Source organism: Podarcis bocagei (genome assembly GCF_964188305.1).
Source record: "Podarcis bocagei genome assembly, chromosome: 6".
Classification (NCBI taxonomy): Eukaryota; Metazoa; Chordata; class Lepidosauria; order Squamata; family Lacertidae; genus Podarcis; species Podarcis bocagei.
In genome coordinates, this window is record NC_138130.1 from 86421765 (window position 1) to 87575197 (window position 1153433).

A 1153433-nucleotide genomic window follows, 5' to 3' on the forward strand; every position below is an offset into this window, starting at 1 on the left:
GGCCGCACCGGGCGCAATATCGGGGGGGGGGTCATGCTCGCACTTGCAGCCCTACCTGGCTCCACGGGTTAGGGGGCGCAAATTACTTGCCTTGCCCCGGGTGCTGACAACCCACGCTACGCCACTGGTTAGGAGGAGCTGCTTCCCATAGTGCTCAGCCCTAGGAAGATGCAAAGGTCACCTGGCTAAGAGGAGGAAAAGGCCTCAGAATGCAGAAAGCTGGAAGTGTGCTCAACTGCTTCCTAAAGTGAAATGAAGAGGTGGGGGAAGAGATGTTGCCAAAAGAGAACTGGGATATGGTGATGCCCTCCCTAAAACGCACAAATGGCTCGTTGTAAGTCACTTGTGTTGTTCTGGGCAAACACATTTAATTAATTAAAAAATAAATCTCAATAGAAGCAGCCCCCGCACTCTAGCTTTAAAAAGCAACAGTTTCAATAACACAATATTAAGATGAATATACAACATCACAAAAAATATACACAGCACACATCTAAAACCCTGTGAATTCAAAGGTTCAGTTTTAAAACTTCGGACAATAAAGACCACAAAGATGGCACCAGGTGGGCCTTTCCAGGGAAGGCATTTCATAACCAGGCTGACACCACCTATACGACCCTTAAAGAAAATGTAATGAAAATGATGTGTACATGGTACATTACACCTGTGAAGTTAGCAAAAATGTATAAAGTAAATAACCAATGTTGGAAAGGTAAAGGAAAAGAAGGTACTTTCTACCACATGTGGTGGACTTTTAAGAAGGTAAAGGCTTTCTGGGAGATGATATACAATGAAATATTGAAAATGTTGAAATAAACATTTGTAAAAAAACCCAGAAGCCTTCTTAATTGGTATTGTGGGTAGTGAAATACATAGACAAGAAACTGTTTTTATATGCAACAGCCACAGCAAGAATATTATTAGCCCAAAGATGGAAGCAGCAAGAAAAAAACTCACTCACAGAAAAAAACAAGTGAGGGAGCGACACCAGGGGACAGGAAGGGCTCAAGACAGGAGTCAGAACTTAAAGGGGATATATTGAAAATGTTTGCTGAAATTAAAAAGGACATAAAACAAATTGAAAAAAAATATAGAATCCAAATTAGAACAGGTGGATAAAAAATAGGACAAATGGGTAAAAAAATAGAAGTGACGGTGAATGAATTGAAGGGACAAATAAAGGAGGTTACTAAAAGGACACAAAGCTTGGAAGAAGGGTTGAAAAGAACAAAGTTAGAAGTGTCTTTCCTTGTAAGCAGACTCATCTGTTAGAAGGGTCACTGATTCCCCTCCCCCTGAATCAGATAAGGCGATTGTATTTAGACAGAATATAGCATGATTTTGGAAATCTCTGGGGTCTCTTTCAATTTTCAACTGCTACAAGCATATGTGGGCTGCTTTTTTTTAAACAACAACAACAACAACAACAACAACAACAACAACACAAGCTTACTTATAATGAAGTAGACATGCACCAGATCATTAAAAAAGCTAAGTGATTCTCTTGTTTCAATTAAGTCTTAAAATATTACACACGCTAACCCTCATGTTACATTTGGGGGAACCCTCATGTTACATTTCATCATGCGAAAGGCTGGGCTGGATGAATACCAAGCCGGAATTAAGATTGCCGGAAGAAATATCAACAACCTCAGATATGCAGATGACACAACCTTGATGGCAGAAAGTGAAGAGGAATTAAAGAACCTTTTAACGAGGGTGAAAGAGGAGAGCGCAAAATATGGTCTGAAGCTCAACATCAAAAAAACGAAGATCATGGCCACTGGGCCCATCACCTCCTGGCAAATAGAAGGGGAAGAAATGGAAGCAGTGAGAGATTTTACCTTCTTGGGCTCCATTATCAGTGCAGATGGTGACAGCAGTCACGAAATTAAAAGACGCCTGATCCTTGGGAGAAAGGCGATGGCAAACCTAGACAACATCTTAAAAAGCAGAGACATCACCTTGCCAACAAAGGTCCGTATAGTAAAAGCCATGGTTTTCCCAGTAGTGATGTATGGAAGTGAGAGCTGGACCATAAAGAAGGCTGATCGCCGAAGAATTGATGCTTTTGAATTATGGTGCTGGAGGAGACTCTTGAGAGTCCCATGGACTGCAAGAAGATCAAACCTCTCCATTCTGAAGGAAATCAGCCCTGAGCGCTCACTGGAAGGACAGATTGTGAAGCTGAGGCTCCAATACTTTGGCCACCTCATGAGAAGAGAAGACTCCCTTGAAAAGACCCTGATGTTGGGAAAGATGGAGGGCACAAGGAGAAGGGGACGACAGAGAATGAGATGGTTGGATGGTGTTCTTGAAGCTACCAGCATGAGTTTGATCAAACTGCGGGAGGCAGTGGAGGACAGAAGTGCCTGGCGTGCCCTGGTCCATGGGGTCACGAAGAGTCGGACACGACTAAACGACTAAACAACAACAACATTTGGGGGAAATGTTTGGTTAACTCTCTGTGTCATTTGATACTTTGTTACAGTTCACATTTTATATATATATTAAAACTCAGTGAAAATATTATAAAAAAGACATTCACCAGACAAATTTATTGAAAGATGGAATGAAGTTCATTTATGAATCATTGGAATACCAAATTTTGTGACAACAGAAACTATATAGGTTATTTCCTCTTACAGAAATCCTTTTGATTATTTCTCTCATACAGAAAAACACACGAGAGACATCTTTCTATAATACATTCGTTGACCGCCTGTTCTGTTCTTTCACTGTTAAAAAGAAATAAAATAAGCTGAAGCATATGTTTATCTCTTACACATCCTATGGAGTAAATGTAGGTCTGTGGACTGTAACAAGTGTTTCTTGTAAAAATAAAATCTGTCTTGGGACTTGTCCTCAATTGAGCTGTAACTCACTAGGAATCTATGTTTTATCGCTTTGAATTTGCCCTCATTAGTCCACACAGTCAGGTATTTGGAGTTGAGGACCCAGTCAGTGAATGTGTGTCTGTGTTGTCAACCATTTCCATTGTTTTTTGGTCCCTCTGAGTTTTCGTGTTCCTGCCTCCACAGGTTAAAAAGGCAGCACTGCTCTTTTTGCCCTCATATCTTCCTACCTCCACTTGAGAATGTCCATGACGCTCCCTTAAAAAAAAATAAATCCTGAACAAATTTGTGCACATAAGTTATTTAGGAATAGTGAAAATAATAATAGAATCATAGAGTAATAAAGTTGGAAAGGACTATGAGAGTCATCTAGTCCCATCCCCTGCAATGCATGGTGCAGGGTTCAAACCCACAACCCTGAGATTAAGAGTCTCATGCTATCCTCTAAGCCAGGCATGTAACAACATGTCAATCATGAGACTCCCAGTCAAGCGTGGGGTTGCTTGTGGTCAGTCACAGGGCCTTTCTCTGCAACATCAGATGCAGAAGTGCTGGCGCAGGAGGCGGGCTTAGCGTGGTTTTCCCGATGGGGAAGGGGGTGGCTGCTGGAGACAGAGGGAGGCACGAGGAGGAGCCACGTGGGAAGGCTCCCTTTGACAGGGAGGGAAGGAGGAAGGGAGAGGGCAGGCGCTATAGTGATCCACATCAGCTGCGTGGCTCCTGTTGACAAGGGGGGAAAGAGATCGCACGATGTTTGGGGTGTGTGGGTATGTTATGTACTAAGCTTGGATCCTAGAACAGGAGAAGACCAATCAGGCTCCAGGAGGAAGTTAATCAGCCTATTAGGCTGGTAAGATCCTAGAATGCAACAACTGATTGGCCTGCAGGAGAAGACCCTCAGGCTCCAGGAGGGAATCAGAATCAGCCAATCAGACGGGATTCATTGTGTAAATAATGTATATAAAGGCCCGAGGGTTCTTTTTTTTGGGGGGGGGATTCAATCACTGTTTTAGAAGCAGCAATAAAGAGCACGAAATCACTGCAGGACTCCAAGTATATTTCAGGCTAGGAGAAGTTTCGCACAGGACAGCTCTGCAGCCCAACTGGGGGGGGGGGAGAGCTGCTGGGGGAGGGAGGGAGAGAGAGAAAGGGCTGGCTGTGGGGGGAGACAGCTAGGCGCCGGCCAACCCTGCACCCATCCCTGGGTGGTAGATCACTCCCTGTTTTTGATAATGGATCATAGAGCAGCAAGTTGCCGAATCCTGTTCTAAAGCACAGTGCACAGTACTGGTCTTTGGCACTGACATGATGTCCTCACCCTTCTGACAGCCCTCCCCACTGTCACAGGCAAATGGGTTCTGGTTGTGGAGGCATTTCCTAAAGACTAGTGGTAATGGGGGGGGGGCAGGACAAAGAAGATTTCATAGCCTTCCCAATGCTCTGCTTTGTGATGGCTCAGAGGAGGTGTTGCTCAGGACAGAGAGTTCCTACATTTCATTGTCCTGCCCCCTTTAAATCCCCTGCTCACATTCATATTTCCTCACTTGGCTTAAGGACGCTTTCATTCTGCCTGGCAGCTGAGAGACAGTAAGTAGAATTACCTTGCTCTGCTCTGAGAAGTTTGGTAAGGGAAGACAAGGGTTGCAACATGGCCAGAATTACAGAGGCCTGATCAGTAGTCAGTAACCAGTGGGGATCCAGTCAAGCATTCTTGTTAGTGGTATTAGGCCCTACTTTTTGTGAAAAGTGTACCCCGCTTTTCACAAAAGATTTCAGGGTATTTAACGATGCATTTCTTTGGAAGTGTTGCAAATCTATGGAAGCATCCCCCGACCTTGTGATCTCCAGATGTTCTGGACTACAATTCCCATCAGCTTGAACCAGCACCGTGTTTGCTGGCTGGTGATGATGGGAGTTGCAGTCCAGAGCATATGGAATATACCAGGGTGGGGAAGGTTGGCCTAAGGGGTGCTGCAAGGCTATGCCCTTTCCATGTAAAAAATTGTAGATCAGTGTTGCAGGAGGTCCCAGGTATATCCTCCAGCATCTCCTAGTAGGGCTGGGAAGTCCCCTGTCTGAAACTTTGGAGAGTAGCTCTAGTGTAGACAGAACTAAGCTAGATAACCAATGGCCTGACTTAGAATAAGGCAATTTCCTGTGTTCCTAGAGCGAAGCCCCTGCTAAAGTGTGTATCTCTGATGTTGGAGGCACTTAGTCCAAGCTGAAGTAATCACACTTCTCTCCCAGGGGAAACACAAGATTCAGGAAGATTTTGAGCAGAGGAGAGAGAACCACACTTTCTGGGGAATAAATTCTCAAGGCTGTTATTCTTCCTTTCAGTTTTTGCAGCTCGATCTGGTGTAGTCCAACTGCCATGGATCTCTGTACCAGTGCTGTGGTCTTCTTGTTCCTCACCTACCACCTCTGTGAGGCAGGAGATCGAAACTATAATTCAGTCCTCATGGTGTCCAATGGCGGGGAGTGGGGAGAATGGGGAAAAATTGAAATCTGTCTTACAGGACATGCATACGGATTCTCACTGAAGGTAAAGGCTTATCTATATCTTCTTTTTGATACCCTGATCCCAATCGAGTAGTCACAATAATGTAATATATATATATATATATATTAAGTTGCTTCCCATCTTTCTTTCTGAACCCTTTGCCTGTATATTGCTGCCTGCAAGGTGCTTTGAAGTGTTGACTGCCATGCTTAAAGATTTAATAGCTCCAAAAAGTCTCCATGCCACTTTGTCAATCCACACTGGAGAGGCTTAGAGTGAATTGCATTTTACATAAAAGAAAACTACCATGAATCTGGATTGACTGGAGGAAAAAAGGGACAAGGATACAGAAAAGTTTGGAGTGCAATGAGCTGGCAATATTGTGGTCAGGTTTATCTTCCTGAAAAGTGAGCGCCCAACTGGAAAATGTAGACTACACTGTTAGTGTGGAAGTAACCCAGGTAAGTTCTGGTGTTTCCTAGGAGGGTTGCCATAAATCCAGATTTACCCTGACATGTCCAGGATTTCAGCAATTTCCCCCCCCGAAAGCTTAACAACTTTTTGTGTTTGGATTCTTACTTCTTGAAATAATATGGCAATCCTAACTTCACAAACTGGAGGAAACCTGCTGTAGCATGTGCAGACATAAGAGAGGGATTGAGGATGCCTTAGGCAGCCATTAGCAAGATCATTTTTTCCCTATTAAGTTTGCTTACTTGGGGCCCATTGGACTGGTTGCCCCAAAAGTCTTTTGATGCAGCTCAGAATGTAAATCTCAATCCACAACCAGTAATACTTGTACACAATTAGGGACACGTAATCATGAACAGATAACTGCTTACTCAGGTTGCAAGCTAGTACTTTGGAAGGTTCAGACTGCAGACACAGTCTTAATGTGAGTGTTGTCAGAGTCCTAGTTTGGTTAACTACAATAGCAACCCCCCCCCCCCGTAAAACACACAATATCTATTTTCCGTTTTCTTTTCTACATGGGTACTATTGTTGGCTATTTGCAGTATGGTAGCGCTGCAGAGAGCTTGCTGGGGGGACCATGCATTTAAATGGGACTCAAAAATAACTTAAACAAGGTTCTAATAAAAAAAACCCTCCATTTATACTAAATACATCAACAAACCAGACCCAACCACCACCCCATCCCCCAGGGAAATGGGAGAACTAGATGCTGCTCCTTATATACTACACCCAATTGCTGACACAGCTTAATCAATACAACTTAGCAGCACCTGCTATGTTTCACAGCTGTAAAGCTGGGTCTCGTTAGTTTGCTCTGGCCCTTGCTCTGGCCCCTTAAAGACATACACATCAGGTAGAAAAATGATGAACCTTTACATTTAAAGAAACCATTCAACATATGTCTTGTTTCTTGGTTTTTTGGGCCTGGTCTTACTCTGTGCACTTGTAATTTTGTACTTTTCATTTTCAATAAAGAATATAAAACAGAGTCCTAGCTTGCAAAAAAAGCTCTATTGCGGTCTCTTTCTCTCATTTGCACCAGACACAGCTGGTAGCAGGAGGATATACTTCTGATGATACTGGCCTCAATGGCATCCGTCTCTATTGCAGTAGTGGTGCAGTTGTACAATCTTCAAAAGGATCGTAAGCATCTTCTTGATTTTTCTCTTTGTTGCTTGGAAAGTGATGATGTGAGGGGCTGGCTGAAATCTATTATGTTTCAGCACCAGGGCAGGATAATGTCAGGGTCCATCAGCCTCATTCTTAGCTCTCAGACTCTAAGGATACCAACTCTAGGTTGCCTTCCAAGTTTCAGAGGAACCCAAGCCCCACATAACAAAGAGAAAAGAGGCTGCAACAACAGAGTACAAAGGAAAGGAGAAGCAGAGTTTCTTCCTGAGGACCACACATGCCAAGGAAAGAGAGAGTAAGAGGAAAGCACCATCTATCTTGAGAGTGGGGAACCTCAAGCCCAGGGGTCAAATGTGGTCCCCCAGGCTTCTCTGCCTGGTCCTCATGAATATCTGTGATTGTCAGGGGTCAGGAAGGAGAGGCAGGCTGAGTATGAAAAGGCCAAGACCTACCTAACCAGTGGCTGTGCCTTCCTGAGAGAAAGTAGGCACAATACTGCAGCTCTCCTTCCTGGCGGATGCAGTGGCTTAAAAGATCAATACCTCTACTCACCAGCTGTTTAGCAGAGACCTTGATCCTGTGGGGTGCTGGTGCTGCCTTGCCCATGGCTTTCTTGCAGGAAAGTTGTAACCACTTAACTTAGTGGATTCCATCCTGCATGGTGCTGGTCACTGGACTTCATGAAGAAGCAGCAGCACCACACAGAATCAGGCCGTTCTGCTTAGCATCTATTAGGCAAGAGCAGCAAATGCTATGTGGCACTGATGTACCCTGACCTTACAAAACAACCCCATTCTTAACAGAAGATTGGGGTTTGAAACGCCTTTAAACATTCTTTAGCTCCATCTTCCAGGGCCAGATTGGGAGGGTGTGGTATGGGTGGACCCTGGGTGGCACAGGGCAGATCCACCTACAGCCCTACTTAGAAGTTGAGGTTTGGTAGACACACTATACCTGATGAGGTCTACAAAAGACGCATTTTAAAAATCTATTTTTTTTTTTTTTGCATTTGAATTTTTATTAAGTTTTCCTTTTGCAAGTATTGGTTACAACCGTAATTACAAATTAAGAATTTTTGAACTTCCACCAGCACCTCCCTCAATCATCCATTTTTCTTATCTTCCCGCATTTTCTATATAATATTGCAGACTTAACATTAACCTTTCAATTCTAATTCTGTCTTGCAATATACCTTAAATTATCACAAAGTCTCTTTAAAACCCACTAGCGTTATATGTTCGTCACGTGTAGTTTTCAGATATTCCGTAAACTTTCCCCAGTCCTCGATGAATTTTTGATCTTTCTGGTATCTATTTTTTCCAGTCATTTTATCCAATTCTGCATAATCCACTATACCTGATGAGGTCTACAAAAGACGCATTTTAAAAATCTAAGGAGGCAACTGCCCACTTGACTTTCATGTTGGAAAGCAAATCATTCCAATTTGGGTTGAATTTCCAGAGAGGCAGACATTACCATATTGTCTCTTTTTTTTTTGCAGGTTTGGAGTGTGGACAGAGGTTAAGAAATGCCCCAAGGGCTACCTGGTTGCTTTCACTCTGAAGGTGGAAGCCCCACAAGGGCCAGGTGATGATACGGCAGCCAACAACATCCAGTTCATATGTGGAGATGGGACTGTACTGGAGGGCGAGTCCACCAACTTCGGTACTTATGGCCAGTGGAGCAAGCGCTGCCCCACTGGTGCCATCTGTGGGATCCAAACAAAGGTGGAGGGTATAACTCCAGTTGATACCACTGCACTTAATGATGTCAGGTTCTTCTGCTGTGACTGAATCACCTGGGCTTCATCCTGCTACAACACAGCTGCCTGTGTTCTAATGGTTTGTTGGCATGAAACTTAACCAACAATAGATCTTAAGCAAAGAGTTGTGTGTATCGTTTGTAGCTTTGTCCCTTCCTGATCTCCATTCCGTAACCCTGCGTGACTTGGTTTTGGATGGGAGGACAATGCAATATGAAAGAGGGTACCATCCTAGACCCGTAGTGTGCTATCTTTAGCCCATTGATCTTGCCAGGCCCACCCGCCTCTCAGTTTGTCCCATGAGGTTGCTTTGAACAAATCGCACCCACTTGCCAATCACCAGCCATCTTAGGCACAGAGATCTCTTATGTCTGATCTAAGCACCATGCGGTAAGATTTGAGGATTTGAAGGAATCTGGGCACCAAGCATAGCAGCCAACTCCTGGGGGCCGAGGTCTGTTGTTGGGATGTGTCCAAGGAAACGGGGGCAATTGGCAGGCCCCCAGCTGGCTCCAGCCCACCAGCTATCAGCTGAGTGATCTCCAGTACTTGGATCAGCATGTAATTGGAACTCAAGCCTCAGAAACCTTCAGAAGGTTGAGCACGCAAGCCAGCAGAGAATAAAACTCTTCACAACAGAAGGGCAGTGAGAGGCTGTGTAAAGCATATTTAGAGTAGTTTATTTAGCCTACATCAGGACAAAGAAAACATGTCTGCTCTCCTTCATGTCCAAAGCAAGAAGCATAAGCAAAACTATACACAAAACAGCCTGTTTATCTTAAGGTGGAACAGAATATATCAACACACTCCCCCCCCCCAAGTTGATGGGCATTGCCATTCGAAAGGTGTGCATCATGTGATCAATTATGTGGGGCAGAGCTTACCTGCCTCCCCCCATATTGTATTCAAGTCGGCACTGCTGGCACCAAGCACCACAAGAGCTCAAAGTGCTAAGCTTCGGGCTGTTATTTGAGAGTAAAGGTAAAGGGACCCCTGACCATTAGGTCCAGCCGTGACCAACTTTGGGGTTGTGGCGCTCATCTCGCTTTATTGGCGGAGGGAGCTGGCGTACAGCTTTCCAGGTCATGTGGCCAGCATGACTAAGCCACTTCTGGCAAACCAGAGCAGCACATGGAAACGCTGTTTACCTTCCCGCTGGAGCAGTACCTATTTATCTACTTGCACTTTGACGTGCTTTCAAATTGCTAGGTTGGCAGGAGCAGGGACCGAGCAACGGGAGCTTACTCCGTCACGGGGATTTGAACCACCAACCTTCCGATTGGCAAGTCCTAGCCATAGCGCCAAAGGTCACATTTGCACATATTCCTACTCCAGGAGTGTGGTGGAGGAGGTTGCAAAGGCTTTTACTCTTAAAGTGCAGGCAGCATTTCACTTACCTTCAATCTTTGCACAATGCTGAAACCAGAGAAACGACTCTGCCTGCTCTTGGAGAGTAAAAAGCTGTTTTTTATTCTTAAAGGTTAGGGAAAGGGATCTCTGGCTTTCTGAATGTGTGTATGTATACTTGTCTGCCTGCCTCTTTCTCTCTCTATGTGTGTGCCTGTGGATTTTATTTATTTTCTAATTCCATTTTTGGCGGGATTTTTATTCTGCTTTTGGCCCCATCCACCCACATTCCAATTTACCCCTTGGCTGAAACTGCTTCCCTGCTCCTGTCGTATAGGGATTGATGAATGGCAGACAGAAGTGGGTTAGGAGGAGTTGCTTCCCATAGTGCTCAGCCCTAGGAAGATGCAGAGGTCACCTGGCTAAGAGGAGGAAAAGGCCTCAGGATGCAGAAAGCCGGAAGTGTGCACAACAGCTTCCTAAAGTGAAATGAAGAGGTGGGGGAAGAGATGTTGCCAAGAGAGAACCAGGGCATGGTGAGATCCCCACTTCATAGGCCCCTGGGATGTCCTCTAAGAAACATAGGATTGCCCCCTAAAATACACTAATGGCTGGTTGTAAGTCACTTTGTGTTGCTCTGGGCAAACACATTTAATCAATAAAATATATCTCAATAGAAGCAGCCACCACATTCCAGCATTAAAAAGCAACAGTTTCAATAGCAAAGCATAAGACAATATGAAGATGAATATAGAACATCACTAAAAAATGTACAGCACACATCTAAAACCCTGTGAATTCAAAGTTTCATTTTTAAAACTTTGGACAGTAAACATCACAAAGATGGCACCAGGTGGGCCTTTCCGGGGAAGGCATTTCATAACTAGGCTGACACCACCTATAAGACCCTGTATCCAGGAGCACTGGAAGAGAGCCTCTGATGATGATATTGGGGTCCAGGTGAGTAGACCTGGGAAGAGGTGATCCTTGAGTTAAGCTGCTCCCAGGCCATTTAAGGAGTAGACAATAAATCACTAGTGCAATATAGTGAAATTGCCCACAAGCCCTTTTAGAGCATTGATACCCCATGCAGAACTTTCTGTACTGTTTTCAAAGTCACCCCACGTATAACTCACTTCAGTTAATCTAACAGGAAGATCATGGATAATGGACACAAGACTACCTCCAGCCCTGTAAGGTTATAGTGTATCAGATTAAGCTGATAAAAATTCATTTCAATGAATGATTCATTTCAGCAAAAAAATAAATAAATGGTGAAATGGACAGTTCAGCAATTTGTTTCAGTGCTTGCCTTCAAGCAGCAGTTAGTTTCAGCAGTTAGCTTTGGTATTTGGATTAGCCAGTTTTCTAGAGTCAATAATCTGTTTTATAAATTAAAGGTCATGGATGTACTTGAGTGGAGAACACTCCCTTGAGCAATGGGACTTCCTTTCCTCCCTTTGCATCCCCTGCAGAACCTCAACAGTTGCTCCAATGGGTTGGGGAACCCTCCAGAGCAGATTTTTAGGGGGGGATGAGGAGCTGGCAGAGGAAGAAAAGAAACGAAAAGTCCCATTGCACAAACAGATTTCTGATGTCCATGTGAATGGATCATTGTTTCATTATCCTCCATCTTTGTTTTTAAATCCCAAACTTTGCTTCCAGAATGTCCATCCATATATTCATATGCTCCTGTCTAGACATCAGTTGCAGAGGCATTTCTTCCTTCAAAGCATTCACTAAAGCTGTTGCAGCTCTTGCTGTTGTTCCGTTGGAGTGCTTTTCATCCCGAGTAGGCATGTCGTCCCCTTCTCCTTGTGCCCTCCACCTTTCCCAGTGGCGTAGCGTGGGGGGTGCAGGGGGCCCCGGCCGCACCGGGCGCAACATCGGGGGGGGGGGGCGCGTTCGCCGCCTCCGGAGTCTCCGAAGAGCCTCAGGCGCAGGCTGTAGCACCAGGGCCGTGGCCAAGAAGCCGAAGCTGAAGAGCCCGCTGAGTGCGGCGCCCAGGCAGAGCGCGCCGGGAGGCACCACCGCCAGGGCCCAGCGGCAGCCGCAGCACCTCGCCACCATTCCGCCACCAGACTTGCTCGCACAGGCACGGCCGCCGCTGACGCTGCTGCCTCTGGTGGCAGACACGTGGAGAGAAACAGCAGCGGCCGAGCGGGAGACTCTCCCTTTCTCACTGCAACGGTCCGGGGAGGGGGCGAGGGAGAGAGTCAGGTGGAAACGCGTGCGCGCCCCCGAAGCCGCATCTTCGCGGGGGTTGGGGGGCGAAGCCACCGGGTATTTGCGCCCCAAATTGGGGCAACCGCAAAAAGCCACCCTGCCAGCAGCAAGCTTCAAGGTCAAAGGCTCCCTTCGAGGAAGCTGCGGTCCTCTTTCTAATTAAGTCCCCCCCCCCACCCCAGCTCAGTTCAGTGGGAGGTGGATTTCCCGGGTCTCTTGTCCCTTAGAGGGCGCCTCTCATCATCCCGCCATTCTGAGAGCAGGGAGGGCGCCTCTCAGGAGACTTTTCCCCGCATTTGCTTTCCCGCTCAGGAAAGCGCACGCGGCCCCGGCTGGATCTGCAACTCTTCTGGTGAGCGAGGTTTAAACCAGAGGCAGGCGCTCCTTCTTGGACGGATGCCTGGAAGAAAAAGACCCTGCGGTCTCTTCCTTTCCTTCAACTGCAGAGACCAGCCATGTCCCTCAGCCGAGGCCGCCTTGCTTCTCAAAAGAGCCGGTCTACTACAGTTCGTGGCTGCATGGGAGAGCGCTGCTTTCCTTGCAAAAGGCCCCCAGGTTGAGTCATCGGCACCTCCATCTATGAGAGAATGGGAGCAGTGGCGTAGCGTGGGGGGTATAGGGGGGGTCGGTCGCACCTGGCGCAACATCTGGGGGTTAGGAGGCGCAAATCCATGGGTTAGGGGGTGCAAATCCATGGGTTAGGGGGCGCAAATTACTTGCCTTGCCCCGGGTGCTGACAACCCACGCTACGCCACTGACCTTTCCCAACATCAGGGTCTTTTCCAGGGAGTCTTCTTTTCTCATGAGGTGGCCAAAGTATTGGAGCCTCAGCTTCAGGATCTGTCCTTCCAGTGAGCACTCAGTGCTAATTTCCTTAAGAATGGATAGGTTTGATCTTCTTGCAGTCCATGGGACTCTCAAGAGTCTCCTCCAGCACCATAATTCAAAAGCATCCATTCTTCGGCAATCAGCCTTGTTTGTGGTCCAGCTCTCACTTTCATACATCACTACTGGGAAAACCATAGCTTTAACTATATGGACCTTTGTTGATGTCTCTAAGTGTCCCTAAGTGCCTTCCATTCAAACAAAAGTAGTGGGCAATATTTCTTTCATTCGCTGAAGTGGTGCTTGCTGATCTTCCAGACCTAAAGGCACCAAGTGTGGTATATCTTGGCCCATTTTTATGGCTCGTAGGGATAGTCATTGCTGTATCTGGATAGGAAGTGCTTGCCTCATGCCACCATCTCCCCACTCCTCATAAACAAAGACTTTGCAGCTCTGCATTGGCCTTTCTTTCTCATGATTGTTTGTGTCCTCCAACAGGTCTTTGCAGGTCTCTAACAGACCTCACAGTGTGGCTTCCTGTAAAATTCTGAAGGGTACTATGAAGCTGAGGGTGAACTTCAGCAATTCTGGTATTCTGTGGATATATTTACACTACAAAGTTAGATCAGATTTCTACCAAGTGAACTGTCATGGCTTCACCTGAATGCTTTTTTGAACAACAGATTGATGAGGGAATTGTAACTCTCTCTTTGAGAAAGCTAAAATATACACACAGTGGAGCTACAGTTATCAAGGTACAGGACACCTTCTTTTCCCTCTCTCTGACACCCTCTTCTGTATGTGTTGCCCTCCCTCCCCATTTCCTCCATGCCTAGTGGTTTCCCATGAGAAGGAAACATCACTTTTGGTGGAAGTCTGAACTCCCTGCTTGAGGACTTGTGGCAATTAGGCTGAGGACCCGCATGTGGCTCAAGAGTAGCAGTTTGCCCAACCCTGTTCTAAAGCCAATTGTACAGTCCTGGTCTTTGTCCCTGAAATGATGTCCTCACCCTTCCGATAGCTCTCCTCACTCCCCCTTGCTAATGGCTTCTGCTTGTGCAGGAACTTCCTAAAAGCCACTGGTAATAGAGGTGAGGTAAGCACAGGACCAGGAAGACCTCATAGTCCTCTCCGCTTGCTCTGCTCCATGATGGATCAGTGGAGCATGGGAGGTGTTGCTCAGGACAGAGAGTTCCTACATTTCATTGTCCTGAACCCTTTAAATTCCCTGCTTACATCCATGTTTCATTACTCAGTTTATGGACTCTCTCCTTCTGCCCGTAGAGTAACTGGCAGCTGAGAGACGGTAAGCAGAACTCCAAGTGAGGGCAAAGAAAGGTAAGGGTTGCAATGTAGCCAGAATGATGTAGGCCTGGTCAACAGTCAAACTTGGGTGAAGTAGAGCTGGGTGGGGGATTCAGCCAAGTATTCTTGCTCTTGGTATTAGGCCCTTTTTGTGAAAATGTACCTCACTTTTCGCAAAACCTTTCAGGGTATTTAAATATGCATTTCTTTTGAAGGGTTTCAAGTCTATAAAACAGAAATGGAGGTAGTTTGCATAGGAGAGACATTTTAACATGGGCAAAGGGTGGGTAAGAAATGCACATTTTAGTCACCCCCCCCAATAATATTTTTATTAATTTTCATTTACAATCCAGTAATAGCCTCATTATAACAATACCAGTTTATAATACAATTATTGATATCAATAATTTAAATATCGAATTACAGTGGACTCTCGGGTTGTGAATGTGATCTGTGTGGGAGGCATGTTCGCAACCCGCAGCATCCGCAACCCGCAGCGCCTCGTCTCCGCACACGCGGGTTGCGATTAGGTGCTTCGGAGCACGCGCAAAGCACAATCTAGTGTTTCTGGTACTTCCGGGTTTTGGCGTGTCTGTATCCCGAAATCACGCAACCTGAAGCATCTGTAACCCGAGGTATGATTGTAATTTAGTTAAAGTGGCCCCACACGTGCTAGAATTGATGGCTTGATTGTTTACTTTATTTCTCCATTCCCAAATCTTATTAATTTCCATTGCATTCCGGTCATAATAACAATAATCCCTTATATAACAACTGCAATATTAATAATTTCTATTTGTTTTTGACACATTAAATGATTTATAAATGTATAGGTGAAAAACTTAAACTATATCTTTGTTCTTCCTGTGTGTGGCAATTATTCTGTCCGTGGTTTTTCTTCCTGTCCTTGTAAGATATTATATCTTTCTTTCCCCCGGTTAAAATAAAAAAATTCCTTCCAGTAGCACCTTAAAGACCAACTAAGTTAGTTCTTGGTATGAGCTTTCGTGTGCATGCACACTTCTTCAGATACACTGAAACAGAAGTTGCCAGATCCTTCTATATAGTGAGAAGGTGGGGAGGGGTGTTACTCAGAAGGGTGGTGGGAATGGGAGATAGGCAGATAGCTGAGAGAGCCTCTTGACGACTCTTAACGACTGTAATAGGTCTTACAGGAAAAGGCAAGGGGTGGGAAGGTGAGAAATGGTTTAGTTATGTATAGTGAGATAAGAATCCAATGTCTTTGTTCAGTCCAGGTCTTTTCATGGTTTTAAGTTTGGTAATGAGTTGTAATTCAGCAGCTTCTCTTTCCAGCCTATTTCTGAAATTCCTTTGTAGTAAAACAGCTACTTTGAGATCTTGTATAGAATGTCCTGGGAGATTGAAGTGTTCTCCTACTGGTTTCTCTGTTCTGTGATTCTTGATGTCAGATTTATGTCCGTTTATTCTTTGGCGTAAGGTTTGGCCTGTTTGTCCAATATAGAGAGCTGAAGGACACTGTTGGCATTTGATGGCATACACAATGTTAGACGATGAGCAATTAAATAGTCCCGAGATGGTATGTGTGATGTTGTTGGGGCCAGTAATGGTGTTGTCCGGGTGTATGTGGCAGCAAAGTTGGCATCTGGGTTTATTGCAGGCTCTCCCCCGGTTGTTGCTGTTATCCATCATGCCTTGGGCAGAACTGATATCTCATTGTTCTAGAAATTTCTCTGTTGCTTTGTCCCATGCTTCATTGTTTTGCAACTTTAACAAAACCTGCAAAAGTCACTCTGTCCCAATAAATAACCCATCTTTACCATTTTCCCTCTCAGACTGGGTAGAAGCATGGTCTGTTGAACTGCAGATGACTCAGTAATGAACCTTAACAGTTCCTTGGCAAGTTCACAGACTCCTTTCATCCTCCCTTCCAACTGAAGATATATGAGCAATTACACTTCCAATTAAATTAAACTCCAAGTCCTTCAGTTATTCAGTTCACTTTGTAAATAATAAAGGATGGGGAAGAATTAGCTCTATATTTTTCCATCGTAAACCTTTTGCAAAATAGAGCTTCCCTCCCTTTCTCCTCCCCCCCCAGTTCCATCTAATGTTATATTCCATATCTATAATCCAATTTCTTCCATCCTCGCTTGAACAAATATAATTTGAACTAACACTCAGAGGAGGGTTGATGAATCATAAATGTAGAGAAGAAAACTTTAAATAATGAAGCCGTAGACCCCCCTCCCCCCACACCATCTTTTGCACCAGATGAAGTCTTCTCTCAAGTTTTAACCTTAAAGTCGTTGTAGTTGGTTTTGTTCTACAGTTTGTGATCTCATCTCTTCTAACGTGCGCCTGTAACTTTAGTCCAATTAAGCTCTAATTAACATGAGAACCTCTGCTTCTTAATGGAGGCATTGGAGGGTTTTCAGCAGGCAAAGTGCTTTTGCACTCAGCACCTCCCTGCTATGCCGGAGCGAGAGCCAGGTACTGAGTCGAACTGCGAGTGAAGCCTATTCCCCTCTGTCCCTAGGAGGAATTTGCAAGGATAATGACCCTCAACCATCTTTGTTTTTCCTTTGCCAACAGTCTCCCACTGGCATGGGGTTTGCTTCCAGAAAGGCAGAAGGGAACTGGAAGCTGCACATATTAGTTAATTAGCTTACATCAGCCAATTCCTGCCATCCTGCCTTGCCTTTCTGTTTGAGGAATTGATCTAGCCCCAATGTCCAGCAACTCCGAGTTGTCTTTTGAAATCAGAAGTGTAGTCAGAAAAGCCATTAATTGGTTTTACTCATCAAACAGAAGTAATCACACTTCCCTCCGGGGGGACACGCAAGATTCAGGAAGATTTTGAGCAGAGGAGAGAGAACCACACTTTCTGGGGAATAAATTCTCAAGGCTGTTATTCTTCCATTCAGTTTTTGCAGCTTGATCTGGTGCAGTCAACCTGCCATGGATCTCTCTACCAGTGCTGTGGTCTTCCTGCTCCTCACCTACCACCTCTGTGACGCAGAACGTCGAAGCTATAATTCAGTCCTCATGGTGTCCAATGGCGGGGAGTGGGGAGAATGGGGAAAAATTGAATTCTGTCCCCAAAAATATGCATACGGATTCTCACTGAAGGTAAAGGCTTATCTATATCTTCTTTTTGATACCCTGATCCCAAGGAATAGTCACAATAATGTAATATATATATATATATATATATGTAGGTTTTGGTGTCTTCGGGTGTCTTCCCGTGTAAGAGTTGGGGTGTCTAGGCGACGTTTCGACGAGGTCTCACTCGTCATCTTCAGGCTGGTGCTTTCGGCTTCTTGTTACTAGAACAGAGCAGGATCTCAGTGTTTGAGTTCCTATAAATACTGTTGAGGGGGTGTGGTGTATAGCCTCCAACGTTCTGGGCAGATAGGAAGTTCCTAGGTTAATGTGCCTTTTCTTCTTTTGTTCATTAATTACTTGAGGGATATCTTGAGTGATTACTTGAGTGATATTCTGAGTACCACTTAGGAGGGTCATTAGGTGTGGATTAGTTGCTACAGCTTTCGTGTCTTGACCTCTTGACCTTGTGAAGAGTTTTTCTCCGGATGCTGCACCCCCCTGCAATCCCTACACAGATCGGGCTGGCACAGGGCACAAAACCACAGCTCGCCCCTATACACGAAGCCAAGCCAGAGCACAACTAAGTGCAGTACAGCCATCTTCTCAGAAAAACTCTTCACAAGGTCAAGAGGTCAAGACACGAAAGCTTTAGCAACTAATCCACACCTAATGACCCTCCTAAGTGGTACTCAGAATATCACTCAAGTAATCACTCAAGATATCCCTCAAGTAATTAATGAACAAAAGAAGAAAAGGCACATTAACCTAGGAACTTCCTATCTGCCCAGAACGTTGGAGGCTATACACCACACCCCCTCAACAGTATTTATAGGAACTCAAACACTGAGATCCTGCTCTGTTCTAGTAACAAGAAGCCGAAAGCACCAGCCTGAAGATGACGAGTGAGACCTCGTCGAAACGTCGCCTAGACACCCCAACTCTTACACGGGAAGACACCCGAAGACACCAAAACCTACATTCCTGTACCCGTGAAAATCTACGAAAGCATATATATATATATATATATATATATATATATATATATATATGATTTCAAGTTGCTTTCCATCTTTCTTTCTGAACACATTACCTGTATATTGCTGCCTGCTAGGTGCTTTGAAGTGTTGACTGCCATGCTTAAAGATTTAATAGCTCTAAAAAGTCTCCATGCCACTTTGTCAATCCACACTGGAAAGGCTTAGAGTGAATTGGATTTTACATAAAAGAAAACTTCCATGAATCTGGCCTGGAGGAGAAAAGGGACAAGGATACAGAAAAGTTTGGAGTGCAGTGAGCTGGCAATATTGTGGTCAGGTTTATCTTCCTGAAAAGAGAGCGCCCAACTGGAAAATACAGACTAAACTTTTAGTGTGGAAGCAACCCAGGTGAGTTCTGGTGCTTTCTAGGAGGGTTGCCATAAATCCATATTTTTCCTGACATGTCCAGGATTTCAGCAATTTCCCCCCCGAAAGCTTAACAACTTTTTGTGTTTGGATTCTTACTTCTTGAAATAATATAGCAACCCTAACTTCACAAACTGGAGGAAACCTGCTGTAGCAGATGAAGACATAAGAGAGCGATTGAGGGTGCCTTAGCCAGTCATTCAGTCATTAGCAAGATCATTTTTTTCCTATTATTATTATTATTATTATTATTATTATTATTATTATTATTATTATTATTATTATTATTATTCCTATTATTATTATTTTGCGGGAGGCAGTGGAAGACAGAAGTGCCTGGCTTGTCTGGTCCATGGGGTCACGAAGAGTCGGACACGACTAAACAACAACAACTTGGGGCCCATTGGACTGGTTGCATCGAAAAGCTACTGTCTTTTGATGCAGTGGGGAATGTAAATCTCAATCCATAACCAGTAATACATGTACACAAGTAAAGGTAAAGGGACCCCTGACCATTAGGTCCTGTCATGGCTGACTCTGGGGTTGTGGTGCTCATCTCTCTTTATTGGCCTAGGGAGCCGGTGTACAGCTTCCGGGTCATGTGGCCAGCATGACTAAACCGCTTCTGGTGAACCAGAGCGGTGAACGGAAACGCCGTTTACCTTCCCGCCAGAGCGGTATCTATTTATCTACTTGCACTTTGAGGTGCTTTTGAACTGCTAGGTTGGCAGGAGCTGGGACAGAGCAATGGAAGCTCACCCCATTGCGGGGATTCAAACCACCTACCTACTGATTAGCAAGTCCTAGGCTCTGTAGTTTAACCCACAGGGCGACCCGCGTCCCAACAAGTAGGGACATGTAATTATGAACAGATAACTGCTTATTTAGGTTGCAAGCTAGTACTTTGAAAAATTCAGACTGCAGACGCAGTCTGAATGTGAGTGTTGTCAGAGTCCTAATTTGGTTAACTACAGTTACAACCTCCCATTTTGTAACATACACAATATCTTTTTTTATTTTGTTTTCTACATGGGTATTATTTCTTTTTTCTTTTTCTTTTTTGTGCCTGGTCTTACTCTGTGCACTTGTAATTTTGTACTTTTTATTTTTCAATAAAGAATATAAAACAGAGTCCTAGCTTTCAAAAACAGCTTTATTGCAGTCTCTTTCTCTCTTTTCCACCAGGTACAGGAAAAACAAGGATTGACTGATGATGATACTTCCCTCAATGGCATCCGTCTCCATTGCAGTACTGGTGAAGTTGTACAATCCACTGTCGGACCGTAAGCATCTTATTGATTTTTCTCTTTGCTGTTTGAAAAGTGATGCTGTGGGGGGCTGGCTGAAATCTATTATGTTTCAGCACCAGGACAGGATGATGTCAGGGTCTATCAGCCTCATTCTTAGCTCTCAGACTCTAAGGATACCAACTCTAAGTTGTCTTCCAAATTTCAGAGGAACCCAAGCCCCACATAACAAAGAGAAAAGAGGCTGCAACAACAGAGTACAAAGGAAAGGAAAAGCAGAGTTTCTTCCTGAGGACCACACATGCCAAGGAAAGAGAGAGCAAGAGGAAAGCACCATCTATCTTGAGAGTGGGGAACCTCAAGCCCAGGGGTCAAATGTGGTCCCCCAGGCTTCTCTGCCTGGTCCTCATGAATATCTGTGATTGTCAGGGGTCAGGAAGGAGAGGCAGGCTGAGTATGAAAAGGCCAAGACCTACCTAACCAGTGGCTGTGCCTTCCTGAGAGAAAGTAGGCACAATACTGAAACTCTCCTTCCTGGCGGATGCAGTGGCTTAAAAGATCAATACCTCTACTCACCAGCTGTTTAGCAGAGACCTTGATCCTGTGAGGTGCTGGTGCTGCCTTGCCCATGGCTTTCTTGCAGGAAAGTTGTTACCACTTAACTTAGTGGATTCCATCCTGCATGGTGCTGGTCACTGGACTTCATGAAGCAGCAGCAGCACCACACAGAATCAGGCCGTTCTGCTTAGCATCTATTAGGCAAGAGCAGCAAATGCTATGTGGCACTGATGTACCCTGACCTTACAAAACAACCCCATTCTTAACAGAAGATTGGGGTTTGAAATGCCTTTAAACATTCTTTAGCTCCATCTTCCAGGGCCAGATTGTGAGGGTGTGGTATGGGTGGACCCTGGGTGGAACAGGGCAGATCCACCTACAGCCCTACTTAGAAGTTGAGGTTTGGTAGACACTCTATACCTGATGAGGTCTACAAAAGATGCCTTTTAAAAATCTGAGGAGGCAACTGCCCTCTTGTGTTGGAAAGCAAATCATTCCAATTTGGGTCATATTTCCAGAGAGGCAGACATTACCATATTGTCTTTTTTTCTTTTTCCAGGTTGGGAAAGTGGACAAAGATTAAGGAATGCCCCAAGGGCTACCTGGTTGCCTTCGCTCTGAAGGTGGAACCCCCACAAGGGCCAGCTGATGATACAGCAGCCAACAACATCCAGTTCAGCTGTGGAGATGGGACTGCACTGGAGGGCAGCTCCACCGACTTCGGTACTTATGGCCACTGGAGCAAGCGCTGCACCGCTGGTGCCATCTGTGGGATCCAAACAAAGGTGGAGGCTCCAGGTTTAGGTGATAACACAGCACTTAATGATGTTAGGTTCTTCTGCTGTGACTGAACCACCTGGGGTTCATCCTGCCTGTGTTCCAATGGTTTGTTGGCATGAAACTTAACCAACAATAAATCATAACCAAAGAGTTGTGTGTACCTTTTGGAGCTTTGTCCCTTCCTGATCTTAGTTCCTTAAGACTGCATGAATTGGTTTTGGATCGGAGGCCAATGCAATGTTAAAGAGAGAACCATCCTAGAGCCGTAGTGCGATATCTTTAGCCCATTGATCTTGCCAGGCCCACCAGCCTCTCAGTTTGTGCCATGAGGCTGCTTTGAACAAATTGCACCCACTTGCCAATCACCAGCCATCTTAGGCACAGAGATCTCTTATGCCTGATCTAAGCACCATGCGGTAAGATTTGAGGATTTGAAGGAATCTGGGCACCAAGCATAGCAGCCAACTCCTGGGGGCCGAGGTCCCTTCACCTCTCCCATAAACTATTTAAGTAGGTCACTCCACCCCCAAGTTGATGGGCACTGCCATTCTAATGGTGTGCATCATGTGATCAAATATGTGGGGTGGAGCTTACCTGCCTCCCCCCATATTGTATTCAAGTCGGCACCCCTGGCACCAAGCACCACCAAGAGCTCAAAGTGCAAGCAGATTCTTATCCCAAATTTTAGCACTCTGCCCGACAGTGCTAAGCTCAGAAATAAGCCTTGGGCTCTTATTTGAGAGTAGAAAGCAACATTTATACATATTCCTACTCCAGGAGTGTGGTGGAGGAGGTTGCAAATGCCTTTACTCTTAAAGTGCAGGCAGCATTTCACTTACCTTCAATCTATGCACAATGCTGAAACCAGAGAAAAGACTCTGCTTGCTCTTGAAGAGTAAAAAGCTGTTTTTTTATTCTTAAAGGTTAGGGAAAGGGATCTCTGGCTTTCTGAATGTGTGTATGTATACTTGTCTGCCTGCCTCTTTCTCTCTCTATGTGTGTGCCTGTGGATTTTATTTATTTTCTATTTCTATTTATTTATTTGGATTTTTATTCTGCTTTTGGCCCCATCCATCCATAGAAGATTGGCCACATTCCAATCTACACCTTGGGGCAAAATTGCTTCCCTGCTCCTGTCATATAGGGATTGATGAATGGAGATGTTATTTTCTTCTGAGTCCTGAAGGACAGCAATCAAAACTATGGTTAGAGAGCAGTGGAGTAGTGGATCCATGATCGCATCTGTGGTCCCAAATGCTCAGGTGGCCAGAATAGAGGTTTTCCCCTCTTCCGTTTGCTGCACTGGTGAACGGCTGTAGTAGCTGAGTGACCTAGACTGCCACCCTCATGGCAGAGTGTGTCCCTTCTTATCAGCTGTGAGAGGAGCAGGAAGAGGAGATACAGGCAGCATGTGTGTCAGAGTGTGTGTGAGCAAACTAGGGGTGACAAGGCAAGACATTCACCTCTTGTGGTCGTGGCATACAGAAGTGGGTTAGGAGGAGCTGCTTCCCATAGTGCTCAGCCCTAGGAAGATGCAGAGGTCACCTGGCTAAGGGGAGGAAAAGGCCTCGGAATGCAGAAAGCCGGAAGTGTGCACAACAGCTTCCTAAAGTGAAATGAAGAGGTGGGGGAAGAGATGTTGCCAAAAGAGTACCAGGGCATGGTGAATTCCCCACTTCATAGGCCCCTGGGATGCCCTCTGAGAAACATAGGATTGCTCCCTAAAGTGCAGTAATGGCTGGTTGTAAGTCACTTTGTGTTGCTCTGGGCAAACACATTTAATCAATAAAATATATCTCAATAGAAGCAGCCCCCACATTCCAGCATTAAAAAGCAACAGTTTCAATAGCAAAGCATAAGCCAATATGAAGATGAATATACAACATCACTAAAAAATATATAGCACACATCTAAAACCCTGTGAATTCAAAGTTTCATTTTTAAAACTTCAGACAGTAAACATCACAAAGATGGCACCAGGTGGGCCTTTCCAGGGAAGGCATTTCATAACTAGGCTGACACCACCTATAAGACCCTGTATCCAGGAGCACTGGAAGAGAGCCTCTGATGATGATATCGGGGTCCAGGTAAGTAGACCTGGGAGGAGGTGATCCTTGAGTTAAGCTGCTCCCATTTAAGGGAGTAGACAATAAATCACTAGTGCAATATAGTGAAATTGCCCACAAGCCCTTTAAGAGCCATGATACCCCATGCGGAACTTTCTGTACTGTTTTCAAAGTCACCCCACGCATAACTCACTTCAGTTAATCTAACAGGAATGTCAGGGAACTGCCATCAGTGCCGGAGGGAGAGAGCAAAATCCAGAGGGATTCCGGAGAGCGTCCCGGGATTGGGAGAGGCAGCCCGTCTTCTGGGTAAGAGAATCAGTGTAGCACCAGTGGAGAAGGGGGGCAGATGGGGGAAGCGGTGAGGCAGTCCCATGATTCCTTGCAGGGGACCAGCGGGAGAGTAGAGGTCCTCCGCTGCCTATGCCCTCCTTGCGCAGAAGGCTTCTGCGCAGAGAGAGTAGGCGGAGACTAGGCGTCAAAGAGCTTCTTTGCTGGAAGAAGTTTAAGAAACGCCCACTGATGGATTCTGCCAGCCATTGAGACAGCCATGGGTGAGTGGCTGTCCGGACAGAAAAGGTTCACTCAGGCAATCCAGCCAGGTATTTGCACCGGCTTACGCACGAGCAACCCCTAGAACCATTACAAGGAAGATCATGGATAATGGGACACAAGACTACCTCTAGCCCTGTAACGTTATAGTGTATCAGATTAAGCTGATAAAAATTCATTTCAATGAATGATTCATTTCAGCAAAAAAATGGTGAAATGGACAGTTCAGCAATTTGTTTCAGTGCTTGCCTTCAAGCAGCAGTTAGTTTCAGCAGTTAGCTTTGGTATTTGGATTAGCCAGTTTTCTACAGTCAATAATCTGTTTTAGAAATTAAAGGTCATGGATGTACTCGAGTGGAGAACACTCCTTTGAGCAATGGGACTTCCTTTCCTCCCTTTGCATCCCCTGCAGAACCTCAAAAGGTGCTCCAAAGGGTTGGGGAACCCTCCAGAGCAGATTTTTAGGGGGAGATGAGGAGCTTGCAGAAGAAGAAAAGAAACGAAAAGTCCCATTGCACAAACAGACATCAATTGCATAGACATTTCTTCCTTCAAAGCATTCACTAAAGCTGTTGCAGCTCTTGCTGTTGTTCTGTTGGAGTGCTTTTCATCCAGAGTAGGCACCTTGTTTTTCAGGTCTGCTTCCTTGTCTGGATGTGTCCCTAAGTGCCTTCCATTCAAACAAAATTCAAACAAATGCTTGGCAGGGGGTTGGACTCGATGGCCCTTGTGGTCTCTTCCAACTCTATCATTCTATGATTCTATGATTCTATGAAAAGTGTTGTTGTTGTTGTTGCTGCTGCTGCTGCTGCTGTTGTTGTTTAGTCATTTAGTCGTGTCCAACTCTTCATGACCTCATGGACGAGAGCACACCAAGCACTCCTGTCTTCCACTGCCTCCTGCAGTTTGGTCAACTCATGTTACTAGCTTTGAGAACTCTGTCCAACCGTCTCATCCTCTGTCTTGCCCTTCTTCTTGTGCCCTCAATCTTTCCCAACATCAGGGTCTTTTCCAGGGAGTCTTCTCTTCTCATGAGGTGGCCAAAGTATTGGAGCCTCAGCTTCAGGATCTGTCCTTCCAGTGAGCACTCAGGGCTGATTTCCTTCAGAATGGAGAGGTTTGATATTCTTGCAGTCCATGGGACTCTCAAGAGTCTCCTCCAGGAGCATAATTCAAAAGCATCAATTCTTCGGCAATCAGACTTGTTTGTGGTCCAGCTCTCACTTCCATACATCACTACTGGGAAAACCATAGCTTTAACTATACGGACCTTTGTTGGCAAGGTGATGTCTCTAAGTGTCCCTAAGTGCCTTCCATTCAAACAAAAGTAGTGGGCAGTATTGCTTTCATTCGCTGAAGTGGTGCTTGCTGATTTTCCAAACCTAAAGGCACCAAGTGTGGTATATCTTGGCCCATTTTTATGGCTCATAGGGATAGTCATTGCTGTATCTGGATAGGAAGCTGTCAGAGCTGCTTCCAGATCCTAGCTCACAGAGGATCACGCTAGCCAGCGATCATTAAGTAAAAGTCTTTATTGAGTTACAGTTTCCATTCTCAAGCTGCTGCGTGCAACTCTACGTCTAATGGCTAGATCGGCGAAGCTCCGTCTGAGTCTCCGCCCCTTGTGCACCAACTTAATATCCTAGCCCTGCTCCACCTTTTCCGCCTGACTGTTCTCCTCTGGGTCCCTCTGCCCCCCGGGGTCTCTTCCTTCCTGGATTCTTCTGACGCCGACCCCCCGGACCCTCCTGTCTCCTTGCGCCGGGCTTTAGGACCTGGCTCTCTTTCAGGGCTGCCTACTGCGTCACTTTCCTGTGCATTTGAACTTGGCGCACGCGCCCAACCTTCCACTTTCCGTCTGACCGTTTCTTCGCTCCCCGATGGAGGTGTGGCCACTCCTGACTCATGCCCTCCCCCCTGTTGTGAGCTGCCAGCGTTTGATCCCTGGCTCCCTTCCTCTTCCCTGCTCTCTGGCGGTGACGCTGGTCCCGATTTCCAACTGCTCTCCTCTGAGTCCCCTCTGGCTCTATCTTCCTGGGGTGCTCCCCTAGACTCCCCCCTTGCCCTGGCCACTGGTGCTCCTTTCTGTGAATCTTCTGATTCACTGGAAAGACTCGGAGATCTCGGGTCGTCGTCATCACTCATCTTTTCTTCTGCCTCCTCCCCCTCGCTCTCTGTTTCCTCCCTTGCTCTTGCCTCTGCTCCTGAACCCCTGACATCCATCCCCCCTCGAAGCCCCCCGTTCCCCCCTCCCCTCCTTCCGGTGCGGGAGCTGGGTGCTGCTGTGTCAGAGGGACGAACGTCGGATACAGTTCGCTTCCCGTGGCGGGCCTCCATCTGAAGTCTCCCGGTTCTTCCTCCCTGCTCTCGTCGACGACGGTCACCTCCGCTTCCATCTCTGTGCCGCCGTGCTCGAAACCAGGGTCGTCCCCGAAAACGTCCATGTCCGTCTCTCCCTCACTTCCTCCTGGCGGCGTCGCTCGTCCTGGACCCTCTAGCCATTTTCTGCGCCACTGCTCCTCTGGTCTATCGTCCCACCAATACGAGGGTTCTGAGGCAGATCCCGAGGGTGACCCCTCCGTGGAACGGGCGTCTCGTATCGGGTCCTCGTCCGAGTCGAACCCCCGGAACGTGCTGGCAGAAAGCGTGGGCGTGAAAAGCCAGTCGTCGAAAAAGTCTGCTGGCATTGGTCTATGTGGGAAGAGGGCATGAAACTCGTCTTTGAGCAGAGGTTCGTCCAAGGCGTAGCCCGGCACCCAGCTGTTCGCACTGGCCGGGGTGCCCTCCTTGGCGAGAAGGTATTCTACCCCCTCTTCCCCCCATCTGGAGTCCAAAATCTCCGTGACTTCGTTGATGCGTTCCTCCTGTGCCACTCCCGCGTGCCCGGTTCTTTCTCTGAGCGGACTCGGTGCCGTTCCGGGTTCCTGAAACCTGTGCGGTGCCTTGTAGGGAGTGAGCACCGATCTGTGGAACACCGGATGCATTCTGGAACCCTCCGGAAGCGCCAGCCTGAAAGCCACCGGGTTGACCTGCTCTTCGACTTGGTAGGGCCCCAGTTGCTTATGCCCTAGTTTCTTCTTGGCCAACGACCTGGCCGGCACTGCGTGGGCTGCTAACCAGACCCAGTCTCCCACATGGATCTCTTCGCCAACCCTTCTGTGTTTGTCCGCTTGTACCTTGTATGTGTGTTTGGCCAGCTCCAGGTGCCGCCGCAGCTGATCGTGGACCTCCTGCAACTCCGACGCGAACGCATCTGCTGTCTGCGGCTCCCCCTCCCCCATCCTTTCCAGTCCCGGGAAGGTTCTGGGGTGCCTCCCGTTGTTGGCGAAGAACGATGTGACCCCCGTGGACACGTGCTTCGTGTTGTTGTAGGCAAACTCGGCGAGCGGCAGGTAATCCACCCACGTCGCAGGCTGTTGATTCGCATAACATCTCAGGTACTGCTGCATGATGGCATTGACCCGCTCCGCTTGCCCGTTGGTCTGCGGGTGTCTCGCCGACGCCAGGTTGATCTTGACGTTCAGGAAGCCCATCAGCTTCTGCCAGAAATTCGAGATGAACTGCCGCCCCCGGTCGGACAGAATAGACCGTGGCAGACCGTGAACCTTGAACACGTGGTCTATGAACAGTTTGGCGGTTTGCTCCGCCGTGGCCACCTTGGCACACGGAATGAAATGTGCCATCTTGGAGAACAAGTCCACCACCACCAGCACGGCCGTCTTGCCCCTCGAGCTGGGCAGATCCGTGACAAAGTCCAGGGCCACTCTCTCCCATGGTTCGACCGGAGTTTGCAGCGGTTCCAACAGTCCGGCCGGCGGTCTGTGCACCGGTTTGGCCCTCTGGCAGGTGTCACACCTCGCCACGTAGTCCGCGACCTCCCCTCTCATTCCGGGCCACCAGAAGTCCCTGGCGACTAATTCCACCGTCTTCTCCTTGCCAAAGTGCCCGGCAGTGGGCGCGTCGTGCAGCTGCTGCAGTACCTTGGCGCGAAGTTCGTCTCCCGGCACATAGATGGCCCCTTTACGGATGAGCAATCCATCTCTCAGCTGGAACCCGTCGGTCGCTGCCTTGCCCCTTTGCACCTCTGCCATCTTTGCTTGCGCGAAGGAGTCATCTTGCAACGCTCGTCGCACCGCCTCCAGGTCCACTGTTGCCGCAGCGCACGCCCACACTGTTGGTGCGAAGATGTGCATGGCGGCCGCTGGCGTGGCGTCCTCCAGATACTGTGGCTTACGGGAGAGAGCGTCCGCCATGATGTTGGTGTCCCCCGGGACATACTCTATTCGGAAGTCGAAGTTCGCAAAGAACGCAGCCCAACGTATCTGCCTCTGGTTCAGGAACTGTGCCGTGCGCCAGTGCTCCAGATTCTTGTGGTCCGTGCAGACCTGCACCGTGTGCTTGGCGCCGATCAGGAAGTGCCTCCACGCTTTGAATGCTGCATGAATGGCCAGCAACTCCCTGTCCCAGATGGTGTAGTTCTGTTCGGACTTGCTGAGCTTCCTGGAGTAAAACGCTCCCGGCCGCCAAACCCCCTGCGGGTCTTTCTGCAGCAGGACTGCTCCCACGGCTCTGTCCGAGGCGTCTGTCTCGACCCTCATCGGCCTGCTGGGGTCGACATGCAGCAGCTGCTCTTCCGACGCGAAGAGACGCTTGAGTGCCTGAAAGGACTGCTCCGCCTGCTCTGTCCAGATGAACTTCTTTTTCTTGGAGCTAAGCGTGTCCGTGATGGCCGCTGTCTGCATAGCGAAGCCTTTGATAAACTTGCGATAGAAGTTCGCGAAGCCGACAAACCGTTGGACCTCCTTCCGGTTGCGTGGGCTTTTCCAGTCCAACACCGCTCGAACCTTGGCGCTGTCCATGGCGAGCCCCTTGTCAGACAACTTGTAGCCCAGAAAATCCACCTCCGTCACGTCGAATTGGCACTTCTCCAGCTTGGCGTAGAGCCTATGCTGCTGTAGCCTGCTCAGCACTTCCTTGACGTGTCTGTCATGCTCCTGCTGCGATTCCGAAAAGATCAGGATGTCATCTAAGAAACAGACGCACGTCTTGTAGAGGAGCCCCGCCAACACGTGATGCATGAACGCTTGAAAAACGTGGGAGCCATTTTGCAATCCAAAAGGCATAACTCTATATTCGTAGGTGCCCAGTGGCGTGAACATGGCTGTCTTCCACTCATCTCCTTCCCGCATGCGAATGAGGTTGTACGCCCCTCGCAGGTCTAACTTGGTGAACACGCTGCCCTTCCGTACCTTTGCGAGGAGGTCGTCGATTCGGGGCATGGGGAAGTCCGACGGCTTGGTCACACTGTTTAAGATGCGATAGTCCACTACAAGTCTTTTTTGGGGCGTGTCCCGCTTCTTAACAAAGAATACAGGACTGCCCCCCGCTGCCTTGGACTCCCGGATGAAACCGCGCTCCAAATTATGATCTATGAACTCTTTGAGTTCCTGCAGTTCGTCCTCAGACATGGAATACAGCTTCCCTTTAGGCAGCGCCGCCCCCGGCAGCAGGTCAATTTTTCAGTCATATGGTCTGTGGGGGGGTAGCCTGTCTGCCTCCTTCTCGCAGAAAACCTCCAAAAATTCTGCGTACTTGTGGGGAATCGCTTGCAGCGTGCCTAGCAGCAGCTGTGACTCCTCTTCCTCTCCTTCCTGCCGGGGCACGATGCAGTGTTCAGCAAAAAAGGAAGAGCCGAAGGTCAGCTGCCTCTGGTACCAAGCCAGCGTTGGGCTGTGCTTGTCCAGCCAACTCATGCCCAATACAATGGGCGTGTCCGATAGTTGAGTGACGTTGAAGCTGATGATCTCCCTGTGATTCCCAAGTCGCATCACCATTGGTGGCGTCTGCTTCACCACTTGCCCCCCTAGCAGCTCCCTGCCATCCACCGTGACCACCTGCAGGGGCAGCGTGGCAGGCAGCAACTGTATAGCGTGCCGGTCGACAAAGTCCTGCCCTATAAAGTCCGCATTGCTTCCCGAGTCAATGGTGAGCGGCACGTCCATGGTGATTCCATTGGGCAGCTGGAGCGATGCGGTGAGCCTCACTACTGGTTTGGGCGGGAGGGGGTCCATGGGCCGTGAAATCTCTGGGGACTTCTTCACTGACACGTCTGGCTGGGCCCCAGTGCCTCTTCCTCCAGCCAGACATCGTCGTTTCCCTGCTGTGGTCCTCCTTGCTGCGTTGCTGCAGTTACCATTGCTGAGGCTGCAGTGTGCTTGTGGAGCCTCCGGGGACACTCTTTCGCCATATGCCCTGGATCCTCGCAGATGTAACACTTCCTGTTCCCTCTAGGAGGCTTCGCTTTCACTGTTGTCGGTGCTAGGGCTCTGGCTGCTGACTGAGCCCTTGCACTTCCAACCTCCATAGGTTCCGCCCCTCCTCCTGGCGGAGGCGTGGATTGCGCACACGCTGCGTCTCTGGGAAGGAAGGAGGAGCCCCTGGCTGGTTCACGCCCTCCACGCCCTTCGTCCCTGCTCCACGGACGTTCTTCCAGCCGCACTCCACCGCTAGCGCCCTCTGAACGATCTCCTGCGTGGTCCGGGGTCTCTCCCCCCTCGCAATTTCATCTTTAACAGAGCCGTGCAATCCCTCCCAAAACAGGTCTCTTACAGGAGCCGAATCCCTGTCCCATTCCAGGGCACTGACCAAAGCGAAAAAGCGGGCATGGTACTGCCTTACGCTGGCCCTCCCTTGTTTCAGTCCATGTATCTGCTGCCGAGCAAGATCCACGTCAATGCTTGATAAAAAGCACCCATCCATCGCTTTAATAAAGGCATCCGCATTTTGGAGCGCCGGATCCTTATCCCTCCACAAATTGCGCAGCCATGCTTTAGCTTCCCCATGCAAATGGGACATGATGAATCCCACTTTCTCTTGCTCATCTCTAAAGTCTTTTTTCAGCAGTTCCAGTGCGCACATTACATCTGCTCTAAAGTTGGGGTACTGCTGCAGGTTCCCATCGAAGTGAGAGACCAGACCGCCTGTTCGTCTCGCCAACCCAATTCCCTCCTGTTTGGGTGTCAGTTGCCCTTGCTTCGTAAGCCTGTCCAACCTGACCTGGAGATCCCTGCAGGCGGCAGCTGCCTCCTCCTCTCTCTTCCTGGATACGAGAGCCTCGGCATTCAGTTGTGACACTGCTTCTCTGAGTTCCGCTATCTGCTGCTCAGCCGTCATGTCGTCTGCCGTTCGTGAGCTCGCTAGTAGGCACCTGCTTCTCTCCTCTCCTCGAGGCTGTAGATGCCCACAATTAGGAGACGGAGCTTACTGTCAGAGCTGCTTCCAGATCCTAGCTCACAGAGGATCACGCTAGCCAGCGATCATTAAGTAAAAGTCTTTATTGAGTTACAGTTTCCATTCTCAAGCTGCTGCGTGCAACTCTACGTCTAATGGCTAGATCGGCGAAGCTCCGTCTGAGTCTCCGCCCCTTGTGCACCAACTTAATATCCTAGCCCTGCTCCACCTTTTCCGCCTGACTGTTCTCCTCTGGGTCCCTCTGCCCCCCGGGGTCTCTTCCTTCCTGGATTCTTCTGACGCCGACCCCCCGGACCCTCCTGTCTCCTTGCGCCGGGCTTTAGGACCTGGCTCTCTTTCAGGGCTGCCTACTGCGTCACTTTCCTGTGCATTTGAACTTGGCGCGCGCGCCCAACCTTCCACTTTCCGTCTGACCGTTTCTTCGCTCCCCGATGGAGGTGTGGCCACTCCTGACTCATGCCCTCCCCCCTGTTGTGAGCTGCCAGCGTTTGATCCCTGGCTCCCTTCCTCTTCCCTGCTCTCTGGCGGTGACGCTGGTCCCGATTTCCAACTGCTCTCCTCTGAGTCCCCTCTGGCTCTATCTTCCTGGGGTGCTCCCCTAGACTCCCCCCTTGCCCTGGCCACTGGTGCTCCTTTCTGTGAATCTTCTGATTCACTGGAAAGACTCGGAGATCTCGGGTCGTCGTCATCACTCATCTTTTCTTCTGCCTCCTCCCCCTCGCTCTCTGTTTCCTCCCTTGCTCTTGCCTCTGCTCCTGAACCCCTGACAGAAGCGCTTGCCGCATGCCACCATCTCCCCACTCCTCATAAACATTTTTAAAGACTTTGCAGCTCTACATTGGCCTTTCTTCCGCATGATTGTTTGTATCCTCCAACAGGTCTTTGCAGGTCTCTAACAGACCTCACAGTGTGGCTTCCTGTAAAATTCTGAAGGGTACTATGAAGCTGAGGGTGAACTTCAGCAATTCTGGTATTCTGTGGATATATTTACACTACAAAGTTAGATCAGATTTCTACCAAGTGAACTGTCATGGCTTCACCTGAATGCTTTTTTGAACAACAGATTGATGAGGGAATTGTAACTCTCTCTTTGAGAAAGCTAAAATATACACACAGTGGAGCTACAGTTATCAAGGTACAGGACACCTTCTTTTCCCTCTCTCTGACACCCTCTTCTGTATGTGTTGCCCTCCCTCCCCATTTCCTCCATGCCTAGTGATTTCCCATGAGAAGGAAACATCACTTTTGCTGGAAGTCTGAATTCCCTGCTTGAGGACTTGTGGCAATTAGGCTGAGGACCCGCATGTGGCAGAAGAGTGACAGTTTGCGAAACCCTGTTCTAAAGCAAATTTTATGGTCCTGGTCTTTGGTCTTGAAATGATGTCCTCACCCTTCCGATAGCTCTCCTCACTCCCCCTTGCAAATGGCTTCTGCTTGTGCAGGAACTTCCTAAAAGCCACTGGTAATAGAGGTGAGGAAAGCACAGGACCAGGAAGACTTCATAGTCCTCTCCGCTTGCTCTGCTCCATGATGGATCAGTGGAGCATGGGAGGTGTTGCTCAGGACAGAGAGTTCCTACATTTCATTGTCCTGAACCCTTTAAATTCCCTGCTTACATCCATGTTTCATTACTCAGTTTATGGACTCTTTCTTTCTGCCCGTAGAGTAACTGGCAGCTGAGAGACGGTAAGCAGAACTCCAAGTGAGGGCAAAGAAAGGCAAGGGTTGCAATGTAGCCAGAATGATGTAGGCCTGGTCAACTGTCAGACTTGGGTGAAGTAGAGCTGGGTGGGGGGATTCAGCCAAAGTATTCTTGCTCTTGGTATTAGGCCCTTTTTGTGAAAATGTACCTCACTTTTTGCAAAACTTTTCAGGGTATTTAAATATGCATTTCTTTTGAGGGGTTGCAAGTCTATAAAACAGAAATGGAGGGAGTTTGCATAGGAGAGACATTTTAGCAAGGGCAAAGGGTGGGTAAGAAATGCACATCTTAGTTAGATTTTTTAAAATAATATTTTTATTAGTTTTCAATTACAATCCAATAATAACCTCTGCTTCTTAATGGCGGCATTGGAGGGTTTTCAGCAGGCAAAGTGCTTTTGCACTCAGCACCTCCCTGGCGGGAGCCTGGGTGAAGAGACGAACTGTGAATGAATCCTATTTCTCCCTGTCCCTGGGGGTAATTTGCAAGAATAATTACCCTCAATCATCTTTGTTTTTCCTTCACCAACAATCTTTTGCTGTCGTGGGGTCTGCCTCCATTAAGGCAGAACAGAACCAGAAGCTGCACATTTTAGTTAGTTAGCTTACATCAGCGGTTACCAATGTGGCACAATTCTTGCCATCCTGCCTTGCCTTTCTGTTTGAGGAATTGATCTAGCCCCAATGTCCAGCAACTCTGAGATGTCTACAGTGGTGCCCCGCAAGACGAATGCCTCGCAAGACGGAAAACTCGCTAGACGAAAGGGTTTTCCGTTTTTTGAGCTGCTTCGCAAGACGAATTTCCCTATGGGCTTGCTTCGCAAGACGAAAAACGAAAACGTCTTGCAAGTTTGTTTCCTTTTTCTTAACACCATTAATACAGTTGCGACTTGACTTCGAGGAGGAACTCATAGAACGCGGTGTGGTAGCCTTTTTTGAGGTTTTTGAAGACTTTTTGAAGCTTTTCCAAAACTTCTTTTAAACTTTTTAAACTTTTTTTGGGGGGGGTGGATTTTGGGTTGGGGTGTTTGGAATTCAAGGACTTGGTGTTGGGGAGGGGTTTGCAAGAATCTGGAAGCTTGTGTGTGTTTTTTCTGCATTTTTATGATTTTCTGTGACCATTGGGCCACTCTGCTGTTTTTTAAAAAAAATTCTGGATTTGAATTTCTGTGTGGTGGGTGGCTGGGGGAACAGTTGTGGAGGGGGTTCTTCAGCAAGAAGCAAAGAGTAGAAGAGGAACCTTCTTCGAGTTGTCCCCCAGAGTCTTAGAAAATGTACTGTACACTTTGTTGATTTTTAAATGTTTTTCTGTCAGGTTTAGAAACTTAATTTATTGTTCCTTCAATTTTCGAAATGCTCTTTACAGTATTCAGTAGTAGATAGGTAGCCGTGTTGGTCTGCCATAGTCAAAATAAAAAAATTCCTTCCAGTAGCACCTTAAAGACCAACTAAGTTAGTTCTTGGTATGAGCTTTCGTGTGCATGCACACTTCTTCAGGTATCTGGTATCTGGTATCTAGGTATCTGAAGAAGTGTGCATGCACACGAAAGCTCATACTAAGAACTAACTTAGTTGGTCTTTAAGGTGCTACTGGAAGGAATTTTTTTCTCTTTACAGTATGTGTGACTTTAAAGAGCACTTATTAAACTCTTTTTGTACCAAATTTGGCTTTGTTTGCACTTTTTTTGACCATAGGAACGCATTAATTGAATTTCAATGCATTCCTATGGGATTTCGTGCTTCGCAAGATGAAAAATTCGCTAGACGAAAATACTCGCGGAACGAAATCATTTCGTCTTGCGAGGCACCACTGTATTGAAATCAGAAGTGTAGTCAGAAAAGTCATTAATTGGTTTTACTCATCAACCAGAAGTAATCACACTTCCCTCCAGGGGGGGAAACAAGATTCAGGAAGATTTTGAGCAGAGGAGAGAGAACCACATTTTCTGGGGAATAAATTATCAAGGCTGTTATTCTTCCACTCAGTTTTTGCAGCTTGATCTGGTGCAGTCCACCTGCCATGGAGCTCTCTACCAGTGCTGTGGTCTTCTTGTTCCTCACCTACCACCTCTGTGAGGCAGGACATCGAAGCTATAATTCAATCCTCATTGTGCCCAATGGCGGGGAGTGGGGAGAATGGGGAAAAATTGAATACTGTCCCAAAGGACATGCATACGGATTCTCACTGAAGGTAAAGGCTTATCTATATCTTCTTTTTGATACCCTGATCCCAAGGAATAGTCACAATAATGTAATATATATATATATATATATATGCTTTCGTAGATTTTCACGGGTACAGGAATGCAGGTTTTGGTGTCTTCGGGTGTCTTCCCGTGTAAGAGTTGGGGTGTCTAGGCGACGTTTCGACGAGGTCTCACTCGTCATCTTCAGGCTGGTGCTTTCGGCTTCTTGTTACTGGAACAGAGCAGGATCTCAGTGTTTGAGTTCCTATAAATACTGTTGAGGGGGTGTGGTGTATAGCCTCCAACGTTCTGGGCAGAGAGGAAGTTCCCAGGTTAGTGTGTCTTTTCTTCTTTTGTTCATTAATTACTTGAGGGATATCTTGAGTGATTTCTTGAGTGATATTCTGAGTACCACTTAGGAGGGTCATTAGGTGTGGATTAGTTGCTAAAGCTTTCGTGTCTTGACCTCTTGACCTTGTGAAGAGTTTTTTCTGAGAAGATGGCTGTACTGCACTTAGTTGTGCTCTGGCTTGGCTTCGTGTATAGGGGCGAGCTGTGGTTTTGTGCCCTGTGCCAGCCAGATCTGTGTAGGGATTGCAGGGGGGTGCAGCATCCGGAGGTGCCACTATGGTTTGGCTACTGGATGGTGTCTGTAATTTATCTGTGGAGAGGGTCTGGGTTTGGGTCTGGTGTGGTTGATTGGAGATGGCGTTCTGTGTGCCTCTGGTTCTGGTGTCGGTTTTTGTGGGGAGGGCTATTTTCCAGATGTCTGGCAGGCGGGACGTATCGTCACGCTTGTTCATGTTGTGAGGGTGTTTCTCTATCTCGATGGCTTCCATGATTATTCTCTTGTGGTGGTGTTCCATGTTAAAGAGCAATTTGGAATCTGAAAAATTAATTTCGTGTCCTGTTTCTTTCATGTGTTGGTAAAGAGAGGAAGTTTTTTCTTCTTTTTTGACGGCATTCTTGTGTTCTGCGATACGTGCATTTATTCGTCTGTTTGTTTGTCCAATGTACGTGGCTGGGCAGACTTTGCAGGGTATTTCATAGACCCCTTGGTTTTCTAACTGGATTTTATCTTTGGGGTTTCTGAGGATATTGGCTATTTTTTGGTTGGTGCAAAAGGCTGTTTTGATATTGTGTTTATGGAGGATTTTGCTAATTTTATCTGTAGTGCCCTTGATATAAGGAAGGAGGGCCATGCCATTGTTTTCTTCTGTGTCTTGCTTTTTGGGGGGTGTTTCTTTTTGGATTAGCTTCGTAACCCTGTTTTGCTGGTATCCGTTGGCGATTAACACATTTGAAAGATTCTGTAACTCAGTTGTCAAGTGGTCTTTGTCAGCCAGGCGTTTGGTTCTGGAGATGAGAGTCTTGGCTATGGAGTTTATTTGTGCAGGGTGGTGGTGTGATTGTGCATGTAAGTAGCGGTTGGTGTGTGTTTTTTTTCCGGTAGATAGTGTGTCCTAGGGAGCCATCAGGTTTTTTGTAGATTAGGACGTCAAGGAAGGGAAGTTGGTTGTTGGCTTCTATTTCCATAGTGAATTGTATTTTGGGGTGTAGGCTGTTGAGATGTGTGAGGAAGCTATCTAGTTTTTTCTTCCCGTGTGGCCAAATTACAAAGGTGTCGTCAACATACCTGAGCCAAAGTTTGGGTTTGTGTTCTGACTTGTCTAAAGCATTGGTTTCAAAGTGTTCCATGTACAGATTTGCGATGACCGGTGAGAGGGGTGATCCCATAGGTGCTCCTTCTATCTGTTTGTATCTTTGTCCATTGTGGATGAAGTACGTGTTGGTTAGGCAGTGGTTGGTCAGGTCCAGGATGTATTCGGGGGGATTGTATTTGTTTTGAATGGCTGTCAAGGCTTCATTAATGGGCACTTGTGTGAAGAGAGATACAACATCGAAGCTCACAAGTAGGTCGTCGGGATGTAGGTTTTGCTTCTTTATTGTTTCTATGAACTGGAAGGAGTTTGTAACGTGTGAAGCGATAGATTCTGCATAGGGCTGAAGTTGCTTAGCGAGAAATTTAGCGAGATTTTGTAGAGGTGAGCCTATGGAGCTGACTATTGGTCTGAGTGGTGTTCCTTCTTTGTGTATCTTGGGGAGACCGTAGAGTTTGGGGCATCTGGATGATTTTTCTCTGGGGATGATTCTTAGCTGGATTTCTTCACTGATAGGAGAGGCTTTTATTTTGGATTTGGTGGTTTTTTCCAGATAGGTGGTGGGATCTGTTTTTATAGGTTGGTAGGTAGGGTCTTGGAGTAGATTTGATAGTTTTGCTTGGTAGTCCGATGTGTTCATCACAACAGTGGCATTACCTTTGTCTGCTGGGAGAATGATTATGTTGTTGTCTTTCCTCAGGTTGGTGAGTGCTTTCTGTTCTTCTTTGTGTAAATTGCTTCTGGGTGGTTTGCTGGAGCAGAGGATGTTGGTGACTTCAAGTCTGATTTTATTGGCTTCATCTGGGTTGATTTTGGTTAGGCTAGCTTCGACTCCGCATATGATGTTTTCCGTGGGGATGCGTCTCGGGGCGACTGCAAAGTTGAAACCTTTGGAGAGTACTTTGGTTTCAGTTGAGGTGAGGATCCTGTCTGATATGTTATGTACTGTTTGTTTCATGGGTTGTTGTGGAGGGTGGCTGGGCTTCTGGCGTTTCTCTAGTTTGTGGAGTTTGTTGGTGTGTGTGTCTGTCTTATGTGCGGACTCCGTTTCCGACCCTACCTACCAACCTATAAAAACAGATCCCACCACCTATCTGGAAAAAACCACCAAATCCAAAATAAAAGCCTCTCCTATCAGTGAAGAAATCCAGCTAAGAATCATCCCCAGAGAAAAATCATCCAGATGCCCCAAACTCTACGGTCTCCCCAAGATACACAAAGAAGGAACACCACTCAGACCAATAGTCAGCTCCATAGGCTCACCTCTACAAAATCTCGCTAAATTTCTCGCTAAGCAACTTCAGCCCTATGCAGAATCTATCGCTTCACACGTTACAAACTCCTTCCAGTTCATAGAAACAATAAAGAAGCAAAACCTACATCCCGACGACCTACTTGTGAGCTTCGATGTTGTATCTCTCTTCACACAAGTGCCCATTAATGAAGCCTTGACAGCCATTCAAAACAAATACAATCCCCCCGAATACATCCTGGACCTGACCAACCACTGCCTAACCAACACGTACTTCATCCACAATGGACAAAGATACAAACAGATAGAAGGAGCACCTATGGGATCACCCCTCTCACCGGTCATCGCAAATCTGTACATGGAACACTTTGAAACCAATGCTTTAGACAAGTCAGAACACAAACCCAAACTTTGGCTCAGGTATGTTGACGACACCTTTGTAATTTGGCCACACGGGAAGAAAAAACTAGATAGCTTCCTCACACATCTCAACAGCCTACACCCCAAAATACAATTCACTATGGAAATAGAAGCCAACAACCAACTTCCCTTCCTTGACGTCCTAATCTACAAAAAACCTGATGGCTCCCTAGGACACACTATCTACCGGAAAAAAACACACACCAACCGCTACTTACATGCACAATCACACCACCACCCTGCACAAATAAACTCCATAGCCAAGACTCTCATCTCCAGAACCAAACGCCTGGCTGACAAAGACCACTTGACAACTGAGTTACAGAATCTTTCAAATGTGTTAATCGCCAACGGATACCAGCAAAACAGGGTTACGAAGCTAATCCAAAAAGAAACACCCCCCAAAAAGCAAGACACAGAAGAAAACAATGGCATGGCCCTCCTTCCTTATATCAAGGGCACTACAGATAAAATTAGCAAAATCCTCCATAAACACAATATCAAAACAGCCTTTTGCACCAACCAAAAAATAGCCAATATCCTCAGAAACCCCAAAGATAAAATCCAGTTAGAAAACCAAGGGGTCTATGAAATACCCTGCAAAGTCTGCCCAGCCACGTACATTGGACAAACAAACAGACGAATAAATGCACGTATCGCAGAACACAAGAATGCCGTCAAAAAAGAAGAAAAAACTTCCTCTCTTTACCAACACATGAAAGAAACAGGACACGAAATTAATTTTTCAGATTCCAAATTGCTCTTTAACATGGAACACCACCACAAGAGAATAATCATGGAAGCCATCGAGATAGAGAAACACCCTCACAACATGAACAAGCGTGACGATACGTCCCGCCTGCCAGACATCTGGAAAATAGCCCTCCCCACAAAAACCGACACCAGAACCAGAGGCACACAGAACGCCATCTCCAATCAACCACACCAGACCCAAACCCAGACCCTCTCCACAGATAAATTACAGACACCATCCAGTAGCCAAACCATAGTGGCACCTCCGGATGCTGCACCCCCCTGCAATCCCTACACAGATCTGGCTGGCACAGGGCACAAAACCACAGCTCGCCCCTATACACGAAGCCAAGCCAGAGCACAACTAAGTGCAGTACAGCCATCTTCTCAGAAAAAACTCTTCACAAGGTCAAGAGGTCAAGACACGAAAGCTTTAGCAACTAATCCACACCTAATGACCCTCCTAAGTGGTACTCAGAATATCACTCAAGAAATCACTCAAGATATCCCTCAAGTAATTAATGAACAAAAGAAGAAAAGACACACTAACCTGGGAACTTCCTCTCTGCCCAGAACGTTGGAGGCTATACACCACACCCCCTCAACAGTATTTATAGGAACTCAAACACTGAGATCCTGCTCTGTTCCAGTAACAAGAAGCCGAAAGCACCAGCCTGAAGATGACGAGTGAGACCTCGTCGAAACGTCGCCTAGACACCCCAACTCTTACACGGGAAGACACCCGAAGACACCAAAACCTGCATATATATATATATATATATATATATATATATATATATATATATATATATAAAGTTACTTCCCAACTTTCTTTCTGAACCCATTGCCTGCATATTGCTGCCTGCAAGGTGCTTTGAAGTTTTGACTGCCATGGTTAAAGATTTAATAGCTCTAAAAAGTCTCCATGCCACTTTGTCAATCTACACTGGAGAGGCTTAGAGTGAATTGCATTTTACATAAAAGAAAACTACCATGAATCTGGATTGACTGGGGGGGAAAAGGGACAAGGATACAGAAAAGTTTGGAGTTCAATGAGCTGGCAATATTGTGGTCAGTTTTATCTTCCTGAAAAGTGAGAGCCCAACTGGAAAATACAGACTAAACTGTAAGCATGGAACCAACCCAGGTCAGTTCTGGTGCTTTCTAGGAGGGTTGCCATAAATCCAGATTTTCCATGCCGTGTCCAGGATTTCAACCACTTTCCTCCAAAAAGCTCAATAATTTTTTTTGGTTAGGATTCTTACTTCTTGAAATAATATGGCAACCCTAACTTCACAAACTGGAGGAAACCCGCTGCAGCATATGCAGACATAAGAGAGCGATTAAGGATGCCTTAGGGAAGCCATTAGCAAGATCATTTTTTTCCTTTTAAGTTTGCTTACTTGGGGCCCATTGGACTGGTTGCCCCAAAAAGCTACTGTCTTTTGATGCAGCTCAGAATGTAAATCTCAATCCAGAACCAGTAATACTTGTACACAATTAGGGACATGTAATTATGAACAGATAACTGCTTATTCATGTTGCAAGCTACTACTTTGGAAAATTCAGACTAGTTTGATTAACTACAATAACACCCACCCCCCTTTGTAACATACACAATAACTTTTTTCCGTTTTGTTTTCTGCATGGGTACTATTTCTTGTTTCTTGTTTTTTTGGGCCTGGTCTTACTCTGTGCACTTGTAATTTTGTACTTTTATTTTTCAAGAAAGAATGTAAAACAGAGTCCTAGCTTGCAAAAACAGCTTCATTGGAGTCTCTTTCTCTCATTTGCACCAGACAGAGAGAAAACAAGGAGTGATTGATGATGATACTTCCCTCAATGGCATCCGTCTCCATTGCAGTAGTGGTGGAGTTGTACAATCCACTGTCGGACCGTAAGCATCTTCTTGATTTTTCTCTTTGTTGCTTGGAAAGTGCTGATGTGAGGGGTTGGGTGAAATCTATTATGTTTCAGCACCAGGGCAGGATAATGTCAGGGTCTATCATCCTCATTCTTAGCTCTCAGACTCTAAGGATACCAACTCTAGGTTGCCTTCCAAATTTCAGAGGAACCCAAGCCCCACATAACAAAGAGAAAAGAGGCTGCAACAACAGAGTACAAAGGAAAGGAAAAGCATGAAGCAGCAGCAGCAGCAGCACACAGAATGAGGTTGTTCTGCTTTACATCTGTTAGGCAAGAGCAGCAATGCTACATGGCACCGATTCACCCTTACCTTAAAAAACAGTCCCATTCTTAACAGAAGATTTGGGTTCAAAACCCCTTTAAAGATTCTCCAGCTCCATCTTCCAGGGGCAGATTGAGAGGGTGTGGTGTGGGTGGACCCTGGGTGGCACAGGGCAGATCCACCTACTCCAGGGGGTCACAACACGCAGCCCTACTTAGAAGTTGAGGTTTGGTAGACACTCTATACCTGATGAGGTCTACAAAAGACGCCTTTTAAAAATCTAACGAGGCAACTTCCCTCTTGACTTTCGTGGTGGAAAGCAAATCATTCCAATTTGGGTCGTATTTCCAGAGAGGCAGACATTATCATATTGTCTTCTTTTTTCTGCAGGTGGGGAGAGTGGACAGAGGTTAAGGAATGCCCCAGGGAATACCTGGTTGCCTTCGCTCTGAATGTTGAATCCCAAAAAGGGCCAGGTGATGATACAGCAGCCAACAACATCCAGTTCAGCTGTGGAGATGGTGTTATACTGGAGGGTGAGTCTCCCACCTTTGGTACTTATGGCCAGTGGAGCAAGCGCTGCACTGCTGGTGCCATCTGTGGGATCCAAACAAAGGTGGAGGCTCCAGCTCCAGGTGATAGCACAGCACTTAATGATGTCAGGTTCTTCTGCTGTGACTGAATCACCTGGGCTTCATCCTGCCTGTGTTCTAATGGTTTGTTGTCATGAAACTTAACCAACAATAAATCTTAACCAAAGAGTTGTGTGTACCTTTTGGAGCTTTGTCCCTTCCTGATCTCAGTTCCTTAAGACTGCATGAATTGGTTTTGGATGGGAGTGTTGGGATACTGCCAGGGAGACGAAGCCATCAGGCAGGCCTCCACGTCATCTCTGGACAATGTCCCCGTCTCCTGTAGAGCAGCACCAGTCAATTGGCGACACGAGCCTCAGACACATTCCAAGGCTAGTGCACACCCTTTCTGCAGAGTTTCCACAACGGAAGATTCAGCCAGGAGAGCATATTTACAGCTTTATTCAACGTAGATCAGAACAAAGGAAAAACATGACTGCTTGCATTCGTGTCCAGGAAAACAGCCGGAACAAAAGCTATATACAAAACAGAAGTTTCCGGAGAGAACAGTGCTGGGAGTAAACAGGCATGTGGCACACAACAATCGAAATCGAAATCAAACCTTTATTAGGCATTATGCAAATAAAACCGTAAGAAGGAAAATAACATGTAAAAGCCTTGAAATATATATAAAAAGGCAGCAGTTGGCTACAATCATATATATATATATATATATACATATAAAATCAGTGGTTTTCCTTGTTAACCTGCTCCTTGGAGGACTGCAGCCAAAAACTCGGCTACCCCCGCCGTTACCCTTTGGTCAACGTCGGATAGGCAGAATCCCGCACATTTACCTTGCTGGGGTTCCAGACCACCCAAAAGAGGGGACAACACGCGTTGACGGAGCGTACTGTACAATGGGCAATGAAAGAGAATATGCTCTACAGTGTCCGGGACATTCATAGAGCATCTGCAGAATCTCTTGTTTCTAGGGATGTTTTGATATCTTCCCCAGACAAATGCTGAGGGAAAGACATTCAACCGGGCCAGCATAAAAGCCCTACGTTGGGCTGGGATTATTAATTTAGTGATGTAATTGACTCTGCTATCTAAGATATTTAAATCATAGAATATGGGGGAGCAAATTTTGTTTACAGCCGCCATAATATTTTGTCTCTCCACATCCTTTAGTCTAGCTAGGATATTTTGGAAAATGTATTGCTCATTAGAATTATACAGGGGCTCCAGCTCGATGCCTAAAGATTCAATCTTTTTTTCGAGGTACTGATACCATCTTGATTTATAGGAGTCTTTGAGCAGATCAGCGAGCAGGCTTGATGGAGAGCAGCGAAAGTGGCAGCGTAACCAGTACTTTATTGAGGTGGACCAGGCCCAATATTCCATTGTGTGTATGCCTATTTCTGCACACATTGTCTCATATTTGATCGCAGCTGGGAGTCCAAGAATACGTCTCAGAAAGCTGGAGTGAATCTTATTTAAATCACTGTTATATGCTTGAATCCATAGCGGGATTCCATAGAATATCTGGGCTTGCACTTTTGTTTGAAAAATCTGATTGGCCGCAGGAATAAATTGATTACCTTTCTGATAATAAAACCGGGCAACTGCTGATGAGGTGCACTTTGCCTGTTTTATGGCATTTGTGCGATGACTTGCCCACCCTAGATTGCTCTGGAATAAGATTCCCAGATACCTATAGATTTTTACTTGTTGGATTTCTTGCCCTCTTATTTTCCATTTCTCTAGTTTCCAACCATTTGAGAAGACCAAAATTTTTGTCTTCTCGTAATTTATAGAGAGTTTATTACATTCGCAGTAAAGGGTCAGAGAAGATATAAGACGTTTCAGACCCAAGCTCGTTAATGATAGTAGGACTGCATCGTCTGCGTATAATAAGAGAGGAACTGGTTTCTGATTAAGTTTAGGGGCATGTGATTCTATTTTTTGAAGGTGATCTGGCAAGTCTGATAAGAATAAGTTAAATAGAAAGGGGGCAAGAATACATCCTTGTTTTACCCCTTTCGAGATTGGGATGTCTGATGAAAGATGACCTATGGTGTTAAGTTTGACTTGACAGACATTGGAAGAGTATAGATTTTGCATTAGAATCAATAAGCGCTGATCAATTTTTAGTTCTGCGAGTTTCCTCCACAGCTTTGGGCGGTCAATTGAGTCGAATGCACCACGAAAATCTACAAAAGCAGCATATATCTTAGATTGCCTTTGAGATCTATATTTTTCAACCAAATGCATAAGTATAAGGCAGTGGTCTAATGTAGAGCAACCTTTAGAGAAACCTATTTGTTCTTTCCCTGGTAAATTTAAATTTTTCATCCATATAAGGAGTTTAGATAGGAGGTGCTTAGCGTAGATTTTCCCTATCACTGATAGTAAGCTTATCGGTCTGTAATTCTTTGGTTCTTTTGGGTCGCCATTTTTAAAGATTGGGATAATTATTGATCTTAACCATATCTCCGGTATGATCCCATCTTTGTCTATGAGAGTAAACAATTGAGCTAGGGGTTCTGCCCACCAATCTATATAGGTCTTAAATAATTCTATTGGTAGACCGTCTGGCCCAGGCGATTTCCCCGATTTGAAATTTTTAACTATCTCTCTAATTTCCGCTTCTTCTACCCTTGGCCACTCCTGGAGTTTATTGATTTTATTTATAGCGGTCTCATTTCCTTTAAGTTCACTGGCACACAACAATCATGTCTGACCATTTAAGGTGGAACGGAACTGTATCCTAACAGGGAGGCCAGTGCAATGTTAAAGAGGGTACCATCCTAGAGCCGTAGTGTGATATCTTTAGCCCACCAGCCTCTCAGTTTCTCCCATGAGGTTGCTTTGAACAAATCACACCCACTTGCCAATCACCAGCCATCTTAGGCACAGAGATCTCTTATGTCTGATCTAAGCACCATGCGGTAAGATTTGAGAATTTGAAGGAATCTGAGCACCACACATAACACCCAACTCCTGGGGGCCGAGGTCCCTTCGCCTCCCCTATAAGCTATTTGAGGGGGTCACTCCCCCCCAAGTTGATGGGCATTGCCATTCTAATGGTGTGCATCATGTGATCAATTATGTGGGGCGGAGCTTACCTGCCTCCCCCCATATTGTATTCAAGTCGGCACCCCTGGCACCAAGCACCACCAGGAGCTCAAAGTGCAAGCAGAGTCTTATCCCGAATTTTAGCACTCTGCCCGACAGTGCTCAGCTCAGAGATAAGCCTCAGGCTGTTATTTGAGAGTAGAAGGCAATGTTTGCACATATTCCTACTCCAGGAGTGTGGTGGAGGAGGTTGGAAATGCCTTTACTCTTAAAGTGCAGGCAGCATTTCACTTACCTTCAATCTATGCACAATGATACTCTAGTGCTGAAACCAGAGAAAAGACTTTGCTCGCTCCCAGGGAGTAAAAAGCTGGGGTTTTGTTGTTGTTGTTTTTACAGGGGTTGTTTGTTTTTTAATTACATGATCACGAAACACTACAGTCACCCTGACTGTACTCATTCATGCCTGATTGCACAATTCTATCAAGTATAATACAAGAACAAGTACATATGTTAAGAACCATCCATGATCAAAAGTTCCCTGGCTGATGGGAAGGCTTTTTTGAAGTTGTTACAATATAATACATGCAAAAATAGAAAGTTTAAAAACCAATCTCATCAGAGAGTCATTTCCATTTGTATGGTGAAATAAATAAGGCAGTAAAAAGCTGATTTTTATTCTGAAAGTTTAGGGAGAGGGATCTCTGGCTTTCTGAATGTATGCATGTATACTTGTCCGTCTGCCTCTTTCTCTCTCTATGTGTGTGCCTGTGGATTTTATTTATTTTCTATTTCTATTTATTTATTTGGATTTTTATTCTGCTTTTGGCCCCATCCACCCATGGAAGATTGGCCACATTCCAATTTACCCCTTGGGGCAAAATCGCTTCCCTGCTCCTGCCATATAGGGATTGATGAATGGATATGTTATTTTCTTCTGCGTCCCAAAGCACAGCGATCAAAACTATGGTTAGAGAGCAGTGGAGTAGTGGATTCATAATCACATCTGTGGTCCCAAATGCTCAGGTGGCTAGAATAGAAGTTTCCCCCTCTTCCATTCGCTTCACTGGTAAACGGCTGTTGTAGCTGAGTGACCTAGACTGCTACCCTCTTGGCAGAATGTAGCTGCTTTGGACCTAGTAGATCATCGCCTCCTCTGCTCCACCCCAACCTCATTCCTTTAACATCTTGGACTTCATGCTTCCTACTGCTGGACATCTTTACTCCTCCAAACAGCAAATATCAGAAGTTAGGATTGCTCTTTCATTTATGATGCCACTGAACTGGATCCAGCTCTGGATTTTTCTAAGTAGTGAAGGAATTAGAAATGTTTTTATTATATTTTTTTAATGTCAGTTTTAAATTCAGACATTTACATTTTGATCATGAAAACTGAGTGCATGATCAAACCTACCCAAGCACTCAGATCAAAGTATCATGTTAGACTGGAATGCTTCATCCAGGGGTCTCTTCGGAAAACCATTAAAGTAAAACAAAAACAAAAACCGGAAGAGGACAAACAGGAAGTGACACAGATGCAGAAAGCGAAAACAGCAGATGGAGTGAGAAAGAAAGAAAGAAAGAAAGAAAGAAAGAAAGAAAGAAAGAAAGAGATGGAAAATAAAGTTGGGAAATTGAGAAGGATGGGCTCAAGGGGCCAAGCAAAATAGAGGTTAATAAAAAAGACATTCACCAGACAAATTTATTGAAAGATGGAATGAAGTTCATTTATGAATCACCGGAATACCAATTTTTGTAACAATATACATTATATATGTTATTTTCTCTTTCAGAATTCCTTTTATTTCTCTCATACGCAAGTATCACACTTTCATTGATTGCCTGTTCTGTTCTTTCACCAATAAAAATGAAATGAAATGAAGAATAAGTGTGTCCCTTCTTATCAGCTGTGAGAGGAGCAGGAAGAGGAGATACAGGCAGCATGTGTGTCAGAGTGTGTGTGAGCAAACTATGGGTGACAAGGTGAAACATTCACCTCTTGTGGTCATGGCAGACAGAAGTGGGTTAGGAGGAGCTGCTTCCCATATTGCTCAGCCCTAGGAAGATGCAGAGGTCACCTGGCTAAGGGGAGGAAAAGGCCTCAGAATGCAGTAAGCCAGAAGTTTGCACAACAGCTTCCTAAAGTGAAATGAAGAGGTGGGGGAAGAGATGTTGCCAAAAGAGAACTGGGACATGGCGATGCCCTCTAAGAAACATGGCTTGCTTCCTAAAGTGCACTAATGGCTGGCTGGTTGTAAGCCACTTTGTGTTGCTCTGGGCAAACACATTTAATCAATAAAATATATCTCAATAGAAGCAGCCACCACAGTCCAGTGTTAAATAGCAACAGTTTCAATAGTGAAGCATAAGACAATATAAAGATGAATATACAACATCGCTAAAAAATATACAGCACGCATCAAAAACCCTATGAATACAAAGGTTCAGTTTTAAAACTTCGGACAATAAAGACCACAAAGATGGCAGCAGGTGGGCCTTTCCAGGGAAGGCATTTCATAACTAGGCTGACACCACCTATAAGACCCTGTATCCAGGAGCACTGGAAGAGAGCTTCTGATGATGATATTGGGGTCCAGGTAAGTAGACCTGGGAAGAGGTGATCTTTAAGTTAGGCTGCTCCCAGGCCATTTAAGGAGTAGACAATAAATCACTAGTGCAATATAGTGAAATTTTCCACAAACCCTTTATGAACCTTGATACAGCATGTCGAACTTTCTGTACTGTTTTCAAAGTCACCCCACGTATAACTCACTTCACTTAATCTAACAGGAAGATCATGGATAATGGACACAAGACTACCTCCAGCCCTGTAAGGTTATAGTGTATCAGATTAAGCTGATAAAAATTCATTTCAATGAATGATTCATTTCAGCAAGAAAATGGTGAAATGGACAGTTCAGCAATTTGTTTCAGTGCTTGCCTTCAAGCAGCAGTTAGTTTCAGCAGTTAGCTTTGGTATTTGGATTAGCCAGTTTTCTAGAGTCAATAATCTGTTTTAGAAATTAAAGGTCATGGATGTACTTGAGTGGAGAACACTCCTTTGAGCAATGGGACTTCCTTTCCTCCCTTTGCATCCCCTGCAGAACCTCAAAAGGTGCTCCAAAGGGTTGGGGAACCCTCCAGGGCAGATTTTTAGGGGGAGATGAGGAGCTTGCGGAAGAAGAAAAGAAACAAAAAGTCCCATTGTAGAAACAGACATCAATTGCATAGACATTTCTTCCTTCAAAGTATTCACTAAAGCTGTTGCAGCTCTTGCTGTTGTTCTGTTGGAGTGCTTTTCATCCAGAGTAGGCACCATGTTTTTCAGGTCTGCTTCCTTGTCTGGATGTGTCCCTAAGTGCCTTCCATTCAAACAAAATTCAAACAAATGCTTGGCAGGGGGTTGGACTCGATGGCCCTTGTGGTCTCTTCCAACTCTATCATTCTATGATTCTATGATTCTATGAAAAGTGTTGTTGTTGTTGTTGCTGCTGCTGCTGTTGCTGTTGTTGTTTAGTCATTTAGTCGTGTCCAACTCTTCATGACCTCATGGACGAGAGCACACCAGGCACTCCTGTCTTCCACCGCCTCCTGCAGTTTGGTAAACTCATGTTACTAGCTTTGAGAACTCTGTCCAACCATCTCGTCCTCTGTCTTCCCATTCTCCTTGTGCCCTCAATCTTTCCCAACATCAGGGTCTTTTCCAGGGAGTCTTATCTTCTCATGAGGTGGCCAAGGTATTGGAGCCTCAGCTTCAGGATCTGTCCTTCCAGTGAGCACTCAGGGCTGATTTCCTTCAGAATGGAGAGGTTTGATCTTCTTGCACTCCTCCAGCACCATAATTAAAAATCATAAATTCTTCAGCAAACAGACTTGTTTGTGGTCCAGCTCTCACTTCCATACATCACTACTGGGAAAACCATAGCTATAACTATACGGACCTTTGTTGGCAAGGTGATGTCTCTAAGTGTCCCTAAGTGCCTTCCATTCAAACAAAAGTTGTGGGCAGTATTGCTTTCATTCGCTGAAGTGGTGCTTGCTGATTTTCCAAACCTAAAGGCACCAAGTGTGGTATATCTTGGCCCATTCTTATGGCTCATAGGGATAGTCATTGCTGTATCTGGATAGGAAGTGCTTGCCTCATGCCACCATCTCCCCACTCCTCATAAACATTTTTAAAGACTTTGCAGCTCTACATTGGCCTTTCTTCTGCATGATTGTTTGTATCCTCCAACAGGTCTTTGCAGGTCTCTAACAGACCTCACAGTGTGACTTCCTGTAAAATTCTGAAGGGTACTATGAAGCTGAGGGTGAACTTCAGCAGTTCTGGTATTCAGTGGATATATTTACACTACAAAGTTAGATCAGATTTCTACCAAGTGAACTGTCATGGCTTCACCTGAATGCTTTTTTGAACAACAGATTGATGAGGGAATTGTAACTCTCTCTTTGAGAAAGCTAAAATATACACACAGTGGAGCTACAGTTATCAAGGTACACCTTCTTTTCCCTCTCTCTGACACCCTCTTCTGTATGTGTTGCCCTCCCTCCCCATTTCCTCCATGCCTAGTGGTTTCCCATGAGAAGGAAACATCACTTTTGGTGGAAGTCTGAACTCCCTGCTTGAGGACTTGTGGCAATTAGGCTGAGGACCCGCATGTGGCTCAAGAGTAGCAGTTTGCCAAACCCTGTTCTAAAGCAAATTGTACGGTCCTGGTCTTTGGTCTGGAAATGATGTCCTCACTCTTCTGATAGCTCTCCTCACTCCCCCTTGCAAATGGCTTCTGCTTGTGCAGGAACTTCCTAAAAGCCGCTGGTAATAGAGGTGAGGAAAGCACAGGATCAGGAAGACTTCATAGTCCTCTCCGCCTTCTCTGCTCCATGATGGATCAGTGGAGCATGGGAGGTGTTGCTCAGGACAGAGAGTGCCTACATTTCATTGTCCTGAACCCTTTAAATTCCCTGCTTACATCCATGTTTCATTACTCAGTTTATGGACTCTCTCCTTCTGCCCGTAGAGTAATTGGCAGCTGAGAGACGGTAAGCAGAACTCCAAGTGAGGGCAAGGAAAGGTCAGGGTTGCAATGTAGCCAGAATGATGTAGGCCTGGTCAACTGTCAGACTTGGGTGAAGTAGAGCTGGGTGGGGGATTCAGCCAAGTATTCTTGCTCTTGGTATTAGGCCCTTTTTGTGAAAATGTACTTCACTTTTCGCAAAACCTTTCAGGGTATTTAAATATGCATTTCTTTTGAAGGGTTTCAAGTCTATAAAACAGAAATGGAGGTAGTTTGCATAGGAGAGACATTTTAGCATGGGCAAAGGGTGGGTAAGAAATGCACATTTTAGTCCCCGCCATAATATTTTTATTAGTTTTCATTTACAATCCAATAATAGCCTCATTATAACAATACCAGTTTATAATACAATTCTTGATATCAATAATTTTAATATCGAATTACAGTGGACTCTTGAGTTGTGAATGTGATCTGTGTGGGAGGCATGTTCGCAACCCGCAACATCCGCAACCCGCAGCGCCTCGTCTCCGCACGCGCGGGTTGCGATTAGGTGCTTCTGAGCACACGCAAAGCACAATCTAGTGTTTCTGGTACTTCCGGGTTTTTGCGCGTCTGTATCCCGAAATCACGCAACCTGAATCGTCTGTAACCCGAGGTATGATTGTAATTTAGTTAAAGTGGCCCCACACGTGCTAGAATTGATGGCTTGATTTGCTTTATTTCTCCATTCCAAAATCTTATTAATTTTCATTGCATAATAACAATAATCCCTTATATAACAACTGCAATATTAATAATTTCTATTTGTGTTGACACATTAAATGATTTATAAATGTACAGGTGAAAAACTTAAACTATATCTTTGTTCTTCCTGTGTGTGGCAATTATTCTGTCCTTGGTTTTTCTTCCTGTCCTTGTAAGATATTATGTCTTTCTTTCCCCCGGTTGTTGCTGTTATCCATCATGCCTTGGGCAGAACTGATATCTCATTGTTGTTCTAGAAATTTCTCTGTTGCTCTGTCCCATGCTTCATTGTTTTGCAACTTTAACAACAGCTGCAAAAGTCACTCTGTCCCAATAAATAACCCATCTTTACCATTTTCCCTCTCAGCCTGGGTAGAAGCGTGGTCTGTTGAACTGCAGATGACTCAGTAATGAACCTTATCAGTTCCTTGGCAAGTTCACAGACTCCTTTCATCCTCCCTTCCAACTGAAGATATATGAGCAATTACACTTCCAATTAAATTAAACTCCAAGTCCTTCAGTTATTCAGTTCACTTTGTAAATAATAAAGGATGGGGAAGAATTAGCTCTATATGTTTCCATCGTAAACCTTTTGCAAAATAGAGCTTCCCTCCCTTTCTTCCCCCCCACAGTTCCATCTAATGTTATATTCCATATCTATAATCCAATTTCTTCCATCCTCACTTGAACAAATATAATTTGAACTAACACTCAGAGGAGGCTTGATGAATCATAAATGTAGAGAAGAAAACTTTAAATAACGAAGCCGTAGGCCCCCCTCCCCCCACAATATTTTGCACCAGATGAAGTCTTCTCTCAAGTTTTAACCTTAAAGTCGTTGCAGTTGGTTTTGTTCTACAGTTTGTGATCTCATCTCTTCTAGTGTGCGCCTGTAACTTTAGTCCAATTAAGCTCTAATTAACATGTGAACCTCTGCTTCTTAATGGAGGCATTGGAGGGTTTTCAGCAGGCAAAGTGCTTTTGCACTCAGCACCTCCCTGCTATGCCGGAGCGAGAGCCAGGGACTGAGACGAACTGCGAGTGAAGCCTATTCCCCTCTGTCCCTAGGAGGAATTTGCAAGGATAATTACCCTCAACCATCTTTGTTTTTCCTTTGCCAACAGTCTCCCACTGCCATGGGGTCTGCTTCCAGAAAGGCAGAAGGGAACTGGAAGCTGCACATATTAGTTAGTTAGCTTACATCAGCCAATTCCTGCCATCCTGCCTTGCCTTTCTGTTTGAGGAATTGATCTAGCCCCAATGTCCAGCAACTCTGAGTTGTCTTTTGAAATCAGAAGTGTAGTCAGAAAAGCCATTAATTGGTTTTACTCATCAACCAGAAGTAATCACACTTCCCTCCGGGGAGGAACACAAGATTCAGGAACCTTTTGAACAGAGGAGAGAGAACCACACTTTCTGGGGAATAAATTCTCAAGGCTGTTATTCTTCCATTCAGTTTTTGCAGCTTGATCTGGTGCAGTCCACCTGTGGTCTTCTTGTTCCTAACCTACCACCTCTGACATGATGTCCTCACCCTTCTGACAGCCCTCCCCACGCTCACTGGCAAATGGGTTCTGGTTGTGGAGGCATTTCCTAAAGGCACTGGTAATGGGGGTGGGGGCAGGACAAAGAAGATTTCATAGCCTTCCCAATGCTCTGCTTTGTGATGGCTCAGAGGAGGTGTTGCTAAGGACAGAGAGTTCCTACACTTCATTGTCCTGCCCCCTTTAAATCCCCTGCTCACATTCATATTTCCTCACTTGGCTTAAGGACGCTTTCATTCTGCCTGGCAGCTGAGAGACAGTAAGTAGAACTACATTGCTCTGCTCCAAGAAGTTTGGTAAGGGAAGACAAGGCTTGCAACATGGCCAGAATTACAGAGGCCTGATCGGTAGCCAGTAACCAGTGGGGATCCAGTCAACCATTCTTGTTAGTGGTCTTAGGCCCTATGTTTTGTGAAAAGTGTACCCCGCTTTTCACAAAAGATTTCAGGGTATTTAACAATGCATTCCTTTGGAAGTGTTGCAAATCTTTGGCAGCATCCCCCGACCTTGTGATCTCTAGATGTTCTGGACTACAATTCCCATCAGCTGGAACCAGCACCATGTTTGCTGGCTGGGGATGATGGGAGTTGCAGTCCGGAGCATATGGAATTTACCAGGGTGGGGAAGGTTGGCCTAAGGGGCGCTGCAAGCCTATGCCCTTTCCATGTAAAAATTTGTAGATCAGTGTTGCAGGAGGTCCCAGGTATATCCTCCAGCATCTCCTAGTAGGGCTGGGAAGTCCCCTGTCTGAAACTTTGGAGAGTAGCTCTAGTGTAGACAGAACTAAACTAGATAACCAATGGCCTGATTTAGAATAAGGCAATTTCCTGTGTTCCTAGAGCGAAGCCCCTGCTAAAGTGTGTATCTCTGATGTTGGAGGCACTTAGTCCAAGCTGAAGTAATCACACTTCTCTCCAGGGGGAAACACAAGATCCAGGAAGATTTTGAGCAGAGGAGAGAGAACCACACTTTCTGTGGAATAAATTCTCAAGGCTGTTATTCTTCCATTCAGTTTTTGCAGCTCGATCTGGTGTAGTCCACCTGCCATGGATCTCTGTACCAGTGCTGTGGTCTTCTTGTTCCTCACCTACCACCTCTGTGAGGCAGGAGATCGAAACTATAATTCAATCCTCATTGTGCCCAATGGCGGGGAGTGGGGAGAATGGGGAAAAATTGAATCCTGTCCCAAAGGACATGCATACGGATTCTCACTGAAGGTAAAGACTTATCTATATCTTCTTTTTGATAGCCTGATACCAAGGAATAGTCACAATAATGTTTTTTATATATATATATATATATATATATATATATATATATATATATATATCAAGTTGCTCCCCATCTTTCTTTCTGAACCCATTACCTGTATATTGCTGCCTGCTAGGTGCTTTGAAGTGTTGCTTAAAGATTTAATAGCTCTAAAAAGTCTCCATGCCACTTTGTGAATCCATACTGGAGAGGCTTAGAGTGAATTGTATTTTACATAAAAGAAAACTGGATGGACTGGGGGGAAAAAGGGACAAGGATACAGAAAAGTTTGGAGTGCAATGAGCTGGCAATATTGTGGTCAGTTTTATCTTCCTGAAAAGTGAGCGCCCAGCTGGAAAATACAGACTAAACTGTAAATGTGGAACCAACCCCGGTAAGTTCTGGTGCTTTCTAGGAGGGTTGCCATAAATCCAGATTTTTGCTGACATGTCCAGGATTTCAACAACTTTCCTCCAAAAAGCTCAACAACCTTTTTTGTTTGGATTCTTACTTCTTGAAATAATATGGCAACCCTAACTTCACAAACTGGAGGAAACCTGCTGTAGCACATGAAGACATAAGAGAGGGATTGAGGATGCCGTAGCCAGCCATTAGCAAGATCAATTATTTTCCTATTAAGTTTGCTTACTTGGGGCCCATTGGACTGGTTGCCCCCAAAAGCTACTGTTTTTTGATGCAGCTCAGAATGTACCGGTAAATCTCAATCCAGAACCAGTAATACTTGTACACAATTAGGGACATGTAATTATGAACAGATAACTGCTTATTCATGTTGCAAGCTACTACTTTGGAAAATTCAGACTAGTTTGATTAACTACAATAACAACACCCCCTTTTGTAACATACACAATATATTTTTTCTGTTTTGTTTTCTACATGGGTACTATTTCTTGTTTCTTGTTTTTTTAGGCCTGATCTTACTCTGTGCACTTGTAATTTTGTACTTTTTATTTTTCAATAAATAATATAAAACAGAGTCCTAGCTTGCAAAAACAGCTTTATTGCAGTCTCTTTCTCTCATTTGCACCAGACAGAGAGAGAACGAGGATTGACTGGTGATGATACTTCCCTCAATGGCATCCGTCTCCATTGCAGTAGTGGTGGAGTTGTACAATCCACTGTCGGACCGTAAGCATCTTCTTGATTTTTCTCTTTGTTGCTTGGAAAGTGCTGATGTGAGGGGCTGGCTGAAATCTATTATGTTTCAGCACCAGGGCAGGATAATGTCAGGGTCTATCATCCTCATTCTTAGCTCTCAGACTCTAAGGATACCAACTCTAGGTTGCCTTCCAAATTTCAGAGGAACCCAAGCCCCACATAACAAAGAGAAAAGAGGCTGCAACAACAGAGTACAAAGGTAAGGAAAAGCATGAAGCAGCAGCAGCAGCAGCACACAGAATGAGGTTGTTCTGCTTTACATCTGTTAGGCAAGAGCAGCCACGCTACATGGCCTGACCTTAAAAAACAGTCCCATTCTTAACAGAAGATTTGGGTTCAAAGCCCCTTTAAAGATTCTCTAGCTCCATCTTCCAGGGGCAGATTGGGAGGGTGTGGTGTGGGTGGACCCTGGGTGGCACAGGGGAGATCCACCTACTCCAGGCGTTACAACACACAGCCCTACTTAGAAGTTGAGCTTTGGTAGACACACTATACCTGATGAGGTCTACAAAAGACGCATTTTAAAAATCTAAGGAGAGAACTTCCCTCTTGACTTTCGTGGTGGAAAACAAATCATTCCAATTTGGGTCGTATTTCCAGAGAGGCAGACATTACCACATTGTCTTCTCTTTTTTGCAGGTGGGGAGAGTGGACAGAGGTTAAGGAATGCCCCAGGGAATACCTGGTTGCCTTCGCTCTGAATGTTGAATCCTCAAAAGGGCCAGGTGATGATACAGCAGCCAACAACATCCAGTTCAGCTGTGGAGATGGTGTTATACTGGAGGGTGAGTCTCCCACCTTTGGTACTTATGGCCAGTGGAGCAAGCGCTGCACTGCTGGTGCCATCTGTGGGATCCAAACAAAGGTGGAGGCTCCAGCTCGAGGTGATAGCACAGCACTTAATGATGTCAGGTTCTTCTGCTGTGACTGAATCACCTGGGCTTCATCCTGCCTGTGTTCTAATGGTTTGTTGGCATGGAACTTAACTAACAATAAATCTTAACCAAAGAGTTGTGTGTACCTTTTGGAGCTTTGTCCCTTCCTGATCTCAGTTCCTTAAGACTGCATGAATTGGTTTTGGATGGGAGTGTTGGGATACTGCCAGGGAGACGAAGCCATCAGGCAGGCCTCCACGTCATCTCTGGACGATGTCCCCGTCTCCTGTAGAGCAGCACCAGTCAATTGGCGACACGAGCCTCAGACACATTCCAAGGCTAGTGCACACCCTTTCTGCAGAGTTTCCACAACGGAAGATTAAGCCAGGAGAGCATATTTACAGCTTTATTCAACGTAGATCAGAACAAAGGAAAAACATGACTGCTTGCATTCGTGTCCAGGAAAAGAGCCGGAACAAAAGCTATATACAAAACAGAAGTTTCCGGAGAGAACAGTGCTGGGAGTAAACAGGCATGTGGCACACAACAATCATGTCTGACCATTTAAGGTGGAACGGAACTGTATCCTAACAGGGAGGCCAGTGCAATGTTAAAGAGGGTACCATCCTAGAGCCGTAGTGTGATATCTTTAGCCCACCAGCCTCTCAGTTTGTCCCATGAAGTTGCTTTGAACAAATTGCACCCACTTGCCAATCATCAGCCATCTCAGGCACAGAGATCTCTTATGTCTGATCTAAGCACCAGGCGGTAAGATTTGAGGATTTGAAGGAATCTGAGCACCAAGCATAGCAGTCAGCTCCTAGGAACCAAGGTCCCTTCACCTCCCCCATAAGATATTTAAGGGGGACACTCCTCCCCCCAAGTTGATGGGCACTGCCATTCTAATGGTGTGCATCATGTGATCAAATATGTGGGGTGGAGCTTACCTGCCTCCCTCCATATGGTTGGTACCCCTGTCACTAAGCACCACCAAGAGCTCAAAGTGCAAGCAGAGTCTTATCCCGAATTTTAGCACTCTGCCCAAAAGTGCTCAGCTCAGAAATAAGCCTCAGGCTGTTATTTGAGGGTAGAAGGCAACATTTGCACATATTCCTACTCCAGGAGTGTGGTGGAAGAGGTTGCAAAGGCCTTTACTCTTAAAGTGCAGGCAGCATTTCACTTACCTTCAATCTATGCACAATGCTGAAACCAGAGAAAAGACTCTGCTTGCTCTTGGAAAGTAAAAAGCTGGGTTTCTTTGTTTTTGATTTTTATGACAAGGGTTGTTTGTTTTTTAGTTACATGATCACGAAACACTACAGTCACCCTGACTGTACTCATTCAAGCCTGATTGCACAATTCTATCAATTATAATACAAGAACAAATACATATGTTAAGAACCATCCATGATCAAAAGTTCTCTGGCTGACTAGAAGGCTTTTTGAAGTTGTTACAATATAATGCAGGTAAAAATAGAAAGTTTAAAATCCAATCTCATCAGAGAGTCATTTCCATTTGTATGGTGAAATAAATAAGGCAGTAAAAAGCTGATTTTTATTCTTAAAGGTTAGGGAAAGGGATCTCTGGCTTTCTGAATGTGTGTATGTATACTTGTCTGCCTGCCTCTTTCTCTCTCTATGTGTGTGCCTGTGGATTTTATTTATTTTCTATTTCTATTTATTTATTTGGATTTTTATTCTGCTTTTGGCCCCGTCCACCCATGGAAGAATGGCCACATTCCAATCTACACCTTGGGGCAAAATTGCTTCCCTGCTCCTCTCATATAGGGGTTGATGAATGGATATGTTATTTTCTTCTGAGTCCCGAAGCACAGCAATCAATACCATGGTTAGAGAGCAGTAGAGTAGTAATGGTAAAAGGTAAATGACCCCTGGATGGTTAAGTCCAGTCAAAGGCGACTCTGGGGTTGCGACGCTCATCTTGCTTTTAGGCTGAGGGAGCCACTGTTTGTCCACAGACAGCTTTCCGGGTCATGTGGCGAGCATGACTCAACCACTTCTGGCACAATGGAATACCATGACGGGAGCCAGAGCCTGCGGAAACACTGCTTAACTTCCTGCCACAGCGGTACCTGTTTATCTACTTGCACTGGTGTGCTTTCAAACTGCTAGGTTGGCAGGAGCTGGAACAGAGCAACGGGAGCTCACTCCATTGCAGGAATTCAAATTCAAATAGTGGATCCATGATCACATCTGTGTTCCCAAATGATCAGGTGGCCAGAATAGAAGTTTCCCCCTCTTCCGTAAACAGCTGTTGTAGCTGAGTGACCCAGACTGCCACCCTCTTGGCAGAATGTAGTAGCTTTGGATCTAGTAGATCATCGCCTGCTCTGCTCCACCCCAACCCCATTCCTGTAACATCTTGGACTTCCTGCTTCCTACTACTAGACACCTTTACTCCTCCAAACAGCAAATCTCAGGAGTTAGCATTGCTCTTTCATTTATGATGCCACTGAACTGGATCCAACTCTGGATTTTTCTAAGTAGAGAAGGAATTTTTTTGTTGTGCGTTTTTTAAATGTCAGTTTTAAATTCAGACATTTGCATTTTGATCATGAAAACTGAGTGCATGATCAAACCTACCCACTGACCCAAGCACTCAGATCAAAGCATCGTGTTAGACTGGAATGCTTCATCCAGGTCTCATGGGGAACCCATGAAAATATTTCTTTAAAAAACTGAAAGAGGACAAGCAGGAAGAGGTACAGACGCAGAAAGGGAAGACAACAGAGGGAGGGAGAAAGAAAGAAAGAAAGAAAGAGAAAGAAAGAAAGAAAGAAAGAAAGAAAGAAAGAAAGAAAGAAAGAAAGGAAGAAAAGCAAGGGGCCAAGCAAAATCTTGCTGTCTTGAAGAAAATGATGAAAATGAGATTATCTGCTTTATCTAGCTGTGGAGTGAGACTCCTGTTCCACGCATAAAAATATATGCGAAGGCTGAGTACTTTGTGAAGACTAGGGTTTGCCTTCCAAGAAAATTGTTTTTATGAGGAATCCATGACTTGCAGGCCAGATGTGGCCCACAGGCAGATTTCCTCTGACTCTACCAGCCCATGAACTGTTTAGCACGGGAGCTGTTAAGAGGGAAAAGGGCGTAGATGTTTTGCAAAGCATGCAATTGCATTTCCTTCCTCTGCAAGCAGTTTTGATACAAGTCAGAACAGAAGGGGAAATGCCTTAGCCAAGAGATAGACTTGTGTGCCTTGCAAATATGCACAAGGACAAGGACCTGGAATGAGAGTCAGCAGCCTGTCCTGTGATTTGCCACAACTCCCATGGATAGAGAGAGAAAACAAACTGCTGTAGCAACTGGGGACCATTTGGGGGAGGGGGGCAAAGGGCCATGGAAATAAAACAGTATTAATAATTCTCTATTTCTTTTTAAGAAGCCTAACTGGGTGGGTGGCGCTGGGACGTGAGTGGCGCTGTGGGTTAAACCACAGAGTATAGGACTTGCTGATCAGGAGGTCGGCGGTTCGAATCCCCGCAATGGGGTGAGCTCCCGTTGCTCAGTCCCTGCTCCTGCCAACCTTGCAGTTTGAAAGCACATCAAAGTGCAAGTAGATAAATAAGTACCGCTCCAGTGGGAAGGTAAACTGACTTTGGATGTTTCCAAGACACTCTTATGGTTTGCCTTGGTAGAGAAGACCATGTTCATGATTCAGAGGCTGTGATCTGAGCACAGCTGAAGAAGTCTTTGTCTGTTCTGCCAATACCACAGTAGCCTATGCAGTTGTCCCACTTGTGATGACCATTCCCAACTCTGGCACAGAAATCTCCCAGCAGGAATAGGTGGGACCCTTCGGACAGCTTGGTCCAGTTCCTTGTAGAAACGGTGCTTGGTTTTTATGTTACAGCAAAAAAGTTAAATAAAGTGAGGTAACATATTATTTAAAATGTTTCAGATTAAATTAGAAATATTTCATCTTCATTAAATAGAAAGGGGATTTGTTCAGACTCATCAATAAATCTATCAATTCATTTCCACAGAAAAATATTTTGTAGCAAAAAAAAATTATCAGACAATTTCATACATTACTTTCAGCTGTTAACTTCAAAAGTCTGTTTCAACCATTAGTTTCACCAGTTAGATCCAGCCATTAAGTAGCTGTAGTTAGTTTCACCAGCTAGTTTTAACTATTAGTTTCATCAGTTCATTTCATCAGTTCATTTCAACCATTAGTTTCACCAGTTAGATCCAGCCATTAAGTAGCTGTGGTTAGTTTCACTATCTAGTTTTAACTATTAGTTTCATCAGTTCGTTTCATCAGTTCGTTTCAACCATTAGTTTCACCAGTTAGTTCCAGCCATTAATTGGCTGTTGTTCGTTTCAGCTATTAATTTCACCAGTTAGTTTCAAGAAGTCATGGCACCATGAGGATTCAGATACAGTGGTACCTTGGTTTAAGAAAAGCTTTAGATTGAGAACACTGCAAAGCCGGAAGTAGGTGTTTTGGTTTGTGAACTTTGCCTTGGAAGCGGAACATGTTCCGCTTCCTGTTGAGTGTGTTCCTTTTGTAAATTGGGCCGGATGGTTTAACCTCAAAATATTATAGAACTTTGAAGGACGGGATAATTCAACCACTAAAGGAGGTTTGCAATGAAATTTTGGAGGGGAAAGAGGCGCCAGAGTCGTGGAAAGAAGCATATATTACACTTATACCGAAAACTGAGTCTGAAAAGACACAACTCAAGAATTACCGACCCATATCCCTGCTTAATGTGGATTACAAAATATTTGCCGACATTTTGGCCAAAAGATTAAAAAAAGTATTAGTGGAAGAGATACATAAGGACCAAGCTGGCTTTCTCCCAGGCAGAAACTTGTCTGACAATACGAGGAATATAATCAATATTTTGGAGAAGTTGCAAGTGGACATCAACACTAAAGCAGTTTTAATTTTTGTGGATGCGGAGAAAGCTTTTGATAATATTTCTTGGAGCTTTATGAAGAAAAATCTTCAGGGGATGGGGGTTGGTCAAGGGTTTGAAAATGGTATAAGTGCAATTTATTCAGAACAAAAGGCGAAATTAATAGTTAACAATGTGGTGACAGAGGAATTCAAGATAGAGAAAGGGACACGACAAGGTTGCCCAATTTCCCCATTGCTCTTTATTTCGGTCCTGGAGGTTTTGTTAAATATGATTAGAAGGGACCATCTGATTAAAAGTATAAAGGTTGGAGCTAAACAATATAAACTGAAAGCTTTTGCAGATGACTTAGTATTGACTTTACAGGAGCCAGAATCTAGTACTAAAAGAGTATTAGAACTGATTCAAGAATTTGGTCAAGTGGCAGGATTTAAGTTGAATAAGTTAAAAACTAAAGTCCTTGAGAAAAATTTAACACCGATGGAGAAAGAGAGGTTTCAGAATGAGACAGGTTTAACAGTGGTTAAGAAAGTGAAATACCTGGGGATTAACATGACAGCTAAAAATGGGAATTTATTTAAAGACAACTATGAAAAATGTTGGTCAGAAGTGAAGAAGGACTTAGAAGTATGGTCAAATTTGAAGCTTTCCTTGTTGGGTCGAATTGCTGTGATAAAGATGAATGTATTGCCAAGAATGTTGTTTTTGTTTCAATCATTACAAATTCTGGACAAAATGGACTGTTTCAAGAAGTGGCAGAGAGACATTTCTAGATTTGTCTGGCAGGGCAAGAAGCCCAGAATAAAATTTAAAATACTAACTGACGCAAAGGAAAGAGGTGGATTTGCCCTGCCAGACCTTAAACTTTATTATGAATCAGCAGCATTTTGATGGTTGAAAGAATGGATGCTTCTTGAGAACACAGACATTTTGGATTTAGAAGGTTTCAATAATGTTTTTGGGTGGCATGCATATTTGTGGTACGACAAGGTTAAAGCACATAAAGCATTTAAAAACCATATTGTCAGGAAAGCATTGTTTAATGTCTGGATAAGATATAAAGACTTACTTGAAAATAAACCCCAAGGTGGCTGTCACCGATGGAGGCTAAGGCTCAGAAAAAGCTCAATATGGAGGCCAAGTGGCCAAAATATTGGGAAATTTTGGAGCAAGAAGGAGACAAACTGAAATTGCAGAGTTTTGAGAAATTAAAAGACAAAGTGCGAGACTGGCTTCATTATTATCAAATAAGAGAGGTATATAATTTGTTTTTTTTATAATCATATTTATTAAAATTTCCAATAATAACAGAATAGAAAAGATAGAAAAGATAAAGAAAAAGAAAGACCAATTTTAAACCCTTATTTTCATAACCTTCTTTCTGGGACTCCCTCCTTCCCCTCCCGACTGTATTCCCCTTTCCCTACGTTGGTTCCACAAGTTCTCATTCCCAATTTAAACCTAATATGTTGTACCTATTAGCCAATTTAAATTACAATCACTCCTCATCTTTAACAAAATAGAACAAAGATTTTCCCCCCAAGATCTGCCCCGTTTCCTTCCACGAATTCCCCCTTTTTTTCCAAAACATGTTAAATCAAAATACCAAAGTTATATAGAAAGATAAAAGATAGAAGATAGAAGAAGATTCCAAAAGTTGGTTACATAGCCTTTGGATTCTAGAGTTCCCCCTCCCTTCCCCGGTTTGGATTCCCCATGTCCATCAGTCTGTATGTTGTCACCCTGGAGGTCTCAAGTCCACAGCCAAATTTTCCTCAATCCATCTTGCCGGTTTTCTTTGAATTTGCTTGTTTTGATAATGTTTAATTTCAAAAATCCAGTCTAATAGAGGCCTTTGATTTCCCTTGGTCATTGTTGCTCCTCCCATTGTTCTTTCCGTGGCGTAGTTGGTCCTTTGCTCTTTTGTTTCTTGCTTTCTCAGGTTTCTGTCTTGTTCAGCTGCAAAACCATTCTTATTCTGAAATCTAGTATCTCTACAGAGGTTTGTTATTCAGGAGCAAGAACTTACGTCCAGTTCCTACCTTACTTCAATAGAAAGATTCTATTGTGTTGTCACCTCTGTAGACAAAGCAATATTTCAGTTTTGCTACTTTCCCAGGAGCTAAGACCAGTACACATCCCGAAGTAGTTTTCCACATACGCCACTTGTAATGTCCCAAAGCCCCTCTAGGGGGGTTGCAGTAACTTTGTGTCCTCTAATCCAAAAGTCAAGTTGTTGTTTCTTTTCCCCCCCGACATTTTGTATCCATATTTATGTCCAATTGTAACAAAATTAGCCAGCAAAATACTTGTAACAAAGTCCTCTTTGTATTTTCAAGATTTGACAGCTACTTTGACAGCTGTCAAACTCTCCATCTCTCTCCGCCAGGTTCTCCGAATCGCCCCGGTTCCCGGGGGGGGGGTTGCCTTTTCCCTCTCACCCTCGACTTTTCTCCTCCAGCACAATTCTTGTAGTATCCCATCGTGGAATTGATATTTTTTGTCAGCAATAAGCTTCTGAATCGATCTTGGTTTCTCAGTCCTTGTTTTAGCATGTTTACAATCAGGGAGGGGACTGACTTCCTTTTTAGATCCCCCCCGCTCGTGCCGAATCCGAAAAAAATTCCTTTTTTTCTCCTTTTATACCCGGTTACCCAATTACTCACGGGTTGTTGTTAAATGTCCGAATTTCAATTGGAAGAAGCCAGCGCTCTCCGACGAATGGCATGCGGCTGCGCTCGGCAGGGGAAGCGATAGACTCACAGTACCACGCCGCTCCCCGGCACCCGATCCGTAGCCTTTAAAAAGGCTCCTTCATGAGTCGGGAGGGCGCTGACGGTACCAGCCGAGTCCCCATGTCCATGGGCTCCGTGCCCGTGGTTTTTGAGGGTCCCCGCGTCGCCGGCGCGGTAGGACCCAGCCCCTGCCGAGCAGACTCCCTCCGGAGCTCGGAGGGAGTCCGCCATTCGGCGATGGCGCCAACCCGGAAGTCCAATCAGAGAGGTATATAATTTGGACAAAAAAATTGGCTTCCAGGTGGAAAAATCAAAGCTGGAAACAGAACTGTTAGATCCCAAAACTAAGATACTTTAAAGAATGTATAACTTGTTGTTAAAATGGAATACTCAGGATGAAACTGTGAAATCTGCTATGATTAAATGGGCACAAGATGTTGGACATAACATTATGTTTGCTGACTGGGAACAGTTGTGGACCACAGGTATGAAATTTACGGCATGTAATGCCTTAAGAGAGAATATTATAAAAATGATATACAGGTGGTACATGACACCAGTCAAGCTTGCAAAAATCCATCATTTGCCCGATAATAAATGTTGGAAATGTCAAGAAACTGAAGGTACATTCTTTCACCTTTGGTGGACATGCCCAAAGATTAAGGCTTTCTGGGAGATGATCTATAATGAAATGAAAAAGGTATTTAAATATACCTTCCTGAAGAAACCAGAGGCCTTCCTCTTGGGCATAGTCGGCCAACTGGTGCCAAAGAAGGATAGAACTTTTTTTATGTATGCAACAACAGCAGCAAGAATACTGATTGCAAAGTATTGGAAGACACAAGATTTACCCACACTGGAAGAGTGGCAGATGAAGGTGATAGACTATATGGAATTGGCAGAAATGACTGGCAGAATCCGAGACCAGGGAGAAGAATAGGTGGGAGTTAAGCTGGGTGTCCATCATGGCTGCCACACAGCCTGCCATCTTAAGTTGCCTAAATTGTAATGCTTTAGACCACCGATGTATGACACCAATACATTGCATAGGTCTGTGAACTGTACCATTACATTGAGGGTAACTTAAAACAGCAGGCTGGGTGACCATCACAGGATATTTAACAACATTATTTAACACTTAGGTCCAGCTCCGAGGGCCTTCTGGTGGTTCCCTCACTGCAAGAAGTGAGATTACAGGGAACCAGGCAGAGGGCCTTCTTGGCAGTGGCACCTGCCCTGTGGAACGCCCTCCCATCAGATGTCAAGGAAATAAACAACTATCTGACTTTAAGAAGACTTCTGAAGGCAGAGCTGTTTAGGGAAGTTTTAATGTTTAAAGTTCTATTCTGTTTTTAATGTTCTGTTGAAAGCCGCCCAGATTGGCTGAGGAAACCCAGTCAGATGGGTGGGGTAGTATAATAATAATAATAATAATAATAATAATAATAATAATAATAATAATAATAATAATAATAATATTCATCCCTGGGTTCCAGTATTATGGGAGAACTACATACCAAGCACAATAGAGTTTTATAAAGGCATTGTGATATTATTTTTTGATCCATTCCCAAAGCATGGAATCTGCCTTTCATACATGTGATACATGCAGAGTTGATATTTTAGTTGAGCCATCTACCATGGTTCCAAGATCTCTTCCATCATTAGTCGGTGCTGTTTAAGACATCATTTGGAATCTTAGGATCATCCCTCCCAATATGCTCCCAATATGTATTACATTGAATCATATTTGCTATTTTGCTGCAGGCTCAGTTGAAGGAGCTCACGTAAATCCCCAAATGACTTAGGCCCCCAAATATCTCAGAGAGCAGCTCTTTATCTATAGACGCTCTCAGGTGTCAAGAACAGCAGAGGGGCTCCCCTTGATACTTCCACTGCCTTCCGATGTTTGGGATGGTGGTGACCCAGGAGATGGCATTCTCTGTCGCTGTAGAATTTTCTCCCCGGGAAGTGTGTTTGGCACCTTCACTATAGTTTTCACCACATACTGAATACAGTCCTCTTCATGCTGGCCTGTAAGGCCTGAGATATATATTTTGAGGACTGGCCCTATTCCCGTGACTGTTAAATACTGACCAGTTCTGTCCAGTCATGGAGCTGCAGAGCATGGCAGTTGATTCTCAGGAAGACAACTCCCACATCTCCTTTTTCCTGTTCCTGGTTGCTGCCCACATTAATATAAGCAGCTCAGCTCAAAGTCTTTCCCACGTAGGATAATTGACTGCCGTGAGACACTGCCTGAAGCAGCTTGCTGAAGAGAGAAAGGAGGACAAGGGCTGCCTCCTGTTCATAATTATACAAGCTTAGGCAGTGGCCAGAACTGAATGAGGTAAAGCAAGAAAACAAAACAACAACAACAACAACAACAATAATAATAAATAAATTCCAGCTGTGCTGTTATTCCCAAAAGGTAAGTAGTAGTTGTAGTAGTAGTAGTAGCAGCAGCAGTAATAATAATATTAAAATTATCATCTGCAGGGTCTTTTCTGTGCTGGCTCCACCCAAGGGTGACTGACCTTCAGGCATCTTGAAAGGCATTCAAGACTCACATGGTGTGACTGGGCTTCTCACTCATGTGATGAAAGTTGGATTGTGGAGTCTTTTTATTTTTATTTTTGAGACTATTCTGTTTTAGGTTTTAGTAATAAACTTGTAGGTTTTTATTGCTGTGAGTCACTTTGGACAAACCTTTGTTAACAATGTTTAGGAATTCTTGAGAAGCAATAATAATTACTCAGGGGTTAGGTAAAACCCATCCATTATTGTTCTATCATTCACTTTCTCTAAAAGTGTTTCTTGGCTGCCTAGTGAATTTTGTCCTGGTCATAATCCAAATACTTCCTGAATCAAACTGGAATTAGAAAAGCCAACCAGTGAATCTGTTATATCAGCCAAAAGCAACCACATATTCTGAAAAACGGGATTCAGGGATTTGGGGTTCAAAATTCTCATGGCTATTATTTTCCCACTGTGCTTTTGCTGCTAGATCTGCGGTGAGCTACCTTCCATGGACCTCTCTATAGGTACTGCGCTCTTCTTGATCTTCTCCAGCTACCTCTCGGATGCAAAAACCCAAAAGGCTAAAATACTCTCAGTGCCAAATGGAGGGTCATGGGGTGTCTGGGGACCCACAGAATTCTGTCTCAAAGGACATGCAAATGGATTCAGATTGAAGGTAGATATCTCCTTGTGTCCTCCTTTTCAGGCACCTAGGTGCCAAGTAGCTGTGACAATAAGTATGAATGGACAGTGTCCTGGGGCGGCTCTGCTCACCTGACCTCCATCTGACTGAGTTGCTTGGTGGTGAGGTCATTATGATGCAAACGTACTGGTTGCACACCTAAGGCCCTTTAGCATTTGAGGTTCTTCTTCATGTGCCTTCTCTGTGAGAGGTCCGGAGAACAGCAACACAAGAATGGGCCTTTTATGTAGTGGTTCCTCACTTGTGGAATGCTCTCCCCAGAGAGGTTTGCCTGGAACCCCTGTTACATATCCTTAGGTGCCTGACAAAAGGATTCCTCTTCTCCCAGGGCTTTGGCTAATTAAACTGTTGGGAGAATTGTTTTTGTTCATTATAATGGCATGCATTTTTGTTTTTTTACATTGTAAACCACCCTGTGATCTTCAGATGAAGGGTGGTATAGAAATTTAATACATGATGATGATGATGATGATGATGATGATGATGATGATGATATTGCACCATGCCAACAACAGCTGAAAAGTAATGGCTGGGTGAATGAAAAATGAATTCAGTTCATTTTGAAGCAAATTTCTAGTTCATCTTCAAGTTCATTCTCTTAAATATGTTGTTTACACTTTGGACCCTTTGTGCATTTAAGCTTAAATATCATAATTTTGAGGGGAAAGAAAACAAACTATTCATATTCTGCTGTGTGTGGAATGATGGTTCCTTAGTCTTCTTAAGTAAATTTTATGCTTCAACACAACAGCTTGTGAGTTTCTGGAGGCTGAAATATTTTTTTGCCAAGGAACATTTGGACAAACTTGAATTGAACTGGGAACTGAAATAGTTCATTTTGTAAAGGGGCAAACTTGAACTGGAGTTAGTTCCTTTTGGGGCATGTCAAACGAGTTCCTTTTCAAATCAAACCATCCAAGTTCTGTACAATACTGTCAAATTCAGCCTGCCAATCTAGTGTGTGTGAAATTCCTCCTGAAAATGCTGTGCTTTGCTCTTAAATGTGGTCTTATTGGAACCACAGCTTCTCTTCTCCCCCAGGTAGACCCATGGAAACTTTATCATTTATTTAAAGATGATACATCTCTGAATGGCATCCGCCTCATTTGCACGGATGGCTCAGTAATTCAATCTGATGTTGGACCGTGAGTAGCTTTAAATATTCCATTCCTTGGCTTTGTTGTTAGAAAGAAGTATGGAACCAAATCTGGCAAGTTCTTGCCTTTTCCCTGAGTTCTTGAGAAGGATACATCTTGAATTATGGTGACTTATTCATGGGCTGCCAAACCTGAGTGCATCAACAACACAACAGGGAGGGATGTGATAAAATAGTGAAATGCAATGTAGAAAAGACAGTTGCTCAACATTCGGATGTAGTTTCCTTCCCCAGGAATTAATCATTGAGCTAACAAAATTAAATAAAACAGAATTCCATTCTACATCTATTTCCATATGAGGTGAATAAAATGTGAAGAGAATGCATACATGCAACATTACCTGTATAACAAAATGTAGGCCGTATTAGTTGAGAACAAGGGTAAAAAATTACAAAATAACTCATCTAATCACAGAAAGATATAAAATTGATATCACCAACTGTTGCTGATATGAAAAGTATTATAAAATTTACCTGTTCCTGTGTGCATATTTCCTGAAGAACGTAAAACACAAAATAACAATAGAAATAAAAAATGTGCACCCCGCCACCGAAACCATTCTTTATACCTATTATCCAACTTTCCAAAAACTTAACAATTCTTGAGATGGTTTGAGCCCTTTTTTTGTTAAAATATACCTTCTATATTTCCTCAAAGTCAAAGCTCCAAGGATTCTTTGGGAGAAGCCATATGCTTCAAATGTGTGCTGAATGGCTGTGAATGTATGGTGCAGACATGATTTGAGCAAACATTTCTTCAGAGTATTAACACCACTATCTTTGTCAGGTATGGACAATGGACAAAGGAGGAGACTTGTCCTAAAGGCCGTCTAATCTCATTTTCTCTGAGAGTACAAGAACCACAAGGAAGAATAGGTGATGATACATCTGCTAACAATATCAGGTTCAGCTGCGAACATGGGGCTGTCCTGACAGGTCATTCAACTGACTGGGGTACTTTTGGCCCATGGAGTGCAATCTGTCCTAAAGGCGCCATATGTGGAATTCGGACAAGAATTGACAGTGAATTGACAAGCGACATCACAGGACTTAACGATGTGAAGTTCCACTGCTGCGACTGAACCATGTGGGTTTCACCCAACAATAGCTCAGTTCCCTGTGCCCCAATGGCTCCATGACGTGAAACTTAATAATAAAATGTATTCCCAATGAAGAGTTCTGGGTGTCTTTTTTTGATGCATTGTGCCTTAAATCTTCATGAATGGCTTGTTAGCAAAGCTATCTAAATCTTGGTAATGCTTTATTGAGGAAGCGGAACAAAACATTGTATAACTTGAGGAGAAAGCAACAGAGAGGCTTTTGTCTTTCTTAGGTCATGCACCAGACATAGTAGGAAGGCTATGAACTATATATAACAGGGGGAAACTCCCACAGAACTACACAGCCAATCAGAGTGCTCGCTACCTCAGTGAGTGTCGTGCCACTTTGCTCAGCCAGCTCTCCTGGTCTGCTGACTTACTAATAACAGAATGAATGCTAAAGTCACACACAGCACAATCTCTACTGTGGCAATTCCATCATGGCAGCTGGATAGGAGGCTAACCATAGGATTGGAGAGAGGACAGAGAAGGATGAATGGTCACAGAAGAATGTAAGAAGAGGCCCACTGGATTGTACGAAAAGTCTATCTGGTCAAGCATCCTGTTTCTCAGTGTGGCTTCTCAGATGCCATTTGAAGCCCAGAAACTGGCAGTGAGTGCACAGTCCCACTGTTCTTCCATGGCAGCTGATGTTCTGATAGGGCTGTCATACTGTACGTCCATAATTTCCCTGACTTAGCTGGGATTTGTCCATTGAAAATGGCATCTAGGGGGCAGGATTTTCTAAAAGCAGCCTGTCACTTTTTAAAATAGGACAACCCATATTTTTAGAGGTGATATTTTCACACGTATCCTGAACCCCAACGTAACTGGATTCCACAGAGGAGTCACAGATAAAATATGGCTGGTCAAGGGAGCCATAGACTCAAAAAGGTTAAAAACCACAGCAGTAGACAAAGCCTACACTGCTTATTCAGGCTCAAACCAGTGAGTATGGAACAGTCAAACAGAAAACACTTGGTTTACCAACACAAACTTTGGCATTGTCGGAGTCCTGGCTTGCAGCAGCAGGTTGTTCGCAACCTCTTTTTTCTGTTCGCCATCAGCTGCAGAAACCTCAAGGTACTGAACCACATGAGGATAATACAGCTCTCAATCATTTCCGTCTCCATTGCACTAATGGTGCAATAAATGAGTCTACATCAGGAACATGATTTAGATTTCTCTCCTACTATGACGCGGGTGGCACTGTGGGTTAAACCACAGAGCTTAGGACTTGCCGATCAGAAGGTCGGCGGTTCAAATCCCCGCGACAGGGTGAGCTCCCGTTGCTCGGTCCCTGTTCCTGCCTACCTAGCAGTTCAAAAGTACGTCAAAGTGCAAGTAGATAAATAGGTACCGCTCCGGCGGGAAGGTAAACGGTGTTTCTGTGAACTGCTCTGGTTCACCAGAAGCGGTTTAGTCATGCTGGCCACATGACCCAGAAGCTGTACGCTGGCTCCCTCAGCTTATAAAGTGAGATGAGCGCTGCAACCCCAGAGTCGGTCACGACTGGACTTAATGGTCAGGGGTCCCTTTACCTTTACCTATGACCTTGTAGCTTTCAGGTGAAGGGCTGCCGGAAATGTCTTACGAATTATTTTTGCCTCCAGAACAGCTACAGAAACCACTCTCAGTAATTCCCAGCTTCATAGAAGGAACCCAAGTCTCATTCAACAAAAAGTTAACAAACATATTGTATAATCTTCCAGTAAACTATGGTGAAAAGCACAGCTAGTGAGGAGTCACAACACAATTCCACCAGTGCAGAGTGGCAGCTTGGTCTTGAGGGTTTCCTGAGTCAATCACAGAATACTTTTTGGTATCCAGCATTAGAAGTGTAGGAAATATGGTAGCTATTTAACAGAGATTACCGTTTTTTACAGTTCAGAGGTTATTTGTTCTAGTATGCTAGAAATACATGTTGCTTTATAAATGAAAACATTTCTTTTTAATTTAGCAGTTAGTTTTCTTAGAGTAGGTCTGACAAAGTTAAACCTTGCCTTCCAAGACCACTCATTTCATGAAAGTCCATTCTAATTTATCAAATGCCTTTTCTGTGTCAGCAAGGAATGGAATAGCAATTTTGTTTCTTTGTAATAGTTATACCAAGTATTCTACTTAGTATCCTGAAGAAATCTCCTTTTAGTGAAGCTGATCAGTATGCATACATTCAGACAATCCCCTTTCTAACACATTCAGCAAAAATGAAGGTCAAAATCTTAGAGTTAATTTAGAAGAGATATTGTTATATGGTAGCCAACCAATGATAAATCTTTATTTGAGTTTGATATCAAGAGTTTTTAATTAACACTCAAACTCTATTAAAATCAGGTGGAAGATACCTGCATTCTCAGGGAATTGCTGAGATTTCCAGGAGGACAAAATATCTTTGAAACTAAAAAACAACAAACCAAAGGTAATCAAACTCACCAGCAAAGAACAATAAAATGAGAACTGAAGATGCTCTGTAGCCATGAAATGTTAAGTACTGGATTGAAAATAAAATGGAAAACTGTGGAGGGTGGCTGAGATGGTTAAAATTCCTTAACAAGAGCTGCAGTTTTATTGCAACGTTGTTTATATATCTTCTCTCTCTCTCTCTCTCTCTCTCTCTCTCTCTCTCTCTCCCTCTCTCTCATTATATCAGCTACTAGTTTTTCTGGAGAGCCTCCAACACAAGAAAATGTATGTGTTGATTTATCACAACATTGCTACCATGGTCTTCTTCCATAGTTGGGGAGACTGGGACAAGTCTCAGTACTGTGACCATGACCACCTGGTTGCCTTTGCTTTGAGTGTGGAACCTCCCAAGGATGGGGTGGATAATACAGCAGCCAACGTCTACTTCAAATGCGAAAATGGGAGAGAAATGTTTGCTAATGGAATATGTTAGGACTATTATGTCAGCGTTAGCACCTGCTTTTCTGGTACCATATGTGGGCGGCAGACAAAGTACAGCCTGATCAAGAAGAAGGTGATGCTACAGCACTTAATGATCTTAAGTTTTACTGCTGTAGATGAAGCTTGTTCTAATAGTTTGCTGACCTGGAATTTAACCACAATTAAATGCTAAACAAATATGAGTGTGTGTCCTTTTTTTGAGACCAGTTCCTCAATTTTAGAAAGAAGACCAACAAAAGAATAATGTGGAAGAGCAACAAGCGCATAACCACATAGAAGCCTTCGCCCATCCAGTGGCATCCAAATACTTGGACTACAACTCCCATTAGCCATTGCTTTAAAATGAATCTGGGAGTTCCTTCTACATTGTGTGGATAAGAAACTTCCTGGATCATTTTGGCCCTTTTAAAAAGTCTTTCCTGATGCATGTGTGACCCGTATTTTATTTCTTCACAGCATTTGTGAATTATAGCTGTGACTTCACTCATTGGCTGAAAACACTAAATAGTAGGAACAGACTCATGTCTTCCTTTTTGTGTTGAATGGGGACTGCACATTTCCATTCATAACTATTATTCTACAAGGTCTAGAGACTTTGTGGTTACTTTAAAGTGGAAGCTCAGTGTCTAGGCCTAGGATAGAAGTACCTGCTGTGTCCCCCTCTTGGTGGACCTGATGCAAAAAATTGAAAACATTAAATGACAATGTCTTAATTTGTTGGTGGAGTTCTCCAGCTAAACAATGTTTACAAAAATGCATATATTAGGGGAACGTGTGCATTCTAAAAATTATGTTTTGCTTGTGAAAACCCCTGAGACCTCCCAAGAAAGACACAAATGACGCCAATATTAGTTTAAGGTTTTTGGCATAATTTTGGCCACAACTTTATTGATTACAAAATGTCAGTAAAAGTAAACACCCCGAGGGAGCCCTACTGCGGATGCAAATTCACCCCAACATTCTCGCAGGTGCTCTGGCATGGCACTAACCCCTGAAACGGGATCGGACAAAAGCATGGTGAACACCTGGATTCCTTCAACGGAATACCCTATGCACACTGGGAGGGGCAGGTGTGAAAACCTCCCCTCCACCACACCTTGAACCAATGCCTAACTGCCACACGAATACCCACGCTCGCCACCAAAGCACTCACAACTGTAACCAAGCCTTTAACCCCTCTGACACCCTGGTCAGCCAAACATCATTTCCGGCATTGGAAAGATGCACACCATCAGGCCTATACAAGGCCGCATCCGTGAAGGTAATGCCTGCATGGCGGATAACAGTGCCTCCCAGGCCCAGAACCTTCCTGGGCACAGCGCAATCCATGCACATTCTTGCCCACTCGGTGGCAGCTGGGCAGTGGCTACCACACCATACACGTCGCTGGAGCAATTGCGACCTGAAACTTTTGAGTCCCGGGAAGGCAACAGCCAACTCCTCCAAGTCCATCTGGATGCAGGAACTCAATCTGAGGCCATGAGAAAAAGGCAAGATGGCAACCAGGGATAATATCCCTGGTTGAGTTGGTGGAGACTTTAACATCCTTAACCAAAACACCATCCTTCACTTCCAAGGCCGCACCAGTGCGAAGACACTGCCATAATCTGTGAGGAACTAGAAATATGTGAGAGACTCGCCTTACCCACACCTTGTGTGGTACCAAAGGACACAAGCCCCAACTCAATGGACCTAGCGTGGGGGGCATGGGGGCCCCCAGACAAAGAACAAGACTCCCAACCCTGGTGAGAGGGCTGGACCGAAGTGTCCAAACTCCTGGGGCACCCCTGCGTCGAAGTAGGGATGGGAATCCTGTAAAATTGTGACTCATTAAACAAGGCCCCAGAAGGATCAAACCCTTTGCCTTCCCCACTAGAATCAGAAGGGCCAAGAGCCTCAACAATTGAAGAGGAGGATGGGCCTGGGTGAGACTCAGAAGGGGCACCAAGACACTGCAAAAGGCCATTAAGTTCAGCTGAGAAGCTTGATATGGCACGGGGATCACCAGCCAGACCCGAAATGATGGACTCAAGGTGCCTGGCCACCTGCTCAGGGATCAAGGGAGGCTGCGATGAGCGGAGTGAGGGGGATGGCCCCCTTATTAACCTCTTAGGAGGAAGGACCACATCCTGGATTATTTTTGGAGGCATTATTGAAAATAGGCCTGCAGGAGGCAGCCAAAGCCTTAAAGCAAAGGGGTAAAAAAGGACAAAGCACCCAGGTCCCAAGCCTATACAAAGGCTATAAGGAAACACTGACTAGGCCGTAAAACAAAATGGTGCTCCTGCTTAAGTGCTGAAGGGCCCCACACACAAGATGGCAACTAGCAAGAAGGAAGAAATCAAAATGGCGCTAACACCAAAACGCTGGAGAGAAACCATCCAAAATGGCAACCAACAAGAGCCAAGGCCCACTGGAGCGCTCCCACTATACCAGGTGTGAGGGGCACGCCCTGAATGGCAATCAGCCCAATCAAAAGGCAGAAGCAATTAAGGATACTGCCAGGACTGTCTGCATAGGACGGAAACCAGACGCTAAAACGAGAAAGGGAAAATAAAAGCTATGAAAGAAGCCGCCCCAAACAACCCCAGGTTGGCTGGGGTGAATGCAGCAAGTCCCACGGGTAAGCCAAAGCTATAAAGCCAACAAATAAGGCCGCTGCAGCTTCAATGTAAACATAAGAGGAACCTACAGGGAGATCCTAGAAAAAAGCACCCCGATGAGGCAACCCCTGTCGGGTATGGGAGAGGGGAAGGGGAGAGAAAGGAGCCAAATTAAGAGGAAGCGCGATGCAACGTGCAGCGTTATATATAGGTCCCCCGTTTGTTCGTTCTCAGAACCCCATTGGCCAGAATCATCCCAGCAACCGGGGGACCAAATCAGGTAGTTGTGGCTATCCAAACATTTCCACCCACAACAGTGAGGTCAGTCTTGGTGATCTCACCGCAACACATGCCCTCCATGAAGAGGACCTGATTTATTGATTTTTCAAACTGAAGCAGAATTATATAACACTAACAGCAATCTCATTTTTAATGCTGTTATAAGTAAAAAGCTGTAGTATGTCATCAAATCCAGCTGGTGCCAGTGGCCTGACCTTGGATGTTTCCAAGACACTCTTATGTTTTACCTTGGTAGAGAAGAACACTGGCATAGGTCTGTGAACTGTACCATTACATTGAGGGTAACTTAAAACAGCAGGCTGGGTGACCATCACAGGATATTTAACAACATTATTTAACACCGAGGTCCAGCTCCGAGGGCCTTCTGGTGGTTCTCTCACTGCAAGAAGTGAGATTACAGGGAACCAGGCAGAGGGCCTTCTTGGCAGTGGCGTCTGCCCTGTGGAACGCCCTCCCATTAGATGTCAAGGAAATAAACAACTATCTGACTTTAAGAAGACTTCTGAAGGCAGAGCTGTTTAGGGAAGTTTTTAATGTTTAAAGTTCTATTCTGTTTTTAATGTTCTGTTGAAAGCCGCCCAGATTGGCTGGGGAAGTAAGTAATAATAGTAATAATAATAGTAATAATAGTAATAATAGTAATAATAGTAATAATGGTAATAATGGTAATAATGGTAATCATCATCATCATCATCATCATCATCATCATCATCATCCCTGGGTTCCAGTATTATGGGAGAACTACGTATCAAGCACAATAGAGTTTTATAAAGGCATTGTGATATTATTTTTTAATCCATTCTACATCTCTAGGGCTGTAGAATTTTCTCCCTGGGAAGTGTGTTTGGCACCTTCACTATAGTTTTCACCACATACTGAAGACACTCCTCTTCACGCTGGCCTGTAATACCCCAGATATATATTTTGAGGACTCACCCTATTCCTGTGTCTGTTTAATACTGCATTTGAAATGTGCAAAACACACAACTATCTATCAAAATTTACACTTGTCTGAATTTGTTGGTGCAGTTTTCAACCAAACCTTGTTTGCAATAATGCATATTATTACAATAATGCATATTATGCATATTGTGGGCCTGACAAGATGTCTCGGGAAGTGTGCTGTCTCCCTGGGGCTAAGATCCAAGATGTAACTGAACGACTGCAAGGAATCATAAAACCCACTGACAAATACCCCTTCCTCTTGGTTCATGTGGGAACCAATGACACTGCAAGCAATAGCCTCCAGAAGATTAAAAGAGACTACAAGGCTCTCGGCAGGAAATTGAAGCAACTAAATGCACAAATTGTCATCTCATCTGTCCACCCAGTTGAATGACGTGGCCCAGGGAGAGAGGGAAAAATAGTGGAAGTGAACAGCTGGCTTCGCAAATGGTGTAAACAGGAACGGTTTGGATTCTTAGATCACGGACTGCAGTTTCTTGAAGATGGACTTCTGGCAAGTGATGGGCTGCACCTCACAATGGTTGGGAGAAATGTTTTTGCCCAAAATCTCAGAAACCTCATCAGGAGGGCTTTAAACTGACTAATGTGAGGGAGGGAGACAGTGTTCCTGAAGGTAGGAGTCTATCAATTGATGAAGATGATCATCCAAATGTCATAGACCAAATGGAGCAAACAGCACGCAGACCTAGTGGTGGGAGGAAAAAATCCTTAAATAAGAGACACGGGGGAATGATTAATGGACTTCAATGTCTGTACACTAATGCGCAAAGCATGGGAAATAAACAAGATGAGCTTGAGCTCTTGGTACAGCAAACTAAATATGACATAATAGGCATCACTGAAACCTGGTGGGATAAGTCCCACAATTGGAATGTAAAAATGGGGGGATACAATCTATTTCAGAGGAACAGACCAGACAAGAAAGGAGGAGGAGTGGCGTTATATGTCAGGGATGTGTATACCTGTGAAGAGATCCAAGATTTAGAACCTCAAAGCCAAAGTGAGAGCATTTGGGTCAAAATTAAGGGAGAGAAGAATAACAGAGACTTCATTGTGGGAGTTTACTATAGATCCCCAAGCCAAACGGAGGACATAGATGATGCCTTCCTGGAACAGATGGCCAAGCATGCAAAAGGAAGGGAGATAGTAGTAATGGGGGACTTCAATTACCCGGATATTTGTTGGATGTCAAACTCAGCCAAGAGCATAAGGTCAAACAGATTCCTGAGCTAAATAACTTTCAGCTGGTTACAGGGTGGCTGCTGGGGTGGTCTGATGCAGTGCAACAGATTGTAGGCACAAGTTCAACTGCAGTCACTGAAAAGGCTCTTAACTGAACAAATTCAGTTTTAACTCCATGTAGCAGGATTCATCAAGGCTCCATTCCCTGTACATCTGGCCCGAGCTCCAGAAAAATGTTTACAGAATGAATCACCAAGGAACAGCTCATGGCTGCAATCTTCTCTGAAGCAGCAGCGGACTTCCGGGATGCCGTGGCCACGGAAAGGAGCGTGAGGCAACCCTCTGGGGAGGTCTCGAACAACTTGGAGCTCTAGAGGGGTCACGAAGGCTCCGTGAACCCCTGAAACCCCAGAAGGATTATTCTGGGGGACAAGGTGCCCAGTGACGCTGCTTGTGCTTGCCTGTGTTGTCGGCGTTTAACAAGGCTGGAGCTGCAGAGTGAAGGGAAAGCAACAGACTCCATGTTGTGAAGCCTCAGGCTTCGTGTGAAAGCGGCGGATCTCTAACAACAGCAGAAAAGTTGGGAAATAGCTACTAAACACAACATAAAAAAGAAACGGAAAACAACTGAGCTAAGGTTAAGGAAACTCTAAGTTAAGAACTCAGCGGAAACGAAATACGCAGCAAAAGGAGGAAGAATCCACCACTGGCGGTAAGAATAAAATGGAGTATAGCGGAAGGCTGGGAGAGAGGAAACAAGAGTAAGAAACTAGCCGCAAAGTGAGAGTGAGAGGAGAGACCTCTGATACAAAGTACAAAGAGTCAGAGGCAAAGTAATAAAGTGAAACTTTTAATGGACTAGAAAGAAGGGAAGGGAAATTTTCTGTCTCACCGGGTCGGAGACTGCTACAGCAACGACTGGCGTGGATTTTAGCGGAGAGTTTTCCCGTTCCCTCCCACCTTGGAACACAGCGTTTCTACACCTCCTCGAATATAGTGCTTAAGAGGGGAGCGATTCAAGAGGGGAGCGTACAAGAGGGAAGCGATTTAAACTGTGTTTGGAACTTTTACCCTCCTCTTAGTGCTCTTTTTTCTCCCTCTTTTCGGTATCGAGTATATAGGAACAAGGGACAAAGACTGTTTTATATCGTGTCATTATTATACCTGAATAGGCAGGGGAGAAAAAGCCAATAACTGGGACTTTTGTTTCGTTACCCTACTTCGTGGTGTTCTGGTCCCTGTTTTTTTTTGTGCCTTAAAGAGATATATATTAACCTCTGATTAAGGGAAAACTGAGCCCAAGTTGAACCACAAGCCCGGTGGAAAGCTTGGTGGAGAAGATTGAGAACTTCTGAAAGAGGGAAGGTTGAACATGATAGGGCACAGTGCAGCATAAAGCACTGTAGTATAAAGCACCCCGCATTTTAAAAGAACTTCCGCTCTACTCGAGCCAGCTTCCCTGTTTAGATGTGTTTCTAAGTTGAGACCCTCACTTCCCTCCTGCCCAGGATTGTAGAGAGTTAACCACGTGCCCTTATTTCAGGCGCCCATATAATTTTGTTATTCCTTGGTACTTTTGCTCATCACCATCACCATCACCTACATCTCATCAACCTCTTACAGGTAAAGCTCTCAAATCTCCCTATAACATCTGAGAGTCGCTGGTCTTCGTCACCCGGACACTCTTCCCTCTCTGTTTCAAAGAGGGAAGATTATTAAGTATACAAAATGAAAAATGGATCGAAAAAAGGGGTGGGGACACCAACAGAAAGGAGACCATCGAGACAAGAAGAGGGAAAAGAGGCGAAAGAAATTAAGGACTATGATAGTCTGATGGCTGAAATAAGAAAAGAATTTAAAAATAATGAACAATATATGGAGAGAAAGTTATTAGAAGTGCAAGATACGTTGGATAAAAAATTGGAGGGGTGGTGGGTGAATTGACAGGAAAAGTTAAAGAATTATCGGCAAGAGCAAAGGTATTGGAAGATACAGTGAAAGGGGTGCAAAAAGATACGAAGGATAGCAAGAGGGAGGTGGATAGGATTAGAGTAGAAGTGAAGGAAATAGGAAAGATACAGGAAGAGCTGTTGGACAATATGGCTATGACAGAGATGAGGCAAAATCAATCAAACTTGAAGTTTAGAGGAGTACCAGAGAGTCTAAATGAGAATATAAGATCTAAAATGGTCAAAGAACTAGCAATTTGGCTAGGCAGGGAGGAGGAAGAGAGGCATCGTTTCCAGACCTCACCTGGAGTACTGTGTCCAGTTCTGGGCACCACAGTTCAAGAAGGACACTGACAAACTGGAACGTGTCCAGAGGAGGGCAACCAAAATGGTCAAAGGCCTGGAAACGATGCCTTATGAGGAACGGCTATGGGAGCTGGGCATGTTTAGCCTGGAGAAGAGGAGGTTAAGGGGTGATATGATAGCCATGTTCAAATATATAAAAGGATGTCACATAGAGGAGGGAGAAAGGTTGTTTTCTGCTGCTCCAGAGAAGCGGACACGGAGCAATGGATCCAAACTACAAGAAAGAAGATTCCACCTAAACATTAGGAAGAACTTCCTAACAGTAAGAGCTGTTTGACAGTGGAATTTGCTGCCAAGTAGTGTGGTGGAGTCTCCTACTTTGGAGGTCTTTAAGCAGAGGCTTGACAACCATATGTCAGGAGTGCTCTGATGGTGTTTCCTGCTTGGCAGGGGGTTGGACTCGATGGCCCTTGTGGTCTCTTCCAACTCTATGATTCTATGATTCTATGATTCTATAAATCATTTTCTTGTAAATATCTTTAGGATAAGAACAAAATCGGTTAAAGCCAAAGGGAAAAAACTGCCAGGAGATGTACTAGCCATGTTTAACTCACTGGAGATAAGAAATGAAATATTAAAACAGAACTATAACAAGAGGTTATATATTGAAGGGAATTTGATTATTATATTTAAAGAGATTCCCGCGAGATTTCTTCGAAGGAGGGACTCTTATAAAAAATTAACCAATCAGCTGAAGAAGAACGGGATCCTGTATAGATGGGAGTACCCGGAAGGCATTTCATTTTACTTCAAGGAAAAAAAGATTTAAATTGGCTACTTCTTCAGAACGTCAGAAATTCGCAAGGAGATACGAGAAGGAGCTCGGAAAGATGACGGGGCGGGAGGAGGAGGTTGGAGACCAACAGGGGGAGGGGGACGAGGAAGAGGGGAGTGAAGAAGAAAGAGAGAAGGAAGAAAGGGAAGAAAGAGAAGAAAGGGAAGAAGTAGGGAAAGAGGATAAGGAACAGTAGTTTATTACTTAGATTTGACAAATTCACTAATACTATATAACAAATGGCTTTAAAAATAGTAAATTGGAATGTAAATGGGCTGAATAATAAAAATAAAAGGAACCAGATTGCACACATATTATTGAAAAAGAACTGCGACCTAATCTGCCTACAAGAGACTCATGTAACAAATAAGCATAAGAGAATCTTAAGCAATAAGAGACTAGGTCTGGATTTTGTGACATCGGATAAGGTTAAGAAAAGAGGCGTGGTAATATATATAAAGGAAAAATTTGATCCAAAATTATTGTATAAAGATGATCAAGGGAGAGTGATTGTAATACAGATGGTATTCCAAGGAGAAAAAATAATTGTGGTTGGAATATACGCGCCAAACGATAAAAAATCAATCTTCTTCTCTGAATTGGGTAATAAGTTAATGGAGTGGATGGACCAAAAAATGATACTGATGGGTGACTTTAATGGGGTAGTATCACCAGACTTAGATAAATCAATTACAATGCAAAAGATAAAGGAAGGTAAAAACCCCACCACTAAACAATATACTTTTTTCTCAAACCCAAATTAGAGTTGGGGAAGAATAGATACTGTATGAGTATCGAAGGAAATGATACAGAATCTAACTAAGGCGGAAATTCTCCCACGGACAATAGCTGATCATAATGCAGTTCTTGTAGAATTAAGAGGTAAGAATGTCAGAGCAGGGCGATGGAGAATGAATGAATTTCTATTTAACGACCAGAAAATAGTAACAAAGGCTAAAGAAACAATCGAAGAATATTTCAAGTGGAATTTAAATGGAGAAACTGCTATAGAAACGGTGTGGGATGCAGGAAAGGCAGTTATGAGGGGGTTCTTGATCCAGAGAAATAGTTACTTAAGGAAGAAAAAAGAGAAGAAGAAAGAACAGATCTTAACACAGATCATAGAAAATGAAAGAAAATTAACTACCAACCCAGACGAGGAGATGGCAAAACAAAACATAAAGATATTACAAGCCAAATTTTCCACAATAATTAGCCAAGAGATTGAATGGAAAATTAAAATGATGAAACAAAAAAGTTTTGAGTCAGCAAATAAGATAGGGAAATATTTGGCGTGGCAAATAAGAGAAAGAAGGATACAAAACGTGATATTTAAGATCAGGGAAGGAGAAAAAATGGTAGAAGAACCAAAAGAAATTAAAAAGATATTTCAAAAGTATTATAAGGATTTATATAAAAGAGGAAAGGAAACAGATCTTGAAATAAACAGCTTTATACAAGAACACCATCTGCAACAGATCTCAAAAGAAGAAAAAGAGCTGTTGGATCAAATGATTACACAAGAAGAGATAAAGGAGGCTATAAAAAAGATGAAGCCCGGGAAAGCGCCGGGGCCAGATGGCCTCCCGGCTAAATATTACAAAGTACTAAGTGATCAAGTGTCACCAATGTTATGTGAAGTGATGAATAATATAATTAAAGAGGGAAGGATCCCGAATAGCTGGAAGGAAGCATTTATCACACTGATTCCTAAAAAAGACGTAGATACTTTGGAAGTGAAAAATTATAGGCCAATTTCGCTATTAAATAATGATTATAAACTGTTTGCTGACATACTGGCAGAAAGATAAAAAAAAGTCTTAAACAATAGAATCAATAAAGATCAAACGGGCTTCCTTCCAGGGAGACAACTAAGGGATAATGTAAGAAATGTGATCAACATCATTGACTATTTGGATACAAAAATAGGTAAACAGGCGGCCCTGGTTTTTATAGATGCCGAAAAGGCGTTTGACAACATTTCGTGGGGCTTCCTGATGAAAAGCTTGGAATTTATGGGAATGGGAGAAAAAATTAGAAGAGGTATAGAAGCAATCTATCACGAACAAAAGGCAAAATTGGTAATAAATAACACTACAACAGAATCTTTCAATATATACAAAGGGACTAGGCAAGGCTGTCCTTTGTCTCCGCTACTGTTTATAACAGTATTAGAAATACTTAATAAAAGATTGAGAGAAGCAACAGAGATTAAAGGAATTAAGGTTGGAAAGAGTGAATATAAAATCAAAGCTTTCGCGGATGACATTGCACTAACACTAGAGGATCCAATGAATAGTGTAAAAGAAGCCTTACAAAAATTTGAAGAGTTCGGTGCGGTGTCAGGACTTAAGGTAAACAAAAATAAAACCGAAATGCTGGTTAAAAACCTAACTAAGGAAGAAACGATAGATTTAGAACAAAGGGTGGGAATCATGACAGCTAAGAAAATAAAATACTTAGGAGTGTGGATTACGACTAAAAATCTAAATCTGTATAAAGATAATTATGAGGTTACATGGAGGAATATAAAGAAAGATTTGGAAATTTGGGGGAGGATGAAACTATCCTTTTTGGGGAGAATAGCGGTAGTTAAAATGAATGTCTTGCCCAGAATGTTGTTTTTATTCCAAACTATACCTGTTCTTAAAGGTTTAAAACAATGTAAGGAGTGGCAGAGAGCGTTGGCGAGATATATCTGGCAGGGAAAAAGACCGCGGATAAAAATGAAAATGATGGTAGATAAAAAGGAAAGAGGAGGTTTTTCCCTACCGCACCTGAGCCTATATTATGAGGCGGCGTCTCTACTATGGTTAAAAGATTGGATAAAATTGGAAAACAGAGATTTGCTGGATTTGGAGGGCTTCGATAACAGGTACGGATGGCATTCGTACTTGTGGTGCGAAAAGGTGAAGGTTCACAGGGGATTCCTAAATCACATTTTTAGGGGACCAATCTATCAGGTATGGGAGAGAAATAAAAACCTCCTGGAAAGGAAGACCCCCTGGTGGATTTCACCACTAGAGGTTAAAAGGATTAGGAAGACTAATATGGAAGAGAAGAATGCCACCTATGAAGAACTTATAAATAAAACAGAGCAAGGAAACAAACTTAGACCGTATGAGGAGATTACAAATCTATTTAGTGACTGGTTGCAATATCACCAGGTGAACGATTTGCTAAAAGAGGATAAAAGGAAACTGGGATTTGAAGATCAAAAATCTAAGTTTCAGGTGGAGGTAGTGGAAGGAAAAAACAAAATACTGTCTAGGATATATGACATACTGCTAGAATGGTATACAAAGGACGAGGAGGTGAAGGAGGCAATGATTAAATGGGCGATAGACATTGGCCATAATATTGATTTTGAACGGTGGGAGGAATTGTGGAACAGTAGTATAAGGTTTACGGCGTGTATGGCATTGAGGGAAAATATTTGGAAAATGATATATAGGTGGTATCACACGCCGGTGAAATTGGCTAAAATGTACAGGTTAAAGAACAAAAGATGTTGGAAATGTGGAAATGCAGAAGGCGATTTTTATCACATGTGGTGGTTATGTAATAAAGTGAAGGAATTTTGGGAATTAATATAAAACGAGCTTAAAAAAAATATTTAAATACACCTTCCCCCAAAGACCTGAAGCCTTTCTGCTAGGAATGATAGGTAAAGAAATTAAAAAAGAAGATAAGATCATTTTTCTTTATGCCACCACAGCCGCAAGAATTATGTTGGCACAAAATTGGAAAACGGAAATCATACCCAGCATAAACGATTGGCAGGTCAAAATGGTAAATTATGCCGAACTTGCTAAACTAACGATTAGAATACGAGACCAGGACGAACAGAAATTTCAGGAAAATTGGAATAAATATTGGAATTATATTGGAAACAATGTGTAGAGGAAACTAGCGGGGTTGAAATAACTCTAACAGTGAATGATTAACTTTTAGGGTCAAAACAAAATACGTGATTGTGGAATTGATTTGATTCTTACCAAAAGGATGGAGGGGAGTCGAGGGCTCGGTAGAGCTCGAAATATTTTGATTTTTCTTTTAGGACTTTTTGTAAGGAAAATAACAAACTATGTAAATTTATTCTTACTTGTATACTGATAAGTTTATCGATATCTTTATTGGTAGTCTGTTTTTTATGGTTTTCTTTTTTTGTGTGTAAACTGAATAACGAATAAAAATGTATTGGGGAAAAAAAGAAGAAGAGAGTTTGGATTTGATATCCCGCCTTTCACTCCCCTTTCAGGAGTCTCAAAGCGGCTAACAATCTCCTTTCCCTTCCTCCCCCACAACAAACACTCTGTGAGGTGAGTGGGGCTGAGAGACTTCAAAGAAGTGTGACTGGCCCAAGGTCACCCAGCAGCTGCATGTGGAGGAGCAGAGACGTGAACCCGGTTACCCAGATTACGTGACTACTGCTCTTAACCACTACACCACACTGGCTCAAACAGATTCCTCACTGGCCTTGCAGACAACTTCATTGTCCAGAAAGTGGGAGAAGCAACAAGAGGAACAGCCATTTTAGATCTGGTCCTAACCAATGTTGATGACCTGGTTAGTGGAGTAGAAGTGGAAGGATCATTAGGCGCGAGTGATCATGCTTTTCTGAAGTTTACTATACAGCGGAAAGGAGCAGCCAAGCATACTAGGACTCAATTTCTTGACTTTAAGAAAGCCGGCTTCATAAAACTTAGGGAAGTGCTGGGTGAGATCCCATGGACAGTAATACTAAAAGGAAAGGGAGTTCATGATGGCTGGGAGTTTGTTAAGTGGGAGATAGTAAAAGCACGTCAGGCAATACCAATGAGACGGAAACATGGAAGGTGCCTAAAGAAGCCAGGGTGGCTATCTAAAGAACTTTTAACTGAGTTAAGATTAAAAAAGGATGTGTACAAAAAATGGAAAAGGGGGGAAACCACCAAAGAGGAATTCAAACAAATAGCCAGCACGTGTAGACACAAAGTCAGAAAAGTTAAAGCACAGAATGAACTCAGGCTTGCTAGAGAGGTTAAAAGCAACAAAAAAGGCTTTTATGGGTATGTTCGTAGCAAAAGGAAGAACAAAGAAACAGTGGGGTCACTCAGAGGAGAAGATGGTAAAATGCAAACAGGGGACACAGAAAGGGCTGAACTCCTCAATGCCTTCTTTGCCTCTATGATTCCATGATTCTATATATTAGGGGAACATGGGCATTTCAAAAAAAATGTTTTATTCATTTTTCCAACTTATACAGAATTACATAACACTAACAAGAAATAAAACTCCCTTCCATCCTCTCCTTAAAGTATGTAATTCCCTGTAATTAAGTTAAAACTTCTGTCTAGCCCTTGAGGATTTTATTCAACTTAGAGAAATGCTTATACCAACAATGTATAATCTTCAGTGCATTTCCCCAATTTTAATACCTGTGCTTGGTTTTTATGTTAGAGCAAAAAAGTTAAATAAAGTTAGGTAACAGTTAAATATAATATAATTTATAATGTTTCAAATAAAATAAAATATATTTTATCTTCATTAAAAAGAAAAGGGATTTGTTCAGAATTATCAATAAATCCATCAATTCATTTCCACAGAAAATTATTTTTTAGAAAAACAATGTATCAGACTATCTCGGTCATTAGTTTCAGCAGTTAGCTTTAGAAGTCTGTTTTGGCCATAAGTTTCACCAGTTAGATCCAGCCATTAAACAGCTGTAGTTAGTTTCGCCAGCTTGTTTTAACTATTAGTTTCATCAGTTCGTTTCAACCATTAGTTTCACCAGTTAGTTCCAGCCATTAAATGGCTGTAGTTAGTTCCAGCCATTAAATGGCTGTAGTTAGTTCCAGCCATTAAATGGCTGTAGTTAGTTCCAGCCATTAGTTTCACCAGTTAGTTCCAGCCATAAAGTGGCTATAGTTAGTTTCAGCTATTAATTTCATCAGTTAGTTTCAAGAAGTCATGGCACTGGGATGTTTCAGATACAGTTGTACCTTGGTTCTCAAATGCTTTGGTACTTGTACGTTTTGGCTCCTGAACATCAAAAACCTGGAAGGAAGTGTTCCAGTTTTCAAATGTTTCTTGGAAGCCGAATGCCTGCTTGAGTGTAGGAAGCTCCTGCAGCCAATTGGAAGCCACACGTTGATTTTCGAATGTTTTCAGAAGTCAAATGGAGTTCCGGAACAGATTACGTTCGAGAACCAAGGTACGACTGTATTAATGTCAGCAGTTATACACTCTGTCCCTTGCTTTCAAAAAGTCAATTTCAAGGATCCATTTCAGCAATGAAGAAGTAGAGAATCCAGAGTCAATTAAAGCATAGTCAGCACCAGCTTTGGAGGGGCCATTGGCATCATATCAATGTCATATCATATCTAAAACTAACTCCTAGACCTTAAGTGGACAATTATTGTTGATTAGTCGTTTAGTTGTGTCCGACTCTTCGTGACGCCATGGACCAGAGCACGCCAGGCCCTCCTGTCTCCCACTGCCTCCCGCAGTTTGCTCAAACTCATGTTTGTATCTTCGAAACACTGTCCAACCATCTCATCCTCTGTTGTCCCCTTCTCCTTGTGCCCTCCATCTTTCTCAACATCAGGGTCTTTTCCAGGTAGTCTTCTCTTCTCATGACGTGGCCAAATTATTGGAGCCTCAGTTTCACGATCTGTCCTTCCAGTGAGCACTCAGGGCTGATTTCCTTCAGAATGGAGAGGTTTGATCTTCTTGCAGCCCATGGGACTCTCAAGAGTCTCCTCCAGCACCATAATTCAAAAGCATCCATTCTTTGGCGATCAGCCTTCTTTATGGTCCAGCTCTCACTTCCACACATCACTATTGGGAAAACCATGGCTTTAACTACACGGACCTTTGTTGGCAAGGTGATGTCTCTGCTTTTTAAGATGCTGTCTAGGTTTGTCATCGCCTTTCTCCCAAGAAGCAGGCATCTTTTAATTTCGTGGCTGCTGTCACCATCTGCAGTGATCATGGAGCCCAAGAAAGTAAAGGTGGGAGATAAGCTTGGTATCTATCATGGTTGCTACCCAGCCTGCCATCTTAAGTTGCCTAAATTGTAATGCCTTAGACCACCGACGTATGACATCAATACACTGCATAGGTCTGTGAGCTGTACCATTACATTAAGGGTAATTTAAAATAGCAGGCTCGGCGACTACCGCAGGCTATGGCTGTACCTTGCTTCTTGAAAGCCTTGGTATTCGTCCATTTAGGCTCCCGAATGCCACAAGACTCTTCACACTGACCTTTGACACCCCAGATATATATTTTCAGGAATCACTCTATTCCTGTGACTGTTTAATATTGCATTTTAAATTTGGCCAGGGGTTTTATGGTTGCTGTTATAATTATTTTAGTGCCTTGAAGAAAGGCTTGAGCTGTCCAGTTCTATCCAGTTCTGTCCAGTCATGGAGCTGCAGAGCATGGCAGGTACTGCTCAGGAGGGAAACTCCCACATCTCATGTTCCTGTTCCTGGTTGCTGCCCACATTAATATAAGCAGCTCAGCTCAAAGTCTTTCCCACATAGAATAATTGGCTGCAGTGAGACACTGCATTGAGCAGCTTGCTGAAGGGAGAAAGGAGAATAAGGGCTGCTTCCTGTTCATAATTATACAAGCTTAGGCAGTGGCCAGAACTGAATGAGGTAAAGCAAGAAAACAAAACAACAACAACAATAATAAATAAATTCCAGCTGTGCTGTTATTCCCAAAAGGTGAGTATTAGTTGTACTAGTAACAGCAGCAGCAGCAGTAGTAATAATAATATTAAAATTATCATTTGCAGGGTTTTTTCTGTGCTGGCTCCACCCAAGGGTGACTGACCTTCAGGCATCTTGAAAGGCATTCAAGACTCACATGGTGTGATTGGGCTTCTCAATCATGCGATGAAAGTTGGATTGTGGAGTCTTTTTATTTTTATTTTTGTGACTCTATTCTGTTTTAGGTTTTAGTAATAAACTTGTAGGTTTTTATTTCTGTGAATCACATTGGATAAACTGTTCTTAACAATGTTTAGGAATTCCTGAGAAGCAATAATAATTACTCAGGGGTTAGGTAAAACCCATCCATTATTGTTCTACCATTCACTTTTTCTAAAAGCGTTTCCTGCTTGCCTAGTGAATTTTGTCCTGGTCCCAGCCCAAATAACTCCTGGGTTTCTCATAGGAATCAAACTATGATTAGAAAAGCCAAAATCAGCCAAAAGCAACCACATATTGTGAAAAACGGGATTCAGGGATTTGGGGTTCAACATTCTCATGGCTATTGTTTTCCCACTTGTGCTTTTGTTGCTAGATCTGCGGTGAGCTACCTTCCATGGCCCTCTTTATAGGTACTGCACTCTTCTTGATCTTCTCCAGCTACCTCTCGGATGCAGAACCCCGAAAGGCTAACAAAGAACTCTCAGTGCCAAATGGATCGCCATGGGGTGAATGGGGAACCACAGAATTCTGTCGCCAAGGACATGCAAAAGGATTCAGATTGAAGGTAGATACCTCCTTCTGTCCACCTTTTCAGGCACCTTGGTGCCACGTAGCTGTGACAATAAGCATCAACAGACAGGGTCCTGGGGCTGCTCTGCTCACCTGACCTTCCATCTGTAATGGTTGGGTCTCTTCCAGAGAAGCGAGACAACTCTGGCAGTAATTAACTCATGTTTATTGCCCAAAACACACAAATCACTCTGGACCTCAGTCACTCAGCGTCTGCTTCCAAATTAGCTGTTGCCGAGTCTGAGTTCTGCCCATTCCTCTTTCCTCATTTCAAGCGAACTTCCTTTCCTGTTCACGCCTCTCATTAATTCTTCTGAGCCTATGCGTCATGGGATGGGCCTCCCTGTGAGTCCGAACATAAACTGTGTCTTCTCCCTTGAACTCCCCCCTTCCTTCTCCTTGTTCTCGGAGCTCAGGCTTCTAATGCAACTAGGCTGCTCCTCCCTCGTTCTGCATTCCTGTCTAATTACCTCCTCCTATCTCTCCATGCTTTCTCCCTCTCTCACCAATGGGAGGCAGCTGACACCATCTGACTAAGTTGCTTGGTGGTGAGGTCATTATGAGGCAAATGTACTGGTGGCACACCTAAGGCCTTCAGCTTCTGTGGTTCTTCTTCATGTGTCTTCTCCGCAAGAGGCCCAGAGAAACTGGCCTTTTATGTGGTGGCTCCTCACTTGTGGAATGTTCTCCCCAGAGAGGCTTGCCTGGCACCACCGTTACATATATTTGGGTCCATGGCAAAAGCATTCCTCTTCAAGTTCATTCTCTTACATGTGCTATTTACACTTTGGACCCTTTGGGCATTTAAGCTTAAATATCATAATTTTGAGGGGAAAGAAATCAAACTATTCATATTCTGCTGTGTGTGGAATGATGGTTCCTTAGTCTTCTTAAGTAAAATTTATGCTTCAACACAACAGCTTGTGACTTTCTGGAGGCTGAAATATTTTTTTGCCAAGGAACATTTGCCAAGGAACATTTGGACAAACTTGAATTGAACTGTGAAGTGTGAACTGAAATAGTTCATTTTGTAAAGGGGCAAACTTGAACTGGAGTTAGTTCCTTTTGGGGCATGTCAAACGAGATCCTTTTCAAATCAAACCATCCAAGTTCTGTGCAATACTGTCAAATTCAGCCTGCCAATCTAGTGTGTGTGAAATTCCTCCTGAAAATGCTGTGCTTTGCTCTTAAATGTGGTCTTATTGCAACCGCAGCTTTTCTTATCCCCAGGTACAGCAATGGACCAAACAATCACCCTTTAGAGATGATACATCTCTGAATGGCATCCGCCTCATTTGCACGGATGGCTCAGAAATTGAATCTGCTGTTGGGCCGTGAGTAGCTTTAAATATTCCATTCCTTGGCTTTGTTGTTAGAAAGAAGTATGGAACCAAATCTGGCAAGTTCTTGCCTTTTCCCTGAGTTCTTGAGGAGGATACATCTTGAATTATGTTGACTTATTCATGGGCTGCCAAACCTGAGTGCATCAACAACACAACAGGGAGGGTTGTGATAAAATAGCAAAATGCAATGTAGCAAAAGATAGTATTACTAGGGCAACTGTTACACACCTGGAAATCTAAACAACCATGAAAGTAACAGGACTAATTTTTTTCTTAATGAACATTTATATATTTGAATCTTGAAAGCAGAAGAATCCACTCAGAAATCAACAGTTGCTCAACATTTGGATGTAGTTCCAGTATACATCACATTTCCTTCCCAAGGAATTAATCACCGAGCTAACAAAATTAAATAAAACAAAATTCCAGTCTACATCTGTTTCCATATGAGGTGAATAAAATGTGAAGAGAATGCATACATGCAACATTACCTGTGTAACAAAATGTAGGCCGTATTAGATTGGAACAAGGGTAAAAAATGACAAAATAACTCATCTAATGACAGGATATAAAATTTATATCACCCACCGTTGCTGATATGAAAAGTCTTATAAAATACACCTGTCCCTGTGTGCATATTTCCTGAAGGAAGAACAGAAAAGAGGCACACTGCCTTCTGTTTGTTAGCCTTTCTTAAGGAATATGAATAGGCCTCACAAATATAAAGGTAAAGTAAGGACCAGCCACAAACTCAGCTGAACACAATTAAATATATCCTGCAAATTCTATTGTTGAATTCTAACCATATGGGTCCAGTGTATTCAGTTTATAAATATACCTCCATTCCATTTGTGAAAGCTTCCTGGTCCTGAGTGCAGGCACGATGAGACAACTGGGAAGTCCACCTTTTCTAAGCCAGGCTTCTTCAGGCTCGTGTGCTCCTGATCTTTTGGACTACAATTCCCATAAGCACAGGACAACACATGGAGGTAACAGGAGCTTTAGTCCACCACATCAGGAAGACACCAGGTAGAGGGAAGCTGGTCTAAAGCACTGATGAGCTGACATTTTGATCTGGAAACCAAGCCTTATGAGCAATAGTTGAAGGAGCTAGGTATGTTTAGCCTGGAAAAGAGGAGGCTTAGAGGAGATATGATAGACATCTTCAAATATCTCAAGGGCTGTTACAAGGAAGAAGGAACAAGCTTGTTTTTTCCTGATCTGGAGGGTACGTCTTGAGCCAATGGTTTCAAGTTACACAAAAGGAGATTCTGACTAAACATATGGAAAAACTTTCTGACAGTAAGATCTATTCGACAGTGGAACGCTCTCTCTTGGGAGGTTGTGGACTCTCCTTCCTTGGAGGTTTTTAAGCAGAGGTTGGTTGGCCATCTGCCTTGGTTGCCATAGCTGAGATTCCTGCATTGCAGGGGGCTAGGCTAGATGACCCTTCGGATCCCTTCCAACTCTACAATTTGATGATTCTCTCTTGGAGCACTAAGATATTCTCTATTTTCCCAAGGGGCAGCAAAGAGGCAACCAGTAGAAGAGAAAGCTGGATAGAGTAGCCAAAAGGGATTAAAGAATTAATTTCCATGCAGTTTCCACCTGCCCCAACCCACACTTCTGGGTTCCCCCATCACAGAGCCAGTTATTGTAAGATGCATTTCAGATCAGTATTTAGCAAGGAAGCTTGGAGAGGTCTCTTCTGTTTCCTTATTTCTTATCCGGGTGATAACATGTATTGGGATTTGCTTTTTTAAAACCTTAATTTTTAAAAAACAAAAACAAAATAACAATAGAAATAAAAATGTGCACCCCACCACCAAGACTATTCTTTATCAAAATTATCCAACTTTCCAAAAACTTAACAGTTTTTGAGATGGTTTGACCCCTTTTTTGTTATAACAATACAAATTCCACCAATACCTTCTATATTTCCTCAAAGTCAAAGCTCCCAGGATTCTTTGGGGGAAGCCATATGCTTCAAATCTGTGTTGAATGGGCATTGAATGTATGGTGAAGACGTGACTTGAGCAAATATTTCTTCAGAGTATTAACACCACTATCTCTGTCAGGTATGGAACATGGACAAAGGCTGAGATTTGTCCTGGAGGCCGTCTAATTTCATATTCTCTGAGAGTACTAACACATCAAGGCATCAAGGATGACACAGCAGCTGACAATATCAGGTTCAGCTGTGAAAATGAGGCTGTCCTGACAGGCCATTCAACTGACTGGGGTACGTATGGTCCATGGAGTCAACAATGTACTGATGGTGCCATATGTGGATTGGTGACAAGAATTGACAGAGGAGAAACCGACAACACAGGACTTAATGATGTGATCTTCTACTGCTGTGACTGAACCATGTGGGTTTCACACAACAATAGCTCAGTTCCCTGTGCCCCAGTGGCTCCATGATGTGAAACTTAATAATAAATGTATCCCCAATGAAGAGTTCTGGGTGTCTTTTTTTGACGCACTGTGCCTTAAATCTTCATGAATGGCTTGTTGGCAGAGCCATTTAAATCTTGGTAATGCTTTATTGAGGAAGCGGAACAAAACATTGTATACCGTACTTTGAGGAGAAAGCAACAGAGAGGCTTTTGTCTTTCTTAGGTCAGGCACTGGACATAGCAGGAAGGCTATCAATTATACATAACAGGGGGGAACTCCCTCAGATCTACACAGCCAATCAGAGCACTCGCTGCCTCAGTGAGCGTCGTGCCACTTTGCTTGGTTGTTGAGCAAAACCTCAGCCACCTGGTTTGCTGACTTACTAATAACAGAATGAATGCTAAAGTCACACACAGAACAATCTGTGCTGTGGCAATTCCATCATGGCTGCTGGATAGGAGGCCAACCATAGGATTGGAGAGAGGACAGAGAAGGATGAATGGTCACAGAAGAATGTAAGAAGAGGCCCACTGGATTGTACGAAAAGTCTATCTGGTCAAGCATCCTGTTTCTCAGAGTGGCTTCTCAGATGCCATTTGAAGCCCAGAAACTGGCAGTGAGTGCACAGTCCCACTGTTCTTCCATGGCAGCTGATGTTCTGATAGGGCTGTCATACTGTACGTCCATAATTTCCCTGACTTAGCTGGGATTTGTCCGTTGAAAATGGCATCCAGGGGGCAGGATTTTCTAAAAGCAGACTGTCACTTTTTAAAATTTTTACACTGCTTATTCAGGCTTAAACCAGTGAGTATGGAACATTCTAGCGGAAAACACTTGCTTTACCAACACAAACGTTGGCATTATGGAGTCCTAGCTTGCAGCAGCAGGTTGTTCGCAACCTCTTTTTTCTGTTCACCATCAGCTGCAGAAACCTCAAGGTACTGAACCACATGAGGATAATACAGCTCTCAACCATTTTTGTCTCCATTGCACTAATGGTGCAATAAATGAGTCTACATCGGGACCATGAGTATTCTTTAGATTTCTCTCCTACTATGACCTTGTAGTTTTCAGGTGAAGGGCTACCTGAAATGTGTTATGAATTATTTTTGCTTCCAAAACAGTTACGGAAGCCACACTTGGTAATTCCCGGCTTCATAGAAGGAACCCAAGTCTCATTCAACAAACATATTGTATAATCTTCCAGCAAACTATTGCAAAAAGCACAGCTAGTGGGGAATCACAACACAATTCCACCAGTGCAGAATGGCAGCTTGGTGTTGATGTAGGCTAAGAAATCATTTTTGCCTCCCAAAAAGCTATAGAAACCACTCTAGGTGATTTCAGGTTTCAATTACAACTTCATAGGAGGAACCCAAGTCTCATGCAAGAAACAGTTAAGAAACATATAGTATATTAGTATATATAGTTTAGTATGATTTTCTATTACAAAAACAAAGCACAGCTAGTGAGGAGTCAAAACACAATTCCACCAGCACAGAGTGGCAGCTTGGTCTTGAGGGTTTCCTGAGTCAATCACAGAATGCATTTTGGTATCAAGCATGAGAACTGTAGGAAAAATGGTAGCTATTTAACAGGGATTACCGTTTTGACAGTCCAGAGGAAATTTGTTCTAGTAAGCTGTATATACATATTGTGATATAAATAAAAACATGTTTTGTTTTGTTTTTTAAAAAATAGCAGTTAGTTTTCTTAGAGTAGGTCTGACGAAGTTAAACCTTGCCTTCCAAGACCCACACATATCAGACACACTCATTTCATGAAAGTCCATTCTAATTCATCAAATGCCTTTTCAGTGTCAGCAAGGAATAGCAATTTTGTTTCTTTGTAATAGTTATACCAACAATTCTCCTTAGTATCCTGAAGAAATCTCCCTGTAATGAAGCTGATCAGTATGCATACATTCAGACAATCTCCTTTCTAACACATTCAGCAAAATAGATATCAAAATCTCTTTTAGTCATTTTAAAAGTGATATTGTTACATGGTAGCCAACCAATGATAAATCTTTATTTGAGTTTGATATCAAGAGTTTTTAATTGAGTTAACACTCAAATTCTATTAAAATCAGGAGGAAGATACCTGTACTCTCAGGGAATCGCTGAGATTTCCAAGAGGACAAAGTATCTTTTAAACAAACCAACAATAACCGTTAGGTAATCAAGCTCACCAGCAAAGAACAATAAAATGAGAATTGAAGATGCTTTGTAGCAGGGGTCAGCAATTTTTTTCAGCAGGGGGCTGGTCCACTGTCCCTCAGAACTTGTGGGGGGCTGGACTATTTTTTTTTGGGGGGGGAGGATGAATGAATTCCTATACCCCACAAATAACCCAGAGATGAATTTTAAATAAAAGCACACACATTCTACTCATGTAAAAAGACGCTGATTCCTGGACTGTCCGTGGGCCGGATTTAGACGGTGATTGGGGCAGATCCGGCCCCCAGACCATTTGCTTACCCATGTTTGTAGTCATGAAATGTTAAGTACTGGACTGAAAATAAAATGGAAAAGTGTGGAGGGTGGCCGAGATGGTTAAAATTCCTTAACAAGAGCTGCAGTTTTATTGCAACATTTTATTGCAACATTGTGTATTGATCTACTCTCTCTCTCTCTCTTTATGTCAGCTGCTAGTTTTTCTGGAGAGCCTCCAACACAAGAAAGTATGTGTGTTGATTTATCACAACATTGCTACCATGGTCTTCTTCCATAGTTGGGGAGACTGGGACAAGTCTCAGTACTGTGACCATGACCACCTGGTTGCCTTTGCTTTGAGTGTGGAACCTCCCAAGGATGGGGTGGATAATACAGCAGCCAACAACGTCTACTTCAAATGTGAAAACGGGAGAGAAATGTTTGCTAATGGAATGTGTTAGGACTATTATGTCAGCGTTAGCACCTGCTTTTCTGGTACCATATGTGGGCTGCAGACAAAGTACAGCCTGATCAAGGAGAAGGTGATGATACAGCACTTAATGATGTTAAGTTTTACTGCTGTAGATGAAGCTTATTCTAATAGTTTGCTGACCTGGATTTTAACCACAATTAAATGCTAAACAAATATGAGTGTGTGTCCTTTTTTTTGAGACCAGTTCCTCAATTTTAGAAAGAAGACCAACAAAAGAATAATGTGGAAGAGCAACAAGCGCATAACCACATAGAAGCCTTCGCCCATCCAGTGGCATCCAAATACTTGGACTACAACTCCCATTAGCCATTGCTTTAAAATGAATCTGGGAGTTCCTTCTACATTGTGTGGATAAGAAACTTCCTGGGTCATTTTGGACCTTTTAAAAAGTCTTTCCTGATGCATCTGTGACTGTATTTTATTTCTTCACAGCATTTGTGAATTATAGCTGTGACTTCACTCATTGGCTGAAAACACTAAATAGTAGGAGCAGCTTCATGTCTTCCTTTTTGTGTTGAATGGGGACTGCACATTTCCATTCATAACTCTCATTCTACAAGGTCTAGAGACTTCGGGGTTACTTTAAAATGGAAGCTCGGTGTCTAGGCCCAGGATAGAAGTACCTGCTGTGTCATCCTCTTGGTGGGCCTCATGCAAACACACACACACGTAAAACAAAACATTAAATGACAATGCCTGCTCTTCAAGCAGCAACATCATACTCCTCTAGTAGACACTTCTGGTTGTCAGACATTTATTATGGCAACCAGGAATGGGGGAGAAATGATATGAAAATCTATCAAATCTGCGTTTTCTAAAACAATATGCCTACCACACAACTATCAAAATTTACACTTGTCTGAGTTTGTTGGTGCAGTTCTCTAGCTAAACTGTGTGAATTATAAAAATTATGTTTTATTAACTGAAACAGAATTACATAACACTAACAATAATCTCATTTTTAATCCTGTTTTAAGTCAAGAGTTGTAGTATGTCATCAAATCCAGCTGGTGTCAGTCGCCTGACTTTGGATGTTTCCAAGACACTGTATGTTTTGCCTTGGTAGAGAAGAATGTGTTCATGATTCAGAGGCTGTGATATGAGCACAGCTCAAGAAGCCTTTGTCTGTTCTCGTTCATGCTGCCAATATCATAGTAGCCTATGCAGTGGTCCCACGTGTGATGACCAATCCCAACTCTGGCACTGAAATCTCTCAGCAGGACTAGGTGGGACCCTTCTGACAGCTTGGTCTAGTTCCTCAGAGAACCAGCCCTTGGTTTGTTTGTCAGAGCACATAGTGGGAGTATAGAGGCTCAGTATGTTAACTGGATTGGAGGTGATTGAGAGGTGGAGGGAAAGCATGTGTTCTGAGTCTTTGGTCAGCAGTGCTATCACAGATAGAAGGGAATTTCTCACTGCAAAGACTGAGGTTTGAATACATGGTTTCTCGTGATGCCCTCCTTTGCCAGCAGGTAGGTGAACAAGCCAGGACACATGGTCCTGATGCTTCAACTTGATAGCCACAAGAGGGTTTGTTTCTTTTCTGTTTTACCTGGTGCAGTAGTTTGGTCCACTTGTCGAGTGATACTCTGAGCTCCAAGCACCAATTGAAGGAGGCAGACAGTGAGACATGTCTCTTCCATCGTGTCTCGCTCACTGATGAAGGCATTCTATAGTACTCGTACATTATGCCAATCAGGTTGAGTCTATAAGTCGTATCTGCTATCAAAGAAGGAGGCAAATGGAAAATAAAACCATACGAGCAAGTTAAGGAACATGTTTATGATTGGTTGCATTATTTCCAGGTTAATGAAATGTTTAAAAAAGATATTAAAGAAAGTGGTCACACAGAAAAAGATTCAAAGTTTCAAACAGATATAATAAACAATGGTTGTAAAATTTTGTCAAAAATGTATAAGATATTGCTAGACTGGCATATGAAAGATGAGGAAGTTAAATCGGTAATGATACAATGGGCCAGAGATTTTGGTTATAATATACAATTTGATGTCTGGGGGAAATTATGGAAGGAAAATTTAAGATTTACTGCTTGTACGGCATTAAAAGAAAATGTTATGAAAATGTTTTACAGATGGTATATCACACTGGTAAAATTAGCAAAAATGTATAAGACCTGTAATAAGTGTTGGAAATGCAAAGAAAAAGAAGGAACGTTCTATCATATGTGGTGGGAGTGTAAGAAAGTGAAGGGCTTCTGGGAGATGATATATAATGAAATGAAAAAAATGTTGAAGCATACATTTGCTAAGAAACCAGAGGCCCTACTTTTAGGGATTACAGGAAAGGAAATAAGAAAGAAGGACTATAAACTTTTCCAATACGCAGTTACAGCAGCAAGAATTCTACTGGCCCAGAAGTGGAAACAAGAGGAAATACCGACGAAAGAAGAATGGAGGATGAAATTAACAGACTATGCAGAATTGGACAAATTAACAGGGAAAGTCAGATATCTTCGAGACCAAAAGTTCATCGAGGACTGGGGGAAATTTGCGGAATATCTGAAAAGTACATGTGAAGTACAAACAACGCTAGTGGGTTTTAAAGAAGCACTGTAAAAGCTGAGATATATTGTTAAAAGGAAATGGATGATTGTCAGAGAAGCTGAAGGAAGTCCAAAAATGTTAAATTTGCAAAAATTTGGATTAAATTGTATATCTATGTTGGAAAATTAATCAAAAGTATTTTTTTTAAAAAATTACTCATATCTGCTGCCTCCAACGTTGTTTTTCCTGCGTTTGCAGCATCCAAGTGACCTCTCTAGGGACCAAGGCTGGGCAGTGTGTATGGAGGGCCTGGGCTGCCCAGATGATAAGAACCCCCCTCTTGGCCATGCAAAGGAAAGGAAAGCAGTACATCTGGTACCAGCTTGGCTGCAGGAGTTGCTTGATGGAGGTGCACAATACTCTCATTCTGAAGGCCACATCAGGTATTGCATTTTATCCCCACAATTTTTATCCCCTACAATTCCTCCTTTCAAGGAATCATTTTACTTAAACATTACACTTTGCTAATTTGAGTTTTATTCCTAAATGAATTAATATTTTGTCTTACACATTTCTATACATTAATGTTACATAACTTACTATCAGATATAGGCAGAGCAGCCTTAATGAAGGGTCAGAGAGGGTAACAGAGAGGACATTATGCACCATCCTAACCCTCCGGCATCTATATCAGAAGGGGGTTGAATTGCAGCCATGGTTTATTAGAAATGTATATAATTTGAAGTTAGATTTCCAAAAAGTGAAAGAAATTTAGGTAATAGTTCCATGTAATATGGTTAGTAACTTTTCAAATAAAATTAAAAATATTTTATCTTCATTAAGAAAACACTGCTTTGTACAGGCTCATCAATAAATCCATCAATTTCCTTCCATGGAAAAATAATTTTAGGGGGGAAAAATCTATGAATTTCAGCAATTAGTTTCAGCGGTTAACTATAAAAATCTGTTTCACCAATTAGTTTCAGTCAGTGGTTTCACCAGCTAGTTTTAGCTATTCGTTCCAGCTATGCATTTTACCAGTAAGTTCCAGATATTAATTGTCTGCAGCTAGTTTCCACCATTAGTTTCGCCAGTTAGTTCCAGACATTAACCGTCTGTAGTTAGTTTCCGCCATTAGTTTCACCAGTTAGTTTCAAAAAGTCATGGTACCAGGAGGTTTCAGATCCTAGTGTCAGCAGCGATACATTCTTAAAGTTGCTTTCAAAAGGCAATTTCAAGAATTTGTTTCAGCAATAAATGAGTAGAGAATCCAGAGTCAATTGAAGCAGGGTCAGCACCACATTTGGAGGGGCCATTGGCATCGTGTCAATGTGCTCCTCCCAACCAGCTCTGCTTTTGGCAACCATGGCAGACACCATTTGCTTTCTCCATTGGTTTCCAGGGACACTACCCTCTAACAAGCTCCTGGACAGAATTTAGTGGTGATGCTTTTGAATGGGAGTTCAGCTTGGTTTCCATCAGGGTTGCCACCCAGCCTGCCATCTTAAGCTACCTAAAATGTATTGCCTTAGCCCACAGATTTATGAATGCAATACATTCCATAGGTCTTTGTGCTGTGTCATTACATTCAGGGTAAGTGGAAATGGCAGGCTAGGGTTATGACTAGGTAAAGGTAAAGGGACCCATGACCATTAGGGCCAGTCGTGACCGACTCTGGGGTTGCGGCACTCATCTCGCTTTATTGGCTGAGGGAGCCGGCGTACAGCTTCCAGGTCATGTGGCCAGCATGATTAAGCTGCTTCTGGTGAACCAGAGCAGCGCACGGAAATGCCGTTTACCTTCCCACCAGAGTGGTACCTATTTGTCTACTTGCACTTTGAGGTGCTTTCAAACTGCGAGGTTGGCAGGAGCAGGGACCGAGCAACGGGAGCTCACCCCGTTGCGGGGATTCGAACCACCAACCTTCTGATCAGCACGTCCTAGGCTCTGTGGTTTAACCCACAGTGCCACCCGTGTCCCTTACTTACTCTTTACTACTTACTCTTTAAAACCATGAGATTCACCCCCAGGTTTCAGTATTATGAGAGAGGTAAAAATAATAACATATCTCCACACCATGCATACTTTAAAAAAAGCTCACTTCCCCCCCTTTATATTAAAACATTTTTCCTCATGGGAAGTTGCTTCAGCCTCATGATCATTTTGATTGCCCATTTCTGCAGCTTTTCCAGTTCTACACCACCTTTTTTGAAATGTGTGCAACCAGAACTATATACAGCATTCCAAGCACAATAGATTTCCACAAAGGCTTTGTGATATGCCCCCCCCCCAATTTCCTAATGATCTCCAGCATGGAATTTGCCTTTTTAATGGGTGATGCACTCTGAGTTGATATTTTAGTTGAGTCATCTACCATGATCCCAAGATCTTTTCCATCATGAGTCTGTGGTGTTTAAGATATCATTTGGAATCTTAGGATCACCTCTCCCAATATGCTCCCAATAGGTATCACATTACATTGAATCATATTTGCTATTTTGTTGCAGGCTCAGTTGGAGGTGCTCACATAAATCCCCAAATGACTTAGGCCCCCAAATATCTCAGAGAGCACCTCTTTATCTATAGATGCTCTCAGATGTCAAGATCAGCAGAGGGGCTCCCCTTGATACTTCGACTGCCTTCTGATGTTTGGAATGGTGGTGACCCAGGAGACGGCATTCTCTGTGGCAGCTCCTAGGCTGTGAAATTCTGTCCCCAGAGAGGCGTGTTTGGCACCATCATTTTAGAGTCCCCCCCCCATATGCTGAAGACACTCCTCTTCACGCTGGTCTTTGACACTTCATACAAACACACACACACACACACACACACACACACACACACACACACACACACACAGGACCCACCCTATTACTGTGACTGTCATTTGTTTTAAATGATTTAATATTGTATTTCAAATTATTGTAATTTGCCCTGTGATCTTATGGTTGTTGTTATCATCTTAGTACAGAAGTCAGCAACCTAAGGCCCATGGGAAGGTTGCGGCCCATGAAATTCCTGGAACCGGCCCATGGCCGTTCCGTAGATCGGTGTGGGGATTCCGTGCTCCTCCCCGTGGTGCTATTTTTTCCCTCACCGTGGGGAACAACTTCCGGGTTGGAAGAGCGCTGCAAAGAGCGTGTGCGCACGGGCGCTCCTCACCCGGAGGAATGCCTGTATACACTATTTACGGCGCACTTCTGGGATGGAGGAACGCCTGTGCTCATGCACACATGCTATTTCCAGTGCTCTTCCAACCCAGAAGAGTGCCAGAAATAGCTTGAGCACACGCAGGGGAACGCACAGGCTCACACTCTCTGGCCCACCGAGAGGTCTGCCGGGGAGTGGACTGGATCGGCCTCAAAAAACATTGCTGAACCCTGTCTTAGTGCCTTGGGGAAAGTCATCAGTTTTACACGACACTTAATGGTCATGGCTTTCTCCAAAGAATTCTGGGAAATGTCATTAGGTGAGGCAACCAAGATTTCCCTAGTCCTCCTACCGATAAAACACACACACACACACACAGAGAGAGAGAGAGAGAGAGAGAGAGAGAGAGAGAGAGAAAGGCATGAGCTTTACACTGCCCAGTTCTGTCCAGTCATGGAGCTGCAGAGCATGGCAGGTGCTGTTCAGGAGGACAACTCCCACATCTCATTTTCCTGTTCCTGGTTGCTGCCCTGCCCACATTAATATACGCAGCTCAGCTCAAAGGTTTCCCCACGTAGGATAATTAACTGCAGTGAGACACTGCATGGAACAGCTTGCTGAAGGGAGAAAGGAGGGCAAGGGCTGCCTCCTGTTCATAATCATAGAAGCTTGGGCAGTGGCCAGAACCGAATGAGGTAAAGCTAGAAAACAAAGAATAACAATTAATAAATTCCAGCTGTGCTGTTATTCACAATAGGTGAGTGAAAAAATAGTAAATCCATCTTTTATTATCACACAGGGTCTTTCGAATTTCTTCCTAGTAGGGTGACTAACCTTCAGGCATCTTGAAAGGCATTGAAGACTTACATGGCTTGATTGGCCTTCCCACTCACAGGATGGAAGTTGTGCTTTTGGGTTGCTGAGTCTTTTGATTTATTTATTTTTGTGACTCTATTCTGTTTTAGGTTTTAGTAATAAACTCGTAGGTTTTTATTGCTGTGAGTTACTTTGGACAGGATTTGGCTGGGAAAGCAGCATATAAATAATTTAAAATAAACAATATGAATCAAACCTTTCTTAACAATGCTTAGGAATTCCTGAGAACCAACAATAATTGCTCAGAGTTAGGTAAAACCCATCCATTATTGTTCTACCGTTCACTTTTTTTAAAAGCATTTCCTGGTTGCCTGGTGAGCTTTGCCCTGGTCCCAGTCCAATTAACTCCTGGGTTGCTCATAGGGCTCAAACTAGAATTAGAAAAGCCAGCCAGTGAATCTGCTGTATGAGCCAAAAGCAACCACATATTCTGAAAAACGGGATTCAGGGATTTGGGGTTCAAAATTCTCATGACTATTATTTTCCCACTTGTGCTTTTGCTGCTAGATCTGCGGTGAGCTACCTTCCATGGACCTCTCTATAGGTACTGCGCTCTTCTTGATTTTCTCCAGCTACCTCTCGGATGCAAAAACCCGAAACTATACAATTGAACTCTCAGTGCCAAATGGAGGGCCATGGGGTGTCTGGGGACCCATAGAATTCTGTTGCAAAGGGTATGCAAAAGGATTCATATTGAAGGTAGATACTTCCTTGTGTCCTCCTTTTCAGGCACCTTGGTGCCAAGCAGCTGTGACAATAAGTATGAATGGACAAAGTCCTGGGGCGGCTCTGCTCAGCTGACCTCCATCTGCTTGGTGGTGAGGTCATTATGATGCAAACGTACTGGTGGAACACTAGGGCCCTTCGGCATTTGAGGTTCTTCTTCATGTGCCTTCTCTGTGAGAGGTCTGGAGGGCAGCAACACAAGAATGGGTCTTTTATGTGGTGGCTCCTTACTTGTGGAATGCTCTCCCCAGAGACGTTTGCCTGGTGCCTCTGTTACATATCTTTACGTGCCTGGCAAAAGCATTCCTCTTCTCCCAGGGCTTTAGCTAATTATACCGTTGGGGGATATTGTTTTGGTTTGTTATCATGGCATCTATTCTTGTGTTTTCACATTGTAAATCATCCTGTGATCTTCAGATGAATGGTAGTATAGAAATTTAATACATGATGATGATGATATTGCACCATGCCAATTACACCTGAACATAGTTCCCATAATTGCTGGGGGAGCGTAACATGAATTCAGTTCATTTTGAGGCAGAACTTTGAATGATTTCTAGTTCATCTTCAAGTTCCTTCTCTTACATGTGTTATTTACACCTTAGACCCTTTGAGCATTTAAGCTTAAATATCATATTTTTGAGGGGAAAGAAATCAAACTATTCGTATTCTGCTGTGTGTGGAATGATGGTTCCTTAGTCTTCTTAAGCAAATGTTATGCATCAATATAACAGCTTGTGACATTCTGGAGGCCGAAATATTTTTTGCCGAGGACATACTTGAATTGAACTGTGAACTGAAATAGTTCATTTTGTAAAGGTGCAAACATGAACTGGAATTAGTTCTTTTGGGGCCATGTCAAATGAGATCCTTTTCGAATCAAACTTTCCAAGCTCTGTACAATACTGTCAAATTCAGCCTGCCAATCTAGTGTGTGTGAAATTCCTCCTGAAAATGCTGTGCTTTGCTCTTAAATGTGGTCTTATTGCAGTCACAGCTTCTCTTCTCCCCCAGGTAGACCCAAGGGAACGTTTTAAAGTATTTAAAGATGATACATCTCTGAATGGCATCCGCCTCATTTGCACGGATGGCTCAGAAATTCAATCTGCTGTTGGACCGTGAGTAGCTTTAAATATTCCATTCCTTGGCTTTGTTGTTAGAAAGAAGTATGGAACCAAATCTGGCAAGTTCTTGCCTTTTCCCTGAGTTCTTGAGAAGAATACATCTTGAATTATGGTGACTTATTCATGGGCTGCCAAACCTGAGTGCATCAACAACACAACAGGGAGGGTTGTGATAAAATAGTGAAATGCAATGTAGCAAAAGACAGTTGCTCAACATTCGGATGTAGTTTCCTTCACCCAGGAATTAATCATTGAGCTAACAAAATTAAATAAAACAGAATTCCATTCTACATCTATTTCCATATGAGGTGAATAAAATGTGAAGAGAATGCATACATGCAACATTACCTGTGTAACAAAATGTAGGCCGTTTTAGTTTGGAACAAGGCTAAAAAATGACAAAATAACTCATCTAATCACATTTGAGCGTCTGCGCATGAGTGTAACCTGAGAAATGCTCAACCTGAAGCACATTTAACCCAAAGTATGACTGTACCTTCCATATTTCCTCAAATCATAGCTCCCAGGATTCTTTGGGGGAAGCCATGTGCTTCAAATATGTGCTAAATGGGCATTGAATGTATGGTGAAAACGGGACTTGAGCAAACATTTCTTCTGAGTATTAACACCACTATCTTTGTCAGGTGGGGGAAGTGGACAAAGAAGGAGACTTGTCCTGAGGGCAGTCTAATCTCATTTTCTCTGCGAGTACAAGAAGAACGAGGAATTCTTTTGGATGACACATCAGCTAACAATATCAGGTTCAGCTGCGAACATGGGGCTGTCCTGACAGGCCATTCAACTGACTGGGGTACTTTTGGCCCATGGAGTGCAATCTGTCCTCAAGGTGCCATATGTGGAATTCGGACCAAAATGGAATCTCAGATGGGAAAAGGCGACAACACAGGACTTAACGATGTGAAGTTCTACTGCTGTGACTGAACCATGTGGGTTTCACCCGACAATAGCTCAGTTCCCTGGCCCCAATGGCTCCATGACGTGAAACTTAATAATAAAATGTATTCCCAATGAAGAGTTCTGGGTGTCTTTTTTTGATGCACTGTGACTTAAATCTTCATGTATGGCTTGTTAGCAAAGCCATTTAAATCTTGGTAACACTTTATTGAGGAAGCGGAACACAACGTTGTATAACTTGAGGAGAAAGCAACAGAGAGGCTTTTGTCTTTCTTAGGTCAGGCACTGGACATAGCAGGAAGGCTATCAACTATACATAACAGGGGGGAACTCCCTCAGATCTACACAGCCAGTCAGAGCGCTTGCTACCTCAGTGAGCGTCGTGCCACTTTGCTTGGTTGTTAAGCAAAACCTCAGCCAGCTCTCCTGGTCTGCTGACTTACTAATAACAGAATGAATGCTAAAGTCACACACAGCACAATCTCTGCTGTGGCAATTCCATCATGGCTGCTGGATAGGAGGCCAACCATAGGATTGGAGAGAGGACAGAGAAGAATGAATGGACACAGAAGAATGTAAGAAGAGGCCCACTGCATCGTATGAAAGGTGACAACCCAGATGCATTTCTGGTGTTCAGAAAGGGCTCAACAATTTTGCCCCCCCCCATAAAGAGGTCAACAACTTTTGTGTCCAGATTTTCACTTTTTGAAATATAGCAACCCTAGTTCAGAGGGGGAAAGGGGGTGGAACGGGAAAATTCCCATTTACATGTGTCCTGAACCGCAATGTAAGTGGCTTCCACAGAGGAGCCACAGAAAGAATGTGGCTGGTCAAGGGAGCCATGGACTCAAAGAGGTTGAAAACCACTGCAGTGGACAAGGAGGGGTGTGTGTGTGTGTGTGTGTGTGTGTGTGTGTGTGTGTATGTGTGTGTGTGTGTAAAAACTAGCCTACTATACAAAGGTAACATTTGCCTTTCTTTCTTGTTTTTGCTATACCTTCTTTTGCCCTTGGCAAGTGGTGGCCCTCCAGCTAAAAGGCTCCAGAGCCCTGCTGTAAAGCACGGTAGACAATGCTGGGCTTTGGTGCTAGATGTAACACCACCATCCCACCTTAAAATATGTCCTTTTGCTTCAGACAGCCATGCCCACCCCACTCCAAATGCCAATGGACTCCTTGGTCTGGATGCACTTATGAAAGGCAACTAGTAGTGGGAGTGCAGTAGGCACAGATCAAAGGTAGGTTTTCATCTGCTCTGCTCTGCTCAGCTAAGGAGCATGACAGCATGGCAGGTGAAGGACAGATGACTTGTACTTCCCATTGCCCTGCCTCCTATTCACTCCCGTGCCCATATTCACATTTCCCTGCTCCCTCTCTTTCTGGCTGCTTTGCTGTGAGACGGTAAGTAGAATCGCATGGTTCTGCTTGCTCTGGGGAGAAGGCAGGGCGAGGGCTGCAATGACAATTGTCTAACTGGGTTTTGTAACCATCTATTATATTCCTGTAGCCAACCTGACCTGGGACATTGCTATTAATATTATCTATTTTTAATTTCTTACCTACCATAAGGTCACAGGGCAGGTTACAGCAATTTGAAATGACGGCATTAAGATCAGATGAAAACAAATATAAATAGGTTCAAGTTCAGCATATGAGAAGTGGTATAATGAATGTTCCAGACGCATCTCTGTGGTAAAGGGTGGTTCAGTAATCTTATATTTTAGGGGGGGGGATGAATAGATAACTAAATGGAACCCAGCCAGAATTATACAAGTGGTGGAAATCCAGCAGTGTTCTTTCAATATGTTTATTTGGCTTTATTTTTCTCCTACACATTTAGAATGGCCTGAAGCCATTGGAGTGGTTTGCATTGTGATAAAAATGAGATAAAACCCAAACAATGCAAGCTCTAAAAGCCATAAAAGTGCTTGAAACAAAATCCAAGACAAATGAACAAATGAACCTGTTTCTACAAAAGGGAAGCCCCATGTAAAAGTATAATTACTATTCTATAAATAACTTTCCTCAAGGAAAGCCTTCCAGAACAAAAACGTATTCATGTTGGCAACGTTAGCATAATGAAGCTATTTACGTCTATTTATTTATAAGGTAGGGGGCACTTTTCAAAGACTTTATCAGAAGCTTCATTCCCCCCCCCCCAGTTGGGTGGGAGAAGGTACCGTAAACCCCAAAGGGTTTGCCCTTTCAGAGTAGGGGCATTTCCAACCTGCTTAGAATCAGAGGCATTCTGCACAAGATATATTTCATTCACAGTGCCTATAGGAGGGCTACAGAGATTACGTCATTCATCATTTTAACAATGGTGTCACATGTTGTCAGTCATATGCCCGTATCAGCAGTCTGGAATTTCTGAACTGGGCCCAATACAGTGCATTGCAGTAATCTAGCATCACATGGACTTCGGTGGTCAAGCTATCCCTATATTGCTGGTTTATAGCCAAGAATGATCAGCTGAGGCATCCTAGTGGTTAGCAACCTACTTGTGTGCAGTATTAAAAACTCCCATTGTTCTAGGCACATTTTGTGATGGAATTTCATTAGTGCAGAGTGGAAACAAAAGAGGACCCTTTTCTGCCTCCCCAGTTCCAGCTTCTCTCTGAAGACTGTAGAAGAGACCCTCTGAAGACTATTAGGGGGGTGGGCAGGGGAAGGACTAGACCATGTGAAAAACATAATATTTTAGCTGCAGCTCATTCATTTTCAGCTTTGTATTCTTGCTACAAAAAAGCGCACCTAGACATTCCGTTATTGCGCCCTAACCTAGGTTTAAGGGGCCATTAAGCTCCTAGCTTTCATAGATCGGTTTCTAACACTGCTTGTGTGATAACATGCCCTGATGAACAGCAATGTAAAATCGTCCTAATATCAGATCTGGGGAGGCCACAAGTACAGTTTCTGGTAATTAAGGCTGCAAAAACGAACAACAACCACTGTGCTTCTTTGATTAGGAGGAACAGGACCCAGTGTTCTCTGTTATGAGACTCGTAGTGACCCTTTCTGATATGACTTTTACTAATTGGGATTGTAAATCTTCTGAGGAGCATGGAACATTTCAGTAACATAAAAGCATAAGGGAGGGTGCACTGGAACATAGCAAACTAGTGACTAAGGTGGAGCTTTCTGAATCTCCTTTGGTGAAAATTGAAGTACCTAGAGCAGATTGTCCCCTGCCCTCAACAACTTTTTTGGGCTCATGGACACATTTGGAATTTTGAGACGGTGTCATGGGCACTTTCACAAAATGGGTGCTGGTTGGGTGGATGTGGCAAGCCCCCAAATAATAGTCTGGGCAATTACGCAAGTTACTCTTGCAACAGGCTACTTGTTTTAGCAGAAAAGCAAACTATTCAGACTAAAATACAGGTAGCTTGCTCAGACACCTGGGCAGAAGGCCAAGGTGGGACCTGAGGCTCAAAGCACAAAGCCTCTCCGCCAATTTTTCTCTCTCTTTGGCAGCCAACTCACCCATGGATGGCCAAAGACATTTTGCCACTCGCAAATGGACAAAGCAGGGTTCAATGCCAGTGCCAGACAGCCAACCCCTTTGAAATTGTCCTCATCAGGGACTGACTACTGGGAACCTTTCTCACTCTCCATAGGCCATTTTTGACAGGAAGTTGCCACCCTGCCTAACTCTCAAAAATGGCCTGCAGAGGATGGGGCAGTTTTGGATCAGGGTCTCATGCTGAAGAAAAGGTTTCCCACCCTTGTTCTAAAGGATAAAACAGAAATTCCCTGCAGTGGCAGATGAGTCACTGCTGCTTACTAGAAGCAGGAAGAAGAAGAAAGAGGGAGGAGGGAGAGTGGTACAGGTCAAATGGACTGACAAGGAGCACAAGATTAGCTCTGCTGGAGTGTTTGCACTGCACCATCTTCCCTGCTGCCTCACTTCTCTTCCTCCTGATAAGCAGCAGCGACACATCTGCAAGGAGGTCAGCGAAGGTTCTGCGTCCCAGCATGCTACCTTCTGCTGATGCCCTTAATGTGCACATGGTGACTATGTCACTGATAGTAAAGACCAATTGTTGCCTGTCATGTTTGATACTAGATTCATGAAGACACCCTGCCCAAATTCTCAGACTACATGTTCTCATGGCTACCTTTCTTCAACCATGTTTCCACATCTAGGACAAAGGAGGACTCCTCAATATGGATGTTTCCATCACTGCTGTGGTCTTCCCAATCATTTTCTGCTACCTCTGGGAAGTAGAGGCCCGAGGTTATAATTCCATCATCTCTGTGCTAAATGGAGCACCATGGGGTCTTTGGGGGAAAAAAGAATTTTGTACCTTTGGTTTTGCTACTGGTTTCTCGCTGAAGGTAAAACTTGACTTGTATCCTGCTTTCCAGACAACCTCACAACTGGTTATCTCTGATGTTTGTGCCCTCCTTTCTTACCACAAAATTATATCCATCTCCAGGAAAGCGTCTTAGTGTGAACCAGAAAACAGGCCCAGAATTGGCAAAACATTAATCAACAATGCAAACTTACATTGGCTGCATGCCACTTTAAGCTGCATGGCTTTTGTCAGTGCATCCTGGGAACTGTAGTTTGTGAAGGAGCTAGCAGTGCAGACCCTCCAAGTGTCCCTATTTTCCAGGGAAAGTCCTTGATTTACAGAAGCTGTCCTGGTTTCTGACTTGATCCCGGAATGTCCCTCTTTTCCTTAGGGTGCCCCTATTTTCATCAGAGAAATGCTGGAGAATATAGAACATCACATGTTACCTGCCCCAGGTCAGTTCTCCCGTGACTGGCAACATCTGTCCAGAGTGTCAGACAGGAGACTCTTCCAGTCTTAAGATGCCAATGACTGAACTGAGACCTTTTGCATGCAAAACATATGCTCTGCCCCTGAGCTACAGCCCATCCCAGGTGCCATCTGGTGGCGGCAAGAAGAACTTTGTGAAATTGTGTCCGTTTAGGAATGGCAGGCAGGGCCAGCCCTATCACTAGGCAAATTGAGGCAGTTGCCAGTCCAGCCAGTCCTTGATTTTGGGGGAAAAGCATCAGCTAGCAAGGAAGTCCAAGGTGAAATCACTTCCGATTCACCATGTCCAATAAACTCAAAACATACCAGGCTCCTAGAAGAGCATATAAAACAGTCAAGGGGGTGGGGAGCATTACAACGATCATTTACTAAAATGGCCTTATTTCAATGTACTGGCATCAACACTGTTCTTCAGTTCAATTCTGAATCTTCTTAGAATCTTTCCCCAGCAGAATTGCTCACAAGCCTTTCTTACATAACACCGGTCCTGAAAGGCCTACATTGGCTCCCAGTACATTTCCAGGCACAATTCAAAGTGTTGGTGCTGACCTTTAAAGCCCTAAATGTCCTCAGGCCAGTATACCTGAAGGAGTGTCTCCACCCCCATCGTTCAGCCCAGACACTGAGGTCCAACTCCAAGGGCCTTCTGGTGGTTCCCTCACTGCAAGAAGCAAAGTTACAGGGGGCCACCAGGTGGCGCATTGGAAGATGGCCGATAATAACATCTCTCCGACCCACATGAGGTAATTAAGAGGCTGCTATGGGAAGTATGCAGTCTTCCCGACCCCCCCCCCAAAGGAGATGGGGAGGGACTGCCTTGCCAGCGGTGTCCATAATGCACCCCCGGATTCGAAAGAAGGGGGTGCCGGTCACTTGGCACCAGCTCTCGGTGAAGTCGGCTCTTCCTGACGCTGTCTCCAATCAGCGCGTGCTGGTTTGCTTTAGCTCGAAAATATAATTGGAAATATATAATTGGAAAGAAGCTAAAGCACATACATCAAGCAAAGTTCGGGAGATAAGACTGCTGATTAATGGATCTCTGGGACCGGAGTGACGGGCGGGACAAATAAATCAAGTGATGAAGCGCCATTAAGAGACTGGTATGTTTGGAGTTAAGAAGGCGGGTGGAGGAAAAAACTTTTCTTTTCTTTGCCTTATGTGAGTATTAATAACCCTCCACCCCAAAGAAAGAAGAATCGTCACATTTTATTAACCACAAGCAGGAATTCAAGAACTGTGTGGGGTGAATTAATGATCAAAGAGAGGATTGGTAAATATTGGAAAACGGAGGAAAATTCTATGATGCAGTTTTAAATGGCGTCTCACAATACAGGCTTGTCTAAGAAAGACGGGGGGGGGGGGAGGACCAGGATCATTGGAATGTGAATGATGATTGGAATGCGATCTTAACCTGGCAGAGCCCTCTATGAGATATTTGGCAAGCCTGGGAAAATTAAAGGGCAGACCGAGGATAAATTTTTGAAGGAGGTGTGGAATGGCGGCTGTCCCCATGAGATATGACTTTTGGAGTGTGTAAAACCCACACAGACGATGTTTGTTTCCAACCCGCTTGTGAAGATTATCAGAGATCGCAAAGAAAGGAATATATGACAACAACAAGATGATGAAGAAAGTAATAAAGAGACTATCTGGACAGAACTGGATAGAACTGTTTAATTAAAGCAGTAATAGAAGTGATGTTTGGACCTTCGTTCGGAGCTTGATGTAAGGGTACCCCCAACAAAATTTAAAAATCTGGCTGTATAATTTGGAACTAATGTGATTTGGAAATAATGTGATTTGATTGGCCTGTTAATAAAAATTATGTTAAAAAGAAGAAGAAGCAAAGTTACAGGGAACCAGCCGGAAGGCCTTCTCGGTAGTGGCGCCCGTCCTGTGGAACGCCCTCCCATCAGATGTCAAGGAAATAAACAACTATCAGACTTCTAGAAGACATCTGAAGGCAGCCCTGTTTAGGGAAGCTTTTAATAGTGGATAAAACATTGTATTTTAATATGCTGCTGGAAGCCGTCCAGAGTGGCTGAGGAAACCCAGCCTGATGGGTGGGTTATAAATAATAAATTATTTATTATTATTATTATTATTATTATTATTATTATTATTATTATTATTATTATTATTATTATATTATCTGTCTTGTAAGACATTTTTCTATGGGAGTCCTGGGAGTCTCTCTAACCTGTTCAGGGCTGCTCTAGCCCTATAGGCTACAATAATACAGAGTTCAGTTTGTGAGTCCAAAGTTTCTTAGTATTTCAGGCTTACATGAAAGGGCACACACTTCGACTTTATATCTTTAACAAGCCTATTTCACTCAATCCTTTTCCTTTGGAAGGTGCTTGAGGGAACTTTTTGTTCACTCTGAGTTGTCCCGTCCCCCCCCCCAATTATATTCAATTCCCCACCATGTTGGTAGCCCAAGTGAGTGCCAAAGGACTCTTAATTTATCATAGTCTCTCTTCCTCTTTGACACCAGGTGGAACCATATCAAGGAGGTGGAAGACAAGACGACGATACAGCCCTAAATGGCATCCGATTGTTCTGCAATGATGATTCATATATTTCGTCTGCTGTTGGGGAGTGAGCATCTCTCTCTTTCTCTTTTTTTGAGCTGTCACCATAATTTAGGCTTTCCCCCTGTGCCAATCTTTTTACTTAAAAAAATAAGAATATAAAAGTTGTTCCCTCTTCGCTTTTTATTTTAGTAGCACTGGGAATGAGGGTTCATAAATTCTGTGGCCAGTAGATGACAAGTCCACTTCCTCTGCCTTTGTGTGGATGACTACATTCTAGACACCAACCACAGGGTTAGGATACCTGGACAAAACCAACATTTGGAAGTTGCCTTAGGATCAATCAACTCCACAGAGAGACAGTTTGGCCTCTGTTCTTCTTAGGTCTAAAAGAACTGATCTGGCCAGGACCTAGCAAACCAGAAATAACTTCACCTCACATTGCTCTTATTGAGAGTTATACCCAGAAGTGGCTTGCCTGGTGTGGTGGAAATACAATTGCAGGAGGGAGAGAGGAAGGGTGAAGAGGCAGGGACAGTGGCATGGTGCAGTCGTGCTGCCAGGAGTCCCAGACTGTTGTGCCATGGCAACTTCCCCTCTGCCTTGCCCCAACTCTCTCCCATACCAGGAAGCACCGTGACTCCGCTGGTTCCAGTTACATCTTCGGAAAGGCAGAATGAAAACAGCCCCATAATTTCTAGAATGTAAGCAGTGGCTCAGATAACTCTTTGTACTCAGTAGTGTGGTAAAGCAGACAGACACTGCATGAATAACAAGGCCTTGGACAAAGTTAAATAAAAAAACTTAGCTTTCACTCAAGGTTTTTTGTTTGTTTGTTTGTTTGTTTGTTTTGGTAAAGCAGCAGTTTTAAGCACTCATTGTGAAGATATTCATAGGAAATGCCTCCCCCATTTGTTTTAGAAAAGTAGGGACAAATAACCCAGGAGAAAATGAAAATATAGGAAAAATTCATCCAGGCAAACCTAGCCTAGCTTATTTTACTACTAAAAAAATCTGTATCTGAGTCACCCTGTCCCCCCCCCCCCATTTTTTCCTCTCTTCAGCATATGTATTAGGCTGAACCACTAAACTGTATAAAACGAAGCTCTTTTGTTTCCGCATTCATTGAAATGGGAAATATAAAAACGGCTACAGCTTTGTCCCCTTTTGGACAAGTGGATGAAATACTCAGGCACAAGAGGGTTTATTAAGCCTGCCAAATTACAGACAAATGGATTCAGGGCCTTTGCGGGGGGCAAGTAATAGGGATTCGCTTTCCTTTTTAATCAAAGAGAAACAGACATATTACATTGGAAAACATAAAGCTATATAGAAAAGTACAGAAACAAATGAACACAAAACTTTGTGGAGGTTCTCATCTGACTTGGTGTGGTGTATTGACCTTGTGCTTTGACTCAAGAGGAAGGAGATATCACCCTCCCCCCCAAAAAAAAATTGCTTCAGTTTTCCTTGGTCTTGATCTGCTGTTCTTCAATTGTATGTTCTCGTTAATTACATTTGAGGTATCAGGAATTTGGGAGAACATTCAATATCCCATGAGCAATGGGACCTCCCTTTCTTCTTCCTTCTCCTGCAGCCCCTTCCAACTCTCTAGAGCAGATCTGAGGGGATGAGGAGTGGGTGGGTACAGACAGAGGAAACGGAAGGGTACAGCTGATATAAAGATCTGAATATATTTCTCTTTTATATCTTTTTTAATTTTCAATTTTGCATTTCGAAATAAACAATTTACAAACTTTAAAATCAAAAATAAATAAATCTGAATATATTTCTCAAGCCAGCTTTGTCATCTTTGGCAGATGGGGAGCATGGTCTGAGATTCAATATTGCCCTGTACCATCCAAGCTTAAGGCCTTCTCCCTGAGAGTGGAAGTACCGCAAGGATTTGGGGATGACACTGCAGCCAACAACATCATGTTCATGTGTAGCGATGACTCCAAGCTAAAAGGCAACTCGCATGAATGGGGAACCTTTGGCCCATGGAGCTCTCCCTGCCACACCGGTTCCTATATATGTGGCATCCAGACAAAGGTCGAGTTTCCACAAGGGGCCGAAGATGACACTGCACTTAATGACATTAAGTTCTATTGCTGCAAAGAAAATGTTGGCACATTTCGTTAACATTCCTGCAGATTTGTTAGCTTATGAATTTGTCCTCTATTAAACCTTACCTTTAACTGGAGAGCTGTGTCTTTTTTTATAAAAAAAAAAAAATCTGATGCACTAGACTCATTTTTCAACCCTCTGATGGGAGGAGAACCCAAGGAGGGCAGAGACATAAAAGGGGGGCAGAAATATATAAGCGCTGATTGTCAGATTTGGAGACAGCAGGGGAAGTCATGCTCTTTAGCCCCTCAGGGATGTACAGTCCTAGTCAGATCATAAGGTCCAAACTCAGCACTGTCACAATAAAAAGGTAATGGTAAAGAACCTCTGGACAGTTAAGTCCCCTCAAACTTGGCTATGGGGTGCGGCGCTCATCTTGCTTCAGGCCGAGGGAGTCAGCGTTTGTCTGGCTCATGTGGCCAGCATTGTCTAAGCCACTTTTGGTGCAACGGGACACTGTGATGGAAGCCAGGGCTCATGAAAACACCCTTTACCTTCCCGTCGCAGTGGTACCTGTTTATCTACTTGCACTGGCATGCTTTCAAACTGCTAGGTTGGCAGGAGCTGGGACAGAGCAACAGGAGCTCACCTCCAGTGGCGTAGCTAGCGGCTCAGGCATCTGGAGTGGCACAAATGCCCTGCACCCTGTGGAACAAATTATTTGCGTCAGTCTTCACAGCAGATGTTGGACAGATTCTTATGCCTTGATCACTAAGTTTCTAGGAGGAGACTGGAAGAAACCAATCAAGTAGGCACAATGAAGTCTTGTCTGTTAAATCTGAAATTTTAGGGGAAATTGAAAATTTAAAAATTGGCATCACTGTGTCTAGATAATTTGCAGCCAAGAGTTCTGAAATTACCGAAATGTAAGAATGTTGATCTTCTAAGAAAAATATGCAAGTGATCACTGTATTGGAAGACTAGAAAGTAGCCAAGCTAACATCAAATCACTAATAAGAGATCCAAGCGAGCTAGGAAATTGCATGCCCATTAGCCTAACATCTGTCCTGTGTAAATTGGTGGAAAGCATAATTGAAACTAGAATGATTAAATATTGGAGAATACTTGCTGAGGGAGAATAAACCTAACTTCTGCAAAGGGAATCATAGAATTGGAAGTACAGTGGTACCTTGGGTTAAGAACTTAATTCATTCTGGAGGTCCGTTCTTAACTTGAAACGGTTCTTAACCTGAGGCACCACTTTAGCTAATGGGGCCTCCCGCTGCAGCTGCGCAATTTCTGTTCTCATCCTGAAGCAAAGTTCTTAACCCAAGGTACTATTTCTGGGTTAGTGGTTAGTCTGTAACCTGAAGCATCTGTAACCTGAAGCGTCTGTAACCCGAGGTACCACTGTATTTCTTCACCTATCTTCTAGAATTTTTGAGAGTATTAACATGTAGATAATCTGCCCACCTGCCACATTTGGCCCACATGGGGGGTGGGGGGAGGTAATGTCATGGCTTGCCAGCTGCATCTAGTTCCCCAACCCTGCAACAGACATTGTATACTTGGAATTTCAAAAAGCATTTAACCAACTTGCTTTTGACCAAACAAGCTTGTTTCCTACTGCTCTGGAGGGCAAGACTCAAACCAATAGCTTCAAGTTCCAAGAAAGGAGATTCCAACTAAGCATCATGAAAATCTTTCTGACAATGAGAGCTGTTTGAGTGTGTCACGGACTCCCTCGAGAGGAGGTAGCTTCTCCCTTACTGGAGGTTTTTAAGCGGAGGTTGGATGACCACCTGTCATGGATGCTTTGGCTGAGATTCCTGCACTGTAGGGGGTTGGACTAGACGGCGCTTGGGGTGCCTTCCAACTCTTAATTCTATGATTCTATGAACTCTGGTCTTCATAAGTTATCCTAATTCATGGATGATAAGACTATCAGTGGGAACTAACCCTGATACCCACATTCTACCTGCACTGCTAGGGGCTCTAAGATTGTGAATGCCACTTGCTGGAAGCTGCAGGAGGAGAGAGTACTGTTACTTCCAGGTGCTACATGCAGGCTTCTCAAAGGAACCTGTCTGACCACAGTGAGAAAAGGATGTTGACCTAGGTGGGCCACTGGCCTGATCCAGCCACTTCTTCTGTTCTTATGGATCAACAACTAGTAGAAGAACAGAACACAGAGAGTGAAAATTAAATGGATAGTTTTTGTAATGGAAAGAAGTAATAATGAGACTCCCACTCCCACTTCTATTGTGACCAGTGATACTCAATTTAGTTACAAGTCATGTGTGTGTGCGTGTGTGTGTGCGCGCACGCGTGTACAAGGTAGCCAGCTTTGCAGATGATACATTAGGGCAAAAATATTAACTTCACATTACACTGATGGGTAAATAGTTTGATGCAGATTGACCAAAATAGATCTTGTGGTCAAGACGTATAGTTCAGTCAGTGAAGATATCTGCTTAGTTGTACTGCGACAGTGAAGAAGGCAAACTCCGTGCTGGGTATTATTAGGAGAGGGGTTGAAAATGGAATGGCCAGTATAATGATGGTTTTGTATAACTCCATGGTGTGCAATCCTGGTTAGTCAGCACAGGACTAGGAAAAAGTGCAGAAAGGAGCAACTTAAATAATCAAGAGCGGGAACATTTTTCATCCGAGCCATTTAGCTTCGGAGGCTGGAAGACCGGGGGTGTTTATGATAGAAGTTTATTACATTTTGCACTGTGTGCATTCTCTTCCCTCTGCCTTGATAAGGATTTGTCGATAAGGAGTTCAGGCTCTTGACTGCAAGCAGATATGGGGCAATCAAAAGCAAGCAGTTCTTCACCAACAAATAACAAGTGGAACAGACTGCCAGAGGTTCAGATAGTTAAAATGAAATCAGACAAATTTATGCAGAGCATTGAAGGATTGAAGGATTCTCCAGATCCTCAAGGCACTGTTCAGGCATTCACCTGAATACACAAAAGCTCAAAGCAGCAACAGGAGCATGCACTCATGTGGAGCCACCAGTGTCCTTGAGGCCAACATACCCTCAGTCCCCAACCTTCTTTGTGCTGTCCAGAGAAGATTAGCATGCATGTGAGGAGAATTCTCTGTGCAATCAGGGAGCCCGATAAAGCTAACATCAGCAGAGGCCCCCCGCATACATTTTTCCTGCCCAACAAAGTGAAGGCCAGGGACTGGGGTGAGGGGGCAACATATGTGAGCATGCTGGGAGCAGGAGTTGCACAACTGTCATTGTGCTTCAAGCATTCCTGTGTTTGGCTTTTGTGTGTTTCTTTAACAAAGCTGCACCTTTTAGATCTCCAGAGTGGCTTACAAATATGTTTGAATAATTGCCAGAGGGGCAGCCTTCTTAGACTCTGGCTGCACAAAACATGTGGAAGCCCACTCAGGCTGAGACTAAAACAACTTCATTATGCTTTATTGAGTCTGCTTAACTGACTACGGCGTAAGCTTTAACCAACGCCAGCTTGTATGAGTTGTCAACAACTATTTTGTGGGTTAATTAACCCTGTTCGGGGGGTTTTTTTTGCATTTCATTTGCTTCTGACCTCACATAAACCACTTTTAACAAAGAGCAATAACAGAGATGTGTACGGCACAGAAGATTACACCAAAAACTAACACCGCAGAGCTTTCCCCAGTTCCCTTCTCACTGTACACACAGCACATCCATTGTGTTGTATTTGTACAGGATGTTGTCCTAGGATCAGTTTCTGCATGTGCTTTATTCATAACCCCCGCTCCCCTGATCTTAATCAATGTAAGAAAAGTTACAAATCTTAATCATTAAGCAGTACAAGATGTTACAGTATGATACAAAGGAGTACAACAGAGCACAAAGGGCTCAGGATAGAGTCACAATTGCTGCCCAATCAAATGGCTGAAGTTCTTAACAGCAGCTTCAACCATGCTAAAAATTATGGCCTCGGCCCAGTATACCTGAAGGAGGTCTAGTGCCGAGGGCCTTCCGGCGGTTCCCTCACTGTGAGAAGCAAAGCTACAGGGAACCAGGCAGAGGGTCTTCTTGGCAGTGGCGCCTGCCCTGTGGAACACCCTCCCATCATATGTCAAAGAGAACAACAACTACCTGACATTTAGAAGACATCTGAAAGGCAGCCTTGTTCAGGGAAGTTTTTAATGTATGACATTTTAATGTAATTTTAATCTTTGTTGGAAGCTGCTCAGAGTAGCTGAGGAAACCCAGCCAGATGGGCGGGGTACAAATAATAACTTATCAGTCTATATTCATATTAAAAAGAAATGGTGCTTTTTCCCCCTTTTTCCTTTTGGCATGGCTGCGTGCATAACCTGGGCAGGACTGGCAGACAATTTCTACCACAAAAGTGTTTTTTTATTATTATTAAGTACAGACTGAAATTACTAAAGTCAAGCAATGCAACTCTGTCCTCAATTATGCTGGTTGAAAGGACATAGGCTATTGTCAGGCAGAGCAATCCTATATGGGAAGTGGGGGTGGGCAAAGAAAGGGATGAGCTGGGTATTATTTCCTAAGACCGGCTGGGTATTATTTTGAATAGGAAACCACCCCAAATGCATTGGCAGAAAGGTTCATAGAATCATAGAATCCTAGAGTTGGAAGAGACCACAAGGGCCATCGAGTCCAACCCCCTGCCAAGCAGGAAACACCATCAGAGCACTCCTGACATATGGTTGTCAAGCCTCTGCTTAAAGACCTCCAAAGTAGGAGACTCCACCACACTCCTTGGCAGCAAATTCCACTGTCAAACAGCTCTTACTGTCAGGAAGTTCTTCCTAATGTTTAGGTGGAATCTTCTTTCTTGTAGTTTGGATCCATTGCTCCGTGTCCGCTTCTCTGGAGCAGCAGAAAACAACCTTTCTCCCTCCTCTATGTGACATCCTTTTATATATTTGAACATGGCTATCATATCACCCCTTAACCTCCTCTTCTCCAGGCTAAACATGCCCAGCTCCCTTAGCCGTTCCTCATAAGGCATCGTTTCCAGGCCTTTGACCATTTTGGTTGCCCTCCTCTGGACACGTTCCAGTTTGTCAGTGTCCTTCTTGAACTGTGGTGCCCAGAACTGGACACAGTACTCCAGGTGAGGTCTGACCAGAGCAGAATACAGTGGCACTATTACTTCCCTTGATCTAGATGCTATACTCCTATTGATGCAGCCCAGAATTGCATTGGCTTTTTTAGCTGCCGCGTCACACTGTTGGCTCATGTCAAGTTTGTGGTCAACCAAGACTCCTAGATCCTTTTCACATGTACTGCTCTCAAGCCAGGTGTCCCCCATCTTGTATTTGTGCCTCTCATTTTTTTTGCCCAAGTGCAATACTTTACATTTCTCCCTGTTAAAATTCATCTTGTTTGTTTTTGCCCAGTTCTCTAATCTGTCAAGGTCGTTTTGAAGTGTGATCCTGTCCTCTGGGGTGTTAGCCACCCCTCCCAGGTTGCTGTCAGGGACTGGGCAGAGGAGGGGGAGGAATGGTGGATACTGCCTCCTCAGCCTGAACCTGCCAGAAAAGAGGGAGACAGTATAGATTATGCCCCGCGGAGGACCTTAAGGTCCACAAATGACAACATTTTGGAGGTCCCAGGTCGCAAGGTGGTTAGATTGGTCTCATCTAGGCCCAGGGACTTTTCAGTACTGGCCCCGACTTGGTGGAACGCTCTGTCACAAGAGACTAGGGCCCTGCAGGACTTGACATCTTTCCGCAGTTGTATTTTAAATTGGTTGTTTTCTTTTCTTATCATATTTTTACTGTAATTTTACTGGTGTTAGCTGCCCTGAGCCAGGCTCTGGCCAGGGAGGGCAGAGCATAAATAAAATTTATTATTATTATTATTATTATTATTATTATTATTATTATTATTATTAACAACAGTGGTTTGAGGAAGGTCACAGCTCAGAGGTTACATAGGGGAGAAGTTGGGAAATATTGGGAGAGGAGCAGGAAGAAGAGGAAGCACCAGGAGAGAGACAGCTGACAGACTCAGTGTCTTTAGAAAGAGTTCCAGACCCCTCTCCTTCTTCCAGAACCCGGCGGGCATTGAAAGTCGGAGAACAGAAAGCTCAGAGGCAGAATGCACAGATCAGCCAGTGTAGGGATGGTGTATAATAGGAGAGATGGAGGGGTGGGCTTTACTCAGAGTAACACCATTACTGTAAGAGAGGCGCTTTTCAAAGCCCCTCTCTGTGAATATTGAATAAAAGACTTGGTACGAACTCCATTTGTTTATCTAATTCTTGGCTGCCCACTGTGGGAGGGATTGGATTCCCTGAAGTCTGACAGTTGCATATAAATGTAGGGCGGGGGGGAGGGGAACAAACCCATAGATCACTCTCCCCACCAAAGGGGGAAATATTGGAAAGGCATCCTATGCTGGCCTGGGTATGTCAAGGTACACTGTGTTCCATGTGCTTTTGCACATCCCCCCACCCCACTCCGTGAACAGGGTTCTCCAAACAGCATTATGTTCCTGTTTTGAGAACATTCCTTCCATAGCAAGTGCTGGCCTTCATTGCCATCTTTATCAGGAAGCTTCCATATTTATTTTGAAAACACAAGTGATTGAAATACATTATCCTGATGCTAGCCAAACACATGGGGAAGTGGAATGCCAAGTAAGGTCTGAGAGGCCTGGCTATACATTATACTCACGGCCCGATAACTTGATGGAGGCTGGTGAAGACTAGCCCACCAACCAGTAGAAAAAGCCATAGTCCATCTGTCTGTACCACAAGTCTCTTGGTCAGGGCTTTTCCCCCAGCTGGAAGTCAATTCTAGCCCTCCCAGGGGGGCACCATTGCCATTATAAGAGAACAAGGGAGGCATTCATGCTGAGCTTTCTAGAAAAATAGTACTGCCCTTGGTTGATTATTTCGACTTATTGCTCTCTTTGGTAGGCTAATTTCCCCTGGGAGTTGGGAGACAGAGGAGCAAGAAAAGGACTGTTATACAGTGGTACCTCAGGTTACATACTCTTCAGGTTACAGACGCTTCAGGTTACAGACTACGCTAACCCAGAAATAGTACCTCGGGTTAAGAACTTTGCTTCAGGATGAGAACAGAAATCGTGCTCCGGTGGTGCGGCAGCAGCAGGAGGCCCCATTAGCTAAAGTGGTGCTTCAGGTTAAGAACAGTTTCAGGTTAAGAATGGACCTCCAGAACGAATTAAGTACTTAGCCCGAGGTACCACTGTATGTCCATTTTATAATGATGTATGTAAAGGACCGTCCCTCCAAATACAGCACTCCTCTGTAATATGAATGATTAATATCTATGATAATTTCTTTGGTACTTAAACTGGGAATAATAAGGCCAGAACACAAGGTACTTATTTCTTGGAAGCTTGTTGTAGCTAGAATCCTGTATGCAGAATATTGAAAATTGCATTTCACACCTAAACTTTAAAAGGATGGCTAAGTTAGCACACTTTTTATGGTAACAAGAAAGAAGATATGAAAGATATTCAGCATTCTCTGACTGCTGGTACAAGGGCTGCTGTGCTAGCATAAGGGTGAGAATAAGAAATAATTATCCAAGTAGAATACAAACCCTTTTTCTTCTTTTGGAAATTGCTCTTGAAATTGTGCTTTCGGGAGAAGCACATATTGTGCTGCTTTCTCCTGTTGTAATCAGCAATTTTATTTCAAACTTACTTAATTTCTTGTTATGGCATCATATATGTTTTTGCAACAATTAAAGCAACTTTAATAAGAGGAAATAAAAGTGGACCATCTTGGGTTGGCTCTTTGAGAAATGGGATTATTCTGCACCTCTCTCTTTGCTATGCCAGTAATCTTACTCTCTCCACATCCAGGGAATGACAGGCTTTTTCCAATGGATGTGATGGTGAAGGGAAGAAGATGGGTAATATCAACCCCTACTGCCTGTGGGAAAAGGAATATAACTTGAGGGTACAAGGTGAGTGTTCTTGGAACCATTCTATCGCTATGGAAAACAGAGATGCTGAGCCAGTGAGAGTGCCAAAAGATCAGACACACACTGTGCAGTGGTTATTGCCAACAGAAAAAAACACTTTATGTGAAAGAATTTTGAAGGACACAGCATTCAGCAGCTCAAAATGAGGTTTTCATAAACCCTTCAGGCCTCTGTTCTAGTCCCAGGATGTGCATCTATGAACAACCAGTGGAGACTTGAGAGACACTCATCTCAGAAACCTTTTAACGAATGGATAGACTTCCAAAGGATGAGAAATAGTGGATGAAACCAATATTGATGAAATCGTCAAACATGGCTGGGCAAAGATCCACGGACAGTCCTGTTAGAATTCCTACTCCACGCTTGCAGTCATGGGATTGTTGTCTTTCACATGACAGCGTGTGTTTTGACTCCACAAAGTGGGAAGTGACGGAGACAGGATGTTTGTGTTACTGTGTTCTGTGAAGTGGGACTATTGTCCTTTGTTCTTTTTCTCTTTGCTGTCTGATGCTAGAGAGATAGGGAGTCATGTTGCAGTGCTCTGTGTGTGTTTATATGTAAATAAAGTAGATTAGCCAAAATGCTGAGTAGCTGAGGTCTGCTACGCATGGTGTGCAAACTCTGCAGATCCCTAAGTGTGTTGGTGTCTGTTGGCATCGGTCACTGTGATGTTTGGGCTGAAGAAAGCTTATGAAGCTCCCAAACGATCGACCAGGAGGGAGGGAACATGCCAGTCGGGCATGTGTCTCTGCCAGGGTCCTACTTGAGTGTAGGCTGAACTCCTGACAACGGTTATGGGCCCAGGGATCAGGGCCACAGACTCAGTGCCAGCAGAGGAAGAACTGGGGGCTGTTTTGTCCCAGTTGTAGTCTCCTGGAACTGGCAGCGTGAGGCAATACAGGAATACAGGAAGCTGCCTTATAAGGATTCATACTATTGGTCCATCTTGCTAAGTATTGTCTGTGCCAATTGGCAGCAGCTGCCCAGGGATTCAGAGGAAATGAGATGATAGGGACTGAAAGTTCAGTATAAAAAGCACAAATTCTCCCACTTGCATCTTCACCTGGCCAGTGGCTGTACAATAAACCTGCTGCTGCGTTTCTGACACACACAGTTCCATGTCTGTTCTTCTACACCATGGTATACAAGATATGGGTGCTTTTTGTTACTACAAAGTGGATTTGGGATGCCATAGAAGGTAATGAAGGTGGAATGACCCTACCTGCCCTGAGCTTTAAGCTCTGGAGATGTGGGGGATGCCACAGATGAGTGGTGGGCCATCACTGATGACGTCAGCAGTCTGTGCGTACACCACGACAGGCATCTGCTAGGTGACCACACACAGGGTGGAACAGAATATGGAAATCAAGCACTATTTTTTAGTATAATTAACAATGTGAAATTGGAGCCCTTTCCCCCCAGTATGCAGGGATATTTACTTCCAAGTCACGTGCAACTGAGGTAAAGCCTACTGGGTAGGCGCTGTATTTGATAAAAACAGAAAGTTATAACAGTGCAAAAAAGGTTAAAAGTACAAAAGGGGAGGGGAAAGGGAAAAAGAAACCCTCATGAAAGCCTGCAACCCAGCAATTGCACAAGATTTTTATGAATAATTCTTCCAAACTAAAAGAAATGTCAGGGAACTTTAGAAAAGCAGAGATCATACATTTTGGGGAGGGAAGAAATGAAGCTGCAAGGAAGGAGGACGGTCTCATGAAACTGTAGCTGTATAAGAAAAAAATATTCTAAGTGGGAAAAGCTTTGAAGTTTTGAAAATAAGATTCTTCTTTTTTAGGTCAAAGCCTCTACCTCCAATGATAACGTTTTATTAAAATTACATACACTAATACACAGGATATTCTGGAAAATAAGATTTTGCTTGTGCTTAAATCATTATTTTTTAGCTTTATAACCCAACAACAAAGCCTATTTTTCATGAAATGCATTCCAGCATATTACTGCAGCTGGATGTCAGTTTCAATAATATTTGGAATTTGCTACAATTTCAACACTTATTCATCTAATCCTAAGAAAACTTAGCAAAATGCCCAATAATATCTGTTACATACCATTCAGGCTTTAATACAAGTTCTCCTTCATTTGAATTTAAATGATAAAAAATGATACCATATTTCCACTCATGCTTCATTAACTAATTAAAGCCATGATGCATTTTAGTTAATTATAAACTATCATCAAAAGGGGGGAAAAGAAAAGAACTTATCAGCATCGGCAAGTGAGGAAAATCACTCCTCTCCCTGCCAACCACACAATATTTTATTAAAGTAATTTCTTTAAAGTGTTGATGGTGTGAACAAACTCATAACACAACATGGGCTAATTGCTATGATCTTGAATACAGATCTCTGGGAAAGGCAACATATATTAAAAACAGGGTTGTATCTAATGCATTGCTAAGTTGAAGTCCTTTATCTGTATACTTGTTCCACAGGGGAAAGGTTTTATGTCAGTGGAATATGGTCATGCAAGAGAAAGTATAATAATAATAATAATGATAATAATAATAATAATAATAATAATAATAATAATAATAATAATAATAATAATAAAGTTTTATTTATACACCACCCTCCCCAGCCAGAGCTGGGCTCAGGGTGGCTAACACCAGTAAAATCACAAAACAAACATAATAGGGGAGGAAATAGGGAGCCTCATTTTAATAGCAGCCCATAGTTCAGAACCATAAGGGGAGGGAAGCATAAGGGTCAGACTGAGTCCAAACCAAAGGTCAGGTGGAACAGCTCTGTCTTGCAGACCCTGCGGAAAGATGTCAAGTCCTGCAGGGCCCTAGTCTCTTGTGACAGAGCGTTCCACCAAGTCGGGGCCAGTACTGAAAAGGCCCTGGCCCTAGTTGAGACCAATCTAACCACCTTGCGACTTGGAACCTCCAAAGTGTTGTCATTTGTGGACCTTAAGGTCCTCCGCAGGGCATACTAGGAGAGGCGGTCCCGTAGGTACGTGGGTCCTAGGCCACATAGGGCTTTAAAGGTCAAAACCATCAGGTTGCCAGTAACTTTGACTTGGAATGGAGGTGGGAGCAAAAAAATTTGGTGACACACAGGGTGCCAATGAAATTTGAAACCCCAAGGTCTGCTACTGCACCCATAGGTGTGAGCCAGACTCATAATCTGCAGCAGCAGCGGCACAAAGGAGAAAGGGATGTCCTGTGCTGCCCATTTCAGCCTCCGATGTCTGTGGACTTTGCAAGCCTTCCTGTGCTCCCCCTGCCAACACAGGCAGAGGGGAGGAGACCAAAAGGAAGAATGTTGTTTCCACACCCCTACCCTTCAGCCTGATCCAGCAAGGCTTTTCATACCTTAACATTCTTATCACTTGGCTCAAGATCTTTAGCAATATGTTCCTCATTTTCTTTTTATTGCATCGTATTATGTGGTTTGCATTTGTTTTGCCTGAATTTGAGGTCTTTTACATTTTCCTCCTTTGAAAAGTACTTTTATAGTTTCCTTCACTTTCCTTGTTAACCACAGGATGCCACCAGAGGTCATTGTCAAGTGTCTGTTGTCAGCTTCACAGGAGAGCGTAGGGCTTTGAAAGAGCTGGGAATAGCGCTTCACTGAAAGGGGCACCTTATTTGTGTTGAATCCAACCCAAATGGTGTATCACACACTTGAAGGATTGTGACAAGATGATAATGTCACCACTCTTTCATCTGTGCATAATTTTACCCAGTGGAAGGGGTGTCAAGTGCTGAATGGCCCATGGTCTCTGACATGCTTTCGAACTGCTAGGTTGGCAGGAGCAGAGACCAAGCAACGGGAGCTCACCCCATCACGGGGATTCGAACCGCCGACCTTCTGATCGGCAAGCCCTAGGCTCAGTGGTTTAACCCACAGCGCCACCTGAGTCCCCTAATAGCACCTTAGAGACCAACTAAGTTTGTTCTGGGTATAAGCTTTCGTGTGCATGCACACTTCTTCAGGTGTGGGTGTGTGGGTGTGTGGGTGGGTGTGGGTGTGTGTGAGACAGAGAGAGAGAGAGAGAGGATTCCTCCCCAACTCTTCAACTTGAACAGAACATTCATTCTGCTGAGCTGAACTAAACCACAACTGTGAATTTCCTTAATTCTATATTATACCACATGCCCTGCCAAATTATCTGGAATTTCCCTAGTATAACTGTGCGCTGAACCTCCCCAGCTGTGTGTAATCGCTGCATGTAACAGCCTGATATTAGAAGTGTCCCATAGGTTATTACTGTTCAGTTGTTTTGCTCCAATGCTTTACAGGCTGCAAATAATAAAATAAACCCCCTGCTTTTCAGAGGTTGTGTTTGCCAGTTTATAGCCTTTGGGCTTTACAAACCAAATGGCTTCTCAAAATATCTCGCATAAAAATACACTCCTGTGTCATTGCTCTTCATACAGTTTTTGTGTTCTCCTTTCTTGCTGTACTTACCAGGCTTTCTTCTCTTAGACTTGACTTTTTTCCTCTTTCAACAGAGAAGTTCCTCTCAAGTGATATCTCCAGGTCATCTTTGACCTTTTCAGGATTGGGGATGAATTTGATTCAGTTCACATTTAAAGGTGAATCTACCCAGTTTGCACTTTCTCCCAGGATATGAGAACTGAAACACGGCCATCCTTTGAATTTTACACTTCTCTGAATTTTGCAATGCGGTTCCCCAGCCAGGGAATGTGCACCCAGCCAAATAATGTGAAACTTGCATATGAACATGCAAAATACTAGGGGGAAATATTTTGCAAAATTGTGTATACTGGGGAAAATTGCATGCAAACATGTGTATATTAAGAGATATCTGCTGATGAATTTTCACAAAGGACTTCCGTGCATTAGCAGGCAAACAAGCAGAGGGCCTTCTCAGTAGTGGCACCTGCCCTGTGGAATGCCCTCCCATCAGATGTCAAGGAAATACACAACTCTGACTTTTAGATACATCTGAAGGCAGCTCTGTTTAGGAAAGTTTTTCATGTTTGATGTTTTATCGTGTTTTTAATATTTTGTTAGGAGCCGCCCAGAGTGACTGGGGAAACCCAGCCAAATGGGCGGGGAATAAATAAATCATCATCATCAACAACACACACACACACACACACACACACACACACTAACACCTGTGCTGATGATCAGCTGCCAGACCACTCTCAAGATCTTGTGGTTAACATATAAACCCCTGAGCAACTCTGGACCAGGTTATCTGAAAGACAGACAGCCCCTGTATAGACCTGTAAGATCACTGAAATCACCTGGATAAATTCTACTCATGGCACTACACCCCACAGAATATTGTCATAGGCATTTTCTGCTATCGCCCCTGTGCTGTGGAATGCTGTTCCCTCTGCCATACATGAAGCAGCAATGATCGGTTGCTTCAAATGAGTCCACACAACTCTGCCTAATATACGCATGTTTGCAAGCAATTCCCCCCCCCAACATAATGCATTTGTGCATGCTCTTTTCATGAACACATGCATTTTAAACACTTAACACAGTGCTTTTTTTCTTAAATAATATTTAGGGGTACTCCCATTTTGACTCAAAAAACCCACCATTTTATAGTTCAAATTGGGAAAAGTAAATACAGTGGTACCTCGGGTTACAAACACTTTGGGTTACAGACTCCGCTAACCTAGAGGTAGTACGTCGGGTTAAGAACTCTACCTCAGGATGAGAACAGAAATCGCACAGTGGTGTCATGATCTGGGTTAGAGGCAGTCGGAGTCCCGGCTTGGTACGTCGGGACCGGGGTAGAGGACGGGACATAGGAATCAGCAGTCTAGGGGTCAGGAAGCCAAGAGTCCACGAATCAGTAATCCAGGAATCAGGAAGTCAATAGTCCAAGGGTCAGGAAACCAAGGGTCTAAGAGTCAGGATACCAGGAGTCAGGAAGCCAAAGCACAGCTACGTGAGTAGCATCTTCTTGTGGCAAAGAGCCAGAGGGAAATGCTGGTCTTATATATCCCTCCCAGCCCTTGCCACCAGGTGCTACGAGTCTTCTGTCAAGCCTCACCTGTGCAGCCGCACCTTGCCCTTCCAGGGCAAACTGGAAGGCCCCAGTCCTGCAAGGCCCTACCAGTCACAGGGCCTGGATCCGGCACACACTCCTGACAGGTAGTGGCGCGGCAGCAGCGGGAGGCCCCATTAGCTAAAGTGGTACCTCAGGTTAAGAACGGTTTCAGGTTAAGAACGGACCTCCGCAATGAATTAAGTTTGTAACCAGAGGTACCACTGTACAAAGATTCACAAAATGTTTAGGGGTATGCGTGCCCCAGTGTCTCCCCAGAGAAGCATTGCCTTAATATATGCATTTTTGTTCGGAGAGCTGCATCACAAAATTCAGAGGAGCTGTGATTGGTTCAAGTATTGGTATTGCTGAGACGTGTGAATTAGGTAGTTCCTCACTTAAATGCAAACAAAATCCAATTCCTTCCCCATCCTTACGTAGGAGTAATCCCCACTGAGTGCTGTGGGATTTACTTCTAAATAATCATGCATAGGGTTTTGCTGTTTATTTACTCCCCCACCCGGCCACACACAATAATATGTATTTTATTAAATATACTCAACTAGCATAATTTGTTACCTCTAATTTTGTAATATACATGGCTTACAGTGATTTAATATCAAAGGGGAATAAGCTTATCTTTCCATGCCCACCACATTCCCAGTATTCTGCAAGGCTATTTTACTAATTAACTCCTATTGCCCCTCAAGTATGGAAAGTGTACAGCATGTACAATTTTACAGGAAATGCTTTATTTATTTATTTAATTTCACCACATCACCACATGAGACTACATTTGGAGATACAAAGATGTTTGTGGCTTCAGTGAGTTACAGCTTTTTATAGCTCCGCCAAGCCCTACACAGAATGCTTAAAGAACTCAAGTCCAATATATTCATTTCTATTTCTTCACAGGAAGGAGGAAAAAAGGGATACTTCAGATCCCCAAGCTCATATATTTAGTATTAAGAGGCCCACAGAGGCCTTGCTTGTTTGCCAGTGAAAACACATTTTTCTGGGCTTGCTGCAAATCAAGCTCTGATCGTGATTGTTGGCCTGTTGGTTTCCCAGGGAAGATTATACTTAGCATTTGGAAGTAACATAATGGCTGCATTCAGATGTAATTCTAAGCTATGGCTCAGGGCAGGGATGGGGAACTTGATCAAGCTTATGTCTCTCACAGGCCAGCTTTGATAGGCAGGTGGATCTGTCCAACTGACAATCACATAATAATAATAATAATAATAATAATAATAATAATAATAATAATAATAATAATAATTTATTTATACCTCACCCATCTGGCTGGGTTTCCCCAGCCACTCTGGGAGGCTCCCAACAGAATTAAAAGCACAACAAAACATCAAACATTAAAAACTTCCCCAAACAGGGCTGCCTTCAGATGTCTTCTAAAAGTCAGATAGTTGTTTATTTCCTTGACATCTGATGGGAGGGCGTTCCACAGGGCAGGCGCCACTACCAAGAAGGCCCTCTGCCTGGTTCCCTGTAATCTCACTTTTTGCAGTGACGGAACCGCCAGAAGGCCCTCGGTGCTGGATCTCAGCGTCCGGGCAGAACGATGGGGGGTGGAGACACTCCTTCAGGTATACTGGGCTGGTGCCGTTTAGGTATATAATGATATAATGATGACATCAGATGAACCATTTTTGCCTGTGCAGTTTGACATCAAATCATGCAGGCAATGGTGTAGCTCATGGTTAAATTATCTTCTCACCAACCACAAGTTGTAACCAAGGTTTATTTTTGACTACAGCTTGTTTGGGTAGTTCTGGTAAATCTATTTTGTCCTATTGTGTGGTGTGAGCCAAGCCATAGGCATCAAGCCAAGGCGTGCTGGTTCTCTCTTCCTTTACACATTGACAAAAGTTCTCCTCTGGTTTCTGTACTTATTTTCTCCCCAGCAGCCTGTGCATGATACTGAAAAAAATGAGGAGGAATTGAGTATCGGGACTGTCAGACATTTTAAAAATTCTGTGTTATTTTCACTGGGCGATTCCCATTGTGGGCTCCTGTATTAGGCCCAGCTGTTATAAGAAGATTCTTATTTATTGAATTTTTATACCGCCCTTATATACTGTAAATCCCAGGGTGGTTCACAACATAAAATTGCAATATTAAAAAACAAAACAAAATACATAAAAAATAAGAACGTAAACAACCAATAATCCCCCCTCCCACAACACATGTTATTATTGCGGATGGGTTATTTAAAACTGCTTATTTGGTTAGTATTATGCTTCTGAGGCAGCTTCCATACTGAATTTCTCCAATTCTTAATCCTAAGGACAGTAAGAGAAGAGTACAGCAGACCACATTTTCAGTGAATTAATTAATGGGCCATTTGCGTGAGTAGGATCTGTGATTTATTCTGAGTACTGGGTAACAAATGCAGAACTCTAAGGGAGCAGAAAAGGGGTGGGGGAACACTGTGGCAAGTATAATTTTAGAATGTGCTTTTTTAGCTAGGTTACACTACATACGTCATCCCTATGTGGCAAACTCTGTTAAGTAAGAGGCGTGTTACTCTCTATGTCAGGATAAAAATGGTTTGACAATTTGTGGTCGCCCCCCCCCCCGCCACCTCAGTTCTGCAGAGACCTTATGAATGATATTAGAGGAAAGATTTAGTTTTGTTTCTATGGAAACCAGTGTGTGTGTGTGTGTGTGTGTGTGTGTGTGTAAAAGAAAGCCTGCTTAACAGGAGAAATTGTGACACAGTAGCATTTTGGAAGCGAGGCGCTTGCAAGATGCATCATTGATAAATTTTCCACTGATTTCCAGTGTGTAGCAGAGAAGCTTTATGCAGAGAATGCAAGGAGATTATTAGTCTCCACCGTTACCTCAGTGCTGAGAAATTGCAGCTCTATGACTAGAGAAATACATGGCTACTGGAGGTGGGTGGGTGGGTGGAAGGTATCCTGGAGGCTCTGATGACTGAAGTACAACTGGATGACCATTTTGACTGCATCTAAGGAAATGTAGCCCCTTAGTGAAATCTATTGCCTTGAAATAAGAAGGGCCCATTCCAACCTGCAGTCAAGCCTAGCACCTTTGATGAATCTCACACGATGAAATACAAGTTGCTCATTTCCCAGCACCCCTGGAGGCGGGGAAAGTGTTAAGAGGCTTCATGAGAGCTGCAGTGGAGCAGACACAACCCTGGGTTCACAGAAAAGATACCTGAGTGACCTGGTAAACAGGGCCGTCTTTACCGTGGGGTGCAAGGGGTGTGGGGCACCTGGGTGTTGAATTCTGGGGGGGCGCCCGGCACCCGCTGCTGAAGCCGCCTAAGCTCTTAACTATCTACCTGTTATGAAATAATAAATAATTTTGATCAAGCTAGAAAAACAAAATACATATATACCTAGGTATTACTGAAATGTATACCTACTGTTTCACTAAAGGACTTGACTTTGTGCGCTCATCACCTGGAGTACTGTGTCCAGTTCTGGGCACCACAGTTCAAGAAGGACACTGACAAACTGGAACATGTCCAGAGGAGGGCAACCAAAATGGTCAAAGGCCTGGAAACGATGCCTTATGAGGAACGGCTAAGGGAGCTGGGCATGTTTAGCCTGGAGAAGAGGAGGTTAAGGGGTGATATGATAGCCATGTTCAAATATATAAAAGGATGTCACATAGAGGAGGGAGAAAGGTTGTTTTCTGCTGCTCCAGAGAAGCGGACACGGAGCAATGGATCCAAACTACAAGAAAGAAGATTCCACCTAAACATTAGGAAGAACTTCCTGACAGTAAGAGCTGTTTGACAGTGGAATTTGCTGCCAAGGAGTGTGGTGGAGTCTCCTACTTTGGAGGTCTTTAAGCAGAGGCTTGACAACCATATGTCAGGAGTGCTCTGATGGTGTTTCCTGCTTGGCAGGGGGTTGGACTCGATGGCCCTTGTGGTCTATTCCAACTCTATGATTCTATGATTTACCAAAGACGCGCTGCATCAGCGGCGGCGCTTGTCATTCACAACGGCGCTGTGCACGCAAAATTAACTCTTACATTGAAATATTATGTTACGTACTGTATTGATCTGCTATGCGGCAGTGGGGTCAGCGGCACCTTTGACACGACTGATGTTTCTCCTAAGTAGGTGCATAAGCAATACTTATAAGTTTAAGTGTGGTGGTGTTGTATACAAAGTATTGCAAATAAATGAGTAAATAAAAAAGTTTGTTTCCTTTTCCTCTCTTCTTTCGTAAACAAGAGATAAGGCATAAGCGTGGTGTCTGACATAAGCATAATAAAAGTTAATTTGGGGGCTAAACTAAATTGGGGAGCACTGGGTGGATCTTTGCAGACTGGAGGCACATATGCTAAAGACAGCCCTGCTGGTAAACTCTGAGGGTCCCATTACGTTACAAACTCTGGCATATAAATCAGACAGAAGTCTCTGGACAGGACACAATACATGACTGAAGAAGTGTGAATAATTTCAGAACGATTCATTATTTACCACACAAGCAGAAGGGTTGGCTTGCTGTTTATCTAATAAATGCAAGGTGATATTTATTTGTGGGCAAAGAGGATGTTCCTGCTTTCACAAACTGACATTGCCAGTTTTGTGGTTTAAATGGGGACGGTGCCTTCCTCTCGGTGTGTCAGTACCATAAAATATTTGAGACCCATTAATGTTGATTTATTCCCACTGAGGCTGACTGTTCCTTAGCATATGCAAATGGCATGGCATCATTCATCTCCCATAGGAGTCAGCTCTGCTGTCTAATTACGCTACCTGCCAAAATGTTTTCCAAACACACTTAACCTCCCCCCCCCCACCAACCAACTTTTACATCAAGATTTTTCTCCTCCTTTTGAGACCATGAATATTCCTCCCAGCTACTAAGCCTATGAATAATTCCTTTTCTTCTCTGCATGTTGTTGTTACCTGCCAGGTATTCACGGATCATAATTATGTGCTCTCAAGCCTCCACTGCTTAAATATTGCCCACTCAGTCTCTAACTATAAAATAGCGTGCTCTTCATTTCCCCACTAATTTAAGCAAAAGCTAAGGGGATGGTGCTCTCCCCAGCGCCATTATGGAGACCGTGTTTGTGGAGCCCTTTGATCAATGCTAAGGGTGAGATTGGGATGCAGGTGGCGCTGTGGGTTAAACCACAAGGCCTAGGACTTGCCAATCAGAAGGTCGGCGGTTTGAATCCCCACGACGGGGTGAGCACCTGTTGCTCAGTCCCAGCTCCTGCCCACCTAGCAGTTTGAAAGCACGTCAAAGTGCAAGTAGATAAATAGGTACCACTCCGGTGGGAAGGTAAACGGTGTTTCTGTGCACTGCTCTGGTTCGCCAGAAGCGGCTTAGTCATGCTGGCCACATGAAGTGAGATGAGCGCCTCAACCCCAGAGTCGGTCACGACTGGACCTAATGGTCAGGGGTCCCTTTACATTTACCTGAAGGGTGAGATTGCCTGTTGTCTTTGTCCATGGGGTTTTCTTGGCAGGGATACTGGAATGGCTTGCCAGTTCCTGCTCCAGATGGATCACATTTGGTCAAAACTCTCCACTATGACCTGTCCATCTTGGGTGGCCCTGCACGGCATAGCTCATAGCTTCTCTGAGTTATTCAAGCCCCTTCGCCATGGCAAGGCAGTGATCCATGAAGGGGAGTGAGAGATTTTACCTTCTTGGGCTCCATGATCACTGCAGATGGTGACAGCAGTCACATAATTAAAAGACTCCTGCTCCTTGGGAGAAAAGCAATGACAAACCTAGACAGCATCTTAAAAAGCAGAGACATCACCTTGCCAACAAAGGCCTGTATAGTTAAAGCTATGGTTTTCCCAGTAGTGATGTGTGGAAGTGAGAGCTGGACCATAAAGAAGGCTGATTGCCAAAGATTTGATGCTTTTGAATTATGGTGCTGGAGGAGACACTTGAGAGTCCCATGGACTGCAAAAAGATCAAACCTATCCATTCTGAAGGAAATCAGCCCTGAGTGCTCACTGGAAGGACAGATCGTGAAGCTGAGACTCCAATACTTTGGCCACCTCATGAGAATAGAAGACTCCCTGGAAAAGACCCTGATCTTGGAAAAGATGGAGGGCACAAGGAGAAGGGAACTACAGAGGACGAGATGGTGGACAGTGTTCTCGAAGCTACCAGCATGAGTTTGACCAAACTGTGGGAGGCAGTAGAAGACAGGAGTCCCTGGCGTGCTCTGGTCCATGGGGTCACGAAGAGTCGGACACAACTAAACGACTAAACAACAACAACAAGGGTAAGATTCACCTAATGATCATTGTCAGCGAAAGCCCTGCAAAAGGACTTTGGCTTGGCTTTTCGCTCTCTGCTCCTCTCACCACCACCACTCTGAAATTGGCAGGGGTGTGTGTGGCAGAAGACCCCCAAGAATAGCCTGCAGGGACAGGAGAGAAGAGGAGAGATCATTCTGGTAAACTGAAATGCTTGCAGTGACAGGACATTTGTCACAGTGTAGTGTGGAATTCCACCCTAAGTATTCTTAAAATTAATTTCCCCATAGGAACCAGGAAAGGGCCGGGCTGTGGACTGCTGATCCAAGAGCAGTCGAACTAGAAAATAGTCAAGACTGAAGAGCAATCAGGACCAGAGGACAAGCAAAGATGCAGGAGCAAGCCAAGAGTCAGGATCAAAGACTAAAGAAGGATGTAGAGCAATGACAGAGCTCAGAAGACATTGTTGCTTACAGCCATAGCTTGGACATAGTAACTGAAAGTGGAGAGACTTTTTGAATACAACTCTCCATTTTCATAAGCAATTTCTGAGGCTTGCTTCCTTTGTTTCTGTAGTTTGTAAGTTTGGTTGCTTCCTCTCACTATGTTCTAAGTCCAGTGTTTTTTTTCTGGGGGGACACAGAGGTATGCATACCCCTAAACATTTTGTGAATCTAACAGGAGAAGAAACTAAAAAGTTTAAAATTTATAGTTTTTTCTCTAGCATGGCGAATCATCAGTTCCGTTGATACTCCCGATCGTGGGCTCATTTCCTCACATAGTGTTTCCTGAGTTTCAGACGGAAGTGAGCATTTAATGTGGAGGTTACTGTGAGCTGTCAGCTGTGTAATATGAGGCAATGCATGTTCTTTGTATTTTGTCCATTTACTGTATTTATTTTCCCTGATTTGATCTATAAGATGGTGATTTTTCTTGAGTCAAAATGAAACTACGCCTAAACAACTTTTAAGGAAAAAGTATTGTCTCTGTCTCTCCTCAAGAAGCTTTTGGCAGGTCCTCCAGAAAGAAGCTTGTCACAATACAGTATATGTCACCGTTACTTTAGCAACCTTGACCAACAGAAGTTATTGCTCCATATCAGCTCAGCTTTTATGGTCCTTTATATTGAGTATTACACGTGCATTTTCAGAGGTCTACAAATATCATATCTTTGTAAAAGCAAGAATAAAAACAACCTAAAATGCTCACCAACAGTATGTACAAAAGAGCAAACCCAATATTGCTGCTACCTGTTATGTACTGAGTTGAATAGGATCCAAAATGCAGCAGTCTGATTGGTCCTAGAACAATAAGATTCAGAATGCAGCAGTCTGATTGGTCCTAGAACAATAGAATTCAGAATGCAGCAGTCTGATTGGTCCTAGAACAATGCAGCAGTATGATTGGTCCGTAGGAGCCACTCAATCCAGCTCCAGGTGGAAGTGAATCCACAACCTGATTGGCCTACAGGAGAATACCGGAATTAGCCAATCACGTGCAGCCCATTGTGTAAATAATGTATATAAAGCAGATATTTGGGGGGAACATTCATTCCTCCTCACCACTATGAGCTGAATAAAGAGCATGAAATCTACTCTCAACTCCAAGTATATTTCACTGCCCAAGCCTAGCCATCCCACACTAACCTTTGGTAAAGGCCTTGGCTACTGCTGGGCAATGTGTTTTGCTCAGAGGTGCAACCTTTTCAATTAATCATGGAAGCTTTTGTGTGGGTGCCTTTCATGCAAGGAACAAAACCAGGAAGCTTGGTAGTTTGGTCTCTCCAGGTTGACATACGCCTTCCAAATGACCAAGGACAGTGGCAGACGTGGGTACTATGGCTCCCTGTGGAAGCCCAAAATTTGGTACACTCTCCCAGCCCTTGCACTGCCTTTCCAAGGAGGAGACTAAGCTTATCGTATCAAGCCCACCAGATGTTTTGGACTACAACTCTCATCATCCAGAGAGCCAGTGTGGTGTAGTGGTTAAGAGCAGTAGACTCGTAATCTGGTGAACCAGGTTCGCTTCCCCGCTCCTCCACATGCAGCTGCTAGGTGGCCTTGGGCCAGTCACACTTCTCTGAAGTCTCTCAGCCCCACTCACCTCACAGAGTGTTTGTTGTGGGGGAGGAAGGGAAAGGAGAATGTTAGCTGCTTTGAGACTCCTTCGGGTAGTGAAAAAGCGGGATATCAAATCCAAACTCCACCTCCATGACAGTTCATAGAATCATAGAATAACAGAGTTGGAAGGAACTGGAGGGTCATGTAGTCCCACCCCCTGCAATGCAAGGATCTCAAATAAAGTAGACCATGCTCACTGGGGCTGATGGGAAAGGTTTAAAACATTTTATAATGTTTTAAACTGAACCTGTTTCCAGAATGTCTTAACTGTTTTATAGTGCTTTTCTTTTTAAAATGTGGATTTGCTTGCCTCCCTGGGTTCCTCTCGGAGGAAGGACAGGATATAAATTCAATAATTAAATAATGACAGGTTGAGAAAGGCAGTGACTCTCTAGGGTTTCAGACAGGGCTCTCTTCCTTGAGGTGCCTGGGACTGGATCTGGGACCTTCTTCACGCCAGGCATGTGCTCTGTCACTGAGCTGCAGTACTTGTTTACCTTTATTTTCAGTTTAGATAGGGCATCATGGCTTCTTGGGTGCAGAAGAGGCCAAATATAAACTAAGCACAACAACAACAACAAAGCAGCCAGCAGACTGTGTCCCATGAGGACCCAACCTCATTTAAACTTCTGGGCTCCCATGAAAGCTGTGGAAACTACCGCTATGATCTGAAGCATGTTTTCCTGGGAATAATTCCCACCAAACTAATAGGACCCACTTCTGAGTCAGTGTGTTCAGGATCTGTGAAAAGCCAAGATTTCAAGCATGAGCTGAGGACTGAGTGGTCCAAAAACACAAAAGAAGCCAATAAAGCACAAGTAAATTAAAGAAGCAATTATGTAAATGCCAATGCAATCGCATCCCGGACCAGATGGAATCATTGCTGAGTTTTATAAGAAAACATTAGTCGTCGTTGCAGGTAAATTAACTTCTCTTTTTAATGAGTCTGAGAGAGCAAGGAGAAACAGAGAACAACAAAGGAGGCAGATATGGTAATACAAGAGAAAGTGAATCCCTGATGAGAGAAGGGCTGGAGCTCAGGGACAGAGCACAAGTTCTGCATGCAGAAGGTCACAGGCTCACTTTGCATCTCCAGGTGGGGCTGGAGAAAAATCCTGCCTGAAAGCTTGGAAGGCAACTGCCAGTCAGGAGAGGAGACAATACGGAGCTTGCTGGACCAATGGCCCCAAAATGGTACAGTGGTACCTCAGGTTACAGACGCTTCAGGATACAGACTCCACTAACCCAGTGCTTCAGGTTAAGAACTTTGCTTCAGGATCAGAACAGAAATCGTGCTCCGGGGGTGTGGCAGCAGCGGGAGGCCCCATTAGCTAAAGTGGTGCTTCAGGTTAAGAACAGTTTCAGGTTAAGAACAGACCTCCAGAACAAATTGAGTTCTTAACCCTAGGTACCACTGTATAAGCATATTGCCGGCACTCTGTCTACAACTTCATTAACATCCATCTACAACTTCACTAGCATCTTTCAGTATTCTGAACAATATCGAACTTACCTTTTGTTGGTATCTTTATGAACTTACCTAAAAAGATAAAGAAAAGGAAAAAAGACTGAGTTAAGCATTTGAAAAACCTATCAAAACCAGACATTATAAGTTCATCTTAAGTTGGGTAGTTCATATGTCTCTGTGGCTTTACACAAGGTTTTGTATTTTTCTCCAAAGATTGAGAAAGAATGTATAATTATTTTGGTAATTGTTGTATGTATATTAGTCACCAACGTGTTGCATGAGTCGTACTACTTCTATCAGCAGCACAGTTTGCATTTTTCTAGCAAAAATGGTATAAGGCAACTGCTTGTGATTTGTAGATTATTGTAATGGGTTTAGGGGTTGCTCGTGCGTAAGTTGCCGCCACTCCTGGCTAGGTTACCTGGTTGAACCCTCTAGCATCGTGACTGTCTCAGTCGCTGGCAGAATCCGTCAGTGGGCGTTTCTTGAACTTCTTCCAGCACAAAAATTCTTTGACGCCTAGTCTCCGCCTAGTCTCTCTGCGCGGGAGCCTTCTGCGCAGGGAGGGTGTGGGCAGCAGAGGACCCTTACTCTCTCCGCTGGTCTCCGGCGAGGAGTCTTGGAGCCTCCTCTCCGATTCCCCCATCTGCCCCCCTTCTCCACTGGTGTTACGCTGATTTCCTTCCCCAGCAAATGGGCTGCCCCTCTCCCTACTGGGACCCTCTCCGGCATCCCTCTGGAGCCTTCCCTCCGCCTCTAGCTCCGATGGCAGTTCCCTGACAATTATAATATGTGTTGTTTTATTGTTGTTATTGTACTACTCTTCCAAGTGGTTCCCGCCCTCTTTGTACTCATGTGGCTTGCTCATGTGGCTTGAGCACAGTATTTTTCTTTCACAAAGAGCCAGTGTGTGCGATACAGCACAAAAGCAAGGAGCTTTAGCCCTCTGTACACACCCCTGCAGTCCCAGTCCAGATTAGCCCCCAGTCCTACCATTTGCATAGGTGGGGGACGACTCCCATGGGAATGAATGGGAGGTTCCTCAGCATCCAGATTGAGGGCAACATGCTGGCTCTTAAGATGTTTTATGGAAATAGACAGATACTTTCACATTAGCACGGATTAGCATTTCGGACAGTGGCTGGATTAAGAAGGTAGCCATGATAGGATTTCCAATTTATTTCTTTTTCAAGGCAAGGGGAAAATAAAGTTTTGGATTTGGTGAGGCAGCTTGTTTTGGGTTTAGATTTTCATGGGTTGTTGGAGGTGATTAATACCCAGAGAACATCCCCTTTCTGCCTGACCTTCAAGGTCAATAACTTCCTGCCACTGTATGTAGGCAAAAACCTACTTTTCCAAAGTGTCATGGAGTAATCAATATTGAATAGTTTCCCTTCCGCAGTTACATTAGGGCTGTTCAGAGAGGTTTCCCTTGGAATCCCTGGAACCTAGTGGAGGAACATGTTTGCAGCATCCTATCCTCACCCAGTAACTATGGATTGTGGGTTAGGATTGCTCCATAAGTGGCTGTGTGGAGTAATTTGAAAAGTGCTTCCAGGATGGCTTTAAATGTCATAAAACAAGGGGAGCCAATGTGATGCACAGGCTGTTCTGTGAAGGTCCCATGTTCAATTCCTGGCATCTCCAAGTAGGGTCAAGAATGCCCCTGTTGGCGATACTGAATTAGATGGGCCACTGGTCTGACTCAGCAGAAGACAGCTTTCTATGTAACACAGTATTGATATGTGCTACCCCGTGCAATCACAACTGCTGGTTAAGTCTGGATAGATTTAAACAGAGGCTAAGGTGGCACGGGTAGCACTGTGGGTTAAACCACAGAGCCTAGGACTTGCCGATCAGAAGGTTGGCGGTTTGAATCCCCGCGACGGAGTGAGCTCCTGTTGCTCGGTCCCTGCTCCTGCCAACCTAGCAGTTTGAAAGCACGTCAAAGTGCAAGTACACAAATAGGTACCGCTCCGGTGGGAAGGTAAATGGCGTTTCCGTGCACTGCTCTGGTTCACCAGAAGCGGCTTAGTCATGCTGGCCACATGACCTGGAAACTGTACGCCGGCTCCCTCGGCCAATAAAGCGAGATGAGCGCCGCAACCCCAGAGTCAGTCACCTAATGGTCAGGGGTCCCTTTACCTTTAAGGTGCTACTGCCTTGCAATGCTCCCCCCCCTTTACTATTAAAATGTAAGCCACTATTGGCTTACATTGATATTGAACTGTAAATGCATGTATACTAGGTCTAGATGGTTTTAAGAAGTTCCTGGTTAGATGCTGGACTGTTTTCTGTGCAACTGGAGGTGATCCATAATTTAAATGGACTTTGACGCAACAAGTGACCGGGGGCTCAGATGCTTTGTGAAAACAGGCAAAGCTCAATTCGACAAGGTGCCAAGTGCTTTCAAAGTCCCCTGGATTTTAGTATTATTATTTTTGGCTCATTGTTTCATGAGCAGCACCTGCTACAACTGTCCACTCTACTAATTTGAAGCAGCTGCAGTATAAAAGGGCTTTGAGGGGGGTAATAGAGAGAAGCACTTACTGAAGCAAAGGGCGAAAATAGATATAAGAGATATGAGCTGCTGCTGAAACACATCTCTTTGATTCCCCAGTTCCTTGTGATGTGATATTAAATCTGTCATCTATCTACAGTGGTGCCTCGCAAGACGAAAAGAATCCGTTCTGTGATTCTCTTCGTCTAGCGGTTTTTTCGTCTTGCGAAGCAAGCCCATTGACGGATTAGCAGATTAGCGCTATTAGCGCTATTAGCGGCTTTTAGCGGCTTATCTGCTGATCGGATCAGCTGATAAGCGGCTTAGCGGCTTAGAAAAAGGGGGGAAGGGGAAAAAAACCCAGCAGGAACTCGCAAGACATTGTCGTCTTGCGAAGCAAGCCCATAGGAAATTTGTTTTGCGAAGCACCTCCAAAACGGAAAACTCTTTCGTCTAGCGAGTTTTCCATCTTGCGAGGCATTCGTCTTGCGGGGCACCACTGTATCTATATCTATCTATCTCTATCAATCTATCCATCTATCTCTATCAATCTATCTGTATCTGTATCTGTATCTGTATCTGTATCTGTATCTGTATCTGTATCTCTATCTCTATCTCTATCTCTATCTCTATCTCTATCTCTATCTATCATCTATCTAATTTCCTTCTTTCCATATGCTGCTCAAGGTGGCCAATAGTACAAAATTATGTAATAAAACTATAAAATAAAAAGAATCATATCTAGATGTATATGACAGACTGATTAGAAAATGGAAAATTGACTGGATACTGAATTGCTTTTAAAATGTTGCATGAATGAATCAGCACTACTAAGAGAGATCCTCTGACATCAGTACTGGTGCAAATCAATAACATTATCATTATCCCGGATGAAGAATGTGGATGGGTGTCAGTCTGGGTTTCCCTCAGTTGCTTGTTTTTCATATCTTAAGCTCAGGTCTGCATTCCCCCTACATCATATCATGATTTATTTATTTTAAAAGTGCTTGTGAGAATTCGCCAGCACTTTTGTGTGAATGTCTCCTAATAAACATATATTTGTATTCAAGTTTCGCCAAAGTAACACCATTTTGTATGTCATTAGCACTAATATGTGCATTTTAATGCATATTCTACCCCAGCATGCACATTGAAAAATTCAGAGATGTGCAAATTTCAATGGATGGCTGTGTTTCGGGTCTCATATTGTTCAGGAAAGTGTGAACTAGGTAGATTCATCTTTAAAGGTGAACTGAACTGAATTGAATTTATTTCCCATCACTAATGAAGCAGCGAGCAATTCATTTATCATTTTCAATAAGGGTACAGATTAAAAAGGGATTGCAAAAATCCTAGAGTAGGTGCAGAAAACCTCTGTCCCTCCAGAAGTTGTTCCCATCAGTCCCAATAAGTATTGTCAATTGCCAGCAGTGATGGGAGTTGTAGTCCAACAATATATGGAAGGCCACACCTCCTAGATGATGAGGATAAACGCTCAGAACATTCACCACAACAATATTCAAGAGCTTGTGACAAAATGAAATTCAACAGCAAAGAAGCAAAGAACATGAGAGACAGGAAAAAGGGCAAAGCAGGCAGATGGACCTTCAAGGACATTTTAGGTGTTTGATAGATTATCAAATGCATTTCTCTGAAAACATGACCTGAAGTTCTCTGTAAGGATCAGGGGATTGATCCACCTAGAATACCACGTGGCATACAGTTTAGATAATGTGGATGCAGTTCATTGATCATTATATTTTACCACCATTCTCATCACTTTGTTTTCGCACAAGTCCCCTTGCTAGAGCACGTTGCAGATTGTGTGTTTCTATAATGCAGTTCTGTATCTGAAATGTCTCAGTAAACTCAGTGGGGAAATCCAAGCTTTCAAATATGTCTCTGGTCTACATTAAATGGGGATTTATTTACTGGGGGGGGGGGGGAGGGAATGCAGCAGCAGCAAACTCAGGTTAGGGAAATTGTGGATCTGAGCCAGTCAGCGAGTCCTTAATTCATCCCATTTGTACAGAGGCTTTTGTGATATGGCCATTAATGGCCTGATCTCCTCTGGGCTTTGTCCACAGGATTTCAGAGCCTTCTTTGGTGCAGAGGATGGTTAGCACTGAGGGAATGCGCTGGCAGCATAACGTTCAAGCTGGTTGTCCATGATAACCAAATAAAAGGAGAATTATTAATTAAATGCTTTACTTTCAAAAGAGGATTTAATACGAAAGAGGCCAAGTGAACAGCTGCTTTGTGTTCACCTTGCAAAGGTACTGGCATTGAATGGTGGCAACAAAGATGCTGAATGCATTGATGAATGAACATCAGTGCTGTGTTCTTGAGCTAGCCAACGTTCTCACTGCACAATATCTCCAGCCCTGGCCAACAGCACCAGTAGGTACATGAGAGGGGAGGGTAAAAGCAAAGCAAACACAGAGTGTTTACCCCCTGCAGTTTACCCCCGCCCCCAATAAACCTGGGGGTGTAATTCTCTCCCCCCCCCCGATTAAAAATGAAGGCACACATGGTGTGTACCCAACAAGATGTGTGGGGGTCTCATTGATCAGCTTTCAGAACAACGTCTAGGCAAAGTTATGATGGTTGCTCCTTGCAGAGGACAACCCACTTAGTAGATCCTTCAAATGTCCTACTCTTCTTTTTGGCCGATTGCAGCTCAGATCTGGGACCATGCTTTCCAGTCAATGGTGATGTTTGGGGGATTTCCCAGCAGCTGTCAGCTGTAGCATATCAGGACAGTCAGATACATCCTTAACTGGTTCTCCTCAGGAAGATGTTATTACCCATCTACTGGGAAAGAGAAGGTGGGTTCAGTGTTTCACAAGGTTTCTCAATTCTGGCAGGTGATTGATTGTTTAATTTTGTAAGGCACACGTGATCTCACACCAAGGGATGCGGGATAAATTTTGCGGTGTGGTTCTCTAGCCAAGTAACATGTTCTAATGCATATACTTAGATTGTTGTTGTTCAGTCATTTAGTCGTGTCCGACTCTTCGTGACCCCATGGACCAGAGCACGCCAGGCACTCCTGTCTTCCACTGCCTCCTGCAGCTTGGTCAAACTCATGTTCGTAGCTTTGAGAACACTGTCCAACCATCTCGTCCTCTGTCGTCCCCTTCTCCTTGTACCCTCCATCTTTCCCAACATCAGGGTCTTTTCCAGGGAGTCTTCTCATGAGGTGGCCAAAGTATTGGAGCCTAGCATGTGCTTTAAAAAATGCATAAATTAGTGAATATAGCATACAAAGGTGCATTGTGTTAGGGGAAATTGCACTGTTAGTCTTTTATACAATGCATTTTTGAAAGTTTGTGTTACCATGTGGTGAATGCTGTGTTGGTTTCATGCTATGTGGTATCTCAACGTCCTTTTTCACAAGTCTGAACCTATGGCATCAATACACAGGCAATATTTTACAGCAGATAATGAATCAGCACAATGAGTGTTAGGCAGGCAACACTTGTGTTTTCTTTTTTAACCTTCTCGTACTTATCCGTCCTCTCGGCTAGCAAGTGGAACAATTCTAATAATTACTGAGAAAGACTGGGTTTTATTTCTTTACAGAAGGAAATTGAACTGAATGCCATATTGCGTATCTGGGACACTGGTTTTCCATTAACTTTTATGTTATCTCTCCATTCCAGTTATCTCCTCAAGGACAAATGGAGGCAAGTCATTTTATTTTTATTTGTATGAACACTGACCATATGAGGAATTAAAGTACACCAGCCTCTACAAGTTGACAAAAAGCACTGTAAATACTTAGAAGTGGCTGTAGAAATAATATAGCAAACCTGCTTGAAAGAGGTGTGTGTGTGTGTGTGGCACAGAATATTTCTACAGATACAACTATTCACAGTGTTCATTTTTTCCTGCCTCTTTCTCATATTTTCTGCCTCTTTTGAACTGCAAGGAGTGTAAGGTAGGCATGGGGGAGAAATTTGATTCTGTTTTCATTCAATGTGAACCTTCACTATGTGAACCCAAACACAGCAGTCCTTTGAAATTTGAACTTCAGTGAATTTTGCAAGGCAGCCCTTCAGCCAAGTAATGTGTACAGGAATGCACACACTAGGGTAAAGTGTGCATACAAATGCATATATTTGTGAAAAAAATGCATTATATTAAGGAAGAGTGTATTCTGAATTGTAAAGCAAATGTGTCTATTAGGAGTAATTCGTATGAAAAGTCTGGTGAATTTTCATGACTTAAAAAAAAAGAACTGATGTGCAAATGTGCAGAATGCAAAACATAAGAATGCAAGAATGAGAAACTGAAATGCACAGATTTGCCCATGTGAGGTAGCCAAGGATGGTGTGTATATTTCTTCCCATTAAAGATTTATCCAGAACCTTTCCTGGCTATCTGATTCCTGACTTAGAAAAGCCTCATAGGAGGAGCTATCTCATTATGTCTTCCCCTGAGTTTATATCAAATCACAGAACGCCAAGATGAGTGACTGACATTTGTTGGGTTCCTTCCTCTCTGTTTTTTTTTGGGGGGGTGGGGGTGGGGGGATACTGTTGTTTTATGATGATATTATTTTTAGTTTGTTGTAACCTATCATGACTGAAGCAGAACCTCTCAGACATATGTAACTTGTATCTCCATAAGTGTTGGATGGAATCTTTTTGTATTCACCACTTTACGGGTGCAAGGTTTTTACTATTTAATATATAAAACCCTTAGCAGCTTGAAACTAAAAAGGTCACAAAAAGGTCTTGAAAATGGTGGTGGGGGTGGGGCATGCACTCCACTGACATAGGTGGAATTGTCGTCAACTGTGTGTATGTTTGTGTGCATGCATATCTATCTATCTATCTATCATCTATCTATCTATGTTATCTAATCTATCTAATCTATCTAATCTATCTAATCTATCTAATCTATCTAATCTATCTAATCTATCTAATCTATCTAATCTATCTAATCTATCATCATCTATCTATCTATCATCTATCTATCTATCTATCTATCTATCTATCTATCTATCTATCATCTATCATCTAGCTATCTATCCATCTAGCTATCTATCATCTACCTACAGTATCTATCTATCATCTATCTATCTATCTATCTATCATCTACAGTGGTGCCTCGCAAGACTAAATTAATTCGTTACGCGAGTTTTGTCGTCTTGCGATTTTTTTCGTCTTGCGAAACACGGAGTCGGGAAAGTTTTGGAAAAGCTTCAAAAATCACCAAAGTCTTTAAAAACCTCAAAAAAAGGCTACCACATTCTATGAGTTGCTCCTCGAAGTCAAGTCGCAACTGTATTAAGGGTGTTAAGAGAAAGGAAACAAACTTGCAAGACGTTTCCGTTTTGCGAAGCAAGCCCATAGGGAAAATCGTCTTGCGAAGCAGCTCAAAAAACAAAAAAACCCTTTCGTCTAGCGAGTTTTTTGTCTTGCGAGGCATTCGTCTTGCGAGGTACCACTGTATCTATCTAATCTATCATTATCTATCTATCATCTATCTATCTATCTATCTATCTATCTATCTATCTATCTATCTATCTATCATCTATCTATCTATCATCATCATTATCTATCTATCTATCTATATCTATCTATCATCTATCTATCTATCATCATCATCATCATCATCATCATCACCATCTATCTATCATCATCATTATCTATCTATCATCTATCTATCTATCTATCTATCATCTATCTAATCTATCTATCCATCTCTATCATCATCTATTTATGTGTCTGAGAGGTTCTGCCTTGTGTGATAATACAATACCACAAGTCTCTCAACTTGGTATTTCAAACATCTCTTACTCCCCCCCCCCAATAGTATGGGGAATGCCTGTGATCTTGACAATCTACATGCCACAGGTGTGGCCGGCAGGGTTTCTGAGCATTTATCCAGGATATCGAGTGCAAATAAGTTTGCTTTTGCCATTCTCTATCCACAGGGTGTTGGGTATGTGCTTGAGGCTGGATACCCCAGTTGAACCTTCTTTCATCAAATTCCAGGGAAAGTGTGGACACACCTATTAGTATTTGCATTCTCCATTGCTGTTGGATCTCGTGATCCACTGTTTACATTCCTTTGTGATAGGAGTCTAGGAACGGAACTAGACACTGTACTTCCACCCTACGTGCTTTTGTTCTTTCTCTTTGTTGACTGATTTCAGACAGAGCAGACGTGTGAAGCTGCTGCTCATACTAGCCATGTCTGTTGTTTTGATTTGTAAATAAAGGAAGCTTTCACGAGGCCAATGGCTCCTCAGCCTCACTTCTTGCTGTTACTCTTCTGGTGCATTAGCGTGCCCACAGCTCCACCGGAGATGGGTCGCAGGACACCTGCGTGCGCTCCCAGACAAGGCCATGGACAAGGGGGTTGGCACATTCAACTGCCTTTGAAATGACACGGATTTCAAGGGGAGTGGAATTTAAGTATGCCCACAGGAAGCAAAGGAGACAGATGGGTACTGGAATTTTGAAAAGCTTGAGGGCAGTCATTTTTCCTTGAAAGCACAGTAGAGAACCTGTAAAACCTCCAGGTGCTGTGGGACTTCAACTCCCATCAGCTCCACCTGGCACTGCCAATGGTCAGGGGTGATGGGTACTGTAGTCCACTGATATCTGGAGGGCCACAGGTTCCCTATCTATATCTTAAAGGGTGTCTTTTCCTTCCTAGAACAGAAAGGAGGGGATCAACAATTAGGGTTATTTACTTAACACATTCATATCCCATTCTCTCTCCCAAAGGAGACAAGGGCAGCAAAAACAGAAGCAATGATGACGATAGCAGATAAATCAATAATATATATGCATATACTGTATATATTAAGAAGGATTTAAACATCTAAAAATATTTCAGTGAAGGTTGGTGGTGGTGGGGAAGTGTTGGAATTTTTACCAAACTCGACCTATCTGCACAATGAGTCAAAACATAACTGTATAAATAAATGTATTTAAAAGAATGCCAATGCATTTTTTATAACATCTTTGGTCCCTGGAAGATCTCACTCAGCTTTCATTCTCACTTTCAACATATACTGGAAAGTAATAGTTAAACCTCAGGTGGTTCTGCTGTGAGATAAAGAGCCACAGGCAATAGATTCTGAATGCTATCGAAAGATGACAAGTTGACAGTTATTTAATTTATGATTACATTTTTTTAACCCTAGGGAGGGCACCATTTATTTATTTATTATTTTTGCCTCATATGTGGGTAGACCTACCTAGAGTTCGAAAAGAATCAACTGATGTTGACAGCAGAAATTTTATTAGTCAAACAACAATCAAGTAAAGACATTGCAACAAGGAATGGAAGAGATCTTTGTTCAGCCTGTATGTTAAAGCAAACGGATGTTATATACTGGTCGTGGACCTATATGTGGATCAGAACATATTGATCAAGTGGACTGTGCCCCCATCCAATTTTTTTGATGTAGTGTAAGTATTTTTTATGTATAAATAAATGTGTCTTTCATTTTAAATGCACACAGTGTGTGTCTTTTCATTTGAAACAAGGGGGGATTTATGACTTAATAATGTCTGTGGTATCAATACGTCCTTAGAGATTCATACTGTAACTCTGTGCATGTTTACTCAGAAGTAGGTCGCACTATGCCAGTGGGGTTTTGTCCCTCGTATGTGTGTTTAGGATTGTAGCCTTATTGTAACCACTGGATCTAGACCAACAAAGGACATCCTGTTTTCTAATCCTCAATACAGGATTACATGCAGAAGGTGTCAGGTTCTGAAACCCTGGGGAGCTGTGGCCGGTCAGAGTACACATTACTGAGCTCAATGGACCAATGGTCCTCTGGGCTCCCATCAGCTCCAACTCTCATCAGCTCTGACTAGCTTGATCAAAGGTCATTGATGATGGGTATTGTAGTCCAGCAGTATCCAGAGACCTGTAGCTGCACCCCAGTTTTAGAAGATCAGGATTGACTGCTTTATACTATGTCAGAGTATTACTGCAAGATTTGGAGGAATACTTCAAGAAAGCAGGAACTGTTATTTAATCATTACAGTACCACACACTAGGTTATGAACATCTTAAGCTGCTATTGTCTTGGCTCCTGCCCCAAACACACAGACAGAGGCTCTTAGTTGTAAGTAAGAGATCTTTATTCAGGTAAGTAGTGGCACAGGCTCAACAGCAGAAATAGTGCTCAAGGGTCATGATTCAGGAACAGTTCAAGAAGTTCAGAGCTGGATGGCAGCAACGAAGATGTCCCAACAAATTCTCTCATCCCTCCTGCCAAGCTTTTAAAGATAAGGCATGGCATGCTCTCTCACTTTGCAGGAACATCAAGCTTGCAAGTGTGTGCTCTGTCAGGTCAGGTAGCCCTCCTCCCATCCACGAAGGGTGACACCTGGCTTTAGGCAAAAAGTCTGCTGCTTTCTGCCAGTCTCTGGTTAGGTCACTGCTGCCACCTGTTCACCCTCCACCCATGAGGCTCTCTTCTCTGCAGGAGAGTCAGAGGGGAGGGGTTTCCTCTTCCAAAGTGACTGAAGTTGGGGTGGAAATGGGATACCTGCTCTCCTCCAACCTAGGTTTCCATCATTGCCTCTGTTTCTTCAGCCTCCCCCTCTTCCATTCGGGCTTGCCAATCCATGCCCAGTTCCAACACTGTTTCAGAGTTCGTGACAACTAATACAGTACCTTCTTTTCTTCCCTGTCTCCTGACCCAAAGTAATAGGAGTGCTTTGTCCATGGTGCTGATTTTGTTCCACTGCTGAGACAATGCATTTTCTTTTGCTAATTCCACTCCAGATACCTTTACTTTGTCCAATACATATTTTTTAAAAAAGGATAATTTCTCTCTTAAATTCTCTGTGCTGGTGGAGACATTAGTTGCCATAGTGCCTTTTAATTTTCATTTAACTGAAAACACTTCCGCAGAAATGAAGACCCCAGAGAGTAAGAACTGTTCCTCCATTCATGCTTCGCTGAATGCTCACTTCACATTCCCATACAAAGGTGAGCACTACTTTTCCCATTCCAAAGATGTGCAAGAGGTTAGGCTCTGCAAGGTTATTTCCATCTTTCCTCATAGTTGCTCCAGATTCTTGATCCGTTTGGTTCCTAGATACTGCAGGGGATATAAGTAGGGACAGAGGAATTATTAGCAAGGTCTAGTCTCTTGTACTATTCCCTATTATGTCAGCAGCACTCCAGATACTGTAGTACCACTTCACTTTGCAGATGTGGGCCGCAAAAGGTGGAAGGGGTCTTGTAGACCATCTAGCCTAGGAATGGGGGAACCTATAGTCTTCCAGTTGTTGATGGACTATAAGTCCCATCATCCCTGGCCATTGGTCATGCTGGTTGGGGCAGAGGAAGTTGGTGACCAACAGTACCTAGAGGGCTACAGATTCTCCACCCTGATATAGTCCAACCCGTTTCTTGATCAATGCAAGAAATCCAGTGTTAGATGGCTGTCCTGAAGACCATCCCTCAGGAATTTGGCTGCATTGTCAAACTGCAACTCTCACCATCCCTGACCTTTAATCCTGCTAGCTGGGGCTGGTGGGAGTTATAGTCCAAAATGTCTGGAGGACACCAGGTTGGGGAAGGCTGCTTCAGGCTTTCCAACACATCATTTAGCTGTCTTTGATCTGATGGCTGTATAGACTTCACTGTTTTCTAATGCAGGTTTCCCCCCCTTGTTCTTTTGAGTGAATGTATTGCTGATTTTAGCTTGTATATTGTTCTGTTTTTAAATGTTAAATTGTCCTGGTGGTTTTGCAAATGGAAAGACAGCATTAAAAAACCATAAGTGAGACTGGTGATTCCATACTTTAACTCTAGCTCTGTTTTGAAACAAAGGCATTTATGAATGGAAAAAACCCAAACAAAATGAATCCACCAGGCAGGCCAATGGCTGAATCATCTGCGGCATGTTCGCAGGTTACCTAACCAGTACAGCTCTCAACTGTGACGTTATCTGTTAAAGGTTCAACCATTTTATTACCAACCAAACTATCCCATATATTCCATACCCCATTTCCTGTGCTTCTTGACAGGATACATCAAATCTTGCTGAAGAAGATAGGAGCGCATAGCAGTCTCCCAAGTTGTTATTGCTGTCTCTAAGACAGAGATTGGGAACTTGTGGCCCTCCAGGCATTGTTGGACTGCAAGTACCATCATCCTTCAACATGCATATTGGAAGAGGATGATGGGAGTCCAAGTGCATTAGGTGCACCACAGGTTCTGCAACCCTGGACTAACCCTTTTCACCTCAGTAGAAGAAGAAGAGTTTGGATTTGATATCCCACTTTATCACTACCCTGAGGAGTCTCAGAGTGGCTAACATTCTCCTTTCTCTTCCTCCCCCACAACAAACACTCTGTGAGGTGAGTGAGACTGAGAGACTTCAGAGAAGTGTGACTAGCCCAAGGTCACCCAGCAGCTGCATGTGGATGAGTGGAGACGTGAACCCGGTTCACCAGATTACGAGTCTACCGCTCTTAACCACTACACCACAGTGGCCCAGCTCCATTATAAGTGGAATGGCCATGTGTCCTATTTCAGAGGACAGTCCGCTCTCTGAATTAGCCCTCTGTATGACAGGGTTTTCTCTTTGAGGAGCTGGCCTACTCAGTGCTAGTTCCCTGTCCGTATCATTATTTCCTTTTATTATTGACTTCCAGGAGAAATTTAAAAGCATCCCTGCTCACCCAGGCATTTGATGACTGAAAGATACTGGCCAGGACAACCTTAACATGAGCACTCCAAGGTGATGTGATAGTTCTAAAATGTTTTTAGATGCTTTCGAGTGTTTTCAGATGTGCCAGATGTTTATAGATTTGTAAGCTTGTTTTAAATGTTTTAAATATGTTTTTGATCTTATTGTTAAATGGTATTCTTTTAACTTGGTGTCTGCTAGGCTCCTTTTGGAGGAAGGATAAGATAGAAACTTATTAAATAACAAACAAACAAAAACAACCAAAAAAATGTCACTTTAAATAGAAGAAAAGATAACAAAGGAGATCCATGCAGCTCATATAAACCCAAGAAAGCCTGTTGGATCAGGCCAATAGCCCATCTAGTCAGTGGCGTAGCGTGGGGGGTGCAGGGGGGGCCGGCCGCACCAGGCACAACATCTGGGGGCTGGGGTTAGGGGGCACAAATCCACGGGTTAGGGGGCGCCAATCCATGGGTTAGGGGGCGCAAATTACTTGCCTTGCCCCGGGTGCTGACAACCCACGCTACGCCACTGCATCTAGTCCAGCATTCTGCTCTCCCAATGGCCAACCAGATGCCTATGGGATACCCTCATGCAGGACCTGAATGCAAGAGCACTCTTGCCTCTTGTGGCTTCCAGCAACAGCTATTGAAAAGCATTGCTGCTGTTGATCATTGAAGCAGAATATAGGCATCCTGTCCGGCACCCATTGGGACTTACTTGTCAATGGGGCTGACTACTGCATAGACATGTAAGCTAAAGGTCAAGGGCCAATGGATGGTTAAGTCCAGTGAAAGGCGACTATGGGGTTGCAGCATTCATCTCACTTTCAGGCCAAGGGAGCCAGCGTTTGTCCACAGACAGCTCTCTGGGTCATGTGGCTAGCATGACTAAATCGCTTCTGGCGCAATGGGACACTGTGACGGAAACCAGAGTGCACGGAAACACCATTTACTTTCCTACCACAGCGGTACCTATTTATCTGTTTGCATTGGCATGCTTTTGAACTGCTAGGTTGGCAGGAGCTGGGACAGTGCAATGGGAGCCGTCTCGTTGTGGGGATTCAAACCAACGACCTTTTGATCAGCAAGCCCAAGAGGCTCAGTGGTTTAGACCACAGCGCCAAGACATGTATGTGTCTTCTGCATAGTGGCCATGTCTCCCACATCACATTCCTCTATTTGAAGGGCTGCCAAAGTCCAATTTAGGAATGAAGAACCCTGAGAAATGAGAGTGTTGGAAGGGCTTGTCGGTTTCCATCACCAGTGAACACACCTTCTGTTACTTCTCCATCATTAATTAGTGTCTGGAGAGCAGGCTGAGCAGGCATCTAGGGTCAACTGGTCAGTCTCCCCTGCTGTAGTGAGACGACTATTTGCAAAAGAAATATAGTACAATATTTCTAAATTTGCATCTATACACATAAGTTAGAAAATGCAACTGTATCCTCTTTGTTGGTTTCCCCTCTCTTCAGCAATGTGGAAATGGACACCCACATTTTTAAGTCTAGTGTTCTCTGGGCAAAAGCTCTGTCTTTGGCATAATGGCCTATGAGAAAACACCAGTAGTCACAGCTAAATATTTAGTTGCTGGATGGATTTCCAGTACAGAGGCTTAACAGCTATTTCCAGAGTTAGAGAAAATGGATGCATTTCTTTGCTGGTGTTGCAGAGATGTCAGTCAACCACTCTTTTGCTCCTGAGCCCAAAGGTAATAGACTGGCTGAGAAATCTGGACACATTCATTGTACCAGGGGGACGGTGTGCTGCTGGAGGTAATGCACATCAGATGAGATGTCACATTTCTCAAGGAAGGGCAGAGGCATTAAGGCAAGCCAAATCTCTGTTGCTTATATTCCCTTTCACCAGTCAGGGGAGTCGGGATGGGAATAGAATGCATAAAGCTTCCAGAGGTCCACCTGCATGGCAGGAGCTATTGAGGAAAGGAACAGGGGTCAAGGTGTTGTTGTTTTTTTACATTTCCCTTCAAATATGGTTGTACCTGCTCACCTATTAATTTAAAGAAATCTAATTGGACAAGGTGATGGGTAGTGAATGCAAAACGCCACCTTCCATTTTAGGAATAAGAAAGCCATGTTTTTCATTTGTTATCAGAAGCAAACTCAACAGTGTTTTAAAATGGCCCTCATAAAGGTTTTAAGTGGAAGCCTGACATGCCACTACATAAAGCTGAATCTGAATCTTGGCAAGTCAGGGGCCTGGTGAACAGGTTATTCCCATGATGATGATGATGATGATGATGATAATAATAATAATAATAATAATAATAATAATAATAATAATAATAATAATAATAATAATAATATCTTTATTGTCATTGCCCCCTCTCGGGGACAACGAAATAGGAAATTATACAGTTTTCCTATTCCGAGTAAGTTGCATTTCCTGTTAAGGAGTGAGTAGTCTGAGGCTGAGGGATGCCAGTGGCGCTGTGGGTTAAACCACAGAGCCTAGGACTTGCCAATCAGAAGGTCAGCAGTTTGAATCCCTGCGACTGGGTGAGCTCCCATTGCTCGGTCCCAGCTCCTGCCAACCTAGCAGTTCAAAAGCACACCAAAGTGCAAGTAGATAAATAGGTACCGCTCCAGCGGGAAGGTAAGCGGCATTTCCGTGCACTGCTTTGGTTCACCAGACGTGGCTTAGTCATGCTGGCCACATGACCCAGAAGCTGTACACCGGCTCCCTCGGCCAATAAAGCGAGATGAGCACCGCAACCCCAGAGCGACTGGACCTAATGGTCAGGGGTCCCTTTACCTTTTAGTCTGAGGCTGCTCATTGAACCATCATTGCCACTCAAGGCCCAAGTGCCTGCAGTAGCATTATACTGGCACATAAAATATGACTGTTTCTAGACAGGGGCAACCTGTCAACAGAGATATATGCTTCATTCAGTAGCCACAGGACTGGACTGTAGTCTTTCCAGCACACAACCATAAGTTGGCTTTTGAGGAAATCCCTTTAATGTGGCCTCAGTATTTTATTATTTATTTTGTTATCTTTGATGTGTGCCTTAAATGCTTTCAGTGTAAGCTGCCACGAGCATTTTCCCATGGGAAGGAAGTGTATGAATATATTAATAAACGAAAAATAAAACAAATAAAGCACAGAGTGGGCATTGCAAAAGTGATTAGACTTCAGAGCCTCCAGTTCCCCATTTAGACACACAAATTGCAATCCAACACGGACTTCAGAGCACAAAGCCTACTCATTTATTTCAAGTCCCATTGAACTTTATGAGAATTGCAGAAGGGTACATTGTTTGGAGGGAAAGTTCCCATCGGAAGAAGACTCATCCATTTCAAGGTTCAGAACACACTAGGAAAGTTACAGCAAATGATGGGAAATTGAATGTGGGAAGGGTTGTCAAGGGAATCTGAAGGGAAAAAAAGAGGGATCTAACAGCTGTGAAAAATCGGGGGGGGGGGACGGCAACAGTGTCAGCTGTGTAAACAACAAAAGTACCTTTCAGTTCCCAAAGCATTTTAAAAGCCAGTCTTTCTCAAGGGAAATTTTGCTGAACAAATGAGTAAGGCAGTTGAATCTGTTCCTCTATTGGGTGTTCTCCTGTCACATATTATGAGATAAGGCTGTAGTCAGATGCATGCTTACCTGGGAGCAAGTGACCTTGATCTCAGTGGGACGTATTCCTGCGTGGGCATGCTTACAATTGTGCTGTTCTGCACTATAACCACCCAAATAGACTTCAGAACTTGTCATGGTGGCTACTTATTCGTGAGGCAATTTTCCCCTTGAGAAAGACCACAGTTGAAAGTACATCAGGGATTGAAGATACTTTTGTTGTTCGCTGCTGCTGTAGCAGTGCTGTGTGGTATTTCTCCCTTCCTCGCCAAGCGATTGTGTTAGCAATAGTAAAGGTAAAGGTAAAGGGACCCCTGGCCATTAGGTCCAGTCGTGACCGACTCTGGGGTTGCGGCGCTCATCTCGCTTTATAGGCCAAGGGAGCCGGCGTACAGCTTCCGGGTCATGTGGCCAGCAGGACTAAGCTGCTTCTGGCGAACCAGAGCAGCGCACGGAAATGCCGTTTACCTTCCCGCCGGAGTGGTACCTATTTATCTACTTGCGCTTTCAAACTGCTAGGTTGGCAGGAGCAGGGACCGAGCAACGGGAGCTCACCCCGTCGTGGGGATTCGAACTGCCGACCTTCTGACTGGCAAGTCCTAGGCTCTGTGGTTTAACCCACAGCGCCATCCGCATCCCCTAATATTACTATTAGAAATAGTAGTAAGAATCAAAATAATTTTATTGCTTCGGAAGGACAATGTAGACAACAGAGGATTTGCCCATTTTTGTTCTCTCTTAGTTTCTCATCTTTCCAATGTTAAGTTTGTGGAGTCTTCTTCAAAGTCCTCATGAAAATTCATTAGCTGTTTAGTGTGAATTTCTCTCTCTATCCCCCCCCCACACACATTTGCAGGAAATGTTTGCCTAATATACACATTGTTAAAGCAATGCTTCCTAAGACAATGCATTTTTCAAAATGTTTTGTGTATGCTTTCCCACACACATATGCATTTTTCTGAAATAATTTTTATTTGATTTTACATACCGTATTTTTCGCCCCATAAGATGCACTTTTCCCCCTCCAAAAATGAAGGGGAAATGTGCCTGCGTCTTATGGGGCGAATGCAGGCTTTCGCTGAAGCCTGGAGAGCGAGGGGGGTCGGTGCGCACCGACCCCTCTCGCTCTCCAGGCTTCAGGAAGCTCTGTGCAACCCTCAGGAGACCGGCTCTGAGGGTTGCGCAGAGCTGCCTGCAGTCCCGGGACCAGCGCAGCTCTGCGCGGCCACCGGGAGCCTTGGGAGAAGCTCCGCCCCGCTCCCGGTGGCAGCGCAGAGCTGCCTGCGGTCCTGGGACCAGCGCAGCTCTGCCCGGCCATCGGGAGCCAGGGGAGAAGTTCCGCCCCGCTCCCGGTGGCCGCGCAGAGCTGCCTGCGGTCCTGGGACCAGCGCAGCTCTGCCCGGCCACCGGGAGCCGGGGGAGAAGCTCCGCCCCGCTCCCGGTGGCCGTGCAGAGCTGCCTGGGGTCCTGGGACCAGCACAGCTCTGCCCGGCCACCGGGAGTCGGGAGAGAAGCTCCGCCCCGCTCCCGGTGGCCGTGCAGAGCTGCCTGCGGTCCTGGGACCAGCGCAGCTCTGCGCCGCCATCCCGAGCGGGGCGCTAAGTCCCGCCCCGCTCGGGATGGCGGCACAGAGCTGCCTGCCATCCCGGGACTGCAGGCAGCTATGCGCCGCCATCCCGAGCGGGGCGCTAAGTCCCGCCCCACTCGGGATGGCGGCACAGAGCTGCCTGCCGTCCCGGGACAGCAGGCAGGTCTACGCCCCATCCCGAGCGGGGCGCTAAGTCCTGCCCCGCTCGGGATGGCGGCACAGAGTTGCCTGCCGTCCCGGGACAGCAGGCAGGTCTACGCCCCATCCCGAGCGGGGCGCTAAGTCCCGCCCCGCTCGGGATGGCGGCACAGAGCTGCCTGCCGTCCCGGGACTGCAGGAAGGTCTACGCCCCATCCCGAGCGGGGCGCTAAGTCCCGCCCCGCTCGGGATGGCGGCACAGAGCTGCCTGCCGTCCCGGGACTGCAGGCAGGTCTACGCCGCCATCCCGAGCGGGGCGCTAAGTCCCGCCCCGCTCGGGATGGCGGCACAGAGCTGCCTGCCGTCCCGGGACGGCAGGCAGGTCTACGCCCCATCCTGAGCGGGGCGCTAAGTCCCGCCCCGCTCGGGATGGTGGTACAGAGCTGCCTGCCGTCCCGGGACTGCAGGAAGGTCTACGCCGCCATCCCGAGCGGGGCGCTAAGTCCCGCCCCGCTCGGGATGGCGGCACAGAGCTGCCTGCCGTCCCGGGACTGCAGGAAGGTCTACGCCCCATCCCGAGCGGGGCGCTAAGTCCTGCCCCGCTCGGGATGGCGGCGCAGAGCTGCCTGCCCTCCCGGGACTGGTGCACTTTTCCCCATCGCCAGCCCCACAAGCTCGGGGGACAGTGGGGAGGCAGAGCGTGCCTTCCCACTGTTCCCCGACCTGGTTCTTCCAGCCCCGCACCTGGGGGGGAAATAAAAATTTTTTCTTTATTTCCCCCCAAAAAAACTAGGTGCGTCTTATGGGCCGGAGCGTCTTATGGGGCGCAAAATACGGTATATAAAATTATAACCATACACATCAACAGTTAAACAATTCTGCCAAATCTCTGGACTTCCCACCTTCCCCTCGATGGGTCCTATGGTTAAACCTTTTCTGCCGCATCTTTTTCAATAGTTCGTGTTTTATAGAACTCCATTATCTTCATAGTTCTTGCTACGTTAAAAAGTTTTATTGTAATCCTGCTAGTGTTTTCATCTGCTTACAGTGGTTTCTAAGACATGCATATGCATTTTTGTACACATTACTTGGTCAGAGAACTGCATTGCTAAACCCAAGGGAGCATGGATTTTAAAGGAACCCTGCATATCACCTTTCACATTGTTTTGGAAAGTGCAAATTATGTAGGTTTGCCTTCAGTTGAGAATTGAATATCTCTTCCAACTCTATATGGAACGCCTAGCATCAGGGCTTAGATAGAGCAGAGGGCAACATAGGAACACAAGACGAGTCCTGCTGGGTCAGACCAGTGGCCTGTGTGGTCCAGTATCCTGTTCTCACAGTGGCCACTACAGGACTCTATTACAAGAGCACTCTCCCCGCCACTGCCACTGTGGTTTCCAGCAATTGATAATTCAGAAGCATTTCTGCATCCAAATGTGGAGGCACAGCTATTATGGCAAGTGGCTGTTGATAGTCTTGTCACCAATCTTCTTTGAAAACCATCCTAGTTGATGTCCATCACTGCCTTGTGTGTGTGTGTGTGTTTTCCATAGTTTCACTATGTGCACCATGTTGAAGTTTGTTCTTCAATCTGTCCTGAATTTTCCAACATTCAGTTTCATTTCAACATTCTGGTGTTCGACCCACACCTGAATTTAATATTGAATTACTGGCCCAAAAATGGGAGCAAGAAGAGTTACCGACGATCGAAGAATGGAGGATGAAGTTAATGGACTATGCAGAATTAGGTAAACTAACAGGAAGGATTCGAAACCGGCGAGACCAGAAATTCACGGAAGACTGGAGTAAATTTATGGACTATTTGAAAAGTAATTGTGAAGAACAGATGATGTTTGTAGGGTTGCAAGAAGTTTTGTGAGGAGTATTATTAGAAGTATTGTAAAAATGGACAAGGGGAGGGTGATTTGTTAAGAGATGTAAAGGCAATATAAAGTTAAGAAATTCATAAGATGTGGTTAAAATGGTGGATCATCAGAGGTGCTGATGGAAGTCTAAAAAGATTGTATAAGTGATAAGTTTTGTGGTACATTTTATAATTTATATGTTAAAATTAATAAAAAATATTATAAAATGCAAAGCCTTGCAACCCCGACCATAAAAAAAGAATTTAAAATTGAAAAAATAAGAAATGGAGAGAAGCCGAAGGTGTTAGATACTCCCACCCCTTCTCCATCCTAACAACTTTATTCAAAAACAAGATCCCCTGAGCTCAAATGTGGCTTACTTTTCCTGGTTCAGCATACCTTGGACTGCAGCAGAATGTCTGAGTAACTGAGCGTGTTGCTCACCCTTCCTCTTCCTCTTCCTCCTCTTTCAATTACATGTTAATCAAACTTGCTCCCTGTTCGTCAAGCAAGCAGAGGACAGCCCATTACACATTCAGCATGTGTGCAGATGCTCAAGTTGACTGATGATTAATTTGTCGGGAGCATAAACGGAATGGTGACACACACAAAGCTTCCAGCAAGTTGAATGATGTCAGGAGAGGTTGCCTCTCTTCTATGCTTCAAAGGCAAAGGGGTGGCTGCAGTGAGAGGCTGTCATTCAAAGGGGGGGGGGAGCCCCAAAGATGATCTCTGCACATTTCACTCTCCATCTCTAACCCCCAACTGTTTCATCATCCTTTCTTTCATCTGCACTGGCTTTCCTTTTATTTCGAAGCACAGTCTCAAAGTGCTGCTTGTTTCCTGTGCTCCATGCTCTCGCAACCTCTGGATAGAATTATTGCAATGTGCTGTACATGGGTCTTCATCTGAAGCAGCCCCCCCAAAAAAAAAATTCCCTCGCCCTAGAGGTGTACCTTACATTCTCATTGTATAGCTTTTCATTGTAGGCTGAAAATGCATCTTTTTACCCTGGTCTTTGACAGCTATGTGTTTAGGATCTGCTTTTATTTTTGTTTACGTATTCATTTTATTTGATTTTAAATTGCTTTGAGGTAACCCACACTGAGACCTTATGGTGAAGGGAATAAATCCTGTAAATAACCAAACAACCAAAGAAAAGGAGTAGCAAAGAGAGAAGTTGTCAATGTACCCAAACCCTATGAAAAAGATTTGTCTAATTTTGGATTGTAGTTTTGGCAGTATACAAAAAATAGCTAGCTTTCTGAGAGATCTCCAAGGTATCAGTGCTCAGCAGACGTTGCTACTCTTTGCTCGTTGCTTCTTCTGTGATGTGTGCATGGCAAATTGGCCGTGCATATTATGCTGCCCTGAGCATAAATCTGCACTGTCATTTCACGGACACAGGGCATTGTGGGCTTGCTGGCAAATCTCTCCCATGGCAAGTTGATGCCACACAATAGATACATTAGGCAATGAATTCCCAATCCAGGTGAGAAAAATGACGAGCTGCCTGACTTATAAAGTAAGGCACATTGCCCAAGCCACAAGAGAATTTGATCAGAGAATGGGGTGGAGCCTTTAAATATAATTGTTTAATGCACATTGAAATGGAAAATAACTCTGTAATATGTCTGTGTGTATACTGTAAAGCATGGTGTTGATATTCCCATTGAAGCTAAAGAAGTGCTGAAGTGGAGAGCCCAATGTTACTATTTCTGTGCCTCATTGACAAGGTGAATTGTGTAACAAGTCTGCGCATATGTGGTCCTCCGTCTTGGTTGGAGTGAGTCTTTGTTCTCAAGCTACTGGAAAGAATGGACATGCTAATTCTCTCTGTAGGAAAACAGCCTCAGGCTGTTGGAAGAGAGACAGAACTTTGGGAGCTCTGGGTGGAAGATATTCATAATCTATGATAGTTTACCTATGTGAGATCAGCATAGCATCTTATGCACGTATCTGAATATTGCTTTATTATTTAAAGTTACTGTGAAGTACGTTCTATAGTAAAGCTTTTGAAGCATATTTTTAGAGCAAATAAATTTTCATTTCAAAGAAGAGTCAGTTTTTAGGCATCAAAATTGCTTCCATATGCAGCTCCATAAACAAGCTCCATAAAGCCTAAGGCAAGAATGGTGCAGCAACAGAGGTACAACCCCTGACCCTGTTGTGAAGAGTCCCTGGAGACCGCTGAATGGGGCAAGGAGGGAAGGAGCAACAGTCTGCATGGAGGAGTTGGGGGACGTTTGCATCTCTTGAGCTGATCTTCACATTTTGCAGACTGAGGTGGTAGAACCCTGGACTCAGTGCTATTTTTCTAGAAAAAGAGGTACCGGAACTCCCCATGAACACCTCTTATAATGGCAATGGCACCCACCTGGCAGGTGCTGGAACTGAGTTCCAGTGAGTTCCGGCTGACAAATAGCCCTGCCTGGGCTGTACAGATTGCAGCGTGGACGAGGCAGAGTCTTAGTTTTAATGGGTCTTTCCTGTAAACATTCTATGCATGCAGTAAACTAGTACATCTGGCAGAGGCCTATTCTGAACCATTCTTCCTAAACTGCTAGCTTACTACCTGAAGTGAGGTGGGGTTTTTTACACGGCAATGCACTAAAATAATGCCTTCCCCAAACAGCAGTCTGAAGTTCAGAATTCCCCTGCCTCAGTTTGATATCTTTTTTGTTCCCATTGTTGTGGAGGAAGTAATGCAATGGATTTTTTTGGTCCCTCACATAGGAACATTCCCCGCATTCAGTCTTTGGCCAGGCAACACATTATGGGTAGACACACAGGCAAGTGCTGATCCATGGCTCTCCCACAAAATGATGCTCAGTGTGTACGCATGCGGTATAGGTGACCAGACATCACCATATTTGCATTTCTACAACCTAAGCGGCTGCTTTTTCATTCATCGGTTGTAGAAGTGCTAATATGATGATGTCTTGTCACACATACAGTAATACCTCCGTGAATGTCCACCTTGTCTAACGTCCATTCCAGAGAACGTCTGTGGCAAAGCCGGAAGAACCGGAACGGGTTATTTCTGGATTTGCCGCTCGCGCATGCACAAATGCAGCGCTTTGCCCTGCATCCTAGTGGCCGGGGCTCAAGAATGAATCCTAGCCACAAAACAAGGCACAACTGTACTGCATGAACACACACTGGGCATCATTTTGCTTGTGGAATGGAATAAAGTTGCACGACATCTGTTGTATGTTGCCCCTGTCTCCTTTGGGAATGGTACGGCATCCAATTTTACCTGCAATATATGACCAACAAAGAATGAAGTGAATCCGTGTTAGCTATTTCTCTAAGCACCAGCAACACTTGGAACAATATTTTCTCCCCCATTCTCTCTCTCGCTCTTTGGGTTTTATTATTTCCATTCATCTTGTAGAGTGTGGGAGGAAAATGTGCCCTTGAGACGCTAAGCATGCACAGAAGTTTAAGTACCACCTGCCAGCAGAGATGCAGAGCTTCCTGCTTAAGATTTTCATGCAGCCCATTCTTAGCAAAGGGCTTAACAGCTGTTCCAGTACCTACTGAGGGCATCCTGTCGATCGTCACACTTTTATTGCTGCACTGCTAAAATTTGAAGGCAGGCAAAGTAAGAGCGGGTATTAAAAATTGTGGTGAGCAGCATGTGAAATATTAGCTGTCGCCCTCTTTAAAATTACTTTGCCCAGGGAGTGAATAAGGTTTCTCATAAAGGCAGCAAACCTTTGGAAAGATCTGTTTGGAAACAAGTCTTATGCATGTGGAATTGGTGAAGCGTACATCTAAATAACCTTGCTGAGAGAGGGCATGGTGGAGCACAGCTCCTTTCCTCGATTCTGGCATGTCTGAAGACAGAGAAGGCATGCCAAAAAGACTCATTGCAGCTACAGCAGACAGCCACCGAACAGGAGAGGCAACAGCTTTGTTGGGGGGAATTATTCCCGGCCAAATAAAGTGGGACAGGACACACCCCTCAGGAGCCGACTTCTTGTTGTTGCTCTAGTCCAAGATACTCTAGGATTTGGCATGCTGCTATTCTCCCACTTCTGAAGCAGCAAAACCATGCCGCTGAGTCAAGGAGATAAGACACTCATGCAGGAGACAGACCTGGAGGGCCTCTCAAGACTGTAGTGCTGTCATGGAGGGGGTCATGACCTACCCAGAGATGTCTTCCACATCTCCAGTATTCCTTTCCCTTCCAGCCCTTGCTGTGTGCATCTTGCTTGACCCCAGTGAAGGCGTTTCTTTCTCAGCCAGAACTCTATGTTTGCTTCTGAACCTGGAGAGTGATGGAGACATGTAAACAGAATGCAGCTTTGTCTTATCAGAACAACACAACTGTATATTCAAAGATATGTTCCATTCTGTACTTCACCCAAAAGGGTTTAAGTATAGAGGAAAATGTGGTAGACCAGAAATAAAGAAGGGCACTTCTTAACAAGTTCTGCAATAAAAACCCTGGGGCATACTGCCTGGCTTTTGCAGACTTTTAAAGTCTCAGGAAATGTACTATGGCTGAGAAATTAATTAATGTTACATACTTGGAAAAGGAAGTTGAAGAGTGTTGGCAAAACAGCGAGCTTTTGTTGTTGCTGTGTGTTACCTGGTAACAATATAACTATAAATGAACTTAACGTAGAAACGGATCAGCTTGAGTACCTAGCTTCAGCCATCAGGTCAACAACAGATGACAAAATATACAAGAGCTATGCTTTATGCAACTTTCTGGGTGTATCATTAATGATTTGGTGTCTGTTTTGAAGAAGTTCTGGTTAGTAAAGCTTTGAATAATATTTATGGGTCTGGACAATTTTTATTCTAAAAGGTTTCAATTTTTGTTTATCCAATGGCTTCAAGCAGCGCAATATGAATATCTGCAATAACTTGGACATCTGGTTGGCCTCTGTGAGACTAGGAGTCTGGGCAAGGTGAGCCTTTAGTCCTATTCAGCAGGTTCTTCTTATGTTCAGTTTATACAAATGCTAGTAATCGCTCATTCAGTATTACCAGAGTCCTTGAAGATTGTTTGCCTTCCTTTTGACAGCATCTGCTGTCAATATTTCTGAAAGGCACATCAAGGATTCCCCCCTTTCATTCCCTCCCTTCTCCTGCACCTGAAGTCCAACTCAGATGTGAACTGTGCACCTCCTTGTATAATAATTGTGGGCATGCAGTTTCTAACAGATGGAAGCTCAAGCTGGTTCTTTGCCCCAGGTGTCAAACCTTCTTCATCTCTTCCAGCAACTTCAATAAGCGATTGGACTTGCCAGATGTTGTTAAGCCTAAGTTCCATTAGTAGCCTCTGGCCTGTAGATTTCCATGCTACAGGGAGTGGGGGTGGGGAGGCGTGGAGGAAACAGCATAAACCTGGTCTAACTGGGTCACCCTCTTAGATCAGAAAAGCCTTCTGCAGACAGCCTTTTGCTTTTTTACCCTTGGCTTCCCTCCAGTTGATAACATAGCTGCAAATTGCAAAGCAGAGGGTGTCAGAAGTTAACAGCTCTCCTATCACAACTGAAATGTGGCCAGGCCAGGATTACAGCAGGCACAACTAAGCCAGGTTTTTCCAGTAAATAAAAATATATGCTACTGGCAAGCACTCCTGCAATAATTCACAAAGACTTTCCCACTGCAAGATCTGGAGCACATAGACAATGTTCACCAGTCTGTGTGGAGGCAGGGCTAGCATATTATAGGGACGAACTAGCCCTTTTCAGAGGAATCAGTCATAAGATCATGAGCAAATGGACAGGGGAACGGGACTGTGCTGGCTAGCCACACCCTAGAGGCCAGCATTACCTCATGCCCCTTACGTTCAGATGAATGTGTGAAAGGACAGCTGGACTCGTACTTCATGGGGTACTTTCCATCAGTCCAAATATCTCTACAGGCCTTTGGACTGGTTATATGTAAGTAAGTATGCAGGTAGGGTCTTCTGAGAGGTCTACAGAACATCATCATCATCATCATCATCATCATCATCATCATCGTATGCTGCTCATCTGATCTGACTACGTTGCCCCAGCCACTCCGGGCTGCTCCCCACAAAATATAAAAAAACGCATTGAAGCATCATCATCATCATCATCATAATTTATTATTTATACCCCGCCCATCTGGCTGGGTTTCCCCAGCCACTCTGGGCGGCTTCCAACAGAACACTAAAATACAATAACCTATTAAACATTAAAAGCTTCCCTAAACAGGGCTGCCTTTAGATGTCTTCTAGAAGTTTGGTAGTTATTTTTCTCTTTGACATCTGGTGGGAGGGCATTCCACAGGGCGGGTGCCACTACCGAGAAGGCCCTCTGCCTGGTTCCCTGTAACCTTGCTTCTTACAGTGAGGGAAGCGCCAGAAGGCCCTCAGAGCTGGACTTGAGTGTAGGAAGCTCCTTTATACTGAGTAACAACATTGCTCCAGAGTGCTGTCCACGCTGACCAGCAGAAGCTGGTTTCAGGAAGGGATGCCAGAGATTGAACCTGTGACCTTCTGCATGCAAAGCAGATGCTCTATTGTGGCTCTGCATCAGAGTCCGCTGAGGCAGTGCCCCATTTAATTTACCAGCCTCAACTTTGTCTTATGGTTTCTTGATCTTATTGCATTGTATTTGCATTATTGCTTTATATAATGCATGATTGTTCCATATTTACAGTTTCATGTTAAGAGAAGGTCCACATGGTAGAGTGTGCATTTTGTTAGAGATTCTAAACATGGTTTCAGTTCCTTGAGCTCCACCATGGAAGAAATGCAGGGTATAAGTGTATGAAGATAATTTTTTAAAAATGACATTATTCAGTGTTTTCTTCTCTGACATATATAGTTCCTCACAATGCAGAGGAACTGTTCGAGCACTAGAGAGCTAAGAAGGGCTGGCTGAAGGTGGCTGAAATATACTCGGAGTCGAGTGTAAATTTCATGCTCTTTATTCAGCTCATAGTAGTGAGGAATGGTAGTGAGTAGTTCCCCCGAAATGTCTGCTTTATATACGTTATTTACACAATGGGCCCCATGTGATTGGCTAATTCTGGGATTCTCCTGTAGGCCAATCAGGTTGCGGATTCACTTCCACCTGGAGCTGGATTGGGTGGCTCCTGCGGACCAATCAGACTGCTGCATTCTGGATCCTATTGTTCTAGGACCAATCAGACTGCTGCATTCTGAATCCTATTGTTCTAGGACCAATCAGACTGCTGCATTTTGGATCCTATTCAACTCAGTACATAACAGTGGCGTAAAATGCATTGATAAAAGGACTGAGAAGTCCTTGCTCCATAGATTGCTAATATAGGCTGCTTTACACAATTCTAGGCCCTCCAACAAGAGAATTAACTGCTGATTGATTCATTCCCCACCAAGAAAATGTAATTCCGCATTAAAAAAAAGAAAAGTGTATGTCATCAGTCAACTTGTCATTTGTGTTCTTTTAGGGGAAATGACTGGTTCTCAGAGAACAGGGGGGAGAGTTCTTGAGTCATACTGTGTTTCTCAAAAAATATCATAGTTAATTACCAAAAGCAGCTATGCCAATAAGACAGCAGAGAAATGGCAAAGGCCTCCATTAATTACCCGCTTTCCCTCCCTTACAAATTCTGTATTTCTATAAAGCGGGTCTCTGACAGTGTAATAGATATGACAAAAAGAACAGTTTGCGTCGTGAACTGTGGCTGTGCTGGTTCCAGAAAATACAAGCAAGCAAAGTAATTGTTTTTTATTGGACAGACATCCACGGCTGGAATAATATAGCATCTTTCCTTTGACTCTCACAAGGCCATTCTTTCTGGTAGAAGTGGAAAATAGAAGAAATATAGCAGTGGATTCAGTTAGGAGGGGGGAAGCTCTGAATTTATGTGCTGATCAAATTTTGTTGACCTTGGGAACAGATGGGCTGTTTGAGGTAGATCGCCTCTTAGAGATGAACATTTTACATCTCTAAGGAGAGAGAAACATTGGAGTGTTCTCCAGTTTTCATATGCAGCAGGCACATAGGAATAGAGGAAGCTGGCTTATACTGGTCCAGACCACTGGTTCATCTAGCTACACTGACTCGTAGCAGCTCTGCACGGTTTCAGATTGGGGTTTCTTACAGTGCTACTAGAGAGTGAATTGGGTGTTGGAATAAACAACCACCTTTAATCAATAACACAGTAGTGAGATGAAAAAGTCAATAGAGAGTTGATGTGTATAAGGAACAGGACATTAAGTGAACTGCCTGAGATGTGAGTTTATTTTCCCTTTCACCTTTCCTGCTGCCATAACCAGAAATGTATTAGGGTGTTAAGTAAAGATTCAGATTAAATTTTATAGTCATGTCTGCCTTCTTTGAGGTGAGATGAAGAACCTTGGCCTTCTGCTTTGCCATTATGCTGTGGTCCTCCCCAAAATGGCTAGGTATAAACTGTTAAGGGTTTCAGAACTTACAGGGTTAAAGAGTTCTGAGTGACGTCTCACATCTTGAGGCGTGGCTGCAAGACACATACGGGGAGTGGTTTACTCTGAGTGTTTTTATTCTTGTACGCTCTGCGAGAGGAAAGATGTGCGAGCTTTCGCCGGGTGTAATTTATGATGTTATGCTACACGATTAAAGGCTAAGAAGATAAGAGAACGCCTTGTGTGTGTTCTGATTTATTGCCCACACACTGCAATCGCTTCTGACCGCTGTGATCGCTCTGCTAACCGGCCAAAGAGGCAGGAGGACGTTTCCGGAAGAGAGGCAGCAGAGCTGCGTGCGTAGCGAAAGCCTGCCGGGCTCCATTTTGGCCCTCTTGGCCGCCATATAAACTAGCCATTTTTGTGGATAGAAATCTTTCCCATCCAGGGCTTTTTTGTCCTGAGGGAACTCACTGGAACTCAGTTCCAGCACTTCTCTCTCTTTTTTTTAAAAAATAAATTTTTATTGGTTTTCCAAACACAAAATAAACACAAACAATATACAATACATAGACATACACACATATAAACATATATAATTTCATAACCGTCCTTTCATACACCTTACTTCTCGGACTTCCCCATACCTCCCCTTTTCTGCATCCTTGTTTTACATTTCTTCAGCAACTCCTCAATTAACTAATTATTCAATTCAATTTCTTTTAGATTCTTCTTTAACTTATTAATTACAGCTGCAGTTCTCTATTTCCCAACTCCTTGACATTTTAACACTCCTGAATTTTACAACAAGTTCTAAGATATATTTTAAATTTCTTCCAGTCTTCTTCCGCTGTCTCTTTCCCCTGGTCACGGATTCTGCCGGTCATCTCCGCCAGTCCCATGTAGTCAATCACCTTCGTCTGCCATTCTTCCAGCGTGGGTAGTTCTTGTGTCTTCCAATACTTTGCTAAAAGAATCCTTGCTGCTGTGGTCGCATACATAAAAAACGTCCTATCCTTCCTTCTCACCAATTGGCCGACGATGCCCAGGAGAAAAGCCTCAGGTTTTTTAGGGAAAGTCCATTTAAGGACCTTCTTAATTTCATTATAGATCATTTCCTAGAAAGCTTTTATCCTCGGGCAGGTCCACCAGAGGTAGTAAAAGGTACCTTCAGTCTCATTACATTTCCAGCATTTATTCAGTTCCAGCACTTCTCAGGTGGGTTCTGGAACCTCTCAGGTGAGTTGCGTCATCACTCAGGTGGGCACCATTGCCATTCTACGAAAAAGAGGGAGGTGTTCCTGGTGAGTTCCCACGCTCTTATCCTAGAAAAATAGCACTGCCCATCTCATACATAACATACCAAGCATCTTTAAAGGTAAAGGGTAAAGGGACCCCTGACCATTAGGTCCAGTCGTGGCCGACTCTGGGGTTGCGGTGCTCATCTCGCTTTATTGGCTGAGGGAGCCGGTGTACAGCTTCCGGGTCATGTGGCCAGCATGACTAAGCCGCTTCTGGCGAACCAGAGCAGCGCACGGAAATGCCGTTTACCTTCCCGCCAGAGCAGTACCTATTTATCTACTTGCACTTTGATGTGCTTTCAAACTGCTAGGTTGACAGGAGCAGGGACCGAGCAACGGGAGCTCACCCTGTCGCGGGAATTTGAACTGCCGACCTTCTGATTGGCAAGTCCTAGGCTCTGTGGTTTAACCCACAGCGCCATCCGTGTCCTACCAAGCATCTTAGAAGTACAGTGGTACCTCGGGTTACCTACGCTTCAGGTTACATATGCTTCAGGCAGGTTACAGACTTTGCTAACCCAGAAATATTACCTCAGGTTAAGAACTTTGCTTCAGGATGAGAACAGAAATCGTGCTCTGGCGGTTCAGCAGCAGCAGGAGGCCCCATTAACTAAAGTGGTGCTTCAGGTTAAGAACAGTTTCAGGTTAAGAACGGACCTCCAGAACGAATTAAGTACTTAGCCCGAGGTACCACTGTAAATATATATCTCATTCTTTACCATTCATCTACCTTCCTTGGCTGCTACTACTCCGACTCGATTTCCTTCCTTTTCTAATCTAACATGCCCAGTTCCTTCAGCTGTTGCTCAAATTTAGCCAATTCATCATATCTGTGATCTTATCAGAGTCCTTTCCAGTGCTTTGCCAGTGTCTGTTTGAACTCTGGTGCCCAGAATTGAGCATGGATGCCATCTTACCAGCATCAAGCAGAAATATTTGGGCACACCATCAGGTTGGATTACTCATGGGTGATAAATTAGAAAATTAAACTGTCACAAGAATAAAATGTATTGGGTAACACTCCCAGCCTTGCTGGCTAGAAATTATGTTTCTATTTTTGGCAGTTGCCCTTTAGATTCTGATCTTTATATTTATTATAGCAGGCTGCAGTAGAAAAGAATAGTAGTACTAGCAGCAGCGGTGGTGATTGTATAATTTAATAAGCTTCGCTGTGGTTCCTGAAAGCGGTAAATTGATGCTGGGAGCCTGAGTAAGGTAAACAGACAAGGCACCGTGAGCTATTCACTTTTAAAATTTACTTTTTGCAATGCTTTTATGTGTGTTGGTTTTTCTCAAAACACAACTCTTCTTTACTTAAAGGTCCCAGTTATCACAGGCTATTTGTTCTGGGTATTTATGCATGTCAGTGTTAAAAGGGGCAGTTCTACTGATTGGCGTAAAGGTCTACGCAATTGGCTTCTGAGTCAACATGAAAACACGCTGTTTGACCTTCTCCTGAGCACTGAGGCCACTCCATTCTTATATTCCTTGAACATTACTAATAGAGAATGGGAAAAGGCATTTCACAGAGTTCTTTCACATTACAGCACATTAGCCCAGCTCCCCTTCTTCTTGACAGAAGAAAGAATAGCTTTCTTCTAACTTGTACATATTTTCTTCATTAATATGGAAAGCCGGGCTCTGTCAAGAGACAGAATGAGCAATAGATTGAGAGGTAAGAAAATGGACAATTATTTAGTCAATTTCCAGGCCCAATTTACAAGTTCTGCTTTTAAGCACCAAAGTCTGGGAGCAGGTTACCTGAACAACTGCAAAGCCTCCAAGTCACCCTATTTTCCAGGGACAGTCCTGGATTTATAGAAGCCATCCCAGTTTCTGATCTGATCCTGGAATGTCCCGCTTTCCCTTAGGACACCCCTATTTTCATCGGAGAAACGTTGGAGGGTATGGAGTTATGCAAACCCCCGAGCCAAGGAGATAAGTAACTATACAACTTTTAGAAGACAACTGAAGGCAGCCCTCTACAGGGTTTTGCTTCTATGGTTATTTTGCATTTAGTTTTTAAGAAACGTATTCAATATATGCTGCCCAGACGATGCTATGTTATGGGGTGGTACATGAATGGTGATGCAATTAAAATAAAATTTGCAACTCTACAATTCCATGATGCTAAATGTGTAGCGCATATGGGGACTTATTCATGTGTAATGTTCAGCAATCTTCACTTTTGCATTTAGTGTTAAATGATTTATTGGGATGGGGATGTTTTATTATGGAGTTTATTGCAGGGTTTTTTTTGGTTCTGTAAACTGCTTTGGTATTCTCCAAATGAAAATCAGTATACAACTGATTTCAATCAATCAGTCAGTCAAAAAGGAACAAGTAGGAATGTTACCAGTGTGAGTGTGAAGAGCACCTTTAAAATCTTTATGTGGATTATATTATTAGTGTGAAATGTAACCCAAGGGAAGCTCTGCAAGCTTTAGAAGCTGAGTTTTCCAAATTTGAAATGATAGGCCTTTGAACCAACTTGGATAAATCTTTAATTATATACTATAACATAGCCCCAAGTGAACAATTGAAATTAGAAGAATTAGTTACTATTCCACATTGCTGCAAGGATTTTTAGATATCTAAGTGTTCGGATTCCACAAAATTTAAATAAATTCTATTCATTAAACTACACCCCATTGGTGAAGAAAATCAGAAGGAACCTGTACAGGCTTCAACTATCCATGTGTTAGGATGAATTGCAACAAAATACAATGGTGATTCCCAAATCCTTACATTCGTTTCAAGTGCTCCCCATCTCACTTCATCCTAGTATCTTCAAAAATTGGCACAAAAAGTAACAGGTAGCAAAAGACAGGTGAAACAGTTACCCAAGCCAGAGCTAGAATTGACCTTCGTTGCTCAGTTTAAAGCCCCACCTTAAAAAGAAAGCCTTAGTCACCCTTCCTGTTCATGAAAACCAATGGCCAAGAGGAAGAGATGAGTCAGGCTGTTGAAGAGTCACAGGTGTGTCCTCCTCTTGCTGCGACAAGCTCCCCTCCCCTCTTGTTTCCCAGAACTAGAAGAGGTGTGAAAAGGGTGGAGGAGAGGTTGGCTTCACACAGACACCATCTCCAATTGCTTGGGGAAAACCCTAGACAAGATGGGACTTTCAGTCTTGGCAACTGATTCATGGGGCCAGACCTATCAGGGATGAGCTGCTGTGATCATTAGGCCTGACACTTAGTGCTTTTCCCCCCAGGAGGTACTCTATGGTATGCAGTTCCGGCACCTCTTTTTGTTGTTAAAAAGTGTGGCACTTACTGTAACAACTTCATGGTGAGTACCGGCACCTATTTTTCTAGGGGGGAAAGCACTGCTGACACTCCACCAAGTCTCTGCAGATCGTGTTCTTGCTAATGAAGAGTTAGGTCCAACTTGCACAGTGTGATTTACTGCTGGCTCACTCCTGACAGCAGAGATGGATTAGAATCACTTCTGTCCCCTCCTCAACTACCTCCAAGGACAAGGAGGGACTTAAAGCAACAGCAGCAGCTGGAGATGCCACTGCTTGCTTACACACTCCATGTAAGAAGACAGGGTTTCAATGGGCTGGAGGAGGTTTGTTGCTCTGTTGCTCCAACTGTTGGGATGGAGAAGAGATCTGAAGAAGGAGCTGCCCAGCTAGCTATTTAGCAGGAGCTCTGTGTGTGATTCTTGCACCTTTGGAGCTGAGGTAATTGAGACCTTTGCCGATAAAGAACTAAACTTCCAATCATGTGTCCTCCTTGCGGGGTCTGGGTGACATGGTGACATGGCTCTCCAGGTACTTTGGATCAAAACTACCATCAGCCCCAGCCAGCATGGTCAATGGTCAAGGAGCTGTAGTCCAACAATGTATGCAAGGCCACAAGCTCACCACCCCTGCTTTCCTGTTTAGGGCAGGGCTAGCCAATGTGGTATCCTCCAGATCTTGTCCCCCCCCCCCATTTTTTTTAATCAGTTTTCAAAAAATATATAATAAACAGAGACAGAAAGACATCCTGTTTAAATCTTGGTAGCATTATTAAGTGACTTCCTCAAATCCCCTTGGTTGAATTTCATTATATATTATTTTAACAGTTTTCCAAAATCTATTTTCTCAAAAGATTAACTTGATCGCTTAACATCTTTCATTCATTCTATTTTAGCTTTAGACAACTTAAATCCTTATCCTTACATATTTAGATCCTAAGCCTATCTAATTTTTGCAAGCTTTCCCAATTAAATTATCCTAACATATTTAGCTAAATAGTCTTTAAATTTCTTTCATTCTTCCTGGTACTCCTCCTGACTCCGCCTAACCTACTTTCTTATCCATCATCATGATGGACATTTAGAGAGGAGCTAGCTGTAGCTCAATGGTAAAGCATATGCTCCATTGCTGGATCTCCAGTTTAAAAGCCTCAGGTGGCAGGAGATGGGAAGGATCTTTCTCTGCCTGAGACTTTGGATAGTTTATGCCATTCCAGAGTAGACAATAGGGAGCCAGACAAGCCAATGGTCTGGCTGAGTATAAATCAGCTTCCTTTATGGAAATCACCTTGACATGGTAGTGTAGAAGATTATCAATAAATCAATAATAATGACAATGCTTGTTTTTTACATTGGCCATTTATCATTACCCATTTATCTGTGTAAATTATCACTCCATTCATTTGCACGAAGATGCCAGGAATGTCAGCTAGCAATACTTTCTTAGCATAAAATAACATTAATTAGGTTCTTTCCCCTTTCTCTGCCTGTAGTTCAAATACTTATCAACTGGAATTTAAATAATTATAGCTGCTTTGGAAGGTTTTTCAAGAACAGCTATCAAGTATTTAAAAGGGAGTACAAAAAGTTGGTTTTTCAATGGCTCATTGAAGCGCTATTGCGAATAAAATTATTTTTTTAAAAAAATATTTTGAGCTGATGGCGTAGAATTACAAAGGAAGACCTCAAGCTCTGATTACTAATTAAGTTCATATTTAGCACCAATAGAACCTGAAGGTTATGAGGAAGCCTGACAAGGCAAAGCGTACAGTGTTCAGTACATATTTTTCAGCATAATTATAGCTGTAATTTTTTATTATAGTTATTAACTTGCCAATACTAAGCAGTGGAAAAACCCACCGCAAACACTCACAAAGTGCCAGTGGTGGAGTATATATCTATATTTCACTGTGTTAAAATGTTTAAAAGAGTTTTAAAATATTGAACTAGATTATTCATTGAACACTTCACACTGCGCATTTTGAACACGAGTTGCTTCACTTTAGTCAGGTCATATGCAGAATGCTGTGTGTATTCTGTTGCCCCAGAGGGCAGAACAGCTTCTTCCTCCTCCTCTTCTTCTATTAAATATTAGACTGTGTTCTCTTTTCGGCCTCTACTAAAAACCAAGCCTTTTATCACTTGTATGTTTGCTGTCCTTTCGGAAGAAGAACAGGATAGAAATTTTGATGATGATGATGATGATGTTTTGATTTCTCACTTGCCCTTCTCTCCAAGGTCCCATGATGGGTCACAGCAATTTAAAAACACAATACTAAAATCAGTTTAAAACAATTACAAACAAGAGAATAGGATGGGTCTGTAGATAGACTGACTACCGGGAAGGCCCTCTGCCTGGTTCCCTGTAACTTGGCTTCTTGCAGTGAGGGAAACGCCAGAAGGCCCTCAGCGCTGGACCTCAGTGTCTGGGCAGAACCAGTAAGACAACACGTTTGAAAAGTCAGGATTCCTGATCCCAGAGATTACACTGAAAGGCTCAGCAATAAATAAATAACCAATCAACCATGTGGCTGAGCTCTATTATGTTCACAATTTTCTGCATTAGCAGAGAGAGAATGCCTTAAGGGGCCACCTCTTTGCCACGAGAGCTCACCCCATCATAGCTCATCCTGCATCCCATTTTAACTACCTTAACTTAAGCAACGCCAAGCAGACTGTTAACCGTGATGATGAGGCCGCTCTCTGCATTACTGTTTGCCCCACATTGGCAGCAGAGGGCTTTCTTTTCATTTAGCCCTCTCTTCCCCTGAAAAGAAGATGGGCTCATTTCAACGTGCCACACTGAACGATACGACAACAGCTTTCTCCTTAATGGCAAACATTTATCACGTCTTATCTCATTAAAAGCTTTGTTTAACTAAAGAGGGGCATTTTTTAAAATCAGAAACAAGACTATATATGGCAAGTACAAATAAAATAGGCAGCTGCAAGGAAGATACTTCATCTCTCCTTTACTGCTAGAGAGTGTTCTTTGTGATTCATAGGCCCGCTTCTAGAATCTTCCTAGAGGGGATTTTTTCTTTAACTGCTCCAGGCAAAACCTAGATCAATCTGTTTTAGGTGTTGCTTTCATTGCTGATATTTGGCAGGCAGGCACCATCGCAAGGGCATCTGATTCTCATGGAGGAAGGAAGAGCTGGGCCCAATTTATGGCACAGCAGATGCTGGATGTGTGATTCAGTCTCAGCGGATGGTGACATTGCTAATGAGAGAGCTTACCAGGAGCAAAATATATTGTTTGATTAAATGCATTCTGTCAATTTGCTGCCTGCATTTAAAAGAAACCAAAAAACAGACACCAGGCAGAGAAATCACAACTTTGACATATTTTGTGATTTGGACATTTAATTCCTTTTTCAAATGAGATAAGGATGAGGAAGATACGGATTTAGCATACTTCAGATGCTTCGAGAGTTGAGATGAAATTCCTTACGTTTTTCCAGAACATTTTTGGCACTCATTCAAAAAATGCTTGCTTCTTAACAAAACTTGCCTTCACACTTCCTCTCCTCATAGTGACATCATCACACCGCCATATCTGATTGGTTATATACATTGTGGACATTTACCCAGACACTTGGTGTGATCTCTGACTGATTGGGTAGAATCAACCAAGTGTCTAATCCAGCTGGAAGGAGAAGGAAATGGTTGTCCTGAAGAAGATTGTGCAGATATCCATAATGATTCCAACTAAATTCTGCTCCAAACTATGGAATGCTTTCCTCAGCAAGGTCCACTTGGCAGCTTCATTGACATTTTTGGCACCAGGTAAAGACTTACCTTTTACCTGGGACCTTTGGATAGATTGAGATGATAGTATCTTGCTACTGGTGTGCTGACAAAGTTGCCTTTGGCTGTCACCGGGTTTGTTTTGTTTTGATGCCATAATATATTTAAATTAATGTTTTGAAAGGTGTTGTAAGTAGCCTGCAGAGCACCAGGTAACAAGTAACTGACAAGTCTAACTAATAATACTCAGAGGAGACTGGCTGGAATGGGCTGAGCTCAGTTCCCTATGTCCATTAAGTTCAAAGGATCTACTCTGATCAGAATTACCATTGGATACAATGGATATAGGGGGACGCGGGTGGCACTGTGGGTTAAACCACAGAGCCTAGGGCTTGCCTATCAGAAGGTTGGCAGTTCGAATCCCCGTGACAGGGTGAGCTCCCATTGCTCGGTCCCTGCTCCTGCCAACCTAGCAGTTCAAAAGCACGTCAATGTGCAAGTAGATAAATAGGTACCACTCCAGCGGGAAGGTAAACAGTGTTTCCGTGCGCTGCTCTGGTTCTCTAGAAGTGGCTTAGTCATGCTGGCCACATGACCCGGAAGCTGTATGCCTGCTCCCTCGGCCAATAAAGCGAGATGAGTACCGCAACCCCAGAGTCGGCCACGACTGGACCTAATGGTCAGGCGTCCCTTTACATTTACCTTTAGAATGGATATAAATAATAATTGATATTTTTAGGCACTTTTAGACTGCCCTTCATTACATAGAATCCCAGGGCAGTGTAGAGAATATACAAAATAACCAAATCACATCAATCCCCTATAGAGTTTCACACCACCAACCTGACAGCCTGGTTTACCCAGTTCCTTCTCGCTTCTGCTGAATAATAATAATAATAAAATTGATCCAATAAAACTGCATTTTAAAAAACATTTCAGATACGCTGTCACTCATCATGTTGACTCATAAAATGCAGTCAACTGCCATCATCTGAAGGGGGAACATGATGCTATCTAAAGAAGAAGAAAAGCCAAGCGAGAGTAATGAAAAGCACTGCAGGGATTTTGAGATTGTATACCAAAAATAAATTGAGATAGCCAGGTATCCAATTCATAATTCAAATGCGCAGTACAGACTATTTCATAGCACAGATATTGTGTAAAAAAAAATATCAGCTGCTGACAAACCTAGTTCATATCATAGATCAACACCGTCCCTTTCCCCAGTGCAACCCACTCTGCTTCTTACCTCCACGCTTATAAATGCAAGTGATATAGAGTCTTGCTGCTTTATCTAGCATTATGAGGGAAAGGGTTCTGATCGAATGGCAGTAGGTAGTCTGCAAAGCAGAAATTCACTCCACTGTCAGTCATAATTTGCCTCTGTTGAATACTCGTTCGTGTTTTCAGGAAGGTATATAAATCAGAGCTTAAATTTCACTCTTTGGCTTTTCAAACCTGATCTCTGAGGTTTAATGACATCCTATACAGATGGATGAAGACTTGTGGGTTCAGTCACCATTTAAAACCAGTATACCTGAAGGAGAGTCTCCACCCCCATCGTTCAGCCCAGACACTGAGGTCCAGCTCTGAGGGCTTTCTGGCGGTTCACTCACTGCAAGAAGCGAAGTTACAGGGAACCAAGCAGAGGGCCTTCTCGGTGGTGGCGCCTGCCCTGTGGAACACCCTCCCACCAGATGTCAAGGAAATAAACAAATATCTGACTTTTAGAAGACATCAGAAGGCAGCCCCTGTTTAGGAAAGTTTTTAATGTTTGATGTTTATCAAGACGTGAGTGCAACAACACTCTCCCCAGTTGTGATTCAGGGCAACTGGTCACAACTATAGTGGCTAGCAGCCATGGGCAGCGTTATCCTCCATGAATTTGTCCAAACTGGTTATTATATAAAAATAATGATAAAAGGTGAGAGAAGCTGCAGAAAGAACCAGGTTTTAGTGCACCAAAACTGTGGTTCCAAAGGCATTCCTTGTTTTCAGCTCTATGACATAGTTTTCCTTGCGTTGTTGAGATCTACTGTACAGAAGTAACAAAATGTATTGCTCCAGAAATAGCCATTCACTTTTTGGGGACATGGCCACTTCCTCTTCTCCCTTTAGTGGAGATTGTAAACTATAAGGTACCATGTGGCTCCCATGTCACACCCCTTTTCCTTTATTGCAATGTCTTCAAAATAGGGTACAAGATTCAAAGTTCTCCAGAACTCTTCATTGGGCTAGATGGTAAACAAAACAAAACAGAGGGAAGGGAAAATGTTGACAAATATGAAAATCCTCATGAAAGTTCATCAGTGCTATAGTGCAACTTTCTCCCAATATACACATTTAATATCTAATTTTGACCAATATACAGATTTTGCAAGCAATTTGCCCAATATAATGTAGTTGTTATGTTAAGTTCACTAATTCTATGCACATTTCCCCATAATACATACATTTTGTATGCACTGTTTGGCTGAAGAGCTGGAACACAAAATTTGGAGAGGTCTGAATATCAGGAGGTAGCTGGAATTGGTTCAAAAAGTGTGAAGCAGTTTCTCATTAAGATGCAAAGAAAATAGAGTTTCTTCCCAATACGGAGCTGGTTTTATTGTATTTTATTGTAAGCCACTTTGATGGAATCTACACACATATAAAAAAAACTCTGTGAAAATGCTTTTTGAAAAAACGTTTTGAAAAAGACATTGAATTTGGCATAGCTCACTGTCGCCAACTAGTGTCACATTTGTATATTGCACTTTACAAGACATTTAAAATGTTTTATTTGTAGCTGAGTCCCAAGTGTTCCATTTTGAAACAAAAATTGGGTGTATATATATTTAAAATAAGTAAATATAAGCTGTGTTAACGGACCATCTTTTGTAATAAAGTCGTACCTTGGTTTTCGAACAGCTTAGTTCTTGAATGTTTTGGCTCCTGAATGCTGCAAACCTGGAAGTGACTGTTCCGGTTTGTGAACTATTTTTGGAAGCCGAACATCCGACGTGGCTTCCACGGCTTCCAGTTGGCTGCAGGAGCCTCCTGCAGCCAATCAGAAGCCACACGTTGGTTTCTGAACATTTTGGAAGGCGAACGGACTTCCGGAATGGATTCCGTTCAATTTCGAAGGTACAACTGTACATACTACAGTATATTTATTTAATTAAAGCATTTGAACAACACCTTCATGCAACATCCCAGGGTGGCGTAGAACAGAAACATCTACAAAACAGTAAAAACACAGCAGGACAATAAAATATCTCTACAGAGTGCCTCTATTGGTATGTGCTCACACTACAAAAGTTTGCTGGATCAACCTTAAAAAACAAAAAAAGCAACACCTTGCATTGTACACAGTTACATTTGGCAAGCACATTATCTAAATTCTTAAGGAACGCATTTGTGGTTTGCAATCTCAAAGAAGCTTGTTTAATGCCTTAATGTGGCTTGAACGAGGGAGTGGTGACCTCAAAGACTGAAGTAAAAACATCAGGTCATTCTGTACTCTTGCAAAAAAGAGCAAGGGCATAAGTATGTTAGCTTTGGAAAGGGATCACAGAAGAGCGATTACACCTTCGCTGACAGGTATAGTATTTAAGGTAACGTATTTCAATAAAACATGCTTTATTATTAATAATAATAATAGTAATAATTTTTATGGCAACAGCACATAGACTTGTAGTCTCCCATAGCTGATCTATGCCATCAAGAAGGTAGAAGGAACCTGGAAACTTAGGAGTGTTGCAGCTTTATTATTTTTTAATAAATAAGAATAATACTCACTGTCAGGAAAAGAAATATCTATTTAACTATATATAAAAAGCAGAGCCACTGCCTAAGCCATCGAAATAATAAAAATGCAGATGCATGTGTAAATTGTGGGACTCCACGCGGCATACAATGTTTTCCTATTTAGACCTCTGAATCTCCCTTACAATTTACTGCAATTTTGTCCAGGTTCTTCTTCCTAATCTTTCTGGCCATAAGGTCTCAGGGCAAATTACAAGAATTTAAAAACACACTGTCAAGAGCAGTTAATGTGGGGATGTTTAGGGAGGCAGGAGAGGATATATTATTTTATTATATTCTTCCTTACGTCAGATAGTTCTATAACTAAGCAGAGTTGTTAAACAATCCCCCTTTTAAATTACACAGTGGTTAGCTAGTTGCAGGCTCATCTGAGCCTCACTATTTAGGATTCCTGGTTTCCTTTTTTTCTTTTTATTTCTAAAAGAATAAACATGACCATCTGATTAAAGTTAACATAAAACTAGTTTACAGTGGTACCTCGGGTTAAGTACTTAATTCATTCCGGAGGTCTGTACTTAACCTGAAACTGTTCTTAACCTGAAGCACCACTTTAGCTAATGGGGCCTCCTGCTGCCACTGCGCTGCCAGAGCACGATTTCTGTTCTCATCCTGAAGCAAAGTTCTTAACCTGAAGCACTATTTCTGGGTTAGTGGAGTCTGCAACCTGAATTGTATGTAACCTGAAGCGTATGTAACCCGAGGTACCACTGTACTTACAATCATCCAGTTCACAATAAGATCCCTGAAGGCAGACTTAATTTACAGAACTCAATAAACACACAGTAAACTATTCATTGTATCAAATTTCAACAGAAGTAATTCATAAAGTTCAACAAATGAACTAAGCAGAAGACCCAGTGGATCAGATCATTCTCTAGTCAGTTTATGCATAAGGTCCATCCGTGTAATGGTGTCTATTCCACCTTTCTCTTCATAAAGTCCAAACAATCCACATGAAAGGTTGTTGCAGTTCCATGAGTTACTTCTGTTGACATTTGATACAATAAATAGTATAATTTATTTATCTAAGAACACAGCCGGTTACGTCTCGTGTGTATATTGAGGATGCTTTACGTGACCATAGGTTTGTTTGTTGTTTTGTTAATTTACAGAACAACATATAACTATGTGAATTATCCCATAAGGGAAATAGTCTCAAGTGACTGAGACTCAGCAGTCACTTCTCCTAAATCTTAGGAAAACAAAAAGGAGAAGAAGAGCAGAACATGGAGGCCGTTTGCTCCTCTGTTCAAGAACAGGCCACACCCACATTAAGTCACATGCAAAGGAAGTCTGTCCCAGCTCAGGAGGAACTAGCAAGTTTTCTCCTGAGTGATACAAAGCGTTCCCCAGAATGTGTATTGTAGGAATGTTGTATTTGACTGCAATACGTTTTTACATCCCACAGTTAAAACAGATTACAATCAAGAGAATAGGCTGGGCCCTAGGTAAAGGTAAAGGGACCCCTGACCATTAGGTCCAGTCGTGACCGACTCTGGGGTTGTGGCGCTCATCTCGCTTTACTGGCCAAGGGAGCTGGTGTACAGCTTCCGGGTCATGTGGCCAGCATGACTAAGCCGCTTCTGGCAAACCAGAGCAGCGCACGGAAACGCCGTTTACCTTCCTGCCGAAGGTATTTATCTGCTTTGTACTTTGCTGTGCTTTCAAACTGCTAGGTTGGCAGGAGCTGGGACTGAGCAATGGGAGCTCACCCTGTCACGGGGATTTGAACCGCCGACCTTCTGATCGGCAAGTCCTAGGCTCAGGTTTAACCCACAGCGCCACCCGCGTCCCTAGGCTGGGCCCTACATATATTTATATAGCTCAGATGTCCAAAGGCCAAGGAAAAGAGGGGCATCTGGGATGTAGAAGAGAAGGAAATGCTCTGGGTTTGGTATGCACCTCGGCTCTTTTGCAGAAGCTGCTGGACGTGGATCCGTGTTTATCACCAACCCTTTTATGACAGAAGCAATTCTGGTCCCTCTTCTGGAGCAACTGAAGGAATATAATAAGGAGGGCTGTGAAAACCAAGCAGGCTGCACCCTCAGTAACCTGTTTGCTCAAGCAGAAGCAAACTGAGGTAGAGCGTTTGGTTCTTGCCGGCTTTTGTGTATCCTCAGGCTTTGGACAGGAAACCTCTTAAACAGCAAAGAGCTCTGTACTAGCCTTCGCCAACCCATTGCCCTCAGGTGTTTTTTTACTACAGCTCCCAATGATGGGAGTGGTAGCCCAAAACACCTGAGGGCACCAGATTGCCTCATACAGCATCAGTTCTTATTCAGTTCTTCGAAAAAAAGCAGCAGGAAACATTCAGGCTGATTCAGAACATCTCCAAGTTGCTTCTTTATTTGTCATCTGTGGAGAATTTTGGCACGAGTAAGATTTTTATGTAACTGATCTCATTTGCAACTCAGTCTCCACCCTGCCCCCCCCCTTAATGCACTCTGGTCCTCTCAACCACCCCATGAGATAAGGCCAACCCAAGATCTAGTAACTTGCACAAAGTGTTATTATACTGTTGCACATCACCCCAATCTTAAAGTGGTGGGATATTCCAGGGGTTCCAGGCACTTACCCAGGGTTCCTGTTTCCTTTGGAATGAGGCACAGGGGAGACTATGGTGTCTTTATGCTATATGGTTTATTTACACACACATATACAGCTTGAGCGGTTCACAACATGAACACCCCAAGAGGGCCTGCTTCTCTCATAGCCACAGCCTTGGATTCAAACAGAAATCAAACATACCTCTGCCTCCCTTGGTTCCTAGCTTTCTGCTTTACTCACATCACTCCAGATTCTCTATTCTCAACCCTGGTTTTCTCTTAATTCTAACTAACCATTTGCCATCTTTCACAGCACCCCTTCTTTGTTCCCTTAATGGCCCATCACCCAGGCCATCACCTCAACAAGAAGCTAGCCTGGCTTATATTTTAACACAGGGGTCAACCACCCTTTTCAACCGTGGGCCAGTCCACCATCCCTCAGACCATGTGGTAGCCTGGAGTATATTTTGGAAAAAAATACGAACGAATTCCTATGCCCCACAAATAACCCAGAGATGCATTTTAAATAAAAGCACACATTCTACTTATGTAAAAACATGCTGATTCCCGGACCGTCCATGGGCTGGATTGAGAAGGCAATTGGGCCGCATCCAGACCCCGGGCCTTTGGTTGCCTACCCATTTTAACACTTGGTGGATCCAGGCGTTAGAAGGGTTTTGGCATACAGCCTACCCTCTCCTCCGAACTCATAACAATACTTACTTACTTCACAAAGCTTTATTAGGCATTATAAATGTCATTGTTGTTGTTTAGTCGTTTAGCTGTGTCCACCATAAAACATCATAAAGAATCCATATATAAAATTTTAAAATATATGCAAAAAAACAAACAAAACCCAGCCATGTAAAATATATACAGTGGACCCTGCGGATACAAACTTAATTTGTTTCAAGGGTCTGTATGTACCCTGAAAAGTCTGCATCTAGAGGCGCCACTTCTGCGCACAAAAACTCAGCCACCCTTGCAGTTACTTCCGGGTTAATGTCAGACAGATAGAATCTGATATTTTCAGTGGGTTGTGATGTTAGACTACCCAAAAAAGGGGAAAGTACATGTTAGTGTAGCTGGTTGTACAATGGACAGTAGACAATGTCCAGCACATTCAAAGAACATCCACAATGTCTGTCATTTCTGGGGATGTTTAAATATCTGCCCTTGACAAAAGCTGAAGGGAAAATGTTCAGTCAGGCTATCATAAAGGCCCTGCATTGGACTGGAATTATTAATTTTGAGATATAAGTGACCCTGTTATCTGTTGTATTTAAACCATAGAACTTGGGGGAGCAAATTTTATTTACAGCTGACTCAATGTTTTGTTTTTCAATGGCCCTTAATCTGGTTTGAATATTGCGATAAATATATTGCTCACTTGAATTAAACAAGTGTTCCAAGTCAATACCAATAGATCTGATTTTGCTGTGTAAGTGTTGGAACCATCTGGATTTATAAGAGTCCTTAAGTAAGTCGGAGAGGAGACTCGAAGGTTGGCAACGAAAATGGCAAAGCAACCAGTGTTTTATAGTGCTGGCCCGCACCCAATACTCCATACTTATAACAATATATATTATTTCCCCGCTCAATCTGTTTCCTGTCTCCTTCTTCCCCCAGGCAGCATTTTGGGGCCACTCTATACACTAAATCATGCTCATTGGGCTTTTTTATGTGATGCCCCCCAACCCAGGTTTTCCCCTCTTAAATATTTTGGTACTTCTGCAAAACGTGGTGTTTCCTAGGGTGGCCAATTATTCTTCACCACAGAGAAAGTGAGAGAGAAATTGCATGTGCTAATTTATATGGATAGAAGCAAATTTAGAAATATGGACTGATCTCATGTTTTTCCACCACCTAGTGGTGCAACAATAATACAGCTAGCACATTTTCAAAGCTAAGCAGGGCTCGGTATGGTTTCAAATTGGATGGGAGACCACATGTTGAGAATCTTTCATTGCAGAGGGTCCTTTCCAACCCTACAATTCTATGATTCCCTTAAATAAGGACAAATGTATGTTTGTCAGAAGCGGCTTTTTAAATGCAGTAGAACTGTGTTAGCTTCTGAAAAGGCAGGTTGCTGAGAGAGGGAGAGGGGGATTTGCATGGTGTGCTGGATTAGTACCTGCCCGTGTTTGCACCATGCCAACCTCCCTGTTGAGAGACTCTTGAGAGTCCCATGGACTGCAAGAAGATCAAACACATCCATTCTTAAGGAAATCAGTTCTAAGTGCTCACTGGAAGGAAAGATCGTGAAGCTGAGGCTCCAATACTTTGGCCACCTCATGAGAAAAGAAGACTCCCTGGAAAAGACCCTGATGTTGGGAAAGATGGAGGGCACAAGGAGAAGGGGACGACAGAGGGCGAGATGGTTGGACAGTGTCCTCGAAGCTACAAACATGAGTCTGAGCAAACTGCGGGAGACAGTGGAAGACAGAAGTGCCTGGCGTGCTCTGGTCCATGGGGTCACGAAGAGTCGGACACGACTAAACGACTAAACAACAACAACCTCCCTGTTGCCTTGTCCCTCTCGTTAAGCCTCCCAGTAAGTAACAACGACCCACCTTCTGAGAAGCTAGTATAGCGACGCCGTGCTATCTGGCGAACTGCTTCTGTCTCCATCTGAATCAAAAAACTGAAATCAAAACTACTTGCCCTCCATCTATGAAAAGTGGATAGTCTTTCTAGCCAGCATGCTAGAAATCTTACATTAAAGTTGTGGTTTTTTAATGCCACTTTCTGACCAAAAGCCCCCCACCCCCACCCCAACAGCGCTGTAGTGAATGGATGTGCTTTTGAGCTTTCGTTTCTATTCTCAGCAAATAATCGTCGAAGTGACGCTTCTCGCCATCTGCCATCCATTCCCCTTTCTTCCTCTGGCAACCCTAATTAAAGCATCACATTAGCCAAAGGTGTTCTAGGGGCTGTGGGGGCTTTGATGGAATATGTGATGTTGTCAGCACAACTTCCATGAGCCGCTGGGAAGAGGTTGAAAAAGGAAAGCGTAGGCTGGGTTGAAAAGGAAAAGAGCTGAGGATTTGGAAAGATTGCCTTTCATTGTTTTTAAAGGTGTCATCCTCTTTCAAAGCACTGCTCAGCATTCTTTCTCTTCTTGAAAGGAGCATTTCTGCCATGCTGTCTGAGTCGCATTTTGTTACAGTCCTCTGTTCTCTCCCCTTTCCTTTGCTTCTGGTAAGTCAACGAGGAGGAGTCAGAATCCTGTTACATATCAGACAGGTGCTGTTTTTATTGTCTTTTTGGTGCACGTTGACGACCTTCAAGAAGACTTCAAAGCGGAGATTTATAGCCTACTTGGCATTTATCTATTTATTTTTTAAAATCATTTTATATACCTGACTGTTTTTATATATGTAATTGTTTTCATTTTTTCATTTTAATTGTTTTATATCTGTGATTGCTTTAACTATTTTTTAAAAAATTCCTTCACACAATTTTTTTTTATATCACACTTACAACAACACCGTTCTTGTGGCTCAAATAATGGTCCTATATTATACAGTGGTGCCTCGCAAGACGAAATTAATTTGTTCTGCGAGCTTTTTCGTCCAGCGAATTTTTCGTCTTGCGAAGCACGGTGTCGGAAAAGTTTTGGAAAAGCTTCAAAAATCACCAAAAACCTCAAAAAAGGCTACCACAAAAAGTCAAGTCGCAACTGTATTAACGGTGTTAAGAAAAAGGAAACAAACTTGCAAGACGTTTTCGTCTGCGAAGCAAGCCCATAGGGAAATTCGTCTTGCGAAGCAGCTCAAAAACCGCAAAACCCTTTCGTCTAGCGAGTTTTTCGTCTTGCGAGGCATTCGTCTTGCGGGGCACCACAGTAGTCCAAAAAGTCTATATATTACCACGGGATTTTGATGGATTGTGCCTCCTGTCCTCTCGCTACATATGGTCCAATAATCATAGAATCATAGAACTGTAGCGTTGGAAGGGTTCACAAGGATCATCAAGTCCATGGGTAGGCAAACTAAGGCCCGGGGGCCGGATCCGGCCCAATCACCTTCTAAATCCGGCCCGCAGATGGTACATGAGTAGAATGTGTCCTTTTATTTAAAATGCATCCCTGGGTTATTTGTGGGGCCTGCCTGGTGTTTTTACATGAGTAGAATGTGTGCTTTTATTTAAAATGCATCTCTGGGTTCTTTGTGGGGCATAGGAATTCGTTCATATTTTTCCCCAAAATATAGTCCGGCCCACCACATGGTGTGAGGGACAGTGAACCGGCCCCCTGCTGAAAAAGTTTGCTGACCCCTGGTCTAGTCCAACCCCCTACGATGCAGGAATCTTTCAGACAAGATGGGGCTTGAACCCATGAACCGGAGATTAAGAGTCTCATGCTCTACTGACTGAGCTATCCCTGGTTTAACTTTTATTAAATATGCAGTTATTTTGTATATAGGGTTGTGTCCTACTCAAAGCAGACCCTTTGAAATGAACGAGCCTAAGCTATTCATGTCAATTAACTGCAATAGCTCTACTCTGAATATGACTAGCATTGAAAACCCTTGGTTTTTATACTAAGGTGAATATGCTTTGAGATGCTTAACAGGAAGTGATTCGTAAAAATAATATTGCTGCTGCTGCTAATTATTATTGTGTACGTTTCCGAGCACACTTCAAAGTGTTGGTGCTGCCCTTTAAAGCCCTAAATGGCCTCGGTCCAGTATACCTGAAGGAGCATCTCCACTCCCATCGTTCTGCCCGGACGCTGAGGTCCAGCTCCGAGGGCCTTCTGGCAGTTCCCTCACTACGAGAAGCCAAGTTACAGGGAACCAGGCAGAGGGCCTTCTGGGTAGTGGCACCCGTCCTGTGGAACGCCCTCCCATCAGATGTCAAAGAGATAAACAACTACCTAACATTTAGAAGACATCTGAAGGCAGCCCTGTTTAGGGAAGCTTTTAATGTTATTGTATTTTAGTGTTTTGTTGGAAGCCACCCAGAGTGGCTGGGGAAACCCAGCCAGATGGGTGGGGTATATATAAATTATTATTATTATTATTATTATTATTATTATTATTATTATTATTATTATTATTGCTACTACTACTACTACTACTACTACTACAACAACTACTGGAGTTCTTGTGAGCCTGCATCCTTAGTGCTACCAGCACCATGCTCTAACCAGCTGAGCTAAGCTTATGTAATGCTTTGGACTGTGTTCAACAGCAATAATAATATGATTGGCAATAACAGTATTTATGTATGCAAAGCTTTGGAGTGCTCAGACAACTCCACATGTATTGCCTCAGTAATCATTAAACAAGGTAGGTCAGTCCCCCCCCCCCTATATTGCAGATGGGGGTGGGGAGAATGAAGCTGAGTGGGAGCAGTTTGCTTAAAGCTTCCTAGGAGGTTGATGGTCAAGGTGAGATGGGAGCTGGTGGGTTTGCGGTTCACAGCTTTTTCCCTTAGCCACAGCGGTACTTTAGTCCTGCTAATTAACTAACATTATTAATCTATAAATAGTAAAGTAATACCTGCAGCCATTAGCATCGCTGCCTCCTGTGAAATGCATTATTTGATTGTCACGTCCTAATGGTTTGCTGAACCTCAAACCATTGGCACATGGACTTTTGTAAGAGGATGCCCACATCAGTTGGGAAGTGCACAGTGTGGGGGAACGGAGATGCCACACAAATATATTTAAAGACGGCTTTGGGTGTTAAGAGAATCGGTGACTATTACTATTATCTGTCCACAGGGTGTTGTGCAGTTCTCGATTAAATCCTGTGGAGGCCCCTAGGCAGTCAAAATCTCCGGGGTTGGGGCCTTGCAAATTATTTCCTAATACGTTTTTTGAATTTCAAGATCAAATCAATATTATTTTGATCCATTGTGGTGGGGCTCCTAAAAGCTGTGGGACCCATAGGCCAGTGCCTACTCTGCCGGTAACCTGCTACTGGTGTTATATAAGTGCTTAAAATTGGGTACCTCGGTGCCTTTGATCCCTGCCCACCAGCCATGCTTGCTAGGGTTTATGGGAGATGTAGTTGAGCAACATATGGAAGGCCAAAGTTCTCCCAGTCCTGGTCTAAGTTGTTAGGATATAGTTCCGTTCCACCTTAAAAGGGTACAGGTATGACTGTTGGGTGTCACATGTCTGTTTACTTCCAGCACAGATCTGCTGGGAACTTCCGTTTGTATATAGCTTTTGTGTTACTGCTGTTTTGCTGGAGACGAAGGGAAGCAGACATGTTTTCCTTTTGTTCCTATGCTGAATAAAATGCTGTACATTATGCTTACACATTTCTCTGTCCGCCTCTTCTGCTGTGAGAAGATTTACACACTCTGCTGACAGAGCGTGCACGGGTCTCTAAACGTATCAGAGGCTCGTGTCGCTGTTTGATGCTGTTCCAAGGGAGACCAGCTGCCGGCCAGTGGCTGGAGCCAGCTGGGGGCCTGCATGATGCCCCCATCTCCTCGGCAGTATCCCAACACAAGGATCCTAATTCCCATAGTGGCCACACAAGCTTCTTCCATGGCTGCTGTCCTGCAGGATAGCAGTCATGGGAGAGGCTTGTGGGTTTGCCACAATACACTGGTATTCAGAGGCACTGAATTGCATAGAGTCATCGTTTCATTTCATTTGCTTTTGTCATTCATTCATTTGCAGGTTCATAAAACGCTCCACAACAAAAAGTTAACAAAGCAATGTACACAGGTGTCTCATAGAATTGGAAGGGACCACAAGGGTCATCTGGTCCAACCCCCAATGTGAAGTTCAAACCCATGACCCTGAAATTCAGAGTCTCATGCTCTGACTTCTTCACTATACAGCTTCCAGAGAATGCTGAAGACGCACCTTTTCACACTGATGTTTGACACCTGAGATGTGTGTTTCAAGACCCACCCTATTCATGTGATTGTCTTTAACCGTTTTTCATTCTGAATGTTATATTGTTGTAACCCACCCTGGTGAACAGGGGGTAATCAATGTAATAATGATATAAAACAAATTATTCAATACATTTTTTTGCAAACTCAGCAGACTCACGACTAGCCATAGATAAGACTTATTGTATATAAATTTGTCCAGTCTCCTTTTAAAGCCATTTAATCTAGTGGCCACCAGCTCATCTTGTGACAGCCAGTGCCATAAATTAATTACATGTGTTCTTCCTTTTGCCTGCCTTGAATCTCCTGCCAATAACTTTATTTTATTTATTCAGAACATTTGTCGGCCACTCAGTTGACAAAGCCCCCTGGGCAGTTCACAGCAAGTTCAAATGGTATACAAGTAAAATATTAAAATATGGAAAGAAAACATTAATTAAAACGGGAAGGACGTTTCTCTGAATAACCCCACAGGTCTGAATGTTATGAGGGAAGGAGAGAGAAAAAATGTAGCTGCATATTAGCCTTCTTTACTCCGTACATGATTGTACAAACCTCCATGACGCCTGCGATGATTAGTTGCTTTCCCCACCAAATTAGGAAGACCCAAATTTTCTAACCTTTCCTTATGGAATATGTTATGTACTGAAGTTCTCACCCTGGGCCAGCAGGAGGATACTGTAGATAGTTTTGACTCAGGTCCACGTATGCAAATAAGGGATTGAAAGTGACGTTCAGTGATTGGATAGTTACAGAAAGTGGTTACTGTTGCGTTCTAGTGGAGCTCTATATAAGCAGGCTGGCTGAACCCTTCAGTTCAGTTCTGTTCTGACCTGTGAATAAAAAAGAGCTCTTTGAAGAATCACTGTTTGGTCTGATATGTTCACCCACAACTTAACAGAATATGCCACTTCTTAGTGTTTCTGCTTTTTGTACTTGTGCATTGACTGCAAGGGAACTCAGATCCACTTTGTCTACTCAGAATGTGTTAGCAACACCAACATACAGAGCCCATGGCAACCAGGTAGACAACTGGTGGTTGACCCTGTTTGGGGAGCCCCCAAACAATTTTTCTGGTAGCTTCAGTGTTGGCTCATAAGTCCCAACTACAACTGACCTGAGGGCCTTTTGCAATGGTGGTCGCTCATCCATGGAATGCTCTCCCCACTAAGGTCCACCAGGCGCCATCACAAACATCGTTCACCACCAACTTTCCTCTTTCCTTGAAGGACTTTGAAACTATGAGTCATTGGCTTTTATTGTTTGTTGCTGCCAAAACATTTGCTCCCTTACTTGGCTGTTGTCTGTGGATTTCCCCCCAACAAACTGTTATTATTATGCTATTATGCCCGGCTAAGGGAGCTGGGCATGTTTAGCCTGGAGAAGAGGTGGTTAAGGGGTGATATGATAGCCATGTTCAAATATATAAAAGGATGTCACATAGAGGAGGGAGAAAGGTTGTTTTCTGCTGCTTCAGAGAAGCGGACACGGAGCAATGGATCCAAACTACAAGAAAGAAGATTCCACCTAAACATTAGGAAGAACTTCCTGACAGTAAGAGCTGTTCGACAGTGGAATTTGCTGCCAAGGAGTGTGGTGGAGTCTCCTTCTTTGGAGGTCTTTAAGCAGAGGCTTGACAACCATATGTCAGGAGTGCTCTGATGGTGTTTCCTGCTTGGCAGGGGGTTGGACTCGATGGCCCTTGTGGTCTATTCCAACTCTATGATTCTATGATTCTATTATTATTATTATGATTATGTATTCTTTATTCATGCTTTATTCTCTTAAACATTTTTGTAACTTACTTGGGGTCCTTTTTGTGTAGCGAGCAACTGATAACTTCAACAGTTCATCATTGCCATCATAATCTAAACAGATCAGCAGAGAAGCATTGAATGCATGTGTATGTCACATATGTGAGAATTGTATGAAGTGGCCACACCCACTGCTGGTTTATGCCCCCCACCCCTGGAATGTTGGTCAAGGATTAATGCAGCCCAAAATAAGAGAGAAAGGGTGAGCTACCCCAATGTAGATAGATTAGGTTGGGGTTAGGGGCCAATTCACACATGTACATTCCTTACTCAATTACTGCAGCATTTAGTGATGACTTGCATCATGTCACAGACGAACAACCAACACACACATGGCTTTTTAATATCACTTTTACTCACAACAAACACAGCAATTTGACATCTCCCAGTCACCAAGGGACATCACTTGACTGGTGGCAGCTAAATGCAAGAGCCTCAGCTGCATCCATTGTAAAGTCCTGTGTCTGAAGTGATGTGAAAGTTCTCTGTGGTGGTGTGACAAGCCCATTCATGCCACTTGATGCTGTGACATCAAGATTGCTGGATGTGACATGGCACATTAGGCAGATACTATATTTCAGAGGTGCTGCATAATAATAATAATAATAATAATAATAATAATAGTAATAATATTTATACCTTGCCCATCTGGTTGGGTTTCCCCAGCCACTCTGGGCTGCTCCCAACAGAATTAAAAGCACAATAAACCATCAAACATTAAAAACTTCCCTAAACAGGGCTGCCTTCAGATGTCTTCCAAAAGTCAGATAGTTGTTTATTTCCTTGACATCTGATGGGAGGGCGTTCTACAGGGCGGGCACCACAACCGAGAAGGCCCTCTGCCTGGTTCCCTGTAACCTCACTTCTCACAATGAGGGAACTGCCAGAAAGCCCTCGGAGCTGGACTTCAGTGTTCGGGCAAAACAATGGGGGTGAAGACGCATATGCTTTGCATGCGTAAGATGTGATCTCCAACACCTGAAATCTCTAGAGATGAAAGCTCAAGTAGCAGGCAGGAGGGCTGCTGCCAGTCAGACTAGACAATACCTGGCTATTTGGGCAGAGATGTGGAAATGTGGAGGATCAGATGGGAGGCGATACTAAACTGAGATTGCCAGGGTCCTGCCATGGCATGCTTTCCCCCGCGTCCTAGTTTAAATCTGGCGATGGGCGAGGCTCGCCTTCCGCGTTGCGCGCACGTGACGCCGGCGGAGGCGAGAGGAGGAGGAGCGAGCGAGGAAGGCGGCGGCGGCGGCGGCGAAAGGAGAGGGGCGGGCGGGCGGGCGGGCGAGTGGGGGGCGGTTGGCAGATCCACGCAGGAGGAGGAGGTGGGCGGCGGACAGAGGCGTCTCCTTTAAATCCTCCCGGCTGCAAGCAAGGCAGCGCATGTGGACGCGAGCGAGGAAGGCAGGCAGGGGCAGCGAGAGAGGGATCTCGGCGCCCTCCCGAGCAATGACCACCCGCGCGATCGCCAGCCCTGCGGGACTCCCTGGCCGCCGCCGCCGCGCCTCGCCGGAGCTGCTCGCCATCTGATGCCCCCCTGGCCAAGCAGCAGGAGCAGACGCCACGCAGCATGTCCCGGCGCAAGATCTCGTCGGAATCCTTCAGCTCGCTCGGCTCGGACTACCTGGAGACCAGCCCGGAGGAAGAAGGCGAATGTCCCGTGGCCAGGCTGCTGTGGAACGGCAGCCGGAGCCCCCCTTCGCAGTCCGGGGCCACCACCCCCGTCGCCGCCACAGCCCCCCCGTTAGAGGCGGCGGCGGCAGCGGCAGCGGCGGCGGGGCCAGCCGCGGTCTCGGCAGTCCCCTCAGGCTCCCGGAGGGCTCCTCGCCGGAGGAGGGTCAACCTGGACTCGCTGGGCGAGAGCATCAGCCGCCTCACCGCCCCCACGGTAATTGCGCCGCGCCCGGGCCGCCGTCAGGTGCAGGGGCGGTCTCGATGCATGCAACGCAGGGGAGGGAAGGGTTTGCGCAGGCAAAGGCGGCCGCAGAAAGGGAAGGGGTCGAAATCCAGCAAAACCTCCGGGCGACACCAGACGCGCGTGTCGCCGCCATCACACGCGACGCTCTGCACGCGGGTTGCGCGTTCTGTTCTGCTTGCCGGGTAGAGAGGTTTTCGCCACGCGCGGAGCGGCCCTCCGTCTCTCGCCTGCATTCGGGTCCCGCCTTACGCGCTTGCTGCGGAAAACCGCGCGCACAACGCACGATCCGGGGTTTGAAAGCGCGGCGCCGTCGGCTCCGGAGAGTCGCCCTCTGCTCCCGGTTCCCGCCTCGGCGTAACTTTGCTGTATAGCCACCCTTCCCCTTCCCGGTCCGGTTTCTGCTCCGCGCCGTCCTGTCTCATCCTGGTAACATCCCACAGCCGGCGCCTCTCCTCCTTGCTTCACCTACACAAATCGAGTGTCGTTGTCTGGTTCCACTATCCTGGTTCGAGATCTTCATCCAGGATCTGGGACTCCTCTTCTGGCTTCTCTCGCTGCAGCTTGCGCTGAAAGCGTGGGAAATCCGCTGCGTTGAGCGTTTCCTAAGCCACCATAACGGAGAATCGGACTGCAAGAGGAGTTACCGTTATGCACAGAATCAGCCCAGGATATTTAGGTGCCTAAGGCAGAAAATTCCGATAGCACCCCGTCCTATGGTGCCTTCTCTCCCCTGTCCTTAGCGTGGTACACAGTCCATCCGAAGTTCTCCCATCAGTCCCGTTGAAAGGGATGATTGATGCCCAGCCATGCATCTGGTACCTCTAGGTTCCTTGAATAAATGCCAGTTGCTATGGCGGGGCATTGGCCAAAGAGCTCTATTGTCTTCATGGCCTTAGGGAAAGGACCTTAGATCAATGGTACAGCATCCATCTTGCATGCAGAAGTTTCCTGGCATCTCGTGGAGAGATTCCTACTAGAAACCCTGGTCAGTGTAGGCAATAGTGAGCTAGATGGAGTGAGGGTCTGACTTGGTCTCCCTCTGGACTCCTGGCCGGCCGCTGTGGTTCTTTTTACATTCTCTTGTGTGCAAGCCATAAGAGCTTTCTGACGAGCGTTCGGGTCAAGTGTGTCAGCCTTGCCACCTTTGTCAGTTGCCTCACCTTCCTTGCTGCTCATGGTAGCCTGAATCTATATGTAGTGGTTTGGATGCAAACATGTCTTATCACCCAAGCATCTGCACACTTTAAATTGTTCCTTTTTTTAAATCTGCAAAGTTTCAACTGGGCAATGTTTCACCTGCAATCTCCGCCACCAATAATACTTTGCATCCCCCTCCTTCTGTATTTCCTTTTAACGTCTCTCAGGCTCTAGGGGATGATTCAAAAGAAGAGATTTGAAGGTAAGATATCATTCTTCTGAATTCATCCGTCACTTGCCAGGCTCCCTGTTGATCTTCTTTACACTTCTTACACAGTCAGTATCGCAATAACTGTTGGATGCTTCCTCTGTGACACCTTTTCTGTCACTACTGTATTTCAGTTTTTGGTTATCCTTAGTTATTCCCCTTGCTTCCGTCATCAAAGCACTGTACCTTTATTTCCAGATCCTATGGTCAGAGTTTCTCCTAAACCCAACATTTCCCCGCTTTCCCAGCTCTGGGTTCCTCTCTTACTCTCTCTCCTAAATGCTGGTGATGACTTAAGACTTAGGAAAGGGCCATGTAACTCAGCGTTAAGAGCTTTTCCTTGCATGCAGGATCTCCCAGGTTCAGTCCCTGGAATCCTCAGGTGGAGCTGGGAATATCACCTGTCTGAAGACTTGGAGAGCTACTGTCAACCAGAGTAGACATTATTGAGCAGGATGGACCATTGGTCTGACTCAGTATGAGGCTGCTTCCTGTGTGGGTGTTTTAGATGTATATGTAACATGCAAACGCAAATAGCCGAATTAAGAACCTAAGAAGGAGCCTGTTGGATCAGGCCAACTGCCCTTCTAGTCAGTGGCGTAGCGTGGGGGGTGCAGGGGGGCCGGCCGCACCGGGTGCAACATCTGGGGGTTAGGGTTAGGGGGCGCAAATCCACGGGTTAGGGGGCGCAAATTACTTGCCTTGCCCCGGGTGCTGACAACCCACGCTACGCCACTGCTTCTAGTCCAGAATCCTGTTCTCACAGTGGCCTCCCAGATGCCTGTGGGAAAACTGGCAAGCAGGACCTGAGCATGAGAATTTTGATGGCCCACCTCCCCAGGAAAAGTCATTTTGGTCAATTTGGAGCAAAGGAGAGGAATGTGTGTGCCTGTCGCTTCTACAATCTAAACACCCCTTTCCTCAAACGAGGCTGCTTTTGCAGCTTGAATCCCACTGGATTCCCAAAGTGCCATTTCCTTTAAAAAGAAATGGGCAGCTGTCGTTTGGTTACATGGATCAATGTGTAAGGTGTAGCCAGGCTCTCAATGCACCGGCTTAGCCTCTTGCACTCCAGTGACCTGCACTGGCTGCTTGTGAAGATTCTCATCTGTGCGGAGAAGCTGCTCTTATTTCTGCCGGCGATGATTGCTTTGCTGTTTGACTTCAGCTCTTACAATTTTGGGCCCCTTTAGAGGAGAAGCCTCCGAAGTTTCCTACTGTTATTAGCTGTTGCTCCTAGTTACTTCTGTGCATGTCAGGTGGACCCATGTGATGAGTTTCAAAGACTGCTGCTGAGAATCCAATCAGAGAACAATGAACTGACCACTTATCTTGGGTGCAGTACACCTTCTAAGGCTCCCATTGTCCTGAGCATTGAAAGGAAAAATCTGAAGTGGGAAAAAGAACCCTATCTCCTGTTTACAGCGTTTCAGGAAGGAAAGCAGCCACGTGTTTCAGCAGCACTGGAAACTGGGGCATTTCCCAGGGAGGCTGGAGATAACAAATCAATGGTTTGGAATTAGAAAACGCAACTGGTATCTGCAGGAAAATATTGCAGGAGTGCTCCTCTTCGGGTTCCAAGATATTCCATACCGTTCTCCCCTTTTCCACACCCTCTGATCACGTTCAGTCTGCATTGGGCTGTTTTGGGGTGTCCTCCATTATGGGGTTTTTCCTCTAAAGAGCTGATGCTTTGCTGCAACCCATATGGTTTCCCCAAGCATACTGATACTTCTTTCTTGCATGTGGATGGCGCTGTTTTGTCTTATTAAGGACCCTTGCGGAGAATGAGTTTGCTATTTATATATAGGACTAGCAAAATTCCAGTCATTATGGTGGTTGGGAAGAGAGGATATTGCATGGAGCCCTTGTTGGGTTTGTGATCCGTGATAATAACTAAAGCACCATGTGTGGAGTTTGCCCCCACCGCAGCCTTGTTCCCAGTTGCAGTGCTTTACTTTTCCAAACCAAAGCTCTCTTTCTTGGTCACACTAGAGCGTGACAGACTCTCGAGAAACTTCTATATGCTCTGCAGGGGTGAAAACAGCTTGTGGGAGTGATTGGAAGTGGGGAAACACTCGATGGGGGGAAAAGGTTAAGCTCCCTATCTTCATGCTGCATCTCTGCCACAAATCTATACCGAAATAATAGCTAAATATAAAATGATGGAAGCAGGTTTACTTATGACACCTGTATGCCAATGTCTGCAATAGCTCACCAGCACTCAGGTCCATAAATTGTTTTCAGTGCTAGAACTCAGCCCTAGAATAGAGCCTCTCATATAAAAGATAGTTCCCAACATACTGTCTCTTTCTGTCACGGGCTATGGAGTCTTGCTTGCCTTATACCAAGTCCACCTAGCCCAATATGGTCCCCACCGGCTTGAACCTGGGACTATTTTCATTCAATGCAAGTCATCTGCCAACTGAGCTTTATTTCCTGCACATAGACTAGTGCTGTATGTTTGTGATTAGCAGGGACAGGGGTGCAGTTAGTTTCTAATTGCATCCCTTCGTTTCCCCCTTTACACGCTCTCATAGAAGTGAATCATTGCCTTTCCCTCTGATGGGGAATAATAAATCGGTGCTGTTGGGTCACTGTTGTGGTGAAAGTGAAATCTGCCTTTGGTTGGGGGACACTTAGCATTCCACCTGTTAGCCCTGTTTGTTTGGCTTGATGGACATCTAGAACTTACCAGCGTCGTTTTACAGCAACTGCAATGCCTCTCTTGTTTCTCAGCGCTATGGAGAGAAGCTAAAATTGGTGGAGAGATTATTAGGAAAGAGGTGCTTAGGATGAATGCAGTTTAGCCATGTTAGCAAACCATGGAACACCTTCTTCCTCCACTCTGATCAGTTTTGTGGGAGCTCTTTCGTGCCATTTTACAAAGCGTGCAAAATATTAAGGGTGGAATTGACGCTATCTTGAAATCAGTGAATTGAGTTCATCAGTGTCGTTGCTTTTTACACTTCATCAATCAGCACAACTTTGGGGTATATATTTGGCATGTTCATAAGTTGTATCTAAAAATACAGGTGTGCGTCTCTGCTCCCTCATTCCCACTGGCATAGAGCTTTCACATTACTGGATGTAATAAACAACAATTTTTGCTGTAAATGACAAGTGTTCGTTGAAATGCTATTGCAGTGTCCTGAAAGCACCGGCTAAATTTTACTCTTTTATCTGTGCTGAAATAGTTTGTTTTGGAGTTAATGAAATGCTGAAAGCACTCAAATCTCAGTCTTAACCTTGGACAGGAGCCGTAGGAGATCCTTGTACTGTGTCAGAAGCCAGAGTGAACAAGTTGGTAGCTTAACCATAATTTCTGATGTCAGGCAGGAGTGCAGTAAATTAGATTATCTTTATTCTCTCCCTTTTCTCCCTCCAATTCATGGCATTTGCACCCAGTGTTTAGGATTGCATCGTACAATTCTGATTTTTGATGAATAGGTTTCGACAGGCGTAGGGGGGAAAAATCAAAGCAGTTGGTCATGCAGAATTTTGATGCTGGGGAACTGGAATAATCCTGTGTAGACTGTGGTCCTGCAAAAGATGATTGCTGATTTCTAGATATTGGGAATCAGAACTGCCCCCCCCACAAGAAGGGGTAAACAGTTCCACCTATACTATTACAGCTAGAGCTAATGGCCTATTCAGTCGTTGGAGGTGGAGATTGCAATATAAAACATGCTGCAGTTATCATTCCACTTGTAGCAGGTGGTTTGTTCAGTTCTAGTCAAATTATAGTTGGTAAATGATAGGAATCTATTGCCTGTGTGCCACCTTCCCATTTTTGGAAAAGAAAAAAGATCTCTATCTCAGCTCTTGATTTATTGGTCTGTCAATTGCTATGGTTCATCCTTGCTTTTGACATCCTTTTTATTCATCGTGACAACAGTGGATAAAACAAACGAGCACCTTGCTGGATATAGGTGAAGAGATTTATCAGTATATTACATGGTTAACTGTAGTACAGTTTGTTTAACTAGCATTTTCTTTCATTGGTTTCCAACTCCCCCCTCCTTTTTTTTTGAGTAAGCAGACCTAACAGTTGGTGCTATGATGTCAAAATTAACCAAAGACATCCCAGCTAGCCTGCAGTATATTTTATCTATCTAATAAGATAGTGGCATGATTTTCATAACTCTTGTACGGTATGTTTCAAAGTGATCTGATAAAGCGCATTGTCGTATTCCCCTCTCCATCCCAAGATCATCCAGAGCTGCCACTGCTTCAGATTTTAGCAGTTATATTTTCACATTTTGATGCATCATTAACCCTCCCATAATGAGATAGCGTAAAAGGTAGGTCCAGACATTCAGACCATAAAAGAATATTTATTTGCCACTGTTAATATGAGGAAACAAACACACATTAAGGGGAAGGCTCCTTCTGACCGTTCTGGGTCGTCTTCCCCCCCAGCCACTTGGAGGATTATACATTTGCAAGTTAATTTTCCAGATCATGGCTGAGCCAACAGACAACTTGTTGCTTTGGTTTTCAAGTTACTTTAGTAATTATCACTGCAGATCTCTGCTGCTGAAAAGGTGCTTCGCATACATCCCTGCCTCTACTTCTTCACAGTACATTCAATAACAATATTTCATATTTAACGTTTTTATATTGTCATAAGGTACGTCAGTATTATTATGCCCCATATTAAAAAGGGGGTGGGGGAGGCAGAGAGTGTGTGGCTCGTCTAAGACAAGAGTGTTTATTGCAGAGCACAGATATGAGCTGGGGAATTCTCGATTTTTTGCTCAGCCTCTTAGATGCTACACCACATCACTTCTCAGTTTGGCACTATAGTGTTCACTGGGTCTATAGCCCAGTGGTAGAGCACCTGTTTTGCATGCAGAAAGTCCCAGATACAATCCCTGGAAGGACCGGGAGAGACACTCCAACCAGAACCCTGAAGAGTTACTGTCAGTCTGTGCTGGCAATATTGAGCTAGATCAGGGTTTCCCAAACTTGCGCTCCAGCTGTTTTAGGACTGCAACTCCCATCATCCCTAGCTAGTAGGACCAGTGGCCAGGGATGAAGGTAACTGTAGTCCAAAAACAGTTGGAGACCCAAGTTTGAGAAATTCCTAGCTAGATGGACCAATGGACTGACTCCATGTAAAAAAAAACAACAACATCCTGTGCACCGAAATACACTGTAGTTTCCCATAAGAAGAGCAGAATTTATATAGCACTTCCGAAGGTTCAAAATGTTTTACAAAATTATTGCACGCCTTTATCACAACCCTGCAAGATCTGCTGGGGCGTTGCAGGGCTTTGCAACTGTGACATAGTGAACAGAGCAGAACGGCAGGCGAGAGGCAGGGGTCGTGTCAAATTTTGGGCTTGCACAGGGCGCCACTTAAATTTGAAAGGCCAAAGTCTGCCCTGTGCTGGCATTTCTATTCCAGTTTTGCAGATTGGGGGAGGGGAGTCTGGCTTAGGCTGATAGTGAATTAGTAAAGGCTGCCCATGATGGTTCATATGCAAAACAATATGGTTTGGAAGATTGGGGGGGGGCTGCTTCTGGTTCCTGAGTTTCCGCAGACCCAACTAATTTCTTCTTGTTTGGCTCAGTCGATGTTTTATCACAGGCATAGGCAAACTTGGCCCGCCAGATGTTTTGGGACTACAATTCCCATCATCCCTGACCACTGGTCCTGTTTGCTTGGGATCATGGAAGTTGTAGTCCCAAAACATCTGGAGGGCTGAGTTTGCCTATGCCTATTTTATCATCATGTCTGAACTAGCAATCGCCTCCCTCCCAAACCAGAACTAGAAACCAGAATCAAACCCTGGTTTGCAATCCTTGCTCATGATTAAATTGCAGATTACGATACTTCATTGACATTTATAAAATCATCGTTTCCATACTATGTGTTAGGAAGGGAAATAGAGGCAAGCGTCATCGTTGCAGTTTTTTGTTATCCTGGAGTTTAGATCTAAATCTCAGGTGCAAAATATTTCATTCTGATCAGATAGCTGCATTGCACAATGGCAGTTCCATTTGTCTGAGTCTTCTCTCCCAGAATAGTAACCATGCATGCCAGAATATTGGAACATTCAAGAAATTATTTCTTAAAATTTAATAATCGTGATTGCTAGATGGATTACCTAGATTTGGAGTAAGTGGTGCTTTTGCACATTATGAGTCTTTGACCCACCAAATCAAGCACAGCCCACCTAGTGCGCATTGTGGACTGCCAGATATGTGACAATCACTTCATTATTTTTTTTAGTTGTAGACAGGCAGCAAAACTAGGGCGCTTGTCAAACCCTTGGTGGTTGTCATAAATGACTGGTGGTTTACATTCGGATTGATGGATTATGAATTGTGCATGCCTGGGACAACTTTTTTCACCTTCTGTCACACTACATAGGACCAGGAGCTTAAAGATGCTCCAGATATACATTTAACAATGCTTGGGTAATATTGCTTTTATTCTGTGCTTAAATTTAGAGATAACTGGAGTATATGCAGGATAAATTTAGAAAGGAACTGAAGGTTATCCGGCCCAGCCTTTTTATTCTAAGGCAGGATCCGTCAAACACAATTCTTTGTGGTCTGATTTCACACATAATACACATGCCCATCATTTTATGACTATCGCATCAAGTGGGTGACTTGAAACTGGAGATCAAACACCCCAGATAGAACTTCCACATCATCTCAAACGCAAATATTTTCAAAGGAGTTGACTCATGCATTTAGCTGTGATGCAAAAGATGAGAAATCAAGTGATGTACAAGCTATACGCGAATTGGTTCCAAGCGAATGATCGCTATTCTCTTCAGTAATGAGAGAGTCTTTAGAATAATTGAATTTTGGAACCGGGAGAGATTCCTCCAAAGTCATCTAGTCCAACTCCCGCTCGGTGCAGACTTAACGCAGGATGCAACTACAGCATCTCTGAAAAGTAGGCATCCAGCTTCAGTTTGAAGCCTCCACTGATGGAGATTCCACCAGCGGAAGCTGCTGTATGAGGGCTAATGGGGCACTGCCCCAGCAACAGCAGTCTACCCTCAGCCAGTCCCCACGTGCCTGCCTTACTTACAGCTTATCTCAGAGGCAACATTGCCTATCAGCTTCCTCCTTAGTATTGCAGGAGTTTGGATGACATGACCTTTGCGGTCCCTTCCATTTCTACAGTTCTGTGATTCCAGGACTCCTATGCTCAGCACTGTGGTGTTCCTGGCTTCCAGCTGCAGTGGATCAGACAAGCGTTTGATTCGTCATCTCCCTCTTCATTTTCATTCTTTCAGCCACACTAATGGTCCATTTTCACAATGGGGAGAGATTGCCAATGACCCATCTGTATTCTTGCTCCGGGACGCGGGTGGCGCTGTAGTCTAAACCACTGAGCCTAGGACTTGCCGATCAGAAGGTCGGCAGTTTGAATCCCCGCAAAGGGGTGAGCTCCCATCAGTGGCGTAGCGTGGGGGGTGCAGGGGGGGCCGGCCGCACCGGGCGCAACATCTGGGGGTTAGGGTTAGGGTGCGCAAATCCACGGGTAAGGGGGCGCAAATCCACGGGTTAGGGGGCGCAAATTACTTGCCTTGCCCCGGGTGCTGACAGCCCACGCTACGCCACTGGCTCCCGTTGCTCAGTCCCTGCTCCTGCCAACCTAGCAGTTTGAAAGCATGTCAAAGTGCAAGTAGATAAATAGGTACTGCTCCGGCGGGAAGGTAAACGGTGTTGCTATAGAGATATTAGATTATCACAAAGGAGATGGCTTACGTGATAGCAAAGGGGAGGAGAGATCATGTATGAGCCATAATCTACGCTCTTCTCTCTCTCTTTTTACAAAAATGCATGTAGGCAAGCAGAACATTACGTGTGCAATGCAGTCCTGTACAGGTCTACTCAGGATACAGCCACGTTGAGTGCAGTGGAACTTGCTACGTAAATGATCATAGGATTGCTGCTGAATCCACTGTTGCTAGAAGCAACTTGAAATGGAGAGCTTCAGTTTTCACAGAACATTTTGAATTACTGTGTTAACTTGCCCCAGAGTTGAGCAGAAGCTCCTCTTAACTTTTTTCTTCTTCACGTTTTCTGCCAAAGAAAGGATTCCCTTTAGTCATTCCTTCTCAGCATCTCTTACGGAACTGCTTATTCATTTACAGCTGTGTCCTCAGTGAGGTCATCGCATAGCTAAAGCTGATTGAGAGGAATACTGTCCCATTCACTACATGAAACCTGATTTGATCATCCATATGGTTAAGCCATGTTGCTGCAAAGATTAAGCCAGGAACGCAGTGTGGGTTAAACCACAGAGCCTAGGACTTGCCGATCAGAAGGTTGGCGGTTTGAATCCCTGCAACGGGGTGAGCTCCCATTGCTCGGTCCCTGCTCCTGCCAACCTAGCAGTCCGAAAGCATGTCAAAGTGCAAGTAGATCAATAGGTACCGCTCCAGTGGGAAGGTAAACGGCGTTTTTGTGCGCTGCTCTGGTTCGCCACATGACTCGGAAGCTGTACGCCGGCTCCCTTGGCCAATAAAGCGAGATGAGCACCGCAACCCCAGAGTCGACCACTACTGGACCTAATGGTCAGGGGTACCTTTACCTTTTTATTCTTGCCCCACTGCAGCTGAAAACCACTATACCCCTCATCTCCCGGTTTTGAATCCCATTGTTGTAAACAGTTGGACCTCAGCCATTGCAATTTGAGATTCCTGCATTGCATTGAAGGGGGGTTAGGCTAGATGACCCTTGGGGTCTTTCCCATCTTTTCCATTTTGTGATTTTATGATTCTATGGCTCCACCTGTCATTGGCCTTTGCTCTTCCTTCAATGAGTTCTCTGCCTTCTGCACTGCCAGTCCCATTGGGCACCAGCTCCCCATCTCTTGAGGCAGTCTTTGTCACTGTTGAGTGACTTAGGAAGTTTCCCCTGATGTTTAGCTGAAAGCTGCTACCTTGCAGTTTCTTTGCAATGCTGTCTTAGCACAGGGGGGAGCTCTCCCATGCTGTGCTTCCACTTGGTAATTGGCAGGTATGAAATGGATGGAAGAAAGCAGGGGGTGTTGGAAAAAGGAAGTCGAAGAAAGAAAGAAAAATAAGTGAGTTTTCTGTAGCATATGGGAGAGCCATAGCCTTATGTGGAATATTATACAGAACACAGAAAAGTTCTGTAAACTATTCCTCTGAGCGATGCAGGTTGCTGTCAGCACTTGCGAAAAGTTAGAAATTACACGGATAAGCAAAAATAAAATAAAATCTGCAAAGACGTTTGCATAACTGGCAGTGAAAAATGGACTCCACTTGAAAATGTAGCCTTGTGACTACGAAACGAGTGAAAAACCAGTCTGTGGGTGCAAGAGACAACACATTTATAAAACTTAGAAAATCCATTGTGAAAATGGTTTGAGCAAGTTGTCTGCAAAAAGACTGGGGTAATCTTGTCAGATGAGCGGGGTACAAATAATAAAATTGTTGTTGTAATAATTAAGAATAAATCAGACACAGAAAACATAGCTTGATAGTTGGCATAAAATTATAACTCACTTATTAACTAACAGCACAATCTTAATCATGTCTACTGAATTCATTGGGTATTACTCAGAGGAAAGTAGAGTTAGGATTGCAGCCTAAATAACCAAATAAACATAATTACAGTATATTTATTTGTTTGAAGCTGTAATGCTATATATGCTTATCTGGAAACAAGTCCCATTCAACTCAGAGGGACTTAATTTGGAGCAGGTTTGCACTGTATGTTTAGAATTTTAGTGTATTTTTCAGCCCCAGGTTGGAGCATAGCTTTTAAAAATAAAATATTTTTTTCCACTGTGATTTTGTTTGCTTTATTGATGGCGTTGTTAATTTGTTGTTTATTTGGACCTGTTTATATGATTTTGCAATGTTTGTATATTGCTGTTTCTCTCTGTTTATTTTTATTGCTTTCCCCACTTGCTCTGCAGTTGAAAATATTTAATGAAGAATGTGCTGTAAATACTGCAGATCATAATAAAGATAATAACAAGCCCCTACATCCCCAACCACACTGGCAGAAGTGATGCAAATCATGCTAATTTGTGCATATTTCCTTGGTTAGTATCGTATATTTTATTTCTGACAGTTATAGGAAGGGACAATGAGCTGGTAAAGGGCTATTTCCAACTATATTTGTCTAGGCACTAAGCAGCACATGATCTGAATCACAGAGCATTTATCTTCTTTTGACTTCCATTCAACTGTCTGGAAATCACTTCCCCAAAATACTCATGGCATTGGGGTGGATTTGCACTGTGGGGCCCAGTAGTTTGGGATGCGGGTGGCCCTGTGGTGTAAACCACTGAGCCTCTTGGGCTTGCCCATCGAAAGGTTGGTGGTTCGAATCCCCGTAACGAAGTGAGCTCCCGTTGCTCTGTCCCAGCTTCTGACAACCTAGCAGTTTGAAATAATAATAATAATAATAATAATAATAATAATAATAATAATAATAATAATAATAATAATAATAATAATACTTTTATTATTTATACCCCGCCCATCTGGCTGGGTTTCGCCAGCCACTCTGGGTGGCTTCCAACAAAGTATTAAAATACAGGAGTCTGTTAAACATTAAAAGCTTCCCTAAAGAGGGCTGCCTTCAGATGTCTTCTAAAAGTCTGGTAGTTGTTCTTCTCTTTGACATCTGGTGGGAGGGCGTTCCACAGGGCTGGTGCCACTTCCAAGAGGCCCGCTGTCTTGTTCCTTGAAACTTGGCTTCTCACAGTGAGGGAACCGTCAAAAGGCCCTTGGTGCTATACCTCAGTGTCCGGGCAGAAAGATGGGGGTGGAGACGCTCCTTCAGGTATGAAAGCATGCCGGTGCAAGTAGATAAATAGGTACCGCTGCGGCAGGAAGATAAATAGTGTTTCCATGCGCTTTGGCTTCCGTCACGGTGTTCCGTCGCGCCAGAAGCGGTTTTGTCATGCTGGCCACGTGACCTGGAAAGCTGTCTGTGGACAAACATTGGCTCCCTCAGCCTGAATGAGATGAGCGCCAGAACCCCAGAGTCGCATTTGACTGGACTTAACTGTCCAGGAGTCCTTTACCTTTTTTAACCTTTAGTAGGTTTTGACAGTTGCAGGGACAGAGCTGAGTGGTCACAACTGTAAAAAGTATCTATTCACCTAAGATGCAAATTTTATTTTATTTTTTAAAAGCTGAGGCCTTGCTCTTAGCTTTCTTCTAACCAAGACTTCTTTTTACCCGGAACTCACAGGTACTCAGTTCTGGCACCTCTCAGGTGAGCGCCATTGCTATTCAAAGAGAATGTGGGAGGTGTTCATGGTGAGTTCTGGCACATCTTTTACTAGAAAAATAGCTCTGCGTATAACTTGCCTGAATTTCAAGAAATTGTATCAGAGAACTTAGAATCTAGCCTTGCTGGACACATTTCTGCAACAGATTAGTCTAGTGCGAATCATTCACTGCACTGTGGTGTATCTATATTTGATACGTTGGCAGAGACCATTAAGCGCACCATTTCTCAAACCTTCACAAGTCATTTTGGAATTTCAGCTTTACTTAGTGTTACTTGTGACATCAGAGTCCTTCTGTATTTAACTTTAGTGCTATGACAAGTATTTGAAATTGCTATGATCTGTTGTTTCATGTGTTGTTGTTTTTTAAAAAACCACATTGGCACTGTTGGGGCTATTCATTCTTTACAGAACACAGCTAATGTTCAGCAATCTAGACAGTCAGGGCACTGCTTTTACTGCAGCTGAGGGCATGGTGAAACCACCAAGATTTCCATTTCCATTTTTCAAATACTTTTTATTTGTTTTTTGTGATGCAAAATTATTTTTAAAAAATCAATTACATATCATATAAAGAGATTCCTCTGAATCTCAGGACTCCTCCCCCCTCCCTGGAGTCCCATTGTAATTATTTAAAACTGCATCTTCTTCAAACTCTAACTATTATATCAAATCCATATTTTCCATGAAACACTACAAGTGAAATCAAAATCCTGCTAATGTTTCCATCTGCTTACAGCAGTCTCTTAGATAAGTTATAAATTTTTCCCATTCTTTTATAAAGTTTTTGTCCTCTTGGTTGCTGAGTTTTCCAGTCAGCTTTGCCATTTCAGCATAGTCCATCAGCTTTGTTTGCCATTCTTCTCTGGTAGGGACTGTATCCTCTTTCCATCTCGATGCCTTTCCATTTTCAGAATCCGTTCCAGCTGTGCATGAGCTATGGTTCTCTAGCAGTGGTGCCTGGTGCTCAGTATGACTATTAATTGAATTTATACCTTGCCCTTCCTTCTCCAAGGAGGCCAGGGCGGCAGACAAACACGCAGTTTAAAAACAAAGTAAAAACATTCCAAAACAGTTAAAACGTTCTAAAAGCAATTGTAGTTAAAAAACATTATCGAATCCAGTGATCACTGGGTTGCCAGGAACAGCATTCTCCAGCCTCGTGGTAAGCAGGAACGTTTTTCAAATTCCTCCTGAAAGTTAATGATGATTGAGTCAGACATATCTCATTGGGGAAGGCATCCTGCGAATGTGGAGCCACCACTGAAAAGGCCCCATTATGGATCAGGCGCAGTTGGGCAGCCCTCAATGGCTTCACCACTAACAAGGCCTCAGCCGATGATTGTAGGGTCAGAAATTGTTGATATTGGGGAAGGTGCCTTTAAAGGTACTTGCACCACCAGGTCATTTGGGGCTTTATGTACTAGTACAGGGAGGGTGGAAGGCAGGGAGATGGAGCAAAAGCCAATGACTGAACCCATTGATTTGAATTTTACCTGCACCCATCTCTTTGCTGAGTTCTGCAGGGGCAACAAGGGACGTGGGTGGCGCTGTGGGTTAAACCACAGAGCCTAGGACTTGCTGATCAGAAGGTCGGCGCTTCAAATCCCCACGACGGGGTGAGCTCCTGTTGTTCGGTTCCTGCTCCTGCCAACCTAGCAGTTCGAAAGCACATCAAAGTACAAGTAGATACCGCTCCGGCAGGAAGGTAAACGGTGTTTCCGTGCGCTGCTCTGGTTTGCCAGAAGCGGCTTAGTCATGCTGGCCACATGACCCAGAAGCTGTCTGCAAACAAACGCCAGCTCCCTAGGCCTATAGAGCAAGATGAGCGCGCAACCCCAGAGTCGGTCACAACTGGACCTAACGGTCAGGGGTCCCTTTACCTTTACAAGGGCAACACAGACTAGTGTGCTATTCAGCCTAACCAACCAGCCTCCCCACTGCTCTCTAGGGTTGTAGGCCTGGCCACTTAAGCCCAGACTGAAGATGAAAAGCATTTCCTGGTGATTGCCAGTTATTCTCAGGACTTTTAAGTTTCCCTTTTCTTATATTTTGGGCCAGTTATACTCGCCAAGTCGCTCATCTGGCAGGCATCGTTGTGCTCTTCAGATCTTTAACTTTGGTGCACTTTAGACATTTTAAGCATGCACTTCATAAGTGCATGACAGTTGAAGTGCCTTAATGGCTCTGCTAGAAGTCACTTAGCTTCTCACTGAGAAAAGAGGGGAGGATCCTATTAGGTTTAGATGGAACCTCTTCCCCAAGATGTAGTAGGACTCTGTCAGAGATGGGCGGCATGTCTAGGCTCTGGATTTCCAAACTCAACAGACTTCCTTTCGGCTCAGATGTAACCTGTGACATTGGTGCTTTTAAATATTTGCTTTATTCAGTGATCTTCATCTGCATCCCGCCCCCCTGCTTTTAGAGGTAATACACTTGCATGTCTAAACAGCTCTTAATCTCAAGAGGAAGGTGTAGCTGTCAGGAGTTCAGCCTACACTTGAGTAGGACCCTGATAGAGACACATGCCCGACTGGCATGTTCTCTCCCTCCTGGTTATTTGTTTGGGAGCTTCAAGAGCTTTCTTCTGTCCGAACATCACAGCAACCGATGCCAACCGACACCGGCACACTTAGGGATCCGCAGAGTTTTCGTAGCTTTTCGTGACAGACCCCAGCAACTCAGCATTTTGGCTAATCTACTTTATTTACATATAAACACACACGGAGCACTGCAACATGACTCCCTCTCTCTCAAGCCTCAGACAGCAAAGAGACAAAGAACAAAGGACAATAGTTCCACTTCACGGAACACAGTAACACAAACATCCTGTTTCCATCACTTCCCACTCTGTGGAGTCAAAACATATACCGTCATGTGAAAGACAAAAATCCCATGACTGCAATCATGGAGCAGGAATTCTAACAGTAGCTTCACATTCTACATTTTCGTAAAGGGCAGTCTATGGAAAGTGAGTAGCTCAGGCATAAGGCTAGCGTTCTTGTCCTTGATTTCCAGAGGCCGGGAACCCTGGAGATGAAGCCCATTGGCAAGCCCTTCTAACATACTTGCTGGATATGCTGTTTCAGAAGGAGAGGCAAAATGCCCAAATTACCATAAGGGCAGAGGGGACGTCATCCCCTTGCCTCTAGAAGTCTTCATGGAGGCATACTTTAGCAAAAGTGGGGCGGGGGGATTGGAAGCTGAGGCTTGTAGGCTTCATTAAGAGTCCCCTATCTTTCACCTTATTGGGCCCGACACATTTTGCTGCCTGAAGCAAAGGATAATACGGTGTTCCTCCTTCACCCCCTCAATAAACTGGATTGGTAGTTGAATCTTATTTTAGCACCATCCTTGGAACAGCATCCTGCACTCTACTCTTAAGAGGTGCAGAGCAGGTTTAACGGCTTAGGGAGACTGTTGGGAGGGACACCTGCTGCCTGAAGCAGTTCCTTTTCTGTGCCTAATGGTAGGACTGGGCCTGCCCCCTGATAACTCCTGGGGTAGGGAAGATATTTTACTAGGGAGTAGGAAAGAGATCCAAAGGACCCACTCTAGATTAAGTTAAGTTGCAAAGCAGCAGTAAATATTGTGTTTTTTTAGAAAAAGAAATACAGTCATACCTCGGGTTAAAGTTGCTTCAGGTTGAGCGTTTTTGGGTTGTCCTCCGCGGCGACCCGAAAGTAACGGAACGTGTTACTTCCGGGTTTTGCAGCTCGCGCACGCGCAGACGCTCAAGATGACGTCGCGTGCATGCGCAGACGCGGTGACGCAGATGTGATCCCTTTCGCATCCAGAGGTACCACTGTAAACACAAACACACACAATAACCTCACAACAACTATACCAATGTTATCATTACAAAATTAGCAAGTGTTTAGAACAAGAAGTCCTCCATGAGGCTCATGAGAAAAGTTCTCCTGAGGCAGAATCGGCATGGTTTGAAACACTGGGAGGTGCATGCCGTTTCTTAAATAAGACCTGGGATTCTTTTTGTTGTTTTTCTTTCCTAAATGTGTGTGGCTGAGAATCTGGATTAAATTTTACCAGTTAGCTGTTGTCCATTTACCACAGTGATAACACACAGTTGTGCCTTTGGTGTAAGTGTCACATATCCTCACGAGATAATGAACTTGGAGGTTAGACTGCAAAGTCACTGCCGGAGGCGCTCTATGTAATGAGGCGTCCAAAATATATGATACCAAAAGTAGTTTCCTAATTTTGATGCTCTAATTGCGATCAACCAGGGTGGATTTGGCTCACGGTCACCAGTCATGTATTGTGGTACATGACCATATTCCCCTCACAGAGCTACGATTACCCCTGCGATTGTTAAGCTACTCTGGCAGTTGTAACACCATGAGAGGAACACGGATCTTCTAAAAACTCTCAGCCCTCTTAACAGACTATAGTCCCCAATATTCTTTGAGGAATGCCATGGTGTTCAATGTGGTATGACACTGCTTTAAACACCTAAGGCAGATAGGGCCTGTAGTCTTTACCACAAGTGAGAAAGGACATGTTTCTAAAATGCTTCGCTTCAGACAGGACAGCTTTTTATTCCACGAAACCTCACAGCTGCAGAAAACATTTTTGTCCTGGCTTTCTGTTTTCCTGTAACTGCAGGTATCTGTGAATAGGAATCGTATGATGAAAGTAATGCAAATGAAGATAAATTCAATGAATAATAATAGTCACAAAAAGATAGGGACGTAGACAGGTTAAGAGCACTTGACGCTGGTAAATAATGCAAAGCGAAACAGATGCTTTTAAAAAAAGAGACAGGTTACTGTTTGCGTAATTTAATCACGTATTGTCTTTATAGAGTTGCCAGTTTTTCTTTGTTTCATTTTAATTGTGCAAAATCTGGCAACTGGTCAAATTGACCTCAGGTTTCAAGATAAAAGTCAATGGAGAAAGAGTTTAATTCCTGGGAGATGAACACTGTGTTCTTCTTTCATCCCTTTCTTCTCAGCAAAAATTGGTGCTGTGGAGCTGCTCAATTGACCTTCCCCCATCCCCCCCCAGCAGCATCTGAAGAGAATTTCTGCTCCATCAGGTCCTTAGGTTTTAAACACCTGCTTCTCCAAATGGGAGGAAGCTGCTTCCTTATGTGTGGTCTCATTTAGATAGAGCTTCTGTTGATTATTTTCTTTTATTTTGCTAGAGCACATCGGATTTTTAAATGCTTTCCTGAGACACTAAATTTGACTCCTGCTGAGAGCAGATGTAATTGCCAACTTGATTTTTTTAAAAAAAAACCAACAATCCCAAACCTGTTCAAAGGCTTAACCCTATTTCCCTTCTTTGTTTTTCAAGTCTACGCTGAGCTGCACATCTAAATGCAAAAGGCCAGGTAAATTGCTAGCTCCTGCTGTTAGAAGAAGGCTCCTACAAGTTGTGCCTTCTACTTACGGCCGATATTGGGCATTGTATAGATCTTTCGTTTGTGCTGCCGTTGCAGCGAGAATAATTGAACTGTGATTTATCACAATTTTTATTAAATTGACTTGGCATGATGGCCTTCCTTTTCTTGCATATTGACAGGACAGGGGAAAGATGACTGAACTCAGCGTTCGAGACCTAAAATACAGCTGACGTTCAAGGTCCCTCATCGAAGTACACGTAATTAAAAGCGATTTATATTCACCTCTGCAATTTGGAGTCCACGCAGGGATCACTATTGCCAAGCTGATATTCTTAATGTGTGTCTTAAAGCCACATTTATCAAAATTAAGTAATATGTGAGCAATCTTCCCAGTTTTGTTTTTGCAATAAATAGCAACCATTTTATCCACGCATTTGCAGGCTCAAACACACACATCAACTGTGCCATGCGAAATTAAAGCGCCTTCAGACTGTCACTATTTTGCAGGAGGGATTCAGGCACATGCCTGGAAATTTAGGTTTGCACAATTAAAGTAGGTTAAAGTGGTCTGTCGCTCCAGCTCAACAAATCCACTTGAAAAAAGAATGGGACTTTTTTGCAATTTGGAAAGTGACAGGGAAATGCATTGAAAAGTGTGGGATGAAGAAAGGTTTGTAAACATCCTGCTAGCAAATCAAGATGGATGCCAAATGAATGATCGCTGTCATATAAGAACTCCTACAGGTATTGCATTGAGGAGACAGTACGAGGTGGCAACCCTAGCTCCCTCGGCTGCCATGACTCGGGGAAGCATTGATGGGGAGAGATGAAGGCGGAAGGAAGGAGGAATGAAGCAGAGAGAGATGCAGGCGGAAGAACAAGGCTGGAATGGAACTGCAAGTGACACTTGGGTGATTGGCTCCAGCAATGGCAGAAAGCAGGAGACTGGTTCCAGTGACAGATGCAGGCAGAAGCTACAGATCCATTCCAGCCTTTTTCTTCTGCCTTTGTCTGTCACTGTCTCCTAGTTATGTTTTCCTTCTTGTTTTTTAGTGTTGTTTCTTTATTGCTCTTGCATTTCTTTGTCGTTTTATGCTGGTTTTACACTCATTTTTTCTGCTGGCGCAACTTGCGTATTGCTTGTTCTACTTGATAATACAGTGGTACCTCGGTTTACAAACTTAATCCGTTCTGGAAGTCCGTTCATAAACCGAAACTGTTCTTAAACCGAGGCGCACTTCCCCTAATGAGGCCTTCCACCATTCAGATTCCGTTCTTAGACCGAGGTAAAGTTTGCAAATCGGGACACTACTTCCTGTTTTCAGAGTTTGTAAACCGAATCGTTCATAAACAGGACTGTTCTTAAACTGAGGTACCACTCTATTTGTTTTCTATTGATTTTTAAATTGTGAGTTGGCCTGATGACATTGGAAGTTGGGCGGCATATAAACCTTATGCATACAAGACTGTTTTAATCCCTACCCACCTTCTTGGGTGATAAGATCAGCAAAGCGGGCCCTCTTGGTAGTTCCCCACTCAAAGTGGGGGGGAATAGCGGCCCAGGAGAGGGCTTTCCCTGTGACTGGCTCCACAGAGCTGGGTCTATCATATTCAGTGTACTGTACAGCTGCCACCATAAGCTGATGATACACCTTTTTAAGTTGGCCTTTGAGGTATTTTGTTTTGTGGTCCTCACATTTGTACTGTTTTGATCCCTTATGAATGTTTTTTTTTTTAAAAAAAGTAATTGTAGCAGTTTGTTTTCAGAATTTTTTATTGCATTTTTCTAACCTGCGCTGGGATCTTACAGTGAAGGGTGGGTAAGAAATACAGTGGTACCTCAGGTTAAGTACTTAATTCGTTCCGGAGGTCTGTACTTAACCTGAAACTCTTCTTAACCTGAAGCACTGTTCTTAACCTTTAGCTAATGGGGCCTCCTGCTGCTGCCGCGCCACCGGAGCATGATTTCTGTTCTCATCCTGAAGCAAAGTTCTTAACCTGAAGCATTATTTCTGGGTTAGCGGAGTCTGTAACCTGAAGCTTATGTAACCTGAAGCGTATGTAACCCGAGGTACTACTGTACAGTCATACCTTGGTAGTTGAACTCCTTAGTTGTTGAACAAATTGGCTCCCAAACATCGCAAACCTGGAAGTGAGTGTTCTGGTTTGCGAACATTTTTTGGAAGCCAAACATCCGACGTGGCTTCCGATCGGCTGCTGGAAGCTATCATGTGGCGTACTGCTCATGAGTGAATCATGCCCACTCTTCTCCTCACCAGGAGAAAACAAACCATAATTCCCGTCTTAGTATTATGTTTGAACGCTATGTCTCTGCCATGATCAAGAACAAATTTGGGCTGCAGATTATGGTTTGTTGTACATGAAACAAACCATGATCTCTGGTTAAGATGTAACACTAAGCCAGGGGATTGTGTGTTTATTGCTCTCGGCACGAGTGGAGAGGAGGGAAGTGTGCCTGAGTCAGTTGTGCACGATAAGCTATGGTTTATGATGCGCTGCGACTTGTGAATGGGCCCATTGTGTTTTCTGTTTGCTGCTTTTTGTATTAAGCAGCGCTGGCTAAAGAAACCACTGCTGATTTAACAGAGGACTAAAATATCAGGGAAGAGCCTTGAAATATTGATGTGTTTGTAGAACGAAAACAGCTTGCTACTTCTGGGCTGCTTTCTTCCCGTTTCTCTGGGGGAAGCACAGCAGATGTGTGAGGAGAGAGAGAAAAAGTGTAATTGGGAAAGAAACACACCATACATTAGATTAAGCGATAAAATCAGTAGTCACCTCCAGACATCGTGCTGAGCGCTAGGCTGGCTGACGAACTGCTAATAACTTTTTTTTAATAAAGAAACAAAACCATTCTTTCTTTGTTTATTTTGTAGCCTCAGACCATAAGGCAGACTCTCCAGAGGACCCTGCAACATTACGAGCATCAAGTTATTGGGTAAGTAGAGCTCATTTCTCAAAAAACGGGGAGTGGATAGATAGATGGTGGTGACAATAAGAAGCAAGTGACATTATGATTCTATGATGTTTGCTAACATGAACACCTCATAGGCGCATAGGAAGTTGCCCTTACTTGGAGACCTTGGGGATTGAACCTGGGACCTCTGACATACAAAGCAGACACTTTGCCACTGAGCTATGGCCCTTCCCCAGGTGTCTTCTTCATTGCTAGCTTGTTACACCAATTCTCAAATGGCTGTGGTGCTGCTGTTCATATAATTCGGATGCCCACAACTGCTTGGCCCACGCTAGCTTTTTCTCCTTCTCAATGCAGAAAGATCCATTTATTTGATGTAAGCTACTGATTCAGTTTTGTCCACAGCCATGGAATTTCTCTTAGGGATCATTCACGCTTCTCTTTGTCCCATGATTTCTAAGGAATGGGTTCGAGAGGTGGTGTTTTTTTTTTGTCCCACCCCTTTCCCTGGGGAAATCTGCTGTCTACCATTGAATCACCACAAACATTAACGTAACAAACGTTAAACTTAAATTAATAGGGCAGAAAACCCTATTAGATTCGGTAAAGAGTGGGTTTTCCTGGGGAAAGCAGTTCCTAGAAATCACGGGACAAACAGACGTATGTATGAGCCCTCAGTATGGGATGCATTGTAAGAAACAGAATGGGATTTAAGACTCAGCTAGGGGTGAATTTGGATCCCCTCAGGAATATGTGGAACTAGATTTTTTCTAGAAAAAGAGGTGTTGGAATACACCATGAACACCTTCCTTGTTCTCTTATAATGGTGACGGCGCCCACTTTGATAGGTGCCAGAACTGAGTTCCGGTGAGTTCCAGCCAAAAAAATAAAAATAAAAAGGCCTTTGTGGCGCTACTTCCCGGTTTTGGGAGAAGTAGCTCTACTTATTTCAGAAGTCGGGGAAAGCTTTGTACTACTGGCTCAAAGAAATGCTGTGTCTACACTCAACAGCATGGGAAGGGAAAGATATGGACTGAGCTCTTAACAGGTTTTTTAAAAAACATTTAGTTTTTATTATTTTGGGACTATTTTATGGAGAAACTGTATGTGGCTTGTGAATTGTATTGCATTGTAATGTAATGTTTTGTTTTAAATGCTAATGTTGCGCACTTCTTGGAGTATTTGCAGAAGTCATCAATAAAGAAATCAGCACCAAATAACATAACTAATTCTGGGGACAGGATTATTATTTTTGTTTTAAAAAGGAAAAGGTAGTTTGATCCCCCCCATTCAGGATTCTGATTTTCTTTTTAGCAGAGTGTAAATACAGTCCTATGACCTTTCTGTAGAATGAATCATGTAATGGTTTATTTATAAACAGTTCAGATATATTTGCCTTGTGGAAATGATTTCAGACCTCGGCCAGACTGCCTTTCTATTGTGCTAAATGTAGGAATACATCACCTAGTCCTTGCTAGAAAGAATGTGCTACTCCAGTTAATGCTTTACATACGTGAGTAACACTGTGTTGTTAGAAAGGAAAGGAAAAACTGTGTTGATAGCCGAAAGAGTGAAGCGGAATGGTGTTGTAGCAATACAGTAAACTATGTTTATGATAATACTTTTTCTTTGGAAAAGTCCTTTCTCGTCCAGCATTCTGTTTCCACAGTGGCTAATTGTGAAGGCTTCTGGAAAGTCCACAAAGAGGACCACAGCACTCTCCTGCTTGTGTTTCCCAGTACTGCTTCTGATAGTGGGATGAGTCTGATACTGATAGCTGGCCGAATCAGCACAATGCAGATGGATGATTTGCCGGGGAACTGGGGAAAGGTCTCTAGTGAGATGGGGAGGTCTTTGCCAGACTTGGGGGTGCCTGATAATGAGGATCCTGGGGAGTGGGGTGGGGGCCCTCAGCCTGCTTTCCCACCTCACCCTTGTCTATGGTGAGAGCCTCAAGCCCCTCCTTCCTCTTCAGACCTGTACCACAGTACGGCTGGGTGGTATATCAATATATGTCCAAAACCAGCTTGAAGTTTACATCGTGATACCGGCGGTGGTGGAGGAACAGGAGTGCAGGGGGAACGCACCGCCCCCGGCAGCGCGATCGCGGTGGGGTGCCATCATGGCTGCCCCCTGCCCGTGCTGGGCACCACGCCCCTCAGGCGGAGTGCCATGCCCCCAGGACACATGCCATACCCCCAGGGCAGGGGCCTGCTCTCCGCCACTGGATACCAGTTTCATAATTTTTGACCTGGCGATATATCATGATATGTGCTATGCAGAAATCACAACGTGGGGAAAACCGTGAAGCCCAAATTTCTCTCTCTCGATTCCTGCAGCCCCTCTTAACTCTGCCAGATCAGCTCTCCCCTGGCTTATGCAAGGGGGGCAGCGAATCGCAAGAGCAGGCGCTGGCAAAAATCACGATGCGGGGGAAACCCGCGAAGCCAGCCAATGCCTTTACACAGCTCCATCCTTATTTCAGACATTGTGGTATATTGATATATTGCAATGTTTAGCTGGTGATTCGGTATAGAGCAATGTTGAAAGCCAGAGATCGCCCAGCCCTGTTCCACAGTGCCTTTTGCATTGCCCCCGCCCCTGGAGTCATCAGGAGCTGGGTCCGTCTTGTCCAGTAGGAAGAATGCTGTTTCCCTCATGTCCTTTCTTCCAGGCTTCTCATAGATCTGGTTGGCCACTGAGAGAACAGGATGCTGGACTTAGAGGGGCCGTTGTTCTTACACAGAGCAGATCTGGGGAGAGTGTGGGGGCACACGGAGAGAATAGAGAGGGGAAGTTCTGTTGCGCAAATGGAATTTCTTTTGCTAGTGGGTCTGTTTTGTTGGCTAACGGCCCCATGTGTCTGGATACGCTTGTTGAAATAGGAAAGTTTGCAGCCAGCCTCAAAGAAGCACAGCGAAAGCAACTGCCCCATGCCATTAGATGCGGAGTTCCAGAAGGAGTGACTCCTCACGAATGAGGAGCATGAATATTGTGTGGCGCCTGGAAAACCGCAAGTGCCGCAGGTCAGATCAGAGGACGACACCTGCCGCCTTTGTCTGGCCCTCTAAGCTGAATGTTATTCCCAGGGGCCTGAAGTACACATTGTTGATGCAATTGTACCAAATCCATGGGATGCTAGAGCAATTGCTAAGCATATATCGCCTTAGAATCATAGAATTTGTAGAGTTGGAAGGTACCCTGAGGGTCATCTAGTCCAACCCCCTGCAATGCAGCAATATGCTGCTGTCCCATGCGGGGATCGAACCTGCAACCTTTGCATTATCAGCATCATGCTCTAACCAACTGAGCTATCCAGGCTTGACTGCCTTTACAATAAGACTGGCAAGCCCATAAAAGCTGATAGTTTGTACCCATATATAGAAACAGTACTCTGCCGCCCGCCCCACCCCCAGTTTAAAAATGGATCCAAGTAGCAGCATCAGATTATATATGGTCCAGAGATTTACCCTTAACAACCCTGAGTAACTGCCTACGCCTTGTTTATATTGGCCACTGTACCTTTCCTATATAGTTTGGATGAAGCCTCTGCCAAGATGGGTTAAGCAGCAGTAACAAGGGGCAAATGCCAACTGCTGCCATGGGCTCTTATGTAATTACCTGGGTGCCCTGGCAGCTTTGGCATGCTGTACAAGTCGGATCAGGTGTACGTCTAGGTGCAAAATAATTCATCCCAGGCTTCTGAAACTCTCTATGCTTTAGGGAGTCGCCCTTGTGCATCACATAGCCTCTTTTGTCAAGCTGAGCTGCAGCGCTGTCCTTGGTGTTAATAAGGCTGGCGCGTCTGGAGAACCCCTCGGGGAAGAGTGGGAGGGAGAGAGAGCGAGCTATTACTTGGGGAGTCGCCTGTGCATCCTTACTCATAGCTTGATGCAGAATATAGAACAGATGTGGGAGAAAGGGAGTGGAAAACTTCTGGCAAAAGAGCTGCTCTTCCATTAAAGCTTGTGTTCCTAAGACTCAAGGCTTGAGACAGGGAGTGTGTGTGTGTCTGTGCTGCCTGCAGAACTCCACCCCTTTTTCTCTCCCCTTCCTGAACCATTTGGTATGTTTCCCCCCCACAAGCTTGACCATCTCACTTGCTTCTGACTGTAGGTGATTCAATCTAGTAGCGGGTTCAGGGGGGTCAAATTTGGAGCAAAACGGGGCCATTCAAAACAAAGGTTCCATAGCTATGCAAAATTCTGTAAGCTTGTAAATTAAAAGATGCTTATCTGAAAACCCCCGAAACTGTCTATCACGAACCTTTTGCTTACAGAATGCTGGTAGCAATTGAGCGTTTGGTGGGAGGGAGGGAGGGAGGGAGGGAGGGAGAGAATACAAAGGTCTAAAGAAACCAGGTCAGGTAAATTGTGGGAGTATTATTTATTAAATTTGCGGTTGAGAGCAGGAGGGGGAGAAGCCTAAAAAGTGGGAGAGTAAGGTTGGGGGAGCATGTGTGCCGTGAGTTTTAAGAAGCTCCCTCGTACACACTCATTCCACAGTTATGTTTCAAGAAGAGGGACGTGAAAACACATTTTCCCCACTCTCCAGAATTGCATGTCTCCCCCAGTCGTCCCCACTATATAGGGCTCGTGTTTGGAGCTGGAAGCCTCCTAGTGCTGTATTGGCTAGCAAGGGGAGGTCATGGGGAGTGGTCCTTTTACCCTCCCTCCTCCTCAAACTCCTCGAAAAGGTCTGAACAGCACTCTGAGATTACTGTTCCAGGTTGTTTGGAGTCCTCTTAGAGGACTGGATGCACTACAACATTAAGTTGCAGGCTCTGCTAGTCATTTATGAGATTTATATAGCCCCAGTCCCGGTATAGATCCTTGGGCAGTGGCTCTAACTAATCATTTATTGCTGCTTTCTGTTCCCAGTCCTTTAGCCAGTCGCCAGTCAATGAGAGCACATTTCCTCTTATCCCTTGACTGCTAAGTTTACACATAGCCTTTGAGGAGGGATATTTTGGAAGTCCAAAGTTCCTGGGTTACTCCCATCTGGCATGCTTTAATAACTCAAAATGTGGACGTGGCAGAACTTAACCTTTGAAGAAGCCATGCTGATTCTTCCTGAGAAGGCTTGTCCTTCTGTACATTCAGTCATTCTAGATGCCTAGTTTATTTTTGTTTTGTTTTCATGCACCACTTTTGTGTTTCTTTCTAGTTACAGGGATGCTGAAAAGAACTTCCACAATCTCTCCAACCGGTGCTCCTATGCAGACCACCCTGGCAACGACGAAACTGAAGATGTCTCAGGAATCCTCCAGTGTACAGCAAATATACTCGGTACCGTGTACATTTGTGTCATTAGCAGAAGACATGTTTCTGAGTTTCCCTTCTTGTTTTCTGAGCTTTCCCTTCCACGGAGGCCCATTCTGCAGAGTTCAGCTTGGTTGCTTCCATGCAGCTATAATCATTGCCTTATAGTCCAACGTTATGTTCCCAACTGTTAGTGGTTAGCTAGATGCCTCTCAGAATTGGGGCAGAAAAGCATCCACCCTCCTCAGTTGTCATCTCCCCACATTTCAAGGTATACCAACATATTTGACCCCACTAATAAAATCCCAAACCTGATGTCCAAACATCTACTGGGTCCTGATGCATACAGACACACGCCATTGGAGTAAGAGACCTGATTGGTAAAGGATGCTATCTGAGCATTCCCCACTATGTACATGGTATACATGCAATGGCTTTATGCTTTGGGGCTCTATATTGCATTGCTGGATCAGGGCATAGCTGCCCACTCTTGTTTTCCTGCTGACAAGGTGCAAAGCCTGGATAGATTATTTAGTTTTTTGGATGCACTCTACTGCTTGTAAATGGTGCTGCTCGTTGTCAAGAAGTTTTGGGTCAGATAATAGGTGAGCTTATCTGAAAAAGCTCCTTCAGATTCTTATACATGTGCTCTAAACGTCCTAGGGCTGAAAGAGTTTTGCTTCTCCTTGAGGAAATGTTCACAGTTAGAAGCTATGGGATTTTGCTACTGTGGGTGGTGGAAAGCTCACTCCCACTCCATCCTAACTGTGCTCTGTCGGTCCTTGTTGTCTGTCTTCCATTCTGCGTGATTAAAGGCCCTTATAAGTGTTCCCCTCTCTAGTTCTGGAAGCAGACATTCCTGCTTTTGCCTTCCAGGCACCCTGTTTTTGCGCTTCACTTTGAGTGTGGCCCCTTCTTCACCTGGGTGTCTCTTGGCCCGTTTCCTTCCTCTCCGTCCTCTTTTATTGTCCTCTCCAGTGCCTATACTTTTCTTCTCCCAAACTGCACAGTCTCTGCTCTCTAGATGCCACAGCGACCTCTAGAGGGCCACAGGTTCCTCACCCATACTCTTCTGAGGGAGAAATTCCTGGCAGGTTGCTCATTTAGTGCCTTTCCAGGAATTTGCAAGCAGCTAAAACATCTCTCCCCACCCCCTCCGCAATTGTGCTTTGTGATTCTCACACTTTAACATTATAGTGTGTCGAAAGCTGTGCAAGGAAATTCTCACTGTTTGCTAATATCTTTGCCTCTTGCATGCGTATTTTTAAGGGTGCGAATTTAACCACCAAATAGCTCCCCACCCCAAGTTGTGTCTTGCAAAGACCCTTGAAGATTTCTATCACGTGTTTGTGACTTAGGAGCTGGCCTCTTCTATTTCATAGCCCATGTTTTCCATTCCTGCCCATAGGATGTTGTCACTGTGGCGGCTCGCTGGAAAAGATTAACTGGGCTGAGTCATGAGATTTATTGAAAAAAAAATATTATGTAAAGGAACAGGTGTGGGGGAAAGTCTCCAGCAACATTTCCACATGTATGGATCTCTTTCTCCATAGCTTGCAGTTGGAGTCAATCCCATGAACAAGTCCTGGATTAGGAAACAGGGTCGGGGATGAGATAGAAATATTTGACTACGGGGATATTAAGCTACTATGTTAAATTACAAAAAATATTATTTGTTTATTAAATATATATCCTGCACTTCCTCCAAAAGTACCCTAGGGCAGCAGCACATGAATGAGAAAACAATGGAACCTCTAAAAATAATTCCAGTACAGGTTGCAGGCTGAGATATAATTGCAATAACAAGCATTCCTTGTCTAGGGGAGACGTAATATTGACTTCCTGCAAACTGGTGTTTTGTTAAATCAGGAACCATCTTTGTGAAAGCATGCTTCTACCCTTTCCCTTCCCAATGTTAAGCATGGTTTCACTTTCTTTGTGCTATGTTTGAAGTGGGGGTGCTGAGGCTTGGACACCTTGATTCTTCCATGTGTTTTTAAACCTATTTAAGAAACTTATATCCCATCATTTCCACCATTATGGTCTCCGAGGCTTAACAGCATGAAAATACCCACAACAACAGATTAAAGCAAAGCAACCTTAAAAACCAAAGCCAGCAAGATGCTTCCTTTGAAGCAGCTAAAAGCAGGTTGATTTATTATTACGAAAAGTTCTAGTCAATAGGGTAGAGCCTAGGACTTGCTGATCAGAAGGTTGACAGTTCAAATCCCCGCGACGGGGTGAGCTCCCGTTGCTTGGTTCCTGCTCCCGCCAACCTAGCAGTTCGAAAGCACGTCAAAGTGCAAGTAGATAAATAGGTACCGCTCCAGCAGGAAGGTAAACGGCGTTTCCGTGTGCTGCTCTGGTTCGCCAGAAGCGGCTTCGTCATGCTGGCCACATGACCCGGAAGTTGTACGCTGGCTTCCTCGGCCAATAAAGCGAGATGAGCGCCACAACCCCAGAGTCGGTCACGACTGGACCAAATGTTATGGGGTCCCCTTACCTTTACCTTTAACCTGACATCTAAAGATAAAAAAGGATGTTTTCAGGAGCCTGTGCGGGGAGGGAGTTCTATAACTCATAGACCACCACAGAAAAGTCACCCAGTAACCATAGAAGGGTCTATGGCAGTAATAGCCTCCAGATGACATTGGACTCCAACTCCCATCAGTCCTATCCAGCATGGCCAATTGTCACAGATGATAGAGGTTGTAGTCCAGCAACTTCTGGAGGGGGGACCACTTTGGCCTTCCCATTATATGATAACCTCACTCGACGGGCTGATTTGTATAGGGCAGGGTTTCCCAAACTTGGGTCTCCAGGTGTTTTTGGACTACCATTCCCATCATCCCTGACCACTGTTCCTGCTAGCTAGAGATGATCGGAGTTGTAGTCCAAAAACAGCTAGAGACCCAAGTTTGGGAAACCCTGGTAGAGGAGAAGGCAGTGCATTTTTTAACTACTGGGGAATAGCTTTGCTCCAAGGCCTTATGAAGCCATTAATGCTGTAAGTGCTTCATTTGGGGGACTGCATTGGGATTATAATCTTTTTCTCCCTGCGGATATGGACAAATAATTCCCACCCTCCCACATCAACCCTACCCTATTGTTTCTTGCCTGCGGGCATGAAACTTTTTAATTGCACTCCTCTCCCAAGTTCAGAAGACAATGTGCCATCCAGATTGTGCAACATTTCTTACTTCTCCATTGGGATTCCATTGATATCATTGGGGCTGCTGAATATTTATACCAAGTAGCTAATTCATGCCCTTAGGAAATAAATATTCTGGTATAAACGAATGACGTGGTCTTTTGCTGTTGTTTTCATTCTTGGATAATTATTTGTTAACGTTTTATTTAGGGAGATTCGGGGGGGGGGGGGCGCGTGGAGATGTTGTGGTCGGTTCTGCAAGCTTCCTTCCTGCATGGCGTTCTCTCAGCGTGGAGAGAATATCAGCAGGTTGCGTATGGAAACTGCAACCTGTTACATAAACATGTGGCACAGGGGATTCTTAAATCAGAGCCAATGCATTGCCAGACATAGTTCTGCCTGTTACCCCTATCAACTCCCGTCCACATCATTAAGTCAGGGCAGAGTTGTGGCTGGTGATGAGTGATGCTCTCAGGTACTGTGTGGAAGTCTGGGAGATCAGCAGCAGATGGGACCAGAGCCAATGATAGGCAGAACCAACTAATTGTGTTTTCTCCATCATCTTAAGGGCCATGGCTCAGTGGTAGGTCATCCGTATTACATGCAGAAGGCCCCAGGTGTAAGCTGTGGGAATTTGCACTTGCAAGGAAACCTATGCAATGCCTCCTGCTTGCCAGAGGACAAGAAAGAGAGAGAGACATTCTTAGCAGATTGGTGGATGTTCCTAACTTATGCAAATAAGTTATGCAAATAACCAATGAAAGACCTGTGCCAGTCACCTTTGAATGCATGGGTGCATAATTGTGTGACGACTACTACTACTACTACTACTAATAATAATAATAATTTATTTATACCCCGCCCATCTGGCTGGGCTTCCCCAGACACTCTGGGCGGCTTCCAACAAACTATTAAAATACTGTAGTACATCAAACATTAAAAGCTTCCCTAAACAGGGCTGCCTTCAGATGTCTTCTAAAAGTCTGGTAGTGGTTGTTCTCTTTGACATCTGAGGGGAGGGCGTTCCACAGGGCGGGTGCCACTACCGAGAAGGCCCTCTGCCTGGTTCCCTGTAACTTGGCTTCTCGCAGTGAGGGACCCGCCAGAAGGCCCTTGCCGCTGGACCTCAGTGTCCAGGTAGAACGATGGGGGTGGAGACACTCCTTCATATATACTGGACCGAGGCCGTTTAGGGCTTTAAAGGTCAGCACCAGCACTTTGAATTGTGCTCGGGAACGTAAGGCTTGGTTAATGTAAATGCCCCCCACCCACGTTTTCCTCCAAAATGAAGCAGTTCACGTTGTTGGTCCATTGAGCTCAGTTCTGTCTGCACTGGTTGGCAGCAGCTTTCCAGGGTTTCAGACATGGAATCTTTCTAAGGTCTACCTGGAGCTGCCAGGGATTGAGCCCAAGACCTTCTGCATGCAAAGGAAAGGCTTTACCTCTGAGACTATGCGCCTTCCTCAAGGCCACTGAGGGCCGGTGCTGTTTGGCAGGTAGTTTTATTTTTTCCTAATCCTGGATATCCTTGCTAAGTGAAAGGAAGGCTGGCATTAACAGAGAGTGGGAGGGACGGTCTCCATGGAGACTGGACCTTTGGAAACCCTTCTCAACATTCCTTGCCCTGTTAGGCAAGAAGCTGCCTGCAGAACACTTGCAAATGTCAAAGCCATTGCTAGAAAGATATTTGGTGGTTCCTAGGAAACTTCAGTTTCCTATGTTACTTTTCCCCTTTCTTGCCGCTTCTGAGCACAGAAGACGCTGTTCAGCCTAAGAGATAGCAGCGACCGGAGGGTCAAATGCTCAAGAGAGCCGTTCCTCAGACTGCAAATGACAAAGCAGTCATCTTAAAGCAGGCTGTCCTTTAGCAGTCACCTTTTAAGGTAATAGCCTGCCCAAGCCAGACAACATTTGGTGCACGTTGTCATTCAGTGGTCTCTTATTTGACAGTGTCAGCTCTTGCTATTCCGAACATTTTCTTAATCATAAGCATGAGCTTCTGTGACAAGAGCTTGAAAAGGTTGCATACATTTTTGTTTTAAATTATAGCTTGCTGGTACTGTCGTCTATCTAATCACCATCTTCCTGGCATGTCTTTCAGGTGGGTAGTGCTTGAGGACAGTGTGGAAGCCGCTGTTCTCAGTTCTCTGAGCATTACAGGAGGAGATGGGTGGTGGGTAGGAGATTTCATCTCCTTCATTGGTCCTCTAGCAATTGGTATGTAACCATAGCTCCATCTGAGGTCCACCTCACATACAAAGACAATAGACTGGAGGTCAGCTCATCATGTCTGGTCTCCTATGGAGTACTGCCTGACTTCCCAAATTGCTAATTTGCAGTGCAATCCTAACCATGTCTGCTCAGTCCTATTGAATTCAGTGGGGCATATTCCCAGGTGAAGTGGGTTTAGGATTGTGGCTCTGGTAAAGAGAGAGAGATATGTGAAGGGCGTTGTGTCTGTGATAACAAAATGTGCAATCAGTTTACTTTCTGGTCAGGTCCAGCCCTACAAATAGCAGGGTGAGTCAGTCACTTTGTGTGACAGGAATTAGAGGGCACCGGTGGTAGCCCTCCTAGGTTTCTGTGTGCCACAAATCTTTAACTCTTAAACTAGCCTGTTGCTGTCCGGTGCATTGAAGTCAGATTCAAATGCCAGTCCAGTCAGCTTCTGTACATGGAATGTGGGCAGGGCGCCATCTTGTCCTTCACCTCAGGCAGCAAAATGTACTGGGCCTGGCCCAGTTGAAGGGACAAGGAATTCAGGCCTTGGTCCTCTGTCCCTTTCCATTTGCAGAACCTACAAGGAACATAGTCTCCGACCAACCATTAAAGCCATATTCTTCAATAGGTGGCCATAGGTCTCATCACTCCTGCCAAACTTGACTTAGTAGCCCCCTGAATTGGCCCACTTTCCTCCTCCCAACACTACTGCTTTGCAACAGTGGTCTCTTGCTGATATGTGCTATCCGTTGCTGTGCAGGCTTGAAGTTTGAAGAACTGCAGGAGAAATTTGGGGCCGAATTCTTCAACATCTGCTTTGACGAGAATGAGCGGGTCCTCCGAGCCGTGGGTGGCACCTTGCAAGATTTCTTCAATGGCTTTGACGCTTTGCTGGAGCACATCAGGACTTCGTTTGGAAGGCAGGCCACTTCGGAATCCCCTTCTTTCCTATGCAAAGAGCTCCCCGAAGGCAAACTGATGCTCCACTACTTCCACCCTCATCAGATTGTTGGTTTCGCCATGGTGGGTATGGTCAAGGCGGCGGCCAGGAAAATCTACCAACTGGAAGTCGAAGTGGAGCCGATTGCAAACGACAAGTTGTGCCCCGAGGACTCGAACCCGGGCAACTGCAGCTGCCTCACTTTCGTCATCAAAGAGCGCGAAAATGCAAACATCACAAAAGCACTTCCTCTAGGCACTTCCCAGTCCCCCTCGGACCTGAGGATAAGCATCAGCAACTTCTGCCGCGCTTTTCCCTTCCACCTGATGTTTGATCCCAGCATGCTAGTGCTGCAGTTAGGGGAAGGACTTCGGAAGCAGCTCAGATGCGATGCTCACAAGACGCTGAGGTTCCAAGACTGTTTCGAGATCGTTTCCCCAAAGATCGGCGCCACGTTTGAGCGAGTCCTCCTGAGGCTGTCGACACCCTTCGTGATCCGAACCAAACTTGAAGCGTCTGGCTCTGAAAATAAAGACAAGGTAATACCGTTACGTTTAGCCTGCTTAAAAAAAAAAAGGTGTGTTGGCAGATCAAGGAGTCTTCTAGCAAGCACGAGCCATAAAACTGAAGGGGAAACAACATTTCGTAAGGGCCATATTAGACAAAACATTGGGCAATCCGATGATCCGCTGGGGTGATAGGCACTGTTCTCTGCTTTACACTGCTGGAGTCGTTTTACGGAGTGTTCCTTCTCCCCCAGTCCCCTCCTTCAGGTGCTTTCCCTCACCTAAATAGTTTAAATATGAACAAATTAATTTTCACTGATGAAAGGCTTTTAATAAATTGCTTCACTCAAGAGATCTTTTTAAATCCATATTTATTTTTTCACTTTATGAAATCAACAGGCCTGATGCTAGCCAAGTCATTTAACATCATAACTCATAGCCCTGAATTGTTGTTTGTTGTTGTTTTGTCCCATTTAAAATTCAAATGGAATGGCCTGAATGTTATTGGACCATGAGGGACATCTGCCAGGTATAATTTCGGGGCTCTAATTCTTCCTTCATTCACAATCACTGAACGACAACATAAACAACAACAAACTTGACACTTGGCTGTTGTCTGCAGCCTTTGTATAAAAATCCCAGATTCAAATTCTGGATGTTTTGTCCCTTCCTTCTCCCCCACAATATTCCTCACGCTTAGTTGTCAAAACTTGTTTAGACTCTGATGGTTTCCAAAATGAATTACGCTGGCTAATTTGACAGCTGTCAGTGGCTGTAAATGAGAAAAGTGAAAGAATAGATGGCAACGTGGTTTTTTAAAAATAAAAAAATCACCCAACACACTAATGGTTGTGCTTCATTGAACTTTAATAGCATCTTGGATAGCCACTTAGCATTTTTAATTAGGGATATGCAAAGCTTTCCCTATTAATTCCAATGATGCTGAACATTGCTGATTGTTTGGATTTACTTGGGAAAGCAGGTATGTGTTTTTCACAAGGGAACAAGTTTTTTGAATTGTTAGTTTGCATGTTACTTTGCATCCTAGCATGAGTGCCCATTGGAGAAAAAAGGTGGGAGAATAATGCAATTAAAAGTTTCCCCATTCAAAGTAAGAACTGGCTTGCTTTCATTTATGTTCTGGTGTAATGTCAACTGCTTTCTTTGCTTATTGTCATTCCCTATCGATGTGTTGCATGTCTTGCTCTTGAGAAACGTGTCAGCTACTTCACAAAAGACACGGCTATTTCACACCCTTCTTTGTTGCCTGTAATTGGAAGCTGTTGTGAATAACTAGTGGAAAGTTATTATTTCTTTGCAACTTTATAATTACTATTAAAAGGATCTACAATTACTATTTAAAGGATCTACAAATAAGAGTTCAGAAACTCTTCTTTATCTGCAGTACTTTTCTGCAAAGATGCAGTTACGGATTCTGAATACAGAAATCGCAAAAAAAAAAAAAAATCCATTCCTGTTTTCATTAGTTTTTTCCCAGGTACATCAATAAAAACATTATTGTTATTTGCAGTCTTTTGTGATTAAATAGTGCATAACAACAACCTCAGATCGACGAGATTGATCTGTTCTTTGTTGATCAACTTAGAACCCGAGGACCCAAAAATGAAGTGAACGCAGAAAGAAGTATAGTTGGAGCAAATCATGCCTTTACCTTCCTGGGTTTAGAATTGATAAAAGTTATATATTCACTCATGGCCTGGTTCGAAAATCTGAAGTAGCAAAAAAACAAGACCTTCATTTGTATAGATTTCTATTTTGTTTGCCTTTTCTTTTCTTTTGCCATCTGAAGCTAAGGAATAAGGTACAAAGACTGGAGAGGAGGAAACCTATTGCCATATTTCCTCCTATTAACTACTGGGTGCTGTGGCTGCTCCTTTGCCTTTAAATTGCAGCAAAGAAGGAAGGATAGCTGCTTCTCTTCTCTGCAGAGCTTGTTATGAAACTGAAACCGTTAGGGCTTCTGGGAAGGGATATGATGCCATTTCCCTTTCTTTTTCTGGGATGTTGTATATTCAAAGGGAAACTGAAATGACATTGCTTTCCATCCCAGGAGCAGTTGAGGTTTCAGTTGGCTGCAGCAGAGGCAATTTTAGGGTAGTGGTTGCAGGGGCCACCAAAACGAAGCTGTAGAGGCAGCATTGAGAGGCAGGAGGTGCTCAATTTTAGTATCGCACAGGTTGTCACTGAAATTTGAGAGCCCAAAGTCCGCCCTTGTGCACAGCAGCAGTGAACCTAAACTTGAAGTTAGGGATGTGGGAGAAATTTGATTTTGTTTGCATTTCAATGAGTAGCTATCTAATTCACATTTCCCGAAGCAACATGCCCACAGAAACACAATTATCCTTTGAAGAATTGAAGCGTCTCTGAATTGTGCAATGCAGGTCTCAAATGTAACATGCCCTGGGACGTGAGGGTGGAGGGTGGGTAAATATTATTATGGCTATTAATGACAACAACTACCAATGTACAAATATTGCATTGTATTAGGAGAAAGTGTGCATTAAAAATGCATATATTTAGTGAATATTACATACAAACAAAAGCATTGTATTAGGGAATCGGCTTGTAACAATATGTGTATTGGCTGAAACTACATATAAAAATGTGTTTGTTAGGAGAAACACGCAGTAAAATGGCGGTGAGTTTTCATGAGCATTTGTAAAAAGGAGAAGAATGGCAAAGAGCTGTGGAAGTGTGGAGAATTGAATTTAAGATTGGGGGGAAATGACACACAGAAAGAAATTGAAATTGTCCGTCTCTGGTAGCGATGGCAATGCAGCTTAGCTGCCAACTTGCTTTTATTTAAGTAGAAGGAAAAGGAGAGAAACACATCCCTAATGCCACCCATTCTGTTGCCTGCAGAGCTTAGGGCCTGGGGAGAAGAAGGGCCCTGTAGGCCATTCCTTAACAATACCCCTGGGGCCGCCAGTCCAATCCAGTCTGCTATTCTTTCACTTTATTCAGAAGCACTTGAGCTGCAGACTCAGGCACAGAGGCCTCCTCTGAGGGAGGATGAGTCTTCCGGCTCCTGGCATGAGCACCTCTGATAGTTTGTTCAGGGACTCTGCCACCTCCTTATTTTACGTGCCTTGGGCTGTGTGGGTTTCTGCTCAGGCTCAGCTTCCCGACTGGAAGGTGACAGGCCTGTGGATTCTCAGGGAGATGCAGTATACAGTGGTACCTCGGGTTAAGTACTTAATTCGTTCCGGAGGTCCATACTTAACCTGAAACTGTTCTTAACCTGAAGAACCACTTTAGCTAATGGGGCTTTCCGCTGCCGCTGCACCGCCAGAGCACGATTTCTGTTCTCATCCTGAAGCAAAGTTCTTAACCCGAAGTACTATTTCTGGGTTTGCGGAGTCTGTAACCTGAAGCGTATGTAACCCGAGGTACCACCGTATTAGAACCAGCATGCTATAGAAAGGAAGGCACAGGATTTGTGGCTCAGATCCACAGTTCACACTTTTAGGTACAACACTAGGATCTTCAGGTATTTGTCTTCAGGTATTTCTGGGTTAGTGGAGTCTGTAACCTGAAGCATATGTAACCTGAAGCGTATGTAACCCGAGGTACCACTGTACTCCAAATGGCATATACTTCATGAGGGCATGATTGGATCGTACCAATGTCATGATACAGCCGAAATAACCTGCCCTCAGAGTAGACTGTTTGGATGAAAAACAAGCCAAGAGCTGTTTCCTCACTAAAAATCTGCTATACGTTTTGGAAAGTTGTTTGTCTTTCTGTTCTCTTACAATATCGCAACCAGAATTGTTGATACTGTTGTTATTTGTTGAATTTATATACCGCCCTAATCCCGGAGGTCTCAGGGCGGTTCACAAAATAATATCGAAATATAAAACCACAAAATGCATAATCAAAATAAAAGCAGCAACCCAATAACACCCCTCCCCCCAAATGAAACCCCACCACATTTTAAAAGGCCATAGGGTGTCAATAAAATCAAACAAAGGCTTGGTTAAAAAGGAACGTTTTTGCCTGGCGCCTAAAGGTGTATAATGAAGAATTAGGTTTTGTCTGTGTCTGGGTATGATTTGACTCCATTTTGAATCAAGATGGCAGATTGAATCTTTTAAAAACGGCACTGATTTTAACCAATGATTTCAAACTTCGCTGCTTTGTTGTTGTTGTTGTTGTTGTTTTGGCTTCTTAGAATCGCTGGGCATTTCTGGATTTTATTTAAGTTCCACATATGCACACACACACACACACACACACACACACACACACACCTCACATTTTATTTTGAGGCTTTTTTCTTTTCCAAATCCCTCCTCAGGCATGAAAACACTTGAGGGCCCTTTTCTCTCTGTCTCTGTCTCTCTGCCTGATTTATCTTGTTGGGAGTTAAACTTGGGGAAAGCGAGCTACATGCAGTGCCTTGATCTCCTGGAAGAGCAGTGGGAGATTAATGCAATACATGAATAAAAACAATTGGTACAGCACACTGACATACCTAGTAGCAGAATCTTGAGTTTAAATAACTGTTGCATTGGAGCGATAATCTTACATATTATATTAGAGGTCCATAAAGGGGATTCGAGAGAGCTTTTACACCTTGCTACTCATTTTAAAAATGCCAAAAGGAAAGAGCTTGTTCTACTGTTTAGTGTTTCCAGGAGAAGCTTCATGAAAATTTGTAGAAAGTTGTACAATCATGATGGGGAGAAATATGACGCTGCCGGAGGGCTGAGGGTGGAAGCGCCGCCATAAAAACTGACGTTGAGCAGACTCACAATTTCATTTAACGTTCGCTCAAATGTGTGTCCTTGTCTCTTAGCTGGAATGCTAAACATTAAAAAGAGCCTCAGCTTTCCCTCACCCGACAGGTCTTTCATCCTTGTAGTCTCTGTTTGTGAACCATGAAGAATTCAGTTCTCCGGTATTGGGCCAACATTCTGTTCTCTCACTTGAACACAGAGTTTCTGGCACTGAGCTCTGGGAATATGGGGGACGAAATGGCACATGATGCTTTCGCCATCCAACTAGCGCTCTTAAGATCTGAGATCTTTCTGTTTTGATCCGACGGTGGCAGCTTAGAGAGGCCCCTGCTATGTGCTTCGTGGGCCATTTGGGAAATGGGTTGAAATTACAGAGGCCCTTGGGTATGTTGGGAATAGAACACTTTCAGACCCGTAAACAGTCTCTCAAAAATAAGCATTGCCTTCGCTCAGAGCCCAGTTCTCCCCACTGTGTCAAATGTTCACTTATGGATAATTAAGTGTGATGTGTCCAATGACGGCAGGGGGTGGTACGAAACGGTGGGAGAAATGTCACGCTGTCCAGCCCAGGCTGTTACTAATAAGAAAGGCTTGGCAGGCATTGAGGGTTTCATATTTTCGGCTAAAGCAGACCATTAAAATAAATAATTAAACAAAATGCTCCGTTGCGTGTGCTTCTCCACCAGGAACACAAGCGGGAGAGATTTGAAATTGGTCAAATAATTGTTGAGCATCTAAAGCATTCATATATGAGAAAGGCAACAAAGATCAGGGCACTACCAATTATAGCAACTGCTCTTTTGCAGAACAGAGCTTGCAGAGTCTACTTAATTATTTTCGAAAGCAGTGAAGGTGGGTAGCGGGCCTGAGATGATCTCCAAAACACAGTGGCTCAGAAGCAGTGAACTTACACTTAAATAAGTCTGGATAGGACTATGGCAGCCACTCAAATTATTCCAGATTTTGCAACTCTGTCTTGTGCATGTTTACTCAGAAGTAAAACAACAACAACTAACTAAAGTCTGAAGATTAGAATACACAAAACACTGGGCTTTCAGACTTGCCTTGCTTATAAGTTCTGGACTGCAATTCATTTGAAGCACAGCCAGCCTGTCGCAAAGCTTATCTTATGCTGCAGACCCCAATCCTACCATGATTATGCAGAAATGTGGAGATTACTCACCTCCTTTTCCATTGCTGACTCTGTTGCTCTCTTTCTGCCTTTATTTTCTCTGCACTGCGAGTTTCTAAAAATGGATCTGGATGCCCACACTAGAGCTAAGCTTGAATGTAAAGCTGGAATAAGTATCTGTCTAATCTTACATCTTCTCCTATTGATCTCAATGGTGCTTACTTTCAAATAACGCAACAAGTTGTGGGAGAAGTTGGCCACTATCAGTCTTTTTCGTTCCTCTGATTATCTATACATTGCCATTATACTTTTCTCATGGATATTAACTAGCATCCTCAATCAATCAATCCTCAATTAAGATGGAGAGTTATATGCACAGATAATTGACATTTCTGCCCCTTTTGTCCACTTCCCTTTTCAACCCTCTGTTTTATCTTATTTCTTTTATTTTTCTGTGCCTCTCTGAAGAAGCATGATTGTTTTAAATGTTTTTTATTGCAAATGTGATAGGTCATATCCCATTCTATAGTGTAAATATTTTTCATCTTTCTGTATATAGATAAATAAAACCTCATCTACACTGTCAGCATAGGAACTTAACTTTGATTGATCTCACATTGCCTTGAGCAATACATATCCTTGAAGTCTGAGGCTGAGGTCTGTTAAGGGTGCTTGGAATTGTAGCTCTTTGAAGGCTAAACTACAGTTCCCATGCTTCTCTTGGAGAAAATCTTCTGCGTTAAATGTATGGTGTGTACACAGACTGAGTTTGACTAAGCAAGGTTGATTAAACCCTGGAAGAATTGCTTTTGTTTCCTTTTCTGGTTTTTACTGGAGCTTAATAAAATAGTGCTACACCTGAAGTCTTTAGCTTCTGTAGGCTTGCTTTACTTGTGCATTCATTTGCCATTCAGCTGAAGCCATGACCTGGAAAATCCTATAAGCTTTATCTTGCTCCTGTGTGTATAATTTTTAAGCTTCTTTCCTGTAGTCAATGTAGCGCTAGGGAAATACCCAAAAAATTGCCATCTAATTAAGAGTAAGCAGTGACTCCAGCTTGCTGTTTCCCATTAAACATTCTGTAAGTAATATGGTATGTAGCTTAACAACCGGGAGAGCATTTAGTCAAAAAAATATATATATTATGAAATTTAGATTGACAAGCTTTTTTAAAAACAATAGCAAGCCAGATTCTGCCTCCCCCTTCCAAACATTTGATTGCATGAGAAGTAAGAACTACAGACACAGTTCAAAGCCCAATGGCTTAGTTCCACCAAACTTCATTTTTAAACAGTTGGTGGGTTTAGGTTCAAGGTGCATGTCCAGCAGAGAGGACAGATTCCAGGAATGGAGCTTGTTAGAAGTATTAAGATTCAGCGTGAGGCTAGCTGAAGATGGAATGGCGTAGGGGTCGCTTCCCCATGACCTGTTTGAGAAGCGTTCAGCCTGATTTGTTTGCAGAGAGATTAGACCAGGTCTGCTATTTAATGAGCATCCAGCCTCCTTTGCTCGTGGTGGGAATTATATAGTGTAGCAGGAAGAAAGGGTTATCCTGCACATTCGTTGGCAACTTTGCTTATCACAAGAAGTCCGATATTTTGGGGGAAATTAGGTTTTGTTTCACAAGAACCCTAAATTAGCTTTAATTAAAGGTAAAGGGACCCCTGACCATTAGGTCCAGTCGTGGTCGACTCTGGGGTTGCGGCGCTCATCTCGCTATATTGGCCAAGGGAGCCGGCGTACAGCTTCCGGGTCATGTGGCCAGCTTGACTAAGCCGCTTCTGGCGAACCAGAGCAGCACACGGAAACACCATTTACCTTACCGCTGTAGCGGTACCTATTTATCTACTTGCATTTTGATGTGCTTTGGAACTGCTAGGTTGACAGGAGCAGGGACCGCGCAACGGGCGCTCACCCCATCACGGGGATTTGAACCGCCGACCTTCTGATCGGCAAGTCCTAGGCTCTGCGGTTTAACCCACAGCACCACCTGTGTCGCTAGCTTTAATTGCACACCTGTTATCTGCCTGGTTAGGACTGAACCCTACCCGAAAACGATGATAGTTTGGAAGCACCCTTGGGGCATCACGAAACATGATCGGCAGGTGTGAGAGAGGCTCCTTAATGCAGTGGTACCTCGGGTTAAGTACTTAATTTGTTCTGGAGGTCCGTTCTTAACCTGAAACTGTTCTTAACCTGAAGCACCACTTTAGCTAATGGGGTCTCCCGCTGCCGCTGCACCGCTGCCTGTCAGGAGTGTGTGCAGGATCGAGGCCCTGTGACTGGCCGTCGGAACCCGATTTCTGTTCTCATCCTGAAGCAAAGTTCTTAACCTGAAGCACTATTTCTGGGTTAACGGAGTGTGTAACCTGAAGCGTATGTAACCTGAAGCATATGAAACCCGAGGTACCACTGTAACGTCCACATTCACTGACCCTCCCCCTGCAAATCCTTCCTTCCCTCACTACATTTTGCCTGCGGGACACATTTCCACTTCTGGAGCCCACCTGTGGATTAAAAGAGCAGCCAATATGGTCGGAAAATGCCCTTTTGTAGGGAAGAATTAGCAGGTGAGAAAGTGTTATGCACTATCTCTTGCCCACCCAATTCCCACCCAGTTTGCACATTAATATCCTGAGGCAAATTTGACGTTGGGTCTTCCTAGGTTTGCCTTGTAATGTGCTAGTCTCTAAGGAGTCCCATAAGCCTCATTGAGGGATTCAGCAATGGAGACCAGTTCTAGTGACATAATTGTACCTGAGGTTGTTTTTTAATGAGGTGATTTATTGTTCATCAATGCTCGATGCTCATAATGAGTAGTTTTAATGAGGATATTTAAAATCATTGTCTACTGTCTGGTATTCCGGAGGTTGCAAATAGCTGAGGTGAGATGCAATTTAATAGAGATGAGAGTTTCTCTGCCATGGGAAAGCATGCGCCGGGGTTGAATAAAATTTCCTGTAAATCAGCAAGACACAGCGTAGAGTACATCGCAATCAATAGTAGTTCTCTGACCTAGACCTGCAGTTTGAAACCGTGATCGTGCCCGCCTCGTGTTCGTACAGGAAAATAGTGTTTTAACAATATTCTAAGGGTACCGAAGCCTCTGTGTGCATTTTGTAAGGCTGCAATCAGGGAGAAAGAAAATCAAATTCCCAAGGCAAGAACTAAAGGCAATGGGGCTTTGTTTATCAGTGTTAAAATTCTTGGAGCAAGAAGCCAATGAAAGCAAATTTTAAAACTCAATAAAAACTATTGTCTGTAGTGAAGCAAGTTGGGATGGGGCAGTTGGGAAGGGATCGATTTTGTGTGAAAGTTTGAAAATGCTGTAAGCATTTTGTTATGTACTGAAGTTCTCACCCTGGGCCAGCAGGGGGATACTGTAGATAGTTATGCAAATGAAGGATTGAAAGTGATGTTCAGTGATTGGATAGTTTGTATGCAAATGAAGGATTGAAAGTGGCGTTCAGTGATTGGATAGTTTTAGAAAGTTGCAACAGTTACACTGTTCTGGAGCTCTATATAAGCAGACTGACTGAGCTCTTCAGTTCAGTTCTGTTCTGGCCTCTGAAATAAACAAGAGCTGTTTGAAGAATCGCTGTGTCGTCTGATATGTTCGCCCACAACTTAACACATTTCCTTTCCTTTACTAGTAAGCAGGGCCTTGCAGAGCCAGGCAGATGCCTGGGCCAGGTAGATAATGTGCCCCCCCTTTTTTATACCCTGGGGATAACTGAAGTCTTATAAATAAGTAAGTATATAAATAATTTTCACAAAAGTTATGCTGACAAATAATTTTATTTCAAGGCTCGAACCGTATCTGCATATAAAGACAAAATAGAAAATATAGATATACAAGTGCTTTTTAAAAATACATAGGGAATGTATGCTGACTGAGGCCCGCTTTGGAATCGAAGGCCCGGGCCAAGCGGCCCATATGCCCCCCCCCCAGCCTGGGCCTGCTAGTAAGCAAAGATGTCGTTGGACAAGACTTTCTGGGCAGAGAATGCCAATGGATGAGGAATTATATATAGGAAATAGATACACAGAATCACACTATCATAGAATTGTAGAGTTGGAAGAAACCCTGCAATGCAGGAATCTCAACTAAAGCATCCATGACAGATGGCCATCCCACCTCTGCTAAAAGGCCACCACTTCCTGAGGGAGTCTACTGCCGAACAGCTGTAATTGTCTACCGACCACAAAAAGTTACAGAATTTAAAGCACATGAAAGCATTAAAAGAGGGAGGGGAATCAGAAGACATTCAGATTATATAAGAGAAATTGCAATATTTAGATATTTTGCAACTTGCTTGGGAATGTTTTAAAAACAAGAGCCATCCAATACAATGCTCAACAGAGACTTTGCTGATGGACTGTGTAATGGGATCTATCCCAACCCCCTGATAAAAACCTACATTTAAAAAGAACATGTGGCCCTGACTTCACTTCTTTGTTATTACAAGGGCAATATCTGGGGACTTTGGTTAGATTTGCCCCTTAAACATTATTATTATTTATCAGATTTATTAAATGTGTTGAGGGGAAGCCACTGAAGTGTGCTAGAGAAAACAATTTACTATATTCAGCCAACAATAAGTTCAAATAATGCCTTTTTTCCGCCAAAAGTTGTGGCAATTGGTATGAGGAAGGCAAAAGCCCAAACAGGCCCAGTAAGTCTACAGGCAAATTCCTTCCTGGCCCTGAATACAGCAAAGCTATACATGAGTACAGCCACACAACACGGTGAGCAGGTGGGGCAACTGCTTCCCAATTGTGCTGTTTGCTGGAAGCGCAGCTGGTTTCCATGTTTGACTAGCAGACCCCACAGAAGACTGGCCCTTCCAGGTCAGTCACCAGATCTTCACCCACCCACAAGGGGCCCTAATTGGCCTGATCAAATTTAATTTTTTGGTGGGTGATCCCAGCAGCCCCACAGTCGGCTGATGCTAATATCGGCCAACCACGCAGATTGCCTCTCCTCTTTCGTTCCCTGGCAACTGCACCAGGCCGCAATCGCTGCCACCGTCTGAGTTGAGGTAAGCTGTCTTTCCAGATATTAAGAAGGGGAAAGCCCGAAAAAAAACATTCTGTAGCAATTCCTTCACCCAAAGTTTCTGTTAGGTTGTCCGAAAGCTCCTATGATTTTAAACCTTGTGATTAATTGCTGGCTTGCAAGCGGACTATTTCTAACAAGAATAATTTAAACTGTTGTTGTTAGAAATTGAGCTATCATTGATTTGGGCACTGTACCCAGAATCTCTGACAAAAGCAACATTGCTTTTATTTTTGTACAGAGTAGTTGGATAAGTAGAACATGACATGACCAAATGTGTTGCGGGTCAACACAAGCCGAGCCTTCTATGAAGATATAATTTTCGCAGTCCGAACCATAAATGGCTGTTTTTCAGTAATGATGGTCAGCAGAGATTTTGTACCAATTTCAAGTCCAGGGAATGCTTTCCTGATGAAGTTCTGTTAGAACATATTTGGGTGGGGAAAGAAAAACATCTAAATAAATATGTCTCAGCAAGCTGTATTTTTTGAAATCCCACAAAACTGAGTGCACGCAGAGTTCTTCCAACAAAAGCCAGAACAGCCACCAGTCAGGTTGCAAGACAGTGGAATTCACAGCATCATCGGTGATAATTCATATTTATTTATTAAACAAAAGTGATATACCGCTTGATTGTAACAAAACTCCCAAGCTGTTTACAAGAAACATCAAAACCATCAATAAAAACAGTTAAACACAAGTAATTGAAACATTTAAAAGTAAGATGAACAGTTAGAAGATTAAAGCATATTAACAGCTACATGTTTGGAAAGGCTTGCCTAAATGAAAATGCTATTGCTATATTATTATTATTATTATTATTCAATTTATATACGTCCCTTTATCAAAAGATGCCAGGGTGGTGCACAACATTAAAAACACATTACAGAACATCACTGATAAAAACAGCAAAAAAACATACTGACAGACAGCCTAATAAAAAAATAACCATAATACTATCAGGCCTCTCCCTCACATTTTTACAGGTCATAGATTATTTAATAGCCGTAGGCCTGGGTAAAAATCAGTTTATTATGACTGCAGAATGAGTATTTTGTGTCACCTGTAACCATGCCAGGTCTGTAGACCCCAAAGTCCTCAAATGGACTCATATGGGGTAAGGTGGTCCTGCAGGTTCTTAAATCAATGCTGGATTGCACCAATAGTTTGCACTTGAAGAAGAGTGGCTGGACGAGCAACCAATCAAGAAAGATTTAGGGCACCTCTAGTTTGTCAGCATTTTGTGGGAGGGATTTCAGCACATACCGGGAAATTTAGGCTTGCTTGACTAAAGTGGATTGAAGTGCTCTGTTTCCCTAGTGAATCAAATCCACTTTAAAAGAATCAGACTTCCTTGTGGTTAGGAAAGTGATGTGGAGATGCATTGAAAAGTGTGAGATGACTATAAAAGGGAAGGCTTACAAACACTCCGGAAGCAAGTCAGGATGAATACTCAATGTCATACAACCTCACCGCAAATAATGAATGCTCAGTAAAGTACCAGATATAATCTAATCTCCATGTAAACTTTGTGCAAGCAAATAAGGATGAATGCTCCGTAAATAGGACATCTGGAAGAGCCTTTAGGATTTTGATAAACCGGTTGAAGAATCCTCTAACACAGCATTTCCGAAAGTTTAATACCTCAGACACTATTTCTTTCCTGGATTAAAACTATGGGCACACTGCAAATTTACCATCAATGAGGTGCATTTATGTTTCCTTGGTTGGATCTCAGACCGTCTAGGAAGGCATCCTCCTTGCAACTGCGGAAAAGATTGCTTCATGCCACTCCGCCCTTCCATAGGCCCAGTCCATGGCTCAGAGATCGGACCACACTTCCTGGGCAATAGGGGACACGGGTGGCGCTGTGGGTAAAACCTCAGTGCCTAGGACCTGCCGATCGTATGGTCGGCAGTTCGAATCCCCGCGGCGGGGTGAGCTCCCGTCTTTCGGTCCCAGCTCCTGCCCACCTAGCAGTTCGAAAGCACCCCTAAGTGCAAGTAGATAAATAGGTACCGCTTTATAGCGGGAAGGTAAACGGCGTTTCCGTGTGCTGCGCTGGTGCTGGATTGCCAGAGCAGCTTCGTCACGCTGGCCACATGACCCAGAAGTGTCTTCAGACAGTGCTGGCTCCTGGCCTCTTAAGTGAGATGAGCGCACAACCCTAGAGTCGGACACGACTGGCCCGTACGGGCAGGGGTACTTTTACCTTTACCTTTAACTCATGAATAATAAAATAAAATCCAATAAAATTGCATAGAAACATTTAAAAAAGGGGTGAGGAAAGAGAAGGAGACAGATGCGGGGGAGGAACTATTTTTAGCTCTCCTAAAAGTATGTCAAGAATTAAAAATAAAAGCCTGACTCTGCTTTTTAGAGGTGAGTGGGAGGGAAGGAGACATCTGTTTGGAGAGAGCTGGTTTGAGACTGAACAGGCTCAGAACAATGAAGGACATGCCTCTGTAGACTGAAGTTATGAGACTGGGATTCCCAGAGCAGTGGCTGATGTCTGAGTGCCAGCAGAAACCAGGGGAAACTGACTTATACTGAGTTATTGGTCCATCAAACTCTGCTGTTTACATTCTGACTGGCTACATCTCTCCAAAGTTTCAAACAGGGTCTTTTCAAGCCCTGTCTAGATGCTGGATGCCAGCACCCAAGTTTGGGACAAGTACCCTTTGGCAAGAGAATTCTAACAGAGATTTAACATGACAAAACTTGCAGCAAAGTAAAAGTGTGGCAGTATAGTTTGTAAAACCTTAAAATGTGGCCTTTTCAGTGAATTCCGAAGTTTTCCACTTCCACCGACGTAGAAAAAGACCACATATTTGGTAAGTTATAAAACGGTTTACTTACAAACTCTCCAAAGGTTAGATTCATGTACATTTCCATACAGCAGACAGAAAAATCACACAGCCCATAAAATTTTGCTTGGTTTCAAGGTGGTAAATGTTTCTAAACCATTTTATTGTTGTTGTTTTTAAATTTGTATACCGCCTTTCGTTCATAGATCTCAGGGCGATTCGCAGCATAAAAATGCAAGATGAAAGCCCAAATACATAATCAAAATAAAACAAACCAACACACCCACACCCTCTAACAAACACATTTAAAAGGGTATATGAACTATTGGTATAGGAAAACATAAGTTTCATCCTGCATTGTTGTCTGAACTGAGAGAACAAAAGGTTTAGTTACCTATTTCCTCTGAAGGTGAGGGGAAGTGACATAGGCTAAGCCTGGCAGGTCAGCTGACTCTATGGCATTAACCCCTTCATGCATTAATTAGGCTCAAACATGCTGGTTATATGAGACTGGTTTATCAGTTCAATACGAGAACCAAAACACAGCCATCTCTTAAAATTCAAAATTCTCCAAATTTTCTGGTGCACTTCTCCAGCCAACTAATGTGTACAAGATTCATGTTCTGTGGCAAAGCGTGTGTAAAAATGGTTATATTAGTGGAAATCGTGCACAAAAAGGCTTTATATCATGGGGAATTGCTCTGCAAAAATGTGTGTGTTGGGCAAAATTGCACACAAATCTGTATATTGCGAAAGATTCACACTAAAATGCTGATGAATTTTCACAAGAACTTGCAAATTGATGTGGAAATGTGGACTTAACATTGGGGGAAAATGAGATAGTGGGAAGTGGCATTTCAGTGGGAAAGCACAGCTGAGGGATTGAACCCCTCCTCTTCCTTGTGCTGCAATCCTAATCTGGTTCAGGGCTCCTTTGGCTGCTTTTTGAAAAGAAACTGATGTGGGCAATCCGAAGCACCGGATATAAATCATGATTGAAGCAACATCTTGGTAGAACCTTTATCAGCCTCTGGATTTGCAAAAAGTACTTTTAGGTAAAGGTAAAGGGACACCTGACCATTAGGTCCAGTCGTGGCCGACTCTGGAGTTGCGGCGCTCATCTCGCTTTATTGGCTGAGGGAGCCGGCGCACAGCTTCCAGGTCATGTGGCCAGCATGACTAAGCCGCTTTTGGCGAACCAGAGCAGCGCATGGAAACACCGTTTACCTTCCCGCCACAGCGGTACCTATTTATCTACTTGCACTTTAACATGCTTTCAAACTGCTAGGTTGGCAGGAGCAGGGACTGAGCAACAGGAGCTCACCCCGTCACGGGGATTCGAACCACCGACCTTCTGATCGGCAAGTCCTAGGCTCTGTGGTTTAACCCACAGCGCCACCCGCATCCCTTTTAGGTACAGAACACTTAATTATCCTTTATGCATGGCTTTATTCTGTTAATATACTAAGATAGTTCGCATAGCATAGTTTGCTGACAACATTTGTGTTTGAAAGACTCTCGCTTTCCCTCCATGGTGTGTTCTTTCTCTTTATTGAGTTTTGGTGGGCGTGTTCTTAACTCTTCCGCTGCATGTGCTTTGAACTGAAGCAGCTTGTTCTGCTCTTATCTTGGGTCCTTCGCTTGCCACATACAAATTCAGCTGCATTCCAGGAGTTACTCATTTTGACCTTTGCTCCCTTCTGAATGTTTCTCTCTCGTGCATTTTTTCCCTCTGTACAGACTCACAAAATTGTTCCTATGGTGATAAACCTCCCCCATTTCCCCCCTATGCTTCTTGCGCTTTTCCCATAACAAGTATGATAAATGGTGCACTGGCCTCATGAATGCGCTCAGAAGTATCACTTGATTTCTGGCGTAAACATTCTCTTTGAGATAAGTCAGGAGTTGAGTCCGTCTAGCTCTTTAAAGCTTCGTCTTTGTGCTATTGGTTCACTTAACCCAGGATAGTCCAGTCCTGCTTGATACATAACCCACCAAACAAGGGCTCACCAAAATAGAGCCTTGCATCATATGCACGGAGTCCTTGCCTGCCACCTTTCCCAGGCTGAAATTAGGATTTAAAGAAGTGTTACTTTTGTAGTTCATGCAATTGGCTGAGATGTGTGCTTGGTTCCCAAACATAGTCTACAAATGGTCAAAACAGTTTTATTTGCACCACGAATGTTGTTCTGATGTTTAATCTCTGCTGCTTAGTTTATGTTTTAGATTTTGTATAGTGCTTGGTTTTATCTTCTAAACTACTGTACTTTGAGACCCAGATGCAGTGGAAATAATAGTACAAGTCTTGTATTGCGGTTCTGCCAGCTTCTTGACACACTCGCTTGCATTTTTGAGCTCCCGGTGGCCCATTCTTTGTGACTGGTGACCTACATGCAGCTTGGTGGGTCACAAGTTGTGGTCTACTCTAACAGGAACAGCCTTTCAGGATTTTGGAGAAAGGTCTTCTTCATCCTCCCTTATGAGCTGAATTCTTTCTGATGGGACATCATTGCAGGGAGCCTGGGATCTTCTATGTGCAAATTGGGTGCTTCACTGCTGAGTTACCTTATTGCCCCAGATATAAGCTGTACCCGAATATAAGCTGCACCTTTAAAATTGGAGGGGGAAAAAAAAAATTACCCGAATATAAGCCACTCCCTTCCTCGCTACTGCATACTGGGCCGGGGAGGGGGGAGCTGCACTTCCCTGCCAGTGGCCTTTCCCCTTCCTCACTCTCTCTCCCTTCCCAGGGAAAACAAATATCCCCTTGGGGGAGAGGACAGGGGAGGATGCGCGGGGTGGGCGCCACTTCACCGCATTCCTGGCACTGTTTGCCCCGCGCTCCTGGCTGCATACCATAAGGTTGTGTATATAAGCCACACTTTAAAATTTTACAGTCAGAATTAGGGGGGGAAATGGGGGGGGGGAGTGGCCGCTGGGACCATATAACACTGTTCCTGAGAGATCTGCATAGGCTCCCAGTACGTTTTCGAGCCCAATTCAAACTGTTGGTGCTGACCTTTAAACCCCTAAACAGCCTCAGTCCTGTATACCTGAAGGAGCGTCTCTACCCCCATCGTTCAGCCCGGACACTGAGGTCCAGCGCAGAGGGCCTTCTGGCGGTTCCCTCATTGCGATAAGTGAGGTCACAGGGAACCAGACAGGGCCTTCTTGGTAGTGGCGCCTGCCCTGTGGAACGCCCTCCCATCAGATGTGAAGGAAATAAGCAGCTATCCTATTTTTAAAAGACATCTGAAGGCAGCCCTGTTTAGGGAAGTTTTTAATGTTTAGTGCTGTATTGTTTTTAACATTCGATTGGGAGCCGCCCAGAGTGGCTGGGGAAACTGAGCCAGATGGACGGGGTATAAATAATAAATTATTATTAATATAATTATATTATATTTGGGCCAATACAGTATGCACAACACCACCACCTTTGGTGAACACGATCATTTATGTGAGTAAATAGGTCTGCTGCACCCACTTGCATTCTTATCACCATTATGTTGCCTTCAAGGTTGTTGGAATACTGCACTCTATGTAAAACTTCCATTGCACTTGACCTTGAAGCTGCAGGTGGTTTCAGAATGGTGTGGGCCCAAATGTATGGAGGTCAGACAGCAACCCCCCACCCCAGCTCTGCCCCCCCAAACTTTCAGTACTTACTGAAGACTTTTTCCCTTCAGCAGGCATTTTAATTCAAATTTGATTTTATAGATTTCAATGATTTTTATTTGTCTCTGTGTGCCTTTGTAAACAGAAAGGCTATTGTAGTTAAGTGGCATAGAAATGATTTGATTAATTAATTGTTTAGTTAGTTAATTAATACTCAACAAGATAGCTCAGTCAGTAGAGCATGAGACACGTAGGGGCGTGGGTTTCAGCCCCACGTTGGGCCAAAAGATTCCTGTATTGCAGGGGGCTGAACTCTATGACCCTTGTGGTCCCTTCCAACTCTATGATTCCACAAATCTATTAATCTATGATTCTAAGTCATCTGGCCACAGTCTGTTGCCCAGGCCCTCTTTTTGATGATGCAGTTTATAAGTGGCATCTCTGCTTGATGCATGCAGCCTGATGGAACTGGTCTATGTTTATGAAATAATTGCCTCTTTTTCAGATACTTCGAATACCCGTGGCATTTATGGCCACAAATTATATTTTCTAGAGTTGGTTCATGAACATACTTTCGGAGCCATGGTGTTGAAAAGTGATCAAGGGTTCCTTACCAAGAAAGAGTTATCTTCCCTTGAGTCTGAGGCTGGCACATATGTTTCCTTGCGACACCCATTAAGAAAACAAATCCCCAGCTGCATGGACTTAGCAAGGCTTTCTAAGGGCACAACGGGGAGCAGCCATGCAGTTAGCCTCTTGCCAGAGGCAAGTAAGGATTCCTTCTGGGTGGTTTGTTTGCCTGATCACTCTGTTCAAGCTGTGGCTCATAGATTATGAGGAAACAGGCCAACATTAACTACAAAAGAAGCAATCAGAGGAAAAATAGGGGGGAAAGCAAATCCACTTTCCAATAGCTTGTATGAATGCAAAGACTTTTGTGTGTGCATGTTCTGGAAGGTAGTGATGTGTTTGTTCATACAGTTCCATGGTTTATCTGTTTTATGCTTTTATTCTTGCTGTTTTATGGTTTGTTGGTCATGCATTACTTTTTGATGATAGTTTATGTAACCTTCCCTGGTAACTTAGGGGAAAGGATGGGCAAGAAATACCAGAAATAAACAGACACTAGTGGACACCATTTTGGCCGCTCCTGGGTTAGATTGTTGGTCCAGGACTGGTATTCAACACTAGTCATACTCAGGGTTAACCTGGGTTCATTAACTTCCATATGTCTACTGTGAGTAGGACTTAGTTGAATACCACCACCATGTTCAAAGTCTCATTTGGCCATGAAGCTCACTGGCTAACTTTGGGCCAGCCACCAATACTTAGCCTGATCCAACAGGGGCAAAATGTGAGGATCATTGTGAGGATTAGGCAGGTTCTTGTGTTTCCTAAGAGCCATCTCATTCTCTCCAGGAACAATGTGCCACTCCATAAAGCTTTGAGTTGCACTCAGAGGTGCGTGTAGTGCTGGTTTTTTTTAAAGGAGTATTCTTATATTTTGTGCATTTTTAATGGTAGTAATCGTTTCCTACCATGTTTCTTGGCTTAGTAGTAAATGTTCATTTTTCACAGAAATGATGTTGCACAGTAAACTTCAGTAAAAGTCCCCTGCAGACCCCACTAAACACAGATAGGTTGGGGGCAACGTTGCATGTGCCCCCCTGCCCCTCTCTCTGCATTTAAGTATGACTTGTTCAGACAAATACCTGAAGATCCTAGTGTTGTACCTAAAAGTGTGAACTGTGGATCTGAGCCACAAATCCTGTGCCTTCCTTTCTATAGCATGATGGTTCTAATACGGTGGTACCTCGGGTTACATACGCTTCAGGTTACAGACTCCGCAAACCCAGAAATAGTACTTCGGGTTAAGAACTTTGCTTCAGGATGAGAACAGAAATCGTGCTCTGGCGGCGCGGCGGCAGTGGGAGGTCCCATTAGCTAAAGTGGTGCTTCAGGTTAAGAACAATTTCAGGCTAAGAATGGACCTCCGGAACGAATTAAGTACTTAACCTGAGGTACCACTGTACTTGCCTGTTGCAAGGATTACTGAAATACTGAATACGAGGCTTTCTAAATACTTGAAATGTGCAGCATAAATGTGAAGTAATATCTTTATAGCCTTCTGATTTTCAGAGTTTCTGTTACCACCTATAAAATGATTACAGGAACACCAAAGTATCTCAGCATGCTGTTGTAGGGAAGCTTAATTAAGAGACTGTGAATTGTCATAGACAGTCAGATCAAAGGTTTGGCTAGCTCAGCAACCTAGTGTTTTTAATTAACGTCTTTTGAACCCCACTTATGGGAGGTGATTGGATGCTTTTGAAACGCCAAATTGTCTTTACCACCTTTTCTTTTGTCCACTGTGTTTAATTGAACGCCTTTCAAAGGATACTGTAAACTGAAGAGCAGCTTCTCCCAAACCCTGCTGGTTTCTTCTTTGTTTTTCTGTCTGCAGGGGTTTCTTTCTCCCCTGTTTTCAAGTTTATGTAATATGTAGGTCAATCAATCAGTCCCTAGTTACAGTTTTCACTAAACAGTAGCATGCAAGTACAGCTCCTTGGTTTGGCCTTCAGCCACCCTCGAAACATTTTGAACCATGAGGTGGTTAAAAAGGTAAAGGGACCCCTGACTATTAGGTCCAGTCGTGACTGACTCTGGGGTTGCGGCGCTCATCTCGCTTTATTGGCCGAGGGAGCCGGTGTACAGCTTCCGGGTCATGTGGCCAGCATGACTAAGCCACTTCTGGCGAACCAGAGCAGCACACGGAAGCACCGTTTACCTTCCCGCTGAAGCGGTACCTATTTATCTACTTGCACTTTGATGTGCTTTCGAACTGCTAGGTTGGCAGGAGCAGGGACCGAGCAATGGGAGCTCACCCCGTCGCAGGGATTTGAACCGCCGACCTTCTGATCTGCAAGTCCTAGGCTCTGTGGTTTAACCCACAGTGCCATCCGCGTCCCGCACATGAGGGGGTTACTCCAGTTCTAAAACCGAATTGGCAAACCTGCTTTCATTGCCAGAGACCAGCTTGCCAATCTGTGAAGAGTGGCTTTGGGTGTGGACTGTTTCATTTCTGTGTTCTTTATAGCACAATGACATTCTTTCCATCTGTTTTTTCAACTTCAGTGTCTGTTTTAGGCATGGGCCATGACTCACTGATAAAGTATCTGCCTTGCATACAGATGATCTCAGATTCGATCCCCAATATCTCCAGCTGGGTTGGGGGGAAAACCCTGCCTGAAACCCTGGAGAGCCACATGCCAGTCAGTTAAATGGATTAATAGATTGACTCGGTGTAAGACAGCTTCCTGTGTTCCTATGCTTTACAGTCTACAATGCGGTTGAATGTCAAAGCATTCATGTGTGAGTGTTGATAATCCCAAATGACTATTGTGAGTGTCCCAAATGGAAAACATTGTCCTTTACATGTAGATGTCCTTCTCTATCTGTTGAAGCTGAGATTGAACCTTCTCCTGGCAGCTGATGAGTTCCTAGCACTGAAGACACCATCTAAGCAGGAGAACAGACTCCTGCTTGCCCACACTGTGCTACTGCAGTATGGAAGGGAACAACTTGTTGCTGCTACAACTCTAACAGCTGCTTGCAATTCCTTGCAAGGAATTGATCTTTCAGTGTGGCGGCACCTGCACTTTGGGAATTCCAGCCACCTTGGACATTCGGCAGGTGTCTCTGCTGTACTGTTTTTGTCACCTGCTGAAAACTTTCTGTTTTGTTGTTTAAAGAAGCCTGTCCAGTCATGTAGATTTGCTCAAGAGTTCAATATCGAAACTCAAAGTGCAGGATGCATTTTCAACTGGGATGTACGGAAACAGCGCTGTGCCTGGTTTGGAGATAGCTGCTAAGGATCAGAGGTACCAGATCTGGATAGAACATTCTATCCTTTCTCTAGGAAGCCCTTCAGCGGAGGACCATTTGTGTTTTCTGCAATACTTAGCCAATATACCCAATAAAAGTTTTTGGGTTTGTTTTTTTAAAGAAAGGAAGTCCTGCACTCTGTCTGCTAGATTTGAGATGATCATGGATAGGCTGCCCATTTTTCCTCCTACAACTATTTTGTGGGAGTCACAGAATGTGAAAATCTTTCACTTTTCCCACCTACTGCACACAGCCAACGCTGACAAGTTTTGGGGGATGATGTTGCACAATGTCATTTATGCTCAATAGCACTGGTCCACGTCACAATAAATTCTCTCGGTTGTTAGTCGGGATACCATATTTCTTTTCTGCCAAAGTGAGGTTGGTGTACAACATTTGTTCAATGTACCGTAAAACTACATACACACACACTATTACTCAGGTGATTTTTTTCTCTCCTCAGTTTGACAAATGACCTGATTAGCTCTTGAGAGTTAGTGTTAAAATTTAATTGGAAGTTACCCAGGTGGGGTGCAGAGAGAAAAGAGCTTGAAAAGTCTGAGTTTACAGATATCAGCTCAAAGAGAAGGGAGCCCAAGATGGATGGGAGTTTCTTAAAGATGAAATATTGAAGGCACAAATGCATACAATTCCAACAAGAAAGAAAAACGAGAAGCAACTGAAGAAACTGGTGTGGCTGCATAAGGCGCTTACAGATCAGCAGAGATTTAAGAAGGGCATGTATAAGAAATGGAATAAAGGGGAAATCACGAAGGAAGAGTATGCATGAGTAGCCAACATTTGCAGAGAAAAGGTCAGGAGGGCTAAAGCTCAGAATGAGCTTAGGCTTGCAAGAGAGGTTTAAAATAATAAAAAAGGTTGGTGTTTGAGGTAAGAGGAAGAACCAGCAAGTAGTAGGTCCCTTGCATGGAGATGAATGCTATTGGGTGACAGAGAGAAGATGGAACTGCTCGACCTACCTCACCTCTGTCTTGAGCCAAAAGGAAAACAGTGCTCAACCCGGTGATAACAAAATAAATGATACAAGGAGAGAGCTGCAGCCCTAGATTGTGTGATTCAGCAGCAGAAAAAGCTAACGCTAGTCTAGGCTGCATCAACTGACTGTAGCAGGGTAGGGAAACTTGTGCTTCTCTAGATGTTGTTGTACTCCAAATCTCATCAGCTTTAGCTAGCATGGCAATCAATGGTGAGGGGCCTTATGAACTGCAATCCGGCAACATCTTGTGGGTCACATGTTCTCCATCTCTGAAATAAAACTTCACCTTTAGGCTGAAAGCAAGCCCCATTAAACTCAATGGGACTGACTTCTGAGTAGATTGGTACAGGTGTCAATTTAGCAGGATTGCATCTTCTGTGTTTTGACTGGGATGTGATCATGCATATTTACTAGCTAGATGTGGGATGACAAACAGTTGCTGAATGTCTGATTCCCTAGCCAGGCCCAGCAGCCGGCCTTACACTTAAGTGTTCCCTCCATCCCCATCGTTCTACTCAGACACTGAGGTCCAGCACTGAGGGCCTTCTGTCGGTTCCCTCACTGCGAGAAGCCAAGTTACAGGGAACCAGGCAGAGGGCCTTCTTGGTAGTGGCGCCCTCCCTGTGGAACGCCCTCCCACCAGATGTCAAAGAGAATAACAACTACCAGACTTTTAGGGAAGCTTTTAATGTTTGATGCATTACAGTATTTTAATATTTTGTTGGAAGCCGCCCAGAGTAGCTGGGGAGGCCCAGCCAGATGGGCGGGGTATAAATAAATTTGTTGTTGTTGTTGTTGTTGTTGTTGTTGTTGTTGTTGTTGTTGTTGTTGTTGTTATCTCACCAGTCAACCATTTAAAAGAGAAAAGCAGAGTAGGAGTGAATTCGGGGCCTACCTTCCCCACGAAATAACAGATAATCTTTTTTAAGCGGTTATGCGTGAGTTCTGTTGCATCAAAACCCTTGTGGTCTGCCATTTTAATGTGCAGTACTGTGCTGCATGTAAACATGAAATAAAGTTAATGTAAAATTGCATTTCAATTAATTGTTGTAAATTAGAATCCTGCTCTTTCGCAATCCCCTTAATTACAATAACTTACAGGAGAGAATTTCCTTGTGGATTCCACCCACTGCCAAATAATCTTTACAGAGGTTAAAACACTTTCCATCAGCAAGATTTGTGCTGGGAACACTTGTTAGGAAAACATTTGTTTCATGAACCAAACACATTGTTCTTCCAAAATGGTAACAAGGCAAATCAATGGTTTCTGGGAGCCTGGTGCCATTATATAGATTAACTATCCAAGTCTTACTTTGATGTCCCAGATGTGTTGATAAGAGGTCATGTATTTTAATTGCATTATTCTGCTTCCTCCAAGCAGTTTATGAATTCCTTCCCTTTAGCTGCATGGAGGGAAAAAATCCACACTTCATCTTTTTCAGTACGTGCAAGGCAAGTGATTTAGAGTGTGCTCATCTAAGTACGTTTCTTTAATTTATTATAGGACAATGATTTGCTATAGTGATGAAACTTGGTATGAAATTGGAAATGCTTGGTTAATGATGATAACAGCAATGTGACTTTTCATTTCCAGTTTATTGTGTATGTTGAAAATAGAATTACACTTTGCTGTTCAGCAGACAAAAGTGCAGGGAGCGGGGGACTTTAGAAAGCGTTTTGACAGGAACAAAATATCTGCCTGGGCTAGAAGTGGATTTCTTCATAAGGTGTGCGCAGAAGAATTTTGTTGTTTGCAGGAGAGAATTAATTGAGTGAGGAAGGTTCATTCATTAACACTTTGCTTTGTTTATTGCTAAAGCGCATTTTGGTAATTTTCCTTTTGAAGGCTTTTAATCTTTTAATAGTTATTTGTTTAGGACAATGCTCTGATAATTACTTTCTTAAAGATAATACCCCACTCCCCAGTTTAATCAAAGAATTATGTAATTGATGGTTTTAGTAGAGCTAGAATCTGTACAAGCAATCTTCTTTCCCCCCAAGTTTATGGAGGAAAGTAAGCACCGCTGTGAGTATGCAGTAGGGAATTCCATATTACTTATGGATTGATTTAGCATACAATAGCGGGGCCTTGCAAGAATGTATATAACTGGACGATGTTTGGGATGCTACATTTTGCATTATGCAATGAATGAAGTAAAAACTATTTACGTCTATCTGAAAAATATCATTCAGTTGTACAAATCAGCACTCCCATTAATTTCCCAATGAATTGTGTGCCACAGAACTGGTTGGATAGGTGGACTGAAATCAACACAAAGCTTTTAGTATTGGATGTAGCAGTTGCAGGTGAAAAGTGCTAACTGACTCAAAACAATATGGATTTTCTGATACAGGGGCTTTTCTTCTATTACCTTTTCTCTCTCTATGTTCTGGATTTCATTTAAGAATATTGATGAATTACATAATCCAGGAGTTAGTAAACATTCATAATCTAATCTAAAGCCTTCCTCAAGTAGGATTCTTTGCCCAGGATTCAGAGTCCCATATGTAGATTCAAGCCTTTTTGTGGATGCATTTGGATTTCTTTGTTGCTGTTTTTCTCCTAACTGTTGCTTAGTCATCTTGGTAGTCGGAGAGTTTCACTAGAGACCTTTTAACTAGAAATGGAACATAGGGTGCTGCCTTATACTAGAGTTTCAGACAGGAAGTCTCTCTCAGCCCTATTGGAGGTCCCAAACCTGGGACTTTCTGCATGGAAAACAAACTCTTCCACTCTGCTACGGCCCTTCCTCATAAATTGGGCAAGCATTCCTTTTTAAATCAAAATCTGTTGCGTGCCTGTATTTTATAATTTGAGTGGTACAATCTTACGCATGTCTGATCAGATGTAAATCCCAATGAGTTCAGAGAGAATTAAGCCCTGTTAACTATAGTTCATAGAATCATAGAATCATAGAGTTGGAATAGACCACAAGGGCCATCGAGTCCAACCCCCTGCCAAGCAGGAAACACCATCAGAGCACTCCTGACACATGGTTATCGACTTCCGGTCGGTGCCAGCGCTTAATGGCGGTCCTGCCTCCGAGCTCCGGAGAAGGACTGCTTCGCAAGTTCGGGTCTTACCCGCTACGGCGAGCGGGGGACCCCTAAAATCTCAGGCGCTGAAGCCTGAGAACAAGGAGACTCAGTGGGCACCTTTGCGCCCCCCGGTACCGTGAAAGAGCCTTTTTAAAGGCTACGGATCGACATCGGGAGTGAGCGCGGTGCTGAGAGTCGTTACCCAGCCTGCGAAGTGAAGCCGCGTCGCCATAAGCGGAGAGCGCCGATTTCTTCCTGAAAAGAAATTCTGGACGGAATTCCCGTGAGTAGGATTTGAAAAACAATTGGGACCCTTTTAAATCTTGAAAATTGAGCTGAAAGCGGGGGATTAAATCAAGGAAGTCTGCCTCCCCCCGACTGCATGAAAGTGAAAGCAACGGAACTTTAAACTTGCATCCGATGAAACCCGCTTTTTAATTAACTTAACCGGGCACTGAGACTTTGGATCTCCCCTCTAGCTAGCAGGGCAGAGGGGAGGTGAATAAGACTTTAAAAACTGCATGATTTACCTGAAGTAAAATCCTCTGCTGTCTCATCTATTGAAAGCACGAAACGGTCTGCCTTCTCAGAACAATAGGTCACTGAACTGACTTTTGCCCGCAAAGTGATACTGTGATACAAAGTCCACATAGTGACTGGCTACAGTGTATTACAAGGAGAAACAGCATAGACTGGGAAACTGTGGCAATTTATAGCTACAAGCTTATAGCAATATTGACTTTGACTGTGTTAATCTCTTTTTTCTATACTTTTGGACATTCTCCTTTGTTCTTGTATTTGGACACTTTATTTTATGGCCATTTTGATTTGCTCCCCCTAGAGGGTAAGTAAAGTTCGACACGGCCTAGGACAGTGGAATTTTCCAACAGGAAACAGCTCCCGTGGGAAGTGACCTTGACATGAGTGGCGCACAAGAAGAGATTGTCACAAGAGCCAAAATTAGGCAACAACAACAACAGCTGCAACAGCAACAGACAAAGAAAAGAGGCTCAATTTCAGCTGCAACTCCAGGACCAGCAGGAATAACAGAACAGGAAAAAGGAGCAGCTGCCTCTATGGAAGCTGTGACAGACGCTCTGCTTAAGATAAATCAAACTCTGGAGTCTTTGACAAAACAGACTTCAGAAAATACACAAAAATTAACAGAAATATCAGTAAGATTAAACCAGAACACAGAATCTATTAATAAATTGGTCGAGGAAAACGCTACTACACGCCAAATCGCCGAAGATGCCAAAGCTGTTGCTGGAGAGACGCAAGAGAAATTAGAGCCGATTGCCAAGAAGGTCTATGAGCATGATGCAACTCTGGCCTTGTGGGAGTTACAGAGAAAAGAGAGAAATTTGAAATTAAGATCGATTCCGGAGAACGAGAGAGACAACCTTGCGGAATACCTGACACGGGAGTTTGCGGACTGCTGGGATCTGGAGGAAGACGAATTTAAAATTACAACAGCTTTTAGACTGGGTAAAAAACAGGACAGAAAGACCCCGAGAGACTGCCTGATTACATTTAGATCCAAGGAGGAAAGAGACAAAATATTAGGACTACATTTTGAAAAGGCCCTGCAAATTGGCAACTCAACTGTACAGATTTTCAAAGATATCCCAAAATATATCTTGGACTTAAGAAACTTCTACAAGGACCTGGCTCTTCTGTTAAAGAAAAATTCCATCCGCTTCAGGTGGGAATTTCCACAAGGATTGTCATTTGATTACAAGGCAAAAAAGGTGAAAATAAAGACAATTCAAGATAAAGACAAATTTTTGGCAAGAAATCAGGAGGACTTACAGAAGGGGACTGTGGATGTACTGGCAGAACAGAGGAGAGCACTAGATATCCTGAATCTCTCGATTGGACAAAAACCACCACCATCAGAAGAAGAGCAACAACTTGGAGCTGTTGGAGGAGCCTTAAGAAAATAACAAGATGGCTTTGCAATTCCTTAGTTGGAATTGTAATGGACTGAATGGGCCATTGAAGAGAAGACAAGTATTTCATATTTTGAACAGAGAACAATTGGACTTGATATGCCTACAAGAAACCCACATAACTAGAGCCCACAGGAGACTACTTACAAATAAAAGGCTAGGACAAGAATTTGTTTCATCAGACAAAGTTAAGAAAAGAGGAGTTGTAATATATGTGAAAGAAAAATGGGCTCCAAAAATGATATTTAAAGATGAACAAGGGAGATACTTGGCAGTGGAGATACAAGTACAAGGAGAAAAACTTTTAGTTGTTGGAATTTATGCACCAAATGAAGGCAAATCTGACTTCTTTAAGAGACTTCATGAAACCCTGACGGACTACCTGGATTACAATATGATAATTATGGGAGACATGAATGGCGTGGTCTCCACTAATATGGATAAGGCACAAAGACTAACAATCAGTAAGGAAGGGAGACTTCCTAAGACTTTCTTTGAAATGACTGAAAACATGGACTTGATAGATATATGGAGAACAAGGAACCCTCTGGAGAGAGAGGGAACCTTTTTCTCCCAAGCAATGTTGACCTGGACCAGAATTGATCAAATTTGGATTACTAGTGGCATGGCTCCAAAGATTAAGAAGGTAGAAATCTGCCCAAAAACTTGCTCCGACCATAACGCCGTGAAGATGGAAATGAAACTAACAACAACTGGTCAATTTAGATGGAGAATGAATGACGCCCTCTTTCGAGACAAGGAAATCCTGATGAAGGCCCAAAAAACCTTAAAAGACTATTTTGAAATAAATTTGAGGGCTGACGTTGAGAAAAGAGTGATCTGGGACGCAAGCAAAGCGGTGATGCGAGGTTTCTTGATTCAACAAAACTCAATAATGAGGAAAAAACAAAATGAGAAAAAAGAAAAGATTTTGGAAAAGATAAAAGATGCAGAGAAAAAACTAAGAGTAAAACCAAAGTCCCAGGAGATTTTAAGAGAGATCAAGTTATATCAATCACAATATATGGAACTGATGAACTTGGAGATTGAATGGAAGATAAAGCAGATGAAGCAAAAGACATTTGAATCAGCAAATAAATGTGGTAAACTTCTGGCTTGGCAACTGAAGAAAAGGCAGAAACTAAACACAGTCACAAGCTTAGAAGTGGATGGAAAGAATATATCTAAACCTAATGAAATTAGAAATTGCTTCCTGAGTTATTTTAAAAAGCTTTATACTCAAGGCCCGCAAAATGAAGAAGATATAGATAAATTCCTTGATAAATATGGATTACAAAGGATCTCTCATCAAAACAAGATGGATTTGAATCAGAGAATAACAGAACAAGAGATAGAGGCTGCCATTCAGAATATGCAACTGGGCAAGTCCCCAGGACCAGATGGATTGACTTCAAGATACTACAAATCGCTGAAGGAATGGCTGATTCAACCACTGAAAGAAGTCTGCAATGAGATCCTTGAGGGAAAAAAGACACCTGAATCGTGGAAAGAAGCATATATTTCACTCATTCCAAAGACAGAGACTGAAAAGGCTCAACTGAAGAACTACCGCCCAATATCACTACTTAATGTGGATTACAAAATCTTTGCAGACATTTTGGCAAAAAGATTTAAAAGAGTGTTGATGGAGAAGATTCATGGGGACCAAGCAGGCTTTCTCCCTAAAAGACACCTAGCAAACAATGTAAGGAATGTGATAGATATTTTGGAAAAGCTAGAGGTGAATATAAACACTAAAGCAGTATTGATCTTTGTGGACGCGGAGAAAGCCTTTGACAATATTTCTTGGAGCTTCATGATAAAGAATCTCCATGGGATGGGGGTAGGTCAAGGTTTTGAGAATGGTATGGCCGCAATATACTCTGAACAAAAAGCTAAATTGATTGTAAATAATGTAGTGACGGAGGAACTTAAGATAGAAAAAGGAACACGACAGGGGTGTCCAATTTCCCCATTACTTTTTATCACAGTTCTGGAGGTGTTGCTGAATATGATAAGGGAAGACCAGCAGGTTAAGGGAGTGCAGGTCGGAGCTAAACATTACAAGCTAAGAGCGTTTGCAGATGACCTAGTATTGACTTTGCAAGAGCCAAACACTAGTACGAAAAAGGTTTTAGAAATAATACAACAGTTTGGCCAGGTAGCTGGATTTAAGCTGAATAAACAAAAAACCAAAGTCTTAGGAAAAAACTTAACAGAGGCAGAAAAGGAGAAGTTTCAAGAGGAGACAGGGTTGACACTGGTTAAGAAGGTGAAATATCTAGGGGTTTATTTGACATCTAAAAATGTGAATTTGTATAAAGACAACTATGAAAAATGCTGGTCGGAGATTAAAAAAGATCTAGAAATATGGTCAAATCTGAAATTGTCAATGTTAGGCCGAATTGCTGTGATCAAAATGAATGTATTGCCTAGAATGTTATTTTTGTTCCAGACCTTGCAGATCCTGGATAAGATGGAATGTTTTAAGAGGTGGCAGAAAGATATCTCGAAATTTGTCTGGCAGGGCAAAAAGCCCAGAATTAAATTTAAAATATTGACAGACGCTAAAGAAAGAGGGGGTTTTGCCCTGCCGGACTTGAAATTGTACTATGAGGCAGCAGCATTTTGCTGGCTGAAAGAATGGATGCTCCTCGAAAATACGGACATCTTAGATCTGGAAGGTTTTAACAATGCTTTTGGTTGGCATGCATATCTATGGTATGACAAAGTTAATAGTGTCTTTAAGAATCACATTGTTAGAAAAGCACTGTTTAATGTTTGGAGAAGATATAAAGATCTGTTGGAAAACAAAACCCCTAGATGGGTCTCGCCAGTGGAGGCCAAGGCAGTGAAGAAACTCAATATGGAGGTCGGATGGCCGAAGTATTGGGAAATTTTGGAACAGGATGGAGACAAGTTGAAATTGCAAAGTTATGAGAAACTGAAGCATAAGGTACAAAATTGGTTTCAATACCATCAAATAGTGGAATTTTTCAAACAGGACAGGAAAATTGGCTTCCAGATGGAAAAATCAAAACTAGAAACTGAATTGTTAGAACCTAGTACTAAGAATTTATCTAGAATGTATAACTTGTTGCTGAAATGGAACACACAGGAGGAAACAGTCAAATCAGCCATGATTAAGTGGGCACAGGATGTTGGTCATAACATCATGTCAGATGACTGGGAATGGTTATGGAACACCGGTATCAAATTTACGGCATGTAATGCCTTAAAGGAAAACATTATGAAAATGGTATACAGGTGGTACATGACCCCAGTCAAGCTGGCAAAAATTTACCATCTGCCCGATAACAAATGTTGGAAATGCAAAGAGACTGAAGGTACCTTCTACCACCTTTGGTGGACATGCCCGAAGATAAAGGCTTTCTGGGAAATGATCTATAATGAAATGAAAAAGGTACTTAAATGTACCTTTCCTAAAAAACCAGAGGCCTTTCTCTTGGGCATTGTCGGCCAATTGGTGTCAAAGAAGGATAGAGCTTTTTTCATGTACGCTACAACAGCAGCAAGAATACTCATCGCAAAGTATTGGAAGACACAAGATCTACCCACTCTGGAAGAATGGCAGATGAAAGTGATGGACTATATGACATTAGCTGAGATGACAGGCAGAATCCGTGACCTGACACATGGTTATCAAGCCTCTGCTTAAAGACCTCCAAAGGAGGAGACTCCACCACACTCCTTGGCAGCAAATTCCACTGTTGAACAGGTCTTACTGTCATATCACCCCTTAACCTCCTCTTCTCCAGGCTAAACATGCCCAGCTCCCTTAGCCGTTCCTCATAAGGCATCGTTTCCAGGCCTTTGACCATTTTGGTTGCCCTCCTCTGGACACGTTCCAGTTTGTCAGTGTCCTTCTTGAACTGTGGTGCCCAGAACTGGACACAGTACTCCAGGTGAGGTCTGACCAGAGCAGAATACAGTGGCACTATTACTTCCCTTGATCTAGATGCTATACTCCTATTGATGCAGCCCAGAATTGCATTGGCTTTTTTAGCTGCCGCGTCACACTGTTGGCTCATGTCAAGTTTGTGGTCAACCAAGACTCCTAGATCCTTTTCACATGTACTGCTCTCAGTTGTCCAAGAAAAGGCAGGATCAGAAACCTGGTATGGTCTTGGCTTTTTGGGGACAAAACATGGTTTAAACTAACCACTGTTTGTCCTGGTTTGGACGAAACGAGAAACCGTGGTTAGATGAAAATGGAAGTGGGTGCTTCCAGTCTCCTTGTCACAGCCAAACCGTGTACATCTGAACAAAGCCATAGAGTTGTAGGTTTTTTCTTCTTCTCCTTTCTAGACATGAGTCTGTTCCAAGAAGTAGTGTAGGAACAAAGCTAAGAAGTAACTTGACCTTTTGAGGTTATTCGTTCACACTGAACACCCTGGGAGATATAGAAAGGCTTCTTTCAGTATGTTACTTTTATTATGCCAGGAGACAGCTTACAGAAAGGAACCCATTAACGCTTTTACTTGCTTTTTAAAAACACCCTTCATATATATTTTCTCCTGCCACTCTTTCTGTAGCTTGTACAAAGACTAAACGGTCCTATTGAGCTGTGTGTTTTGGCTCTAGTCCAAAGCAAATAGCCTTTTAAAAAGAACTTTTAACTTTTGTGACATTTAATTTTCTAGCAGAAAAATTGACTTGTTTTCATTAGTCTGAATAACCTTATGCTGGTGACAGATATCCCTGGCATTGCCATATGGGTTTCGGATGAAGGAGAATTCAACCCAGAATTAAAAGAAAAACCTGCCGCTCCAATAACAATATCACAGAATGCTAAGAAAATAATTCATACTAATAGAACTGCATAGAAATTGCCTAATTACATTTATTGCGTTGTGCTTGGTGCTGGACAGAATACTGCGACATACTGTTTTCGCCAAGGGTTTTGCCCTTGGAGACCCAGCAGATGCTGGCTCATGGACCTGTTTGCTGTCCTGAGTTTGGTTCACACAGTACAGATCAACAGGAACAATTGAGCCACATGAACCACCATGTTTGCATTTAACTAGTGGTGGGAAAACTCTGGTCCGTGGGCCTAATTAGACCCACCAGGCTTCCCCATTTAACCAGGCTTCCCCATTTAACTCATGAGGCTGCTTTGGCCAAACCACATCTGCCTGTCCTACATTTGACATCAAGCACGACATCAGGTGTAGGGCAGGTTCACCTGGATTATGGTTTGGAGGCATTGCCGACCAGCTTTTTAGTGGTACCTGCAAAACCTTGTGGCTTTGCACCTGTCAAACGTTGCCATGGGGGCCGGGGGCAGAACAAGAATCTGACCTGCTGTCTGGATCTAGTTCCACACTCCTGCATTAAATCATAGTTTATTTTGGACTGTGGCATACTTTGACGTGTGAACGGGGCATTACATCCCACAATTCTTCCAATGACCACAATGTCGTTCCCTGGTTCTCGCCCTGATATTGACCTCCACCTTCTTTGCTTGAACCACTGCTGCATATTGTGCCCCTATGATCTTTCCCACTTGCTGTGAGTTTCTAGCTTTAGAAAGGCTTTCAGCTGGGATTTCAGAGGGGAACATTTTACCAACTTTGGATTTTTAAAATACCATTCTAATTACATTTCTGGGATCAGCCAGGAACCTGAAGCTTGACTCCGCCAGTTGTTCCCTGGTGGCGATAGTTATAATTCTTTTTTGTGTTCATTCGTTTGCTTTTTGCTGCTGACCTGCTTTGAATGTTTGATCTTGGGAAGAGTAATAATTAGCGATTTGACTGGGGTTATCCATAAGAATCTTGCAGTGCTCCAAAGTTACTTGTTGCAGGGGCGAAGGAGGGATCAAATCTTTTAAAAATGTTTCCGTGGAGAGCTGCCTTTCGTTTTGTTAGGCTGAGAGCCAGATCCCACTGCCTGCTTGCTGCCAAGAGTCTGGTAATTCCCACCCATCCCTTCCAGTGTATTGCAGCAGCCTTTAATATAAGCAGCCTTTAATATATATATTTTAAAAGGCTGAATACATAAAAATCATCATTAAAATATATACGTACTCTACATGCACTCTTCATAAGCTGAGACTCTGCATAATACAAATACTGTATAGGCATGACTTTCTCCTACAAGAGCTGGTGGCAGAGCAACTCCCCAGTGGAGCCACTTACCTTGCCTGAGGGCCAAGAGGAAGGGGATACCAGTCACTGACATGCAGAGTACCTCTCTCTTAAGTGATGCTGTGACCTGCGATCCCAGCACACCTGCTGATGAGAAAAGACTATGTTCTCTGTGGCAGGAGTGCTAACAGGAGGCCTCAACAAGAGAAGAAGATACTATGTGCAGTGGAGACACTGAAAACGAGCCACAGGAAGTCTCCTTCTCAGAACCTAGCTATGTCCTGCAGTAATGATATGATTAGCCATCAAGACTCATTGATAGGTGGGGAGCGATTGTCATCAGCACTGAAAGAGAAATTAAGGTTTCCTCCAAAGCCACAATCTTTGCAAAAATGCCCCTTGAGAGCTGGCTTGCTGATCACTGCAGACTGCTGTGTGTGACTAGAACTTTTCCAATCTGCTCGCCGCACCACAAAAGGAATGCTTTCCAGCAGAATCAATTTGCACATTCAGCTGCCAGTTAGCAGGTCATGCACCTACATATGACTATTTACAGTGGTACCTCAGGTTAAGTACTTAATTCGTTCCGGAGGTCCGTTCTTAACCTGAAACCGTTCTTAACCTGAAGCACCACTTTAGCTAATGGGGCCTCCTGCTGCCGCCACGCCGCTGGAGCACGATTTCTGTTCTCATTCTGAAGCAAAGTTCTTAACTTGAAGCACTATTTCTGGGTCAGCGGAGTCTGTAACCTGAAGTGTATGTAACCTGAAGCGTATGTAACCCGAGGTGCCACTGTACATGTTTGTGTCCTATGCTTCCTCCAAGGATCTCAGGGCAACGTAGTGTACATGGTTCTGCTCTCCACCTTCTCACAACAACCTTGCAGGGTAGGTTAGATGGACAGGGTTAGGTCAACCAGTGACCTGGATGGGGATCTGAACTTGGGTCTCCCCGGTCCAGCACTCATCACCACCACACCGCATTGCCATACCTCCAACATCCCACTGATCAGAATTGGGATGCTTGTTTTTTGCTCCACTGCTCTGGTACAAACAAGTTCATTTGCGCAAGACCCAAAAATGAGTGTCTTTTGGTCTGGTGCTCTGTTGGAAGACAGAAGGCTCATGCTAAACCCAAAACCAGGACATTCTGTGATCCAATCAGAAGCCGCGATGACTTCTGTAGTTCCAGGATGTCCCGCTCAAATTGGGACAGTTGATGGGTATGCATTGCCATAATGTATGAAATGGGCTCATGATTTTGTGGATATAATCCCTGGAGACAAGTCTAACAAAGTGATGAGAGAGGAATTTGGGGCTGGTACAGAGGTGTTCCAATTTTTAGTCAGGTGGGGGAGTGCTGAGCTAGACCTGGGAAAAAGTGGGTGTTGGCCAATGGTTATACTGGTATCTCAGTGGTCTCCTACTTGGCCCTGTCTTTGAAATCCTCTTTTAGGATGGTCACTTTAAGATGCATGCAGTTCAAATGGTTACTGGACAGTCGCTACGCAATAAAATAAATGCATACAAATTTTACATTGAGAAAGATAACAAAGAAAGCATTTGAATCATCTTGGCCGTTCAATTGCAGGAGCCTTGTTCCCGCCTTCATTCAGAAGGGTGACTTAGCAGTATGAAATGGAATATATTATGCTTTCATGGGTAACATTTATTTGACAAAGGCATGGTTAGAGTCCCTGAGCCAGTGCAAAATGCAAAACAGTTGCTTTGAACTAACTCAGTTGCTGAATCACCTTTCTCTTCCTACACAGTGGACAAGATGCTAGAGAAAGGGCAGGAAAACAGTGGTTGGATCTGATGGGAGTTGTAATCTGCCAACATCTGGAGGGCCACTGGTTCCTCATCCTGTACAAGAGCCCATGGAGGTGGTGGCAAACTTTCATAGGGCTTCCTTTCATTTATAAGCACAGTACATTTATCAATACGCATTGTCAACAATGGCTGGCTTTGGATTGGCAGGGACAAACTCCTTTAGGATTTAGACCCTGAGATGAAAGAACCATCCACCGTTTTACATTTGCCCAGCGTACCTTGAAACCAATTTGTTTACCCTGTTCTCTGAGTAATGTGATGTTACCTGAGCTGAAGACCCTTTATTGAGATGTAATGAGTGCCGAGGTTCCTCAATTCGCGGCACTAATAAAAGCACTCCTCTGAGCAACACTCAGAGCTTTACATCTCTTTGTGGTATTTAATTCACAAACGGCAAGGCTGCATTGCTCCAGGAAAGATCCTGCGGCTAATTTGGTTGTAAAACTGGAAAAGCACAAATCTCTGTGCATGAATAAGTAAGTTTAAGTGTGCATTTAAAATAATAATAATAATTCTGCTAAGCCTTTCCTGCATAAATATTGTTGTTGTTGTTTAGTCGTTTAGTCATGTCCGACTCTTTGTAACCCCATGGACCAGAGCACGCCAGGCACTCCTGTCTTCCACTGCCTCCCGCAGTTTGGTCAAACTCATGTTGATAGCTTCGAGAACACTATCCAACCATCTCGTCCTCTGTCGCCCCCTTCTCCTTGTGCCCTCAATCTTTCCCAACATCAGGGTCTTTTCCAGGGAGTCTTCTCTTCTCATGAGGTGGCCAAAGTATTGGAGCCTCAGCTTCAGGATCTGTCCTTCCAGTGAGCACTCAGGGCTGATTTCCTTAAGAATGGATAGATTTGATCTTCTTGCAGTCCATGGGACTCTCAAGAGTCTTCTCCAGCACCATAATTCAAAAGCATCAATTCTTCAGCAATCAGCCTTCTTTGTGGTCCAGCTCTCACTTCCATACATCACTACAGGTCATAGTGGAGAGTTTTGACCAAACGTGATTCACCTGGAGCAGAAACCGGCAAGCCATTCCAGTATCCCTGCCAGCTCTCACTTCCATACATCACTACTGGTAAAACCATAGCATTAACTATATGGACCTTTGTTGGCAAGGTGATACAGCATTATATCTAGCAGGAGGCAGTACTGCATCACTGTGAAACTTCTTTCTTCTGCTACTCGTTGCCCTGTCTCTAGATTTCACAGCCCCCTCAGCAAGTTACACATCCCATCTGCACTATACACTTATCACTTCTGTCAAATAGCCATGGCTTCCCCGGAAAATTCCTGGGAACCGCAGTTTGTTAAAAGGTGTTGATAGTTGTTAGGAGATCTTTGTTCTTCCAACAGATCTGCACTTCTCAGAGTTGTACAACAATTCCCCTGTCCAGAGAACTCTGGGAATTGCAGCTCTGAGAAGGGAATAGAGTTTTCTTAACAACTCTCTGCACCCTTAACAAGCTACAGTTCCCAGGGTTCTTTGTGAGAAGCCATGATGGTTTTTAAAGTGGTGTGATACTGCAGTATGAAACACTACACTGATTCTCTGAGGAAGAAAAGTTAACTCTCTTTTCAGTTTGCTAAAAGTTCCTTTTCTGGGTTTTCTGGAGGTGAAATGACACTTTCAGGGATACCACCAAAAATGGTTGCTCCGTTTTTGACAAGGAAAGGAAGAAGAATTTTACGCAAAGACTTGCACGAAGACTACTATGTGTCATAAAGAGAAGCTGTTGCAGTCTTCAGGCTTCAGTTTTGGGTAGACTTTTTAAAAAAGATTTCTTATTAAATAATTCATAAGAAGCTGCAAGGGCTTTGATGCCGCCTGGGTCTGATTTAATCACAAGTAAAAATAGAATGGTTTGCCTGAACAAAATCACAAATCTCAGTTTTTGAGACTTGGGCATGAATTATTCCTACTAGTGCATTTCTGGCATTTACTGTAAAATAATCTCTTGCGGGAAGTATGGCGATATTTCTGAAATTGAATCTGGAGGAATAGGTGTGCAGTATTCTGTTTCCTTTGAATTCTGTTTCCCTTGAATACTGATTATTTGTCGTAGGGTGAATGGAAAGATGCCGTGCTAGAAAAGTCAAGACTACACAGGCGTATCAGTACTAAAACCTTGGAGAAAATCTGCTTTTTTACTATATCAGATAATATGTCCACCGGGCATCAAAACATGTGATTTAACAACTCAGTTGAAGCATAGTGGTCAGTCTGAAACTTACAAAGTCCTTACTTTGTTTCTTGCCCTTGTCACAAAGAGGTGGTCTTAGGAAAGCCACATTCTGCAATGTTTTGCAGATGAGAATGGGTGACTTAGTTGTGTACTTGTACTCTGTCCTGACATCAGCAAACACTGCTTAAATCAGTGAAAGGGAAACCCATGGCCCTCCAGATTTTCTTGGACTCCTAACTCCCATCAGTCCCAGTCAGTATGGGCAGTTGTCAATGGTGATGGGAGCTCTAGTTCAACAACATCTGTAGTTGTAGTTCAACAATATCTGGTGGGCCACTGGGTCCCTATCAATGCCCTAAGTTTCTTCCCTGCTAAAAGCTCTTATCTGACTGCTGCATACTATATTAATTCACTCACTATGGTAGAATGTCCTGACCTGATTTCTAAATTGGATGTGGTTGTAAACTTACATTAAGTGTTACCTTACTAACACACACACACACACACACACACACACACACACACACACACTGTTCAATCTCACTATGGTTCTCGTAGTACTTTTTATAGAATACCTACATCTCTGAAAACCTTCTGCAGTATTTACTGCTAGACCTTTTCACATAGCAAGGGATTTCAGTAATTCAGCAATGGGTGTCAAGGCAATTGGAAGTTGTGTTTTTTTCTTTTTACTGCAGGTAGATTTCATATCTATAATGAAGTGAAATATAAAATACAAAAAAATAAAATAAAAAATTCCCCTGCTGTGCTTTCAGTATTTCTGATTTATTTATTTGACTTATTTATTTACTGTTTTTGTATCCCAGCTTTTTCTCAAAGGAGCTCAAGGTGGCATACGTGGTTCTTTACCTCATTTAATCCCCACAACATCCCTGTTGGGTAGGCTAGGTTGAGAGGCAGTGACTGACTACAAGGTCACCTAGTGAGCTTCATGACCCTGGTCTGACACTTATTAATAATAATAATAATAATAATAATAATAATAATAATAATAATAATAATAATAATTTATACCCCACCCATCTGGCCAGGTGTCCCCAGCCACTCTGGGCGGCTTCCAACAAGGTATTAAAATACAGTAGTCTGTTAAACATTAAAAGCTTCCTTAAAGAGGGCTGCCTTCAGATGTCTTCTAAAAGTTTGGTAGTTGTTCTTCTCTTTGACATCTGGTGGGCAGGCGTTCCACAGGGCGGGTGCCACTACCGAGAAGGCCCTCTGCCTGGTTCCCTGTAACTTGGCTTCTCGCAGTGAGAGAACCGCCAGAAGGGCCTCGGTGCTGGACCTCAGTGTCCGGGTAGTACGATGGGGGTGGAGACGCTCCTTCAGATATAACTCTAACCACCGTACAGGACAATTTACAAAATCCTCCTTATCTGAAGGAATCATGACACAATTTCTAGAATTTTCAATCAATCGTAAAAGGGTTTTCCCAACCTAAGATGAATGGTGTGCCAGGTTGTATTGCAGGCTTGGCTGCAAGAATATATGAGAACTTTCTGTGGTCTCTTGCAGGAAGAAGCAATATCTGCCATAAGGATCTCTTTGCAAAGGGAGCTCAGGAAGATAGTTATTAGGAACATGATCTTGCCTCAGGGCCTGATATTGGCCCAGGCGAGTAGGACAGCAGGAGCTACCAGGAACACAGGTGGCGTGTGGGTTAAAGAAACACATGGAGCATAAGTCACTGTTGATTCTCCTTAAAAAAAAAAACAACCCTGCAAAATTCCAAAAGCAAAATTTATCGGATTATATCAATGATGATGGGAAAGTTAACTGTATTTAAAGCAGCCATACTGATGTCATAAGAGAGCCATCTGAGTGAAGCTGTTATCTCAGAGCTGCTTCCCAAGCGACAATTTGCTCTACGACAGGAGTTGGGAAGATCTGTGGTCCTCTCATCATTGTTGGACTCCCATCTCTCATCTTCCTCGGCCAGGATGGCTAGTGGGCAAGGATTATGGGAGTTGTAATCTGGAGGGCCACAGCTGCCAGACAACAGTAACAAAGGACTAGTCTAAAACAACAGCACAGCACATGCAGCTAGCACTAGGCCTCTTCTTTCCAAATTGTGCAGTGCTGTATCTGGTCTCCACACAATAGATAGCTGTCTTTCACACCCTGGACCCACTTTAATCCCAAATATGCATTTGGGGACCCATTTCCTAACCTTTTACCATATATTTTGGGGTAGCGCTCCTGTTACGACCCACCTTGGATCAGTCCTCACCAACTGAGGACCAGGGCAGTAGACAACCGGCTTCTCAGGGACTTTTCCTGGTTCCTCCTTCTTGTAAAGAGTTTCTGCTTTTCCTACTGCTCTAGAGTGGGGAGAATTTTTTTACTGCCTCCACGGCCAGTGCTATTTTTCTAGAAAAAGAGGTGCCAGAACTCACCATGAACACCTCCCTTGTTCTCTTATAATGGCAATGGTGCCCGCCTGAGAGGTGCCAGAACTGAGTGCTGGTGAGTTCTGGCTGGAGAAAAGCCCTGTCTCCACCCCAGGGGGGGGGAAAAGGCACATACATGCACAGCAGCACTGGCACACACAGTACTTTCTTCCCCCCACCCCTCAAAAGGAAAAGTTCCTCTCCTGTTAACTGGAAGACCTGCTGATTGAAGCTGTTGGAGACACACTCATCCACCCACCCCAGTTCCCTGTAAAACCTTTTGTTGCCATAGCTGCTGTTGCTGTGGAAGAAGGGGGAGGTTGCTTCTCTCCCCCCCCCAAAAAAAAGCTGCTTGTGTGCCCCAATGTTAGAGTAAGGCAGCACACAGTGCTTCATACAAAGGAAAAGAATAGAAGAGGTAAACCAGGCAAGTTTGGAAGAGCAGTTATGTATCTGGCCTTAAGTGGCTCATTGTAGTGGTAATGTAGTGGCGCTAAACCACTGAGCCTCTTGGGCTTGCGGTTTGGCGGTTTGAATCCCCACGATGGGGTGAGCTCCCGTTGCTCTGTCCCAGCTCCTGCCAACCTGGCAGTTTGAAAGCATACCAGTGCAAGTAGATAAATAGGTACCATTGCAGTAGGAAGGTAAACAATGTTTCTGTGCACTCTGGCACTCGTCATGGTCCTCCGTGCACCAGTAGCAGTTTAGTCATGCTGGCTATATGACCCAGAAAGCTGTCAGTGGACAAACGCCGGCTCCCTTGGCCTGAAAGCAAGATGAGCGCCGCAACCCCATAGTTGCCTTTGACTGGACTTAACCGTCCAGGGGGCCTTTACCTTTTTTTAAAAAAAAAAAGATGGGAGGGTTGAACAGCTAATCACCTACCACAGCACAGTTCCAGAATTGTTGAGACAACAGTGTTGTTGATCTATGCTTTGAGTGGAAAGCTCCAAAATTTGCTACAAGCAACCACTATGAAAAGCTGGACTCGCAGCTGAAGTGGGAGGCAGGTGGGACAGGAATGCAATGGGTTGGGAGATACTGGGTTCTCAGGGGTAAACGAGAGAGCAAGTGGTGTTACCGCCCTAGAAAAATGTGAAAGCAACCACAGTGAATGTCCTAGCGAAATGGATACATCGCCTCCCTCAGCAAAGCATTTGCTACTTCCAGGAGTTGCCCCATCAGCCCAGTCCTCCTAGCTTTCTAGACAAGGATCAATAAGACATGTGGTTGACCAAACTCCCTCAAGCATCTTGTCCATGTCCTCGAGTCACAGTCATGGGAACTGATCCCAAACAACTCCTGGAGCTACAGTTCCCAGAAACCATCGCTGTTAAAGTGGTATAAGTGCTTCAAATGAATGGTGCAGATGAAACCATACTGAGATTAGGGCATCGACAAAGAGTCAGGCATCCATCAGATTTTTATAATAAAATATTATTGTGTATATAAAAAGTTAATCTTTTTAAAAAATCCCATAAATCCAAGTTTCCAAATGGAAAACTATCACAGCAAGGAGAAGGGGTCAGGTTAGATTTCCCCCCTCCCTCCTATTGTGCTATTTTTGTTGTTGAGAGCGATTGTTATTTTATTTATTTTATTTTATTTTATTTTATTTCAGCATCCCTCTTCTAGCTGAAGTGATACGCCACCTCTTCATTCTCCCCCAAGTGTATATGATCCAGGCAGGCAGTTCTTTTTTCCTTATTACATGAAGAGTTGGGAAATAGCTCCTGTATTTGGACTAATGTCTTATTCAGCCTCGAGGTTCTCATGAATGTGCTCAAGCTGCTGCATTCTTTATTAGATGCCGTATTCCGTGCTCTGAAACACGATAAGGGGCCTGCATCTTTTCAGAACCCCTGCTTGAAAATCCATTTTCAGAAAGCCAAGCAGGGGTCTGTTTTGTGGGTGCTGCATCACCGGGAAGGCAACCTTTGTCGGCTAATTGGCTCTGCGGTACTTTAATGGGTGTGTTCTTTTATCTTCCGCGTTTATCTTCTTTTCACAGCAAATTGGCTGACGTTTATCAATCCCGTATGTCTCCTCCCTCTCCCTTAATAACAGCTGTTTGCCTTCCTGACGCTGTTCTCTTGCATCGCAGATAAATCAAAAAGGCTAAATTTGCTGTCTTGGGGGTTGGAAGGCTGTTGCACATTGCATAACACCCTGGAGACTTCTATAAATAACTTGAAATTTGTAACGGTAGCTTTTCTGTGGCGAGGAATGATGTCTCTTGACAGTTCACTCGGCTGGAAGCTCAAATGGGGGAAGATCAGACAAAAGGTGACACCTTTTTATGGTGGGGTGGGGGAGAGACCACCAAGAATCTTTATGCCCCCCCTATTAAGCTCACTGCACAAGGTCCTAATCATAGGATCAAAACTGCTGCTTAGCTCTGTTGCCATGTTTATTGCAATGTTCAGGTATGTTACTGGGTTTTAACACATAAACAGTCTTCTAGGGCCAAGATAGCATAGTGCCTTCCAGGTAGCAGTGGGGAGAAATGTGATTTAGTTTGTATTTAAAGGGGTGCCTCCCTAGTTTGCAAGGGAATGGCAACATAGCCGTCCTTCCTAATTTGCTCTTCTCCATATTTTACAATGTAGTACTCCAGGCAGGGGATGAATACAAAAATAAATATGCTACGATTGATTGTACACAAAAATGTATAGATTGGTGAAAAAAAATGCATTGTTTTAAGTGAAATTGAAAAAAAATGTGCATATAGGGCAAAATTACACATGAACGTGTATATTAGGAGAAAAATCACACTAAAAAGCTGGGGAGTTTTCATGAGGATTCAAGAAAATACTTGCAAACTGACATGGAAATGTGGAGAACTGGACTTTAGACTAGAAAAATTAGAAACTGAGAGAAACCAAAATTACAATTTATTGCATTTATATCCCACATTTTTTCTCCAAGGACCTCAAGGTGGTGCACATGGTTCTGTGTGTCTTCATTTAATCCTCACAACAACCTTGTGAGGTAGGGTAGGCTGAGATGCAGTGACTGGCCCAAGGTCACCCAGCGAGTGATGAGTGGGGATTTGAACTCTGACTTCCCAGGTCCTAGTCCATTACTCTAACAGTTCTGCCACACTAGCAGATTTGTTCATCCCTACCTACAGATATTGTTGAACTGTCATCAGCCAAAGCCAGGATGGCCAGTGGTCAGGAATGATGGGAACTGTGGTCCAACAACTTCTGGAGGTCTACAGGTTCCCTAGGTTCCCAATATCTGCTGTAGGGTTTCATGGGAGTCCCTATTCAGCTCTATCATGCTTGGTGTAGTGTCGGGCTTTTAAGGGATTATCGTATTTAATATATAGGGCTGTAATATCCTTGGAGGTAGAAGTGAAAGTCTCCTATCATGAACTCCTATCATGAATCCTACTCCTGGTCCCCCGAGTTTGGACTATATTTAGACCCAAGGCTCTAGGATTGTCAAAGCTATCTCCTATGAATTCCTCCTTCATGCTGTATCTGAGTCCAAGCTGATGATGATTGATTGGTTAGCCACCTTTTACCCTAAGATGCTAGGGCAGGGTACAACAATTTAAAATACGTTAAGAACAAATTTAAAAGCAAAGAGCAATTTTCCATACAAATGACTCAATGTGTCAAGCTAGAGATGCCCATTTCGGATGCTTACAGATATAATGTGTGCAAAGGGCACGATGAAAATACCCTGTAGTGCTATCTTAACAACTGTTATTAGTAATAAGTTTAGATGGAGCTTAACATACACCGAAGGTCAGCTATTGCTTACTCTCAAATTAGGGGTGAGGTTATTACGTGGTTGCAAGGATGAGGACTGCAAATGTTTGAAAACCAGGACCTGATGCTAGAGAAGGCTGGAAGATAAAACACGTTGGCATCAAATGAAAGGCTTGTTCTCACAAGGCACATAAAATTACTTGAAGCTGGGACGGACCTTTTTCAGCCTGAGGACCATGTTTCCATCAGAGCAACCTTCTGGTGGCCACATTTGGGTTGGACAACCTTCCGGGTGCAGCCAAAGTAGATGGAGCAATGAATTTTATTTTTTCAACAGTAGGCTATTTCCAATACATCCAGAGCTCTGTAACCTCCAGCAAGGAGAGCAAGAGGTATTATCAGAGTTCAAGTGCACATTACAGCCGGGCTGTGAAGTGGGAATGGTGAGGTCTGAGGCCTAGAGAAAAGTTGTGTGGCTAAGGAAGAGGGGGAGAGAGAGAGAGAGAGTCCCAAGGCCCCAAAATAATTTTCAGGGCTATATTGAGTGCATGGGGGTTGCAGTTATCCATCCCTGCCTTAAATGGTTGCTCCACCATCACTTAAGAGATTTAAGCAGTTGCTCTTTATTGGGAGAGACGAACTCATTTCCTCCTTGACCTTACATTGGTCTCAGAGTAGGAGGAGAGGTAATTCACTGGGTCCATATCTACCCAGCAGTTTAGGAGTCGACGTAAGACATTTAAATCATAATAATTCCAGAATGTTGTGACAAAGCAGTCCTACACATGTTTATAGTGAACTGCCTAACAAGGTATTTTCTAAATATGAAGGTTCCTCCCCAATATAATTGAACAAGTTAACTTTGTGAACGTCTCAAGAATTTAAATGATTGTATCCCCCCATCACACTTTGAAATTTGTCTCTTTCTATTTGATTCCCTTTTCCCTGAATTATTTTTTTGTGAGCCTCTCAGTCCTTTGGGATTTGATTTCATGCTGGGAACAATTTTGCAGTGTTATAGTCAAGAACCAGAAAAAAACCCTGTGAGGACAAACTCTTGTGGAGCAAATGTTCACAGTTACCAGAGTTAATAAGATCTCTTGTTCCAGGTTGACAGAAGATGTTGCAAGAGCAACTTTTATGACACAACTAAATTTATTATTAAAAATATGTTTGTGTACGGGGAAGACTACCCTTTTTTTACAGCTTGTTTCTCTTACGCTGTTCCATAGCTTGCACACTGAAGTTGTAATAATAATAATAAGCAGAAGAGTGGCAGCTAAAAAATAAATACATAAATCATGTTAATACTGCATTAAGTAAAATAATACTGATAATTGTTGTTGTTGTTGTTGTTTAGTCGTTTAGTCGTGTCTGACTCTTTGTGACCCCATGGACCAGAGCACACCAGGGACTCCTGTCTTCCACTGCCTCCTGCAGTTTGGTCAAACTCATGGTGGTAGTTTCGAGAACACTGTCCAGCCATCCCGTCCTCTGTCATCCCCTTCTCCTTCTGCCCTCCATCTTTCCCAGCATCAGGGTCTTTTCCAGGGAGTCTTTTCTTCTCATTAGGTGGCCAAAGTATTGGAGTCTTTTAGCTTCAGGATCTGTCCTTCCAGTGAGCACTCAGGGCTGATTTCCTTCAGAATGGATAGGTTTGATCTTCTTGCAGTCCATGGGGCTCTATACTAATTAGTATTAGTATAATACTGATAATACGAATACTAATTAGTATAATACTAATACCCTTTGGCACATGAACAGGGCTGGCCAGGTTTCTCCTCCAACATCCTATTAGTGAGTGTCTGCCATGGACTTTGCAGCGGCATGCCGATAACTGAATCCTAGATGTATGTTATCAAAACCAAATGAATGCAAAAATCTTTTAAAGGAGTAGCAGTTTTTCTGCATGAAGCAACAAAACACGAGTAAGCATGGGAGAGACATCAAAACCCAGATTGCAAACTGCTGAGCAAGATTCTTCTGTTCTGCAGAGTTTAAACGTTCTCCTGATGTGCCCTTTTCAACTTATTTACAGATCATGTACGATATGGTTTTTAAAATAAAAATGAGGTGAGCATTTTAGTATCTTGGTGTACCAACAGCTGCTACATCCAGGACCACCTACATGCAGTTATGCTGGATATGCTCTTTACTCCCAGCAGATGGGATTAGGAGGACAGTGTGTGAATCAGCCCTCCATCTGGGGATCCCACTTTCAGTCAGCAGGCAATTGCGCTTTCGGGGTGACCCTGTGGCCTAGCACATCTCTCTCTAACTACATCTTTACATTAAAAAAAAACTTACAAAAACTTATTAATTCCCTTGCAACTTTTGATAGAATCCCTACTTAATCTGCAATTTTCATTGTGTATTTTCTTTCTCTGTGTTTTCCTTGTTTATTTTTTTTTTTGGGGGGGGTTGTCTTCTGGTGTAATATATCAGTATTCTTGAGCATTGTCAGTAGTCCTGAGAATTAGCTACCAGGAAGATCTATATACAGTCGTACCTTGGGTCCTGAATGCCTTGCGAATTGAACGTTTTTGCCCTTGAACGCCGCAAACCAGGAAGTGCGTGTTCCGGTTTGCGAACACTCTTTGGAACCTGAATGTCCCACATGGCTTCCATGGCTTCAGATTGGCTGCAAGCCGTGCCTTGGTTTCTGAACGTTTTGGAAGTCAAACACACTTCCGGAATGGATTCCATTCGAGAACCAAGGTACGACTGTACAGACTTTAGATATACAGAGAATGTATAATGGGCTAATTAGTTGAACCTGTAAGCTGATGTTTATATGTATTACCTGGTGTTAATGTTATAAGATGAACCTTGGAAATAGAGCCCTCCCAAACAGTGGCTGGTTGGGTGGTGGACTCTTCTTCTCTGGAGGTATTTAAGTAGATGCTTGGATGTTCATCTGTCAGGGATTCTGCAATTCCATCCTGCACTGAGCAGGGATTTGATGACCTCCGAAGGTACTTTGTAACTGTAGTTCTGTGCATCTTAGGAAGCGCCTTAAAATTCTCCTTTGGACCTTTGACAGGTTTGAAAGCTTGCTTTGAGATTTCTAGCCATGCATAATTGCTAATATGTATATATATATATATCAATCAATCAATCAATCAATCAATCTTTATTATGGTCCAGAGACCCAACAAATCGTTACAAAGCAATGCACAATTCAGACAGCCTACCTCCAGGTTAAACAAGCATTTTGTTCAGACTTAAAGATAGGGATCATTGGTTCTTGCAACCACCGATAAAAACTGCTAATGTTCTAGCGTTTGTCTGGTCTTCCAATAGGAACCTGACATAGTGAGCCTCTGATTTTCCCGGGAAAGGTACCAGCAAGGGTAATATCAGTTCAGCCCTGGCTTGCTCATATTTCGCACAGTGCAGCAAAATATGTTTTATAGAATCGATGTCTTGAGCACACGAGCAAAGTCTGTCCTGGTAGGGAACTCCTCTCAACCTGCCATCCAACACTGCAGAAGGAAAGACATTTAGTCTGGCTTTGGTGAATAATTTGGTACTGTCAGGTTTTTAATGTAAGTTGTTAACTTAAAGACATGCCCATATTGTACTCCTACTGCCAGCGGACTACAGACTGTGTATGATCGAGATCGCAAGTCACTGTGTGTATTACTCCATAAACTTTGAGATATAGATATATATTATTACTACATTTGTGTACTTTGCAGGTGATGGAAATCAAAGGACAAATGATTCACGTCCCGGAATCAAACTCCATTTTGTTTTTGGGCTCTCCTTGTGTGGACAAGCTGGATGAGCTCATGGGCCGAGGCCTCCACCTTTCAGACATACCAATTCACGATGCCACCCGCGACGTCATCCTCGTTGGGGAGCAGGCCAAAGCCCAGGACGGCTTGAAGAAACGGATGGACAAGCTGAAGGCAACGCTGGAACAAACCCATCAAGCCCTGGAAGAAGAGAAGAAGAAAACGGTGGATCTCCTTATTTCCATCTTCCCGGAAGAAGTGGCTCAGCAGCTGTGGCAAGGGCAGCAAGTTCAGGCCAGGAAGTTTGACGATGTCACCATGCTCTTTTCTGACATAGTTGGCTTCACGGCGGTCTGCGCCCAGTGCACTCCCATGCAGGTGATCAGCATGCTCAACGAGCTCTACACGCGATTTGACCATCAGTGTGGATTCCTGGATATCTATAAGGTAACACCCTTCAGCTCCCTCTGGCCCTATTAAACTCCTCTAGACAATAGCCTAGTAAGGATATTGCTTTCTCAGTAAAATAAAGGTTGGTCTAGATGACTGTTGGTTATATGGTGATCACTGGGCAGTTGACTTGGGGTGTACGGGACAATTTTGGGATGGTATGAGCTGGTGGAATAAGCAATCGTATTTCTACTGATGGAATTGTTACTCACTCTCGCTGCAGATTGAGATTGGAATGAGGGGTCAGAGATTGTGGCAACTTTGAATTTAATAGGCTAAATGCTGGGAAGATTTGTGGAGCTATATGGCACTTACTTATGAAACCATCAGTTGTGAAGGCATGGAAGAAGGAAATGTTGAGAGAGGCTGTGTTTGGGGTGCTGGTTATAAACCGTATTTTTTGCTCTATAGGACACACTTTTTCCCCTCCAAAAATTAAGGGGAAATGTGTGTGCATCCTATGGAGCGAATGCAGGCTCCTTGGCTTCAGCAATAGCAACGCAAAGCCTCCAAAGCGCAGAGGGAGCGCTCCCTCCACGCTCCGGAGGCTTCGTGTTGCTTTCGCTGAAGCCTGGAGAGCGAGAGGGGTCGGTGTGCACCAACCCCTCTCACTCTCCAGGCTTCAGGAATAGCCGCTTGAAGCCTTTGGAGCACAGTGGGAACTCGCGCTGAGCTCCAAAGGCTTTGGGTTCCTTTTGCTGAAGCCGGGAGAGCAAGACTCTCCTGGCTTCAGCAGAGAGGGAGAGCTGTGCAGCGCCCCTTCAGTGAAGCGGGAGGAGAAATGGAAGGGACTCCGTTTCTCTTCCCACTTCGCTGAAGGGGTGCTGCGCAGAGAGGGGGAGAATTTTTTTTCTTGTTCTCCCCCTCTAAAACAAGGTGCGGCCTATGGTCGGGTGCATCCTATAGAGTGAAAAATATGGTACATGTGAGGTGGAAGTGGCCAAGTCCATTGTTTTTCAGTGGCAGGAGCCCTCATGGGAGTTGATAAGAGACAGTTTTCTTAAGGCAGTCCTCTTTGGAGGAAAGAGGACTGGAGACTTGTACCATCTTCTGTTTATTTAATACATATGTTGAGCTGGTAGTAGTGGGGTACTTAACAATTGTGTAACTACATCTGTTCAGCCATCTCAAAATCCAGCCAGCTTTCAGTACAGAAAAAAATAGCTTGTCTCATCCCTCAAAAAATAAGATCCAAGTCATAGCAGGCAAATGCTTTTCACCCCACCCCCAAACTTTCCAGGTGATTGTTATTTCTAAGCACCTGACAGCTTGATGCAAAGAATTTCTTGCTGTAGATAATTATCCATCAATCAGCTTCCTTTGTCCGTAGTTCCAGCATGCTTAAGAGGCAAGGAAATTCCTTCAAGGTTTGCATGATAGGGGGGGGGAAATGATTGTAAGCCAATTGAGGATGAGCCTTGCCATATTTTAAGATATTATAATTTAAAATATTTGGATGTTGCCTTTTAAGTACCCAGTCCAACATAAACAGGATCGGAGGGATTTGAGGAGGCTGTTTAAAGGAGGTAAACCTTTTTTTCTGGCTCCAAAGGGCCACACTTTGAACACTACATAAAAATAAATAAATCACAAGCTATCCGCTCCCTTCATCCCCAAACCGCACTGAAGCTTAATTGCATTCTGTTTACATCCTTGCCGTATGGTGTTTTTTATTTCCCATAGCTGTAGTTGAGCCTCCCTAATCCATATTCATGCAGGGAGTTTCTTGAACAGAAAACCAAGGTTTTATCGTTCTAGTGACGGCGAACAGCGAAGGCCACTGGCATTTCTCTCTCTGCTATGGATGGCCACATTTATCAGTGGCTGCCCGACTGGACCCCAAATCACTGTAAATAATCCATTTGCTGCTATCCATCACTCTCTGCAGCCTCACCTTGAAAACTTGTGCTGTCCTTCAGGTTTTGGTGTCTTCTGCTTTGCAATGTGCTTTGTTTAAGGCACTGTGCAAGGTAATGCTTAAACCTAGCAGGCTTGTCTTAAGCTTGTGTTAGGATCACTCAGGGCTCTGGTTCCAGCGAAGCATCAATCTCATGAGTTCCCATAGGGAGTTCCTGGTGCCAATCATGTGAACGAATGAGAGGACTGTGAGCTTGAAATTGCTGCATTTCACTTCAAAACTGGGGGTGGGGGAGTGGAGGGATAGCATAGAAACAGACATTTGCTTGACACACCACCTCTTTGATCGTTTTCACAGCTTGGGTTCACTTGTGGGATCAACTCTTTGGTCTCTGATGAAGAGATTGCAGTAAAGTTTCTTCCAGAAGGGCCAATGGTTTATGGCAGAAAGTGGATGGGATCCAAGAAAAACATGTAAAGAATTAGGTGGGGTTGCATTTCTCAAAAATTAGCAGCTCTGCGCTGCCTGACAAGCCACTTCTGAAACAGGGGGAATTTTCAAAAAACAGTCATTGATGTGGCCCAGAGGGCTCTGTTATTTCATTCCCAGTCATGAACTGAGGTGCCAGCTGCTACTACTGTAATGAATGCTGGGGTGTGGTAGGACCTGTTATTCTTACAATATCACTAGATGATAATTTTAGCATTTCTGTCTTGCATGCCATTTTTAAATTCACTTTTACTTGATTTTACCTCCTTTTAAAAAGGTAAAGGGACCCCGACCATTAGGTCCAGTCGTGACCGACTCTGGGGTTGCACGCTCATCTCGCTCTATAAGCCGAGGGAGCCGGCGTTTGTCCACAGACAGCTTCCAGGTCATGTATCCAGCATGACTAAGTCGCTTCTGGCAAACCAGAGCAGCGCACAGAAACGCCGTTTACCTTCCCGCTGGAGCGGTACCTATTTATCTACTTGCACTTTGATGTGCTTTTGAACTGCTAGGTTGGCAGGAGCAGGGACTGAGGAGCGGGAGCTCACCCTGTGGTGGGGATTCGAACCGCCAACCTTCTGATCAGCAAGTCCTAGGCTCTGTGGTTTAACCCACAGCGCCACCCGCGCCCCTCTTACCTCCTTTTACTTTTGCCTAATATACCCATTTTGCAGTTTTCTCTAATTTGGTGCATTTTTTGGTTTTTTACTGTTATATGCGTGTTACCCCTCCCCGCTTTGCCCCCTTAATATAAACTTCTTTGTATATATTTGGTTAGATAAGTGGGTGACAAAGTCTGGAGAAGTAGCTGAATTTGACTTAGTGAATTGTTTCAGGAAGTGCAGCTTAGGGTGAACCAAATCAATTTCCCTTCCCATCGCCGCCTAAGTACTAGAAACATGGTAGGGATGCGGGTGGCGCTGTGGTCTAAACTACTGAGCCTCTTGGGCTTGCTGATCAGAAGGTTGGCGGTTCGAATCCCCGCAGCAGGGTGAGCTCCCGTTGCTCTGTCCCAGCTCCTGCCAGCCTAGCAGTTCAAAAGCACGCCAGTGCAAGTAGATAAATAGGTACCACTGTGGCAGGAAGGTAAAGGGTGTTTCCATGCGCTCTGGCACTCATCACGGTCCTCCGTGCACCAGAAGCGGTTTAGTCATGCTGGCCACATGACCCGGAAAACTGTCTGTGGACAAACGCCGGCTCCCTTGGCCTGAAAGCGAGATGAGCGCCGCAACACCATAGTTGCCTTTGACTGGACTTAACTGTCCAGGGGTCCTTTACCTTTTTTACCTTACTGGAAACATGGGATGGTTCTCTCTCTCTCAAACTGAACCAGGGACGCTTTACCCCAGATTGCCTATTTTTATGTCACAGCTATAATGAAATGAATTATGAATGCTGACTATCCATTAGAATCCCCAGAGGTTGGGTCCAATGCTGTACCAAGGGGATTCCATTGGCACAATGGTACTCCTGGTTTTTTCTCTCTCCCCACCCCTTGCCCTCATCTGCTCTTGAGGATCCCCCAACCCTCTGGAGCTAATTTTGAAGTTGAATGGGGGCGGGCTGGAGGGGATAGGAGACGAATAGTAATTTATGTTGCATGCATGGAGCTCCCTTGCACCAATGTAGCTGCAGGGCTCTAAATGGGCCCATGTCAGTAAAGTCACATTTTTTTTATTTTTTTATAAAACAGGATCATCATCTTGCATAAGTAGCTTAAAATACGTGAAACAACCCTATAAACCACCAGACATATAGTTGCATAGATACAGCGATCTGAGCATTATGTACAGCTTTTCAAATGTGCTGAAGCAGAGCAGGTTTCGTATATTTATTTTATTTATTAATTGAAATATTTATAACCTGGCTTATATCAGATTGATCTCAGGATGGGGGGGGGCGGAATCAGAACTCACTTAGAGCAGTTATTGCATCGAAAAAGCAAATCAAACATTGTGTTGAGAAAATGTGTGGCGTTGAAAATAATTATTAAAAGAGATTGGCACAAGTGTGAAACAAAGGTTAAATCAGACATCTTCAGATTCTGGTTTGTAGGTCTTAAAGCACTTGCTGGCATGGAGGTGGCTCGCCTTTTTGTTTCCTGCTGCTAAATTACACATTAAACGACATCCAAAAATATACTTCCCTGATGTTATTCTCCTATGTAAGTAATTGGTGTAGTTGCTATAGAGATATTAGATTATCACAAAGGAGATGGCTTACGTGATAGCAAAGGGGAGGAGAGATCATGTATGAGCCATAATCTACGCTCTTCTCTCTCTCTTTTTACAAAAATGCATGTAGGCAAGCAGAACATTACGTGTGCAATGCAGTCCTGTACAGGTCTACTCAGGATACAGCCACGTTGAGTGCAGTGGAACTTGCTACGTAAATGATCATAGGATTGCTGCTGAATCCACTGTTGCTAGAAGCAACTTGAAATGGAGAGCTTCGGTTTTCACAGAACATTTTGAATTACTGTGCTAACTTGCCCCAGAGTTGAGCAGAAGCTCCTCTTAACTTTTTTCTTCTTCTTCACGTTTTCTGCCAAAGAAAGGATTCCCTTTAGTCATTCCTTCTCAGCATCCCTTACGGAACTGCTTATTCATTTACAGCTGTGTCCTCAGTGAGGTCATCGCATAGCTAAAGCTGATTGAGAGGAATACTGTCCCATTCACTACATGAAACCTGATTTGATCGTCCATATGGTTAAGCCATGTTGCTGCAAAGATTAAGCCAGGGACGCGGTGTGGGTTAAACCACAGAGCCTAGGACTTGCCGATCAGAAGGTTGGCGGTTCGAATCCCTGCAACGGGGTGAGCTCCCATTGCTCGGTCCCTGCTCCTGCCAACCTAGCAGTCCGAAAGCATGTCAAAGTGCAAGTAGATAAATAGGTACCGCTCCAGTGGGAAGGTAAACGGTGTTTCTGTGCACTGCTCTGGTTCACCAGAAGCAGCTTAGTCAGGCTGGCCGCATGACCCGGAAGCTGTACGCCAGCTCCCTCGGCCAGTAAAGCGAGATGAGCGCCGCAACCCCAGAGTCGGCCATGACTGGACCTAATGGTCAGGGGTCCCTTTACCTTTTTATAGTTAAGCCAAGAAAGCAGAGGAAGCAGCAACCATGTTTAGATGGGCAGGAATAGAGCAGAAAAGGGCTGGCACAAGTAATGATGCTATTTGAGGGAGAGTTGATGCTGCCCCCCTGTGCAGCAGCTGTGGTCATGCTGAGGCTCTCAAGAGCATTACATACAACCAGGTTTTGCTCTGATGAAGGACCCAGGGGAACATAGGGTCTTCCCAGGGCATGGCAGGGTAGGAGAGTGCTTGCTCTGCTTCCACTTTGCCACAGTGGTAGAAAATACCCTTGCAACTTCAACAGCAGGAAACTGTCAATCTTGTAAAGTTTAACAGCAATATTTCCTCATTTGCAAAGCGGCAGCAGCACAGACACTCCCTGGGGCTGCCCCTCTCAATATGCGCCACTCTGAAGAAGGACCCTCCCAGAGTGTGGCTGATCCACTGCCAGAGAGCCCTGTAGGAGTGCCGCTAATGGCTTTGCTGCAGTAGCAAGGTGGCGGCAGCTCCCCTAGTCCTCAATAGTGGCAGGGAAGAAACTGGGTTGGAAGGGGTCGGGGGCATAAAACATACCTCCTTTTGTGCTGACTGAGGGCTGGTCCATACTTTCACTTGTCTATGCCTAGAAAGTACAGGTATGAGAGATTTCCTGCTTGACACCCAAGTGGTTTCTCCCTTTCCACGTTCCTTTCCCAGGGAAAACCCACACTTCAGCTCTAAATTGGAGCAAATGTCGATCTGGAGAAAATTCAAATTGCTATTTGCTCCAATTGAGCTCTAAAGAGCAGCTTTTCCCAGGACAAAGCAGGAAGTTTGGATAAGCCCTCAGACAAATATCTCTATTCTTGGCTAGTTTGAGCATCATCTTCACAACCCGATGGGGTGGGTCAGTACGGAAGCAGACAAAGCCAAGGAGACAATGACCTGAGCTGGATTGTAAAAGATGAATATTTGCACAATCTTAGGTGGGTTATATCTCACCAAAATTACAAATTTTGTACTTGGAAATTAAAAGGCCTGGGTTTCAGCTAGAGCAGGGGTCAGCAAAAATTTCAGCAGGGGGCCGGTCCACTGTCCTTCAGACTTTGTGGGGGGCCAGACTATATTTTGAAGGGGAAAAAATGAATGAATTCCTATTCCCCACAAATAACCCAGAGATGCATTTTAAATAAAAGCACGCATTCTACTCATGTAAAAACACGCTGATTCCCGGACCGTCCATGGACCGGATTTAGAAGGTGATTGGGCCGGATGCGGCCCCTGGGGCTTAGTTTGCCTACCCATGAGCTAGAGAGTCCAAACCCCTGCTCAGCAATGACATTCACTGATTGACTTTCCTCAAGCAGTCTTTTCTGAGAATACAGTAATATGATCCCGTGTATACCACTCTAAACCGCTTAGTGAATGGGCACGATATAAATCTGATAACCAAATCTGATTAAATAAATAGGCTTGACAACTTAAGTTGTTTTACTTTATATTCATCAAGGCTTATGTGCTTTCGCGAGCCCTTTGATCGGCAGAAATGCCACCAAAGCAGCCGGCATGTTGCTGCAAAGATTAAAAAAGGGATTCACCTAGAAGCTTTACTAAGAAAAGAGGCAGTTCCGAATTTTGCAACGCAGTTGGTTCTCTGGCCAAGCAATGTACATAAAAATGCATATGCTGGTGTAAATAACATACAAAATATGCTAGGGGAAGATTGCTTTCAAAGGCATGTATATAACAGGAAATTACATACAAAATTGTGTGCTGTATACTAGGAGAATTGGTCACCAAAAAAGGCCAATGAATTTCCAAAAGGACATTTATCATAAACTGAGTTTATGTAGAACTGAGTTTACTGTTGGAAAATTGAGAATCTGAAGTTGACAGATTCACCTGGGGGAAGGCTTGCAGCCAACTTGGTTTTAAAAGGAGTTTATGTATGATGAACCCTACTGGTGCAGCAATAAAACTGCTAGTATGTTTGCAAAGCTAAGCAGGGGCCGGTGTGGTTTCAGATTGGATGAGGCCCCACATGTTGAGATTCCTGCATTGCAGGGGGTTGGATTAGATGACTCCAGGGTCCCTTCCAATTCTATGGTTCTCTGATGATTCTCTCTCTGACTACAGGGTGATCCATATTCCATTTATGACTGACAAAACTGTGGCTTACACAGCCTCATCATATGCACTGAACTAAATCCCTCTGATTTCAGTTGAACCTACTGAGCCTAGCGGCCCGATCTTATGCATGCCTACTCAGAAGCAAGTCCAATCAAATCCAAAGGCGCTTGCTGCTATGCAAGCCCTTGTTCAGAAGAGTTTTATTGAGCTCCGTACGACTTACTTCCGAGTAGAAAAAAAAATGCTTAAGATAAAATCGTGATTCCTGTGCACTTTTGAAAATTGCTCCCGTGTGTTTTGTTTTTTATATAGCTGAGGTTTTAGACTGCCAGTTGCTGTAAAGTCTTGTGTTTGGTTTTTTTTACTCGGAGGGGGGGGGAATGACAAAATGTCATTTAATATCAGGTAGAGAGAGTACATGTCGAGAATTGATTGCTTCTTTCCATTCCCTTGAAAATAGCTGTCTATGGCTCAACACACTGTTCTCGTCAGAATTTCCCTTTATCCTGGGTTCTTGAGGCTTCCTGCCCTGACTGCTAAGCAGAGGTGGTAGAACCAGTGCTTTCCTGGGCTTGCCAGTGTGGAAGATCATTAAGAGAGAGAGAGAGAGAAAGGGAGGGAGTGTTTAAATGCCTGTAGGGCTCACGAAAGCAATTGCTTCATAATTAGACTCTTGGGGAAGGAACTGGGATTTGCAGAGGGGAGGCAGCCCTCAGAAGAGCACACTTTTAAGCAGATGGATGGGTTGCCATGTGGAATCTCTTCCCGTTCGCTTGGGAATGGGTTCCCACCAACCAGTGGACTGTGTGCCGCTCACGTAGGCTGGTTTTCAGAGGCTGGCTCCCTTGTGGATTCAGCATTGCTACGCTGCTGGAAGAAGGAGCCTCAGGTTTGCACGGAGAAAGAAACTGCAGGAAAATGAAGGTCTGCAGAAGATTTAAGGTTTGAATCAGCAGCCAAATCCTGCTGCAACACAGAAGTAAAAGTGATGGAGGTTTCTCTTTGTATGATTGAATATGAGTATTAATCTACTTTCATGGGCCTGAGTATTATTAGAAGCATAAGCTGCGTATGGCAAAGAATATAATTAGAGCTCCCTGAGCATGAGAATATGAAGCATAATTGAGTGTGAATAAAGGAGAATGTACGTAAACGAGTATAAACTTTCAAAGAGTTGAATTGATGCGATTAGCCACTGGTGTGCATGCTATGACGGCTCTTGCAAGTAGTGGCCACGATTGGATTTTCTTGGCATGTAGAAAAACATGTGGATGTGGCTTATACATTTACTGACATACTTATAAAGGCTGCAATTCTGCACCCGTTCTCCTGGAAGTAGGCCCTATAGAACCCAGTAGGACTAGCTTCTGGGGAGACGTGCTTAGGATTGCGCTGTGATGCAGGAGTAGGAAGCCTAGGCTGCCATTTGCACTGCCTGTGGTGAAAAGTGTGGAGTGCCTTCTGGTTTCACCGCTCCAGGAAAGCACAGCGGAGGGACTAGAGGATCAGGGCCCCCAAGGGATCCAGGAGGCTTTGGAGACAGTGGATACCAAATCCTCTGGCACTCTGAAACACCCTGGTCTGATGCATCCTCCTGGCTGTCATCAACTGGAGACCTGCCAGTGGCAGCTGATTTGGGCTGATTTCTGCTGGCTGCCGCCAACTAGAGAACTAACCAGTGATAACTTCTTGCCCACTTGGGCAAAGCTCAGGGCTTCTCCTGCAGTACAGCTCAGAGCTTCCACCCTGGCCTTCAACTTGCAGCACACTCTTAACCCCTTCCCAGCCATCAGCACCACAGGTTTGGGAAGGGGGAGCACTGCACTTTCCCCTGTCTGCAGGATTTGTAATTTGCCTTTTGAGAAGTGCCTCAATGCTGACTGCACAACAAATGGGAATAAAGAACACGGTAAGCAGTGTATCAAATTAAAAAGACACCCCCCAAAAAAAATGACAGAGCAGCGAGTGGAACCACTAAAATGTTCCGAAAGCCCTAAAAGCATTTGCCAAATATGGAAATGGAGCTATTGAACTTTGGCTTCCTATCACAAGACGTTCAAGCTCATGGTCTGTTAAGACACCAGTATCGCTGGTTTGGCTTGTTGGGTCACATGGTGCATAGCTTTGCCTTGCAAATGGGCAAGAGATCATGCACAAATATCTTTACCAAATCAAGTTGTCAAGTTGTTGTTAAAATCATAGGACTGTCTTGAATGAGATATTTTCAAGGTGCTTCAAATGTGATTCTTTATTTTAAATTTAGCTCTGAGGATTGATGGAGCTTTTGCCTGGCTGTCCCCTTATCTAATCTTGTTTTAGGTAATCCCAGACAGACTCTCAATCAGAATTGTATCTTTCTCCTCTTCTCCAGGAATAGCTTTCTTGTATCTAATCAACTCTCAATCTATTCTGAGTTCTTCCTGAAAATTCTTTCTTTTCACCCTTGCTTGTGCAACCATTATTTTTTTAAAATTCTGCCTCTTTATTTCTCCCCCTTTAATCTTCTTCCCTATATTTAATTCATAAAGCATTTTGGGAGAGAAGATAAAAATGGCACATATTAAAAGGAATGTAACAGTTGTCATCCATTTTAAATGAAAGCAGAATACAGAGGAGCACTTAAACGCAAGTCTTAAGCACATTTGCTTGAAGGCAGGTCCCATTTATTTTTGTGGGACTTCCTTCCAATTAAGTATGTTAAAGATTACATCCTTTTAGTGCCAAACTAGGCAGCAATGCAGGAGATGTGTGAAAGTCTCCTGATAGCTTCTTCTTTTTTAAAAGAAAGAACAGCAACTTAGGCTGTGAACAAGCGGAAGACGATCAAGGATAGAGGTTGCTACACTGGGAGCTGTTGAGGAATTGCAGGCCGAACAGAGTGCTAGGGCCATTGGTCTGATCCAAGCAAGCTCAGGTTCATATCCCCCCTGCTGAGAAGAAGAGTTTGGATTTGATATCCCGCTTTATCACTACCCGAAGGGTTCTCAAAGCGGCTAACATTCTCCTTTCCCTTCCTCCCCCACAACAAACACTCTGCGAGGTGAGTGAGCCTGAGAGGCTTCAGAAAACTGTGACTTGCCCAAGGTCACCCAGCAGCTGCATGAGGAGGAGCGGGGAAGCGAACCCGGTTCCCCAGATTACGAGTCGCCTGCTCTTAACCACTACACCACACTGGCTCTCCTGCTGAGTGAATTTTCATAGCACATCTTCTGAGAACTCATCTCTAGGGCTGGGTGATATCTGGTTTCCAACATGAAGAGATCATCGACTAAACCTTGCAATATACCGGTATATCACAATATCTGAAATAAAGATGGAACTATTTATGTAGAGGCGAATAGTAGGGCTGGGTGATATCTGGTTTTTAGCTTTGTAATATATACTGATATATCACAATGTCTGAAATAAGGGCGGAGCAGTATACCTGAAGGAGTGTCTCCACCCCCATTGTTCAGCCCAGACACTGAGGTCCAGCTCCGAGGCCCTTCTGGCAGTTCCCTCACTGCGAGAAGTAAGGTTACAGGGAAGCAGGCACAGGGCCTTCTCGGTAGTGGCACCCACCCTGTGGAATGCCCTCCCATCAGATGCCAAGGAAATAAACAACTACCTGACTTTTAGAAGACATATGATGGCAGCCCCTGTTTAGGGAAGTTTTTAATGTTTGATGTTTTGTCACGTTTTTAATATTCGGTTGGGAGCCACCCAGAGTGGCTGCGGAAGCCTAGCCAGATGGGTGGGGTATAAATAAATTGTTGTTGTTATTATTTATTAGACATTGGATGGCTTCACGGTTTATCCCACATTGTGATTTTTTTCATAGCGTGTACCACAAACACACACACACACATCATGATTCGCAATATATTGCCAGGTCAAAAACTATGAAACGGTTATCACGATATGAACTGCAAACTGGTTTGGGGCGATATATCAATATATTGCCCAGCCCTATTCATCTCATTTTCAGGACTCACTGGGGTAAGTTAATCTCTGGCTAGTGAGGCCTTTTCTTCGCTGTGGTTGGAACAGCGATGGAGCAAGCTGATTGGGCACCTGGGGCCAGGGGTGGGGTAAGCCGGGGCAGGACACTCTGTGGGGCCTCTGAGGAGTCTGCCTGCCTCCTCCCACCCTACAGCTGAGGGGGAGGCAGTGGGTAGACCATTTGGGGCAGCACGGAGCCTGCGGGTGCCCAAGCCACTGTGTCACTCCCAGGAGAGATGCGTGGCTCGGGTGTGCTGCAGGCCCCGCGTTGAGTGCTGCCCAGCATTTTGTCACCTCCCCTCAGTGGTGACACCCGGGGTGACCCACCCCCACCGCACCCCACTTCCTCCGCCCCTGGGTTGGAGGAAGGTGGATGATAAGTACCCCAGGGGGAAAAAAATAACCGCTGCACCAACACAAAGCCAGCACAAGTCCTCATGTTCTGAGTCGCTTTTGCTTTTCTGTCAGTCCCCTGTACTTTTCTTTTAGACAAAATAGATAAAAGGGATACAACAGGAGGAAGGCAGGGAGGGGTTATTTCACTGGTAGTCTCCAGCAAAGGCTAAAGAAATCTCTGAAATCAAGGCAGAGAGCATCCTGCAGTTTGATTGGCAGGCAAGCAGAGGTACAGCAGCGTCAAACAGCAGTCCTGTCTATAAAACTATCAGGCGGCAAGGTTGTCCTAAGATACAAGATCACAACATGTAGAACTTTTTTTTTTTTGAGGTTCATTCTCTCTCTTGTTTTTCAATAGAAAGTGTGTGTGTATTCTTCTACATTCATGTGCCAAATGTTACTATTGCTATAGGTCTGGTTCACACATCATGTGAAGACAAATCATTGCTTAGTGTGAGCATGCAGGCTCTGGGGGAAGAATTTTGCTCTTGGTTTACAGCTTGTGTTTAGTCTGGAGGAAACAAAATCACAAGCTCAGGTTCAGACTGCGCGCTAAGCCAAATCATGACTTAGCTCAGTTTGGCACAGCAACTAAACAACCAGGAGGTAGCAAAGAAACTGCAATCGACTCTCATGCTAAGCCAAACCATGGTATGGCTAAGCATAGTTTTGAACCAATGATGTAAGAGGGAAGAAGCCCCCTACTCGGTCTGTTCTGTATGCCATGGAAAGGAATGTGCAGGAGGGAGAAGGAAGATCTGTCAGATTTCATATCAACTTTGTTGTTGCCATCCATCTGTTTCGCCTTAAAATTAATGTGGCAGTTGTCATGGATGCTATGGTAACATCTTGGCTTGACTATTGCTGCAATGTGCTTTGTAGTGACAGTCTAGAAGACTAACATATAGTTGGCCCAGAATTCAGCAGCATGTCTTCTGTCAATCACTAGCTAGCTGCCAGGAACATGTGAAACTGGTCTTTTGTGAGTTTCACTGGCTTCCATGTTGTTTTTTGGCTAAATCCAGGATACTGCTCGTGACTTTCTTTCTTTTTTAATCAAAAGTTTATTGGCATAAACACATACAGGATACAATAAAAGTAATGGATGTGGTGAATAAAAATAAATGTGAGAATAGAAAAATAAAATACAGACAGAGGAGGGGTAAAAAAATGTATATTACCTGGGTTTGAGATATGGCTTACTAGGGAATGCCTAAGAACAATGGATTGTAGCCAACTAAGTCTTACTCTGAGTAGACGCATTGAAATTAATGACTCTAAATTAGCTGCAGCCATCAGTTCCAATGGGTCTACCATGAGTAGAACTAATATTGGATGCAACGCACGAAAGTGTTGCTTCAAAGGGCTTGTGGGGAAAGGGAAATGGCAACTCTGGGATACTGTATATTGAGTTTCACACCAATTCTGCACATTCAGGCCCTGCCTAGAAAAGCTGGCTAAAAGTTCGGCCCTTTTACAGCTTGCAAATGACATAGCACAGGGGTGGACAATTTCTCTCAGCATTAACTGGAGGGAGGACTATTGAGGTGTGGGATTTGCTTTGCTTCTTGAATATTTTTATTTGGGAGAGGAGAGCACTCTCAGTTGCAGCAATAAATACTGATGTATAAATGCAAACTTCATTTCCGTGTGTGTGTGTGTGTGTGTAGAATTACACATAATATATGGTTTGTATGTAATAATAATAATAATAATAATAATAATAATAATAATAATAATATAATTTTTATTCGTACCCCACCCTTCCCAGCCGGAGCCGGGCTCAGAGTGGCTAACATAATACAATAATACATACATACACACATACATACATAAGCTGAAATGCAGTGAGTGAATTTATTTTAGCAGATATTCATGAAACCATAGAACATGTTGATCAGCTCAGAGTGAACTAGAACAAATGCTTTCTCTCCACTCCCACTGCCCGATCCATTTTAATCAAAGGTTATTGAAGTAGAATAAAAAAAGATGTGCACTTGTCAAGAATTTTGCCACAGTAAGTAGGTTTGGCTAATTCATTGAGTTGATTCTGCTAACATCCCCACAAAGACACCAAAGACTCTCATAAGGGTACTTAAGTGATTGTGTTATAAAAGAGAGGAGCTCCCATTATGTTACAAAATGGCCTTTCCGAAGCTGTGTTCGGGAGCGATGGGTTCGTGGGTTCCTCTTCTTCTTCTTCTCCTTTGGTGATCATTTGTAGCCGAGTGAGATTGTCTTCCATGGGTTGTAAGTCAGCCCTAGGCAACAACTGTAGATAGCAACAGCCATCTTGGAAACAAACGGGTTGATGGGTGGGAGGAATCAGTACATGCACTTGTGAATAACCAATCAACCATAGGCTGTGTTTGCAACTGAAATAACTGTTAGTGGTGCAGCTCTCATGTTCACTCCATTAAGCACATAAGGAGAGCCCACTGGATCAGGCCAATGGCCCATCTAGTCCAGCATCCTGTTCTCACAGCGGCCTGTGGGGAACCCCCAAGTGGGGACCCAAGCACAACAGCCCTCAGCCCTCCTGTAGTTCCCATTCAGAAGCAGCACTGTCTTTGCCCATAGAAGCAGAACATAGTCATCATGGCTAACAGCCTCTATTTAGTAGTTTTGCAAATATCCCATTGCCTTCCAAAACATCTGGTGTGAGCCAGAGTAGAGGTTGAATGGTTTTTACCATAGGCCCGTCAGGAGGGAAATGGAGGTGGGGGGGGGAGGGCAGGGCAGGTGAAAGAGTTTGTCTTTAATGTGGTTTGCAAACCCTGTGGTATGTCATCCTCCCCAGACGCTACCTACAAGGAGATGTCACATGATGGAACAAATGCATGCAGTAGTAAAGGTAAAGGGACCCCTGACCGTTAGGTCCAGTCGTGGATGACTTTGGGGTTGCAGCGCTCATCTCGCTTTACTGGCCGAGGGAGCCGGCGTACAGCTTCCGGGTCATGTGGCCAGCCTGATTAAGCCGCTCTGGCGAACCAGAGCAGCGCACAGAAATGCCGTTTACCTTCCCACTGGAGCAGTACCTATTTATCTACTTGCACTTTGACGTGCTTTTGAACTGGATGGTCCGCCCCCGCCACTTAATGGATCCAAATGGTTTCCAGAGAGTGGTAGGGGATGCTTTATCCCATGTTGATGGCCTTTCAGCTGATTCCCTGGTGGCCCGCTGGAATGTGGAGTTAACCAGGGCTATTGACTGTTTGGCTCCGAAGCACCCTCTCCGATTGCATGGAGCCCGGACAGCCCCGTGGTTTTCCACGGATCTGAGGGCAATGAAACAATCGTTGAGACGGCTAGAGCACCGGTGGCGGATAACTCATTCCGAATCTGACCGGACACAGGTTAGAGCTCAACGTCGAGCCTACCAAGTGGCGATAGCGACGGCGAAGAAGAATTTATTCACCGCCTCTATTGCATCTGCAGAAAACAGCAGCAGGAGACTTTTTCAGGTGGTTCACAATTTAGCGGAACCACCTGCAACATCGGGGCCCAGTACGGGCCACATGTTCTCCTGCAATGATTTTGCAAAGTTTTTTTGCAGATAAAGTCGCTCAGATTCGGGAAGAAGTAGACTCCACCGTGGGAGCAGGGCCGGGGCGGGAGAGTGCTAGAGTTCTGTCTAGTCAAGTTGAGTGGGATCAATTCCAATCTGTTACCTCCGAGGATGTGGACAGGCTGCTTGGACAAGTGAAACCAACCACCTGTCTCCTGGATCCTTGCCCATCCTGGCTTATAAAAGCTAGCCGGGAAGGACTGGGCGATGGGCTTCGTGGGGTGGTGAATGCTTCCCTCCGTGAGGGAGCCTTCCCAGACCCGCTGAAAGAGGCGGTTATTAAACCGCTTCTTAAAAAACCATCTTTAGATGCGGCCACGATGGCCAACTATCGCCCAGTCTCAAATCTTCCATTCCTGGGCAAGGTGATTGAGCGAGCGGTTGCCGAACAACTCCAGGCACGCCTGGAAGAAGCGGACCATTTGGATCCCTTCCAGTCGGGATTCAGGCCTCATCATGGGACTGAAACTGCCTTGGTCGCACTGGTTGATGATCTCCGGCGGGCTAGGGACAAGGGTGAGAGCTGTTTCCTAGTTCTGCTGGATCTCTCAGCGGCGTTCGATACCATCGACCATAGCATCCTTCTGGACCGTCTTGAGGGGCTGGGAGCTGGGGGCACTGTTATACAGTGGTTCCGCTCCTTCCTCCTGGGCAGTGTTCAGAAAGTGGTGGTGGGGGATGAGTGTTCAGACCCCTGGGCTCTCACTTGTGGGGTGCCTCAGGGTTCTGTCCTCTCCCCCATGCTTTTCAACATCTACATGCGGCCGCTGGGAGAGATCATCAGGAGGTTTGGGCTGGGTGTTCATCAGTATGCGGATGATACCCAGCTCTACCTCTCTTTTAAATCAGAACCAGTGAAGGCGGTGAAGGTCCTGTGTGAGTGTCTGGAGGCGGTTGGAGGATGGATGGCGGCTAACAGATTGAGGTTGAATCCTGACAAGACAGAAGTACTGTTTTTGGGGGATAGGAGGCGGGCAGGTGTGGAGGATTCCCTGGTCCTGAATGGGGTAACTGTGCCCCTGAAGGACCAGGTGCGCAGCCTGGGAGTCATTTTGGACTCACAGCTGTCCATGGAGGCACAGGTCAAATCTGTGTCCAGGGCAGCTGTTTACCAGCTCCATCTGGTACGTAGGCTGAGACCCTATCTGCCTGCGGACTGTCTCGCCAGAGTGGTGCATGCTCTGGTTATCTCCCGCTTGGACTACTGCAATGCACTCTACGTGGGGCTACCTTTGAAGGTGACTCGGAAACTACAACTAATCCAGAATGCGGCAGCTAGACTGGTGACTGGGAGCGGCCGCCGAGACCATATAACACCGGTCTTGAAAGACCTGCATTGGCTCCCAGTACGTTTCCGAGCACAATTCAAAGTGTTGGTGCTGACCTTTAAAGCCCTAAACGGCCTCGGTCCAGTATACCTGAAGGAGCGTCTCCACCCCCATCATTCTGCCCGGACGCTGAGGTCCCATCGTGGGATTTCGAACCACGACCTTCTAATCGGCAAGCCCTAGGCTCTGTGGTTTAGACCACAGCGCCACTTGAGCTCTTAAGTGTCAGCAAACCTTCTTCAGCACTGTGAACAGCTCCCTGGTACCAAATCAGCTTTGCCTTCCCCACCTTTCTTTAGCTTTCTAGTCTCTATAGCTGTAACTCTTGCATATGTGTACAGCAATTGTCTGGGTGTGCATTGAGCTTAGAAGAGCCCATTAGGCAACTGAATCATATTGAGTGACAGCCGGGAATTATTCAGCTCAACCCCGCCTAGCCTTCCCTACTTTGGACTGCAGACTCACCTGAAGTCCCTTAAGCTTCCTCACTTTCTTTGCTTCCACCATTCCAGGTCCTCTGACAGGCACAGCTGGTATTAAGGGGCAGCCTGGTTAGGCATCACACCACACACTAGGGAGATTTTTTTGGTTGATCCTAATAGTGGGATTGTCCTACTATGGATTTTTGCATTTCCTTCCCTAAGGAGCCAGCTATGCTTTTTGGCTACCTTATTTTGTAAAGCAGCATGTACAATGATGGTGCAATAATTAAAATAATTCAAGATGAACTGGGAAGTTGACGAATGCAAAATGCAGCATTTCTTAAATTTGCAACCTGGAGTCAAACGTCCATGCTGCTCTAGTATCAGCCTCAAATCTTTGTCCTGTAATCGGAAGAAGCTTAGATACTGAATTGTGAAGTGGGCAGTGTGTGTCCACTCTACCCCTCCTCCAATAAAATGCATTTTTTCCTCTTTTACATTGTTGAATTTTATAGCATTGGTGGGATTTAAGCTTGGATTAAGAGAGAGACGTTGCAAGCTTGTTCATTTGGGGGGGGGAGAGTAGTGACGAGTCCTCAGCTGCAACAGTTATAATCCAAATTGTCTATTAAGCTTTTACAGGGATCCTGCTGCGAGAAGCCGGGCTGAAATAGCAGCATATTCCCTCTGCAGCTGCTCTTTTCAGTGCACCGGGCTTGTCTGATTTTTGCCGCGAAAGGCATGCATCAGACAAGCCATAAGTGTGACCCCCTGTGATTACATTTTGAGGCTTATTTCAAGCCAGTATTTTAAAGCAAAAGAGGAGGGGAGGGAAGCGGAGGAGAGAGTCCAGAGAGCAACAATTGGAAATGCTACCATTTGACACAAGACATCTCTTCCACAAGTGGAAGGATCATAGCTGAGTGGTGGAGCATTTGCTGTTCTTGATGCACAAGGTCCCTGGTTCAGTCCCCAGCATTTCCAGGATGGTTGCAAGAGACTCCTGTCTGAAACCCTGGAGAGCGGCTGCCAATCAGTGTGGACAGTATTAAACTAGATAGCCAGTTGGTATGGCTTGTTATAAGGTATTTCCCAATCTTCCACCTCTAATATAACACTAGCTCATGCCTGAGGTTTCTGTTTTTATCTTTCTTTGATGCATCAACATTAAAAACACATACGATATACAGTGGTACCTCAGGTTAAGAACTTAATTCGTTCTGGAGGTCCGTTCTTAACCTGAAACTGTTCTTAACCTGAAGCACCACTTTAGCTAATGGGGCCTCCTGCTGCTGCCGCACCGCTGGAGCATGATTTCTGTTCTCATTCTGAAGCAAAGTTCTTAACCCGAGGTACTATTTCTGGGTTAGCGGAGTCTGTAACCTGAAGCGTCTGTAACCTGAGGTACCACTGTATCCTTCATTCTGAAACAAATTCCCTTATTCATTTTCTTGGGCACCAAATATATCTGTGGTCAACAACTGATGGTCCTTTAAAATTCATTGGGGTCCAACTACCCAGTTTGCAGTCTGTGCTGAGTAAGTTGTGCTGTCAGTGGGACAGAGACTTAGGACTAGGGTTGCCATACGTCCAGTAAAACCTGGACATGTCCTCTTTTGCTGGGCCAACATGCCCACTCAGGCAAATTTTTACATTTTAAAGGAAGTCTGGGGGTTTTTTTCGAGGAGGGGGTTATTTGGAGGGGCTTGGGGGGTGGGCTTGGGCTTGGGCTGCTCTGCACACCATAGCTGCTGCCAGTCTGAGCTGGGGGAACAGTCATGCGGGCTTGGTGGCAGTGGTCCCACATGCCCGCACACCTCTTCCGCTGTCTCAGGCTGGCAGTGGCTCAGGCTGTCCTCTTTTTTTCTCTTCAAGATATGGCAACCGTGCTTAGGGCATACATAGGCAACTATGTGAAAGTCTCGTGACAACCCCCAGTTCTAAAACAACATCCTCTGTTCCTGCCTACAAACATCGACTTCCTCTAAGGCTGTTACCTGAGCATCGGCTTCACTGAACTCAGTAGGACAAAACTTGCAGATCGGGCTGTAAAACCCATCAAGCATTTGCTTGACAAAGGTGGTTCTTCTGCCAGCTGTCATGTATGCTTTGCTTTTCTCTGAGAACAAGCAGGATGATCTTTCAAATGTTATTGTTAGCATTTCACAAAACATTTCCTCTGTTCATCTGCAGTTTTAAACCTTTCCAGAAAACCCGTCCATTGTGCATCATGAGGATTTGTGCTGGTGATGGTATCGGGGCGCTTATAAGCAAACCTGCTTTCAGTACTGTTTGTGCCTGCAGAAGTTTTGCAACGGACACCCTGTTTCATTTCCAGTCAGCGTGTGTCTCGTGGATTCCCGCTGGCATCCTGAAATTTTGTGTACATCAAAAGTTCTAGTGATGTTGTTGTTCTGTCCCACTGCTGTGCCAGAGTTCCCTCTCAAGACAGCAATAATATGTTAACAGTGGGAGTGCATTATAGCAAAACTAATAAAGGGGAATGATGTAAGGATGCTCCACTATATCTACCACCAATGCAGTGATATTGTGCCAATGATACGTTGCTGAATACACCTGCAGAAAAGGCAGCAATCTGGAGAGCCCTGAGTTAGGTACTCATAACTGTAACACTAATGTCCCAACAAATGAAACTGATCTGTAGAAAATGTACCTTATTTTTCGCTCTATAAGACGCACCAGACCACAAGACGCACCTAGTTTTTGGAGGAGGAAAACAAGAAAAAAAATATTCTGATTCTCAGAAGCCAGAACAGCAAGAGGGATCGCTGCACAGTGAAAGCAGTGATCCCTCTTGCTGTTCTGGTTTCTGGGATAGCTGCACAGCCTGCATTCGCTCCGTAAGACACACACACATTTCCCCTTACTTTTTAGGAGGGAAAAAGTGAGTCTTATAGAGCAAAAAATACGACAACTTGAAAAAAGAGACATTGCATATACTTTTGTAAACCAAGGAATCTTTAATAAAAAATAGATTTTAAAAAATATGAAAAGAAATAGCTAGTCTCCATCTACATGGTTCTTTCCCTCCCTGTTCTCTCTAATCGGCAAGCCCTCAGATGTTAAAAGGGGGTGTCAGGTGCGGGTCAGCAATAAATCACACAGAGTAAGTGAAGTGAACTTTTTATTAGAAGAAACAAAATCTGCTCAGGAATGCCATGCCTAATGAGCACAGCAACTCTTCTTGGCAGGCCGTGCCCCTATGAGGCAGTTGAGACTGAAGATCCTTGCTTTCCCACAGCTTCCTCTCCCGGGTCCTTCCCAAGCAATCTGAGACTCTGCCAGGATGACTGTCTTTGCTCCTCCCTCTTCATGCCTCTTCTAGTTCTGGGAGACCAGGGGAGAGGGGAGCTGGTAGCAGCAGGAGGGGGAGACACTGTCGATTCTTCACCAGCCTGACTCATCTTTGTCTCTTGGTTTCCCTCCTCTCCTACTTCCGCTTCTGATTCTGGACTTCTCTCTGCCACAGAGTCTCCCTGCTCACTAAACCCTGTTGCCTCTTCAGCTTCCGACACCTCCTCCTCCCTCTTCTCCCTCTCACCAACTTATCATCATCTCACTACCACTCCCCAGGCTTCATCCCTTGGGGGTTCCCCAGTTGGTCCAGCCAGTGAACAACATCAATATGATGTGTGTTCAATCCAGGGTACTCCTCTTTCTTTCTTTCTTTCTTTCTTTCTTTCTTTCTTTCTTTCTTTCTTTCTTTCTTTCTTTCTTTCTTGTCTGCAATCCTTCACTATCAAATATAAGATAATTGGTCCCACTCACCCACCCCAAATATTACTGTGATGTCTCCTGCTTCGTGGATCTCCATATGTTTAGAATTGGTATCAATGAGCCAAACAATAGGAAACATTGAAGGCTACCAGAGCATTATTCTTGCCAGATCATTTGCTGTTGCTAGAGATGAACTCACCAGAGTTCAGTGGGGCAGCTGCTCTGGCATTCATGGCAACTGCATTTGTGGGTTCTTGTTAACCAGAGACCCTGAATTTTAGTGCTGTGAGAGAGGTAGAGAGAGGTATGTTCAGTCTGTAAGTGTCAGATTGCTTTAGTGTAGAAGATGTACAGATAATATAGGTATTAATCTACAATTCTTATCCTACAAGAGGATAAACTACAGTGGCACCTTCTCCCCCCCCCCACCTGCACATTTGCAGTAGGCTCCCTGATCCAGAAAAAAAACCCCACTTTCTTATGGTTCAGTGTTGTTACAACCCACTCGATGGCATAAGTTGTCCTCAATTCTAATGATTTTGCGCTCACTAATGATGAACAACTGTGTAATGAGGTGTCAGGATTTGATGGTGGCTGTTTGCAAACTTGGGGGTAATTATACTCCGTTGTCTAATAGCTTATCTTATTGATGTTGTGCTGACATGTTTTTAAGCAACATCCAGTGATTGCAGAGACTTAATGGTACCAGTTCCTGGCTCATTATCATATTTTTTTTGCATTTGATTTGTCTGATTGCTGCAGGTGGAAACAATAGGTGATGCCTACTGTGTTGCAGCAGGGCTCCACAGACAGAACCTAAATCATGCAAAGCCCATCGCGCTGATGGCCCTGAAGATGATGGAGCTGTCAGAGGAGGTGCTTACACCGGATGGAAGACCTATTAAGGTAAACTTACTTGCTCTGCATCCTGAGCAATCGAAAGGAAAGCAGCTGTAGCACGGGCACAGTTGAACTGCTCTGGGTGCAACTTATAGCCCTTACAGAGCACAGGTCAGCAAGGTGTTAGGCAAAGCATGATAGCTGATTGGAACCTCCATCCCCAAGAGCAGTATACCAGTAAATACCACTTGCTGGGGAGCAAAGCCACAGGATGTTCTTTTCATGCCTTCCTTCTGGAGTCATCTGGCTGGCTACTGTGGGAAATGAGATTCAGGATTCAATGGTTCCTGGTTTTAGGAACCTGCAAACTTATCTTTTAATAAATAAGAATATTTATTACCCACCCTTTACCATAAGGTGCCAGGGCAAATTATGACAATTTAAAAATACAATACAGTGGTACCTTGGGTTAAGAACTTAATTCGTTCCAGAGGTCTGTTCTTAACCTGAAACTGTTCTTAACCTGAAGCACCACTTTAGTTAATGGGGCCTCCTGCTGCCGCCGTGCCGCCACAGCACGATTTCTGTTCTTATCCTGAAGCAAAGTTCTTAACATGAAGCACTATTTCTGGGTTAGCGGAGTCTGTAACCTGAAGCGAATGTAACCTGAAGTGTATGTAACCCTAGGTACTACTGTTTTAAGAGGAGTTAAAACGGATTGCAATCAAGAGAATAGGATGGACCCTACATATTTTTATATAGCTCAGTCGGTAGAGCATGAGACTCTTAATCTCAAGATTGTGGGTTCAAGCCCCACACAGAATCATAGAATTGTTGGAAGGGACCCCAAGGGTGATCTCGACCAGCCCCCTGCAATGCAGGAACGTCAGCTAAAGCATCCATGACAGTTCACTTTATTACTCACTTTATTGAGTGAAAGATCAGTTTTCCACCTGCTTTCCATCTGACCAGCTGGTAACAACCCCACATTCCCTCTCATGGCAAACTCAGTGTCCCTGTACTAACAAGAAAGCAGACGAACATGGAGCCAATGGGAAATGAAACTGTACAGTGGTACCTCAGGTTAAGTACTTAATTCATTCTGGAGGTCCGCTCTTAACCTGAAACTGTTCTTAGCCTGAAGCACCACTTTAGCTAATGGGGCCTCCTGCTGCTGCCACGCCACTGGAGCACGATTTCTGTTCTCATCCTGAAACAGAGTTCTTAACCTGAGGTACTATTTCTGGGTTAGCGGAGCCTGTAACCTGAAGCGTCTGTAACCTGAAGCGTATGTAACCCGAGGTACCACTGGATCAGCATTTGCCTGTCTCCCGAACAGCCCAGTGCGGACTGAGCATGCTCAGTGGACGCGAGGTGCCAGAGAATGCTGTGTCATTTGGGATGGAAAGGCATGAAATGGAAAGGATAAGGAAGCCCACTTGAGTTACTGAAAGGTTATAGTAGACAGCATGGTTGGCCAGAACCCTGAATAGGAGCACTCCTGTTACGGGGTAAAGATATACCCCAACTTTTCTTATTTTTTTTGCATTTGGGGTGTGGAGGTTAAGCAAAAGCACTCCCCTAGATGTTAACGCTCTTCAGGGTTTGGGAAAAATTTCTCATATACACTTTTTTTTTTTAAGAAAAGCTTTGCTCCTAGGTCAATCAAATGTGGCATTCTTCATAGAGAATGGTCCAATGGGAACAACATTGCATCACAATGTGGTGTCATTTCCAGGGGCATTCTTGGTTAAAAAATGAGAGAGGAATATGGCGCAAAGTTTTCCCCTTTGAAATCTCCACCGCTCAGCGACTGGCTATCATGTCAAGCAAGTGATCCATTTTCCATTCTCTCTACCTCCTCCCTACCTGAAGTACAAGCCATAAAGATAGCATGAAAAAGAGATAGTATATACTCTTCTTGCTTTGAACCGAGTCAGTCCAAATGTTGAGCTGCGGCGTCCCTTTGCATCCACTGAGTAGAACATGATTTTCTGATAAGCCCAACATGATGTATTGCTGGTTACATTCGTCCCCCAGGCAGATGCTTCATTCCCAGTTACGTTGGAGCATGACAACACAGAGCTTATCTGCACTGAAATTAGCTTATCCGTTTCTTGGGAAAATAAATACACAATGTGCTTTGTTTGCAATATCTTTCACTAAGCCTGGGGGAAAGTTTCTGGATGCTGAACTGTCTTGGAGATACATTTAAAGCCTTTCATTAGGCATCGTATGTGTCATCTGATGTGGTTCAGGTAGAGCCATGGCTGGATCAGCTACAAGGTCAAGTTCCCCTTGAGAGAACTCAATTGCGTAGGTGTAGCTAGTTTTCTTTTCCCATGGTACTTTGGCGTCCCCAGTTGCTAATTGCTGCAATGTTTTGTGCACCTTTCTTGGGTAATGATAGCACCTAATTTAACAGCAAGCACTTGCTAGCAAGACGTTCCATGAGATATAATAAACTACAGATCATTAAAGTTTGAATTCATTAAGGAGCTTGCAATACAGATTGTAAAATAATTTTCCAGCCCCCCCCTTTTTAAATTTCCCCAACACTCAATAGAACAGACATAATTGCATGATCTTGACACTAATGGAACCATCTTCTCCAGAGATGTAACTCTTCACTGACTCTTGTGGGGGTCATGATGGGAGACTGAAAAGCTAAGAACCAACCACTGACAATGCTGTGGTGCGCCTGATGTGCTGGATTTCAGAAAAGGAGATACCATATAGATGAAGTGGTTCCTAGTTTTGCCTCCAGTTCTTTTTTTTTTAACTAGAAACATGGTGCTAAGCTGTTGCTGAATAAGTGCAAGGAATGCAGACAAGAGCTTCTCACATTCTCTGTTCCACTTCCTCTGCTAGAATGATAAATGTCTGGAAACGCTTCAGAGGAGTGCCAGTATCTCACCTTTTCCCTCTGGACTTGAGTTGCACGTGTATGTGTGTGTGTGTGTGTGTGTGTGTGTGTGTTTACCACTATCTAGGAATGGGGGAGAAATTCACTATTCAGCTTCACTATTTCCTTCATTTTGTGCTGGTATTATATTTTCAGTATAAACAGGACTCCATTTTCTCACCCACCCACACACCACTTTTAATTGTTCTCCCCTCCAAGATGAGGAGGGGAGGAAACAGGAAACCCTGGCATTCTGGGATCTAATAAGAAACTGTGATGGATTCTGTAATCCCAGAACTGTCCCTGGACACTTGAAGGGTATGTAATGCATCTCAGAAAAAGGTGTGAGATAATGATAAAAACTGTAAATGCAGTTCTCTTGCCCTAGCTTTGTACCTTCCTATTCTAGAAACTGGACAAACAGATGAAATAGTGGGCATAATGAACCTGATCCACTCCCAGTGTTGCACGATGACTGGTGCACAGACATCTCCATCTGCAACTGTGTGGTTTTGTGTCCAGCCAGTTCAGTGGCTCCTGATGAACACTGCAATATGGAAAGGGATGCATGCCCAGATTTGCATCTCCATTGTCTGTACAGACACACGCATCCACACTCTCCTTTGCTGGTTATCCAGGGACCTGGTTTTTCATAACTGTAAGCTGAAAATGCCTGCCTGTAACATCTAGTAATGGAGTTGTGTTTGTTGGAATAAAAGTAATTCCATTATTATCACATCGTTGGCTGGTTTTGACTGGGGATTGACTGAAAAACCAAGTTAAGAACTCTGAGATTTGTCCCTGTCTATAAAATTGGTGTTTATTATTTTGGGGAGAAGTCTTCATTAGATTGACCTTGCGCTAAAATACAAGGTAGCTGTAGTTTCTTGAAAGTATTGATTTTAAGCTTCCCTGTACATCCTCAAACAGCAAATTGGAACACCATTGAGGCTAAGGAAAGCAGTTTTAAATTGATTTCAATAGGAGAGTTCAGGGATGATCAAACTGAACTCAGTGGCTTTTAAAGTGCTTAACTTTGGCACAACCATGCCCTGTATTTCTCCCCAATTTTATTCCCTGTACTTTAGCAGAACCTAAATGTTAATAGGCAGAGCTAATAGGAATTCTCTAGAATGTTGACCTTCAGAGTGAAAGAGAGAGATATTGTTGCCTATGCCACATTTGGCATTGGAATTAAAGGTGATTTTTGGATGTACATTTAAAAAGCATGCTTAAACTATTGCCCAATTAACTCATGCTCTGGTGAAACAAAAAATAGAGAGGGAGGGAGGTGTTTCTTTAATTCTGCATAGCTCTAGTCTTACAATCTTGCTAGATGAATAACTTCAATAATCACATGTTATTGACAGGTGGGAACTATACAAATGGGATCAATGGCTGTGGAGATATTAGGTTGAGGAGGATTAAATTTAGACCTCAACCTAAAGGTAAAGGTAAAGGGACCCCTGACAGTTAAGTCCAGGCATGAACGACTCTGGGGTTGTGGCGCTCATCTTGCTTTACAGACTGAGGGAGCAGGTGTTTGTCTGCTCCGCAGACTAAGCCGCTTCTGGTGCAACAGAACACTGACACCAGAGCAGCGCACGGAAACACCGTTTACCTTCCCGCCGGAGTGGTACCTATTAATCTACTTCCACTTTTGGCGTGCTTTCAAACTGCTAGGTTGGCAGGAGCTGGGACTGACCAACGGGAGTTCACCCCGTTGCGGGGATTCAAACCGCCGACCTTTCGATTGGCAAGCCCAAGGCTCAGTGGTTTAGACCACAGCGCCACCCTCGTCCCTAGTGGCATCATTTCACTTTTCCCTGCCCAGCAACAGAGGTCTGTCCACCTTTCTTTGGTGGTCTTCTGGCTCTTCATTTAATTTTAAAAGTAGCTGCTGCCTACTTTTAAAAGTAGCTGCAGCACCAAATGTATAGGCACCTGTTTTTAACTCTTCTCTGCTACCTGTAGCAACGACACAGCAAAACATATCAATATACTGCAGGCGCTGTGTTGTTTTTCCTGAACCGCCCCAGGTGCCAAGTTGGGGCTGGGGTGGGGTGGGGGCACTATATGAAAACGAGTGAACAAGTGGCAAATCTGCCAGTCACTCCTGGAAATTTGTGGAGGGGTCTCTGAAGAATAGGCAAAAGAAAGGAATGTTTCATTAATGGGTTCTGCATAATATAGCATCATTACACAACTTACCTGTATGTGACATTCGCAGGAATTTCTGCAGCTTGGGGATTTCGTTGTTTTAACTACAGATAGGTAGCCGTGTTGGTCTGCCATAGTCAAAATAAAAAAATTCCTTCCAGTAGCACCTTAAAGACCAACTAAATTAGTTCTTGGTATGAGCTTTCGTGTGCATTTTTGTGTGTATCTGAAGAAGTGTGCATGCACACGAAAGCTCATACCAAGAACTAACTTAGTTGGTCTTTAAGGTGCTACTGGAAGGAATTTTTTTGTTGTTTTAACTGTCTTTGTAAAGATTTTTTTTTTGTCATTGTCTTAATATTCTTGCTGCATACAGTGCTATGAAAAATTCAAAAAATGAGGACTTCTTGTGATAGTTCTTTTATTAAATACGCTATTTGCGAGTCGCCTCCTCAGTTTGCTGGGAGACCCTGAGCATTTGACGTATGAAGCTTATGCTTGAAGTTTCTAGTCATGCTGGCTACGTCAGTGAGAATCTTGACTAAAGAGAGTTTTCCCTTTAAGTCTCAATAATTATTTGCATATTTTTTTTTAGTGAGTTGGGGTGGCACTAATGGGTCTGAGGAGCGAGGCGAAGAACTAAGCAGGCGCAGAGGAAAAGCAAACGTCAATTTGCATGTGCTGCTAAAATTAACTCTGCAATTATGCAGATTTGTTGTGTGCAGTCTTCCTTGTTGAAAGCTTGCAGGGCATGGAGTGGGTGAAAGAGAACCCAGACCTATCCCAAACCTCCTTTAAAATGTGCTTCTTAATGTGGGAGAAGTTCACACTGAATAGTATGGGGACTGGCAATCAGAATGAACAGGGAAATGTATATGAAGATTCTTTATGAATCGTCAGACTATTAGTCCTTCTTCTTCTTTTACTTTTAAAAGTACTTCTACCTTGCACCAAAGAAATCTACCAAATAAATGAAGTTTAATATTTAAAACACTGGTCTAAAACTGGAAATAATTGCAGTATAGAATGTGTTGGATCCAAACTTAAGGACTGACGTGCATCCGATTAACTTCAGCAGGTCTCCTCTGAGACTGTCATTAATCCAAGATACCTGTAGACCTGCTGACTTTACAAGGCACAGCATAGAGTTTTCCATTCTGCAATTAGTTTTTCCGTGCTGTAGAAAATGGGTGTTGTAATAATAATAATAATAATAATAATAATAATAATAATAATAATAATAATAATAATAAATTTTATTTATATCCCGCCCTCCCCAGCCGAAGCCGGGCTCAGGGCGGCTAACAACAATCAAATAATCAAACAATCAAATAGTCACATAATCTAAAAATATTTCATTATAAAAATTAATTAAAATCAAATTGATGGCAACCAATTAAGCAAAATTCTGTGCAGGTTGCCAGAGGAGGGAGTCAGGCTGCGCCCTGACCAAAGGCCTGGCGGAACAACTCTGTCTTGCAGGCCCTGCGGAAAGATGTCAGGTCCCGCAGGGCCCTAGTCTCTTGCGACAGAGCATTCCACCAGGTTGGAGCCGCAGCCGAGAAGGCCCTGGCTCTAGTTGAGGCCAGCCTAACCTCTCTGAGGCCTGGGACCTTGAGGATGTTATTATTTGCAGACCGTAGGTTTCTCTGTGGGGCATACCAGGAGAGGCGGTCCCGTAGGTACAAGGGTCCTAGGCCGTATAGAGCTTTAAAGGTTAAAACCAGCACCTTAAACCTGATCCTGTACTCCACCGGGAGCCAGTGCAGCTGGTATAGTACCGGATGAATGTGATCTCGCAGCGAAGACCCCATAAGGAGTCTTGCCGCGGCATTCTGCACCCGCTGGAGTTTCTGGGTCAGTCTCAAGGGCAGCCCCACGTAGAGCGAGTTACAATAATCCAGTCTGGAGGTGACCGTCGCATGGATCACAGTGGCTAGGTCAGGGCGAGAGAGATAAGGGGCCAACTGCTTAGCTTGGCGGAGATGAAAAAATGCCGCCTTTGTTATAGCTGTAATCTGCGCCTCCATAGAGAGGGAGGTATTGAAGATTACACCCAAACTCTTAACGGACGGTGCTGGCACTAATTGGACCCCCGCAAGAGATGGGAGTTGCCCCCTCGATCCCATATCGTCCCGCCCCAGCCAGAGGACCTCTGTCTTCGAAGGATTTAACTTCAACTGGCTCCCACGTAACCATCCAGCCACAGCTTCCAGACATCTGGTCAGTGTGTCTGGGGCCGAGTTAGGATGGCCATCCATCAACAGATAGAGTTGGGTGTCATCAGCATACTGATGGCAACCCAGCCCAAAACTCCGGACAAGCTGGGCGAGGGGGCGCATAAAGATGTTAAAAAGCATCGGGGAGAGAATCGCACCCTGAGGCACTTCACACACCAAGGAGTGGCGCGATGACAATTCCCCCCCAAGCGCCACCCTCTGTCCCCGACCAGAGAGAAACGAGCGCAGCCATTGAAGGACTGTGCCCTGGATCCCCACGTCGGCAAGGCGGTGGTCCAGGAGTTCATGATCGACCATGTCAAAGGCTGCTGACAGATCTAGAAGAATCAGCAGCCCCGACCCGCCTCGATCCAGCTGCCTGCGGAGATCATCTGTTAGCTCGACCAGAGCCGTCTCGGTCCCATGACCAGCGCGAAAGCCGGACTGGAATGGATCCAAAGCAGATGTTTCATCCAGAAACCTACCAAGCTGTGCAGCAACCGCTCTCTCAATCACCTTACCCAGGAATGGAAGATTCGAGACCGGGCGGTAATTGGATAGATCTGAGGGATCTAATGATGTTTTCTTTAAGAGCGGACGCACCACCGCCTCCTTCAGTTCCCCTGGGAATATCCCGGTGCCAAGGGACAAATTGATGATATCCCCCAGGGGGCCCCGCACCTCGTCTGGAACGCTCTAATCAGCCATGACGGGCACGGGTCAAGAGGACAGGTTTTCCAGCTTGGAGGAATCTGTCCACATCGGCTGGAGATATCCGGTCAAAGTGGTCCAATACTGGACCCGAGGACAGTCGAGGGGCCTCCAGCTCCTTTATTGTATCCAAATTGGCAGGGAGGTCATGGCGGAGCAACAGGACCTTCTCCGCAAAAAAGCTCGCAAATGCCTCACAGCTGTGTGTCAGATTGTTATTTAAATTTGGCTGTCCTTCAAGGGACGTTAAAGACCGAATTATACTAAATAATTGCGCCGGGCGAGAGCTAGCGGATGCAATGGAGGCCGAGAAGTAAGACTTCTTAGCAGCCTTCACTGCCATCTCATAGGTTTTCATAAAAACCCTATAAGATGTTCTTGAGGCTCTGTCACGGGCACCCCGCCATACTCGCTCTAGCCGTCTGAGGTCCCGCTTCATTATCCGAAGCTCCTCGGTAAACCAGGGAGCCCGGTTTTTGCGGGGTCGCAGAGGGCGCTTAGGTGCGATCTCATCGATGGCTGCCAGGAGCTGGGTATTCCAGCCCTCAACAAGCTCAGTCAGTGAGTCGCCAGGGGGAGCAAGGTCCCGCAAGGCTTGACGGAATCTATCAGGGTCCATCAGCCTCTGCGGGCGAGCCCAAATCGGCTCGCCACCTAAGCAGGGTGGGGGTGGAAAGTCAATCCTGGCTTTCAGAGCGCAGTGATCAGACCATGGCACCTTCATCGAAGGAGACATGATCACATCTATACCGGCACCAAAGATCAAATCCAGCGTGTGGCCTGCTTGATGTGTGGGGCCCGAAACAAACTGGGAGAGCCCTAGTGTCGCCATGGAAGACACCAGGTCCAGAGCCTGTGAGGAGGGAATGGCATCAGCGTGGAAGTTGAAGTCTCCCAATACCAATAGGTTAGGGAACTCCAAGGCCCAGCCGGCATAGAGTGATGGTGAATTGCACCATCTTCTTCCAGATACACTGTGGATGTCTGGAGCACTCAGTAAAGGGCTCTGGAAAATGTACGGGGCCCTTATCAAATGGACTGGGGAGAGTATGGTCCTACATCCAGTAAGGCTGAAAAAGGCTTTGCTCATCCTGAGAGCTAGTGTGATGCACAAGCCAAAAAAAGGTCCCCCACCTGTGGATTATAGCATGTTTCGGTACGCACACTCAGGTCTCATAGGACATTGTACAGGTTTGTTGTGCAACAGTAGTGTTCCATATGAATCAAGGAAGTGACCTCAAACATGACCTAAATGGCCTCAGTCCAGTATATCTGAAGGAGCGTCTCCACCTCCATCATTCAGCCCGGGCACTCAGGTCCCGCTCCGAGGGCCTTCTGGCAGTTCCCTCGCTGCGAGAAGCCAAGTTACAGGGAACCAGGCAGAGGGCCTTCTCGGTAGTGGCACCCGCCCTGTGGAACGCCCTCCCACCAGATGTCAAAGAGAAAAATAACTACCAAACTTTTAGAAGACATCTGAAGGCAGCCCTGTTTAGGGAAGCTTTTAATGTTTAATAGGTTATTGTATTTTAGTGTTTTGTTGGAAGCCGCCCAGAGTGGCTGGGGAAACCCAGCCAGATGGGCGGGGTATAAATAAAAAATTATTATTATTATTATTGTTGTTGTTGTTGTTGTTGTTGTTGTTGTTGTTGTTGTTGTTGTTGTTGTTGTTGTTATAACATACCTTCCAGTTCTCTGTAAATGCACAGTGCAGGGAAATGGTAGATACAGGGAAGCTGGTTTGCTATTACTGATCTGAGCTTTTCATTGAGGAGCCCCTAAGGAACTCGGAGTTAATCAGAAAATAGTTTGAAAACCACCAACCTAGAAACCTTTGCCTTGTGTGGAATTCAACACACACACACACACACACATATACATATACATATACATATACATATACATATATATTCGGCTTTCCTGAAAAATGTTACCTCTGTCTTGTCTCAGAGAACCCTTCCAAATTTGCCTAAATTTTACATTAGTCAAATTTTGATGGCTCCTCTCTTTAATCTTGTGGAGCCCATAGTTCCTCGGATGCTCGATGGAACTTCTGGCAGGTACATTTTAAGATATAAAAAGAAAAAGATGCAGGTACGTTTTTATGTCGGAGCAACATTCTTCATAATCTTGTACCTTTCTTTGAATGTTTATTCCCGCCTGCTAGGGTTGCAGGTGGTCGACTTGACATGAGGGTGCTTAAATCACTTGAGCTGTGTACAGTTATGCCAAACATAACTCTCCTCCAGAAAAGCAGAGCCCTGTGTTTCTGCTGATAATTCCATCACTGGTATGTGGAAATCTTCCTCCCAGTATCCTAGCAACTTCTCTTTTTCTTTCTCCTTTCTCCTTTCTTTTTTCTCCTTTCTAATGTGTAAATCATTCCCCAAAAGCTACAAAATAGCCTATTTCAGGGTGGCTCGCCTGAAATGAGAAATTATTTGTCACTTTGCGCAATAACATTACAGCAAAAGAGTACATTTGCATATGGAACAACTAATCATGTTTTTAATGCCTCAGCAATGTGGTTATATAACCAGATTCACACACCCCCCCCTTTGCTCTGGAGCTTCCTTTCTTGGTGTTAGCGATCCAAGAGTTGGTGGTAACATTTTTTTTTCTCCACAGAAACAAGCTCACAGAATTAGTGAGAGGGTATCCAACCCAACACTGTTCAAAGATGCAAGTTTTACATTCACACGGAACTCTTCTTCAGATAAAACTAGAGTATTACTCTCTCCCCCCTATAAAAAAAACCCTGGCATAAATGCCTACATAACATAGTTCATAGTGGTTTTCAGGAATCATTTGCCATGGGACTGCTAAGGGAATGGTGTGTGTTGCAAGGGATTCTGGGGCACGTTATACCAAACCAACAACAACAAACCACCTTGGAATCAACTGAACTCTAGAATGCTACAGACTGAATGCTGCTTCGCTCCTTGATAGCTCAGTCAGTAGAGCATTGGACTCTGACTCTCAGGGTTGTGGGTTTGAGCCCCATGTTGGGCAAAAGATTCCTGCATCACAGGGGGTTGGACTAGATGACCCTTGAGATTCCAACTCTACAATTCTATGATTCTCGTGAACTGAGAGCAGGCACACTCCCCTGTAGCTTTGCTGGTTGTGATGAGTGCGCTATTTTTCAAAAATACTGTCTCTCCTCTTCTTATTGATGGCCGGAAGCTTAAACTCAGATGGGCTTTAGGTCGTAAATACTCCTCTGTGTCTCATTTTGTGCCGTTCTGAGACCCTTTCAAACTAATTTTAGACTCTGGACTTAAGAAGCCCCCCCCCCCCATTTAGAAGGCAGTGTGTTTTACTTGACGGACTTCAAAATGTGGCAAGCTAGCACTAGATACGGGGGGAGAGATTTAATTCTGTCCACATTTAAAGGCAAACTTGCCAAGTTCGGATTTCCCAAAACAGTACGAGAACCGAAACAAAGCCATCTTTCAGAATTCTCACTTCTGCATGCAAAGCACATAGAATCATATTATTGTAGAGTTGGAAGGGACGCTGAGGATCATCTAGTCCAGGCATCCCCAACCTGCGGCCCTCCAGATGTTTTGGCTTACAATTCCCATGATCCCTAGCTAGCAGGACCAGTGGTCAGGGATGATGGGAATGGTAGTCCAAAACATCTGGAGGGCCGAAGGTTGGGGATGCCTGATCTAGTCCAACCCCTTGCAAGGCAGGAATATGCAGCTGTCCCATGTTCTACTCCTGAATCATGGTCCTTCCCAAAGGGCCCGGAGGTTGTGACTGTTCCAGGGGCGCACTGTTTGCAACTGTCTTTTGATTTGCTTTCTATTTTGAAATAGCTTTGCAGAGTCCTCTCTCCAGCAGTGTTAGTATTGGGAGGTGGAGTTCCCTATTCATCTTTGGCATTTCATGAGTAAGAGCCGGGGGGGGGGGGGAGAGAACATGGGGGAAAATAAATAACAGTCCTGTCTGCATTCAGAAGCAAGGGCGTTTATTTACTCAAGGCCAGAGATGCTATTAAATCATAGCACTGTGTGGGAGAAGGTGCTGAAATGTACAATCCCTATGGAAGCAGAAGATGATGTCTTGGCTTTAGGGCCAAGAGAGAGCACACCTACTTCATCCTTTTGCAGTTAGACAGCGTACGCATACTCCTGTAACTGATGCAGCTAGAGGGAGATGACCTTCACCTATTGATCCAGCATTGCGGGAGTGGAATTCCCATGGGTTCATACCGCAGTGCTGTGGTGATGTTTCAAAGCATCTTCACACTTTGCTGAAATGCACAAATCAGAGTTCAGCCCCCATTAATGCCTACTTCTCGCAGCTTGTGGCACCTTCCTACGAAGCACTTTTGTGACAGGGAGCGAGCCAGCTTTAAATCGCACCGTTCAAGTTAGAGCTAATTCTTTATTAGCAAGAACACGATCTGCGCAGACCCAGTATAGTAGGTCTCGCCCCATGGGTCAGTTGTTGAGACTGAAAGTCCCTGCCTCCCCACAGCCATCTTAAGTTCTCTCATCTTTTTCCAAGCAGCCAGAGACTGTGCCTTCATGAAGCCAACCTCTCCCCTGCCCTTTTTATGCCTCTTCTGGTTCTGGGAGAGGGGAGGGGAGCTTGTCACAGCAAGAAGGGGAGACACCCGTGACTCTTCACCAGCCTGGCTCATCTCTGCCTCTTGGCCTCTTCGCACTCTCCTGCTTCTGTTTCTGCCTCTGATTCTGCACTTCTCTCTGCCACAGCCTCTCCCAGCTCACTAAGCCCTGATACCTCTTCAGCTTCCAACACCTCCTCCTCTTCCTAGTCTCTCTCTCCTCCCTCTGGCCACTTATCGGCATCCCACCACCAATCCCCGGGCTCTGAGCCTTCTTCCCTCAGGTGTTGCCCAGCTGGTTCCTCCAACCTGTCCGTGACGTTTTGATTTGAAGGAGGCTAGTTAGAAATGACAAGATAAGAATTCTTTTTAAAACAGCGGGGCAGATCCTGTTGCATAGCGAGTCCCCTGCCCCCAGTGGAAATAAAGACACATGACACAATTATTTAAGGTTAATGGGTTAAATATGGCCACAGCTTTATAGGTTACAGGTGATGAGCGGTATTGGCTTAGGCATTGGTCCTAACAGATTATCCGGCTTCAGCCTGTTTGCTTGAAGTCTGGGAAGGGTTAACCACCAGTAGGGGGTGTCCTGCTGATGCACTAGGAACTCCCCCAAAGTCACCGCTCGGGGGCGAGCCTAAGGCCCTCACCTCCATAGGCTACGGACAGGGCTACACTCCCCGGAATCCTTTATCAGACTACCCTTCAATATGAACAGCTGGTATGCGGGAAAAGAGGGAGATCCCCAGCAGTGCCTGCGTTTAAATTGGGCGGGCCATGCCCCCAAAGCCAGCTGTTTGGCTGGCCAGGGGTTGACATGGGCGGGGATTCCCCCAATCGCGCGGGGGGGCTAGGCCGTGACGCCCACAATCCCACCTCATCTGCAGGGCGGAAGTGGCTATCTCCACACAGACACCTTCCGCCCATTGTGACAAGCGGTCAGGGCTGCCCACCTGACAATTACCTGGCATCACAATGACATCAGGTGGCTGCACAGTGTGAAATCAAACTACATGGAGGAGGGGAAGTACGTGTGGCACTTTTCTAGTGCAGCAAATCAGCTGACATTAGCTGTAGGGCAGGTAGGCATGGCTCAACCGAAAGCTTCAATCCTCAGCATTTCCAGGTACTTCAGGGAGACTGTCTGAAATCCTGGAGAGCTTCTGCCAATCAGTGTAGCTGAGTGCTCAGCAAGATTGGCCAGTTGTCTGACTTGGTATAAGGCAGCTTTCTACATTTCTAGGAGCTGGAGGTGCCACTCCTTTCTGGCTCTCCACCAGGTTGATCCACACTTGTACATGCTTCCCCCTCCTCTCAAGTAGCCTTACATCTAGGTATCTAGGAACTTCTCTGGTGCCTCAAAGCTTATAGCTTGCTTCTGATTGTCTCTGATGTTGTGGCCCTAAAGGTGACAACAGCATGTTGTGTGTGTGTGTGTGTGTGTGTGTGTGTGTGTGTGTGTGTGTGAAGCTGACAAGATCCCAGGCAACAGTTGTTGAGGCTCCCATTCCTGGGGCAGGAATGTATGGATACAACAACAACTCAGGGTTGCTGGTGGTGCAGATAACTTCTCGGCGGAAGGGAGTGCAGCCAGATTCCAGGTCTGAGCAGCAATAAATCCTGATAATAATACCCTGTCAAGTATATTAGATGTTTCAAACCAGGGTCCCCAGTGCACCAAAGGAAAGTTTGTCCGTTCTCATCTTTCTTGAGGTGCAGTTTGTTTTCACAGAAGGGTTTTAGGATCCTCTGCCCACAAAGCTATCATCTCTCACGCTAGAAGGAATATGCCTTTCTAATACAGCGCCATAAATAAATTCGCCGCTTTAAGAACGCAGGTCGGCACAAGTTCTGAGAATTAGCTGGGAGTTCAGCGGGGGCTCGGGAGAGCGGAGGGTGCCACTCGGCCTTGGGTTTGAAGCTGACAGGATGAAAAACATCCATCTGTTTCAGAATGATTTAGTAACCTGAGGGTTGAATGCGTTCCCTGCTATAAATAAAGACGCGGGCAGAATATTGAAATGCCTCGGCTTCTCTTCCTGAGAGATTGGGGGTAGGGAGGAGAGAGATGATCTCAACCGCTGGGAGCACAGCTAGAGATATCGCAGTTCTCAAGCCTTTCCTCTTAATCAAAAAAGGAGTAAAGTTACATGCTTCAAGAAGTTCTAAGAGTGCAGTCCTACTCTCCCGCATGTTGATGGCCGAGGAGGGGGCGATAGGATTGTGCAGAGTGGCTTCTCAGTTAGCATTTGTTGGCAGATGGGAGCATGCAGGGCGGGGGTTGGGGGGCTCCACTGTTAAGAAGGCCCCCAAACAGGACCGGAGGACAGTAGCTTTGGCTTGGCGGGATCCAAACCCTAGTAGATCCCCACGGGGCCCAATCCTCAGGCTCAGCAACCTGGAACTGACATTGTGGATGATTATCCAAGAGAGAGCGAGAGAGAGAGAGAGAGAGAGAGAGAGAGAGAGAGAGAGAGAGAGAGAGAGCACAGTCAGGCTGGGCTTTGGACAGCATCTCCCCAGATAGATGTGCCTAGTGCCATCACTATCAACCTTTGGGTGCCAGGTGAAGATGTTCATTTTCACCCAGCCATTTTATTCTTGATTGGTGTTGATATTTTAGTAGGGTAGGGTGCTTTTGCAGGATGGGCACTTTAAGCTAATGTTTTTTTTAAAACCTTTGGATATATTTTAATTTGTTATTGTATGTTTTTTAAAAAACAAAATTGTACGTCGCTTTGAGACCCAATTTTTCATAGTGACAAATATAAATAATAAATAATAATTTGAATACAGCAGTAGATCCTCTGCTCTTCCATGGCCCCAAGTTAGGATTCATCTGCCTGTTTCAATAATTTAAAGCTGTTAAGAAAACGAGAGGACTTGTAACATTGGGGTAGAAACTTTTCCATCCTGCGATTGAATCATTTTCTCTGCCGCTTCTGCGCTGAACAAAGTGGGCCTCTGTGGAATTGATACCTGTTGGATACCATTTTGGAGCCTCATTAAACGGCTGCTTTTAATTTCTAAAATAGCAAGAATAGGAGGCAGTCTGAAGTGAAGGGCAGGGAGAAGTACTTTAAACCCCTTCCCATGCCTGCCATTTCCATAGCACAGCTGGAGTTCTCAGGTTGTTGTGTTCTGCTCTGCTCACACAGAGCTAAGCAAGAGAACAAATCCTCTCCGCCAAAATGGGCAGTGTTTAAAGGCTCCAGAGCAGGGGATGCCAATACGAGGCCCTCTAGAAGTTGTTGGACGGCAACACCCATCATCCATACAAGCTATGGTAGTTCTGAATGGTTCACACCACCATCTAGAGATCAAGGGGCAAACTGAAGTCTTCAGAAAAATAATAACAAAGCTGGAGTCCTCAAAGCTTGTTTAACTAGCTCAGATAAGCTCCTATACCCAGTCAGCCAGTAAGCTTGTTATTACTGACTTAGCTAGCTCTCCCCAGCATATGTTTTTATGACCTCTTTAGAAGCTTTAGAGAGGAAAAAAATTACTTCCTTGCCTTGATACTCAATGCAAATTGCAGTACCGATAAGATTTTAATCCAATTTCATGTAGTGCAATGAATTGCAAACCTTTTTTTTTTTTTTTTTTTGAGAGAGAGAGAGAGAGATAGGTCTAAGAATAAAAGTATTCTTCCCCAGAGTTTTCCAGCAACACTTCTCAGATTTTGAATAAAAGTGAGTGGAGTTCACTCATCATTAGTCATAAATGTTTCCTCTGTTAAGAATCATATTTGCACACTTTTAGTTGAATTGTGAAAAGAAGTATCAGTTGAGTGAACGAGTTGAGTTCTGCTGAGCTCAACGGCAAAACTCCCACTGGCTTTAATGGAGCTGAATCTAACTCTGTTGCTGGACCTTTTAATCATCAAACTAACACCTTTGTATCTGTTTGCCAGTTGTTAATATATGCTCGTTTCTTATGATGGATAACCAACTAAGACGCTTCCCATTGCTGGCCATCATCTAGCTATGTATTGTAGCACACCTCTATCTGAACCCTTTTAAAATGCAGGCCTTGTTCTTATGGGAGCTAACTCCAATTAAAATGCCCCAACATTTATCCAATGAAAATAGGGGCACCCTATTCCACTATTATTATTATTATTATTATTATTATTATTATTATTATTATTACCCGGCCTATCTGACTGGGTTGCTGCAGCCACTCTGGGCAGCTTCCGACATATATAAAAACATAATAAAACATTAAACATTGAAAACTTCCCTATAGAGGGCTGCCTTTAGATGGCTTCTAAAGGTTGTATAGTTACTTATCTCTTGGCTCAGGGGTTGCATAACTCCATAACCTTCCAACATATCTCTGAAGAAAATAGGGATGTCCGACCATACCCTCCAGCTTTTCTTTGATGAAAACAGGGATGTCCTAAGGAAAAACAGGATATTCTGGGATCATATCATATTTATGGGACCGCCTCCCCTGGTATGCCCTGCAGAGGACCTTAAGGTCCATGAATAATCATAGTTTAGAGGTCCCGGGCCCTAAGGAAGTCAGATTATCCTCCACCAGGGCCGGGGCCTTCTCAGTGATGGCTCCAACCTTGTGGAATGCTCTGTCCCGTGAGACCAGGGCCCTGCAGGATTTAAGTTCCTTCTGCTGGGCCTGTTAAGACAGAGCTATTCGGCCTGGCTTTCAATTTGAACTTAGCCTGATCTTTTATTCCCCTTCCTTCCCTCCCCCTCCCCTTTTTATGAAGATTACCCGCTCTGGGATCCCACAGCTAATTCTCCCCTGGTCTCCTCGCTGACCCAAATAGGACTAATTTAGCCAGCAAGCCCTGGTGATCATCTAATGTGTATTGGATGGATTTTCTCCCTAAATTGATTTTTGAATTCTGAATTGTTATTCATGTTTTATACTGTATTTTAAGCTGTTTTTTGTTGCATCAATTACGGTAAGTGTTTTAAATTTTTTGCTAGCCGCCCTGAGCCCGGTTTTCTGAACCGGGAAGGGCGGGGTATAAATAAAAATTTATAATTATTATTTATTATATCAGAAACTGGGACAGCTTCTGCAAATCCAGGACTGTCCCTGGAAAATAGGGACACTTGGAGGGTCTGCAAATGCTGGACACATTGGTTATAGCCTCCATGCAAGCCTATTAGTATGAACAGGCATACTGTATAACTTCGGTGGAAACTTTGTGCAAACACATCTGCTTGGATGCTCCATGCACAGCTGGTCTAGAAGCTCCCCGAGAAGCATCCTATGCTGCTCATGGAAAGCGGGCCTGTTAGCGACTTGGCAAACCTCAATTTGTTCCTCCTAAAAATAAACGCGTATCTTGTTGAAGCCAACCCAGAATGAGAAGGAAATGACTTCTAGGAGGAGAAATTGCCAGGCAGTTTTCCAATAAAGCAAAGCCCAGACAAGAGCCCAGGCAGGCAATAAACGTTAATAATGATCATGGCAGTGCAGCACACTGGAGAGAGAGGCATCTGGGTCCTTTAAGCTACCAATTGTGCCCAATTAGTGGCATTAAAGGGTGGCTGCAGAGCAATAACAAACAAGGAAGTTAGAGACATGCCACACCATCATCTGTCAGTGTATCCGCTGCCAAATCGGCGTTTTCATTCATCTTGCTGTTCTCACCCCCCCATCCCCCCAGAAAACATGCTGTGTTAATCTCTATATTTATTTTGTGCTTCTGGAGTACAGATGAACAAGGTAGCTGATCAAAGGCCTGGGAAATCAGGTCAAGATAGTTTTGGGCGAAGCCCAAGTATATTAACTTTGTGCATCTTCCCTTTGTGCCTTTTGGGAGGGGGAAGGGTTATTTGTGGGGCAAATTACATTTTTTAATATATGTGATTGCATGTAAGGAAACCCCAGAGGTGGATTTTATTTTTTTTAAAATAGAATTTGGTGGCTGGAAATTAAAGCAAGAAAATAGTTTCTGGTGATGGTGCTTAGCCCTTTCACAGCAGACCACTTTTCTGCTTAAATTTGCTATCCCCTCTTGCATGGTGCCAAAAAGTAAAAAAAAAAATAATTGCATAATTTTTGGGGGTATTCTGGAAGTGGGAGAGGAACTTGGTACAGATTTTGAACAATTTTCTTTTTAAAAAGCTGGGTGAGTATAGCTCCTACTTTGTCCCCCCAGTCCAGCTCTCCTATTCAAAGACTCAGGTTTCCTGATTATTGTTTTAACGTTTAAAGGAAGCAAGCAAGCAAACAAACAGTGTTTCTTTTTCTTTTTCAATAGTTATGCCCTCCTTTTCTGCTTCAAGAGCACTTATATTACATACCCTGCAACTGTCCTGAAAAAACCGGGACATCCCATTTTTTTTATCGCAAGAGAGCTATGGCCATTTTTATTGCCATGATCTCGCACAATTTCACAGCATGATTCCTCCCTGCAATAAGTGCTTTTTTGCGGTGCTTGACCTCATGTGGTGCCCCAAAATGTGCATTTTTGGGTGCCATGCCCCCCAGGCACTTTTTGAGGAGAAACTGTGGTGCAAAATTGCACAAGATCACAGCAACCAAAGTGTGAGCCATGCTCTTGTGGTAAAAAACAGGAAGATGGTGTCCGGGAAGATGGCTCCCCAGATTTTGACTTCAAAGTGTAGGAGCATATGACATCATCTCAAATTTGCAAAACAAAACAAATTACAAAGATATGCATTTCTAAAAACACACAGCTCACGCCATCTTTTCAACTTTGTCCTAGTAAAGAGAGAAGGGATGACCTGCACTTATTTGGCTTTGGCCCTGCTCACTGCTGGCATGCAGATTAAACTCTCCTCTACCCGATGATGCAACCCTCAACATTAAAAAGAAGTCCCCCATCTCAAAAACCAAACACTGGAAGCAAATGTTTGAAGGGGTCAAAGTGGAAGTCTCTGTCCAGAAGCCCAAGTGTGGGGCAGCTTCCAGTGGCTGTCTGGGGCTGACTGCCTTGGCACACAGCTTCAAATTTCAGCCCTCCAGCCGCATGCTGAAATGGATATGCGCTCAGTGCCTGAGCCAAAGTCCACCTACATCTGTAACTAATAAAGTTGTGGCCAATTTTTATCCCAGATTGTTGTCTTGTCACATTTGTTCCCTTACACCATAGCTATTGCCTTCGCGCAGGGATTGGGGATGCCGTGGCCTGGCCCGCAACTTCTTTCTGCTTATTTTAATTGTTTTATGCAGCTTGACTTACATACCTTAATCCTGCAGGATTCAACTTCAGCATAAAATAAAGTGTTTTAAAATTATTTACTTGTATGTTAATGGAAAGTTGAAAGCACTTCTGTTGACGGAAAGGTGTCTTAAGTACCATCATGAAGATTGAAACAAGAATATTGAGAGGTCCCTTCAAGGGGTTCAGCTTCTTAAGGAAGACTGGACCTTTGGAGAGAGTGTACCTTTTAAGGCTCAAACCGGTCGGGAAATGAACAGAGACCAGACCAGGATATAGGAAAGCAAAGCGGCTATAAGACTGATCTTTATTAAAGCTGTTGCAACAGGGTGCTCCCCCCACATGCAGGAGAGAGGAGGAGGACCCAGGACAAAGGTGTGAAAGCCCTTATATAGACCTTGAAATTTGCCCACCCTGTAGCCTAAGACCACCCCTCTGTACGTCATACATCACAGAAGGGGCGGACTACAACAGAAATCTGAGTGTGTTTTTATCCTGTCTGCCAGGTTACCTTATTACCTGGGCATCCTGGCCACTCTTTTGTTATGATAGCTATTCAGTTCCTGAATCCAGGTCACAGGTCACAGGCTCACCCTATTCTATCTTAAATGTGCCCTTAAGACAGCATTTGTGAGCAAAGAGACAATGGGGAGGCTCCCCATTTCCTTCAACCTTGTAGAGAAACATTTGAGAGAGACAAATGGTTTCAGGACTTTTTCTGTGGGTCTCAGACATGTGGTCTATACATTTATGTATGTGCTTGCTTGGTACATTTATGAACATTTACTTTATATATATATATATAAGACCTTAAAATTCTTATAACAAGATAATACGAATTTCCCGACAGGGGCTCATGTTTCTTTCCTCTGTCATCTGGAACGAAACCAGCTTAGGTGTGAATTGCAACCAACCCTGGTGTGAGCTTCCTATTTTCACTTGATACAGGGCTCACTGAAGCCGGTGGGAGTCTTTCAGTTTATTAAAGTTATTAGATTGGGCCTGGAGTGAGGATGGATCTTAGAATGGTTCCTCAGGCCCAATTTTTCTGTACCCTCTTAGGAAACCAGTTGGAAAAGGCTGGATTGTTTGTACACAGTCGGACAGAGCCAAAAGTACCCTTTGGCTCCCGGAAAGGCCGTTTTGTGTGACGCTGTAGCGCTGTGCGTGAGAAAAATGAAGCTAAATCCAAAGATGTTACGAGAACTTCTGTAGAATGTACCTATAATAGGACTGCAGGGGACCCTTCTGCCAACGCATGTGCAAGCCTTAATAATTTTCCAAACCGCACCTGTCTTTGTTTGGCTCACAGTGGTTCCTCGATTTCAACCCAATTACTTTTGTGGAGTGGCTATATAACTGCAGAAGTATGCAAGCAAGAATTTACTTACTTAATTTATTTAAACAATTCATGCTTTGCATAAGGCAACTCCATTAGCAACTCCCCTCTTGTGGTTCCTCCTGGACCACACACTTGCGGTTCGAATCCCTGCAACAGGGTGAGCTCCCGTTGCTCTGTCCCAGCTCCTGCCAACCTAGCAGTTTAAAAGCATGCCAGTGCAAGTAGATAAATAGGTATCACTGTGACGGGAAGGTAAACGGCGTTTCCGTGTGCTCTGGTTTCCGTCACGGTGTTCCGTTGCGCCAGTAGCGGTTTAGTCATGCTGGCCACATGACCCAGAAAGCTGTCTGTGGACAAATGCCAGCTCCCTCAGCCTGAAAGCGAGATGAGTGCCACAACCCCATTGTCACCTTTGACTGGACTTAACCGTCCAGGGGTCGTTTACCTTACCTTATTTCCTTGACATCCGATTTGAGGGCGTTCCACAGGGCAGGCGCCACTACCAAGAATACCCTCTGCCTGATTCCCTGCAGCTTCACTTCTCGCAGTGAGGGAACCAGCAGAAGACCCTTTGAGCTGGACTTCAGTGTCCAGGCTGAACGATGGGGGTGGAGACGCTCCTTCAGGTATACTGGGCTGAGGCCATTTAAAGCCCTAAAGCCAACACTTTGAATTGTGCTCGGAAACGTACTGGGAGCCAATGTAGGTCTTTCAGGACTGGTATTATATGGTTTCGGCAGCCACTCCCAGTCACCAGTCTATCTGCCACATGGGGGGTGGGGGTGGGGAGGAGTATCAGCATCAGAAATAAAGTGGGAAAGTGAAGATACACAGCCCTGTTTAGGGAAGCTTTTAATGTTTAATAAAGTAAAGGTAAAGGGACCCCTGACCAATAGGTCCAGTCGTGACCGACTCTGGGGTTGTGGTGCTCATCTCACTTTACTGGGTGAGGGAGCCAGTGTACAGCTTCCGGGTCTTGTGGCCAGCATGACTAAGCCGCTTCTGGTGAACCAGAGCAGCGCACGGAAACGCCGTTTACCTTCCCGTGAGAGTGGTACCTATTTATCTACTTGTACTTTGACGTGCTTTCTAACTGCTAGGTTGGCAGGAGCTGGGACAGAGCAACGGGAGCTCACCCCGTCGCAGGGATTCGAACTGCCGATCTTCTTATCGGCAAGTCCTAGGCTCTGTGGTTTAACCCACAGTGCCACACGCGTCCCAATGTTTAATAGGTTATTGTATTTTAATATTCTGTTGGAAGCCACCCAGGGGGGCTGGGGAAACCCAGCCAGATGGGCGGGGTATAAATTATTATTATTATTATTATTATTATTATTATTATTATTATTATTATTATTATTAACCCCCTTGAGTAGAAGAGAGGGGCATGGGTTGGTTCACAGCAGCCACGTTTCTCTCAGGGAGGAGGGAGATGCAGGAAAGAGAGAGAGGAGACTGGTTTGAGTGCTTTTCCCATCAGCCACCTCTCTCACTGCTGCATCTCCCACTTCCCAGAGGGAATGCGCAGTGGGTGGCTGTGGGCACAGATCTGCCGCCCCTCCCGACTTCCCTGAGCTTGCTGCACCAGGCAGCCTCCTCACCTTGCTTCTTGGGTGGGCAGGCCCTAGTTCTGGGCTTTTTGTTCTACGCAGATCACTGTGTGCCTACTGGCTGGCCGAACCCATGAAAGTCTTATGAATGGAGCTTTTACTAGTTAATTTGTCATGCATAAGCATGACTCAACAAAGCATATAAGGAGGACCATAGACATAGCTCGGTATTTCTCTCAAGTTTGTTTTAAAGATGCTAAACAGAGCACCACTGAAGCTGGGGGGGGGGGTTTCCCCAGCTTAAACGCTAGTTGGAATATGAATACAGTGGTACCTCGGGTTACATACGCTTCAGGTTACATATGCTTCAGGTTACAGACTCCACTAACCCAGAAATAGTACCTTGGGTTAAGAACTGTGCTTCAGGATGAGAACAGAAATTGTGCTCTGGCGGCACGGCGGCAGCGGGAGGCCCCATTAGCTAAAGTGGTCTTCAGGTTAAGAACAGTTTCAGGTTAAGAACGGACCTCCGGAATGAATTAAGTACATAACCAGAGGTACCACTGTAGACACTTCCATTCTCCAGCATTTTCCTTCCTGGTTTTCACTGTTATCTTGGGAACCATGCATGACTTGCCTACTACAGTTTATTTACCACACTTCTAACACTTGGTTCAGGCCACAACAGTTTATTTAATTATTTGAAATATTTTAGCTTGCTTTTCTGGGTTCATATCCCTCCAAAGTAGCTTACAATCAGAACGAAAATGAAAGGAAGGAATAATGCAGAACTTTAAGCATAAAACTACCGTGCTGCAACACTCCACACAGTTTGAGAAATCAGATTTGCAGAAATTATCATATCTGTTTTCTTTCCGTCTTCCTTTTATATTTTTGTATAGGCAGCTTCTCTCCCCCCCCCTTAACAGAGAGTGGCTTGTTTGCATCAGGAGACTCCCTCCCCTCCCCCCCCCCGCCAAGCAGGGGTCTGAAACACAAGTTTTCATGAGCTTTGAATTTTCAGCAATTAACTGGATGGTATCTGGCATGAAAACAAATTGATTAGCAAGCTAGCTGTTAGGGAATCCATTAGTAATGGTGGAATTTAAGTTATTGCACCCCCAGCTGCTTTAATTTAGTATGCAGGTGCTTTAATGAAATATTTGTGACTTTAAAAAATGGTACAGGTGAAGATTTTAGAAGGGAATGTTCATAAGATGGTGTGTTCCCCCCCCCCGAAGTGGGTGCAACATTCTTCATTTGAACACAGACGTATGGTTATTGTTGACCCACCCATGAGGCAAGGTGAGGTGACTGCCTCAGGGGGCAGGATCCACAGGACAGCAGATCCAGCTTCCAAGGAATGCATGGGCTGTGCTCCTGCTGCTGCTGTGGTAGCAGAAATGGCTTGGGTACACTCCTCAGCAGCCCCACCATTGCTGCCTCTACAGCGCCCTCTTGGCAATTAGGAGGTGCTACTGGCTAGGGCTGGGTGTTATCTGGTTTTCAGCATCACGATACATCATGATATACTGATATATCACAAGGTCTGAAATAAGGATAGAGCCTTATTGGCTGGCTCTGGTAGAAGCATTGGCTGGCTTCACAGTTTTCCCTACAGTGTGATTTTTGCATAGCGTGCACACACGCATCCTGATTCATGATTTATTGCCAGGCCAAAATTTCTAAAACTGATATCACAATATGGACTTCAAGCAGGTTTTGGATGATATATCGCCCAGCCCTAACACACATCATGATTTGCAATATATTGCGAGGCAAAAAATTCTAAAACTGATATCACGATATGGACTTCAAGTGGGTTTTGGACGATCTATCACCCAGCCGTAACACACATCATGATTTGCAATATATTGTCAGGTCAAAAATTATGAAACCGATATCATGATATGGATTTCAAGCCAGTTTTGGACGATATATTGATAATATCGCCCAGCCCTACTGCTGGTCTCCTCCCACTCCTTGGGAGAAAATGGTGGGGGCTACCCTCTGGAGTCTCCTGGACTCTGTAGACTGCCCAGTGTGATTCAGAGCAGCCGTTTGATTCCACCTGAGGGGTGGATCATCATCATCATCATAATTTTATCATTTATAGCCACCGATCTGGTTGGCCACTGTGAGAACAGGATGCTGGACTAGACAGGCCATTGGCCTGATCCAGCTCGGCTCTGGTTTTTATTCTTAACTGTCTGCTGTTTATGCCTTATTTTTTTTCATGTTTTAACATTTGGATTCCCCCCTGCTCTTTTATGCGTATACATTTTAACCATTATTTTTATTGTATTTTTGCTGTCCTGTTAACCACTTTGAATACCATTGACAGCAAGATGGAACATAAATTGAAGCCTAGTCCATCCTGGTATTACTTTAGAATCTAGTAAAGGTTTGGAAATCTTACGAATCAAGCTGGAAAATAAATCCTATTTTAGATCAACTGCTTTCTTGAAAGTACTAACAATTCTTTTCATGAGCAAAGCTATGACTAGTAGTAGTAAAGAAAAAAGGGTGTAATAATCTGTGATTTAATCTTTTCCCATTGCATTTTCCTTTCAATAAGTGGACATAATCTTTATTTTGACAAAAGACACACCAAGAAGGAAGGAGAGGGGGGGGGGGAGAACAACACACAGGAAATGTTAATAGACTGCAAAGGACATAACACAGATTTCTGATTTAATAAAATAATTCTGTTAGACCGGGAGAGGAAATCCTTCATATATATATTTATTTTTGAAGCATTGAGTAAGCGATGAATAAAACATTATCTGACATTTAAATATGCATAATGTAAGTAAGGAAATGATTAAAAATATTCAAATTTGAAATGAAGAGATGCCAGCACTAATTGGTCATGCTTGGGCTATGAAAGTGCATGCACTCAGTATTTGCAAGTATTGACAATTTCTTTCATAACTGCTTAAGACTGAGAGAGACTATGCAGCTCTTTCTCATCCAAAGCTTAGCTGTGTCCTCTTATTAATTGAAATGCGAAACCCCCTACAGGTCATGAAGGCCATAGCATTCTTCCATTTGTCTTCCGCAGCAGCTGGTATTCAGGGACACACTCCCTTTGCTGGTGAAGTCAGAACATAGCCATCATGGCTAGTAGCCTTGCAATACATAAACTTGTCTAATCCTCTTTTGCACCTATGCAAACTAGTAGCCATCATTACATAGTCTGGTAGAGAATTTTACTGCTGAACCATATATGGGCTGTGTGAATGAGCACTTTCTTTAACTGTCCCATATCTTCCGTCATTCATCTTCATTGGATGGCCTTCAGTTCTACCTCTCATCTTGTTATATTCCCTTTAGCTGAGGAAAAGGTTGTGGAGACAATGTGATGGATGGGACATTCAAGTAGTCTATGATATTGTGGCTTTTTGTTTGATTGTTGAAAGTATAGCCCACCTTTCCATATGTAAAGCTCAATAAAATACATTGCCAACAAGGGTCTTGTGACACCTGAAAGACAAACAGATTAGTCCATGAAAGCTTGTGCTATATACAGTGGTACCCCGCAAGACGAATGCCTCGCAAGACGGAAAACCCGCAAGACGAAAGGGTTTTCTGTTTTGGAGGCGCTTCGCAAGACGAATTTCCCTATGGGCTTGCATCGCAAGACGAAAGCCCATAGGGAAATGCTGGCGGTCGGGAGCAAAGACTTTCGCCCACAGCCGGCCTTCAGAAGAGGACCTCAGAAGAGCTTTTTTTTTGGGGGGGGGAGATCTCAGCTTGAAACCGCGTGAGAGCAAGGCGCCCAAAATGGCTTTCATGGAACAACTCACCCATGAGAAACTCTGTTAGAGGAGTTGTCTGTGTGTCCAAATTTCTCTCTGTGCAGTGACACCATAAGACCTGCAGCAAAGTCCCAGTGCTTGAAGATATGTCACAAACCCACCGAGGCCCAGTTCCCTGGGATATTTTCTCCTCCTTGAAAGACCTATGAATAATCATGCAAAAAATTATATATTTCTTCTATATATTATGTACTTGTTTTTCACCCTCCTTTCTCCTTACAGAGAGCTTCTTATTTTTGCTGTTTCTATAATATTTATTAAATTCTCTGTCCCCAAAGACCTCATAATACTAGAGAAAAGGATATTTCAGAGAGCTGGAAAACATTCACGTAAAAGATAGTGAAGTAATATTCTCATATTTTCTCTCACAAATCCTGTCTTTTATAAAAATAGGCTTTGGCTTTCTTCCCTTCATGCTTGGCTAACAATCTGAAGTACATTTTGTTAACTCTCTTTTGAAAAATGGCACTGTCCATTACAGACTTCCCGTCATTTACAGTTATGAGGAGCCCAAGACAAGGCGCAAGGATTTAAACCTGAAATGTATTAGTAACCAAATTGTAAAGCAAGGACTCTTCGCAGGGAACATGTCTAGAATGGATCATGTATATGCCAAGGAAGGAGAAGAAACAGCGGAAAACAGGAGTCAACCAACCGTGATCTTAAAAAAAAAACTATGAGGAAAAAAAGAAACCTTTTCATCCCGTTTACAGTAGCAAACTAATAATAAAAAATTATTGTCGAGCCTTGCCATCAGGTTGGACACTGAGCAGACCTTTTGCAGAGAGCTGATTTGATTTGGCGACCAAATTTAACCTGACTGATTTAGATACTTATTTGGTTTAAGCCATGTGGTCTCCTTCAGCCGAGCGTGTATCCTACTCATGTTAATTAGCTAAGAAATGTCTTGCTGAAGGAAACCAGGTTCAAGATGCACTAAACATTACTGTATTCCTAAACGGAGGCAAAGTTTAAATAGTGTTGCAGAAGGAACACTAGTGGCCTGAAGGAGGGCAAGTGGGGATGCAGCTGTTGTACCACTGTCCAGCTCTGGCCAAAGGATGGAACTGCCTGGCCCCACACCAGCCGAGGATGCCTCCATGCCTCAAATATTCCAGAGATCATATTCCTTGACCCCTGTAAAAACTTCCAGGTCAAGCATGGTGACTGCTCTGACCTACTAGGAGATTTGGTCATAGGACTGCTTTCGACCCCCTGTCCTATCTCACCCCATAAAACCACAACTAAAAAGGGAGTTTCTCAGATATAAGGCGACTTCCTTCTATGCACCACTGTTGAGCATTTTGGTAGTGATGGGCAAGATTTCCATGTTTCTATTTGTTTCCATGACTAAACACCTGATTTGTTTCACTATTCATTTGGTGATTCATATTAGTTGCATTCTTCATTTGTTCAGTTCTCATTCATCTAATTACATTTGTTTTCATCTGCATTGTTTTTTTTCTTTGTTCCTTTAATGCCAGTAGCAAAAGCAGAGCTGATTTCCATAGCCAGCTGCTGGCAGCCTTCACTTGGTTTCCCCAGAATGCCCCAAGTTTGTCCCCCTTCTTTTGCTTCAACCTCCCACAAAAATATTGGTGGGAAGTTTTGAAAATGAGAATACAGGGCTGTTGTGAAGAGAACTGAAACCGTGTTTGAATGTGATGATGATGAAGATGTCCATCTGACTGGGTTGCCCCAGCCACTCTGGGCAGCTTCCAGAAAATTAAAACATCAGACATAATGAAGCATCAAACATTAAAAGCTTCCCTATACAGGGCTGCCTTCAGATATCTTCCAAAAGCCAGATAGTTGTTTATTTCCTTGATATCTGATGGGAGGGTGCTACTACCAAGAAGGCCCTCTACCTGGTTCCCTGTAACCTCACTTCTCACAGTGAAGAAACCACCAGAAGGCCCTCAGTCTGGGCTGAACAAGGGGGGTAGAGAAGCTCCTCCAGGTATACAGGGCTTTGAACAATGGGAATGCTAAGTGCTGCAGTTTAAATACCAGGTGTTGCAATTTAATGTTCGGAGACCTGAAAGGCCTGGTTCCCTGCCCCAAAGCAGGATGCTGTGCAATCCAAACCACTGAGCTGGAGCATATTCTCCAGGGAGTTGACAAAGCAGATCATTCCAAATGACATGAGTGGACAAACCAAACCAAGAAGGCAAACATGGATGGCTGCTCTTCCAGTAAGGAAGCAATTTCCCAAACCTGAATGCTCTTTCCTGGGCAAACGAAGCAAAACCAAAGTATAATTCCTCTTTATAAGCATTTGTGCCAAAAAAAGAGACTTCTGGTGGCGTTCCAGTTTTCCCAGTCCAATGTAATATGCTTTCATGCCTGACAGTTACGAGAATATATGCAGTCTGAAGGGTTGCCAGACTTTTGTTTCAACTCAGGCCGGAAGAATCTCAGGGAGATGAATGGTTTCTCTTTTAAACAGGAGTGACATGGAAAGCAACAAGCTGGTTCCGTAGCCTTGTTCCTGAGCCTGACCGCAGCACAGATGAGATGAAGGCTCATCTCATTGTGAATCCAGGAAGCCACAAGTGCTATGGAATATTTCCAAAAAGGACCCAACCTGGGGAAAAAATCTCTAGAGCAGGCATAGCCATCATTCAGGCTCTCCCACCTCTCAGATTTAATTGATTAGATGCAAGGAGACATGGGTTATATAATTTTTCTTACCCTTTCAGCCATACTTAATTTGCACTCCCACATTAAACAGACTTGGGAAGATGCAGCCATTAAAACCAGCAGGCCATTGGGCTGAAACTCCTGATAAAAAATCTCATCACATCTCGTCAAGGTCACACTGTTTTGTAGTCACTCCAGCTCTGACTGCGGCGAGCTTTTGTGAAAATATCCATAGTTCGATAGTAAATTGCTTGGTTGGTTTGAATCTGTTGGCAGGTGATTTCCAAAGGTGTATCTTAGTGGATTTTATTTTTTTTAAATACATGGTGCTTTTTTCCATTAATTCACATAACTGGTTGAGGAGACTGTAGACCAAGAGTGGGGAATTTTGTGCTCCTCCAGATGTTACTGGACTACGGCTTCCATAATCCCTGACAGCTGGTCATGCAGCCTGGGGCTGATGGGAGTTGGAGTCCAATGCCATTTCGAGGGCCATAGGTTCCCCATCGCTGCAGTAGAAAAAAACCTCATTCATGTAGTCAATATGTACATAACTATCTCATACTACTGATTTTGAAAATGGCATGAGCGTGTATTAATTGGCCATGTTTTCTTATACTCTGTCAGTGGCCACAAAGTTGCATACCATTGCATCTGTTGGTGTGGTTTTTTATGATTATGAAAGTTAGCAACATGAAATATTCTGGGGTTAACCCAAATGAAATGAGATGCATTTTACTACAGTGAAACATGTGGGCTCATGCCTATGCGCATGCGCACGCACACAACACTCTTTCACATCTTTATCTGACTTCTTCAGAAATGCAAACCAGAGTATTCCTGACCATCTGGATCTGTGACTATTGATACCGGTTTAAATTAACATCGTACTGGATTCTGAGCATCCATTTATTTGCTAAGGGAAATAACAGAAGATTTGATGTAAGAGGTTTCATTTTTTATTGTTTTCCCCCTTTCTCTTAACAGATGAGGATAGGGATTCACTCAGGATCTGTTCTGGCTGGAGTTGTTGGTGTGAGAATGCCAAGATACTGTCTCTTTGGCAATAATGTCACCCTAGCAAGCAAATTTGAGTCGGGAAGTCATCCTCGTCGCATCAACGTCAGCCCGACAACATACCAGTAAGTACTCAACAGCCTTTCTTTGCATACTCTGCTCTAACTATGCATCCCATGATCTTCTTCTAACCTTCATGTTTTTATTCCTAAATGTATTATTATGAGAGAAATACATGAACATCTGGAAATAAAACAATATGTCCCAAAATGGCAAAAAGAGAGAGAAAATATTGCATATTTCTGAAGGATAGAAGGTTAGCTGAAGGATATATTAAGAAGATGTTAAATTAACCAACAGAGGATTTGTAGGTGGGTAGTATGGACAGGGAGTTGGCAGGCAATCCGTAACTTCCAGGTGTTTCTGTTTAGATTTTTATTGATTTAATTATAAAGATTTCTACCTTCGAGTGTGAGGAACCTGAGGCCTTCCACATGTTGCTGAACTACAGCTCCCATCAGCCCCAGCCAACATGCCTGATGGCCAGGAATGCTGGGAAACGTTGTTCAGCAACATCTAGAGCACCAACGATTCTGATTTATGCACTTGCTTTCATTTTCTTCTCTGTTTTTTTAAAAAAATTGACAGCAATTTGGAGGCATGCGGCTTTCTCAGCCTTCAGCATTGTTCGGCTGCTCGTATGATTTCTCTTTTTAAGCAGCACCAGGGCTTATGCTGCATTTATACTTCCCCGTTAGTCTCTACGTAAAGGAAATTTTATGTAATTGTCTGCACTCAGGGCGCGAGGCATTCGCCACGCTAGAATACAAAGCAGCTAGAGACTGGTGTTTTTAAAAACTCATTAAAAACAGGCGGAAGAAATGAAGCAAGCTCACTTCAGATAAAAATCACGCAACTGGGGAGGTAGCGCGGGTGCTTGTACAAAAGGCAGGCATGTTGAGCAGACTTTTGACGGCAAAATAGGCAGGGACAGATCGTGATGGATGAAGAGCGGCAGAGCAGAGACTTGGGAATACAAAGTAGTTCTGGACATGGTCAGGAGAAAGCAAAGCCCATCTCTGCAAATGCTCTTGTCAGAATCCACTGCAGCACTGACTTGACAATCTATCTGAAGGAGAATAATCGGGGTCTAATTTCCCTGATGCAATCCTTGTACAGGCTGCTTTTGTTCTGCTTCTGCTTTGTTTTCTTTTTAATTGTTGCTTTGATACTCAAAACTCCCTGTGTAAATTGGTATTCGACAGCTGGTCCCTAGAAATCAGAATGTGATTTAGGATATTGGAATGTGGCTTACAATGTGAAAACAATTATTTAAACTGTAGCTTGTTGCCCGGTTAAAGAAACTGTGAGTTAATCAGAAGCCACCTGAGATCCTTTGACTGGAGGTGCCAGGATTGCATGTTCTCCTCCTGAGCTATGACCCTTCCTTCACCCGTCCCCACTGTCCTCCGATAGGGCAAGAACATTCTTGCCAACATGCAAGATCATTAGCCAACCGAGACCCAACAACCCAGCCAGGACGCCTTCGTTATTTCTCTACAGTACCCATGACTCACGTGGCATGAGCCATCTGGCAAAATCTGGCACGCTTCACCATCTGTTTGCGTTAACAATCCACTGGCAAAACCTGAAATGCAGATTTTGACTTTTGACACATTGTGCGGCAGCTTTAATCCCTTAAACGGTGAGACTCTGAACCTGACCTTGGTGGAAATTGAGCAGTATAGAAATAGTTTAAACAAAGAAATGTTAGTCAGCTGGAAAGGAGGAAAGAGCCATTTGGACCACCTCATCCAACAGACAAACACCATCATGGTGACGATGGCAGAAGATGTGGTCTCATGAAGCAGGGGCAGCACTGACATACTCCAAGGTCTGTACAACAGTTTTGTTTTTCATGGCGGTACTATTTAGCATTCCTGAGCCCATGGTTTACGTGCAGAGGGTCCCTGGTTCAACCCCTGGCATCTCCAGGGGTTTTTTGTGTTTGTTTTTTTAAGGATTTGGTAGCAGCTGATGGGGAATTATCACTTCCTACAATCCAGGTTCAAAATTGGGAAAGGAGTACGACAAGGCTGTATATTGTCTCCTTGCTTATTTAACTTATATGCAGAATTCATCATGCGAAAGGCTGGGCTGGATGAATCCCCAGCTGGAATTAAGATTGCTGGAAGAAATATCAACAACCTCAGATATGCAGGTGACACAACCTTGATGGCAGAAAGTGAGGAGGAATTAAAGATTCTTTTAATGAGGGTGAAAAAGGAGAGCGCAAAAAATGGTCTGAAGCTCAACATCAAAAAAACGAAGATCATGGCCACTGGTCCCATCACCTCCTGGCAAATAGAAGGGGAAGAAATGGAGGCAGTGAGAGATTTTACTTTCTTGGGCTCCATGATCACTGCAGATGGTGACAGCAGTCACAAAATTAAAAGACGCCTGCTTCTTGGGAGGAAAGCAATAACAAACCTAGATGGCATCTTAAAAAGCAGAGACATCACCTTGCCGACAAAGGTCTATATAGTAAAAGCTATGGTTTTCCCACTAGTATGTATGGAAGTGAGAGCTGGACCATAAAGAAGGCCAATCGCTGAAGAATTGATGCTTTTGAATTATGGTGCTGGAGGAGACTCTTGAGAGTCCCATGGACTGCAAGAAGATCAAACCTCTCCATTCTGAAGGAAATCAGCCCTGAGTGCTCACTGGAAGGACAGATCCTGAAGCTGAGGCTCCAATACTTTGGCCACCTCATGAGAAGAGAAGCCTCCCTGGAAAAGACCCTGATAGGTACCGTTTCCATGCGCTGCTCTGCTTCACCAGAAGTGGCTTAGTCATGCTGGCCACATGACCCGGAAGCTGTAACCCCAGAGTCGGCCACGACTGGACCTAATGTCAGGGGTCCCTTTACCTTTACCTAGCATTTGTCACAACTTGTAAGGTGGCGGTTCATTGGCTCAGTTGGACTGGCTCAGTTGGATTGTGGGGAGGAGAGGTGCGGCCATCACCTGCCCCTCCAGGAACTGGGTATTCTGGTAATGGAATCTGGGGGTCCTGAATCTCGTCCAAAGCCTGCTTGAGGGGCTAGGGCCATGCCAGGACCATAGGAACCCAGGGTGAGCTTCGGTTGGTCCTCATCGACCTTGCTCCCTCGTTTGGTTTACCCCATTGGACTACCACCCAGAGAGGTGGAGTCAGCTATAGTCGGGAGTCAATGCCTAAGCCAATACTGTATATCAATAAAGTTGTGGCCAAAATTTGCCCCAAAACTTAAAACTAAAATAAGTGTCCATGTGAAGTTATTTTCGGGGGTGGGTCCTGGTGCCTTGGAGCGCAACCCTGACCACTGGTCCTGCTAGCTAGGGATGATGGGAGTTGTAGTCCAAAAACAGCTGGAGACCCCAATTTGGGAAACACTGTGCTAGATTATTCTGGGCTAGTTTATTAAATAGTGTGGCCTGCATAAGTCAGGATCCTGTGTTCTTAAGAGGTGCAATCTGATGCTACCATTCAGCAGGAAGGACTTGCTTCTGTGCCTGGGTTGTTGCAACTGTTTCAAGTGTTTGTTTCACAGAAAACAATGCATTTTGCTGTAAAGCAAAGGGAACAGAGCTCATTAAAGTGGATACACTGGAAGACTTGATGTTGAAATGCCTCCTCTTCACTAATATGTGTACAATATCTGTGCAATACTCTGGCTACCTTTGTAAACAACCCATTCCAGTGCACATTAAAAAAGGGGGAAAGGAAGACATGATGCAAGGAACAGCTTTACTAAATGCCCAACCAGCGAGCTGTGAAACTGAAGTAATTGCTTATTTTAGAGATAATTTCCCTGGTTTTTGAAAACTGCATGAATAATGAATTTGTCCAATGGAAAGTAAAGACTTTTCTCCTTATAATGTGGTTGGGGGAGGCGGTAGAGAGAACAAGCAGATGCAATCCATGATTACTGTGACATTTACAAAATCTAAATAACCAACTTTTGGGGGGAGGGGAGAGCAAATGATTAGTTAGTTAGATTAGTTAGTTAGGATTTGTTTTGTATTCTGCTCAGAAGGACATTTGAACACATGAAGCTGGTTAGACAGAGATTGTTAAATGGTTCCCACTTCCAAGGATGCTTTGGCCGTCCAGATGTTGCTGAACTACAACTCCCATCAGCCCCAGCAAGCATTGCATATGACCATGGATGATGGGAGTTGTAGTTCAGCCCACCCTTTCCCCATGTAAGAACTCTCTGCCACCAGATAAAGGGAACTTTATTTCAACAAGGCTGCCCTTTATCAGTCAGCCTAAAAGCTTCCCTTGGGTCATCCTGAAGCTTCTCCAAGTAGCATAGTTTATGACCAATACAGGAGAGACATGTTTTGTTGCAGCTGGGGCAGATGACCTATAACCCTCCAACAAGCAGACATAAAAGATTAGCATTCCCATATAATACACAAGTCTATAAAAGCAGAGTTCGTGCAAACAGCCCATATCAACAGCCCATTATACACCAGTAAAATTACAGTAAAAACATAATAGAGTAAAAACCCAATTTAAAATACAGGTTAAAATGCAATTTAAAATGCAGCCTCATTTTAAAAGTAGCCCATAGATCAAAACCATAAGGGGAGGGAAACATAAGGGTCAGGCTGAGTCCAAAACAAAGGCCAGATGGAACAGCTCTGTCTTGCAGGCCCTGTGGAAAGATGTCAAGTCTCGCAGGGCCCTAGTCTCTTGTGAAAGAGCGTTCTACCAAGTCGGGGCCAGTACTGAAAAGACCCTGGCCCTAGTTGAGACCAATCTAACCACCTTGCAACTTGGGACCTCCAAAATGTTGTCATTTGTGGACCTTAAGATCCTCCGCGGGGCATACCAGGAGAGGCAGTCCCAAATCCATGGGTAAGTCTATCCGTAGCTGTTAGTCATGACGTCTGGTTGCAGCTTCCAGGTACCAGCTACTGGCAAGCAACAATGGGAGAGAGCTCTTGCCTTCATATCCTATTAGTTGGCCTTCCCAGAGGCACCTAGTTGGCCACTGTAGGAAGCAAGATGCTGGTTTCAGTGTAGTTTTGGTCTGGTGCAGGAGGGATCTTATTATCTTCTTGCAATTTATGCCTGTGTGCAGGGCTGGAAAAATCACAATCGTATTTCTGGATGATCTGTTATTTTTCCAGTCCCACCTATGACTCAAGCAGGCTGATGCTATAAAAGCATGGATGTTTATTTCTAACCATAACCACCATTCGGATTATAAATGTTACATTATACAAAGCCAGAGATACTATTTTTTTCCAGACGAGAAGCTGCCTTACAAATGTGCATTGTGAGCAGTCATCACATCAGCTTTCACATGGTAATCGTATTTTGGAATGATCTTTGTGAGCTTTCGACACCCATAGCCTGCCTGTGATAGAAGTAAGAGTTTACAAATCTAAATATAAGATTTGCTGTCACCTAGCAACAGCGCTGAACTTTGGGTCGTCCTGCTCCAATCTACACCTGTCTGGAAAGAAAGTCAAGCTGTAAAGATAGGAGGATTTGCATTAGTTGTTGTTGTGTTTTTTTGTAATCTTTTCAGAATAAAAAAGGTCCTATTTATTCTGGAAACATCTGTGTGTCTCACAACTGTTTTCTTGTTTGCACAATCTCTATGTCCAGCTCAGCATACACATGCACAACACTGGCCCTCTTCAGGTTTGATGGAAATTTAAACAAATGGGGATGGGGGTGGACGGTATGTAGAACATGTGGGAAGCTGCTGAAGATACAAAACACTCTTAACTTTAGACACCTTCCAACTTGTGGAAGACGACAAGGCAATGAACAGGGCAGGGCTCATGCACTCACCCATACTGTCTCTGCACCACCACCAATTTACTAGACTAGCACTAGTTTAAAAGAGATTTAAAATATTCACCCACCTGCAGTTAAATTGATTCAGAAAATCGATACCAGGATCCTTCCTTCTGGAGTGGCGGAACCACATGTGATAAGAAACATGTGTTGCATTCCTCCTCCCTCTCTGAATCATGTAATGCACTTTACCTCATGTCGTTACTACTACTACTACTACTACTACTACTACTACTACTACTACTATTTGGATCTGTCTGTCTCGAGACCATGGAGAAGTGCATCTTCGTTTAATTAAATTTGTATCCCGTCCTTTGTCCCTAGATCTCGGGGCGGTTCACAACAAAATTACAATATAAAAAACATGCATAGTAAAAATGAGAGCAAAAACAGACCAATAGCCCCCTCTCCTACAACACATTTTAAAAGGGCATCGGATGTCCATCGGCCAAAGGCCTGGTTGAAGAGGAACATTTTCACCTGGCACTTAAAGTTGTATAATGGAGGCGCCAGCCAAAGCTCCTTGAGGAGAGCATTCCACAAATGGGGAACCATAGCAGAAAAGGCCTATTCTTTATGCTCTTTATTCAGCTCATAGTGGTGAGGAGGAATGGAAGTTCCCCCAGAATGTCTGCTTTATATACGTTATTTACACAATGGCTAATTCCGGGATTCTCCTGTAGGCCAATCAGGTCACAGATTCACTTCTACCTGGAGCTGGATTGGGTGGCTCCTGTGGACCAATCAGACTGCTGCATTCTGAATCCTATTGTTTTAGGACCAATCAGACTGCTGCATTCTGAATCCTATTCTAGGACCATTCAGACTGCTGCATTTTGGATCCTATTCAACTCAGTACATAACAGGCCCTCTCCTGGAGGAGGCACACAAAGAAGGACTTCAGGTGCTGTTGCGTTGATCATTTGTTGCCTCACAACATCAGGACTCGGGGTACTTTGCACTGCACATTATGGAGGAAGGGAAGGGAATTTGATACAGATTGACTGTTTTTTTGTAGCAGTCCTTGTTTCTTATAGCAAGTAACACATTGCACCATTTTTTTTTCATGTTGACTTTAACACCTCAGTGAGATCTTCCTTGCTTTTAATAGAGGACTACTAAACACACAAAAAGTCAGAGTAGCCACACTTAAGAAAACGATTTGTATTCAGCCAACAAAATGCAACAAAAAAGTGACCAACATCTCCTTGTTAGGAACCACCAACATGATGCCCGCCAGATGGTGTTGGACTATAACTCTCATCCTGCTTGATGAAGGGCCCTGGTGGCTAGGGCTGATGGGAGTTGGAGTCCATCGTCTTTTGGAAGGCACCATGTCAGCTACCCTTGGGCTAGATGGGAAATAGAGCAAGCAGGTGGAGGAGGAAAATGTTGGCTGATGGTGAAGTCATGGAGTCTGCATCTGATCACAGTCGTAAAGATGGAACGTGGGAGGAGGTAGCAGACATTCAAATGAGGCTCCCTTGGGTGCTTTGCATGTTTCAGAATGCACTTTACTTCTTGACAAATAATGCTTCTTCTTGGCTCTTTTGTACATTGTGCAGGGAAAAAATCAGGCTGAGTGAGCAGTATGAAGTGGGTAGAAAAATGGGTATTGACCTCCATTTTCTTTATCTCTGCTGAGGTTAAATTCCAAGAAAGAACAAAGGGTGTGGGGAGGTGTGGAGTTATAGGCCAACGCCAGCAATTCTTCTAAATATTTACCAGCTTTTTGTTAATTGTACAAAGCACAAACATATTATGTTTACTTACCTAGGAGCACTGCAGGCATACCCACAAGATACCTACGTTTCTCTTTTTATCTTGTGGAATTATAGAGCTTTGTACAGGAAGAAAACATTTTTTTATGTGAGCTTCTGGTAAAAAAGAAAAACCTAGGAGAACACACAAAGTATAATTTTTGCAGACTGCCAAGGTTAAAAAAGAGCTTAATTTCCTACAGGCTAATTCATACCACTACCATAATTGTTGCTCCTTGAGGGATTAAAAGTTCGTGCAGTTGTGTGCATTGGCTGCAATCAATGCTGCCTTTGCCATGGATTTTCCCCACACAGCACATTGTTATTTATATAGCACTCTCAGTGTACATTGCACTTCACAGCAGTCCCTCAAGCAAGAGAAGAGGGTGCTCTTGGGCTTGCAGTTTTCCCACAGGCAGCTGGTTGACCCCTGGGAGACCAGGATGTTGAACTAGATGGGCTCTTCATATCTTATTCCCCCCAGAAGTTGCTGGACCACAACTCCCATCATCCTTTGGCCATTAGCTATGGTGGCTGGTTCTGATGGCAGATGGGAGCCCATCTGTAGGGTTGGGGAAGGCTGTTTTACAGCAGCAACATTAAAAAAAGATACATCTCTGTCCATAGAATGGCAGCTAACAGGTTGAGGTCGAATCCTGACAAGACAGAAGTACTGTTTTGGGGGGACAGGCGCGGGCAGGTGTGGATGACTTCCTGGTACTGAATGGGGTAACTGTGTCCATGGAGGCACAGGTCAATTATGTGTCCAGGGGAGCTGTCTACCAGCTCCATCTGGTATGCGGACTGAGACCCTACCTGCCCACAGACTGTCTCACCAGAGTGGTGTATGCTCTAGTTATCTCCTGCTTGGACTACTGCAATGTGCTCTACGTGGGGCTACCTTTGAAGGTGACTCGGAAACTACAACTAATCCAGAATGCGGCAGCTAGACTGGTGACTGGGAGTGGAAGCCGAGACCACATAACACCGGTCTTGAAAGTCCTACACTGGCTCCCAGTACGTTTCCGAGCACAATTCAAAGTGTTGGTGCTGACCTTTAAAGCCCTAAACAGCCTCAGCCCAGTATACCTGAAGGAGCATCTCTGCTCTCATTGTTTTGCCCAGACACTGAGGTCCAGCTCAGAGGGCCTTCTGGCGGTTCCCTCACTGTGAGAAGCAAAGTTACAGGGAGCCAGGCAGAGGGCCTTCTCGATAGTGGCGCCCGCCCTGTGGAACACCCTCCCATCAGATGTCAAGGAAATAAACAACTACCTGACTTTTAGAAGACATCTGAAGGCAGCCCTGTTTAGGGAAGTTTTTAATTTTTGACGTTTTATCATGTTTTTGGTATTCTGTTGGGAGCCGCCCAGAGTGTCTGGGGAAACCCAGCCAGATGGGTGGGGTGTAAATATCATCATCATCATTATTATTATTATTATTATTATTATTATTATTATTATTATTATTGAAACCTGCAGTATAGAGGCACTTGCTTTTCATTTTGGCAGGAGTCTGTCTGCCTCTCTCATAGACAGTGCCGGACTGGGCTGCCTCTCGTATGCTATTTTGTCTTTGATGTCTCCCACTGGTAAAACTTCACATCTTAGTCATTGCACATTGCAAGTTATCTTTTGTGTTCAGTATTGGTTCTGTTTTATTTGTTAAGATATATTGGAAAAAAATCAGTAAAACATTATATGTATATTTTTTTTAAAAAAACCCCATGAGGAATGGCAGTCAGACTTCATTAGACTTCATTCATCTTAGACCTCATTAAGACGGTTTATATGGTTGCCTCCACACATTTAGTTTACATGCAGAGTGGGGAGCTTGGTCCATGCTTGCTGGCCCCATCCCCAATGTTGTCACCCCAGTGTTCATGTATTTGTCACAGAGACATAAAAAGAAGAACTTCAGTGTGCCAAGATCTACGCACATCATCAGTATTAGATTGTAGCCAACTAAATTCTACTCAGTCTAGACCCCTTGGGGGAAATCATGCACTTGAGTGAAAGCCAATGTGAACAACTCAGATTCAGAATACACTTTGTGATGGTGGTGACGACGACGACAATTTATTAGATTTGTGTACCACCCTATACCATAGGCATACACTGAGGTTGTGTTCTGATTCCCCCCCCCCCACACACAAGTTATAACACAAAATATATCTAATGTATAAAAAGGAGAAAGAAAAACAGTGTCAGAATGAATTTTATCTATTATTTATTTATTATATAAACCATAAATATGCATCTGTCTTGAATGTATATAGACAGCTGCATCTATATAAACATTATTATATTTTTATCTATATCTATGTGTATCCAGTGCTTTTTTTTCTAAAAAAAATGTTTAGGGGTACTCTCATTTTCCCAATATTGAAATACTGCCCCTCAATGAGGCCAAACTTAGATTCACAAAATGTTTAGGGGTATGCGTACCCCCAGAAAAAAACCACTGTTTACAGCTATATACATACTTGCACACTTGCATGCATAGACAGATAGATATAATGCAAAAACAAAAGTTCCAGGAATTTACTGCAGAAAAAATCTTGCAGAGAAATCAAGACAGCTTCCTCTGCCCCTTGTCCTGGCAATTAGCGGCTAGCTATGATATCTGTATTGTATAACCGACCAGCCAGTAATTACTCTATCGTATTGCATTTTATAATCCACATTTATGTATTATTCAGGGGCAATAGTGCATGAATTGTTCAGTTGCATGAGAAATCTAATGAGATATAAAACATTTTAAAAATACATGAGCAATCATAATGGGTACTTTATTATCATACAAATAACTTTGGCTGGCTTAGCTTGCTTTTACTTGCAATTTGGGAACTAACTTTTGATCTCAAATCATCAGCATAACAATAATGAGTATAACAACCTTTGCTTGTAACAAAATGCGGTGTTTTGGCCAATTAATAATACACAGAGATATATAGTGTGTGCGTGATTTTCACGGTGGATTACAATATTCTTCCCATTCTAAATGCTGCACAAGGCAAAATCTAGGTGGGACAGTGCTCATGTCTGGCAACAGAATGGACTCCCCCCTCCCCAATTCCATTTCCTTGGGGTATATATTGAAGATCTCTTAATTACCTTTGTTGGCCATATGCAACGAAAGTTATTAAGAATGATGGAAAGCTAGAAGTTCTCTCACCCTTCCAATTACATTGGGCTTCTGAAAACTGTTCTGCGGCTTAGTGTGGCATGTAGGCAATGGGGAAATTGATGTAAAATCTAAAGAGCAAATGTGATTTTTCAGTTTGAGCATATGGAGCTGTGCTCCCCCTGCAAAAAAAAACCCCACATGGGTCGTTTTAATGTGTGGAATCATCTTCTCTCTGATATGTCAGGTTTTGACACTGGTGTTATGCTATCACTCTTTGACCTGAAGCTTTTTGGTGGCTCCATTCTCAAGGCTGATTCACCTTATCCAATAGTCCTAGGAGTTCCTCATCAGGGGATCCTCACACTGGACTCATGGGTCCATGTGCTCCTCAAAGACTTTGTGTTTTGGGATGTCCAGTGTGGCCTTTAAAGACTCATTGCCTGGCACGAAGCCAGGGCTTGGCATGACTAGAGTTCCAGGAGGACCTCTCCAAACTTAAGTGAATGGGCATTTAAATTGCATATGCAATTCAATATTTAAAAAGGGTAAAGTGATGCATGTCAGGGCCCAAGAACCTTGATGTCACATATATGGTCATGGGATTTGAACTGGCAGTAAGTGGCTGGGAATGAAAACTTGGGGTCATAATGGATGGCCGCTTGATGAAGATGTTGGCCCAGAGTGCAGCACCTGTGAAAAAGACCAATTCCTGATGAATAACTAAAATGCAGGATCCCATCCCTCTTTTGCAGCTTGCGGCCTGTGAAAGAGTTGTGAATGGGATATGCAGAGCAATCCTTTGTTGGTCTACTTTGAAGTAGGTCCCATTGGGCCCAATGTACAGAGTGGTGTTAATTTACCTTCCATGTCTCAAATACTAGCTTTCCATATCACAGTGCTCTGGAAACTGAGGAGAGTATCGAAAGGACATAGTGGTCCCCTGCTTAAGGGGAAGAAAACCCAACTGACTGTGCTAATCCCTTGGGAGGACTTAAAAGAAGCACTTGGAACACCATCCCCTTTCTATACAAAGGGCATCCAGAGTTTCTTACCAGTAACAGGCTTAGGGAAGGATGTATTTTTACAAGTGGAAAATTCACTTTAAACTACTTAAGTTGTTGAAAGGGTCATGGGTAACACAGTTGTGACTGTGGAAGCCCATCATATGAAGAAATAAAAACTTCATATCAGAATTTATAGCCTGCACTAGCAAGACTGAGAAAAGGAGCCTTGGTGGAAGAGAACTGGTTAATGAGGACTATTAAATAACTTCTTGGTCAACAGTCCTATCATATAGTGAGTCAGACCAGTGTTAACTGGTAGTAGCCAAGGCTTGAAGCAGAAAGAAATTGGCTACTTGGCCTGAAAATAAAGCAAAACTACAGATGCCGGGTTTTATTCAATATATCTAACAATAGTGTATACAGCAGAGCATATATTTTCTGTAGAAAGTTTTAAGGGGGCATATTTAGTCCGTATTGCTAGCACTAAAATTAAAGCTGTTTCTATTGTTCATGATAAACAGGCCTTGGGAATTCAAGGAGGTTGCATTAACCGAAGGCATATTTGGTACTCTCTCTAGTGTAGTTGATTTATCTAGCTTTATAAACAGTAAATCATCTGCCCCAAAAATCTACACCAGAGCTTTCCAAACTGTGTGTCATGACACGTTAGTGAGTTGGCTGCGGTGTGTAGGTGTGTCGTGTGTACACTCCCCGCGCTCCTCCCGGGGCTGGAAAGGGGTAGTTTAAACCTGCGGTTTGCTAGTAAAACCGAATCGGTGTGTTGTGAAGTGATGCATGTCTCAAAAGTGTGTCACCAACATGAAAAATTTGGAAAGCTCTGATCTACACTTATCAGCAGAAGACAAGGTGAGCAGCTGGGGTTTTGAACCCTGGTCTCTCAGGTCAACCAATCAGTTCATGCTTTTTAAATATAGGAATAGCAATATTCCTATTTTTGCTTCAACCCACAAGCTCTTGGCAACCATTGTGGGTCAATCTTTGCAGCAGCCATTTTGTGGCTGGTGCTCACAACATCCTCTCAAAATTCTAAATGGGCCCCTGAGCCCAGAAAGGTTCGTGACCACTGATCACCTATTCTTGTTGGACTTGAGTAATGTAATAGTTGTATTACACCACTAACAATGGTAGAGTCATGAATAAAAGAGTGTTGGACTAGCAGGTAAATTAATTGTTCAAAACAGGCCGAATGCAAACACGTCTACTGTCAAATGTACCGTATTTCTGTATTTACTGATATTCACCTGTTATGGTAGATATCTCATGAGCTTGATATCCCAATATCTGAATCTAAGGCTAAATTGTATATTAACTGAATTTTCTTTCCCATAGAAACATTTTCTACTTGCTGTAATCTTTCAGTTAGAATATATCACCTATATATATATAAGAGCTTTTAGGTCCATTTTGTATAAACAGTTATTAGGTCCATTTTTTTCCTGAAAATGGGGGGAAGCAGCAAGAAATGGATTTGGCTAGCATCTGAATATTTTGTGAATGCAGTTCTTGTTTGCTGAGGGTATATATCATCAGCTGAAGCCGTATGACTCCTACAGAAAACATTCGGGGATTATACTGGCTTTTTGCAGAAATGTAAGCTTCCATATAATTTTTACAGCTGAAAGAATGGATTTTGCTATCAAGCTCAAGGGACCTGCTTGGGCTCAGTATAATGGTCTGAGACTTGCAAGGTCCCTGGCAGGGACGGCTGTTTCCAAAACACTTAATCCCCAAGCAGATACTTATTCATCCCACACAGCTCCTCTTGAGATAGAGTGTGTGTGCATTTCTACTTTTGGCACAGTCTTTGCATTGCCTCTCATACCCTTACAGGATCTGTCTGGCCTCTCTATGGATAACATATTGACTGTGCTGTACGGTAGCACAGAATCCTCTACCAGCAGTGGAAACTGTGCCGTAAGCTCCTTTATTTCTTGCCATAGGAATAAAACCTGCTCAAAACCTTTGAACAAAAAGAATACTTTTCCAATATTGTATTGGCAAATACAGACAAGTTGTGAGTCAGAAAGATTGGGGAGGGGTGTCTCTTCAGTTCAGTTAGCCATATTGTTCATCTCTCGCCAAAACAGAGTTGGGCCATTGGCTCAGGCATGGCTCCTAAATTCCTATTTCTAAAGCACAGGTGGCAAATGGAACTATTCCGAATCCAAAGCACACATAGCACAATTCCACGTAGTTTAATGTGTTAGCATTTAGGCAATCTTTCCTAATTTAGTTCCACACTTTGGCAGGGAAAGGGGAGGTGCCGGATGCTGAGATTTCCAGATTTAGCTATGTTCTCTTATAACTAAGGGTATAATGGTGCAGCTACTTGTACTCTTGGGTAAGACTGATTAGACCCATTTCAGTTTGGGTCCCCCAAACTGGTTGGAGGATCAAATTGGCCCTGGTGGATGACCTTTATTAGGAGAGAAACAGAGTGTGTGACATCACTGTTTCTCCTTGATCTCACAGAGGATTTGGGTACCATTGGCCAGGCCATGGTATACTCTTGGATCACCTCCATCTTAGGAGTTGGAGGCACTGTGGTTCTGCTCCTACCTTCATGGTCAATATCAGTGAATAACATTGCCTTTGGGTCCCCTTCTAACTGAGCTGTGGGGTTCTGCAGGGCAGTATTCTGCCCCCAGTGCTACTTGACATCTATATGAAGCCATTGGAGACAGTCATTAGGAGATTTGAAGAGCAGTATTGAATGAATAAATATATGAACATGGATTGCTCAATCTGCTGTTGCCAATTGTTGTTACCAAGTGGCCAACCGACGCTACATTTTGTGCAGAAATTATAGAAACGTTTATTTGTCCTTAATCTTCTGAGCCTTGTAAAGTTGGTCTGCATTGTAGTTTGAAAACTGCAATTCAACACTGATTTTTTGTTTAATCTCTCCTCCCTCCCTCCCTCCCCAGGCTTCTGAAAAAGGAAGAAAATTTTATCTTCATTCCTCGATCCCGTGAAGAGCTTCCAGACAACTTTCCAAAGGAAATCCCTGGGATTTGTTATTTCCTGGAGGTCAGAACTGGTCAGAAGCAGCCAAAGTCCTCTGTCACATCTGCCAGAGTGAGAAAGATTTCCTACAACATTGGCACCATGTTCCTCCGGGAAACGAGCCTATGAGGCCTGCTGCAGATCAAAGACTCATCAAAAAAGCACAAACCCAGAACTGGGTCATGACAGGAGAGAGGAGATCCTTTCTGTTTCACTGCATTGTTCCAAGCAAGCAGTAAAAGCTCCGTGAAATGTCAGGCAATAATTCTTTTTAAAGGTGGGTGACTGCAGTCCATAAACAAACTGGAAAGGGTCAAGGGAGGGAGCAGGGGTTTTTATTTTTTAATCAAATTAAAACAAAATACCTTTCTGTTGCCAGAGCTACTGTTGGCCATAAATATCAATGGGGTAAAAAGAAGAAGAATCCAGATTGAGTTGCTATTAATGGGGAGGCATTCCACAAAGCATTGGGCCTCTTCTGCAAGGCCCATTGAAATAAATGGAGCATGTGGTATATTCTGTTCTGAAACAGGTGGGCATTTCCTTTTATCTGAAGATGTAGTACCCCTGCTACTTCTTTAAACATTCACGCCAACAGAATTGGGGTAGGCCCCCTTCACATGCATCTGTGAAATGCATGTAAGAGTCACGGTAGCAGTACTTGGTGAATTGCTCTCAGAAGTTGCACCAGCTAAACTGATTATGATGCATTCCTGCGTTGAAAGGAAGGTTACCTAAATATGCTTCTCGGTATTTTTTTATTTTAAAAAAACAACACTTCATACAAATACTGTAGAGATCATTTATAATCATCTCAGCAGGAGGAATTATAATTCTGCATATAATATCATAGGGATTTTGTCTACTTTTTATACATTTCATTATCTGGACTATATTTCACATGCTGTATCAGATGTGAGGCTAGGCTACTCCTGTATATTTTCTGCCATCTATCTGTCAAAGCTGCTGCTTCTTCTTCTTCTTCCTCTTCTTCTTCTTCTTCTTCTTCTTCTTCTTCTTCTTCTTCTTCTTCTTCTTCTTCTTCCTCCTCTTCTTCTCCAAATTATAAGAAATGCCATTTTGTTGGGGGTTTGCAAGAGCTACACTTCGATCATTTCCATTTTCTGTTTAGTAGATGCTTATGTCTTGCATATTTAAACTGATGTTCAATATTTGCCCCGCTAGTAGTGTTATGTCCAGGCATCAGTACAATGCAAGCAAAGTAGTTATTTTCATACTCACTGATTGGTATATTACTGGAAATCCTAAAGCCCCAGAGTAAAGTAATTGTCCTTTGTAATGAAACGTGCCTAAAAGTAGGTGGTCCAACATCATGACCTCATTGTGCTCTGAACTTCTCCCAAGCTTCCAGCTATCATTGGGGAGCATAAGATACCTGTTGCCACTGGCTTTGCATTTCCAGTTACTAACATGGGTAGAATATCCAGTTATTAATGTTGGTGGGGTGGGGATAATCCATCTGTTATACTGATTCTCATCGTTCAGTTCCTCAAGATTTGATATATTTTTAGAAGTATCCCCTCAAAATACCTTTCAAATTCTGGCGCTTCAAAAGTCCTGGTGCCATTAATATCCTTGAGACTACTCTAGAGTAAGCAGTTTGAGGACTGTAGTCTAGCTACTGCTTTGATCAGCAGTAAAATTTCACTTGTATATGTAGATAATTTCATGTTCATTTTTCATGCGGACTAATTCAGTAAGAGATTTTCATTTACAAAATTGTAGTGTTCCTTTGCCTCAGCAGTGCGTCATGCCAAGCCAAACTTTAATATACTCTGAAGAACATAAAACCATGCATGGGGCTTTGCTCATGAAATCACAACTCATTGAAGAATTTAGAACTCAGAACTGGTAAAGGGACGGATTCTTGAAAAATTGCCTGTTTCGCCTGTTGCAGGAAAAAACAACAAAGATCTTGTGCCATCTTAGAAACTTAGGCTGTAATCCTATACACACTTAACTTGGGAGTAAGTCCCATTGAATTCAGTGGGATTTACCTTTGGGAAGACATGTACAGAATTGCGCATTAGAAGATTTATTGTGGCATAAGCAGGGTTGGCCCAATTACAAAGAGGAATGAGACAGTTGTCTCAAGTGGTCAGCACAAGGGGCAGTGAATTTGCGATTGGACCCCCTGCTCACTTCGCTATTAGCTGGGTTGGCTGCCCATCAGCCCCTCTCATTCCACCCAACAAGGCAAGAGTCTTGGAGCCCTACTCCTCCCCCCTGTCTCATCCTACTCTCAGTGTCCCACAGGGCAAGGCCTTTTGGGTGAGTTTGGCAGGAGACTGCCTAAGGCAAATCACAGTGGCTAAAGAGACTGTTATAAATGTGGAATACCACAGAGGGCCCCCTTGGGTTAGGTGAGGAAGGAAGGGTGGAGAGGGAACAGTGGGGAAGACATCAACACCAACACTTACTTGGGAGCAAAGAGAAAGGACGGGAAGTAAGGAAGGATGGCAGGAGGGAAGACGAGGACGCCATCAGCAAAACCTCAATGAAGAGGGGAAGTGGTGATGGCAGAGCCACTGCCAACCTCAGGTGGCTTTTGTAGACTAGGATCCACTTCATTGGATGCAGAGAGTATTATCTTTGTTGGCACATCTGTTGCTGCCACATAGTGATGCGTGGAGAGCTGGGCTAACAGGAAGAAGATCCCCAAGCCCTTCCCCTTTGGACATTGGTACCCAACTTCAAGCCAAGGCCATCTTCCGGGGGAGGGCAACAGATATCTGTTGCCACTGTTTTGCAATAAAATAAAATAAATTGCTCCATGGAGAAGCAGCTCCCATCATTGTAAAAAGGAGGCCAAGTATGGGTTGGGAACATAAAGGCCAGATGGAGGACCTTTGTTGAATTAATTCTTGGATTTGATCAATTGTGTTTGAGATTGTTTTGACATGCATTTGGATTTGACTTGTTTTACATTCTGATATATGCTGTGTTTTGTTATAATGACTTTCCTTCAGATATTTTGTGTTAACAGAGCTGGGGTGGTAGTACTGTTTTGCTGTTGGCGGCTTTGGGGGTTTTTTTGAACCAAAGCTGAGTGGGAGGAGGTTGAACTGTGTACAATGCCTTGAGCTCCTTGGAGAAAAACGTGGGGTAAAAATGTAAATAAATGGCCAACCATGCAAGAGGGAGCATTGTGCTTCTGAGATTGCTGTGCAGGGCAAAAGTATATACATGATAAAAACTGGCGCTTCCTGGAACATGTGGGCTCTGCATCCCCCTGGGATTTGAAACTGAACACTTCCATTTTCCCTCTATATTTATGGATGGATAGGCAGAGATATACATGCACAAGATAATGTTTCATGCAGCCAACAAAAGTGCTCTCTAGTCTACAAAAGCTGATGCCACGATACATCTTGTTAGTCTTCAGTGTGTCACAAAACTCTTGGCTATCTTGCACAGAAGCAATTCAACACAATTCCAGTGGAACCTTGATGATTTATGCCCTGTGTGATCCTTGATACCCGAAGGTGAAGCATAGAACATACTCTATTTCTCTGGTATTGTGTCCCTGGAGCTTCCTTGACAGTTAAAGAGGTGGCTGGCATATTACTTCTGCAATGGTACCTTGAGCAGAATGCTAATTTGAAGCTGAATGTTGCCCGTGTCTTACAGATGAACACTCAAGTTCATGTTTGTACAGCAGTTCTGAAGTTCAAAAGCAGAACTGGAATTTAAGTTGAAGTCAAAGGTTTTGGAGGATGCTGTGCTCTTCGCTGCAAAGAGTGTGTTGCTTCTGAGAACAAGGCTGTTTCTCTAGATTCATTCATTTACAGCAAATGTTCTCAAGCAGGGAGTTGTGGGCACAGCCATCTCCCAGACCCTCTTCCCCTGTTGATGGGTCCGGGTCACCATGTGCATTGTTTGGTCCAGCAGGCAGTTTTCCTAATCCATCCTCATGACTGGACCACCCACTCAGGACATCAGTGAGGGTACCATATCCATTGCAAGCTTGATATCCCTTTCCCAGGCCTGGGGCTTTCCAGACATTTCAGCCAACATGGCCAATGGTCAGTGAGGATAGGAATTTTAGTTTGAAACATCCAGATAGTGTCGAGATGGAAATTCTGCCTTAAAATATATTGTGATTAATATCAGTTGAGAGTGGAAATAGAACCCCTGATGATAGGGATAATAAAATAAGTAATAACTAGGAATAAGATAATAAAAAGTCATTTACACACTTGCTTGGAAGCAAGTCCCATGGAACCCAGTTCAACTTACTTTTGAGTAGACATGCATAGGATTGCGTTGTTAGAAGTCTCTTTTTGTAAACTGGCCACAGATGATGCTCTATCAATATCGGTCATTTTTCTCAGAACAAGCTAACTTTCCACCTCCACCCCCATTGATCTAAGGACATTATCAAAAATTAGAGGTTCTTCATTGCTGTCCACCCTCTAACAGTGCAAAATTAGCCATATTACCTTTGGTTCAAAATCTGTTTTCATAAGGTGCAAGGCAGGGCTTGAAGTATTCCTGTGTCAAAGGTTGTACCTTTTCCCATACATTGTAGCCATTCATAGCAGAGTCTCAAGTCAATATCACATTTTTGTTTTTTCACTTTTAGCACAGCAGATTACCTCTGAGAAAGCTGTTGGTTGCTCCTTTATCCAGCAATATGCAAGCTATTAGCAGATAGACTGGAGGGGGTTGCATCTTATACTACTTTTGAATCTCTAAACTGGAGTCATCATGGAACCAATTTTGCAGTGAAATAGCTTCATTTAGATATGAACTTTAAAAATTTGCTTCTGAGTACTGAGCTTCCAACACACACATGGTCCCAACAATGAAAATCATTATGATTATGGAAATCACAGGGACAGTGGGAACAAAATCTACCAAGCATTATGGCTATGTAATCTCCTCCATTCATTGCATTAGGATTTGCAGGGGCCTTCTGTTCAACCTCAGTTATAATTAAGGGACGTTGCATGGCAACATTGCTTGGTGAATTGTTCCCATTGTTTCTAGACAGGTAGAGAGACTAGGAATACTAATTCCTTTGAACAATAGTGTCCAGGAGGTAGGAGTGATGGTCCTGAATGGGGAAAAAAGCAGAACCACTATAATCACAGAGATCAGTGCAAAACCTAAACAATTGGGTATTATCATCTCCATGGAGATAATGGCTGTGTTTGCAAATAAATCAACTCTCTCAAAAGAAAGAATAGCTTCCCACAAAGAGCCTGCAGACAGTGCTTTTTATATATAAGCATCTTCAAATGCGACACCTCCCAGACACCCATTTTCAGTGCATTGTACCAAGTGATGTGCTTCCGTATTATGACAACTAAAGTTCCTTTGGGGGCACGTTTCTCTAGCTCATTGTGTGAGGGAAGCTTGAGCGTATTGCCAGTCTTGCCTTTTTATACTGCTGCAATGGCCAGATTATTTAATATCTTGAAGAGAAAAGCATGGGCATTTTTCATTAAATCAAGAATGACCTTCCCGCCCCCCAGCTTTAACTAAACAGATGCTGTGGACCATATGGTTCAGTTGCCCCTCGTTGAGAGAGACATTTCGGATTCAGCAAAGCTCTGCAGCTGGAAGGCTGTTCAAATTGCAAGGTGTGAGCAGGCAGTGTTTTGCAAAACCTATCAAAAGGAACTAAGGCAACATTTTAGAATGTAAATGAATGCAGTGCTATCCAAATGAGAGATATGCTAAGGCATTATCTCTGTTTGGTAGGACAATTTACTACATTAGTACCTTTCAGTGGCACACCATCCAAGTTCTGAATTATAGGCTTGTTGGTCTTGCCTTTGGGACCTATGAGTGGAGTAGATGTTAGATCGCTAACTCCATGCATCTAGGAGCTTTAAAAAGAAGGCAGTCTAATCAAGACCTACGCTTGAGAAAACTAAAGCTCATAACTTGTTGCAACATAATCACATTTCAGTCATACATGACAATAATGCTATCTGATATTCATGTTTCCAATACAGTGGCAAGGAGTCCATTTCTAAAGCATGTGCTACAATAGGATGTCTTTGTGCATACCCATGAAATGTACCCCTTAGGTTGAAATAGATATTATGGTTTATTGTTGATTATTTCTACAGGACTCACAGTGTACAGAATGCTGTACTGTCGTCATCTCAGCAACCTTGTAGGGCAGGTGTAGCCAATACAGTGGCCTATAGATGCTGTTGGACTACAACGCCCATCATTCCTGACCATTAGCCATGCTGGATGGGGCTGATGGGAGATGCAGTCCAACATCTGCAGAGCACCACATTGGCTACCCATGCTAGACCCTGTGCTGTAGGGCCACTCAGAGAGATTCATATTTAGGCAAGGATTTGAGCTTTGATCTTGCACAGATCGAAACTGCTAGTAGTGCTCCCTCTCAGAATAAGTCTTCCTAACCAAATCATCTCATTCAGAATGCTTTAAAACTAAATTGAACTTCAGGATTACAAAGTAAGTTTTGCCAAGGCATGCTCTGGTGCCCTCAAGCTTTTCACATGTTTGTTACTTACATATAGCTCTTGCCAGGGTGCACTCAAGCAGAAGTCAATATGCAGACTTACATGGGAGAAAGCCTCATTGCATAGGGGCATCCATAGCATTCTGGTTAGTCCCTCTGCATTGCTCTTAGTCGGATTTAGCCATGCCTAACTGGCAGGGTTGCATCTTTTAACTTCTGATGGTGCCTCTCATCTTCTGAACTATCTGAACATCTACATCTTACACTGCGGATGGCATGTATGTCACTTGCAGTTCTATATAAAATCTTAATTTATCTAAGACATCCCTATGATGTTCTTATAAATCCTAGAGATCAACACACAGATGATGCCCTGCAAACAGTATGTCTCCAGGCAGAGACTATGTGGGGAGGGACATTTATACAGTTCCCAGGCACTACACTCTAGATTGCCATGGATTTTAGGCTATCTGTTAAATTATCTTTTTAAATTGGTAGCAAACCGAAGGATTTAGTATCTCCACACACGCATTACTCACATGCATCAAGTAACTGTGCTGGAAATAATTGGGGAAATCTGTTTATAGATTGCAGGATTGGCTTCCATGGAGATTTTTTGAAAAACGTTGAACAGGTGTTATTTTAGAATGCTTACTAAATACGGTATTTTTGTCTTGAAACATGGGTCTAAACTAGACCCACTGAGTATTTGCAAACTCTACTGAATCTCCTCTGCTGTTCCATACCTCTTAATGTATAGGAACATAGGAAGCTGCCTAATATTAGTGGCAGACCACTGGTCCATCTAGATCAGTTTTGTCTACACTGGCTGGCAGCAGCTCTCCAGGGTTTCAGGCAGGAGGCTCTCCCAGCCCAAACTGGAGGTGCCAGGGATTGAACCTGGGATCATTTACATGCGAGACAGATACTCTACCACTGAGCTATGGCCCTTCCCAATATACCCTATCTTATTTCACAATGGCCAGTAGGTGTCAGAACCTTCTCCAGTCCCTATTTGTGCCAGAAAATAAATCATATCAAGAATGGATCATTGGCAGATGGCACTAGGATTGCCATACAACATTTACCACTGGTAAGTGGTATGTTACACCTGCCAGAATTGAGAAGAAGGAAATTTAAGCAGTGCATCCACGTGCTACCTGTCCATTTTAGGTCAGTGCCATTATTCTGATCACTTCCAGGTATGTTATAATCACTTACATATTTATGAGTCACTCCCTAGCTATTCTAGTAATTCTTTGTAATAGCGTATATCAAGTACTCAACATTCAGCAAATCTGCCAAACATTACTAAGAGACTCAACCATCATTTACAAAGCAAAGCAAATGCAGTTGAATAAATGTTGCGAGATGAGTAGAAGTATCCCATTGAAAACAAATATGTGCTTTTTAGTAGGGCTTGACATATCCATTCCTTGTCATTTTTGTATGTGTTCTCCTATCTGTCCATTCTGCCATGTTTCCACATCATTCTGCAAGTTAAAATAATAATTGCACAAAAATAATACATTTAAATATGTGCTTTTAAAATTAATTTTGTTCTGGCGTTTTTTTAAAAAAAAACCCTGAGAATTTCATCAGAACATTTGGGAAGTGGGAATGCTGGTGGATAACTTAAGTTCAGATCAATGCATTAGTCTAGGAAGTTGGGGATCAGGTCAGTCCATATCAGCATTTGCAAAGGATGAATTCCTCAAACATCCCACCTTCTAAGGATCTAAGTCATCCTTGGTATCAGTAATAACACTGTTTGGCCAGCACAGTCATTTAAGTGCTCTGATCCCACAGCTCTTGAATTCACTTATTTAAATATCACTTTATGCATGTATGTTTATTGCTTGATAATATAACATGCAACCTGTAGAACTGAGTTGGATACAGTCCAACTAATACCCCAAAGGTACGATGCCCATGTTCTCAGCTCTAGCCCAGTTCAGCTTTTAGGCAGCTTTTCTAAATCCTTCCCAGATGTGATATTACTAACCAACAAGTAGGCAAAGAAAACAAAGGAAATTAACAAGCTGTGTAAATGCAAAGAACTCAGAGAGATCTTTTGCTAGGACCAAGCTGCAAATGAAATCTTCAGGCAAATCTGCACTGAAAATTCATATTGTACTTGCATAGTGGCCCATTATGAATTGTGCATGTGAGCTTGGGAGAATTAGCTCCTAGCAATAACTTACCAGTACGAAGCAATAAAAGAAAAAGCCATGATCACATTGGTGTAGGTACATAATGTGTGCCAAATTATTTGTGCTTGTGGCAGTTAAACTGTATATAAGCAATAAACCAGTAAGTCATACATTGAAAATTAGCCTCCCTGGCATACAAAGCAATAAGTGACTTCTGAGTTGGAGCAATGGCTATAGAAAACATGGCAACATTTAATGTCTTTCAGCATCCATCTTGTGCGACCAAGCCATTATCTTTCTTTCCAAATGCATTTTACTTCAAGGTCCAGTTTTCTCACATGCATTGCCTGCAAGGTTGCAGGGGAGAATATTTAACAACGGGAGATAGGAAGTAGGACAAGAGCTAGTACTTAAAAACCTATGGAAAATGTAAAAAGAGATCTGCTGGTTGGCAGGTTGAGGTAGCTGGTGATTTTGCAGAGCTTTAAGATTGCCTTAAGTCCTATCTGCAACTTGCTGGTATAAAAATTCAAGGAAATTATATTTGTTCCTTGCAAAACTTATAGATAAGGTAAGAACAAAACTGGCCCACAATAAAAGCATGGAAACACTGTTATGCCACCTCAAAGCTTCTGCCAGCATTTGTCCAGGCAGCTTTTATTGATTAGTGGCATCCAAGAATTCTGTTTGTTTGACGTAAGAAATTTATACGTAGGATAGCATCATGTGTCTTTCTGTCACAGGCTACTAGATGGTTAATGAAGCAAGAAAGCGCTCTCTGCTTTGTACAAGGAGCTTTCCAACTCTTGCTCCATTTTATCTTCACATTGGAAGTGTGAGAGAAGTGAAGGTTGGAAGAGAAGTATTTGCCCATGGCCACCAAATTATGGGTTTGAATCTGGGACTTTTGCAGCCAATCTCCAAAGTCTATCTTTTGCAAGGTTCACATTTCAGCCATTGCTTTCCTAGTATTGCCTGGACTGTTTTTCAGAATTCGCAGCTGATGTTTCCCTTCAGCACATACTCAACTGTGCATAGCAGCCAATGCTGTTCTCATCTGGCATAAAATAGCACACTGCTGTGCATTCGTTAAAATAATCCTCAAGAATAGCAGTATTGACTTCTTTTCCATGAGAGTTCGTTGAAGCAGTGCTATTTACGCCTGGAACTGGTTGGTCAGTGGCAGGATGGGAGACCATCTGGAAACCAATCATATACTGCCTTCAGTTGTTGTTGTTAAGAAAGTTGGGCTATAAATGAAATAAATAAAACTAAAGCTGGAAGTCTCCCAGCTGATGCCATGACCAGAGGTCCGTCAGAAGCTGTATAATGTATCTCCATCTCTGTAACTTAGCAGGTCTGGGTTGGGCTATTGCCTGAAATAGGAATCCATCTGAGAACACTCACTGCCCTCATTCTCAGTTCCTTGGAGGAAATATAGTATCCAAGGTAATAAACAGTGCAAAATTGCTTCAGTGTGGCTTAATTAGCTGTGTTGCTGCATGGAGGTTTCATCAAGCCCCTCCATTAAGGTCACAGAGAAAATGAGTTTGTTCATTAACAGAAGTGTAGAACAGAAAAGGTTTGGCCACCTCTCTGGCACATATAAAACACTGCCTTAAATCCACCTGTACTTTATTTTCCACATTTTCAGTTCAAAATTAAGGATTCATACAGCCATTATCCAACAAACTGTTGCCCAAGTCAGGTCGCTTCACTAAATTTCAGCACCATCCTAACATCCAACTTCTTTTATTAATTAATCAAGAATAACCCCTTATTATTCATTCTCATCAATAAACAACATTAGAGAGGAGGAGGAGAGATACCACATTATGTTTATAATAAGCTGCCTTAAATTGTTTATAAAGATAAATAGGTAGTCAAAAACTATGAAGGAGTAGCTAGCTTATGTTGTGACCTTGAGCGTGCATCTGTATTTTTAGCTACAAATAAGGTTGCGGGAGGCAATATACACTTACTCTGCTGTCATGTATTCACACAAGAATCAGCAAGACTGTCACAGGGTTAGTTCTATCATTGCTTCCATTAATGGTGAGATTGGAGCCTGTGTCACTAACACGTCATGCCCCTTTCATGCAAAGCCATCCCCTGGTTGTCTGTTTATAACAATGCAGATTAGAACTCATTGTGGAAGAACACCATTCTTTAACCCCTGATCATGAGTCTGAACATTTGGGTAAAGGGTGTTTAAATGGCAATTGATTAGTATTGAGAATGTGTCCGAAAAGTAGAGAAAGTGAGAAAATGCTAACCAAAGTTCCAGGCAATCACTGGTACGGTCTGTGTCAAGCAACCTACAGCTATCAGTGATCCAAGTTTGTCAGGATTCTCCTAGGACATTGGTCTTGAAAAAATAGGTCATCGTGGAGGTTTGAAATCTGTTGTTGTTGAGAATGATGAAGATGATGCTATTTATTAAATTTGTATTGTGCCCTTCATTCGAAGATCACAGGGCACTTCACAGCATAAAAATACATAACAAGAACATAAAATTTAAAGTAGCTAGGTGTCCCAGAGAGCAAAAATAAAGCTCAAAAATCACATTTGATACAAGTGTGTACAGCGGTGCCCCGCAAGACGAATGCCTCCCAAGACGAAAAACTCGCTAGATGAAAGGGTTTTCCGTTTTAGCGTTGCTTCGCTAGACGAATTTCCCTATGGGTTTGCTTCGCAAGACGAAAATGTCTTGCGCTTTTTTTAAAAAGCCGCTTGAAGAGGCGCAGTTGCGACGGACCGTGCTTCGCAAGACGAAAAACATCGCAAGTCTTGCGAGGCACCACTGTATCAACTCTTCAGACACAAATGACATAATAAGAGATAGAATTGCAGCAGAGCATGTTGAATACATTTTGCTCACATTCTAGCTATGGGTAATAGAAAAGATTCCTGATAGATCAAAATCAGCTCCCACTACATACAATACATGTGGAAAACTCCTCCTCCTTGCTACTATTGTCACTTGTCCATCCCTTGCCTCTTGACCACTTCAGTGCCCTTGATAGCCCTTGACAGCCATGGAGCAGCAACCCAAGGGTGGGTGGTAGCCTTCAGCATCCCGGAAGAACGACCAGACGATGTTGTTTTCATCAGGGTCTATTCAAAAGTGCCACCTACTTGTTGCCCTGAGCACAACCTGCACACATTACAGCTCACCGATTCACGTTAACGCCCCCAGCCAATGGGGCAGTGTGCCATTATCTGTAATTTGGAGCTGAGCACCCACTTGCCTTAGGGAAGGGAAAAAATGATGTCAACAGAGAGTGACCAACTTGGATGACTTTAAAAGAGAACCAGACAAATTCATGGATAAAGCTATCAGTGACTGCTAGATATAATTGCTGTGCTCTTCTTCCACTGCTGGAGGTGATATGCCTTTGAATACTAGTTGATTGGAATCAACTTGTGGGGGGAGTCCTGTTGCATTCAAGTCCTGTTCGTCGGAGCTGAATGCAAAGGCCTCTTGTTGGCCACTATGAAAACAGGATGGATTTGGTGGGCCTCTTGTCCTGATCAAGCAGGGCTGCTCTTATGTTCTGAGACAAGGGGCAGTGCAAAAGCCTGGGTAAATTATTCACCATCTCAACTCTGCAAGATGCAGATAAAAAATCAACTGTTACACAGCACTTTGGCCTAGCGCTAGAAGGTGTTGTTTGGAAACCGATGTGCTATGTATAGGGAACTGGGACTGCAGAATACCATTTTTCTGTCACGACATCAAATAGCATTTATTTATTTATTTCAAAGCAAGCACAACTTGAACCTAAAATAATTAATTTGTGCTTCAGCTGCAGCAGTTCTATGTCAAATAAGATTCAGCTAAAATGATGACAGTACGTTTCCCAGTACATTTCCGAGCACAATTCAAAGTGTTGGTGCTGATCTTTAAAGCCCTAAATGGCCTTGGTCCAATATAACTGAAGGAGCGTCTCCACCCCTCATCAATTAGCCAGGACACTGAGGTCCAGCACCGAGGGCCTTCTGGCAGTTCCCTCACTGCGAGAAGCCAAGTTACAGGGAACCAGGCAGAGGGCCTTCTCAGTAGTGGCGCCCTCCCTGTGGAACGCCCTCCCACCAGATGTCAAAGAGAACAACAACTACCAGACTTTTAGAAGACATCTGAAGGCAGCCCTGTTTAGGGAAGCTTTTAATGTTTGATGTATCACAGTATTTTAATATTCTTTTGGAAGCCGCCCAGAGTGGCTGGTGAAGCCCAGCCAGATGGGCGGGGTATAAATAATAAATTATTATTAGAATCATAGAATCATAGAGTTGGAAGAGACCACAAGGGCCATCAAATTATTATTATTATTATTATTATTATTATTATTATTATTATTATTATTATTATTATTATTATATAAATGATGCTTTTGATATTAATGGCCAACAGAAGGCTTTCGAGTTATACTGCCCAACATTTAGTAATTAAAATGCTGATACTGTATTCTCAAAAAAAGGTGCTTATAATTTCAAGCATGCAGTGTGCCCTCTGGTGGTGTAAGCATATGGCCAAACATTTTAGGCTTCTTAGAAATAAGAGTTACTATGCTAGCAGGGAAAGCAAAATTAAATTCATGGTCCTAAAGCCAAGGAAGTCCAATTAGTCTCAACTGGATTTATGTCTCAGAAAACATGCTTAGGTACAGGCTGAAGGTAGTTTAACAGCTGGTTTAGGAATCAGAAGCAATCCCTTATGCATCTGGAAAAGCCATGCCTTTATTTGTTTATGAAATTTATTGCCTGCCCTTCGCTATAAAGTCCCAGGGCAGGTTACAACAATAGAATATATAATTATAAAAACAAATAAAACCATTAAAATGATAAAAGATGTAAAAACAACCCAAATAAAACAGAATATCATAAATTCAGCAGAAGAGGTGGGTCCCACAAATCAAAATACCTTGCCTGTCAAAGGCCAGGGTAAAAAACGCACCTTCAGCATTTTTTGAAGCATTAGTGAAGATGCCTGGCATACCTCTATAGGGAGAGAGTTCCTCACTTTGGGCTTCCACAGAGAAAGCCCCTTCCCAGGCCAAAATAAAAAAATTCCTTCCAGTAGCACCTTAAAGACCAACTAAGTTAGTTCTTGGTATGAGCTTTCGTGTGCATGCACACTTCTTCAGATACACTGAAACAGAAGTTGCCAGATCCTTCTATATAGTGAGAAGGTGGGGAGGGGTGTTACTCAGAAGGGTGGTGGGAATGGGAGATAGGCAGATAGCTGAGAGAGCCTCTTGACGACTCTTAACGACTGTAATAGGTCTTACAGGAAAAGGCAAGGGGTGGGAAGGTGAGAAATGGTTTAGTTATGTATAGTGAGATAAGAATCCAATGTCTTTGTTCAGCCCAGGTCTTTTCATGGTTTTAAGTTTGGTAATGAGTTGTAATTCAGCAGCTTCTCTTTCCAGTCTATTTCTGAAAAGAAATAGCTGCTGAATTACAACTCATTACTGCTGAACGAGTAATGAAGCTGCTGAATTACAACTCATTACCAAACTTAAAACCATGAAAAGACCTGGGCTGAACAAAGACATTGGATTCTTATCTCACTATACATAACTAAACCATTTCTCACCTTCCCACCCCTTGCCTTTTCCTGTAAGACCTATTACAGTCGTTAAGAGTCGTCAAGAGGCTCTATTAGCTATCTGCCTATCTCCCATTCCCACCACCCTTCTGAGTAACACCCCTCCCCACCTTCTCACTATATAGAAGGATCTGGCAACTTCTGTTTCAGTGTATCTGAAGAAGTGTGCATGCACACGAAAGCTCATACCAAGAACTAACTTAGTTGGTCTTTAAGGTGCTACTGGAAGGAATTTTTTTATTTTGACTATGGCAGACCAACACGGCTACCTATCTACTACCTTCCCAGGCCGACATTCTCTCTACTTCTGAGGGTGGCAAAACTACCAAGCCTACTCTTCAGATCTTTATGCTCAAGAAGGTTGGTAGGGATGGAGATGGTCGGGATGGAGATGGTCCTAAGTCATGAGGGCTTGAGGGTATTTGGGGTGGGGGCAGGATCTGACACCATGTGAGATGCTGCAACAGGAGAGGCAAAGGGTGGGCATGCATGGAAGTGTCGTGTTTACTTTATTACATTTAAAGCTCATATGTTCATTACTGGGGATACCAGCATTAGTGTTTAGCTGGTTTGTGGATGGCCATCAAATAGTCACCATTTCTGGACGTGGTGTTTGCTTTGTGATGATTGAGTTAGGATTGCCTCCCCCAAAACAACTGAATTTACATCTAACCAAAGATTTAAATTACCTACTTGAATAGACCAAATCTGGGGCATGATTCATCCACAATGAATTGCATTTAAGTTCCCATTGATCTGTTGGAGAATTAAGCTCACACTTAAGCCTTTCTCACTGAAGCCAATGGGACTTAAGCATTCATAATATGCGATAGATCATGGCCTTGTTTCTTGAGTGATGGTGGTATATGAGGTACATAGTAAACATAATAGCCAAACAGTGGAGAATATTGACCAGGGATTACTGGAAAGCAGCCGTGTTAGAAGAGCATGGAACAAAAACTTAATTACTTCCTTCACTGGTGTGCATAAATCTATAGAATAAATTCACTGCCATATGACAAGGCCGTGAGATCAATTGTCTGTGCACAGTAAAAACTACTCATTTTCTTAACACTTTAAGGTTTGAACCATTCTCCATGATAGCTGAATGTTTTTGGTTTTTTTGGAGCAGTCACCCTTGCCTTTTGCTAAGGCTTCTTCTCTGTTTCCATTTCTGCCCTGGGAGCCCTTGTTCCTAACATCTGCTTCCCATTAGGCCTGTGTTGTTATGCTTAACGCTGTGGGGAAAGGGGATGAAGCAGCCCAAAATACTACACACGAGAGCAAGACAATTAGCACATGGAGTTGCCAGGCCTTATACAGAGTCACACCTTTCATCCACTTAGCCTTGTACTGTCTATGTTCAGGACATTTTGCTGTCTGAGGTAGAACAACACATGGCTCCCACCCCAAGTCAAGTGCATAGACCCAAGGCTGGCCAAATTATTTTGACACCTGAGGCAGCAAAATATCTGAGAAATGTATCTGCCCGGGAGGAAAAAAAGAATAATTTGCTTGCCTTTTATGATATACAGAATCAGCTGCCTCGTTTTGTCTAATGGTAGGGCCGGCCCTATGACTATGCCAACTGAAAACAGCTCTCCAAAGACTTAGGCAGAGGTCTTTCCCAGCCCAGATTTACGTGAGATTGAATGGATTGATTTTGGGACCATCAATATAGAAAGCATGGACTCTTATCACTGAGCAATATCCCTTTCCTACAAGATTCACTTGCATTACTTGAGTTGAAACTTTGCTGATGGTTGCCTTTTGGGAGAACAGGGCATTTGCAAAGGGCACCTCTGCAGCTGTTGTTGATTCAGAGCATTCCTCTTGTGTTGTGTCCCCCCCCCCAAAAAAAAACACAAAACTCCATGCCTTGGAGACAAGAACTGAAATGGAGGGCAACACCAATGAGCAGAGGAAACCAGAAGGGGAGATAAGCTCAAGAGATGCTAGGAAGCATTTGTTTCGGTAGAAAGGCTGTTGGCCAACATGTTTCACAAGATAGATTTTTTTTTTTCCCAGGAGCAACTTAGTCTGGGAGACATTAGAAAGCAACCATATTCCATGAGTATCAGTTGATCAGTCCCTTAGATGGTGCTTGACCCAAAATAAGTTGGGCCACAGCATTTCTGCTGGTGTCCCACTGTCTTCCATCAGCACGGCGGAGCGGGCACTTGAAGTCATAGTCATAGGCACATGTCAACACTTGGTTCCTTCATGCTTATTGTGGTTGCGTAGAAAATGTCTATTGTTCACATCAGGAAGCAACCTGAAGCGCCACGAGTGTAGGCATCTCCGTACAAAAATGGCAGAACTGCTGTGCTGGTGGCAGCCATTTTGTCTTTGTTGCTAACAGTTTAATAGAAATTTTACAGTACACAAAAACACACAATTCTCATTATTAGCATACCACAGCATTGGTTGACAGCGGCACCAAACATTGGCAGTTTTTTACCACAGGAAACATTGGTAGTCTTTGCCACAGGAAAAAGCGTGAATCAGGAGCCATGGCCCATCTGGGTCACACAAAATGGCCACCCTTATGCTACTGAGGTAAAGAAAAGCTGAGCCTGCAGTCAGCCAAGGGAGACTTTGCTCCTTCGGTTTGCCTGAGAATTGCAGCGCCACTTCTAAACGAAAACATCTTTTGAGCTTACCTTGTAATAACTCCTCTGATGTGTGTTGTGACTCCTCATCTGCCTTCTGTAACGAAATCTCTTGCTTCAATGCTGTGTGTATGTGCGTGTGTGGCGGCCCATGTGCGTGTCTGTATTACAACGCAATGTTTTTACTTTGTCTTGGAGAACCTTGTTTGTTGCCATATTAGTAAGCCTAAAGTACACTCTTTATTTTAAATAAATAAATAAAAAGTAAAGCAATATTTACTCTACTCTGTATCTTCTCAGTCAAAGCCTCCATAGTGGTAAGCTATTTCTTATAAATGTTTATAAACAGAATGCAGTTTTCTAATATTCGCTGCACCAAGCAGAGGCGACTTGCTTTTTTTCCAGAAATTATTAATACGATGACAATAAATAACAGTGTCAGTGTCTACTTCTTCCACACCCATATTTTCTAACCCTCGACCAATCTGCCACATTTTATAATATCGCCGACGAAAAAGGGTTTTTAAAGAGAAAAAAAGGAAATTAATCAGCTATTTCTTGTGTGATCTTGACACAGTACCTGATTCATAAAAAGGGGGAGGGGGGAATAATTCAGCATCTCAGTTCAATAATTTTATTCGTGCTGTTCAGATTGCTAAAGTCTCTGAAACTTTAAGGACTCAGGGATACGGGCATTTCTTCAACTTGTTTTCCAATTCTTGAGTCATTATTTTTCAGCATCTTCTGTCACTCCCTCTGACTTCTGCTGTGCTCATGTAGACCCTTATAAAATAAAATTTGAGATCAAATCAATGAATTTTTTAAAGAAACGGTGAGTATCTGGATTCAGTCTGCCATGCTTCATTTCCCCTGCCAATCAACTAACCAGTGTGATTATTGCCAAATGCATGAGGACACAGCTGAGTCAAAGCCTTTGCACTCTTTTCATTATTAAAGATGAAATGCAAATGTCGCTATGGAAAGTATAAGAGCATTTTTTTTAAATCTGGAAAACTTATATACAGGTATATGCTGATCTCCAGGCCTTTTCACAGCTCCATCATAATGCTGTTCACTAGATATTTCTAATAGGCCACAGGGCAAAATTTATCAACGTGTATGTGAATTAACAGAGGCCAATAAGAGATGGGGTACAGTACACGGCTAATGTAAATTTACAGCATAAGCAGCTTTCTATGAGGTCAGATTAGCTGTCCTTCTCGTGGAATATTTTCTACTACAAGAGGCAGCAACTTTTCCCAGACTCAGAGCAATGTCTTCTCCTACCTGATCCTTGGCATGTAAAAGCGTGCCACTGAAGAGTGTTTGTCTCTCCCGCTAAAATTCTGTTATGTGCTTCTCCACAAAAGAAAGAGGAACTTCTTAAAAAATAAAAATATAAATGTAGCATTCTGCTTTCAGAACTGAAGCCTTCTCAATAAGCCCTCTTAACTGCTTACAATAGGGTGTTGAGTTTAATGGTGTGACTAATCCTACCAAAATTGAGGGGGGTTTTTTGCCCAAAGATGGAAATTATCAGTGGCATTCAGTGGCCAAATATGCTTGTCTGATTGGACAGACTTCATGTAGTCTCCTTGGCATAGATGTCTTTGGAGTGACTTTGCTGGAGGTCAGTTAAGAACGTGGCCAACAAGCTTTAATTATTTGACCAAACAAAATGTCAGAATGGGGTGTCATTTCCCCTCTTCCATTCATCATGTCATCTCTTGAGGAAAGTTTTCGAATACCACTTGACGTATGATTGTCATTGTATTTCATTCTTGCCTAAACATAATTTAAATAACATTTTAAGCTAGATGTTATAATCATCCATTGTGTGCGCAGAATGTGATTGGCGACACGCACACACATATATATATGGTGTGTGAGGGTCCAAAACCAGGCATAAAGGACTGGATTGGGCCCATATTTGTAACACTGACTTCCTTTCCTTTCTTTCATGGCAGTGCTGCTTTTTCACAGTGACAGGTTTGTAAAAAAATAAAATAAAAGCCCTGTGACACACAGTTGTAAAAAGCTCCATTGATCCCTTTTGCACTCGTAGGGCATCAACCACCCAAATTTAAATGGAGCACAGTTCTGTGTTAACTCAAAAGTAAGCCTGAGTAAGTTCAGTGGTGTGGCTACCCCTTTAAGAGTGCTCAGGACTGCAGCCTTAATCCCCGCTTGTTCCAATGAGCAAAATTTTAAGGACATGCTTAATTCTTCCATTAGTATCAGTGGCAGCCAAAAGGCTTTTTAACTTTAGCTGCATTGCACCCACAGAGTTCAGCGTGAGGGAGAACTGCTCCACTGACTTTACCAGGGGGGAAAGTACCTTATGGGAATTCCTATAGGAGTGAATGGGGTGGCTGCTTCTCAAACAGAGCTCCACACATGCAGGAGATTCTGCAACTCTGTCGTGGAGCTTCTAGGTCATGTGGGTTTTGTTCAATTCTGAAACGTCCATTTCTGGTGGGATGGAGAACCCAGTTTTTTAAAAAATCTCTAGTAGGTATTTTAGCAACATAAATAATCCTTATGTTCCTGCTCCATTAAATTTTATACATGTTCATATACTATATATAAGTATATATAAATATATATAATATAATATACATATACATATGCATATATTTTATGAATCAGGTCTGTGATTTTTACTATTCTGAGCAATTTGATGCATTTTCATAAGGTCATTATCTCTTATTATTTAGTTTGCAGTGTAAATAATAGTGTACATCTGCTATTTTATTATACCAATATGCCATGGGCAATTTTTTGTTTGTTTGGAAACTGTACTAGATATATCAAATAGCAATTGCAATGCCATCATTCCACATTGCTTCCACATACAAAAGTATCTGTGAGGCGTGTGTTTTTCAACCGCTAATATAATCTGCAGCGTCAAAAATATTTGATTTACATTTCCCTCCCAGCTAAAACCACCTCTCAAAGTATGTACAGTTCCCAACAATGTTTTCTCTTTGGTAATTTCCACTTGGTTCGCATCCCATGTATTTCCTGTCGGAAGTGAGTGAAACATGAGGTATAATGTCAATAGCCATTTCAGATTGGAATTAATCTATATCAGTCTGTATGCATTTATAGTGCTGAGGAACAACACAGCAAACACTGCTGCTGTGCTCTTTCCACTTTCTCACCGGGGCTTGCGAGGTGAATAGCAATAGATGATCGGTCAGATCCAGCGTGAGAGACCCACGTGCAAAAGAAGGCTTCCCCACACATGCCCATACACCCCTCACGATTGGGCCCGGCACATTCAAAAGGTGCTTTGTGAGGTTTTAAGGAAAAAATCCTACACCTGAGCTTCTCCGCATCATCCCTCTGTTTACACTCCTTAACATGCCCTTCACTTTCACCTTTAAGTTCACAAACGCATGTTAGGCATGGCACATTAAGGCCTCTCAAAATGGCATCTCTACCCCAAGTAGATCCATCTACCTTTTTTCACAATGCCATCATGTTTTGTATATCTCAGGCCCAACTCAAGAAATTGGACAATGTGATGATGCCACCAGATGGGGGAAATGGCCCCTGGTCAAATTCCAATCCTATTTGTCACATCTTCCAACATGGCTGCAGAGAGAGGGAGAGAACAGCTTCAAAGATTGCTCTAAGCATTGATCTCCCATCCTGTTTGGTCTTAAAGGTGACAGTTGACTAGCTGAGATTTGGGAGAATCGATTCCCCATATTATCAAAGCTCTCAGCGCTGACTATTGGTCTGACAGGGAGATACTCACATGAAGATCTCTGGAGTAGATGGAGGAAGCGCAATAGCAGTGTTTGTTGGTTTGTGCCCTCGGTCAAAACATGAAATGTATCTTCCACGCTTTTCACACAGCAAAAGCCTTTTAAACACTTTTGTATATTTTTGTGTGTGTCATACGCGGTGTAAATAGCATGTTTCATTATGCAAAAATTTCTAGGTCATCAACTTCAGAACAAGATGAATTTGTATATGAGGAAAATCGAAACATCAACAGTAAATCCGGATTAAAACAAAATATAAAGTGGTTATGACTGTTGTGTGTTCTATTTATACTGTCCATATCCCGGTTTTATGTTTTAAAGGAGAGGAAAAAATACATTTTCTTTACCCTTGAGTGTATGATCAATTATTTAAACTATATTTACATCAATAAATCTTATGCCAAACCTATTAAATGTTGTCAGGCTGTTTGCTTTGTGGGCATGATGACAAATATCCTGGTTTTTAAAAAAAGTGTGTGGTGTGTGTGTGCCATTTCTAAATCTGTATTCCTATTCCACTAAATTAAAAAGCAGGTTTAAACGAGCAAACATTGAGATGAATTGTGAAATCCAACACAGTAAGAAAGATTGTAATAATATGCACAGAGCCTCTGCACAGAGAGGAAATGTGTTGAGCTTGTGTGGACATCCTCACACACATGTGAAGCACTCACACACATGTGATCCTCATACACATGTGAACGACATCCTCACACACATGGGAAGCACATGAGAGCCAGTGTGGTGTAGTGGTTAAGTGCAGTAGACTCGTAATCTGGTGAACCGGGTTTGCTTCCCCACTCCTCCACATTCACCTTGGGCTAGTCACACTTTTCTGAAGTCTCTCAGTCCTACTCACCTCACAGAGTGTTGTGGGGGAAGAAGGGAAAGGAGAATGTTAGCTGCTTTGAGACTCCTTAGGGTAGTAATAAAGCGGGATATCAAATCCAAACTCTTCTTCTTCTTCTTCTTCTTCACCTCATAAATGAAAAAAAAGGAAGCCCTTGTATGCCCAGTAATAAAATATCAAAACCACATACTCCATTATTAGTAGTATGTTGGGTCAGGTTGCTTACAATTCTGCTATAACAATTGGCACTTATGAAATACTTCTCACCACTTCTGTTCATGAAATCTTAAGAAATAAATGTTTGGCACTACTTTAAAATAAACTGAATGAAGGTACTGCCAGGCAATTTCCATGCCCCACAACATCCCACTGATCAAAAGCAGGACCCTTGTTTTTTGGTCCAGCACAAGGAGAAGCTGCTGACCAGGGCTACTTGTGAGTAAATTGATCAAACAATAATCAGCCCAAATGGGCTGTAACCAGGTAATAATGGGGCCTCTTCCAACTGGCTTATATGATGCATTTTCTATTTTATGCAACTTACTGTATTCTTTTTACTCTTATTTTTAGATCCGTTTTTAGTGTTTGTAAGCCACTTTGAGTTATTTTTTTCTTAAAAGTGGCTAATAAATCTAAGAATAATAATATGCCTCATAGGGGTCACTGGAACAGGAAAACATGAGGAAAGCAGAGGTTACCCCTTGAGGGAGGATAAAGGATAAAAGAGGACCCCATGTTGAGCAGGGCTTCTCTGGTCTGCAACTGGTGCTCATGAGAGAAGTGACAGGGAGCTGCCCAATGCTCTGAGGACAACTGGAGAACATATCAGGAAAAAAATCACATTCACATTAAGACATGGATGGGGCACCTGGTGTCTTCCAGATGTCACTGTACTCCAGGTCCCATCATCCTGTGTTCAAGGATAAGGGATCATGGGATCTGAAGTCGGGCAACATCACAAGAGCCAGAGGTTTCCCCTCACTGCACTAAGACATGAATTCATGCTCACATGATAAGTGGGCCTGATGTTCACACTCAATCCCAGAACCATCATAAAGCCTCCCCAGTTATCAGTTTCTGAACCGTACCATCTGTGGTTGCCATTCAGCTAAAATGCAGCTTTCAAGATTTTGGGTTGTGTTCAATGTTAATTCTATACAGAGTAGATCCCTCAAAAATTCATGGACTTGGCTAACTTGAGTCCATTCATTTCGGTGGGTGTAACTTGGTTAGATACAACCCCATGAAATTCAAGTTGCATTTACATTTTCAGCACTTAAGTGCTGATGTGATGATTACCAGCCTGTCCTTCAGTTAGTTAAAGACCTAACATAATACTCCTGCAGTCCTGGGAAGGTGCCATGGAGAGGCAGAGAATCAATTTATTTTCCCAAATTTCAGTAAAAGGTGAGCACTTATCAGTTTGAGCAGATGGGTGCTTGGATAGCGCCTTTTTAAGGGCAAAAATGTGAAGCTACTCAATGCTGCACCAATGGCCGGCTGTTTTAAGACTAGGGGTGTAAGCAGACATGGTTTTCCCTTCTGCCCTGCATTTGTCCCAGGCAGCACTGTTTCAGTTCTGTGAGATAGTATAAGTTACCATTGCCACTATGTTGTTCCACCCGATTCATTACAATGAGAAGGAAATGCAATGCAAATGTAGAAGGGAATGTAATCAGTGATGCATCACTTGCTGGCTGAAAGTAACAACAACAATTGTATTCAATGGATTGATTTCCATTCCAGACATGGGACAATTTAAGTCAATATAAGCCAAGCTGGTATTAGAAAACTCCCTGGAAAAGACCCTGATGTTGGGAAAGATTGAGGGCACAAGGAGAAGGGACGAGATGGTTGGACAGTGTTCTCAAAGCTACTAACATGAGTTTGACCAAACTGCGGGAGGCAGTGGAAGACAGGAGTGCCTGGCGCGCTCTGGTCCATGGGGTCACAAAGAGTCAGACATGATTAAATGACTAAACAACAACAAAATGATTCATATAATACCAAGGATCTGGCCCATTTCAAATGCTTCCCTGGCAGATGTCCACTATCCCCAGATTTTCCTAAAGCTGGTTCCCCACTCCACCTTCTCTTGGTCTAAATCTTGTCTGTCCCAATTAAATCAGGACATCCTGTTTTCTGGTGCCAAGCTCTTATGTGAGAGCAAAGAGCCCCAAAACACATGAGACCATGGCCCTGAAAGATGCTCATTTTGGGGCACCATGCTCTCATGCAGGTCATGTGACCCATGCGCTTCCTAGAAGATGGTTGTCATGGTTTCCTGTTGCAACATGGTGGTGGGTATGATATATAATGGCCCAAAGAGCGGACCCTATGACTTCCATTCCCCTTCATCTGCTATATATATTAAATTCAATTTTTAGAAACTAAAGAATCAACTAACAAGTTTATCAGTATTTAAATATAACCTGCAGCTCCGTAAATAAAGGATGCATTTTAAATGGAATAATTATCTTCCATTCCATTGCTTATAATGCAACAATAACTAATCCTCATTTTGAAGATTCTGTCAGTTTTAATCCAATCAAGATTCTCTAAAAAAATACACTATTCTTATAATTATTTAAAAAGTTATTTGAACAGTCCATCTCACACACTCCTCGTTTCTCACTATTTTAAAAAGCCAGAACATTAGCTTTGCCAATTTAATCATTTCCCAGCACCTAATTTCCAATTTATTTCTCTGGAAGCTTCTTCTAGTTCAGTCTGATTAAAATTTAAACTGCCATTAATATATTTTTTATTCTTCCACCTCCAATCCAGTATCTTAAAAAACACACACAGAGAGAGAAATATAATAAAAATATCCATAGGCCTTCATTAAGCCCCAAAGCCTTACCAATAGACAGGTCCCAGCTTCAAAAAATCTCTCAAAACTGTATTTTGCTAGTGTTCCAAGTCTTTGCCAAGGGACTAGACTCCAGGAGAAGCTACACTTCACAAGGATGTGAAGCAGACTTTATCCCAGCCCAGGGTCCCAAGGCTGCTCTGGACTACTCAGTGCTGGCCGAGGCTGATGAGAGTTGCAGTCCAAAAACATTGGAGGGCACCAGGTTGGGAAAATATGATGTTAAGTGGTGAGGCAGGAGGCAACTTGGAACATCTCAAACATCGTTTAGCAAGCTCAAGCAATAGAAATCACCCAATTTACTTACGGTAAGTTGAAAGAAAGCGCCACCTGAATCTCTTCTTAATATGATCTTGGTTTCTAGTTGCAAGTGGTTAATGAGCAGTTCATCTGGCAATATATTCCCCACAGCAGATAAAAACAACAGCTGATACTGGAAAGGTATCAAGTCACGGAGAGCAAATAACTCCAGTGTTCGTTACAGCATTGTTAGACCATGCAGACACATCTGTCTAGGATTAAGGGATTTCCTATAATATTGGGAGGAATTTATGTGACATCTTTTGGGTGCAGAGATATTTCTTGACTAACACAGTTTTTTTAATAAAAAAAACCTAACCCAAATACATTTCAGTTGATTTAAGCAAGGGTGATCAAGGGTGACTGACTGAAGGCAACTGGATTTGCACCCATCTGAAAATTATTGCACAGTACTTTTATCTGTTAAGCATTTTTGTGCAGAATTACTAGAAAATTACAGAAAGGCAATCCAATAATTTCAAATATAATTATGCCTGTTGAGGATATTAATCTAAAAGAAGGAGGAGGAGGAGGAGGAGGAGGAGGAGGAGGAGGAGGAGGAGGAGGAGGAGGAGGAGAGTTGTTGTTGTTGTTGTTGTTGTTGTTGTTGTTTGGGCCCATATTGTGAAATATATTTCTTTACTGCAATGGGAGGTTGGTACACAGATCTATTTCAAAATAATTTCTTCTTTCCTGCAAATAGAGAGCTAGAAGGAACATGAGACAGACTGTGAGTGATTTTTCTTTAACATTGTTTTTATATAGGATTATGCTACTTTCCTCAGATACAAGGCCACCCATAAAATATGTCTTCCAACCAAGTAGGTAAGGGGTTGCAAAGTTGTGATGAAGGAGAATCTGATCATTGATTAAAATGGTGCAAAATGTGACCAGGGTGGGGTGGAGACAGAAAGAATGGACTTAAGGCCATTGAAAATGTGGCTTACTTTATGGATGTTCCCAGCGCAAACCTCCCATTTTCTTAGCTAATTACCTACTTAAAGCCAGCAAGGATTCCTTCAGTTTCTGACTGATGGCCATAGATTTCCAATAAAGCACTGCTGCAACTCTGTGAGAAGCCGACCATGTTGCTTCAACAGCAGTCAAGCTCTATTAGGGTCACTGTCATATCTGGGAGAAAGGTGCTGAAGGTCATACTGTCTTCCGGGATCAACATTTCAGCTAATTATCCTAATTCCAAAAGAGTCCTCTCCAGGAAGCCATTAGGGCCTGGGCTTTGCAAATCTAATGAAACATGACAATGTGCTGACTTCCGCACCACTGAGACAAAATGGTCGAGGAAGTCACATTGTCTTCTCACGGCTTCCTGACCTGTGTGCACAGTGGGTCTCCTAGCCAGGGTCAGTCCTAGTTATTCCAGTATGCCTGGAAGCAAGCCTCTATTGCAAAGTAGGGCTGCAAACTTGAACCATTTTAATAGGTTAGAGCATCTGTTGTAGAGATGGACAACCTGTGGCCCTCCAGATGCTGTTGGACTAGGAAGCTGCCTTATATGGAGTGAGACCAGTGGTCCATCTAGTTCAGTATTGTCTAAATTCCAGCTCTCCCTGAGATGCCAGGGATTGAAAATGGTGTTGGTGTCTGTGTGTTGCCACTGTGCAGTGCTTTGAGTCACAAGACTCTGTTTACATTCCAGAGACATTCCAGACTGTTGGAAGTCTCACGGAAGACAGGGAAGGACGAGAAGTTTGAGCTACACTGCAAAGAGTTTTAATTCTAGTTAAGCAGACAGAAAAGAAACATCCTCTTTCTGTGAAAGCAGAGAGCAACTGAACTAAAGGAACAGGAAACCAGTAAAGGTCACATCAGTCTCCTGTCTTGAATGTCTCTGGAATGTAAACAGAGTCTTGTGACTCAAAGCACTGCACAGTGGCAACACACAGAAACCAACATCCTCCCCCTTTCTGTGAACACCACTGGGCAGTGTGTCAGTACAATGTCAGTACAAACCCAGTTTCTGTACATAGGTACAGTGTTGGTCCTTCGGGACAACCTTGGACAATAAATCAGCAGGAATTTCATTACCTGGCATGTAGGACACCGTTACGAGTCCTTTCTGAACACATTCTCTAGCATGTTGCAGCTTCAGTTGCAAGTGCTTTGTGCTTTGCTTACAGCCTTCAGAAGTCAGCAAGGCCAAACATGCTTTGTTGTCCTGATGAACCTGGATTCGACACTTTACAGGAATTCTCATGTCTTTACACAATTGTAACAACCATTCACAACCCACAAGTGAATAAGACAGTGCATTCAGTTCAGCTTCACAAGAACTTAAGCTTACTGTTGTTTGCTTCTTGCACGACCAATCAAATAGACCCTGGTTGTACATGTAGCAAACCCCAGACGTGCTTTTCCTGTCTGTAGTGTCACTTCCAAAACTCGCATCAGCAATTATCTCAAGACCACAAGACTTCGGATTGTTAAATCTCAGACTGTAGTACATAGTGCCTTTCAAATAGTGTGCTATGCATTTCAGAGCTTTCCAATCCTTAACCATAGGATTGTTGACATGTCTGCTTAGCAAATTAGTGCTAACTGCAATGTCAGGTCTTGAACATCTGGCAATGAAGTTTAGTTTGCCTAGCACACTTCTGTACAGTGTAGTGTCAGAAAACGCTTATTCAGTATCATCTACTTGATAACCTGTTGTCATTGGTGTGTCTACAGGGTTAGCATCCATCAGGTTTAGTTTGGTTAACACATCAGCAATTTTCTGTGACTGGTGTACTAAAATATTACCATCTTGGTCTCTCTATTTCCAGAGATAGGTAGTTGGTTACCTCACCAAGAGGTAACCAACTGTCGGACTTGCGTTCGACCAATGGCACTGAGCTATACCTGTTCATCATTTCCCATCACCCTTGAACAATGTCTACAGCTGATGGGATTTGGAGGCCAACATGATCTGAAGAGTCATATGTTTCTCACCTATGGTCTACTTAAATGTTACTTGGACAGTTATAGAGAATACATTTTATTTTAGTATTAAAAGTGCACTTGTTTGTTTTTGAAGGTTATTTTGGTTCTGCCGTTGTTGCAGAATATTAACAATGGCCTCCTAACTTGTGGCAGCGTTTGTTTATTGAGTCGCAAATCAACTTGCACTACTTACAATTCCTCACCTTTGCAACTATTGATTTTTCTTTGGTTTTAGTCCATTCCCCTTGATGGTGCTGCTTTTTCAAATTATTGGCTTGCCGCTTTTATCGGGTTGTGTCCAGCTAAGTTACAGAGCAGACTGATTGAAATTAATAGACCAATGTTAGTCATGGCCATTAATTTCAATGGGTCTACACTGAGTTAGACCTAAATGCTCCTGAGCCCAATACAAAGCCCCCAATGTCTTCCTACCCATTAGGCAAAATGAGCCAATTGCCTTGGGCAGCAGGGACAAATGATTAGTTTCGTGGTGTTCTGTTCTGGTGGTCAGGATGCATTTGGTATCTGTGTGTCCAGTTGTGAGCCCAACATTTTAAGACAGGTGATGACAAGCTGGACCACGTCCTGAGCAGGATGAGCAGTAGGACGACCATCTCTTAGGGGTGTTGCATTTCCTGAATTGAGCAGTGGGTTGAACTCAATGATCTCTAAGGCCCTTTCCAAATATGTTTCCACGATGACGCCTGTTTTTAAGGGCTGCTGCCTTATCGCCAGTCTCTGCACTTACCTCCTCTGTTCTGTTCGGTTGGGAGAATTGTTTCTGTAAGATATTGTTTATTTTAGCGCGGTTCACCCTTGGCGTGTTTGTTGGGATTGTAAAATGTAATCATCCATTTCCATTCAGTGAATTGGAAATACCAAGTTACAGGCTAGTCACTGTGGAGGCATTACTATTGATTCCTGTCATTTCTGTTTACAGAGGCTGACCGGAGGCGACAACACGCCTCCACGGAGAGCCCCTCACTCCTGTAAACAATATCTCATCTCTCCCAGGCTTCTGGCAAAATGTGCCTACTCCTTGCTTGGGCTTGTAGCAATGCAAATGGCTGTTATTGACAAACAGCACTTTTGACATGTGGGGCTGTTTTCTTTATTTTCTTCAGAATACCTCTGTGAGAAAGGTAATTATAAATTGCATTTTTCAGAGAGAGAATGGGAACTATATTCCTCAGTCTACAGACAGGATGAGGTTCAGGCTGCGTATACAAATCAGCAATCATGTGACTTCCCCCACAGAATCCTGGGAACCGTAGTTCCTTTTGGAATTTCAGCTGTAAATAAAATATGTTGTATTTTCACAAACTTCCATGTAGTAAAAGCACTAGTATTTCTGACCCGATCCATTTAGAGCCTACAAAAATGATATGCCGAGAGAGCAGGTAAGTGAACAGGAGAAAACAGGGACTCAATTAGCAGAAGTTTGAAATTAAAATGTGAGGGCCTGATCAAAATGTTGTGGTTTCATTGTGCCTTTAAGTTAAAACAAAAGGGCAGTGTAAACAGACTGAGGAAGAAGTAATAGTCAGCCAGGGCTCACATGGAACGATGCACAACAGGTCCGCGAGGATTGATTTCTATAATAGAATCACAAGAGAATGGAGAGAGAATGGAGTTGGTATAGAATTTCTGGGCATGAAGGGGGCATTAATAAAAGGCTTTTTGTGAAATCTTAAATGAAAAAGCAGGTTGGAATAATGGCTCTAGGGGGTTGAAACACATCAGAAGCGTACGCTGACAGTGATGAAAAACAGACATGAGATGAATACACCCAGTGAAACACTGCGGTTGATTTGCAGTCTCCTGGCAAAATAGCGAACCAGACGCAGCACAATTATTCTTAGTCTATGGATCATTGGTGGTCTACAGAGCAATTTGGCCCAGAATAATGGTGTCTTGTTTGACAAATGTCTCAGTCACTCACTTGCAAGCCTGTGCTGTCTCCTTCCAGAGGAAGCTGTTCCTTTTTCCTTTCCTACTGCTTGTTTGGGAGAACTTCACTGGAGAGCAGGAGCTCAGTTTTCATTTGGAGGCTTTTCAGACTGTATCTTCTAGTCAAGCTTTCCTTTCTTGCCTGGTAGAGGTGTAGCAAAATGTGATAGTAAGGGTACAGATATGGCAAAGTAGACTATACTAAGCTCCCCCAAACGTGGTGCCCTCTAGATGTTTTGGACGGCAAACCTCCCTCATCCCTGACTGTTGGCCACGTTGGATGGGACTGCTGAGAGTCCAACAACATCCGCAGGGCATCAGGTTGGGTGTGTGAGGGCTATACCACTTCAGGCTAAATGGGAGAAGGATGCCATTTTTTAGAATGTGACCTCACTTGGAAAACAACATTTCTCTGTGAGTTCTAGGAGACTGGAGAAGGGGAGCTGGTTGCAGCAGGAGGGAGAGACCCTCTGGATTCTTCAGCAGCCTGTCTCCACTCTGCCTCTTGGTCACCCTCCCTTCCAGCCTCAGAGTCAGAGTCTGAAACCCTGTCATCTCTCCTACTGCTGACACCTTCTCAAGCCAGTCTGCTCCTTCTTCTCCCTCTGACCACTCGTTGTTGTCCCTCCACCAATCCCCTGGCTTGGAGCTTTCTGTCATGGGACAAAGGTTCTTGAGAGCAGAAGAACTGCTAAGTCACTGTGACTCGTGACTCATCTTGGGTGATGACTCATTCTCCCTATATAAAGTAGCCTCGGTGAGAGAGCTGTATGAATTTTCTATGGAGTAGTCTGTGGAATACAGTGGTACCTCTGGTTGAGAACAGGATCCGTTCCAGAGGGCCGTTCGCAACATGAAAAGAGCGCAACCCGCAGTGGCGCGTCTGCACACACGTGGGTTGCAATTCGCCACTTCTGCACATGCACGTGATGTCATTTCGCACTTCTGCACATGTGCGAGCACAAGCAGCGAAACCCAGAAGTAACCCTTTCCGGTACTTCCGGGTCGCCGCGGGACGTAACCTGAAAGAACGTAACATGAAGCAGACGTAACATGAGGTATGACTGTAGTGCTATTGTTGTTGATGTAAAGCTAAGGCAGACAGAGTGGCTCCAGCACTCTAGTACATCACTAACTAAGACTATGTCACTGTGAAGAATCAGATAGCTGCTATGAGCACTCTGTGTATGCTCTTTAACTATGTTGTTTACCCCCCACCCAAACCAACCAGTCCATGGCTGAGACCCTGGGGCCCTCAGCTAGTCTTGCCAAAATCTGGCACCAGGCCTGATAATCATCAAGTGAAGAGCATATATGTATGAGTGCGCTACCCCAACTTGGAAATCAATGCCCATTTCTTTCTTTCTATTATTCAGACCTAACCACTGGTTTTTGGTTTTTTTTAATACCTCCTAGTTCTACGATCCTCTGACAAGGGACCAGGAGTTGGCTGTATAAAGCAGTTGCGCACTCAAGCCATCCCTGGATGCCTCATTTAATTTCATCTCTATAAAGCAGAGCGGCAACGGAGATATCAGTGACAGCCTTGTTACCATGCTGCTTCCAGTCGCATCAAATTGGGATCAGAGATAATAAACACAGCCACTTCTGCTGTTATCAGGCTACCCTTCTTGCCACCTACAATGTTGTGACCTCATCAGATTCCAAGAGCGTCGTGTCCCTGTTTCAAATGACTGACTAGGTGAAATTTGCTGTTCTTTTACATGAAAGGAAAGGGATGTCACCAAAGGGGAAGGATGGGGACAAATGAAAAAGAGACAACCCCACCCCCAAAATAGGAAGGGACAGCCGTTGCCTCCCATCTACACAGAAGGGCACTAGGACTTCCTTTGTGGGTTTTTTTTTCTTTTTCTCTGAAGATCTGCAACTTCTCTAAGTGACAGGGCATATTTTCATTTCTACTGTTGACATACATTCTGTAATGCATATTGATAGAGTGATCGATAGCCTGCCAGTTCCTCCCAAAGGAACCCAGGGCAGCATGTTGGTGTTATATGCCGTGGATATCTTCCTACCAAACTCGCTGGGATAGGAAAATTGCATAAAGCTTTATGGGACAGCTCAGTCGGTACAGCATGGAACTCTTAATCTCAGGGTTGAGAGTTCAAGCCCCACATTGGGTAAAAGATTCCTGCATTGCAGGGGGTTGATCTAGAAGACCCTCATGGTCCCTTCCATCTGTACAATTCTATGATTCTAGGACCTCGGGCTCATCCACTGCACTTCCTGCTTTACCGCTGAATCGGAACAAACAGCAATACACGGTAAACACAATTGCCATTTGCTCCAATCCAGCAGTAAAATGTGGGTTTTCCTGGGGCAAGCAAAGCAAAGTTTTCCTGCGGACAAAGCAAAACAAACAAACAAACAAACAACAAATGCTCGGACATGGAGCTTGAAAGCCCAGTCCTGGATGGATGGGCTCTTACAGTGTGGTTTCTTTGTTTACTTATTTATTTCATTCATTTCAAGTTCATATGCAATGTTTCCTCCAAGGACAAGGGCATTACAACTAGAAGTGAAGACCACAACAGAGAAAACTGTGTGGTCATATGAAACCTGGTTTTCCAAGTTTCAGTGACATGGATGTGTGCTGAGTTTCAACAGGGCTTTCGCCTGTTGATCAGAAGAAGAAGAAGAAGAAGAAGAAGAAGAAGAAGAAGAAGAAGAAGAAGAAGAAGAAGAAGAAGAAGAGTAGTTTGGATTTGATATCCCGCCTTTCACTCCCCTTCAGGAGTCCCAAAGCGGCTAACATTCTCCTTTCCCTTCCTCCCCCACAACAAACACTCTGTGAGGTGAGTGGGGCTGAGAGACTTCAAAGAAGTGTGACTGGCCCAAGGTCACCCAGCAGCTACATGTGGAGGAGCGGAGACGCGAACCCGGTTCCCCAGATTACGAGACTACCGCTCTTAACCACTACACCACACTGGCTCTCTTAAACTGATAATTTGTCTGGAAATGTTTTAGTTTGTCAGGAGTGCATGCAGGAACCAGGCCCTGTGACCAGTAGGACTTCACAGGACTGGGGCCTTCCTGAGTTTGTTCTGAGGAGGCAAGGCGCGGCCTCACAGGTGAGGTCGATTGGTAACTCACAGCACCTGGTGGCAAGAGCTGGGAAGGGATATAAGGTCAGCATTTCCGTTCGGCTCTTTGCCACAGCAACACGTTTCCTGACTTGCTGCGTTTGACTCCTTGCTTCTTGATCCTTGGACCCTTGACTTCGTGACTCCTTGCTTCCTGACCCTCGGACTCTTGGCTTCCTGACTTCTGGCTTCTGGACTCTCGTTTCTGCTCCCATCCTGCCATCTTGCTCCCGGTCCCGATGTCCTCAGCCAGGACTTTGACTCGGACTGTGACACGGTTCATGCTCAAGTTATCAAGAGAAAGGAAGATAGGGAGGGAGGAACAAATCCTGCAGAGACAAAAGGAGGGTAAGAGCAGAAATATAGTCTTGGGAAGAAAAACAAATGTCTCTGAAATAAGGAAGGAAGCTTCTTCGGCTTTGAGTTGGCTTTGCTCACCTGCGTGAAAACCATCTAATTATGAAGTGGTGACTGAAACTTATAAAGAAGCTTAGGAAGCAATCAGCTAGAGGTACTCTAATATTTCCAGGTCATAGCTATGAGCAAAGTACATCTCAGATGCTTTGACCTTCAATGACTAATGAAAACCTTTTAGTGTGGAAGGTTTTTTGAGATGGTGGGTTGATATACTGAGGGATCCTCTTGCCATGCTCTGCTGTGATTTCAGACTTTTGATTCTATTATTTTATATCAGTTCTTTAAAACAGATTTTAATTGCTTTTATGAAATAAGATTGTGGGCCATCCAGAGGGCCCGGCTAGGCCAAAAGGGAGACTATAAATTAATACAATCAACCAGTGCATGACTCTTGCTGAACACGTAAATTATGTGGCTGGGTTTTAATTTCAACATTGAAGAAGGGATATCTGCCTTGGCTTCTAAATGGGAAGGATCTTTTAATTATGATGTTCACAGATACCAGTGTGGCATCTGCTGCTATGCAGAAAGATGATCAAAATGATGATGATAATGACATATTTATTTATAGCCCGCCTTTTCCCCCTGGCGGGACTCAAGGAGGCTTATAAAAAAATAAAAGATAAAAATAAGAACTGTAAAAAAAAAACCATAAGTGTCAGGGGCTCAGGGACAGAGGCACAGGGGAGAGAGGAGATGGAGAGCGAAGGGGAAGGATATGAGGGCAGCATAGGGGAGTATGACAGTGACCCGAGAGATTCCATGAGCTTCTCCAGCAAATCAGAAGATTCCCAGAAGGGGGCGCCAATGGTCAGGGCAAGGGGGGCCAGCGGGGACTCCCAAAGCAGCAGCTGGAGATCAGGGCCAGCTTCCCCACCAGAGCGTAGTGGGGGGGAAGAGTCCCAAGTGTCAGGACCAGCGGCTCCTCCAGCAGGGAGAGAAGATGAGTCGAGACTGACCACGCCTCTATCGGAGAGTGGGGGAACGGAGGGGAGGTCAAGTCCAGCTAGCCTCCCCGAAGGGGGAAGCAGTGACAGGAGCAGTGTAACGGTCAGGAGGAAGGTTGCCAGCTGGGCGCGCGCGCCAAGTTCAAATGTACAGGCGCGCGGGACAGCAGAAAGCCCGGATTGGGAACCAGGTCCTAAAGCCCGCCGGAAGCAGGGGAAGACTCAGGGGAATCAGCGTCAGAAGAGTCGAGGAAGGGCGAAACCCCAGCTGACAGGCGGACCCAGAGGAGGAAAGAGCAAAGGAAGAGGTGGAGCAAGGCTAGGGCCTTAAGCTGGTGTCTGGGGGGAGGAGATTCAGACGGAGCTTCGGCGGTCTAGAGTTTCAGACATAGAGCTGCACGCTGCTGATGTGAAAGACAGACTGAACTTCAATAAAGACTTTTGTATATAACAACGAACTGGCGTTGGTCCTGTGTGAGCTGGGACCTTGGGCAGCTCTGACAATAAGAAAAAAAACACAAAGTTTAAAAAAGTAATCACTGATAAAATTAAAAGTAAATGCATATATAAAGTCCATTAAAACCATACCAATAACTACAATAAAAAATAGCATGGCACCAGCCCTTTAATTAAAAGCCATCAATTCCTAAAGGTCTGTTGGAACAAGAAAGTCTTCACATGCTGGCAGGAGGACAACAAGGAGGGAACCAGTCTAACTTCTCCAAGGTGGGATTTTCAAAGTCTAGGAGCAGCCACTCAAAAGGCCCTTGAGATTATGGCTTGAAACACATTCCTTATAAGAGGAGGCTTACTGGCTTTGGGCATTTTTTAATTTATTTAAAGGATGACTTTTAGTCATGATGGTGGTACAGATCCTCTGAAGGGACATGGGTGGTGCTGTGGTCCAAACCACTGAGCCTCTTGGGCTTGCTGATCAGAAGGTTGGCAGTTCGAATCCCTGCGACAGGGTGAGCTCCTGTTGCTCTGTCCCAGCTCCTACCAACCTAGCAGTTTGAAAGCATACCAGTGCAAGTAGATAAATAGGTACCATTGTGGTGGGAAGGTAAACAGCATTTCCATGCGCTCTGGCACTCATCACAGTCCTCCGTGTGCCAGAAGCTGTTTAGTCATGCTGGCCACATGTCCCGGAAAACTGTCTGTGGACAAACGCCAGCTCCTTCGGCCTGTAAGCAAGATCAGCGCCGCACCCCATAGTTACCTTTGACTGGATTTAACTATCCAGGAGTCCTTCTCCCATTATCTTCTCCCATTATTTCCCAACATTCCCACTCATCTGACTCTGAGCTGTGACCTCCCGCAAACCACTGTTGTAAATCTATACTGTCTTCCTCTTCCTCCTTCCTGGAAGGGTCAGGATGGGGAGGCGGTCTCCACTATTCCTCCTCTGCCCAGTCCCTAACAGGTGTTGGGGTGGCAGAAAGTCTTTGGGTAGAGGATGAACAGCTAAGATGAGACATATTTTTCCCTTATAGAGGAAGTTATCATCATCATCATCATCATTTTTAATTTGTATACTGCCTTTCTATCTTACAATACTCAAGGTGGTTTACAAGCTGAAGAAACAAAAAATGCACATCTTATAACAATCTAATGCAATACAAAAATGTGATAAAACATAACTTTAAAATAGGCAGCCTATATAAAAAAGTAACATTCAACAATCAATTAGAATAGTATAAAATTATAATATCAACATATAAAAGTTAAACAGAAATCCACTCAACAGTTACAATAATATCTAAACTATAATCAATAAAACAACGGCAAGCCACAGAACATAAAACAATGCAATACATATTGAGAAGCAGAGGGTGGGGCGAGGCAGGTGGAAGGAGGCCTTGCCTGATGGAGTCTCTCCCCTCACAGTTCTTCCTCCAGGAACAGCTCCCTTATGAGGACTCCTAGGACCAAAGACTCTAGAATGTCTCCTATGCCGACTCTTTGGACTCTTGTTTTGTGTAATGCATTACTGAATGAAGTCCAACCAACTGGTAGTTTGGTATGAGCCCCCATACTTGAACCCCAAAGGAAAAATTATCCCACAGTGGCTGATTGGAAAAGGGATGATGGACTAGGTGGCTGTTGGTCTAGGCTGGAGATGGGGAAGCTTTGGTCCTCCAGATGTCATTGGACTATTACAACTCCCACCATCTCAGACTAATGGCCATGCTGGCTAGGAGATGGTGGCACTTGGTGATTCACAGGTTTGGTGCCCATCTCTAGCCTAGGCTTTTCTTCAATTCTTATGAATGAGCACAAGTGTTGAATGAACTGTAAACAACCTCCTAGCACTGATGCATCCCTTGGCATTAGTATGTGGTGGTTAAACTTTAGATTATCTCTCTCGGGGGATGATTGATAGTAGATACACTAAGTTCATCTTGAAGCAAACTAACTGCCAGACACAGTTTATAGAATGCACAATGGATAAAGCAAGTTCATTTAAAAATATGATGTTGGATAGTGGACATTGTGCCTCAGAATTGTTTATTTCTTTCGAGATTATTGCTTTATCACTAACAATACACTTTGATGTATCGTATTAATATAATTCAATATCCAGCAGAGGCTGCCAGACTGGAAAAAGCTGATATGTGGAATTTTAAAATGCTGAAATAATGAATGAGTCAATATCTAAGGGCAGGATATCGAAGAGGAAATGAGAAAACTAGTACCGTATATTATCCATGAAGAAATACAAATACAAAACTTACAGGGCGCATTGTACCGTTTGCATAGTAAGAATCATCAGGCAGCCACAGAATTATGATGGCAACATTAGCATTAATGATCATAATGGATTATCATTTTATCATGCCCCCTCTTAACAACAAACTCAGATGGGGCCACCTCAAAATAAGAAACTGACTTATACATACTCGGCATAGGAGACATTCTAGACATGAAGAAGTAAATTGTGTGAAGTATTTATTCTGTGACTAGGCTTACTTGTGTGCCCTGCCAGATCAGAATATGCACCCTAGAAGACAGGATTAGTTGAGCTTGCTGCTAAGGACCTAATGCCAATCTGGGTCCTGCTGACAAGAGCCCCATAGACCTCATAGCTGTCAACGTTTTCCTTTTTTTAAGGGAAATTCCTTTATTCCGAATAGGATTCTTCACAAGAAAAGGGGAAAGTTGACAGCTATGATAGACCTGCCCCTCCTCTTCACCATTGCAATCCTGCTTGTTCACCTTCTTCTGGCCCAGGGATGAACAAATCTGTGAATTTCAGTTTTTATCCGTTCCTCACCTTTTCCATTCTTAATTTCAGCTCTTCACATTTCAATAGCAATTTACTGTTTAAAAAAATGTCATGGAAATTTACCAGCATTTTTAGTGTGACTTTCTCTTAATATACACATTTGCATATGCAGTTTTGACCAATATGTCCAAGGTTCCTCAGCAGACAAGTTGATACTGTAGGAGCAAATCAATGTTGCGCTGTTAGAAAGGTCTCATCTGCACAAGTATTTCTGCTTGCCCAACAGAATGGCCACCACTTGCCTCCATTCATTGTTCTGGAGATTCTCTCAACCCCCCTGAGCAAATTTGGAGGAGTATTGGGGGGCATGGAGAGAGGAGGTGGGCTCCCCAGTTAGTTGAATCCACCCCATAAAGATGTGGTCCCTGGAGGCAAACATTTGAAACTCCTTGGATTCACAACTTTCTTTGCAGAACAGCACATTTAAGCTTATCTCTCTCCGCCCTGCCCTGTCCTTGGTCAAGACACTTTGAAAAATGCAAAGCAGCCTTATGGAATCAATTTCCCACTTAAAAGACCTGACATCAGATTAGGGAAGCTGTAAAGGTTGGGAAACCGGGGGGAACAGATTAAATCAAATAACGGAGCTCTGTGACAACCAGAAAGACAGAGGGAAGGTTTGGAGTTGACAGAAACCTGGAATGAAAGAAGCATAGAGATTGAAAACAAAACCCATAAGGCATGGAAAGGCTGGAATTGAAACAGAAGGGGCAGTTGGGTACCAGAAGACAGCTATCAGATGAGAAAAATAAGGAATAAAATGCCTAAGATTGATTGCACTGAACAGGAAAATCACTTTCTCAGATATAGGTTGCTCAGGAGGGTGGGGAGAATGAAAGCAAGAGCAAGATGAAGGAGGAAAGGTTTCTGCAGTTATACCTTCTAAGGTGTTCTCTTCAAATGAACGCTGAATCAGATATATATTCCCCCCTCCACGAAAATATCAAGCCAATTTTCTGTGAACTGCTGGGTGGGAAGTCAATGTGAACAGATTGGCTTTCTGGTTCATTCACTGATGCAATAATACAGCCGTGAAAACCAGTCGGGGGCATTTCCTCTCGTTGTGGATGTGGATTACACCCAGGGTTTTGTGCATTTGTGATTAAGAAGATGAGAAGTGCCTTCTGAATCAAGCTAACCACCCATCTAGTCCAGCAACCTGCTCTCACAGTGGGCACCAAGGCTGTAGGTAGTCCCAAAGCAGGGCCTGAACACAATTCTCTCCCCAACTGTGATTGTCAGCTGGGATTCTGAGGCATATTTCATCCGACAGTGGAAGCAGAGCACAGCCATCATGGCTAGTATCTACTGGTATCCTTGTTCTCCATGAATTTTTCTAGTCCTGTTTTTAAAGCTACTCAAGTTGGCAGACATCACTACCTCTTGTGACAGCGAGTTCCACAGTTTACTTATACATTGTACTATCTTTTTTTTTAAAAAAAAAATTATTTTTATTAAATTTTCCACTTTTATCATATTCACATTTTGTTACATAATTCTTTAACTTAATGCATTACTCTATAAGAGCATCGACCTCCTTCCCTCCCTCTTTCTGACTTCCACACATCTTTCTCTATTCTTCGCATTTCTATAATCTCTTGTTTACCTTCTAGCTTACTGTAATATTTCATCCTGTTATCGGTAAATCAGTTCCTTATATTTACATTAGAAAACATTTCAGTTCAAGCCTGCAAATGTTTTCAGATGTTTACGATTTTCTTTCATGTAAAATATAAATTTGTTCCAGTCCTTTTGAAACAGTTCATCACACTGATTCCGGATCTTCCCCATCAACTTGGCCATCTCTACATACTTCACCATCTTGACCTGCCTATACACTGTACTTTTTTTTCTCCATCCTGAATCTTCCAATCTTGTGGATGTCCACGAGTTCTAGCTTTGTGAGAGGAGAGTAGCTTTTCTCTATCTGCTTTCTCCACACAATGCGTAATTTTATACATCTCTGCCATGTCTCCTATTATTCGCCTTTTCTCTGCTCTGCAAAACCCCCAAATGCGGAAACCTTTTCTCTTGATTATGTTGATTGCCCTTTGCCGAACCTTTCCTAGCTCTAAAATGTCCTTTCTGAGGTGAGACAACCAGAACTGTACACAGTCTTCCAAGCGTGTTTGCTCTATAGATTTGTATAATGGCATGGTGATATTGGCAGTTCTGTTTTCACTTCTCCTCCTAGCATGGAATTTGCCCTTTCCACAGCTGCTGTTCACTGGGCTGATTCTCATACTGCACTTAGGTAAGTGTGGAATTTCTTACAAAGCTTTTTTTTAAAAAAAAAAAAATCTCATTTGTAAAAGAGGTTTGTAGCCTAGAAGACTGCAAAGATACTGATAATAAGAAATATATATTTCAGCATTTGAAATGAATGGTTCATGTGCCTTCTCAAGTTTTCGATCCTTGGGTTGGCGTGCTCAGTGGTAGAACACCTGCTTGGCATGCAGAAGTCCCCAGATTCAATTCCTGACATCTCCAGATAAGGCTTGGAGATACCTCCATCTGAAACTCAGGAGAACTGCTGAAAGTCAGGGTAGGCAGCACAGAGCTATACTTGATAAAAGGCGGCTTCCTGCCTTCCTGTGCCAGGTAATTATTAGTTGAGCTCAAGAAAGTACTTCATTGGCGTTGTGGGTCTCTGATTGCATGCAGTTCATCAACACTCAATAACCAGACCCTTGGAGCAACGGCGAAAGGAACAGCTCAGCTGCCAGATATGAAAAAGCATCTCTGCATTGGAAACTGCACTGGCGGAGACAGGTGTTGAAAACAAATGTGCAGTGATTTGCTCATTGTCTCAACCGCAGGATAATCAGGGCTGGAAGTAATAGTGCTGTATAGATGCTTTCCGAAAGAATGAAGCGGCATCGTCTTATTAACTCGAAGGAAACGGGTTGTTACTCTCAGCATCATAACTGAGCTCTTCAAATAGAGGGCACCTTCAAGCAGAGGACTGCCCTCTCATAGCCCTTCAAATAGAGGACTGTGAGACACATGCCTACTCTAGCTGGGATGGGGATACAACATAACATTTCATTGCAAGTTATGGGCCAACCCAACATTTTTTGCAGCCTGAGGCAAAGGACAAGATGGCAACTTCCCTCCCATTCCATGCATAAAAGATGACTGAATTTTGCATTTTGCAGCCTAGATTCTGCATTGCAGGGCAGGCTGCACAGGATCCTATAACACCTTGCTGCCATTCTTTGCTCCATACCCTTAGCACAAACCACCTGAGGCAGCTGCCTCCTTCTGCCTAATGGTAGGACTGGCCTTGAGCAAATCTTGCTTGTCTTTCTCATTTCTCATTTTGGTTCTGGCTCCTCTGCTTCCTCCTTTCAGAGTCTCTGTTTCTACCACTGCTGACAGTTTAGCTCACTTTCCTGCTCCCTGAAGAGAAAGCTTATTGATTCCAGCAGCAGCAATTTGACATTTTTCCACAGAAGGACCTCACAGCATTCAAAGAGGGATCATCCAGATCTGTTCGTGATGCAACTTCTGCAGACAGGTCATCAATGCAATTCGTTTTTTCACCCCCTCCTCCCTTTGAGAACCCAATATTTCAATTTGTTTGCTCCTGCTCCTGCTCCCCTTTTTGTAAAGTACACAATGGGAATGAACAAAAGCAATATAGCTCTAAGTACGCAATCGAGAGGAAAGCAATATAGCTTTGTTTCTAAGCTGTCATACTGTGTTTCCGGTTGCCTGGCATACAAACTGGTTTCTTTCATTGGATTGCAACTTAGCTCTTTCTCCCTGGCACTGTGCAGCTTCAAAACATAATCATTCTGCTGACATTCCTCTTTTGTTATTTAATATACTATCGCTATCAATACAATGTGGCATGTCTGGCACAGTTAAGACCACTTTAAAACCGAAAAGATATCTGAAGGGGGAAATGCAGTATAAGCCTGAACATCAATACCTCTTTCCCAAAAAAAGTTCCAGGCAGAAACACACACACACATACTGCAAATTGAGATTGGGTCGGCCTTCCTTTTTATATATATATACATTTTTATTAACAATTTCAACATAACAAATTATCAAAACAAATCATCTTCATTATTCTCCCCCCCCCCATTTCCCCCTCCCCAACAAACCCTCCCTCCCTCCCCGCTATGACTTCCCTCAGCTCCTCTCTCTGATTTCTCAACCAATGTTAACTTCTGCATATTATAAAATTGTATTCATCCTTATATTATCTATCTACTATGTTAACCCTCAATAAATTTGTGTATGTTTATTCAAAACCTGCCAAGGAGTCCAGTTCATTTTGTTGTCTTTTTAAATAGTTTGTAAAAGGTTCCCATTCTTCTTTAAAGTCACAGTTGTTCTTGTCTCATAACTTGCATGTCAATTTCGCCAGTTCTGCATAGTTCATCAACTTCTCTTGCCACTGTTCTTTTGTCGGGGTTTCCTCATTCTTCCATTCTTGTGCAATCAACATTCTTGCCGCTGTTGTAGCATACATAAATAAGTTCTTTATTTTCCTTGGCAGGTCTTGTCCTACTATCACTAACAAAAATGCTTCTGGTTTTCTTTTATAAATGTTATTTTAAACATCTTCTTCAACTCATTATATATCATTTCCCTTTTTTAAAAAAAAAAAATTCTCTGCATTCCTACCACATATGGTAAAAGGTCCCTTCCTCTTCTTTACATTTCCAACAGGTGTTTGACCCAGTTTTATACATTTTTGCTATCTGTACTGGTGTTATATACCATCTATACATCATTTTCATGTAATTTTCTTTCAGAAGAGAACAGAGATTGGGTCGGCCTTCCAATAGCTGAGATGAGATGCAGATAGCGGTTGAATGGAATAGCTGTCACAGTGGTGGGTTTATAAAAATGCTTATTTCATTTCCAGCCTACCTTTATTCTTCGAGGTTCAGATGGGTCTCAACCTTTCTCCCATCTAGGAGAAGGAAAACTCTGATTCTAAACCTCCATTGCCTTGTGGCATATCTTCAGGAGAAGAAAAGGCTAAGTAAACCCTACACAAATCCGGAGTGAATTCCGGAGTGGAGTGATGCCTTGTACGCTTCCTACCAGGAACTCCTGCAGCCATGCTAGTCCCAAACATATTACTCAGCTTTTGGTGGGTCTTGTCACCTGGGCAGCCCAGGACCTCCATGCACACTGGCCAGGCTTTTGCCCTGGGAATGCCACGTTGTTATTGCTAATGCAGCAGTTTGACTTCACCCTCAGAGGTGCACTCCATTTTCTCTTGAGACAGATGGATGCCAATCCTATTTTGTTCTGTAGACCAAGACCCACCGAGTTTCAACAACCTTGTTGCATTGTGAGCTTTCAGACCACGCTTTGCTGGCCTCCAGGGATTACATTGTGTATGGCAGTGGTGGGGAACCTCTGGTTTGTGGGCCTAATTAAGGCCGACAACCTTACTGGTTTGGTCCATCGGGCCATTTCTGCTGCTTTACATCTGATAGCATACACAATGTCAGACGTTAGGTAGAAAGATTGGGCTGAAAGATTGGCAGCCACTAACAGTCAGTTGATCAGCCGGTTCAACCCCTACCTTAAACCCTGGAGAGCTGCTACCAGTCAGTGTGGACAGTACTGAGCTGGGTAGACCAATGGTCTGACTAGGTATAAAGCAGTTTCCTGTGTTGTGGCAACATGAGAACAGGGCCTTCTTTGTGGTGGCTCCCCATTTGTGGAATGCTCTCCCCAGGGAGGCTCACCTGGTACCTTCATTACATATCTTTAAGCCCCAGTAGAAAACATTTCTCTTCAACCAGGCGTTAGGCTGATTGACATTCTATGGTTTTAAAATGTGTTTGTGGGAGGGGAGTTACTGGTTTTGTTTTTGTTTTGTTTTATTATGTATTTTGTATTCTCAGTTTGTATCTTTCCTTTGGGAACTGCCCTGGGTTCTTTGGCAGAAAAGTGGTATATGAATTTTAATAATAATAATAATAATAATAATAATAATAATAATAATAATAATAATAATTCCCATGTAAATATTATTATTATTATTATTATTATTATTATTATTATTATTAACAGGTACCTGTGCATGTTTTCCTCCCATTGCCCACCCCACCTCCTGCTAAACTGGTGCAGCTCTCTTTTTTTATGACTTGGATTTTGCACACCATCTTGTCTGCTCACATTAATCTGAAACATCAATGCCTGAGCTGTTGGCTCTGCAGATTATACTTATCATTTCAGTTAGTTTGCGCAGAATAGATTAAATGTGAAATGGCAGCTTTGCTACCGAGAGCTCAATGCATTCAACCTGAAAGGTTGCTTTAGATTTGTAGCTGCCCAATGTCAGGAATCAGTGTGGCATTTATGATTTTGTTCTCCGGGTGCATTTTAGCTAGGCTTTCTCTGCCTCCAGCTCGACTGAATGCCATGGAAGACAATGCATGGAGATATCTATCTATCTATCTTTGGAAACCCTCTGCACCAGAAATCATCCACTTTTTGTTCTGGCCTCCTTGCTTGCTGCTCCTTAATTTGTGCAGTGCTAAGATAGCACAGTGAATAGAGGAACAGAAACAGTGCGTGGAACAAGATAGGCTCCCCTGTCCCATTTTGCAAAGAGATGGTACTAGTCTGTAAGGGGAAAGAAGGTAATAATGATAACACCAAATGGGTTTTAATCTCTGAGCGCTGTAGTGTATGCAAAGTAACACATTTTGGAAGAGGCAAATACCTTGGCCAGCATAACTGAACAGGTGGGAAATGGGAATGTAAGAAAGGAACATTCAGCTCCCATGATGACATAAAAGGAACCTGCTGGATCAAGCCAATGGCTCAGCTATTCCACACATGCACACCCCATGGCAAGATGGCTAGATGGCCAGCCAGATGCCTGTCTTCAAGCAGGACCTCTCCCCTCCTGTGGCTTCCAGCAACTAGTATTCAGAAACATTACTGCTTCCAACTCTGGAGGCAGAGCATAGCCGTCATGGCTAGGAGCCACTGGTAGCTTTCTCGTCCATGAATTTGTCTAATGCTCTTTGGAAGCCACACTACAATATTTGGTACAATACAATAGCATTCAGGAGCGATAAAAGCAAATACTTCTTCATGCAGTGCCTAGTTGAACTATGGAACTCGCTCCCACCGAAATCCAGCTCTGAGGTTGTGAGTCGAGGCCCCCCTCCCCGCTTTGTGATGAAATAAGACACATGGACACAAGTATTTTAGGTTAATGGGCTAAAAAAGGTCACAACTTTATTGGTTACAGAATGTGAGTGGTGTTGGCTTAGGCATTGGATCTGAACAGACTACAGTGGTACCTCTGTTTGCGAATGGGATCCATTCCAGAAGCCCGTTTGCAACATGAAAAGAGCGCAACTTGCAGCGGCACATCTGCGCACACGCATGACATCATTTTGCGCTTCTGTGCATGCGGCAAAACCCGGAAGTAACCCTTCTGGTACTTCCAGGTCGCCGTGGGACATAACCTGAAAGAATGTAACATGAAGCCAATGTAAAATGAGGTATGTCTGTATACTTGACTCCTGTCCGAGGAAGCAGGAACAAAACAAGGAAGAGCTTGTGGGCCTGCGGCTGTTTAAATGCGGTGAAACACGCCCCTCAGCCAGCTGCGGGCCCAGGACTCCAGTGACGCAGGGTGCCCGGCCACACCCCCTTTGAGCGCGGGAAGCGATTCCCACTCACAACCCCTCCACTCTGGGAAGAGGAAAGGCCTTCCCTCACTGCGAGATGTGAAGTGACAGGGAACCAGGCAGAGGGCCTTCTCGGTAGTGGCACCCACGCTGTGGGACACCCTCCCATCAGATGTCAAGGAGATCAAGAACTACACAACTTTTGGAAGACATCTGAAGGGATCCCTGTATCAGGAAGCTTTTTAATGTTTCATGTTATATTATGTTTTTATATGTGTTGGAAGCCGCCCAGTGTGGCTGGGGAAGCCCAGCAAGGTGGGTGGGGTATAAATAATAAAATTATTATTACTATTACTATTAGTGTGGATAAGCCCTAAGCGCTCTTGAGCTTCAGAGCTTCCCACAGGCATCTGATCAGCTGTGAGAACAGGATTGGTCTGATCTAACAGACTTTAATTATGTTCCCTCCTGTAACAACATATTTCTGGTTGGAAAGTTTTGACTGCCTGTGATTTCTCAATCTTTAACTGTCAGTCTGGTGCACAGAAAGGTGTGCCCGGCTGATGAAGGTCTGAGACGGGAGAATGCGGTAGACAATAAAAACCGATGTGTTTCATTGAGCAGTTTCTAAGGAAGGCTGCAGTTATAATTGTTTTGAGTCTCTGTCCCGGGAATACAAGTTCTTTTGCTTTGACCCAGCCTTTTAACTCACGTTATCCCAGAAATAATAACTGTGAGCACTCAGGCCAGAAAAACATTTTCTTGCTCGCATTTTTCACCTCCCCTGTGGCTCATTTGGAATAGGAACACGTACCATTTGGGTCTCGTCCTCTGCTGCAGTAAGTTACAAGTAAGTTGCACACCTTAAAACAAGAGCACATCTTCCTTAGTGGGTGAGAGAGAACCATTGTTGTATATATTTCATAACTAGCAAGGATGCAGTCCAGCCCCAACAGACGTTAGTCCACTAGGGGCACAGTCACCCCACACATTTAAAGAACTATGATTCATTCATGACCCCTCCCCAATAATTCTGGGAGTTCTGGTTTGCTGAGGTTGCAAAGTGTCAGGAGTTCAGCCTACACTCAAGTAGGACCCTGGCAGAGACACATGCCCGACTGGCATGGTCTCTTCCTCCTGGTCGATCGTTTAGGAGCTTCATAAGCTTTCTTCAGCTCAAACATCACGGTGATCGATGCCAACTGACATTGGCACACTTAGGGATCCACAGAGTTTGTGCATCATGCACGTAACAGACCTCAGCAACTCAGCATTTTGGCTAATCGATTTTATTTACATATAAACACACATGGAGCACTGCAACATGTGGAGTCTTCTCTTCTCATGAGGTGGCCAAAGTATTGGAGCCTCAGCTTCACAATCTGTCCTTCCAGTGAGCACTCAGGGCTGATTTCCTTCAGAATGGATAGTTTCAATCTTCTTGCAGTCCATGGGACTCTCAACAGTCTCCTCCAGCACCATAATTCAAAAGCATCAATTCTTCGGCGATCAGCCTTCTTTATGGTCCAGCTCTCACTTCCATACATCACTACTGGGAAAACCATAGCTATGTTGGTTTCTGCTCTCTTCACTGTGCAGCGAAGTGCTTGTCACAAGACACTTGTTTACATTCCACAGTCAGAGCACTGTTGGGTTTTCCCACGGGAATGGGAAGCTGGATGTGACGTACACTGGTTTCCTGTTTTTCACTGGTTCTCTCGGTGTTCTTCATTCCGAGGAGAAGGACGCTTGCTTCTCTGCTCTCGCAGAGGCAAGATGCATGTTTGTAATTTCTCAACATTGAACTGAAAATAAAGCAACATTAAGCATGTGGCACGTACTGCTCATCATTCCGTTGTGCACAGGACTCTGCAATTACAACAAGCTATTCCCCTTACATAGCTACAATTCTCAGAGTTCCCTGTGAAGAGGTATGGATTGTTAAACCATTCTTGGAATTTTTGCTCTGTGAGGGGAATAGGGGTCTCCTAACCACTCTCGGCGCCTTTAACAGCTCCCAGAATCCTTCGAGGGAAGCCATGACTGTTCTAAGTGGCATCACGGTGCTTGAAATATAGGGCGCAAATGCAGCCTAGGAGTTCCGCCCCAGCAGGCTCAGTCTGGCCTCAGCCAGTACCTTCCTGCCTTCTTCCTTACGAGCAATAGTGGTCAATTGGGCAGAGCTGCACTGCCTTTGTGGCTTCCCAGTGTCAGGGTCACTTCCGATTACCAAGAGGGAGTTTTGGATTGGCTCAGCTGTTGTGCCCACCCTGCAAGGACCTCCATGCTGCCTCTGCCTGCAGCCCCAGCATTAGGAAGCCAGGCCAGGAGTGCAGGCCCACCCCCACTCTGCTCACTGCTATTGCTCACAAAAGCAGTCCAGGAGATGCATAGGCTTGGGGTTTTACTGTCCCAAATCCAGGACACCCACCCCACATCATGTCATTTTGTCACAGCCACCATGAGGCAGGTTAGTCTGAGAGGCAGTGACAGGCCCTGGCCCACACAGGGAGCTTCCCGGTTGAGTGGGGATTTGAACCTTGGTTTCCCAGGTTCTATCCTGACACTCCTAACCACAACAATGCTGCTGCTGCAGCTCACCATTATTAATAACGGCAGGCAGAATTAGACTGTGGTCATTATAATTCCCCACTCAGTTTTGAGCATTCATGGAGTGCATTTGCATTTCCAGTATCAATCTCAGATTACTTTTATAATTTTCTGCTTTGCTTGTTGGAAAGCTTAGAGATTAGTTTTTGGATTAATTTCCTTCCACTCATTTGCCTCTTTCTCTCGCCATGACAAACATTTGTAGGATGGCAAATTGGACAGATCCGTCTGTAGGGAAAAGGTTTGCCAATGGGACAGGGTCCAAATTAATGCAGCGAAAACCAGGCTGGTACAAGAGAGCTCACCAAGGTTATGCTCCTGCAGCTGCAACACATGCATCTATTAACCACTATTATGTTAAAAGGAGTGTGTTAGAAAAACTGGAGAAAAGCAATCAGTGGCTAAATGGACAATACAGTGGTACCTCAGGTTACAGACGCTTCAGGTTACAGACTCCACTAACCCAAAAATAGTACCTCGGGTTAAGAACTTTACCTCAGGATGAGAACAGAAATCGCGCAGTGGTGGCAGCAGGAGGCCCCATTAGCTGAAGTGGTACCTCAGGTTAAGAACAGTTTCAGGTTAAGAACGGACCTCCAGAATGAATTATGGTAAGTTCTTAACCTGAGGTACCACTATATTGCCTTTTTTTATATTGCCTATTTAATCCCAGTGTATCCAGCAGACGTGAATCTAATGCAAAGAGAAAAGTTTGGCACTTTGAATAACAGGCTGCTATTAACTTCCAGCTATGTTATATCCTAGTGAACGTTCCTTAAAAGTGACAAATGCAAGCTTATCCCATTCAAACACTGTACTTCCTCCTCTTCTCTTTAAATCTATCCACTTAGATGCATTATTATTGCCTAGCAGTGCAATCTTCCACATGACTAGCCAGGAAGAAGTCCAATGAACTTGGTGGGGCCTGCTCCCAGGAACGGGAGTATAAATTTTGTGGGCTTGTGGTTTCCACTCCCATAACAGGTGTGCTGGAACTATTTTCAGGAGAATCACTCAGGACTGTCTAAGGTGGGTGGCAGTGTTCTCTAACTGAAGCACTCCTTGTTGAACCCATCATAGAATCTTAGAGTTGGAAGGAGGGTCATCCAGTCCAACCCCCTGAAATGCAGAAATCTCAGCTAAAGCATCCATGACAGATGGCCATCCAACCTCTGCTTAAAAACCTCCAAGGAAGGAGAGTCCACCACTTCTTATGGGAGTCTCTTCCACTGCTGAACAGCTCTTATTGTCAAAGTTTTTCTGAATGTTTAGTCAGAATCTCCTTTGGAAAGAGATATCATTGGCCTATCAGAGCCGTCAGACGTTGAACTGGAGAAGGGGTGTAGCTCAGTGCAGAAGGTCTCAGGTTCAATCTCTCGCATCTCCAGGTAGAGCTTGGAGAGATCTCTATCTGAAACCCTGGAGAGCTGCTGCCAGTCAGTGTGGGTGTCAAGGATACTCCCTAGCCAAAGGAATGCACACAGCAGAGCCTCTTTAATTGTCAAAGCTGGCACTTAGTCATTTCTATGGCAACAAATACCCTTGCATACCAGTCTAGCATCTAGGGTGCTTTTCCAAAGTCTGCACTCCATGGAGCAGTTGCAAGAACAGGGGACCACTCTCCGTCTCTACTAGTTTACGAACCTTCCTCCGAGGGGCTTGCACATGCAGCCAGAGACTATGCCTGCGTGGAAGTTGCCTCTGCTCTTCCCTCTTCAGTCACCTCCTGGTTCTGGGAGAGAGTGGTGTGCTTGCTCCTCTTCTTCTTCTAACCCATCCTGTGCTCAACCCTCCAGCTCTGAAGCTTCCCTTGGCTCCGACTCTTGCCACAAATCCGAGTCAGACTCCAGCCCCTTTTCCCCCAGGGCACATTCGCCAGTGTCTTGCCAGTCTCTGATAGTGGGTGATACTGAGCTCAATGAACCAATGGTCTGAGTTGGTGGAAAGGCAGCTTCCAATGTTCATATGAACATCCTTCACTTTCCATTTCTGAGGGAAGAAGCAATCATTTTGGTACACTTCTCCCCAAAGATTCTAGAATATGCACTTTGGAAACAAACATAGCAGCACTATTTTCCTTTGGGTCCCATTAGTCACATGGGTAATCCCACCCAATCATGTAAGAGTGGGAAACTCAGGCCTTAGGACAAAATGCATCTCTGGGCCTCTCTACATAGACCTTGGGATTTCCCCTTGTTGTGTACTGAGTTGAATAGGATCCAAAATGCAGCAGTCTGATTGGTCCTAGAACAATTGGATCCAAAATGCAGCAGTATGATTGGTCCTAGAACAATGCAGCAGTATGATTGGTCCGCAGGAGCCACCCAATCCAGCTCCAGGTGGAAGTGAATCCACAACCTGATTGGCCTACAGGAGAATCCCGGAATTAGCCAATCACATGCAACCCATTGTGTAAATAATGTATATAAAGCAGATATTTTGGGGGAACATTCATTCCTCCTCACCCCTATGAGCTGAATAAAGAGCATGAAATCCACTCTCGACTCCGAGTATATTTCACCCCTAGTCCCTGGCTCCTCACCAGTGAAGTGTGCAGTTCTATAGCCCTTTCCCTGGGATGAACTTAATCCAGCTGAATTTGGAGAATTCCACTAAAGGCCTTTTCTCCTGTCCTTGCTGCTTGGTTGGTTTATTAATGCCTGGTGCTCCTGTAGCTGACATTTTAAAATAGCACAGACATCTGCTCTCAATAGATGGGTGAGCTCTTCAGTGTCAGAGGGCGCAGCTATCTCCCAAAAACGAAAAGGTGTCTTTTGTCAGCCCACAATATATTACGGTGACATAAGGGTCATGCAAAAACTTCCTCAGCCGTGAGCAATTCTAGGGAACTGGATGAATGCAGTGTGACAGTGTTTCCCCCACAAGCCAATCAACCAAATAAGCAGAGGCATAGACTTCCTCGCCTAAAACAGCTGCTTTCGGTGACTTAACAACCGACATTTTCAGGCATAGCAATTTTAGCTGTCTTGGCTTCCATCACCTCATGGCACTTGAGGTTTCCAAATTATTTTGTCCCATGTAAAGTGGGTGACCTACTCAGCTTCCAGAGTCCCTGGGGGACGTTAATGGTAGAGGCAAGTGATATTTGAATGAAGAAATATGATGGCTTGCATCAAATGCAGTGTTACATCACAGCACAAGAATTTTAGCCTGTGCAGTCAGACTCCCCCCCCTCCCCTGTGGGCCCTCCCTGCACCTACCCCAAATCTGCTCTAGAGTGCTTGGGGAAAGCCCAGAACACATGGGGGGGGAGTGCAGGAGGGTGGGGAGATGGTGGAAACCCCATTAAAGCTGCAATGGATACAATCCAATGAATGCAATTTTTTATTCTTGACTGTATCCAAGAGCTTTTCAAATTTTGCATTGAATATGATGTTGATGACTTACCTGCATATTTAACATACTGGATGGGAGGGGTGGGGTGCCCCTCTGTCCCTTCCTTGCTCTGCTTGTCGACCCACCCACCACCACCCCTTGATAACTCTATGCAGTTTTGCATTATAAACTTCTTTCCCCCCCCCCCCAAGCAATTTACGGAATAGAATACATTTAGGTATGTTATGTTCACTCATATATGCATTTTAGTTGTAGAGTTGTGGAGTTGAAAGGGACAGTGAGGGTCATCTAGTCTAACCCCCTGCAATGCAGGGATCTTTTGCACAACGCGAGGCTCGAACCCATGGCCCTGAGGTTAAGAGTCTCGTGCTCTGCCTTCTGAGCTATTACAGTGGTACCTCGTTTTAAGAACTTAATTTGTTCTGGAGGTCTGTTCTTAGCCTGAGACTGTTCTTAGCCTGAGGTATCACTTTAGCTAATGAGGCCTCCCATTGCCGCCACTGTGCGATTTCTGTTCTCATCCTGAAGCAAAGGAAACCCAAGGTACTATTTCTGGGTTAGCGGAGTCTGTAACCTGAAGCGTCTGTAACCTGAGGTACCACAGTAGTTGTTTCTACTGACACTCTTAAGTGACGTTCATCTTTTACTTGGGTGGCGTAGGTTATGCCCTTTTTATGTTATTGCAGGGTGAGCTCTTTTAGTTAATAATACTTTTTAATCTTTTGGTATTATATGCTTTAAAAATGTAGCCATTGTGAGGCTGTCCCACCCCGCAATAAATGACAAACAATAACAGTACAGTGGTACCTCGGGTTAAGTACTTAATTTGTTCCGGAGGTCTGTTCTTAACCTGAAACTGTTCTTAACCTGAAGCACCACTTTAGCTAATGGGGCCTCCTGCTGCTGCCGCGCCGCCGGAGCACGATTTCTGTTCTCATCCTGAAGCAAAGTTCTTAACCTGAAGCACTATTTCTGGGTTAGCGGAGTCTGTAACCTGAAGCGTATGTAACCTGAGGTACCACTGTACTACTTTTTAAATATGCATATGGGACTTACATACAAACATGCAGAAACTGCCAAACCCGATGTTTCTGGTGTGTGTGTGTTCCGCCCCAGACAACTACCTGCTTTCCTTCTTAAAACCTGCAAGCTAATCCTCATGCCACCTGATAGCTTGTTTGCAAATATCCAAAAGCTTCAAAAGATTCATGAAGTGTATATCTTGTTGCTCTTTGGTTGTTCCCCCCTCAGAAGGTTCTCCTGGCCCCTACTTCTGAGGCATCAAAATGGCATTGCTCAAAATCCTTATCAACCAGAATCCATAATCCAAGGAAAGACATGGTTGGCTATCTGAATATTTTGTCTCACATCTGGGCTTTTATACTACCTTTGCTTCTGATATTCAGCAGCTAGCTAAGACGTAGGATCTGCAAGATACGCAATTTTTCTCCAACAAGAAAAGAAGCAATTGCATTGCCCTCTACCTGGGAGCAGGCTTTGAAAGTTGGGGAAGTGATAGCAATTTCTGACACATTGTCAGGGTTTTGTTTTTTATTCTGGCACTTGAAAATAGGGTTGCCATATTTTGAATTGCAAAAAAGAGAGCATACATTTGCTGATTTCTACTTTTAACTATGGATCGCTATGACAACTCTACCCATGAAAAAGAGGATGTGTCCTGGGAAAAGAGGACATATGGCAACCCAGATTCAGGGAGGTAGCCATGTTGGTCTGATGCAGTCGAAATAAATTAAAAAACTAAAAAATTGACCAGTAGCACCTTAGAGACCAACTAAGTTTGTTCTGGGTATAAGCTTTCGTGTGCATGTACACTGCTTCAGGGGTGTGTGTTCCTGTAATATTTCTAGATTCCCTATTTGTAACGACGCAATCCTAAATTAATCACAACTGACACATCCTTTGGGTTTTCGAAGGCCAAGGGGGGGCAGAGAGAATGCAAATTCCTCTTAGTGATCATAAGCAATATTGCTTTTTAATACTGCGATTAATATCTTCTCTATTGATGAATTGCTTCTGACACTTGCAATTAAAACAGAAGATTCAGTCATTAGAGGCAATCAATCTGAATATGCACCTTTTTTTAAAAAAAAAGGAATTAGATTGCATTGAACTTTGGGTATTAGACCAGCCAAACCTTGTGACTTCTCTTCGTATCACTTGGTTTCATTAAGGACTATCTGGATTATGAGGCTGTAATGCAATATATAATTTGCTTTTAATGTGTGTGAAGCCCTAGAGCCTGCAATGGAATAAGAACCAGACGCTTGTCCCATGTAAAAAATAAACCAAACAAGACTTTTCTGCCATTATTACCATATATATTTAATTGGGTGGAATGATGCCAAGCATGCATATCAGATCAATTTGAACTAATGGTTAGACAGCTGAACTGGGGGTCAAATGCTACATCACCTTTGGGCCTGATAGGATGGCTTCAGAGCAAATCATGGAAATTAGATGTGCATATTATTTTTTTATAGATTATATGTATTCCAATTCAGCCTTCCTTTTAAGGCTAGGGTTGAGGAACCAATGGCAAGGAAGCTCTCCTCTGTTTGGCCCTTAGGACTAACCCCTATCCCCTGCCATACACTTGCTCCCGAGGCCATACGGTTTGGCTTCATACCATTCTTGAGTGTTCCTTGCCTGATGGAAATGTATCACTGAACTCTGATAATGATGCTTGCTTGGATGGATGGAAGATAGAGGCATGTGTGTAGAAACTATTGTAGATATTAATATTGAACAGCTTAAAGCAATAGGATGCATAAAAAAACTAGCTCCTCTTGGAATAAAAAGTGTCCAGTCCCATCAATATGATTCAAAAGCTTTAATTACAGAACTTGTTCCAAAAACAGATACAAAAAAGAGAAAAGAATGATACATCCAGACAGTTGTATGATATCATGTGCACATCCAGCACAGATTCCATCTTCTTACTAATTAGAAAGAACTCCAAACAGACCTAAAATCAGAAATCTGCCTCTCTCCATGCAGCCTCCATTACCCTGGAGCTGCTTTCTTTTCAGGAGAGACCACGTTAGCACATCCTTTATTTCTCTGTGGCTTCCAGAGAAAAACTCAAACATCAACTCCCCAAAATGGTGTTTTGCAATTGATACCTCTCTCACATGATCTAAAGTTAAACACCACGTGAGAACTAGCAGAGAACATTAACAGCCAATTATCAATACATGTAGGTGCTAAGAGAGCTCTTCTTAGCTTCAATTTTCCAGTTAAACCTTTGGCAATACACATACAGGCATGTTCCATTTCAATGTCAATTAAGCCATTATACTTAACAGAAACTAGCCAACTGAGAACACAGGACCTGTGTGATAATTTCTCTATTCCCTTCTTTCTTCATTGCCTTCTCAGCCACGACGTTCCCCTTTTCACCTCATCTTCCACTGCACTTAGTTCCTTCCCTCTCCCTGAAGATCTTGGACGAAGGATTTCCCACCCTCACCCCAGGCAAACCAACTTTCCATTTCTCCAGCAGCAACACTGTTGCTCAGCATTCCACGTCCAACTCTTCCTTCTCCACAGCTATGGCAGGTCACAGCAGGGCAGAGTGGAGAAGACCTCTCAACATCTCAGTCTGGTTCACAACCAACAACACTGGAACCAACTTTTTGGCCGTGCTTCAGGGTGTCCTAAACATCTTTCTCACTGCATGCGTGACACTTCCCTACTTCCAGTCATCCGCACCCCCCCCCTTGCATCTCAGCGCAATGCCAGAAGATGGAGAAAGTCAACTGGCTTGTTTTCCAGGACTGTGTTCCATCGCAACTTCAAAGTAATCAAACTGACACAGAACAAACTTATTTTAGGTATATTTGGAGTGGGAGGAGAGGGCCCTTCCCCAAGGGGAGACATTTCACACCCCACAAAATCCCAGTCTCGTCCCAAACTTTCTCATGGCCAGTAATTTGCCCCAGTCGTTCATTGCAGTCCCAGAGGTACAAACAAAGAGTATTGCTGCCTTCATTGAGAGACCAGCCTCTGTAAAGCTTGGGTTACGGATGAAACTCCCAAATCACTTGTCTGCAGCAGATGGCTGCAACAGATGCATCAATGGAGGCTGTGTTTAAATCTGGCAAAACAGCATCTAAAATGTAGGTTTGTTAAAAATGTAAAATGTGACTCAGCCATGCTCACAATATGATATATTTACAACACAGTGTTGAGAAAGGAGGTAATTTTGAACGCCAAATTGAGCTCCATAAAGAATAATATTATACACATATACCGTAATGTATGTACTTAGGGAGGTTTTTTTAAAAACACACAAAAAAACACACTATCTTTTAAAAATCATGTTTAAGGACAGGAAGAAAACCCTTCACTCTGTATTACTACCTTTTGAATCTGTTTCAGTCATTTTCAGCACACTTTGTCCTAGTTTAGACAAACACTTTGAATGCTACAGCTTTACATTTTTCGAACAGTTGGACATGAAAACTGTTTGGGAAACAGAAGCGATATCTTGATATATTTTTTTAAGTGCAGGCACACACAGCTGTTGAACATTTGTGGAGAACTTTTAGCCCACAATTTGTTTTGGGCGTATATGTGTGTGTGTGTAAAGGTTTGATTATGTGTGGAGAGATTTTAGCAACTTTCCCCCAGGTGTGGTGGGTAGGCAGTGGAATGCACATTTTCAGGAGGGGGCCTTTTCTGCCTCCTCAATATTGGGGGGGGGGCTTGACTCCTGTTATGTACTGAGCTGAATCCTAGAACAATAGGATCCAGAATGCAGCAGTCTGATTGGTCCGCAGGAGCCACCCAATCCAGCTTCAGGTAGAAGTGAATCCGCAACCTGATTGGCTTGCAGGAGCAGCCAATCAGGCTTCTGGAGGAAGTGAATCCACAACTTGATTGGCCTACAGGAGGAGCCCGGAATTAGCCAATCACACAGGGCCCATTATGTAAGTAAAGTATACATAGCTAGATGTTTTGGGGAAAGTTTCATTCATTGCTACTACAAGCTGAATAAAGAGCATGAAATTCACACTCAACTCTGAGTATATTTCAGCTCCCTGCCTAAAAATATTTTGGGGGTCGAGGCATCCACAGCCCTGTGGCAATGGCGCCTATGCACCAAACCTATTCTCTAAGAGACCTGACACATTGGAGAGAAGCTTGGTGTGTATTTTAGGGGTACACACACAGAAGATCCCTGGGTTCTGTAAAGCACCACTTTCAAACAAGTGGTTCTCTGCATCGAAAGACCTCCTTCCCCAGCTATCATGAGATTCTCTCTTTAAGCTGCATAGCTTTTCAGGACTGCAAGCAAGAGGAGAGTGAGAATTAATGTGTTGCCTTAGATAACACTGCCCCATTCTGGGTAGATGTGCAAACATCTTAACAGGAAAGCATCTTCATATCTGGCCATCTGGATATGAATTTATGTTGGAAGATAGATCTTGGGGGAGTTGCATGCCCTGTCCTTTTGACATATTCCACATTTTGTGATGTTCCCAGGGTTTGTGTACACTGTTTGTAGTTAGAATGATAGCATTGCTATTCCCCTTCCCTAACATTAAAGAGATGAGAACCATGTTGTTTTGTGAGTTGGAGGGGGGATTTACTTGAAAATGCTGATAAAGATGTGACACAGACTTTTATCTCAGAATCCTCTTCTGGTGGCAGGAAGCTGGTTCCATTTAGCACAAATTCCATTCTGATTTCTGCAGAACAAGCCTCTGTTTCAGGCAGAAGGGCAAGAAAAAAATGGTTTCCCACCTTCACCTTGACCCTAATGGCAAAATCTGTGTGGAATTGAGGAGAAAAGCCATAGCTCAGTAGTAGAGCATTTGCTTTGCACACAGAAAGTTCCAGGTTCAGTCCCCAGGATCTCCTGGTAGGGCTGTGAGAAAACTGTGTCTGAAATCCTGGACTGCTGCTGTCAATCAGTGTGTAAGGTAAAAAGGTAAAGGACCCCTGGACAGTTAAGTCCAGTCAAAGGCGACTATGGGGTGTGATGCTCATCTCGCTTTCAGGCTGAGGAAGCCACTGTTTGTTCGCAGACAGTTTTCTGGGTCATGTGACCAGCATGACTAACCCACTTCTGGCACAACAGAACACCGTGCCCATTTACCTTCTTGCCACAGCAGTACAGTGGACACTCGGGTTGTGAACGTGAGCCGTGCGGGATGCACCTTCACAACCCGCAGCATTCGCAACCCACAGTGGCGCATCTGCGCACGCGCAGGTTGCAATTTGGCGCTTCTGAGCATGTGAAAAGCACGATTTAGCACTTCTGCGCATGCGTAACCACCAAAACCTGGAAGTAACCCGTTGCGGTACTTCCGGGTTTCGGCAGTCCGTAACCAGAAAAAATGCAACCTGAAGGGTCTGTAACCTGAGGTATGACTGTACCTATTTATCTACTTGCACTGGTGTGCTTTCAAAATGCTAGGTTGGCAGGAGCTGGGACAGAGCAACGGAATTCGAACCGCCGACCTTTCGATCGGCAAGCCCAAGAGGCTCAGTGGTTTAGACCACAGCACCACTCGCTCCCTTACAATCAATGTGTAGATAATACTGAACTAGATGGAGCAATGGTCTGACTGAGCAGAAGGCAGCTTCCTTTGTTGTTGGTGTCCATCCATCTCGAAAGTGAGCTGCACCACCAGTCATGGAGGAAAAAGAAGATGTGCAGAACCTCACAGATATGCCCTAAATATTTTAATAATATCAGGCATAACATATCTCCCGACTTCAACATCTCATCCATGCATTGAGAATCTTCAGCTCTGCCTAGAAAATATTCAAACTTTTTTAAAAAACAGAAGCCTTTTTACTGGGAATATTAGAACCAGATATTGCAAAGGAAAATAAGAGAATTTTTCTTTACGCAACAGCAGCAGCAAGAATTCTAATTGCCAAAAAAATGGAAAAATGAAACAACCCCAACAACAACAAAAGAATGTCAAGATAAGTTATTTGATTATTTAGAATTGGCTAAACTGACAGAGGCAATTAGAGACCAATCCAAACGAAAATTTCAAAAAGAATGGGGAAAATATAGTGAAAACCTGAAAAAGCAGTGCCCTCAAATTAATACTTGGACTTGTCAGGACTAATTTCCACAAAATAAGATACGGTGTAAAAATGTAAGTTATAGAGGAAAAATAGAGAAGAGGAATTGAGAAAGAAACAGTTTATGAAATATAGTGGTACCTCGCGTTACAGACAGGATCCATTCTGGAGGCCTGTCTGTAACGGGAAATGCCCATAACTCGAAGCGCTGTGTCTGCGCAGGCGCACGGCACGATTTGGTGCTTCTGCACATGCACAAAGTGTGGTTTAGTGTTTCTGCGCATGCGCAAGTGGCAAAACCCGGAAGTAACCCGTTCCAGTACTTCCGGGTTGCCGTGGGACATAATGCAAAAAGACGCAACACAAGGAATGACAGTATACAACCAGGGGAGGAAGTCAAATAGAAATGAATAAGAATTAAAATAGGGGTGTATGTGTATTGTTTGTTCTATATGTGTAGCTATATCTTTTTGTATGCTTGTCTTGTGCGTGACGTCTGTGTTGGTGTTGGTATAATAAGTGAATAAAAGCATTAAAAATAAATAAAAAAAGAGAATCTTCAGCTTTACCTAAACTAGTCTTTAAAAAGATAACAGGTCTCTTCAAGACTACCACATAAAAGGGAACAGAAAGGCTGCCTTGCGACTCTGATTGAAGATCCCAAGCCATTTACATTGTGCCAATTGTGCCAAAGTCACTGTAAATCCTATTGGATGACACTAAGCTTGCTCCAATGTGACAATGGTGAGGAAATGCGGTCTGCCAGAGTGTAAATTGCTGCTGGAATGGTGACAGCCAGCTTTCTGCAACCTGTGTATTCCCTGTGGCAGCAGCCTCTATATACAGACCTGGCAGAAGTGAGGCATGATTTCTTGGCACACACTTGAAAGGAAGACTGGAGAAATTGAGTAATCCTATAGGGACAGGCTAGGAAAGGGCAGGGTTGTATGATTGTGCTAATCGGGTTTAGCCAGTAAAATTGTGCACTGTCCAGATTCTGTCAGTATCTAGGAATGGGTGAATCTGTCAATTTCAGTTTCTCATTTTCAAAATCTCCACATTTCCACATCAACCTGCAATTCTTTAAAAAGTCCTCATGAATATTCATCAGCATTCTCCTGATATACACATGTTTGTATGCACTTTCCCCTTCTATATACATTTTTGCAAAGTACCCTCCACACCGTAATACGTTTTAAAATATTCTTTTCACTAGTGCATGCCTTTGCATGCACACGTTAACATTGTACAGTGGTACCTCGGGTTACATACGCTTCAGGTTACATACGCTTCAGGTTACAGACTCCGCTAACCCAGAAATAGTACCTCGGGTTAAGAACTTTGCTTCAGGATGAGAACAGAAATCGTGCTCCGGTGGTGCGGTGGCAGCGGGAGGCCCCATTAGTTAAAGTAGTGCTTCAGGTTAAGAACAGTTTCAGGTTAAGAATGGACCTCCGGAACGAATTAAGTACTTAACCCGAGGTACCACTTTGAAGGATGTGTTGGTTTTGCCTTTAAATGTGAACTGGACCAAATTTCTCCACCACCCCAAGCTCTACCAATAACCCCCAAATAGCTGAGACTCCTGCATTGCAGATGGTTGGAATTGATGACTCTTGGAGGTCCCTTCTAACTCTACAATTTTACTATGCTATGATTCTATTCCTTCTAGGAATCTGCTGTTGACTCACCAGATCATAGAAGTGGAAGGGATAGAATCATAGAGTTGGAAGGGAACCTCAGGATAATCTGGATCAGCCCCCTCCAATGCAGCTGTACCATGCAGCTGCAAACTTGGCAATATCAGCACCATGCTCTAACCAACTGAGCTATCCAGTCTTCATGATTCGGTTCTACTTCTTATCCATAGCCTTCCAGCCTGACTCTTCCACTGATCTCCTGATTCCAGCTTTGACCCGCATGCCTAAATGATCTACCCAGCCTCGCCCTGCTCTGAGGCTTGCTCCCTGAGACTTGATAACCATAATGGCACTTTACCTGTTACAAGCTGTTAACCTTGCTATGGATGATGCTGGCTGCCCACTTCTGAATAAGTGTCTGTGCTATTTCCCTTTCATTTGTAAAGTGCATCGGACAGTAAACACAGCTGTGGCTATTTGACAAGGCATTATTCACAGTGTAAAGGCCTTCTCCAGTCTAGTGGAATAATGTTAATGATCAAGATTACATGCCAAACATGGCAAATTCATTGACAAAGGCAATGCAAAACTTCAATTGCTTCAAGAAGAAAAAAATTCATTGAGAAACCAGACCCACATTTGCCAAGTTGTCTCTGATCACGTGGTTTGCTCAACTATTGACAGTGGAAAGCATGAATGAAAATGATGCCAGGACATAGTAGAAATGGAGGTGGATTGCTTAGCTCACTTTTAAGATTATATATTTCTTGCTCTGGTAGTTAATAACCTCCAGGGCTATAATCAAGGTAAAGGTAAAGGACCCCTGGATGGTTAAGTTCAGTCAAAGGGGACTATGGGGTTGCAGCGCTCATCTTGCTTTCAGACCAACAGAGCCAGTGTTTGTCCACAGACAGTTTTCCGGGTCATGTGGCCAACATGACTAAACTGCTTCTGGTGCAACAGAACACAGTGACGGAAGCCAGAGCGCACAGAAATGCCATTTACCTTCCCGCCACAGCGGTACCTGTTTATCTACTTGCACTGGTGCACTTTCAAACTGCTAGGTTGGCAGGAGCTGGGACAGAGCAACGGGAGCTCACTCCATTGCTGGAATTTGAACCACTGACCTTCTGATTGGCAAGCCCAAGAGGGTTTAGACCACAGTGCCACCCGCGTCAATGAAGAGTTTATGGGGACCTAGACTTGAATTTTCTAACAGACAATAGTGGACTAGATCTAACCTAGTGCCATCCAGATGTTTTGGACCACAAAGCCCATTAGCCTCAGCTGGCTGATGAGAGCTGAAGTCCAAAAATCTGTGTAGCACCAGGTTGGGGAATGATGGACTGAATGGACAAATAGCCTGACTCATATGATGCTGGATGTTATTATTATTAGCTGTGTTATTCCTGCATTGCAGGGGTTGGACTAGATAACCCTCAGGAACCCTTCCAACTCTACAATTCCATGATTCCACGATTCCATTATTCTATCATCATCATCGTGACCACCATCATCTCTTTGTTTCTCCATTTTTGTATTATGTACTCTAACACGTGGGATGAGGAATATCTCCCTTCATACCTTAGATTACTGTAGAAAAAATGTAATTGTTTCAGGAAAGCAAGTCACATTTCAAGGACAGAACACAGATTCATTTTGCATCACAGGACCTTGCAGATTCCCTATTTAAATGCAAACCCTTTCCCCACATATTTTCCAGCCTGTTACTAAACAGTAACTGAGAAGGAAAACATCATACATTTTTGCTTTTTCACCCTTGCCAGAGATCTTGTTAATGAAGAACTTTTCTGGCCAATCCGTTTTACAGATTGCCAGCCCTTAATATGCACAATGACACACACATGGCATATCTTGCAAGGTGACTGTGGCTGCTTCCAGACAGATATTTCTATATATCCCATCACCATTAAGCTAAGGAAGAGGCATGGTCCAGTAGCAGAACATCTCTGAAGCATCTCCAAATACGGCTGGGAATGTCCCTAGTCTCAAACCCTGGAGAGCTGTTGCCAGTCTGTGTAGACAATACTGAACCAGGTGAGCCAACAAATTGATTCAGAATAAGGCAGCTTCTTACGTTCCTGCGTTTACTGCTGCTCCAGTGATCCTGTTGGGAGTCACCAGGGTCCAGACCTTAGCCTCAATGAGACCCCCTTTGAAAAACACAAGGAGTGTGATCCTGTGGGGGCTTTTAGAACAAATGAGCAACCTAGGGACTCAGTACCCACTGAAGAAAAACAGATGTGCGTGGGAATATGCTAGAGACACAAGTAGAACCAACCACTGTGCTTGCATCATTCTCTGGCATTGGCCTAATGTGGGATTCCCCAACCTGTTGACCTCCAGAGATGCTTTGGATAGTAAGTCCCATCAGTATCCAGCATGCCCAATGGTCAGGGATGATGGGAGTTGTAGTCCAGCAACACCCAGAAGACAGTACTAGGTGGGAGAAGGCTGGGCTAATGAAATATGTAACAGTGGCAAACATGCCTTTTCTAACGTATGCTGGCTTTCTCAGAAAAGCCACACGTAGGACAAACAAATTGTATTTCTTCGCCCTGCCCATTTCAACTTGAATTAAATACTGCAATTTGTTTTCCACAGCCATCAGAGTCGAGGGGAGGGAGAACACTTTGATTAGAGGATATTTATAGCTTTCATTTGTACTATTTTCCAGTTCTCTCTCTCTTTCTCCCCGCATCTGCGAAGACAGATGCTTTCATTAATTCGAGTCCCCATTGCCCAAGCCTCAGGAGGAGAGAAATATTAAAACAAATAAATTATTAAGTGTTCGCAAAATACCTCTCCTAGATATTAAAAAGGTGGTGACTTTCATCTCTGGCAGTGATCTCAGACTCGCTGACGGCAAGCAGCGAAGCATGCAGCTCAGCAGAAAAACAGGCTTTGCAAAAATGTGGGCTGGCAGAGGAACCATACACATTAATGGGGGGCATGAAAGTGAAGAGGTGGACAAGAGCAACATTTCAAATGGATGCATGTTTGGTGAGTCACAGGACTTTGCCCCATCAGAGTGTGGCTTCTGTTGGAAAGCAGTCCAGCTCTAGCAGTTGATGGGCATTTGCTGAATTTTGCATGCAAAGTGGACCTACAAGACGCAAAGCTTATGCCATGCCTCCAGTTTCGCTGTAGAATTTGCTCGCACAACAGGTAGTAATGGCTGTTGTGGCGTTTGACCATTCTTTTGAAAATGTCTGTACAGGGGGAAAGAAAGAGTTAATAGGTAGACCAATAGGAAAGCCAGAGGCAGAGCCTACCTGTTTATAAAAGGGTTTAGCCCAAGGTTTGGTTAGTTGGTTGGTTGGTTGGTTGGGAAAGGCAGTTGGGAAAGCAGTTGGCAGACAGATGGAAACAGAGAGACAGTTAGTGCAGTTGGTTCTTGTGTGAGGGGAGGTAGAAAAGTTAGATACAGAATAAAACAGGACTAAGAGGGAAAAGGGTAACAGCATTTCGAATGCATTTAAAGTTTATTTGTGTTTGCAATAAACTACAATCTTCATTGTTAACATAAGAACCTGACTGAGACTAAGTGATTTACCGGGGAAGACTTGGTTGGTGGCAGTGGATTAGTGGTGTACGGGTCAATAGTCCGTGAGACGACCGGGGGCTCCATATGAACTCCACAGCTGCCAACTCGGATGGCTTTAAAACAAGATATTTGTGAAGGATAAGGCTATCTAGGGCTCCTCGCCATGTCAATGATGTTATGCCCGCAGTGTTGGAGGCAGTATGCCTCTGAAGGCCACTTGCTGGGCATAACAAGTGGGGGAAATGCTGTTGTGCTCAGGTCCTGCTTCCGATCTTGCCACTGAGACATCAGGCTGGCCACTGTGGGGAGCAGATGTCTGAGAAATGGCCAAGAAACCAGGTACATGGTGTGGACACCTCTGGTCCTAAGACAGGGCGTCGGGGACTGGCCCCCTCCTCCTGCACCTCCCAGAGAAGAGGAAGACAGTATACATTTACAACAGTGGTTTGCAGAAGGTCATGGCTCTGAGACAGAAGAGGGACAAAGCTGGGAGATAATGGGAGAAGAGGAGGGGAGAGCAGCAGAGCTGGAGCAGCTGGCTGACACGCTATCACTAGAAACCATTCCAGACCCTCCTTCTCCTAGGACCTGATGAGCAGTGAAAGTGGTAGAGCTGAAAGCAAATAGGCAAGTGACCTTACACAGCCACCATAAACCGGGTGCTGATGATGATGACTGAGAGGGAAAGGGGGAGGAAATTACTTAGAGCAACACCATTAGCCAAGTGATAACATTTCTCTCTGTGTATGTGTGAATATAGAATAAAAGACCTTGGTAAGAGCTTCTTGTCTTTCCATTACTGGCAGCCTGCCATGAGGGAGGGGGAACAGATTCCCTGAAGCCTGACACAGGGTGATCTGGGTCAAATGGCTCCCCAAGGCTGCTGGGGGCTCTACTTCTCTGAGGAGACCCCAGCCCCTGGTTCTGGGCAGGGCTGGACCACCCACATTGCAAACCTGACTGGAGTTTTATTGACCTAGCCTCCCCACATGGTTGGAATATTTCCAGCTATGTGAGGTTTCCTTGTGGATAATCAGCTCCTACATAGCTAGGTGGTTTAAAGAGTAGCCCTGTTGCTTGACTTCTCACCTTCCTCTGGCTCAAAGCTGATCCCCACCCCCTTCCCATCTCCTTAACTTCTGTTGAATAATAACTGTTATGCACTGAAGTTCTCACCCTGGGCCAGCAGGGGGATACTGTAGATAGTTTTCATTCAGGTCCACATCAGTTATTTTAGGCGGGAAACCCTGGGTTGTTGTTGCTACAATGTTGACCGCCGGCTGCCTATAAAAGCAGGCCGGCTGAGCTGTTTGCTGTTCAGTTCTGTTCCAGCTTACAAAATAAAGAGCTGCTTTGGAGAAATCGCTGTATCGTCTGCCATGTCTACCCACTATTCAACAATAACTGCTGCTGAGGAATTCTAATAATAGTTATTATTGAACAATAACTGCTGCTGAGGAATTCTAATAGAAGGAATTCTAACCTTACAGTTGCATTTACCCAGACCTAGCTGTGGTTTCCCTGGGAGATGTGGGTTTAAGCTGAATGCTTCGTCAAAAAAGGTAAGTTTTGGAGAGAGAACTGAGACGTGTTCTTGTTTGTTAATGAATTCACTGAGTGAACAATTATACTGTGTGAAGCTCTTCCTCTTTTTCTGAACCTCTGGCCTGTGAGTGGCTGTTGTTGTTTAGTCGTGTCCGACTCTTCGGGACCCCATGGACCAGAGCACGCCAGGCACTCCTGTCTTCCACTGCCTCCCGCAGTTTGGTCAGACTCATGCTGGTAGCTTCGAGAACACTGTCCAACCATCTAGATCTTTCCAAAAGATCTAGCATTTTGGAAAACAGAACCCAGTTAATCTATACCCAACTTCTAATAAAGGACTCTGTACCATGTAGAGCAGGAAGGATTGAAGGGGGGCCCTAACTGCATATGGTTAAACACATTTAGAAGCTACCTCACAACTGGAAAACCTGATAACGTAGGAGAGGTTTCAAAGCACATTCAGCTAAAGGTATTTGGGTACCACTTTCTGACCATTCCACTCAGAATGGGAAGGTCAGCTCCACTCTGCAGTTACTGGGGAAACATCCTGCATGTAAGGAACAGGTATCTCCATTGTATCTAGCAAGGTTTGCCAACATGGTACCCACGGGTGCACCCTTGAAGTTTTTCCCTGGCACCCATGAAAACCTCTGAGCATGCCCCTACTGCTTCTATGGGCATGAGGTGGGTGAAGGCGGTTGCCTCTTTCTTGGAAAGAATACTGAACTGAAGGAGGAAGTTGGAAAGGTGGCACTCTTTCCCACTTCCTTTTTCAGCTTTCTGTGCTTTCCATGTCTCAGGTGAATTCTGTGGGATTTGACTTTCTTGGAATGAAGATGATCATCCAAATGTCATAGACCAAATGGAGCAAACAGCACGCGGACCTAGTGGTGGGAGGAAAAAATCCTTAAATAAGAGACACGGGGGAATGATTAATGGACTTCAATGTCTGTACACTAATGCGCAAAGCATGGGAAATAAACAAGATGAGCTTGAGCTCTTGGTACAGCAAACTAAATATGACATAATAGGCATCACTGAAACCTGGTGGGATAAGTCCCACGATTGGAATGTAATAATGGGGGGATACAATCTATTTCAGAGAAACAGACCAGACAAGAAAGGAGGAGGAGTGGCGTTATATGTCAGGGATGTGTATACCTGTGAAGAGATCCAAGATTTAGAACCTCAAAGCCAATGTGAGAGCATTTGGGTCAAAATTAAGGGAGAGAAGAATAACAGAGACCTCATTGTGGGAGTTTACTATAGATCCCCAAGCCAAACGGAGGACATAGATGATGCCTTCCTGGAACAGATGGCCAAGCATGCAAAAGGAAGGGAGATAGTAGTAATGGGGGACTTCAATTACCCGGATATTTGTTGGACGTCAAACTCAGCCAAGAGCATAAGGTCAAACAGATTCCTCACTGGCCTTGCAGACAACTTCATTGTCCAGAAAGTGGGAGAAGCAACAAGAGGAACAGCCATTTTAGATCTGGTCCTAACCAATGTTGATGACCTGGTTAGTGGGGTAGAAGTGGAAGGATCATTAGGCGCGAGTGATCATGCTCTTCTGAAGTTTACTATACAGCGGAAAGGAGCAGCCAAGCATACTAGGACTCAATTTCTTGACTTTAAGAAAGCCGACTTCATAAAACTTAGGGAAGTGCTGGGTGAGATCCCATGGACAGCAATACTAAAAGGAAAGGGAGTTCATGATGGCTGGGAGTTTGTTAAGAGGGAGATAGTAAAAGCACAACGTCAGGCAATACCAATGAGACGGAAACATGGAAGGTGCCTAAAGAAGCCAGGGTGGCTATCTAAAGAACTTTTAACTGAATTAAGATTAAAAAAGGATGTGTACAAAAAATGGAAAAGGGGGGAAACCACCAAAGAGGAATTCAAACAAATAGCCAGAACGTGTAGACACAAAGTCAGAAAAGCTAAAGCACAGAATGAACTCAGGCTTGCTAGAGAGGTTAAAAGCAACAAAAAAGGCTTTTATGGGTATGTTCGTAGCAAAAGGAAGAACAAAGAAACAGTGGGGTCACTCAGAGGAGAAGATGGTGAAATGCAAACAGGGGACACAGAAAGGGCTGAACTCCTCAATGCCTTCTTTGCCTCAGTCTTCTCCGATAAAGAAAACAATGCCCGACCTGAAGAATTTGGAGCAAATGATTCAGCAAAGGAAACACAGCCCAGAATAACTAAGGAGACAGTACAAGAATATTTGGCTAGTTTAGATGTATTCAAGTCTCCAGGGCCAGATGAACTGCATCCAAGAGTATTAAAAGAACTGGCAGATGTGATCTCAGAACCACTGGCAGTCATCTTTGAGAATTCCTGGAGAACAGGCGAAGTCCCGGCAGACTGGAGGAGGGCAAATGTTGTCCCTATTTTCAAAAAGGGGAAAAGAGAGGACCCAAATAATTACCGCCCAGTCAGTCTGACATCAATAGCAGGGAAGATTCTGGAGCAGATCATTAAGCAAACAGTCTGTGAGCACCTAGAAAGGAATGCTGTGATCACCAATAGTCAGCATGGATTTCTGAAAAATAAGTCATGTCAGACTAACCTGATCTCATTTTTTGACAGAATTACAAGCCTGGTAGATGAAGGGAACTCAGTGGATATAGCCTATCTTGATTTCAGCAAGGCATTTGACAAGGTGCCCCATGATATTCTTGTAAAGAAGCTGGTAAAATGCGGTCTTGACTCTGCTACCACTCAGTGGATTTGTAACTGGCTGACTGACCGAACCCAAAGGGTGCTCATCAATGGTTCCTCTTCATCCTGGAGAAGAGTGACTAGTGGGGTGCCACAGGGTTCTGTCTTGGGCCCGGTCTTATTTAACATCTTTATCAACGACTTGGATGATGGACTCAAGGGCATCCTGATCAAATTTGCAGATGACACCAAACTGGGAGGGGTGGCTAACACCCCAGAGGACAGGATCACATTTCAAAACGACCTTGACAGATTAGAGAACTGGGCAAAAACAAACAAAATGAATTTTAACAGGGAGAAATGTAAAGTATTGCACTTGGGCAAAAAAAATGAGAGGCACAAATACAAGATGGGTGACACCTGGCTTGAGAGCAGTACATGTGAAAAGGATCTAGGAGTCTTGGTTGACCACAAACTTGACATGAGCCAACAGTGTGACGCGGCAGCTAAAAAAGCCAATGCAATCCTGGGCTGCATCAATAGGAGTATAGCATCTAGATCAAGGGAAGTAATAGTGCCACTGTATTCTGCTCTGGTCAGACCACACCTGGAGTACTGTGTCCAGTTCTGGGCACCACAATTCAAGAAGGACACTGACAAACTGGAACGTGTCCAGAGGAGGGCAACCAAAATGGTCAAAGGCCTGGAAACGATGCCTTATGAGGAACGGCTAAAGGAGCTGGGCATGTTTAGCCTGGAGAAGAGGAGGTTAAGGGGTGATATGATAGCCATGTTCAAATATATAAAAGGATGTCACATAGAGGAGGGAGAAAGGTTGTTTTCTGCTGCTCCAGAGAAGCGGACACGGAGCAATGGATCCAAACTACAAGAAAGAAGATTCCACCTAAACATTCGGAAGAACTTCCTGACAGTAAGAGCTGTTCGACAGTGGAATTTGCTGCCAAGGAGTGTGGTGGAGTCTCCTACTTTGGAGGTCTTTAAGCAGAGGCTTGACAACCATATGTCAGGAGTGCTCTGATGGTGTTTCCTGCTTGGCAGGGGGTTGGACTCGATGGCCCTTGTGGTCTCTTCCAACTCTATGATTCTATGATTCTATGATTCTATGAAAAAGTGAAGTGTGTGCTTTCTCTCTTTCTGTCTCTCAGGGATGGGGCTGATCCAGGGAAAGAAGTGACCAGAGTGAGTGATGCGTTGACTCTAAAATCTGAAAGAAAGTGCAGGCCTAAAAAGTTTGACAGCCCAACTTATTATATTCAGTGTGGGTTTTTCTAGAAAAATAGGTGCCAGTACTCACCATGAGTAAGTGCCACACTTTTTAACAACAATAAAAGAGAGGTGCTGGTACTGCGTTCCCTTGGGTACCCCCCTGAAAGAAAAAGCACTGCTTATATCCCATAGTGTCCCTTCCATTAGCAGAAGGCTCTCTGATCCAGCAGTCTTCTAACCATGGGATGAGAGCAAGGCGTTTTTTTGCCGAATCCTTAATTGTAGTCTTTCAAACACCTTGTGAAGACGTGGCTTTTTAATTAGGCTTAGGGTGGATTAAATCATGTTTGTGCTGTCTTATGTTGTGTTTATTTTAATGACTGCTGGATTTGTTAATTTTCGTTTGATTGTAATGGGTTTACTTTGGAACGTTATTTGCTTCACATGGTGTTGCTCCTTAATCTCTTACCCGCTCCCCAAAGTTTCTTTGAAAAGCAAGCTGAGCTAGAAATAAAGAAGTAAGAAGTAAAGAACACCCCTTGGCCTTGCAGCACTGCCCACACTGTTCCAAATGGTCCATCGAGCAGATTTTAGAGGGTTCAAGAGGGCTGGAGGAGGGAGGTAAAGGTAAAGGGACCCCTGACCATTAGGTCCAGTCGTGACCGACTCTGGGGTTGCGGCGCTCATCTCGCTTTATTGGCCGAGGGAGCTGGCATACAGCTTCCGGGTCATGTGGCCAGCATGACTAAGCCGCTTCTGGTGAACCAGAGCAGCGCATGGAAACACCATTTACCTTCCCACCGGAGCGATACCTATTTATCTACTTGCACTTTGACGTGCTTTCGAACTGGTAGGTTGGCAGGAGCAGGGAGCGAGCAATGGGAGCTCACCCCGTCGTGGGGATTCGAACCGCTGACCTTCTTATTGGCAAGTCCTAGGCACAGCGCCACCCGCGTCCGGAGGAGGGAGGAGGTATCAGCAAATATTGACTCCCTCCTCTTTCTGTTGATCAAAGGCTCAGATGGATCTCCCTTCCATCGACAGGGCACCTGCACCTTTAATAGTTGTTAGAAGAGAAACTTATTAAAGGTGCAAGAGCTCCTTATATTTTTGGCATTTGGCTACCATATATTCAACCCATAGCACAGATAATTGCCTTTGATCCTAAGATAAGTAAACACAAGGAATTTCACAGAAGGAACGTCTCCAGTCTCCTCCACTGCTTGTATCTCTCCTGAACATGAAAGCCTTTTCTGAACAATATGAGATGAGGCATGGAGGGTTGCCATGGGTAGGGTAGAAATGGAAGACTTCATCCCTGTGAGCCGACTATTAGTTTTAATTGTTCCGACGTGTTGCCTGTCCCTCACTGTTCACCCATCTCAGGGTAGGCTGCAACAAATCAAAAATACAACAACAAATTAAAAATGCAATAGTGAATTTTAAAAAGATTTTTTTAAATGCACTATTGCAAAAATATGCACTCACAAGATATAGGGGTGGGTTCAGCAAATATACACCTCAGGTGTCAAAGGCCAGGGTAGAGGGATGTCAGTATTAGAATCTGACAACCAATAAATGAATGCTGGAAAAGTTATGGAATGGATATGCTAAGCCCCCTCATTTCAGCCTGTTCCTCTTTGGCGCTATTTAGTTGGAACAGGCTATATATGTTCAAGGTCCCATCATACTCCATTCGCTGGTGATTTAAGTCCACCTGAAATTACATTAGCATGCACACAATGCGCACCCCCCCCCAAAGGGTGCCACCTCCTAATATTTCTTACCTATAAAGAGAGTTCTGTTTTTGGAGATGACAAGATACTGCCAGGTCTGATCTTCACTGTTATTTATCACAGAGTGCCCTTGGAGTAACCAAGGGGGGGAAAACTCTCAGCAAAAGCATACCCTAGAATATAATGTACTAAATAATATTCTTCAAATGCTTACCATGAGAGAATATGAATGTTGGCTGTCAACACACACCATGAGTATTGTGACAAATAGGTATTTGAAGCGAGGTTATTTGGGCATAATTTCAGACCGGCAATCTATGTTCTTCTCATTCCCAGTAAGCACCAGTTTATAAGAATATTGTAGTTCTTTGACAAAGGAAAGATTGATGTTTACAGCATGGGGGCGGGGGACGACGGCAAAATACAAATAAACCTATGCAGTTTAAAAGACAGCCCAGCATTTTTGTGGAAAACAAGTCTAGACTGAAATATCTCTCCTGACCCCGCACAAACCAACCCCAAAGTGTGCTACATTAAAAAGACCAATTTTTCTGAGCCAAATTGACTTTTCCTTTTCAATTTATTTCAAATTGTTTGTTTATTAAATGCCTACAAATTATCTGCAATAATTACTGAACTATCAGTGCAGCGAGAACAGCTTGATGGAAAACCAAATCCTTAATACAATTGAAGCAATTCTTAATAGCAATTGCAGATAATTAGGATAACCAAGCTAGCACAGCATGTTGATGAGTCGTTGAAACTAGCTAACCAAAAACTGGAAGAAGAATACTGGAATCCTATTACTGTTTTGCCTTCGATTTAAGTAGTGTGGTATACGCCACACCGAAAGTCAGCTGTGAGATTTTCAAAGGCCTTCCTGAGTTCTTTGTTTTAAACCTCTTTGAGCATGATTTCTCTGTGGCAAATAAAGTGATAAATGAAAATCCTTCCAGACTTTCCCCTAATGAAGGCTCCATGTCTTCAACATCAACACATCTGAGACTGCTGCTAAACTCACAGTCAAAACGCCAGGGTGCTGAAAAATAGCTATCTGAATCCAGAGCTCTGTTAGGAATATGCAAATCTTCCACCCCGTGCCTTAAAATGAAGGCCGGGCGAGAGGGAATGACAGCAAATGCAGGATGAATGAAAACTGAAGATCTTACAATGTTTTATGAACCAAAAGGCATGAACAAGCTGTAGCACAGCTCTTCCAATATGGCAAATTCCCTGCTGATATCTGCAAAAGTGCCAAGAGAAAGGGGCAGCAATCTTCGAAAAGCATTTGCGGCACAACTAGGGACAATGAGGACACTGTTCGTGAATATGTGGAAAGAATCGATGGCACCCATAGAAGGTCAGTTGAAAGAAATGCCAGATTAGACTCAATGTATGAAATGGCCACATCAACAGCAACAACAACAAAACTGGGGCTTAGCTCATTATAAGGAAATTAAATATTTGCAAGCACCTTGAATTTAGCCTGGAAGCAAATGAAGAACCAGTAGAATACTGGAGTTATATGATCAAATAAAGGGGCTGTCATCAACAGCCTAGCTCAGGCATAGGCAAACTCGGCCCTCCAGATGTTTTGGGACTGCAACTCCCATCATCCCTGACCACTGGTCCTGTTAGCTAGGGATGATGGGAGTTGTAGTCCCAAAACATCTGGAGGGCCAAATTTGCCTATGCCTGGCCTAGCTGCTGCATTTATTTCATTTCTACTTTTCTAAAGTATATGATGAAAGCATACTAGTGATGGTCCCAAGAGATGACTGTGGCAAGACCTCCACCAAAGGCCACTGCCAGTATGCCAACAGAACTGGTCCAAAATAATTCAAAGCATAGTTAATGTACTCAGGAGGTCTAGTGGACTCCCAAACCAGGAACCTTTTTCTTTAAGGAGGAGTGAAATCCAGTACAGGCTCAGTGCTTATTGCTTGATTGGTGATTCCTCCCACTAACAGGACTTCCACCTTGTCCAAATTAAGTATCATGTTGTTCGCCCACATTCAGTCGCTCACTGATCTTGTGGTGGCCTCCAGAGGATTCCCCTTAGAGTCAGCTAGAAAGGAGAGACATAGTTGGGTGTCGCAACTCTCCAAATCTCCAAGCAGTATAATGTTAAACAGTATTGTTGAGGATGAGAATGGGATCCTGTGGAGCCAGGGGTCATTGGGACAAGCAGTTAAGATGGATCAAGAATGCTGAGGCTGTGAAGATCAAAGTATTTCTGCTCTCTGGTATAACACAGAAATTGCTTAAATTTAATGATTCCTAGTGTTGCAGTAATCAAAACCTAAAAAGATATCTAAATCAATGTGAACCCTTTGAATGCTTTAATTAATGGAATACACACTTTGAATTCATAACCCTTATGTTAACTTCATCATTTCAACATTATCCATTTTGATTTTAAGTAAGCTGCCTTTTGTCAAATTGATTTGGTGTTGAGACCCTACTGATCTGTCCCTGAGGAAAAAACAACCTTAGTGTTAAACACAGTTACTCTGGCATGAATCCCATTGACCTCATCTTATAAATGTTGCCCAAAAAAATCAATGGGACATAATCATGAGTAAGCTTATCAAGGATTGCAACCTTAACCTTTATGCAAATAGATTCCATGCCAGCTTTCCAGTATTTTGGTCCCATCATCTGAGCACCCTGACACTACGCTAGAATGAGCTCATTTGGAAATGCCACACAATATTGGGACAAAAGAGATCAAATTAAGTACATAAATCTATATTTTAATACCTCTATAAGTAGCCTGATTTACAAGGGTGCTAAGAAGTAAATTGCATCTTCTAATCCAGATAATGCAGGAATGTCTTTTTAATTAACCATTAACCCAGGGATCAATCTGGTCTACAAAACATTTCTTGAAACCTCTCTCTCCCTCCCTCCTCCCTCCACCAGAAAAAAATCACCTAAGGTGATTCAAGGTGTGTTGTGATATAACTAGGCTGTGAATTTCCCTGCCCTCAATTCCTGTTCATTGGCTGTCAGCTGTGAGGCTGGGAAAATTCCTAGGCAAGATTATACTGAGTCAGGCATCGAGCATCCATAGCATAGGTTTTATGGAAACATGGGGGAAAACAAGACACTGGATATTTGGAAAGGTCTTGTAGTAAGTATCCTTTGGCATATAGTTTGGAAACCATGAGTATGCATAGTTAGCATGCCAGATTTGGAACTGGGAGGCCTAGGCTGTGTATACACCAAATCTTAAAAGCACATTTGAAGCACATTCTTTCCCTCAAAGAATTCTGGGCACTGTAGTTTACCCCTCACAGATTTGCAATTCCCAGGCAGTAGCTGACCAGTGAGGCACAGTTATCTCTTCCACCAACAGAGGCAACCTGTAGTGCTCATGCTTTATGTCAATCAGGTTGAGCTTATAACTCGTAACTGCTGCCTTTCGCATTGTTTTTTGCTGCGTTTACAGCAGTGAAATGACCTCCTCAAGCCTGGGCAGTGTTTATGGAGGTCCTATGCTTCCCAGATGACAGGGCCCCACTATTGGCCTTGCTGATGTGGTCCAAAGGAAAGTAGGGCAATACATTTGGTACCAGCTTGGCTGTAGGAGTTGTCAGAAGGAGGCATACAAGGCACCATCCAACTGCCTTAGGAACACCACTCCAGATTTGTGTAGGATTTAGTCCTTAGCCTTTTCTTTTCCTGAAGAGGTCCCACAAGACAGTGGGTACTGATTTCTCCTCGAGGTTTACTCCTGAAACCTTTCTCATGAGTGAGTGTATCCAGAAGGCATCAGAGGTTTAGGCTCGGAGTTTTCCTTCTTCCAAATGGGCTACCTTCCCAGGTTGATGAGCCCCACCTGCCTCTCATTTCCATATATTGTACATCTCATGCAAAAACTGCCTTCTTGACTGTTGGACCCACTATTGGTCTCATCTGCTCAATCTGCCGGAGTCTGTCTTCACATGCAGAGCACGTCCCTAACTCACCAGTGATTGAGACCCATTGGCTACCCTCATCTGTTTCCGCCGACCAGACAATATATTTTAATAAACCTTTAATAGTGAACTGGTCTTTGACCGTAATAAATTATCTATCTGATCTATCTGAACCTTTAATAATAACCTTGTGGAATGTTAATCCCAGCCAAACTGACAATTCCCCCTTCCCTTATGTAAAGCGAACTGCAAACTTCCTAACAGCTCTGTTTCCTATTCAGAAAAAGTTCCACACTCTCACACACAGCTCTGTCAATTGGTGTCAGTCTTCACAACCATATGCATAATACAACACAGATGCAATGTTCTAGGCAACTAAAAATAGCATCTGCCTTTCAGTTTAACAAGGCAACATGCCCATAATCAGTACTATTGATCTGTTTGCCTTTCTTTCACCCCTTCTGTCAAAAAAGGGACTTTAAGAGGCATAGCCAAATTCTAAGCCTAAAGGAATTGGGCTTTTAAAAGATAGAAAACACACACTTCGTATGGTTAGAAGTAACTCAGAAACACCATGGATCAGAATGAGAAAGGTAGCTTGGCACCCCCAAGAAAATCAACGAATAATAAAGAGTTTTCTTGGCATTGTGTGTGTATTTTGCAGCTTCCAGAGAAAATCATCCTTAACTGATATAATATGCCTAAAGGCCAGGTGGAACTTCGAATGATGAAACTTTTAAAAGGAGGAATGTTCATAGAGAATTGGGGAGAAAGGTGCCCACATAAAAGGGAGGTTTGGCAGCTTTTCAAGTGCTGAAGCCTGTCTTTGAACAGGTTCAACCTGCAGACAGTCATAATGAGCCATGCATTTCAGAATCAAAAGGAGAAAAAGCAGACCATCAAAGGTTCCTTCGTGATTATTCGCGTTGCCAAAAGAAAGGCTTTGGGACTTCCATATGCTTGAACAGGCCAGGTCCACAATATGAGGACACGGCTGGGATGAAGATACTTGTCTGTTCCAGTTCCTTAAATGGGGGCAGTCACTAGCCTTTCCTCCCGATTCCACAAGGGCAATTCACGCAGAGGAGCACCCTTCCGCAATTGGCTCCTGTAAGTTGCCTTCTCTGATTGGCTGCTTTCACGTGCCCTTTCCCCTGACTTCTATCAGCCTCACTAAGCATGGGGGGGGGATTTGATTCAGTTCACCCTGAAAGCCAACCTAATTTGTAGTTTCTGAATCAATATGCAGTCTGTAACACAGGCAGCCTGGAATCTGTGCAGATTGTGGGCAAATGCAGTATTCTTGAATCCCCAAAGAACCCTTCCAAGGGCAAGTCACTTGATAACTTGTAAGTTCACATCTTTTAAACATGCGGGTGCATTTTTAGGAAGGCTACCTCTGCAAACAGCAAGCGCCACAGCTTTAAAATCAAAACCTGTGGACTGTGTCGAATGCTGAAAGGTTACATTCACTAATGATCTCTGGTGGAGTGCCAGTTCCTTAGCAAGTGTCAACATTCCTTTGATTTCTGGCCTATGACATGACAAATGACCTATTCGCTCCATGTCACCTCTCAAAAGCCAAGTCCACTGAAGGCGTTTTCTCTGATTACTTGAATTATCCATTAGAATTTCATGAGGATTGGAATCAACACTAGAGATATGCAAAAGCAAAACACACACACAAACACAAAACTCTAGAGGGTTTTTTTAACTTCTTCCAGTCCCCCTTGAAATTTCTTAGGTTTTTTTCACCTCAAGAGGGACCTCCAGTGGCGTAGCATGGGTTGTCAGCACCCGGGGCAAGGCAAGTAATTTGCGCCCCCTAACCAGTGGATTTGCGCCCCTAACCCTAACCCCCAGATGTTGCGGCCAGTGCGGCCGGGCCCCCTGCACCCCCCACGCTACGCCACTCTGCAGCAGTAGCTTCAAAACCCACCTTGCCAGTTCCCAAAGGGCACCATGCACAGCAAAATCCAACGCCTTTCGTTTTTCTCATTTATTTTTATTATTACTATGTATCTTTAAAAGATAAACATTCAGCGTAACAAAGAACTTAAACCGGAAGCCTTTCTTTAGCACACACACACACCCTTAGGGGGATGATCCACCACTCATTTACTCGTGAGCAAGCCCGCCAAACTTGCTGACGAAACCGAAAGCCTCTTAACCCGCTGGCGAGAGGCTTAGCCGGGCCTCGCCCGCCCACCGGCTTCCTCTCGGAGGTTTTTGGGGAGCGCAGGGCGCGGCGAGGCCCGGTGGCGCGTCGGGGTGCGGAGGCTGCCCGTGCCGGCCGGGCGTCGGTGGCAGCGTCGGCGCTGCTGCAGCGGCTGCTCCTCCTGCGAGCAGTGAGTGGAGCGCAGCCGCATTGGCGGCGGGGGGCGCGCGCGCTAGGGCGCAAGGCTGGCGGTGGCTGCGGGGAGCCCGGCGGAGGAAGGAACTTGTCCCTTCCCTCTGGACTCGCGCCCCCCCAGATGTTGCGCCCGGTGCGGCCGGCACCCTTGGCACCCCCCACGCTACGCCACTGGGGACCTCAACATCTGTGACTAGATTTCTTTTTCAATGCAATCTTTTTGGTGCCTGCTGAAAACTTTACCGTTTGGACAAGCCTACCCAGACACTTAGAAAGTTGAGATAATTTAAATCTATTTCAGTATACCTGAAGGAGCGTCTCCACCCCCATCATTCAGCCTGGACACTGAGGTTCTCCTTGGAGGGTCTTCTGCTGGTTCCCTCACTGCGAGAAGCGAAGTTACATTGAACCAGGCAGAGGGCCTTCTCAGTAGTGGTGCCCTCCCTGTGGAACGCCTTCCCATCAGATGTCAAGTAGATAAAGAACTACATAACTTTTAGAAGACATCTGAAGGCAGCCCTGTTTAGGGAAGTTCTTAATGTCCGATGTTTTATTATGTTTCGTCATATGCTGTAAGCTGCCCAGAGTGGCTGGGGAAACCCAACCAGATGGGCAGGGTAATAATAATAAAAATAAAATGCTTTAAAGTAGGGTTGAAATTTTTCTTGAGTTTACTATTTTGTCTTTTGTAAACTGGATTGAGAGGGTTTCTTTTACAATCAAGCGGTGTATAAATTTTATAAAATAAAATAAACTTAGGGATGTGCAAAACACACACAACCTTGAGAAAGCTGACTTCCCATTTAAAATTCTTCAGATGCATGGTTGGCCCTAGACATTTTGCTTCCTTGAAGCAAACCAGGAAATGGTGTCCTCCCCAGGAAACATAGTTTGTTAAGGGTGCTTAACAACAATCCAGAGAATTGTAGCTTAAGGGTGGTTGGCAACAATCCTTGGAACTGTAAGGGTGCTTTAAAAAAATTCTGGGAATTGTAGTTTGTAAAGGGTGATTAGACAGCAATCAATCACCTTGCTGCCCCATTTTAATTTTTTTAGTGAACCTCAAAAAAATATGCTATTGGAATGAAAGGGTGGACATAACATTCTCACCCCCCTCATCTATTTTCAACTGACTCTGAATACCTTTCTTCTGCACTACACACATATACACAAACACACACATCCCCCCTCTTTTTCTTGCCTTTGCAATTGTTCATTCTCTCTCCTTTCTCCCTTTTCTCTTTTATTCTCTCTCTTTTTCTGTCTGTGGTGTCTTCTATCTTGCTTATTACTTTTATTATTATCAGTGCTTTTCTTCTAGAAAAGCAGGTGCCCGTAATACCCCCAGAAAAATAGCGTTGATTGTTATTATTATTGGTTTTGTTTCAATGCAACTTTCTCTACTAGTTTGCAGTGTGTGTTTGTGTGTGCTGTATTTAATTATGCTAGTGTAGTTTCTCATAGATGGGGTTGGGGGGTTGTGTGTGTGTAGTCACATGTGATGAAATGTGTTGCTTTCCTTTTCTTCCCGTTTGCAATAATAATAAGTAGTAGTAGTAGTAATAATAATAATAACAATAATAATAATAATAATAATAATAATAATAATAATAATAATAATAATAATAATAATAATAATAATTTATTTATACCCCACCCATCTGTCTTGGTTTCCCCAGATATAGATATATATAATGAAACAGCGCTAAGATGTCTGAACCATATGACAATACAAAAGTGTTGATCTGGGATTTTGAATAAAACATTTAAAACAAAAATGGCTTTGTGGGAGCAGAAGACCAATAAGCAGATGAATGCCCTTCTACATAAAAAGCCCCAACTTAACCACAGAAGGAAAAGGGGGTTTAAAGGACAGAGAGGAAGGGAGAGAAGAGAGAAAACACCATGACTGGGGAAAATTAGAAGAGCCTCTAATTAAAAAATAAAGGCTCAGTCATATAACCCCCCCCTCTCTCTCTCTGTGTGTGTGTGTGTGCTCTTCATTCCTAGATTCCCTTTGCCCTTTCTATATGAAACACAACCTTATTTGGACCACTTTGCGCACATGGAGCTCACTGGGGTTAACTCTTAAGGATTGCAACCATACTGTTTGACTCTCAGAAGGAACGTCACTAGGGCTTACTTACGAATGGCAGTGGAGGAAATGGATGCTGCCTCTACATCTCAAACAGCACCACTATTGCCTTTTCGTATCCACTGCTCCAACCCAACGGGCACAAATCGCAGCAGTTGCCTCTCTTCCAGTTTTCAGAAGAAAAACACGTATGTTAAAACAAAGGAAAGACTGAAGCAATGACGTTTGGCTCAAACGAGGAGTGCTTCATCTTCAAAGCTCTTGGAGGGAGACTAATTAATTAATTCTGAAGCAATTCTAGAATTCAAACTTATAGTATAGCAATAATAAAAAAAAAAACCCACAAAAAACCACACACTTTACATTAGTAATGTTACGGTTCCACTGAACTTCCAAGCTATGCTAAAAAGGGAGATGTCTTCTGACAGCAACATGCTGCTGCTGAAGTATTAAGGGTAGCAGAGAATGAGAAATTATGTATAATAATACCGTTCAAAGATACATTAAAGCTCAGATAAAAAATTTAAGATGTACTTTCTCCTGGGCTGCAAACACTCCCTCTTTGAAGAGTTACTGTAAGTTCTTCTAAGGGCTTTACTTTAAATACTTCTGTCTTTTCCCATTTATGTGCTGTGGCAACTCTTTTTTATTCATTCCTAGTCACAATTCAAAGTATCCCTGAACTCCAGGGCATACATGCAGCAGGGCAGTCCAACTCTGGGTTGCTGAGAGAAAGACTTCCAGCTGCACAGATATAAGATGGGGACACATGGATTACTGGTAATACATGTGAAAAGGGTCTAGAGCAGGGGTAGGCCCAATCGCCTTCTCAGTCCTGCCCGCAGATGGTCGGGGACTCAGCATGTTTTCACATGAGTAGAATGTGTGCTTTTATTTAAAATGCATCTCTGGGTTATTTGTGGGGCATAGGAATTCGTTCATTTTTTTTCTTCAAAATATAGTCTGGCCCCCCACATGGTCTGAGGGACGGTGGACCAGCCCCCTGCTGAAAAAGGTTGCTGACCTCTGGTCTAGGGGACAAGCTTAACCCGAGTCAATAGTGTGAAGCAACAACAAAAAAGCTAACGTTATACTAGGCTGAATCTACAGAAGTTTAGTGTCCATAGTCCCACTCTATTCTGCCTTAGTCAGACCAGATCTGGAGTACAGTGGTACCTCGGCTTAAGTATTTAATTTGTTCTGGAGGTCTGTTCTTAACCTGAAACTGTACTTAACCTGAAGCACCACTTTAGCTAATGGGGCCTCCTGCTGCCGCTGTGCCACCGGAGCACCATTTCTGTTCTCATTCTGAAGCAAAGTTCTTAACCCGAGGTAATATTTCTGGGTTAGTGGAGTCTGTAACCTGAAGCATATGTAACCTGAAGCGTATGTAACACAAGGTACCACTGTACTGTGTCCAGTTCTGGGCACTACAATTTAAGAAGGAAATTGACAAGCTGGAACATGTGCAGAGGAGGGCAACCAAGATTATCAAAGAAACCAAGCCTTATGAGGGAGTTGGGTATGTTAAGTCTACCTGCATCCTCTGCCCACACCTTCTCCAATTCTCATGCTCCTCTGCCCATCACTGATGCTTCAGCAAGACTCTGACACTTTAACTCCTCCCTACTGGGAGTTTGAACTTCTAGAGATCGTGGGAAAGGAGCAGAATCTGGAAAACTGACAAATATCCTCTCCCATCCAAGGCCAGGACTGCATCTGCTGTAGTATGGAGATGAATAGACAGGCAGGTGGCTTTGGGAACGCTTTGGAGAAATGTTACATCTCTGTGTGTTTCTGCGTGCAGAGCAGATGGTCTACCTTTCCTTACTTTTTCACCCAATAGAAGAAAGTTGCTTTTATCAGAGCCCGGCTGTTAGGAAAACTCTTCCAGTGCTCATGACATGTTTGCTGTTTGCTGGCGATGGAGAGGTTTTGTGCCTCCCTATTTTCCTGGTCTCTTCTCACCCCTCTGCGAGTTTTGATGTTTTATTAATACTTCTGAGAGTTCCTGTAACGCAAGCATCTAAAAATCCCTTTGTGGGAAAGCTGCCCAAAGTTGCCAATAAAATATGAAGTTTTTATCATCTACCCGACATCCTGAGCTTTAATCATATTTCATTTTGTTCTCGGATGCCGACCTCTGCTCTTTGGAGGCTCAGCCAGTCTCTTGAGCTAAGCTTCTCTCCCAGTTTAGTTTTCTCCTGTTACCACGAGACTCCAATAACTTTGTACTTAAAAACAACCCCGAGCTTATCTGTGTGTACGTGATGGAATGCATAGATCAACAGAGCTGCAGCAGCTGGCATATATCCACACCCAAATCTAGACCTGGATAGGACATTCTCCACAAGAAGACATCTGAGGTCAGTGGTTTAAAATGGACTCTCGACTGCAAGGATGTGGAACCTCGGGTACAGGGGCTGGATGAAGCCCTCTAGTTCCCTCTGTCTGACCCTGACTCTCCACATACAACACCCTGTGCTTGACTGGATTGCTTCTGACTTTTGTATGACTTTTGTATGTACAAAGGTAAGAGTCATATCCATTGCTCCACCCCCTTTTGCAGCCCCTTTCGCTACCACTGTCAGTGAACATCCAGGGCTGTTCTCGTCAGACTGGGAAGTCCAGGATTAGATGGCTGAACTTCTTCTTTGCACTGGAGCATCCATGTAGGGATAGTATCATAGGGAAGCGGATGGCGCTGTGGTCTAAACCACTGAGCCTCTTGGGCTTGCCGATCAGAAGGTTGGCAATTTGAATCTCCGCAACAGGGTGAGCTCTCCTTGCTCTGTCCCAGCTCCTGCCAACCTAGCAGTTCTAAAGCATGCCAGTGCAAGTAGATAAATAGGTACCTCTGTGGCAAGAAGGTTAAAAGGCGTTTCCATGCGCTCTAGTTTCTGTCATGGTGTCCTGCTGCACCAGAAGCGGTTTAGTCATGCTGGCCACATGACCTGGAATGTTGTCTGTGGACAAACACCGGCTCCCTTGGCCTGAAAGCGAGATGAGTGCCACAACCCCATTGTCTCCTTGACTGGACTTAACTGTCCAGGGGGTCCTTCATCTTTCTTAACTTTTAGTATCATATCATTGTGGGTTCTTGCAATGCCACGACTCAGATCTCATCTCATGTTCAAGCATAGGTGAGATAATCTGGGATAGCTCATAAGACTCTTAATCTCATGGTTGTGGGTTTGAGCCCCACATCGGGCAAAAAATTCCTGAATTGCAGGGGGGTGAACTAGATGACCCTCGGTGTCCCTTCCAACTCCACAACTCTACAATTCTATGCTTTTATCCTGTCCTCTGCATCCTGCTTCAGTGCCTTGGGTCTTCGAGCAACTCGTTAGACCTTTCTGAAGTCACACTCAGAATGACTGATTTAAATCCCCTGCAGCCCCCCGAAGTGCTCCCCACTTTCTTCTCATTCCTCCATCCCATATATATGTGGATTAGCACTTTGCTATCCACAGAGAGGCTAAAAGGTAATTTAACTCCAGCTCTGCCCTCTCTATGTTCTATTATATGTTATGAAAGCCCAGGGCAGGAACAAGACATGATGTTTAATAGAAATAATACCCCCATGGCACTGTAGTTCATCACAAGTTTCTCTCGGGTAACCAGCTGCTATATTTTTTACGTCCAACTGAACATTATCTCAGCCCGAAGGATTTTTTCCCCTGTCTGCCTGTCTGTCTACAAAGCGGAAGCATAACGATGCCCTCAGTGTCCTGGATCTAGATTTCATTTTTAATGGAATATTATCCTTTAAGCTGAGGATTTCAGGTGCCACAAACCTTCCATCACATCCTATGCAGCCGAGAAGCTTAATGTTAAGAATGGAAAAATACAATTCGCAGAATGGGAAGAATGGGAAGATAATATTCACAGAAAGGCATAAACGTCGCTCCCCAGGCCCTACAAAAATTCGGAATGGTGGTATGGGGATCAGTGGGAAAATAAAGATGTTAATATCAGATTGGCTAGTACAGATCTGGGCTATTAGATATGTGATAAACCCCACAAACTTGTCCAGAGTTGGAGAAGTGGGCAAGTTGGTTGAGGAAGGAAGCATTTATTTGCATAATGCAATTTAATTTAGTTGCATAATGCATTACAAGGGTAGCCAAGGTGCTGACTTCCTGGACTCCTGCTCCCATCAGCCACAGCCAGCAAAAATGAGGGATGATGGAAGTTGTAGTCCAAAACATTGGATGGCTACAACAATATTTTTTATATAATTATGCAGTATTGCTAGGATGTGGAATCTTTGGCCCACCAGATAGTGTTCCCAGCAGCCCCAGCAGGGAAGGCACCACTAGATTTCGGGTCGTGTAGACAGTTCCCTCACATGGGGCACGAAATTGAGGGGGGTGCAAAATTGAGATGATCCACTTGGGGGTGCCAAATTGTGGCCTTGCAAAAGGGTGCCATATTAAGAAAGATTACCAAAGTCCACCCCTGAGCAAGGTTCCCTACACCTGCTCAACCCACCTCTGATTCCCAGCATGTGGTGTTCAGAAGCATAATGCCTCAGACTGTGGAGGCAGCACATAGTCACTGTGGCTCTGGTGGTCTTGTCGTCCTGTCTAATCCTCTGACAAAGCCTTCCAACCTGGTGGCCAGCTTCTGGGCTAGATTTAAGCCTTTCCCTCTCCTTCCTCTCATGGTGTCTTTCTCTCTGTCTCTGTCGCGCTACTCTCTGGGTTATTGGGATGATCCTTAGAAAGGGCTGCCTTAGGAAGTTAGAGCTGATGAGGAATTCCACCATCTTTAATGGCCGTAAATAAAAGCAAAGGCAGATATTTCCCTAGTAAACACAACACAAAGCATCGTCTAGTGGTGCTTTGCAAAAGAAGTCGGTGACATTTTACCATCTGGCCCAGCCAAGAAGTATTCCTAAATCTGGACAAGTATAAATTAAAGGCAAAAATCCTATTTACCTGCAGATAGAAATTCATTATGTTAAGGTCAAATGCACCTGGAGCTGTCTGCAAAACTGGCAAATACTATTAACAAGCTTTATATAAAGTGGAGTGGAGACAACTCTGCTTTTCCCACATTAAAGGTGCATTGAGAACAGGTGCGAAGAAACTTTTTGCACTCCAGATGTTGCTGTTGAAAGGTCAAGTGAGCTCTCCCACCCAGCCATGGCATCTGCTACTTTAAGGAGATGATGAATTTTCATAAGGACACTTTTAAAATAAATAAATAGAAACAAACCACAAACTGATGTGGAAATGAGAAGTTAAGACTGGGAAAATGAAAAATGGAGAGAAACCAAAAAGGATGGATTTGCCCCTTCTAGGCTTAGCATTGACCCTGGAAATCACAAACACCTGGACTCCTGCTCTCTACTATGCATCACATCCTGGTCTAAGAAGTGAGTTGCAGCTCCTTCAAGACAGCCATATTGGCAACTCAAGCAAGCAAATCAGTTGACAACTTGCCAGGTCCAACCACGTTTACCAGTTTCCTGCAGGTATCTGATGGGCAACTGTGGGAACAAGATGCTGGACTTGAAAGGACATTGGCCGGATCCAGCAGGCTCTTCTTATCATCTTACGTTCTTAACCATCTCTTCCTCCCGGAAGCAAAGCAGTAGATCCCAGCTTTGCTAAAAGTGTTTCTATTTCGCTGCCGTGAAACATGGTCTGAAAAAAAAGAGGAAAGGATGGGGAGATTTTCAGCTTAATGCAAAATACGATAGTAGAAAGAAATACTGGAAGCTGCCCATCATTCTTTCCAAGGCACTTAGAAGAAGAGGGAATGAATTACCTTTCCAAAAATAACTTTCCCCAGTCCTCTTTCTGCACTCATTCTTATTCCCCCGAAGTTTCAATTTCACACTGTGTACCAGACTACCTTAGGGGCACATGCCGTTATCCTCAATAAAAGCATGCCTAGCATAGAGGAGTCCTTGAAGCACAGAGATATAACAGCAAGAGGGTGCTATTTAGCATTTAAAATGGAAGGAGACTGGTCCAGTGAAGTTATATGTTTTTGAGAATATTTTTTAGACCAACTGCTCACGCTACCCATGATTAAAAGAATGCAAATCAGTATGGAAAGGAAACCAGGGAGAGGTGAACTCTCCAACTTGCCTATCGTGATATTGTGCATAAATTGTGCATAAATTAGAGCTTAATTCCTCCCACTTGCATCTCCTAATGGATTGAGGCAGATGTTTCTTGTATGCCATTATTCATACATTCAGAAAGCAAGTGAGTTCAAGACGCCTTCTCTCGGGGGTCGGAATCTTCACCGAACAACGCCTTTATTTCTGACTGCTCTCTCATATGAAAACACATGGGTCCGCCTCCCTTCCTCTCCGCATCAAACTCCAAACATCAGTCCAAGATCACTTGAGAAATCACTCCAATTGTCTTTTAACAATGAATTGTTTTGGCATGCCAAAGAGGAATAAGAACTTTATATGAGCATTCATGGGAGTGAACTCCAACACACTGCACAAAATACTCTCTCCAGGAAACCCAGGCCTCAGCTCCTAATGCAGGTCCCACGACCAGGGTAGATGAACAGGGTGGGGCGGGATTGTACAATTTTGATTTGGCCCATCCAATTACCCCTTCATTCTTATGGGTTGCCTGGAGGCTGCAGTAGTGCACAAATTACATGGGGCGCGGAGAGCACCTGGCCTTCTTTTTGTTTCAGCTGGTTCCCCCTGCACTGCTTTAGAAGGTTGCCAGGAGGATATAGTTTGGCTAAGATGGAAAACCAAAGGAGAGGTCCCTTAAAAAAGACATACAAAATAACTAGGTCATGGACCAATGAGTGGCAGGAATAATAACTGAGTGTCAGTCGCTGCTGCCAATGACTCCCATGGCCGGTTGCCCAGGAATGTACAAAGACAAGGAATGTTCTTACCGTCTGCTTTTTATTCAGTATTTACAGAGAGAGGCCCTAGAACCCAGCTTCTTGAATAATGGCATTGTCCCGAGTGAATCTCCACGCCCCTGTTTCTTCCACTTCCTCATTCATCATTCACATTGTCTCTTCTACGGGTGCTGTTACATGCCCTCTGTCTTTGAGCTCTTTGCTCTCCTACTTTTAAGGCTTGCCAGGTTCTTGGGGGGGGTGGGTCTGGAATGCTTTCTAAAGACACTGTGTCCATTAGCTGTGCCCCCCTCCTGGTGCTTGCTCTTCCTCTTCTTCCTCTCCCATAATTCCCCAAATTTCTCCCTCATCTGCCTCTTCCTCTTCTCTGGAAGGGTCAGGCTGGGGAAGTGGTCTCCACCATTCCTCCTCTGCCCAGTCCCTGACACCAGTGGCGTAGCGTGGGTTGTCAGCACCCGGGGCAAGGCAAGTAATTTGTGCCCCCTAGCCCATGGATTTGCGCCCCCTAACCCTAACCCCCAGATGTTGCGCCCGGTGCGGCCGGCCCCCCCTGCACCCCCCACGCTACGCCACTGCCTGACACTGAGTAATGAAATATATATATCATATATGAAGTACAATAAGAGGGTGCAAAACAATAAAAACAATGTCTTGGTGAAATAAATAACTGTACTTGGTAGTATAGTACAGTAGCTTCCCAAGAAGTAATGAAACAAAAATACATTCTAGAGTTTTTGTCATTCAATTGGACTGTCTATTATTCAACTGATGTATAGATTTGAAGATTTTGAGGTATAGATTTTGTTTATCATTTCATTTAACTGATACACAGTATTTAGACTGCCTATTACTTATTATTATTATTACTACATCTGTTTCTATACAGATTTAGAATTGATTCATTCCATAACATAGTTTTGTCTTGTTTCTTTTCCTTTTATTGTACTTTACATAGGATATACAGTGGTACCTTGGGTTAAGTACTTAATTCGTTCCGGAGGTCCGTTCTTAACCTGAAACTGTTCTTAACCTGAAGCACCACTTTAGCTTATGGTGCCTCCTGCTGCCGTCGTGCTGCTGGAGCACGATTTCTGTTCTCATCCTGAAGCAAAGTTCTTAACCTGAAGCACTATTTCTGGGTTAGCGGAGTCTGTAACCTGAGGGTGTGGCTTGGGGAGAGTCCCGAGGGCTAGACCGAGAGGGCTGGAGGGCTTCATTTGAGCCCTGGGCCTGAAGTTTCCCCACCCCTGTTCTGGGAACACACACAACTTCCTGTCCTGGAGAGGGATGAAGAACTTCCGGCTGGGAGGGGGGCAGTTACACCCCTTCAGACCTCTCCGTCTGGTCCTTGGGACACATTTCTGCCTGTGTCCTTGAATTCCTATAATGCCTCTTGGTTGCCTGGAGTATCAAGAGGGGTGTCTGCAAACGTCTGTAGGAACTGGCCTACAGTACAAAGGCAGAATTCACAGACATTACTCTGCCCACTTTCCCCTCTGTCTTTGCCCACCTCTGGCCCCTGGAAGAATGTCCCTCTGCCTCTGTGGCCCCTGGGAAGTTGCCCAGGAGGGAATATGGCCCTCAGGCTGAAAATGTTTCCCCTTTTCTGATCTAAGGAGAGAGGAAGGGTGTGGCCATTACTGCCTCCCTCTTTCCTGCACAATGCAGACCACTGAGCAAACACCAGAGCTGGAGAAATCTCCTTTCCCAGGCCAGTTGTTGGAGAAAGGAGCACCCCAGCATCCTGGATCAGAAGGTGGAGAGAGACTTGAGAAGAGGGGAAGGACAGGTTGCAGGACATCTGCTTTGAATGTCTAAGGTCACAGGCTCCGTCCCCAGCTTCTCTGGGGAGGACTGGGAAAGTCTGAAACCCTGGAGACCTACTGCCAATCAATGTTGATAGCACTGAGATCGATGGACCTTTGGGTCTGACTTGGTAGAAGGCAGTTTCCTATGTTCCTAAGAGGCATAAGGTGGGATTCGACAGCAGCCATGGTGGCAGGGTGTGTGTGTGTGTGTGTGTGTGTGTGTGTGTGTGTGTGTGTGTGAGAGAGAGAGAGAGAGAGAGAGAGAGAGAGAGAGAGAAACAGGAAGAAATCAGAGGATGCTGAAAGGACCTGCATCTGACTCCTTTCAGATTGCTCTTGGTATTCCATCTGGCAGACAGACTTGCCCTTGAATGCTTGGGAAGAGACAGAGAGAGAGAGAGAGAGAGAGAGAGAGAGAGAGAGAGAGAGAGAGATCCCCCACCCCTCACACTTCCCCTCGTGTTTTAATGTGTCCTGTCACTTGCTGGTCCCACGCTCCCTCAACATATAATCTCTCACACAGCTCAGTGGCCAAGAGAATGACTGAGGCACTCAGACCCCTCTCCAAGGCTATTTTCCAGGGTAAACAAAACGGCAACTTGTAAAGATTACTGATGAACTCGATCTTCCTCTGGAGACAGCACATTATCTCAGAGCCAGCCTGTTTTCTGTCAGCACGTCCCCCACAACTCTCTCCCCCCGCACCTCACCACCACCAAGAATGTCAAGGTCAGCCAAACAGACCCTCCCCAGTGACAAGAACACAAGCGTCTCTGTGCTGGCTGAGCGCATGGGAAATATTCTTGATTGGCGCGGCTGATGAGTACTATTCGCTCAAGAACTATAAAAGCCGAGGCCAGCCCTACCATTAACCAGGGTGAAGCAACTGCCTCAAGCAGTTGGTGCCAGGGGGGAGGGCAGCCACGACAGTCCTCAGCTGTTCCTCCTGAGCCTGGCAGCTGTCCCTCTCTGGTGAAAGACAGGTCTGGGTATGCCACCTGGCCCAACCCCTGCCTGCTAAGTCAGCCTGTAGCCAGAGTGCTGTGCCAGGACGGGGCAAATGTAGGTTTCAAGTAGAGATGGACATATCTCTCAGTTTCCATTTCTTTCCGTTTCTTGCTTTTTCTACTCTTATATTGTGTTCTATGGTGTGGTGTAGTGGTTAAGAGCGGTAGACTGGTAATCTGGTGAACCGGGTTTGCTTCCCCGCTCCTCCACATGCAGCTGCTGGGTGACCTTGGGCTAGTCACACTTCTCTGAAGTCTCTCAGCCCCACTCACCTCACAGAGTGTTTGCTGTGGGGAAGGAAGGGAAAGGAGAATGTTAGCCGCTTTGAGACTCCTTCGGGTAGCGATAAAGTGGGATATCAAATCCAAACCCTTCCTCTTCTTCTTCTCCACACTTTCACAGCAACATGTGGTTTTTCGTGGAAATTTGAGTGTTTCAGCACAAATTTTTAGAGTCTTTTAGCACAAATTTCTTGCCCCACCCAAGATGGATGCCTATGGATTAGCATGTGTGTAGACCTGTAATACAATCTCTTTCATGTGACAGAGCCAGCAGAGATACAGTCCCATGATACAGCTCCATGAATGATTAACCTGTTAGGCTCTTCTTCCGCTTCAATGGAAATTTCCAGTCATGCTTCACAATACAACACAGCAGGCACAGTATATATTTATTTTCCATTTCAATGTACATTAAATGATTATACTTAACAACCAGACCCAATGGGTACTAGCCACCACTGGATGCCACTATATTATTGTCTTTTTGCAGCTGGCACCAACTAACATAGTTACTGTTCTAGAATTCACCAAAGAGATTTATCTAGGGGGCCTTTATTTGGGTTTGATGAACTGTTCATGCTCCTGCCAGGTTTATTCCAATTGCGATTGCATTTGTTTCCATCCGCAAACAACTACTTAATCAAATTAATCCAGCTATAGAAGTTGTGCAACGCTACAAAAAGCTATTTCCCGCCATCGCTATCTAATTTACACAATGAATTACACAGGCGCGGACTTTGCAGGATAATTCTCTAAGCCAACAAAAGGCACAGCGGGCTTCTGCCATGTGTGCCCATTGCATTTGCAAAATGCAACCGGAGATAAATACAGAGAATCGGCAAGGAGAAATATCCCTTGATCTCTTGAATAGGAAGGTTAACGTCAAAAGAGGTGTGAGGGGAAGGTAGAAACTTGGAAGGAAAAGTTAACATTGTAAATTAACTCGGGGTAAATTAATCATGCTGCCCCATGGCCTTAGATTTAACACGTAAACACAAATTTTCAGGAGGAACAGAGGAAATGAATGAGACACGCAAGGTGAAAAGTGGATAGAAAGCTGCTGTATACCAGTTTAGGTTATTTGGCCATCTAGTCCACTGTTGTCTAGCAGTTCTGGAGAGCCAGTGTGGTGTAGTGGTTAAGAGCGGTGGACTCGTAATCTGGTGAACCGGGTTCGCTTCCCCTCTCCTCCACATGCAGCTGCTGGGTGACCTTGGGCTAATCACACTTCTTTGAAGTCTCTCAGCCCCCCCCCCACCTCACAGAGTGTTTGTTGTGGGGGAGGAAGGGAATGGAGAATGTTAGCCGCTTTGAGACTCCTACGGGTAGTGATAAAGCGGGATATCAAATCCAAACTCCTTCTCCTCCTCCTCCTCTTCTTCTTCAGACCACCTTCATGAGATACATGCCACTCTCCAAGCTCCTTCAGAATTGCTCCTCCTGGGAATGTCATGTACATTGCCTTGGGTTCTGTGTTGAAAGAAAGGCAGGATATATCAGAAACAAGAAAATAAATGCTTTGCTTTGATTGACAGCAGCAATCTAAAATGCCCTGCAGTCCCACCTGATCCTTTTAAGTGCAAATACTAATACTTGAACCTGTAATCTTCTATAAGCAAAGCAGCTGGGGGGGGGGGTACGCGTGGCCCTTAAAGATGGCATCCCAGTCCCCCCCCCATCATGTTGGAGGGCATGTGCTTCCCCATTCAGCTGTGGGCCCCAACCTAACATGACCCAAAGCAACATAATAGGCACTTGGACATTTTTGCTTTTTGTTTTACTTCTTCCTTTCCAGCCTCTTAGTTTCCTCGCCCAATATTTACAACAAAAGTCACATAGATGCAGGTGAAGTGATGATTTTGAAACTTTTGGAGGAGTGTGTGTGTGTTTTAACCATGGAAACAGAGCAAAACCAGAACAAACTGCATGCAGTTTCCAGGAAAAAAAGAAACAGACATTCCATCTTGGCAATGGGCTGGACAGAGGGATAAACTACAGTGGTACCTCTGGTTTAGTACTTAATTCATTCTGGAGGTCTGTTCTTAACCTGAAACTGTTCTTAACCTGAAGCAGCACTTTAGCTAATGGGGCCTGCTGCCGCCGCCGCGCCACCGGAGCACCATTTCTGTTCTCATCCTGAAGCAAAGTTCTTAACCTGAGGTACTATTTTTGGGTTAGCGGAGTCTGTAACCTGAAGCGTCTGTAACCTGAAGCGTATGTAACCCGAGGTACCACTGTATATGGTTCATTAGATGCATCTCTGTGCCCTTAAGTGTCGGGTTTCTTAAAACACAAACTGCCAGTGTGGAGGCCTGATTCACATGAGATTCAGTGAAAGGTCGTCTCTCTCTCTCTGGTTCTCTCCCTCCCCCTTTCACTCTGTGTCAAGTATGGGTGTAGCCAGGGGGCAGAGGGGCAGCTACCCCCCATCAAGTAAATAATTTAAAATACTTAACTAAAAGCAGAAACAATCAGAATTGAAATGCTTGCTGAGGTCACATGGATGATACCAACTGAGCGATAGGCATGGCATCCGCAATCTGACCAATCGCGTTGCAGGTAACTCAGTTCTGGAACATGAAAGCTGGAGGTCCTGCCTCTGACCCAACATAAATCCTGGCTACGCTCATGATGCATTAAAAACTTTTTGTCCTGTGAATTGCCCCCTGCACTTTGCAAAGAATCCCTATTGAAGTGAATGGGTGTTTTGTAGAGGCACAAATCACCCTTTATGATCCATATCAGGGGGCAAAGTGTTGAAAACAACAACTCCTCTTAACCCTCATGCTAGGATTCCAATCTGGATCAGGCCACCCCACACTGGCAGTTTGTGTTTAAAAAACAAAACATCCTGCGTACAAAACTAACACAACATCTTGTTTGGCCATTTCATCATCAAACCTTTATTGGCATCACATAGAAACATTCAGAATACATTCAGAATAAATAGGCCAGTGCGATCTCGTTGCCATTTCAACAGTACAGTCGTTTGCCAAAAGGAAGAAGAGGCGAGCAATCTATTTCATCTCTGTGGGTCTCCAGCAAGGGCAGGATCCTGTAGCGTACTTCGGTGACAAAAAATCAAATAGAGGAACTTAGCTACTGTCTTGGTGAGCTCCTGGTCTCTCCCCTGTAATAAGAAGTGTATAACCTCCGTCTCTGGTTTCCATGTTGGAATACATAGATGGTCTAGAAATTGTTAGCGGAGATCATCATTACATTTAAGGGCCATGTGAGCTAGTGTTTCCACCAGGTGGGCATAGCATGGGCAGATCCTATCTTTGGCCATTTCAGTCCCTAAAGAGGCTCGCAATATAAATGAAAAACATCTACGATGAATAGGACTAAATTAGATGAAGTGTGATCAGAAACAAAGGCTCATGAGGTAGGGAAGAAATGCTTCAAACAACAGAGGGAAGTTCTAGAAAGAAGTACAGTGGTACCTCGGGTTACATACTCTTCAGGTTACAGACGCTTCAGGTTACAGACTCTGCTAACCCAGAAATAGTATCTCGGGTTAAGAACTTTGCTTCAGGATGAGAACAGAAATCGTGCTCCGGAGGCGCGGCAGCAGCAGGCGGCGCCATTAGCTAAAGTGGTGCTTCAAGTTAAGAACAGTTTCAGGTTAAGTATGGACCTCCGGAACAAATTAAGTACTTAACCCGAGGTACCACCGTATGTCTGTCTTTCCTTCACCTTCTTTGCCCACCCTAAAAAACCCCCAACAAAAAACCTGAAGCCCAAACCTGCACAGACCACCTGATCTCAACAATCAAAGGTAATATGTTACTCTGGCATAAGGTGCTGTCATCTCCTTACAAGTTGATGAACGATGGGTCTGTAGGCCATTTCCATGGAATGAGCAAATGCTTGGCAACTTCAAACGGAATTAACTGAAATGTCAGTTTTCATTCACTTGCAGCAGTCTTATATTTTGGTGTTTATTTGAAAAGGAAATTGCTTGATTTCCATGGGAAACTGTGAGCATTTTTACGAGGCGGAATGCAACATGTCCGTTTAAAAAAACAACCGCATGCCCCTCTGCCCTGCAAGAACCCAGGCAGTTCAGAAGCAAGAAGACAAAAAATAAAAACAAAAGCTGTGAGGAGAAAATGAGGGTGTTCCTTCTGCTTAGCTTAGCTGCAAAATTCCACTGACCACTCCCCCCCCATTAAGGATTCTTTTTCTGGTCTGCTTTTTATGAAGTGACAGTGTACAGTGGCGTAGCGTGGGTTGTCAGCACCCGGGGCAAGGCAAGTAATTTGTGCCCCCTAACCCGTGGATTTGCGCCCCCTAACCCGTGGATTTGCGCCCCCTAACCCTAACCCCCAGATGTTGCGCCCGGTGCGGCCGCCCCCCCTGCACCCCCCACGCTACGCCACTGACAGTGTATCATAGTGATTAGAGTGTTGAACTAAGGCCTAGGAGGCCAGGGGTCAAATTCTCAACCATTAAGCTCACTGGGTGCCTTTGAGCTTTGCATCAGCTTCGTGTGCATAGGATTTGTACATTTGTAGAGTTTTAACAAGGGACGCGGGTGGCGCTGTGGGTTAAACAACAGAGCCTAGGACTTGCCGATCAGAAGGTCGGCGGTTCGAATCCCTGTGACGGGGTGAGCTCCTGTTGCTCAGTCCCTGCTTCTGCCAACCTAGCAGTTTGAAAGCACGTCAAAGTGCAAGTAGATAAATAGGTACCGCTCCGGCGGGAAGGTAAAGGGCGTTTCCGTGCGCTGCTCTGGTTCACCAGAAGCGGCTTAGTCATGCTGGCCACATGACCTGGAAGCTGTTCGCCGGCTCCCTCAGCCAATAAAGCAAGATGAGCGCCGCAACCCCTAATGGTCAGGGGTCCCTTTACCTTTAGTAGAGTTTTAATAACCTGCTATTTACTGGAGCACAGGCAAGTATGGGGCATTTTTAAGCCAACAACTAGTATGAATGTAAAAAATAAAATAAAAATCTTTGTCCAGTTTTTCCCTGGTGGCAGGTAGAAGAGGAGAGGGCTGTATCTGTTTGTTGGGCCTGCCAAGACTGTGAGATCGAGGTGTGCAATATTTTTCGTTATTTTTGTCATTTTGTTATTCCATGCATTTTTCTTACTAAAAACCATTATTTTCCTATACATAAGTAATGTTCAGGAAGAAAACTGATGCATGGACATGTAGCCTTGAACTGTTGTGCTGCTATAGCTGGATTTATTTTCCTTTCTTTGTTTGCAAGCAAATAGTTTCATTTGGAGGTTTTTCCCCCTTGTTTTGTTTTGCGTGTGGTTTGTCATTACATTTCATTTTACGATGCGAAAATTGTTTCTTACAAGCTGACGATGTTAGAAAGCCAGGAAGTATTCTACCCTCACAGGCAATTTTTCCCCTATATTGGATTATGCAAATCCTGTTTACAAGTCAGCAAATTCAATTTGGTTGGGTAAATTAGGCATTACTTTTAATCACATTCTACAATTTGTTTTCAACTGCCCTTTTCACACCCATCATTGCGTTGACTTCCTAGAAGTAGCCGTTTGATAGGAGGACGGCAGTTATCTCAGGACAACATAGCTGGCAAGCATCCATCTTCGCAAGATGATTGGCTGGTAGCATTCCTAGCTGAAAGCAAGGATACAGTGTCCTTTCGCAAGACTCTGACTTGCCCAGCATCTAAATCCTCTCTTGAGCTTGCTGGCAATATGGAGAAGCTCAGTTAATTGCCAAGGCATCTAGAGCCAGCTTGGTTAGAAGAGTTCTTGGGAAAGTGTCCAGCTACAACTTGAATTAGCTTCATTTTGACTTTTAATCTGATGGGATGAGTTTTTTAAAAAATAATAATATGTATTAGTAGTTTCAAAGTTATAAAGAAAAAAGAAAAATTAGAAACAACACTGTAATACATAGAGAGAGAGAAAAAAGAAACAACAATACAACAAAAAAAATAAAAAGAAAAATGGAAAACACAAGAAAAAGAAAACAACATAGATCCCAAATTACATATCTATAACTTCCATTTGCTTGTTTCATTGACCTCCTCACACCTCCCTTTTTGTATTCTAGTTTAATTAATTATTTCAGCAAATTCTTTCCATCTTTCTCAATTTTTGTTAAAAAATTTATCTTAACAGTTTAACTTAATAATTAGCTCAGCAAATCCTTACCATCTTTCCCCATATTCTGTTATTCAAATTGCCTTAATTTATTTAACCTTATCTTACCCTAAAATACCTTAAAGCTTAAATCTTAGTTTTCAAATATACATAACTCCTGATATCATTTCTGCTAGAGTCATATAGTTTCATTCCAACATTTCCCCTAATATTCATTAATTTTTAGCCAATTCCCTAAATAAAAAGTTTCCTTTATAAATTTTCTTCCAATCTTAATCCAACGTCTCATCTTCCTGGTCTCGGATCGTGTCAGTCCTTACTGTCCAATCCATCTAGTCCATCAACCTGGAAGCCTTATGTCCGAGGCCCTTAAGTCTCTTCCATGTCCCTTCTGCATTTCTTCTTCTTCTTGTTTATACTTGCCCTTTTCCTTGTCTTTTGTTGGTCTCTTTCTTAATTCCTTTCCTTTCTCATTGAGGAGTAGTTCTCTGGGGGGTTCCAACCCAGAATTGTCTCCATCTCCCTTCATCAAACCCACCCATTCCCCAAAGTCCCACTCCCCACAGTCCTCGATAAAATCCAAAAAAATTTAAAAACATATTTCAAGGTCTCTCCAAAGTTAGGAACCTCCTCAACACCAGATTCTCCCTGGCCCATTCCAACTTCAATCTTCAATGACAGCGGCTTATGCTCCTGTAGGGCCTCAAGTCTCTCCATTTGTATTATTTGAGGTGCAACCGCATCCTCCTCCATTATCTTCTGTTCTTGCCCAGTCAGTACTGATTCATGAGTTGGTCCCTGAATAATTTCTGTATCAATGTTCCCTGTTTGTCCACAGTTATTAACCACAACAGTCAAATCCATTTTTTTCATTCATCAAGTCCATCTTCTCATGCATCTGTTCCAACAGGGCACTTGTCTTGCATAAGGCAAGCACCCAATCTTCCTCCCAGCTCATCTTTAGGCAAGGTCAGAAAAGACTGTTCCCATGGTCTTAATCTCACAGCTGTTGAGTCCTCAAGTATACTGCTGCAACAATTTAACAAGCTCCCTCTAGAGGAGACAATTTCTATTTGTATCCATTTTTTTTTTTAAGGCAAGTCCAACAAAGGAAAATTACTTTCGTTTTTCAGATATTTTCCGGATATTTTGTTTCTTTAAGATGCAAAAGGCAACATTGGAATCAGCTTGTTTCTCTTCTTTAACTATCTGTCAAAATGTTCCATTCACAGTCAATGAACCTACGATTTCTGTCTCTGACACCCCGTTCCCAGGTTAGAGACGGTGGAAACTCATCCTTCTCGCTCCCTCTCCTGCAGGGGTTAAACAAAATCCCCCCCTTTTCTCCTGCTTCCAAGGGCATTTCAGTAGTTCTGAATGAAGGAATTTTAGACTTTTTTGACAGCTTTCCACGCTTTAACTTACGAAGTTTTTGCTTTAGTCTATATACAAAAAGCGGAAAGCGGACTTCCTGTTTTGAACCTTCCCGCTTCGATGCCAAATTAAGATATTTCTTGATCCAATTTTCCGTTTCTACTCACAGGTACTTGTTTTAAATCCAATTGTCCACAGGAAAAAGTCAGCGCTCTCTGGCAATGGCTGTGCGGCTTCACTCCATGAAAGTAGCAATCAGTTCACAGTACAGCACCGCACCGCTCACCCCACTTCAATCCAGCGCCCCAAAAACGGGTTCCCGGTGAGTAGGGGCGTTCCCAGGCTTCCTCCGCCTGGGATTTCTAGCGGGTCCCCACCTTCGCCGCGGCGGGAAGACCCAGTTTTCATGGAGCTAGTTCCTCCGGTTGGAGGAACTCCGCCATTCACCGATGGCGCTGACCTCCTAATCTGATGGGATGAGTTAGCCATCATCTTTCCTGAATTAGCTCATGAAGAAGCAAGGATTAGCACACTAATTTATGGGTAGGGGTGTTTCTCTGTTTCTCATTTTCCACATCTTAAATTCAGTTCTCCATACTTCTGCAACAAGTTGTAATTTTCTTTATTTTTGAAAAGAACCCTCATGCAAATTCACCAGCACTTCACTGCAAATTCCTCCTGTTAACCACATTTTTGTATATGGATTTGACTGGTGTACACAGTTTTGCAAGCAATTTCCCCCAGTATATTTATAATGAAATGCTTTTATAATGTTATATCATTTTACTGTTGTTAGCCGCTCTGAGCCCGGCTTCAGCTGGGGAGGGCAGGATATATTTTTTTTTTTTAAAAAAAATATTATTATTAGTACAATGAATTTTGGCACATTTTCATGAATATACTCATTTTTATGGACACTTTACCCGATATATGCATTTTTGTAAACAATGATTGGTTGGAGAACAGCATTGCAAAATTCAGGTAAGTGCAAACCTAGATTTACGGTGTGCGCTTGAATCCATCCTTCAAACTAGTGACAGTCTGGAAGCGCTCGGGATTAGATTGTTGCAGGGCTCTCTGCATGGAGCTGCTTTTCAACAAAACAAAAGAAAAAGAAAAAGAAAAAAGTTGCTTCTGCAAGTCCTAAGGCAACACACAATGCATATCATCACTGGCCATTCCATGCACTTGACGTGACAGAAATGTGCTCAACAAAGGAGCATATTGCAGAACTACATAGTTTTGGTTTCAAAAAACTAACATGGTTCTTCTTCAGATTTCTGGTCTGTTTTTTCAGAGAAAGTCATTTTGCCAGTGGATGAAAATTCAGTTATAAACTTCATTAAAGCTGAGCAAAATTGAGTCGGAGCCTAACCTCCACTCATTTCATCTAATGGCAAAACTTTCATTTATAAGAGACTGATTTTCATAGCTTATCAGAGCTGCTAGCTCATTTCCACTGTGTCATAGATTCTGCAGTAAAAATTGTTTCAGGGTAATATGGAAGAGCTGTATATATGGAGTCATCTGCCACTTACAATTATGGGTGAATATGTTCTTTGATATTTTAGAAATTCATTTTTTGGAAACCGATGCTGCATTCATGTGTCTCTCTAAATTTACAAGGTGTTCTTTATTATAATGACTATACCAAAAAGTGATCACTAGTGATTTTTGTTGTTGTTGAGGAGAAGGGTATCTGAGAAATATCATCCGTATATGAATTAACTTTCACTTGGCTCAGAAAATACTTTTCTTTTGCCATAGCCACTTACCATTCCAATAAATGAAAAACAGCTGCAATACCCACTAATGAGTTCTAATAAATGCTGCTCAATGGATTCTTGTCAGGTGAAGCAATAGATCAGGGGTCAGCAAACCTTTTTAGCAGGGGGCCAGTCCACTGTCCCTCATACCTTGTTTTTTTGGGGGGGAAATGAACGAATTCCTATGTCCCACAAATAACCCAGAGATGCATTTTAAATAAAAGCACACATTCTGCTCATGTAAAAACACCAGGCATGCCCCACAAATAACCCAGAGATGCATTTTAAATAAAAGGACATTCTACTCATGTAAAAACACGCTGATTCCCGGACCGTCTGTGGGCCAGATTTAGAAGGTGATTGGGCCAGATCCAGCCCCTGGGTCTTAGTTTGCCTACCCATGCAATAGATGCTGGGTTCACTTAAGGCTAGATGCTAACCTTGGATGTCAGTTCTGCCCAAACAGGAGAGGCACCATAGCTCAAGCTAAAGGACTGCAGCTTAGTGGTAATTCACATCCTTTGTAAGCAGATTGTCCTGGTTCGACCAGGGAGAAGAGTCGGTGGAAGAAGACTGGAAAAAGTTTAAAGACTATTTACAGAAATACTGTAAAATTAATGAATGTTAGAAAAATGATGGAACGAAGTTATATGGCTTTAGTAGAAATGTTATAAGGAATTAAGTATAAATAGATTAATAGAGCATTAAAGGGAAAAATAAGGTTAGAATGTATTAAGACAATTACAGGATAGAAAATAGAGGAAGATGGAAAGGAATTGCTGAAACAATTAATAGAAGTGGAATACAAAAAGGGAGGTGTCAGGAGGTCGTGGAAATTAGTGAAAGAAAGATAAGATATTGAAATTGGATTGTGTTTTAAATGGTTTTTGTTTTGTTTTGTCAGTTGTATGTTAGTGTTTGGTAGTGTTTTATTGTATTGTATTGTATTGTATTGTATTGTATTGTATTGTATTGTATTGTATTGTATGTTTTTTCTTTTTTGGTTTTTTGTAGTGTTGTCTTCAATTTGTTGGAAAACTAATAAATATTATTATATATATATAAAAGATTGTCCAGGTTCAATCCTGAGTATATCCAGGGTTATTTCATTTTAAAAACAGGTAACAGGTCATGGGAAAGTCAGGCTCTGTTCAGATACTATCTGCTTGCCTTCTTACAACCAGTCGAGTGGGTGGTCCTGGCTTTTAGCTTCCTCCTCTTTATTCTGACTACGCAATCAGAAAATATGAAGATCAAGTGAAATTTTTACAATCCTTCCTTTTCTTTAATCTGCTCCACATGAATTGTGCTGTTGTGGTATTACGTTTCCAAGCGTGGCTGGTATGGTAATTGAAATGACAAAATGTCTGTCAGCGAGTTAATCATGCATAGAAATAAACAGCTAATTTCAGGTAAGCTGAAATTTGTTTTTACCATTAGCATCCATTTAGGAAGCCTGAGAACCCTTATTACCTAAACAGTATTTATAATGTTTATCTAAATGCAAATGAGAATATTAGCAGTTATATTTGTGGTTCTCAATACCATATATTGCATTAAAAGCCAGGAGGCAAATGTTTGCAGATAAATTCTAACCCCTACCCCATCTCCCAGCTCACACTGCAACAAAACTTCCTAAAGACTAATTCCAACATTACTTTGTGGTGGGTGACAACTCACATCTTTAAAGCTGGTGGGAGGGGTGGGAAAACTTGTTGGGACATCTTTGTTGCTTCTATCTTATCTGAACTTCTTACCCTTATCTGAAATCCTAAATCATGACTTCTGAGCACTGTGTCTGCAGCCCAACCTGTACCGTTGCTGGCCTGAATAAAGACCTAGTTATTACTCACAAGTAAGTCCTGAATCCACATACAGTGTTATTATATTCTATCAAAGATAGAAAGCAGCTGCAACAGAACCCCAGGATTCCCCTGCTCAAACCAGTTCCACTAAAAAGTTGAGGAAAGCTAATGAGTATTTAAATATTCCATAAAGAAAATTCCACACCTCTTTCCATAGAAGTGCCAATGTTTTCATCCCTTAGTATTGGGTAATCAATGTGGTGCCATTAAGGGTATGATATCAATTAGCGGCATGTGCTAAAAGTCGCTTCCTCAGAGAAGTGTGATGCTTCACTGTGAATAAATGAGGTTCCACTGAATTGTAAAACAGAGATCTCATGAGGTCTGTTGTACCTTTGTGCAGTCTTGAATTTAGAGCTATCGAATCATCCAGCTTGGCTGCTCTAGAGTACAATGCAAGATTTAAAACTCAAGCACTTTGTGCTTTTAAACAAGTACCTTCATTGTGTGCAGCAGGAGAGGGACTTCTTAAAGATTTTCCAAGAACCATGGCAGCAAAAATGAAAACAAAAATAGCTAACTTGAAATCCTGGCAAAGAACACATTCCCATGAAAGCCAGTTTGGTGTGACGGTTAGTGTTGGACTAAGACCTGAGAGTCCTGTGTTCAAATCCCCACTCAAGCCATGTAGTTTACTAGGTGTCATTGGACCAGCCACCACCTCTCAGCCTAACCTACCTGGCAAGTTCAGTTGGACTTGCTGAACAAATCATCTGCTCTTTGTGATCTGTCCAGGGTGCTGAAGCCAAAAAGACCAGACAGTTGCTGCCATGTTCGAGCTCAGGCTATTTGCCCATTTAGTCCAGTATTGTCGACTCCAGCCTTCTAAACATGATGCCTCTTCAGATGTTGATGGACCACAACCTCCATCAACCCTAACCACTGACCATGCTGGCTGTGGCTGATGGGATTTGGGAGTCCAACAACATATGAAGGGCAGCAGGTTTGAGAAAGCTGGTCTACTTTGTGGCTCTGAAGGGGCTTTCCACTGTTAGGATTATGATGTTCTGTTCCACCTTAAAAAAGATGTGTGGATTGTTGTATGTCACATGTCTGTTTACTTCCAGCACAGCCTGTTGGGAACTTCAAGTGCCCTACATGCCAGGAAATGAAAATCCTGCAGATCTGTTGTCTAAGGTTGTTGACAGAGAACAACTTAAGGTTTATGTACAGTGGTTGCAAATGGGTTGAACCACAGGTAAAACAGGTTACACAGAAAGGGGGAGGATGTTAGGATTATGATGTTCCGTTCCACCTTAAAACAAATGTGTGGATTGTTGTATGTGTTTACTTCCAGCACAGCCTGCTGGGAACTTCCGTTGTGTATAGCTTTTGCTTAAACACGAAGGGGAGCAGACATGTTTTTCCTTTGTCCTGATGCTGAATAAAATGCTTGTAAATATGCTTACATATGCCTTTGTCCGCTCTTCTGTTGCATAGAGTTCTTATCTTTGCTGGCTTGCGTGCTCAGTCTCTAAAGGTTTCTGAGGCTTGAGTCACAGTTTTGATGCTGTTCTGAGAACCGGAGTTCACCCGACTGCCGGCCAGTGGGCTGGAGCCAGCTGGGAGCCTGCCAATTGCCCCCGTCTCCCAGGACGCATCCCAACATCCACATCATGTATCTGATCCTTTTAACTGGAGGTGTCAGGTACAGGACCTGGTCAGACTCTTCCTGCTTAGTACAGTGGTGCCCCGCAAGACGAATGCCTTGCAAGACGAAAAACCCGCTAGACGAAAGGGTTTTCCGTTTTTCGATGCGCTTCGCAAGACAAATTTCCCTATGGGCTTGCTTCGCAAAACGAAAAAGTCTTGCGAGTCTTGTGATTTTTTTCGCTCCCCCCCCCCTTTTCTAAGCCGCTAATAGCCTTTTAGCCGCTAAGCCTTTAATAGCCGCTAAACCGCTAATAGCGCTAATCCGCTAATAGGGTTGCTTCGCAAGACGAAAAAACCGCTAGATGAAGAGACTGGAGGAGCGGATTAATTTCGTCTTGCGAGGCACCACTGTATTTGCTCTAACTGACAGTAGCAGCTGATGCAGTGAAATGTCACTAGTTTGACTGTAGCTTACCTGGATCAAGAACGATGCAGCTATGTGGATGAACCAGTGGGAGTGCTGGACTGGCTCTGCCAGTGTGTCCACTCAGCCTCGACCATGCTGCCACTGTCCAGATAAACTACTTTGATGCCAGTGTTTAGGAGGGCAGCTCTACTGCACCAGCTACTGCTGCTTGCTGCATGGACTTCCACCCAATCCGGGCTTGGCCTTGCCAGAACTGGAGACTTTCCAGGGTGCCACTTCAAGCCCAGACAAGAGCAGCACTGCCTACAACCTTGAAACAAAACAACTCCAGGGAACCAAATGTTACTGGAGAACATTTTCTCCCCTTGCTTTCATATTTACACCGTATGATTAAAGAATGCATTCTATACAATATGGATAGCTACCTTGGGAGTGCTATTTTCAGTTCACTGAGGCGAAACCTTTGAACAAATGTTGATCATTGTTAAAATGCACCAGGAAAAATACAGTCCATTATAAGCCAAAATAAGCGTGTGAGGCTGCACTTTCTGCTCAAGTACTGCATTGCAGAACTCTTTTTTATTTTTTGTAAACCCAGCTTCTGTCAGGGGTTCCAGTGCAGAAAACTCTTGCTATTCACGTATCCAAACTTTGGATATGAATTGCTATTCGTATATCTGAACTTTGAGCAGAACATGCCTATTCCATTCATAATTTATGTATCACCACCACTGTTATCTCCTTGTGTTTATTTCAGCTTCTTAGTGCCACTAGAGACCCCTTATTTTCTTGGTGATCAGTAACATTTTTACCATCGCCATGCACTAAGAATGGAGATTTACTATCTTTTCCCCACTTGTTTTCTCATCGTCGGTGTGGTAGCGGCCATGCAGCAACTGAAGGTGCAACAAAATCTTCTACAGCATCTCACATCCACGAGTACTTTAGGAATCAGAAATGGCAAATGGCTTATCAGGAAAATAAACAATAAAGACCTGGTTCATGTTTTACTGGACAAGTGTGCCCTCCCCTTTGGTGGGGTGGTGGCCATGTGCCCTTGTCCTTACCATGACTACACAGGGGCTTCTTAGGTACTGCTGAATGGATAATTGTTCTGTTTGTATGATTTGTGTCTTCAAATGGTGGTGTAGTGGAGCTACTGCATTAATCAGGTTATTGCATAAAGAGCCACACATGTTAAGTCCTCCTGATAAACATTACACAATGTACTTGAGGAAAGACAGAAATGCACCAACTCTTCCTCTATCGGAAAATACTACATTTAAATCAGGATTGATGTAATATTTTTAAAGTCGGCCAACATCATTCCTTTCTTTCCCTCTCTCGATTGTATTTGCAGAAATGAAATACAAAGATTCAGCAGCTGATAATAATAAGAACTCAGCCAGAGAGCAGAAAACCCAACAGTTTTTCCTCTTCTGAATCCAGTCTTCCTGGAAAAGGTCAATGAAAAATGTAATCATTTGATACGGAACAGCCAAAAAACTAGAACACAAGAGGCAATTTTAGCATTCCCACCACCCAGACCACCAAACATACAAATTAACTGCTGGAAAGGAGAACAGTGTGTGGCCTTTGTGAGTGCTTTCAGCTTCTCTCCTTGCAAACGCAGCCTCTCTTATCTTGGATTGGAACCCTGGCGTGTTGGCGATTCCTGCTTAGCACAAAAGCTATCCCAGCAGGCAGGGTCTTCAGGTGCAAGAGGCACAGCAGAGGCAACTAAATCATCAAAAGTCAGTGTTGCAAATGTAGTCTGGGTCGCAGCAGAGGAAAGCACCTGAGAAGAAGAAGGGAGGGGAATTCAATTCACAGAAATGCAGATCAGTATTTCCATGATCGAAGAACAAGGCTGTAATTATTTTTCCCTGTTTGTAACATTAAAAAAACACACACACACCTGTTTTACAGACGGGAGAGGCAGAGAAAGATGGATCTAATTCTAATTTTGAAAGGCAACCCAGTATGTTCACATTTGAGCACAACCCCAAGGTTCTGGAATCAGACTTTCTCCATTTTGGTCCATTATCATTTCGTCAGTCTGCTTTGCCCCACATTCTTCCCTGCCATGTGCAGTTTTCTGTATTTTTCGGTACATAACTGTCCATCACTCCATCTTATATGCTGAAATATGGGAAGCTCCATCAATATTGGCATTCTGCCAGCTCTTGAAGACACACCAGTTTAGACAAGCATTTACTATGTCTGTTTTAATGGATTTAGTTTTATATATTTTAATTATGGATGTTTTAATGTAGTCTTATTTTTGTAACTGGGTTTATTCTTGTTGTTTTGCTATTGGCTTTTATTCAATTGTAAACCGCCTTGGTATTTCTTCTTCAGATGAAAGGCAGTATATTAATTATTTTATTAATAATAATAATAATAATAATAATAATAATAATAATAATAATAATAATGTATGCACCAATGCATATGCGTGCTGATTCAGTGAGAGAGAAGAAAACGGAATCCATGCTGTTGTCTGATCACATCAAGAAATGCCCAAAATAACTGAGAACATTCAGTTGTGTGAGGGAGAAAGCATATGGAAACATTTGTGATTCATGGCTCCCTTTAATAGATTTTGTGAAAAGCAGATATTTATACATTAATTGCTTCAGTTGATTTGAAATAATTGCTGATTGATTCTGCTTTTGCTACCCCCCGGTTCTTTAACCGCTTTAATATTTTCACATTGGCCGACATCCAATGATGCCCACTTGCTTGTGCAACAGAAATCTGTTTTACATAACAGGACTTCTGGTTTCTCTCCTCCTTGTTCCATTCCCCCATGGACCTCAAAAAACTGCTTTGGGTGGTTCCCCAGCCCTCTGGAGCATATTTTGGAGGCACACGGAGGTAGAAGAGGAAAGAAGCACCCCATTACATAAGCAGACGCCCACTCGGGCACATTGGATCTCACCTTTTCTAGGTTTCTAACCAAATTCTTCTGAAACTTAATATAATATTTTCATGGTACTATTCATCAAAGTTTGCATTTCTCCCAAACTGCACCATAGCCTTTCTAGCAACTTTGCATTAGATTGCTAGCTTTTTTTTAAAACCACGCAAGTCAGCTGTGGGATATCAATTTTTAAGTCTCCCTTTTCTGTTGTTGTTTTTTATGAATTTGCTATTAACTGCGCAATGTAAACACCCTTCACATCAGGCTGGGGCGAGTGGGGTTGGTTGGGAGGAGGTGTCCCTCTGCCCAGCCCTGCTGGGTTCCGCCATCTCCTGCTAGACATCTGTAGAGTGACACCAACATCACTTCACCGCAAGATCTGGCAAGCCTCGGGGAGCACAGGATGCTGGGTTAGAAGGGCCATGCCATGAATAAGCCAGCTCCCAGTGAAGGTTTGCATCCAGCTCTCAGGGAAGGTTTGCAGACAATTGAAGAAAGCAGCCGGGAACAGAGAGGGTTAACTGCCAGGCAGAATGAGCATTGGCTAGTGCCAACTCCAAAGTGCCAAAGATCCATATAGTTAAAGCCATGGTTTTCCCAGTAGTGATGTATGGAAGTGAGAGCTGTGGACCATAAAGAAGGCTGATCGCCAAAGAATTGATGCTTTTGAATTTTGGTGCTGGAGGAGACTCTTGAGAGTCCCATGGACTGCAAGAAGATCAAACCTCTCCATTCTTAAGGAAATCAGCCCTGAGTGCTCACTGGAAGGACAGATCGTGAAGCTGAGGCTCCAATACTTTGGCCACCTCATGAGAAGAGAAGACTCCCTGGAAAAGACCCTGATGCTGGGAAAAATTGAGGGCACAAGGAGAAGGGGACGACAGAGGACGAGATGGTTGGACAGTGTTACCAACATGAGTTTGACCAAAATGCAGGAGGCAGTGGAAGACAGGAGTGCCTGACGTGCTCTGGTCCATGGGGTCACGAAGAGTTGGACACAACTAAACGACTAAACAACAACAACAGTGCCAACTCCCCCACTCCTTGGAATGCCGGTTGATAAGGGAATGGCTGAGAGCGGGCTGGAAGCCAGCCAACACTCTTGGGAAGGGCAAACTGGTGCAAACAGAGAAGGAAGCAGTTTGTCAGAACGGGAACAGATTGGAGCTTATCCAATCCCTACTAAGAGTCAGCTAAGGGGAGGGCTGTTAGACCGGAAACAAAGCAAGAGGCGCAAAGTGAGAAAGTTCAATATCTTCTGTAACCGGAAGGAATCTTCAGAAGGGTCATCTTGATTGATGATGGCAGAGGCTGTGTTAAGCTCCCCGGAGTTATCTGTTGTTTTGACAATAAATCATCCTTTTTAATCAACTACGCTTACTGTGTGATCAAGCTGGGGTCTGGACTCCTTACAGGCCACTGGCCTGGTCCATCAGGCTCTCATATTATTGTGAAGCTCCCCCTCCCCCCCACCAAAATGAAGGGGGGCGGAAATGTTGCCAGCAAGTTCTTTACTAGCAGCAGCCAGCAGAGAGCCCCACCATGGAGTTTTCTGGTGGCAGAGCGGAGCAGGTCCAGGAACTGTTGGACTGAGCAGCAGATTGGGCTAGATGATCTCCAATATCATATCCCAAGTATTCTAATTTATTCTAGGATCTGAATACAGGTGGACGGTATTTTCTACTCTAGGTTTTTATTAACAGCTGCTTGGAATTGTATTCTAGTCAGGAGTGCTATTGTGTATTTTAAAATTCAATAGCTATTTAGCATAGAGCCATCTCAAGGCAGAAGACACAATATCACAAAACTACTAACAATTCTGCTTGATATTGAAAATTACCCGAACATCTTACCGCAGAAGGCTTCTCTCCAAACTCTCCTGGTTTCCCCAGAGCAACTGCAACATGGTGACAATCATCTAGCCGTGTTTCCTAGATGGCAAAAAGGGAAAAAGTATACTGAATAACTGCCAACACCAATAGTAAGCAAATGTAGGAGAGTAAAAGATTAGATAGTACGGGCAGGAAAAACTGCCTACATTTCCCCATTGTTGCTCCATGTTTCAGGAAGTCTGGTGAAGTGACAGCCTAGGTAGTGTTGGCCTGTCAACCCTCTTATGTAACACTTCTTGTTCCACGTGTGCAATATTGCAAAGGTGGATCTGCTCTAGAGCATATCTGCAGCAAGTAATATTAAGGAAGGGGTGCAGAACCTCCTGTCTAGGAGCAAAATCCACTCTACTAGGCCCCTCTGCCCACAGAAATGAGGATTTTGGTAGCTGCAAATTTGTCAAGCTGTGCTGAAAAAAGTCACAGCTGTTAATGCATTGTCTTCTACGCAACCACAGAAGAGTAGCCTACCCTTTGGTTACCCTTTAACCCTCTTCCACCCCGTCATTTGGATTGCCTTTTCCCCTATTTTAAAGGAAACAGAAAACAAAGAAAACAGCAATGGAGCCATTAGTTGTCAGTGCATGACCTACTGGGGGGGTCCTAACTCATCAGCTGAAGACCAGTGCTTTGACAATTTCTACTCTGTTCGCTGTGGGTGGTAAAAAAAGAAGTCTCTTTTTTTACCTACTATACTTGATCCCCCCCCCCATTTCATACATTATCAAAGCAGAAACTGAGTTCCCTAAGTGAAGTTAAGAGGTTATTTCTCAGTGACTTAATATTAACATCATTTCCCATTTCGAAAAGCAAACACAGGAGTCTAAATGTTAGTTACTGCCACTACTGGCATGAGGTCTCCCCAGACTGCAGACGTTAAAAGCTTTACGGGTGCTCCAACTGGGTGCATTATAAGGTTGTGCGGCACTGCTAGAGGACAAAGCAGGCTTTTTTTCCTTCTTCTCTGCAAACACCAGCAAATTTCTTTATGAGAGTTCAACAAAGCAACAGCACAATCGCTCCTGAAAGCCATGGGCAAATTTGGCCATTACAGGGAAAACGTGAATGTAGTTTTGATTGCTCCTAGAGACACAGCACAAATACCAAGCGGGGGGGAAGAGGAGTGGCTTTGGTGGGCGGAGAGGGTGGCACCAAAAAATCTCCCTGAGGGAGGAATTTCTGCCTCGATGCCGCCCTCTGCCCTTAAAATAAATCAGGCACAAATGATGGTCTCCCCCATGCCAATGGATTTTCGAGGGGACCCAGAAACACTGTCCACACAACTGACTGTCAGGAGTTCAGCCTACACTCGAGTAGGACTCTGGCAGAGACACATGCCCGACTGGCATGTTCCCTCCCTCCTGGTCGATCGTTTGGGAGCTTCAAAAGCTTTCTTTAACCCATACATCATAGCGACCGATGCCAACCGACATTGGCACACTTAGGGATCTGCAGAGTCTGCGCAGTTCGCATGATAGAGCTCAGTAACTCAGCATTTTGGCTAATCTACTTTATTTACATATAAACACACACGGAGCACTGCAACATGGCTCCCTCTCTCTCTAGCATCAGACAGCAAAGAGAAAGAACAAAGGACAACAATCGCACTTCACAGTAACACAAACATCCTGTCTCCGTCACTTCCCATTCTGTGGAGTCAAAACATATACCGTCATGTGAAAGACAACAGTCCCATGACTGCAGTTATAGATCAGGAATTCCAACACCAACTAGGCAAGCTCCTTTTCTTCTCCTACCCCTGCACCCTCACAAATCGGGATCCCAAGAAAGCAGGGGCTCACGAGTAGGCAATTTAAGCGTTACACCAACATCTTATGGTATTTCAAGACAGTATATTGTATAACTTTAGGGAGAAGTTTGTAGGTTGCAGCCTCACCTCAAAACTCCATTCCTTCTCTTCTTCGCCATCCAAGAGCATAACTGTCTCCTTATACGTTTTCCCCACTTCCAGTTGCAGTGGGGATACATTAAACTCAATCCTCTGAAGGTCAAAACCTATCCCGACACCAATGGCTTTTATAAAGCTCTCTTTTAGCGCCTAAAAGTAAAAAAAAAATATCAAAATGCAGGTGGTCAACCCGTGTATGGTTAAGAGCAGTATCCCATTCACTATATGTAGAGTGGCTTTCTGAATCTCCATCTAATAGGAACCACAAGACTCAATACTGTGTGTCCCACATTTAAAATTCTTCCACACCTATACATGATTAAACCAGAGCCAAATCCCGGGTCTTTTTCTTCTGCCTGTTATGTATAGAGAATTTCCATGGTTATATCTTGCGAGTACAATTGGCAGGAGTAAGCATGGGACAACACAGAAACCGCCTTGCAGATACCCGAGTTACAAAAATGCCCACTGCATTAATAAGAACTGGTCACGAAACCTGAAGGTTTTAGCTTATCATTCAATTAATTGATTATCTGTTTATTCTTCCTACAAGTAACTCAAAGTGGCTTATATATGGCTCTTAGGCAGTCTCCCACCATAGCACCTTGCGAAGCATCTTCCTTGTTTAGCTTTAGTGGAATTGTGCCATCAAGCCATTCTCTATGCTTAATTAATGATTTAACTGATCAACTGTTATTCTTATTTATTTATTAACTGCCATCACTATAAGGGTGCAAGGGCATGTGTTAAAGCATAACATTAAGAACTGTTTAAAACAATTTGCAATCGTGAAAATAAAGTGGGTTCTAAATATTCACTTCTACTGTCAAAAGGAAAGGTAGAAGTGAGGATTCAGCAATAGCCAGAAGCTGTATAACGAAGGTGCCAATCACACCTATGTAGGGAGGAAGTTCCACAGCTTAGGGGCCACCACAGAGAAGGCCCTCTCCTGGGACACACCTCTGAGTGCGGAAAAGCTACCAAGAGTGTCACCTCTGCCGATATCAGCATTCAAGAGGGTTTGTAGCAAAGGAGGTGATTGTACACATATTTTGAGCCAGAGTTGTTTAGGGCTTTAAACACCAATTTAAACCTCAAATTGAATCTGGAAATGAACTGGCAAGCAGTGTAGCACAGGACCACAATACCTCTCCCCAGTGATTTTTTTCTGGGGGGGGGGTGCAGGGGTACGCATACCCCTAAACAGTTTGTGTCTCTAATTGGAGAATAAACTATTTTTTTTTATAAAAAAATAGTTTCTTCTCTAGCACAGGAAACCGTCAGTTCCATTGCTACCCCCTTTTGTCCATTTACTATATTTACTTTTCCCGATTTGAACTATAAAATTTTGATTTTCTCAAGTCAAAATAAGAGGATCCCTAAGCATTTTTTATTTTTATTTTTTAAATAATTTTTATTAACTGGCCAATCACATCAAATTAAATCACATCATATAAATTCCAAATTACAAAGCCAAATTTTTAAATTTTGTTGGGGGAACCCATACTTCAAGATCCAAAGGGGGATTCAGATCATCTTCTTATTACTGCGTTAATGTCCAAATCAGTCCAAATCAGTCCAAACAAAGTTCATAATTCTATCCAGTCTTATCTTGGTGTTTCCACATCATATCTTATTCATATAATTTCTCTTTTTCCTTTACGATCTCTTCTGTTGGTCTCCTTAAGCCGATAGCAAGTATAATAATCCTGTGTGGATTTCCCGTTCCTCCACTAAGTCCAGATGGTTTCCATATATCTCCTTCGTAGATAACATTGTTTTTTAAGGGGAAAAAAGCACTGCCTCTCCCCATATAAACTGTCCCAGACTCTGCATTCACATTCATAAGTCTGAGGCCCTTCTTTGTGTGCCTCCTCCAAGAGAGGTCTGGAGGGTGGCAACATGAGAACAGGCCTTTTCTGCAGTGGCTCCCCGTTTGTGGAATGCTCTCCCCAGGGAGGTTCGCCGGGTGCCTTGATATATATATATATATATATATATATATATATATATATATATGTATGTATATGTGTGTGTGTATATGTGTGTGTGTATATATATGTGTGTGTGTGTGTGTGTGTGTGTGTGTGTGTTAGTCACCAGGTGAAAACGTTCTTCTTCAACCAAACAAGATTAATATTTTACTGCCTTTTAAATGTGTCAGTGGGAAGGGGTGTGTGTGTGTGTTATTGTTTTGTTGTCTTGTTCTGCTTATTTACTTGTTTTCATCCTGTATTTTATTCTGTGAACCGCCCTGACATTTTATGATGGGCGGCGGCATATAAACCCAATAAATAAATAATAATAAGTAATAAATAAAACAGGGGTTATATGACATCGGAATGGAACCCCAGCCAGAAACCTCAATACGTGTGCCTTTTTTGGGACAAGAAATTGCAAGGTGACTTGGGACAGGGTTGGGGAATCCACCTGCCCATCAATTGTTTGGCAGGGAAGAGATGAGGGAGGAAATGCTTCAGTGTTGTACAAAGCAAATAATTGAAGAATTATTCCTGTCTACAGGAAGAAATGGTGGTTCTGTAATAACATTAAGAGAGACTGTATCCATTCATGGTGAGAGTGTGCAAGGGCGAAGCAATATTGGAGGAAGGTGCTAATACAGTGGTGCCCCGCAAGACGAATGCCTCGCAAGACAAAAACCCCGCTAGACGAAAGGGTTTTCCGTTTTGCGATGCGCTTCGCAAGACGAATTTCCCAATGGGCTTGCTTTGCAAGACGAAAACGTCTTGCAAGTCTTGCAATTTTTTTCGCTCCCCCCCCCTTTTTCTAAGCCGCTAATAGCCTTTTAGCCGCTAAGCCTTTAATAGCCGCTAAACCGCTAATAGCGCTAATCCGCTAATAGGGTTCCTTCGCAAGACGAAAAAACCGCTAGACGAAGAGACTCGCGGAACGGATTATTTTCATCTTGCGAGGCACCACTGTATATTATGGAGATAATAACTGAATATTTTCTATCATGTCTCCCAAACTATGTGAATCCGCCCCCCGCCCCCCCGCCCCAAGAATTGCAAATAAATCTAGAACTCAAAATACTGTATAATTTAACTTGGACAAGGATTGTGAATGCTAAAATGTTCAAGAAAAATGTAAACTGGGTTTGGAAAAGAAGTAATTAGAAAAATAGGGGAAGAAATGTCAATTATTACATTAACAATCATGTTAAAGAAGTGGAGGGATACAGAGGAAAATGGGAAGACTGGAAATTAGCAGAGCAATATATAAGAAAGGAGGAATAACAGAAGATGGAGGGAATTCATATTCTCTTATTTAATATTTAATGTAATAATGAGAATTTCAAAAGAGCAGATTAATGAATTATAAAATATTTAATATTTACTGACAGTTTAATAAGTGGGTATTTGTATGAATAATGTTTGTGTCTTCATATATGATATATATGTGTTATGCCCATTATTGTGAAAAATATTGTATGAAACTAATGTAGTTGATGAAGAAATTTAATAAAGTTAATTAAAAAATTAAAAAAGGAATACATATGAAAACACACATTTTATCACAAAATAGTATTTTAGCTTGGTGAACACATTTCTAAATGTATTTCATCCTAAAATACTACTTTCGATGCACTTTGGTACATTTTTTAAAGTTGAGATCTGTAATTTAAAATTAGGAGGTGTCTGAAATCTGAGAGATAAATGTAATCCATAGATGTGTTGGAAGTAGTGAAAAATATGTCACCCCACTAATTAAATATATTTTAGGAGATGGTACATAAAGACTGATTGTTAACGATAGCAGCAAATATTGAAATGATGTATGAAATATGATTATAGTGCATTATAGTATTTAAGATTTGTATTGTGCATTCTATGTTATATATTAACATTACGGCATTTTGTACATTTGATACATTTAAACACAATTGTTTTACAAAACGCAGGCCAAACAAAACCCTCCTCCGATTCTTCTTTGTAGGCTTTCAAAGCAAATATATAAACGATTCAATAAAAGTTATTCAAAACAAAGCCACTCAAATATTTGAAGAGGGGCTGTGTCGACTGGATTACGGATAAACGGTTAAAAATAAAAATGGCCAGTTACCCAGTGCCTATGAAACATATCCAACTGAAGCCATTCGCTGTTCATGGACTTGATTGCTCTCCACTCTTCCTCTGTAAACTGCCGCTTCATAATTCGAAAGAACTCCGGAATTGAACCACTCCCTGCAATTAGAAAGCAAAATGACTGGGGGGGAAAAGATTGTTAGGGCCTGTGGGGATTATTCTGAACCAGACCATTGGTTCATTTAGCTCAGTACAGTGGCACCTCGGGTTAAGAACTTAATTCATTCTGGCGGTCCGTTCTTAACCTGAAACTGTTCTTAATCTGAAGCACCACTTTAGCTAATGGGGCGTCCCACTGCCGCTGTGCAATTTCTGTTCTCATCCTGAAGCAAAGTTCTTAACCTGAGGTAATATTTCTGGCTTAGCGGAGTATGTAACCTGAAGCGTATGTAACCTGAAGCGTCTGTAAAACGATGTACCACTGTACTGTCTACACAGTGTGGCAGTAGCTCTCCAGGATTGTCGAAAGGTAAACTGTCCCAGCCCTGTCTAGAGATGGTGGAGATCTGGAACAAATTTATATGATATTTGAAAGACAACTGCAACATCATTAGCAGGCTTATCTGAAGATTTGCAAGATGAAATTGCTACCTATTCAGGCTGAGTAACATAATATTTTAGGTAATGATATAACAAGGGTAGAAAACAAAATGAAATGCAAAGATGTAAAGTTTAATTTTGTAAACCATCAGACAGAAGGGAATGAAGTCGTTGAGCCAAAGAGATAGAATAAGAGGGCACAATGTTACATAATGTGATTATATGTAAAACCAATAAAAATCATTTATATATATATAAAAAATAGAGATGGTGGAGATGGAACCTTCTGTGCTCTGTCCCTCTCTGGCAGCTCGTTATGTCTCCACGGAGATTGAGGAGAAAAAGACAATTTAAGTCAACCGTTGCTGCCCTAATGCTGCTAAATTTCAAATCCCATCAGCCCCCCAGCCAGCAAAGCCAACCATCAAAGATGATAGGAGTTGTAATCCAGGGATAGGCAACCTAAGGCCCAGGGGCCGGATGCGGCCCAATCGCCTTCTCAATCCAGGCCGTGGACGGTCCAGGAATCAGCATGTTTTTACATGAGTAGAATGTGTGCTTTTATTTAAAATGCATCTCTGGGTTATTTGTGGGGCCTGCCTGGTTTTTTTACATGAGTAGAATGTGTGCTTTCATTTGAAATGCATCTCTGGGTTATTTCTGGGTCATAGGAATTCATTCACCCCCCCCCCCCAAAAATATAGTCCGAACCCCCACATGGTCTGAGGGACGGTGGACCGGCCCACAGCTGAAAAATGTTGCTGACCCCTGTTGTAATCTAATAACATCTGAAAGGTCACAGGTTTCCGACCCTTGTCTTAGGTGAGGAGTTGCAAATTCAGGCAAGGGAACATCAAACATATTGAAGGAATGGGGCAATTCAGAGTATTACACGTATAGTGAATGGCACGTTAATCTGGAGAGCCAAGGTCAGTGAGGATGGAATTTTCTCTTCCTTCTGGGGATTATGGATATACAGTTAGAAAAGGACTATGGAACTTTGTTACAATATATGATTACGGCTGTGAGACTTTTATATGCACAAAGATGGAAGGGTTCATTATTAGCAACAAGGGAAGAACGGCTGTTAAAACGAATGAACTTAGCAGAGGTGGCGAAATTGACACCTTTAATTACAGAAAAGTCATTGTTAACGTTTGTTAAAGAACGGAAACCTCTCATGGAGTTTTTGCATGAAAAAGAAAAAAGGAATAATGATATTTGGGTTAGATGATTGAAGATGTTTGTTTGCGGAAAGTGGCTTTGTTGGACTGGACAAAGCGCATATCGTTTAGATATAGAGGACAAATGAAGGATTTTAAGTTCTTTATTTTCTGAATTTTATTTTTCTACAGTGGTGCCTCGCAAGACGAAATTAATTCGTTCCGCAAGTTTTTTCTTCTTGCGAGTTTTTCCTCTTGCGATGCACGGTTTCCCATAGGAATGCATTGAAAATCAATTAATGCGTTCCTAGGGAAACCGCCTTCAGACCAGGTCCGATGACAGTCTGTCCCCCGACCTCTTCTGAAGGCTGGGGGGGGGGGGGCAAGGGCTTTTCTTCCCACCGCCAGCCTTCAGAAGGCTGTTCTGAAGGCTGGCGGTGGGAAGAAAAGCCCTTCTCCCCACCTCCCGCCCCGCAAGCTCCGGGGACAGGAGGGCTTTGCTGCCGCCCGCCAGCATTTTAAAAGCCCCCGCTGTCCCGGTGCGATTTTAAAATGCTGGTGGGTGGCAGCGAAAGCTTCGCTGCCACCCGCCAGCATTTTAAGATCGCCCGGGACAGCAGAGAAGTCTCCGCTGCCCCGGGAAGGCAGGCGGGGGGAGCAAAGACTTTTGCCCCCCGCCGGCCTTCAGAAGAGGTCCAGGACCTCTTCTGAAGGTGGGCGGGGGGCGAAAGTCTTCCCCCCCGCCTGCCTTCAAAAGCCGTCTGCGATAGCGGGAAGCGCTTCCCTGCTATCCCGGACTGCTTTTAAAATGCTGGCGGTGGGGAGCCAAGCCTTTCGGCCCCCGCCGGCCTTCCTGGACCTCTTCTGAAGGCCGGAGAGGGGGAAAGGCTTTGCTCCCCACCGCCAGCATTTAAAAGAGGTTCCCGGAGATTTCCCTATGGGCTTTCGTCTTGTGAAGCAAGCCCATAGGGAAATTCGTCTTGCGAAGCGCCTCCAAAACAGAAAACCCTTTCGTCTTGCGGGTTTTCCGTCTTGCGGGGTACCACTGTATCTTTCTCTTTTAACCTCTTTGCTACTCTTTTTTCTTTTTCTTTATCTTTTTCTACTCCTTTGACCCCCCTTTTCATGCTTGTTTTTTTAAAACGGAATTTAAATCAAAGTCTTAGTTCAGATAAAAATGGGAAATGAGATTTGATATTAACCTTTGTATTTTTCTCTAGAAAGTCTAATAAAACTTATTGTTTTAAAAAGGGATTGTGAGAATGGTTTTTTTTAAAAAATAATGAATTGCTGGTGCACCTTATCTAGATCAGTGAGGGGTTTTAACCCTTTGCCTGGTGTTGTGGTCTAATTCTGTGAATGGTGCTTTGAAATGTTTAGCTCTGAAATGCTGCACTATAATACAATGTACAAATTTTCAACTGACCCTCATTTATATTTCCAGCAGCATTTTTTAACCTTAAGTGCTGTATTCAAACACACTTGGATATGCCTGTTTCAAGTGGGATGGGAAGAGAGACAGAAGGTCATATTTTAAAGGCACAAATTGATATATAATGCTTTTTCATCCAAGTTGAGACACTTTTAACTGAGAGCTGTAAACCGGGGGGGGGGGGGAGGGAGGACAACAAAGGCAACTTCTTGGAAGGGCTACAGTGAATGCATGAGCGGCGGCTTTTACAAAAAGCATTTAAGAAGCCTTGATCTCAACTAAAAAGCACTTTCCGTACAAGGATAAATAAAAAGGCCAATAGCCATAAGGTCAAGTGATTTCCCACAAGATCACAGGATGACATATATTCAAAGGGGAATTTGTTGCTGATGACATTGTCGCCTTTCTTATCCCTAAAAGCCAAAAGATTTCAATAAGGTGTTTCTCTTTCACACAGAAGGCTGAGGCTTTCAGCAGTTCTTTTCCCCCTTCAGAAAATAAAATAGCAATTTGGAAGAGGGATGGCTGCCGATGATAATCCATCCTACTTCAACCAGCAAAATACGTTCCACATGTTCCAACTTTCAGTTTAAGGCTGAGGGGGAAAGTCTTTTGATAAGCAGTTGTGGGACAAAATAAAGTCACAGGTGTGTACATACCACAGGGAACAAACCTCCTCTCAACACACTTTCTGCTCTATTCAGTACAGTGCCGGATTTATGTATAAGCTAAACAAGCTATAGTTTAGGACCCACTCTCTTGTCCCCCCCCCCTCAATGTACATTTCCAAATAAAAGATTGAAAACAAATAAAATAAAACCTACATACAGCAACAATGTTTTATGTTGTATAGGCTCCTATTTGTTATGTGCAAATGGCTTTAGGTCCATAAATTACCATATAGCATACAATGGTACCTCGGGTTAAGAACTTAATTTGTTCTGGAGGTTCGTTCTTAACCTGAAACTGTTCTTAACCTGAGGTACCACTTTAGCTAATGGGGCCTCCCGCTGCCGCGCAATTTCTGTTCTCATCCTGAAGTAAAGTTCTTAACCCGAGGTACTATTTCTGGGTTAACGGAGTCTTCAACCTGAAGCATCTGTAACCCGAGGTACCACTGTATATTCAGCACACACAAAAACAGCCGCAATTTGTTGACAAAGGACAGCTGGACATATAAAGGGCTCAATTACCTTCAGTAGCTTAGGGCCTCATCAAACCTAAATCCGGCCCTGGTTCAGTATGTCAGTTTCTTCAAAATTAGACATGCACTCTCCTGGACAGTGTGTATGGAGGTCCAGGGCTGCCCAGGCGAGAAGACCCCCTCTTGGCCTCACTGATGTGGTCCAAAGGAAATCAGAACAATACATTTGGCACCAGCTTGGCTGCAGGAGTTGCTGGGAGGGGAGGTATAAGGTGCCATCCAACTGCCTTAGGGATTCCACTCTGGATTTGTGTAGGGTTTAGCCTTTTCTTCTCCTGAAGATATCCCACAAGGCAGAAGAAGTTTAGGATCAGAGTTTTCCTCCTCCTAGATGGGCTACCTTCCCAGGTTGACAAGCCCCATCTGCCCCTCGCTTTCTTCTATAGCACATGCAGAAACCATCTTATTGACCCACTATTGGTCTTGTCTGCTCAGTCCACTGGAGAACCTTCACAGGTGCCAGAGGAGGACACAGAGACACCTTTGGGAACCACAATGGCAGCTCCTGGACTAGACAGCCTCCATGATTCTATGATAATATATGCAAACCATGATTATGATGGAACACATTTCTAGACCACACTTCCTCTTGGGTCGTAACCGCACAAACAAGTTCAGCCAGTAATAAAAACATTCAAAATCTGGATTTAGCCACACCATTTAGCATCGTCATCATCATATGATGATGTCAGGCTTCAGGGAATCGGCTCCTCGCCTTCCTTTGGCAGTAGATAAGCAGAACAAAGAGAAAGGAGTCTCTTACCAGTTAGAAATTTTAATGATCACAGCAAGAGAACAAAGAATCCATTCCTAGGAATGAAGGTGCTCCCAATTAAGGGTTCCACCCACTTCCTCCATAGTCTTGTGATCTGATCTCACAACCACTGTGCTTTCTGTGCTGCCACCTTATCTGCTCTTCTTGACCTTGGGCTGAGCGGATGAACGCTTTCAAGTGACAGTGTGTCTGTTAACTCTCTCCCAGTTCTTCTCCTCCTAGCTGTTCCCCATCCACTACTTCCCAGCTTCTGCCTTCTGAACTATGTCCCTCTGTAAACCACTGTTCCAAATCTATACTGTCCTCCTGCTCCTGGGAAGATTCAGGATCCTGATCAGGAGCAGGGGGAGGTTTCCACCATTCCTCCTCAGTGCAGCCCTCCTCAGCACAGTCCCTGACAGATGATAATGGCAGTATATAGCAAGAGATGTTTTGCAGAGCAGCAAAGTAAAGTAAAACAAAATTACTGTAAAAACCAGTTATTTCATTTCATAAATGTAAAAGAAAAATGTTGGAAGCAGTTGCTGTGAAAATCTAATTTTAGGAAGTATTCAGAAAGAATTTATTTTGGGTCCAGTACTTCTACAACAGAACTTTTGTGCTCTCTTGTTGTCTAGGTAAAGTGTTTGAAGTAAAATGTGTGGAATGAGGTGGACAGAGAAGCAAACAGGAAAGCCAGAATCTTTAGAAATACACCAGAGAATTCTCAAGGCAATAGTACACTAAATTAAAACGAACCCATGCTTCCCAATGCATTGGGGTAGCTGGCAAAAATAAATAAAACTAAATAAGAGAAATGAAGATGGAGGCATAATATCAGTTTACTAGAGAAATCACCAAAAGACATATTATTAAGCAAGGCCTTGTAGATTTCTGGTTTTAGCTTACAAAGCTGAGCATACCGGGAAATTATTAGCAAGCTCATTATCTGGAAAAAAGACATCTCTCTCTTTTTAAAAAATAACAGCAATTACAATCCTACCAACTGCATTTAAAGAGATGGGAATTTAAAAAGCTAACTTCAGAAGCAAACTTTTCCTTTGGAAGGCCAAGTTCTTACCATCTTGCCTTGTTAATGAATCTGATTAACTAAAGCTGACTCCTTTTGGAAGCAAAATGGTCATTCAAAGCTTTACTAACTAGAACTTCTTCAAAAACAAGTACAAAACAATCAATGATACAGCCGGATAATTCCATACGGCATATGCATATCCAAACATAGGTTCTTCTTAAATATATATATATAATGTAATTATGATCAGAGTAAAAATTAAATCTCTGTTTCTTCCATAGCTTGCATTAGCCTGCATCCAGTCTAAGTTTATGCAGCTCCTTGAGAGGCTTCATTATCACATTCTTTTGTTCTCTGTGGCGTCCAGAGAGAGACTAACAGGCAACTTCCTTCACAATGGAGATTTGCAATTGAATACCTTAATCACATGATCTAAGGTTAAACACTCACGTGTAAACCAGCAGAGAACAGCAACAGTTACTGGTCAATCCAACTAAAGCTCAGAGAAAGCTGTCTTCTAGCTTAGTATATACTAAAATGGAATTTCCCAATGTTAAACCCTTTCAGCAATAAACAACCATTCTCCTTTTCAGTGTGCACTTAAACAATTATACTTCACAGAGAACAAGACTAAATTTCTCTGCCATATTTATTTCCAGAGAAAGCAGTGTTTGAACAAAGGAAGATATCCCGAAAATGTGCTTCCTCAAAGCGAGGAATGTCCATTAGGGGCTATCTCAGTATTTCTCAAAGAGCGGCCTGAGACCCACCAGTGGGACTCAGCACCACAGCCTGCCCCTCTGCCCTGCCCCCTAGTGCCAATATTCTGAATTGCATTCTTTTATAGAGGCAACAGAGTGGAGGGAGGGAGGGCAACTTCCCAGGAATAATAAATGCTTTATTTTAATTTCAAATAAAACTTATAAAAAGCTAACACATTTATCTTTGGAGTGTTTTTTTTAAAAAAATGAACATATTTATCTGTTATCCTGCAGGTTAGGTGCAGACTTCTGGGTCACGAAAACCTAGGCATGAGGTACCTATTTATAAAACGGGATGAAGTGACAGAAAAAAATTCTTTTCAGCAACTGTGCTGCTAAATATCTCATTAGCAACATAAACGTAATTAATGTTTTATCTGTTATGAATAGATTAAAAAAGCTGTTGTGCAGCTCATACTCCTTATGTTCATAATTGAAAGCAACAATTTCTTATCTCCCCTCAAACAGAAAAGCAACAAATGCTTTTTTTCTTATGTGGGGTGGGGGAATAAGTCAAATATTATCACCACCCAGGGCACTAAATCAAGGCTTTAGATCTCTGAAATGGAGGAATCCTAGGCACGTGTACCTGGGAGCAAGACCCATTGAAACAGCAGAACTTAACTTTCAAGTATTCATGCCCGGGATTTGTCTGGGAAGAGAATAATTGGCTGCTAGAATCTTCATGTCTAATTTCCTTCTGAATGAATCGTATCTGAACTTCGCTCCCTCTCTAGAGTGTTCATTTCAGGGAGCAGACAATCCAGCTTTGCGTCAGCAGTTGTAAAATTAGTTTTAACTTATTTTTAATTGATTTCCCCTGGCAAGGGATAGATGATAACTGTTAACTGACGGGGTAGGATAAGCCCTGAGGACAGATGATAACATTAATGTTAATGACGGCTAAAAAATGTTAGGGGGAAAGTGAAGAGTATTTTGAAGGCACACCGAGAGGGGTGTGTGCGGTTTCTAGGTGTGCTCTAGGCCCACATTTCAGAAGTACATCTTAAAAAGACACACACCACAAAAGGTATCTATGTCTCAGGTACTTAGAAAAGGAAATACCATCCAGAGCATTCCAAGTATCAGTCCTTAGCGTGCAGCCACGAATTCTATAAATCACTGCAGAACCTGTCAGCACATTATTCTTATAGGTAGGGTGGTATTCATGAGCAGTTTTGAGAAGCATTAGGGCATGACACTGCTATTTCCCCCCCCTCCCTTTTGACAGGTGTCCTGTGCAGTATTTCCAAGTGCACAGCAGGCAGAAATTCAACAGGAACAGATTTTCACTACTGCACTCCCATCTTCCCAACGGCAGTCATGGGGAAGCATGAGCCTGAGTTTAACTCTTTCTCTACTCTACTCCCATATTTTTTTATACATATATAAAACCACATCTCTGCATGGAACCAGTGGAGGCCTCCTTTGAAATCTATACAGTGAAGTATTTCAAGCTCCACTGATGAACAAAAAACCTCCTAAGTTCAGCTGAATATTATCAGGATAATAAGCACTAGCCCGAAACTTTCCATCATGCCGCACTTCACAGCTAAAAATAATATTCTGTATGCCCTGCCACTCACAGAAAATAATCTTAATGCAATTATTCCCATAAATGAATGCAAAAAGCCAACAACCTGGAAATGTTCTCATGCTGTGACTGAAGAGTTCACTATACTCCAGTTAGACCTCTGATGGAATATGCCAGTGGGATCATGATGCAAAAGAAAATGAAAAAATAGAAAGAAAAGCAATAGGAAGTAATATGCTTTAATTGCACCGAAGAGGGACTTACGGAACAATCCTATCTGGCAAGATGGATGGGTTAGGATCCACCTGGGTTATACTGATGAAACTTCCTCATCCTTGGCCAGTATAGCTCTCTCATCCTGGCTCAGCCAGGACCTAGCTGGCTGCGCTGAGCCCAGAAGATCTTCAATCTTCAGCCCAGTGTAAGCACTTAAAGGAGGGGGGGTGCAGTGGGGCGGGACCATGGCGGGGGAGGGGGGGGAGACAGGCTGGATCCTAAGCCTGTTTCAGCTGAGTCACATGACCTGGCAACCTGGTATAAATTAAGCCGGCAAAAAGGGTAGTGTAACTCAAACACAATATTGAAGGCTTGCTTTCTCTCTGCCACGCTTCGGCGGGCTCATCCAGCTGTAGCCTCACTGCTGATCGGAATTTGGCTCTGGTTTATCTTTACTCCGGCGTAATTTACACTGGCTTGCATGACGCCAGCTTCCCGTGCTCCTTAGGCAAGGCTATTACAACAGCAGCATGCTAGATAAGCAAGCAGTTTAGAGCAGAGTCAAAATTTCTTTCACTCTCTCTCCCCTAGGAAAATGCTTTCTGCTTCCATTATCAGCTTTTTCACAGCAGAACCTTGAAAAGCCCATTAATCAAAAAGTGAATGGAAATGGCAGCATGCATATTATTCAGATGCAGATAACTCTTCTCAGCATTTATGCACTGGAAAGCCATTTACATTATTTTCTACATGTTAGTTACTTTTAAGTTGTGTTGGTCTCAATGGGAGCAAGCAGCCCCCGTGCTCAACTCTCGCCGCAATTTAGAGGACTCAATAGTGCTTAACTTGGGACGTGCAGTTGCTTGTGCAACAGAAATCCACAGGGCCTCCAGCTCACCTAACCTTGCAGAGCAGATTTTGAGGTTACCAAAGGCAGCCCCTCCGACAGCACGTAACAGTAATATGGCAGGGACTAGGACATTAATGATCAGAGCTGGCCTTGGTCATTCATCCCTTTAGACTGCAATCCAAAGTTTTGCAGAAGGGGAGATATAGTGTTGCATCTGGAGCCGGGACATTCAAGGTGACACTGGAAGTTGATGGCCGCAGACCATTCAGGAAAAATCTCTGCACCATCTTAGCCTGCCTTTTAGAATGCAGTTAAAGCTTATCTTTCCTGGTGGTCTTCCGTACCTGCTGTTTTTTAAACATTATGAAGCAGCTCTTACTTTAGACCTGTGTTTCCCAAACTTGGGTCCCTGGCTGTTTTGGTACTACAACTCCCATTATCCCTAGCTAGCAGGACCAGTGGTCATGGATGATGGGAATTGTAGTTCAAAAACAAATGGAGACCCAAGTTTGGGAAATACAGTGGTACCTCGGGTTAAGTACTTAATTCGTTCCAGAGGTCCGTACTTAACCTGAAACTGTTCTTAACCTGAAGCACCACTTTAGCTAATGGGGCCTCCTGCTGCCGCCACGCTGCCAGACCACGATTTCTGTTCTCATCCTGAAGCAAAGTTCTTAACCTGAAGCACTATTTCTGGGTTAGCGAAGTCTGTAACCTGAAGCGTATGTAACCCGAGGTACCACTGTACTGCTTTAGACGGTTTCACCCAAAAAGTTTACTTTTAATGCATTTTTAGATTCCTGATTCGATTTCTTATGGCTAGGCACTAGATTATCACCAGTCTCCACAGGATCTTCCCAGCATTCTGTAAATAAAAGCGGTTATTGAGTGTTGGCGAGGCATCGAGAACAGTATAGAATCACTGGAAAATTAGAATGTCGTATACTTCTCCACCCCCCACCAAAAAGAGATAAAGACAAAACAAAGTTATTAAGCAGCCTCGTCTGAAGAACAAATCTACACTACAAAAAAAACCTGCTCTATACCAGTTAGATTATCATGGTTTGCCCCAAAGAATCCTGGGAACTGTAGTGTAGCAAAGGTGCTGAGAATTTCCTGTTAGAGATGTCTGTTCATTCCCTGACAGAGATACAGCTCTTATAGAAGAGCAAATGGATTGGTTATTATAGCGTTATTTGGAGGCCAAAATGGTTTTCACATACGAGCCTCCCCTTTTCAATGTGGCGGTTTAAATGTTGCAGATGGTTTCATCCGCAAGTGCTTAATGTTTTGGAATCTGAATATTGGAACAGATGGAAAGATTTTCCACAGATCAATAGTGCCACCCTGCGGCTGCTCTTAAGATAAAGAAAAATACGAATCCCTTGTAACTCTAGTTTTTGGAACATAAAGCCTCTTTCTTTTCTGGAAGGAAAAAAAAAACACACACCCTTCCACAGAATTGGGGGGGGGGGGGTTCAGCCCAGCCGTTTTCCAAAGAATCATATTGGTATAGTTTGGTTTTTTGTTTACATGAATTGCTTAGCCCAAGGCAGGGTACATACAACTGTATTATAAGAACTTTAAGAACTTGGTGCTTGAGATTACTTTTCACTGCCATTTCTCCCCCCCCCCCTCATCTGTCATTTCTTTTTAGATTATAAGCCTGTTGCCAGGGTCCATCTTAGTACTGGTATTTGCCACACCCCAGCTTTTTCAGCTCAAAGGTGAGGTAGAAATACCTTAAATGGGCAAATAAATACTGTTAGGGACTAAACCCTAGAAATTATAAATGGCAGGATTTTGAATATTTGGAGTACTGAAGGGAAAACTGCAGGCAAGTGGAAAAACCCAAGCTAAGCTTCTGTTCCAAGCCAGGGCCTCACCTAGGTTAGAGGTATTAACGTGACAAAAAGTGTTGATGACCCATCTGAGAGGAATACTGGGCCTAGGCAGAAAGAGGTTGCCATGGTGATGGGGTGTGTGTTTGGGGTGACAAGAAAATAGAGTTTTTAGAGCAAGGTGTGCTGGGAAGAGGAAGGGGGAGAACAAAGACTGGGATCCATCTTGGGCAGGTTGGCTGCAGGCTGGCTGGGAGAGATGCCTTTGACTCCATGGCTGTGGGGGACCAGCCCCTCTTGAAATGACCATGCTGTAAGACAGGCATCCCCAAACTCAGCCCTCCAGCTGTTTTGGGACTACAACTCCCAACATCCCTAGCTAACAGGACCAGTGGTCAGGGATGATGGGAATTGTAGTCCCAAAACAGCTGGAGGGTGGAGTTTGGGGATGCCTGCTGTAAGATCTGGACTCCCTCCACACAGACTGAAGATGTGAATATGTGAATAAATCATATTTCTTAAAGCTATGACAATGTCCACCATGTCTTCAATTCTCCAAAGCAGCACAAAACCTGGGTGAGCACCTGGAACCCACTGCGGGTGGCGCCCAACTTCTGTAACAATACGTACATGCATACATTCAGTAAAAACATGTCAAGCAAAATTAGAAACATGCCGAAGGTCTCATTGGCATCTCCTTGGGTAAGATTCCCTCCTGAAACCTTGGACAGCAATTGCCACACAGTGTTGTGGGCAATGTTGAGCCAAATGAATTGATGGTCTGGCTTGGTATAAGGCAGCTTCCTTATACCAAGGCTAATGGATTGAGGTTGAACAGAAGTACTGTTTTGGGGGGATAGGAAGCGGGCGGGTGTGGAGGACTCCCTGGATCTGAATGGGTAACTGTGCCCCTGAAGGACCAGGTGCGCAGCCTGGGAGTCATTTTGGACTCACAGCTGTCCATGGAGGCACAGGTTAATTCTGTGTCCAGGGCAGCTGTCTACCAGCTCCACCTAGTATGCAGGCTGAGACCCTACCTGCCCTCCGACTGTCTCACCAGAGTGGTGCATGCTCTAGTTATCTCCCGCTTGGACTACTGCAATGCACTCTATGTGGGGCTACATTTGAAGGAGACCCAGAAATTATAATTAATCCAGAATGTGGCAGCTACACTGGTGACTGGGGGCGGCTGCCAAGACCACATAACAACAGTCTTGAAAGACCTACGTTGGCTCCCAGTATGTTTCCAAGCACAATTCAAAGTGCTGGTGTTGACCTTTAAAGCCCTAAATGACCTTGGCCCTGAAGGAGCGTCTCCACCCCCATCATTCTACCCCGACGCTGAGGTCCAGCGCCAAGCACCTTCTGGTGGTTCCCTCACTGCGAAAAGCAAAGCTGCAGGGAACTAGGCAGAGGGCCTTCTCGGTAGTGGTCCCCGCCCTGTGGAACGCCCTCCCATCGGATGTCAAAGAGATAAACAGTTACCTGACATTCAGAAGACATCTGAAGGCAGCCCTGTTCAGGGAAGTTCTTAATGTGTTACATCTTAGTGTATTTTTGGTCTTTGTGGAAGCCGCCCAGAGTAGCTGGGGAAATGCAGCCAGATGGGCGGGGTACAAATATAAATTATTATTATTCCTGAATTTCTAAGATTGGAACAATTCAGCCAATGGCAGTCAGAGACTGTGAACGAAGGAAAGCTCAGCCAATCGCTGGCACCTCAAAAATCCCTCTACAGCGTGTGTTGCAATAAATGAGCAAAGTGGCTTCTCTTTCCTGTCCTAGGACACTGTAGATTATTAATTATTTTTTTAAAGAGTGACTATAGTACACTTACCTGGCATGCTCGTCTTCGTAACATCAATGCCAGCTTGACAGTCAGGCTCGGCGGCAAGAACAGCATAATTCCCTTGATGGGAGACATTAAAGCTGAAGCTGGAATGGGCACTGCTTAAGTCATTTGCAAGGACAGGTTTGCCTTTTGAAGTCCTTTGTAACTTTATTTCATTCCAAGGAATCTTCAGCTTCTCTGCAATTAATTTTCTTATCAGCAGCCGGCCAGCCTATGAAGCAAAATGAGCAAATAATGCAAAGAAAGTAACTGTTCTATGTAAAGGGGGGAGGGGAAAGGGGGGGAATATATTAAGATACCATTTGCCTTCAAAAACGATTTGACAGTTCATTACAGAGCACAGCTATGCTTTATATTCTTTTAAAAACAGAATTAAAACACACCTTTGGTAATCCTCATAGAACTCTAGCCCAATGGTTGCCATTAATTTGATTCTGAATTGATTTTAGAATGAATTGATTTTAGAATGTATTTCAATTAATTGATTGTGATTTTATGCAAAGTGTGTTATTTTTACTGTTGTTAGCCGCTCTGAGCCCAGCTTCGGCTGGGGAGGGCGGGATATAAATAAAATTTTATTATTATTACTACTACTACTACAAGTTGGGTCAAATATTACAGCTACTTTATAATATAAAAATAGAATATAGAATAGAACAGAATAATAATGCACACACACATATACATTTGAGGGGTGTATATATATATACACCCGAGGTACCACTGTGGGTGTGGGTGTGTGTATACACACACACACACACACACACACATCCACATATATATATATATATATATATATATATATATATATATATATATATGCTTTCGTAGATTTTCACGGGTACAGGAATGCAGGTTTTGGTGTCTTCGGGTGTCTTCCCGTGTAAGAGTTGGGGTGTCTAGGCGACGTTTCGACGAGGTCTCACTCGTCATCTTCAGGCTGGTGCTTTCGGCTCTGTTCTAGTAACAAGAAGCCGAAAGCACCAGCCTGAAGATGACGAGTGAGACCTCGTCGAAACGTCGCCTAGACACCCCAACTCTTACACGGGAAGACACCCGAAGACACCAAAACCTGCATATATATATATATATATATATATATATATATATATATATATATATATGGGTGGATGTGTGTGTGTGTGTGTATGTGTGTGTGTGTGTGTGTGTATATATATATACACCCACCCCCACACCCACAGTGGTACCTCGGGTTACAGACGCTTCAGGTTACGGACTCCGCTAACCCAGAAATATTACCTCAGGTTAAGAACTTTACTTCAGGAGAAGAACAGAAACCCCGGAGGTCCGTTCTTAACCTGAAACTGTTCTTAACCTGAAGCACCACTTTAGCTGATGGGGCCTCCTGCTGCTGCTGAGCCGCTGGAGCACGATTTCTGTTCTCATCCTGAAGCAAAGTTCTTAACACGAGGTAATATTTCTGGGTTAGCGGAGTCTGTAACCTGAAGCATATGTAACCTGAAGCGCATGTAACCCGAGGTACCACTGTGTGTGTGTGTGTGTGTGTGTGTGTGTGTGTGTGTGTATTCCACTCTTCCTGCAAGAAAGACGGAAACAGGGGCTGTCCTACTTTATACTCACAGCAACCCTGAGAGGTAGGCTTAGCTTAAACCCATGTCCCTCTCATCCGTCCTATACCCTCCAACCCAGCTTTGGACTGCAACTCCCACAGCCATGCTGACAGGGAATGATGGGAATATCTGGAGGGAACCAGGTTGGGAAGCTACTCTAATTAATACACTGAAATGGTAGCAATGATGGAACTTACTGTCTATACACATGAACAGGAGAAACCAATGGCTGGTCCTTAGTTTGTCAGAAAATGGTTCACTTTAATTACATTTTCGAATGATGCATTTAATGAGGAACTCATAGGCATTGCTCTCTATGATTTAGCAGTGAGTTTGCACTCCACACAACCCTCCCAGAGCTTATTTTTATTATTTAAAAAAAGTATTAGAAAGATTGCACTCATATATTATCCGCTGAGCACCAGCACCACCTATAGCACAGGAGATAATATAAGCAGCAAACAGAAATCCCATTTTCACATCTGCCTACAGAGCTGATTAGAATGGGTCATACCACACAGTTCTGCAGTGACTCAAGCCGATTTACATTTCATTTATTTTAAAACGTTGGTTGGAAGTAGACGTTACAGAGCATGCATGGATGCCACCGAAGAGCCTGGCATCTACGTCTCCTCCTCCTTTCAACTCTTTTATTCTGTTACATAATAAAGTTATAAAATGACCAGGAGACATTACCATTGTAGGGGAAGTTCTGGGAGGAGAGGAGCTAAATGACAGCTGGTCCCAGCCAATATGAGGCTCCCCTGGAGCCATCATTATATATCTCTACGCAAAAAATTACCCTTATAACCAGGCCTTTGGCCTTTAATAAATAATAATAATAATAATAATAATAATAATAATAATAATAATTTTTATTTATACCCTGCCCTCCCCAGCCAAGGCCAGGCTCAGGGCGGCTAACAAGCAATAATAAAAATGAGCTGAATGAATACAACTTAAAAACAAGATTAAAATACAACATTAAAATATTGAAAAAATAAAATATTAAAATGCAGCCTCATCACAGGAGGAGAAAGGAAAAAGAAAAAAAGAATTGGTGTGGCCTTTTAGAAGTGGGTGGGGTGTTTTTAATGTATTTCTATTTCCTCTTGATTTTAATATACCTTTGTGGGAGGGTTTGCCTGTCTGTTTGGTCGGTGGGTTGTAAGTCGCTTTGTGCTGCCCCTGGGCAAGATAAATCGGCCATCAAATTTAATTTAAAAAATAAAAATGACGATGGAAAGAGATGGTTAGTCTCTTCTGCATCCTTTTGATATAGCCAAGTGGGGGTTGGCCACTGGGACAGGGCTAGAGAAACTTAAGTTTAAGGGCTGAATGTGGCCCTCCAGAGATCTATCTGGCCCTCAGAATGCTCTCCAGGCCACACCCCAGGCCAAAGCCCTCACTGGGCTTGCTTCGTACCCTCCTTGAGTATTTTTGCCAGGCTGGAATGCGTTCTTGAACTCTGATATTTGCTCCTGCTTGTCTGGATGGAGGATACAGAGAAGAGTGTTTCAGTTTTTGTAGAAACTAGCAAACTGGATAGCTCAGGCATGAGACTCTATCTCAGGGTTGTGGGTTCCAGCCCCACGTTGGGCAAAAGATTCCTGCGTTGAAAGGTCTTGGACTAGATGGTCCCTTCCAACTATGATTCCATGATCTCTTTTATGTGCAAAGGCAAAATTAAGCATTCTTCGCTCTGCCAGCATCTGCTTCTGGCCCTGACCACCACTGAAAGCTGCCTATAAGGGAATGTGGGCCTTGGGGCTGAAAACAGTTCCCAACCGCTCCTCTAGAGAGTGGCAATAGACAAGAGAGGACCCACCACCCTGTCATTTTCATTTTGCAAGTATTCAAGATCAAAAGCAGGCTAAAAGAATCCTCCATTTAAGGACACTCAATGAAGGCCCAAACACCCAATTCCCTGGAGCCAACACTATGCTGATGGGGCAGTTTGGCACTGAGATCCAGCGCTGAGGGCCTTCTGGCGGCTCCCTCATTGCGAGAAGTGAGGTTACAGGGAACCAGGCAGAGGGCCTTCTGGGTAGTGGCACCCGTCCTGTGGAACGCCCTCCCACCAGATGTCAAGGAAATAAGCAGCTATCTTAACTTTAAAAGACATCTGAAGGCAGCCCTGTTTAGGGAAATTTTTAATATTTAATACTGTATTGTTTTTAATACTCGATTGGAAGCTGCTCAGAGTGGCTGGGAAAACTCAGCCAGATGGGTGGGGTATACATACTAAATTATTGTTGTTGTTGTTATAGCAGTTATCAAAAAAAGGAGACCAGGCAGAATCTATTGGTTCAATGCATCTCTCACTTGCAAAAGTCTTTGTCTAGAAGCACCATCTTTATGCTAAAATAACAACTAAGAGATGAGAGATATTCATCTCAGCAAAGTATATCTTAAAATAAGAGCATAAATATATGTATATACCACTGCAGCCTTGGCATCACGACGGAAGACAAACTGTTCGATGCGCTCCCTCTCTTCAGGCTGTATGAGGCACATGGACAGCAACCAATCCTCACGGCGAGGGACCCAGGTGCCATAGGAAAAGGCCCAACGTACTCTCTCCATAGCAAGACGCTCCAAGGAAGCCACAGCACACCGGAACATATGTTTTAAAATGTCAGTCCAAGGGGTACACACGTGGCGGAATGGGGAGAGAAATGGGAGGCTGACAGAACTCTTGGGCCAGTGAGTTCTGGGTTCAAATCCCTACTCAAGTTAGGATGTTGCGTGAATGACCATCTTTCTGTCTCTCGCAGGGTAGTTGTGAATGCAACATGGATTAAGCGCCTCGCCATGTGAGGTCATTGAAGGAAGGGGCAAGATCAGAATCATATAAATAGAATGATGCTCTGTCTTTCTCCAGCGTAAACGAACGCCTCCTCTGCCCAGACTGCAATTGTGTAAGCCCCATTCAATTTGGTGGGGCTTACTTCCAATCAGGTGTGTTTAGGATTAGGAACTACTGAGGAAAGGGAATAAAGGATTTAAATGCAAATGCATCAGTAAAGTCTTCTCTCAAGGACTGGATTTCAAGTGGACCCCTTGCAGTTTTCAAAACCTGCTCCTCTTGGCATTACTTAGAAAGATTGCAGCTGACAATGTGCCAAAATGTACACGAATAGACAACTTGTTTCCCTTCTTTTGCTGGCAATCGAGGCAGGTTGTGTTTTTTTTAAGGAGAGGGGAGAATGCGTTGCTCTCCTGGGGAGAAATAGCGCTGCTGCTTGCAGGCGGGAACGGGGCTGGCTGGACTCGAACATCCGAAGTGCTGGGCACTGGGCGTAGAGATGCCTAATGGCTGCAATTCTTAACCCCACTTACCTGGGAGTAAGCCTCACTGAATTCAACGGGGCTTCCTTCAGAGTATAGGCGTGGTTTAGGATTGCACCCAAAACTTTTTAAGCCAGAAGACTCCAAGGCTGCAGGAAGCCCCGCTGGACTCAACAGGGCTTGCTTCCGAATAATCAGGCGAAGCACTCCGCGCTGCAGAACTGCAGAAGCAAAAGTTGAGGGGGAAAGGAACAATAAAGTGCAAGCTCCGCAGTGCCCGTGGCTCACTCTCTCCTCTGCTTTGCTGAAGGTTCGAAAAAGAGGAGGGAGGGAGGGACTCGCGGAAGTTAGAGAGGGAGAGGAAACGCAGCAGCCAATCGGGAGCCAAATGCAAAACACGGCAGACCAATCACCATCTCCCTCCGGAGAGTACATAGAGGTATAACAAGAAAAAAAAAGGAGGTTGCGCGCGGTGCTCATTCTGAGTTCTGCTTTACAGCAGCCACATGCAAGGCAACAGCATTGCATAGAATACGGGGCGAAGCGGGGGGAGAATCTGTATTTCCATATACCTTATAGAGCCCTGTCCTATATTATTTACATTGCTTCCCCCCTCCCTGACGCTCACTTTCAATTGATAACCTGAAGTGTCTCTTTGTTTTCATCGAGCTCAAGACTCTTGGGAGCGGGGGGGCGGTCCCCGCTCTTGACAACGTCGGCGGCACCGGCTGTTACGAGGAGGCGGGCTTTGGCGCTTTTTTTAGCGACACGGACTTGCGCCACTCACAACACAGGACGCGATCGATGGGCAGCAGGAAGAGCCAATGGGAGGACAGCGTCGGCTTTTGCAGATGTCGGGCGTCGCGGATGGTCTCGGAGTGGTTGTGCTGGATGCAGGTGGGTACTTAGCGGCACGCACCGAGGGGGAAACCACGGAATGGAAAGCCTCCGCTGGGTTATAGGCGGCGCGTTCCTAACGAGGGGTGTTAAACTTGCCAACCTGGCAGTTGTCTGAGGGTTGTCTGAGGTAAAAGGGAAAGCACTATAGAACAGGCCGTGTTTTAGATTGGCGTCTCTGGTGATGAGCATGCGCGCGGGGCATGCGCAGAATAGCCACTGAAGCTGTTACGTAGCGTGTGCCCTTAGTTGTTCCCAGACGTTCCACCCAGCTGCGAAGGCGGGGCTTCTATAGACAGTAAGGCGATGATATTCAAGCTGAATGATTCTAGGAATAAGTGCTGCTGTTTCCCGAAGGGTAGTTTTGTTTGCCTTTTGCAGAAAAAGCAGCAGAGAGTTTCAATGATAGTGGATCCCCCCCCTTATACGTGGAAGAGGAAGGCTGTAGCTCAGTGATAGATTTTCTGCTTTGCATTCGGAAGGTTGTGGGTTCAGTCCCCAGCATCTCCAGGTAGGGCTTGGAATGTCCTCGGGCTGAAACCATGGAGAGCTGTTGCTCGTTCTAGCAAGCTAGATGTAACGGTGGCCTGCAGCTTCCTTTGCTCCTAAGTGGCTTACCGATGCCAAGGTGTTTGTGTCGTCAAGCATGCTCTGCATTACCGCTGTTAATTAATTTGCTGCACTTCCTTTTGGCCTAAGTGACTCTGCATATTCTCCTCAACTTTTACAATCACACCCACCCACGACCGATCCAGTACATACACATGCATCTGTAAATGAGGACAGTACTTTATGTGTCTGATGAAGTGAGTTGCAGTACGATCACGGCTTATTCACATTTAACATAGGCAATTTCCAAATCTGTGTGTGTGGCGTGGGTGGGGAGAGGGAAAAAAACCTCATCGACATCCCACCCATCATTGTACAGCTTAGGAAAGGGTGCTGAGGTGGAGTCAGTGCGAGCAGCGTTGGAGAACGTGTGGAGGTGCAATGGGCGATTGAGAGTAGCCTTGGTGATTAAGAAAACATGGCCCCCAAACGCAAGCCAGGGCCCTCTGCTGGCGTGCAACACAAGAAACAACGATTGGTTCCAACACGGCAAGAAAAAGTAGCGGTGCTGGACTGCTTGAGAGATGGCATGTCGGTCTCTAGTGTGGCACGCAAATATGGCTACAGTGAATCGAGCATCCATGCCATCAAGGTTCGAGAGAGAGAAATCTGTGACATTGTGGCAGCAAGTGCTCCAATACCTGCTCAGGTGACAAGCCAGGTGCACGACAAGGCTTTAGCAAAGACTGAGAAGGCATTAAACCTGTGGCTTGAAGACATGAACCGCAAACGCGTGCCTACTGATGGCGTGATGTTACGGCAAAAGGCTCTCAGCCTCTATGCACTCTTCAAACCTTCTGCCGAGGATGGGCAGCCTGTGAAGGAATTCAAAGCCAGCCACGGTTGGCTTACTAGTTTTAGGAAGCGCTTCAAACTGAAAAATGTGCACGCAACTGGTGAAGTGTCGGCATCTGCAGACAAAGAGGCAGCAAAAGCCTACCCCAAGCAATTAAAAGAACTGTTAGATGAAAAGGGATACCTTCCTGAGCAAGTTTTTAATGCTGTTGAGACGGGGCTGTTCTGGAAAAAAATGCCTGAGCGGACGTACATCTCCAAATCAGAAAAACAAGCCCCTGGCTTCAAAGCAGCTAACGACCGTGTGACTGTGTTCCTCTGTGGCAGTGCAGCTGGGCACTTAATAAAGCCAGGCTTGCAGTACAGGTCTGCAGTCCCCCGTGCCCTGAAAGGCAAGAACAAAAATCTCCTGCCTGTGTTTTGGCAACCCAATAAAAAGGCTTGGGTAACTGCAGCAACGTTTCTAGATTGGTTCCACAATTGCTTTGTTCCGGAAGTTAAGCGGTACCTTGAAGAGAAACAACTGGACTTTAAGGTGTTGCTGATTGTGGACAATGCTCCTGGTCACCCTGAGGCACTCTGCTTTGCACATAATGATGTTGAAGTTGTCTTTCTCCCACCCAACACGGCCTCCATCGTCCAACCTCTTGACCAAGGTGTGATTCGGTGCTTCAAGGCAACTTACACAAAGCTAACCTTCTCATGGATACGTAACGCTATGGATACTGATCCCAACCTTGATGCCATTGAGTGCTGGAAGTCCTTTAACATGGCCAGTTGCATCACTTACATTAAGCAAGCAGTAGATGCAATCAAGCCTGAATCGGTGAATGCATGCTGGCGCAAGTTGTGGAAAGAATGTGTGGGTGATTTTAAGGGGTTCCCAACCATTGACAGTGAAGTGGAACATAGTGTCCAGATGGCCAGACAAGTGGGTGGTGATGGCTTTGTTGACCTCACTGAGGAAGAAGTTGAAGAGTTAATTGATGGCCATGGAGGAACGTTGACTGATGAAGAGCTGGAGGAACTGCTAAGATCAAGTACAGAAGATGAGGAGGAGGAGGATGAACAGGATGAGCCAGCAAGTTGGAATCTGCATAAGTTTGCTCAAGTCTTCCAAACAGCAAAACACCTGAATGATTTGATCGCTGAGTTTGACCCCTCTATGGAACGAAGCCTCAAAATCACACAGGGTATCACAGACAGTTTGAGACTGTATCGAGAAATGTTTGAACAGCTCAAGAGACAACAGCGACAGTTGCCAAGCACCACAAAAAATGCAGTGGTAGCAAGTGAGCCCACACAATCAACTTCTGAAGCTGAAACAGAGCCAACCACTTTGCCTGTAACTCGCAATCTGTTGCTCAGGCCTGGTCCATCATCTCCTGGAGCAACCTCAAGCCCTGAAGAGGATGAGGAAGACTAAGCAACACGGTCATTGTGCACAGGTAAATGCTGGTGTGCTTTTTATGGGCCATTTACCTGGTTTTTAAAGGGTTGTATTGACCATATGGTATTCCGGCTTTACATGCTATCCCCAGAATGCAACCCCGTTTAAGATGTGATCATACTGTATGTTCCATGAAAGCTTGTATCATAATACATTTGTTAGGATGGTATTCAACCTTTACTCAGAGTAACAAGTTTGCATAGCGAGCAGATTATTTCCATCATTTCCTGTGGGAACATTTCTAATCCAGGTTTTCTCTTTCCATGCTTTTTGCCTGAAACTGCTGCAGCCAATCAGCAAAAGCCAAAGAGGAAAAACTGATTTGTCCGATCTCTCTCCTTACCCCCATGGTTTCTGCCCAAAATGGCTACCATTGACCAGCAAAACACAAACAAGTAAGAAAGTAGGCAAACTCTAGCTGTTCGGATATATGAATCAGTTGATTATGTAGCAAGGTTTGGGTATAATTCTTTGGGACCTTCTTTTCCCTCAAAAAAAAAAACAAATAAAGCAATGCAGTAATAGTTACAGTTCATACCACAGATTATTTTTATTTTTTTAGTAACAAAGTCACTTAAAACATTTAAGCCTTAGGAACTTATGGTGGTTACAGTGAAATATATTCACTGCAAACCAGCATACAATTATCATTCTGTGCATGGATTTCTTCATCACTTGCTTTGAAAGTGTACCCGGAGGCAAGTTACCAATGAGATTCCGACCTGTGATGTATTATTTGGATGGCATTTCTAGCTATTTTTATTATTTAAAATATTTATACACCTTTCCCAATATGGATAAAGATTCCTTGCATCACCACATCTAGCATACCATACCTATGAAGTCATTTGTGGTCAGTAATTTTGTTGTGTGTGTCTAACTTTTATATTATCTCCTTCAGCAATAAGAATAGAGTGCAGATACCATGGACAACCAATATGATTTCATTAGCACCCCAACTTGCAATGGAATTTCATCTCGTGAGCAGAAAGCCAGCTCCTTGGTGGCTGAAGGCCATGGCCAACAAATCTTAAATGTACTGCAAAGCTTCAGAGATCAAAACAACTTTTTTGACTTCAAAATACTTGTGAAAGATGAAGTGATCCCATGTCACCGTTGCGTATTGGCAGCATGTAGTGACTTTTTCAGGTAAGCCTATTTATGATGTAGTTCTTGTGTGCATAGATATAGATATGGATATATATGGATATAAACATGGAGATATATATAAATCACTGTTACATATGTGATGTAGTTAATTCATTCTTCTATTCAATTCACAACCCCCCTACTCAAAACATAGAAGTAATTCTCATCCTATGTTGAACTTCAAAAGTAGATTAGTAGATCCAGTCAGCTATGAAATGGCTATGAAATCATTTTAAAATTATTTGTTTTTGTTAGATAGCATGACTTCAACCCATTCACTGTGTACAACTTCATATGCAGGTTTCAGGTGGAGATGTGCATTACCATCTGCCTTAAAAGCTATATGCAGCCAATTCAACACAATGCATAAGGGCATGCATCTACAGCACGGGTGTCAAACACAAGGCCCGCGGGCCAAATCCGGCCCGCCAGACCTCGTCATGTGGCCAGTGTAGCCGCCGCCGGTCGCCAGCCTTCACCTTTTATTATTCTTTTATTTAGACTCTAAAAGGACGGGAGAGAGAGAGAAAGCCTCCGGATACGGGATCAGCAAGCCCGCCAGGTGGCACCGCCCGCCGGATCCCCGTCGCGGCCAATCCCAGGCAGCCCCAAACACGTGCGCCCACTCTGAGCGCACCAGGCGGTGAAGCAGCCCAGCCGTCTGCTGAGCGCAGCGCTGTGCGCCGTCAGGAAACCCAGGAAGAAGTGGGAGGGGGAAAGGAGAAGAGGGAAACACACACACAACACACACACCCCCGAGCCAAGCAAGCGTGATTTGCGGGGCAAAAACCCTGCCAAGCCTCTTTACTATATCTTTTCGCTCCGCTTTGATCTTTTCCCGGGCGCACAGCCAGGTTAGGTGTAAAAGAAAACAGCGAGCTGCGGGAAAGCGAGGGTCTCTGCTGCTCCCACTGAACTAATCGCTCCAATTTTAATATGGGGGGGGGGGATTCCAAACTCTTCACTTCTCGGAAGAGCTTCTGGAGGCTCGTTGGATTCAGCTGCGTCTTGTCGATTATTTTTATAGCCACCTCCCTTCCTGTCAGGATGTGCCTGGCCAGCTTGACCTTGGCGAAGTTTCCCTTCCCGATGGTCTTGAGGAGGCAGTAGTTGCCAATGTGAGGCTGCTCGTCGGCGCAGGAGGCGATGGAGTGGCGGCAGCGAGCGCCCAGAGAGCGGCTGGACCATGACGAGCCCTTTTCCAAGCGGCTGCTGGCCAGGGTGGAGGGCTGCGGGGACAGCGGAGGTGTTGCTGGGGCGGGTCAAGGGTGACCACCGGGCAGCGCTGGTGCGCCTCGGCATTGCGCTCATCGCCAGCGCGGTGAGCAAAGACATAGTCCTCCTCCTCTTCCTCCTCCCGGAGCCGGGCCGCCGCTGGGGCGAGGGGGGCTACCTTCCTGCTGGCCTCCCCCCAAGCGGACACTCATAGAAGCCTCCAAGCACCGGGCTGGCGGAGGGAGGGACGGACGGAGGGAGGGCGCTGGAAAGGGAGATGCTATATGGGTGGGGGAAGAGGGCGAAAGGCGCTCCATGCGCCCCCGAGGAAAGGGGGCTTATTTCCCCAAGGGGGGGCTCATGTTTGGAGTGGGATGGGGGCAGGCTGCCGCCGCCGGTGCTGCTGGTGCCGCCGCCGCAAAGGCCACTGGTCAGTTGCTGGTGCCGGGGCTGCCTCTCAGAGCCTGCGCGCCCAGCCCGGCCGCCGCATACTCCCCGCAGGCAGGAAAGGGCAGAGGCGCTTCCTGCCACCCCCCATAAGGCTCCCGAGCGGGGAGGAGGGCTGTGGAGGGAGAGAGGTCCGCGGGAGTCCAAGGCAGGCGGGCGCAATCCGAGCCACCGGCAGGCCCCCTCCCGTCGTTGCCGCCGCCGCCAGCACAAAGCTCGGTGGCTCTGCTGCCGTCGTCTCCGCCAGTGCTCCTGCTCCAGCCGAGGCGGGGTTCACGTAAGGCTGACAGGGGTCCGGGCGGGCAGAGAGGGAGCCACCGGGGCTCCCCGCCATCGGCAGGTGGGCTGGAGGCCGTTGGGGCGGGGAGGAGGGCTTGGGGAGCGATTCTAAACTCAAGGGTGAACCACGACATCATGGGCATAGCCAGGATTTATGTTGGTGGCGGGCAGGACACCCACCTGCCATCATCCTCTGCCTGGCTCTGGGTAGTAGATTCAGAATGAAATGTCTCAACAAGAGTTGTTTAAAATTGTTTAGCAATATTTGTATGTTTAAAAAATAAATAAATTACTGTCTGTTACCAAAAACCATTTTCCAATAAATTGTACAATAATTGTACATTTGAATATCTACTTGCCATTATTCTGACTATGTTTCTGCTTTCAGAGCTAGTTATTACTTACATTATTACAAAAAACAGTAATAATTGAATGCAATGACAATAATTTATGATAATAAAGAGTGGACACATAGTCCTACAGATACAACCGGCCCCTTGAGGGTGACCAAACTGCTGATGCGGCCCCCGATGAATTTGAGTTTGACACCCCTGACCTACAGATACCACTTCTGTATGCAAACCACCTTTGCTGGATGTATTGATTACATTAATCAATAATAAAATAATTTATCTGTAGGAATATTTAATAACTGTTTCTCTATGAGTATTTTTGTTGTTGTTTGGATACTCTATGATGCAACTCAGTATAGCATTTCAAATCAAATCGCTTGGCTCATATCCTCTGTTTGACAGTGTCTAGTATTGAAGATCTCAGAGAAGACATACAAATAATTTTAATTTTATTAAAATACAAAATCAAGCATAAAACAGAACAATCACAGAAAACAGGTACAAGATATTGAAGCAGAAACAAAAACGGGTCTTGATACATCCGGAATACATTCCAGACTTTGGGTATAATAGAAATTACAACATATTTATGAAAACAAGAACACTGTTAACCTGGGTATCCCTTATCTTCCAGGAGGGTGAGCTGCATTTCCATTGAACCTTGGTTTGTGCCCACCTTATGTTGTTGGAACTGCAACTCTCATTGGCTTCTTGGTCAAGGGTGATGGAAGTTATAGCCCAACAGCATCAGGTGGGATCCACATTGGCTAATTGGATGTACAGAAACAGAAATCCTGTGGCAATACATCATGCTCTTTTACTCACTCTGAGCTTTTAAGAAATTAAACATTCTAAGCAATCTGAATCTGAGAGTGGATGTAGCTGTTAAAAGAAAAAAACCAAATCCAAAAATTCCAGTGGACTTGCCTTAGGTAAGCCTGTAGTTTGGATCCTATTCTATGAACTGATCTACCGTAATTTGTGTTTTAAGATATACACTCATCATACCTTGATTGGAATGATGCCTGAATTTATCATGCCGAACTATTTAAAAGTAATGAAAACCTCATAGAAAAACCCTGCTTCTTCTTAAATGTGCTTTATACTGCATTAATTTTGCATTTGTTCACTCTACAAATAATTTACCTAAAATGTCCAAAAGATGTTTATTGAAAATAGTTCCCTTCACCTTAAGCTGTGTGGTTTTGGTTCTATATTATGTTCAGATGGAACAGATATCAGTGATGATTTATTGTGTGTTCATCTTCTGTATTTTAACTGCAGGGCCATGTTTGAAGTTAACATGAAAGAAAGAGATGATGGGAGTGTTACTATTAGTAATTTATCACCCAAGGCAGTGAAGGCATTTCTTGATTATGCCTACACTGGAAGAACAGAGATAACAAACGATAACGTAGAAATGTTATTTCAGCTTTCATCCTTTCTTCAAGTTTCCACTCTTTCGAAAGCTTGCAGTGACTTTCTAATTAAGAACATTGATCTTGTCAACTGTTTGCAGCTATTATCCATTTCCGAAAGTTATGGGTCCACTCAGTTGTTTGACCATACCCTCAAATATGCCCAGCGCCATTTTTCCTTGCTGCTCCAGTCAAATGATTTTCTGGAAATGAATTTCGAGATACTGCTAAAATGTATAGAAGCAGATGAGCTCAGCGTCCCAGATGAGGAATCTGTGTTGAAAGCTGCCCTTTGGTGGACAAAACATAACTTAGAAACAAGACAGAAGCATCTTCCCCACTTGATGAAAAAAATACGGTTACATCAGTTATCCGAGGAGACGCTGCAGGAAGTATTGCACTCCGAAGAACAACTACTTGAAAGCGCTGGTTGCTTAGTAATAATCAATGAGGCAATTAAAAGTGTGCAAACTTTTAGCGGTTTGTTTCCCGACGCTCGCCCTTCAACAACAGAACAGTACATACTTGTTCACAAAACTGAGGAAGACGGAGTACATCGACATACGTTTTGTTACAATATTAAAACCGATCAATGGAAAGAATTGATGCACACGCACATAACAGATCTGCCAGGATCAAGTTTATCTAGTTATGGTGAAAAGCTATTTATAACTGGCGGATGTGTAGGAAACTGTTTCCGGACAATTAGACTTCATATTGCCGAAATGTATCATGATGCCACTGACCAAACTTGGTGTTATTGTCCGGTGAAGGACAGCTTCTCATCGGTATCAGCCATGAAGAAGCCAAGGACAATGCATGCATCTGTTGTGGCCCTAAATCAACTGTTTGTAATAGGGGGAAAGACAAGGGCATCTAAGGATATCAAAAGTCTTTTGGATGTGGAGGCATACAGTCCTCTCTCTGGGGAATGGAAATCTGTGAGTCCCTTACCAAGAGGTATCTATTATCCAGAAGCAAGTGCATGTCAGAATATAATTTATGTGCTTGGTTCTGAAGTAGAAATTACTGATGCCTTTAACCCATCTCTTGATTGTTTCTTTAAATATAATGCCGCAACTGATCAGTGGTCTGAGCTGGTAGCAGAATTTGGGCAGTTCTTTCACGCCACCTTAATCAAAGCTGTTCCAGTGAACTGCACATTGTACATCTGTGACCTTTCCACCTACAAGGTTTATAGTTTTTGCCCAGAGACATATGTCTGGAAAGGGGAAGGGTCTTTTGAATGTGCTGGTTTTAATGCAGGAGCAGTTGGAATAGAAGATAAAATTTACATCCTGGGTGGAGATTATGCTCCTGATGAAATCACTGATGAAGTACAAGTCTACCATAGCAGTAGGTCTGAATGGGAGGAGGTTTCACCGATGCCAAGAGCCCTAACTGAGTTCTATTGTCAGGTGATTAAGTTTAATAAATATAGGGACCCATGGTTGTTTGCAATAGAAGTGTAGTCCAATATATCAGTTATAAGAAACTGCACAAGTTTTATGGTTTTGTTTGCTTTTCATTTGCCAAAAAGCCCCATATATTAGAGGCCCAATCTGCTAACATGGTTTGCAGCCACTTTTTATTTTAATAAGGAGCAGGGCTTGATTGAATGTTTGGATATATTCAAACACCTCTTTTTAAATTTCAGTAGCAATCCCCCCCAAAGGGGTTGACCACAGCTAGAATCAGAAGCTTTGTGAACTCAAAAGTAATGTAGATGATGTGAGGGGTTTTTTCCCCTTTCCCCCAGTCAACCCTACAATATGTTGAAAAGCAATTTATGGTATGATTTGGGGTCAACTGGTCAAAGAAAAAAAAATGTCAAAAATTATGTTGAGCCTAAGTAGCAGTTTACATCCTGGCCCAAGTTTTCAGATTAATGCACTTTTAGGGCCAAAGTAAGAGTAACCAGGATCAATAATAGTTTTGCCAGTAGAAAAAAATGGAGCTAAAAGTTGAAGTTTTCCATAATATGTATTAAAGTAAAAATAGGCTTAATTTAGTTGATTTCTGGATGTTAGCTTAACTGTTTACCAGGGAGCACACCCCATTGAACTCAGTGGGGTGGGCTTCTAAGTAAAAATGTGTAGGCTTGCTGTAAGTTACTCAATTGTGGATTTTTTAAAGCTTAATTTAGCATTTTTCTTTATTAGATATTAAATAAAATGTCAACTATTTTGATAGGAACATTGCACATAATCATTTTCACAAACAACTTTTATTAACTTGGGCTGCAATACTGTTCACCTGGGAGTATGTTCATTGAACTCATAGGACTTACTTTTGAGTAGGCAAAGAACTGCACTCACTGATAGACTAAAATGGCTTAAGTAAAGATAGTAGTGGATTCAGTTGGGTATGCAGTATCTCAAGTGGTGTAGCTTGTTGATGTTACTAATAGGTCCTAAGTTGGTCTGTCATTTCAATGCTGTTGGCTGTGCTTTTCTCTTTATGATAGCCATAGGTAACAGACACAGCTCAAGAAAGTACCTTTATGCTTATGGTAGCAAGTGTGCAGCAAAGTTTTTATTTCCTTTGTCCAAAACAATATAGGAATGTTTTACTTGTGCTTATTGCATCAGGTTATATCTTGTCAGTCTGATGTAAAATCATAGAGGGGTTATAATAGATCAGTGTAATTGTATGTCCCCAACTCCATATCTTTTTAGACTACAGCTCACATCATCCCTGATCATTGCCCATGCTGACTAGGGATGATGGGAGTTTGGATCCCAAAATCTCTGGAGGACACCAGATTGGGGAAGGTGGCCAAAGTTTATATTTATTTAAAAATAAGTTTCATTTCCTGTGTAAATTTACTTGGGAGTAGGTACATTTGAATTCAGTGAGATTTACTCCAGAGTGAACCTGTTAAGGATTATACTGCACAGCTTGTATTTTTGAGGCAGTATCTTTCATGACTGTTTGGAGCCTAATTTTGCATTTCCTCATTCTTCCTTAAATTGTAACTGGATTGATGATCTGTATAAAGCTGATTAAGGGCATGCCAGTTGCACATACCTACTTCTGTCATCCATCTCATGTACTTAGAATACATTAGATATAAGAGAAGGATATAGCTAGTTTTCTAAGGCTGCATTTCTATGCATGCTCAGTGGGGCTTAACTCCCGAGTAAACATTTTGCAAGATGTGTTTGCTTAACATCTTGCAAAAACTAGACCACAAAACACAAACTAGAGGCCAAAATATTAATTGTACAAATGCACTTTTAAGGAGTACATATTATCTTGTAGTCTTACCTGATAGTGGCTGGGATCCAAAGAGGTATTTTAGACATGCCCAAGAACTTGGGCAAGTCTAGTGGAATTTTTACTTCCCTCCAACCTTTGAAGATCAAGATCTTCATGACATATCAAACTGCTTTAGAAAGTCCCCTCCACTCAAGTTCCAAAGGTAATTTGCTGTACGCCATGGGGAGATGTATTGTTCAAGAAACACAGTCAGTAGGGTATGCTGGACATGAGAAACTAGTGTTGCAGTTCTTCGGATCCCAGCCTACATTATAATGTAGAAAGGAATTGCATGCCAACGTATATGAATTTATTTGCACTAAAAATGTAACCACACCAAAACAGTTCTATTATTCTGGTATTGTATTATCAGTAAAGGTAAAATATGGCATGACCTAATGAACATTTAATATATGTAATTTCTTCCTGTGGTCAGTTAATTGATTGAACTATTGCTAACTGGTCACTAGTTCAATAGATATTATTTTGCATTTACTGTATCACAAATGTCAGTGTCAAAATGTAATGCATTGTTTTATACATTGTGTTTTTTATTTTCACTTTTACACTCCTCTGCCAAGTCCACTGAAGCAATCTTCAGTGCGAGACGGCACCTATGACCAAGTCTGCTACCTATAAAGGTATTGGAATCAGAACAGCCAATCTAGTTCTCCTTGTTGTAAAAATGTTAACGGAAACTTTAGTATTACCCTGAGGGAAAGGGTTAGATAAGGCAGAAAAAATGATGATTGCTAAATAACTGACATTCAAAGTAAGAGATTTTGCTGTAGCACATAGTACGGGAAAGGGCACATCTACACAAAGTGGTTTGAATCATGTTCTATTATAGCTTTCCTCAAAGCACCCTAGTAATTGTAATCTATTCCCCACACCCGGAAAAAAAATAATATTTAGTCCCTTCGCAGACCCAGGGCTCAGTGATTTGGAGAGCTGTCACACACAAAATTATTGCACTTGGGCACATTCCAGCTCCCCATCTACAGTCCTTGGAGGAGGTGGGACTGTTATCCTTCTCCCTCGTGACACCTGAAGTGAGGGGTCCCCGTCAGCCCACCCCCTCAATTTGGGACATGTATTATCACCCTGAAGACAAAGGCTAAGGATCAGTCCCTTCCAGCTAGCCCGCCTGCTGCAACGGTGCCTGTTGCTCCTCCTTGAACACTACTGATCAGTGGTAGAGAATGGCCACCACACCTGAGAGTTGAGCACTACATGTTGCTAAGCACTCCTCCCTGCTCCCAGAGTACTAGCTACTACCTCTTTCTGCTGCTGCTCTGAGTCTTCTACATCTGAGGTACTTTTACTCCACCCAGTTTTTGAGGTTGGGTGAGAGTGTTTCTAGGGTCCAGAGCAAAACTGTTGAACTTCCTGCAATTTCCTGCTGCCACATTGGATTCTGCTCCTCCTCTTGGAGCTTCCTACTGGATCATGTGAATCACAGTTGCATTCACTTTTTGCCAGAGGAAATGGCCCCACAGGTTTCACTGGGGTTCGCTTTAGCTTCATTACTTTCTGGGGGATCCTGGGCACCTGCCATTTTGAGGCAGGAAGGTGTGGGGGAAGGCTTTATTTTGACACAGGAGTGTTCTTGGTCATTTGTAATTATCCCCAAAATCCCTGAAGGAAGTGACGTCCCTGGTTAGCCATTGATATGCAGAAGGATCTTTAAAGTATTTGTAACTGTGCTACAAGCCATTAGAAGTGACAGAAATATGTCTGTACCTGTGTGAGTGCTGGAATGTTCATTAATCTGCAGAATAAAAACACTGAGCAGTTGAACTAGTATGTTAAGCTTCTGCTTCATCTCACAATGAAGAACCACCTCCAAATACCTAAATTTAGCATTTTCCTTACAATGAAGAATGAATGCTGCAGAGATTTCCTTCTGAATAAATGATTAAGCTCTTGTTTTAACACTTACCTGAAAGTAAGTTCAGTTGTAATCAAAACTTTAAAGAAAATGTATTTGGGATTGGGGTGTAAAAATCTAAGGTGAGAAATAGTTATGATCAATGTTCAAAAGAATAATATAAGCTCTGGATGTCATAGAAATGTTGCCTGATGGCATTCCCACTTCTTAGCCCCAAATGGAGTGTGAAAGATCTACATTAAAACCCTAGGAAAGCTATATCAAACAAGTATGAACTCTAGAAACTTCCTATTTAACGCCCATGACCAGTATAAGGAAACAGCCACTGCCACTCCCTCTGTTTGCTCACCCTCTATCTCTGGCCTGCACTGAGTGAAGTAAGTGATAGTGTTGATCACTTATAAAATGCTTTTCAACCCTTAGGTAAAGGTAAAGGGACCGCTGACAGTTAAGTCCAGTCGCGGACGACTGGGGTTGCGGCACTCATCTCGCTTTACTGGCCAAGGGAGCCGGCGTTTGTCCGCAAACTAAGCCGCTTCTGGCGAACTAGAGCAGTGCACGGAACCGCCGTTTACCTTCCCGCCTGGAGCGGTACCTATTTATCTACTTGCACTTTGACGTGCTTTCAAACTGCTAGGCTGGCAGAAGCAGGGACCAAGCAATGGGAGCTCACCCCGTTGCGGGGATTCGAACTGCCAACCTTCTGATCGGTAAGCCCAAGGCTCTGTGGTTTAGACCACAGCGCCACCCGCATCCCATTTTCAATCCTTGGTATACTGTTAAAATCAGACTTTCCTGCCTCCTCCCTCTGAGGGGGTGGGTCTACCAACCCCTTGCTTGCCTTCTCTTTGCACAAGGTTGCTGTCAGGGTAAGGAGGGCTGGGGCAGGATGAAATAGAGGAAGAAGGAAGGAATTGTGGCTGCTCTTTACAGAGAATTCTGCACTTGTTCATCCTCCCTCTTTCTGGTGTTTTTTCTGGAGGATGTGACTTGCAGAACCCTGGGCCTTGCCCGCAGTAAGGGTGGGGGACTGCAAGATGATGTTGTCTTCCCAGCTCGTAGCCATCACATCGGAAAGCTGCCAAGTCAGACCTTTGGCCCACCTTCCTCAGCACTGTCAACAGCTCTCCAGAGTTTCAAGAAGAAAGCCCTCCAGATTCTACCTGGAATTGAACTTGGGACCTCCTGCATTGCAAGACAGATGCTCTTTCCTGTCTCCTCCATGCCCCTGCCACTGCTCTCCCGAATTGAGTGATCGTTTACACACGAGCAAACTGAACATCCAAACACGGCGCATGCTGCAAAGGTTTGGGACTTCTCCATTGCCGAGGATCGTAGGAGGCAAATGCAATCAGCCAGTACGGGATGGGGTGTGCATGCTGCAATGGAAGCAGATGTGCGCAAGGAAATGCAAACACCAGCAACAACTGGTTACTTTGCAAACTACGAATGTATTGTACACAAATATTTGCACCCAATAAGTCATCCTGAAGCTTTTTTTATTTTTAAAATGCTGTTAATTTATAAAGCATGTTTATAATTTATAAAGCTCTTTGGAGCTGCAGAATTGGGGATCGCACCCAACCCTCCCAGCTGCGCCGCAGCGGGCAGGGGTGCGCAACTTGCGCGCGCTCTGAGGTGATCCAATCCTGTCCACAGCGGTATCCCAAAAATCACAAACGGGATCCACCGCCCTTTGCCCGCCCCTTTCCGTCTCGGTGAGGAGTGACACGGGCGAAGACCGACTCCTCCTCTCCGACCCTTCATAATCTGAAACCAACCTCTGCGCCCGTACCTAGGAAAGGCCCGCCGACTTCCCTCCCTCCTCCTCAACCCGCCGCCTCGCCTGCGCCCCCTCACCCGCCCTTTCTCCCTCTCCTCGGAAGGCGCCGCGAAAAGAACCGCCTCTTTTCGTCTCCTCCACCAATGACGGAAGCCATGCTCGTTGACAAGCTGCCGCCGCGACCAATAGGCGGGAGACGGGTCAGAACGCGCGAGAGAGCGAGCGAGCGGGTGGGGGCGTGGCGCTAGGGGCGTGGCGGGCAAAGTTGCGCGAGTTGGGGAAAGGAGGCGGTTGGAACCGTTGGGGAGCGCGAGCGGATGGCGAGCGCGCGGCGCCGTCCAATCGGAGCGCCGCGTGGATGGGTGAGTGACAGGCGGCCTCGCCGGCGGCCGCGGCAGGCGGGTGGGGGTGGGTCAAAAGGCCGGCTGTTCGGAAGGGGGAGCGGTGCGCGCAGGTGAGTCGCTCTTGCGCTGCTGAGGGAAGGAGGGAGGGAGGAAGGAAGGGGAGGAGCCGCGTCCGCCTGTGAGGGAGCGCCGGGGTAGATCCCAGTTCCCTGCCTATGGTGTGTGTGTATGTGGGGGGGAAGCTCGGCTCCTCCGCCTTCTCCTACCCCTGCCTCCGTTCACGCGCCGCCGCTGTTTCCCTCACGGGCTTCCTTCCCCTCTTCCGCCATCGCGTGGCGTGGCCGGGGGGCGCCAGGTGCGCAGCCTCCCCGCGCCGCACCCGCTTTACCGAGGAGAATATTCGCCGACGACGACGCTTCGTAACATCTCCACACGTTCAAATTCAAAGCGGGGTGTGTGTGTGTGTCTTGTGTGAAGGTGAACCGCGGCGGCCCCTCATTTCCCTCGCCCTCCGAAGGAGCCCCGAGGTGGTAGAATGGGCCGCGCCGCTCCTGGTGAGGGATGCTGCCGTCGCTATTGTCGTTGTGTTTTTGCTGTTTTTTTGGATTTAAATCCCCATTCTTCCTACCAGAGCCGTTGGAGTGGTGTGCGACGTGTATAAAACACAGTGGCTGCACCAAGGACTGCCTACTCGAAAGCCAAAGCAACAGCCCCGCTGGAGAGCAAGAGTTCATTTCCTAGGGCAACTGGGGAGGGTTGCCCTCTGATACCTTATCTGCTTCTTTCATCTTCCTGTTCCTCCCCCATATTCCTTTTTTCGAATTATTCCCACATACCTGTTTGTAAACTGCTGCAAGATGGGAAATTGCACAATAGGTTCTGGGCCAAACTGTCACCCACAGTGCTTGTTTTCTCCTTACAATGAGGTGGGTTTTTTTTTAAGGGTGTCCTTTAAAAGTAGATTGAAACTTAGTGGTTGCATCACAAGTTTATGGAGAAAGTTGGCCATTAGGGCTATGCTGAGGTGGCGACTTCCTGATCAACGGCACCCAGAGTTATTTTCAAAACATCCTCCTCTGGGCACCCTGTTCCAATCATACAAATTCTCTCTGTCGCTCAACAACTTTGGCTGGGTGCTTCCCCTAAAAAAAAGGTGGTCAAGTTCCAGCATCTCTTTTTTTATATAGAAAAAAAAGCCACTTTATAAGTGTGATGCAGTCAGCTAACATAGGAAACAGGCAGTGTTGATCTCAGTGGGACTTCTTGAGTGGAGTTAGGATTGTGCTGGACATGATATGAACATATGCTGATCAAAGCCCAGGCGTTGTATGGTGAAGAAGGGTAGTTTGTACAGGATGGTTGTTGTACTTTCTCTTCCCCCTCAGACACATTAAATATATATCATGTGCTTTCCCCATTTGTCTGATCATATTCACAACACAGGATAGTATTGCTGGTCAGTTGTTAGTCAGTGTTCTTCACAACAGTATCAGCTGCAGCCCTTACTACCTCTTCAATCATTTGGAGAGTAAATTAACTCATAGAGAAGAAAAGCCTGCCTGGTTCTGTTTACAAAGAAGTCTGTGTGATGTAGTTAACACTGAAGGTGCATGGACAAGGTGCAGTCCTTTGCCATAATCCACTCCTGAAATCATATGGAACCACTAGATTCTCCTGCCCAGTCAGGCAGTCTCCTGCAGCTGATGACCTTCAGGGCTACATTCCTTTGGGGTAATTTGCTGAGTGGTTTATATGTGGGTAGAGGATAGAGCTGGAGCCCAAAGTAGGCAAGGTACCACACTTCTCTTTCATTGTTAGCCCCATTTACCACCTTCTTGACAGCCATATTAAATGAGGCTAAGAGGTACAGGCTGCTGATCCCTCTTCTAGATGTCTGGAAAAAATAATAATTCAACCTCCAGTTCAATTTACGATTTGACCACGGCAATATCAGATGCAATCCAAAATGGATCCATGAATTACACTCTCCCTAAACCCAAGGTTAAAATCTGGGATTGCCAGACTTCATTGACATCATCAGTTTATTCTCAGGTTTCTATGATGCATCACTCTGTAAGTGTACAGAGGGCACAGGATAAATTATTGGTATTTGCACACTGATCAATAGACTATTGGTAGTGGAAAAAGGTAAACTGAAGATTATGGTTGGATCTTGCAGCATAAACAAGTTGGAAATAAAACTTGTTGATGATATTTAATATTGACAGGTGGAATATACTAGAAAAGGAACACCAGATATATTTACAGAACATTATGTTCTGTATTAGCTGTTGCTACCCGAGAGAGGTGCTGGAATGTTCAGTTTCAGTTTCAGTTTCTGTTAATTGGTTCTCGTGGGAAACTTGCAGATTCTAGCTTCACCAATTAACTCAAGCTGGAGTCAATTTACTCTTGGCAGAAAGCCCAGGTCTGCTTGACCTAGAAACTACTCACTCTGATTGGTTAACGAGCAGCACTCAACTCTGTTATCTAGGGATTGCTAGCACAGTTTGATGTGAGGTGTGTTAGGAGTTAGAAGTGCTGTGTATGGTTATGAGAGAGAGAGAAAGGAAGGAAGGATATATTTTGCTTTTATTTGTATGCAGAAACTCTGCTGGTTTTATTTTTCCTTTTAATAAATCCTGTAAATAGTTATTCTGAGTCTAGCTGACTAGTCATTACCGCCGCGACTAGCTTCCTCGCTGTGCAGGAAAACTCTGCTACGTTTGGGCTAAAGCCAATAGGGCTATGCCTGACACTCCAAAGTTCCATGAGGTTATGGGCATTGTGCTGCCAGCCTGAGTTGCCGTGGTGTCAGCATCAACGGCGTTGGTTCCAGTAGTTCCAGAGGTTGTTGTTCCTGGCTGGTTCCTGACCGTGGTGAGCTGGTGACGCAGTGGACACAAGGACAACAGCTGCAGCGTGTGAGTGCTGGGTACTGTGGTTCCTGTTTTCTCTCTCGGTGGTCGTGAGTAGCTGGTTCCGGGTTCCAGGGACATCGCTCTCAAGATGGCCTCACAACCAGTTCAGATGGCTTTTGAGCGTCTGAATGACTCCAATTACTTGCTGTGGTCGGAACGCATGCAGGCAGTGCTGCAGAGGGATCGTCTCTGGCAAGTGGTGAGTAAGTTTCCTACGAAGCCTGATGATGAAGACCTCGATAAAGACCAAAGAGCAAGGGCCACAATTGTCTTGGGGCTGGAAGATTCCCAGTTGCCGTATGTGAGGGGAATCAAGACAGCTAGAGGTGTGTGGCAAGCACTTAAAGAACTCCATGTGCGTGAGACAGCGGTTTCCAAGCTGTTCATTCGCAAGGCATTGTACAAGGCAATGTTACAGCCTGGGGTTACAATGCAGGAACACCTACACAGTTTACAGTTAAAGTTTTCTGCACTACAGGAAAGAGACTGTGCATTAGACCAGCAGGAGAAGGTGGCTATTATTTTGAGTTCTCTCCCGGAAAGCTGGGATAATTTAGTTTTGTCTCTAGAAGGCATGCAGGAGCATGATTTATCAGTCAGTTACGTTACTGGGCGTTTGATTGAAGAATGGCAGAAGAGGCAAGAAAGGTCGTTGGCTGCAGAGACTTCTACAGGCGGGCGGTTTGGAAGGAGTTCTCATGCCGTGCCAGAGGTGAAGCAAAAGCAGCGTACTGGTGAGGAGTCAGCGTTTGCTGTTAGGCGTTGTTTCCGATGTGGGTCTTCAGCGCATCTAAAACGACAATGTCCGGAGTTGGTCAAGTCTCAGTTGCCGGTGCAGGAGCAGAGACAAGATCAGCAGCAGCAGCAGCAGCGGAAAAAGAACTTCTTCAAACGAAAACAGTCGGCTCAGCTGGTGACCGGCGAGGTCAAGATTGCTGATGAGAAACAAGCGGTCTGGGTGGTCGATTCGGGAGCATCTCGCCACATCGTGAATTCAGATGAATTGTTTGTTTCCAAGAATTCAGCACAGCGCAGCCAGGTGGCTCTAGCAGACGGAAGTACTTCCGGGTTCCAGGGATTTCAGGGGGTGCAGTTTTTGTTCCTTGTCTTCGTGAATGCCTGCAAAATGTACTTTGTGTGCCGTCATTAAGGAGCAATCTGATGTCTGTAGATTGTTTGCTAAAAGCTGGGTTTAAAGTGCATTTTGAAGGAGACAGTTGCATCATTAAGAAGGCTGGTGAGATTTTAGGCACTGCTAAGTCAGAGGGAGGCTTGTTTTGGCTTAAAGCAGGATCTCAAGTTGCAGCAGTAGTCAGTAAATCTCAGCCTGCAGTGAATAACAAAGCTATACATGACAACTGTGTGCACTTATTGCATAGGAAAATGGGGCATGCTTGCTGGAAAAGTGTACTAAAAATGTCTGAATTGGCTGATGGGGGTAATTTAAAGAGTTGTAACAAGTACCTTGATTGTAATGTTTGTAAAAAGGTTAAAACCCACAGAGTCTCTTACCCCAGAAGTGACAGAGTTAGTGAGTCACCGCTACAGCTGGTTCACATGGACGTAATTGGTCCATTTGCTGTAAGCAGGGGTGGATCGCGTTTTTCACTAACAATTGTGGATGACGCCACACGTTATTCTTGGGTTTTTCCCATGAAGAATAAGGGTGACGTGTTCACTAAGTTTAAAGGCTGGGTGGCATCTGTGGAAAGATTTCTGTCCATTAAACTCAAAAGGATACAGACGGACAGAGGTGGCGAATTTATGTCAAATGCCTTTAAAGATTGGTTACAAAAGCGTGGCATTGGGCATAGAAAAACGAACGTTTTTTCCCCAGAGGAGAATGGCGTTGCAGAGCGAAAAAACAGATCTTTACAAGATATGATGTTTGCCATGCTTGATGATGCTGATTTACCCATGTCTTATTGGGGGGAGAGCATGCTCACCGCGTGTTATCTCCAAAATAGGCTCTTTCATCAAACAATAGGTACAACCCCGTACTTTAAATTGTTTCAGAAAAAACCTAAAATTGACCATTTGCATGTGTTTGGATCAAAAGCCTGGGTATTAATTCCGAAACAAATGAGAAAGAAGGGAGATCCTAAGACCAAACAGCTAGTGTTTGTGGGTTACCAGGAGCTGGGAAAAGGTTTCCGCTTTGCTGAAGGGACAAACGGCATTGTGATCTCCAGGAATGCCAGTTTTTGTGAACATAGTGGCTGGGAGAGACTACATGCCAATACTGAGGTTTGGTTTGAACCTTCCCAGGAGCTTCATGACTCTGAAAGTAGACACAGAGAATCAGAGTCTGAGGGGGAGGAAAGTTCAGATAAGAGCTCTCAAGGAAGTGGAGTTAGCCAGAGACCAGTTGCTAAGCAACAAAAGAGAGGTCGTAGTTCTGAGGAGGAAAGTGGGTCAGAAGAAAAATTTTCTCCCAGAAGATCTAAAAGACAAAACAAAGGAGTGCCTCCAGTGCGTTTTTCCCCAGATACTGCAAATGTGTTTAGTGTAAGTGCAGAACCCAAGAGTTTTCAGGAGGTGTTAAAGTTACCAAAAGAGGAGGCAGAGCGCTGGAAACAGGCAATGGAGGAAGAGATGTCCTCTCTGAATGAGCACAAGGTTTTTACACCAGTAGCAGCGCCTGAGGGGGCAAAGATTGTAGGCTGCAGGTGGGTGTACAAACTTAAACCTCTGGTGACAGCAGAGTACAGCTGACAATTGTGTTTATGTACGTGGTACAGGCAGTGATCAAGAGTTTTGTCTGATTTATGTAGATGATGTATTGTATGCCTGTAAAACAGATAAACAAACTAAAAGGTTTGCCAAGCAATTGTCCAGTAAGTTCAAAGTGAAAGACTTAGGCCCGGTTAGGACATATCTAGGGTTGGAAGTGTGCTGGGCCCAAGATGGCAGCTGCCTAATTAGTCAGCAGAACAAAGTTAAACAACTACTGACTACATACAGGATGCAGGATTGCAAAGGGGCAGCGGTGCCTATGGATCCAGGTTTCATAAAAACACTTCACATAGATGAGAGTCCTGAATTTGAACACCCTGATGTATATCACTCTGTAATTGGAAGTTTATTGTATATAGCACAGTGGTCCAGACCTGATATTAGCTATGCAGTAGGCATATTAAGTAGATTGGTCTCAAAACCCACACTAAATGCCTGGAAAGGGGTAAAACAAGTTCTGAGGTATCTCAAACAGACAATTGGCTATATGTTACAATTAAATTCTTCAGAGGACGAAATGTTGAGTTGCTACTGTGATAGTGACTGGGGAAATTTGCCAGATAGAAAATCTGTCACAGGACTAGTTATAATGGTCGGTGGAGCTTTAATCAGCTGGCGGTCACGCAAGCAAGACATTGTAAGTGTGTCATCAACGGAATCAGAGTACGCCGCATTGAGTGAATTGTGCAACGAGGTGATTTATTTCAAGCATTTGTTAACAGATTTAAATGTAAATTGTGGAGAACCAGTACAAGTTTACATTGATAATCAAGCTTGTATAACATTAAGTAAAACAGAGGGTTTCAAATCGCGTTCCAAACATATCTCTGTAAAATACCAAAATGTACGTTGCTGTGTACAAGACAATGTAATCACCTGTACTTATGTGTCAAGTGAAGAAAATGTAGCAGATGTGTTAACTAAACCATTGGCAAAGATAAAGAACAAGCGTATGTGCAAGGGTTTAGGTTTGCTGGAAAAATAATCTCCTACATAGGTGTATTTGGAGTTAATTGTTCAGCAGAATCTGTGAGGGGGTGTTCAGTTTCAGTTTCAGTTTCTGTTAATTGGTTCTCGTGGGAAACTTGCAGATTCTAGCTTCACCAATTAACTCAAGCTGGAGTCAATTTACTCTTGGCAGAAAGCCCAGGTCTGCTTGACCTAGAAACTACTCACTCTGATTGGTTAACGAGCAGCACTCAACTCTGTTATCTAGGGATTGCTAGCACAGTTTGATGTGAGGTGTGTTAGGAGTTAGAAGTGCTGTGTATGGTTATGAGAGAGAGAGAAAGGAAGGAAGGATATATTTTGCTTTTATTTGTATGCAGAAACTCTGCTGGTTTTATTTTTCCTTTTAATAAATCCTGTAAATAGTTATTCTGAGTCTAGCTGACTAGTCATTACCGCCGCGACTAGCTTCCTCGCTGTGCAGGAAAACTCTGCTACGTTTGGGCTAAAGCCAATAGGGCTATGCCTGACACTCCAAAGTTCCATGATGGAATTGCTGTGGACAGCTCCTTGGAAAGATGTAAAGCTTTTACATAATGTGTGTACAGAGTTTTCAGTTTTCTTGGGCTGTTGTAGATCTAGAAAAGGTACTTTTTGGTTTTGAGGAAAGGCTGTGAAGTCAGTCTTTAGTTTTGCAATTAAAGAGAGGATGGACTGAAGAACATGAATGGATAGAAAAAAGATTGAGGCAGCCAAAACTCTGTGCAGTATTCTAAATGCATTTGTGCAAGAGATTTGTATAACAGCATTACATTGGCAGTTTTATTTTCAGTTCCTTTCCTAATGATCCCTAGCATGGAATTTGTCTTTTTCACGGCGGCTGCACAATTGGTCAACATCTTCGAACTATCCACTATGACACAAAGGTCTTGTGATAGAAAATTCATGATAGAAAATGGAATACAAGGAGCTGCATTTGGGGCGGGGGTGTGTGTGTGGAATTCTAAGAAGCTTCAACAGGATGTGGAAATAGCTCATCTCTATATATGCAGCATCTGCCTCTGCTCCTGAAATAACCTCTCTTAATTTCTAAAAATCAAAAGCATGGGTATTTTTTTTGGGGGGGGGGGGAGAAAGCATAACAATACCAGGAGAAAGGTTTTATAAATTTAAAAATAAAAGCTTTTCCCATAGATCATTTGGTCCTTAGCTTTTAAACAGATTTTTCTCCTCAGTGATTGTCAAAATGGGAAAGAGCTTTTGAGAAGCAAACTTGAATTGTACAATCACACAAATGTACACATTTCAGAGCAGGCTATTGCCACATTTGCAACTGGCATATGGAAGTTAAGAACAGCAGAAGAACCTTTCAGGGTAAAGCCAAAGAACCATGTAGTCCAGCATCCTGTTTTCTACAGTGTATCACCAAGTGCTTTTGGGAAGCCCAAAACCAGGTAATGAAGGCAACGGACTTTCCCTACTGTCCCAAAACCAGGTGTTTATATACCACAGCAAATGGTATTTAGAAGTAAGCTACCTGGAAGTTTCCCTTAGCTGTTGTGGTAAATAAGCCATTGATAAACCTATCATTGATATTAACTAATCCCCCTTTAAAGGCATCTAGGCCAGTGAGCATTGCCACATCTTGTGAAACCTGGTGGCTTTTGCATTCTATAAATAAAAACTGGATACCTCAAAGATTCATATTAGACAATTGATTGCCTGATGTCTTTCAAGTACTATCTCTTCTTTATGAATAGCACCCACTAACACTTATTTCGAAGAGAAACCAATAGTATCTTCCATGCTATCTCAATAAATATTATTAAGCAATTGGTTGTCTTGTCTAAACCTCTGAGGTTTCCTCCCCTTTTGTTCCTTTATTGGATGCTTTTATTTTTATTTAATTGAGCTGATTTTAGTTCATTGGTTAAAATTCAGTCTTTGCATATTTCTCGATGGCATTTACTTTCTTGGCTCTTTGCATTTATGAAAGATAAGAGGAAAAGCTGAACTACTGAAACAAGATCTCACTGCAGGAACAAGCTGAATTGCGGGGTGATTGTTAAGGAACATAGCAAATCACTAATCTCTTGTCTGCTACAGGAAGAAGTTCATTGAAAGCTGAAGAAGATGAAACAGCTAAAAAGGAAAAGGAAAAGCAATTTTAGTGTTCAGGAAACTCAAACGCTACTTAAAGAAATCCGAATAAGGAGAGAAGTGCTTTTTTCTAAACAATTAAATACAACCATTAATGAGATGAAGCGGAAGGCTTGGGAGGAAATAGCAGAATGTGTTAATGCTGTTGGTGAAGGAGAGCAAAGGACAGGGACAGAAGTCAAAAGGCGATACCTCGATTGGAGGGCCCTTATGAAACGGAAGCGACTTAATACCAACATAAAGCTTGTGGGTGCTGGCTTTCACCTTCCATCATCTGATTTGGATGATTCTCTCAACGAAGATATTGATGAGAAAATTGGGTTTCCAACTGAAGCTGGTTTTGAATGGCAGAATATTACAGACTTCAGAGAAGCAGGTGGATCATTAACAGAAATAAAAGTGGAAGAAGAGGAGGAGGACCCACAGAGTTTTGAAGTAAGTAGTTCCTGCATGGTAAGTATATTTTATTTGTATGCTTTCCTTCTGTAAAATTTCCTAGCTCAGCTAATGTATAATTTCCAATCCTTAGTGACAACTCACTCTGTTGTCTCCTAGATTTGAAGCGAAATCACCTTTACAGAGCAATACTAAAATAAGGTTACCAGACGTCCCTGTTCCCAGGGACAGTCCCTGGATTTACAAATCAGTCCCCATACAAAATCCATTGAAGTTGAAAAGTGTCCCTGGATTCATTGAAAAAAAATCTGGTAACCTTATACTAAAAGCTGACTGAAGGCCCACTGATGGGTCATTGCAAGCAGTGTAAGTGTCACTCAAAGGCCTGCTGGCAGGATGGCATTTATGGCGTTGGAGCCCCCATGAGGAAAGCTCTGCAGGCATAGACGTTATGCCAACAGTCTTATGCCAGTGGTGAGACCACAAGAGGGCAAGTCAGGGTAGCTAAGGAGCTGCAATATCTTCAGACCTCTTGTCCCTTAGACCTGTCCCTAAAAAGGGCCAGCAAGTTTAGGAAGTAGCAGAACACCACAACGACCCACCCCAAGATAGAATTGCTCTGTCCATTGCTCAGTCTGCACAAAGTTTGGATAACAAACATGTAAGTGAGATCTTAATGTGCTCTTCCAAAGGCTCACAAAAAGCTTAGTCTGAGGGCCTCTCTCAGAAGCTATATAAAGTTTCTGTCTTGCCTTTCCTACAGCTGATAGGTGTATCTTTACCTAGTGCAGAACATCATTAAATTGCTAATTGATTTTCTTAGTTTCCTATTGAGGAAGAAGAGGAGATTCTGTCCTCAGTGTTGCCAGATTCTAAAAAGGAAAGTGACCTTCCTGATTTCACTCACATCGAAGAGTTTGGCAATCTAAGCTCTGCTCAAGCTAGGCTGGCCTATGAAGATTCTCATCTGCTGATTAGCCTTGAAAAACAGAAGCTGGAGTTAGAGAAACAGCGACTGGATATCGAAGCAGAACGCCTGCAAGTGGAGAAGGAGCGCCTGCAGATCGAAAAAGAGCGGTTACGACACATTGACCTGGAGCATGAGAGGCTTCAACTGGAAAAGGAGAGATTACAAATAGAGCGAGAGAAACTGAGGCTTGAGGCTTTGCATGCTGAGAAACCTGTGCTGGAAAATGACCCCATCCAGTCAGAAAAACCTGTCTTGCAACCTCTGGATCTAGAAACTGAAAAACTAAAAATTGAAAAGGAGCGCTTACAGCTCGAGAAGGAGAGGCTGCAGTTCTTGAAGTTTGAATCAGAGAAATTGCAAATCGAAAAAGAACGTTTGCAAGTGGAGAAGGAGCGCCTTCGAATTCAGAGGGAAGGGCACCTGCAATGAACTTGGAGAAACCATGATTAACAATGCTGTGCTTTGTTTGTTCTTACCCCCTTTTTTCTTTTTGAAAGGGTAGCTTGGTTTCAGTAAAAGTGTTGGATAGTCTGGTTGTCAAAGCATTTCACCATCCAAGAGAATCTTGCTTTCCATTGCTTTGATACTGTGATGCTTACATCTTGACAGTACTTCTTTTTCTGTTGCCAGAGTTGAACATTAATGTGTTCAAGTTTAAAAGAAGCTAAGGAATGGTGCTCAGTAAGTCACTGTGCCTGTGTAAATGGAGCTTATGTGTGAAATTGCATTTCAGTGTAAGAGAAGTGTTAAATGTCCTCTTGCATTCTCTGTTGTATAGATTTGCCTCCACATTAAGCATCAAGGCTTAGCTGTATCCTGTCCTTCTTAAGAGTGTTATTCTAAATCCATAGGAGCTTTCAACACAAATTTGCATTTGATCTAAAGGAATGAGATTAAAAGTAGGCCTTATGCTTTACATAGTGTTAACCATGAAAGTAATGCCTTTAAAATGAGGTGTGCTCTTCTCTAGAGAAATGTTGAAAGGTCAGACTTTGAGGCTCTCAGTAGTTTTCCTACTCAACTATGTTTGTTAGTAGAAAAAAGAATAAATGAAGCTTCATGTATGAAAACACAGATTTCACCATTTATTTCCAAGCCAGACTTTAGAACCTCTGGCTTCTGTAGATAGCTTTGGTGGCCCACTTTGACATTGAAGTGTTTGAGCAGAAATATATCTTGTGGGATTTACATAGGTTATTTGTACATGTCAGTTTATTTATATCACTATGTAATTACTTTTATTTTGCAAATAAAGTGTTATTTTTTCTTACTGAAATAAGCGTGTGACTCTACAGTGGAAAGACAATTGGGTGTGTTGCAGATTAATCTATTCCCTGTTAATCAAATCATTTTAAAGAACCAAGGCTTTGAGTCTTGGTAATACAGTGGTGCCCCGCAAGACGAAATTAATTCGTTCCGCAAGTTTTGTCGTCTAACGAATTTTTCGTCTTGCGAATCACAAAATCTCATAGGAATGCATTGAAAATCAATTAATGCATTCCTATGGTCAAAAAAAGTCCAAACAAAGCCAAATTTGGTACAACAACAGTTTATTAACTGCTTTTTAAAGTCACACATACTGTAAAGAGCAGTTCAAAAACTGAAGGGAAAATAAATTAATTTTATAAACAAAACATGTCTTTGTTTTTAGACAAAGGAAACAAAGCCGCGAGACTTTTTCGTCTTGCGAAGCAAGCCCATAGGGAAATTTCGTCTTGCGAGGCAAATCGAAAACGGAAAAACCTTTCGTCTAGCGAGTTTTTTGTCTTGCGAGGCATTCGTCTTGCGAGGTACCACTGTATTGGTAAGTTCATCCACTTCATCTGGCTGGTGCTTGGCCAGTACCAAAACACAAGCAAACCTGCGTAGTTGGTGTGACAGCTGGATGAGGAGTGGCACAGAGGCAGTGTGCTTTTCACTGTTGCTTCTGCCATCTGTATTCCTGGCCTTCAGCTGATGAGTCAGAAACCACTGATTCAAGGTGGGTCACAGCAGGTGCACTGTCATCATGTCAAGAGATTCAGAAATGGGTCTTCAAATAGACATTTGGGTTAAAAGTGGGTCCCAGGTGAAGGCAACAAGAATTGGACTAATCAGTCAAAGTTGTATGTCATAGGTATTACCAAATAAAGTCATACTTCAGTATATGAAGCCACTTATCCTAGTGTTCCCATATGTAACTGAAGTTTTCCAAGTGGCAACAAATTCCGTTAGTTTAGCAATCCTCTTCAAAACCTTAAGATGATGGGCTCTTTTTTTTCTGAGGCAGCTTAGATCTGTGTTGATGGGAGCTCTGGTAGGTGCAACCAACATTAGTTTATTTTGGGTAAGTTTATATCCAAACAAAAAAACCATGACTGCTCACTGGTAACAGGGTGGTGTTAAAGGAATGTAGTACTTCGCTGCTGTCACTGAGCAACGAGAAAGATGTGCCCATACCCTTAGAAGATGAAGATTGCTGGCATGGCGCACAATTGGTGAATGGCAAGCTGCACACACAGGCAACATTTCACCCGTTGTGCACTGAGATGGTGCTACCCTGCCTTCCAGCAACGCATGCTGGAATAGGGGTATAGTGAAAGGGTTCCTCTGCCCCTCGGTTGTTACTTGGTGTGACAGCGTATTACACCACTCCTCCATGAACTACCACTGTTGTCTTGAGTGCCTTTGCTACTCATTGAACTCTCTTTAATTCCTTGAGTAACTGGGCTGTGGTATACTGTGCCTGGTTTCCATTCCCCACCCCACCCTATAATTGTACTACTCAATCATTAGTCAGTTGGATCATAAGGCGTAGAGTTGCCAATTCATTTCATGCTGTGTAATGCAATGCTTTAAAGTCTGTAATTACATTACACAAGGCTTATGATCCATCCTGAGATAGCTTGCTCTTGATGGATAGCACCATCAAGGAAAGCAGAAGAGCTAGAATGAGATGGGGAAAGAGTACAATTTTAATTTGACTCTTCTGTTTAGGAGTTTGAACACTGCTTTTCAGTGGGATAGTTATCTGCTGGATAAGAAGATTAAGGGAATAAGAACTACCAGAGTTTCACACTCTAAAAGTTAATTTAGCAGTTTTAAAGTTCTAGTTAAGAGTGCTGTTAGGTGATCATTTTCACAAATGAAAATCCATGTTTAATAGAAACACAATTCATTCTGTCACAAACAAGCCATATAATCCTAGCTGGGGATCATCATACACTTTCAACCTAATTGCAACAGTCTCCCATTTGGAGTGGTGGTTCAGATAAATAATCTGGCCATGAAGTGGCCATTCAGTGAGGCTTGTGCATAGGCTTCTGGTCCTTTGTAGTAGTTTGGGCATTTCCACTGATGTTTACATTGGAGCTTGCTGATTGCCATTACAGTGGTACCTCAGGTTAAGTACTTAATTCGTTCCAGAGGTCCGTTCTTAACCTGAAACTGTTCTTAACCTGAAGCACCACTTTAGCTAATAGGGCCTCCTGCTGCCGCCAGGCCGCAGGAGCACGATTTCTGTTCTCATCCTGAAGCAAAGTTCTTAACCCGAGGTAATATTTCTGGGTTAGCGGAGTCTGTAACCTGAAGCGTATGTAACCCGAGGTACCACTGTACTTGGTTTTCAAATGAGTGGTACGGGTTGAGTTTACATCATAATTACTATGTTAACAGAATATATCCTTACCAGTAGAATGATGGAAACATCTGTCTCTAGGCATGGATGGATGAATCTCTGCAACTTGTTTTCTCTTACTACCCTAGGCAAATTATTAAGCAGTGGATTTCCCAGGGCATGATAAATCCAGCAATGACTTAAAGGCAAACAGGGTTCAAGCCCATGAAGAACTAAGGCCTTATATGAGTAATAATTTGCTAATAGTAGTTATAACTACCATGGTGGATGGGATATTCAGTGATGCCCAAATATTTTCATATATGGACACTGGCAATTATATGCCACCAGTTATCAATGGAAGCTAGTGTGGTGTAATGGGTAGAGTGCAGGCAGAGATGCCACTGAGACTTGTGTTTTGCGGCTCAGAAATTTTGATTTCAGGGACTTTTACCATTTAAACAGGTGAACATTGATCATTCTCTGACTCCAAGCTGGAGAAAAATGCAGTTCTTTCTCTCTCTAATATACTCATCACACAATTCCTGACATCCACCATCCAGACACCCATATCCCAAGATTGATGCTCCGGCATAGTATGTGAAAGGAGGGAGTTCTCTGTACCTTGCAGGTGCCCAACTGAGAAACAACTTTCCTTCTTTCCTTTCTCCTGTTTGCTACCAGAACAATAGCAAAGCAAGAGGGTGGGAGGGAAAAAGAACGAGTCAGAAGAAGTTGAAGTCCATCAGACTGTGGGGTCTGTTGGCTTGGCAGGGTCCAAATTGATTTAGATTGTATAGGCTTATGTTGAGCTGTTTCCCCATTTTTTGAGGTGGGGAATAGCTTGGTTTACTCTGAGCCATTCTGCAACATGGGAGCCCACCTATTATTAACAGAAACATGAAACATAAATCTCTATTTGTGAACTTGGACTAATTGCTATCTCTTGACCTCATCTCTTGGACATGAAGAGAAAATGGTGGTGGGTAGCAAATCTGCACTATCCCGAGCCCCTGACCCCAGTGGATGGGACAAAAATATAAGCAATGCATGCACATCATCTCCAGTATTTATTGTTGCAAAACGCTATCTGCTAGAAGCACATCAGATGATCATCCACATAATGGAACTACTGTGTGTCATAATAGCTCCTTAGTGAGGTAATTCACCACCGATAATATTTTGCTTCATACATTGGGCCCAAGAGCTAAACTGATAGGCGCTATGCTATATTTTTTGTTTTAAAACTTGGGTGTCTATAATCCTGCTGAAAACATCAACCCTTTCAAAGCCCTTTCATCTTGGTGAAAAATAAATCACCTTGGAGAGCCAATCTTAGAAGTCTTTACATTTTAATATTTGCTGCTAATGAATGCTGATGTCTTAGATTGCCCTGGAGCCTGAACTCCTCTATTTATTCACAGAGCAGACTTTGAATAGCTGACAGCAGAGGTATTTTGTCTGCAGCATTCTGACAGCCTGCTTCCTTTCAAGTCTAAGGAAATGTGGGAGAAACTCACATCTCAAGCACCCATGTCAATCTGGAGCAGGACTATGTAATACGACATTTACACTTGAGTGAGTTATGAATCCAGCATATTGATTTAGCACACCCACTCATGCTGGATAGGATGGAAAGAGTTCATGCATTTATGAACCAAAAATACAGTAGCACACACGGCAACCCCACAGTATATGTGCAGTGTGTGATGTGAACGTTGTGTGAGTACAAAGTAGGCCCAATTGATGCAATACCTTCATAATCGGTTAACTTATCCCAGAGCCTTTAGGGGAACTGAATTTCTCTAAAGTAAGAACTGCTATGTAAAATATTAATACTTTAAACAGATGCAAATCCCAGCTCCTCACAGCCGTTCCCAGTTTTAGGAAATGTTTTTCCTTGGGTAAATGTTGTTTCTCACCAGTTTTCCCCTTAGTGTGACAATTGGCAATGTATGTGTCCACTTCTGCTTTAATGCAAACTTCCTCTACCTCAAAACCAAATTAATTCAACTCTGGGCAGCGTACACAGCAGTCCTTGTCTTGCTGGTACCCTAGAAGTCTGTATACAAATATGTCACTATGGTGGTATTTTTTTATATTTATTGTATTTAGCGGATGTGGGTGGCGCTGTCTAAACCACAGCCTGTTGGGCTTGCCGATTGTAAGGTCAGCAATTAGAATCCCCATGACAGGGTGAGCTCCCGTTGCTCTGTCCCACTCCTGCCAACCTAGCAGTTCAAAGCCTACCAGTGCAAGTAGATAAATAGGTACTTCTGTGGCAGGAAGGTAAATGGCGTTTCCATGTGCTCTGGTTTCCGTCATGGTGTTCCGTTGCACCAGAAGCGGTTTTGTCATGCTGGCCACATGACCCGGAAAGCTGTCTGCGGACAAACATCGGCTCCCTCGGCCTGAAAAGCAAGGTGAGTGCCGCACCCCATAGTTGCCTTTGACGGGACTTAACCATCCAGGGGTCCTTTACCTTTACTTTTTTACCTTACTTATTATAAGCACTTGTCTTGGTAGTGTTAAGCTAGCAGGCTTTTGAGCTGAACAGAGCTCTTGTCCAGAGAGGCTCGAAACAATGCAGCCTTTCCCTATCAGGCTCTGCTTGGATTTATCCAAAAGTTTAAATCTAGCATGCAATCCTTGGAAGAGAGGAAATTATTATATAGGAGTCAACATTAGAAGTTAACTGAAAATGGTAGCCCTTGAGTTTTACCTGTCTCACCTCTGCAATGTGTCGTTCAGTTTGGCTTTGTTCCTGACATCCTGACATAGAGCTTTCTCCACTTAATTAGGTAGTGGCATAAGGACCTGAAATATGTTAAACTGCACATTTCTTTTGTGGGGAGGGATGTTGCTGGAGTGAAATGAAATGACTGCCTTGTGCCCTCTCCTCCCCACCCACCCCAAAATCACCCCCCATATATACATATTGCTTGACAGAACACGTATGTTACAAATATTATAATGCACAGATACACAAAATTATATATACAAATAAAGCAAATGAAAAATGAAAATAAAACAAGCTGGCCAAACTACAGGCATATTGTGATGTTTGACGTGATGTTCTCTGCTCTGTTCTATCTGATCTATCCTCCCCAAGTCGTCATCCTCAATCTTTTCCTCATCCACTTGTGTTGAGTCACTCTCCTTCATCTTCCCCATATCTCCACTATATAATGTCTCTTATTTTGTACCATGCCCAGGACCCAGGCTACACCTTGCATCTTCTAACAGAGGGATGCTGCTCCTGAACTTCTTAGGGAGGTGGAACTACTAAGAGGGTCTCCTCTGCTGCTTAGGGCTATAAGCAGTAAGGTGAGCACCTTGAACCAGAAACCAACTGGCCACCGATGCAGCTGGTTTTAAAAAGGGATTGTGCTTCTGGACTATAATTCCCATCATTCCGGACTACAGGACATGCTGGGTGGTGCTGATGGGAGTTGTAGTGCAGCAACATTTGGAGGACCACAGATTTCACAACCCATAAATTGCTCTATGGAATAAGGCATGGGTGGGGAAACTTTTGGCGTCACGGGCTTTCTGATTTAGGAAAGGTTTTGTACTGACTCCTGCTGAGCTGAGCAGGGTTTAACCCTCTGGGTGGAGGGGTATTAAATCCTGTTGCCTTGGCTGCATCCACAGCCCACACAGAATTGAATTTAGCCCATCAGCTGACAGCACCCACTCATTGGAGTAACCTCAGCTGATTTGACAGGTGAAAAAAAATGGCCTCATGGACCAAACTGGAACCGCTGATGGACCCAGATCATCTTGTGGTAAGGGATCTTAACTATTGTACCAGGAAGGAAAGATTTGCTGCAGAGTTTTACCCCAGTTTGGACAGTATATCTGTGGTACATGCAACATATTGCCTGGCACTTGTAATTCCCTAACTTCTGCTATCTCTTTTCAGTCTAATGTAGATTGTAAGTCACTATTAATATTATATCAATATCAAATAGTAGCTGGAATGGTAGCAGCTGTATGTTTGACATATACTGCAAATGCAGAAAGTACTTTGGTCCCATTTTCCAAGGAATCTCATAGCATATCCTTTCACCCTTCAGTGTAAAGAAGGTGAGGAAGAATTAGCTCAAAATGGAAACAACTTTTGTTATAAATTTGCAGCACTGTACAGAAATACAAAATAGCAGCATTAGAGGCAGTTTTTAATTCTAAAGTTGTTGATGTGTGCATATCAGCAGCTGCATGGATTTGAGGAGTGTTTCTCTGACCCAAAGTCTTTGTTAAGGGATTGTCCTGTTTTGCTTTTTCAGATGTTGCAAGCAGTGGCCTTAGAGGGCTAATACCACAACATTTGAGTCACTGTGATTGTGCTGAGAGCAAAAGAAGTTCTGTCTCGTTTGTTACTCTCATACATCTTTACAATAAAACATGAAAAAACTATTGTCATCCACAAATGTTTTCCAGAATGGGTTTCCACAGGGGCGGGGGGTGGGGGTGGGGAGAGAGAACTCACATTTTGTTGAGCAAAAATAAAACTAATTACCTGAATGGACTGCCATTATGGAAAAACATCATAACCATAATTTCTAAAGTTTTGTGTCTGTAAGATGGCCTGATATGGACTTTGCTCATGTGAGATTGCAATCTTGTGATCTGAATAAAAATATATTAATGATGCTACCAAAACAGTTGGTTATTACGTGGAGCCCAAAAATGGCACGCCTGTATCAAGTTCTTCCACTCCTGTACTCTGTAGTGCCACCTATCATGCTGCTCTCCATATCTGTTTCCCAAACTGCTTTTTTCTTCAATGAGGCCCACCCCTCTGACCAACCTGGCTTGGTGTAAGGGTGTAGTTCTGCCTCCAGACAACTATCCATGCAAGCGAAGGGAGAAGAGGTCTTGGAGAGGTGGAATCTTACACCTTTAAAAGTTTTTCACAGCCCCAAAGTTTTGTTTTTCAGTGTCCCTTGTTAGAACTGCTATATGTTCCTTTATGTCTTGGGATGACAGAATTGGGAGTAATTTTGGTGCTTCCAAGAAGTACTGCTAGTTGAATTTGTTTTCATTTTGGCATTCTGGAATGTAGCGTTCCAACCTGCAGAGGGTTTCACAAACAGCATGAAGATCTACAGTCTGCCCAAGTTTTTTCCTTTGGACGTTACGAGATGTACCAACAACAACATGCAGAAATGGCTGGGGGTTTGGCTTGGATGTAAGGACTGAACTTGCTGTTAGTTGTCTTGGAGAATTAGCATTGGGAATGTAAAACCATGTGGGTCTCCTAAGAAACTTGGTTCTATATTCTTCAAACAGAAGGGTGGGAAGATCCTGAATTGGGCATCAGAGTTCATTTTTCATACTCCAATATTCTTGCAGGGATATACAGTGGTGCCCCGCAAGACGAATGCCTCGCAAGACGAAAAACTCTCTAGACGAAAGGGTTTTTCGGTTTTGCGTTGCTTCGCTAGACAAATTTCCCTATGGGCTTGCTTAGCAAGACGAAAACGTCTTGCGCTTTTTTTTTTTAAGCCGCTTGAAGAGGCGCAGTTGCGACGGACCGTGCTTCGCAAGACGAAAAACATCGCAAGACGAAAAGACTCGCGGAACAAATTATTTTCGTCTTGCGAGGCACCACTGTATCAATTACTAGCCCAATGCAGGATTTATTAACAGCACAGTTCTTCCTTGGGTTGCACAAAGGGAAAAGAAAGAAAGGCATGGAATCCCCTTCAACCCATGCTCTTTTTCTGCTAGACCAGGAGGCAGGGATCAGAAGGGCAGAGGGCATTCATATTACCCCAATAATCCAATAAGAGAATTAGGTGGCTCCTGTTGGGATACTGCCAGGGAGACAAAGTCCATCATGGCCCCAAGCCGTCTGCCGGACGATCCATCGATCTCCCGTAGGCACGCAGTATCAGCAATTAGCGACATGAGTTTCTAGAAAATATCTTGCCACATTCCAGAGCTCATGCACACTCTTATCAGCAGATAATGCACAGCCAGAAGTTGCACTCAGGAGAGCACTATTTACAAGTTTTATTCAGCGTTGATCAGTGCAAAGAAAGACATGACTGCCTGCGTCAGTGTCTCCAGACACAGAGAGAAAACGAAAGCAACAGACAACATAAACATCCTGTGAACAGGAAATACGCAGACTCTGTGACTCACAGCCTGCTCCCTTTTAAGGTGGAACGGAAATATCCTAACAACTCCTGCATTTTTTGTCGGGAGACATAGAGCAGCCTTTACTTAAGCTTCGGATTTGCTGGTGAGAAGACAGGAAAACTGTTACAAATAGAACACAAAAACGGTGCATGCAGATGTACACAAATTGAGTAGTAAATCCATTGCTTAAGTGCATGTTGTTTAGATGTGCAATTTCCCTTCCTGGATTGGGGACTGGGGAAGCTAGTTCTCAATTTCCAGCAAAATCTGGCTGCTCATATTGCTGATTGACTGACCCGTGCTTGAAACCCTGGAGAGCTACTGCCTGCCAGTGTAGACAATACTGGGTTAAATAGACCAAGAGTCCATTTAGAAGTCTTACTTTGTGACTGCCTCCCTTCTGTTGGGCCTTTGCAAATGATGAAATCCTGCACATGTGCAGCCAAAAGCCAAGAAAGTGGTTTAGGGACAGATCCTCAGCAGGGTGTGGACTGTGCGTCGTGACATCTCAGAAGCCAGGGAAATTGCTGAACATAGTTTCCAGTGCTCAGCGGTGGGCTTCTGTGACTTACAAAGCCTCCCCCATGATAAGCAGAATATATTATGCAAAACAGAAAGAAAAAAGCTGAATAGACTGTGCAATGGTTGAGTCACCAAGCACACAAGCATAACTTGCATAATGTATGCAAGATACAGAATCACACATTTTTGCTGTTGCGGGATTTGGATTCCCTCAGAGGAGATTTATTTTTAAAGCACAGGATACATATATCCCTGCCTGCTGTACATATGATTATTATGCTGGAGTGAACCAGTAGCAAAGTCAAGAACAGTCCATTGCTTCTCTGGCCAGAAACTCAAGCCCGGCCACACTTCTTGGCATCAGAATGCAAATTTGTCTCAAATACAATTTGCCCTCAGCTCTATTGACCTGTTGGGAACAGCATTCCTGATAGTCAGAAAACAACTCCAGGTCAGCAGGTATTAAAAGAACGGTTGTTGTTTTATTCTTTTTTGGTGGGTACAAAAACCACAGTTTCTTACACAGAACAAGATTATAAATAATATCGGTAACATGAGTGACCCGTAGTCTCTTTTGATTCTATACTGCAGACTGATGGTGTTCTCTAAACTTATTTGTTGGTTTCTTGTAGTTAGACAGATGCAAATCCATGGAACACGGAATGATGGGACAGAATGAGGATGACCAACAATGTTTATAAAAAAAAAGTCTCTGAATTTTATTACAGTGATGACATTTTATATCAATTATTGCAATGAATTGTTCCCTAAGATGGTTAGAAAAAAGAATTGTGTTGTCCTCTACTGAATTTACATCCGTTAAAAAGCAAGCATGTTTCAATATTCCTCTTTTTTCCCCCAAAGAAAAAAGTAATTAATTTCTTTTATTTTATTTTTTCACAGGATTTACATATTTATTTTCTTATCACAGTTTAGTGACTTGTTTCCACAGCCGGACAGTCTTCCCACTGTATAATGTTGATCATCGGGAAACACAGGTAAGCATGTTCATTGACTTCTATAGCAGTTGGTTCTCCACGTTGCCTAGACAAAGACCAAAAGGTAGCCTTTTCCTCTTGTGTATTCTTCACAGTTTTAATGCGCTAAATTGGCAAGTCCTATTAGTTGGTGTTTTGTTTTTTTAAAGTCCGCTCAAGTGAAATTTGTCACTGTTAATATTCCTGTCCCAACCCCGCCTCCCCCCAACAAAACTAAATTATAATTTTTCTTTTCCTGATATAAAATCTGAGTTTGGGTTTCCGAGCTGAGACCATGCACACACATTTGCTGCTGCTGATGTCTGGCATGCCAGGATGCCCTTCCCATGCTCAGCCCATTTCTAAGTTCATCAATGACATTTCCCCGTGTCGTGTTACAGTCCATGCTGTATTCCCGTCAGTCACTGACACAGTTTAATTAAGGCACTCGGATATTTTTTTGGTTTTTATGGTAGGTCTGATGCAATTACCGCCAATCCCGAACTTTGTCTAATTGCAGTTCCACTGTGTACAGCCTTTGGGCAGTCGGGAGTCAGAATGCGTCCGTTTTCTCCCATGCTCCCTGTGATGGATAGTCTGGCTTTGTTTCGTATGGCTTCAGAAAAGGTCAGCTGGGAGGCAGGAGAAAGGACAGAAAAGGAGAGAGGGAGAAGAAAAAGGAGAAGGCAGAAAGGAAGTGTTACAATATTTCTGTTCCCCAATAAAACCAGTGCACAGCAAACACCAAAAATATCTAGGTGTAGACATCTGCATTATCACGTTAACTGTTTATATAATGATATAGATATAAGAGCATTTAACACACTCTTTAAAATAATAATAATAATAATCAATGCTCTAAAAGAGATCAAACCGGAGATTCTTGTTCTGTTAAAATTTAGGAAAAGTCAAATCTCTGTGGGCAAGTGTAAAATGTTACTCAGTCGCCCAGTTTTACTAGGAATCAATCTCATGTTCCTCCCCACCCCTCCAAATCCATTTTCATGTATATGTGATAGCAGTAAGGCTTGGAATTTTCTCACAAATTAGCTCGTAAATCTTGTCAAGCTGATATTATCTAGTTTACTGCATTTTTTGAATAAAAAAAGTTACAGGCTTTCTGTATTTTTAAATGAAAATCCAGCCAAAGTGAAGACCCTTTTAGCCCCATTGATTTAAATGAAAACAAAATCCAAATATATGCTTATCTCCACAGAAATAAATGGGACTTAAAAGTGTTTGACTTTAGCCGAATTCTTCCTCCCTCCCTTCCTTTCCACTTCTACCTTGATTTCCTTTTGGTTAAAATTAAGGCAAGTTGCAAATACTTAAAAGGCTAATAAAAATAACAGCTGTAAAAAAAAGTATATACATAATGTGAATAATTCAAAATCTGTCTCAAAGGCCTGTTTAAATAAAAAAAATGGTTTAGACCTGCCTGGGAGTAACCGCCCTTCCTCTGAACTCAGTGGGACTTACTTCTGAGCAAACATGCATAGAATTGCACTCCAGGGCTGGAATCCTATTGGGGATGAGGTCTGAAGTTTCAGAATGCCAAATCCATGGCAGGCTTTCTTTTAGAAAGAAGCATCTCATTCTTTGCAATTTCTTTTTCTTTCTTTTTTAAAGGCCCATTGATTTGAAACGGGACATTGGCACCACTAAGTTTTGTTGGGCCAGGGCCAAACTCTCCAATAAAATGAGTTTATTTGTTGAAATCGTGGCAATAACGTGGCTACACGTGGCATATTATGGGACAAAAGCAACACACACACACAAACACACAAGGCCCAAAGCAGGACATTTATGGTGGATTAAGACAATCCCACTCCTCTGCAGTAACTGAGATTGTCCCGAGAGACCAGCTATAAGGGTTTTTTTTGTGCGTTGGGTGGTGCCAAAAATGGGCGAGTGACCCTCCTTGACTTTGAATGCAGAGCATTGGAGGGGAATGCTTAGCTTCTGGGGGAAGCCTCCTGAATCGACCTTGAAAAACGGAACAGAGCGAAAACAGATAGTTGACAAAAATGTGGGACAAAAGGAACATGGTTGACATATCTCTTTGCTTTTTGAGGATGGGGAAACCTCTGGACTTGGCTGCAGATGCATCCTTTTCTTGCCTGAGACCTGCGTAAAGCTTTAATACATTCATTTTATGGTGTTTCTGTAATCACCTACTTTAACACAAATCTCAAAGTAGCGCACAAAGGTGAAAACAAGCAAACAGATTAAAAGCCATTTAAAACAGAAACACCGAATCACGAGGAACATGGAAAGATAGAGAGCTACTAACCAGGGAAAGACTAAGGAAACTGACATGTTTCTGCTAAAGGATGGAACCACCCAACCATTGGCGCCTTATTCATTACTGGACAGGTGAATTCTACATAATCCTAGTTATAAATGAAGCAAGGGGTGGGGTGGGAGTTTAAAGTGCTTTTTGTTTCATTAATTAGAGAGGTTATATGATACAAAGGTTGCTTCTGGACAGCCTGTTCATTGGGCATTCTTCCTGAATTGTTTAAATGAGGTTTGTGGGGAGATTAGAAGACATTGTCTTTGTATGGAGTTATTTATTCTGAACTGTTTACAGGAGGGTTAGATAGTGTGCTCTGTCACTCTCCTTATTGCAAAAAGTCTGATTATGGGCAGAAGCCAGCTTGTTTTGCAAGACCAAAATCAATTTGCCCTCTGTCTTTCTGTCTAGCTACTCTTAAGAAGCTACCTTTGGAACAGCCTTCATGTAAACTGGTTATGAAGGATGTCATTCACTACATTACCCAGTGTCCTCTATGTAAAAATCCTCATGAAAAATATCTGGGTTTCGCCACATAATTCCTCCTCCCACCAAGTGAGTTTGTGTGCTTTTTGCTGCCGTGCGTTAAAAATGGCTTAGCACCTTGCACAAATGGGACGTGGGTGGCGCTGTGGGTTAAACCACAGAGCCTAGGTCTTGCCGATCAGAAGGTCGGTGGTTCAAATCCCTGCGACAGGGTGAGCTCCCGTTGCTCGATCCCTGCTCCTGCCAACCTAGCAGTTCGAAAGCACATCAAAGTGCAAGTAGATAAATAGGTAAACGGTGTTTCCGTGCGCTGCTCTGGTTCGCCAGACGCGGCTTAGTCATGCTGGCCACATGACCTGGAAGCTGTACGCCGGCCCCCTCGGCCAATAAAGCGAGATGAGCGCCGCAACCCCAGAGTTGGTCACGACTGGACCTAATGGTCAGGGGTCCCTTTTTACCTTTACCTTGCACAAGTGGACCTGCTGCTGGAGAAACAGAAAGAGGAAACTTTCAAGAACACAGAAAGGTTTTGAAAGCCACGTTCCCTCTTAAATTGTTTCTGTCAGAAACAAAAGGTAACAGACAAATGGGCAAGGAAACCTTTTTAGAAAGGGAATCTATACTTTCCCACTCCATGTGCACCAAGCCCCCTCCCACGTCTTCTTCACCCCCCTCCTGGAAACCCACCTATTTCTCGGTGCTCTCCAGCTACACGCCAATCTCTGGTCATACTGTGTTTGTTCTGCATTGTATGGTTCTGTTGTATGCCTTTTGGCTGCTGTCTCCTTGGGGCAGGGGCCTGCTATTTGACAGGCACACTTTGCCTGCTGTGCAGTGCCGTGCGCACCAGCACTGCATGAATAAAAATAAAAATAATAAATAGAATGTCTTTATTTTTAAAGTCTGAGGTGGCAAAATAAAACGCTTAACATTTACAGGCTTACACCTAAACTTTGTTTGCTCTGTGTTTTGTTTTGTTTTAAATTGCCATATCACTGGTCTTGTGGGTATTATTAAGGTGTACAGTCGTACCTCGGAAGACGAAGAGAATCCCTTCCGGAAGTCCGTTCGACTTCCAAAATGTTCGACTTCCAAAGCGCGGCTTCTGATTGGCAGCAGGAAGCTCCTGCAGCCAATCGGAAGCCACTGAAGCACCATTGGACGTTTGGCTTCCAAAAGAATGTTCAAAAACTGGAACAATCACTTCAAGTTTTCAAGCGTTCAGGAGCCGGAACATTCAACTCCCAAGGTGTTTGGGAGCCAGGGTATGACTGTACTGAGATGTGTGTGTTTTAGGACCCACCCTATTCCTGTGATTTGCTTTAACTGTTTTAATCCTGAATTTTAAATGGTTGTAACCTAGCCTGGGACCCTCTGATGATCAGCACCCTACTGTGCACATCTACTCAGAAGTAAGCCCCATTGACTTCAATGGAACGTATTTCCAGCTGAATGTGTATGTAGGATTTGAGCATTTGTACCTTACCACAGTTTTGACAATCCTAAATATTTCTGGCTCAAAGATGAAGGGGGATAAGAAAGAAGACAATCAGTGCACCTGTATGCTTTCCTAAGAGCAGCTACTCTCCTTCCTTCAGCCCTGAGTAGCTCTCCTGCTTGTGACAAACAGGGCACTCTTTTTCCATGAGCAAAAACTGCAGTTTTGCTTGCCACCCTGTACTGAAGAATTTTGCCGTGGCCTTCCAAACTGCATGCTGCGAGGCACATCAGTTTCAGCTCGTTGGGGGGAAAGTCTTTTTGCAAATGCAGTAAAACTAACTAGCAGCACAATCGTATGCATGTAGACTCAGAAGTAAGCCACATTTATTAAGGAGATGTTTTTGTTTTTTTAAAGAAAAACATTGTGAAGCCCTGCTGGATCAAAGCAATGGTCCATGTGGACCAGAGCAAAGGTTCATTTAGTCCAGCATGCTATTTCCCTTATTAATCGGTTGCCTCTTGGGATATGCACAAGCACAGCATGAAGACATTAGCCTTCTCCTGTTGCTGCTCCCAAGCAGCTGGTCTTCAGAGGCATGTTGTCTCTGATCCTGGAGGCTGCACACAGCCTTATTGACCAGTAGCCTTTGATAGATTTATCCTCCATGAATTTGCCTAATCTTTTAAAGATTCTGAAGAGGCGGTCACCACATCCTGAGGCATCACCTTCCTCAAATTTGTTACAAACTTATTCCAATGGAACGTATTCCCAAACAAGCAGGGAAAGGATTGCACCAGAACTCACTAAACAGACTATCTACAGAGAACATCCAAGAACAGAACAAAGCGACTTCCTCAAAACCAGGTGCACCAAGCCTGAGTCTTGATCCTCCTTCATATATAAAGCACCTAGAATTATTTTTGGAAAAACCATCTTATCTTATGTCTGCCTAGGATCTTGCTTGGCCTCATCCTTCATCCAGAATTATAAATGTTCACCATGAAATCTAAAATTTCGAATAATAATAATATTAATAATTTTATTATTTATACCCCACCCATCTGGCTGGGTTTCCCCAGTCACTCTGGGAGGCTGTAGACGTCCCTGCAGATTTTTAAAATATATATTTTAAAAACCCATTGTATCCAATATATTTCTATCTCTCTATATATATATCTTGATGCATTTTTTAAAATAAAAAAGCACCAAAAAAACCACCCCTTGCAATGCAGATGTCTATTAGCAACATATAGGAAAGTATACTAAACATCTGCAGCCAAAATTAACCGAACCATTTGTTTGTTTTTCCAAAAGAGGAAGCTCTCTCGATAAGCAAGCAGTTACCACCACTGGACAGACAGGGCACAAGACCGCATGACAAGATGATGATGCACCAGCCACTCACTGTAGTAGGGCCCTAAGTCCTACCCCTAAATTTTAACACTCTCGGTTCCATATACGTTGTAACCTTCTCTATAAGTTGCTAAATTCTGGGTATTCTGCGAGGAAGTTGGATTAAAAGTCTGTGCACTCTTTGCCACCTTCATTCTCTTCGCCTCTGCCCTGGATTTGTAACAGAACTCTATCAAAGCCACCAGCATAGCCAGACCCAGGCCTCCAACCAGAATGTAGAAGACGCCCGCAACATTGCTGAGACTCAGGGCGCTCGTCTTGTCCTGGGGAAACAAAAAGGGGTGTGCGTGTCAGATCAGAGGCGCGAGGCGGCCCGAGAGCAAACAAACAAAACAGTACGGTACAAGTACAGAGGCATAAGCGACGGCTTCATTGAAATACACGGGGAAAGGGAGGAGGGGAAGACAGGCACTGACAAACGTCTTCCGAGATAATTGGCCTGCCCTGGCTTGCAAAACAAACATACGTATATAAGCAAACAATTTGTTTTCAGAAGCAAAATGCTACGAAAGATTACATGTGCTTAACCAATACTTTCGGATGCAATTAGCCCCTCGGTAATGAACGGCGGTGAAATAGTCTACCACAATTAACCGCAGCGTCAATAAAGCATATCTATCCTCTCTCGACTTGACGTTTAATGGTGGCCTGAACACGGGGTCGTTAGAGGATCATTAAGTAGCCTAAGTGATCTATGGCATGGCTCCTTTTAGGATAAATATGCTCCGATATATTTATTTGGAAAAGAAAACACCAGACTGGTCTTCCAACTGCTGGTTAAATAAAAGGCTAAATGTCCGTTACATTTAAATCACTTTTTAAAATTCAGGCAAACAAATTTCCTGTCACAGCTCCTAAGCCTTGTGTAGGATGCTAGGAGACAAATGAGTCTTTCCTCACGAAGAACAGCCTTCTCAATTCCTACTATACTGATAAAGGAGAAAGTTGCCTGGTTTGGGAAGCGCTTGCAGTATGGTGGAGAGGGAGAGGGGCCTGGAGCGTTGGAAATTCAGGGAACAGTCTTGCTGCATCTGCACAAGTCCACAAACAAGCGTAGCAGCATTCTCTGGATCGGGACCACTGGCTTGCCTGGTTTTCTCAGGGTTGTTGTTTAAAGTACTTATTGTTACTATCAGAGGAAGCTGCCTTGTATTGATTCAGACTTTTGGTCCACCTAGGTCAGTGTTCTGCACTGACTGGCCGTAGTCAGGTGTTTCAGACAGGATTCTCTCTTAGTCCTACCATGGCAGAGATTTAACATGGGATCTTCTGCACACAAAAGAAATGCTCTGCCAATGAGCTATGACCTCTCCTCACTAAGGGCCTGCATTGCTGATGTAGTAAATTGTTAGATACGTAATTTTTTAAAAATCCATTACGTTTTTAATTTAAGACATTAATCTTAGTGTTAAGTAAGCATTTCAAATCGGTGGATGCTTTCCATCCTGCAAGTTCGTGCGGCCACAATTCACTGCCGATTTGAATGAGCGAATGGCATGAACACGAGACTGCACACTTGACATTTCAGGATTTAAGAAAGATGCATGTAATTGTACATCATAATGCTTTAGACTTTTTCTTTAAGGATTTGACATTATACCACCCATTGCTATACTCCTAATTACGCAATTTATCCAGGCATGCCTGTAGTAATAAACACTTTTTTAAAAATAGGCTGAGAGTAAGACTTGATTTTTTTTTTATTCTGAGCTATGTGGAATTCGCACACCATGATGAGCACCAAGTTCAGTTGCTGAAATAGTTTAATTTAAAGACGCATTATTCAGTGTTCCAACTAATGGCTGGGCAGGTGCAGGATGAAGATCTTTCCATGTTGTTCATGTTGCGGAGGGGGAGGGGGATAAGCGAGGAACGTAACATTTTAATCTGCCTCCAAACTTGTTAGATTTGCAAAACACCGTCAAGAGAGATGGCCTTCCTTTCTAAAATGTGGAGTGGCAGGAGTCAAGTTGACATGGAGGTACTGCCAGATGTTGGAACAAGGTACCACCAATGGGTGGTGGTGGTGGTGGGGAGGTCCACCAGACATTATCAGGGTTACAGTATATTAAATATAACACAATGCAATATCATCTTCAGATCTTGCTATCATTTCTAAGACTGATCAACAGGACCATTCTGAACCTAAGTGGTTCAAGTTGGTTAGAGCATGGTGCTGATAACGCCAAGGCTGCAGGCTCGACCCCTGTATATCCCTGCATTGGACTAGATGATCCTCAGACTCCCTTCTAACTCTACAATTCTACGACTGTAAGTCCATCAACAGAAGACCTTTTAGAAAAGCATGTTCAGTGAGTGCTCCATAATTGAGGTGCCACCATGCCCTTGTATAAACCGGAGCATTTTCTATTTTTATTTTTAAAAAGCAAGTTAAGGGTTTGGCATTTGAGGACATGACTGGGATGAAGCTGGTGTTGAAGGGCTTTAATTTAATTAATGCTTTGACCATGTGTTGCATTTCTCATGCAGGGTTTACAAATCCAAGCGACCACTTCATCTTGCCCCCCTGGGGTTGGGAGGGAAAGGATAAGCGCCTTCTGCACGGTGCCTGTTCAATAGCTCATTTATTTCCATTCCTACGTGAACATTAGCTCCCTCGTGAACACAATAGCGGGTCCCGAACTGCAGCGACTGACCTTGCTTCCAGAGTCCTTGGGTCCACATTCCCCTTTATCGTACCACCATTTGTTTTTCAGCTTGTCTAAGACGCCTGCCTCACTGAGTTTCAGAACGGCAAGGTTTACAGGAGTTCTTCACGTGGGAAATAACATAAATAACATTATATATGTTATTTTATGTTATTCAAGTAAAACTACATAGAATCGCATTGCAAAGTGACGGAGCGGAGGCCACAGAGGCTGCTTATGTCGTGCACAGGGTTAGAGACAGACATACGACTGGGACCTGCTCCATCGCTTCAGGTAATGGGCACATACTGCTGGGGAAGGCTTGGTAAAAAAATTGCGTGCAATTACTGTGAACCCAAAACTATTGGCTTTCACCGACATTCAGTGGCCAACCAATAAAACACAACCAGATGTTGGAAATATTTCCACTTTTTTTTTAATGTCAAAACAAGGAAGCACCTGATTTCCAGATTGCCTATCTGTTGTCCTCAAACTCACCTAGCCTGACATTTGAGCAAAATATCAACTGAACAATTTAGGCAGCAGACCAAAGCTGGGAAGTAGGTTCCATGAGGTTGACTAGGATCTGTTTCAGTGTAAATCTGTTTAGGCTCCCAATGCACACCAATATGGATGGGCCCCTATTGCTGTATATTTCAGTAAGCAGGGATAATCTAGCTGCCTCCCTCTCCATGGAAGGTATGGATGGCAACACCCTTGATAGTTTTTATATCACCAACTAAAGACCTGATTATTCTGCTGGGTGTTTAGAGGAAGTTGGTAAAGATGGCTGACACCTGAAGGTTATTTTATGCTGCACTGATTGCTGCTATACTTTTAAATTCTTTTGGGAGGAGGGGCAGGGCATAAATTTAATAAATGAAACAAAATAAACACGGCCCACCAGCCTCCAGCTCCAGTAAAAACCAGTTAGTGAGGGACAAGCAGTCTAAATCATTCACTTGGAGAGACAGGGAGCTAGTTGGGCTCTTGTGATATTGTCTGGTGTGCTAATGTCTTCCACTGCATGTTCACCAAGCTGCTTTGTCCCTACCAACTTTTGCGTCAAATCTGTTTTTATTTTTTAATATGTAGAGATTCCAGGTATGACATGCAAAACGACGATTTGGATTCCCAAGCCAATAAGTTGGGCTTGAGACTCAAACAAGGATGCAAATATTTTTGCTTTGACAGTAATTGCACACATCTGGATGTTGGTTTTTCGCTTTTTTATCAATGCCGTCGAGGAGTTCATGGCAAGGAAGGAAAGAGCCCCAGCAGATGCACCAATTACTCTACATACTGTTTACCCGCTTTGGTGACATTGAGGCTAACCTTGGAGTCACCTCCCCCGCTGCCACATTCTCCTTTGTCGTACCACCATTTGTTTTTCAATTTGTCCAAGAGGCCTTGTTCATTCAGTTTTAAAACTGCGAGGTTAACAGCATTTCTTGAAACGATAAAACATATTTTGTAAGAAACTGCATAGCCGTTAAGATGTTAGAAGGAACGAGGACTTAAAAAGCTCTTTTATCCACACACTAAATAAACCTCTCATTTGCATATTATAACACACCTGTGGGGAGGAAGAAGCATGCTGGCAAACAAATTTGGGGAGGGAAAAATTCATTTTTTTCCAATAGAGGGCAGCTTTATTGCTCGGTGCTTAAGTAAGGATAATATGATTTTGTAAACCGATAAAAAAAGAGAGAAGCAGCTATTCAGATATTTTCAATGTGGTGATAAAGTGCAGCCAGGATATAGAATTTAGATTGTGTGCATCCTTTCCCCTACAGTTTATAACAGACAGTAAAAAAGAAAAAGACCCTTGATTCAATTTCTTTAGCAGCCAGAGAGGCATGATTGTTTGTTGTACAAAATACGAGTATTAAATTTCAGTTCCCTTGAGCTGAAATAGTCAGCTCTTGTACTAGCATTAAAGTCTGGTGATAAAGTGTGAATTAAATAGGTGTACAAAATGCAAGATCACGCCTCCCCTCCCCCCTGCTTTTGTGCGAATCTCTACTTCTTTTTACAACTGTCCCAAACATAGGTGTATGATGAGCAATTCAACCAAAGTTAAAACAAATTGATTCCAATGGAAGGGATTCAAGCACTCCCATTAAAAACAATGAAACTTAAAATGTGCTTAATTACCGTATACGTGGATTATGCCTAGATGATTAGGTTACCTTATTGTTTATGGTATTATGTTAGAGGCAGTGTCACTAGAGAGAACTCACCCTCAGATATCCAAGGGAGATTGCTTCGTGGAATTTAGGATAACGGTGGAATTCAAAACAGACCACTTACCTGACACCATTGGGCTTCATATTGCAACAAACTACCCTAGATTGGCTAGAGGCTTCTGAACACTGGCATCCATGCATGATGTTATCAACTTGCACCAGGGCTCCGAGATCCATCCCTGCTCCACCCACAGAGGAGAACAGGCAAAGGTTGCCTCACTGTGTCACTGATGTATCAATGAATTCAAAACAAAATGGAGCTTCAATTTTTGGAAACACAGGGTTGCTAACAATGGAAATCAGATAGCTCCTTTAGCAGAGGCTCATGAAATCACTGGATAGAATTTCCATGGCACCACATCGTCTGATGCTATCTAATGCCCAGTAGACACTGAACAGCAGGTTTAAAGCAAACTGACCTTGTTTAATAAAAATGTTGGCCATGTGGTAACATGTAAAATCGCAAGGCAGTGATTTCATCCACTGTCAGCGACTGTATTTTGCTGAGATTAAAGCTTAGAATTGAAGCTGTTGCAGATAAGCAAAGGAGCTCTCAAATCCAGAAACTTATTCTGGATGTACGTGTTTTGTGGCCCCCAAGGAGTTGGAAGGCTCCTCATTTAAATCAAAGTTTCCAGGCTGAAGCCTATAAGGGCATGCCGATATGGGTTAAGCAACAGACCAGGGTACTCTTCAACTGGTCAGGACCATGGACAGCTCATCACAGGCCTGATTAAAAGGTAAGGATAGATTAAAGACAAACCAGTAAGAGTTTGGAGTGTTATTCCTGTGAGATTTTGGAGCCAGCTGTGAGCATCAGTAGATGGTGGAGGACTATGTGGGCTAAAACAGGCTGCACCCTATTAAAGGGTGCATGCTTCAGCCTGAAGTCTCCTGCTGCCTCGTGGACATGGCAAAGGGCCCTACTGAGTTGCCAGTGTCCTGGAGATGAGTTATTGGAATCAAAGGGATAGGGCAAGGTGCAGGATGGAGGCACCACTTTCCCCTTGTGGCTCCTCCAGTGCAGGCATGGGGAGTGTGTGTTGTCCTCCGCCTGTTGTTGGCTATCCATTGTGTACACTTAGTTGAGATTCCAGCATTGCATGGGACATTGGACTACTAGATGATCCTCAAGGTCCCTTCCACCTCTACAATTCTACGATTGAACTCCCATCAGCACAGCCAGAATGGCCAATGGTCAGAGATGATGGGAGCTATATAGTCCCGGGGGGGGGGGCGCACATGTTCTCCATCCATGCTCTAGTGCAGGGTTTCCCAAACTTGGGTCTCTAGCTGTTTTTAGACTACAGTTCCCATCAACCCTAACCACTGGTCCTGCTAGCTAGGGATGATGGGAGTTGTAGTCCAAAAGCAGCTGGAGACCCAAATTTGGGAAACGCTGCTCTAGTGGGAGATTTACTATGGAGGATATGTCCTTAGGTGGTTTTGCTCCTAGTCCTTGCCATCTTCCATCTTGTAGAACTCTTCTCCTGACAGAGGGGGCTCTTGGGCCATGACAGCTGTTCTGGTTATACCTTTGCCCTGATGATGCCAACTCATTACTGTGGACCACCTTGTACGTAAGGAGAGCATCTTTATGGGTCAGCTGTTTTGGAAACACATTTTGTCCTTTACTGCCTTTCATGCACATTTTTTGGGGGGAGGGGGGGTTGTTACACAGATCCTTGCCAACTAATTATGAGGTTTCACAACTGTCTCTTAACAGAATTGACCTGAGCCTCATTTCAGTGGCTGTTAAATTTGTATTAGATAGTGAATACAGATAATGTAATTACTTGTCTGTCCCTGGAACTCAAAATACAGGAATACAGGCTGTGGTGTTAGCGATAACACTCTGCTTTTTTGTGGATAAAGCCTTTGGGGCTACGCTTCTCAGGCAATCTGACAAATGTAATTTTATACAAGTACTCTAATTATGGTTTGTGATCAAGAGGGAAAGGAAAAAGAGCAAGGCTGGACTGAAATTGTTCATTTGCTTCCTTTGTTCCAGGAAGCAACTGCTTTTGAACCAGAGATATTTATTATGGATTTCCAATTAATCATTTAGATGACAACAGTTTTGTTTCCAGTTAGTACCTCAACCCACACCTTCCCTTCCCTTGAGTACTTCCAGCGAAGTACTATTCATGGGGTGTTTTTTCTTGAAGATTTCAACCTCTCTTTCCATCATGCTGAAAGTCAAAACAAAATGCTACTCTGTATATAAGGGGTTGCATCCAGTATAGCACCAAGTTACTCATTCTGTCAGCACAAGGTGGCACTTCTCCCTCTCGTCCTGTATGCCCCCTAAATCTATTCTGCGTTTTCCATCAACCCTGTGGGGCAGATTTGGGGAGGGTGTGGGGCATGTGCAGAGGGAGGAGTTCCATTGCCCAAGGATAATTCCTTGTGCTGACAAGAACATGTTAGGTGGATAGCACCACCCCTTGTTCTCCCCACTTCTAATTTGTTAAAAAATTGAGGACCACCTGCATAGATAGTAGAGAATGAGACTCTTAATCTCAGGGTTGTGGGTTTGAGCCCCACTTTGGGCAACCCCCCCATTTAAGGGGGTTAGACTAGGTGACTTGTGTCATCCCTTCCAACTCTACAGTTCTGTGATTTTATGACACAGTGGCTGGAAGGTATAGATACAGTAGTACCTCGGTTTTCGAACTTAATCCATTCCAGAAGACGGTTCGACTTCTGAAATGTTTGAGAACAGAGGCGCAAAGGGCTGTCTGCAAATTCAATAGAGAAAATTAAACAAAAAACATCAGCGGAAGCCATTTGACTTCTGAGACACGTTCAAAAATGGAAGCATTTCCGGGTTTTCGGTGCTCGAAAACTGAAACGTATGACTTCCGAAACATTTGAAAACTGAGGTACCACTGTAACAGAGAACTGTCCTCAAATGATCTTAATGTAGACTGTAAGCTTATTGGGGCAGGGTTCTGTTCTTTACTTATATTACTCCGTAAGGTGTCATAAGATGAGTGTAGTGGTTAGAGGGATGGACTGGGTCTGGAATGTCTCCACTCAGCCATGAAGCTCCCTTGGTGACCTTGGGTCAGTCACTATTGTGTCAGATTGAGTTACATCACAAGGTTGCCGTAAGGATGATTGTAAGGGGATGGGAAGAGAAGAATAATGTACACTGCCTTGAAAGCATTGGATGAAAGGTGGGATATTAATAAATAAAATAAACACACATGTTTAATAATATGCAACAACTGCTCCTACTAACAGAAAATAAATTGTGCTAAATGTTTCAGAAGATCCATGTTTTATTTTATCCCCGCTCCCCCTTTGGAGCCATGCATAAATATGAAACTATTTTAAATTAATGCTGTTTATTCTCATGTTGTCCACACTGGCTCTGGAGATGGGATGGTGTGTTTCCTTCATTCTTTAGTTATATCCCAGGGCATGGGCTGATGACACATGAGGCCACCAGATTCCTGAAACTTAACAGGTCTGGGTTTAGTCACTGCTTGGGTAGGTGGTTGCTTGGAAACCACATGCATGATGGAAGGAAGATGTAATGGGTAAATTAGGCTGAGAGGCAGTAACTGTAAGTGGGGATTTGAACTCTGGTCTTCCAGGCCCTAGTCTGACACTCTAACCACTGCACCACAATGGCTCTCATATTGCACTACCAGAACAGAAATACTGTATGCTGCCCTGAATGTCTACAAATCTTATTCTAATGCCATATAGTACCAGGATATGTCCTCTGCCTATTTAGAGAAATTATCTGTTAATTGAGAAATTTCCAGATTTACTTGAGATGGAGATTCCCATGCCTCTTAAAAGAAAAATAAAGCAAAATCCATCACGGGGGTGGGGTGGGGAATTACTCACCCTGGCCAAAATTCACCATTACGGATCAGGAAGAATAAAACTTTTCCACTTACTTTTTTGAGGAAGGTGCAAATTGCTGTTGATAGTCCTAAAATAACAATTAAAAAACCCTATAAAAGCTAATCATGAGAGGGTTATTTAGTAGGGTTATTAGCCATATCCATAGACAATTTCACAGCACAATAAGGAAAAAAAATGGAAATAAAAAGGAATGAAGTAAATGAGATTTTTAAGCGCCTCTCATTGTTCTGAAATTAAGCTCAAATTGGTTATGAATCTAACCACATTGCATTCCTTGCTATATCTAACAGGCCATGTAAAAAACACTTTTGTTTCACACTGCCATTTTTTTTTTTAAATAGCTGTATAATCAAGATGCAACCCAGTGTATCAAAATAAGCTGCTGTCCATTTTGCAATGAAACAATATTGTTCTTCTGGCACAATATTTTCCATCTGCCCATCTGGAGGAAACTTATAGAAGGTTCATGGGGGGAATGAAAATATTTTTCTTAAAACTCTCAGAAATACCCAGGGTTGTGTAGGCCCAGCTAAGTTGCTCAGGTTTTATTTTATGATTTAGAACTACAGTACATAACTCTATAATGGAAGACAGTAAGCTTCTATTCAGTGCTTTTAAAGAGGCACATTGGGAAGTCATAATCTTTGAATTGAATCCCACAGAGTAGTTCCCTCAGCCCAAGTTCAAAGATAGAGCTCCTTGCAAGTAGAAGCTGCTTTGACACTTCAGTGCTGGGAAACTCCACATAGATTTTCTCCCTGGACATGCAGAGCTTCCCCACCACTGAATATGGAAGCTTCTGCGCACATGGAGCTTTCCTGAGTCCACCAGAGCCTCAGCTTGCAAACCATGATTGGGGGCTATAGCAAGTAGCTTTGGGCAGCCAGTGCCTATAGGATTCTATGAACATTTAAGTGAACTCTCTAACTGTGAAGTTAGAATGTTCTATCGCCAAGTTTTAAAGCTTATGCGGAAATGTACAACCAGCTTGCATCATACCAGACATGCAAATATCTAGTTACAGGTACGTAGCCGTGTTGATCTGCTATAGTCAAAATAATAATAATAATAATAATAATAATAATAATAATAATAATAATAATAATAATAATAAATCCTTCCAGTAGCACCTTAGAGACCAAATAAGTTTGTGTGCATGCACACAAAAGCTCATACCCATAACAAACTTAGTTGGTCTCTAAGGTGCTACTGGAAGGAATTTTTTAATTTTGTTTCGACTACAGCAGACCAACACGGCTACCTACCTGCAACTAGAACTATGGAAGGCACCATATTGAGCCGCATGAAATGGAAGTCCATCAACTTCACCAAGAAACTTGCACAGGTACAGACTGACATCTTTCTGACTAAATGCAAGAACCTGGACATTATACCTAAGGGTCTTAGAATTAAGAACCCTCTACAATCCACTGGTATCTGAAGAAGTGTGCATGCACACGAAAGCTCATACCAATAACAAACTTAGTTGGTCTCTAAGGTGCTACTGGAAGGAATTTTTTTTTTTAATGCAAATATCTGTCATAGAAGGTGATGAAATTCAATTAGGGGAAGAGCATTGTCCTGAATGTGCTTTTAAAAACAGTAGCACATTGTGAAGGTTTTTCCATCAGAGCCAGCCCAAGACATTCTGCCACCTGAAACAAGGGACAAGATGGCACCCCACATACAAAGTAGCCGACTAAACTGGCCATTGAAACTTATTTCAATAATAGCAGCATGGCAGAGTCCTCTACCACAACTGAGGGGAACAGGCCAGGCCTTGTGTTGCACACAGTTCTGTCCTCAAACACCACCCTGCTGCCGTCTTCCCCCAACATCTACTGCCTGTGGTAACTGCCTTATTCTGCCTAATGGTAGGGTTGGCCCTGAATACAAAACCGCAAACAACAACAACAACCTGTTCCTTTAGTCCTGATAAAATGCTCCTCAGGGCTCTGGTTTCCTGACACTTTTTTGGTGTCATTCCCTTTACAGATCCCTTAACTGAAAGTATGTCACAATGCTCATACTTACCTGTTTTGTTGCCCTCTGAAAATGGCACCCCTGGGCAAGACATTACTTCAAGCTGGTAATCTCAGTTGAGAAGAGGCTTTCTAAAATTTTAAAAACTGCAACACTATTTTTAAATGCAGAGATCTTGGAGACCGTTAAAACAATGAGCTCAGCCCCCACTGAGGCATCTTAGAGAATCAATTCTATGATTCCATGATTTTATGGCTACATAGAGGATTTTTTGTTGTCGTTGCAAACAGAAGAGAAAGCATTAACGTGATCTCTGACCTTATTCATGTGAACTGCCTGCCATTTCGCTATTATCTTAGCAGGATAAATCTTTTTAAATGTCAGAATCCCCACAGTTTCCCCCCTTCTGTTCAAGGCAGAGTACACTTGGCCTCTTTTCCTTTTCCTTTTCCATGGCGGCTGCTATAAAGAAATATAAACTGTTTGCAGGTGCCATAATTTGCTGAGCATTTTCACGTTTTAAGACCCAGAAACCCTACTGGCAAAATACGTAATGGAAAGGAGAAAAAAGATGTTAAACTTGTGCCATCAATAAAAGCAATATAATAAGCAACAGTCTTGAGGATATGCAGGGTTTTTCTTTTCTTTTTTAAAGCCGGAACTCAGTTCCAGCCATTGCTATTATCAGAGAACAAGGGAGGTGTTCATGGTGAGTTCCAACACCTCTTTTTCTAGAAAAATAGCACTGGGGATATGACATACAAAATCGGAGGAATCTATTTTGGCCATAGGGCTAAGAAGCACCTTATCATCTTAGTGAAACAGTATAGACCAGGATTCACAACTTTAACACACACAAACACACACACGTTCACAAGATGGTGCCAATCAATTCTGATTTATTAATACTTTCCTCAAGTGCTTTAGTGCCATCTCTCTATATAAAGAATAACTTTTATAACAAGACTAACAAATTTCTTATGGTAAATTCTGTGGACCAGAGTTAGAACAAGTCAACAATGGGTAACCCTCCATATTTGTCCTGTAGGAAATGGTAATCAGAGGTACGCTTGAAGACTCAAGTTGCATTAGCTACCATGGCAGAGCAATGGCATTCGGGTTGGTTTAGACTAGAGCTTTTATTGATGGAGTGAGCTTTGCTAGATAAGTTGCTGGATATTTCATTTGTGCCTCTCTGTGCTGAATGTAATATTTTGATTTTAACTGTGGCTGGTCTGGATTTATTGAGTTATATGATTTGTGTTAATTTCTCCTGTTTTATTGTGCCAGGAGAAATTTCTAGAGAGGGCAGCTGTCAGGGACTGGGCAGAGGAGGCATGGTGGAGACCACCTCCTCATTCTGACTCTTCCAGGGAAGAGGAAGAGAGTATAGATTAACAACAGTGGTTTGCGGGAGGGCACAGCTCAGAGGCAGATGAGAGGGAAAGTTGGGAAATCATGGGAGAGCAAAGAGCTCAAAGACAGAGGGCACACAGCAGCACCCGTAGAGGAGATGACGAGGATGAGGGAGAGAAGGTGGTTGGAGATTCACTCAGGACCACAACGTCATTATCCAAGAAGGTAGGTTCTATAACCTCTCTCTGTAAAGATTGAAATAAAAAAGAACTGTCAGAAAATCCAGATGTGCCCACAGCTCTAAAAGACTTGGTGCCCACTGAGAACACTGTCTCCTTTGCTAAACCCTTCACCTACATTTCCCTTCCTTAGGTTCATTTTTTGGGGTGTTGCTGCTGGAGTTTGATAGAACCCTAGGAATGGGCATGAACATATGGTAACGCTGAAACCTAATGCTACACCAAACCATGGCCTAGGATGGCCATGCTGGCTCCCAGGGAGGAGACTGGGTTCACCTACATTAGCCATGTTACAATGCTATAACTACGTTATAAACATTCAACACCAGATGGCACTGTAGAGCACAAAACTTTGTCTATGCGATTTTACATAGAGTTCTTTCTTTTGTTATAATGATTTAATTTATGACTTATTTATAGTGGTTTCCCCCCCCCCCAGGGGGTAGATCCAGCCTGTATCTGCTTTGCTCCTCCCCAGTCATTTTAGCTCAGTGTGATGTGGCAGCTAAGCCAATGCTAGTTTGGCTTACTGTATCTGCCCAAAATTTCCTTTGCAATGGAATAAAAATACAGGAATACTTGAAGTTCTTGTTTTAATCATATGCATCTGTTTGGATTTGTTTTAAAAAAATGGCAAACATTTTTTGTTTATTTCTCAAGTTGATTTTTGGTGCTGAACACTTGGCTGATAAAGCTGAGCCTGGATGAAGTTATGTTTTGCTAGTGACATAGTCCAGTAGGAACAATGCTGCTATAATAATTCGCTATCCAGCCTGTGACCCCATCTCTAGACCCTGCAGGCATTTGAAGATTGCTGAGAAATGTAACAACTTGCAAATGTAGTATTAACAGCGGCTGTGGAAAGCCCCGTATTATAATGCAGAGCTAGTTTCTTTAATAATTTGGCAACATTATAAAGTGAACACCTCTAAAAGCCTGGAAGTTGTTGTGGACTTGCCAAAAAAAGAGGACCAGGTTTTGTTCTTCCTTAAAATTCAGCATCTGTCTGAGTTCCAAGAAATAACTGTTCTTAAGATGAAAGGAATTTACTTAGATAAGACTCTCGTATACCCTCGCGGGGCTCATCTTACATTTTGTTTCTGATTACATAATTTTTGTTTGCAACTATCATTTCCAGCATGGTAGACGTTTCTTCTGAGATGTCCCATATCTTGGATAAAAGTCAAAACTAAAGAAAATTCCTTTCACTCCATAGGGTGGTGGCCTAGGGATCTTTTTGTGATGAAAGGCCAGCCCCCACATCTTCCTCCCTAGGAGCCTCCAAAGAAGGAAGATGGAGGAACAGAGAAGAAGGGTGTGTAGATTTATCCTTGCTGTTCAGAGGAAGCAGAGCAAACTCTAATTTAGAGTAGAACCGCACTGCAAGTGGGTGATTGTAGTCACTCTAAGCTCAACAGGGACTGTAGCCTGTTGCTTCCTCATCGCCATCCTCCTTTCACAGATCACCCCTCTGCCCATAGCTGTCAACTTACAGATTTGAAAATAAGGGACCAGCAGCCTCGAAAATAAGGGATCAGCAGCCAAAATAAGGGATTTTCTGGGCACAGGTTATGTTCAACTTCTGAGCCCCTCTGAGCCAAAGGCAGAAAGCCCAGCCAGCAGCCAAATGAAGCCTCACCAATAAGGGACAGCAGCGGGACATGGCACTGGGATAAGGGACTGTCCCACCAAATAAGGGACACTTGACAGCTATGCCTCTATCTCTGGAGACAACCTGGTTCAAATCCTCACTTCCCTACTTCTCATTGGGTGATGTCAGGGCAGCCACTATCACTCAACCTAATCTGCATCGCAGGGTTGTTGCTAGGGTAAAATAGGCGTGGAGTGACCTCTGTGCACCTGCAAATGCCTTTTTAGCATTTGCTGCCTTCCTGTTTTTCTCTTTTCTAGAGGGTGGGATTCTGTATGTCACCTTCAGCTCCTGGAAGGAATGGCAGGATATGAATACACACACAGACACATACACACACGCTCCACATCCATCCTTCTGCAAAACCTAAGATCCTTTGGGACCTGTACATTTCTTGCCCCCCCCTTTTGCCGAGGCTCATCAGTTTCAGTGTGTGGCTGAAGAATGAAAATGGAGCGTGCGGTAAAGTGGTGTCTTGAATGGTCTCTTTCATGAACAGCCTTGCCTGCTCTGCCATCTCTTTAACAGGACAGGCTAGCCTAAGCTATCTCAGGTTAGGTGATTGGAGTATTTGTTCCCTTCACCTGCTCATTCTGGATTGCCTTTCGATTTAAAAAGTGATCAAGGTGAGAGAGAATGCATTATGGTCATACATTATTCAAGTGAAACACAATTCAGATTAATCTCACTGAATGTGTTGCCATACTGGTGAATCCATAGAGCAAGTCAGGAGAAAAAAATGCTGCAAGTGCTAATAGCTTTTGAAATGAGAATTGTGGTGGGGGAAGTCACATGTTTGATTTCAAAGGTAGGCCCCCTTATATTCATTAGCCTATCTTTGAAATCAAGCATGTGGCAGGGAGCTCTCGCTTTATGTCTCCCACACCGTTTATGACGCACTTCCAGCAATGTTCATTATACTTATCTTTGAACCTTCATTGGGGAAAATGCCATTGTGGAATATGATTGAGCTGGTTTTATGTTATGTTTACATTTAAACTAACTTGCCCCGCCATTTTCTACATGAACTTACATTTATTTTGTGAAACTAGTCTGAAGTTCTCTTTCCCCCCGTTTTTCCGCACAATGTTATCATAGCGTAAAATTTTATTACAGCCGAGTATAATTTTAGAAAGTGAGCCTCCAAACAAAGGCACTTCTCAAATTCAGTTTAGTTTCTCATGGAAAATTTTCCGAATTGGGCAATAGTGCACTCAAAAGCATTGAAAGAAGCTGACTCATATTATTTGTTCTACTGTGTTGTTTTAAACATGAGCTTTAACAATTTCAATCTGGGTTGGACTGCATTGAATTATTATAATAATACGGTATTTTTTTCTCTGTGTTCAGTCACTGTTATTATAAACTGCTTTGAGATGAGAGAGGCTTGAAGAAATAAAGGAATGAAGAAAGAAAGCTGGGGTGTTAGCTCCTGGCCATTTGAAGGAAGAAAAACAGTATCGTATTTGAATTTGGAGCTTACATACAGGAAAAACAGCAGCAGAAACAGAGGTCCCGGGCCAAACTATTTTATATTACCATAGAAGACCAGACATTATGGACCTTCTGCAACATTCCACGGCTCCTTTAAGGATTATGGGTTAGTTTTATTTTATTTTATTTGTTTAATTAATTTTATATACCATCCTTCATCTGAAGATCACAGGCTGGTTCGCAGCATAAAAATACAAAAGGAGAACAATTCAGGAAACACAGAGGTTTGGGGATGGACTTGCTCTTAGCACAGCAGGACCAAGTGGCTGAGGAGCTGGTGCCTCTCTCCATCTAAAGGCAAATAGCCTGGACACAGCCCAGTTTTCACTAGGCTGAGTGAATAAACTACTTTGGGGGAATCTTCTGATAAACCCAAAGCACAGTTCAATCATCTAGGTAGTTTTTGTTCTTCCCTTGCAAAACACATAGACTGACCATGCGTTAAGCAAGCCAGGGGCTAGCAAGGACTTTTGCCCTTTAAAGCCACAACGGAGGAATAGAAAAGGATAAGGAAGGCCAGCCTTCTCTAATCCCCCTTAGGTTGTACCAGTGATACAACTCTACCTATTTCTAATAACTTCCAACTCAGTGCTATTTACCAAAAGGAGCTTTGTTAAATTATAGATATTCCCTGAAGACTGACAGCAACGAACGAGGAACCGCATTAAAGTTTCAGCTACATGGAGCTAAATAAACCCTTTGAGAACAGCTACTGTATATTACCAAGACAGAGATGATTGTTCGGGGAGATTTGCTCCCTCAAACAAATAGCAGGAATATTGTTTAACAGCAACCTCCACTGGGTGCTCGTTGGTCGAACTAGAAGGGTACAGAGCCGAACGGTTGATTGTTTTCTAGCTAGGTTTAAGTGTTTGCTACTGTTATTTATTTATTAATTAAATCAATTGCTCCCTGCCTCTTCCTTCCAAAAAAATATTAAAATCATAAACAATACCAAAGTCAGACTCAGCCATACACTAGAGCATGACATTCTGAGAACAATTCTCTCTTCCTTCCCACCCAATCTAATAAGCGATTCTCTCTTTCCTCATATTAGAGTACAAGAATTCTTTTGCAGTCATTTAGCAAAAACAGAAGTGTAATTGCTCCCGCTTGGCCTGAAAGTGGTTAGGGATACCGCAAATTTCTGTCCCTAATGCAATTTCCTGTTCCTGTGATTTTCTGTTCCTAATGCAAAACCTACATTGTCAGGTGTGCAAAATCAAATACCCAGAGTGCAGTAGTTAATGAAATAATTCCACATGTGGAACAACTTCTGCTCTCTCCCACACCCGTGCACACTCCACACCACCCCCAAATCCGCTCTGGAGGATTGGGGAACAACCAGAACAATTTTAGGGGTTGCATGGGGACAAAAAGAGGGAAGGAAAGTTGTTCCCAAAGTGCAAGAAGGTATTTGTACTACACTGAATACACAATGGAGAGTGGATGGAAAATATGTTGTAAACCAATTGTGAATAATGATATTGTTATGCAGTAGTAAGTGTGGAATATGCCCTGAGTTTCTTTCAATTCTTGGGATTTTGTATCTGTTGGGGTAGAACGTCTGAGAGCAAGTTTGCCAGACCGGTTCCTTTATTTAAGTAAATACTTTGGCTAACTAGTTAAGCACCACGATCAGCATAACCAAAGGAGTTGCTCTGTGCCATAGAACAAGTGGGCAGGCCTCCCCTGCCCATCTAGCTACCAGGTAGGACAACAAAAGCCACTGTAGTGTGAGCTTGAAGCAGGGTGGAAGCTGAATACACAGAGACATGATTGCTCTGTGCTGGACCCAAAGCTGTGACAAATGGAGAAGGCAAAGAACCACACCATGTCCAATGGAATGGCTGGCTCAGTTTAAAAACATGCAATCAGTTGGCACCTCTTAGAACTATGGAGAATGCTATCCTGAAATCCAAACTGCAAACTAAACTACACACCCCTTGTTCATTGGTAGCATAGTTTTATTGCTTTGCATGGCACAGGACAACCATTTAGAACAAAGCCAAACCAAACAAAAGCCTTGCCCTTAAGCACTAACCACTCATTAGTGGTTCCTAGCATGTGTATTCAAATGGCACTCTTCTACTAACAAGATTGCTCACTGGAAGGACAGATCGTGAAGCTGAGGCTCCAATACTTTGGCCACCTCATGAGAAGAGAAGACTCCCTGGAAAAGACCCTGATGTTGGGAAAGATGGAGGGCACAAGGAGAAGGGGACGACAGAGAATGAGATGGTTGGATGGTGTTCTTGAAGCTACCAGCATGAGTTTGATCAAACTGCGGGAGGCAGTGGAGGACAGAAGTGCCTGGCGTGCTCTGGTCCATGGGGTCACGAAGAGTCGGACACGACTAAACGACTAAACAAAAAAACTAACAAGATTAGTTCTGACTTCTAGCTGCTGAATATTTACCTGTATTTTATGTTTCCCTCTCATGTTCCATCATCTTAAGCCATTGTTTTAAGCTGCTCAAAGTCCAGCAGATTCACCGTCCTCCCAAACACTCCTGCAAGATCTTGTCCCTCATTTTATCAGATATGGTGTTGTTGATAATCATAGCTACAGATGGAATCCATCCATGAAATTCAATGAGAAGGCCACGGAGTAGCAGCAAAAAACAAATGGTTGTTCCCCCAAAGCAATGAAAAGGTATCACTTTAAAGCCCTCCTCAACACCATCCCCAATCTGATTTGCCCCATCTCTTTGAAATAAAATAATTTAGAGATGGTCTGCTCACAGATTCCCCCAGCAACTCATTTAGATGGGTTCCTACACACTGAGCTTCCTCCAAGATAACTGAGAGTCACACAATGACTTGGTGCCAGCCTGTGTACAAACTTTACTATTCTGACACAGCCAGTTGCTTTCACTCTATTGCCACAAAAGCCTGACTTCTGGTTTTCCTAGCACAGGTATCAGCAAACTGGAAGCGGGAAGGAAAAACTGAACTATAATGCGGTCCTAAAAGACTAGTCAGAAACAGAAAGCATTTTCTGCAGTACTTCCTTCCCCATTTGCTGACATTGATGGACCACAATGGAATTGAATGACTAATTATCAGTTGAACAACACAAGGCTACAGAGTTGGGAAATAACAGGAATCGGAAAGGGGATCAAATAGAAACCCATTCCCCTGCTCAAGTGTAATGAAGGCAACTATGAGTGACAATAGATATTAGTGATGTATGAGCTTACCACAGCTCTTGTAAGATTGCCTTGGAAAATGAGCCAAGCTATTTTCCCCAAAACTGGGCTTATTTTCAAGCCAAGCCGAATTCAGAAATAAACTGCCCACAAACCAACACCCATCCCACCTCGTGATCCAACACTTCTCTTCAGCCATCTCTGCTTGCTCCTCCCAGAGTGTCATTGCTTCCTTCCTCCTGCCTCCTTGCAGAAGCATGATGCCATCACCAGAGAACTATTACATTAGTCCATTGTTTTGAGAAGGGGGAGTGAATTTGGAGGTGGATGGAGAGACCTCTTTCTTTACTTCGCTGGTGCACATCATGGCCCTATGTAGCATACCAGGTCACAAGGATTCCACAGGAAATGCAATGTTCCCAAATCCCCCAGTAGCCCTTGGTGAAACTAGGGGCTTCTTAAAGCCTGAAGATTTGAAGCTGCTAGAGGGGAAATCTGGGCATTTTGTGGACACATCTGTCATTACACATTTTTCCTAGCTCGGCCTTCCCCACTCTGTAATCCTCCAGGTGTTTTGGAGTCCAAGTCCCATCAGTTCCAGTCAGCATGGATTATGGGACTTGTAGTCCAACAGTAACTGGAATGCAGCAGGTTGGGGAGATTATCCATGTTCCACACACTGTAAAACGAGGCATTTTAATTTTTCATTCAAACTATACGATAACCCTAAACTGTGCAAAGCTGCCACTGTTTTCAGAATTCAAAAGGATTTATGAGTTATTCCATTGTCAGCACACATCAACACAACTTGGGAATCAAACTGATTTGTTAGGGGTGGGGGAGATATTTGCATCTTTGTATGTAAAAGAAAGACATGCAGGAAAATCCCATGCATGTTTACTCAGAATGAAGTCTCCTATTTTTCAGTGGGGCTTACTCCCAGGTAGGTGCGCATGGCATTCCCGTCTAAAGTTGCAATCTAGTGTCCACTTACTTGGGAGTAAGCCAGATCAAACCCATTGGGACTTACTTCTGAGTTGAAACACATAGAATTGTACTGTATGATGCTTCAAGTTCATGCGGTATAATTTTGCATCCCAATTCTTAAAAAGTTTATTTAAAAAATGGTGGCTTTGAAGTCAGTAATAAAGCTGGGAATAAAGGCAGCAAGGTTTTAAAATATTTTATGCACAAAAAGACACTTTAACAAAGGACTCACTGAGGCTGTTTTTGACTCAGTAATACTGTCCTTTTGAGATCATGGCGGGACAGGGAGATTCTCACCTAATGTTTGGCCACCCAAAATATGACAGGCTAATCTACTCAGTGATATCATGTAATTCAGTAAAATAAAAAAAAACCTGTTGAGCCTGAATAGCACTTGGAGCTACATTTTGTCTTGAGGAAAACTTGGAAGCAGTGTCTGACCAGTTTGTTTTTTATATGGCCTTGATAGATATACACCAATTGTGACTATTCGGTGGACTATGTTATTCGTACAACCGTTACCTCCTTGTCGATCGAAAATGTGAAATGGGAAAAGGAAGGAAAAAAAAGAACATACCATGTCCACAGAACAACACAAAAAGAACTAGATCAGGGGCATCAGGGAAGGTGGAATACTATAACAACACATTTTATATTGTTATACTATTCCACCCACCTTAATGAAGAACCCTTTGGTGTGGCTACGCCATAGCCTTTCGAATCCAGATTTCCTCCCACTTTCATGGTGTCACATGGCTTGCGCTGCTCAATGTATTCATTCATGGTGGATTCCAGGAGGAAGGCAAACTTGCCCTTGGACTTGCGGACACGGGCAACTCCCTCAGCCGTAGTCCTAGCGAACACGGACGGGTCTGTTGTGCTCATGTACGCCCACATCTTTTCATACACTGCTATTTTAGATCTCTGAAGGAAATTAAAAGGAGATTAGATGCAGCAAAGGGACGAGGCCGCCACAGAAACAGGTCACAATGCATAATGTATCAGGAGTCAGGTGTTTTTTGATCGCTCTGTGGGGGAGAAAAGATACCTTTCGATAGCATTAGAGTCATTCGTAGGAAGATACTGCAGTCCTGACATTGCTTACCGTCGCACATGCTCGTAAGTTTTATGCCCAGCCATGTTAAAATCATTTCCAGGCAGAATCACAACAAACAGAAGAAATTATTGGAGGTGTCAGAATGACTGGCAGGAAATGTAATGATTGCTAAATGTAGCCTTTTGTACAGGTTGGTTTGATGCAAGCAACAAAATTTGGCTACACACAGGGCTGTGGAAAGAAAAGTTGCACAGACTGTTGCTGTGTGTACAGCCTGTGCATTTTCCCCATGGAATGGTCCCATCCTGTGCAAATAGCCACCTCTGGATCATTCATAGAGGTGGCCATTTGGCACTACATGGGAGCATCAAATCCACGCAAAGTAACTCTTACTCATGCTATCTAAAGGCCAATTCTGCTATTCATCAGCCCTGCTAGACCTGCTAATAAAGGGAAAAGGCCAGGAAACAGCTGAATAGCACCAACATAGCCAGTTAATAGCTAAATATCCATTTCCTATGGTCAGATGCAAGCCCAAAATACTTGCTTGATAGACCCGCCTTGAATAGATTTGCCAAAGGCCTGTCTATGGCCATTACCTATTAACTGTCTATTGCCCAGTTATCTCCCTAGTGAACGGAAGGCAAAAATAGACTCAGAATCTGCACTAAGGCAAAAAGTCACTAATGTAGTAGAAATAACTAAATTCACAAGGCACACAACAGTGTATAATGCGTGCATATGCTGAGTAAGAGAAGAAATCACACCAATGAGAAAACATGGTGTGGTTCACCTGGAAGCTTTATGTAGGTCTGAGGAGCACCTGTTCAGACATATCCTCGTTTTAAGAGGCTTAGCTTTTGAGAATGGCTGATCTGCCTACAGCTCCCCTTCTTGGGTAGAGCTGGGTTATGGCACACACAATGAATCACCAACAGGCATCCTTTGAGTTTCACATTCAAACCCCACTGCAGGCTCAAGTCCTGGCATCCGGGGTGGTGGCACAGGAAAACATCCCTGTGGAGCATGTTGTCCGAAGGCCTTTTTGCATTCCTCTGGAAGTATAACAGGGCTCAGAGAGGACATCCTTCTAGAAGCTCCCTTAAGGGTTGTGTCAAACAGCTGAAACATGCATTGTTAGGTGGTTCTTATACAGTTTCATTGAACTATGTTCTATTCATATTTAGGACAGAAGGCCAAGGGTAAAAGTGATGGAGGACACAATATAAAGTACTATTATACCATTTTAACAGTCATGGAGAATCATGGGGACTATAGTTCATTCTGGGAATTGTAGTTCTGTGAGGTCAGCACCCCAAACAAACTACAATTCCCTGGATTCTCTAGGACCTTTAAAGTGGTACAATAGTGTTTTAAATGTATGGTGTGGGTGGAGTCTAAGAAATTTCACCACTTGCCTAACTATCCTATCAACGGCTAGTCTGTTTCCAGTGTTTAAGAGTCTATATTTAATGGCAATGAACACAATCCTGTCCAAGTTAAACACTTTCAAGTCTCCACGGCCAAGCATATAGTGGCATCAGTGGGACATAAGTCCTTAATTATGCCCAGCAATTTCTGTTTCCAAGCTTCTAGAAAAGGGTATGTTTTACATTTCTGTAGCAGAAAAACAAAATTAAAGTAACGCGAATAGAAAGCTTTACAAGATGAATGTGGTTAGGCAAAAGACTGGAACAATGTCTCTTATAGTTACAGACTTATAAAGCAACCCTTTTGCTTCATTCCAGTGCCTGGAATTACATTATTATGCATCTTTTCATCAACGGGCGCCTTCAGAAAACCCGTAAGCAAGAGTGAACCTGAAAGACCCCTTAGAATCATCATATATACTCAGCACTCCCTTTCGTCTCCATGCTGTGGTTTGCAATCAGCTAGCAGAGCAATGCTATCTTAATTACCTCTGCCTCTACAGTCCCTAAGGGCAGTTCCTAGCTTGACATGTCAAGATCAATATATTTGCCACAAATTAAAATGATTGCAAACGCCAACAAGTGGCACTGGAGTTTTTAAAAAAAGTAATGTCAATATTGTAGGAGCTACAAGACCACAAATCTGATTTTCCATAATGCATCATTATTCCGACCGCGTTCCGAACGCTTCCCAGGTAGAGCAAGGGAAACAAGAACCTAGTAGGCATGCCAACTTACCCTGAAGAATTCTTTCGTCGACCCAGAGTCCAGTGTCCCATATGCAATTTCAGTTTGTTTGGCAAGGTCTTCTGCGCTTTCTATGGGCGAGACCATTCGCTCAACAGTCAAGAAAGCCGCAAGGTTAGCGGTATATGATGAAATAATGATGAGTGTGAAGAACCACCACACACCTCCAACTATGCGACCTGAGAGAGATCTAAACATGAATAAGATAATGCATATTTTCCTATCTCTTGGCCAAGGAGAAAGAGAAAGAGAGAGAGACAGAAAGAGAGACAGTGAGAGACACCATTATTACAGGAAATTTATTCGCCAAGCAGCAGTAACTGGGACTGAAACATAACAGGACCAAAGTTCTGTTTAACCAAGCTTCTCCTGATATCCGGTGCTCAATCCAGGATACAGTGAAATAGAAATGCAATATACCTCTGAGTTTTAATTATATTTCTCAAATGAGAAAGCAGCTGCTACAGCGGCTGGAGTTCAGTGGTTTTCGAACTGCATTCAGGGGAATAACAAGGCTCCTTGCAAGTTTATGAGTGAAAATATCACTCGCTGAAGGAAAACATCTTTGAAAGACAGTTTGCCCACTACGACTGATCTTCCTCTCAGTAAGGGGGGTGTTGAATGGCTTGCAGGACACATTCTCAGTTAGTGAGCCTCAAAATATCCAGCTGTACATGGTCTGAGATGGAATCCTAAGTACTGTGCCAGGGTTCTTTGGCAGATAGGTCTGTAGAAAGGATTGAGTGAAGGTTGGAAGTTTTTAAAACAGCTAGGCTACATTACCTTCTGTATTCCAGGAACATATTTTTACATACTTAGCAAGGTATGCTTAAAAAGAATCCATTGTGCTCTGTATTTGTTAGGCCATTGTATGAAAGAATTCAACACAAAGATGCCTGCCACATCTAAGCAAGTTATAGACAACATGGTCTATATGTATCCAGTTGGATAGCCATCAGGAAGAACTCTTTGGATTTTCGTGGCAAAATTGACCATCTTTGAAAACTGTTTACACCGCAGTACTAGATATAAACCCTTCAACTCCATTAACTTTATAAAGTCTAGACTTTATAGACACCCAAACAGACACACTGCTATCTGTTGCCAGGTTTGCCTAGAAATGAATGAGAACAGTCCTTATTCAGAGAAAGTCAGTGATGCTTAATTCCTATTGAAATAAGAAACGGATTGGGACTCCTTTCAGGTAGTGTCTTGGATCTGGGACCCTGAGAAAAATAGCAAAATGGCTTTGTTTTTCACATAAGTTGTATGCACGTTTGACAAATAATACTCCACTATTGAAAAATTATAATGCACATTTCAACACAAAAACAGAAACTTACTCAAATGCAGTCCAGGCCTCATGAAATCCCTAGTTTCGGCAGGACTAACATCCAACAAACACCCTCTGCTTTGTATCCTAAGTGTGTACTCCTGTATGGAGGTTTTGATATTGATTTCTGTACAGCATGGTTGCACCCTAAATTCTGATTCTCTAATTTACGTTCCACCTGCTGCATTTTCCATATTACCTTTGGTAGTCTGAAGAAATAATTTAAAACAATGCAGCTGTCTGAAGATTGCCTGCATTTGAGCAAGGCCAAGGGTGGACATGTGGAATGCCTAATGTTTATGCAACCTGACAGTTGTGAGATGGATGGGGAGGGAGGTTGGAGATAAGAGGGAGAGACTGCTGTTGAGGCAATGGAATAGAGGCTACTTCAAAGGTAGATAGTCTAGGAATGTAGCTGTTGATAAGTGTGCATGATCAATGCGTGCATGCTATGACAAAAATGTAACCAGTTAGCTTAAAGTTCTTTGTTTGAGAAGATGTGTTAGAGTTCTTTGTACTATGCCCTGGACCTCTCTTGCTCCCACCTTACTTGGTGGGCGAGGGATCCTACTGTAGCAGTGAAATAAAGATTTCCCACAGCAGTAGCATTTTGGCTCAAGAAATGGAAAAACAGAGCAACTGAAATGCACTGGGAACAATGGGAAAGCATTTTCATATTGTCTTCGTATAATACAGAGGCTGCTGGCTTCATCCCAACCAGAGCTGGCCTATGCCTGTGTTTAGGGGGAACCCACTTTGCTTTCCATACGGGTCTAGTTGCCAGAACACACAAACTACAAGCTCCTGAGTGATCATATGCCATAATAAGTTTGGTGTTACCTAGTTGTAAGGGTTTCCCAGCTGTGGCGCACCTATGCATAACATTACGTACAAACGTGCACATTTACAAACAACATACATAAGTACAGTATATTCCAAATCTAAAATAGAGATGCAGCATTAAAGATAGACTATCCATTACAATCCTTTCCCCCAGTACCAACCCAGGAGTTGCCAATTGGCTGTACCTACCTATTGCCATTAACACAATCCCTGCTTTGCAAAAATAAAACGAGTATCCATGAAACTTTAAAAACTACAAGAACCTGAAACGTACAAAAGGTTTAAAATGATTCAATATGGCTGTCTGATTTGAAAGGGAGACAATTACTCAGCACACGTTAATGAACAGAAGAATCAATTTTAAAACATCAGCAAGAAAGTGGCTGTCTCTTGCATACTGTATTGTGTATTCTCACCGCTGATAATAAAATATACATTTTTAAAAACAGAGATATTATTTCATACCAACCTGGGAGAAATATCACATCCTTGCTGCATGAAGGCACCCAGGGAGAACCACAGGCTGTTGAAGATGCCAAATTCATTGGGAGGCTGATCACTGGGCCCTTCTTTGCCGTCCTCTGGCTCCTCTGTGTGCCACTCATACGGACTAAACCTGCTCACCAGGAACAGGACAACACTGACCCCAATGTAGGCAAAGACTATGCACATCCAGATCTCGTAGGCTAAGGGGTCCAGAAAGGAAAACACTCCAGGTTTAGATTTCTGAGGCTTTTTGATCATAATGGATATGCCCAGACTCATAAAGGGCTTAGAAAAATCGATAACCTCCTCTCGTACCAAAGTGATGGTCAGAGGCGCGACAGCAATCTCTGCTTTCTGCAAAGAGAAGGAGAACCCAAACAACTACAGATTAGAGAAACACGAAATGGCACAAATTGTTTTGCAACAAATGGATGCATTAGACTTTTGCCCTCTTAAAACTAAAGGCCAAAATGGATACCAAAGAAAGTGAATAGGGGACTGTGCGCGCACACATGTACATGTGTGTATTCTTATTGCATAAATATCATTCTATAATCTATTATTAGTAGCATCAATGTCTCTTTGATCACGAACCTTGAAAAGTACCTGGAGCTGAAGGAGGAAGTTGAACGAATGACAGTCTTTCTCACTTCCTCTTTCAGCTCCATGTTCTTCTCCAGGCTCAGATTAATTATGCTAGATCCAACTTTTACACAGATCCCTTGAAAAAAGTAGAGCACTTCCTCTATTTCTGTCTTGGCAGTGGCGGGAAACACCTGATCCAGGGGATGAACTGGAATGGTCTGAACCTGCCTGGAAATAGAAATAGGTCATGCCAACTGAACCGGGTTTTGTTTTTTGCTTTTCACCTGATTTTTCAAATACTCACCTCATCTTGAACTAACTTAAAGCATCTTGCTTATTTTGAACTAACCTATGGGAGGCCAGGCAGTGATCTAGCCTGTACAGCACTTCTCTGCACACAATGTACATTCCCGCTGTGTTTACAAAGCACACTCAAATGTTACCTTGCTTGTGGAGCCATTTGTGTGTGCAGCCTGGAGTTCCATGGGGCTTTGGACTACAGCCAGTGCCATCAGCTCTGAAGAGCTTTAACAGTGTCTAGAACACTGCAGTGTGTAGGTGTGTCATGCGAATGCTCTTATAAGGGGTTAGTTTAACCTCCGGTTTCCTAGTAAAATTGTGTCGCGAAATGATATGTCTAAAAAGTGTTACACCAACATGAAAAGTTTGGAAAGCTCTGGCCTTTGAAGAGTGCATGGCTCCATTTATCAGAATGAGCAAGGCTCATTATCAGCATTTCCCATTTTGACTAAGCAATAAATAAAATATGGATATCCAATAAAAAGGCATAGTGTAAAGTGTGGAACCTCTTGAATGCTGCCGCCTGTTTCAATGGCTTAATTCACATTCTCTTTTTTCCTTCTCAAATATTCATTTTCAAGGAAGCTTAACAAAATGCAGCATAAATTACTTGAACTTCAGAGTCTCACTCTTTGTTAGACTTTGACAGGAATGGGCAATGACCTCCTTATTCATCATGCAGTGAGTGGATAACATTCCATGGCAGAAGAATGAATATTTAACCAGAGTTGACTGCTGGAGATTTTGAGAACACCTGCAAAAGGTAGCTAATTGCATTCATCACTAGAAAGTGCTTTGATGAATAAGCTCATCACTAAAGATTATAGTGTTGTGCAGATAATATTTTAGTCATCTAGATTCATCAGAAAAACAGCAAGGATCCCCTAGCTCTGCAGGACAGTGTTCTTCAGATATCTCAATTGGTAGAGCATGAGACCCCTTAATCTCAGGGTTGTGGGTTTGAGCCCCACGTTGAGCAAAAGATTCATGCATTGCAAGTGTGTTTAAAATTTCAGACATAGTCTGCAATCCTATCCACAAATACCCAGGAATAAGATGGATTTTTCTTTGGAGTAAATAAGCATTGGATTGTGCTGCCTACCAATATAAAATGAAAATATATTTGAATTCAAATAAATAAAAAAAAACAAGGTTTGGGTATTGTTACAAGGATTTCACTGCTTGCCTCCAATTTGTGTTTGGGAGTGAACCAAAAATGGGTTTGGCTAAAGTGAAGGATCATCATAGGTTGAGGACTGTTCCAAAAATGATACTGCTTTCTCATACACTGGTATATTCAAAAGTGTAAGGACATCAAATGATAGGTCAATCGGTAGAGCATGAGACCCTTCAGGATTGTGGGTTTGAGTCCCACGCTGGACAAAAAAAGATTCCTGCATCACAGGGAATTGAACTGGATGATCTTTGTGGTCCCTTCCAACTCTACAATTCTATGGTTATATGATCACCTCCCAACCATCTTCAGTCACTCAGTGAACCACCCAGTCTTCAAAGCATCTCCAGCCCTGCTCGCAAAGTTATGCTGATAAATGAAAATACCTCTCTTCTCTCCACTCTTCCTAAACAGCAGAGCAGGGCTCCTGTCCACACAGCACAGAGATTGTTGGAACCAAACCTTTGCTGCTGAGAAGCTTATCAGATGAAAGAGTCTTGGCCGTTTGCTGAAACCAGAATAGGAGCATCCGAAGCTGCCTTATACATAGTCCAACCCAGTGCTGTTTTTCTGGGGGGGGGGGTACACATATCCCTAAACATTTTGTGAATCTTTGTACTTTTGTTCATTTACTGTATTTATTTTTCCTCTATTTGAACTATAAAATGGTGATTTTCTTGAGTCGAAATGAGAGTACCCCTAAACATTTTTTTAGGGGGGGGGGGAAGCACTGGTCCAACCACTGCTCATTGCAGTCTACACTGATAAGCTTCAGATCAGAGTCTTTTCCAGTTCTAGAGTTGCCAGGATTGAACTGGGGAGCTTTTGTATTCAAACCATTATCTCCACCAGTTGAGCTGCAGCCCTGCCCAGCAATGAGAAGGTGGGGGCAGCCTTATCATTCTGCTTTTCAGTCTACACTTTCATACCTCAGTAGTTCACTTGTAGTGTCAAGATGCATTTCCATATTTTCTAAGTGATTATAAGGGAACGTTCACACTCACTAGTTTAAATGTTCTGAGAAATGATCCATCAACAGGGAAATTGTTTTAATGTCCCTTCCAGCATAGAAATGCAATTTTTTTTCCAAGCGAAGCATTTCCTGAACATACATGCACAGTTTATGAAAGAGGTTGTGGCGTGCCACCTGCATGTCTATTACAGCTCGGAGGTAATATTTAGATTATTCATCAGGGATTGTCAACATTCATATGTCAACATTTGCCAAGAAAAGAGCCAGACAATCACTGGGACGTATATAACCCTACATGACAACTACACTCATGAGAAGTTGATGCAAAAGTTGGCATCAAAAATAGATATGCTTACCCCATACACCAGTTCTCCCACCATCCCATTCCAGATTTTTGTGTTTGGATCCCTTGCTCCGTATTTTCCATCAGGAACAATAGCAATTTTGTACTTGATGCCAATATGCTTTGCAATTTCTGATGCCAGGTCTACACAGTATCCTTCATACTTGTCATTCCCTTCAAACAGTTCTCTGTTTTTTTTCCACATAACATATGGGGCTTCCTACAATGAAAGAAGGAGAACTGTAAAAGATAAACACATAGCATAGCTTGTCCAAAGGTACATGTTATTTACCACCAGCTGTGTCATATCGAAAGGTCACATCAGATATTATTGAACTGATCACAAAATGGAAAAAGAAATCCATAGGAAATCTATATCTATCTATCATCTATCAGATTTGCAACATATGACATACACTTGTCCAGTTGAAATCCAAAACCCAATTTAGAATTTTTTTTTAATCCTTGGGCACATAAAAAGAATGACAAAATTAATGGACCAGTTGCTTTAAAAATCAATTTATTTACAACCATATTTTAACACCTTTGTTTATATGGATAACTTATTGACTTGTATTGGAATAATTTTACTCAAAAAACACCCCTGGGTATAGGTGCCTTTTCAATACGCTGAAGGAAGCATCAGATACCCCTTATAATTCAATAAGCAAAATAGCACTCACTGGGTCGGATCCAGACAGGCCTTTCTCCTTCTGTTCATGGAAGGCTCCAAGATCCAGCAGAGGCTCCATGGCAGAGATAGGGGAGCCCTGCCCCCCTGCACTATGTTTAATGCTGCTCTGAAGGATTGGCCAACCCTCTACAGTTTTTCAGGGAGCAAAGAGGGCTGAAGGCATAATCAGTGGAGATAGCCTATTTCTCTCTTTCCTCCTGAGCCAGCAAATACCTGCTGAGTACGTTTCTGGATCCAACCCACCATTAGGAATGTTTTAATATGTTTTAATTTTCATTCCCTATAGAATCAATACAAGCAGAACTTAAAGAGAACTAAAAAATAAGTAAACAAGCATGCTATTCATCCACAGCCCTGTTGATTAAAACAGCCCTGTTGATTAAAATCAACCCATACCAATTAATCAACCACACCTTAGCTGATTAGTGTGTAAATTTCAATCACGCAGTCCTCCATTTAAGTGAAACATAAGGAAAGATTGCATCCAAAGATCTGTAGATTCAAATTCTGTTCCTTGGAGATTCAGAATTCTGTTCTTTGACTTATAGTTTAATTTGCTGCAATCAATCTTCAAAACAAACGAGGTCAACCATCATAGTGCTTCTTTTCCCACGTGTCTCATTGCTCTCTTAAAGCTGTTTCCCTCTCTTTCCTCCTAAAGCTCCCCCCCCCCTGAGTTCTCAAATGTGGTTGTGAGATCATTTCTCCTTCCCCACATGTAGCCAGGGGGGGAGTTCCAAATAGTGCATTAAGTCAAAAATCCAAGCACCATGCGGAGATTTACATGACATTTCAAAGGTACCATTTTTGAATGCAATCTGAACATATATGCAGTTGCCTTTTATCAAGTTTGGGGAGTGGTCCATATGGACCAGTACTGTCTGCTCTTAAAGGCTCCCCCATGTTCTTTTTTCAAGAGGGCATTTTGTTTTGTGTTGAATTTGGAACGCCCTGAACCCAAATAATGAGTTCTAAGCAGCGATGTCTGCGAATTCTGATGACAATGAAAAAGGGAGTGGAAGATGGCAATGTTCACTGATTCATCCTATGTTCAGGATAGCGAATGCGACTGGTGGTCACCGTTGCTGTTGTGGTTTGAAACCACAGATTGATTACCCCCTCCCGCCGCCACATATGTGTTGTGTTTTCTTTGCACTGAAATGAGTGGAACATGTAAAGACAACGGGATTACATAAGTTACACAATTAGTTATGTGAATCACACAAGTTATATAATTAATCGTGTAAACACCATTCCCCCCAGTTGACAGCAAGGTGAATTAACGTCGTTTTTGGCAGAACATGAATTGCAGTGAAATGGAAATGATTCTGCCTGTGAAAAATGCAGGGCGGAATGGAAAATTATTCATTATTACGTCATAAGCAAACACAGAAAAGTCATTGTAATCATTATAGGCAAATGGAGAAATATTTCGGGAAGATGGTATTTTCACCATGGTACATCTTCATTTTGACACTGTGTCAATGCCTTTTCTTTGTGTTTTCAATTCCTTATGTAGCAGCATCCCTGCATTACCCAATGTATCAGTTCTAATATTAGAGATTTAAGATTTCATTTAAAAAGGGGGGTGTTTGGTAGTGCCGCATCACTTACATCTGATGACCAGATAAAAGACACAGAGGTTGTTGCCATTAAAGTCACCATTTGCCAATAGTTCCTCATCAACTCTCATTTGGGCTGAGCTGTGACAACAGTTGGCAAATGTTGTGCCTTCAAAGGATAACCATAGCAGCCCCCTACATTTGTGTCCTGTCCAAATAGATTATGCAATAATACATAGCCAAAATAGGAACGACTCAGATATTTACTGGGACTATGTTGCTGGAATTATCTGGAAAACAAGAAAACTTTCATTCCGTCTTCAATGAAAATAATGGGCTCCCAAGGTCAATATTGTGTAAACCAGATAACATTCATCATTTGGAGCACAACGCTACCAATTATGGTTGTTTTTATGTGTTCTTGCGGCTTCTGGGGTTCTCCGGAAGCTTATGGTGGTCAGATAATGGCCACACGCTACATGTTCAAACTGTGATAACCAAAGCTTACAGAAAATGCCAGCCCTTGTGTATGCTGTACCTTCAAGCTTGTTTCACTTTGTATTCAACTTTTGCCTTTGGAAAGAACGGCATTGCCAGTTGGGACGACCAAAAGCAACCCCCACACCCCTACAGTGAGAAGTGGTTCACTCCATTATTCCCCCTACCCCCTCATTCTGTGCTCATTGTTTTGCATGTGTACACCCAACCTTTATTTGTGAAAGTTTTGAAACTTTTGCAACTGCAACTATCTCGTCACTAAAAGCAGCTGAAAGACCAAGCATTACTAAAAATAAAAAATGAATTATCTCCTTTGCAATGATATCAGATCACCCCATTTCTCCCATGGGCAATATTGCAGTTGCAGGAACTCATTCAGAGCTGTTATAGCTGAAACATTTATAGAAATCCAGCAGAGAGATAGTGCCTTGCAAGACATAATACTCTGCACACTTAGGGTACTTAAAAACGTAATTGGGAGAGGTTTAGCTTTCCATGATGTGCCCATATATATTGTCTTTTGTCCCTGTAGTTAAGCAGGCTTTGAAAGAATAGAAAAACCTTCAAAACTTGATGATCAGAAGCAAAAGCAGGGTAAACGCAGTACCATGTTGTGTGAAGGGATCGAACAAATGATGGCCTTCATAGCCACAACTACTCGAAAAAGATAGGTTGTTTATGTGATGAATGCATAATCCATTGTTGGCTCCATCAGGCAACCCATTTTGATTTCTATTCCTGCCACACAACGGCTACAAAACTAAACACGTGTTGAGAAGATATCCACCCACCATTTGGCCTGATGCAGTTTCTAATTACAATAAAATTAGAACACTCTGGAGGAGGTTTATGAAATATAATTCCACAGGAAATCCACATTTCAAATGATTAGTAACAAAGTATGAACATAGATCATCAAAGTGGTACAAGCTTTACTTACAGAAATCTGATATCTATAACAATGGTTAACATTTAAAATATACAGCTTTGCAACAATAGATTTATCAGTGTAGAGAAATCCTTCACAAACTTGCTAGTACACAGCTCATAATTAGAAACTAGGGAATGGTCTTTTTATTTTTTGAAAAGGAAATATATTGTCTCTATGCTTAATTTATACTCAGAAAAAATAATCTTGCACTTCCCAGAGAACTTCAGAGCATTTGCTAAAGTATAGAAAAGACATTTATCAAAGGTTTGAAGGTCAGTCTTGCAAATAATAATAATCATTCGCCTTGTCATATATAATAAAACATTCCATGGGATTCAGTGGGAAGGCAATTTACACCTCTATGTTTGGCAAATATAGAAGAACCAAGTTCTCCACACTTTTTCGGCTAAGTGCTGTGCAGTCTGAAACTATTGGTCAAGACCTGGAGCTGAACTGGTTACAACCAATGTTGCTTCTTAGTTCATCTATCTGAGCACCTACATAGACCCTCCCTGACCTTTGAAGGCTTCTTGTATAGTTAAACAGATTAGCCTCTCCTGCCCAAGCTTGCATGGCCCAGTTCTGAAGCTGCTCTAGCATACGTCAAAGCCCTGACAAAAGTTTTGCTATGGTCTGTGATCGGCGGAGGTTAGTTTCAGTCACACTTATATAGGTAAAGTTGGTATTGGTGTTCTTCAGCCAGGAACTCTCCCTGCCCTCTCCTTCAGCATCCAAGAGAGCAGAAAAAACATGGATGCCATGGATGTAAAAAATGGGGGACACTCATGTATTTTTCTTGTCATAGTCCTGTTGCTCTGGGGGGTGAGGGATTGCTTCATTGCAATTCAAAAATGCACTAGCAAGCAGCCTGTGGCGGTAGGCTATGGGCAGGTGCATGACTGATTTTGGAGCTTTTAAAAAAGGCCTTGGATTTCAAAGACCTGATCCAGCTCGTCTCATGTTCTTATGGTCATGCGGATTTTAAAAGAATCTCCATTTCAAACCCACATGGAAGCAGGATAGGCTGAAGTTAGTCCCATCCACATATAGAATGGGGATGAACTGTCCATCCAGATTAACAATGAGGAATGGGTTCTGTAAATGTCAACAAACTTGTTCACATGTGAACAAACCAACAGTAGTTTAGCAGCTAGATGCTGCAGCTATTTTATAGAGAGTAGCTTGCTAAATATTCTAAAAGCAAAACAGAAACGTCTGATCCAAAATCCCATTAATTTCAGTATCAAGAATTTAAGCAAAATATTAATTTTCCCATTCAAATCAGCTGCGCTTAAAATGGCTTGACTTCAGCAAGATTGTATACATGTTTCTTCAGCATATTTGTTTCTTCCTAACAATTGTTTTTATTCATATGCAAATCAAAGCAATTAAACACTCAGTTAAAATATGTACAATTACAGCACAACAGTAGACATATTTACTATTAAATCCCATTGTGTTCTATAGAATTTACTCCATAGTAAGCGTGCTTACTTTGGCAGCATCACACTCCAATTGTATACGTATTTCCTCAGAAGTAAGCTCCGTTGAGTTCAACAGGACTTACTCCCAGGTGCAATGCTAAACCCACTTATCTGAGAGTAAGCTCCCCAAACCTCAATGGGGCTTACTTCTGAAGAGACATGTATAGGATTTGTACTGTAAATCAAGTATGTGCCTTCATTATATACCTTTAAGCACCAGGCAAAAACGTTCCTCTTTAACCAGGCCTTTGGATGACGGACATCCTATGCCGTTTTAAAATGTGTTGAGGGAAAGTGTTATTGGGTTGTTTTTGTTTTGTATTTTCTGATTTCATCCTGTGAACCGCCCTGAGACCTGTGGGTATAGGGCGGTTTACAAATTTAATTAACTACTACTACTATTATTTCTTTAATCAGCCAATACCCCCAAAACACTGAATTAGCAGATAAATGCACCTGGGTGTTTCAACATATTACAAGGGAGAGAAAAAGAAGCAGAGATGTTGTCCATAATATCTGCAACCTGATGCCATCCAGAGGGTTATTCAACTAACTCAGAGCAGATGCATTGCAATTAATAGATCTAACTCAGTCATGTTTATTATGTTCAGTGGATCTACGCTGAGCAACGCTTAGTTGAATACCACCCAAGGGGTTTTGCTAGTGCTAGCAAGGAACGCTCATAAAACACAAATGGAATAGCTCCCTCTCTGTTCTACTCTTGAATACTAGCCTAGATGTTTTGGACTACAACGTCCATCAGTTCTAGGCAGCATGGCCGGTCAGGGATGATGGGAATTGCAGTCCAAAGCATCTGGTGAACACCACATTGGGGAAGGCTGGCATGTACTTTCAAGAAAGGACTAATTTGTATTCATTATGTGGATCTGGGGTCTGTTATGAATCATTTTGTGGAATTATCAGGGGGTGTTTCTTGGGTCTGGGTTTAGACTAGGTGTTCCTGATTCGATACAGTTCTTTAACATCCAATAATTAATTCACATATTTATCCTCCCCCTTTTAGACTTTGTAATTTAAGAACACGGCAGGTGATCTAGTTCTCTACATCATTAAAATAAGAATTATTACGCTACATAAATGTTAACTAAAGCTCTCTATTTTTATATCAGCTTTTTAAATAAACCCCCACTAACAGCAAATTCATTTTTTTCACATTAAGGTAAAACAAAAAGATAATCACATCTGCTATACAACCAGAGAACATATTGTTTCCTAAAAGTAGAACATGCTGATTTGGGCAGTATAGATTAATTCTACTGATATCCTGTGTCTATGAATGAAATAGCACTGCATCAAATGAAGCACAGGAACATACAAAACCAGAGGACACTAAGCAAATTGCCAAATGTTTTATTAAAGCATGCCATGCGGGAAAGAGTTACTAATAAATAGATACCTGCCTTCCAGAAACGGAAAAGCTGAGCATTACTGATTCCTAGGAACTATTTAATTAAATGTAGAAATGGACCCAGATCCAATTTCAAAGCAGCCCCAAATCCTGTTTTTCCCAGTGGCACTGAATTAACTTTCCTTTAATATGAAGAGGGAAGTGAATGGGACACGTCACTCAAAGCAGCCTTTTTCACTTGCTCGCGTTACGGAAGAAAGCACATTCACAAGATTCTGGAGATAGACCACAGCTAATTAAATGGATCTGTATATATACAGTACGTGGCTGAAGGGAGTGACGATGCTGTTGCTGCAAACCAGCACAGGTCACTGTTTGCCTTCAGAGTTAAGTGCTGGGGCTCAGTGCATATAATTAGTTGGACCTTGCCTGTAGCCACGTTTATCAATTGCAACTCAACTAGCATACGGCGAACTCTTCTTATACCAGATGCTTTGTGGGGGGAAATTCCATTGCAGCTGCAATCTGGGACAGAAACCTGGGCGGTTCTAGATGGGGCTGAATCATTACTGGACTCTAGAAGCAAAATTAAAAAAATAAAAATCCTTCCACTAGCACCTTAGAGACCAACTAAGTTTGTTATTGGTATGAGCTTTTGTGTGCATGCACACTTCTTCAGATACACTGAAACAGAAGTCACCAGACCCTTATATATAGTGAGATGGTGGGGAGGGTATTACTCAGAATAATAATAATAATAATAATAATAATAATAATAATAATAATAATAATAATAAATACTCCTCCCTTCCCAGTTCAAAAACCGGGCTCAGGGTGGCTAACAACAAATTAAAAACACTTAATTATAAAGCAGCATAAAATACAGTATTAAAACATGAATAACAATAAAATTCAAAAATCAATTTAGGGGAAATAAGCATTAGATAATCCCCAGGGCTAGCTGGCTGAATTGGTCCTACTTGGGCCAGTGAGGAGGCCAGGGGAGAATTAGCTGTGAGGTCTCAGAACGGGTGATCTTCATAAAAGGGGAGGGGGAGGGAAGAGAAGGGAAATAAAAGATCAGGCTGAATTCAAATTAAAGGCCAGGCGGAATAGCTCTGTCTTACAGGCCCGACAGAAGGAGGTTAAATCCTGCAGGGCCCTAGTCTCATGGGACAGAGCATTCCACGAGGTCGGAGCCATTACTGAAAAGGCCCTGGCCCTGGTGGAGGATAGTCTAACTTCCTTAGGGTCAGGGACCTCTAAACTATGGTTATTCATGGACCTTAAGGCCCTCTGTGGGGCATACCAGGAGAGGCAGTCCCGTAGATATGAGGGCCCTAAGCCACAAATGGACTCTAGAAGGTTATGCAATAAAGCATGGCAAGGGCATGGAAATAGTATTGCAGTGGTGAGCCTGGGACCCTCCACATCACAAGCTACCTTTGGTCATGCTGGCTGGTAACGATGGGAGTTGGGAGTCCCAACAGTAACTGTAGCTCTACAGCCATCCCTGCACTACTGTCATGACACCAGGCACGTGGTTTTTCATTACATGTGAAGAGATGTAATTTGACAGTAACGTAGAGATACCTTTACGCTGGAATCTATTGGTGTTACCATTTGGCTACTAAGCTTAGTAATAAGCACCTGGTTGTACCAAACACATATGATATAAGCTGAGTTCTCCGTATATTCTGTGGTCCAGGATACATCTGCAGCTCTGTTCATGTGCAGTCGGTGCCGCGCACTGGACTTAATTGTTTAAGCACCATCACATACCAGTCTACATGGGTAGGAGAGGTAGGTGTGAATGTTGCTGTGTTGCTGGGCTGTGTCACAACATCTTCCAAGCTCCATCTCCAATAGGTTGGATCTAAAGGCTCCGTTCCTCTGAAAGAAGGAGTCGTCCTACAATGGAACGAGTCCTTCAGGCAAAGGAGTCTTTCCGTTTCAGAAGGACACCTTTCATCATAGGAAACTCCTTTGGATTATGGAAGGTGATCTTTAGGTCCAACCTATGTATTCAGAACCTGCTAGAAAGCAGCAAGTCCCGGCTCTGTTCTGGAAAGCATGTTCTCCTTCATGGAGAGCATGTGTTGCGGTGGGGTCCAACAAGACATCCCACTGTTGCTGAGTGCAACATTTGCAATTGGGCTCCTCTTGTCATTGGATAGAATTTGATGTTGCCATTTTGTGATTGACAGCCAAGAAGGCTTTTATTCCCTGCACGCAGCGTTGAGCTTCCTCTTTTTGCTGCACACATTGGATCCTGCCCACCCTCCCTATATTTAGGGTTGTTCGCATTGACCTTGCTATGCCTGTCATGGGGTTGTCTGCTTTTGGGGCAGGGGCCTGGTAGGAATTTTGTCCATTTGGCTGATTGGCTGGTGCCATTTGGTTTTTGCCTACTGCGTAGCAAATCACCAGAACTTGTAAGGTTGAGGTTAGGCATTGGTTTTATGAATTGGTTGGTGGAGGGGCATGGATTGGCTGTGCCTGCCCCTCCAATGCTGCTGCTGCAAGAGTATTCCGTTAAAGGAATCCAGGGGCTCACCATGCTTTTGTCCGAACCCCTGTCAAGGGGCTAGGGCCATGCAAGAACCCCTGGGAGCATTTGGGGAGAGGTGAGGGCATGGTACCCAGCTCCATCTTTCTCCCCTTAATGTTTTCCCTTTCTGACTTCGTGGGCATGCAAATGTCAGTCTGTCCCCATGCAGGGTCAGAGAGTCGCAACCAATGCCTAAGCAACCACTCACATTGTTTGTATTTTAATAAAGTTGTGGCCAAAATTATGCCAAAAACCTTAAAGAAAAATTCTGTGTGAATTGTGTTTTTATTGGAGTGGCTTGGGGACCTCAACATGCAAATGTTTCTGCCCTGACCAACGTTTGTGGTTCTGGGAATAAAATCCAGACCATCCCTCAATTGGTGCACGGCAACAGAAAGAAATTTGGACACTGTGCACGAGCCACTCCATATGAATAGCTCATTACAAGCGGAGAACCAAACACAGAAGTAACTTTCACCTGCACGCTGAAGCTCAGCCTTAACACAATGGAAAGGGCACAGACTGAACATTTAATAAGGCTCCCCCCACCCCGGCTTTTGTATAGTTTTGTTTAACTCTGAAATGGCATGCTAGGGGAAGCCTTGGCATGCTACATAAAATTCATTCAGATCCTTGGTTTGGAAAATGAAAATACCAGTCCTAGGACTGGTTGAGTTATTTCGCAGAGAACATTTATTATGCACATCAAAACGCTTCACTGCAAACGAGACAAGACATTTTAAACAGTTTCTTTCCCTTGCATCCTGCTTCTTTCTCTTTCTGCAAGCACTGCTTAGTTGCTCCTAAACTTGGAAGTATTTTACAATAATTTACACTGTACATGTATGAAAGCCTTAATTTAAAGACGGGCATGAGAGGGGAAAACACAACTGAGAAAGCCTTGAAATCCTCATCATTTTCTTCATAGCTTGGCCAAGTTGAAGATTGAATGCCACCTGCTTTAGGCATTTCAGAATAGTCACAGAGCTTTTTTTCCCCCTTGATGGTTCAGTGCCTGGTCATCCAGTCAGAGGATCAGAAATCCATATGGAAAAATATAGCTCAATTCTACTATACTGGAGGTTAACGCTTGAGCCTTAGTTAGGAATGTTCACGGCGGAGTGGGACGCTTTTCTTCCTTGATCAATTTCTTAAAATAGGATTCTTCATCAGAGGCTGAAAAGAGGAGGACTGTACTGAAGTATGATTTTTCCATTACTGTGTCTTTTTTTTTCAAAGGAAAAAGATACATTTTTTATAAGTCCCATGCAAAAAAAGAATTATGCAATTAGGTTAGGTTTACACTCGTAATTTCTGAACACAATATTAGTTCTTTCCACCCTAGAATGACAATCCTTAACAGGTGATTTGTCGTAATGGCAATGAATGCGTCACCATACTCAAGTCTCACAAACAATGCAACAGCTAGTGGTGCAGAGAAATCCAGTCCCACACACTTTACCTTGGATTGTTTTCAGTTCATCACCAATTTAGAAATAAAAAAATTAAAAAACAAAAATCTGGTTAAGGAAGACTAACACCATGTAAAGCACTCCGTGTTTCTTAAAACAAACCTTATCTGAAGTGGTTGGGGAGAACAACCCCAATTCTTTTCTAATGAGATATGTGAAAAGGGCAGTACAAACCAAGTTTTTTTTTTTGGGGGGGGGGAATTAAGACTATTCAGGTAAAGGTCATCCTTTGCCAGTCTGCTTTGACACACATCAAATTTAAAGGGCACACCTGACTTTGGAAGAAACAAAAATAGGTTAGCTATTCCCTTCAAGAGGTACAGCTTCTTTTGGAAGAACCAATTCTGAGACCAATATATTCCCTTTTTTATTGCTGATAGCTTTGAGTAAATGGTTACATTTTTTTTTATTATTTCCTTAGAACTTTTAAAATGTAAAAATCCATGATAAGTGTCACAAATAATAATATAAAACATACTGGCCATAATCCATCCAAAGTCCAACACTTTTTTAATATCCCACTGATTATTAGGTGAGAAGGACACAGCAGTTCATGGGAAAGGAGCAGTCACTTCCTAAACCATGCCAGGTCATTTTGGGCTGGTAGAAAGGTGCCCCCACCCCCGGCCAGCTTTTTCCATTCCTCCCCACCTTGAAAAAATTCCTTCAAATGACAAGAGTGGCAGAGAAAATGTGCCATATCTAGGGTTGGTGAAATGTCTCGGCCCATTGCGGTATGTGTCAAGGGAAAGAAGAAGCAATGTTTATGGTGGATCCAAGGTCTTCTCTGACATACTCAACATGCCCCTGGGATGCCCTTTTTCCAGGTCCGCTGGTGAAACTTTCTGCCACCATATTACACAGTGGGGAGTGGGGCCCATAGTATCCAAAGGACCCTCACCTGCCTTCTGTGAGAGCTAAGAACTGCTCTTTTAAACACGTACATATGCATCAAAATCAATGGTACTTAAAAGCGCTTCGCTTTGGATGTATTGTGGCTGCTGTGGGTTTTGTTCAGTGATATCTTGACATGGTAAAAATGACTACAGAACCAGTGTCTAAGAATCAGCTTCTGTTCGAAGACATGCTTTCAAAAATTACGCATGTTTCCATTTTGCACACATAAAGAAAAATGAGTAAATTGTTCTAAAATGAACTAACTAGCAAAAATGTACTTATTTGCTCTAAGAGTCAGGGAACCTGCATTTCTTGCAAATTGCAATGCGTAACAAACATCCACCAGATACATGTATTCCTCTATGTTTCCCCCCTTTAAAAACAAAACAGAAAGCATTGCAAAAAGAGAGAGGGCTACGTTACTGAAAGGTAGCTTTTTTCTCATTTCAGAACTTTTCATTTTTTGTATATGGTATACTGCATAACTGAAACATTTTAAATACAGCAATAATTTGTTTTGATCAAAGAGGACTTTAAAAAATATATTAAAATTGTTATTTTAAGATTTTTTATCTGCCACTCCTCTGTTAACTTGCCCACTCTGATATTTACTTTGTGGGAAATCAGGCAAATATATGGCTTACAGGCCTGCACTTTCTTCCTTTCTTTTAAAAACTTACCATAATTGTGGTTACGATTACTGTTCTGTTCTCAAGAGCTGACGTGTCATTTCCCAATGTAGGCTCATGCTGAATCAAAACTAATTTATCCATATCATTCCAGTAACCAATCTGAAACACATAAATGCAAAAATTAAGTTTGCATACATATATGTGGATGATATGATTTGAGCACTATGTTCCCCTTGTTTTGGGATGATGTGATTTATTGATTATACATAACCAGATGTTCCATTGGGGGGACAGTATTGACTAGGGGCTCATCCAGGCTTCCTTTTGTGTTGAGTTTTTAGGCACAATTCCAGCCTTTAAACTGTGGGTCTGATCAGTGTTATGTCACGGCGCTTTCCCCAGGAAAGCCCACATTTTACCTGGAAAGTATGGCACAAAAGGAAGTCTGGATGAGCCCGAGGAAGATCTGTGTAAAGAGCTAAGGCGATTTATTAAGTTTGCGAGTAGTATGGATTATGGTCAGGATTATGGTGGAAAACAACATTTATCAATATGCCATTTATCACTTCACTTGTAAATCATAGACCTCTCAGGCCAATGCTCACACACCATAGTTATGACTTATCAAATGTACATTCAGTTTATGACAAAAAGAAACAGAATTGAACAAACAGGAAGCCCACTGCATGTATGTTTGTTTTCCTGGAAGAAAGTATCTGATTTTAATGGGATTTATTCCTTCCAGTTCTGTATGCACTTACATGGAAATTTTTCACAAAGAGCACAGAGGGATTTATGCCAGAGTGGTAGTCTTCAAGCTTTTTAGACCCAGGACTCACGTTTAGTCCACTGGAGACTCAGTTACTTTTAAAAATAATAATCAAATATTTGTATGGTGACAGTCCGGCTATTGTGACCCATTAGAGGTCAGGCGGAGAGCCAGAAGTGGATTTCCAACCAGCCATATGAAGGCCAATGTTTCATAGCAATCATATATATGGTTGATCTACCAATTAATTATCGAAGAGAGGTTAAAATAGAAAGCAAGCAAGTGGATCTACATTTGCTTTGGTTCGTGAATGCTTCTGGCTTGTGACCCAAAAGTTGGCAATAGGAAATGTAGTCAGTAGACAAGAGAGAGAGAGATAGAAAGTGGTATAGAGGAATGGTTACCAGAGAAATCCCCAAACGAGCATCTTCCTTTTAAGGTCTACTCATATGTGCAGAGCAATGTGGAAGCATCTGAGGAATTGGAGCTCACCTGTTCCCTTCAGTGAGCTGAGAAACTGCAAGTCTCCTGCTTCTATGTTATATTGTTTCTCTTTGGAGGAAGTGATTTGCAGAAACAATTGCTGGTTTGTTCATCAGAAGCAAATACAACTTCTTGGAACACACTGACCTGAGTCATGGGGAGTTGATGTGAGCTAAGTGGGACATTTATACTCTCTGAGATTCTTGTCCATTATTTGTGAATTATTCATCTCCCCTATCTATAGAGACAAGATTCACGGTATGCTTAGCATTCCCATAGATACACCCAGCGGCGTAGCGTGAGTTGTCAGCACCCGGGGCAACGCAAGTAATTTGCGCCCCCTAACCCGGGGCAAGGCAAGTAATTTGCGCCCCCCCTAACCCCTAACCTGCGAGTTGCCGCTGGCGCTGCCGCCCAAACGACGCCGCTTGCCCGGAGGAGGAGGGGGGCAGAGAGGCGAGGAAAATGCAACGGCCCAGCAGCTGCAGCAGCACCGGCGGAGGCGGGGCTGTGAGGAGGGGCTGCCTGGCGCGTCCTCCGCGGCGAGCGCTGAGAGTCGCTGCCTGCTGGGCGCCTTCAGCCCGGGCGCGCGCACAGCTCGTTGGTTCCGCGAGACATGCGGCTCCGCTACAGCCTGCGCCCGAGGCTCTTCGGCGACTCCGGAGGCAGCGAGCGCGCCCCCCCCAGATGTTGCGCCCGGTGCGGCCGGCACCCCTGGCACCCACCACGCTACGCCACTGGCTACACCTATTCCTTGCTAGTTTTTCCCCCGGGAAATGTTGCAAGTGCAGTTTGAAAGCAATATCTATGGTCCAACAGAAGCTTGAGTGGGTTGGGGGAACATGTGCCAATGAAACAATAATGTTAAATCCTGCAAATGACAACTCAGGTTCATAATTTAATCACACAAATGCATTTGTGACTTTGAGCAGTGGCACATTGCGGGAATGTTTCTTTCATAGACACTCAAGTAAAATGGGTGAAGAAAAAGGTTTGCTTTTTGTCTCTCTCCCTGCCCTTTTCTGTTCTGGTGAACAGAATGCCATGAATTGATATTGCTGAGAGAATCATAAATCACGAAGCACAAAACACAAAACATAGGAAGCAGGGATGCACATTGGCAATAGAAGTGAAAACCTATTACATTGCTTGTGCTTATTTCTGATGACTTGTCCTGGATCAGAACAATGGTGCAGCAAATGAAGTATTGTGCCTTTGGAAGTAACAAATTCTAGATACGTGTGAGATGATGATGACTGGCTCCTGCACTTGGTGCAGACTCCTCCACAGAGTCTATGACCACTGAAAATAAGGCTGGTTTTCACAGGAACTGGAAGAATTTTTCTTCCTTAATTACTGAGCCGTACTATCCAGATAAGCATCATTCACATTTTGTACTTTAAGCAGCAAGAACAGAGCATCCAAGTACATTTCAACGAATAGCTAAGAATAAAATGTGTAGAAAGAAAAGTGAGTGAGGAAAATACAATAAAACCACGGACAGGCAAAACCACGGAGAGGAAACATGGAAAAGAATGTGTGGCAAAGGATACATCTAGACATAACTCAGTGGCGTTGAATCAAAATAAGAAAGAAATTCCTTGAAATAAGCAGTATTTAGAACTTTGACCACATCTGACATGCTATCAAATAAAATAAAACTATAGCTTGGTTTCTGAGTTGCCCTTCTGCACTACAGTGGAGAGCTGTTCACAAGAACTTAAATCCAAGCAACGTTTGCAAATCAACGGGGGCTAATCCTTTCAGGATATTGATTTGAAGACTAAGGGGATTTTTGATTTAGTTAACATCTATTTCCAACATGGGATGGAAAATAAAAATGGGGGAAAATGTTCTCCTCTTTTGTTTTACACGTTTATGTGGAAATGAAATCTCAGTAGACTCGCAGCTATGTAGTTGTAGACTTTAATTTGCACTCTTCCCTTTCTGGGGGCAGCAGGGATCTGCAGCTTATAAAAAATTAGAGGATAGGCTATCGCTCTGCAGTAGAGAATATGCACTGCATCCAGGAGGGTCTCAGGTTCAATCTCCAGCATATCCAGTTAAAAGGATATTAGCTGCCCGGGGAAAGATCTCAGACAAAAACTCCAAAGACCTACTGCTAGTCAGAATAGAAAGTATTGGAAATAAATGACACAGTATAAGGTAGTTGTTGAGGCAGCTGGAAGGCTGGGGTAAAGGCAAGAAGGCAGGTGTCAGGGACTGGCTGGGTGAAGAGGAGTTGTGAGAGACACTAGCTGGGGGACCTCCAAGGGAAACCCCAGAGAAGGAAGGCTCAGAGCCAGGGGGTTGGTGGTGGAACTCTGAAGAGCAGTCAGAGGGAGGGGATTGGGAGGAGGGGCTTAATGCTGAAGGAGCAACAGGGTTTAGTGAGCAGGGAGAGCTGGTGGCTGGGAGCAGTTCAGAATCCGAGGCTGAAGCAGAGGAAGGAGGCAAAGAGCTTGCTGAAGAATCATGGGCATCTCCCTCTCCCTGAGGTGTAGGAAGGTCAGGTGGTACATGGTGCGGAAAATTTCTCCCCCCCCCATTGATTTTTTATTTTTGCCTGCAAAAATGGTTTTACGTTATTTCATATTTTCTTACAAAGGAATAGTAAGTAATAATAATAATAATAAATAACGTTTATTTATATCCCGCCCTCCCCGGCCAAAGTCAGGCTCAGGGTTCTAACATCAGATATATAACATTGGCATAAAATCAAACAATAATTAAATTACCTCCTAAAAATATGTCAAAATCAAATTAAAGTCTAATTAGATGGCTTTCCGCAGGGTTAGGGTTGGGAACAGTAAGTGCTCCACTGAATTGAAATTTCAGCCTTCACGACACAGGAAAATGGCCAAGTAAACAGCTATTTTCATGGAGGAGGGTCAAGATATTAACTGATATGCATGAAATATCATATACAGTGGTACCTCAGGTTAAGTTCTTAATTCGTTCTGGAGGTCTGTTCTTAACCTGAAACTGTTCTTAACCTGAAGCACCACTTTAGCTAATGGGGCCTCCCGCTGCTGATGCGCCACCGGAGCACGATTTCTGTTCTCATCCTGAAGCAAAGTTCTTAACCTGAGGTAATATTTCTGGGTTAGCGGAGTCTGTAACCTGAAGCGTATGTAACCTGAAGCATATGTAACCCGAGGTACCACTGTATAGGTATATAATCCCTAGTGTAGTAAGATAAGACCTTTGGAGCAGGCTTTTTTTAAAAAAAAGTTTTTTATGAACTGCCCTAGTAGGGCAGTAATGACCGCTCCCCGCTTAAAACGGGGGGCGCCCTTTGCGTGGACGCGTGCAGCCCTGGATCTGGAGCGGCCCCATCAGCATAGGCTTGGCTTTGCCTTCCCTCAGGTGGGATACCTGGAGGTCCCTGCCTACCTCAGTCAGCTGTCCAATCCCACCTGGGGGAAGCGTTGCCAAGGAGACCAGGCCAGGTAGGGGGAGGGATTACCTGCCCACACAATAGAGGGAGGATCTTACCTGGGAATCCTCACTTGGCTCCAGAGCTTCTCCCACCCTACCCACCCTCAGTTAATGTCTTCCTTTGCAGGTTAACTTTTATTCATAGGTTTTGCAGGTTAACTTTTCTTCACAGGTATGCGGGCGCTGCCACGATAAGGTCGCTGTTAAAGGGCCGGACAGGAATTTCCCTGCATTGGCAGGTTTCGCCTTTCCCGTTGCAAAACGTCACAACTTTGGCGGTATCAGGCCTTGGGCGGAATCCTTTAGTCCATCTTCCTCTTTGCGGCGGCGATACCAGGGTTGCCCGTTAAAGGGGTTTCTGAAGGGAGGCTTTGACCGTACGCCGAAAGGTCGTCATTGTTCTCACCTGCGGTGGCGGCGCAACGGGGGCGGCTATCTCTGCTTGAACATATGTTCTCCAGAGCCGGCCCATCCCCCCCCCCCACACTGGATAACCCTGAAGCTCCCTAGGTCCCCGGCTGGGGACTGGGGAGGGAGAACGCCCAATGCCTGAGCCAAGGTCTACCCACATTTGAAATTTAATAAAGTTGTGGCCAATTTAATCCCATAGCACGTTGTCTTGAGTCGTTATTACACATGACGGGGGGGACCGCTCGGGATCTGGGGACTCCGCCCGTCCACGCAATTGTTCCTTGATAATTTGTCACGCCCCTCCATGATGAAACTTGGGGCAGTCCGCCCCCCTCCCCCTTCCTACACCCCTGCCCTCTCATTACTGTGATTAGCTCCCCTCCCCGCTGGTCCCCAAGAACACTCATGATAATGAGGGCAACAGAATAGTGACCAGAGGTGAGCAGGAGCTGGCTGAGACTGCTTGGGCAACACCCAGGGATGGAGACTTAGAGCAATGCAGAAGGAGAGGAGCAAGGCCTGCTGGGAGCAAGACCTCTTAGGAGCAAGACCTGCTGGGAAGTGTTGCTGAGTTGTATGCAGCTACCCTTAGTGTTGATATAAGAAAAAGCAACATTGCATAGAACTGAACAATAATGTGAATTCGACTCATAAACATATTATCCCTTGAGCACAGGCAGGCACTAATAGCATGCTTCTTCCCTCAGAAATACAACCTGACAGACTGAATTACAAATGGAAGCTGAAAAGAAACTCGTCTTACTACTATTGCAAGGTCCTTTCCCCCAAAACTCTGCCTGATGGGGGGGGGGAGGAGGGAACTAGTCCTTGAAATACCCTAACACACTTTTTCAGGTGATTGTATTTTTGGCCTGCAGCAAGGATATCACTGCAAAGTGGTTGTCTGACCTTGGAATCTTAAGCTTTCTACCTTCCTTTCTGTTTCTTTGCACCTCTAAGTTATCATGCTTGTGAAAAAACAATTGTTGCAAAAAGCAATATGAAAACAGAAGACCCCCCCATGGCAATCAGAAGATGCGATCCTCAGGATGGATTCAGACTTAATCATGCTTCATTGAAATGAATAAGTCCCGCTGAGGTCTACTCTGAGTTCTGACCAGGCTGGATCCAACCAATCAATGGGCTTGGTTACCATGGCACAGGCTGAAAATCATGAATGAACTAAAGAGTGGAGAACAGCTTGGAAGACTTGGCTGGCACATACCTTTCGAGGGCCATTGCTCTTCAGTTCAAACACGTCCATTGAATAGTTGACTCGGCGGCCATAGTGGTCAAACTGAACATTTCCCGTGAGTCCTTGTATTCGAACCTTGAGACAGGAAATAAATCAAGTTGGTAAAAAGCATGGATGTTTTGAAGTGCCTTTATGTGTGCGATAGGACACTCCGTTGTGTAACCTCGCTGCAACATTGAGCACCAGCTGCAGCTTCTGGGTCAACCTCAAAGGAAACGTCACATACAGGACACTACAGAATCCATTGTAGAGGCTGCCAGTTCATGGGCCACACTGGCCAGGCGTTCCTGGTCCAGGAATGGGCACCATTGGCATGTGGCCCCTTGGAGATTTCCCAGGAGGGAATGTGGCCCTTGGGATGAGAAGGGTTCTCCAGCCCTGCAATAGGGAAGAACTTGAAATAAGGTTCATGTTTCTGCCTGCCAACTTGTGCTTCAGCAGCACTTCCATCACATCACTTAGGAATTCTTAAAAACCCCGAGACTCCCCCTGCTTCCCCTCACTTTAGATAAAGACAAATATTGCCCTTTCTGTGGAACATTTGAAAGAAGCCCGATGTAGTTAGTAGCTTTCCGAAAGAGTAAATGTATACCTTTCAAGTGGTAATCTTCCTTTGTCCTGCATTTTCATTGTTACCCAAACTGCAATAAATTCTTACCATGTGTGCATAGGCAGAGAGCTGCCTGCAGCGACTTCTTTTCAGTGTCTCTATAGTATGCTCATTTGCGTTTGCAAATGGTTTAAAAATTCACTGTAGGCTCCCTTGCCCTCTTGCTCCTTCCTCTAATCCAGAGGAGGGGAGCCTTAGGCCCAGGGAACAAATGTGGTCCTCCTGGCTATCTGGTCCTCAGGAATCTCCCCCAGACCACTTCCCTCACCAGCCATGCTCCACACCACGAAGTGCTTTTGCCTGTGTGGTGTGTGTCTTCGATCTGCAATAATACTTCTTGTATGCCTGGATGCACAGATGTGTTTTGTATGTGCGTATATGTGTAGAAACCTGGAATGTTGCCTCTTGCACAAAGGTAAGAGAAGCATCTGCCTATACCTGCCACAGGTGTGTGGTCCCAGAAATGTTACCTGTGAGGAAATGTATCCCCCAGGATGCAAAGGGTTTATTTCCTCTGCTCTACTGCAATTGCCTCTCCCTGAAAAGAGAGGCTAATTTATCTTAATAGAGATTTGAAGAAGAAGAGGAGGAGGAGTTTGGACTTGATATCCCACCTTTCACTCCCCTTAAGGAGTGTCAAAGCGGCTAACATTCTCCTTTCCCTTCCTACCCCACAACAAACACTCTGTGAGGTGAGTGAGGCTGAGAGACTTCAGAGAAGTGTGACTGGCCCAAGGTCACCCAGCAGCTGCATGTGGAGGAGTGGGGAAGCGAACCCGGTTCACCAGATTACGGGTCCACCGCTCTTAACCACTACGTCAAGCTGGCTCTCTTAAAAATTTGAAATTTTTAAGCCTCTTTTTTCATCACAAATGCAGAGCCCTGACATCAGGGGAAAATATTTCCTTTTAAATGAAATAAGGAAAGTGAAAGATACCTTTCTTTTTGCAAGTTACACTGAGCTAACAAACCAAAACACCTTTTGAGGTGACAGAAATACATTTGGCGTGCAGTACCGCAAAAAGTTCAAACAGTTCTTAAGACAATTTTTTTTAAAAAAATGTTTTGTTTTATGAGTGTGATGTGAAATGCGGGGTTTGAATCATTGGTTCATATTCTTTCAGCAAAAACGTTGGAAAAGGAAATATAAGCAGGCTTTCAGTTCTGCCCAAATATTTAAAACCCTGAGCCAGTTACAGTAGCTCAGAGCTGCCCACCTGAAATAAACAAAAAGGAAACAATCACAATAAGGCATCGACTGCTAGTCGCTTTAGAGGTTTATGATGTTTTCCAATATCCAAAGAATGACTTCAGAAAAAGCAACTGGGTTTAAGTCTTTGCAAGAACCACACCTGTTTCAACGTTCTCTCCATGTCAATCCCTTGGCTCCATGGTGCAGCCGGGTTTGCAAGACAATCCCCTGCGTTCCCCCTCCTAGAAATGTCAATTTTCTGCCTTCGAAGGTTACGGAACGTCTCGGCCATCACAAGCACTCCATCGTAGGTTAGAGCAGAGGTATACTAAGAAAATGTAGAGATTGGGCATCAGTCTTAACAGTTTTGTTTGGTAAGGAAACTGGTTCAACATCAAGAATAAATCTATGAACAACTTTTCTCTCTCTCTAATGGAGGCTGAAGCTGAGTAGAATGGTTTTGTGGACCAGAGTTTGTGCCCAAAAGCAACTCTTATTCTTAAATAACTTCCTTTTAAATAGCAATAGTTGCTGCTGTTGCTAATAATAACCGGGGCACCTTTTTAATAGTGCAAAAGGTTTTTAATTTACTGCTTGAACAGAAACTAAACCAAATGGAGTCAATTTGGTGCCTTCCAGATGTTGCTACAGGACTACAACTTCCATCAGCCCCAGCCAGCATGACTGATGGACAGGGACCATAGGAATGGCAAGCCAACAAAAACTAGAGGGCACCACGTTGGGTATCCCTGAACTGAACACATTGAACCCTGCAAAGATCAACCCAAATTATTTTAACACCATGCCAGGAGATGGATAGCATTGACAATAGTTGCAGTGATTTTTTTTTTAAAGGTATGGCAAGTATGCATTGTTTAAGTTAACCTATCTGAGCAGTCATTTTAGGATATGTTGCAGACAAGTACCTTAGGAGGAGTCTCTGACCCTGGGTATTCTCTCTGGTCCAGTTTCTTCCACCGTTGCATGAGTTTAGCAACCATAGGCGTATTAAAATCCACCAGCTGAAACCCTGTGACATTGGCTCCTCCATGCATAAATCTGTCCAAAGAAATATCCTTGAATCCCTGCAAAAATCAATTAACGCAACACAAATTGAAAATTCTCTTGGTGGAAGAAGACTGGAAAAAGTTCAAAGACTATTTACAGAAATATTGTAAAATTTATGAATGTTAGAATGATGTTGGATAGAAACTAAGTGGTTTATAGCTGTAATGTTATAAGGGAATATGAGAAAATGAACTATTAATAGGTAAAAATCCAATGCTAAAATATATTAAGATTGAAGACCAGGATAAACAAAGAGGGGAGGGATTTGCTGAACTAACAAACTGAACTGGAATACAGAAAAGGGAGGCGTGAGGAGGTCCGGGAAATAAGCAAATGAAAGATAAGTTATTGAAAGATTGAATTGTTTTTAACTATTTTTATTTTGTATTTTTCTTTTTTCTTTTTCTATTTTGTAATATTTTGAAAACCTTAATAAATATCTTTTTTTTTTTAAAAAAAGAAAATTCTCCACACACTTTAAGTGACCGTACATAAACAGCCACGAAGTAAATCACGTTATATATGTATATTTTTCACATGAACAAGGACTTAAATTAGAATCATAGAATTGGTTGTGACCCCAAACGTCAACGTCCAATCCCTGCAAATGCAGGAAACTTACTACTATAGCATCTCTGATATGTGGCCATCCAGCTTTCACTTAAAACAGGGGTCTGCAACCCGCGGCTCCGGAGCCGCATGTGGCTCTTTTACATCTTTGCTGCGGCTCCGGGGCAGATACTAGCGAGGGGAGGAGGCGCATTGTGCGCCCCGACACTCCTCACTGTGGCGGGCACTGTACTGGCTGTGACATCGCATGGGGGCGGTGCGTGCGTTAGTCACGCACCGTCCCGACGTCACCTTCCCGCCCGCTGTCAGATCGTGGCTCCGGAGATATATTTGTTTTAAATGTCGCAATGGTTTTGCGGCTCCGAGTTGTTGTTTTTTCTTCGGAAACGGGTCCAAGTGGCTCTTTTTGTCTTAAAGGTTGCAGACCCCTGACTTAAAACATCCAATGAAGAAGACTCCATCACCTTCTGAAGTATTTTGTTCCATGGCTGAATGGTTCATGGTGTCATTAAGTTCTTCCATATGCTTATTATTAATCATTTTTTCTTGTTGTTTGGAACTACAGCTTCAGGTCCATCAGTTTGCTCCATGTGACAGCCTTTCAAATATTTGAAGGTGGCTGTCATATAAACACTTAATTCTCTCTTCTCTCTGCTCCTCGGGCCTTTCCACATAGGACACGCATCCCAGGCCCTTCACCATCTTTGTTGCCCTACTCTAGTCAGTTCTAGTTTGTCAATATTCTTCTTGAATTGCAGTATCCAAAAGTGCTTCAAATAAAGCCTGAGCAAAGCAGAATACACTAGCACCATTACTTCTTTTGATCTGGACATTATATTTCTCTTGATGAGAGTTACATTAGCTTTTATAGTGACTGGATCATATTTAGTTATTCATCAGCTAAACCCCCTAGGCCTAGATCCTTTTCATATGACCTGCCAGCTAAACCCCAGTGCTTGCGATTACAATATACTTCAAACAAAATACAAGTACTTAAGAAAGAAATCTATTGCAACAAAAACTAAGTCCTTCAGTACCAGCTACTGTGGCTGCACTACAGATCATTTCCCCATTCCAGATGATGAGTCAAACATGTTCCAACTAAATTTTAACCAGGATTGCCCTGTAACTTCCAGTTCAAAGTCAATAGCAAGATATTCAGCTCAAAAGACTTACTGGTGCCTGCACTTAAGAGTAACCCCAACAGGGTGAAATAAATAACTGTGGAAACAATTGCATTTTCCTAGTGAATATTTTTCTGCAACTGGAGTACTTGGAAGTCTTTGCAGCTGAATCTGATATTTCTGTATGCATGTCCAGAATGAAGAAACGGCTGTGGTTTGCTGTTATGTCATCTTGTTATGGTTGGAATGCTGTTTTTCTGTTACTTCTTGTCTTTGGACTGATTTCTGTAATCATTATAACTAAGAACAATAGGATTGTGCCATGGAGGAGCGGAGATGCGAACCCGATTCCCCAGATTACGACTCTACAGCTCTTAACCACTACACCACACTGGCTCTCGTACATTTATTTATGTACGTATTTGCTACATTTGCACCCCATCTTTCTTCCAATACACTCAAAGTGATTTACAATTTAAAACAATAGCATACAACCTAAATAGAGATAAACTTGAGCAGAAAAGGGAGTGCAAAGAGAAAGGGAAAAGAAGCAAATTCAGATACCAATTAATATATAATGTCACATAATTGTTACAATGAGCTAGTCACCTTTGATGCAACCATGTGTGTGTGTGTGTGCGCGCGCGCGTGTGCGCGCACGCATGCTAATGGGGACAATTCCAGTAGGTGAGTAGTCATACGGTTTCAACCAAGCCAGTGGAGGGAGCCTTGATGTATCAACTCTCCCTCAGTTGCTTTAACCCAGGAGCAAAGCTATCTGTGAGATACTCTGATCTCCAATGAGCCAACCCTATCTCACTCTTTTTGACTGCACAATCTCAATTTAATAAGGCCATGAAGGATTTTGCCAGACAAGCATGAAGTTAATTCATAAAAAAAATGTTCTTACCAGGTTTGCAAGGATGTAATGATAGTTTTTAACATGCTTTCCAACACTCACAATCTGTAGGAAGAAGGAAAGAAAGAGAACAATGGGTACGGCATTACTTCAAACAGTGGGTATCGCTTATGACATATAATTTGGGTAATATAATGTTGAGATTGTTTTACCTCTTCATCAACATTACAAAGGTACCTAACAATTTCAGTGCCTAGATGTTCGAAAAGAGCTCAAATAATCCCAAATGTGAATTAAATTTCTGCCACGTTTCTGTATATTTTACTAGCCTTCCGAAGGCTACCTTTGCAGGATCAGTTTGCAACTAGTTACGGAAGTGTAGGTTGAAAAAGCTATCAAAGGAGCATAGCAGAAAATGTCCAGGTTTGTCCTAAAGCAAGATCAGTCAAAGGTCCTCAAAATCAGAGCAGACAGATCTATAGAGAAAGTCAGAGTTCCTTGTAAATGAAGATATGCCAGAGAATTTATTGTACAAGCCATCAACTTCCCTCATTCCACCCAATCAATGAGATGAAACCATCATATTAAAACCATATAAACATGGGCATGTGAATTCAAATCTGGATCATCCATTGAGTTGCCATCTGCCCAGCAGACACTTCTGGTCATTTTTTAAATAGTATTTTGCACCTTTCTATTTTATTACATCTTAACTTCTGCTTTAACTATGGTTAATTTTTTTCTATTGCTCTGTTTCTTTCTGCTGTTTTGTGTATCTTACTGGTTTTTAAAACTGTTTTTGTAAACTGCCTTGAGAGTCTTATAAGTCAAAAGGCAAGGTATGCATTCCTTAAACACAGGAATAAATTAATACGGAGCCATCAAAACAAAACAACTCTTTCCTTTAAGTATTGTTAGATGCCACCCGCAACCTATGAGTGGTGTGAGGTTCCAGTGAGTTTCAGGAGCTCAGGATTCCAGTTTCCTTTTGGAAATAAGGCACAGCGAGACTATGGTGTCTTTAGGATATATGGTTTATTTACACATATATACAACATGAGCCTATGATGTAGGAGCTCACAGCATTATCATATCAAGAGGGTCTTCCTTCTCCTGTATCTGCAACCTTGGATTTAAACTGACTTCAGCCATGGCTCTGACACTCTCAGCAGCTTGCTGACTTTTACAGTCTGCAACCTCTTTTCTCTTTGTCATCTCCTAGCCAATTCTAAAGACTCTCCTTCCAAAACTCTTCTTTGTTTTCCAGACTACCTCAGAGCTAGAGGATGGGCTTCACCAAACTGCCATCTGGCACTGACTTTGCCTTCCTAATGGTTTTTCTAAATGGGTCATTACCTTCCCTTTGTCTTTCTTAATGGCTCATCTCCCAGGCAATTACCAGGCTGGCCTGCCTATTCCAGCAATTGAATCTGTCCTGAATCCAGGCATTAGAAGGGGGATTCCAGGCATTCCACCTACCCCCAGAGAGCTCATCAGTCTGCCATTTTGTAGAGACAGTTAAACACCTGTTGAAACATACTGCCTCCCATAACAAATGACAATGTTGTTGAGGCTTCCCCTGTATGACTGTGTGACATATCCACTGCCGAGATAAAAAGAACAGTGCCTCACTGTGCTATAAATTTGTAAGGGGCAAGGGGGCTTTTCACAAGTAGAAGGTTGAGACTAGAGTGGCAATATTGCGGCAGGAACAGCAACAATATAAACATGGAAAGAGATGAGATTTCTATGCAGCACCTGAAGCAAGTATAAATCTTTCACAAAGTATTTTAAAAGCCTTTGAGGGAGACAAAAAAAGATGATTCACTGAGTGCAGGCGAACATTCAGTACCAATGCAGTAGCGCTGAAGTTAGCCTTTGCAGAAAGACTTTGCAATACAACAGGTTTTACGGGTTGATTGAAGGAGGCAGCTGGTATTGAGGTGCCTGTTGATAGTTTTCATTCCAAGATAAAAAGCAGAAGCCCTAGCCAGGATACAACTGGCAGGGCATTCATAACTGGAAGACAGTAACTCTCCCTGCCACCCCACCAAATGCAGAGGCAGGCTGGAGTGTTACATCTACAAAGAAAGCGCCTAGTTGTATGGGAAAGGGGAGATACAAAGGACATATGAAAAAGCATTAACAAGTATCATTTCAGCAAGTTTCCTGTAAAAGTGTGGGTTGCACTGGCTATCAGTGGGCTGATGCACATCTCCAAAGCTCCTCTCAGGTGGGGTGATGCCCTGTTGGGAGATGCTCTGAGGAAGAATGCTTTTGTACATGGTTCCTGATTGATCTTTTCCCCATGGGTTTAGGCAGATGGCTTTTTACAAAATTCTCATTTATGTAACTGAAATCTCAGCTATCACTATTTTATCCTAGATATGCTCATTGACTATTATATTTGGATATGTGCATGCACATTTCATTACGGCTTTCTCTTCCTATTTTAACGAAGGGTTTTTTGTTGTTGTTTTTTTAATGTGAACATCAACTATGAGGCCTTTAAGTCACTGCTGTTGGAACCACTGCTAAGCCTGCAATTGTTTTAAACATCAAACATAATAATCCTTCTCATTAAGAGTTCTTTAGGCCAAGTTATAATGTAAGTTTATTGTTCCATCCAAAGGCTAGAACAAACAGCAATATTTTGGCCCCATAAAGGCTAACATATATTTTGTGATATGAGCTTTTCTAAGCAACAGCCTGCTCCATAGGATTGTCAATCAATCAGAAAAAGCACGACACTTGTTTTCTTTAAAGCCAGTTACTAGAAAAGCAAGAGGCAAATATTTTGCCTTCTTCTTCTCTCTCTCTCTTTGGACATAGACATATTGCTGAGCTCTGCCTCTGCACTTGCCCAAGCATTGTAAGTATTTGCTGCTTTACATGCAAATGATCATACACTAGTATCAAAAGTGCTTCACATGCATTAATCCTTGCAACATTCTATAAAGGTTGGGTAAGGATGATTTCCCCCACGTTGCAGTGTGTATGTGTGGATCGGGGGGTGGAGGAAGGATGGAGAAAGAGAGAGAGTTGCTTGCTTAAAGCTGCCCAGTGAGGTCACGGCAAAGACAGGATTCAAACTGGGAACTTCCTCATTTGTAGTTCAATCTTTTAACCCTTATGCTCAATCAGGGTCAAGGCATAACTAAGTTGTGTTCAGCAATCCTACATTTTTGCTTAAGAACATTAAGATTGATTCATCTAGTGCATCATGACTGGCAAAAAACAAAACAAAATAAAAAATGCTGTTGGACCACAAAGAATTTAGCAACAAGTTAGAGGGATGGATTCAACACCATGCTATGATGAACATCCTTTTTTGCAGAAGCACTACAGCCTGCCAGACAGAATGATCCCCCGTTCCTTCCCCCTTGTGCTGTTTGTGCAGTTCTCCTGACCCCCATCCCGAGTTAATTTTTAGGAGGTGCAGGGGGGCGTGGGGAGAGGTAGGGGGAAGTCTTGCTGTGCAAGCAGAAGTCCTTGTGCAAGGCTTCCATAGGTGGGGTTCATTAGGTTAATCTCACCCTAAAATGTTTGTTATGGCATAAGCCAGTACAGTGGTACCTCAGGTTGCAGATGCTTCAGGTTACAGACTCTGCTAACCCAGAAATAGTACCTCGGGTTAAGAACTTTGCTTCAGGATGAGAACAGAAATCGTGCTCCAGCGGCCCAGCGGCAGCAGGAGGCCCCATTAGCTAAAGTGGTGCTTCAGATTAAGAACAGTTTCAGGTTAAGAACCGACCTCCGGAACGAATTAAGGTACCACTGCAATAAGGAAACCGTATCCACCCCTGTATCATGCCTCTCTATCTGGCCCTTGTTAATCTTCCCAGGCTATACCCTGTCCCTAACCACAGCCCCTCTAGCCAAACCACATCCCCTACCAGTCTTGCCTTGCACCCTTTGTGTTTTGCCTAGCATGTAGACCTGGAAGGCTGCCCAGAAGGGAATTCCTTTGGTCTGGAAAAGGTTCCCCATACCTTTGCATGGACCATGGACCACTTAGCTACCTTCTGCCCAACCATACTCTATGATTCTTTGCTCCCCCACCAAACTGATCATGTTCTTTGTCTTGGTGCCATTGGCTATACATTGCAGGCAGCAATGGATTGGAGTACTCATGTTGATCTCTGGCCAACAGAGTTGGAAGGACTTGCCATTTCAGTATTTTTTGCAGACGTTTTTGGGAAGACATTGCATTAATCGATCCTTGGGCCCATTATCTCAGTTATTGTCTGTAACTTCTTTTGTTACAAACAGTCATTCTTCTAGGAAAATACAGCTAGGAGGGATGTTCTTTGTGTGTTTTTCCATTAGGCACATGCATACAACATTACATAAAGAAGTTACCAGTCAAATCTGAGTTTTAATAGGAAAGCTTTTTAGATTAACAGGGTTTTTCGCCTCTCTACAATACAGCATCAAATATTTCTGCAAAGCAGATGGATCTCTTAACATTCATTTCCACTTATACTTTCAATTCAGAATCTGTGGGTTGTTTTCATTATGCGTAAATGGTGACATAATGAAAGGTCCACTAAGTAATTATTGATAATTTTGTGTGCAGCTATATTGGGACAGAAGAGTGGGAGTTAATTAATTTATAGCTTCTATCATGTTATCAATGGAGCTGATTAGCAAAGAAGTTACAGTAAGTCTATTTTAAAAAATCAGATGGTCATTTCTATGGGAACAGATCTACGCCCAGTTAGGTCCCATTTGGTTCATATAAGCATGCAAGCTTTTGAAACAGATCAGGATAGAAGTGATTCTCTGCAAGGGAATAGGGTAATTCAGGGGCAGAGGAGCAGAATTTTGGTAAGGCAGAACAGCTGAAAAGGCACCTTTTTAAGTGTGGCAAAAGTTTTCATGACAAAATGCAGCAAAACTGCTAAAACATCACATTATACCAAGAGGTCAGACACCTACTTCCCTGACAGGTGGTACACAGATGGACACTGCCAGGTGGGCTGCTGAAAAACATTTTTTTAAAACCAAGAACACAGACAGCAGCATATTTCACACTGGAATCAGCATTTGAATGAGTCGTCCTAAGTAGTGCTGAGTTGTGAGTGTTGATTTCAGGGGAAGGTTTCTTTGTCTCCCTCCAAAACATCCCCAATCTTTTACTAATCTTTCAGGGGTCCCCAAAGGTGATAATAATAATAATAATAATAATAATAATAATAATAATAATAATAATAATAATAATAATAATAATAATAAAATGTATTTATTACAATTAATAAATTAAAGGGGGGCACCAAAGGTGATTAACAACAACAACAACATATTTGTACCCCGCCCATCTGTCTGGGTTTCCCCAGCCACTCTGGGCAGCTTCCAACAAAGATTAAAAATACATTAAAATGTCACACATTAAAAACTTCCCTAAACAGGGCTGCCTTCAGATGTCTTCTAAATGTCAGGTAGTTGTTTATCTCTTTGGGAGGGTGTTCCACAAAAAGCCACTTCAACACAGCAAGGCAGGCACAAACAGCCTGGTTGCTTCCTGTGGCAGCATGACAGGTGGACCTTCAACTCCACTCTCCGTTCAGAATGAGGACAATGCGAGGGTTTTGTTTGCTGCAAGTGACATTGTCATGTAACCACATCTGATTCCCTATGTGGCATAGTGATTTCATCCTGCTGGTCACTGGATTCCTCATGGGCTTGGTTTTAGGCAGCCAGCAAAAATAATATGCAGTCGCAGAAAGGGGTGCTCCTGAAGCACCTTCAGCTCAGCAAGCTGTGAAAGGCAGCAAGGAAGATGAGCAAAGGTGTGTACGTTGGGAAACATTCTGGACCCTCCAAAAAAACCCCTGTTCTTCAGGCAGGTTTGCTGGCAAAACATCCAGCGCAGGAGCAACTGTAACGTTTCCAGTATCCCATTCTACGTCACGTGTAAGGGTAAGTTAGTTGCAATATATCCCATTGGCATTCATAGTTCTTGCATAACATGGCTCGAGTTTGTAAGAGCCCAAATAAGACAATTTATTGATGAGCTCAGTATATTTCATAGAATCATAGAATCATAGAGTTGGAATAGACCACAAGGGCCATCGAGTCCAACCCCCTGCCAAGCAGGAAACACCATCAGAGCACTCCTGACATATGGTTGTCAAGCCTCTGCTTAAAGACCTCCAAAAAATGAGACTCCACCACACTCCTTGGCAGCAAATTCCACTGTCGAACAGCTCTTACTGTCAGGAAGTTCTTCCCAATGTTTAGGTGGAATCTTCTTTCTTGTAGTTTGGATCCATTGCTCCATGTCCGCTTCTCTGGAGCAGCAGAAAACAACCTTTCTCCCTCCTCTATATGACATCCTTTTATATATTTGAACATGGCTTTCATATCACCCCTTAACCTCCTCTTCTCCAGGCTAAACATGCCCAGCTCCCTTAGCCGTTCCTCATAAGGCATCGTTTCCAGGCCTTTGACCATTTTGGTTGCCCTCCTCTGAACACGTTCCAGTTTGACAGTGTCCATTTCTCCTTTGGAGGAGAAAATGGGGTGCAAGGAAATGATGTTGATGTTATTCAATATAAACACACATATTTTTTCATTACACACACACACACACACACACACACACACACACACACACACACACGTCCCCGTCCTCCATTTCATTAAAAAGCCTGCAAGCATGGCACTATTCAGTCAAGCAAATCTTTACCATTTAATTCACAAAAGTTCATGTAGCTTTCTTTGTAAGAAAAGTGATACAGAACTGTCAAACAGAGAAAATATTTCCATAGTACATAAGAGTTTACTGTGCAAAGGAAAGAAGTAATTTATATTGTACCCCTGCACTATAGCAGAATATTCCATACCCTTAATAGGTCAGCCCTTTGTATCCAAACTATTCAGTGCTCTACAAAGCAGCAGGGCAAACTGGAATCATGCCAGAAATACAGGAAGGAAAAAGTAAGCAAACAAACCTTATTGTCTCCCACTTGTACTACTGCAATGCGCTCTACGTGGGGCTACCTTTGAAGGTGACCCGGAAACTACAACTAATCCAGAATGCGTAAGCTAGACTGGTGATGGCCGCTGAGACCACATAACACTGGTCTTGAAAGACCTTCATTGGCTCCCAGTACATTTCCGAGCACAATTCAAAGTGTTGGTGCTAACCTTTAAAGCCCTAAAAAAGCCTTGGTCCAGTATACCTGAAGGAGCATCTCCACCCCCATCGTTCAACCCAGACACTGAGGTCCAGCGCTGAGGGCCTTTTGGGGGTTCCCTCACTGCGAGAAGCAAAGCTACAGGGAACCAGGCAGAGGGCCTTCTCGGTAGTGGCACCCGCCCTGTGGAACGCCCTCCCACCAGATGTCAAAGAGATAAACAACTACCTGACTTTTAGAAGACATCTGAAAGCAGCCCTGTTTAGGGAAGTTTTTAATGTGTGACATTTTAATGTATTTTTAATCTTTGTTGGAAGCCGCACAGAGTGGCTGGGGAAACCCAGCCAGATGGGTGGGGTACAAATAATAAATTGTTGTTGTTGTTGTTAGCTGAAAATTAATTCTTACCAGCCACAAAGGCTATGCTTTTCCTCCACTGTTGGAAGCAATAGGCTTCTTAAAACCAGTGCTGGGAATCACAAGTGGGTAGGGTGCTCAGTTTTTGCTTGTGGGCTTCCCATGGGCATCTGGTTGGCGACTGTGAGAACAGGATTCTGGACTAGATGGGCCATTAAACTGATCCATCAGGCACAACTTAGGTTGTTTCTAAGCCCTATAGTAGGAATGTAATCCTCCCCTGACAAGCCAGTGTCTGATGTGAAAGAAAGCTAGATGCTAGCATAAGATATCTGAGACATCTCAAAAATTATGATCGGGAAAAAGAGATATATAAATGTAATAAACAAGTATTTCCCCCTCCTGCAAACAATTAAAATGCACTTTCAAGACCTCTTACTAAACACAAACTTTGCCACTGTTTTGAGACACCTGCCATAGAAATCTGACTTCTAACTCCATTAAAGTCAATGACAAAAACTTGTATTGATTTTAAGCATGATGGATTACGCAACAATCCTTCTTGGTGGGTTAAGACTATCAATTGCGTTGAAGGAAGAAGAAGAAGAAGAAGAAGAGTTTGGATTTGATATCCCGCCTTTCACTCCCTTTAAGGAGTCTCAAAGCGGCTAACATTCTCCTTTCCCTTCCTCCCCCACAACAAACACTCTGTGAGGTGAGTGGTGCTGAGAGACTTCAAAGAAGTGTGACTGGCCCAAGGTCACCCAGCAGCTGCATGTGGAGGAGCGGAGACGCGAACCCAGTTCCCCAGATTACGAGACTACCGCTCTTAACCACTACACCACACTGGCTCCTAGGTGCCATCCACAGTTCAAGAAGCCCAATTATAAAGATTAAACTCAGGGGTGCAAAGTGTACAAATAGTGCAATATTAGTTTTTTGGAAATAAATACTAGATATGCACACATCTCATTTAACATGGGAATCCTGGCTGGAAGCTGAGGGGTGATACATGAATTCCAGGGGGACATTTATATCCATAGTGCAATGCTCACTTGAGCCCCACTGAACTGGTTGAATGCATCTTGATACAAGATTGGAATGTGGATCACTTGTTATCACATGAGACTAGGATTTGGATCACATTAAGATTTAACACTAAGCCATAATCTGCTTTCACCATGGGTTGTTGAAGAAGCCAGGATCCCAGTTGCAGACAAGTGATTGCAAATGATTGCAGCTAAGAATGGGGAAGATGCCACCAGCTATTTTGCCACTGAAAATGGGCTGCGGGTGGGGGCACTTGAATGCTCCAGTGCAAAGCACAATCCTAAAGCTCCTCTTTTAACTCTCTCCTCCCCAATCCTCCTGAACCAAAGTTCTTACTGCTGTGGGCATTCCTTCAATAAGGAATAAATTAAGGATACTGGGTTTTACTGAAACTTACATATTTATTTTTTTTGTTGGTCCCAAACGAACCATAGCTAGTTGGCTGGGGTGTGTTCTAAGCCAAACAAACCATGGTTTAGCATGATGTCCAAACGCAGCCAGTGTATATCACGAAGCCATACAGTCAATAGACCTATGAGTTTTTACTCAGCTATTCGAATAGCTTTGCAGATTTAGCATTCATACTATGGTGAAAATGAGGCACTGGACTGTATAAAGCAACAGCTGCAGAGGAAAACGTTTATTCTCATTTTTTAAAAAAAGATCATTTTCATTCTCTTTTAGAATGATAATAAGATTTGATTATAAGGTATGATGTGCTTCAAAATACATTCAGAGCCCTGCAACAACAAACAAGTGTGCAAAATTCGTTTCCACGGTGGTACCACTGTTGTCTCTGCAATGGTTGTAGAAACACCTACATTTCGAAATTTGCTACATCACTTCCCTCCAATTTCTTCATCTCTATAGCTGTCTTCAAAGCAGTCAGAAAGCCTTTTTGCACAGCTTCAGAATCATAACACTTCTGTTTCTTATGCAGGAAACTGTGTTGAATATCTCAAGCATGCCCCGTGTACAAATATAAAAAGAGTAGCATAACAAAATAGCCTGCAGCACCACTAGGTGGCATTCCTTCACCAGTGCTGCTGCAAAGAATGCTTTGACGAAACCAAGGTTCACGTACCCATTTGTTTTCAGCTCTGACAGAATTTTCAATCAAGGAGGATTAGATACATATGATTTATGACCTTGTGAATTATTCTAAGGGTATCTGAATGCAGCTCAGTCTGGATTCCGAGTCTGGTTCCCATGCACATATGCAACACTTGCTTTTTCTATACTTGATTGCCATAGAGTTTATGAACCGGCAACTGAATGTGTGGACTGACTCAACAAAAGAAGCATTGCATGCAGGCAAGCAAGCAGGGAGGAGATGTGAAAGCTCGTAATTGTGATACTGGTGCTGTGGCTTTCTAACTTGCTGATAAATGATTTGGAGTGAGTTGGGAACAGTGAGGCACCCAAGTGTGATGATGACACAAAATCATTTAGGGTGGGAACAGCCAAAAAAGGACAGTGCAGAGCTCCCTCCACAAGGACATTTCTAAACTCAGGGATGGTTACTAAAATGGCAAATGCAGTTCAGCGTAAGCAAATTTCAAGCGATGAGCATCTGTACCTGTTGGTCAGCACACAGGTGTATACTGATCTGCTCAGAAGACCAGGTTAACTAATGTAGATTTGAAGGGAGGCTGTATTTCAGCAAGCGCTTTATTGTTCCTCAGTGAGGATGACAAAGGTGGTTCCAGCTTTCATGTCCAGACTAGAGCTGGCTTCAGGGCAGGGATTGTCCTGACCATTGCACTCCAGTTCAGCCAGCTCAGCGTAATGATTGGGAATATTCCCACCTTGCTCACCAGCTCCGAGAGAGAGAGAGAGGACAGTTAGGGGAGGCTGATTTGGAGGTGAGTGGCCATGATAATTTGGCTAAGCATCTCCAAAACAAGCCTCAGCCTCTCACTCCATTTCCAGAGAAGGTTGGGGAAGGCTGTTTTGGTGCGGGATGGCTGAAGCACCACGAGATAAACAAACATAGGACTGCACCCTTAAATCTTTGATCTTGTGCTACAGCTTGCTGAGCTGGAGGAGGGCATTGTCGAGCTCAAGGTGATCAGCCCAGAAGGGATGGGATGGAAGAAAACGTGGGTCAAGAAACTGTGGCTCATGCCTGAAACACGCCTGAGTGCCTAGTCTTGGAGGCAGAAATGATCCCCCCGCCCGCCCGCTGCCTGGCGTGTGAGAAGCAGCAGTGCTAACAAGGCCTTCGTCAAGCTGTGATGATGCACTAGTGTGAAAAAGGTGGAAGAATTGTTGCTCCATGTGTCTAGCAGCTCTGAGTGACCTATGTGAGACATCTCCTAAACAATGGAAAACTGTTTCTGCAGTTGTTTGTCCCACAACTTGTCATGTACCGATACAGAACAAATTTTAGTTGTGAGCAAGAGGGGAATTGAAAAGGAACCCGTCCCCTATCATGTGGTTAGGGCAGCTGGGATAATGCAGTAATGCAGTAAGCTTTTGCTAGAGGGTTGGTGGAGTTTAGGTGCAGCAGTGTAGGATTAGGTAATGGTTAAGTTGTAGGGGTGTTCAAGGGAGTGGGAGATGCAGCTCATTTGTCTGCCCCTTCACACTTTTCTACTCAGCCAAGGTCCACTAGTGTGTAGGACTAGTGTGGTGTAGTGGTTAGAGTGTTGGACTAGGGCCCAGAAGGGCAGGGTTCGAAACCCCACTGGGCCATCAAGCTCTCTGGGTGACTTTGGACTGGTCACCAACTCTCACCTAACACAGGGTTGTTATAAGGATAAAAGGGGGAGGGAGAGAACCTTTGTGGGAACTTGAGCTCCTTGAAGGAAAGGCGGGATATATATATAATAATAAAACCAATAGATAGTGAATGTGGGTTTGGCTGGAACAAAAGCACCAGGAGCGTCAGGCGAGTCTTGTAGAGGATATGGGGTGGGTTCAGTTCCTTTTTGCAGTATCAGCTGTGCGCCTGCTGTATCTGTGTGTGGGATGTTTATTTTTCCTACTGGACTGAGAAGCTGTTTGGTGGGAACTTCACATCAGTGTGCAAATGGATCCAGCCGTGTAGATTAAACACCAGGCTGTGTATAAAAGAGTGGAGGGAGGAAACGCATCATGAAAACAGTCCTGGCCTTGATTGGCAAGGCAAAAAATGAAAGGCAGAGGAGAGAGGCCGCTCTTCAGGGGCCGCACTAATGTGTTTGCAGTGACATTAAAAGCAGGCATTACCTGTTCTAAGAGATTCTGAAGCCTCTCTATTTCACAATCTATTACGAATTTCTTTTCCTGTCTCCGGTCCAAGTCTTCTAAAAGCTGCCTGTAGCTTGCATCATTAAAATTCTCCACACATATGGCGCTGACTTGCCAGCTTTTTTCTCCTGCTGTTTCCATAATAGCTTGAAGTATTGAGTAACCTGAAAGAAAGGGACACAATACACTAATGACACAGTCCTTGCATTCTGTGGATCATAAGACTGTTTAATCAACATCAAGTTCCTTACGGAGCTGGTAAGGAGTTAAGATTTACAGTTACTAACTATGTTGTGCTTTCTCTCCTCTCCTTATTATGTACACATACTGCGGCTGTCAATCTTTTAAAGACTCCTTAGTTCATTGTGTGAGCAATCCAGAGAAAGTTAGACACACAAACACCTAAACTCCCACTGAAACCCGCACGACCCAAAGGGCACTGTTACAGAAATGTTGTTTTGATTTCAGTGGGAGTTGGCACCCCTGATTTCATCTGCATTGCACCCTAATTCACAGGTAGCCTACCAATGGGTGTCTGGGCATAAAACTTTATCTGACCAAATCTTAGTCAATATGTTAGCTGTCAACCCTTTTCTTGCGAGCAATCCTATTCGGAATAAGGGAATTTCCCTTAAAAAAAGGAAAACGTTGACAGCTATGAATATGTAGTGAAAAAACAAGTTTCCATAGTTTGCTCACAATTTCCCTTGTAAGCGGGGGGGGGGGGGTGAGAGACCCTCATCTGTATTTTATATACATTTATAGTGTATTTTCTCTCATGAGCATCCTGGAAAGACACTATCCCGCTCTGCCACTCTGCCTTTGAGGGAGCTTAGAGGAATAACAGTTTATTCCTCTGCTCACTTTCTCCTCACCAATCGATGACCTCATTCCATCCAAGTGCATGTTCTTCATATCTGTGAAGTCCATGCCACTAAGTGACACCAACTTCATTTTACAGATCGTTCCAGGACCTGGACTATTATTTGGAGAACAGAGTTGTCCTCAGGGGTACAGATATTCACCATCCCCAATGTGCAGCTCAATCCTATAAATGTAAGTTTATTCAGAAGTAAGTCTTATTAAAGGCAATGAAACTTACTCCGAGGTAAGTGTAAATCATACTATTAATAAAAGCCTCAACGTCTGTATAGCATTTTCAAGTGCCCAGGGACACTTCATGTGCATTATCTAGATGTACTGTAATTCTTACAGTGACCCTATAAAGTAATTCAGTACTATTATTCCTCATGTTGCATAGGAGCTCAGCCTGAATTCCTAAGTAGTTCCCATATTTAGGTAATGATTATAGCATCTCAATTTAGTGATATTTCGAGGATGTATTCTGATGGCAGCATTTCATCTGGCTAAGCACCATAAGTGATTTTAATTATCGAGGGAAAATTATGTTATATGTGACTCTCGAATTATACAGTGTACCTTTAGAAGATGCACAAAACTCTAATTCTCAGATTTAGGCAATGCTGGTTGCAGAATAAGACACTGTTTGCTACTATCTTTATTTCTATAAAATTCCTCCTGCTGCAGAGGAATCTAAAAGTCATCTCATCTTTGGATAAAGGCCTTTCCCTCCTCGCACAGCTGCCTGCAGTACTCTTGTACTATTTATGTGCACTTATTTCTTTTGCTGCATCAAGCCAGCTATCTTAAACCTGCTCATTAACAACTTAGTTTGCTAATATAGCGAACGAACAGTTGATATCTTTTCCCCACACAATATGCACACTTGAAAGCATACATTGGGCATGTTCACACATAATGCTAAGCACAACTTGCATGAATGTGGAAATGTACGGGTTCCAGGGGAGAAACTGTTGGAAAAAAGCAGCAATGCAAAAGCCAGCTGCAGGTGGCTGGAATGCAAAACAGGATGTTGTTGTCTGGAACTGTACTGTTGGAAAAGGGGGAGTCTATTCTCTGTACTGAGCACCGGATGTTAGCTCAGAGTGTCATCTGACCTGTACTGGAAGTACAGGGGTGGAGTTGTGACTCTACTGCTAGAGTCTGGAGAGTGCAGTCACGTTTCTATGTACTGCTGAAATGACAGGAATAAAAGACATGTAAATAGACTCCTGTCTGTCTCTTTTCCCCTCCCTGGGGGAATGCAGGGAGGGAGAAGGAGGAGGGTGTGTTCTTCTCATGTCTGAGGAGGATCGCCGATTTACGACCTGTGCCCTGCCGGGAGACGCAGACAGGAAGGTCAACAAGTATCTCAGCTGATTGCCTGGAGGGGGAGGCCAGTTACCTCTGACTCCGAGCTGAGATACTGACAGAAACGTGCCCCCCCAACTTTGCTTCTCTCTGGCTTTTTATCTCAGCATAGCATGGCAGGTAAGCTAAACTTTGGCCTAGCATGTCACCAGAACTCAGGCTCATGGTTAAGCTCTTTCCTCCTTAACCACAAGGTGTAGCCATGGTTTTCTACAGTTTGTGGCTAAGGTTCAGACAACATGCAAATCTAAAAGGGCCATGCAGGTGAGTCGATCCCAGAAAGCCACAGGCCACTGGCTGTGATTGCACATAACATGAAACCATTATTTAGTGCTATGCACATAAACTGGAACAAGCCTGAGCAAAACCTTGGTGGTCATACATTCCTCTTCTCCTCTCTTTGTGCCATGCTGCCAGGAGGAGAACTTCTGCCAGCATTTAGTTTCAGTTTCACAGAATCTTGTCGCTGCTTACAAACCAGAGATTCTGGTTTATAGCAAACCATGTGTTATAAAGCTGGCTTGGCTTGAAATGGACTAGAGTTTGTGATAAACTATGTCTCTGATTCATATGCAACAGCATATATGCTTCTGCAAAAACAAAACTGAACATTGGCCAGGTCTTTCTCCTGACGGCACAGGATAAGAGGGAAGCGAGAGTGCTTTCCTTAGTTTTGTCCCAACTCATGTACATAGTGCCAAATCGTTATGTGCCAAATGGGCTATTTACTCAATGCTGGGTCTGAGTAAAATATTTAACCCATATTTGTGCTATCTGTTATATAGTCATAAGATTAGTCATTATTAATATTACCATCATTATTATTTTAAAGAAATAAACAGGGATTACGCTTCTCTGCCTTAGGGGGAGATTTTGAGCTTTAATTAATTAATGTTTATAAAGGGTTTTGAGCTACATGAATACAAGGCATATTGAAACTACTCCTCTTGTTCTCAGACGTAGTTAAAGCAGATGGATTATTAGCAATGGAATTAACCTGCCTTTCAACTGCAAAGCCCATTTCATTCCAAGTTCACGAGGCAAAAAACATGGTTAGAACCATTTGCTGCTGTTCGGCTTCCCTTTGTTATTTTTATGCCTACCCCTGGGAAACACTAAACTCCACAAATACTAGAATGTTTCTTTGAAAACAAAAACAAAAGGTAATGTCTAATTAAGCCTCCAAATAAGAGCTGCTACAATGTGTATTACTGGCCCCAGCAGCATGGAAGAGGTAACTAAATGTTACGTGTGGTTCCATGTTGCATGCTCTTGACCAGGCATAGGCAAACTCGGCCCTCCAGATGTTTTGGGACTCCCATGATCCCTAGCTAACAGGACCAGTGGCCAGGGTTGATGGGAATTGTAGCCCCAAAACATCTGGAGGGTCGAGTTTGCCTATGCCTGCTCTTGACGTTTCATCTCCCTCTCTTCTCAGGCTATTCATTCACCCTACTTTGCACCCAGGGTGTTTATTGCTTGACTGGAATGTGTCCTTGAACTCCGATAATGCTTTTTGATTTTCCAGAGTGAGGGCATAGAGGGGTGAGTGTGGAAACTGACCACCTAGTGTGGGCACATCGAAGCATCATAGAATGCCCAGCATAAGCCTCTCATAGTTCTCAGTGTATATATCCCTGTCATAAGCGCAGCCATTTTTATAACTCCATGCTCAGGAAATCTGATGGTCCCTAATTTAACAAGGGATGAAAACCCAGCAATGCTGCTTTTTGCTACTGGCTTATTCTCATGCAGGACGCGAGTGGCGCTGTGGGTTAAACCACTGAGCCTAGGACTTGCTGATCAGAAGGTCGGCGGTTTGAATCCCCGTGACGGGGTGAGCTCCCGTTGCTCGGTCCCTGCTCCTGCCAACCTAGCAGTTCGAAAGCACGTCCAAGTGCAAGTAGATAAATAGGTACCACTCCGGCAGGAAGGTAAACGGCGTTTCCGTGCTCTGCTCTGGTTCGCCAGAAGCGGCTTAGTCATGCTGGCCACATGACCTGGAAGCTGTATGCTGGCTCCCGCGACCAATAAAGCGAGATGAGCTCCGCAACCCCAGAGTCGGTCACGACTGGACCAAATGGTCAGGGGTCCCTTTACCTTTACTTTTACTCTCATGCAAACGGAGACAAGCAAAGGGTTCTTCAACCTTATCCACTGCAGAACCAACAGCAACAGAGGCTTAGGCAAAGGGTAGAAAAGCACCATAGTTCGGTGGTACAACGTTTGATCTCCTTAGCCCTACTGGGCTGGAACCACCTGTTATGGTCAACGCATTGCTGCTCTCCTCTCTTTCCTGCCAATGCCTCATCATTCAGATCACAGGATGGCATCACGTCGCAAGTTCCCCTTGTCCCTGAAACCATTGGTTGCCATTTGCGAACATGGTATGTGGCAAGCTACTCATTATTAAATGTTACTGGAGGAGGAGAAAAGGGACTCTGATTTTAAACACTTGCCTTGTTCCCATGGCCTCAATTTTAGCCGGCAAAATTGACTGAGCACCCAGCCTCTGTGGATCCTCCAGGCAAAATGATTTATAAGGGTTTTCTACATGTACTTCTGAGAACGCAAATATTTTAAAGCTTACAATCATTACAAGAACCCACAATCTCACCTCAAGTACATGAGTCAGATTACAGGTTAGCACTTCAGATCGTTTTACAAATGTAAATTTCTTGACATAACGGGTGAATATGTTTCCATAGTCAAGGTTAATTTTTAACCTGAAGTCGGTTTTTTCCCCCTTTGCAGGGAAAGAATGAAGAATTCTTTTTAATTACTGCACAGTTATTCAGCTGTTTCTGTGGTTATATACTCCTTTTTTTTGTTATGCTTGTCTGTAATTATCTTTTCAAATTATGCCCAGATCCTTTCCAAATAATATATTCTTAGCCTCATTTCCTATTAACTTCCATATATAGCTCCGTAGTTAAAAGAACATCAGGATTTTATACGTGCTCATGACTCACTGATGGTGTTAACTTTGATTTGATCTTTGGTAGTGACCCAGTCAACATTTATTTAATCCTGTTTCTTGTCACAGATTTGCTTAGGCCAGTGAGAGAGTCATTCAGAAAATCAGCTCGTCTTCTTTTCGAATTCAGACTTGGAACCTTGACTCCCATTAACAAATTATGGGAGACACAGTGCTGGAATAGTTGGGTCCTTTGGCCTGATCCAGCCCGTCTCTTCCTATATTTCTGACTTACAAACGCTTTATGAACAGGTGACTCAGCCAGGAAGGAAGATAACAAGGCCGGCCAACAATGGCTAGTCAAAGATTTCTGGGAAAGTTACAAGCAACACATGACCACTCCACCCACTGTTGGTTCCCAGCATCAAATATTCAGAGACATACTGTCTATCTTAACAGAGAAGTTCCATTTAGCAATCGTGACTAATAGCGACTGATAAAAGTTATCTTCTGCAAATTTATCCACCCCCCCTTAAAGCTATCTAAGTCAGCCATCATAACACCTTGTGGTAGTGAATTATATATGTCAATTATGCACTGTGTGACAAAGTACTTGCTTTGCCGGAACAGAATATACTGCCCATTAATTTCACTGGGTGACCTTGAATTCTAATACTATGAGAAAGAGAGGGAGGGACAAGCTCTATCTGCTTTCTCCACACCACATGCAGTTTTGCAAACCTTTATGGTGCTATCGGTTGCATTTCCAATCCCCCCCTCCTCAAACAAAGACCTCAAATATATGGCAAAGATATGGCAACCCACTTTTCATTTTTGGTTTGCCTTTTCGCAGCCTTTTGGTTTCCTGTTCCCAGCTCTAGCATATCATTTTTTAGATGCAACACCCACTTTGCACATTGGACCTTCTAGGTTCAATCCCTGGCATATATAGATAGTGCTGGGAAACATCTTGCTTAAAACCCTGCGCTGCTGTGATGCCAGTTAATATAGACCAGCCTTCCCCAACATGTTGTCCCCCAAATGCTGCTGGACTCCAACTCCCATCATTCCTGAGTGTTGGTCATGCTGTTTGGGGATTATGGGAGTTGGGAGTGCCACAGGTTAGATACGCCTGGAGTAGTCAATACCACATTAGATGGACCGATGGTCGGAACATAAGGTGAACTTATGTTCCTGTATTCAGTATCTGGATGTGGCTTAACCTGCAGACATTTTGAAAGGCATTACTATAGTGGCTGCTTTATTTTTAAGATCCTGGGTTTTCCTCTCTAGATACTTATGGTTGATTCAAACCCCATCGCTCTGTTGTCTCACTGTGTGTCACTATTCTGAATGCCTCCCTGCTTCACAGGAGTTTTACTGCAACCTGCTCTGTGGCCCAGCAGACAAGAGACAAAACCCATCCCAAGGCACAAAGGGACACAAACATTACACAAAGTTACAGTCAAATTAAGATAAAGGGACTCACAGCTTCCACTGCTCAGTAGTGTGACTACCAAATTAATGCACAGTGCTGAAGTCTAGTCAATTTTTATACCTTTGTTTTCCTTTATTATAAAACACGACAGCAAGGAGTCTTCTTTTTACAAAGCATACTATTGGCGTGGGGAAATTGCTTAACTTTAGGACCCATTACACTGAAGTGGCATAAGAAATTGACTAAAACAATAGAAGAAAAGGAAGAACTTTTATCTTCCTACTGCAAAAGTTTCTAAGAAGTAGTTAGTAGTGGGTGTGAGCAAGGAAGTTGGAGGATGACCAGGGCTGGATTTAGGTTTGATGAGGTCCTAAGTTACTGAAGGTAATGGGGCCCTTTATATGTCCAGCTGTCCTTTGTCAACAACAAATTGTCACAGTTTTTTGTGTTGAATATATGCTATGGTAATTTATGGACCTAACAGGTATCAAAGTAATTGTTGAACTGAAATACAATTAAGAAGAAGTATCCAGTTTTTTCCCTTTAATTTTTTTTTGGGCCCCCCCCCAAGAGTGTGGGGCCCTAAGCTATAGCTTGTTTAGCCTATATGTAAATCCGGCACTGGGGGTGACCCTCAATCACCATGCAGATGGTGGACTGCAACCATCATCAACCCTAGCCAGCTTGGCCAGTGTTCAGGCACAATGGGAAAAGTACCCTGAGAAGATCTGGAGGGCTGCACGCCCATAGCATGGGTTGCCAGTGCTCAAGGCTGCGTGGAGAGGACAGGAGGGAGGGAAACGTACAGAGCCCATTCAACTGCCTAACAGCATCCATGCCACCCAGGAGATTGCAGACTTGGGGATGAAAACAGAAGAGTCATTCCATTGTCTGGAGAGGTCACTTCTTGGTTCGTATGGAGAAGCTGCTTTCAATGGAGCCCCACAACAGAAGCACGCAGCTCTACTGAGGCAACACCAGGCGTTGAAATTTGGTGTCCCTAGACAATTTTGCACCCACCCCTCTGCCCCCCATCTCCTCATACTACGCTACTGACTGCAGGTTCCCCCCCCCCCAACTTGCATGGAACATTGGCCCACAGTGCAAAAGCTGAGACTTGGACGCAGAGTGAAGGTGAAGCAGTCAAATGATCACCTCACCAGAAGCCCCAAACCCAGAAACTCTACCTTCGGCATCTTCAAGCTGTTGCATGAGTGGCCCAAAGACCCCCTTAGTATGCTCAGTGCTAAAGCTTAGTGGTTCTGGCCTTGCAAGCTCCCACCTGGGAATGTTGTTTTGAATCAGCCGCCAGAAGAGAAGGGCGTAAAAGTGTATTTAAACAGACAAGTTAGAAGGCCACGGAATTTAACCTACTTTTCGGGATCATTGTTCCTCAGGGATAACAGAAAAGGAGCAAAGTGTAAGCACTGTTAGCATTTGCTAAACTGAAGTAATTACGAGCACAGGTACCACAGCATGAATGTGTGTGAGAGAGATTCTGCTTATTCCTCATGAGTGGCTATGTTGGACCTCTGTGCTTCTAACATAAAATTGTGCAGAAATAGAAGAAATATCTGTGATGGACCTAGACAGACCAAAGTGTTCCAGGTATATATGTATGTTGGATGACATTTCTCTGGATCCTTTATTTATTTATAGTTCCTTTTCTGTTACGAGGAATAAAGCAGTTTGCAGTTAAAAACAAAATAAGCAATACGCTAAGAAGCAAAGCAGCTAAAACAGTAGAGGTAAAGGTAAAGGGACCCCTGACCATTAGGTCCAGTCGTGACTGACTCTGGGGTTGCGGCGCTCATCTCACTTTACTGGCCGAGGGAGCTGGTGTACAGCTTCCGGGTCATGTGGCCAGCATGACTAAGCCGCTTCTAGCGAACCAGAGCAGCGCACGGAAACGGCGTTTACCTTCCCGCCGGAGCAGTATCTATTTATCTACTTGCACTTTGACATGCTTTCAAACTGCTAGGTTGGCAGGAGCAGGGACCGAGAAACGGGAGCTCACCCTGTCACGGGGATTCGAACCGCCGACCTTCTGGTCGGCAAGTCCTAGGCTCTGTGGTTTAACCCACAGCGCCACCCGCTTCCCAGCTAAAACAGTAGCTCCCCTTAAACAAAGGGGATAGCTCAGTGGTAGAGCATGGGTTTTGCACACAGAAAGTCCCTGGTTCAACCCCTGAACTCTCCAAGCAGGGTAAGAAATGTCTCCTGCCTGAAACCCTAGAGAACTGCTGCCAGTCAGTGTAGACTATTGGGAGCAAGGACTGCTAAAGCTGAGGGGAGAGGGGTTTGCACAACTACTTTGGTGCCTATTCATAGGCAAAGTAATCTTTGGACGGAGACTCTCCTGGTTTGGTTCCTGTCTCCCCTCTTAGCCTTTATACTACAAGCTCACTACATTACGAGTGAGTAGTGCCTTCTGTCCCTATGCTACATGTACAGATAAGCTGATACGTACATTTATGCATCAGGCAATAATGCAACCGCTGCAGTGTTCTTTGATGGATTAATTCTGAAAAGCCCCTGCTTCCCTGAATTATTCATTCCCGTTACACTGTGCAATAGAACTGAACATCTAACTGGCAAATATGTTTCCTACCTAAGACAATGATATCATTCTCACAGACAACTTATCGTTGGCAATCTTCTTCAGAAATTCCAGCAATCAATTACCTATGTTAAAATTAGAATTCCAATAACTCTCAGCGCAAGCATTTATTCTGTTAGTAGCCCCTCCCATGAGCACATTTGCCTGTTTTCATTCCGTATCCCATTCTCACCCCCCCACCCCCAATGCATTATCAGGACTTTGGTACTTAACTGCCAGAAATTACACAGCCTACTTGTGCAAGAAAGAACCGGCTATGTTTTGGTTATGTACAAGCTGCTTAGCCAAAACACACAGCTTATTATACCAGTAAATCATCTGAATAACGTCCAAGGGTACCTGTTTAAGGTATCCTTAGGCCTAAAAGTCTGTATAGTTAAAGCCATGGTTTTCCCAGTAGTGATGTATGGAAGTGAGAGCTGGACCATAAAGAAGGCTGATCGCCGAAGAATTGATGCTTTTGAATTATGGTGTTGGAGGAGACTCTTGAGAGTCCCATGGACTGCAAGAAGATCAAACCTATCCATTCTTAAGGAAATCAGTCCTGAGTGCTCATTGGAAGGACAGATCGTGAAGCTGACAATCCAATACTTTGGCCACCTCATGAGAATAATAATAATAATAATAATAATAATAATAATAATAATAATAATAAATAATTTTATTTATATCCCGCCCTCCCCAGCCGAAGCCGGGCTCAGGGCGGCTAACAACAATTAAATAATCAAACAATCAAATAATCCAACATTCTAAAAACATTTCAATTATAAAAATTAAGAGAAGACTCCCTGCAAAAGACCCTGATGTTGGGAAAGATTGAGGGCACAAGGAGAAGGGGACAACAGAGGACGAGATGGTTGGACAGTGTTCTTGAAGCTACCAGCATGTGTTTGACCAAACTGCGGGAGGCAGTGGAAGACACGAGTGCCTGGTGTGCTCTGGTCCATGGGGTCACGAAGAGTCGAACACGACTAAATGACTAAACAACAACAACAACAGGCCTTAGGCCCCTGTGCCTCTTTTATGAGCAAAATACAATATGCCCACCTTAGAAAATTGGAACATGGATTGCATGTTTTCACTAATGTTTGTTTTGAACTTCAAAGTTCTGAATACTCTTCTTTTTTAGGAAATATGCAACAAAAACAACAAGGGACATTACTGCCACATAAATATGCAGCAAATATCATAATTGTGTTTATGCACTGGAAAAATCAATAAAACTTCTTATTTTAAAAAATATTCTGTGCTCCTTCCTATGAATTTAGACAACACTGCAATTGACTGGTTACTAGTTAACTCTGTTTGCCAAATGACATGAAGGATTTAAATACTTAGGTATTAACCTCACTGCTGACATAAGACAACTGGGATGTAGAAACTACAGGGGACTGTATAAGGGCATTCAACAAGAACTTATGAAATGGCAACATCCCAGCTTTAGCTGGGCAAGTAGCCATGGTCAAATGTCAGTGTTACCTAAATTCTTTTTCTTTCTTTCAAGTTTTGCCTATTCCCATTCCAATACTTCAGGATAAACAACAGAACTCTCTATAGAAATAGAATGAAATGAGGGATGAGAATGCCTAATTTAGTGTTATATTATGCTGGTTTTCACATCAAAGCCATGATCACACTGGTCAGGGATAGGACAGACTAACAAAATGAATTTCAATAGGGACAAATGTGAGGTTCAGCACTTAGGCAGGGATAATCAGCTGCACAGATATAAGTACATGTGAAAAGGATCTAGGGGTCTTTGTAGACCACAGGCTGAACATGCATCAACAGTGTGATGCAGCAGTAAAAACAGTGAATGCTTTTCTAGACTACATCAACAGATGTCTAGTGCCCAGATCAAGGGATCTATTCTGCCTTGGTCAAACCACACCTGGAGTCTTGTGTCCAGCAGGGGCAAACTTTGGTAATCTTTCATAATATGGCATCCTGTGCGAGGTCAAAATCTGACACCCCCAAATGGATCTTCTCAATTATGGATCTTCTCAATTTTGCGCTGCCTCGCCTTGGAGCTGGTCCTTTCCTGACCAAAGTGGAGTCTTACAGCCCAGAGAAGAAGAAGAAGAGTTTGGATTTGATATCCCGCTTTATCACTACCTGAAGGAGTCTCAAAGCGGCTAACATTCTCCTTTCCCTTCCTCCCCCACAACAAACACTCTGTGAGGTGAGTGGGGCTGAGAGACTTCAAGGAAGTGTGACTGGCCCAAGGTCACCCAGCAGCTGCATGTGAAGGAGCGGAGACGCAAACCCGGTTCCCCAGATTACGAGACTACCGCTCTTAACCACTACACCACACTGGCTCTCAGAGACAAAAGGTTGTAAGAGATCCCAATACTGAGCTAGATGGACCAGTGGTCTGACACAGGATAAGACAGCTTCCTGTGATTTTCTGGACCCTGTGTTGCGAAACCTGAAGAACTACGGTAGAGCTCTGCTACAGAGACTTAACAGTCCAAGGCATGTGACATCAAGCAATTCTCTTTTCCTATTCTCTTCCTTGTCCTGGTTTTCTGAAATACGAAGATAAGAGCACATACTTTTGGGAGTCCCCCCACCCCGCATTTTATTTTATTTAAAGCTGTAGTCAGGCCTCTCTGCTGCTGGATTCATGATTGAAGCTCCCAACAGTGTCAATTTCTGTTTCCACTGCAGATGTACTGCAGCACATTCCTGCCCTCCTCTCTCTTTTCATTTCAGAGGCTTCCCGACAGTCATGGGAATCACACTGTGAAGGTGAGCTATCAGACTAGTGAGTGACAAGGCCTGGTGGAAACCTGAGAAGACCCTGAGGACAGATGCACGGTGGCAGAGATATCCACTCTCATTGTTTCGCACACATTTTGCTATTTATTCTTCTCAGACAGAATAATCCTTTCTACTTCATTATGTTTGGAATTTGAACTGAAACTACTGGATCAAAGAACCTTACTTTGCTCACTGGGAAAGAAAGGGGGTTTAGGATGAATAAACTGCCGGCTTTTGAAGACAAGCAGTGAAATGACATTATTTCCATGCAGTATGTAGTATGGAAACAGTTTGCTGTGCTTAAGAGGAAAGGAGAATTGGAGACTGGATGCAGGGGTTGGCAAACCAAGTATTACTGGGTTTTAGGGTGTGCCCCCAGAGTTCATATGTGGGCCTGAACACATTCATTAATGGCATTTGTAACCCACCCTTCACCAACTGCTCACAGGGTGGGAACAATGGAGTAAATCAAAATTAAAATAAACAAGCTCAGCAAATGGCAAACAGTTCAAACTGGACGGATTGTTGCAGTTCTCACACCTTCACAAAGACCTGGACAGCACCAGATTGTTGAAGTTTGCTGTAACCTGTTGCTGAAGTGTTTGTACAGTGGTTGGTTCATAATAAAGAAAAGAAAATATTATGCACTAAGAAACAATGAGAACTGAGCCCAGTTCTTTATGATGTACCAGCAACTGGCATCACTCAGGGATTCTAAGAAACCAAACAATCAAAGCAGTTCTGAAAAGTTCAGTTTGCTGTCTTGATTCAAAGCTGTGTCCCATTGTCTCCCCAAAATAGATGAATACGTGCTTCCACATGCTCCAGCAGGGCCTGCATAATGCCATCCCACTACGTTCTGCCCCCCACCCCATTTCGCCCCATTTTGTGATGTTTTCGTGTCACTTCTAGGTTCAGTGTGATGCACACATGCACAGTCGCACGCATATTGGACGAGCCTAAAATGGTCCCTGCCTGCAGTTCATGAGAGCTGAAAACCAAATGTCCTTCTCAGAAGGTATCTGCCTCTGAATAAAAGATATGGGATTCACAAGTGGAGAAGAGTGCTGTTGCACTGATGTGCACCTTGTGGGCTTTCAACAGGAATCTGGTTGATCACTGTGAGAACAGGGTGCCAGGCTAGATGGGCCATTTGCCTGATCCAGGAAGGCCTTTCTTAATTTGTACATGGCATGTATACTCCCTTGCTGGTGTTAACAGGCAAGGCGGGAGCAGCCCTCTCTGCAGTTTCATAAGCTTCATAGGAACATAAGATACTGGCATATTGATACGCCCCAAATCACACACAAAAATACCACTCTCTGTGTTGGGCTAAATGTCCCCTAGGCCCGGTCTGCTCAGAATACATACGAGAGATTAAAAGCTGAGAGTCTCACATTACCAAGGATAGCTGCTGAAAATTCCACAGGCGGAATGCAAAATGCCAGGGGTTCATCTAAAGCCCAGCAGTCTAAGGTTCCTGACCTTTAAATTTGATTGTTTTGTAACACTTTCCAATTGCTAATATCATCCATTTAATATACCAAACCCCATTTGACAGACTGAATGTTTCTAGCCTGCACATCTAGCTACAGAGGATTTATTTGAAGGCAAAAGAAAAAGAAAATCTTGAAGTGTCAAGCAACTTTTGTCTGTCTTCAAAATCGCTGATAATGATCACTTAGCCTCTTGATCTCCTTGATCTTTGATAAGTTAAGTAGATGGAGCTCTTGAAGGCTCCCTTTTCAAACCATCTTTTTCTGGCTTTACATAATATATTCCCCAGGTGTCCCCCCCCCCGAATGCTTTCCAACCATTAAGCCAAACATTTATTCAGCACTACAGAACTTACTTTCAAACATCTGGCTATTTACGTCAAAACAGCATGTGCCATTCAGCTCAGTCTTTTGGACAGGCATAGGCAAACTCAGCCCTCCAGATGTTTTGGGACTACAACTATATTTTTGGGACTACAACTCCCATCATCCCTGACCATTGGGTCCTGTTAGCTAGGGGTGATGGGAGTTGTAGTCCCAAAACATCCAGAGGGCCTAGTTTGCCTATGTCTGCTTTTGGACCTCTCTGCCCCCTTAGCTCTCTGCCCCATATTTCCCCAAAGGTCCTTTTCAAGTCCAGTCATTAACCCTGCCAACAACATGGAATTCCTTCATCCAAATTGTTATATAGACATTGAGCCTGCATAGCTCAGTTGGTTAGAGCATGGTGCTGATAATGCCAAGGTTGCAAGTTCAATCCCTGTATGGGAGAGCTGCATATTCCTGCATTGCAGGGGGTTGGACTAGATGACTCTCAGGGTTCCTTACAACTCTCCAATTCTATGATCCTATGAACTGCAACGGGCCTAGGGCAGAGCCCTGCAGCATCCCATTTGTCACTTTTTTCCAGGATGGTGAGGAACATGTGAAACTGCCATATTTAGGGTCAGAGCTTGGGTCTATCTAGCTCAGTATTGTCCACATTAGGGGTAGTCAACACTGTGCCTTGCAGAGATGCTGCAGGACTGCAACTCCCATCAGCCCCAGCCAGCGTGGCCAAAGGTCAGGGATGATGGGAGTTGGAGTCCAGCAATATGTGGGTGGCGCCACGTTGGCTACTCTTGGGATACACTGATTATCAGCAGCATTCCAGAGTATATTTCAGTCCTACCTGGAGACTGGTTTATATGACCTTTGACTTGAAAAAGGCCCCCAATCCCTTGCGTATAGGATTTCAACCTAACTTCTTTAAAAGTCTGGGCCAGATTGACATTTGTTCCATTCCAACACAGCTCTTTCAACATCTCTTTCAGAATGCATATGAGCTAGTACATCTAGAATGTCAAGGTAAAATTCCACTTAGCATAGCTAAAACACCTACTACTGCACAATCCTTTTTAAAGTGCCTACTCAGATGAAAATCCCTGAGTGCTCATTGGAAGGACAGATTGTGAAGCTGAGACTCCAATACTTTGGCCACCTCATGAGAAGAGAAGACTCCCTGGAAAAGACCCTGATGTTGGGAAAGATGGAGGGCATAAGGAGAAGGGGATGACAGAGGACGAGATGGTTAGACAGTGTTCTCGAAGCTACAAACATGAGTCTGACCAAACTGCGGGAGGCAGTGGAAGACAGGAGTGCCTGGCGTGCTGTGGTCCATGGGGTCACGAAGAGTCGGACACGAGTAAACGACTAAACAACAGATGAAAATCCATTGAGTTGAACATGACTTGCTCCCCAGAAAACATGTATAGCAGGGATGGGAAGCTCCCAGCCTGCAGGAAGACAGACAAATTATAAGATGTCTGTGCACGCATGCACACACACACACACACACACACACACACCCATCAGCTGTTGAGGTGGGAGGGAAGAGGACTTTGAGGTTGTGAAAAGTGTGCAATTGTCTATCCCTCCCCTGCAAAGGAGTGTGGCAAGTTCAAAGGAAAGAGGCATGTGTTCTTTATAACTACGCAAAATGTAGTCTATGCATTTTGCAATTGCATGCATTCAATTTTCAAGATGCAACAGTGTTTTGAAACTTGAGACTTTAAATAGTTGTAACACAGGGCTTGCAGCTCCATTGTGCATTGACCTTATTTGCACTCTTCTGATGGATTCCTGAGTTCTTTTTGCCTTTTGCACAGTCAAGAAAGCTAAAGGATATAGAGGGTGGTTTTTTTTAAAAAAAGTCTATGAAGAAAATGAAAGGCTTGAGTGGAGTTATTAAGAATGAAATATATGTCATGAGGAAATATATGTCATGAGGAAATAAGTCTGTGTGGACCTTTGGCTGTATGAACACATGTGTTGAGCTCTATATAAGCAGGCTGACTGAACCCTTCAGTTCAGTTCTGTTCTGGCCTGTGAATAAACAAGAGCTGTTTGAAGAATCGCTGTGTCGTCTGATATCTTCACCCACAACTTAACAGGAGGCATCAGATGCATAAACAAAGAGGGAGGAGACTCCAAAGGCACACAGCACAGAAGATAATTCATTGGACAATTCTTCTTCAGGAAGGGTTCTCACCCAGTTATTTCAAAGAGCCCCAAAGCTTCTTCCACATCATGCTATTTTAAATTATTTTCCATGTATCTCTGAGAACCCCTCACCTTTTCTTCTGTAAAACCAACCAAAGTGAAAAACCCATTTGTTTCTGAATGTTACTTGTGTGGATACTGTTGACCCTGTGTGGGGTATACATAAAAGGCTTGTTTGAATGTAGTGTAGGCAAAGTATAACCATTGTAGCTAGTAGCCATTATTCATCTTATTCCCTATAAAATTTTGTCCCATCCATTTTTAAAGCCATCCCAGGGTATTTCATACCACATGGTTCAGTGTCACCAGGATGGGGCAGATGAGAGGTTTGTATAGGGTAGAAAGGCTAAGATTATCTCTCAGAGAAACCACAGCATGGATAGTGCTTAGACATGCAAGTTGTCCGGCAAGAATTAAAAGCATAAACATGATGAAAGAGTGTCTGCTATGCATGACTGGGCTGGAAATACTTGAGAGAGCCTAATTTCTTACATGTAAGATCTAAGCATAGCAAAAAGCTACCGTACTTGTACAGCTATCCACATTTTTAGCAAATACGTGGAATTCACTTCTGATTAATTAAGTGCAAATTGCTAAGGATTGAAGTATAATTGGCCCACAACAGCCAGGTGCGGATTATAGCTAAATCACGGTGGATAGGCTGTTTAACTCACACATTTGACCGATTGGCAAGCCATGCTACTCAGGTGTGCCTGTCTGAGCAAGGATGCATGTTAACAGCCACCAATAATGCCTCAGAAGAACAAAAATATGGACCTGTCTTTGTCTTACTTCTGCTTTGCACTGCATTCCACCATGACCTAATATAACTTACCATTTGCTTAGCTATTATGTATATTTCTTAGTTAAACTATAATTAAGCGTAGTCCAAAGAAAAAAAAGGGGGAATGCTACATGACTAGGCAAAAAAGAAGATCTAGCCTGTGTCCCAGGACTTAAAACACATCTGAACCTTCACTTATTTATTTATTTGTTTAATTTAAAATAAAATACAAAAAGCAAAATTTGAGCTATTTTTCTTCAACATAATACAATACACCAAATCCTTAATTAATGAAAACACATACAGACTAAAAAAGTTTGGTTGAACAAAATTATTTTAGCCCAGTGCAGAAAAAAGGCTGCAACATGGGCCCTAGGTGACATTCTGGGTTACAAACTGCTCAAAAGTCTCCTGGCAGTGTTTTTTTTTTTTTTTTTTTAAACACAGGATGGCCTTAAGACCACCAACAGATCACAAACACCTTTGGAGAAAGGTGACTTATGATTTGATGGTGGTTTTTGAGGGGATATGGGTCCAGTGTTTTTCCACCATGACAGTTCTGGTGAGCTGTACTTTTTATGGTTCAGAAAATGGAGGCGATTGTGATTGGTGCTGTGATGGTAGTTTGGGGTGTAAAGGCCTGTGGGCACTCGGGGAAGTGCCACACACCCCAGGGACTGTGTTGAATATCCCAGAGCTACAAGATGTGAATTAATAGGAAGTACAGTGGTACCTCGGGTTTAGTTCTTAATTCTTTCCAGAGGTCCGTCCTTAACCTGAAACTGTTCTTAACCTGAAGCACCACTTTAGCTAATGGAGCCTCCCACTGCCGCCGCTCCACCAGAGCACAATTTCTGTTCTCATCCTGAAGCAAAGTTCTTAACCCGAGGTACTATTTCTGGGTTAGCGGAGTCTGTAACCTGAAGCATCTGTAACCTGAAGCGTATGTAACCTAAGGTACCACTGTATACAAGAGTGAGTAATCAATGAAAAATAATTGTAGGGTCATTCAATAAGATTTTTATACAGTGGTATCTCGGGTTACAAACACCTTGGGTTACAAACTCCGCTTACCCAGAAGTAGTACCTCGGGTTATGAACTTTGCCCCAGGATGAGAACGGAAATCACATGCCGGCGGCATGGTGGAAGTGGGAGGCCCCATTAGCAAAAGCACGCCTCAGGTTAAGAACGGTTTCGGGTTAAGAACGGACCTCCGGAAAGAATTAAGTTCGTAACCTGAGGTACCACTGTAATAATTGTCACTTTAATTTTAGTTATGTGATATTACTTTAATTACTTTAGTGCAATGATAAACCAGAGAAGGGCCTTTTCACTGGTGGCACCCATGTTGTGAAATGCCCTCCCTGTTGAAATACGAGAGGCTTCATCAGTATTGGCATTTTGCCGGCTCCTGTGTAGGCAAGCATTCCCTTGCAGCTGAACTTCTGATCTTACTGTTTTAATTATTTTTTAAAAACTGTTTTCATTGTCCTGCTTTTCAAATGACTAATTATTTTGTATATTTTAATTATTTCTTAATGCCCTGATGAAACCGTTATTGTGTATTTTAATTATGAATCAATTTTATAGTTGTAAACTGCTTAGAAGCCATTTTGGCATATAAACTGTATATAAATTAAAAAATAACAACTTACAGAATGCATTTTCTCACAGTGTATTTTAAGTGTATTTTAGTATGAATATATTTGAGTTGCATTGTGTCTTCTCTGTTTCTAATCAAATGATTTGGAAAGCTGACCATATGCAAGCTTCCATTTCTTTGTCCTTATGCAGAATCCTCCAGTAAACAACACGCATTCTCTGCAACGTATTAAGTTGTATTTGTTATTTGTGGATAGTATTCTACTTCTGCATGCGAAACATGAGGCTAGTGTAACTGGTAATAACTGTCTCTGCTTACAAAACTAAGAAGTGTTATGTTTTCATATTAACGCTACTTAAGCAAACAAGATTCAAACAAATTTATTTTCTTAACTTCAGCGTGTTTGGTAGTAAATAATATATTAAAAACACATCCTGGATTAAAACGCGCGCACACACTCCAAATTAAAAATTCAATGAAGTATGTAAATAATTTAACATAGCTGGGTGTTTTAAATCTTATGTAATAATAATCTACTACCAAATCTTGCAGGAAAGAGGATCAGTCAAATGCAGGCAATTCTCCAGTGGCCTGATTATCTCTGGAGTGTGATGCTCCCCACAGCTTCCCCACAGCAGTTCTTTACAACAGTTCTTTACACGCTAGTTTTTTTTAAAGTATGAGCTAAGCAAAAAGAGGAAAAAAATGTATAGTCTAACCAGCACAGTTGCACACTATATTATGAACATATGACTATGGGTTTTTATTCAATCTAATATTCTAGTCCTTAGTAAGCATATATGGCACAGAGAACACACTACAAAATTTCACGCTGGCCATATGGTCTAAGGCAGGGGTAGGCAACCCAAGGCACATGGGCCATAAACGGCCCAAGGGGGTCGTTTAACCGGCCCATGAACCGCCCCCGAACCGAGCCGCCCGCTCGGCGAGTCCCCGCACACTGTGCTAAACCGGCGCAGCACGGCGCGGGAACTCGTTTCTGCAATGCCAGAAATCGTGTCTGCGCATGCTCAGATGCCGGAAATCACATCTGTGCAGATGCTGGAAATCATGTCTGTGCAGATGCAAACACTGGAAGTTGTGGCTGCGTGCACTCACGCACGCGCACAATTCAGCCCACGGAGGGATCTCCGCTGGAGTGAACCGGCCCAGGAGAAGTAAACCTTGCCGACCCCTGGTCTAAGGAGTTCATTAGAACATTTTCTGACTTCAGCAATTACAGTGGACCCTTGGGTTGCGAACTTGATCCGTGCGTGATGCATGTTCGCAACCCGCAGCATTCGCAACCCGCGTCTGTGTGCCTGTGCACGCGTGGGTTGCGATTCAGTGTTTCTGCGCATGCGTAAAGCACGATTTAGCCCTTCTGTGCATGTGCGACCGCTGAAACCCAGAAGTAACCCATTCTGGTACTTCTGGTTTCAGCAGTCCGTAACAAAAAAACCAAAAAAACAAAAACGCAACCTGAAGCGGCTGTGTCCTGAGGTATGATTGTAATACCAAAACAAACTTTGTTTTTTTAAAAATAGTCTGAACCTTTAGTTGAGTTGAACTTTAATGGCAAAGAAATCAAATGATATATGCACAGACTGGGGAAAGAACCCAGTAGCTTCTGTTGGCCAATATTATTTCTTAAAAGTGAGCAGCCAGTAATACCTAAAGCATGCCACCCCCACAGATGCTCGGTCATTTATTGAAAACCTCCAAAAGAGGTTCAAAAACCACCCCGGGCACTTTATTCTATTGTTGAACTGCATTTGTAGGTAAGAAGCTTTTTCTTAATGCCTAATACAAATCTATATTCCAGTACTTGAAGCCCAAGTTTAGCAAGGTTGATAATCCCATGAATGTGTCTTATAATGCTTAAAGCTAGGAAGAAATGTGTTGGTGTCCTTCTGGGTAAGACCATGGCAAATCACCTTAAGGACTTGCACATCTGGGCTATGCCATTTGTGTGTGTGTGTGTGTGTGTGTGTGTGTGTGTTTTGTAGCCTAACCAGCTCAAACTGGAAACCAAAATTAGCTATGTCGGCTATTGGAACACAAACGTGACCAAAGCTATTAGCATCTCTTTTTGTCTTTGTGTGAGCATGTGTGCGATAACTTAAAAATAGTCGCACAGATTTGGTTTACATTCTGCATGCCTGTTCTCAAGCTGAAGCAAAAGCCTGGAGGCCAAATTTTAAACTCCTAAAAATAGCTCTAAAACCGGAGCGCTTGCAGAACACCAAGTATAGCAGCAGGAACAACAATGAAGGAGGATGACATGTTGGAACAACGACATCTATAGGAGGGAACCTTAACCATGCAATTGTCTATTAGTGTTTGTGTTAAATCTTTACGGGGGGGGGGGGGAACCACCTCTGTTTTCATTCACTGACTCTCAGAAATATGTCCAGTGACTCTTGTACAGAAGACAGAGGAGAGTATTTGAACTCACTGTTCATTAGACTGGAATTTATCCCCTCCCTACATATAAGAAGGATAATAATAGGGTAAGCCACAAAACATAAAACAAAACCCTGCATTATTTATATTCCATTTTCTCTATTTATTCCCCCATTAATTTTCCCCTCTTCATTTCAGGGTACTAAATGTGGAGTGAAATTATCAGCAGTCAACGCGGCATGTTTCTGTTCTGGTTCTAGCTCATATAGTTGGCCTGGCAAATTGGCTCTGATTACAACACTTTTTATGGCTTACATTATCTTTGCCGGCTATAAAACAAAAAAGGCCTTTAGGAAAGTGGCATCTCTCATTTTCTCATGCCTTAAAATGTAAAATATGAAACAACAATCCTGTCTTACTACTTGGACAATCAGTCTCTTTAGAAAATAGCAATAGGCTATTCCTTTCTTCTATGTTTTTCAGGGACATCTAGGAAGATAACATGTACGTATTTAGCCTAGGCTCGCTAAATCCAGAATCTCCAAATCTAAGACAAATCTAAGAACAATGTGCATATTATGAACATGTTATTTGCACACTACTAGAAAATATGTTTATGCAACCATTGTTTTCTCTGAATCATATTCACATTTTGTAATTACAATGTGCTTACAGGTGCAAATAAATCTAAGAAACTTTATCCTGAGGTCACGTGCTATATTATTATGTCAACACAAAAGTGATGCTCTCTTCTTCTCAGGAGACGTTTCAGAAATTAAGGACCATGGCCCCATTTCTATGGTAGTCACAAGCAAGGAGTTCCAGATAACTTTTCAGACAAGGATACACATCCACATCAAGATACAAATCTTGTCATTTCAAAAGGACTCAGTTGGGTATCATGATGTGATTGTAGAGAAAGAAGTGTGTTGCTACTGACAACAGTTTTGGAAGGCTTACACCACACAGAGATCTCTCTAGCGGGATGGGTGGGCTGGGATGGAGAGTCATACAGCATGCATTTCTATCTATGTTATCTGGAAATAGGTCCCACCGATTTCTAAAGCTATTTCTTTTTCTGAGGTTCCTCAGCCATTGCCTGCTGATATTTCCAGTTTTGATCTTTCTCCTTAGATAGATAGTATTCTTTTCACTCCTATTAGCTGGGGGTCAATTGTGGCTGTTCTCACGACAGCTGATGTTTGCTAATCTATGAGCCTGCCTATACAAGTGACAGCGAATGTTACCAAAATGTTTATGCTACAAATCTTGTGTTTTTCCTCTGCCTATGAAGTCTGGACCACCTGCCCTCCATAGCTGTCCATCAGCCAACCTGAAAGACTTTGTCTCTAAAATGCCTTTCCACAGAAGAATCATATTTAAAAGCTTTTTTCTCTGACACTTGTCATCCTTTCCTGACCTATTCCCCCTCCCCACCTTTTTCACTGCCTTGCCTGCTGCCAAATTTGGATCAAGAATATATTTGCTTTTAAAGAAGTAGTACTGCAGAGAGGCTGTCTGTTCCCTCTTTCAAGGATCCAATTTGTAATTGGGCTCTGCAAATAAAACCACTACCACCCAAAATCAGGAAGTCACTCACCTTACTTCAAGCCTACCCTAACCCTGTGGAGACCCTGTGAGTCTCCAAATTCCTTCCCTTTCCCTCAAGCACAATGTTGCTGCCTTTGATTTAAGTTTTGGTGGTCCTGGAATGTGTAATTTTCCCAGGGTTATTGATGTCGCAAGGGCATCAAAGCCCTGGCTAGAACATATTCCAAAACACCTAGATCACTGATTACAGCAGTGCTTCAGCACAAAAGTGGTTAGATCTCCACTACTTTCTCCATCTTCCTCACCAAGGAAGCAGCAGCAGCGCAGCAGGCCAGAACCTGGTTTGAATTTAACAATCACCTTGTGATATGTGGAGTTCTTTGCCCGGGGTGCTTTGCTTGTTGTTCATGTGTTTCACATGCAGGTGGTTGGGTCTCCGGCTTTCTACCTCAAGAATCCAACTCAGAAATCCCATGTCAGCTTCGCATGCTATGCAATGTGATGTGCAATGCTGACACAATTTTCAAGTGGGACACAGTAAGATATTTTCCTGACCAAGCAAGTTACCCAGAAGCCAGAGTGGCTGCCCTTACAGGAGCAATCTAGCTCTTTTTGCCCTCTATAGTTTCAGTCAAAGTTCTGGCACAAAGGAAATAATACAATTGGCCTGAGCAAAATGGCAATATTTGTAAAGGGCAGACACAACAGAAGCAGAAGTCTCGACTTGTATTTCACTGATAGCTATGCTCGATGAATGTGCTTCCTCAACATCGCTATAGAAAAAGCAAGAGAACAGCAGGGGGGGGGGGAAATACATTACTATGCATAACTAGAGAGAGCCTGAATGCATGGATGAATTGGATCAGCCCTGTAGATCCTGTTTTGGGAGTGGCAATTAGACCTCACGACCCTCAAAATTTAAGCATGGAAATGGCATTTTAAATTCTCTCTTCCACTCCACTTTGCTGCTGGTGCGGCTCGGAAGCAACAACATAACTCTTGACTGCTGGTATTCTTCCTGCCCAACTGGCTGGCCACTGTGATAACAAGATGCTGGACCAGGAAACTGGACGGAACCTGATCCAGCATGTTCTTCTTAAGTTCCTTAGATGAATTATGAGAAGGAAGAATGGTAGCGACCAGAGTTCTGCAACTAAACCAGCAAAGCTGGCAGCTTTAAAAAGTTAAGTGAAAGAAAGGGAGGAGGAAATAAATGAACTTTACAAAGATGAAAACAAGGGTGGAGCCCCACCACCACCAATTGTAAGCCCTTCCCTTTCCCCCCAGAATCAATAACACCTCCAATTTTGTTTCACTTGGGGGTTTCAGCCAAACTAGCTCCCCAAATTTGACCAAATCCAAAAATTGAAAGGAGATAGTCTTATGAATCATACAATATAGAAGAAACAATACACAAAACAATGTTGCATCTAATTTTCCACATGTAATGGCACAGTAAATGTGATGTTCAGACTTGGTCCAGGTAAATGGGTGGGTGGAAAAGAGGGAGGAAGTTGAGGCCTACTATGTGACTGAAGCAAGTAAGAACTTGTGACTTATGAGACACAGTCTCTAGCCATCCCCAGAAAGAAAGTTAGGAAGCAAAATGTGCAGGTACTCCACTAAGTGCTTTCTGTGAGGTAAGCCAGGTTGGCCACTCCTGCCTTTCAGTGTTTTTAGACAATGAGTGAAGTCAGAGCTACAATCGATAAGTGAGCTGCTTGGACACCAGGCAGTAGGAATTCCTGGGGTCCTACAGAGCTATTTCTTCTCCCCTTTGTTACACCTTTACAGCTTTTATCTTATCTTCTGGTTCTTGGAATTTCCATCATCTGTCTTTAATTTTTCCCTAGCCACCAAAATGCTTCTTTCCTGTGCTGGGTTTGTCTGAGATCAGGGCTGGATCTAGAAACATCAAAAAAGCGTTTCAGTTTAAAGCACTGTAAATTTAAACAGGGAAAACAGGCAGAGAAAAACGGGACTCCACATCGCCATCTGGTGCCACAATGCTGCATTACATATACAACGCATATAAATCACTTTTTCTTTACCGGTCTAGCTTAGTCCCATGTAGTCCCTTGAAGTTATTTTGTTGAAATACTAATGCAAAGTAACTTCTAGGGACTACCTGATCTCAGACAAATGCACCACAGGAAAGATGCATCTTGGTGGGCAGATGCTAAAGAATCTCCCTCCTCACAAAGCCAATGTGAAAACTTTGCAATGAGGCTTAGGCATGGCTCCTGCTGTGCAGGAGCTGGTGTCTAGGCACTAATGAAGAATTCATTGTATACTTAACTTTTCCAGTACAGTATGGTACATGTCTAGTTCAGAAGTACCGTATGTTTCCATGTATAAGACAATGTTTTTTGCTTTAAAAATCATGCTAAAAAGTGGGGGTCGTCTTATACATGGGTAGTGCATAGGGTGGACGTTCGATTGCTTGATGCCGAGGCTGTCAGCGGCCACTGGTTGCTTCATCAATGGGTGGTGTTGATTGGCCGACGCTCCGGGAGTTGGGCCAGCGATTGGCAGCTTCTGCCAGCGATGGGACAGACATGAGGTGGAATTAGTGACGTGTGGTGGAGCAATCCCCCTTTTAAAAAAGCTCACCAACCCTGGGTAATCCTCCGCAAAAAAAGCTCAAGAACTCTAGGCAATGCTCCACAAAAAAAGCTCTGTGCCATCCCCCCCCCCCATTTTCTTAAATTTTATTTCCCCAAAATAGGGGTCGTCTTATACATGGGGGCGTCCTATAGACGGAAAAGTACAGTAAGTCACTTACTGCCAGATAGGTTGGTGCAGAAATATCAGTCTAAGTTTTGGTTTAGGACTGGCACCAGGGGAACCATGGTCTGTGCCTTTCACAGCTGTATCATGATAAACAGGTCCAAGCAGGACATATCTGACTTCCCATGATAAACATGAAGTTGTCTGTAGGAGGAGACACAGCAACAGCTGTAATCTTTCTTTTTGTGTTATGCCACACTCCCATGGCAGCCATTTTGTGACTGGCACCAACAGCACTCTCTCAACATTCATAAATGAGTCCACTGGTCCCAAAAGGTTGGCAACCCCTATTGTTGTTGATGGACCATACCACTCCAAGGTTCAGGTGGAATTCTCCTGACAACAGTCTATTTACTGAGATCTTTTAAGTCTTTCATATAAAGTAGAAAATGTCCACCTATGGAACTGTTGACAAATATTGTAGGTCTACATACATTTTCCTGTCCTGCGTCTCCTCCAACCAGCAAAGAAAACTTAACCAGCTATCAGTAACTTGTCAGAATCAGGAATAATTTGGCATGACAAGAGAAAACAATGTGCCAGGGGCAGAGGGTTACCTCCTGCTGACATAAATTGGTGCATTTCTGAAGAGACCAAGAACACTTGTCCCTTTAAATTTATGGAGTTATTTACTGTTGGAAATGTCACTGCAAGCATGGCATGTGTGTCTTTTTTCCATAATGATGTCTGCTCAGCCCTTCCCTCTGAATACAGCAACATGTCCACATCCAAATAACAAGGCTTGCTCTCAGTTTTGCAAGCAGAAAAACATAATGGGGGAGGCAGTAACAGTGTTGGCTCCTCATAAAAATATCACACAAATGAATGTTGACTGTCACTGACAAGGAACGATGTGTTGCAACCTGTGGGGTTGTAGCTCAGGCAGAATAACAAATAACAACACTTAGGGCTGTCACCTGGTTAAAGAAATAGTAGTCAATTGATTTCAGCTTTTAATCTACTGAATGAATCTGCATACATTTGCATATGAGTAAGAACACAGAGAAGAGCATGGTTTCTTTCTTTTTAAGAATACCAAAATATGATGCAAACGAGAAGCATCTTAGATGCATTCCCTACTGTGTGAGAAGGGGAATGCACCTAGAATCATAGAATCATAGAATCATAGAATCATAGAGTTGGAAGAGACCACAAGGGCCATCGAGTCCAACCCCCTGCCAAGCAGGAAACACCATCAGAGCACTCCTGACATATGGTTGTCAAGCCTCTGCTTAAAGACCTCCAAAGTAGGAGACTCCACCACACTCCTTGGCAGCAAATTCCACTGTCGAACAGCTCTTACTGTCAGGAAGTTCTTCCTAATGTTTAGGTGGAATCTTCTTTCTTGTAGTTTGGATCCATTGCTCCGTGTCCGCTTCTCTGGAGCAGCAGAAAACAACCTTTCTCCCTCCTCTATGTGACATCCTTTTATATATTTGAACATGGCTATCATATCGCCCCTTAACCTCCTCTTCTCCAGGCTAAACATGCCCAGCTCCCTTAGCCGTTCCTCATAAGGCATCGTTTCCAGGCTTTTGACCATTTTGGTTGCCCTCCTCTGGACACGTTCCAGTTTGTCATTGTCCTTCTTGAATTGTGGTGCCCAGAACTGGACACAGTACTCCAGGTGAGGTCTGACCAGAGCAGAATACAGTGGCACTATTACTTCCCTTGATCTAGATGCTATACTCTTATTGATGCAGCCCAGAATTGCATTGGCTTTTTTAGCTGCCGTGTCACACTGTTGGCTCATGTCAAGTTTGTGGTCAACCAAGACTCCTAGATCCTTTTCACATGTACTGCTCTCAAGCCAGGTGTCCCCCATCTTGTATTTGTGCCTCTCATTTTTTTTGCCCAAGTGCAATACTTTACATTTCTCCCTGTTAAAATTCATCTTGTTTGTTTTTGCCCAGTTCTCTAATCTGTCAAGGTCGTTTTGCAGTGTGATCCTGTCCTCTGGGGTGTTAGCCACCCCTCCCAGTTTGGTGTCATCTGCAAATTTGACACCTGCCTCTTTTAAGGTAGCATCTTCTATCTTTGGCTTTTGTAGGTACAGTGGTAGCTCAGGTTACATACGCTTCAGGTTACATACGCTTCAGGTTGCAGACTCCGCTAACCCAGAAATAGTGCTTCAGGTTAAGAACTTTGCTTCAGGATAAGAACAGAAATCGTGCTCTGGCGGCACAGCGTCAGCGGGAGGCCCCATTAGCTAAAGTGGTGCTTCAGGTTAAGAACAGTTTTAGGTTAAGAATGGACCTCCAGAACAAATTAAGTACTTAACCCGAGGTACCACTGTATTTGCATTAAACAATGTTTTATTTTTTTTAATAAAAGGTAATCATCACTATAATTTATTAAGGATGAAATCCCAACTCCTTGGCCAGGACTATAATGCTGAATGGAGCAGTTTAGCCACTGCAGCATCCTTAGCCCTGTTGCTTGTGCCGCCTAGAGTGGAAACAGGGATTTTATTTTCTTTTCACAGAATCAGAAAAACTGTAGAGTTGGAAGGGACCACGGGGGTCATCTAGTCCAACCCCTTGCAATGCAAGAGTATTTTGCCCAATGTGGGGATCGAACCCATGATGCCAAGATTAAGTTTTTAAATAAGCCACCCTAAGGCCTTTTGGTGAATGGCAGAATATAAGCAATGAAAATTAAAACAACAAGCAAATAACAGTGATGTTATTATCTCTATATCTATTTGATGGCCATTTTCATACACAGAGGGAATGCAGAGGTTGCAAATGCAACATTCTCAATCAGCGTTTAAAGAATTTGCACATGTCCATCTCCTGTGGCCTTGAAACCCAACGCTGTGATCTTGAAATCATTGGCTCACCTGCCATTCAGTTCACATCTATGGATCTATCTCATAGCAAGAAACAAGCACAAGGAGCAGAGAATGCGTATTTATTCTAGCTCGAAGTTCATGGACAGCATGGTAATTTCTGGGAAATATATTTTTAAAGTTAAAATATACAGCGGTACCTCAGGTTAAGTACTTAATTCGTTCCGGAGGTCCGTTCTTAACCTGAAACTGTTCTTAACCTGAAGCACCACTTTAGCTAATGGGGCCTCCTGCTGCTGCTGCGCCGCCGGAGCACAATTTCTGTTCTCATCCTGAAGCAAAGTTCTTAACCCGAGGTAATATTTCTGGGTTAGCGGAGTCTGTAACCTGAACTGTATGTAACCTGAAGTGTATGTAACCCAAGGTACCACTGTATTTATGTTAAAAGTAAGCAAATTTGCACAGCTTTCTAAAATGGAAGCGCATGCTCATTGAGAGCACTGCTTAGTAGTGTTTGCAACAATAAAATTATGTTGTCACCTGTGCTTCTATTTATAAGACAGTAGTGAGTCCAGCCTCGTCAAGGAAACAAATATAAAGAAGCAGCGGATACATAAGTGTGCACCATGGAGTGAATAAATTACGCTGGACCCAGCAGGACTGTTGAACATAACAGCAGGGGCTGTGGCATTTTAACAATGTAGGGCGTAATGGCCTCTCCCATAAAACGACAGAAAGCCTGAAAAGGGATAGTTCCCGTGTCAAGCTAACAAATACCCTCCTTTCGACTTAACAGATTGTTGCACCTCTCCAGAGCCAAAGGACTCATTGCAGACTGCAGCAGGGATGTTTTTGTTCCGAAACGATCAGGAGATGGTGGGCCATCTTTCATGTCTCACTGACGCACTTCATCCTTCAGCAGACGCATGTGCTTTTACACCAGCCCACTTTATCATGGCTGCAACCCATTAACATGGAGCTCTTCCAAAGCATTACTGCATTATTCCACACAGCAGGGGCTGTGAGACCCTCTGGCTGACTTGGAATGGACCCTGCTCAGCAGTTCCCATTAGGAATAAGACAATAGCACAGAGGGAGGGAGTTCTGTGTGAACGAAGATCCCACTGCTACTGCGCAGGTCCAGAGCTGGGCCGAAGAAGTCACCTCTAAAATGTAGCCTTAGCCTGTGAAGTGTGCTTCTTTGGCAAACATTTAAGCAAAGGGAAAGTCTCTCCCTCAGCTGAGGGTACAAAAAATAAATAAAAATAAATGTCCTCTCTTTTTCTCCCATGCCAGTGTATCAGGTGCTAAGATACTTGCTCCTCCCTCGGTCTTGCCATCTTCCCTCCTGACCTGTAAGGAGGTGAGATTGAGGTGTCCTGAATAGCTGGGACAAGAGACAGGGGATGAAAGAAGGAACGCAAAGGAGAAGTCACAGCTGTCTTATCTAGCCATGCATCTAGGAATGTAAAGTTACAGGAGGTTCTCTGGATTGCAGCTGCATTGCCAAGTTACATTAGCTAGCGACTTCCTTTATTTCTCTTTGCAACACATGTTCTGGCCCCTTTACTTGAGTTAAGTGGAGCTGTTGTCTCCATAGGCACTTTTACTGCGCTGCTGTCCTCTTATGGAGCACTGTGAGTGGAAGTAAATGGCCTTTGTCCCTTACAACTCAACAATTCCAAAGCAAAAAGGACACATGTGATCCAGACCATCACCACAACTTGTGGTACTGCATTGGCATGGCACATTAGCAGCATAGAGTTCTGGTATTACTGCACGAGCAAGAATCTCACAACGGTGCGTGGAAACTGGGCTGCTTTGATTATTTTAGAAACACACATTGGGGACAGGCTCCCAGACTTTGGAACTCCCTCCCTAGAGAAGCTAGACTGGCTCCCTCCTTGTTGTCCTTCAGCCAGCAGGAGAAGGTTTTCTTCTTCCAACAGGCTTTTGAGAACCAGCTGCTTTTAAAGAAAGGGCTGGTGCTATGCTGTTTTTATTGTAGATATTTGTATGGTTTTAATTTTTTTAAAAAAATCTTCCCAAGATTCGTTTGAGAAGATATTGAATTATTTGGGTAGGTTTGAACAATTTGGGGCAATTAAAATGTTAAAAGTTAAATAAGCTTTGTGGATGGAGGAGCGTTAACGTATATAAAAATGTTGATTTGAATATGTTATTATTGATTATGTATACCCAATGTATCAGCCACCTGGGGGGGGTGTTTCACTGTTTGTGTTTTGGTTGTTGGTAAAAAATAAAAAATTTAAACAAACAAACAAACAATTTTTTTTAAAAAAGTGTGTGCGTGTTTAGTTTCAATTCTATCAATGTTTAATTGCTCTCTAATGATTTTTCCAGTATGTTTTTAGCTGTATTTATTTTTTATCTGCAAGCCATTTTGAGTCCCTGATAAGGGGGAAAGACGCATAACAAAACAAGAACAAGAACAGATGCATTTCTACAATGATGATGTATCTCCAAACATGCAAAGTTCATCCACAGTCTCCTGATGAGCCTCTTCAACAGCAAAAGCAGAAGAGGTATCATCAGAAAGTTTGGAGAGAAGGAAAAATGATCTGAAGGAAAGCCCCATCCCCACCCTGCGCACGTCTCATTTGCTTAGGAAAAGCAGCAATAAGACTCTCTCTGTATTCAGTTAAGGGATACTGTAACACCACAGACCAATAAAAAAGGTTTTTTGGGGTATTGGTAAACAGTCACTCAGAGCGGTTTCAGGTGGTAAGCAAGAAGAACCTTCAGGCTTATAGGTAAGGGCATTTTTGTATAACAAAGAATAATTCTCTCTCTTCTTTTTCTTGCAGGCTGCCAATGTGACACAAATGACTAACATTTGTGGGCAAGCAGGCTAGTGAAAAAATTCTGTCAGCTATTACCTTTTCTCAGGCTACCTGTAATGTTGTATTATACAGCACAGCAGGAGTTCAAAGAGAGGTCCTAATAGCAGCAGAACAGAAGGTAATTAACTTTGGCACCATTCTAAAAGCGTTCCATCCACCTTGGATCTCACAAACATTTGTCTTCCAAGCATTATTTTTTAAAAATGCTTCTTGTTTTCCTCTTAGGCTTCTAAACCAGATATTCAATTAAATTAACAACCCACCTTTTTCTACATTGTAAATGGTTCCGAGAAACAAAACAGACCAAGTTCGCAGCCAAGAAGACAGCTTAATCTGAATAAATCTGAATTCGGTCTCAACGATTGGCAACTTCAAAGAATGAGTATTTCAGGAAGTCTCTGGTGTGCATTTTGCCAATTTGTTTTCCATCAGGCTGTCTTTGTCAGATGCTTCACAGCCCTATGCGCTCCTTTGTAAAAAGGCAATCTACTGTGTTCCAATCACTAGACTGAAAATATCTTGGCAAAAATCTCATCTAATATAGTCTCTCTCTCCCCCATCCCCCACCAAACAGATGCAGTTTTCAAAGTAGATAATATTTCTGCTTGAAGGACAGAAGCACATAACAAGAACAGGCCACAAATCGTGCCTGCCTGAATCAGATTATGCAAAAGACTGGTAAAAACTCTTTTGATGCTTATTTCCTTTCCTCACTCCTGATTAGAAATGTGGCACATGTATAAGGGCAGGGCCTCTTGATTTGGTTTTGTGCTTCTGCAGTTGCTTCTGAGTTGAGCAAAAGTAGAAGAAAACCTGCATGCACCCTCTGCCACTATGACAAGCAATCACCATCCTATTATTAGTGTCAGAGGGATGAGTATTTTAGGTACTTCAGACGGGTCTAGTTCCACATTTTCTCATCTATAAACAAAGCGTGGGGTAACCAGCTCTATATAAACAGCATGCTTGAGCCTAATTAAAGCATGAAGGGGTTAATGTCATAGAGTAATATGTCCTGCCATGCTTAAAGGTAAAGGTAAAGGACCCCTGACAGTTAAGTCCAGTCACGAACGACTCTTGGGTTACGGTGCTCATCTCGCTTTACTGGCTGAGGGAGCCGACGTTTGTCTGCAGACAGTTTTTCCGGGTCATGTGGCCAGCATGACTAAACCGCCTTCTGGTGAAACCAGAGCAGCACACAGAAACACCATTTACCGTACCTTCCTGCCAGCGCGGTACCTATTTCTCTACTTGCACTTTGACGTGCTTTCGAACTGCTAGGCTGGCAGGAGCTGGGACCAAGCAATGGGAGCTCATCCCATCACGGGGATTCGAACCGCTGACCTTCCAATCGGCAAGCCCTAGGCTCAGTGGTTTAGACCACAGTGCCACCCGCATCCCTCTCTATATAAACAGCATGCTCGAGCCTAATTAAAATATGAAGGGGTTAATGTCATAGAGTAATATGTCCTGCCATGCTTAGTCTATATCATTTCCTCTCACCTTGGGAGGAAATGGACAACCAAACCTTTTGTTGTCTACATCCAAATTTGGTGTGTGAGGAGCTCTGAGCTGCTCCCTCCGGCCACTTGGCTTTAACCAACTTCTTTTGTTTCAGACAAGAATGGAATCTGAGACTAACGTTTTCCTATACCAATAGTTTAGGATTTTTTTTTACCATTTTGCTACCAAGCAATGTTTTACTGCCTGTGCAACTTTTTCTGAGTGCTATATGGACAAGCACATGAATCTGACATTTAAAGAGTTTTGCAAATTATCTTATAACTTACTAAATGTGAGGTCTAGCTGTGTGCTATGGAAGGTGGAGTACTTTGGGAATCACTGGAAAGGGCACATTTTAAAGGTTTTATAGCCTCTATTTCCTTACTTTTATTGGCTGCATGCTTTGCTGTGCTTAATCTTTGCTAGGATTCTTTCACCAAAGAGTACTTGCCCCAAACTTGGGATTCTGGCATCCAGGATTTCCAATGCAATGCCCCATTCTTTCATCTTCTCCTCAGGTCGCATCAAGACAAGAGGTTGCAATGATTAGTCTCTGGTGAAACCTAATTTCCCCAAGAGGGAAATGAACATCACAAAGCTGTGATGGTCTTAATGAGCAACTTATCTGAAGTCATTGGGCATATTTCTGATCAGTACTCAGCGCTTAAAACAGTTCCTTCAATGGACTGCCTTATAATTTCAGTAAAAATCTGAATACTTGAAGTTTTTCACTGGCTTTTTGAGATGCTGTGTTCTATACTGTTTCTCTTATACAGTGCCAAGATGATAGAACTTAAAATGGCTTGAACCTATGGCAGAATACTAATTTTAAAAAGAAAAATCCAAGTGGAATGGGATCTTTGGACATCAATATTTATGAGCTTAGGCTTGCTGTTTTCTATTTTTATAAGCCCATTAGGCCTCACCAGAGATCTTTAATACACCATTTTCCTTTCAAAGCCCTGCTTGAAAATTCAAATGAATGTAACCTTCAAATTAAGCCAATCTAAATTAATATGTTGTCATATATAATATAAGGTTCTGTTTTGGAGCTGAGAATGAAAAGAAGACAGTTGATAGAATAAATGTGAATGTCAACATTCTAGTATTAAGTTGAGAATTTTAAAAAATAAAATAAAACACAACGAAACAGGCAAATCACTTTATATTTTCTACAAGATGTAAGAGTAACGCTCTAAGTGGTATTCAGCTAAATAACTCAATGTGCCCCCCGCTATCCCCAAATCTGCTGCAGAGAGCTGAGCTAAAAAACCCAGAACAGATTTAGGTGGGGCGATGAGAGGGAGAGACTGTTCTGTTGTGCAAGGATGAATCCTTGCACTGATGGAGCCAATTTGCTCCATGCTATGTTGAATACTGGGGATGTAGGTGGCGCTGTGGGTTAAACCACAGTGCCTAGAACTTGCCGATCGGAAGGTCGGTGGGTCGAATCCCCGCGACAGGGTGAGCTCCCATTGCTTAGTCCCAGCTCCTGCCAACCTAGCAGCTCGAAAGCATGTCTAAGTGCAAGTAGATAAATAGGTACCGCTCAGGCATTTCCGTGTGCTGCTCTGGTTTGCCAGAAGCGGCTTAGTCATGCTGGCCACATGACCTGGAAGTTGTACGCCGGCTCCCTCGGCAAATAAAGCGAGATGAGCACCGCAACCCCAGAGTCGGCCACGACTGGACCTAATGGTCAGGGTCCCTTTCCCTTTTATGTTGAATACTGTACAACCCTTAACAGCTTTATAGCACTGGCAATATTTATAACCACCCTGTAAGGAAGCTTAGTGCTGTTGCTCCCATTCTACAGACAGGGCTGAAATCATATGGCAAAGGCAGAATTCAAACCGGAGGGGTCCAGGCTCACAATCGCACTACAGCAACTCTTTCAGGTCATGAGAGTAGCAAATAGGGACGATCTGGAGAGATAGGACTTTCCACTGTTTTGGTGGGTGCTCTGACTTGCCTCGTGCTTTTTATCACTAGGAACTCTGCAACAGATGTGCACCCTTCCTCAGTCAACAAAGTGAATGTTTACTAGGCCACTAAATCTGGTAACCTTATGCTAAGTGGAACTCTCATCCATTTAGGGCTCATCTGCAATTTGCATGTATGACTCAGCAAATCTGATGTTTACAGGCGAACTATGCATGTGCATATCCTGATCTCCTATGTCGTCCATGTTACAACAAGCAGGAGAAATAGAGCTGGCAGGAGTGACAAAATCTATACAAGGAAAGGTTGGCTAGAAACCCACACCATGGCTCTCCCTTTGCGGGCCAAATTAAATGAAACCCATAAACACATGTAACAATATTCTAAGACAGGGATAATCAATGTAGTGCCTTCCAGATGGAATTTGACTCCAGCTCCCATCAGCCCCAGCCAGCTTGGCCAATGGTCAGGATTATGGGAGTTGTAGCCCAACAACATACGGAAGGCACCACAATGGCTATCTCTGCTTTGAGATTTGGCAGAGAAATGGTGGGTGCTAGGTAAGGGTGCTTAGCACTTTTCCTAACCATTCCCTAAACTGTTTCCTGAGTTCCTTGCCCCAAGCAGAATTTCAAAGGTTAAACACACATTTTGAATAGAGTGGGGTTTGGAGTAGTGGGAAGAAGAGTTTGGATTTGATATCCCACTTTATCACTACCCGAAGGAGTCTCAGAGTGGCTAACATTCTCCTTTCCCTTCCTCCCCCACAACAAATACTCTGTGAGGTGAGTGGGGCTGAGAGACTTCAGAGAAGTGTGACTGGCCCAAGATCACCCAGCAGCTGCATGTGGAGGAGCGGGGAAGCGAACCTGGTACCCCAGATTATGAGACTACCGCTCTTAACCACTACACCACACTGGCTCTCAATTTGGAACAAAGAAAGAGCAGGTTTAGAAAAGGGTCAAGCACACATCACTGTTTCTTCATTGAAAATGACCTTTTCTGAAAGCAACTTTTAAACAGTTATGCGCAGAAGCACAAGAAAACTGCTGTGTGAACCTGCTCTTAACACACTATCTCCAGTGTAACTTTCCTCGGGACAGAGACTGCTTTATAAAATTTCTCCATTGCCCCACAGAAGAGAGTCACTCTAGCCAAAAAGCTTTTTGGGGTAGCTTTGTTGGAACTGCGGTTTTGGACTGGGGGTTCCCTGAAGTAATTTTAATACTCAAAAGCAATGACTGCAGAATGATGACAATTACATAATTGCTTAAACACTCCCCAGAGTTAAATCATAGCCAAACGACTGTCTCGGGGGCTCCCTCCACTTTTTCCTATCTAAGTTTGCATTCTTTATATGGCCCTGAATGTCAGCAAGGAGTGTGGGCCGGGAAACAAAATAATAAGAATGGCTCACAGGGGCACTGGGGCTATATTAAATACATTTTCAGACCTTGTTATTAATTCTCCTTGCTTGGCAGAATGTTTAAAAATTGGCAAGGGAGCATTAAGAGACAGGATGTCATTACAGAGGCACAGGTGGAAAAAGAGAAATCGCCAAATGGTTCACTGCAGGTTGGTGGACAGGCCCAAAGGGGTACAGGGAAAAATTATAAGTGACATGTATGATTGACACTCCACCACAACGCAGCACTGAAAAAAGAGAGAAAAACCTGCTGGTTTGAAAGGGAATACTCTGGCAGGCAACTCAAATGCATCATAAGCTGCTGTTTGGTCTCTAAAGAGGTACCCCATTCTGTTTCTCCTACTCATCAGGGAGAGAGGAGAGACAATTTAAATTAATGACCACAGATCTGCAGAGGAGGAGGGTGAAGAGGTCATATCTGAAGAACCGGGGTGGGTATTCCTTCCATGGTTTTACTCCATGTGGGAAAATGAAACATTTAATCCTTCTACCCTATCAGAAAAACACAGCTCTTTGTGAAACTTAGCAGCTGCTGCCATTGCCCAGAAGCTGCTGTCCTTTCTCAGAATGTGTGATGATTCTATACCTCCCCTGCCAGTTCTTCGTTACTCTTTAATTGGCCCCTCTTCCATTCGCCCCCTTGATACTGTCAGTCAAAATCAACATTTAGTTGCACTTCTTTCTTTGGGGGAATCACACAGTCATGCCTTTGTTGCTGCATAGGGCTGGGTGATCTGGAGAGGCATCAGGGATCGTTCAGCTGGGGGGTGGGAGCAGCTGAACGCTCACCTGGGGGACGGGAATCCCTCGGCCCCCAGCCCCTGGCTCTGCAAAGAAGCTGCATCCTCCCTGGCTCTGCGAGGCACTGGGTTAAAACTGCCTCAGCTCCCTTGGTGAGAGTGGTGGCAGTTTCACCTCGGCGCCTTGTGGTGCTTGTGCCAATGCAGCTTGTCGTTTTGACATTGCAGTGTAGTGCCAGATCATGATGTTTGGCTGGTGATACATCAAGATGCTGAAAACCTGACATAACCCAGCCCTAATTTGAATAGTAAAGGTGTAGCAGTGGCTCATATCTTCAGATTCAATGCAGCAAATGCAAGCTTTAAAAGCTGTTGAGGGCTTTAAACACAAGGAGTGTGCTATAAAAGACATGCAGCCAAGAAAGATACAGTGGTACCTTGGGTAACATACACTTCAGGTTACATACGCTTCAGGTTACACACTCCACCAACCCAGAAATAGTGCTTCAGGATAAGAACAGAAATCGGGCTCTGGCGGTACGGCAGCAGGAGGAGGCCCCATTAGCTAAAGTGGTGCTTCAGGTTAAGAACAGTTTCAGGTTAAGAACGGACCTCCGGAGCGAATTAAGTACTTAACCCAAGGTACCACTTTAACTGACATTGGTTCCAATCATCCAGACTTGTTATGTATGCCACAGCCATCAGGAAGAGCTGTGTAAATAAAACAACATTACTTTCTGGCGTTTCTGATGAGCAGATGTTCTGGTTTTTGTTGATTCATTTTTGGGACAACCATTTCTTCTCTGCGACTCTTCCCGCCGCCACCCCTCCACCGCTGCCGCTCATTCTTTACTTCCTGCATTCAGAATTGTCCAAGTGAAAGCAGAACGGCCCCGACTGCGCCTGATTGAACAACCCCCCATTTTAACAGCTGTGTGTTGGCAACACTGGTAATGTCTCTCTCAGAGGAGAAGAGGTTCTGGTAATCAGCGTTTCAGCTTGGTCTTTCATATCTCTCAATGCACCCTCACGTTTGAAGCCCTCTTCACTCCTCATCACTTCCTTTGCATAATAGGGCAACAGTGAGAGTGCTTTAAGATTTAGAATTTTTAGCAATGAAGCAGATTTCCTCCTGAATTGGTCTATATGAAGTAAGCATTTCGGAAAACAATTTTGCAAATTAAAGTGAATAATGATAGAGGAGTATCTTAGCTTCTTTTGAAGCTTCACACACATTTTGCATTACAGTGGTACCTCAGGTTACAGACTCCGCTAACCCAGAAATAGTACCTCAGGTTAATAACTTTGCTTCAGGATGAGAACAGAAATCGGGCTCTGGCGGTACGGTAGCAGGAGGAGGCCCCATTAGCTAAAGTGGTGCTTCAGGTTAAGAACAGTTTCAGGTTAAGAACGGACCTCCGGAACGAAATAAGTACTTAACCCGAGGTATCACTGTATTCTTATATTCTGAAATATTATGCTTAAATGCAGCAGGAAATGACAGTTAGCAGCACCCTCTATGGAGGGCGGTGAGAGTAATCACACACTTTCCATGCACTTCCATCCATTCTGTTTCAGATCATGCGTGATAAATTCCTCAGAAACACCCCTGCCTCTTTTTATTATGGGGCATATAAATCAACCACAACAAACTCTAAAACATATTTTATTTGCTGCAATTGAATTTTAAGTATATCCAAGCACATCAATGGATACTAGCCATGATGGGTATGCTTTGCCTCACCAACTACAGACAATAGTACTTCTGAATACTGTGCCCGGGTCCAGCTTTGCGGGTTTCCCACATGAATCTGGCTGGTCACCACAAGAGCAGCTTGCTACAATAGTTGGGGCATTGGTTGATCCAGCAGACTCTTATTACATTCTTTTGGCTTTGAACCAGGGCTTTTCTTTTCAGCCAAAACTCACCAGAACTTAATTCCAGCACCTCTCAGGTGGGCACCATTGCCCTTATAAGAGAATGAAGGAGGAGTTCATGGTGAGTTCTGGCACCTCTTTTTCTAGGAAAAAAATAGCACGGCTTTGAACCATGCTGTGAATTTTCTTCTCCATAAAATTCTCCCACACTTGAAAATGATTCCCCCTTCTTATTTTCTCCATATAAACTGGCAATCGAAGGATGTGGCTGATGATGTGCTTTGAAATTTCAATTCCCACAATCATTTCAGGAAATGACAGACAAGGAGGTAAGGACAGCGAGTCAGAACAGAAGCCTCCTGGATTCTCCCCCTTGTAAACACTCCCTTCACCCCTTTTTAGCGTGCAAGGGGAAAGCAATTGAGCTTTTTACAATCAGGTTATTGCATGCATTACTCTTGGGTTGTTGTTTTTCTTCAAGAGCTCTCAAATTTTTGAGTACTTGAAGCAGATTCTCACACAAAACTGAGCCAAACAGAATCCCATGCATCCCGACTTTAATTCCAACAGTCAGGCCGGATATTTATTAAACTCCTCCCAAGTTACATAAATCTTAACATATGAAGTGCATAAAAAATATTTATTCAGTAAGAATGTGTGACAGGTTTCACAAGTCTGGTGTTAGTGGTGAAGGAAATATGATATAAAACAGGCTCGGTGGAGCTTGCTAAACAGAATGAAAAATGTGAGCCAATAAGTTATGGATCTCTGCCAATTCGTTGTGTGTCTTTTAGTCAATCCAGACTGGATATATGTGTTGAGGAGTAGCTGACTGATAACCACATTATATTATGAAATTTGGCCAGTAACAAAGGCATGTATATGTTTCCTGACTATCACACCTTCATCCAATCTTATCGGAAAAGTTTTTATGTTGTTTTTAAACTAGTGATGAAAGAGAGATAGAGAGAAATATTCCCAATAATTGCTTTTCAACCAGTTACCACTCAATGCTCAATGAACCTAATCCTAACTGATCCCAACACTGATCACTGGGGATTAGGTCCAAATCGTCTTGTATCCAGTTGGTTCAGTGTTATAGGTGCATGTCTTTTAGGATACCTAGAAATTCTTCATCATTTGTTGTGACCTGAACACACATCTGTCATAACATGTTTTTCTTTACATAATTCTCTTGATTTCAACCTTCAGCCCTAGCCATTTTAGTTGTGTGTATGTGATACACACCTGCGGGACACAGGTGGCGCTGTGGGTTAAACCACAGAGCCTAGGACCTGCCAATCAGAAGGTCGCGGTTCAAATCCCTGCGACGGGGTGAGCTCCCGTTGCTCAGTCCCTGCTCCTGCCAACCTAGCAGTTTGAAAGCACGTCAAAGTGCAAGTAGATAAATAGGTACCGCTCCAGCGGGAAGGTAAATGGCGTTTCCGTGTGCTGCTCTGGTTCGCCAGAAGTGGCTTAGTCATGCTGGCCACATGACCTGGAAGCTGTACGCCGGCTCCCTCGGCCAATAAAGCAAGATGAGCGCCACAACCCCAGAGTCGGTCACGACTGGACCTAATGGTCAGAGGTCCCTTTAACTTATGTGATAGAATGCCCCAAGTACCAAATTACTTTTGATGCTAGCTCCTATCAACTGCCTTGATTCTGTAGAGGAGTTTGTACCTTCTGAATGTTTGGCTCTCAAATATTCAAAAGACATAAGGAGCTCCCAGCTGGCTCTTCCCTGCCCATCCTATAAAGTTTGCGTCAAGAGATAACCATATACCACAGATTCTTTCCATCTGAGGTTTTCATTTCCCACCCACTTTATATCTGTTCTGGTTTAAAACTACACTCTCCACCTCCTCCGTCTTGGTGCAGAAGCTTCTAACATTAGCATATAAAACACCTACACAATACCCTATTCAAATGTAGCTCTGTGAAGCTAAGGAGGTATGGATCTGACTGGTTTCTAAATGAAAGACTCCTGCTGCTCTTAGCTTTCCTCAATGCAAAGGGAGGTCCAAGTACAGCAAAACAATTAACCCTCTATTTATTTAAGCATCTGTGCCACAGCCAATTAATTTTATTTAACTACCTGCACGTGCCCCTTTTATAATAGTTCTCCCACGCTTTTGAACATTTGTTGACTTTATAGAATCAAAACATATTATTTGTGATAAGTTTGAATTTAGGAAATGTAGCTGTGGAATTTTTTTGTTTATATTGGTTTTTCCCCCATTTCTCAAATGATCTGCATTATTTGTTCTCTTTTCTCTAAGCTCTATGACCCTGTTCTACTTTGCTAGTTTGTTCCTTCCTGGATGTTGTTTGCATTTATTCTGCCTTTTTTTTTTAGTCACTTTTTTTTAGCTTAATAGGAAGCTGATTCATCTATACAGCCTCTCTTCCTTAGCTTCCTTATCTATTAAATCTGCTTTGAAGCATCCTCCTCTGAACATTTTATGCAAATTCCGTGGAGAATTTACAATAAGCCACCTAAAGGAAATAACTCAAAAAAAGAAAAAAGAAAAGAAAATGTATTTCTTTTTTTTAAGAGAGAGCGAGCGCACACACAATAAATGCAAGAGAATTTACAGAAGTGATCTCATCCTTTATCCTCCCTATGCTTAAGTTTAAACCCCATACCACCAAGAGTTGTTCATGGGTCCAAAGGCTATTTGGTGGAGGCAGCCAGGGAGAAGTAAACACTTCCACTTGGTGGCAGTGAGAAGATTGCAAGAAGGGTTGGCCAGGTCTCCCTTCCTCACACAGGCCCGGGTGTAGCTAGGAACCCATAAATGCATTATTATTATTATTATTATTATTATTATTATTATTATTATTATTACCCCACCCATCTGGCTGAGTTTTCCCAGCCACTCTGGGCAGCTCCCAATCAAGTGTTAAAAACAATACAGCATGTATTTCACCTTGGCATCACCAGATATCTAATCCTTTTAACTGGACATGGTAGGGATAGAATTTGGGATCTTTCGCATGGAAAGCATGTGGTCTTCCATTGAGCTATGCACCCTTCCTTTTTTTGGATGGGGATGAGAGGGTAAAGTCAAAGTCTTTAGAGAAAAGCGGATTTCCCACTTTTGAAATTAAGGAGACTTTCAGAAACAGGCTGGTAATATGGCATAGAGGTCTGCTGATCAAAGAAACCGAAGTCCTTTGGTGCAGCTCTTTGGATCCTGGCCACAGAGAAAAAGTGGAGCCTATGAGAGTTTGTGATAAGTTCCTGTAGATGCAGCCCCTCCAGAAATTCTCACTGACTTAATGTTAGGTTTGCTTTATTCCAGTGAAGCAGCGGACATTAAACCCTTGATTAACTTGTCCCAATGTGTGTGCAAGAATGTGAAATAGTTTCAGGAAAGATAGTAAGCTTCTGCTTTTGCAAAGCATGTGCCCCCCCCATTTTTTTTATTTGCTTTTTACACACACACACACACACACACACACACACACACACACACACACACATTTCAACAAAATGCGTGCCTTGTACCTTGTAACAGCTTTGGACGTTCGTCTATAGTCCTCAGATAATGCTTCTCAAAAGACAAGTTAATTTTTCTGAACCAGAAACTCAATTTGGAGCCCAGTTGGCACATACATTTGTTTTACATTCAATGTTTATTTGGCACCACTGCCAGGCCCTGGCAGCTGCCACTATGCCTGCCTTTGTTTCCCACAACTATGTGTTCCAGCGCCGAAGCCAACACCTGTGGCTGCATAAAAGGCTAAATACAGCAGCTGCCGGACTCAGATGTCCACAGTGAAATAAAATTCTAAAGCATACGAGTTTGGATGTGTGGCTGGCTTCCTCCTTTGACTCTTTTCAAGGCTTCCTTGGATGCTTGCTCTGCAGGATACTTCATTTATCAACTGTCTGTCAGCCAGTGTTACTGACCTTAGGTTTATTAGTGGCCTTGAATACCCCCATTTTATTAATGATGCACCAAGACATGCCAAAGAGGTAACTCTGAAGTAACTTCCTGGAAACCAGTGGCGTGCTTGAAGAGATACTCTGGTGTAAGACAATGAAGTTGACTCCAGCTGTACTTCGCAACCACTAAGGAGGATATCTGGCACAACAGAGGCTGCTTAAACAGGCTGTGTTTGGTATCCTGTCGAGAATATCACAGCACCTGTTTTCTCGGTGACAAATGTGGTTCCTATTCTGGAAACAAAAGGGTTTCTCCCTCACATTTGAGAATAATCCCAGCTTCTCCTTCACAATGAAAAATAAAAACAGCAGGAGACTTCCTTGGGATGTGTGAAACCTGTCCCTTTATTTTCAAGGATATTTCCGCCTGCCCACATGCTGGCATCAAATGTTTGAGACGCTTATCGTCAAAAGCAGGTACAAAGTTTTGCAAAGCAGATCTGAACCATTGTTACTTGCTGCATACAGATCACTATCCATCCAGGAGCACAGACACCAAGATAGACCTGAATCACTCTTGCCTACCATATGCAAAATTGTACAAAATTCGGTCCACCCGCCAATCATATTAACCGTGAACCTGCTGTCTACTCAGGACACTTATATGAAAATTAATTATCTGTTCTGTTTTACTTTCAGAAGCTGTATTCAGAGCATCCTTAAATACACCCAATATTTTGTCGAAAGTTTGAAATACAGGCTATAGGACACATAAAACTACCATTAGCTTTGTTATATATTTTAACCAGTATATCCACACTAAATTGGTTTCTGGTTGTTATATGTGCAGTCGTTCATCATTCTGAAAATGCACATGTCCGTTTCCAAATGCTATATGCCTGTATACCTGAAGGAGAATATTCACCCGCATCGTACAGCCCAGACACTGAGATCCGGCTCTGAGGGCTTTCTGTGAGTTCCCTCACTGTGAGAAGTGAAGTTACAGGAAACCAGGCAGAGGGGCTTCTAGGTAGTGGCCCTGAGGAACACCCTCCTGTCAAATGTCAAGGAGACACAACTTCCAGAAGACATTTGAAAGCAGCCCTGTGTAGGGAAGTTTTCAATGTTTGATGTTTTAATGGGGTTTTATAATTGTTGGAAGCCATCCTTAGTGGTTGGGGCAATCAATCAATCAATCAATCAGTCAGTCAGTCAGTCAGTCATTCAGTGACATTAAACAACCTTGTCCATTCAGCCGGGTATCCAATAAAGTATATAAAAACACAGCATGGCAGTGAATTTATGGACATTTTGAAAGCATGGAATAAATGTGGGGTCATTACAGTGGTACCTCTGGTTATGAACTTAATTGGTTTCAGAGGTCCGTTATTAACGTGAAACCGTTCTTAACCTGAGGTACCACATTAACTAATGGGGCCTCCTGCTGCCGCCACGCCACCAGCACACGATTTATGTTCTCATCCTGGGACAAAGTTCTTAACCTGAGCTACTACTTCCAGGTTAGTGAAGTCTGTAATCCAAAGTGCTTGTAACACAAGGTGTTTGTAACCCGAGGTACCATTTTTCATGAACTGAACTGCATGTTAATATCATCTGTTATACAAGATTTGGTTTTCTTTTCGAGTATTCCTATACTGCATCCTTACCCATCCTTGCTTTGAAACTCTAAAAATTGGCACATTTACTAAAAAGAAGAAAAAAAGGTTTACTCCGCTGTATATGCTTCCTGTATTTTTAATCTGACCTCAGCCGTATTTGCAGGGCCTCCCAGGTTGCCTGCCATTTTAAGTATACAATAACAAAGGTTATGTAGGGTTGCAACAAGCACTAAAGCTGCCAGCTCCTGTCTGAACAACTCACTCAAATGCATCAGATCGCCTGTGATCACAGTCTCCTGTTTATGGTTTGTGTTCAATATGACACTTTTTATCTGAGCAAATTTCAATTTACTCTTTAAAATAAAATCGTGCAGCACACTCTGCTGACTGCTCTGTACACCCTGGCAAAGCAGCTGTTCCCCAGCAAATCTACTCAAAGGTACCTTTCCAATGTGAATCAATGCTGCTTTCAACAAACATTGCCATGGTTTCCCAAACAAAGCACTGCTTATTGTAATAATGATTAATCATTGTCACTTTTGATGCACAAGGTGCTTTCCAATCTCTCCACACACACACACACACACCCCGACCTTCACAATTACACCTCCTAGAAGGTCACTTCTCAAGTAATGGAATTATAGGTGATGGTAACTTACTCAAGACCACCCAGTTCTTGCAGGGGGAGAAAAATAAAACACTACATTCAGTAAACTATACCGGCTCTCACTGAAAAACTCATACTTGTGCACTTGCTTTGGAAGTATTTCTGTCAGAAATCAAGCCCTGACTCAGAAGCTCAGCAGGTGAAATGCAACAGTCTGCAAGAAAGCGTACACCTGTCAACAGACTCACAATTTAGTAAAGATTGTGTGGGCATGCGGAATGTGGTGAACTGCATTCTCCATATGGGGCCTCAACACACGATTACTGCAGTTTCCAGTAGGGCTGACTTGGGGTGCAACTGCAGATCCAGTTTTAATATTGTTTAATTTTATTCATATGTTGTTGAAACAATGGGCTTTCCAAAGTCTCCATGCTCAGAATAATTATTTCCTTCATCCTCCAATATGACCTAACAAAAAAAGTTTCATTCAATAATGGCGGGGCTGAAATTTCTCAAAAGATAATTTCTGAGAAAGACTGGTGGATAATTTCTCACTCCCCACCTGCCACCCCAAGCATCAGTTTTGTCACCCACAAAGAGCATGGGGGATTTTGGGAGGTCCTTTTCACTCAACTCTTCACTCTTCACTCTTCACTCTTCTTTTCACTCAAGAACTTCCTGACAGTAAGAGCTGTTTGACAGTGGAATTTGCTGCCAAGGAGTGTGGTGGAGTCTCCTTCTTTGGAGGTCTTTAAGCAGAGGCTTGACAACCATATGTCAGGAGTGCTCTGATGGTGTTTCCTGCTTGGCAGGGGGTTGGACTCGATGGCCCTTGTGGTCTCTTCCAACTCTATGATTCTATGATTCTATGAACTCCTCATCTGTATGATTACAGTGACTGTTTGAACAGCTGTAAGCAGGCAAGGTATGGCAGCCTCACATACAGGCTTCAGACTGCAGGGTTGGTTCATAAAACTGGACCTCTATGCAGTGCATGGCGTGGTGTAGTGGTTAAAACATCAGGCTAGGACCTGGGAGACCAGGGTTCAAACCCACACAGTCATGGAGCTCACTGGGTGGCATGGGGCAAGTCACCAATTCTCAACCTAACCTACCTCACAGGTTTACAATACGATACAATAATCTTTATTGTCGTTGTCCCATACAGAACTACAAAACTGGAAAAAAATACATCTTTCAAAAACCAACAAGCTTGCTATCCCAGCTATCGCAGCCTGGTTAACCCCCTAAAATCTTTGATATCCCATAATTAAATACAATATACTCCCACAGAGACTACCTTACACTGCGTTTAAAACCAAAATTGCATTTGGATAGAAACTGTTTCTCAGGCGGCTAGTCCTAGTCTTTATAACCCTGTACCTTCTTCCAGAAGACAGAAGCTGAAAGAGATCATTTCCGGGGTGTGAACTATTCTGCACTATCTCTGCAACTTTCTTATGGCACCTGGAAGCATAGATTTGATCTAAAGTGGGAAGAGTTTGTTCTGAGGATGATATGGAGACGGGAAGGACAATGAGCGAGAGGAGCACCTTGAGCTCCTTGGAGGCAAAGTGAGAGACAAAGTGTAATAAAAAAATTACAAACTCCTCAGTAGCCATGCGCTTCTGGATAGCACTGCAAAGGTCCTTCTGAACTCATGTGGATGCTACCACTCAGAATCACAGGGTGAAAATCAAAGCATCAGATGACTAGTTTAGCTTTGACTTGTTGCTGGCATCCATCTGTCTCAAGAGACAATGGAGTGCACCTTTAGGGGTGAAGTCAGACTGCTATGTTAGCAGTAACAAAGTTACCTCCCCAAGGCGCTAGCCTGGGCAGCGTGTATGGGGGTCCTGGACTGCCCAGACAATGACCCTCCTTGTGGCGTTTGCCCGTTCTTTTGAAAATGTCTGTAAAGGGGGAGAGAAAGAGTTAATAGGTAGACCAATAGAAAAGCCCAGAGGCGGAACCTACTTGTTTATAAAAGGGCTTAGCCCGAGGGTTAGTTAGTCAGTTAGTTGGCTGGTTGGGAAAAGGCAGTTGGGAAAGCAGTTGGCAGACAGATGGAAATAGACAGACAGTGCAGTTGGTTCTTGTGTGAGGGGAGGTAGAAGTTAGAGAAAGAATAGAATAAGACTAAGAGAGTAAAGGGTAACAGAGTTTTGAATGCATTTAAAGTTTGCAATAAACTACACTCTTCATTGTTAACTTAAGAACCTGACTGAGACTAAGTGATTTACCGGGGAGGACGTGGTTGGTGGCAGCAGATTAGTGGTGTATGGGTCAATAGTCCGTGAGATGACCGGGTGCTCCGTACGAACACCACACTCCTTTTGGCCTCAATGTGGTCCAAAGGAAAGGAAAGCAATACATTGGCACCAGCTTGGCTCCAGGAGTTGCCGAAAGGAGGCATACAAGGCGTCATCCAACTATCTTAGCGACTGCCAGATTTGTGGAGGGTTTACTCCTTAGCCTTTTCTTCTCCTGAAGATGTCCCACAATGCAGTGGAGGCTTAGGATCAGAGTTTTCCTTCTCCTAGATGGGTGACCATTCCAGGTTCATGAGCCCCATCTGCCCCTCACTTCTTTGACTAAAGCTTTTGAAAAGTAAACATTACTTCTAAAGGGGAAAAAAGATACCAATACTGCTTTAGTATTGAACTATAATATCAGTTATGATACCAAAATGACTTTGTGGGAAATACATTTATCTAACTTGTCTAGACTATTTCCTTATTTAACTCAAAACCTAATAATAAACTGATTTCTCTCAGCTTATTGGCAGTGCAGCTCCCAGCCCTCTTGCTTTCAGCTCAGCCTTTGTCAATTGTGTCTGGGTCCTCTGCAACTCTCTCTGTTCCCGCTTCATTCTTCTGATTTCCAACTCTTAAATTATCCTGCACACTTCATAGTAGTTTCCCTTTCCAACTTCTTAGCCAGTCAAAAGGGCTGTTCAGTTTTATAAAGTTTCAGGTTCCCATAGTAACTAGGCTTCCCCACACAAATTTAACCTTCCTAAGCTTGCCTGTTGCACCTTTTATGAGCTTTCAAACCCCCTGGCAAGAACAGACTGAGCTTTTCAACTACAAACAAACACACGAAATTGGCTGAGAGTTTTATTCCTTCACACAACACATGCATTTAATTAATGTGCGGATGCCTGATGATCTTCTTCCAAAGCAACTACTCTATTCCGAACTTAAAAATGGAAAGCGTAATGCTGGTGGTCAACAAAAGAGGTTTAAAGACTGTCTCAAGGCAAATCTAGAAAAATGTAGTATAAATACTGACAACTGGGAAACACTGGCCTGGGAGCGCTCCAGTTGGAGAACAGCCTTTACCAATGGTGTCACGGGCTTTGAAGACACTCGAACTCAGGACGCAAAGGGAGGAACGTGCTAGGAGGAAGGCATGCTTGGCAAATCCGCACCGTGATCAACTCCTGCCCAGAAACCAATGTCCCCACTGTGGAAGGACATGTGGATCTAGAATTGGCCTCCACAGTCACTTACAGACTCATTGTTAAAACCATGTTTATGGAAGACATTCTTATTTGGCTACGAGTGATCGCCAAAGAAGAAGAAACTTTAATTAAGTGTTTCTCAGTGGTAATGCAAGCTGCATGGAAGTAAATGAGAACAGAAGGGACTACTGCAATAGGCTGGCTAAATGTAGTTCTCAAGTGGGAACTACATTTTTTGGTGACAAATAGCCAACTCCCCCCCCCCCAATTGGGCAAAAAAACCTATATTGTGTGGGGGAGGGGAGATGCATATTTACATTTTCATTGTATTTTTTTCAACACAGAGCCTTGTGACACCTTAAAGAATAACAATCATAGCACCATAGGCTAGAGGCCACTTCATCAGATGCATTTGACAAATTAGGTCTTGTCCCCATGAAATAGTATGCCATTATAAAGTTTTTAAATCTTTGCAGTGCAAACACTCTTCGCTGTTTATGCTGTCACGAAGTAACAGACCTCCCATTCTGTTTTTTTTCAAATGCAGAAAAATCCACCACATAATAACTATTTCATCTCCATTTCAAAAATGCATTGAAGATTTTAGAGTTTCTGAGATAAGTTCCTGAAGAAAGGTTTACAAAGTGTGCTGTCAGAAATGAGATTCTGAAGCCGTCCTTGGCGTGCCATTGCATACTTCAAAATGGTGCGCCTGTGATTAGCCTTTGAAATTTTGATGAGAAAAGGTGAATTCAGGCTAGGGACTGATGTGGTGGTTTTCATTAAAAAATAACACTGCAAATGTTTTTGGCTTTGCATAAAGGAGTACAATTGTTTATTTGTTTTCCTACTTGATTCCTAATTACTTCAGTTTGATCACAGAACAGATTGCAAGGCAGGAACGACTAAAAATGTCAACAGCTCAATAGGGTCCATAGATATTGTTTCAAAGCTTTCTTATCTGAGCATTTTAGAAACAAAGAAGAATAAAAAAATGATTCAGCATAGACGTGAGCGGTACATGCAAAGGTGCACAAAGTCATCAGCGTAGCAAATCGTGCTAAGGAAGGGCTACAGTTAACTGTCATTGTTTGTTTAGAAAAGTCGGCATAATATAATAACACAGCGGATATTAAGCCACAGCTCAAGTTCATATTGCAGATAATTCTATGATACAGGATGTGATGCAGTTACCGAAACATAGGAAGCTGCATTTTCCTGAGTCAGACCAATGTTCCATTTGGCTCACTGTCGTCCACAATCACTGCCAGCAGCTCTCTGGAGATGCAGACAGGGGACACTCCTAGCCATACCAGGAACTGTCTGCATGCAAGACAGACCCTCTGCCACCGAGCTACAGTCCTGCCTCACTGCTATGTCCTTCAAGCCTTGAATCTCACCCACTGAAATTAATTAGAGTTAGAGGTGCTTACCTGTCTGTTGCTAGATTGTGTGTATATTTATTTCAGGATTATTAACCCTCAGCGCTGAACACTTTCGAACGACCCATCAACAAGATTGTAAACTTCATAATATTAAGTGAGTCTAAGAATCACAAGGGGTGTGTGTGTGCATGCTTTTAGAAGAGTTTGGATTTGATATCCCACATTATCACTACCCAAAGGAGTCTCAAAGCGGCTAACAATCTCTTTTCTCTTCCTCCCCCACAACAAACACTCTGTGAGGTGAGTGAGGCTGAGAGACTTCAAAGTAGTGGACTAGGCCAAGGTCACCCAGCAGCTGCATGTGGAGGAGCGGAGACACGAACCTGGTTCACCAGATTACAGGTCTACCACTCTTAACCACTATACCACACTGGCACAACAAAAAGCTGCTTTTCATTTTGGAGCCCTTCAAACATATTGATGTGATTCTGAAGCTCATTTTCGTACCCGCGAAAGCTAAAACCTAATGTATAATCAAAGCCAGTAAGTCCCATTGAGTTCAATGCTGCTCACTTTCAGGGGATAGAACTGCAGTCTACATTAAGAATGTGAAGTCCCCCCCCCCAAAAAAAACCCACCAGGATCATCTTCTTGCTAAGGTGCATAAATGCATCTGGCTGTAAACGAATTGAGCAGAAAGCTGTTACGCTACTTACCCCTGTCTGTGTCATAAAGAAAGACAAACCGGTTCCATTTATAGTGGCCCAGCAAGCTTAGCAGTGCTCCCTGTAAGGAAGGCCTCAGTTGCAGCACAAACTGGCTCTCGCCCTCAGTGGGAAAACTCGGCGTGATGAGGGAGATGTGCAAGGCGCTGCAGAATGAGGTCAAGGTGTGTACTGATCTTTTATCGTACAGTCCAAAAATGGCGAAAACTCCTCTTGAATACTGGGAGCAGACTGGAAGAAAGCAAAACGGGGAAAAGGTGTGATTAAAAAACCCCCAAAACACTTCCTGCTTATTAAGATAGCAAGATCAACATCTCAACCATGGATTAGGAGCGGGCAGCTGACAATATGCAGGAACATTGTCATGCAATTCTTCAGCAGAGCTAGTGGCCGTTGAGACTTTCACAAAATGGTAGTATGAAATACATGATCCCTATGTCTACATCCCTTGAGGACAAAAGCCATAGTAGGTCCGTGTTAGAACATATGCTTTATAGACCAAAGATTCCAGGTTCGACCCCGGAAACCTCCAGTGCTAGGAAACACGCTGTGTGTCAATGGTCAAATCTTTATTACGGACAGCATACGGTAAAAGCATCTACATACATAAGCAGAGCATGCTAAATAAGCTATAGGGCAAGTATAGAAGTAGGGGGTATACATACAGTCATACCTCGGGTTACAGACGCTTCAGGTTGCGTTCTTTTTGGGTCACGGACCACCGAAACCTGGAAGTACTGGAATGGGTTACTTCCAGGTTTCAGCGGTCGCGCATCCACAGAAGCACTAAATTGCACTTTGCACATGCGCAGAAGCGTCAAATCACAACCCGCGCGTGTGCAGACGCGCAGCTGCGGGTTGCGAACGTGCATCCCGCACGGATCACGTTCGCAACCCGAGAGTCCACTGTACTCATTCTCTTGACTACGATAGACCAGGATATGATAAAAACACATAAGGCACAAAAATCAAGCAACAATTTTTTTTAAAGATGCAAACCTTCAGTTTTAGACCTGTTGTGGGGCACATACTATATCATTGATGTATATCAATCACAGCAGCACAATATCTGGCAACTGGTGTGTCCTGCAAAGTTGTATATTGTTGGCAGAACACCGCAGTGGGAAGCCCTGGAGAGGTGCTTGCCAGTGTAGACAACACAGTGGTACCTCGGGTTACATACGCTTCAGGTTACATATGCTTCAGGTTACGCACTCCGCTAACCCAGAAATAGTACCTCAGGTTAAGAACTTTGCTTCAGGATAAGAACAGAAATCGGGCTCCGGCAGTGCGGCAGCAGCAAGAGGCCCCATTAGCTAAAGTGGTGCTTCAGGTTAAGAACAGTTTCAGGTTAAGAACAGACCCCCAGAACAAATTAAGTACTTAACCCAAGGTACCACTGTACTAAGCTTGACTGGGAGCTCCCATCAGCTGTTTAAATGATAAACGCACATGCTGCTTCACCTCTGCTAGATAGCTGATCTGCTAGCGAGGAATATAACGTAGCCAAAGTAGATGTAACCAGATGTGAGGAGAGATAAATAAGCTGCTGCGAAAAATAACAATAAAGTGGAACTTTGTTTCCCGTGTTTCAAGAACATTCAATTTATAAAAAAACCCTTTAAGCACAGGCTCAACGACACACATGGGAGGTCTCGGCACAGATGCAAAGTTAAGAATGCTTAGTGTTTACGGGAACTAATGCCCTGATAGGTACCTCATAAAATGTCATCTATGGATCCCCTGTTTATTTCCACCAAATCTTTCAAGCCTCAGCAGTCTAAAATATCCATAAACCACAGCAATATCACTCACATAACTCTAACTTCCAGAACTTTGAGACAATGACTTACACGTTCACTTAAATGTACTCTCCAAGGAACAGCGGAAAATGCCTGCTTAGTGTTACTAGATCATATGCCAAATTGGAAGGTTGCAGCTTTGTTTGCATAAGTGCCAACTAAAGAGCACATTGCAACTCAAAAGGCATTCTTGTTATATATTTTAATTAATTATTAGGTTTGCATTCCATGAATAATTCTTGAGAATTATCTCTAAAGGCTGTTTCAACCCAGGATAAGTTTTTGAGATAATAGCTGAAGCTTGCAAAGCATTTTTATGTAAACTAAATGGGAAGGGAAAATTAAATTAGCTGTAAATTAGCTTTACCGAAGTATATATTTTTTTTCTTTTACAATAAATTTGAATATCATAATGGCACAATTTGCAAATCATCTTAACAGACACTGCTGCTGACAGCACACAACAATAATTTGAAAGATCTTCACTGGAAATAAAAAAGAATAGGAAATCCAGGACTTTGAAGGATTGGGTAATCCTGATAATGGCGCAATCTCTATTATCCTCTACGCGGCAAAGTTCATCCTTGTCTTAATTATAAGAAACTAAGGCAGATTAACACTACTAACCCCCCCCCTGTAATTCAAAACATGCTCAATTTAAAAACTATTTATCAACTTATTTCTCAAACATGATAAGAAGGAAAGGATTGTTAGCAGCTGCTGGAAACTAAAATACAATTTTCCAATGCACCAGTGTTTTGCTAACAGATTTTTAACAGCTGTCAGAAAACTGAGGAATCAATGTGTGAATGGAAAGATAAAATGAGTGGCAAAATATAAGTGGTATTCCCTTAAAAGTGAAAGTTGAAACTAATCCATGTGACTGTGTTGAAGCATTGGTGACTGTAAGTGGAGACCAGAGCTGCACCTTCACTCTGCAAATCACAGCAGAACTGACTTGGAGTAACCACCAACCCTACCATTCACTGATAATGTCACGTGATGATACAGGGACATCACAGATAGCCTTTCAGGTGCAGCTTCAGGAGAGAACCAGGTTCAGCAGTGAGCCAGAACAGCTGAGGGGTAGTGGCAGTGTGGGAGCAGAGGCTGGAGGTTGTGCAGGAGCAGCAGTAGTAGGCAGAGCAGAGATACAGACAGAGAGTATGAAGGAGGAGGATGAGAAGTCAGAGGAGGCATGGCTTGGAGGCAGTGAGAGGAGGAGATGGAAGAAACGAGGGAATGGATAAAGGACAAGGCAACTGAGCCAGAGTTGGCCTAGAGCAACGGTTCTCAACCAGTGGGTCCCCAGATGTTGTTGGACTACAACTTCCATCACCCCTAGCTAGCAAGGCCAGAGCTCAGGGATGATGGGAGTCCAACAACATCTGGGGACCCACTGGTTGAGAACCGTTAGCCTAGAGGAAAGAGAGGAGGGGAGAAGATCAGAAGGAGAAGTCCAGAACAAGAAGCCTTGGGGAAAGCTTGGGTGAATGGAGGCTGTAGAAGCCAGCAAATAGAGGTGAGCCCCCAAAGATTGTAATCTAGGAAGCAGGGAGAGAAATTTCTCCCCGGGAAAAGACAGCTACAAAGCAATCTAGATCCCTACATGGCAGCAGGAAAGGTGCAATGGATAGGTCTTAGAATCTGCATGGCTTCCGTAGAGGACACTCCACTGACTTAGCGCATAAAGAGGATCATTGAGAATCTGAAAAGGGGTTTATGAGCCGAAGTAGCAGCAGAGTTCAAGAGAGAGCATTCCTTACCACCTTCCATGTATACAGTCAGGTTGCCTCTTATCACCTTCTGTGTGGTTATGTTACTCACATAGACAAGTATATGGAGAAATTATATGGAGCATTATGAGGAAGGTTTTAATGATTCTGCAAGTCGAGCTTTCTGGCATGGAGTCCAGTCTTTTGGCATGATTCCATACATGACTGCAGAAGCAGTGACCTGTGATCTTGACAGCGGTTTTGTTACAGCTTGGCTGAATGAGCGCCATTAGAGATGCAACTAGAAGGATAGAAATTATTGCAATTCCCAGCAGTTCTGCTCTCCATCGGTGAGAGATGGAGAGGCAGCTAGAAGAGACCCAGCCAATTCTATGCTCCAAATCACTTACAGCCCATAAGTATTGCCTTCCCTGGGAACTAATATTTCTCCCAAAGGCCTGCATTTCATGAGACTCCCCCCTGCTCAAATTCCCAGCCCTATCCTACCCATTGCCAAGCCACACAAACATATCAGGCTGACAATCTAGCTGCATGAGTCTCCCTTTCAATGTGAGTAGCCTTAGGCTCAGCCAAGCCCATGCTGCAAGGGAAATGGGTCCACAGCTTTCTGGGAGAGCTGCAGCTCAATGTCAGAGCCATCCTAGGAATGACACTAGACAACATCTGGTGGTGGGATGCTAAGAAGTGCCTCTCCATCACCACATATGATCGTGTTTGGTGCAATGTCTAGGTTGGGTCTAACATTGAGCGACAGTTCCTCGAGAAAGGAGGCAAGACTCTATAGTGGAAAGTAGTTAGTGTTAGAATTCCTGCTCCATGATTCCAGTCATGGGATTTTGTCTTTCACATGATGGTGTATGTTTTGACTCCACAGAGTGGGAAGTGACAGAAACAGGAAGTTTGTGTTACTGTGTTCTGTGAAGTGGGGCTATTGTCCTCTGTTCTTTTTCTCTTTGCTGTCTGATGCTTGAGAGAGAGGGAGCCATGTTGCAGTGCTCCGTGTGTGTTTATATGTAAATAAAGTAGATTAGCCAAAATGCTGAGTTGCTGAGGTCTGTCACGCAAGGTGCGCAAACTCTGCAGATCCCTAAGTGTGCCGGTGTCAGTTGGCATTGGTCACTGTGATGTTCGTGATGAAGAAAGCTTATGAAGCTCCCGAACGCTCGACCTGGAGGGAGAGAACATGCCAGTCGGGCATGTGTCTCTGCCAGGGTCCTACTGAAGTGTAGGCTGAACTCCTGACAATTAGGTCTTAAGTCATTCGGGGCTTATAAGTTATATGCCTCCAGCAAGCTGCCCCACTTCATTGCCCAAAAGCCAAATTTTGCAATAGCTGAAGCTTTCCCATCATTATCAGGAACAACCTCATGTGGAATGCATTACAGAAATCCAAGAAGATATCATAAGAACATAAGAAAAGCCTCCTGGATCAGGCAAGTGGCCCATCTAGCCAAGCACTCTGTTCTCACGGTAGCCAGCCAGATGCCTGTGGGAAACCTGGAAGAAGGACCTGAACAGTCTTCCTACCTGCCATTTCCAGCAACTGGTATATATTCAGAAGCATGTTGCCTCTAACCGTGGAGGCAAAGCATATCATGGCTAGTAGCCACTGAATGCCCTGCCTGCTATGCACTTGTCTAATCCTCTTCCCAAACCATCCAAGTTGGTGGCCAGCACTTCCTCTTGTGGAAGCGAATTCCCTAGTTTCAACTATGCATGTGTGAAACAAACACTTTCTTTGGTACTTATTGGATTTTCTGACATTCAGCTTCATTGGATACCTCCAACCTCTAGTGTTATGAGAGAGCTCCAGCATGAATTACTGTGACCATGCTATCCAGGAAAAACCACCACTAGTGGACCTCCTAAGGCAGGGGTCAGCAAACTTTTTCAGCAAGGGGGCCGGTCCACTGTCCCTCAGATCTTGTGGGGGACCGGACTATATTTTTTGGGGGGAAATGAACAAATTCCTATGCCCCACAAATAACCCAGAGATGCATTTTAAATAAAAGCACACATTCTACTCATGTAAAAACACACTGACTGTCCGTGGGCCAGATTTAGAAGGTGATTGGGCCAGATCCGGCCCCAGGGCCTTAGTTTGCCTATCCATGACCTAAGGCACCCTGCACCACTAAAGATTTAAGTGATTTGCTTGCATCCTGTTCCTTAACTGCAAACTTCTAGGAAATTCAAATTACTTGTGAGAACAACTCAATAATCATGTATGTCATGTAAGATTTATGGGAAACCTGACACAACCAGGTTTCTTCCATAGTTTTCTTAGTCTTAACCAGAAGGAGCTTTAAAAGAGATAAATATGTATCCACTGTCCTCCCTAACTCAAGCAGTAATGTGCTGCTACTGATTAGAATAACAACATTTCTGTATACAATCAGTTTCCCAGAAATAAATCTCACAACCGCCTTATAAAATTTAGTCTCACATTTATTTAAATGAAAAAGGAAGTGGGCATAAGCTTCTTCCCGCTTTTAAGTAGCAAATACTTTGACTGTCCAATTTTACACCATCAGTATTCCACTTTCTTCCTTATCTTGAAAAGAAAGAAAACAGGCTCATTTATAAAGCTAGTATTTCTTTCCTCTCAAGAAAGTACTTCTAATTTAAAAATGGGAGGGTTGTTATTAACTCAACTGTCTGTTCTAGTAAAAATATCATTTTAAACATAGTAACTCTTTGGAAACTAATCATATGTACCTCTTTCCCCTCCAGCCACTTCAAACAAAAATACTATTAATATTCAGGAAGGGAGGAAAGAATAACCTCAGCACTTTCTCTTTGTATTTATGAATTTTGTCAGCAAAGCTTTCACCAAGTGGGATTCAACTAACGTGGGTAGAAATACTTTCAACTGTAGACTGGGCAGCCAGACAGGTAAGGAAAAGAAAGGCTAAAATGTTTGTGGGATTCTACATGCAGCTGTGCAAGGTGCAATTAAGGATGTTCACCTACACAACCCAGAAATTCTGACAGGAAATGAGAAGGGATACAGCTCTGCCTGTAGAAGTGTGTCTTCCCAACAACACACCCAAGAGAACATCATCAGCTTACACCAACATGTAAAGGCCTCTCTGTACAAGTGTGTATTGGGTGTTCTTTTATTTCTTGGTTACCACAGTTGCAACAAAGTCATACTCATATAGGGAGCACCCTAATCCGCAAAAGAGAGATGATACAGGGACCTCTAGGGGGTCACTTTATGAAGATCACTGCCATGATGCCCCTGCGTAGACACATGGAAAGATGAGGGACAGGCTGCAAGCTCAGAGCTCAGAATAAAATGAAATGAAAATGAATGAAAACAATATAAACTAAATCACATGCCGGATGTAAAACAAATTGTGTAGAGCAGCATTTAAACGTCTACAGCTTCCACGACAGCCTTTTACTAAAGGATTGTATGACACCACAAAATTCTCTCAAATGAATTGTGAAATTGTGCTTTCCCGCACCACAGTCTGACATAATATTTGAAAATGAATGTAATGGGAGCTGTTGTTTACACAATCCCTCCATCCATGTCCCTCTTCCCACCCACCCACCCACCCACCCAACCTTGCATTAGAAGCATAGAAGAGGAGACATGACTCTCCTATCCTATGGCTTCAGGAGAAAAGCTAAAGCTACAAGGAACATGGCAGTTTCAGAAAGGAAAGCACATCTTCATGATACAGTGTCCTTAGGCTGCTCAGTTCACAGCTACAGGATTCCCTCCTTGTGGAAGGACACATACGCATGCAAGTATTCTACAAGGCATTTCAGTGGTTCAGACAAAGGACATTCGGCTTCAAGAATTACACTGCAGAAGGATACAATGGGTTGCATTCAAAGCTGCTGTTACATGCACAACAGGCTTCTGCTTGCACAAAAGAATTTCCTCTTCCTCCTCCTCTGACCTGCAGAATCTGGCTGTACACCCTCAACAACCCTCTCTCCATGGGGTACCTCATCCCTTTGGAAGAGATCAAGGAGGAAAGTATGGGGAGAGAAGGAGAAATCCCTTTCTGCTCCTGCAGCCTTGTGTAGAACCCAGTACACAGTTTTCCGTGTTCCTGGCACCGTTTTCTATCTTTGGTTTGCAATACACAAGGTTATATACTGCAATTACATATGTCAACTTGGTAAAATGATGGTATTAACAAATAAGAAGCATGTTTTTGACTAAGAAGTGCATCATTACATGTTAACTAAAGGGTGCTTTGGTCAAGTCTCTCAACCATTTAAGCAGCTGAAGGAACAACTGTATTTATGTTGTCGTACCAGAAGTGTCTTAGTCATGCTGGCCACATGACCCAGAAGCTGTACAATAAAGCAAGATGAGCGCCGCAATCCCAGAGTTGGTCACAACTGGACCTTATGGTCAGGGGTCCCTTTACCTTTACCTTACCATAAATATAACATGCACATGTTCTAATCAGCATTTTTTTATCTTTCCAAACAGGGCTTCAGCTTAAGGCACCTTTTGGTTGTGCAGACATTAGCATCTCATGAGCTTGACAGAAACTGTCAGCTACGAATCCATCCTGTTGGCCTTTTCCCAGCAGCCTTGCACTACTTTTGATGGCGATTGTCAAACTAGCCCCACCCTAATTCACAGTCTGTTCACCAAGTTATGGATTCAATGTTGTAAAATTTGGGCAAAAGTCATTTGATTCTGAGATTTCATAATATTTTTTGAATCTAAACTTATGTTAATATGTGGTGGTCCAATGACTTCTAAACTATTTTCCTTTTTTTATTCATAGAATCATAGAGTTGGAAGAGGCTCTGAGAGCCATCTAATCAAAGCCCCTGAAATGCAGGAATCTTCAACATCCTTAGATGTTGCACATTTTCCAAACAGGGTAAGGAGTGCTCCTTACATAGCAGGAAATGTGAGCTGGAGCCAGAAACTGAAGCCAGGGACAGGGCAGGAGTATGAAGAGCAGGTCCCAAAAGATGCTGCTTTTTGAACACGCAAGGGCACAAGGCCAACATTCCAGAAAGTTCCAGCTTTTCAATGGCACATGGCTGATTCTATCTGTGCCTGAAGAAAGATCCATGATGTGACCACCTACAGTCCTAGGTAGCAGCATACTGGGCCTGGGCTAAGTTTCTGTCTTAACCCATGAGGCTTACGCCCTGCAGTCCCTGATTCTCAGGTGACTTCCAGAAGCAAAAAAAGAAAAAAAAGAGGGGGGGGAGCTTTGGTACAACTGGAAAGCAACTATCTGAAATAATCCAAAGACATAAAAGCAGACCGGTTTTCTTTTGACAGATGCAGTGCGGTGTTATCATTTTGACAGAGTGAGTAAGGATTTGCTGACAATAAAAGAGGCAATGCAATTCTGACTTCAGTGGCTAGCATGGTATGGATGTTTTTAGGACTACAGATAAAAGTGACATTCCCAAGGTCAGACAGAACAGCTAGATGCCTGGAGCAATTTTGTGTGACCGGACAGCCTTTTATCAGAATCATGAAAATCCCAGCCTGGTCAGCTTTGTGAAGTAGATTGGCAGTATTAGGGGAACAATTTACCTCTCATCCCCACCTGCTGCTTGCTAATCTTACTCTTTACTTCCTCCTGGTTTCTTTTGTGTAATGCTGAGTTTAAGAATGTGAGCTCGTGACCCACAAAGCTCCTGGGTTCAAATCTCAGTTCAGCTACAAGCATACTTAAACAAGTCACTCTTTCTCATCAGACCCAGGCGACCTTCTGCAATATGAGGCTAACAACACGGGCTGACGTTGCCAGAAAAGGCTTACAGAGATAACGAAGTGCTTTGAGCACTTAGGGAAAAGTGCAAAAGCCAACTGCCATAAGCTACGCTGAAGTTATGGCAAGGCAGGGTAAATCAAACTATAGAACTTGCTCCCCAAGGAGGCAGTGATGACCACCAACTCTGATGGCTTTCAGTTGGTTAGACTGTGGTGCTGATAACACCAAGGTTGCAGGTTTGATCCCCATATGGGATAGCTGCATATTCCTGCATTGCAGAGGGTTGGACTACAAGGTCCTCAATGCCCTTCCATCTGTACAATTCTGTGATTCTATTGCGGTGAGAGAAATTCGTGGAGGAGAGGGCTATCAATGGCTACCAATTAGAGCCAGTGTGGTGTAGTGGTTAAGAGCGGTAGACTCGTAATCTGGTGAACTGCGTTCGCTTCCCTGCTCCTCCACTTGCAGCTGCTGGGTGACCGTGGGCTAGTCACACTTCTCTGAAGTCTCTCAGCCCCATTCACCTCACAGAGTGTTCATTGTGGTGGAGGAAGGGAAAAGAGAATGTTAGCCACTTTGAGACTCCTTTGGGTAGTGATAAAGCGGGATATCAAATCCAAACTCTTCAAACTCTTCTACTAGCCAATGCTTCTGAATAACAGATGCTGGAAACCACAAGATGGGAGTTTGTTCTCGTCCTCATATTCTGCTCACTAGTTTTGCACAGGCACCTGGTTGGCCTCTGTGAGAACAGGATGCTGGACAATATGAGCCTCTGGCCTCATCCAGCAGGCTATTTTTATGTTCTCTTTTAAGTTTAAATACATATAAACATTAACTATTGCCACTGTATATTGAAAGAAGTGCAATAAGAGGAAACCCATTGACATGTGGTCGAATCTCTTCAGTTAAGGCAGGAGCAAACAATATTTCTTTCTCACGGATGCCTACTTTATTCAAGAAAGATACCTGTAAAACAACCAGCTGAATCAAAGCAAACCATGTGAGGAAAAATCCACAAACACACTTGAATGGGATTTCCATAACAGCCCAGGGAAAATTGCTTCTTTACAGCAAATGCCTTAGCCTTTCAATCTTATTCATGAAACAAAACTTATCAACTAAGCTTTCTAAAACTTTCTTGGCCAATGCCATCTAAAAGAGCATGCTTCATTCTTTTCGGAAAAAGGATCCACATCCAATTCAATTCTGCAACATATATGTTAAGGTCTCCTTTTCTTTCTCACTGTTTGTGTCCTCTTGGCTTTCTCTTTCTCTTATTTTCCTCCCATTGCTACCCTCTTAAAATAAACTTTCTAAAATTTTCTTGTTATTATCAAAGGCCACCTTAGATTGGGGTGTGGCTCAGTTGTAAACAACTTGGAGATGGTAGTTAAGAGATATATAAACTGTTAAATTAAATTAAATTATGAATTACTTCCTACGAAGCATCTCAATGCATTTTCACAATACAATTAAAAATGTATAAGAAACATTTATATATGCAGACACAATTAAAACAACTGCATATATAAAACCACATCAAATAAATTCATATACATTAAGAACTATTATAATACCATTCTCCTGACCTAAAAAAACACAGGCTTAGATCTTGAGTTTCTTTCTGTTCATAGAAAGGCTCCTTCCATTTATGGAAATATTTGTGATCCAGCAGTTAATCATGCTGATGGAAAGTGTGGCACCCTTTCACCAAGTCCCTCCTCCTGAAGCCCATCCATACTTTAACTAACAATTTTTTCAGGCTAAAGACATCTGAAGGAGGAAGGGAGAAATTACAGAAAGGTTCCTCCGCACTTCCACTGGCAGGAGAGTCTTGTAAGTGTAGCTCTGCTCACAGGATGTTCCCACAAGTGGAAATTAACTCAGGATCTAGCCTACTGCAAATTAAATTCAGAGATGACATTCAAGAGTTTAACAAATTAATAACGCAACACTGACTGCTGGACCAAATCCTCCGGAACATACAAGTAAGTCATGATAGGTGATGAGCATTCTCCATTTTAGGTCAGCATATGACCAAAAATGATGGTTAATATTGCCTCTGACTATACGAAGATTTCATTTAATTATCATGATTAGTTATGATATGGCTAGAGTAGGATGATGTCCTCCAACAATCTGTCCAATTATTGCGTGTTGAGATCCCCAAGACACCCCCACCCCAATAACACACACTTCACACAGAATTTTTGTTTAAGTTTTTTGGCATAATTTTGGCCACAACTTTATTAACATACATGGATGTGAGTGGTTGCTTAGGCATTGGTTAGGACTATCTGTCCCCCCTGACTGGGGACAGAACTAACTTCCAGATTCCAGTGAAAGTCAGTGAGGGGAAACAATGTTGGGGAGAACTGGAGCTGCACCACAGGCCCTCAGCTTCTCCCCGCATGCTCCCAGGGGCTTATGCAGCCCGAACCCGATTCCAGGGGTTTGGACGAAAGGATGGCAAGCCCCTGATGTGGTGCACGAAGCGAAAGAGAAAGCAGATCGCTGTGAGCACTGTTTAAAAAAACCTCTGTTCCCACCCCCAAATTGGCAACATCAAAATTACCCCAGCAACTCAGGCTACGAGTCCCTGCCAGAGCCATACCATCCCAAGCTGCCTGACAACAGAGGGGTGTCTTGGCTCGTTCCCACCACAACACGTGCTCTCTTTTAATGAGAACATGCTTTTTAAAAACCACCTGACCATCGGCCATCTAACAATCTCTTCTATTTTATTTGCCCTTCCTTAGCCTGTTTGCTTGGCACTAAAGTCACTTTGCTTTGTTTTGAAAACAAAGAGAGAAACACAGTACATAGTATTATGGGGGGGGGCTATCAAATATTACTGATTTTATTATTTCTTAACAAAGTCAGGTAAATATTATACTATCATGGTTATCAAAGGGAAGGGGTTGTATCCAACTCATACCCAAAGTAAACACACTGAAATCAAATGACTAACTTAAGTACATTCATTGCAATGGGTCGAACTCTGAATATTAAGTAGTTGGAGACAACCCCTTATACCAAGTCAAGATTATTGGTCAGTCTAACTCAGTACCATCAACAATGACTGGCTGCAGTTCTTGAGGGTTTCAGGCAGGAGTCTCTCCCAGCCCTGCCTAGAGTTGTCAGGAATTGAACTTGCAACCTTCTAGGTGCAGAGCAAAAACATTACCAGTGAGCTACAGCCTTTCCTTTAGCATTTAGTTTCCCTTTACACCATTTTACTGCTTTTTATTTCCCCATCCTTTTGTATAACCCCACCTTCTTCATTAAACCGTTTTTTTTGCTCTCTACCACTAGCTCTAACTATGATCCAGCTTGCCTGTAGATTCAGTTGCTGCAGCAGGCTATTTCAATTGTATTGTTCTGGCATTTCATACCGTGTCTATTTTCCCAAGACAATGATACAATCACAGCGAAGGAAATCTTAAGACCTGTAGACTCCACTTACTATAGACTCATCATATCAAACAGATATCGTGGGAATTGCTGCATGAAAGAGGTGAGAAGTCCAAGGTTTATGAATGCCTGTGTTGTGCTTCTTTCTTTCCCTCAAGTTTTCAAAATTTTCAGATCGCTTTCAAGTTAATACAGTACCATCTCCTACCACTGTGTACTGTTTCCTTTCCACTAGTCATAGAATCATAGAGTTGGAAGAGACCCCAAGGATAATCCAGTCCAACCCTTTGCAGCTGTCCCATGTGGGGATAGAACCTGTGACCTTGGTGTCATTAGCATTATGCTCCAACCGACTTGCCGATCAGAAGGTCAGTGGTTCGAATCCCCGTGACGGTGTGAGCTCCCGTTGCTTAGTCCCAGCTCCTGCCAACCTAGCAGTTTGAAAGCAAGTCAAAGTGCAAGTAGATAAATAGATACTGCTCCAGCGGGAAGGTAAACAGCATTTCCGTGCGCTGCTCTGGTTCGCCAGAAGCGGCTTAGTCATGCTGGCCACATGACCCGGAAGCTGTACACCAGCTCCCTCGGCCAATAAAGCGAGATGAGCGCTGCAATCCCAGAGTCGGCCACAACTGGACCTAATGGTAAGGGGTCCCTTTACCTTTCACCCAACCAACTGAGCTATCCAGTGCTCAGTTGTTTGATCATAAGGCTGTCTAAAGCAACAAATGCAAGCTAATCCAACATTAGGCCAAGTAGATGTTCCATTGGGATGTTTACATCTAATAATATGCTTAACATTTCCATTCATCCTATCTTGCAGATGGAGATGAAACAAGGCTTAGACGAGAGATTCTTTTCAGGAGCCCAGTGTCATTTAGTGGTTAGTTGTTGGACCTGAGAGACCAGGGTTCAACTCACCACCCAGCCATGAACCTCATAGATGACCCTGGGCCAGTTGTGGAGTCTCGTATTATCCTACCGCATGGGGTTGTTGTGAGGATAAAATGGATTGGGAGACAACCATGTGTGACACCAGTAAATTAATGGCACACAGTACTCCCAAATCTGCTATCTATTTGACCACATTTGGTTCTCAAATATGAACATTTGGACAAAAGGCATCAGGCCTTTCCTAGAAAAGGAAGGAAGAATGAATGAATGGGGAAAGAAATCACTTCCGATGTCTCTAATTATAAAATCCATTACTCCAAGATGTCACATAGTCATGGAAAGAAGGATAGTGTCATTAACTGCAGATGCTGGGACAGTGTCACGTAGAGAACCTGGCAAGCCAAAGAAGTAAATAGAGAGGGATTTCTGCACTGCCGTGACCTCTCTCAAATATTACCAATTTGAAAAGGGCTGCCCTCTGCTGCGAGATGCTACTCATTCATTTAGAAGCGACAGCTCCCTTTGAGCACTTAGGCAGGAGCATTAAAGGTATTCCTTAGATGTTCATGAGATGCAATATGGATGAAAACTGAAAATTCAGAAAACAGTGAGTTCTGAAAGTTTCAGCCAATTTTTTCATGAGGGTGAGCGAACTCTCTACTCCAAGTTGGAGGAGAGAATTTGGAGGAAATTTCAGACAGATTGCAGGACAGGAGGAAGGCGGTGCCATTTACCATAAAGCTACCAAGATGTCTTTGTCGTTCCTGGTACCTTCCTTCCCCCTCCCACCTTTTTTCCTCTTGTAATCCTCAGAAATAGTGCTTTGCAGCTTCCCCAGCCAAAGTCATTCCTGCAATGGCCACAGGAAGACATAAAACAGGTACAAGGCTTATCTAGTCCAATGTTCTGTTTCCCACAGTGGTCAACCTGAATGCCTATCGGAAGCCCACAAGCTAGAAATGAGGGCACCAGATTTCTCCATGGTCACTAGTGACTTGTAACCTGCTTTCCCCCCGCAAACCCATGAATAAACCCAGAACTCTAGGGGGAAACAGTGGTTAAAGAGAACTGTAATTTCTGCATTATTTTTCTTTCACCATCAATCCTGAGAATGCAAAGAAATAAAAAAACACACGGGTGGGTTGATTAAATAAGCAAGAGATTTAACATCCTGGATGTAAATAATGTAGGAGTATGTCATTTGTAATAACGCTCAGAGATGCTTTAAATTATTTTTGCCATAAAGACTGCTTTTCAAATAAAAATATATATATATCGTAAATTCTGCCTCAGGCATTGCGTAAGGCTAGTTGATTTTTTTGTGGCAGCATTTGCAGTGGGTGGAGGGGGGAAGGATCAGAATTAGTTAGCACAGCTCACAGCTGCAATCGGGAGAGTAAAATTTCACAGAGGCTGCTAGCTCAGATTCAGAGCTGCAATTGCAGCTGTGCTTTTACTACTGCTCCGCTGGGCCTAATGCTAATACTATTTAAATGGCCTGTTAGTTACAGCCATGGCCTCAAGCTACCTCTTATTTCAAACCCTGTTTAATGCTCATGTTTTCTTTAAAATGTTTTATGATCTTAATTTACATATATTAATTTCTAATTCTCAAACAGCCTCCTTGTTAATAGTGGAGCATGCACAGGCACACAAAATGCACACAGAGGCACCCACAATGCGTCAGGACTGAGGCCAAAGAGCTGGTAATTTACATCCCAAACCAAATCAATCAGGCAAAATGGGTAAGTGCAGCCACGCTGCTTTGCGTGCGGATTCTCTCTGCAGCATCACACTGGCTGCCCTTAGAATAATGGATTAGTGCTGTTTGTAGGCACACACAGGAAAAACACAAAGCCTCTGCAGTTCTAAGCAGATCTTTCCCATTTTGTTAACCAAGCGATCAAAAAGGCAGCCGTATGACTTGGGCTTAGCCATGCTTACTCCAGAGTAAGCCCCAATGAGCTTAATTGGATGCACTTCCACTTAAGCACATGTAGAATTGTAGCCCTGCATAGGAAAGGAGAGTAGGACTCGTGAACCTGCAAAAAAGGGGCATTTAAATAGGCACAGCTTTTCTGTTATTGGCAAATTATATCACTTTTTTAAAAAGTTATGTACTCAATACAAACAACAGCAGAACAAATGCCCCATTAAGCAACATTCTCAACTCTCAAGTTTTCTAAGCAGCTAACCCTACACAGCAAGCTAATTCTGCCTAACTCACCTCTTCCATACTCTACTAATTACAGGCCTAGTATTATAGCTATAAGAGCAAATCAAAACATTTATAGATTTTAGTGGGATTTTCTAATTGGTACTTGTTATACAAGGGAAGGATCTTCGGCTAGTTCCTGGTGGCAGTGTGATTGTGTTTCTTCCAGCGATGTCAGTATTTTTTTTTTATTAAACAAAGGTAAGGTTGCAGAAGTGCTGCGTTCCTTTGGTCACTCCATCTTTCTTTTTTCTTTGATCTAGCTATCTCTTTCCTTCCTGAGCCCTTTTACCGAAGCAACACAGCTATTAGCTGCAATGAGAAAACAGGGTGAAAATTGGGGAAAAATCTACATATACACGGCCTGTTTACCAATCCTGACGCTGAAATTCCTCATGGAGGTTTTCTTTTCAAGTAAGACTTTACTGCTAAGGGAAACCTATGAAATTAACGCCTGCACCTCAATAGCTTCGCAATTACCATTGTCACCTCTTTGCTCCAGAACAACAACAAAAAGTTTAAAGTAAGATGTTTTGAATGCCTGAGAACACACACACACACACACACACACACACACACACAGTGTGCCTTCATTAATTAATTTAAAAGCACCCAACTTTAAAATTGCCTGCTGGCGAACACTGGTGCTGAACAGGGAACAAAAATGTCCAGGTGGTAAAAGCAAACACTATCAGGCCCACTTTAAAGCTGGCTAAAAGAAAACCCTCTCTGGCAATTAAATGATGCAGATCATAATTACAAATTAACTCCTTTCAGTCAACTCTTGTCAGCGATCAGCATGTCCTATATACTGTAATCCCTGACCCCCTCCCAGCCAGCCATGTTTAAACATCAGAAATGCTTTGTAACCAAAAAAAAAATCTTAACCTGATAAATTGGGCAGCTACTGAATATGGCACATTCCCCCCCCCCCCACTTCAAGGTGGTGCTGTGAAGAGCTATATTGTAGCACCCTGCTTGTGGTTAACGCTTAGCTGGAATGAAATATTCAACGCAGCAATAGAGAAATTAAAATAATAATTTATTTATCAGACAAATAAATGAGAGACACAGTGGTGTATGGATACCAAAGCTCTGCCCACTCCAGCCCTCATGTCCAGCACTTATATTTCCTCAGCCCAGCCCCTTTGCTCCTCCTTTGGCTGCCTCTGTCCAATCAGCCTGGTTGAAATTCCTATTGGCTGTTTGCTAGAACCAATCATAAAAGATACACCCACTTCCTATTACCTTTTATGGGAGACAAAGAGCTATATTTCCTTCTATCCATAAATGGCAGACAAATAGCCATATATCTTACATTTGCCTCGACAAGGCACCTTAATTATCAGATCATCTTTGCCCTATTGCCCTATTTGCCCTATTCACTCCAAAACAGATGGCTAAAACAGATGGCTCATGGTAACAGAGATCTTGGGTTCACCTTCTCACACACCATCAATGAAATAAGAATCTAACATAAGAATCTAACATTTCTTACTTTCTAAATCCTTTGCATAATTACATTTAAGCCAACAAATCTCATACATTAGCTTTTTAGAAGAAAGGGCTTCAAAAGCAACCTCTTCAATTTACAACTCCCTTTCCCAGCCAGCTGCTTTCCTTTTTTTAATATATAAAATATTTTATTAAGTTTTCAAATACAAAGTAAGAAATGTACACACAAAATCCCTTCACCAAAGAAATAACAAACAAGAAAACCAAGACAAGTACACCAACGAACAATATAGAAAAGAAGAAATAGAAAAAAAATAAAAGAACCCAACCATTCAAAACATTTTTTTATATAACTAACTGGACTTCCTCACATCTCCCTTACCCTGCGTTCTTTATAATAAAAGTATCAGCAAATTATTACCTTGTTTCATACCTTATTTTATACTTTTCAAATGTTATACTTCTAAGTTTAAAGTAGTTTTTATCAATTACTTATACCTTAAATTAAACATAATATTACTTTAAATTTCGACCTTTTCTTACTTATAACTTATTTTTCTGTTTCACAAAATTTAATTGCTGGAGCCGAAGCTTTCTGGATCGTGCAAGTTCTTAACATTCATACAACTTATATTGTTTTTGTAAATAGTCCTTAAATTTTTTCCAGTCCTCTTCCAATGTTTCTTCTCCCAAGTCTCGGATTCTGCCGGTCATTTCAGCCAGTTCCATATAGTCCATCAGTTGCGTCTGCCATTCTTCCAGTGTGGGCAAATCTTGTGTCTCCCAGTGCTTTGCAATAAGTATTCTTGCTGCTGTAGTTGCATACATAAAAAAAGTTCTGTCCTTCTTTAACACTTTCTGGCCGACAATGCCCAAGAGGAAGGCCTCTGGTTTCTTGACAAAGCTATATTTAAATACCTTTTTTTAACTCATTGTAAATCATTTCCCAGAAGGCCTTCACTTTTGGACAAGTCCACCAGAGGTGAAAGAATGTCCCTTCAGCCTCCTTACATTTCCAACATTTATTATCAGACAGGTGATATATTTTTGCAAGCTTGACTGGGGTCATGTACCACCTATATATCATTTTCATAATATTTTCCTTCAGGGCATTACATGCCGTGAATTTCATTCCGGTGGTCCATAACCTTTCCCAGTCCTCAAACATAATGTTATACCCGATATCCTGAGCCCATTTTATCATGGCTGATTTAACTGTCTCATCCTGTGTGTTCCATTTAAGCAGCAAGTTATACATTCTCGAAAGTACCTTAGTCTTTGGTTCTAACAATTCTGTCTCTAGTTTCGATTTTTCCACCTGGAATCCTGTTTTTTTATCCAATTTAAAGACCTCTTGAATTTGAGCGTAATGTAGACAGTCTCGTACCTTATTCTTTAATTTTTCTAAGCTCTGCAACCTCCAATTGTCTCCGATTTTTTCTATTATTTCCCAATATTTCGGCCAACCGGCCTCCATATTGAGTCTTTTTCGGGCCTTAGCCTCCGTTGGTGATAACCATCTCGGGGTCTTGTTTTCTAGTAAGTCTTTGTATTTTGTCCAGACAATAAATATTGCTCTTCTGACAATATGGTTTTTGAACCCTTTATGAACCTTAACCTTGTCGTACCACAAATATGCATGCCATCCAAAAGCATTATTAAACCCTTCCAGATCTAGGACATCAGTGTTCTCTAACAATATCCAATCCTTCATCCAGCAGAAGGCTGCAGCTTCATAATATAACCTTAAGTCCGGCAGGGCAAATCCCCCTCTTTCCTTTGCATCAGTTAGAATTTTAAACTTTATTCTGGGCTTTTTGCCCTGCCAGACAAACTTAGAAATATCTTTCTGCCACTTTCCAAAACATTCCACTCTGTCTACAATCTGTAGGGTTTGGAACAAAAACAACATCTTTGGCAATACATTCATCTTTATAGCTGCAATTCGACCCAACAAGGAAAGTTTCAATCTTGACCAAGTTTCTAGTTCCTTTTTAATTTCTGACCAACATTTTTCATAGTTGTCTTTAAATAAGTTCAAATTTTTAGCAGTCAGGTTAACCCCTAGGTATTTCACTTTTTTAACCACATTTAACTCTGTCTCTTTCTGAAACCTCTCTGATTCCAAAGGTGTCAATTTTTTTTCCAAAACCTTGGTTTTTTGCTTGTTCAATTTAAATCCCGCCACCCGACCAAACTCATGAATCAATTCTAAAACTCTTTTCGTACTAGATTCTGGCTCCTGTAATGTTATTACCAAGTCATCTGCAAAAGCTTTAAGTTTGTACTGTTTCTCTCCGACCTGCCCAGCCAGCTGCTTTCCTATTAGCTCTTGCCCTTTAACCTTAGGAAAATGTGGCTCGAGTCTTCTGTTAAACAATAAAACTTACTATTTACCAACTCTTAATTAGTGTTTTTGCAGCTTGATTGTATTCTGTAATATGTAGGGTCACTGTAACCTTTGCTCCCAGCCTGTAATTTCCTTTTACAACTTTGAGGTACTCGTCTCCTGCTAATGCTATAAATCAGAGGGGCCCTGTTTAGGAAGATAAACAACTGCCAATGTACTTAAGCCAGCTGCTTTTCTGCCTGGCATGAAAGATACAAACATTTACAAATATATTTTTTAAGCTCATTTTAAAATACAAGCCTTGATCAGATGCCTCAATATTAACTGTCCTTAGCATAATTAATGTGCTTTGCCAGGAATGTGGATGTAGCTTAACTATAACACCACACATCTTTCCACCACTGGACTGGAAGTGAACAGAAGGTGAGGGTTTGCCCATTCATTCACCTATACAAAGCTGCCTTATGCGGTGTCCATGTAGCTCAGTATTGTCTACTCTAGGGATGGGGAACCAGCTGTTGCTAAGCTGCAGCTCCCATCATTTCTGCCCACCCTTTCTGGAGCTGATGAGAGTTGGGATCCAGTAACATCTAAAGGGCTACAAACCTTGGTCTATGCTGACATACACGGACTCTTCAAGGTTCTTCCAAGCCCTGTTATCAAATCTCCTTCTGAACTGGAGACACTTGTGATTTAATCTTAGACATTATGCTTGCAAACCATGTGATCTTCCACTGAGCTATGACCTCTTCTTCATCATCCACCTATTTAAAAATACAAGATTGCTAGACATACATCCTGTAATTCCTCTAGTCTGAAAAATAGGGAACTACCTCTTAAGCTTCAAGATCACTACTGAACATAGAGTTTATTCTACGATAGGTAAACAGCAAAGAATTCAAAAGCTGACAGCATTTTTTCATGTATCTATTGGGTTTCTATCCCACCTTCTTCCAAGGTGTACAGAGTTCTTGCACTTTATTCTCAAAAGAACCCTGTGATACCTCTAGATCATGTGTGTGAGAGGGAGAGACTCAGACAAGACCACCTAGTTAGCTTCATTGCTAATTATGGCTATAATTAGCCAGGTCTCCCCAATCCTAAATTCAACTGCAAAATACTAGTTATCATATCTTGATGCTTTAACTGGGCCTGGATACTACATAATATATACTGATTAAGAAATCTTGTCATAAACATCTTGGCTTGGAAATAAGGGCTACTTACTTTCTCTTGCTATAAATTTAGTCAGAAGAGTTTCATGTTCTATTCCTGTAATCCACAATTAGTCACCTAGAAGTAATGCGACTTCCAGTTAGCAGTCTTTCTTCACTGGTTTGGACTGCTATCCTGCAATGTCTCTCATTCTGGAATTTTATTTCCTTTTTGGGTACAGGGCTCCAAAAGTGGTACAGTGGTAGAAATTCAGTATGTAGAGCTTTTCTCATCACTGTGCCCCCACGCCAAGAAAGCTACAACCTGTATTTCCACAGATCATCCAACTCTACTGAAAGCTACCTTGTTTCTTTTTGTTTTACAGCTTCCTTATCATTGCATGATCTTATTTTTAATCCTCACAAAGATTCCAGAAACATTATTAGGATGAGTGTACAGTGGTGCCCCGCAAGACGAATGCCTCGCCAGATGAAAAACCCACTAGATGAAAGGGTTTTCCATTTTTCGATGCACTTCGCAAGACGAATTTCCCTATGGGCTTGCTTTGCAAGACGAAAACATCTTGCGAGTCTTGCGATTTTTTTCGCTCCCCCCCCTTTTCTAAGCCGCTAAGCCGCTAATAGCCTTTTAGCCGCTAAGCCGCTAAGCCTTTAATAGCCGCTAAACCGCTAATAGCGCTAATCCGCTAAGCCGCTAATAGGGTTGCTTCGCAAGACGAAAAAACCGCTAGACGAAGAGACTCGCGGAACGGATTATATTCGTCTTGCGAGGCACCACTGTACTTGTATCCAGGGAATTACACACAAATCTACCTCAAACAGTCTAATCTTTAACTGTGTCTCAGCAGTTCTCCATGAATAATACTAATACTTCTGGGAGGAAGGACATCTGAATGTGAAACATGTGAGGGGCAGTAGAGTGTCATCAAGAAGAACCAGGGACAAGAAAAGACATGGCAAGACCAAAAACTAACTGACACACCTTGCAGAGCTGAATCAGAGCTGCAAACAACCCCTGACTGAAAAAGTCGCAGGCAGTAAACATCAGGAAACCATGTACCAGAGGTTAAGATACCACAATACATGCAGCAGCAATCCATTTGCATCTTAAGAGTGAAAAATATTGTATAAAAAGAGCCTTTGCCATTTCAATCAGCAGCCAGCTGAGTGACCCATAATACAGCGAGTGTGGGGTCTGTCCTAGGGCAGTTTTCCATAACCTGGTTTCCTCCAGATGTTTTGGATTACAACATCCTCCAGATGTTTTTGAGTACACAACCAGTCCCAGCCAATGGTCATGGATGATGGGAATGGTAGTCCAAAGCATATGAAGGATACCAGGTTGAGGAAGGCTGGTTTAGAACATAGGAGAGCCATGCTTAAAGCCCCACTCAGCCATGAAGTGATCACTGAGTGATTTGGGTATTCAGAGATATACTATTTCTATACACACAGGTTTCAGGTAGCCAGCATGGCTAATGACTGTTCCAAGGCTATACCATGGACTCATGCGTGCAGCCAGCAATCATGTATGTTCATATACACACTTCTGAGAGGTTTAGGATCTTTTGCTGGAGTTATGACGTGCACAATGGAAGTGTGTTAGATCTCCACCCACCGAATGGTAAGGTGATTTGAAGGCAGGCAGCAGACAGGGATGCCTAGGTCCAGATAATGGCTCACCATCACAAGACTTTCACCGTTTTGCTAAGGAAACAGGATAGCCAGTTTTAACTATTTTGCACTATTCTGGAAGGAATTGTGGAAATTGTAGAAATCACTTAGTTCACAGATTCAAAGGTTACTTAGCTCTTCTCGCTCCAACAGAACAGCACTCTGTAGGGCTCAGCACACTTCTGTTTCACTTTAAGTTCAAGTCTGCTTCTCCACCCTTCTTGTCTAGTTTATGCCCACATTGCTGTAAGACTTTCAGAGTAGTTAGGGAATCTTTTACTCTTTAATCAAGATGTCTCTGTATTGTAGAATTTGCTACCTGCTTAAATTGTAACTTCTCTGTCTGAAGCAGCATGCATGGATCGACAGATTGATAGTTATTCTGCCACTTCTATTTCATATAATAAACCAAGCTTTCTTTATTCCTTTGTGTGAGAGCTTCTTGTTGGCATAAGGTTAACGGTTAGCACACATCTATAGCAAGTGTGATGCTTGTTTGAAACTACATGCAGCAGTTATGTTGGTATCAACCCAAAGTCAGCCGTAAACTGACAAAGGGACATCACTATCTAATTCAACTCTCACCCTCTCCCCTCGCTTGGCCTGGTTAAGCACCAGGCCACAGTAAGCAAAAGGAAAAAGCTACCTTGCAGAATTGAAGAACTTAACTATAAAGGAAGCACTTTTTTTTGCTTTGGGAGCACCTATATGTTATTTACCATGTTAGCCAAAAATGCACAAATGAAGATGGGTGATTTCATTGCATCAGCCAATCTACATTCCACCACATTTTCAAGGCTAGCAGGAAGTAGCTGCAAGACCCACATAGGGTCACCTGCATCTCTGTGTCCATACTTGGCCTATTGAACTTGATGCCGTGTACTGTAAACACAGGATGCGGGTGGCACTGTGGGTTAAACCACAGAGCCTAGGACTTGCCGATCAGAAGGTCGGCGGTTCGAATCCCCGTGATGGGGTGAGCTCCCGTTGCTCAGTCCCTGCTCCTGCCAACCTAGCAGTTTGAAACCATGTCAGAGCGCAAGTAGATAAATACGGCGTTTCCGTGTGCTGCTCTGGTTCACCAGAAGTGGCGTAGTCATGCTGGCCACATCACCCGGAAGCTGTACGCCGGCTCCCTCGGCCAATAAAGTGAGATGAGCGTCGCAACCCCAGAGTCAGCCTAATGGTCAGGGCAGTGGCGTAGCGTGGGGGGTGCAGGGGGGGCCGGCCGCACCGGGCGCAACATCTGGGGGTTAGGGTTAGGGGGCGCAAATCCACGGGTTAGGGGGCGCAAATTACTTGCCTTGCCCCGGGTGCTGACAACCCACGCTACGCCACTGGGTCCCTTTACCTTTATTGTAAACACAATGAAGGGCCTGTCTTCTACCTAAATTACTTGCTATCCGGAATGGAAGTGCCGAGCAACCATTTTTAAAATGGAATCACTCTGAGTACAGGCGCAAGTAAAACTGTCTGAAGAAACAATTCTATTCCCATAATAGCTAAGGGGTAAAATTCCAGGCCCTGCTGCATGCAGCTGGTTCCCCTTGGAAGGATGCACTTTATGCAAATCTCAGAGAAGATCCAGATAATTCCTGATGCTTCAGCACCAGTAATTAGCACCATAATAACAACAACACACTGTGGGCAAGTGCTGTGTTGCTTGTTTTCTAGACAGAAACAATGGAACAAGGTCAAGGTTTACATTGGTGTTTTTATCCAATGGTTAACTTATCTTAGGAAATGGCTCTTGTTCATTGCACATTTCTGTAACAACTGAATGGGAAAACAGCATGGTAGTGATATTATTTTATCTTATCCCACATCCTAATGTTGTCCCCAGAGACATGCTCCAATATCATGTTCATGTCAGATTTTGACATCATAATGTCATCCACATAGCTTTGTACTGACATTAGTTTTAAACACTTTGTGACAATATGGGGGACCCAACAAGATGAACAATAAACTTGAGCTGTCACAAAAAATATATGAGGGATAAAGCAGTAATTGAACCTGACTTGTAGCTAATTTCCTGATCAAATACTGAGCGTATTCATGCTGTCATCTGTGAATCACTTGAACTGATATACTTGCATTTAATCTGATTAACACACTATAACATTAATGACTTCAAAATGTGGTTATTTAGCTCACACAACTATTTCAGTTACAAATTTCAAAGGCATTTAAGTTATTAGAAGTATTAGCATTTGTTTAACTTTGGCAGAGTCCCTATGCTTTTAACAGCTGCTTAACAAGCAGAAATTTAGCAGGTGAAGCTTTTTCAAACACGGAGATGCAGGTATGGGAGAAGCTTCACTTACTAGATTTCTGCTTGTTGTGTGGTAGTTAAAGGCATAGGGGCAATGGTAGGAAAGACACTGTCAGCCCTATTCACTACAGAAACAAGCTAAATAATTAGATATCACCCCTGAACTGCATCAAGATGTGCAAATTTCATGTTGACTGAATGGTACACAGACCTCATTCACAAGTGCTTCCAGTCTTTAGAATGATCTTTTTTTTAAAAAAAAAAATGCTTGCAAAGCCAAAGCATCATATGTAGGTGGGAGAACAGGGTTTGCAGGCTTTTCCCATTTCCTGTTCCTCGACATCTTTGTCTTATCAGAAATAAGACTTTCATGATTTTCCTCATGAAGTTCTTCATTAGGCAACATGGAAAGCAGCAAGCTGATATGTGGGTCTTGACAGCCTTGGCCCAGTATACCTGAAGGAGCGTCTCCACCCCCACCATTCAGCCCAGATACTGAGGTCCAGATACCGAGGGCCTTCTGGCAGTTCCCTAACTGTGAGAAGCAAGGTTACAGGGAACCAGGAAGAGGGCCTTCTCGGTAGTGGCACCTACCCTGTGAAACGCCCTCCCATCAGATGTCAAGGAAATAAACAACTATCCGACTTTTAGAAGACATCTGAATATTATTATTATTATTATTATTATTATTATTATTATTATTTATAGAAAGTGGTTTCTGAGAGGTTATTCTACTTATGCCGAGCTTCAGTTAGGTTAGAAATAAGAATTAGCTTTCAGAAGAGCTGTCTTCAAAGAGCATTTGAAAATGACAACAGGTTCAAAATCATTATTATATATTTATTTATACACCGTACCTTTTTCCCTGATGGGATTTAAGGTGGCTTACTGATTAAAGAAAAAGAAAAAGAAATGCAGCATTGGGTGTTTTATATCAACTTCACTGGCTGCCAGTTTGTTCTGGGCTCAATTTAAAGTGGCACTTGTCACCTTTAAGGTTTTAAATGGTTTCGCATTGAAAAACTTAACAACCTCTTCCTTGTCCTGTATACATCTGCTCAGGTATGTAAGATTTCTGGAAATGTTTGAAGTTGTAGGAAGAGAAAATTTCCCCCTTAATTTGCTTCCTCACAAAAACCCCACCCACACCCCAGAAATAACTTAACATGCTGAGAGAAACTAAAATATGTACGGTACTTACTGTTTTAAAAAAGAAACAAATTCAACAGATTGTTTTACTACCTTAACTACACAACATGCATCATTTATAGCTTAGTTAAAAAGGAGAATTTTACTGTTTGGTATATTTATAAAACTTAAAACCACTAACATCTTGTTTCATACAATCAAAATTGTGAATAGAGGCGATTCTCAGCTTATGCTGGGGTTAGGTTCTAAGGATAGCACATAAAGCCAAAATTGTGTATAGTCAAAACACATTAGGTTCAATGGTGGGTGGGATTGCCAAAGTATTTTTTCCTGGGCATTCACCCTCCTTTCCCACTTTTTTATTTTTATTAATTGCCAAGTGTGTAAAGCTGAATGTGTGTAAGTTAAATGTGCGTAAGTTGCGTGCTACCTGTATATACAACTGTAGGCCACTTCCTTCTGTAAGTCTTGGTTAGAGCTTGGTTTTCCTCGAGGTTTTGGTACCTCCAAACCTCCAGACCGCTTGCAGTTCCTGCCCCCTTTCCCACTTCCTCCTAACAATAAACTGCTTGCTTCCCAACCTTTAGCGGATGTTTGTGTCACAGTTCCTTAAGAAAGTGAAAAGCTTGAGTACAAAATAGAGGTGAGGTCGAAAGGACAACCAAAACAGGATACTTGCTTCTAGATCTCCAAGCTAGATAAAGGTCACCAGAAGAAGGAAGCAGCAATTCAAAGGCAACTAAACTCTTGTATGTTTTCTTGAAGAATGGCAACACTCACCCGCTGCAAAAATGCATTTTGGATTTCTGTGTGGCACACACCACAATTATTATTTTCTACAGTGAAAAATACTGAAAAGCATTTCACTCTGACTAAAAGATAAAGTGTGAGGCCTAACTTAAGTCATACTCAAGAGTAGAGCCATCAAAACCAATGGCCTTAAGCTCATCGATTTCAGTGAGTTCACTCTGAATATAATTTAACCAGGTATCACCCAAAGTATTTCATAGGAGGATTTTTTTTAGCCGCTTGCCAATTCTTTTCTTGGCGATATTTTTAAAAAGTCCTGAGGAGAAATATTTTTTTCTCCTGAATATTTCCATCTCCCTGCTTCAAATCTCTGTTTTAAAAACTAAGAAAACGGAAACTGATGGATACAGCCATCTCTACTTGAAAGTAAATCCTATTAAATTGAGTGGGGGGTTATTCCTAGATATGTGGGCTTAAGATTGCAGCCTCACTAAAATAAACCTTATATGCAGTGTCAATTAAAAAGTATTTGGGAGCCCATTTCAGGAGGCTAGAAGCACATGATGCTAGTACTCTTAACATTTGCCATAGATTTTAATCGTCTTCTGGGCACAAGCACAGGTGGCACGACTGACCTAGCAGCTTTAATGAAAGAAATACAACTTATTTAAAACATTTATGGGGAAAAGGTCAAGATTACCCTTTCTTTCAGTGTTGACGCATAAGATCTCCAAAGGCTGCTGCGACAGCATGGATGATTCATAGCTTACGATTATAGTCCCCTATTTCAAGGAGGTAGCAAGGAATTTCTCCCTCTGTGAAACGATAATACATCCACCCACCACTTTTGAAATTGAAATGTCATACTTTTGAGTGAGTGCAGGGAGCAGGTGTTACTAAAGTTAAATCTAATAAACATGCTAAACATTAGCCAAATAGATTTTTAAAAATCCAGAAAACCAACAGTACTAGTGGATGGAACATGACACATGAATTGGGGAGATCTGGGTTCAGATTTCTACTTTACTATAAAAGCACATTGGAGCTGGTCCCTGTCCGTCAGTCGGACAAAGTTGTTGCGAAGAGGAGATAGAGGAAAAGCTATTAATATCACCTTAAGCACCTTGGAGAAGGCTTGAGAAATGTACAGCAGGGACATGCAGACAATTATTTTATTTTTTATATTTCCTTACGCAAGGAAATATATACCAGTACCAAACACTTCCCTTAGAAATGGGAGTATCCCTTCCTCTTATAATGGAAATATCTCTTCAAAGTATCTCTTCAGGAATGAGGTGTGTTTTTCCAAGCAACATTAAAAAGAAAACTATTATTTTCATAGAGAGAGAGAGCAAATGTAACAAAGCATTTTGCCTTGCTTACCTATTTAATCAGGAAAGATCCATACTTGTTGCACAGATTTTCTGCTATGCTATAAAGGTTCTATGCCTGCTTTGATCCGTGCACATAATGGCACAGTTCCCGTCGCACCAATTTGCTTTTAAAATCCCATCTTGTATATTATCAGAAAGTTGCTTCGTGTTACTATGGCAACAGAGACAGGCTGGTGGTCTGTGGGGGTAGGTCATTAGAATCACCTTAGGCTGCTTATCTGTCAGGTTCAACCAGTTTCACTCAGTCTAAGCGACTTAAGTGACACAAACTCTCCCTCCTGTCCTTTCTTTCCCCCTTGGTAGCATCAATGTCAGTTTATTTCATTTCTTTTTGTTTGACCTCTTTTCTCCATCTTATTGTGATACACTCTACCAGCTTTTTTCATTTTATACTTATATGGTTTTGTGTGTCATCTACCATACTAGTTTTCTTCTATCTTAGACTGGGGGGGGCGGGGGGGGGCATTGCAGCAGTTTGACAATGAAATGACATCACCTGTAGACAAGGTAGGAGTCTCCTAAATATTCAGAAGACCCCCTGAGTATGCAGTAAAATAGTACTTAGCTTATAAAAAAAAATAAAAAGCCCAGAGGGGAAGAAAAAGGATAAACATGGCCGCCCTGTCGGAGTATGACTTTAGAAAACAATCTGTAACCCTAATATTATGAAAATGAGAGAGAGGAGGAAATTGACTGAATCAACTGGAAGGCAGCTGTTCGTTTACAGACAGGAGTTAAAACCATACCCTCCAACATTTCTCCGATGAAAATAGGGACATCCTGTTCCACTGTGGTGGTGATGGTGACGACAACGATGATGACAACAACGATGATTTTATTTATACCCGCCCTTCTGACTGGTTGCCTCAGCCCATCTGTGCAGCTTCACACACACATACACACACACACACACACAGAGAGAGAGAGAGAGAGAGAGGGAGAGAGAAAGAGAAAGAGAAAGAGAAAGAGAAAGAGAAAGAGAAAGAGAGTGGTACCTCGGGTTAAGAACTTAATTCGTTCTGGAGGTCCGTTCTTAACCTGAAACTGTTCTTAACCTGAAGCACCACTTTAGCTAATGGGGCCTCCTGCTGCTGCCATGCCGCCACTGTGCGATTTCTGTTCTTATCCTGAAGCAAAGTTCTTAACCTGAGGTACTATTTCTGGGTTAGCGGAGTCTGTAACCTGAAGCATCTGTAACCTGAGGTACCACTGTGTGTGTGTGTGTGTGTGTGTGTGTGTGTGTGTGTATGTAAACATAACAAAACATTAAACATTAAAAAGCTTCCCAACAGAAGGCTGCTTTCAGATAGCTCAGGGTTTGCATAACTCCATACCCTCCAAAATTTCTCTAACAAAAATAGGGACATCCTTAGGAAAAGCAGGGCATTCCAGGATCAAATCAGAAACCAGGATGGCTTCTGTAAATCCTGGACGGTCCCTGGAAAATAGGGACTCTGAAGAACTGTTGTTCCTTGTTCCAAACTGCTGTAGATTTGTTTTGGTTAGCACACCACACTAAGGTCTTATCCACACTTATCTTCTTCACCACTCTTTCCAGGCTGTAAATGGCAAGTCGGGCTTTTCTGTGGATTGCTGTTTGCTCAGCTTCAGCTTCAAAGGGCTCTGGTGCAAAAAGGAAAGAAAGAGCACTTGGACACAGAGCTTTAAAGTGTGGACGGTGTCCTGGAAGCACAGAGGAAAGGGAAGTGTGGATAAGCCTTAAGCTAAACCATGGCTCGGCCTGAGGACACAAGTGGGTGGCATGTCCATGTTCAGAGAATGTTAGAACAAAATAGCAGGAATTTAAAAAGGGGGAAATATATGAATATAAGTCCAAAACGGGAAAGAAAAAAAACCCACGAGGGACAAAACTGTTTCCAGCAAGGCCTATATTAGAGAAAAGGGAGATCCAGAAATTTTGAAAATTCATAGAATAAACTCCATACAAAAAACCAATTGCATAACCAAGGAAAATAGTGTACTTGCACACCCCACTAGAAGCTAGCAGTATATAAAGTAGTAAGAAGGGGGAGAAAATATGTTTGGTTTCAGTTTAGTTGCAAGGCACAGATATGAATCCAATGAAGATGGGGGGGGAACTGTGTGCTCAAAAGATGGATTTTTAATAATAATAATAATTATTTGAGACCAATCCTAGTTGGGACCTCCAAAGTTTTGTCATTTGTGGACCTTAAGGTCCTCCGCGGGGCATACCAGGAGAGGCGGTCCCATAGGTACATGGGTCCTAGAAATGCTAATAATATTTGAAAAATAGATGCAAGGATTAAACTATCAGTAGCTATGCAGATTTATACAGTATAATAAAGGGAAGTAAAAGGAAGTGTTGCATAAATACGCCATTTAGAAAGAGGTGGAAGACATGTATTAGGGGTCAATCAAAGCATAAGCAAAATGAAGTAGGAACAGGGATGGGATGAAGTTGGGGGAATGACTCCCAATTTCACACACAGTTAAGAAACTAGGAAGGTCACTTGAAACAAGTTAATTTTAGATGTGACTAGAGTTGCACTAATTCCAGTTGTCCAAATGTTTGCATTATATTCATCCCGTGTGTCCACAATAAGAGTGAAATTCCACACCTCATCACTGGTCACAGCTTCTTTCTATTTTCTGGGTCAGTTATACTCAGAGTTGACCCATTAAAATCCATCAACCTGCCCACTGATTCCAGTGGGTCTTCTATTTCGCATATTTCAGGCATAACATTGAAAAGGACACTCTTCCTTTCCTTTCTTCCATATATCTAGGCTATCTCATTTGAAATCTTGCCACACACATCCCAGATCTGATGGTTTTTCTTCTTTCATCACAAAGATGTTCACATTGTCCACATTTTATTGTCCCTGTCACCACTCTTGATTCTACCGTGCCTGTTTAGCCTAGAGTTCTCTTACGTCTGTCAAATCACACGTATACTGCAATCTTACACCTACATATGCAATTTTTATTATAAGCAAGCTTGTCAGGGCTTGTCCTAAAAGTCGGGGTAGATTGATTTCAATTTTTTAAAGGAACTTCAGGACATCTGATCGCTTTGGGATATCTCATCTGGCTGGACCATGAGTATTCTTAGAACAGAAAACAGCTATTGCCACAAAAAGGTGTCCAGTTAGTAAGTCATTCCAATCTGTGAACAAGAAATTTCGAACCGCCAGAGCTCGGAAGAAATAACATAGCTTTTGCTTGTTTCCAAGCCCAATTCAAAATGCTGGGTTTTTGTTTTTTTAACTGCATGGTCCTAAATGGTTTAAGGCTAGGATATTGAAAGGTCCATCTACCTCCATATAAACTAATTTGCACTCTCAAGTCTTCAGCAGAGGCTCTGTGTGCTACCAACAAGTGAGGTACAGCGGGGGTGGGTGATGAAGTTTTGCCTTAGTGGTGGTGCCCAGGAGTCTTGCATAGCTCTTTCTTTGCTAGCCTTAAGATTGATTGAAATTGAAATACTTTTTATTGTCACTTGTACAACTTGTATACAGTGAGATTACACAAGAATCCCTCACTCAGCTCTTTTAGTCTTAATTCCCCTCGTTTACTGACGCACACCCGCCAAATCCAAAAGTCAGTTGCCCTGTTGTTATCTTTTCATTCAGCAGCCTAACAGCCCACGGATAGAAGCTGTTCTTTACCCTGTTGGTGCGACTAATCATGCTTTTATATCTTCTGCCCAAGGGCAGGAGATCAAGAAAGTGCCGGCCAGGGTGTGAATCATCCCTGAGAATTTTCCTCACTCTCCTGAGGCAACGTTCTTCTGCGATGTCATCCAGAGGATTCACGGGACAGCCCACAATACAGTGGTGCCCCGCAAGACAAATGCCTCGTTTTGCGGTTTTGCGGTTTTTGAGCTGCTTCGCAAGACAAATTTCCCTATGGGCTTGCTTCGCAAGACGAAAACGTATTGCGTTTTTTGCAAGTTTGTTTCCTTTTTCTTAACACCCTTAATACAGTTGCGACTTGACTTCGAGGAGCAACTCATAGAACACGGTGTGGTAGCCTTTTTTGAGGTTTTTGGCGATTTTTGAAGCTTTTCCAAAACTTTTCTGACACCGTGCTTCGCAAGACGAAAAATTCGCTAGACGAAAAAACTCACGGAACGAATTAATTTCGTCTTGCGAGGCACCACTGTATCTTGTGCTGTATTCACCACCCTCTGTAGGCACTTCCTATCAGTTGATGTCAAACCAGCATTAAGATGTCAGGTTAAAACTGTTTGGGTGTATCTATATCCTAAGCAATAATGGCCTGGTTTGCACAAGACTGTGACTTAATTAGACTGTTCAATCCATGGGCTTCTGAAGAGGAGCACATCATTGCTTTGCTCCTTTGGGCCCTGTTACTGCTGTGCCACACAGAGCTATGTGAAGACTTGGCTTAGTGTCCCATATGAACCAGAACTTGTGGTCAAGCTCTTTCCACATTAACCACAAGATGTAGTCAATTCAAGGTTTGTCTGTTTTTCTCCTGCTCCCTTTTCTCCATTGTCGGTTTTGGCAACTGATTGCATTAGCTATGATTGTTGGTACCATGTAGAGGTCAGAAAGTCGTGATACGTACATTTAAATGAAGTAAAAATAAAACTTCTTCTACAGTCCACCTTGGGGGGGGGGGGAGGCAGTGTGCCATTTCCATCAGTTTCTCTATTATACAATTAGAAGGCTTATGAAGTATTGCATACAACAAATCTTTTAGGAGTTTGTAAGGATCCAAGTTGCTCGCTTTTCACACTCCCATTACTTCTGCATGTGATGTGAAGAAATTCTTATATCATATAGGTGCATACCAATCTGAGAGACATTTTTGTCTAAAATGGAATTTTAAGAAGTCTATTAAATGAATAAATAAGGACCAGACTTGCAGCTGTCCTATTCCATTCATCCATCTCTACCTTCACTTGCGTTCTCAGTTTCCATAATGGACATGAGGTTACTCCAGATATGGATCACAGGCCTAAAGCCACAGCACAAAGAAAGTGTCACTGTTTAAAATTTTCCTCAAAGATGCACTTCTCTGATATAGCTTAGATAAAAAGAAGCTAGTGGTCTATATATCGATTCAGCAAATTAGCTCTCTTACTGAACTGCACATCTGTCTGAGTTGGGGTTGTAAAGATGCTTGAAAATGAAGCTGATTATCTGTTTGAAATTTGCTCTTGAAAGGCATCCAGGCTTAAAGTAGGTAGAGTAATATGCATTATGGATCCACTGGCCACGGAAGAAATAGAATACAAGCTTTGGGACTTTACAAAGCTCTTGTTCTGGTAGGAATAAAAAGCAGAGTGCAGTGAAAAAATAATAATTAAAACGTTAAAAGCTTCTTCACACTCTGCTTTTCCCGACTCTGGGTAATGGTATCTTCACTGACTACTGATGTATTGCGCATTAGCCATAAGCAGGTAGCCTATTGTTTTGAAATATAGAGAAAAACTATTTTATTATTATTATTTTGCTGCTGCTGCTGTCTTCATCCCCCAGGATCCCAGGACAGTTTACAAATATTCCCTCCTCCTTCCCAAGCCCTTATGTTTTATCTTTTAGATAGAAAGCCTGAAGGCAGGGGCTGTCTTATCATTGACATTTATAAGTTGCCCTAGGTTGCTTTTTTTGGCTGAAGAGTGGATTTAAAATGCTTTAAATAAAATAAATGAGGGGAGGAATTCCGTGCCCACACACATTGTGGTTGGCACAACACAATCCTTCAACATTTTTAAAGGAACACCTTGCCAAGACTAAAAGCTAGCAGTTTCTTCCTATTGATCAGCTGTGGAGTTTCAAGGAGGCACAAAATGCATCTTCTACATTGCCATACATAACTCATGGTTCAATATTACTGAACTCTTGGAAATGGGCTGGTGGCAAAAGGGGACTCCAGTGTCCCTCAAGGCTTCCAAAAGCGGGGATACAACAACTTTAGACAGCATTCTAATAGATTTTCTGCAATGATAATAGTAGTAATATTTCACACCAATATAGAACTATAATGTCAAGAAGCATTTTGCTTGTATTGTCAGTAATTCTTACAACCCTGCAACATACTACAGTCGTACCTCGGTTTTGGAACAGCTTAGTTCCCAAACGTTTTCGTTCCCAAATGCCCCAGACTCAGAAGTGACTGCTCCAGTCTGTGAACTATTTTTGGAAGCCAAATGTCCAAGGCGGCTTCCGATTGGCTGCAGGAGCTTCCTGCAGCCAATCAGAAACCGTGCTTTGGCTTCCGAATGTTTTGGAAGTCGAACGGACTTCTGGAATGGATTCCGTTCGACTTCCAAGGTACAACTGTATTTTTTCATATTTTTATTTATTTAATTTCTATATTGCCCTTCATCCAAGGATCACAGGGCGGTTTACAATACATACCATAGTAACAAAGAATACCCCACCCCGCCGCCCCCAGTTTAAAAGACCATAAGTTGCTTAAATAGCAAAAGGCCTGAGAGAAAAGGAATGTTTTTTGCCTGGCACCTGAAGATATGTAACAAACATTCCAGGCAAGCTTCCCTGGAGAGAGCATTCCACAGGTGGGGTATTGTTGGCATCCCTCTGACTCGAAAGACAATGGAAGAGGCAATGGGTGAAGCATGTGACTCTTACCTTTGTAAAACAGGCTTCATTGAAGCCATGCAAAAATATGAGGTTTTTATGCATGCACATACACTTCTAGCCAGACAAGCAAGACGCATGCACAGTTCAAGGACACATACCAGCAGACCAAGATGCTAGAGGACATGGAGAAATGCCCAGGAAGGGCAAAAAATGCCTCCTTAGCTTGCCAACAATAGAAGCTAACAGTCTGATGTCTAAGAGAGCACAGCTTTGTGTTCCCATGGACCTGCCTCTCTGCCATTGCTGTTCTGCAAAGCGCTTCAGTCTGGATAATAAAGAAAGAACATACCACAGCTATGTTCATGTGAGCTCTGTAGGATTTAAGTGTTTGGAATTAAGCACTGTGTTGCAACTGAGCAGCTCAAAATCACTAGCAGACTCTGCAGAAGCAGCTTTTTCTTCCCAGGGAGAGCTCCGGTCTTTTCACAGCAGACCAGTGAAGACTCAATGAAGTGAAACCATGTATGTAATAGCAACAGGTATCTTGAGACATAGCAAGTTGTGTTGATGGTCACTGCTGTGTCAAACATTGCTTCTCCTGGTACTGGACAACAGCTGCTTTGCAAGGAAGAAAAGCATGCAGTACCTTCACCTGCAGAAGATGAATCTCACTCACCAATCCGCATGCAGATCGTAACAGAAATAGGTTTCGAAAAAGAGTTAACCGAAGGATTACTGTATTTTAATATATTGTTGGATGCTGCCCAGAGTGGCTGGGGAAGCCCAGCCAGATGGGCGGGGTATAAATAATAAATTGTTGTTGTTGTTGTTGTTGTTGTTGTTGTTGTTGTTGTTGTTGTTGTTGTTACTATGTATTAGGGTTGCCATTTGTCCAGATGTTCCCAGACATACTCAGGATTCGGCCATCAGGGACAGTGTCCAGGCAGAAATTGCTGGACAATAAGCAATAAGCAATAAACAATTTATGGTCTTTTAAACTGGGGGTGGAGGGGTGGGGTATTCTTTGTTACTGTGGTATGTATTGTAAACCACCCTGTGATCCTTGGATGAAGCCAGCAATTTCTGCCTGGACACTGTCCCTGATGGCCGAATCCCGGGTATGGCAATCCTAATACATTGTAACAACAACAACAACAACATCAATTTATTATTTATACCCCGCCCATCTGGCTGGGTTTCCCCAGACACTCTGGGCGGCTTCCAACAAAACATTAAAATATAGTAATCCTCCGGGAAAATCTGGACATATGGCAACCCCTTATTGGAAGTAGCGGTTTTGACGATTTCTGGGGGGAAACTTTTGTGTCCAGATTTTCACTTTCTGAAATATGGCAATCCTACAATGTATATTATCAGCAATAGCTACTTGAGAGAGAAAAAGACCTCTATGAACAAGGTGAGATGAAGCTGCGACACACCCTAATTTAGCCCAGGAAAGATCTGCCTGCTCTTAGGATCTGACAAAGAGCACTAATTCCAATCTGGGAGTGTTAGAGGTATGTTGTTCCTGTGAAACGGCACCAAAGCCTTTCCTTCTCCCTTGTTAGTTTCTTCCATCTTTTGCAGGAAGTGAAATGAGCATATAAATATTCAAGGGGCACTTAACAGTTTAGATAAATAAATTTGAGCTATGTCAGTATTTTCAATAATATATTACATACGGAAATGGAGCAAGACAAAATAAAATAAATGCGCATGAGTTCAGGAAAGCTAAGTAACTGAACATTTGTGTGCGCAGAAGCAAGTCCCACTGAGTTCAGTGGGGCTCAGTACCAATTAAAGGCTCATAGGACTGCAGCCTGCATGATGATGATATACCAAAACTAAGTGTATTTCCACTCCTTAATTATACTACACAAATGTTTATTTTTCTGAGCATTTCTCTAAAAACGATGAATTTTTGTTTCTGCATGATAATGCTGGTTGCCTATATGCTATTTCTAGACCGAGATAATAAAAATTAAAATTGTTTACTATGTGAATGGTTTCATTTTTTAACTTTTAACTTTCATTTTACTTTGCCTATACTGTATTTTTTTTAAGCTAGCATAACCTAAAATATACTTAGTCTAGCCCTGAGTAATCACTGTCCAAATAAATTACACATTACCATATCAAGACTATGAAATGTATCACATTTAACTTAAAAGTTCAGGATATTTCCTAAACTAAAACATCTTCAGAAAATTAACTACGGATTCAATTAAGTAGAGGTTTCAGCAACAGAATCAGATTATGTGCTTTACTACTTCTCTTTCTAATTATAGCTTCTTATTGCGCCCATACTTTGATTACTAGACATGTCAAGTTATGAAATTTCTTCAAACAATATAAATCTAGCACACAGCCTTAATATATTGTATCTTTTTTCATATCTCTCTGAAGTACTGTAGCAGGACTGCAGTATGTCAGAACCTTGAGCCCTCCCAGTCTCATTTCAAGCTACTACTGAAGTTTATTCAGCTATTTTTTGCTGACACTTTCCTCTCCATTTGGGAAGTATCTGAATGTAGTCACAGGCTGAAAGATTACCAAAAATGCAGTGTGCCCAACTGCGCCTGAAAGAGCCTTGTGGAGGTGAAATGGGTGATATAGAAGAAGAAGGAGGAGGAGGAGGAGGAGGAGGAGGAGGAGGAGGATAATTTTTTATTTACACCCTGCTGTTCCTGGTTCAGAAAACTGGGCTCAGGGTGGCTAACAACAAATTTAAAACACTTAATTGTAGAAGCAGCATAAAATACAGTTTAAAAACATGAATAACAATAAAATTCAAAGTTCAGAAATCAATTTGGGGAAAATCCATTTAGTAAGCATTAGATAGTCACCAGGGCTAGCTGGTCCTACTTGGACCAGCGAGGAGGCAGGGGAGATATAGCTGTGGAGTCTCAGAGCAGATAATCTTCATAAAAGGGGAGGGGGAGGGAAGAGAAGGAAAATAAAAGATCACACTGAATTCAAATTAAAGACCAGGCGGAATAGCTTTGTCGTACAGGCCCAACGGAAGGAGGTTAAATCCTGAAGGGCCCTAGTCTCATGGGACAGAGCATTCCACCAGGTTGGAGCCATCACTGAGAAGGCCCTGGCCCTGGTGGAGGATAGTCTGACTTCCTTAAGGCCCAGGAGCTCTAAACTATGGTTATTCATGGACCTTAAGGTCCTCTGCAGGGCATACCAGGGGAGGCGGTCCTATAGATACGAGGGCCCTAAGCCTGTCAGAGGGCAGTCTTCTGCTTCAAGCGCTGTCCGGCCCAAGTCTGTTTCACAGAACCACCAAAAGGGAGCACAGGGGCCTTGAAATGGCCCATTGACATCTAGAACCCTGGAGTGCAGACAGAGCAGTCACACAGGCCCTCTGGTCCCAGTTCTTCCACAGTGAAGAGACACATTGCATTTCTATTTAAATTTTCTTCATCAGGGCAATATGCATAGGGCAGCATAGGGCACAAGGAGTGGGACATGAAGACAGGACATGTTGTCCCAATAGCGCAGCAAGGTATTTTAGTGTGCTTGTCCCAGCAGGGGTGGAGGGAGATATTACAGTCTGCTTCAGCAGCAAGATGTCTTGCACTATGTCCCATGTATATTATATCTTACTGAATTCAGTGGATATGCTCCCAAGTACAGGACTGGCATATAGGATGAGACCTGCTGCATACTATGATAATGTAAAAGCTTATTGTTGGCACCTGTCTGTCTCAGGAGACAATGGAGGAGTGCTGTTGGATGGTTGCAGCACCTGCTGTGGCTGTAGAGACCGATGTGGGGACATGTTTTGTTGCAGCTGGGGCAGGTGAAGGCATCTGGTTGTGCTTCTGCAGATGCACCAGGACGTTTCTTCTCTCTGTGCTCCTCCCAGTGACCACTCCTCCTCTGGTCACTGCTATGGAGACACAACTTGACTGCCTGTCTCCAGGCGCTGCAGTCATCTGCAAGGGATTCCCACACGGCAGGGTTGATGTTGCCAGCCTTCGTGTCACATTTGTAGACACCTTTGTAACACAGAGTTGGTCTGCCAATTGGCCCGGTGCCGGTATTAAATTGTGACATATTGCTAAACATATCAGGGAGTGATAACCGACTTCACACAATTTCCAAGTCCGTGGTGCATAAGCTATGCACCAAAGGGGAACTGCGACATGGAAAGGGATGATACAGTGGTACGTCGGGTTACAGACACTTCAGGTTACATACGCTTCAGGTTACAGACTCCGCTAACCCAGAAATAGTACCTCAGGTTAAGAACTTTGCTTCAGGATGAGAACAGAAATTGCATGGCGGCGGTGTGGTGGCAGCGGGAGGCCCCATTAGATAAGTGGTACCTCAGGTTAAGAACAGTTTCAGGTTAAGAATGGACCTCCGGAATGAATTAAGTTCTTAACCGGAGGTACCACTGTACTGACAGCAAATGGTGTCATTCTTGCTGCAGTGGAATTTCAGGCATATTTATAAGGGTCAAAATACACTGGTGCTGGGTCAGCCCACGACACAAGGCTGCTGCTTTGGGGGCACAGTACCTATTTCAGTCTCTTGCCCTGCTCCCTGCTCCCCCTTAGCAGCAGCATCTGAAACTTGGATTGTGTCATTTTAAGAGCATCAATAATTAAAGGTCCCCTAAGTGATAGCTGTCATACGGGCTAAGCATGGAAAGCTTTTTTTTTTTTTTTAAGACTTAACAGTGCCAAAATGTCACAATTAGCTTATTTTGAAGTTGAAGTATATTTAATAATAAATGGAAACCCTCTGGTGGCATTAGCACCACATGTATAAATAAGATATGAGCAAACCAGCATGGATGAAATACAAAGCAGCTTAGTTATAGGCTAGGTTTATGGGACTTTGCTTCTTGCAAATGCCTCTTTGGACTCTTACTGACATTTTTAGGAGACTTCTTGTTTATTTCTGTTTTGCCAACACTGTGCTTTAGTTTGCCTGCTAAATCCAGAAGGACACCACTGTCTAGCCATTTATTCATTAATGATATGTAAGCATACCTTTATGTATCAGTTTTGTCCAGGCACTTTCAAATGTCACCATCCTTAATAGCTGATATGACAAAACAAGGAAGAGAAACTGGAGATTCTCATGCAATGTTAAGCAAACTTCTGATGAAACTGCAGAGCCTAAGGGGTTTGGCTAATGCATGCCAGACCCAAAAAATACAGGAGGCCTTTCTATTTTTTCCTGTTCAACATATAAAATCATCTAGCAACACTACATAATAATTATGCATGATCAAACAGTGGCACTTTTCAGCGGTTTAGAATTAGTGGCTTCCCTTGAGCGATGCAAAAAGTCACTTTGAAGGTTAATCCACTGGTCACGTCACACTCAAAAACAAAAAGGTCAAAAGGCTACCTTTAGAATTTTGCAAAAAAAATAATGTTCAATTTCCTCCCCCGCTACTTCGTTTGGTCTACAAAGAGAATCTATCAACCTGTGATAGCAAATATATGCACTGTGTTCTGAAACATGGGAAGAAACACACTGTGAACCATAACACCTCAATCGCATATGGAGCATATACAAAGAAAAATATGCATAGTATATTGGCCACAGGATATAGGTGCAAGGAAAGTACAACAGATTATGGGTAGCGATCAATTAATAGATTTATGAAAATAAAAGCCCTCTGGGGAGTATTGCTGAATCCATGTGATGCCCTTGAATTTTAGAATATATATCTGAAGTGCTGAGCTAAAAGAATGACTATATATAACCAGTAGCTTGTCTTACCCATATATATATATATATATATATATATATATATATATATATATATATATATATGCTTTCGTAGATTTTCACGGGTACAGGAATGCAGGTTTTGGTGTCTTCGGGTGTCTTCCCGTGTAAGAGTTGGGGTGTCTAGGCGACGTTTCGACGAGGTCTCACTCGTCATCTTCAGGCTGGTGCTTTCGGCTTCTTGTTACTGGAACAGAGCTACATATATATATATATATATATGTATATGTAGCTACATATATATATATATGTAGGTTTTGGTGTCTTCGGGTGTCTTCCCGTGTAAGAGTTGGGGTGTCTAGGCGACGTTTCGACGAGGTCTCACTCGTCATCTTCAGGCTGGTGCTTTCGGCTTCTTGTTACTGGAACAGAGCAGGATCTCAGTGTTTGAGTTCCTATAAATACTGTTGAGGGGGTGTGGTGTATAGCCTCCAACGTTCTGGGCAGAGAGGAAGTTCCCAGGTTAGTGTGCCTTTTCTTCTTTTGTTCATTAATTACTTGAGGGATATCTTGAGTGATTTCTTGAGTGATATTCTGAGTACCACTTAGGAGGGTCATTAGGTGTGGATTAGTTGCTAAAGCTTTCGTGTCTTGACCTCTTGAGCTTGTGAAGAGTTTTTCTGAGAAGATGGCTGTACTGCAAATAGTTGTGCTCTGGCTTGGCTTCGTGTATAGGGGCGAGCTGTGGTTTTGTGCCCTGTGCCAGCCAGATCTGTGTAGGGATTGCAGGGGGGTGCAGCATCCGGAGGTGCCACTATGGTTTGGCTACTGGATGGTGTCTGTAATTTATCTGTGGAGAGGGTCTGGGTTTGGGTCTGGTGTGGTTGATTGGAGATGGCGTTCTGTGTGCCTCTGGTTCTGGTGTCGGTTTTTGTGGGGAGGGCTAATTTCCAGATGTCTGGCAGGCGGGACGTGTCGTCACGCTTGTTCATGTTGTGAGGGTGTTTCTCTATCTCGATGGCTTCCATGATTATTCTCTTGTGGTGATGTTCCATGTTAAAGAGCAATTTGGAATCTGCAAAATTAATTTCGTGTCCTGTTTCTTTCATGTGTTGGTAAAGAGAGGAAGTTTTTTCTTCTTTTTTGACGGCATTCTTGTGTTCTGCGATACGTGCATTTATTCGTCTGTTTGTTTGTCCAATGTACGTGGCTGGGCAGACTTTGCAGGGTATTTCATAGACCCCTTGGTTTTCTAGCTGGATTTTATCTTTGGGGTTTCTGAGGATATTGGCTATTTTTTGGTTGGTGCAAAAGGCTGTTTTGATATTGTGTTTAAGGAGGATTTTGCTAATTTTATCTGTAGTGCCCTTGATATAAGGAAGGAGGGCCATGCCATTGTTTTCTTCTGTGTCTTGGTTTTTGGGGGGTGTTTCTTTTTGGATTAGCTTCGTAACCCTGTTTTGCTGGTATCCGTTGGCGATTAACACATTTGAGAGATTCTGTAACTCAGTTGTCAAGTGGTCTTTGTCAGCCAGGCGTTTGGTTCTGGAGATGAGAGTCTTGGCTACGGAGTTTATTTGTGCAGGGTGGTGGTGTGATTGTGCATGTAAGTAGCGGTTGGTGTGTGTTTTTTTCGGTAGATAGTGTGTCCTAGGGAGCCATCAGGTTTTTTGTAGATTAGGACGTCAAGGAAGGGAAGTTGGTTGTTGGCTTCTATTTCCATAGTGAATTGTATTTTGGGGTGTAGGCTGTTGAGATGTGTGAGGAAGCTATCTAGTTTTTCCTTCCCGTGTGGCCAAATTACAAAGGTGTCGTCAACATATCTGAGCCAAAGTTTGGGTTTGTGTTCTGACTTAAAAAACGTAAATAAAAAAACGTCGCCTAGACACCCCAACTCTTACACGGGAAGACACCCGAAGACACCAAAACCTACATTCCTGTACCCGTGAAAATCTACGAAAGCAAATATATATATATATATATATATATATATATATATATATATATATAATCCACCCCAACAGATCAAGGCAGGTAATACAATATAAAACAAACAAAAAGAATACAAACAAAAGGATCAACACTTAAGGTGCAACACGAAAAGCAGCCATTTAATTTCCAATGGATATGGATATTACACTTTTGTCACCTACTATATTTTAAATTTACTACTGGATTTATTTACTGGATTTAAATTTACTAATTTAAATCCAGCCACCGAAATCCAGACCAGATTTCAAGAAGTGTTCAGGGTGAAAGTACCTTAAATATGTGTTTCAATAAGTGCCAGGCACTCGTATGTTTGTTTTTTTTCCTAAATTGGGCTCCTCTGGTCCCAATAACACAAAATGAGTAGCTCGTTGCTCCGTATTAGGCACACATCTAGTTAGGACCAGAAATTCAGGAGCTTGTATTCTCCACAAGGCGGTACTCCAAAGTTGTGGGGCAGGAGCATAAACACACTTGAACATAACTGTTATATCCTGACCTGTCACACTGATGGTATTGGTGGCATCCTTATTAGATCTAAAAAGGAAAGCTGGGAACATGCAGTCTTTTGCACCTGAACATTTAGGAACTTTAAAAATCAAAAGAAGTCCATATGTTATCTCCAATCAATGCAAAGGAGATTGAGCAGTTACTGAAACACCATTTTTATATGCTGCAAATGATGCAATCATGCGGGACTTTATCCTTCTTGCAAAGCAAAAACAAACAAACAAACAACTTGTACAGTGGTACCTTGGTTTACAAACTTAATCCGTTCCGGAAGTCCATTCTTAAACCAAAGCATTCTTAAACCAAGGCGTGCTTTCCCATATCAGTGGGGGACTCTATTTAAAAATGGAACACACTCAACAGAAAGCGGGACATGTTCCAAGGCAAAGTTCACAAACCAAAACACCTACTTCCAGGTTTGCAGCGTTCTTGATCCAAGTTGTTCATAAACTTAGCTGTTCTTAAACTAAGGTACCAATGTACTGTGCAATGTTTCAGAGACATTTTGTGCATCGATTATATCAAGGGCAACTTAATCAGAACTGAATCCTGAATATTGTAACCCAAGTTCTGTACTGAGTGTAATTACCATAATTTTATTGTTAAGACAGATATTATTCTTAAGCAGTTATTCTCCAATGTGAAAACTTGAGTGAGCCAGGAAAAAATATTGGTATGAGGGTGTTTGCAAGTAGTGTTGCAGTGTTGAAAAACATAACAATGGCTTTAAAAATAATAATTTTAAAACGATTGCCCGACTGTTACCAACTATAGCATATGTTGGCTTTACATTTTCAAGTGTACTTTTGTAATCATAAAGTCTAGAAACAAAGTTCAGATTTCTGGGTAGAAACAGTATAATAAAAATGCACATTGAGGCTGCAGAAAGAAACAAGAGGGCTTGTGAGAAACAAGAGGGTTTGTCAGTCCTTTCCTTTCCTTATTTCATTAACACAAATTTGCCATGGAAAGAATATGATTTTGAAATTATTTTGCTTGAAAACAGCTGTTAGCTTTTCAAAGGCAAGGAGGTTTGGTTTTTTTTTTTTTTTTTGATGCTACACACTTGGACAACTAAGATAAAATAGAACGATTCAGCCCTAAGCATGCTGCAAGCAGCTAGGCCAGATTTGGATATCAAGCAGATAGATTTTTAAAAGAAACAAAAATATAAAACCTCCCAGACACTGAAATAAATTTTATTAAGGTTATATCCCAAAGATCTGTGGAATATGAGATGCAACATGATGAGCAATATAAGACTTTATAAAGGCAAAGGAGTTTATTTTCTTTGGGTCATAAATGAGAGAGGGGGAAAAACATTTCTTATATAAAAAGTGCTTTGCTTCCACATTCTTGAAAGCATCTCAGAGGAAATCTGCAAAGAGACGTAAAGGAAATTATTGTGCAGAACTGTTTTACATTTATTTTCGATAACTTACAGCAGGTCTTTTTTAATAGGCATTTATGTAGAATAGACAAGAAAAATTCTAATAGCAACATTCACTGTATTTATGGGCTTGTGTATTCATAAATGATTAGGTTGATGGTGAGATATTAAATAAATAATATAAATGTGGTGAAATTCAGTTTACACTTCATAATTTCTTGGGACAATAAGCAAAACACATTTGTAAATTCCCCCCCTTTCTTTTTTACTGGTTGTTGGAAATGAGGAAAGATTACAGGGTACGGAGCAAGGAAGCATAAAGTACAAAATATTGTGCCCAAGAAAAAACCTCTTCCTATATTATGATGCCAAGAGGCATTCTTTCTCCAGAGCCACTGGCTAAATTCAGTGACAATGATGGTTGATTAAAAGCCTCTGGCTGCAACTTAGCTTAAAATTTCATCTTAAAAGAAATGAACTTAACAGTGTCCAAATAACAGTGTCCAAATCATTGTAGTTCAGCACTGCAAACTGAGGCCATGAGAATCCACACTTACAACACCGCCTGCCCATATGTGAGGCAATATCCCTTGAAGTGAAACAAAAAGGCATGCAAAGCCTCAACTTCAGAAAAAAGAGAAAATATCAGACACTTAGGATCTACCTGATTACCCAACCAGGTATCATCCACCGCATTTTGTATTAGGACTATGGCCCTAGAGATCATGTTGATGAGTTTCTCAGTAACAACCTTATACCCAAAGAGGTATAAGGTTATAGGTATAAGGTTAAAGTTAAAGATAAAGGGACCCCTGACCATTAGGTTCAGTTGTGACCGACTCTGGGGTTGCAGTGCTCATCTCGCTTTATTGGCTGCGGGAGCCGGCGTACAGCTTCCAGGTCATGTGGCCAGCATGACTAAGCCGCTTCTGGTGAACCAAAGCAGCGCTCAGAAACGCCGTTTACCTTCCCGCCAGAGCGGAACCTATTTATCTACTTGGACTTTGATGTGCTTTCGAACTGCTAGGTTGGCAGGAGCAGGGACTGAGCAACGGGAGCTCACCCCGTTGCGGAGATTCAAACCACCAACCTTCTGATCGGCAAGCCCTAGGCTCAGTGGTTTAACCCACAGCGCCACCCGTGTCCCCAGGTATAAGGTTAAAGAGAGGTAAAATTAATACTTGTGCATTAAGAGCAGGTTCTGGCCCAGGTTAATAACTGTAAGAATGAAATCAATGAACATGATTTGACAGCAATGGTAAGGGCCTACTTCACACATTACATTTTTGGGTGGACGGCTCAGCCATTCTAAATATGGAAAATGCGGACGTAACAAGCATTTGTTGCAAAAATTCAGCCTGAGGAAGATTCTTTGTGACTCAAAAGCTTACATGCCACATTTTTAGCACTCTGAATATATTGTCCCACTTTCATGACCTCTCTGTTTGACAAAGTCCCCAGTCATTCTGAGTTTTGCCACCTTGAACAAGTGAGTTACATTTCAGGTTTGGGTCTGCATCTGTATAAAGTGAGTGCAAGATTATAACACACAATGCATGACTGAAATGAGATTTAGATGATGTCCCAGGAAGAATTCAGTGGGTATAGCGTGAAGGCTTATAAATGAACAGCTGTCTTGGATTAAAAGAGCCCTGGTATCTGTGTTTAAACAGTATTTGAACACTTTAAAAGGGTTTCTGCCTCACAGAATAATAGAATTATAGAGTTGGAAGGGGCTCTGAATATCATCTAGTCCAACCAATGAAGGAAACGCAGCACATGATTATTTATTCTATACTCTCTTTCCAAAACTCAGTGACACTTCTTACATTCAGGCATTACAATTTCATGAACACAACAAGCAAACAAGTAAAAATCAAAGAAGAAATCCATATGCAGATTTTTTAAAATGGCGGCAGAACTACAATATAATTAAAATAAAATTTTGAAGAACCCAAAATGTCAGCACTCTTTTAATGTTTCATATCTTTAATGGGGGAAAAGGTCTCAAATACTGTAGCAGTCTAAACACCAGAAGACAGGTGTTGTTGGAGATAATCTCATACTTCCAGGGGCAAAAATAGTGCTGTAATCAGGGGTGGCTAACCTGTGGCCTTCCTGATGTTGTTAGATTCCCATCAGCCCCTGCCAGCATGCCATTGACCAGAGATTATGGGAGTTACAGTCCAGAACACCTGGAAGGTTCCAGGTTTAGCCATCCCTGCTATAAAAGATTTGCACTTATCATATAGCCAGGAAAACAACAGGGCTCTTGCCTTATTAAATATAACATTAGCTGGTCATGGTCATATGGGGAAAAGCAGACTCTAATCCAGTACTACAGAACCTGTGGTGCTCCACAGGTTGCAAGAATACATCTCCCATTATTCCTGGTCATTGGCCATGCTGACTGGGACACGTTGGGCAAAAGACTCCGGCACAGAAGGGGGTTGGACTAGATGACTCTAAGGGTCCCTTCCAATTCTACATTTCTATTATTCTATTATCTTTAGGACAGAGGTATGGCTACTTAAGAACCTCTTGGGTAGAGCTTAAGAGAACTGGACTGCTGGCCAAAGCTAAAAAACAAACCTCAATTCACTTTTGTGCCTTGTCTTAGTAAGTCACTCACTAGGAGCTCTCCATGGTGCTGTAACAGCCTTGGAACCTATATAATGAGTGAGCATGTGCACAGTGCCTTTCCCAAAACATTATGGCAAGAGAAAGACATGATTAGGAAGCAGAGCTTCCAGGACAGAGAGAATGTCTGCACTATGACTTAATGCCATTCTCCCTCACTCCTGCCATGCTGCAGATAAAACAAGCCACAGTTTGGCATGTCATGTCATCTGAATCCAGGCTTCCTCTATGCAAACCATGAACAGTAAACTAAGATCATATTCAAAGGACATGATAAGCCAGATTTTGTCTTGTTTTGCCCATGGTGCAGGAAAGGAGATCAGCAATTGGCTATAGCTCATGGTTGGTAAAGAGAGAGCTTAACTACAAACTCAGTTTTAGATGACACATTAAGCCAGACCTTGACTGAGCTCAGTGCAGCACGTGAGTAAAAAAGACCCAGTAAGTCAATTTGGCATACCATGTCATTTGAACCAGGCCATAGTTCAAATGACATGGTATGCCAAATTGACTTAGTTCAAATGACATAGTTCAAATGACAAGCCATGGTATGGCTTAGTTTCAAAAGGGCAATGGGTGTTCTAGCTCCCTAGAAAAGGTGAGTTATGAGAAGAAAGTTGAAGGAAGTACGGTCACACAGAGGTATTCTAGTAGGCAGTTTCTGCCAACATAGAGGGTCCAAAACAATCAAAGATTTGAAGTCCCAATCCCACAGAGAACCTACTGAATTTAATATGCATCTTGTTATCTTTTTCTCATTAAAGGGGAGGGGGAGTGAAATGATCAATTCTCACTCTCACTGCCCCTGGGTATCTTGAAGCACTGAATGTTCTTACATAGAATTACCATCTAAAACACTTTGTCTGACACACCTAGAACTGCACCCAGCCTTTGTTAACTCTATTTCATAGTTCTCTTGCATCCTGGGACTGTTAATAGCACTAACAAATCAGTGAAGAAATAGTCCATGAATTGTAGATAAGGCTTTGAATGGCTTTTACAGTTCAATCTTCATTTTCCTAGACTGCACACTTTATAGTTCATGTGAAAGGTTAATGATCATTCTTCCATCTATCACAAAAGATTTACTAGAAACACAAGACCTAACAGCCCTATGATTTCACTCTTTAGCTTTATGTACAGGACACTCCACTTCTACTACATGTAATGATTTAAGCTGCAACCTATTTTCGTTCTATGTTGTTCTGCATTCATTCAATCATAAGTCAGTTCTGTTTTATTGCCATTGTTTCAAACCCAAAGGGGAAAAAATCACACTTGAATTATACTCATAAGTATTGCCATCCCAAAAAATGTATAGTATATATACATGTATGTATGTATGTATGTATGTATGTATATCACATTTCCCTGTAAAATGCACATGTGGGTGTTTATTTTTTTGAACTGAAATTGCATCACAAAATTTGGGGAAATACAGTACATAATCTGATTGATAGCTGTATTCAGAACAGTTCACTTCAGAACCTGGCCTGAATGAATTTATTCTCCATCCCTAACTACAGGCTCAGTTCAGGTAATAAATAGCTGTTTTCCATAGTACTGTTTAATTAATATAAAAATATTCTAGCTATAAATAATTAGATATTACATGCATCTCCCCTTCTTTCTTGTCACATGTAGGAATGCTCACCTCATGATGTGACCAACACTTTCCAAGACATCCCAACCCTCATAACTGGAAGAGTTTCCAAAGTAGAACTCAATACAAGGAAGCAAACCCCTACCACATACAACATGAAGTTTAGGTTTTAAAAGGGCAGTAACTCTCCAGAAAAGGGAACTTGGGATTGTGGTAGAAAGTATACTGAAAATGTCGGTGTGAAAAATACAAATTCAGTGTTAGAAAGTATTTTGAAAGGTATTTAAAAAAACATAAAAGCCATGGTGCAGCCAGATTCAGAATACTGTGAAAAAAATGGATAACGACAACAACAACAACAACTATTATTATTATTATTATTAATAATACCCCGCCCATTTGGCTGGGTTTCCCCAGTGCCTCCTCAAAAGGATTTCAAAGAGCTGGAAAGTGGTAATCAATATGATCAAGTGGTTGAATCAACTCCTGCCCAAGAAAATGCTAAATAAAGCTGAAGGGGTGGGTGTGTGCATGTGGTCACAGCACATCCTGCGTATTTTGATTTGGCATAAAGTACAGAACCACTGTGTTTAATGGGGCTCTTAGCAAGTGTGCTTGGAATTGGGGGGGGGGTAGATGAGGTGCAAATTACAGAAGTTCGTAATATTATAATCTGTATGCACAGAGTGTGTGTAGAGAGAAAACCCTTCATTTCCTACATATTGTTTTGTGTGCAATGTTAGATGTGAGTACACAGGAACTCACAAGGGGAAATCTAACAATAAATAAGATTCCTTTACACGAGCTTGCAAATGTGGTATGAGAAACCTAAATTAGCCTGCCTAAAATTAATTGCTCTTTCCAAATCACAATATAAACAAAGTTAGAAGCAGATCAGGAAGATGATAATTACCTAGCTGATCAATCAGGTGCACGCCCGGTGTGTGTGGTGTGGAACACACACATCAACATTTGATTATCTTAATCCAGGCCTCTTTAATCAACATTAATGAGAAACAGTTTCTGGACAGACTAAAAGGCTGCCCAAAAGAAGCAGGGATGATACTGAGTACAAATTGCATTGTGTGAAGAACAAAAACACCTTACTAAATAAATAAGAATACCGATAGGAAGTTTCCATTCCCCCCCACTACCTTTGAAGTCTTTAACTCACAGAACAATCCTGAGCTGACCTCTGGAGTTTCATTCCAGAAAACAAATTGCACCAATATACCTTTAGGTCTTTGGTGCACTCAAAGACATAATTAAAGGCATTTTGTATTTAAGCAGTAAACACATGCCAGAAAAATGTGCTAGCGTTTTGTTGTGAAAAGAAGGCATGACCTTCATTCCACTCACACATTATACAAATATTTCACTGTATAGCTATTCGCTCCTAATGTCTCTGAGATTAGCTGCTGTGCTACTAAATCTATTCAGAAATGTTGTTTTAAGTCAATCTGCTGTGGTGGCAAGGTCCTACTAAAGCACACAGTTTTAGTATAGGGTCTGGGTTTATTTATCAATGTACGGAAAACTGCCACATACGCTGGTTTTCAATAGCTCACTTGTTAGGTTACTAGCAATTTTCTTATTGACTCCAGTTAAAAGTACTTGCGGGGCAAAGTTTTGCAATGTGCATAGAATTAAACCTCCAAAATAATAATGGCATTGTTTTATAGCCAAAGTTAAGTAAACCTGAAGTTGAGGATATCTGTTCAGTCAGCAAGCATGATGACTCAGAATTTCTAATAAAAGAAGGGCACATATTAAGGCATGGATGTCTTTGTTGCTTCTTGCAACACATTTGGCATTCACATAGTTCAGATTTGTCTTCTGCAATAAGAAATGCTGGAAAGTTGATTATAGTATGGATGCATGCATCCCAAGAACACAGTACACATATCTCTTGACCTTCCTCATGCTTTCCTCAAGCACACTGGTCCAATGCAGACATTACGCTGTCCAATCACAAAGATGAGAAGCAGCACACAGGCTTGTGCACTATATCACATCCCTCCTCCAACTTCCTTCCCAGGCTCTCACAGACGTCCTTCTGGTTAGTGAAAAGGATTAGGTTTTAAGGTGGTGTTCACCAGGGCAGGATGGTTTGAGTATATTACATGTATCCTGGTTTGACCACACTAGCTGCCAATTAGTTTCTGGGCCCAATTCAAATTGCTGGGTTTGACCTATAAAGCCCTAAATGACTCAGGACTTCAATACCTCAAGGACCGACTCTCCCCATATGAACCGACTCTGACCCTACAATCATAATCAGAGGCCTTTCGTTGTGTGCCTCCTCCATGAGAAGTCTGGAGGGTGGCAACACGAGGATGGGTCTTTTCTGCAGTGGCTCCCATTTGTGGAATGCTCTCCCCAGGGAGGCTTGCCTGGTGCCTTCATTACATATCTTTAGGCACCAGGTGAAAATGTTTCTCTTCAACCAGGCACTCAGCAGATTAACATTCTATGGCTTTTTTAAAGATATGTTTGTTGGTTATTGGTTTGTTTTTGTTTTATTATGTATTTTACATTCTCATTTAGTACAGTGGTACCTCGGGTTACATACGCTTCAGGTTACATACGCTTCAGGTTATGGACTCTGCTAACCCAGAAATACTACCTTGGGTTAAGAACTTTGCTTCAGGATGAGAACAGAAATTGTGCTCCGGCAGCGCGGCAGCAGCAGGAGGCCCCACTTGCTAAAGTGGTGCTTCAGGTTAAGAACAGTTTCAGGTTAAGAACGAACCCCCGGAACGAATTAAGTACTTAACCCGAGGTACCACTGTATTTTCTGTTGTGAACCACCCTGGGATGTTCAGGTGATTATTGCTCTAATGGAGTACCATATTAAATGCTTTGAACCAATGGTCCTTTGGTGCCCAAAAGAAGCAGAAACACCTGACGAGGTAAAATGTCCTTATTGCCATGACTTTAAATAGGTTGTTTATTTATGCTAATATACTGATTTGTTCATACTTATCTTTTGTAAACCAATCTGTCATCAGCCGAAGGATGAAAATACTTTAAGTAAGTAAATAAGCAATACCACTCAATTTTACTTCTACCGATGTGAATTTTTACTTGTTTGGTTGTCAAAATTTATCTCTGGCTAAACTTCTCATTAAAAAATACAGCTTGGCTGGCTGGGTTTGCAAATCTGTGTTTGACTGGCCCAGGCCTGCCAAGCTCATGACACAGCATGCTAAATATATATCAGATAAATAGACAGATAGATAAAGGAGTGAGTATATGTGTGTCTTATCATGCCCCTGCATGTGTGGTCTGAAGCAGAGAATAGAGCCAAAAGATTTACCAAAGTCTAATGGACTATCATATACTGCTGGTGGACTATATTGGGCTTCATAGCTCACAATCTGAGCAGGCCAAGCCTGGCCCACCAGAGCATAGTAGCAGCTGAACATTTTAGAGTTCTCTGCCACTTTTCTTTAGCCATAACTCACTGGAACACAGTTCTGGCACCTCTCAGGTAGGCGCCACTACCATTATAAGATAACAAGGGAGGCGTTCATGGTGAGTGTCCCGTCCCCCCCCCCCCGAAAAATAGCACTGTGTGTCATATAGACAAGATCATACGACTTCCATTAAATTCAGCATTTGCTTCTCCCCATGCTTTCCCTTCCCACACACCATCATGGTGAGAGCCAGTGTGGTGTAGTGGTTTAGAGCAGTGGACTTGTAATCTGGTGAACCGGGTTCGATTCCCCGTTCCTCCACATGCAGCTACTGGGTGACCTTGGGCTAGTCACACTTCTCTGAAGTACAGGGTGAGTCTTTTAAAAGAGGCCTCGTGGATACAGAGTACACATGTTCTTTTAAAAGACTCACCCTGTATCTCAGCCTCACTCACCTCACAGAGTGTTTGTTGTGGGGGAGGAAGGGAAAGGTGATTGTTAGCCGCTTTGAGACTCCTTGGTGGGAGTAAAAGGTGGGATATCAAGTCCAAACGCTGCTGCTGCTGCTGCTGCTGCTGCTGCTGCTGCTGCTGCTTCTTCTTCTTCTTCTTCTTCTTCTTCTTCTTCTTCTTCTTCTTCTTCTTCTTCTTCTTCTTCTTCATGGCAAATGCACATGAGGAAATCTCAGCTAGTGGGAAAGGTGCTGACAGGTATGGAAGAAAACCTGCAGGTGGGGAAAGAGCTAAGCACCTCTCCTGCCCCGCTTCCCTTGCAGCATTTCAGCTACCCACATTGCCCTGGATTAGCCACTGAATTATTTCAGCTCTCTGAGTAAAGTTTCAACTTTACACTAACTTCCCCAGCCTTAACAAGACCCCACACAAATGCACTTGAATTTTTTCTTTTGTGTAGAGCCACACCATCTTCTTGTGAGTTTTCTTTTGTGTAGAGCCACACAATCTTCTTGTGAGGGTAAATTATTTGCTTAGACACTTAATTGGCCAATGGGCTTGTTGTAATCGAAAACACTTCGGTCTCCAAAGATCAGCCTTTTTCTTTCACACACTCAACAGTGTAGCCTTCGAATCTCCATTATGCAAGCCTCTGAACAGGGGTGTCAAACTCAAATTCATCAGGGGCCACATCTGCAGTTTGGTCACCCTCAAAGGGCCGGTTGTATCTGTAGGACTTTATCAAAGTTATTTTTCCTTAGGCACTGGTGTGTGTTGTCTTGAACCTATACACTATTTAATATACCTATTCCAGTATGATTTTAAATAAGAATAGAAGAAATAATAATGATTTTTTAAAAAGATGACGAGATGGGCTTCCAGGCAGACTGGAGCTCCAACGGGGAGGAGACAGGAGCCTGTCCCAACAGAGCAGAGCAGAAGCAAATGTTGCCTCCCCCCGCCCTGCCGCCGCACTCAGGAGTCGGAGGATACGGAGCTGCAGTTTGGGCAGCAGCAGTTTCTTCCTTGCAAGGGAGCCCCAGCGGCACCGCTAGCGCAGGTGGCCAGGATGTCCTGCTGGGGCCCCGAGCTGCTGCAGTTGCTCCCGGGGAGGGGGCTATCTGCCAAGTCCTCCAGCCCGGAGAAAGCCGATGTGTTGGCGTGGGGAGGGGGGCGGTGTTTCGTAGCCAGGCTCCCGCAGCCAAGTTGCTGGCAGGCTCCCACTTTGCTCCAGCCGCCCAGATGCTGGCGTGGTCCTCTTCGGGGTGGGAGGCGCCCCTGCTTTGTGGTGTGGCGCACCGCCCACCCGCCCGGCTCCCTCCACCCCACTCTGTGCAGCTGAACCGGCAGCAGCTTCGCCTCTCCCAGCCCAGCTGGGGCGCGCCACCTGCAGCAAGACCTGCGCTGGGTCCCCGCTCTCCACTCGCCTCCGCCGTTCCCTTCCCCGCCTGCCGGCCCCGCTACTTATCCACCAGGGCGACCCCCAGCCAGCCCCTGGCCCCGCCGCCCGCGCCCCCAGCCATCTCCTTGCCAGCTGCAGCGACGCAGTGGCCTCTTCTTGCGGCCCGAGCAAGCCGCGTCCCAAGTGTGGCTCTCACTCCCTGCCCTCGCTGCCAGCCTCCGCGGCTCCCTCGCGCTCCAAAAGTTGCCGCACGCGCGACCCGCCCCCTTGAGCAGCCACGCCTGGGAGGCTCCGAGGGGCGGAGGCAGCCGGCTCCGAGCTCGGCTTCGCGGGACCGCCTCCTCCGCAGCGAGCCCCGGACTGGACCGAGCGAGCAGAAAGCCTCTTTGCCCGGCCCGCGAGGCAGGCGAAAGTTGTGGGACCGGCCGGTAGGCAGCGCCGATGGGGCGCTTCGGTTGGAGCCCTGTCTGCAAGCAGGCAGGGAAGGCTGTTTGTGTGGGTCACTTTTTAGAAAGGCAGAGAGCCTCCGCCGGAGTGCGGACCCTAAAATCTGGGTCGGGACCAGTAAAAAGGATGAGAAGCTCGCTTCCTCGCCCTTGATGCCACGGGCCACATGACGAGGTCTGGCGGGCCGGATTCGGCCCGCGGGCCTTGTGTTTGACACCCGTGCCTCTGAAGATTACAAGGAAGTTAATATTATAAGGTAGCTGGAAGAAAAGGAGGAGCCATACATTGCTGAATGTTCACTTTTGCTCTTGAGTCTCCAGGCTATGTCAGCAACAGTTTTAGTTTAAAGGTTCATTTTATTCACCTGCATTGCTCCAAATTGATGAGAACTATAAATTCCAGATGCCTCATGGACGGCTTGCTTAAGAGGTTAAAAATGTATCTTCTTTGATAACTGTGTGTAACTCTCAATAGGATTAGAGGGAATTATATATATGTCTCATATAAGTCAAAGCCACGTATGAGGTCCAGGGGGATGACAGGCACTGCATTCTCATGAAGCAAAACATAAAGGTCATGTGCCTGATTCACTGACTAGGCAAGACTGTTTTCCCTTTGGCATAAATTGAATGAGCCAAGCATATAGTTTCATTTTAGGATCTTGGAAACTGTGGAAGGGCAAAACTCCTTAAAACAGCCAAAACTACGTAAATGTGCTAAATATTTAGAGACGAACATTGCTCCCTTTACATCCCAACCTTTTCGTGTGTTTGATTTCACATCACCTATTTATTACAGAATTATGGAGAGTGGAAACTTCAAAGCATGCAGAAGTAATTAGCCATGCTAATGTGGGAACCAAGGAATCATATTCCACAGCTGTCAAAGGGCACACTCACAGGGATGTGAGAACGGGGACAAGGGCACCGGAGCTTGGACTGAATGTAGAAATAACACCTGAGGGCTGTGGTCAGACAAACCAAACATTCAAGATTGCGGTTTGACCTGATGCAAAGAAACTACATGAGACCCTCCAAGCCAATAAAAACAACAACATTGCCTTGAATACTCTGTAGAATGACAAAGAACGATAAAGCAGAATATTTTTTATGAGAGCCAATGGGTTGAGGGTCCTATTATCGGACTCAGGGCCAATTCATATTTTGTGTTGAGAGTTTAAATACACAAGTTTTAAATGTGAAATAGTTGAACTCTCCCCACCTTAAGATTGCAATCTGTTTTCTGAGAGGATTTTTTTGTTGTTGTTTAAGTAAGTACTTGGAAAATCTTATGGTCTCTGAACAGGCTTGAAAAACTCAAGGGCCTTATCCCCTGCCTTCCTAGCCAGTGCCCCCTCAAATAATCTTCTCCTTGAAAATTTGTGTGTTGGGGCTGAAGGGACAGCAAGGCAAGGGTGGCCAGTTATGCACTGCCAAACACAAGTACAAAATAAGACAGAAACTTGCGCCTGCTGATTTATTAATACAATGGCACATTTAGAAATAATTGCTATAATTTAAATGGGAAATACTGCTATCCTGGTGCTAACCGTGGGTGGGGATTTCTCAAGGTCTTTGAGTGACAAGCCCGGCCTTCTAGTCCTCATCATTGAAGCCTACACTTTCCTGAGGCCTAAGCTCAATTCACTGCATTAAACATCGCTTGAAACAACAATTCCCATGCAGCCAAGCAAGAAAGAATCTTCTTGAGCAAGCTCAGGATTGGCCAGGCGTTAAGGCTAATGCTTATAAAGCCTCTCCTGTCACTCACCAGCCCACCCTAACCCTGACATCCCTCTTTGCAAGAGTAAGTTCATTTGGAAATGGAGAGGCTTGCAGAGAGGTGTGGCTGACTAAGAACCCATTACTAGCCTGGCAGTAGTCATTACATCAGGCTGTAATAGAAGAGAGGGGGAAAGAGAATCAATATCATTACCAGCTCTGCTGAGAAGCCAGCTCCTCCTTCCATCAACTGTCACTTGGCAGCAGCCATTGCACCCGGCTGTAACAGAGGAAGGAAGAGAAGGCATGCAGAACTACTTTATTGGCACAGAGGAAAAAATAATTAGCTTTTGACTCTTCCTCTCCTTTTTCATCCCAGCTGGCCATTAGAACTAGTAACTAATAACTAATAATAAACCACAAAGCCTAGGGCTTGCCGATCAGAAGGTCGGTGGTTCGAATCCCTGCGATGGGATGAGCTCCCATTGCTTGGTCCCTGCTCTTGCCAACCTAGCAGTTCAAAAGCACGTCAAAGTGCAAGTAGATAAATAGGTACCACTCTGGCGGGAAGGGAAACGGCGTTTCCGTGCGCTGCTCTGGTTCGCCAGAAGCGGCTTAGTCATGCTGGCCACATGACCCGGAAGCTGTACGCCGGCTCCCTTGGCCAATAAAGTGAGATGAGCGCCGCAACCCCAGAGTCGTTCGCAACTGGATCTAACAGTCAGGGGTCCCTTTAACTTTAACTTGGCTTAGTTCCTCCTCCCTCCTAATCCATTTTCTTTTTGTGTCATGTCTTTTTGAATTTTAAGACCCGAGGGCAAATAATGCCTTGCTTTTATCGATTTGTAAGCCATTGTGGGAGCCTTTTTTTGCAGAGGAGCAGGATAATAATCCTTTTAAATAAGTAAATAATAGTCAGACCCAGATTTCAGAGTGAATTTGATCTCGGCTCTTAATTGAGCCAGGGTTTTTAATATTGAATAAGCTTGGTTTCTAAATTTCCCCATCTTGAATTAACCAGAGCCATCAGTTTAAACAGTAAAATACATGCATGCCTATACAGTGAAATGGCTGGTGCTCCTGAAATAAGCACAGAAGTGGCAAACAGGATAGGTCTTGGCTCTATGTCTGCTTCTCGCAATGAAACCTGACCCTTTGGTTTAAATATGCACTTAGTATTTGCAATCAGTGAAGCCATGTGTGACTTTTGCCTTTTAAATTCAGGTGCTTTTGCACTCAGGTACTAAAAGGCTCTCAAATGACTCTGCTTTTAGTTCGTGTGTGTGCGTGTGTGTGCATGCGTGTGTGTGTGTGTTTTGTGTGTGTGTGTGTGTGTGTGTTCCTGCTTTGGGTACTAAAATCTGATGCAACAGTGCAGAAAGCTTGGCTGGCTGCAAATTGAGGGAGGGGATTTTTCTTTTCTTTTTTGTTGATTATTAGTGACAAAGATCAAATAGCCATGTCCAAAGGAGCATCACCTATGGTTGTCCTTGGACATTTAAAAAGTATACATATCTTTATATGTTTTTATATAAGGCAACAGAGAGAAAGACATTTCTGTGACATTAGATACTATTCTGTCATTTGGAAGTTTGCTTCAAGTGTCAAAAGGGTCCACAGTGAGATTCTATGAATCAATTGTTAGCTACTAAGAGGTGTACTGAAAAAGAAAGAAGGGGAAATTGGTTTGAGTGTAGTACATTTGTACCATCATTTAAAACTATTTTCTTACTTTTTTGTTTTAAGATCAAAGCAGACTGTCACATAAAGTTACTCTGTAATTTCACTGAAGTATATTACAATCTAATAAATGTTTAATGACATAATAAAACAGACTCTATTGGAAAGTGGGAAAGGTCCATTGGACTCAACTGAAGTTTATATATCTATGCCAGCATCCTGGACTTAAGTGGAGATTAACACCACCCCTGGCTTGAGAAAGAAACTTAGTCACCTCCTGGGGACATTTATTGTTGGTGGTCCTGAAAGCAGCTATGACTTGCCATTTTGCCAAGCTAAGAGGAAAGCCATAAAGAGAGATGCAATAGCTCAGAGGTATGTACAGTGTGTTGCTAAGGTGTGGTAATTGATAATCCTGCACTTTAAGACATCCCAGCCACTTAGCAAGTCATGGTCTTGGAGGCTTGCCTTGTCTGAACACCTGTACGAAACAAAATAGAAAAATTCCCTCCATTAGCACCTTAGAGACTAACCAAGTTTGTTATTGGTATGAGCTTTCAGGTGCAAGCACACTTCTTCAGATACACTGAAACAGAAGTCACCAGACCCTTATATATAGTGGGAGGGTGGGGAGGGGTGTTACTCAGAAGGGTGGTGGGAATGGGTGATTGGCTGATAGGTGTGGTAAACCTGTTGATGACTGTTAACGACTGCAATTGGTCTTACAGGAAAAAGCAAGGGGTGAGATGGCTAAAAATAGCTTTATCATTTATAATGAGATAAGAATCCGATGTCTCTATTCAGACCAGGTCTCTTCATGGTTTTAAATTTGGTAATAAGTTGCAATTCAGCAACTTCTCTTTCCAGTCTATTTCTGAAATTCTCTTGTAATAAGACAGCTACTTTGAGATCTTGTATAGAATGTCCTGGGAGATTGAAGTGTTCTCCTACTGGTTTCTCTGTCTTGTGATTCCTGATATCAGATTTATGTCCATTTATCCTTTGGCTTAGGGTTTGGCCTGTTTTTCCAATATAGAGAGCTGAAGGGCACTGTTGGCATTTGATGACCCCTGTTGTTACACTTGCACCATTGAAGGATGACTGTCCAGGTGCTTTGGTACAGCCAAAAAGTAGATGGTTGTAATGGCAATAGGATGGTCCCCACTATGTTGGGGGACAGACCTGATTTTAAGAAGCATCTTTTTTAAATTGCCATGCAGTCAGATTGAGCCATTCTGGGTGAGTGACCTTGTGTGAGGAGGTCTTGGGGACACCAGGAGACGCCAAGGGGGTTCTGTTGCAATGCATGTTATCTCAGAAAACTAGGGTTCCTTGGCCTGCAAGGAGCTACCATTACTACTTTGTTGTGTTCCTCCCATACCTTCTTGAGGGTCCTTGCTAGAGGAGTGTGGGAGGGAATGCAAAAATAAGTCCTTTGAGCCAGTTGGTGTGGAGGGCATCTGTGGCCTCTGCCCATGGGTGGTAGCATCTGGAGAAGAACCTCAAAATTTGGTTGATGAGGTGTAAGGCAAATAAGTCCACTTCAATTAGCCCAGGATTTCTTTAGATTTGGTGGAATACATTTTTGAACAGGTTCCACTCCCTCCGTCCCTTTATGTCAGAAGGCACATTCTCTGCTGTCTTTTTGATGCCTGCTAAAGATGTTTTTCTTTCAACAAGCCTTCTAAAATCTTTATCTCTGTTGGTATCTCTCCTTGATCCAAATTGATTTGACGTATGTGCTGTTGTTTTAAACTGGTTTTTTAAAAAATATTCATACTTGGGTTTGTTTGTTTTTTAAAAAAACGTTTTTATATATGCAATCATTTTAATTGTTTTATATGTGACTGTTTTATATATGTTACTATATTATAAATCATTTTGGGGTGCCTCATGGGAAGCAATTCATAAATGTATTTTCTCCTTTTTTCTTTATTAAAGCAAGTAAAGTGTCTTACAGAAAACACATCATAGGTCTAACATCATAATTAATAAAAACAACAACATCAGGCTGGTATAAATGTATTAATCACCATCACCAACATCATCAAGCCTGCATCAGTAAGAGAACCATACTCCTTTCCTCCACAGGGCAGCGTAAAATAGAAAACAAGAACAGTTTTTTTGCTGAGAAGGATATTTTGGGAGATATCCATTTCCTACATCTCCTGGCTGTAAAATAAGAGTAGATGTTTTATCATTACCAGTAGAATCGTTACTGCAATACTATAACATATTTATGCCAAAAAGCAGATTTATTTTGCAACAACTGCTATGGAATAAGAGATAAATCTTGCTGAGGCTTCATCTTAGTTAAGTTGCATTCCACCTCTCAAAAATACTGTGTGCTGACATTTGTGTTTTACACATAGTCAATGAATAGAGATGGGCCCTAGTCTTCAATATCTGACATGAAAAAGAATCCCACTGAAATCAGTGGAAGCGAGAGGAAGAATAAGCATTAAGTCCCTTGCATGCAGAAGTTGGAGAAATGCTATTGGGATACAGAGAGAACTGCTCAACACCTACTTTGCCTGTCTTTACCCAAAGGGAAAACATTGTCCAACAATGCAAGGAGAGAGTTGAAGCCCAAGCTTGGTGGAAAGGGGGTATTCTGTAGAAATAGTGTATCTTGATTTCAGTAAGGCTTTTGACAAAGTCTTCCATTATATTCTTGTGAGGAAGTTGGTAAATGTGAACTGGGTGAAGTTACGGCCATCTGCCATGTATGATCTAGCTGAGATTCCTGCACTGCAGGCAGTTGGACTAGAGGACCCTCAGAGCCCCTTACAACTCTACAGTTCTATGATTCCTCAGATGCAAAGTCCTCGTACAACAGTAGACTTGAGGATTGAAGGTGAATCCACCAGTCCTTGCCATGTCAATCTTCTGGCACTGGAAGCCACAACTTGTCCCCTGAACAACAAAGGGGGCACCTCTACTACTGGACTCTGATGACTCAGCCAGACTCCTTAAGGAATAATGAAAGAACCAATAAGCTTTCCACAAATAAGTCCCTAAAGTTTGAAATCACACTGCCTGGAAAATGCAGATGGCTGCAGAAAAAGATACGGGCCTATTAGCTGACCAGATGCAGTATTTAGGGGGCAGGTCTTTTGTATAAACTATTCATTCCACACTATAAAGCTCTGCCAGCTGCTTTTGTTGCCTCAGCTGTAGTTCAGAAACAGCCCCTTGGTCCTTGTCCAAGGTCCTGACATTAGCTTTCCCTTAAATTTCTAGTCTACTTCAGAATTTCAATCCTGCTAGACTAAACCTTCCTAGACTATCACCTTCCCTTGATGATGCACACCACAATAGACTGGAGGAATGAGAAGCCCACACCCGGAATGTTTCTTTTGCATATACTGCCCTATCGGGCATGTATACTGATCATGTGCACTCTCCATGTTAGATGGGTGCAGAGAAAGAGTCACTCAGTTTTAATGTATTTTTAGGCTGGCTTTTAGGGCTTTTAAGGCCTGTTCCTCATAAGATATCAAAACACAAAATACATAACATTTAAAATATATCATGGATCCCAACTGAACAGCAGCAGGAATCCATAACAATACAACAACAATTAAAAACAGTCAGTCCGGCATAATATCATTAAAATCAGATAAAAATGTTGAAAATATTCTAGCAGGAATTCAGGGAGCAGCTAAGCAATGATTTGAACTCGGCTCCATGCTGCTATACTATAATAATAATAATAATAATAATAATAATAATAATAATAATAATAATAATAATAATAATAATAATTTATTATTTATACCCCGCCCATCTGGCTGGGCCTCCCCAGCCACTCTGGGCGGCTTCCAAAAGAATATTAAAATACTATAATACATCAAATATTAAAAGCTATCCCACACTAGCACCAGTGATTGTCATTCAACACAACCTTCCGCTAACTGGTACCATCTATAATGCCAAGCAGATGCTGTCCTCTGTAAAATATGATCCCTAAATCAAAGTGCAAATCTAACTCATCAGCTCAAAGTAATGAATTCTCTCTGGGGACAAAGGAGTTTGATCTTTTTCACTACCTCTTAGTAAGCAAGAAACTTTCTGTGTACCTACAGAGTTTTTGACAATTATTTATCGCCTTGACCTTCTTGAGATTGCCTCGGCCACTCTAATAAAAACAGTTTTCTTCACCTGCGTACATTGCTCTGCAAAAATGCTATATATCTGAATGAGACAGAAATATTACAGTCATTTATAAGCCAGGCTTCTTCTTCAGCCACAACTCAAACCACAATGGTCAAAGATACAGCGCACAGGATTTTATTATTAATTTTAAAAGCTTCTAATTCTAAGCTTCTCAAACTGTGTTCCAGCAAAACCTGCAGTTCCTCAGAATGGTATTAAGGATCCTCAGAATATTCATGAATGAGAACCTTAGTAATGGTACCTGCATGTTTAGACAATGTCCTGAACGAAGAGTGTATGCTGTAGAATGTGCTCCAGAATCTCCTGAAACGAGCTAAGACATATATAGTAGAATATAGGAGCCTCCCAGTTCTAAACCTCTCTCTGAATTCACTTAGAATGGTCAGTCTTAGGAAAACCAGTCTCTGTACCTCCCTCACTTTCATGCGCATGCACACACACACACAATTTGCAGAATGTGGATAATTATACTTACCTACTTCGTGATCATTGTAGAGACACTAAGGTAATTACTGGCCTGGCGCTTTGCTCCTCCTGTAGTCATATTGCTGCAGTGCAGAGCTAAGACATGGTTTGGTAAGGTATGCTATCCGAACTTGGGCTGATGGTTATTTAGATATTTAATTAATGAATATACTGCCCTTTGCACAAGCCACAGGGCGAGTCAGGTCTCTCCAGCAAACCATGCGCTGAGTGCAGAGCTTGCCCTATGGTTTTACAGTTGATCTGGGCTAGTAGGGCATTTTAAGCCAACCTACTGTTTAGGTCAGTACAGCACAGCGGCAGAACAACCGATGGAGGAGCAAAGCAGCCATAATTTCCTATCCTGGGTGCCTGCATGTTTGTCTGCCCATGGTAAACCATGTTCGATCTTGGCATACTGTACAAACAAGATCTGCATGAAGCAATTTCTTGCACACTTTGCTGCCGCACTATATATATTCTTAGTATTAAATTACTGAAAATGTGACTTACTGAAGATTTAATGTGTACGCTACATCATTACTGCACATTCTCATAATATACACTGACTCTTGCTTCATCTGCTCCCCCCCCCCCATTCCCCATTGCTGTTTTCTTCTTATTGCCTTGCATAATTGGCTGAAGACATGACCACATACAGTGGTACCTCGGGTTACAGACGTTTTGGGTTATGCGTTTTCAGGTTACGGACGCACTGAAACCCGGAAGCACCGGAATGGGTTACTTCCAGGTTTCGGTGCTCGTGCATGTGCAGAAGCACTAAATCACACTTTGTGCATGCGCAGAAGTGCTGAATCGCATCCGCATGTGCGCAGATGTGGCACTGAGGGTTGCAAACGCTGCGGACTGTGAACATGCCTCCCACATGGCTCATGTTTGCGACCCGAGGTTCCACTGTATCTGTTGCAATTCTTCCTTCCAGTATTTCATGGGAGGAGATCATTCCCTCACTCTATAACACCGATCCTGAAAGACTTACATTGGCTCTCAGTACAATTTCCAAGCACAATTCAAAGTGTTGGTGCTGACCTTTCAAGTCCTAAATGGCCTCGGCCTAGTGTACCTGAAGTAACGTCTCCACCCCCATTGTCCAGCCTGGACACTGAGGTCCAGCTCCAGGGGCCTTCTGGCGGTACCCTCACTGTGAGAAGTGTGGTTACAGGGAACCAGACAGAGGGCCTTCTCGGTAGTGGTGCCTGCCCTGTGGAATGCCCTCCCATCAGATGTCAAGGAAAGAAACAACGACCTGACTTTTAGAAGACATCTGAAGGCAGCACTGTTTAGGGAAGTTTTTAATGTTTAATGTTTTATTGTGTTTTTGATATTCTGTTGGGGGGCCACCAAGAGTGGCTGAAGAGGCCCGGCCGGATGGGTGGGGTATGTATGTATGTATGTATGTATGTATAAATCAATCAATCAATCAATCAATCAACCAATCAATAAAATAATGATAATATACTCCCGTCACAAAGGGTGCCACACTTTTAATATGCTTCTGCAGAAAGCAGGGTGAGTGCAAATACCAATGGTTTCAGTAATGATTTGATTAGGGCTCTGCTGTGCTCTCTGAGCAGAACACTTCACATTGTACATGCATGCATGCACAGACACACACAGGGACACATTTAAAACATATCTGATCTATTTTTTTCTATCATGGGATAATTCCTACCATAACTGCTATAATCAGTCTTCAGCACTTGAGCAGTTCCAAGATCCACCTACTGCCTGAGTGGAGGGCCACAGACAATTGCTGCTTTATATGAACTAATTATTACTAAGGTTTGTGCATTTTGTGCTTTATAAATGTTTGTTTCCTGCCTACTGTGATTTACAGAATAGTTCCTCGTGCTTTTATATTTGTCTCTGCCCTGGTTTAAGAAGCTAACAATAGTAAATGCCCACTAGGGCATAAAATGACAAGGTCAAATTTAGGACAGCCAGACATTAAAAAAGGTGTCTTTTACTGAAACTGACAGGCTGTGATGTGATCTTTCTATCTGCCTTTAACAGGATGTCTTTTATTTTACCTGGGCAAACCAGTCCAGAGTTACAGGGAAATGTGAGGTAAAATGAGGCAAGATACAGCTTGATTATCACATGATGACTAAAGCATTTAGTGAGGCCCAGTAACAGATGGAAATTCCTTATATCCTCATATGCCTCAAACACAAAAGTTTTTAGTGGGGCCCATTCAAGTATTTAAGCTTCAGGTCATGAAGTAGTAAGGAATCATAAGGAATCATAAGCATAAATGAACCAGCTGTGCCAGAGCTAAATTTACTGCTGTTAAAATTCAACAGGCCCAATATTTCACTGCATAGTTCACCGTTACTGGCTTCACTACCCCCGCCACACAATTTTTTAAGGATGTAATATTTGTGAATATGCCTCTTTGACATCAATAGCATTTACTTGTGAGTAAAGGCATCTTGCATAGGGTAAGTGTGTCAAACTGTGCTACTACCAAATGTTATGGCCATGCTAAAGGCAGAATATCAATTTATCATATATACTGTTTATCACTAAAGGCAACGTGGTTCGGATTTAAGAATCCCAATTCTTGACCAGCCTTCCAAAACCTCGAGCCTTTCAGATATTTTGGATCATCCCAGAACATCTGTCATGCAGATTTAAAAACCTATAGAGTCTAAAACCTATAGAGGGCACCTGGTTGGGGAGTCTCTAGACAATTAATTCTCAAACTGGAGGCCAACCTGTTGGAAAAGCCTTTGTTTAGGTGTGAGGAAGATCGTAAAGTTGACCCTCTTCAAATATTTCAGTGAGTTACCTTTGTTCTTTCTGCCTCTCACTACCAACAACCTGCATGCACATTTGTGTTACTTGGTAGTTACTTGATAGCAACCAAGGGAAAGCAAAGGGAGAAATATTATTTTTGGTCTGACCTCTCACTTTATGGAAACTTAAAGCCCCAGGAATAGGCAATATGCTTTGGACTACAACTTCCATTATCCCTGACCATTGGACATGCTGGCTGGGGCTGATGGGAGCTGAAGTCCAACAACATCAAGAGGGCGCCATGTTTGTTATCACGGCTGCAGCAGACAGAGGACAGAGCTTATTAGTCTGAACTTACACTATTAGTGCACCTAGCAGTATCACCGTTTCCAGTTCCAGGACAAGAGTAAATTTCACCATGCATTCTTCATACCTGACTCAAATGCACTTTCCATTACATAGGAGGGCATGGAGAAAGGTTGTGTATATGTCTGTCTGCGTTTTGTGCTTTCTAAAAGATTTACAGTGGTGCCTCGCAAGACGAAATTAATCCGTTCCGCGAGTCTCTTCATCTAGCGGTTTTTTCGTCTTGCGAATTAGCGCTATTAGTGGTTTAGCGGCTATTAAAGGCTTAGCGGCTATTAAAGGCTTAGCGGATTAGCGGCTAAAAGGCTATTAGCGGCTTAGCGGCTTAGAAAAAGGGGGGGGAGCGAAAAAAATCAGAACACTCGCAAGACGTTTTCGTCTTGCAAAGCAAGCCCATAGGGGAAATCGTCTTGCGAAGCAGCTCAAAAACGGAAAACCCTTTCGTCTAGCGGGTTTTCCGTCTTGTGAGGCATTCGTCTTGCGGGGCACCACTGTATTGCAACCTCATTGCTGCCAGAGGGCTAACTGCCCAAGTTTGAGGCCTTGCACTATTACTATGTTGCAGGCCTGTTTATCAGCAACTGCTTGGTGATAAGATTCAGAAAGGGGAGAGAAAGAAGGCTGCTTTTAATATTTATAGCCAGGGCCTGGATCAGATAAATTCATTTTTGATTGGTCTGGGAAACAGCATGCTGCAGCTGAAGGTTCTAGTCGGTGAAAGATAGGCAGTTAACTGTCATTTAGGACTGTCAATTGGGAGTTTACTGTCAGTTGGGAAAGTTAGCAGATGACGGAGGTGTGAGGCAAGAGCAGAGAAGGCTGAAGTGAAAGTAGACAAGCACAGAGCTGAATATTAAGCGATCCATCCCCAGTGTGCATTAACAGTACTGTGCTGGAGAAGATAGTAAAAAGGGAGACAGTGACTGGGTTGTTTTTGTTTTTGTTGTTATTTATAATGCAGTCTTCACCCTAAGGTCCAGGGTGGGTTTGCAACGTTAAAACACAACATGAAACAGTTTAAAATAACTACAGTGGTACCTCGGGTTACAGGTGCTTCAGATTACAGACTCCGCTAACCCAGAAATAGTACCTCAGGTTAAGAACTTTGCTTCAGGATGAGAACAGAAATTGCATGGTGGTGTGGTGGCAACAGGAGGCCCCATTAGCTAAAGTGGTAGCTCAGGTTAAGAACAGTTTCAGGTTAAGAATGGACTTCCAGAATGAATTAAGTTCTTAACCTGAGGTACCGCTGTAACTAAAGGTTTTACCAGAAGGTTATGCAAGCATGTTTTAGAAGCAGCTGGAGCAGATTGTAAGTGAATTTGACTGGGACAGAGGCTTAGGGAATTTGGCCAGAGAAATGAGCCTTTTAAAGGCCATTGTCAGCAAGAGGGTCTCTCAAGTCTTTAGAAACTGTCATCAAGGGCATACAGCGGTGCCCCGCAAGACGAATGCCTTGCAAGACGAAAAACTCGCTAGACGAAAGGGTTTTGCGTTTTTTGAGCTGCTTCGCAAGACGAATTTCCCTATGGGCTTGCTTCGCAAGACAAAAACATCTTGCAAGTTTGTTTCCTTTTTCTTAAAACCGTTAATACCCAGGGTGCATTGCTTGAAGAGGTGAAGTTGCGACTTGACTTCGAGGAGCAACTCATAGCCCACGGTGTGGTAGCCTTTTTTGAGGTTTTTGAAGACTTTTGTGATTTTTGAAGCTTTCCCAAAACTTCTTTTGCAGCCATTTGGTAAGTTAAACTTCTAAAACTTTTTTTGGGGTTTTTGGATTTTGGGTTGGGGTGTTTGGAATTCAAGGACTTGGTGTTGGGGAGGGGTTTGCAAGAATCTGGAAGCTTGTGTGTGTTTTTCCTGCATTTTTATGATTTTTTGTGACCATTGGGCCACTCATTTTTTAAAAAAAAAAAAATTCTGGGTTTGAATTTCTGTGTGGTGGGTAGCTGGGGGAACAGTTGAGGAGGGGTTTGCAAGAATCTAGAAGCTTGTGTGGTTTTTTCCTGCATTTTTATGATTTTTTGTGACCATTGGGCCACTCTGCTGTTTTTTTAAAAAAATTCTGGATTTGAATTTCTGTGTGGTGGGTGGCAGGGGGAACAGTTGAGGAGGGGTTTGCAAGAATCTGGAAGCTTGTGTGGTTTTTTTCTGAACTTTTATGATTTTCTGTGACCATTGGGCCACTCTGCTGTTTTTTAAAAAAAATTCTGGATTTGAATTTCTGTGTGGTGGGTGGCTGGGGGACCAGTTGGGGAGGGGTTTGCAACGGTTGGGGAGGGGCTGGGGGAACAGTTGGGGAGGGGTTTGCAATTTCTGTGTGGTGGGTGGCTGGGGGAATAGTTGAGGTTTTTGAAGACTTTGGTGATTTTTGAAGCTTTTCCAAAACTTCTTTTGCAGCCATTCGCTAAGTTAAACTTTTAAAACTTTTTTGGGGGGTTTTGGATTTTGGGTTGGGGTGTTTGGAATTCAAGGACTTGGTTCTGGGTTTGAATTTCTGTGTGGTGGGTGGCTGGGTGCTTTTGAATTTTTTGGATGTGAAGCACTGTTTTTTTTTGGGGGGGGGGAGTTACGAAGGTAGGAGCTGTGCTGCCATGGGACCCAAGAAGACTGCTGCTGCAGAGGCCGGCGAGGGGAAGAAGGCGAAGGTTACGCTGGAAATGAAGAAGGAGATCATCCGGAAGCACGGCGGTGGAATGCGTGTGACAGACCTCGCCAGGGAGTATGGGAGGAATCCATCGACCATCGGGACCATCCTGAAGATGAGGGAGAAGATCCTTGCGACTGATGCAACCAAGGGAGTCACCAGGATCATGAAGAACCGCCCAGCTGTTCTGGAGGAGGTGGAGAAGTTGCTGCTCATCTGGTTAGAAGAGAAGCAGCGTGCAGGGGACACAGTGACTGAGGCCGTCATTTGTGAGAAGGCCAAAGCCTTGCACGCAGACCTCGTCCGGGAACAGCCAGGGACCTCAGGCGAGCCAGAAGTCTTCAAGGCAAGCAGAGGCTGGTTTGACCGGTTCAAGACAAGATCTGGAATCCACAGCGTGGTCAGGCATGGAGAGGCTGCCAGTTCTGATGTTTCTGCGGCTGAAGACTTTGCAGCGGAGTTCCTGGAGGTTGTGAGGACGGAGGGCTACGTTCCACAGCAGGTCTTCAACTGCGACGAGACTGGGCTGTTTTGGACTTTCCAAAAGGACTTTCATCACACAGGAGGAGGCCAAGTTGCCTGGCCACAAGCCCATGAAGGACCGTCTGACCCTGCTCTTCTGTGCCAACGCAAGCGGCGACCTGAAGATCAAGCCCCTGCTGGTGTACCACTTGGAGAACCCACGGGCCTTCAAGAAACACAAGGTCGACAAGGAGCAGCTGAGTGTCATGTGGCGATCCAACAGTAAGGCTTGGGTCACACGTGTGCTGTTTGTGGACTGGGTCAATCTTGCTTTTGGCCCTGCTGTCAAACAGTACCTGCTGGACAACGACCTGCCGCTGAAGGCTTTGCTTCTGATGGACAATGCTCCTGTTCATCCTAAAGGCCTTGAGGAGGACTTGTTGGAGGAGTTCAGCTTCATCAGCATCATGTTCCTGCCGCCTAACACCACGCCACTGCTCCAGCCGATGGATCAGCAGGTCATCGCCAATTTCAAAAAACTCTACACCAAGGAGCTTTTCAGGCGATGCTTCAAGGTGACTGACTGCACCACCATCACCCTGCGGGAATTCTGGAAGGACCACTTCAACATCGTCACCTGCTTGAAGATGATCACCACGGCCTGGAACGGGATCAGCCAGAGAAATTTGAATTGCGCTTGGCGCAGCCTGTGGCCAGACTGTGTGGCACCAAGTGACTCTGATGCACCAGAGTCAACAGTGGTGCAGGACATTGTTGCCTTGGGGAGGACCATGGGCCTGGAGGTCACAGAGGAGGACATCAGCGAGCTGGTGGAGGAGCACGACCACGAGCTGACCACCCAGGAGCTGGTCGAATTGCAGGCAGAGGCTGCACAGGAGCAGGCCTCGCTGGAAGAGGAGGAAGCAACTGAGGAATGGCTGTCCTCCAAAGAACTGAGGGACATTTGCCTGAATTGGAAGGATGTGCAGGCTTTTGCACAGCGGCACCACCCTGACAAGCACGTGGCACATGACATTGTGAACACTTTTGATACGAGGGTCATGACGCCTTTCAGGGAGGTGCTGAAAAGGCGGATGAAGCAGCAGACCATGGACAGGTTTTTCAGCAAGAAGCAAAGAGTGGAAGAGGAACCTTCTTCGAGTTGTCCCCCAGAGTCTTAGAAAATGTACTGTACACTTTGTTGATTTTTAAATGTTTTTCTGTCATGTTTAGAAACTTAATTTATTGTTCCTTCATTTTTTGAAATGCTCTTTACAGTATGTGTGACTTTAAAGAGCACTTAATAAACTCTTGTTGTACCAAATTTGGCTTTGTTTGGACTTTTTTGACCATAGGAACGCATTAATTGAATTTCAATGCATTCCTATGGGATTTCGTGCTTCGCAAGACGAAAAATTCACTAGACAAAAAACTTGTGGAACGAATTAATTTCGTCTTGCGAGGCACCACTGTACAAAACTGCAATGTATCAGGATCCCCTTGTAAACAATTCTAGTTAATAGTTCCATCCCATCTCTAGTGCTGCTGTTCATGTCACACCTGACTATATCAAGCTACTAGGACAGGCATAGGCAAACTTTGGCCCTCCAGATGTTTGGGACTACAGTTCCCATCATCCCTAGCTAACAGGACCAGTGGTCAGGGACGATGGGAATTGTAGTCCCAAACATCTGGAGGGCCGGAGTTTGCCTATGTCTGTACTAGGTAATTTCAAAGGCATTCTAAGGGAATGGGTGGCAGCAGGAAAGGGTCACGTTGAGCAACTCTTGAGTTGTGGATACCCTTCATTATAAAAAATTAAGAAGCACAAATACTCAAATTGTGTTTAGAAAAAGTGAGAATAAAGTTTCACCAGAGGTGGTGGCAGTGGAGACAAAATGAGAATTCATGGTAAATTCTGCCTCCATATTGTATGGCTCTCAAACAAACCAACAAAAACAGGTTAGTACCTGAGGACATAACAATGTCTCTTTGATGCCCATCCTGAGACTGGCCTGACATTGTCATCATTTCTGAATAAGGATCCTACAAAACAACACTCTTGCAAGCATATCTATGCCACTTGCTTAATAACCATAGGAAGCTGCCTTATAGAAGGTCACATACTTTGTGCTCACCTAGCCCAGTATTGTCTATTCCAACAAGCAGCTGCTTTCCAGAGTCTTAGACAGATGTTTTTTCCATCACCTGCTACCTAACAGGAGATGCCAGGAACTGAGTCTGCAGCAGGCCTCAGATAAAGCATATCCTCTTCTATTTAAGGTATGTTCAAGTCCCTGAGTAATTCCCTTTACTGTATCTCTTCCCAGAAATTGATGTAAAGCAGAGAGCATCTTAATAATAATAAATAAATAAAAATATAGCTACTCTTTTATCCTCTAACATATAGACCCCTTCCTTCTTTCCTTCTGGTCCTGAAGCAGCAAGTTCCCATTTCCCCTCTGTTAAATAAATCAGAAGGCATGGGCCTATTTGGGTGTTCAGTTGAGTAAGGGATTATCCTTGGGATCCAGTTTATGATCTTAACCTTTGTTTATTTCAGTGTCATGGGATATGTCAATTTCTCACATCCTAAGGTGTCATCCCTGAGCCTGCTGGATTTGTTTGGGGATTAAAATTTAAAACCCATCTCAGCCTCCCTCTTGAAATGACAGCAGTACAGCATTCAGATTCAGAGTCTAAGTATTAGTGAAAATGTCCAACCAATTTAAGAAATCTGCCATTAAAATTCTAGTCAATGAATCCTACATGCACCTGTAGCTCACCTTACATGAGTGAATAATTACACAACATGGTGTTTGTGAATCGGAGAGCTTTTCCTTGAGGACTTTCATGTTCATGAGCAGAAGGCCTTTTGCTTCTACTTCACCTTCTTGTTGAGTGCTGATGTTTTATGCATTGCCTTCTCTTACCAGGTAATCTCTTGCTGATTATAGTTAGAAGTATAGTCAGAGCTGATTTTTCAGCATAAATAAAGCTCAAAAAGACCCATCTACCACAGCTACATTGTGCCTTTTTGCTAAAAACCAAGCACAACAGAGAAGTACATGGCAATGAAGTCACTCACTCTTCCTTTACGTGTATTTGGATGTTTAAAAGATGGCAGGGTTTATTCACAATCGCCAATATCTATTGACTATTAATCTTGAGATTACTGCTGGTAATGAACGCCTCTGCAGGTAAATGGGTTTCTATTTCAAAGTAATATTTTCATTACCTTTGAAACAGAGCATGAAAGATCACTCTTTAATGCACTTATCTGTTCATCCAAACTGTAATTTAAATGGAAATATTTTTACAGGTCATATAGCCTGCTGTATAAGGCACAATAAATTCACTAAGCTTTAAATGCCTCTTCCTAGAAGGGAACAGAGTCCAAACCAATCTAAAACATTAAAGCATACCAAATATTGGCAAGGTACTATTTCCTTACTTAGCTTGACCTCAGCTGGTACAAAATGTAATAAACATATACTTAAGGGCTCATCTTTCCTCCTCTTGATCCTAATTCCGGCATATACTAATAGCTGATAATGCAGATTTTTTGTTGTTGTTCATTATTGCTCGGGAAGAGGGTCACATTGGAAAGGCCTCTTGCATTACTCATGCACTGCTTGTCAGCACACAGACTGGAGCAAGATTACCAATACAGCTGTCTAATTTTGCTGAGACAGTTGATGTAAGCACTTGAATATTCGCTGCCTGCACCACCAGAAGCCAGCATGTTGGAAAAAAATAACAGAGCTAACTTTTTCTTGTACGCCCCCATGTGTTTGTGAAAAATGGGGAAGAGATGTGCTTTTCTTGCCCAAACATATGGTGGTAACATGCAAGACTAATCTAGGACCTGTTTGCTACAATTTATTACATAAGGGTGGTTTGCATATATGCACGCAGGGATACTTGCTGTCTGAAACTGCATCGAGATGGTGGTACCCAGTACTGTGCCAACACAGGCTGAACATGAAACTATAGGCAGCTGCCTCAGAACCAGAAGGAAGAAGCTAAGGACTGGTCCATGTAACTGAAATTTCAACAATCCTCTTTCCAACCGACTGAATGTCCAAAGCGATGCTCCAGAGTCTTGTCCCACATCTTGCGCCTTCTTTCTCTAATGCACAGATGCTTCCTAAGCATTTAAGTCTCACAATCCACTAAACTGCTTTGTGAATATTCTGTTCCAGTTTTACCTACTACCTGGTTGATTCTATCACCCCATCTATCATTTGCTTGTCCAGGGGAAAAAAAAAACCAGCAACAGCAACAGCAATGTTGTTATTATTATTGTAAGTACAAAGGTGAGCCAAAGTGACTTACAGACACAATATAAACACTAAAACTAATTACAACAAACACAACCAATAAATGAAGGTAAAGAAAATTGCTTAAGCCTCTTTGTATATGTTGGTGGACTAGTTGCATGATCAAATATTTGTCATGGGTGGTGTAGGAAAAGCTGGGTGGGAAGTTTAGCATTGCATATGAACTAAAGAACGTTTTTATAAGGGCTGGATATATGTTTGTACCTACAAACATATGCCATTTATGGAAATGAACAACATCTAAGCAATACAGGAGAGTTCAACAACTATAGACCCCCTGAGTCAAGCATGGTCCTCAGAGATGCCACCTGGCCTCTAATTTAGCAATCTAAGAGCAACAAAAGCGTGCACAAAGCTTTGTCATATGCCAATTTACAGTGGTGTTCTGGCTGGCCACTGTTCTTATACCCAACTCAAAATGGTGCTGCCAGAAGTCTACTTCCTAAATACAGCAATATAAAATAATCTATGATTATCTTTAATCTTATATAGAAGGGGTAGCTAACTTCCCGGTTCAGGAGCCTGACCCAGCTTCCAAGCAAATTTTTTCTGGCCACCTATGACCCAACTGATTTTGGCAGCAAAAATCAAAACATAAATTAGACACAGCATTGGAGTGGGCAGAGCCCAGCATTTAATGAGCAGATAGTGGGTGACCACACTCTTCCTCAGCTGATCTGCATGAATCAGCTGAGTGGAGAGGCTGTGTGTCTGTGTTCCTGTGTATCTCCTCTGCCTTTGTGTCCATGACAGAGTTTGCATGTGATAGTGTGAAGTAACCACAGCCACTTTTGGCCACACACACTGCTGGCATAAGGCTCCTCAGGATGGGCCAAAGGTGAATGTAGACCACAGGTCAAAATAAGTTAGCCATGCTTGATTCAAAATATGCAGAGCCGAATGACATCTTGTTGGAAAACAGGATATACAGTATTAAGAGTGGATCACAAAATTTGGCATAACTTTGTATTGTGTTGTGTTTACTAGCATATTTGCTCATTAAAGCTGCATTGCTTTATTTGTCTTAAATGCTGGACCCAATTAACTGTCAAATGCAACCCCAGGATACTTCTTATCTTGTGGATTTTAAATACAGAGGTGTACAGAAATCTAGTCTTTGATAAATTTCAGGAAAAAGCCTGCTGTGTTATGTCTGTCATTTAAACCTTTTTGATTAATCCATATCAATCAAAGATCATTAATGGTAGTAAATTGTGCATTTTGATTTTTCAATTAAATAGCAGGATCAGATGAAGCACAAACTACAAAGAGATGATTCTTTAATGGCTTCATAATTGCATTATGATTTTACAGCCGCAGTAAAAAAATGAATTACTATAAGGCAAAATAAGCATAGAATCACTGGGATAATATGAAAAGGGCTTCCAATTCATTTTAAAGTAATTCCATTATCTATTCCTTGCACAGATATTCACACATGAATTTGCGATCCCTGGAAGAGCCAAATATTAATTCATTGGGTCCTCCCCCCATAATTCTAATTAATAATGAAGAAAACAAATTAAAAATGAGTTTTAAATACCTGATGAAGCTCCCTCTGTGGGGGCTATTCCATAGCTTAGGTGCCACAACTGAAAAGGCCACCTCTGTCTCTCAACCCCACCAGATACACTTCTGGCCTCAAAACTCAAATCTTGAACAGATGCATACAGAATAAGATGGTTCCTGATAAAATTTTGATACCAGACCATTCAGGGCTTTAAAGATAAAAACCAGTGCCTTCAACGAACCCCCAAAACAAACTGAAAGCCAGTGAATCTGGAAAAAAATATAGTATGGTCTATACTACCAACTCCAGGTACAACCCAAGATACAAGCCACCTCATTCTAAACTGATGGCAGTTTCTGGACTGTCTTCAATGGTAGTCCCAAGTGCATTGTAGTAACTGGAAATTCAGTATGTTAACTGAATGAGAAATGTATTTTATATTGAAGGGAGTAGTTTGAATGTACAGTGGTACCTCGGTTTACGAACTTAATCCATTCCGGAAGTCCGTTCTTAAACCAAAGCCATTCTTAAACCGAGGCGCACTTTCCCTAATGAGGCCTTCCACCGCCGGTGCCCTTCCACCATTCAGCTTCCGTTCGTAGACCGAGATAAAGTTCACAAACTGGAACACTACTGGCTTTGCGGAGTTCGTAAACCGAATAGTTCGTTAACAGGGCTGTTTTTAAACCGAGGTGCCACTGTACTGAAATTCTTGTAAGTACAGGGATACCTTAGATTAAAATTAAATTCTTCACTATGTTGAGCAGAACAGTACACCTAATGGATAATGTTGGAAGCTTCAATAATACAAAGCATCATTGGCAAAAATTTCAAAGAAAACAGCCCCATAAGCAGGCACATTTAATCCAATACCTTTCTTGCCAAATAACACTGAAAAGATTCTTATAACTTCAAAATTCAGCAATCTACTAATATGGTTAATGTTAATTTTTGAATAAAAACACCTGATAGTTAATTATCTGTGTCTTTCCTAAGTAAATGTAAGTTCATAATCAGCAATACTGATGATTCTTTGATGTTCAGATATTTAAGCAGATATTTTCCTCTCAATTCAGATACATAATTTATTAAGTATAACAATGCAAAATGAAACGCAAATGTAGCTGTATTGATCCATAAGTGCCAAAATCCACAGCCTTTCCTAATATAAAGACTGCCATGCAACTCTAGTTCTGCTCACTGCCTAACCAGAAACATGGGTAACTGCTGGAATTTGTTTCTAAAAAGTTGGAGGTCAGCCTTTGTTTTTTTTGTTGCAGGATTGTAGGTATAATCAGCAATTTGCAACAAGCTGGTAGAAACTAATCCAATCTATTCTGTGGTCCTGATCTTGTGTTTGAGACTAAATGCAGACTTTATCGCTATACCGAACCAAATTTTGTTATTTCCTCCACTCCCCGTTTTGTGTAACATCCAGTCTGATAAAGAGCTCTGAAAAGCTCTTTTATGTCTTCTGCTTGATGAAGATACTCTCCAACTGCATGACTTTATTTATTTATTTTTTTTATAAAATTTTTTATTGCGTTTCTTTCCATAAGTTAACAGATTAATTTACATAGCAACATACAAGAAACATTTTTTTTTATATATATGAAGAAAAGTTGAAAAAAGAAAACAAAAGTTAAATATCATCAAATTCACTTTCTTTTGGACCTCCTCACATCCTCTCAACATTGCTTTCATTATTCTAACCAGTTCAGCAATTTATTATCTTGTTTCACATCTTATTGTACCTTTAAGTTTATTATGTTACCAATTTCAAAAGTTTGTAATTTGTTTTCAAGACTTTAAATAAACATAATATTTTGTTTCTAATTTATCTCGTTTTTTTTCATCATTACTTACTTTATCATTTACTTAGATAATTTGCAGAAGCGTGACGTTTCTTAATCGTGCAAATCTTAACATTCAAACAACTTATAGTATTTTTGCAAATAGTCCTTAAATTTTTTCCAGTCTTCCTCCATTGTTTCTTCGCTCAGATCTCGGATTCTGCCAGTCATTTCTGCCAACTCCATGTAGTCCATCAGCTGCGTCTGCCAGTCCTCCAGTGTGGGTAAATCTGGTGTCTTCCAGAGCTTTGCAATAAGGATCCTTGCTGCTGTGGTTGCATACATAAACAAGGTTCTATCCTTCTTTGGCACCTTCCGGTCCACCATGCCCAGAAGAAAGGCCTCTGGTTTCTTAGAAAAGGTATATCTGAATACCTTTTTCAGCTCATTATGTATCATTTCCCAAAAGGCCTTTACTTTCGGGCAGGTCCACCAGAGGTGAAAGAATGTCCCTTCTGCCTCCTTGCATTTCCAACACTTATTATCAGAAAGATGATATATTTTAGCCAACTTGACTGGGGTCATGTACCACCGGTATACCATTTTCATAATGTTCTCTTTCAAGGCACAACATGCCGTGAATTTCATACCGGTGTTCCATAACCTTTCCCAGTCCTCAGACATAATGTTGTGTCCTACATCCTGTGCCCATTTTATCATAGCAGATTTAACTGTCTCATCCTGTGTGTTCCATTTAAGCAGCAAGTCATACATCCTCGAAAGTACCTTAGTCTTTGGTTCTAGTAACTCCGTCTCCAGTTTCGATTTCTCCAACTGAAAACCCACTTTTTTATCCATTTTAAATACCTCTTGAATTTGAGCATAATGTAACCAATCTCGCACCTTATTTTTTAGTTTGTCCTGGCTTTGGAGCTTCCAATTATCTCCAACTCTTTCAATCAATTCCCAATATTTTGGCCAGTAGGCCTCCATATTGGGCCTTTTTTTAGAAATCTTGGCTTCCACTGGTGATAACCACCTCGGGGTCTTACTTTCTAATAAGTCCTTGTACTTCATCCAGACGGCAAAAATTGATTTTCTGACAATATGGTTTTTAAACAGTTTGTGAACCTTCGCCTTGTCATACCACAAGTATGCATGCCAACCATACACATTATCAAACCCTTCCAGATCTAGGACATCGGTGTTTTCCAACAGAAACCAATCCTTCAACCAGCAGAAGGCTGCAGCTTCGTAGTACAACCTTAAATCCGGCAGGGCAAACCCCCCTCTTTCTTTTGAGTCAGTTAGTATTTTAAATTTTATTCGGGGCTTTTTGCCCTGCCAGACAAACTTAGAGATATCCTTCTGCCATTTTCCAAAACATTCCATTCTGTCCACGACCTGAAGGGTTTGAAATAAGAATAACATTTTTGGCAAAACACACATCTTTATAGCTGCAATTCGGCCTGACAAGGTAAGTTTCAATCTTGACCAAATATCCAAGTCTTTTTTAATTTCCAACCAACATTTTTCATAATTATCTTTGAAAAGGTTTAAATTTTTAGTGGACAAGGATACCCCCAGGTATTTCACTTTTTTAACCACACTTAGCTCTGTCTCTTTCTGGTACCCGTCTATCTCTGTAGGTGTCAGATTTTTGACCAAAACCTTAGTTTTTTGTTTGTTTAGCTTAAATCCCGCCACCCGACCAAACTCCAAGATAAGTTCCAGAACTCTTTTTGTACTAGATTCTGGCTCCTGTACTGTCAAGACTAAGTCATCTGCGAAAGCTTTCAGTTTGTATTGTTTCGCTCCGACCACTATACCTTGCACCAACTGGTCCTCCCTGATCATATTCAGCAATACCTCCAGAACAGAAATAAATAGCAGAGGGGATAGAGGGCACCCCTGTCGTGTCCCTTTTTCAATTTGGAGTTCCTCCGATACCACATTGTTCACTATCAGCTTAGCCTTTTGCTCTGAATAAATTGCTTCTAGTCCATTTTCAAACCCCCGTCCCACTCCCATCCCTTTCAAGTTTTTCTTCATAAACATCCAAGAAATGTTGTCAAATGCTTTCTCCGCATCAATAAAGATTAAGGCTGCCCTTGTGTTTCTAATTCGCAACAGCTCCAATATATCAATAATGTTCCTAGTGTTGTCAGACATGTGTCTACCAGGGAGAAAGCCTGCTTGGTCCTTATGAATTACTTCCTTTAATACATTTTTAAGTCTATTCGCTAAAATGTCTGCAAATATTTTGTAATCCACATTCAGGAGTGAGATGGGACGGTAATTCTTAAGCTGGGTCTTTTCCCTTTCTGATTTGGGTATCAATGTGATGAATGCTTCTTTCCACGTTTCCGGTGCCCTCCTCCCCTCCATAATCTGGTTACAAACCTCCAACAACGGTTGTATCAAAAAGTCCTTCAAAGTCTTATAATATTTGGAGGTGAGTCCATCCGGGCCTGGAGATTTGCCAAGTTGCATATTTTGAATGGCACCTTCAATTTCCTGTTGAGTTATTTTGCTGTTGAGAATTGATCTTTTGTCTTGACTTATTTTGGATAGTCCATTTGTCCTCAAAAATTGGTCTATTTCCGATTCTTTCTGAGGCCCCTGTGCATAAAGCTCTTTGAAATATCTGTGGAAGCACTTTCTTATTTCTTCTGGTTTCTGAACTATTTTTCCTTGAATCTCCAAGTTTGTAACCGTGTTTAACTTTTGTCTTTTTTTCAACTGCCAAGCTAACAACTTTCCACATTTGTTTGCTGATTCAAACGATCTCTGCTTCATTTGTTTAATTTTCCATTCAATCTCTTGATTGATCAATTTCGAATATTGTGCTTGATGGAATTTGATCTCTCTTAGCACCTCTTTTGACTTTGGTTTGGTTCTCAGCTTTTTCTCTCCTTCACTTATTTTCTCTAGAATCTTTTCCTTTTTTCCATTCCAAAATTTTCTCTTTATTGTATTCTGTTGTATCAGAAACCCTCTCATTACAGCTTTACTTGCGTCCCAGATTGTTCTTTTCTCCACCGTAGTGTTCAAATTTATTTCAAAATAGTCCTTTAGGGTTTTTTGGGCCTTCTTAACAATCTCTTGATCTCTCAACAAGGTGTCATTCATTCTCCATCTGAAGGATCCAGTTGGGATAAGTCTCAATTCCATTTTCAAGGCGTTATGGTCGGAGCAGGTTTTTGGGCAGATTTCCACTTTTCTTGTTTTCGGTGCCATTCCTCTAGATATCCAAATTTGGTCAATTCGTGTCCATGACAGATGGGCCTCAGAGAAGAAGGTTCCTTCTTTACCCAAGGGGTTCTTTGTCCTCCAAATGTCAATCAAGTCCATATTGTCTGTCATTTCAAAAAAAGTTTTAGGAAGTCTGCCGTCTGTTGTTAAGTTTTGATTTTGGGATTTGTCCATATTTGTTGACACCACCCCATTCATATCTCCCATCACAATAATGTTAGAATAGTCCAGATAGTCCATCATTGTCTCATGCAGCTTCTTGTAGAATTCTGATTTTCCATCATTTGGCGCATAAATTCCTAATATCAAAATCTTCTCTCCTTGTGTTTGAATTTCAATTGCGAGAGTTCTTCCATGATCATCTTTAAATAGAAATTTTGGTGACAGGTTCTCCTTTGCATAAATTACAACACCTCTTTTTTTAACTTTGTCAGATGAAATAAATTCTTGGCCAAGTCTTTTATTGATTAGTACTTTCCTGTGGAGCCTAGTCACATGTGTTTCTTGGAGACATATTACGTCCAATTGTTCTTTTTTTAGGATATGAAATATCCTCCTTCTTTTTTCCAGAGAATTCCCGCCATTTATATTCCAACTAAGTAGCTGCAGAGACATCCTGTTCTAATTAAGATGTTCTTAGGGTGAGGTGCCTTCCTTTTGCTCAGATCCCGAGGGTGCAGGCGTTGGCCCGCCTCCAGGCAGTATTGGTGTTGGTAAGGTTGGAAGCCAATCTGTTCCTTTTTGGAGATCTTCTCCGTGGTCGTGAAGGAACTTTTGGTTATCTTCAGGTGTTCTAATTTTGACCTTCCTTTCTTTGTAGGTGAAGGATAATCCTTGTGGAAACTCCCACCTATAGGGAATTGCGTTGTGTCTCAGCAATTTTGCTAGTTCTGTATAGGTGGCTCTAAGGTCCAACAACTGTCTCGGAATATCTCTGTAAATTTCCACCCTTTTATCTTGAATTTCGATTGCTTTTTTGAAGTGAAGACCTAGGATCTTGTCTCTCTCTTCCTTTGATCTTAAAATTATCAAGCAGTCCCTGGATCTGTCTTTCCTTGCCAATCTTCCCAATCTATATGCCGAGACAATCCTGAAATCTGTGTCCTCCTTTAAACCCCAGAACTTCGTGAATTCCTGCGTCAAGTATCCAATCAGGTCTCCTTGCTCGAGTTCCGGGATGCCTCTCAATTTGATGTTGCTCTCGCGATTTTTCAGTTCCACCATTGACAGATAAATTTGTTGTTCACCCACCTGTTTGTGCAGGGGCTTGACTTCTCCTTTAATTTCTTCAACTTCTTTTTGTAAAGCTCCCACTTTCTGAATTGCTTCTCCAGCTAATTCCCGATTTTCCGCTGTTGCTCCTTGTAAATTCTCTATAGCCTGCGTGTGCTGGGAAACTTGTTCAGTCAATTTTTGAATCGAAGAGGTCGCTTTGTCTATTTTCAAAGACTGGTCGTCCACTTTCTGGTTTAAACTTGATAGTTGCTCCAATATTTGTTTTAATAATGTATCTGACCCACCTGCTGCCATATCTTCTTCAGTGGACTTCTCGGTTATTTCCCCTTCCCTCTGAGACACCAGTACAGCTGGAACCGACGATCGGCGTCCTTGGGTCAGTGTTGTTTGTACAAATTGTGTTGGTTTTCTTTCTTTTTCTTTTTCCTTAGCCTCTTTAGATTCCTTAGCTTTAGATGCTCTTGTTCTCCCTGCACCACTCATTACACATCTGTCAGTGTTCAAGGTCAGATTGTCTATTGTCCCATGGGAGAGACAGATTCAGAAGTAAACAACCAGTGAAGTGGAATTCAAAACAAGAGTCAGTTCCCAGGATTTTATAATCCGAAAGCCCTGTAGGGGGAGTGCCACCAGGTTTCAGAGACAAAGAAGAAAGTAATCCGCCATTAAAGTTCCAAATTATTTCAAATCAGTAAAACCAATAGTCCAACAGTCCCTTAAAAAACTCAAAGTTTCCCAAAGCACCTTTTATAGTTCAACAAAGTTTCACAAGAGGTGCTTGCAACAGTATCCCATCCAGTCTTTTCTGCTCAAATGTAACAGTTACGTTCCAGCAAAGTTTTTACAACTGTTTCCGCAGTTTGACACAGTCTCCCTCTCTGGCAGCCCGACGATCTGGCTCCTTAAAAATACAGCCCAAAGAAGAAAAAAGATAGGAGGAAAATCCCCATTTACTACTTCTTTTAGTCAATGTCCATTTCCACCTTCAGTTTAAAAAAGAATACAAACAGATCTGATAGCACGAAAAGGTTAAAACTTCCCACAGTCCCGTTTCAAGCGCTTTCCGCTTTTTAAAGCTTTGCTTTGATCTTGTCAGCAATGTCGGAAGACGGACTTCCCTTTTCTCGTCTCCCGCTTTCAGCCAAATTTACGAAATTCTTTGCCAAATTTTAAACCCTTTACTCACGGGTATGTTACTTGCAGTTTGGTGTTGATTTTAGGAAGAAGGATCAGCGCTCATCTGTAACAGCCGCGCGGCTTCACTTCCGCGGAAAGAGCGATGAACTCACAGCACCGCTACCCCTCCTTCACTCCGGGTCTCCTTACGGGGTCCCTTCTGTGTTTTCGGAGCAGCTTCTGGTGCCCGCCGAGTCCCACGGCCACGGGCTCACTCTACCCGTGGTTTATCTTGATGGGTCGTCGCTATGCCGCAGCGAACGACCCTTTTCCGCGGAGCCCCTCTTCAGAGAGCGAAGAGGACCGCCATTACAGTTTCGCGCCGCCCCCGGAAGTCTCTCCAACTGCATGACTTTAAAGGGTCTACCTTGAGCCATCGTCTACCAAACTTCTATTTTGGAAACATTTTTCAGCTGATGTTCATATTTTAGATGTTAAGCTATGGCAAATCAAGCTAAACAGAATCAGAATCAGAATGGTTAGAGACCATAGAATAATAAGAAAGCCAAGAATTAAATGTGAGTGTTCCTATGCACTGATATTAACTCAAAATTCTTTGTACCCACCCTTTCAAAGCTGAAGCAAAATTATAATAGAATTTCTAAAAAAAATAATAGCATTTTCAAAGACTGAAAGAAAGGTGCTTGGATGGGCAGAACTGTTGTTATTTATCACATTGTCAGTCTTCACTTCAGCACCGAAACAGCCATGAGTGGAGTCATACTTGATGATGTAGACGATGTAGTTCAGATCAATGAAAGGGTCATTGATGGCCGTAACCTCAACTTCACCAGAGTTCACTGCAGCTCTGGTGACCAGACTGCCAATGCCACCAAATCCATTAACTCCAATTTTCACCATTTTCACCTCTGGAAATTGTGCTCCCAAGGGGTCCCTGACCTAACTCCAGTTCGTTGATCATGCTCTGATTTTTTAAAAACGTGTCTTATTGATTGTGTTCACATACAGTGCTGTGTTTTAATATTTATTGAATGGGCATGGTCCACCACGGCATTACAAAATATGGTGTGGAATATCAGGATCATGTTCTAGATGCACCGCTGCCCCCAGATTCTTCCAGGTGCATTTCAGGGTCCCAGTGCTTACTCAGAAAACCCACGATGGCCTGGGTTCTCCAAAGAGCGCCTCTCTTTATTTGGCTGGTTAAACAATCTATGGCCATTTAAATGTGCTTGTGGAAGAGGGAGTTATTGGTTGTTGTTGTTGTTTAGTCGTTTAGTCATGTCCGACTCTTCGTGACCCCATGGACCAGAGCAGGCCAGGCACTCCTGTCTTCCACTGCCTCCCGCAGTTTGGTCAAACTCATGCTGGTAGCTTCGAAAACACTGTCCAACCATCTCGTCCTCTGCCGTCCCCTTCTCCTTGTGCCCTCCATCTTTCCCAACATCAGGGTCTTTTCCAGGGAGTCTTCTCTTCTCATGAGGTGGCCAAAGATGTTTTGTATTTTCATGCTGTAAACCACCCTGTGATCTTCAGATGAAGGGTGATAGATATATATAAGTTTATGTTATGTTATGATTTCAGTTTCAAGTTTCACTGCCCCACTGCCATTGTTCCCTGCTGTTCATCCTCTGCCTAATTGCTACCACCTACTTGCTTGTCAGGCATAGCCAATGAGCAAGCAGACAGTGGCAGCTACTTCTTTTTTTTTCATCTCATAAATATTTTATTACGTTTTCACAATAAAAGACAAAGAAAATACAAAATCACAAAAAACAATACAATACAAAAATACAAACATTAAACACATCAAAAGAAAAAGAAAAAAGAGATAAAAACACATATAATAACAAAAAACAAAAATTCCCTCTTTCTTAATTTCTCATCTTCAATTAGCTTATTTTCCGGACTTCCTCATGTCTCCCGTTCTTGTATCCCTTTTTAAAAAATTAATTCAGCAAATTCATATCCTATTAATTTATCTGTTGTTAATCCAATCTTACATTTTATTTTGTTGCTAAAGCCCCTGCGATTCATTTCAATGTCCTTAACATTCATAAATTTTACAATATTTCTGCAAATAAATTTTAAGTTTCTTCCAGTCTTCCTCCACCGTCTCCTCTCCCTGGTCTCGGATTCTGCCAGTCATTTCCGCCAGCTACTTCTTCCTTTTCTCACCAGCTTTGTGATTTGCTTGCTCGTTCTCTCTGGACCAGAGTGAGAGGCAAATGAACAAACAGGATACAGTGGTGAAGAAGAAAAGCAGGCCCAGAGGGTACTTGCTGGTGGGCACATGACCAAGTGGAGGCCCCTCAACAGGTGTCCAGCCATGCTGACCCTTGATGCCAACCCTGCTTGCCATGAGGAGGGGCAGGTGTCCCAAGGCTGAAGAATGAACTTTACCCTGAGATATGCAGCACTCCTTCTTTACTGGTCTACTGGAGGCAGAGGAGAAACAAAATGAACAAGATCCAACTTTTATGCATGGCCTTCAGATCAACTGGCTAGTCTTGTTTTCTTACAGTGGTCCTGCTTTTTATGGTTTCACTGGAGGGATTTATTCACATTTGTTTACTTTGTCTTATTTGCTACTGTACAGTACCTTGAGCGCTGGAAAAGCACCCAAGAAGTTATTTAAATAGATCAGTAATGTACCAGTGACACTTTGACACAACAAATCGTTATGAAATCGTTATAATTGGCTTTCTATATATATATTATTGTTGATGCTCTTGCTGTTAAATTGCTTTAAGATATTTCATGGGAAACCATTCATAAATGGAATTAAATAACCAGGACACTGCACCAGCTCACATTATACTGATGAGTTTTGCTTATTGCAGAAAAGACCTCTGTGGCTTATGAACTCACCCTACCAGCCAGAAAATGTGGCCAACTTGGCAACCACCCATATTTTGCAACCCCAGGCAGGCAACAAAAGCCGGATATTTTATGAAGCTTCCTGGTCCTGTCTTACATATACTATGAACGGTGCAATAGTATATGAGTGACAACATCTGCCTGCACCAATGCACCTTCTCCTCTCCAAGGCCCACAAATTTCTAATTTCATTTCAACAGACTTTCAGAGTCTTTCCAATAGCCCTGCCATTTTATGCTGTGGGTTATACCACAGAGCCTAGGACTTGCCGATCAGAAGGTCGGCAGTTCGAATCCCCATGACGGGGTGAGCTCCCATTGCTCAGTCCCTGTTCCTGCCAACCTAGCAGTTTGAAAGGATGTCAAAGTACAAGTAGATAAATAGGTACCGCTTTGGTGGGAAGGTAAACGGCGTTTCCGTGTGCTGCTCTGGTTCGCCAGATGCGGCTTAGTCATGCTGGCCACATGACCCAGAAGCTGTACGCTGGCTCCCTTGGCCAATAAAGCAAGATGAGCGCCGCAACCCCAGAGTCGGTCATGACTGGATCTAATGGTCAGGGGTCCCTTTACCTTTACCTATAAAGTACAGAGCTTATACTAATATCTCAAGTAATATTTGTAAATAAGGCAAAGATCCACTTTATATCAGGAAGAATTCATGGCCAGTCAGTATTTCTAATTAGCTATGTGTCATTTTCTTATAGTTGGCTGCTTTGCTGATGTCAGGCTGATGGGTAGGAAACTGAATGGTGCTCTATACAATCCCAGCTCTGAAGAGGGAGGAAAGAATTTGCTTTCAGCACATGCCAATTCTACAGTTTCACATTTTTATTCTAGACAGATTTCATACAGCAACTGCAGCTAATTGTTATATGGGGTGATCATCACTGATATTGTATTGTGCTACTTTACATTGAATTATGATAGATAGATAGATAGATAATTTTATATTTTCTAGACACACTTGGATGCAAACAGGCACACATAAAATAAACACCTGGAGTCCTGTGCCCAGTTCCAGGCACCACAATTTAAGGAGGATATTGAGAAGCTGGATGTTCCCTTCATTCTCTCCTCTGACACCCCCTTTACTCTGGAGGGCCCCCCAACTCCTGCAGCATACTTTGAGAGTGCATGGGGAGGAATGTTCTGTTGTGAAAAAGGAAACCTGTTGCTTGAGCAGAACAGACACACTGGATTCAACCCTGTGCTGTTTTTGAACATATGGGCTTAATCGGACTAGAGAACTCTTCCGCAAAACCCCAGTTGCAAACATGCTAAATGTTAGATTTTCCAAAAATACAAAGCATGGCTTGTGGTTGTCTGCATTAAGTAAAGAACATCAACTCCTAGAGCTCAACATGATCCCCAAGCAGGATTTTTCTGTCTCATTCTTTCAGCTACAATACACAGCTGAGCCTGCTTATTCACATAGAGCCAATCTGACTGCTGTTGAGTAAGTGGGTTGTAGACTATGGACTTAATGAATAACTGCAGCAAAGGAAAATGAAAGGGGAGAAATTTTCACCTTGAGTCTACATCAATATTTTCCCATTTAATCTGTATAGCCTGCTATTTTCAATTTAGCCTCCCCCCATTCCAATCATAGCCTGACTGTTTATCTACTTCCCATTAATGAATTATAAATAAACTTGATAATTAAAAGCTGGTATTTACAATCCTTGCTACGCAGCCCTGGTGCAATAAATGGGTGATGTGAGTGAGGCTGTCGTTCTGCATTACATGCCCCTGTTTAAAACTCAGTGGGGGTTTTTGACAGCATTACCAAGGTTTTTCAGTAGCAATGGAAATGAAGGAATGGCAACATCTTATTAATGCTTATAAATGACTTGCCCTCATCTGGTTACTCATGATTTTAAGTCTCTGTAATAAAACAGTAGATTGCCAAGTACCACAAGGGCAATGTGGCACACACAAGTTCTACATTGAAGTAGCTTCCACTGTTGTGCAACACACACACACACACACACACACACACACACACACACACGGTCGTATTTGTCTGTATATGTGTGTGTATCTATCCCTCTCTTTCTTTCTTTCTTTCTTTCTTTCTTTCTTTCTTTCTTTCTTTCTTTCTCAATCAGTTAAATCCTGCTTTCTCCAAGGAACCGAACCCTGAGCAAGGTATAACACGCACTCCCATTTTATTCACACAACAATGTTGGATGATAGTTTATGTTCAGGGATAATGATTAGCTCAAAGTTCTACCCCTCGCCCCATACTCAAGGCAGGCTCATAGCCAATGAACCTGGGCCTCCATAGCATGGCTGCATTCATATATAATTTTAAGCCAAAGCGGAGCTTAGCATGACTGTGCTGGCTCCCTTAGAGACTGCAGCTGCCTTGCTACATCTGCTGTCCTAAATATCATTCCCACTGAAAGGTTGGAACAGGCTAGGTTCTCACTGAACAAATGAGGAGATCAGTGGCTTTTTGCCTCATTTCTCAGGTTCTACAAGGGTTACAGGCTTTCTTTCTTTCTTAACACATGGACTAGAGTCTATTTGTTGCTTATGAAACTCTGTATACCTCCATGTAAGATCTGTTCAACAGCGGAACCAACTACCTCAGAAGGTGATGGACTCTCCTTCATTGGAAGTTAGATGGCCATCTGTCAAGGATTCTTTAGCTGTGGTTACTGCATTGCAGGAGGTTGGACTAGATAATCCTTGGGTTCCCTTCCAACCCTACAATTCTATGGTTTTATGTATACTGATGACATTTCAGAGCTACTCATGAGGTTTAGCATACTTGGTTTTTTGGTAACTTCTTCCCTGTACTTTTGGTTTGGTAGTAGAATACAAAATTAAGGAAAGCTCCTATGTAAATATGAGCTACCACTCCAACACCAACAGTCCTGATCACTACTAGATAAACATGTCAGTTTGTTGTTTAGGCCAGTTTTTGCATAATATACTATGAATTGATGGTGAAATTTTTGGAGAGGTGCCTTGCTGATTCCATGGTTGATGCCCAACTAAAAGTAGATGCAATAGGCAACTGAACACTGAAGCTTCCTTAAAAAGAGGCTAGCTATTGGCTCATTTAGTTCAGTATTTTCTAGCAGTTATTTTTCAGGGTCTTGGACAGAAGCCTATCCAAGATAGCTAGATATGCCAACATGTTGAACTTGGAACTTTCTACATGCAAAGCTTGTGGTATGTCACGGAGTTATAGTGTTTCAAGTGTACCTGCAGAGCTCTGCTGGTGCCAATAGGCTTTGTCAGACCAAAAGTGCTTTAATGGGCAAGCGCAGAACCAGACCATCCACTGTCCTAAGTGCCACTAATTTCATTTGCACAAGTACTGACTTGGCATGTATTCCAATGAAGTTTTTGTATACATGAACAGTAGGAGGAATAGGCCAGGCATAGAGCAGTCAAGACATAGAATAAGAGAATCTCAGAACTGTAGAGTTGGAAGGGATCCTGAGAGTCATCCAGAGCAACCTCCTGCTATGCAGGAATCTCAACTAAATTATTGAATTATGTTGCTATTTGTTTAATAAAGTTTACTCACAGATAACTATGCAGGCTTATTCTGTAACTGGCTCATATGCATGTTGAAAAAAGCTGCCATATCTCAGGTGTGTGACAGTTAATGATCCATGAAATGGCATTAATCCAGAACAAAACTCATCCTGGTGTGCTGCAGAGAAGTTAAGCTAGTCATGCTCTTCTCCTTAAGGCCTGTTGCAATTCCAATCATGCATAATGGGCCACTGGTGTATGATAACACCATTTTGTGGCTCTGGGTAAGCAGCAAAAACAAGAGGCGCAAGACCTGGCTGCTTTGCTTCATATATGCCCCAGGGGTTGCTCAGCTTTCTTTGTTTGACTTTCTGCAGTGTGTTCATATTACACTTTGCAGTAGGATTTCCTCTTCACTTTCACATGGGAATGATTGGGGAGTGCATCCTCCTTGGGGCAACTATTATAGGAGAATTCAGCATTTGAGGATTCCTGGTCTGAGGCCATGACAGTAAGCAAAAATCCATTTTCAGCAGAGATAGCTAGTTTGAGGTGACGAGATATGATGCAATCGGTGGGACTTGAACTGTTATGCTACAACATTTTCATATAAATCCTCAGTGGGGGGTTACTTATCATTGTGTTGTTGTTTAGTTGTGTCCAACTCTTCATGAGCCCATGGACCAGAGCACGCCAGGTACTCCTGTCTTCCACTGCCTCCCGCAGTTTGGTCAAACTCATGTTGGTAGCTTCAAGAACACTGTCCAACCATCTTGTCCTCTGTCATCCCCTTCTCCTTCTGCCCTCAATCTTTCCCAACATCAGGGTCTTTTCCAGGGAGTCTTTTCTTCTCATGAGGTGGCCAAAGTATTGGAGCCTCAGCTTCAGGATCTGTCCTTCCAGTGAGCACTCAGGGCTGATTTCCTTCAGAATGGAGAGGTTTGATCTTCTTGCAGTCCATGGGACTCTCAAGAGTCTCCTCCAGCACCATAATTCAAAAGCATCAATTCTTCAGCGATCAGCTTTCTTTATGGTCCAGTTCTCATTTCCATACATCACTACTTATCATTAGCCCCACAATTTCCAGCAAAATATCTTCTCTCTTTTACTACTTTTGTTCCCCATAAAAACCGCCCTCTTTCACTTCAGTTTATCCTTTTTGTGTGTGCATAAGCAGATATCATTTCTAGATTTCACATTTTGGTCATGAAAAACAGTGCTTTGTACTTTTAATTAGTGTGTAGCAGCACAGATTCAACATATGCAGCTTTTCATGTTAATGAGCTAGTACAATTGGAGAAGCTGCCCAATCCATAATCTGCATGCTATTAAAAAGGGGAAGAGATATCTTTTCAGTCAAGATTTGGCAAACCTGGTCAAGATATGCATGTTGCCAACATCTTCTTGGCTGCAACTCCCCAGCCATGAATTATGCTCTGCATAACAGGAATTAGAAACTGACTGAGCCAAGTAACAAAGGCAACATTTAGCATGATAAATAGGTGGACTTGGTCATCATTTAAGGATGCAGTTCCATCACAGGAAACAGCATCAGTTGGGAACTATTACAGAATAAGGCTGCATCGTTATCTGTAAATGATCCCCATTAAACAAAGAGGAACATGCTTCAATGTAAACATGTACACGATTGCAGTATAAGGCTGCAACCATAATACAATAGGCTCAAATTCCATTTACTTCAATCAGATCCATAGGATTGTGCACACAATGGCCACTGAAAGAAATCTATATCGTAATGTACTTGGGGATTTTTCAGTAGTGGTAAAACTGCTGACAATGATCATCTGAGCTACCCTAACGTCTCAGAGGGCTGGAGCAGACAGAAGGATCTTTGGATGCCAGTAGGAAAGTTAATCAGAGGTAGAGGATAGGACGGAAATGCCTTGAGAAAATGCAGCCCGTGATCTAAAATGGAGGCAAGCCCAAGGAAGCAGAAGGGCTAAAATGTGGTGTGATTCAGAGGAATGAAAGTGACATAAAAACACCAGAGACAGGAATCAGAGATGAAGACAAGCTGGGAAGAGAATGGGCAAAGGGAAAGGAAACACGTGATCAGGAACTCCAAAGAAAAAGTAGGCTAAATGTTCACATGTGGATTTAAAACAATGACCTAAAAATCTTCAAAAGCAGGCTTAACAGATCCTACCCTCCACCTGGGCTATCTGACTACGCTAATTTCCACTACTGAAGCATTTTAGATAACTGTTAAGAAAGGAAAGCTGTCCTTATCTTTGTGGAATGCTGAGCAATGCTGAGAGTTACAGTAAAATTTCAGAACTGGAAAAAAACATCAATTTGCCGACATGTGGGCTGAGTTCAGATGTTGCAGAGACAAACCATCTGACTGTAGTCAAAACCATGGTTTCCAATCCTGGAGCAGAGATGAACTATAAGGTATAGTATGATGTAAGGGGAATCGGGGCGTGTAAGAACAGAAGGAAAGGGGAAGAGGGAGCCCATTATCTCATTGCAGTAAAGTGTTGCCCACTCACAATGCCCAATCCATGCTTTGACCACAATAAGTGAATCAAGGCACTTGACTGAAACATGCCAAAATGAATTTATCTTAGCAATCTACTCCAACGCTAAGATGATTTTTCCTCTCCCTCAGACATAAATCTGTATATAGAAAGCGGTGAAAGCAAGCAACAAGCTCTAACCTATATTTCGTCTAATATATAATTTTTGTCCCTATCACTTATTGTGTTGCCAGGAAAAAAGTAAATAAGTATATAAAGAAAGTTATTACAGAGTTATTCCTGAAGCCTTTTTTTTTAAAAAAAAAACCTACCTCTATGAGTAAATCAAACTTACAGTCTCTTAGGGATTATCATAAATCCACATACTGTCCCCAAGTGCTAGATTTAGTGACTGGGCCTTTGAATTAGCTGGGGGGAGGGAGTGTAAAAAGCTCATGCAGAGACACAGCTGCCTTTTGGCTACGCATCCAGACAGGCTTGTTGGCAACAGAGTTTCCCCCTAAAAGGTGACAATTGACTTTCAAATGATAATCCACTGCCAATTCAACTATTTTCTCCTCCAGAAATCAAAAGAATTTCTATCCAGTGCACCTGCAGGAAGAAGGTCAGCCATGCTTTTAATCTCTTCATTTAAGGCACTTTCCCCCCAAACCGGTGGATTTACTTAAGCAAAATATGTATATAGGCTGTTCTCAATAATAATAAAATAAAACAGAAAAACTCATCAAGGTATGCCACTTACCCAATGCTTGACAACAAATATTCACTGTTTAGCTATTAATCCTTTACAAAGACATTTCATTTCATAGAATCGTAGAGTTGTAGAGTTTGAAGGGACCCTGAGGGTCATCTAGTCCCACCCCCTGCAATGTAGAAATCTTCTATGGCTTCCTTCTGCATGGATTTACACAGAAAATCCCTTTACAGAGATCCCACAAAATATGCATTTTAATGGCAGGTCATTCTTAATACAGTGGTGCCTTGCAAGACGAAATTAATTCGTTCCGCAAGTTTTTTCGTCTAGCAAATTTTTCGTCTTGCGAAGCACGGTGTCGGAAAAGTTTTGGAAAAGCTTCAAAAATCACCAAAAACCTCAAAAAAGGCTACCACACCGCGTTCTATGAGTTGCTCCTCGAAGTCAAGTCGCAACTGTATTAACGGTGTTAAGAAAAAGGAAACAAACTTGCAAGACGTTTTCGTCTTGCGAAGCAAGCTCATAGGGAAATTCATCTTGTGAAGCAGCTCAAAAACCGCAAAACCCTTTCGTCTAGCGAGTTTTTCGTCTTGCGAGGCATTCGTCTTGCGGGGCACCACTGTACTATCTCCTTATGAACAGTATCATCACTCAAAATATAGTTTGTTTCACCACTAAATTGCCTTTTGTGGATGCTTAGGTAAAGGTAAAGGGACCCCTGACCACTAGGTCCAGTCATGGCCGACTCTGGAATTGCTGCGCTCATCTCGCTTTATTGGCCGAGGGAGCCCGCGTACAGCTTCCAGGTCATGTGGCCAGCATGACTAAGCCGCTTCTGGCGAACCAGAGCAGCACACGGAAATGCCCTTTACCTTCCCACTGGAGTGGTATCTATTTATCTACTTGCACTTTGACATCCTTTCGAACTGCTAGGTTGGCAGGAGCAGGGACCGAGCAACGGGAGCTCACCCCGTCATGGGGATTCGAACTGCCGACCTTCTGATCAGCAAGTCCTAGGCTCTGTGGTTTAACAGTGGTTAAAAACAGTGAATAGGGCTGAACAGGCAGAAGCCACAGTCATCTGCTTGGCAGAGATCTCTTTGTGTTTCCACCACACAATAAAAGCGAGCCATAGCAAAGAATGCAGCCTGATACACTCTGCCATTGATGCCGCACTTGTTCACAATGTGTTTGGCACTTCCTTTCCAAACATGCATTACTGTTTACCCAGACTCTAGCACAATGGTGCTCAGTGGTAGTATTTATGCTTTGCACAGATGGCCCAGTATTTCAAACTGCGAGGCAGGACCCTCCTGTGTTCAAGATGTTTACAAGAAGGATCAAAGTGTATGGAATTCCCTCCCTGGTACAGTCATGTGATGGACTGGTGTCTTCGTTCTCACTGTTTTGGACCACTAATATGCATTAAACAGAAAGACAGGAGCAACAATGTGCAAATCCTCCACTGTGTTGTTGGAACACAGCCATCAGGACAGCTCCAGTTCCAGTGGTTGTGTGGTGGTGTTGCAGCTGACACCACCACCTTATAAAGAGCAGCAATGGACCAATTCCAAAATATGTGCTTCACTGAACTTCACCTACATTGCCAGCAAATGGTCACTAAATGTTCTAGTGGCATAAGAGCATTCCTCTGACTGGCTGATTAAATATCAAAACTTGGCCATCTTCAGATGAAGCCAGGTTGCTCCAGATGGCAATCTGTGTGCTAGAGGGCTACATACCATTTGAGACTTATTGTGAATAAGCCCAAAGTCCCAGCACAGCAACTCACTCCTGAATAAACACACATGACTTGAAATACCTTTACGAAGTTATCTCAAAGGAAACTATCGAATCAGTTAATTATGGGATTTGTTTGTTTGTTCCACTGTAGATTTTAAAGGTAGTTAATTGGTGGTACATTTGCAATTAACAGAGACAATCTTCTGAGAAAGCATTTGTTCTGTAATCAAAGGTAGATGCAAGTTTAACTTTCTTAATTTTAATTAATTGTGCAAAACATTTTTTTTGGCAGGAAAAGGGTCCCGGTGGAGAATATTGAACTAGATACAAACCACTTGCTTACCACATCAATAAATCCTAACAGTCCTCCGACAATACTTTCTTAGCAAAAGACTCAGAGGGAAAGCAGTGCAACCTCTTTACTGCACTGCTTAATAAACCAACATTTTAATAGCTAATCCTTTGGGCTATAACTCATGGTGCAAACACTTAACTTGCATTAGAGCTAATGGGAACTATATGTGCCATCGAGAGAAGAATGCACTGCTGTAACATAGATTTCCCTTGTAAGGAAACATACCATATATATATAGTGAGAATATCTCCCATGCTAATGGCCTCCCATATTTAAAAATCAAATAAAATGGTTTTTTTAAAAAATAAAAATAAAAATGGTGGACAGTTACTTTTAATCACTAGTCATCCACAGTAGCAGGCTGTGGCTCAATTTTATTGTTCCATTTAGGGTTTTTTCCTCTAGGAGTCAGGAAATGCTTTGAATTGAACAATGTCAATACTAAACACAAATTTACAAATAGAGAATGACCATATTTTTGCTAACTTTGTGTGTTTGCGGGGGGAGAGAATGTATTTCCCCAAGCTTTGAAGAGTAACATAGGAGAGAGGCTTCACAAGTAAATTGCCATTGACGATACAGTTGTACCTTGGATCTCGAACGCCTTGGCTCCCAAACAAATCGGCTCCCTAACGATTGAAACCCGGAAGTGAGTGCTCCGGTTTTTGAATGGTTTTTGGAAGCCAAATGTCCAGCGGGGCTTTCTGCAGGCAATCAGATGCCACACTTTGGTTTCCAAATGTTTTGGAAATCGAATGGACTTCCGGAACTGATTCCGTTCAACTTCCAAGGTATGAATGTATTCCCTTTCTCCCTGATTGCTGCTCTAGCCACTGCTCATGTGCACAAACAAGAGTAGCATCCAGTAGCATCAGAATCCATTCATTCTTCTCCACCTCAACACTATGACGAACAAATGTATGACCCAAGATGGTTTTTCCACTCCCATTTCAGAGCATATCGGAAACACAAAATTATGACCTACTGTCACCTACAGCAAACAAGGCAGACCAGCCTATTTAGGAGGTTTGTGGTAGCATTCAAAAATTAATTCCTTTATTTCATCCATTCATTAACTTTGTATACCACCCTACATCCGAAGAAGAAGAGTTTGGATTTGATATCCTGCTTTATCACTACCCGAAGGAGTCTCAAAGCAGCTAACATTCTCCTTTCCCTTCCTCCCCCACAACAAACACTCTGTGAGGTGAGTGGGGCTCAGAGACTTCAGAGAAGTGTGACTAGCCCAAGGTCACCCAGTAGCTGCATATGGAGGAGCGGAGAAGTGAACCCAGTTCACCAGATTATGAGTCCACCGCTCTTAACCACTACACTGCACTGGATCACAAGGCGGTTCACAACATAAAAATACAAAATAAGGGCACAAAATGCATAACCAAACAAGAAACAAGCCAATAGCCCACCCCACTCTGCTGACACACAGCCGTAGATTGTTTGATCAGCCAAAGGCCTGGTTCATGGAGCCTGAGGAGAGCATTCCACAAATGGGGAGCCACAGCAGAAAAGTCCTGTTCTTGTGTTGCCGTCCTCCAGACCTCTCTTGGAGGAGGCACACAAAGAAGGGCCTCAGAGGGTGATCTCAGGGTCCATTCATGTGGGAAGAAGCACTCCTTGAGGTATTGTGGTTCTGAACCATTTAAATGTTTTATAGGACAAAATCAGCACTTTGAATTGGACAGCCAGTGCAGTTGGGCCAGGACTGGTGTTATATACTCAAACATCTTGACCCAGTGAGCACCCTCACCACCCAATTCTGCACCAGCTGAAGTTTCTGAACCACCTTCAGAGGCAGCCCCATGTATATTGCAGCAATTAACCTAGAGGTTACCTGAACAAAGACAACAGAAGTTAGGCTATCCCTGTCCAGATAGGGTGTAGCTGGACCAACAGCTGAAGCTGATGGAACACACTCTGTGTCACCGAAGCCACTTGAGCCTCAAGTGACCACAGTGGATCCAGGAGTACCCCCCAAACTACCTACCCACTACTTCAGTGGGAGTGTAGCCCCATCAAGCTTCAGCTTGCAACAAGTGAGTGATTCGGTTGCCATGAGCAGGCAATGCCACCAGCACAGAAAAAGAAGGTGTATATAACAGGCCATAGATAACTCCACATTTTGATGATATTCTATGTTTATCTTGCAAGTCAAATAGGTGAAAATCTCATATTTAAGATACATAGAATCCATGATACTTAATGCTCTTCTTTTGCAGATATTACATACATTTGCATACATGTATGCATTTTTTTTTTCTACGTGGCAGGAATATGTCTTCGGCTCTCATATACTTCTATAATTTATTCTATTCCTTCTTTCACATAGCTATTTTGTTGTGCAGTTTTTCTGGATTGTAGATTGCAAAGTAGCTTGTTTCCTCATTCCCAGTGGAGTTTTGCAATTGTGTTGCTTGAAAAGCTGTCATCCACTTTGCACAGCAAACTGCTTTTGAACTTTATGATAATTTCCAATAACAGTTTGTGATATGGCATGCAGTGGTTTCTTGTCTTAAGAAACAAATCAAAACACCCATGGATTTATGCAAACTCCTAAGTGTGCTTAAAGTAACTCTCAAGTTAGGGATACAAAAATATTTGCAATTTTCATGGAGCCAAACTAAAATTGCCTATTCACTGGTGCACATGAGTATTCCAAACAAGCAACAAGATTCAAGATGTATTGTTAAGTGTGTGCGCGCGCACACACACAAACACACAACCTGATCAGCAACAAAAAGCCCAGCATGATGTGGACCCCAGCATTGAAGGGGGTCCAATGATCAATGCCAACACAAATGATTTTTAAAAGCTGGTTGGTGCTCTGAATAGAGCAATTGCAAAAAAAAAAAAATATCTGCGAAAATTGTTCTGAACAAATCATTCCAATCCAGGAATAATTTGAATGGGTTTGCATATGCTTGTGCTATATGATGGCATTTATGTTTATGTATACAGCACTATTGCTAGCTTGCTACTGAGGTGTTCCATAGCTTAGTGATAGAGCAAACGTTTTGCATACATAACACTCCTGGCTAATTTCCTGGTAAATCCAGTCAAACTGATTTCAGGCAGTAAGAACTGGAAAACAAGAACTCTGGCTAAAACCTGGAAGGGCTGTTGCTTGTCAGAGCACACTGCAGTAGTCTAGATGGTCTGATTCAGTATAAGGCAGCTTTGAATATACAGTGGTGCCTCGCAAGACGAAATTAATCTATTCCGCGAGTCTCTTCGTCTTGCGGTTTTTTCATCTTGCGAAGCACGGCTATTATCGGCTTAGCGGCTATTATCGGCTTAGCGGCTATTATCGGCTTAGCGGCTATTAGCGGCTTTAAAAAAAAGGAAACAAACTCGCAAGAACTCGCAAGACGTTTCGTCTTGCGAAGCAGGCCCATAGGGAAATTTGTCTTGCGGAACAACTCAAAAAATGGAAAACTCTTAATTCTTGCGCGTTTTTCGTCTTACGAGGCATTCGTCTTGCGAGGTACCACTGTACTGTGATTATTTTCACCACTTTGGTCTTACTTTTTTCTTTATCCTAGCAAGCAGAAAGCCTGCAAAGCAAATAGATGGAGAGGCCTTAGTGGCTGTCAGTAGAAAGATCCTTTCTAGACAGCAACTGATCAGCATTCAGGTGTTTCAGCAGAAAATAGAAGTGCACAATTTCCCTCCATCTGTCAGACGTCAGAAGAGGAACACAGAATCTCATGGATATTACCAACTCTCTTTTACACTTTAGAGGTCAAAGAGTGCAGCGCCTAGTATGTACGAATGTAAATGAATTGAGGAAGCAAGCGATCGACACTATTAATCTCAATCTGAGATGTTAAGTGAAAGGAATCAAACAGTAATTTCTTAATATCTTTCTTCAGTGCTATGAAAACTGAATGGAAGCTTTCTGTATAGTATAGCAAAATAAGCTTTCTGCATGGCATAGCTAGACTGGTGACTGGGAGTGGGCGCCGGGACCACATAACACCGGTCCTGAGAGATCTGCATTGGCTCCCAATTCGTTTCCGAGCACAATTCAAAGTGTTGGTGCTGACCTTTAAAGCCCTAAACGGCCTCAGTCATGTATACCTGAAGGAGTGTCTCCACCCCCATCGTTCAGCCTGGACACTGAGATCCAGCACCGAGGGCCTTCTGGCGGTTCCCTCATTGCGAGAAGTGAGGTTACAGGGAACCAGACAGAGGACCTTCTCGGTAGTGGCGCCCGCCCTGTGGAACGCCCTCCCTTCAGATGTGAAGGAAATAAGCAGCTATCTTCTTTTTAAAAGACATCTGAAGGCAGCCCTGTTTAGGGAAGTTTTTAATATTTAATGCTGTATTGTTTTTAATACTTGATTGGAAGCCGCCCAGAGTGGCTGGGGAAACTCAGCCAGCTGGGCGGGGTATAAATATATTATTATTATTATTATTATTATTATTATTATTATTATTATTATTATTATTATTATTGACAGTGGGCCCTGGCAGATTCTGCTACTGTTGTGGCTAAAGCTTCACTTTCTACCACATCAGTAACCCCCAGCCATGTTTCTAGCATATTAATATCCCTGCAGTGATTACTTTTAGAAAAATAGAAACAGAGGTCCAAAAAATTTTCATCAAAATTATTTGGGGCACCAGAGCCAGTTTTGTTATTCTTAACTCTGAGGGAGGCATCACCCTGAGAAAGAAGATTCAGCATCTACCTCTGTTTTGGAACCCAGCAAGTCAGATCTCTCCAACACAGCACAGCACACCAGCAATCCATAGCACCTGATTCTCTCCATCATTGGAAGGTTTAAAGCAGCTACTGGGAGGCATGATGGTGCAACAATTTAAGGTGGAGCCCTGTACCTTTAAGAAACTTCCAGCTCGCAGTTGAGAGGTAGGACTTGGAGAATAAATCAGTTGTCTTCTGGTACTTTAAGGGCTCAGTTTAGCTCAGGCTTCTTCCAGAATGTCTCTGCTCCCTGAGATCTATTAAGCACTGCAGACCTTTTCTCCAACTCTCTGGTACCTCTCCTGACACCTGCTGCTTCCAAATCATCATCCAAACTCTTGGCAAGCAGCTCCACAGTCTGCAGGAGACTAGTACAGGAAAGGGGAGTCTTTGGCACTTGGATTCACAATGCAGTTACACTGAGATTGCTTCATGGCAATATTGTGCATGAAGGGAATCACACAGAGGGGATAAAGGGGCTGGCTCACAAATAGGATTCAGACAGTAAAACACTGGCTTGCCTTTATCAAATATCAAAGTATTTCACCTTGGCCCAGTTTAGGCATTACTGTAAACCATGGTCTTGTGTTACTGAAATAAGCATGCATGAGCCTTGGGCTCACAATTCCACTCCTGCTCTAATTGCAAAGAGATTGAAGTATCTTCCCCTTGTGATATATGAATGGGGTTCATTCAAACTACTGTTAGCTAACCAGAATCAAACCTTCCCAGCACTGAAACAGAATTTAGCTTACATCAAACCAGGAATGTAGCATAACACACTCCTTTGGCTGGGTGATGTGTGCCAAAACTTGAAGTCTGCTGTCACTCCCCCTATGCCATGAACCACTGCAAATCCTGACTCCCTAGTGAGCTGGGGGAACCTAAGACTTTTTAGAAAAACAGCATATTTCAAACTCCCTACTTCCATAACCCATTGCTTCAAAAGCATCTCTTTTTTTGTGACCAACACCCAGCAGTTGGCAACCCTGCCAACTATTAAAAGGGAAATGTTGCAATCCACAGCATATTGACCCAGATATAGCCATATTAAAATAAATTAAACTATTCCAAAGTCAGTAGGTTGTTTAATTCATCCAAAGTTTCTACTTAAATACCTGTTGCTAGTGCTATTTATATTTATTTATATAGATTGTTATTTTTGGTGGCGGCGGCTGTTATTATTTAGCTATCCATTGTATTTAATCTGTGTAGGCAAAAATATGCCACAGGAGACTAACGTTCCTGAGATGGCACAAATTAGCCAAAAGAACTCTAAGCACGATGCGCCCAGGGTGAAAATATTATTGTAGAGCCCCCACAAACACTTCTCTCAGTGAGGCAAGTAGGCACAATATGCTGAGAGTTGCTCTGGCACAAGGACCTGTGGAATGAAAGGGCTGTACTGAGTCAGAAGGAAAAGATGCCTGGAAACACTTTAACTGAGGCCTGTGCAGGTGTCTGGATATTTTAACTGCAAAATACTTCGTAATACTTCTTTTTCTTTTTGCTAACTTATTTTATTCATTCATTTAGTTAGTTAGTTTCTATACCGCCCTTCATTCAAGGATCACAAGGCAGTTTACAATACAAAAACACAAAAATACATAACATAGTAACCAGCGAAAACAACACCACACCCCTAGTTGAAAAGGCCATATAGATTGCTTAATTAGCCAAAGGCCTGTTTTTGTCTGGTGGCTAACGATACGCAACAAAGGCAGCAGGTTAGCCTCCCTGAGGAGAGCATTTCACAAATGGGGAACCATCATGGAAAAGACCCATTCTCATGTTGCCACACTCCAAGGCACAAAGAACGTCTTCAGATGATGATTTCAGAGTCTGGGTTGGTTCATCTGAGAGACGCTCCTGGAGGTATTGCAGTTATGAGCCATTTAAGGCTTTATACAGTGGTACCTCGGGTTACAGACACGTCAGGTTACAGATGCTTCAGGTTACAGACTCCGCTAACCCAGAAATAGTACCTCAGGTTAAGAACTTTGCTTCAGGATAAGAACAGAAATCACGTGGCAGCGGTGTGGCAGCAGCAGGAGGCCCCATTAGCTAAAGTGGTGCTTCAGGTTGAGAACAGTTTCAGGTTAAGAACGGACCTCCGGAACGAATTAAGTGCTTAACCCGAGGTACCACTGTAGTTCAAAATCAGCACTTTGAATTGGGCCCAGAAAACTAATCGGCAGCCAGTGCCAGGTGGTCCAGGATTGGCATTATATTGTAAGCCAGCTTCAACCCACAGAATAAGCATGGACAAGTTAGAAGCTCTCCCAACAGGGTTGCTTTACTTTTGACATGCCTTACGTACCAGAGAGAAATAAATGAACAGCTCCATCTGCTGATATCAAAGCATTTGTCACATAGTGGTTATCTCTGCACTTTAGCAGCTGTTCAATAAACTCCAGTGCACTATGAATGTACCTATGATATTTACACTACGCTATTTTAGTTTTATACCAGTCTAAATGTGAGAATTTCCCCCTGTTAAAGTCCTGTGAAGTATAATTTGATGGAGGAGCTGGGAAATCCATGCCACAGATCACTAACTGCCCATCGCAGAATTATTGTCCCCAGGATTTATTTAGAAGGAGGAATACCTGCTGAGCCATTTTTAGTCTGCAGTATAGATATGCCCAAAGAGGCTGTAAAATGATGGCAACAGACAAGATTTAACTGGCATAGTACATAAAGCCAATATAATGTCCTGTCGCACAATTACTGGAAGTCTCACCCAGAGAATGTTGTAGGCGTGTTAAAATGTGACTACATATACTTTAAACCAGAATCCAGTTACTACTTTCCTTCCCTAAACCAAAGCAGAATTAGTTTACATCAAACCAGGGATGTAGCATAACACACTCCATTAATTTGGCTATCTCCTCTAATCAGCAGGGTGCAAACGAAACATTTTCTTACCAATGACTAGGCAGTGCAACACAATTGGGAAGCAATCAAGGAAACAAACAAGTTTGAATAAAGAAAGAAGCATTAATATATATATATATCTCAATCTCTGATGATCTGATCACCCATTTCCCTACATTTGCTAAACATTTGCTACTGCGCCTTTATTTGGCTTTAGAAAGAGTATGTGGTGTTTTTTTTAAAAGGTTATTTACACCCAGGAGGATGTCAGCAACAATAATCTCACCTCTCTAGAGTTCAACCTCATCTTGTAATTTAACATCACAGTAATTTATTATATAGCTCCATACAAATTTGCTGCCCCAAGAAAGAACAAGAAACAGAAACTGCTAGTGGAACAATGCAAACTCAAACACTATTTGCATGCAGGTGTTGGCTATCACCCATGAAGCTAAGAACATCAAGGGAAAATGATGGGATGCAAGGAATCTTATTTAGCAGTTCAATCTCCAATAGTAAACCATTTCTGGATCCTATCGGTCAGGGGTGGGGGAACCTGTCTCCCTCCAGATGTTGACAGGACTTCAACTCCCATCAGCCCCACCTAGAATTGTCCAATGGTTAGGGAAGATGGAACATGTAATTCAGCAACATCCAGAAGGTTACAGATACCCCATCCCTTGCTTTAGGTGAAATCTATAGGGATGTAAGGCATAATAAAAAATAAATTAAGGAAAATCTCCACAACAAAGGACACTGTATACTGAAAAGAGGCACCAGACGGTTTTCTGAAGACCTCTGTTGGAAGATGATGAAAAATGAGACAGCATTACAAACAGATGAATGAATTGTAAACCTTGTCTCCATCTGTTCAAATTTGATATATTTTTCTAACCGATGCAGTTTTACTATTTGAACTACAGAGATGAGAAACACAGAAAATGATTTAAGCTTCACATGCCCCGACATACAACCTCTACAGCTATAAGTTCTGGTTTTTGAGAAGTCCTCCATGCACTCATCCATTTCAATGTGCACATGCTCACCAACACACACACACACACACACACACACACACACACACACACACTACCCTATAAAAGAGGCAAATATTTCCATCACGGAAACAATGCTGAATGTTCAATAATTGGGAAGGACATAGTACCACCTGTAAGCATCTGAGGATCATATGCCGCCTCAGAATTTTCAATTATTTTAACTGGGGTAGCTCCAGAATAAGAAGACTTAAGAACTGCAAACTCTCATATTTTACATCCGGTAGATTAATATAAATTAGATTTGAAACAACAACAAGACCTGACACAGTGTTTAAAAAGTTTGCAAGCTTGCTTGTTCATTGCCTGTTTTAAAGCAGTGTAGCATCATCGAGATGACACGTTCCTCCAGAAGATAGTTAAGCTGAAACAAATTGGTAAACACTATGAGACCTGCAGGTATCGGGTGGTATACTACTACTAATAAATAATAATAATAATAATAATAATAATAATAATAATAATAATAATAATAATTGTGTTGGTTCACACACTATAATGCAATGAATACACACCTCCCACACTTTGTTTAGTGTCCTTTCTTCCTGAGAAGTGTACTTCTACGTTAATATTTCTAAAAGTTTCTTCAGTCACATTCATACGTTACCTTTATCACATTCATGTTATCTCAGCCTTCCCCAGCCCTCCAAATGTTTAGGACCATCAACGCCAGCCAGCATAGCCAATGGTCAGGAATTATGGGGGAAATAGTCAAAAACATCTGGAGGGCACCAGGTCTTTTACCTAAACAACACTCTGGTGCACAGAGTGATCTCTAACACTTGTACCAGCATATCAGCCAACAACACTAAGATACTATCCCTGTAAAGCCAGCAAAATACCACACTATATGATACAATACTGTACTGTGTCAATTTCCTACAACACATGTATCGTATTTTTCGTCCTATAGGGCGCACTGACCCATAGGACGCACCTCGGTTTTTTTTGGGGGGGGGGAATGAATAGAAAAAAAATATCCCCCCCAGCCGCGGGGCTGGGGCGGGGGAAGCCCGAGCTTCCACCGACCCCAGCCCCCAAAACAGGCTGCTATCCGCAAACCTTGCGAGCCTGGCGGGACCTTCCCCCGGCGTGCAAGGCTTGCGGACACCTGCGCAAAGCACGGGGCGTCCTCCGGAGGGAAATAATTACTATAATAAAAATAAAAATACAATGCAAAGAGAACTATGGACAGGTGATCTGCACGCACCCACATTCTGCTGCCCAGGTGCTAACTAATGATGGATAGCTGTTGATCCTCTCTCTGTTTTTAGGGCTATTGCTGACTAAGTGTACTCAAAGTAGATCCATTTAAATCAATTGACCTAAGTAAGTCATTCCCATTGTTTTCAAGTGAGACACCAGGCTACACTAAAGAGGAGGTGTGAGAAGGGAAGTCCCCAACATGTCTCTGATCATCAAATCATGGTTTGGTGATTGCCAACATCACATCTGAATGGGGCAACAGCAATAAACTGGTTCCATCTGGTTTGGTTCAACTGGGTTATGCACTGGGTGACAAACTATTTATTTGTTCTGGGACAATGAAGCCGGAAATTTAACTCATTGATTATGAAGGACAGTTACTGATTTCACAAACAATCAACATCTGCCTAATTCATGTACATGGACCAATATGAACCAGGGAAGGACTAGGACTGTCAAGCTGCAAGGAAAGTATTTTAAGGAGAAAAAATGTTGACAGCACAATTCTAGATTTATCCTTTCTAATTTTGCATTGTCCTCTGCGGGGGAACTGCAGGATTGCTTCTCACCAGCAGTTTTGTAACAGAATATCTGGGACTGTTGCAAAAGAAATGGTTACATCTGGAGGTCAACATGCTTTTTTGTCACATTTGTCCAGATTAATTAATTTTCTAGAATAGGAAGTCTTCAGATCATTACTTATAAAAAATATGTATGCAGAAGTGTGTTATTGCATTGTAAAGTCCATTACATTTTTTTAAATAAAAAAAAAACTATTTCTAACACGAAGTGGAACAAATATACTCCTATACAGGCCATTAAAAACCAAATGTCATTTGGAGCTTAAACAGTGCAATTGCAAATATATATATTTCTGCATATATTATTCCAATCACTATGGAACCCTGTTGTAATGATACGGATTTAAGTTTTATAACACTCTAGCAATTAAAGTTATGCACAATCCATATTTAGCAATAAACTGTAGCCCAATTTCATTTAACACACTTTTCTCTCACCTGCAAGAAAATATGCACTATGAAAGCAATATATGGGGGGGGGGGAAGGCTCAGCACATAAACAGGAGGAAATGAGAACTAAACTAACATAAATCATGTCAGTTTTATTGAACCACAACAGAATCTATATGCTAAAATAACCTGTGTTTCTTAAGGTTTGGGGCCTGTACAAAGCCAGAACAAATAGAACATATCTTTGGCTTTGTACAAAGCAAAACATAAGAGAATAGATTTAAGTCTGTAAGTGTTTGTATTCAAATATCAAGGTGCCAGAAAAGCAGCCAGCTCATCATGGCAGTCTACCAAAGAGAGAGAGGGAGAAAATCCAGTTGATTCCACATGCATCTACTGTATCATTCCTGATTATGCTAGTTCATCTTTAAGACACAGCTCCTTCAGGCTCCTTGTTCGTTGTTCCTAACCCACAAAATGGTCCAAGCACTGCAGCTTCAAAAAGTAACCTCTGCAGTGAAATGAAAAACGGAAAAAAGCGAACTGATCACGTCTTAGATCTTTATGCTTGACCTCACATGAATATTCATTTCTGTCCAGTAGCTGAGAGGCATTTGTACCGTATCATTTTGGGACACACACACACACACACACACACACACTTGTGTTCTAAACTGAATTGCTCTGAATTTTGCCATCATTTCCCCCACAAAAGCCACTCCGAAATAATCAGATTTTGTCAGGCTTGCCACAGTATTAGTTACTGCATTCCCCCTTCCCCATAAATATATTTAATTAGGTTAGAACATCTCACACATCTGTGCTTTGGAAGCTTCTGTCAACCCAGCAAATGCAATCACATGGAAACCAATGTCCTCCAGCTATCAGACAATTGATTTTTTTTTTCAGGATTCTGCTCATGTGTAGCTTAAGGGACATGTGATATGTTCATTCATTTGTCAGTCAGTTCGCCCATGTTTCATTAGCAGAGAGCAGTTTTTCTCCAAACACTGAAATAATTCTGACTGCCCCCTTCCAAAAATACAAAACCCAACAACTTCAAAACACACATACAAAAGAAAGAAAAGCAACTGCCTGTAAAGGGTCCATCCGGCTAAATGAAGTTTCATCCATGTGAATGGGCAGAGTACATGCTGAAATTATCCATCAAAACAAATGAGACTTGACTCCAAGTGCACCATGCCCAGAGTATATAACTTTAGGATGCAGACACAACTGGAAGTATGGCTTGAGCATGGTCTGTCAGAGTACTTTAAATTATGCACATAATTTCCCTTAAGATTCCACTCTGTGAGATATAATTTGTCACCAATCGATTACTAAAATTGTTTAGAACAGCAACACTGTTTTAAAAGATGGCAGGAGGGAAAGAACCCAGGAGAAAAGATAGCATCACTTAAGAGCTTTGCCTGCATCACAGAAAATTAAAACTAGTTAATCGTTGAATCCAGAGAACTATAATTGCTGCTTCCAAAATCATTCTTCCATACGTGTGTATGTGATTCCATATGTATCAGAATTGCCTCTAAAATCTCTTGATTAGCCGTGTGCTTATACAAAATACTTGATATCCTATGCAAAGATGCTTCACAGTACCGTATAGCATAATCTCTAAAACAATGTCGGAGGGCAAGATGCAAACTTAGGTTCTCAATCCATTGGAATATAAGTACCCCAAATCTGTAAACATGAAGTGTTAACTCGAGTTGGGAAACCCATGCCCAGTGCCTGCAAAAACCTCGAGGAGACTGCAACACTTGTCAATGAAGCATACTTTGGCAGGAATCTTTCCTCCAGTACTATCAATGCATAGCATAAGAATTCCCACTTATGTAGCATAAATCATTCTGCATAAGATGTCTTGGGAGGAGGAGAGCATACTGTGTGGATTTTGAAGCTTTCCTTGTTAAACAAGGTGCCAAGGTCATGAAAAACTTAAAAGAATCGCTCCAATTCCACTTGACGGCTGCCCCGCAGGTTGTCTTTTGGAACAAGCTTATGAGATGTATCCTGATGTTTAGATGTGAAATATCATATTAGATATTAATGCGAGAAAGTTCAGCTGTTGTTTTTTTGTACGTATATACTCTAAGGGTATGAACTAAGAAAATCCTCTGCAATACATTTCTACCTCTGAAAGAAATAGTGTTTGGAACTGCTTGTTTAAGGACAAAGCAAACAAACCAACGATGCAATAAAAGGAGGGGGAGAAGGCATGTGGGAGAACTGGAAGTTGAAATGATGCACGTACATTTTTCAAGATTCATAACTGAATTTAAAAGAAAGAGGTTTTTCACTGTGACACAGATAGCTCTGATTCTGCAGAGCTACCAAATCCACTGAAGCTGAATTGATGGAAACAAGAGGCATGATTTGCGTGCCTTCCTGCTCTCAGTTTCACATATGTCCTGCTCAGTGTTTTAGCAGGCTGGGATGCTGAAAATGGGGGGTGGGTGGGTCTTCAGATATAGCCTTTAAAACAACAACAACAATCTATCATATCTGGGGGGAAAGCATCCTTTTAAAGAATATGTGGTGAATGCACTAGTGCGTATACACAGGGGCACAGTTCCAGATGGGGTGGTGTGTGCAATCAAGTAGATCAGATACTAACTTGACTTGGCACCAATGTATGGATGCATGGAGACATATCCACAGGATGTATGCATTACGAGATGATAAGCGACATTTACAACCCAGAATATAGGAGCAGGGCAGCCTCAAGTGACATCACCAGATCAACTGCAGTGTCAAGCCACTCCAATATATTACCCTGCACACCACTGCTTTCACAGCCGCCTTTCTGCTCTAGCCATTAGAAAGCACTTGTGATCACAAATATTAGGGGTTATTTCCAAACATAGACAAGGCATGCCATATCCTGTTGGCAGAGAGGAGAGATTGTGGAGGCTGCTAAATTGATCAAGACACACACACACACACACACACACACACACACACACACACACTTACAACTACAAAATGCATCACCATAGAAACCAGAAAGCAAGAAACTACAGTAATAATGGTAAAGTAAATGCCATATCCAGTTAGTCAGTACAAGGAAGCCTAAGGGATTTCACCAAGGATAGAAACTAACTAGGGTTTCAATGCATTCAGGGAACGGGGACTTTGAAACTGAAGAGGAATGTAATTATGCTTTCTCTTCTTAATTTCACTGTCATCTGACGGCAACTTTACATAAATGACTTTTTTTTTTTACTTACAGGCATTTGTTACAGCGAAGCTGTTTGCTGTTTCAATGTTGTCTACATGAGGAACCAAATTAAAAGGTGCTTCAGATGCGTTGGGGCTGGTGTTGTGAAGAAAAATTGCTAATCGAAAAGCAGTATATTCCTGATCTGTGTTTCGGATGAAGAGGCCACCTACCAATAAATAAATGATACCAAACAATAAAAAGTGTCACAGTTAATTGTTTCTGTGTCAGGCAGCAGCTATAGTGAAAACAGCTCTACATTATTATTAAACAGCATCCTTAGGTCCTCCTTGTAAAAAATACATGTTTATGCACACGGAGATATGAGGTTTACAAGACTTTCAGGATCCCAGCTCCTGTTTTTCCCATAGTGGGGCTCCCGAGCTGCACTGGTCCTGCTTTTCCATGCCTTAAATAGCCATATCTCTTGTGATGAGAGCGACCTTTGAAACCATTTAGCATCCATCTCTGTTAACATTGAACACATTGCTAAATTGGCCCTCCCTGGTATTCAGTGGCAGGCAGATTAAAGAGTGGATCTTCTATCAAGACATCTGTTGGGGGGTATACGGGCACATTCCCTTTCTATGTGCCTTTGCAGATATACATTTACCTTGGGGCACCAGGGAGAATAATCTATAGGGAAGTGGAGCACCACGAACTTTGTCCCTCTGCAGCCTATGGGCCGGCAGCCTTATTAGCAACACCTTTTGGAGTGCATGAGAAATGATGCAGTGATGGAGCTGCAACTGGAAGGGATTCAAGAGCTGTGTCCCATCCAAAGATGGGGGGAAGCAGAAAGGGAAGGCAACCTGGGCCAGGCAGAGAAGAGGCACAGACCCAAGCTGGTGCTTGGGAGGGGGAGGCCAGGGGGTTGGGAATATCAACATTAGCAAGGAGGGGGGGGGTGCTCTAAGTTTCCAAGTAGTGCCCGGAAAGGCTCTGAAGCAAGAACAGCTATCCCTCCTCCCGCTCCGTGGCAAATAGGTTACTGCAACGTGCAAGCTGTGCTAGACGAGGTTCCACAGAGCATCCTGAATTGGGGATGCAGGCAGCTCAAGGGTGAGCCTTGTTGGGGGGGGGGTTTGGCTCAGAGAGCACCTTCCCAAGTTTGCCAACACACTATACACAGCACGCACGCATTCACACATGCATGACTCTCCCTACCCCGGAGGCATAAGCATCATCATCTCTCCCCCCCCTTCCACGCCGTCCTGCTCCCCATCACGCAAACACGAGGGTATATGGAGGGGCTCTCCATCCCCTCGCCCCCCAATTCCTGCGGCCCGCATTTGACCTCCCACCCTCTTCCTTTCTCCCCTCCCCACTCTTTCTGTCCCCTCTTCGCCCCCTCCACCCCGTCCCGTCCCCCCCCCGTCCGCCGCCACCCTCCTCTTCCTCCCAGCCCAATGCAGCGCTTACCTATTTGCACGCTGCTAGGAAAAGCGCCCATTGCGAGTCCCCAAAAGCCAGAAAACAACAAGACAAGCTGTCTGCAAATAATCCTCATCTTCTTCTTTCTCTTTTGCCTCCCCGGGTCTCCTCCTCACGCTCTCTCCCTAGATGTTGTTCAGAGAGGCATTGAGGACACGCTGGTGGTGGGGGAGGGAAGGGGGGGCAGTACACAAAATTGAGAAAAGGGGGGAGGGAGGGGAAAAATTAAAAATGGGGTAGGGAAGAAAAGAGAAGAGGGTGGGTGGTTTTCCCCCCTCCCCTCCCTTTTTTCTCTCTCCCCCCTTCTTCTTTCGTCCCTTTCGTCTCTGGATAAAGCTCTCTCTCTCTCTTCCCTCCCGCCTTCCTTCTTCCCCTCAGCAAGCCATCCTGCTGAGGCGGATTTTTCCCGCAGTCTCCATAGCCCTGGCAGAGGTTTCTGTCCGGCTGCAAATGTTTCACATGCAAAAGATGGTGGAGAGTTTGGTGGTGCTGGGGAGAGAGGAGTCTAGTGGCTGCGCTCAGAAATGAAGACATGCGCTATTCCTCCAGCCTTCCTGCTCCGACCGCCGCTACCCTCCCTCCCTCCCTCCTTCCCGCCCTGGCGCCCCTCAGCAGATACACACACACACACACACTCGCGCACACAACGGGGATGGCGGCGGCGGAGCGCGCGCTTTTCAGCGCCTTGGGCGCCGAGGGTTACTTAACGCGCGCCACACAGATGATGGGTTCGGAAGAGAGACGGCCCTGCCGCAAATTCACGAGGGAGTGACGGCCCCTCATGGCGCGCTCGTGTGCACGCGCCCTCTCTCAGTGCGGGGAAGGCGTTCTCTAGTCCACACGGGCAAAAGGCAGATGGACGGTTTTCCCCTCAGTACACAAGTGTGGACAGGCCCCATGGGTCTCTCCCTCTTCGCGCTTCCTTTACTAATCCGTTATTTATTTGAAGGGATAGTGGTACAGTCATGGCAGCACTTTTGAAGAAGAACTCCCTCAGAGAGGGATAAAACCAGTGCCATATTTTTATTTTTGTTCGAAAAAGAGGTGCCAGAGCTCACCATGAATGCTTCCTTTGTACTCTTAGAATGACAATGGCACCCATTTGAGAGGTGCGAGAGATGAGCTCCGGCGAGCTCCAGCTGAAAAAAGTCTTGGATAAAACCATTAAATCCAGAGTTTATAATTGCCTAAGTGCATCGCTGTGAATGGACTCAGCTGAAGAACAAGTGGCTTGAGTGGGGCTGTGGCCCATGCACACACGCAAACCAGGATCCATGTCCAACTGCCACATTTTAAGAAAGGCATTGACAAGCTAGAGCAGTCTCCTCCCAAGCCTGGGTCTCCAAATGTTGTTGGACCACAACTCCCATTGTTGCTGATGGTAGTGGGATGATGTTCAGATGAAGTCAACAAAAATGATGCCATGGAGAGCAGCTGAAAGAGCAGGGTGCATTTAATATGGAAAAGAGAAGACTGATTTATTTTATCATTTTAAAATATTTTTGGACCACCTTTCTGGAAAATGCCTATGCAAGATGTCCTACAATAACTTGAAAAGAAGAACTCAACAATATGAACGCTAAACCCATCAGACACCTGCCCTTCCAAAGATAAGAGACAATAAACCAAAAAGCCAATAAGTGGTGATATGATGTGAGTCTTCCTCGGATATCTGAAGACCGAGCAGACTTGTTCTCTGTTGCTCCAGAGGTTAGACCAATTTAATGGGTGGAATTTGCACGGAAGCAGATTTTGGCTAAACATTAGGAGAAACTTCCTAATACTGCAAGCTGCTTAACAGTGGAACAGGCTTCCTCAGGAGGCGATGGGCCTCTTGATTCCTAGCAGTATTTCAGGAGCCATATGCCAGGAGTTCTGCAGATTCCTGCTTGAGCTGTGAGTTGGACAGCTCCTTCCAACTCTAAAAAGTCTATGATTCAAACATCAAAGCCCTGATCTGTTGTTCAGTCTCTGTGGACGCTGTACACATATGGGGTGTGAATATGTGTGTGCAGGAAACGTTCTGCCCCTGACAAGCATGCATGGTTAATTTGATTGTCTGCATAGGGCAGTTCAGATTCTCTGTTCAGGAGTGCAAATGAACCAGCTTTCACCACCAACACCACGAATGTTCAGTACCTGAATGACTGGACAGGACTAAAATAGTAAGCTAGGTTAGAGGGATGATCTGGTATAGGGGAGCATGGAATGAACTATGAGCAAGAAAGTTTTCAGATTTCATCTAGGCTAGGAATTCATTTGTTAAGCACTATCACAAAACCTCTTCCTTGCCATAAGGAAAGCCCTACTGGATCAAAAGCTCTTCTGGTCCAGCTTTCTGTTCTCACAGTGGCCAGCCATACATCTAAGGAAATCCCAAAAGTAGGAAATGAGCACAGCATCATTCTCCCGCTTGGGATCACCAGAAACAGGTACGTTGTTTCTCATAGCCATTAATGGGCTTATCTTCCATAATTTTGCCTATTCCGTTTTTTAAAACCATCCAAGTCGGTGGCCATCATTAGGTCTTGAGGTGATTCTACAGTTTATGCACCATGTGAAGAAATAGTTCCTTTTGCCTGTCCTGTATCTTTCGGCATTGAATGATCCCTGATTCTAGAATTAACGAGAGAAAGAAATTCCTCACCTCTCCATCCACTTTTCCGCATCATGTGTAATTTCACACACCTCTTTCATTCCCCCACTTACACGCCTTTTTCCCAAACTAAAAAGCTGCAAATATGGTGACCCTATCATTGAAGTTGGCATTGCTCCAGCCCCTTGAACATTTGGGTTGTCCTTTCCAGCCTCTTTTTAGCAGGTATGGAAACCAGGGAGCAGGCGCGCTGGGTATAGGGGGCTGAGTGGGCTTCAGTTCCCCCAATATTTTTGGGCAGGGGGCAGTACCTACCCAAAATTGAGGGGGCTGCTACACCCCGCCGCTGAGTGCATTCCACATGCCCCAGACCCAGCCTCTGCCCAGCAGCCCAGGAGCTGGGCGGCAGCTGGGACAAGTGAGATCTTTGCTTTGCTCATCCTAGCTTCTGTCTGGCAGCTCAGGAGCCCAGGAGCTGGGTGGTGTTGTGACAGCACCCTCTCAATGTCAGCGCCCCTACCACATGGTACCTTCATTATATATCTTTAGGCGCAAGGCAAAAACATTTCTTTTCAACCAGGCTTTTTGGCTTATTAATATTCCACAGCTTTTAAAATGTGTTTGTGGGAGGGGGGTTCTCCTTTTGTTGTTTTTGTTTTAACTATTTATTTGTACTTGTCAGAGCTGCTTCCAGATCCTAGCTCACAGAGGATCACGCTAGCCAGCGATCATTAAGTAAAAGTCTTTATTGAGTTACAGTTTCCATTCTCAAGCTGCTGCGTGCAACTCTACGTCTAGTGGTTAGATCGGCGAAGCTCCGTCTGAGTCTCCGCCCCTTGTGCACCAACTTAATATCCTAGCCCTGCTCCACCTTTTCCGCCTGACTGTTCTCCTCTGGGTCCCTCTGCCCCCCGGGGTCTCTTCCTTCCGGGATTCTTCTGACGCCGACCCCCCGGAACCTCCTGTCTCCTTGCGCCGGGCTTTAGGACCTGGCTCCCTTTCCGGGCTGCCTACTGCGTCACTTTCCTGTGCATTTGAACTTGGCGCGCGTGCCCAACCTTCCACTTTCCGTCTGACCGTTTCTTCGCTCCCCGATGGAGGTGTGGCCACTCCTGACTCGTGCCCTCCCCCCTGTTGTGAGCTGCCAGCGCTTGATCCCTGGCGCCCTTCCTCTTCCCTGCTCTCTGGCGGTGACGCTGGTCCCGATCTCCAACTGCTCTCCTCTGAGTCACCTCTGGCTCTATCCTCCTGGGGTGTCCCCCTAGGCTCCCCCCTTGCCCTGGCCACTGGTGCTCCTTTCTGTGAATCTTCTGATTCACTGGAAAGACTCGGAGATCTCGGGTCGTCGTCATCACTCATCTTTTCTTCTGCCTCCTCCCCCTCGCTCTCTGTTTCCTCCCTTGCCCTTGCCTCTGCTCCTGAACCCCTGACAGTACTTTTGTATTTTTATCTTGTGAACCGCCCTGAGATATTGTGATGAAGGGCGGTCTATAAGTCTAATAAATAAGAGGATTTCCAAGAGCGATCGCCCCTCACAGATTTGCATTACTGATTTATTTATTTAAAACAATTATTTATTTTGCTAAGCCCACCCATCATCATTAAAAATTCCCACGGCACTTGGCAGGGCGCATGCATAAAAGTACAACATCATGCAATGTAATAAAACTTTATCATAAGATAATGAGAGTAATAAAACGCTAAGTCCAATCACAATTCTTATATACACCAATGTTGCAGACAGGATGTCTGATATGTAAGCCTATCCAATTACATAGCCGTAAATGAGCAGAGAAGCCCTGAGCAAATCTCTTGAGTTTGCAGCTGGTGCCAGAATGCACAGCATGGTGGTCCCAACCAGGTGTGGCGCCTTTTGTTTCGCCGCCTAAGGCGAGATCTCACCAGAAACAAGCATCCCTTCTGCAATGGTGGTGGTGTGCCCATGGGGGTATCACCTCTTGGGCTTCCTTTGACCAAGGTGGCTTCCTCACCCAATGGGAACGATTGTGGAATATGGATATAAAATTTACAGCATGTTATGGTCTGAGAGAAATTTATATGAAAATGATAGATCGACAGGTATCTAACACTGAATAAATTGGCAAAAAATGTATAAATCAAATAAGTGCTGGAAATGTAAAGAGAAAGAAGGTTCTTTTCATCATATGTGGTGGTCTTTTAATAAGGTTAAAGCTTACCAGGCACAAAGGTGCAAGCAACACATCTCAAAATATGACTCTCCACATTAAAGCCCTATTGCGCTAAACACTGTTATTGCAGCACAAAACAGAAAACTCAGTCTCCAAAATGCTGGTTTTAATCCAAGAATCCAGCAATCTATCAGAATGCAAGACAAAATAGTCCAAGTTCAGTGGTCCAAGACATTTCCCCTGGCTGCCCCCCCCCCAGCACATATTATTACTGTGGGAGTTTGGATTGCAGTAAAAAGTCATCAAATATTTAGGACTCTGGTTAGTCTCTAATCAAGTAGAAAACACGGTCAAATTAAAACTGGGAAGTAAATAGAGGGGAAATCTGTTGGGTCTTAGAAAGATGGACAGTTCTCCGATTAAGTCTATGGGTCAGAGTTAATGTCCTTAAAACAAACATTACATTATACTTGATGTACATGCTTAGATGCCTCACAACCCCTATTTTGCAATATCTATATATCTCTCTCTATCTCTCTATGTCTCTATCTATCATCTATCAATCATCTATCTATCATCTATCTATCTATCTATCATCTATCTATCTATCTATCTATCTATCTATCTATCTATCATCTATCATCTATCTATCTATCTATCTATCTATCTATCTATCTATCTCTATCTATCTATCTATCTATCATCTATCATCTATCTATCTATCATCTATCTTTCACCCGTCTATCTATCTATCATCTATCTATCATCTATCTATCTATCTATCTATCTATCTATCTATCTATCTATCTATCATCTATCTAATCTATCATCTATCTATATCTATCTATCTATCTATCTATCATCTATCATCTATCTATCTATCATCTATCTATCATCTCTATCTATCATCTATCTATCTATCATCTATCATCCATCTATCTATATCTATCTATCTATCATCTATCTATCTATCATCTATCTATCTATCTATCATCTATCTATCTATCTATCTATCTATCTATCTATCTATCTATCTATCTATCTATCATCTATCTATCTATCTATCTATCATCTATCTATCTATCTATCATCTATCTATCTATCATCTATCATCTCCTGCCAACTGGATGCAGTTTTCCTTTAAAATTGCTCTTGAACTGTACTCCATAAAATACAAATGGCGTTGGGAGATGGAAGATTCCAACCAAAAAAAAATTTTTAAATCCATTTTGATAATGTTTTTCTTATATCACCATCTCAACGCTGGTGTGTGGACTGAAGGCCACAAATATTTTTTTTTTTTTTGAGTGAAGATTGAAAAGATTTGGTTTACCCTACCAAAGAATACTACGCTCAAAGCATGTCATTGCATTCCAGGAGAAAGCACCCATGAGTCATGCCACTACAATAGCCCCACATTCAACTGCAGTACGCTTGCAGCACCTTGAATCATAGAATCTAGTCCAACTCCCTGCAATGCAGGAATCTCAGCTAAAGCATCCATGACAGATGGTCATGGATTGCCTAGCATTTACTGTGGCATAAACCAGTTACAGATAGGTAGGCGTGTTGGTCTGCCATAGTCAAAATAAAAAAATTCCTTCCAGTAGCACCTTAAAGACCAACTAAGTTAGTTCTTGGTATGAGCTTTCGTGTGCATGCACACTTCTTCAGATACTTCTTCAGTGTACTTCAGATACTTCAGATACTTCAGTGTACTTCAGATACTTCTTCAGATACTTCTTCAGATACACTGAAGAAGTATCTGAAGAAGTGTGCATGCACACGAAAGCTCATACCAAGAACTAACTTAGTTGGTCTTTAAGGTGCTACTGGAAGGAATTTTTTTATTTTGACTGTGGCATAAACGTTCATCAAATGCATGATGTGGTTGCTGCAATAGTTCCATGATAGTTCCATGATCTGGTTGTCCTGTGTGGTGTCTGTTTTTAACTGACTGGTTAGTTGGTTGGTTGAATTTCCTCCCACTCTTCCTTGGAGGCAGAGACCTCCATAAACCACCATACACACTTATGGTGCTATACACAGATGAATAGATAAAGCAGACTTCTCTTTAGAAATGCTTTGTAATTATGCCCATGATCCATTTTTTATGTGTCCTTAAGAGAAAGGAATTGCATGATTGCTAGGAAGCCACTGATAACATCCTCCTGTGCTTTCCTTATCCTCTCCAGAGCGGAATATACTTCCCCCACCCACTGAGCCCACAACACCCCACACAGATATCAGCATCACACACAGCTGTGCTGCCACCTGCCCAGCATGAAGGGTGTGTAGCACCATGAATGAGGCAGTGGTGGCATCTTGTCTCCCGACAAGCTGGAAACTTCAGTGGAATGGAGCGACAGCAGAAAAGTTACCACATGTAATAGGTCTGACAACACCCATCACTATATTTCATGAAATAATCTATTTATCAGCCTTTTGTCAACTGGAGCTCACATGGAAACTGATGAGCCTTGTGAAATAGTTTCAGCATGAAGGCTCCCTAAAACAAACAAACATATATGAAACTCTCAATTAAGGCAAGTTACCGAAGACAATTTGCAAAAGGGCACAATACTGCACTCAGATATCTGTGAGTATCCCCTGCTGTTTTAAGTGGGATTTCACACTTTGTGTGGCTGTCAAATTATTGTAGCCTTGTATTATTAAGGAAGTTTGAGTTCCTTAACCATTCTCCAAATAACACCAGAGGTTTAGGATTCATGTTGGTCCTTCAGGACAAAGAGCTAGTGAACAGAAACCTCTGTTAAACCAACTCTATTGGATGAACAGAAGACAACAAAACTTCCAGGATGTCTGTATTTTATTGTGAAGGGTCATGATGAGGTCACATTTTGTAGTGTGATCCTACATGTAAAACTTCTTAGCAGCTTTCACTGCCATCTCCTAGGCCATGGGTAGGCAAACTAAGGCCCGCGGGCCGGATCCAGCCCAATTGCCTTCTAAATCCGGCCCACGGACGGTCTGGGAATCAGCGTGTTTTTACATGCGTAGAATATGCCCTTTTATTTAAAATGCATCTCTGGGTTATTTGTGGGGCATAGGAATTCGTTCATTTCTTCCAAAAAAGATATAGTCCAGCCCCCCACAAGATCTGAGGGACAGTGGACCAGCCCCCTGCTTAAAAAGTTTGCTGACCCCTGTCCTAGGCTTTCCAAAGCATCCTATAAGATGTTCTTGAGGCTCCGTTGCATGCATGCTGCCATACCCGCTCTAGCCGTCTGAGGTCCTCTTTCATTTTCCAGAGCTCCTTGGTAAACCAGGGGGCCCAGTTTCGGCGGGGTCGCAGAGGGCGCTTAGATGCAATCTCATTGATGGCCGCTAAGAGCTGGTTATTCCAGTTCTTGACAAGCTCATCTAGTGAGCTGCTGGGGGGAGCAGGGTCCCGCAAGGTCTGACAAAATCCATCAGGATCCATCAGCCTCCATGGGCGAGCCCAAACAGGTTCGCCACCCAAGTGGGTGGGCGGGGGGGGGAGGAGTCAATCCTGGCTTTCAGAGCGTAGTGATCAGACGATGGCACTTCCACAAGGGGGGCACAGCTATACCTACAGATGATCATATCTATACCTGCCCCAAAGATCAGATCCAGAGTATGGCCTGCTTGATGTATGGGACCCAAAACAAACTGGGAGAGCCCTAATGTCACCATGGAAGACACCAGGTCCACAGCCCGAGAGGAAGGGGTGGCATCAGCATGGACATTGAAGTCCCCCAGAACTGATAGGTTAGGGAACTCCAAGGCCCAGCCTGCCACCACCTCCAGCAGGCCTGACAGGGTGGCTGCCAGTTTGCTAGGTGGTTGGTACACCAGCCAGACAGCCAAACTCTCCTTGGTGCCCCACACCAGGCCAACACATTCAGTGCCAGAGATCGATGGTGCTGGCAGAGCCCTGAAAGAGCAATCCTCCCCGATTAATGCTACCCCTCCTCTCTGACCCACAGTCCGCGACTGGTGGAGGACAGAGAAACCCGGGGGTGCCATCTCAATCAAGGTGATTACTTTGCCTTCCCGCACCCAGGTCTTCATCACACAAGCCAGGTCAACCCCCTGCGAGATAAAAAAAGTCTCGCATGGTGGTGGTTTTATTGCCTATAGACCTGGCATTGCACAACACCAGTGACGGAGATGAGTAATCCCTGCTCACCCTACCCTCTTCCCTCAGGATGGGGTGTAGATTGGAAGGGGTTCTCCGCATCTCAAAACCTATAACATCTACCCCCACCGCCAGACCTCCCTAGCTCTTCAAAGGTGGTGATCCCAGACCCCGTACTGGCCTTCCCCATAAAGGAATGATATCCCCTCATATAACATATACATATAACTGTATAGCTTGTAGTTCAAATAAGTAAGCAGGACTCTGCATTCTGGTATCTTTGAGGCTTAAAATTATCCAACATTATTTTCAGCCCATCTAAAATAACTACAGGCCTTCCATCACTATCAAAATTCCATCCCATCTGTTCCACCTTAATCCTAAAATTATTCCTTTCTCCTTGCTGATTCCTTATGAATTTTAAATAAAGCACATTACCCAGGCTTTTCTTTCAGGTCTAGTCTTTTATATCTTTCATTATCTTTTTCTTGTTTTCTGTGTTTGCTACATTGTTGGCCAACCACCATTAACTGCCACACATCACAAAGGCTTGTTCTGCTGATTATAGCCTTGATCTACCAATTGAGGTTCTTTAAAGGGCAATGTTTTCTTTCGGTTCATTCTCCTGAATCATATAAGATAGGGAAACGGCCACAGGAAGTCTAACGTGCCTTCCAGATGATGAAGGTAGCAGGCAAAGCTAAAAGTTAGAATTGGTACCACTTTGTCCAGATTGGGCCCCATGATGTTCAGGCCCTGCCCTTCCACTCTAAATATATGCAGAACACCTCATCACCAGTATTAGGTGTGGGATGGGATGGCCACATGTACATCACTAAAAATGAGAAAATGCATCACCAAAAAGGGAAATGCAAGGTAGCAAAGATTGGCATAAAATTGGCATTTGTTCATTTATAGGTAAATGTAGAAATAATGGCCATAATTTATATAGAAAGGCAGTTTGTCATAGTGGGAAAGACTGTGCTAGTTGTTGATGGACAATTTCAACATCCTCTTGCTCCTCTTTCACATGGTTCTTTATGTTTAAGCCAGTTTCTATATGCTGCATACATCTAAATGCTGATTGAATTGTCACAGAAAATACTTTTCATATTCCATACATGACAACTGAGGATCATAGCCCATCCACTGTATGAAGTGGCCTCATGTCCACTGACTGATGCCGAAATAAAACTTGTCAGTCCATGGGGTGCTATAGGACTCTTTTTTTTGCTCTTCTTCCTGCAACCCCCTCAGGCAGAAACTTCTTAGGAACCTTCTCTTGCTTGCTCTTCCTCTACCATTCTGTTCCATCTTTGATCCTCCAAGCTCCGCCCACATTCCACAGACGGAGCACACTGGCAGTTGCTAGGCAACATATCTTCCTCCTCTTCTAATTCACATATAGCCTCCTTCCCATCTATCTACTAACCTGGTAACAACTGTTTGGGGCTTCCCTTTCAGGGATAAGATGCCAGAAGTGGTGCTTCAAGAGATAATTTCCTCGTTCTGGGAAAATGAGTGGCAGCCTGGCATGGCTGCTCATTATGTTCTTGAGGAATCTCCTGATTGAGACTGGTGGCCAGACACCACCTCAGGGCTTTAGGTATGCCTCTTATGAGGTGACCATCCCAAGGAAACTGAGCTTCAGGTATGGACTACAGGAAACCCGGTATGTCAGCTACCTGCTGCAGATTGAGGGGAAGGGCCAGGTGGTACACCTCCAGCAAAAGAAGGGCATTGTTCCTAAAGACTTCCCCATCTTCACGTACAATAAGGAAGGGGACCTCCAGGTTGACTATCATTACATCAGGGATGATTGTTTCTACAGTGGTTTCATACAGGACAAGCCCCTCTCTTCAGTCACTCTCAGCACTTGCTCAGAGGGACTCAGGGGCCTGTTACAACTTAAAAATGAGACATATCAAATTGAACCTGTCCAGCCATCTGCTACCTTTCAGCATGTGGTGTATCGACTGGAAACAGTGGAGGGTGCCATGCACATGAGGTGTGGGTTGACGGAGGAGGAGCAAAGGCATCAAGAGGGCGTGATCCAAGACAGAAAGCAAGTGGCTGTCAGAAGTCCTCCAGCAGAACTCTGGTGGCCACACAAGAGACATGCAGAAGTGGCATTTGTGGTGGAGCATGAACGATACGTTAAGTTTAATAAAAATGAAACTGATATAGCTATGAAACTTCTTGAGACCATCCACACAGTAAATTCATTTTTTGAGCCATTTTTGGTTGAAGTGTCTGTAGCAGGACTGGAGATATGGACGGAAAAGAACCTCATAGATATTGGTAAAACTTTAGGAAGGACACTTAAAGCTTTTACTGTATGGAGACATGACATTCTACTTAACCATCTAAAGAATGATGCTGCTCACTTAATTGTATACAGGTCGTATGGAAGGAATCTTGGACGAGCATATGTAGCACACATTTGTGATAACAGGGCTACTGGTGTTGAAGTATCAAGAAATTTCAATTTGTTTGATTTTTCTGTACTTTTTGCCCATGAATTTGGACATAATCTTGGTATGAGCCATGATGAACCAGACTGTACATGTAATCGACGTGCCTGCATTATGTCTGCTTTATACTCACGGACTGATAAGTTTAGCAACTGCAGTTACCATAGGTATTTCAATCTAAAGGACTCAACTTGCTTGTTGATTCCACCAGACCCTGATCAAATGTATAAACTCAAATACTGTGGGAACAAAGTAGTGGAAAAAGGAGAGCAATGCGATTGTGGTTCAGCTGTGCAGTGTCAATCGGATCGATGTTGCAGGCCAGATTGCACATTGCATCCATTTGCCAATTGTTCTTCTGGACTGTGTTGTGCCAGGTGCAAGTATCGTCCCCCTGGATCCATTTGCAGAAAGAGTATTAGTATCTGTGACCTGCCTGAGTTTTGCACTGGGACTTCAGACCAGTGTCCAGAAGATGTTTACATACAAGATGGTGCCCCTTGCGGTGATGGAGTCTATTGCTATCATGGTCGTTGTATTACTCCGAATGGGCAGTGTGAAAAGATATTTGGCAAGAAAACCGTACGAGCTTCAGAGGATTGTTTCAGAGGACTGAATGCTCGAGGTGATCGCTTTGGCAACTGTGGCCTAAAACATGGTATTTTTAAGAAATGCAATGCTGAAAATATTCTATGTGGCCGAATGCAGTGTAGTAATATCCATAGTGTACCTACCTTGGAGGAACACCAAACCATCATTCAAACCACCATTGGCAAAAGTAACTGCTGGGCTACAGACTACCACAGTGGAATGGAGGTAGCTGATCTTGGAGCAGTGGAAGACGGTACACCTTGTGGCACTGGCATGATGTGTATTAGTAGGGAATGCAAGAACGTGTCCCTCTTGCAGTATGATTGTAATGTCACAAAGTGCCATAATAGGGGAATATGCAACAACCACAAACACTGCCATTGTTCTTATGGTTGGGCCCCTCCTGACTGTCTAAAGGAAGGATATGGAGGCAGCATTGACAGTGGGCCAATTTCAAAAAACTGGAATGGTGTCAGTGTAGGTAGCATTGTAGGAAGTGTGTTGGTCCTTTCCACGGTGACTGCTGCTGTTGGCATGGGTGTGTATTACAGGTTTGCGCTAAGCAACAAGGTTAGAAGAATGAGTTTAAGAATCTCTCCCTCAGAATCAACAGAAGAATGAAAACCACTCTAGATCACAGAAGCGACCAATGCAGAAAGTTTCAAAAGGGTATGATGGGTATAATGAGCACTATTACATAACATATATTCGCCTCTGTAAGCATTGGTTCAGTTCATCTCAAGTGGAAATATTCACATATGAAAATATTTGCCTATACTTTCACTTTCTGTTGAGAGTCTCTTTGTTGTTCAGGACAGAAGTCCTATCCTATGTTGAGTGGGAGAAATCTGTCCAGTGGAATGGAATATTATCATACCATGCTAAAGAAATGCATGGAAGCAGTGCTGGTATCTTGGATGTCTCAGATTCTCTCCCAAAGTAACCTTGGGTGTACAGGGACAGAATCATAACCTGGTATTTTTGTGAAGTGAATTCACATCTGTCTAGAAAGCCATTGCAAAAATTGTACTGATAATTATGTCGACACAAATGTTAATGTTGAAATGAGACAGTTTATTAAAAATATTACAAAACCACCAACACATAATATTTCAAAAAGCTATAATGGAAATAATGGTGAATGTTATGTAGCATATTTGAGGGTGCAATCTTTTCATTAAAGTTTTATGTTTGTTTAGCGCCTTGTTTATAAAATTTGCCACACGGGATAATCTTTAATTTATCCACAAGGGGAAAATATTTTCATATATTTAGAGCATCTCTCTGTGCTTTAACACAGAATCATGTCCTTTTAGCCATTGGAAGGTGGTCAGTGGGTGGAAACCTGTCTTTAAAAAGGAATGCTAGATGGTTAGATCTTTTTAGAGAGGCCAAAGCACTTTTGGATAAAACTAGCAGGTAAGGGTGCTCTCTGATAATGCTAGATCCCCTTTCTGAAATGTGTCACATGCCCCTGAGAGTTTTAACTTCCCTTACCTAGTTAAGGACAGGAAGAACCATAGTTCAGTGCCAGAGCCCTTAGTTTTTTATGCAGAAGGTCCAGGATGAATGTATTTTGTGACTCCAGTCAAAAGGTTCTCAGGTAGCAGAATGGCTAGGAGAGCCACTGAGATGCCAGAGATCCTGCGGGATCCTCCGGATGACCTGCTTATTGAGCATTCATCTTCATTTGTTTGTGCCGAGGTTCTGCATTTCCCCATCACTCCTGTAATCACTAAAGAAAATCCATTTAAAAAACAAATTTGAATGTCAGAGCTTTTTAGACCAGTTTAATTGCACAATCCCACTTGCAAAATACTGCCAGTCTGAAAGTGACCGGTGTCCCTCGAGATCCTTTGCCATATTGCACAATATTGGTTTGGATGGATGAAAGATCTGACTCATTGTAAGGCAGTTTTGCTATTACAGGTTCAAAATAATGAAAATGGAGATTAAATGCATTAATGGAAACATTTGTAATTTGCATCATTTATTCCAGTTACCAAATTGTGTTGCATGTGTCCCAGCATGTTCAGTCTTGAATCATAAAAAACCCCTGCTTCCCTAGAACACAGTGAATATCTTAAGATTTATTTTTCCATTCCAGGGATGAACATTTTGTGCAGGTAGACTGAACGCTTATCAAGGTTAACACGAAAGGTTATTGTATTCCTTTTGCAAGTTCTAGATTTTCTTACTCTGAGAAGCAAGCCCTTCTTAATACGTTAACTTGAAAGCTTAGGAGCTTAAATGCCAGTCCTTAATAATGTAGTCTCTGTGTAGCATTCTATGGAGAATTTTGTGTTTTTGGGGAAGAATACAGGAAAGATAATGCTCCAGGTCAGCATAAGCTGAATTAATTATTCCTTTAGAGAGTTGTTAGTAGAATATTCAGTGCAGTGCGTGTACCTACTACGCAGAACTTGTGTGAACTGAATTGAGATCTTTTCATATTCAAAGCAGGTAAACTTCACTTCTGAATATCACTGTAATTAATTCCCTCCAGGGGCATGTAGAAATGGTAGGTCTAATTAGCTGTGAAGATACCTAACACTGCTGTCCTGTATCAGGGAAGTTAAATCGCTAAATTCTCCATTTACTTTTTTTAAATAAATGACCTTGCATCAAACAATACTTTGAACTATTCTCTGATAGTCCGTGTGCAAAACTATGCTTGTGCCAAATATATCCCCCCCCCCAGCCAAACAAAAATAAATTCACTTGAAGTTGCCATGGAGTTTTCAGTCATATCAGCGCTCGTTTCAACTGCCTGTGAAACGGTTTGTCAGGATGAAGTCACTCATGGTTTTAATTAGAGCTACCACTGATTTTTCACCTGTTCGACAAATTCCAAGGTGGATTTGATCAGTTGAAACATCTAAAGGAATTCCTAGCTTATTGGGGAGGATTAGAAAGAGGCTCGTCTCTCTTTTAGCTTTACAACTACTACTAATAGTAAACTTAAGTGGTGAGTCCCAACAGGACTGTAGCCAAAGCAGAGGCAGAATGAAACAATTGGTGGGAGCGGGATGAAGGTATCAGTGTGCTCAGTGAAGTCCCATGGACTTTAGAAGTGCATTCCCACCCCCCAAAGCAGGAGCAATGCTCTCAGAAGCAGCCCAACAAGGACTGGACATGTCTAGTAGCCTTGGAATATGGAGTGACAGCTCACCCACTTCTGCCACTGGAATCTCAGGCAGCCTGGTTGACCCAGAGCTCCTTTAACTAAGTTTGGCTGGTACACCAGCTACAATGGGATAGGGAACCTCCCACATGCAGGCCAGAGTTGGCCCTCCAGGAGTTCAGATGTGGCCTATGAGGTCATTTCCCCCCAATCATGGACACCTGCCCCACACCTGTTGCCATATATCAGGTGTGGGACAGCTAGAGACATGGCTTCCAATGCACAACTGGGAGCTTTTAAGTGCACTGCCAGTTGTGCACGTCGTTATAAATGACTTGGATGAAAGAACTGAGGGGATGCTCATCCAATATGCAGACGGCACAAAATTGGGAGGGGTGGCTATATTCCTGAGCTGCTGAAGGGGTGATGGAAAAGAGTGAAGGAAGCCTCTGACTCTTACCAGCAAACTTATTTCCCTGCACCTGGAGTCGTCCTTCCACCTTGTATTTGATGGAATCATCACTTTTTAATTCAGGCATAGGCAAACTTGGCCCTCCAGATGTTTTGGGACTACAACTCCCATCATCCCCGACCACTGGTCCTGTTAGCTAGGGATGATGGGAACATCTCCAAAACATCAGTCTCCAAAACATCTGTAGGGCCAAGTTTGCCTATGCCTGCTTTAATTGCTACTGGGAACAGAATGTTAAGCTAAGAAGATCTAGATATAACCCAGAAAATATACATACATCATTTGCAAAGCTGGATTTTGCACATTTCTCAACTGCCAGTTAATTTACCCCAAAGCAAAACTTAAGTCATATTTGAAAAGTCCTATCCTATGTCTATGAAAATCTTCAGGAGCCTCAGTAAGGATGATATCACACAGGTAGAGCGGGGAAGGGTAATTGCACAACCCTAGATACGAGTAAAAACCAGTCTAGTCAAGTACTCTTTCCCTCCCAGCTGAGGCTAACACCAGATGCTCACAGGATGATGAAAACTCACTGTTTTGCATGCCTGGTAGGACTTTGGAAGTCCACTGCTGGAAACTCCCAAAAGTTGCTGCCATCCAGTAGCTATGGGCCAATGATCTGACTAAATTTAAGGCAAAGGTTTAAAGCCTGCACCACTGCAGGCTGCAGGCAGGGAGATTTGCAAGAGGAAGAAAGCAAGCAGAAAACTAATACATCAAGAAGCGGTCTGAGCCAGAAGTTCTCTCTGGTATATTTCTTTGCCTGTTAAGTTTCTGGCATTCCTTCTGTAGTCAGAACCTGGCTTACCCACTCTACTCTCTGACAGTTTTACTACCTCAGCCCCCATATCCTGAGATTCAAAGGCAGAGCTTGAGAGCTCTCAAGTGTGGCACCAGTTCTTCAAAAAACAAACAAAAATTCTAGTTAAGATTCTAGTTTGTCTTGTTAGCAGGTCCTACTGTGGGACTGTTGCCTCATTTCTCCTGAGTTTACTCAAAGCACACCTGTTTTTGGTGTTTACCTCTCTCAAAGAAACAGAGTGACACTGACTGTAAAAAATATAAAAAGGCTGGAGAAAGGAGATAATTTAAATTTTAGAATGTGTGTGAAGGCTAGAGACAATAACTTGCCCCATTGTGCTATGATTCCATGGTAGGGAGCTGAGTTCACCTTCCCCAGAGCCAAATCCAACACCTGCTTGCCAACAACTACAAAATTCCTGGCTTGGTTGGCTCATTTTAGAAACCAACAAATAAAGTATTTGCTATTCCAGCTCAAAGCAGCTTTGCAATTTCTAGATAGAGAAAAGAATACAAAAGAGCACACTTATTTTTAGCATTTTGGGTTTTGTTTTTGTTTTTTTTTTGGTTTTGCATCTGCCTCTTCTTGGAATCTCACCAGGGAAGCTTGTTCTGCAGTTTGACTTTCATTGCATCATACAAACAAACAAACAAACAAACAAACAAAACAGCCCACCTCTTAAATACATAATAGATGTAGTTGAACACACAAAGGTACTCTGCTAATTTGAAGCATACGTCACTAATCAAACAAATGACAACAATATAGGTTATATCTACATCACTGCTGAACATTATGCTGTCTGTCCCCTTACATCAGGGTTGGGGAACAGATGATCCTCCAGATGTACTTGAACACATCAGACCTAACCAGCATGGCCAATGGTGAGGCAGGATGGTAGCTGTAGTTCAACAGGTTCAGGAGGACCACAAGATCCCCACTCTTGCCTTACACATATGAAAAAAAAGTCAGCAAATTCAAGTACCTTAGGAAAGAGATTTTTTAAAACAACAACAACAACAACAACCTGAGGCTTACTCAATACTACACAGCACACAAGCGGTGTGCCAAAAATTTCTCCTGTGTTTTTTCTTGACCATTCTCCATCCATTAATGAAAGAGGAAACTGCCTTCAAGAACTTTCCATGGCTGAAAGTGTGAAGTTTTGATGGACTTACCTTACTCTCAAGGTGGCCAAGGGGTGTTTTTTTTTTTTTGTATGTGTGTGTTTTCTTTCATTCAACAAATTATCTCACCAGCAGTCTACACTTTTGCAGGCTGTCCAGGTACCTTCATCGTACTCTTAGAATGGCAACGATGACCACCTGAGATGTGCTGGAACACACCTGAGAGGTGCCAGAACTAAGTTCTGGTGAGTTCCAGCTGGAAAAGAAAATCCCTGGTTTTCGGGTCTCACACAGACACCTTTCCCAGTCCCGATCTGGCATCAGGAATTACAGGAGTTGTAATCCAGCAACAGCTAGAGGGCTGCAGGTTCCCTATGTCAGCTAGTCCAACCCTCCCGCAATGAAAGAATATGTAGCTGGCCCATATGGGGATGAACCCACCACCTTGCTGCTATCAGCTCCAGGCTCTATCCAACTGAGCCACTAGAAGCTTCCAGTTTCTCTTACAAGGAGAGCAGGGACTTACAAAAATCAAAGAACCTGCCCCCACCAATTGCAAGTCTAACCAAGTCTAACCTTTGGCTTCTGGGCTGTTTGTGTGCCAGTAACTATGAAAGATAAAACTGAAGCTTTCCCTGATTATGCAAACTAGCATAAATGCTCCAAAGTGCAGCAGGTGTCATGTGAATTTCTAGACACACCTCTCACGAGCTGTAGATAATGTTAATCTTGGCACATTACATCATGCTTGGATATTTGCTAGAGAGGAGAATTCCCTTCATATAATATCCTACTAATGCAGCAGTGAAACTGCCTTCATTAGGCAGAGATAAGGTAATGCATGTGGTAATCTTTTTGGGAGAAAGTTAGCTTTTATGGAGTGAGAGAGAGCGCCACTCGTTTCTATACAGGTACTTTATGATGCTGAATTGAGCTCCTCAATTAATAATTCCCCATATGGTATTTGCTCATTAATGCTGGAAATAATTCTTTTTTGTTCTCTACTTTTGTTAGCTAATAAGGCTCGAGGGCATCTTCAATGATAGGCGATAGCTGGGGAAGAGAACAAGTTATTACTTATGTTGTTTACACAAGTGCAAATACAGTAGTAATACATGAGTGCTTAGTGACAGCTATTTTCCTTGGAGTAAGCAACACGGATGGGCATCAGCTACCTGGAAAACCAGCTGTTGATTGCAAACCTAAATGCACAGGGGACTCAGAAAAGTACAAAAGATCCTATGCTTCAGAACATTGCATTGCAGAAGTAGGGAGGTGAACGGAACAGCAGTGTGTGTGTGTGTGTGTGTGTGTGTGTGTGTGTGTGCTGCAGAGCTTGAGCGTTTGTCCTGCCTTTGTGTTAATTAAACATACTTTTGAACACTGGCATATCACTTGGGCCAAGGCTGAGTTCTACATCTTTTACCGTATCTATGTCTTTTACTATAACAACATGAGCAGTAAGTGAGCTATGGCATTGAGGGGTAAGAAAGTCCCGAGAAGCCTTCAGTTACCACCACTTCTGTCACCAATGTTGAGTTGAGTTGGCATTTGTATGTGATGGCAAAGTCACTTTAAAAAGGCAAGGGGAGAAGGAGGCAACAGCTACACACCACTAATTTGTGAGCCTGGTGAAGCCATGAATACTGGTAGCAACCCAAAATATTTATGAGGAAAAAAGGGGGCAAACAAATTCCAAGGGGACAGACTTCACCTCACACATTAAACCAACTCTATTTCACACTAATGCTCCAATCCTAAAACATATTTATTCAGAAGTAAGGAACACTGATTTCAATAAAATTTACATCCAAGTAAATATGTATAAGATTGAAGACTTAATCAACATTTTAATTTATTTTTTTATTAGCCACGTTCTCTTGGCGCTGCTAAAAATGCTTTGCTGCAATAATGAGAACAATAATGAGAATCCATCTCGATCTGATTTGTAGAAGTGGGGCTTGAACAATTGAATGCTTTTCTTTCAGCAGCATTTGCTGGCGTTGAAATGCAGGGACAGAAAGCATTGCCTGTTGGGTTTCTGCCTGTGATGCTGCTGCGAAAAGCACAGGAGTCCTGAGGGAAATATATGGCAGTCACAGGTACTGAGTTGTATGTCAAGACGTCAGTCAATCCACACACTGCAGGATAGTGAAGTAAATGTGGATAATATGGAGCCCTGGACGCACAATATCAGTTCAGAGAGAGGTGTTCATTTCTGGGTTAGGATGGAAGGGTCTGTCAATTTCTATTCTATTAGTTTTCATTTTAAATTTGGTTCTCAACATTTGGATATAGATATAGATATAGATATAGATATAGATATAGATATAGATATAGATATAGATATAGATATAGATATAGATATAGATATATATCTCCTCATGAAAATTCCTCAAGATTTTAGTGTGCATTTCTCTGAATACATTTTTAATGCTGTTCTGACACAAGCACTCTCCAAATATAATGCATTTTCTTATGTTATTGACACTAATATATTCATTTTTAGGCACATTTTTGCAAACATTGGTTGCTTGGAGAAGTGCGTTGCGAATTTCAGATAAGTGAGATTTGGAAGGATGGCTACATTTCAGTTCTCATACCATCTCAGAAAGTGTGAATTTGATTGATTCAGATTTAAATGTGAAGTGAATCGGTTTTCTCCTCCATCCCTATTTCTGAAGTGAAAAAGAAAAAAGGCAGAAGAAGTGAATGAGAGTTAAGCATGCATTGCAAGAACAGAGAATCTGCCTCCATATGTAATCACATCATTTTACTTTGCATTCAGCCTGGAATAACTAACTACCTTGTTAGTGAGACACATTCACGTCTCAATTATTTCTGCATCCAGACCTTTAGAGACTTTGAATTGCTTTGCAGATTGAAGGGATCCAGACCGGAGCATCTCAGCTTCGAATACAAACTGCTTAAGGCAATCAGCTGAAGACAGAGGACGGGAAACATGAATTGAATTGCTGGAGGTTGTACCCACGGAAGTCATCCCATTAGGGCAAAGACTTACATCTGCACAATGAGACTTTCTCTCCCTATTTTCTCCATATATCACCCTCCCAATCTGCTCTGATCCCCCATAATTGGGAAACAATAAACAGCACAGTTTTCTAGGGTGGCATTTGCCCATCTTTGCTCCCCATACTGTCACTTATGGCCAGGAACAGCACAGCTGTCTAGCCTGACCTAGCTAGGCTGCCTAACTGCTTTAAGCCAAAAGGAATATTTGAGCCTTAGCTTATACTGGACCAGCATAATGCATTTGGGCTTTATCCTGTCCACTTTTCTTGGAGGGTAAGACTGGCTCCTTATAGAATTGTAGAATTGAAAGGGACCACAAGGATCACAAGGACCACAAGTAGTGATGTATGGAAGTGAGAGCTGGACTATAAAGAAGGCCGATTGCCGAAGAATTGATGCTTTTGAATTATGGTGCTGGAGGAGACTCTTGAGAGTCCCATGGACTGCAAGAAGATCAAACCTCTCCATTCTGAAGGAAATCAGCCCTGAGTGCTCACTGGAAGGATAGATCCTGAAGCTGAGGCTCCAATACTTTGGCCACCTCATGAGAAGAGAAGACTCCCTGGAAAAGACCCTGATGTTCGGAAAGATGGAGGCCACAAGGAGAAGGGGACGACAGAGGACAAGATGGTTGGATAGTGTTCTCGAAGCTACAGAAGTGCCTGGCGTGCTCTGGTCCATGGGGTCAGGAAGAGTCGGACACGACTAAACGACAAAACAACAACAACAACATAAGGATCATGTAGTTAGTACAACCCAATGTGGGGCTTGAACCCACGATTCTGAGATTCTCATGCTCTACCAACTGAGATCACTGCACCTTGCTTGATTGCCCTGACCAGAGATGTATAAGTGAATAGTTAGTTAAGAATCTTTCATTCTAGACGCCACATTTCTTTTAGTATCTAATCTCATTATGAGTCTACTGATAGATTGGGGAAAGGAAGTTGATTAAATAAATTAAGAGAGAGAAAAGCAGATGATAAATGGCAACAAACGGTATTGATGGAATGATGTATTAAATGTAGACTTTGGGATGTATGCACATTTTGCAAGGAAATGAAGGCAAATCTGTTGGTTTCACAGAACTTGCTTCCAAATTCTTCATTCTGGTGGAAAGGAAACAAAAGGCTTGTGTGGGTTGGAGATAAGGACTTATTTGGGTAAGAGAATCCTCCAGAGCAGGTGTGGGGTGACCTTGGGCTAGTCACACTTCTCTGAAGTCTCTCAGCCTCACTCACCTCACAGAGTGTTTGTCGTGGGGGAGGAAGGGAAAGGAGAATGTTAGCCGCTTTGAGACTCCTTCGGGTAGTGATAAAGCAGGATATCAAATCCAAACTCTTCTTCTTCACCCAAGCAGGGTTGCCACCTGTCCCGTATAATATAGGATCGTCCTGTAGTTCAATGTAAAATACTACATCCCCCATTGATTCAATACAGGACACAGTTTGTCCTGTAGTTCCACTCTGCTGTACTCTCTCCCCCTCCCTTTCTCTCTCTCTTTCTAGGCCAAGTTAGGGATGATCTTCAAATGCCTGCCCTTGCTCCAACAGGGAAGTCCATGCTGGCTTGGCTGGAGAAACTGCCTCTTCTTTTCTTTACTTTTCCCCTCCTCACTCCCTCTCCTCATTTCGCCCCCCCCCCCAAGGAGGGGCAAACTAGGGCAAGGCTTCGATGTTATCACTTCCAGTTTTCTGCAGCTTCGGTTTGGGTTAAGGCAGCCATTTGCGGAGCCACGCTGAGTATTTGACGGAAAAACTGGGTATGGATTTTGGTAAATGCTTATTTCCTGTTTTGTATCCCACACTTGCAGCCCAGCCATGCTCCCAGAGCAGTTTACATTCAGCACAGGAGAACAGTGTTTTGAGTAAGGAGTTTAGGCTGTGTTCTAAAGTGCTAGTGTGGTGTAGTGGTTAAGAGTGGTAGACTCGTAATCTGGGGAACCGGGTTCGCATCTCCGCTCCTCCACATGCAGCTGCTGGGTGACCTTGGGCTAGTCACACTTCTCTGAAGTCTCTCAGCCCCACTCACCTCACAGAGTGTTTGTTGTGGGGGAGGAAGGGAAAGGAGAATGTTAGCCGCTTTGAGACTCCTTCGGGTAGTGATAGAGCGGGATATCAAATCCAAACTCTTCTTCTTTTTCTTGAATCAGTTGACCAAATCTAGCCTGGCTTATGGCTTTGTGAGGCAAATAGCCCAGTGATACGTTGCAATGGGAACAAAGATGGCCCAAGAAAGTATAGGTAATAGGCGGAGATAATTTATCAGTATCCCTCCCCCTCCACTTCAGCTAGGTGTCCAGTGCTGTGCAAAGGGCAAGGCTGCATTTTGATTCAGTCAGAGAACCATGGGCTTTGCCAAAGCATCTTGAAGGTCCATCCTGTTCCACCAAGAAGACCTGAGGTGGAATCAATGGACTTTGGGTGTCTGTCAGAGTGTTTAACCTGCACCTCCACCTATGCTTGACCTGTATTTTTGTACTTGGTGGACAGTCACCCTGTATAATATTCAGGGGAGGCCTTGCCAGCCATGCCATGGTCAGTGGAATGTCACCTTGTGTCTTTGTGGAAGCGAGTCTTCTTGGTTGTGGCACTGAACATCTTCTTTTACACAGTTCAGGTGATGTTGAACTCTGGTGCAACATAGAGAAAATTGGCAATGTTGTGTCTCTGGCAGCTGGCATCCAACAACATCTGGAGGACTCCATGTTGGCTACTCACAACCAAAGCTTTTTGCAAAAGTCTCGCAAAGACCCAGATTCCTGGATAAGATAAAACAGGCAAGTAATTATATGACAGGGTGGATCAGAGACGTACACAGACGTACAGCAAGGGCTACAGTTCAGTGGTAAAGCAGTTGCATTGCATACAGAAGGCCACAGGTTCTGTCCCTGGCATTTCCACATAAGGCTGCAAAAGGCTCTTGTTTGAAATTCTGGGGAGTTTCTGCATGCCAGTGTAAACAATGCATAGTGAGATGGTCTTAACCTGTATAAGGCAGATTCCTTTGCTCTTTTCTGCTGGCCAGCTATATTTAAAACAAAATGTAGCATAAGCAGTTGGGATTCTTCTTGCACACAAACCCAACTCCTAACCTTTTTTTTAAAAAAAATGCATATATTGCTGGAAGAATGTGTCCATTTTGTATTTACAGTTACTCTTGTAGTGGCAGGAAATAATATTACCCATTTATTTGCACAACAGTACATTCGTACTTCCTGACACTTTATATAAAAGCTGGGGTTTGGGAGATGCTCTATTTCTATTATGTAAGAAAATGATTCTCTCTCTCCCCACCCAAACTGTTCCCTTCTTCTGTTATCAAGCTGTTCTGTCCTGCAAGCTCACAGGAAAGGCTGCAATGTGGTTGCTATGTGAATTTTGTGGATCATGCAACCATCTGTGAATTTTAGCTGTTAAGAATATTAAAGAGAGCCGAGAAAGGAGGTGACTGCAATAGACCAACTGCTGGAAGTAAACATTTTGGCAAGAAAGAGTCTGTCATGGAAGACAGTACACCTTCTCTCTTATCCAAGGATTGTCAATGTGAAGTTATGAAGGTAAGAAGGAGCCCTGGGGGGTGAGACCAAAGGCCCACCTATTCTGTTTCCTCAATGGCCAACCAGATGCTTGTGGGAAGGACATCACTCATGGTCCCCAGCAATGGAGGGATAATGTGAGGCACCAGAAGCATGGTGGGATGGTGTCATGTAGGGGTTCCATATTTTGAAGAGCAAATAAAAAGAGCCGACTTCTACTTTTAAGTAGGAAGTGGGAGCTGGACCATAAAGAAGGCTGATCGCCGAAGAATTGATGCTTTTGAATTGTGGTGCTGGAGGAGACTCTTGAGAGTCCCATGGACTGCAAGAAGATCAAACCTATCCATTCTTAAGGAAATCAGCCCTGAGTGCTCACTGGAAGGACAGATCCTGAAGCTAAGGCTCCAATACTTTGGCCACCTCATGAGAAGAGAAGACTCCCTGGAAAAGACCCTGATCCTGGGAAAGGAGAAGGGGACGACAGAGGATGAGATGGTTGGACAATGTTCTCGAAGCTACCAACATGAGTTTGTCCAAGCTGTGGGAGGCAGTGGAAGACAGAAGTGCCTGGCGTGCTCTGGTCCATGGGGTCATGAAGAGTCGGACATGACTAAACGACTAAACAACAACGACTTTTAACTATGGATTGCTTAGGATGAATCTACCCATGAAAAAGAGGACATGTCCTGGAAAAAGAGGACATATGGCAAACCTAATCATTCATGCTATGATTTCCCTCACACTTATATGGAGCCAGTCATACGGAGTGGAACTGGGGAAATTCCCAACAGGTCTTGAATTGGCAACGTGCCTTTGGTTTGGTATTTCCAGCACTTCACTAACCTGAAGTGGTACAGCTGATGAAGAAATTGAGCTCTTGTTTCTTTTTGCAAATTTGTAAACTGGTCCTGAGTCCTTAGATATTATTCCCCCCATGCCCCTACGTTGCCTGACAAGAAAACGTATAATAAAAGTGTTAAGAACAAAAGAATTGAACATAAAGAGGACATAAAAACAAAGCGATCGAAAAGATGACATCAGAGAAAATGTTCCTTTTTACCCGACCTTTGGTTGATTTGATTGACATCCAATGCCCTTTTAAAATGTTTTTTTTTCTTGGGGGGGGGAGTTACTGGGTTGTTGTTTTTATTTTGATTATGTATTTTGTTGTTTTATATTTTGATATTATTCTGTTAACCGTCCTGAGACCTCCGGGTATAAATAATAAAACAGTTGCAAAAAACAAAAAAACTAAAAGCTTGGAAGAATCAGCTTGGAAGAATTTAGGGTCTTCTTAAAGGCCCCAGGAGATACTAGGACAAGTGGGAACTTTGGAAGGAAGAGGAGGGGATTCCACAAGGAACGTGGAAAAATTTAACATGAGTTTTGCTGGCTTGGGGGTGGGATGGATCCCATCTTCAGCATTCACAGTACTTTTTACCATACCTGCACCTGGAGAACAGCAGCATGCCCAACTTACACAAATTCACTAGGTGAAGATATTCCCATAACTTCATCTCCATGCCAGGAAATGCTTTAAAGGTAAAGGTAAAGGGACCATTAGGTGCAGTCGTGGCCGACTCTGGGGTTGTGGTACTCATCTCGCTTTATTGGCCGAGGGAGCTGGGGTACAGCTTCCGGGTCATGTGGGCAGCATGACTAAGCCGCTTCTGGTGAACCAGAGCAGCACACGGAAACGCCGTTTACCTTCCCGCTGGAGTGGTACCTGTTTATCTACTTGCACTTTGACATGCTTTCGAACTGCTAGGTTGGCAGGAGCAGGGACAGAGCAACAGGAGCTCACCCCATCACGGGGATTTCAACCACCGACCTTCTGAACAGCAAGTGCTAGGCTCTGTGGTTTAACCCACAGCGCCACCCACGTTCCTGGAAAAGCTTTACTTGCACATTTTAAACATATGTTTATTTTTGTACATCGTGCAGGAGCCATGCATTAAGGAAAGTTTCTAATCCTAGATAAGTTGAACATTTCCTTCTGCAAAACTCAGTTTTTTTAAAAAAAAAAACCTGTTGGAGAAGAAAACTGAACGCAAAACACATATTGTCACGGGAATTGGGGTTGCTTGTGTGTAAAAACTCTAGCTGTTCCAAACTGCTTAGGGGTAGGTTGTGTTTTCCCTGCCTGGGTGCTGCTGCTGCTCAGTCGCTCGACGAATCCGTGAGTGGGCGTCTTCTAAATTTCCTCCAGCATAAAAGCTCCTTGACGGACAACCTCCGCCTCGCCTCTCTGCGTGTAACCCTTCTGCGCAGAGTGGGCGTGCCCAGTGGTGCCCCTCCACTCTCCTCACTGCCTTCAGTGCCAGAGTCTCGGAGCCTATCCTCCGAGATGCTTTCCCCCTCTTCCTTCTTCCTGGTGTCACCTGGACATTCTTCCCCAGATGACATTCTCTCTCTACCCTTACTCGTTCCTTCTTCTGCAGAATCGGGAAGCACCGCCTCTCCCCTCTGCTCCGATGTCAGTTCCCTGACACATATATTCCATGCTTGTCTTCTGGTTCCGTCATTTCTTACTGAAGCTGCCTTCTGTGACTATCTTAAGGTGTGCAGGCTTCAGACATCAGAAATAATGTAAGATAAGAATTAATTCTGCCAGAAATTCTTCCTTAAAGAAATAGCAGCCCCATGAGAGTGCACCATGGAGGATTTTATTTATTTTTGGCAGCATATACATATTTAGGTCTGATTCAAATAACCAGCTCGGGGACTTCTTTTGAGATGGACTCTTAAAATACTGTCCCTAGGCCAGGAATTAGGAATGGTCTTATTAATTTCTTGTCCATTGTAACAATTTTTGTCAACCTAGGTTGTGTGTGGTTGAACAATTCACTAGTGAATTCAGATACTGATTTAATGTGGCATGGCCAACAATCTCCCCCTTCCGAGCTTTTGTTGTGTGAAGCCTTCTGCATACAATGCTCTCCTGTGTGTCTGTGTAGGCGTCCTCTGCAGTATGGGGCTTGGTGAGAGAGACTTCCACATGTGGGCAGGGGCAGTGGGGACAAGATAAGCTTTGGCAGGGAACTGAAATGCATCCTCTAGTACAGGCATACCCAACTTCAAGTAGGCTGAGATCTACTATCCAGCATTAAAAACTGGCAGTGATCTACCACACTATCCCACTGTCATTAGGTGCAAGGGGTAAGGTGTTGGTAGCCAGGAAAAACCCCTTTCTTTCCTTAGCACAGATTCACGGTCGATTCCTTTTTTAAAATAATTTTTATTAATTTTAACATGTAAATTATAAAATGAACCACAAAACTTATCACATATACAATCTTTTTAGACTTCCATCTGCACCTCTGATAATCCACCGTTTTAACCACTTCTTATGCATTTCTTAACTTTATATTGCCTTTAAGTCTTTTAACAAATCATCCTTCCCCTTATACATTTTTGCAATAATTCCAATAATACTCCTCACAAAACTTCTTGCAAACCTACAAACACCGTCTGGTCTTCACAAATACTTTTCAAATAGTCTGTAAATTTACTCCAGTCTTCTGTGAATTTCTGGTCCCACTGGTTTTGAATCCTTCCTGTTAATTTATCTAGTTCTGCGTAGTCCATTAACTCCATCCTCCAAGGTCCACGTTCGATTCCATCGCCTTTTTCCATGTATTGCCCAAAGGGAGGTAACAGCTGATCAAACCACAGGTCACTCTGTATGGAGGAGGAAAGAAAAGTGCCCTCCCTTTATCCAGCCTCTCCCCGAATGTGCAACATCGGCAGCCCCACACCCCACTTCCCTTTGCTCCCGAGGGGGACTGCTGCACCCTCTGCCCGCCACACGAGCACGGCCCTGCAGCACCCAGCAAGGGCTGCCCAGCCGAGGGCGGCAAAAGCGGAGGCGCAACTCTCTCCCTCCTGCAGCCGCCTCGCAAACCCCATTCAGCCTTCCGGTGTGTGCTGTGGACCTCATGGGACTGTGGAAGCGGAGGCACAGTTCCCTCCCTCCCGCAGCCAAACCCTGGCTGCGAGGGAGGAGTAAAGGCTGCCTGGCCATAGTGTGACTGATGGAAATCCATCCATCTACCTGTCGATCATGATTGACACGTTGGACATCTCTGCCCTAGTATATTCAGTCAGTCAGTTTTATTGCACATAGCCAAAGGCTGCCACAGTGTACACAGAATCATTCAACAATTAAAAGAAAATATACTGGATTGATACAACAAACTTAAACACATTTATATTATCTACTCTAAACAGAGCTATACAAGTACCTTATTATACAAGTTAAGACACTAAACAATAAAATTTATAAGCTAAAATTATCACATGGCCACTAATATCTTAAAAAATAATGTTAATTAATACAATGTGCAATTATATTCGGAGTTTGGTGATAAAGATAGAATATAGCTTGATGTAGATAGGGTCAAATAAATCCATGCCCTAGTATATTAAATTTGCAGCAACAATCCCTCAGGGGTGGGGTGAAGTGCAGCTTGATATGCACCTCATGCAAATACGAACAATGGCTTAGTGCAAGCGCTGGAGTATAAAGGACCTCACCAGAGAGAAGATTGCAGCCACTTTGCCTCTCCTCTGGCTCTGCTGCTGTTGAGAGCCAAGCCATGGTTTGGCTTGGTTCACAGCAGCATAGCAACAGCAGGACTGGAGGAGGAGGAGGAGAAAAGCAGTTGCAATATCTCACCAGAGAACCCACATGCTGATGCTTCTGCACTAAGCCATGGATTGCTTTAGCATGACATATGAAGCACGTGTGTAGAGCTACCAACAATGGATTTGCCAGAAATCTAGCTACCTCCAGAATTAGTGATCCCATGTGAAATGGGGGGGGGCAACTTCTCCTGTACTCCTTAAAGGGTGCCCTTACACCTGTCTTCTACTGTAGGGTTCAAAAACTAAAGAACAGACATGAAATGTGTTGGCCTGTCAGGAAAGAGAGAACCAAAGAAAAATAATAATTGTCCTCTCACTTCATAAAGGTTCTGAGCCTGGCTCCTACCGCATACCATTAGAAAAGATTACAGTATCCCAGGGTACGTTGATTTTCAGACCCCCTTTTTTCTCTGGCAGCAATACTACAGCAAAGCAAAGCCTCCTAGCTAATCTTTTCCATCAAAGGAAAACACTTTAGAGCCACAGATAGTGACTTGTTTTTTCCTACCTCCAAGAAGGACTTACATCACAACGTAAAGCAACACCTTCCTCTTATCTCTGCAACTTTGCTACCAAACTGATAAAAAACTATGACATGCATTTAAGAGAGCACATCTCTAGTTAAGAGGATGTTGAACCACTGGAATAACATTATAAATCACTTCACCTCTTTAGAGCAAAAAAAAAAAGTTTAAATAGTTGACAGAAATAAAATGGTAACAGCTAGACAGGGTGGAAAATTCCCTATTCTAATGTAGTCTGAAGAGTAGGCAGAGGTCGAATAAAGAAGGATGTGTGGTTTCTGTTTACTCTGTATATAGGTAAATTGCATTTTGCTGTAAATGAAGAATTGCTATCTTGTCTGCTGGTTTAATAAAGAGGAAAGTCTGGTACCCTGGAGTTGCCATTCTATTGGCTAAGTTCTTGTACTGTCAGGGAATGTTTGTGAATGTTCTGAGTTGAATGGAAGGTTGAAAATCACAGCCTGTCTTTGAGGGAAGTGGCAGGTTGCTTTTGATGGGGGAATTCAAGGAACTTAGGTATGGTAGCTAGGTGCTATGGGCTGTATGCACGAAGAAGGGGTGTACCTAGGGGTTGACCAAGGTGGCCCCCACTGGAGACACAGGCCTGGTGTGTGTGTGTGCAATAATTGTGCTTCTGCTGCATCACCCTGGACTGGCTCCTGGATGGAAGGGGTTTTTCTGGGGTGGTATAGGCCACCCAGCAACACCCCTTGGACGGCAAGCTTATCAGAGGAGCTTATCAGAGCCAGCAGGGAAGCAGTTGAAGAAGGAGCAAAAAGGGTTTTCTCTTGTGTGTTTGTGTTTCTTTGTGGCTGATTAGCTGTTCTCCCTGTGCAAAGGTCAGAGGGGGCAGGGTTTCTGTTGAGGAAGGTGATTAGCTGTGGGAGGAGCTTATCAGAGCTAGCAGGAAAGCAGTTGAAGAAGGAGCAAAAAGGGTTTTCTCTTGTGTGTTTGTGTTTCTTTGTGGCTGATTAGCTGTTCTCCCTGTGCAAAGGTCAGAGGGGGCAGGGTTTCTGTTGAGGAAGGTGATTAGCTGTGGGAGGAGCTTATCAGAGCCAGCAGGGAAGCAGTTGAAGAAGGAGCAAAAAGGGTTTTCTCTTGTGTGTTTGTGTTTCTTTGTGGCTGATTAGCTGTTCTCCCTGTGCAAAGGTCAGAGGGGGCAGGGTTTCTGTTGAGGAAGGTGATTAGCTGTGGGAAGAGCTTATCAGAGCCAGCAGGGCAGCGGCGCGCGCCTAGCGGCGCACGCAGTTTGATCCATCTTTTAGATTTAGGAGAGCTAGTCTCAAACGTTTGTTGGGGGAGACCTAGGGTTTTTTTTGTGGGGGGAGTTATTTGTTCTGTCTTCACGCTTTTTATGATGGAGGACTGCTGTAGCCACCCCCAACGACACATTCTCAAGATGGAGGGGGAGGGAACAGCTGCTGTCGCCTGCGGTTCCTGCGCAATGTTTGCCATCTTGCCAAAGGTTGCAGGCAGCTTTACCTGCAGCAATTGCATGTTGATTGCACTCTTAAAAGACAAAGTCCAGCAACTGGAGGAACGTGTAGCTACGCTTCAAAGAATTAGAGAGCTGGAGCTCTTCTTGGAAGCAACAGACCACACCGTCTCCATCAAAGAGGAGACAGGGGACTCCCCTGAGAAGGAGGCTAGTTCACCAACACAGGAGCCAGATATATGGAGAAACGTGACTCAAAGAAGTAGGAGGCCCAGGGTTCGTTCTGATTGTTTAGAAATACACAATCGCTTTGAGGTCCTCTCCCCTAGCATGGAAGACGAAGAGCAGACTCCATTTGAGGATCTCTCCCTCATTTCAGTCGATCAGGTAAATGAAGACGAGCAGCAAAGTCAGTCCTCAGGGAATGTGCAGGCGACCTTGGAACGGACAGCTCATGGAAGAACCCCGACCAAACCTAAGAGGAGGCGTGTAGTGGTGATAGGGGATTCCCTACTGAGGGGAACAGAAGCAGTGATTTGTGGGCCTGACAAGATGTCTCGGGAAGTGTGCAGTCTCCCCGGGGCTAAGATCCAAGATGTAACTGAACGACTGCAAGGAATCATAAAACCCACTGACAAATACCCCTTCCTCTTGGTTCATGTGGGAACCAATGACACTGCAAGCAATAGCCTCCAGAAGATCAAAAGAGACTACGAGGCTCTCGGCAGGAAATTGAAGCAACTAAATGCACAAATTGTCATCTCATCTCTCCTCCCAGTTGAACGACGTGGCCCAGGGAGAGAGGGAAAAATAGTGGAAGTGAACAGCTGGCTTCGCAGATGGTGTAAACAGGAACGGTTTGGATTCTTAGATCACGGACTGCAGTTTCTTGAAGATGGACTTCTGGCAAGCGATGGGCTGCACCTCACAACGGTTGGGAGAAATGTTTTTGCCAAAAATCTCAGAAACCTCATCAGGAGGGCTTTAAACTGACTAATGTGGGGGAGGGAGACAGTGCTCCTGAAGGTAGGAGCCTATCAATTGATGAAGATGATCATCCAAATGTCATAGACCAAATGGAGCAAACAGCACGCAGACCTAGTGGTGGGAGGAAAAAATCCTTAAATAAGAGACACGGGGGAATGATTAATGGACTTCAATGTCTGTACACTAATGCGCAAAGCATGGGAAATAAACAAGATGAGCTTGAGCTCTTGGTACAGCAAACTAAATATGACATAATAGGCATCACTGAAACCTGGTGGGATAAGTCCCATGATTGGAATGTAATAATGGGGGGATACAATCTATTTCAGAGAAACAGACCAGACAAGAAAGGAGGAGGAGTGGCGTTATATGTCAGGGATGTGTATACCTGTGAAGAGATCCAAGATTCAGAACCTCAAAGCCAAAGTGAGAGCATTTGGGTCAAAATTAAGGGAGAGAAGAATAACAGGGACCTCATTGTGGGAGTTTACTATAGATCCCCAAACCAAACGGAGGACATAGATGATGCCTTCCTGGAACAGATGGCCAAGCATGCAAAAGGAAGGGAGATAGTAGTAATGGGGGACTTCAATTACCCGGATATTTGTTGGATGTCAAACTCAGCCAAGAGCATAAGGTCAAACAGATTCCTCACTGGCCTTGCAGACAACTTCATTGTCCAGAAAGTGGGAGAAGCAACAAGAGGAACAGCCATTTTAGATCTGGTCCTAACCAATGTTGATGATCTGGTTAGTGGGGTAGAAGTGGAAGGATCATTAGGCGCGAGTGATCATGCTCTTCTGAAGTTTACTATACAGCGGAAAGGAGCAGCCAAGCATACTAGGACTCAATTTCTTGACTTTAAGAAAGCTGACTTCATAAAACTTAGGGAAGTGCTGGGTGGGATCCCATGGACAGTAATACTAAAAGGAAAGGGAGTTCATGATGGCTGGGAGTTTGTTAAGAGGGAGATACTAAAAGCACAACATCAGGCAATACCAATGAGACGGAAACATGGAAGGTGCCTAAAGAAGCCAGGGTGGCTATCTAAAGAACTTTTAACTGAGTTAAGATTAAAAAAGGATGTGTACAAAAAATGGAAAAGGGGGGAAACCACCAAAGAGGAATTCAAACAAATAGCCAGCACGTGTAGACACAAAGTCAGAAAAGCTAAAGCACAGAATGAACTCAGGCTTGCTAGAGAGGTTAAAAGCAACAAAAAAGGCTTCTATGGGTATGTTCGTAGCAAAAGGAAGAACAAAGAAACAGTGGGGTCACTCAGAGGAGAAGGTGGTGAAATGCAAACAGGGGACACAGAAAGGGCTGAACTTCTCAATGCCTTCTTTGCCTCAGTCTTCTCCGATAAGGAAAACAATGCCCGACCTGAAGAATTTGGAGCAAATGATTCAGCAAAGGAAACACAGCCCAGAATAACTAAGGAGATAGTACAAGAATACTTGGCCAGTTTAGATGTATTCAAGTCTCCAGGGCCAGATGAACTGCATCCAAGAGTATTAAAAGAACTGGCAGATGTGATCTCAGAACCACTGGCAGTCATCTTTGAGAATTCCTGGAGAACAGGCGAAGTCCCGGCAGACTGGAGGAGGGCAAATGTTGTCCCTATTTTCAAAAAGGGGAAAAGAGAGGACCCAAATAATTACCGCCCAGTCAGTCTGACATCAATACCAGGGAAGATTCTGGAGCAGATCATTAAGCAAACAGTCTGTGCGCACCTAGAAAGGAATGCTGTGATCACCAATAGTCAGCATGGATTTCTGAAAAATAAGTCATGTCAGACTAACCTGATCTCGTTTTTTGACAGAATTACAAGCCTGGTAGATGAAGGGAATGCAGTGGATGTAGCCTACCTTGATTTCAGCAAGGCATTTGACAAGGTGCCCCATGATATTCTTGTAAAGAAACTGGTAAAATGCGGTCTTGACTATGCTACCACTCAGTGGATTTGTAACTGGCTGACTGACCGATCCCAAAGAGTGCTCATCAATGGTTCCTCTTCATCCTGGAGAAGAGTGACTAGTGGGGTGCCACAGGGTTCTGTCTTGGGCCCGGTCTTATTCAACATTTTTATCAACGACTTGGATGATGGACTCAAGGGCATCCTGATCAAATTTGCAGATGACACCAAACTGGGAGGGGTGGCTAACACCCCAGAGGACAGGATCACACTTCAAAACGACCTTGACAGATTAGAAAACTGGGCCAAAACAAACAAGATGAATTTTAACAGGGAGAAATGTAAAGTATTGCACTTGGGCAAAAAAAATGAGAGGCACAAATACAAGATGGGGGATACCTGGCTTGAGAGCAGTACATGCGAAAAGGATCTAGGAGTCTTGGTTGACCACAAACTTGACATGAGCCAACAGTGTGACGCGGCAGCTAAAAAAGCCAATGCAATTCTGGGCTGCATCAATAGGAGTATAGCATCTAGATCAAGGGAAGTAATAGTGCCACTGTATTCTGCTCTGGTCAGACCTCACCTGGAGTACTGTGTCCAGTTCTGGGCACCACAGTTCAAGAAGGACACTGACAAACTGGAACGTGTCCAGAGGAGGGCAACCAAAATGGTCAAAGGCCTGGAAACGATGCCTTATGATGAACGGCTAAGGGAGCTGGGCATGTTTAGCCTGGAGAAGAGGAGGTTAAGGGGTGATATGATAGCCATGTTCAAATATATAAAAGGATGTCACATAGAGGAGGGAGAAAGGTTGTTTTCTGCTGCTCAAGAGAAGCGGACACGGAGCAATGGATTCAAACTACAAGAAAGAAGATTCCACCTAAACATTCGGAAGAACTTCCTGACAGTAAGAGCTTTTCGACAGTGGAATTTGCTGCCAAGGAGTGTGGTGGAGTCTCCTACTTTGGAGGTCTTTAAGCAGAGGCTTGACAACCATATGTCAGGAGTGCTCTGATGGTGTTTCCTGCTTGGCAGGGGGTTGGACTCGATGGCCCTTGTGGTCTCTTCCAACTCTATGATTCTATGATTCTATGATTCTATGATTCTAAGCAGTGTGGTGAGACTGTGAGTCAGAGGTGCACCACCCACCTACCAGGGAAGGCACTCCACTTTCTTGAAATGGAGGGAGAAGGTTGGGGGGAGTTTTGTGTCCTGCAGCAGCTGCCAGAATGAACCAAGTCAAACTGGAAAGTGGGAGAGAACTGAGGTGATGGTGGTGAATTTGTGTGGGGGTGGGAAGAGCAGGGGAAGTCCAGTACCTGACAGAACAACTATGGCGCTGGAAAGTGAAGAGACCTGGGTGCCCATTGTGTGCCACTGAGGTGCTTCATTTGGGAAAGAAACTGTGGGAGATTTGGAACTCAAGGCCTGGAGCAGGAACTCATGGAAGCTCCCGTTGAGGGAGGCTGCAGCTTGGTGTGCAAAAAAGGAAGATGCTAAGGGGATTGGGAGGGATTAGAGGGGTCAATCACTATTTTGGGTGGTTTTGACTGAGCTGGTGGCCAACACTCCATGCTGGCTTCCCTCCTCTGAAGGAGGTGGACGAGTGGAAACTGTGGACGGAAGAAGCACTTTGCTCACCTGGGCTTCTTCAACTGGCCAAGTGAAGAGGAGGTGTTGCCTCAGAGCTGATAAGGAACTCAGCAATGCAAAGACGATTGTTCTATCACCAGTTATTTTTATGTTTTGCATACATTTAAACACTAGTTGAATTGTCACAGAAAGTACTTTTTATATTCCATACCGGACAACTGAGGATTATAACACATCCAATGTATGAAGTGGGTTCATGCCCACTGACTGATGCTGAAATAGAACTTGTTAGTCCATTTGAAAAGAGAACAACTGGACTTGATTTGCCTACAAGAAACCCATGTAACCAGGGTACACAGGAAACTACTTATAAACAAAAGATTAGGACAAGAATTTATTTCATCGGACAAAGTCAAGAAAAGAGGAGTTGTGATTTATGTAAAAGAGAAATGGGCTCCAAAAATGATGTTTAAAGATGAACAAGGAAGATACCTGGCAGTTGAAATACAAGCACAAGGAGAAAAATTTCTAATAGTTGGAGTTTATGCACCAAATGAAGGCAAGGCGGAATTCTTTAAGAAGCTTCATGAAACTCTGATGGATTGCTTGGATTACAATGTAATAATTATGGGAGATATGAATGGGGTGGTTTCTACAAACATGGACAAGGCACAAAGACTGACAATCTCCAAGGAAGGGAGAATTCCGAAGACCTTCTTTGAAATGACTGAAAATATGGACTTAATAGATATATGGAGAACGAGGAACCCTCTTGAGAGAGAGGGAACATTTTTCTCTCAAGCAATGATGACCTGGACCAGAATTGATCAAATTTGGATTACTAGTGGGATGGCTCCAAAGATTAAGAAGGTAGAAATCTGCCCAAAAACTTGCTCCGACCACAACGCCGTGAAGATGGAAATGAAACTTACAACAACTGGTCAATTTAGATGGAGGATGAATGACACCCTGTTTCGAGATGAGGAGATCCACATGAAGGCCCAAAAAACCTTAAAGGACTATTTTGAAATAAATCTAAAGGCCGATGTGGAAAAAAGAGTGATTTGGGACGCAAGCAAAGCTGTGATGCGAGGATTTTTGATTCAACAAAATTCAATAAAAAAGAGAAAGCAGAATGAGAAGAAGGAAAAGATTTTGGAAAAGTTAAAAGAAGGAGAGAAAAAATTAAGATCAAAGCCAAAGTCCCAGGAGATTTTAAGAGAGATTAAGTTATATCAAACACAATATATGGAATTGATGAATCAAGAGATTGAGTGGAAGATAAAGCAAATGAAACAAAAGACATTTGAGTCGGCAGATAAATGTGGCAAACTTCTGGCTTGGCAATTGAAGAAAAGGCAGAAACTAAATACAGTTACAAGCCTAGAAGTGGATGGAAAGAATATATCTAAACCCAATGAGATTAGAAACTGTTTCTTGAGCTATTTTAAAAAACTATACTCTCAAGGGCCACAAAATGAAGAGGACATAGATGAATTCCTTAATAAATATGGATTACAAAAAATCTCCCATCAAAGCAAGGTGGATTTAAATCAGAGAATAACAGAACAAGAGATAGAGGGTGCCATTCAGGACATGCAACTGGGCAAATCTCCAGGACCAGATGGACTGACTTCCAGATACTACAAAGCTTTGAAGGAGTGGTTGGTTCAACCGTTAAAGGAAGTCTGCAACGAGATTTTAGAGGGGGAAAAGGCACCAGAGTCGTGGAAAGAAGCTTATATTACACTCATACCAAAGACAGAGACTGAAAAGACTCAACTTAAGAACTACCGCCCAATATCATTACTTAATGTGGATTACAAAATTTTTGCAGACATTTTGGCAAAAAGATTTAAAAGAGTGTTGATGGAGAAGATTCATAAGGACCAAGCAGGCTTTCTCCCAAAAAGGCATTTATCAGACAATGTAAGGAATATAATAGACATCTTGGAACTACTAGAGGTGAACATAAACACCAAAGCAGTGCTGATCTTTGTGGACGCGGAGAAAGCCTTTGACAATATTTCTTGGAGTTTTATGAAAAAGAATCTTCATGGGATGGGGGTAGGTCAAGGATTTGAGAACGGTATGGGTGCGATATACTCTGAACAAAAAGCTAAGCTGATTGTAAATAATGTGATAACTGAGGAACTTAAGATAGAAAAAGGAACACGACAGGGGTGCCCAATTTCCCCATTGCTTTTCATTTCTGTTCTGGAGGTGTTGCTAAATATGATTAGAAATGACCAGCAGGTTAAAGGTGTACAGGTCGGAGCTAAACATTACAAGTTAAGGGCCTTTTCAGATGACTTAGTATTGACCTTACAAGAGCCAGACACTAGTACGAAAAGGGTGTTGGAGATAATTCAACAATTTGGCCAGGTAGCCGGATTCAAACTAAACAAACAAAAGACTAAAGTCTTAGAAAAAAATTTAACAGTCATGGAGAAGGAGAAATTTCAAGAAGAGACAGGTTTGACAGTGGTTAAGAAGGTGAAATACCTAGGGGTTCACTTGACATCTAAAAATTTGAACTTGTATAAAGACAACTATGAAAAATATTGGTCAGAAATTAAAAAAGATCTAGAAATATGGTCAAATTTGAAATTGTCAATGTTAGGCCGAATTGCAGTTATTAAGATGAATGTATTGCCTAGAATGTTATTTTTGTTTCAAACTTTGCAGATTCTCGACAAGATGGACTGTTTCAAGAGGTGGCAGAAAGACATTGCGAAATTTGTCTGGCAGGGCAAAAAACCCAGAATAAAATTTAAAGTACTTACAGATGCAAAAGAAAGAGGGGGATTTGCCCTGCCGGACTTAAAACTGTACTATGAAGCAGCAGCGTTTTGCTGGCTGAAAGAGTGGATGCTCCTCGAGAACACAGATATCTTGGATTTAGAAGGTTTCAATAATGCATTTGGTTGGCATGCATATTTATGGTATGACAAAATCAAAGTGCATAGGGCCTTTAAAAATCATATTGTCAGAAAAGCGTTATTTAATGTTTGGATAAGATATAAAGACTTGTTGGAAAACAAAACCCCTAGATGGCTGTCACCCTTGGAGGCTAAGGCATTGAAGAAACTCAATATGGAGGCCGAATGGCCAAAGTATTGGGAAATCTTGGAACAAGATGGAGATAAATTGAAATTACAAAGTCATGAGAAATTGAAACCTAAAGTACGAGATTGGCTCCATTATTATCAAATAATGGAGGTTTGCAAACAAGATAGGAAAATTGGCTTCCAGGTGGAGAAATCAAAATTAGAAACTGAATTGTTAGAACCCAATACTAAGAATTTGTCAAGAATGTATAATTTGCTGCTGAAATGGAATACACAAGATGAAACAGTTAAATCGGCTATGATTAAGTGGGCACAGGACATTGGTCATAACATTATGTTTGCTGACTGGGAATGGTTGTGGAACACCGGTATAAAATTTACGGCATGTAATGCCTTAAAGGAAAATATTATGAAAATGATCTATAGGTGGTACATGACCCCAGTCAAGCTAGCAAAAATTTATCATTTGCCTGATAATAAGTGTTGGAAGTGTAAAGAAACTGAAGGTACTTTTTATCACCTTTGGTGGACGTGCCCGAAGATTAAGGCTTTCTGGGAAATGATTTATAACGAAATGAAAAAGGTACTTAAATGTACTTTCCCTAAGAAACCAGAGGCCTTTCTCTTGGGCATTGTCGGTCAATTGGTGTCAAAGAAAGATAGGATCTTTTTTATGTATGCTACGACAGCAGCAAGAATACTTATCGCAAAGTATTGGAAGACACAAGATCTACCCACTCTGGAAGAATGGCAGATGAAAGTGATGGACTATATGACACTGGCTGAGATGACTGGCACAATCCGCGACCAGGGGAAGGAGACGGCGGAAGAAGAATGGAAGAAATTTAAAATTTATCTTAAGGACTATTATAAACTTGATGAATGTTACAATGTCAAGGTTTTGAGAAAGAAAGGGTTACAGCGATATAAGATTAGACTGAAGGAAAGATCAAGAAGACATATGTTTGACAGAACTAACTTAGAAGTTGCTGGAAAAATTTGGGACATTGGGATGCAGAAAGGGGAGGTATGGGGGAGTCCGAGAAACAAGGTTTATGGGAAAAAAGGTCATGAAACGTGTTTGTATGTCTTTTTTATGTTTGTATTGTTTTAAAAATTTTGTAAAACTAATAAAAATTTATATTAAAAAAAATAGAACTTGTTAGTCCATGGGGTGCTATAAGACTCTCTCTTTTTTTGCTCTTCTTCATGCAACCCTCTCAGGCAGAAACTTCTTAGGAATGTTTTCTTCCCTGCTCTTCCTCTGCCATTCTGTTCCATCTTTGATCCTCCAAGCTCCGCCCACATTCCACAGACGGAACACACTGGCAGTTGCTAGGCAACATATCTTCCTCCTCTTCTAATTCACATATAGCCTACTTCTCATCTATCTACTAACCTGGTAACAACTGTTTGGGGCTTCCCTTTCAGGGATAAGATGCCAGAAGTGGTGCTTCAAGAGATAATTTCCTCGTTCTGGGAAAATGAGTGGCAGCCTGGCATGGCTGCTCATTATGTTCTTGAGGAATGTCCTGAGTGTGACTGGTGGCCAGACACCACCTCAGGGCTTTAGGTATGCCTCTTATGAGGTGACCATCCCAAGGAAACTGAGCTTCAGGTATGGACTACAGGAAACCCTGGATGTCAGCTACCTGCTGCAGGTTGAGGGGAAGGGCCAGGTGGTGCATCTCAAGCAGAAGAAGGGCATTGTTCCTAAACACTTCCCCATCTTCATATACAATAAGGAAGGGGACCTCCTGAGTGACTATCATTACATCAGGGATGATTGTTTCTACAGTGGCTTCATACAGGACAAGCCCCTCTCTTCAGTCACTCTCAGCACTTGCTCAGGGGGACTCAGGGGCCTGTTACAACTTAACAATGAGACATATCAAATTGAACCTGTGCAGCCATCTGCTACCTTTCAGCATGTGGTGTATCGACTGGAAACAGTGGAGGGTGCCATGCACATGAGGTGTGGGTTGACGGAGGAAGAGCAAAGGCGTCAAGAGGCCATGATCCAGGAGGCAGAGCATGTGGCTGTCAAAAGTGCTCCAGCAGGACTCTGGTGGCCACACAAGAGACATGCAGAAGTGGCATTTGTGGTGGAGCATGAACGATATGTTAAGTTTAATAAAAATGAAACTGATATTGCTATGAAACTTCTTGAGACCATCCATATGGTAAATTCATTTTTTGAGCCATTTTTAGTTGAAGTGTCTATAGCAGGACTGGAGATATGGTCAGAAAAGAACCTCATAGATGTTGATGGTGGAATAAGTGCCACACTTAAAGCTTTTAGTATATGGAGCCGTAACACTCTACTTAACCATCTAAAGAATGATGCTGCTCACTTAATTGTATACAGGTCGTATGGAAGTACTATCGGACTAGCATATGTAGGACAAATTTGTAGTAAATATTGGGCCACTGCTCTTGAAGTATCAAGAAATTTCAATTTGTTTGATTTTTCTGTGCTATTTGCCCATGAATTTGGGCATAATCTTGGCATGCCCCATGATAGTTCGGGCTGTAAATGTGATCGACGTGCCTGCATTATGGCCGCTTGGCACTCACGGACTGATAAGTTTAGCAACTGCAGTTACCATAGGTATTTCAATCGAAAGGACTCACCTTGCTTGTTGATTCCACCAGACCCTGATCAAATCTATAACCTCGAATACTGTGGGAACAAAGTAGTAGAAAAAGGAGAGCAATGTGACTGTGGTACAACTGAACAGTGTCGATTGGATTATTGTTGCAGGCCAGATTGCACGTTGCGTCCATGTGCCAATTGTTCTTCTGGACTGTGTTGTGCCAGGTGCAAGTACCGTCCCGCTGGATCCATTTGCAGAAAGAGTATTAGTATGTGTGATCTTCCTGAGTTTTGCACTGGGACTTCAGATCAGTGTCCAGAAGACATTTATGTACAAGATGGTGCCCCTTGCGGTGATGGAGTCTATTGCTATCATGGTCGTTGTATTACTCCAAATGGGCAGTGTGAAAAGATATTTGGCAAGAAAACCGTACGAGCTTCAGAGGATTGTTTCAGAGGACTGAATGTTCGAGGTGATCGCTTTGGCAATTGTGGCCTTGAACATGGTATTTTAAAGAAATGCAATGCTGAAAATATTCTATGTGGTCGAATGCAGTGTAGTAATATCCATAGTGTACCTACCTTGGAGGAACACCAAACCATCATTCAAACCACCATTGGCAAAAGTAACTGCTGGGCTACAGACTACCACAGTGGCATGGAGGTAGCTGATCTTGGAGCAGTGGAAGACGGTACACCTTGTGGCACTGGCATGCTGTGTATTAGTAGGGAATGCAAGAACGTGTCCCTCTTGCAGTATGATTGTAATGCCACAAAGTGCCATAACAGGGGAATATGCAACAACCACAAACACTGCCACTGTTCTTATGGTTGGGCCCCTCCTGACTGTCTAAAGGAAGGATATGGGGGCAGCATTGACAGTGGGCCAATTTCAAAAAACTGGAATGGTGTGATTGGAGGTAATATTGTAGGAAGTGTGTTGGTCCTTTCCACGGTGACTGCTGCTGTTGGCATGGGTGTGTATTACAGGTTTGTGCTAAGCAACAATGTTAGAAGAAAGAGTTCAAGAATCTCTCCCTCAGAATCAACAGTGGAATGAAAACCACTCTAGATCACAGAAGCGACCAATGCAGAAATTTTCAAAAGGGTATGATGGGTATAATGAGCACTATTACATAACATATATTCGCCTCTGTAAGCATTGGTTCAGTTCATTTGAAAGGGAAATATTCACATATGAAAATATTTGCCTATACTTTCACTTTCTGTTGAGAGTCTCTTTGTTGTTCAGGACAGAAGTCCTATCCTATGTTGAGTGGGAGAAATCTGTCCAGTGGAATGGAATATTATCATGCAGGAGCATTACCATGCTAAAGAAATGCATGGAAGCAGTGCTGGTATTTTGAATATCTCAGATTTTCTCTCAAAGTAACCTTGGTTGTACAGGGATAGAATCACAACCCAATTCTCTCAAGCCATTGAAATGCAATATTTGTACGTTTGTGAAGTGAATCCATGTCCGTCTAGAAAGCCATTGCCAACGTTATACTGATAACTGTGTTGGCAGAAATGTTAATGTTGAAATGAGACAATATAATAAAAATATTATAATACCACCAGGACATAATATTTCAAAAAGCTAGGATGGAAATAATGCCGAATGTTATGTAAAATATTTGAGGGTGCAATCTTTTTATTAAAGTTTTCTGTTTAGCAGCTTGTTGATAAAAAATTGTCACACAGGGTAATCTTTGGTTTATCCACAAACCACTTTTGCTGCAGCCCATTCCCAGGAAGACTGTGGGATAGAGAAACAGCAAGCTTTTTCAGTTCTGCTTATAATACAATTTGCAGAGAAGAATTCAAGAAGCACCTAATGCTTAACGTTGCCCTGAGTTCCTCCCACCCCCCTTCTCCGTTACTTTCCTCTTCATCTGACTTCTCCTCCTGCCTCTGACTGTGACTGGTATGAGACAGTTGCCTCTGAGCTCTCTGTTTGACTATTCTCAGCAAATGCCTGGTTTGGGGAGAGAGAACGGGTTCTGGGATACACTCCAGTGACATCATCTCATTCAACTGCTGCTCAGCCTCCTCCTGCTGAATGCTATCCATGTTCTCCGCCTCCTCCTCTCCCATTTCCCCCCAACTCCCCCCCCCCAACTTCCCTCCCCTCATCTCCCTTACAGGTATGCTCTGTGCCAAACCACTCCTGGAGGTCTATGCTACCTGCCCGTTCCTTCTCTCTAGTCAAAGCCTGCAGCGGTGGTCTCCACCATTCTTCCTCCTCTGCCCAGTCCATGACACCACTGGGAAGAAATGGGGGAGTGAAGATCTACATCACAAACAAGGTGGGGAAATCAAATCAACCTTACCTGAGGTGGTTGCCTCACCTTGCCCCATAGGTGGGCTGGCCCTGTTCAGAGACATACTGGCTCCAACATTGGACGTCATACAGAGCCAGTGTGGTGTAGTGGTTTAAGAGCGGTGGACTCTTCCCAACTCCTCCACATGCAGCTGTTGGGTGACCTTGGGCCAGTCACACTTCTCTGAAGTCTCTCAGCCTCACTCACCTCACAGCATGTTTGTTGTTGGGGAGGAAGGGAAAGGAGATGGTTAGCCGCTTTGAGACTCCTTAAGAGGAGTGAAAGGCGGCATACAAGTCCAAACTCTTCTTCTTCTTCTCTTCTTCTATTGTGGCTAGTAAATGTTAATATCCTTATGTGCTACGAATTTGTCTAATTCTCTAAAAAGCAACCAAAGCTGGTGACCATCACTGTACCTTTTGAGAACAAATTCTATAGTTTAAGTATGCACTATGTAAATGGTTCTGTCTGTCCTGAATCTTCCATCCTTCAGCTTCATTGAATTTCTTCATGTTCTAGTCTTGTTTCTCCATAGAATCATGGGTTGGAAGGGACTCAAGGTTCATCTAGTCCAATCCCTTGCAATGCAGGAATCTCAGCTAAAGCGTCCATGACAGAGGGTCATCCAACCTCTGCTTAAAAACCTCCAAGGAAGGAAAGTCCACCACCTCCCGAGGGAGACTGTTGCATACTCCTCTATCATATCCTCTCTTGCATGCCTTTATTTCTCCCATCATCAGCAGCTGACAGCAAGCAGTGCTGATCATGTGGGAAAGACCAGGAAAATTGGCTCCATGCTCATGGCAACTGCCATGGGTGCCAGTGAAGTAAAATCTGGCTTCAAAGGAGATATGAGCTTCATAAATCCCTTCAGCTGTCCTGAATCTTCCATCCTTCAGCTTCACTGAATGTCTTCATGTTCTAGCCTTGTTTCTCCATAGAATCATGGAGATATGAGATTTATAAAACCCTTGAGCTGGAGTCATACTCAGAGTAGACCTTTTGCAATTTATGGACTGGATTATGCCCATTGCTTTCCTTTGACTCTGAATTTCACTTAGTTGCCTACAATGCCCAGCTTACCCATGATCCCCTGGGCTTTTGCACCCTGGCATACTGTTGTCCAGGATGATTCCTGCCTTGTAATGTATATAAGAAAACCAAACTATTCCATAAAGAAGCTTGGTCTTAAAAACAACAACAACAACCTTGGTTATTCTTACTTTGTTTGCCAGTTTTCCCACTAGCACAATATTCCACATTTTGTTATACCAGTAGGCTGTCAATCCCCCCCCCCCATCATGTAATGGTCAGTCTGGCTGATTCTAATAAGTAGCAAATTACAGTGTTACTTTTTAGATCTTTGTAGCTTTGGGGAGAAAAATTCCACTAGCTGAAGATCCAGCTCTATGTGCTGATTAGTTCCATCTTTCAATAAGATCTTCTGATTTGGGGGGAAGGTTTCAGAAAATTTTCAAGTTAATCTGAAGTGAGCTCAGAATAACTTGCCTCTCTCTAATTGAAGTATTCAGACACAACACAACTGTGAGGGAGAATATTATGGGAAACCACCTTCCCCCAGATCAAAAGGTAGCCCTTATTTGCCCTCTGAGCTTATACAGGGTTTACAAATCCCCCTGTATTTAACTCCCAATACACACAAAACACCAGTGCATATAAATGCAAAATATTTTTTGCACCTCACAGATTAAATATTTTATAAATCTTATACTGGAAAACCAAGTAAAGAGTATTCTAGATTATCTCAAATTCTCAGTTAGAGCAGATTTTGAAATAAATTGGGGTATTCCTCAAAATGAACTATATTTAGGGAAGCCAAAACACTTTTGGATAAAACTAGAAGGTAAGATGCTCTCTGATAATGCTAGATCCCCTTTCTAAAATGTTTCACATGCCCCTAAGTGTCCCTTACTTATTTAAGGATGGGAAGATCCATAGTTCAGGGGTGTACACCATATATTGTACACAGAAGATCCAGAATGAATCTCTTGTTGTATCTCCAGTCAAAAGGGGCGCATGGAATCTCCCACTGAGGGAGGATGCAGTTTGGTGTGCAAAAAAGGAAGATTCTGAGGGGACTAGGAGGGATTAGAGGGGCCATTCACTCATCCGGGTGGTTTTGACTGAGGTGGTGGCCAGCACTCCCTGCTGGCTTCCCTTCTCTGAATGAGGTGGACGAGTAAAAACTGTGACCGAAAGAAGCACTTTGCTCACCTGGGCTTCTTCAACTGGCCAAGTGAAGAGGAGCTTTTGCCTCAGAGCTGAAAAGGAACTCAGCAATGCAAAGATGATTGTTCTATCACCAGTTATTTTTATGTTTTGCATACATTTAAACACTAGTTGAATTGTCACAGAAAGTACTTTTAATGTTCCATACGTGACAACTGAGGATTATGACCCATCCAATGTATGAAGTGAGCTCATGCCCACTGACTGATGCTGAAATAGAACTTGTTAGTCCATGGGGTGCTATAAGAGTCTCTCTTTTTTTTTGCTCTTCTTCCTGCAACCCTCCCAGGCAGAAACTTCTTAGGAATGTTTTCTTCCCTGCTCTTCCTCCGCCATTCTGTTCCTTCTTTGATCCTCCAAGCTCCGCCCACATTCCACAGACGGAGCACACTGGCAGTTGCTAGGCAACATATCTTCCTCCTCTTCTAATTCACATATAGCCTACTTCCAATCTATCTACTAACCTGGTAACAACTGTTTGGAGCTTCCCTTTCAGGGATAAGATGCCAGAGGTGGTGCTTCAAGAGATTCTTTCCTCTTTCTTGGAAAATGAGTGGCAGCCTGGCATGGCTGTTCATTATGTTCTTGAGGAATCTCCTGATTGAGACCCGTGGCCAGACACCACCTCAGGGCTTTAGGTATGCCTCTTATGAGGTGACCATCCCAAGGAAACTGAGCTTCAGGTATGGACTACAGGAAACCCTGGATGTCAGCTACCTGCTGCAGATTGACGGGAAGGGCCAGGTGGTGCATCTCAAGCAAAAGAAGGGCATTGTTCCTAAACATTTCCCCATCTTCACGTACAATAAGGAAGGGGACCTCCTGAGTGACTATCATTACATCAGGGATGATTGTTTTTACAGTGGCTTCATACAAGACAAGCCCCTCTCTTCAGTCACTATCTGCATTTGCTCAGGGGGACTCAGGGGCCTGTTACAACTTAACAATGAGACATATCAAATTGAACCTGTGCAGCCATCTGCTACCTTTCAGCATGTGGTGTATCGACTGGAAACAGTGGAGGGTGCCATGCACATGAGGTGTGGGTTGACGGAGGAAGAGCAAAGGCGTCAAGAGGCCATGATCCAGGAGGCAGAGCATGTGGCTGTCAAAAGTGCTCCAGCAGGACTCTGGTGGCCACACAAGAGACATGCAGAAGTGGCATTTGTGGTGGAGCATGAACGATATGTTAAGTTTAATAAAAATGAAACTGATATTGCTATGAAACTTCTTGAGACCATCCATATGGTAAATTCATTTTTTGAGCCATTTTTAGTTGAAGTGTCTATAGCAGGACTGGAGATATGGTCAGAAAAGAACCCCATAGAAGTTGATGGTGGAATAGGTGCCACACTTAAAGCTTTTAGTATATGGAGCCGTAACACTCTACTTAACCATCTAAAGAATGATGCTGCTCACTTAATTGTATACAGGTCATATGGAAGTACTATCGGACTAGCATATGTAGGACAAATTTGTAGTAAATATTGGGCCACTGCTCTTGAAGTATCAATATATTTCAATTTGTTTGATTTTTCTGTGCTATTTGCCCATGAATTTGGGCATAATCTTGGTATGCCCCATGATAGTTCGGACTGTAAATGTGATCGACGTGCCTGCATTATGGCCGCTTGGCACTCACGGACTGATAAGTTTAGCAACTGCAGTTACCATAGGTATTTCAATCGAAAGGACTCACCTTGCTTGTTGATTCCACCAGACCCTGATCAAATCTATAACCTCGAATACTGTGGGAACAAAGTAGTGGAAAAAGGAGAGCAATGTGACTGTGGTTCAGCTGCACAGTGTCAATCGGATCAGTGTTGCAGGCCAGATTGCACGTTGCGTCCATGTGCCAATTGTTCTTCTGGATTGTGCTGTGCCATGTGCAAGTACCGTCCCGCTGGATCCATTTGCAGAAAGAGTATTGGCATCTGTGACCTGCCTGAGTTTTGCACTGGTACTTCGGACCAATGTCCGGAAGATGTTTATGTACAAGATGGTGCCCCTTGCGGTGATGGAGTCTATTGCTATCATGGTCGTTGTAGTACTCCTAATGGGCAGTGCGAAAAGATATTTGGCAAGAAAACCGTACGAGCTTCAGAGGATTGCTTCAGAGGACTGAATGTTCGAGGTGATCGCTTTGGCAATTGTGGCCTTGAACATGGTATTTTTAAGAAATGCAATGATGAAAATATTCTATGTGGCCGAATGCAGTGTAGTAATATCCATAGTGTACCTACCTTGGAGGAACACCAAACCATCATTAAAACCACCATTGGCAAAAGTAACTGCTGGGCTACAGACTACCACAGTGGAATGGAGGTAGCTGATCTTGGAGCAGTGGAAGACGGTACACCTTGTGGCACTGGCATGATGTGTATTAGTAGGGAATGCAAGAACGTGTCCCTCTTGCAGTATGATTGTAACTTCAAAAAGTGCCATAACAGGGGAATATGCAACAACCACAAACACTGCCATTGTTCTTATGGTTGGGCCCCTCCTGACTGTCTAAAGAAAGGATATGGAGGCAGCATTGACAGTGGGCCAATTTCAAAAAAATGGAATGGTGTGATTGGAGGTAGTATTGTAGGAAGTGTGTTAGTCCTTTCCACGGTGACTGCTGCTGTTGGCATGGGTGTGTATTACAGGTTTGTGCTAAGCAACACTGTTAGAAGAAAGAGTTCAAGAATCTCTCCATCATAATGAACAGAGGAATGAAAACCACTCTAGATCACAGAAGTGAACAATGCAGAAAGTTTCAAAAGGGTATGATGGATATAATGAGCACTATTATATAACATATATTTGACTCTGTAAGCATTGGTTCAGTTCATCTCAAAGGGAAATATTCACATGGAAATCTTTGTTTATACTTTCACAGTATTTTGAGAGTCTCTTTATTGTTCAAGACAGAAGTCCTATCCTATGCAAATGGGTGAAATCTGTCTAGTGGAATAGAATGTTATCATACAGGAGCATACCATGTTAAAGAAATGCATGGAAGCAGTGCTGGTATTTTGAATATCTCAGGTTTTCTCTCAAAGTAACCTTGGGTGTACACAGAAAGAATCATAACCCAATCCTCTCAAGCCATTGAAATGCAATATTTGTACGTTTGTGGAGTGAATTCACATCTGTCTAGAAAGCCATTGCAAACGTTATACCAATAACTGTGTTGGCAGAAATGTTAATGTTGAAATGAGACAATATATTAAAAATATTATAAAACCAACAACACATAATATTTCAAAAAGCTATTATGGAAATAATGGTGCATGTTTTGTAACATATTTGAGGGTGCAATTTTTTCATTAAAGTTTTTTGTTTTAACAGTTTGTTGGTTTATCCAGAAACCATTTTGGGGGGAAAACCTTTTCAGATATTTTGAGACCATCTCTGTACTTTAACGCGGAATATACCAAATCCCCCCCCCCGCCATGGAAGAAGGGATGGGTGAAGAGCCACATCAGGGACAAGCAGGGAATGAAGTTAGGGTACTGTCGGCAGCTGTGGTCGATTCCCAAGAAGGCTGCGAGATAGAGAAACAGCAAGCCTTTTCAGTTCTGCTTATAATAGAATTTGCAGAGAAGAATTCAAGATGCACCTAATGTTGCCCTGAGTGAAGTTCCACCCCCCTTCTTCATTACCTTCCTGTTCATCTGACTTCTCCTAGTCCTCTGACTGTGACTGGTATGAGACAGTTGCCTCTGAGGTCTCTGTTTGACTATACTCAGTGAATGCCTGGTTTGCAGGGAAGGGTACGGGTTCTGGGATACTCTCCAGTGACAGGATCTCATTCAACTGCTGCTCAGCCTCCTCCTGCTGAATCCTGTCCATGTTCTCCTCCTCCTCCTCTCCCCTTTTGCCCTCATCTCCCTTACATGTATGCTCTGTGCCAAACCACTCCTGGAGGTTTATGCTATCCCTTCAGCTGTCCTGAGTCATACTGTCGGCACATATATTTTTTGTAGAATCATGTAATGGTCAGTCTGGCTGTCTCTAATAAGTAGCTAATTAGCGCTTTGCTTTTTAGATCTTTGTAGCTTTGGGGAGAAAATATTCCACTAGCTGAACGTACAGCTCTATGTGCTGATTAGTTCTATCTTTCAATAAGATCTTCTGATTTTGGGGGAAGGTCTCAGAAAATTTTCAAGATAATCTGAAGTGAGCTCAGAATGACTTGCCTATCTCTAATTCAAGTATTCAGACACAACTGTGAGGGAGAATATTATGGGAAGCCAGCTTTCACCCAGTTCAAAAGGTAGCCATTACTTGCCCTCTGAGTTTATACAGGGTTTACAAATACCCCTGTATTTAACTCCCATTACATGTAAAAATGGCTCAAGACTTGTGTATTTAAAACACCAATGCATATAAATGCAAAATATTTTTTGCACTTCACACATTAAAGATTTTATAAATCTAATACTGGGAAACCAAGTAAACAGTATTCTAGCATATTTCTAATTAACAGAGAGCAAATTTTGAAATAAATTGGGGTTTTCCTCAAAATGAACTATTTTTAGGGAAGCCAATACACTTTTTGATAAAACTAAGAAATATCAACAACCTCAGATATGCAGATGACACAACCTTGATGACAGAAAGTGAGGAGGAATTAAACAACCTTTTAATGAGGGTGAAAGAGGAGAGCGCAAAATACAGTATGAAGCTCAACATCAAAAAAACTAAGATCATGGCCACTGGGCCCATCATCTCCTGGCAAATAGAAGGGGAAGAAATGGAGGCAGTGAGAGATTTTACTTTCTTGGGCTCCATGATCACTGCAGATGGTGACAGCAGTCACAAAATTAAAAGACGCCTGCTCCTTGGGAGAAAGGCGATGACAAACCTAGACAGCATCTTAAAAAGCAAAGACATCACCTTGCCAACAAAGGTCCGTATAGTTAAAGCCATGGTTTTCCCAGTAGTGTTGTATGGAAGTGAGAGCTGGACCATCAAGAAGGCTGATTGCCGAAGAACTGATGCTTTTGAATTATGGTGCTGGAGGAGACTCTTGAGAGTCCCATGGACTGCAAGAAGATCAAACCTCTCCATTCTGAAGGAAATCAGCCCTGAGTGCTCACTGGAAGGACAGATTCTGAAGCTGAGGCTCCAGTACTTTGGCCACCTCATGAGAAGAGAAGACTCCCTGGAAAAGACCCTGATGCTGGGAAAGATTGAGGGCACAAGGAGAAGGGTACAACAGAGGACGAGATGATTGGACAGTGTTATTGAAGCTACTAGCATGAGTTAGACCAAACTGTGGGAGGCAGTGGAAGACAGGAGTGCTTGGCATGCTCTGGTCCATGAGTTCACAAAGAGTCGGACACGACTAAACGACTACACAACAACAAGATGCTCTCTGGTAATGCTAGATCCCCTTTCTAAAATATTTCACATGACCCTAAGAGTTTTCATTTCCCTTACTTATATAAGGATGGGAAGATCCACAGTTCAGTGGTGTACAGCAAATATTGTACGCAGAAGATCCAGAATGAATCTCTTGTTGTATCTCCAGTCAAAAGGGGCGCATGGAATCTCCCACTGAGGGAGGATGCAGTTTGGTGTGCAAAAAAGGAAGATTCTGAGGGGATTGGGAGGGATTAGAGGGGCCATTCACTCATCTGGGTGGTTTTGACTGAGCTGGTGGCCAGCACTCCCTGCTGGCTTCCCTTCTCTGAATGAGGTGGACGAGTAAAAACTGTGACCGAAAGAAGCACTTTGCTCACCTGGGCTTCTTCAACTGGCCAAGTGAAGAGGAGGTTCTTCCTCAGAGCTGAAAAGGAACTCAGCAATGCAAAGATGATTGTTCTATCACCAGTTATTTTTATGTTTTGCATACATTTAAACACTAGTTGAATTGTCACAGAAAGTACTTTTAATGTTCCATACGTGACAACTGAGGATTATGACCCATCCAATGTATGAAGTGAGCTCATGTCCACTGACTGATGCTGAAATAGAACTTTTTGGTCCATGGGGTGCTATAAGACTCTCTCCTTTTTTGCTCTTCTTCATGCAACCCTCTCAGGCAGAAACTTCTTAGGAATGTTTTCTTCCCTGCTCTTCCTCTGCTATTCTGTTCCATCTTTGATCCTCCAAGCTCCACCCACATTCCACAGACGGAGCACACTGGCAGTTGCTAGGCAACATATCCTCCTCCTCTTCTAATTCACATATAGCCTACTTCCCATCTATCTACTAACCTGGTAACAACTGTTTGGGGCTTCCCTTTCAGGGATAAGATGCCAGAGGTGGTGCTTCAAGAGATAATTTCCTCGTTCTGGGAAAATGAGTGGCAGCCTGGCATGGCTGCTCATTATGTTCTTGAGGAATGTCCTGAGTGCGACTGGTGGCCAGACACCACCTCAGGGCTTTAGGTATGCCTCTTATGAGGTGACCATCCCAAGGAAACTGAGCTTCAGGTATGGACTACAGGAAACCCTGGATGTCAGCTACCTGCTGCAGATTGACGGGAAGGGCCAGGTGGTGCGCCTAAGGCGGAAGAAGGGCATTGTTCCTAAACACTTCCCCATCTTCACGTACAATAAGGAAGGGGACCTCCTGGGTGACTATCACTACATCAGGGATGATTGTTTCTACAGTGGCTTCATACAAGACAAGCCTCTCTCTTCAGTCACTATCTGCACTTGCTCAGGGGGACTCAGGGGCCTGTTACAACTTAACAATGAGACATATCAAATTGAACCTGTCCAGCCATCTGCTACCTTTCAGCATGTGGTGTATCGACTGGAAACAGTGGAGGGTGCCATGCACATGAGGTGTGGGTTGACGGAGGAAGAGGAAAGGCGTCAAGAGGCCATGATCCAGGAGGCAGAGCATGTGGCTGTCAAAAGTGCTCCAGCAGGACTCTGGTGGCCACACAAGAGACATGCAGAAGTGGCATTTGTGGTGGAGCATGAACGATACATTAAGTTTAATAAAAATGAAACTGATATTGCTCTGAAAATTCTTGAGGCCACCCATGTTATAAATTCATTTTTTGAGCCACTGTTTCTTGATGTGTCTGTAGCAGGACTGGAGATATGGACGGAAAAGAACCTCATAGATGTTGATAAAAGTATCGGAGGCACACTTAATGCTTTCAGTATATGGAGACGTAACACTCTACTTAACCATCTAAAGAATGATGCTGCTCACTTAATTGTATACAGGTCGTATAGAGGTGTTATTGGAATAGCATTTCTAGGACAAATTTGTAGTGAGAAATTCGCTACTGGTGTTGTAGTATCAAAGAATTTCAATTTGTTTGATTTTTCTGTACTATTTGCTCATGAATTTGGACATAATCTTGGTATGAAACATGATGATTTTGTCTGTAAATGTGATCGACGTGCCTGCATTATGTCTGCTTGGAACTCAGATGTTGATAAGTTTAGCAACTGCAGTTACTATGAGTATTTCAATCGAAGGAACTCACCTTGCTTGTTGATTCCACCAGACCCTGATCAAATCTATAACCTCGAATACTGTGGGAACAAAGTAGTGGAAAAAGGAGAGCAATGCGACTGTGGTACAACTGAGCAGTGTCGATTGGATTATTGTTGCAGGCCAGATTGCACGTTGCGTCCATGTGCCAATTGTTCTTCTGGATTGTGCTGTGACAGGTGCAAGTACCGTCCCCCTGGATCCATTTGCAGAAAGAGTATTAGTATGTGTGATCTTCCTGAATTTTGCACTGGAACTTCAGACCAGTGTCCGGAAGATGTTTATGTACAAGATGGTGCCCCTTGCGGTGATGGAGTCTATTGCTATCATGGACGTTGTAGTACTCCTAATGGGCAGTGCGAAAAGATATTTGGCAAGAAAACCGTACGAGCTTCAGAGGATTGTTTCAGCGGACTGAATGCTCGAGGTGATCGCTTTGGCAACTGTGGCCTAAAACATGGTATTTTTAAGAAATGCAATGCTGAAAATATTCTATGTGGTCGAATGCAGTGTAGTAATATCCATAGTGTACCTACCTTGGAGGAACACCAAACCATCATTCAAACCACCATTGGCAAAAGTAACTGCTGGGCTACAGACTACCACAGTGGCATGGAGGTAGCTGATCTTGGAGCAGTGGGAGACGGTACACCTTGTGGCACTGGCATGCTGTGTATTAGTAGGGAATGCAAGAACGTGTCCCTCTTGCAGTATGATTGTAATGCCACAAAGTGCCATAATAGGGGAATATGCAACAACCATAAACACTGCCATTGTTCTTATGGTTGGGCCCCTCCTGACTGTCTAAATAAAGGATATGGAGGCAGCATTGACAGTGGGCCAATTTCAAGAAACTGGAATGGTGTCATTGTAGGTAGCATTGTAGGAAGTGTGTTAGTCCTTTCCACGGTGACTGCTGCTGTTGGCATGGGTGTGTATTACAGGTTTGCGCTAAGCAACAATGTTAGAAGAAAGAGTTCAAGAATCTCTCCATCATAATGAACATAGGAACTAAAACCACTCTAGATCACAGAAGTGAACAATGCAGAAAGTTTCAAAAGGGTATGATGGTTATAATGAGCACTATTATATAACATATATTTGACTCTGTAAGCATTGGTTCAGTTCATCTCAAAGGGAAATATTCACATATGAAAATCTTTGCCTATGCTTTCACAGTATGTTGAGAGTCTCTTTGTTGTTCAGGACAGAAGTCCTATCCTATGTAAATGGGGGAAATCTGTTCAGTGGAATGAAATGTTATCATACCATGCTAAAGAAATGCATGGAAGCAGTGCTGGTATCTTGGATGTCTCGGATCCTCTCCCAAAGTAACCTAGGGTGTACAGGAATAGAATCACAACCCAATCCTCTAAAGCCATTGAAATGCAATATTTGTACATTTGTGGAGTGAATTCACATCCGTCTAGAAAGCCATTGCAAACATTATACCGATAACTGTGTTGGCAGAAATGTTAGTGTTGAAATGAGACAATATAATAAAAATATTATAAAACCACCAACACATAATATTTCTAAAAGCTATGATAGAAATAATGGTGAATGTTATGTAACATATTTGACGGTGTAATCTTTTCATTAAAGGTTTTTCTTTCTTTCTTTTTTAAACTTTTATTTTGCTTTAAACAGGTACATATATATATATAGACAACCAAAATTACAAAGGAAAATTCCTTAATAGTAATGAATTTTTTTTTTAAAAAAAACTACAAATAATATTGAAGTACATGACACAGAACATAAGCAACTATAGGAAACATAAAAGAAAAGAAAAAAGAAAAAAAGAAAAAAAAGAAAAAGGAAGATGAGCCAAAGCAGGAAAGCTCATCCATTGTACACTTCCGTCAAGCTCACAACAGATCATTATTCTTACCAATTATCTCTATCTGCATTCCAAAGGAATCCCTCATCTTGGTATCAGGGAACATTTCTCTATGCGGTATCAATCTAAACATAGCCAGATCTTTCTTGCTGAGCCCTTGTCCCCTAAATAATTATTTAAACATTCCCATTCTTCTTTCACCACTTTTTTAGGTTTATCTCTTATTGCATCTGTCAGCTTTGCGAGCTCCAAGTACTCGCACAATTTGACTACCCATTCCTCTTTAAAATAAAAAAATTCCTTCCAGTAGCACCTTAAAGACCAACTAAGTTAGTTCTTGGTATGAGCTTTCGTGTGCATGCACACTTCTTCAGATACACTGAAACAGAAGTTGCCAGATCCTTCTATATAGTGAGAAGGTGGGGAGGGGTATTACTCAGAAGGGTGGTGGGAATGGGAGATTGGCAGATAGCTGAGATGAGCCTGTTGACGACTCTTAACAACTGCAATAGGTCTTACAGGAAAAGGCAAGGGGTGAGAAGGTGAAAAATGGCTTAGTCATGTATAATGAGATAAGAATCCCCTTGCCTTTTCCTGTAAGACCTATTGCAGTCAACAGGCTCATCTCAGCTATCTGCCAATCTCCCATTCCCACCACCCTTCTGAGTAATACCCCTCCCCACCTTCTCACTATATAGAAGGATCTGGCAACTTCTGTTTCAGTGTATCTGAAGAAGTGTGCATGCACACGAAAGCTCATACCAAGAACTAACTTAGTTGGTCTTTAAGGTGCTACTGGAAGGATTTTTTTTATTTTGACTATGGCAGACCAACATGGCTACCTACCTGTAACTGGAAACATTCCTCTTTAGTGGGTGTATTTTTTATCTTTCCAGTGTTTTGCCACTATAACCCTTTGCTGCTGATGTTGCATACATAAATAGCCTAGTTTTGTTTTGGGGAATATTATCTGAAACCATTCCTAGTAAAAATTCTTCCGGATTCTTGCTAAATGTAGTTTTTATCAATCTCTTTATCTCTTCATAAATCATGTTGCAAAATCTTTGTATCTCTAGACAGGACCACCACATATGGTAGTATGTTCCTATCTGTTCCTTACATCACCAGCACTTGTTATTGTTTGATTTATTTATTTTTGCAAGTTTTACAGGGGTCAGGTACCACCTATAGTACATTTTCATAAGATTTTCCCTTATAAGGAAACAAGCCGTGAATTTTATATTTTTAGTCATAATTCATTCCAAATATTTGGTTTGATCGTATGTCCCAGGTCCCTCTCCCATTTTACTATAATTTCTTTGATATCTTCCTCCTTTCTTTGCCAATTCAAAAGTAGTTTGATTCCCAGGAAGGCTGCGAGATAGAGAAACAGCAAGTTTTTTCAGTTCTGCTTATAATAGAATTTGCAGAGAAGAATTCAAGATGCACCTAATGTTGCCCTGAGTGAAGTTCCACCCCCCCTTCTTCGTTACTTTCCTGTTCATCTGACTTCTCCTCCTGCCTCTGAATGTGACTGGTATGAGTCAGCTGCCTCTGAGCTCTCTGTTTGACTGTACTCAGCAAATCCCTGTTTGGGGCAGGGATACTCTCCAGCGACATCATCTCATTCAACTGCTGCTCAGCCTCCTTCTGCTGAATGCTGTCCACGTTCTCCTCCTCCTCCTCTCCCCTTTTGCCCTCATCTCCCTTACATGTATGCTCTGTGCCAAACCACTCCTGGAGGTCTATGCTACCTGCCGGTTCCTCCTCTCTAGTCAACGCCTGCAGCGGCGGTCTCCACCATTCTTCCTCCTCTGCCCTGTCCATGACACCACTGGGAAGAAATGGGGGAAGTGAAGATCTACATCACAAATCAAATCAACCTTACCTGAGGTGGTCGCCTCACCTTGCCCCATAGGTGGGCTGGCCCTGTTCAGAGACATACTGGTTCCAACATTGGATGTCATACAGAGCCAGTGTGGTGTCGTGGTTAAGAGCGGTGGACTCGTAATCTGGTGAACCGGGTTCGTTTCCCCGCTCCTCCACATGCAGCTGTTGGGTGGCCTTGGGCTAATCACACTTCTCTGAAGTCTCTCAGCCTCACTCACCTCACAGAGTGTTTGTTGTTGGGAAGGAAGGGAAAGGAGATGGTTAGCAAATTTGAGACTCCTTAAGGGGAGTGAAAGGTGGGCTATCAAGTCCAGACTCCTCCTCCTCCTCCTTCTTCTATGGTGGCTCGTAGATGTTAATATCCTTATGTGCTAGGAATTTGTCTAATCCTCTAAAAAGCAGCCAAAGCTGGTGACCATCACTGCACCTTTTGAGAACAAATTCTATAGTTTAAATATGCACTATGTAAATTGTTCTGTCTGTCCTGAATCTTCCATCCTTCAGTTTCATTGAATTTCTTCATGTTCTAGTCTTGTTTCTCCATAGAATAATGGGTTGGAAGGGTCTCAAGGTTCATCTAGTCCAATCCTTTGCAATGCAGGAATCTCAGCTAAAGCGTCCATGACAGAGGGTCATCCAACCTCTGCTTAAAAACTTCCAAGGAAGGAAAGTCCACCACCACCCAAGGGGGACTGTTTCATTCTCCTCTATCATATCCTCTTTTGCATGCCTGTCTTTCTCACACTATCTGACACCGAGCATTGCTGACCACGAGGGAAAGACCAGGAGAATTGGATCTGTGCTCATGGCAAATGCCGTGGGTGCCAGTGCAGTAAAATCTGGCTTCAAAGGAGATATGAGATTTATAAAACCCTTGAGCTGGAGTCATACTCAGAGTAGACCTTTTGCAATTTATGGACTGGATTATCTTATGCCTATTGCTTTCCTACAACTCTGAATTTCACTTAGTTGCCTACAATGCCCAACTTACCCATGATCCCCTGGACTTTTGCACCCTGGCATACTGTTGTCCAGGATGATTTCTGCCTTGTAATGTGTAATGGGAATTGGGGTTGCATAAAGGATGCTGAAGTTCTAGGCAACGTTGCCTGGCTAAACCTTTCCCTGGCTGGACAGCCCTTTCTCCGTGGCTGTGTCAGTCGCTGGCAGAATCCGTCAGTGGGCGTTTCCTGAATTTCTTCCAACATAAAAATTCCTTGATGCCCAGTCTCCGCCTAGCCTCCCTGCGCGGAAGCTTTCTGCGCAGAGTAGGCGTAGCCAACGGAGGTCCTGGACTCTCCCCGCTGGTCTCTGTGGAAGAGTCTTGGAGCCCTCTCTCCAAAGTCCTTCCCTGGTCCCCTTCCTCCCCGGTGTCACGCTGATAACCTTCCCCAAAGGGAGTGTTCTCTCTCCCTCTGCTGGTCCCTTCTCCTGCATGGTCGGGGAGCCTTACCTCCACTCTTGGCTCCGATGGCAGTTCCCTGACATCCACCTCCCACCCAGAACCCCCCTCACCTCCGTCCCGTTCCTTTGGCCTAAATTCCTCCCTTCCCTCTGACGGCGATGTGGGAAATCCCCGGAATGAGCTACCCCCATCCTCTGAAGATTCAAACATAGCTCTCCACCTGCTGCTATCTCTTCGTACCGGATCACCCTCCCAGTCCGATTCCTCACCCTCAGATTCCTCTCCTTCCTCCTCGTCGGAGGCCGGAAACCCCACAAACTCTTCTTCCTCATCTGTAGTGCCAAATTGCTCCTCCCAGAACCTCGCTACCGGTTTGGGCTTCCCTGGGAACCTGCTGTGAACCCCCCCCCCCGAGATCCTCATCCCTGATGGTCTCCGCAGGAACCCACGTGTTTTCCGACTCAGGTTCCCCCTCCCAAGCCACCAAATACTCCACTTCCCCTCCTCTCAATCTTGAATCAAGTATTTCCGTGGCTTGACTGCTGAGTTCCCTCTCCTCTATGCGTGGGTGAGTGGGGACCTCTCTCTCTCGCCCCGGAAATTCCAGCCCCTCCCTGTACAGAGAGAGTAGGGACCTATGGAACACCGGGTGTAGTTTCATACTGGTTGGCAACTTGAGCTGAAAGGCCACTGGATTGACCTGCTGGGTTACCTCAAAAGGTCCCAGCCGCCTGGGCCGCAACTTCTTGCACCCTCCCTGGAAAGGTAACCCCTGGGTTGACAACCACACCCAGTCCCCCACCCGTATGGTTGCTCCTTCCCTGCAGTGCTTGTCTGCATGCCTCTGTGGTGTAGTGGTTAAGAGCGGTAGTCACGTAATCTGGGAAACCGGGTTCGTGTCTCCGCTCCTCCACATCCAGCTGCTGGGTGACCTTGGGCCAGTCACACTTCTCTGAAGTCTCTCAGCCCCACTCACCTCACAGAGTGTTTGTTGTGGGGGAGGAAGGGAAAGGAGAATGTTAGCCGCTTTGAGACTCCTGAAGGGGAGTGAAAGGCGGGATATCAAATCCAAACTCTTCTTCTTCTTCTTATACACTTCCTTTGCCCTTTCCAAGTTCATTTTAAGTTGTTGGTGTAAGGCTTCCATTTCTTCCACAAACTGCTCCACTGCTGGCACACTCCACCTCTCCTCCCCACCCCCTGGGAAAGCCCTGGGATGACACCCGTAATTGGCCATGAACGGGCTCATTCCCGTGGACACGTGTTCCGCGTTATTGTACGCAAATTCTGCCAGCCCCAGTTTATCCACCCAGTCATTCTGCCTCTCGCTGACATAGCAGCGGAGATATTGTTGGAGTATACTGTTCGCTCTTTCCGCTTGCCCATTGGTCTCTGGGTGTCTGGCCGTCGAGAAGCTCACCTCGACTTCCAGCAAGCTCATGAGCTTCCTCCAGAACCGGGAAGTAAATTGCTTCCCTCGGTCGGACAAAACCCTCAAGGGGGTGCCATGCATTCTGAAGATGTGATCCACAAACAGCCTGGCAGTTTCCTCTGCCGTCACCGCATGCAAAAATGGCACATTTTTGTTAACAGGTCAACAACCACCATGACCGCTGTTTTTCCCTCTCGATTTGGGCAAATCGGTCATAAAATCTATGGACACCACCTCCCATGGTTTTCCCGGTATGGGTAAAGGTTCCAGTAGTCCTGCGGGTGCCGCCCTCTCCCCCTTTGCTCGCTGGCAGCAGTCACACCCTCGTACGTACTCCCGTACATCTTCCCTCACCCTTGGCCACCAGAACTGCCTGGTGACCAGCAACATGGTCTTGTATTGACTGAAATGCCCCGCTGTCGGGTTATCATGGAGTTGTTTGAGTACCCTTCTCCTCAAGTCATCCCCTGGTACATATAGTGCTCCCCTGTAATACAGTACCCCATCTTTCTCCTCAAACCCCCCATGGTTTCCCCCCGTGCCTCTGAGTTCCTGGATTTTTGTTTGGGCGAACTCGTCGTCCCTCGTCAGTCCTACTAGTTCTCGTGTCTCAACTAACACTCCCACACACAACCATCGGTTCTCGGGAATCACATGTCGTGCTTCTGGTGGTCCTTCTCCTTCCAGATACTCCGGCTTCCGGGAGAGGGCGTCTGCTCTGATGTTTTCCTCTCCCGGTACGTATCGAATCTCGAAGAAAAACTTGGAGAATTCTTGAGCCCACCGCACCTGTCGTTGGTTGAGTACTCGTGCAGTCCTCCAGTACTCTAGGTTCTTATGGTCCGTGCACACCTGTGTCTTGTGCTGCGCCCCTATTAACAAATGTCTCCAGCGCCTAAAGGCTTCATAAATAGCCAGCAGTTCTCGATCATACACCGTGTAGTTTTGCTCAGACTTGCTCAGCTTCCTCGAGAAGAATGTGCACGGCCTCCAGCTGGACTTGTCTCCCGGCTGGAGAAGCACCGCCCCTACCGCTCTGTCTGACGCGTCTGTCTCCAACCTCATTGGCTTCTGCAGATCCACGTGCAAGAGCTGCTCTTCCGAAGCAAACACCTTTTTTAGCCTTTCGAAAGATTGCTGTGCCTCTTCTGTCCAGACGAACTTCCTTTTGCTACTGAGACAATCGGTGATGGGTGCGGTTAAGTGGGTGAAGTTCTTGATGAACTTCCGATAGAAGTTCGCAAACCTCAGGAACCTCTGCACGTCCTTCCGGGTCTTGGGGGCCTTCCATTCCAGCACCGCCCGCACCTTGCTTGGGTCCATAGCTAGGCCCTTGTCCAACAACCTGTATCCCAGGAACTCGACCTCTCGTGCGTGGAATTGGCACTTCTCCAATTTGACCCACAACTGGTGTTCCTGTAGCCTATTTAGCACTTCCTGAACGTCCCTCACGTGTTGCTCCTCGTTGTCCGAATAGATTAACACGTCATCTAGAAAGGCCACGCAATTCTTGTATAGCAAGGATCCCAACACATGGTGCATTGAAAACAGGTGGAGCCTGATTGTAATCCGAAGGGCATAACGAGGTACTCAAAGGCCCCCAGAGGGATGAACATGGTGGTTTCCCATTCATCCCCTTCCCTCATCCTAATCAAATTGTACGCCCCCCGCAGGTCCAGCTTGGTAAAGATCTTTCCCTTCCTCACCCGGGTTAAAATATCGTCAATCCTGGCCATTGGGAAGGTCACGGGTTCCGATACAAGGTTCAAGGACCTGAAATCTACGACCAATCTGGGCTGTTTAGTGTCCTTTTTGTCCACAAAGAACACCGGACTGCCTCCCACCGCCCTTGATTCTCTTATGAAGCCTCTTTTCAGGTTCTTGCCAATAAACTCCCGCAACTCCTGCATCTCCTTGTCCGACATGGCGTACAATTTACCCACTGGGAGCTGAGCTCCTGGTAGTAGGTTGATTTGACAGTCGAAGGGCCTATGGGGGGTAGTTTATCCGCTTCCTTCTCGTTGAAAACATCCTGCAGGTCAGCGTATTGTGGCTTTACCTTCCCCTTTTCTCCCACTGCCATTCCTGCTACCTGGGCCACGGCTACCCTCGGGACTTCCCCACCGTGACAGTGTTCCAAACAGTGAGCTGACCCAAAGGTCACTGTCCGCTGGTGCCATGCCACCACTGGATCATGTAGCGCCAACCAGCTCATTCCCAGTATGACTGGTGGTCCTGCCAGTCTGGCTACATGAAAGGCAAGGGTTTCTGTGTGTATGGAGACCCTCATTCTCATGGGGGGAGTCTGGTGCGTCACTTCCCCTCCCAGGAGTTCCCTGCCATCAATGGACGTTACTTGTAATGGGCACTCTAGCGGCAGGAGGTGTAACTGGTGCTCCAGTGCGAAATCCTTGCTGAAAAAATTACAGGAACTGCCTGAGTCCAGTAGTGCCTTAACCTTGATTGGGTGCCCATTAGGGAGTTCTAGCACCACCTCTACGGCTATGGCTGCTTGGGGGGGGGGGTCTGGCTTGGGCACTTTTACTGGTTGCTTGCCTGGCTGCTGTGCCCACTGATCGGCAGCCAAGCGTTGGCGTTTCCCTGCTCCTTAGCGCCCTCCTCCTCACAGTCAGCAGCCCCCACCATTCCTTGCCATGCCTTCCTTTGAGGGCAGACCCTGGCAAAATGCCCTGGCTGTAGGCAGAGGAAACACTTATTGGCTGTTTTTCCCTCTTTCCCCTCCTTCTTTCGTCCTTCGTTGGAGTTTGAAACCCCGCGTGCTCGTGCCCCCCCCAATCTCCATTGGTTCCTCGGGCTGGGAAAGTGGCTCTGGTATTTCAGGAATGCGGTTGTCATGCCAACGCTCTCCTTTCCACTCCCGTCTCTCTCTTGCGCGCGCTTCTTGCCGTACTCCAATCGCAAGCACAGCCTTAGTCAGCTGATCCACCGACTGAGGGCGGGGCGCGCGGGAAAGTTCGTCTTTCACTGAGGGGCATAAGCCTTCCTCAAACAGCATTTGCACTGGTTCCGAGCTTAGTTCCCACCCCAGTTTATGGATAAGCATCGCAAAACGCGACCAGTACTCTCTAACTGTCTGGCCCCCTTGTTTGCACGCCATTAGTTCCCTGCGCGTCACACTCTGCTCCACTCCACTTGCGAACATGGCGTCCATGGCGCCAAATTTTTTTCGAAGATCCTTTAGGGCAGCATTGGCCGGATCCATTCCCTATCAGCGTCCTGAAGATGCCCGATAACGTAAGCAACTCTCCCCTCATCGTCAGCAAAGTCATCATACTGCAGTTCCAGCACGTACTGTACCTCCGTCCTGAATGCATTATTGTCTCTTGGGTTCCCCCCAAACTTGTGCACCAGTCCCGGTCCCTTCTTTGCAATGGGGGTGGGCCTTCCCCGGGCATCCTGAGTCCTCCGTTCATCTAGCCGCGCCTCTAACACAGCAAGCTGCTTTTCCAAATCTCGGTTTCTCTCCTCCAGATTTGGCGCTGCCGCTGCTCCCTCTCCGGTGCCTGCTCCTCCGGTTTGACTCATGATGCTGCCTGTCCTGTCGTGGTGCGCGAGCAACGTCAGGGACTGACGGATTGCTGTAATGGGAATTGGGGTTGCTCGTGCGTAAAGGATGCTGAAGTTCTAGGCAACGTTGCCTGGCTAAACCTTTCCCTGGCTGGACAGCCCTTTCTCCGTGGCTGTGTCAGTCGCTGGCAGAATCCGTCAGTGGGCGTTTCCTGAATTTCTTCCAACATAAAAATTCCTTGACGCCCAGTCTCCGCCTAGCCTCCCTGCGCGGAAGCTTTCTGCGCAGAGTAGGCGTAGCCAGCGGAGGTCCTGGACTCTCCCCACTGGTCTCTGTGGAAGAGTCTTGGAGCCCTCTCTCCGAAGTCCTTCCCTGGTCCCCTTCCTCCCCGGTGTCACGCTGATAACCTTCCCCAAAGGGAGTGTTCTCTCTCCCTACTGGTCCCTTCTCCTGCATGGTCGGGGAGCCTTACCTCCACTCTTGGCTCCGATGGCAGTTCCCTGACATAATGTATATAAGAAAACCAAACTATTCCATAAAGAAGCTTAGCCTTAAAAAAAACCAAAAAAACCCAACCCTGGTTATTCTTACTTTGTTTGCCAGTTTTCCCACTAGCACAATATTCCACATTTTGTTATACCAGTAGGCTGTCAATCCCCCCCCCCCCCACAATCATGTAATGGTCAGTCTGGCTGATTCTAATAATTAGCAAATTAGAGCTTTGCTTTTTTGATCTTTGTGGCTTTGGGGAGAAAATATTCCACTAGTAGAACGTCCAGCTCTATGTGCTGATTAGTTCCATCTTACAATAAGATCTTCTGATTTTGGGGGAAGGTCTCAGAACATTTTCAAGTTAATCTGAAGTGAGCTCAGAATAACTTGCCTATCTCTAATTGAAGTATTCAGACACAACACAACTGTGAGGGAGAATATTATGGGAAGCCAGCTTTCACCCAGGTCAAAAGGTAGCCCTTACTTGCCCTCTGAGTTTATACACGGTTTACGAATGCCCCTGTATTTAACTTCCATTACATGTAAAGATGGCTCAAGATTTGTGTATTTAAAACACGAGTGCATATAAATGCAAAATATTTTTTGCACCTCACAGATTAAAGATTTTATAAATCTAATACTGGGAAACCAAGTAAACAGTATTCTAGCTTATTTCTAATTCTCAGTTAGAGCAGATTTTGAAATAAATTGGGGTATTCCTCAAAATGAACTATTTTTAGGGAAGCCAATACACTTTTTGATAAAACTAAGAAATATCAACAACCTTCGATATGCAGATGACACAACCTTGATGGCAGAAAGTGAGGAGGAATTAAAGAACCTTTTAATGAGGGTGAAAGAGGAGAGCGCAAAATATGATATGAAGCTCAACATCAAAAAAAATAAGATCATGGCCACTGGGCCCATCACCTCCTGGCAAATAGAAGGGGAAGAAATGGAGGCAGTGAGAGATTTTACTTTCTTGGGCTCCATGATCACTGCAGATGGTGACAGCAGTCACGAAACTAAAAGACACCTGCTCCTTGGGAGAAAACCAATGACAAACTTGCAACCGTCCCAGGCAGAAACTTCTTAGGAATGTTTTCATCCCTGTTCTTCCTCTGCCATTCTGTTCCATCTTTGATCCTCCAAGCTCCACCCCCATTCCACAGATGGAGCACCCTGGCAGTTGCTAGGCAACATATCTTCCTCCTCTTCTAATTCACATATAGCCTACTTCCCATCTATCTACTAACCTGGTAACAACTGTTTGGAGCTTCCCTTTCAGGGATGAGATACCAGAGGTGGTGCTTCAAGAGCTTCTTTCCTCTTTCTTGGAAAATGAGTGGCAGCCTGGCATGGCTGCTCGTTATGTTCTTCAGGAATCTCCTGATTGAGACTGGTGGCCAGACACCACCTCAGGGCTTTAGGTATGCCTCTTATGAGGTGACCATTCCAAGGAAACTGAGCTTCAGGTATGGACTACAGGAAACCCAGGATGTCAGCTACCTGCTGCAGATTGAGGGGAAGGGCCAGGTGGTGCGCCTAAGGCGGAAGAAGGGCATTGTTCCTAAACGCTTCCCCATCTTCACGTACAATAAGGAAGGGGACCTCCTGGGTGACTATCACTACATCAGGGATGATTGTTTCTACAGTGGCTTCATACAGGACAAGCCTCTCTCTTCAGTGACTCTCAGCACTTGCTCAGGGGGACTCAGGGGCCTGTTACAACTTAACAATGAGACATATCAAATTGAACCTGTCCAGCCATCTGCTACCTTTCAGCATGTGGTGTATCGGCTGGAAACAGTGGAGGGTGCCATGCACATGAGGTGTGGGTTGACGGAGGAAGAGCAAAGGCATCAAGAGGCCATGATCCAGGAGGCAGAGCATGTGGCTGTCAAAAGTGCTCCAGCAGGACTCTGGTGGCCGCACAAGAGACATGCAGAAGTGGCATTTGTGGTGGAGCATGAACGATACGTTAAGTTTAATAAAAATGAAACTGATATTGCTCTGAAAATTCTTGAGGCCACCCATGTTATAAATTCATTTTTTGAGCCACTGTTTCTTGATGTGTCTGTAGCAGGACTGGAGATATGGACGGAAAAGAACCTCATAGATGTTGATCACGGTATCGGAACCACACTTAATGCTTTCAGTATATGGAGACATAACACTCTACTTAACCATCTAAAGAATGATGCTGCTCACTTAATTGTATACAGGTCATTTATAGGTCCTATTGGACTAGCATATGTAGGAGAAATTTGTAGTGAGTATTGGGCTACTGGTGTTATAGTATCAAAGAATTTCAATTTGTTTGATTTTTCTGTGCTATTTGCCCATGAATTTGGACATAATCTTGGTATGAACCATGATGATTTGGTCTGTAAATGTGATCGACGTGCCTGCATTATGTCTGCTTGGCACTCAGAGGTTGATAAGTTTAGCAACTGCAGCTACTATGAGTATTTCAATCGAAGGAACTCACCTTGCTTGTTGATTCCACCAGACCCTGACCAAATCTATAACCTCGAATACTGTGGGAACAAAGTAGTTGAAAAAGGAGAGCAATGTGACTGTGGTACAACTGAGCAGTGTCGATTGGATTATTGTTGCAGGCCAGATTGCACGTTGCGTCCATGTGCCAATTGTTCTTCTGGATTGTGCTGTGACAGGTGCAAGTACCGTCCCACTGGATCCATTTGCAGAAAGAGTATTGGCATCTGTGACCTGCCTGAGTTTTGCACTGGTACTTCAGACCAGTGTCCGGAAGATGTTTATGTACAAGATGGTGCCCCTTGCGGTGATGGAGTCTATTGCTATCATGGTCGTTGTAGTACTCCGAATGGGCAGTGTGAAAAGATATTTGGCAAGAAAACCATACGAGCTTCAGAGGATTGTTTCAGAGGATTGAATGCTCGAGGTGATCGCTTTGGCAACTGTGGCCTTGAACATGGTATTTTTAAGAAATGCAATGCTGAAAATATTCTATGTGGCCGAATGCAGTGTAGTAATATCCATAGTGTACCTACCTTGGAGGAACACCAAACCATCATTCAAACCACCATTGGCAAAAGTAACTGCTGGGCTACAGACTACCACAGTGGAATGGAGGTAGCTGATCTTGGAGCAGTGGAAGACGGTACACCTTGTGGCACTGGCATGATGTGTATTAGTAGGGAATGCAAGAACGTGTCCCTCTTGCAGTATGATTGTAATGTCACAAAGTGCCATAACAGGGGAATATGCAACAACCACAAACACTGCCATTGTTCTTATGGTTGGGCCCCTCCTGACTGTCTAAAGGAAGGATATGGGGGCAGCATTGACAGTGGGCCAATTTCAAAAAACTGGAATGGTGTCAGTGTAGGTAGCATTGTAGGAAGTGTGTTGGTCCTTTCCATGGTGACTGCTGCTGTTGTCATGGGTGTGTATTACAGGTTTGTGCTAAGCAACAAGGTTAGAAGAAAGAGTTCAAGAATCTCTCCATCATAATGAACAGAGGAATGAAAACCACTCTAGATCACAGAAGTGAACAATGCACTAAGTTTCAAAAGGGTATGATGGGTATAATGAGCACTCTTGTATAACTTATATTTGACTCTATAAGCATTGGTTCAGTTCATCTCAAAGGGAAATATTTACATATGAAAATCTTTACCTATACTTTCACTGTATATTGAGAGTCTCTGTGTTGTTCAAGACAGAAGTCCTATCTTATGTCAAGTGGGAGAAATCCGTCCAGTGTAATGGAATATTATCATACAGGAGGATACCATGCTAAAGAAATGCATGGAAGCAGTGCTGTATTTTAAATATTTCAGATTTTCTCTCAAAATAACCTTGAGTGTACACAGAAAGAATCATAACCCAATCCTCTAATGCCATTGAAATGCAATATTGGTATGTTTTTGAAGTGAATTCACATCTGTCTAGAAAGCCATTGCAAAAATTATACCTGTAACTGTGTCGGCACATATATTTTTTCCAGAATCATGTAATGGTCAGTCTGGCTGTCTCTAATATGTAGCTAATTAGCACTTTGGTTTTTAGATCTTTGTAGCTTTGGGGAGAAAATATTCCACTAGCGGAGCGTCCAGCTCGATGTGCTGATTAATTCTATCTTTCAATAAGATCTTCCGATTTTGCGGGAAGGTCTCAGAACATTTTCAAGTTAATCTGAAGTGAGCTCAAAATAACTTGCCTATCTCTAATTGAAGTATTCAGACACAACACAACTGTGAGGGAGAATATTATGGGAAGCCAGCTTTCACCCTGGTCAAAAGGTAGCCCGTATTTGCCCTCTGAGCTTATACAGGGTTTACAAATGCCTCTGCATATAACTCCTATTGCATGTAAAAATTGCTCAAGACTTGTGTATTTAAAAGACCAGTGCATATAAATGCAAAATATTATTTGCACTTCACACATTAAAGAGTTTATAAACCCATTACTAGGAAACCAAGTAAGCAGGAGTCTATATTACAGTAAAACATAGACAATAAAAGGATTATTTATAATGAATATCAGTGAACATGGTAGATGCAGAACAACATATTTATTGGACTTGGCTTGATTACATTTGCAGCATTATCCAAGTTGAGTGATTAGTATATACAGCCTTCTCATTTTATGTCTAAATATATGGAATACGGAAGGCCATGTTTCTGTACTGGAACAAGGGGAATGCAAAACGATGTTGAGAAAGTGGCTAGACTATCTAATATAAAATATAGAGGTTTATAAAAAGAGCTTTCAGGGCCTTAAATTCTGGAGGCTGCGAAACTGAGGCATAAAAGCGTATAAATTCCCCGACAACAACGTCATATAATTTTTATAAAGACTCTCAACTGTACAGTTTAGGTTGTCTACTCATTCTGCACTATGAACAAGCATTACGTTCCTTGTACAAATATTAGAGAAATTAATGGAAGGACAGCCTAGTGAAGATAGCTGTTCCCATTGTAAGAAGACAAATACCTCTAATTACCAGATGATGGGAAAACCATCCCCAAATGGCTGTGCGTGTGAAGGGTGTGTGTGCCACTGGAGTAAATCTGAATTTTGAAGTACCAAAGTTTAAGGCAGCCATTCTGTGCCCATGTACCCTGGGAGAAAGCTAGACTAAATTCAACAGACTTGCTTCTGTATACAGTAGATTGTTTGAGAAGCAGGTACAGTGGCACTTCGTGTTACATACACTTCAGGTTACAGACTCAGCTAACCCAGAAATAGTATCTTGGGTTAAGAACTTTGCTTCAGGATGAGAACAGAAATCGTGCTCCGGTGGTGCGGCAGCTGCAGGAGGCCCCATTAGCTAAAGTGGTGCTTCAGGTTAAGAACAGTTTCAGGTTAAGAATGGATCTCCGGAATGAATTAAGTACTTAACCCGAGGTACCATTGTATATGCTGCGGAAGGTCCGCTTCATATACTTAGGGAATCGTAACTCATTCTGCTCACCCAGTCGCTTTGAGCCCTGAACTTGATAAATTGGCTTGCAAAATCATCAGATCAAGAGAATTATCAGCTGCTTGGAATCACAAGCGGGGAGAGGACAATTGCAGTTAGGTTCACTGCAAGAACAGGGTGCTGGACTGTGCTGAGCTTTGGATCTGATCCAGCCAGGCTCTTCTTATGAAAAATGTAGGAAAATTCGAAGCCAATGTGTCAATGCACTATAGCCTCACAGTGGCCAGTCGCATGCCGGCAGGAAGCCTTCAAGCAACACTTGAGTGCAACAGTGCTCTCCGCCACTTGTGATGCCCAGCACCTGATATTCAAATGCATTTTATCTCCAACGGTGTCCTGCTTCTGAACTTCCCAGAGGAAGTCATGGTGCCCTACATAGACTTTTGCTCTGATCTAGCATGGTTCTTCTTTTCTAAGCTTTGAGATTGATTGCTCTGCAATTCATCCTTCTCTCACAGGACATTTTGTCAAGATCAGGTGGTGGTTGCTCTTTTTAAAATGCCATTAAGATCCCCAAATAAATTCAAGCACAGCATGCTTACAGCTTTCATGATTACACATTTTATGCATGGAGTTATAATTAAAAACCAGTTTTTTTTTCAAAAATGCTTGCAATTATAATATGTAGAACTGAAGCCCTATGTAGGAGAGGGGGGGGGAATGTTATTTTGCATGTTGAATCGAACAAATGGTTCAGAGAACGAAGATTGGACGACCTTCTGCCAAGTCGGTTTGTAACATATGTGCAGACAGACACCACTGGCTTCTCTAAATGTTTTGGCATAAAAAGGATTTGATTGGGAATATTAAGAATGAGGAAAATATTTCTGTGAGTCTAAGAAATATTTAACGTTGTGAGTCATTGCTTGAGGAATAGTTGGGAAAAAACGGCTTCATGGTACTGTTGGCAGGAGCACCAAAGCAGAAAATCAATAGAAATAACAGAAGTATATCTTCAGCAGTGACGGCGAGAGGACGAATGAGCAGGAATGTACAAGTCAATATCACAAAGCTGGCCCCAGGCTTTCGGGACTTACTGGGCATCCTCCTAACTTCACCCTACTAAGCATTCAGTGACCTCCAGCAACTCAGGACTTCAGGGCATCCCAGACTGCTGTTGCTGTGATTGATGTGTGGTGTTTAATGCAGGGATAGGGAATCTGTGGCCCTCCAGATCCCCCTTTTTTTTTTTTGGAGAAGGACTGTAGCTCAGTGGTAGAGCAACTGCTTTGCAGGTGGAAAGTTCCAGCTTCAATCCCTGGTATCTGGAGGTAGGAGGGCTGCGGCCAGTCATGGTATGCAATATTCAGCAATGTGGACCAAAGGTCTGATTCGGTATGAGGCAGTTTCCTATGTTCCTAAACCTCATCAGCCCCAGCCAACATGGTCAGTGATGATGGGACTTGGAGAACAGCAACATCTAGAATCATAGAATCATAGAATCATAGAGTTGGAAGAGACCACAAGGGCCATCGAGTCCAACCCCCTGCCAAGCAGGAAACACCATCAGAGCACTCCTGACATATGGTTGTCAAGCCTCTGCTTAAAGACCTCCAAAGTAGGAGACTCCACCACACTCCTTGGCAGCAAATTCCACTGTCGAACAGCTCTTACTGTCAGGAAGTTCTTCCTAATGTTTAGGTGGAATCTTCTTTCTTGTAGTTTGGATCCATTGCTCCGTGTCCGCTTCTCTGGAGCAGCAGAAAACAACCTTTCTCCCTCCTCTATGTGACATCCTTTTATATATTTGAACATGGCTATCATATCACCCCTTAACCTCCTCTTCTCCAGGCTAAACATGCCCAGCTCCCTTAGCCGTTCCTCATAAGGCATCGTTTCCAGGCCTTTGACCATTTTGGTTGCCCTCCTCTGGACACGTTCCAGTTTGTCAGTGTCCTTCTTGAATTGTGGTGCCCAGAACTGGACACAGTACTCCAGGTGTGGTCTGACCAGAGCAGAATACAGTGGCACTATTACTTCCCTTGATCTATTTTTTTTTATAAAATTTTTTTATTGCGTTTCTTTCCATAGGTGAACACATTAGTTTAAACAGCAATATACAAGAAACATTTTCTATATATATGAAGAAAAACAGAGAAAAAAGAAAGAATCATTATAAAATTTTTCGACATCTTTTTGGACCTCCTCACATCCTCTCAGCATTGCATTCATCATTCTAACCAATTCAGCAATTTATTATCTTATTTCCCAACTTATTATACCTTTGTATTTATTATGTTACCAATTTCAAAAATTTGTAATTTAATTTTGACACTCTTAATAAACATAATATTTTGTTTCTAATTTGTCTCATTTTTTTTCCCCCATCAATACTTACTTTATCATTTACTTAAAATAAATTGCAGAAGCATAACGTATCTTAATCGTGCGCAATCTTAACATTCAAACAACTTATAATGTTTTTGCAAATAGTCCTTGAATTTTTTCCAGTCCTCCTCCATTGTTTCTTCGCTCAGATCTCGAATTCTGCCAGTCATTTCTGCCAACTCCATGTAGTCCATCAGCTGCGTCTGCCAGTCCTCCAGTGTGGGTAAATCTGATGTCTTCCAGAACTTTGCGATAAGAATCCTAGCTGCTGTGGTTGCATACATAAACAAGGTTCTATCCTTCTTTGGCACCTTCCGGTCCACCATGCCCAGAAGAAAGGCCTCTGGTTTCTTAGAAAAGGTATATCTGAATACCTTTTTCAGCTCATTATGTATCATTTCCCAAAAGGCCTTTACTTTCGGGCAGGTCCACCAGAGGTGAAAGAATGTCCCTTCTGCCTCCTTGCATTTCCAACACTTATTATCAGAAAGATGGTATATTTTAGCCAACTTGACTGGGGTCATGTACCACCGGTATACCATTTTCATAATGTTCTCTTTCAAGGCACTACATGCCGTAAATTTCATACCGGTGTTCCATAACCTTTCCCAGTCCTCAGACATAATGTTGTGTCCTACATCCTGTGCCCATTTAATCATAGCAGATTTAACTGTCTCATCCTGTGTGTTCCATTTAAGCAGCAAGTCATACATCCTCGAAAATACCTTAGTCTTTGGTTCTAGTAACTCCGTCTCCAGTTTCGATTTCTCCACCTGGAAACCCACTTTTTTGTCCATTTTGAATACCTCTTGAATTTGAGCATAATGTAACCAATCTCGCACCTTACCTTTTAATTTGTCCTGGCTTTGGAGCTTCCAGTTGTCTCCAACTCTTTCAATCAGTTCCCAATATTTTGGCCAGTAGGCCTCCATATTGGGCTTTTTTTTAGAAATCTTGGCTTCCACAGGTGATAACCACCTCGGGGTCTTGCTTTCTAATAAGTCCTTGTACTTCATCCAGACGGCAAAAATTGATTTTCTGACAATATGGTTTTTGAACAATTTATGAACCTTCGCCTTGTCATACCACAAGTATGCATGCCAACCATACACATTATCAAACCCTTCCAGATCTAGGACATCGGTGTTTTCCAACAGGAACCAATCCTTCAACCAGCAGAAGGCTGCAGCTTCATAGTACAACCTTAGGTCCGGCAGGGCAAACCCCCCTCTTTCTTTTGAGTCGGTTAGTATTTTAAATTTTATTCGGGGCTTTTTGCCCTGCCAGACAAACTTAGAAATATCCTTCTGCCACTTTCCAAAACATTCCATTCTGTCCACGACCTGAAGGGTCTGAAATAAGAATAGCATTTTAGGCAAAACACACATCTTTATAGCTGCGATTCGGCCTGACAAGGTAAGTTTCAATCTTGACCAAATATCCAAGTCTTTTTTAATTTCCAACCAACATTTTTCATAGTTATCTTTAAAAAGGTTTAAATTTTTAGTGGACAAGTATACCCCCAGGTATTTCACTTTTTTAACCACACTTAGCTCTGTCTCTTTCTGATACCCCTCTATCTCTGTAGGTGTCAAATTTTTAACCAAAACCTTAGTTTTTTGTTTGTTTAACTTAAATCCCGCCACCCGACCAAACTCCAAAATAAGTTCCAAAACTCTTTTTGTGCTAGATACTGGCTCCTGTACTGTCAAGACTAGGTCATCTGCAAAGGCTTTCAGTTTGTATTGTTTCGCTCCGACCTCTATACCTTGCACCAGCTGGTCCTCCCTAATCATATTCAGCAATACCTCCAGAACAGAAATAAATAGCAGAGGGGATAAAGGGCACCCCTGTCGTGTCCCTTTTTCAATTAGAAGTTCATCCGACACCACATTGTTCACTATCAACTTGGCTTTTTGCTCTGAATAAATTGCTTCTAGTCCATTTTCAAACCCCCGTCCCACTCCCATCCCCTTCAAGTTTTTCTTCATAAACAACCAAGAAATGTTGTCAAATGCTTTCTCCGCATCAATAAAGATTAAAGCAGCCCTTGTGTTTCTAATTCGCAACAGCTCCAATATATCAATAATATTCCTGGTATTATCAGACATGTGTCTACCAGGGAGAAAGCCTGCTTGGTCCTTGTGAATTACTTCATTTAATACGTTTTTAAGTCTACTTGCTAAAATGTCTGCAAATAATTTGTAATCCACATTCAGGAGTGAGATGGGACGGTAGTTCTTAAGCTGAGTCTTTTCCTTCTCTGACTTAGGAATCAATGTGATGAATGCTTCTTTCCACGTTTCCGGTGCCCTTCTCCCCTCCATAATCTGGTTGCGAACCTCCAACAACGGTTGTGTCAAACAATCCTTCAGAGTCTTATAATATTTGGAGGTGAGACCATCTGGGCCTGGAGATTTGCCAAGTTGCATATTTTGGATGGCACCTTCAATTTCCTGTTGAGTTATTTTACTGTTGAGCATTGATCTTTTATCTTGACTTATTTTGGATAGTCCATTTGTCCTCAAGAATTGGTCTATTTCCGATTCTTTCTGAGGCCCCTGTGCATAAAGTTCTTTGAAATATCTGTGGAAGCATTTTCTTATTTCTTCTGGTTTCTGAACTATTTTTCCTTGAATCTCCAAATTTGTAACCGTGTTTAGCTTTTGTCTTTTTTTCAATTGCCAAGCTAGTAACTTTCCACATTTATTTGCTGATTCAAACGATCTCTGCTTCATTTGTTTGATTTTCCACTCAATCTCTTGATTAATCAATTTCGAATATTGTGCTTGATGGAATTTGATCTCTCTTAGCACCTCTTTTGACTTCGGATTAGTTCTCAGCTTTTTCTCTCCTTCACTTATTTTCTCTAGAATTTTTTCCTTTTTTCCATTCCAAAATTTTCTCTTTATTGTATTCTGTTGTATCAGAAACCCTCTCATTACAGCTTTGCTTGCATCCCAGATTATTCTTTTCTCCACCGTAGTATTCAAATTTATTTCAAAATAGTCCTTTAGCGTTTTTTGGGCCTTCTTAATGATCTCTTGATCTCTTAGCAAGGTGTCATTCATTCTCCATCTGAAGGGTCCAGTTGGGAAAAGTCTCAATTCCATTTTTAAGGCATTATGGTCGGAGCAGGTTTTTGGGCAGATTTCCACTTTTCTCGTTTTCGGGGCCAGTCCTCTAGATATCCAAATTTGGTCGATTCGTGTCCATGACAAGTGGGCCTCAGAAAAGAAGGTTCCTTCTTTACCCAAGGGGTTCCTTGTCCTCCAAATGTCAATCAAGTCCATATTGTCTGTCATTTCAAAAAAGGTTTTAGGGAGTCTGCCGTCTGTTGTTAAATTTTGATTTTGGGATTTGTCGATATTTGTAGACACCACCCCATTCATATCTCCCATCACGATAATATTAGAATAGTCCAGGTAGTCCATCATTGTCTCATGCAGCTTCTTATAAAATTCTGATTTTCCATCATTTGGCGCATAAACTCCTAATATCAAAATCTTTTCCCCTTGTGTTTGGATTTCAATTGTGAGAATTCTTCCATGATCATCTTTAAATAAGAATTTTGGTGACAGGTTCTCCTTTGCATAAATTACAACACCTCTTTTTTTGACTTTGTCTGATGAAATAAATTCTTGGCCAAGTCTTTTATTAATTAGTACTTTCCTGTGGAGCCTAGTCACATGTGTTTCTTGAAGGCATATTACATCCAATTGTTCTTTTTTCAAAATATGGAATATCCTCCTTCTTTTTTCCGGAGAATTCCCGCCATTTATGTTCCAGCTAAGTAGCTGCAGAGACATCCTGTTCTATTTTAAACGTTCTTAAGATGGGGTGCCTTCCTTTTGCTCAGATCCCGAGGGTGCAGGCGTTGGCCCGCTTTCAGGCAATATTGGTGCTGGTACAGCTGGAAGCCAGTCCACTCCTTTTTGGAGATCTTCTCCGTGGTCGTGAAGGAACTTTTGGTTATCTTCAGGTGTTCTAATTTTAACCTTCCTTTCTTTGTAGGTGAAAGATAATCCTTGTGGAAACTCCCACCTGTAGGGAATTGCGTTGTATCTCAGCAATTTTGCTAGTTCTGAATAGGTGGCTCTAAGATCCAACAGCTGTCTCGGGATATCTCTATAGATTTCCACCCTTTTGTCTTGTATTTCAATTGCTTTTTTGAAATGGAGACCTAGGATCTTATCCCTCTCTTCCTTTGATCTTAAAATTATCAGACAGTCTCTAGATCTATCTTTCTTTACCACTCTTCCCAGTCTATATGCCGAAACAATCTTAAAATCTGTGTCTTCCTTTAAACCCCAGAACTTCGAAAATTCCTGTGTTAAGTATCCAATCAAATCTCCTTGCTCTAGTTCCGGGATGCCTCTCAATTTGATGTTACTCTCGCGATTTTTCAGTTCCACCATTGACAGATAGACTTGTTGTTCACCCACCTGTTTGTGCAGGGGCTTGACTTCTCCTTTTATTTCTTCCACTTCTTTTTGTAGAGCTCCCACTTTCTGGATTGCTTCTCCAGCCAATTCCCGATTTTCCGCTGTTGCTCCTTGCAAATTCTCTATGGCTTGCGTGTGCTGGGAAACTTGATCAGTCAATTTTTGAATCGAGGAAGTTGCTTTATCTATCTTCAAAGACTGGTCGTCCACCTTCTGGTTTAAACTTGATAGTTGCTCCAATATTTGTTTAAATAGTGTATCTGACCCACCTGCTGCCATATCTTCCTCAGTGGACTTCTCAGTTGTTTCCCCTTGTTCCCTTTGGGTCACCAGTACAGCTGGAACCGACGATCGGCGTCCTTGGGTCAGTGTTGTTTGTACAAGTTGTGCTGGTTTCCTTTCCTTTTCTTTCTCCTTGGCCTCTTTAGATTCCTTAGCTTTAGATGCTCTTGTTCTCCCTGCACCACTCATTACACATCTGTCAGTGTTCAAGGTCAAATTGTCTATTGTTCCATGAGAAAGACAAATTCAATTATAAACAACCGGTAAAGTGGAATTCAAAACAAAAATCAGTTCCCAGGATTTTATAATCCGAAAGCCCTGTAGGGGGAGTGCCACCAAGTTTCAAAGACAAAGAAGGAAGTAGTCCGCCATTAAAGTTCCAAATTTTTTCGACTCAGTAAGTTCAATATCCAACAGTCCCTTCAAAGATTCAAAATTCCCCAGAGCACCTTTTAAAGTTCAACAAAGTTTCACAAGGGGTGCTTGCAACAATATCACATCCAAACTTTCCTGCTCAAATGTATCAGTTATGCTCCAACAAAGTTTTTACAAAGTTTGCAACTGTTTCCGCAGTTTAGCACAGTCTCTTTCTCCGGCAGCCCGACGATCTGGCTCTTTAAAAATCACCCCAAAGGGAGGGGAAGGTAGGAGGAGAACCCCCGTTACTCATTCTTATAATCAAAGTCCCTTTCCACCTTCAGTTCAGCAGGAAAAAGAGCAGGTTTAATAGCACGAGAAAGTTAAAGCTTCCCAAAGTCCCGTTTCAAGCGCTTCCGCTTTTTAAAGCTTTGCTTTGATCTTGTCAGCAATGTCGGAAGACGGACTTCCCTTTTATCGTCTCCCGCTTTCAGCCAAATTTACCGAATTCTTTGCCAAATTTTAGTCCCCTTTATTCACGGGTATGTTACTTGCAGTTTGGTGTTGATTTTAGGAAGAAGGATCAGCGCTCATCTGTAACAGCCGCGCGGCTTCACTTCCGCGGAAAGAGCGATGAACTCACAGCACCGCTACCCCTCCTTCACTCCGGGTCTCCTTACGGGGTCCCTTCTGTGTTTTCGGAGCAGCTTCTGGTGCCCGCCGAGTCCCACGGCCACGGGCTCACTCTACCCGTGGTTTATCTTGATGGGTCGTCGCTATGCCGCAGCGAACGACCCTTTTCCGCGGAGCCCCTCTTCAGAGCTCGAAGAGGACCGCCATTACAGTTTCGCGCCGCCCCCGGAAGCCCACTGTTGGCTCATGTCAAGTTTGTGGTCAACCAAGACTCCTAGATCCTTTTCACATGTACTGCTCTCAAGCCAGGTGTCACCCATCTTGTATTTGTGCCTCTCATTTTTTTTGCCCAAGTGCAATACTTTACATTTCTCCCTGTTAAAATTCATTTTGTTTGTTTTTGCCCAGTTCTCTAATCTGTCAAGGTCGTTTTGAAGTGTGATCCTGTCCTCTGGGGTGTTAGCCACCCCTCCCAGTTTGGTGTCATCTGCAAATTTGATCAGGATGCCCTTGAGTCCATCATCCAAGTCGTTTATAAAGATGTTAAATAAGACCGGGCCCAAGACAGAACCCTGTGGCACCCCACTAGTCACTCTTCTAGAGGTCTTTCTTTCTTTCTTTCTTTCTTTCTTTCTTTCTTTCTTTGTGATACAGTGGTACCTCGGGTTACATACGCTTCAGGTTACATACGCTTCTGGTTACAGACTCCACTAACCCTGAAATAGTACCTCGGGTTAAGAACTTTGCTTCAGGATGAGAACAGAAATTGTGCTCCAGCGGCACAGCACAGCAGGAGGCCCCATTAGCTAAAGTGGTGCTTCAGGTTAAGAACAGTTTCAGGTTAAGAATGGACCTCTGGAACAAATTAAGTACTTAACCCGAGGTACCACTGTACATACTTTAATAACACGTGTCAAAGCAGCTCACAATATATGAAAGCAGCTCTCTCTCACACAAAAAATCAATATCTGTAAAGCATAATTTAATGCATCAATAAAAAAGCAGCAATATGTACTGGTTATGTTGATAATAGTTCAGCTTGCACATATTATTGCACACCACCCCAATCACTGAGCAGTGTGACACCCCTGGGGTTCCAGGCAAGCCCAGGGTTTTGTTTTCTCAGAATGAAGGACAGACTGTGGTGTCTTTATGATACATGTCTTACTTACACATATATACAGCCCATGCCCATGATGGAGGGGCTCACAGCATTAACACCCCGGAAGAGCTTGCTTCTCCCATAGCCACAGCCTTGAATTCAAGCAGAAATCAAACAGCAGAAATCAAACATTCCTCTTCCTTGCAGGCTTCTGCCTGCCTCCTGCTTCTAGTTTCTAGCTCTCTCACACAAACTCTGCTCTGACCGTCTAACTACCAGCCAGTTGAGAGAGGGGATCCACTCATTTGTTCCCCTTCACAGAGTCACCTCCTTTGTTACCCTAATGGTGCATACTTAGGGGCCATTGATTCACCAAGAAGCTGGCCTGGCTATTCTAACAATGGAATCTTTCCTGGATTCATGAATTAGAATGGGCTCAGGCATACAGCCTAAATGACCCACACCACAAACTCACAACAATATGTATGTCAGTCAGATATACTTCGGGTATTAAGGAAATGGATAGCATGGTGAGGATGAGCCCCACAGAACCGCAGAGAGTTCCCAGACAAGACAGGGATTAGACAACTGAGGTAGATAGTCTTGTCTGTGAATGGTAGGGACACTAATAAGGCATTGGAGGTTAGAACTGAGCATGCTGGGCTCGGTTCCCTCAGATAGCCTGCAGTGGAGGACACTGCCAGTCTTAAGTGACAATCTGGTCATCTCCTGGAGCATGGAATGTGTGTGTGAGGCTGTGGCGAGCACCATTTAATCCTTTTTCTGAGAAAGGAAAATGTCTTGGGTTTCCGTTGAGCAATCACCAAGTTGAGAAGGGTCATGAAGTTAAGCGGTAGACCATTGTTTTTCCATACAGAAGACCTTCGTATCTCCTGGTTGGTCTGAGAGAGGCTCCAGTCTGAAGACCCAATGCCAGTTTCCAAGATGAACCAATAGTCTGACTTGGTATATGGCAGCTTCTTACCTTCCAAGTCTTAAGTGACGTCTGACAAGCCTTTAAAGCAGAAGTTTTCAACCTTTCTGAGTCCATGGCTCCCTTGACCAACTATGTTCTTTCTGTGGCACCCCTGTGGGACTCAGGAGTCCAGTTATGTCACCCCTTGCCTTTAGAGCTGGCAGCCCCTCACCCCTTTTTGAGCACCCTCTCTTGCGGAGTGTTCCCTCAGCCTCCTCTGCCCTCTGCTTGGGAGTCCTCTGGGCAGCCACTGCTGCCACCCCTGGTCTCTGAGCTGCCCCCCTACCCCAAAGAGAGGTGCCTCCTCACACTGCCCCACAGGGGCCGGGGGCTTGTCTGTCCATTCCCAACACCAAGGGCTGGTGGACTGGCTGGCTTGGCTCCCTCCCTCACTTGCTTGCTTACTCCAAGGCCACCTCAGCTCCTGGCAACCAGCACCCCCTGGCCAGCCCCAGAGGCACCACTCACCTGCAGAGCTTGGAGCCAGGGCCACTGCAACAAACAGCCATGCAACCCTTGGGGAAGCAAAGAAGTGAGAAGGCATCAGAGCAAGGGAGGGAGGGAAAGAGGGACAGAGGCCAGTGTTGCACCCCTGACACCCCAAGGTGCCACAGCACATTGGTTGAAAACCACTGCTTTAAAGGGACACAACCTCCTAGGATCTGGGTATGCATATTAGGGTAGGACTTCTACCCTACCCTCAAACAAGGGAACCCAGAACACCTGCCTGAGGATGGAAACCATTGATTCAAACGAAGGACTTTCCATTCAATGTTTGCTATGGCCGTCTCTATGCCTGTTTCCGCTTGCTGTTTCTGATCTGTTTTTCTATGGTCCTTTTAACATGGAGAGGAAGGCAGAGAGCATTCAGTGATACAATGCATTTATGAAAAAGAGGTCTTCCTGGGGAAATCTGATTAACTTCCTTGAGTAAGTGTCAATAAGAGTCTACAGGGAAGGGAGCAGCGATATAATCTGGTTGGGCACCAGGTTTTTCATACAGAGCTACATAAAATAAAAGGGCAATATATGTTATCAGTGGTGAAATTCTCAGCTGGGTAAGCACTGTTTTAAGTGAGAAAGGTCTCTGTGCAGGAGGACAAAACATAAAAAAATATAAAGTGAAGAGAAAAGACAGGTCAATTGCAAAATACCAGTGATGGTTATCAGGTCAGCTGGGTGGGAATTTTGATGAAGGGAGGTCAAAAGTTCCTCACCCTTAATTGGGGAAAGGGAATCTGAGTGAGTTTGGAGTTATTCCAAAATGATTGGTGAAATGTCTGGGAGCTCAGAAAGTGCACTGTAACAATGGGAATTACTTAGCACTTATAGAGCTCATTTTTAATCCTTACAGCTCAAAGCTTTTTACAATGAAGCAGGCGACATTGGTCCACCACTCTTTATCCAGGCAGGCTGCCAATGCACTTAAAAGGGGAATCATAAAATCATAGAGCTTTACAGAACCCCATGGGTCATCTAGTCCAACCCCCTGCAAGGCAGGAATCTCAACTAAAGCATCCAAGATTGGCCGTCCAATCACATTAAGTTTACATTATTAATTTTTTTTTGCACTCCAAACTGCAGAATCTCAAGGCTCAATGGTTTTCTCATATGCCAGGGATGGGGGATTTGTGGCCCATTGGATGTTGTCAGACTCTGGTTCCCATCAGCCAGCACAACCAATGGTCAAAGATCAGCAACTCTGGAGGTCCAGAAGTTCCCCACCACTGACTTACACACTGGATTCCTATACATGTTTAACTGGAACTTAAGTCTGCAATCCTACATATGCTTTCCTGGGAGTAAGCCCCATGGAATTAAATAGAATTGCTTCATTGTATTGTAAATTCCATTGATTCCTGCCTACTTCTAAGTAAGTGTGCATAGGTTTGGAGCCTCTTGGTTCATTTGGCATATCTGAGACACTTCTTTTCCAAGTATTTCCTGGCAAACTGTAGCATGATGACATAATGTGAATGGTTCATAAGATAGAAGCAACAAATCAAACTTGTACTGATTCAAGGGCTTTATTTTAATTGCTTGTTCACTTTATTTGGTCATTTCCCACAAAAAACCTATGATAATAGTTCATGTGCATCTCACAGCATCAGATTAGGCTTCCATGTCTGAAATATTTGCATCACCAAAAAAAGGCATATTGGAGATTAAATTAATATTGGTTGCTGTTTTAATTGGTGGCCAGAAAATCCACTTTGTCTCTCTTAAAGACAGCTGGACTAATAAGTGAAAAATATGCACAGAGAGATTTGTCTTCTTTGATATCATTCCTGGTACATTTGCAGGACACTTTTCTGTAGCAGGAGAAAACGTTGCAACTGCAGTTCAAGGGCACCATTGTTCACAAATGCTTCTGCCCCATGGTTACCTTTTTCAGGAGCACATCACCTGTTTCAGCCCCACTCCATAAGAAATGGGGTCTCTAGGCTTGTCTGGAAAGGAAGGTGATATATACACATAGAAAAGACAGTGCCCCACAACTGCACGCCCTGCCTCTGTTTTCAGGGTGGTCACGGGACCACCTTTGTGAATTGCACCACCACAGAAAAGGTCTGGACGTAGAAGAGACCCTCGCTGAAATTGCTGCTCTTCTGCAAAGCCATTTGGATTGCCTTGAGCAGCCTAATCAGCCCCACAAGAGAAGTGTGAGGATAGGATAGTCCACTCTGGTTAACTTCTGCACCTAATATTCCATGTGTATGTTGTACTTCAATCCAGGAAGCAAAATGTATTGGACCAGCCCTACTGCTCCCTAATATTTTTTTCTCCTGGAGGTGCTGGTGACTGAACCAGGGACTATAGATGCTGGACTATTGAGCTACGACCCACTGGACCGCAGGATGGAAGCCTGTAACCATAGCAATATAGAGCACCAATGGCACGAGCCCCCTTGCCTTTGAGAGGCAGGGATACAGTTGGTAGTTTAGGCTTGTGGAAATAATCCCAGTGCCAAAAAATGTCTACCTTGCCTCATTCCAGATGTATAATAGAATAGGATGTTCAGGGGGGAAAATAGAAGGATTTCTTTTAGAATGTGAGTAATATAGAAAATGTTGAGGTAATGCTAATCAGGTTGGAGGGGAAATCATTTCTGCAAAAGATTGCACTCTATTTTTTTTTTATTGAAGAAAGCTTTTATCCTGAGTAGCTTTGACTGGTGCTTTAAATCAAGGATTATATATTATTGCTTTCTGCCAGAGAAAATGGTATATGGATGTCTGCACTTTCAAAGATCTCAGGCCACCTAAGAAACATGCCCTGGAAATGGTCCCATTGTCTTTAATACCTGCACTTGACAGCATTGATTCTTTTTGAGGAACGAAGGAGGGAATAAGAAAAATGATGAGTCGAGTTTCTATAGTGCTTTAGGGTTTTCAAAGTGCTTCACATACATTATCTCAGGATTCCTTGCAACAACCCAGTAGCTTCTGACATCATCACTACCATCTCCCCCACTTTTCCTCACATGCAATGCCCAGCAAAAGACTATAGCTCAGTGGTAGAAACCATGGTTTGCATGCAGAAAGTCATGCAATCACATTGTAGGCAATGGGAAAGATCTGTCTTCCTAACTCCCTGGAGAGGCTCCATCAATCAGAGTTTCCTAAAAGAAATTGCTTGCTATTATATTATTACTTGTTGTATACCCTCTGAGAATACTTTGATGGAAAGGCATGGTAGAAATCTTCAAAACAAACGAATGCATGGTATGTGTTTGTGATTTCATGATGTTCTCTACTTAGCGACAAGACTAAGAAGTTGCACTTATTAGAGGCTAGGAGTAGCTTTTAGCTCCCACCTTAACAGTCTTCCTGAGCATATGCCTTTAGTTAGTCCCACACGCCTGATTTATGTGTGGTTTCCATGGGTGCCAGCTTCAGAGAAGACAGTAGTGAAGTTTCTGTTCCACTAAGTCCCTCTCACTGCTGCTTCCATCCACTCAGTTCTTCTGAAAGCTAATTTTAGAGAGCCTAGTTCCAGTAGGCAGTAATAATATCAATGGCCACAAAGGGTCCTGCCCTGGCTACCAGCTAACAAGCCTGCTCAGGCTCTGATGAGCAGTCTGTGGAGCTGTTAGAGCACAGCTGCCAATCCCTGTCTTTGTAGCTCAGGTAGTCGAGGTTTATGTTTTTAAATGTCGAATTGCCAGGTTCAGTCCCTCCTGAGGGAGTCTCAGAGTGAGAATCCTTCAGGTTGAACTGCAGTACGAAGCTTCCAAATGTAAATACAAAAAAAAAAAAATAGACAAGAACATCTGGTGATAGCTCTCAGTGGTGGAATATCTGATGCTGTTGCCCCAGTGTTGCAAAGTGTCTGCATCCTTGTGCTTATGGAATGCTTCTAGAAATATTACAGAATTCCAAACTTGTCCCTGAAAACCCAGAGCTTTGGGGTTTGTTGAAATGTGTACTTGAATGATGTGCTCCCGATGGATAAAGGGGAATTGATCAGGAATTTGATAGTGCCAGCTAGAATGACTGCAGCGAAGTCATGGAAACAGAGGGTTGTATATGGAATGCAAGAGTGGCTTAGCAACAATTATGCTAAAAATATTGCATTTAGGGATTGTTAGTTTCAGATTAAACCCAGTAAAAGAGTTTGATGAAAGGTCTCCTGGTATGAACATGGGGGGGGGGGGATACATATTTTTTTCTGGGTATTAACAACTTCCATAAGAAAAGAAAAAGATGGGCGGTGGAGATCAATCAGATGTTGACAGCCTTTAATTTGCTGGAATTTACCGCAAATTTTAATCTTCTGGACATAAGTAGGGGTCTGCAACAAGAAAAATTGCAGCGATGAGCACTCCTGCTGTTTAGGATTGTAGCCAACCAGTCATGCCCCTTTCCAGGGTACTCCATTTCATTTCTCTTCCTCTCTTGTTCTCAGTTTTTCATTATTATTTCCTGAAAGATAGCTAACAATTTTATTAAACAATACTAATAAATAAATAGTCCAGAGGGTATGACCCAAACCAATGAATTCAAATTTCAAGAAAGGAGATTCCGACTAATCGTTAGGAAGAACTTTCTGATGGTAAGAGCTGTACAATGGTGAAGGGGATTACCTCAGAAGGTGGTGGACTCTCATTCAGTGTGTATTTTTAAACAGAGGATGGGTGGCCATCTGTCAGGGATTCTTTAGCTGTGATTATTACATTGCTAGTCATGCTGGCCACGTGACCCAGAAGCTGTCTTCGGACAAGCGCCAGCTCCCGGCCTCTTGAGCGAGATGAGCGTGCAACCCCAGAGTCAGTCACTACTGGACCTGTTGGTCAGGGGTACCTCTACCTTTTAGCTTTATTACATTGCAGGGCATTGGATGACAGGACTCTTCAAGTCCCTTCTGACTCTACAATTCTATGTTTCCAGGAAATAAGCCCCCAACAGTCACTCAGTATTTTATGCCCATTTTGTATTCTTAATTATCACTGGATGTTTTGGGGATCCCCAACAGTCAGGCAGCATTCACTGGACACTGAACATGTTCAGTCCTCTTAGACCTATCTTGAGGTTTTCCCCGTTGTCTAAAATGATAGTGCCAGGCAAACCACTTTTATTCAACCGGGCCCATGGCTCTTAATTTTCTGCTTACCTTTTAGTGGGGTGTAATGGAGTTGGATCTCTCTGTGTGTTTTTGTATAAAACTTCTATATACTATGTTGTTTTATTCTTGTTTATATCCTTGCTTTTAATGTTCATTTTTGTAAGTCACGCTGAATATCATTTTTAGAGGAAAAAGCAACTCATAAATATAATTAGCAATAATCTTATTAATTGATTACTGTATTTTCTTTTTCTTTTTAAATGATATTTATTAAAATTTCAGAAACAAAAAAATTACATAGTTAAAAGTAAAAAAGACAAGGAAAAATATAGAAAAAAGAGAAAAAAACATACAAAATACAAAGTATATATATAAAAAAAGAAAACACACTTAAAAACAAATTAATCCTTCCGTATCTTACATTTCATTTCCTTGCTTTCCTGACCTCCTCTCACCTCCCTTTTTTGTATTCCAGTTCAATTGGTTAATTCAGCAATTCCTTTCCCTCTTTGTTTTTGTCTTAATCCTTTAACTTGAAAATGATATACAGGTGGTACATGACACCAGTCAAGCTTGCAAAAATCTATCATTTGCCCGACAATAAATGTTGGAAATGTAAAGAAACTGAAGGTACATTCTTTCACCTTTGGTGGACGTGCCCAAGGATTAAGGCTTTCTGTTGGCCGATTGGCCAACAAAGAGGGAAAGGAATTGCTGAATTAACCAATTGAACTGGAATACAAAAAAATGGTGCCAAAGAAGGACAGAACTTTTTTTATGTATGCTACAACAGCAGCAAGAATACTTATTGCAAAGTATTGGAAGACACAAGATCTACCCACTCTGGAAGAATGGCAGATGAAGGTGATGGACTACATGGAATTGGCGGAAATGACTGGCAGAATCCGAGACCAGGGAGAAGAGTCGGCGGAAGAAGATTGCAAGAAATTTAAAGACTACTTACAGAAATATTGTAAAATTAATGAATGTTAGAATGATGTCAGAATGAAGTTAAGTGGTTTTAGCAGTAATGTCATAAAGGTGTATGTAAAAATGGATGGTTAATAGGTGAGAATCTAAAGCTATAAAATATTAAGTTAAAGGATTACCGTATTTTCCGCCCCATAGGGCGCACTGGCCCATAGGGTGCACCTAGGTTTTTTTTGGGGGGGGGGAAATAAAGAAAAAAAATTATTCCCCCCCAGGTGCGGGGCTGGGGCAGGGGAAGCACGGCTAGCAGAGAGCTGCGCGAAGCCGGAAGCCTGGGGCGTGCTGAGCTCAGAGCGCCCCAGGCTTCAGGGTGCAGGCAGTTCTCCGCAAGCCGTGGGAGAGCTGCGCGAAGTCACACAGCTCTCCCACGGCTTGCGGATAGCTTCCTGAAGCCTGGAGAGCGAGAGGGGTCGGTGCGTACCGACCCCCCTCGCTCTCCAGGCTTCAGCAAAGCCTGCATTTGCCCCATAGGATGCACACACATTTCCCCTTCATTTTTGGAGGCGAAATACAGTATATTATTAATATTGGGAGTCAGTGTGGTGTAGTGGTTAGAGTGTTGGGCTAGGTCCTGGGAGAACAGGGTTCCAATTCCCACTCAATCCTGAAGCTCACTGGGTGACCTTGGGCCAGTTACTTCCTCTCAGTTTAATGTGCCTCACAGGGGTGTCATGAGGATAATATGGGGAGAGGGAAAAGCAAATACACAACCTTGGGCTTCTTGCGGGAAAGGTAGGATAAAAATGTAATAGATGATAGATAGATTAGATAGATAGATAGATAGATAGATAGATAGATGATAGATAATATGCAAATACTGTAAATAATAACCTCTGCAAAACTCTAGGTTCCTTCCTCCTAAAAGCAAGCAAAAATTCAGATCAGAATATAGATTGATGCTTCATTGATTACTTTACCTTTCGACCTACTAAACATTTCGCTTGGATTTCTGGATGTAGTAGTGTGGTAAGAATGTAAGGAGATGAATGTAAGGAGATGTAAGGAGATGATAATTACAATGAAATGGCTCAATCAGAAACTTCTTGTACTTAAGGAATGGGTTACAAATGCCCACAATGGCAACTTGGACTGAATATGTGTGCTTAAGAGATGGCAAACAATGAACAGAGACATTCCATCATTTATGGTCACCCTTTATTAGGTTTACAAATTCAAGTCAGAATTCGGATATTAATACTTAGATGACATTTCCCCCTACTGTACATTAATTTTACTAATAAAGTTAAAAATTGAAAACCTCTATTTGCAGAAGTAGCTACAGAATCATTCTGAAGATAGAAGGCTGTGAAAATATCTGGAGACCTTTCGCTATCTGTAAAGAATTGGCTTGATTTGGAACTTGGGTAGTAATTATTTTTTATTCTTTTTTGAAACAAGGCTGCATTTGGAAAGGATGGTGGGAGGAGAACCAAAGGTGGTGGAGGCGACATTTCCAAATCCCTGATGGAACAGAAGTGCGGAGGGCTAACATTTTACATTTCCCCATCCTTTTTGCCAGCTCCAGGGCAGCATTGCGAAATCCAGAGTTGTGCACAATACAATTGGGAGTTGCACAATGCTCCACAAGCAAGTTTGGGGCTACCAAATTGGGTCAACCCACTGTGAAAAATGTACTGAGTAAATTTGACCTTTATCCCTACTGAAAAGCCAGCACAAACACTTGTACCAGAGGAACTGTTTGCTGTCCATGGTCCTGAAATTTCAAAGGCGGCCAAAGATAAGCATTTACTATGTTACAGGTGACTTTTAAAAAGCTATTAATGACGCTGCTATCCAACTTATACTAAAATAAGAATAATCTTATCTTGTTGTGGTCCTGGTTTAATTATGGACTTGAAAGAAAGAAAGAGAGAGAGAGAGAGAGAGAGAGAGAGAGAGAGAGAGAGAGAGAGAGAGAGATTAAATTAAAACAAATTAAATTAAATTCAGTGCATGTAGCAGGAAATATTTGGAAACATGCTTCAAACAGGCATATGTATGCAGAGGGACAAATAACAAAAATATGAAAAAGTGGGGCTTTGGTGTGGAAAATGCACACCTAAATCTGTCTTGACTTTACAAAAACACATTGGGCTTTTACTCATCCCATTACAGAAATTACTCAGAAATTTGACAAACTGAAACCCATGTTTTAATGCAGGTATTATTTCATTGTCTTGCTAACAACCTTTCCACATCTGTCATTTTCAAATTTTATATTCATTGTGTCATTAATTGCCCTTGTCTTCCAGAAATATAAGTAAATCATTTAAATGATACACTACATGTGCTCTGCAACTGAACTACATTGGCAGACCAGGAGGCAGCTTCATCTAAAGCAGGGATGGAAGACTTGTGAGTCTCCAACTGCACTGGGCTTCCCCTCCCACCAACCCCAGACAGAACAGCCAGTGGCCATTAATGAAGGGAGATGGAGACCATCAAACATCTGGACACCCAACCCTGATCTAAAGGCAACTTCCATTGGGACTACTATGCAGAGTGAAATGAAGCCATGAGAATCTCCACCCTGTGCATGAAAGGAGTTCCATTTATTTGAAATGGTTCATATGGTTCATTTTCCGTTGGGTGAGAATTGTTGGCAATGAGATGGAAGACCTTGCTACAAAGGAGGAATTGGGACATAAAGACATTGACACTGATTTGTCCTCCCCATAAGTAAAAGGTTATGTTAAGTGGAACCATCAGGGGACTCTGAAGGCCCTCAGCATCTGCCCAATGATAGGACTGGCGATGAAACTGGAGTGTTATCCAAGGTAGGAAAAGTTCCCTGAGTACAAAGTGACTCTTGTTCACCCAGGGTGGCAATTGATTCTTTTCTTCAGGAAGGGTTACACATTCTGGTGCTTCACTAGCTCTCGGCTTAGTATCTGTTTTCCATCTCTCAGTTCTCATCTGATCTAGCTTTGGGTTTCTGGCTCCTCAGTTACACTTGCTGACTATTCACCGATGACTCAGTTCCTACAGAGAGCCAGTGTGGTGTAGTGGTTAAGAGCGGTAGACTTGTAATCTGGTGAACCAGGTTTGCATCCCCGCTGCTCCACATGCAGCTGCTGAGTGACCTTGGGCTAGTCACACTTCTCTGAAGTCTCTCAGCCTCACTCACCTCACAGTGTTTGTTGTGGGGGAGGAAGGGAAAGGAGATTGTTAGCTGCTTTGAGACTCCTTAGAGTAGTGATAAAGTGGGATATCCAATCCAAACTCTTCTTCTTCTCTTCTACACCACCATCACCCATTTTAGCCTTTCCCCCCTGCCCAATAACTTTTGCCTGGCACTTGATTCTCCTAAACATCAAACTGATTTGATCATGCCTGGGCTAGCTAGGTTCCCTACCAGCTAGGTTCTGAGACACCCCCATTGCCTCTGAGTACACCAGAGGGAATCTATCTTACTTAAACCAGCACTGAAGACGGTGCAGCCAGTGCTTGCAATTAAGGACCTGATTGTGCAAAGTGTCAAGTGCCTTCTATTGCCACTGAAGCCAATTTCCCACAGAGTGGAAGTAGATGCAGGTGGAATCTAAATGTAGGCTCAGTGACAAATGAGTTCTCGGGAACACCTACTCTGCACTGAAAGGAGCTCAATGGCCCTTTTATTGCAATTACAATGATAAATGCAAAGGGGGGGCATTAGCCAGTGTTTATTGAGTGCACCCCTCCCAAGTGGTACTACCAACTCACAGTGTAGGTGGCCAATGCGAGACCATCAGCATATTCAATACTGGAGGTGGAACTTAAATGATTCAGTATCTTAGTAGTAGGAAAGAGGATCCTTCCTGCTTTATGCAAAGCTGCCCTGTATACATGTCTTGAGAAGGAAAGGAATTGTTTCCCCTACAGAAGAAAGAGAGAAAAACAGAGAGACAAAGGGAAGAGCCTGCCAATGACCTAGGTAGTTCTGCATTTTGTTCTCACAGTGGCTAACCAGATGCCTATGGTATGGGAAGCCCACAAACAGGGCCTGAGGGCAACAGCGCTCTCTTGTCCTGTCGTATTCAGCAACAGGTAGTCAGAAGCACACCATGTCAATTATTTTCCTTTTTAACAAATTAACCAACGGAGACCGAAAAACTGGGTGAAGAATGAAATGGAGTATGGCTGGCTACTGGAATTCTGAACATTACCCTGCAACAGGGTTGACTGCAGGTATGATTTCTAATTATTATTATTATTATTATTATTATTATTATTATTATTATTATTAGTACCTCGCCCATCTGGCTGGGTTTCACCAGCCACTCTGGGCGGCTTCCAAAAAGATTAAAAATACATTAAAATGTCACACATTAAAAACTTCCCTGAACAGGGCTGCCTTCAGATGTCTTCTAAATGTCAGGTAGTTGTTTATCTCTTTGACATCTGATGGGAGGGCATTCCACAGGGCAGGCACCACTACTGAGAAGGCCCTCTGCCTGGTTCCTTGTAGCTTTGCTTCTCACAATGAGGGAACCACCAGAAGGCCCTCTGTGCTGGACCTCAACATCCGGGCAGAACAATGAGGGTGGAGATGCTCCTTCAGGTATACCCTTTATAATAATAATAATTTATTATTTGTACCCTGCCCATCTGGCTGGGTTTCCCCAGCCACTCTGGGCGGCTTCCATAAAAACCAAAAATACACTAAAATATCACACAGAAGGCCAGAAGGCCCTCGGCGCTGGACCTCAGTGTCCGGGCAGAACGATGGGGGTGGAGATGCTCCTTCAGCTATACTGGGCCGAGGCCGTTTAGGGCTTTAAAGGTCAACATCAGCACTTTGAATTGTGCTCGGAAACGTACTGGGAGCCAATGTAGGTCTTTCAAGACCGGTGTTATGTGGTCTTGGCGGCCGCCCCCAGTCACCAGTCTTGCTGCCGCATTCTGGATTAGTTGTAGTTTCCGAGTCACCTCCAAAGGTAACCCCACGTAGAGCGCATTGCAGTAGTCCAAGTGGGAGATAACTAGAGCATGCACCACTCTGGCGAGACAGTCCGCGGGCAGGTAGGGTCTCAGCCTGCGTACCAGATGGAGTTGGTAGACAGCTGCCCTGGATGCAGAATTGACCTGCGCCTCCATGGACAGTCCAAAATGACTCCCAGGCTGCGCACCTGGTCCTTCAGGGACACAGTTACCCTATTCAGGAACAGGGAGTCCTCCACACCAGCCCGCCCCCTGTCCCCCCAAGACAGTACTTCTGTCTTGTCAGGATTCAACTTCAATCCATTAGCCGCCATCCATCCTCCAACCGCCTCCAGGCATTCACACAGGACATTCACCGCCTTCACTGGTTCTGATTTGAAAGAGAGGTAGAGCTGGGTATCATCTGCATATTGATGGACACCCAGTCCAAACCCCCTGATGATCTCTCCCAGCGGCTTCATATAGATGTTAAAAAGCATGGGGGAGAGGATGGAACCCTGAGGCACCCCACAAGTGAGGGCCCAGGGGTCTGAACACTCATCCCCCACCACCACTTTCTGAAAACGGCCCAGGAGGAAGGAGCAAAACCACTGTATAACAGTGTCCCCAGCTCCCAGCCCCTCAAGACGGTCCAGAAGGATGCTATGGTCGATGGTATCAAAGGCCACTGAGAGATCCAGCAGAACTAGGAAACAACTCTCACCTTTGTCCCTAGCTCGCCGGAGATCATCAACCAGCGCGACCAAGGCAGTTTCAGTCCCATGATGAGGCCTGAATCCCGATTGGAAGTGATCCAAATAGTCTGCATCCTCCAGGCGTGCCTGGAGTTGTTCAGCAACCACGCGCTCAATCACCTTGCCCAAGAATGGAAGATTTGAGACTGGGTGATAGTTGGCCATACTGGCCGGGTCTAAAGATGGTTTTTTAAGAAGCGGTTTAATGACCGCCTCTTTCAGCGGATCTGGGAATGTTCCCTCACAGAGGGAAGCATTCACCACCCCGCAGAGCCCATCGCTCAGCCCTTCCTGGCTTGCTTTTATTAGCCAGGATGGGCAAGGATCAAGGAGACAGGTGGTTGGTTTCACACGTCCAAGCAGCCTGTCCACATCCTCGGGGGTAACGGATTGAAATTGATTCCATGCAACTTGACCAGACAGAGCTCTAGCACTCTCCTGCCCCAGCTCTGCTCCCATGGTGGTGTCTAGCTCCTTCCGAATATGAGTGATTTTATCTGCAAAAAACTTTGCAAAATCGTTGCAGGAGATCTTGGGGTCTTTACAAGGCCCCGGTGGTAAAGGTGATTCCGTTAAATTGTGAACCACCTGAAAGAGTCTCCTGCTACTATTTTCTGCAGATGCAATAGAGGCGGTGAAGAAAGTCTTCTTCGCCGTCGCTATCGCCACTTGGTAGGCTCAACGTTGAGCTCTAACCTGTGTCCGGTCAGATTCGGAGTGAGTTTTCTGCCACTGACGCTCTAGCCATCTCAGTGATTGTTTCATTGCCCTCAGCTCCGAAGAAAACCACGGGGCTGTCCGGGCTCCATGCAATCAGAGAGGGCGCTTCGGAGCCAGACAGTCGATAGCCCTGGTTAACTCCGCATTCCAGCAGGCCACCAGGGAATCAGCTGAAAGGCCATCAACATGGGATAAAGCATCCCCTACCACTCTCTGGAAACCATTTGGATACATTAAGTGGTGGGGGCGGACCATCCAAATTGGTCCCACCTCCCTGCAGAGGGGAAGGGTCGCGGAGAAGTCCAGTTGCACCAGGAAGTGATCTGACCATGGCACTTCTTTTGTTTCACTTTTACTTAGTGTCAGATCACCCACATCACTAGAGGTGAACACCAGGTCTAAGGCATGTCCATGACTATGAGTTGGGCCAAACTTATTCAGGGACAGCCCCATGGAGGCCATGCTTTCCATGAAGTCCCGAGAAGCCCCTTGTAAGGTTGTGCATGGATGTTAAAATCCCCTAGGACAACCAAACTAGGTGTCTCCAGGAGAAAATCCGCCACGACCTGAAGCAGCTCGGACAGGGAATCCTTGGTGCAGCGGGGAGGTCAGTACACCAAAAGGAAACCTGTACTGTCCCTATTGCCCAACTTCCAGAACATGCACTCAGAAAACTGGGTCTTCCCAGTAGGATGCCTGGTGCAAGCTAGTGACTTCCTAAAAATCACTGCAACCCCCCCTCCCCACCCACATGACCTGGGTTGCTGTGCGTAAGAGAAACCTGGTGGGCAAGCAGCGGCAAGGACAGGCCATCTGCTTCCTCCAACCAGGTCTCTGTCACACATGCCAGGTCAAATCCTCCATCCACAATCAGGTCGTGGATGGCAGTGGTTTTATTCATCATTGACCTGGCATTACACAGCAACACCTTCAGGTCATGTGGGTTTCCCCTGTTGATTCCAGTATAATAATAATAATAATAATAATAATAATAATAATAATAATAATAAATTTTATTTATATCCCGCCCTCCCCAGCTGAAGCCGGGCTCAGGGCGGCTAACAACACTAAAATAGTGCAACATTATAAAAACATCATAAGAATTAATTAAAATCAAAATTGATGGCAACCATAAACTAAAGTATTGTAAAGATTGCCAAAGGAGGGAGTCAGGCTGCGCCCTGACCAAAGGCCTGGTGGAACAGCTCTGTCTTGCAGGCCCTGCGGAAAGATGTCAAATCCTGCAGGGCCCTTGTCTCTTGTGACAGAGCGTTCCACCAGGTTGGAGCCGCAGCCGAAAAAGCCCTGGCTCTAGTTGAGGCCAGCCTAACCTCTCTGTGGCCTGGGACCTTCAAGATGTTTTTATTTGAAGACCGTAAGTTCCTCTGTGGGGCATACCAGGAGAGGCGGTCCTGTAGGTACGAGGGTCCTAGGCCGTATAGGGCTTTGAATGTTAAAACCAGCACCTTAAACCTGATCCTGTACTCCACCGGGAGCCAGTGCAGCTGGTATAGCACCAGATGAATGTGATCCCGCAGCGAAGACCCCGTAAGGAGTCTCGCTGCGGCATTCTGCACCCACTGGAGTTTCTGGGTCAGTCTCAGGGGCAGCCCCACGTAGAGCGAGTTACAATAATCCAGTCTGGAGGTGACCGTCGCGTGGATCACAGTGGCTAGTATCCATCCGGTCAAGGCCAGACCCGGAGGCAGGGATAGTCTTCAAACAACGACTAAACTTGCCTCCTCGGTAATGACATGGTCTGGTCTTAGCGTAACTCCGCCACCTGCCCATGATCACCGAGATCGGATGTCCCAGTGCCCCCCCCCCCCCGTGGAACTTGTCCCAGCCATCATGTCGGCTAGGGCCCCACTCCCAGGCAGCCCTGATCCCACCCCTTAAAAACAAAACACAAACTATACAGAACCAATAAAACAACAACAACAACAAAGGAACAGAACAATTATACTAAAATTAATGCCCAACCAAATATCCATCCTACCCACCCCCAACAAAGGAAAAAGGAAAAAAGAAATAAAATTTTAAATTGCCACCGACTGCTTGAGGACATTTTAAAGCACATTGACCACCTGGAACAGGGAAGCAATGGCAGAACACTTCCCACACTTCCCCCAAAGTTTGTTCCAAATAAGGGCTTGGGCCACGCTCCCTGGGCCAGTTGGAAAAGGCCTTGGAAGGGAGCAGGCCCTGCAGTCCTCCCCACAGCCGATGGTCCGAGGCCTCACCGCAGCAGGAGTCCCTTTATAGCTGGGAGAGAGGGCCTGGGCCACGCCCCCTGGGCCAGTTGGAAAAGGCCCTGGAAGGAAGGAAAGGGCCCTGGAAGGGAGCAGGCCCTGCAGTCCTCACCTAGCCTTTATCCTCCAATTGCAACTGAAGAGCCCCAAGAGCTAAGAAAGTGTTCTGAAGATAAAAGATCTACTTGTAGGGAAAACAGATCTCTGCAGGACAAGGACTGTTTGCAAGTGCATTTAGGATGTCAACCTCAAACTGGAGCCTGGTGGATGAGACTGTGTAGACTTCTGCATCTAAAACTGGCTGCCCATTTATTGAACAGTCTTATGAGTTTGGCTTGTCTCTGAAGACTACGCTGCTTGAGCATGATTTGCTACTTTAAAAGCATGAGAGATTTTTCTATTAATACCGTCTGCGTATTGGTGTACAGCACACCTGCTCAGATTTCACAGAGAGGGCTTAAATGAATAAGCATGGCAACCGCAGGCTGTCACACGGTGCCCGCTCTCAGACAGCCAAAGGAGTGTCATCTCTGGTTCCACAAATGCCATTATTAGAATCTCCAGTCAACCATAATAAGCATACCTGAAAAAAGGCAGATAGTTAGAGATGGGAGATCTTTATCCAGGACACGTAGGGCAAAGAGAAATGAGCTAATATTTAGCTGCTAATGCTAGCTTGATTTGGAATCTTGAAATAGTAATTCATCAGCTATGGAAGACTTCCCCAACCTGAGGCTGTCCAGATGTTTTGGAGTCTGGACTACAGTTTCCTTCAGTCCTAGACAGCACTGTGCTCCTGGGGCTGATGGGAGATGCAGTTTCAAATGGCCAGATGGCATCAGGAAGAGAAAAGTTGAACTATGAGCCACTGTATCAAAGGCATCGGTGTAGCCAGTAACATGACCGGATTCGTATGATGGGATAATTAAAGATGCTAAATGGACTAAACTTAGTTATGCCAAGTAAAACTGGAAAAATATATATGGGGTGGGCCTACTTCTTCCTTTCGCTGTAGCAGTTACCATCTCATAATCCTCAGCTATGACACCAGTGCAGTTAAGATCACTTTTATGTGGGTCTTTCTTCTCCTATAAAAGAGAGTCTTCACCCTGGTCCTCAGCGATATGGGACATAAGAGGGTTAGCATGAGCCTCCTGCTACTCAGCTCTCCACTACTCTGGGCCATGTGGGTTTTAGAAGAAGAGTGTGCATCAAAACATTTGGGTCAAAACATCTTGGGTAGCAATGAGGAGGAGGACAGTCACAGAAGCAGCTGAGGGAATGGAGGCACCATGGAGGGGACCTTACTCAATGGCTCTGCAAAACCTGGAGTCAGCACTGAAATTGGGAGGCACAGGACAGGGTGCCAACACCAATAAAAAATTGTGGAGGCCCAGGTATGACCCGCTCTACATAACTGATCACAAGATTTAGTGCACACACACCATTTGAATGGCAATACCAATTAACTTGGGGGGGCAGTCCCCTCAAATATTTTATTGCAGGGGCCTAAGAATAACTTTTACTAAGGAAATAGATATTTGGGTTCCATTTCAGGGGTAACAGAAGTCAACCAATCGATCAATTTATTACAGTCAATCCACCAAAAATAAAAAAGAAGCATGCAGTATGCAATAATTTCAGAGCAAAACAGATTGTGAATTGCCCTTTTAGAACAATCTTATAAAACTAAAATAATCTTGAGTTAGTTCCTGCTCCTGTTTTTGGTGGCGAGTTGTTCTGTTGCTCTCACTGCTGCCAATAGAAATGTAGCTACTGTCAGTGATGTTTTTCTCTTCCGTTAGATTTTTAACATAGAATTGAACTGACCTTCTTGGGAGTATGGTTAGCAAAGGCTGCTGAACTCCAAAACAGAGGACATGGCTCTATAGATTCAATTATTACAGGGGCATGTCCTTAAGGAAAGAGGCGTGCCAACATACCTGTCCGAAGTGCAACAGAAGTAACAGAAAGCTTGAGCTATCTGTGCATCCTTTCGAATTGTGATGGTGTTCTCAGTCATTCAGTCAAAACTGTACTGCTGAAATCAAATGTCTACACCAAAAATGGGGGAGTGTTTAATCTAGGAAAATAAACCCCAAATGGGGCTCAGCATGCATGTCTAAGATCAACATCATTATAAATAGATAGCTCATACCAAAGCCACACTAAGAGTGAATTCCTGCATGTACGCCATCCATTTGACAACTGCCTAGTCAAATGACGTCTTGCCAGCATGAAATAAATATCACAAATCAAACACATATAGACACAACGGTCAGATCAGCTCTCAACTTTTCAAGCAGAGTGCTTTTCAATGAAGGCAGCCCATATGTTCAGCTCTCGGTTGTTGAGTTGCGCATGAGTGATGTGCATACATGTGTGAATACTTGGATATCTTTTTTAAAAAAATTAATTAAATAATTTACAGAGCTTCCAGGACAGATTACAAAGACACATCATGTGTCTGCCTTCAGTTGATCCACCCTGCCTCTCCCTGCCCCTGAAACTCCTGAAATCCTTGGATGTTGATCCGTACAGTCAAACCACATGCTATCTGCCTGTGAATTGCATTGCTTTTTACCAACTCTACTTTTAGGGTAAATAGCCTGTACCTCCTATGGAGCCTACAAAATGTCTCAGCAAATTTAGATTTAGATTTAGATTTAGATAAATTTATTGTCATTGTCCGTATATACACAGTATACACAACAACGAAAATCAAACACCCACCCAAAGACCGGGTTCACATATACATTTGCACGTATCTCCGAAATCTCATCCTATTTAGACATAATCTATAAAACATAACATAATCCAGAATATAGCATGACCTATTAAAAACATAACATAACCTAAAACCTATCTCATTCCTTCCACTCCCTACTTACTAAACCTTGCAACTGGCCCTGAGATCATTATTTAGTGCAATCAGAGCTCTTGGATAGAAACTATTCTATTCCCTCAAAAATCCACAATGCATAAGAGGCTGTTTGCTCTTCCTGCTCAGTTTCCCATCAGCAACGGCTCAGCCTCCCCTACACTGAAGCCATTAAGGCATGCTCTCACAGCAGCCATTTTGTGATATGTCACATGCCTCGTGGCAGCCATTTTGTGACTGGTGCCCATAATACTTTCTCAGATTCCAAGTGTGTCCACTGCCCCCAAAATGTTGACAACCCCTGGTGTGTGTGTGTGTGTGTGTGTGTGTGTGTGTGTGTGTGTGTGTAAAAGAATATACGAAGATGAGAGCCCTATTGAATCAGATCAAAGGCCTAGGTAGCACAACGTTCTGCTTCCACAATGGCCAACCAGATGCTTAGGAGAAGCCCTCAGGCAGGACAGGAGCACAATGGCACTCCCCAAGTTTGGATCTGCAGCAACTGGACTGTTGTGTACCCATTAACAGTCCTTTTCTCCACAGACTTCTCTAATCCCCTTTTAAAGCCATTCAAACTTCCTTTCATTTCTACTTCCTTTCTATTTCCATTCTACTTCCTTTCGCCTCTCCCATTTCTCCTAACATTCAACTTCATTGAATGATCCCTGGTTCTAGTATCATGAAATCAGGAGAGAGAGAAACATCTCTCCATCCATTTTCTTGACACTTTGCATAATTTTATACACCTCCATCCTGTCCTCCACTTGCTCATCTCCCCCCAACCCCCCCTAAAAAGCCACAAACATTGTCAACTTTCCACACAGAGGAATTTCTCCAGCCCCATGATAATTTTGATTCCGCCCCCTCCTCTATTATCAACAGCTCTCCTGACTTGCTATAGAACTGCAAGGCAATGATATTTGCTGTCACTGCTGCCATCACAGTGATGGCTCAAAACCATCTGTCTAAGTCCCACATTTTGCTACTATGACAGCAAGACCGACTTCCCAGTCTGTTATGTGTGGGAATATATGCCGAGACGCTGCTTGAAAAATATTTAATGCACAAAGGCACTGTTACTGGGAAAGGTTATGATTTCAGGAGCAGTTTCTTTAATGGTGAATTTTCACCTACACGCCACAGCACAATCTAATAGAAGTGGTAATTCAGATGTAGGGAAGAAGGCAGGTCCCATCTGACTATCTCAATATGCAGGGATTGCTTATTCCACTGTGCGTATTAAGCTGTTTACTTCTGGTCTCTTTGTATAACATGAAATCACTTGGGCGGGACTGTGCTTAGATGGCTCACCTTCTGATAGCTGAGCCTCGGATTTTGGCGAAATATCTGTGCACAGACAGACAGAATCTGGAGGGTTAGGAGAACCTACAGAATACATTTAGGGGATGCATGGTGGAGAGGAGATGGGGGGGGGGAATACATTGCACAGGCAGAATCCTTATGCCGGTGGGACAGATTCTTTGGATAGTTAGATTAGTTTCTTCTTCAAACTCTTGAAGTGCCCCCTTTCCCAAAAACATCTGGTTCATTGGTCTTTCCTCCCAGATCAGAGCTTTGCTTTTGCTTTTGGAGGGAGCCAGCCAAGTGCTTAGCTAACAGTCTGACAAGTCAAGGGAAGCAGATCACATTAGTCTCTCAGTGGGAATCTAAATTTCGCCAAACCTTAAGGGCACACATATCATGTCTATGTATTCTCTGCTCAGGTGTTATCGATTCATTGGAGTTAGCCACCTAGTGTTTGGAACACCTCTTCATCTCAAGAATCATGGATTGGGAAAAGAACAGAATAAGAGATATGTATATGCACCTCCCTTTTTTATGGCCTTGCTTTGCTTCTCAACAGCCATCCCATCAAGAATTGTCTGACTACTCTTTTTTCTTGTGGGCTACCCCATGCCTTAAATCCTCTTGTATTTGTCCTATTCTGGGGGCCAGTTTCCTAGCAAGGAGTACAGCACTCTTGTGATTTTGTTGTTGCTTATATCTGTTTATTTGCAAATATACATGTTGGTATATATGGTGCTGGAGGAGACTCTTGAGAGTCCCATGGACTGCAAGAAGATCAAACATGTCCATTCTGAAGGAAATCAGCCCTGAGTGCTCACTAGAAGGACAGATCCTGAAGCTGAGACTCCAATACTTTGGCCACCTCATGAGAAGAAAGACTCCCTGGAAAAGACCCTGATGTTGGGAAAGATGGAGGGCACAAGGAGAAGGGGACGACAGAGGACGAGATGGTTGGACAGTGTTCTCGAAGCCACCAGCATGAGTCTGACCAAACTGCGGGAGGCAGTGGAAGACAGGAGTGCCTGGCATGCTCTGGTCCATGGGGTCACAAAGAGTCGGACACGACTAAACAACTAAACAACAACAACAAGTTGAGGATTTTGGATCAGGAAAGTAATCAGGTTGTACTAGTCTCTGAGCCAGCCCTAGCTTTTCCATTACTTCCCCAGTGTTTTTGGAACATGTTAGAACTGCTGCACAGCTTGCAACCTTACCCAACCAAATGCTGTCCACTAGCTGTATATCCTCACCTGCCAGATACTTGCAACCTCTGTGTTTCCGTAGCTTTGGGAAAGCAGCAAAAATGGGTGTATCGAGATCACCATTCATGGCTGGTGGGGATTTATTAGGATTGGTGGGTACGTGTTATGCAGACCTGAATTGGTACTTTGTTTTATTGCAATTCTAGCCCAACCTTCCTCAAAGACTTACACTGCTGCTCTACTCCTATTATCCATACATCCACCCTGTGAGGTAAGTTAAACAGAGGTCTGGTTAAAGGTCACCCAAGGACTAGTGCTAGGCTGAACAGTTCTGCATCCTCCCTCACCCTCCACTGTTCTCCATCAATTAATGAGAAAAGAAATGGCATTCTAAAACACCAAAGAAGAGAGACAATTTTAGTGCAATTCTCTTGCATGGGGTGCAGGGCCTTTGATGTACTTACCTTACTTCTGAGGTGGTGAAAGGGGTACTTGTGTGTCTACAAATTCACTCTGCAGCCTTGGCAGGTTCCCACACTCCAATTAAAAACCCATTGGAAGACATTCTGAGGTAACTTCTCTCACGGGGCCTTTCCAAATCGGGAGATCAGCTGGAAAGGCTGCGGAGTACTGAAGAAAAGTTTACTGGAAATGAAAATGTGCACACCTGTCTTGGCCACCTCACAAGTTCCAAGCCCCGAGAATGAGGTGGAAAACCAAAGCCTCATTCTCAGAAGAAGAAGGGGGGAAAAGAGAAACTGGAGGACAGATTCTGGGACAGTGCTACCAAGAACACACAGCAAACACCATGGCTGAAGATGAATTTGAGCCCACTCAGGGTCTAATAGTCTATCTATTACACCAAGAATAACTTCAGCTGATTTCAGCTGATTACTTTCTGTTTCCTTTCCTTGCTTCCTATTTTAATCACAGAGCTCCCATTTTCCCCTCCAAAAACAAGAGTCTCTCTGACACACGCAGACACCCCAGAGTGTATCTTGCTGCATGGCTATTTGATGATAGCATGCCTTATTTTTAGAATAGCTTTCATTTTCAGCACTGGCTTTCTAATAACTACCCAGGCCGGATATTTATCATTAAAGACATGCTTTATAGCTGAAGAGTTAGACAAAGCAGGGTCCCCCCCCCCCAATGCTGAAATTCTCACTTAAGTGGGGGAGGGGGGGCAGCAGGGACTTTTAGCTGGTAATTTTCACACATGGAGTAATAATGAGAAACAGTATGTTCTCACTTGAGTAATAAATGGCAATTTGGAAATAAAAAAGCAAAAACGTTACAACATGAGGAGCTAACCTATTGCATCAAATTCCCTGACTATTGGCCATGTTGTCTTCGGGATGAGGGGAGTTAGAAGTCCAACAACAACTGGAAGGTACCTCAGTTTTACTGCCATTTCTTCCCTTTGAGTTTCTCTTCACTGCCACCCCATCCCCAGTGACATTTCATGGCTTCTCAAAATTAAACAAAATTAAAGCACCGGTGCAAAGAAGACTTGTGCAACAGTAGATCCATGCTCAATCTAGACAAGTGGTGGCCAAACTTGGCCCTTCAGCTGTTTTGGGACAACAACACCCATCATCCCTAGCTAACAGGACCAGTGGTCAGGGATGATGGGAAATGTAGTCCCAAAACAGCTGGAGGGCTGAGTTTGGCCACCACTGATCTACACTATATATGGGCATCTGTTGTGTCATGTCTCATCTGAGGAAGTCCTCATCAAAGGAGAACCAGGAGGCCCCAGCCTTACACCATGCCCTGGGTCATGCTCCATCTGGGGGGCAAGGAGCTGGGCACCTGCAATGAGGCTGAGGGGGTCTGTCCACACCCAGTGTGAGTTCAGCTTCTGAAATCAAGGCCAACTGGGTTCCAGGTCTGAGGGGAAGGGTGTTAGTTTCTGTTTTGCCGCTGAGCAGCTGCTTAGAGTCACAGGACTCTGTTTACATTCTAGTAATTCCAGGCTGTTAGAAGTCTCACGGGAAAGGAGATGGGATGTGTGAGGGGAATGAGGTCTTCTAACAACTCTTGGCTGCCTTAACAAACTACAGCTCCCAGAAGTCTTTGGGGGAAAACCATGACTGTTTAAAGTGGTGTCATAGTACTTTAAATGTATGGTGTAAGTGGCCATAGCTGATAGGTAAGTCTTGTGCAGCAAACCCTCTTCTCCGAAAGATCTGATTTTGCTAAAGGAAAGCGATGGGAAGATACACTGGAAAGTGTGGGGTAACACTTGCTTTGCTGCAATGTCATCTAACCTCTCTACAAACAAATCAGTGCTTGGAATGAACAAATTCACTTTAACAAAGAGAACAATCTCATACACAAGAAACTGGCATAAAGCAAGCTGTTGTAAATTACACCAGATCCAAACTCCGTTCAGCAGCAGGATTATTGCTTACTGCTACTGCTATAAGATTGATCCCAAATTCACTGAATTTATTCAAAAATATCCAAATTTCACCCGAAAGTTTCCTATCATTTCAGAGCAAACACAACACAAATTAAGTTACATTTGGGCAATTCCTAATTCAATTCCATTTCAATTCAACAATTCCTCTGTGTGTTGTGTGTGTGTGTGTGTGTGTGTGTGTGTGACATACCCTCCAACATTTCTCTGATAAAAATAAGGACGTCCCATTCCATAATGAAAATTTTACTATTTATACCTCACACATCTGATTGGGTTGCCCCAACCACTCTAGGCAGCTTCCAACATATATAAAGACATACGGGTAATAAAACATTAAACATTTTAAAAAACTTCCCTATACAGGATTGCCTTTAGATGGCTCAGCGGTCGGATAACTCCATACCCTCCAGCATTTCTCCAGTGAAAACATGGACAACCTAAGGAAATGAGGGACATTCCAGGATCAAATCAGAAACTGGAACGGCATCTTTAAATCAGGGATGTGCCTTGAAAATAGGGACACTTGGAAGGAACTTCAGGTGAAGTTTTCAGTTACTGGTACCTGAAAGTCCAGTCGCGAATGACTCTGGGATTGTGGCGCTCATCTTGCTTTACTGGCCGAGGGAGCCGACGTTTTTCCGCAGACAGTTTTTCTGGGTCATGTGGCCAGCATGACTAAACTGCTTCTGGCGAATCAGAGCAGTGCACGGAAATGCTGTTTACCTTCCTGCCAGAGCAGGACCTGTTTATCTACTTGACTTTGACATGCTTTCAAACTGCTAGGTTGGCAGGAGCTGGGACCGAGCAATGGGAGCTTACCCCATCGCAGGGATTTGAACCGCCAACCTTCCAATTGGCAAGCTCTAGGCTGTGTCCAGTTCTGGGCACCACAGTTCAAGAAGGACACTGACAAACTGGAATGTGTCCAGAGGAGGGCAACCAAAATGGTCAAAGGCCTGGAAACGATGCCTTATGAGGAACGGCTAAGGGAGCTGGGCATGTTTAGCCTGGAGAAGAGGAGGTTAAGGGGTGATATGATAGCCATGTTCAAATATATAAAAGGATGTCACATAGAGGAGGGAGAAAGGTTGTTTTCTGCTGCTCCAGAGAAGCGGACACGGAGCAATGGATCCAAACTACAAGAAAGAAGATTCCACCTAAACATTAGGAAGAACTTCCTGACAGTAAGAGCTGTTCGACAGTGGAATTTGCTGCTAAGGAGTGTGGTGGAGTCTCCTACTTTGGAGGTCTTTAAGCAGAGGCTTGACAACCATATGTCAGGAGTGCTCTGATGGTGTTTCCTGCTTGGCAGGGGGTTGGACTTGATGGCCCTTGTGGTCTCTTCCAACTCTATGATTCTATGATTCACAGCGCCACCTGAGTCCTAAGTTTTCAGATTTTGGAAATAATTCAGTAAATTTTGTTAAAGCAAACTAGCTCATTCCAGTTGCTGCATCTGAAGGGCACAAGATTTGGGTAAAGCAAGATGGTTGGATAGTGTTCTCGAAGCTACCAGCATGAGTATGACCAAACTGTGGGAGGCAGTGGAAGACAGGAGTGCCTGGCGTGCTCTTGTCCATGGGGTCACGAAGAGTCGGGCACAACTAAACGACTAAACAACAACAACAAGAACAAAGTCTTGTCTTACAGCCCCTGCCAGTTCCTGGGTTTCCCCGCTGAAAATAAAACACGGCCTCTAAGCTTTGACAGATGGCAACACATTCACTTGTACTACAAGAAATAGATTTTGAAGGGAGCTGCTTTGAAAGCACAGCTTTTCCTGCCATCTCTCCTATCTCTTCCTTCTTCACCCACTTCAGAAAGTCTAAACTGTGAACATCAAGTGTCGGCACTTTGGTATAAAGCGCATCCACACATTGAGGTACATGATGGCACATTTCCCATCAAGCTAAATATAACCTTAGAGCTCAAATGCTGTATCCCCATAACACTGGCAGATGTTAGGGCTGATTTACCGTAAGGTAATACATGTGAATCAAATCTGATTTTTAAGGTAATTTGATTTGGAGGCAAATGTTTTGTTACACGTCACCCCAATCTCCAAGCTTCCCCCAAAGCATTCTTGTCCCTAATGAATGGACTTCAGGAGAAGACATATTTGGGTATCTGTATTGTTGATTTTGATTGTATAAATCTTAGTTTTCAAAGTGCTCAGTTTTCATCTTTCTCCAGGGTGGTTTTTAAAGGAGCTCTTCTTTCAAAACAGATTTGCAAGTGGCAGCAGAATTCACACCATGGCAACTCTCTGCTCTACGAGCTAGACTGAGATGTTTGAAAGCCATTATAAGCTAGTGTGAAAGACAGATATTTTGAATCTATCATTACACTGTGACCTGAAAAATGAAGCTCACCCCCCCCCACCTCCCACTTCAACAAATTGTTATTTTGAAGTGGAGTTGTTGAGCCAGGTCTAGTGCCTCAACGTCTAAGTAAGAACAGCATTGTGACTTTGTGGTAAGTGGAGATGAGGTTATGTGACTCGGGAGGAATGTACTTTAAAGGTGGCAGGGAGTTACAGTAGAACATTGCTGTCTGCAGGAAAGTTTCTCCAGCAACTTCCAAAGATCTCAGAAACCCGCCATGCAGCAACTTCTAGCATTCCCTGGGAAGAGTGATTGACTGTTAAACTACTCTGGGTCTCCTAATAACTTCCAGAACCCTTAACAAATCAGAGGTCTCAGAAGATACATCTAGGAACTTCTCACCCCACATAAACCAACCCAGACTCTGCATTCATCATCTGAGACTCTTCTATGTGTGCCTCTTCCACATGAGTGGCTGGAGAAACCCAGCCAGATGGGCGGGGTATAAATAATAAATTATTATTATAAATTATTATTATTATTATTATGAGGTCCGGAGGGTGGCAGCACAAGAGTGGACCTTTTCTACAGTGGCTTCCCATCTGTGGAATGGTCTCCCCAGGGAGATTCGTCTGTCAACTTCATTAGATATCTTCAGGCACCAGGTAAAAATGTTAATCAGCCTTTGGCTGATTAATATTCTACAGCATTTCAAATGTGTTTGTGGAAAGGGGGAAGGGTATTCTGTTGTTTTTGCTTAAGCTATTTATTTTTTATTTTACTTTATATTTTATCTTGTGAACCACCCTGAGATCTTATGATGAATGACAGCATATAAATCAAATAGATAGATGATAGATGATAGATAGATAGATAGATAGATAGATAGATAGATAGATAGATACTTTGAGGAAAGCCATGATGGGTTAAAGCGGCATCATAGCACTTTAAACATATGGTGTGAATGCGGCCTGAACAGAGAAATGAGCTGGAACTAGCTGTATGGGCTGCAATCAAAAAGGCATTTCACATCTAGTTTGGTCCTGTTACCACCCCACCAAGGGAAAAAGAGGATTTTACCACCCATCTGAAACACAGGAAACTCCATTGTACTGAATCAGGTTGTTTGTTCATCTAGTTCTGTACTGTCTACACACTGACTGGCAGGAGCTCTGCGGTGGTCTCTCCCAGCCCTACCCAGGGGTAGACCTTCTGCATGCAAGGAAGATGCTACACCACTAAGCTACAACCTTCCGCTGGTCCAGCTGTCTGTAAACCACAATGTAGACTGCAGTAAAATTGTCATCCGTCTCCAGCCTTGCCCATGCAAGACACACAGATGAAATATTCAACAGTTTGGCAACCTGACTCCTTTGGAATTGTTGGATGTCTGTTCAGCGGTATTATATGTTATTTCAGAAGGTATATTTATGTTAACCTCATTTCTAGCTCTTACTCCTTCAAGCTGCATTCAATTTACCTTATACATAAGCTGAGCCTGAGATATATTTCAGAGAATCCCTCCCTGCTTCATTTCCTTTGCAGAAAAGGTTGTGTGTGTGGTTTGTTTGTTTGTTTGTTTGTGGGTGGTTTTTTTTTGCTACCACTCTTGATGGATGAATACATTTGTGTACAGATTGAGAACATGCACACTCTATGTGAGACGAATAAAGAAATACTCAGTCCTGGGCTTCTGTTTCTTTCTGAACTGTCTGCTATTTCTGCGGCAGAATCCATGCCATTAAGCATTTCAACTCCGGCCCATCACACAGTCTTCAAGAGAGTCGCCTTTTACCTCCAAGTTAAGGGCAGCTAAGTGGAGGGTGGAGGTGGTGGGGGGCAGAGATACAGCAATGTGAAATTCTCTTTGAATGCTTGTCTGAAATATTTTCCACTGTACTGGGAAGAAGAGCAGAATGACAAGGGCACTGAAATGTTACCAAGCAAATCAATTGTTCACTGTACGAACGGGATGGGTGATGGTGGTCTATGTGCATGCTTACAAGAGATTCTGCCTGCGACAGAACCTGAGAAGCCTAAAAGCATAGTATGTCTCGTGTTTAATGAACGAAGTGGAAGTCTATTAAGAATAGATAGAAACATTTCTGAAAACAAGAATAGGGATCGCATCAAGGGGGCCCATGACATGCCTCTGTGTGTGATGCTGGTGGGCTCTTCACATGCTCAACAGAGTTTTGGAGGACCAACTTCAGCTCAGCACTGGAGCATGTGCTCTGCATGCAAAAGGTCCCAAGTTCTGCAACTACGGTAGTATTGAAATATACTCAGAGTCGAGAGTGGATTTCATGCACTTTATTCAGCTCATAGTGGTGAGGAGGAATGAATGCTTCCCCAAAGTATCTGCTTTATATACATTATTTACACAATGGGGCTTCATGTGATTGGCTAATTCCGGAATTCTCCTGTAGGCCAATAAGATTGTGGATTCACTTCCATCTGGAGCTGGATTGGGTGGCTCCTGCAGACCAATCATACTGCTGCATTGTTCTAGGACCAATCAGACTGCTGCATTCTGAATCCTGTTGTTCTAGAACCAATCAGACTGCTGCATTTTGGATCCTATTGTTCTAGGACCAATCAGACTGCTGCATTTTGGATCCTATTCAACTCAGTACACAACAAGTATCTTTAGATAGGCCTGAGAACATCCCCTGCCTAAAACCCTGGAAAGCTGCTACCATTCAGTGTAGACAACAGTGCACCAATGTTCAGTCTCAGTAAAAGACAGCTTCCTGTCTTCCAACAGATAAGATGCTTCAGGCACCCACTCCAGCCCACTCTGCCCTGCAAAGCTTAGTCCAAAAGGCTTCCGGGACCTCTCCTGTGGGCTGCCGAGAACACAGTGGGGCTAAAGCTGTTGGCAGGCTGGAGGGAAGATTCTGGATGAGTACAGCAGAGCTTGAGAAGGCAGCTCAACCGAGAGTAGGGATGAGGGAGGAATTCGTTTGGACTGCTTTCCACAATCCATGAGTGGAGTTGTGCTGCAACGTAGGAAAGCAACAGAATTGTTTTGGCCTTCTCCCTGAAGCCCCAGTACTAGACCCAGCCATTCCTGACAGCCACAAGCAGTGCAGTCACACCGAGCTTCATTGGTGTCCCTTCAGGTGGCTTGCTAGTAAAGGGGGGAGCACTGTAATGTATCCACACACCCGTTTCATAAACACCTCTAGTTTATCCCCTTCCATTTTGGTGTAAGTGGCTGCTGTTATTTATCTGAGACTAGGACTTCCTGTTATGGGCCTATCTCCGCATCTAAGATAAGATGTTCCAATGATTGCTCGTACTGCTGATTGCCTGTATTCCTTACACAAAATGACTGAAAGGCTGAGTTTGTTCTGCAGTCAAGCTTTCTTGCTGAACGCCGGAAAAAGCCATCTGATTATAATGACACTGGATGCTACTCTCCAGGCTCATGGTTGACCCAGAAGTGAATGCTAATCAGAATGGAGCCTTTCTTCTCAACCATTAACCTTTATTCCCAAAATATTTTTTGCCTCCTCAGTGCTACTCTTATCTTTGATATAGAAATTAGGAAGGCTGTCACTGAGCTGGAAGTGCCCCTCCCCCTTCTTACCAAGCTTGTCCATTTTTGCCTATTTTTATTTCCTTAAGTACAAGCTCCTTAGTGTGTGAAGAAGTTCCCCCACCCTTGCTTCACTTCTCCTTCCTTTGAACTACCAAGGATGTGTCATTAACATTTTCTTTCTCATCATCAGGGGAAAGATGACAATGCCAGCCTTGCTCCATTCATATTCAGAATCAGCTGCCAGAATTATCCATCTAACAATATGCTGAAATAGTCTCTTATTATTTGGTCTTTGAAAATCATTGGGAGCAAAGCATTCTCTCCTGCAACTGTTACTGTTATAATTTTCCTACCTCCCATAAGATCATATGAAAATGCCTATTGTGTGTGTGTATTCTAATTTTCCTCTAATCCTCCTTTATTCATTTTTATAAGCTTTTATGTGTTTACATACTGATTTTTATTGGTTTTAGTTTGTTTTTGTTCCTGTTTTAACATTTTAATGATATATTATTTTTAGGCAGTACACAGCTCAGGGATTTTTGAAATGTTGTTGTTAATAAATGCTTTTAATATGTACTTTAATATGTACTACATAATATTGTGTGTGTGTGTAGGGTTGTGCTCAACTACCCCATCTCACATTGCTCAACTACCCCATCTACCTACATCCTCTGCCAAACCCTCCCTTTACACCCAGTTCAAATGTCAGCCACAAGAACTGCAGCGTGATGACAACCTTCCTATTTTATTATATACTAAGTTGTGCATGTGTGTGTAATCCTCACTGGGACCTCATGGTGAAGGACAGTAATAAATATTATTATTATTTATGTGACACACATTATATCATTATGGTCCTGGAAGATGGGAGTGGCTATCTAGAAGATGTGGATGAAACTCATTGCTCTCTGCCCCCCCTCTTGTCATCAAATCCAAGTAGGGCAGGCATGTGGGGAAACTTTGGCTCTCCAGAAGATGCTCCCATGAGCCCCAGAAAGCATGCCCACATTTCCAATAGGTTGGGATTTGTAGTTCAGCAAGATCTGGAGGGTCAAAGCTTATCCACACCTGCAGTAGACCCTTCAGGTGTTCCAGTCATGAAGGTGCAATGCAAATAAGAAAGGGGTGGGGCTCCATCCAGCATCCCTAGCCTTGGCTGTCAAGTTTTGCAATAGGAACCTCTTCTGCTTGTGCAGGCTCCCTGCACAGTTAAGAATCCCGGGAGATCAGGGGTCTCAACCATGTGAGGAGCTTTGCCATTGCAGATGCTGTAGTTGGTGGCCTTATATTTATAGGTCTGTGTTTTTATATTTTCCTTGCTCTTTAATGATTTTGCTGTATGTGACTTTGGGTCACTCTGTGAAAAAAGCAACTGAAAAATATAATAAACAGCAGTAGTTGCTACCGTAGCAGTAAGAGCATGGGGAAGAAAGGGGGAGCTACAGGGGTTGGGTTGAAATCATGGGGCCACTGCACTGTTCTGCTTGCATTGCACCTTCACGACTTTAACACCTGAAGAAGCTTCTCTTCATTCTTCCCCCACCCCAATTTTTTTAAAAATTAGTTGCTTATGGAGTGAAACCCTTTGGATCAGAAGTAGCCAGTATGATGTAGGACACACTTCCCACCATCCCTGACCATTGGCTATGTTGGCTTGGGTTGATGGGAGTCCAAAAATATATGGAGGGCATCATTGGCTATACCAGCTTTGGAATTTTGTGGAGGTTAATATCTGTGGCTCTTTGGAGCTGCGGTGAGCTTTGCTTTATGGCGGTTGTTCTCTATGGCTGGTTTCACGGTCCACCTTATTTTATGGTTTCATCTTTCTATCATAGCTGTCAACTTTTCCCTTTTCTTGTGAGGAATCCTATTTGGAATATGGGGATTTCCCTTTTAAAAAGGGAAACATTAACAGCTATGCTTTATATGCAACTGTTTTTAACTTTTATTGAAAGCCACCCAGAGAATGTTAGTTATTGGGCAGCATATTCTGTAAATATGAGACCTTCGGGCATACGGCGGTATAGATATTTTTTTTTAAAAAAAAGGTAAATATTATCCTCCCGGGGCAGGGAGAGCTGAGAAAAAGTGGCTTGTCTACAGTTATCTTCCAAGTCCCTGGTAGTGTTGGGGTTTGAACTGCGAGCTTTTTGAGTTGTAGCTCAAAGTCTTAGGCACCGACACTACAGTACCTCATGCTTCATGGGGTGGGATAATTTTCTGGAAAATGTATTCAGGCTTAGATATTTGAGACTAGCTTCTCACAACAGGATGTAGATTCCTACCACCACTTCATTTAATGATACCAAATATGTAATTAATTTATTTCTGGGTAATAAACACTGGAAAAAATTGTTGGAGACATGCCCTGTGGTGTTCTGTTTTTGGTCAGAAATTATTGCTCCTACCAACTGTGCCTCAGCTTGAGCTGAGGCTCCAATACTTTGGCCACCTCATGAGAAGAGAAGACTCCTTGGAAAAGACCCTGATGTTGGGAAAGATGGAGGGCACAAGGAAAAGGGGATGACAGAGGACAAGATGGTTGGACAGTGTTCTCGAAGCTACCAGCATGAGTCTGACCAAACTGTGGGAGGCAGTGGAAGACAGGAGTGCCTGGCGTGCTCTGGTCCATGGGGTCACAAAGAGTAGGACATGACTAAACGACTAAACAACAAAAACTCTTCACTGTGGCTGGGATAAAACTTTGATAATCTGTGGGTGATCACTCTTAAATTTCATTCCTTGGGTATGAGGACTAACACATGGACAACAAATGTGAATGCTGTAAGAATTTATGGTGGATAAAAGACTTAGGCCAATTCCAATAGTGGTTTAACAATCAATCCCTCCTCCCAGGGAACTCTGGGAATTGTAGCCCTGTGAGGGAAACAAGGCTCCTCTAACCTAACAACTTGAAGCCTCCTTAAAGAACTATAGTTCCCAGGATTCTTTGGGGGAAGCCATGACTGTTTACAGTGGTATATACTGCTTTAAATTTATATTACAGATGGGACCTTGTACTGAAAGGGTAGAAGAGCAAACATCCACTATCTGTCCTCCTCTATCTTCCATGATTTGAAGATGTCACTGCCCTTTCTACACGTTGGGACCTATGACTTATAATGGTCAGTTTCATTTACACACCTATTCGGACTTCCTATTTAATATAAATGCAATTAATTGTTTTTTTAAAAAAGAAATCTTTGTAGTAGATTGGTCCCAACATCTTGTTGTTGAGCATAGAGTTTTGGACTCCCCTGACTCTTGGTTGTGAACAGGCTTTGCAAAGTCATTGTAGTTCCAAGCTTAGGGTGGTTTACATTTATTTACAATTTCTGAATTGAGTCATATTGATCTTTTCTGGGGTTGGCAAAAATACCTTTTTGTTGCTGTCTTCAGTTTATGGACTGGATGACCTTGCACCAAAATCTATAGAAGTGAAGTCCTTTTCTAACGATAATTTGTAAGCAGACTCACACAATGCATTCACTTTAGTGTGGTACTGCAAATACAGCAATAGTGTGAATTTTTATTATATTCTGATATATTGTCCTTTAAATAATTTGGTGGAGAGACTATGCATTAGTATTGATGTATGTTTTCCTGCGGAAGACGACTTATGTAAGTGGAAATGTGCTTGGGTTTTAGATATTATTTTATGTGTATATATATACATTGTTATACTCTTTGGGTTTTTCCATTGTAATTTACTGCTGTGGGCCACTGCTAGGCGTTCTGTTTCTGTTTGTATATTTTGTTCATTTATATCAATATGAAATGCTATTTTGTGTTTGAAAGATTGCATTTGCAAGCAGCCTAGGCTGCAGGGAGTGTGATGGTCATGACTGTTCAGACTACAAAACAAGTAGGGAAAATGATGAGTGGGATCACGTGTGTGTGCGTGTATGTGTAAATTGTGAAACCTTTCACCTCCCCACCTGTGAGGAGCTTCCATTTCTGAGCTAAAAACTTCTGTGGATATGTTCTGGCTCTGTTCTAATAATTTTGTTAAAAAGATAGCATCATGCATTTCTATGGAAATACAGAACTTTTAGACTAAAGGCAACATCCTATGGCAACATCTACCAGGATGAACAGCATATGATGCAGATGATCTCTGGCTCAGCCAGCTGAGTCCATGTTTAGCCAAGTAAGCTGGGGTTAAATCCCCAACCCTAGCTCAGCTGAAGATACGTCAGTGTAATTTCCTCATCCAGTCTCAGTCGGGATTCCAGCCATCTGAGCTGAAGCTGGCTGAGTGAATGCCAGTGCATGTCTCCTAACAGGGACATTCTGAGGATGTTGTGAGGGTGGGAGGAAACTTAGTTTGGGTCCGAAGCCTGTTCAGTCATGTGACCTAGCACAGAACACTACTTTAAAGCTTTGGTTTCCTTGCAACAGGTTTAGGCAGAGCAGCAGCCCCATTGCATAAACAGGGGTTGATCTGATGTAATGCCACCTTAATTTACTCCAGCTTGCTTTATGCCAGCTTCTTGTGCATTGGATCACTTCTGAAAGCTGGCCATGGAAACAGGTTGGCTGGATGCAGGAAAAAGCAGGACTCCTGTGCTTTTAAAGCAGCCTCATCGATATTCTACCTTCCAGGTGTCTTGGAATACTTTGGCCACCTCATGAGAAGAGAAGACCCTCTGGAAAAGACTCTGATGTTGGGAAAGATGGAGGGCACAAGGAGAAGGGGATGACAGAGGACAAGATGGCTGGACAATGTTCTCGAAGCTACCAGCATGAGTTTGACCAAACTGCAGGAGGCAGTGGAAGACAGGAGGGCCCGGCGTGCTCTGGTCCATCGGGTCACGAAGAGTCAGACACGACTAAATGACTAAACAACAACAACAACAAAGTTTGTATTCATTTCATAAAGATGCAATACGTCTGAAGAAAGTTGGCAGTCAGACACTGCAGCTCATTCTGCAAATTTCTTGAGCCTGAGTCAAGGAGAAATGGAAGAAGAAATGGAACTGAGAAGAAAATGGCAGTTTTGAACAACAGAAAAGAAGGGATAGCAGGACGCAGGGAGGCGATAGCAGTTTTAAATGCTAGGCTTCTGTGTTGCATTCCCAGAAGTCAGTGCAAATGCACATTGACACTTGGCTCCTCTTGAATTATTTCATTTTTATTTAACAAAATTTACAGACCGCAGAAGAATTGATGCTTTTGAATTATGGTGCTGGAGGAGACTCTTGAGAGTCTCATGGACTGCAAGAAGATCAAACCTCTCCATTCTGTAGGAAATCAGCCCTGAGTGCTCACTGGAAGGACAGATCCTGAAGCTGAGACTCCAGTACTTTGGCCACCTCATGAGAAGAGAAGACTCCCTGGAAAAGACCCTGATGTTGGGGGAAATGGAGGGCACAAGGAGAAGGGGACGGCAGAGGACGAGATGGTTGGACAGTGTTCTTGAAGCTACCAGCATGAGTTTGACCAAACTGCGGGAGGCAGTGGAAGACATGAGTGCCTGGCGTACTCTGGTCCACAGGGTCACATAAACGACTAAACAACAACAACAGGTGTCTTGGACAACAACTCCCACCAACAATGGCAGAGCTGGCTAGGGTTGATGAGAGTGGTCATCCAAAACAACCAGAAGGCACCAGGTTGGCAAAAGCCACTTTAGCGGGTCTGTAGAAGAGAGAATTTTTGCATGACAAGCTGTGCTGCCAGGCAAAATCTCCCTCTTCTAATCTATACAGGATCACAGCCTTTTATTGCCTCTCGCCATATTGAATGTAATGCTGCAGTGGATCGCCGCAAAAAAAATAGAAATTAAAAAGCAAACAAACCACTGCATGCCACTGATAGACTAATTCAGATCTCACAGTGTTTTGTTATGAATAGCTAACCATTAAATAACATCAAATATCCAATAAATAGTGTAGTTCCACCCCATGCCTATTGGCATTAATTAATTGTTAATATATGCATCCTGACCCCAAGACCCCACCCCCCCCAATAATATTCAGGCTTGTGAAGAAGTGAAACAAATTCAGAATGATTCCAGAGGGCATTTTAAACATTCCTTCAAGAACATTTGCAGATCTCGGTCCTCCTGGACTAAGCTGCAGTCAGTGTAGGTTAGGTTAAATGTCAGAACAAATTAAGAAAAGGAGAAGTTTCTACTCCTATATTTCTGTGCTTACATATTTTTCTCTTAAATGTGGCAAACCCAACAGTATAATTCAGAAGGCACACAATTGGAAATGGACTGGCAAACATCTCAGGAAAGCTTGGCTGAACTGGAACTTTGCACATGCCTTGAAACTATGTGCGCAGTGTATCTTTCCTCTGAGCAATGAAAGCAAGTAGTCAATCAGAGAAAGCAGTTGCTGTGTAAGCCAAAAACTGATCCAAAGCTATAGGCATGCAGGCACAAACATGAACAGCATGCATAAGCCTAATTAATCCCCTGGAACCCAGTGCCATATCTAATGCAGGTAATGCCTCTAATTTGGCTATTAATTATCCCTTGTGAGTAATGGATTCCCTCCAGTAAGCACATCTCATTAAAGTAAGTACCTTCATTTGCATATCCTGAGAAATTCAAGCTCAACTCCTGCAGCAGTCACATGATCTGATTGGCTAAGATACCCATGTGATTCTGCTGCAGCTCTGTGGTGGAAACTATAATGGCTGTGATTCATAATGATTCAGAACAACCAGCTACCTGTGTCTTTAGTATTCAATGTCACCTGTGTCCAGTGCCTGGAATGAACTAGTTCATCGGAATGAAATGTTATTTATTTATTGCATTTATATCCCACCTTTTTCTCCTTGAAGCTCAAAGTGGTGTACATGGTTTCCCCCTCCTCAGTTAATACCCTCAACAATCCTATGAGGCAGGTTGGGCTGAGAGGCAGTGACTGGCCCAAGGCCACCAAATGAGCTTCATGGCCAAGGGGAGATTTGAAGCCCTGTTTCCCAGGTCATAGTCTGTTCCTCTAACCATTATGCACACTAGCACTTTACACCTAAAAGTAGTTCTCATACAGTGGTACCTCGCAAGACGAAAAGAATCCGTTCTGTGATTCTCTTCGTCTAGCGGTTTTTTCGTCTTGCGAAGCAAGCCCATTGACGGATTAGCGGATTAGCGCTATTAGCGCTATTAGTGGCTTTTAGCGGCTTAGCGGATCAGCTGATAAGCAGCTTAGCGGCTTAGAAAAAGGGGGGGAGGGAAAAAACCCGCAGGAACTCGCAAGACATTTTCATCTTGCGAAGCAAGCCCATAGGAGATTCGTTTTGCGAAGCACCTCCAAAACGGAAAACTCTTTCGTCTAGCGAGTTTTCCGTCTTGCGAGGCATTCGTCTTGCGGGGCACCACTGTAATTGCTGGTGAACTAGTATAGGTGAACTACGTAAATTCATTTGGGGATAGAACTATGAATGATTCCTAGTTCATCTTCATGGCTACTGCTCCCAACCCAGCAGGAGGCCTGGACTCTTAGAGCACCTACACAATACACACAAACACACACACACACACACACACACACACACACACACACACACACACTTTTTAAAAGAAAGGTACAAAACAAAATGTGAAAGGAGCATTCTAAGGCTTATTAGGCAGGTATGGAGGAGCTGCTGTTGCTACAGTCAATCACTGTGGCTAAACAAACAAAAGGAGGGAATGTGAGGCATTTCCTGTGTCTTCTCTTCTGAAGAGAATCACTTTCTTCTAATAAGAACAGCTTGAAGTGAGACGTAGAGTTCTAGGAACAAAGTGAATTATGCTTTGTGCCTTTTAACAGCTGTATTGCTAACACAAATTAAACAGCGTAGACATGATTGAGTATGGAAATACAATTATGAGGTAAACTTCACCTGTTGAAATTCTGTCTGTCAGACATCTTATTACTTCCACTTTTGGACTCTACATTCCAGGACATTTGCTTGTGACATTCTTAATGCTGTGTTTTCTTTTGCAGAAGACAAACATTTTATTACTCAAATGCTTGCTTGGATTAACTTGAGGTGAACTAGTTGGCTTCGTAAAAGAACTGGTTCTGTTTTGGACAGGAGGAACTTCAACTTGATCTACTTCCCTTTTAAAAGTAACTTTCCAAGCACTGTTTATACCCATTCCAGACATTAATGAGATCATCTTGCAAATCTAGGTTAATGCCTGATGAAATATAACTAGACTCCTCTTAGATCCCCAAGTTTTCCAGCCTTTTGGAATACACCCAGAAGGCCGCTTCAGGCTTCTCTTTTCCAATACCGGCCAAGGCATCTCATTTTCCACTCGCTTCAGCTAGTGAGTTGTCCTTCCTACCGTTTAGGAGAGTCCTGAGAGATCCTAACTCTGAGAGAGCCACAAGAGGTTTTTCATAAGGCTTGCTCCCCTCCCCCCCCCCCCCCCGGTTTGGCTTTTATGTATCCATAGCCTAGACTAATCAGTCTTCAAAATAGCAATGGAATTCATGGGAGGGGGAAATAACATTGCATTCCTGTGTGTCCCCATTGTCTCTGAGCTTGCTTATCATCAGAAGGCAAGCTTTAACCACTTTATCTGTTCAGTTTTATATCCTGTTCCGAAGGTACAACACAGTCTATGACAGAAATATCACACAAAGGCTCACATGTTGCTTTAGATGAGTCAAAGTTAGAGCTCATCGCTCTGAAATTTCCCCAGTACATGTAACCACAGCAACCTTATTTTTGACTCAGAAGAAGAAGCTGTGACATCATAGAGATTTAAAAAAGAAAGCAATTCAGCTGAGGAAAGGAAGCTTTGCAAGGATTTAACCAGAGCATCACATTCCTTAAGAGAGCAGCGGCAATTATGTCCCCCCCCCCCCAATAACATGGAAAGCTCAATATAAAGATCAGCTAGTTTCAGTTCAAATTCATCCTGTTTAAAAAGGAACTAGTTCTAATATGAACTAGTTTGGTTCATGTATGGCTGGGAATGTTACTGGCCTGGAATCTTGGAGAGGCACTGCCTGTCAATGTGGACAATATGGAGGTAAGCTTCCTATGTTCAGTGACTGCAGGGGGTTGGACGGGTGAATATGAATCCTGCCAAAATTGCCTCTCTTCCATTAGCAGGCTTCCTGAACATCTTTTCCAGAACTCTGCTCACTGATTCTTAGCATCCAAACCAATGCACATAGGAGGTTGCCTTACACCAAGTCAGGACATTGGTCCATCTATCTCAGCAATGTCAACACTGACTGGCAGCATCTCCACAAGATTTCCAGCAGGGGGCACACCTGGAGATGCCAGGGGCTGAATTGAGACCTTTTTCATGCAGCACAGATGCTCTGCTACTGAGCTACAGCCCTTGCTCTGAATGACTAATGACTTGATGTGTGTGTTCATGCACACGTGTATGGGAATGTTGAAGAATTGTAGAGCTGCAAGGAACCCAAATGGCAATCTATTCTAACCCCCGTCAATGCAGGTATTGCATCTAACAGCCCACCAAGATCCCACCATGGGAGCAACTTTTGAACTCCTGCTTTTAATAGCTTGTGTTGGTTTCTTTGTTTTGGTTTTCCAGCAGTTCACCTGCAGTGAATTTCCCTTTCTTCTCTCAGGGCAATTCATTCAGGACATGATGATGATCCCCCCAGATCTCTTGAGAAATCAGAGCAGTTGGCAACTCGATTTCCATTAACTGCAGCTGGAATGACCGAGGTAGGAAAACATCAGTGCACAGAAGTCTTTGCAGAAAAAAGGAGGAAGGAGGAAGGGCAAAGGCACAGATTTCCAATGACTCATCCAAATATCTGCAGCTCTCCAGAAAACTGGGTTTTGCTATAATCATATGCAGCATGGGTAATATGCATTTCCAAAAAGAGCAAGACTGCAAAGTGACAATGGAGGACGTCATGTGGCCTGACGTTCAAAGCTGTAAGCTGCTTAGACCAGCACAGTCTCAGCGACGCAACTTTAAAGAGAAAGCTTGCTAATTCAGCAAATGACAATAGAACAAACTGGCTCGGAACTTATGCAATGTATATGTGTGTGTATATATATCCAGTGTCAGCCCATAATTTAATGTCTTAAAAACATGGCAAGGGACATATGAGGGAAACAAAAAAAGGTCATGTTAGAGAGAGATGTCAGCCCCAAGGCAAATGACACATTACAGCAGAAAAAGCGTCAATTACAGAACAAAATGCAAGGCGATCAATTCCCACCACAGAGAGATCCTAGTAGGAATAATTTGCAAAAACATATCAGAAACTGCTATTATTATAAGTTTAATAGTTTATGACGCATTTGCAACTTTGGAGAAATAGGCAGGCAAGAACTAGCTCGCAAGTGGTGTCCTAGTTAACATCCTGTTAATCCATCTCTTTAGAAGCGTTTAGGAAAAGCACAGGCTGTTTTTCAAAAGTCTGCTGTAGCACTCACTTGTTATGTTTCACACATATCTCTATCAATACAAGCTTTGAGATCCATGCAAGTAGAAAACGTCGCATGCAGCTATGGTCTTTGCTGTCAGGGGACAATTGGGGCTACACATATACCGAGCATTTGTGCAATGCTATATTTAAGTGCACATCCTGAAAAGTGAAGCCATTAACTGCTTGATAGCACCAACTTGTTTGTGAGGCATGGCTACTTTGTGAGTTTATGTGACAAAACATACTGTAGTAGGTCGTGGGGGGCGGGCAGTACAGGAGGTATCTGTGGGTCCCTTCCAGAACTGTGATTCTGTACCAAAGAGTTTTGGGATTTAGTAGAAGAGGCCGTAGGACTGGTCAGACAAGTTTCTTTGCAAGACAATGTCCTGAGCTAGCCAAAGTGGTTGACCTGTTGCCTTAGAAACAAATGGGCAAACCTTTCCCAACCTCACCCTTCTAGGATGGAGAACAATAGGCTACCGTAAGTTGGCGAGGTGTTTTGTGTGTGTGTGTGTGTGTGTGTGTGTGTGTGTGTGTGTGTGTGAGAGAGAGAGAGAGAGAGAGAGAGAGGTTGGAAGCTAGAGACACAGAGACTTGTCTTGCCCTGTGCTGGAACCAAAGGTATGGCTTGGGGATCTCCCAGGGAACCTAATGGGGAGGCAAGTTCTGCTAGAGTGTTAAAGTTGCGAGCCCTTCCATACTATTCTCAGGCTGTATATAGTAAAGGTAAAGGGACCCCTGACCATTAAGTCCAGTCACGGATGACTCTAGGGTTGCGGCACTCATCTCGCTTTATTGGCAGAGAGAGCCGGCGTACAGCTTCCAGGTCATGTGGCTAGCATGACTAAGCCGCTTCTGGCGAACCAGAGCAGCGCATGGAAACGCCGTTTCCCTTCCCATCAGAGCGGTACCTATTTATCTACTTGCACTTTGAGGTGCTTTCGAACTGCTAGGTTGGCAGAAGCAGGGACCGAGCAACAGGAGCTAACCCCGTTGTGGGGATTCGAACCACCGACCGTCTGATCGGCAAGCCCAAGGCTCTGTGGTTTTAGACCACAGCTGTAAATAAAACTATTAATTGTAAAAGCACCACAGTCTCTACTGAGGGTCCATCAAAGGAAACCAAACCCTTAGCAAGCACTGGAACATCTGGAACCCAACTGAAACCCAACTTTTGACCTCAGGGCTGTCATCTGCAGAAGCTGCCCATCCCTTTCTTACAGTATCCTTAGCATATGAGTTAAACCTGCCCTAGGTATTAGCCATGCATAGAACAAGCTGGAGTGAACTTAGAAGGATCACTTCCAAGTTCAAGTTAAGGTCATGGCAAGATAAGACAAGAAAGTGCACAGTGGAGACTCCTCCCCCCTTCCCCTTCTGTAGTATCCAGATGACTGGGGGATAAAAGGCTGGTGGAAATGTCATGGAGGATGCTTCGTGGAGTTTGATTTTAAGGAAGCACCCTTGAGGGAGAATGCACAATGAAGAGCGCAAAAGAGTGCAGATTTGTGGAGATTAAACCACCACAATATAGCATTGTAGGTAAAGGTAAAGGGACCCCTGACCATTAGGTCCAGTCGTGGCTGACTCTGGGGTTGCAGCGCTCATCTCGCTTTATTGGCCGAGGGAGCCGGTGTACAGCTTCTGGGTCATGTGGCCAGCATGACTAAGCCGCTTCTGGTGAACCAGAGCAGCGCACGGAAACACCGTTTACCTTCCCGCCGGAGCGGTACCCATTTATCTACTTGCACTTTGACGTGCTTTCGAACTGCTAGGTTGACAGGAGCAGGGACTGAGCAACGGGAGCTCACCCCGTAACGGGGATTCGAACCGCCGACCTTCTGATCAGCAAGTCCTAGGCTCTGTGGTTTAACCCACAGCGCCACCCGCGTAAAGGTGGGTTATTCTTTATTTTTCACAAGGTCAAAAGTTTCTTCATGGCAACTTGTTATTTTTTGCACGAGCACATTTTGGAACCCCTATGGAAGGCTTCAGGTGATGAATGGGTGTGCAATGATCAAAACTGGTTGATTTTTTAAAAAATTAAAAATACATACTGAATTTTATTTTGGGAATTATAGGGACAGAACTACCTAAAATGTATAGAAACTTATTTATGTATGCTATTACAGTGGCAAGAATGTTACTTGCCCCAAAATGGAAAGAAGCAGAAGTCCCAGCAAAGGAAGAATGGATACAAAAACTTATGGAATATGCAGAAATGGTGAAACTTACCGGAAGAATAAGAAATCAAGGTAAGAATTTTTTTAATGAAAGAAGGCAAATGGTTTGCTGAATATTTACAGATAAATTATAAACAGATGAAAACATTGGCAGGATTATTGTAATAACCTGCAGTTTTAGAAGAGTATATCTTTAAAGAAGATGAGTAAATGAGCAAATAAAGTTAATTTGGATATGCAGAAGATATTAAAAACAAATTTAAGGAACTGCAGGAAGAGGGGGAGGGAAGTCAAGTTTTGAAATGTCAAAATGATTGTAAAATTAGTGAAATGTATCAAATTAGTGAAATGTATGAACAAATGAATTAATAATAACAATACATACTGAAAGTCCTATGAATACTTATTTGCAGTACCCTATACTCCTTAAGGGAACCAATGATCTGTATAAAAGATAATAAGGAAGAAAGGCCGAGACAGCCACACATTCTTTTCTTTTTTTCCCATTTACAGTACCAATTTTCTTTAGAGGAAGGACAGTGTCACTGTCATAATCAGTTAATTTGAACATGTATAGTCTGAGCAGTTATTAAGGACTTGCACAAGCAAGCACATAGACAGACTCTGTGGATTCCAAAAGCAGCATCAGTTATCTTGGATATAGGGATGGGAAGAAATTTGGTTCAGTTCACACTCAAAGGCAAGCCTACCTAATTTTCCAAAACTACGTGAACTGAAATGCAGCTGCCCTTCAGCATTTGTTCTTCTTCAAATTTTGCAGTCCAGTACTGAAGCCAAGTGATGGGTATGAAAATTCCTATACCTAGGGTCAAATTTGCATGTGAATATTCACAAAAATTAATAATTCACAAAATTATTCATGAAAATTGCAGACAAACATATATTTAAAAAATTGTCCAGTAGCACCTTAGAGACCAACTAAGTTTGTTCTGGTTATAAGCTTTCATGTGCATGCACATTTCTTCAAATACCGATGGTGTTTTCATATCTGAAGAAGTGTGCATGCACACAAAAGCTTATATGGTGGTAACTCGGGTTACAGTCGCTTCAGATTACAGACTTCACTAACCTGGAAGTAGTGCCTTGGGTTAAGAACTTTGCTTCAGGATGAGAACAGAAATCGTGCGGTGGCAGCAGGAGGCCCCATTAGCTAAAGTGGTACCTTAGGTTAAGAACAGTTTCAGGTTAAGAACGACCTCCAGAATGAATTAAGTTCTTAACCCGAGGTACCACTGTGCCCAGAACAAACTTAGTTGGTTTCTAAGGTGCTACTGGACAAATTTTATATTTATTTCAACTGTGTCAGACCAACACGGCTACCTACCTGAATCTAGAAGCACATATTAGTGAATGTTGTTCTGCAAACGGGTTGATATTAGGCAAAGTTGCCTACAAATGAGTCCGATGCAAATGTATCAGAAGAAATCCACACTGAAATGTTGACGAACTTTCACGAGGACTTAAAAAAGGACAAAGTGATGCGTAACGGAGCAGAACTGAGCTTAAGAATGGAAAAATTGGAAATGGAGAGAAGCCAAGATTGTTGGATTTGTCCATCCCTTTGTGGGATCCCCACCCAAACTCTAACCCTGTCCTCACCATCTAATTACAGATAGGTAGCCGTGTTGGTCTGCCATAGTCAAAATAAAAAAATTCCTTCCAGTAGCACCTTAAAGACCAACTAAGTTAGTTCTTGGTATGAGCTTTCGTGTGCATGCACACTTCTTCAGATACACTGAAGATATACTGTGTATCTGAAGAAGTGTGCATGCACACGAAAGCTCATACCAAGAACTAACTTAGTTGGTCTTTAAGGTGCTACTGGAAGGAATTTTTTTATTCTCACCATCTAAGACTTTTCTCTGTGTGCCCCCTCCAAGAAGGGTGCAGAGGGTGGCGAAGTGACAATGGACCTTCTCAGTGGTGGCTCCCCATTGATGGAATACTCTCTCCAGGGGAGCATGGCTGGTTGCATCACTACCTGCTTTTAGGTGCCAAGCAAAACCATTCTTGTTTTTCCTCAGACTTTTGGATGGTCTTTTAGATTGTGCTGCTCTTGTTTTCACACTTGGTTTTTGAAAATGCTATTTGTAAATTGCTCTGAGTCCCCCCCCCAAAAAAAAAACAGTGACCAATATATATTTGTATTAACAACAAGAACAACTCCTGCCAGTCCCCATCCTGGCAGATGTGATCCACACATCCCAGGCCAATTTCTCCCTGCCAACAATGAAGCTCTGACACTTCTACGGTCTTTTAACAGGACTTGATGGATCATAACAATACGTTAATTCAGAGATACACAACTTTCCGGACACATATATAAAAAAAATTGGCATATCATTTTCACCAAGCTGGCAGATGACAAATTGAACTCTGCTCTTTGGTAGATGTGTTTTATTTATTTGTTTGTTTGTTTCTTTGTTTGTTTCCCGCTCCTCCTCCCTAGGGAGATCAGAGCCACGTATGGTGTAACACTAAAGAGCCAGTGTGGTATAGTGGTTAAGAGCGGTAGTCTCGTAATCTGGGGAACCGGGTTCGCATCTCTGCTCCTCCACATGCAGCTGCTGGGTGACCTTGGGCCAGTCACACTTCTCTGAAGTCTCTCAGCCCCACTCACCTCACAGAGTGTTTGTTGTGGGGGAGGAAGGGAAAGGAGATTGTTAGCCGCTTTGAGACTCCTGAAGGGGAGTGAAAGGCGGGATATCAAATCCAAACTCTTCTTCTTCTTCTTCTAATGATAGACAACAGTAAAACTCACAGCAGGAGGGCAGAAAAGCCCAATTAAAGAGAAATGTTCTAACAGCCCTCCTAAACACAGGCAGTAAAGAAACCAAAAGTTTTGACTTTTCCATGGTGTTCTTCATCCAAAAACAGGCAACCTCAAATGTGAAGATGTTGAGTCCAAGTTGTTAAAAGACAACACCTGAATTATGGTTATCAAAATGAGAAGAGGCCATACGTTGGTGAATCCAGACAAGGTGTGCATTGATGATTGCAGTGCACAGCTTTGATTTCCATGGTGTGTGTGTGTGTGTGTGTGTGTGTGTGTGTGTGTGTGTGTGTGTGGCGTCAATAGAATAGCCCAGTGTTCTTCAACCTTGAGTCCCCATATGTTGTTGGACTACAGTGTCCATCATTCCCAGGCAGTTTGATAATGATTGGGAATGATGCGAGTTGTTGTCCAAGTACATCAGTTGAAGAACGCTGGAGCATTCCGTGATTCACCTAAATGTTTTACCCCATTCATTTGCCAAAAAAGGTTCTAAGGCTGGAATTCAACAAGATTTGTTCAATTATCATTGTCAAAACAAGATGACACCTGATTGGCTCTCTAAACACTCCTTTTTTCGTTATTTGGCTATAACACTTGATAGAATACAGATAATTGAACAAACCTTGTTGCATTACATTCTTAATTAAATTATCTTTCCATTGATATATAATTTTAAGGTATTACTCCAAAACAAAGTAGTGTTATGAGCCATCAAACCTCGGAAATTCAGTTTCTCCAAAAGGTTTCCACAATTTTGGCCACTAGTGTAATAATATGGTGCTGGAGGAGACTCTTGAGAGTCCCATGGACTGCAAGAAGATCAAACCTCTCCATTCTGAAGGAAATCAGCCCTGGGTGCTCACTGGAAGGACAGATCATGATGCTGAGGCTCCAATACTTTGGCCACCTCATGAGAAGAGAAGACTCCCTGGAAAAGACCCTGATGTTGGGAAAGATGGAGGGCACAAGGAGAAGGGGACGACAGAGGATGAGATGGTTGGACAGTGTTCTCGAAGCTACCAGCATGAGTTTGACCAAACTGCGGGAGGCAGTGGAAGACAGGAGTGCCTGGCGTGCTCTGGTCCATGGGGTCATGAAGAGTCAGACACGACTAATAATAATAATGCAAAAATGAGCATCTAAGACAAAGACAGCTTCATACAGTAGGAAAAAGTGCTCAAAACGGAAATGTTTCTAATTGTTTCTGTAATGTGTGAAATGGTTCTGAATTATATGAATGTTTCGAGTCTGGAGTTTTCATCTTGCATGAACTGATCTGAATAACTTGGCATAGCTAAAGACCAGGAACTCAATGGGTACTTTAAAAACTTGCCATGCTTTTGCTGTTGTGAAGCATAATCATTGTTGTTATTAATCTCTACAATCTTATGCATTAACATAATGAACGTGTAGCCTTGGAAAAGATGTACTGCCTTCCGTTCTTTCATAAGCCTAACTAGCAAAGCAGCTATTAAGTGCTGTTGGCGACCAAACCTGCTGGGATTCCAGAACCTCTTACAAATGAAGTTGAGAGCTAGAGCCATTCATTGCAGCGATAAGTAGGCTTGCAGCTGTAATTTATTCATGCAGTTCAGCTTCCAGACCTGGTTGGTTCATTTAAAGGCTTCTTGTTAATAGGTGATTATTATCACCAGCAGGTTTCTGGCGGTGGTAATTGGGGTTAGAATAACAGAATCATAGAATTGAAGAGTTCAAAGGGACTCCAAGGGTCATTCAGTCAAATGCCCTGCAATGGAGGAATTTCAACTAGGTTCTACATGCCGGGTGGCCATCCAACCTCTGCTTAAAAACCTCCAATTAAGAAGAGTCCATTACCTCCTGAGGAAGACCGTTCCACTGTCGAACAGCTCCATTGGCAGAAAGTTCTTCCTTATGTATAGGTAGAATCTCCTTTCTTGTAACTTGAAGCCATTGGTTTGGATCCTACTCTCTGGAGCAGGACAAAACAAGCTTGCTCCATCTTCCATTTGAGAGTCCTTTAGACATTTGAAGATGGCTATCGTATCTCCTCTCAGTCTCCTCTTTTCCAGGTTAAACATACCCAGCTCCCTCAACCATTCCTCATAAGGCTTGAGTTTCCAGACCCTTGATCATCTTGGTCACCCACGGTCCAGCTTGTTAATATCATTCTTAAATTGTGGTGCCCAGAACTGGATACGGTACTCCAGGTATGGTCTGACGAAAGCAGAACAGAGCAAGACGATGACTTCCCTTGATTAGTGAGCATTCTTTGGATTCCAAGTCAATTAGCTACAAGCCCACCCAACAGTAACCTCATCCATCCCACATATAGGATGGAAGGAATGAAGATTGTCTCATAATGGCAGGGACAGGGAATCTTAGAATCACAGAATCACAGAATCACAGAATCACAGAATCACAGAATCACAGAATCACAGAATCACAGAATCACAGAATCATAGAGTTGGAAGAGACCACAAGGGCCATCGAGTCCAACCCCCTGCCAAGCAGGAAACACCATCAGAGCACTCCTGACATATGGTTGTCAAGCCTCTGCTTAAAGACCTCCAAAGAAGGAGACTCCACCACACTCCTTGGCAGCAAATTCCACTGTCGAACAGCTCTTACTGTCAGGAAGTTCTTCCTAATGTTTAGGTGGAATCTTCTTTCTTGTAGTTTGGATCCATTGCTCCGTGTCCGCTTCTCTGGAGCAGCAGAAAACAACCTTTCTCCCTCCTCTTGTTCAGCCAGAGACCTCTATTCCATTCTGGGCAACCTTCTGAAGGCGACATGCCAGCTGCAGGTAGGACTAAAGGCCAAAGGTGGTAGAGGGTGGGTGGCTTGGGGAAAGTCCAAAGAACTAGGTAGAGAGGCCTGGAAGGCCACAATTGGCCCTTGGCTTGCTTAAAGGGGGAAGAAAGGCCTGGAAATGAGAGTTGAGGAGCCAGAGGAACAGATTTGTGTTGACCTGCATCCCTTCCAACATTTCTCTGATGAAAATAGGGATATCCTAAGGAAAAGGGTGGCTTCTGTAAATCCAGGACTGACCCACTCAGAGGGTCTGCACCTGTGTTTCATAGCCCTGCATTTGAGAAGCACTGTGTTAGCCCTTAACTGGCTGTCATGATGCCATTTCCATTTGGAAATTCATTAAAAGTGCACAAAAACCTGCAGGCAGGTACATGAACCAAATGTTTAAACCCTTTGTCTGTAATGAAAGGGAATTAGGTTACCCATCCAGCAACAGAGGCTCACACCTCAACGGCTGTGTATCAATTTGCTTCCTTCGCAACAGCAGCAGGGCTTGCTAGCACTGGGGCTGGTTCTCTGCCAAACGATGATCATCAGGAAAGTGACATCTTCAATTAGCGATAGTGTGGTAATAGGTGAGGGGAAAGATTTCCCACCGCTCTGCTTTAATACACAGAAGATATCTTTCAGAAATGTTCCAGGTAGGGTCATCTTATTTCTGCCTTCCTTTTAATCTGCACATTGATTTATGACCTGTAGGCCAAAATACAGGTATAGACCCTTTTATATGGCAACAGCTGCAAATGTAAATAATTCAAAGTGTAAACAGCAGGAATGTCACCCAGTTAAAGAAGTCTAACTCGATTGTCCTTTGAGTTTTAGTTGATTGATGAAAGGCTTAATTTGCACATGAGTAAAACAACAGCTCTAAGGGGAAAGGTAGAGGTTTCTTTCCTTCAACTGTGAGGACAATGCAGCCCCCTTGAGCTACTAGCACCCCAAAATGCACAGAAACTCAGAATTGTGCAACCACCGACCGCCACAAGAATTTTTGTCTTACCCATTTTGTATATCTGCTTAAAAAGTATGTAAGATAAACCCAACACAGCTTACAGAGAAAGCATAAAACACTACAAGTTACAAAGCCGTTCAAATTGCAATAAATGCGCTGCACGTTACTCAAATAAATTACATACATTAAAACCAAGAATTGGGCAAAACAATTCAGCATGACCACAGGGACATGAAATAGGGATACAAGTAGTTGAGCAAAATGAAAGGGGTTTAAACACTTGTCTGAAGCTTAATAAGAGAGGGGGGCAACTAACTTCTGTAGGCAGAGAGATCCACAGCCTCCATGATGACACAGAAAACGCCTCACCTCACATCTTGATCTTCTGAGAGTGGTGGGATGCTTTGCAGTGCCTACAACACTGAATGCAGTAGATGGACAGGGCCATATAAGAAAGGGAGGCCCTTCAAATATTCTGGTCCCAAACCACTTGTAGAATACTATTATACTATCTGGGCAACCCAAGAAAGACACGGTTGCTAAAGCAGTCTCATTAAAAAAGCACAACTGGGGTATTTTCACTGGAGATCTATAGATACATCCTGCAAGCTTAATTAACACTCCAATGTTGTACTTTAGCAGCATTCTTTAATACAAGAAACATTCAAACATTGCTGAGTCACCATTATTATTCTGACCTATGGGCTACATGGACAATACATTTCAAATGCCCTTGTTCACTAGTTCAAAGCCATTCATAGGTTATACTTGGGTAGAAATGAATTCTGCATTCCATTCATCTTTCATACCAGATATAATGGTTATTCTATACTTTTGCATGATCACTTATTCAAAGATTTTAAAAAGATGTGAGGTGAGTCAAAGTCACATTTCTGTCTTTCTTTCTCTTTCTTTTTTAAAGAAACCAGGGACTCTTTTCTTCTTCTCTTTTAACTCGGCAGCCTCTAAGTAACCCCTCTATACATGCAGTCAAAGCATAAGCTGAAATGAGTTGAAGCAGTCTTATCACAGGATAACTGGCTGCTCAAACAAGCTCTAATTGTTGGAACAAAAATATGATCAAAGTGCAATAGAGCCTAACATATCTGTGTCAAATGATCCGGAGTGTGCATGACATAGTGCGCTGCGCCCTTTCTCGGGCTTGGAACTTTGTTCTAATCTGAAACACTGAAAGGCAGACAGAATGAAAAAGAGGCTTTGCACTTCCACCATGTAATTTGGCCATTCAGATTTCCTGTAATGCTTCAGGGAAAATTCACACGTATAATAAAATAGTAGTGGTTTGCTGATGCAACAACAACGAAAAACCTCATGTAATATCAAAGTCTCTGTAAATTCACCCAGTGGAGCATCAAGAATTAAAACATGCAAAAAGTGTTTCAGGCAAAGCCTCCTTTGCTGGACTTTGTATTCAGTGCACAATGCCATCAGCGTTTCACAAATTGTTGGAGCCAAGGCATGCATCTCTTGTCTCAGCACACGACTATGAACAACAACAACAACAACAAACTGCCAAGCCACATATTCCAGCCACAAAAAGCCATTCTTGGAGATCTACAGTTAAAACAAGAGATAAACCTACATTGACAGCCAGCCTCACAGTTTCTACAAATATCTCTTATCTTGACCTAGATATATCCTCTGCATCTGCTATATAGAAAGGTAAGAGACTACCATTCAACCCTTGTAGGGGGAGCAGTTCCCAGTGGGTGTAGGCCCCCTTCAGACTGCCATTGATAACACATCAGCTGAGAGTTGTGGATGGTCCATGCATAACCATCTATGGGCCAGGGGTAACCCATGGGTTCCAGAGAAATCCTTCATTCATTCCAAGTTCTCCCATCCCTTACAGCACGCTTTGCTCACTAGATGTTCATTTATATTCAAGTGTGTTTATATTCCACCTTTCCTCCAAGGAGCTCAGTGGTTCTCCCTCTCCCCATTTTGTCCTCATAACAACCCCGTGAGGCACAGGAAGCTGAGAAACAATGACTGGTTCAAGGATGCTCAGTGAGCTTCATGACTAAGTAGCAATTTGATCAAGGTGTCTCCCCTGCCAGGTAAGTATCATGACTAAGTAGCAATTTGAACCCTGGTCTCCCAGACCTTAGCCAACTCCCTAACTACTACACTTCTCTGACTCTCTACAGTTCCCATCACCCCTGGCCATTGGCCATGCTTGCTGAGACTGATGGGAGTTGTAGTTCAGCAGCCTCGTTCCTCGCACACCTGCCTTACAAACAAACTGTTAAAATACTACTCGGATGTTTGCAACCCCAAGTGCTTACAGGGCCAGCATTCCCTGCAGTTGTCTAGCATATTTACAGACATCAGCTTAAGGACTATAAGCTGCGTGGTGGAAGGAAAGGAAAAGAAAACCAGCAAAAATAAAAATTTATTCATAGGTTTCATTCATACACAAATAAGCACAGCATAAACACAATGGGGGAAAAGAAAGCTCATACAAATATATTTTGCTTCCCATTGTAAACATACTTCCACATTGTGGAAAGGAAGCATATCATCCCATGAATTGGATATGTTTATTCTAACAAAAACAAAATAATTGCAAATATAAAGGATTTCTCGAGCATGTCAGTACGGTCAGACCACAGCAGCAAAGTCTTAAGATTCAATGTGGGGTTGTTTTTTTTAATAAGAACAAGCTAGTTGAGAACTTTAATTATTTTTTATAGTATTTATTACCCACTCTTTACTCAAGGGACTCAGGGTGGTTTACATAAAATGATAAGCTTATATGTCAGGGGTTCAGAAGCAGAGACGCAGAGAAGGGAGGAGACAGAGAGCGAGGGGGAGGAATACGAAGGAAAGATGAGTGGGGATGACGAACCGAGATCGCCGAGCTTATCCAGTGAGTCCGAGGATTCCCAGAAGGGAGCGCCAGCAGTCAGAGCAAGGGGGGAAAGCAGGGGGACACCCCAGGAAGAAGGGTCCAGAGAGGAATCAGAGAGCAGCAGTTGGAGATCGGGACCCACGTACCCAGACGGGAACAGCGGGGAGAAAGGGGACCAGATATCGGGTTCCGGAGGCTTTCAGAAGGAGGGAGGGCATGAGTCAGGAGTAGTCACGCCCACCTCGGGGAGCGACGAAACAATCAAGAGGAAGGTTGAGAGTTGGGCGCGCGCGCCAAGTTCAAATGTAGCGGAAGCTGGCGCAGTAAGCAGCCCAGAGAGTGAACCAGGTCCCAAAGCCCGCCGCAAGGAGGCGGAAGGGTCAGGGGGGTCCGCGTCAGAAGAGAGTAGGAAAAAGGAGACCCCGGGGGGCAGAAGGACCCAGAGACGGAGGGAAAGGCGCAGGAGGTGGAGCAAGGCTAGGGTATTAAGCTGGTGTGCTAGAGGCGGAGACTCAGACGGGTCTTCGCCGGTCTGACCTAGAAGAAGTAGGGCTGCATATTGCAGTTTGGAAATGGAAGCTGTAATCCAATAAAGACTCTTTTAACCTGAACGCTGGCTAACGTGGTCCTATGTGAGCTGGGACTGAGTGGCAGCCCTGACATTATATATATAATTACAGCATCTGAAATCAGTCACTATAGTATGTAGAAAATAAATGCAGCACAGCAGAAGGGGGTGATAAAGACCACGACGTCAACTCACCCCATGTAGGGAATTGGCTCAGCAATGGTCCTTCTGCTTTGCAGTCAGAAGGTGCCACATTCAACATACAGTGGTACCTCGGGTTAAGTACTTAATTTGTTCTGGAGGTCCGTTCTTAACCTGAAACTGTTCTTAACCTGAAACACCACTTTAGCTAATGGGGCCTCCCACTGCTACCGCACCGCCGGAGCACAATTTCTGTTCTCACCCTGAAGCAAAGTTCTTAACCCGAGGTACTATTTCTGGGTTAGCGGAGTCTGTAACCTGAAGCGTCTGTAACCTGAAGCGTATGTAACCCGAGGTACCACTGTACTCAGAAGACGCTCTTTCTTTATAAAAGGGGCTAGTCATAAAAGCACAAAACTGATAGTAACTCCAGTCCAGTACAAGTGACCAGCTTCTCAAGTGGTAAGTCTTTCTACCGTGGATTTGCTGGTTTGCTTGTATTAATGAAAGCATGGAGTGTTTTCTTCCTGCCATGCATTTTAAGATATGGTCAAGTCTGGCAGATTTTCCAAGTGCTACAGCTTCTGCACATTATTCATTGGTGAAGCTGGTTCCCTGAATGTGTAATCCATGGGAGGTGGCACAGAGCAGGGAAGGTGTTTCCCCAAGCTATAGAGTCTCACAGAGTCTCTTTGAAGGCACAGCTCATTTTCTCTACTTATCCTCCATGCTTTTTCAGTTTTCTATTCCAAGTGTTGCTTATATACTTTCCCAAGACCATATGGGGTGACATCTTGCTATAGCTCCATAATGATAGTAGGTTCCAAAATGAATCCCAGTATGGTTAGATTACTGATGGGTTTTGAACTTTTGTTTTGTTTTGTGAATTAAATGAGAAACTGTAATCACAGGCTAAGGCGGTATAGGGAAAGTTTCTCAACCCGACTTTTTATAAATGCTACTTTAGATATTTGTACTTAATTAAATTCCCTGCCAGAATTGGGGGCAAACCTAAGAGAAAGTAACTTGCACAAGTCCAATAAGCGAATAGCAACAATTTGAATTCAGCCCAATACTTTATGCACAATAGTACACCGACTCCTGACATTGGAAATTAAAAAATTATAAAATGGACATTCCTTTTTTAAAAAAGTAACTGTATTGGTCTGTTGGACTAAATGATAAGAGAATGTCCCCAGTCCAAAACGTTGGAGAGCTGCTGGTGGCCAGTTTAGACAATACTGAGCTAGATGGATCAGTGATCTGACTTATGACCAGTAATCTGCTTGTGAAACATGAGCCACTTACAAATGCCATCTCCAGCTCCTCGAAAGATTCCATTAACGGTGTCTCTGAAAAATTTTACACATCACTTGGGAAGACAGGCGAACTAATATCAGTGTACTGGAAGAAGCAAAGATCACCAGTGTTGAAGCAATGATTCTTCAACATCAACTTCGTTGGACTGGTCATGTTGTGCGGATGCCTGATGATCTTCTTCCAAAGCAACTACTCTATTCAGAACTTAAAAATGGAAAGCGTAATGCTGGTGGTCAACAAAAGAGGTTTAAAGACTGTCTCAAGGCAAATTTTTTAAAAAATGTAGTATAAACACCAACAACTGGGAAGCACTGGCCTGTGAGTGCTCCAGTTGGAGAACAGCCTTTACCAAAGGTGTCATGGGCTTTGAAGACGCTCGAACTCAGGACGCAAGGGAGAAACGTGGTAAGAGGAGGGCATGCTTGGCAAATCCACACCGTGATCAACTCCCACCCAGAAACCAATGTCCCCACTGTGGAAGAACATGTGGAGTCACCTCAGACTCATTGTTAAAACCGTGTTTATAGAAGACAATTTTACTCCGCTACGAGTGATCGCCAAAGAAGAAGAAGAGGCATTTTCCTATGTTCCTATGCATCCTGACCGGTTGATGAAATCCATACAGCACCAGTGCAAGAAATACACCTTGGAGTGCAGAGCATTGCAAAGTCTAAGGACACCAACCTCTCAAATGGCTTTCCCATGCAACGCTGCTTAGCAACTACTGGACTTATTTTATTAAACCAAATATTGTCCTGGACCATGCTGCGGAACCTATAAGCTCCAAAGCTTCTGCCTCTCTGGCTTGTCTACTTAGTATGTGCAACATGTTATTAGTTTGCTTCCTTACCTGCCTGATGGCCAGAGGCAATACCTGGCCAATACTTGTGTGTCTCTAGGCTGATGGCCATAGAACTCATAGTGATTTGCTATGTGCCATTGATGTTGGTCTCCACGAAGAGACTGTGGTTTCCATTAATTCTGCATGCATTGCCCGTTTCATGGCACAGTGACATAATTGTCAGTAGAGGGCTGAATAATACATAGGAGAATAAGCCATTTGTTGTGATTATCCTATTCAAACTATAATGGAACTAATTCACTTCTCCCTATCTTTACAGCACTGTTATTTGTATTTTATGTCTGTGTTTCAAACACACCAGGCAAAGATAGGATCATTCGTACTTCCTCGAAATCAACCCTCTTCATCTATTCCAATGTAAATTAATATTTTGGAGCTGAACGCTCTTCCTCTTTCTTCCTTCTCTTTAGATTTCCCCCACCACCAGAACCACAACACACTAGGGAAGAATGCAGGTTTTCACATCTTCTAGCCTGAATTGTTGTTGTGCTTGCAGAGATCTTCCCTCCCCAAACTGAGCAATGCATTTCAGAAAACTACAGGAGGTCTTTTATAGTAACAAATTACTTGTAAAATAGTAATGCATTTTACTGCCCATTCAGTTTTATTTTAAGCATTTAATCTCACTGGCTTTTGCTTGCTAGAGTTTCTCTAAAGTTGCATTTCCTCACTGCATAATAATCCATTTGGGAAGTTATTTGTATGATTTGCTGTTAATTAGGCTTGCCAATCTATTAAAGCTTTCCTCCCCGCTGGACGATTAATTATTGTGCTGATTAATCAGTTAATTGATTATTGAATTAGGTAGACTAAGGATAATGGTGGATCAATATAAAATAATTAAGTCTGTGATCCTATGCTCCCTTACCAAGAAGTAAACCACATTGAACTCAATAGAATTTATTTCTGCATATGAGATATACACAGCTGCATTCTTAGTGACTGCCCTCCTCATTTAAATCATATCCTTCCTATTTGCAACTCAGGGCAGAACACAGAGATTTATTGCATTTTATCTTCACAACAACCCTGTGGGAAGGGGGGCAAACCTAAGAGAAAGTAACTTGCACAAGTCCTATAAGCGAATAGCAACAATTTGAATTCAGCCCAACACTTTATGCACAATAGTACACCGAGTCCTAACACTGGAATTTAAAAATATATAAAATGGACATTGCTTTTTTAAAAAAGTAACTGTATTGGTCTGTTGGACTAAACAATTATCATTATCACCATCATCGCGAGAAACCCCAGCAAACCCAGCAGGGCTTGCTTCTGAGCAAACATGCATAGGTCTGGGAATGCTAACCTGATGTAGCCCTAGTGAAGAATGAAGCAGGACTGTCTCTCTTCCAGATTAGTTAATTCAGGGCACTTTTGTCTCTAGCACCACCCTTCATTAACTCTGGCTCCGCCCACCACCAGGATGTGGCCCTGATAGATTACGGTACTCCTAAGGGATTGTGGCACTCAGTAGAAAAAGGCTCCAGTTACAGATAGGTAGCCGTGTTGGTCTGCCATGGTCAAAATAAAAAAAATTCCTTCCAGTAGCACCTTAAAGACCAACTAAGTTAGTTCTTGGTATGAGCTTTCATGTGCATGCACACTTGGTATCTGAAGAAGTGTACATGCACACGAAAGCTCATACCAAGAACTAACTTAGTTGGTCTTTAAGGTGCTACTGGAAGGAATTTTTTTATTTAGAAAAAGGTTGTCCATCACAAATCTGAGATTACTCTCAGATGTGCTATCCAGTAACACCTGCCTTGTGAGCTTCTCAGAGAAATCTGTTTGGACACAAAATACCTAACAAGAGAGAGCTTAGTCTTTGCCAGCTCTCTGGCTATTGTGCTTCCCACAGCCCTGGGGCCACATCCACAGTATATGTTTAAAGCACTATGATATCACTGTAAACAGCTGTGGCTTCCTCCAAAGGATTCTGGGAGCTGTGGTTGCTTAAGGGTGTCGAGAGTTCTAAGGCAACTATTTTCATTTCCCTCACAGAGCTGCCATTAATAATATAATAATAATTTTATTATTTATACCCCGCCCATCTTGCTGGGTTTCCCCAGCCACTCTGGGTGGCTTATAACACATCTAAAAACATAATACTGAGGAGGCCCTCTGCCTGGTTCCCTGTAACTTCACTTCTCTCAGTGAGGGAACCAGCAGAAGACCCTCAGAGGAGGACCTCAGCATCTGGGCTGAGCAATGGGGGTGGAGACGCTCCTTCAGGTACACTAGGCCAAGGCCGTTTATGGCTTTAAAGGTCACCACCAACACTTTGAATTGTGCTCGGAAATGTACCGGAAGCCAGTGAGGATCCTTTAGGTGTTTTATGGTCTCGGTGGCCACTTCCAGTCACCAGTCTAGCTGCCGCATTCTGGATTAGTTGTAGTTTCTAAGTCACCTTCAAAGGTAGCCCCACGTAGAGCACACTGCAGTAGTCCAAGAAGGAGATAACCAAAGCATGTATCACTCTGGCAGATAGGGTCTCAGCCTGCATACCAGATGGAGCTGGTAGACAGCTGCCCTGGACACAGATTTGACCTATGCCTCCATGGACAGCTGTGAGTCCAAAATGATTCCCAGGCTGTGCACCTGGTCCTTCAGGAGCACAGTTGCCCCATTGAGGACCAGGGAGTCCCCCCCATCCACCCTCCCCCTGTCATCATCCCCCAAGAACAGTACTTCTGTCTTGTCAGGATTCAACCTGTTAGCTGCCATCTATCTACCAAACAGAGACTCCTCGGGTGGTGCTGTGGGTTAAACCACATAGCCTAGGACTTGCTTATCAGAAGGTCGGCAGTTCGAATCCCCGTGATGGGGTGAGCTGCCATTGCTCGGTCCCTGCTCCTGCCAACCTAGCAGTTCGAAAGCACATCAAAGTGCAAGTAGATAAATAGGTACCGCTCTGGCGGGAAGGTAAACAGCGTTTCCGTGTGCTGCACTGGTTCTCCAGAAGCGGCTTAGTCATGCTGGCCACATGACCTGGAAGCTGTACACAGACTCCCTCGGCCAATAAAGCGAGATGTGTGCCGCAACCCCAGAGTCGGTCACAACGGGACCTAATGGTCAGGGGTCCCTTTACCTTTATCTACCAACTGCCTCCATTCCCAGAGTGGTTTAACTATTGACAGGGAACTCTGAGGACTGTAGCTCTGTGAGGGGAACAAGGGTTTCCTACCAACTCTCAGCACCTTTAACAAGCTACGGCTCCCAGAATTCTTTTGGGGAAGCTATGGCTGTTTTAAGTGGCATTATAGTGTTTTGCATATCTGGTATGAATATGGCTTAGCTGAACTCGTCTCTTAGAATGGATGGGGCTGCTAACTTTGACTGCATTGTGCCCCATGATTTTATTGTGTATTTGATTATTTTAGTTGGTAATTTGGGCCACTTGTGGACCATAAATCTAAAGCACAAGACTTCTCCCTAAAATCCTTGAGATGGTAGCTGAGGGGTGCCGGGAACTGTAGCACTGCAAAGGGTAAACTACGCTTTTTAGGATTCTTTGGGAGAAGCAGGGAGATTAAAATGTATGCTGCGTGTGCAGCCTTAGTCTTCTCTAGATATATGCAGGGCAAAACTAATCACCACTTCTCCTGTGAATTGCATATTATCAAAATGGGGAGAAAAAGGAATGGTGTTATATATTAAAGAAAGAGGAGAGATTAAAAGTATGTTACAACATGCTATATGTTTATCTAATGCTCTCAGTCCCTGTGTAATCTTATTACTGCAACCTTGATCATATCTCCATCACTCCCATTCTTTGATTTGCAACCCTGATACATTTGTGCCTTAAACGATAATGCTCACTTATTGCCTTAGTCCAGGGACCTTATCTTTTATTCATGCTTTATACATCTTTTAAATAACACAATTTGTTTGCCAAGCCCCAGACCAGCTCGGGTAGTTTATACATAAAAGTGTTTTGAGACCAAAAGTGCAAAGCCTTGTTCTTTCCATTCACAAGGTCATATTTATAGAAGGTTCCCAGAAGTGTCGGCAAAGGATGTGAGCATCTGCTGAGACCGGGAGTTAAATCTGGAAAAAGCCACAGAATTCTGCAAGGCAGCAGAACGAGCACAATCGCAAATGCGGGCCTTCAGCTATGAGCGTGAACTAATGCAGGAGGTTGTTATACAGTAAGCTGAAAAGGAGCAGTGGAGGAAGCAAAGGGACTTGGCCTTTGCATTTCCTTTAAGGAGGAACTGAAACTTTCCCATTGGTCCTAGCAATAAGGCTCCCTTCAGCAGATGCACAAGATAGCACATTCGGGCATCTGCCTTTGACCAGGGGACCAAAGGCCATTGGAGCAGCACCTCCTCCCTCAGTGGCAGCAGAGAGGAGCCGGTAAGCGTGCTGCATGCGCTTGCAGGCGCGTTGCAGTGGGGGACTGCCTCCTGCATGCACAAGGGTTCTGCTTCATGAGGGTTACACCACAAGTGCAAGCACTGGCTGCAAGTGCTGACTCATCCTCCTCCCCGAGCTTGGTAGCAGCACTGGAGGGAGGAAATGGGACACCCCAGGATCAAAGCAGAAGCCAGGGTGGCTCCTGTAATTCAGGGATGTTCCAGAAAAAAATGGGACACTTGAAGGGTATGTTATCAGTACACACACTATGTGCAGAATCAGGGCCCCTTGAAGCCAAAGGGCCTCCAAATCAGTGGTGTAGCATGGGTTGACAGTGCCTGAGGCCGCACAGAGGTGGGGGTGGGAGGGAGGGAAACGGATGGAGTACACAGGTGCATCCATCCTGAGTGTCTGCATCACTCAGGAGATTGTAGCCACAGAGATAAGAAAATAAGAGACGTTCCATTGCATGGAGAGGTCAGTTCCTGGTTCGCATGGAGAAGCAGTTTTCAGTGGAGCCCAGCAACGGAAGTGTACATCTGTATTGAGGCGGGACCAGGTGTTGAAATTTTCTGCCCCTAACAAGTTTGCACCCAGGGCAGCTGCCCCTGTGGCTCCCCACTGTCCCAAATTATTAGTACACATTGTTAACCGAAGTGAGACTACAATGAATTGCCACTTTTCTCACTGTCACTGGCTATTCTAACTGCAGCTTCTGGATCAAGTGGAAGGGAAGCCCCACGTAAAGCAAATTGAGGCCATCCAATTTTGAAGTAGCCAAATGCAAGAACTGCGGCGGCCCAACTCTTCTGGTCTTGGACTGATCAGAGTTGTTTTACTAAAGGCTCCAGAATAAAAATATATTTAAGCACCCCGTCCTCCTTTACTCACTGCAGTCAAAGCTGTATTCTTTGTGAAAAGGTACAGCTTATAACAACTGTTTTCCTTTATGGGGCACTAATTCTGTCCCTCAAAACTGGGGAGAGCCATGTGCTGCATCTTAAATCAGAGGACATTCTAATTATTTGGGAGCTTTGTCATGGCTCATTAATTTGTAATTAAATAAAGTCAACTATTTATACATTATTATTCCTTGTGGAAATGTTCGATCAGGAACATTTCCAGAAGGCCCTGTTTCTAATCCTGCTACCTTTAAACATACAATAAACTTTATTTTAATCGTGTGCCCATCCCAGGGGTTTATTACTTATGGGAGAGTTGCCAGAGAAGGGTTTGTTGTTTTTTTAATCCAGAAAGCACAGAAGAGATCTAAATGGGGCCAGGGATAGCTGCTCTTAAGTGAAGGCACTTTAGTGTGACTATTCCTGAGTTTAGAAAGCTCCTTGTGGAAGGTGGCATGGGTAGATGCCAGTCAATGTCCTACTGTCAGGGCTGTCCCACCCTGTTCCATCACCTGAGGCAAAAATGTGCCCTCCCCCTGCTCATAACCACCCTACTTCAGCAGCCAGCAGAATGCCCTCCTCACCAAACTTGACAAGTGCCAGGACATTCCTCAAGGTGTTGCTGCTTATCTTCTCCAGGCACGATGAGTGGCAATGTCATGTGCCAGAATGCCTCCCTCTTCCCTGGGGCAGGGGGCTGGGGCAGGCATTCCAGCCGCAGCAGAAGCTGTAGGACAGGTACAGTTCTGCTGCCTGAAGTGGGTGCTTCACCCTGCCTCATCGGTGGACTGGCTCCGCCCACTGCATTGATGTAGAAGTTGGGGTAGAAGAGTTTGGATTTGATATCCCGCTTTATCACTACCCGAAGGAGTCTCAAAGCGGCTAACAATCTCCTTTCCCTTCCTTCCCCACAACAAACACTCTGTGAGGTGAGTGGGGCTGAGAGACTTCATAGAAGTGTGACTGGCCCAAGGTCACCCAGCAGCTGCATGTGGAGGAGCGGAGACGCGAACCCAATTCCCCAGATTACGAGTCTACCGCTCTTAACCACTACACCACACTGGCCCAGGTGCCACTTCTTTCTCGGGGTTTGATAGTTATGGGTTAGTGGTTTATCCATCCGCTTTTGCCACTGGGGTTGTAAAGAAAGCAAAAGGCATAAGAGTCCTGGCCCAGAGGATTGCTTTGTGACCTCAAGTATCTGGCTGGACCCTCATGAACGACAAAGCTCTGGTCTGTTTAATCTAATTTGGAGCCACACCTTCTAGAACGGCCTCTATCAGCAACCATTGCACTTGGCTGCAGGTGAGACAGAGAGGTCCCCTCTATCAGTCCTGCTGCTTGGCTCCTCCCCTCCTCCCTTCAGTTATCAGTCATTCCACCCAGGTGAAGCAGAAGGATGAGAGACAGTGAGGCCCCTTCCATCAGGCTGGCATGGACAAAACACCACTTGACCCCTCTTTTCCTAGATGTGTCTCCATCACCAGTCATGCTGAGACAGTGAGGCCCCTTCAGTCAGCCTGGCTGACACCCTTGGCTACTGGGCTGTCCCCTTCACAGAACAAACTATATCAGCAGTGGCCATGCTTATTATTTCCACCTTTCCTCACTGTCCTTTCCCTCTTTGGTCTCTTATCCGATAAATTGGAAACCGTTGTTGGAAGTTGTGAACTGCCTTGAGTGCACCGGCAGAATACAAGTGGAGCAAGTAAATAAATAGTAGAGAATCTTGATCCTCTGCCCAATCTTGGTCCTGATCCTGGCAGAAGTTCAGAAGAACAGCCAAGAATACAGGACCCTTTAATTTATACCATATGTTTTACCTCCCCACTATTGCATCCCATATGGGCTGGGGGGTAAGATGGACCTTTATTCTGACCCCACAGGGCTATTTGTATATTAATTGCCTCTTTGCAGATCCCCACCATGGCTTGACCTTCAGAAAGACACCTCTAGCTTAATTATATAATGTTGTTGAATGCCTGCAGCTGGCGAGGACTTCAGCGGGATTTGTGGGTGTTCAGCACTTCAGAAACGTTAAGGCTGTAATTAATCTCTCAGTGCCTCAGTTTCCATTTTTGTAGGTATGTGGCAAGGTGAGCATTCATTAAGGGTTGCAGAGGGCATTGTGAGCCTTGATAGAAACTGCTAATGTGTGCAAGTAGAAGGGAATATTATAATTCACGTAAATAGATAGACAACGCACTCTCAGCATTTTGGGTGCCAATTTTCATTTGCAAACCAAGTGGTACGGAGGAGGTTTGGTGAGAAAACTGTAACTGTCTGAAGAAGATTCATGCCCTCTGCTGATACCTACTCTCTATGCTGATGTGGCTTTTAAAATATGTGGTGCAGCTGCAAGATTGAACATAGATGGTATTATAATGTTTACGGGTTGTAGCTCAGTAGTAGAGTACCTTCTTTGCATGTAGAAAATCACAGGTTCAGTCCCTTGCATCTCCATATATGGGTAGGAGAGACCCTTGTCTGAAAAGAACTGCACCCGGTCCTTTAAGGCACTTATGAGCTAGATAAACCAATGATCTGTCTCAAGATAGATCTCACCAAGTGGAAATAGTGCATGGCATGGGACCTGAACACTCAGGAATGTGCTTGTTCATTCATGAGAATGTGCACGGATGCACCCTATTATTCAGTTTATTATTTAATTCATTAATTTTAAGAGGTATCTCTAAGCAGTTTACCGTATTTTTCGCCCCATAAGACACACTTTTTCCCCTCCAAAAATGAAGGGGAAATCGGGGTGCGTCTTATGGGGCGAATGCCTGCAAGCCTCGCGTGCCCGGCAGGAGGTCCCACCGGGTGCGCGAGGCTTGGGGCAGCAGCCTGTCGCCCGAAGCACGGGGAGCCCTCCGGAGGGCTTCCCCTGCTTCGGGCGAGTGTCAGCAAGCCTCGCGCTCCCGGCAGGAGGTCCCACCGGGTGCGCGAGGCTTGGGGCGGCAGCCTGTCGCCCGAAGCACGGGGAGCCCTCCGGAGGGCTCCCCCTGCTTCGGGCGAGTGTCTGCAAGCCTCGTGCACCCGGCAGGAGGTCCCACCGGGTGCGCGAGGCTTGGGGTGGCAGCCTGTCGCCCGAAGCACGGGGAGCCCTCGGGAGGGCTCCCCCTGCTTCGGGTGAGAGTCTGCAAGCCTCGCGCACCTGGCAGGAGGTCCCACCGGGTGCGCGAGGCTTGGGGCGGCAGCCTGTGCTTCGGGCTCCCCGTGCTTCGGGCTCCCCGTGCTTCTGACTGCTTGCGCGCACGCAGAAGCTTGGGGCGCGCTGAGCTCGGCATGCCCCAAGCTTCTGGTGTAGCGCAGCGATCCGCTAGCCCTTGGAGAGCCCCGCGGCTCTCCCAAGGCTAGCGGACTGCTTGCGCGCACCTAGAAGCTTGGGGCGCGCTGAGCTCAGCACGCCCCAAGCTCCTGGTGTAGCGCAGCGATCCGCTAGCCCTGGGAGAGCCCCGCGGCTCTCCCAGGGCTAGCGGACTGCTTGCGCGCACGCAGAAGCTTGGGGCGCGCTGAGCTCGGCACGCCCCAAGCTTCTGGTGTAGCGCAGGGGTCCGCTAGCCCTGGGAGAGCCCCGCGACTCTCCCAAGGCTAGCGGACTGCTTGCGCACACGCAGAAGCTTGGGGCGCGCTGACCTCAGCTCGCCCCAAGCTTCTGGATTAGCGCAGGGGTCCGCTGGCCCTGGGGGAGGCGCCCGGCTCTCCCACGCTAGCGGAGACCTTGCCGGCACGCAGAAGCTTGGGGCGCGCTGAGCTCCGCACGCCCCAAGCTCCTGGTGTAGCGCAGCGCACCTGGGGGGGAAATAAATTTTTTTCCCTTTATTTCCCCCCCAAAAAACTAGGTGCGTCTTATGTGCCGGTGCGTCTTATGGGGCGGAAAATACGGTACATATCTAAATGAAAAAGAATATGTACACACACACACACATACGTATTCCGCATATAAAACAAAACAATGCTTTTCCTCCTCCTCTAACTACATTTTAAGAAACACAATTAAGCAACAAAAATATCTCAAAACAATGTACATCAATAAGAACCACAAAATCAAACTGTACACAAAATGTCAAGATACAATATCGAAAGGGAACATAATTACTATATATATACATATATCACCTGGAAAAATCTCACAAATATTACAAAAACACACACCTGTAATAGCATGATCACCAAAACCATTCACACATACACTCCTCAAAACTAATCTGAACACACAACCCCCACTTACCGTATGACTCAACAGTCTCCTTACAGTGACAAAATCCATCTGCTTCCCATCTTGCTCGAGTCAAAGTAAGGAAACCTGAAACCTGAAAGAGGACAAAGGCCAAGCCCTACCATTAGGCGAAGTGAGGCAGCAGCCCCAGGCAGCAGTTGCTGAGATGTTTGACAGAAAAGCAGCAGCAGCTCGCTGAGTTGTCTCTCTTGATCCCTGTGTGCCAAAAAAAAAAGCCTGTTGTGCACCTCCTAAACTAGCCTGTTGCCCTCAGGGTGCTAACATGTCACCAGTGTGCAAATTAGATTTCCCTTGCAGTCTGGCTGGGCTCTATATGTAGAATGGAGAGAGCGAGAGTGAGAGAAGCATCTTTTCCTTTGTCTCAGGCAGCAAAATATATTGGTCTGACTCTGATAGACAACTCTACCAACTGCACAATAACCCCCTTCCAAAGCAAATACAGGGCCAAAGTCCCCCCAAAACAGATACTCTCCTTAGTAACTCTAGGGACAATTGGAACACGTTTGATCTTGGCTGTGACTTGAGAAACTAACACCTTATTAACTATCATATCTTGATGGCTCTTAAATGGCATGCACAATTTTCACTTTGCACTGCTGGGATTTGTAGATTGCTAGAAATTCATTAAAGCTAAATGGCAGCAAGAGAGAGTGCAGTCCCAGACGGTGCCTTAAATACAGCAGGAAGGCCAGCCTTGCCAGTGGGATGTCACTGCCTTATATAATGCTACAGGAGAAGGGTAGGGAAGGCTGTCTGGCAATGGCTTCCTATCTTACAGAGTGTGACAAATCCACCTTAGGCCTTAGGCAGGGTAGAGACCCTGTCATCAGAGTTGTGCAGTTAATAGCAGTGGAGGCTGGTGTGTTAGGTAGAATGGGACATCTGTCTCTCCAGTTTCAATCTGCCCCCACCTATCTGCCTTCTTACTTACAACCAGTCCAATAGCAATACCTGTAGCTTCCTCTTCCTTAGTCTCAGAGTTGTCCTTGCAGAAGTCAGAAGGGAGGAGGAGGATCAAACTAGAATTAGTTGTCTCGGCCTGCCATTGGCTCAGGCTCCACTTACTGTTTGGGCTCCCTGAATTCCACCCCACAAAACAATATGTGAACTGAAACATAGCCACCTTTCAGTAGCAGAAGAGTACTACCTCCTTCTCAGAAGCTTAAGCCCTGCCCTCTTATACGCCCTTTCCCTGATAGTTACCCATACTCACTTCATTTATTGGGAGCACACACAGCAAGATCTTCAAAGAGGGAGCTAAGGTTTTAGTTAGATACATATCGGAGAAGACAAGCTTTCAGACAGATTAACAGCGGAGACTAGGGTAAGCATGAAGGCTTCATAGGAGATGGTTTCGAAAGGTTGCTTATCATATAAAAGGGGGTTGTAATCTAGGTACAACAACAGCGTGTGTGTTATACGGGTGTGCACATTATTTTATTGTGATTTGCATCCTGCCTTTCTGGAAAATTAAACCTCCTGAGAAATGCAGTATTATGAAAATAACTGAAACCTAAATCATTAGGATTCTTCGTACAAGGTAGCAGGTAGTAGATGACCTTGGTCCACATAGTTAGGGGCTTCAAAACCTCATCCTATTGATCCATGATGGTCTAATGTCACCATAGAGGGGCCCTGACCCCATAAGGTCAATCAGGTACTCTGTTTTGACTGATGCCCAGTTTCCCCCTTCCCTGGTTGGCTGGGGGGTTCAAAACCACATCTTATTGGTCCATGAGGGCTTGCTGTCATCATACAGGGCCCCATAAAGCAAAATACCCTGCTTGGCAGTTCAAAACATTGCCCTATATGTCCACATGGCTAGGGGTTTCAAAACTTCAACCTATTGATCCACAATGGTCTACTTGTCAGTGTAGAAGAGTCCCATGACTCTTATCCTTTTTTTGACTCATGCCCAGATTCTCCTTTTCCAGATTGGTTGGTTGATGAATTTTCATGAGAATTTTTTTTTAATGCAAACTGATGTGGAAATATGGAGAATTGAACTTAAGACTGCAAAAATGAGAAACTGAGAGGAACTGAGATTGACAGATATGCTCACCCCAAAGGGCACTGCTGGGTTTTATATTGTCTCCCAGGCATTTTAACAAGTACATGAGCCTGCAGGAGCAAGTCACCCAGAGGGGTTTTTTGACCCTCTCCAAGCTCATGTGCACCAAATGAATTTTAAATCCATCAACCCATGACAAAAGATACCTCCACAACGTGTGACAGCAATAGATCCCTCTCCCCTAATCGTAGCCATTCCTGTTCATAAACCATTCCTATTTGTGTGATAACTTGGTACATTCTGGTTATCTATAAAGCAAGATTTAGAAATTGCATTTCTCTCCCTGCTCCAATCCTCTTGACTATTCTGCCATGTATCCCACATTGCTTCTCGGTGCTCCTCCAATGTGGCAGGAGTCAAAGCCTGCTTGCTGCAACACACAAGCCTTCTACTCCCAGCAGCCCAGCCGGTGAAGAGGTCAGGCATGAGAACCCAAAACAATAAGCAAAGGAATTGTGAGTCTCAGAGGTATTTGGTTGACTTAGTGTGACGAGCTGCAAATCCCAGGGAAAGGCCCAGGCAGAGAGCTATGATTGCATATAATCTGATTTACAGCCCCAATGGTTCACATGAAAAGGGGGGGGGGGAGCGAGGGAGAGAAGTGTGATTTTGCTTTGGGGGAAAGCCAGTGGGAGATTTATGCCGAATCTTCAGGTCTTCAGCTCAACCTTTTGTGATGAAGAGCTGTAAGAGAGCAGGGAACCATTGACAAACAGCTACAACAGGCACACAGATAATAATAATGTTTAATGTTGCTTAATTTGATTAAATATCAATATTTCATTTAATCAGATTTTAAAAGAAGGAACTATTTTCTGTCAATGGCACCCTGTAGCTTCGTACTCATTGGCCAGAGCACTGGTTGGTGGAAGCAAGTTTACGTACATCTCAGTGAATAATTGGCTGAAATACGCTCTTTATTACATATCCAGAAGTAGAAAAGAAAAGAAGAGGCTAAGGACTGAAGATTCTAGCTATCAAAATTCTACTCAAAGCAGACCCATAGAAGTAAATGGACATAAGTTAGACATGCTTATTAAGTTCAGTGGGTCTACTCTAAGTAGGATTCATGTTACACACAACCCTTAATTATTATAATGAAAATATATCCCCGAGGAGCTGTCCACCTGATATTCATGAGATATCACAACAAGTTCAGGTGACAAGCCTCTTTGAAGGACCACTCCCATGTGCCTGCAAAGAGGCTCACTCAATAATTAAGAGGGGATTTGCAATGAAACCCCTGCTAAAATAGTTCCCCCCTCTTCATTTTACAAGGGTTTCGATGCAAATCTCTTCATGATCCTAGACCAATCAATGTATGCTGCTGGGTGCTGTGAGCACACATTATTCCAGAAGAGGAACAAGTGGGAACTTACTTTAAGCTCCCAATTGTTCCTTTGAAACCATATTGATGCCTGCCCCACACCTGATGTTCCAGAGGATATCAGGCGTAGGGTGGATGGGCATGATTTTCCAGGAATGTCCTGCTGGGCCAAACTGGCCCACAACTTGCCTTTAGACTGATTCCACCCATCTATGATGTCCATGGGATCATGGACATGAAGAAGTCTAAGTGCAGTTGAGACTCATGACAACAAGATTGTCATGAGCTATGGTTTTTATTGTCAAATATATTTTGGCAAAACGATTTAACAAAACCAGATCTGCACTCCACATATTCTTCATTCTGTTCTCTTTCATGCAATATTACTGGAATAAAGAAGTTCAGTGCTGCCCCCTTATTGCCTGATACTCACATCAAACCAGTAGTAACAAGAGGGAAGGAAAGAAAAAGAGGGAGGGAGGCAAGAAGGGAGGGAGGGGATAGTAATTTTATTGGACCAATGTCAGTGTTCATATTAGAGAAATACTTGTGAAAAGGAACATGGATTCAGCAATAAGTTCTCCTTTTGGTCATCAATACATCCTATCAAATATGACAATATCTGTCCATGGAAACAATAATGAGGATAGAAATTGTAGTGGACCTATCAGGAATGCATTCCAGAGACCAACAAAAGACTATTAAGTATGGAACGCTTCACGAATTTGCTTGTCATCCTTGCGCAGGGGCCATGCTAATCCATTGCTAATCCATTGCTGTATATTGTTTTAAATGTTTGTTTTGCTACTGGGATTGTAGTTCCATTTGTGTTTCTCAAGCTGGTCTGTGACCGTAATAAATTTCATGTACTATTAAGTATGAAACTCAGCAACTCTCAGAAAAGCACACTTTCATGGGAGCCAATGACTGCATTTGGATGTCATGTTAACCCATGGTTTATCATGACAGGAACAAGCCAGCTCCTGACTGGGCTTACATAGTTGCCCCCAGCCCTCCGATCCTTCACTTCTGTTTTTGATTAACCAGCTTGTTGTGTTATCTGAATATGACAAACTGTTAAATCTTAACCATCTTCAGCATGATTAACCATGGAACTATGTTTTATGAAGCTGGCTTGTTTCAAAAAGCTGTGATTCAGCATTTAGAGTTCAGAATACATTGTGGTTAATCAAAACAAGGGACAAAATCTTCAGATCTCCTGCTCACAGCCATGCCAGAGGAGTTTATCATGACTGTAGCTCGCAAAGGCAGCCAGAGTTTATTATGCATCCTACAGTGCAACTGTGACAAAAATGCACAGAAACATCTGGAGCCTTCACCAAAAGTGAGCAGTTTTTCAAGAAATGACAGTGTAGATGGAACCAGAGAGAATTCTAACAGGAAGATGGATTTTCCATGCAAATAGCCTACTTGGAACCTGAGAAATGTATTTGCAAGTGGAATTTCTTCTTTGCATGCCAAAGTACCGTTGAAGTCACAAAGACCTCTGAGGTTCCACCCAGACTCCAAATTCTTAACTGCTTTTAATCAGGAGAGGCAAAGTGGGGCATAACCCTGCCAAGATTCTGAATTTCCCCAAATTTCCAAAGCCATATTCCCGCCTTACTCCTGTCCCTCACAATTATATCAATACATTTCCAATCACTAGGAGGCTTCTGTCCACCTTTTCTGCCTAGCCAGTCATAAAAACCACTGGCAGTAAATTCCCACTCCCGTTTCCAAGGGGAGGAAAAAAACAAACAAAGCAACTATCTCATATACGAAGGGCTACTGAGGGTGGATGGGAAGATTCTTCTCCTTTTCTCCCACTGTGTTCTCTCTCACTGTGTTCACGCTTCACCGTGAACATAAGCTGGGAGAGAAGCAGCCAGGGAGAGCAGAATTCTGTTGGCCCATCACAGGTCACCATGGGGCTGTTTGTTCTTAGCATTTTCACACATCATTTGCACAGCAGCTTGCGTGTATGCATGTGTCAGGGGGACAGCCCACCCATGTGGCAAGGTGAGCCCCCCCCCGAGTGTTGGAAGCTCACAGGTGGTACCCACACAGGCCTTCCGCCTGTCCTGCTGCCTCCAGAGAAATGGAGCTGGCAGCAGCACTGGTTTCCGGCAAGATCTCGTAAGATCTCACCAAAAGCTGGTGCCACTGGTATTTCACAGGTCCCACCCACAGTGCAGGTAAGGAGGGGGCGGGACAGGGCAGTGCCAGTGCAGCATGTTCCACTTTTGCCTCAAGTGGCAAAATGGGACACATCACCTCAGTGTGTGTGGAGGCTTTTGCTTGTGTTTTCTATCCGGGAGAAGACCTGTGTCCCCCTGTGGGAGTGTTGGGTTCTTCCCTTACCTTTTAAAAATCCTTTTTTAAAAAAACCAACACATTTATTTTGTGAGAAACTGTCAGGGAACTGGAGACAGAGAGGGAGGAGGGAAGGAGAAGTTACCGGGAGATAGCCCCTGTAATTAGCAGCCTCTCGTCTTCAGAGGAAGGAGAAGATGAAGGGGGGGGGGTCAGAGGGGAGTGAATCTGAGAGGGAGGAAGTACTTCCGAGGGCAAGGACCTCTCGTCACAGAGGCAGGAGGGGGGGGGTCAGGCTTAGGAAGTGGCTATGCTGGCCCCGAAAGCGGAAGGAATCTAGTCGGGACAACTTCCCACCATGATCGGATCGTTATTTTTGGACTGTTTGTAAATACTGCCAAGAAACAATAAATAGCTGTAAATATGGCTGGTTTTCCGGACTTTTATCTCCACTGAGCGATCACAACTCACAGCAGCTGATAGTGCTGACAGAAACCAAGGGGTCAACTCCACAGTCATCCCCACCAAGCTTACTCAGCCGAGGTCAGGAGGAAAAAATCCCTTCTTGGTCCTTGAAGGCCTTTGTTTTGTTTTAAAAAGTGGGGGCCCCTCATGAAGCAAAGGTTGCAATCTTGATCTCAATGGAACTTACTTCCAGGTAGCTATGTATAGAATGGCATTGTACAGTGGTACCTCGGGTTAAGTACTTAATTCGTTCCGGAGGTCCGTTCTTAACCTGAAATTGTTCTTAACCTGGAGCACCACTTTAGCTAATGGGGCCTCCTGCTGCCACCGCGCCGCCAGAGCACGATTTCTGTTCTCATCCTGAAGCAAAGTTCTTAACCTGAAGCACTATTTCTGGGTTAGCGGAGTCTGTAATCTGAAGAATATGTAACCTGAAGCATATGTAACCCAAGGTACCACTGTAAAGGAGTTCATTAAAAATAATAATAAATCCCACATGTTTTAACCCAATTTGCTAAATGCTTTCTGGCCAAATCAGTATTTTCTTTCTTTCTTTCTTTCTGAATTCCACTTTCTTTGATTTTTATATAACTGGAATACTCAAATGCTGTGTTGTTTTTAATTTTATTTTCTAGAAAAACCCCACTTTTTAGTTTTTGTTTATCTGATAACTGCAATTATGTCCTTTTGCAGAAAAACAACCTGGAACCATGCTGGGGGACAGGGCAGTGTGAGCATGGGGCTTGACTGCTACCTACACATTCGTTTAAAGCCGCCAAATTATTTGCTTCATTTTAACTACAGAGCCCTTAGAGTTCTTAGATTAAAACCTGAATAAAACGGTGTTATATCCATCTCAAAGTCTGTTTTTCATTTTTCAGATGGCAACAACAATAACAACTGAACAGATCTTTTTACAACTTTAAAACAACAAAAAGTGTCCTGGCAAATGTACAGACAACTCAAAGTCTGCTGAATGCCAAATAACCTTTTCTCTTTTTCCTGGAAGTCCTAACATACTGGGGGCTGGCAGATATAATGGCGAGCCTGGGAAACTGGAGCTACAAAATGCCATGAGATAGTGGTTCCACACAGAGTGGTTGCATCTCTCTGTCCCTCTGTTACCACACAAACCTTTGTTAGTGATCAGAACAACAGTAGGAGTTCTCAAGTACAACTAGCTACAATTTCCTTCTCAGCATACTGCTGCTTTTTGCAGAACTATGACCAGTAGTGTTTGCTTCAGCCTTGTTCTCTGTATATAAAATATGTAGACTCTGTAGCAGGTTTTGCTTGCAAAGTGGTGTAAGACTGAAGACTTGAGGCTAGAACTGCATGTTTGGCAGAATCACGGGTCTTTGACATACAGCGGCAAAAGTTTTGAAAGGAGGGAGTGATTTTCAAAGGGAAACCAGTGAGAAGAGAGGTGGTGCTTAGGTTTCCTCAAATGCTTTCACTCTAACTGGGCTTCCAGAAATGGGACTGCAGGTGTGACAGAAGGGGGCCCTTCTGAACCAACGTAAGAAACTTTTTTAAGTGCTAAGCATTTGTACAACTGTATTGTTTAAGTTTAAGAAATTAAAAGACGCCTACTTCTTGGGAGAAAAGAGATGACAAACCTAGACAGCATCTTAAAAAGCAGAGCCATCAGCTTGCCGACAAAGGTCCGTATAGTTAAAGCTATGGTTTTCCCAGTAGTGATGTATGGAAGTGAGAGCTGGACCATAAAGAAGGCTGATCGCTGAAGAATTGATGCTTTTGAATTCTGGTGCTGGAGGAGACTCTTGAGAGTCCCATGGACTGCAAGAAGATCAAACCTATCCATTCTGAAGGAAATCAGCCCTGAGTGCTCACTGGAAGGACAGATCCTGAAGCTGAGGCTCCAATACTTTGGCCACCTCATGAGAAGAGAAGACTCCTTGGAAAAGACCCTGATGTTGGGAAAGATTGAGGGCACAAGGAGAAGGGGGCGACAGAGGATGAGATGGTTGGACAGTGTTCTCGAAGACACGAACATGAGTTTGACCAAACTGTGGGAGGCAGTGGAAGACAGGAGTGCCTGGCGTGCTCTGGTCCATGGGGTCAGGAAGAGTCGGACACGACTAAACGACTAAACAACAACTGTTTAAGTGCCCACTATTTATTTGCAAGCAAAGAGGATGGGAACCTCACAAGAAGTCATCTCCTAGTTTTCACTCAAGTGACCTCCAGGCTCTGCCCAGGCACCCCACTAGGTATAGGTGCTATCAGCCTCAACAGCTTTTAATACTGATGTTCCAATGTACCCCCAAACACACAAATTACATCTAAAAACTTTTCTACTATTTGGAACTAAATTCTTCCGCAGGAGTACAAGCCACAGACACTTCAAGGTCAATCTGTCCCTCATCAGCCGCTATTTACTGACCCATAATGGGCACGTGTTCACACATCTGGCTTAGCTAATTCACACTTTTAATACCGTGAAACTAATGCCTTAATCTCATTAGCAAAGCTTGACCATTTCATTTCAGTCCTAGCACTGGCCGAGAAACTGATAAGCAAGACCTTGCTCATCTCGGATACAAAGTCTGACTTTCCATCCCACTTGTGACTGCCCATTAACCACATTATTATTATTATTATTATTATTATTATTATTATTATTATTATTATTATTATTATTACTATTATTATTTTAATGCCTAATCCATAATTGCTCATTAAGTGTTTCTGAATCAGTGGTGAGCTGCCATTTGTGCTCGCAGACAAATAAAAACCACAGTAAGGAATAGTTTGCAACACCTGTACGACTGCAATGTTTATAATTCTTACTCTGTATTCTACGACTATTTAATGTTTATGCAATGCCAATGATTTAGCAGGCAAGTACACAACCTGAAGTGACCACCATCCTTTCTTTCTATAGGGAATACAGCCAAGTCACCTGATTCTCTGAGCTGCTCACCCTGAGCATCATCATCATCATTTATTATTTATTATTTATACCCCACCCATCTGGCTGGGTTTCCCCAGCCATTCTGGGCAGCTTCCAACAAAATATTAAAATACAATAATTAATCAAATATTAAAAGCTTCCCTAAACAGGGCTGCCTTCAGATGTCTTCTAAAAGTCTGATAGATCAAAGAGAATTAATAGGATCACACTCTTGCACCCAGAGGTGCCAGCTTACAAGGGCGATTAGGGGGACAGGGACGACAACATCATGCACATGACGTGACATCGTGAATGTGATGTCCCCACGTCGCACACCTGAAGCCAGACTTAAAGGGAGTGATAATGAGTAACCTTGAGGAGAGGAGAAAAATGCAAAGATGAAATGAAGCGGTGACTTTGTTAGAATTCCTGCTCTATGATTGCAGTCATGGATTGTTGTTTTTCACATGACGGTATATGTTTTGACTCCACAGAGTGGGAAGTGACGGAGACAGGATGTTTGTGTTACTGTGTTCCGTGAAGTGGGACTCTTGTCCTTTGTTCTTTTTCTCTTTGCTGTCTGATACTAGAGAGAGAGGGAGTCATGTTGCAGCGCTCCGTGTGTGTTTGTATGTAAATAAAGTAGATTAGCCAAAATGCTGAGTTGCTGAGGTCTGTCACGAAAAACTGTGAAGACTCTGCGGATCCGTAAGTGTGCCGGTGTCTGTTGGCATTGGTCGCTGTGATGTTCTGGCTGAAGAAAGTGTATGAAGCTCCTGAACGATCAAGCAGGGGGAAGAGAACATGCCAGTCAGGCATGTGTCTCAGCCAGGGTCCTACTCGAGTGTAGGCTGAACTCCTGACAGACTTCAGCTTCTTCGTGTGAGCACAGGACCCAGAAATAAAACTGGCCCGAGAGAGACTTTCTAACACATTGGTTCTTCTTTGTAAACAAGACCATTTAATTTGGGACTCTAAAAGCCAGGAAGAAATCTGGATACAAATCTTGCAAGCCTGCCCATGGTAGAATGGTTCAGTTGGACTATGTCATCCCACCACAAATCAGAGATGAACATGGGTGGCTAGACATGCAGGGCAATCCCTATCCACATTTACTTGCCAGTAAATCCCATTGAGTTCAATGGAGCCTATACCCATTATGCTTACATATGACTGCAGCTTCAGTTACCGTGACACATTCAAAATCCTGTGTCTGAAAATGCTTAATTAATCATGCCAAACTGAGCAAACATGCAGCAAGTCCTACAAGGCAGCATTCACCACCTTCATTCTTGCCAACCACTCTGGAATCTTGTATGTCACAACTCCTAATAGATGTGAATCACATTTTTTTTAAGGTGATTTATTACCTGAAGCAGCCGGCAGGGTTAAGACAAAATAAACTGCACCCTTCATAGTCGTTTGAGCCACCAACCACTTGAACAAGATTCCATTGGGAACGTATTGGATACAATATTAATAGCATCTTTCACTGCCCTGCAATTACTGCCTGATTGAACAGAAGAGTGTCCTTAGGAAGCATTGGACCCCTACTGTTCATTAAGACAGGCTTAAAAGAGGATGATAAATGTTGGTGCTTTTCTTGGTGTATACATTTTTCCTGAGACTCTCCTACTGAAAGGGCTTTACATAGATCAGAGGTGGCCAACCGTTGCCCCATGGCTAATTCAGGGTCCAGGAAGCAATTTTATCCAGCCCCCTGCAGCTCAGCCAATTATAAATCATGGCGCCATAAAACATTTTGTGCCAAAGGAAGAGAAATAATGACTTCACATTCAGAGCTTTCGATTCAGTTTTATACAATGGTGCGGATTAATGATTTGTGGGAGGCAGAGGAAGACAGGAGTGCCTGGCGTGCTCTAGTCCATGGGGTCACGAAGAGTCAGACACGATTAAACAACTAAACAACAACAACAATAATTTGAAGACTAGAGCCAAAATGAGGTACCAAAATGAGCCAAAATGAGGACTAGAGCCAAAATGAGGTCTGTTTCAAATATTTCTCTAAGTTTGCCAATGATACTTGTGATGAATTGTCAAAAATTTGTAAAATAAGAAACCCACAAAACACACACACGAGAGGATGGATACCTGCAGAAAGAGAATGCTTGTTTACACTTTCAAATTGAAATTTCCCCAGCTCTAGTCCTGATCTCCCTGGGTGTGAGCTCATATGGGAATATATAATGTGTGTACTGGCAGACAGAGTCATTGGTAGAGAGGTAAGAAGGCATCATTTTCCATTAATTGTGTGAAATACTGCTTCCATTCTGCTGCAATTTGCCTTCAGCCCCAAACTCTGCCACTCACCTTGCTGTCCACCGTAATGAAATCATGACAGTAGTGGGAGGAATTCAATGTACCACTATGGCAATCATTCCATTAGTGTGAGCTTTTCAGTTTGCCGGATGGAACAACAACCCTTCCTTGTTCTGTTCTGGGGGTTCCTGGACCCTCCCTGAGCCAATTTCAGTGGGCACAGGAGATGCACGCAAGGAGATGGTAGGGGAAGCCCCATTGTGCTAGCATACAACCTTATCTGGACTAATGCTAGTGGGAGTAGATGAATCTGGCCCTACATTAATTAATTATGTAAATTAACTAAGTTCAAGTGCCATTATGCATATCACCCTGTTCAATTCAATGCAAAGAAAATGCAATGCAAATGGTGGGTGAAAATTCTAATCAATTACATATTATTATTATCATTTGCAAACTGAGTACAAATCATATTCCCTGGATTGATTTCCATTCTGGAAATGGGATGAATAAGCAAACATTGGTGATTCCCCTCCTGCTTTTCCAACATCCTTGGGCCACATTCACACCATACATTTAAAGCTCCATGGTTCCACTTCCCTCAAAGAATTCTGGGAGCTGAAGTTGGTTAAAGGTGACGAGTTTCTAGGAGACCCTTATTCCACAGAGCTACAATTCCCTGAGTTCCCTGTGAAGAAGGATTGCCTGCTAGACCACTCTGGGAATTGTGACTCTGGGAGGTGAACAGGCGTCTCAGCACCCTTAACAAACTACAGTTCCGAACGATGGCTACTTAAAGCCGCACCATATTTCTGGTATGAATGTGACTCTAGTCACCAGCAATTTCTTTGCTTGCAGAGCTAGTTTGCATACCTACTAGTGACCATCACACACGCACTTCAGAAGCTTGTATAAGCAGTGGTGGGCTTGCAGCTGCAATATGCTCATGCTGGGCCACCATTTATGTGGGCTGGGGGCTGCCTGCTTGGCTGCCAACATTTCTGCCCTCACAGCAACGCTTTCCCAAGGCATTGTTTAGATTTTATGAAGAACAGCAGCATGAAGGTGCTGCAAAACACAGCCTCACACAGATATTCAAGTTCACACTCTCAGCACCTCTATGCTTGTCCAGACATCTAGCCGCAGCTCCACAAGCTCTTCCCTGAAGGACTGCTGGGAAGTATGGAGCTGTTTCCACTGGCTGGAAAAAATATCTTCCTGTATGTGTGTGTTGTGCTGCTGTGTTAGGCCTTGTCTATTCTTTATCCTCACAGGAGCAGGTGAAAAGGATTCTCCTCTGGTGAGAGAAAATAAAACGGTTCAAAAAGCCAGCCCTCTTCTGCTTTCTTTACTTTTCCAAAGGAGGCTTCTTAGAAGCGCGGGTGTCTGTCATGTCGGCCGAGAGAGAAAAAGCAAAAGAACAAAGTGGTGATTATTTCTTTTGAGTGCTTTTGAAGATTCCTCGGCTACCAACACACAGGCTTCCTTTTGTGCATCTGCGTGTGTGAGCACACCCACACACCCACACCTGCTTATTTATCCTGAGTTTGTTTTACAGAAACGAGCTATCATTAACAGGCCCTTTCTTAATTTCCCTCCTTCATTTTTGACACACGTTTAAGGCTCTCAGATCTGGCTCCATCTCACTTTCAATGCAGCCAATTATTAAAACCCATATTCTGCATCACGGAAGTTCATGTGCTGGAATAAGTTATTTGGGTTGAAGGAATTGATCGCATCCAGGGGGCGAGACTCCTGCATTTCTCTCTCCTCATTCTTTACTGTTCCATATTTGACAGTGGGTAATGATTCATAATAAGCAAAGCACTAATGAGCCTGACAGAAGCAGATTAATTTGATAATGTTATCTGCTTGCGTTATGATAAGTGTTGATATACGAAATGCAATGGCTATGGGGAGCATCAGATGCTGCTGCCTCACCCTGAATCAAGGTCCATTTGGTCCATCTCATCTGGTTTTGCCCAGGCTGACACCTAACCCTGCTACAATTTGTGTTCCTTTATTTATTCCTTCGGTTTTTACTAGAGATAGAGATTCTTGAGGAATGCATTCCTTGCAAATTGTGATATTAATGAACTTAATCTGTTCACCTTGCCAACAAAGGTCCGTATAGTAAAAGCTATGGTTTTTCCAGTAGTGATGTATGGAAGTGAGAGCTGGACCATAAAGAAGGCTGATCGCCGAAGAATTGATGCTTTTGAATTATGGTGCTAGAGGAGACTCTCGAGAGTCCCATGGACTGCAAGAAGATCAAACCTCTCCATTCTTAAGGAAATCAGCCCTGAGTGCTCACTGGAAGGACAGATCCTGAAGCTGAGGCTCCAAGACTTTGGCCACCTCATGAGAAGAGAAGACTCCCTGGAAAAGACCCTGATGTTGGGAAAGATGGAGGGCACAAGGAGAAGGGAATGACAGAGGATGAGATGGTTGGATAGTGTCTTCGAAGCTACCAGCATGAGTTTGACCAAACTGTGGGAGGCAGTGGAAGACAGGAGCACCTGGCGTGCACTGGTCCATGGGGTCACGAAGAGTCGGACATGACTAAATGACTAAACAACAACAACAACACCTAGACTAGTGCATAGATCAGAATGTGTGTGTGTGTGTGTGTTTCATGCATCCATAGTAGTGACCAGAGGAGGAATGACCACTGGGAGGAGCTCAGAGAGAAGATACGCCATGGTGCATCTGCAGTAGCACAACCTTCATCTGCTCCTGCTGCAACAAAACATGTCTCTCCTGCTTTGGTCTCTACAGCCACAAGCAGACGCTGTAGCCTTCCAACAGGTGCAGTCCTTCACTGTCTCCTAAGACAGATGGGTGCAACATCCATAGCTATAACTATAGCTACCTGTGACTAACAAAACAGAGTTTTCATTTATGTGGCAAAACATTTCCGCTTCCACTTCCATCAGCTGCTCTGATAAAAATGAAATAATGAGCATTCACACTTTATAATGTGGGTGCCCTTTGCGGGATCACGTGCAGTCCTGCGGTTCCCAGGGAACTTACTAATAGAAAGGGGGCTGGCTTGCCTCTCAGTGTTATTACAGTATTTGGAGGTTCACACCCAGCCTCAGTAACAGAAGTCCTATCTTCCTTAGAATGTCCTGACCTTAAGTAGGAAGGACAGGTACTTGCTTACTCTGTTCCATCTCTTTCATCGCCTGCGAGATGAATTTCAGGGTTTTCCTGAAATTGGGCAGGCTTATATATCTCCCATGTGGAAAGTAAAATGAAGTTATATACAGTGGTACCTCTGGTTACGAACTTAATTTGTTCCGGAGGTCCGTTCTTAAGCTGAAACTGTTCTTATCCTGAGGCGCGCTTTCGTTAATGGGGCCTCTGGTGCGTGATTTCCATTTGCATCCTGGGGCAAAGTTCGCAACCAGGAGCGAACTTCTGGGTTAGTGGAGCTCATAACCTGAAGTGTTCATAACCAGAGGTACCACTGTAGCTAGACTTTCTGTTCTAGTCAATGGGAACAAAACTGAGCTTCAGATTTTACTAATCAGATTTGGGCTCAGATAATGAATCAAATTGGAATGACACAGGGTGGACTTGAAACAGATGGGGCCACTTCCAAATTCTGTAGGTACAAGTCAAATGTTATGGTTGTTGCACAGCCTGCTAAACAGGAAGAAAAAGTTAACCTGCAAACAATAAAACATTAAACAAAGGGAGGGTAGGGAGGGTGAATCTCCAGAGCCGACTGCCTGGCTATCGTCGACTCCTCCCCCTATTTATAAATGGGGCTGGCCCCACCTCCCAGCAAGAACCTTGATTTACTGAACAGATGAGCTGGAGGATGTTAGTGTGAGGCCAAATAGATATTATGCTTTGAGTGAAGCATTGGACATCAATAAACCAATAGATTTGTTTCAGTTACCAATTTGAGCCCGATGCCTTTTATCACTGCCCATGCTTTACTCCAGGTCTCACAGAGTTGCTAATGTGCAAATGTGAAACATGATTAAATCACCAAATTAGAAAGCTCTATGTTTTTAATTCCTGGTCTGCTTTGATACTCTTTTCGTATAAGAACACTAATTCATGTTTGATTTTCATACAGAGCCAACAGCTGACAGAGCCTATTTTGACAGAGATGAATAATTAGAATATCCTGTAACAAGAGTGATTAGAGGAATAAATGGACAAGAAAGGGCTAATAGTTTACGATTATTTCCCGAGATCATTATTTTTTTCCCTTGAAGTGTAGCCGAAACATTGTCCTATCTACACACAGTTATAATTGAACCCTGGAAATCACAGGAACCTAAATTGGTAGGCTTTTACAAGTCTCCTAAGAACAAAAAATTCAGAAGATGGTTTAATTTCTCATATATATGCAGTTCGGAAAAGTGAAATGACACAAGTGCAAAATGCCCTTCTGAAAAATAGACTTGTGCAGAATTGGAGTATCCTCCATCAGCTTGAATGGAACCCATGAGCCATTTATGGTCACCCATCAGGGACCCCACAAATCACAAATCTTTTTTGTATTGTGCATCAGAGCTGCAGCAATAGCCACCTGGCAGCAGTGTGGCTTACCAGGAAGGTTAAGGTTGAGGTGGCAGCAAGGTCAGGATTCTGTGGATGCATCTCTCTACATCAGAGAAGTAGAACCAATCTACCAAGGAGCAAGAGGATCACACCTTTAATGTACTGCATAGTAGACAGCTTAATACATACCTATTTGCCCAGCCTGAGACTTGAAGCAAACGGTTTCGACTGAAACCAATGAAAATTATTTCCAAGATTGTGCTTAGAATAAGGATGGAGTGTTCCATGAGTACTTAATGATGTATTGTCCTCCCTACAAAAATTGTAAACCAAATGATAGTGAACTCCCAGTGCTGACAAAACAAACAAAAATATGAAGTGCTCCCTGCTTTTGTATTGGCACTAGCGTAAATCCTAGCCGCAGGTATAGATCACTATTCATTTCCTTGAACGGTTAACTATCTTCCTTAGTTATATGAACCAGGCTGGTTCATATAAACTTGGCCTGGTGACAAATTTGGTGTGATGGCGGAGTGTGGCAAACGTTCTTGGATTACAGCTCCCATCAGCCTCAGCCAGCCTGGTCAGTGGTCAGGGATGATGAGAGTTGTAGTCCGGCTACACCTGGAAGGCCAAAGATTCTTCCTCCCTGCCTTAGAGGAGGATGGAAGATAGCATGAACAGAGTCTCTCCACAACTGGAGAGCAACAAGCACAACCCAAGCATGATTGCATGGAGTACCAAACCAGCTCTATAATCGGTTTGGTGATGGAAAGAGTCATCCACACTGCCCTGGCACCCCCTGAAGACCAACAGGAGGTCCTGTTGGTGTTGCTGCCTGTGGCTGCTGTCCAGGTGGCCTGGACCCATGGCAGGGCTTTTTTGGTGGTGGTTCCCCATTTGTGGAATGCCTTACCTGGTTGGGTGCATCCCTCATTATTGGCTTTCAGGAGAAATATGAAAACATTCCTTTTCACCCAAGCATTTAATGAATGCTATTGACTATGGCCACTTTGAAATTAGCAACAGTGAGGGTATGTGACTGTGTTTTTTGATAATAAATTTTAATCCAATAATAGCCTCATTATAACAATGCCAAATTACAATACAATTAATAATGCCAATAGTTGAAATGCCAGATTGTCTGTGTTTTACTGCTGTTTGTTGATCAAAAAGTTTTGAAATGTTTTTTTTGTATTTATTTGATTTTATATTGTATGGTTTAAACTTTTTGAGTCTTATATATGTTTTATATCAGGATTACCAATGTTTTATGGGTGGTTTTCTTTCTCTTTTATGATTTTATTGTCTTAAAGGCTGAATGAATGAACTTTTTGATGTTTGTTGCACTGGGCTCCTTTGGGAGGGATAGACAATTAATTAATAGAAATGTGTTGGGCCAGATGTGTTTCAATGGGCTCTGTTTCTTAGAAGAGCAGTTTTTCTGTGCTGTTTTGACTGTGGTATTATACTACCCTTCATTTTGAAGGCTCCAGGTCTGCAATGAAAATCAGGCATAAGGGTGTCCAAGAAAGCTTGTTGGTTGCATTTTGTTTACAGGAACACCCTCTCAGTGATTAATGCCTGCACCCTGCGAAAGTAGAGTTTTAAATCTGCCCTTGAAAACTTGGATCACGCAGCACTGCCGTGCATTTCCTAAAGAGCTTAAGAGTTATGTGTTCTGCCAATGTTACTAAATCAATGTCTCCTTTGCTGTCAAAATCAGTTTGCATTTGCTCAATCAAGAGGTGCAGATCTCCAATATTAGGGCAGCACCTGGTGTAGAGGTATGGAGTCAAAATTGAATTGCTGTATAATGGTTGGAAATGGGCAGGCCACGGGAAGCAGGTTAATCCCAAATTCCATCTAAAGGAGATGATCTGTTTTATCTGCCTTGTGCTCAACATTGTTTAGACTTTGTCTTCTATTGTGAGAAAAATCCCAAAGGGATGCATAGTGAAAAGCATGCTTATACCGTCAGGTCCTTATGCAACCCTAGACTTCTGAGGGACAGTTTATACTACAGGTCAAAGGTACCAGCTTCTCCAGAGGATGGGGGAGCACACAATGTTGCATGATGTTGTGGTGTCACGTGTGCGATGTCCTGACGTCAACATGGCATTGCGAGGAGCCAGGGGGCAGAGATTCGCATTGCCAGCACTGAGATTCACATTGTAACATATCCCTGTATTATATTATCAATATGGCTTTTTTCCGTTGGAATTCACCGGAACTCAGTTTCAGCACCTCTCAGGTACCCTTATAAGAGAACAAGGGAGGCATTCATGGTGAGTTTCTAGAAAAATAGTACTGATTATCAATGGCAACAAGTTCAAAGGGGTTCCTGGATCTTCAAACTGTGTGGAACATGGGATATGTAGGAACACTAGCCCAAGAATGTTTTTTTTGGATTTACAGTGCTAACTCTGGTTATGAACTTAATTCATTCCGGAGGTCCGTTCTTAACCTGAAACCATTCTTAACCTGAGGTACCACTTTAGCTAATGGGGCCTCCCACTGCCGCCTCGCCGCCAGCACACCATTTCTGTTCTCATCCTGAGGTAAAGTTCTTAACCCAAGGTACTACTTCCAGGTTAGCGGAGTCTGTAACCCAAAGTGTTTGTAACCCAAGGTGTTTGTAACCCGAGGTACCACTGTATATATTTATTTTCTCCACGTTTATCTATCGTATGCTCATGACAACACATGTGAGTCTTTCCCCTCACAACAGTTCTGTGAGGTGCATTAGGCTGAGGCATGGTGATTGACCCCAGATCATTTGAACCTTGATTTCCCCTAGTCCTTGTCTAGTATTAGTAAGCGCTACAGATCTACACATCAGGAAGCTGTTGTATACAAGCATGCCTTGAATAGCTTTCCATCTCTGCAGAGGAGTGTCAGTTCTCATGGGCAGCATTTGCCTCTGAAAGTGCACTTGATCTAATATATAAATTCATGAATGTGAGCTTTAAGTACTTTTGAACAGAATCTCCTGCTGTATTATATGCACTGATTTCGATAGTTTGCACAAAATATTAGGTAGCATTGAAGTCACTGTACAAATGGAGCATATAAAAGAAATCTATTACTACCTCTTTACCCATCATTAGAATAAATCAATCTTTGTAAACAGCTTCCATAAACTGGTTATGTGCTTTAAAAAGGCAAATCAGTGCGAGATGGAAAGAGACCGTCTCATTGAGCATTGCTGATTTTGCAAGAGCAGTAAATGCAAATCTGAGTTAAAGCCAAAAGTCTTTTGAATTTGTTTCTGCCATCATTTGTTAGTAAACACACTTTTAAACAATGAAGGCTTCCGATTCCTTTTCATGAACTTCAACACTGAGGCCCGCTGTGAATTTTCTGGAATTGATTTCGATATGAGTTATGATCAGACAGGGAAATACTTCTGTTGCATTACTGGAAGAAACCAAGTGAGAGGTTTGTATGATTAAAAACCACATCATACAGCCAGCCTCCAATGTATTATACCTGTATTTATAAGACTTATTTACCCATAAATCTTCTGCATTTTTTAGTTGCCTCCTACAGACAGTAAAAGCTCCTGGGTTTAAGTCGCAGTAACTGCTTAATTTATCTCATTTCAACCTTCGCGGTGAAAAATTGTCAAGGTGCACGGTGGTCTCCCACAAACATTTGTTTTCTTCAGCTATTTGGTTATGTTCAAATTCCATGAATTGGAGAACGTAGCATGTTGGTTTGGTTGAACTCATTTAAAGGTGAGAATCTAAAAGGCAGAACTGTGTGACAGCTCAGTACTGAGGCTTAGTAAGTAGCTCATGGTGTGCAAAATTGGCAGCAAAATTTCCACTCAACTTAATAAAGTCCTATGGGCTTCTTGTTAAACCACTGTGCTGCGAAGGAGGGCAGTTTGTAGAGAGCTAGATAATGAGAGTGTTGGATCCAGCCCACCCACACAACAGCCATTACAAGCAGCTAGCAATACTAGCGTAGAACTTTGGTGTTTTGTGGTGTTTGAAACTGATCAGTGTACAATTGTCTCTGTGATGTTGCTCAATTTGACAGTGTTGTGCCCAGCACTGCTGCTTGCAACAGACTCCTGCTAGCAGAGTGGAACTCTCTCTTCAAGTCATCTCCCTTGAGCCCCACCCCTGCATACCCTGAAAACCTATGAAGGTTTTCCTCCACATACCAAGCTAAAACAGAGCAGGAAAGCAGCCTGCATTCTTAGAAAGAAGGAAAGAAAGAAAGTGGAGAATAAGAAACCTGGGCTCTGGCATGGCTGTGTGCAGATTCCTGATCCACCCAATGGCCCCTAAATAAAGACATTTGCCCTGTGCTGCCCATCCTTGACACTGTTGGAAACACGCCCTAGGAAGGCTGCAAACTTCCCAAGTCTTCAGAGTGTCTCTCCGGTGGTCCTCTCCGGCTGTAAATCTTCAGTCCAGAGAGTCCGGTAACAGGCGACCCTTCTCTCCTGAAAAGAGCACACCAGTCTTCTGGTATATCATAGCAGAAGAAAGACTCAATCGTAGTTCTAAAACTACTTTATTTACAGTCTTATATACAGAGACTCCATCAGTACGTCTGTGCTCTCTGAACACCAGTACAGAACCTGAGGCACACACACAGAAGTGAAACTAACTTCCAATAGTACTCAGTAGGAAGAAATAATACAGACTTCCTTTCTCATGCTCTCTCAGACACTCACATGATGTATACAATCATAGTACCACTCGCTGGAGCAGCTCGGATAGATAAAAATCCCAACAGACACAGGTTACCTGAGTAAAAAATAAGCAAACTTAAGAGTAATTTCATTACGGTTTTGGGAAGTGATCAGAACTGCTCACGAAATTCAGTCATGCTTGTTGGTGATTCATGTTTCGGGGGCCCACATTGAGACATGAACAATTGTTCAAAGGGGGGAGGGAATATGTCTGCTTGTTTGCCTTGGTGACCTGCCAAATATGTTCCTTCTGCACAGATTGGCTCAGTAACTTCCTCAGATAGCCAAATTTTATTAGCTCTGTGGCATTGTGGTGCCATGATGTGATCCCTAACCGAGTGGGATCATATCATGGAGGAAAAGGAAGAAGGAGGGAGATCTTTCAAGTTAAAGAACTGTGCTCTGACATCAGCGGATTAAAGTAACAGTGCAAATAGGAATGGGGGGAAATGTGTAGAAAAGTGGAAGGTAGGTATTCTTTAAAGACCCTTTTGCCCACACCTCAAATAATGTTGAATGGTTTTTGCCCTGAGAATGTTTGTGGGTGACAATTAAATGCAGGGCAAACATCCACAGACCTGAAATGGCTTAAGCATTCAGCATAAGTCTAGAGAAATCAGTTGGACTATGAGTGGCATACTGCTTTTTAATTCATAATTTTGGTATATACATTAACAAGCTATTTTCAAATAGCACATTGAAGCATGCTCAAGAAATGTGTGATCAAACTGTTGCCAAATGAGACCTGATTAAAAAGCATTTGTTCCTTCCAGATGGAAAGGGGAGCGTTTAATGTGGTAAGAATTAAATTTTGTTTGCAAACAATTTATGCTGCAAATTCACACATAAACTGAGCAAATTATTAAATTGTATATATATTAAAAACATTCACCCAAACAAATCAAGGAAGAATTTATCTCCCCCCTCCCTTTAATCTTCTATAGAACAAATTGATTACTTTTATACCATAATGGGAGATTTGGGTTGGTGTTATGGCTCTAGCCTTGAGCTCTGAGTCAGAGGAGACATCCAATTTTCAGGCTGCGGTAACATCAGCTGGGAAATGGGACCAGGCTCCTGAAGCTGGTGGCTCATAGTCAATAGAACCAGAAGTTGGTGATCTGGAGCTTGCACAGCCTGAGCTGGGACCCTTCACAAATGCAATCCCCTAAGCCTGATCTGCTGGAGGACTTAAGTGAATCACATGCTACCATACCTACAAAACTGTGCAGGGAGCATACCAGGTGGTAGATCACAGGCAAAGAAATGCTCATCTTCAGACCAGGCAGGTCTTAAGCGGTGGAGCTTGAGAAGGCCTCAGGTCAGTTCTGGATTTGTTTGCAGTGGGTAGCTCACTTGGAGCTCTCCATGGTGCTGCAATCATTAGTCTGCCTCACAGGTACCTGATATGGATGGGACTGTTGATAAAAAGGATTCACGAGTTTAAATTCACTTGAGCTCAGGAACAAATTGCAGTATCCAACCACTGTAGTGGTTGTAATTGACCCATGATATGGTAACATTTGGTTGCAATTGTCAAAAGAGAGAGAAACCGAGAATTTCTAATGAAATTTAGAGCCTCCTTTGAGAGGCAGAGCAGGATATAAACATAATAATAAATAAATGTAACATACTGTGGTGGTGGTATGTGCAGGTGAGGGTTCTTCTCTGGGCTGCCCTGCCTCACATACTGCTTTCTTTATCTCTTCTTGCTTCACCAGAGTCCACCTTCCTCATGAAGGCAGCTGGTGAAACAAGAAGGGAGCTGGCTTTCTTGGGAAGAGCTGAGGCAGACAGAGATCAGTGGCAATGGGCCTGTGAGGTGGGTAGCAGAAGCAGGATGGTGGTAGCAGCAACAGCAGCAGCAGCAGTGGGGAGCTGACAGATGAAAGTGACGGCAGAGGCATTAATCAAAATGGGAGCTGTGAGCAGCAGATATGGTGGGCCATTGCCAACTTAAGTTGGGAACTGTTCTGAAAATCAAGCTCCGAGTTAAATGTCAGGTGCAAAAGAGTGGGGAGGCCCAAACAAAGTTCCAAATATGAACACATAGTTGGCTCAGAGCTTCAAAGCATACTGGGTGTAAATGATCTCTGGCTGAGGTTGCCAAGGTCTTGGGAAATGGGGGTATTGATTGGCAGATGGACTAAAAAATGGGGGTCATCAGAAGAGGCTTATTATAAATCTGTATGATAAGGTGAGGCAATGGTGAGGTTGTGATTTTGAATCTTTGTGTTAGAACACAATTAAAGCCTGTTGGATCAGGCCAATGATCCTTGTAGCCTAGCACCCTCACAGGGAATACCCAAGATGCCCATGAGAAGCCCGCAAGTAGGAGTATTCTTCCCTCTAGTGGCTTCCAGCAACTGGTATTCAGAAACATTGCCACCTCTGACCATGGAATAGAGCGACTGATAGATTTATCCATATCTAGTAGCCATGGACAGACTTACCCTCCATGAATTTCCCCAATCCTCTTTTAAAGCCATCCAAGTTCGTGGCCATTACTGCCTTGAGTAGGAGCATCTAGCATTGTGTGGGAAGAGTCAAGGATGAAAACTGAGTTGTATCCAACATTAAGTCATTGAGAGAAAACCCACTGAAATGAATGGATATAAGTTAGTGATGCTTCACAGCAAGTGACTCGTTAATCATAATAATCATAATCATAACACCATCAATTATTTTCAATGGGTATACTCTGAGCAGGACTAATGTAGGCCTCTCACTTTTCATTCTGGACTCTTCCCCCAATAGAACAGCGGTAAAAGTATCTAATTTCACTTGAGGGCTTTGTACGCTTGCAGAGATAAATGCATACTCCACCGCCTATAGCCTTGCCTATGCTTATTCTGTAAGTGCAGAACATTTCATTTTTAATGAGAAGAGAAAAATGATAGTAGGGCAATATCATTAAGATTATTAGAATTGCAGTAGCAATAAGCACAAATTGCATTGATTTCAGTATAATGAAATCACAAAAGCCTGTGCTAAAAGTGTGACTCAAATTCGCAATGCATAGCCAGTGAGTCATTCAGCACCATGGGCAAAAGAGGGTTGGGAGGAGAAGAGAGAAGAAAATCTCAATCTGTATCCTTTACCTGCAAAGGTGCCACAGGTGGGCCAGCAGTGGACGTTTCTGACACCCTTGGATGGAAGCAGGAAATAGTCTCTAGATCAGGAGTTCCCAAATGGTGGTCTATGAACCCCTAGTGGTTGATAAGCTTTACTCGGGTGGTCCACAGTACATCAGTGGATTTGTGGATAAAGACATGAGAAAGCACATCCACCATATTAAGTATTTGTATTCATTTTTAAATGTCATTTAATTGCTTCGTTTGAATCTGAATACAATAATATAAAAGGCAGAAGAGAAGCAACAAAAAATACAATTAAAAATCTCACAGCATCTAGCACAGTGCATTACAATTGCTGCAACAGGCAGAAATAATAATTACGTAGTTGGCCAGGTGATACTTCCATGTTTTCCCAGCAGGGCTATGAATCCAGTGGATGCCTGTGTGCTCCAGGAGTGATTGCTTGAGCTTTACTGGATGTGTGAGCAGGACTGACATGTAAATTATAGCGAAAGGTCATGCCATCTGAGTTGGGGCTTGGTGAAGTATATAAATTAAATAAATAAATAAATAAATAGCCACCTGTATTGAACAGGGCTGTGCACAGACCCCCTGATCTTCCCTGTGGCCCCATTCTATGGCCTCTGGATCAGGGGCAAATGGGTTTTAAAAGATTTTTATATATATATATAAAAACACATTTTAGCATAAAGTTACAAAAGAATTTAAAACTGCAGCCAGGAGGGGTGCACCAGCACCACACAGATCTGGATCCTGTAATGGCAGGATCCAATCCTGTGCAGCGTTGCTTCAAGGGGTGGGAAGAAGGAGACGCCTGGTGGGAAAAGCACCCCACTTTCTCCCGTGAAGACGCAACAGAGGGGGACTTAGGGGAGTGCGACCGCTTCACCTGCAGTGGGTGCCAAGCTGAGAGGGGGCTGCGGGGGGTATTGCAACAATGACTTAGAATGGAAAGTGAGAGATAGGGGGCCCTGAACTTTTGGTTACACAGGGCACTGCTGAAATTTGAAAGCCTAAAGCCACTGGATGTAGGTCTCTCCTTTTTGTGGTTTCTGCTTCTTCTCACTCACACCTGCTTCTCTGTCGGGCCTGAAGTAACTCCACCTGACAGCCATGGATACCTCTGGTCCACTCAACCCAACCTGTAGTGATCCGGGGCTGTTTGAATCTGTTTGATTTGAATGAAAATGGTTTATCGCTGGTGTCTTACTCTCAGCAAACTAGCAAAAATGTACAGGACAAGTAGCAAAATCTGTTGGAAATGTAAAGAAAAGGATGGCGATTTTTACCACATGTGGTGGTTTTGGGAATTGATCTATAATGAATTTTAAAAGATGTTTAAATATACTTTCCCCAAAAAAGCCTGACGAACTATTGCTAGGTTTGATAGGAGAGGATATTAAGAAGATGGACCAAAGACTATAGTTGTATGCTACAAAAGCAGCTAGAGTTCTGATAGCCCCAAAGTGGAAAACACAGGAGATACTGACTGTAAAGGAGTGGCAGACAAAGTTGGTCGAGTACACAGAACTAGCAAAACTGACACATAGAATTCGCAGTCAGGAGGAGGCAAAGTACCAAAAATAATGGAGTAAATTTATGGTTTATATAAGTGAGAACTGTAGAAATTTGAAGACGTTAGCAGGACTGAAATAAATCTTATGTCATGGTTTAGTCTTTTACTAATGAAACTGTGAATTAAAGATTGGAATAAGAAAACCTGCGGAAGGGAAGGAGGGAAGTCAATGGCTCTACAGAGCATAAAGTAGGATATATGTAAAAAGACTTGATGTTTTTGTTCGTTGGTGTGGAGGTATTTAAAATGAAAACTTAATAAAAAGCATTATATATATATAAAAAAAGAATCTGTTTGATTTGAGCAAGGTTCAGGTCCCTCAAATTGGTCCAATTCAACCCTAGTATTTAACCAATATCAACCAAATCCTGTTATTCAGGTTTGCACATGGAAGAAGCTGGTTCTTGCTACTATGCGTCTCTCATGAATGCGAGATCTTTTTGCCCGATCAGTACATTCTGATGCTTCCTATGATGACAAATTCTGTTTGCCTGGGGAGCAGATGCTAGTGTTTACCTAGACGCAATTTACAATGATGAGCTGTGATGATGACTGAGCTAGCCTTTTTCTGCCAGAGCAACATGGTGTACAAAAGAAGACTGCAAATCATTCCCAATGAATGTGCTTAAGTCTAGACAAGGCCTGCACAAATTGTGACCCGCCACTCTGAACAGAACCCAACAGCCATGCAACCTATCATGACTTGAGTAACCTCAGGCTTTTGTGGGTGACCTGGAACACCAAACACAGGGTGGTTGACGATCACCCAGCTGCCCACAATACATGGTTGATAAGCTGCATTTAGCTTACGCTGCATTCATACCACACATTTAAAATATGATCATACCACTCTGAACAGTCACAGCTTCCCCCAAAGAATTTTGGGAGCTGAAGTTTGTTAAGGGAGCTGAGAGTTGTTAGGAGACCCTATGTTGTTGCAGTTCCTGTGTGTGTTTCAAGTGTCCCTCTTTTGCAGGAATTACAAAAGCCACCCCAGTTTCTGATTTGATCCCAGAATGTCCCTGCTGGGAGGAGAGTGAACTGCCGCTTGACCTGAGTGGTGGCAGTGGAAGCAGTGGTGGCTGCGAGGGAACATCCTGTTGCCTCTCTGTTGCCTTTCCATGGCCTCTCTATGGCTGCTGCTGCCATCCTCCTGCCTTGGGCAGCTCGCAGTGGCTACTGGAGGGTGGGTGAGGAAGAGGAGGAGAGACCAGTCTCACGTAACACGCCGGCTCTGAGAAGCAGGCAGAGGGCGGGGCCACCCAGGGTGGGAAGAAAAGGGGAGTGGAACAGAGTGCAATGAGTCTTTATTTATTTATTTTTTAAAAAAAGCTTTGGGTGTCTGTGTCTAATCTTGCCCCTTTCTAAAATTTATTTATTGGTGCGTGTCAGTGTCGTAGCGTGGGGGGTGCAGGGAGGGCCCGGCCGCACCAGGCGCAACATCTGGGGGGGGCGCTCGCACTCGCAGCTCTCTGCCCCTACCTGGCTCACTCACTCTCTCACCACACAGTGTGGTGTAGTGGTTAAGAGCGATAGACACGTAATCTGGGGAACCGGGTTCGCGTCTCCACTCCTCCACATGCAGCTGCTGGGTGACCTTGGGCTAGTCACACTTCTTTGAAGTCTCTCAGCCCCACTCACCTCACAGAGTGTTTGTTGTGGGGGAGGAAGGGAAAGGAGAATGTTAGCCGCTTTGAGACTCCTTAAAGGGAGTGAAAGGCGGGATATCAAATCCAAACTCTTCTTCTTCTCTTCTTCTTCTCACTGCAGTGCTGGCTGTGCGAATCCGATCCGAGCCGCTGGGTCGCCGCCCACTGTGGAGGGGGTGGGTGCCAGGCGTGCGGTGCAGAGAGAGAGCGAGGGACTATCTGGGGGAGGGACAGTGCAGCGGCCGCCCAGCGCAGCGCTGAGCGCGGGAGAGAACCACACCAGACCAGACCAGGCAGCAGCAAGAAGAAGCTGGCAGCGGCGGCAGGTTAGGGGTTAGGGGGCGCAAATTACTTGCCTTGCCCCGGGTTAGGGGGTGCAAATTACTTGCCTTGCCCCGGGTGCTGACAACCCACGCTACGCCGCTGGTGCGTGTTTTTCTTTTTCTAAATCTACCAAAGAATAAAATAACATTGGGGTTTTCTCGAGATGGTGAAGGGTATGTGTGCTGTGTCCCATTTGCGTAGTGGTGGAGGAAATGCACTGTGGGGCAGCGGGGGAGTAAAAAATGAGGAGGGTTGAATAGGGTCATTTGGGGAGGAGTGAGAAATGTCCCTATTATTATCTGAGGATTGTTGGAGGGTATGTTACCAGCATGGTCTATCTTTTTTCGTTGTTCTTTTCAGTGTGAAGTATACTGTGATTAATGCGTTCAAGTATACACACAGGTGTGCCAATTGTACACATTCCATGGAAATCTGTCCATAGAATTGCAAAGACTTGTTTGATTGTTGCTCCATCAAGGCCCATCTTGTACGATCAAGCTGCATATCACAGACCTCTCCCTAGCAGTTTGGCAGGCCTCCTTTCAGCATTTCAAACATTGCTGGCTGCACTTAGGCCTATGAGGAGCATTTGCAAGAAATCTCACCAGGGATAGTTCAACCTCCCCGCCAACAGTGTTGTTTCTTCCTTCTGTATTATCAACAAACAGATCCTCTTGTATTAACATTTCCCATTTTCCTTGGTGTTTAGATCTGCCTAATATTTATACATTGTTGTCGTCTCTCCTTTAGTAATTTCAGAGCCAAGCTGTGAATATTTAACACTTTTTAATCGCTCCTCATGCATCAGTCATACCAGGCGCCTAATTGGTTATGCAGTGGGCCTCAGATCTTGCTCCAGTTTGTGACTGCACTTCAGATAATGTGAGGCCCAGAACTGAGCCCAACATGCATGGATCTTAGCTAGAGTTAATTTACATAAGCTCTGATCACTACACGACATTGCTGGATGTGAGCAACACTCTTACTCTGGCGATATAGATGTGATTGTATAAAGAACTGTACAAAGTGGGATTATACCAGCCAAACTTTGCTAATTCAGATTGCTTGGTTATTTAAATCAGAGCTGAGCTGAAAGTACCCACAATTACTTTTAGGACATTTCTAGTGGTGTTGTACAACTTCAGTTTTTAGTTTCTTTTTCTTTTTCTGTTGTTGTTTAGTCATTTAGTTGTGTCCGACTCTTCATGACCCCATGGACCAGAGCACGCCAGGCACTCCTGTCTTCCACTGCCTCCCGCAGTTTGGTCAAACTCATGCTGGTAGCTTCGAGAACACTGTCCAACCATCTCGTTCTCTGTCGTTCCCTTCTCCTTGTGCCCTCCATCTTTCCCAACATCAGGGTCTTTTCCAGGGAGTCTTCTCTTCTCATGAGGTGGCCAAAGTATTGGAGCCTCAGCTTCACAATCTGTCCTTGCAGTGAGCACTCAGTGCTGATTTCCTTAAGAATGGATCAGTTTGATTTTCTTGCAGTCCATGGGACTCTCAAGAGTCTCCTCCAGCACCATAATTCAAAAGCATCAATTCTTCTTTTTCTAGCAATGCTGCAAAAATTAATCTTTCCCTCACCATCAGTTACCCTTGCTTGCCATCAGTGATGTCATCAGATAACCAAAGCTGGTTGATTACATCATGTTGTCAAATGATTCCACAAAGTGTGTCATCCCTGGTTGGGTGGAATCAAACATGTGATTAATTGAGGGCAGAGAGATGAAGAAGAAGCACAGGTGTGTGTATCTAACAGACTCAGAAGGTGAATATCTGTGAGGAAGATCACTAGCCCATTGTGCACACAGAAGAATTTATTTACTAGTAGCCTTCTCCTGTGTGCTCAGAGCACAAGAGAGGGATTGTAGGCTTTGTAAAACCAGTCTTTGCCAAATAAGTGCCTTCCAAATATTATGGAATACAACTCCCATCATCTAGGGCTGTTGGAATTGTAATCTAGCAATATCTGAATGGTGAAAGCTACCTGAAGCATTTGTTTTGTGGGGGAACGCTGAATTCTATTACACTTTGCTTGGATCCAATGTAGTGTGTTCCATCAGTGCAATAATTTCTGCTTGCACAATGAAATTTCCCTCCCATCCTACTTCTAAATTTGTTCTGGTGTTTTCCTCAACCCTCTGGAGCAGATTTTGGGTGTGGGGCATGGGAAGAAGAAAGGGATTGGGAAATTCCATTGTGCAAGCTAAAATCTTTGCACCGATTGGACACGTTAATTGAATACCACCCCTTGTTTCCACTGAAAAATTGAAAATGGGGTGTATTTATCAGAACTCCAATATCTCATGGAAGAGAATTTTGGTACAAGGCTGCTTAGACACATGAATGCATGCAGAGTCATCGTTCTGAAGCTATAATATAGAGTTTTCCATACATTTTGGGTTTGCTGAATTAGGGAACAATGCTATGGCAAGATCTGTCAGGATGAGTAGCTTAGGATGCCATGGATCTCTGGCTCAGCTGGCATTAAGTCCCAACTGAAGATACATATTTTCTTCATCCTGGTTGAGCCAGGGTTCAGCTGCCTGAGCCAAGCTGGTATAAGTCCCTCCAAAAAAGGGTGTCCTGGGGAGGCATGGCAGAACCAGAAAGGTAGGAGGGACTTAGGCTAGATCCTAAGCCTTTTGTTCTCAGTCATGTGACCTGGCAATCCAGTGTAGAACACTGTTTTAATGGCTTCTTTTCACTCTGCTAGGCTTAGGCAGAGCAGCAGCAGCCCTGCTGTAGAATGGGTATTGCACCTGGTATAATTTTTTGCTACATGAACTTACCCTGGCTTACTTTACACCAGCTTCTTGTGTATAAAATTGCTCCTTAAGATATTATCCTCCCCAAAGGCTTGTACACACATGACATCACTGATCCATCTGCAAAAAGTTTTTTCCTCGTTATTGTCCAGATTGGGGTGACTTTGTTCTTCTTGTGCAGCCCTTCGTCAATGTAGCATGGGAAGCTGTCTAAAACCAGGTGCCTGGTTTAATTTAGTGATGTTTATTAAAAATAAAATAAAATGCAAAAGTTTTGCAGCCTACCCTTTCAGAACAGAGCCCTCTCAAGATAGCTTCCATAAAAAGGGCAAAATGTATTATAATAAAAGTTAAAATGGCAGATAAAGCATTGCAAAAGCCAGCCCCATGCTTGTATTAATTTAAAACGCTATCGAGAGCAATTTAAAACCCAGAGTTTAAAACCAGCAGCAATATAAAACATTAAAAAGTTCAGCATCTTAATTAAAAGCAGATCAGAATGAATGGGATTTTAAGGCCCCATTTCAAAGCCAGTGGGAAAGGGACCAAAAGTACATTCTTTTGGTGTGCATCTCTGAAAATTGGGGAATAGTGGTCCTTAAGACACTGTTGGACTTCAGCTCCCATTATTCCTGACAATGGGGCTTATGGGAGTTGTAGGGTCTACCATCGCAGGTCTCTGTGCACAATAGGGTAGGGTGCTGTTGGATAGTGGAGCAGCCTTCTTTGGAAGGTGGCGGACTCTCCTTCAATGAAGGTTTATAAACACAGGTTGGATTGCCATCAGTCCATGGCTCTTTGGCTGTGATTCCTGTATTGCAGGTGGTTGGAACTTTTTGGTCTTCCATCCAGTTCTACAACTCTAAGAGTCTATGAAATAATAATAAAAATACACCTGGGGGAATGGGCAATGATTAACAGTAGTGGAAGTGCAAATAGCAATATCCATTGTGTACTTGCACCACAGCCTGGAGAACTGAAGCCAAGGACATCATTTTCACAAGAGCAGGAGACATGCATTTAACAAGTCATGGACCAAAATGAACCAAGTTTACACAAAGACAGAAAACAACAACTGTGAACCCCTTGTGTATATGCCAGTTCCACCATGCTTGTAATATTTATGTTTTATTTCTGGGTTTTTTTAAATAAGATTTTTATTAAGATTTTTACATTACAAAAAAGGGATAAAACAAACAGAAAAGAAAAAGAAAAAATACAGCCATTATTTTCCGTTTACTTGTTTCTTGGACCCCCCTCATACCTCTCTTTTTTGTATTCCAATTCAGTTTATTAGCTCAGCAATTTGTTTCCCTCTTTATCCTACCCAAATGTTTATTCTTAAATTTTTATGATCTTGAAATTTTGCTTCTCTAAACCCATTTTTTCATATTCTTTTAACCCATTACAGCTAGAAACCTCTTAATTTTAATCCAACATTATTCTAAAGTTCATTAATTTTACAATGTCTCTGTAAATAATCTTTAAATTTCTTCCAATCTTCTTCCACTGACTCTTCCCTCTGATCTCGGATCCTGCCGGTCATTTCCGACAATTCCATATAGTCCATCACCTTCATCTGCCATTCTTCCAGAGTGGGTAGATCTTGTGTCTTCCAATATTTTGCGATAAGTGTTCTTGCTGCTGTTGTGGCATACATAAAGAAAGTTCTGTCCTTCTTTAACACCGATTGGTCAACTATGCCCAGAAGAAAGGCCTCTGGTTTCTTCAAAAGGGTATATTTAAATACCTTTTTCAGTTCATTATATATCGTCTCCCAGAAAGCCTTAATCCTTGGGCACGTCCACCAAAGGTGAAAGAATGTGCCTTCATTTTCTTTACATTTCCAGCATTTATTATCGGGCAAATGATAAATTTTTGCAAGCTTGAGACAATTTCTGAGACAATTCAGTATCAGAGGAGGTCTACATAAATATTTTTAACCCCTTGTAGCTGGTAAAATTGCAAGTTGAGAATGATATCAGTGTTCTTATGTATCACAGAGCCAAATTAAACAGTAGGGTTTCCTGCCTATACAATACAGATAACTGAGCAAAAATCATTTCAGATGTGATTGTTCCAATGAGTAGACATTTGTTTACAAATGCAAAACAAATAATTTTGGAAGGGCAGTAATGCGATCAATAAAAAGAACTCTTAAAGCACAATAGCAATTATTACCCAGAAACCACATTATGCTTCCCAGTAATTTTATTTACACAGAATGACAATGGTATAATATGTGCATATCCCCTGAGTTTTATTATTATGATTTTATGTAGCCCCTTTCTCTTAAACATTGCATTCTTAATGTGCTGATATGGCGCAACTGGAAAAGAATATCTTATACAGTTCTTTAAAGTGAAGTAAGTACATATAAGAGCCATGTGGTACATTTCTTGCAAAATGCATATAGCCTGTCCTTTGTTTCAATTCTTTTAGAAATGCACACTCTCTTTTGCCTCCATCCTTGTCATTGCAGATGAGTGTTTTCTGCTTGATCTCCTTCAAAACTGCTCAGCGGTACTTGTGTGACTTCTAATTCCACTGGGAAGAGTAAACCAAATGCCACATGAGCCATGAGCCATATGTCAAAATGTCGTTGTGCTCTGTTCCAAGGGAATCCCATTATTGTATGGGTGCCACACATGATTGTATTTGTTCAGGTAGTCATAAAATTTGGATGGGGGAAGAAAGCTTATCTCTTGACTGTAAAGCGCCTAAAATGAGACAGCCCTCAAAAGTGCAACGTTGGTCTGGGCATATAAATTCACTATCGGCTTTTTAACAGCCATGGAAATAATACAAAGTGCCTCTTTGAAATCCTTCCCTTGGTAATGCAATTCCTAATTTAGATGGGTCAGTCTTGCATCACTGGAATGTCACAGTCATGGCTACCAAGGCAGAGCAGTGACAGTGGGTTAAAATGGTAGATCAGGAATGGCGATGGAGAACTGGGGCAGTCTGTTGAAATAGGGCTGCTCTCCTCTTGGACTCGCCTTGGTCCTGATTTCAGTGCTGTTTGTTCTAAAAGAGCTCACTGTTTGAGCTTTCCTTGTTTTCTTCAAGAGATTCTTCAACTATTTTTGTAGACATACTATCCACTTACCTGTTGTCAGGAATGAGCCAGCTCCAAGCAAATGTTTGCAGCCAACTGCAGAAAGCAGCCAGGAACAGGGAGGCTTTAATGCTAGTCAGGCAGGGGAGAGCCGGCAGCTGCAGAATTTGGCTCTTCTTGACTTTGCCGGGCATGCTGATAAGGCTGTAGCTGAGAGCAGGCTCAAACAAAGTCAAAGCTCTCTGGAAGCTCAGATAGGCGCGAATAGACACACAGAGAGTCTTCTCGGAAAAGGAAGAGGAGGAAGATGATCCAATAAGTTACCGGAGTCGGTGAATGGGAGGGCTGCTAGACAGGAAGCCAAACAAGGTGTGAAAGAAAGTTTAATATATTCTGTAGATACAGGAAGCAGTCTTCAGAAGGGTCATCTTGAATGATAATGCCAGTGGCTGCGATAGAGCTCTCCGGAGTTATCAGGTTGTTTGCAATAAATCCTCATTTTTAATTAGCTACGCTTACTGTGTTATCAAGCTGGGAACCTGGGCTCCTGACACCAGTATATCCGTGTTGATTTTGCCAAGGGATCCCATGGAGACCTGTCCTTCAAGTTATCAAGCAAGGTTTTCCTTTTCCTGGACAGCCCTTCAAATTCTCATAGAATCATAGAGTTGGAATGGGTCCTGAGGATCTTCTCGTCCAACCCCTCGCAGTGCAGGAATATGCTACTTTCCCATATGGGGATCAAACCTGCAACCTTGGCGAGACTCTGCCTTCTCAGATAGGTGCGCACAATGGCCAGAGTCATGCAAGGAATTCTTAACTGGAAGCACAGAGAACAAAGTCACAAATGAGTCAGCCATGCTCATTGGATTGCAGATGAAAACCAGTGTTCAGCAACTGGCACCCCATGAGTGAAAACTGGCTACTCATTAAGCTGCAGCTAATCCCTCGCCTTCCATCCTTATCTCTATTTCCTTCTCATCCATTCCTTCTGAGGTTTCTGGGCTGTTCAGAAGCAATGGTTTTTGTATGCGTGCGTGCGTGCCTGCCTGCCTGCCTGCTAGCAACCATTCTGTGTACAATTTCCAGTGTTTCCTGTAATTGCTGAATTGATATGGGAACTTCATTGCCAGAATATAAACCTAATCAGGAAACTTCAGCCATTTTCCTGTAATGCTGATTTATGTAGCCATCTGGTTGGGGGAAAGCTTTACTCTCTTCAGCTTACCATAAACAGTAAAACAAACAAACAAACAACCTCCCCCTCCCCACAACAACAGCAAATAAAAACAAACATTTAAAAACCTGGCTTATCCAGAAATGTTACACCAGACATATCTATAGAAGCAGGAATTAGGGAAATGGCTTGAATTTGCAAAATACAAATTAACCAGCTAGACTGAAGTGAAGTTCATTCGTTTCCGCAAATATTAGTAATCCATTAGCAAAAGATGTCTATCTAGCACACACAAGGTGACATTTTCTTTGTTGTCAAGTTGAAGCCATCAAATATCAAGCCCAGATCCACAGATTGAACCATTAGGAGCTGTGGCTGTCTCCAGGGCCGGCCCTACCATTACGGAGAGTGAGCGAGGCAGTCACTTCAGGCTGTGCATGCTAGGGAATGGGCAGCATCAGTGAGATGTCGGGGAAACATGCATCTCTGCTGTGTGTTGGGCACAGCAATGCTTCTACGCATCAGCGTAGAAGTATGAAGAATATCAGGGTGGGGAAGATGTCGTCTTGGCCTCTTAGCCCTACCCTGGAGGTTTCTGATTCTGTGGGGGGGGGGAACCATTTGGTATTCACGTGTCATTTCACTTATACCTGAAGGAGCGTCACCACCCCCATCGTTCTGCCCGGACACTGAGGTCCAGTGCCAAGGCCCTTCTGGCGATTCCCTCACTGCGAGAAGCCAAGCAGAGGGCCTTGTCGATAGTGGCGCCCGCCCTGTGGAACGCCATCCCATCAGATGTCAAAGAGAAAAACTACCAGACTTTTAGAAAACATCTGAAGGAAGCCCTGTTTAGGGAAGCTTTTAATGTTTGATGCTTTATCCTGTTTTTTATATTCTGTTAGTAGCTGCCCAGAGTGGCAGGGGAGGCCCAGCCAGATTGACGGGGTATACATTTTATTATTATTATTATTATTATTATTATTATTATTATTATTATTATTATTATTAAACAGGCTTTGGATCCATGCCTGCCCACAAACTGACCAATGATGGGCAGGCCTGGAAAGCAGGCACCTCCCTCTGGAAGGGCTCTCTATTTACTCTGCCTTTGATTCTTTTGCATGACCTTGCTGTGAACAAGGGGCCATATTTGGGGCCGGGCAGAAATTTCCCCACTAGGCAAATTGACTCACGCCTCATGGTTTCACCTACCTCATAGCAATTGTCACAACTTTGGCAGTTTAGGCATTGGGCAAGCCTTAGTCTTGGCTGGAGGGGAGGAACAGGTATCCCGTTAAAGGGATCTGGGAGGAGTTGCTTCTGTCCAAATGCCCAGGCAGGGTCTAGCATTCCTGAAGATGGTATCCCACAGGGGGCACTCCTATTTGATTAAAGCCATAGGACCCCTCACTGATGGGTTGACCCAGACTTTGCTTCTGGCAGGTAGGCCGGAAGTCAATGGCGGTACCCAATGCCTATACCTCTGATGTCTGTAACCAATAAAGTTGTGGCCTTGTTTGATCCCAATACATTGTGTTATATCTGGTTATTATTCTGTGGATGGGGTCAGCAGATGGTGTGGGGCCTTTGCAAACAAGTGGTGGACACTGAAAAGTTAAACCCTCCCAACTGCTGAATTGCTTGCAAATCTGCTTGCTGAGGGAACTTCCAGTTCTGCTCTCTTACAGCTCAGCAAACAGGGTCACATAACACCTGCTTAGGTTATATGACAATTGAGGTATTCACGTGTCATTTCTCTTACCAAGCAAGTGCTTATAACTTACCGTATATCCAATGTCTCTCTGACTGGGTCAAAATTCAAGATTATGCTTTTGTTGTTTGTCACTAGATGGGAGTATGTTGACCAAAATGCATTTCCTTCTTAATGTGTTTTAGGCTGCAATCCTATACATACACTAAGCTGGGAGCGTAAACTCACTTCTGCATAGGATTTCACTGTTAAAAATGTGGTGTAGTGGTTAGAGTGTTAGGTTGGGGTTTAAATCCCCGCTCCACTGTGGAGCTCATGAGTATCTTTGGGCCAGTCACAGTCTCTTAGGCTAACCTACCTCACATGGTTGCTGTGAGGATGGAACTGGGAAGGGAAGGGAAGGGAAGGGAAGGGGAGAGAGAGAGAGAGAGAGAACCCTATGTCTACCACCTTGAGCTCCTTGGAGGAAAGGTGTGTCACAAATAGAACAATAAATAAACAAATAGATAAAATCTCTGCTCAGTGCTGATGGCATGGAACCTCCTTATTACAGCTCTATTACGGATGCAAGTAATTTCTAGCATCATAAACCTACCGAAGAGTTGGTTCTGCAGTTGATAATGGAAGTCTGCCAGAAGAAACAGTGATATCTGCTGTAACAATAATGGCTTTTACAATATCCGAAAGATTCCATTATAGTATAGAGTAAATGGCAAAAGACTGAATCCAGGGCCACTTGGGTACTGTGCACCAGAATAGCACACTTTTGAAACGAGTCCAGAGGGGCTATTTTTGGTTTCAGCGATGGGGGAGCAACCATTATGCTGCAGAGCAAATACATAAGAGGCTCTCGATACAGAGCTATTAAAGGGGGGGGGAGCAGTAAACAAAGGAATGTAAAACAAGTAGTACAATGACAACTGGAGAGAACCACACTGGGTAGTTCTGGAGTGTACAGTCCTCCAATCTCACTCTCAGGTTTGGTGTGCCCTCCGTATTTTTAGACCACAACTCCCATCCTTCCTGACCATTGGCCATGCTGGCTGAGTATGATGGGAGTCCAACAATGTCTAGGGGGCTGCTGCTTCCCCATCACTGTTCTGAATGAGTGGAACACCAAGATGGTGTGGATCATGTTACATTCAGTATTGGCTGAAGATCTGTGGAGAGGAGCAGGTTAGCTAGCATCTGTTCGTACCCATTGACGCCAGTCATCCCTTTGCCTGCATTCAGTCAATGCTGAACATAATGTCAAGACAACGTCCTCCCTAGGGACTAGGAAGGAAACGGATGCCTTTTGTAGGGCAAATGGGCAGATTTGCCAATAACACCTACTATATACACCACCTGCGAATTATTCCATTAAACCAAAGTCTAATATAACAGCACGGTCTAGAATTATCAGAATAGAAATGGATCTCTGTTACTGCTTTCACATCAGTCGGCTTTCTTTAAATTCATACAGCTTTGCAAATTGGAACTGTAACGATGGGAGTTGAAGTGCTCATCTGAAAATTGCAATGCACCCACATAGTCTGGATCAAAATGGCATGGGGCTGTGCAAGTGTAGAACTCTGCTTGCTGTGCCTTTTAACACATGCTCTGCCTGTATTTCAAGTGGCTTAACTACTTGATAAGTGTGGCTAAAGTACCTGTGGCTTGAAGACAATTACTACGTAAAGTGTATTACTAAAAAATAAGGAACTGATTTTGATTAAATGAAAATCATTATCTGTCGCACAAACAAATAGCTGGAGAATAAGCCATATTGATTTTCTCCTTATTGGACAGATGGCAGGATAGCTATATCGCTTAGTGCATTTAATAACTCTGAGCTAGTTCTCATGGAAGCCCATGAATGAAGCTCCACGCGGCAAGAGGCCTCTAGGTCACTGTGGCCACTAGCCCTTCCAGTGACTGTTACAGGCATCAGTGGGGAGCCCACTCTCAGGACTGTGTCACTGCCCCCCACTGCTTAGTCAGTTGTTAGGAATGCATGATCTGTCCATTTTCATTTCTCTTAAGTCCAGTTCACGGCATTTCTCCATTTCTGTCTCTGTGTTGTTGCTTTTTTAAAAAAGTTGGATGAACCTTTGTATGCATTTTTTTGCATGTATTTCTCCTAATATACACATTTATATAAGTAATTTCGTTGTCTCCGAAGGGGGCAATGACAATAAAGATATTATTATTATTATTATTATTATTATTATTATTATTATTATTATTATTATTATTATTAATGCTATTTTGCCTAATGCAATGCACTTTTGAATATTATTTACATGATTATGCACATTTGTGTGTGTGTATATTTTTCTTTGATATATGCATTTTGGGGTTGGAGAACTGCATTTCAAAGTTCAGAGATCTGTGAATTTTGAAGGATGGCTACGTTTCATTTTGGGTATTGGTCCAGGAAGTGCAAACTAGGAGCTTCCCTTTGATGCCTTTCATTTGCTGCCACCTCCCTTTAGCACTTCTTGGTTTCCTCTATAAACCCTAATTAAAAAAAAATTTAAGCCAGAAAAAAGCACTTCCTGGTTTCTTCTTGGACTTGAAGCAGTTGAGAGAAGAATAACTCTGAGTAGGCTAGCTAAGATGTAAAAGACTGAATCAGATAAGTGCTGGAGATGCAATGAGGTTGAGGGAACGTTCTTTCATATGTGGTGAACTTGTAAAAGGGTAAAAGAGTACAGTGGTACCTCGGGTTACATACGCTTCAGGTTACATACGCTTCAGGTTACAGACTCCGCTAACCCAGAAATAGTACCTCAGGTTAAGAACTTTGCTTCAGGATGAGAACAGAAATCGTGCTCTGGCGGTTCAGCAGCAGAAGGAGGCCCCATTAACTAAAGTGGTGCTTCAGGTTAAGAACAGTTTCAGTTTAAGAACAGACCTGCAGAATGAATTAAGTACTTAACCTGAGGTATCACTGTATTGGGAAATAATCCATAATGAATTGAAAAAAATGTTTAAAAAAACCAGAGTCCTTTCTGTTGGGGATAATTCAGACTGAAATTCCTAGGTGTCAACAAAGGTTATTTATGTATGCTACTACTGCAGCCCATGTTTTGTTAGCCCCAAAATGGAAAATGAGTGCGGTCCCAAGGTGGCAGAATATGTCCAGCTTGCAGACTTAACATATAGAATAAGAGACCAAGAAGAATGTATGTTTAAAGGAGATTGGAAAACATTTGTTGAATATATGGGAAAAATTGTGCACACTTGAAAACGTTGGCAGCATTAAGATAAATTCAAGAGTGTAAATAAGTTTTGATAGATGTAATAATGGAATATTGAAAAGTTTCATTTTCATAAAATGCAAATTTTTCAGAGATGGAAACTTTTGAGGAGTTGGAGATGGCGTTTATAAGTGTTCCACATTTCACAAGCATACAGTAAGCTAAGTTCTCTAGGACCTATTTTTGATTCCAGAAGAATGATCTTCACTCATTAGGTCCCCCCCGCCACAGAATCTCAAAATTGGGTGTTTAAAGCATAGAAAACTCCAGATATAATTGCAAATAGTCCAATAATATCTCAGGCTACAAAGGATCAAACCAGTGACCTATTTCCAAAGGCAGTTTCAGAAACGCATCAACCCTCCCTGGAAACCTAATTTCTTAATTACACAGAACGATAAATCTCTTTTTCAGTGCCTTCAAAATTATACCCCCTGGGCCCAGTCCTTCACACTTCCAGAGCACCGTTGTAACTTTAAATACATGCAAAGTATTGTCAGGCTGAATGGAGGCCCTAGCAAGGGTATAGTTAACTTTGTGGCTTGGGGTAAAGTTTCAGAAATTGCCTACACAACTTAGCAGATGGGCAGTGTAATGTGCCGTGTGCTTCACTGAAGCAAGTCAGGACAGTGTGAGCAAAAGGCTTTGGGGATCAGGTTGCAACTTTGATTTTGAGACAGCTTTGAAAGCAAAGAACCTCATCAGTTTATTAGTCGTTTTTATTTATTAACTTTCTATAGTGCCCTTCATCCGAGGACCACATGGTGGTTTATAACATAAAACACAAAAATACATACCATAGTGACAAATGGAAACAATACCCACCCACCCAAGTTTAAGAGGGCATAGATTAGCCAATGGCCTAGGATGAGACAAATGATTTTGCCTGGTGTCTAAAATATGTAACGAAGGAGCCAGGCAAGCATCCTTGTTTGAGCTGAATGTTTTTATGAAAAGTGACACCTATTAAGTTTGCCACTGCGAAACCATTTTTATGAAAAAAGAGGGAAACGCTAATCCAACCCAGCTACCCAGAGCTAGACTTAATGCTCAAGTTTGTTTGTTGAGATAGCCCACAAGCCAGCCTGAGGGAGCTTCATGTCTGGGGTCTGAAAAGCTGAAAGGGATTGCTGAAAAGCTGAGTGGCATAACCCTAACTTCTTTAAGTCATGCCAGCAAATCATAGAATTGTAGAGCTGGTGTTTGTCGGGTAGATGGCCCTGTTAAATTGGCCCAGTAAATTAATCCTGTTATAGCCAAATCCTGTTGAGCCAAAAAGGTTTCTCAGATGTAGAATACCCATTTGAAGGTGACTTGGAAACTACAGCTAATCCTGAATGTGGCAACTAGACTGGTGACTGGGAGTGGCAGCCAGGACCTTATAACACCAGTCTTAAAGGATATTCACTGGCTCCCAGAATGTTTCCGAGCACAATTCAAAGTGTTGGTAAAGGTAAAGGTAAAGGGACCTCTGACCATTAGGTTCAGTCGTGGCCGACTCTGGGGTTGCAGCGCTCATCTCGCTTTATTAGCCGAGGGAGCTGGCGTACAGCTTCCAGGTCTTGTGACCAGCATGACTAAGCTGCTTCTGGCAAACCAGAGCAGCGCACGGAAACGACGTTTACCTTCCCGCCGGAGTGGTACCTATTTATCTACTTGCACTTTGACGTGCTTTTGAACTTCTAGGTTGGCAGGAGCAGGGACTGAGCAACGGGAGCTCACCCCGTTGCAGGGATTCAAACCGCCTACCTTCTGATTGGCAAGTCCTAGACTCTGTGGTTTAACCCACAGCGCCACCTGCATTGTGTTGGTGCTGACCTTTAAAGCCCTAAACAGCCTCGGCCCAGTATACCTGAAGGAGCATCTCCACCCCCATCATTCAGCCCAGACACTGAGGTCCAGCTCTGAGGGTCTTCTGCTGGTTCCCTCACTGTGAGAAGTGAAGTTACAGGGAACCAGGCAGAGGGCCTTCTTGGTAGTGGCGCCCGCCCAGTGGAACGCCCTCCTTTCAGATGTCAAGGAAATAAACAACTACACAACTTTCTCAAGACATCTGAAGGCAGCCCTGTATTAGGAAGTTTTAAATGTTTGATGTTTTATTGTATTTTTGTATCTGTTGGAAGCCACCCAGAGTGGCTGGGGAAACCTTGCCAGATGGGTGGGGGTATAATCAATCAATCAATCAATCAATCAATCAATATACAGTGCTGGGATTCCAGAGTGTACCTCTTGATGTAGCATGGGGTAGTGTGGGAAGATATTTTTGAGTGCCTCTCATTTTAAAAATTCTCTGGCTGCATGCAGAGGTTAGCCAAACCTTTCTCCTGGCATATTCGCTTGAGGGCTATTCAGAAGTATGAAAATGCCACCTGCAGTCTGTAGTAACATAGTTCAAAAATGAGACCTTATCGCTGTGTCTTTTCTTTACAGGCTACTGGAGCGCAGATAAACTCCCCCCCCCCCACTCCCTAACGACTTTGAGGTTTTCCTCAAGTCTTAGAGACAGACATATCTCTTGACAGAACATCAGGAGAGATGAGGATCAGTATCTGCTATCATTAGCTTGATGGCTAAGAGAATATTATTTTGTGGGTATGTGATATGCTTATTTTGCATGCAAACCTAAGGTCTATCTTGTCACCGTATTTGTACTGAGCAAGGATTACAACTCAATTTGTCATATTTCCCCTCAGGCTTGGTAGTCAATTTGTATTTCTCAAACTTAAGTCATTTCCTCTATCCAACCCCCACCCCAGTGATATTTAAATAGGGCTTATTTTGCTGCTGCTAAAGTTGTTGAGTGTGCCTGGGTGTGGAGAATCTTGCCCCAGGAACATCAACTCCATAACTCCAGGCCTGCTGCTTCAATCCTATTTTTGCAGAGTTCTTAGGAGGGGGAGCATCTTAAACCTCACATTTCATTGAAAACATGCTTTATGCAGTTTATTATGTACTATCCTCATCAGCTCAGAGTAGATAGAAGCATGTATAAAAGAGAGAAAAGGGATAAATCTTAGGCTACGTTCAGATAGCACTTTGTTCCATTTTCCTGATGTTTCCTTAACCTGATAATTTACACATTTTATGTGATATTTTGCAAGACATAAAAACCATTTCTGGAAAGCTAGCAGAATATGGGGGGTGGGTTTAGTGCTTGTTTCCATGCTAATTGCTTCCAGAAATAAAGAAAAATCTATTTGCAACCCTGTTAACTTGGAAAACCCTGGGAGTTTGGGGCTCGTGGGAATTGCTTCTCCTTAGGGATGTGTTTGGATTCCATTTTACTTTTAAGCAGACTGGACCGATACACAGAATGCTGCAGAAATGGTATGGACATGTGAATCCTTTCATCTCTGATTCTCCCAAGTACTGCAACCAGTACTGCAGTAAGGAACATTAGAAAACAAGACAGGAACACTAGCATCCCAGGCATGAAAACTATCACAATATTTCCCACATCTGAGTGCACACCCTTAATTATTGCAGCCATCTCTCACCTAACCATGATGGGACTGGGGGAAATCCATTGCTCATTGTACAGTGCTACAGAACAGGCTGCCGTTGCTTGCACTTCTTCAACCCACAAATAATCCAAGAGGGCTGTGATTGATTTAAGGCACTGTGATGAATGAGTCTGAGAATTCTCAGATTAGCAGACACGGTGGCAGGCACAGTGCTCCAGTTAGAAGAAGTCTGTCCAGATTGCCGAGAAAAATAGGCAGAACGTTTTGTATGTGGCGAGCAACAAAGTGCTCAAAATTACTTCTGTGACTTAAGTTGCGCCTGCACCCAATTCACTCACGGTGGTGGTGAGGTGGTAAACTTTTGAAGTGCCAGAGCTCATAAGGGCAGCCTCCAAGGATGGCCCAGAAAGACAGGCAGATAGATTGATAGAATATACAGCACCCCAAGATTTGAACACATAATAATAATAATAATAATAATAATAATAATAATAATAATAATATATTATTTCTACCCCGCCCATCTGGCTGAGTTTCCCCAGCCACTCTGGGCGGCTCCCAATCAAGCGTTAAAAACAATACAGCATTAAATATTAAAAACTTCCCTAAACAGGGTTGCCTTCAGAAGTCTTGGGTCAGCTAGAAGTCATAGAAAATGTGAGCAGGAAAAGGGTGGTCTATTGGCTAGAATGTTAGAATTTGGCTTGCGGCATGTGGCATCACTGCAATCCTGTACATAGCTACCTGAGAATAAGCTCCCCTGAACTCAGGGTTGCTTATTTCTGACTGTATAGGTTCAACTTGCAAAATACGTTGAGCTTCACACAAAAATCTTCAGCCAGCTGAAGTGCAACCTTTGGCTTTTACTTAAAAATGCAAACAAATGTGCAAAGAAGTTTTATGATTTAGACTGCTAGCATGAAGTAGGAAGCCCCTTAAAGAAAAGGAAAGGGGTACCCATTCTCTGCTTCAGAGTTTTTCAACTTTTTGGGGTCCACAGCTCCCTTGACCAACTACGTTCTTTCTGCGGCACCCCTGTGGGGCTCAGGAGCCCAGTTATGTCACTCCTTGCCTACAGAGCTGGCAGCCTCTCACCCTTTTTTGAACACCCTCTCTTGTGGAGTGTTCCCTCAGCCTCCTCTCCTTAGGAGTCCTCTGAGCAGCTGCAGCTGCTGCCCTGGTCTCTGAGCTGCCCCCTGCTACCGCAAAGAGAGGTGCCTCCTCACACTGCCCCACAGGGGCCAGGGACTTGTCTGTCCAGTCTCAACAGCAAGGGTTGGTGGACTGGCTGGCTGGGCTCAGTTTAAAAGTTCACAGCATATACAACAGTAGCAAGAAGAGGACGGAAATCAAATGTATGGTAATACTGTTATTGATGCAGAAATAAAAGAGCTTGTCAAAGACATTTCATTCTAAAAGTAATACTGAAAAATGCAAGATATTAGCTGTTTCCCCAGTACAGTTTTACTAGCCTTATGCTAAACATATTGGCATGGTTATATCTCCTGCTGAGCTCAGTGGGACTCACCTCCTTGCATTAGGCTTGCAACCTTCCTTAATTACATTTCCTACCAATAGGTGGCACTAATAATTTCTGCATTAACTGCACAGCATTGCAGTTCCCAGTGGGATCGTTCTCCTTTTCTGTCTGGTTCATGCTTCAGTTTGATACCATTTTCACTCAAATGGATTCCTGTATAAAAGGGCCCCGCATGAAGATGAAATATATCACATATAGATTTCCTCCAGAGAGATACATCAGTGAATAAGTAATTTCCAGGCTCTGCACTGATAAAGTCTAACAAAATAATAGCTTTTAAATGAATGGATGCCTGCTGAATACAAAAGCCAAGCTACGGTTTGTTTGAAAAGCTGGAAAGGGAGGATAAAGGGAAAATATGAAATGGAAAACACGGCACAAAGTTAATGAGATCCTTTTAATTTGACAGGGGGATAAAAGACCTTAAGACCTTCAGGTACCCTCCAGATGCATTGGACCACAGCTCCCATCATCCCTTTCAAGCATGGCCAATGGTCAAGAATGATGGGAGTTGTAGTCTAACAAAGAGATGGAGGGTGCATTATCTACCATACCCAAAGCATCAGGGTGGCGAAGGTTGTTCACTCTAGATCAGGGTTTCCCAAACTTAAGTCTCCAGCTGTTTTTGGACTGCAGTTCCCATCATCCCTGACCACTGGTCTGCTAGGTAGGGATGATGGGGGGTTGTAGTCCCAAAACAGCTGGAGACCAAAGTTTGAGAAACCCTGATCTAGATCATCCACACAAGATCTCTTCTAAGTAGGTTCAGTACTTGAGTGGTAATTATTGCTTCTTCTGTATGCAGAATCCTAAACTCTAAGGATAGAACAAAGCAAGCCTACCTTGCGGTGAGACAAAAGGGGAGTGAACTGGCAGAGGAACCACAAAATGGTGTGGTGCCATTTTGCTGCAGGCAGGAAGGTATCCACAGGCAGTGAGGCAGCACAGCTGAGACACTATAGTCATAGCTAAATTGTGGAATTTGCTCCTATGTGATGGCCACCAACTTGGACGGCTTTATGAAAGAGGATTAGGAACATCCATGGATGATGAGCCTTTCAGTGGCTACTAACCTTGATGGCTACCTTCACTGTCTGATGTAGGATGCTTCTGAATGCCATTTGCTGGAAACCACAGGTCCTCCTTATGGATTTCCAACAGGCATCTGGTTGGCCACTGTGAGAATAGGTCGCTTGACTAGATGTTCCATTTAACAGGAACATTCAAAGCAGCCAAGGTCAAAATATATAGAGAACAGTTTCCACATTAATTAAAAATATCAAAACCCAATGCAGTAGAAACACTTACATAAACAAACCTGGATCATTATCTCTGCATCTGATGTATATATATTCTCAAAGGACTACTCGCGCCACCAATATATCTGAACGTTGTTCTGAAGTCACCATATATTTTATAATCCCTGCATAAAATTTGTTTTATGAGGAAATGTTCCATCCTTTTAAAACTGGTTGTCTTTGATCTTAACTTAGCACAAGATTAATTGAACAAATCTCTCTCTGCAGTGGAAATTATTTTTCCAACTCGATGCCCAGTCTTGCTTTATGAGAACTATTACTTGGGCTACTCAGAGACAATCTTTTTATCGGCCAGGGCTTTCTGAGACGGGGGATGTGGGCCCCTATCTTATGCCTCATTGTTTTCAATGGGGCCAACTAGCTAGCCAACTAGCTAAGCTTATCTAATTAATGTAGGAAGTGATCTTCCTGCTTGCAAAACAGCGGACAGCTCACATAGAATGTAACAAAACATTATATAATTTATCATAAAAGGGAAGCAAAATGCTGGGGTTAGTAGCTGCCCAGAGTGGCTGATGAGGCCCAGCCAGATGGGTGAGTTATAAGTAATAATTTAATTTTTATTTTTCCATAGGCATCTGGTTGGTCACCGTGAGAGCAGGATGCTGGACTTGGTGGGCCATTGATCTGATCCTGCACACTCATCTTATGTTCTCCCTGCCCCAACCTCCAACTGTATATCTGGACTTGATGGAAGAGGAGCCCATTGCTGGGCTGGGTATGAAGGAACTAGATTTGTAAGATGTGCTGTCATTTGATGTGGATGTATCTTTGAATCAGTCCTCCATCCGTATTTAACTTAGCTTGGTACTTGTTTTCAAACCGAGATGCAGGGGACTTGCGTAGAAATCCTCCCACCCTCCTGCCACTGGCCTGAAGACTGAGAAACAGGGAAGAATAAGTATTAGAGAAAACAATTTCCCCTAGAAGTCCAAATCCATTCTCCCTACCTAGGCTCATGCTCTAGCAGAATGAAGACGTATCTGAAAGGTTTAGCGTGTAGGATGTGGCATGCCAGATACAGCTGCAGAAATATAACTGAAGGCACAGAGGAGGAAGGGAAAAGATGCCTTTTTTCATGGCGTGCTAACTCTTATTGACAACTTTATATAACAAGTTGACAGTCTGTTTATATACAGTATCCCACCTCTTCTGTCCTTCTCCTCCTAACACCTCCTTTTAAGTTAAAAAAAACCAGGACTTGAAAAGCATATAAAATGTGACAGAGAAGGACTCCTATTCTCCTTTTTGATTTTAGAAAGGAACAGGATTATAGCACTAACCCAGAGTTAGTCAGCGTCGAGCATGGCCCATCCATTAGGCTAGGTGAAGACAAATTTGCTTCACGTGGTGGATACACCCCCTGTTGACATTTCTATTCCACCTTAAGGAGCAGACGTGTGGAACTGTTGCGTGTCGCATGTCTGTTTACCTTCCAGCACAGCTTGCTGGGAACTTCCATTGTGTATAACTTTTGCTTTTGCCGTTCTCTCTGAGAAGACAAGAGAGAGAGCTGACATGTTTCTTTGTCCTGATTTATGATTAATAAATCTGTAGTTATAGTATGCTTCCACAAGTCTCACGCCTATTCTGTGTGTTCAGTTCACTCTGCTGATAGTGTGCCCTGGCTTGGAAGCCAGGGTCGCTGATTTACATCAGGCAGAGGTGATGGTCTACGCAGCAGGATGGCTGGAAGGAGACAGCCCAGCCGGGGCTAGCCAGTTGGCCTCCCAGCCCTCTGCATGCTGACCCTCCCCCACTGTAGCGCTGCCAGCCCTGCCAGGGTTTTGCCCGTGCCACCAACAAAGTCCCATTGTCCTCGCCACTGCTTCTGCATCATGGTGGCAGTGTGGGAACAGCTGCACATTAGCAGAACGCATCTCTGCCAACACTTGTTGACGTGGTGCCCTCCAGATGTTCTGAACTACAATTTCCATCACCACCATTGGCCCCCCCTGTAAAAATGCGCACAGGTTTACAGCACAATCCTACACATCGGAAGTAATTCCCGTTGGGTCTGAGTTGCATGCAGAGATATATAGGTAACCTTTATTTCCCCACTTCTCTGTGTGCTTGATAAAGCTAGAAGATAGATTTATTGAAGGCTTTGACCTCTCGTGATGCATGAGTCAGCCCTCTCTGAGCAAAGGCCAAGGCTGGGAGACATTTAACCCTTTTCTGGACTGCAGAAATGTTAGGTACGCACTGAGTGATAGAAAGGAAGCTTCCCACAGATATAGGTATTGTTTGCTCATTCGCCCATCTTTTCTTGCTTCTGCTGGACATAGAGGCAGAGGAACTATGTGGGGATCTTGAAGTCCCTTCCCTTAAACACTGGAAACTCTCCTGAGCATCCTCTCTGGCTTTGGACCTCCCCACATCCCCTTTCTATTACTGTCAGCAGCTCAGCCTACACTCGAGTAGGACCCTGGCTGAGACACATGCCTGGCTGGCATGTTCCCTCCCTCCTGGTCGATCGTTCGGGAGCTTCATAAGCTTTCTTCAGCCCGAACATCACAGCGACTGATGCCGACAGGCAACAGCACACTTAGGGATCCACAGAGTCTTCGCAGCTTTGCGTAACAGACCTCAGCAACTCAGCATTTTGTCTAATCGACTTTATTTACATATAAATACACACAAAGCACTGCAACATGGCTCCCCCTCTCTCTAGCATCAGACAGTAAAGAGAAAAAGAACAAAGGACAAGAGTCCCACTTCATGGAACACAGTAACACAAACATCCTGTCTCTGTCACTTCCCACTCTGTGGAGTCAAAACATATACTGTCATGTGATAGACAAAAATCCCATGACTGCAATCATGGAGCAGGAATTCTAACAATTACAGCAGCCTTGTTATCCTCCTTTGCATCTGGTCACCCTAATTTCATCCCTCCAATTCCTAGGCATGAGTTATATTTTTAGCCTCTGGAATCAGACACCTGTGGCCACGAGAAAAGACGTTGCAAGTCACTAGAGGTGAGGGAGAGCAGAAGCGGGGGCGGGGGGAGAGGAAATCAATGAATGCTGCTCTGAAGCGGACGGTGCAATGTCAGTGAATGCAGAGGAGTTATCCAAGGACAGGTGTGTCATGCCTCCACTCGTTTATATCAGCGGGGAGTGCTCAGCACCCACAGCCCATTTTCTGGGTCCTTGAGGAAAACAGCAGCTAGAAAATGGATCACATCCGATGCAGGAATGAGCAACCTTTTCCAGCTAAGGGCCACACTCCCTTCTTTGCAATGTTGTAGGGGCCATGTGCCATGGTGGGAAGAGCCATAGTATAACAAGCTAATTTCTACACACGAGAGAGAGAGAGAGAGAGAGAGAGAGAGAGAGAGAGAGAGGGAGGGAGGGAGACCCCCCCATACTCCATCAGGTAAGCAAGAGTCATTATCAGAGTTCAAGGATATATTCCAGTCAGTCAAAAATTCTCAAGGAGGAATAAAGCCCAACACAAGAGACCCAGCTTCTGGGGAAGCTTATGCACACAGGAACATAATATATAGATGCCAGGGTTGGGGAAAACCATGTGCCTTCAAGGTCAGGGTCATTGCCCCACATCTCCTGGATCCTGTAGAGCACTCTTCCTTGATATCAAATGTCAAGAGGCCTTTTGCTCCCTTCTATATTGGGGCTGCCTTGTGAGGCACACAAATCTCATTTGTTTCCTATTTATCCAAATGGGATAATCTCATTCCCTGGAGGCTAAATTAGTGCATCATTGTGGTATATATATATATATATTTAAATCACCACTTCTGCTTGTTCCTCAGAGTGATAGTAACTAATTAAAGGCACTTTGACCAGATTAATAAATAACTAAAGAGAGAGATGTGATAGTTCTGCTTACATTACCAATCATTTCAAGCAAGGACAAATCCTCTTCTCTCTTTGCCAGGGTTAGCTCAGCAAAGAATGCAGTGTGTTTTATAATTCATGAATTGTAAGAAGGCATCACTGGGTTTCTTTCCATATATCGCTTGACTCTGGAATATTGCAACAGAACAGCATTTCTATGCCCCAAACACAGGCAGTTGCAGCCTTAGCCAATCTGAGTTCCCCTCGTTGTGCTATCTTGCTGCAGAAGCTCAAGACTATGGGTGGCACAGGTGCAAAAGCAGTGTGAATTTGCAGCATGCCAGGATAGGGATAGGTGGACCCCTACTAAGAGGCAGAGAGACAGCTTTTTTCAAGCAGCTGATTTTGCGTGGCATGAGAAGGTGGTAAGTGGACAGTAATTTATGATTGTGGTATTTTTTTCCCCATCAGGGAGATGTGTTTGTGGGATTTTCTGCCTCAAGGCACCAAAATAACATGACTAGGCTCAGGGACTAGTTGACATGTAATACAAGGTGAGGGTGGCGTGGGGACACATTAGCTGCTCTGCCTCTGGCAGTCAAAAGTCTTGAGCTGGCTTTGAGGGAGGCTTAGGATAGTGACATATAATCAGGCCTAAATTTAGTCCAGAATGGCATTGATATGTACTTGAGGCTTGACTTGCAGTTAAGGTTTGTGCAAATTTGTGAACTTCAGTATTTCTCAGTTTCTTCCCCCTACCTATGTTCAGGTCTCCGAATTTCCACATCACTTGTCATTTTTTTAAAAGATATCATGAAAATTCATCAATGTTCCGGTGTGAATTTCTCGCAGCGTACACATTTTTTGCAAACCGATTTCCTTGAATATAATGCATTCCTGTACATTCCTATTACTGATTATATGCCCTTTAATGCACACTTTACATTAATGTATATGAATTTTGTACACCTTAGAAAAGTTTCAAAGTTCAGAGGAGTGCAAAATTCAAAGGATGGCTGTGTTATGGTTTTCGTATGGTTTCAGAAAGGGAAAATTAAGTAGTTTTACCTTTCAGTGCATTGGGGAATCAAATTTGTTCCGCATCCCTACTTGTAGCACACATGAAAAAAAAAGATTTGCCCAACTTCTTTCTAGATGTGATAAGCTAGAGGAAGGTTGTCTCCTCTTTGGGCTGAAGAAGGCCTGTAAGGTTGCTTTGTGGGGAGCTCCTTGGTAGAAAAATGTAGGTGTCTTTTTTACACAACCCACAACCAATTCATAATAAAAGGAGCTTCACCATAGACATCCGTCGGGCATGAATTACACCTTTAGTCCCTTGGTCCTCTGTACCAGCTCCATAAAAACCATCGGCATGATTCACTGCTGAATACCTCCTCTAACAGTCAATGAAGGCCTTTGGGAGGAGAAAGTAAACAGGCCTAAAATATTGTAGGTGTTTCTCTCTCTTTCCCTTAGTCAGTTGCTTCTCCTCCTTCAGCTTACTTGTTTTTATCTGTTTGAGGGAAAGGCATCTTTGCCACCCAAGGACCACCAAACCCTGGCATTATTTTTTCATGAGGTCCACAGCTCCAGCTTTGGATAATAAAAATGTAGCACTTTCTGAAGAAATGTGGTTTTCATTACAGGCTCTGAGGAGACTTGAGTAAATAAAAAGGAGGCCAAAGTTCTACAGTGAAGTAAGGTGGTGGTGTTTTGTTTGCTGGGCACGTATAAGAAATATAACTGTGGAAACAGCACAATGGGAAGAAAGGCATCAAATGAAGATGACAGAGGTGACCCCAGCTACTGCCTTCTCAGAAGACATCTCATCCTCCAGGAGGTAGTGATGGCCATCAACTTGGATGGCATTAAGAGAGGATTAGACAAATTCATGGAGGGTAAGACCATCAATGGTTACCAGGGTATGTTCTCCCTCTACTGCTGAAGGCAGTATGCTTCTGAGAAATCATCATCATCATCCTCCATCTGATTGGTTTGCCACAACGACTGTGAGTAGGTTTCAATAGACTGTAAAAAAACACAGCAAAACACCTAACATTAAAAACTTCCTGATACAGGGTTGCCTTCAGATGTCTTTGGAAAGTCGTATAGTTGTTTATCTCTTTGACATCTGACAGGAGGGCATTCCACAGGGTGGGCCAAGAAGGCCCTCTGCCTGGTTCCCTGTAATTTTCACTTCTCACAGTGAGGGTGTGCTACGCCTGGGTCCAGGGCCGGTCCAGAATCTGGAGGTTCTGCTAGGAGTCAGTCTGACAGGGCCAAGGCAGGATATGAGGCAGGAAACCAGGCAAGGACAGGTACAGGATCTCAGGCAGGATCTGGCATACAGCAATGTTGCTCCCGCAACCTGGGGCGGGTTCCGTCAGCCTTTTATCTTTGTTGGGGTAACGGCCAGACCTGATCCCCCAGTGACTCACCTCCCTGTCTTGCCCAAAGGTGAGCACTCCTCCTGTGAGTACTAAGGTCTCTCCTTCTCTCAGACCTTAGTCTCTGCAGCTCGGGAGACATTGGTGGGTTACTAGACCCAGGGGCTGCCTCAGCCTTCCCTGAGCGGTAGTGGAGCAGCTGTAAGTGATGGCCCAGCTGAAGGCAATGAGGTAATCCCCGCATCTGGAGCCAGGGCAGGCTCAGGCCCCTGACTTGGTTTTGTTGCAGGGGAACCTGTGCAGACTGGGACTCTTCGGGATCAAGCCCCAGACTTGGTTCAGATGATGCCTGAGGAAAAGGATCCAGTGCAGACTGAGACTCTGGTTCCGAGTCTGAGCCCAAGTCCCAGGACATCACAGAGGGAGCTGCCAGAAGGGTGGAATATTTTAGCCCCTTCAAGGGTGGTGATGAGGCCCTCTACTGATAACATTGTCACCAACTAGCTTTCATGGCTTCCAAGTACGTACACTCAGATGCTGGACTGCCTCTAACAACTTAGCCATCATGCCTAGTAGCCATGATAACTTTATCCTTAAAAAAACAAAGAACAAATAAACCCAGGTTGGTGGCCGTCGCTACCTCTTCTGAGAGTGACTTCCATATTTTCAACTAGGAGCTTTGTGAAGATGAACTTTGTTGCCTCTCCTGAATTTTCCAACGTTCGGCTTCATTGAATGCCCCCTGGTTCTAGGATTGGGGAAATACCATCCCCCAATTTTAACTACAGTACATCCCTGACAGTTAAGGAGCAGGAGAGCACAGAGCAGGGCATGAACGGGATCGTAATTTCTTGTGAGGAAAATAGGATACAAGAAGCAAAAAACAGAAGAAATAATCTGTTAGGGACTGGATGGCACGATGACGGCCTTTCACAGTGTTTATTTGTGCACACAGGTAATTTAAAAATGGGAGAGAGCAAGAGGCGTGTATCAATGAAAGCTGAGGGGCAAGAACAAATGGAGTTTTCCCAGGATAACTTAATTATTGTCCTCAGTGGAGAATGCAACTTTACCCTCCGAAAGCTGCAGGCGGTTTGTCGTATAACAACATTAGTAGCATGAATTTCAAATCAACCACGAGGAGTCAAAGGCTTTGGGCTGGCTTGGGTACATACTTATATCCAGTGACAGAATCACTTCAGAACCTGAGGCTAGAATAAACCTGGAGATAATACAATGTTTCCTAATGAGAATGCGGGGAATCATATTTAAAATGTGTCATTCAAGAGGATGTGCTGCGTGGCGCCTTTTATGCTCCTGCCAGTCTGGCTATGCCTGCACTCGCTCTTCAATAACAGCTCAGAAATGGGTTTGGGGGTTATTTCGCTGGAGGTTTTATTTCCAAAAATGAACTTACTGATGCATTGTGTACTCTTTCATAAGAGGTGGCTGAAATGGGAAGACAGGCAGACAGCGTTGTATGAAAGGGAAAGACAATAGCTTTCTCAGATGGATGAATAGCCAGGGTATTTCTTAGAAAAAAAGAATTCATATTCCCTCCCCTTTGCATTTATTATTATTATTATTATTATTATTATTATTATTATTATTATTACGTTCATCTGACGATCTCAGGACACTTTAAAGTATAAAAAACAAAAAACTATAACATAATAACAAACAAAAGGTAAAGGTAAAGGACCCCTGGGTGGTTAGGTCCAGTCAAGGGAGACTCTGGGGTTGTGGTGCTCATTTCGCTTTCAGGCCGAGGGAGCCAGAGTTTGTCCACAGACAGCTTTCTGGGTCATGTGGCCATCATGACTAAACCACTTCTAGTGCACAGAAGACTATGACAAGTGCCAGAGCACCCAGAAATGCCGTTTACCTTCCTGCTGCAGTGGTACCTATTTATCTACTTGCACTTTTTGGCGTGCTTTCAAAGTGCTAGGTTAGCAGGAGCTGGGACAGAGCAATGAGAGCTCACCCCGTCGCGGGGATTCAAACCGCCAACCTTCTGATCGGCAGCCCAAGAGGCTCAGTGGTTTACACCATAGCGCCACCCGTATCCTATCCCTAATAACAAACAAAACAACATCCACTCCAAGGCCATAGATTGTTTACATATCCTCCAACATTTCTTGGATGAAAATAGGGACATCCCATTCCATAATAATATTTTTACTATTTATACTCCAAACATCTTACTGGGTTGCCACAGCCACTCTGGGCAGCTTCCAACACATATAAAAACATAAGAAAACAAGCATTAAAAAGCTTCCTTATATAGGGCTGCCTTTAGACTACTCAGGGGTCTGCTCAGGGCTCCCTCGGCCAATAAAGCGAGATGAGCGCCGCAACCCCAGAGTCGGTCACGACTAGACCTAATGGTCAGGGGTCCCTTTACCTTTTTTATACTTCAAGTTACCACAAGGGTCTATCAATTGGGAGGGGAAGCTACTTACCTGGGGAGGGGGCACTTGTTTCCCCCTCCCACTCTTTGGCAAGTGCTACATCTGTGCAAGCTCTGTCTTGGCAGAACGACATCTCAGTGGTGGTAGAACATCTGCTTTGCATGCAGAAGGTCCTGGGTTCAGTCCCCAGCATCTCCAGTAGGGATGGGAGTGTCTCTTGCTGGAAAGCTGCTGCCAGCTAGATGGACCAATGGTCTGACTCAGTACAGGACAGCTTCCAATATTCCTTGTTCTCTTTCTCTCTTTCTCTGGTGTCTCAGCACACTACCACTGTTCTGCTCTTTCTGCTATTTTCCCTCCACCTTTCTGCCTCTTGGAGGGGCTTCCTTGCTGCCCCCAGCCACACTCATTTCCACCATAGGGATGAAGTGGGAGGGATTATCAGGAAGGGAGCCTCAAGTGGGACGATGACTGAAGGGGGCTATCAGTGGACAGAGCCCTAGATGCAAAATGTTGGTGGGAAAGGGTCCTATAGACAAGGTGGCCATGATTTTCAGAACATGGTCATGTTGTGTGGATGCCTGATGATCGTCTTCCAAAGCAACTACTCTATTCCGAACTTAAAAATGGAAAGCAGAATGCTGGTGGTCAACAAAAGAGGTTTAAAGACTGTCTCAAGTCAAATCTTAAAAAAATGTAGTATAAACACTGACAATTAGGAAACACTAGTCTGCGAGCGCTCCAGTTGGAGAACAGCCTTTACCAAAGGTGTCACGGGCTTTGAAGACACTCAAACTCAGGACGCAAGGGAGAAATGTGCTAAGAGGAAGGCACACTTGGCAAATCCACACCGTGATCAACTCCCACCCGGAAACCAATGTCCCCACTGTGGAAGGACATGTGGATCCAGAATTGGCCTCCACAGTCACTTAAGGACTCGCTGTTAAGACCATGTTCATGGAAGACAATCTTACCCGACTACGAGTGATCGCCAAAGATTTTCAAAATGGTTATGAGAAGGGCTGCCACGATTGCAGAAAAGATTGCTGGCTAGGCTTACTCTCTGCTGTATCTGTGCCTAGCTCAGTTCACAGGGGGCTTTCTCTGCAGTCGGCAATGTGACTTGATCAGAAAGTTATGGGGAAATGCCTTTTACGCTCTGCACAAAGTGCAACTTTGCATCGCACCTCCTTGCCAAGGTATGCTCAAGTTTCAAAAGTATTTGTAACATTAAAAGCCTTACTTGATCTGACCCATCTGGTCCACCGTCCTGTTCTCACAGTGGCCAAACAGATTCTAAGCCCACAAGCAGGACCTGAACACAAGAGTACTCTACTCTCCTGATGTGGAGGTGCAGAATAGTCAACATGGTTAATAGCCATTGATAAGACTCCTCCTTCCTGAATGTATCTAATCCTCTTTTAATTGCCAAATCAGTGGCCTTTGCTGCCTCCTGTGGCAAAGAGTTCTATAGGTTAAGTATGCACTCCCCTACCAGAGACTGGGTTCGATATAAAATATATATAGCATGAAGTACTTTTTTAAATCTGTCCTAAATCTTTAGCCCAATGCAGCCTATCTAACACATCAGGCAAACACTATCTCTCGAACGTTATTACTCAGTACCAGAATATAGAAAACCCTTTCTGGCTTCTGCCCAGTATACGTTTGAGCTACAGGGTAGTCTCAGAGTGCGATGTATGAAGTCTATTTTCTCCTTCCTACAATCTCAGTTGACATTGTTATTGCTGATCCCATTTTTATATATCGAGCGAGGTAGGTAACTAGTAAATCTTGAAAATCACTTGTTACCAAAACAAATGAAGATCCCCAGGTAGGGATGCCTGATCCTTTGATGCATTCTCCATCAGCTGCTGTTATGAGTGGGATGACATATATCTTTAGCAGCTTTCCCCCCACTTCATCTCACGTTTTCAACACGTGCTAGATTTTTATTTCTGACAAACATTTGCAAGCTTGATACGTAGCCAAAGGTTTGACTGCTGTTTTCTTTTCTTTCTTTTTTTAAGACCATTTCCCCCAGGGCTCTCTTCACACTGGCTTAGGTATTTTCTGATTCCTGATTCCCTCTAGATTGGGAAAAATCAGAAAAGTTCCTCTCATGGCAGTCTCCAGATATCCACTGCCCGCCTTCCTCCAAGTCATCTCCATCAACACCCAATTGCTCCAAACACACTTCTCTTTTCCTTCCCCATTTAAGTGCATGCTGGATTTCCCCAGGGCTCTCCATTTTTTATTATTGGACTCGACGCTAGGTGCCTTCAGATGTCAGTGTGCCAAAACCTGTCACCCAGTTTCAACAACAACATGCCCATGAAAAGGACATCTGTTTCAATGCCTTATTCACAGGGCACTCTATATCTACATCATCTACATCTACATCTACATCATCTACACAGTGGTACCTCGGGTTAAGTACTTAATTCGTTCCGGAGGTCTGTTCCTAACCTGAAACTGTTCTTAACCTGAAGCATCACTTTAGCTAATGGGGCCTCCTGCTGCCACTGCGTTGCCGGAGCACGATTTCTGTTCTCATCCTGAAGCAAATTTCTTAACCCGAGGTACTATTTCTGGGTTAGTGGAGTCTGTAACCTGAAGCATATGTAACCTGAGGCGTATGTAACCCGAGGGACCACTGTATCTATATCTATCTTAGAATTTCAGTGAGTGCAGGGATGCATTTATAACCTTATCAACGTGCAGTGGCTGAGCTTGGACCATGTGGTTTCTCATTCCATCAAATGTTGTTCCAGCAGCTGCCCCGGTTTCCTGATAATGCAAGAATCACAGCTAATTGAGCCACAGGAAGCTGGGGTTAACTACTGATTGCCTGAGATTAGTGGAGTTTCTGATGCTTGCTTTAAGGGAAATCCTTGCTTTTATCTTTTTCTTTTAAATTCACACCTGCTTTCTTTAAATGTAAAAAGACTTTTTTTCGCAACAGCACAGTTGTCAAGAGCATGGTGTTCAGCCTCCTCGGTTTCCTGTGATTACAGGGAAACCTGAACTTTGTACATAAGGGAATGAGGTCCTCAGTCTGCAGAATAAATGAAAGGATGTTTGCCAAAACCCCTCGGCTATCTGAAAAATAAGATGAGTGCAACAAAAACCCTGCACCACAGGCATGAGAATTTCACTAACATTTTCTTTCCCCTTTGATAATTTTTGAATTAATTGATGGTGAAGGACCGTGGGGATGGAGAAAGAAAATCCCAGCATTGCACAAGTAGAAGGCGGTGTGAGAAAAGGGCCCGGGTTTTCTAAATTCTGCAAATATCAGTCCCCGTCTCACAAAGTTAAGCTTTCATTAAGGAATGGTAGCCCTGAGAACGATGGCAAAATGTTGCAGGAGGAGGAGGAGTTTACATCAAAAGTCATTGATAACTGATGTGGAATTTGGGGCAGGGGGTACAGCTTCCCTGCATCCCTGATGCTGCTGGGATATAACCGTCCAACTTCATGTCGGTGACGTAATTGCTTCTCCCGCCCTCAGTTGGCAGAAGGTAGGAGAAGATTGAAGTTCCATCTGTTTCCATGCATCAGCTGTTTGCTGCTCCAGGCAAGGGGCAGGCTGTTGCTAATTTTAGTTCACTTCTTCTCTCTCTCTCTCTCTCTCTCTCTCTCTCTCTCTTTTGCTCAGCTCCATTTGCCTGTGTGATTCACCTAGTTCTTGTCATTAGTAAATTCAATTATTTCAGCTTTGCTGAGCTGTATGCATGACATTCCCCTGCACACAAGGGACCAGCTAGGAACCACAGTTGCTTATTACAATGTCATGTTAACGGAGAAGCGTGTTGGTGTCTGTGGGTTATTTCTATTGCATCGCGGACATACATGGCATTATATGACGAAAGGAACCGTGCCAAGCAAATAAATCACTGCTTTGCATTGCACAGGTGGAGATAATATGACAAACAATGGTCAAGCAGCTGTGCCTTTTACTTCCAAAGGCTGCCACCTGGAAGAAGGAACAAGCTTGTTTTCTCCTGATCTGAAGGGTAGGACTTGGACCAATGGCTTCAAGTTACAAGAAAGGAGATTCTGATCAAACATCAGGAAGAACTTTCTGACAGTAAGAGCTGTTTGACAGTGGAACAATTGAGAAGGTAGTAGACTCTCCTTCCTTGGAGTTTTTAAGCAGAGGTTGGATGGCCATCTAAATGGTCTTGGCCCAGTATACCTGAAGGAGCATCTCCACCCCATTGTTCTGCCCAGACACTGAGGTTCAGCTCCGAGGGCCTTCTAGTGGTTCCCTCACTGCGAGAAGTGAAGTTACAGGGAACCAGGCAGCGGGCCTTCTTGGTAGTGGCACCCGCCCTGTGGAACACCCTCCCATCAGATGTCAAAGGAATAAACAACTATCTGACATTTAGAAGACATCTGAAGGCAACCCTGTTTAAGGAAGTTTTTTTTAATGACATGTTTGAATGTATTTTTAATCTCCTGTTGGAAGCTGCCAAGAGTGGCTGGGAAAACCCAGCCAGATGGGCAGGGTATAAGTAGTAAATAATAATAATAATAATAATAATAATAATAATAATAATAATAATAATAATTCTACATGGATGCTTTAGCTAAGATTCCTGCATTGCAGGGGGTTGGACTAGATGACCCTTGGTGTCCCTTCCAACTCTACAATTTGACCCATGAGACTCCCCAGGCCACACCTCCTTTCCCTAGGCCACACCCCTCACCACCCCTACTTTGCAGCCTCATTGAGTGTTTTAGCCTAGGTGGAAGACATCTTTGACCTCTGATAATGTCTCTCTGTTGGCTGGATGGATGGAGGATAGCGTGTGAGTATGTGAAAAAATTGCCTACTGTACCAAAGTAAATTTTACATTTCTTTTCCTGCCCGCTTTTGTCTCTGGCCCAACCCATCACTGGCATGTGGCCCCCAGAAGTTTGTACATAAAGAAATGAGGTCCTCAGCCTGGAAAGCGTTCCCTTCCCCTTTTATAGATCTATAACTGCAGTAAGTTCTTGGCAGATCAGAGCTTTGAACCGGGGACTCTCTAGTCATAGGCTGTTTACATTAATTCACAGTTCCATCCCCAGTGGAAAAGATGCTCTTACAGGGCTCTGGGGCTGTTTGCTGCCTTCTCTGTCTCTTTCACCTTCTGGAACAGCAAGAGTAAAATCTTGGCCTTTGGGATGCAATGGAGATGGATACTTTGGATGAGAAAGTCAAAATCTTTTCTAGTTTCAGCTTGGACTGTTGAGTGGTGGCGTGTGTGTGGGTTTTTTTTTTTGGGGGGGGTGACCCTATTAGTCCTGCTCTTAGACTCTGATATCTCCCCAGGTGATAAAACTCCAGCAGGGAAAATATTTTTGGAATGCAGGGAAATCTGTAACTGGAGGACAAGTAGCTGCAAGGCTAGCCTTTTCCAGCTGCCTTGAGACTCTGCTTTTCTCTAGCATTACAGCTCAGGAAAGAAATGCTAAATATAATCTGATTCATCTTACATGCTAGGTTGTCAGATTCTGCTTGTCTTGAGGGATGTATGTTCTGGTTCATCATTTTCCCTTTCTCTCTTCAGCCCATAGTACTCCTCAGAGGGCAGTTTTAAAAAATGAATAAATCTATATCTGTAAGGCTCTGGATGTGTTAGAAATCTGGATATGCCATAAAGCAGGTTGGCTATCCAGTGGCCTACCCTGTATTGTTGGATGGATTCTAGCTTCCACCAGCCCCAGCCAGGATTGACAATAGTAGGGGGCAATGTGGACTGAAGCCCCACAACAACGGGAGGGCCACAGGTTCCCTACACCTGCGGTTGCCGTGTGTTGTCAGGGTTGAGCAACTCCCATGGTCAGTTGCCATGAACATACAAGACAAGGAAAAGTTCTTACCACCTGTTCTTTTTTTAAAAATGTTTACAATTTTTTTTTTACCAACAACCAAACACAAACAGTGAACCCCCCCCCCCGGCGGCTGATACATTGGGTATACATAATCAATAATAACATATTCAAATCAACCATATGTACAATTTTATATACGTTAACACTGCTCCATCCACAAGGTTTATTTAACTTTTAACATTTTAATTGCCCCCAATTGTTCAAACCTACCCAAATAGTTCAATAGCTTCTCAGAGCAATCCTCTTCTTTCTCACTGACTTTAAACCCTTTCATTCTGTGTATCTTCACAGTTAGATATTCTAAAATTATAATATTATTCACTTTTTTCCTCCATTGGTTCACCCCTAACTTCTGCATTTTTCCAATTACTCGCTATAACCTGTCTGGTTGCTTTGTTGTTGTTGTTGTTTGTCGTTTAGTCGTGTCCGACTCTTCGTGACCCCATGGACCAGAGCAGTTACCATCAATTTTACCCATTTACATTCCTCTTTTATTTTTAACTTGGTGCTACTCAGACTAATAAGAACTATTAATTTAGATATTCCCACCTTCCTACCCACAATTCCCAACATTTCTATACGAATCTGTTTCCAAAATTCATTAACTAACGGATAATCCCACCACATATGACTGTACGTTCCCATCACTCCACATTTCCTCCAGTAATTCTTGCTTCCAGATTTTGTAATATTATAATATATAATATTATACACCTTACAGGTGTATAATACCATTTTTGTACCAACTTCAACCCCTGTTCCTGGATTATCCTAGAGGTCACAACAAAGGGTGGTTGCCGAAAGTATTTCCCATTCTTCATCTAAAATCTGTTATCACCTGCTTTTTATTCAGTATTTACAAAGAGAAGCTTGGAACACAGCCTCTTGGGATAATGGCGCTGTCCCGAGTGAACCTCCACCTCAACCTCCGTCTCTCCCACTCCCTCATTCGACATGCTCATCACCTCTACGGGCCCTCTGCCTTTGAGCTCTTTGCTCTCCTACTTTCAAGGCTCGCTAGGTTCTGGGAGAGGTTAGGTCTGTAATGCTTTCTAATGACACTGTGACCATCAGCTGTCACCCCCCTGGTTCTGCCTCTTCCTTCTCCTCCTCTCCCATTATTTCCCAACTTTCCCTTCATCTGCTTCTGAGCAGTGACCTCCCTCAAACCCCTGTTGTAATTCTGAACTGTCTTCTCCTTCTCTGGAAGTGTCAGGCTGGGGAGGTTGTCTCCACCATTCCTCCTCTGCCCAGGCCCTGACAGCCGTACAGGTTAAGGTTCAAATCTTCATAACAATACATGCCAACAGCTAGTAATTATTCCATTAAAAATAGTGACGAGTAAGCTCTTCCTGGGCCTAGCAAACCAACCTTGCTGTCCTTACTCGAAACTTGAACTGATAAAAACAAGCAGCTGGATTTTTATAGTTCTTTATAGGAGAACAGCTCGGTCACATTAGCTTCTAATGTGTAATTGATATACGACAAACTTCTCACTAATTAACTGTCTAAGCAAACTACTACAGAAGAATGGTGAAAGTGGAACAGACTCCCTTGGAAGGTGGTGGACTGTCCTTCCTTGGGGTTTTTAATAATAATAATAATAATAATAATAATAATAATAATAATAATAATAATAATAATTTATTATTTATACCTTGCCCATCTGGCTGGGTTTCTCCAGCCACTCTGGGCAGCTTCCAAAAGAATATTAAAATGCAATAACCTATTAAACATTAAAAGCTTCCCTAAACAGGGCTCCCTTCAGATGTCTTCTAAAAATCTGGTAGTTGTTTTTCTCTTTGACATCTGGTGGGAGGGCATTCCACAAGATGGATGCCACTACCAAGAAGGCCCTCTGCCTGGTTCCTTGTAACTTGGCTTCTCGCAGCAAGGAAACCTCCAGAAGGCCCTCAGCACTGGACCTCAGTGTCCGGGCAGAACGATGGGGGTGGAGACGCTCCTTCAGGTATACTGGACTGAGGCCATTTTATATCAGTGATTGTATGACCATCTGTCATGGTTGCTTTAGTTGAAATTCCTGCATTGCACTAGATGACCCTTGGGGTCCCTTCCAACTTGGGGTCCCTTCTATATGCATATTCCCATAGTATGTGCATTTCTGTACATATTACGTGGCTAGAGAACAGCACTGCAAAATCTAGAGAAAGTCAAATTTTGAAGGATAGCTGTTCTGGAAAGTGTGAATTAGGAAAGCTCATGTTTAAATCTGACCTGAATTGAATCCCACATCGCCGAAGAATTGATGCTTTTGAATTATGGTGCTGGAGGGGACTCTTGAGAGTCCCATGGACTGCAAGAAGATCAAACAGATCCATTCTGAAGGAAATCAGCCCTGAGTGCTCAGGACAGATCATGAAGCTGAGGCTCCAATACCTTGGCCACCTCATGAGAAGGGAAGAATCCCTGGAAAAGACCCTGATGTTGGGAAAGATGGAGGGCACAAGGAGAAGGGAATGACAGAGGACGAGATGGTTGGACAGTGTTCTCGAAGCTACCAGCATGAGTTTGACCAAACTGCAGGAGGCAGTGGAAGACAGAAGTGCCTGGCGTGCTCTGGTCCATGGGGTCACGAAGAGTCGGACACGACTAAACGACTAAACAACCATAACATCTCCTTCCATATGGAGGAAGATTTTTCAGTGGGACTGCTTCCTGAAGGGGTTGCATAATCCAAATCTATATTGTTCATTGACTTTGGTTAGAATTACCCCTTGATTTCACTTAAAAGCATTTTTTTTTTGGTAAAATTGGATGTACAGGGGGTGTCAAAAGGAGTTTTGGGGGGAATCAATACGTCCAGCAACTTCCCTCAAAGGAAAAGCCAACTATGACCTGCAAGAGTGAAAGAGTTGAGGTGCATTAAGCAAGCTGTATGTGCAGGCTCATCCTTCCCTTCCACAGCAGTGTACATTTTAATGACTGAGTCTTCCACTGCTATGTAGAGAATTGCCATTGATCTTTAGATAGGCTGTCATTCTGCAGGGTGTGCTGTTAGCATTCCTCATCATTAAATCTCCTCTCAACCATTCTGGAGAACCGCAGTGTCAAACCATCCTTGCTTGAGAATATTGCTCAGGCCTAGCATACAGAAGCACTGAACATTACCTTGTCAATCAGCTGAATGGTTTTGAGTGTGCCCATTGCTCTGGTGGAGCAGTTGTTGACCTGATCAGTGCCCTGATCAGACATCACTGAACATCCTATGTAAGTTGCTCTGGAAGGTCCAATGGATGAGCAGAACATAATAATAATAATAATAATAATAATAATAATAATAATAATAATAATAATAATAATTTATTATTTGTACCCCGCCCATCTGGCTGGGTTTCCCCAGCCACTCTGGGCGGCTTCCACAGAAACCAAAAAACACTAAAATATCATACATTAAAAGCTTCCCTGAATAGGGCCGCCTTAAGATGTCTTCTGAATGTCAGGTAGTTGTCCATCACCTTGACATCCAATGGGAGGGCATTCCACAGGGCGGGCGCCACCACCGAAAAGGCCCTCTGCCTGGTTCCCTGTAGCTTCGCTTCTCGTAATGAGGGAACCGCCAGAAGGCCCTCGGCGCTGGACCTCAGTGTCCGGGCAGAACGATGGGGGTGGAGACGCTCCTTCAGGTATACTGGGCCGAAGCCGTTTAGGGCTTTAAAGGTCAACACCAGCACTTTGAATTGTGCTCGGAAACGTACTGTACATAAGTAATTACAGGTGCCAAAGCAGGGCAACGTGTGGGTTTTTTTTTTTGTGTGTGTGTGTCTGTGTTTGTGTTGAAGGGTACTGTCTTTCCCACCCCCAAGTTGGCCATACAGATGGGCACAGTTTACTTGGAGGTCACGATTGCAACGCCATCATTATTTTCTTAAAATGCAATGCACCCAAAGTTCTGGTTCCTTCACAAACTGCATGAAAACGTGGATGCCACCACAAAAATGTGTGACATCTGTTGTGTGTGTGATCTGCTTGGCACCAGAACAATTGTAGTCCATGAGGGAACTAGAGCCCCACCCCCCCAATTCCTGATGATCCTTGTCATCCACAAAATACTTCCCAGCCAGCCCTCCAGTCTTCAAAACTGAAGACTTATACGAACTCACAACATATGAACAACTTGCATATAAACACAGACTTGCTATGGACAAATTCAATGATATTTGGAATCCATTCTTACAAATACCCTAATAGGTTAAGAGCTGGCAAAGTACAATAACAGCCTTGTAAAATATACAATTTTGGGTTTTTCCACTCCCCCCTTTGTTTTCCCTTCTGTTAAGGTGCTGGTTTTGACCTTTAAAGCCCTATGCTGCCTAGGACCCACGTACCTACCGGACTTCCTCTCCTTGTATGCCCCGCGGAGGACCTTAAGGTCCACAAATGACAACATTTTGGAGGTCCCAGGTCGCAAGGTGGTTAGATTGGTCTCAACTAGGGCCAGGGCCTTTTCAGTACTGGCCCCAACTCGGTGGAACGCTCTGTCACAAGAGACTAGGGCCCTGCGGGACTTGACATCTTTCTTCAGGGCCTGCAAGATGGAGCTGTTCCGCCTGGCCTTTGGTTTGGACTCAGTCTAACCCTTATGTTTCCCTCCCCTTATGGTTTTGATCTATGGGCTACCATTAAAATGAGGCTGCATTTTAAATTGTATTTTAACCCATATTTTAATAAATTGTTTTTTTTGTCCCCCCCCCATTATGTTTTTATTGTAATTTTATTGGTGTTAGCTGCCCTGAGCCTGGCTCTGGCCAGGGAGGGCAGGATATAAATAAAAATTATTATTATTATTATTATTATTATTATTATTATTATTATTCTCTTTTTCTCTTTTTTTGTTTGCATCTTACCATGAATGGTGCACATATAGTTATGTACTTTTTGAACTTTCAATAAAGATTTTATTTATTTATTTATTTATTTAAGCAATGCCCATAACCAGCCATAGCGTATGTTTCTCCTTTTGTGGCAGAAATTGCTTCCTGGTCCAGGCCCCTTGTAGCTCCCACCTGCAGCTCAGTGCGGGGTCATTTAGACTGGAAGCCTCGTTGGGGATAGAGGCTCACTTTGGCTTGAACTTGGCATTGATGCAGCTGCCGTCACAGGAACCTCAATAGCAGATACCAGCAAACAAATCAGACAAGCACAGAGAGCCTACGCGCCGAGCAGGCTCCGAGATATTTGCTTCTGCTGTCAGTTTGGCTTTTATACCCCGAGAGCTCTTGTAAAATGTACATATTTCAAATGGCGAGATGGTGATGGGAAGCGAAAGCTGCATTTCTTAGACACAAATAAGGCTGTGATGGAACTCCGTCCCCCGCTCCTGCTGGTTACTAGCCCTAAATTCTATTAGGCATTTTCCATGCATTCAAGCAGCACCAGCCGTAGTTGTGAGGCTTTCAATTTTTAAACACACATCCACAATTCAAATTGGAAGGCTAGAAAAGCAATCCTGGAGAAATTAATGGCCTGGCTGAATGTTTCTGATGAGCTGGTGCCTTGCACTCTGGTTGCATGCAGGTGTAATATTTTGATTGCTATTTTTAAAATGGAAAAAGTTGTTGACGTCTTTTAAAATAATGTGTTGCTTTAAAAAAAATCAAGCTGGCTGGATCTGTCAAGGCCATAGATGAGAAAGTCCTCAAGTCAGCTTTTTACTCCTGGATTGGTCAGGTGGTGGCAGCTTATGCTTAACCATGAGAAGGCAGGTGCAGCCACTGTCAGACACTTATTGATCACATTCTGTTTAGATCAGAGGTCCCCAAGCATTCGGAATTTTTCAAAATGTGTCTTAAGCACCGGTCACAAAATGGCTGCCATGGGGGTGTGGCTGGCCTAAGCAACTGGTAATGTGCATTGGCCATATGCTGTTTAGATGGTTGCAATGCCACCCCTGTCCTTCAGCAGGTTTGAATTTGCCACACATGCTTTCCTGGGGAGAGGGTGTTGGGATACTGCCAGGGAGACAAAGTCCATCATGGCCCCCAAGCCGGCTGCCGGACGATCCATCGATCTCCCGTAGATACAGTATCAGCAATTAGCGACGCGGGTTTTCTAGAAATAGCTTGCCACATTCCAGAGCTCATGCACACTCTATCAGCAGATAGTTCACAGCAGAAGTTGCACGCAGGAGAGCATTATTTACAAGTTTTATTCAGCGTTGATCAGAACAAAGAAAAACATGACTGCCTGCATCAGTGTCTCCAGACAAAGAGAGAGAAAACGAAAGCAATAGGAAACATAAACATCCTGTGAGCAGGAAATACGCAGACTCTGTGACTCTCAAAGCCTGCTCCCTTTTAAGGTGGAACGGAAATATCCTAACAGAGGGCACGAGTTGGTCTCTTCCACAGGAAGGGAGACTTGGGGGTCACATGGGCAGGAGAGCCCAATAGGACGGAAGCAATCAGACTGCTATTTAAGTCTGATCCACCCTTTCAACTGATGTCTTCTCCTTTGCAGCATGAGTGTGAGGGTGGTTTTGAGTAGGATTTTTGGGACCCTGTGATCATCCCCTCAGGCCCTTCTTCATGTGTCCACTCCATGAGAGGTCCGGAGTATGGCAACACGAGAACAGGCCTTTTCTGTGGTGGCTCCCCATTTGTGGAATGCTCTCTTCCTCTATAACCAGGCCTTTGGCCTTCAACTGTCTGAGGTCTTTTGAAACACAGTGGGGTGTTTTCAATGTATTTATTTCCCCCCTTCGTTTTAATGTATCTATGTGAGGTTTTTTGTCTGGTTGGTTGGTTAGCTGTAAGTCACTTTGGGTTGCCCTGGGCAAGATAAAACAACTAACAGATTTAATAAATAAATAATTTACATAACTTGATTATTGTTCGGCAGATTGTCTGTTGTTTTATTTGAGCAGATCTGACCTTTCCACCATAACTCTGTGTCTTTAGTCTTCTTTCATGGTACACGTGGAGATGTTTTTGAAGTGTGCTGGAAATCGCAATTGATGCCAAGAGCTCCACTTCTCTCCATTTTTCTTTGCTCTGCATTTGGCTTCTGAGCTATTACTGACACCGGTTCAAAAACGCTGCTTGTCTTCTTCAAAGCTCTAAATGATTTGGGTCCCAGACACTTAAAGGGCCATCTGCTGCTACATGATTCTGCTCGCCTTTTGAGACCCGTCAGGGAGATGTTGTTCTGCCTCCCTCCTCCATCAGAAAAGCAGCGTTTGTAAAAATGCATCGAATCGGCTATGGAATAATAATGTAGAAAAAGGGAACATCATTCCAGTTTAGCCCCTCAAAGACTTTCACAGCTTAGCCTCAGAACCAGACTCCATGTTATGATAGGTATGCGTGTTAAAAAGCATGCTTAAACCAGTGGCTTTTATTTGATGGTTGTGGTGGGGGCAATCACAAGACCTGCATCTGGAAGGTGCTCCTGATCTGGATTAGAACCTCACACCAGGTTCAGGATTTTTTAAAAACAATTTTAAATGCTGCTATTTTCCCCTGAAGTTGCTGTTTTTAGTAAACAAAACTTTGGGGGCAAAAACAACAGGGCACATGTTTGAAATGGGAGACTTTAGCAGGCTTAAAAAATAAGTGTGCTTATCATAATGTGCTGCTTAGCCCATCGAGTGTGCTAGTTTGCTCACCTGTAGAAGAAAATCTTAACACGGCTTGCACTAACCTGGAGCCCTTCAGATGTTTTGGACTACAACTCTCATTAGCACCAGCCAACACAAAAGAAAGCACTTCTTCACGCGATGAGCAATTAACCTACGGAACTCACTCCCACAGGAGAAAGTGAGGGCCACCAACTTTGATGGCTTTAGAAGAGGATCCGACAAAGTCACAGAGGAGCAGGCTGCAGATGGTGACTAGCCACCATGGCTATGTTATGAACCTCCACAGCTGGAGGCAGCAATGCTGCTGGAAACTGGAGGCTGGAAACTGCAGGAGGGGAGATTGCTCGTGTTCCAGTCCTGCTTGTGGGTTTCTTATCTGGTTGGCCACTGCGGGAACAGGATGCTGGATGGGCCAGTGGCCTGGTTGTCATGGACTGGCTGGATACAGAGGAGTGGCAGGAGACACCAGCTGGGGAACCCCCAAAGGAAGAGGCTCAGAGCCAGGGGACTTTGTGGTGGGATGGCGATGAGTGGTCAGAGGGAGAAGAGGGAGCACACTGGGAGGAGGGGGTGCTGGAAGTTGAAGGGGTAACAGGGTTTAGTGAGCAGGGAGAGTCTGTGACAGAGAGCAGTCCAGAATCAGAGGCAGAAGCGGAGGCTGGAGAGGAGGGAGACCAAGAGGCAGTGAAGAGTTGGGCTGGTGAGGAAGACAGGCTGCCTTGTTGGTTTCTGTGCAGTGTTTGGAGTCACAAGACTCTGTTTTGCATTCCAGAGATTCCAGACTGTTGGAAGTCTCACGGAAGACAGGAGACGGATGTGATATTACTGCTTTCCTGTTCCTTTGTGTTCCTGTTGCTCTCTGCTTTCACAGAGAGAGGATGTTTCTTTTCTGTCTGCGTAACTAGAAATAAAACTCTTTGCAACGTAGCTCATATTTTCTCATCCTTCCCTGCTGCTGGATACTCTGCGTAATGGGGAATGTGCCTGGAGCCTTATCAGAGGCTCAGGTTGTTAATCATCATCGGAGGTGATTCCGAAGGACTGGAGGATGAGATTTTCCAGCTCAGTCGTAGCGGAGGCTCCGACAGCCTCCCTCTCCTGTGACAGGAAGCTCCTCTCCCCACCCCACCCGGTCCCCCAGAACCCAAAGAGGTATGAAGAGGGCAGAGCAAAGACAGGTAAGACAATGGAGCCTCAGATTGTTTGAGAAGGAACTGGGGGAGGAGGAGACTTAGGGAGCTGTGGGAAGGCAGGGACCTTCAGTCCTCGTAACTGCCTCATTGGGACAAGATCTACTGGGAGGACCTCTAGGCCTGGCCTCCTGAGCTGCTTTGTTTCTTTGAATAAAGAGAGTTAACTTCACTGGCACATTGTGAGTTATTGCTCACCTGTTCCTGTTACCCACCCTGACACTGATGCAGCAGGATCTTCCTATATTCTTACAGTCACAGTCGTGCTGATAGTCCAAAACACCTGGAAGGCACCAGGTTAGCAAAGGCTTCTTAACAGATCCAGGGCAGCTGGGAGGGAACTGTTTGCTTTTTTAAGAGCTGAAGTTCAGTTTCCTAGGCAGGCAGCCTGCCTGTGATCCAAGGAGCAGCTCTAGCCAATAAGCAACCTTTTATCTGTAACCCAGACTGTCTTACAAGTTACAATGCACCCCTGGCTATGTGAATTGGCGTAACTCATGTGAATGTTGCTGCAGCTATTTTTTCCACCACAGAAGATGCTCTTATTAATAGCGTATAGAGATGCAGAAATGTACTTCGTTCACACAGACAGCGCCTGCAGCAATGCGCACAGCCTTCGTATGAGCCGAGCCAATTTATTTGGATTTCCTCTGACATTTCTGCATTTTATTTTTTCCCCCTGAAGAATTGCAAGACTGAGCTCATTTTACTCTATATGTGTATATCCCCCCCTTTTTTTTGCTCTGCTCAGCTGGACAAGGAAGATGAAAACACATTTAGCAGACCATGAACCAAGTCCAGAGAACTTGAGGGCTCTATAAAATTCTAATGAACTGCTTACAGCGTTCCAAACAAAACCTGTGTGTTTTTCTAATTACGTTTTTTATGACATGCTTTTTAACGTGGCCACACAGTTCACAGGGACATGGTGTGCCTTCTGTCTGACACCAAAGTCAGCGATAAGCAGAGTTTTGGCATAGAATCGTGCCAGTTCGGATGCTCGTTTTTGCCTCATTTGGTTACGATAATGGCATGGGGTACCATCCTCTCGGTTCTCCTGTACAATCCCCAATGAAATGAGTGGGGCATGTGCAACTGCAAATCTACTGCACATGGTTCAGAACATAAGAAGCTGCTGGATGAGGCCAATTACCCATCATGTCCAGCATCCTGTTCTCGCAGTGACTGACCAGATGCCTGTGAAAAGCCTGCAAGCTGAACATGAGAGCAGCATCTCTCTGCCCACCTGCAATTCCCAGCAACTGTGATTACATGTATGCACAGCACATGCTATTCTTTTTTTGCAAAAAACCAACTCAGAGATGATTATTTACCAGGGACTGTTCCAGAAAACAGAAAACTAATTGGCATGCACATGGATCCCTACAACTGGGACACAAGGTAGGCTGCATAAATGGACCACCTTTCTGCATATGAACCTGCCCAGACTCTGAGATCATCCTCCGGTGCCTTTTTCTGTGTGCTCACCTCCAAGGGAGATCTGGTGGGTGGTGAAAAGAGAACTGGTCTTCTCTGCAGTAGCCCATGAAGTTCTCCCTTCTGGGAGGCCCACTGGGCACCCTCATTGTCATAGTTTTGGAACTAGGCAAATATGTTTTTGTTTTGGGGGATATTTGGGGCAGTGATGTTATACCCTGCTGTTAAATCTGTTTTTAATAATATTTATATGATTTTATTATTGTATTTGAGTTTTGTTGTAGAGTTTTGAGGCCTGGGACACAGAACATAGGTGGAGACTACATTTCCTAAATGATTTTCCGACCAATCACAATCAGAATTTCTCCTCATAGTTCTGCTAGTCTAGGTACATAAGCCCAAAACTTGTTTCACCCTCTTCACATATGGGAAACCATGGTTTCTCATTATGTTTTAACCCAAACTAGAAAATGGGAAAACTACAAGACGCTGTATTTTTTAATTAATGGGAGAGAAGGGAGAATCTTGAACAGGATTATTATTATTATTATTATTATTATTATTATTTATTTACTACATTTCTATCCCACTTTTCCTCTATGGAGGTCAAGGTGGTATACATGACTCACTTCCTCCTCATTTTATCCTCACAACAACCCTGTGAGGTAGGTCAGACCAAGAGTAACTGTGACTGAACCAAGGCCACCCAGTAAGTTTCATGGCTGAGCAGGCATTTGAACCCCAGGCCCCCGGTCCATCACTCTAACCACTGCACCACACTGGCTACATTACACTATGTGCATATAAGTTTGCTGCTGCCTTATTGTCAGAACAAACCCTCTGTTTCTGTGCTTTGTGGGAAGGAGCACCACATAAGGGCTTTATTTTACTGTGTTAGAAGGAGAGCAAGTTCAGGCTGGCTTGGGGCAGGGAAGACTATGTTGGACAGGTAAGGATGTTGATAACTTCACAAAACAACTAGACTAAGATGGCAAGGGAAACGATGAAGAACAGCCCTGGCAGAGCTGCATTAGGCAGAGAATGCATTTGCGTGCTGAGGTCCCACAAAGCCCCTACCCCAATAACTCAGACATCACACATAATTTTTGTTTTGGTTTTTGGCATAATTTTGGCCACAACTTTATTTTATACAAATTGAGAGTGGTTGCTTAGGCATTGGTTATGACTACCTGTCCCCCCCCCCCCGCCTTGGGGGACAGCACTGACTCCTTAGCCAGTCCCGGAGGAAACATGGTCAGAGTCAGATGGAGCTGCGTCACAGACTCTCACTGCTCCGCGCATGTTCCTTGAAGCTTACACGGCCCGCACCCTGCCGTCAGGGTTTGGACGAGGGGGATGGTAAGCTTCAGAATTCCTTTAACGGAATACCCGTCTGCAGCAGCATTGGAGGGGCAGGCACAGCCAATCCATACCCCTCCACCAACCAATTTTAACCAATGCCTAACCGCCATTCGAGCCCTTACGCTCGCCGCCAACCACTCACAAATTAAACCACACCCTCAGCCTGGACACTAGAGCATCCAGCCACCATCATTCCCCAATGGCGAGAGATGAACCCCATCATCCCTGTAAAACTCAATCGCCTTGAATGAAATCAGAGGGTGAGGAATTACAGCCCCACCCAGATTCACCACCAGCTTGCTTGCTGCGGAATTAATCCGCTTCCTTACACGTTCAGTGGCGACTGGGCAAGGACTACCACGCCAGATGCGGCGTTGCAACAGCTGTGACCAAATTAGCTTAGTTGACGGCACCCGTGCCGCCAATTCCCCAAGGTCCTGTAATATGGTAGCACGCAGCTCGTAGCAGGAAGAGGAAACCATATCGTTCTCCCCAAGCTGCACCACGATCGCTGAAGGAGGGCCACATTGGAAGACACGCCTTCGCATGAGAGGTAACAATTCCCTCCACAGCATCCCCCTTCTGGAAATCCAGGACACCTGAACGCGGCGCGGGAATCCCAGGCCGTCACCCAGTCCGGACTGGCGAGCTCTGTCCGCAGCCCAGTGCACAATACTGTGCCCTACTATCCAAATACGGATAGCAGCCCGACCTAGGGTAAAACACACATATGTAAGTACAACAACACATTATTTCCTCACGTAGGTTCTGAATGCATCCGAACGCCACCGACCCAGGTCCTTTATCCTCTTAACTGACAAACCCCAGTGAGCGGCAGTTGTAGCCGCCCCAATCCTAAACGAGTGAGGGGCAAACTCAGAAGCCGGGAGGCCACAAGCCTCCACAGCTTTTCGCAACACTCCCGCAAACTGGTGTCTCACCAGCGGGCGGCCATTTTCGTGTATGAACAGGGGCCCTTCGCCACCAGGGCGCAGGGCTAAATACTTCTTAAGGTCCTTCACCGGGCAAGGGCCACTTTCGCCCGTCGCAGGAAGTGTAATGACAGCGCCCCTGCCTAGTTGGTCCGTCTTTGAATTCCTGACGTGAACCTGCAGGTTCCTTGAAGACACACTCACATCCTGCATCAACAAACCCCTAGAACCTCCGTCCTGCTTGGGCTCGAGGACCACTTCGCCAACCCTCAGGGCCCCAAAGAAAGTTAACGAAAAGGCTGCTGAAAATAGCCGAACCTCAAATTTCGACCAACAGATGCTCCGCAGCTTAGACCGCATCTGCGCCAGCAATTCAAATGTAATGGGTCGTCTGGAGACGGGCCTGGAAGGAGTGAGACGCCCCCATCCCTCCAGGGCCCTACGCACTACAAACTTCCTACACGGATCTTTATTAAAATATGCTTTACTAAAAAAGGAAATTGCTGCAGAATGCAGGCGTAGGGTCCTAGCTGCCCGACGCATCTGGAATAGATGTGCCAGATACCGGAGCACCTGAGAGGTGGAATGGGGGGTGGTAACCTCCCCAGCAGGCTGCCCACTAAATAACAAAAAGTCCGCCCAGGCCTTTTATAGGACCTCAAGGTAGAAGGTGCAACAGATGCAGCTACTCCCTGTAAGACTAAGTTCTGCCAAGGTTCCAGAGATGATCCGGGAAAATTTCCGGACGGTCTCGAGCCACTGGCACCAGGGACCTGAAACGCTCCATCTGAAAACGGGACAGAGCATCAGCAATTTCGGTTAGAAATTCCTGGGACAAAACGGGCAGAAAAAACAATGTTAAAACGCAAGCAATGCAAAACGAAGGCCCGAAGAAGGGCAGATACCCGAGGGGATCGTGAAGACTGCTTGGCCAGTACATTCACCACCGCCTGGTTATCAGTCCAGAAACAAACACGGTGATCCCTAAATTGTTCGACCCACAAGTGCACTGCCACTACAATGGGGAAAAACTCAAGAAAGGTTAAGTCCCTAGTTATAGCCTGCCCCCGCCATGCAGGAGGCCAGCGCTCAGCGCACCACCTGCCATCCCAGTACAGGCCAAACCCCAAGGACCCCGCAGCATCCGAATGCACTTGGAAGTCGTTGTGGAGGTTCAAAGTGTCCTGCCACAAGGACACCCCGTTGAATTCCTCCAAGAATTCCAGCCAAATAGCAAGGTCAGCCCGTACCTGAGAAGGAAGGCGGACCCTGTGATGCGGGGCCTGCAAGCCCGAGGTGAGTCTGGCCAAGCGTGAACAGAAAGGTCGCCCAGGAGCGACCACCCTGCAAGCAAAGTTCAGGTGGCCCAGCAAAGACTGAAGTTGCCGCAGGGAGACCTTCTTTAAAGGAATCATCTCCTCAATGACCATTCTTAAATTGGTTATTTTTTCAGGCGGCAGGCTAGATGTTTGAGCCACGGTATCTAACAAGATACCCAGGTAAGTCAGCTTGGTAGAAGGACCCTCAGTCTTCTCAGCCGCTAACGGGATGCCCAGCTCTTCCGTTAAGGAAGCGAAGGCTTGCAATAAGACTACACAATCCCCCGTATTGCCTGCAGAGGCGACCAAAAAATCATCAAGATAATGCGTGACACCGCTTAAACCGGTTTTTTCACGTAAAGCCCATTCCAAAAACGAACTAAAACTCTCAAAGGCCGCACAGGCAACTGAGCAACCCATGGGCATAGCCTTATCGAAGTAAAAACTTCCTTCGAACTGAAATCCCAGCAACCAAAAATCATCGGGATGAATAGGAAGCAGCCGAAATGCTGATTCAATGTCGCATTTTGCCAGTAAGGCGCCTGGCCCAAATTTTCGGATCATCTTGATTGCGTGATCCAAAGAAGCATACCTCACCGAACAAAGCTCCGGGGGAATCACATCATTTACTGATGTGCCTCTGGGATGTGAGAGATTATGTATTAGGCGAAATTCCCCCGGGGCTTTTTTGGGAACTATGCCCAAAGGTGAAATATGCAAATTGGGAAATGGAGGGACCGCAAATGGACCGGCCATGCGACGTAAAGCTAGTTCCTTACCAATTTTTCTTCGTGCCACCTCTGGCATATCCCTAATCGATTTCTGGTTGGCTGGGTTTCTGGCAACCGGGGTTGAGACCACCGGGATTCTAAAACCTAAAGAAAAACCTTCGCGCAAATAAGACGCCGCCTTGGCATCGGGGTACAACTCCAACAAGGAAAGCAGCGGCTGTAGCCTTACCGGGGTGTAAGCTAAAGAGGAGATCAAGCTACTTCCCTGCTCCCCCGGCAGGGGCCTGGGCTGCGGTTTTTGGGGGCTGTTGAGAGCCCCCCCTTTCCGAAAGGGGCGGCGGCCAGTCTGGCACGCGGACCCGGAATGGTTCCCTGAACACTTATCACACGCATGTGCGTATTTACAAGACTGCCGTGTGCAAGCACCCTTATTGAAATCCCAGCAAAAAAGCTTTTTTCCCAACCTGGTAGGGGCAGCCTTAAACTTCTGGGAGTCAGGGGCCTTCTTCTCTATTCGGGGGGCCACATAAGTGGTCCAGACATCCAAGTCCTTCCGATCCCAGCGGGCCGTAGGGATCTTAGCCGCCCTACGCCTAAAATTCTGGTCGTAAGCTAGCGCGGCAGTTTCTCCGGCCATTGTGAAGGCGGAACGGACAATGGATAGATACACCCAAAGATGCAATGATCTCCTGGGGTAGGCCGCGGCCACAACTCCAGCAAAAACCTGAAAACTATCAAGCCAACGCTCGAAGGTCCTGTCGGCCTTAGCTATGATCGACCGCTTCTTTGGAGCAGGCAGGCCCTTATCCAGAGGCTCCTGGCCTTCCAAAGGGGGGGCTAGGCTAAATATATCGACATAGCGCCCGTCCAATATCCTGGAACGCAACTTGGCGGACAGGTGAGCCCCCGGAATGATGTCCCTGGCCGAGTTGGTGGAGGCCTTTACGTCCGGCACCAGGACCCCTTCAAGGCAGTCTAGCACTGCACCATACCTGGCCCTATGGGAATTCGCCCTCCGTTCCCAAACCCATTTTGGGAGCCCCGAGGTTTCCCCGAAACCCCAGTATAACTTAAGGGGCGCTTCCTCATCACTACTAGAAGTCTGGGATGACGCACCTGATGAAGAGGACGAGGTGTCTCTACGTCTCCTCTTGGCACGCCTCCTGGAGCTTTTCTTGTGACGGCGATGTCCACCCGAAGAGGTCTTCGGAGGAAGAGGGAGGCTGTCCTCGACCGACGACTCTGATGCATCGCCCTGCTGCGGAGTGGCTGGAAGTGACTGGAAGGACACAACCTGTGAATGACCAAGGATCGAACTCCCCGCAACAGGGGGCTGCACAGGTGAACCCCGCACAGCATGACCCCGGGCAGGTGCCCTCTTTCTGGCCCCCACCCTGGAAGGAGCCCGACCCCGTGGCACGGCAACCTGAGACACTGGCAGAACCGGGGACCGAGCCTGTTGGGCGTTGGGTGAATAGCCACTGGCTGGCAACGGCTCTCCTTCTGCTTCACTGGATGATGACGATGGGAACAAAACGTCCACAGGGGGAGCCAGCGTCGCAGAAGAAGTCGACGGGGTTGAGCGGCGATGCATCAAACCATCCAGCTCCGCTTCCATCCTCGCCAGAGCCACCGGGTCACCAGCCAAACTAGAGACCATGGACTGAAGGCGTTTTACCGACTGGCCCGGTTCAGGAGAACGTAAGGCCTGAGACGGGCCTCTTATAGGCCGCTTTGAAGAGCGGGCCGGACCAGGCTTCCTTATCGCCTTCTTTGGAGCCATCCCTACTACTGGTGTAAAGGAACAAAAAGAAAAAATTAATTAAATGTAAATTAAATCAAATAAAATAAAAACACCAAATTAAGATAAAAGCAATAAGATTATTTTTGAATTAATTAGAAAGCAGCACCAAGTAGCAGGAAGTAGTTCAAATACCCTGCAATACCACTGTGGCCACTAGAGGCCTCCCACCAGATTTAGGCCCTAGGTTTGACAATGCTGCACTTACCAAGTGCGGCCACCAGAGGCCTCCACTATTGCAAGGCCCTCAGACTCTGAAAAAACCCTGTAATTACCCGGTTTGTCCACTAGAGGCCTCCACTAAAGCTAGGCCCTAGGAATCAGAATTAGCCCTGCAATTACCGGACTGGCCACAAGAGGCCGCCAGTTGGCAGAACAAATGCAAAATGGCGCTCCCGCCAATTTTTTGGCCCGAAGGTGGCGGAGGAAGGAGCGCCAGCTAGAGCCCACTCCAGCACCTGCAAGGGGCCCACCCGGGCAAAGCACGGAGGTTCCGAGGCGCGAACGGCCCCTCACCCCCAGAAAAGAAACGGGAGGGGGCTGCCGCCTACAGCAGCTCTCCTCCCCCAGCCCAGTCCAGCAGGCCTCAACGGAGCCGGCGCTCCAAGGCCCTATAAAAGGTAAGGCCGCCGCGGCCGCGCAGGCACCCGGCCGGGCCGCTCCAGCCAGGCAACGCTCCCGGCGCTGCCGGGCAGAGCCCCGGCCACCCGCGAGGGGGGGGGGCTCGGCCCCAACGGTCGGCCGCGCCGCCGCGCTGCGCCTCCGAGCGAACCCCAACCGGGGAAGGTTGTCAAAGGCGGGGAAGGCCCCCCGCCGGGCCGCGATGCCCCCGAGCACCCGCCGGATCAAGCCGGCAAAGCAGCCGAGGCCGCGGAGGCCCCCAGCCGGGCCCAGCAGGCCGCGAAAGATCCCCGCGGAAGAGGAGATCAACGACGTGGCAGGCCCGGCCGGCTCAGCCCCACCGCGAGCGACCGCGGCGCCCGCCGCGGAAACGCGGGGAGCGGGGAGGGGGGGAGGCAAAGGAAAAGAGGCCGCCGCCGGGCCGAACCCTGTGGATGGGGCTCCTCTGGGCAGCCGCCGATTGCCGGCAGCGCGCTGCGGCAGCGGCAAAGCCGGCCCCTTAGGGAAAGGATCGGGGACCGGGGAGCTCACGGGGGCTAGGGGGGGCTGGCGGAAAGGCCCGAGGCCGGGCTAACCCCCGGACTCAGTAGGGACCCCGCAACTGAAGGCCCGGCAGCGACAAGAGGTTGGAGGGGGTACTGAACCGCAGACAGGCCCAAACAGGCCGCCCGACGGCAGGCGAGGCCAAGGCCAAATCCCCCGGCCCGGTCAATAGCTCGGCCGAGGACGGGCCGTAAGCCTGCCGGGACCGGGAGGCCCTGCCCTCCCCCCTTTAATAGCCAGAGGGGGAAGAAATTAAATAGATAAGAAATCAAATTAAATTTGCAGAGATATAACAATTAAATTAATGAGGAGAAAAGAAAAGAAAGGAGGAGAATCAGGGGATTTATACAACCACAATCTTTCGCTGTTTGCACTCCGGTACTGAGATCCGATGTCCACAGCAAAAGAGAAAGAGAAAGCTGTGGACCCTGCTTATATAAGGGGACTAAACCCACCCCTAAATTGGCAACATCAATTTTGCCCCAGTAACAGCTTTAACCAATCTGCTCCATCCCATTGCCCTCAATGGGCTGGTCGCTAACTGGGGGTTTTGTTTGGCCCCATCCGCAACACGTGCTCTCTCTTCTATGAGAACACGCTTTCTAGAATTAAATATGTTGATTTGGGCAGCAGTTGGAGCAGAAACAATGCAATCTCCTTCCGCTGCAGGAAAACATGGAGGAGTGACAGAACAAAAAATCTTATCTGAAAACCTTGAATTTAGACAAAGCATTACAATGGGGAAAGCAGTGACCCTTCTCTCCCATGTCGATCAATCAGACCGAGATTGGCAGCTGACTGAATCAAAGCAAGAAAGCCTTGCAAGGTGTCAGTGAGAAAGAAATATGTTTAAGCTAGATGGAAAGGTAGTTTTCTTCAGCCGATTCAGCTGACAATTTCAAGAATAATAAGCAAACATTAAACCATTATGCTGACTTTAGTCCTTAACCCCCTATCCTTTATCATTTCCCTGAGTAAGACAAAGATGGTCTGAATCCAGGAAGAGAAGGCCCAAGCCGATGTCCAAGGGCAGTGGAGCAACTTACCTATGAAGAAAGGTTAGTTAGTCGTGTAGAGAAAAGGCAGTAAGAGGAGACATGACAGAGGTGTATAAAATCATGCATGTTGTGGAGCAACTGGGGAGATAAAAGCTTTTCTCCTGCTGTCATAACACTGAAACTCAGGGACATCCAACGAAGCCAAATGTTGGAAGATTTGTTAGAAAATGTATTTTAGAAAGAATAACATGTACTGGGGGGGGGGGAGAAAACCTATGTAATGTAATTTAACAGCTGCAATATCTTGCGACTCCAATTAAGGTCACAGAAACGCTGAATCATTCATTGCTCTGTCAATTTGTCAAACTCCCTTTAAAACTGTGTGTTAGATTGGAGGGGTGGGAGTTGAAGGTTGGCTGGTTGTTTTGCTGTTGTTCACTGTATGTGAAAACTTCAAGCAGATGCTGTCTCCGCAGGAGTTTGTGAGGGCAGGCAAGCGATGAGCTGGTAACTTATGCACTGCTACGAAGGAGTTTTGGAAGCAAGAAGACCCTCTCTTGGGCTCAAGGGAGAGAAACACATTGCATTGATATGCATAAACAAAACTGCCTGTTAATTGTTGACATTTTGCAAGTAAAGAGCCATCTCCAAAGTCTTATGTGTGGTGTCTACTTCATCACGAGGGCTTTGAGGGTGAAACCGCTTCATCACTCTGCATGACTCAGGAAAAAGAGAGCACTTCTTCACTATGAAAAACTATGACATTTGTTCCCACAAGAGGCAATGATTTCCACCAACTTGGATGACTTCAAAAGAGGATCAGACAACTTCATGAAGAATAAGGCTATCTGTGGCTACCTGCCCTGCTGGATGCGTTACTCCTTTGAATACTTCAAGTTGCTGAAAACCACAAGGGGAGAGAGCACTTATTATGGCAGGTCCTGGTTGGTGATTGTCAGCCAGGCCATTGTCAAAACAGGATGCTGGCCTGATCCAGCAGGATCTTCTTATGGTCTAACTCCAGCATGAGTAGATGTGTGGAGAATATGTTTTTCAGGGATAGTTACCGTTGCACCTTGCAAGTAAATGAATATCGCTGGGAGCTAAATTATTATACCCTTTAGAAGACGAGGCAATCCAACATTGCACAGGAATGAGGTTTAGAAGGCAAGTTATACATTGTTGAAGGTCAGAAATGGACAAATAAATCTCTGCCTTCAGTGGAAATATTTCATACCCTATTAAGTGGAACTGAAAGGCTAAATTAATATTAATAATAAGTAATAAGGGAAACCATGCCCTGAAGGGACACCTTTTGATTTGTGCACAGTTGTTATGTTGAACAGTATAATAAGCTAGGTATTCTGAAAGACACAAAACCAAATCCCCTGGCTGTGTTTTTTATGATTCCTGCACTCCACGGAGGACTGTGCAGCTCAGTCCTTTTATTTGTGCAGCCCCAGATATACACAGCCTGTAAATCTGAACAAAAATTGTATAGTTCTCTATATTTTTTATGATTATGCTGATAAGACATTTCAGTCATTCTCTGCTGGGTATTTGATCTTCCTCAATAAAATTGTCAAAGTTCTTAAATCCATTATTTTACATGCGGAAAAGGCACATGTTCAAAAAACAAGGCAAAATTCAATACCCATTAAAGACCTCAAGTTGGAACATTTTCCAGTGTCCATTATCCACCCCACACACCCCATTCACATTTTCCTTGTGATAGGTAACCTTCTAATTCAGGAGTCTCCAACGTGGTGCTCGCTAGCCTACATGTGCCCATAAAGGCCTTTCCTGGTGGTCAGTTTCCCCTCCTTCACTGAAATTAGCTTTGTAGTCAGCATAACAGTATAATACACACCATACTTTTAAAGCACATTTAAAGCACATGACTTCCATCAAAGAATTCTGAGAACTGTAGCTTATCCCACACAGAACAACAACTTCCAACACCCATAACAAATTGCAGTTCCCAGGATTCTTTGGGGGAAGCTATGAGTTTTGAAGGCTAAAAGAAGGCTGATCGCCGAAGAATTGATGCTTTTGAATTATGGTGGTGGAGGAGACTCTTGAGAGTCCCATGGACTGCAAGAAGATCAAACCTCTCCATTCTTAAGGAAATCAGCCCTGAGTGCTCACTGGAAGGACAGACCCTGAAGCTGAGGCTCCAATAACTTGGCCACCTCATGAGAAGAGAAGACTCCCTGGAAAAGACCCTTATGTTGGGAAAGATTGAGGGCACAAGGAGAAGGGGAAGACAGAGGACGAGATAGTTGAACAGTGTTCTCGAAGCTACCAGCATGAGTTTAACCAAACTGCAAGACGCAGTGGAAGACAGAAGTGCCTGGCGTGCTCTGGTCCATGGGGTCACAAAGAGTTGGACACGACTAAACAACAACAACAACATGAGTTTTGAACGTTTGGTGTGCATGCAGCTTATGTTGAAGTGTGTGCTTGCTTGCAGTATGCATTTGATGCCCACAATAATTTTGCAGTTTGCAAATGTGCCTGTGGACCCTGAGAAGTTGACAACCCCTATTCTGACCTCCCTCTCATCATTTCACTGGATGGCCTGTCAGTTTCTGTGTTCCATCACAACTGATCTTTCACAGGAGCCCCCCCCCCCCAAAAAAAATGCTTCATGATATATTTAGGATTGACTGAAACACTGCACCTCTAAACACGATTAAATAAATATTAAACTGCAATACCGCCCCCTCAGGTAACATGCCGACCTCAGGTATAGTGGGGGATGCTGCCCAGTCCACATCATTCAAGTAAAATTTGAGTGACAATGTCGTCCACTTTTGCGTATGAAATTGAGGAAACGCCATCTTGCTCTTCACCTCAGGTGGCAAAATGTCTTGAGCTGGCCTTGTTTTACCAAGCTCAAGTGATGAAACCTTAGAAGCTGATTTGCGTGCGCGCACACACACACACACACACACACACACCTCCTCAACAAAGCTACTCACAGCGTTTGGGCTGTTTCACAGACTTATCCAAGGGCTCCCATTTCCACATCAATAAAATTTAGAAATTCTTTGTGGGGAATTAAAAATAACATTCTGACTACTCAACCGAAGGAGGCATTGGATAATTCAGCTTTTTCTTTCTTTCTTTGCATGCAACAAACCTATAAGCTAACAAGAACCCCAAAGTCCCTTGAAGTGTCATTTTTGTTCTTCTAACTATGTAGATACAAAATTGTACTGCACGGATTTTCCTTATCTTTTAAGCACACTCTTCATATATAATGCAATTGAATCCATTCAATTTTTGACTTAAGTTTTAACTCTACTTAGTCCAGAGAGCTACGTAATAGAAAGGAGAAACCAACCATGTCCTACTTTTCTGGACATGGGGGGGGGGAATGCATAGTTTCAGCTAATTCGGTTTCTGTTGGTTAGCAATTGACATTATTTAGAAGTGTTCTCGAAGCTATGAACATGAGTTTGACCAAACTGTGGGAGGCAGTGGAAGACAGGAGTGCCTGGCATGCTCTGGTCCATGGGGTCACAAAGAGTCGAACATGACTAAACAACTAAACAACAACAACAGAAGTGTAACCCACAAGGATGTCCAGTTCCCCAAATGCTAGTCCAGTGTAGTATACAATCTGTTTCTGTCCTTAGATAAGCTGAAGTCCAGAGACGTGGCCATAGTCAGTCCAGAGGAGAATGAGGGTAGTTGCATAAGGTGGGGGGGGGGAGGGAATAAAAGAGCCTCCTGGATCGGACCAAAGGACCATCTACTTACCAGAGTAGCTAACTAGATATACATTGAGAAACTCAGAAGCAGAGCATTTTGTCTATCCTGAATCAATGGCTTAACACAAACATTCTCTTGGTTGCTTGACCCAAGTCTCCTGTTTTAACTGGTGTGCCATTCTAATGGGGTTCTTTTCATGTACAGGTAGTGACCATTTTAGGTGTACCCAATTGGACCCAGAAGAAGCCAGAATGTGGGTGGAACAGGCCACAATGGGGTGAGGTGGAACACTTACGTGCGTTCCACTGACACGCATGAGAGCCAAAAATGGAACCGCCCCACAAAATGGTTGCTGCCTGTATATTTTAATAGGACTGTTTTCGGAGAATTTTCCTTGTTGTCTATTTTGAATTATTCTGTATGCTGTACGATTGGCTTTGATGCTTTATATACCACGTAGAAGCCATCTTTGCATTAAGACATATAAGGATTCTACAACGGCTACTACTATCAATCAGTTTCATTGGTTGATCTTTAGTTCTAGTATTATGAGAGAGTGAGAGAAACATTCTCCACTCCATACATAATTTTATAACCCTTTACCATCTCCTCTGCAGTTCGGCTTTTCCATAAACTGTAAAAAAGCCCCAAATGCTTCAGTGAGCCTACAGTGAAAATGGTCCAGACTAAATGGATTGGCGTTAGTTGCCTGAGAAAATAGGGATGTTGTTGCTGGCTTTTTACATAAAGCCCATTCGGATGATGCCTTTAGGGTGCAGAAGCAACTGCAACCTGTGGTTCTCTTGCACATATAAAATTGTCAAAATATGTTGCCTGTGCATATGATAATGTCAAAACATCTTGTCAGTCCACTTTGATGTGTTCACTTTTCAGACAATGCCAAAAATCAAATCTTTGTGTGAACCAAGTGTGGATTGAATATTCAGAGCAGCTTTTCATGTGACAAGAGACACAGGTAAACAATAATTCTCTTTTGAACTGTGATTTCTTTCCCACTGCGAGTAGACTCCAAATCACGTCAGCCCCAGCTGATAGCCTATGCTACTGCCTTGGTTCCTACCAGTATTGTTTGAGTTTCTAGGCAGGACAATGTTAACATGAGAAAGAACTAAGTCAAAGGCTCTTCCAAGGTGGTCCACGTCTTCTGATGCCACTGGCCTGATGCTGGATGAGCACGTAATGATTTCCAAGCTCAAATGCTTCCAATTTGTCCAACAGCTGGTTCTTCTAGTCCAGTGGTGCCTATGTGTCCTCTGAGTAGTTCTCCGTGAACATAGGCAGAGGACTTTCCTAGCCCTGATTATGAAGATCTTTCCTAGCCCTGATTATGAAACAAAACCAAAAGAAGCCAAGGATTGAAGTCCTGGGACCTCTTTGTGCAATGCATACGTCCTACCACAGGTCTGTCCAGAAATTGCAAGGAATATTGTGAGAAAGTCACAATATTAAAGAGGTTCTAGCTTTCCTGTAACAAATCTGGAAGTGGAACACTGTTCAGGGATACCACTGCATCTCCTTGGTGCGTCCTGGGAAATACTGCTGGTGAAGACATGTTTTAATTCTAAAAACTCTTAAACAATAACACATTACATTACGCCACACAATATACTGCAAGAGGGGTTTTTTTAAAAAAAAAAAAAATGCACTCCTTACAATAAACACTAGAAAATCTCATTATCTCAGACATTGCATTTTCGGCAAAAGCGTGGCAGTAAATAAATCATATAAGCTTTAATGGCAAAGGCTGGATTCCTGTAAAACTCCCAACAACTGGTGTGTGAGAATCGATGAAGTTCATTTACATGACCCATGCTATCAAAGCAGATGTCCAGTGAATCATGCCAAGGCTCATTTTATGCTCTCCTGCAATTCTATCTATTCATATTAACCCTAGCTCCCTGATCTTAGGCACACTGTGTGAAAGCAAAACACATCGATTACGGTGGAAGTTGCTTTTGCACTGTGTGCTTAGAAACAGGATGTCAAGAGAATAAAGTGTGTGCAAAGTCAAGAACAGAAATATAAAGTGTGTGCATGGTTCTGTCTCTGGTAATGCACAACACGGCTGGCACACATAGTGCTTGCGTCCCACTGAAATCAATTTGGAATAAAGCATACATAAGTGGATGTGAGCATGTAAAAAAAAAAAAAGGTAAAGGACCCCTGGACGGTTAAATCCAGTCAAAGGCGACTATGGGGTTGTGGCGCTCATCTCGCTTTCAGGCCAAGGGAACCGGCATTTGTCCACAGGCAGCTTTCCGGGTCATGTGGCCAGCATGACTAAATTGCTTCTGGCACAACGGGACACCGTGACAGAAACCAGAGTGCACAGAAACTCCATTTACCTTCCCACCGCAGTAGTACCTATTTATCTACATGCACTGGCAAGCTTTCAAACTGCTAGGTTGGCAGGAGCTGGGACAGAGCAACGGGAGCTCACCCCTTCACAGGGATTTGAACTGCCGACTTTAAGATCAGCAAGCTCAAGAGGCTCAGTGGTTTAGACCACAGCACTACCCACACCTGGGGCAGATTGTGTGGCAGATTGCTCAGTGCAAGCTGATGCTTTGCATATAGAATGCCTAAGGTTGAAACTCAGGTAAATTCTGTGGAACCTCAGGCTGAATGTGGCCCTCCAGTTTTCTCTATCTGGCACGATGGATCTTCCCCCAGGCTACACTCCCTCCTCAGTCCACATCCTTCACTGGTCCTGCTCTTTAGTCTGGATTTAATGTGTCTTTGAACGGTGATCATGCCTCTTGCTTACCTAGATGGATGGTGGAGAAATGCGGGTGTTTGTAGAAACTTCTGGAATATACTTTACCGTACAACTTCAGTCGCTGCTGCTGTTATTTGAATGATTTATATACTTCCTAATATTCCCCAAATGGCTTCTATTGCCCTGCCCTCTGGCTCTGCTCACCACTAGCTCACATCCCTTGGAAGGGTATGTGGTATTTAATTCACACCACCTTTTTTGCCAGCTTAAGTTCCATCAGGTTGTCAGATCGCATGACTGAGCTAAATGGAGTTTGTTGTTGTTTAGTCGTTTAGTCATGTCCGACTCTTCATGACCCCATGGAACAGAGCACACCAGGCACTCCTGTCTTCCACTGCCTCCTGCAGTTTGGTCAAACTCATGCTGGTAGCTTCGAGAACACTGTCCAACCATCTCGTCCTCTGTCATCCCCGTCTCCTTGTGCCCTCAATCTTTCCCAACATCAGGGTTGGGATTTCAGGGATTCTTCTCTTCTCATGAGGTGGCCATAGTATTGGAGCCTCAGCTTCAGGATCTGTCCTTCCAGTGAGCACTTAGGGCTGATTTCCTTAAGAATGGATAGGTTTGATCTTCTTGCAGTCCATGGGACTCTCAAGAGTCTCCTCCAGCACCATAATTCAAAAACATCAATTCTTCGGCAATCAGCCTTCTTTATGGTCCAGCTCTCACTTCCATACATCACTACTGGGAAAACCAGAGCTTTAACTATACAGACCTTTGGAGCCAGCTTATGACACCCCTGCCAAATCCCTCCCCTGCCACTCCCCCAGAACACCCATTCATTCAGGGGTTAACCCCAGAATAAGATCCACCAGTCTTGGCTTAGTTGACTGAGCCCATATTCCTCTCAAAGAACTTCCATTCCCAGAGTTCCCTGAGATGAGGTACTGAGTGTTAAACTACTCTCAATTATGGTGAGGTGACTAGGGAACTCCTAACAATTCACAGCACCCTTAACAAACTACAGCTCTGTGGGGGAAACTATGACTGTGGTATGATGCTGCTTTAAGTGTACAGTGCAAATGGGGCCTAAGTCTAACCTTTGCTTAAGCTTTCTGCAAGTAAATTGGAATGAATGCTCAATAAACATGTCATCTGAAGCAACGCCTCAGTTGGCTCATAGTTTCACATTATCCCTGCCTTCAGTAGCTGTCCACCTCTACAGCTAGTTTTATTCTCTTCCTCACAGAATGTTTCTTTCTTTTCCTTTCCCCCTTTTCTTTTAAAACAGTACAATGACCAAGGAAGCAACACTTGTAAAGATACAGGGGGGAAAATATGTCAGGATGGAGACCTGGGATGAAGACAAACTAGGAGCCAGGGGGATTGGTTTCCTTCACAATGCTAGATTTGCTAGCATTGCTCCATGTGAAGTGAACTACTATCGTTTTATATAGAGACATGGAAAGGGCAGAAATGTCATCCCTCAACAAGCCCAGGGCCACAGGGGGGATTTGTTTGACGTTGCGTTTCGGACGTTTCAGCCTCAAAAGGCTTTGCTGATGCAACATCCCATTTGTTTAAGACAAAGCAAAGCTTCTTGAGAAGATGTCTGTGAAAAGAGCAAAGGAAAAACCTTTTTTTTTCTCCCCCTCTCCAAACCCACCAGATGGCCATTCAATAAATTTAAAGAGACGCTTTTCAGAATGATTTATATTAAGCTTGCTGACCACACAAGGGTTGATTCAGACTAGCAGAAAATTATAACTCCATCCCAAACATGTCATTCTATATATGCCATTAATAATAATAATAATAATAATAATTTATTATTTATACCCCGCCCATCTGGCTGGGCCTCCCCAGCCACTCTGGGCGGCTTCCATAAAAACCAAAAATACAGTAAAATGTCACACGTTAAAAACTTCCCTGAACAGGGCTGCCTTAAGATGTCTCCTGAATGTCAGATAGTTGTTTATCGCTTTGACATCTGCTGGAAGGGTGTTCCACAGGGCGGGCGCCACTACCGAGAAGGCCCTCTGTCTGGTTCCCTGTAGCCTCACTTCTCGCAATGAGGGAACCGCCAGAAGGCCCTCGGCGCTGGACCTCAGCGTCCGGGCAGACTGATGGGGGTGGAGACGCTCCTTCAGGTATACTGGACCGAGGCCGTTTAGGGCTTTAAAGGTCAGCACCAACACTTTGAATTGTGCTCGGAAACGTACTGGGAGCCAATGCAGGTCTTTCAAGACCGGTGTTATATGGTCTCGGCGGCCGCTCCCAGTCACCAGTCTAGCTGCCGCATTCTGGATTAGTTGTAGTTTCCGCGTCACCTTCAAAGGTAGCCCCACGTAGAGCGCATTGCAGTAGTCCAAGCGGGAGATAACCAGAGCATGCACCACTCTGGCGAGACAGTCCGCAGGCAGATAGGGTCTCAGCCTACGTACCAGATGGAGCTGGTAAACAGCTGCCCTGGACACAGATTTGACCTGTGCCTCCATGGACAGCCGTGAGTCCAAAATGACTCCCAGGCTGCGCACCTGGTCCTTCAGGGGCACAGTTACCCCATTCAGGACCAGGGAATCCTCCACACCTGCCCGCCTCCTGTCCCCCAAAAACAGTACTTCTGTCTTGTCAGGATTCAACCTCAATCTGTTAGCCGCCATCCATCCTCCAACCGCCTCCAGACACTCACACAGGACCTTCACCGCCTTCACTGGTTCTGATTTAAAAGAGAGGTAGAGCTGGGTGTCATCCGCATACTGATGAACACCCAGCCCAAACCTCCTGATGATCTCTCCCAGCGGCTTCATATAGATGTTAAAAAGCATGGGGGAGAGGACAGAACCCTGAGGCACCCCACAAGTGAGGGCCCAAGGGTCTGAACACTCATCCCCCACCACCACTTTCTGAACACGGCCCAGGAGGAAGGAGCGGAACCACTGTATAACAGTGCCCCCAGCTCCCAGCCCCTCAAGACGGTCCAGAAGGATGCTATGGTCGATGGTATCAAACGCCGCTGAGAGATCCAGCAGAACTAGGAAACAGCTCTCACCTTTGTCCCTAGCCCGCCGGAGATCATCAACCAGTGCGACCAAGGCAGTTTCAGTCCCATGATGAGGCCTGAATCCCGACTGGAAGGGATCCAAATGGTCCGCTTCTTCCAGGACCATTTTGCCCAGATATTGTCAAAGCCAACTAGCAGGAAGATGCTTCTATGTTAGAGAGTGGCTCTTGGGAACTCTCCCAGCCTCTTTGGAAGAGAGGAAGATGGAGTCTCTCACCTGTCCATCACCTGACATACCAACAATATCAGGTGACCTTCCCTCCTGATGGGTTTTGCGGAGCACTCTGCAAAGCACTCCACATGGTAGCTGTTTGCAAGGGGCTGCTTGAGACCCGACAATCAGCTGATTGTTGGACCTTGTGATCAGCCAGACTGCTGGTTGATGGTGCCTGCAAAGCCACTTTCAGATGAGTCAATTTTTTTTACCTGCCCCACATCGAATGTCATATATGATGTTAGGTGTAGAGCAGGTGAGCATATTTTGGTTGAAATGGCCTTGCAAGCCAAATGGGGGTGTTTGATGGGCTTAATTAGCCCCACATGCTGGGATAGGAGGTGGGGTCCCCTCTTTGTTCTATACTGACTGGCAGCAACTGTCCAGGATATCAGACGGGATATTTTTCCAGCTCTACACCTGAAGATGTTGGACGGTTGAAACAGAGATGACTTCATGCAAGACAGACGCTCTATCACTGAGCAGCGTAATAGCTCAGTGGACTAGATGAAGTTTTCACGCTAAACATAATTTCAGGGCTGCCAGTCTTTAGCAGATTTAAAAAAAAAGTTTAGTCTCTTTCTTTTTAACAAATTCATCTATTAATCCTACTGATTAAAATCAATATTCCAGTAACTCAGAACACATGAAATTATTGGGCTATGTAATGATGATAACAGTTTCTTGAGTACCCAATAATGTGAGAGGCAAATCATTCATTGTTTGTAGAATGACCTGTTTGGGCCTGATCCTGTGCAGGGATTGAAAAACAAAGGTCCAAATCACAAATGCACAATGGCATACGGTTTGCTGTTCCTGAACAATATCTGCCAGATAAGCATCTGCACTCTCTCCTGAAATTAATTATATCCCGCCCAGGCAAATCCTACACATTTTATTTTTTGCATTTGTGACTTAGCTTGCAGATTTTTAAAAAATGGCGTGAAAATCTGACAACTTCCCTCCCCCACCAACACATTATGTGCAAAGTGAGAGATCCCAACAGAAATCTCTTTTATCATTGCTTGCCTTTCATCTCTATTCCATATGTTTCCCAGGGCCTGCCTTTGCATTTCAGCAGTGGTGCTGAATGTTAATGATAGAAAAGGTTTGGCCACAGCCCAGCACTTTTGGGTAATAGGATTAGTTACATAAATGCTTGTCCACAAGCTCTGTGAGTACTGCAGAACTAGCCCTGCCATCTCTGGCCCTGACAGACATGTTCTCTGCATTTTTAGCAAGGCAACAAAGTGTTCTGGCTGCCGGTGCGGGAAGTGTTGCGTACTCCTCTGACGCACACCCAGGTCACATGATAGTTTCAGATTGTCTTGGAAAAAGCAAAACAACATAGGCCTGGTTCTTCAGAATTAGAGCCAACTCCATTTGCACACAGAAGCATGCAAGGCACCATTGAGGCAGCGTGTTGCAACTATGACACAGTGAATTGAGAGGCAGGGAGCACCAGATTTTGGCCTTGCACAGGGGGCTGCTGAATTTTGAAAGACAAAAGTCTACCCCTGAACAGGCTGCAAGGGGAGGAGAGAGAAGTTTGTTCCATCTGGCAAGCTGACACTTTAGTGTGACGCTGAATTCTACCCAGTGTGATTTTTACCCTTCCAAGACTTTCATACTCTGCTTCTGATCAGTTCTATTACTTTTCCATTAAGTTCATTTATTAATACAGTTTGGCCTTTATCTTTCTCAAAGCTTATTTTGCTTTCCTTACTTAGCTTGCTGGATCGTGGAGTTCTTGCAAGGAGCCCTGATTTAGCACAAAGCTCTGCAACTTGTAGGAAAGTTCTGGGATGCAGGAGAAGATATATTGTTTAATGATATCCTTCCTAACTTGCGTTAGCACGTTCTATATCTTTGCACAGTTTAAGCATTGCCCTTTAAACGTACAGAGGTTTGATTGTTGCAGGCTCGTCTGAGCCTGAGATTCCTGGTAAGATCCCTTCTTGTCCCTCTTAAAAAGAATAGACACAACAATCTTATTAAAGTCTGTATAAAAGTAATTTACTCACAATCATTCAGTTCACAGTTGGATCCCTGAAGGCAGACTTAGGTTACAAAGTAAAAAAATTTTTTTTCTTCCAGTAGCACCTTAAAGACCAACTAAGTTAGTTCTTGGTATGAGCTTTCGTGTGCATGCACACTTCTTCAGATACACTGTGTATCTGAAGAAGTGTGCATGCACACGAAAGCTCATACCAAGAACTAACTTAGTTGGTCTTTAAGGTGCTACTGGAAGGAAAAAATTTTTTTTACTTTGACTATGGCAGACCAACACGGCTACCTATCTACTACTTAGGTTACAAAAGTATATATACATGTGGAACTATCCCATTAGGGAGTTAGTCCCAACACATAGTGCTAGCACGTAAAAAAACAAAATGGAAAAGAAGGAGGAGCAAAAGAAGAACATGTGCTCCCCTACCCAGATTAGGCCACTCCCACATCTAGTCACATGCAGAGGAAATTTGTCCCAGCTCAGGAGGAAACAGGAAGCTTTCTCCTGGCTGGTACAAAGCATCCCCTAGCATGTCCATTCTAGGAATGTTGTACTTGACTGCTATGGGTTTCACATCCCACACAACTGAAACAGACTACCTTAGAAGATGGTGGGCTCTCTTTTCCTGGAGAGTGTTAAACAGAGTTTGGATGGCCACCTGTCAAGGATTCTTTAGCTCCAATCCCTGCCTTGCAAGGGGTTGGGCTAGATGATCATCGGGATCCCTTCCAACCATACAATTCCATGCTTGTGTGAAAGGCACTAAGGCCCTTTCAAACCTTTGTGCTGGAGAAGTGAAGGTTTACACACTCTGTAAAAAGCTGTGGGTTCCCCCTCCCCTGGATAGTCAACTGAGGTCCACTTTAATGGTGGCCCCAGTGACTGTGGCAAAGGCGGTTGCAATTTCACTGTGGTGGTCATTTTTATTTTCCTTAAAAGCATCAAAACAAAATGGCAGCCACCATCTCGTTTCAACTCCATTTCTTTTCCTTCCAAAACAAATCCCCCCCCTCCAAAACACAGACATTAAAAAAAGGATTGTTCTAAACTGCTCACTTTGAGGTAAGGGAAATATTTTGATTCCATCCCTCAGTCATTTCCAGTCAGCTCTAATATATAGCCTCTTGCAATAATATTGTATTTAAATATTTAGGCTGTGAGGTAGTGTGAGGGAAATCGGACATGAAGTGCCAAAGCCAAAACTTTTAAGAGTCTGCTGAAGGTGTAGGATGCATTCAGGCCCCCCCTTTCCTTGCAGCAAATTCCAGTGGCCTAGTTTTGTCACAGGAGCTTAGGTGTAGCAGCAACAGGTGTTGAGAAAATTGTGTAGGGTGGAAATGCTGACTTCTGCTCTTTGTGGCTTTTACTCTTAAAACTGCACTCTGGGTTAAAATATGCAACTCTAAACAGAAAGCCACAGGAGGAGCTTTTAAAGCAGATGGTACGGAGACATTCCTTCGGTATAACGATTGACGACTGACACACAGGTTGTGGTCTCCGAAGAACCATATGGTGATCAATTTTGCTTTCGCTACATCACAGAGTTGCTACTAAATTTCACCTACAGAGAAATGTCATAACAGATTTTGAGGTACCTGCTTGGATGAAACTTCGGAGGAATTCTGAGGAAGACAAAAGCAGCACCAAGAAGACTTTGGAAATTTCACATCTGTATCTGGGACACACAAGTAATGCAAATGGGTAATGCTGTAGCCTCTTGAATGTTGTTGACTTCCTTACTACTGGCTGCCATATCAACAAATGAGTCACACCATTGATCCTTCTAACAGTAGTCTCTAAAGCAGTCTTCTCCATGCTGTGGCTGATGGGAGTTGTAGTTGAAAGCATCTGCAAGAAATGCTTTCTCCAGTTGGAGAAAGCTGCTCTACAGGCACTAGCAGAAGCTCTTCAGGGTATTGTGACAGAGGTCTTCCATAGCCCTACCTAGGCCCTACCCACAAGCCTATATTGGCTTTTGTCATGGCTCGTCATGGCTTCCTTTATGAATTGCTGAGATTTCCACTTGAAATTTCTAATCCCTCACACTATTGCAGAATTAAAAATAGTTAAACTGCTTCTTTGGGGAGTAAGGTCTAAATAGTTTTAAGTCCGCAGTGCTGGTAGGCACCTAGAGATGCTTGGGGTTGATCCTAGATATCCTGCATGCAAAGTATGGACTCTGCTGCTGAGCTACTGCATTGCCACTAATGTCCTGTTAAGCGTCTACTGTGCCATTAGCTCAGGGACTCTTGCAGGAAACAGGTTGTCCCTCGGGAGGAAAAGAAATCAGACTCTTTGGATGAATCTCTAATGCAGGGCTGCTCATAACCAACATGTGTTTGGAAGTACAATTTTCAGGTGATAAAAACCAGAATTCATTACACCTGTCAATAACCTTTTAGCCATCACTTGCCTGACTTCTTTCTTACAACCAGTTGGGGTGTGTGTGTGTGTGTGTGTGTGTGTGTGTGTGTGTGACTCTGGCTCCACCTACTGTTGGCCTCCCTGTCTTCTGCCCTGCCTTTTCCGATAGGCACCAGCAACCACTACTGCTGTCAGTGCAATATATGAAGATGACAGTCTCAAGTGTTGCAGCATTGGCTCTAAGGACCAGCACCACGTTACGCAAATGATGTGTTTTCGGTAAGAAATTCTATCCCATCCAAATTGCTAGTTTTTAACCCACAGGGTAGTATTTGATGCAGCTCAAGTTGGAATTCCATAATTTGTTTCCAATAGGAGAGAGAAGCAGGAAATGGTTTGGCAGAGCGTTTCTCTGCACTTACAGAAATTGAAGAAAGAGGACTGAATCAGATTCCTGATACTCTAATAATGGCGGAGTGGATTATAAACACGTGTGCATCGCTTTTGTGACATATGCTCAAGCAACTTACAACAAGCAAGGAAGAACAGAAAAAAGCTATTACAGGAAATATGACAGAGGTGGATGAAATTATGCACAGCACTAGGGAGAATGTTTTCCCTAGGAACATAGTAAGATTCTGCTTGATCAGGTCAGTGGCCCATCCAGCATCATGTTCTCACCATGAGGGGATGCAGGTGGTGCTGTGGTCTAAACCACTGAGCCTCTTGGGCTTGCTGATCAGAAGGTTGGCAGTTCGAATCCCCACGATGGGGTTAGCTCCCATTGCTTTGTCCCAGCTTCTGCCAACCTACCAGTTCAAAAGCATACCAGTGCAAGTATATAAATAGGTACTGCTGCGACAGGAATGTAAATGCGCTCTGGCACTCATCACGACGTCCTGTTGTGCCAGAAATGGTTTAATCATGCTGGCCACAAACTCTGTGGACACTTTGGCTCCCTCGATCTGAAATGCAAGATGAGTGCCGTACTCCATAGTTGCCTTTGACTAGACTTAACCATCCAGGTGTCCTTTACCTTTACCTCTCACCATGACGAACCAAAAGAAAATGGGAAGCCAGCAAGCTGGGCCTGAGTGCAGTAGCCCTCTCCCCTCCTGCTGTTTCCAGAAGCCAGTATTCAGAAGCACATTGCCTCTGTCTAGAATGCAGTACTAAAACCCAAAGTTATCCAGGGAAACTGAATATTAGAAGAAATTACATCTTACCATAGTTCAATGATGGGGTTGACCATCACAAGATGTAATGATGGCTTCCAATTTGGATGGCTTTAAAAGGGGTTTAGACAGCTAGATGTAGAATAAAGCTATCAATGACTATTATTCATTCTGGCTGTGTACTATCAGTATCAAGTAACCCCAACCAACCAGGAAAGCAACTCTCTTTCTTCTCTCTACTTCTCTCATAAGGATGCCATGAAACTATCCCAAGCCATCCTTGTGAATATGAAGTAACTGTAAGTAAAGAGCCCCCCCTTTTTTTGCTTTAGTAATCAGATTCCTGTATAATTTATTTTACCTTTTTAAGCAATGCTAGCGGTGTGTGAAAATGAGACAGAATGGGTGGGGTGCTGGCAGCTCCAGGCAGCTCCAGCTTCCAAGCTTTTTAACTCTCTCTCTCTCTCTCTCTCTCTCTCTCTCTCTCTCTCACACACACACACACACACACACACACACACACACACACAGGAAGCCAACCATTCTATTTTTAAAGCCTACATTATGGTGAAGCAGATTGGGGAAGAAAGAAAGCATCCATTTCCATTCTGACCCATGTTCGTCACACGCAGCCTTGTTTCTGTGCTGCTGCAGTTCAGCTTCCAACAAAACTGTGTTGTCTTCATCTCACTGCCCGCTGTGGTGGGATTTTATGTAATCAATTACATTACTCCACACCATTCGTTTCAATGCAAAGGCCATTCATTCAACTCAATGAAAGTATGTGTGTGCATAGGAAGGGGAGCTGTCAATTATGTATTGTTTGTGGACTGAAAAATACAACAATGAATACTAATCATATTCGCTGGATTGGACTTCCGGGGGCGGCGCGAAACTGTAATGGCGGTCCTCTTCGGGCTCTGAAGAGGGGCTCCGCGGAAAAGGGTCGTTCGCTGCGGCATAGCGACGACCCATCAAGATAAACCACGGGTAGAGTGAGCCCGTGGCCGTGGGACTCGGCGGGCACCAGAAGCTGCTCCGAAAGCACAGAAGGGACCCCGTAAGGAGACCCGGAGTGAAGGAGGGGTAGCGGTGCTGTGAGTTCATCGCTCTTTCCGCGGATGCGAAGCCGCGCGGCTGTTACAGATGAGCGCTGATCCTTCTTCCTAAAATCAACGCTAAACTGCAAGCAACATACCCGTGAGTAAAGGGGTTTAAAATTTGGCAAAGAAATTCGGTTAATTTGGCTGAAAGCGGGAGACGAGAAAAGGGAAGTCCGTCTTCCGACATTGCTGACAAGATCAAAGCAAAGCTTTTAGAAACGGAAGCATTTGAAATGGGACTTTGGGAAGCTTAAACTTTTTCGTGCCATAAAATTTGCTTATTTTATTGAGCTGAAGGTGGAAACGGACATTGACTAAAAGAAGCAGCAGATGGTGACTTTCCTCCTATCTTTTTTCTTCTTTGGGCTGTATTTTTAAAGAGCCAGATTGTCGGGCTGCCAGAGAGAGAGACTGTGTCAAACTGCGGAAACAGTTGCAAACTGTGCTAGAAAGTAATTGTTACATTTGAGCAGAAAAGACTGATTGGGATACTGTTACAAGCACCTTTCGTGAAACTTTGTCGATTTATAAAAGGTGCTTTGGGAGATCTTGAATTTATGAAGGGACTTTTGGATTAACGAATTTACTGTTTTGAAACAATTTGGAACTTTAATGGCGGATTACTTCCTTCCTTGTCTTTGAAATCGGGTGGCACTCCCCCTACAGGGCTTTCGGATTACAAAATCCTGGGAACTGACTTTTGTTTTGAATTCCACCTCACTGGCTGTTTACTCCTGAATTTGTCTTTCCCATGGAACAATAGACAATTTGACCTTGAACATTGACAGATGTGTAATGAGTGGTGCAGGGAGAACAAGAGCGTCTAAAGCAAAGGAAACTAAAGAGGCTAAGGAAAAAGAAAAGGAAAAGGAAAGAAGACCAGCACAATTTGTACAAACAACATTGACCCAAGGACGCCGTTCGTCGGTTCCAGCGGTACTGGTGTCTCATAGAGAACAAGGGGAAATAACTGAGAAGTCCACTGAGGAAGATATGGCAGCAGGTGGGTCAGACACACTATTAAAACAAATATTGGAGCAACTATCAAGTTTAAATCAGAAGGTGGACGATCAGTCTGTGAAGATAGATAAAGCAACTTCCTCGATCCAAAAACTGACTGACCAAGTTTCACAGCACACGCAAGCCATAGAGAAATTGCAAGGAGCAACAGCGGAAAATCGAGAATTAGCTGGAGAAGCAATTCAGAGAGTGGGAGTCCTACAAAAAGAGGTTGAAGAAATAAAAGGAGAAGTTAGGCCCCTGCACAAACAGGTGGGTGAACAACAAGTCTATCTGTCAATGGTGGAACTGAAAAATCGTGAGAGCAACATCAAATTGAGAGGTATTCCAGAACTCGAGCAAGGAGACTTGATTGGATACTTAACACAGGAATTCTCGAAGTTCTGGGGTTCAAAGGAAGACACGGATTTTAGGATTGTCTCGGCATATAGATTGGGAAGACTGGTAAGGAAAGACAGATCCAGAGACTGCTTGATAATTTTAAGAACAAAGGAAGAGAGAGACAAGATCCTAGGCCTTCATTTCAAAAAAGCAATTGAAATACAAGACAAAAGAGTGGAAATTTACAGAGATATCCCGAGGCAGCTGCTGGACCTTAGAGCCACCTATACAGAATTAGCAAAATTGCTGAGACACAACGCAATCCCCTATAGGTGGGAGTTTCCACAGGGATTATCCTTCACCTACAAAGAAAGGAAGGTTAAAATAAGAACACCTGAAGATAACCAAAGGTTCCTTCACGACCACGGAGAAGATCTCCAAAAAGGAGCGGATTGGCTTCCAGTTTTACCAGCACCAGCACCGCCCGGAAGTGGGCCAACACCTATACCTTCGGGATCTGAACAAAAGGAAGACACCCCATCTTAAGAACATTTGAAATAGAACAGGATGTCTCTGCAGCTACTTAGTTGGAACATAAATGGCGGGAATTCTCCGGAAAAAAGGAGAAGGATATTTCATATCCTAAAAAAAGAACAATTGGATGTAATATGTTTGCAAGAAACACATGTGACTAGGCTCCACAGGAAAGTATTAATCAATAAAAGACTTGGCCAAGAATTTATCTCATCAGACAAAGTTAAAAAAAGAGGTGTTGTAATTTATGCAAAGGAGAACCTGTCGCCAAAATTTTTATTTAAAGATGATCATGGAAGAATCCTCGCAATTGAAATCCAAACACAAGGGGAAAAGATTTTGATATTAGGAATCTATGCGCCAAATGATGGAAAATCAGAATTCTACAAGAAGCTGCATGAGACAATGATGGACTATTTGGACTATTCTAATATTATCGTGATGGGAGATATGAATGGGGTGGTGTCTACAAATATGGACAAATCCCAAAATCAAAACTTAACAACAGACGGTAGACTTCCCAAAACCTTTTTTGAAATGACAGACAATATGGACTTGATTGACATTTGGAGGACAAGGAACCCCTTGGGTAAAGAAGGAACCTTCTTTTCTGAGGCCCACTTGTCATGGACACGAATCGACCAAATTTGGATATCTAGAGGACTGGCCCCGAAAACGAGAAAAGTGGAAATCTGCCCAAAAACCTGCTCCGACCATAATGCCTTAAAAATGGAATTGAGACTTTTCCCAACTGGATCCTTCAGATGGAGAATGAATGACACCTTGCTAAGAGATCAAGAGATCGTTAAGAAGGCCCAAAAAACGCTAAGGGACTACTTTGAAATAAATTTGAACACTACGGTGGAGAAAAGAATAATCTGGGACGCAAGCAAAGCTGTAATGAGAGGGTTTCTGATACAACAGAATACAATAAAGAAAAAATTTTGGAATGGAAAAAAGGAAAAAATTCTAGAGAAAATAAGTGAAGGAGAGAAAAAGCTGAGAACTAATCCGAAGTCAAAAGAGGTGCTAAGAGAGATCAAATTCCATCAAGCACAATATTCGAAATTGATTAATCAAGAGATTGAGTGGAAAATTAAACAAATGAAGCAGAGATCGTTTGAATCAGCAAATAAATGTGGAAAGTTGTTAGCTTGGCAATTGAAAAAAAGACAAAAGCTAAACACAGTCACAAACCTGGAGATTCAAGGAAAAATAGTTCAGAAACCAGAAGAAATAAGAAAGTGCTTCCACAGATACTTCAAGGAACTTTATGCACAGGGGCCTCAGAAAGAATCGGAAATAGACCAATTCTTGAGGACAAATGGACTATCTAAAATAAGTCAAGATAAAAGATCAATTCTTAACAGTAAAATAACTCAACAGGAAATTGAAGGTGCCATCCAAAATATGCAACTTGGCAAATCTCCAGGCCCAGATGGTCTCACCTCCAAATATTATAAGACTCTGAAGGATTGTTTGATACAACCGTTGTTGGAGGTTTGCAACCAGATTATGGAGGGGAGAAGGGCACCGGAAACGTGGAAAGAAGCATTCATCACATTGATTCCTAAGTCAGAGAAGGAAAAGACTCAGCTTAAGAACTACCGTCCCATCTCACTCCTGAATGTGGATTACAAAATATTTGCAGACATTTTAGCAAGTAGACTTAAAAACGTTTTAAACGAAGTAATTCACAAGGACCAAGCAGGCTTTCTCCCTGGTAGACACATGTCTGATAACACCAGGAATATTATTGATATATTGGAGTTGTTGCGAATCAGAAACACAAGGGCTGCTTTAATCTTTATTGATGCGGAGAAAGCATTTGACAACATTTCTTGGATGTTTATGAAGAAAAACCTGAAGGGGATGGGAGTGGGACGGGGGTTTGAAAATGGACTAGAAGCAATTTATTCAGAGCAAAAAGCCAAGTTGATAGTGAACAATGTGGTGTCGGATGAACTTCTAATTGAAAAAGGGACACGACAGGGGTGCCCTTTATCCCCTCTGCTATTTATTTCTGTTCTGGAGGTATTGCTGAATATGATTAGGGAGGACCAGTTGGTGCAAGGTATAGAGGTCGGAGCGAAACAATACAAACTGAAAGCCTTTGCAGATGACCTAGTCTTGACAGTACAGGAGCCAGTATCTAGCACAAAAAGAGTTTTGGAACTTATTTTGGAGTTTGGTCGGGTGGCGGGATTCAAGTTAAACAAACAAAAAACTAAGGTTTTGGTCAAAAATTTGACACCTACAGAGATAGAGGGGTATCAGAAAGAGACAGAGCTAAGTGTGGTTAAAAAAGCGAAATACCTGGGGGTATACTTGTCCACCAAAAATTTAAACCTTTTCAAAGATAACTATGAAAAATGTTGGTTGGAAATTAAAAAAGACTTGGATATCTGGTCAAGATTGAAACTTACCTTGTCAGGCCGAATCGCAGCTATAAAGATGTGTGTTTTGCCAAAAATGCTATTCTTATTCCAAACCCTTCAGGTCGTGGACAGAATGGAATGCTTTGGAAAATGGCAGAAGGATATTTCTAAGTTTGTCTGGCAGGGCAAAAAGCCCCGAATAAAATTTAAAATACTAACCGACTCAAAAGAAAGAGGGGGGTTTGCCCTGCCGGACTTAAGGTTGTACTATGAAGCTGCAGCCTTCTGCTGGTTGAAGGATTGGTTCCTGTTGGAAAACACCGATGTCCTAGATCTGGAGGGGTTTGATAATGTGTATGGTTGGCATGCATACTTGTGGTATGACAAGGCGAAGGTTCATAAATTGTCCAAAAACCATATTGTCAGAAAATCAATTTTTGCCGTTTGGATGAAGTATAAGGATTTATTAGAAAACAAGACCCCGAGGTGGTTGTCACCTGTGGAAGCCAAGATTTCTAAAAAAAAGCCCAATATGGAGGCCCATTGGCCAAAATATTGGGAACTGATTGAAAGAGTTGGAGACAATTGGAAGCTCCAAAGCCAGGACAAATTAAAAGGTAAGGTGCGAGATTGGTTACATTATGCTCAAATTCAAGAGGTATTCAAAATGGACAAAAAAGTGGGTTTCCAGTTGGAGAAATCGAAACTGGAGACGGAATTACTAGAACCAAAGACTAAGGTACTTTCGAGGATGTATGACTTGCTGCTTAAATGGAATACACAGGATGAGACAGTTAAATCTGCTATGATAAAATGGGCACAGGATGTAGGACACAACATTATGTCTGAGGACTGGGAAAGGTTATGGAACACCGGCATGAAATTCACGGCATGTAGTGCCTTGAAAGAGAACATTATGAAAATGGTATACCGGTGGTACATGACCTCAGTCAAGTTGGCTAAAATATACCATCTTTCTGATAATAAGTGTTGGAAATGTAAGGAGGCAGAAGGGACATTCTTTCACCTCTGGTGGACCTGCCCGAAAGTAAAGGCCTTCTGGGAAATGATACATAATGAGTTGAAAAAGGTATTCAGATATACCTTTTCTAAGAAACCAGAGGCCTTTCTTCTGGGCATGGTGGACCGGAAGGTGCCAAAGAAGGACAGAACCTTGTTTATGTATGCAACCACAGCAGCTAGGATTCTTATCGCAAAGTTCTGGAAGACACCAGATTTACCCACACTGGAGGACTGGCAGACGCAGTTGATGGACTACATGGAGTTGGCAGAAATGACCGGCAAAATTCGAGATCTGAGCGAAGAAACAATGGAGGAGGACTGGAAAAAATTTAAGGACTATTTGCAAAAACATTATAAGTTGTTTGAGTGTTAAGATTGTGCACGATTAAGAAACGTTATGCTTCTGCAATTTATTTTAAGTAAATGATAAAGTAAGTATTGATGGGAAAAAAATGAGACAAATTAGAAACAAAATATTATGTTTATTAAGAGTGTTAAAATTAAATTACAAATTTTTGAAATTGGTAACATAATAAATACAAAGGTATAATAAGTTGGGAAATAAGATAATAAATTGCTGAATTGGTTAGAACGATGAACGCAATGCTGAGAGGATGCGAGGAGGTCCAAAAAGAGGTTGAAAAAATTTTATAATGATCTTTTCTTTTTTCTATGTTATTTCTTTATATATATGGAAAATGTTTCTTGTATATTGTTGTCCAAACAAATTTGTTCACCTATGGAAAGAAACGCAATAAAAAAATTTTTTTAAAAAAAAAAAAAATATTCGCTGGATTGATTTCCATTCCAAACATAGGATGAATAAGGGAAAACCAGCAATTTCCACTAGAATTCTCTGAGGCCCTTAAAGTCAGGTGTACCCAGATCAAACAAATACACTGAGTAGGAGGCAGCACATCACACTGAGCAACATGGCAATGTGTTCATAACCTTGTGTTTTATCCAGGACTAGCCCTAACAACCTGCATGGTGAAGCTACATGCTTTAAGCAGCAGAATTTGGGACACATTAAAAGGCAACCATTTGTCATTAGTGGCATTCATTGTGCTATTTCTGGCGTCGTGGATTTTCCCCATCAGGCATCAAAACTTTGGGGCCATCTCTAGCGTTACACCATGCATTTTTAATCAATTTTATTTATTTATCAAGACTGTAAGTCACAAGAATTGCAGAGCCATAAGCATGAAACGAAGTCACAGTTCAATAAGTCACGGTATCATACATCGTAAAAACAATCAATTTCATGTTCCACTTCAAAAAAATAAAAAATAAAAAATTAATGCTTGACTCCTGTGTACCTAAAAAAGCAACATTTTGTACATGGCCATATTTTTCTTAGCAAGCAACATCTTTCATAACCCATTTGGGTATCCAGAAGGAAGAAACTAGGCATTGTTCGTCCACTCTCCTCCTCCTTCTGACATTCTGTAGATTGACCGATATGGACACAGCAGGTCAGGGAGAAGGCTTGCCTGTCAGAACCACAATTTCCACTGACAAGGTGGAATTCCTGGCAGCTGGTATGCCTCTGGCAGTGGGGGTAGAACATAGCCATTGTGGCAAGTAGCCATGTATGGGTTCAGGGCTCCTTTATACATGCAGGCTCTTGCCCTGGGAGCAGCAACTCTGATTGGCCAAGATTCTTTATTATATACAGTATTTTTCGCTCTATAACACGCACCCGACCATAACACGCACGTAGTTTTTAGAGGAGGAAAATCCGTAGGCATGCCACCCATAGGCATTCCCTCCATAACACGCACAGACATTTCCCCTTACTTTCTAGGAGGAAAAAAGTGAGTGTTATGGTGCAAAAAATACGGTACTTTTGACTTCCTGCTTCTCTCTCTCCTTGGATGGTTGGTACAGAAGAACTGAGACAACTATGGAAGATAACGTTCTCTGTTTTATTGACAGACATCAAACTACATTCTGTAGCTCTACCAACAATATAAAACCTCTTTGAAACCATTTGCCTTTCCCTCAAAAGCCTCCAGAGCACAAAGATTTCTGGAGTGGACAGGGAAATGAGCTACAAACTAAGGTTTTCAAACTCAAAACAGCATCAGCCACCCCAGATTAATATAATCCGGGAGATAAGAAACAAGAGTCGACCAGCTTGAACTACTGAGAAAGAAAGGTTTGATGTGAGGCAAGGCTCACTCTTATTAGATTCCAAATGCAGTTTTCAAAAAAGCCCACTGCTGAGCGTGTTGTTAGCCTCTGCCTGGGTCGGATATTGCATTCTTTAATAATAATAATAATAATAAATTTTATTTATATCCCGCCCTCCCCAGCCGAAGCTGGGCTCAGGGTGGCTAACAACAATAAAACAGTATAAAAGTATAGCATAAACAACACTCTAAAACCATTCATTATAAAATTATATGAATATGAATAAAATTTATGTGAACTAGTGCCCTGAAATGAAAATAGCATGCACCACCATCATCTTTTCTGCTTCCTATATTTCATACCGTCCAATTTTTGGAGATCCTAAACTGGGATGCACGTCTTCTGGGACAAGCTTTCGGGCAAGTCACATGCCCTGCACCTCACTCTCACCTTGAAAAAGATTTTTTTTCCCCTGGGCTAGATCTTGCCTGACACCCAAAAATACACCCCAAAATTAGAATTTTTTTTTGCCCTGGGGAAAGTGTTTTTTCAGGGCAAGGACATGGGGTTTGAGCACAGTGCCCAAAATGGCCACTGAGATCTTGCATGAAAAAACAGGATGACCCCTTTTTTCTGGGACACTTGGCAGATATTATATTTGTGCAGAACCACCACATTTGCAGACCTATATACTTTACATGCAGAAGCACCTGTTCACACAACCGCTGCCTCCTTGAGAATGTTAACTCTCCATGAATGTGTTAGTGTCTCCCTGTGCTCTCAATATATTTGTGCTGAGACTTCTGTCAAACATGCACCAGCTGATAGACTGATAAATAGGCAAATAGATAAATGTGTTGTTGTTGTTTAGTCCTCTTAGTTGTGTTCGACTCTCCGTGACACCATGAACCAGAGCATGCCTTGGAAACTCTCACTTTCTTCTCAAAGCTTCTCCTTTTTTTATGTCCGTGAAGTTTTCTTGGCAAAATACTAGAGTGGTCTGCCAGTTCCTTCTCCAGGTGGATCACATTTAGTCTAAACTCTCAGCTATGACTTGTCTGTCTTGGGTGGCCCTGCATGGCATAACTCAGAGCTTCTTAGAGTTACTCAAGCCCCTTTACCATGACAAGACAGTGATCCATGAAGGGGAATAGAGAGATACCTCTTTCCTTAATAACAGTGCCTGTTTCCACAGCGACTTCATTTCTGAGCCCCTATGAATGTGCCTCGCTTGGCTCACTGTAAATACAGCTGATGCGCTGTTATACAAATACTTGTTTCCTAAAACGAAGGAGTCACAGCCGCCAATAACAGTCGATGGGTATGATGTGTGCACTTTCAGAATCCAGAACGAAAATGATGTCCTGGAATTTATAACCCACTGGGATGTGATAGTGCACAACAATGAGGCAAGAAGGGTCCGTGGTATGTGACATCATTAGCCTGAGGTGAGGAAGTGACATTCTCAGTTTCTTTTCAAAGCTCCCAACTAGAGGATGATTTTATGTCAAGTCATTACTCTAAACAAGATACACGATGCATACTGAATACAGTTAAAAAAAACCCCTCAAAAAACCAAAAAACCCACCATCCTCTGTGGAAGGATAATGCATTTCGATATCACCAGCCTGAAAAGACGGATGAACTCTGACTTCGTGTGCCCAAAGAAAAGGAGAGTGAAGGATTGGAGCAATAACCTATATACAATGAGTAATGCATTTTTTTACATCATTAGCAAAAGCAAAATGAATGTTCTATTTTCGTAAGCCCAGGAACAGTCCAGGGAATCTGTGTTCATATCACATCCATCATACTCCATCTCCCCCGAATCATTGTATCCAACATGAAAAGCCTTCCTGCGACGGATTTGGCTGCCACTCAGAAAGCAATTGCTCTGCTCGCTTCATAAAGGATGCAGCCTGCCGTCTGGATTTGCTTTCTAATACCAAGACCTGTACAATTCTATAATCGAAATAAAGAGGCAAAATAATAAGCCTACCTACAGAAGCAGCTGTTCATAAGAATTTGTTGTTATAATATTGTTGCACACCATCCCAATCTCCAAGCAGAGCAAAATTCCAGGGGTTCCAGGCGCTTACCCAGGTTTCGTGTTTCCATTGGAATGAGGCACAATGGAGACCGTGGTGTCTTTATGATATATGGTTTATTTACACATCTTCTTCTTCTTCTTTTGCAATCACTAGTAGTCTAGTAAGATTGTCTTCCATGAGCACAGTCTTCACTATGAATCCCTAAGTGATTGTGGAGGCCAATTCTGGATCCACACGTCCTTCCACAGTGAGGACATAGGTTTCCAGGCGAGAGTTGATCATGGTGAGGGTTTGCCAAGTGTGCCTTCCTCTTAGCAGGTTTCTCCCTTTTGTCTGGATATCAAGCATCTTCAAAGCCCATGACACCTTTGGTAAAGGTTGTTCTCCAACTGGAGCGCTCGCAGGCCAGTGTTTCCCAGTTGTCAGTGTTTATACTACTTTTGAAAGTTTTGCCTTAAGAGAGTCTTTAAACCTGTTTTGTTGACCACCAGCATTACGCTTTCGTTTTTTTAAGTTCAGATAGAGTAGTTGCTCTGGAAGACGATAATCAGGCATCCGCACAACATGACCAGTCCAGCGAAGTTGATGTTGAAGAATCATTGCTTTGACACTGTTGATCTTTGCTTCTTCCAGTACACTAGCATTAGTTTGCCTGTCTTCCCAAGTGATGTGTATATTTTTTTGGAGAGGAGACACTGTTGATGGAATCTTTCAAAGAGCTGGAGATGGCGTTCATAAGTGGTCCATGTTTTACAAGCATACAGTAAGCCTGGTAGTAAATAGCTTTGTAAACAAGCATTTTGAAAACCTGAGCCTACAATGGAAGGGTTCACAGCCTTAACACCTTAAGAGGGTCTTGCTTCTTCCATAACTGTAGCCTTTGTATGTGATTTGAACATTTCATATGTGTGCATATAGGCATGCTGATTAAAACACAGCACCAAAAATAACCCTGATGAGATATTGTAGCCACATTAGGTAAAGGTAAAGGTACGCTCTATAGGCCGAGGGAGCCAGAGTTTGTCAGCAGAAAGCTTCCAGGTCATGTGACCAGTATGACTAAGCCGCTTCTGGCGAACCAGAGCAGCGCACGCAAACACCATTTACCTTCCATTTATCTACTTGCACTTTGACGTACTTTTGAACTGCTAGGTTGGCAGGAGCTGGGACTAAGCAATGAGAGCTCGCCCCGTCACGGGGATTCGAACCACCGACCTTCTGATCGGCAAGCCCTAGGCTCTGTGGTTTAGATCACAGTGCCACCTGCATTCCTTGTAGCCACATTATTAACCCTTTAAAAAGTGTCTTAATCAATGCTGGTATCAAGGGAGGGAAAGAATATGCAGTCTTAAAACTTCAGCAGACTGCACAGGCTTAAGTTACAGAATTAGAAAAGTTAAACTGTAAGTTATGCAGAGCATAACACAGTAGAAAGTGAATCAGTGGAACAATATGGGAATGGAAATGGGGAAATTGTCTCACCCCACTTTAAAACAGTCAACTAATTTAAAGTGAAAGACACAGATTAATGTTGGCTAGGAGTATAGAATTACATTTGCAATTCCTAAAACTGCACTACTCGAAGCTCATTACTCATGGCCAATCATTTTATTCTGCAACAGTCATTTGCTGTACCAGAAATGAACTCTAGACCTCATTTTCATCCTGCTGTTAAGAAGGAAATTCATATTTCATGTTCTTCCATGCGGTACATACCCAGTGTAGGTTTAGGGAAATATAGATACCATGTTTGATTACAAATCACTAGGCAATGAACTTGAATCCAGTTATGTTTGAATGCAACAGACCAAAAAGTTATACAGCATAGTGAAAAGTTTTTCTCTATAATCATTCCCAGATCTTTTAATTGCCTTAAGAAAAAAGCCACATAAATAAAACACATTGCCACTAAATCTAAGATATTCTGAATAAGGACATTTTCCCCTTTTTTTAAATGCTTGGAGGAGCACAGATTTCTGGATAAAAACTGGAGCTGCACTTCTATCTATGAGAAAAGATTTTCTCATCCAGCTCCAGAAAAATAGACACACCTCACCCCTGAAACAGAGGAATAAGTCAATTGATGGAAGGCACTATGCCTCTGAATACCAGTTGATGGTTTTCAAGTTGGGAGAGGGCTGTGTTGCTCTCAAGTCCTGCTTGCAGGCTTCCCATTAAGGATGGGAGAGAAATTGATTCAGTTTGCATTTTGATCTGGACTTGTTTGATTCACATTTCCTGGGACTGTAAGTGAGCCATAAGGCACCTGCCCTTTTCACTTCTCCAGATTTTGTAATGCAGTTTTCCAACCACCGAAAGGGCATATATTCGTGAAAATAATATACAAAACTACATTCTGTTAGGGAAATTTGCTTGCCAAAAATGTATATTTTAGGCAAAACTGTGTACAAAAACTAATACACAAGAGAAACGTACACGAAAGTGCATACAAATTTCCATGCAGTCTTTTAAGAGAGAGAGAGAGGGAAAATCACAAATTGCTGTGGAAACAGGATGACCAGAATAATTATTTAAGGCTTCCCATAGGCATCAGATTATCCATAGTGGTAACAGACTACTGGACTAAATAGGCTTCCGATATGATCCAACACAGCTTTTCTTAAGTACAGTTTAGCAATCTACCTTCCAGTTGCCAGTTCAGTAGGGCTAAGACATGAAACCATGTTTGCTCAGCAGTAATGAAGCTTCTTACAAATCTGCCAGCTCTGTGAACCCCCACTGTCCATATCTTGGCATAAACAGAGGGATGCACCCCACATGGAACCATGTGTCAGGGATTGGACTCAAGGGGACAAGATAGAGGAGGAGGAGGAATGGTGGAGATCTCCCATCCACCCTGTTTTCCTAACACTGCAGGAGAAGAGGAATGCAGCCTTGATTTACAGCAGGGGTTTGAGGAAATTCGCAGTTTCATGAATGAGCCAGCCCCCAGGGAAGGTTGGCAGCCGGCTCCCAGTGAAGGAAGCAGTCAGGGTTAACTGCAAGGCAAGATGAGCCTCAGCTAGTGCCAACTCCCCCGCCCATAATAATAATAATAATAATAATAATAATAATAATAATAATAATTTATTATTTACACCCCGCCCATCTGGCTGAGTTTCCCCAGCCACTCTGGGTAGCTCCTAATCGATTGTTGAAAACAATGAAGCATTAAATATTAAAAACTTCCCTAGACAGGGCTGCCTTCAGATGTCTATTAAAAACAGGATAGCTGCTTATTTCCTTGACATCTGATGGGAGGGCGTTCCACAGGGCAGGCACCACTACCGAGAATGCTTTCTGCCTGGTTCCCTGTAATCTCACTTCTCGCAGAAGGCTCTCGGTGCTGGATCTCAGTGTCCGGGCTGAACGATGGGGGGTGGAGACGCTCCTTCAGGTATACTGGGCCAAGGCCATTTAGGGCTTTAAAGGTCAGCACCAACATTTTGAATTGTGCTCGGAAACGTACTGGGAGCCAATGCAGATCTCTCAGGACTGGTGTTATATGGGCATGTATGTCAGAATTCAAGCCTATATCAGTAGTAACTGGCAACTCTCCAGGCACCCGCCTTGATCTCCTGTTGACCTCCCTGTCTGCATTCCCCAGCAAGATCCAGGCTAGGTCGCGATAGGCGATTTTTCTCAGCGTGAGAAGAACAGACCCCCTCTTTCCTGCCCCCCCCGGCAGGGGAAAGAGATAGACAGAAACGTATTTACATGCCTTTATTTCTGTCTTTGCAGTGTTACAAAAAACATGACTGCTCTCTCTTCAAGCTCCAGCAGTCGAGAGACAAACACATCCTGTACTTCCTGTACAGGAACAAGAGGAAGAGCTCATATTACACTCTGAGCTAATTCCGGTGCTTCGCACTGTGAATTGACTGTCCCTCTGTTTCCCACGGAACAGTCCCAACATTCCATCATGTGATGTTTTCAAGCTAGCAGCTCGCAGCTGCATTGCTTCTATATCGTAACAATGTATACTGTGCCCAATTCTGGGCACCACAATATAAGAAGGGTGTTGACAAGCTGGAATGTGTGCAGAGGAGGGGCAGCCAAGATTTCCAAGGGTCTGGAAACCAAGCCTTATGAGGAGCAGTTGAAGGAGCTGGGTGGGTATGTTTAACCTGGAAAAGAGGAGTCTGAGGAGGAGGAGTCTGAGGAGGAGGAGGAGGAGGAGGAGGAGGAGGAGGAGGAGGAGAAGAAGAAGAAGAAGAAGAAGAAGAAGAAGAAGAAGAAGAAGAAGAAGAAGAATTTGGACTTGATATCCCGCCTTTCACTCCCCTCAAGGAGTCTCAAAGCAGCTCACAATCTCCTTTCCCTTCCTCCCCCACTACAAACACTCTGAGAGGTGAGTGAGGCTGAGAGACTTCAGAGAAATGTGACTAGCCCAAGGTCACCTAGCAGCTGCATGTGGAGGAGCGGGGAAGTGAACCCGGTTCACCAGATTACGAATCCACCGCTCTTAACCACAACACCAAAGTGAGAGGAGATATGATAGCCATCTTCAAATATCTTAAGGGCTGTCACATGGACAATGGAGCAAGCTTGTTTAGTCCTGCTCTGGAAGGTAGGAATCAAGCCAGTGGCTTCAAGTTACAAGAAAGGAAATTCCGGCTAAACATACGGAAAATCTTTTTGACACTAAGAGCTGCTTGACAGTGGAACGGTCTCCTTTGGGAGGTTGTGGACTCTCCTTCTTTGGATGTTTTTAAACAGAGGCTGGATGGCAATCTGTCATGGATGCTTTAGCAGATATCCCTGCATTGCAAGGGGTTGGACTTGATGACCCTTGGGGTCCCTTCCAACTCTAGAATTCTATGAGCAATATCACCAGGGGGCACTAGCTGTTGCATTCCACTAGAGGTGAACTGGGTTTCACGTGTTTAGGACACTAACCACTACACCTGTATGCTGAACATCCAAACATCCTCTCATAGCCTGATGATACTGCATGGCTGCGAGTGTGTCGTGAGTCCTGTCACATTTGAGGCTGATCTTGTTTTGCTCTGAAAGCACGAACATTGCCATTTTGCTACATTGGAAGAACACAGCATTCTCTCCTTCGCAAATAGAAGGCCTTTCTCTTTGAGCATCGAAAAATTTCCCTGGAGTTTACAAGTGCATCAGTTACACAGAAATTTTTCTTTAAATGAGGCCTGTAGGAAATTCAGTCAAAGATGTCAGTCATCCTTGGTCCCAGGAAGATCTTAAAGAATAACACAGATGCCTCACATTTCCTATGGGGCTTAACTTTCTAAAATCTTTTTGAACGAGCTATCTTTGAAGGGGGGGGAGCTGACGAATTAGCAATCTATGATCCTCCCCAGAACAGCCTCTTGGTCGCTCAACAGAATCTGAGTTGTGACACTTCAACATAATCATGTTTGATTACACACAGGATGTCATCCTAGATATCAGCAAATGGAACAGAAATAGCATCTTAGCTCCATTTTGCCGGAAAATTGCCATATGTTCCTTCATATCAGATTTTTTTAAAAAAAAGAAAAAAGGAAGATTACTTTGGTGGCAATAGAATGCTCTCCATGCAATTGCCCAGGTGTTTCAATCCTGACAATGCCTACTCAGAAGAATAAGGCTACCAATGACTACTGTGACTTGGCCTCAGCCCAGTATCCCTGAAGGAGCGTCTCCACCCCCATCGTTCAGCCCGGACACTGAGGTCCCGCTCTGAGGGCCTTCTGGCAGTTCACTCACTGCAAGAAGCAAAGTTACAGGGAACCAGGCAGAGGGCCTTCTTGGTAGTGGCGCCCTGTGGAACACCCTCCCATCAGATGTCAAGGAAATAAACAACTACCTGACTTTTAGAAGACATCTGAAGGCAACCCTGTTTAGGGAAGTTTTTAATGTGTGGTGTTTTATTGTGTTTTTAATATTCTGTTGGGAGCCACCCAGAGTGGCTGGGGAAACCCAGTCAGATGGGTGGGGTATGAATATTATTATTATTATTATTATTATTATTATTATTATTATTATTATTATTATTATTATTATTATTAATCACCACACCACACCACCACCACTACCATATTACTATGTTCTACCTAGGCAGTTGGAGGCAATATGCTTCTGAATACCAGTTGCTGAAGACTGCAGGAGGGGCGAGTGCTGCTGCACCCAGGGCCTGCTTTTGGACTTCCCCCATGCACGTCGTTGGCCCCTTTGAGAACAGGATGCTGGATGAGATAGGGCTAATGCAGCAGGCTGTTCTTATGCATGTAAGTCCTATTGAATTCAGTGAGCCTTACTGTCAGGTAAGCAGAGTTAGGAGTGCAGCCTTAGGTGCTACATTCATCCAATATTTGGATGGCCTACAAGGTCACCAAAAGTGGTTCAGATAGCAGGATGTGTGCTATCTAGGGGGGTGGGCAATAGGCAGGGCACGGTCTACTGTTAAATCGGGTCCTCCCTTAAAGAGGGCACGTATTGCGGTGGGACCTGGAAAACCGACACCCTGTGGGTGGGTACGATTGGTCAGCCACAACACCCGAATGGTAGGTCCCTCGTAGCTGGGTTTGCCAGAAGCAGCGTTGTCATGCTAGCCACATGACCCGGAAGCTGAACGCCGGCTCCCTCAGCCAGTAAAGCGAGATGGGTGCCGCAACCGCAGAGTTGTCTGCGACTGGACCTAGTGGTCAGGGGTCCCTTTACCTTTATCACCAGTTTTTAGATTTCCCATTTAAGTGTATAGGGACCAGAGTACTTTGATTTATATACAGTGGCTTGGAATCCAAATTACAGATTGAAGCAGAGAGAGCAGATCGGAATAATAATTAAAAACAAACCAGCAAACCACATAGATACAAGGGGAATTTGGGGGTCCAAGCACACCCTTGAGCAAAGCTTCTGTGTGCACAACTTGCATTCCTGATGGTATAGGATCATATTCTTTAGAAAAATGTGTGCTAGCCAGGAGCAGGCATAGCATACAGTACTGGACTCTGCCCTCGCCTCTCCACACATGATCACTGAATGTGTGGAAAGGGGCTATCAGTCTGCCAACTACACCACACTGGCTCTCATTCCTTGAGGCTTGTGAAACAATGTTAAAGAACTGCATTCTTAACAGGATTTAACATTCAGCGTGATTGCAGCCTGCATTTCTGTCACAATCGCTTGACAAAGTGATATTAATTAGTGTTGAGAAGCTTAATTTGTGTCAGTTTAATGTGTGCTGCAGAGACTCGTCCTTTATTTCCCTTTCAAACTGCGGTTTTGTCAGTCTGCAGTTTCACAAGGTTCTTCAGAGAAGAATGAAACCCATGCTTCTTGTTTCTTGCACTGATCTCTTTGATGACCCTCTGTTCCCAACCCTTAAGTTCTGACCCAAGGGTTAGAAATATTTTTGGCTATGATCTTTCCCCACCATGCCCCCTTCGCCAACCTCTCCTTGCTAATGCAAGTCTTAACAACAGTGAATTAAGAACAAATTCACATCATTTCTCTCATAATGGTGACATTCTGGACCCAAATCATACCTTGGCCTTTTTTGCTATTGACTGCATCAATTCTTTCTCCTTTTGATTTGCCAATCACTAATCATAGCTGACTTCGAGAGCTGCAAAGTTCTCCTGGGAGACCACTAGCTTACATTAGTCACTACATTACTCATAGGTTATAGCTTCATGCTCAATACTCCAGGCTAACGTTTGACATTGAATTGTTTCTTTGGGATGTGCTGTTATACTTGGAACATGGTGTGATGAATTTAAAGGGTTAATATCATGACTTATTCTAAATCTGCAGATGACATTAAGAACTCAAGACATGAAGAATTCAACTAGTGATGCACTAACAGATTTTGTGGTGGCAGTGAGGCCCCTACCTGTGATTGGCTGAACTGCTTTGATGTCATAGAATGCTGGGGTAGCAGATAATATTTGGCTGCCACTAGCTGGACTCCTTTTCCTGACACAGTTCCCTTCTCAATGCTTGCTTTGGATCTCCCTCCCCCAAGTTTATTTCTGAAGATTTCTTTTTGTGCCTTTGCAAACCTCAAGGTTCACCCAAGTCTATTGATACCTTTCTCTTGTGTGTGGCTGTGGCTGTTTTGGCTCCATAAAGCCATTTCCTGTTTGCGGGGAGATGACGCTGAGGGCTGGGAGCAAGCCCTCCCCATGTGAATGGGGCGGGATAGCCCCTGCACCATTGGATAGTCCTCAGCCATGTCATCCTTAAGCTGTCCAATCTGGTTTAACAGGACCCGCCCCTGTTTTCTCCCTGCTCGGTCAGTTCTCCCTCCCTCCCTTAGGTTAGGCTCTTTATTTCTTGACCTTGCTATGGACCTTGCTTGGCAGATTGGCACCGGCCATTTGGTTTTTCACCTACCTCATAGCAAATTGTCACAACTTTTTAAGGTTTGGTGGTTAGGCATTGGAGTATTAGGTTGAAGGGGAGGTGAGGTAGTGGCCATCACCTACACCTCCTAATTCAAGGGTATTCCGTTAAAGGAATCCGGGGTGTGTAGTCTCTGTCCAAAGCACGACCCCTAGCGGTGACCCTGGGGGAGTTCCTAGTTGATGTGCATCAGCAGGATGCCCCCTACTGGTGACTAAGCCTTCCAAGAGTCCTGCAGACATTCAGGAGTCAGATATAGCCATGTGGTTTCCAATGCCTAAGCCAATACCACTCACATTCTGTAACCAATAAAGTTGTGGCCTTTTTCACCCATTAACATAAAATACTGTTTCATGTGTCTTTATTTCACTTCCCGGGTGGGTTTGGGACCTTGCCACGCAAGTGACAGCTGTCAAAAAATTGTATTGGAAGCAGTAGGTAGGGCAGAGGTGGGCAACCTGTAGCTGATGGGCATGTCAAGCGTTGAGGAGCCCTTGTCAGTTCAATTGCCCAGCTCCTCAGTCACCAGCTTGGCAATGGGCAAAAGGCTGCTGTTCCCTTACTGCTAACAGTAGCAAATGAACTATGCTTTTTCCTGCACCTGAGTACTGGAAGCATGGAAGTGGGAGACTGAAGCATGCATGTGTGTGTTACTAGTAAGGATGTCAGAGAATTCCATTGGAGCTATGATGTGGATGTTCATCCAAGGTCAGCAAGAGAAATGACTCAAGTGAATACGAATGTTATTTGCTAACATATTTTTAGTCCGTGAACGTTGCATAAATAATTATGTTATTTTTGGCATTGTTCTGTTACGTTTCCCTTCCCCTGAAATACATCGGAGTTAATTGCATAATGCATTGAAGTTAACTACATAAATGACATAATCTGTTACGTTGGGTTTGGCCATAGTGGATAGCGAGACAAATAATGAAGAATTCAGCAGATGCGGAAATATAGCAGAATGGAAACAGCGCCAATGGCAGCAAAGGCAGGGCAGGTTGGAAATCGTTGCCTCCTTACATCCCTGATATCCCTGCTGACCATCAGCCATAACCTTCACCAGTCATACCCAGTGGCCTTGGAGTGCCTACCTGCTGCTATCTATGGCCTTCAGGTGGATAAAAAAAGTTTTGTCATCCCAGATATTTGATGTTCAGTGGAGAAGGGTGCCTGAGTCTAAAGCTTGCAGCCACATCCCATGGTACACTCAGCCTGCGTGCTTGAGCCCTGTGCGGAAAGAACATCACGCAGGTGACATTTGGAGATGAAGGCAGTGTCTATAATAGAATAGCGTGGTCAGTTATCATTTTAGGAATGGGACCCCAAATGCAATGTCTGCTCTCCTCCCCCCACATCCAACGTGCTCTCAATGTGCCTTCCCACCCACTGCTTCTGATGATCCATGCGCTCCCTAGAATTTTAACAAGGGGTGTGCATTCAGCTAGAAAAGCTGTAGCATTTCATTTCAGATTCTCCTCATAGAATGCCTGTTGATGTGTTTATATAGCTGTCACAAGGCATGGAGAGGCTTAATTAACATTTAAGATCTGTATAGCAGAAGAAGATATTAGCACTCTTGTTCCCCCATCTTCCACAAGAATGCTCAGCCGGTGGGTTGGGCAAGGAATAAGCCTTAGGCTGAATGCTTGATTTGAGATCCATCATTATTGTCAGTGGAGGAGATGAATAACACGTGGCAATTTGCAGCTTGCTCACGTGGAAAGTTTTCCAAATGAAAACTTGGCTTCCTAATTCCCAAACATTGGTGGGGGCAGTAGGCAGGTGGTTGGGCTGAGCTTGCTTAAGGATGAAATAAATATTTTTATGTACTAAAGCACCAGATTTGGCCCAGATCGGGTCCTGAGACAAATTGCACCTATGGGGAGAGAGCTGGGCCTCATTCAAGTCAGGTTGAGATACCCCTGAATTGCTAGACATCCAGAGCCATTCAGGGTTGTCAGGGTCACAGGGCATCAAGCAGAAAGGAGAGGGAGGCATGAGTGGGAAGAAGGATAAGGAGTGACCTACCATAGGATGCTGGTGGAGGTGTTAGCAGGGAGAGGGACCTTGAGTTCAAATCTTGTGCTCCAGCTCCATCTTTCGCACCCCTCTGGCAGAACAGACAAATATGGAATTCCTGTCCTAATCTATGCTCACTCTTAATTGAACCAATGTTTTGTGGGGGGTTGGGGTTGGGGTTGGGGGGGTGGAGATCTGCCCAGATGGCCTGTTTAGATTCTGTGCTGAGTTTCCTAAGAAGGCAGTTAGGAAGGGGAGGGAGGGGGGAACAGGGGACAGAATGAGCCAAATTGTTGTGGAGTTATTGTGTTGTGTGTCTCCCCCCCCCTCCAGCCATGTGTGTTCTTTGCTTTAATTTACTGCTCCAATCTTAATCAACAGCGAATTGACAAAGGAAGTGCTATTTGTTGTCCTTAACAATTTCCTGATTGGTAATTAAACTTCCCCCAATCAACACGTGCGGGTTTGGATCTCGACAATGACGCTATTGACGATCTGCTGCGCAAATTCTCATCTTCTCACCAGGCTCCCTATTTGCTTCATTTTATTTCTTTTCTGTCTGAGGCAGAACTCATTGAACCCGTTTCTTCCAATTGCCTATTGTACAGGAAAGTGTTAACTGTCATTATCAATCTATATCCTTGCCGGTGGCCAGAAAAGTATTCTCCCCTTTCTTCATCCAGAATATGCATTATTTGTGTCAAATTCCTCCCCCTCCCCCTCCCCACATTTTTGTGTATTCAGCAGATGCATTTCTGGGTGTGTTCTCTCCCGAATAGAGATAGATGGCAAAAACGATTTTCTTTTTAATCACACTTTACTGCCCACACTGGGGGGAAATGACCCCCCCCCGGTAGCAGCTTGGTCAATAAGAAAAACAAAACGAAAAGAGATATACAGTCCCAGGTCCTGGTGGTGTATTTTCTTCCCCTGAATAAATTTGGTTTCTTTCTTCATTTCTATTTAGCTTACCTTTATATTTGTGAAGCTTGCATTTACTCCCCACAAACTCTCCTTGGCTACTGGTGTCAAATTTTTTTACATTTAGACTGTAAATAAGCGTTAGCACCTTGGACAATGGAGTATAATTGCAAATTTTATCTGTCAATGTAAAGAAAAGAGACCAATGTCGTCTTGCTACACATCTAATCTATATGTTTGGTGGGTGGTGGGTGGTGAGGATACAGCACAATTTCCCCAGGTTTGTGCCATTCAGAAGGATGCGGTGGGGGTTACCAATCATCAAATTGACTTGGAAAATAAATAAGTGTATCAATGTTCCAGCCCAGCTTTCGCCCACATGTGTTCAAATTTCCGAGCCAGCAAATATGAAATCCAGAAACATCCATAGTTTTAACATGGTATTTTGTAGCTTTTCACTTTCTTTCCTTGAAACAGTTTCAACGTCGATGAAATCATGACCATTACAGTAGCTCCACTATAGTCAAAGGAACTTGGTTACTGAGTGTGGCCTGAAAATTGCCTCCTCACTTTTAAAATGTTTTCTGATGATGGAATTCTAATGATGTGCTCTCTGCTGTGCATTTGCAGTGGCTCAATACCTGGGACACTATGCTGCATACTTTTCATGCACTAAGTGATGAAGCTTTATCATACAACCAAACGTTCAGTACTTCTTTCTTTAATAGCTGTTGTCACAACCTTTCAGCTGCTGAGCTGTGAATTACATTTTTATCCTTTTAGGTATGCTGCTTGTAACCCCAGAATAGCTGCAGCACATTTTGTTCCAGTTGACAGCTGGATGAATGACGACTCACAGGAACAACACACACAAATAGGGAACTCAGTGCAGGAAATAGAGATTGTTTTTTAAAAATCCCCCTTCCTTATTTGCTACCGGGTGGCTTTTCAGCGGAGCTTTGCAATTGCTTCCTACTGTGATGTCACAGAGTTAAAAGCACCACGTGTCTTCTTACCCATTCTTATCATTGGCCATGAGCTATGAATGGGATCCAGCTAGTCCAATTGTGATGGCCTGGGAATCCGATTCAGAGGCTGAACCGGAGGAATCCCAGCCTGCACAGGAGTCCCCGCCTCCAGGGCCGGCTGAACTGGGGCAGGGCCTTGATTCTGAAGCACCTGCACCTGTGCCGGATCCTCAGGAGTAGGCACCAGGTGAATCCACTCTGGCTCCGGAGGTGGTTGAGGACTCAGTGCCTACAGGTGAGTCTCCCCCTGGGTCCAGTAACCCTTCAGCCTCTCCTGAACTGCAGAGGCTCAGGGCAGAGAGGCGAAGGGAACTGGTTTCTCCCAGGAGGAGTGCTCGCCTTAAGGCAAGGAGAGGCGGGTCTCCTGGGGGCGGGGACCGCCCCTGGCCTCAGAGAAGATAAAGGCCAGTCAGCCCGGTCCCAGGTTGCGGGAGCAACATCGTTGATGAGCTGTTTCAGCCAGCATCCAGTCCTGTTCCCCCAGAGTTCCTGTCCTTGCCCGGCTTCTCGCTGTGGACCCTGCTTTGCCCGAGGAGGACTGTCTGGCGACCCTCAACTCAGGTCCTGGACCTCGCCCCATGGTAACCTCCCCCCTGGACCAGCACACCAATGATCCTGTTTTGTTGGAGAAAACAAGCGGATGCATTTGGTTGATAGGCAGTTGCAGACATGGTTAAGAATGTGCATGCAACTTCATGTAAGGCAGGGATGGTGAAATATATACTCGGAGTCGAGTGTGAATTTCGTGCTCTTTATTCAGCTCGTAGTAGCAATGAATGAAACTTGCCCTAAAACATCTAGCTATATATACATTATTTACACAATGTGCCCCAAGTGATTGGCTAATTATGGGCTGCTCCTGTAGGCCAATCAGGTTGCTGATTCACTTCATCCAGGAGCCTGATTGGCTGCTCCTGCAGTCCAATCAGGTTGTTGATTCACTTCCACTTGGAGCTGGATTGGGTGGCTCCTGCAGACCAATCAGACTGCTGCATTCTGGATCCTATTGTTCTAGGATTCAGCTCAGTACCTAACAGATGGAGAGCCTTTGGCCCTCCAGATGTTGTTGGACATAGCCAATCATTAGGGATGAAGGTGATGAGAGCTGTTGTCCAGAAACATCTGGAGGACCACAGCTCCCCCACTGCTGATGCAAGGTCAGAAGTAAGATCCTAAAACTTGCTGAAAAGCTAAAGGTTCATGGCTTCACAATCCCCTCTTTCCTTTGGAGTTGAGAATATTAAGCAACTAAAAATATTTGTGTGCATTTATGTGTGTGTGTCTCAGGTAGACATAATAAACCATCCACCCAGAAGTGCAGCAGCTGCCTAACCCCCTGGGGGCTGTTTCAGATGTGGTGCTGAGCAAAATGAACAGGACATTTCTGCACTGTCTGAAGATGAATTTTCACAACCCTCTCCGTAGGGACATAGACAAGCAAATTCTCTCAGATATATAAGGGAAAGGTTTAAGGGACATATAGGACAAGACAACTATACTTCCTGTGCTTCCCCTCACCGGCGTACAAAGTCAAAACAGCTCAAGGTCTTTCAGGCAATCCAGGCCATGAACATGATTGACCGAGCAAAGAGATTTGTCAACAGACACTTGACTGTCTCCCAAGTTGGCATAACAAAGCAGATAAAAAATTATCCACCCAGCAGCCTGATGGGTGGATCATTGGTAAAGTGCCTTGTTATGCTTTGAAAGCTTTCCCAGCAGGCATAACAGATCTGACTATCACTCATCCTCCCACCAGGCTAGCAGCCTCTTGAAGAGCATCAAGAATTTCCTCCCATTGAGAATTCCATCTTCAGAGGAGGGATAATTGTCAGACCTACAGAAGGGCAGCAAATGGTTAAATTCATTCTCTTGGTCTGATGTTATCTCAATCATTATCACCTCCACCCCCAGCTCATAAATTTTCCTGTTGCATGCAAAGGTGTATTTAATGCCATAGACAGATGGCTGTAATTTTCTTTTGTCTATACATTTGAGTGGATGAACTCCCAGTACCTTGACCCAGAAAATGAGAGGAATTATCTGGACATTTGCTGGCTATCTTATTTCAAGGACTGCCAATGTTTGAAACAGAAAATTCTGGCACCTTAGAGATCAAGATGGGGTGTTCTCTGAGTCAGGTGAAAGAGCCCAGAAGATCAATTGGTGAAAAGTCACTTTTGGGGTTTTTTTGCCAGTCTACAGATGGAGCTCAATGGTTTTGGTGGGTTCAGATACAGAACCCAATGCAGAAGTTATCCATTTACCTATGGTGGAATATTAAACCATAGCTGGGAGGCAGGAGTTATGCCTCTTCTGGCAAATGGCTCAAATGCAACAATTTAAGAACCCTACCCCTCTCATTCATGTAACAACAAAAACCAGGCTACTGATTTGGAGGTCTTTAGGTCCTAACTCAGAGATGTGGCCTTTCAGAAAGTAGGAGACTACAACTCTCATCTTCCCTGACCATTGACCATGGTGGCAGGGCCTGATGAGAGTCCAACAATATCTGAATGACCTCCAGTTCCTTGCCCCTGCCCCAGCTCATGCCTGATACTACCGGATTACTGAGTTGTATAATCCCTGCCATCCTTTCCACTTCACAGGATCACACAGAGGAGGGTAGGTATGGCAAAAGGAAGTGCTATGTCCAGATGGTGGAGACGTTGTGGAGACTTCAAGACCACATCATGGTTTCAGGTTCTTTAGCTGCATTCTTATCAATGCATTTGCCTACATTGGTCATGTAGAAAGCAGGGGGAGATACAAATGAGCTGAAGGATTTGAAAATTGCCACAAGCTGTGAATCCTACAGTTCTGGAATTAATTTTCAAAAATTTCCAGGTGAAACCTGAATTGATGAGTGAAACACAAGGTACAACACACCCACAGAACAAAAGTTAATAAAATGGAAGAGATCTGCTGATCCCTTCTTCAAACCCCTGTGAACATCACTTAGCCTGCATTCCCCTTTCTAGCTTGCTTATCGAATATACCATCAAAAATACTCTGATTTAGTCTTTTAATCTCACTGCCATCATTGCACCTCCTCCCTTCCCCCTTCCCCCCATGCCCTGTTTGCCCTTGCTGACTGGGAAATTTTATTACATGTGGAAAAACAATAATTATTTCTCCTAAGACCGATATTATGCTCAGCAGTGGGCCTGTTTTCCTTGGTGCAATTCAATCTCGATGTGTAACCAATTTACCAAAATATAATTATCCGAGTTATATCATCTAAAGGCAAGAAAGAAAACAGCTGCATCTAAAAGGTTTGAACATGATAGTTAAATGTGAGACATGGTTTAAGCAGCCATAAATTATATCCCTAAACATGAACTACACCACAACCATTCCTAGACAAAAGCCTTTCTAGCTGGTTCAACATTTCGGGAATATGAAGCAATTATTTCAGGCTTGTAGATCTTGAAAACTAGTGTGATATAGTTGAGGATTTAAGAAGACATAGTTTTCCATTCCACTCTGTGTTTGTCTCATGCAACACTGTTTCCATTCCATTGCAAGTTGTCTTCCACCCAAAAATACATAACTCATCTCACTGTTGAATTGTGCTGAAACTGAAAAACAACAATAACAATAAGTACCATTTGTAATCACTGGATTGATTTATGCTCTATATATGGGGCAAATAAGCAAACACCAGCAATTTCCCCAACGTTCTTTGGTGTAGTGTATGGAGTATTGAACATCCTTCATCCCATCCTCCCAGAGGATCGTAAGGTCCCATTTGCAAGGTGTGGGGCAACTATTGTGCTTCCTAGCTGTTCCAAGTAGCTAGGAGCTGTACAGGGTAGGGGACTGTATAAAGGAAGTTCCTGGAGCAGCTCATAAACTTGCATGGGGGGAATTAGGTGTTGTGTTTAATTGTTTTCCGCACTGAAGTTCAAATTCCATAGCAGAGCAATGTTCCAATCCACACATTGCTCCAGAGATGTGAATAGGGAGGGTTCAGTTCAGAACTCAACCCCAACTGATAACTCAGTTGGCAGAGAGTGAGACTCTTAATTTCAGGGTTGTGGGTTCAAGCCCCACATTGGGTAAAACGATTCCAGCATTGCAACTATCCAATTCTATGGTTCTATGATGCTAAGTGCATGGATCTTTATGTTTAAGCAAAATTAAGATTAAGGTTATGTTGCATACTTGACCAAAAATAAACGTGACCCTACCCCTAAAATTTCGTTGCAGTTTTCCTGCTCCTCTATCTCCCCAAAATGGCAGAAATTTGCTCCCTAGTTTTGTAGGCGAGAAAACCGGAGAGGAATTTTCAGCCCACCTTTCTTTTCAAGCACTGCGGAGTGAGGAAAAGAGCAGAAACAAGAGATACCCAATATGGTTCCAGTCTTGGTCAAAATGTCAACAGCCAGAAGCATGGTTAGGGCAGCTGACAACTGAAATAAGCATGTAAAGCTAATATCTCTGCTTCACTGGAGAGGCCTAGTATATTAATGAAAGCCTCACACATTCAATAGCAAACAAACGTATTCTGACAGGGGACATGTAAATAATATATAAAGGATTGCATCTAATCTCCTCTTCCAAATTAATTTGCACTCCAGTTAAAGAGATCAATTGCTGGGAGAGGACGGGGAGGTAGATTGCCAGCATTACAACTGTTTCTCTGAGCAAAATGAAACCCTGGGTTTTTTTGCTTGCTCTCATTTCATTCTTGACTTTCATTTGGATTCCTATCAACGGCCCTGTCCGCCGGTGCCCCATTACACATTGTTCCTCCTGGGTGAAGAATTCATTCTGGCTAAAGCTCTGATAGCACCAGCCAGTTCTCCGCTCAGGGTTATTAGTCACTTTCTGAGATCATTCCTTGGGGTGGTGGTAAGGCTTAATAGCATTTCTGGGCTTCCAAACAAGAAGTCAAATATCCAGCAAAGTAGAGATTTCACAAATTGCATTTTCCCGTCCCCATAATCTTGTGAAGTAACTGGGTCCTGGAAGCATTTCTAACCTGGAGGTGGAACGGCGCTTCCTTCTCCAGTGAAATTCATGTGACTCTACGCTTTGACTGCCAGCAAAGAAAGTTCTGACATATGAGTCTGTAGGCTGCTTTTTAAAATAGCTTTCCTTCACCAAATACACTTTGATAGTTTAATAAGCATCTAAGCTACCCTAAGGTAGATATTTCTCTCATATTTTGAGTCTATGATAAACCAGGGACATGTTTCAGAACAGGGGGTGGAAAACCTCAGGACTAGAGTCTAAATGTGACCCTCCAGACCTTTCAATTTGACCCTCAGGACTAGGGATGGTGACAAAGTTAGCAAAAAAGGAACTCAAAAGGGAATCTCACTAATATTGCAGTTTGGCGATTCAGACCAATTTTCCCCTCTGCAGGGAGGATCCCATGAACAGCCAGTGAACCTGAAGACCTTTAACTTTATCTGTGCGTAGGGAAGAGCAATATCATCCCTGAGAGATAGGGGGAAGGCCAGAAGCCTGCAAGCAGTTCAGGAGAACTGTCCTGTCTTCCAAAGTCCTCCTCTCTTCAAGGGCAATCTAGTTCCTCACCCTTGTGTCAACTTTCAGAGGACACTCTTCTGCCTCCACAGCACTGGTAGGGGCAGAGAGTGCGGAGGTCTACTGTTGTTGCTGTTTTGAACTGGAATGAATTAGAATAAACCAGGGCCATCCAAGGAAGCTAAATGTTGGACGATTCATGACAGACCCAGCACATAGTTAATCTATGAAGCTTGCTCCCCACAGAAGGTAGGGATGGCCCCAAACTTTGATGGCTTTAAAAGAAGATTTTTCTTCTTTTTCTTCTTTTTCTTCTAAAAGAAGACAATTCATGTCAGGTGTGCGTGCAGGAGCCAGGCCCTGTGTTCAATAGGACTTTGCAGGACTGGGGCCTTCCTAAGTTTGTTCTGTAGAGGTTCAAGGATCAGGAAGCAAGAAGCCAAACAGTTGAGGCTGCTTGGTAACTCACAGCACCTGGTGGCAAGAGCAGGGAAGGGTTATAAGGTCAGCATTTCCCTTAGACTCTTTGCCACAGCAACACGCTTCCTGCCTTGCTGCGTTTGGCTTCTTGCTTCCTGATCCTTGAACCTCAGCTTCTTGACTCCTTGCTTCCTGACCCTTGGATCCTTGGCTTCCTGAATCCTGGCTTCTGGACCCCTGTTCCTGCTCCCACCCCGCCATCTTGCCCCCGGTCCTGACGTCCCCTGCTGGGACTTCAATCGCCCATGAACCGGACCGTGACAATTCATGGAGGCTATGACTCCTGATATCCATGTTCTACCTCAATTGTTAGAGGCCACATGCTTCTAAATACCAGTTGATAGGAACCACAGGAGGGGAGAGTGTCTTGTGCTTGAATCCTGCTTGTGAGCTTCCCTTAGGCATCCAATAGGCCACCAACAGGATGTTAAATTAGATGGCCTGATCCAGCAGGCTCCTCTCACATTCTTATGTGTGAACAAGAACTGAGTGAAGAAATTTTGGTGCCATTCTCACAACTATTGCACTTGCCTTACTTCTGAGGTGGTCAAGGGGTGTTTGTGTTTCCCCCCCTTCATTCTGGAAATCATCTCACAAATGGCCTGTCCTCTTGGTCTTGCCCAGCTACCCTTTTTTTTTTCAACTAAAGACATCACGAGGCAGTGAAGACTCTTGCAGACCAAAGGGCAGCTGTGGAGGCTGCAGAGAAATGGATAAATGTTTCTGGAAATATAAAGACACGCCACACATGAGCCTTGAATGATACGGACACCTCAGAATGATATGGTGAGTACCCACCCACCAAAATCATAGAGTCATAGAGTTGGAAGGGACACTGAAAGTCATCTAGTCCAACCCCCTGAAATGTAGGAATCCTGCCCACAGGCATGTTAGGCTATTGATGTTCCGTTCCACCTAAACAGATGTGCGGAGCTGTTGTGTGTCACATGTCTGTTTACATTCCAGCACAGCTTGCTGGGAACTTCTGTTTGTGTATAGCTTTTGCCTTATGCTTCTTGCTTGGACATGAAGGAGAGCAGACATGTTTTCTTTGTCCTGATCTATGCTGAATAAACTGCTTGTAAATATGCTTTACATATGCCTCTATCTGCCCTTCCATCGCAAAGAGTTTGTTTTCTCTGCTGGCTTGCGTGCTCAGCTTCTGAAAGGCTTCTGAAGCTCTGAGTCGCAGATTGATGCAGAACCAAGGACTGGAGTTCAACCGGCAACCGGGCGGTGGGCTGGAGCCAGCTGGGGGCCTGCCAATTGCCCCCGATCCCTTGGACGCATCGCAACAAGGCATACCTGGGTGGGCTCAAACCACCAAGCTTCTGGTTAACAGCCAGACACACTGCGTGCCCTGAGAATGTGGCAAAGAAATGGAAGCCCTTGTGCAAACTCCTTCTGAGTGCTCGGTCTCCTCCCTCCATTCCTTTCTCAGTTATACTATTTTGTGTTCTTTCCTGAAACAGCTTAGAATCACTTTCCCTGGACTGCCAACTAGTCTCCCTTCCAGGCATTTATCAGGTCTAAAACCATTTGCCTTCAATAATGCTACGGCTTCAATGCACTCCCATTTGCCAATCTAATTCCTGGGAGCAAATATGCCTTAGGCATGTTCGGGCTGCATATCTCCACAACCTACATTTCAAACTCCCCCTGCCCTCTATTTAAATGTATCCCAAGCAAATCAAATAAGGGGTCCTCATATGATCTTTAAATACCCTTGAGAGGAATTGGAAGGACAGAATAAAAATATTTTGTAGAGAAAAGAAGGGAGAGAGGGAGTTACTTTATATACCTCACAGCTAAGTGTTCTATCTTTTCTTTTCTTTCCCTAATACGCAAGACCTATTCCCATCTCTGCAGCTGTTTGTCTAATTGGATGATTTCCTGTTTGAAATGCAGAGTAATTTAAAGTGACTAACAGTTGTTCCAGTAGTGATGTATGGAAGTAAGAGCTGGACCATAAAGAAGGCTGATCGCCGAAGAATTGATGCTTTTGAATTCTGGTGTTGGAGGAGACTCTTGAGAGTCCCATGGACTTCAAGAAGATCAAACCGATCCATTCTGAAGGAAATCAGCCCTGAGTGCTCACTGGAAGGACAGATCATAAAGCTGAGGCTCCCATACTTTGGCCACCTCATGAGAAGAGAAGACTCCCTGGAAAAGACCCTAATGTTGGGAAAGATGGAGGGCACAAGGAGAAGGGGCGGCAGAGGACGAGATGGTTGGACAGTGTTGTTGAAGCTACCAGCATGAGTTTGACCAAACTGTGGGAGGCGGTGGAAGACAGGAGTGCCTGGCGTGCTCTGGTCCATGGAGTCATGATGAGTCGGACACGACTAAATGACTAAACAACAACAACAGTTGTTCAGGGAACCTCCCTCTCTAGGACATAACATCCTATGATATCTTCGAATCTTTTCGAACTGATTGCAGTTTCCTCTATCACCAGGTTCTCTGACTTCCCTTTAAGTGCACCAATTCATAGAACTTGATTATTCAAATGTAAGAAATTAAGAATAAAAACCAAGCCCTGTTTTTTAAAAAAGGAAAGAAAAGAAAATGGCTTCATCTGATGTTACATATAAGAAGCAGTTATTTACTGTATTGGATTCTGCATCACCCAAAGGGCTACAGAATCTCACTATATTTCTAGGCTGAAATCTGCTGAACTTTCAAGGGGAGGATTTGCGCAAAACCCCTTGTTGCGTAAAGTTAACAGCTTCAGAATTCATTGAATAGAAACAGAGTTGTGTTGTTGTTGTTTTTGTGTTGTTTTTAAAGAACCATGCGATGTTTTGAGCCAAAGCTAATGAATGATATAAATCATTCTGGGTAGCATCCAATGGAGCTGTGGGCCACCACTGTCCCTCAGACCTTGTGGGGGACTGGACTATATTTTGGGGGGAAAAGAATGAATTCCTATGCCCCACAAATAACCCAGAGATGCATTTTAAATAAAAGGACACATTCTACTCATGTAAAAACACACTGATTCCCGGACCGTCTGCGGGCCAGACTGAGAAGGCGATTGGGCTGCTTCCGGCCCCTGGGCCTTAAGTCGCCTACCCTTGGAGTAGACCCATAAAGATCAATGGACCTAATTTAGTTATGCCCACTAATTTCAGTGGGCCTGCTCTGAGTAAGCCTAGCATTGGATTCAGACCTCAGTGTCGCGAAGGCACATGTTTCTTAACAAGGTTCTCTCAACTGCTTGTGATGAATAGGGCTGGTACACACTTCCATACATTGTGGGATTCATCATCACGTGCATCACTTTGCACTCCATGCAAAGTTTTCAATTTTGTATTATTTAATTTGTATACCACCCTATACCTGTAGATCTCAGGGGAGTTCACAACATAAAATCAGAATATAGACAACAGAAAATACGTAAAGAAACAAAAGCAAAGACAACCCAATAATCCCCCCCCACCACCACAACATATTTTAAAAGGGCATCAGATGTCAATCAGCCAAAGGCCTGGTTGAAGAGGTACACTTTCACCTAGCGCCTAAAGTTGTATAATGAAGGCATCAGATGAACCTTCCTGGGCAGAACATTCCACAAATGGGGAGCCACTGCAGAAAAGGCTCGTTCTCATGTTGTCACCCTTTGGACCTCTCATTGAGGAGGCACATGAAGATAGGCTTCAGAAGATGATCTTGGGGTCTGGGTAGGTTCAACATGGAGAGAAGCAGTCCTTGAGGTATTGCGGTCCCAAGCTATTTAAGGCTTTCAGTTTCAGACTTTTCTGTTTCAGGTGACACACATGCAGAAGAATTGGAGCATTAGCTGTTGTGTTTGATGATGTGTGGTGATTCATTCATACATGTGGGTCACAATCTGATGCTACAAGTCAAGTCAAGTAACCTTTATTGGCAGAACATTCAGAATACATTTAAAATAGATAGGCCAGTGCGATCTCGTCGCCACCCCAACAGCACAGCAATCCACCTCATCTCTGAGGGTTTCCAGGAAGGGCAGGATCCTGTAGAAGAAGAAGAGTTTGGATTTGATATCCCGCTTTATCACTACCTGAAGGAGTCTCAAAGCGGCTAACATTCTCCTTTCTCTTCCTCCCCCACAACAAACACTCTGTGAGGTGAGTGAGGCTGAGAGACTTCAGAGAAGTGTGACTAGCTCAAGGTCACCCAGCAGCTGCATGTGGAGGAGCGGAGACGTGAACCCGGTTCCCCAGATTACGAGTCTACCACTCTTAACCACTACACCATACTGGCTCTCTGTAGCATACTTCGGCGGCAAAAAATCAGATAAAGGAACTTAGCTACTGTCTTGGTGAGCTCCTGGTATCTCCCCTGTAATAAGAAGTGCATAACCTCCATCTCTGGTTTCCATGTTGGAATACATAGATGGTCTAGAAATTGTTGGCAGAGATCATCATACATTTTACACTTAAGGGCCATGTGAGCAAGAGTTTCCACCAGGTGGGCATCGCATGGGCAGATCCTATCTCCTTCTGCCAAACCCACAAACCTACCCCAAAGGAGGTTAGAAGGATTAGAATTGTACCTAGCTAGCGAAAAGACCCTTCTTTCTTGCTTTTCGGCCTTTTGGCGAAGATCAAGTGTAGTATCTGATGCTACAGCCATCGCATGTGTGGAGAAGATATTTGGCCAGTAAAGGCACACAGGGCAATTTCATGGATCTCATAGACTAGAGGTTTGTTGTTGTTTTTTTAAGTTTCTAGCCCTCATGACCACAGATCACAAGAATTCTAACGGAAGAGAAGCAAGGAAACAATTGCACACCATATTTACTGTGCCATCATCATCATCTTTTCTATATTGTCAGTTAGCAAGCTTGCTTTCTATTGCCTGCCTGCCATTTAGAGGTTTAGTCTATTTCCGTTATCAGTAAGTGTGGGTATAAAAACTGGGTAACACTCTCATTAGCATTAATTAGAATTACTTCTGCAAATCCCTTGGCTATCTACTTGAGAATATAAAACTCTGTGTTTTCACTGAGATAAAGAAAATGCATTACAGATTCGCTTGACAAAGTGAAACCATCAGAAGGATGAGGGGAGAAGAAGGAAACTACAATAAACAGCAGATACAAAGAGATATTCCTTCTAGGCACCGGTTGCAAACACATCCCTTAGAGAGTTTTGCATTCAAAAACATGGCTTAGCAAGCTTTTGCTGAAATTAGTTTTGCACTCAAAAATGTGGCTCGGTGAGTTTTTGCTAAAATAATTGCTCGGTATCTGACGTCTTCACAAACAGAACTTCAGAGTTAAGAACATCTCAAGGATACGGCATTGTTCATTGGTCTGAAAAGTGTGTGCAACTCTAAACAGTTTGCACTGGAACTTCCAAAGCATCCTGACAACTCCCAGAAACCATTATATCCCTGTTATCTCAACGGCTAGATATCAATGACTAATGCTAGTCCTCCATGCTTGGAGGCAGTGATGCTTCTGAATTCCAATTGCTGGAGGCCACGGGAGGGCAGAGTGCTCTTGTTCCCAAATCCTGTTTGCAGGCTTCCCACAGGTATCTGGCTGGCCACTGTGAGAAAAGGATGTTGGACTATATGAGTCCTGGGCCTGATCCGACAGGCTCATCTTATGTTCTCTGCATGTCTTAGCAGTCACTCCCTTTTCACAACATCTTTAAAAATATGGAGGATATCCAAAACCCAAGCCATGCTTCAACTCTGACTTGTAGAGTAATAGAATTGTAGAATTGGAAGGGACCCCAAGAAAGATCTAGTTCCATCCACCTGCAATGCAGGTACAGTGGTACCTCGGGTTAAGAACTTAATTCGTTCCGGAGGTCCGTTCTTAACCTGAAACTGTTCTTAACCTGAGGCACCACTTTAGCTAATGGGACCTCCTGCTGCCGCTGCCACACAATTTCTGTTCTCATCCTGAAGCAAAGTTCTTAACCCGAGGTACTATTTCTGGGTTAGCGGAGTCTGTAACCTGAAGCGTATGTGACCTGAAGCGTCTGTAACCCAAGGTACCACTGTATCTCATCTAGAGCATCCATGACAGATGGCCATCCAACTGCTGCTTAAAAACCTCCAGGGAAGGTGCATTTTGTACACATGTCCCCCTAATATACATTCTATATCTAAATCTGTATCTCTATCTAAGTTTATCTATATCTAAGTTTTACACCTGTACTCTCTTAATAAGTCACCTTGGCAATTTAGTAGACTATAAAAACAAACGACCTTATCATGTTTGGAAAAGTACACATTTTGAAGGATAGCATAGTGTTTCAGAAATTGCAAATTAGGTCGGTTTGTGTGGAAATTGAACCAAACTTTTTCCCCATCCCAACCTTAAGTTGACCTGAGTCAACTCAACAAGAAGTCCAGCAACATCTAAACAGCCATAACAATATAAAAAGGCCTTGCAGGTTCAAGCCAACAGCATCCCATTCTCACCCTGGCCAACCACATGCCCACAGGAAGCTCACGGGCACGACCTGAGTGGAACAGCCTAGCCATTATGGCCAGCAACCATTGGTAGCCCTATACTGGGTGGATTTGTTTAGTCAACCAAGGTGTGGTAACAATCACTACCTCCTGAAGGAGCAAATTTCATACTTTAACTATGCACTGTATTGTATGTCTCAGGGTTTTAGCATTATGAGGCTGTGGGCAGGGAAGAGAAACTCCATATTCACCTTCTCCACATCATAAAAGGTAAAGGTAAAGGGACACCTGACCATTAGGTCCAGTCGTGGCCAACTCTGGGGTTGCGGCGCTCATCTCGCTTTATTGGCCAAGAAAGCCGGTGTATAGCTTCCGGGACATGTGGCCAGCATGACTAAGCCGCTTCTGGCGAACCAGAGCAGCGCACGGAAATGCCGTTTTCCTTCCCGCCAGAGCGCTACCTATTTATTTACTTGCACTTTGACGTGCTTTCAAACTGCTAGGTTGGCAGAAGCTGGGACCGAGCAACAGGAGCTCAACCCGTCGCGGGGATTCGAACCACCGACCTTCTGATTGGCAAGTCCTAGGCTCTGTGGTTTAACCCACAGCGCCACCCGCGTCCCTCTCCACATCATACATAGTTGCAAAAACTTCTGTCATGTGCCCTCTTCTCATATTAACCTCTTCATTCTCTCAGAAATGCCTTTTCAGCTAATATGCCCAGAGGATAGGTATTTTTCCTTTTCCTTTGCCCTATTCAATCCTAGCATTGCACAGGAAACTACATTATACTGGGCTGAAATCATTAGTCCGTCTAGTCGACTATTGTCTACAGTGCCTGGCAGTGGCTTTCTGGGGTTTGGGACCGGAATCTCTCTAAGCTCTACCTGGAGATGCCAGTGATTCATCACCAAGATCATTTATTTTTAATGTATATCTTCCCCCCGACTATTAATTCCTTTAAAGTCTTTTTTCCAGGGGATTACATTTAAGCAATAGGCAAGAGATTTGAAGGGCTATGATGTCTGCATTCAAATGCTGCTGAAGAATGGAGAAAGAACATTTTTCTAATCGCCCCCAAAGCCTCCTGTGACTTCTGCGCAATGGAATTGTATTAAGTGTCCCTCCTCAAGGAAGAATTTAACATTAACCACTTTGGTCTCAGGTAGAGAGGGGGGAAGAATTTGTTTCAGTTTGCATTTAAAGGTTGAACCTACTGAATAATTTCAGGAACAATATGCAAACCAAAACACAGCCATCCTTCGAAACCCACACATCTCTGAATTTTGCAATGCAGTTCTCTGGCCAAGTAAGTTGTACAAAAATTTATATATTAGAGCAAGGATGTGCATAAAGATGCATAAATTAGTGAAGATAATATACAAAAATGCATTAGAGAGCATAGCTTTGAAAAAATGTGCATATCGGGCAAATCGTGAATCTGCACTAAGATGCTGGGGAATTTTCATGAATAGTTCTTAAAGGGGGAAAAATATCTGATGTGGAAAAGTGGAGAGAGGAAACTGAGAGAAACTGAAATTGACAGATTTGCCCATCCTCAGTCTCAGGTACATTATCACCCTGAGAGTAACACTCTAGGGAGACTGGGCAGAAATGCAATGCAGAAATTGCTGCTAAAGCTCAGTAGCAGTGCATGACTCACCTTAGGCAAATAGTTATGACTTTGCAATATCACTTTCCAATTTAGCAGAGGCAACCATGGTCCCTGAAGGACCAGGTGCGCAGCCTGAGAGTCATTTTGGACTCGCAGCTGTCCATGGAGGCGCAGGTCAATTCTGTGTCCAGGGCAGCTGTCTACCAGCTCCATCTGGTACGCAGGCTGAGACTCTACCTACCTGTGAACTATCTGGCTAGAGTGGTATCTGCTCTGGTTATCTCCCACTTGGACTACTGTAATGCGCTCTACATGGGGCTACCTTTGAAGGTGACCCAGAAACTACAACTAATCCAGAATGCGGCAGCTAGACTGGTGACTGGAAATGGCCGCCGAGACCATATAACACCAGTCCTGGAAGACCTACATTGGCTCCCAGTACATTTCCAAGCACAATTCAAAGTGTTGGTGCTGACCTTTAAAGCCCTAAATGGTCTCGGTCCAGTATACCTGAAGGAGCGTCTCCACCCCCATCATTCTGCCCAGACACTGAGGTCCTTCTGGCGGTTCCCTCGCTGCGAGAAGCCAAGTTACAGAGAACCAGGCAGAGGGCCTTCTCGGTAGTGGCACCCGCCCTGTGGAAAGCCAGATGTCAAAGAGAAAAACAACTACCAGTCTTTTACTGTAGAAGACATCTGAAGGCAGCCCTGTTTAGGGAAGCTTTTAATGTTTGACAGACTATTGTATTTTAATATTTTGTTGGTAGTCGCCCAGAGTGCCTGGGAAAACCCAGCCAGATGGGCGGGGTATAAATAATTTGTTGTTGTTGTTGTTGGGTTTCTTTAATCATCCAATCACTTGTAACTGAGTCTGAGCTTTCATGTGCAAAAATCCTATTCTGTTTGATGCATCTAATGAAGTAGGGCTGTTGTCTATGAAAGTTCACATCGCAATAATTGTGTTCAGTCTTGAATGTGCCACAAAACTCTCCTTTTTTGTTGTTGTTGCAAGAGACTAAGGCTGCAGCCTTACACTCACTGATAATAAATGTTATTGAACTCACTGGGTGCAATTTGGCTTAATCTTGTTTAGAGTAGACTCATTGAAATTAATGGACGTTAGGTTCATCAATTCAAAGTAGTTGAATACAATCCATTGGGACTTGTGTGCAGATATACTTAGGGTCATGTTGAACCACACCTGTGTGGCAATCAATAAATGCAAGTTTTGAACATGAATGGCATAGGCATGCATAATATGATGATGACGACGCAATTGCAGTGGCTGATTGGTCTACCAACTGATTTCAGTTTACCTGTCTGATCTATTTAGGAATAAGTGCTGAACAGCTTACACTGCATCAAATCCTTGTGTAACAGAAGACCTTTATAGGCACCCATAGAGCCAAATTGCAAGTCAAGTGGAAGTTTAATTTTCAGCAGAATATCAATGTCTCCCTCCTATGACCTTTAATTTTAAAAGCCTTGGTTTGGAAATTGGACCAAATATATATATATATTAGACACACCGTCTGCCATGGAGGAAGATTTTGTGGAACAAAGGAGCTGTAAAAGTGTATAAATTTGATGGAACATTTCCAGCACCTAATAATAAACCTGGCGTTCAGATTAAATATGGCCAGAACAAATCCACCCCCCACTTCGTCTCTGTCCTGCTTGGTCCTGCTGATGTGCTCTGGTGCATGCCCAGACTGAGAGCAGTAGACCTTGTAAACTGGATATTCTGATTTTTAGAAAAAGGTATTTCCTTTAGGAATCAAATATAACAACAACACTTGCTGCTGGCCAGAACTTTAGAACCCTGAATTGCATGGGGCACTATTGGTTGAGGGTGGTATTCATGGCCATTTATTTCAATAGGTCTACTCTGAGTTATAGGTCTACTCTGAAACCCGGTTCTGCTAATATTGGTTTATTTTTCTTCTTGTTTTTATTGTGTATTTCATGTGTTTTTACCTTGTATTTTTATGTTGTGAACCACACAGAGATCACAGAACTGTAGAGTTGAAAAGGGACCCCAAGGGTCATCTAGTCCAACCCTGCAATTCAAGCATCCATGACAGATGGCCACCCAACCTCCGCTTAAAAACCTCCAAGCAAGGAGAGTCTGTTCTACTGTTGAACAGCTCTTATTGTCAGAAAGTTCTTCCTGATGTTTAGTCAGAACATAGGAGCCAACTCCTAGGGGCTGTGGAGGCTTCAACCCCCCACAATATTTGAGGGGGCAGGGTCTCCACAAAGTTGATGGGTATTCCCATTCACATGGTTTGCATGCACTGCATCATGTGATCAATTTTGAGGGGTGGGACTTACCTGGGCCCCCACAATATTTTATTCAAGTTTGTACTCCTGAGTCAGAACTCCCTTTCTTGTAACTTGAAGCCACTGGTTCAAGTCCTATCCTCCAGAGCAAGAGAAAACACGTTTGTTTTCTCTTCCACATGACAGCCCTTTAGATATTTGAAGATGTCTATCATATCTCCTCTCAATCTCCTCTTTTCCTCTTTTCCAGGCTCTTTTAGCCTAAACCGCCTAAACAGATGGAGAGCGGTGTACAAATTAAACAAACATGCTACAGGTATCATGCCATGAGAACAGAGGGCGGCGTTCCTTGTTGCTGCTCTACTCTTGAAGGTAAGAAATGGTGCTTTGGGGTGGAGCAAGACTGAATTGTTTATTTGAGCCACTTGGATTGGCTCGCTACACTCCCCATTCTCCCTTGGTGGCAGTGGCGTAGCGTGGGGGGTGCAGGGGGGCCGGCCGCACCGGGCGCAACATCTGGGGGGGCACGCTCGCACTCGCAATTCTCTGCCCCTACCTGGCTTGCTCATTCTCTCTCACTGCAGTGCTGGCTGTGCAAATCCAATCCGAGCCGCTGGGTCGCGGCCCACTGTGGAGGGGGTGGGTGCCAGGCGTGCGGTGCGGAGAGAGAGCGAGGGACTATCTGGGGGAGGGAGAGTGCAGCGGCCACCCAGCGCAGCGCTGAGCGCGGGAGAGAACCACACCAGACCAGACCAGGCAGCAGCAAGAAGAAGCTGGCAGCAGCGGCAGGTTAGGGGTTAGGGGGCGCAAATTACTTGCCTTGCCCCGGGTTAGGGGGCGCAAATTACTTGCCTTGCCCCGGGTGCTGACAACCCACACTACGCCACTGCTTGGTGGGTATAAATGGACAATTTGGAGCCAAGCAGGAAATAGTCTCTGAAGATTCACCAATTCCCAATTCCAAACCCTAGCAAAACAGATTGAGTTGTGTTAAGTTGTGGGTGAACATATCAGACGACACAGCGATTCTTCAAACAGCTCTTGTTTATTCACAGGCCAGAACAGAACTGAAGGGTTCAGCCAGCCTGCTTATATAGAGCTCCCCTAGAACGCAACAGTAACTATTTTCTGTAACTATCGAATCACTGAACGTCACTTTCAATCCCTTATTTGCATATGCGGACCTGAGTGAAAACCATCTACGGTATCCCTCTGCTGGCCCAGGGTGAGAACTTCAGTACATAACAAGTTGAAATCTGCAAAATGGCCAATTCAGCCCAGTTTTGTCAACTCCAACTTTCAGCCGCTCATGCTGGTCTCAGACAGAGAACATGCTTCCTGGGATGGCAGGGACTGAGCAGGTTCCCTGCCGCTGAGCTGTATTCTCTCTCTCCTGTGTCAGTGAGAGTCCTCCTGAGCACCATAATTTGCAGCTCTTGAACTAGATTTGAAAGTGGTCTGCTGTTATTTATTTATTTAAAAAACCCCACATTGGAACCAAAACGAAACCCTAGCCCATGGTTCAAAGCTCAACAAAATCGGAAGGCCCCCTCATTACTTGAGCTGGCCCTTTTATTTGTTTGTTTGTTATTTATTCATAAATTAACTATAGTAAAAGGTAAAGATTAAGAACCCCAGGGTGGTTAAGTCCAGTCAAAGGCGACTATGGGGTTGCGGCGCTCATCTCACATTCAGGCCAAGGGAGCCAGCGTTTGTCCACAGACAGCTTTCCGGGTCATGTGGCCAGCATGACTAAACAGAAGCACCATGACAGAAACCAGAGCGCACGAAAACGCCATTTACCTTCCCGCTGCAGTGGTACCTATTTATCTACTTGCACTGTTGTGCTTTTGAACCGCTAGGTTGGCAGGAGTTGAGACAGAGCAACGGGAGCTCACACCATTGCAGGGATTCGAACTGCCAACCTTCCGATCAGCAAGCCCAAGAAGCTCCTTGGATGGCACTGTGGTCTAAACCACATTAACTACAGTATACCCCTCACAGAGCTACAATTCTCAGTACCTTTAACAACTATGTTTTGCAGGATTCTTTAAAGTGTGCCTGAGGTGGGTCTGCCATATTGTGATGTGTGATGTCTTCCTTTGCTTTGTCTGTCACTGAGTGATCCAGGTTCTATCACTAATTCTTCTCTCCTTAGATTTACTGTCAAAAATAAAGGGAAGGTTTTCGGTTAAGTCAAGGAACCAAGAGAGAACAAAGGGCATGAGCTAAGAAGTGTTTCGCTCCTGCTACTGGACAGATTTGGGGGGGGGGGGCTGAATAAAAAATAAAATCTTCCTCAAAGAGAATAGAGTAGGTTCATAGGTCTTTAAAAAAAGGAAGAAGTTTAAAAATCCACTTCAAAGGGTAAGTCATATTGCTGAGTTGGTGAGTTTTTTCCCCTAATTCACTCAGCATGCATCGTTAAAAAAATTATAAGGGCTTCATTTATTTTATTTTATTTTTTTTGAAAGGTAGATATGCCAAGAATCAGATGGGTCTCTCTTCATCTCCTAGCATATTCTTTGAACTACTTCTTTTTTAAAAGGACTTTATTCAGTAGTATTCATCTACCAGTAGATGAATTAAATTAAATCCTTGATAGTTGGATTTTTAAAGATGAATATATATATATATATATATATATATATATATATATATATATATATATGGACTTAAACTTTTTAAAGAGGGTTGATGGAAGGCACCAGGGTAGTCCTTTGCCCTGATCCATCCATGTCTGTCTGTGTTGGAGCAGGATGCTGTGAGCATTCATCCCCAGTTCATTATCTTGGAATGAGGGCTAATACAGGCATGTTTGCCAGCATTCCCCCATATATTTCCCCATGTTTTCCAGCATTTCCCCTTCACTGCACATTATTTTAAGTAATATACTGTAAGCATTTTTGTGAGCACTTCCTTGTCATAAATGCTTTTCTGTATGCATTTTTTATAGTTTTTTTTTAATCATTAAATTTTTATTCAGAATTTATAAAGAACAAAAAAATAGGAAGGTAAACACATTTACATAGATTATTATTCTCATTCCCCATACTATATTTTTTATAGTTTTTATAGTTAAAGCCATGGTTTTCCCAGTGGTGATGTATGGAAGTGAGAGCTGGACCATAAAGAAGGCTGATCACCGAAGAATTGATGCTTTTGAATTATAGTGCTGGAGGGTGACTCTTGAGAGTCCCATGGACTGCAAGAAGATCAAACTTATCCATTCTTAAGGAAATCAGCCCTGAGTGCTCACTGGAAGGACAGATCCTGAAGCTGAGGCTCCAGTATTTTGGCAACCTCATGAGAAGAGAAGACTCCCTGGAAAAGACCTTGATGTTGGGAAATATTGAGGGCACAAGGAGAAGGTGATGACAGAGGATGAGATGGTTGGACAGTGGTCTCGAAGCTACCAGCATGAGTCTGACCAAACTGCTGGAGGTGGTGGAAGACAGGAGTGCCTGGCATGCTCTGGTCCATGGGGTCACGAAGAGTTGGACATGACTAAACGACTAAACAACAACAACATGCATTTTTTGAGGGTTTGCTTGTTTGTTTTCAAGAACGACACCACAGATTTCAAAGAAGTGTGAATTTTGAAGTATTGCTGTGTTTCTGTATTGTTTCTGGAAGTTAAAATTGGGTAGGTGAGCAGTTGCAAACCAAGTCAAATGAACTTCTCCCCTATCTCTAGCTCTGCTCTGTGTTGTGATTTTTTTTACGTTCCTCCAGCAGTTGGAGGAAGCCGGGAACTTGTTTCATTCATAGGCTCCCTGAACATTTTAGAACCCTCATCTTCTAAGGGCTCTAAAATATGCAGGGAGTCTTCATGAGTACAGGGCATTCCTCGCTTCCCACAGTCACCCTCCAATCCACCATCATGAGGCAGAGCTAGCACATACCCATGTGTTAGGTTGACCTGGAATCTGCACAGCTGAAGAAGGCTTGTGTGGCATTTGCCTGTTCTTTTGAAAATGTCTGTACAGGGGGAGAGAAAGAGTTAATAGGCAGACCAATAGAAAAGCCAGAGGTGGAGCCTACCTGTTTATAAAAGGGCTTAGCCCGAGGTTTAGTTAGCTAGTTGGTTGGGAAAAGGCAGTTAGGAAAGCAGTTGGCAGACAGACAGAAATAGAGAGACAGTTAGCGCAGTCGGTTCTTGTGTGAGGGGAGGTAGAAGAGTTAGAGACAGAATAAAATAAAACTAAGAGAGTAAAGGGCAACAGCATTTTGAATGCATTTAAAGTTTATTTGTGTTTGCAATAAACTACAATCTTCATTGTTAACTTAAGAACCTGACTGAGATTAAGTGATTTACTGGGGAAGACTTGGTTGGTGGCAGTGGATTAGTGGTGTATGGGTCAATAGTCCGTGAGATGACCAGGGGCTCCGTAGGAACGCCACAGCTTGTGTTGGCAATAATCTTGCTTGTGTGAGTAAGTAATACTACACCAGCATTACAGCTAACCATAGAAGGAAGAGGGATCTTCATGGGTCTCTGGTTGGTCACTGTAAGAACAGGATGGTGAACTAGATGCACCATTGGCCTGACCCAGTAGACTCCTCTTATGTTCTCAAACCAGCTCTGTACCACATGTCGCCCATTAAGGTGAACACAGCTCACCATTCATAATACCTCCTCCCACGTTTTTCTGCAGTCCTAGGCAACAGCTTTTTGAGAAACCCAGGAATTTATTTCCAAATCAGGCTCAGGAGAGCATAATCTCCAACATTTCTCTGATGAATAATAATAATAATGTTATTATTTATACCCCACCCATCTGGCTGGGATGCCTCTGCCTCTCTAGGCAGCTTCCAACATTTGTGTGTTGAGACCTTTAAAACTCCCCCTTAAATAAATTCACACAAGACTCAAATTTTGGTTTGGTTTTTGGCAGAATTTAGGCCACAACTTTATTGATTACAGCAAGTGAGTGGTTGCATAGGCTCTGGTTCGACTAGCTCCCTGCACCGTAGTAGGTAGCGTTGACCCAGGGACCAGCATAGGTCAGCCAAGGGTGAACACCTGGATAAGCGAAAAGCTGGGAACAGGCTATCTCCACCACCCAAATGCCCCCCTGGACTCAGACACGGGCACAACCCCCTCACAGGGTTGACCAAACCATCGAGTCCCAGGATTCCTTTAATGGAATACCCTTCACATAGGGATGGTGAGAGCGTTCTCCCATCCCTATCACCTGAACCAGAGCCTATCCGCAACCTTGCAAGTTGTTACGATTTGCTACGCGGCAGGTGAAACCCAAATGGCACCAGCCAATCAGCCAAGTGGGGAAAATTCTTGTCGTGCCCCTGTCCCAACGACAGATGACACACGACGGCATAGCAAGGTCAAGCGTGCAAGCCCTAAATATAGGGAGAGGTGGGCGGGTGCTCCGATGCATGCACCAAAAGAGGGAGCTCTGGGTCACGTGCATAGGTATATATAGGTCCATTGATCCGTTTAGCTTGCATCCCATTGGCCTGATTGAACCCTGCATCAAGGGACCTACCAATTGGGTGTTGTGGCTATCCAAACGTACCCACCCACAACACAGGGTTAGGTTGCCAGGTCCCACCGCAACACGTGCCCTCTTTAAGGGAAGACCTGATATATGAAAACATAATGAAGCATTAAACATTTTAAAACTTATCTAAACAGGGCTGCCTTCAGATGTCTTCTAAAGGTTATATAGTTACTTATCTCCTTGGCTCGGGGGGGGGGGGGTGTTCACATAACTCCATACCCTCTAATCGGTGTCCTACTGCATCCTCCAACATTTCTCTGATGAAAATAGGGATGTCCTAAGGAAAAGTGGGACATTCTGGGATCGAATCAGAAACGAGGGCAGCTTCTGAAAACCCGGGATGGTCCCTGGAAAATAGTGACATTTGGAGGGTCTGGGAGGGCAGTGCTGCCTCCATAAGCACAAATTTGTGCAGTTTTGACCATGAATTCCATTTGATGGGTCTGGGCAAGTGAGTATCTCTCAGTTTAATGTTTTATTTTTAGGGCCTTACAGATAAAGCAAAACAAAACTGGGCTGAACAGGAAGTGATGCTTTATGACGTTCCTACTGAGCACTGGCATTTGGCCCCCAGAAATCTATTCGGAAGGGAATGTGGCCCTTGGGTTGGAAAAAAAAAATCCCTGCACCTGATCCATTCAGTCGTGTATCCTATTTCCCTCTGGGAAGCTCAAGAGCAGGACAGAGATTAAGGGAAGAGAAATGTTAGTGCTGAAGAAAATGTTATTGGACAAGGAGAAAAAGTCTTTCTAAGATTGAACGGAGGAGGTATTTTTCAGATGCTGAATACAAAGGAAAGCTAAGATTGCACCGGGGAGAGTCAAGAATCCCTTTCACTCTCTGTCTTTGACAGCATAAACCCTAACAGTTATTTGGATATGTCTCTGAATAACTTGTCAGTGTTATTGTGTACTACTCAGATTAAATATCTGCTTAGTAAGAGGACACTTTCAACTCCTTGGTGGTCCACACGTTTTTACATGCCTCCTCTAAACGACGGTGAGCAGGTTTCAAGGCTGAATTTTAAACATAACCAGGCTCAGTGATTCTTTTTTATTATTGTTCTTCCCCTTTCATCCTAAGTTCTTGCATTTCCCTAGTGTGGTTTGAACTTTAAAGGCTTCTGCTTTAAGCATCGCTCCTCAAGTGTAATTGAAGACACTAAACATCTGTTGTATGGAACGTCCTCCAGTTGCCACGACTGTCTAAACCACCGCTGTTCCCCGCAGAGGAATTCCGATATTCTCTTGTACCTCTTTGATGTTTAAAGCCCAGGAAAAGAAACTGCCATCTGTTATTAATACTGAATTGAATGATTGTGTACTAGCAACGATTTGATAATTAATTATATAACATGGGCATCCATGTTTACACTTGGAGGAAACAATACCTCTTTCTATGCAGATTGAGGTGGGTGGTTAGCATCAAGGCTGTTTTTCAAAGGAATCTCTTGCTATTCTTTACTTACAGGTCTTGAAGGTACTATTTTCCTTTGCACCATCCTCTTATTTTTCTTCACAGCTCTTATATTAGCCTCTGATAATTGTTTGCTTTGCTTGTGCCTCTGGTCAGGCTGATTTCCAATAAAATCCCACTTGTCCTCTCATCCTAATAGGTTTGTTTTTCCAATTCCTTTCTTTAGTTTTTATTTTCATTCTGAATGTGGAGGTTTTCATTACGGTTGCCATTGACTTTCCAGCCTTTTTCAAATCCCCCCCCCCCAGCAGCAACTAGCAGGGAAGAAAAACAAAAGGGGAGAGTTTTGGGGTTGTTTTATTTAAAAAAATAGCCTATTCATATCCTGCCCTTAATCCAAAGGCAGAAAACAACTATTTCAATAAAATAACAATATCAACAACCATAAAATGAGGGGGGGGACATGACATTCTATATGTCACAAATTTACCAGCTGAATACCAATGTTATCTTGAAAATGCTTGTATGAAAAGCAAGGTTTTGTGATGGTGACTAAATAACAGCAGTGATGATAACAGCTGAATTTCAAAGGGCGGGAAATTCCAAAGTTGGGATGCCACCACAGAGAAGCCCATCTGTACATTACTACAAAAAATATGCATCACTTGTTGGATTTTGTATTGACTATAATATAGCTTTATTCATATGTTGGGAGAAACCATGTTTGATTGTGATGGGAATGGGCTTTGCCTGGATTGTATTAAATGATTTAAAAGAGTGAACTGCATTGCCTGCTACTTAAGTGCAATGAGTTACTTTTTGTTTTGTTGTGTTTTGTTTTATATGTAACAAGTTTTAAGACTGTTCTGCAGTAAAGCTTTGAAATCCATTAATGGGGTGCAAAGCTCATTTGTTTCTATATAAGTTCCAGATCAGGAATTATGTTGAACAACTGTTAACAGCGTGGCCCAGGTGCCATTATGTGATGACACTGGGACTAGCTCAGGTTTCAATGGATCATGGGACAATACAACCTCTCCTCACCTTCAGAACATCCCTTTCACTGGCTATGGCCAGGGGGAATCCTGCCAGCACTGCTACCAGGGGGCAGAGATGGTGATACTCTGCACCAACAAAATGACCGTTGCACCACTGTGTTGATGGCAGCTGACCAGAGGCTGGCAAAGCTGGTACAGTTCCTCTGTCCAATTCACATGGGCCCCACAGCATAGTGCAAGGGGGCTTTGGGTCATTCTGCAACTAATTAAAATGTGGACTCATAGTAGGAGAATGCAGCAATCACAGGAATCACTTTAGCCTCTGATTTAGCACTTTGGCAAATTATCCAATTCAGCTCAAATTGTGGTCCAAATCAGACCCCCTGTCTGAAAAATCTGATGTTTCATTGTCCCTCCACTAGCCATCAAGTGATGGATAAACAGAATAATTATAATACTTACCAGTTGATAATTGTCCTTTGCATATCTGGCTAAACAGATCCTGCTTCTCTTTACAGTAGATTTACTAAATCTGGAACACTTCACAATGGAGTAAACTAACCAAAAAGAATGTGGCTCAGTACTACAAATTAAAGAAATGTTCCAGAATTCATTTCCTAAGGAAAAGTCTGTGTGTCAGGGACATAAAATAAATCTTGGTGAAGCAAATATAAAAATGGAACAAGTTAATAATCATAATTATATTTGTAATTATGGAATTTAGATATGTAAAGTAGCCCAGGAGTTAGCAGCTGCAAAAATTCATTACTGTGCCACATTACACATCTCATTTTATGGATGCTGTTCTTGAGTGGCTGCAAGATTAGCAATTGTAAAGTTCATGAGCTTTACAAATGCAGGTCATTTGCTCATTTGTTGAAGATATTAAGAACTGTCCACCAATTCCAATAGAGGTTGCCAACCAAGTTTTAATTAGTGGTTATATTTGGTGATTATAACGTCACCAAGTGTATTAATACTAATAGTAGGGTTGCATATATAAGAGAGTTTATCATATCTTCATTCTTAATCCAAATAAATCCTTCATGATTTATTTGTTTTGTTTTGTTTTTTCATCTTGGGAAACAATTAACTAACCAAACAGGCACAGTTATTTATTAGGCTAGGTGTGTCACAGAATAGCTCCAACACCAAACTGGGATTTATAATTTAGTGCATTGAGTTGTTGTTGTTGTTGTTGTTGTTGTTGTTGTTGTTGTTGTTGTTGTTGTTGTTGTTGTTGTTGTTGTTGTAATACAGGGAAGTCCCGAGGTGACTTACACTCAGGTTAAAAAACATGAAAGTATTATAGCACCCTGGATGTGGAACTCACTCCCACTAGAGATATGGCTGTCCCCCATGTTATCTCTCATAAACACATATTTTCTTCATTCAGGCCAATGGAGATGACTGGTTAAAGAATTGGTTTCTTCTGCAACTGGAGTGCTAATTTACTATGTGTCCTGGGGTTGTTGTTTTTTTGTAATAACTTACGTAAAGGTAAAGGTAAAGGGACCCCTGACCATTAGGTCCAGTCACGGACGACTCTGGGGTTGCGGCACTCATCTCGCTTTATTGGCCGAGGGAGCCGGCGTACAGCTTCCGGGTCATGTGGCCAGCATGACTAAGCCGCTTCTGGTGAACCAGAGCAGCGCACAGAAACGCCGTTTACCTTCCTGCCAGAGCGGTACCTATTTATCTACTTGCACTTGACGTGCTTTTGAACTGCTAGGTTGGCAGGAGCAGGGACCGAGCAACGGGAGCTCACCCCATTGTGGGGATTCGAACCGCCAACCTTCTGATCGGCAAGCCCTAGGCTCTGTGGTTTAGACCACAGCGCCACCCGCGTCCCTTACTTATGTATGTTGTGCTTTAACATGTTATCTGTGTAGAGCCTTGGGAATGTTCATGGCTGGACTAGATCCTTCCAACTCCACAATTGTTTGATTTTGTAACAGGAACAGTCATTACTATTTTTTAGCAAGCATATTCCACAGTGATGCCTCCTAATGAGAAGTATTTCCCAGAGAGAACACATTTGGATTGTAGGCAACGAATGAACGGCGACGTCACATTTCTTGAAATATAAATTGACTGTCTGGGAAAAGGCCCATGAGCTATCTTTCAGAAACGGTTGTAAGTGCTTTTAGATTTTCTAGAACAAGAGCATAAGGAAGCCATTAGCTGTGGTTGAGTGAAGTGCAGTAGCAGCAAAATGGGACATAGCCACAAAATTTACTGAATCCAAAAACAAATTGCTCATTCCGGCCTTGTCCTTAATAGAAACCCGAAGAAGCCATTTGGCCTACCATCACCTGGCTGTTAATAGCTTGGATGTCCTCCCAGCCTTGAACTGTTTGAAAGTATAAATCAAGAAGAAACATAGACTCATCACACAGGTGAATTCATGCTGAAATCTAGACTCAATAGAGCATATTGTCTTTCTCAGAGTTAATCTGCTTATGCCTGATTTAAAACACTCATCTTAATACAGGAGTACCATCCAGACTTAATGATTACACAAGATGATTGTTCCCCAGTCTTTTCAGTGCATCATTTTTATTGTGCAGGAGAATAGCCACCACTTGGCTTGAAGAAGCATGAAGGAGAGAGGGGTGGGTGAGCTGGAACCATTTTACAAATCTCTCCAGTTCTGGGGAGAGGGAAGGGTGCAGCGGGGTATCTGAGATTCATGCCAGATATCTTTAAAATGTCACTGTAATAATTTGTGGTGTTAAAAGCAAAGATTCCATATGGAATGAACTTGTCAGAAAGCATAAATGTGGAACAGTCTTTGCTTCATGATTCACCCAGCACCTGCGTTACTTTTCTAAATAAGTGAGACAACATTTTATTGTTATTAATCACCCTCTACACAAACATTTTAAAGGGATGTATAGTAAAAATGTGCGCAGGGGGGAACAGGTTTAAGGCACAAAAACCAGCAGATACATTTTGAAAAACAATAATACAAAATAGACATTTATTGCAAAGACCTATTTTCCGAGGTGATTTGGAAACTACAACTAATCCAGAATGAGGCAGCTAGACTGGTGACTTGGAGTGGCTGCCGGGACCATATAACACCGGTCCTAAAGGATATTCCCCTATACGAGAAGACAAGCTCTGGCAGATTGAGTCGGCAAGGCCAATAGTGGGTGCCATAGCCAAAAAGGCAGTTTCTGCATGTGCTGTAGAGGGAAGTGAGGGGCACACAGGGCTCATCAAGTGAGGGGTAGATAGGGCCCAACTACGATAAGTAAAACTCTGGTCCTCAACCTCCTCTGCCTTCTGGGAATCTTCAGGAGAAGAAAAGGCTAAGGAGTAAACCCTGCCCAAACCTGGAGTGGAGTCCCTAAGATGGTTGGATGGCACTGAGTACGCTTCCTTCCAGCAATTCCTACAGCCAAGCTGCTGCCAAATATATTGCTCTGCTTTCGTTTGGACCACATCAGCTAGGCCAAGAGGGGGGCCTTGTCTGAGCAGCCCTGGATCTCCACACACACTACTGTTGTCTATGCTCAGGTAACCTCAAGGTTAGATTACTGCAATGCGTTATACGTAGGGCTGCCTCTGAAGACGGTTCGGAAACTTCAGCTTGTGCAGAATTCAGCGCCCAGGTTGCTCACCAAACCAAGAGGGTTTGAGCATATTACACCGATCCTGGTCTGACTGCACTGGCTGCCAATTCGTTTCCTGGCCCAATTCAAAGTACTGGTTTTGACGTATAATGCCTTAGATGGCTAAGGACCACAATACCTCTTTTCATCTGAATCTACCCAGACCCTGAGATCATCTTCTGAGGTCCTCCTTCATGTGCCTCCTCCTCGAGAGGTCCGGAGGGTGGCAACTCGAGAATGGGCCTTCTCTGCAGTGGCTCCCCATCTGTGGAATGCTCTCCCCAGGGAAGTTCACCTGGCGCCATCATTACACACCTTTAGGCAAAAGTTCCTTTTTAACCAGTCCTTTGGTTCATCTGATTTACATCCTAAGGACCTAAGCCCTTTAAAAATGTGAGGGGTTTTTTTTTTGGGGGGGGGGGCTTTTTGGGTTGTTGTTTTTATTTTTATTATGTATTTTGTGGTTTTATATCTTGATTTTATTTTGCAAACTGTCCTGAGACCCCCGGGTATAGGGTGGTATATGAATTTAATAAATAAACAAATATACTAATACTAATAATACACACACACATACTGCCCAGACTCGCACCTTGGGAAGGTCACTTCGGGCCTGCTAATGCAACACTCCATTGTTTCTCAAGACAGACAGATGCCAACTACCAACAAGCATAAAGTTATGCTCATGTGCTCATGTCTGAGCATTTTGGTCCTTTTCAGGGTAAAATAAAATCTGTGCACTGCCAGGATGGTTAACCCATGAGACACAATTTATCATTGGACTGCAGCTCCCATCTTTCCGGACCATTGGATGTGCTGGCTGGGGCTGAAGGGAGTTGCAGCCTGACAATATATGAAGGATCACAGGTTCCCCACTCCTGGTATACTGGCCAAAATTGTTGATCTTAGACTAAGGAAGCCTGGGTAACACCTTCATTCAGCCATGAAGCCCATTCAGTGACCATATATAACATAACATAACCTATGTGGGTTGTTGTGAAATGGGGGAAGAAAAGAGATTGTGTCAAGTAGACCACCCTGAATCATTTGAAAGAAGAGGGGGCTGTTGTTGTTGTTTAGTTGTTTAGTCGTGTCCGACTCTTCGTGACCCCATGGACCAGAGCACACCAGGCACTCCTGTCTTCCATTGCTTCCCACAGTTTGGTCAAACTCATGCTGGTAGCTTCAGGAACACTGTCCAACCATCTCATCCTCTGTCGTCCCCTTCTCCTTGTGCCCTCCATCTTTCCCAACATCAGGGTCTTTTCCAGGGAGTCTTCTCTTCTCATGAGGTGGCCAAAGTATTGGAGCCTCAGCTTCAGGACCTGTCCTTCCAGTGAGCACTCGGGGCTGATTTCCTTAAGAATGGATAGGTTTGATCTTCTTGAAGTCCATGGGACTCTCAAGAGTCTCCTCCAGCACCATAATTCAAAAGCATCAATTCTTCGGCGATCAGCCTTCTTTATGGTCCAGCTCTCACTTCCATACATCACCACTGGGAAAACCATGGCTTTAACTATACGGACCTTTGTTGGCAAGGTGATGTCTCTGCTTTTTAAGATGCTGTCTAGGTTTGTCATTGCTTTTCTCCCAAGAAGCAGGCGTCTTTTAATTTCGTGGCTGCTGTCACCATCTGCCATGATCATGGAGCCCAAGAAAGTAAAATCTCTCACTGCCTCCGTTTCTTCCCCTTCTATTTGCCAGGAGGTGATGGGACCAGTGGCCATGTAGAGTGGGCTACAAATGTAATAAACGACAAGCATGTCGAAAGTGAAGTTAACTAAACAAATAAACAAAATAAAAGAGAAGACGGTCTGATTAGCAGAATACCAACTATATAATTAATTCAACAGCATGAATATGGAAGCATCTATTTCTGAGATTTTCACATTGAAGCTTTCAAGACTATGGGTAGGAAAATAAAAAGTCAACTCTAAGCAAATGCATATTAATAAAGGAGACACCTACTGTGCATTTTCACAACAGCTTGAAATGTATTTGCATTTTGGGAACAAGAGGGAATTTTAAAAAAATGTAGGTGAAAAAAGGCAAGGGTTTTTTGGAAGCTATTATTATAGATAAAGCCTTGTTATAGATAATTCCAGGCTTCTGGAATTTTTACCATCCCATCCTCACCAGAGGAGGAGATCCCTTGCCCATATCCCACCCATTTTTAACCTTCACTCCCTGCACCCCTTACATTGTTTTCCCACCAACCTCACCATCTGGTCTTACTCCATTCTCTTCTATCTGATACCTGATTCATACATGCAAATAGATTCTTTTTGTACTGTACACTTGATAACTGTCAGGTGAGTGAATGTATGAGCTGACTGTTAACAGAGTATACACGTTTTCATATGCAACTTAGAATCATAGAATCATAGAGTTGGAAGAGATCACAAGGGCCATCGAGTCCAACCCCCTGCCAAGCAGGAAACACCATCAGAGCACTCCTGACATATGGTTGTCAAGCCTCTGCTTAAAGACCTCCAAGGACGGGGACTCCACCACACTCCTTGGCAGCAAATTCCACTGTCGAACAGCTCTTACTGTCAGGAAGTTCTTCCTAATGTTTAGGTGGAATCTTCTTTCTTGTAGTTTGGATCCATTGCTCCGTGTCCGCTTCTCTGGAGCAGCCGAAAACAACCTTTCTCCCTCCTCTATATGACATCCTTTTATATATTTGAACATGGCTATCATATCACCCCTTAACCTCCTCCTCTCCAGGCTAAACATGCCCAGCTCCCTTAGCTGTTCCTCATAAGGCATCGTTTCCAGGCCTTTGACCATTTTGGTTGTCCTCCTCTGGACACGTTCCAGTTTGTCAGTGTCCTTGAACTTTGGTGCCCAGAACTGGACACAGTACTCCAGGTGAGGTCTGACCAGAGCAGAATACAGTGGCACTATTACTTCCCTTGATATAGATGCTATACTCCTATTGATGCAGCCCAGAATTGCATTGGCTTTTTAGCTGCCGCGTCACACTGTTGGCTCATGTCAAGTTTGTGGTCAACCAAGACTCCTAGATCCTTTTCACATGTACTGCTCTCAAGCCAGGTGTCACCCATCTTGTATTTGTGCCTCTCATTTTTTTGCCCAAGTTCAATCCTTTACATTTCTCCCTGTTAAAATTCATCTTGTTTGTTTTGGCCCAGTTCTCTAATCTGTCAAGGTCGTTTTGAAGTGTGATCCTGTCCTCTGGGGTGTTAGCCACCGCTCCCAGTTTGGTGTCATCTGCAAATTTGATCAGGATGCCCTTGAGTCCATCATCCAAGTCGTTGATAAAGATGTTGAATAAGACCGGGCCCAAGACAGAACCCTGTGGCACCCCACTAGTCACTCTTCTCCAGGATGAAGAGGAACCATTGATGAGCACCCTTTGGGTTCGGTCAGTCAGCCAGTTACAAATCCACTGAGTCAAGACCGCATTTTACCAGCTTCTTTACAAGAATATCATGGGGCACCTTGTCGAATGCCTTGCTGAAATCAAGGTAGGCTACATCCACTGGGTTCCCTTCATCTACCAGGCTTGTAATTCTGTCAAAAAACGAGATCAAGTTAGTCTGACATGACTTATTTTTCAGAAATCCATGCTGACTATTGGTGATCACAGCATTCCTTTCTAGGTGCTCACAGACTGTTTGCTTAATGATCTGCTCCAGAATCTTCCCTGGTATTGATGTCTGACTGACTGGGCGATAATTATTTGGGTCCTCTCTTTTCCCCTTTTTGAAAATAGGGACAACATTTGCCCCCCTCCAGTCTGCCGGGACTTCACCTGTTCTCCAGGAATTCTCAAAGATGACTGCCAGTGGTTCTGAGATCACATCTGCCAGTTCAATACTCTTGGATGCAGTTCATCTGGCCCTGGAGACTTGAATACATCTAAACTAGCCAAGTATTCTTGTACTATCTCCTTAGTTATTCTGGGCTGTGTTTCCTCTGCTGAATCATTTGCTTCAAATTCTTCAGGTCGGGCATTGTTTTCTTTATCGGAGAAGACTGAGGCAAAGAAGGCATTGAGGAGTTCAGCCCTTTTTGTGTCCCCTGTTTGCATTTCACCATCTTCTCCTCTGACCGACCCCACGGTTTCTTTGTTCTTCCTTTTGCTATGGACATACCCATAAAAGCCTTTTTTGTTGCTTTTAACCTCTCTAGCAAGCCTGAGTTCATTCTGTGCTTTAGCTTTTCTGACTTTGTGTCTACATGTGCTGGCTATTTGTTTGAATTCCTCTTTGGTGGTTTCCCCCCTTTTCCATTTTTTGTCCACATCCTTTTTTAATCTTAACTCAATTAAAAGTTCTTTAGATAGCCACCCTGGCTTCTTTAGGCACCTTCCATGTTTCCGTCTTATTGGTATTGCCTGAAGTTGTGCTTTTACTATCTCCCTCTTAACAAACTCCCAGCCATCATGAACTCCCTTTCCTTTTAGTATTACTGTCCATGGGATCTCACCCAGCACTTCCCTAAGTTTTATGAAGTCGGCTTTCTTAAAGTCAAGAAATTGAGTCCTAGTATGCTTGGCTGCTCCTTTCCACTGTATAGTAAACTTCAGAAGAGCATGATCACTCACACCTAATGATCCTTCCACTTCTACCCCACTAACCAGGTCATCAACATTGGTTAGGACCAGATCTAAAATGGCTGTTCCTCTTGTTGCTTCTCCCACTTTCTGGACAATGAAGTTGTCTGCAAGGCCAGTGAGGAATCTGTTTGACCTTATGCTCTTGGCTGAGTTTGACATCCAACAAATATCCGGGTAATTGAAGTCACCCATTACTACTATCTCCCTTCCTTTTGCATGCTTGGCCATCTGTTCCAGGAAGGCATCATCTATGTCCTCCGTTTGGCTTGGGGATCTATAGTAAACTCCCACAATGAGGTCTCTGTTATTCTTCTCTCCCTTAATTTTGACCCAAATGCTCTCACTTTGGCTTTGAGGTTCTAAATTTTGGATCTCTTCACAGGTATACACATCCCTGACATATAACGCCACTTCTCCTCCTTTTTTGTCTGGTCTGTTTCTCTGAAATAGATTGTATCCCTCCATTATTACATTCCAATCGTGGGACTTATCCCACCAGGTTTCAGTGATGCCTATTATGTCATATTTAGTTTGCTGTAGCTCAAGCTCATCTTGTTTATTTCCCATGCTTTGCGCATTAGTGTACAGACATTGAAGTCCATTGAACTCATTTCTCCTCCATTTCCACTGGTCACTTAGCTAACTAATTTGTTTATGGTCTTTACTTAGCTACAAAGGAAGCCTTTAGAACAAAAACATTCTGTGTCTTGCTTTTTCATCTGGCTGTTCCCACTAATCCACACAGAAAGAATATATCCATTTAAATACTAAACAACTGAGGCCAAGGGTGCTGATGAAATTAAGGGGGTGGAAAGGTTTGATTTTGCAAGAAGCACAGCAGCAGCAGCAGCAGCAACAACAACAACAACATTTAGTTGGCTTTCTCTAAGTAGAATTTATAGGAACAAAAATCCACAAATAAGGAGCCGGATGGCTGCTGGCCTTAATATGCATATTTATCAGTCTCAATTAAGCTGGCAGCTTGCCAGGTTTAAACTTAGTTCTGTCATTCATATCCCCCTGTGCAGATGAATAGGCTTTGTTCGATTCAGCCGAATCCATTTCGACATCTTTGCTCCTTAGAATGCAGGTGGAAGGGGTTCCTCATTATTAAAAACAGCAACACCGTTTTTACTCCTTTTTCATCTTAATGTCGACGACGCTAATCCACATTCTTCCCGGCTCGTAATATGTGCTAAAAATCCATTATCCAAAGAATGGTGAAGAAACTGTTTCGATCAGATAGAACAGTTGAAGGTCAGGTTTAAATAGATGTACAACATTATCCATGCTTGATTGAGTGTGGTTCTGGCCTGTATCACTGTACGACTGCTTAAATTTCAATGTTTCGCAAACTGAATAGACCCTTAGAGATTGGAGTGGGCATAAAATAAAGGATAACAAAGAAGACCCTCTATGGCCTGTTTGTATAGGGTGTCAGGGGTGTTAGAGTAGGGGTAGTACCTCTGGTGGGGGACATGTCGTACTGCTTCTGGGATAGTTTGTCCACCTTTCAACCTACCCTGCACTCAGTTCTCACCTGTGGTTCCTAGAAGCTGCCAGCATGCAATAGCAGCCACACCCTGGGAATGGCTTCAACTGACTGACTAAAACAGGTGAGGGTAGCCAATGGGTCTCACAGATGGGTCTCAAACACTCAAACACACACACACACACACACACACACACACACACACACACACACAGACATTCAAAAATGTCTAAATCTGTTAATGACATAAAAGCCCTGCTAGATCAGACCAAAGGGCCATGCTATCCAATATCCTGTTCTCGCAATGGCGAAATGGATATTCTTTTGGTGTCGGTGATTTGAATGGTCCTGGATTTGGGAAGGACTGAATTTTCAGAAGACCTGTGTTCCAGTGGTAGAGCACCTGTTTTTGTATATAGCAGGTTCCAGGATCTATTCCCTGACATCTCTATCCTTGTCATCAACTAACGCTTGTGCTTAGAGATCTGGGACACAGGTGGTGCTGTGGTCTAAACCACTGAGCCTCTTGGGCTTGCCGATCAGAAGGTCGGTGGTTCAAATGTGAGCTCCTGTTGCTCTGTCCCAGCTCCTGCCAACCTCACAGTTTGAAAGCATGCCAGTGCAAGTAGATATAAATAGGTACTGCTGTGACGGGAAGGTAAACGGCGTTTCTGTGCACTCTGGCTTCCTTCACAGTGTTCTGCTGCACCAGAAGCGGCTTAGACATGCTGGCCACATAACCCAGAAAGCTGTCTGTGGACAAACACCAGCTCCCTCGGCCTGAAAGAAAGATGAGACCACAACCCTATAGTCACATTTGACTGGACTTAACCATCCAGGAGTCCTTTACCTTAGAGATCTGCACTGGTTGCCAATTTGTTACTGGGGCAAGTTCAAGATTGTTGCTATTGGTGTATATAAAGCCCTTAACAACTTAGTGCAAGTTTACCTGCAAAATCGCCTTGCCCCATGTATGCAAGAAATTGATGTGTTAGTGCGGCAGCATGTAAACTTTGGAACTCCCTGCTTGGTGATGTCAGGCAGGCACCTTTGCTGTACTCTTTTTGGCGCATACTACAAACAATTTTTTAACGAAAAGCCTATCCAGATCTATAGAACATTGATGTGTGTTTTAACCTGTTTCTAGTTTATTGCTTACATTGTTCTTCGAACGTCTTAAATAACTGTTTTAACTGTCTTTACTAATAATTTTATTGTTTCATTCTCTTTGAAGCCACATTGACTGCTTCTTTGTTTCTTTACAATCAAGCAGTGTTTAAATTTCATGAAATAAATGAAAGCTCCAGAGGGGTGAGAGAGACCCCTCTCTAAACCCCTAAAACTCTCTGCTAGTCAGTGTAGACAATACTAGCTATGAGTTAGATGGAGCATTGATCTGATTCAGTGTCCAGCATCTTCCTATATTCCTAAGCCTTGAAGGTCACTTTATGGTTTAATGGTTTGAATTGATTCCCCCACCCCACCCCAACACTCTTGCGATTTGGCATTGTGTTCTCAAGGACAGCTTTCAATTGTTAGGTATTCACGCCGCAGTGTTTGGCAGTCCCCATAAACCTCATTTACGAACCAGGGACTGAGTCTGGAGTGATATATAAATATCAATATGATTCATGTCGATTTGATAAATGACAGAGGCTTGATATATCAGTGCAATTCCACATGTCCTACAGCTTTATCTTTCTCCCCTCCCATGTAGTGTTGAAATAATATCCTCCCTGGTTCCCAAGCAGTGAGGACACAAAGAATTGCCACGGGGGTTGTCTGTGTAAACAACTGTACAAAGAAGAGCCCGCACAATATGATGCAATAAGCAAGTGCGCTTGAAAAACTGAAACAACAAAGGGCCTTTTATTAAACCTTAAAAATAAAAAATGAACCTTAAAAAATAGGGTGTAAGCTTTTGTGGACCTGAGCCCACTTCTTCAGAGGTGTGATGTGTTCATCTAAGCTGAAAGCTATATATACATATAGAGTGGAGGGGGGGACAGTGAGGTCAGAGGGAAAGGAAATGTACACACACGCAGAGAGATGCATATTGGCAAATAAAAATATGTAAAATGATTGCACTACTATTCAAAACCATTGTTGATGTTCAAGGGTCTGGAGCAACTTCCTGTGAGGTAAGGTGACAAAATTTTGCCCTTTTTAGCTTGGAGGAGGAGGCGAATAAGAGAAAACATGATAGAAATGAGTAAAATTATGAATGTGGATGGAGAGAGGTTTCTCTCCTTTTATAATTCTACAATTTGGGGCCATACAACAAAGATGAATGTTGGAAGCTTTGGAGCAGATGAAAAAAAGAACTTTTCCCACAAAGAACATAGATCAACCATGGAATTGACTCCAGCAAGTGGTAGCCATCAAGGTGGAGGGCTTTACATATGGATTAGACAATAAGGCTTCCAATTGCTATGAGTGATGAGGACTTTGTTTTGCCTCCACTGTAGGTAGCACTATGTCTCTGAATGCCAGTTTCTGTGAATCACAAATGGAGAGAGTATGGTTGCACTCTGATCCTGCTTGCAAGGTTGCCATAGACATCTGGTCGACCAATGTGAAAGCAGGATGTTGGACTAGATGGTCCGCTGGCCTGATCCAGCATTCTCTTCTTGTGTTCTTATGATGGTAATGCCCTGGCATTTTCGTTGCAATAGGCTAACACAGCTACCCCTTATGGACCATACATGGTGACTACCAAAAGCATCTTCCTCTTTTCTCCTTTCTCTCCCATAATATTTATACATTAAGCTTTCCAAAAATGCATGATGTGATTTCATTCATTATGTCATGACTATATTCTTTCCTGACTCGGTTTCCTTTTCCTTACTCAGTTGCATTGGTTTCTGTTTGTAGGGGCAGAGGAACTTGCCATAGAAGTAGGTGGTCCTGAGGGGGTGAGAAGTCCACAGACCTGCTCAAAGCTCTTGGTGCACCATGGCTGAATGAGATATCTGGATTTGGACCACTCTACCCAAGTGAGTGGGACGCGGGTGGCGCTGTGGGTTAAACCACAGAGCCTAGGACTTGCCGATCTGAAAGTCGTGGTTCAAATCCCCACGATGGGGTGAGCTCCCATTGCTCGGTCCCAACCCAGCAGTTTGAAAGCACATCAAAGTGCAAGTAGATAAATAGGTACCGCTCTGGCGGGAAGGTAAATGGCGTTTCCGTGTGCTGCTCTGGTTCGCCAGAAGCGGCTTAGTCATGCTGGCCACATGACCCGGAAGCTGTACGCTGGCTCCCTCAGCCAATAAAATGAGATGAGTGCCACAACCCCAGAGTCAGTCACAACTGGACCTAATGGTCAGGGGTCCCTTTACCTTTACCTTACCCAAGTGAGTAGAGGAACAAACGTTTGCAATGTTCGAAATAAAAAAAATTCCTTCCAGTAGCACCTTAAAGACCAACTAAGTTAGTTCTTGGTATGAGCTTTCGTGTGCATGCACATGAAAGCTCATACCAAGAACTAACTTAGTTGGTCTTTAAGGTGCTACTGGAAGGAATTTTTTTATTTTGACTATGGCAGACCAACACGGCTACCTATCTGTAATTGCAATGTTCAGTGCTCCTATTCAGTATGTAGCTAGCCAGCCAGCCAGTCAGTCAGTCAGTCAGTCATGCCTTATATCAGGATACTCCATTCCTTTCCTCCTGCTTCCATTTTCTGTTCAACCCACAAGACACTCAGTATTCCATTGCGACTAAATATGCCCTCTTTGGGCTGTATATTTGGAGAGGTACAGCCCCTTGGGTTTGTTTCTCTAAATAAGTATTTTTTTTCTATGTCTGCAAACCTTGGAGTGTGCCACTGTTTCATCCAAAGTTATAGGACATTCACACATTGTACAAAAAAAAGAACATTAGCAGCAATAAAAGAAGTGACTAGGAAGATACTGCTGGGCATGCGCTAGCATACTTTGGCTCCATTTTCAGCATAAAAAAACAAGATCAATGTGATACTCTAAGATCCTTCTTCCCCTTTGGGACAGTTTCCTGATTAAAATTCCTCCCCTCAGCTGCTTTTCCTGGGAGTTTTGTCTTTCTCTGCCTGGCTGATGGTGTGTTTTTGTGGGTACTTTTGACAGGGAAAATGCACCAAGCAGGAAAGCGAAGGTTGGAACCCCCTTCCCCTCACTGCTGGTTCAGTCAGATCTGGAGCACCCTCTCCTCCGACCCCTGCCACAGCTACTTTTCTCTTCTTGTTTTTTTTTGGTGATGTTTTGCCTAGTATGTCCGAGCTTAGAAGGCCCCTCTGGGGTCAGAAAGAACTATGGCGGCTGAGTGAAAGCAGCTCGGAAACCTGGTGGCAAAGAGACCAATTTACAGGTCATCATCAGGGAAACAGAGACTCGGCTCATTGCCATGGCAACAACTACCATGGCTTTTATTTTATTTTTGTCACAACAAAATGGGACTAGGTTTCTGTTGGTAGGACTTTGCAGAATTCAAAGCCTGCGACTAAATTATTGCCATAAAAAATTCCTAGGGTTGCATTCTCTTTTGCAGTAATACCCTCTCAGCTCATACACATACAGCCTCCTTCTGTTTGGCTTCTGACCTTCCAGCAAGGGATTTGAGTTTAAAGTAGATGCAAGGAAAGGAAATAATAAGCAATGAAACAAAAACAAATCACACGGTAGAATTCAGAAATCTAGCAATAAATAGTAGAAAACGGTAAATAGTAGAAAAAGATTGGAATCCTTTCCAAAGTGGAACTTGAAGCAAATCCTCAGGCAAAACAGATGCAGAATTTTGAGGAAAGCCAAACAATCTTGAGTAAGACAAGCAAAAACAAAAACAAAATCTTGCTCAGTGGGGATTTTTGCACACCTCCTAGTTTAAATGAAATGTTAAGTGAAATTGTAGGACTTTGCTTAGACAAAACGTTTGAGATATTTTGAAGGAAGCTGAAAGTTCCTTCATGGCTGAAAGTGTTTATGAGAGGGCTATTGGGTTGTTGTTTTTGTTTTTATTAGGTATTTTGTGGTTTTATATCTTGATTTTATTCTGTGATCCACTCTGAGACCCTCGGGTATAGGGCGGTATATAAACATAATAATAATAATATTAATAACAATATTGTCTCTGAATAAAGCTGTAAAATAGAGCAGTACTCTAAAAGCCTCTGTGACAACCATTCCCACTGAGGGCTACACCCATCACTTCTGACTTTATCTGCTGCCCAGGTGGACACAGTTATGGGGCAACTTCAAGGCCTACTAGCTCTCTTCGGATGGATCTTTATCTGTAAATCAGCCTTCAGGTAAGAGGATGCCTTCAAACAGGGGCCTGTCCTCCAACAGCCCTTCAAATAGAAGACGACGACGACGACGACGACGAAGAAGAAGAAGAAGAAGAAGAAGAAGAAGAAGAAGAAGAAGAAGAAGAGTAGTAGTAGTAGTAGTAGTAGTAGTAGTAGTAGTAGTAGTAGTTTGGACTTGATATCCTGCCTTTCACTCCCCTTAAGGAGTCTCAAAGCGGCTAACAATCTCCTTTCCCTTCCTCCCCCACAACAAACACTCTGTGAGGTGAGTGAGGCTGAGATACTTCAGAGAAGTGTGACTAGCCCAAGGTCACCCAGCAGCTGCATGTGGAGGAGCGGGGAAGCGAACCCAGTTCACCAGATTATGAGTCCACCGCTCTTAACCACTATACCACACTGGATCTGTAAAGATTCTGTAAGGCAGTACACATGGCTATCCTCCATTCTTGACACGCTATAATGTGAGACAGGAGAGGTTGGTCATAGAATCATGGAGTTGGAAGGGCCCCAAGGGTCATCAAATCTAACCCCCTGCAAGGCAGGAATATCAGCTAAAGCATCCATGACAGGTGGCCATGGTCCATTAGGGAGAATGTGACACTGCCCTACAACCCTTCATCTGGCCCTAGGTGTCCCTCATCTGCCTGCATTCTTCCTTACAGCCTGTGGCAATGTGCTCCTCTTTAGCTTCAGTGCTATCCTTGTAGAAATCACCTGAGGAAGATGGAGGCAAAACTGGAATTAATTGAAGCTGCCTGTCACTGTCTCCAGCTGCTCCTGGTTTCCCCACTCTCAATGGGCACCAGCTACCACTGTTGTGAGAAGCAGCCCTTACCAGAGAATTTACTACCTCCTCCTCTGAATTCTCTGAATGGTCCATCAAAGGTCAACATGGAATATTAACAGGTGTTGTTGTTTTTTGGAGGGGGGAGATTTTCAACTTGTTCTTCCTGCTGTGTTTCCTAGAATTCATAAAGTGCAAGTTTGTCTTTGGCTCCTTACAGACACAATAGCTATAGTTCAGTGTTCCCTTTCATCTCCGAATACAATGATGATGCGTACTTAAAGAAGTTGACTTCTGCCTGATCATGTGAATAAAATAATAAGTACATCAAGCAAAGTGCTGGAGCTACCGGATGCATAATAAGTGACTGCAGATGAATGCACTGCATTTGAGAAGTTAATTAACAGAGTTGTGTAAAACAAAATTACAATGAGGATATAAATGTAGCTGAATTTAAAGTTTAATTTAAATCTAATGAAACAGTTGTGATTGTGAATCTCCCCCCATTTTTTAAAACTATGGTGCTAAACAACCTGAGCGCAGGTTTCCCAAGGGCAAAGGGACTCATGTCTCAGTCTTCACTCCTTTGAAACTCAAACACAGGCCCCCTAAATTGACAATAATCATAATCACCATGCTTCTCACCTTCTATGTTTCAGTCAACCATCAACATAACCCAACTGGCAAGCCTGGGAGCTTCCTCATCCATGCCTCTTCCAAGCTCCATTAATGTGTGGCCCCCAAATTTTGGACCCCCCCCCAAACTGGCGCTAGTTTTGTGCAAAACTTTGGCACCTGTTTGGAGTCAATCCGACAAGTTTGGATTTTTTTGACCTTAACTTTTTACCATGATTTGCTGTGTCAAATACACAGTTTGGAAGGCAGCACAAAATGCGGAGTTCATGGCACAAAACAGCACAAAACTAGCACTAAAATTGGGCATCAGTTTGGGAGATCTGAAATTTTGGGGTCACATGATAGTGGAGCTCCCCTTCGACACCTTTGCATTTGCCATTGTTGGTCCTTGCAGGCCTTTATCAGTTTTTTGACTGCCAAATTGCATTTTTTTAGGAGCCAGTTACAGGGCTAAAGTGGTGGCCACTTCCCCAGTGATGGAATCCTACCCTATTTGAACCCTGAATACTGCATGGGAGATAACTATATGTCCGGTTTTCATGCATGTGTTAATCATTGATTCTGGGCTATTACATTTAGGCTCCCTACAACTATTGCACCTGAGCAGGAACACGGACTCTCAGATCAACCTGCCCATTTTTTAAGACAGGCATGGGAAACCTGTGGCTCTTCAGATGTTGTTGGACTACAGCATACATCAGCTTCAGTCAGCATGACCAGTGGTCAAGATGATGCATGTTATGGTCCAGTAACACACAGAGGGTCACAGATACTCTAGCTATGCTGTAAGATCATCTGCCAAGGTCTGTCTCCATGTCTCTTACCCATCAGAGGCACAAAGATAATCTACAAGGGAGGAAACTTTCTCAGTCATGATGCCCCAGAAGTTCCCTTTGCACCAGCAGTGGTGTCATTTAGGTGCCAAGAAATAACATTTTTTTTTTACTCACCATGCCTAGTTTAGTTGATTTAATTGATTTAGTTGATTTAAATCAACGAAATTAGGATTTAACTGATTTAATTGTGCAAGTTGTAGGCTGCAGTGATAGACCCGCTTATCTGGGAGTGGAAGACATGTATGAGATTATATTGTGGGTCTGTTTTAAGAAGTTTTCTTGTTGCGCACTCTCTCTCTCTCTCTCTCTCTCTCTCATGTGTGCTTATGTTGCACACCTCCCAGAAATCTGATATTATGATGGACAGTTTTAGAATGGGTTTTTAAAAAGCAAACAAACAGTAAATACAATATAACCTATGGCATGCTATTCTTTTCTTTTCCATTATTGGCATTTCTTCTGCATCACTGTCTGAGATAACTAGTACTGGTCTAAGCAGTAAAAAAAGAAAGCAGGTCAGTTTTCTACATACATGGAAATAATTCCCTCCAGGCAGGCATATTCAGAAAGCTGTGAAATTTAAACCTTACTGTCATAGAAATATCCATCTAGACGCTCACCTCCTTTGTGTGAAAACATCTTTGTATTCCTTTTCTTTCTTTCTTTTTTAAATGGAACAGAATAATTCAACAATTTGTATTGCTGGTGAAAGTGCAGCTTCCCTCTAGGAAGGTGAGGAGAGGTGGGAAGACAGAGCATCTTTTTAAAACAAACAACCTATTTAACACCAAAAGATTCATTCGCAGCAGAAACCACTTTAGATATGAGAGTTGAAACAATGGCTCAGATCGCAAGACTGATCGCGATTATTAATTGCAGCTTTCCTTTCCCTCATGGAGCCCGGGGCAAATGCAAAACGATGTTGCTTGTTTCATAATGATTGGATAATACAACACAAATTCTGTACCAGTTGTGCAGGTTGTCAGTGTGTTTCCAGACCCAATTCACATCAATGGTTTTGACCTTTAAACTATTTGGGACCACAGTTCATGGGCTGCCTAAAATACAAGCTTGTCCAGATATTTAGATCTGCCTCAGAGCCTCTGCTCATACATCAACTCAGCTGATGGGTACAAAAGGCTGGGTCTTTTTGGTGGTGGCCCCCCTGACTGTGGAACTCCCTCCCCACCAAGGTTCTTATAGTCTGAACATTGCCAGGGTTACAGCTACAGCCTCTTTCCTTTGGGCCACTTTCTCTTAAAGGTTGTTTTCTCAGAATTGGTTCTTTTCATGTAGATGGTTCTGTTAGTTGGGTGGTGATTTATCATGATGTTTGCAAACTGGTTCACCTGGCATGGGTTTTTAAACGATTGCCATCATTGTTTTATATGTGTACTGTGTTATGATTTTGTGAACTGCCCTGGGTGGGCTATTACACAAGTTACTTGACAAATAATTAACAGCACAACCTTAACCAGACGTCCTATTAATTCAATAGAGTTTTCTACTAGGAAAGTAGGGGGCAGGCTCACAAACTTAGTGGGCAATTAATTACAGAACAACCCAAACCTAAACTGGATTGAGCAAATTTAAAAAAGCAGATCTTGGGCTATCCTAACCGAGTTGGGATTCACCAAGGGCTATTCCAGCATAGCTCCCTCATCCCAGCTCAGCATAACTTCCCCAACCCAGTTCAGGCAGGCATACACCGGCATAACACCCTCAACCCAGCTGAGATGGTGGGTTGGCGGGCAAAACTTACACTCAAAAATAGTACATAAGAAGAGACAGCTGGATCAGGCCAATGGCCCATCTAGTTGAGCATCCTATTCTCACAGATCAGAGGCCTTTGGGAACCTTGCAAGCAGGATCTGAGCACAAGAGTTCTCTGTGGGAATGTTTAGGGATGCGGGGGAGGATATATTGTCTAAGATATCCTATCCCAACTTGTCTTTACAAGTTCAACAAAATCAGCAGAGTTAACATTCCCCTTTTTAAACACACGCACAGCAGATAGCTTGCTCAGACTCGTTAGAGTCTCTGTAAATATTTCCTGGTATTTTCCCCGTTTAATCCCTCCTAAAATAAGACACTACTCAGTCTTCTGTAAAGTATAAAACGTTTGCTCACAAGTAATCATATGTTCACATAAAGGTTCCCTGAAGGCAGATTTAAAAAGTTAGAACATAGTTTAAATGTGGTGACTATCTAAAGCCCCCCCCCCTTTTCTTCTCTTGGCCTGGAGCCAAGGGTGCCTTTTAGTAGTGCTGTTATTAAGATGGCATCGATAGAGACAAGATGGTTGCCAGCCTGTGGTTCTGGTTCTTTCTACTTCAGGAGAGGCAACGCCCATCTCAAGTTACACATAGGAAGTTTCGTCTCAGTCCTGGAAAGCAGGAAGTTCTGGCTGGAGGACTGAGACAACCTTCATGTCTACTCTAGCAATGTTGTGTTTGACTGCATTTGATTCTTACATCCCACACTCTCTCCCCTCCAGTAATTTCCAGCAACTGGTATTCAGAAGCATTTCTGCCTCCACCAACGGAGGCATAGTACAGCCATTGTTGTGGCCATCAATAGCTTTCTCCTCCATGATTTGTTCTAATCCTCTTTTAAAGCCACCTTGGTTGGTGGTCATCTCTGCCTCCTTTGAGAAGGAGCTCCATTGTTTACATCTGCAGCAAGGGAAGACTTACACTTACACCTATTCCAAACCTCTTCCACTTTAGTCACATGCCAGACTCCATTTTCCCTCTGCAAGGCTTGAACCAGCTCAGCCTAAAATAGCCCCAGTCCTGAATGGAGTTTGGAACAGGAGTAACTTGAACTGATTTAATTTAAGACAGGCATAGGCAAACTCGGCCCTCCAGATGTTTTGAGACTACAATTCCCATCATCCTTGACCACTGGTCCTGTTAGCTAGGGATGATGAGAGTTGCAGTCCCAGAACATCTGGAGGGCCAAGTTTGCCTAGTTTAAGACAACGTAAGTTATGACAGCTTCTTGTATTTAGGATTGCTCTGTAAACAATTAATTAATTTCAGGCTCTATCTGGAAGCTAAGCTACATTTTCTTCTCAATAGATTCCAGATTCTTTTAATACTCAGTGCTAGGAGGAATCAAGGACATTCCCCCTTTGAAATGTTGTGGGTAGCAGGTAGGAAATGAAGAAATTGTTGTCTATAAACTAAAATGAGAAACATTAATATTACTTCAGGCTGTTGGGTTTTAACCTTATTGGTAATTTGGTGTTCAATATTCCTAACTTTGATTATACAATACTGACTTTTTCTTTTCTTTAGATTAGAGGGCTAAAGTTGAAGCACTGCTTTCCTTTCAAACACTGCCAACAAAAGTGATTACAGACGTATTAATTATCCTTGGTTATGTAAATATTTGTGACATTGAGTTTGATATAACAAGGACGGGCATTAAAAGCCATTGAGATTCTTGCAACCTCGCTGTTAAAATGTAAATGTCTCTCATTCTGCAAAGGGGAAAATTAATTCTAGTGTTAGCCAAGCTCTCCTCAGCTAGACTGGGAATCAGCTCAGTACTGGTGAGCTTTGTGGTAAGTGTTCTGGGGCAAAGAGTATTTGTGTGTTTTCCAAGATTTCTCTGCTAGGTTATAACATTGGATGCATGCTGATGGTACACATGCATTTTACATGGGCATTCTTGAATTTCGTCTACAATCACCCCACCCCCTTGTAATTTGGTTTACTGCCTTGCACCTACTCCATGCCAACAGCCACGGTGGAAAATGACTTGGAAATTTGGTTGCCTCTTGCTACACAAACACACCTAGGAATAAGAGAGGGTTCCAGTTCTGGAGTGGGAATGTGACTACTGAATCTTCTCAAGAACATTCAAGAAAATTGATGGATCCAAACACCAAAAATACTTACCAAACACAGAGCAACTTGGTTGGGTTGCCTGATCTCATAGTTCACAACATTCTACAAAAGTATAATTGAGAGAAAGTAGTTAACATACTTTTTTTTTGGGGGGGGACAGATGGACTATGATTTGACTTCAAAGTAGTTGGTCTCAGGGATGCTGGACACCTCCTATCCATGTACACTTGATTTAAATTGCCACGTATCCTTGTACTTACCTGGGATGCTTATCTGTCCTCCCCTCAATGCTCTTCATCTTCTCCTTCTCTGTCACTTATTTTAAATTTCTTACCAGCTCAGGATCAATACTGTCAAATCAAGGTTCCTTTGTTAGGACCTGTTTGGAAACAACAACACAGAGAAGGAAGAACTTGTCAAGCGCGAGGATACTGCATCCAGATACAGTGGTACCTCACAAGACGAATGCCTCGCAAGACAAAAAACTCGCTAGACGAAAGGGTTTTTTTGTTTTTTGAGCTGCTTCGCAAGACGATTTTCCCTATGGGCTTGCTTCGCAAGACAGAAACGTCTTGCAAGTTTGTTTCCTTTTTCTTAACACTGTTAATACAGTTGTGACTTGACTTCGAGGAGCAACTCATAGAACGCGGCGTGGTAGCCTTTTTTGAGGTTTTTAAAGACTTTGGTGATTTTTGAAGCTTTTCCAAAACTTTCCCGACACCGTGCTTCGCAAGACAAAAAAAAACGCAAGACGACACAACTCGCGGAATGAATTAATTTAGTCTTGCGAGATACCTTCCGAATTGTTCCATTTATTTATTCTTTCATTTTTCTCATGAATGTTCTCCTAAATGGCAAGAGCTCATAAAAAGTGTGGTGTGTATGTGTAATTTCATGCAATGCTTTCCTGTTTGCTCTGAATAAACAGTAGCAAATGTTCCTGATTTGCTGGACAGAGAGATCAATTAGTCAGCTGCATGAGACAGCTGGTACACAATGTTCCAATCATAGGACTTTCCACATATATATATATTTAATTTAATTTCCCAATACAGCAGAGAGTGAAGTTATGGATCGGACGCGGCTATTTTGCTGTTGCAACTGGTTTGTTTGTTTTTCCAAGCCTTCGTTAGATGCTTCCTCGTAAATTGCATTGCCGTGTTACGGTATCTCATTATCCTTTATTAACAGAACACTGCTAAATAAATGTTGGGATTATGCAGCACACGCAGCATGCAGAATGAGGCAGCATATTGGGGGGATGTGTTTATCCTAGATTTACAGCAGCAAAGTCTAAGAAATATTACATGTTCTAAAATTACTGCCAATTTTTTTCTGGCCGCTGTACTGCAATTCAAAGCCATACCCCTGTTTTGGACATAAGTTAACAGGAAGCAGCAGCATTTAACAGACAGCCCAGCTATGAAACAGTTGATTGCAAGTGGATGCCCCTGAGCCAATTCGATCCCATTAAAAGCAATGGCCACAATCCACATAGTTCGGCACAATTACTTGCCAATCCATGGTGCAGCTACTAGGGTTATGGCTACTCGATGACTTGCTCCCAGCTTAAGCAGTTGGGATCCTATGCTCTGTCATGGCAATAGTGTTAAAAGGACAATACAAGCATGCAGAAAGGGAAAGGGGGTAAAACAGCAGCAGCACATTGGGGAATGGGTCAAAGCTCAGTAGTAGAGCATCGCCAGGTAGGACGGGGAATGCCCCTCATCTGCCACTATGGAGAGCTACTGTACAGAATACTGAGCTAGATGGGAAAATGCCCCAACTCATTACAGTATAAGGAAGCTTCCAATGTTCCTGTGTTATCACCACTTGTACAGGTTGTGGCATTTGCCCGTTCATTTGAAAATGTCTCTACAGGGGGAGAGAAAGGGTTAATAGGTAGACCTATAGAAAAGCCAGAGGCAAAGCCTACCTGTTTATAAAAGGGCTTAGCCCGAGGGTTAGTTAGTTAGCTGGTTGGTTGGTTGGGAAAAGGCAGTTGGGAAAGCAGTTGGCAGACAGATGGAAACAGAGAGACAGTTAGTGCAGTTGGTTCTTGTGTGAGGGGAGGTAGAAGAGTTAGAGACAGAATAAAATAAGACTAAGAGGGTAAAGGGTAACAGCATTTAAAGTTTATTTGTGTTTGCAATAAACTTCTTGTTGTTTAGTCGTTTATTCGTGTCCGAGCCTGGATAGCTCAGTGGGTTAGACCATGGTGCTGATAACACTCAAGGTTGCAGGTTCAATCCCTGTATGGACCAGCTGCATATTCCTACATTGCAGGGGGTTGGACTAGATGATCCCCAGTGTCCCTTCCAACTCTACAGTTCTGTGATTCTGTGACTCTTTGTGACCCCATGGACCTGAGCATGCCAGGCACTCCTGTCTTCCACTGCCTCCCGCAGTTTGGTCAAACTCATGCTGGTAGCTTCAAGAACACTATCCACCCATCTCATCCTCTGTCATTCCCTTCTCCTTGTGCCCTCCATCTTTCCCAACATCAGGGTCTTTTCCAGGGAGTCTTCTCTTCTCATGAGGTGGCCAAAGTATTGGAGCCTCAGCTACAATCTTCATTGTTAACTTAACCTCACTGAGACTAAGTGATTTACCGGGAAGGACCTGGTTGGTGGCAGTGGATTAGCAGTGTATGGGTCAATAGTCCGTGAGATGACTGGGGCCTCCGTACAAACGCCACACAGCTCAACACCCAACAGCTATTACACAGACAGGAAGGTGGATAACACTGTGTTTGACAATATTTTGGGTTCTTTTGAATATTCCACACTTGCAATACACATTCTTTCAATACACTGCCTGTATGCAGTGCACTGTACTGACTGAGCACAGATTCTGAAAAAGCTGCTCTTTTTTCTAATAATGATAAGGATAATGATATCTGAAAATGATCTCCAACTGACTTTTAAGAGATTAGGCTCAGACCAGAATTCCATCAAGGATTTCAGCTCAAAGGTGTCCAAGCAGGGCATGTACCTGCCTGCCTGTGAAGGTTGTGCCCATGTGGGCAAAGAGATTGGAGCCTATGCAGGTACCGAGAGTCACTGGAGGCACCTGCTTCTTTTATCTTCTCTGTATGCTAATGATGCTGAAGGTGCTAATGGATGCTTTCTTAGAACACTTTCATGCATTTCTATAGCACAAGTGCCAATCAAGGTTGATTCTTTCTTTACAAAAATAGATAAAAGTACACCCAAGCTGTAGCACCGACATGTTTAGAAGTGCCAAACAGGGATAAAATCTGCTCTGATTTTCTTTAGCCTACAGTAACTTCCACCAAGCTGGAGCCCTCCAGATGTTTTGTACTAGTAGTTGTGCAGTAGTTTTGGGAACGCTGGCCTACAGAATTCATTATCGTTCAAATACAAGCAAATCAATGTTAGCACTCTTCTCTCTCTCTCTCTCTCTCTCTCTCTCTCTCTCTCTCTCTCTTGCATGCAGAAGATCCCCAGGTCAGTTCTTTGCAATTCCCAGGTCTCGGGAAACAGGGATGATGAAACATCTCTGGTTAAAATGTTAGAGTTACTTCCTGGTAGCCTAGACAGCACAACTGGGGGCAGCCACAGAACATGTCCCTCCAGCCATCCCAACTAACCTAGCACCCATCCATGGTGGGATACAGAGAAGGGCCTCTTAGGGTGTGGGCAGGATGATATGGGAGGGGGTAGTCCTTTAGGAGCTGTGAACCAAAACTGTTAAGGACTAACACTAAACTTATTGATCACTAGATCTATGATATTTCAGAACAGCCTAAAGTACATTTTACAGAAACACACATGGCCCCCATGAAGTGGTTGGGAGGCCTGCTTAGCCTCTTATCGGAGCTGTGCAAGAAGAGGAGGAGGAGGAGGAGGAGGTGGAGGTGGAGGAGTTTGGATTTGATATCCTGCTTTATCACTACCCTAAGGAGTCTCAAAGTGGCTCACAATCTCCTTTCCCTTCCTCCCCCACAACAAACACTCTGTGAGAAGAGTGAGGCTGAGAGACTTCAGAGAAGTGTGACTAGCCCAAGGTCACCCAGCAGCTGCATGTGGAAGAGCGGGGAAGCGAACCCAGTGCACCAGCTTATGAGTCCACCCCTCTTAACCACTACACCACACTGGCAAATAAGGAGTGCAGACTGGAACACACCCAGTGCTCCTCTGTGGCTGAGCATCATTGCAGATAACTTGGTGGCAGTACATCTGCAGAAGATTTCCAGTTAAATCCCCGGGATCTCCAGGTAAGGCTTTTATGTCCCATGTCTGAAACCCCAGGGAGCTAGTACAGCTAATACTGAGCTAGATAGAAACATGGTATAGCCCAGTAGATGACAGCTTGCTAAGTTTCTGTGCTACCTTAACTTGCAGACCAGCCCCACTAGGCTGGTGGAGAAGCTCCAGGCTATCTCAGCTCCAGAGTTGAAAGACCAGGCTGAAAGCTCTGCCCCCTCCCCATAGATTGTCAAGCCAAATGGGGGTCAGTACAGTTTGTGCTTTTGCTCAGGCTCTGCCATCAACAGGTTTGTGTCTCTCTCATGACTTCATTTTATCTCATTATTATTGGCTGTAGCCATAACAACAGGGAGGGAAAATGTGGCAAGTTAAAGATAGATGCTAATTATATAAATGAAACATTTCAACAGGTGCTTTATATAGCCACCATCAAGCTTTATAATAAAAGCTTGACGTTAAAAAAAGAACTCAAAGAATTAAGAGCAGAAAGAAAATAGCCAATCACAGTGTTCCAGAATTGTGTCATGTAGTGCTACATGTTGTATAACAGTTTTCATCCTTCGGCACCAGGCTGCACAAACTTCTGCTCAAAGTTAAGAAAATCATTACATTTAATAAGTTTCACATTTCTCATGCAATTCTACTTCATAGAAGGGCCACTGGCCCTTGGCTCAATGTTATGTGATAGTTGGCCTAATATGGATGGCAAGGAGGAAAGATGATGTGGGTGGGTAGGGAGATGGGATAGTCAGGATGTCCATTCTCTCCAGTAGCTTCAGAACAAAGACTCACTGCACCCAAGATGGAAACTTACAGATTACCGTATGCATATACTTGTAACACTTCGTGTGATTTAAATACCCTGTGAATGAGCCACAAAGATATGAATGAGCCCCACTTAATGATTAACTGTTTGGCTCTCTACTCAGCTTCAATGGAAATTTCTATGCCATGCTTCACAGCAGTGCTTTTTTTTTCTCCCAGGGGGTACTCAAGGGCACGCAGTACTGGCACCTCTCTCTTTTTGCTGTTAAAAAGTGTGGCACTTGCTGTAACAACTTCATGGTGAGGACTGGCACCTATTTTTCTAGAAAAAAGCACTGCTTCACAGTATACCTACAAACACATTATAGAGTTATTTTCCATTTCAATATACAATTAAACAATTATACTTAACAGGTATTTCTTCCAAAGAGAACACAATGGCTTCAGCAGAGATATCAGTCACAGCTCAACATTCAGTTAACAGAGACCAAAAAAGGTAACACTGACATCTTGTATATCCAAAGCTAAACTAGATGGCTTCTGAAAAGCAGACAACAGCTGGCGTTCTTTTTATGTACATTCACAAGTGAAAAACTTCCATATATGCTCATTTGTACGTTTCAGGAGTCCAGACAAATGTGTTGTATAGCTCAGAAGCAATTCTTTAAGCCACACACTTATAACTTTGACATAAACATGCAGCTCACACAATGCTGTGGGTAAAAATGGCGTGCTAAGGTATAAAACTAGGGCAAGTAAACATTCCTTCTTTTGAAACCAGCATCTTTTAAAACAGAATAAATCTCCAGAGTGTTCACAGATGATTACAGAATGAAGAAGTTCTCCCTCTTTCCTATTGTAAAACCACAATTCCAGTCTCCTGATTTCCTTCATACAACAGTGCTGACTCTAGGGAATCATGAGATTGAAAGGGGAAGAAATTGGCCATTGGGAGTCCTAGGAGAACTTCTGTGCTTATGGGTAAATTCCGCCCCTTAGAAAATAATTCTGGAAACACACACACACAGAGTCCACCAAACCTTATACCATGCAAATGAGGCTGTGAAATCGAGAGGACATTTTGGCTCAGCATGGAACACATTACCACAGAACAGGTGTAAAATGTCTGCCAGTGATTACTCACTGAAATACAGAGAACAAATGATGAGTGCATTTGTGCAAACCAGCCTTCTCTTCAAGCCTAATACAATTTACGGCCAGAAGTGAAATACAAGATGGCACCTCCATCCACCACGGATACATAATGTAGAAAATACCTGGACTAGCAGTTGAATCTTACCTCAACCCAGGTGTTGCAGCGGCATCTTCCCCTGTACCCAAGAACAACCAGCTGTGGTGATGATGCTATTTATATACTAGTCAGGGTCAAAACAGGCTTCTAAGTGGTTTACAGAGTATAAAAACCAGCTCCACAAATATTGAAGTATCAACACCCATAACTGAAATAGACAATAAAAAAATCCTATTGAAACATTTAAAAAACAAACAACCATAATTAGAATAGAAAATCAAATAATCCCATTAAAACAACTAGTTTAGAAGATGCATGCAGCCCAGCTCTGCCCTCTTGTTCCTCCTCCATGACTTCTGTTCTCTTCCACCTGAGGCAGCCACCGCAATCTGCCTGATGGTAGGGCTGGCCCTGCTTAAGGCATATAGGAGCAGGGGGTTCCTTCTGCTAACAACTCAATGGCTTCCTGCATACAGTTTGTGAAGGGCTTGGAAGGGAGGAGAGTTTTCCCAGAAAGGAAGGATGGCAGAAACGCTTAATGCAGCACAACAACCCTGGCAGACATTGTTGCAGTAAAGCAGTGGTCAGCAAACTTTTTCAGCAGGGGGCCTGTCCTCTGTCCCTCAGACCTTGTGGGGAGGCTGCACTATATTTTTTTTGGGGGGGGAGGGGATGAACAAATTCCTATGCCCCACAAATAACCCAGAGATGCATTTTAAATAAATGCACACATTCTACTCATGTAAAAACACGCTGATTCCCGGACCGTCCGCGGGCTGGATTTAGAAGGCGATTGGGCCGGATCCGGCCCCCGGGCCTTAGTTTGCCTACCCATGCATTAAAGAGTTGCAGAGAAGGTAAATAAATGACACTCTTCAAACAAGAATTGGCCATCACTGCTGTGAGCCACACAAGGAAGTTGTAGCTGGGTTTTTGTTTACCTTGACCCTTCTAGTGGTCCAACAAATAAGTAAATAAAATGGACATTTAAGTCCTGGAGGAATTTGACCCCCAATCTTTAAACCAGCAAAGTGGTGTTGTTTTAATATGGCACACTCAGAACCATGTGGGGTGATGTGGAAGGAGGCATGGAGAGGATGGATATATCATTACAGTAACTACTCTGCTCTCTACTGCCTAACTGATGCCTTTGTGCATGGCTTGGTTTCTGCTCGTGTTTGCCTTGCAATTCCGTAATAAAACTGGCCCAACCATATTTTACCCAATGCCTTTACATACAGCATGGCTTTGTATGCTCCAGCATTCAAGTTCTGCTTTCAGTTGAATGGTTCACCCCTACAATAATGTGAAATAGGGACATAGGAAGCTGCCCGTTCACACCATTGGTCCTTCTAACTCAGGTATTGTCTACATGGACGCAGGTGGCACTGTGGTCTAAACCACTGAGCCTCTTGGGATTGCTGATCAGAAGGTTGGTGGTTCAAATCCCCACGACAGGGTGAGCTCCCAATGCTCTGTTCCAGCTCCTGCCAACCTAGCAGTCTGAAAGCACACCAGATAAATAGTAGATAAATAGGTACAACTGTGGCGGGAAGGTAAATAGCTTTTCCGTGTGCTCTGGCTTCAGTCATGGTGTTCCGTTGTGCCAGAAGCGGTTTAGTTATGCTGGCAACATGACCCAGAAAGCGGTCTGTGGACAAATGCTGGCTCCCTCAGCCTGAAAGTGAGATGAGTGCCGCAACCCCATAGTTGCCTTGGACTGGACTTAACCGTCCAGGGGTCCAGGAGTCCTTTACATTTACACGGACTAGCAACTGGCAAGAGTTTCAGGATGGGTTCTCTCCCAGTGATACTTGGAGATGCCAGGTACTGAACCTGCAACCTTCTGCATGCAAGGCAGATTCCCCAGTACTTAGCCATGGCCCTTCCCCACTGATACTGGAGAAAGGTATGTCTCAAGGTTTGTGTTTTGCCTGAGAAGCATTTCAATGACAAATTTAGATTATCTGCTGCTTTAATTTAGATTAAATTTAGAGAAATTTAGATTATCCGCTGCTTTCCACGAGCATTGCAATGGACATGCTAATTTAAAATGTTGGTGTGATGTAGTACAATAGTTCTCAGTGGATGGGAAATAGCACTACCTAGCTAAGGGACTGTATTTTGATTCGATATAGTTTATGGAATATTGAACCCACTGAGGTAAAATTGACTCTAGGGCTAGTTTTTATGTCTAAATGTGCTTTGCTGCCCTGGAGTAGCATCCTGTAAATGTGTGCACTTGTAAGACAAACACGATCCCAGAGACATACCTTTCTCTAACATTATCAGTGGGAGAAAATTCCCTTTGGGGGTTCAGTGAGGAGTCTTAAACCAGGTTCCCAGTTTGTCAGACTTGCTGCATTTCAGGACAGAGTCCAAAAGGGTATGTGAGAGTATTCCATTAACACACACTCTTTATAGAAATAATAATGCATCGTCTTGTCTGTTTCATCTTTTAACCAACCACCTTCCGTCACCTCAGCACCTCACCATCTCCCCATCCCAGCTATTGACCATGAAAACACTTATTCAACCCATGTTTGTTGCTGCCCATGCAGATGTCTCCTTGCATCTTATCTGGACCTGTCACTGAGGCTCCTCTTAAACTGGTTCTTGCCAGTTTTGTGGCCAGGCTGCACTCTTATAGGGGAGGTGTTGTTGTTTTTTTAAAAAAGTGTAATGTTTTGTTATGTTTTCATATACGCTGGAAGCTGCCCAAGTCAGATGGATGCAGTATAAATAATAAAATTATTATTATGGAATTTGTTGTTGTTGTTTAGTCATTTAGTCGTGTCTGGCTCTTTGTGACCCCATGGACCAGAGCACACCAGGCACTCCTGTCTTCCACTGCCTCCCACAGTTTGGTCAGACTCATGCTGGTAGCTTCAAGAACACTGTCCAACCATCTCGTCCTCTGTCATCCCCTTCTCCTTGTGCCCTCCATCTTTCCCAACATCAGGTTCCTTTCCAGGGAGTCTTCTCTTCTCATGAGGTGGCCAAAGTTTTGGAGTCTCAGCTTCAGGATCTGTCCTTCCAATGAGCACTCAGGTCTGATTTCCTTAAGAATGGATAGGTTTGATCTTCTTGCAGTCCATGGGACTCTCAAGAGTCTCCTCCAGCACCATAATTCAAAAGCATCAATTCTTCGGCGATCAGCCTTCTTTATGGTCCAGCTCTCACTTCCATACATCACTACTGGGAAAACCATAGCTTTAACTATACGGACCTTTGTTGGCAAGGTGATGTCTCTGCTTTTATTTATTTACTTATTTATTTATTTTATTATGGAATAGGGCATACCTATTTTCATCAGATAAATATTGGTGGGTATGTGCAATGACAGTGGCCTCACTAATAATGGATTTTGCAGAATTTCTGCTTCATTGGCGAAGGCCTTTGACTCAGTGATAGAGCATCTGCTGAGCATTCAGAACATTCCTGGTTCAATCTTGGACATCCCTAGGTAGGGCCAGGAAGAATTCCTGCCTGAAACCCTATTTCCAGTAAGTGTTGTCAATACTGAGCTAATACTTCATATGTTCCTATCATATGTCTTTGAATTGGGGACAGAGCTTCCACTGCAAAGCATAAGATTTCCAGGGAAGCATGTCCCATCTTAGAAATTTACCCCTAGATATGTTTTTTTGGATTATGGGTAAAGCCAGATGTGTTCCTGTCTATAAAATGCAGTCCATAACTAATTACCATCTCAGACGTATGTTGAAGTTGTTCCAAGTCAACATTTACAGGATGCCTCTCCAGGGGAGCATAACATGAACTAGTTCTTGAGCCAATTTAATCTCAATGGGTTCAATAGCCCATAAATTATCATGAATCAAAATACGCTACCTTAGCTAGGGAGTACCATTTCACAACACATCCTCCAAGAGCTATTGTACTACATTACACCAACATTTCAGATCAGTGTGTTCAGCGCAAGGCTGACATAAAGCAGCAAAGAATCTAAACTTCTCACGGAAGCAGCTGTGTCCATTAGCATTCCTGCCAATTGTTTTAGGGAAAGGATTGCTGAAATAGAAACACAGGTGGTTTGATCTGGAAAGCTTCCTCTAACAATCATCACGATGGGCATCAAAGTGTTGTGTTGATTTGAGAGGCATATAATTCAATGCAATTTTAGAAGTGAGCATACAATTCAAGAAAATCAGAAGTAACCGGGAGGAAGCTGTATTTGGAAATTTCACTTAGAATCTGGAGAAAGGAGGAAGTAGAAAGAAACATCCAAGCATTTTTTTTTAATGTATGCCAAACAATAAATAGCATAAGTCTTGCAGAATCAATCAGTGGCCAACCAGTGGTCCATGAGCAGGGCTTGAACGAAATAGACCCCTTTCACTGTTGTTCTCCAAAGACTGGTAATTCAGAATAAAAAAAAATCCTTCCAGTAGCACCTTAAAGACCAACTAAGTTAGTTCTTGGTATGAGCTTTCGTGTGCATGCATAGCTGAGCTCAGCTATCTGCCAATCTCCCATTCCCACCACCCTTCTGGGTAATACCCCTCCCCACCTTCTCACTATATAGAAGGATCTGGCAACTTCTGTTTCAGTGTATCTGAAGAAGTGTGCATGCACACGAAAGCTCATACCAAGAACTAACTTAGTTGGTCTTTAAGGTGCTACTGGAAGGAATTTTTTTATTTTGACTATGGCAGACCAACACGGCTACCTATCTGTAACTGGTAATTCAGAGGCATACTTCCTCTGAAACAGGAAGTAGCATATAGTCACCATAGACATAGCCTCCATGACCCTATCTAATCCTGCTTTAAAGACAGTAGAGGCACTACATATCTATCATGGCTTGTTGTCCTTACCTTCCATGAGTGCCTCTAGTACTCTTTTCAAGCCATACAATCTGGCAGCCATCTCTACAACACCTCTTCTCACATACACCTACCATGAGCCTACAGTCGCCACCAGTGACCCTTCTCAATGCAGCTCTCCTAAGGGAAGTGCAGGAGGTGTCAATGAAAGAACGGGCCTTTCCGTTAGTGGCTCCCCAAGTGTGCAAAGCTCTCTCCAAGGAGACATTGTCAGTGTTTAGGCCCTAAGCTAAGGGATTCTTGTTTGCACAAACTTTTAATTTAGATCATATTTCTGTATTTACTGTATAGCCTGCTCATCTTTTAGTGAGGTGGAACGCAAGTCACGTTTTTTTATTCTTGCTGCTGGGTGAACACCTTTAGAAATGTTTTTTTGTTGTTGTTGCATTTATTATTATTATTATTATTATTATTATTATTATTATTATTATTATTATTAATTTATTTACCCTTCACCTTAAGGTCCATGGGTAGGTTACACTAATTTAAAATACAATACAGTGGTACCTCAGGTTACATATGCTTCAGGTAACATACGCTTCAGGTTACAGACTCCGCTAACCCAGAAATAGTGCTTCAGGTTAAGAACTTTGCTTCAGGATGAGAACAGAAATCGCACAACGGCGGCGTGGCAGCAGTAGGAGGCCCCATTAGCTAAAGTGGTGCTTCAGGTTAAGAACAGTTTCAGGTTAAGTACAGACCTCCAGAACGAATTAAGTACTTAACCCGAGGTACCACTGTATTACAAACAGCTTAAAACAGCTTCCAATCAGAAAAAAAATTAATGTTTGGTTCAAAAAATGTGAAGCAAAACTACATTTTATGGGAAAGGATGTACAAAACCGTACAATTGAAATGATATTGTTTTTTCCCATACAGTTTCTTTTCCCCAGGAAAGGGATCATTCCCAGCCCTACGTGGAAATGTCAGGGAATGAACCTAAGATTTTCTGCAAGCAAAGCAGCTGCTATGTGGTTGAGTTATGGCCCTTTCCAGATTTAAAAACCTGCAGAAAACAGTATGGAATGACTCATGAGTGAACACATTGAAAACTGCCATGGAATGAAAATAGCCTGATCCATCTATCGCTCAGTAGTACAATATTTTGCCTGTAACAGTGACCCATCTGACGCCTTGGGAAACACACAAGCAAGAACTTGATGTTTGAAGCAGCTCTTAGAATTCATGAAATTGGTTTGGGTCTTTGTGGCCTTCTGATCTGAGGTTACAGGTCAGCTCTCCAGGACCAACAACAAAAATGGAAAAGGCAACATTTTCTTCTGTCTCTCAGACGCTCTGTCATTCTTCATGTTTCCATCTCCGTTATAAGAAGAACATGGGGAAACCTTGTTTACTCAGAATGCTTTGAACCACATCTTTTTGTATTCTGAACATGTTTTATGTCCTATAAATGTACTGTGTACACTGACATGTTTTATAACTCCCTCTATTCCCCTATTCCCCTCTCTCAAAGACAAATTTTTATGACTCCAGAGATTTCGGGATATGGGATGTTCTATTATATTTTAGTACAGGGACTCTGGTATATTGAAAAAATGTATTTGCACATTTTACAGCTCCCTCTTTCCACCCACTATTTACAGTAATAATAACCTTTAAAGCCCAGATATTGTTCGAATGATCTATTACCAAAGGAAGTGTCAGAGCTGGTGATTGGTAGTCTCTGCCCACTACATTAGCAAGAGAAATGCTTTGGGTTTGGAGGCCATTCAAGGCAAGAAAGAATTCAATCTCACTGCTCGCTGCTCAACCGAGGCAAGATAGATTACCGTTTTGTTAATTTAATTAGCCCAAATAATGGTACATTTTCATTGTCAATTTAATTGCTAAAAAGCTTTAATAAAGAGACATGGGCAGTTTCAGGCTGACAATCACTTCAACAATGAGAGTCTCAGATGGGCATTTGGCTCAATCTTTTAACCGTTTTCTGGCTAAGGGGACCAGCAAACCTCCTTTATTTTTTACTGCTCCAACCAGTAAAACAGTGTTCTGTCAGGCTACTGGCATTAGTCTTAACAAGCTAGGCAAGTCTTGTTATGGCAAGTTGGAACCTGTGAGCATTGGACAACATCCTTTGAATAATGGCTAACGACACAAAGGAGCTCAGCAGGTTGCAATGGGCGAAAATAAATGGGGTAACGTGTGATCCACCAAAGTGGTTGGACTCCATCATCTCCATCCAGCATGGCCAATGGTCAAGGATGATGGGAGTTGGAGTCATCTGGAAAACCACAGGTTCCCTACCACTGGGTTAGATTATACTAAGCTTTATCCAACATTAACCATACGCAGAGTAAAGTCAGAGGTTGTTTACTGATAGAAGAGGGAGTGTATAGAAGAAGTGTATAAAATTATGGATGGCATGAGGAAAGTGGACAGAGAAAAGTTTTTATCTCTCATTACGCTATGACTTGTGGACATCCAATGATGTTGGAGGGTTCTTCACACTGTGCAGAACATGTCCAAAGTGCAGCCTGGGGGCCTAATCCGGCCCACCTGTCAGTTTAATCTGGCCCCTGAGGCAGTTTATTTGCTGGGGTATGAAAACAAGGCCTTCAACTCTAAACCTAAAAAAAGGTCAACAGCTTTGGGAAATAATATCCAAAAAAGGTCAACAACTTGAATGCTAAAAAAAGCACAACAACTTCAACCCTAAAAAAGGTCAACAACTTTGGTCGGCCCTCACACATGTTCACTTCATCAAATCTGGCCCTCATTGAAAAAAAATTTGACACCCCTGGCCATAGTTAAACAATGGGACTCATTCCCACAGAAGGCAGTGATGGCCACCAACTTGCATGACTTTAAAAGAAGATTAGAGAAATTCATGGGAGATAAGGTTATCCATGACTAATAGCTTCACGTCCCACCAGGCAGTGGCCAGGATTCAGACTGCACCCTAAATGTCCTAATTTACCACAGTCGAATTTGCCAACAGAACTGAATCTGAACGAGTGCTGGGATAGCTCAGATGGTAGAGCATTAGACTCTTAATCTCAGGGTCGTGGGTTTGAGCTCCACGTTGGGCAAAAGGGGGTTGGATTAGAGGATCCTTGTGGTCCCCTACAATTCTATGGTTCTATGGAAAGAACTACGTTTTGGCCTTGCTTTACTTTATTACTTTATTATTTATTTATTTATTTATTATACTTTATTACTTTATTTATTACATTACTTTAGCAACTGAAAGTTTGCTGAAACTTAAAATGTTAAATGAGAATATGTAGAACAAGGTTTCTAAGCACTTTACTTTGCGTGCTGAGGTCCCTAAAACACCCTTAACCCCAATAACTCACACATCACACATAATTTTTGTTTAAGGTTTTTGGCATAATTTTGGCCACAACTTTATTAGCATACAAATTGTGAGTGGTTGCTTAGGCATTGGTTACGACTAGCTGTCCCCCCCCCCCCCCGCCTTGGGGACAGCACTGGCTCCCGGATTCCAGCGAAAGCCAGTGTGGAGGAACAAGATCAGGGATAGGCGGAGCTGCGACACAGACCCTCAGCTTCTCCCCGCATGCTCCTAGGGGCTTACATGGCCCAAACCCAATTCCAGGGGTTTGGACGCAAGGATGGTAAGCCCCTGAATTCCTTTAACGGAATTCCCGTGCAGCAACCTCATTGGAGGGGCAGGCACAGCCAATCCATACCCCTCCACTAACCAATTTAAACCAATGCCTAACCGCCAACCTTACAAGTTGTGACGATTTGCTAAGCAGTAGGCAAAACCCAAAAGGCACACACTAATCAGCCAATTGGGAAAATTCCTACCAGGCCCCCGCACCAATGCGGACGACCCCATGACAGGCAAAGCAAGGTCAAAGCGCAAGCCCAACAAGGGAGGGCGGGCGGGAGATCTGATGTCCACAGCGAAAGAGAAAGTAACCTGCTGTGGACCCTGCTTAAATAACCTCTGATCCCACCCCTCCAATTGCAACATCAAATTTGCCCCAGCAACAGCACTCCGGCCAAAAGTAGGCCCCTTAAACCAATCCGCCTAATTACTACAGGGTGCTTTGTCCGACCCATCCGCAACACGTGCTCTCCTTTATTGAGAACACGCTTTGTCAGTGCTCTTTCTCTGTTTCATTCCCAATAGATGGCTTTTCAAATAACATTGAGTTCCAGATACGATCTCATTTATATGTGAATAGATTTTACAAACAGGTGCCTGAGCACTGAACACTTCTGATCTCATGCTCAAAAGCCAGTGGTTTATACCAGTGTTTCCCAACCTTTTTTGGGCAATGGCACACTTGTTTGATGAAAAAAATCTCGAGGCACACCACCATTACAGCCCCGTGACGTCAGCGCGCAGCGTCACGCCGGGAGGGACGCACGAAAGTGTAAGTTTCAATTTTTTCCCCTCCCCCTTGCCGGGGAACCTCCAAGCTTTGGGGGTGGGGGGGAGGAGGCAGCAAAGCGAGGCAGGAAGGAGAGCGCGGCTTGGCTGGGTGAGCTTTGGCAGGGGCAGGGAGTGAGAGCCGCGAGGCGGGCGCTGCGGACGGAGGCGCTGCCCGCCGAGCTCGCAGGCAGCCAGGCAGGCAGACGGCGAGAGCCCCGCGCTGGGCGGCCTCTCCTCGCCACCACCGCCCCGCCTCTCGCCGCCCCGCCTCTCGCCGCCCGACTCACCCGCCTCCCTCCAGGCAACATCTCGCGGCACACCAGGCAACATCTCGCGGCACACTAGTGTGCCGCGGAACAGTGGTTGGGAAACACTGGTTTATACAATGCATTTGTAGTAGTGTGGTGTGGTTTTTTTAAGTCTGCACTCCAGATTGGTCATAAAGTTTCACACATTCACCACAAAGGCTCTTCTAGAATTGGCATTCTCCGTAACATAATCATCTCCAGTTTCACAAAACTGACTTTTTTTTCCAGCTGAAGTAACAGCTGCATTGTATTCATTCCAAAGCTATTTAAATGTTGTAGTTGTTTTCCTTTTTGCATATAGCCCTTGCTCTGTATATCTTTTCTAGAACGGCAGGGCCGTTTTGTGCAATTTGGCAAAATATCAGAATTCAAATTCCAGCCTACATTTATAAATATATTAAAATTGTGTCCTTTTAGTGTTGGAGGCATCAATGCCACACAACAGAATTGGAAGGCAATTTTTTTAGGAATAACAGATGTTCGTGTGCGAGAGCATCACATGTTTATACCAGCACACCTGGAAAAGATATGTGTTACTTTACACGCAATGTCTGGATTGCCCACAGGAGGAAGGGCTTTTTAATAATCAATTTTTATTGAAGTTTTCAACATATAATACAGTAGAAGCTGAACTAATCTAAATAAAGATAAAACAGAGAGAAAAGAGAAGGAGGAGGAGGAGGAGGAGGAGAAGAAGAAGAAGAAGAAGAAGAAGAAGAAGAAGAAGAAGAAGAAGAAGAAAGAGAGAGAGAGAGAGAGAGAGAGAGAGAGAGAGAGAGAAAGAAAGAAAGAAAGAAAGAAAGAAAGAAAGAAAGAAAGAAAGAAAGAAAGAAAGAAAGAAAGAACATGATACATAGCCCTCTATCAGGGTTGTGTCTTAACCCTTATTCCACACGAATGAAGGTGAACCCTCCTAGCTCTCACCTGGGAGCTTCCCCCTCTTCCCCCAGCCTCCCATTCTGGGAGATCTCCCACCCACCCACCCTGCCCCTTCTGCAGGGCCAAGAAGGGCTTTTTCAGTAGCAACGCTTAGAACCATTCTTAGATGTCATTTTCCCACCAGGTATTCTGGGAAGAGACTTCTCCTTGCTGGAAATGAAACAAATAGCATCACTTCCCCTCTTGGGGTTCTGAGATTTGTATTCCCAGGCCTACTCCCAGTGGGAGAGGATCTTCTATTGGGGATGTAGGAATTCCTACCACCACAGTTGCCTTCTTTGCCACTGCAGGTAAGTTGCTGGATCCTTGAAATAGAGAAGTTGGTGGTGTAGATATTGTGCTGGCAGATATTAAATCTTTCCCCCCTAGTTGGGTACTCATAAAACCTGGCCCTTTTCAAGTCATGGATCTCTATGAATGAGGGCATATATCTATATCTATATATCTATATCTATATCTATATCTATATCTATATCTATATCTATATCTATATCTATATCTATATCTATATCTATATCTATATCTATATCTATATCTATATCTATATCTATATCTATATCTATATCTATATCTATATCTATCTATAGTTAATGTATTCCTTTGTGAAATCTTGACTATCTAGGACAGTGGCGTAGCGTGGGGGGTGCAGGGGGGGCCAGCCGCACCGGGCGCAACATCTGGGGGTTAGGGTTAGGGGGCGCAAATCCACGGGTTAGGGGGCGCAAATTCACGGGTTAGGGGGCGCAAATTACTTGCCTTGCCCCGGGTGCTGACAACCCACGCTACGCCACTGATCTAGGAACATAGTCCTTATCTTGAATTGCCAGAATCCTACAACTCATGAAGATTCATTTTCTTTTCTTCTTCCTGGGTTCTCACTTTCTCCCCCCTCTCCTGCCTTCTAAAGTAGGTTCCTTCTTGTTATCTTATGAATGGTAAAAAGGTAAAGGTAAAGGACCCCTGACAGTTAAGTCCAGTTGCAAACGACTCTAGGGTTACGGCACTCATCTCACTTTTCAGGCCGAGAATGCTGGCATTTGTCCGCAGACAGTTTTCCCTGGTCATGTGGCCAGCATGACTAAGCCGCTTCTGGTGGAACCAGAGCAGCGCACGGAAACACTGTTTACCTTCCCACCGGAGCGGTACCTATTTATCTACTTGCACTTTCGAGGTGCTTTCGAACTGCTAGATTGGCAGGAGCAGGGACCGAGCAATGGGAGCTCACCCCATCGCGGGGATTTGAACCGCTGACCTTCCGATCGGCAAGCCCTAGGCTCTGTGGTTTAGACCACAGCGCCACCCACATCCCATGAATGGTAATTTTGCTCTTTCTACACAAGGGAAATTACTTTTAGTTTCCCCCTCTGTTTTGAGTAGTGCGGATCCTATGGAAGCAAGGAGTCTCATTAGCGTCTCTAAAAATATTTTCATCATGTCAAGTCTTTATGTAAAAAAAGAAAAAGTAAGAAATTGATGGTCTTCAGTGCAATTCTTCCCCCCTTTTTTTCTTTTTAATTACTATTCCACAACTTCTTTAGCTCTTTTGTGGGTTCTCTCTTACTGGGTTTGTTAAAATCAGCCTTTTCCTCTCCCCTTTTCATATCACCATATTCTCATCGGATGTCAAACATATAAACAACTATATGACTTTTAGAAGACATCCAAAGGCTGCTCTGTATAGGGAAGCTTTAATGTTTGATATTTGATTGTGTTTTTAATAAGGTCGAGGAGAAGTTTTTAGGCAGAGAAAATGACTGCTTTCTGAGCATGGTAGCTTTTCTGAAAATAGCTTTTAAAAGTTTTGGGAATGGGAGAATCTGCCACCACTGGAAAGCTCTTACCGGTGGACTAGAATTAGGTTCACAATTATGCAAATGGTGGGAAACCCCAATTGCAGTGGTGCCTGGAACTTTGTTGCCTTTATCAGGAGAAACTGGCCACTCTCCAGGCACCCGGCTTGATCTCCTGTTGACCTCCCTGTCTGCATTCCCCGGCAGGATACAGGCTAGGTCGCGATAGGCGATCCTTCTCAGCGTGAGAAGAACACCCCCCCCCTCTTTCCTGCCCCCCCCCCGGGCAGGGGAAAGAGATAGACAGAAACGTATTTACATGCCTTTATTTCTGTCTTTGCAGCGTTACAAAAACCATGACTGCTCTCTTCAAACTCCAACAGCTGAGAGAGAGACTCCTCCTGTACTTCCTGTACAGCTCATATTACACTCTGAGCTAATTCCGGTGCCCTCTGCACTGTGAATAGACTGTCCCTCTGTTTCCCACGGAACAGTCCCAACATTCCCATTATGTTTTGCTTTCAAGCTACCAGCTCGCGGCCGCATTGCTTCTATATCGTAACAGTTTGGTGGATTAGCTTAAACTGTAGATTGATTGCTATGGACAAGGCATCCGAATGACTGACAAAGCTTAACAAACATAAAATAGAACATAACATAAAAATAATTATAAGAGGCCGGAAAAGAGGATTAGACAAATTCATGGAGGAGAGAGCTATCAATGGCGACTAGCCATGATGACTATGCTCTCCAACCAGTCAGAGACAGCAGTGCCAGATGATCCAGGGCTGGTTTAAGACCAAATGGCATACAAATGAGTGTTCTTCAGAATTATTATTATTCAAATAATATTTTATATATAAAATTTACATTTCAAAATATTCATTTAAACAACCTTAAATCAATGACTGTGTGGTTCATTTTGCATACCAAATATCCCTTCATATTTTACATGAACTAAACCATTCAGTAAACCATTGTTACATCCATCAGAACTTATTGACCCTGTTGGATTTATCCTAATGCTACCAGTGTTTCTAAACGAACACAATCTTCACCCATATATTCAGTAAACATTTTCCAGTCTTCTTTAAATGTATATTCTTCTTGTTATCTTATTCTATATGTTAAATCTGCAAGTTGTGCGTATTCCATCAGTTTAAGTTGCCATTCTTCTTCGGTTGGGACCTCGCTCGTTTTCCATTTTTGGGCTAACAAAACATGGGCCACATAAATAATATTTATTAAAGGTTTTCTTGATTTACAAGGCATGTGCATTGTCTCTTTTTTCAGGTTTTAGAGTCTTTTCTACAGTTTAGTTATATTTGATGTGAGACATACAGTATAAAGATGGGGAGGGAGAGGGAGAGGGGAAGAGAGGGAGGTAGGGGTGAAACTTAAACTATTTTGACTTCCAGTTGGTGCCAGCGCTTAATGGCGGTCCTACCTCTGAGCTCCGGAGAAGGACTGCTTCGCAAGTTCGGGTCTTACCCGCTACGGCGAGCGGGGGACCCCTAAAATCTCAGGCGCTGAAGCCTGAGAACAAGGAGACTCGGTGGGCACCTTTGCGCCCCCCCGGTACCGTGAAAGAGCCTTTTTAAAGGCTACGGATCGACATCGGGAGTGAGCGCGGTGCTGAGAGTCGTCACCCAGCCTGCGAAGTGAAGCCGCGTCGCCATAAGCGGAGAGCGCCGATTCCTTCCTGAAAAGAAAATTTGGACGGAATTCCCGTGAGTAGGAACTGAAAAACAATCGGGACCCTTTAAATTCTGAAAATTGAGCTAAAAGCGGGGAGATTAAATCAAGGAAGTCTGCCTCCCCCGACTGCATGAAAGTGAAAGCAACGGAACTTTAAACTTGCATCCGTTGAAACCTGCTCCTTAATCAATCAAACCGGACATTCAGACCTTAGATCTCCCCTCTAGCTAGCAGGGCAGAGGGGAGGTGAATGAGACTTTAATAACTGCATGATTTATCTGAAGTAAAAATCCTCCGCTGTCTCATCTACTGAAAGTACGAAACGGTCTGCCTTTTTAGAACAATAGGACACTGAACTGACTTTTACCTGCAAAAGTGATACTGTGATACAAAGTTTTCACAGGGACTGGCTACAGTATATTACAAGAAGAAACAGTATAAACTGGGAAACTGTGGCAATTTGTAGTTACAAGCTTCTAGCAACATTGACTTTGACTGTGTTAAGCTTTCTTTCTTACATCTTTGGACATTCTCCCTTGTTTTTGTATTTGGATACTCTACTTTATGGCCATTTTGATTTGCTCCCCCTAGAGGGTAAAATAAAGTTCGGCACGGCCTAGGACAGTGGAATTTTCCAACGGGGAATAGCTCCCGTGGGAACGACCTTGACATGAGTGGCACACAAGAAGAGATAGTCACAAGAGCCAAGATTAGGCAACAACAACAACAACAGCTGCAACAGCAACAGACAAAGAAAAGAGGCTCAATATCAGCTGCAACTCCAGGACCAGCCGGAACAACAGAACAAGAAAAAGGAGCAGCTGCCTCCATGGAAGCTGTGACAGATGCTCTGCTCAAGATAAATCAAACTTTGGAGTCTTTGACAAAACAGACTTCAGAAAATACACAAAAATTAACAGAAATATCGGTAAGACTAAACCAGAACACAGAATCTATAAATAAATTGGTGGAGGAAAACGCTACCACACGGAAAATTGCCGAAGATGCCAAAGCCACTGCTGGAGAGATGCAAGAGAAATTAGAGCCGATTGCTAAGAAGGTTTATGAGCACGACGCAACTTTGGCCTTGTGGGAGTTACAGAGGAAAGAGAGAAACTTGAAATTAAGATTGATTCCGGAGAATGAGAGAGACAACCTTGCGGAATACCTGACACAGGAGTTTGTGGACTGCTGGGATTTGGAGGAAGACGAATTTAAAATTACAACAGCTTTTAGACTGGGTAAAAAGCAGGACAGAAAGACCCCGAGAGACTGCCTGATTACATTTAGATCTAAGGAGGAAAGAGACAAAATATTAGGACTACATTTTGAAAAGGCTCTGCAAATTGGCAACTCAGCTGCACAGATCTTCAAAGACATCCCAAAATACATTTTGGACTTAAGAAACTTTTACAAGGACTTGGCTCTTTTGTTAAAGAAAAATTCCATCCGCTTTAGGTGGGAATTTCCACAAGGACTGTCATTTGACTACAAGGCAAAGAAGGTGAAAATAAAGACAATTCAAGATAAAGACAAATTTTTGGCAAGAAATCAGGAGGACCTGCAGAAGGGGACTGTGGACGTACTTGCAGAACAGAGGAGAGCATTAGATATCCTGAATCTCTCGATTGGACAAAAACCACCACCATCAGAAGAAGAGCAACAACTTGGAGCTGTTGGAGGAGCTTTAGGAAAATAACAAGATGGCTCTGCAATTCCTTAGTTGGAATTGTAATGGGCTCAACGGGCCTCTGAAGAGAAGACAAGTATTTCATATATTGAATAGAGAACAATTGGACTTGATATGCCTACAAGAAACTCATATAACTAGAGCCCACAGGAGACTACTCACAAACAAAAGGCTAGGACAAGAATTTGTTTCATTAGATAAAGTCAAGAAAAGAGGAGTTGTAATATATGTGAAAGAGAAATGGGCTCCAAAAATGATATTCAAAGATGAACAAGGGAGATACTTGGCAGTGGAGATACAAGTACAAGGAGAAAAATACTTAGTTGTTGGAATCTATGCACCAAATGAAGGCAAATCTGACTTCTTTAAGAGACTTCATGAAACCTTGATGGACTATCTGGATTACAATATGATAATTATAGGAGATATGAATGGCGTGGTCTCCACTAATATGGACAAGGCACAAAGACTAACAGTTAGTAAGGAAGGGAGACTTCCTAAGACTTTCTTTGAAATGACGGAAAACATGGACTTGATAGATATTTGGAGAACAAGGAACCCTCTGGAGAGAGAGGGAACCTTTTTCTCTCAAGCAATGATGACCTGGACCAGAATTGACCAAATTTGGATTACTAGTGGTATGGCCCCAAAAATTAAGAAAGTGGAAATCTGCCCAAAAACTTGCTCCGACCATAATGCCGTGAGGATGGAGATGAAACTTACAATAACTGGTCAATTTAGATGGAGAATGAATGACAGCCTCTTTCGAGACAAGGAAATCCTCACGAAGGCCCAAAAGACTTTAAAAGACTATTTTGAAATAAATCTGAGGGCCGACGTGGAGAAAAGAGTGATCTGGGACGCAAGTAAAGCGGTGATGAGAGGATTCTTGATTCAACAAAATTCAATAAAGAGGAAAAAACAAAATGAGAAAAAAGAAAAGATTTTGGAAAAGATAAAGGAAGGAGAGAGAAAATTAAGAACAAAACCAAAGTCCCAGGAGATTTTAAGAGAGATCAAGCTATATCAAACACAATATATGGAATTGATGAACCAAGAGATTGAATGGAAGATAAAACAAATGAAGCAAAAGACCTTTGAATCAGCAAATAAATGCGGCAAACTTCTGGCATGGCAACTGAAGAAAAGGCAGAAATTAAATACAGTTACAAGCCTAGAGGTGGATGGGAAAAATATATCTAAACCTAATGAAATTAGAAATTGTTTCTTGAGTTACTTTAAAAAGCTTTACACTCAAGGCCCGCAAAATGAAGAAGATATAGACAAATTCCTTGATAAATATGGATTACAAAAAATCTCTCATCAAAGCAAGATGGATCTGAACCAGAGAATAACAGAACAAGAGATAGAGGCTGCCATTCAGAATATGCAACTGGGCAAATCTCCAGGACCAGATGGACTGACTTCAAGATACTACAAATCGCTGAAGGAATGGTTGATTCAACCACTAAAAGAAGTTTGCAACGAGATTCTTGAGGGAAAAAAGGCACCTGAATCGTGGAAAGAAGCATATATTTCACTCATACCAAAGTCAGAGACTGAAAAGACACAACTTAAGAACTACCGCCCAATATCATTACTTAATGTGGATTACAAAATCTTTGCAGACATTTTGGCAAAAAGACTTAAAAGAGTGTTGATGGAGAAGATTCATAGGGACCAAGCAGGCTTTCTCCCTAAAAGGCATCTAGCAGACAATGTAAGGAATGTAATAGACATTTTGGAAAAGCTAGAGGTGAATATAAACACTAAAGCAGTATTGATTTTTGTGGACGCGGAGAAAGCCTTTGACAATATTTCTTGGAGTTTTATGATAAAGAATCTTCATGGGATGGGGGTAGGTCAAGGTTTTGAGAATGGTATGGCTGCAATATATTCTGAATAAAAAGCTAAATTGATTGTAAATAACGTAGTGACGGAGGAACTTAAGATAGAAAAAGGAACACGACGGGGTGCCCAATTTCCCCATTACTTTTTATTTCGGTTCTGGAGGTGTTGCTGAACATGATAAGGAATGACCAGCAGGTTAAAGGAGTGCAGGTCGGAGCCAAACATTACAAGTTAAGAGCGTTTGCAGATGATTTAGTATTGACTTTGCAAGAGCCAAACACTAGTACGAAAAAGGTCTTAGAAATAATACAACAGTTTGGCCAGGTAGCTGGATTTAAGTTGAATAAACAAAAAACCAAAGTTTTAGGAAAAAACTTAACAGATACAGAAAAGGAGAAATTTCAAGAGGAGACAGGGTTGACAGTGGTTAAGAAGGTGAAATACCTAGGGGTTTATTTGACATCTAAAAATGTGAATTTGTATAAAGACAATTATGAAAAATGTTGGTCAGAAATTAAAAAAGATCTAGAAATATGGTCAAATTTGAAATTGTCAATGTTAGGCCGAATTGCTGCGATTAAAATGAATGTATTGCCTAGAATGTTATTTTTGTTCCAGACCTTGCAGATTCTGGATAAGATGGAATGTTTTAAGAGGTGGCAGAAAGATATTTCGAAATTTGTCTGGCAGGGCAAAAAGCCTAGAATTAAGTTGAAAATATTGACAGATGCTAAAGAAAGAGGGGGTTTTGCCCTGCCGGACTTGAAACTGTACTATGAGGCAGCAGCATTTTGCTGGCTGAAAGAATGGATGCTCCTCGAAAATACAGATATCTTAGATCTGGAAGGTTTTAATAATGCTTTTGGTTGGCATGCATATCTATGGTATGATAAAGCCAACAGTGCTTTTAAGAATCACATTGTTAGGAAAGCATTGTTCAATGTTTGGATAAGATACAAAGATCTGCTGGAAAACAAAACCCCTAGATGGGTCTCACCAGTGGAGGCCAAGGCAGTGAAGAAACTCAATATGGAGGTCGGATGGCCGAAGTATTGGGAAATCTTGGAACAAGATGGAGATAAGTTCAAATTGCAAAGTCATGAGAAATTGAAACATAAGGTACAAAATTGGTTTCAATATCATCAAATAATGGAATTTTTTAAACAGGACAGGAAAATTGGCTTCCAGATGGAAAAATCAAAACTAGAAACTGAATTGTTAGAACCCAGTACTAAGAATTTATCTAGAATGTATAACTTGTTGCTGAAATGGAATACACAGGATGAAACAGTCAAATCAGCTATGATTAAGTGGGCACAGGATGTCGGTCATAACATCATGTCAGATGACTGGGAATGGTTATGGAACACCGGTATTAAATTTACGGCATGTAATGCCTTAAAGGAAAATATTATGAAAATGGTATACAGGTGGTACATGACCCCAGTCAAACTGGCAAAAATTTATCATCTGCCCGATAACAAATGTTGGAAATGTAAAGAGACTGAAGGTACCTTCTACCACCTTTGGTGGACATGCCCGAAGATTAAGGCTTTCTGGGAAATGATCTATAATGAAATGAAAAAGGTACTTAAATGTACTTTTCTTAAAAAACCAGAGGCCTTTCTCCTGGGTATTGTCGGCCAATTGGTCTCAAAGAGGGATAGAACTTTCTTTATGTATGCTACCACAGCAGCAAGAATACTTATCGCGAAGTATTGGAAGACACAAGATCTATCCACTCTGGAAGAATGGCAGATGAAAGTGATGGACTACATGACATTGGCCGAGATGACAGGCAGAATCCGTGATCAACGAACAGAGACGGTGGAAGAAGAGTGGAGAAAATTTAAAAGCTATCTTAAGGACCATTATAAACTTAATGAATGTTAAAGTGTTTTGGTTTCCAGAAACAAAGGGATACAGTGACACAAGGTCAGAATATAGAGAGGACTAAGATGACAGAGGTGGAGAGTAACAGTTGGGAGTTGCTATAAAAATATGGACACTGGGATGCAGAAAGGGGGGGTATGGGGAAGTCTGAAAAAAGAGGTTTATGAAAATGGGTGATGAAACTATACATGTATGTTTGGTTTTTTTAAGTGTTTGTTTGTTGTTTAAAACTTTCTAAAACCAATAAAAATTTTATTAAAAAAAAAAAACTTAAACTATTTTACTTAGTATATGTATTGGGGTTTTGTGTCGGCGTCACTTGGGTAGGTTTGCTCTCTTTTTGTTTATTATATTTATTTGGTAGTGAGAGAGGTTGGGGGCAGGGTGTGGTTGGTTAGTTGTGGTTAGTTGGCTGCAGTGAGCTTTGTTTGCATGGGGAGGGCAGTTGTTAGGTCAAGTTAGCCATATTGATTTGTATGCTGCCAATGGGTTCTTGTTGTCTTGTTGAGCTGTGTATGTAATAAAGGGGAGCAATACTGGAGTGAGGGGCGTGGGTGGCGCTGTGGCCTAAACCACAGAGCCTAGGGCTTGCCAGTCAGAAGGTCAGCAGTTCAAATCCCCGTAACGGGGTGAGCTCCTGTTGCTCGGTCCCTGCTCCTGCCAACCTGGCAGTTTGAAAGCACTTCAAAGTGCAAGTAGATAAATAGGTACCGTTCCAGCAGGAAGGTAAACGGTGTTTCCGTGCGCTGCTCTGGTTCGCCAGAAGCGGCTTAGTCATGCTGGCCACATGACCCGGAAGCTGTATGCCGGTTCCCTCGGCCAGTAAAGCGAGATGAGCGCTGCAACCCCAGAGTTGTCCACGACTGGACCTAACGGTCAGGGGTCCCTTTACCTTTTTATACTGGAGTGAAGGTATCTTCTTTTATTTGTCCCTGTGTCAATTTCAGTCTGACACTGGAGAGGCCTGTCTGGAGTGAACATGGACCACTGGTACCAAATCATATGTTCAAAAGTATTTTTAATACATTTTAAACAAAGCATTTCTAGTGCAAGATTCACTTCAGCTGGTGAATGGAAAATTGAGCAGATTCATTATGACAGGAACACTCCAAACTGAATGTCTGTACTCCCACTCAAACCTAGTGCCCTGGGGAGATCTCTTAGTTATATGTACCTGGCCCATTAAAGCATAACAACATATTAAGTCATTCTCATCTGATTTCACCTGTACCCAATCAACCATATTCAAGCTAACAGCGCTTCCCATAACATTTCAGTCCATTCAAAATTGTCTGCTCACATATTTCCAATATCTCTTTTTACACTATTAGCTTGTTTCAGTTAATGCTACCTATCAAAAGGGATTACTCCGGAATCCAATCTTTCCAATCTGATGCTTCCCAAATGTCGCTGGACTACAACTTCCATTATCACTGATCATTGTCCAAACTGACTGGGGCTGATGGGATTTGCAGTCTAACAACATTTGAAGAATCATGTCTGGACAGCATCAGGCTCCGGATGGTACTCCAGGGCTTTTAGCATATGATATGTAGCATTCTGATTTCAGTAAATACTTCTTACACAATTTAATATTGTGTTAATAGCAGTGAATACTATTCTCAAGCTATCCTGATTCAGGCAGTCTCAGAACTCACTGTGGCCAAAGATTTGTGAGTCTCAACTTCATATACAGTGGTACCTCAGGTTAAGTACTTAATTCGTTCTGGAGGTCCGTTCTTAACCTGAAGCTGTTCTTAACCTGAAGCACCAGTTTAGCTAATGGGGCCTCCTGCTGCCGCTGCACCATTGGAGCACGATTACTGTTCTCATCCTGAAGCAAAGTTCTTTACCTGAAGCACTATTTCTGGGTTAGCGGAGTCTGTAACCTGAAGCGTATGTAACCTGAGGTACCACTGTATTGCACTAGAAATGGCAAGCTATCTCTCCCTTTTAATTTTTCCAAAATTTTTCGAATCCACATCTCGCTGATGTTCTGTTCCCAAAGATCCTTGCAAATATTGAAAGATGTTGGATGCTCTTTCATAATATATCCTTATATTCAGCTAGATGGTCCAAGACAAATTAAGTTCACTTGCCCTTGAAGAGATGTTCACATTTAGCAATTGCATTGTCTTCCAGTGAATGGAATAGCTTGAACAGAACAGAAGCCTCTGTTCTTTGTTATGTAAAGGCAAATCACTTAGAAAGCTTTAATTTCCCTGACCAGGTCTGCAAATACATTGCAGACATTTCATTTTAACCATCTCTGTCAACCTCTGTGCCAGGAATTGCTCCCCACATCTAAATTCTTTGATTTTACACCCAACCCAACTCTCTCTCTCTCTCTCTCTCTCTCTCTCTCTCTCTCTCTCTCTCTCTCTCACACACACACACACACACACACACACACCAAACAGGGACATGAAACAGTGAAATTTAAGCACAACTTAATTGATTCCATTTTAAGATTGCTACACAATGCCAATCCTTCATGCCAACCCATTTCTCTCTCCCTGTTCTGTTTTGCTTACCAGCCAATAGTTACAGACATTTTCATCTCAAGTAAGAAAAAGAAGTGCAAGCTCATTAATCTTAGGGTGGGGGTAAGGAAGAGGGAGAAGTTTGGAGAGACTGATGGGTGGATGCTTGATTGAGAAGAAGGAAGGCAGAAAATGAGCCAGACTAACGCAGACCCTCCAAGTGTCCCTATTTTCCAGGGATGTCCCTGATATAGAGAAGCTGTCACGGTTTATGATTTGATTCTGGAATATCCCACTTTTCCATAGGATGCCCCTATATTCATTGGAGAAATGTTGGAAAGTATGGAGTTATCCAACCCCCAAGCCATCTGAAGGCGATCCTGTACAGGGAAGTTGTTTAATGTTTTGTTATGTTTTTATATATGTTGGAAGCTGCCCAGAGTGACCGGGGGAACCCAGTAAGATGTGGGGTGGGGAAGAATAGTAAAATTATCATTATGGAATGGGAGATCCCTATTTTCATCAGAGAAATGTTGGAGGGTGTGCTAATGTAAGTCAATGTCATTTAGGAAGATAGGGTAGAGAATCACCCTTCCCACCAGTGTTCAGTGGCATAGGAAGGGGTGTACGGTGGGTGCGGGCCGCCCCGGGTGTCTTCACTGAGGGGGTGACCGCGGGGCCTGGCCTGCAGCATGCCCGAGCTGTCAGAATCTCCACTTGGCCAAGCTGATAAAGCTCTTCTTCCGGCCGAGTCCTTCAGAATCACCCTCCGATGAATAATTAATGACCTGAGCCTTTGATAAGGCCTCAGGCACGTTCACCCATTCAGCAGAGAATCCAGCACAGGGAAGTGATGAGATTTATAGCTACATCGCTATGCTTTATTTCTTACTACGCAGACAGCAAAGAAATATACATCCTCTCTCTATGAAAGCAGAGAGCAACTGAACAAAGGAACAAAGGAAACAGGAAACCACTAACGTCACATCCGTCTCCCTTCTCCCGTGAGACTTCCAATAGCCTGGACTGTCTCTGGAATGTAAACAGAGCCTTGTGACTCTAAGCAGCTGCTCAGTGGCAAACAGAAACTAACACACGTCTCTCCTGAGGAGCGATGTAGTGGCTCGGGCACCTGCAAGCTCCACGATGCCTGAAACGGCAACATGGGGCTTTTGGACTCCATGGAGGTTCTGTGCAGTGTGTTCTGCCCCGGCTTGCCCTGCCCTGAGCAGCTAGCTATGCCACTGCCAGTGTGTTACACAGTGGAGAATTGGAGACACTGGCTGGAGCATTTAATAGCTTTCCAGCCTTACCCTCCTGAGTCAGGTTTAGTTCATGGCAGCCTGAATAGCCAGTCTGAGAAAAATTTCTGCACAATTCAAAGATTTGCTTACAACTTGGTGACATTTTAGTTGGTCCATTGCCCTGCTGTGGCTTTGGATCCCCCCCCCCCCCGTTTGATGAACATAGCTCCGTAAGATTTGTTGCTCAGCTGATGGTTTAGTTCAGTGGCAAAGCTTTTTGTGACTCTAGAATGTACTGTTTCAGTTAGAGCAAAATCTGACTTCAAATGTCAGACTTCTGAATGGATGCTCTATTTAAGAGTCCTCCATTGGAGGGGATTGTATTACATGACTCACAGGGTCCCTTCCCAATATACAATTCTGTGATTTCAGGGGAGGAAGTATTTGTGTGCTTAAAATCTATGGGACACAAGTGCTTAACTCCGATCATCCTCAAGGGCTTTCTTCCACACTACTTCTGTTCATGATTGATCAAACTCATCACAGAAATGAACATTAAAATGGGCCTCAAAAGGTGTCCCACTTTTTTTCAATGGGAGCCATGATCTCAGAAGTGAAGCTGTAAGAGGGGGAAATAAAGCACCACCCACTTCTGAGAATGCAATCCCACTGCTGCAAAGTACTAAAGTTTTAATGAGCAAAATGGAACATCAAGTATTAAGGTTGACATATTGATTTCAAAATGTTGTCGCTATTATGTCCAGCTAAACACAAATCTATTTTCCCCACAAAGAACGTCAGTGAGGGTTGTGTGGTGTGGGGGTTTGTTTTTTGTTTGGTTTGGGGGTTTTTTTGTTGGTTAAAATAAAGCCATGTAACAATTTCATAGCCCTTGAAAGTCTTTATAGACCCCTCTTGCTTCCTCTTACAATTGAAGTGCTAGATCTCTGGAGTATTGCAAAGATCAATGTGAACAAGAGTAGTTAACAGACATAAACACCGAGAAAGATCTATCATAACAAGCTATGACAGTATGAGTTTATTCTGCCCACTCTTATGTACACAGGTACACAGAGAGTTGCTGACCTCCTGTCAACATCTCATCTAAGCAGTCAAGCTTTTCGAGACAAAACACAGCAAGGCTTCACTAAGATGGTACCATTCATCTGATCCCACCCCCACCCCACTGCGCTTGCCTCCATCTCCCTGTCAACACCAGGAAGGAAAAAGCCCGAACAAATTGAGACTTTTAAAGAACTTTAGAAATATTACATCATTATTCTTTAAGGTTATTTCTTGTGCAAGGAACATAAAGGTAAAAAGGTAAGGTGAAGTACCCCTGGACAGTTAAGCTCAGTCAAAGGCGATGATGAGATTGCAGTGCTCACACTGTCTTTGAGAGCCAGTGTGGTGTAGTGGTTAAGAGTGATAGACCCGTAATCTGAGGAACCGGGTTCGTGTCTCCGCTCTTCCACTTGCAGCTGCTGGGTGACCTTGGGCCAGTCACACTTCTTTGAAGTCTCTCAGCCCCACTCACCTCACAGAGCGTTTGTTGTGGGGAAGGAAGGGAAAGGAGAATGTTAACCGCTTTGAGACTCCTTCAGGTAGTGATAAAGTGGGATATCAAATCCAAACTCCTCCTCCTCCTCCTCCTCCTCCTCCTCCTCCTCCTCCTCCTCTTCTTCTTCTTCTTCTTCTTCTTCTTCTTCTTCTTCTTCTTCTTCTTCTTCTTCTTTCAGGTCGAGAGAGCCAGCGTTTGTCCACAGACAGCTTTCCAGGTCATGTGGCCAGCATGACTAAACTGCTACTGGTGCAACACAACACCATGATGGAAGCCAGAGCACACGGAAATGCTGTATTCCTTCCTGAAGCAGCGGTACCTATTTACTTGCACTGGTGTGCTTTCAAACTGCTAGATTGGCAGGAGCTGGGACAGAGCAATGGAAGCTCACCCTCAACTGGGGATTTGAACCACCAGCCTTCTGATCAGCAAGCCCAAGAGGCTCAGTGGTTTAGACCATAGTGCCACCCGTGTCCTTGCAAGGAACATACAAGGCTGGCGGCCTATGTTTGTTTTTTATGGCAAGCAGCACAGTCTGTGATGCACCAAATTTAATGCATCTATGGTGGCCTACAAGGGGCACAATATGACTGTAATCTTCCAAGGAGGGTGTCCCAGGGGGCATAAAATGCATCAAAGCTCTCTCTCCCAGGCTGCAAAAAGAGCTCTGCCCTTAGAGAGAGGGGCGAGGCTGTGGGCAGGATTCACCTAAGGAACCCAGTCAGTGCAAGGACTTCCACTTGTAAAACAGGCTTTCCCATCTCATTACCCCTGATCCTCCAACTGGCTCTGTAGGGGTTGGGAGAACCCCCAGAACATCACACAGGGGGTGTAGAGAATGGATCAATCCATGTGGCTAGCAGCAATGCTTGCACAGATGGAGTGCTCATAATAGCCTGGTGTTGAGTTCCTCCCATTGTATTGCTAACAGTGGCAGTTCTTTTACAGGATCCACCCAGTGAATTACGGTCCCATCCTATAGCCACAGCAATTTATGCACCCTGGCTCTACCAATGTCAGAACCCTGATGTTTGCAGGGGCAAAGTGGGGTCATGTTGGGATGGTGGTGGTTGGGGACATGGCTAGGAAATGGCTCAAGGATCCAGTACTTTCCTGGTTCTCTGACCTTCCTTCAAACCTGGGAGAGATGTGCACCATTTCAGGAACTGGTGTAAATCTCCACAGTTGCCCATCATTTCCTAGAATGGACACAGCTAATGTCCTATTTTTTGCTGCTCAGATAGACCTGCATCACTATGGAGTTCATAGGAAGCTGCCTTGTACCAGGTGAGACTAAGACTCCATCCAGTCTCATATTGTCTACCAAGGTTTCTAGCAGCAGTCTCTCGTATCACTTGATCTGGATATGCCAGGTATTGATCTTCTGGCTGCCCTAAAACTGAACTAGGGTTCCTCCTCAAGCATCTAGTACAGCAAACCACCATGCTAGACTGGTTGACTATGTTCAGGTTGAATAGGTCACTAATTGCAGGAACAAGCTATTTATATTTGAAATATTGGGGGGGGGTTGCCCTTCCTTCCTAAATAATACTATATTAAGATGTAGAAGCATCAAGGAAACAACATGTTTTATAGCTGCTCAAGAAAATGCTATTGCCATGCATCAGTGGATCATAATTTACTTCCCGGCTGGCATAACAATGAATCAGAATATAGTTTAATGATGAAAAATTGAAACTTTATTGCTGCCAGTCATTTATATTCCTAGATTTGTTCAGGAAATGCACAGGCTACTCATGGCTTTGTGTCTCCAATGTCCAATCTGCTCTCTTTTCCCGTTCTAGTTATTGAGATTTCTGCCCAGAGTTTGCTTCACTGAATTCAACTGAGAAAGCTCTCGCTGCAAACCATTTTGCAACACAGCATTCTTCATAAAACATAACAGGCATGGCACTGGAGATCTCCTTACTGCTTGGAAAGGTTCGCAGCCTGGGATGGAGGAGAAATTTTATTGCGTGGACAGGCGGAGTCCCCCAGATCCCGAGCGGGCCCCCCCCCGTCATTGGAATAACGACTCAAGACAACGTGCTATGGGATTAAATTGGCCACAACTTTATTAAATTTCAAATGTGGGTAGACCTTGGCTCAGGCATTGGGCGTTCTCCCTCCCCGGTCCCCAGCCGGGGACCTTGGGAGCATCAGGGTTATCCAGTGTGTGTGGGGGGGGGGGGGGAATGGGCCGGCTCTGGAGAACATATGTTGAAGCAGAGATAGCCGCCCCCATTACGCCTCCGCCGCAGGGGAGAGCAATGACGACCTTTCGGTGTACGGTCAAAGCCTCCCTTCACAAACCCCTTTAACGGGGAACCCTGGTATCGCCGCTGCAAGAGGAAGATGGACAAAAGGATTCCGCCCAAGGCCTGATACCGCCAAAGTTGTGACGTTTTGCTACAGGAAAGGCGAAACCTGCCAATGCAGGGAAATTCCTTTCCGGCCCTTTGACAGCGACCTTAATGTAGCAGCGCCTGCATACCTGTGAAGAAATGTTAACCTGCAAACCTGTGAAGAAAAGTTAACCTGCAAAACAAGACATTAACTGAGGGTGGGTAGGGTGGGAGAAGCTCTGGAGCCAAGTGAGGATTCCCAGGTAAGATCCTCCCTCTATTGTGTGGGCAGGTAATCCCTCCCCTACCTGGCCTGGTCTCCTTGGCAACGCTTCCCCCAGGTGGAATTGGACAGCTGACTGAAGTAGGCAGAGACCTCCAGGTATCCCACCTGAGGGAAGGTGAAGCCAAGCCTATGCAGATGGAGCCGCTCCAGATCCAGGGGCTGCGCGCGTCCACGCAAAGGACGCCCCCCGTTTTTATGCGGGGAGCGGTCATTCAGTTCTCATGTAAAGGTGAATCTACCAAAGTCACACTTTGTAAAATGTTTAAAAGAGGGGGGGGGTACTGAGGAATTTGATTGAGGACACAGATATGGAAATGTGGAGAACTGACCTTAAGAGCTAAAAAATGAAAAAACAAAAACAAGTGAATATGAAATTGAGAAAGTCACCCATCCTTAGTTCATACCCAACATTGACTTTTGGGAGAAAAGGTAGGGTGAAATCCAGGAGTTGCACCCACTTCTCCTAATTTTAACCAAATTATGGCGCTTCCTAAAAACAATAGCTGGAAGGGTGTCCCTCTCTACTTCCCTGCGGTTTGAGCCCTGAATACGATGTGTCACAGTGACATCAAGCTTTTCGGCCTTTAAGCATCCATATGTGCCTATCTGTGAACCCCAATTGTATGAATAGTCTGACTCCCTTGAAAACTGATGTTCCTTCTATTATTTTTTAGATGCCCAGCTGGTGAAATAAATAGTTTCATTGCATGGGGTTGGACTAGATGGTCCTTGGTACAGAGTAGGGTCAATATTTATTGCCTGAGAGGATGTATTTATTCTTAACTGGCCATTAACGACATAACAGTCTCCTCTAAGTACAAACAGTTCTTTATTAAGGCTCTGCACTGTGGACTTGCTTCCTTGATGCAGAATCCTAGCAACTGAGCATCTGCTGTTTTTAACACTCACATTGTACTGAGCCTTTTAAAAAAAATCATAATATGTCAAATGGGCAGCTTAGGACCCATTTGTACACTAGGCAAAACTGTGTTTGGGTCCACCCTGGCCTGTTAATGTTTTATTGCTGCTACCTTTTAGAGTTCTTTAAGGTGTGAGGAAGTTTAATGCTCTGCTATGGCTTTATTTTATCGTTAAATGTATTTTCATCTTCTACTGTTGTTTATTATGCTGCTTTCTCTGTTGTTTTGGTGTTTTTATGTTATTTGTTTACTGCAATGGCCATTTTCATACAGTTTGGGAGCTACATCAACACCTTTCTGAGGAAGTGGGGAATCAATATGTAAACAAATAAATGACAATTCCTTTATGACATGCTTCAAAACTACTACTACTACAACACTTCAGGGCACATAGTTATATGATTTTTTTCCACATAAACCAGGGGTAGCGACCCTCTGGACATTGTTGGACTACAGCTCCCATCATCCCTCATCACACTGGCTGGAGTTGATGGGATCTAGTAATCACACTTTGATCTAGCATAAGAAAAATAATAATCTTCCAATAAACTTTTTTCTGAAACTTTGCATCATATTCTATATCCATAGTCATATCTTCCAAAAGAAAAACAACAACACAAATAACAGCCATGGGGGGGGGGGAGAGAGTACAGTGGTACCATTTATATGGTTCCCAAAGTATTTTGGGAATTTTGTATGCTTCTGGCTACAAAGTGGTTACCATGATTTTTCTACTACACCTTCTCCAAGTAGTCTGTTTAGTTGAATGATGCATTAAACATTCCCTTGGTCAAGAGATTCCTCAGAACATTCTGGAAACCATCTTTGTTGTGTAGCTGCCATCTTTTCCTCCCTTGTTTTAGAAACTTCCCTTCCTCAACCTAAGAAAAGCCTATGAATCAGGCAATGACACTTGTTCTCACAGTGCCCAACATTTTGGAATGTTGCTCATCACATTCAGAGACAATAGATTTGATCCATATTTCATCTTTCCCTTGCATACCCCAATACCACCTCCCACACTGTTCTGAAGGTCCCTCAACCTTCTGGGACAGTGTGGGAGCAGGTACTTGGGGCTATAGAGAGGTGGCAGGATCCCACTTGTTCCACCAGTGGGATCGTCTCTTGGTTGGAACGTCTCTCAGAAGATGTTCCCCACGGAAGAACGGAAGTCCGGATCCAATACAAAAGGTTATATGTTTCAGAAAGATTTGAATTATACCATGTTCCAGAATCTGTGTGCAAATCACTTTAGGAGGCAATCTTATATGCCAACATGGAACCCATGGATGCTCATTTGTCTGCAGAGGACTTCCCTGCTGTCACAATCCTTCCTCCTTAGTGAAATTAGTCTTGAAATGCAGATTCAATTGTGCCCAATACAGCAGGTCGCCATGTGTGTGTTGTCCACAACAGTTTTCCCAGTTTGTGAATGTGCCTATGGGCCCAAAAAGGTTAGTGACCCCAGCTATGTATACCTATGGGAAAATAAGACTTATTGAATGGAGCTTGCTTCTGAGTGGTTATTCTTAGCAACACACTGTTTGAGTGTTATTTAGGGTATGTTTGAGCTCTTTTAAGTCAATATAATAATGCAAAAGCAGGATTTATTTTTGGCACTGGAACGCTCATTTTAATTGTAGAACTCCTTGGAGATTATTATTTAATTATTCTGTGTGATATATGGGATGTTGGATTTAAAAATATTTAATTAAGAATTGCAACGTGCCCATGCAGGATTTACAACCGCAACCACAATAATGGGTAACAATAACCAAAGAATGGGAGAATGGTATGCTGTAATACTGGGGAAGAAGACACAGTCTTGCCTAGTGACTCGCTATTCTTCAGCTCTTAAAGTAAGAGGCATAGTTTCTGCATCGGGCTCTGGCAATGCTAGTAAAATGTGATAAATGAAGGTGGAGAATGCCAAGTTTAATTCCTCTTGTGAAAACAAATAACTAGTCAGGAAATCCAGAGAGAGAGAGAGAGAGAGAGAGAGAGAGAGAGAGAGAGAGAGAGAGAGAGAGGGAGAGAGAGAGAGAGTTGGGCTGTGGAAAGTAGAAGACTGGAAATATTGTTTTTGGCTCTGGTTATGTTACGTGTCCTGAAGAAGGATTAAGAGACACCAAAGAGGATGTCACAGTGTTTCAAGGGATGCACACATGGGGGTGGTAGGGGAGAATGTTTACAAAAGACTATCTGCATAATTGGACAGTTAACGCAATCTGATGAAACTGACGTTTGGTCTCCTAAAATGAATTGTTCCACAGCTAATTACCTCTTGGTGGAACCGGGTTTCTTTTCACTGCACCTTCTTACTAAATGACAATTCAAGTGAGCAGATCAGGATGTTGTACTGTTTTGACAATGAACAAGAGGTGAGATAATTATGTTGAATATTTCAGATACTTTCTGAAGTGCTGGTGATCTCTTCCAGCTGAACTTTCCATTGCACTCCCCACATACCCTGAAGAAACAATATGTTACAGTATGTTAGCATAACTCATGCCGGACTAGGGATGGGAGCGAAATTTGGTTCAGTTCAAATTTTAATGTGACTTACCATATCAATGCTTTCTGCTACAATTGGTGAACTGAAACACAGTTATCCTTTGAAATTCACACTTTGACAGAAAAAATGATTCAGTTCTTCACACAAATAATGTGTTCAAAAGTGTGTTCATTGGAGGAAAGTGTGCATTAAATTAAAAAAACATACATATAAAAATGGATTATTTTAGGCGAAGTTGCTTGCAAATGCAACTTTGTCTAAAATTGTGTGTGTGTGTGTGTGTGTGTGTGTGTGTGTGCGTGAGAGAGAGAGAGAGAGAGAGAGAGAGAGAAAATCGATTACAAAATGTGTATATTAGGAGAAATTTGTCCTTAAATGTTGAATTTTCAAGAATTTTAAAAAATAATTTTACACAGTAATGCAGAAATATGAACTGAACTTGAAACTGACAAAATGAGAAACTGAAGTTGACTAAAAACACGGATGCAGGAACCTTGAAAGGCTTTCCCGTCACTTTAAGAATCTGTTAAGATGGAGAGAAGACATGTAAATGATAGAATCTAAACTATTATACATTATTATATTATGTTTAACTGTATCCTTTATATTGTATGTGCATAGAGTGTTTCTGCGGGGGGGGGGCTGTATATGGGCATTGTTTCCTATAAGTATTTTCAGAAGCTGAAAGAAAAGCCTTATACTTAAGTTAATGCGCTTGAATTCATTTTTATTTATAATCAAATTTTTATTCTTCCTTCCTCGGCATGGTAGCAAATAATAAAAATGCAACTTGGTGACAATAAGAAGACAAATTAAAATATAATTCAAAAACAGATCATTACAGCAATGCGGAGCAGACAGAAATGATTAAAAACGATGAATCCCAATGCGTTCACAGGAACAAATCTCTATTAAATATACACATAAAAGATGGGAATTTAGGGGCAAAAGAGCCCCTGGGGAAGTTGTTCCATAAGCTGAGTGCCATGGAAAAAGGAATCTCTCATGCTTATTCCTATTAACCAAACTTCCTTCAGTCTAATACTCAGGGAAAGATGTGTCTGCAGGGTGGGTGGGTGGGTGGGTGGGTGGGTGGGTGTAAACCTCGTGTGCCCACTGTACAAAGGTAAAAGTCACATACACTAGTGGCCCAAATTGTGGAAACCTTTTGGGGGAAAGTGTATTACTGAGATTTGATAAGCAGAGACATCACCTTGCCAACAAAGGTCCGTATAGTTAAAGCTATGGTTTTCCCAGTAGTGATATATGGAAGTGAGAGCTGGACCATAAAGAAGGCTGATCGCTGAAGAATTGATACATTTGAATTATGGTGCTGGAGGAGACTCTTGAGAGTCCCATGGACTGCAAGAAGATCAAGCCTATCCATTCTTAAGGAAATCAGCCCTGAGTGCTCATTGGAAGGACAGATCCTGAAGCTGAGACTCCAAAACTTTGGCCACCTCATGAGAAGAGAAGACTCCCTGGAAAGGAACCTGATGTTGGGAAAGATGGAGGGCACAAGGAGAAGGGGATGACAGAGGACGAGATGGTTGGACAGTGTTCTTGAAGCTACCAGCATGAGTTTGACGAAACTGCGGGAGGCAGTGGAAGACAGGAGTGCCTGGCGTGCTCTGGTCCATGGGGTCACGAAGAGTCGGACACGACTAAACAACAACAACAAAACACCTCTTATTGGGGAGTAATACCATAAAATTATATATCAATGGAAAGATAATTTAATGAAGAATGCAATGCAAGAAAGTTTGTTCAATTCTCTGTATTCTATCAAACGTTATAGGCAAATAACCTGCAAAAGGAAGCACAACAGTAGCTTTCCTTCATCTGAATGTAGCCAATGAGCATGAGTGTTTAGAGAGCCATTCAGGTGTTATGAGCCATCAAACCTCGGAAATACACTTTTCCCAAAAGGTTTTCACAATTTGGGCCACTATTGCTCCGCCCACTTTGAGTTCTGGCCCCACCCACTACTGGCAGGGAGTCCTTCTGGCATCCATGACCATTCCTGGTCTTTAGTCAGGGTAACTTTTTATTCCAGAAAACGTTCCTTTCCAGCACTTTCATGGTATTGGGAAGAAAAATCTTTTTCTTCTTATGAAAGAAGAGGAGGCATTTCTTTCTTCTGAAATTTTAGATACCTTACATTCCACACCCTCAAATCTTTTATTATTGTTTTAACTCTTAAACAAAACAAACCACAACTTTGCTCTTTCAAATGTTATTATGGCAGCCATAAGCATCACTAAGTGATGTGACATCTGAGATGAAAAGAAAAACTTTGAAATAAACACAACGGGGCAGGTTTTGAAATACTCTCTCAGTGCTGAGCAAACAAGAGATTTGTAAAATATGATGCTAAAATGTTAATAGCACTGAGTAATAAAATGAAAAGCCACAAACACCAATCATGTTATAATTCAGATTCATATACTGTGTGGAGAACAGTGGAAACTGGAAAATATCACTGCACACACAAGTGATAGAAATTAAATTTTAATACAGTCAACAAAGCCAGACAGTTTATTCCTTGGTATAATTCTTTCATCCAATGCTTTATGGATGTTTTCTCTCGCTGTCTCTCTCTCTCTCTCTCCTTTGCTGAAGAGCAGAGCGATGCCTCTAGTTGCCTTCTTCCTTCTCATTCTCTTCCTCCAAGACATAATGCTGTGCACATAGAATAATGTGGGAGCAAAGGCCCTGCCTTCAAGTCTACAAATAGGATAGGGACTCAGGTGGCACTGTGGTATAAACCATCGAGCCTCTTGGGCTTGCTGACTGGAAGGTCAACGGTTCAAATACCCGCGACGGGGTGAGCTCTCGTTGCTCTGTCCTAGCTCCTGCCAACCTAGCAGTTTGAAAGCACACCAGTGCAAGTAGATAAAGAGGTGCCACTGTGGCGGGAAGGTAAACGGCATTTCCATGCACTCTGGCTTCCGTCACAGTGTTCTGTTGCGCCAGAAGTGGTTTAGTCATGCTGGCTACATGACCCGGAAAGCTGTCTGTGAACAAATGCCGGCTCCCTTGGCCTGAAAGCGAGATGAGCGCCACAATCTCATTGTCGCCTTTGACTGGACTTAACCGTCCAGGGGTACTTTACCTTACCTCTTTACCTTTATGTTCCTTGCACAAGAAATAACCTTAAAGAATAATGATGTAATATTTCTAAAAGTCTCAATTTGTTTGGGCTTAAACGTCCAGGGGTCCTTTACTTAAACAGGATAGGACAATACATATGGGAGGTGTGAGGGACAGAGAAGGAAGAGGGAAATCCCAGAAGAGCAATTCCATCCTGTGTGGAAAAAAGGGAAAAATGGAAGGAGTGAAAAAGAAAAATAGTGAAAGTGCAACCACGGGGTGCATTGTAGAAAGCCATGTGAGTGCATCTGTAGGAAAACCATTCTCCGTCCCTCAAGGCCAGCATCCTGTTCAAACAGTGACCAACCAGATTCCTATAGGAAACCTGCAAGCAGGATTCATACACGAGTGCCCTCTCCACACCTGTGGTTTCCAGCAACTGCATGCCCTCCGACATTTCTCAGGTGAGAATAGGGACATTCTATTCTACATCAGGAAGATCTGTCCCACGTTTGATCTCGCTGCACAAATATATGTCATATAAACATCCACATCTGTCACCTTGGACCAATGACAACCTCTCCGCCCCACCTACCTCAAAGAGAAAAAATGTGCAAGAGAAAGGGATCATGTACGACACCTTCAACAGATAAATGGAATGAAATAATGTTTTAGCTGTAAGCTGCCTTGAGTCCCTGTCAAGGGGGAAAGGTGGGATATAATAATAATAATAATAATAATAATAATAATAATAATAATAATAATAATAATAATAATAATAATAGTGTATCTGAAGAAGTGTGCATGCACACGAAAGCTCATACCAAGAACTAACTTAGTTGGTCTTTAAGGTGCTACTGGAAGGAAGTTTTTTTATTTTGAATAATAATAATAATAGAAGAAGAAGAAGAAGAAGAAGAAGAAGAAGAAGAAGAAGAAGAAGAAGAAGAAGAAGAAGAAGAGGAAGAAGAAACTGTGAGAATGATCAGGAACATACCAGAGATTAAATCCTGTTAAAGTCAGTGGGTCTTCTGATTAAAAATGCTTAGTTTTGCAGTATAAGGCTGCATGTTCTTTATCCAGTTACCTGGGAGAAAGCTCCATTGAATACAGTGCAACTTCTTTCTGAATAAAAAGGTAAAGGTAAAGGACCCCTGACAGTTAAGTCCAGTTGCAGACGACCCTGGGGTTGCAGAGCTCATCTCGCTTTACAGGCTGAGGGAGCCAGCATTTGTCCGCAGATAGTTTTTCCAGGTCATGTGGCCAGCATGACTAAGCTGCTTCTGGTGAAACCAGAGCAGCGCACGGAAATGCTGTTTACTTTCCTGCCAGAGCGGTACCTATTTATCTACTTGAACTTTGACATGCTTTCAAACTGCTAGGTTGGCAGGAGCAGGGACTGAGCAACGGGAGCTCACCCCGTCGCGGGGATTTGAACCGCGACTTTCTGATCGGCAAGCCCTAGGCTCAGTGGTTTAGACCACAGCGCCACCAGCATCCCAGTGTCTGAATAGACACTGTAAAACTCCATTTACAATTAAGGAATCAACAGCCCATGCATTTCCTAAGAAAGTGATGGCTGCTGAAGTACATTGGTTACCTTTCTTGCAAAATTTTAAGAAGGGCTTCATATGCCACCTTCACTATTTCCTTCATTTGGTGCAGGTATTTTATTTTCAGTATAAACAGGACTCCATTTTTTGTACTTACAACCACACACCCCACTTTTAATTGTTCTCTGAGATGTGGAGGGGAGGAAAAAGGAAAAGGAGGACATTCCAGGATCAAATCAGAAACCGGGATGGCTTCTGTAATTCTGGGACTGTCCCTGGAAAATCAGAAGACTTGGAGGGTATGCAACTGGTATTCAGAAGCTCTGCTGCCTCTGACTGTGGAGGGCAGAGCACAGCCATCACCACAGCTTTTGAGTTCGACCCCTCTCACCATGATTGAGGGTGCTCTTTTCGTCATTGATCACCTCCACTCTATAAATATGGTGCGACTATTGTAATCTGCATCATTTATTGTGAGAAGGGTCTGGGGACAGCCTTGGCCACACACACAGACAGCAGTGTGCAGAACAAAGGTGACTTTATGAGCAGAACAGAACCGTTTAATTAAAAGGCTAATTAGCAAAATTCACCTGTGGCCAGGTTGCTGCAAATTCAAGGTCGTGCTCGTTCTTGCAGACAGAGTTTCCTTAAAGGGACAGGATCAAAGGCTTAAGGAATCTCAGGGGCTGCCGCTCTAAAGGCTGGTTTACATTATTAGCAGGTCTATGTGGTAAAACTGGACAGTACCACTTTGGACTGTACGGGGGGGCAGTATGTGGTGAGGTTTACATCTTTGAACATAGGATAGACCTATCAGGAGTGCTCAGCATGGTGCTTCCATGGGAAACAGCAGCTCCATTGCAAGCCAGGAACAAAAGAAGCTGCTTTATATGGAATCAGAGACATTGGTCCACCTAGCTCAATATTGTCTACACGGACTGGCAGCAGCTCTCAAGAGTTTCAGACTGGGGACATTCCTAGCTGGACATGCTAGGCACTGAATCTGGGATTTTCTGCATGCAAGGCAGATGTAATGCTACTGAGCTACCCCTTTTCATGTAACCAGTGCTATTTTTTCTAGGCAAAGAGGGGCCAGAACTCACCATGAATGCTTCCCTTGTTCTCTTATAATGGCAATGGTGCCCACCTGAGAGGTGCCGGAACTGAGTTCTGGCTGAAAAAAGCCCTTCCTGTAACATAAGGAGCCATTAACCCCGTGTTGAAGCATGTGATGACCTGGGACTCGAACTTGGAACTGGAGGAGTCTCAGTTCACACCAGATCTTCTGCCTCAGGCGGCATCTGAACCAAGTCAGGGGCCTGATTCTGAAGAGCCCCAGTCTGCACAGGTTCCCCTGCAACAAGCACCAGCTGGGCCGAGTCAGGGGCCTGAACCTGCCCTGGCTCCAGATGCTGCAGGGATTCCTTGTTGCCCTCTGCTGGGCAATCACATACAGGTGCTCCACTACCAGTTGTGTCAGGAGAGGCTGAGGTGGCCTCTGGGTCTAGTAACCCACCAACATCTCCCGAGCTGCAGAGACTCAGGTCTGAGAGAAGGAGAGGCCTGAGTACTCGCAGGAGGAGTGCTCTCCTTTGGGTGAGACAGGGAGGTAAGTCACCGGGGGATTAGGACCGCCCGTTACCCTGACAGAGATAAAAGGCTGTCGGACCCTGCCCCAGGTTGTGGGAGTAACATTGCTGCTTGCAACCCTGTATCTGTCCTAGCCTGGTTTCCTGCCTTGTGACTTGCCTTGGCTCTGTTGGACTGACTCCTCATGGAATCCTTGGATTCGGGACCGGACTTAGAATCATAGAGTTGGAAGAGACCACAAGGGCCATCGAATCCAACCCCCTGCCAAGCAGGAAACACCATCAGAGCACTCCTGACATATGGTTGTCAAGCCTCTGCTTAAAGACCTCCAAAGTAGGAGACTCCACCACACTCCTTGGCAGCAAATTCCACTGTCGAACAGCTCTTACTGTCAGGAAGTTCTTCCTAATGTTTAGGTGGAATCTTCTTTCTTGTAGTTTGGATCCATTGCTCCGTGTCCGCTTCTCTGGAGCAGCAGAAAACAACCTTTCTCCCTCCTCTATGGGACATCCTTTTATATATTTGAACATGGCTATCATATCACCCCTTAACCTCCTCTTCTCCAGGCTAAACATGCCCAGCTCCCTTAGCCGTTCCTCATAAGGCATCGTTTCCAGGCCTTTGACCATTTTGGTTGCCCTCCTCTGGACACGTTCCAGTTTGTCAGTGTCCTTCTTGAACTGTGGTGCCCAGAACTGGACACAGTACTCCAGGTGAGGTCTGACCAGAGCAGAATACAGTGGCACTATTACTTCCCTTGATCTAGATGCTATACTCCTATTGATGCAGCCCAGAATTGCATTGGCTTTTTTAGCTGCCGCGTCACACTGTTGGCTCATGTCAAGTTTGTGGTCAACCAAGACTCCTAGATCCTTTTCACATGTGCTGCTCTCAAGCCAGGTGTTCCCCATCTTGTATTTGTGCCTCTCATTCTTTTTGCCCAAGTGCAATACTTTACATTTCTCCTGCAATACTTTACTTGGACCGTGTTGCTTGGGTTAACCCCCAGGCCCAACACAAAGCATCGCCATTCCAAGTCTTTTGCTGTCTCCACCAAAGCAGGCAGCGATATGTAGCTGGGATGGGAAAACGGGTCATGAGATTGCACCAGAACACAGGGTAAGACATCCTGCATGTTATTGGAAAGTAGGGAAAGGAAGCACATTTTGTGCAGCAGCCCCTTTTGTGCATAATGCAACCTCCTCCAATTCAGCTCCCTCCAGATGTTCGCGAGTCCACAACTGCCACCATCTGGTTGGGGCTGATGGAAGCTGGAATTGAGAACATCTGGAGGGCAGCCGTTTGTCGAAGGCGGACATGATTGCTCCCACTTTTAGAGCACAAGATGGCAAGGAGTAGAGAGAGAAAATGCAATTATGGAAGAAAATTAAAACAGGTCCAACAAAGACTAATCTTGTTTTTAGAAAACAGCCCGTTGGCAAGGCACAGTGTACTTTAATGGATGATCCTGAATGTGCAAAAGAGCAGCACAACACACTCCCCTCAAAAGGGAGAGAGAGAAAATCTCTGACTCCCTATAAATATCTGGCAGGGTCTGACTTGGGTATCTTGCATACAAAGAACATTTGTGACAATATATCCTCCTTCCAAAATGAAATGTCTGTGTTATGATTCCTCTGAATCATGGGCATTTCTTTAATTAACAAGAATATTGCCAAGGCACTTGCAGTACCAATAATGCAAGTGCTATTAAACTGCATAATGCCCTAAACAAATCTGACTTTGGGAAATATTAGCACGTTTAATTCTTATTTGCAAAGTCCTGATTTTACTCAAACTAATTTATTATGAAAGGGTAGAAAAAGAAAAGGAACCCAAACCCTACAGTAAACCAACTATTTAAAAAATGTAGTTTTCATCAGCTGTAGTGCAGTGCCTCTTACTAAACTCAGCCCTTAAAGAATACTATGTGAGCTTATGCCTGCATGCCAACTAACAATATCCAGAAATAGATTTAGGGTGGATTTTAATGGTTACACTGGCTCATGATGCACTCCAAGTGGTGTGGGCTAAGCCTCTTGGACACCACCCTGGAATGCAAGAGAGGGACTCTGACCATCAGTGTTATAAACTTGGACATATAAGCTAGGTGCCCAATGGCTCCTTACACCAGAGGATGTGTTGTTAGTGTGTGAAAACGGTCCAGAGCCAAGGATTCCCAGGCATGCACCTCCAAATGGGGGAGACGCAGGGCAGGATATAGGTTTGATGAGGCCCTAAGCTACTGAAGGTAATGGGGCCCTTTATATGTCCAGCTGTCCTGTGTCAACAACAAATCGCTGTTTTTTGTGTTTAATATATGCTATATGGTAATTTATGGACCTAACAGGTCTCTTGCACAAAGCAAAATATGTATTTTATCAAAGTAATTGTAATGAAATACAGTTAAGAAGAAGTATGTTAATAGTGATTTGGGGAGCAAGAGAGTGGGACCCTAAGCTATAGCTTGTTTAGTTTATACATAAATCCGGCACTATGGAGACGTCAGGCGCTATCCTGGCACCCAGCTATCTTCACTTGGTCGCAACTGGCCGATAGCCAGGTGCAAAATACGCCTGGCAAATTTTGAATGCTGCTGTCCATGTCAGGAAAGCAAGAAGTGTGGAGCTCCTGTACACGCTAGCCCGGTGGTTGGGAAGTGGTGCAGCTGGTGCATATCAGATGGTGAGATGGGAAGAGGAAGGAGGCTTACATGGGCTAAACATACCCAACTCCCTCAACTGTTCCTCATAAGGCTTGGTTTCCAGACCCTCCTTGATCATCTTGGTTGCCTTCCTTTGCACATGTTCCAGCTTGTCAATATCCATCTCAAATTATGGCACCCAAAACTGGACACAGTACCCAAGGTGTGGTCTGATCAAGGCAACACAGAGCGGTATTATTACTTCCCTTGAACTCGTCGCTATATTTCCATTGATGCAACCTAGACTAGTGTTAGTGGTTTGTTGGTTTTTTGTTTTGTTTTGTTTTTGCTGCTGCTTCATCACACTGTTAACCCATACTAAGCTTGTGGTCCACTAAGACACCTAGATCCTTTTCACATGTACTTCTGGCAAGGCACCTGTCCCCCATCTTAAGTGACTTATGGTAATTCTGACCTTTTGCATGCCTGTGTGACAGACATTAACAACTATACTCACAGCAGGAGTTTTACATGTTATGGAAGAGGAAATGTCAGCGCCATGTTTCCCATGACAGCTCCTTCCTCCAAGCCACTAGATCTAAAACAGTCTTTCATCTGAGGAATGCTACAGTGTCTTTCTGCTTACCTCCAAGGGGAGAGAGGGATAAGGCAAAGCAATAGGAGTGCATTTCTGCAGCTGTGTTGAATTCTCTTGGAGGTGGGTTTGCTTTTTTCCTCAATGAAATGTGACATTTCAGGGAATGCAAAGTGTTCTCTGAAAGATCAGCGTTCCTCTCTTGCAAAAGAGCACTGGTTCTATAGTAGTAGTAGTAGTAGTAGTAGTAACACAGTCTACTTTTCTTGCAGGCATTCTAGATGCAGGGAAATGGGAGCAGAAAGGTTTTATGCGATAAACTATACAAATGGTTGATCCCCAACTACAATCTCAAGAGGTAAAATTTAGCTAAAGAAATCTGCCAGCTGAGACTGCACATTTGTGTAGGTTGGTGCTCAGTTACTCCTGTACAAAAACAGATGAAATGTAATAGAGAATACATTTTTTATAATAATAATAATAATAATAATAATAATAATAATAATAATAATAATAATAATATATTGATTTTTTAAAAAAGATATTTATTGAGGTTTCAAAAATTATATATAAACAAAAAAACAATAATACACAATAGTACAAACAAAACAAAAACAAAAAACAGGTATAATTTCAATCCCTTATTTTCTTATCACTTACTTCCAAACTTAAAACACAATTAAAAACACGTAAAATTTCAATTGCTTATTTTCTTTTAACTTATTTCTCAGACCTCCTCACACCTCCCCTTCTTGTGTTCCAATTCTAATTATTAGCTCAGCAAATTCTTATTACTTATTTCTCAACTTTAACTTAATAGTTTATCTTAGATTTATTTTTGCAAACCTTATTTTCATTTAATTTAGTTCATTTTAGAAATCCAATTTTACCTTATCCAAACTTAAACCTCGAACTTATACATCGATTCTTATTCTTAAAACGTTTTTTCTTAAGGTCGACCATAGTTCCCTTCCACGAATTTCCCATTTTACATACCAATAACAAACAAAATAAAAACAAAATAAATTGTAGTTATGAACCCTTTGGATTCCCAAACTCCACCCCCCCCTTTCCCGGCTTCAGCCCCCACAAGTATCCATCAGTCTTAATCTACTATCAGCCTGGAGATCTCACATCTGAGGCTCTTAATTCTCTCTCAGTTCCTCTCTGCCAGTCTTTTTGATAGTCCTTAATATAAGACACCAAATCTTGGAGAAGCTCCAGCCCAACAGGAACCATGTTTCTTCCAGCTAGGCCTCCATACTAAGGAGTAGAGCCTATGGGGTGTTCCAATTCTTGTTTCTTGTTCCTTTCAAGTCCAAAAGTCCCCAAAGCTCTAACTTCCACCTTAATCACATTTGTAACCCTTAGGTCTTCTGATCTCCACATAAGAAGATCTCTCCATTTCTCAATCTCCAGTTCAGGCCGCGCTTTCCACATCAGATTTTTATTTTCCTTTATTACCATCATGTCAGGCCTCAAAATACAGCTCTCCTTTAACATCTGCAAAATTTCAGTTCCTCCTTCCTTTTCTTCAGGGGCGACATATGTCTCCTTCTCCATATTCTCAAAGCTCTCAGGTTTCTCTATTTGTCCAGTTGAATGAGCTTCTTGTTTCAAGTCCTTATCAGATTCAAGAATGTTATTTACTGTTAAGTCCAGAGTTGTAACATTTGTAGCCAAAACATCAAATTGGCCTTGTAACTTTCCCAAGAGAACAAATGCTCTGTCCAATTCAGCCTGGATTTTCCTTCCTCCAGCCATTCCTGTAATGTCACTGAGTCCCTCTAGGGGGATTTTAGCTCCTTTATATTCTTTTCAGCTCGAGTCCAAAGATCAAGTTATTTTGTATCAGCCCTTCCTTATTTTCAACAAATTGTAGCAAATATAACCAGCAGAAGCAACAAAACCATAGTTCTCTTTTTCCGTCTTGACAGCTAATTTGACAGCTGTCAAGCTCTTCAGTATTTCATCAACCGGCTCTCTCACGGAGTGATCCCGGGTCCGGGGGGGGGGGTACCACTTCAGCTCTCGAAATTAATCTTTTATCCTCCAGTAAAAATTCTTGTAATATCAAACCGTGAAATTAAAGTCTTTTACAAAAAGGAAAAGGAAAATTCTCTCGACCTTAGCTAGCAGGTCCTTTGCTTTAAATTGTTTACAAAGAGGGGGGAGGACTTCCTTTTTAACCCTTCCCCGCTCGTTCCTGATTCCAACAATTTTTTCTTTAAACTTCCAATTTCCGTATTACTCGTGGGTTGATGTTTTAAAGTCCGAATGTCCCAAGGAAAAAGTCAGCGCTCTCTGATAATGGCTTGCGGCTTCACTCTGCAGATGAGTGAGTACTCTCAGCACCGCGCCGCACCCTGTCCCCGTTCCGAAGCCCTTAAAAGGGCTCCTTCACGGATTGGGGGGGCGCAAATGGTGCCCGCCGAGTCACTACACTCACAGGCTTCTGCGCCTGTGATTTTAAGGGTCCCCGTGTCGCCGCGGCGGTAAGACCCAGCTCTGCAGAGCCGATTCCCTCCGGAGCTCGGAGGGAATCCGCCATTAAACGATGGCGTCAACCCGGAAGTCCAATAATATATTGATTTATACCACCCATCTGGCTGGATTTCCCCAGCCACTCTGGGCGGCTCCCAATCAAATATTAAAAACACAATACAGCATTAAACATTAAAAACTTCCCTAAACAGGGCTGCCTTCAGATGTCTTCGTGACAGTTGCAGTGAATGTGGAAAGTGTTCTTTGTAACTCACACAATATATTGAATTGGATATTGTTCTCACTTTCACAACCATATAAGCAGGGCTCGTGGTGAAAGAATTGAAGTACTAGTCGTCTTTCTTCTTCTTTGGTGATCACTCGAAGCTGAGTAAGATTGTTTTCCATAAACACAGTTTTAACAGTGAGTCCATAAGTCACTGTGGAGGTCAATTCTGGATCTACACGTCCTTCCACAGTGCGGACATAGGTTTCTGGGTGGGAGTTGATCACAATGAGGGTTTGCCAAGTGTGCCTTCCTCTTAGCATGTTTCTCCTTTGCGTCCTGAGTTTGAACGTCTTCAAAGCCCATGACACCTTTGGTAAAGGCTGTTCTCCAATTGGAGCACTCACAGGCCAGTGTTTCCCAGCTGCTGGTGTTTATACTACAGTGGTACCTCGCAAGACAAATGCCTCGCAAGACGAAAAACGCGCAAGATGAAAGAGTTTACCATTTTTTGAGTCGTTCTGCAAGACGAATTTCCCTATGGGCTTGCTTCGCAAGTCTTGCGAATTCTTGCGAGTTTGTTTCCTTTTTCTTAAAGCCGCTAAGCCGTTAATAGCCGCTAAGCCGTTAATAGCCGCTAAGCCACTAATAGCCGTGCTTTGCAAGATGAAAAGACCGCAAGACGAAGAGACTCGCGGAACGGATTAATTTCGTCTTGCGAGGCACCACTGTATACTTTTTTAGATTTGCCTTGAGAGAGTCTTTAAACCTCTTTTGTTGACCACCAGCATTACACTTTCCATTTTTAAATTTGGATTAGAGCACTAGTATTCATATATTGATAACAGTGTCAGCAATTGAGACACATTAGGAGATTCTTATTCCCCACATAGAGCCACAATTCCCAGAGTTCTTTGGGAAGATGCACTTATTCCTGAATTGCAAGGAGTTGGACTAGATTGGGGTAGTTTCCAGCTCTACAATTCTATGATTATTAAACCACTTTGGGAATTGCAGCTCCATGTAGGGAATGAGAGTCCCTAAAAACTCTCAGCACCCTTAACAAACTACAGTTCCCAGGATTCTTTGGGGGAAGCCACAACTAAAGTACAGCGCACCTTGGCTTAAGAACAGCCCTGTTTACGAGCTATTCAGTTTACAAACTCCGCAAAGCCAGAAATAGTGTCCCGGTTTGCGAACTTTACCTCAGTCTAAGAACGAAAGCTGAATGGTGGAAGGGCACTGGTGGTGGGAGGCCTCATTAGGGAAAGTGCACCTTGGTTTAAGAACAGTTTCAGTTTAAGAATGGACTTCTGGAACGGATTAAGTTCGTAAACCGAGGTACCATTGTAGTATCATAATGCTTCAGATGCATTATGAGAATGTTGTCTAGAAAGGGAACCTTCTTATGGCAGATGAAAATGATGGACTATATGGAACTTGCCAAACTGACTGGGAGACTCCGAGACCAGAGAGAAGAGACGGTGGAAGAAGACTGGAAGAAGTTTAAAGCATATTTGAAAAGAACATGTTAATATTTAAATCTTAGAATAGCTTTGGAAGCGGATACAGGCTGTAGGGTTAGAAGTAGAAGACAGTGTATTTTAAAATAATATTATTTGTAAAGGATAAAATGTGAAGATTATTATGGTAAAAGTAAGTAAAAAAATGGTTAAAATGGTTAAAAATATGATATATGTAAACTGCTAAAGATGAGGTAAAATGAAAATCAGATAAGGGGAGACTTGTGGAAGCTCACCTAACAACGTTTAGAAAAAACAAGGGTAAGACAAGAATTTGTTTGTGTTGTTTGTTTTTCTGTTTGTGTTGTTTATTTGTGTTATAAAATGAATATTTTTTTTTGAAAAAAATATAGAAAGGGAACCTTCTTCTTGTTCATCTCATGTGCATCTTGGACCAGACTTAGGTTAATCCATGACCAAGCAAAGCACCAACAGTGGAAGTGACTCTTGAAGCTAGGTTCTAGGTCCAAATCTCCTTCCATTAGATGTCAAGCACTAGAGTTTTGAAGTACCACAAACTTGGGATTTCATCTGTCTATTACCAAAGAAGAGACTTGAGAACGGAAATATTGATGGAACCTGCTGTTTATATATCGAGAAATATATGGTGGGAAGAAATCATTCATGCATGAAGATGAAAAAGAGGGACTTCTTTGTGCTTAATGTGCCAGAAAATTTAGGCCACACTCATGCATGTAAATAAGTATGCAAATGTAACCCTAGTAAATGCTGCCAAGGTCAGTGAGACCTCAGGCAATTTCTGCTGAGTAAGTGGCTAATCACTCAACATGAAATGTGGCTCCACTTAGATAAGTCAAGTCTGGAAACCTGCCATGTTGTATCCTGGGTCAAATTGTTCTGTCCTCCTGTGACTTCCAGATCAAACTTGTTAATTTGGCAAGCTTTCCCTCAAATTTCTTGCAGATGAATTCATTGTCTTCCTTTCTCATGATTAATGCCGCACTTGTATTTCTGGAATCTGAAGGCAAAAGAGCATAACAGAAACTCTGGTATCCTGAGTCCCCACTCTGAAATGCCACCAATTCTTGCCTTTGAGAAGAATCTGATGATGGACCTATAGTTCCAAATAAGGGAGATGACTCCGACAAGAGCACAGACCATTTCATTTGTTCGAAACCTTCTCACTCAAACAATCAATTTTACTACGTTAACATTTACCCTAGAGGTGTCACATCACATTTTCTTTTCTTTGTTTGTTTTGAACATGCAGACTTTCAGCGAGTTACACTGAATGACTTTCAGCATGTTGGATATTGCATATAGCCTGGTCCTCTGCATGATTACTCTAGAGCAGTGTTTCCCAACCTTTTTTGGGCAAAGGCACACTTGTTTGATGAAAAAAATCTCGAGGCACACCACCATTACAGCCCTGTGACGTCAGCGCGCAGCGTCACGCCGGGAGGGACGCACGAAAGTGTAAGTTTCAATTTTTTCCCTCCCCCTTGCCGGGGAACCTCCAAGCTTTGGGGGTGGGGGTGGGAGGAGGCAGCAAAGCAAGGCAGGAAGGAGAGCGCGGCTTGGCTGGGTGAGCTTTGGCAGGGGCAGGGAATGAGAGCCGCGAGGCGGGCACTGTGGACGGAGGCGCTGCCCGCCGAGCTCGCAGGCAGCCAGGCAGGCAGACGGCGAGAGCCCAGTGCTGGGCGGCATCTCCTCGCCGCCGCCGCCCTGCCTCTCGCCGCCCGACTCGCCTGCCTCCCTCCAGGCTACATCTCGCGGCACACCAGGCAACATCTCGCGGCACTAGTGTGCCGCGGAACAGTGGTTGGGAAACACTGCTCTAGAGGTAAGCATGTCTCCCAAGCTTGCGTTGGATTGGAAATAAACCAAACTATTCCCCACAAACGGGAAATAGCTTGGAAGTAGCAGTAGTAGTTAAAGTATATACCATGCCCATCTGACTGGGTTGCCCCAGTCAATCTGGGCAGCTTCCAACATATAAAAAATATATAATAAAACAATAAGCATTAGGGGGAAAAAACCTTCCCTATGCAGGATTGCCTTCATGTGTCTTTTAAAGGTTGTACAGTAGAACCTTGGTTCCTGAACAGCTTAGTTGCCAAACAAATCGGCTCCTGAACATTGCAAACCCAGAAATAAGTGCTCTGGTTTGCGAACATTTTTCGGAAGCAAACGTGTGATGCTGTTTCCGTTTGAGTGCAGGAAGCTCCTGCAGGCAATCGGAAGCCACACTTTCATTTTTGAACGGTTTCGGGAGTCAAACAGACTCCCAGAATGGATTAAGTTCAAGAACCCAGGTACCACTGTATAGTTACTTATCTCCATGGTCACATAACTCCATACCCTCCAACATTTCTTAGATGAACATAGGGACATCCTAAGGAAAGCAGGACATTCCGGGATCAAATCAGAAACTGGGACAGCTTCTGAAAATCTGGGACTTTCCCCTGGAAAACAGTGATACTTGAAGGGTCTGCACACGCCCCAACAGAGAATTCTGGAAGACCCTGGTTCATATCATAACTCACCCACAAACGTTGCAAGGGCCAAAGTCTCCCGTCGCCATAGGCAAAAATGATACTGACCACATCCCAAGCAACGCTGCATGGCTGCTGTAAGTATTCTTGAGGTAGTGATTGATGATTAAGTATTTTGAGCAGACTAAGGGCCAAACTACTTGTAAGACACAGTCGTACATAACCTTGCCCTTGTTGTTGTTTTTTCAGACACAGGAGTCTTCAATCTTGAATGGAAGGCTATGAGGGAAGTTAGTGGAGGTGCTTAACCCCTTGCACTCCAAACATTTTTGGTTTTTTTACTCAACCCTTCCCCCACCCATTAATTTTTTTCCCTATGGGGAAAAAGATAAAGTGGCTATAGAGAGAAAACTATTTGCAGATTGACTTTGAGGGGCAAAGGACCAAATACCTCCTTGCCCTCTCAATGTTGCATGTATCTGTGTGGTTAGTCTTATATATATATGCCACTAGCAGCTCATTTTATAGGCCCGAACACACCTTGCACTCAAAAAAATAATATGCACTTCTCTGCCGTCGAGTGTTCAACAGCAGCAATTTAATACAATTCCCAAAAGCAGCTTTAAAGTGACATAACAAATGCAAGTTTCTTCTGCTTTGATGAAATGCACATACTTTGCATTACGGTTCGCTTTGTGGGGGCAGGGGAGATGCAAATTCCAAAGGGGATGGTTTATAATCCATCTAGAAAGGAAAATACAGCACTTTATATCATCTTCCCTTTTTTGTAAATTATGTTGTTTATTTTTGAAAAAAAAGTTTTCTGGGCAAGGGTGTTTTGTGGTGGTTTTTTTTTGCATTTGAATATGGAAAGCAGGGCGTGAATGTCATTGTGCAAAGGTATACTGCAAGCCTAATTAATCTCCTAAATAATGAGATGCTGCTCGAGTTGTGAAGAACATTATTCAGCAAGCCAGTAATTTAGGCCCTTTTCCCTCTGTGGTTGTACAGTTGCAGTTCTCTGTCTGTGAATTACTAATCATAATGGCCTGCAGGTACCTTTAAAGGTGTGAGTTCTCTCTCTCCATCCATCCATCTAATAGCAAACTCATCCCACGTGTCAATCATTATGTAGCCAAAAGAGCACCATCCTTGCATGCAGAGCTTTTTTCCTATAAAAATGTTTCGGGGTACTCTCATTTTGACTCAAGAAAATTGCCATTTTCTAGTTCAAATCGGGGGAAATAAATACAGTAAATGGACAAAAGTACAAAGATTCACAAAATGTTTAGGGGTACCCCCCCCCAGAAAAAAGCACTGTTTGCATGAGAGGGAAGCTTGGTGAACCCCAAGGGGACTTGCATAAGTGTAAAGCATATTTAGGGGGGAAACCTTAAGGAGGGGGAACCCAAAAAAGCTCAGTGAGGACTAAGCATGTTCACTGCCCATATAATGCTGACTGTTGGGGAAGGGGAATGGAGTACTCTGGGGAAGGGCATGGCTGGCTGGCTGGCATTCTAAACAAAAACACTGCATGACCACGTTTCTTTTTAAAAAAATCATTTTTAATCATTTTCCAATAAAAACAGCCAATCAACATATCCACGCCATAATTCAATTAAAAACAAGAAACTAAAATAAAAAAAGACCAAATTGTAATTATGAATTTTTCCGGGCTCCCCATAGTCTGGACCTCTGAAGCATATCGCCAAATCTTCAGTCCTGCCTCTTCTTGTTGTTTTCATATTTTTCACCTTCTGGTCTTAACACTTTATGCATGACCACATTTCGATAGTATAGCATATGACTTGCATTTTAAAAGTCCCAGATTCAAACCCCAGCATGTTCTAAATGTGTTTTATTTTATATCAGTTGTAAATCACTGGAGTGTCTGCTGTGTTGAGTTCCTTTGGGAGGAAGGGTGAGGTATACATTTAACAATATAAAAAAATTAAAACATTCCAACAGTGAAAAGATCACCACCACCCTTGACACTCAGGCAAGCTGCTGCCAGTCAGTGTAGGCAATTCTGGACTAGATGCAGCAACGGTCTGACTTGGTAGATGGCAGCTTTTTGTCCTGTATAATTCCTGTCCTATTTCTTGTGGGTTTGTCAATTCGCAAATCTATTTCAATTTAACTCATTGGTTGACAGACCTATATTTTTGGCCTGCTGCGATGAAGCAAATTGCCATGCCTCTGCAGAGGAAGCAACCAAAACCAAAAAAATAAAGCAGCACCTCTCAAGGTTATTTAGGGCTTGGAATAAACGAACCATATGTCAATGCCACTCGGAGATAATATGGCAGTCCCATTGATGCAGCTCAAATTTAAATAAGACAATCCATCCTGGAAATCGTTCTAGGAGCCACGAGCTGTGTTTCTGCTGACACTGCAAGGCCCAAAGATGGGCAAGATTTGAAAAGTGTCATTTCTGAGAGGTGCCACATCTGGGGATCATGGTAGGCTCATTGATAATAATAAAGACAAGAAAAGCAAGACTGAATGAACTGTCCATTTGTTGCAAATCTCTCAGGGAAATAATTGCAAAAATACTTTCCGACACCTTGTCTCCATCCTTCTTCCTTCCCAGAAAGAAAACGTTCACCACATTAAAGGAAGCAGGTCCCCCCCCCAACATAGGAGCCACTTTATCTCAAGAGAAAGAAAGAAAGAAAGAAAGAAAGAAAGAAAGAAAGAGACCTCTGAATCTCATTGTGCAGAAATGGTTCTACTTGAGGGGCTCTCAGAGTTGGACAAAGTGAGTAAACTGAATACTCAAGGGGCACAAAAGGACTGTACTCAGTTTCCTGAGGGATGCAGGTTCCTCAGTCCTGTTATAGTTCTTTTCCTATTTTGTTTTTGGGAAAATCTGAAGAGAACCCAGAGAATCTGTAAACTGTCGCATTTCCCACACAATAAATATCACTAGGCTTATCCAAGATCTTGGCTTTCTCCAACATTTCTCAGATTTTCTTTGCTTCAGAATTTTGCACTGGATGAAATTTGAGTAGCAACTCCTGTTCTCTCCAAAGCAAAATTGCTCTTAGGGAAGATGCTCACACAACAAACACAATGTTGAAGCTCCTTAAAGTTGAAATGGACTCCATGTGGTTACAACCTCATGTAAAAACTCCACCACCATCGCTCAGCCTGGACATTGAGGTCCAGCTCCGAGGGCCTTCTGGCGGTTCCCTCACTGCGAGAAGCCAAGTTACAGGGAACCAGGCAGAGGGCCTTCTTGGTGGTGGCACCTGCCCTGTGGAACGCCTTCCCTTCAGATGTCAAAGAAATAAACAACTATCTGACTTTTAGATGACATCTGAAGGCAGCTCTGTTTAGGGAAGCTTTTAATATTTGATGAATTATTGTATTTTAATATTTTGTTGGAAGCCACCCAGAGTGGCTGGGGTATAAATAATAAATTATCATCATCATCATTAACATCATCATCATCATTACATGTAGAGTAGAGCTGTGCTTTGAACGAACTACTTTGACTGAACAATGGTCACTGAACTAATAGACAAATTTCTGAACTACACCTGAAAGTAGTTCTCATAATTGCTGAGTGAACCAGAGGTGAATTAATTTCTTTTTGGCATAGAACATTGAATGATTTCTAATTCATCTTCATGCTTCATGTTCATCCACCTCATTACCCAGCAGACTCTAAGCTCCACCCCATTCTCCCTTTTCTTAAAAAATGTAAGTCAGTTGGATATCTATAAAGAAAGTTAGCAAAAAAAATGTAGAGGCAATGTTCTAAGGCTTATGAGGCAGATGCAGAGACGCTACAGTGGCTAATAATACTAAATCACTTAATCACTGGGGCTAAGCAACCATAAAGAAGAAATGTGAAGCATTTCTTCTATCTTCCCTGCTGAAGATATTTGCTCTTCTAACTGCAGCTTTTTGCAGCAAGAGGCACAGGTACATGAAACAAGGTAAATGATGTATTTGTGCCATTAACAGTTGTGTGATTGACACAAATTAAACAAGGTAAGCCTTTCCTAGTGTGGAAATACAATTATGGGGAAAGCTTCACCTGGTAGCTTTTTGTCTTTTAGACATCTTATTACTTGTGTGTTACTTCAATTCGCTTTTGAGACCTATACTTCAGCTTAGCAGCTTGTAACATTATGAATTTGTTTGTTTGTTTTGTTTACGGATTTTTTAATGAACTGAAAGGGTTCACTTGGATGAACTTGGACCAAGCTAGTCCATTTCTTTTCAAGTACGAACTTTAATGGGAACTAGTTCCTTTCCAGACAGGATGAACTGGAACTAGTTCCATTCTGAAACAATTTTTCCAATTACTGGCATAGAGCAATTACTAAATTATATTGCAGTGAAATGAGAGAAATGAGCTTTTGATGCATTCCCTGTTTAACAAGAAGTCTAATTTGAAGGTATGCTTGACTTTTGGAAGCCTTTCAAGCAATCTCACTACCAATCATTTATTTCAAGAATGTAAAGATGAACAAAAGGACCATTAACTGAGCAGTTAATTCTTTTAACACATACTTAGTGCATTGGAATCCTGGCTTTCATAAAGCCTCTGCCTTTAATTTCAGTTTACGTAAGCCTGTTCATTTTAAAAATTTTCTTAGACATCTACTAATGATCACCTTGCATCCTGTGGGAATATCCATGCAGTGCTTTTTTCTGGGGGTATGCAGGGGGAACGCATACCCCTAAATATTTTTGTGAATTTAAGTTTGGCCTCATTGAGGGACAGTATTTCAGAAGGAGTAGGAAAATGTAAGGTAAAGGTAAAGGGACCCCTGACCATTAGGTCCAGTCGTGGCCGACTCTGGGGTTGCAGCACTCATCTCGCTTTACTGGCCGAGGGAGCCGAACCACAAGCCGTAGACTCTGTGGTTTAAGCCACAGCGCCACCCGTGTCCCTGTAGGAAAATGAGAGTACCCCTAAACATTTTTTTAGGGGGGGAAAGCACTTATGTATGTATGTATGCTGAGGCTCCAATACTTTGGCCACCTCATGAAAAGAGAAGACTCCCTGGAAAAGACCCTGGAAAAGATGGAGGGCACAAGGAGAAGGGGGCGACAGAAGCCGAGATGGTTGGATAGTGTTCTCGAAGCTACAAACATGAGTTTGACCAAACTGTGGAAGTCAGTGGAAGACAGGAGTGCCTGGCGTGCTCTGGTCCATCGGGTAATTAAGAGTCGGACACGACTAAACGACTAAACGACAACAACAATGTATATGCAGGAATGGATGTATGAATAGATGGGACTGTGTGGTGCTGTAAGTATGTATTGAATCAATCACAGATAAAATAAAATAAAACCAGGCAGAGGACAGTTAGTCAAAAATTAACACACATTAAATACATGATGTTGTCTCCCAGTGATATAGAAAGCAATGTTCGTCCCAGTAATCCATCTGATAATCTGTTTGTGTTATGCGGTTGTATGCAGCACAGTAACTTCAAAACGTTTGTCTTCTTTCTTGTAACACTGCAGTTTTGTGGTCTCTCAGCTGAGACTGAGAGAGAGATTCAAAGATGTGCTAGAAAAACAAAGACAGCAAAGACTGCCTGCACCCACCTAGGCAATCCCTAGGTGGGTGCAGGCAGTACAAATTAACTAAGAAACAAGAAGGATCGAAAGGGCACATGCTACAAATGCGTTTTCAAGTCTATCTAAGCAGAAATGAAGACTAGTCGTGCATACACACACACACACACACACACACACACACACACACACACACAGTATATATGGAATTCTAAAATGTTCATCTTTTGAGGAGTTCAAGATATTCTGAGCTTCTATTCTGCACTGTTATCCAGAGGCATTCCCCCTTTAGTGGTTCCAAACCATGCCCAGCTAGGACAGTTTCCACAATATGCAACACACATATGCCAGTATAATATTTGCTCCTGGACTTTGATAGTATGAACCCTCTGTAATGCTTTAGTCAGGCATAGGCAAATTCTGGCCCTCAAGATGTTTGGGACTACAATTCCCATCACCCCTAGCTAACAGGACCAGTGGTCAGGGATGATGGGAATTGTAGTCCCAAACATCTGGAGGGCTGGAGTTTGCCTATGCCTGGCTTTAGTGGTCTCACTCCTCCATCTTAGTTATTCTCATGTTCATTTGTAAACTGCATATGGTTCCCAAGTTTAGCGATGAGTTTGCAATCGCACAGGGATTCTCCACCTAGGTTGGCCACACACCCTGCTTCAAAGAGGAGGGATCTCTATCTGAAGGTGTTCTCTATTTGAAAGGCTCTCTGGTCTGTGTCCAGCTGAAAGATAAAGAACTGTAAGAAAGGACAGCAGAGGTCTCAGCATTACCCATCCACAGTCTGGTCCATGACCTAGTCCCAGTTTTGTGTCTCCACCAAATGAGATTCATTGCACTTCTATTGTAAACTGCTTAGAAGCCACTTTGGCAATTAAGCAGTATAAACATTAGTTAAATACCACCACTACTAGTAATGTTACATTTAAGTTCCAGTAAGTATTCTTAAATTTGCATCTGTATGTCTGCATTGGCATATGCAAATGTAAGACAGATATATGTCCTCTTTTCTTTGGTGATGCAGAAACGGTCACCCTATGTCTCTAATGCAGAACAAGTCTTGTATGCCTCTACAAGGCTTCAGTTCCCTGTCTAGGCAACACTTGTATAAAGAGTTCTGCGGGAGGAAAAACACCATCAAGGCACACTCACTGGGAGCTCTCCAGGGTACTGATCCTGCATTCAGAACATGAATGCACTAGGCTGGCACTCCCTGAACCTGACCATTAGCAATTCCTCTTACTGCTTCTTGTGACACTTCTGAATGTGACATTGCCTGCCCTGACTCTCCTGGACAAGACCTTGCTATTACACTTTGCTTGGTGTTATACTGTTCACCAAGTCTCTACTTTATAGGAACCACCCAGAGAACACTGTTAGACAGGCAGCATAGGAAGTATATCTTATAAAATGAAATGAAATATGAAGCATTTCTGTAAGTACGTGTGCTACTGTTTCCCATCTGAGATGCTCCTCTACTTCCAGGCCTGTATAACACTCCAATGACTGGGCCATGTTCTGCTCAGATGGGCTTGAGATGATGGAGGAATGCTGGTGGCATGATGGGAAACCACATGACATCCTTTAAAAGCAGTGGGAATAAGCCAGAAAAGGGAGATAACAAGAAACAACATCTCCCATTGGGCCCGATGTACTTATTTGCCCTAAACAGAACTGATCATACCCCAGTACAAGTAAAAACCTGAATCTGAGCTGAAGGTTCTTGTGATCCTCCTTTTTCAGGAGTGACAGAAGTTCGGTGAGCATCACTGGTGAGGATGGGAATTCTATTTGCACCCCAACTGTAGCTCAAGGTTGCCTGGAAGGAGCTGTGACTCTCCCCTTACTATACAAGCTGAAAGGTCTATGCCTTATGTTTTCCAGGTTCAATTCCTGGCATTTATTTATTGCATTTATACCTCACTTTTTTTTCTCCTTGGAGCTCAAGGTGGCACACATGGTTCTCACACTCCTTATTTAATCCCCACAACAACCCTGGGAGGTAGGTTAGGCTGAGAGAGAGAGAGAGAGAGAGAGAGAGAGAGAGAGGGAGGGAGAACAAAGATCACCCAGCCAGCTTCATGGCTGAGTAGGGTTTGAACCCTTCCTGGAGAAGGAGGAGGAAAAGCTCAGGATGACATTTCCATGATTTTCAGAAGTCCCAACCTTATGCATTCATTCTTCATGTAATTTTGAGGATTTTTATTATTATTATTTTGCTGCTGAATTATACTAAGGCTGAATGCAAAGTCAAATACATTTGAAAACTATTGAAATGAAAAGGGTTTTGCTTTTGATCATGCTCCATAGAAGTTACATAGAAACGTTAGGGAAAGCTCAGCTCTTTTAAAGACCTCGTGGGGAAATATTCATCTATCTTAACTATGCATGGTGCATCTGTAGCTTAAGAAAACACACAGATAAGAGGCCAATTTTAATTGAGAGTTCAGGATAACCTGGAAGGAATTCAAAATATAGACGGATAGAACAAAGTGTCCTATGACATTTTCCAAAAAGGTTCCAGAAAACACCGCTGGGTATTTTTCATAACAACTATTTTTCCCTTGGGTTACAAATAATGGTTCTATCCGATGGGGCCTTTGTACCAGCAGAAGGTAGTTTGACTTTGTTGGCTATTTGCAGTATGGTAGCGCTGCAGAGAGCTTGCTGGGGAGACCGAGACCATGCATTAAAAAGTGACTCAAAAATAACTTAAACAAGGTTTTAATAACAAAAACAAAAACTCCTTATACACTAAATACATCAACAAACCAAACCAGACCCAACCACCAACCCATCCCCCAGGGTAATGGGAGAGCTAGGTGCTGCTCCTTATATACTACACCCAATTGCTGACACAGCTTAATCAATACAACTCAGCAGCACCTGCTATGTTTCACAGCTGTAAAGCTGGGTCTCATTATTTTGCTCTGGCCCTTGCTCTGGCCCCTTAAAGACATACACATCGGGTGGAACAATGATGAACCTTTGCATTTAAAGAAACCATTCAACAGACTTGTGTATCCAGTGGTGCATCTAGATAATTTTAGACCCTGGACTTAAATGTCTTAGGTGTCCCCCTTTAGACAGCATGTGTTATTACTTCTGTTGCAAAGCACACCATTAACGTTTCAGGAAAGACAATATAAAGCGCTTGTTCACACAGCACGTCGTTAAACTATGGAATACACTCCCATCGGAGGTAGTGATGGCCACCAACTTGGATGGCTTTAAAGGGGGATTAGGCAAATTCAAGGAGGATGGCTGCTATCAGTGACTAATAACCATGATGGCTGTGTTCTGCCTCTACTGCCAGGAGCAATATGTCTCTGAATGTCAGCTGCTGGAAATCACAGATGGGGAGAGTTCTGTTGTTCTTGGACCCTGCTTGCAGGCTTACCATAAGACTCTGGTTGGCCACTGAGTGTCCCAGTTGTTCTTGAGGGGGAAGTACTCTTGAGCAGGTGCAGTTTTACTTTTTAAACTGGAAAGTGTACATGGCTAGGCACTCATTCTGCAGCGGTGCTGCATAAACTTGAAATTTCTCAGCTCTATCAGGGCTTTAAATGTACAACCATGTGCTGAGGCTGAATTATAATATTCTTGAAATTCCTACTGAGATTATGAATTTATGGTTTCTGCACATGCATGTTCTACATGGCTGAAGCATCCAACTTGTTGGATTCTGGCCTTTTTTGGCTGGCACAAGCAGCCCTCCCTCTAGTTTTGGTGGGTCCGTGTCAAATTGACATCAACTTTGTATCAAACAAATGAAAACAGCCAATCAGAGAAGGAAAGGTTGCAATGTGTGGAATGTTGGGACGCATGTCATGATGCTGTGCTATGTGCTTGACACATTTCCAAGATGTGTTTCTTGATGTGCATGTCCCAAAACAATATATACTGAATAAATCTTGAAGTAATTGAGAACTTTTGTCCGAACTTGTAGCACGGTATTTATAACTTTGTGAGCTAATTACAATTTCTGATGGCACAAGTTCACCTACCACTAACGGAGATCATTAAAATGTGTGAAGTGGACTTTAGAAGGTGCATTTCCATGTCTAGAATTTTGCCAAAGGCAAAACAAAGCATCACATAACAAGACAGAATCCACATGCAGGGCTGCTCCAAGAAATCAGATTTTCCTTTAGTATACAAGTTCATTTTTTTCTCCTTTGGCTTCTGTCTTTCTGTGATATTCATAGCAGCGCTATTATTTCATCCATGAAGGGCAAAGAAAGAAGCAGTCCTGCTAGTCAAATCTGATTAATTTTTTTCATCAAGGCCACTAAATTAATGGAAAGGAAGTCAGCAAGTACAATTTACTGGCCCATTATTTAAGCATTTCTTAAAGCATCCTATGAAGTCCCTTAGCAACATTAATTCAAATTGCCTTCGATAGGGAATGTGACACAGAACCCAGATTGAAATAAGTAAACAAATGTTAATGAATATTGATGAACACCATGGCTTTGCTTCAACGGCTACAGAGATGTGGGTTTTGTCCACCCTTTTAAAAACATCTCTATTAAAGTGTTTAAATTCAGCAAATGTCCCACTAGGAAATGATGGGAAGACAGAGAAGATCAGCATGTGAGCAGCAAAAAAGCATGCTGCTATGAGCTTTTGAAACATGTGATCTGGCTATTCTTTGTTACATGATTGCAATAGATAAGTTGCCTTGTCACCTACATGGCTAATAAATATTATTGTTCCTAAGGGACTGTGTTGCTGAGAGTGAGTGAAGCCAGGTCTGTCTTAAAATTCCCACCCCCTGAGCCCGCCTGCGATTGGTTAATTCAAACTGCAGGTGAGTCCCATCAACACACATGACTGGTGGAGGGCCATTGCATCATCTGCCAGTCACACAACAGGATTCCCCCACCCAGCTTGCATGGCACTGTGCTGAGCCACAACTGCCTCTGCTCCCCAAATGGCAAGCGATCTTTGATAGACACAGTGGCTAATTACCGTATTGTTCGCTCTATAACACGCACCCGACCATAACACGCACGTAGTTTTTAGAGGAGGAAAATCCGTAGGCATGCCACCCGTAGGCATTCCCTCCATAACACACACAGACATTTCCCCTTACTTTCTAGGAGGAAAAAAGTGAGTGTTGTGGTGCAAAAAATACGGTACATTCTGATCCATATACTAGCCCAGGAAATACTGTGCATGTTATGTTGTTTCAAACAACTCTTCTGCACTCCTTCCCAAAACTGCCATACTGTCTAGGTTTCAAAACCCCGTGTTAATTCTGAAAGAAGGGGTATGTCAACTTCTGGGGTGTTTTATGAAAGTCTAAGTGTGTCGTGATTCTTCATTCCACATTAAAAGCAAAAAAAGGGGGTTGGTTTGTTTTTATTCAGTGGGAATTAATTTGAAATCAATATACTCCGGCACAGGAGGTGAGTTACTTCAACAGTGCAATGATTTTCACATCTGTAGCTCAATCTGGCTTTCAGCAAGTTGGTTAATCACAGAAAACAGTAGGTGGAGAATCTTACAGGTACTTTCCAGCTTACTAAAAATCCTTCTTCATCCTTCTTCGTACATCAGAATCCTTCTTCGTACATGAAAATGCAATAAACTGCATGCAACCCTCTTTTCACTGCTAGTTAATTTGATGATACAAGCAGGATGATAAAGGTAACTGTACCACACAGAAGAACTACAATTAATGTTGATTGAAATAGGGGACACATGCTGGTACAGGATAATTTGTCAGGGAAGGGGAAAGATGCAGAACTTCACCTGTTCCCTCTTTATTTCATGTTGTTGTTGTTGTTGTTGTTGTTGTTGTTGTTGTTGTTGTTGTTGTTGTTGTTGTTTGAATTTATACCCCGCCCTTCCGCCTCAAGGAGCCCAGAGGCGAAGCAGATCTACAATTTCAGAACAAAAACAAAGGGAAAATATTCTGAAACGATTAAAGAATTCTAAAAACATTTACAATTAAAGACATCTAAAAGCAGTTTCAGCTTTTAAAGGTTCTAAAGCATTTGCAGTTTAAAAACAATCTCCCATTCAATGATCACGGTGTTGCCAGGAGTGGAATTCTTCAAATACCAGTCAATTTTCAAATTATTTATGAAAATTAATAATGATGGAGGCAGGTGCACCTCACTAGGGAGGGCATGCCACAAGCTGAGAACTGCTACTGAAAAGGGTCACAAAGCACAATTGTGTGGCTTCTAGATGTTTTGAATTGCAGTTCCCACCAGCCCTAACCATGGGCCATGCTGGTTTGTGCTGATGGGACTTAGGGAAGTTTTTAATATTTGATTAATTATTGAATTTTAATATTTTGCTGGAAGCTGCCCAGAGTGGCTGGGGAAACCCAGCCAGATGGGTGAGGTATAAATAAATTATTATTATTATTATTATTATTGTTGTTGTTGTTGTTGTTGTTGTTGTTGTTGTTGTTGTTGTTATTGTTTTTGTTATTGTTATTATTAAACATGAAAATATGAGAAACCCTGAAGGGCTATCTTTGGTCATAGTGAACAGTGCTGGGCTAGATAGACAGGTTTTTTGGCCTGGTATAAGATGGGCATAAGATGCATTGTCTTAACAGCTGAATAAACTTTCCATAAATATTTAGAGCGAACACTAACTAGCCTGTATTCAAAACTGTAGAATGAAACATGCATTCTATTCACACTGCTCCTCTTTAACACTCTATTTCTTCCCTTGATTTTCTTTTCCTTCAAATGATGATGAAAAAAATTAGTGTACAAAGGAAGTCACACATTTTCAAGCAAGGCACCTGCCCAGTACGGGCTTCAGCCGCATCCGTGCGCGCGCCCACACAGCCCTGCTCAAGCACAGAGGAGAAAGTTTGGGGGGAAAGGTTTTAAGTGCTTATGTCATGGGTAGGCAAACTAAGGCCCGGGGGCCGGATCTGGCCCAATCGCCTTATCAATCTGGCCCACGGACAGTACGGGAATCAGCGTGTTTTTACATGAGTAGAAGGTGTGCTTTTATTTAAAATACATCTCTGGGTTATTTGTGGGGCATAGCAATTTGTTCATTTTTTCCCCTTTCAAAATATAGTCCAGCCCCCCACAAGGTCTGAGGGACAGTGGACCGGCCGCCTGCTGAAAAGGTTTGCTGACCCCTGGCTTATGCTCACAATGTTAAGAAAACAAACCAGAAAATAACACTTGCAACTGTATCTTATTTCCCCTTATTTTAATATTTTCAATGTGTGGGGTGGGGGGTGACAGAAAATTTTCGCACCAGGTACCACCTGACCTTGCTACACCACTGAAGAGGAGAGGGCTTTCGTTCGCCAAAACTCTGAATTATATTGAACAGTACAGAGAAAAAAGTGTGTATTAGGACATTCAAATGACAATGCTGGTGAATTTTCATAACGGCTTAAAAATAATAATAATCACAAACCCAGGTAAGGGAACGGAACTTAAGATCAGATAAATGAGAAATAAAATGGACAGATTCACCCAAACCCTCCTGCCTATCACTGGAAAGCTAAGATTCAGACCTGTGACTCCAGAGCAGCTATACCAGGGTGAAGCAGAAATTAATTAAAATATGCACTTGTCCCCTTTCTCCAGTGCAACTTGAGTACAAGTATGGATCCAACCCACCTTTTGGGAGTTCGCAGTCTTGGCCTACAGCCCTTCCTAAAAAACCGGACTTCTCTCCCTTCAACAATATTTCACTGGTTTCCATTCTTTTCAGTTCTGTCCTCCTCGGAATGAGGTAATGATTGATGTTTTCTTTCAGAAGTATTTGAGCTATCTTCCAGAGTAATTTATTTTCTTAATAAAAGTTAAGTGTTAATGTTTCTTCCACTGCTTTATATGTGAAAACAATCGTCATGATAAATAGTCTGTCGGAAAAGCATTCATACACACGTATCTGGCAATGAAAAAGTATACACACACATACACACACACACCCCTCCCTGAAACCAAAGCCTTTATAAAGCAAATAATACATTTCCTATTGATTGGGCATAGATCGCTTTAGGCAGAGTTGTACTGAATCAAGGCAGATGCTACTGTTACAAAGCAACCTGTGACTATATATCACGTTGGCCTCAAGCAGCCTTTGAAATCTCATTGTGCAGCTCAATATGACCTCTATCCTAGACATCAAACTATCGGAAAGTTATAGGCTAGCTGAAGGGAATTCAGAGGATGGCAGAAAACATGATGAAGGAGAAGTGGAACTTGCCGAATAATAATATAAAAAGGAACAGCGGGAAGAGTGTTTTATCACTTGGCAAAAGCCCACAGAACTATTCAATTTAAAAAAAACCTTTTGGTTGGACATGTTGTGTCAAGGGCTTTCCCAGTTCACTCAAGCTCCAAGATGTTGGGTAATTGCATCTGTTAAAGGCCACATAAAGGTTATTTCCACAACATGAGCATGGTATGGTATGGTATCGTGCGCTGTGGTTGTTCAGGCTTCACCATGGAGCTGGATGGTGGCCAGAGGCAGAGGAGTCAACAAGTCCCCGATTCTTCATTGGAATAGACACATGGGAGACTGTGCAACTGAAGCTATCATGCTGTTAGTTTCTGTTTGCCACTGTGCAGTGCTTTGGAGTCACAAGACTCTGTCTTGCATTCCACATATTCCATACTGTTGGAAGTCTCACGGATGTGGAGACGGATGTGACGTTACTGGTTTCCTGTTTCATCGTTTGCTCAGTTGCTCTCTGCTTTCACAGAGAGATGATGTGTTTTCTGTCTGCGTAGTAAGAAATAAAGCATAGCGATGTAGCCATAAATCTCATCACTTCCACGTGCTGTTTTGATTCTCTGCTGAATGAGAATGTGCCTGGGGCCTCATCAAAGGCTCAAGTCGTTAATCACGTCGGAGGGCGATTCTGAAGGACTCGGCTGGAGGAAGATGAGCTTTATCAGCTCGGTCGAACACAGATTCCGACACATGCAACCCAAATTCATATATGTATCCATGGAGAATGAATGCATGGTGGGGGAAGAATCCCAACTTCCCCTCTCACCCATGTGACAAGAACATGCATTCAGTTCATAAAATCGTAGAATCATAAACTTGTAGAGTTGGAATGGACCCTGAGCATCGTCTAGTCCAGGAGTCGGCAACCTAAGGCCCATGGGCCAAAAGGGGCCCACATAGGCTGTTTAACTGGCCCACGAGCTGCCCCTGAACTGAGCCACCCGCTCAGTGAGTCCCCGTGCACTGCACTAAACCGGCTCTCTTCTGTGGCTCTGGAAATCGCCAGAAATCGCTTCTGCACATGCCCAGACGCCGAAAATCACTTCTGTGCAGGGGCGATTTCTGGCATCTGGGCATGCGCAGAAGCGATTTCCGGCGCCACAGACATGCGCAAATGCAATTTCTGGCATCGCGCTGCACCAATCAGGCCCACGGAGGATCTCCGCGAGAGTGATCCAGCCCGTGCCCAGTAAGCCTTGCTGGTCTAGCCCAACCCCTTGCAATGCAGCAATATCATTTAAATCATGCATGGCAGATGGTCATCCAACCTCTGATTAAAAACCTCCAATGAAGGAGAGTCCACCACCTTCTGGGGAAATCTGTTCCACTGCCAAACAACTCTTACCCTCAGGAAGTTCTTCCTGCTGTCTAGTCGGAATCTCCTTTCTGGTAAATTGAATCCATTGGTTTGGGTCCCACTCTCGATAGCAGGTGAAAACAAGCTTGCGCCATCTTCCATGTGACAGCCCTTGAGAAGATGACTATCATATCTCCTCTCAGTCTCCTCTTTACCAGGCTAAATGTGCCCAGATCCAGCTATTGAACTGAGCTGGAGAATCACTGCATAACACCCATTCATACAATCTATCTAGCATCCAATTTGCATGGCCCATAACTAGATGCAGACATCCCTTCATTACATTAATTGACTTTTTCTTTATAATAAAGCAGGTCACCTTTTTCTTCTTCTGGCTTATCTCCAGTGGTACCATTTCCTCTTTCCATCTCCTCATTTTTCAGTTTTGTTAGTAACTTGCACGTATGTGCATTTTTGTTTTGCAAGCCCCCAAAGCACTGACATCAACATGCAACTATTTAGGAATGGCCTAATGAAAAATGTAGAATTGTCCCGTTCCCCCCCCACACACACACACATTTCCCCCTTGCTAATTTATAAAAGCATTTAAGATTTGATGTAAAAAGTTAGCATCATAACATATTAATGAAGCTTGATTTACTATAATTGTTTTTTCGAAGAGAATCTGGGGTGTATGAATTATGTGGAGGCACTGGGCTAGCCAAGTTTCAAACCACATCCAAAGATATTTCATTCCTTTTAAATCATATGTGCATATTCTAGAAATGGAAAAGTGAAAATCAATTGCACTTTAGACTTCAGGTTGTATTTCTTTTCTTTGGTGGTGGGGGGATACAAGAGAAGTTCATGCCTTTGTAACAGGGAAAAATAATTGTTGCTGATGTAATGAAAAGCCTCTAACATTTAGGAAATCATTTTTGCTTATAAGCAAACAAAGGATATGATAAAATTGGAGACGATGTAAGTGGTACAAATAGAAACATGCCATTCAATCTTTCTCAATACAGTATAGAAATTTTGGGTCAACAGCAGTAGATGGTTTAAGACGGGAAAGCAGCAAGCACTTCTTCAAAGCATGTGCTTTTAATGGATAGACCTCATTGCTGGAGGTTGCTGCCATGGCTACAAGGAAAAAATAGCACCCCAAAGAATCAGGGCTGCTAGGTAAGAAGGCTATGTCTATCCCTCAGGTTGGAGTCCCTGGAGTCTCATCACCCCTTTTCATTTGCCATGCTAGCTGGGGCTGAGGGGACTGATGGGAATGCCAACAACTTCCAGAGGGTGCCAAGTTGGCTACCCCTGGGCTATCCAAAGGCAATGATAGACAAAAGCACAACCCATATGCTAAAGGGGATGGTTAAACTTCATTCATCTCAGTTCAGAATGTGTTAGGTCTTTCTGATCCTTCTTGTAGAAGATTTGGTGGGGGGGAGAGATCAGGTTTGGCACACATGATGAAGGGCAAAAGAAGCTAATTCAGACTCAGAATAGTCTTTCCTCAATAGACATTTGTCCTCAGTCTGACTTAGCTTTATTTGCGTCGAGTGATTTCTGATTAGCTGCAGGATGTTATTACTGTTGCTTGGGCAAATAAGGCTGACTTTGAGATATTGAAAGATGGAGCCAACACAGCAACTGACTCTGGCTATGTAAAAAACGATCTTGTGAAGCTCCTGCCAGAAGTTGCTACCGGCATTAATCAGCAACTCTCAACCCTTCGAATAAAGCTCACCAAAAACCAACAGGCTACTATTATAAGCGCTTATGCACCAACACTGGATGCCAATGAAGACATTAAAGAACATTTTTACTCTCAGCTGGATACCGTCCTATCAGAGACGCCTAAGGAAGATAAAATTATCCTCCTGGGTGATTTTAATGCAAGAGTTGGAGGAGATTTTGATCTGTGGACTGGGACTATTAGGAAAGAAGGAGTTGGCAACAGCAACCAGAACAGAATCTTACTTTTGATGATATGTGCAGTGCACAACCTTGTTATTACCAACACACTCTTTTGACAGAAAAATAAATTTAAAACTTCATGGAGGCATCCTCAGTCAAACCACTGGCACCTCTTAGACTATGTTATTGTCCATGCTAAAGATTGCCGTGATGTACTCCTTACCAGAGCTATGACGAGCGTTGACGACTGCTGGACAGATCACCGACTAATACACTCCACGATGTCTATCAAGATTATACCTCAACTCAGGTTTCAAGGAAGGAAACCAAGGCGCAAAATGAACACTCAAGCCCTTCAAGTTCTCATTAAGTGGAATTGCTTCCAAATGACTCTTAAGGAACATCTGCTTTCAGAATTCCCTGATAACATCGAGGAACACTGGACCAAGCAAAAAAACATCCATTATTGCAGCCTGTGAACAAACTATTGGCTACCAAACCAAGAAACACCAGGACTGGTTTGATGAGAATGACAGTGAGATTGAATGCATGATTGACAAGAAAAGGAAGGCCTTTCAGATCTGTCAAAGAGATAGAAACTGTGCCACTAAGAAAGAAAAAAACCCCATGCCATCGCTAAGGCTGAGGTTCAAAGAAGAACCAGAGAACTAAAATAAAAACCTGGTGGATAAAAAAAGCTCAAGAGATGCAGCACTTAGCCAACACTCATGATGCACAGAGTCTCTTTAAAGTCACAAAGACCATCTATAGACCAATAAATCATGGTATATGCCCCCTACGCTCAGCAGATGGTATCACACTTCTAAAAGATAAAGAAGCTCTTGCACTGCGCTGGAAAAAACATTACCGACATCTTCTTAACCGCAACTCCCCCGTAGCTGCTGAGGTCCTCTCACAAATTCCACAAAAACAAGTTAGAGATGAGCTTGCAGTATCTCCAAATCTGGGAGAGTTGTTTACAGCTATTAACCAAATGAAAAACAACAAAGCCAGTGGACCTGATGGGATACCTGCCGAAATCTACAAAGTGGGTGGAATTGAACTTACACAACAACTTCACAAGCTCATCAAAAAAATCTGGGAAAGAGAAGAGATCCCAGCAGACTTTAAGGATGCCAAAATTATCAATCTCTTTAAAAAAGGTGACAGAACTAATTGTGGAAACTATTGAGGCATCTCTCTATTAGCTGCAGCTGGCAAAATTCTTGCAAGGATCTTAGCAAACCATCTCGTAACAATATCCGAGGTGACCCTTCCTCAATCCCAAAATGGCTTCCGGCCTTCTAGGGGGACAGTGGACACAATTTTCACCGCTTGACAGCTTCAAGAAAAATGCAGAGAGCAAAATCAACCCCTGTATATAGTGTTTATTGACCTAAGGCTTTCGACACTATGAATTGTAATGCCCTGTGGACTCTTCTGAAAATTGGCTGCCCAGATAAATTTGTAAACATCATTCGGCTCCTCAATGATAATATGACAGCAACAATTGCAGATAACAATGGCTCTCAAAGTGAACCATTCACAGTGGGATCAGGTGTTAAACAGGGTTGTGTTAATGCCCCAACTCTATTCATTATTTTCATTGCCACAATCCTACACTTTGTCGAAGGGAACCTCCCCACCGGAGTAGAAATCATATATTGAACAGATGGAAAGCTCTTCAATCTGAGCAGGCTGAAAGCAAAGAGTAAGGTTACCGTGACTTCCGTCATAGAGCTTCAGTATGCTAATGGCAACGTAGTGTGCGCACGCTCAGAGGATGACCTCCAAACCATCCGAAATATCTTTGCAGAAGCTTACAAAAAACATCACTCAACATCCAAAAAACCAAAGTGCTGCACCAACAAGTACAAAATAACCCCTCTGCAGCAAGGGAGAAACGTGCTAAGAACCAACATCCTATCACTCAACATCCAAAAAACCAAAGTGCTGCACCAACAAGTACAAAATAACCTCTCTGCAGCAAGGGAGAAACGTGCTAAGAGGAAGGCACACTTGGCAAACCCTCATTGTGATCAACTCCCACGCAGAAACCTATGTCCGCACTGTGGAAGGACGTGTGGATCCAGAATTGGCCTCCACAGTCACTTAAAGACTCACTGTTAAAACCATGTTTATGGAAGACAATCTTACTCGGCTACGGGTGATTGCCAAAGAAGATGTAAAAAGGCATCAGATAGGCATGCTTGGTGGAAATGCTTCAGAGTAGCTAGAATTTCCCTTTCCTACATTGAAAGTGTTCACTGGAGAACATTTGGTTCAGCTCTAGATTGAAGCAGAATGAGACTGGATTACAAACATTCCGCCAAGAAGGTATTGTGAGCCAGCATTTAAGGCAACGAAAAATCACCATTTATGCAATAAATCCATGAAATGAAGTGTTGTTGAATGCAGGCTGCAGCTGTGGAATCCCTCTGCTCCCCCCTCCCTCTGAGACATGCTAAAATCCCAATAACAACTTTGGGAAGCATTGCCAAGATTTTTATTACTGTTACATATGATGACTGTGGCGTTTGGAGAGAAACTAACAGGAGGGGGCAGGACTTTACTTTAGTATCTCATAGCTATGTTCCGTTTGCCCTTCTCATTCATACTTCCCATTTCCCCAAACTGCAAAATATTCAGGTCAGCTTCACACATCTTTTGCGACAATAGTATCTGTTCACTTGCAAATATGCAGCCAGGAGCAGATGGGGGGGGGAGGCTGTGGAGCTTGGTTCATAAGGGTAAATGTAGCTGTGCCCCCCCAGCCTCAGCCAGCCCCCCCCCAGCCTGTCTTCATTCCTACAGCCAGTCCAGGGGGTGGGTCAGGCTGCCAGCATCCTCCTCTTCAGTCTTTTGCAGAACTCATCAGGCACAAGGAAGGGGACTAAACCAGAATTAGTTATCTCTGTTGATCTCCCCCCCCCCCGTATTCTGCCCCACCAGCCCCAATAGGCACCAGCTATTGTTAGATGTCAGTGGCACTGTGGTCTAAACCACAGAACCTAGGGCTTGCCGATCAGAAGGTTGGCGGTTCGAATCCCAATAACAGGGTGAGCTCCTGTTGCTCGGTCCCAGCTCCTGCCAACCTAGCAGTTCAAAAGCATGTCAGAGTGCAAGTAGATAAATAGGTACCGCTCCAGACGGGAAGGTAAATTGCGTTTCCGTGCACTGGTCTGGTTCGCCAGAAGCGGCTGAGTCATTCTGGCCACATGACCCGGAAGCTGTACACAGGCTCCCTCGGCCAGTAAAGCGAGATGAATGCCGCAACCCCAGAGTCATCCACGACTGGACCTAATGGTCAGAGGTCCCTTTAACTTTACTGTTAGGGGAAGCAAACACGGTGGTAAGTACTAAGGCAGAATCAGTCCCTCTGGTGCAAGAGCAATCACCTTAAAGCTTCACAAGAATACAAGAAGAGCCTCTCAGATCAGAACAGAGACCTAGCTAGTCCAGCATCCCGCTTTCTATAGTGGCTGACCAGATGGTAAGGCAACAAGCAAGATGTTAGGGCAATAGCACTCATCCACAGCTGGCGATCAGAGGCATCCGCCCTCTGATCCTGGAGGTAGCACATAACCTTTGTGGCCATGGATAGCTTGCTTGCTTGATTTAACATTTATATACTACCCTATACCTGGGGGTCTCAGGGCAGTTCACAGAATATCCTCCGTGCATTTGTGCAATCCCTTTGTTAAGCCATCTAAGTTGGTCATCACCACAGCTAGGGTGGGCATATTCCACAGACTTCCCAGCAGCATTGAGGTGGTCTGCAAGGTGAAGCCAGTCGCATCTGCTGTATGGCAACCAAAATGGGTGGGAATTTTCATTCATAATTTTACCCCCCCCCCATTCTTTTCATTTTTTTAAAAAAAAAATATTTGGTTTTTCAGATTAATGTTGTACAATCACATATCCAAGATACAACATAAAATCAAGATTCCAAGGAATCTCCCTGGGCTTCCCTCCCCCCCCCCTTTGTGGGTCCTGTTGTTAATCATTTCCTCCTGCATCTTTTATAATAATCCAAATCTTTTACATCTCCTTTATGTCCAAAATTCAACTTTAAACTGCAAGTCTTATTCCAACCCAGTAACGATTTTAACAGTTACAATGTTTTTAAGATACATTATAAATTCCCGCCGTTCCTTATTAAAAATTTGGTCTTCCTGATTTCTGATTCTTCTGGTCATTTTTGCCGTTTCGGCATAATCCATCAACCGAATCGGCCATTCTTCTTTGGTAGGGACTTTATCTTCTTTCCTTCTCCGGGCCAATAGCACCTGCGCAGCCGTGGTCGCATACATAAATAGTCTTTTTTGCTCTATTGGGATTTTGGCACCTAGAATTCCTAAAAGAAAGGCGTCAGGTTTTTTAGAAAAAAGTTATTTTAAACATTCCCCCCCCCAATTAATTATATATCATTTCCCATAATTCTTTTACTACCTTCATTCATAATTTTAGGCCTTGGGTGGAAACAGGACGTGCTGCAGCCACCATCAAGCCAGTGCACAGTCAGTAAATGAATAACTGTCCTGATTCAGATGGAGGTAACAGGTGTTAGCCAAGGCCCCTATCTATGTTACTGGGTCTCTGTGTGTCTGCCCCATGTGGTGATTCATTGAACTGCAGGTGGCAGTTTCAATACCTGGTGATGGGGAACTTGTGACACTCGACTTGTTGCTGGACTACACTTCCTGTCATCCCTGATCACTCACCTTCATGGCAGGGGCTGATGGGAGTTGGAGTCCAGCAACGGGAGCAGCACCCGTTATACATTTGGGGTGCGAAGTCGGCAAGGGATTCTGATTGAGAAGATCAAATCCATTTTCTCCCTTTTTTTTTTTTTTCTTCGCGTGAGTCAACAGAGCAGAAGCAGCATGATGGGCAATGAAGACCGATGCCCAACTCTAACAAAGAAACAAAGTCAAGCCAAAATGCACCAGCGTAATGTGAAACAAGCGGTTCTGTGGTATTTCCTAAGCTGTTGCTTTGGGGGGTTTGCAAATCCCGGCTCATAAATGACTGGTAAATAATTAATCCAAAAATCTGTTTTGCTCTGCAAGTGCCTAAGAGAGAAATGTACCGTTGTTTCTGAAGGCAAAACACTAGCTTGTGCGCAGCAGAAGGCTAAGCCTGAAAATGGTGTTACTGTAAAAAAATATCAGTCAAACATACCTTAATTTGAAAGGCATGGCATGAAAGGGAGTTTATTAGATTGTGGACGGCATCGCCATGAATCTGGAAAGGTCATTAAATGGTCAAGGGCTCAAAGAGCACTTAGCTTAAAAAAAAAGTGATCTGCGGTTTTTGCTTTGCAACCCTCGCCTTGTAATCAACCGGTGAGGCACTCCTTGGCTGCTCCACTTAGCATTTGTTTAACCCTTCTCAAAAGTAGGGCTGACGTGATGGAAAATCTGTGCTCAGCATTCACATTTCTGCTTACATAGTGACAGGAAAAAAAACCAATTTCCCAATTCTTATGCAAAGAACCCCACCTATTAACTGTTGCAGGGTTGTGTTGTTGTGTATTGTTTGTTTGTTTGGTGTGGGGTTTTTTAAAGTAACTGGATGTTAAGCTGATGCCCTGTTAAGCTAGTTGTGGATGATCATGATTGGTGATGATAGACGTATGGTAAGCAACAATAAATCAGATCCGTTTTACACTGCTTTGGTCAATATTGGTGTTTATCAATGGGGACCAAGCCGTGATGGATATACAGTACGGTACCTCTAGAATAGGGACATGGGTGGCACTTTGGGTTAAACCACAGAGCCTAGGGCTTGCTGATCAGAAGGTCAGCAGTTCGAATCCCCACGACGGGGTGAGCTTCTGTTGCTCAGTCCCTGCTCCTGCCAACCTAGCAGTTCGAAAGCACCTCAAAGTGCAAGTAGATAAATAGGTACCACTCCGGCGGGGAGGTAAACGGCATTTCCGTGCACTGCTCTGTTTCGCCAGAAGCGGCTTAGTCATGCTGGCCACATGACCCGGAAGCTGTACGCTCCCTCGGCCAATAAAGCGAGATGAGCGCCGCAACCCCAGAGTTGGCCAAGACTGGATCTAATGGTCTGCGGTCCCTTTACCTTTACCTCTAGAATACTACACTTCTGAATACCACTTGCTGGGACACAACAGTTGGGAGAGGACCTTGTTATCACATCCTCCTGCTTCTGGGCTTGCCACAGGCAACAGGTTGAACACTGCTGGGAACACCATGATGGACTCTGGACTGATGCAGCTGAGCTCTTGTGTTCTCATCTGGCTACCCCAACATCTATATCTGCCTCATTCATCTTACAGAGCTGTGGTTATGATGAACACTTCGCTGTGTGTACATTAGGTAAAAGGAGGTGGCTGTCTCAGGTTGCAGAGGGTGAGGGGCGAGAGCAGCAGCAAGATGTTGGAGAATAAAGTTGTATGTGAGCCCCTTAAGTCAAGGGTGGAAGTCCTTCTCCCCTCACCCATGTTGAAATAAGATTCACTTGCCAGTCTGGTCAGCTTTTGCACACAGGGAGAAGGGAACCATCTTGATCACAAAAATGTCTTGGTCCAGCCCTGCACTTTACACCCATTCAGACCTTTTGCTGATCATGTGGTGGCAAGGACTCATGATAGGAACATAGGAAGCAGCCACTGGTCCACTTACTGCTGTATTGCCTACACTGACAGTCAGTGTCTCTCCAAGGTTTCAGCCTGAGGACCTTCCCAGTCCTACTTGGGGACCATAGCTGTCAACTTTCAGATTTAAACATAAGGGATCAGCAGCCTCGAAAATAAGGGATCAGCAGCCTCACCTGTCCTGGGGAAGATCTATGGGATATCTAACAATTCGGGATAGCAGCGGGAAGCAGCGGTAAACAGCGCTGGAATAAGGGAATTTCCCGCAAAAAAAGGGAAGGTTGACAGCTATGCTGGGGACACCAAGGATGGGACCTGGGACCGTCTGATTGCAAAACAAATGCTCTACCACAGAGTTACAACCCTTCCCAGTCTCCCACTACATGTGTCCTGTGAAAAGGGCTACCATGTTCTTCATTTTCAGGGACCAGTGTGGTTACTAACTCACAACGATCTGCATCTTCCTAACTAAACTGCAAGTTCTTTTTTTCTATTTTGCTTTAAAATGCCTTCTGTTTCTTTTGTTTTAGTTGTTCTTTTAAGTAAAAAATTCCCTATCTTTCACACATCCTGGCAGGCGACGTTGTTTAGTGGTTTGAGGTGGGGGGGAATGAATTCTTTCAAAGCCCACAGCTATGTTATCATATCATTCACTAGGAGGAGGAGAAGGAGAGGGGGGGAGGAGAAGGAGGCTGTCTGATAAAAAACCATCCCCGAGTCTTCCTCAAGAATATGTGCGCACACACGCAAGATCAAATACTTGTGAGCTGCTATCATTGTCCTGAGATTTGTTGCCGCTGCACTAATCTCCTTGTAATTTTGCAAGATATAATGAAACGATGGGCTAATCAGGACTCTGCAGCAGCTGATGTTGCAAAAAAAGAGATATATTTTTTTATAAAAAGAAAAGAAAGAGAACAGTAGAATAGCAGCCATTTTAAACTGGCAGGGGTGAAGGGAAGTTCACTGGTGTATAAAAGCAGGAATTGTTCTTGTTAAGAAAATGCTTCTGCTCCTTTCATATTGCGTAGAAATTTAACACAGTCAGTGTGATTGCGGTTCCCCTCCCCTCCTGCAAGAGATTTGGTGTGATGTGATAGAGAGAGTGTTTGGTCCAGACTGGGGAAAACCTTGGCACAAATGTTGCAAAACTCATCGGCTGACCTTGGGCCAGTCCATTCTACTCCAACTAATCTATCTCACAGGGATACAGTGGAGATAAAGAATGGATACAATTGTCATGTGTGAGAAACACCTTGGGGCCAATCCGTAGGACTCTCTGAATTTGCTAAGATGTGAGTTGGCTCCTCTTTGCGTTTGCAATGAATGCACAGGGACTGAGTGTCTGTTGTGGGCTGGGGTTTAGAACATGCACTCCATTAATCACAGGCTGACAAAGAGTGCTGGGAATATGGTAGAGATGCTCTAAGTCTTTGTTTGCCCCATATTTTGATAGTTCTATGAAGTTCCTTGGTAGATAGTGATGACGGGGAGGGAAGAGAGGGCTTCGACCATTTTCTGCTGCCATCTTTTATGTCAAGCAACAAAGAGAAAAGTACAATTGTTGAGCAATTACTTATTTGGTGCATTGGAATGAAGACTGATGCAATTCCAAGCAGAGGGCCTTCTTGGTAGTGGCACCTGCCCTGTGGAATACCCTCCCATCAGATGTCAAGGAAACAAACAACTATCTGACTTTTAGAAGACATCTGAAGGCAGCCTTGTTAAGGGAAGTTTTTAATAGTTGATGTTTCATTGTGTTTTTAATATTCTGTTGGGAACCGCCCAGATGGACAAGGTATTATTATTATTATTATTATTATTATTATTATTATTATTATTATTATTTCAAAGCCCTGAAAATTCAGAGAGGAAAGTGAGGAATTGCGCTTAGATATTCTCCTAGTAAACCCAACAGACATACAACAAAAGACAAAGCAAATTGGTATGGTAGCATACAGTCCTCTCTATCCTTGAGACTCCAGAAGTTGTTGTTATTATTATTACATATTTATTTATGCCCAGCTCTTCCCCCTGCTGGGACTTAAGGCAGCTTACAGTCTTAAAATATGGCTTCAAGTTGTTGGATTATAGCACCCATCATCCTTTACTCTTGGCCAGTGCTTTTTTCTGGGGGGGACGTAGGGGTATGCATACCCCTAAACATTTTGTGAATCTAAGTTTTGCCTCATTGAGGGGCAGTATTTCAAATGAGTAGGAAAATTAGAGTATCCCTAAACATTTTTTTAAGAAAAAAAACTTGACTGTACTAGGGACTGTTCTTGACTGTACTAGGGTTGATGGAGTCCACCAACATTCTGTGGGATAGCTCAGTTGGTAGAACATGAGACTCTTGACCCCGGGGTTGTGAGTTCAAGTCCCATATTGGGCAAGAAGATTCCTGTGTTGCTGAGGTTGGACTTGATCCCTTCCAATTCTACAATTCTATGAATATCAGGGGGCAGGGTGGTTTACAGCCTGGAGGAGGCTGATGATGCAGAAAGGTGGGAAAGTGGCAAATGAACCGATGAAATGGAAAGAAATGCCAAACTGTTCACGTTCTAGTCCTGGGATTAATTTTAGGAATTTTCCACTTTAAAAGTAGAATGCAGGCCAGAGTGAATTCCCAAAACAATAAATAAGTGGAAGGGAGGACGCCTGCCCTTCCCTAATCACAAGTAGGAGACAAAAGAAAATGGATAAACAGGGATCAGCAGCCAAAATAAGGGATTTTAGTCAAACAGCTCCTTTCCTTTCTCCCATAACAGTCAATTGAAAGAGCCTCCAAAACAAATCCAAAAGCTTCCCCTCCCACGAGATTGCCACCCGCCATTGTTCTCAACCAGCTCCTTCCCTTTTCCCCCACCATGTGCCCCCGCTCCAGACAGACCTTTTCCTTGGCAAGGGTGAGTGGACTGTCAATGACGTATCCATCAAATTCCGAGCACAGGTATGTTCAACTTCTGAGCTCCACCGAGCCAAAGGCAGAAAGCCCAGCCAGCAGCCAAACGAAGCCTCAAGCGGTGGTTCACCCACAGCGCAGCAGCCCGGCAAAGGGGATGCAGCAAGGAAAACCACCATCACCTCTCCGCTGGGAAGCACTGAGCAAAGGCGAGTCCCCAGACAACACGGCCGATTTGATTGGCACAAGCCATGCAAGCTCCACCTACCAGTCGTTCTTAGACTCCTTATTGGGTAAGCAACGCAGCCAAGCAACACAGTTGGAGCCTCCCTCCTCCCTGGCCAGCAGGGAGGGAGGGAGAGGAGTTGCTTCCTTTGAAACCTGGGAAATTTAAGGGACATCATCAATAAGGGACAGCAGCGGGACACGGCACTGGGATAAGGGAGTTTCCCGCCAAATAAGGGACAGTTGACAGCTATGCAACAGTCAGTCAGCGTTTCCTGGCTGGTGAGCATGCTCAGTCCTTATTGGAGTGTTTTAAGTGTCCTCCCCCTTATGATTTTTTCTAGAGATTTTGTTTTCACTTCCCAAGCTTCCTTCTTCATGTGCACAGAGCCATTTGGGCAGTATAATGAATGGCACTCCCAGTCTGAGCAGGAGGGAATCCCACGAAAAGAATGAGAACATTCTGCTCATCAGCAAAAAGCGGTCTTGGCACGTTGGGTGCTTCCCTATAAATTATAATTAATTTCAAGGTGACACGACATTCATTTATAACTCCTACATCCTGCGTTAATAACATGCATAAGCGCAGGTCTGTTGCAAATAAATGACTGCGGTTGACAACTAAAGCACAGCTTTCACTACTCATTGATCCATCTCATCCCAGATGGCGATGCTGTTTGACGAGATAACATAGTCTCCATCAACCCCTCAGGAAGTCCCCGCAGGCATCGTTCTGAAAGCTACTCAAACAGCTGCACATCCAGATATGAAAGGGCAGATCAGATCAGATCACTGTCATTTTGGACAATCAATGCAATTGACCAGGATATTATTCAGATACAATGAAGTAACTGCTATTCTAGGAAAGACCTGAGAGGCATATTGTAATGATGATGATGATGATGATGATGATGATGATGATGATGATAATAATAATAATAATAATAATAATAATAATAATAATAATAATAATGGCTTTTAAAGTACAGGGATAGTATTATTTTGCTCCCATTTTCCCTGCCCCTATTTTGTGACAGGGAAACAAAATTATCTGCAGAGGGAATAAAACCAAGAAAAAAACACCACTGATAGGTTACTTTATGGAAGTGAAAAATCAGGCCTTTACTCATTGTTGTAAAGTGTGATACTTTTAGCTTTAAAAGGGGGCAGTATTAGAGTATATTAAATTTATGTTTAAAACATAGCAGATGGAAATGAAGAACATATAGCTGGGAAAGAATTGGTGCAGGGCACACACAGAGGGAATAAAAGACCTGTGCAGTAGACATTCTAGAGATCTGCTATCAAACAAAATAGATTAGGTATAGGGAACCATTGACCCTCAGGTGTTGCTGAACTACAACTCCCATCAACCCCAGCAAGCATGGCCAATGGCCAGGGATGGTTAGAGTTGTCATTCAGCAACATCCAGAGAGCCAAAGTTTCCCCACACCTGGAGTAGATAATAGTGGGTCTGGTATTGGACTGATTCCTGCATTTCTATGGTATGTCCTTTGTCTTGGATACACCGGGGAGCCCTCTGAATTAGGACGGGTGTGACAGCTCTAGCTTGGTGCTCAATCTAGAGGGTTGGATGAGGGCCAATAGAATGTGCTTGAATATTGGGAAGACAGAGGCTCTTTGGGTGCTTGGTTCCCACATTCAGGAGGCAGGCAAGTTAACCGTTGTAGAGGGGTATGCACTTTCTCTGAAGGAGCAAGTGCAAATGTTCCTGGAAGCATCTTTTTCACTAGAAGCTCAAGTGTCCTATGTGGCTAGGAGTGGCTTTCACCAGCTCTGTCTGGTTCACCAGCTATGGCTCTTTTTGGATTTAGGGGAGCATGACCATTTTGCCCACACTAGGCACTGAGCTGAGAGGATGCCACAGAGGGGACTGCAACAATGACTACTACTACTACTACTACTAATAATAATAATAATAATAATAATAATAATAATTTTTATTTATACCCACTTTGGGCAGCTTCCAACACAAATAAAAACCATAGTAAAATATCAGGCATTAATAGCAACAATCTGATCCAATATAAAAAGTCACAATAACTTTAAAATAAACAACTTATATCATCAAATAAAGCAATATTCAATAATCCAATGGAAGGTGAGAGGTGGGGTGGTGCTGAATTTTGGTGTCACATGGGGCACCACTGAAATTTAAAAGCCCAGAGTCCACCACTTATGCATATACTGCTAAGCTTGAGGCTGGACTACTGTAATGCACTCTACATGGGGCAGCTCTTGCAGTTGGTTTGGAAGCTCCAGCTGGTGCAGAATGAGGCCACTGATGGGGGCGTCTGACCAAGAGCATGTGACATCATTGTTAAAACAGCTGCACTGGCTTCCCTTCTACTACCGAGTTGGGTTCAAGGTTCTTATATCAATTTACAAAGCCCTGAATAACTAAGATCCAGGGACTGTCATTGGTCATTTCTTGGTGAGGCTCATTTATGGTGTGGTTTTTATGTTCTACTGTTGTAAGCAGCTTTGGTATTGTTGATGAATAAAGGTAAAGTGACCCCTGACCATTTGGTCCAGTCGTGACCGACTCTGGGGTTGTGGCGTTCATCTCTCTTTATTGGCCAAGGGAGCTGGCGTACAGCTTCCGGGTCATGTGGCAAGCATGACTAAGCCACTTCTGGCAAACCAGAGCAGCAAACGGAAACACCGTTTACCTTCCCGCCGGAGCAGTACCTATTTATCTACTTGCACTTTTATGTGCTTTCGAACTGCTAGGTTGGGAGGAATTGTTGATGAATAGTGTTGTACAATTCTTAAAAATAAATAAATTAAATTACCCCGTTATTTCTTGATTTCAGCTTTTCATTGACACCATTAGATCCATCACAGCATTTCTGAGGATGATTATAATGTATTAATCATGCAGTAAACAGACCATGCCATGGTGTAAGCCAAAGGACTAGACAGTTCTCAAGATTCTTTCCAAGCTTGTGGTTCATCATATGAAAGAATCCTAGCATTGCGAACATTCCTAGGCTACAGCCCTGCATACAGCTTGTTTATGTGTGACACCTACTCCTTTTAGTGGTTTCCCGCATCTGTTTCAACAGTTCAACAATTGTTGTTATGCACAAAAAAGTTGAGTGGATGCAGAGTGGTGTATCCACCATTGAAGTCACATGTGCAGGAACGTTGTGGCTGTTTTTGGTCATTCCAAGTGAATGTGTGAAAAAGGGAGTCAAATCCCCATCCCTCGTGTTCCTTTTTCCCACAGGAAACCTTTATACATTGAGCATGAAGATCTGAAGGGGAATTCCAACCAGCTGGATGTGGTTAGGTGCTTCTGCACATCTGGAAAGCCTGCATGATCAGAAAACCTGAAGTTGCTTTGCAGCCCATGTTCCTGACTGCAAGGAAGTTAAGGGCACACTTAGAAGTGACCTTCAGACCTTCTTGGTTAATGCAAGAAGGTTGCAGCAGTTCACAAAAGGTATGGGCATGTTTTATTTAGGCAATTTCTGTACTACTTAACATGTAGAAATAACTTTAAACAGTGTACAGACAAATCAAAGCCACAACAAACACAAAGATGTACAATACAACCATTCATACGAATTCCTAATAAATAAATATAGACATAAAATTTTTCTTCTGACGCACTTCCCCACTCAACACCTCTCAGCACCCTAGCTCTCACCCAGGACTTCACCATGCTCTTATTCAGGGCCCGAACAAACTTGCAGATCACCCCACAACTAAAAAAAACCAAGTTTCTGGAACCTCCTGACAACACCTTGGTCTCTCACTCTAGCTTTATGGGCAAGCACCAGGATCTGATAGAACTTCCTCAGGCTGCCCACAGCTGTGTCCCATTCATCACTCAAATCAGCTGCACCGCACACAGCCCTTCCAGGATATACCAGGTTTGGTTTGGCGAGTTTCCCAAAGTGTCCCAAGCAAATAGCAAATTGAACACCCCTTCACTCAAAGTTCTTTCTCTGGCTTCTGCACATTTCTAAATTTGCAACTGGGATGGACCCATGTTCTGTATACGTTTCCCCCACCACACAGGGCTTGGACAACCAAGTAAGGCTTCTGTGTGCACCTCTGAGTTGGCGAGTCCACAGCTAAGAATGGATTTGTAGGCAGAGCTGACTTTCAATGAATTGGCTGCGTTCACATGACATAATAAGCCACCTATGGCTTACCAGGACTGCACAAAGATGTGGATTCACAGCAGCTTTGATCTTCCCTGGTCCTTTTTGCTCCCATGAGATGCTGAGCCAAGATTTGGATTAGCCTGTCACTCAAACCCGGGCTCATGGTTAAGCTCCGGCTAGCATGAAGTATAAGAACAGCCTGCTGGAACAGGCCAAACCATGTCCTCTTTTTACAGCGGTCAACCAGAGGTCCTTGGAATGGCCACAAGCAGACCCTGAGTGCAACTGTGATTCCCAGCCATTGATATCCAGAGGCATGGTGCCTCTGATGATGGAGGAAGAACAAGCCATTGTGGCTAGTAGCCAGGAGAGATCTTAACCATGAGTCCATAACTTTACACTATCCTGGAAAGCCATAGTTTGGTTTACCATGTTGTGTGAACCAGACCATTGTGTTTTGGCAGATTTCATTTAAAAAGGGGGTTTGTTGCAACTTTCTGATGAATCTACAAACCCCTCCCTGACTTCAAAACCTGCTTCCATAATAATCCAGTTTTTAAAACAAACAGACAGGCAGGCAGACAGACAGACAAACAACAACTCCTGTTGACTTTAGTTGGGCTGCACTTTCATTTGTTTGGCTCAGCTGAATCCTTCTCACTCGGAAGACACACAGCCCAACACTGTATTCACTTGAAGCAGCACCAGCTAACATTAAATGAAAGGCAAGAGAAACAAAGTAATACAACACTTAAGCACCAACCCCTTGTGAAAACCCTTGCAATAAAATCTTTAATCTTTGTGGATGGGACAAGGCCATTTATTTAATCGCGTTGCTTACCCTTTCTCACAAGTGAACTGTTTGGTCGAAGGCACAAACGTCAAAGTGTCCGATCGAGAAAATTAACCAAACACTGTGGATGTTTACTCAAGAAGGTGTTGAAACCGCACTGCAGTAAATTGCTTCCTCTTCCAGCAAATACTTGATACAAACCCAATTCTAACATGTGAGATTCCAAACTTCACTGTGTTATGAATAGTCCATCTGAGGGCAAAACCTCCACGGTTACAAGTCGGTTCTCCCACTGGGGCTGTGTGTGTATGTGTGGAAAGTAGGTTTGAGACAGGGAGGACCATGATTCAGTGGGAGAGCATCTGCTTGCAGAAGGTCCCTGGTTTGACCCGTGGCATCTCTCAGCAGGACTGGAGGAAACTCCTGCCTTAAGGCACTTCACCACAATAAGGGGTCGCCCATATTTTGCTTAACACAGGGGTGCAGAACCCTTTTCAGCCTAAGGGTTGCATTCCTTTCTTGGCAACTTCCAGGGGCAGAAATCTAAGCAGAACTGCAGGGGGGTTCTGAGGATTCGTGAGGTCATCAGAATTTGTATTTCCTGACACAAAAATGCAAATTTCAGCAGCTTGCCTCAAGTACCAAGCAAGTATTGCAGCTCCCCCAAAGTTGAGATGAACAAAACACCAGTGAGCACTGTCCATGATGGCTAGCACTAATGGCATCTGCAGCCCATTATCATCTGGCTATCCTGTCCTATGTTTGTTTAAACCAGGGTTTCCCCAACTTGGGTTTCCAGCTGTTGTTGGGCTACAACTCCCATTATCCCTACCTAGCAGGACCAGGGGTCAGGCATGATGGGAACTGTAGTCCAAAAACAGCAGGAGACCCAAGTTTGGGAAACCCTGGTTTAAAGGCATTAGTAATACTGTGCTGTCATTCAAATGGTATCAAATCCACATAAATTTCTACAAGATAAATATCCAGTTTTCTTAGTGGTTTTCTTCCAAGTGAAGGCAGAAGCATCAGTGTGTGTACAATTTAACTAACTTTTCAAAACAAACACAAGCTTTCTAGATATCTGTTAACGATACCCAAATGATTTTGTCTTCTAAATGATTAAATTGAGGTTTATAAATATTAGCATAATGAATAAATGCTGTAGTCTATAATTATTACAGTATTATTAATTGAAATGTATAAATAGGTTTTTCATCTTATTATTCATTAATGATAGTGCTTTAATAATGTGTGAAGCTTTCATATTTGTATATCATCTGTCATTTTCTCAATTAAAATTAAATAAAAGCAGCCAAATGGCATTTGTAGGTTGCACTTCTACAGTATATCCATTGATCATTTTATTTCAGTCACATCACATAAACATTACTAATTCTAACACAGATTTTCATATGTTGATTTTCACATTGAAAGTTTCTATTTAAAGGTATTTAAAGGTAGAAGAAAAGGTTGTGTTTGACGGATGTGGTCAAGGATGCCCTTTTCCAGCTTCAAAGTTGTGTAAACCTTGCAAAAACCTTAGAAGAACCTGTGTGGCACCCAGGCACTGAAAAAGGAAGTGACTGTAATTTCATTCTTATGTTCTAGGAAGCTATCAAGCCTTGGAACACGGGTGGTCTAAACCATTGAGTCTCTTGGACTTGCTGATCAGAAGGTTGGCATTTCAAATCCCCACAATGAGGTGAGCTCATTTGCTCTGTCCCAGCTCCTGCCAACCTAGCAGTTCTAAAGCATACCAGTGCAAGTAGATAAATAGGTACTGTTGTGGAGGGAAGGTAAACTGCATTTCCGTGTGCTCTGATTTCTGTCATGATGTTCTGTTTAGTCATGCTGGTCACATGACCCAGAAAGCTGTCTGTGGACAAACACCGGCTCCCTCGGCCTGAAAGCGAGATGAGCACCACAACCCCATAGTCGCCTTTGACTGGGCTTAACTGTCCAGGGGTCCTTTACCTTTTTTTTTTTTTTTTACCAAGTCTGGGAAGAGAAAGGTCAGCTGAACTGTTCCTAAGATAGCCCCATTTAGCTTTGACTGGGGAAGGTCCACAATCTTATCTGAACCAGAGCTGAGCCTATCTCCCTTTTAGATGCAATCTTCAAGGCCAGCCCAAGTGACTGTGGCAGGGTTGTCATACATCCAGAATTTCATGGACATAGATGAGATTCGGACAGTGTCTGGGCGGAAATTGCTGAAATGTCTGGGAAAATCTGGACATATGTCAACCCATGTAGGAAGTGTAGATTTTGGATTTTGGTGAATTTCCTTAAAATTTGTTTGTTTGTTGTCAGATTTTGCAACAACTTTGACCTAAACTTAAAAAAGCTGGCAAAGCCAGTGCCATTGCATGGGGGGGTGCATGTGCCAGCTGTACTTTTGCCACCATTCATTCCCCCCTTCAAAAGACGCGTGCTTCTTGGGAGAAAAGCAATGACAAACCTAGACAGCATCTTAAAAAGCAGAGGCATCACCTTGCCAACAAAGGTCTGTATAGTTAAAGCTATGGTTTTCCCAGTAGTGATGTGTGGAAGTGAGAGCTGAACCATAAAGAAGGCTGATCGCCGAAGAATTGATGCTTTTGAATTATGGTGCTGGAGGAAACCCTTGAGAGTCCCATGGACTGCAAGAAGATCAAACCTTTCCATTCTTAAGGAAATCTGCTCCCTGGAAGGACAGATCCTGAAGCTGATGCTCCAATACTTTGGCCACCTCATGAGAAGAGAAGACTCCCTGGAAAAGACCCTGATGCTGGGAAAGATGGAAGGCACAAGGAGAAGGGGACGACAGAGGATGAGATGGTTGGACAGTGTTCTCGAAGCTACCAGCATGAGTTTGACCAAACTGTGGGAGGCAGTGGAAGACAAGAGTGCCTGGCATGCTCTGGTCCATGGGGTCACGAAGAGTCGGACACGACTAAATGACTAAACAACAACGTTTCATTCCAAGGTGGTCACACCTTCTGCACCTTCAATAGTTTCCCTACGCATTTATTAAAGGTGCAAGAGCTCTGTCTCTGTTTTTAGCTGGCCACCACATCTTCATCTAGACTCTCTCTCTCTCGATTTTAAAGAAAAAGGGCATTGAAGACCATGTTAAATTTTGGTGGTCAAGAACTACCATTGTTTAGGAACATTTAGTTCAAGTTATTGTGAGAAAAGATTAGTCAGCCCAGGAAAATAAAGTACAGGCTGATCTCCCTGGACATTATTACATCTGGAAATTGAAGGAACAGATTAATGCTGGGAAAAGCTCAGCCATTGTAACTAATTCAAAAACGTGATGTCTTGGGACCAGACTGCAGTTGGGAATGGATTTCAACTAGCTCAACACACTGCAATTTGCAAGCGCTGCAATTCCTCCTGTCTGGAATGGGCTTGTGGTTTCGGTGTGGGAGGAAGGCAAGAAGCACCAGATCTAATAACACATACGCCTTTCCCACTCTTGTTTTCAACGTTCTGCGACTTCAGTTGACCCAAAAGTTGAGGTCTTAATGAATAAGTGCGAGTGCGGTGGGAAAGGAAGTACAGCTTTACTGCTATTATCATAACTTTTCTTGACAAGGAAGCATCTTGCGTCGAACACTTGTCGTTCCTCAATTTCCTTATGCATTTGCTCCCCCCCCCCTTTCCTAGCAAAGCATGGTTCCTGGGACCTGACTGTGGACTTGTAGGGGTGGGAGAGAAAGTGGATTCAGTTCACATGTAAAGGTGAACCGACATCTATTTTGCACTTTGCAAGACAATATGAGAACTGAAACTCATCCATTCATTGAAATTCACACTTCTCTGGATTTTGCAGATCAATTCTCCAACCAAATCATGTGCACAGACATGCATAGACTGAGATAAAATGTGCATATAAATGCATGAATTAGTGAAAACAACGCACACAAAACACTACAGTGTCTATTAGGAGAATTTGTAAGCATAGTTGCATATATTAGGCTGTACTACTGTTCTAGAAAAAGAGGTGCCAGAACTCACCATGAACACCTCCCTTGTTCTCTTATAATGGCAAAGGAGCCCACCTGAGATGTGCCAGAACTGAGTTCCTGTTAATTCCAACTGAAGAAAGCCCTGATATTAGACAAAATTTGCACTAAAATGTTGAAAAATGTTTTTCTTGGGAGGGAGGGAGTGTGAGAAAGAGTTTGCTTTCTATGAAATGGGAATTTTGCCTAGCAGACACAGAGAAAAGTTAAATGGATGTTTTGCCTGAGAGAAAAAGGCCACAGCAGTCTCTTTATGTACCCATTATAGCAGGCATTTTGTGAATGGGCCAGCTCCCTATGGCAGCCATTCTTAAAACTGGTATCCACTATGTTCTCTCAAAATTTCAAATGTGCCTATTCCACTTCCTGAAAAGAAGGGAAGGCTAGTAGCCATTTGCCTGATGTCTGGGCCTCTATGTGGACAGAAGGTTTTCCGATGAAGGGGCAGTCAGTCATGTACACAGGTTTACCTGCTCAGTGATCCCTGGGCCACTTGAGCATGAATGGCTTGTTTTGCTTCCTCTGACTTAGAGAAGGGAGAGAGAAAAATGAAAAGAAAAAAAGGGTATGGAAGTAGTGAGTGAGACTGATGGAATTTCAGGTTTATGAATCGCACCAGAAATCTTCAAAGAAGATTTTGCTGCATCTGCAGGCAGCATTTATCTCGTCTGTAGTTTTCTATATAAAGATGGGCATTTATCAGTTCTTCTTCCCTTTCTGTTTCCAAAGCTATCTTTTGATCTTCTCCTCCAGTGCTTTTTCCACAGTCTGAGTGGAGCAATAGCTCATTTGGCCAATCTCCCCCTCTCTCCCCCTCTCTCTTTCAATTTATTCCCTTCTCTGCAAAAGTCTGACTTCTAAAATGAATTGCATGTCTCTATACAAGAAATCTCTCTCTCTCTCTCTCTCTCTCTCTCTCTCTCTCTCTCTCTCTCTCTCTCTCTCTCTCTCACACACACACACACACACACACACACACACAATCAATGTTTTCCTACCCACCCAGATAAATAAAGACACTTGGACCTCACTGACTAATTCATTCAGTCTCTTGTTCACTTCTGAGGGCATCAAAGTTATTGGAGTTCTTCTTAGAAATGTGAAAATCTCTCTCTCTCTCTCTCTCTCTCTCTCTCTCTCTCTCTCTCTCACACACACACACACACACACACACACACACACACACACATTTTTCTCTAGGACTTCTTCCACATCATCTAACAAACTGACATTTGGTCCACTCACTGACAGTGGAAATTTGTAATGATTGTGACCAAAGACATTCTGGTTGTAATAAAATTAATCTAAGATTTATGAATTCTTCATAAACAGAAGTTGTATTGTAAGAAATTAATTATTTTTTTGTAATTTGTAATATCCTTTAGTTTTTTTCTTTGTTGACTGCTTTTTCTTCTTTATAATCAATAAAGCAATTTTAATCATCATCATCATCATCTAAATGGCAGCTAGATGTAGATATGTTCTTCAAAATGGTGGATTCAAAGTGTGCCAAAAAATTATCAGGCTACTTCTATACTAGCTCGTTATCTGAAAACTGAAACACACATAGGTGAAATTTCCTGATTGCGAGAAAACTGGAAAGGGGACATTTTCACATGTAAAAAGTCAAAACTCAAAGGTATGGCATTTACCATATACAGTGGTACCTCAGGTTACAAACACCTCGGGTTACAGTCCCTTCGGGTTACAAACTCCGCTAACCCAGAAGTAGTACCTCGGGTTAAGAACTTTGCCCCAAGATGAGAACGAAAATCGTGTGGCGGCGGCGCAGCGATAGCAGGAGGCCCCATTAGTGAAAGCGCAGCTCAGATTAAGAACAGTTTCAGGGTAAGAATGGACCTCCAGAACAAATTAAGTTAGTAACCCGAGGTACCACTGTATGGGCCAGAAAGCTGGACAAACCATGTACTTCACTACCATAAGCTATAGTGATGACCACCATCTTGGATTGCTTTAAAAGGAGATTAAACTAATTAATGTAGGATAAAGCTGTCTATGTCTGTCAAACATGAAGGCTATGTTCTGCCTCCACTATTGGGGGAAATATGCCTCTGAGTACCAGTTACTGGGAAACACAAGTGAGAGAGAATTCAGGTCCTACTTGCTTGTTCCTGTGGGAATCTAATTGGCCACTATGAGAACATAGGACTCTTAGGGAGCCAGTGTGGTGTAGTGGTTAAGAGCGGTAGTCTCGTTATCTGGGGAACTGGGTTCGCGTCTCCGCTTCTCCACATGCAGCTGCTGGGTGACCTTGGGCTAGTCACACTTCTTGAAGTCTCTCAGCCCCACTCACCTCACAGGGTGTTTGTTGTGGGGGAGGAAGGGAAAGGAGAATGTTAGCCGCTTTGAGACTCCTTAAAGGGGATCAAATCCAAACTCCTCCTCCTCCTCCTCCTCCTCCTCCTCCTCCTCTTCTTCTTCTTCTTCTTCTTCTTCTTCTTCTCCTCCTCCTCCTCCTCCTCCTCCTCCTCCTCCTCCTCCTCCTCCTCTGTTCATATGGCTGTAGGAGTTGCATAAAGTTAAAGGTAAAAGGACCGACTCTGGGGTTGCGGCGCTCATCTTGCTTTATTGGCCGAGGGAGCCGGCGTACAGCTTCCGGGTCATGTGGCCAGCATGACTAAGCCACTTCTGGCGAATCAGAGCAGTGCACGGAAATGCCGTTTACCTTCCCGCCAGAGCAGTACCTATTTATCTACTTGTACTTTGACGTGCTTTCAAGCTGTTAGGTTGGCAGGAGCAGGGACGGAGCAACGGGAGCTTACCCTGTCACAGGGATTCGAACTGCTGACCTTCTGATCGGCAAGTCAGTGGTTTAACCCACAGCGCCATACCACTTCACAAATTTAAATTGACCATATTGCCAGTAGAACTATCTGCATACATCCTTTGAGGATATATGGGCAAAATGACACATAAATTCAAAACTGTGCATTTAAATCAGAGGTGGGTAACTTAAAAATATGAGGGAAAGGAACAATTAAGCAGTCATTTCAATATGAGCATTTAAAGCAAGGAACATAATTTAAAGCAACAATAAATTGGAAAGACATATATTTAAGCAACATTGTGTGGGAGCATTTGTGGAGATTATTCAAATTCCTTTTGAGAAGGAAACTGTATACAATTAAAATATTTTCATCTCTGCAGGGGGTAATTCCATAAAGGTTTTCTTCTTGATTGATTAAATGCACTGCCTCACAGGAACATCACATTAACAATTTTGTGTGTGTGTGTGTGTGTGTGTGTGTTGCATCTCTGGGAATACACTGCCGGGTTTAGCTAGAGTGTGAATGGAAGCTGTTTGGCTGCCTCTAAGGATTTAGCTAAAATACACCAAGATTTAATAAGGCCTTGCTGCCAACGTGAGCTAGTACCAGGATAAATCAATTTATGAAAAGAAATAACTATTTGGAAACATGGAAATCCATGGCAATTGAGTTAGCTGCACTATGATTCTCTCAGAATCCCTGAAAGGCTTGTGTGTTTTTGTCACACATTATCTCACAAGGTATCCATTCATTACACTTAGTACAATTCAGTGTGTCCCTTTTCTATCCGTCTATCACAACTGTATCACACCCAAAAATGTTGAAATCAGGGAGATCCACTTTGGAAACAGATAAAAACCTAACATAGAAATGTTCCATTAAACACATTCCATAGTGGAAACCCTTATCCAGCTCCTCCCAAACAATTTTTTCTCCACTCCATAAAACCTCGCTGAATATGGCAAATACTGATGGGTGAAGAGGTGTAAAGTCTGAAGACGATGCAAATTGCCCCTGCCTGCCCATCAGATCCATTTTCTGATTAGTGGAGAAGGGGTAATAACCTCCCCACGAAACTCTTCTGCATGGATCAGTGAAGGGGGGCTGTGTACCTTTGTGTAAGTGTTTGTGTGCAAGAGTGTACATGGCCATACCCATTGACTGGAATGTGGACTCCATGAGCATGTTGGCCATGAGCAAATATAGCCTTGGGGTCCAAAATGTTAGCTGCCTTCTCTCGCCACTTGGGATCCACTACATGCAAAGAAATTTCTCTGCCTGTGAGCTACAGGCTGGATCTACACTGATCTTCTAAACGTTATAAAATATCATGTTCTATAACGTTTAATGACAGTTTACCTTTGCTGGTGGCTCGCTGCTCTGCCATGCCCTCTGTTGTCACATTTTAATAATTCATTTTTAACATTATAAGGGGACGCAGGTGGCGCTGTGGGTTAAACCACAGAGCCTAGGACTTGCCGATCAGAAGGTCGGTGGTTCAAATCCCCGCAACGGGGTGAGCTCCCGTTGCTCGGTCCCTGCTCCTGCCAACCTAGCAGTTTGAAAGCACCTCAAAGTGCAAGTAGATAAATAGGTACCGCTCTGGCGGGAAGGTAAACGGCATTTCTGTGCGCTGCTCTGGTTCGCCAGAAGCGGCTTAGTCATGCTGGCCACATGACCCGGAAGCTGTACGCCGTCTCCCTCGGCCAATAAAGCGAGATGAGCGCCGCAACCCCAGAGTCGGCCACGACTGGACCTAATGGTCAGGGGTCCCTTTACCTTAACATTATAAACGATGAGTTTATAATCCGCCCACAGTCCTTCCCCTTCTCTTCTGCACTTTTTGCCAACCTATGAACTATGGCCTATGAACCATTCAGGCTGCATCCTCAAGGTCCAGGAAACCTGGCTTTAGCACACTCAAGAGTCCATTTCAATGGATGCACGGTGACACATAATGTGATGGCAGTGATTCATGTGGCAAGCAAGTCTTCGTAGGATGGCTGGGAAAGGGACTACTTGCCATAGAGAAGACATTGTAGATGATCTTCAGAAGCGTAACATGTGTTCTGGACCATGTTCCTTGCCAGAAAAAACAAAACCCAACAACTATTATAACATGCTTACTATGTGGATGCTACCACAAAGCCACATACAGAGATGATTCTGTGCACACGGATACCATGGGTTGATGTCAGCCTGGATTTTGCTTTAAAACACTCAGTATTATGATGCTAATAACATATACTGCATATGAATAAAGTAAGAGATTTAACTCACATGGATCTGGGTTTTCAGCCACATGAATCAAGCTTCCGTATAGTGCAAAGCACACAAACTTTATATATCCTGCCTGTGAAGTATCAAAGTAGTAACTAATTGAAAAACATTATCTTAAAAAAATATATATGCCACAGCTGGTGTATATAAGAAAGCCTGTCTATTAAAAGATCAAAGTATGGCATTTCTCCCTATATTTTAAATTCATCTCTCTCTCTCTCTCTTTCTTAACTCCTCTATACACCAAGTACCTACTGTCTCCTTATAGCATTTCTGATCATTGATCTCCCTCCATCTTAGAAGATAACTGCAGAAGTCTATTCTTGAACTGGTACATTTTCGCCTGGTGCAGACGAACCAGTTGCGCTACCCTAAACCATCTCTGGCCAAATACTCCCTACACAAAAATCATGCTGTTTCTGCTCAGACCCATTTAATCCAGAAGAGCACCATTACTTCCTTATTCTGAATAGGCCCACTAGGTGGGAAGCCTTGGAAAGCTAGTTTGGCCCTGCAGAGTCGCACCCAAGCTTCAACCTTGATCCACCATCATTACCTTTCCATCAGACAGGAAGTTAGTAGGGTGTTCCAGAAACGGGATGAGGGTCTTAACAAAGGGTTAGGGTCTACAGAACTTGATCCCTCTTGGTCAGAGGGTCTGAGGAGGAAGCAGCCACTGGATTTTCCTTACAGGGTCCCCAATTTCTCTATGGGCCATCACAGGATCCTCTTCCGATGAAGTTCCATAAGAACTGAGTCCTGAATTCTGGTGGCATCCCCTGCACCTCCTAACTCCTCACTACGAATGGCTGCTCCCCATAGGCCTTAGCTTTCTCCTCACATGCCAGGACAACTCCCTCCCCATGCCACATACGCCATTCAATGGTGCGTGCAGATGCTGGCACATTCTACACCTGGCACATATAAACACAAGTGGGAAAAGTAGAAAGACTGGTGTCATTGTGTGCAGCAGAAGTCAGTGATATATCAACCACTTTCCCTGTAGAAGCCATCATTTCCTGGAACTGAAATGATTTGTGCAGATATCATGGGCTGCTGTGGGAGTCCCAAGGGCACAATAATGGATAGAGATGGAAGAAAGATAAACCGCAGAGTTAAACCACTGAGATAGATCTCAGAGTTTATTAGGCAAGCAAGACACAGTAAATAATATTGGTCACCTTGCGCTTGGGCAAATGGCACCATTGGGGACTTCCAAGGGTCAGGCCCCTTAGATCACCTTGTGGTTTCAATGATCACTTGCTGTAGAGCAGTGGGGAGCGGGGAGCCTGTAGCCCTCCAGATGCGGATGCAGCCAGCATGGGTAATGGTCAGAGAGGATGGGAGTTGTTGTCCAGCAACATCACCAGGGCCAAAAGTTCCCAGTCCCTGGTGTACAGCTTTCCTGTTGAGAACAATGCTAAGGTCTTGGGTATGTAATCTAATTTGTATTAAACATCTTTGATGTGTTGTGTCAACCCTCATTTGCATTACTTTTTCTCCCCAGGGGGAAAAAACACCTTTCCTTTTTTTTTGCAGAATAACCTTCAGCTTCAGCAAACAAAGTAGTGACTGATTGCTCTTTTAGTTTGTGCACTGGGGCTCTTTTCAGGTGCGAATCAAGTCCTTTGCTTCTCTTTAAGTGCACAATTTCCCCATTATTTTCATTTCACCCTCCACTCCAACCATTTGTAAAAGAGGACCAAATTGAACAATATATAAATCTCTTATCCATCTGAATCTCCTTGCAACGATCTTCATAGCAGCCGCACAGTTAACATAACATTTAACAAATGGAAATGGTAGATAGAAAAAAAACAACCCATAGATATAAGAGCAGGGCCTTAGAAAAAATGTCACTTTTTCTCTGGATATTATCCACCTCCATAAGGTTCCAGAGAAGTCTTGTCCAATGGCAAGCATTGCCACAGTTAGTAACAAATTAACATAAAACTGATGTGAGATTATAGAGTAGAACATGGGTGCAGAATCTTTTCCGGCCTGAGGGCCTGGGGGTTGCATAGCGGGGTGGGTGTGGCCAAAGGGAAAAGTGGGAGGAGCAATAGATGTGAGTCTTGCCTGTGTACAGTATGCTACATCCAAACCATGCAAGATTCAGAGCTTTCTAAATATATCTCTAGGCTGCATTGTGACAATTCGAGGACACAATCCACTCAGGAAAAGGTAGTCAAGCAGGTGGTGGAGCAAGGCCAGTGAAGGGTAGAACATGAGAATGGGTGTGGCCTGAGAGCATCCTGAGCTCCCAGGTGGGGGGGGCACATTTGGCCTTAGAGTGTAAAGGGCCCCAGGTCTGATGCGGAGATATACCCTCTGGAATTAAGAAATAACAACTTCAAGGGTTAAATTATTCTATGGTTAAGATTTAGATATGTACTTTATATAGGATTCCCTCTACCTTTTGGTCAGTTACTATTGAAAGTTTTAGTATTCAGGAAATTTCACCGTAACATCTAATATGAGCATAATAAGGTAAAGGGTAAAGGTAAAGGACCCCTGGGCGGTTAAGTCCAGTCAAAGGCGACTATGGGGTTGCGGCGCTTATCTCGCTTTCAGGCCGAGGGAGCCAGTGTTTGTCCATAGACAGCTTTGCAGGTCATGTGGCCAGCAGGACTAAACTGCTTCTGGTACAACAAAACACCGTCACGGAAATCAGAGTGCAAGGAAACACCATTTACCTTCCCGTCGCAGCGGTACCTATTTATCTACTTGCACTAGTGTGCTTTCGAACTGCAAGGTAGGCAGGAGCTGGGACAGAGCAACGGGGGCACACCCCATTGTGTGGATTCAAACCGCCAGCCTTCTGATTGGCAAGCCCAAGTGGCTCACTGGTTTAGACCAGTGTTTCCCAAACGTTTTTGGGCAACGGCACACCTGTGTACTAAAAAAAAATCTCGCGGCACACCACCATTAAAGCCCCGCCCCGTGACGTCAGCGCGCAGCGTCACGCCGGGAGGGACGCACAAAAGTGAACGTTTTTTCCCTCGGCAGCTGCTCTCAGCTGCGCTCAATCCGCCTCCGCGCAGGCTGAGGGAGGGAGGGAGGGGCGCGTGTGACCCGTCTCTGCTGGGAGACCAAACCCAGCGAGACAGAGTCGCGCGGAGGCGCCCAGGCAGCGCTGCCGGCTGCGAGGAGGAGCGCCAGGCAGCAGCAGGAGGCGCGGCCTCTCCTCGCCGCCCCCGCCCCGCCTCTCGCCGCCCGACTCGCCCGCCTCCCTCCAGGCATCTCGCGGCACACCAGCCGGTGTCTCACGGCACACTCGTGTGCCGGGGAACACCGGTTGGGAAACACTGGTTTAGACCACAGCGCCACCCACATCCTGCTGGATGCATCTAGTCCAGAATCCACTGTGTTCACCAGATGCCTATTGGAGATCTACAAGCAAGACCAGAGCACAACAGCTTTCTCCCCATTTGTGATTCTCAGCAACGGGCATTCAGAGGCACACTGCCTCCAACCATGGAAATCAAATATTCATCATAGGAGGTGATTAAATCACATTTGAGGTGAAGTTAGTTTTGTCTCCCCTGTTTTATTCTTCCCATCTTTCTGTTTTCCACAACAAGCCTCCCAATTAGCTCTGCCTTATTTCTCCAGTGTAATGTGCTTTGTCCTCATTTACAGAAATGAGCATGTCTTCCATACTCATTTTCTGTAGACGAAAACGTGGTGGGAATATTGTGGCATGCAGCGACAATGTTTACGACCTGGTTCCATTCCACCTGCATGCACTGGCGATGAGGAAACAGACATGTACTTCAGGGGCTGTAGAACAAGGCCTTTAGTGAAATCTTCTCAACAGCACTACAGGTAGCATGAAAAATTCAGCTATGATTGACACTGGAAAAAATTTTCTCCGGAAAAATGCCCTTGCTAGTGAGTTAACATGTGGTTTGGGGCTGTTGGTGGTGTTGCTGGGGATATTGATTAGCCTGAGTGAATAAACAATGCTAATCCCCGGGACTCCCATGTCAGATATTTGACTTACAGCGAGTGCCTATTAGACCTCCTTATTGTAGTTTTTGGTCAATGTTATATTCATGCCCCATCTTTGGACGAGGGCCAGCGCAACCGTTCTGAACGATATCTAAATAGGAGCCACCGTGGCATGCAGAGCACACACTGATGCTTCTTGTCTCTTTGATGGAAGCACGTGACAGGAATACCAAGCCTCAAAGAGGGAAGCGCTGACATCCGCAATGCTAATTTAGATCTGCAGGAACTGTCTTGCAATGCCAGATAGCAGGTATGACCCTGGACGAGAATGTATAATTATACTAATGCTACTGCTGCTGCTGCTGTTGCTTAGGTATTTGCAGTCTTTTCCAGTAGAAAAGGAGGCAGAAGCATTTATCCTTCCATGGGGACAAAAGGAAAAAAAGAAAACTCACCACGGAGAACTGAACGGCAGCCAGGAAAGAATTTTGTTGTCCTCATCTATTCGTTTTGCATGCAGAATGGGAAGAGCTGGGAATCATCAAACCCCACGACCCCCCCCATTTTCTGTGAACGGTGTAAAACATATTAACTAACAAAAAGAATATGGAAGGGGACCAAAGTGGTAGAAAAGATCCGTGTGAGGAGAGCAATGCGGAATACATCAAACTATATACAGTGGTACCTCGGGTTACATATGCTTCAGGTTAAATATGCTTCAGGTTACAGACTCCGCTAACCCAGAAATATTACCTCGGGTTAAGAACTTTGCTTCAGGATGAGAACAGAAATCGTGCGGCGGTGGCGCAGCGGCAGCAGGAGGCCCTATTAGCTAAAGTGGTGCTTCAGGTTAAGAACAGTTTCAGGTTAAGAACGAACCTCCAGAACGAATTAAGTACTTAACCCAAGGTACCACTATATGTACATCATTGAGCAGGCCACAGGGACGATGCTTTCTTCCCATCCTATGAAATCACTTGTTGTTTCTACTTAAATTATGGGTGGGAGCATAGCTAGACTAAATGGTGCTCATAAAATGAATGAATGGATCCATTATTCTTGTAATTTAGGGACAGCAACAAAACAAAATGCATGCATTTCTTAATCTCCGACTTCAGTCACAAACTTTTAACAGTTCAAAACGGATCACTTCAAAATTTATTTCAAGGGCTTCTCTGTTTTTTTCCTTTCCTTCTTTCTGCTGGGATTTGGCCCACATTCAACCATTTATGGGGGAGTGTGTGGAGAAGGTAGCCAGGCTAAAATTGCTCCCTTATGCACGGCATTATCAGGCCCAAATCCCAGTGGGTGGCGGGAACAGATAGACAGATAGATAGATATCGATATATCGATATATCGATATATCGATATAGATATATAGATGATATATAGATATATAGATATATAGATATATAGATATATAGATATGCATATTCTGCAGCATGTCATTAACACAATAATAGTGCATTAGTAGTGGATTTATTTGGCACTATCCAAAAGTGCCTTCAGGCTTCTAAGGGTTTTTTATTATTATTCATGAAACTAATATTTTAGCCTTCTCTTCTGCTTAGCTTTTTTTTAGCACCTATGTGTGTTGGTATTCTTTATAACTGGAGTGGTATCCAAATACAGGCAGCTCCCAGTTTGTGCAGGGGTTGTGTTCTGGGTCATCACAGAAGCCTGAAATGCCCTGCTATGCCCTGTTCAGCCCCTGCTCCATTCATCCCCCTTTTCCAGCCTCTTATGGGCTGCCGTGCTGCACAGCTATGCGCAGCCGTGTGTAAACTGGATGTGTGCAAATCAGTCACTGCCTGCACTTCATACTTAGAGAAGATCCAGCAAGATCGATGATGGTCTACGTTTTGGAAGTTAGCAAAGGAAAGCCTGTTGTTTGGTAGATCCAGTTTGTTTACATTCAGTCTTCTAGGCTGCTTTTCTAAATACATCTAAATATAGTGCCCGCTCTATCTTTTTCTTCAGAGGTCAAATACCTTATTTTACGGCAGGACACCCCGCAATCAGTACACATAAAGCACGAGATGTATACATTTCTAATTGAGAAAAATCACTGCTGAGGTGTTCTCACAATCGACAGGCCTATCTATGAAGGTTGTGGTGATGCCTCCCTTGCTGTTGCTATTAGTTACAGAAGAAAGAGGCAGTTATTGGGGGGAAGTGGGCAGCCCCAGGAGAAGTAGGCAGAGGAGAAGCTGAGGAAGCCACAGGATGCTGATTGGAAATGAAGTGGTGTACCAGCCCCCAAAGCAGGTTTGAATATAACTGCTCTGATCCCATCATGAGCACAGTTAATCATGAATGTGCAATAGAAAGGACGTCTGAAAGGGCCCTGAAGCACACACCGTGCCTCATTTTGCTTCTTTGTGTAGCTATCATTGAGGTCACCACAGAAAAAAAACCGAAGAGATAACATTCGAGGCCTGAAATCTCTCCTTCTCTTCTCAAAAACAGAGAGACAGACACCCAGCCTTTGAAAAGCAAGGAAGTTGCAAAGAACATCTGCCAACCTTCATTCAAACAGACAGAGCCGTGTCAATTCTGATCCATGGGCCACCCGTGGTTAAATCTTGGATTTGGTGCTGCAGTGGGTCTCTTTCAGTTGCCTGAGTCCACGTTCCAGCTAAGCCCTTGCTCAGCACCTCATCCTGTGTTGACTATTCCTTCCCCCGCCCTCCACCTTACCTCAGAACTCTGGCAGTACCCCACCAAGTAAACACCATCAAGCTCTATTCATTTGCTCTATGCATGTTAATGCTAATTGCAGCTTCTCTAAGCATTTCACATTGTTTGCACAAAATAGCAGTGCTCTGCCTTCAAACAGTCAGTACGATGACAGCTGGGATGAGTTTATCTTGCCCTGCTTAGTGTCAGGTGTGTTCTTACAGCTTTCCTGCCTCTTTTTGGGAAAGCTAATTAAAGAACTCTTCTTCCTTGTTTAATATTTACATTGAAGCAGCTGCATCTCATTTGGACATAATGCAAAGATGGCACCTGGGGCTCTTTTCCCAGAGTTAATTTAGTTTCCTGTCCCCCCTCCACCCCCCGTTTCCCCTACTCAATCGATTAAGTTATAATTTTTGTGATTAGGTTTGGGATTGTGGTGTAAGGAGTCTGCTTACAACGCCACACAGTTCTTCCAGAGGCTACATATGAGCTGGGCAAGCAAAGAGGAGCACACTATAAGCTCTGCCATTGTCACCCAGGCATCACTCTGCCAGTTGCTCTTTAGAACTTAGGAGGGCTACGTCTGAAGCAGCGAGAAGGACCTGAAGTCAGAGAGCAGGCTGAAGAAGGCTGTAGCTCACTGGTAGAGCATCTGCCTTGCATGCAGAAGGTTCAATCCTGGGCATCTCCAATCAGGTCTGAAACCCTGGAGAGACAATATTGGTTTGGATGAACCATAGGTCTGGTGACTACCCTTCCTAATAATTGAAGAAGTGTGTCGTCTGATAAGGCATGATTACTACATTATTTTTGTCAATAGTGGGATAGAGCAGACTTATGAAACAGAATGGCTGTAGGCTGGTGGGACACGGGTGGCGCTGTGGGTTAAACGACTGAGCCTAGGACTTGCCAATCAGAAGGTCGGCGATTCAAATCCCCACAATGGTATGAGCTCCCATTGCTCGGTCCCTGCTCCTGCCAACCTAGCAGTTCGAAAGCACGTCAAAGTGCAACTAGATAAATAGGTACCGCTCCGGCGGGAAGGTAAACGGCATTTCCGTGTGCTGCTCTGGTTCGCCAGAAGCGGCTTAGTCATGCTGGCCACATGACCTGGAAGCTGAATGTTGGCTCCCTCGGCCAATAAAGCGAGATGAGCGCCATAACCCCAGAGTCGGCCACGACTGGACCTAATGGTCAGGGGTCCCTTTACCCTTTACGCTGGTGGCAGTCTTGACCAAGAATTCATTTTAATAAATCACCCTAGTCTGGGGTGTAATATTTGCACATAATAATGACCAGTCGTAGTATGGCGATAAGTGGTAAACATCACATTTAGTAGCCTGAAGAATAAGCCACAGGGATGCCATTTTGCCAGTTATAATACATGCTCATGCTCTTGGAGTCAGACTTCAGATGTTTATATCTGACATTTGTACAGTGGTGCTTTGTTTTGGAAGTTAGCAGAAGACACCCACAGGAAACACGTTGTGTTTGGTGAATCCAGTTGTTCACAGTCACTCTTCTAGACAAATATAATATACTGAGTAAAATATATGTTATAGTCTGTAATTGAAATCTGCATATAGAACTCTCTCAAGCTCTGAACTGTGATGTTACTTAAGGAGAAATCTTTGCAGTATAGTTCTAGGCTTCATTATTTATAATAGTTTAATTCATTTTCTTTCCATTAAAAAACTCATAATCATAGAGCTTTAATGCTGTAACAAATGCACATGTTATCAAAGGACAGATGCTGCCCCAAATATGCTTACATATCTGCCTTTGAAATAAATATAATTTGTATTTTTTTTCCACCCACATGAATTAGTGTGGTATTCATACATGAGCAATAGTCTTGACTGTGGTTAATATTCAGATGTATTTCATTAAAATAATATATATAATGGAGTTAACTTTTTTAAAGTAGCACATCCATTTGCCAGATACCTTCCTGTTCAACTCAAGCTGGCTGCTTTATTATGCACCTTTAAGTACCGGGCAAAAATCTTCCTCTTCAACCAGGCTTTGGGCTAATTAACATCCTATACCCTTTTAAATGTGCTTTTGGGAGGAGTGGGCTACTGGCTTATTTTTGTTTCTGTTTTTATTATGAATGTTGTGCTTTTTTATCTTGTGTTTTTATGTTGTGAACTGCCCTGAGATCTATGGATGAAGGGCGGTATACAAATTTAATAAATAAAACAATAAATAATAAAATATATCTGTGCACCTCAAAACATGCTGAGAATCTCAAAGACATAAACCAATTTGTTGGAGCCATTAAAAAGCCATGTGGTCACATTGGATTGGATCTAGATTTAAGCCTTGTCCAGGCATGCATTGTAGAGATTAAATGGGTGATCACTGTAAAGACAGGGTGTTGGAATAAATGAGCCATTATCCTGATCCATGTTCTTATGTTAACCAAGATGCATTATTAAAGTTCAGCAAGGCAATAACACTTCGGGTGTGAGCTAGGGCCAATGAGGGCTGTGGCTTTGAGAAGTTCCAAGACCCAGATAGAGAGACTTTGAGGGCCACTCTACTAATTTAATGCCTTCACCACAGGGCAATTCATCAGACCCAAACAAGCAAAACTAATGTTGTTCCAACTGATGAAAAAACAAAATGAATGAAACCCTTCAAATGAAAAAGAAGTGAGATCTACTGTGTTCAATCGGACTTATGCCCAGGAAAATCTGCATTATGTTGAGTACTGGTAATAGGTTTGAACACTGAATGTGGAAGCTTATGTCTAAAGTCAACAGAGAAAACACTATTAGATGTCTGCTGGATGTTTGATGGTTATTGTATTTGTTTAAAAACCAATAACATTTTGGGGGTTTTTATTTAAAAAAATCTGTATAAGATTGCCACCTAATAGCAAAATATAAATCATGTTTACTGAGAAGACATATTGTACCCAAGAAGCCTGAGCACCCAGTAATTGTGCTTCAGAATGCAACCTTGGGGAGCAATCCCAAGCTCCTGGGAAGAATGGCTGAGAGGTTATTGGATCCCGGTAGACAGGAAGGTAGGTTTTTGTATATGGAGGCTAGGGTACCAAAATCTCCTTGATGTGAGCACAGAAAGCCCTGGTGCTGTTGGTGGGGTCAAAATTCCAGAGGCATGTTGTGAAATGTTCTGTGATCCACAGGAATGCAGGAAAGATAAAGGTGAAAAACTGTAGCTCAATGCTAGAGAATCTGCTTTGCATGCAAAAGGGCCTCAGGCTGATTCGCTGAATGCCTGGTAGTGGAGCTAGCAAAAACTCCCACCTTAAACCCTAGAAAGCAGCTACCAGTCAAAGTAGACAATACATACTACATGGACCAATGGTTTGACTCCGTGCAAGGCCCCCTCCTGTGTTCCTAGGCCTTCTCAGTCCCTGGCCATTCACCACAAACAAGTTCTGAAAACACATCTAGCCCTGAAAGTGTCGTATTTATTTCCCTCCCACTGCATTCAATGGGAGGGACATTTTAAGCAGAGGAAAACAGAGTGGGAAATGAGCAGTGGGAAACAAAGGGTTGGGGGAAAAACATCTCCGGATGTGATGGTAGGACCACTGTAGATCTTCCCTGGTGAAGGAAAATGATTGCTTAGTCAGGGTACAGTTATGCAAGTTACTGATGGACAGAACTTCAAGCTCCATGAAGTCCAGTATGCTGAGCCAAAAGCCAGCATCCCATGAACCAAACTCACAAACTCACAAAGACGAGTTCTTGATTTAATATCTATTTCCTGCATTTACTGGCAACTGTAGCTAACATTAAGTAGGATATTACTCATCATCTGCATGTTGAAGAGTTAAGGTAAAATGACAAGATGCTGATTACTTCTCTATCTATCAGGGGAGGTACTCTTATGACATCTATCAGCATGATATCTAATCACTGTAAGAGCGGAACAAATTTATAAAAAGATTCCTCTGAAATTGCAGGTTCTATTTTGAGATATATATATATATATATATATATATATATTTAAAAAAAATAACCCACCATGAAAGCAGTTGTGCCTATGATTGCATTTTACCAGAGACCTACATGCCTTCCTGCTAAATATAGAATTTGTACAGGAGTTGGAGAATGTCACTATGCTTGAATTATAATTAACAAGAAGGGGGGAAAAAGAAAAAGAGGGAGGGTGAGGATAAAAGTGTCCCCGCTCATCAAAGCCAAAGGTGAGAAAACAAACTGACAAAAAGACAGCACTTAAAAACAGGCCATCAAAGTACGTAAGGCGTATACAGCAAAATGACAGCAATAAATGTACAAAGTAAAAGGTTTTCAAAGCATATATAAATACTGATGACTCACAGATGGGGTGGGGTGGGGAGACAGGTAGCAGAAACACTACGCAAAGAGGAGCCCAGTCATTCCAAACACAAATTGCAAATGCAACGATGCTTGTCGAGGAACTTACAATGGAGAAACAATTTAGCATACAAAATCTTCCCCAGTTTCTTCAAGAGTCTAGTCCAGGGGTAGTCAACCTTTTTATACCCACCACCCACTAATGCATCTCTCTTGATGGTAAAATTTCCTTACCACCCACCAGTACTCGATGGAAGGAGGATTCAGCTTGTGCCATAGAACCCCCTACTGCCCACCTAGAATCTTGAAATGCCCACTAGTGGGCAGTAGGGACTAGGTTGACAACCCCTGGTCTAGTCCATTGACTCTTATAGAATCAACCAACATTTAAGTTCAGTGGATTCTTCACCATGTTGAACTTGATATGCAGGAAGCTGAACATCCATACGTGCATATTTTTCATTGAAATGAATCTTCATATACTTAAAGGTAAAGGGACCCCTGACTGTTAGGTCCAGTCGCAGATGACTCTGGGGTTGCGGCGCTCATCTCACTTTATTGGCCGAGGGAGCCGGCGTACAGCTTCCGGGTCATGTGGCCAGCATGACTAAGCCGCTTCTGGCGAACCAGAGCAGCGCACGGAAACGCCGTTTACCTTCCCGCCGGAGCGGTACCTATTTATCTACTTGCACTTTGACATGCTTTCGAACTAGGCAAACTCTTAATAAGATGTCGGAAAATGCATGTTTTCCAAAAACAGCTCAAGTCCAGGACTCCTATGCCTTCCCATGGAGGAAGGGGGCTGGGTAAATCTGGAATGTAGCTTTGGGGCTGAGGAGAGGTTCCTGGGGATGGCATCTGGAAGGGGAATATAAGGCCCAAGGCTCCCTTCTTTGTGTAGAGGACGTTCACTTGGAAGCCAAGTTATTCCAGCCTGTTTTCTGGACTTCCACTGCCCCTCTTCCTCATCTCTGAGGCATTATATATCCTCCAGGTTCCCCACCCTGGCCGAGGCCCTGCAACTGCACTCCTTCCCGCCCATCAGGCAGATGAATGAGAGGACTCCTAGCACAGGTGGAGTCTCCAAGCAATGTCCAAACATTGTCTCCTCATTAATCATTTTTTGGCTGGGGCTTGATGGTGGGGATCAGGGCCTACTCAATGAGCAAGTTGCTGGCAAAGTACAGTTGAGCTCCTGCAGCCCATCATACCTACCCTCAGCCCATTTGACCAATAACATCCTTGCCTACAGTCACATGGGCCAGCTTAAACTTAGCCTCCAGCAGCATAAAAGTAGCTGAAGCAATTCAACTCAAGTCAGTGTGCTCACCAGCATTAATCACCCCAGCGCTAGTTCTGCTCTTCAGGAAAACAGATTTTCTTTCCAGAGAGCACTACCAGTGGCAAGAAATTAATTATTCTATTTGTTACTCTTCCAGTTTCGCTGCGTTAACAAGCTCTGACCTTAACTGGTTAATCACTTGTTGGCAGTCGCATACTTGAAAGGCTTGCACCAGAGACACTTTGCTATTAAGCTAATGATACAAATATTCCTTTTTCGCTGTTTGGTAATTAACGTATTCATTGATCTCTAATTGCTCAGCAATTTGTATCTCTGTTTCATTAATTCCTCGAGAATTAATATTCATTTTGTACCATGGGACATTCTTCCTCTCTTTTTAGCCATTAGTTCGATGAGATTATGCACCAAATAAATGGCCCTGTCACAGTTACTGTGTGGGCAGCACTGCATTTAAAAGAGTGGACCCTGTGTGGTGCCGATGGCGGTTGCTTTAGTCAGGTTGTATTTGCAGCCAAATCAGGTCCTGGCACCACTGGTTATAAGGATCTCAGATAGCAGGTGACAGGGAGAATCTCATCTATTTGACACATACTTCAGCAATCCCAATCAGAATAATTTTTAAATGATTTTTTTTCGTAACTCTTGTTTTACTCATCTAAAATAAATTCATATTTGGGCTGGAGTCCTATATATGCTTACTTGGGAGCAAGTCCCATTAAATTCAATAGGGTTTTCTTCTGGCAAGACGTACATAGGATTTTGTTGTTCATTAATTAAATAACGAGGCTACATCTGTACCTAACATTTTAACACTATGATATCATATTAACTGTCATGGCTTCCCCCAAAGAATCCCTGGAGCTTGCTGAGAGCTGTTAGGAGACCCCTATCCCCTTCACAGGACTTCAATTCCCAGAGTTCCAGAGGAAGAGGGATTGAAACCACTCTGGGAATTCTAGTTCTTCAGTGACGTGGTTGCCCCTTGCAGTGCAATGGTTCACCACTTGGGACAGTCACACACAGATCCAGAAGCTCTGTACAGCAACCAGTGGCCTGGCAGCATGTCTCCCCAGCCTTGGCCCTTCTTTTACAACACCCTCCTGCCATACACCGATCTCTATAGTTACCAATGAGCAGTGCCACTTAGAAAGGACAGGCTGATGGCTGATGCTGCAACCCCGACAGAGTTGATAGCAGCCAGTGTGACTGCCCAGGATGTTTTGCTATCTGAGGCAGAGCAGCCATTGTGGTCTAAACCCCTGAGCCTCTTGGGCATGCTGATCAGAAGGTCAGCGGTTCAAAACCCTGCGACGGGGTGAGCTCCCATTGCTCTGTCCCAGTTCCTACCAACCCAGCACTTCGAAAGCATGCCAGTGCAAGTAGATAAATAGGTACCGCTGCAGCGGGAAGGTAAATGGTGTATCTGTGAGCTCTGGATTCCATCACGGTGTTCCATTGCACCAGAAGAGGTTTAGTCATGCTGGCCACATGACCCAGAAAGCTGTCTGTGGACAAATGCCGGCTCCCTCGGCCTGAAAGCAAGATGGGCGCTGCAACCCCATAGTCACATTTGACTGGACTTAACCGTCCAGTCAAATGGAGAGTCCCATGGACTGCAAGAAGATCAAACCTATCCATTCTTATGGAAATCAGCCCTGAGTGCTCACTGGAAGCTGAGGCTCCAATACTTTGGCCACCTCATAAGAAGAGAAGACTCCCTGGAAAAGACCCTGATGTTGGGAAAGATTGAGGGCACAAGGAGAAGGGGACGACAGAGGACGAGATGGTTGGATAGTGTTCTCGAAGCTGATGAATGAGTCTGACCAAACTGTGGGAGGCAGAGGAAGACTGGAGTGCCTGGCGTGCTCTGGTCCATGGGGTCACGAAGAGTCGGACATGACTAAATGACTAAACAGCAACAGCAACAAACCGTCCAGGGGTCCTTTACCTTTATCTTCCAGTTAAGGTGCACACTACCCTAAGTCAGCCAAGTTATCTTGGCACTTGGGACTGAAAGCCCCATAAGCAACGCTCACTCTTTCCTGACAGAAAAATACAATAATAAATTGAATCACTAACCATTTGCAGCTCTTCCATGACACTCTAAGTCAGCTGCCTGAGGAAGCAGCCACCTCACTCAATCTAATGGTAGGGCCAGCTACCTCACCCCCAATTTCTGCTTCTTTCCCCATAGTGTTTAGTAATTTCCTCATCACATTATACATCTCCCTGCCCCAATTCCACAGTATTGTCTGCTGTTGGAGGAAGAAGAAGAAGCATTTGAGGTGATGCTATTTCCCCAAGTGAGAGAGAAAATGTACCTGGTGTCGTTTGGTGTATCAACTCTGTGATCTGTGTTACATTTAGTTCCACCCTTAAACACAGAGAAATGATAACTCCTAAAAAAGTAGAACACTGGGCCTTCTTACACAAAATGTTAACTATTCTTTCTTTCACCAGAGGACTCTTTTGAAGCTGTCAGGCTTGCATCTTGCTTCCCGCTGAGTTAAATGAGGACATTTGACAATGTCCCTGCTGCTGTGTGTCTTGGTAAAGTTGAAATGTACTGAGTGGCAACTCCTTGGGAAAAAAAATTGCTCTGAGCTACGACTCTTTGCAGCTTGAGTTCTCATGCTCCTGAAATAACAAACAGATATTAGCATTTGCTCAAAAGAGAACGGAACACTCATCTTCAAAACACACCGGAGACAAGCGAGCGGGGAAGTTGGATCTCATTGTTTAATGGAAGAGTTATTGAGATCAGACATAATAATAAGAAAAGAACAATGCGATAAAGCTGTCAATGTGATTCCAAAAGACCAGTCAGCTTGCCCTGCCAAATAATTTTAAGCCACCCTACACAGTTGTAGTCATTCATTTAAATGGGTGAACCTACCCATGACTTGCTTTGCATTGTACTTGAAAATAAGCTGTGCTTGGAGATATACTGTAAATCAGGCATGTCCAAAGCCCATTTTGAGGGCCTAATTCGGCCCAGCAGTAGATTTAATCCAGCCCCCATGGCCAGGGGCACCGACTTATAAAAAATATTGGGGGGGGCCCATACCGGGGTCCTGCCGCTGGTTCGCTCGGGTAGCCGGGAGAACGCAGTTCGAGGTGGCGGTGTTGGGGAGAGACCCTCGCTCAGGGCGCCACAAGACTTGGCGGCCGGCGGCCTATCGGGGGGGGGGGGTTTGGAGCGTATTTCGGTGGAGCGATTGGGGAGGAGGGGGCTTGTTGCCGGATTCTTCAGCTGGGCCAGAGATCCGCTGCTGGGGGGTCCCTGGGCCGAGTTGTGAACACGGCCTGCTGAAGGGAGATCCAGCCGATTGCGCGACGGGGACGGCCGGGGCTCTCCGGCTAGGGCGCGCGGCTGGCTGGCTGGCTGGCTGGCGAGGGACCAGGTGGGGAGGAGGCGGGGGTTACAGCTCCCTCGGGAGTGCATTTCCACAAGGGTGCGATGATGTCACAAGGACAAGAAAGGCACGCGATATGGACTATTGCGAGCAGGGCGATGCAAAGCTCCAGAGTTGCCTGCGCTTCAGCCCTCGGATCACAAACTGCAGTTCTTTTCCAGGTTGCTGTCTCGATTTTACATCTGACCGAGCGTCTCTGAATCGTGGCTTGTTTGTGCATCTTTGTGCAAATATTTCTAAATTTTGCTTTCTTTGTGCAAAAAATAAAATAAAATAAAAAGGACGACCTGACGTTATTTCCTCCATTTCACGAGGAAAGCACCAACTCTCCAAAAGGGCGCGCAACCCAGCCCTAGAAAGTTTGCATCAGCCTCGTCCGTCCCCAGGGCGCTACAATCCTGTTGCCTGTATCCTCCGATGGGAGTCGCAGCTGGAACGATCCTCTTCCCTCTTCCCCCTCTCTCGGTGTGCAAAGCCAACCACGCTCCGCCTTCCCGATTGTGCCTCGGCATGTGAGCAGAGGATCCCATTTCAGCGCCGTGCTCTTGCCCTCGGGCTGATGCTCAGGTGGCTCTCGGTGACCTCTTCCCCCCGCCCCTCCCCATGCGATCTGATCTCTCACCTCCCTCCCCCCAGAAACTCCTCCCCTCCCCTCTCAGGCTTCCTCGGCAGCGGTGCTCTGCTGGAGGGGCGCCCGAGATTATTGGGGGGGCGGAGCCCCCCCAAACGATTTTTTGAGGGTGCTCGGGCCCCCTCAGGCCCCATGGAGTCGGCGCCTATGCCCATGGCAGTATATGTCCTGGGGTAAAAGCCCCAAAGCTCAGCAAAATTGTAAAAAAAGCTCAACAACTTTGGTCGGCCCTCACACATGTTCACTTCATCAAATCTGGCCCTCTTTGAAATAAGTTTGGGCACCCCTGATGCCCTGATGTAGATAGATAGATACACACACACAGTAAGTCCTGCTGGATCAGTCCAGTGGTCCATCTCTTCCTGCATCTTGTTCTCAAAGTGGCCAACCAGATGCCTGTAGCAAACCTGCAAGTAGGATCTGAGCCCAAGAGCACTCTGTCCTCCTGTGGTTTCCAGCAACTGGGGAAGCCAGCGTGGTGTAGTGGTTAAGAGCGGTGGACTCGTAATCTGGTGAACTGAGTTTGCGTCTCCGCTCCTCCACATGCAGCTGCTGGGTGAACCTTGGGCCAGTCACACTTCTCTGAAGTCTCCCAGCCTCACTCACCTCACAGAGTGTTTGTTGTGGGGGAGGAAGGGAAAGGAGAATGTTAGCCGCTTTGAGACTCCTTCGGGTAGTGATAAAGCGGGATATCAAATCCAAACTACTCCTCCTCTTCTTCTTCTTCTTCATTGCTGCCTTGACCGGTGAAGGCAGAGCACAGTGATCACGGCAAGCAGCCAATGATAGCTTTCTCCTCCATGAGTTTGTCTAATTCTCTTTTAAAGCCATCAATTTTTGTGGCTATCACTGCATCCTCTGGGAGTGAAGTCCATAGTTCAGCTATGCACAATGTGAAAAGTACTTTCTTTCCCCTGTCCTGACTCTTCCAACACTGAACTTTATTGGCTGTCCAAGAGTTCTGGCATTATGAGAAGGGGAGAAAAAATTATCCACTTTCTCCATTCCATGCATATTTTTTTAAAAAACTTTTGTCATGTCAACTGTTACTCACCTTTTGTCTGAACTAAAAAGCGCTGATGTTTTTTCCATACTTGTGAATCAATTATAATCTATATATATTGAATCAATTTGCAAGAAAATAAAATATAAAATAGCATGCATCATAAATAAAACAGCGGGGCACTAATCAAATCCAGCCCTTTGATCTCCCAACCTCAGCCCCCTTTTCTTCAAATCAGGCGTTGGGAGGCTTCTTTATGCTGATCACATTCCTTCAGGGATAATCTGTTAGGAGCTGCACATCAGCTGCTGGCAAGACCCAGGATTAAGGGAAGTTCTGTTTCTGGCTCCTTTCTGCCATATGAGTGATCTCTTTCTCTCTCTCAAAATGTCCTTGGGAAAACAGTAGATGAGATGACAAAGAAGTGAATTCCACACAAGCTAGGATTTTCTGTTAGGGCAAAATTATTTCTGAAGCCGGCTCTGGAATTGTACTCAACCAGTTTTCAGGTCATTCCACAAACAGTGTGGGAAACAAGGCCTAGAGAGTAGCAAATAGAACCTCAGCTTCTCCACGTGGCAAATTACACCAAGGCAGGTCAAGTTATTATGGCACCTGAGGCAGAAAATCCCACAAGTACCTCTCCCCGTCCCTGAAAGGAAAAACAAAAGAAAACAAAAATAATAAATAAAACCAGGTACCAGTTTAGACAATACACCAGTGCTGCTGCTTTCATTGTTGTTAAAATTAGTTCCCTTTACTTTTTTCTTCCCAGATGCATGGGATCTCAAGAATAGCCTCAAGAAATTTACCTCTTATTGTTTTATTTTACACCCTCTTTTACTGGAAATATCTTATTTGCAGCCATGGTGATCGGTAGCCTAAGTTCTTTAATCTTTTTCAAATGGGTTCAGTTAAACTAAAGGATGTAAACCTTCTATAATCTGTTTTTTCATTTTGACCAAGGGACTGCAATAACTCCATGTTACCACAGAGCCTGTTATTTTAAGAGCTTCCCAGCCCCCGTCTCTCTGTCTTTTCTTTAAAAAATGTGACTCACGTCACAGGAGTGTATTTAAACTCCCCTGGGATAAGTATTTTTCAGGGTGCACAGATGCTAGATATATACTTTCCCCAAAGCAAAGTATCTAAATCATATGTTTCGAAAGCAAAAGAACAATGACTGCATTATTAAGAGACAAACAACCTTCAAGGTGTTTCTTATCCAACAAACCCAGCATGCAGTAATTTCTTTTAATGTGAACTAAGCCCAGAGGCCTGCTTTCCCCCTCTTCAGTCTTCTAAGCTTTTTATTTTATGATACTGTTTGTCTCCCTGCCCCAATGAATTGTGTTGATTTTATACAGGCCAAAGGGCCTAAACATCTCAGCTGACATTTACCACGGACGCAGGATGTTTGCGAGATCCAGCCAAATCCTGACTCAAAGGAAGGTGCCTCAGACATAGTCTGGACTTGTTAGACGTGAAGTTGAACCTGTAGGAGATGATAGAAGACCAAGCAGGATCCTCTGAACAGTGGCATAGTGTTGCTTGCCGGTGCCCCGGGCAGGGGGACGGCAGCCCAGTCCTCACCGCCAATGCCGCCAGAGGGTCCTCACTCCCACTGGAGCAAAGTGGGACTGCACTGAGCCGCCTGCCCACCTGCACAACGGGGAGTTTGGCTGGCCAACGTGGTCCTTGGCAGGCAGAGAGGAGCACTGGGGTGGGCCACCTGCACGGGGACACCTGGTTCACGACCCATCAAAAATTGTGCGCCTGGGTCCACAGCTCCCTTGGCACTCCCTATGCATAGCTGTCAACTTACAGATTTGAAAATAAGGGACCAGCAGCCTCAAAAATAAGGGATCAGCAGCCAAAATAAGGGGTTTTAGCTAACTAGCTCCT

At 43.5% G+C, this 1153433-nt stretch overlaps 10 protein-coding genes, 3 long non-coding RNA genes and 5 pseudogenes across 34 annotated transcripts; 13 read left to right on the plus strand and 5 right to left on the minus strand.

The window, feature by feature from the left end:
• Positions 1-35071: 35071 nt before the first annotated feature.
• Positions 35072-42240, plus strand: LOC308588977 (vitelline membrane outer layer protein 1-like). The gene is made up of 3 exons (XM_081197735.1): positions 35072-35264; positions 41145-41242; positions 41924-42240. Exons 1-3 carry the CDS (start codon positions 35094-35096, stop codon positions 42213-42215), a joined length of 561 nt encoding a protein of 186 aa, XP_081053861.1. The 5' UTR covers positions 35072-35093; the 3' UTR covers positions 42216-42240.
• A 10487-nt stretch (positions 42241-52727) lies between these two features.
• Positions 52728-55850, plus strand: LOC308588976 (vitelline membrane outer layer protein 1-like; the record flags this gene model as incomplete). Its single annotated transcript, XM_081197734.1, has 4 exons — positions 52728-52748; positions 53502-53706; positions 54792-54889; positions 55559-55850. The coding sequence occupies exons 2-4, from the start codon at positions 53536-53538 to the stop codon at positions 55848-55850; spliced, it is 561 nt and encodes a 186-aa protein (XP_081053860.1). The 5' UTR covers positions 52728-52748; positions 53502-53535.
• Positions 55851-66446: 10596 nt separating this feature from the next.
• Positions 66447-68879, plus strand: LOC308588978 (vitelline membrane outer layer protein 1-like; the record flags this gene model as incomplete). The annotated part of the gene is made up of 3 exons (XM_081197736.1): positions 66447-66614; positions 67683-67786; positions 68585-68879. The coding sequence occupies 3 exons, from the start codon at positions 66447-66449 to the stop codon at positions 68877-68879; spliced, it is 567 nt and encodes a 188-aa protein (XP_081053862.1).
• Positions 68880-87531: 18652 nt separating this feature from the next.
• Positions 87532-92199, plus strand: LOC308588972 (vitelline membrane outer layer protein 1-like). The gene is made up of 4 exons (XM_081197731.1): positions 87532-87660; positions 88241-88432; positions 89668-89771; positions 91859-92199. The coding sequence occupies exons 2-4, from the start codon at positions 88262-88264 to the stop codon at positions 92145-92147; spliced, it is 564 nt and encodes a 187-aa protein (XP_081053857.1). The 5' UTR covers positions 87532-87660; positions 88241-88261; the 3' UTR covers positions 92148-92199.
• A 9181-nt stretch (positions 92200-101380) lies between these two features.
• Positions 101381-113868, plus strand: LOC308588549 (uncharacterized protein; the record flags this gene model as incomplete). Its single annotated transcript, XM_081196958.1, has 9 exons — positions 101381-101519; positions 102146-102337; positions 103379-103482; positions 104133-104422; positions 104582-104600; positions 108332-108434; positions 108552-108743; positions 111690-111793; positions 113547-113868. The coding sequence occupies exons 2-9, from the start codon at positions 102167-102169 to the stop codon at positions 113866-113868; spliced, it is 1305 nt and encodes a 434-aa protein (XP_081053084.1). The 5' UTR covers positions 101381-101519; positions 102146-102166.
• A 76121-nt stretch (positions 113869-189989) lies between these two features.
• GUCY1A2 (guanylate cyclase 1 soluble subunit alpha 2) lies at positions 189990-693957 on the plus strand. Of its 6 annotated transcripts, none has more exons than XR_014008981.1 (9): positions 189990-191538; positions 212493-212554; positions 217700-217821; positions 223926-224644; positions 271817-272302; positions 294031-294174; positions 324191-324345; positions 338921-340288; positions 693839-693957. XR_014008981.1 is itself a non-coding variant. In XM_081197649.1 (8 exons), exons 1-8 carry the CDS (start codon positions 191221-191223, stop codon positions 339126-339128), a joined length of 2214 nt encoding a protein of 737 aa, XP_081053775.1. In that variant the 5' UTR covers positions 189990-191220; the 3' UTR covers positions 339129-341560. The 6 variants fall into 6 exon arrangements, 2 of the variants coding, with proteins under 2 accessions (XP_081053775.1, XP_081053776.1); XR_014008982.1 differs by lacking the exon at positions 693839-693957 and adding an exon at positions 450124-450439; XR_014008983.1 differs by lacking the exon at positions 693839-693957 and adding an exon at positions 440442-440720.
• Positions 442041-470119, minus strand: AASDHPPT (aminoadipate-semialdehyde dehydrogenase-phosphopantetheinyl transferase). 2 transcript variants are annotated; one of them, XM_081197694.1, is made up of 6 exons: positions 469721-470119; positions 464772-464997; positions 451584-451705; positions 447489-447650; positions 445556-445633; positions 442041-442574 (listed from the first exon to the last, which is right to left on the minus strand). In XM_081197694.1, the coding sequence occupies exons 1-6, from the start codon at positions 470102-470104 to the stop codon at positions 442416-442418; spliced, it is 1131 nt and encodes a 376-aa protein (XP_081053820.1). In that variant the 5' UTR covers positions 470105-470119; the 3' UTR covers positions 442041-442415. The 2 variants fall into 2 exon arrangements, with proteins under 2 accessions (XP_081053820.1, XP_081053821.1); XM_081197695.1 differs by having other exon boundaries at positions 468821-469864.
• On the plus strand, positions 470424-483338 carry KBTBD3 (kelch repeat and BTB domain containing 3). Of its 3 annotated transcripts, none has more exons than XM_081197663.1 (3): positions 470424-470566; positions 474322-474569; positions 478148-483338. In XM_081197663.1, the coding sequence occupies exons 2-3, from the start codon at positions 474346-474348 to the stop codon at positions 479751-479753; spliced, it is 1830 nt and encodes a 609-aa protein (XP_081053789.1). In that variant the 5' UTR covers positions 470424-470566; positions 474322-474345; the 3' UTR covers positions 479754-483338. The 3 variants fall into 3 exon arrangements, with proteins under 3 accessions (XP_081053789.1, XP_081053790.1, XP_081053791.1); XM_081197664.1 differs by lacking the exon at positions 470424-470566 and adding an exon at positions 473287-473418; XM_081197665.1 differs by lacking the exon at positions 470424-470566 and adding an exon at positions 473445-473815.
• Positions 485477-496970, plus strand: MSANTD4 (Myb/SANT DNA binding domain containing 4 with coiled-coils). Of its 4 annotated transcripts, none has more exons than XM_081199260.1 (3): positions 485477-485578; positions 494272-494760; positions 495545-496970. In XM_081199260.1, exons 2-3 carry the CDS (start codon positions 494299-494301, stop codon positions 496118-496120), a joined length of 1038 nt encoding a protein of 345 aa, XP_081055386.1. In that variant the 5' UTR covers positions 485477-485578; positions 494272-494298; the 3' UTR covers positions 496121-496970. The 4 variants fall into 4 exon arrangements, with proteins under 4 accessions (XP_081055386.1, XP_081055385.1, XP_081055387.1 ...); XM_081199259.1 differs by lacking the exon at positions 485477-485578 and adding an exon at positions 485587-485670; XM_081199261.1 differs by lacking the exon at positions 485477-485578 and adding an exon at positions 485719-485778.
• Positions 507131-736523, minus strand: GRIA4 (glutamate ionotropic receptor AMPA type subunit 4). 6 transcript variants are annotated; one of them, XM_081197627.1, is made up of 16 exons: positions 735948-736521; positions 734536-734694; positions 627111-627350; positions 577120-577304; positions 565409-565462; positions 562663-562821; positions 561897-562064; positions 559905-560009; positions 553624-553734; positions 541499-541705; positions 538094-538464; positions 535440-535638; positions 532891-533138; positions 515229-515343; positions 512700-512834; positions 507131-507567 (listed from the first exon to the last, which is right to left on the minus strand). In XM_081197627.1, the coding sequence occupies exons 1-16, from the start codon at positions 736033-736035 to the stop codon at positions 507403-507405; spliced, it is 2709 nt and encodes a 902-aa protein (XP_081053753.1). In that variant the 5' UTR covers positions 736036-736521; the 3' UTR covers positions 507131-507402. The 6 variants fall into 6 exon arrangements, 5 of the variants coding, with proteins under 5 accessions (XP_081053753.1, XP_081053752.1, XP_081053754.1 ...); XM_081197626.1 differs by lacking the exon at positions 515229-515343 and adding an exon at positions 516555-516669; XM_081197628.1 differs by lacking the exon at positions 515229-515343 and adding an exon at positions 516555-516669 and having other exon boundaries at positions 507458-507567; positions 512564-512834; positions 735948-736523.
• On the minus strand, positions 686575-692556 carry LOC308588996. Its single transcript, XR_014009007.1, has 3 exons — positions 692398-692556; positions 688725-688835; positions 686575-686810 (listed from the first exon to the last, which is right to left on the minus strand). It is a non-coding gene; the product is annotated as an uncharacterized lncRNA (long non-coding RNA).
• A 9501-nt stretch (positions 736524-746024) lies between the features above and the next one.
• Positions 746025-748676, plus strand: LOC308588928 (disintegrin and metalloproteinase domain-containing protein 20 pseudogene; annotated as a pseudogene). Its single transcript has one exon. The product of its transcript is annotated as a disintegrin and metalloproteinase domain-containing protein 20 pseudogene (transcript).
• Positions 748677-763333: 14657 nt separating this feature from the next.
• On the minus strand, positions 763334-771385 carry LOC308589002. The gene is made up of 2 exons (XR_014009013.1): positions 771308-771385; positions 763334-763673 (listed from the first exon to the last, which is right to left on the minus strand). It is a non-coding gene; the product is annotated as an uncharacterized lncRNA (long non-coding RNA).
• A 4142-nt stretch (positions 771386-775527) lies between these two features.
• On the plus strand, positions 775528-778536 carry LOC308589568 (disintegrin and metalloproteinase domain-containing protein 20 pseudogene; annotated as a pseudogene). Its single transcript has one exon. The product of its transcript is annotated as a disintegrin and metalloproteinase domain-containing protein 20 pseudogene (transcript).
• A 2740-nt stretch (positions 778537-781276) lies between these two features.
• On the plus strand, positions 781277-784630 carry LOC308588930 (disintegrin and metalloproteinase domain-containing protein 20 pseudogene; annotated as a pseudogene). Its single transcript has one exon. The product of its transcript is annotated as a disintegrin and metalloproteinase domain-containing protein 20 pseudogene (transcript).
• Positions 784631-786694: 2064 nt separating this feature from the next.
• LOC308588931 (disintegrin and metalloproteinase domain-containing protein 20 pseudogene) lies at positions 786695-789968 on the plus strand (annotated as a pseudogene). Its single transcript has one exon. The product of its transcript is annotated as a disintegrin and metalloproteinase domain-containing protein 20 pseudogene (transcript).
• A 10611-nt stretch (positions 789969-800579) lies between these two features.
• LOC308589269 (disintegrin and metalloproteinase domain-containing protein 20 pseudogene) lies at positions 800580-804109 on the plus strand (annotated as a pseudogene). The gene has a single exon. The product of its transcript is annotated as a disintegrin and metalloproteinase domain-containing protein 20 pseudogene (transcript).
• A 226650-nt stretch (positions 804110-1030759) lies between these two features.
• Positions 1030760-1042416, minus strand: LOC308588991. The gene is made up of 6 exons (XR_014009002.1): positions 1042228-1042416; positions 1040552-1040670; positions 1040343-1040393; positions 1040173-1040238; positions 1037055-1037158; positions 1030760-1030873 (listed from the first exon to the last, which is right to left on the minus strand). It is a non-coding gene; the product is annotated as an uncharacterized lncRNA (long non-coding RNA).
• Positions 1042417-1153433: the final 111017 nt, after the last annotated feature.

Excerpts from the sequence above, each read along its gene's own strand:
- GUCY1A2 (XM_081197649.1), top strand. The coding sequence starts at position 191,221 with ATGTCCCGGCGCAAGATCTCGTCGGAATCCTTCAGCTCGCTCGGCTCG. Across the intron at positions 272,303-294,030 it reads GATTCCTGGATATCTATAAG|GTGGAAACAATAGGTGATGC; the intron begins GTAACACCCTTC and ends TGATTGCTGCAG. Across the intron at positions 294,175-324,190 it reads CGGATGGAAGACCTATTAAG|ATGAGGATAGGGATTCACTC; the intron begins GTAAACTTACTT and ends TTCTCTTAACAG.
- AASDHPPT (XM_081197694.1), bottom strand. The coding sequence starts at position 470,104 with ATGTACTCTCCGGAGGGAGATGGTGATTGGTCTGCCGTGTTTTGCATT. Across the intron at positions 464,998-469,720 it reads TCAGTGAGGCTTACTCCCAG|GCTGGCCGGCTGCTGATAAG; the intron begins GTAAGTGGGGTT and ends TTTGCTTCATAG. Across the intron at positions 447,651-451,583 it reads ATATGTTTCATAGGCACTGG|GCGCTAAAAGAGAGCTTTAT; the intron begins GTAACTGGCCAT and ends TTTTACTTTTAG.
- KBTBD3 (XM_081197663.1), top strand. The coding sequence starts at position 474,346 with ATGGACAACCAATATGATTTCATTAGCACCCCAACTTGCAATGGAATT. Across the intron at positions 474,570-478,147 it reads GCATGTAGTGACTTTTTCAG|GGCCATGTTTGAAGTTAACA; the intron begins GTAAGCCTATTT and ends TTTTAACTGCAG.
- LOC308588977 (XM_081197735.1), top strand. The coding sequence starts at position 35,094 with ATGGAGCTCTCTACCAGTGCTGTGGTCTTCTTGTTCCTCACCTACCAC. Across the intron at positions 35,265-41,144 it reads CATACGGATTCTCACTGAAG|ACAGAGAGAAAACAAGGAGT; the intron begins GTAAAGGCTTAT and ends CATTTGCACCAG. Across the intron at positions 41,243-41,923 it reads GTACAATCCACTGTCGGACC|GTGGGGAGAGTGGACAGAGG; the intron begins GTAAGCATCTTC and ends TTTTTTCTGCAG.
- GRIA4 (XM_081197627.1), bottom strand. The coding sequence starts at position 736,035 with ATGAGGATTATTTGCAGACAGCTTGTCTTGTTGTTTTCTGGCTTTTGG. Across the intron at positions 565,463-577,119 it reads TTCAGAATCTCTTAGAACAG|ATTGTGAGTGTTGGAAAGCA; the intron begins GTAATGCCTGCT and ends TTCTTCCTACAG. Across the intron at positions 541,706-553,623 it reads TAATCGTAACCACAATTATG|GAAGCCCCATATGTTATGTG; the intron begins GTAAGTTTTTAA and ends CTTTCATTGTAG.
- MSANTD4 (XM_081199260.1), top strand. The coding sequence starts at position 494,299 with ATGAAACAGCTAAAAAGGAAAAGGAAAAGCAATTTTAGTGTTCAGGAA. Across the intron at positions 494,761-495,544 it reads AGGACCCACAGAGTTTTGAA|TTTCCTATTGAGGAAGAAGA; the intron begins GTAAGTAGTTCC and ends TGATTTTCTTAG.
- LOC308588972 (XM_081197731.1), top strand. The coding sequence starts at position 88,262 with ATGGCCCTCTTTATAGGTACTGCACTCTTCTTGATCTTCTCCAGCTAC. Across the intron at positions 88,433-89,667 it reads CAAAAGGATTCAGATTGAAG|GTACAGCAATGGACCAAACA; the intron begins GTAGATACCTCC and ends TCTTATCCCCAG. Across the intron at positions 89,772-91,858 it reads ATTGAATCTGCTGTTGGGCC|GTATGGAACATGGACAAAGG; the intron begins GTGAGTAGCTTT and ends TATCTCTGTCAG.